General features: G+C 41.6%; 4 protein-coding genes and 1 long non-coding RNA gene across 14 annotated transcripts; 2 read left to right on the forward strand and 3 right to left on the reverse strand.

Annotated features, from left to right (window-relative positions):
• Nucleotides 1-100,855: 100,855 nt before the first annotated feature.
• Nucleotides 100,856-606,529, reverse strand: arid3c (AT rich interactive domain 3C (BRIGHT-like)). 8 transcript variants are annotated; one of them, XM_072573259.1, is made up of 8 exons: nucleotides 606,356-606,529; nucleotides 577,645-578,337; nucleotides 247,409-247,481; nucleotides 133,920-134,103; nucleotides 124,093-124,337; nucleotides 120,316-120,609; nucleotides 108,123-108,215; nucleotides 100,856-103,536 (listed from the first exon to the last, which is right to left on the reverse strand). In XM_072573259.1, the coding sequence occupies exons 1-8, from the start codon at nucleotides 606,404-606,406 to the stop codon at nucleotides 103,379-103,381; spliced, it is 1,791 nt and encodes a 596-aa protein (XP_072429360.1). In that variant the 5' UTR covers nucleotides 606,407-606,529; the 3' UTR covers nucleotides 100,856-103,378. The 8 variants fall into 8 exon arrangements, with proteins under 8 accessions (XP_072429360.1, XP_072429353.1, XP_072429351.1 ...); XM_072573252.1 differs by having other exon boundaries at nucleotides 108,123-108,212; nucleotides 120,316-120,612; nucleotides 606,356-606,526; XM_072573250.1 differs by having other exon boundaries at nucleotides 120,316-120,612; nucleotides 606,356-606,525.
• Nucleotides 606,530-623,898: 17,369 nt separating this feature from the next.
• LOC140479387 (E3 ubiquitin-protein ligase TRIM62-like) lies at nucleotides 623,899-629,457 on the reverse strand. Of its 2 annotated transcripts, XM_072573287.1 has the most exons (6): nucleotides 629,132-629,456; nucleotides 627,602-627,697; nucleotides 626,223-626,456; nucleotides 625,378-625,400; nucleotides 624,983-625,098; nucleotides 623,899-624,560 (listed from the first exon to the last, which is right to left on the reverse strand). In XM_072573287.1, the coding sequence occupies exons 1-6, from the start codon at nucleotides 629,306-629,308 to the stop codon at nucleotides 624,013-624,015; spliced, it is 1,194 nt and encodes a 397-aa protein (XP_072429388.1). In that variant the 5' UTR covers nucleotides 629,309-629,456; the 3' UTR covers nucleotides 623,899-624,012. The 2 variants fall into 2 exon arrangements, with proteins under 2 accessions (XP_072429388.1, XP_072429391.1); XM_072573290.1 differs by lacking the exon at nucleotides 625,378-625,400 and having other exon boundaries at nucleotides 624,983-625,109; nucleotides 629,132-629,457.
• Nucleotides 629,458-655,145: 25,688 nt separating this feature from the next.
• On the reverse strand, nucleotides 655,146-676,249 carry sigmar1 (sigma non-opioid intracellular receptor 1). The gene is made up of 4 exons (XM_072573294.1): nucleotides 675,783-676,249; nucleotides 663,705-663,905; nucleotides 661,609-661,701; nucleotides 655,146-660,409 (listed from the first exon to the last, which is right to left on the reverse strand). The coding sequence occupies exons 1-4, from the start codon at nucleotides 675,919-675,921 to the stop codon at nucleotides 660,180-660,182; spliced, it is 663 nt and encodes a 220-aa protein (XP_072429395.1). The 5' UTR covers nucleotides 675,922-676,249; the 3' UTR covers nucleotides 655,146-660,179.
• Nucleotides 676,250-676,398: 149 nt separating this feature from the next.
• Nucleotides 676,399-740,303, forward strand: galt (galactose-1-phosphate uridylyltransferase). Of its 2 annotated transcripts, none has more exons than XM_072573292.1 (11): nucleotides 676,399-676,539; nucleotides 687,568-687,737; nucleotides 692,603-692,678; nucleotides 695,829-695,877; nucleotides 703,134-703,263; nucleotides 707,156-707,212; nucleotides 722,767-722,889; nucleotides 732,135-732,267; nucleotides 733,452-733,535; nucleotides 738,156-738,310; nucleotides 740,061-740,303. In XM_072573292.1, the coding sequence occupies exons 1-11, from the start codon at nucleotides 676,458-676,460 to the stop codon at nucleotides 740,127-740,129; spliced, it is 1,128 nt and encodes a 375-aa protein (XP_072429393.1). In that variant the 5' UTR covers nucleotides 676,399-676,457; the 3' UTR covers nucleotides 740,130-740,303. The 2 variants fall into 2 exon arrangements, with proteins under 2 accessions (XP_072429393.1, XP_072429394.1); XM_072573293.1 differs by lacking the exon at nucleotides 676,399-676,539 and adding an exon at nucleotides 681,834-682,097.
• Nucleotides 740,304-908,713: 168,410 nt separating this feature from the next.
• On the forward strand, nucleotides 908,714-940,118 carry LOC140482598 (uncharacterized). Its single transcript, XR_011961763.1, has 4 exons — nucleotides 908,714-908,782; nucleotides 921,781-921,974; nucleotides 938,809-938,996; nucleotides 939,927-940,118. It is a non-coding gene; the product is annotated as an uncharacterized lncRNA (long non-coding RNA).
• Nucleotides 940,119-989,687: the final 49,569 nt, after the last annotated feature.

Consider the following 989,687-nt stretch of genomic DNA (forward strand, 5'->3'; position numbering starts at 1 on the left):
GCAGATGTGATAAGAGAGCTTAAGGTGAAGGAACCTTTAGGAGCAGTGACCATAATGTTAGAGAATTTACTCTGCAATTTGAGAAGGAGAAGCTGGAATCAGATGTAACATTATGATAGTTGAATAAAGGCAACAGCCGAGGCCTAAGGGAGGAGTTGACCAGAATTGACTGGGAGAGGAGCCTAGCAGGAAGGATGGGTGGAACAGTAATCGCAAGGGTTTCTGGGAGCAAACATTCACCGCCAGGAAAAAGAAGCATACTAAAGGGAGATGAGGCAACTGTCGCTGACAAGTGAAATCAGGGACAGCTTAAAAGCAAAAGAGAAAGCATATAATGTGGCAAAGGGCAATGGGAAGCCAGAAGATTAGGAAGCCTGCAAAGACCAACAGAAGGCAACTAAAAAACGAAAAAAAGAGGGAGAAAATTAAATATGAGGGGAAGCTAGCCAGTAATATAAAACAAAATTGCAAGAATTTCTTTAGATATGTAGAGGGCAAAACAGAGGCAAAAGTGGAGATTGGACCACTGGAAAATGACAATGGAGAAATAGTAATGGGGAACAAAGGAACAGCAGAAGAACTGAACTTTGTGTTAGTCTTCATGGTGGAAGACACAGGTAACATCCCAAAACTTCAAGAGGGTCAGGGGGCAGAGGTGACTATGGTGGTCATCACCAAGGGGTAGGTGCCAGAAAAACTGAAAGGTCTGAAGGTGGATAAGTCACTTGGACTGGAGTTCTGAAGGAGATAGCTGAAGCGATAGTGGAGGCTTTAGTAGTTATCTTTCAGTTATCACTGGATTTATGCAGGGTCCCAAAAGACTGGAAAAATCACTAATGTAACTCCCCTGTTTCAGAAGGGAGTAAGGCAAAAGGCAGGGAATTACTGGCCGATTAACCTGACCTCGGTCGTTGATAAAATTTTTGAGTCCATTGTGAAGGATGAGATTTCTGTTTACGTGGAAGTACATAGTAAAATAGAGCAAAAGTCAGCATAGATTCATCAAGGGGAGGTCATGCCTTACAAATCTGTTAGAATTTTTTGAGTAAGTAATGAGTGGTTTAGACTAAGAAGAGCCAATGGATATTATCTACTTGAACCTCCAGAAGACCTTTGACAAGGTGACGGACCGGGAGGCTGCTGAGTAAGATAAGGGCCTATCATATTAGAAGCAAGGTACTAGCATGGTTAGATGAGTGACTGTCTGGCAGAAGGCAGAAAGTGGGGATAAAAGGGTCCTTCTCAATGTGGAAGCCGGTGACAAGTGGTGTTCCACAAGGGTTGGTGTTGGGACCACAACTTTTCACTTTGTACATTAATGATCTAAATGATGGAACCAAAGACATTATGGCTAAGTTTGTGGACAGGTAGTATTGAGGAGGCGAAGAGGCTGCAGAAGGATTTAGACAGGATTCAGGGTAATCCAAGATGGAGAACAGGAAAAAAATTGTGGCTTTAAGAGCTTCTCCTTTTTTCAGATATTTTAGGTGTTGGAGATGATTTAATCAAATTCCAGGAACAGCAATTACTGTTTCATATGCTGTTGCACTGTTTTGGAACTTTCGGGGAGGAAAGATCAAAACAACAGCACTTTAAAAACGATGAAGACAGACAAAGGCAATGACCACATGGTCTGAGAGAGAAACCTACACTGCTGTCTGATACACAGTGAACCTGCACAGTTACAGTCTTTGTTGTTTGAGTTCAAGTATCTCTGGACATCGGAGTGTGTCTAGGAAAAATGAGCAAACAGCAAAATTCACAGCTGACCTTGGAGGAACTTGTGTGGGAGAGCTCACAATACAGAAGTAGTTAAATGCCTAGTTTGTAAATGTTGGAAATCTTGCTAGAAATCTACAATAGTGAGTAGAGTGGATTCTTTCTTGATTACTTCTTTTATTGAGATCTGCCTCTTGACTAAATTTTTAAAATATAAACTATCGGGGCTACATTAGCCTTGAGCAGTGTTTTTCAGACCTGTAAGACTGGGCTATTTTCTGGGTCCGTCAATTGTGAAGGAGCAAAGGTGGCCTTTAGTAGAGTGATGTGCTTTTCCTGTCAGATGTGGGAGTTTAGGGAGAGTTTCCATATTGCTGATGATTATGTCTGCAGGAAGTGTGTTTGATCCGATTGGATGGATCAGTTGGAGCGGTTGGAGAGGCAACAAGGGATTTAAGGAACTGGTGGTGTGATGGATGACAGTTATAGGAAGGGAGAAAAGCCGCAGATACAGTCAGGTAGATGGTTTAACTACAGGAAAGGTAGGAGAGGGAGGTAGGCAGTGCAGGAGTCTCCTGTGGCTATCCCTATCTCAAACAAGTATGTTGTTTTGGAAAATGTAGGGAGTCATGATCGCTCAGAGGACTGTAGCACGAACAGCCAAGTGTCTGGTATCGAGATTGGCTGTAATGTAATGAGGGCTATGTCGGGTTCCAAAGGATCGATTGTGACAGGGAGCTCTCTAATCAGAGGCACAGATAGATGTTTCTGCAGCTAGCAGCGAACAATCAGAATGGTGTGTTGCCTCCCTGGTGGCAGGATCAAGGATATTTCAGAGAGGGTGCAGATTGTTCTCAAGGGGAGACAGACCAGCAGGAGGTGACTGTACACATTGGAACTAACTACGTAGGGAGAGATAAGGATTAGATCCTGAGGAGAGAATGTAGGAAGTTAGGCAGTAATTTAAAAAAACAGGATGTTGAGGGTAGTAATATCTGGATTACTCCGGATGGTACAAACTAGTGAGGATAGGAATAGGAGGATGGAGCAGATAACTGCATGGCTGAGGAGCTGGTGCAGGGGAAAAGGGTTCACATTTTTGGATCATTGAAATCTCTTTTGGAGTAGAAATGACCTGTGTAAGACGGACGATTGTACCTGAATTGGAATGGGACTAATATACTGGCAGGGAGATTTGCTAGGGCTGCTTGGGAGGATTTAAACTAGTAAGGTTGGGGGGAGATGGGACTCAGGGAGATAGTGAGGAAAGAGATCAGTCTGATATTGGTACAGTTGAGAAAAGAAGTGAGTCAAACAATCAGGGCAGGCAGGAACTAAGCAGACAACAATGTAGGACTGATAAGTTAAACTGCATTTATTTCCTTGCAAGAGGCCTAACAGGGAAAGCAGGTAGAAAATGAGGACTGCAGATGCTGGAGCTCAGAGTCGAGAGTGTGCTGTTAGAAAAGCACAGCAGGTCAGGAAGCATCGAAGAGCAGGAGAATCAACTTTTCAGATATAAGCCTTTCATTTTGATGGAGGGCTTATGCCTGAAACATCAAGTCTCCTGCTCCTCTGATGCTGCCTGACCTGCTGTGCTTTTCCAGCACTCTACTCTTAACAGGGAAGGCAGATGAATTCAGGGTATGGTTAGGAACATGAGACTGGGATGTCATGGCAATTGCAGAGACATGGTTCAGGGATGGACAGGACTGGCAGTTTAATGTTCCAGGATACAAATGCTACAGGAAGAATAGAAAACGAAGTCAGGGAGGAGAGGGAGTGGCTTTTTTGATAAAGGATAACATTATGGCAGTACTTAGGGAGAATATTCCTGGGAATACATCTAGGTAAGTTATTTGGGTGTAACTGAGAAATAAAAAAGGGATGATCACCTTATTGGGATAGTATTATCGACCCCCCCCAAAAAGTCAGTGGAAATTGAGAAATAAGTTTGTGATGCAATGTCAGTTACCTGGAAGAATAATAGAGTGCTTATGGTAGGGGATTTTAACTTTCCAAACATAGACTGGGACTGCAAAAGTGTTATGCATTTAGATGGAGAGGAATTTGTTAAGAAAACTTTCTGATTCAGTATGTGGATGTACCTACCAGAGAAGGTACAAATCTTGACCTACTCTTGGGAAATAAGGCAAAGCAGGAGACTGAGGTGTCAATGGGGTTGCACTTTGGTATGCTTTCCTTTACTGCTCAGAGTATTGAGTACAAGAGTTGGGAGGTCATTTGCGGCTATACAGGACATTGGCTAGGCCACTGTTGGAATATTGCAGCAATTCTGGTCTCCCTCATATTGGAAGGATGTTGTAAAACTTGAAAGGGTTCAGAAAAGATTTACAAGGATGTTGCCAGGGTTGGAGGATTTGAGCTATAGGGAGAGGTAAAATAAGCTGGGACTATTTTCCCTGCATCTTCAGAGGCTTGAGGGGGTGACCTTATAAAGGTTTATAAAGTCATGAGAGGAATGGATAGAAGAAATAGACAAAGTCTCTTCCCTGGGGTGGAGGAGTCCAGAAGTAGAGGCCATAGGTTTAGGGTGAGAGGGGAAAGATATAAAAGAGACCTAAGGGACAAGTTTTTCACACAGAGGGTGATACATGTATGGAATGAGCTGCCAGAGGAAGTGGTGGAGGCTGCTACAATTGCAACATTTAAAAGGCATCTGGATGGGTATATGAATGGGAAGGGTTTGGAGGGAGGTGGGCTGGGAGCTGACAGATGGGACAAGATTGGGTTGGGATATCTGATTGGCATGAACGAGTTGGACTGAAGGGTCTGTTTCCAAGCTTATATTTCTATGATTCTATGACTCTATGACTTTCGGGCCAGCGACCATAATATTATTAATTGTAAAGTGCTGATGGAAAAGAATAGACCAGATCTAAAAGTTTAAGTTCTAAATTTGAGAAAGGCCAAGTTTGGGCAAGAACTTTCAAAAGTTTATTTAGGGCAGATGTACACAAGGAAAGGGACAGCTGGCAAATGGAAAACCTTCAAAAATGAGATAACAAGATTCTAGAGACAGTAAATATTCCTGTCAGGGTGAAAGGAAAGGCTGGTAGATGTAGGAGATGATGGATAACTGGAGAAATTAAGGGTTAGGTTAAGAGAAAGAGGAAGCATGTATCAAGTATAGACAGCAGAGATCAAGTGAATTCTTAGAAGAGTATAAAGGCAGTAGGAGTATACTGAAGAGGGAAATAAGGAGAGCAAAAAGTGGATATGAGATAACTTTAGCAAATGGGTTTAAGGAGAATCCCAAAGGAATTCTACAAATAGTATTTTGCATCAGTATTTACTGTGGAAAGGGACATGGAAGATATAGAATGTAGGGGCATGGATAGTGATATCTTGAAAAATGTTCATATTACAGAGGAGAATGTGCTAGATATCTTGAAATGCATAAACGTGGATAAACCCCAGGACCTGATCAGGTATACCCTAGAACTCTGTGGGAGGCTAGGGAAGTGATTGCTGGGCATCTTACTGAAATATTTGTATCATCGATAGTCACAGGTGAGGTGCCAGAAGACTTGAGGTTGGCAAACGTGGTGCCACTGTTTAAGGACAATCCAGGGAACTATACACCAGTGAGCCTGAAGTTGGTGGTGGGCAAGTTGTGGAGGGAATCCTGAGGGACAGGATGTACATGTATTGGAAAGGCAAGTACTAATTAGGGATAGTCAACATGGCTTTGTATGTGGGAAAGCATGTCTCACAAACTTGATTGAGTTTTTTGAAGAAGTAACAAAGAAGTAACAAAGAGGATCAATGAGGACAGAGTGGTAGATATGATCTATATGGACTTCAGTAAGGTGTTCGACACGTTCCCCATGGGAGACTGGTGAGCAAAGTTAGATCTGATGGAATACAGGGAGAACTAGCCATTTAGATAGAGAACTGGCTCAAAGGTAAGGCAGAGGGTTGTGGTGGAGGGTTGTTTTTCAGACTGGAGGCCTGAGACCAGTGAAGTGTCACAAGGATCAATCCTGAGTCCACTTCTTTTCATCATTTATATAAATGATTTGGATGTGAGCATAAGACGTATAGTTAATAAGTTTGCAGATGACACCAAAATCGGAGGTGTAGTAGGCAATGAAGAAAATTACCTAAGATTACAATGGGACCTTGATCAGATGGGCCAAAGGCTGGGAAATGACAGATGGAGTTTAATTTAAATAAGTGCAAGGTGCTACATTTTGGGAAAGCAAGCCTTAGCAGGACTGATACACTTAATGGTAAGGTCCTAGGGAGTGTTGCTGAACAAAGTGACCTTGGAGTGTAGGTTCATTGCTCCTTGAAAGTAGAGCCGTAGGTATATAGGATAGTGAAGAAGGCATTTGGTATGCTTTCCTTTATTGGTTGAAATATTGAGTACAAGAGTTGGGGAGGTCATGTTGCGGCTGTATAGGACATTGGTTCGGCCACTGTTGGAATATTGCGTGCAATTCTGGTCTCCTTCCTATCGGAAAGATATTGTAAAACTTGAAAGGGTTCAGAAAAGATTTACAAGGATGTTGTCCGGTTGGAGGATTTGAACTATAGGGAAAGGCTGAACAGGCTGGGGCTGTTTTCCCTAGAGCGTTGGAGACTAAGGGATAACCTCATAGAGGTTTAAAAAATCATGAGGGGTATGGATAGGATAAATAGACAAAGTCTTTTCCCTGAGTGGGTGAGTCCAGAACTAGAGGGCATAGTTTTAGGTTGAGAGGGGAAAATTATAAATGAGACCTGAGGGGCAACTCTTTCACGCAGAGGGTGATACGTGTATGGAATGAGCTGCCAGAAGAAGTGGTGGAGACTTATACAATTGCAATATTTAAGAGGCATTTGGATGGATATAGGAATAGGGAGGGTTTGAAGGGATATGGGCCGGGTGCTGGCAGGTGGGACTAGATTGGGTTGGGATATCTGGATGCATGGACGGTTTGAACCGAAGGGTCTGTCTCCATACTGTGCATCTTTATGACTCTATGACTCTAAACATATTAAGGACAAAAGGATAACTAGGGAAAGAATAGGGACACTCAAAGATCAGTAAGGCAGCCTATGTGTGGAATCACAGGAGATGGGGGTGATACCAAACGAGTATTTCGCATCAGTGTTCACTGTGGAGAAGGCTATAGAAGATATAGATTGTGGGGAAATAGACGGTGACATTTTGGAAAATATCCATATTACAGAGGAAGAGATGCTGGATGTCTTAAAATGCATTAAGGTGAATAGATCCCCAGGATCTGACCAGGTGCAATTCTGGTCTCCTCCGTATCGCAAAGGTGTTGTGAAATTTGAAATGGATCAGAAAAGATTTACAAGGATGTTACCAGCGTTGCAGGATTTGAGGTATAGGGAGAGGCTGAACAGGCTGGGGCACCTTTTTCCCTGGAGCATCGGAGGCTGAGGGGTGACCTTATAGAGGTTTACAAAGTTATGAGGGGCATGGATAGGATAAATAGACAAGGTCTTTTCTTTGGGTTGGGGAGTACAGAACTAGAGGGCATAGGTTTAGGACGAGGGGGAAAAAATAAAAAAAGAGACGTAAGGGGCAACTTAAGGGGAAGTGGTGGAGACTAATACAATTGCAACATTTAAGAGGCTTCTAGATGGTATATGAATAGGAAGGGTTTTAAAGGAGGTGGGCCGGGTGCTGACAGATGGGACTAGATTGGGTTTGGATATCTGGTCGGCATGGACGAGTTGGACCAAAGGATCTGTTTCCGTGCTGTTCACCTCTTTGACTCTATGACTCTATAAATGACACTTCAATTAAAAATGGAAATTTCACATGAAATAATTGATACAGAAATGCATATTATGCAACTGAAATCATTTGTATATTTCCCTGCAAAAATGTGTCAAAACTCAACTGATTTGGCCTTTGAACTCTATTCAACAGCAGATTGATATTCCATCTCAGATCCCCAGATATGCCTTTTTGAAACAGCGCCTGTCTACCAATACTCTATTATTTGGGGCATGTTAGACTTGATAAAATAGCTTTCCAGTTTCAATCAAACAATCATCAAAACCCAGTTTATGATTTGGTCCTATGTGACAAACTCTCACATCTTTTATGTGCCTGGGATACTTATGCCACTGTTTAGCCAGAGCATTACTTATGCTATGAATTTTTCACATGATCATATGTCACTTCTCGAAGAGCTTCTGGAATTATATTTTTCTTACTGCCAAACAGGAAGCCACCTTTTTTTTGTCGAATTTCTTCACATGAATTTTGTGTTCACCTTTCTGTCTCTTTCTGCTAGTTACTATCATCCACCAGCTCTCCATCTTGTAACTTTCCTTTATTCCTAAACATATGACTTCCTGTTGTTACTGCTGGGTATCCCTTTACAATTGGTACAAACTCCCAGCTGCCCTTTTCAAACCGTTATCAATTCCACTGGCATTTTAAAGAAATAATTAATTTTCCTTGCAGTACTCTTTGAGATTGCGTGTCATCACAGAATTAAAACCATGCTTTCTTCCTGTAATGTAAAAACACCATTAGTATAGGTGGTAATGCTTTTGGTGGCAAGATATAATCTTATTTAGATCTCCTTTTAATGATTTACTGAAGCAACAATGTCATTATTCCTACTTTTATCCACCTAAAGGTTTAAATATTGTCAAGTGATGCATTCATTTCAACTGCAATTTAATGAATAATATAAGTGGCATAAAGTCTGTTGGAGTTCTTATTTCTTTACAGCTCCAATCTGCCTTATTGATAATATAAATTCCCACATTAAATCACACAACATTTAGAGTTCAAATATGACTATCTGAATTTTGGATCTGGTAAGTCAGATATTTTTAACAAGCATTCAGATGATGTGGGCTTTGTTGACTAGGCCAGCAGTTATTGATCATCCTCAATCATGCTTCACGTAGTTGTGTTGGCACAACTCACTAAAATTCAAAATGTTGTTTATAATTGGTGCAAACACAAAATTTCAATGACAAACTGTCCACTTCTCAGGCTCATTCATATTGTCAATGACCTCAAAGAATACTGTAAGGAAATCTTGTAATGGATGTCTAAACCTCCAAAATGGCAGGCAATGAATGAGCTTTGCGCACTCACCATATTGGTTAACACAGGATGTCCAAAATCTATTCTGTAACATAGCAGGAAGTCCCTTTATATATACAAATACAACCACTAACAGTTCCTTGGTGACACTTTTATAAAATAGGGTTGTTCAAATGCAGCTGATTTTGGGCTTAAATTCAAATATTCTACATTGATCATATTTGAAATTAACAGTTTTACTAACTTACAAATATCCTTTAATCAAATGATTGATTTGCATGTAACTACTAACTATCTGTGACTTACTAGTAATCAGGGATATGTTTGTGCATTACGTCATCTAAATGAGGGCAACAAGAAAATACAGTAGTATATCTTAATCCTATTCTGCAGAAAATACAATGGGAAAATTAAATTGTACTCACTGTTGCACAATAAGCATGGCTCAGATTCAGCAGAACTATTTTTTGCGTCCACATTACAGGTTTATAGCCCTTTGGGGGCAGTGACGACTCATATGCTTCATAAACCAGGAGTCCAGAGCTGCCTTAGTTTTGAATTAGTCACTCAAGTCTATAAGAGATTTGATCATTTATAGGAGAGGCCGTGTACTTCATAGTGAGGAGTTAACTGCTTGTTCTGACTGGTTTAACAGCTTTTTGTTAGCAACAATGTTCTCTCTTAACTACACATGTGCTGCTGTGAAGATAGCATTCAGGCTGCATACAAGCCATCATATTTAAATTAGTGTCTGAGTGCGACTGTGAAAAATAACTTCAATATACAGTGTATAGTAATAAAAAAAGTTACACACAACAAATAAAATACATATTCATTGCCATCACTCTTTCTATTTGACTATATACTGATTATAACCTGAGTAAGCTTTGCACATAAGTAAACACAATCTGCAGAGAGTAGAGTGTAACTATTTGGTAACTGTGGGAGAGAGTTTTTTTCCCTTATTTTTCTGTTCTTTTGTTTTGTGAACTACATAGAACAGTGGGAGCAGGACCAGACCAAGGTCCAAGAGCTGGGATATTATCAAGGGATTAATTGAGAGGCCCCAGGAATAAGAGAATAAGACAGAGAATAAGAGGAGACCAAAGTTAAGGTAAAGGGAGTATCTTTAAGATTAAGAAAAATTGACAAGGAATCCAAGTTTAATTCATGGCAAGCGAGGTTAGAGTAGATTAGATTACTTACAGTGTGGAAACAGGCCCAACAAGTCCACACAGACCCTCTGAAGAGTAACCCACCCAGACTCATTTCCCTCTGACTAATTCACCTAACACTACGGGCAATTTAGCATGGCCAATTCACCTAATCTGCACATTTTTTTGGGACTGTAGAGGAAACCGGAACACACCCACGCAGACACGGGGAAACTGTGCAAACTCCACACAGACAGCTGCCTGAGGTGGGAATTGAACCTGGGTCTCTGGTGCTGTGAGGCAGCAGTGCTAACCACTGTGCCACCGTGTTGTTGGATGGAATGTGCACCTTGTCAAATGCTGGAAGTCTTGGACCTTACCGGTGTCCTGGATGACCATGTTTGCCAGAAGTGATCCTAATTAGAGAAACTTGTTCTCCATGTTTTGAAGCTGAAACAGTGGTTGGAGTTACGTAGACAGCACATTTAGAGAGGTGGTCACACTGCAGCTCAAGGAGCTGGCGATACAGAGGGAATAGGTGATGGCTAGACAGTTAAAGAGAATCAGGGAGTTGATGTAGGAGTCCCCTGGGGTTCTACTCACAAATCAGTTTTGCATTTTGGAAGCTGATGAGTGCGTTGATTCCTCAAAAGAGTGCAGACAGAACCAAGTTTCTGGCATCGCAAGCAGCCTGATCATGCAGGAGGGGAGAAAGAATGCAGGAGATATACTGATGAGGGAATTCAAGAAAAAGATGGGAAAGCAAGCTGTGAGAGGGATACAAACAGTTTACACACAGATATTGATAGGTTAAGTAAGTATGCAAGTGATTGGCAAATGGAGTATAACGTGCAAAAATGTGAAGTTGTTCATTTTGAAAGAGAGAATAAAAGAACAGAATATGATTTAACTGGAGAAACATTGCAGAAAGCTGCACCAAAAGGGACTTGAATTACTTGTACATGAAACACAGAGAGCTAGCACACAGGTGCAGCAGGTAATCAGGAAGGCGAATGGAATGTTGACTTTTATTTCAAGGTGTTTGGAGTATAAGAGTAGAGAAGTCTTAATGCAACTGTACAAGGTACTGGTGAGACCACATCAGGAGTTCTGTGAACAGTTTTGGTTTCCCTAGTTTAGGAAAGATTTCATTGGAGACAGTTCAGGGAAGGTTCACTAGGATGATCCCTGATATAGAAGGATGATCGTAAGAGCAAAGGCTAAATAGATTGGGGACTTGACCTGTGGCATTTAGAAGAACGAGAGGTGATCTCATTGAAACATATAGGATTCGTATAAGACTTGATTGGGTAAATATAGAAAGGATGTTACCACTCATGGGAGAGTCTAGGCCCAGAAGATGTAGTCTCAGAATGAAAGGTGTCATTTCTTGACTATGTGGAAGATATATTTCCTCTCTCAGAGGATTGTGAATCTTGGAACTCTTTGCATCAGTGAACTGTGGGGACAGAGTCCTTGTTTAATTTTGAGTTTGATTTACTGTTGTTACATTAAATAGGGAGTGAAAAATGTTGTGTTGTGTGGTATACAATCAGATTGTGCAATACAAAATGCATCGGGGTAGTGGAACAAAGTATAGAACACAGTGCTAAAGGTGCAGAGAGAGAGATCAACATTAACAGTTGAGAGGTCTATTCAAAAGTCTGATAACAGGGTGGGGAAAAGCTGTTCTTGAATCTGTTTGTACTTGTTTTCAAACTTATATCTTTTGCCCAATGGAAGAAAGGAAATAGGGAAATCCCCAGCAATTACAGACCAGTAAGTCTCACGTCTGTCATCTGCAAGCTGTTAGAAAGGATTCTGAGGGATAGGATTTATGACCATCTGGAAGAGCATGGCTTGATTAAATGTAGTCAGCACAGCTTTGTCAGGGGCAGGTTATGCCTCACAAATCTTATTGAGTTCTTTGAGGATGCTATTAGACAAGTTGATAAGGTCGAGTAGTGGATGTGGTGTATATGGACTCCAGTAAGTCATTTGATAAGGTTCCCCATGGTAGGCTCGTTCAGAAGGTCAGGAGGAATGGGATACAGGGAAATTTAGCTGTCTGGATACAGAATTGGCTGGTTGACAGAAGACAGCGAGTGGTAGTGGAAGGAAAGTATTTTGCCTGGAAGGTAGTGGTGAATGGAGTTTCACAGAGCTCTGAACTTGGGCCTCTACTCTTTGTAATTTTTATTAATGATTTGGATGAGGAGATTGAAGGATGGGTTAGAAAGTTTGCAGACGACACAAAGGTTGGAGGTGTCATTGACAGTATAGAGGACTGTTGTAGGCTGCAGCGTGACATTGACAGGATGCAGAGATGGGCTGAAAGGTGGCAGATGGAGTACAACCTGGATAAATGCGAAGTGATGCATTTTGGAAGGTCAAACTCGAAAGTTGAGTACAGGATTAAAGACAGGATTCTTGGCAGTGTGGAGGAACAGAGGGATCTTGGTGTGCAGGTACAGAGATCCCTTAAAATTGCCACCTAAGTGGACAGGATTGTTAAGAAAGCATATGGTGTTTTGGCTTTCATTAACAGGGGGATTGAGTTTAAGAGCCATGAGATCTTGTTGCAGCTCTATAAAACTTTGGTTAGACCGCACTTGGAATACTGTGTCCAGTTCTGGTCGCCCTATTATAGGAAAGATGTGGATGCTTTGGAGAGGGTTCAGAGGAGGTTTACCAGGTTGCTGCCTGGAATGGAGGACTTATCTTACGAAGAGAGGTTGACTGAGCTCGGACTTTTTTCATTGGGAAAAAGAAGGAAGAGAGGGGACCTAATTGAGGTGTACAAGATAATGAGAGGCATAGATAGATTTGATAGCCAGAGGCTTTTTCCCAGGGCAGAAATTATTAACATGAGGGGTCATAGTTTTAAGCTGTTTGGCGGAAGGTATAGAGGGGATGTCAGAGGTGGGTTCTTTACACAGAGAGTTGTGAGAGCATGGAATGCGTTGCCAGCAGGATTTGTGGAAGTGAGGTCATTGGGGATATTTAACAGACTGCTGGACATGCATATGGTCACAGAAATTTGAGGGTTCATGCATTCGGTTTACCTTACATGAGGATCAATGGTCAGCACAACATTGTGGGCTGAAGGGCCTGTTCTGTGCTGTACTGTTCTATGTTCTACATTCTAAGTGGAACAGTCTGCATCTGAATCAGAACGTTACCAAAATCCTTGTAGGTGGGTTTGCTAGTGCTGTTGGGAGGTATTTAAATTAGTTCAGCAGGGGAAGGGGACACAAAAGTGTCAGTACAATAGGGACACAACGTACTTTAGTAAAGGAACCAAGGCATAGGGAATTAGAACTGCAATGTGGAGGAGCTCTTTCTGCCAGAGGGTGGTGAATCTTTGGAACTTATTGCTGCAGAAGGCTGTAGCTGCCAAGTCATTGAGTGTATTTAAGACAGAGATAGATAGATTCTTGAATGATAAAGGGATCAAGGATTATGGGGAGAAGGCAGGAGAATGGGGTTAAGAAACATATCAGCCATGATCGAATGGCAAATCAGGCTCAATGGATCGAATCGTCTAATTCTGTTCCTATATCTCACAGCCCTATGGTGGTGTTGTATTAATAATTAAGAATTCAGTTACTGCAATAAAAATGGACTATATCTTGGAAGGTGCTTCAAATGAGGCTTTGTGGGTAAAGAATTAACAGGGATCAGTCACGGTGCTGAGTGTGTATTATAGAGCCCCAAATAGTCAGCAGGCAATAGAGGAGCAGATATATAGGCAATTCACCGAGTTGTGTAAAAACAATAACAGGTTAATTATATCCAGGGATTTCAACTTCCGCACCATTAACTGGGGTAGTATAAAGGGTTTAAAGTGTCTTGTTACGCATTCAGGAGAACTTTATTAAATTAAGGCAGGATCAGGGCAAATTAGACTAGGAACAACTACTTCTGGGTAAAACTAAACAGAATAGTGGTTGTGGTGGGGAAAGAGGGGGGCATTCTAAATGGAATTGGCACGAGAACAGATCCAATGTGTTCCTTTAGGGTGATATATAGGACAACAACCCTAGAGAACCCTAAATATCTCGGTACATTCAGGATTGGATAAGAAGGAAAAGAGAGGATTTTAACAGGAACAAAGGGAGCAAATCAATGAAGGAGGATAAAAATGGAAAACCTTAAGAAAGCAATTAGGAAATCAAAGGCATCCACAGCCTTCTGCAGCAATGAGTTCCACAGATTCATCATCCTCTGGCAGAAAGAACTCCTCTTCATTGTAGTTCTAAAGGGTGGGCCTTTCACTCTGAGGCTGTGCCCTCGAGTCCTAATCTATCCTACTAATAGAAACATTATCTGATGTCCACTCTATTCAAGACATGAAAAACACCGTGGGTGAAATTAGATATTCTATAAGTATGTCAAGGGGATGAAGATAAGCAGGCAAAGAGTAGGACCCATTAGGATCGAAGGGGTCAATCTATGCGAGGTACTGGAGGGCATTAGTATGGTGTGGAACGAGCACTTCACATCTGTATTCACTTCAGAGAAGGAGTATATGGGCAAGTCAGATCCAAAATTGGCCTGGCAGTCGGAGAAAGGGTTTAGTGGTGGAAGGTTGTTTGTGTGACTCAAAACCAGTGTTCAATGATGTACCACGGGGATTACTGCTGGGTCTTTTACATTTAGTGAGGTATATAAAAGAGAAGTGGGGACATGATAAGTAAGTTTACAGATGTCACAAAAATGGACAGTGAAGAAGTAGGTCTTAAATTACAGGATGATATGGAGAGGTAGAGCAGCCTGGTAGATCAGTGGCAGGTGGAATTTAACCCTGATATTTTTGAGATGATGCACTTTGGAAGAGTGCATCTTCCAAAGATAAGGGAGCATTCAATGATTCGCAGGAAAGCATGGCTCAGAGAATCAGAGGGATCTTGGAGCACTTATCCACAGATCTCTGAAGGTGGCAACACAGGTTAATAGGGCAGTCAAGAAGGCATATGGGACATTTGCATTCATACGTAGCATAGATTATAACAGCAGGCAGGTCATGATGGAGCTGGACAGAGCTTGGATTAGGCAGCAGTTGGTGAAAATCTTATCACCATACTATAGGAAGGATGTAATTGCACAGGAGAGGGTGCAGAGGAAATTCACCAGGATATTGACTGGGATAGAGCAGTTTAGTGATGAATAGAGGCTGGAGGAGTCCACGTTGCTTTGTTTGAGGTAGAGAAGGCTAAGAAGTGTATGGATTATGGAGGGCATGGAAAGACTAGATAGAAAGCATCTCTTTCCTATCATCAAAGGGTCAATAATAAAAGGTATAATTTTAAAGTGAAAGACAGGAGGTTTAGAGCAGACTTGAGGGGAAAACAATTAACCCACAGGCTAGTGAGAATCTGCACTGCCTGGATGGACAGTTCAGGTGGGAAAAGTCACAACTTTTAAAACGTACTTGAATGAGTACTTGAAATATCATAACATTCAAGGCTATGGGCCAAATACTGGAAGATGAGGAGGATGCAGAAATACTACGGTGTGATTTGGACAGGCTCAGTGAGGAGGCAAATACATGGCACATGCAGTATAAAGTGGATAAAGGAATAGGAAGGCCAAGTATTATTTAAATGGCTGTGTATTGAGAGAGGGGAATGTTCAATGACACCTGGGTATTTTTGTGCACCAGTTAGTCATACAGTCATAGAGATGTACAAGATGGAAACAGACCCTTCGGTCCAACCTCTCCATGCCGACCAGATATTCCAACCCAATCTAGTCCCACCTGCCAGCACCCGGCCCATATCCCTCCAAACCCTTCCTATTCATATACCCATCCAAATGCCTCTTAAAAGTTGCAATTGTAATAGCCTCCACCACATCCTCTGGCAACTCATTCCATACACATACCACCATCTGCGTGAAAACGTTGCTCTGTAGGTCTTTTTTATATCTTTCCCCTCTCACCCTAAACCTATGCCCTCTAGTTCTTGACTCCCCAACCCCAGGGAGTTGCCTATTTACCCTATCCATGTCCCTGATAATTTTGTAAACCTCTATAAGGTCCCTCCTCAGCCTGTGACGCTCCAGGGAAAACAGCCCCAGCCTGTTCAGCCTCTCCCTGTAGCTCAAATCCTCCAGCCCTGGCAACATCCTTGTAAATCTTTTCTGAACCCTTTCAAGTTTCACAACATCTTTCCGATAGGAAGGAGACCAGAATTGCATGCGATATTCCAATAATGGCCTAACGAATGTCCTGTACAGCTGCAACATGACCTCCCAACTCCTATACTCAATACTCTGACCAATAAAGGAAAGCATACCAAATGCCTTCTTCACTATCCTATCTACCTACATCTCCACTTTCAAGGAGCTATGAACCTGCACTCCAAGGTCTCTTTATTCAGCAACACTCCCTAGGACCTTACCATTAAGTGTATAAGTCCTGCTAAGATTTACTTTCCCAAAATGCAGCACCTCGCATTTATTTGAATTAAACTCCATCTGCCACTTCTCAGCCCATTGGCCCATCTGATCCAGACCCTGTTGTAATCTGAGGTAACCCTCTTCGCTGTCCACTACACCTCCAATTTTGGTGTCATCTGCAAACTTACTAACTGTACCTCTTATGCTCGCATCTAAATCATTTATGTAAATGACAAAAAGTAGAGGATCCAGCACTGATCCTTGTGGCACTCCACTGGTCACAGGCCTCCAGTCCGAAAAACAACCCTCCACCACCACCCTCTGTCTACTACGTTTGAACCAGTTCTGTATCCAAATGGCTATTTCTCCCTGTATTCCATGATATCTAACCTTGCTAATCAGTCTTCCATGGGAAACCTTGTCGAAAGCCTTACTGAAGTCCATATAGCTCATATCTACTACTCTGCCCTCATCAATCTTCTTTGTTACTTCTTCAAAAAACTCAATCAAGTTTGTGAGACATGTTTTCCCACGCACAAAGCCATGTTGACTATCCCTAATCAGTCCTTGCCTTTCCAAATACATGTACATCCTGTCCCTTAGGATTCTCTCCAACAACTTGCCCACCACCAAGGTCAGGTTCACCGGTCTATAGTTCCCTGGCTTGTCTTTACCGCCCTTCTTAAACAGTGGCACCACATTAGCCAACCTCCAGTCTTCCGGTACCTCACCTGTGACTATCGATGATACAAATATCTCAGTAAGAGGCCCATCAATCACTCCTCTAGCTTCCCAGAGTTCTAGGGTACACCTGATCAGGCCCTGGGGATTTATCCACCTTTAACCATTTCAAGACATCCAGCACTTACTCATCTGTAATCTGGACGTTTTGCAAGATGTCACCATCTATTTCCCTACAGTCTATATCTTCCATATCCTTTTCCACAGTAAATACTGATGCAAAATATTCATTTAGAACCTCCCCCATTTTCTGTGGCTCCACACAAAGGCCGCCTTGCTGATCTTTGAGGGCCCCATTCTCTCCCTAGTTACCCTTTTGTCCTTAATATATTTGTAAAAGCTCTTTGGATTCTCCTTAATTCTATTTGCCAAAGCTATCTCATGTCCCCTTTTTGCCCTTCTGATTTCCCTCTTAAATATACTCCTACTTCCTTTATACTCTTCTAAGAATTCACTCGATCTATCCTGTCTATACTTGACATATGCTTCCTTCTTTTTCTTAACCAAATCCTCAATTTCTTTCGTCATCCAGCATTCCCTATACCTACCAGCCTTCCCTTTCACCCTGACAGGAATATACTTTCTCTGGATTCTTGTTATCTCATTTCTGAAGGCTACCCATTTTCCAGCCATCCCTTTATCTGCGAACATCTGCCTCCAATCAGCTTTCGAAAGTTCTTGCCTAATACCATCAAAATTGGCCTTTCTCCAATTTAGAAATTCAACTTTTAGATCTGGTCTATCCTTTTCCATCACGATTTTAAAACAAATAGAATTATGGTCACTGGCCCCAAAGTGCTCCCCCACTGACACCTCAGTCACCTGCCCTGCCATATTTCCCAAGAGTAGGTCAAGGTTTGCACCTTCTCTAGTCGGTACATCCACATACTGAATCAGAAAATTGTCTTGTACGCACTTAAGAAATTCCTCTCCATCTAAACCTTTAACACTATGGCAGTCCCAGTTGATGTCTGGAAAGTTAAAATCCCCTACCATAACCACCCTATTATTCTTACAGATAGCTGAGATCTCCTTACAAGTTTGTTTCTCAATTTCCCTCTGACTATTAGGGGGTCTATAATACAATCCCAATAAGGTGATCATCCCTTTCTTATTTCTCAGTTCCACCCAAATAACTTCCCTGGATGTATTTCTGGGAATATCCTCCCTCAGCACAGCTGTAATGCTATCCCTTATAAAAAATGCCATTCCCCCTCCTCTCTTGCCTCCCTTTCTATCCTTCCTGTAGCATTTGTATCCTGGAACATGAAGCTGCCAGTCCTACCCATCCCTGAGCCATGTTTCTGTAATTGTTATGTTATCCCTGTCCCATGTTCTTAACCATGCCCTGAGTTCATCTGCCTTCCCTGTTCGGCCCTTTGCATTGAAATAAATGCAGGTTAATTTATTCGTCCTACCTTGTCCCTGCCTGCCCTGACTGTTTGACTCGCTTATGTTCTCAACTGTACCAGTCTCAGATTGATCTCTTTCCTCACTATCTCCCTGTTTCCCACCCCCCACCTTACTAGTTTAAATCCTCCCAAGCAGCTCTAGCAAATCTCCCTGCCAGCATATTAGTCCCCTTCCAATTTAGATGCAATCCGTCCTTCTTGTATAGGTCATCTTCCCCAAAAGAGATGTCATTGATCCAAAAATGTGAATCCTTCCCCCATACACCAGCTCCTCAGCCATACATTCATCTGCTCTATCCTCCTATTCCTGCCCTCACTAGCTCATAGCACTGGGAGTAATCCAGATATTACTACTCTCAAGGACCTCCTTTTTAAATTTCTGCCTAACTCTCTGTAATCTCCCTTCAGAATCTCAACCTTTTCCCTTCCAATGTCATTGGTTCCAATGTGGACAATGACCCCCTGTTGGCCCCTCTCCCCCGTGAGAACATTCTGCACCCTCTCTGAGACATCCTTGATCCTGGCACCAGGGAAACAACACACCATTCTATTTTTTCTCTGCTGGCCACAGAAACGTCTGTATGTACCTCGAACTACAGAATTCTCTGACACAACTGATCTCTTGGAAGCCGGCATACCCGACATTGCATTAGAGCCAGTCTCAATACCAGAAACTTGGCTGTTTATGCTACGTTCGCCTGAGAATCCATTACCCCCTACATTTCCCAAAACAGCATACCTTTTTGAAATGGGTATATCCACAAAAGACTCCTGCCCTAGGTGCCTACCTCTCTTACCTTTTCTCAATTTAACCCATCTATGTGACTATATCTGAGACTTTCCCCCCTTCCTATAACTGCCATCCATCACATACTGTTGCTGTTGCAAATTCCTCATCGCTTCTATGTATCTCTCCAACCAATCCACTCGATCTGATAAGATTTGCATCCAACAGCATTTATGGCAGATATAATTCCCAGTAACCCTTAAACTCTCTTTAAACTCCCACATCTGACAAGAAGTACATATCAGTGCAAAGGCCATTTTTGCTCCTTCACAATCTATAGACCCAGAAAATAATACCGTCTTACTCCTCTACAAAACACTGCACCAGGTTAAATTAATATCTATGTCTTATATTTTAAGTTTAATCAAGAGACTTATCTCCAAAAACATATAATCAAGAAAGAACCCACTGTACTCACTAATACAGCCTTTCTCTTGGACAGACTTAAAACAACAATTAACTTATCTGATTCTGTGTTGTGAACTTGGCCCAAACTGATTCCTCCAAGATTAGTTGTGAAATTCACTGTTTGTTAATTTTCCCAGATGCACTCCGATGTCCAGCGATACACAAATTCAAAAACAGTAAAGGCGGTAACTGTGCAGGTTTTCTCTCTCTCTCTCCTGCACTGTCCTCACCATGTGCTTCCTTTGTCTGTTCTTCTCCCTTTTAAAACTGCTGTTGTTTTGCCTTTTTTTTCCCAAAGTTCCAAAACAATGCAACAGCATACAAAATAGTAATTGCTGCTCCTGCAATTCGAGGAAATCACCTCCAGCACCTAAAATACCTCAAAAAAAGGAGCAGCTCTTACAGCCAGAAATTTTTCCCATCCTCCATCTTGGATTACCCAGAATCCCTGCTGAAAGTAAGTGTGCAGATGCAGCAGGCAGTAAAGAAGACAAACTCAATGTTGGCCTTCATATCAAGTGGATTCAGGCATAGCAACAAGGATGTCTTTCTCCAATTGAATTGGGCATTGGCAAAGCCAAACCCCAAATATTGTGTGCAGTTTTGGTGTCCTTTTGGATGTTTAGATTAGATTAGATTAGATTACTTACAGTGTGGAAACAGGCCCTTCGGCCCAACAAGTCCACACCGCCCCGCTGAAGCACAACCCACCCATACCCCTACATTCTTCTTGCTGTTGAGGGAGTGTAGTGAACCTTACTACATTGATTCCTGGGACAGCAGCACTGATATTGAGTTGGTTGGGATTGTATTCACTGGAGTTTAGAAGAATGAGTGGTGATCTCATAAAAACCTATAAAGTTTAGACAGGTTAGAAGCAGGAAAGCAATTGTTTATGGTGGAGGACTCCAGAACCAGGGGTCATTGATTAAGGACAAGGAGTAAACCTTTTAAATGAGGAAATGAGGTGAGATTTCTTCACTCAGAGGTGTGAGCCTGTCGAATTCTCAACCACACAAAGTGGTTGAGGTTGAAACTTTGAGAGTTTTTAAGAAGGAGCGAGATACAGTTTCGTAGCAAAAGGGATCAAGAGGTATGGGGGGAGGAGGGTTCAGGTTTTTTTTTTAATTCACTCATGGGACATAAGCATTGTTGGCTGGCCAGCATTTATTGCCCATCCCTAGTTGCCTTTGAATGAATGGCTTGCCACGCATTTCAGAGGGCAATTGAGAGTCAACCACATTGTTATGGGCCTGGAGTCACATATAGGCCAGACCAGGTGAGGATGTCAGATTTCCATCCCTGAAGGATGTTATTGAATCAAGGTATTGTCTTAGATGATCAGCCATGATTGTATTGAATGGTGGAGCAGGCAAAAGGGGTTGAATCATCTGTTCCTGCCCCAATCTTTGACATTTTTATGTTTGAGTGGGACAAGTGTAGTTTTAGAGTAGATTTTGTCAGAAATCAGTATTGGTTCAGATTTGATGGTCTGAAGATCCTTTTCTTTTGTATGATTCTATGAAGCCAACTGCGCAGACCTCTCTTAAAGCCGTAATGTGCTTGATAAAAAATATATGAGGACATTAGCACATTCGCAATTTGTGAAATTATCGAATTGAATAAAACCTTCCTCAAATCACTGACAGTAATTGCAAATAAGCATGTCAATGCTACCTCAATTATAATATCGCAAACTCAGCTTCCTGAAAACCAATGGTAGCCAAAAACTGGATGTGTTTATAATCTTCAGCAAAATTTTACAAAACTTTATCAGGTGGCTCAGTGGTTAGCACCTCTGCCTCATACAGCCAGGGACCTGGGTTTGATTTCAACCTCAGGTTACTATCTGGAGTTTGCAATTCTCCCCATATCTGCATGGATTTCCTCCAGGTGCTCTGGTTTCCTCCCACCATCCAAAACTGTGCAGGTTTCATGAATTGGCAATAGGAAATGTAGAATTACAGGGATAGGTTGAGGTCTGGTTGGGATGCTCTCTGGAGCGTGGTTTTAAATCGATGGGCCGAATCTACACAAGGGATTTTATGATTAAGCAGTATCATTAAGCACTACATTGGCACAATGTAGCTCCGATCAGTTACTGGCTTCATTGCTTCTTGCACTGCCCTTTCTTAGGCTGTGAGCAAATATTCACACCACCCAACTTGGTTTGAGCCAAACTGCCCAAAGGCCAACCTGCTAGACCCAAAATCCAGAAATAACTGAAATCCCATACACCTCATTCCCAAAACTGATGGATTTGAGAATATATCTGTCTGATATACTTTCACACTAATGCATAAAATTCACCTCTACTTTCAAAAGTGTGTTGCACTTTCATGAACAGTAATAATATCATTGTTATACTTGGATTTTTCTAATTCATTTACCGCACAAATCTTGTAATGTCATATAGCACAAAAACCATAAATGCAACACATACAAAATCCTCATTTGTTTCTCGTAATTTTTCATAAGCTATTATTTTCTTCCAGTATCTTATATCCAATTCTGGAACAAAATAAATTCTTAGACAACATTTTATTTTACACTAGTGATTGGAAGACATACCTTTATATTATTTTGTCAGTTTGAAGTAATTTAGGCAACAGATGTTGATGACAAGTAGTGTCATCCTCCCACATAGAAAATTGATATGAGAACATTATTATCACAGGATGCTCTACAGATTATCTAATGAGAAACTGCATCTTTCTCTTGGTGGCAGACACAAAACATCTGTTTATATTCATGCATTACTGGAGGCAAGCAAGATCCTATTAATGAAAGATTCATTGACTAGGAACAATTACTCAGACACCAGTTAATTCTCCCCAGTGCTTGTTCAAATAGAAAGGATCTTAGATATAATTGATTTATATCTGCATTTATAAAACATGATAACATGTTTTTTAAGAGGGTCATAATTGCTCGACACCTCATGAAACACTCTTTAAGTGCAACTGTGTAGAATCTTATGAAAGATTTGGCACAGAAAGAGACCATTTGTTCAAGCAGGACCATGTGACTATTTATGCTTTACAGACATTGCTCCAGCACTGGCATCTACCTGACATTTGTAAACTTTCCCAGGCGCAGGGCAAATCTAACCTGTTTATTCCATCAATATATAAAATACATGGAAAAAGGTAACATAGTTCTACTCTCTCATTAGAGAGAGAGAGAGACAACTGATGGTGGTTTAGCCTGAGGGTCACCACATCCAATTTCAATGCCACTTCAGCAAAGCCTTGTTGAGGGTTGAGCAGATGCCTAATCACAAGCAGTTCTCGAGTGCCAGTAACCTGGCCTGTTTCTATATTGACTAGCTACAGTGATTGTCAGTGATATGATGCCATACCATAAGTTATCATGGAAAATAAAAGCTCATGGTTTAAGAGGTATTCAAGCTCTACTGGTGCACTGCTAGTGACCCTATCTCTGAGCCAGGAAGCCTGAGCTCAAGTCCCAACCTTTCTGAACGTGTGTAGTAACATCTATTAACAGGTTGATTAGAAAATATTGATAAGGGATAACATATTAATATGAACAGAAGTTTCACTGACTGGCAGAAAATATAGGACAAGTAGTTGATCCTACCCTGATTGGCAGGAAGTGACAAGTGTAGTCTCACAGAAGTCTGTGTTGGTGCCTCAACATTTTACAGTTTACTTCAATGATTTGGATGAGATGAACAAAGGTATAGTGACTCAATTCACTGATGACACCAAGTCATGTAGGAAAGCATATCATAAAGAAAACAAGATGGATAAGAAAGAATGTCAAGAAGAAAAATTGTGACGCTTGCAAATGAATATAGACAGATTAAATTAGTGGGCAAAAACATGGGATATGAATTATAATGTCGAAAAATGTGAAGAGCTCAGATTTCCCACTGTATGTATGATATTTTGGCTCGTTCACCCTTCCAGCAAAAAGTAGATCCGTCGAAAATGGGGTCAAGACTTCAGCACCCAGGTCCTGTGAATCGTTTTAAAAGATTTGTGGAACATTCCTGAAACCACAAAAACCAATCCTTTGGTTTTATGTGGCAACTATTCATTATAAATTTCACCTCAAAAAAGGATCTTACATTTTGTTACAAACATTTCTTCAAACAATTCGGACAAGCCTTTTTAATTGAAGCATCACAGTTTAACAAAAAAAAAGTCATGAATGTAGCCATTAAATTACACAAAGGAATTGTAGTCACATGATTGAGAAATGTATAAATTTTGGAATTTTAAGATCGCAATAGAAACTTGTTTAGCCTACAAAATTTTGTCCCCAGTGATAAGAAAGTTAAGTTTTCAAAAGTTAAATAGTTGAGGGAATAGTGACCGGGTTTTATACAACTTTGTTGCTCAGCTGCACAAAGTGGTGAATTGACTTCGGCATTTACCATTTTATAAAGATTGACATAAGAATTTATATTTTAAAAATGAGATACAAACTATAATGACATGAAGTAAAGGATTCAGACAAGAGGTGTGTGCCATCATAAGAGTTTAAATATATTGTAATTTTATATGACTTTTAAAAATATATCTTTCGTATTTGTTTGCTGCTGATTCTATTGTACCATCATTTTGTTTAAAGAAATAGACTCTCTCAACTTTAAATTACTCCATATTATAAAATTGCATTCTTCTGAGTTATTTTCAACTTTCTAACCTGAATCCGTTCAAATCCAAGTTTTTGATTTGCTTTGAGCCTTGGAAAGTGTTAGTCAATTTGTGCATGGAATGATCTGAACATGACTATATCCATCAGTTATTTGTGGTGCTGTTTAGACTCATGACCATGGCCCCAGGCATTTCCATTGTTTCTTGAGTTATACTAAAACCTTGTTTTCAGATTCATTATCTCAAATCTTTACTCAAAACCACTTCTTGAGGGATGATTCAATTCAAATACTTTTAACTTAACACTATCAGTTATATAGTTATGGAGTTAGTTTAAAACTTAGTACCGTTGGTAATTAATATTGACAGAGCACTTGTCGACTCTCGAAATAGACAGAAATATTCTGTGACACTTAGTTGTCTGGCTGTGTGCGAATTCGCTGTACAGGTCAAAAGTCAGTAAAATCAATGGCTATTGAACAGAGAAACTGTCGAAAGAACAGCATTTGTATTGCCACTGGAACTGGTTCACTCAATATAAATAACAGGGAGCCAGACTTACTCCTTTCTCTTTCATGCCTCTCAGAAGTACAAAGGAAAATGATAGGGTGTAAACATTCAAACCTCCCACCTGTTGTGTCTTGTGATAAAACCACTAGAATATTAGCTCAACTTTACAATCCCCATAAACCTTGACCCACTCATTATCTATCCATTTTTGGTTTAAATATACATGACATCTGAGCGACACACATTCACTAACTTTTTAGTGAAGAAATTTATCTTGCGAAGAAAATGATTCCTTATTCTGAGAAAATGAATTTGTTTCAAGATTCTCTAGTCAAGGGAAGGTGATGGCTTAGTGGTATGATTGCTAGACTATTAATCCAAAAATTCAACTAATGTTCAGGGGACTTGAGCTTGAATCCCACCATGGCAGCTCGTGGAATTTGAATTCAATATTAAAACAAAAACTGGAATTAAGAATTTACTGATGATCATGAAACCATTGTCGAGAAAAGTCTACCTGGCTCACTAATGTCTTTCAGGGAAGAAAACCTGCTGCCCTCAACTGGTCTGTCCAACATGTGACTCCAGACCCACCAGCATAGTGGTTGACTCTTAACTAGATGCTTGCAATAGATGCTTGCCTACCCAGTGATACACACATCTCATGAATTAATATATATTAAGAAAAAAGTAGACACCTTTCCACCATGTTCAACCTTTAACATTTAATTATACTGCAGTTAGATAATCTCTAATTATTCAAAGGTCTGAGAAATATAGATCTAATCCACTCAATTGCTTCTCATAGAGCAATGCATCTAGCTTCATCTTGTATGTGAAGCAGGATACACTACTCTCAGGTAAAAACAATGACTGCAGATGCTGGAAAGCAAATACTGGATTAGTGGTGCTGGAAGAGCACAGCAGTTCAGGCAGCATCCAACGAGCAGCGAAATCGACATTTCGGGCAAAAGCCCTTCATCAGGAATAAAGGCAGTCAGCCTGAAGCATGGAGAGATAAGCTAGAGGAGGGTGGGGGTGGGGAGAGAGTATCATAGAGTACAATGGGTGAGTGGGGGAGGAGATGAAGGTGATAGGTCAAGGAGGAGAGGGTGGAGTGGATAGGTGGAAAAGGAGATAGGCAGGTTCAACAAGTCCAGACAAGTCAAGGAGACAGTGCTGAGCTAGAAGTTTGAAACTAGGATGAGGTGGGGGAAGGGGAAATGAGGAAGCTGTTGAAGTCCACATTGATGCCCTGGGGTTGAAGTGTTCCGAGGCGGAAGATGAGGCGTTCTTCCTCCAGGCATCTGGTGGTGAGGGAGCGGCGGTGAAGGAGGCCCAGGACCTCCATGTCCTCGGCAGAGTGGGAGGGGGAGTTGAAATGTTGGGTCACGGGGCGGTTTGGTTGATTGATGCGGGTGTCTCGGAGATGTTCCCTAAAGCGCTCTGCTAGGAGGCGCCCAGTCTCCCCAATGTAGGGGAGACCACATCAGGAGCAACGGATACAATAAATGATATTAGTGGATGTGCAGGTAAAACTTTGATGGATGTGGAAGGCTCCTTTAGGGCAACATCTACATTACTGATGTAACTTATATGTGATTGAGGCTGATATTCAAGCATTGTTCCTTCTATATTTCACTGTTTACAACCCGCCAACTCCCCAAAACAATACTCTATTTTTGCCTAGATAATCAATGTTTTAATGTTACTTCCAATCTTATGCCCCTAATTTTGTGTAATAAACTGTTTGAAATGTCTTTTGAAAATGTAAAATGTACTACACACACTGATTCTCTTTTATAAGTTAGGATCTGAGCTACAGGACATCTCTGCAAGATTTCTCAGGGCAAATAGTTGCCTAAACAACCTGTACAGAGAGGTTATAAGGCATCCCATGAGCAGATGGGTCTTGAACATTACCCTCCTGGCTCAGAGACAGGGACACCACTAATGTGACATAACAGCCCATTGCTTCGGGATAGTGTAGTGGGTCCAACTGTCTTCAGCTGTTTTATCACAGGATCAGAAATGGGAATGTTCACTGATAATTGTGCATTTTTCAACACCATTCACAACTCCTCAGAAACTGAAACAATCATTTCCAAATGTAGAAGGACTGGGACAATATCCAGGCTAAGACTGATAAATGGCAATTAATGTTAATTGCCAGATAGTGATCATCTCCAGCAAGAAATAATCAAACCATTGACCTTTGATGTTCATTGCCATTACCATTACTGAATCCCCTCATGTTAATCTCCAGGGTGTTAACCAGAAATGGAACTGGACAAGTCAGAAATACTGTGGCTATAAGGGAAGGTCAGGGAATAGGAACTCAGCAGTAAGTAACACCTCCTGACTCCCAAGGCCTGTTCACCATCTAAAATGCACAAATCAGGAGTGTGATGGAATACTCCCCACTCGCCTGATGGGTGCAGTTCCAAAAACATTCAAGAAGCTCGACCCTACCCAGATTTAGTAACCTGTTGATTGGCACAACATCCACTTCCTACACCACAGATGTAGCAATCGTGTGTACTATCTAATTAGAAATTCACTAATGCTCCTTAAACAGCCTCTTCCAAACCCACAACTAGCATCATCTGGAAGGACAAAGCAGCAAATAAATGGGAACATCACCAACTTTAATTTTCCCTCCAAGGCATCTACCATCCTGACTTGGAAATATATTGTTGTTGCTTCATGTTGCTGGGTCGAAATCCTGAAATGCCACCCTATCGGCAATACGGGTCTATTTACAGCAAATGAACTGCAGCAATTCAACAGGCAGCTCACCACCAACTTTCCATGGGCAATTAGGAATGGGCAATAAATGCAGATCCAGCCAGGGATCTCTGGAATTGACAGATTTTTTTAAAAATGCTAGTTATAATATCAATAATCACCAGTAGACTTTTCAAATTTAGTTTGCCTTTCAAAAATGATATTCAATCATTTTATGATTATACAAGTGCCACATTATCACTTCCCTAACAGTAAATTTTAGTGTTTTGGTGATACCTGGTTTTTGGGTAATTACTTATCATCATTTCAATTTTTTTCTCTATCTCCTTTCACATATAAATGGTTTCCATTTGTTTCCTTGGCTATTATTCTAAACAGAGAACCATAAACCATTCTAAGTTCTTTTTATTTATTTTTTCTTAAATGAGGTCAACATTGATCACAATATTAAAAATGGATGCAGATAAATAGCATGAGTTAAATTTTATTTTAACTCAAGCTGAGTTAAAATAAAATTTATGAATAAGGGTGGTAGACTGCATCAATCGGTTGAACTGGAAGTAAATGTGCTCTCATTTTCTACACCAGCATTCTCTTTCATACACTGAATAGCACACTTTGTTGGATTTGCCTGATGTAACCAGACTCTGCTAAATTAAGGACTGTTGTGAAAACAGAGTCAGACACGGATGTTTTATACGTAGATATACATATGTTGATATACGTATAATTTTACTACTCTGTCAGCTTTACAAGGAATCTTGCACCTACACTGAACACCATAGGGACCAAATGCAATTTGAGCTAGACTTTATATTAATGAGAAACATCTGTCTTAAATAAAAATTTTCAGTGTTGTTTCACTACAAAACAGACCACACAAAATATAATGTATTTCTTTGTTTCTGTTGGTATTCCAAGGGAATGCCTTGCTAATAGATTTACGAACGTAGCTATTGCACTGTATTTTAAAAAGAAGTGAATTTGCATAGGTTTAGAAATGAACACAGGTTGCAGCACCGAGGCAGGAAAGGGTTTATTTTACTATTAGGTCAACAACCCTTATCAATCCCTACTATATCCTGGATTATTGGGTAATTCATTATCTCATTTCTGATGGCTCAAACAAAATTAACAATGTCTATCTTAAGATAATTTCATTCATGTCAGCATGCAATGTGTGTCGAGAAAATACTTGTGTTAGTTTGGTCTTAGATATTTCTGGTGAATCCACGAATAGGAAAGGAATTGCATTTCTTGATGCTCTGTTTCTTTTGGATCCCCAGAGGTCTTGCACAACACAACTGACTGGGTTTTGGAGATAAAATTTAAAACCTAAGAAGTCAGGTTTTGTAGTTAACAGAAAAAAAGGAATAGTAAAATCAAGTAGGTCAAGTGACAAAGCATATAGTTTTTTTATGCTTTTCTCATTGTTCAGAAGAAAAATAGCTGCAACACGATGTCTGAGGCAGATGAAGAGGGAACAAACAAGAGGGTAAAACATACTTGACCTAATCTTTGCCAATCTGCTGGCTGCAGATGCACCTGTCCATGACAGTATCAGTATCAGTGACCACTATACAATCCTTATGGAGATGAAGTCCTGCTTTTACATTGTTGTGTAGCACTATCACAGTGCTATCACAATGCTAAATGGGACAGATTTTGAAAAGATCTAGCAACACAAGACTGGGCATCCATGAGGTGCTGTGAGTCATCTGCAGTAGACTTGTATTTGAACACAAGCTGCAACTCCATGGCCTGGCATATCCCCAACTCAATCATTACCATCAAGTGAGAGTTTAACCCTGGTTCAATGGGGAGTGTGGGAGTGCATGATAGGAGTAGCACCAGGCATTCCTGAAAATGAGGTGTCAATCTGGTGAAGCTACTAAACAGGTCTTTTTACAAACCAAACAGCATAAGCAGCAAGTGATAGACTGAGCTCAATGATCCTACAATCAGATCTAAGCTCTGCAGTCCTGCTGTGTACAGTAGCGAATGGTGGTGGACAATTAAATAACTTGTTGGAGGAGGAGGCTCCACAAATATCCCCATCCTCAATGATGGAAGAGCCCAACATGTCACTGTAAAGATAAGGCTGAATCATTCGCAGCAGTTTTCAGTCAAAAATGTCAAGTGGCTTCCTCCAATGGTCCCCAGCATTCAGTCTTCAGCCAATTTGATTCACTCCGTGCAATGTCAAGAAATGGTTAGAGGCACTGGATATTGCAAAGGCCATGGCCCTGACAATATTCCAGCAATAGTACTGAAGACTTGTGCTCCAGAATTTGCTTCTCCCCTAACTTAGGTGGTCCAATGTAGTTACAATGCTAGCATCTATCTGACAACCTGGAAAGTTTCTCAGGAATGTCTGGTCTACAAAAGAAAAGGACAAAACCAACCCAGCCAATCAATATAGAACATCTAACAGTACAGCACAGGAATGGCCCTTTGGCAATGATGTTGTGCTTAACATGAGATCAAATTAAACTAATCCCTTCCGCTTGCACTTGGACCATATCCTTTCATGCCTTGCAGATTCATGTGCTTTTTCTAAGTCCTTTAAATGCTCTTACCGTATTTGCCTCCACTGCCATCCCTGGCAGTGTGTTTCAGACTCCGACAACCCTCTGTGTAAAATTCCTGCCCCTCACGTCTCCTTTGAATTTTCCCCCTCTCACCTTAAATGTATGCCCCCTATTATTAGACATTTCAATTCTGGGAAAAAGATACTGACCATCACCTTATCTATGCATTTTATAATTTTATCGTCTTCTATCAAGTCTCTCCTCAGTCTTTGTCTCTCTAAAGAAAACAACCTGAAATTTTCTAGCTTCTCCTTATAGCTTATACCCTCTAAGCCAGGCAGCATCCTGGTAAACCTCTTCTACACCCTCTCCAAGGCCTTCACATCCTTCCTGTAATGTGGTGACCAGAATTGAATGCAGTGCTTTAAGTGTGGCCTAACCAAAGTCTTATAAAGCTGCAACATGATATTCTGACTGTTGTACTCAATTCTCTGACCAATAAAGGCAAGCATGCCATATGCCTTTTTTACACCCTATCTACTTGTGTGGTCACTTTCAGGCAACAATGGACTTGAACACCAAGATCCGTCTGTACATCAGTGTTGTTTGGGTCCTGCCTTTAACTGTATATTACTGCCCCATCAGTCTACTCTCAATCAAAGACAGAAGTGGGAAGTTGAAGGTGGACCCTGTGGAGATCGCAGAGGTATTAAATGAAAATTTCTCATCGGTTTTCACTCAGGAAAAGGAGAATATTGTAGAGGAGAAGAATGAGGTATGAGATATCAGACTAGAAAGGATCGAGGATAGTTACAAACAGGTGTTATCAATTCTAAAAGGAGTGAAAGTAGACAAGTCCCCTGGGCCGGGTGGGATCTATCTGAGGATTCTCTGGGAAGCTAGAAAGGAGATAGCAGAGCCTTTGGCTTTAATATTTGAGTCATCATTGTCTACAGGTTTAGTACCAGAGGACTGGAGGATTGCAAATGTTGTGCCCTTATTAAAGAAGGGCAGTAGAGATGACCTAGGTAATTATAGACCAGTGAGCCTTATTTCTGTTATAGGAAAGGCTTTGGAAAGGATTTTAAGAGATAAGATTTATAATCATCTAGCAAGCAACAATTTGATTTCAGATAGTCAACATGGTTTCGTCAAGGGCAGGTTTTGTCTCACAGACCTTTTTTTTGAGAAGGTGACCAAGCATGTAGATGAAGGTAGGGCAGTTGATGTGGTATACATGGACTTCAGTAAAGCCTTTGATAAGGTTCCACATGGTAGGCTGTTGGAGAAATGCAGAGACATGGGATTGAGGGTAATTTAGCAGTTTGGATTAGAGACGGGCTTTCTGAAAGAGAGCAGTGAGTGGTAGTTGATGGAAAATATTCAGCCTGGACTCCAGTTACTAGTGGTGTGGCACAAGGATCTGATTTGGGACCACTACTGTTTGTCATTCTTATAAATGACTTAGACACAGGCATAGGTGGATTTATTAGTAAATTTGCAGATGACACTAAAGTCGGTGGAGTAGTGGACAGTTTGGAAGAATGTTACAGATTGAAGGGGGACTTAGATAAACTGCAGGATTGTGCTGAGAGGTGGTAAGTAGAGTTCAATGCAGCTAAATGTGAGGTGATGCACTTTGGGAAGAATAACAGGAAGGCAGAGTACTAGGTCAATGGAAAGATTCTTGGTAGTGTGAATATGCAGAGGGATCTCGGAGTCCATGTACACAGATGCCTGAAAGTTGCCACCCAGATTGATAGTGCTGTTAAGAAGGCATACAGTGTGTTAGGTTTCATTTGTAGAGGGATTGAGTTCCGGAGCTGCAATATCATGCTGCAACTATACAAAATGTTAGTGCCGCCACACTTGGAATATTGTGCACAGTTCTGATCGCCATATTTCGGGAAGGATGTGGAAGCATTGGAAAAGGTGCTGAGGAGATTTACCAGGATGATGCCTGGTCTGGAGGGATGGTCTTATGAGGAAAGGCTGAGAGACTTGGGTCTGTTCTCATTGGAAAGAAGAAGGCTAAGAGGGGATTTGATAGAGACATACATGATAATCGGAGGATTCTTTTTCCTAGGATGATGACATCAGCTTGTACAAGGGGGCATAACTACAAATTGAGGGGTGATAGATTTAAGACAGATGTCAGAGGCAGGTTCTTTACGCAGAGAATGGTAGTGGCATGGAATGCTAATGTAGTCAACTCAGCCACATTAGGGAGATTTAAACAATCCTTAGATAAGCACATGGATGATGATGGGATAGTGTAGGGGGATGAGCTGAGATTAGTTCACGGGTTGGCGCAACATCGAGGGCCAAAGAGTCTGTTCTACGCTGTGTTGTTCTATGTTCTATGGTTTCTGTTCTATAAGTAAAAGTGTCATCAACAGTGTATCAAGCAGCACCTTCTCAGCAATAACCTGCTCAGTGATACCCAGTTTGGCTTCCACCAGGGCCACTCAGCTCTTCATTTCATTATAGACTTGGTTCAAACATAGACAAAACAGTAGAATTCCAGAAGCGAAGTGAGATGACAGCCCTTGACCTTAAGGCCATATTCGACAGAGTGTGGCATCAAGGAGCCCTAGAAAAACTGGAATCAATGGGGATCGGGAGCAAACTCTCCACTAGTTGGAGTCAGACTTGTTACTTAGAAAGTTGGTTGTGGTTGTTGAAGGTCAATCATCTCAGCTTCAGACATGTCTTCAGGAGTTCCTCAGGATAGTAACCTTGGCACAACCATCTTTAGCTGCTTCATCCTTTCCTCCATTCATAAGGTCAGAAGTGGGAATGTTCACTGATGATTACACAATATTTACACCATTTGCAACTCCTCAGACACTGAAGCAGTCAATGTCCAAATGCTTGGACTGAAAAGTGGCAAGTAACATCTGTGCCACACCAATGCCAGGTAATGATCATCATCAATAAGAGACAATCTAGCCACCATGTCTTAACAATCAGTGGTGTTACCATCACTGAATCCCGCAATCAACTATGAACATCCTGGGGGTTACTATTGACCAGAAACACAATTGAGGTAAAAACAATGACTGCAGATGCTAGAAACCAGATTCCGGTTTACTGGTGCTGGAAGAGCACAGCAGTTCAGGCAGCTTCGAAATCGACGTTTCGGGCAAAAGCCCTTCATCAGGAATAAAGGCAGTGAGCCTGAAGCGTGGAGAGATAAGCTAGAGGAGGGTGGGAGTGGGGAGAGAGTAGCATAGAGTACAATGGATGAGTGGGGGAGGGGATGAAGGTGATAGGTCAGGGAGGAGAGGGTGGAGTGGATAGGTGGAAAAGGAGATAGGCAGGTAGGACCAGTCCGGACAAGTCATGGGGACAGTGCTGAGCTAGAAGTTTGGAACTAGGGTGAGGTGGGGGAAGGGGAAATGAGGAAACTGTTGAAGTCCACATTGATGCCCTGGGGTTGAAGTGTTCTGAGGCGGAAGATGAGGCGTTCTTCCTCCAGGTGTCTGGTGGTGAGGGAGCGGCGGTGAAGGAGGCCCAGGACCTCCATGTCCTCGGCAGAGTGGGAGGGGGAGTTGAAATGTTGGGCCACGGGGCGGTGTGGCTGATTGGTGCAGGTGTCCCGTAGATGTTCCCTAAAGCGCTCTGCTAGGAGGCGCCCAGTCTCCCCAATGTAGAGGAGACCGCATCAAGAGCAACAGTTACAATAAATGATATTAGTGGATGTGCAAGTAAAACTTTGATGGATGTGGAAGGCTCCTTTAGGGCCTCGGATAGAGGTGAGGGAGGAGGTGTGGGCACAGGTTTTACAGTTCCTGCGGTGGCAGGGGAAAGTGCCAGGATGGGAGGGTGGGTTTTGGGGGGGCGTGGACCTGACCAGGTAGTCACGGAGGGAATGGTCTTTGGGGAAGGCCGAAAGGGGTAGGGAGGGAAATATATCCCTGGTGGTGGGGTCTTTTTGGAGGTGGCGGAAATGTCAGTGGATGATTTGGTTTATGCAAAGGTTGGTAGGTTGGAAGGTGAGCACCAGGGGCGTTCTATCCTTGTTACAGTTGGAGGGGTGGGGTCTGAGGGCGGAGGTGTGGGATGTAGACAAGATGCATTGGAGGGTATCTTTAACCACGTGGGAAGGGAAATTGTGGTCTCTAAAGAAGGAGGCCATCTGGTGTGGTCTGTGGTGGAACTGGTCTTCCTGGGAGCAGATCCGGCAGAGGCAGAGGAATTGGGAATATGGGATGGCATTTTTGCAAGAGGTAGGGTGGGAAGAGGTGTAATCCAGGTAGCTGTGGGAGTCGGTGGGTTTGTAAAAAATGTCAGTGTCAAGTCGGTCGCCATTAATGGAGATGGAGAGGTCCAAGAAGGGGAGGGAGGTGTCAGAGATGGTCCAGGTAACTTTAAGGTCAGGGTGGAATGTGTTGGTGAAGTTGATAAATTGCTCAACCTCCTCGCGAGAGCTCAAGGTGGCGCCAATGCAGTCATCAATGTAGCGGAGGAAGAGGTGCCAGTTTAATTGCAGAAGATCAACTGCTCTACGTAGCCAACAAACAGACAGGCATAGCTGGGGCCCATAAGTGTGCCCATGGCTACCCCTTTGGTCTGGAGGAAGTGGGAGGATTGAAAGGAGAAATTGTTAAGGGTGAGGACCAGTTCGGCCAAATGAATGAGAGTGTCAGTGGAAGGGTACTATTGGGGATGTCTGGAGAGGAAAATAATGGAGGGCTTGGAGGCCCTGGTCATGGCGGATGGAGGTGTAGAGGGATTGGATATCCATGGTGAAGATGAGGTGTTGGGGGCCAGGGAAACAGAAGTCTTGGAGGAGGTGGAGGGCGGGGGTGGTGTCTCGAACATATGTGGGGAGTTCCTGGACTAGGGGGCATAGGACAGTGTTGAGGTAGGTAGAGATGAGTTAAGTGGGGCAGGAGCATGCTGATACAATGGATCGGCCAGGGTGGTCAGGATTGTGGATCTTGGGAAGGAGGTAGAACCAGGCAGTGCGGGGTTCCTGGACTGTGTGGTTGGAAGCTGTGGGTGGGAGATCTCCTGAGGTGATGAGGTTCTGTACGGTCTGGGAGATGTTGGTTTGGTGATGGGGGGGTGGGGTCATGGTCGAGGGGGCAGTAGGAAGAGGTGTCCTCGAGTTGACATTTGGCTTCAGCAGTGTAGAGGTCAGTGCGCCAGACTACCACTGCGCCCCCTTTATCCGCTGGCTTGATGGTGAGATTGGGATTGGAACAGAGGGATTGGAGGGCTGTGCGTTGTGAGAGTGAAAGGTTGGAGTGGGGGAGGGAGGTAGACAGTTTGAGGCGGTTAATGTCCCGGCGGCAGTTGGAAATGAAGAGGTCGAGGGAAGGTAATAGGCCAACGCGGGGTGTCCAGGTAGATGCAGTGTGTTGGAGATGGGCGAAGGGGTCCTCGGAAGGTGGGTGGGAATCCTGATTGTGAAAGTAAGCTCGGAGGCGGAGGCGACAGTAGAATTGTTTGACGTCACGGCGTGTATTAAATTCATTGATGCGTGGACGGAGGGGGATGAAGGTGAGTCCTTTGCTGAGGACTGATCATTTGTCCTCAGTGAGGGGGAGGTCTGGGGGGATGGTGAAAACTCGGCAGGGCTGGGAACACAATTGGACTCACCACATAAACACAGTGTCTCCTAGAGCTGATCAGGGGCCAGGAATACTGTGGCAAATAACTCACTTCCTGACTCCTGAAAGCCTGTTCACTATCTACAAGGTACAAGTCAGGATTGTAATGGATTATTCCCCATTTTCCTGGATAGGTGGAGTTCCAACATAACTCAAAAAGCTTTTCACTATCCAGGACAATGCTTAGTTGAAACCATTCCCTCCACTACTGATGCTCAGTACATTCTACAACATTCCCTGAAGAACTTCACCAAAGATCCTTAAATAGCACCTTCCAAAACCATGACCACTTCCATCTAACAAGACAAATCAGCAACTACATGGGAACACCACCACCTGCAGGTTCCCCTCCAAACCACTCACCATCCTGACTTGGAAATATATTGCCATTTCTTCATGGTCTCTAGGTAAAAATCCTAGAATTCTCTCCTGAATGGCATTGTTGGTTTCCCCACAGTACATGGACTATAATGGTTCAAGAAGGCAGCTCACGCTCCACAGGTGAATAAAATCAAGCAATTCTGAAATAAGTAAACTTTGTTCGCCTTTTATTCTGTAAATTCACTTGCTGTCTATGAAAGGATTCAGGTCTGGGCTTAGCTTGCTAAACTGTCTCTGATTCCTTTTGCAATGATTGAAGCAATGGATGTGATGGCATGGGTGAAAGATTCAATATCCAGCTCATGTCTAAGGCTGCACAGTCACATAATTACGCACAGAACAGTATGGGCACATTCTTGTTTGTAAGGTGTTGAAATCGTTTATGTGAGTGACTACTACAGCTGGTCCAAGAAAATAGATTAGGTTGGCAGGGTGGCTGAGAGCCCCACACTTTGTTAATGGAGACACTGGCTGAAATGGAGACTAGCATAGCAGCAGTACAGAGCAATCAGTGCCAGCAAAATAAAAGCACATACAGCAATCCAGCCAAAAATAAAAGAGTAATAACCTTACTTAACTAAACAATGTAAAAGGAGTCAATGCCACTTGCACAATAGAAGACATGTCAGAAATTTCCACTCACCCTCCTTTGATCCTTGGTTAAAGTCAATGAATGGTTGGTCACTGTTGATAATTACAAACCAGTAAGCTCCATTATTATTATTCTTCCATTATATTATTTTTCACTTTCCAACAAGCAGTCACCCCATTGAAAATGCTTGATATATTCTAAGTGTAATGCAGGTACACCTGTTGTAGAAATATGAACAGGGAGCTGAATTGAGATGGGACTGCAAGAATAATGGAGAGGAAGAAAGCCTAACAGCAGGTGGACAGTTGTGGTGGCTAGAGATTTAAATGTGATTGGAAACCAATGTGTGACTGACAGGAGGAGTTGGAAATGGGCCAGCAACCAGCATTGTTGAAATCCCAAGTAATCTGGGAAAAACTGAAAGAAGAAAATGATGAGCAGGTAGATGAATTTATATAAAGGATTTGGATGTGAAAATAGGAGATATGGTTAATATGTTTGCAGATGACACCAAAATTGAAGATGTTGTGGCTAGCCAAGAAGGTTACCTCAGAGTACAATGGGATCTTGATCAGATGGACTAATAGGCTGAGGAGTGTCAGATGGAGTTTACTTTAGATAAATGTGAGGTGCTGCATTTTAGAAAGGCAAATCAGGGTAGGACTTATACACTTAATGGTAAGATCCTGGGAGGAGTTGCTGAACAAAGAGTGCAGGTTCATAGTTCCTTGAATGAGGAGTGTCAGATAGTCAGGATAGTGAAGAAGGCATTTGTTATTCTTGTCATTATTGGCCAGTGAATAGTGTATAAGAGATGGGAGATCATGTTGTGGCTGTACAGGACATTGGTGAGACCCCTTTTTGAATACTGCACACAATTCTGGTCTCCTTCCTATCGGAAAGATGTTGTGAAACTTGAAACAGTTCAGAAAAGATTTACAAGGTTGTTGCCAGAGTTGGATGGTTTGAGCTATAGGGAGAGTCAGAATAGGCTGGGGTTAAACTACCTGGAATGTTAGAGGCTGAGGGGTGACATTATAGAGGTTTATAAAATCACGAGGGGCATGGTTGGAGTAAACAGAAAAGGGCTTTTGCCCAGGGTCGGGAAGTCCAAATCAAGGGGGCACAAGTTTAAGGTGAGAGGGGAAAGATATAAAAGGCACCTAAGGGGCAACTTTTTACTCATTCTATGCATACATGTATAGAATGAGTGCCTGAGGAAGTAGTAGAGGCTGATACAATTACAACATTTAAATGGCATCTGGATGGGTACATGAATAGGAAAGGTTTCAAAGGATATGGGCCAAATGCTGGTAAGTGGGAACCAGGTTTATTTAGGATATCTGGTTGGCATGAACTAGTTGGACTGAAAGGTCTATTTCCATGCTGCACATCTTTATGGTTCTATGACTCTATGAAAGGTTCTAATACTGACCTGTTCTGCCAAAGTCATCATTCCTTTGTCCAATTCTTATTCTGATGTTGTTTGTTTACGTTATTATTTTTATTGATCTTATAAAAGTAAGTGTACTTCAAATATACTTTATTAGTTGTAAAGTCATCCTAAGGCTATGAAAGGTACAGTTTAATGACAAGTTTGTTGTTTCCCTTTACACTGATTATGATAGATCCAATTTTGCCTGAATAGTTTTGTGATGAAATCAGGCTTACAGGAAGACAACCTCTCTTTGGGACATGAACAGAAAATGCAGGAAATATTCAGCAGGTCAGGCTACAGCTGAGGAGATAATGACTTGATGCCATCATATCAGAATTGGGAGAAGATAGATGCACATTGGTTTTGAGCAAGTGATGGGGGTGGGGATGAAGGTTTGTGATTGGAAGACAGGAGAGTTTGAAAGCCAGATCTATAAGTCTTGTCGGGTCAAATGGAATGGTGATGGGTTCAGGTAAACAGATACAGAATCAAAGAAAGTGTGAGAATTATGGTGTGCTTAATTTTTGAAAATAAAATTAAGAGGAAATCTAAAACATGTTAAAAAAAAAGGAAACAAAATATGGAAACAGTATTTACCATCTGACGTTGTTAAACTCAATATCATGTCCAGAAGATGCACCTAATTGAAAGATGAGCTGGTTCTCCTCAAGCTTACATTGACCTTCGAAGGAACAGCGTTACAGGCCAAGGATGGAGATGTCAGCAAAGTGTGGAATTAAGGTAGAAGGATGGTAGAAGCTTGCGTGTTCTTGGAGAGTGAATAATACTGTTCTGCAAAATGATCACTCAATCTGTCTTTGATCTCCAGTATAGGGGACTCCACATTGTTGGCAGTGAATACATAAGATTCAATTGAAAGCAGAACATGTAAATTATTGCTTTACTTGAATGGAATGTTTAAGCTTTAGATTTTGAAGACAGAGGAGGTAAAGTGGCAGGTGTTACATCTCCTGCATTTGTATGGCAAGTTGCTGTGGAAAAGGACTGTTGGAGTGATTGCTGAAATATGAAGTGAGTGCTTGAATGGCAAAAGTACAATATTCAAACCTGGATAAGAGTTTTGAGACAATGAAATTTCAAAATGGAGGAAATACACCAGTCCTAAAACAGATCACATTTTCATTGAAATACTTGTTTTGTTAGTCACTGAATGTCTCTTCTCAATTCATTATAGGATGATTCATATTTAATTTCAGCAGGGTGTAAATCAGAAAATCTTTGTATAATACAAACATGCTATTGACAAGATAACAGGTGCAGAAAGAATTATTTAAGTTCACAGTGTTACTTTGAGAGCAGCTGTGCTTGAATAGATTGATGAATATAACAGACTAAATGAATTATTTTCTTAAAAATTGCAAAATGTTAAAAGCCTGTGAATGAACACAAGCTGGAAAGCTCAGTGTGACTCATGGTTTATTTTGTAATTACATGCTCTGCATGCAATATTTTGTGCCAATTGAAAAAGCACAGGGTTGGTTCTTTACTGTGGCTGCTGGATAATACAATTATTGTTTAAGTTTCTGATTTTTGACACCATCAAAATTATTTAGTCAGATTAAAGGCTATGGAGTAGATTTTCACTGCCTATTATGTTCAAGCAACATTATAAATACAGTGGAAGGATTTCTCAAGTTTGTTAATTCATACACAATCATAATATTAGCTTTTTTAAAATTTCACTAGAAACAGAAGAAATCTCCTACTATGTTTGTGTCATGCTAACCCAAAGAAAATATCTTGATCTTATTGCAACAGGTCTGTCCCCAAATGATTCAGCAAGATGGCAGCCATCCATGATTATAATAAATTTTAATCCAGATTTCAAGCCCTTCCAGATGATGAGGTTTGAATTAAGGTATGTCATTAAACAGTTCACATTCAACATTAAAATGAAGGTTGCAATTTTTCGACATATAAGACAACTGAAAGTTAGTTAAAACTGGTTCTTATAAGGCAAACCTTTTCATCTCTGCTTCAGAATTCTTCCTACATTTCAATCATTCTGTTTTATTGCATTTCTTATCAATTGTTACAGCATGAAAAATTATTGTGATCACATATAAATGCTGTATTTTCACCAGATGATTCTGTAACTTGTGTTTCTGAGGTGTCTCCAATACCTCTTTTCCACAATAGTTACTGTTTATTCAATGAAATATACTCCTTTATCCCACCAGTGCAGTGAGAAATGTCTTTATTTGATTGCAGCTTTCAATACCACTGAATTATATACTCCACTACACATGGCTAAAAGATAATCCTGTTCATAGCCAAAACATATCCACTTATAACATACTCAGTCATAGATTTAATTCCTGTCATTGCTAGTCTTTATTGTTTTTTCATCATTCATCAGTCAAGAACACGAGAATTGCTGGTAAGACCATCATTAATTGCCTGTGCCTAATTGTCCTTGAAGTGATAACGAATCTTATACAGCTTCAGTCCACATAGTATCATTTCTTTTGGAGTGCCAGGGTTTTGATCCAATGACAATAGAGGATATTTTTCCAAGTCAGGATAGTGTGACTCTTGATGGGGAACTTGCAGTTGCTGATGGATCCATGCATCTGCTGCCCTTGTTCCTTTAAGTAGAACAGGTCATAGATTTGGAAAGCACCATTAAAGGAATGTTGAAGAGTTACTGCAGTTTATCTTGGTACCCATGACTGCCACTGTGGATCGGTGGTGATCAAGCAGGTTGCTTTGTTCTGTTAAGTCAAACCATAGCACATAATTTGTGTAACATTCATGGTAAAACCACAATATTACCTCAGTGAAAAATGAGGTTGATAGGATGATGATCAAACTCACTGATTAGAAGCCCAAACCAATTTATTTTAATTCTTTCATGGATATGGACATTGGTGGCAAGGCTATAATTTGTTGCCAACATTAATTGCCCTTGAATTGAGTAAGTTGTTAAGCCATTTCAGAAGGCAGTTAAGAGTTAATGACATTGTTGTGGGTCTACAGTCACAGGTAGACCTGATCGATGTTTCTATTTCCCTACTCTTCTGGACCAAAGGGTTTTTACAGCACTGCAAGATTGCTTAATGGTCACTGAGACCAGTTTTCCATTCCAGGTCTTATTATTTGAGTTTAAATTCCAGCAGATTGCATAGTGAGATTCAAGCCCTCTTCCTCAGAGAATTAGCTTGATACTCTGGATGACTGGTCCAGTGACATTACCACTTCACACTACCCAATACACTATCATCTTCCCCTCAGTTCAGTGGAGCATTTTCCTCTTGGTGGAGGGATCAATGACCAGAGAACATAGATTTAAGGCAATAGGCATGAGGTTTTAGAGGTAATGTGAGGAAAAAGAAATTACCCAGACGGTGTGAAAGTCTGGAAGTTACTGCCTGCAAGGACCGAAGAAGTAGAAATCCTCATAACATTTAAGAAGTATTTAAATGTGCACTTCAATGTCAAGGCTGTAGCTTAAGTGAGATTAGAATAGTTAGGTGTTTGTTTATGACCAGCATCGACTCAATAGGCCAAAGAGTCTTTGTCTATGCTATAGACCTTTATGGTCATATGATTCTATTCACTCTCGACGCAATAGCTCTCAAAGTGAACTTGAATCTGCTCTCATACTGATTAATGAAGTGGTGCATGAACTGATGCATGTTGGTCTCTCTCAGGTTGATCATCACATTGGCTGCTTCATCAGCCATAATCCCCTCCGGTGATAGCAAGGAGAAGCTGCTCAAATTCTCAAGGAACAGCTAGATCAGAGTCCAACCTCTAGGGCCCATAGGACTATGTCCGGTAGGCCTATTGAATTCCCAATGTGAGTTCACGTGAAACTCTGAGCCAGGAGCAATTTGGATTGTTTATCAGATTTTTGTCATTCATTTACAGCCAGGGTGTTGCTGGCTGAGCCAGGGTTTATTGCCCAGCACTAGTTACACTTGAGAATGTGGTGGTGAGCTGCTATCTTGAATTGCCACACAGAATAAGCCATTGTAGTGAGGGAAGAAGACAAAAACAAACAAAATGCATTTTCAAATGAGTGTTTTGCCCAACAAAATACCTGCTTCTTATTTTCCTGTAAGCGAATTTCTTTGAGTAACAGTAGAGCTATTTCCACCATGTGAGAATTTAGATTATTGCTCTTTCTTTAATTAGAGTTCAAAATCTCAGAACCACAAATGGCTGCCTTCTGGATTGTGGCTATTCAGCCTGTCATGACTGTACTGGCCTTCTGAATCCTGGAGGGTGATTCACCAAGCGCCTCTCCCATGCTTTCACCATACACGTTCTTCCTTGGCAGATGATAATCCAATTCCGTCTCTCGGCCTAGTGTGGCCTCAGTGTGGACTTCCACTCTCGAGGTGATTCCTTGAAGCATGGTCCCACTGTAGTTATGTAGTGAAGAAAGACTGTAATGTTTGTATAAAACATACAAAATAAGTTTAAAAATTGCACATTACAGACTCTCTTAGTTTTAAGTAGAAAATAAAGAAATATAGTTGTGTTTTATACTATATGGTTAACTTTGTTCTTTCTTTCTACCTTGTTCTTAAGATTCTGTACCTAAATACTTGTACCAAAGATAACGCCTTCTTTGGTGACTTCATATTTTACACTGTACGTTTGCACTTGAGTATACATGACAATAAAATCAAAATCAAATGCTGCAGTTAAACCTATTGCCACTGCATTCTGAGGCAATACATTCCAGATCCTAATACTTTTCTGCTTGAAAAGGTTTTCTTCATATCACCAATACATCTTTTGCCAATCACTTTAAAGCTATGCCCTTTGATTCTTAATCCTTCTGGGAGTTGGAAGAATATTTCCACATTTATTCTGTCCAGACCACTCATAATTTTGAATTTCTCTGTCAAATTTCCTTTCAATCTTCTCTTCACCAACAAAGATAATTGCAATTTCTCCAACCTACAGAATCCTAAGATATAGGAGCAGCATTAGGCCATTCAGCCCAGTGGGTCTGTTGTGCTCTTCGATCATGGCTGATACATTTCTCAGCACCATTCTCCTGCTTCATCCTGTAGCGTTTGATTACCTAACTAATTAAGAAACTATCTATCTCTGTCTTCAAGATACTCAATAACGTGGCCTCTTCAGCCTTCAGTAGCAATGAGTATCATAGATTCATCACCTTCATGCATGTTAACCTTAAGAGTATTCTGAACTAGGATTCCTAAGTCCCTTTGTGCTTCAGATTTCTGAAGTCTTTCCCCATTTAGAGAATCGTCTACTCTCTATTCTTCCCACCAAAGTGCATAACCTCACACTTGCCCACATTGTATTTCAACTTCCATTTCTTCACCCACTCTCCTAGCCTATCCAAGTCCTTCTGCAGCCTGAATGGTGGAGGGCATACAGCATACCAGAACTTCAATACAATCAGGGGGTAGAGGTGGGTATTATGCCAGCACTAAGGAGAAAATGCTGAGAAAGCTGAAAGGCCTGAAAGTGGACAAATCACTCAGCGCTACCTGCCTCTCCACCTCTGTTTGTATCATTTGCAAACTTCGCAACAATGCCCTCAGTTGTTCATCTAGATCGTTAATCTAAACCATGAATAGTTGTGATCCCAACACTATGCCAGTGGAGCTCCGCAAATCACTGGCTGCAATCCTAAAAAAACCTCTTTATCCTGACTCTCTGCCTTCTGCCAGTCAGCCAAACCTCTATCCAGTACCTTGCCTCTAACACTACAGGCTCTCATCTTACTTAACAACCTTTTATGTGGCACCTTGTCAAAGGCCTCCCGGAAATCCAAATAGATTATGTCTACTGGCTGTCCTTTATCTAATTTATTTGTTACCTCTTCAAAGAATTCTAACTGATTTGTCAGGCATGACCTCCCCTTGATGAAGACGTGCTGATGCAGCCCGATTTAACCTCGCACTTCTAAGTACCCCACAATCTCATCCTTAATAAAAGACTCTAAAATCTTACCAGTGACTGAGATCAAGTTAAATAGCCTATAATTTCCAGTCTTCTGCCTTCCTCCCTTCTTTAACAGGGTGTTACATTAGCCATTTATTAGTTATCTGAGATCCTCCCTGGCTCCTGTAATTCCTGAAAGATCACCAGCAATTCCTCCACAAACTCATCAGTTATCGTCTTTCGATCACTGGGATGTCATCCATTTGGTCCAGGTGATTTGTCCACTTTCAGGCCTTTCAGCTTTCTCAGCATTTTCTCCTTAGTGCTGGCACAATACCCACCTCTACCCCCTGATTGTATTGAAGTTCTGGTATGCTGTATGCCCTCCACCATGAAGGCTGATGCAAAGTATCCATTCACTTTAGATTAGATTAGATTAGATTACTTACAGCGTGGAAACAGGCCCTTCGGCCCAACAAGTCCACGCCGCCCCGCCGAAGCGTAACCCACCTATACCCCTACATCTACATTTACCCCTTACCTAACACTATGGGCAATTTAGCGTGGCCAATTCACCTGGCCTGCACATCTTTGGACTGTGGGAGGAAACCGGAGCACCCGGAGGAAACCCACGCAGACACGGGGAGAACGTGCAAACTCCACACAGTCAGTCGCCTGAGGCGGGAATTGAACCCGGGTCTCAGGCGTTGTGAGGCAGCAGTGCTAACCACTGTGCCACCGCCCCTGTTTCTTTGTTCCCCATTCATACTTCTCCAATCTCATTTTCTAACAATCCAATGCCCTCTCTTGCCTGTCTCTCTTATCTTTTATATATCTAAATAAACTGTTGCAATCTTCTTTAATTTTACTAGCGGGTTTACCCTCATATTTCATCTTCATCCCCCTCCTTGCTTTTTTAGTATCCTCTGTCATTTTATAAAGACATCTCAATCCTTTGATTTCCCACTAATCTTCACCAATTGTATACTTTTTCTTTTGCTTTGATGCTGTCACTGACTTCCTCTGTCTGCCATGATTGCCTTGTCCTCCCCTCAGTAAGTTTTGTCTTCCTTGAAATGAATTTCTGCTGTACCTCCTAAAAATACCCCCAGGAACTCCTGCCATTGCTGTTCCACCATTTTCCTTGCTACGCTCCACCCTCACCCCAACAACTCTGGTCAGCTTCTCCCTCTTTTCTTTGTACTTACCTTGACTCAGTTGTAGTACTGTTACATCTGATTCCAGATTCTCCCTCTCAAATTGCAGGGTGAATTCTATCATATTATGGTCACTGCCCCCATGGGGTTCCTTCACCTTCAGCTTTACAATTAAGTCTGCCTCATTCCAAATCACCAAATCCAGAATTGCCAGTTCCTTAGAAGGCTCTACCAAAAGCTGCTCCAAAAAAATCTAATGGACTTTCCACAATTTCCTTTTCTAGCAATCTGCTACCAACCTGATTTTCCCAGTCCGCCTAGAAATTGAATTCCCCCATGTTGATTGTAAAAGTGCCTTTCTTACATGTCTTTTCTATTTCCTGATTTTATTTTCTGCCCCACAATAAATGCAATACGTCGGCGAAGATTCTCATCACTGACACCTCATTCATGTGACTCTTTTATGGCCCTTTCTGACACTTCTGTTTCCTTTCTGAAGTGTGGTGCTCAGAATTCAGCATCAGTGCTCCAGATGAGACTGAATCCAGTGTTTTATACAAGTTTAACAAATTTTGTTGTTTTTACCTTTAATACTCTTAATGTTGAAATCTAAGATACTGTATGCTTTATTAACTGCTTTATGAACTTGTATTGCTATCTTCAATCATTTATGCACTTATACACCCAAGTTCATCTCTTCCTGCATTCCAAACAAAATTCAAATCTCTTTATTTTTGTTCAGCCAACTGAAATTGATTGATCTCACATCTCTGTATTAAGCCCCATCTACCATCTGTCTATCCATTCCACCAACCTGTCCTTATCCTGTTGAAGATTCTTGTTACAGTTCACAATGCTTACAAATTTTGTATCTCCACAATTTTGACAGTGTGCCCTGAACTCCGAGGTCCATGTCATTAATAAAAAGAAAGAGCAGGGCTCCCAAACAGTGACCACTTCTGAACACTATTGTAAACCTTCCTCCAATCTGAGAAACATCCATTGACTATTCCTCTCCTTCCTGTCACCCAGCCAATCATCCCCATGCTGCTATTATCACTTTTATTCTGCAATTGTTAATATTACTCACAACTCTGTTGTGTGGAACTTTGTCAAAAGCTTATGCATGTCAACAGCAATTAGCCTCTCTGTTACTATGCAAAAAAAAAACTTATTAAACATGATTTGCCCTTAACTAAGCCTGGACTGGAATTGTATAATGAAGATTTGGGAATGGAGCAGTATCAGATAGAATTTTGTCTTGGTTCAGTGACATCACAGTGGGTAATCCTGGGATGATCACTGAATGGACTGGTAGAATTGATGATTCTTTGGGAAATCCAAGAAGAGGATTTCTAGGCACACAAAAATACTTGAATACTTTCTATGTAATTTTGTGAACAAAAACATTTAAAAGCCATTGATTACATTGTTTAATGCCAGATAGACAGAGAGTATACAAGTGATGAAGGTCTCCTATTTATGTATTTAAACATCTTCCTGCTTCGTTAAGGTGCACATGTTACTTGCTAAAATCGCATCAGGTTCATGTGGGTATTCATGGAGCAGCTGAGGTAAGGCCCATCTCCTCTTCTCCGTTATTTTCAATTGGAGTCCACTCATTTCTCAAGCAAGATATGGTCAGCTGACATGTAATAATCACCATTTATCTTGATACCTACAGGTCCCCTCCATCCAGTATCATACTGTAACTACAAGAACAGGCCAGTGACTAAAAATGACCATGTTATCGCCTCCTTCACGGTGATTTACAAGAGTGAGTGGAGAATCATTCTGCGCCATTTTTGCCCATCTTGCAATGGGTACTTATATAAACATAGAGCCATAGGGTCATAGAGATGTACAGCACAGAAACAGACCCTTCGGTCCAACCCGGCCATGCCAACCCAGATATCCCGAACCAATCTGGTCCCACATGCCAGCACCCAGCCCTAATCCCATCAAACTTCCTATTCATATACCCATCCAAATGCCTTTTAAAGGTTGCAATTGTACCAGCCTGCACCACTTCCTCTGACAGCTCATTCCATACACATACCACCCTCCGCGTGAAAAAGTTGCCCCTTAGGTCCCTTTTATATCTTTCCACTCTCACCAAAAACCTATGCCCTCTAGTTCTGGACACCCCAACTTAAGGGAAAAGACTTTGCCTATTTATCCTATCCATGCCCCTCATAATTTTGTAAGCCTTTATAAGGTCACCCCACAGCCTATGACGCTCCAGGGAAAACAGCCCCAGCCTGTTCAGCCTCTCCCAATAGCTCAAATCCTCCAACCCTGGCAACATCCTTGTAAATCTTTTCTGAATCCTTTCAAGTTTCACAACATCTTTCCGATAGGAAGGAGACCAGAATTGCATGTGATATTCCAACAGTGGTCTCACCAATGTCCTGTACAGCCACGACATGACATCCCAAATTCTGTACTCAATACTCTGAACAAAAAAGTAAAGCATACCAAACTCCTTCTTCACTCACCTATCTACCTGTGACTCCACTTTCAAGGAGCTATAAGCCTGCACTCCAAGGTCTCTTTATTCAGCAACACTCCTTGGGACCTTACCATTAAGTGTATAAGTCCTGCTAAGATTTGTTTCCCAAAAAGCATCACCTCGCATTTATCTGAATTAAACTCCATCTGCCACTTTTCAGCCCATTGGCCATCTGGTCAAGATCCTGTTGTAATCTGAGGTAACCCTCTTCGCTTTCCACTACACCTCCAATTTTGGTGTCATCTGCAACCTTTTATGCTCGCATCCAAATCATTTATGTAAATGACAAAAAGTAGAGGACCCAGCACCAATCCTTGTGGCACTCCACTGGTCACAGGTCTCCAGTCTGAAAAACAACCCTCCACAACCACCCTCTGTCTTCTACCATTGAGCCTGTTCTGTATCCAAGTGGCCAGTTCTCCCTGTATTCCGTGAGATCTAACCTTGCTCATCAGTCTCCCATGGGGAACCTTGTTGAACGCCTTACTGAAGACTACTTAGATCACATCTACCGCTCTGCCCTCATCAATCCTCTTTGTTATTTCCTCAAAAAACTCAATCAAGTTTGTGAGACATGATTTCCCAACACACAAAACCATGTTGACTATCCTTAATCAGTCCTTGCCTTTCCAAATACATGTACATCCTGTCCCTCAAGATTCCCTTCAACAACCTGCCCACCACTGACTTCAGGCTCACTGGTCTATAGTTCTCTGGCTTGTCCTTACCATCCTTCTTAAACAGTGACACCACGTTTGCCAACCTCCAGTCATCCAGCACCTCACCTATGACTATCGATGATACAAATATCTCAGCAAGAGGCCCAGCAATCACTTCTCTAGCTTCCCACAGAATTCAAGTGTACACCTGATCAGGTTCTGGGGATTTATCCACTTTTATGCATTTCAAGACATCCAGCACTTCCTCTTCTGTAATCTGGACATTTTGCAAGATGTCACCATCTATTTCCCTACAGTCTATATCTTCCTTATCCTTTTCCACAGTAAATACTGATGCAAAATATTCATTTAGTTCCTCCCCCATTTTCTGTGGCTCCACACAAAGGCCGCCTTGCTGATCTTTAAGGAGCCCTATTCTCTCCCTAGTTACCCTTTTGTCCTTAATATATTTGTAAAAACCCTTTGGATTCTCCTTAATTCTATTTGTTAAAGCTATCTCATGTCCCTTTTTGCCCTCCTGATTTCCCTCTTAAATATACTCCTACTTCCTTTATACTCTTCTAAGGATTCACTCGATCTATCCTGTCTATGCCTTGCATATGCATCCTTCTTTTTCTTAATCAAACCCTCAATTTCTTTAGTTATCCAGCGTTCCCTATATCTACCAGCCTTTCCTTTCACCCTGACAGGAATATACTTTCTCTGGATTCTCGTTATCTAATTTCTGAAGGCTTCCCATTTTCCAGCCGTCCCTTTACCTGCAAACATCTGCCCTCAATCAGCTTTCGAAAGTTCTTGCCTAATACTGTCAAAATTGGCCTTTCTCCAATTTAGAACTTCAACTTTTTGATCTGGTCTATCCTTTTCCATCACTATTTTAAATCTAATAGAATTATTGTCGCGGGCCCCAAAGTGCTGCCCCACTGACACCTCAGTCACCTGCCCTGCCTTATTTTCCAAGAGTAGGTCAAGTTTTGCACCTTCTCTAGTAGGTACATCCACATACTGAATCAGAAAATTTTCTTGTACACACTTAACAAATTCCCCTCCATCCAAACCCTTAACACTATGGCAGTCCCAGTCTCTGTTCGGAAAGTTAAAATTCCCTACCACAACCACCCTATTATTCTTATAGCTGAGTTCTCCTTACAAGTTTGTTTCTCAATTTCGCTCTGACTATTAGGAGGTCTATAATACATCCCAATAAGGTGATCATCCCTTTCTTATTTCTCAGTTCCACCCAAATAACCTCCCTGAATGTATTTCCAGGAATATCCTCCCTCAGCACAGCTGAAATGCTATCCCTTATCAAAAACGCCACTCCCCCTCCTCTCTTGCCTCCCTTTCTATCTTAAAGCTTTCCTTTAACATTTGTATCCCGGAACATTAAGCTGCCAGTCCTGCCAATTCCTGAAACACGTTTCTGTAATTGCTATGATATCCCAGTCGCATGTTTCTAACCATGCCCCGAGTTCACCTAGCTTCCCTGTTAGGCCCCTTGCATTGAAATAAATGAAGTTTAATTTATTAGTCCTACCTTGTCCCTGCCTGCCCTGACTGTTTGACTCGCTTCTGTTCTCTACGTACCAGTCTCAGATTGATCTCTTTCCTCACTACCTCCCTGGGCCTCACCCCACCCCAACCCCCAGCCAAACCCACCCCCCCCCCCCCCCCCCCCCCCCCCCCCCACCTTACTAGTTTAAATCCTCCTGAGCAGCTCTAGCAAATTTCCCTGCCAGTATATTAGTCCCCTTCCAATTTAGGTCCAAACCGTCCTTCTCGTACAGGTTACTTCTACCCCAAAAGAGATTCCAATGATCCAAAGATGTAAATCCTTCTCCCATACACCAGCTCCTCACCCATGCATTCATCTGCTCTATCCTCCTATTCCTGCCCTCACTAGCTCATAGCACTGGGAGTAATCCAGATATTACTACTCTCAAGGACCTCCTTTTTAAATTCCTGCCTAACTCTCTGTAATCTCCCTTCAGAATGTCAACCTTTTCCCTTCCAATGTCATTGGTTCCAATGTGGACAATGACCTCCCGCTGGCTCCTCTCCCCTGTGAGAACATTCTGCACCCTCTCTGAGACATCCTTGATCCTGGCACCAGGGAAACAATACACCATTCTGCTTTTTTAGGCCACTTTATGTGGTCATTTCATATCGACAGTCAAATTGAACTAATTGATTATTTTATAAATTCAAAATTTGATTTCCTTTTGAAACAAATTGCAGGAATTTCCACTTTGTTGCACATTGCCTGCCAAGCACTGGTTAATAAGAGTAACACAATTTACTAGCATTGTACAGATTGGCTGCTAATCATTTCCCCTATAAATGTTATCCGCAAATGTAATTACAGAAACTAAGACAGTTTAATGAAATGTTTAATGCCAGGTTGCTAATTCAGAGGTTTCTCACCTTTAAGCCAAGCGTTTTGTTGCAGTCTCATGGTTCTCATGCTAATCTTGCATCTTTGTTGAATATAAGGAGTAGCTTTGGAATTTCAGTGTGGGCTTAATCTTGGTGCCAGACATTCATATACTTTTTTTCATCTCATCTTCCTTCATTAATTTCCCTTGAATCATTAGTCATTTGCAGACTAAGAAGGTGTACAATCAGTGTGTTCCCTGACCTCTGCTCTTACTATCTTTGAGAATGAAAGTAGATGCAATCATTTCAAGTATGTCAAGTCATGAGCTGGAGAGGGTGGGGGAGGGTGCAACACTTCTCCAATCGTTTTTATTTCACCACATTTTTGGACAAATCTTTCTTAAAAGGTTCTGTGAAACGTTTCAAATATCTATAATCCTTTTGCAATGAAAAGTTGAGAGCTGTTTGAATATTAAAATTAATGTATATTTTTTAAAAACCCAAGATTATCCTGATGTTAAACTTATTTTTTTTAAAAGTTGCATTTCCTCCATTCTCAATCTTAAACCCATTGATCCTTGCTGAGATACAGTTCAGAGGTTCTGCTAGGCCTCAAGTAACTCATTTATGTAGCCATTCTTCAATTGTGAACTCTGACAGTGAGAGCAGGGATTCTCTGTATGTTTAGGCCATTTTAGCAGCAGTAATTAAAGACCAGAGGAAATCCAGCAGGCACATATTCACACATTTAATGACCTAACAGAGTACTTATAGACGTGACGCCAGCCCTTTGTATATGCTTGGCTATAATTTAATAAGCCATTAATGACAGTGTAAAGGTAGTGAAATGGCATGCTTCATACTTTTAATCAGTGCTGCAATTAGAATAAATCCGAGGTGTTATTTAGGGCAGCACAGGATAGAACAGCAGAAATATTTTAAAGATTGTGAGATTTAAATTTATTTCAGACCACTTGAGTGATATTCTTAGACTTTTCTATCATTTTTGGGGCTGAGCTGCCCTTTAAGATGCTGCGGTATTCAAACTACAAGAACCATTTCCCACATTCTGCTCTTCTTTCTGACCCCTGCCTGAAACCTGTAAGGCTGACATAGGGGCAGAATCATGGAGGAACCTGAACAACGTGGACTAGGGCAAGATTTGAGTCAGAATCATGCAAAACCTCGGGTGAGGCTGACCTTGATTTTGGGAGCAACTCACTGCATCTTTTATGCATTTGCCAAATGGTGTGACAAGTATCTTGCTTAGCAATAGCAATTTGCCAGTTGAAGGGGATTATAGCTTGTTAAATGCCTTATTAACACCACAACTCACCTCATTAATATTCAGCTTCAATATCTCCAAAACAAGCTAGACAGAGAAAATTCTTATACTGGATTAGTGGTGCTGGAAGAGCACAGCAGTTCAGGCAGCATCCAACGAGCAGCGAAATCAACGTTTCGGGCAAAAGCCCTTCATCAGGAATAAAGGCAGTGAGCCTGAAGCATGGAGAGATAAGCTAGAGGAGGGTGGGGGTGGGGAGAGAGTAGCATAGAGTACAATGGGTGAGTGGGGGAGGAGATGAAGGTGATAGGTCAAGGAGGAGAGGGTGGAGTGGATAGGTGGAAAAGAAGATAGGCAGGTCGGACAAGTCAAGGAGACAGTAACTGAGCTGCAAGTTTGAAACTAGGATGAGGTGGGGGAAGGGGAAATGAGGAAGCTGTTGAAGTCCACATTGATGCCCTGGGGTTGAAGTGTTCCGAGGCGGAAGATGAGGCGTTCTTCCTCCAGGCGTCTGGTGGTGAGGGAGCAGCGGTGAAGGAGGCCCAGGACCTCCATGTCCTCGGCAGAGTGGGAGGGGGAGTTGAAATGTTGGGCCACGGGGCGGTTTGGTTGATTGGTGCGGGTGTCTCGGAGATGTTCCCTAAAGCGCTCTGCCAGGAGGCGCCCAGTATCCCCAATGTAGAGGAGACCACATCGGGAGCAACGGATACAATAAATGATATTGGTGGATGTGCAGGTGAAACTTTGATGGATGTGGAAGGCTCCTTTAGGGCCTTGGATAGAGGTGAGGGAGGAGGTGTGGGCACAGGTTTTACAGTTCCTGCGGTGGCAGGGGACAGTGCCAGAATGGGAGGGTGGGTCGTAGGGGGGTGTGGACATGACCAGGTAGTCACGGAGGGAACGGTCTTTGTGGAAGGCGGAAAGGGGTGGGGAGGGAAATATATCCCTGGTGGTGGGGTCTTTTTGGAGGTGGCGGAAATGTCGGTGGATGATTTGGTTGATGCGTAGGTTTGTAGGGTGGAAGGTGAGCACCAGGGGCGTTCTGTCCTTGTTACGGTTGGAGGGGTGGGGTCTGAGGGCGGAGGTGCGGGATGTGGACGAGATGCGTTGGAGGGCATCTTTAACCACGTGGGAAGGGAAATTGCGGCCTCTAAAGAAGGAGGCCATCTGGGGTGTCCTATGGTGGAACTGGGAGCAGATACGGCGGAGGCGGAGAAATTGGGAATACGGGATGGCATTTTTGCAAGAGATAGGGTGGGAAGAGAGCAAATTCTTGACAGACGTCAGTGTGAGTGACTTCAGCTCACCTCTATCTCTGAGAACCTTCCATGTTACTCAGCAGCAAATAGTATCCCAGGACACAACCCTCGGGCACCCAACTTTGCACAGGCACTGATGTCCAACTCCTCACGATCATGATGTTGCGATCTGATCTACTTGCAGAATGCACAGACTTCCACTAAAGGGGACTCCAGAAACCAGAATTGTAAGGGACACTTTGTGCAGACACGGAGGCTCCCAGCTCATAGGCTGAACTAAGTTGCTCCTCAGGACTGGTCACTTACTCCATTAGTCCCTGCTCTCTTGGTCCCTAACTGCATGCTCACAGAGTCAATGCTATGTTAGCACTTTGGTGCTTCAGTGATATCCAAACACTTGCTGCTAACCTTTGAGGTCATTTTTGTTGCAGATAGGCTGCTTGTTCCTTAGGAACTCTTCAGGTTGTGGGTAGGGAATAGTCTTTGTAAGCAGCACACCCAGGCATCAATCTAACAGCTGCAGCATGTGCCATGGGCCTGTGTAGTAAACACACTGCACACACTGTACAGCCAAAAACCCATGTTGGAAACTGAGTGCAGGCTCTTCTTCAGTCCAGTCAAAATGGAGGGCACTGTCTGTCAGGGGGTTCCACTGTCTTTAGCCCTGGCTACAGTCTGAGGGCTAGACACCAGTCAGTCATCTGCTTGGGCTGCTTCCAGTCAGGAGATAGAACGCAGCGCCAGGGACCCAGGTTTGTTTCCAGCCTTGGATGACTGTCTGTGTGGAGTTTATACATTCTCCCTGTGTCTGCTTGGGTTTCCTCTGTGTGCTCCGGTTTTCACCCACACTCTAAAGATGCTCAGGTTAGGTGGATTGGCCATGCTAAATTGCACATAGTGTAGGGTGCATTAGTCAGAAGTAAATGTAGGGGAATGAGTCTGGGGTAGGTTACTCTTTCGAGGGTTGATGTTGACTTGTTGGGCCGAAGGGCCTGTTTCCATACTGTAGGGAATCTAATCTAATCTAATCTAAAAATAACATAGAACAGTACAGCACAGTCCAGACTCTTCAGCACTTGATGTTGTGCTGACCTTTTATTCCACTCTAAGAACAGACTAACCTAAATCCGCCACATTTTACCATCATTAATGTGCCTATCCAAGAATCACTTAAATATCTCTAATGTATCTGACTGTACTCCCATTGTTGGCATTCCATGCACCTACCACTCTCTGTGTAAAGAACCGACTTCTGACATCTCGCCTGAACCTTGCTCCAATTACCTTAAAATCATGCCCCTTCATGATAGACATTTCCAGTCTGGGAAAAAGTCTCTGGCTATCCACTCTATCTACGCCTCTCTTCATCTTGTACACCTCGATCAAGTGGCTCTCACTCTTCTTTGCTCAAGTGAGAAAAGCACTAGCTCCCTCAACTTTTCTTCATAAGACATGCCCTCAAGTCCAGGCAGCATCCTGGTAAATGTCCTCTGCACCCTCTCTAAAGCTTCCACATCCTTCCTATAATGAAGCAACTAGAACTGAACACAATATTCCAAGTGTGGTCTAATCAGAGCTCTAGAGAGCTGCAGCATAACCTCACAGCTCTTAAACTCAACCCTCCTGTTAATGAAAGCCAACACACTTAGGATCAACTTTGAAGGATCTATGGACAAGGACTCCAAGATCCCTCTGTTCTTCTCAACTGCTAAAACTCCTGCCTCTAACCCTGTAATCTGCATTCAAATCCAACCTTCCAAAATGAATCATTTCACACTTTTCCAGGTTGAACTCTAGCTGCCACTTCTCAGCCCAGCTCTGCATCCTGTCGATGTCCCATTGCAATCTACAACAGTCCTCCACATGATCAACAATTCCACCAATCTTTTGGCAAACTTACTAACCCATCCTTCCACTTCCTCATGCAAGTCATTTATAAAAATCAGAAAGAGCAGAGGTCCCAGAACAGATCCCTATGGAACACCACTGATCACCAAGCTCCAGACTGAATACTTTCCATCTACTACCACCCTCTGTCTTCTATGGGAAAAAAGTGAGGACTGCAGATGCTGAAGATCAGAGCTGAAAATGTGTTGCTGGAAAAGCACAGCAATTGGAAATATATTCCCAATTCCTTCGTCTCCGCTTCATCTGCTCCCAGGAGGACCAGTTCCAATACCGAACAACCCAGATGGCCTCCTTCTTCGAAGACCGCAATTTCCCCCCAGACGTGATCGATGATGCTCTCCACCGCATCTCCTCCACTTCCCGCTCCTCCATCCTTGAGCCCCGTCCTTCCAATCGCCACCAGGACAGAACCCCACTGGACCTCACCTACCACCCCACCAACCTCCACATACATCATATCATCCGTCGTCATTTCTGCCACCTCCAAACGGACCCCACCACCAGGGATATATTTCCCTCCCCGCCCCTATCAGCATTCCGAAAAGACCACTCCCTCCGTGACTCCCTTGTCAGGTCCACACCCTCCACCAACCCAACCTCCACTCACGGCACCTTCCCCTGCAACTGCAAGAAATGCAAAACTTGCGCCCACACCTCCCCCCTTACTTCCCTCCAAGCCCCAAGGGATCCTTCCATATCCACCACAAATTCACCTGCTCCTTCACACACATCATTTACTGCATCTGCTGCATCCGATGTGGCCTCCTCTATATTGGGGAGACAGGCCGCCTACTTGCGAAACGTTTCAGAGAACACCTCTGGGACACCCAGTCAAACCAACCCAACCACCCCGTGGCTCAACACTTCAACTCCCCTTCCCACTCCACCAAGGACATGCAGGTCCTTGGACTCCTTCATCGCCAGACCATAGCAACATGACGGCTGGAGGAAGAGCGCCTCATCTTCCGCCTAGGAACCCTCCAACCACAAGGAATGAACTCAGATTTCTCCAGTTTCCTCACTTCCCCTCCCCCCACCTTGTCTCAGTCCCATCCCTCGAACTCAGCACCACCTTCCTAACCTGCAATCTTCTTCCTGACCTCTCCGCCCCCACCCCCCACTCTGGCCTATCACCCTCACCATAACCTCCTTCCATCTGTCGCATTTCCAATGCCCCTCCCCCAAGTCACTCCTCCCTACCTTTTATCTTAGCCTGCTTGGCACAATCTCCTCATTCCTGAAGAAGGGCTCATGCCCGAAACGTCGATTCTCCTGCTCCTTGGATGCTGCCTGACCTGCTGCGCTTTCCCAGCAACACATTTTCAGCTCTGTCTTCTATGGGCCAGCCAAATCTGTATTCAGACAGCCAAATTTTCCTGTATCCCATCCCTCCTTACTTTCTGAATGAACCTACCATGGGGAGCCCTCTCAAATGCCTTGCTAAAATCTATATACATCACATCCACTGCTCTACCTTCATCAATGTGTTTTGCCATATCCTCAAAGAATTCAATAAGGCTTGTGAGGCATGACTTGCCCCTCAGAAAGCCATGCTGACTATTTCTAATCAAGCTAGGGTTTTCCAAATAGTCTGGTCTCTCAGAATCCTCTCCAATAATTTTCCCACCACCAATGTAAGACTGAAATTCCCAGGGTTATCCCTATTCCCTTTCTTGAACAAGGGAATAACATTTACCACCCTCCAATTATCTGTTACTACTCCAGTGGACAGTGAAGATGCAAAGATCATTGCCAAAGATGCAGCAATCTCTTCCCTCGTTTCCCGTAGTAACCTTGGGTATATCCCATCTGCCCCACGGGAGTTATTGATTCTCAATCTTTTTCAAAATTTTCAACACATCCTCTTTCTTAACATCAATCTGTTTGAGCATATCAACGTGTTGCACGCTGTACTCACAAACGACAAGCTCCATCTCAGTAGTGAATTCTGAAGCAAAGCATAAATTAAGAACCTCCCCGCTTCCTCTGAATCTGGGCATAAGTTCCCTCCACTATCCCTCATCAGCCCTACCCTCACTCTAGCCATCCTCTTGTTCCTCCATAGAATGCCTTGGAGTTTTCCTTAATCCTACCCGCTAAAACTTTTTCATGCCCATTCTAGCTCTCCAAAGTCCATTCTTCCATTCCTTCCTGGCTACCTTGTAATCCAAAGTTTGGGAGAAGATTTGTAGCTCGGGTGCTTGTTGTTGTGGTTCTGTTCGCTGAGCTGGGAATTTGTGTTGCAGACGTTTCGTCTCCTGTCGAGGTGACATCCTCAGTGCTAGGGAGCCTCCTGTGAAGCGCTTCTGTGATGTTTCCTCCAGCATTTATAGTGATTTGTACCTGCCGTTTCCGGTTGTCAGTTCCAGCTGTCCGCTGCAGTGGCCGGTATATTGGGTACAGGTCGATGTGCTTATTGATTGAATCTGTGGATGAGTGCCATGCCTCTAGGAATTCCCTGGCTGTTCTGTTTGGCTTGTCCTATAATAGTAGTGTTGTCCCAGTCGAACTCATGTTGCTTGTCATCTGAGTGTGTGGCTACTAAGGATAGCTGGTCATGTCGCTTCGTGGCTAGTTGGTGTCGTTTCATAGCTAGTTGTTGATTCAATCAATAAGCACATCGATCTGGACCCAATATACCGGCCACTGCAGCGGACAGCTGGAACTGACAACCGGAAACGGCAGGTACAAATCACTATAAATGCTGGAGGAAACATCACAGAAGCGCTTCACAGGAGGCTCCCAAGCACTGAGGATGTCACCTAGACAGGGCACGAAACATCGGCAACACAAATTCCCAGCTTGGCGAACAGAACCACAACATACCTTGTAATCCTCTTGAGTCCTCTCTGATCCTTGCTTCCTTCTTCCTCTTAAGTAGATGTATCTGACAACGATCTGAGGAATTGGCCATGGTCAGTTCTGTCGACCAGCAGAGAATAGTGACTCAGGGGTCTGCAAAGAAAGTGGTCGGGGGTCTGGTTAGTCACGCCTCAGAGCTGCTTGTTGAAGTCAGTCAGAGTTCTGGTGTGAATACAATCCTGAGAGTTCATCCATAGATCATCAAGGAGGGTGCAAGAAGAGGCCTTTTTTGAGCAGTGGGAAATTCACTGCCAAAAATGGTGGAGGAGTCAAATCTTGGTGGTTGGAGAGCATTTGTAGAGATGGAGACAAGTACAAAGAGAGGGAGCAGCCTCAAAGTCGATGGGGAACATGCAGAACAGCATGGTAGGCTACAGCAAAGGGTTATATTCATAGAATCATAGAATCCCTAAAGTATGGAAGCAGGCCATTCAGCCCATTGAATCCATACTGACCCTTTAAACAGCATCCCACCCAGTCCTACCCCCTACCCTTTAACTGTAACCCTGCATTTCGCATGACTAATTAATCCACCCAGCTTGAGCATCCTTGGACACTATGGTCAATTTATTATGGTCAATTCACCTAACCTGCACATGTTTGGACTATGGGAGGAAACCAGAGCACCCAGAGGAAACCCATGCAGACATGGGGAGAATCTGCAAACTCCACACAGATAGTTGCCTGAGGCTGGAATTGAATCCAGGTCCCTGGCACTGCCACTGAGCCACCTTGCCACCCGGTTACAATCATAATGACCACTACCATAGCCTCTGTAGAAAGAACATACAGGTGTAAGATGATTATGGTTCTCAGAGGTCAGAGAGGACAGTGGTGACAAAGATCAATGTGATGGGTCTCTGCATGGAAAGAATCAGAATGAGATGAAATGGGCAATTTGGCTAATGCAAGCTAAAACAGGACAGGGAGGGTCTGGGGGTGGGGGGTACCTCGTAACCAGGCAGATCAGACAGTGTTCACCATGAACGGTGATCCCTGCCATCACTTGACATTCTGTTGTATAGGACTTTATTTAAGCCACCTTTGGCATGTTGTGTACAGTTTTGATCACCACACTACAAGAAGGATGTGGGAGTTTTGAAGAGGGTACAGGAAGGATTTACCAGGATGTTGCCTGGTTTGGAGGATATTAGCTACAAGGGAAGATTGGACAAACTTGATTTGTTTTACTTGAACATTGGGGGGTGAGAGGGCAACTTGAGAGAAATTTACAAACTTATGAGAGGCATGGATATTCAGAATATTTTTCTCTGGATAGAAATGTCAATTACTAGGAGGTTTAAGGTAAAAGGGAAAAGTTTAAAGAAAGTATCAGAGGAAAGTTTTTTACACAGAGGATGTGGGAGCTTTGAAGAGGGTACAGGAAGGATTTACCAGAATGTTGCCTGGTTTGGAGGATATTAGCTTCCAGTAAGTGACTGGAATGCACTGTTAAAGGAGGTGGTAGAAGCAGATACAACAGCAGCATTTAAGAGGGACCCCTTACATGATAGATGATAGATAGATACATGAATAGACAGGGAATACAGGGATACGGACCATGTAGAGGCAAACGATTTTTAGTTTAGGCAGGTATTTTGTATGCCAGTGCAGGCCTATTGGGCATTAGGGCCTGCTTATTCTCCAGAGGTGAAATACAAGTGGAAAATGGCTGGGATAATGTCCAGATGGGCAAAAAATGTAGGATTCATATCTGCTGGAATTAATTGATTGAATTGAGGCTTCTATTTCACAAGTAGATACAGTGAAAAATGTCATCACCATGCTCTGATGCCATATTGAGTTATAGAAGATGTTAATGGAATACAATTAAAAACAGAGCGGGTTTGGTGTTCTCCGCAATGTGCTCTGTGCTCATCAGTGCCCCCGCATCACAATCCATTCCAGGAGTCCCACTCCATCATCACTATTGCTCTGCCACCAGGTGTACCTCTCACATCACTGCTGATGCTACTGTTGCTCCCCGTCGATCCACCAGTTTGGGCCTACTGCATCACTGCAGCTGAAGCCCACATCCCGATTCCCACACCAACCGTAGATGCGACCTTCTCCATCAACCGCAGAAGCCACCATGTCATTGCTGCCATCTTGAAAACCAGTGCTGCCGTATTATAGACCAGGACAGACCCCTAAAAATATTTCAAGAAAGTAGCTGCGCCAATCTTTTTCTTATTTTAAAGACAGATGTGAAGTGGGTGTTCCAGGTGTGATGCAACTCATCAAATCACTCGGCTTCAAGCAGAAAATAACTTATTTAAACACTACAGTTGAAATACAAACAGAAGAAAGCAGAATTTAAAATAGATTGACTATTGGAAAACTTAACCGGCCCGACACAGTAACTATTACTAATTAACTGTTCCAATATAGTTCCAATACATCTTGGTATAAATACATCTCCTGGTAAAAAGGAAAATTCAAACACAGATTCTTACAGGGAAAGGGAACAGCATGCAGAGAGAGATCGTGGAGAAAGTCAGAGCAATCGTATACTGAAGCTTGCGGCTCTTCTGGACTCCAACATCTTGTGACTGCCACAGCTAAAAACAAACTAGAACTGGGAGAACTGGCCACTCCCCTTTCATTGTTAAACTGCTTTAACAAAAACCCGAAGGCCTCTTACACTAGACTCTTCGGCACCTCTGCCTTTACAACCTCTCTTCAAAAAAAATCAAGGACAAAAATGACTCTTTTAAAGTGACAGCATTGTTACAGCCATCACTGCCTCAAGTCCTGCACTGGGCTCACCAACGAAGTCACCATGGTCCGGCGATATCTCTCACCACTGGGCCCACACTGGCTGCTGTCACGAACTCTGTGAGGGCTCACTCTCCCTGAGGGGCCGAACCTTGCCGGTACTGCCGCACGTGCTTAGCCGGTTGGACCCACACTCGACCTACTAAAAATGCCGAAAAGGCTTTAAAAGAGAAAAAAAGGAAAAAGAAAAAGTAAAAAGTAAAAGTGAAAAGAAAATAAAGAGAAAGAAAAAAAGCAAACAGAAGTGGACAGGCCCCAGGGGCCAGGAACTGGGACACATCATTGATACTCTGCCACCATTTTACAGAGGAACATTTAAGGGACAAATACATGAAGCAAGCATTAGCAAACCCCGGCTACACTTCATTGCAACTGTTTCATCATCTATTTGCAGAAAAGGATAATCACTGAGACCAAATGCTAATCAAAGCCACCACTCCATTTGTTCTTGCCAGTTTAACATTGACATCTCAGTGATACTGAGATCTGCAGCAATAATTTAAAAAGAGGTAAATGCTGGCCAAATATGGCCCATTATTCACACAACGTCCAAGGGACCTCATCTGCAGGCAATGTTGCCAGTGACTGTTTTCAGAGCTAAGAACCTGTTTGCTCTTTAAGTTTCCAAAATAGGTCATTGGCAGCAAGAGTCCTACATCCAGCTGCTGTTTGGATCATGATCACTGTGGCTGTCTTCCAAAGAAGCTGAAGGTAAGTGGAGCAGATGGCACGCCCAAGAGCAGCAACAGGCTGCCATGGAAGATGAGGAGCACACAGCACAGGGAGGGGTCCAGGTTGCAGATGTCCTCAAGATGGGGAGGGGGAGGGAGGGAGGGAGGGATTTACTGGAGGCCCAGAGTTTTCTCAGCCACATCTTCATTTCCTGGCAATGAGCAAGGTGCAGGTGCAGTGCAGGTTCCATATGTCCCAGGATACTGTGATGGAACTACACTGGATGTAGTAGTTGGACCTAGGAATGTGAATCCATCTTCTCCCAGTGGCTGTCAATGTGACAGCCTGTAATGACACTACATGTAGTTGGGCATTGAGCTATGCCGTAAAGAGCTATGGTCATAGTGGGCAGTCCATGTCCCTGGGTAATCAGCCTTGTAAGGATCCTTGACCATAAAAAGGCCCAGAGACATTTGAGTGCTCCAGCGGGTAGGAGTTGTGATGGGCACACACCTTCCTAGTGATGAGTCGGATCCCTTCCCAGTGATGAATTCTGCAGTCTTATGATACCATCCTCTCAGCACCATGTGTGCATGGTTGGTGGCACCCTGCACCATTGGGATGCCAGCAATGTTCCTGAATCCTCCTGCCCAGGCTGCAGTACTGACCTCATCAATGGGGACCAAAATGAACCAGTAATCTTGTCTCTGTGCCCTCAATCACTGTCCTGATACATTGGTGGATGCACAACAAAGAGATCCTACACTAATCCCTTCACTGTTACCACATCTTGAAGTTTTGTGCCCATCATCCTGATAGCTGCCATAACCCCCACCTCCTGGAGCATTCGAATGTCTCTGGACCTTTTTATGGATTGATGTGGGGTGTCATTGCAATGCTGCCACTGCTTCGACAGGGCCATGGTACAGCACCATGATCAGTCTGGGGCTGCCTCCAGTTCAACCGCAACAGAGTGAGTCACATCATCCTGGCATGCTAGGGTCAACAATCAGATACTGAGGAGCTGAGGAAACCACAGCAACCTTCCTAGGACATTGGGAAGGATAAAGGTCTTATTTTAGAAGGATGAGGGGGAATCTTACAGAAACATATAAAATTATGAGGGGAGTAGATCAGAAAGAATTAGAGAGGACGTTTCCACTGGCAGGTGGAACTAGAACATAGGACATAGCCTCAAAATAATAGGAAACAGATTTAGGACTGAATTGAGAAGGAACTTCTTCACCCAGAGGGTTGTAAATCTATGGAATTTCCTGCCCAGCGAAGTAGTTGAGGCTTCCTCAGTAAATGTTTTAAAGCTAAGACAGGTAATTTTTAAACAGATAATTTTGAAGGGTTATGGTGAGAGGGTGGGTAAGTGGAGCTGAGTCCACAAAAAGATCAGCCATGATCTTATTGAATGGTGGAGCAGGATCGATGGGCCGGATGGCCTACTCCTGCTCCTAGTTCTTATGTTCTTATGTTCTTGCGCATGCCAGAACTTAGTTGTGTCAAGTGCCCCATACCAGACAGGACCAGTATGGTATCCAGTTCCAGTAAATGATAGCTGGGCACAGCAATGTATCATGGACTGTAAAGTAGTCAATGGTGCCAGTACAAGGAGTCCTGATTCATGAAGATCACATATCCATCCAGACTTATGAAGATCCAGCTTATGAACATTTGTACTTACGACCTATTAAATTTCCACCAAACGAACATCACCTGTACTTACAAGCTGCTGCTCAACATTGTGTTGTGTTGTGTTCCAACTTGCTAATGAACGCAGGAAAGGAACCTGCTTGCAATCTGGGGATTGTCTTTATTTGCTTCATGTTGTGGGGCAAATTGAAGCTTTTGTTTGTGTTCATTTTTGCCGGCTTTAAATAAAAGCTCACATTTGGAATTGTTTGATTAGGCTGCCTGTATGTGGTGTTCCCTGCTGACCAATGATACAATGCAGGTGTCCAATGGATGCTGGGCAGTGAGTAGCCAGATTGCCATTGTTCCATTGTTTAAAGGCACTGCAGCCTTTAAAAGATGGTGGAGGTGCAAGGATGCCAGTCTTCTGGCAAGCATCATCTGAATGGCAAGTTGTTCCTGGAACAGTGCTTGGTAAGATGGGGATGGAATTAGCTGAGAGGATTGCATGCGGGCAGGTATGTAGTTAGTAATGTGAAAAGCTCTGTAACTAGCACATAACCAAAAGAAAACCTGCGAGATTCAGCTTGTAAAGTTGCCCTTGAAGACTTTTTGTGGGGCAGTTCAGTGCCAAATCTTTTCACTACGAACTGGACTGGGTACTCAAAGAATAACCAACCTAATGACTAGTAGGGCTACTTGGACAAAAAAAACCAAAAGAACTGCTGTTGTTGGAAATCAGAAAAATCTCAGCATGTGTGGTAGCATAGAGTCATAGAGTAATAGAGATATACAGTACAGATACAGACCCTTTGGCCCAACTCGTCAATGCTAACCAGATATCCCAATGAATATAGTCCCATCGATCAGCACTTAGGCCATATCCCTCTAAACCCTTCCTATTCATATACCCATCCAGAATGCTTTTAAATACTGTAATTATACCAGCCTCACCACTTCCTTTCATTCCATACATGCATAACCCTCTGCATGAAAAAGTTGCCCCTTAGTTCCCTTATAAATTTTCCCCTTTTACCCTAAACCTCTGCCATACAGTTCTGGACTCCCCCACCCCAGGGAAAATGTCTTGTTTATTTCTTCTTTCCATGCCCCTCATGATTTTATAAAACTCAATCAGGTCATCCTTCTGCCTCCAATGCTCCAGAGAAAATAGCCCCAACTTATTCAGCCTCTCCCCACAGAGCAAACCCTCCTTTTAAGTCTTTTCTGAATCCTTTCAGGTTTCACAACATCCTTCTGGAAGTGGGAGGCCAGAATTGCACAGAGATTCCAAAAGTGGTCTAACCAATGTCATGTACAGCCACAACATGACCTTCCAACTCCTGTACTCAATACTCTGACCAATAAATGACTTGGAGATTGGACAACCACATGATGAAGAAGCAGCGCTTCGAAAGCTAGTACCTCCAAGTAAACCTGTTGGACTATAACCAAGTGTTGTATGATTTTTAACTCTGACCAGTAAAGGAAAGCATACCAAATGCCTTCTTCATTATCCTATCTATCTGCAACTCCACTTTCAAGGAACTATGAACTTGCACTCCAAGGTTTTTTTTCAAGCAACACCCCCCAGGACCTTATCATTAAGTGTATAAGTCCTGCCCTGATTTGCCTTTCCAAAATGCAGCAACTCATATTTATCTAAATTAAACTCCACCTGCTACTCCTCAGCCCATTGGCCCATCTGATCAAGTTCCTGTTGTACACTGTCCACTACACCTCCAAATTTGGTGTCATTTGGAGATATTAACTGTACCTCCTATGTTCACATCCAAATCATTTATATAAATCTGGGGAGAAAAATGAGAGGTAATGTTTCGGGTCCAGTGACCCTTCTTCAGAATCCACAGGCTATTTGGCAAAATGGTTGAGAAAACTATAACCAAATTGAGTGTGTCCTTCTCTGACACGCCAAATTAGTAACTGTTAGAAAATGCCAATGGATAGTAAAACCAACAGCTGTAAAAGCTGAAAGCTGAATAGTATTCAGAATGTGAGTTGATCTTTCTTCACTGGCACATAGCCACTGAGAAAAACTGCTCCTTTTCCAATACTCTCTGAGCAGAGATCAACTACAAACAACACAAACTAGCAATCACACCTGCAAATTAAATGATTAATTTACCCAAATGAACTATTTCAAGTAAGTTGTGAAGGTTGGAAAATGGCAGGTCAGTGCACCAACATACTTTAGTTAAATCTGAAACTGCGTACTTAAGTTGATGTGGATGTTTCTGAGTGCCATTATGCAACAACGATAGGGGCTGATGTCAATCAGTTGCCCAAGACCAGAAAACAACCAGATTGTTGTAATACAGACAGCTCTTACATTATCCTCTGATCTGGAGACTGAATTCTACCTTTTTAATCCTATATAAAAGTAACTATATCCTATTATATGGTCTGGCAGCATCTGTGGAGTGAAATCAGAGTTAACGTTTTGGATCAAGTGACCATTCCTTTGACCTTCAGAACTCAGTTCTGAAGAAAGTTCACTGAACCCGAAGCGTTAAATCTGATTTCTCTCCACAGATGCTGCCAGACCCGCTGAACATTTCCAGCAATTTCTATTTTTGTTTCTGATTTACAGCATCAGCGGTTCATTCAGTTTTTGCATCCTGTTATATGTTGGTTTTAGTATCCTAATTAATTAAGCAACTGTTTTTGTAACTGTAGTATTTACTGGTTCTTTCTAGAGTTTTTTCCCATTAATGACCGGTGGTGACTTGTGCTGATAATGCTGTTGAAATTTTAACGTTAACTGCAATTAGTTCTTGGCACTGGTAAAAGAAATACGCTGTTAAAATCTTATAATAACCTTATCATGCAGCATTACTTATAAAAGCTACATCCTGAGTTAAGTGGAAACCAATTTAATTTTTAAAAAATCTAAAATCACTAATCAGGCCAATAACTTCTAAGACTGGTGTCAATTACTCATTTCCTCCCTACTTAGAGCACAAAGTTCAGTTCTGGACATCACATCTCGGCAAGGATATTTGGTCTTGTAGAACAGGCTGGGAGTGTTGGTGTAGTATAATGTAAAAACACTCAATTTTATCAAGGTTTAAAGAAAATTACATTGTGAAGATAAGTTGCACAGACTTGGCTCCTATCCTTTTAAAGTTAAAAGTTTGTGAAGTAATCTAATTCGGACGTTTAAATGGCAAAACAATTTGATCAGGCAAATACTTGTGAGAGAAACTAGAACAAAGGGGAATAAATCTCAAAGTTACAGCTTGACAATTTAGCAGTGTAATCAGAACCGTGATCATGTGAAGTGTAATGGAATCTGAAACTTTCTCTCTCAAAAGGCTGTGAATTGTAGGATAACTAATGAATATTTACAAGATTGAGATTGATAGATTAATATTTGAGAGTGGTATCAAGTAGTGTGGTGCATAAAAGAATAAGTGGAATTGAGCTGCAGCTTAACTATGAACAAATTAAATGGCAGAACAGGCTCAAGGAACTAAAATATATCAAAGAACTGTGAATGCCGTTGATCTGAAACACAAATAGAAAGTGCTGGAGGAATCTCAGCAGGTCCGGCAGCATCTGTACTGAACAAGCTGAATTAACATTTCAAGTGTAGTCAAGATTAGAGTGGTGCTAGAAAAGTACAGCAGGTCAGGCAGCATCCAAGAAGCAGGAAAATCAATATTTTGGGCAAAAGCCTTTCATCAGGAATTTCAAGTGCAGTACTGACCTACTTGTATTCTTAATAATATCTGGTTGCCAACTCCAAAACATTGCACATTTCTAGCAGGTTTCCCGCTTGTTGTTAACTTCCCAGAACACAGACTTGTCACTGAAATTTGACAGTGCATCTGTCACTCAGGGAGATTCTGTAAGCCACAAGCTTGAATTTACAGGAGGGTGCTCTGTTACTCAAGCACAGTAAGCAAACTTACCATATGTTCTATCACAAAGATGCAGACCCAATTTAAAATCCAGGGATTTTAAATTGAGTCTGCATCTAGCATTTACCAAGCTAGGGAAGGTGGTGGTGTAGTGGTAATGTCATCTGTCTAGTAGTCCAGAGGACCAGAAACATTCCATGTTCATGGGTTTGAATCCCACTTTGGCTGATGGTGAAACTTGCATTCAATAAAAGTTTTGAATAACAATCTACCCTGGTGATCTTGTAAGTCAGGGGTCAGAGGTTAGTGTAGTGGCAATCACTAAAGAAATGTGCTGGAGAATCTGAAAGATCTGAAGGTGGATAAATCACTCAGACTGATGGACTGCACCCCAGAGTTCTGAAGGAAATTGTTAATGAGAATGTAGAGGTGATCTTTCGGGAATCACTGGAATCAGGGAGAGTCGTAGAAAATGATTAACGTAAAGGAGGGAGTGCGGCAGAAGATAGGAAACAATAGGCCAGATATGCGGACCTCAGTCATTGGTAAGGTATTATAGTCCATTGTTAGGGATGAGATTGCAGAATACTTGGAAGTGCATGGTAAAATAGGCTGACTCAACACAGCTTCATCAAGGGGAGGCCATGTCTGACAAATCTTTTAGAATTATTTGAGGAGATAATGAGCAATTCAATGAAGGAGAGCCAGTGGACCTGATTTATTTGGATTTCCAGAAGCCTTTGACAAGATGCAACACAGGGGTCTGCTAAATAGGATAAGAGCCCATGAGGAGGTTCTGGCATGGATAAAGGATTGGCTGACTGACGGAAGGCAGAGAGTGAGGATAAAGGGGTTTTTTTCAGGATGGCAGCTGGTGACTATTGGAGTATTAAAGAGGTCTGTGTTGAGACAACTATTCATGTTATACGTTAATAATCTGGATGAAGAAACTGCTGCTAGGTTTGCAGATGACACAAAGATGGATGGAGGAACAGGTAGTACTGAGGAAATGGAGAAGCTACAGAAGGACCTGGACAGGCTAGGAAAGTAAGCAAAGAAGTAGCAGATGGAAAATAATGTGAAGTTATGATATTTGGTAAATAGAATGGAGGTGTAAAAAGTTTTTTAAACTGGGGACATTTTCAGAAATCGGAAACACAAACACATAACCGGATACTGCTTTGGATCATTTCCTGGACGATCAACAGAAATTACATGTCACAGCTCTTAGGTCAGTGAATGGGGATGTAATCCGATTAAGACACACCAACAAAATTGCTTTGTGATGATTTGAGCTCGTGTGAAATATGCTTTGCTTGTGATTCCTAAAATGTTTCTGTGGCCTAAACAACAATAGGTTTTAAAGAGGTGCCATGAGGACTATCCCTGACTAAATATTGTCCCCATTGTTACCCTATTCCCCAATCTTTGCATTCGGGTTGCTGATGGTCCTAACTGTAAAATAGCTGAAAATGTGTTGCTGGAAAAGTGCAACAGGTCAGGCAGCATCCAAGGAGCAGGAGAATCGAAACGTCTGCCTGACCTGCTGCGCTTTTCCAGCAACACATTTTCAGCTATTTTACAGTTAGAAAAGCTGCCTGACCTGCTGCGCTTTTCCAGCAACACATTTTCAGCTCTGATCTCCAGCATCTGCAGTCCTCACTTTCTCCTAACTGTAAAATAGGCAAGACACCTGTGGAGATAATAGTAGGTACTTGCTGCCTGGGTAAATAAGTTAAAGGAAGCTCAATAAGAATTGGTTGCAGATTTCCCAATTGTGGGCCATTGGTTTGTGCCCAAAAAAACAGGCCAATTTCTAGACACTGCCTTTTGTACACGTCTGACAAACAAAGTGCCATACCAGTCGCTTTCAACATTTCTGCTTGGAAACAAAAACTTTAACATCATCAAAAAAAGAAACATCAGCACCATATTTCAACTTGAGACCAAGTTCACTTTAGCTAGATTTGAACTTGCAGTGACTGCCCTAACCCAAGACTTACTGGATCTCCATCGCATGGAAGCTCAGCAAAATCTTGTTTACAGTGCAGGCCCCAAAATAATTTTGGTATGATCAGTAACATTGCTGTGCTTAATTGAAATTTGATAAGCAAGCAAAGGATCTTGGTTACCAGTTTTTGTGGCTGCAATCAGGATGGAACAGATGGTACAGATCTCATAACAAAAACCCATGGCCTCTGCCCAATGAGCATGTCACACAGGGCTAATAGGCAGCAGTATTTTCACGACTCCATTTAAATGATTTGAAATCCATGGCCATCTTTTCTATATCTAACATTGTAATGAATTCATACATTTGGCACTCACCAACTCCTCTACAACATTTACACCCGGAAGATAATTTGGCTTTATGACTGAATTGGCTGGAAGAGATTTTGTAGATTGTAAATACTGATTCCTTAAATCAGCTCAGGCTTAGTAAGCAGCAGCATTTATTATCCATTCAAAAATTAATCAGTGCAAAATCGAAACATGTTATTTATTTGTAGGACAGCATTAGAGCAAAACCATTAAGTGCTAAACTGTGATTTTCCAAAATAAGTAAATTGATGTTTTTTTACAAGTTTATTGTAGTTTCATTGATTTTTACTGTGGGCAGCAGTGATGCATAAAATTAACACTGCATTTTTAAGACGGGGATTAATCTAACCATGACAGGACAGCTCATTACAGAGGAATACTGCTAATTTGTTTTTGTTTATTCTGTGGTGTAATGTAACAGTCTTCAAACTCAATAATAACTCTATTACTGCAAATCACTAAACAAACATCCCAGCTCGCAAATCTTGACTGCTTCTAATTAAACACAACTCTCATCCTTTAATTAAGCAATTTTTTTTTCATTTTAGCAGCTGAATGCAGAGCAGTCTTGACATCATTAGTTTAATTGCTTGCAGTGCTTTCTGGGAATCAGTCTCTTGTCATGCAAAGCTTTTAACTGTGTTTACACTAATTGGCTGTTTTCATTACCTCCCATATTTGTGATTAGCTGCTTTATTTCCATTGGAGATGGCGCCTCAGTTATTAAGCAATGATGCAGACTGATAAACAATGCACGTAATTTGCCTTTACAAATTATTGCATGTTAAACAATTCAAGGCACAAGCCACACTAGTCAACTGATTAAATATGCAGAATGATAGATTTAGAAGTCAAACAGCAAATCGGATTGTTTGGATAACGTCATAAACCATGGAAGTTAAATTGGATGAAGTTTTCGGTATCTGCCTAAGTTTTATCTTTTCACTTTAGAAAACATGGTTTTTGAAAAGTAGTCACTGTTGTAACATGGAAACTTGCACAGACCAAGATTCCACAAACAGCAACAAGACAGATAGATGACCAAATACTCTGCTTGAGTGATGTTGGTTAGATATTGAGAGAACGCCTTTGAAGAATGCTATGACATCTTTTTGTATCTGCTTCAGAGATCATACTGGGTAACAGTTTCATATGTAACCTTGCATTACTGATTGGGCAGCTCTCCCTCAGTGCTGCAAATTTCAAATACGTAGAAAAGGTTGGTGAGGATGATGTCATGACAGCGATCTTTGTTACAGCCAGAAAAGTATCTTATTGATTGAAGACGGTTTGAGAAGGGTTCTGTCCACAAATATTTGGGAAATTCTTCAGTCATCTTGGGAAAAGAGTATCTTCATTCACTTGGATGAAATTGCCATATTTGTAAAGGAAAACCAAGTTCTACATTGAAAATATCATTTAAAAAAGGAGAAACTTTAATAGCTTTTAGTTTTAGTACTATAATATGATCTATTTGATAGATCGGCAAATATAAAGTACATAGAACATAGCACATTACAGCACAGTACAGGCCTTTTGGCCCTCGATGCTGCGCCAACCTGTCATACCAATCTGAAGCCCATCCAACCTACACAATTCCATGTATGTCTATATGCTTGTCCAATGACGACTTAAATGTACTTAAAATTGGCGACTTTACTACCGTTGGAGGCAAAGCATTCCATACCCTTGCTACTCTCTGAGTAAAGAAACTACCTCTGACATCTGTCCTATATCTATCACCCCTCAATTTAAAGCTATGCCCCCGTGCTTGCCATCACCATACTTGGAAAAAGGCTCTCCCTGTCCACCCCATCTAACCCTCTGATTATCTTATATGACTCTATTTAGTCACCTCTCAACCTTCTTCTCTCTAGCGAAAACAGCCTCAAGTTCCTCAGCCTTTCCTCGTAAGACCTTCCCTCCATACCAGGCAACATCCTAGTAAATCTCCTCTGCACCCTTTCCAAAACTTCCACATCCTTCTTATAATGCGGTGTCCAGAACTGTACACAATACTCCAAGTGCGGCCACACCAGAGTTTTGTACAGCTGTAGCATAACCTCATGGTTCCGGAACTCGATCCCTCTATTAATAAAAGCTAAAACACTGTATGCCTTCTTAACAACCCTGTCAACCTAGGTGGCAACTTTCAAGGATCTGTGTACCTGGACACCGAGATCTCTCTGCTCATCTACACTACCAAGAATCTTACCATTAGCCCAGTACTTTGCATTCTGGTTACTCTGACCAAAGTGAATCACCTCACACTTGTCCACATTAAATTCCATTTGCAACCACTTAGCCCAGCCCTGCAGCTTATGTATGTCTCTCTGTATCCTACAACATCCTTCGTCACGATCAACAACTTCACCGATCTTAGTGTCATCTGCAAATTTACTAACCCACCCTTCTACACCTTCATCCAGGTCGTTTATAAAAATGACGAACAGTAGTGGACCCAACACCGACCCTTGCAGTACACCACTGGTAACTAGACTCCAGGATGAACATTTCCCATCAACCACCACCCTCTGTCTTCTTTCAGCAAGCCAATTACTGATCCAAACTGCTATATCTCCCACAATGCCATTCTTCCGCATTTTGTACAATAGTATACTGTGGGGAACCTTATCGAACGCCTTGCTGAAATCCATCTTCCACATCAACCGGTTTACTCTCATCTACCTGTTTGGTCACCTTCTCAAAGAACTCAATAAGATTTGTGAGGCACGACCTACCCTTCACAAAACCATGCTGACTATCCCTAATCAAATTATTCTTTTCTAGATGATTATAAATCCTATCTCTTATAACTTTTTCCAAAACTTTACCAACAGCTGAAGTAAGGCTCACTGGTCTATAATTACCAGGGTTGTCTCTACTCCCCTTCTTGAACAGGGGAACCACATTTGCTATCCTCCAGTCTTCTGGCACTATTCCTGTAGACAATGACGGTTTAAAGATCAATGCCAAAGGCTCGGCAATCTCCTCCCTGGCTTCCCAGAGGATCTTAGGATAAATCCCATCCGGCCCAGGGGACTTAACTATTTTCACACTCTGCAGGATTTCTAATACCTCTTCCTTGTGAACCTCAATCCCACCTAGTCTAGTAGCCTGTATCTCAGTATTCTCCTCAACAACATTGTCTTTTTCTAGAGTGGATACTGTCAAAAAATATTCATTTAGTGCTTCCCCTATTTCCTCTGACTTCACACACAATTTCCCACTACTATCCTTGATTGGCCCGAATCTTACTCTCGTCATTCTTTTGTTCCTTAAATACCGATAGAAAGCCTTAGGGTTTACCCTGATCCTATCCGCCAACAACTTCTCATGTCTCCTCCTGGCTCTTCTGAGCTCTCTCTTTAGGTCTTTCCTGGCTACCTTGTAACTCTCAAGCACCCTAACTGAGCCTTCACATCTCATAAGCCTTCTTCCTCCTCTTGACCAGAGATTCCACTTCCTTCGTAAACCACGGCTCCCGCGCTCTACAGCTTCCTCCCTGCCTGACAGGTACATACTTATCTAGGACACTCAGGAGCTTTTCCTTGAATAAGCTCCATATTTCTAATGTGCCCATCCCCTGCAGTTTCCTTCCCCATCCTATGCTCCCTAAATCTTGCCTAATCGCATCGTAATTGCCTTTCCCACAGCTGTAACTCTTGCCCAGTGGTATACACCTATCCCTTTCTATCACTAAAGTAAATATAACAGAATTGTGATTGCTATCACCAAAATGCTCACCTACTTCCAAGTCTAACACCTGACTGGGCTCATTACCCAGTACCAAATCTAATGTGGATTTGCCTCTTTTAGGCCTGCCTACATACAATGTCAGGAAGCCCTCCTGTACACACTGGACAAAAAACTGATCCATCTATAGTACTTGTATGATAGTGTTCCCAGTCAATATTTGGAAAGTTGAAGTCCCCCATGACAACTACCCTGTCTCTCTCACTCCTATCGAGAATCATCTTTGCTAACTTTTCCTCTACATCTCTGGAACTATTTGGAGGCCGATAGAGAACTCCCAACAGGGTGACCTCTCCTTTCCTGTCTCTAACCTCAGCCCATACTATCTCAGTTGACAAGTCCCCAAACATCCTTTCTGCAGCTGTAATACTGTCCTTGACCAACAATGCCACATATCCCCCTCTTTTACCATCTTCTCTGTTCTTACTGAAACATCTAAATCCTGGAACCTGCAACAACCATTCCTGTCCCTGCTCCATCCATGTCTCCAAAATGCCACAACATCAAAGTCCCAGGTACCAACCCATGCTGCAAGTTCACCCATCTTATTCCGGTTGCTCCTGGCGTTGAAGTAGACACATTTCAAACCAACTTCTTGCTTGCCGGTGCCATCTTGCATCCCTGAAACTTGATTTCAGACCTCCCTACTCTCAACCTTTTCTGTACTCGAACTACAATTTTGGTTCCCATCCCCCTGCTGGATTAGTTTAAACCCACTTCAATAGCCTTAGCAAATTTCCCCCCCAGGATATTGGTACCCCTCTGGTTCAGATGAAGACCATCCTGCTTTTAGAGGCCCCAACTACCCCAGAAAGAGCCCCAATTATTGAAGAATCCAAAAATCTCCCTCCTGCACCATCCCTGTAGCCACGTGTTCAACTCTTCTCTCTCCCTATTCCTTGCATGTGGCATGAGCAACAAACCAGAGACAACAACTCTGTTCGTCCTAGCTCTAAGTTTCCATCCTAGCTCCCTGAATTTCTGCCTTAAATACCCATCTCTCTTCATACCTATGTCATTGGTGCCTATGTGGACCACGACTTGGGGCTGCTCCCCCTCCCCCTCCCCCTTCAGGATCCCAAAAACACGATCAGAAACATTATGAACCCTGGCACCTGGGAGACAACACACCAACCGTGAGTCTCTTTCGTCCCCACAGAACCTCCTATCTGTCCCCCTAACTATGGAGTCCCCAATGACTACTGCTCTGCTCCTCTTCCCCCTTCCCTTCTGAGCAGCAGGGTCAGACTCTGTGCCAGAGCCCTCTGCCCCACTGCTTTCCCCTGGTCAGTCGTCCCCCCCAACAGTATCCAAAACGGTATACTTATTGTTGAGGGGAATGGCCACAGGGGATCCCTGCACTGCCTGCCAGTTCCCTTTCTGTCCCCTGACTGTAACCCATCTGCCTTTTTCTTATACCTTAGGAGCAACTAACACCCTGTAACTCTTCTCAATAACTCCCTCTGCCTCCCGAATGATCCGAAGTTCATCCAGCTCCAGCATCAGTTCCCTAACACGGTTTTCGTGGAGCTGGAGTTGGGTGCACTTACCGCAGATGTCGTCAGCAGGGACACTAGTGGTGACCCTTACCTCCCACATTCTGCAGGAGGAACATTCAACTGCCTTAACCTCCATCCCCACTATTCTAAATTCCCAAAGAGACTGTTGAAAAAATAACGAATAAAAAATAAACTTGTTACCTTACCAATCTGGTGCACACAACCTTTTTTTGGTTAGAGGAGAAGGATGGGTGGGAGAAACTACCCGAGTAGTGTTTCGGGTAATGCAACCACATAACTATATGACTTCCCAGAAGTCCTTCTCACCTCCCTCGCACCTCTCGGCAAATGGAGACCAGACTCATTTCCAAGATGTCAATTCCCATGATGTCAAAAAGCTTTGGTATTGAACGCCAAACCATATACAAAACAGGTAATGACATTTCTCTACTGCATGGGAAGGATATTAGGTCATGTGTTACATGAATCAAGTGTGTGGTGCTGGAAAAGCATAGCAGATCGCACTATATCTGAGAAGCAGGAGAATCGATGTTTTAGGCATAAGCCCTTCATCAGTTCATTCCTGAAGAAGAGCTTATGCCCGAAACATCAATTCTCCTGCTCCTTGGATGCTGCCTGACCTGTTGTGCTTTTCCAGCACTACAGTCTCGACTCTGATCTCCAGCATCTGAAGTCCTCACTCTCTCCTATGTGTTACACAAACAATACTTCAATGAGAAATGGATTATATTTAAAAACCTTATAGCTGTTGATCAATATGACTTCGGTGGTGCGCAAGTTGTTGGAGGGAATCCTGAGGGACAGGATGTACATGTATTTGGAAAGGCAAGGACTGATTATGGATAGCCAACATGGCTTTGTGCATGGGAAATCATGTCTCTTGAACTTGATTGAGTCTTTTGAAGAAGTAATAAAGAAGATTGATGAGAGCAGAGCAGTAGATGTGATCTATATAGACTTCAGTAAGGCGTTCGACAAGGTTCCCCATGGGATATTGATTAGCAAGGTTAGACCTCACGGAATACAGGGAGAACTGGCCATTTGGATACAGAACTGGCTCAAAGGTAGAAAACAGAGGGTGGTGGTGGAGGGTTGTTTTTCAGACTGGAGGCCTGTGATCAGTGGAGCGCCACAAGGATTGGTGCTGGGCCCTCTACTTTTTGTCATTTACATAAATGATTTGGATGCGAGCATAAAAGGTTGCAGATGACACCAAAATTGGAGGTATATTGGACAGCAAAGAGGGTTATCTCAGATTACAACAGGATCTGGACCTGCTGGGCCAATGGGCTGAGAAATGGCAGATGGAGTTTAATTCAGATAAATGCGAGGTGCTGCATTTTGAGAAAGCAAATCTTAGCAGGACTGATATACTTAGTGTTAAGGTCCTAGGGAGTGTTGCTGAACAAAGAGACCTTGGAGTGCAGGTTCATAGCTCCTTGAAAGTGGAATCGCAGGTAGATAGGATAGTGAAGAAGGCGTTTAGTATGCTTTCCTTTATCGGTCAGAGTATTGAGTACAGGATTTGGGAGGTTATGTTGCAGCTGTACTGGACATTGGTTAGGCCACTGTTGGAATATTGCCTGTAATTCTGGTCTCCTTCCTATCAGAAAGGTGTTGTGAAACTTGAAAGGGTTCAGAAAAGATTTACAAGGATGTTGCCAGGGTTGGAGGATCTGAGCTACAGGGAGAGGCTGAACAGGCTGGGGCTGTTTTCCCTGAAGCATCGGAAGCTGAGGGGTGACCTTATAGAGGTTTACAAAATTATGAGGGGCATGGATAGGGTAAATAGACAAAGTCTTTTACCTGGGGTTGGGGAGTCAAGAACTAGAGGGCATAGGTTTAGGGTGAGAGGGGAAAGATATAAAAGAGATCTAAGAGACAACTTTTTCATGCAGAGGGTAGTACGTGTATGGAATAAGCTTCCAGAGGATATGGTGGAGGCTGGTACAATTGCAACATTTAAGAAGCATTTGGATGGGTATATGAATAGGAAGGGTTTGGAGGGATATGGGCCAGGTGCTGGCAGGTGGGACCAGTTTGGGTTGGGATATCTGGTCGGCATGGACAGGTTGGACCAAAGGGTCTGTTTCCATGCTGTACATCTCTATGACTCTAATATTTCACTACAAGAATAAATAAGACACTAATGAGATCAGGCTTCAAAAGCAGATTCCAACTTCCAGGGGAATTTGTACATAACTTTATTAAGAAACCTATGTGCACTGTCTATATCTCAACCATGTAACTATGGAGACTTACAAATCAGCTCTGATTTTTGTCAGAATGTCTTTGGGCTCTTCATTAAAACAGTTAAGAATTTGTTCAGTCAAAAGAGGATTTAATTCTAAAATGATCACTGTAAATAGCAATGTTACAGAGTTTAGAAAATTGTACAACAGAGCAATTGCCCAGAGGAGTCAGATCTCTCATTTGAAAAATTTACCATTTGTGAAATCCCAAATAATCCAATACTATACTATCTTGTCACAGATGCAGTTGAAAATTATGCACCAACATAGACAAAATCTCCACCATTTCTCCAACATAGTGTTCATTGCAGGAAAAGAGGTCACTTATCAATGACATGCCACAATCTAAAGAATGTATCAAGCTTCAAACCAAATGATTTCCAAGCTAATGGAATGTTCATACATTGGAACAGAGCTTGGAAGAACAGGTCCATACTCCAATGGGACAATTATCTTTATTTGCGGAATAACTACCTAAAATGAACATCAATCTTCTTTTAGAGAATCCCAATCCAGATGTTAATGGCAGTGAAGAAAAATGACCTAACCTCTTCAGTTACATCAATGTAAGACTCTTCAGCATGTGCTACCATTCAGAGCATGTGATCAGGCTACTAGATCCATTAAATCTCTGATATAATGGAAACCAGCGGAGAACAAGCAAAATCACAAACTTTACCTCAAGTGTTTCGGTACCTTGTGATAGAGATCTTCCTTGCCACAGATAAATCTAATCAAATGTTTGGAAGGTGTGGGAGAAACGTGGACAAGATTTTACTATAAATGTTGTAATGAGAAGTAACCAAAGTAACTTATACAAAAACATATAAAAATTTAAATAACTCCACTAAAGCCACTATCCTGTCACCAAATGACCTTTTATTTACATGTACATGGTACAGGATACTGACCCAGCTAGCTCAGACCCAGTTCCTAGAGCAAGAAGAATCCTTGACACTCTTGTTTACATCTGTTGACAAGACTCTCTGATTGGACCAGGTCATAGAGTCATAGAGATGTACAACCTGTCCATGCCGACCAGATATCCCAACCTAATCTAGTTCCACCGGCCAGCACCCGGCCCATACCCCTCCAAACTCTTCCTATTCACATACCCATCCAAATGCCTCTTAAATGTTGCAATTGTATCAGCCTCCACCGCTTCCTCTGGCAGCTCATTCCATACCCGTACCACCCTCTGTGTGAAAAGATTTCCCCGTAGGTCTCTTTTATATCTTTCCCCTCTCACCCTAAACCTATGCCCTCGAGTTCTGGACTCCCCGACCCCAGGGAAAAGACTTTGTCTATTTACCCGATCCATGCCCCTCATAATTTTGAAAACCTCTATAAGGTCACCCCTCAGCTTCCAACGCTCCAGGGAAAACAGCCCTAGCCTGTTCAGCCTCTCCCTATAGCTCAAATACTCCAACCCTGGCCACATCCTTGTAAATCTTTTCTGAGCCCTTTCAAGTTTCACAACACCTTTCCGATAGGAAGGAGACCAGAATTGCATGCGATATTCCAACAGTGACCTAACCAATGTCCTGTACAGCCGCAACATGACATCTCAACTCCTGTACTCGATACTCTGACCAATAATAGAAAGCATACTAAACGCCTTCTTCACTATCCTATCTACCTGCGACTCCACTTTCAAGGAGCTATGAACCTGCACTCCAAGGTCTCTGTTCAGCAACATTCCCTAGGACCTTACCACTAAGTGTATAAGTTCTGCTAAGATTTGCTTTCCCAAAATGCAGTACCTTGCGTTTATCTGAATTAAACTCCATCTGCCACTGGTCCATCTGGTCAAGATCCTGTTGTAATCTGAGGTAACCCTCTTCGCTGTCCACTACACCTCCAATTTTAGTGTCATCTGCAAACTTACTAATTGTACCTCTTATGCTCGCATCCAAATCATTTATGTAAATGACAAAAAGTAGAGGGCCCAGCACTGATCCTTGTGGCACTCCACTGGTCACAGGCCTCCAGTCTGAAAAACAACCCTCCACCACCACCCTCTGTTTTCTACCTTTGAGCCAGTTCTGTATCCAAATGGTTAGTTCTCCCTGTATTCCATGAGATCTAACCTTGCTAATCAGTCTCCCATGGGGAACCTTGTCAAATGCCTTACTGAAGTGCATATAGATAACATCTACCTCTCTGCCCTCATCAGTCTTCTTTGTTACTTCTTCAATTAACAGTTTTTTTCCAAACAGTGAAGTCATATTCTATGAGATTCATGTCGCTGACATTGGTACAATCATAAAAATGTTAACAAATGTCCATAATTGAATGGGGCAAAGCAGCTTGGGGAGCAATGTTATGTCAGGGCTTTAGGACCTTGGAGCAACCTTCTGAGGATGTCACAAAGCTGCTTCCAACAAGGTATAAGTAGCTCACTGTGGAACGAGTTAACTAGATTAGAAATGTAGTTTACAGTGTCTTAACAATCTAACAAAATGTGCTGAAGCTGTTTTGTCTCAAATTGTCACGTGCAGTTATATGTAATGTTTTACAGAAGTCGAGAATGTGGTGCTGGAAAAGCACAGCAGATCAGGCAGTATCCAAAGAGCAGGAGAATCAACGTTTCGGGCATAAGTCCTTCATCAGGAATGACAGGAATGATGATAAATCCTGATGAAGGGCTAATGCCTGAAAAGTTGATTCTCCTGCTCCTCAGATTCTGCCTGACCTGCTGTGCTTTTCCTGCACCACACTCTCGACTCTGATCTCCAGCATCTTCAGTCCTCACTTTCTCCCAGTGTTCTACAGAAGCCTGAGTTTGGCTAAGGCAGTTCTTAACTTCACCTTCTCTTCAAGTGGTTTTTCTTGAACCCAAACTTTGAAGCGTGGCCCTCAACTCCATATGGTGAAAGCACCTTAAGAGGCAAAAGCATATAGAAAAACCTTTATGCTTGAATTTTATCTAAGACCATTTAAATCATTGGAAAGCCAAAGTCACAATTTATTTGACAATGCAGCATTCATTTAAAAACCAGGCATGATCTGTCATCATGAGCATGCCTTCAGCTCCTACTGTTTAGTTTCAAACTCATGAGTAACCATCCTGTCATCTGGATGCTGAATGCAGAATTCATAATGGACAATCTGTAAAGCCCATGTACCATTGCCATATTTCCACTTTTGTTAGTTAAAAATTTGAAAAGTGCAAGGTACTTTATTTTGGTAAAAGGTGTGTTATTTTGGTTTGGAAGAGCTGCCCTTCACTAACTGTGCTGTGATGCCCTGACTGTGACATGCCTCCTTACACTTCAGTGACTCTTCCCCTAAAACTTTAAAACATGGCCGCCTGTTCACTGCTTATGCTATATGTTTGCTACATAAGCTGTGTGCACACATTGTACTTGTGACACTAACATAGCACCCTGCCATACAGTGTACCCATAGCCTGCAGACTGCTTAGCAACAAGACATGATCCATTTTGCCTTCCGTGTCTTTTTAAAATCTTTCTCCTCTCACCTTAAAAATACACCACTAGTTTTGAAATCCCCCATCCTAGGGAAAAACCACCTGCCATTCACCTTATCTATGCCCCTCATGATTTTATAAACTTCGATAATCTAACCTGTTAACCTCCTATACTCCAGTGAAAAAAACTCCCAGTCTATCCAGTCTCTCCTTGTAACTCCAACTCTCCATTCCTAGCAAGATCCTAGTAAATTTCTTCTGAACACTCTGCAGTTTTAATAATGGGTAACGTCAATTTTACTGCTCCTCGGATGCTGCCCTCACCTCCATCCAAGGTCCTAAAGGAGCCTTCCACATCCATCAAAGTTTTACCTGCACATCCACTAATATCATTTATTGTATCCGTTCCTCCCGTTGCGGTCTCCTCTACATTGCGGAGACTGGACGCCTCCTAGCAGAGCGCTTTAGGGAACATCTCCGGGACACCCGCACCAATCAACCACACCGCCCTGTGGCCCAACATTTCAACTCTCCCTCCCACTTTGCCAAGGACATGAAGGTCCTGGGCCTCCCTCACCGCCGCTCCCTCACCACCAGACGCCTGGAGGGAGAACGCCTCATCTTCTGCCTCGGAACACTTCAACCCCAGGGCATCAATGTGGACTTCAACAGTTTCCTCATTTCCCCTTCCCCCACCTCACCCTAGTTCCAAACTTCCAGCTCAGCACTGTCCCCATGACTTGTCCTACCTGCCTATCTTCTTTTCCACCTATCCACTCTACCCTCCTCCCTGATCTATCACCTTCATCCCCTCCCCCACTCACCTATTGTACTCTATGCTACTTTCTCCCCACCCCCACCCTCCTCCAGCTTATCTCTCCACCCTTCAGGCTCACTGCCTTTATTCCTGATGAAGGGCTTTTGCCCGAAACGTCGATTTTACTGCTCCTCGGATGCTGCCTGAACTGCTGTGCTCTTCCAGCACCACTAATCCAGAATCTGGTTTCCAGCATCTGCAGTCATTGTTTTTACCCTGTTTAATTGATGAAGTCTTGCCTTTGTTTGTTTTACCAAAATGCAATAACTTACTTTATCCAAAGCTGCCACTCTTCAGCCCATTGATCCAATTGTTCAAGATTTCTTTGTAATCTTAGATAACTTTCTTTACTTTCCACAATAACACCAATCTTGGTGTCACCTGCAAATGTACTAATCATGCGTTCTACATTCTCATTCAAATTGTTTATATAAATTTTGTTATAAATAAAAGTAGACTTAGCACCAAAAACTGTGGAATGTTGCTAGTCACACACTCCAGTCTGAAAAACAATCCTTCACCATCACTTTCTTTCTCCTGCTGTTAAGCTAATTTTGTCAATTGACAATTCACCAGTGCCCGAGGAAAATCTTGCCACACTGCTGTGAAAAGAACAAAGGATGAGGCAAAATCTCACATAGTGATTCATGGGATTTCTCACTGGATGATAAATAAATAGGCCGGGTGCTGGCAGGCAGGACTAGATTGGGTTGGGATATCTGGTCGGCGTGGACAGGTTGGACCGAAGGGTCTGTTTCTGTGACGATACAACTCTATGATGCTGTTGCTCAACTCACCACAGCCCTCAATGCTCAGACTCCTATAAGATTATACCTTCCAGCTTTCTCCCATATTGTGTAGAACAGTTCACAGTATTGATCCTCTCTTTCACAAATGTTTCTCAGTCTCATTGTCCTGGCATTTTCTAGAGCAGTCACTTCAAATTTCCTGACAAGTCCAACAAATTTTCTAAAATTTATGGTGCAATTCAATTCATTTTGTGTTTCTCTCTTTTGGTGCATTTTGAGCTAATCAAGGTAAGTGATGAGTGGCCCAACTCACCTTATTAATATTCTGCTACCTATTTTACAAAACACTCCACACATGTTAAATGTTGAGATAGCTGGACATAGAAATAAAACTAGGTACTCGGTAAATTCAGCTCGTTACTTGCTCCCAAGAACCTCCATGGTAGACTCCAGGCACCAACATCTAAGAATATTCGCCATTGACATTGACTACATGTATCCCAAATCTGTGGGCATTGGCATCTAATATGTGTCAGCCTCTAACAACCCTGATGGCATATCTCTAATCCACATGTATGTGCTTCTGCATTTCAGTGCTGCAGTGGAAATGATCATTATAATGCTCCAATAAGGACAGTTTGCACCTTGGGATGCCCCAAGCTCCACCTCTGGGTCTTTTGCTCACTGTCACAGCACACATTCTTTCTTCAGATGGATTGTTTACATCTTGGAATGAGAGAGAGAGAGAGAAGATGAAAGTGGGTGATACAGCTGTCATTTTTGGCAAGGTGTCCCGAGCACATGAGTAGACAGTACAGTGAGCATACAGGATTAGCAGTTGCCGCCATGAACATGCCTCAGGACTGTGCAGCCAGCAAGAAAATTAGAGGGAACGCTGAGAGTGAAGTGTGAACGAGAAGATAATGGTATTTATCCTGACAGAGCAGAAGAAGTGATTGATCTTCTTTCTACATTACTCCAGACAGCTGAAATTGCACTGACCCAGCTGGCATCATCAGTCCAGGCTGACATGGTCCAGTATTTTAGCCACCGCTGCTGGTCCTCAGGAAAGAGCAAGTACCCCATTTCTTGTACCAAATCTCTGAGCAGGACCTCCAGGTCTCTTCCCATGAAGCAGTTTCCCCTTTTCTATGATGTCCACATCAAATATCAGGAACCATGCCATTCTGCTCTGGGGTGACAGTGTTTGTCCGAGTGCAGGTGCGAAGCACAAGGGAAATTGGTAAATTCTGTGATACCTGCAGTTACGCAAACAGAAGATGTAAAACTGGGCTGGAATCAGACATGAAGGAGACAAATGGGTGAGGTTGGTAGTTAATGAGGCAACTTTTGTAAGGTATGCCAAAAATCCTTCTAGGCCTCATACAAACGAAACTGATCAATTCAATTTGACCTTCACCAAAAGCACCTTAAGTTTCAGAAGATTGTTAGTGTTGTGAAAAACAAACACTTGGGAACTTTTACTGAAAACAAAAAAAGTGCTGAAGATCACAGCAGGTCAGGCAGCATCCACGGAGAGGCAGCAAGCTAGACATGTCTCTCACCTTGAAATGTTAGCTTGGTTTCTCTCCATGGATACTGCCTGACCCGCTGTGATCTCTAGCATTTTTTTTGTTTTCAGTACGGATTCCACCATCTGCAGTAATTTGCTTCTACTTAGGAACTTATTCTTAGCATCAAGAACCCCCGCAGATAAAGTTTTCTAGTGGGTTTATTGGTGCTAAATTATTTGTTGGCCTGTAAAACATTAACAATTAATGGAATATGACAACAAGCACATGTGACCACTTCACGACTCATAAAGTATCTCTAGTATTAGATTCTGATTGTATTTGCCAGGGAGTTGATTTGAACTTGATTGCCAATTCAAACAGCGTATTACTTGAAGAGATACCAAGATAGAAAGACAATGGAGAAGGAAAAGTTGACTAATTCAAATTCCGTCTTAGATGATTTCTAATGATTAGAGCAATAATAGGCTCAAAGTAGGGGCAAGACCTTATTTCAGCTCCCACCGATTTCTCTGTATAAGAGGGGATAGGGTAATTAGCCAAACTATGTACAGATTTGGTGCATGTCAGAAAGTAAAGCAGATCTGTTCTCATTCATGTTGTTTTGCCCAAAGCAAACAGCATAATAAATGAACAAATTGGAACAACCATAATGTGGTATCTACACTAATTCAAGTTTATTGAGCAGACCCAGAATAAAATGTCTGCATACACTTTTTAAACAGATACAGACACTGTCTGAAATTGCCAGCATGCTTAACATAAGTGACATCTTTGTAATTACCTCCTTTGGTACTGGCAAATTGTCAGCATAATTTTCTCAATACTGGCACTGTCCATGCTAAACATAAATAGCGTAAATGGAGGGGACTGTATAGCTTTTCTCTAACACTGAGCATCCCCTCATTTGTGAGAATGACTTTGTGATGGAAGTGAATGCAAATTAATGAAAGCAGCTATATTATATCAGCACATGTAAATATTCTGGTTTATGTGTTAGTTTGGCTTCCTCACTCCATTCCAGTCTAAATTTGCTTAGGTACCATGTGAGGATCTAAGTGAAGACTTTCAAAAATAACCAATGCCAGGACTGGATTTTGAAATTGCTGATAATAAAGGATATGCTATTCTATTCTATTCTAATAATTTCAACTACTGATTTTGAAAGTAGTTATAGATGGCAGGAGAGCCTTTTCAATCATTACCAACTTATTGAATATGCTGCACTTTTATGGTATCTCATCGAATCATTTCGATATTAGTGAGATGGGACTGGAATTAGACGTGATGAATGGGTGGAGGGTAGGTAGTTAATGAAGTGACTTTGGTAAGGTACAGCAAGAAAATGTACTCTGAAACCACATTATTTACCATCAGAATGATCATATGACAGGTTAAAAAGATAAAATAATGATTAACTGTGAGACAACCAGATAGTAACAGTTTTGAAGAGTTAATATCAGATAAATGGTGACTATCAAAGTTTCAAAGTTTCCAACAGTTAAGTCATTGAATTTGATTAGAATTGATTTATTTAATTTGATTTAAGCTTTATTGTCACATGTATGCGAGTACTGAAGTACAGGAGTGCAGTGCAAGGTGCGCAATGTCGCCAAATATGGCTTCTTCTCACGTATTAAGGTACCAAGATATAAGTAGCAACACAGAGAAATAAAATTAAAAGTGACGTATTACCGTTGTTTTTAGTATAAGTCGAAAAACAATGAAATAAAGTTAAAAGTTAACAATTCAGTCCTTCCCAGTATTATGTAAAAAAAAAGGTAAAAGTTCAACAGTCTTTAAGTGCACTCCCTGCAAGGGCTCTGTCTCCTCCACTTTGGCCCATTCTCTGGGATACCTTGGCCTTCCTGCTCTCGACACTGTAGATGCTGGGGGACTTCCCTCACTGATACTTCGGGCTCGCTCTAACCACGTTGGGCTCAGGACCACAGCCATTTCCACACACCAGATCTCCAGCCGACATTGCTCGGGACCACAGGCGCTGACACACTCCCCGCAATGCCATCATCGCTGTTGCCTCTCTCTCCAGAATCTAGAAGTGAAAAAAGACAAGAATGAAAAAGAAAAAAAGAATGTAGCAGCATGGAGTGGACAGGACTACCGTGCTGGTGTCACTATCTTGAATAACTGACTCACCCTCCCCTCCCTGCTGCTGATCCCACTCTCTCTCCTCCATATATTAATTTAACAGCCTATAGAATCTAATATCTTAACTTTCATAGCTCAATGAAAAGAGCTACATTTAATGCCAATGTGAGAAAATCCAGGCTAATATGATGTCACCTGCAAATTGCTATTAATGGACAACTTTGCTCCTCCTAGTTAGCAAATCTCAATGAAACAGAATATTCTTTTGTTAGTACCATTTATCATTAGGCAATACATGTTGAAACGATTTCAACAGAAGATTATACATTTATACAGAAATATTGTCTGCCACCCCTAACCTACTTTATCTCTCTCCTTGTCCTATCAATCCAGAACTAGCCCTCCAGTCCACTATGCCACATTCGTTAAATGCTCACTGCAAACTCATGCTCCATGGATAACCCATCCTAGCAGCACTTATCTACTTGGACATGTGGATACATGATTCAAGAACAGGAGTAGGTCATTTAGCCTCTCACGTCTGCTCCATAATAAGATTATGGCTGACCCAGTTGTGATTAAATTCCCCATTCTCATCTATTCTGAAAACCTTTGATTCGCTCCTCTAACAAGAATCAAACTACTTCCACTTTTAAAAAGATTCAATGACTCCACCTCTATCACGTCCTGAGGCACAGATAACCAAAGTTGAACGATCCTTTGGGAGAAAATTGCCCTCCTTGTCTCTATCCCGAAAAGGTAATCTCCAATTTTAAAACAGTGATTTCTCTCTTCTTCTGAATGCACCCATAAGCGGAAACATAATTTCCATATCCACTTCGAGCCAAAGAAGTGTACAGCACGGAAACAGACCCTTCAGTCTAACCCATCCATGCTGAACAGATATACCAACCCAATCTAGTCCCACCTGCCAGTACCTGGCCCATATCCTGCCAAACCCTTCCTATTTATATATGCATCCAGATTCCTTTTAAATGTTGCAATTGTACCAGCCTCCACCACTTCCTCTGACAGCTCACTTCATACATGTACCACCCTCTGCATGAAAAAGTTGTCCATTAGGTCTCTTTTATATCTTACCTCTCTCATCCTAAACCTATGCCCTCTAGATCTGGACACCCCCACCCCAGGGAAAACAGCCCCAGCCTGTTCAGCCTCTCCTCATAGTTCAAATCCTTCAACCCTGGCAATATTCTTATAAATCTTTTCTGAACTTTTTCAAGTACCACAACATCTTTCCGATAGAAAGGCAACAAGAATTGCACGCAAAATTCCAAAAATGCCATGTCCTGATGTCCTGTCATGTCTTGTACAGCTGTAACTTGACCTCCCAACCTTTGAGCCAGTTCTGTATCCAAATGGTGAGTTGTCCCTGTATTCAATGAGATCTAACCTGGCTAACCACTCTCCCTGGGGAACCTCATCGAACACCTTACTGAAGTCCATATAGATCACATATACCACTCTGCCCTATCAATCTTCTTTGTTACTTCTTCAAAAAAATCAATCAAGTTCAAGAGACATGATTTCCCACGCAAAAACCATGTTGACTATCCCTAATCAGTCCTTGCCTTTCCAAATACATGTACATCTTGTCCCTCAGGATTCCCTCCACCAACTTTCCCACCACTGACGTCAGGCTCACTGGTCTATAGTTCCCTGGCTTGTCCTTACCACTGTGCCACTTTGTGGGCGACACGATGGCACAGTGGTTAGCACTGCTGCCTCATAGTGCCAGAGACCTGGGTTCAATTCCCGACTCAGGCGACTGACTGTGTGGAGTTTGCACATTCTCCCCGTGTCTGCGTGGGTTTCCTCCGGGTGCTCCGGTTTCCTCCCACAGTCCAAAGATGTGCACGTCAGGTGAATTGGCCAAGCTAAATTGCCCGTAGTGTTAGGTAAAGGGGTAACTGTACGGGAATGGATGGTTTGCGGGTCGGTGTGGACTTGTTGGGCCGAAGAGCCTGTTTCCTCACTGTAAGTAATCTAATCTTAAACAGTGGCACCACATTTGCCAACCTCCTGTCTCTATCCTTTTCCATCACCATTTTAATACTAACAGAATTATGGTTGCTGGCCCAAAAGTGCTCCCCCACTGACACCTCAATCTCCTGCCCTGCCTTATTTCCCAAGAGTAGGTCAAGTTTTGTACCTTCTGTATTGAGTACATCCACATACTGAATCAGAAAATTTTCTTGTGCAAACTTAACAAATTCCTCTCCATCTAAACCCTTAACACTATGGCAGTCCCAGTCTACGTTTGGAAAGTTACAATTCCCTTCTATAACCAACCTATTATTCTTACAGATAACTGAAATTTCCTTACAAATTTGTTTCTCAATTTCCCTCTGACTATTAGGGGGTCTATAATACAATCCCAATAAGGTGATCATCGTTTTCTTATTTCTCAGTCCACCGCTTCATAAATACCATTGAGAATCTTATTTACTTCACTCTTTTAAACTTCAGTGAAAACAAGCCAACTTTATTTTATCTTTCCAGGTATCTGTTGGGTAAATTCTCTCTCTCTCTTCCACTTCCTGAATTAGAGCTATTACGGAAATTATTTTTTGTACCCTCTATAGTCATCTCTCTATAGTATCCCCGTTTACTTCACATGGATGCATCTTGCCAATTAAAAGAAAGTTGAGGGGAAATTGTCACGTTGATTCAAGAGGTTTCATTGACAATAATAATGTTGCCATTATCATCCCTTCACTGCCTGATGCACTCCAAAGCTGAAAATTGACTCCATTGCTTAGGCAAGTGGGTCACATATAAATTATTGCGCAAAGTTATAGACATCATAATTCTGGTCAAAATATTGGAGATACAGAAGAGGGTACAATATGAGATTCTTCAACTTAATATCTGGAGAAGGAGTACAGTTTTGATGAGGGATTTATAATAGGTTTAAATTCCCTGCAGCAAAGAAGGGGAGGGAGCTGATTAAAATGTTCAAAATAACAGAAAGCATATGATATCAGTGAAAGTCACCAGAGTCTAGAACCATTATATCGCAGCTACCTTACCACCCCAGGAAATCCCAAGAGTCAATCTCTTTTTCTGCGAAGCTGTTCCAAAGATGATTTCTATTTGATCAATGTATATCTCGTTTACGAACAACACAAAATCATGCAACTGAATGTGAACTCTGCTGATTGTAAATAAGCTGTGTTTCTTTTAAGGCAATCCATTGCACTCCATTATTAGAAGATCATGTCACAGACTGCATGGGTGGCTGCCTGATAGCCAAGAGTGTTGTAGTCAATACTAGCTCATTACTTCATGAAGAAACTGGAAATGCAACCCATATGAGATGAGAAGTAGATGCATTTACCAATATGCAATCAGTAAGTTGGATAGATCAGACAGACCCTTCAACATATCCAAGAAACTGGAGGCAAAATCCCATGGTTTAACCACTACAGCAAGTATGTTGCAGTATTGACTCCAATGGAGGTTGTCAAAGGGCTACTGCCCCCATCTATCCCCTCCTTCATCTCAGCAGGTGATGGCAGACAGCATTTCAATTTATTTTGTTTCTGTTCTTTAGGATGTTCAGGTGCTTGCTACTTATTTGGTGAACTTGGCAACCCTTAACAGTAGATTCAGATTGTTTTTTGAGGAATTGTGGTGTGAAGAATGGCACATCAGTTTTGGAGCTCTTCTGAGCTTCCTTTGAAAATTCATGTGCACACAATCCCCTCAGTCTAACTTTCATGTGTGTTCTCTGATGAGTAGTTATTTACATTGGAGCACAGCAGAGGGGGGAGAAAACTGCTCCTCATTTTAAGACCACAAGATATAAGATGTAGAAGCAGAATTAGGCCATTTGGCCAATTAAGTGTTCACCGCTATTCAATGAGATTATGGCTGCTCCAATAATTCTCTCTGCCACTCTCCTGCTTTTTCCACATAACTTTGGTTCCCTTCATATGCTAGAAGCTCCAAAAGTGTATTTGTCAGGATTCATGGCACCTTGAATTTAAACAAGTGATATTGAGATATTCATTCCTGCTTACAATGAACTTAAAGATTATTATAGTGATTTCCTGCTACATTGTCGATGCTACTAATAAAATCCCATTTTCACAAATAGTACCCCGCAAAGCTGTGATTGCAGTGATTTTGTAAACATTTCGTCAATTGTTCTCTTCTCCTTCCTTTTCACTAAAAAGGGATACATCAGACCTACTGTGTCTTTAACCAAGGATCCAAATGTCAAGTAGTTTGTCAATTATGTCATGCAAAAATAGCAACAGAGCTTATCGCCCTAAGCTCTCTTGTTCATTTCAGATGATGCAGTAACAGTTACAAACGTATTTAACAACATGCCTTGTTGATCAGATAATCAGTTTCTGAGAAATGTTGTCATGAAATGATGTTCCAATCCAGCTATCTCTTCATTACTCCTTAGCCACATTGTACTGGGCCCAGTTCCCTCGGGCAAAATGAACTGCTTTAATTTAACCTTTATCAGGCAAGGTTCTTCTCTAAAACCACAATAATTTCCTTCTCTGTGAGGGGCAGAACTGCCCAATTGTATCTATCTGCTGTCCTGATTTAATTTGGTTGTTCCAAGCTTTGTTGACATTTCAAAGTGGCACTCCTGAATTTTGTCTCATCTCAAAAGTTTTATTTAAATTGCAAGAGCTGCAGTCAAAGATATTTTAGTTGGTTCTAACTACAGTTTGTCCACAGAAAGATGCAGATGTTTTTTTGTATCACTGTGCATCTCTGACTGCCTGAGAATTTTATTTTTGCCCATCCCTACTTGCCCTTGAGAAGGTCATGATCAGCGGCCTTCTTGAACCACTACAGTCCTTTTGCTGTAAGTAAATCCGCAATGCTATTAGGGAGGAATTTCCAACATTTTGATCCAGACGCACTGAAGGAACAGTGATATATTTCCAAGTCAGGATGGTGAGTGGTTTGGAAGGGAACTTGCGGGAGGCGAAGTTCCCATGAATCTGCTGCCCTTGTCCTTCTAGATTGTAATGGTTGTGGATTTGGAAGGTGCTGTCTAAGGAGCCATGGTGAATTTCTGCAGTTAATCTTGTTGATAGTACACACTGCTGCTACTGAGCATCAGTAGTGAAAGGAGTGGATGTGGTGTCAATCAAATGGGCTGCTTAGTCCTGGATGGTGTCAAGTTTCTTGAGTGTTGTTGGGGCTGCATTCATCCAGACCAGTGGGGAATATTCCACCTATCTTAAAAGCAAAACACAGCAGATGCTGGAAATTTGAAATAAAACCATTCTGAAAAAGATTCTATTCATTCAAAACATTAATCCTTTCCCCGTCTCAGCAGATGCTGTCAGATCTATTTGAGTTTTTCCAGCATTTTCTGCTTCTGTTACAGTCCTGACTTGCGTCTTGGAGATTAGATTACTTACAGTGTGGAAGCAGGCCTTTCGGCCCAACAAGTCCACACTGACCCACTGAAGCGCAACCCTCCCAGGCCCATTCCCCTACACCTAACACTACATGCAATTTAGCATGGCCAATTCATCTGGCCTGCACACCTTTGGATTGTGGAAGGAAACCGGACCACCTGGAGGCAACTCACGCAGACACGGGGAGAATGTGCAAACACAACACAGTCAGTCGCCTGAGGCAGCAATTGAACCCGGGTCTCTAGCGCTGTGAGGCAGCAGTGCTAACCACTGTGCCACCGTGCTGCTGGTGGACAGGATTGGGCGATCATGAGTTGAATAACACACTGCAGGACTCCTAGCCTTTGGCCTATAGCCACTGTAATTACATGGCCATTCAAGTTCAGTTTCTGGTCAATGGTAACTTCCAGGATGTTGATATGTGGGTTTCAGTGATAGTGATGCTATTGAATGTCAAAGGGCAATAGTTTGATTCTGTTTTGTTGGCGTTGATCAATGCCTGGTATTTGTGTGGTGTGAGTGTTATTTGCCATTTGTCATCCCATGCCTAGATGTAGTGGACATGGACTTTTTCAGTATCTGGGGTGTTGCAAATGGTGCTAGACATTGCAATCATCAGCATCACTGCTGACCACTTGATTAAAGGCAGCTCATTGATGAAGTAGCTGTGGGTGGATGGTGCTAGATTACTACCCTGAGGAACTCCTGCAGAGATGTCCTTTAGATTTCTGATCTCCAACAGGCACAATCATCTTTCTATGTCCTTGTTATGGACCTAAACAGTGAAGAATTTCCCCATTGACTCCTATTGACTCTAGTTTTACGTGCACTTTTTGATGTCACACTTTGCAATGGTATTCTGCCCCATCATGGTACTCTTCTTAGTTGTCTGCCACAGAACATGTCTCCAGCAAGTTGCCCTCCAATGAGCTGGAACTGTGCTTTCCCCTTCCTTATTATATCCTCTCCATGCCCACTGCCCCACCCTGTGGAGATCCTGCCTCTTATATCAATCTCGAACAGCACCCATTTCTGCAGTGATTACTGTGAATGTCAGATTTCAGATGCATGATTGGGACATTGAGCTATTGGTGCAGGATGACCAATCATCCCGGATTTTCCAGCACATTTCTGGAATGCTTTGGCTTAATGTTCTGTGGCCTGGCTATGGGATCCCTGGAGCACTATTTGTCTTGAAATTCCCAGGGCAGTGATGGAAGAGTTTGCTCAAGGTCTCCTCTTACTGCTACCCAATCACTGTTGGTGCCAATACATGCCCAGTCCAGGGCTAGCAATCACAGAATGTACAGCCACAGCCAGAAAGGAGCAGCAGCACTCATGGCTGGTACAACTCTCCTTGGACATGGCCGGGGTGGGCTTCATCAACTTTCTGACCCATACACTGCAAGATAGGTAACTGTGCCTCCTCCACAATAACACTGAACACTGGAGCCCCCTCCTCGTCCCCCAAAGGATGTGGCCTCAGTCCCCTGTTATACCCATGACTGTGTTGCCAACTTCCAAGTGAACGATTATCTACAAGTTTGCTGACAACACAACCATAGTAGGACAAATATTGAATAACGACAAGTCAAGATACAGAAAGGAGATAGAGGGCTTGGTGATGTTGTGCAGTGAGAACAACTTCTCTCGCAACATCAGCAGAACTAAAGAACTGATCATTGACTTCAGAAAGCAAGGAGGCAAACATGCCCCCATCTACATCAGTGAAACTGAGACTGAGAGGATGGAGGGCATCAAGTTTCTCGGAGTGACAATAACTGACAACCTGTCCTGGACCTCCCATATAGATGCAATGGTCAAGAAAGCACAACAATGCCTCTTCTTCCTCAGACAGCTCAGGAAATTTGGCATGCCCATAAGGACCCTCACCAATTTTTGTAGATGCACCAATTAAAGCATACTGTCTGGGTGCATAATGGCCTGGTATAGCAACTGCTCTGCCCAGCACCGTAGCAAAATGAAAGAAGGTTGTATGCCCAGCCCAGACCATCACGAAAGCCAACCTTCCATCCATTTAATGGATTGCTGCTACAGAAAGGCTACCAACATCATCAAAGACCCATTGCACCTGGTAATGATCTCCTACAACCACTACCATCAGGCGGAAAACACAGAAACCTGAACACATGCCCCAGCAAGTTCAGGAGGAGCTTCTTCCTGGCTGTTATTACACTGGTGAGTAGACTCTCTAGCCTCAAATAATGCTGATCTTGCTAACATTGACCTCGCCTAGAGTGTCATGAAGGGCTTTTGCCCGAAACGTCGATTTTGCTGCTCGTTGGATGCTGCCTGAACTGCTGTGCTCTTCCAGCACCACTAATCCTGTATTTGCTTTCCAGCATCTGCAGTCATTGTTTTTACCTCGCCTAGAGTGTGTCCAATGCAATGTAAACTGTCTGCCTATGTCTAAGTCTTTTTGATCTCTACATCCTTGCTTACTATGATCTGCCTATACTGCCCGTAAACAAAGCTTTTTGCTGTACTTCAGTACACGTGACAATAAAGAAATCAATCAATCATAGCTTCCAGGCATAGATGGGTGTTTCTGGTGGATGGAGGCAGTGCAGGATGTCGGTATCAGTGGCACTCAGACCTGACAATCCCCCTCAATAGTGAATGGTTGGACACAGGTCGGTGGAGGTCTCTGGCAGTGGAGGGGTGGGTTGGGTTTGGCACCAGGGTGAAGGTGGAGGAGTTGTGATAGGCCCATGGAGGGCATTAGCTATCCAGAATGGGCTGATGGAGTAAGGTTCATGGGGAAGGCAAACAGGGCTCCTGGAGACTTGAGGTTGGGCAGAGTGGTGGATGCCCTGAAAAGCTGGGGGTGGGGGGTAAACCAAGCAGGCTGCTCCACAGTCCCACCAGCAACTCCTCCTTTCTTATGTCTTGTTAGCCCCCCCCCCCCCCCCAATGCCCCACCAAAGCCCCTGCTCTTCAGATCTTGTCAACAGCCATCTTGCTAACCCACCTGTAGCACCTTCTACAGAGTTAGTCACCCATGTTGGTGATGGGATAAGTATGATATAGTATTTGAAGATATGTTCACTGACCTTGACCACTCACGTGAGTTTTTGTGAACCTTGGAACCCTGTCTTTGATCTGTTGTCTCTTTCATTTCACTCATGGTAACTTTGAGAGGTGCAAGCCATAGCTGTTATTGATTTGATTTGATTTATTACAGTCACGTGTACTGAAGTACAGTGAAAAGTGTTGTCTTATATGCTTTACAGGCAGATCATACTATACATGTGCATCAGGGTAACAGAACAGAGTGTAGGATACAATGGTACAGCTTCCAAGAAGGTGCAGAGAGAGATCAACATTAACATTCAAGAGGTCCACTCAAAAGTCTGTTCATACATGTACACAAACCTTTATATCTTCTGCCCAAGGGAAGAAGGGGAAGAGAGTATAACTGTGAGTGGGAGGGGTCTTTGATTATGTTTGTCACTTTCTTGATGCAGTGGGAAGTATAGATGGAATCAATGGATGGAAGGCTGGTTTGCGTGATGGACTGCACTGTGTTCATGACTCTCTGCAGAGTCTATCGGTTTTAGGAAGAGCAGTTGCCAAACCACACCGTGATGCATTCAGGTAGGATGCTTTCTATGGTGCATCTATAAAAATTTGTCAAAATCTTTATGGATATACTGAATTTCCTTAGCCTCCTGAGGAAGTAGAGACGTTGTTGTGCTTTCTTGACCAGTGTCAACATGTGTGGACTAGGATAAATTTTTCATGTAGACAGGGGTGATACTTGTCTCACACACAGATGCTGAGCAGCAGCATGCTAAGCACTGACTGCACTATTATTGTGGAAATGAGCAGGCCGCAAAACTCGTTTGTGCTTCTGGCAGTACTTTCAAAGGAAATGGGTTTAATTGTGCATTGTGATTCCTGCATTGGCACTAAGCATTTAGCCTTGTATTCTCAGGTCTCCACATCACTCTCCTCCATTTATGAATGAAACTGCAGGGTATCTCTATAAAAACCTTTTTTCCTTATTTCTTCTATTTCCACTGTACATTTATTACACAGAAAGGCCTGTTACTTTACTCATTTTGAAGCCGCTGACTATCTAATCACCTTCTTATCTCTGTATTTGTCACACTCTTGCTCAGTCCCCATGAGAATTTATTTATTGCCTCTGGCATATTGGCACACATTTCTCCTGTGATTACTGATGAAAAGAACTCCAATAAGCGCTCATCTTTCAGATTATCCCTTTTATCCCAGTGTGGTCCTTTACGTTCTTTCATGTTCTATTTGTTACAAATGTTACCACCAAAACCCTTCTTACTATTCCCTCTGTTACTTGCATCAATTTGCTGTTTCCGTTGTTCTTTTCGTTCTTACTTTCCATGCTATTAACTCAGTTTCCCTGGGAGTAAACTATCTTCTGATTGCTATCTTCACTGTAATCAATTCATGCAGATGTTTTATTCTTGCCTTGCAAATAAGCTTTCAGTTTTGCTAAAGTCACAAAGAAGCTTAAGAATCTCAGTAGTTCAATAGCAGGGGCATGGTCATATGTTAATATAGCAGTTTCTGTTGGCCATAATTTCAATGCTGCACTTCCCCACCTAGACTGCTCACACTCACAGGTTGGGCTAAAATTGAGGCTGCAAAATTTGAAATCCAGAGTCTGATATAGTCTATCTGCTATACAAAGTCATCTCTTTGAGGTGGTCTCAGTACTGTTATAACTGGCAAATGCCATGTCTTATCACTGCAAATGACAGTAGAAGAAAATTCTTATGAATGTGTTGCTGGAGGACAGCCTAAACTGCATATATTGGATTGTCTGATGCATTTTGTCCATTGGTTTCTGTCCAAAAATGGGTGTTATGAACAACAAACCAGCAAGGACTATTGAACAAAACCCTTATATCAATTTCCATAAGACCCACCAGGCTTAGATTGCAGCAGTCTAACTTTGTCAAGGTATTGCACTCTTTACATTGACTGGAAGTTCCTCAGCTTCCTCAGGTTCTGTGACTAGGAGAAAGTGAGGATTGCAGATGCTGGAAAGTCTGAGTCAAAAAGTGTGGTGCTGGAAAAGCACAGCAGATGAGGCGGCATCCGAGGGGCAGGAGAATTGACGCTTTGGGCATAAGCCCTTCATCAGGAATCAGATTCTGCGAAGTTGGCAATACACCAAGCAGTACAGAACAATCTTGTAACTTATTTTTGAACAAATTGACAAGTTTTTTATGAAGAACATTAATAGTGTGGATCTTCAACAAAATCTCTACATAAACGAGCAATACTGAAGAAAAGAAATCCAGGATATATGGAAATAAATGATTGCAGATGCTGGTAATCTAAAATAAAAACAGAACGTGCTGGAGAAATTCAGCAGGATTGGCAATATCTGTGGAGAGAGAGACACACACAGAGTTAACACGGAGTTTGAATCTAATATGACTCTTCTTCAGAACTCAAGAGGGATCTTCTGACGAAGTCATATTAGGCTTGAAACCTTACCTATGTTTCTCTCTCCACAAATGTGCCAGATCTGCTAAGTTTTTCGAACACTTTGTTTTATTCGAGACAATATCATTATAAGGCAAAGAAACTATAAACTATGTTTCACAACATTCTGTGTGGTTACATATTGTGCTTTTGTGAACATTCATCTAGCGCAGAGTTGAACCAAAGGATATAGGTTTGATTCTAATGTGTCTTTAAAAAACATTTGGATTTAATTGCTAAATTGAGTTGTGTCCTTGAGCACACATACAATTTGCCAAGAAATCAACATGATTCTTTTTTACAGTACAAATGTTGTTTTCCCTTTACATTGGTAATTCTTGCGAATTGACCTGTGTGCAAGATGAAAATCTTCAACAAAATTACAGTTGAAACTTTTAATGAAAATGATCAAGTACAGAAAATGCTGGAATTACTCAGAAAGTCAGGCAGTATTTATGGAGTTAATGGTGGTATTTAAGATAACCTACCAAAGTGGATTTTGTGGTGGAGAGGTTCATAGAATGGATTTGGAACAGTTGAGTAGAAACCACGATGGTGTACAGTGATGGCTAATAAAATAAAATGCCCAGTAGAAAGGTAGTAAGGCAGTAAACTTGAGTCAGTGTAATGGGTTTAGGTAGTTAGGAAAGGTATTAATATGCATTTTCCTTTTGGAACTAAAGAGTGGCAAGAAGAGATAATAGGCCATCAGACTCTAGCTAAATCAAAACTGACAGATCAAAGGCCTGTTGCCATTTCATTGCCATCTGCAACAGGACAATGAGACAAATTCACAACATTAAAAGGACAGTCCTCAGAACGGAAGGGCCTGATGATACAGTCTGAGGGACAGTGCTCAGAGAGGGGAACAGCCAGGTGGTACAGTCTGAGGGGCAGTGCTTAGCAGGGGAGGGCCTGATGATACAGTCTGAGGGACAGTGCTCAGAGGGGGAGGGCCTGATGGTACAGTCTGAGGGACAGTCCTCAGAGCGGGAGGGCCTGATGATACGGTCTGAGGGACAGTGCTCAGAGGGGGAGGGCCTGATGGTACAGTCTGAGGGACAGTGCTCAGAGGGGGAGGGCCTGATGATACAGTCTGAGGGACAGTGCTCAGAGGGGGAGGGCCTGATGATACAGTCTGAGGGACAGTGCTCAGAGAGGGGAACAGCCAGGTGGTACAGTCTGAGGGGCAGTGCTTAGCAGGGGAGGGCCTGATGATACAGTCTGAGGGACAGTGCTCAGAGGGGGAGGGCCTGATGATACAGTCTGAGGGACAGTGCTCAGAGGGGGATTTCCCTGATGGTACAGTCTGAGGGACAGTGCTCAGACGGGGAAGGCCTGATGGTACGGTCTGATGGACGGTGCTCAGAGGGGGAAGTCCCTGATGGTACAGTCTGAGGGACAGTACTCAGAGGGGGGAGGACCTGATGGTACAGTCTGAGGGACAGTGCTCAGAGGGGGAAGTCGCTGATGGTACAGTCTGAGGGACAGTGCTCAGAGGGGGAGGACCTGATGGTACAGTCTGAGGGACAGTGCTCAGAGGGGGAGGACCTGATGGTACAGTCTGAGGGTCAGTGCTCAGAGTGAAATGGCCTGATGGTACAGTCTGAGGGACAGTGCTCAGAGGGGGAGGACCTGATGGTACAGTCTGAGGGTCAGTGCTCAGAGTGAAATGGCCTGATGGTACAGTCTGAGGGACAGTGCTCAGAGGGGGAGGACCTGATGGTACAGTCTGAGGGACAGTGCTCAGAGGGGGAGGACCTGATGGTACAGTCTGAGGGTCAGTGCTCAGAGGGGGATGGCCTGATGGTACAGTCTGAGGTACAGTGTTCAGAGGGGGAGGGACTGATGGTACAGTCTGAGGTACAGTGCTCAGAGAGGGAGGGACTGACGGTACAGTCTGAGAGACAGTGCTCAGAGGGGGAGGACCTGACAGTACAGTCTGAGGGACAGTGCTCAGACGGGTAGGGCCTGATGGTACACTCTGAGGGACAGTGCTCAGAGGGGGAGGACCTGATGGTACAGTCTGAGGAACAGTGCTCAGAGGGGGAAGGCCTGATGGTAGAGTCTGAGGGACAGTGGTCAGAGGGGGAGGGCCTGATGGTACAGTCTGAGGGACAGTGCTCAGAGGGGGAGGGCCTGATGGTACAGTCTGAAGGACAGTGCTCAGAGTGGAGAGGAAGGGTCTCGTGGCACATTCTGAGTGAAACAGATTGGGTATCAATTCTGGAAGCAGCAGCTATTCCTTCATCAACTTAGCCTCAGGACAGCATAATGTTGTCATCATTGAAGCCTTGGCTGTGAAAAATATATCAAATCACAGAAATGTCCAAGGGCAACATAACATTTCATTTATTGAGTAACCCCTGATATGGAACTAGCCAAATGCTGTTCCTTATACAAATATTATAACTCAGCCTTCATTATGCTTTAATGGAGATCACAATGTTGGACACACAGACACATGTAGAGACGAGGCTTCACATAGTTCTCACATAGTGAGAAGGAAGAAGAAGACCAAAAAAGACCTGAACCAGCAAAACAAAATCATGGAACAAAATGTTCGCTGCAGAGAGCCAAGTCAAAGGATGGTGAGATCAGTCAAAAGTCTTGAGCTTCTTGTCACTTGTCTTTTCAATTCCTCACCTTGCTCCTGTAAAGGGGAAATGCACCTTCCCTCCAAGTGAAGCTACTGAGCAATGGGTCTGGGTCTGTCTGGATCCAAATATTCTGCATATTGTCATGTTCAATAAAGCCTGTTGCTATTCACTCACAAGAATATAAAGGTAAAGTCACCATTACAGAGAGGAGAGCTAGCAGTGACTGTAACCTAAAGGTCACTACACCTCAGGCTTGTGACAAGGTTGAGAAAACAAGGGGTTCATGGTAACCACAGCTAGTACAAGAATTGTACACTGTTAGTGTCACTCTGCATTACAAACCAGCTGTCCAGAACTGAGCTAACTGACCCCAATAAGTGTGTAGAAACTGCAGTTTCTACTGATCTTTCTGTCCTTGCTAGCTTGTTCCAACTCAAGGAACAGCACCTAATTTTTCAACTCAACAATTCATAGCTTTCTCTGCTCAATAATAAACTTCACAATTTTAAATCATAACCACTGTCTGTATTTGGTTTGGATTTTATTTTATTTCTTATTTCTACATGTTCCATTCAAATGGTTGCTATTCACACCTCACCTGAATACATCTCCAGTCTTTTACTATACCCATTATCACTTTCTTTCCCTTTTGTACCATGAAGACTTTTACCAGTTAATATTCTTTCCTTCCACCCGATCAGAAATCCTCTCTTTGATTTTGTTTCCCATGACCCCTCTTTGCTTCTGTGAAACCTTATATCATTCCTCTGTTCTGATGAAAGGTCATTGCTCTGAAATATTAACTCTCTCTCTTCACAGAAGATATCTGAGCCGTTGAGCATTTCCAGCATTCTCAATTTTTATTTCAGACTTCCAGCCTCTGCAGAATGTTGTTTTGTAGACAAACAATTGAGTGAGATAGATCTGAATTTATATATATTAAAATATCTTTACTCTTTGTTCAGTGACACCTTTGATCTTTAATCTCCTTCACTCTCTAACCTTCCCCTGACTTTCCTGTCTGTTCCAGTTGCTGCCCTCCACTTTTTCTACAATATAAAAGCCATCTTCATTCTGAAGTCATCAGAGTCTGTTGAGATTACCAAATCTGTTGAGTTTCTCCAGCATTCTCTGATTATATTTCAAATTTGCTGCGTCCACACTGTTTTGCTTTTGTTTTAGGATAGGCCTAGAAGATGCCAGTTTTAATCTCTACTCTGAAACAAAAAACTGTAATTGCTGGAGAAACTCAGCAGATCTGGCAACATCTGTGGGAAGAACACAGAGTTAACATTTTGAATCTGGTGACCTGTCATCAGAACGCAGGACTTGAAATGTTGACTCTGTTTTCTTCCCACAGATGTTGCCAGACCTGCTGAGTTTCTCCAGCAGTTCCTATATTTGTTTCAGATCTCCAGCATCTGCAGTTCTTTGTTCCATTTTAGTTGATGCAATAAACAAGACAACCAATCAGCATTTTCCTTTATCAATTATTCAGCAATGTGCTTTTTTAAAGTGCATTTAAGTGGATCCTAGCTGATGACAGAGTTGGCTATAACCCTGATAATGTCTATTAGAGTGAGTGTTTAGTAATTTAGACTGGAAGAGTGTCCAGTAGGGCAAGAAAGCAAAGACTGTTCTCCAACCCTGCAATCCCAACTAGTGAGAAAAATTCAGAACGAAGCAAAGTGGACAAAACTGAGTTCAGAAATAGATATGAGCACAGGCATCTCTCATTGAGAAACTGACCAAAGCAAATCTATTAGTGCGTATAATGCTAACTGCTTGCAGAAATTCACACACACATTCAAATAGACTTTCAATTTACAGTTTAATTTCTGACCGGTTTACAAAGAATAACTCCAATGCCAAAGCAAAACACCATTTTAACACAAACATACTCTTGACAGTGTATTTGTTGATATAGCATCTCTTTCCTTTCTAAAATTCTAATCCAGAAGATGGTTTCAGGATTTACTGAAAGCAGTTTTATTACTGAATAAGGATACTACAGACGCATATGGAAATTCATTCAGAAAATTGGGGTGGGGGTAAGGAAATGTGGGTAATTCAGTAGACTTGACCAATTGTTATTTATTTTTCTAATAGTAAAACAATCCTAATATTAATTGGCTAATAATATTGTTCCTATGGGTGAATAGAAAAATTTCATTTAGTAAGAAAAATTGTGCTGCTGTAGACAATAAATGATTAGCAATCACACACATTACTGGTAAAAATCCAGAGTGAGTGAAACACTCTAAGAAGCTGTTTGGTTGATTGTTTTAGTCAAGTATACATTCCAATTATGCATATTCCATGGGCATCAAATTGGAGAGAGGAATTCTCCAAAGAAGCAGCATTTTCTAAATGTACGAGAAGTCAAATGGCAAAGAAAGTCTTTTTTTTTCGATTGATACCCCTGAGCACCACAATCCAGCTTTCACTTAATGCACTGGATTAGTCAAGAAGAAAACAAAAATAAAGTTTCATACACAGCTAGTAAGCCATTTTAGAATCTAAAGTCCTACTGCGTAGCATTGCAAAAAAGCCTAAACAAAGTGAACAACACATAATGGACACAAGAAATATTTACCAGCAATGTGCTACTGTTCAACAAAGTGTGAAATGTATTGTTTGATCTTTGGTACACAGCAAAAAAAAGCCACCATTAAACTTGGTTCACAGTCAGCTAGAATTCCAGCTAATGGCAACTTGTTCCCTTCCTAACACCCTGCAAAGATCCTAATGATGCGACTGGGAGTTGACAATCTGCTATTCAGAATAATGAGGTAGGTGTACAATAGAATATTCCCTTCTTTGGTACAACATTACAAAATTTAAAAAAAAAACAGTGATTGGTGAAAATAAATGCTTCACAAGTGGCTTTACAATAAAAATACAAATTAAATAAAATGACTTCTATGAGGTATATTATGAGCATCTCTCTTTTTTTCTTATTAAATGTTAATTAGAAGATTCACGAGGTATTCGGCTGCATCTGTGAAGAGCAAATGGACAGGGGTAGAGGCAGAGGTTGCCATTTGAGTTTATCAGAAGTCAAGAAAAAGAAATCAATATACCAGCAAGATACTTCTTTCAGACTAAATTCTATAGACTTGACAAGCCTTTGCAATGAGCTGTTGGATTCTGACAGCATTAATTTGAACAGACACACCTCCACCTCCCCCTTGATTCCATTCAACAGCCTGGGTCAGTGCATCACTGTCAACATGATCATCTGGCCCTATTCAATAAAGCCACTTAATTGATAAAACTGCCCCACTGCTTCTTTTTCTTTCTCTTTGTGCACTTAATCATAAATCTCCATATTATTGCTGCACAGGGACAGACGTGCAGCCATCATTGTGAACAACAGGACATGGATGATAAGACAGAATTGATCCCTGTAACACAGTTGTAGCTTTGTAAAAGGTCAGGCCCCAGATGTATTCCCAAGATTCTTGCCTGATATGGCAATTTCCTTTCGAGATCCAGTACCGTATGAACAATCCTTAAGCTGTTTTCTCTCTCTGTAGTCTTACGAAGATTAAACTTCAGTATTTCAGTGTCATTCACACCAAACTCCATAAACATACAAGTATTAATCAGCCCATTTAAAAACTGTTCCCTTGCTTCAATATTGTACTATTTTCATTTTTCTTTTAAATTTACTTTATATTAATATGATTGTTGAATTCAGCCCTGTGATTGATTCCATATATCCTGATAAATTATTCCTCTCTTTGGTAAAAGCTGAGTTACAGTATATGTTTTTTTTTCCTGAAAACAACTGATTATCGAAATAAAATAATCAATCCCCCTAGATCATGAAACATTATTAAGATGCAAATATGATCAATCGCTATTCTTTTTTTTCCTTTTCCTCCCCTTCTTTTTGGCCACATCTAATAAATCTTCCAAAAACTGAACGTTTCTGCAGTACACAATAAAATAGACAAGTGCGTCCAATCAGAATGGTCATCCTGAACCTCATCACCATCTTCATTGAAGAGTCTGTGGTTGTGTGGATGTCCATTTAGAAATATAAGTGTCAACCCACTTACAGAAAGCAACAGATTTACGCAAAGTTAAAATCTCTGATTTTGTTTTCTTTTTCACAAAAATTGAGTGGATTCCAGTCCAACAGTGATTAACTGTACAATATAGTAAATGTGACCCTCATGCATGATTGAGTTTATTTTCCCCATCACTTCACCTGCAAAGTTATTAATATTCTCATTGCAAACTTTCCTTGCAAAAAAAAATACACTCTCAAAAAAACACCAGTGTCTTCCGGGACTGTCTTGTGTGATCTCCTGCATATTGTTGAGGCTTCAAGGTGCAGAACTGGTCGGAGTGTGAATGTGAGACGAGGAAGACGAAGGCTGGGCTTGTGCTGCTAATGCCGGACTAGGCATGCCCTGAGAGCTGCTGCTGTTCCCATTGCTGCCAGACATTGCGGGAATGACTGGCCTTCGTGCGAAGAGAACCCCTGGGGAAAAGTAAAAGTTAGATTTTGCTATTTAATACGAACAGACATATATGCAATGGAACACATGTGAGCATAGCACATGATCAACAGACAGATAGGTATATTCTATTCCACTCTCTAATCAAACTCAAGTTAGTGTGAGGGTGGGTTGGAGACTCAAACGGTACCATTTTGGGTTCTATCTCGGACTAAAATTGAAAATAAAGAGGCAGTTTATTCTGTATCCTCCAACTGTCCATTGAGAAACAAGTCATTCCACTGGGACAAATGAACAATGCATGTAAGACACTGCCTCTATCTGGCTGTACCTGAAAAATCCAGTCAAACGCTGTACATACATAAAGAGACTCTGGTCTGTTTCAACCAGTAGGACTGTGTGTCTATTTGCAGGAATCTTCTAAATTTCAGCAGAGTAAGAATCTGCATTGTCAGTCGAGCAAGTAAAATATAATGGAGGTTATTAAAATGACACCAGCATTTGATAAATACAGCTATGCTACTTTCTCTTGGAGCAGGATTTCACAAACAAGAGGGCTCAATCTTCAAAACTATTACCAGGTCATTTAAGAATTAAATACAAAACAGGTTTCAGACAAGTGTCAGTAGGTGCCTAGAATTCTGTTCCCATAAGGCTGTGGATGCCATATCACTTTAAGTTACCAAGATGGAGATGAATGTACTTTTGTTTGGTAAAGGCATAAACGCACATAAATCAAAGAGAGGTGAATGTTGTTGAAGTACAGATCAGCCTGGACATAACAAAATGGAAGAACAAGTTTGAGAGGTTGACAGATCAATTCTTGTGTACTTTATAAGGCCATGCAATTTTGTATTGCATGAAATTGGCTCATGTGCCAAATTGCCAGTGTCATACACTCCTGTATAATTAGCTTGTTAATATATACAATGAATAACAATATAATTTTTACTGCATTTTGCAGTTTATTAAGATGCATCACTTGCATTATCAATTTGATTTTGTCAGGTATATGGACAATTTGCGGGTTGTGAATGAGTTCTGCTCTTGAGTATTTTCATGAGTTGATTTGTACGCATGTTGGAGCACAATACTAGGACAATCCCTAGTATGGAGGGATTATCTTATGAGCAGAGACTAAACAGGTTGGGACTGTACTCACTGGGGTTTAGGAGAATGCAAGGTGATCTCATTGAAACACATAGGATTCTTAAGGGGCTTGACAGGGTAAATGCCAAGAGGATGGTTCCTCTCATGGGAGAGTCTGAGATGAGAGGGCATAGTCTCAGATTAAAGGGACACTAATTTAAGACTGAGATGAGGAAGAATTTCTTCTCTCAGAGGGTTGTGAGTCTTTGGAATCCTTGCCATAGAGCTGTGAGGCAGAGTCCTTGTGTATATTTAAGGCTTTAGATAGATTTTTGATCAGTAGAGGAATCAGGGGTTACAGGGAAAGGGCAGGAAGATAGACATGAGGAGTGTTGGATTAGCCATGATCCTATTGAATGGCTGAGCAGGCTCAACGCAACAAATGGCCTACTCCTGTTTCTATTTCTCATCGTCTGATGGTCTTAGGGCAATAAAATATTTGTTCATAAGGATGAGGAAACATTCACATGTTGGCTCTTTAAAACTAAAATTAATACAGCCCTGTATGGGAGTTTCTTCAGAAGCATGAGTATTCATAAGTTAGATGTTCATGAATTGGGGATCATCTGTACAATTTTAGTAGGTAATAAACATAGAAGTAAATTCATAGTTATCTGAAAAATCCATTTTGATTGCAAATTTATAGTATGTTCTATTTTAATTATGGAGAACCTTAGGTTACGGGTGGCCTGGTGACTCAGTGGTTCGCACTACTGCATCACAGCAGTGACCCAGGTTTGATTCCAGCCTCAGGCGAATGTCTGTGTAGTTGTTCACTGGGTGCTCTGGATTCCTCTCACAGTCCAAGGCTAGGTTGATTGCTATGCTAAATGCAGGGTTATGGGGATAGGGTGCAGGGCTGGCTCTGGGTGGGATGCTCTTTGGAGGGTTGCTGAACTGGATGGGCCAAAAGGCCTCTTTCTAGCCTGTAGGGATTTTATGATTAAACAACAAGGCCTGCTGTGCTAGCACAACTGAAACTAAAAAGAATAGAAGAGAAAATAATGAGATTAAAAAATAGCAAAATTTGAAGGAAAGTGCCACTCTTTTCCTATGAGTTTTCAATGAACCCACATTTTGCAGCCACAAAAATATAATGAGCTTCTTTTCAGTGATTATAGTATTTGTGGGGGAAAGTATGCAATCCCTTTCAATGCAAAATCATCCTGAGTGTATTTCCATTCAACTCTGAATAATGGGATCAGTATAGGATTTGATGCTGTAATGCCAAATAATTTCAATTTAAAATCTTGTTTTATTTTGCATAATCATCCCTTTTGTCTTTTAATCTTATTTGCCTGACTTTCATTCTATCACAGACTTTCCAACGTATTCTTTCCCCTCTCACCATTTTGTTTGCCTCTGTACTTACTTAAACCCACTGCAAATTGAAAATGTTAGCTTTCCTCAGTCGTCAACCTGAAATACTAACTGTGTCTTTTTCCATGATAAGGGCATCTCTTATTTTTTCAAATTCTAATGATTAAAGACACAACCTACTGGACCTCTCCTCATTAGAAAATCCTTCAGTGCTTTCTGCTGTTAACTTCCTGGATTTGATGCTGTCTGACCTGTTGAGTATTTCCAGCCTTTTGCATTTACATTTCAGTTTTAGATCTTGGTGCTGAAGGTACTGAATGTTATTTTGAATTTGCAGTGACTGCATACAAGAGTGCTTTGGTGGTGACCACCTCAGGTCAGTGTCTTCAGTACAACATGGAATACAGAAGCTCGCCTCTTGCAGTGCTTTACAAAAGATTATCAGGAAGGACAGGGTCTGAGGGTCATTCAGCACACATTTAGTCACCATGGCCAAATTTGTTTCTGACGATTGTGGATAAGGGTGAACTATCAATGTTATCTACCTACTTGGGATCCTGAGAAGACATCAGAAGGTGGATGCTAAAAGGGTGTGTTCTCCACTGGAAGACATGAGGAAGTACAGTTTAAAAATCAGGGCTCTTCCAATTAAGGAGGTGTGGAAAAGAAATATTTTCTCTTGAAGGGTCATGAGTCTTTGGAACTCTCTTCCCCAGAGAGTGGTGGACATAGATCTATTGAGGCAAAGGTAGATGCGTCCTTGACTAACAAAGGAATTAGAAGTAGATGGAAATCATAGCATCATAGAATCTCCTCTCACTTTAAAAATGTGCCCCTAGTTTTGAATTCCCCTACCTAGAGAAAAGACCTTTGCTATTCACCTTTTTTTTGTCCCTCATGATCCTGTATACGCTATGTAAGGTTACCTCTCAACCTCCTACATTCCATTGAAAAAGGCCCCAGCCTATTTTTATAACTCAAACACTCCATTCTTAGCAGCACCCTTGCAAATCTTTTCTAAACCCTCTCCAATTTAATTTTCTAGAATGGTGGAGCAGGTCTTGATGGGCTGAATTTCCTACTCCTGCTCCCATAGTTCTTTGATGCTGGAATCCATCCTGCAACATAAAAAATGTAAACACCAGCATTCTTTTGCACACTGTGGAATGATTGGAAAGTATAAACAGGGGCTATGGATAATTATGGCTGGCATGGTATCAGGCAACCCCAGAGAGGCTTTAAAGTATAGAGACTGTGCCATCTGTCATGAAAGATGGTGAATATTTCACTGCAGTTCCACGTGCTGCTTTTTTTTTTCTGGGCAAGACATAGAATGACACAGAGGCTCAGTGGTTAGCACTGCTGCCTCACAATGCCAGGGAGACTGAGTTCAATTGCACCCTCCGGAGATTGTGCAGAGTTTGCACATTTTCCCCATGTCTGCGTGGATTTCCTCCAGGTGCTGGGATTGGCCATGCTAAATTGCCCATAATGTCCCAGGTTGTGCAGGCTAGGTGGATTAGCCATGGGAAATGCAGGTTTACAGGGACGTGGTGGGTCTGAGTGGTTGCTCTTCAGAGTGTAGGTGTATACTTGATGGGCTGAATGGCCTCCTTCCACACTGTAGAGATTCTATGATAATGTTTGCAACAGCTATCTAAGATGCAGATTTTATTTTAGTATTGTTTTGCTTCAGTGTTTAGCACAACATTCCCTGATAACTATTCCAGTCCTATCCATACGTCCATTCCATCCCCCTACCTCCTCATTCAATCTTATTTAATTCCATGTTTCCATCTGTTCCTTGAGGAGCAGGTGGAAATTAAAGGGTAAGTGAACACGGCAGAGATGGCGCTGGGCTACCAATGCTTACACAATGGTAATTAAACCCTCAGCTCAACAACACAGTCTGGATTCTGCAGTCTGTTTCTCAATCTAAGACAATGAGCACAATCGACCACAAATCAACAAGGGCAATTTCAAGATATTTAACTTTTTTAACTGCATCGGACTGCCACTTCATTAGAATGGATTTTATAGTAAAGACATCAAATTGTGTATAGAACTTAACGCCACTGCACTGCTATAAGTTATTGGATTTCCTGCTTGCAATTACATCGGAAAACAGCCTTCTATTTACCTGTGTAGACAACTCCATTTATTTCTATTGACATGTTGATGCTGCTAATGCCATTTGTAGACAGGTTCAATGCAGTTTCTTGTCTGTCATCTGCTGGGGAAAGCAAGAAGAAGAAAATACCAATATGAGTGTCAAAAAGTAAAATAGCTGAGAGAGTAAACTAGAGATGATAAGCTGACTCCTGGGACCTGATCGCACCGGGATATTTGATTACTAAGTTTCTCTTAACAAATAGCCCAAATGTTTTTCTTCCCCTTCCTTACATGCCTGAAGCTGAAGGTGAAATTGGGTGCAATTAGTGAAATTCTTTATGACCTACAGTTTTCTTTCTAACTAGATTCTATCAGCTTTTAAAAATGAAGTATGGGGAGTAGTTGGCATCTAACCACTGCTTTTTAGTTATTCCTCCTCTTTTATACCTTGACCTGTCGTATATTATGAGGTTTTAGTTTACACCCAGATTTTGTAATAAAATGGTCCTCTCTAAATTAGTGGTACAATATTTTGTAAGCCAAAAGGATATCTATTATGACAGGCATAAGACAAAAGTAATCCTTGACCGATCAAAGTTCACTCACCTGATTTAAATTTGAAGCAAAGCTTGGCCATTAACTGTCAGTCATCATCTAACTAGTGCATTCTCCAAGGCAACACCTCTACCAATCGAAGTCCATTTGCCAACCAATCACTATGCTCATGTCACATTTATACTCACAGAATAAATATTGTGTTACGGTTTGTAGTGATCATAATGAGATCAGCTAGGTGGACATCAAAGAATACAAGTTCCCTGATTGGGGCTGTTAATCTGATCCAATTAGAGAGCCCCACTGACAGATTCAAACAGGAGTGTCAGAAGTTCTGTTCACTCTGACAGCTGGCTCTGAGGAAGCCGGACCAATGTCAAGTACAAGTGCACGTGCAAATAAGGGATGATTGATGATGGAATACCGGCTTGTGTGGAGTTATTTTACCTTTCAGAGTCATAGAGTCATAGAGATGTACAGCACGGAAACAGACCCTCCAGTCCAACCCGTCCCTGCCAACCAGATATCCCAACCCAATCTAATCCCACCTGCCAGCACCTGACCCATATCCCTCCTATTCATATACCCATCCAGTTGTCTTTTAAATGTTGCAATTGTACCAGCCTCCACCAATTCCTCTGGCAGCTCATTCCATACACGTACCACCCTCTGCGTGAAAAAGTTGCCCCTTAGGTCTCTTTTATATTTTTCCCCTCTCACTCTAAACCTATGCCCTCTAGTTCTGGACTCCTCCACCCCACAGAAAAAAAACTTTGTCTATTTATCCTATCCATGCTCCTCATGATTTTGTAAACCTCTATAAGGTCACATCTCAGACTCCGATGCTCCAGGGAAAACAGTCCCAGCCTGTTCAGCCTCTCCCTATATCTCAAATCCTCCAACCCTGGCAACATCCTTGTAAATCTTTTCTGAACCCTTTCAAGTTTCTCAGCTTTCTGATAGGAAGGAGACCAGAACTGCACGCAATACAATTTTTACATTGGTAGTCTTGCGATTCCTTGAGTACAAGATGAAAATCTTAGACCATAAGACCATAAGACATAGGAGTGGAAGTAAGGCCATTCGGCCCATCGAGTCCACTCCGCCATTCAATCATGGCTGATGGGCATTTCAACTCCACTTACCCGCTTTCTCCTCATAGCCCTTAATTCCTCAAGATAACAAGAATCTATCAATCTCTGCCTTGAAGACATTTAGCGTCCCGGCCTCCACTGCACTCTGCGGCAATGAATTCCACAGGCCCACCACTCTCTCGCTGAAGAAATGTCTCCGCATTTCTGTTCTGAATTTACCCCCTCTAATTCTAAGGCTGTGTCCATGGGTCCTAGTCTCATCTTCAACTAAAGCAATTTTTTTGCATCAAGTTCTCTTTCACTGAAAGAGAACTTGATGCAAAAAAATTGCTTTAGTTGAAGATGAGCTTAAAGCAGTATTTGTACTTCTGATGTGTCACTTATCTGGATCTCAATGAACAGTGAGCATGAAGCGTGTGCTTTGGCAGGCATTCAACCACAGACCTAGCATTGTCAGTATCATTGAATCTTAAAACACAGAGAGTTATTTGGTTGGTTGTTGACTTCATTAAAGAGTTATCCCATTTTGCAGACACATCTTTTCTCCTCCCTTCAAATTGCTGTTCAACTCTTCTCTAATTATTCTTGGATCTTGTTCACTACCTATCCAGTGAGTGCTTAGTATCATTGGTCTTAGGAACGGGAGTAGACCATTTGGTCCTTCGAGCCTGTTATGATGATCTGGTTGTAGTCTCAACTCCAGTTGCTTGCTTGCTACACTATATTCCTTGTCAGTTAAAATTTATCTAAAACTGCATTGAATGCATTCAATGAACACCAAATCTTTCCACCTCCCAACCCCATGCTCACCTCTGCTATTTGCTGTGAAAGAGTACCACAATACTAACGACACTTGGAGAGAATAAAATGTTTCTCCAGCATCATCTTAAAAGGCTCTTATGCTGAAACTGTTCCTTTACATCTGGTTTCTGTGACAAGGGAAATTCCTTTCGGAATCCACCCTGTCAAAACCCCTCAGGATCTTACATGGTTTAATAAAGTCATCTCATTCTAAACCCCAATGGATAAAGGTCCAATCTGTTCAATCTTTCCGCCTAAGATAAAGTTAAAAAATCACATGACACCAGGTTACAGTTCAACAGGTTTAATTGGAAGAACTAGCTTTCGGAGCGCTGCTCCTTCATCAGGTGGCTTTTCGCAGCAGAGAGCGGTGGGAGCTGGGCGGAAGTTCAGACGGAGCGCAAAGCCAGTCTGGAAGGTAAGTGATTGCTATTAGAGTGGGTGTGTTCTAAACCCCAGGTCCTACAAGGTAGGGTCTCCCTCCCTCCCTCCTCCTCTAAATTAAATTACGAGTCCACAGACTTGCCACAAAAAGAGGGTCTAAGGAAGTTTGGATCGAAGAGTGAAGCTTCAGCTCAGGAGTCTTTGACAAGGAGGTTGAGTGAAGTGATTACGCCACAGTTGAGGAGGGTGAAGACATGACTGCCCAGCTGGTTCAGTGCGCTACGTGCTTGATGTGGGAGGTCAACGACTCTGGTGTGTCTGGCTCGTGTAAGTGTGGAAAGTGTGTGCACGTTCAGCTACTGACAGAGCATATTGCAGCACTGATGAAAGAACTCGAGGACCTGAGGCTCATCCGAGAGAATGAGATCTTTCTGGAGAAGACCTTCAGCGAGGTTATGACACCAATCATGCCAGAAGAGAGTAGACGATGAGGAAGGCAGAGAGGAGACAGGTGCAAGTTGTCGATGAGAGAAGTACCTGTCAGGAACAAGTTGAAGCTTTTGGAATCAGTAGAGATTGATGACACTGCCAGTTCGCAAGGCGGCCAGGTCTGTCAATCAGAAGTTGGCGCAGAGGCAGAGCGGAAGAGTCAGACATTGCACAGAGCCGTGGTAATACGGGACTCCATCGTGAGAGGAACTGACCGGGATTTTTGTGGCAGCAGACGGGATTTAAGGATGGTGTGTTGCCTTCCTGGTGTCAGGATGAAAGACATCACGGACAGAGTGCAGGAAATCCTCAAGGACGAGGGAGAAGAGCCAGAGGTGATGGTACATGTCGGCACAAATGATAGAACATAGAACATAGAACATAGAAGAATACAGCGCAGTACAGGCCCTTCGGCCCTCGATGTTGCGCCGATCAAAGCCCACCTAACCTACACTAACCCACTATCCTCCATATACCTATCCAATGCCCGCTTAAATACCCATAAAGAGGGAGAGTCCACCACTGCTACTGGCAGGGCATTCCATGAACTTACGACTCGCTGAGTGAAGAACCTACCCCTAACATCAGTCCTATATCTACCCCCCCTTAATTTAAAGCTATGCCCCCTTGTAATAGCTGACTCCATACGTGGAAAAAGGTTCTCACTGTCAACCCTATCTAACCCCCTAATCATCTTGTACACCTCTATCAAGTCACCCCTAAACCTTCTTTTCTCCAATGAAAACAACCCCAAGTGCCTCAGCCTTTCCTCATAGGATTTTCCTACCATACCAGGCAACATCCTGGTAAACTTCCTCTGCACCCGTTCCAGTGCCTCCACATCCTTCCTATAGTATGGCGACCAAAACTGCACACAATATTCCAGATGCGGCCGCACCAGAGTCTTATACAACTGCAGCATGACCTCAGGACTCCGGAACTCAATTCCTCTACCAATAAAAGCCAGTACGCCATATGCCTTCTTCACTGCACTATTTATCTGGGTGGCAACTTTCAGAGATCTGTGTACATGGACACCAAGATCCCTCTGCTCTTCCACACTACCAAGTATCCGACCATTAGCCCAGTACCCCATCTTTTTGTTACTCTTACCAAAGTGAATCACCTCACACTTAGCTACATTGAATTCCATTTGCCACCTTTCTGCCCAGCTCTGCAGCTTCGCTATATCCTGCTGTAACCTGCCACATCCTTCCTCACTGTCTACAACTCCTCCAACTTTCATATCATCCGCAAACTTGCTCACCCAACCTTCTAACCCTTCCTCCAGGTCATTTATAAAAATGACAAACAGCAATGGTCCCAAAACAGATCCTTGCGGAACACCGCTAGTGACGGCACTCCAAGATGAACCTTTGACATCTACTACTACCCTCTGTCTTCTTCCAGCCAGCCAATTCCTAATCCAAACCTCCAACTCACCCTCAATGCCGTATCTCTGTATTTTCTGCAGTAGCCTACCATGGGGGACCTTATCAAACGCCTTACTAAAATCCATATATACCACATCTACCGCTTTCCCTCATCTACCTCCTTAGTCACCTTCTCAAAGAATTCAATAAGGTTTGTGAGGCACGACCTGCCCTTCACAAAACCATGCTGACTATCCTTGATCACATTATTCTTATCCAGATGTGCATAAATCCTATCCCTTACAATTCTCTCTAAGACTTTGCCCACAACAGAAGTGAGACTCACTGGCCTATAGTTACTAGGATTATCCCTACTCCCCTTCTTGAACAAGGGAACCACGTTTGCTAGCCTCCAGTCCTCTGGCACTACTCCTGTAGACAAAGAGGACACAAAAATCAAGGCCAATGGCTCTGCAATCTCCTCCCTTGCTTCCCAGAGAATCCTAGGATAAATGCCATCAGGCCCAGGGGACTTATCTATTTTCACCCTTGCCAGAATTTCCAACACCTCTTCTCTACATATCTCAAAGCCATCCATTCTACTAATTCGTGCCTCAGTATTCATATCGACAACAATGTCCTGTTCCTGAGTGAATACTGACGAAAAGTTTTCATTCAGTGCCTCCCCAATCTCTTCAGCCTCCACACGCAACTTCCCATTACTATCCTTGATTGGACCTATTCCTACCCTAGTCATTCTTTTATTCCTAATGTCAGGATGTCAGGAAGAAGAGGAGGAACATACTACAGCGGGACTTCGGGGAACTAGGAAGAAGGCTGAAAAGCAGGATGTTCAAGGTGGTTATCTCTGGTTTGCTTCCAGTTCCTCGGGCTGGTGTGGCCAGAAACAGTGAGATAATGGACTTGAACGTGTGGTTGGGGAACTGGTGCAGGAAGCAAGGATTTAAGTTCTTGGATCACTGGGGTATGTTTTGTGGTAAGCATAAATTCTACAAGAGAGACGGTTTGCACCTTAATAGGTTAGGGACCAGCATTCTGGCAGGCAGGTTTTTTACTGCAACACCGCTACATTTAAACTAAGTAGTGGGGGGGAGGGGACAAACTGGATGTTTAAAAAGGAAATTGAAGGGAAAGTTCAAACAAGAGAAGTCAAGAAAGACAACCGTATCAATGAGGCAGAAAACTTGGAAAGGGATCATGCTGTAAGGTTGAGTGAAATAGGGGTTGATGGGAAGGGTGAGAGCAGTAACAAATTAAAAATACTATACACGAATGCACGAAGCATTAGACATAAGATGGGTGAGCTTGAGGCTCTTTTGGAAATTGGCAGATACGATATTGTGGGGATAACTGAGACGTGGCTTCAAGTGGACAGGGCCTGGGAAATGAATATTCAAGGCTACACGTGCTATCGCAAGGACAGATTGACAAGCAGAGGGGGTGGGGTGGCCTTGTTGGTAAGGGAGGATATTCAGTCCCTTGCGTGGGGGGACCTAGAGTCAGGGGATGTAGAGTCAGTGTGGATAGAGCTGCGAAATACTAAGGGTAAAAAGACCCTCTTGGGAGTCATCTACAGGCCCCCAAACAGTGGTCTGGATGTCGGATGTAAGTTGAATCAGGAGGTGAAATTGGCCTGTCGCAAAGATGTTACTTGAGTTGTTATGGGGGATTTTAACATGCAGGTAGACTGGGAGAATCAGGATGGTATTGGACCTCAAGAAAGAGACTTTGTGGAGTGCCTCAGAGATGGATTCTTCGAACAGCTGGTGCTGGAGCCGACCAGGGTGAAGGCAATTCTGGATCTGGTATTGTGTAACGAACCAGAATTGGTCAGAGACCTCGAAGTGAAGGAGCCATTGGGAAGTAGTGACCATAATACATTAAGCTTCAATCTGCAATTTGAGAGGGAGAGGGTACAGTCGGAAGTGACAGTACTTCTGTTGAATAAAGGGAACTATGGAGCTATGAGGGAGGAGCTGGCCAAAATTCAATGGTGCAATACCTTAGCAGGGATGACCATGGAGGAACAATGGCGGATATTTCTTTGTATAATGCAGAATTTGCAGGATCAGTTCATTCCTAAAAGGAAGAAAGATCCCAGGAGGAGGCATGGGCGGCCGTGGCTGACGAGAGAAGTTAAGAAACATATAAAGTTAAAATAGAAAAAGTATAACATAGCAAAGATAAGTGGGAAAACTGAGGACTGGGAAGCTTTTAAAGAGCAACAGAGGATTAGTAAGAAGGAAATACGCAGGGGAAATATGAGGTACGAGGGTAAACTGGCCAATAATATAAAAGGAGGATAGTAAAAGCTTTTTCAAGTATGTGCAAGGCAAAAAAATGGTTAGGACTAAAATTGGGCCCTTGAAGACAGAAACAGGGGAATATATTACGGGGAACAAAGAAATGGCAGAAGAATTAAATGGGTACTTCAGATCTGTGTTCACTGGGGAAGACACAAGCAATCTCCCTGAGGTAACATTGCCTGAAGGAACTTACGGGAATTTATATTTGCCAGGAATTGGTGTTGGAGAGACTGTTAGGTCTGAAGGTTGATAAGTCTCCAGGGTCTGATGGTCTACATCCCAAGGTACTAAAGGAGGTGGCTCGGGAAATCATGGATGCGTTGGTGATTATTTTCCAGAATTCGATAGATTCGGGGATGGTTCCTGAGGATTGGAGGGTGGCTAATGTTATACCACTTTTTAAGAAAGGTGGGAGAGAGAAAGCAGGAAATTATAGACCAGTTAGTCTGACCTCAGTGGTGGGAAAGATGCTGGAGTCTATTATAAAGGATGAAATTACGGCACATCTGGATAGTAGTAACAGGATAGGACAGAGTCAGCATGGATTTATGAAGGGGAAATCATGCTTGACTAATCTTCTTGAATTTTTTGAGGATGTAACTCTGAAGATGGACGAGGGATATCCAGTAGATGTAGTGTACCTGGACTTTCAGAAAGCTTTTGATAAAGTCCCACACAGGAGGTTAGTGAGTAAAGTTAGGGCGCATGGTATTGGGGGCAAAGTACTAGATTGGATTGAAAATTGGTTGGCTGATAAGAAACAAAGAGTAGTGATAAACGGCTCCATTTCGGAATGGCAGGCAGTGACCAGTGGGGTACGGTAGGGATCCGTGCTGGGACCGCAGCTTTTTACAATATATGTTAATGATATAGAAGATGGTATCAGCAATAACATTAGCAAATTTGCTGATGAAACAAAGCTGGGTGGCAGGGTGAAATGTGATGAGAATGTTGGGAGATTACAGGGTGACCTGGACAAGTTAGGTGAGTGGGCAGTTGCATGGCAGATGCAGTTTAATGTGGATAAATGTATGGTTATTCACTTTGGTGGCAAGAACAGGAAGGCAGATTACTATCTCAATGGAGTCAACTTAGGTAAAGGGGCAGTACACCAGTCAATGAAGGCAAGCATGCAGGTACAGCAGGTAGTGAAGAAGGCTAATAGCATGCTGGCCTTCATAACAAGGGGAATTGAGTATAGAAGCAAAGAGGTGCTTCTGCAGCTGTACAGGGCCCTGGTGAGACCACACCTGGAGTATTGTGTGCAGTTCTGGTCTCCAAATTTGAGGAAAAACATTCTGGCTATTGAGGGAGTGCAGCGTGGGTTCACGAGGTCAATTCCTGGAATGGCGGGATTACCTTACACTGAAAGACTGAAGCGACTGGGCTTGTATACCCTTGAGTTTAGAAGACTGAGAGGGGATCTGATTGAGACATATAAGATTATGAAAGGATTGGACACTCTGGCAGCAGGAAACATGTTTCCGCTGACGGGTGAGTGCCGAAACAGAGGACACAGCTTAAAAATATGGGGTAGACCATTTAGGACAGAGATGAGGAGAAACTTATTCACCCAGAGAGTGGTGGCTGTGTGGAATGCTCTGCCCCAGAGGGCAGTGGAGGCCCAGTCTCTGGATTCATTTAAGAAAGAGTTGGATAGAGCTCTCAAAGATAGTGGAATCAAGGGTTATGGAGATAAGGCAGGAAGAGGATACTGATTAGGAATGATCAGCCATGATCATATTGAATGGCGGTGCAGGCTCGAAGGGCTGAATGGCCTCCTCCTGCACCTATTGTCTATTGTCTATTGTGGGTGCACCTGGTGTTCTGTGATTTTTTAACTTTGTACATCCCAGTGCAACACCAGCACCTCCAAATTATGCCTAAGATGAACCCTTCATCTCAGGAGTAAGTCGAGTGAAACTTCTTTGAGCTGCTTCTCATGCAAATTTTGTCTTTTTTTTCAATTAAACAATACTTCGGATGTGGTTTCACCGAAGTCTTATATAGCTGCAGTAAAATTTCCCAACTCATTTTCTATTCCTCTTGCAATCAGCAAAAACATTCCAGGTTTTTCTTCCTAATCACCTACTGTACCTGCAAAGTAACATTTTGTGATTGAAGTACCACGATCCTTCTGTACCTCCAAGTTCTGCAATTTTTCTCTGCAATTATACGCCACAGTAACTGTCTGCATCAAAAATGTTTTGCTTCCTTAGAAAGGCCACATACCATCAAAAGGTACAAAGCCAGAGGGTAAGCTCAGAGGAAAGTAAAGTTGCTTACAGTACCAACATCTGCACAGGATGTTTTCAGGTCCCAGCAGAAAACATCACTTACTTAATCTTATGCAATTAAAACAGATGCTGAGAACAGTGGGCTAAAGAGAGTGAAGCTACTATTATGAGCCACAGGAAAGAGAAAGTTACATGATGCAAAAGTCAGCCATTAAAATAACAGACATGTTGCAAGCTTCCTTAGTGAATTATGAAGTCCTTAGATCAAAACGATCATATGTTGCACAACAAACACAAACTTTAAAACAAAAACATAATGAAAAGGAAGCAGAAACTGCATCAAATTGAAGGCTAAAATGTTGTAGCACTTGCTTTAATTAAAACATTGAAAATTACTGACAAGAAGGCTGATCCATAATATGACATCAGGTTCTCCTGCAGGTGGTGAGCCTGGAGGTGAAAAGGCACTTAATCATGCAGACTGGTAGCATACTCTAACCTCTCCCATTTTCTCAGCTCCACCAGGATTAAGTTCAGTGAGAGAAGGTCCCTGGTTGTGCTAGCTGCCCCACCACCAGTTGAGGCCCATGAATTACCCTTCATACTGTGCATTATCCATTATCAGGACTCTGCCCCTTTTCACTTCACATTCCACAATTTCTTTCAGTGCTTTTTCCCCTCATTCTCCAAATTATTCTATTCAATTGTGTAAACTTTTTTTTAATCACCTTTTATATTAGTCTCTTGTGTAAGAAGTGAAGCAAACTACTCATTTTGTATTGTAACCTTCATTCAGTATAAGATTTATTTTCTTCACTTCTAACCAATTTTAAACTTTCTTTAACAATGCTTTTACGTTTTATGTGTTAATAAAATTCTTTATTAGTCCTTTTTTAATAACTGCAGGGATCTTTTTCCTGTGCCTCTTCTTCTTTTCCAAGTTTTCCCATTTCTCATCTACATTTTCAATTCTGCCCTTGGTAGTATTTTGTATACAATTTCAAAGTATTTTCATCGAATCACAGAATTATCAAATGGTGCAGCATAGAAGGACCTATTCCACCTATTGGCTCCATGCAGCTCCCTTTAAAAAAAAAACTCAGCTCATTCTACTCCCTTACGTGTCACATTTTTAAAAGTTTCTTTTAAAGTCTGGTCACTTTAATTATCTCAGGAACGTCAATTTTGTTTGCTACATGCTGTTTACTTCTTGTTGGAACATGTCTCATCTCTATAGTAATTATCACTTTGAAGGTTTCATTTTTTTTTGCACACTGCCATTTCTGTACATTTCTCTTTTCACTCTAACTTGTCTCCTATTCACATCATCTGGGACCATAACAAGTGCATACCTGTCTATGCCAGGTCAGATGACCAAACCTACCACAGAGAACTGAACTTTCTTTTCCCAGGGAAAGCACCTTGGCGCCAGGATGACTCCAAAAATGTTTACATGAAGAATACGAGTACAGCCATCATTTGGTCACTAGACTGCTTGTATGTGGAGTTCTCACCCTCATTTCATAGACAGAAAGTACACAGATTCCTCAAAACTGAAATGCTATGCAACAGAACTGCCATTAAATATGTGAGTGCATTTCTGTTATGATCTCAAATGAAACTTCGACGTACATTACACCCTAATCTACTTGCGTTTTCTCCAATTGTAAATATAGAACTTCTGCAGCACCTACTTGCCTTTCAAAGCCCAGTCACAGTAGATAGTAAAGATTGGATATATGAGCCTGTGTTCTCGGAGTAGATATCTGGATAATGTCTTGCAGCAGCTGATGCTCCACATAGGTTAAGATACCAGATACCACGGCGGCAGAATGCTGAAGATTTGACTCAGACCTTGCTCAGGATATAACTTACCAATGCATACCTAATATTGATATTTGAATATGAAATGTGGGCAGATGTTTTATTCTACAGCACAGGCATATCTCACCTTTCTGGGGAATGAAAAAAAATTTAATAAAAGCAGAAGGTCTTCATACGCAAGTATGGAAGGTGGGGGACCATACAATATGCTGTCAAAAGTACATTAAACATCACTCTCATGAAACAGAAATAAAAGGTCTTTTAGTATAATCTGCTAGGATTTTCCCATGTAAGGCAAACAATATTATTTGATTATTTGATCAAATTACACAGTATGCTACTTCAAATGTACAATTATATAGAATATCTTAACATCTAGTCAGAAGACATTTAATTATTGCTTCTTGAAAAAACTATAGACAAATGTTCATGCCCACAGGGAAGAAGACAGTAAGTTTAGCAAACAAGACTAATTCAAGCAGAAACTAACTGAATTTAAATTTCAAAAACCTGTAGGACAGATGGAAGGAGGTCAGGAGCGCCATACATTGACATGAGGGAAAAGAATTAATTAAATTCAGAGACAGTGAAATGGGTCTCGGTTTCAACACAACAAAATATACATGTAAGCCTGTTACTATGGCAACAAGATGGAAATAACAAGGAAACGTATTCTAGCAAATAAGTAAAGAAAGAAAAGCATGTTGGTCATAGAGAATTTAAGATTCCAAGTGAACAAAGAGAAGGTTGCTTTTCATGGTGATGATGTGCAACAAGTTAGAGTAGGGTGGCACAGTGGCTCAGTGGTTAGCACTACTGCCTCACAGTACCAGGGTCCCAGATTCGATTCCAGCCTCAGGTGACTGCCTGTGTGGAGTTTACATGTTTTCCCCGGGTTTGCTCCGGTTTCCTCCCACAGTCCAAAGATGTGCGGGTCAGGTGAATTGGCCATGTTAAATTGCCCATCGTATTAGGTGCATTAGTCAGAAGGAAATGGGTCTGGGTGGGTTACTCTTTGAAGGGTTGGTGTGAACTTGTTAGGTCCTGTTTCCACAGTGTAGGGGATCTAATCAAGATTAATGAGAAACCTGAGACAGAATGTAGTGTCTTCACATGAATTTCCCCTCCTCGCCTTACCTCTACTATTGATTTTAATATTCATAGGGATCTGTGTTGCCATGGCCAACAGGTTCTGCTGCAGTGCTTGTTGCATAAGTCGTTGCTGTTCTTCTGCCACAACTGAGACCTTTTTCTCCGGAGGCTCCCCGGAATCCAGCTTCTCCCGCAGCTGGTCCAGGGCAGCAGCCTGAGCTGCTGCTACCTGTGCAGTGGCTGCCTGGGCTGCAACAGCCTGAGCTGTGGTCACATGATGACCAGCGATACTGAGTGGGATTGCTATTCGATTGTGTCCGGCTGTCGAGGGCATCGATTCTTCTAGAACAAAAAGAGAGAAGGACACACTGAAAAGAATTCCATCAAATCCATAATAGGACCACAACTTACATTGCTGCCACACCTCAGTCAGGTCATGAGGTTTACAAGGGTCAGATTTTGATGTATTACAAAAATAAAAATCTGATTAATAATTCTTAAGATTATCTGTGAAAATCACTACTAATATAATTACTAATCACCAATAATATACCACTAAATAATACATCTGAAATTAAAAAAAACTTTAGATGAGAGACTTTTGATATTTTTATTCCTAGCCTTCCAGTACTCTTTAGCTCATAGCCTCCAAAGAATTCCAAATTGACAGGACACGTAATCTATTCTGCACTGTATTGTGAAAGGTGCACTTCAAAGGGAGAAAAAGTACCTTTCTGTGCATCAATGTCAATCTGAAAATTATGTGAAGTACACAACATTGGTGGAATTCAGAGGGTGAGGTGGCTACGTCAATAAGTGGCACCTTTCCTGATGAGGAGATGAATTCTCATTCCAGAGGTGAAGTTGTTGGTAATTTTTGCCTTGTGCACCACCAACAATTTAAGAGTACTCCAAAGGCACAACAGAAATTCTCCAAGAAATATCCTGGTTAACTAATGCAACCTCTCTGGACTTTGCCTTTAAATAAAACATTCTAGTATGTCCATTATTTTTGTGCACCAATTTGTTAATATCAGAAAAATGCACTTCTAGGTTAAGTGTGGCAATGATCAATCATTCTTTTGTCCTATTTGCCTACGTATTAAACCGAAATTGCCTACTCATTTTCTCACAAGAGTCATTTCTTATTAAAAACGTATTTTCAAGATCCTCGCATTTGCTGCTCTGCCTTTGGTGGTTATGGGAAGGAGCTGCCGAACAGGTCTGCAAGAGCTGGTACTTCATTTTTGTCTTTCGAAGGACATGTAAAGATCATGGGCTACATTTTGGTGCTAAAGGCAACGTAGGCCTAAGAACATTTAAATGCTCCTGTGTAAAGTAGCCAGCATTTCTTAGGGACTGTCCATGTGCAGTTAAATGTGAAAATCCAAATGCTGCTGTCTGAGATGCTCACAGCCTTGAAAAGCTTTTCAAAAATGACTCGCCCACCATCCAACTCATTGATCAATGACTTTGAATTTAAATATTTGATTTCAAATGACTGTTAACTGTCAAACAACATGAATAGGTGCATGCTTCATTACTCTAAACAACCTCTCTGGCACAGAAAATTAACTTTAAAAGCACACTGTCTCATTCCTACGGTTTTTAATTAGTGTTGGATCATTAAATATTGATTTAACAAAAAGTGCATTAAAACAAAATATTATGGACACTGGAGATTTGAAATAAAGCCATAAAAGGCTAGAAAACCTCAGTAGATCAGGCAACATCTATGATGAGAGAAACAGAGTTAGCATGTGGACTCCAAAAGCTTTTCTTCAGAATTGAAATGGGCTGGAAAATGATGGCTTGTGCTGATAGCAAAGGGGGGGGAGGGGCAAGTGGAATAGGCATCATGGTGGATGAACAGGTGTGAAGTGATTTTTAAAAATAACAGATAAAAGTCTGTTGCTGCAATAAACTAACTGCAACCTCAATTCTTAAACATTAATAACAACTTTAAAGGACAAGAGCTTCCTGTGCACTGACAGCTGTCAGTTGTTTAAATTCAGAATGAATCAGTTATCTTTATGAACATGGGACAGCCAGAAGTGAGGTGACTACAATGTAATTTCAGTTATTTTCCCTTGCTATGAAGAAGCTTAGGCCTCCGTGGATCGGTACATGGAATGGAAATTCAAAAGACTGGGCATTAAGTGACAAATGGAGCAAATCAACTCTTGATATTACCCAACTGTAACACTGAAAGAAAATGCAAAAGCACTTATGTCATAAATTACATTTACTGCTTAGTAGGCTAGCAGACTATGATGTTTACACACATTTTGAAATTTAGTTGTATACATTTATGAAACACAACATTGTGCCTTGTTTCAGTAATTTAATAATGAAATCTTGTATTTGCTTGAATCACAGTTTCTTTGTTTATAAAATCATTGAATGATACAGTACTGAATGAGGCCATGCACTTCCCATTGAGTCTATATCAGATCCTTGAAAACACTGCTCAATTAGACCTACACCCTAATGTTTTCCTCATAAGCATGCAATCTCTTTCCTTTTCAGTTATGTAGCCAATTTTGTTTTGAAGGTTACAACTGAATCTGCTTCCGTCATCTTTTCAAGCAGTGCATCCCAGAATATAACAACACCCTGTTGAAAAAGATATTTTCACTTTCCCCAGATTGCCTGGTTATCAACCACTTCATCCACCCAATCAAAACACATAATTTTGATCACCTCTACTTATACTCCCTAAACGTCTCTGGCCTAAAAAAAGAATCCCAGGTCCTCTATCTCTCTAAATAACTGAAGTCTTTCATACCTAGAACTATTTGATAGCATCATTCAGCACAACACCCACAAGAGATCAATAGTCAGACACTGAATAATACTCTCATTTACGGCTTCTGTTCCCTTGGGTGCCAGCCAGTAGGAACACCAGGTAAACATGTTTTGTTTGACAAAATTAATCAAGTTTGCTTAAGTGCAATTACAGTGGTGTGTTTTTTATATTATGGCAGTGCGTAAACAACTGATTGCGCATTTCTCCTTGCATTTCCCATACTTTTATATTTAAATGAATTGTGGTCGAGGAGGGATGGGATAACTACTGGTTACGCGAAACTTTGCTCAGGACCCAGGAAATCCTTAATCCACCTTTGAGTGATGGCTCAGAATGTTAATCATCATCAGCAATTAATCACTTCAATCATGAAACAAGACATCACTGTTCTAATCTCAGTGTCCTGATATTGTTTTAGATCTTCCTATATTTGCTGTTTATAGCATGATCTAAAGATCTCTGATTATGTTGCAACTGTCTCCTCAATATCAATTATTTCCCATGTTACAGAATAGACACTAAATGCACTTATTAGTGACAGGTATCAGTGACACATACTAATAAAGCATGCCATGGTTTAAAACCTCAGTCCCATATTAGGAATGACTAAACTTTCTTTATATACATACAAGAATGAATGAAGGTGACCAAAATGGTGGACACTATAGTGAAAGGAAGTGCTTCCCCTTACACGATCATTTCAAGGATTGATTTTAGTTTTATAACTGTACAAATGCTTAATGTGCACACACGTTCTTACCCTTGATTTCTCCTCATCAATAACTTGAATGCTTAGACAAAGATACCTACAGTGCAAACTACAGCATATCAACTGCGAATAAGTAAATGTACCTTAAATGTTTAACTCAATGCACAAAAGAATTTGAGTCACTGGGATATTTCTCCCTGTCTCTACATAGAAACAAAGTTACAAGCCAACTATATGCCATTGTGCCTCTTGAAGAATGTATTCCATTAATTAAGTGTTTTACTTAAAAATCTAAACACAATACCTTTCTTTATAGAAAATCCATGGCTAATATGGCTGCCATTATGTGTGGATATAGCTATAGTAGGCATCTGTATCTTAGGAGAAGATAAGATAGTTGGCGTCCCCACAGGGGAATAGTTAAACAATGTAGATCCATAACTCTGCCTTCGGCCCTCTCGTCTGTTGCTATCAATAGCTGCCTGCAACTCTCCAGGTGAGCTCAGCCCTCGCTTTTCACATTCATATGGATATAAGTACTTCATGTATCTGGAAGGCAATGTAAAGAAAAATGTTAGGTATAGTTGCAAATACTCTCTGAAACATAATTTGTACTATTGCATTCTCATTCTCTTCAATGCGTGCTTGGTGTAATTCTGGGACTGTAACAGCTTTTGAATCTATTACACCCATCATGAATACCAAACACTGCCAGAACAAAACGTAGTAAACTTTACTTTAAACTTCAGACCACTCTTGCTTAGAATCAATCCTTCAACTTTATTTTAGAAATCCTGTGATGTGCTGTCAATTTCTAATCTGTAAAGAAAGCTACTGCATAACACAATGTCACACTGAAGCAGTAAGTGTTCACTGTATTTTACTGTGTCATTCACTGTAACATGCAAGTGATAATAAATCATTCTCATTCAAATTAATATGAAAATTCAATTGTCGCTCAGAAAAATCAGGTTTGTTGAGTACACAATAGGGATATTATGGAAAACTAATGGATGGTCATGATTTGGAGATGCCGGTGTTGGACCGGGGTGTACAAAGTTAAAAATCACACAACATCAGGTTATAGTCCAACAGGTTTAATTGGAAGCACTAGCTTTCAGGTGGACACCCACCTGATGAAGGAGCAGCGCTCCAAAAGCTAGAACTTCCAATTAAACCTGTTGGACTATGACCTGGTGGTGTACGATCTTTAACTAAGGTATGGTGGTATTGATTGGGGGATTTCCATTCAGCTGCAGGTTGTTTTAGGGCTGAGATATATTGGTTAGGACGAGGTACAGTTTGATTAACAGGATGGGGAGAGTGCATAGGAAATACAGGGGATGGAAATGTCTTTTTTTGGGTGGGGAGGGATGTACATTGTCATAGTCGCAGGATAGCTGAGCAGGAGGCAGTCACCCCCTTCTCTGGCAATAATACCATCAGGTTTCACATTGTTCCTTGGACTCTTGGCACCAGCCTACTTCACTATGGCAGAAATCCAAGTGGTGGTGGAAGGAGATCATCAATTGGCTGTTTAATAACTATTAACTGGACACTGCCATGGTGCTGAATTTTACAGACCCACATGCCATTCTACTCCCTTGGAAAATGGAGCATTCTGTCCTTGTTGAATGAATTCCCAACTGCTGCAGCTTGTCAGTATTCTACTTTATAAACTTTCATGACCCACTTCTGAATAGAATTACAATTATAAATTGGAATATCTTTGTTTTGGAAGAATGAAGTGGGAACTATAGTTTGTATTTTTTGGCATTAATACTCCAATACATTAATTGGACTGAAACCTCTGTTTCTACATAGTTCAACAAATTAATGTGTTCAAAAGACTGGAAGTATTGAAGACAAATTCGCTGATGATAGAAAGACAGGCAGGAAAGCATGTTGTGAGGAGGACATAAAAAGTCTGCAAAGTAATGTAAGTAAGTTAAGTCAGTGGGCAAATATTTGTCAAATGGAGTATAATGTAGGAAACACAGACTTATTCACATCGATAGGTTGAATAGAAAAAGTGGATGATTATTAAAATGGGCAATGTTACGGAATGCAGCAATACAAAGGGATCGGGACTTCCTTGTATGTACATATCACAAAAGTCAATATGTACATACAGCAAGTAACTAGGAAGGTAAATAAAATGTTCTTCTTGAGTGCAGAAGGGATTGAATATAAAAGTAGGGAAGTCTTGCTCAAACTATACAGGACATTAGTGAGACCAATCTGGAGTCCAATTCAGAGTTTAGGTTCCCTTATTTGAAGAAGGATATATTTGCACTGGATGCAGTTTAGAGAAGGCCTGTTAGGTTAATTCACAGCATGAAGGATTTTCGTTTGAGGAAAGGGTGAACAGGTTGAGCCTGTATCCATTGGAGTTAGAAGAATGATCTTATCGAAAACATATCGTTAGAGTCATAGAGATGTACAGCATGGAAACAGACCCTTTTGACCAACCCGTCCATGCCAAAACGATATCCCAACCCAATCTAGTCCCACCTGCAGCACCCAGCCCATATCCCTCCAAACCCTTCCTATTCATATACCCATCCAAATGCCTCTTAAATGTTGCAATTGTACCAGCCTCCACCATATCCTCTGGCAGCTCATTCCATACATGTACCACCCTCTGCGTGAAAAAGTTGCCCCTTAGGTCTCTTCTTTATATTTCCCTCTCAACCTAAACCTATGCCCTCTATTTCTGGACTCCCCGATCCCAGGGAAAATACTTTGTCTATTTATCCTATCCATGCACCTCATAACTTTGTAAACTTCTCTAAGGTCTCCCCTCAGCCTCCGACGCTCCAGGGAAAACAGCCCCAGCCTGTTTAGCCTCTCCCTGTAGCTCAGATCCTCCAACCCTGGCAACATCCTTGTAAATCTTTTCTGAACCCTTTCAAGTTTCACAACATCTTTCCGATAGGAAGAAGACCAGAATTGCACACAATATTCCAACAGTGGCCTAACCAATGTCCTGTACAGCCGCAACATGACCTCCCAACTCCTGTACTCAGTACTCTGACCAATAAAGGAAAGCATACCAAACGCCTTCTTCACTATCCTATCTACCTGCAACTCCACTTTCAAGGACCTATGAACCTGCACTCCAAGGTCTCTTTGTTCAGCAACACTCCCTGGGACATTATCATTAAGTGTATAAGTCCTGCTAAGATTTGCTTTCCCAAAATGCAGCACCTCGCATTTATCTGAATTAAACTCCATCTGCCATTTTCAGCCCATTGGCCCATCTGGTCAAGATCCTGTTGTAATCTGAGGTAACACTCTTCGCTTCCCACTACACCTCCAATTTTGGTGTCATCTGCGAACTTACTAACTGTACCTCTTACGCTCGCATCCAAATCATTTATGTAAATGATAAAAAGTAGAGGGCCCAGCACCGATCCTTGTGGCACTCCACTGGTCACAGGCCTCCAGTCTGAAAAACAACCCTCCAACACCACCCTCTGTCTTCTACCTTTGAGCCAGTTCTGTATCCATATGGCTAGTTCTCTCTGTATTCCATGAGACCTAACCTTGCTAATCAGTCTCCCATGGGGAACCTTGTCAAACGCCTTACTGACGTCCATACAGATCACATCTACTCCTCTGCCCTCATCAATCGTCTTTGTTACTTCATAAAAAAACACAATCAAGTTTGTGAGACATGATTTCCCACGCACAAAGCCATGCTGACTATCCCTAAACAGTCCTTGCCTTTCCAAATACATGTACATCCTGTCCTACCTTGTCCCTGCCTAACCTGACTGTTTGACTCACGTCTGTTCGCAGCTGTACCCATCTCAGATCGATCTCTTTCCTCACTATCTGCCTGAGTCCCACCCCCTTCCCCCACCTTACTAGTTTAAATCCTCCCAAGCAGTTCACGCAAATTACCCTGCCAGTATATTAGTCCCCTTCCAATTTAGTTGCAATCCGTCCTTCTTGTACAGGTCACTTCTACCCCAAAGAGATTCCAATGATCCAAAAACGTGAATCCTTCTCCCATACACCAGCTCCTCAGCCATGCATTCATCTGCTCTATCGTCCTCTTCCTGCCCTCACTAGCTCGTAGCACTGGGAATAATCCAGATATTACTACCCTTGAGGACCTCCTTTTTAAATTTCTACCTAACTCTCTGTAACCTCCCTTCAGAGTCTCAACCTTTTCCTTTCCAATGTCGTTGGTTCCAATGTAGACAATTACCTCCTGCTGGCCCCTCTCTCCCGTGAGAACATTCTGCACCCTCTCTGAGACATCCTTGATCCTGGCACCAGGGAAACAACACACCATTCTGCTTTTTCTCTCCTGGCCACAGAAACGTCTGTCTGTACTTCTGACTACAGAATCCCCTAATACAATTGATCTCTTGGAAGCTGACGTATCCCTTGTTGCATTAGAGCCAGTCTCAATACCAGAAACTTGGCTGTTTGTGCTACATTCTCCTGAGAATCCATCACCCCCTACATTTTCCAAAACAGCATTCCTGTTTGAAATGGGAATATCCACAAAAGACTCCTGCTCTAGCTGCCTACCTCTCTTACCCTTCCTGGAGTTAACCCATCTATGTGACTGTATCTGAGACTTTCGCCCCTTTCTATAACTGCCATCCATCACATACTGTTGCTGTTGCAAATTCCTCATCACTTCTCAGTTGAGCTGCTTAGAGGACAGCTCCTCCCATAGGGAATCTAAAATTAGACGGCATGCTTTCTAAGTAAGTGGTCTCCCTTTAAAGACAGCAACGAAGAGGAATTTCTACATTCAGTGGATCATGCATCTTTGGAATTCTCTAGCATAGAAAGAAGTCAAGCTTAGGTCATTCAATATATTCAAACCTGAGTTATTCAGATTTTTGATTTAGAAGGAGCCAAGGGTTATGAAGGGCAAGCAGGAAAGGGGAATAATGACCACAATCAGATCAGCCATAATCTTATAGAATGACCAAGCAGATTCAAAGGGTCAAATGGCTGCCTTTTTTGATCTTATTCTGTTCTTCCACTAGTACACTCAGTGTTATTGAAATCTTTCAAAATTGTTACTTTCGAAGATGAAAGCATTAATTATTCTTCATGTAAATTTTAGATCTGAACTGATCTCAGATAACTGAACTCAACCTGAACTTCAATAGTGACTTTCTGTTCTGATGATATGGAGATATATGTATAAAGAGAAATATCATTTATGTGAAAGGTGCATGAAGGCAAAACAACAGCAGGGTTTTCATAGCAACAGCAAGGAGATAAATATTTTTTAACTAAGCAAAATGTAGGTGACTGATTAAAGATCAGAGAGAACTTCAAGGCAAATAGGAGAGATGGTCAGAAATATGGATGATATTTGGAGTAATTATATGGATTATATCTGGAGTAATTTCTTTCAGAGTTCAATATAGGACTCTAGTTTAAAGTATTTGTATAATGGAAGGTGACTAATGTCTGAAATGCAGCAAGATACTTAGTTACCTACATCCAGAACCTCAACCTGAGCTATAAAACTTCTCAAAACTCACTAAGATACTTAGGAAATTATGGAACTGTTAGTTTAACATGTATGAAGAAAAGAAAGAGGAAAAGTATGTACTTGTAATCATGTTATCAGATTGCCCCAAAAACAACATGATATTTTTCTCCCAAGCATAGAAGTCCAGTAAGATATATGATGCAAGTTTTTAACTTGATAAAATACCTTGGTAAAGTGGAACCAAGTAAACTTTTCAGCTGCATGCAGACCTTAAGGACAGGGAACTAAATTTGCAAATTAAGGACATCAAAAGAAGACGATAAGAGGGAGAAATATTTTTACAAAACAATGCAGAACAGATCACTGGCATGAGTTGTGGAACAAGAGCTCCTAATCAGTTTCTGAAAAGATCTGGGCAAATTCCTGTCAACAAATGAAATTTGGTGAGTAAGAAATTTGTGAGCAAGTAATTGTGGACTTATTAGTAAAGTGAAACTGCTCTGCTGAAAGGCATAAACTTTAAACTTGGTTAGGTGTGCAAAATGGAGAGTCTCAGATTAGCCACCCCATATATTCTCCGACTGATCTACATTGCTATTGAAGTCACCCTGGACAAAAAGGGTTCTGCTATTGTTACTTTCCTGTGCTACTATGAAGAATAGAAACTCCAAAAAATTTGAAAGCATGATTCAGGAATCTACTAACATTCACCTGGAAGAATAGACATTATAATTTCAGAAACATCAACCGTGGTTCATGAACCTGTTAGATGAGAAATACATAAAATAAATTCAGACACAAGCTAGTAGATATTATTCATACTGACTTCCATATGTTTTTTTGATAATATTCCATATGTAAAGCTTTAAAGGTCACTAAGGATCACGGATAGAAGAGCAAATTTGAAGAATCCCTACCGTGCAGAAAGAGACCATTTGGCCCATTGAGTCTGGACCAACCCTCTGAAGAGCATCCCACCCTGACCCACCACCGTCCCCATCCAATCTTCATAACCCTGAACACATTTGCTAATCCACCTAACTTGTACATCCCTAGACACATTATGGGGCAATTTAGCATTAGCCAATCCACCTGATCTGCACGTCTTTGAATTAGTTCACTAGATTTAGAATTGACTTTGCTGTCAATATCAGAAAATGCCATTAAACAGAAATCTGATGGAAAGAACAGACTTTATTGTTTAAAATAGCCATTTCATGCTGTCTGTGACCTTAAACTGCTAAACAAGCAGCCTCTTGTGTCCTTCAGTGTTGTTTCTCCATTGCTTAACAGAGTTTTTTATGTTGCTTTCTCTTCCTAACATGACGGCAATTAAAGGTCTGAAAATTACTGGTGCTGCACCTATAATGTACAAACAATGGTCTAAGCATTGATTGATGCTGACTAAATTAAAATGGCATAACAAACCAGCCTATAGGAATTACCTGTTGAGTTGAGTTTGAGAGACCTTTATAAGTCACCTAATCATTGAAGTTTATGATTGTGTTAAGCTGAAATGTAGTGTTTGAGTTGGGGCAGCTCCCACATCATAGCACCTAATCCCTCTGGATTGTAGACTCTACTTCACAGTCCCTCATAGGTAGTGGCACAGTATTTGTGTCACCGGACTAGTAATGCAAAACCCCAGGCGAATGTTTTGGGCCTATGTTTGACTCCCAGCACGGGAAATGGTGAAATTTTGAACTCACTAAAATTTGGAAATAAAAGCTAACCAAATGCTGACCACGTAACCCCTGCAAACTGTGGTTAAAACCCGAACTGGTTCATTAATGTCCTTCGGAGAAGGGGAAATCTGCCACATTTACCTGATCTGGCCTATATATGACTGCAGACTCCCAGGAATCTCGCTGAATCCTTCATACCCTCCGAAATGTCCTGGAGCAAGCCGTTCAGTTGCATCAAAATCTTTCGAAGTATAAACAGGACAAACAACCTGGCATTGACCTGGGCACCAGAAATGACAACAGAAATGCAGGCCCGTTGACCTTGCAGAGTCCTCCTTACCAACATGTTTTGGCTTGTGACAGAATTGGGAGAACAGTCTCATAGAATAGTCAAACTAAACCTGAGATTATTCCTGATGAAGGGCTTTTGCCCAAAACGTCGATTTTGCTGCTCCTCAGATGCTGCCTGAACTGCTGTGCTCTTCCAGCACCACCAATCCAAAATTTACCTAAACCTGAGATAAACACACTCACAGATTACACGCAATGTCCCAGACATCTTCATCACCATCACTATCACCGTCACAATCTCGGGCATAGCCTGACAAACTTGTAGAGAGACCTAGCAGAGGTGATGGCACACTAGTGCATAGTCAGGAAGGAGTTGTCTTCAACATTGACTTCAGAACTTTCTGATTACCATCTACTGCCAACCTCTTGGCTGATGGAATGTATGGAATGTATGAAATTCATGTGATATAAACTGACAACTGGGGAGTGGTCAGTTTATATCACATGGATTCCAAACATTCACTCCACATATCAAATAACTGCTAATGACAATAAATACCGCAAAGGCTTTAGGCCCAAACAACATTCTAGCAATAATACCAAAGATTTATATTTCAGAACAAGCAGTGCTACTCTAATACAACAGCAACACTGAAACCTACCTAACAACATGGAAATTTACACAGTAAAATCCTAAATGCTCAGATACTGGAACAGTGCATGTCATGGACAATCTCCAGATATGAGCTGATATATAGCTTTAACATTCATGTCACAGAAGTGCCAAGAAAACAGCATCTCCAACAAAAAAGGATCTAACCATTTCTCCTTGATGTTCAATGGCATCACCATTGCTGAATCCCACACTATTATCATCCAGGGTTTACCACAGCCCAGAGACTGAACAGGACCTGCCATTTAAATGCTACAGCTTTGAGTGACCCATCTCCTATCCACCATCTACAGGCCACAAATCAGTTGTGATGGTATACTCTCCACTTACTTGGATGAGTGCAGCAACAAAAGCCTGACACCATCCAGGACAAAGCAGGAAGACAGAGAGGACTGCAGATACTGGAGAGCAGAGTCAAATAGTGTGGTACTGGAAAAGCACAGCCAGTCAGGCAGTATCTGAGGAGCAGGAGAGTCGATGTTTTGAGCATAAGCTCTTCATCAGGAATCATCACATTCCTGATGAACAGCTTATGCTCGAAACGTCGACTCTCCTGCTCCTTGGATACTGCCTGACCAGCTGTGCTCTTCCATCACCACACCATCAGGACAAAGCAGCTTACTTGATTACCACTCCATCCACTGACTTCAATATTCACTCTCTCCAGCACTGACACACAGTGGCAACATTGTGTTCTATCTACAAGATGTTGTTTCTCCATTGCTTAACAGAGTTTTTTATGTTGCTTTCTCTGCCTAACATGACGGCAATTAAAGGTCTGAAAATTACTGGTGCTGCACCTATAATGTACAAACAATGGTCTAAGCATTGATTGATGCTGACTAAATTAAAATGGCATAACAAACCAGCCTATAGGAATTACCTGTTGAGCTGAGTTTGAGAGGCCTTTATAAGTCACCTAATCATTAAAGCTTATGATTGTGTTAAGCTGAAATGTAGTGTTTGAGTTGGGGCAGCTCCCACATCATAGCACCTAATCCCTCTGGATTGTAGACTCTACTTCACAGTCCCTCATAGGTAGTGGCACAGTATTCGTGTCACCGGACTAGTAATGCAAAACCCCAGGCAAAACTCCAGGCATTGGAGTAATGCAAAACTCCAATGATATCCCAACAGCACTTTCCAAACCTGCACTCATTACCACCTCGAAGGACAGGGCAACAGATACATGGGAACAGGACATCCTATAAGTTCCCTTTTAAGTCACACACTACCCTGATGGGGGGAGTATCTCACTGTCACTCATTCAAAGTCCTGTATGGCTCTTCCTAACACCATTGTAAATCAACCTGCACTTCAATGACTATAACTGGTCAAGAAGGCAGCTCATTGTCACTTTCTCCAGAGTAATTAAGAATGGATAATAAATGCTGGCCTAGCTAGCAATGCCCAAATCCCATAAAGGAATGTAAAAGGTCCTTCCATTACGGACCACATGTCATTGTCTCGCCCAATCATTCCTGATCCCAACAAACTCTGGCACTATCTATTTTTTAATTTCTTAAATATTAATCTGTGAATATTCACCAAAAAAGTCTCAATTTTAAAACATGTCGTCTTGTTTTTGAAATGCTCCATCACCTTGCTTCTCACTATCTATGCAATTTCTTTTAGATCCAAAACCTCTGAGTCACCCATGCTCTTCTCATTCTAGCCTCCTCAGTGTCCTGAATTTATTCACTTGATAAACACTGCCAATGTCTTCAGTTGCCAAGATCCTAAGTGCTGGAATTCACTCCCTAAGTCCATCTACTTCACTTTCTCCTTTTAAGACATTCCTTACAATGTCTACCTTAGTGATCCAACGGAGTTTGGCAATGTATTGAGTGGACAACTGTAGTGAAAATAAGCAATGGATGACAATCCTAATACCAACTGGTTAAAGAATCATACTGTCATACTGCACAAGCAGCGTGTCTATATAGGGATATTTCTCAGATCATTCTCTTGTAATATTAACTACAAAATACTTTTTTATAACTTACTGGGTTCTCAAGGTGAAAGCAGCACTAGTGATAGAGGTAGGGAGGTTGAGGCCTTTGGTGATTTCGCGCCAGATCTTCTTATTGATGACTTCCACTAAGCCGCCTTTTTCAGTGACCAGCTTGTACAGACTGTACAGATCTAACACCTGCTTGGCCATGATGGGAATCCGATTCACTGGAGTCCCTGTGTAAATGAAAAAAATATCCACAATCAATTGCATTAGCTTCAACATATCGACAGACATCCCACTGTTATAGGCCAATTAATTTGACCAAGTAAAACACCTAATTGCTCACTTTCTGTCAAAAAGGAAAAATATTTACTCCTCTTCTCGGGGTATTGACGCTACAAAGATAATTAATATAACAATTATTACTGTATTGTGTTCAACATAATTTAAAGAAAAGCTAGCTCTAGAATATTTAGCTCCAACTTGTTTTTTTTTATGGAGGAGCTGGAGAGCATGGCATTGACCCAAACTCAATGACAACACTCATGTGAAGATGGAAAAGAGTGAGATTAAACAAAGAAGTGTTTAGGTGACACCAAACTTAAGAGTTTTAAGAAAATTGTGGGGCAAATGAAAAGTAATCCATACTAGCCCTTCCAGGTATTCAGTTACATCTATTATTTTGTTATTTTTATACATTCCCATTTAGCTAGTTATCTTCCTGAAACTCCTCCAGCTTTTATTTCAAATAACCTATGGAACTGTTTACCTTGGAGTAATATAAACCAATAGAATGGATCTATTCAGTCTGATCAAATGCATCGATGTCACTCCTGCTATTACCAAAATTATAGAATTAGTCTGGTTTAATTGTGTGACATGTGTGAAAAATAACTGTCTGTAAAGATGATCACTCTGGTAAAAAGTAAAAATAATAAACTGAAAATGAGCAAGATTAAGTATTCAGTAATGAGTAGATATTCAGTGATGCTTGTAGATAGACCTAAATGGAGCAGTCTAGATTTTATTTAAAGTCCAGGGCACCTTTCTCTAAAGAAAATGGTGACAGCAGGTGGTTAAATGATTTAACAGAGGCACTGAAACCAAATGTGTTCATTGGAGACCAATCAGTGTAATCCCAGATGTCATTGCATTTTGGCTCAGTACTTAGCACTGCTGCCTCACAGCACTAGGGTCGTCAGGCAACTGTCTGTGTGGAGTTTGCACATTCTCACCGTGCCTGCCTGGATTTCCTCTGGTTATTCCAGTTTCCTCCCACAATCCAGAGATGTGCAGGCTGGGTAATTGGCCATGCTAAATAATATTCAGGGATGTGCAGGCTAGGTGGATTAGTCATGGGAAACACAGGAATACAGGAATGGGGTAGGTCTGGGGGGATGGATGTTCTTCAGAGAGTTGGTATGGATTTGATGGGATGAATGGCATGCTTCCACTCTATAGGAATTCTATGCAGTTCCTCAACCCAACCATCACCAACAGTGATTTCCCACTTCTCTCACCACAACTGCGTCACTCTCTAGGTTAAGTTTGGGAATGCGAATGAGTTTACAATGTTTAGCCACATTCAAAATATTGTCAAATCTTCCAATGATGAAGCAGCTCTGTCAATCCGCAGCTTAAATTGGACACCAAGCATGAGCTGGGAAATAAGATGAAATGTCGGTTAGACCCAGAATTCATTAACCTCAACATAACTGCCCTGGAATCATCCACAAACATTTAACAGGATCAACTATTTGCATTTCATGATTATAAATGTTGGATAAAGGCTGCATGATCTGTATCTGTGGACTCATCTCCCCTTCTTCAAAAAATGAAGGGGGAAGAATAGAGGTCAGAAAAAGTGCTGAAATGAGGAAATAGGGCTTACCGCCCTGAAGTGCATTCTGTCTTCTTGCATTTGCCAGTGTTTTCAACCACGACTCTACACAAGTACATGTGAATAGTTGGGAGATGTCAAAATCTGGGTCCTCAGCCCAAACCTATCCCACTGAAATGCTGCCTCTCCCTGAAGTGCCATGTGAACATGACAGCAAACATAAGGTAATGACTCTAGAAAAGACAGGCCTGGGAAATGCAGCAAGTAGGGATAAAGAACCTTGTTGCAGTCTCATTTATTTCTAATTGCTTATCAGATGAAGGTCTCAGTGTTAGCTGGTGCTCCAGGAAAGAGTCTATTGCAGCACGCCCTTGATTTTATTTTTGGGAGTGGGTTTCCACTTGTTGATTAGGATCCTGTTTGGAGCTTCTCTGGTTATATTTGGATCAAGGCAGATACTCCATCCTCAGCCTTTGGCAGCAGGATCATGAAACTCTCATCTTAAATCCAAAGGTACAATTAACATTTTTCTAAATTATTGATGCCCTGAACGCATTCTGTCTAATTTGTGCAATACTTTGGCACAGCAATTTCAACCAGGATCCAAAGTATATTGCTTCAGCTTTTGAACAAAACCATCACATTTGCTGGGGTTGTTAAATGCTCAAACCGCACTGCAGATATCATGAGATATGGGATGATGTATCAATATAGAAGGCAGATTATTGAACCTGATAATGTGTGTGTAAGTGGTTCTTTTGTATGCTTGGCCTTTCTAATTAACCCGAGGTTAGCCAAGAGAGCAGTGTAGTAAGCTGTGGATTTATGATAATAGCATAAAGACTAGTTCATTAAATATATGCCTGGCTGTATAAATCTTAGTGCACACAAGTGTTTCCTTCAAGGCGAACTTAGAAATTACATTGGCATGGAATTTGTATTCAAAAATGTCGCATCTTTCCCAGTGAATCAAATAAAGACAGAAACATTTGGTGTTTCAAAATTATCTACTTCATGGTTTTAATTTCACTCGGGTCTTCAGAGAGTTTAACACTCCCAACATTGATTGGTGTATAAATTCAACCTCTGGACATATCCCCAGAATTCAAGGTGCTGATTTTTTGTAAGCATCCATTTTTAAGGGGGTGCAAGGGCCGAGTGCTGTACATCAGCATATTATTTTCACTCCTGTAGCTGGATTCAAATTCATGATGAGCCAATTACCCTGGAGCCACAACTTGAGTTTCCATCTTGCACTCATCAGGATAAATACAAGAATACCAAATTTCAAACAATCACAGCAATTTCTTATTTTTGTTTATTCATGGGATGTGAGCATTGCTATCTGGGGCAGCATTTTTTGTTTGTCCCTAGTTTCCTTTGAAAAGGTAATGGCCCAGTCAGCAACAGCCGCATCCCATGAAAGAATAAAACAAAACTACAGGAGAAAGAAGTGCTGATTGATTGGTAAATTAATTCTGATTGGTGAGGTTTTTCTACGGAGACAGCAACAGGCAGCTATAAATCCCACGTATTCAGTGTAGTTCTCTTGCTTGCAGAGAATGACTCACTGCATATGAGTTCAATTCACTTCTAGCCAGCATGAATACTATGAACCTCACAAGCACAACCGACTTTCATAAATTGGTTCTCAATGTAGCTCTTACTGGACTCAGGATTGTTTAGCATGTGATGGGCAATTACTAAAATTGTTTTCTTTAACCCGGAAAGAAGCCCAGTGCATAAAGGTGCATGGCTATACTCATCTTCACAGTGACTGGCAATGGTGTCTTGTCCTGCTCTGGGGTTGCAGCTGTGGCTGCAGTTGGTGCCAGTTGAGGATCTCCTGAACAAAACAAATCATCTGCCATGATATCCCTATTGGAGAACTGCTCCTTGAACATATTGGGCAGGTTTTCTTCTGCTCAGAATGTTTTTCCGACTTCTCCCTCTTCCATCTGTTTGTCCTGCTGTGCCTCTAACACTCAATGCCATGTACTGCTTGCTCCAAGGTAAACTCCTGTCCTTATATTTTGGAGCAAGTACTCTATGCAGGGTTAGATCTAAATCCTTCAGCATGTGTCCTATATCTCCCTGCAGACTAGAACATCTTTAAATTAACCACGAATACAGTTGAGCCAAGAGCCAAAATCAACCAGCAATTAACCAGAAAAGTAGTTTGTAATCCCTTCAAACAGCTTTACTAGAGGTTCCTTTCTGCTGCTGAAAACATGTTCAATCTTACATGATGAGAAGACAGTTTTATCTGGAGAACTGAGTTGAAAAATATCGGTACAGCTACGCAGCCAGACAAACATCTCCACAAAGTGGAATTCAGTTGGACTTAAACAAGAACAGTGCATATGTATAACAGCTTCCATTATGTAAGCAAACAGGCACTTACAGTATTAAGTTCTGAGGAGCCCAATTTCATGCTCAACCTGTTTTTATGAAATTAACCCATTTCAGCATTTCAATCCATTTGTTTAAAATCAGTTATATTTTGTTACAAAACTCTATAAAAGAGAGGCAGCTATTTAAGTTAATTATATTTTTGGCAAGAAGTTGGATGTGCAATTATTCATATTTCAATGTTTTTTGAATATTGAAAATTAATCTCAGTCTTCTTGAGAAAAACCAACAGAGCTAGAATGAACAGAGTTGTTGTCTCTGGTTTGTTACCCGTGCCACGTGATAGAGAGTCGAGGAATAGGGAGAGAGAAGAGTTAAATGCGTGGCTACAGGGATGGTGCAGGAGGGAGGGATTCCGGTATCTGGATAACTGGGGTTCTTTCTGGGGAAGGTGGGACCTCTATAAACAGGATGGTCTCCACCTGAACCTGAGGGGCACCAGCATCCTTGACGGGAGGTTTGCTAGTGCTCTTTGGGAGGGTTTAAACTAACTCTGCAGGGGCATGGGAACCTGGACTGTAGCTTTAGGGTACAGGACCTTGAGTGTAGGGAGGTTAGGAACAAGGCATCGATCTCGAAGGAGGGTGCCTGTAAACAGGAAGGTAGCTTGAAGTGTGTATACTTCAATGCCAGAAGGATAAGAAATAAGGTAGGTGAACTTGCAGCGTGGGTTGGTACCTGGGACTTCGATGTTGTGGCCATTACAGAGATGTGGGTAGAACAGGGACAGGAGTGGCTATTGCAGGTTCCAGGGTTTAAATGTTTTAGTTGGGTCAGAGATGGGGGTAAAAGAGAGGGAGGTGTGGCATTGCTTGTCAAGGATAGTATTACAGCGGTGGAAAGGACGATGGAGGAAGACTTGCCATCTGAGGTAGTTTGGGCTGAGGTTAGAAATAGGAAAGGTGAGGTCACCCTGTTAGGAGTTTTCCACAGGTCTCCTAATAGTCCGAGAGACGTAGAAGAAAGTATTCCAAGGATGATTCAGGAGAAGAGTGAAAGTAATAGGGTGGTTGTTATGGGGGACTTTAACTTCCCAGATATTGACTGGGAAAGCTATAGTTCGAGTTTGTTAGATGGGTCGGTGTTTGCCCAATGTGTGCAGGAGGGTTTCCTGACACAATATGTTGACAAGCCAACAAGAGGTGAGGCCATACTGGATTTGGTTCTAGGTAATGAACCAGGCCAGGTGTTAGACTTGGAGGTAGCTGAGCACTTTGTGCCCCATATCCTTGGAGACAAAATTGGACTTGGGGTCTTTAAACTGAGGGGGATGTGGAAAGAGAAATTTCCAAACTCAACCTCCCTGCCTTGGGGGCAAAGATCTGTCCTTATGTCTCTTTGCAAAATGAATCAATTGGGAATAATTTTTTTCTATGAATGCCATGATCTACAAGCAGGGACGAGCAAGGGTCCAAATCAGAACTCTTTGTTGGCAATGTCTTGTTTAACTCCTTCACCTTTATTAGCTTCAGCACAAAAGTATTAGGTAAATCCAATTTAATGTGTAAAAGCAAGTGGTATAAAATTGATGAAAAATTGGTGTATTTTTACTCAATTGAAACAATGTTTTTTAACTCAAACTGACACATTTTTATTTTAACCAATTCACTTATATTGCTAACTCTATGCTGATTTTCTTTTAAAAAGTGATTTCAAAAAAATACAGTTTGCATTTCATATGTCTCATGGAATTGCTACAGTGCAAAAGAAAGCCATTTGGCCCATTGTATCAGCACTGGCTCTTTGAATGAGCAATTCTGCCACGTTCACAATATAATCCTATACATTCTTCCTTTACAGGGAACAGTCCAAATTTGCTTTAAATTATTTGGTTAAACCTGCCTCCATCAGAAGTTCAGATGTTAAAGTTCTGAATCGGAGTTAGGCAAGTTTTGATGGTACAAGCCAGCAACATTCAAAAGTGACGACCGACTTGACACTGACATTTTTTACAAACCCACCGACTCCCATAGCTACCTGGATTACACCTCTTCCCACCCTATCTCTTGCAAAAATGCCATCCTGTATTCCCAATTTCTCCGCCTCCGCCGTATCTGCTCCCAGGTTCTTTAGAGACCGCAATTTCCCTTCCCACGTGGTTAAAGATGCACTCCAACGCATCTCGTCCACATCCCGCACCTCCGCCCTCAGACCCCACCCCTCCAACCGTAACAAGGACAGAACGCCCCTGGTGCTCACTTTCCACCCTACAAACCTTCGCATCCTACACTTTCCACCCTACAAATCATCCACCGACATTTCCGCCACCTCCAAAAAGACCCCACCACCAGGGATATATTTCCCTCCCCACCCCTTTCCGCCTTCCGCAAAGACCGTTCCCTCCGTGACTACCTGGTCAGGTCCACACCCCCCTACGACCCACCCACCCATTCTGGCACTTTCCCCTGCCACCGCAGGAACTGTAAAACCTGTGCCCACACCTCCTCCCTCACCTCTATCCAAGGCCCTAAAGGAGCCTTCCACATCCATCAAAGTTTTCCCTGCACATCCACCAATATCATTTATTGTATCCGTTGCTCCAGATGTGGTCTCCTCTACATTGGGGAGACTGGGCGCCTCCTAGCAGAGCGCTTTAGGGAACACCTCCGAGACACCCGCACCAATCAACCAAACCGCCCCGTGGCCCAAGATTTCAACTCCCCCTCCCATTCTGCCGAGGACATGGAGGTCCTGGGCCTCCTTCACCGCCGCTCCCTCACCACCAGACGCCTGGAGGGAGAACGCCTCATCTCCCGCCTCGGAACACTTCAACCCCAGGGCATCAATGTGGACTTCAACAGCTTCCTCATTTCCCCTTCCCCCACCTCATCCTAGTTTCAAACTTCCAGCTCAGTTACTGTCTCCTTGACTTGTCCGACCTGCCTCTCTTCTTTTCCACCTATCCACTCCACCCTCTCCTCCTTGACCTAGCACCTTCATCTCCTCCCCCACTCACCCATTGTACTCTATGCTACTCTCTCCCCACCCCCACCCTCCTCTAGCTTATCTCTCCATGCTTCAGGCTCACTGCCTTTATTCCTGATGAAGGGCTTTTGCCCGAAACGTCGATTTCGCTGCTCGTTGGATGCTGCCTGAACTGCTGTGCTCTTCCAGCACCACTAATCCAGTATTTGGTTTTCAGCATCTGCAGTCATTGTTTTTACCTTTACAACATTCAAAAGTTGATAGGAGTAGGCTGTCCACAGGAAAAGGGACTTCTGGCAAGTGGGAGGCTTTCAAAAGTGAGATAATAAGAGTTCAGAGACAAGATTTTCCTGTCAGACTGAAGGGTAAGGCTAGTAGGAGTTTGCAACAATGCATGAATAGAAATATCGAGGCTCTGGTCAAGTATACGAAAGCAGCAGACAACTGGGATCAACTGAATCTCTTGAACAGTAGAAGGGGAGTAGGGGCATTCTTAAAAATGAAAATCAGGAGGACAAAAAGGGGATATGAGGTAGCCTTGGCAGATGAGGTTAAGGATAATCCAAGGTAATTCTACATGTATGTTAAGGGCATAGAGCAACTAGGGTGAGAATAGGGCCCTTTAAAGATCAACGAGGTTGTTTTCATGTGGAACCACAGGAGATGGGTGAGATACTAACCGAATATTTTGCTTCAATATTTATTGTGGAGAAAGACATGGAAGGTAGGGAACATGGGAAATAAATATTGATGTCTTGAAAATAATTCACATTACAGAAGAGGAGGTGCTCGAAGTCTTAAAAAGCATAAAGGTAGATAAATCATCGAGACCTGCTCAAGTTCCACACCAGAGATTAGTAAGGAAAATTAAGGCTCATTGTATCTGAGGTAATGTATTGACATGGATAGAGAACTGGTTGGCAGCCAGGAAGCACAGAGTTGGAATAAACAAGTCCTTTTCAGAGTGCCAGGCAGTGATGAGTGGGGTGTCACAGAGTTCAATGCTGGGACCCCAGCTGTTCACAATACACATAAATGATTTGGACGAAGGAATTGACTGCAACATCTCCAAATTTGCAGATGACAGTAAGCTGGATGGCAGTGTGTGCTGTGAGGAGGATGCTAAGAGGCTGCAGGATGACTTGGACAGACTGGCTGAGTGGGCAAATACCTGGCAAATGCAATATAATGTGGATAAAATTGAGGTCATCCACTATGGTCACAAAATAGGAAGGCAAATTCTTATCTGAATGGTGGCTGTTTAGAAACGGTGAAGTGCAATGAGACCTGGGTGTCATTGTGGAACAGTCACTGAAGGCTGGCATACAGGTGCAGCAGGCAGTGAGGAAAGCTAATGGCATACTGGCCTTCATAGTGAGAAGATTTGAGTATTGGAGTAAGGATGCCGTGCTGCAGTTATACCGGACCTTGGTGAGGCCTCACCTTGAGTAATGTTTTGGTCTCCTAGTGTGAGAAAGGACATTCTTGCTATTGAGGGATTCCCAGTTCTCCAGACTGATTCCCAGGATGGCAGGACTGACATATGAGGAAATACTGGATTGACTGGGCTTGTACTGACTGGAATTTAGAAGAATGAGGGGGGAATCCTGATGGGACTCGACAGGCTGGATGCGCAAAGAATGTTTCCGATGTCTGGGAAGTCCAGAATTAGGGGTGATAGACTAAGAATAAGGGGTAAGCCATTCAGGACTGAAATAAGAATGAATTTCTTCACTCAGAGAGTTGTGAACCTGTGGAATTCTCTTCCACAGGAAGCAGTTGGAGCCAGTCCATCAGATATATTTGAGGGGGAGCTAGATATGGTCCTTGCAGCTAAAGGGATCAAGGCGAACATGGAGATGACGGGAATGAGATACTGAGATTGCATGATCAGCCATGATCATATTGAATGGTGGTACAGGCTCGAAAGGCTGAATGGGCCTACCTCTGCGCCTATTTTCTAGGTTTCTATGTTTCTAAGTGTATTCAAGGACATTTTACGAAGCGAGGGCCTCTAGCAGAGATACAACCACAGGCGAGGTGCCAGAGGACTGGAGGTGGCTAATCAGGCTATTCCCGATGAAGGGCTTTTGCCCAAAACATCGATTTTCCTGCTCATTGGAATCTGCCTGACCTGCTGTGCTTTTCCAGCACCACTCTAATCTAGACTCTGGTTTCCAGCATCTGCAGTCCTTGTTTTTACCTGGAGGTGGCTAATGGTGTGCGCAGGAGAAGTTGTTGGGAGGGATTGTGAGAGATGGGATTTACCTGTATTTGGAAAGGTAAGACAGATTAGCAATAGTCAGCAAAGTTTCATGCATGGGAACTCATGTCTTACAAACTTGATTGAGTGTTTTGAGGATGTTACCAAGAAGATAGATGAAGGTAGAATGGTAGACATTGTCTACTTGGACTTTAGCAAGGCCTTTGACAAGATTCTACATAGTAGACCACTTAGTAATGTTATATCACCTGGGATTCAGGGAGAGCTTGCCAACTGGATGCAAAATTAGTTTGATGGTAGGAGATAGAGGGTGGTTGTGAAGGGTTGTTTTTCAGACAGGGAAGCCTGTAACCAGCAGTGTTCCCCAAGGATCGCTGCTGGGTTAACTGTTGTTTGTCACTTATACAAACGATCTGGATCAGAACATAAGAAGCATTGTTAGTAACTTTGCAGATATCACCAAAACTTTAGTGTTCATCCCAGAATGCACCAAGTCTGCTTATTTGAACAGCTTCTTATTTTTATACTTTGAAAGCATCCAACTTGTTCTGAATAAGTGGTCCCAACTTCAAGCGGGATACATGACGCTGCAATCGACCCGAGTCTTGTCAATATTGCACCATTTCCTCGGATTTTCTTTACTGTTACTCAGTAAAGATCCATTACCCTCGCAGAGCAAAACCTTAATAACTATCAAATGGCCCATCAATTAAATTTGATTATTGATATCATTGCTACCTTTGTAATATATAGCTCAGTTTACAATTAATTTCTATTTGCTAAAGAAAATCAACACTAAGTTTAAACCAATGTATTTCTGCTCTAACACACCTTTGATAATGCTGACAATCTGGGTTCAAGTAATTAATAAATCAATATGCAGTAATTTCATTAAAACTAAACAATGATTCTTCATAGCCATGATGAAATTTGATTTCTTTACATTAAAATGCATTACCACTTCAGCACAGATGGGGCAACCATGAATTGTATGCCATCTCAGATGTATCACTGTCCCTAGTTTCCACTGAAGGAGAAAGTATTTTGCCCACATAGTGAGACTGAAAATGGCTAGTTCTGTATAATTCCCATGCATTTGCTGGTGGTGTGGTCTGCACAATATTGACAGAGGTCAAATGTCATCCTGTTTGCTAAGAAAATGTGTTAAAAACATGGTTAAGTATGGCGGTTACTAGAACCACTTTGGGTGATTATAAAACAATTTGTGATGACGTATTTTACTTCCATATTTTCAAATCTTTGGAAATAAATAAATGGGAGAAGGGTGTTTCTAAGTTCATGCAAAGCATTATAGACAAACTCTGCAAATGTGTAAACATGTGCAAAGTTAATACCCTCCTTAAACTACTTTATCCAATGTCCTTAGATTTGCACTATTTTGTCATTTGTGACTATCAGTAATGATGAATTCGTGCATGGATCAAAATAATTGACCATCCTTCAGTGATTCAGAGTTACAAGTTTGCAGTTATCATCTTAATTAGAAGTAGCTCTGCAAGATACAAAAACACACCCCTCAGTAGAAGCCATGGGGACATGGTTTCACAGAATTCACAACAGATAAAATACTAAACTACACTAAATCATGAATGTTAATCTTGCATCATCTTTCCAGGCTGCAGCTCGGAAGCTGCTGTCTCACTTGGTACCATTAAACTCCCAAAACAAAACATTTTAACAACTTTAAATAAATGAAGGCAAGGGCCAGATTAATGAGCCCAAAAGAACTGTCGATATCTTAGACTACACAGCAATCTCTTAAATATTGCTCCATGAGAAACAAATGTAGTATATAGCAAAGTGAAGGAAGATTCTGTGAGATAGCTAGCCACATTACTCAAAAACACAAAACATACTGACTGGAGGTTTTGTCTTGATATAATTGAATATATTGAAATTTTCATCCTTACGAGGAAGGAACCATTATCTGTCTAGTAGTCTTAACAAAGGCATGAAAACCAAGCTGGAACAAGTACCTGCAACTTAATTGTAACATTTTTTTTAAAAAGAATTGCGGCTGAGTGTTTTGTTTGGTTTTAAAAATGGAGTCAGGCTACATTGCTTGCGTCTGATAAAGGAGATTTATCCGTTTTCAATATTCAATCAGATGTATTTTACCTGAAATGCACCGACAATAAAAAGCAAAAGAATTCCATGACCGGTATAACTTTTGTCAGCAGCTGCTGGCAGTGATGGGTCATGTATCATTCTTAAGAGAGAGTAATCACAGATAACACTGAAATTTTCTTGTCAGCACAAAGGCAAGTGAAGCAAAGCTTGCACCCCAAATTAACCCTTTTCTGCCCTTGCAATTTTAACACGGTTCTCCCGACACTTTTCAGAAGATGTAGTCACTGTGACATCACTAGCAAAACAAATAAATAAATTTGGAGGCATGGAGTTTGAATCAAAAATACATAATGCCGAATTATGAGTAAAGTAAATGACATTTGATGCCATTGTCACCTTTTGAATAGTCAGCCAGCTTAGTGTCATTCCATAACGATTTTGCACTCGATATTCATATATGTTGATGCTAGTTCAGAAAAACAAGAGCAACTTACATTCACAAAGCAAAAACAGAGAGTGCTGGAGAAACACAGCATGTCTGGCAGCATCTGTTGAGAAAAGAACAGAGTTAACGCTTCAAATCCAGCGACGAAGAACCTGAAACGTTAACTCGGTTTTTCTTTCAACAGATGATGCCTGCTGAGTTTCGCCAGCAATTTCTGTTTTGTTTCAGGTTTCCAGCATCTGCAGTTCTTTGTGTTTGCATTCAAATATTGTGTTGAATATAATAAAACATTCCTGAACGCAAGTAAAACTCCCTCAGTTGCATCAGGAGACATTAGGCACATGACAAAAAGATTGTTCAAAGGGGTAAATTTTTCAGCAGTGCATTAAAAAGCAGAGAATGAGTTGGAAAAGTAGAGAGGTTTAAGTCAAGAATTCCAGAGCTTAGGACCTTAGCAACTGAAAGCATGACTGCTAAATATTGAGCAATTAAAATCAGGATTGTTCAAGAGTTCAGAATTAGAGGAGGCGAGATATCTCAGAGAGTAGTGGGAGTAGAAGAGATGACAGAAACAAGGACGGGTGAATTCATAGATGGATTTGAAAACAAGACTGAGAATGTAAGAATCAAGATGGACATCTTCTATAGCATTCCAGAAAGAAGTGGGGACTTTGACTTTTGGATAACTAACTAGGTGGTTGCCCCCTATAACAGAGAGGAGACTACCATTTAATTCAGAAACTGACCTCATTTAAATTTGGCAGGCAATCCACAGGACGTCCAGGTTTTGGGGGAGGGGGGGGGGGGTGGGGGGGGTGGGGGAGGTGGGGGAATCAATCAAGCTCAATGCCATTTTGAGGAGGGCAGGGTATGTTCTGAGGTGGTACTTCTGTACCTCCCTTATCCAAATTAAATTCAGTTTTGTTTGTCTTATACATAAAAAAGGAATGTTTCAGGCAGTGTTTGACACTTCCTTTTTTGCTTTATCCAGCATGGTAGACAGGGCACCTCCTGGACAGATGAATTACTGAATGCTTAAGTGCTCATTTGTGTCTTTTGTTTCTATTCGCATGGTGTGGGTGTCACTGTTCAGGCCAGCATTTATTGCCCATTCCTAATTACCCAGAGGCAGTTAAAAATTAACCACATTGCTGTGGGTCAGCGGTCACATTTAGGTCAGGCCAGCAGGTTCCTTGCAAAAGGATATGAGTGAACAAATCATGACAATCAACAATGGCTTCATGGTCATCATTAAACTTCTAATTTCACATTTTTTTTAGTTCAAGTCCACCATCTGCCATGATGGGATTTGAACCCGGCACTGCAGAAATTAGCTGGCTCTCTAAGTTATTATATCAGTAATAACACCACTGGGCCATCTCCCCCATTCCACCAAAAAAAATGGCAATAACACCAATGAATGTCTTGGTTACTGTGTAGTTAGTGGCAAGAAAGGGAACAAAGAATTGAATCCAAGTTTTAGTAAATGGTTCAGTTCTTATTTTAAAGTGAGACCACCTGTCCCTGTAATTCGATAATATTTTGATTTGATACTGAGTTAAGTTGCAGAAGTATCAGCAATTTGGGAAGCTGAGTTGGCAGGGACACTAAGAAGAATGATACTGCATAAAATAAAAAGCTAAAAGGCACAAACTTGAGATGCTAGAGTATCAGCTTAAAATCTGCCCTAAGATGTTCCATAGTGTTTCACACACTGCATTGCAGTCTCTACAGGAACAGATATTACTGCAAACTGGAGTTATCAAGTACATTGAAGTTGAATGATTCAATGATTTAATATCAATTTATAGACTCAAGGCATGAGCATCTACAATATGAAACATTTTTGTCCATGATTTATCATAGTTCTTTTTATCTCAGTGAAGATGCAGTTAATAGTCAGGCACATGAAACAGAAAACAGTCTGCCAGAATTTTGGTACACTAGGTGCAGAATATCAATGTTTTAGCTGTCATTACATCCTAGTTCAACTCTGCAGACATGACTACTTGTTACTTTGCCATCAAATCTCTGAAGCGCTATTTAAGCCTACACCACTGTAATTCCACAGTCTGCCACTGCTTCTGTTCACAAATCTAAATATTATGTAGTACATCAGTTTACAATTTATAGCACAGTGGCGAAATATAGTTTATTTTACTGCCTTCAGATGGTAAGGTGAGGAAATGTGATGTATCTTGAAACTGAGATAAAACAACAAGTTCATTCTGTTTGATGACTGGACTAACTGTAAATTATCTAGATACTGGGCAGGTAAAGGCACACTCTGGGAAGCAATGGACCAACAATAGCAACAACTTGAGATAATTGAAAATGAGGGAAAAATGTGGTTGGCCCAGTGATGATGGGATTTATGTCCCAGTCATAATGGTGGGCAACTTGAAGTGGAATTTAGAGAAAATGCTGTTTCATAGATTACAGAATAGTATAGCACAGTTCAGGCCCTTTGGCCCAAAGTGCTGTGCTGTGCATTGATCTTAATCTAAGACCAACTTAAACTACACATTCCTCAATATGCCGCCATCCATGTGCTTGTCCAGCAGTCGTTTAAATGTTCCTCACGTCTCTGACTCGACTACTACCACTACCACTGCCAGTGCATTCCGCACACCCATCACTCTCTGTGTAAAGAACCTACCTCTGACATCTCCCCAATATGTTCCTCCAATCACCTTAAAATTATGACCCCTTGTGACAGCCATTTCTGCCCTGGGGAAAAGTTTCTGGCTATCTACTCTAGCTATGCCTCATTACCTTACACACCTCTATCAAATCACCTCCCAACCTTCTCTCCAGTGTAAAAAGCCCTAGCTCACTCAACCTCTCTTCATATGACAAGCCCTCCAATTCAGACAGCATCCTGGTAAGCCTCCTTTGCACCCTCCCTAAAGCATCTACATCCTTCCATTAATGAGGCGACCAGACATGCTCACAATATTCCAAGTGTGGTCAAACCAGGGTTTTATAGAGCTCCAGAAAAAAACCTCACAGCTCTTAAAATCAACCCCCCTGTTAATGAAAGCCGCAACACCATACACCTTCTTTACAACCGCATCAACATGGGTGGCAAATTTGAAGGATCTATGTACATGGACCCCAAGATCCCGCTGTTCCTCCACACTGCTAGGAATCCTGTATTTAATCCTGTAATCAGCATTCAAATTTGACCTTCCAAAATTAATTATTCTGCAGTTGTCCAGGTTGAGGGTGTAAGATTTGGGAGGTGCTGCTGAAGTAGTCTTGGCAACTTGCTGCAGTGCGCCATAAACCATACCACAGCCATGGTATGCAAGTGGTGGAAGGAATGGATGTTTAAGAAAAGGATGAAATGCTGATTAAAAACTTGCTTAAATTTTGGTTGGTGTGTGAATCTCATGCAGAACCTGCTTCTGGATCATAATTCAGGCTGGTCATACCTTGTGCAGGAACAGCAATTAACTGGAACCAGAGGTATTAATGGGATCAGCTAGGCTATCAAGTAACTTTCAGAGTGATATGCTGTCCAAATATGGACAGAGATGGCACATAAGATCCAATAGTATATATTAAACTTACGGTATTTTAATGGTTCAACTAAAAGGCTAAATAAACAGAATATATGAGGAACTATATTTACTCTAACTCATGAACAATCAATTTGATCACTCGATCGTGGCATATAAATTGTAACCTGAGGTACCTCAACATATATCCTCTGTTGTGTTGCATCCATCTATTTACAGTTCTACACAATTGTTGTCAATGAGTGCAGTGTTTCTGTAAATCATTTAAATGTTGGAATTTAAAAACATAAGGAAAATTTCTAATATTCAAAGCATGACATATTTCTCCAATTATGACATTAATTTTACAAAAAACTCATGTGCTATATCCTTAACAAGATGAAATCAACAACAATGAAAACGAAAAATGTGTTACTTATTTTTGTCACGAACATCATCCAGTGCTTCTCGGTCAGGTACAGTTCTGGATCAAAGACCTTTGTCTATGATACATTTTAAATCCAAATCTCAGCAGACTACTCACTACGCCAGAAGCAAAAATTTTCTATTTCCCATTCTATCTATCCTCTTGAGTCTCTGAGGAAGATGAGCCAATTAGTGTTAGATTACTGGTTGCTTGGATCGTGGATTTAAACCAAATGGGAACTGAATTAAGACTTATGCACATTGACCAGCAGAGAAAGCAGATATGCACCTGAAGTGCATGCACATTGGATTTATATTAAAATTAAAGGCACAAAGACAGTGTTCTCCTCTAACTGATTCACCAGCTTCTTTTATGCTGTTACGCTATTTTAAAATAACTTTGAAATAAAAGCTACCAGTTCTGCTCTCTTTATCTCTACTCCAAAACTGTGGAATATCTTTGTCCTCCCGGCATCCACAGATTGATTTTCAACATCAAAATTACATCTGAATTTATCTTGTCTTCTTGTTTTTTTAAAACCTCTGGTATTCTCATTTAGTATTGTTCAACCTGGCACTGCCAGTTAAGTAAGTACAAGCAATGATTTTAGAATTTTAACTTTAATACATAAATTTACTTTCAGACAAAGGAAATGAAATTCAAAGAAGAGTTATGAAAGGGCAAATTCAATAAAATGCACCTTTGGTTAACTTGTTAAATTCATTTTATTTCTTAATTATGTTTAGCTCACTGACAATAGCCATCTGTATGGTATGAAATACAGTGGTAATGGTTTTGGAGTTGTAACCAGAGATAGTGAGAATGAATTCAATACATCCAGCAATTATTTGCCTGCTGTTATCAAAGAATTTGTTAAACAAACTTTAAACAAGGGCAAGCAAACTATGAACTCTATCTGATTACCCTAGATATAATTAGATCAATTTGTATAATGAGCTAAAGAAACAGGCTACAGGCCTTTTCAACAATAGGAAATAAAACTAATAACTTTGCCTGATCTGACCTAGGTATGATTAGATTTGCCCAATGTCTAATATTTTAAAGGAGCAGGGTACAGGGGGACCCCACAACAAGAACAGAGAAGAGAACCATGCAACAGGCAGTCATCAGCAACTACAGAAAATCAGATATCAATGTAGGAGGTAGAGGATTGGCAGCTTAATGTTTCAGAGTGGAGGAGTTGCATTACTGATTAAGGAGACTGTCACAGGTGTACTTGGATGCTCATCTAGCGAGGTAATTTGAAAGGTGTAATCACAATGGTAAGGTTTTATATATAGGCCTCACAATAACCAACAGGAATCAGAAGAACAGATATGTAAGCAGATCATGGAAAAATATAAGAACAACTGATGAAGGCAAGCATGCTGTACACCTTCTTTATCACCTTATCCATTTAATTAATTAATATTCATTAAGAACAGGAAGACATGTGTTGTGTCAGGGTTTGTATGTGAAAGCTCCTGGATGCTACTATGATCCCAGGCTAATGCATCTGCAGGAAGTGGCTGAAGTTCAAGCAGCTTCAGCTGAGAATTTATGAGCTGGAGGCTGAACCACAGGCTTCCTAGCTACGGAGAATGAAAATAGCATTTTCTGGCTTCAATCAATAGATTATAAAGTTCTCATTTCCAAGTATACCCCTGCCCCGGTCATGTTTCTTTTACACAGTGAATGGTATGCCCAGATGGGTGCTGTGGAACAGAGACACCCAGGGGTGCAAATAGAGAGTTCCTTGAAAGTGATGTCACAGGTAGACAGGATGGTGAAGAAGTCATTTGGCACACTTCTCTTCATCAGTCACAGCATTGAGTACAGAGTTGGGGTGTTATGTTACAATTGTACAAAACATTGGTAAGGCTACCCTTGGGATGCTGCATACAGTTCTGGTCAATCTGCTATAGGAAGAATGCTATTAAACTGGAAAGCGTGCACAAAAGGTTTACAAGGATGTTACCGAGACTGGAAGGTTTGAGTTAAAAGGAGAGGCTGGACAGGCCGTGACTTTTATTCCCTAGAGTGTTGGAAGCTGAGGGGTGACCTTATAGACGTTTATAAAATCACGAGGGGCGTAAATAAGGTGAATAGCCAAGGTATTTTCCCCAGAGTAGGGTAATTCAAAATGAGAGGGCATAGGTTTAAGGTGTGAAGGGAAAGATTTAAACAGGAGCTGAGGAGCAACCTTTTCATTCAGAGGGTGGTCTGTACATGGAATGAGCTGCCATAAGAAGTGGTAGAGGTGAGTACAATTATAATATTTACAAGACATTTGGACAGGTACATAGATGCTAAAGGTTTAGAGGGATTTGATCAAATGCTGGCAAATGGGACTAGTTCAGTTTAGGAAACTTGGTCAACATGGATGAATTGGACTGAAGGGTCTGTTTCCGTAATTATGACTCTATGACGCTACTTACATATTATTGCTGGGGCTGGGCAGAGGTTTGATTGTCTGCTTTGAATCTGGCATGGATGAAACACATGACTCTCCTTAAGTGTCTCTCCTGTATTTCTGATTACATAAGATTTGTTTGACTGTTAATTTGTTAGTGCAAATTAACTGTTAATTTGTTAGTGCAATCAGATATTATTCTTTATTTTTAAAAGGGGTGGAAACTCTAGAGATAGCATGATAAATGACAGTCAAACATAAGATTTGTGTCTCTCCTGTCATACAAAGAGAATGGATATTAGAATTAGAATACTTACAGTGTGGAAACAGGCCCTTCAGCCCAACAAGTCCACACCGACCCGCCGAAGCCAACCCACCCATACCCCTACATTTACCCTTTACTTAACACTACAGGCAATTTAGCGTGGCCAATTCACCTGACCTGCACATCTTTGGACTCTGGGAGGAAACCGGAGCACCCGGAGGAAACCCACGCAGACACGGGGAGAACGTGCAAACTCCACACAGTCAGTTGCCTGAGGCGGGAATTGAACCCAGGTCTCTGGTGCTGTGAGGCAGCAGTGCTAACCACTGTGCCACCGTGCCGCCCTGATGTATTCCATTTTCTCCTTCTTGCAGTCAGCTTGTTTGTTTCTAACTTCCTTTTATTGTGTCAATGCTTCTCTGCTGACCAGAAAAAAATATTGCTCAGTGGAACATAAGAGCAGAGCAGGTGTCCAAGCTGTTTAGCCTCTTGGGCCTTTCCAGCATTTGCTGAGATTACAGCTAAACTGCAACCTAACTCCATACACCTGCCTTTGCTGCATATACCTTAATACCTTTGTTTAACAGTAACCTATGAATCACAGATTGAAATTTAACAATTAGAGTCATAGAGATGTACAGCATGGAAACAGACCCTTCGGTACAACTCATCCATGCCAACCAGATATCCCAACCCAATCCAGTCCCACCTGCCAGCTCCTGGCCCATATCCCTCCAAACCCTTCCTACTCATATACCCAGCCAAATGCCTCTTCAATGTTGCAATTGTACCAGCCTCCACCACTTCCTCTGGCAGCTCGTTCCATACATGCACCACCATCTGTGTGAAAAAGTTGCCCCTCAGGTCTCTTTTATATCTTTCCCCTCTCACCCTAAACCTATGTTCTCTAGTTCTGGACTCCTCCACCCTCGGGAAGAGACTTTGCCCATTTACCCTATCCATGTCCCTCATGATTTTATAAACCTCTATAAGGTCACTCCTCAGCCTCCGATGCTCCAGGGAAAACAGCCCTAGCCTATTCAACCTCACCCTATAGCGCAAATCCTCCAACCCTGGCAATATCCTTGGAAATCTTTACTGAACCCTTTCAAATTTGACAACAACTTTCCAATAGGAAGGAGACGAGAATTGCATGCAATATTCCAACAGTGGCCTAACCAATGTCCTGTGCAGCTGCAACATGACCTCCCAACTCCTGTACTCAATACTTTGACCAATAAAGGAAAGCATGTCAAACACATTCTTCACTATCCTATCTACATGCGATTCCACTTTCAAGGAGTAATGAACTTGCACTTTAAGGTCTCTTTGTTCAGCAACACTCCCCAGGACCTTACCATTAAGTTTATAAGTCCTGCTAAGATTTACTTTCCCAAAATGCATCACCTCGCATTTATCTGAATTAAACTCCATCTGCCACTTCTCAGCCCATTGGCTCATCTGATCAAGATCCCATTGTAATCTGAGGTAACCCTCTTTGCTGCCACCACAGCTCTAATTTTGGTGTCATCTGTGAAAGCCAATTGGAGTTTTGGTGAAAAATGTGAAATAAAACACATCTTTTCTGTTTCAGAAACTGTTTCACCTCTAAATTGAAATTTAGCTTCAGGTCTCCAGCATTCATAGTCCATCTTTGGCACAAGATTTCAAGAATTAATTCTCAGAGTACAAAACAGAGTGTACAGGGAATGGATATCAGGAATATCCATCAGGAACAGAGTGAAAATAGTCCTCTGGGGATTCCATGCCTTCCCTCTACAGCAACTCTTCCCCCATTTTTAAAGGACCAATGCAGGATAAAGGATTCAAGTTTGTACTGACATGAGGAAAGAGTTGAATCTTGATGTTGTGTGTATCATGACATTTCAGTTAGTGGTGATATCAGTTGAATAGGAGTGATGCTAAAGTGCCAAGAGGCAATGGGATTTCAAATGTTAGGAGCAGGTCTGTGGACACATCTCACCACTGCCCATACCTAGCACCTGAACCATCCTTTGAGGTATACTCCATAGGCAGGCTATGAATGCAACTCCACCACAGGTTGTTTACCTCCTGAGAGTGAAGGGGATGAGTATCGTGATTGTAGCGAGGTCAACCAGGTGGACCTCACATAATATGAGTTCCCTGATTGGGGCTGTTGGTCTGGTCCAATCAGGGAGCCCAGGCTAACAGATATAACAGGAATTTCAGGCATCCTGTTCAAGTCGAAGAGCGGGATCAGTGCCAGGGAATGTCAACATGTACATAAAGGGCGGCTTGGTGATGGGATACCAGCCTCTATGGAATTATTTCAGTGGTAGTGAGACAAAAGCACACTCCTGAAGAGATAACTCGCTACAGTCGTCTTTGAGTAGGGGTAAGCATTTCTTGCTTCATGCCATTATCTGAGAAGCTTGACTCATTCAATCTGGCTGTCGAAGACTGGGCCCAGTTAGTGGAAAGAACATGTTATTTTTTTCCGGGCAAATGCCACTGGGGCAGATGAAAAGCAATGAGTTGTTCTACTGACAGTTTTGCGAACCTGCAACTTTTTCAGTTATAAGGAGCCTAATTTTCTCTGATCCAGCTGCAAAAAGTGGTTTGCCATTTGTTTAAAACCCGCATAAAGGCAAACCAACCTGTCAGGTTTCACAATCAGTAAAACCAGTGCTGCCTTTTCTGCAAATTGGATCTGTTTGATGATTCCTTTGCTTTCCAGCTTTCAGATTTCTGCCTGCACTTTTGTCCATCAGGCAAATGCCACTGGCCAAGTTTGGCAGAATCATGGAATTGTTTCCTGGTCATCATGTAAGACGGCCTTGGCTCCTTTCACACTCCCTAGACCTTCCTGAAAAACTCCTGTGTATTTAATTAGGACTTCACTCAGGCAGCCATTTTAATCAAAAAATGTCGAGTCAATCTAGGTGAATCTTTCTCAACCAATTTTGCCCCATCAAGCTTGGACCCGAGCCTGTTACTATAATCATTGGTAATTGAACCAGCTGCTTTCATAAGAAACTGGAACTGAAGCTGTACCCTTCACCTGTAATGGTTCCCCGGTATAGGTTCTCGGCCGAGATAAGGTCTTGTCCAAACTTAAGGATTGGAGTCCAGAGCGAATTTTGTTAAAGACAGCTTCTGCAATCATCGAAATTACCCTCCAATAGAACTGGGTGGCCATTTAATCTGATGTTTATTTTGACTGGTTGGATGTTGTTGAGCAAGTTAGCTGTTCCAAACCAAGTGGAGGATGCAATAAGCCTCTCACAGCCTCTCACTCGCAGATACACTACTGGTGATACTGCCACTGGAAGAGTTCCAAATTGTTTTAAATGTTTTGGTCACCCTTCTAGTCACAGCTGACAATATCAGACTTTGGACGCAGAAAGATCTGGTCCTGGAAAATTTGAACCAACCGGTGACGATGAGGGAAATCAAAACCAGTACTGAAACCCTTTTGGACCCAGACAGACTAAATCATAATTCAGGACTGCAGATCATTATGGGGAGCAAGAGTGATTGTCCTTATCAAAGGTCAATGCCAGATACTGGCTGAACTCCACCAGGGTCATCAAGGGATTTCCAAAATGAAGATGTTGGCGAGAAGTTCTGTTTGGTGACCAGGATTGGATGCAGACATAGCTGCATTGGTAGGGCATTGCCCAGAGTGGCAACAAGGACAAAAATTACTGCCAGCAGCTTCCCCACATACGTAGGAATGGCTGAGTTAAACCCTGGAATTGGTTGTACTTTAACCATGCGGCTCCTTCCATGGGCTCAATGTTCTTAGTCATTGTGGACATCTATTCAAAATGGTTGGATGTACATAGAGTTCTTTCGTCAAACACGGGGATGATGGCAGAAAAATTGTGCACAGTTTTTGCAATACAGGGGCTCCTGAAAGTGTTGGTCACAGATAATAGGCCATCGTTTACCGGCAGGGAATTTGAATATTTCCTAAAGTCAAATGGAATTCATCATACAATGAAAGCTCCACGCCATTTATCATCCTCCTAGCAGGAGGATCAGTCCAAACCATGAAGGCAGGCATAAAGAAACAGCCTACAGCTTCACTTGATACCAAACTAGATACCTGGTTCCTGTTTGATTAAAGGATCACCCCTCATACAGCTACAGGGATAGCTCCAACAGAGATGTTAATAGGGAGAAGTCTCCACACCAGGTTAAATCTGATCTTTCTGGAGGTGATGGGCGGAGGGTAAAACAGCATCAGGAAAACCAATGCCAGACACAAGACATTGCTAAGTGAGAGAGGCAGTTTACTTCAGGGAGTGAGGTTTGGTGTAGGAATGATGGGAATGGCCCTGCAAAGGTAAGAGGCATGGTCAATGCGAGGTCAGGTCCAGTAACGTATAAAGTTCAGGTAGGTGTGATGGTCCTGAACAAACATGTGGACCAAATGAAAGCTACAAACTCACAAACAGTGCTGGAGCAAAATGAGTCCAGCTCCTTGACTGCCTTTCTGACTGTTCCAGAACCTGTGGGTTCTCCCTCTCCCTGTTGAGGATACCTCAGAATCTGAGATGGACACAGTGGATGTTCCTGCTTCGACGCCTTTGCAGCACGAAGAGGAGAATACATTTCTTCTGAGACAGTCTGGACTCAAGAGGCGAGCTATCTAGTATTACACATCATCTGTATCAGAGGAGTTGGAGGAACCTGATCAGGTACTAAAATGCCCCATGGGGAGGTACAAGGAAAGGAATCAGCCTATGTCCTCAGACTCAGAGGGGGAGGGATTTAATGATTGTAATGAGGTTAGCCAAGTGGACCTCAGAGAATATGAATTCCTTGATTGGGCTGTTAATCTGGTCCAATCAGGGAGCCCTGGCTAACAGATATAAACAGGAGTATCAGAGGTTCTGTTCACTCTGAGAGCTGGCTCTGACGGAGCTGGATCAGTGCCAAGGACTCACTTGTGTAAATAAAGGATGACTTGGTGATGGGATATAGACCTCTGTGGAGTGTTGACTAATTTGAGAAGCTGACTAGAGAGACGTGAATACGTGGATTAGCATACTGTGTCAGTCAAAACAGAACAGTCTGGGTGAATGCTGGGGAGGCTACAGAGTGGTAGATAACACATGAAAATGGTATGAAACTCTCTTTTCCTATCATCAAGAGGTAATTAAAGCTTTCCTGATACTGTATCCAGATCCCGGACATTACGCTTTGTTTGCTGACAGCTTCCATATGGTCCAGCCCGACAGATTACGTAGCACATCCCTCCTGTTCATCACTGCCACCAAGTTGAGCTTCAGATAAAAGCCCAAGAACCGAGAGCATCCTTCCTTCTCTTTATTTGTCTCTCCATATCTTCACATTCCAGATTACCTGCAGCTATTCTGACCACTACCTGAGCCCTTTTCAATTGCAACCCTTCGTTGATGGAAATTCATTACTGCACTTACATTCTGTCATTGTCTTGAGATTTGCAAGCAGGATGCTAATGCAGTGGCTAAGTAAAAGAACCACAGCAAAGCCCTTGACATAATAAACAAGTTCCTAATCCATTACTGGCCTTCCACTGTATGTGCATCCCTGAGGAGAAAGGTCTGCTATTATGTCCTGATGCTTCAATGCATAGGTTCCATAACAGCATCATGTTTTGCTTGTTATCAAAATCTAAAGCTGAAGTTTATAGCAACTAGTTGAATGGAAAATGATCATCAATCTGATGGAACCTGAAAGACTGAAGTGACTGGGCTTGTATACCCTTGAGTTTAGAAGACTGAGAGGGGATCTGATTGAAACGTATAGGATTATGAAAGGATTGGACACTGTGGCAGGAGGAAACATATTTCCGCTGATGGGGGAGTGCCGAACCAGAGGACACAACTTAAAAATACGGGGTAGACCATTTAGGACAGAGATGAGGAGAAACTACTTCACCCAGAGAGTGTTGGCTGTGTGGAATGCTCTGCCCCAGAGGGCAGTGGAGGCCCAGTCTCTGGATTCATTTAAGAAAGAATTGGATAGAGCTCTTAAAGATAGTGGAGTCAAGGGTTATGGAGATAAGGCTGGAACAGGATACTGATTGGGAATGATCAGCCATGATCATATTGAATGGCGGTGCAGGCTCGAAGGGCTGAATGGCCTACTCCTGCGTCTATTGTCTATTGTCTATTGTCTATTGTCTATTGTCAAATGTTCATGCTGCTGTTTCAGGTTGGATTGTACTCTATGTATTGGAAGCTAGTCTGTTCTGCAGTGACTGGAATCAAGTTTGGTTTGGCCACTTTTGGAATATTGCGTGCATTTCTGGTCTCCTTCCTATCGGAAGGATGTTGTGAAACTTGAAAGGGTTCAGAAAAGATTTACAAGCATGTTGCCAGGTTGTTTGATTTGAGCCATAGGGAGAGACTGAAAAGGCTGGGGCTGATTTCCCTGGAGCGTCGGAGGCTGAGGGCTGACCTTATTGATGTTTATAAAATCATGAGGGGCATGGATAGGGTAAGTAGACAAGGTCTTTTTCCTGGAGTGGGGGAGTCCAGAACTAGAGGGCATAGGTTTAAAGTGAGAGGGAAGAATTTGAAAAGGACGCAAGGGGCAACTTCTTCATGCAGAGGGTGGTATGTGTATGGAATGAGCTGCCAGAGAAAATGGTGGAGGCTGGTACAATTACAATATTTAAAAGGCGTCTGGATGGGTATATGAATATATGAATACTGATGAAGGGCTTGTGCCCGAAACATCGACTCTCCAGCTCCTCGGATGCTGCCTTGACCTGCTTTGCTTTCCCAGCACCACATTTTTTGACACTGACATATGAATAAGAAGGATCTAGAGAGATATAGGCCAAGTGCTGGCAAATGGGACTAGATTAGGTTAGGATATCTGGTCTACATGGACAAGTTGGACCGAAGGGTCGGTTTCCATGCTGTACATCTCTATGACTCTATAACTGTGTTCCAGTTATCGAAGCAGATTTCCATGATTTGACAAGTAACTTTTACATTTACTGAACTGTTATGACAATTGACCATTATTGGTGAAAGGCCTTTTTAAAAAAAGCAAACATAATATCCAACAATGACAAACTCACAGTGCTGCTTACCAAACAAACTCAACTATCTCTGTCAACAGTTTGTAATACAATGCTGAAATCATCAAATCATGGCATAATGTCAACAAGTCATTCAACTGTGAGTTAACTCATTGCCCCCTCAAACTCTTTTGTCTTCTATCTGTTACCATTAAAGTGAATCTCTGAGTTGAATTCTCACTCTCGGGAATTTCCCGCTCAACAAACTAGGTCTACAGTGGTTCACAATCTTTGTAAGTGATTTGGATGTGGGAGCCAATTATAATAAAACCAAATTTGCTGATGACACAACATTGATAAGAATGTAAGTTGTGAGGAAGGAACAAGGAGACTCCAAGAGGACTGGAACAGGCTAAGTGAAAAGGCTAGAACATTACAGGCGGAATGTCATATGACTGAGTGTGAAACAGAAATGGAGAATATTCCTTAAAGGGTGCCAGTTTGAAAAACGAGGGGGTCCAAAGAGACCTGGGTACCCCTGTTTGTGAGTTACTTTTAGTTATCATGCTGCAGTTGGGAAAACATTCACTATATTGGCTACACTGCAGGAGGCTTTGAGTATAGGAATCAAGATGTATTGCTGCATTTGTGTACAGCCTTGGGGAAACACCACTTAGAGTTTTGTGTACAGTTTAGTTCCCTTATCTTAGGAGGGATACAGCTGCCACAGAGGGAGTGCAGTGGAGGTCACCGGATTAATCTCTGGGATGTGGGATTGTTTTGTGAAGGGAGACTGGGGAGACTGTCTGTTTTCCCTCATCTTTCAGAGTGAAGGTGTACTCATTGAAACATATTAAGCTGTTACAGGATGTGATGGGGTGGATGACGATGAAATGTTTTCCCTGACTAGTGAGTCAAAAAGCAGAGGACATAATCTCAGGATATGAAATAGACCATTGCAGATTGAAATAAAGATGCATTTCTTCCCTCAAACGGTGATGAATTTGGAAATTCAATACCTCACACAGCTGTAGAAACTCAATCATTAAGCATGTTCAAGACACCAATTAATAAATTTCTGGAGGCTAGTGACATGAAGGGTTTCTGTGATAGTGTGAGAAAATGGCATTGATATAGACGATCAGCCATGATCGAAATGAATGGTGGAGCAGGTGCAATAGGCTGAATGGCCTACTCCTCATCATATATTCGCATAATGATTTAATAACTCCATAATGACTTAATTTTCTTTAGGCTTTTTTCACGATACTGTGATCAAACTGAAATGGGTTGGGAGTCACAAGTGAGATGTTAAAGAGTGACATGCAGTTCTGCAGCTGTAGGTCAGACTCTCTTGTTCAGGAAATGAGGTGCAAATGGAACAAAAACAGAAATTGCTGGAGAAATTTAGCAGTCTCGCAGCATCTGGGAAGAGAAACACAGATTTTACGTTTCTGTTCCAGGGTTCCTTCTTTAGAACACTCGGAAATGGAGCACTTCAGGAGAGACAGGGAGGGTTGGAGATGGTTTGATTGTCGTACATTTTCTCAAAAAAAAGTCAATCTAGTCCCGCGGGACATTTAGCAAAAACATTTGAATTCAAACTGCACTCACAGTTCAAAAGTTCCATCTAAAGCTACCATCAACTGTAGTATAAATGTAATAGAAGTTTGAGCATTTCAACATTCCTGTCCAGGAATTGCAATATTACAAACTTGCCATGAGTTGCTCTATTACAGGGGTGGGGAACCTGTGGCCTTAAGGCTGCATGTGGCCTTCTAGGTCATTGTGTATGGCCTTTTGAATGAATCCAAATTTTGCAGCTAAAAACGTTTATTTTTTAATAATATTTTTTTCATCCTTTATTATTTTTATTTTAACCTTAAAATGAATGTATTTAAAATACCAGAGAATAAAAGGAAATTCAATGAAATAATCCTCACAGACTGACCACCACAATTAAAAAAAATATGAATTTTGAAGAATATATAATCGAAGTTTCTTGGATGCAACCTTATTAGATTACAACTAACATAATGCGGCTTTCCAACATGAAATGGTTCCCCACCTCTCCTCTATTACATGCTAAACTGTGAATTCTTTCCATATTAATAATACAGAAGTAGAGTAGCAGTCTGCTTAAAAACAACACAAGAAGTGGACAGAATCTGGTTTTGTTTGTTTGGCAGGCATATATTTAATTATTTATAGGAAGTACTTTCTGAAACGTAATCAAAATTTCATTAACGTTGACAGAAGCAACATCAGTTAAAAATGTTGCTTATTTGTAAGTCTGTGAACACTATATATCTCCTCATAGAAACAAAGGATCGAATTCCAAAGACATTTTTTTTAAAAACTGACTTTCCGTTGAGCGATGACTGAAACATGCCAAGGGTTTTGTCTTTGAAGTCATTCCAAAATGCTTTATTGTGCTAGTGTTTTAGGTAATTATAAAGAAACAAAACCAGGTTAATTCAAAAGAAAATGCTGATCTTGACGGAAACTATAATCAATTTATACTAATAGTCTGTAGAATCCTATTAATCACATGCAACTCTCTGTGTACTACTGTAGGATCCCTCCATGCACTCTTGGCTTTCTAAGTGTTAGAGAAATTAAGGCACAACACTTTGGAGAATCAGTTTAAAAATGAAAAGTGCACAGTTTTACTCCACTTACAAAAAAGATGATTTAATAGCAAAGATTTATTGACAACAGACTGTTCTGACTACATTTAACACTCTGAGGCTTCTGTGACAAACCTTTGCCATTTGGCAGGCTATGATTAATGATTGGAAGGGTCAAAGGGCAGTGTAAAGGGCACTGACCTTCCAGCTAGTTTTGTCTCACGGGATTCGGAATCATACAACAGAAATTCACTTTTAAGCTGTACACAGCTGGAATCTTCAATGATACATTGATTTCAATCCTGAGGTGGCAGATAATTATTCTGCAAACAGACCTATTTTAATTGTAAATACATTTTTAAACACTTTGGATCAAAAGTGGTTCAGATTTCACTCCATTTGTTTGCCTCATTTTCATTCCTACATTGGCTTTGTTTTGACTTTTGCAAAAATATGATCGTACTTCTGGATAACATGACAGTTAGAACCACAGAATCAAAAAAAAAGAAATTGGATCTGTTCTAAATACATTTATTCAAAATTCACTTATTCTGGAAAGTTTATTATGGAACACAGAATTACTGACCAGTGCATTTCTATTTCTTGAAGTCACAGTAAGTCTTTAGAATAGCTGCCATCACATACGCTATGTTACATTGTTGACAGCGAGCACCCATTTTAGATTTAAGTTGTACTTCATGATGGTGCAAGGCATCATTATTCTGTTGAAAGCTTTAGCATTTCAGCAAACTTTCATAATTAAAAAATTGACACATCACATTGAAGAATTGATCAACTGGACCTTTCATTGTAAACTACAACCTGTTGTTACATGATGAATGGACCACACCAAAGGTAATGAATCTGGATTTTCATGCAGTTGGTGAGACTCTGAAGGCCATTAGAAATGTTGGGCGGAACCTGATTCTGGGATTTTTGACCCCTTTCAGTGCCTCCAATTTCTGTAAGCAGAGGATAAAGTTATGGGCTGGTGTGAACTGCAAGCTCATCACCTCTGTACCCAGATGTGGCTGTCTCCATTGTGGAGATAGGCACTTTCTGGGGCTTGGAGATAGTGAGGCTGGAAAGTTAGACTTGATAAAATGTGGAGCTGGAAAAAGCTCCAGAAGTGAAGGACTCCTGATGAAAGGTCCTGTTCAAAACGTCAACTCTCCTGCTCTTCTGATGCTGCTTAACCATCTGGGGTTTAGGGGAAGCTATTCCAATAGACTAATGGACATCTGAGTTCTCAAGGAAGAAGGCATAGGTTGACATGAAATATGAGGGGGTTAGCAGAGAGGATAGAGGGGCATGGATTACCCTGGTTGGGACATGGGGAGCTTGAAGTGCTTGAAAGGTTTCAATTGCTTCCCAAATCCCTTGCCTCCCTCAGAAATCAAAATTCCATCCATCTCAACTGTACACATCTACAACCCTCTGGAGTAGAGAATTCCAAAGATTCACAACAATCTAAGTGAAGAAATTTCTCCTCATCTCACTTCTAAAGGTTCAACCCCTTATCTTAAGGCTGTACCCTTGTCCTGAGCCACAGCAATTGATTTTTCAGGTTGCCTGTATTGTCAAGCCCTTTTGTTGTCTTAAATGTTTCACTGAGATCCCCTTTCAACCTTCTAAACCCCTAATTCAATCAGCCTCAAGACAACCATCTCAACTCCGCAGCCGATCAAATAAGCCTCTACTATACCACCTCCAATATTCTTTAGATGTAGAGATCATATTTCCAGTATTCCAGGAGTCCTCATCAAAAAACCTATATAGTTGTTGCAAGACTTCCTTGTACTGCAGTCGTCTGTCATAAGGATCAATATGGCTGTATCTAAAGGCGAACCTTCAGTGGGCAACAACACGGAAAGGTTTCACACTTCTTATCTATTATCAGAGTCAACACCCTTAAACTTTCCAATGCTCCTGTCACTTTATTGTCCATCATCTTGTCCATATTAGCTTGCAGCTTCTTTTTGTTCTCTTCATAGATTACAGTTTTACACAGTTTTGCATCATCACCAAGCTTGGGTAAATTATTCTTGCTCTCTGTGTCAAAGTAATTCACATATAAAGTAAATAACTGAGGGTTCAGCACTGATCACTGAGTATTAACCTTACATGTGGCTCACTCTCTCGGCGGAGCAGGTAACGGCTGTCTGCTGGTGTTTTTTTAAAGTCGCGGTATAGTCCAGTTATTTTTTTTTTAACGGCTAAAATTTAAAGTGTTTTTTTAAGCGCCTAGCGGACCCGGAAGCTGGTGTCGCGCTAGCTTACCTGGGAAGGTTGTTTTTCTTATAAAAGCGCGCAGGCGAGGAACCTGAGGCACTACAGGGGTAGAGCCTCCCACCCGCCCTCCTCCTCTAACCTAATAATAAGACCCATTGTGACAAGCAGGTAAGTGCTGCATTTTGCTTGTTTGTTTCTTTAGATCTAGTTTTTAAAGTTTCTCTTTTAGAGGGATGGCAGCGAAGGCAGTGCAATGTTCCTCTTGCAACATGTATGAGGTGAGGGAAGCCATTAGCATCCCTCCTGATTACACTTGCAAGAAGTGCACCCATCTCCAGCTTCTCCAAGACCGTGTTAGGGAACTGGAGCTGGAGTTGGATGAACTGCGGATCATTCGGGAGGCAGAGGGGGTCATAGATCAGAGCTTTAGGGAAGTAGTCACTCCGAAAGTTATAGAGAGATGGGTGACAGTGAGGGGGAGTGGGAGGAAGCAGCCAGTGCAGGGACCCCCTGCGGTCATTCCCCTCAAGAACAAGTATACCGTTTTGGATACTTGTGGGGGGGATGACTTACCAGGGGTAAGCAACGAGGTTCAGGCCTCTGGCACAGAGCCTGTCCCCGTTGCTCAGAAGGGAAGGGTGGAGAAAGGTAGAGCGATAGTTATTGGGGACTCAATAGTGAGGGGCACAGATAGGCGGTTTTGCGGGGGCGACAGAGACTCACGATTGGTATGTTGCCTCCCAGGTGCAAGGGTACGTGATGTCTCTGATCCTGTTTTCTGGGTCCTTAAGGGGGAGGGGGAGCAGCCCCAGATTGTGGTCCACGTTGGCATCAACGACATAGGTAGGAAGAGGTGTGAGGATGTTAGGCAGGCTTTCAGGGAGCTAGGTTGGAAGCTCAGAGCTAGAACGAACAGAGTTGTTGTCTCTGGTTTGTTACCCGTGCCACGTGATAGAGAGTCGAGGAATAGGGAGAGAGAAGAGTTAAATGCGTGGCTACAGGGATGGTGCAGGAGGGAGGGATTCCAGTTTCTGGACAACTAGGGTTCTTTCTGGGGAAGGTGGGACCTCTATAAACAGGATGGTCTACACCTGAACCTGAGGGGCACCAGTATCCTTGGGGGGAGGTTTGCTAGTGCTCTTTGGGAGGGTTTAAACTAACTCTGCAGGGGCATGGGAACCTGGACTGTAGCTTTAGGGTATAGGATCTTGAGTGTAGGGAGGTTAGGAACATGGCATCGATCTCGAAGGAGGGTGCCTGTAAACAGGAAGGTAGCTTGAAGTGTGTACACTTCAATGCCAGAAGTATAAGAAATAAGGTAGGTGAGCTTGCAGCATGGGTTGGTACCTGGGACTTCGATGTTGTGGCCATTACAGAGATGTGGGTAGAACAGGGACAGGAATGGCTGTTTCAGGTTCCTGGGTTTAAATGTTTTAGTTGGGTCAGAGATGGGGGTAAAAGAGGGGGAGGTGTGGCATTGCTTGTCAAGGATAGTATTACAGCAGTAGAAAGGGTGACGGAGGAAGACTTGCCATCTGAGGTAGTTTGGGCGGAGGTTAGAAATAGGAAAGGTGAGGTCACCCTGTTAGGAGTTTTCTACAGGCCTCCTAATAGTCCTAGAGACGTTGAGGAAAGTATTGCAAGGATGATTCAGGAGAAGAGTGAAAATAGCAGGGTGGTTGTTATGGGGGACTTTAACTTCCCAGATATTGACTGGGAAAGCTATAGCTCGAGTTCGTTAGATGGGTCGGTGTTTGTCCAATGTGTGTAGGAGGGTTTCCTGACACAATATGTAGACAGGCCAACAAGAGGTGAGGCTATACTGGATTTGGTTCTAGGTAATGAACCAGGCCAGGTGTTAGACTTGGAAGTAGGTGAGCACTTCGGGGGCAGTGACCACAACTCGGTGACTTTTACTCTAGTGATGGAGAGGGATAAGTGTGCACTGCAGGGCAACAGTTATAGCTGGGGGCAGGGAAATTATGATGCGGTGAGGCATGACTTAGGATGCGTGGATTGGAAAAATAGGCTTCAAGGGAAGAACACAAATGATATGTGAAGATTGTTCAAGGAACATCTAATGGGTGTCCTTGATAAGTATGTACCAGTCAGGCAGGGAGTAAAGGGTCTTCTGAGGGAGCCGTGGTTTAATAAGGAATTGGAATCCCTTGTGAAAGGGAAGAGGGCGGCCTATGTAAAGATGAGGCATGAAGGTTCAGTTGGGGCGATTGAGAGTTATAAGGTAGCCAGGAAGCATCTAAAGAGAGAGCTAAGAGCAGCGAGAAGGGGACATGAAAAGTCCTTAGTTGGTAGGATTACGGAAAACCCAAAGGCTTTCTATAGGTATGTCAGGAATAAAAGGATGACTAGGGTAGGTATCGGTCCAGTCAAGGATAGTAGTGGGAAGTTGTGCGTGGAGGCGGAGGAGATTGGTGAGACACTAAATCAATACTTTTCGTCAGTATTCACTCAGGAACAGGACATTGTTGCTGATATGAATATTGAGTCACAAGTGATTAGAATGGATGGCCTTGAGGTACGTAGGGAAGAGGTCTGGGGAATACTGGAAAGGATGAAAATAGATAAGTCCCCTGGGCCTGATGGCATTTATCCCAGGATCCTCTGGGAAGCTAGGGAGGAGATAGCGGAGCCATTGGCCTTGATTTTTATGTCGTCGTTGTCTACGGGAACAGTGCCAGAAGACTGGAGGATAGCAAATGTGGTTCCCTTGTTCAAGAAGGGGAGTAGGGATAGCCCAAGTAACTATAGGCCAGTGAGTCTCACTTCTGTTGTGGGCAAAGTCTTAGAATTGTAAGGGATAGGATTTATGAACATCTGGATAGGAATAATGTGATCAAGGATAGTCAGCATGGTTTTGTGAAGGGCAGGTCATGCCTCACAAACCTTATTGAGTTCTTTGAGAAGGTGACCAAGGAAGTGGACGAGGGTAAAGCAGTAGATGTGGTGTATATGGATTTTAGCAAGGCATTCGATAAGGTACCCCATGGCAGGCTAATGCAAAAACTACGGAGGTATGGCATTGAGGGTGCATTAGAGGTTTGGATTTGGAATTGGCTGGCTGGAAGGAGACAGAGGGTAGTAGTTGATGGTATAGGTTCATCTTGGAGTGCAGTTACTAGCGGTGTTCCACAAGGATCTGTTTTGGGACCATTGCTGTTTGTCATTTTTATAAATGACCTGGAGGAGGGGCTTGAAGGCTGGGTGAGCAAGTTTGCGGATGACACGAAAGTTGGTGGAGTGGTGGACAACGAAGAAGGATGTGGCAGGTTACAGCGAGATATAGATAAGTTGCAGAGCTGGGCAGAAAGGTGGCAAATGGAATTCAATGTAGCTAAGTGTGAAGTCATTCACTTTGGTAGGAGTAACAAGAAGATGGATTACTGGGCTAATGGTAGACTACTTGGTAGTGTGGATGAGCAGAGGGATCTTGGTGTCCATGTACACAGATCTTTGAAAGTTGCCACCCAGGTAAATAGTGCTGTGAAGAAGGCATACGGTGTACTGGGCTTTATTGGTAGAGGAATTGAGTTCCGGAGTCCTGAGGTCATGTTGCAGTTGTATAAGACTCTAGTGCGGCCTCATCTGGAGTATTGTGTGCAGTATTGGTCGCCATACTATAGGAAGGATGTGGAGGCATTGGAATGAGTGCAGAGGAGGTTTACCAGGATGTTGCCTGGTATGATAGGAAGATCGTATGAGGAAAGGCTGAGGCACTTGGGGCTTTTCTCATTGGAGAAAAGAAGGTTTAGGGGAGATTTGATAGAGGTGTACAAGATGATTAGGGGTTTAGATAGGGTTGACAGTGAGAACCTTTTTCCGCTAATGAAGTCAGCTGTTACTAGGGGACACAGCTTTAAATTAAGGGGTGGTAGGTATAGGACAGATGTTAGGGGTAGATGTTTTACTCAGCGGGTTGTGAGTTCATGGAATGCCCTGCCAGTAGCAGTGGTGGACTCTCCCTCTTTATGGTCATTTAAACGGGCATTTGACAAGCATATGGAGGTTATTGGGCTATTGTAGGTTAGGTAGGCTTCGGTTGGCGCAACATCAAGGGCCAAAGGGCCTGTACTGCGCTGTATTTTTCTATGTTCTATCTTATAAAACATCATTTGTAAATCCAAGTTTGTAGTTCAACATTTTTAGGAATGGGGAGTCAAAGGATATTAGCAATGGCAGTGCTACTATTATGATTATGTAGGATGGAATTGGAAAGTTGACTGGAAAAGCAGTCAAACTTGCCATGGGCAAAGATGTGGATCACATTTCTCAGAGCTATGGACAAATGACATAAGGGCGGTGGGTGGCAAAAACTACAAACAGAAAATACAGCTATGGAGTGAATGCAGGACTGGATTTATTACCCAGGCCAAAATAAGCATTGACACTTCACATCATTGCAGTCCCCTAATGAGTAATCAGGGAATAAAACTATACAGAAGGATTCATTTCTGTTTTCTTTTTGAGGACTCTTTTTGAGATATTCAAGGGCTACCAATTGATTTTGTGGGCTAAATTATGTTTTCTGAAGGTTCCTTTTCAGCCCCATGAGCCCATTCATCAGGTGATGGAGTCATATCATAATAGTACCTTCTGTACATATGTTCTTATATGGGTCTTTGATTCATACAGAAGTAGAATTAGGATTTATTCAGATTCTCAATAAACATTATGGTCCATTAAACTTGAAGTCACTTGACATCACAACACACAGCAAAAACATTAATTTCTTAAACTTCACAGTATTTAAGTTGTCACAAGGCTGAAGGCATAACTTAGCAACAAATGTTCCTTTTCCTGAAGTACCTAACACACTTCTACACACATAAAGCCACTACCCTCAGCACACTTTCCACAACCTGGTGAGGGGTCACAGCTAAATTTTTGCATGTATTTCAGTTCCAACATTCAAGTAATTCACAGCACACAAGACACTTTGAGGCAAAGGTTTGTGGTACAATGGTAATGTCCAGACCTCTGAGCCAGAAGACTTAGCTTCAATTCCCACCTATCCTGGAGGTTTACCCTAATATGCTGAACAGGTTGTTTACAAGTAATTACCATAAGTAATCCACTAAAATTGACAGTAGAGATGACCATGACACTTAACAAATAAATATCTTGTGGTTCTGTCCCTACCTCTGGATAAGAAGGTCTGAGTTCAAATCCTACCTGCCCCAGAATTGTGTCCTAATATGTCCAAAATAAAATTACTGTAAAACACTTTGGGGTGTGATAACATAAAAATCCAAAGTTTTATGAAATGAAACTATTCAATATTAAATTATACAATTGACACAGTGTTCATTACAGTAGGGAGCAAGGCCCTGGAGGAAGACTCGGGCATGAGGCAGGAACCAAGGCTGAGCAGTGTAGCTCAGGCCCCAGGGAGTTTGTAGTTTGACTCTCCCCATTGCAGTGTCCTTTCCCCACAACTCCGAGTCTCTTGACCTGATACCCCAGGCCATGGAATCACTCCCTAGGCCTTCGCCTTCACCACACAACCCCATTACCTGGGACCTGAGCTACACTGCTCAGCTTTAGTTCCTGCCTCATACCTGAGTCTCCCTCCAGGGCCTTACTGCCTGCTCTCTCAGCAGGTCTGACCTTCTCGCTTCCAGTTCGTCCAACATTACTACCAATCACATCTCGTTCTCTCCAAGAATTCATGAACTCTCTATAAACCTGTCAGCAGCAAGTATGGGAGAGAACTGGTCCATGATTGGACAAGCAGCTTCTCATCACTTCCTTTTATCATGTTTAAGGAGGTGAATTTTCTCAGGATGGTAGCCCCTATGAGTGGACTTCCTCAGGTGATAGCATTCCTGGGTTTGGAGGGTACTGTTTAAGGAAACCTGGTAAGTTATTGCAGACAGGGCCAGGGAGAGAAATCATGGACCCTGATGTTCATATTGGGATCCTTATTCACACTGTTAAATCTCATCACTTAACCTTCAACAGCATCTGTCAAATACCTTTGTGATATGTTTGGGTTCTATAGAATAGTATAGGAAGAGACCATTCAGCCCACTGTGACTGCACCAGTGCTTTTGAAGAGAAATCTGGCCAGTTATACCACAGTTCACTCCAACCCCTGCTACCAGCTGTTCATTCCCATCTATTTCCCAAATTCCATTTGAACACTGACATGTATACATATCCACTACAATATTAGGGAGGGAGTGCTTTCTAATCATAAACATTGTTTGTGTAAAATGTTGCTTTGTGTCACTGCTGGTTCTTGTGCCAATCAATTGAAATGAACTGAGACTGGAGCTATCTGAATATTAACCTGGAGTCATTGGAAACAGTTTTTAAAAAATTTATTCTATCTAGATCCTTCATAATTTTGCCTGCAGTTTCTTGACTCTTAGGAGAAAAAACACAGCATCTCTGTAATCCCTCACCCCTGGAACCATTCGAATAAATCTCTCCTCTCGAAAGTCTCCATATCCTTTTGGTGCTCACAAACTGGAAACCATAGTTACAGCAGGGACATCACTGTTTCATATAGGTTCAGCAAAACCATCTTGATTTTTGCACTCTATGCCTCTATTTTAAAGGCCTACCAAAAGCTTGGATTCTGTATAATGTACTTTACAACTTTGACTTTGTCAGACATAAGTTGGTTAATCACATTATGTAGCCAGTCTTCTTTGACCCAACCCAATGTCAAATCATTTTTCCACCTCCTCAGGGCTCTTCCTGAGGGCTACTTTTTAATTTTCAGGAACATCTTTTTTCATTCTCACCAGCTCATTTATTGGGTGATGCAGTCACTGAAATATTTTCTGTAATTGTCTTTGATATATGGGGCGTTTGGACTCCTACAGAACAGGATTAGAAGAATCCATCAATAATTTCAATGATCAACTCTCTTAAACTCAAAGCAGAAGCACACAAGAAAGGTATCCAGTTCCTCATTACGAGAGTATTTTACTTGGCAGAATACAACTTGCAGAAGTTAGCAACAAAGGATTTTCCAAAATAACTGAAACACTTCATCAATGATTAATCTAAAAGCTCCTTCCACAGATTAGTAGTCAAACTTAGAGTCATAGAGTCATAGAGATGTACAGCATGGAAACAGACCCTTTGGTCCAATTCGTCCATGCCGACCAGATATCCTAACCCAATCTAGTCCCACCTGTCAGCACCCGACCAATATCCCTCCAAACCCTTCCTATTCGTATACCCATCCAAATGCCTCTTAAATGTTGCAATTGTACCAGCCTCCACCTCTTCCTCTGGCAGCTCATTCCATAATCATACCACCATCTCTGTGAAAACGTTGCCCCTTAGGTCTCTTTTATATCTTTCCCCTCTCACCCTAAACCTATGCCCTCTAATTCTGGACTCCCCCACCCCAGAGAAAAGACTTTGCCTATTTATCCTATCCATGTGCCTGATAATTTTGCAAACGTCTATAAGGTCACCCCTCAGCCTCCAATGCTCCAGGGAAAACAACCCCAGCCTGTTTAGCCTCTCCCTATAGCTCAAATCCTCCAACTCTGGCAACATCCTTGTAAATCTTTTCTGAACCATTTCAAGTTTCACCATATCTTTCCGAAAGAAAGGAGACTAGAATAGAACATAGAACATAGAACATAGAACAATACAGCACAGAACAGGCCCTTCGGCCCACGATGTTGTGCCGAACTTCTATCCTAGATTAAGCACCCATCCATGTACCTATCCAAATGCCGCTTAAAGGTCGCCAATGAATCTGACTCTACCACTCCCACGGGCAGCGCATTCCATGCCCCCACCACTCTCTGGGTAAAGAACCCACCCCTGACATCTCCCCTATACCTTCCACCCTTCACCTTAAATTTATGTCCCCTTGTAACACTCTGTTGGACCCGGGGAAAAAGTTTCTGACTGTCTACTCTATCTATTCCTCTGATCATCTTATAAACCTCTATCAAGTCACCCCTCATCCTTCGCCGTTCCAACGAGAAAAGGCCGAGAACTCTCAACCTATCCTCGTACGACCTACTCTCCATTCCAGGCAACATCCTGGTAAATCTTCTCTGCACCCTCTCCAAAGCTTCCACATCTTTCCTAAAGTGAGGCGACCAGAACTGCACACAGTACTCCAAATGTGGCCTAACCAAAGTCCTGTACAGCTGCCACATCACCTCACGACTCTTGAATTCAATCCCTCTGCTAATGAACGATAATACTCCATAGGCCTTCTTACAAACTCTATCCACCTGAGTGGCAACCTTCAAAGATCTATGTACATAGACCCCAAGATCCCTCTGTTCCTCCACCTGACCAAGAACCCTACCATTAACCCTGTATTCCGCATTCTTATTTGTTCTTCCAAAATGGACAACCTAACACTTGGCAGGGTTGAACTCCATCTGCCACTCCTCAGCCCAGCTCTGCATCATATCTAAGTCCCTCTGCAGCCGACAACAGCCCTCCTCACTGTCCACAACTCCACCTATCTTTGTATCATCTGCAAATTTACTGACCCACCCTTCGACTCCCTCATCTAAGTCATTAATAAAAATTACAAACAGCAGAGGACCCAGAACTGATCCCTGCGGAACACCACTTGTAACTGGACTCCATGCTGAATATTTACCATCTACCACCACTCTCTGACTTCGACCGGTTAGCCAGTTTTCTATCCAATTGGCCAAATTTCCCTCTATCCCATGCCTCCTGACTTTCCGCATAAGCCTACCATGGGGAACCTTATCAAATGCCTTACTAAAATCCATGTACACTACATCCACTGCTCTACCCTCATCCACATGCTTGGTCACCTCCTCGAAGAATTCAATAAGACTTGTAAGGCAAGACCTACCCTTCACAAATCCGTGCTGGCTGTCCCTAATCAAGCAGTGTCTTTCCAGATACTCGTAAATCCTATCCCTCAGTACCCTTTCCATTACTTTGCCTACCACAGAAGTAAGACTAACTGGCCTGTAATTCCCGGGGTTATCCCTATTCCCTTTTTTGAACAGGGGCACAACATTCGCTACTCTCCAGTCCCCTGGTACCACCCCAGTTGCCAGTGAAGACGAGAAGATCATTGCCAACGGTACTGCAATTTCCTCTCTTGCTTCCCACATAATCCTAGGATATATTCCGTCAGGCCCGGGGGACTTGTCTATCCTCAAGTTGTTCAAAATGTCCAACACATCTTCCTTCCTAACAGGTATCTCTTCTAGCTTATCAGTCCGTTTCACACTCTCCTCTTCAACAATACGGTCCCTCTCGTTCGTAAATACTGAAAAGAAGTACTTGTTCAAGACCTCTCCTATCTCTTCCGACTCAATACACAGTCTCCCACCACTGTCCTTGATCGGACCTACCCTCGTTCTCGTCATTCTCAGGTTTCTCACATAAGCATAGAATGCCTTGGGGTTATCCTTGATCCTATCCGCCAGGGATTTTTCATGCCCTCTCTTAGCTCTCCTAATCCCTTTCTTCAGGTCCCTTCTGGCTATCCTGTATCCCTCCACTGCTCTGTCTGAACCTTGTTTCCTCAACCTTATGTAAGCCTCCTTCTTCCTCTTTACTAGACATTCAACCTCCCTCGTCAACCAAGGCTCCCTCACACGACCATTTCTTTCCTGCCTGATCGGTACATACATATCAAGGACACGTCGTATCTGCTCCGTGAAAAAGTTCCACATTTCCACCACATCCTTCCCTGACAGCCTATGCTCCCAACGTATGCTCCTCAAATCCTGTCTTACAGCATCGTAATTTCCCTTCCCCCAATTGTAAAAACTTCCTTGTTGTGCGCACCTATCTCTCTCCATAACCAAGGTGAAAGTCACAGAATTGTGGTCGCCATCACCAAAATGTTCACCCACTAACAAGCCCACCACTTGTCCCGGTTCATTACCGAGTACCAAATCCAATATGGCCTCCCCTCTGGTTGGACAATCTACATACTGCGTTAGAAAAGCTTCCTGGACACACTGCACAAACACCGCCCCATCCAATCTACTTGATCTAAAGAGCTTCCAATCAATATTTGGGAAGTTGAAATCGCCCATGACTACTACTCTGTGGCTTCTGCACCTTTCCAAAATCTGTTTCCCAATCTGTTTCTCCACATCTCTGCTGCTATTGGGGGGCCTATAATAAACACCCAACAAGGTGACTGCACCTTTCCTATTTCTGACTTCAGCCCATACTACCTCCAGAGGCAGATCCCCCTCAAACTTCCTTTCTGCAGCCGTTATACCATTTCTAATTAGCAATGCCATCCCCCCTCCTTTTTTACCACCCTCCCTAATCTTACTGAAACATCTGTAACCAGGAACCTCCAACAGCCATTCCTGTCCCTCATCTATCCATGTTTCCGTGATGGCCACAACATCGTAGTCCCAGGTACCGATCCACGCCTTAAGTTCACCCACCTTATTTCTGATACTCCTTGCATTGAAGTATACGCACTTGAGCCCATCTCTGTGTCCGCAAGTAGTCCCTGTCAGTGCTACCTTCTCCACAGCCTCCCTACAGTCTTGGACATCCTGACACACAGCTAGCTTACTTGCTGGACTACAAGTCTGGATCCCATCCCCCTGCCAAATTAGTTTAAACCCCCCCGAAGAGTGCTCGCAAACCTACCCCCCAGGATATTGGTGCCCTTCTGGTTCAGGTGCAACCCGTCCTGTTTATACAGGTCCCATCTTCCCCAGAATGCAGTCCAATTGTCCAAATATCTGAAGCCCTCTCTCCTACACCATCCTACACCAGAATTGCACACAATATTCCAATAATGGCCTAACCAATGTCCTGTACAGCTGTAACATGAACTCCCAACTCCTGTACCCAATACTCTGACCAATAAAAGAAAGCATAACAAACGCCTTCTTCACTATCCTATCTATCTGCGACTCCACTTTCAAGGAGCTATGAACCTGCGCTCCAAGGTCTCTTTGTTCAGCAACACTCCCTAGGACCTTACCATTAAGTGTATAAGTCCTGCTAAGATTTGCTTTCCCAAAATGCAGCACCTCGCATTTGTCTGAATTCAACTCCATCTGCCACTTCTCAACCCATTGGCCCACCTGGTCAAGATCCTGTTGTAATCTGAGGTAACCCTCTTCGCTGTCCACTAAACCTCCAATTTTGGTGTTATCTGCAAACTTACTAACTGTACCTCTTATACTCACATCCAATTAATTTATGTAAATGACAAAAAGTAGAGGGCCCAGCACTGATCCTTGTGGCACTCTACTGGTCACAGGCCTCCAGTCTGAAAAACAACCCTCCACCATTACCCTCTGTCTTCTATCTTTGAGCCAGTTTTGTATCCAAATGACTAGTTCTCCCTGTATTCCATAAGATCTAACCTGGCTAATCAGTCTCCCATGGGGAACCTTGTCGAACGCCTTACTGAAGTCCATATAAATCACATCTACTGCTCTGCCCTCATCAATCCTCTTTGTTACTTCCTCAAAAAACTCAATCAGGTTTATGAGACATGATTTCCCACATAGCTATGTTGACTATCCCTAATCAGTCCTTGCCTTTCCAAATACATGTACATCCTGTCCCTCAGGATTCCCTCCAACAACTTGCCCACCACCGAGGTCAGGCTCACTGGTCTATAGTTCCCTGGCTTGTCCTTACCACCCTTCTTAAACAGTGGCACCACGTTTGCCAACCTCCAGTCTTCCGACACCTCACCTGTGACTATCAATGATACAAATATCTCAGCAAGGGACCCAGCAATCACTTCTCTAGCTTCCCACAGAGTTCTCGGGTACACCTGATCCGGTCCTGGGGAGTTATCCACCTTTACCCATTGCAAGACATCCAGCACTTCCTCCTCTGTAATCTGGACATTTTGCAAGATGTCACCATCTATTTCCCTACAGTCTATATCTTCCATATCCTTTTCCACAGTAAACATTGATGCAAAATAGTCATTTAGTATCTCTTCTATTTTCTGCAGCTTATACATTTCTATTGTACACAGATAAGACAAGAACATTTTATCCAGGCATTCGCGATTCTATTTATAGCATCTCAGATGTCAATCATAGATTCAAAGTTAACAGTGGACAAAATGTTAACAGCATGTACTGTATTCTTCCCCAAATTGTACCTTTTGATCTTATGCAAAATTAAGCCAGGAGTTCCTTTTTCATTACCTCAGAAGTTCCACGTTTTCCTGGCTCTAAGTTCATTGAGTTTTCCCTTGTTGGGCAGGTTAACAACTGATCTCCCTCCTTACAAACCTCCATCTCTCCTCACCCCACCTCTTTGCAGTCAACTTCTTCCCTGCTGCCCCTTGAAGCAAACTTCTTCAACCCTATTTCTTGCAGATATTTTATCCTGCCCCATGCCTAGCAACCTCATTGTCCCTTGTTATCTGCGCCTCTCCCTCACCCACCCTTCAGTTTATTTCTATCCCTCTGATCCATGCAGCTGTCCCTGTTAATTCCCACCTTTACAGCCTCCACCAATCCACCTCTCGCAGCCTCCTCAAAATCATGGGCCCATGCTTGGCAATCCCCAGGGCTCAGACCTCGGTCAATAAACCCCAGGGCTTAGACTCACACTCAGCAATTCTGATTAGTTCACAAGAAATAGAAGCAGAATTAGGCCATTTGGCCCATCAAGTCTGCTCCACCATTTGGTCATGGCTGACATGTTTCTCAAGCCCAATCACTTGTCTTCTCCCCAGAACCCTTGATCCTGGTACCAATCGAGAACGTATCTCTGTCTTAAATACATTCAATGACTTGCCCTCCACAGAACTCTGTGGCAATGTGTTCCACAGATTAACCACTCTCTGGCAGAAGAACTTCCTCCTCATCTCAATTCTAAAGGTTCGTCCATTCATTCTGAGGCTGTGCCCCCAGGTCCTAACCTCTCCTATCAGCTTCTCAGTATTCTGTAATTTTCAATCAGATCCCGCCCCTCCCCCACCTCATTCTTCTAAGCTCTATTTACTACAGACCCAGAGTTGTCAAGTGCTCCTCATATGACAAGCTTTTCATCCCCAGGATCATTCTTGTAAATCTCCTCTGGACCCCCTCGAAAGCCAGCTCATCCTTCTTTCGACATGGTGCCCAACAATATTCCAAAGATAGTCTGACCAGAGCCTCATACAGCCACTGCAATACATTTCTGCTCTTACATTCCAGTCCTCTTGAAATGAATGCTAAAATTGCAATTGGCTTCCTAAATGCCAACTAATCCTGCATGTTAACCTTAACCAAACTCCTGAACAAACACTCCAGAGTCCCTTTGTGCTTCAGATTTCTAATGCCTTTCCCTGCTTAGAAAACAGTCTATGCCTCTATTCTTCCTAGCAAAATTTATACCTCATACTTTCCCTCACTGTATTTCATCTGTCACTTTTTTTGCCCAGTGTCCCAGCTTGTCCAAGTCCCATTGCAGCCTCCCAACTTCCTAAGCACTGTCTGTCCCTGCATCTATTCTTGTGTCATCTGCAAACTTAGAAACAATGCCCTCAGTTCTTTCATTCTGATCATTAATGTGTAATGTGAGTAGTTGTGGTTCCAACACTGATGCCTGCGGAGCTCCACTAGTCATTAGCTGCCATCTCAAGAAAAGCCCCTATATTCTTACTCTGTGCCTTCTCCCAGTCAACCAATCCTCTGTCCATGCCAGTTCCTTTCCCATAATACCATGGGCTCTTACTTGATAGCCTTATGTGCAGCACCTTGTCAAAGACCTTCGAAAATCCAAATAGATCACATCCACTGCTCTCCTTCATCCAACTTGCTTTTTATCTCTGCAAAGGATTCTAACAGATTTGTCAGGGTTAACATCCCGTTGATGAAGCTGTGCTGACTCACCACTCCACCAATGTCCGGATACTTTGCATCATCCTCCGCTTTCTCTGCCATCTACAAACAGACCCCACCACCAGAGATATATTACCCTCCCTACCCCTATCTGCATTCTGTAAAGACCATTCTCTCCGTGGCTCTCTTGTCAGGTCCACGCCGACCCCCTCCACCCCAACACACCCTCCCGGCACTTTCCCCTGCCACCGCAGGAATTGTAAATTCCGCACCCGCACCTCCCCCTCACCTCTGTCCAAGGCCCCAAAGGAGCCTTCCACATCCATCAGAGTTTTACCTGCACTTCCACACATGCCATTTACTGTATCCGTTGTTCCTGATGCAGTCTCCTCTACACTGGGGAAACAGGGTGCCTACTTGCAGAACGCTTCAGAAAACATCTCCGGGACACCTGCATCAACCAACCCCACCACCCTATGGCCAAACACTTTAACTCCCCCTCCCACTCCGCCGAGAACTTGCAGGTCCTGGGCCTCCTCCATCGCCATAACTTAACCACCCAATGTCTGGAGGAAGAACACCTTACCTTCCATCTTGGGACTCTCCAACCACACGGCATCAATGTGGATTTCACCAGGTTCCTCACTTCCCCCTCTAACACCCCCCCCCCACCTCCCCACCTTATCCCAGATCCAACCTTCCAGCTTGGCACCACCCTCATGACCTGTCCTACCCGTCCATCTTCTTTCCCACCTATCCGTTCCACCCTCTTTTCCAACCTATCATCCTTACCCCCACCTTCATTTACCTATTGTATTCTCAAGTAGATTCACCCCAGCCCCACCTCTTGTTCCGTTCAGTTCTCCACCCCCTTGGCTTACAGGCTTCATTCCTGATGAAGGGCTTTTTCCCGAAACGTCGATTCTCCTGCTCCTTGGATGCTGCCTAACCTGCTGTGCTTTTCCAGTACCACTCATGACTCTATTTTACCAGCACTTCCAAGTGCTCTGCAATTTCATTCTTAATAATGGACTCTAAAATCTTACTGATGACCGAGGTCAGGCTAATCAGCCTATAGCTTCCTGTCTTCTGCCTCCCTTCCTTCTAAAACAGGGGTTTGACATTAGCCATTTTCCTGTCTTTTGAGACCCTCCCTAACTCCAGTGATTCCGAAAAGATCACCACCAATTCCTTTATTATCTCCTCAGCTATCTCCTTCAGAACTCTTGGCTGTAGTCCATCTGGCCCAGGTGACTTCAGACTTTTCCGCTTCCCCAGCACCTTCTTTTTCGTGTTTGCCACTACACTCACCTCTGCCCCTGACTCCCTTAAAGTTCTGGTGTACTGCTGTTGTCTTCCATTGTGAAGACAGATGCAAAGTACCTATTCAGTTCCTCCATCATTTCTTTGTTCCCATTACTACTTTCCCAGCCTCATTTTCCAGTGGGTTCAATATCCACTCTTGCCAGTCTCCAGGGACCCACACTCAGCAATCCCATGACTCGAAGCTATATTTGGCAATCCCAAGAGCTCAGACCCTTGGCATTCCCCAGAATTCAAAGGTGTGCTCAGAAATCCCAGCAACTGAATTCATTGCAGATACTTAAATCCCAGCTCTGCCTCAAAACACAGCCTTGACAAAGGCTATCATGAGGTCAGGAGCTGGGTTAGTCTGGCGGCATACTAACTAAGCATCTGACAGTAGATTATTATTAAGAAAGTACTATCAATTAAACCTTCCATGACTCTGCTGATTACTTTTTTTTTTCATTTGTTCATGAGATTATGGGCATCACTAGTTGGGCCAGTATTTATTGCCCATCCCGCATTGCCCTTGAATTGGCTGACTTGCCAGGGCCAGGTCATAGGGCAGTTAAGAGTCAACCACATTGCTATATAGAATCATAGAATTTGTAGTGGAGAAGCAGCCATTCAGCCATTTGAGTCCATTCTGACCCTCCAAAGAGGTTCAAGAATCATGATATTAGAGATGCCATAAGTGTCCCGTTGATTTGTTTTTAGGTCTTGTCGGGATTCTTGGCAGAAGCAGTTATGCAGAGGCTGGAATGAACAGTGGGTGGCACGGTGGCACAGTGGTTGGCACTGCTGCCTCACAGCGCCAGAGACCTGAGTTCAATTCCCGCCTCCGGCGACTGACTGTGTGGAGTTTGCACGTTCTCCCCGTATCGGCGTGGGTTTCCTCTGGGTGGTCCGGTTTCCTCCCACAGTCCAAAGATGTGCAGGTCAGGTGAATTGGCCATGCTAAATTGCCCGTAGTGTTAGGTAAGGGGTAAATGTAGGGGTATGGGTGGATTGGGCTTCAGCGGGGCGGTGTGGACTTGTTGGGCCGAAGGGCCTGTTTCCACACTGTAAGTAATCTAATCGAATAGCCTCCCCATGATCCAGCCCAAGCTTTGGGTCTGCTTTGTGGATGACACCTTTGTCCTCACGAAACAGAACAAATTAGAAGAAACCCACAAGCACATATACAACATCCTTACTGGTATAAAGTTCACCAAATAGGAAGAGAACAACAACAGACTCTCTTCGATGTCAGAGTAGAACGAAAAGCCAATGGAGAGCTGCAGATCAGCGTCTACAGGAAAGCGACACATTCAGACCCGATACTCAACTACAGGAGAAATCATCCCAACACCCACAAACAGAGCTGCATCAGGACATTATTTAAATGAGCCACAACACACTGCAGCACCCAGGAACTACGCGAAGCCAATGGAAAACACCTATACAATGTAATAAAGTACAACGGATAAGCGCAGTCTGCTGATTCTTACACAAAAAAACCTAAACAAGAAGACACAACACGCCCGGAGACTCTAGCCACACTACCATATATTAAAGACATCTCGGAGATGACGACCAGATTATTTGGACCCCTTAGCATCACGGTAACCCACAAACCTACCAATACACTGAAACAGCTCTTGATGAATCTAAAGGTCTGGTCATCATCTCCAAGATATCTTCAATGCATGGTAGTGTGACTCTGAGTCTCTGGGCATGTTCTGTCTTCTTGTTTAGGTTTTTTTGTGTACCAACAATCAGCAGAATGAGGACTGCAACAAACATTACATCGGACAGATGGGCAGGAAACTAGCCACCAGGATACACGAGCACCAACTAGCCACCAACAGACACAAACCAACTATCACTGATACCATTACACACAGACAATAGGGGACACCAGTTCAACTGGGACAACATATCCATCCTGAGACAGGTAAGACAAAGACACGCACGGGAATTCCTGGAGGCTTGGTATTCAAACCAGAACTCCATTAACAAACATATCAATTTGGTCCCCATTTATCAACCTCTCAGAAAAAGAACTGGAAGTGATATTGCCCACCGCAGCAGATCAAGACTATAAATAGCAAGTGGGACAGAACATCAGCCCCGCTTCACTGAAGGGTCACTGATGGTGTTACCTAGCATGGTGACGAAACGTCTGAGAACAAATCTTCCAGCTCAGCGAGCAAACTTACTACCTGAACAATGGTAAAGTTTAACTCTGCCATGAGTTGCCCTATTAAATATTGCTTAATGTGCCAGTGCAGAAACTGTGTGAGATTTCCATGTTTGTGTTCATAGAGTTGTTGGGGAAGACAATGCCGAATAAAAAGGCAATCTAATTACTGTCTCAGACCTAAATGGTTATTCCATAAGGTAAAATCTATATGGATGGTATATCCTCTATTTCAACAGTGATCATTCTTGCAATTGATATTTATGTAGTTTCTTTCACTTGGAAAGCTGGAAAAGAGCTTGCAAAAGTTGAGCAGTTATTTGAGTTAAAGAATAAATTGAACCATTGCAACAGAAATGATTTCAATCCACAGCGATGATTTCAATGAGGAGCAATCTACAGTCTATTCTACTTCAGCATTTCAAAATTCCCTCATTTTATCCACTTGCAAATGTTCTTACACAACTCAAAGTAAGTCACCGAGAGCAGAACGGCCTCATGTTCATAAATTCATGCCATTCAGATTCTGAGCTCTCTGCATTTCAATCTGCAAGCTTTTATTATCTTCTTGTTAGCTGTAGAGATGCCTGCAAGTCAGCAATGGAAATTTTACTGTTCCATCCCAGGAATGTCACAGAGTACACTAAACATGAAAGGGTTTTTCATTTGCTTTGTAGTTTGACGTTTTATTTAAAAACTGACATTAAGGAAATACATTTTCTTCTCTTTGTTGGTATAAGCAAAAATCTGGCTCATATATAATGGAGAAAAACGTATTTCGTATTCACCTTGAACTTTTCACTACCATTAGTGAACTTAAGAAAATATAGTCCTTGATATCTATAAGTTTTGGTGAAGGTAATAACTTCTTAAATCAATTTGTGCCCAGATGGAGACAAAGCTGCATTGTTAGTCCATCCTCAGTTACCAGTTCAATTGCTTTTCATGCTCCAACAAGGAGTCAAAAGACTTAATAGATAACTAAACCATGCTATGCTGAATGAAGAACAGCAGCATGCAGATCTTAATGTAATCAACATAAGGTTCAATACTAACTGCAACATGTGTTAATATTAATAGTAATTGGAATATTATGGGGAGTTATCAATGGTCAAAAACTGTGTGGGACTCTCTGGCAATACATGATTTTTTTTATTGTTCATGTGATAAGGGTATTTATAGCCCATTCTTAATTGCTCTGTAAAATATTGTGATGACCTGCCTATTGAACCGCTGCAGTCCTTCAAGTATAGGATAGTCACATGCTGTTGGAATGGGACCCAAAAAGAATGTCAAGAGATCAAAGTCAGGATTGTCTGTGGCTTGGAGGGAAATATGCAGAAGGTGGTTTTCCTGCATATATGCTGCCTTCATCTTCCAGGTAGTAGAGGAAGGTGTTATCAAAGGAATCTTAGAATGTTACTGCAGTGCATCATGTACATAGTAAACACTGCTGCCATTGTCCATTGATGGTGAGGTGAGCAAACTTTGAAGATGGTAGATGGGACGTCAATCAACTGTGTTGTTTTCTCCTTGATGCCGTCAAATTTGAGTGTTGTTGGAGCTGCACGCATTCAGGCACATGAGAAGTATTCCATCACAGTCCTGACAGTGAATAGGCTCTGGGGAGTCAAGAGGTGAGTTACTCACTGCAAGATTCTTTGGCTTTGATCTGGTTTTATAGTCATTGTTCAGTTTCTGGTCAACGATATCCCCAAGATATGGAATTCAGCTACGATAATGTCATTAAACGTCAAGGGAAATGGTCAGATTCTGTCTTGCTGGAGATGGTCATTGCCTTGAACGTTTGTGTTGTCTGTGTCACTTGCCAATTATCAGCCTAAACCTGAATATTGTTCAGGTCTCGCTGCATATTACACATCTAAGATGGACCATAAATAGTGCTGAATATTGTGCAAACAATCCAACTTCTAACCTCATAACAGAGACTATAGATGATGCAGTTGAAGATATTGGGATTAAGACACTACCCTAAGGAACTCCAACTTTCTTGGGCTGAAACACAGGAATGGAGAAATAGGCCATTTGGCTCTTTGTGCCTGCTCCGCTATTCAATGTGATCATGGTTGATCATTCTCATTACTCTGTCCTCATTTTTGCCCTATACCCTTTGAGGTCTTTAGCCCTAAGAACTATATATATTTCTTTCTTGAAAACATTCAATGTTTTGGCATCAATTGCTTTCTGTAGCAGAGAATTCCCGCCTCAGGTGACTGACTGTGTGGAGTTTGCACATTCTCCCTGTGTCTGTGTGGGTTTCCTCTGGGTGCTCCGGTTTCCTCCCACAGTCCAAAAATGTGCAGGTTAGATGAATTGGCTGAGCTAAATTGCCCGTAGTGTTAGGTGAAGGGGTAAATGTAGGAGAATGGGGTCTGGGTGGGTTGCACTTTGGCGGGTCGGTGTGGACTTGATGGGCCGTAGGGCCTGTTTCCATACTGTATCTAATCTAGTCTAATCTAATTGCACATGCTGGCAAATCTCAGAGTGAAGAAATTTCTTGTCATCTCAGTCCTCAATGACCTACCATGTATCCTTAAACTGTGACCCCTGGGAACATCCAATCTGCATTAACCCTTTCTAGTCTGGTTAGAATTTTATAAGTTTAACAAGATCCCCTCTAATTCTTCTAAACTCCAGTCAACACAAGCATGTAAACCAGCCTCCCATCCACTAACTTCATCTAAAATTCCCGCTGCATCGGGAAAGTAAGTAACATAATCAAAGACCCCTCCCACCCTGGTTATACTCTCTTCCACCTACATGTATGAACAGATTCAAGAACAACTTCCCCACTGTTATCAGACTTTTGTATGACCCTCTTTAACGTTAATGTTGATCTCTCTCTCTGCACTTTTTTGGCAGCTGTAACATAGTATCCTGCACTCTGTTCTGTTACTCTGAAGCACGATCTGCCTGTAAAGCACATAAGACAACACTTTTCACTAATTCGGTACACATGACTGTAATAAATCAAATCAAAAGGTAGTGAATTATGCACTACCTTTTATGACTGGATTAGCAGGATTGTCAAGCTTAGATCTGGTTAGTTGATTGTGGGATTGAAGGGCCTTTATTTGTGTGTTGCTTCCACTGTTTGGTATTTAAATAGTCCTGTGTTGTATCTTCACCAGGTTGTCACCATACCTAGTACTGCTCCTGACATATCCTCGTGCACTCTTCAATGAACCTGGGTTGATCTCCTTGACTTGTTGTTAATAGTAGAGTGCAGGATATTTGGGGCCACGAGGTAACAGATTGTGGGCAAAGAAAGGCCTGGCTGCTGCTGATGGCCCATAGAGGTTCATGGATAGAGTCACAGAGTCATGGAGATGTACAGCATGGAAACAGACCCTTTGGTCCAATTCGTCCATGCTGACCAGATATCCTAAACCCAATCCAGTCCCACCTGCCAACCCCCGGCCCATTCCCCTCTAAAGCCTTCCGATTCATATACCCATCCAGATGCCTACTAAATGCTGCAATTGTACTAGCTTCCAACACTTCCTCTGGCAGCTCATTCCATACACTTGTGAAAAAGCTGCCCTTTAGGATTCTTTTATATCTTTTCCCTCTCACCATAACCCTATGCCTTCTAGTTCTGGACTCCCCACCCCAGGGATAAAAAAAACTTTGTCTATTTATCCTATCCATACCCCTCATGATTTTGTAAACCTCTATAAGGTCACCCATCACCTTCGATGCTCCAGAGAAAACAGCCCTAGCCTACTCAACCTCTCCCTATCCCTCAAATCCTCATATCCTGTCAACATCCTTGTAAATCTTTTCTGAACCCTTTCAAGTTTCACAACATCTTTCCGATAGGAAGGAGACCAAAATTGCACGCAATATTCCAACAGTGGCCTAACGAGTGTCCTGTACAGCCGCAACATGACCTCCCAACTCCTGTACTCAGTACTCTGATCAATAAAGCAAAGCATATCAAACACCTTCTTCACTATCCTATCTACCGGCGACTCCACTTTCAACGAACTATGAACCTGCACTCCAAGGTCTCTTTGTTCAGCAACACTCCCGAGGAGCTTACCAATAAGTGTATAAGTCCTGCTAAGGTTTGCTTTCCCAAAATACAGCACCTCACATTTGTCTAATCCTGCGTTGCTGCTTCTGCTCAAAGTCTGTCCCATAGCGATCAATGTTACTGTCAGATAACACCCTGGAAAATATCCTCAACATGAAGACTGCATGTGTCTTTGTAAGGACTGGGCAATAGTTATTTTATCGATACTGTCATGCACAGATGCAGCTGTGACAAGTAGAATGATGGGGACAAGGTTTAACAGATATTTTCCCTCCTGTTAATTCTCTCACCTCCTACTTCAGATTTAATTCAGCACCTTTTGAAGGGCGGCACGGTGGCACAGTGGTTAGCACTGCTGCCTCACAGCGCTAGAGACCCGGGTTCAATTCCCGCCTCAGGCGACTCTCTGTGTGGAGTTTGCAGATTCTCTCCGTGTCTGCGTGGGTTTCCTCCGGGTGCTCTGGTTTCCTCCCACAGTCCAAAGATGTGCAGGTCAGGTGAATTGCCCATAGTGTTAGGTAAGGGGTAGATGTAGGGGTATGAGTGGGTTGCGCTTCGGTGGGGCGGTGTGGATACTGTAAGTAATCTAATCTAATCTAATCTAATCTTTGTCCTTTAGGACACAACCAGTTCAGTCAACGCTGATGCTACTGAGATATCTTTGGTGATGAACATTGCAGTCCTCCACCCAGGCCACATGTCTATTTCAATGGGCAACTGTGGCAGTTGCATTTCATTGATTAATTTATACTACAGAATCTAAAGGATAACTATTCCATGTTGAGCATAAAAACCCACTGTAACACATGAGGTGCAACTGAACCATGTGAAGCTCAATGAATAAGTCAAATAATAAATGATGCTCTATGGCTACTCAAAAACAAAGGGATTCAAGTCTATTACATGAAACTTGATAAGCAACACCGAGAGGCTGGTCAACAGTTAATCTTCCAAATAGAATGAATAAATAATTGTGCAATATGAGTGGCTCTGAACTGTATACTGTACTGGCAAAGAAAGGCTTATTTTAGTGTATGCTGTGCTGAACTATTCAATATCACAAGGTAGCAATGGTGGGAGTACAGTTGACATCAGATAGTAATAGAGATGACAAATCATCCACGCGCTTGAGTGCAAGTCATGCTCCTAATCATTCGAAAATGAATGATGCTCTGAATTATGATATGATACATGGACATTATGACACAGCATTAAGACAATCTTTGATACTCTCAACTAAATAATCAATTGACAGTACAATTGCAGATTAAGAATTTGTATTTAAGCTATGATACTGCATTGTGATCAGAACTTGTGAAAATATCTTTTAACATTGCATAACATCTTAAAGAAACAGATGAAGAATATTGGAGTTGAAATAAGACATGATTGCTAAGGTGCCCTCCTACCACTTGCCTCAAGCATCAAATCATGGGAGATTGACTAGTTTCCATTTATTGTTTGCATGCTACTGCGACATCCACCAGAGATTTATAAGGCTGGAAGGATAACTGCAAATTCCAGAATGTAGGTTTGACTGATTTTTTTTAAAAATATGTATTTTTCATTCCACTTACAATATCTCTTCAACAATTATATTATATTTGCATTTTCAATCAAAAGCCATGTTGAAACATTATATACAAGACAGAGCAGGATAGCTTTGTGGTATTATTGCTAGACTATTAATCCAGAGATGTGGGCAAAGTTCTAAAGACCCAACTTTGAATCCTGCCATGGCAGATGGTGGGATTTGAATTCAATAAATATCTGGAATTAGGAGTCTAATGATGACGATGAAACCATTGTCAATTGTAGACAAAGCCTATCTGGTTCACTAATGTCCTTCAGGGAGGTAAGCTACCATCAATAGCTGGTCTGACCTACATGTGACTCTAGACCCACAGCAATGTAATTGACACTTAACTGTCCTCTGGACAACTAGGATGGGTAATAAATACTGGCCTAGCCAGTGATGCCCACATCCCATGAATAAATAAGAAAATTGAAATCAGCATGACACAATAGCTGAGACTGGCTTAATTCAGTTCACAAATTGCTACGTTCATTTAGACAGAGGGGCTCAAGCCTTATCCATAGGCAAACAAATTTCACCTCACCCATTATTGCAATACATCAGAGAATTCTACACAACTGAACTTCTCACTTAATGATTACAAGTGAGCAGCTCTATCTGTTCCTGGAAATCTAATACCGCATCCCCTCTCCCCAGTTCCGTTGCTTCGTTATTGATCGCAAGCAGCAAGAATACTATTCATTCTAATATTGAGTAGGAAAGTTGTACAGGTCCATGAATAAATGTATGTAACTATCTGTAGTGGATAATTACTGACACCCAATGTAAAATGTGAAGGTCAACTTTAATTCTGACGCAATCAGATGGGTACGACTTACTGAGGTAAAAACACTGCCTGCACAAGGAAAAACAGGTGACCAGAAATCTGGATCGATTGGGAACTTGGGCTGTAGTATGCTGAATTAAATTGAATCTTGACAAGAGCAGACAAATGAAATGACAAAAAGAAAAGCAAAATGAGAAACTGGCATTAATTTGGCAATTTTCACAATCATTAGCCAGAAAGGTACTTTTTGAAGATAACACTATGACTCTGATAGCAGTATGATAGCAACCAGCTGATCTATTTCTTCTTGTGATGTTAACTGAGGAATACATATTGGCCAGGGATAATCAGGGATAACATCCCCACCCTTACTCAAAACAGTGCCTTGGGATGTTCAACATCCACACAAGCAGGAGCATGGACCGTCAGTTTATCAATGGATCTGAAGTTCTGAACATCAAACAGCTAAGCTTCCTCAGTATTGCACTGGAATGTTAGATTTGATTTTGCTTTCAATCCCTGGAGTAGAACTTGAAGCCAGAACCTTGTGATTTGGAGGGAAGTTCCCTATCATCTAAATCAATGCATTCAATACTTTATAAAACAAGGGCCTATGGCTGGGGTCATTTAACTGAATAATGGAATGGCTAACAAATAGTTGATAAGAGAGTTGATAAGAGAGTTGAGGATGGCAACTTACAACTCGTGGAGTGCCACAAGTTCAGTGTGGGGCCCACAATTAGAGTCATAAAGATGTACAGCATGGAAACTGACCCTTTGGTCTAAATCATCCATGCTAACTAGACATCCCAACCTAATCGAGTCCCATCTGCCAACACTTGGCCCATATCCCTCCAAACCCTTCTTCTTCATGTTCCCATCCAGATGTCTTTTAAATGTTACAATTGTACCAGCCTCCACCACTTCCTCTGGCAGCTCATTCCATACACGGACCATCCTCTACGTGAAATAGTTGCCCCGTAGGTCTCTTTTATATCTTTCCCCTCTCACCCTAAACCTATGCCCTCTAGTTCTGGACTCCCGCGCCCCATGGAAAATACTTTGTCTATTTATCCTATCCATGCCTCTCATGATTTTATAAACCTCTATAAGGTCACCCCTCAGCCTTTGACACTTCAGGGAAAACAGCCCCAGCCTGTTCAGCCTCTCCCTATAGCTCAAATCCTCCAACTCTGGCACCATCCTTGTAAATCTTTTCTGAACTCTTTCAAGTTTCACAACATCCTTCTGATAGGAAGGAGACCAGAATTGCACACAATATTCAAAAAGTGGCCTAACCAATGTCCTGTGAAGCCACAACCTGACTTCCTAATTCCTATATTCAAAGCTCTGACCAATAACGGAAAGCATACCAAATGCTTTCTTCACTATTCTATCTTCCTGTGACTCTATTTCAAGGAGCTATGAACCTGCACTTGAAGGTCTCTTTGTTCAGCAACACTATCTAGGACCTTACCATTAAGTGTATAAGTCCTGTCCTGGCTTGCTTTCCCAAAATGTAATACCTTGCATTTATCTAAATTAAACTCCATCTGCCACTCTTCAGCCCATTGGCCTTATTTATAATGTCTTGGATGGGCAAAGTGTCTGTACTAGATGAGTTTGCAGATGAGACAAAATTAGGAAGGAAGGAAGACAAGTGGTGATGACACAAAGAATCTGCAGAGGGATACAGACAGGTTAAATGAGTGGGAAAAAGTTTGTCAGATAGAATTTGTATGTGGGGAAATATGATGGTATGCACTTTAGGAGGAAGAATAGAGGAACTGAATATTATTGAAATGTGGAAAAAAACTACTAAAAACTCAGGACAGAAGAATTTTTCCAGTCCTCATTCTTGAACCACTAAAAGCTAGCATCTAGGATGAGCAGGTAAAGGGAAGGCAATGGACTGTTTGCCTTTTTTTGAAAGTGAATGGAGTATAAAGTAGGGAGGCTTTGTTAAAATTATACAAGGCACTAGTCAGACCAATGCTTGAATACTATGGACAGTTTTGGGCTCCTTACTTAAGGAAAAAATATACTGGCATTACAGGCTGTCCAGAGAAGTTTCATGGATTGGTAGCAGGTGTGGAAGGAAGGCAGGTGAGTATGTGGGAGGAATTCTTCGTTCTGTTCATTAACTGCTACAGCACTAATGGAGAACAGTGTTCAAACTAGTAAAACACCATCTCATGAGCCACCTTGTCTGGTCTCTTCCTGAACAAAGATCTTGTTTATTAACTTCAGGGACAAATATAACGACTGAAAAGAAATGCCTTCTTCTATTTTTGACTTCAGGAAAATTCTTAACCCATTTCTGAGCTGCATTTGCACATACTGAAAGGAGTCCACAATTAAAGCATAGGGCCCTATGCTTGGGTCTTGAGCAATTAAACAGGTTACAGAGTTGTAAATAATTTAAACAGTTATCACAAACAAGGGTTGAAATTAATAAAATCAAACACATTTCAATAATAGAAAATGATGAAATGGATAGAAAACTAAAGCAAATTAGTTTTCTGTTTAACAAAGAAACATTTTAATTTAAAAGGAAAATAATTGGAAATAAAGCCAAGAATAACATAACTTATATAAGACCACTTTATGAAGGGAGTTTAAAATGGCAAAACTAATTATGATGGAAGGTTAGCATTGCATATAATGAGCAATGAAAATAATTTTTATGGACATGTCATAAGGGAATTATTCATTTGGCGATGGGGCTATGCTGTAAACAAAAATGAGGCAAAGAATGACAAAACAACAAATGTACTGAATAAGTACTTTAATTCAGTGTTCATAGAGGATGTGCGTATTAGGAATGTAAACGATGAGATTCCTCAAGAACAGTTAGGAGACTTAAGATCAGGTTTGTGCTATTTAGCCCAATGAGCCTATCCGAGCATTCAATTTGATTATTCAACATCATTGAGTGGAGAACTTCACCATCATCTCAGTCTAAAATGGCTTTTCTTTGATACAAGGGAAGCCAGCAGACAACAAGGGAAGTCACCAACTTTACCTCATGTTTCTACACCACCTTGTCACAGTCTTTTTTTATAACCATTCTCCAAATGTTGTCATATCCTTTACAATAAATTTTAATAATTTCCCCATTCATTCCTCCTACAGATTCATTAGAATGTTCTGGAGATGATGGGGAGTTACATTTGAGAAATAACGGTTTATTCCATTCTGGTTAAGAAGTAATGGTTTACAAATCTTTAAGATTAAAAAATATTATAATAAGGTGAAACATTGTTTTCAGAATGGTATTGACAGTCCACCAATATAAAGATAACAATCAAAAAAAAAAGTGAGGTTAGAACAAGTTATTTAGTTATCCATGGCTTGGATTATCTGTCACCAAACTCTTGTTGAAGCAGAGTCCATAAATTCTTTTAACAGAAAATTGGCTGCTTCAAGAAGAGTAATATTAAAAGGATTGGGGAGTGAATTGTGGCATGCAATTAAATGAAAGAATGCTGGGGATGGAAAAATAGTCCAAATTGTTGTTTGTATGGTGTAAAAACCAGAATTTCATAAAATAGCATTGACAGTTTCAGCTGTCAATCGTGATCATTGTGAGAGTTTCCATCATAAGCAGTATATTTGAGGTAACAATGTAAACCTTGTTAACCCCAAGCAAATAGCGACAATAACATATAGTTACTCTCTCTCATCCTTGCATCACTATCCATGTCTTTTACATTCATCTTGTTCTCAGTCTTGTTTTTTATACATCTTGATTCATTTGTCACAGCTTGGCTCAGTATCTCTGTGTCACTTGTGGACATAATACAATCTGCTTCAAGAGCTTACAAACCTCGCACAAGCTACAAGTCAACAAACTTCACATCTACTTCCCCTATTCATACTTCATTTAGATCTGTAGTCTGAAGCACATTTTGACTTTACCTTTGTACCAACATGGACAACACTTCAAAAGCAATTCCTCAGTTGTGAATTTCTTTTGGGTGTCATGAGGATATAATAAGATGGTTTACAGGTGCAAATTCATTTTGCATTTCATCCAAAATCAAATTATATATTTCAGTCTATCATGGTATTTTATCTGTGTATGAGCATAACATTACGAAGAGGATGCACAATGCCAAATCAATATTGCAAGTATTTCAACAAGAAATATCCCTGAATAGAATTGTTGAGCAACACCCTCAAACATAAGGGCTGCCAAGTTGGTGAACCCATGTTACTAAAAAACTATTGGCCCTTGGAAGTACTGTTATGGCACGTATCACAAGATTATATCACATACACATGAGGCTCAGTGGTGCAAAAGCAAATTTAATCCTTTTGTCACTATAATTTGCCAATTTTGTATTTATAATATTTATTGAAAAATAAAAGATGCAAGCAGAGAGTGACATGAAATTTCATGTTAATTTTTGTTAAAGCAACATTACACCAGCAGAAATAGACTATTTTAGAAGCATTGTAAGAATGTTTGATATGGATCATACAACTACTTTCAGTGTTTGCAAATATATTCCCATTTCACTTGTCTGCACCACAAATGTAATCTACGAGGAGGATTCTGCAGAAGGATAGTTAACATTTATTGCCTATTGTTTTTCAGCTCTTTTCCCTTCGACCAACATCATTAACCTACATTGGAGTACAGCCTCGGCATGAGCCCAGAATTACTTGCTCAAGTGGTCATTCCTCATGCATTGACAGTGAGTAGTGACAGGCTGATAAACTTTGGGATCATTACTACCAAGCTCATTCCTGTATATCTGACATCTTTCTGTATCACAATCCGACAAGGCTCATTATTGGAATGAAGGAGAATCATAACATCCTTATCAATGCCCATGTCAACTTACTTGGGAGTGCAAAGGGACTAAACAGAAGCCTTGTTGTGTATATGACCTAATACTCAGTGCCGTCATGTTCTGATATTGTATTGTCATCTTTGTTGCTGAGTTATTCATGTGAAAAATGTAGAAGACTGAAGAATAAAATGCAGTTGTTTCATAAAAAGAACATCCAAGAGGCATTTATCAAATGACCTGGTTGATCCAGCCATCAAGGAACATTGGTTTCATAATATTTATTGAACAATTAATGAAAATTCCTTTTATAAAAGAAAGTAAGTGAAACAAGTTGGGGATCAACTGGTAATTGACAATGCTATACCGTGTTCTACCTGAATTGGTTTTTATATCAAAGAATGCATTTTTGTTCAATCAACATTTACTGATAAACTGCTAATATTTCAAGCACCAATATATATAGTTTCTGGGATTTATTAATCTTCTGGTCCATGAATCTTACTCTGAAAAGATTCATGTTTTCAGTTGAGCAGTAAATCATTAACCTTCAAGCAAGGTTTGCTTCCTATTGAATGGACATTTCATTAATGCCAGCATCTGCACCGAACACCCATTAATATATTGCAAGAAAAATTCCTAAACTACTCCTTTTATATAGCTGAAAACCATAGGTTAACAGTTAGTGACTTTTCTTCACCACGGTTATTGCATACTGCATTTTCTATTGATACCAATATATAAATATATTGTTACAAATGTAACTATTAGGAGCAGAGTTTTCGCTCAAACACTGGCTGACTGATCTCATCTGAATTAAACTTAGGATGAATATGAAGTTAATTAAGGAAAACTGTTCTGTTATTAGGCTTGGGTAAATTAAGGTATTGTGGTAATTGGTTGACTAAAATGTATGCCCAGATTAGTTTAATGTCTAATGCCACGGAAATTTCATCACTGTTAGCTATTCAATAAACTGTGGCTCAAACAAAAAGCAGAAAGAACTGTGGATGCTGAAACTCAGAAACACAAACAGAAATTGCTGGAAAGACTTGGCAGGTCTGGCAGCATCTGTGGAGAGAAGTAAGAGTTAACATTTTGGGTCCAGTGACCCTTCTTTAGAACCTGTGAGACCGAATGCCTTTTTCCGGCAATTTCATAGGATTGAATACACCATTTGCTAAATGTCTCTTGGATACTCTGTTTATGAATTTGTTTCTGGAGCTGGATTTTATGCGTCAACCTTCTCATGTTTTAACACGAAAACCTATGTAATAAAAATGACAATATAATGTGAGAACGCAATTAGCCTCTAGCCTCTCCCCCATTTCCCAATGTCAGTGTTGGAGCTCATTTGAAAACTCCAAAGTTATGAAATTAGTTAGGAAACTCCAAATCATGAAAGTTATGAAATGCAGCTTTCTCATGAACAATTGTTTATACTTTGCTAACAATGTACTTGTCGGAAAATTATGCACACACCAAAATTTGAAATAAGAATATCACATACAAAGTGCCTTGATTATTTATCACAACATCTTAAATTGTTTCCATTATTAGGGAAAGATTTGCCTCCAGCTTGGCTTCTTATCTTTATCACCTCTAATTAGCAGTAACATGTTATTTACACTACACTGCTCTATTGAAGATCACTGCAAGCTTAAGATATCTTGGGCAATGTGCAATTCTCCAGTCCATTCAATTCCTTAATATACTGTAGACTTTAACAGTCCCCTTTTTTTTAGAAATATTTGTTGACCATTCTTCCAGGTTCACACCTCTCTCATTTCTTCAAATTTTCCCAAGTCCTTGACTTTCTTAGGCATTTACAAAGCTATGTTTCATTGATATCTTTAATGCTTCTGTTCATTACTCGACTGAAACTATCTCCTTCATGATTCAATTTGAAAATCCTCTCTTCATTATATATATATATATATTATATATCTGACAAGATCATTTGACCTGAGCACAAAGAATGGTAGAGAAACTCAGCAGGTTTGCTGGCATCTGTGAAGAGAGAAATTAATGTTTTGATTCTGGCATGTCTCTTCCTCAGAACTCTGAAGAACAGTTCTGTGCAGTCATACCTGACACAAAATGTTAACTCTGTTTTTCTCTCTCCTCATAAAGGCTCAGACCTGTTGAGTTTCTCTACCATTGTGTTTTTTTTGTTTCAGACTACCAGCATCCGCAATATCTTGTTATTGTTATAATACTATTTCAGCATCCAGTTCATTACTGTTTGTTGCACCTGTGTATTAACTGGTTATCACATAACTGTCCAATAACAATTGTACTTCAAAAATACTTTGTTGGTTGTAAAGCACTTTGGGACATTCTGAGGCCATAAAAGACATACTTAAATCAAAGAATTGTTGTGATGCAGAAGAAGGACATTCAGCCTATTAAATCTGTACAGAATAAATGTAACCCCTTGTTTCAAAATCTGTTTTTTTTTCATAAGAATAATGCAATCCAATACAATAGAATTATTAAAAATCATTTAAGGCTGTGAAAGAGTATCTAGAAACAGATTGTTTCCAGCAATTAAGGGATCAGGAATGAGACCCATATACACAAGTTTAAGTACAAGAGATTTGAAACGATCGTTATCAGAAATTTGTTTGCACTGTTGAAAGTTCAAACTTCCCAGGTTAGTGATTGAGAAAACTTAGCATTTAAGATTAGGTTAGTTAGGTGCTTGAAAGAAATTGAGCTATAAGGTTTAGGGTACAGAGTATAATTAGAACAATTTGTCCACAAGGAATATTAATGATGATATGTACTAGTTCAGCCAAATAGCCTATTTCTATGTTATAGATTCGATAGGTTCTTTATGAGTTAGTAAATGCTGATGGTGTTAAGCAATACTGGAATAAATATACCTATTTCCTTGCAACTTTAACTATCACATCAGATTTTACTAAATTCAAATAAGCATTCAGAGACTGTGATCAAAGATTTTGATCTGTCATTGAAATATTTTCAGTAATTTAAAGGTTAATTTCTACGTATTAAATTGCCTTTGCTATCTATGCCCTTGATTATGGATTCATTTCTGAAAGTTTACGAGAATGAGATTGTTTCTGTCAAATTTAACTTGCAAAGTAATAATGTGTGACAACATAATGTTGCCACACATTAAAAAACACTTCCTATTCTGTGGTAAAAGAGTCAGAAAATACAACTGCAGTTTACTTAACTTTCATGTTTTAATATTCTTTCTTGGGTTGAGGGTAGCAATTGCAAGACCAGTAGTGGTTGCCCATTCATAACTGTTCTTGAACTTAGTGGTTTGCCAAGTCACTTAGGTGGGCAATTGAGAGTCAACCACATTATTTTAGGTTTGGGACAGTGGTCTCCAATGTGTTTAAGCACAAGGTTATATTTTGAATTTATGTGCAACCCAGGATCCACCGCAAAGAAAATATGGAATGAACAGTTCATTTTTAATGCTATATGAATCAAAAACCAAGTAGATATAATTATTCATTTTGTCCTCTCCTCATCAAGTCTCAATATGACACCATTGCCAGTGCCATGATATAGTTTGAGTTTGCTAAATGTATATTGTCCACCAAAGGAATATCAGAGAACTGATGTGTACTTGGACTTGATCATCTTCATTTGGGAGAACACTGTGTTACACAGGTATGTGGAGTCAAAGTAAGCTTTCACTTTAAAAGCACAGAATGATAGGAGTAGGTATTTTCCTACCATTTCTGAGTCTCCAAACATTGTTGTCCCTTGATTTGAATTTCAGCTCATAATCATTTTGCAATTTAATTATCTCTATGTTATCTCTATTGCTTTAAAAATCAAACACATGATGGAATTTGGTAACCAATCCACCAATGTCTACTTGAAGAAATAGGACAGCCATAATAATTTGTTCCATCACATCCAATTCCTGAAATCGTTTGTTGAATTCTTCGGCTAACTTGCTCAGGCGTGCACAGACGTTTTTCTGATGGAAACATGTTACTTTGATTTTTATTTCTAGTATTTATTTGCTCCAAAATTGGGAAGTGTTGCAGCAATTTATTTTTTGATTGGGAGATCCAGTTTTGTTTGCAAACCAACTCTGATCTTGTGTGTTAAATCAATGCCTGTTCCCTGCATTCACAGTTTATTTCATTTAAGTTTTGATGTTATGTCTGTAAAAATCATGAAGTTGAGCAACGACAGCCCATCTCATTCCTTGAGTTCTGAAAAGTGATGACTTCGGCCATTAGATCTAAATATCTTTTCAGGGCAAACCTTCAATTTGGCCACCTCACAACGGCATGGAGGGTGAATCACCATGGGCAGCATTGAGTTAGTTGAGTAAGGATTTAAATGAGTGGTGCTGAAGAGCTGAACAGCTTTTGTTCAAATCGAAATTCAAATCTTTAAAACAACTTTGATTCCATGAGAAAAGCCCATAACTTTACTTACTAATGCTGCTGGTGGATTGTACGATGTCACTTGGTGAAAGAAATCATGATTATTTCAGTAAAAAGCTCATATTTGTTCTAAACATAGCTGGTCCACCATTAACTGTGGTGGAAACCATTGTTTTGATTAAAATGTATTTCTCAAGTGCATACTTTTTGAATTAATTGTAGATATCTTCACCCCTTTTATTCGCTCAACAAGCAAAAGGGTAAGAACATTGTCTTTAGCTTTTATTCCCTGAAAAACCATGCACACAAAAGCAAACAGCTGGGCTCCATCAGTCATGTTGATGGATTCAGTGAACCACAGAGTCCTGCAGATCCTGCTACAGTTGCTGAGAGATGCCTTTAGACCATTGTGAAAGCACTCAGTGATATACTCTGGATTGCCATAATTATTTCTTCTTTATTCTGAAAGTCTTTGAATAGTCAATGACCACAGATATCGCTTGTTTAATTACTTTGCCATCCATGAATGATTTTTTTTTGTTTTGTCAAAAGATGAAAAATGCTAAATGATGCTTCAGTACAGTCCTTACCTTTTGCTGCTGGTTTAGAAAAAAATGACTGTTTGAGGTTTCAACCGAGCCTTCAACTCGTCAACCTACTTTGTCCAAAGCATGCTGATCAAGGGAAATCTATCCTTGAACTTACTTTCAAAATTATCATTTATAAGTGGTGTCATTCCAAATTGCCCTTTTAACTTATCAATATACTTTGGTGACATATAAAGCAAATACTCTTATTTTATACAATTATGAACTATAATTTATTTATCCATTCAGTGTGCAAGTTGTACCATTTAGGTTTCTTCATCGATGACCCAGCTTCATCATTCATTGTTATTGTTTCCCTTTGTACTTAGTGGCTGCAGGTTAGCCTTTGGATAGGCCCCTCTGGAACTTTATTTTACATTCAATATACAACGTCATGGTCATCATTGGACTCTTAATTCCAGATTTTTTTCAATGAAATTAATTCAACCATTTTCCATGACAGGATTCAAAGTGGTCCCCCAGAATATTACTTGGATTTCTGGATGAAGAGTCCAGCAATAATTCCACTGGGGCTATTGCCTTCCACAGTCCAGAATTTTGTTGGCTTCTTTCAAGTGTGGAAGCTTGTGAGGTCCCTTCTGTGGCCATGATTTGACTCCAGGGCCTCTAGTCAGCTGGGGATGTTCAAATATTGGATGTGAGATGTGGCATAATTTTTCTTTGTCCTGCATGAATCTATTAGATAAACAGCTGAAGTAAAGAAACTGCCGGTCTACAGAGATCCAGCACAACTAGCTGAGCTGCTCTTGTAGAGAGTCTGCATAGATGCGATGGGCTGAATAGCCTCATACATTTCTAGTACTGGCTGTACACATACGTTTTTAACATATTAATTTTTGATTTGTTTCCAATGACACTACAAAACTGCAATAAGAGTCCATCTGGATTGAAGTGAAACACAACATAACAATCTAGTAAAACCAGTTTAGACCATGCACTTTCTCTACCTGCACAACTCCCAGAAGCAGAAGTTATGCAGTAGCATGATGATTGATGTATGTACAATGAGGGGGACAAGGGAACGAGGGTGGGCAGTGACATTGACTGTCAGAGCTACCGTGATCAACCAGCTGATTACAATCTACGTGTTAGAGACTGGGGGGGTCTTGGGTCACAAGTGGGTCAAACTAAATAAGGATGGTCAACCAGATGGATTTTTATGACAGTTGCTGATAGTTTCATGATCACTGTTACTGAGACTGGTTTTCAACTATAATGGGTAATTGACAAATGGGTAATTGAAAGGTGTGTGAAACTGGTGAAATTCACACTGAGAATTCAGTTATCTGCATTGGGAAATGTTGCCTACGTAGAAGTCTTTTTAACCTGCTGAACAATGCTGTAAAAATTGCACTGCTTCCAATGTACACTGACATCATAAATATGTTCTTCAGAATTTCCATTTGTCAGTCTGTCTTCCAGAATCATAAAGATGCTATTTTACAACTGTCTGCAATTTTGTTAGAAATATGGAACATGGGAAATATAACAACTCATTATATTGTTCTGACATATTGTTACCAATATGTTCTTGCTTCAGGGTGCAATTAGAAAGACAGCCTACAGCTACCAACGTTAGTCTTTATCTTAGTGCGATTGCCAATTTCATACCAATTTGTGTCAATGATCAAACAGGTTTTGTACATGATCTCAGCAAAAATTATATTCGAAACTTCTAAATTTAGTCAGAGAGAAGAGGAGCTCAGAAAGAGGAAATTTTCCACCCATTGATCTGGACATCAATCAAACCTCAGTTGACTTATTGTCCACGCTCCAAACATTCAGAAACCTTCAAATAATTAAAGTCTGTGTCCTTTGCATTTTTAATAAAACATGCGTTTTCATAGTTTGGGCCGCACTGATGCCCTCAGACAAAAGGTTAATGAAAATCAAGGATATGTATAAGGGGCCAATATTAGACACCTTGAAACAAGGTATTGCAATAGATCATGAATCAACAATTGACAGTTTCCAACAATTGGTGAACTGGTACAAAGAGGCACAGATCAAGGATTAACATTGAAATAAGCAAAAGAAGAAGTTAAAAGATGTTAGTGTGGTGAATAGAATTGGTAGGAATGTAGGTAGCAACTATAGCATAATTTAGTAATGAATTGATTTTAAAAAACTAAAACCTTTAAGAAGCATAAAGAAAAAGAATCAGTGTACTAAGGTGTGATTAGAGTAGTTAGTTCCAGTACTAGAGATACACTGAAACTGATTACCTTCTACTGTACTGTATTCTCCATTGTAAGAATAGTCAAATGAGCCGACAGCACAAGCCAGATCTTTGGATGGTTACAGAGGTGACTGGGCAGAAAGTAAGTGTGAGATGGCTGGTATCTTGATAAGACCCTTCTCCCACCATTACAGGAACTAGCCAGTCAATGGGTGCATTCCCTTATCTACCCCTTCCACTGTGACTGAGGAAACATTCAACCCAAGGAAAGATGCAACTGGTGGGGAATCCAGCATTTCCGAATAACTTAGTGAACCCCTCGAATAAAATAAGACACTACAGAGGCTGGAAATCTGCAACAAACAGAGAGTATGCTGGAGAAACTCAGTAGCATCTGTGGAAAAAGAAACAAAGTTAGCCTTCTGAAGAAGAATAACATCATGCTCACTGCACAGATGCTGCCAGACCTGTTGAGTTTCTCCAGCAGTCTCTGCATTTGGTAAGGAGCCCCTCGGCTCCCAGTGTGGACAGATTGTTTCATTGGTGTCCACAGGTCACCTTGTGGAAGAGGACGTGCTTCCAATTTACCCACACAATAGTAACAGCCCAGAAACTGTGGCCATTCTTATTTAATATTCCTTTTAAACGTTATGCTAAGAAGCAAGTCCACCTTGATGTGCCCTGTCTCTCACCCTTGCCTGTGTTATCAGGCTGCTGTACTCTCAGTGCAGGATAGTCTCCTATTAATCGTCCAGCATCAAGGATCCATCTGCAGCAAGTCTGCCACTAGTCACTGCCAAACCTTATTGAATTCTTTGAGAAGGTGACTAAGGAGGTAGATGAGGGGAAAGCGGTAGATGTGGTATATATGGATTTTAGTAAGGCGTTTGATAAGGTCCCCCATGGTAGGCTACTGCAGAAAATACAGAGATATGGCATTGAGGGTGAGTTGGAGGTTTGGATTAGGAATTGGCTTTCTGGAAGAAGACAGAGGGTAGTAGTTGATGGCAAAGGTTCATCTTGGAGTGCCGTCACTAGCGGTGTTCCGCAAGGATCTGTTTTGGGACCATTGCTGTTTGTCATTTTTATAAATGACCTGGAGGAAGGGTTAGAAGGTTGGGTGAGCAAGTTTGCGGATGATACGAAAGTCGGAGGAGTTGTAGACAGTGAGGAAGGATATGGCAGGTTACAGCGGGATATAGAGAAGCTGCAGAGCTGGGCAGAAAGGTGGCAAATGGAGTTCAATGTAGCTAAGTGTGAAGTGATTCACTTTGGTAAGAGTAATAAAAAGATGGATTACTGTGCTAATGGTAGACTACTTGGTAGTGTGGAAGAGCAGAGGGATCTTGGTGTCCATGTACACAGATCTCTGAAAGTTGCCACCCAGATAAATAGTGCAGTGAAGAAGGCATATGGCGTACTGGCTTTTATTGGTAGAGGAATTGAGTTCCGGAGTCCTGAGGTCATGCTGCAGTTGTATAAGACTCTGGTGCGGCCGCATCTGGAATATTGTGTGCAGTTTTGGTCGCCATACTATAGGAAGGATGTGGAGGCACTGGAACGGGTGCAGAGGAAGTTTACCAGGATGTTGCCTGGTATGGTAGGAAAATCCTATGAGGAAAGGCTGAGGCACTTGGGGTTGTTTTCATTGGAGAAAAGAAGGTTTAGGGGTGATTTGATAGAGGTGTACAAGATGATTAGGGGGTTAGATAGGGTTGACAGTGAGAACCTTTTTCCACGTATGGAGTCAGCTATTACAAGGGGGCATAGCTTTAAATTAAGGGGGGGTAGATATAGGACTGATGTTAGGGGTAGGTTCTTCACTCAGCGAGTCGTAAGTTCATGGAATGCCCTGCCAGTAGCAGTAGTGGACTCTCCCTCTTTATGGGTATTTAAGCGGGCATTGGATAGGTATATGGAGGATAGTGGGTTAGTGTAGGTTAGGTGGGCTTTGATCGGCGCAACATCGAGGGCTGAAGGGCCTGTACTGCGCTGTATTCTTCTATGTTCTATGTTCTATGTTCTAGTCATTGGTTTGAGAATTACATCAAGTAATTATTTCTAGTGTGGTCCTGGGCAGCAAACTGCCTTCAATCCTGACATCAAGGTCACAGTCTATGTTGAGGCGAGGGAAGGGAGAGAGAGACACAACACACTCTGAAAACAGGCATGGGGATTGATGTCCATTGCTTAATGCTAATGCTTCTGATACAAGCAGCACACAAACTTCAAGCTGCCAGGTCATTTGAATGATTGTAACATGCAGCAAATGCTAACCATGTTGGTGATGCACTGGGGACCACAAAGACAGCAATGATTCAAAAGGCAGCTCACCATCACCTTCTTGAGGCCAATGAGGGATGAACAATAAATGCTGCAAAAACCAGCAACATCCACACACCAATAACAAAGAGAAACAAAGTAATTGTTTATTCTTAACCATAGCATTACAACGTTAGCCTTGGTGGTCAAATTTTAATAACATGATGTGGCATAACAGCAATACCTGTCAGGTATGTTTCTTCCTGCTGACACTGCGTGCTGGATTCTATAATCACAAATGGACAGAACGTCCATTCCCCACCCCCTCAAAAACCTGACCCTAAGTGAACAGAAAATATGGCACAATGATATTGTGTCAGCAACGTAACATCATCATACCACTCCCCAAAGTTACCGAAATCAGGAGGGTGAGGAAGGAGTCAGTGCACTCGCCATTTTCTAAAGGATCATTAACAAGCTATTGAGTTTGTTCAGGATCTAATCATCTGCAATTTCTCATTGCCTGAGGTTTTTTGGGGCATCGGATCTGAATATGTTTGAAATGTTTTACAGCAGTTATAACAAGGACAGAAGAACATTAGGACTCTAGATAAATGCAACAGCAGCAGCCTGTGCTCAGGACGGTGATAGTATGCTTGTTCCTTTAAAGCTTCACTTTGAATCTTGTCAGAAAGAAAAAAAAGATTCTAAAAGCAGAGGGCATTTAAATAAGTAACTTTCTGCTCAAAGCATTACTCCCCTTCTCCTTGCAGGGACAGGGACAGAAAGCCCGGGCTGATGTCCCGAACAGTGTATTCTCTAAACCCCAGCTTCTGGGGACCCACTCTCCCAGGCACTGCCCCTCTGCCACTTGATGTCCCTGTCTACAATCCCAATTGGGCATGAAGTCAACACCCAGCCTTCTTTCCTCCTGACACTTTTAATTAGTGTCCTTCCCATTGGATGTACTTTAATTGACCATCAGACACAATAGTTGATGAGCTGAGATGATGGAAGTTGTGGGGAGCTAAGTGGGAACATGGTGACCAGTCACCTTCTTCTTCAATTCCAATAAACTTCTGGATAACATTAAATCCAACCTATGGCAGAATCTTACCAGATATCAGCTAAAGGTTAATTTTGTTGAGTTTCATGGAGAGTTCTTCTCTCTCTGCGAGGTCCAGCCTTTCATGCTGTCTTCCCAAACATGCCTCATTATTTCCAAAATGCAGCACAGTACTGATCAAGCTGGTTGGGTCCTAAAAGATATAGCTGCTAGACTGGGTGTGCAGCAGGTGGCAAGGGAATCAACAGTATGGAAAAACATACTTGATATCATCAGGGCGGCATGGTGGCTCAGTGGTTAGCACTGCTGCCTCACAGCACCAGGGTCCCACGCTCAATTCCACCCTCGGGCAACTGTCTGTGGAGTTTGCATATTCTCCTCGTGTCTGCATGGGTATCCTCTGGGTGCTCTGGTTTCCTCCCACGGTCACAAAGATGTGCACATCAGGTGAATTGGCCATGCTAAATTGCCCATAGTGTTAGGTGCACTATCAGAGGGAAATGGGTCTGGGTGGGTCACTCTTTGGAGGGTTGCTGTGGACTTGTTGGGCCGAAGGGCCTGTTTCCACACTGTAGGAAATCTAATCTAATCTGATCTAATCTTACCAATTTGCCAGCTACAGACGTATCTGTCCATGACAGTATCGGTAAGAGTGACCATCACACAATCATTGAGTAGCTAAAGGCCTGCCTTCACATTGAGAATACACTCAAGAGTGTTAAGTGGTACTATCACTTTCGAACAGACTTCGAATAGATCAGGCAACTCAAGTTTGGGCATCCACAAGGTGCTGCCAGCACAATCTGCAACATCATGGCCCGGCATATCCCCCACTCAGCCATTGCCATCAAGCCAGCGAATCAATGGAGAGTGCAGGATCAGCACCAGGCATACCTAAAAATGAGGTGTCCACTTGGTGAACTGATTTGCACACCAAATGGCATAAGAAGCAAGTGATAGATGAAGCTTAGTGATCCCACAAACAATGGATCAGATCTAAGCTCTGCAGTCCTGCCACATTGAGTCATGAATGGTAATGGGCAATTGAACAACTCCACATATATCCCTATCCTCAATGATGGGAGAGACCAACACATTAGTGCAAAAGGTAAGGCGAAGTATTCACAGCAATCTTCAACCAGCCAAGTGCAGAGTGCGTGATTCAAAGTGACTCCTCTAGTGATCCTCAGCATCACAGATTCCAGTCTTCAGCCAATTTAATTCACTGCACGTGATACCAAAAAACAATTGGAGGCACTGGATACGGAAAAGGCTATGGACACATTGCAGCAACATTACTGCAATATTACCAAAGACTTAGACTCCAGAACTTACCAGAATAGCTCCCAAGCCCAGCTATTGCAGCAAACTCTTCACTAGTTGGAGTCATATCTGGCACAAAAGAAGATGGTAACGGTTGTTGCAGTTTAGGAGAAAGTGAGGACTGCAGACGCTGGAGATCAGAGTCAAAAAGTGTGGTGCTGGAAAAGCACAGTCGGTCAGGCAGCAGCCGAGGAGCAGGAGAGTTGACATTTTGAGCATAAGCTCTTCATCAGGAGTGGCTGTTGGGGTTTAGTCATCTCAGGTACAAGACATCTCAGGAATTCCTCAGGATAGTGTCCTCGACACAATCACCCTCACCTGCCCTTCACCATTAAGGTCAGAAGTGGGGATGTTCACTGATGATTGCACAATGCTCAGCACCATTAGCAACCCCTCAGATATTGAAACAGTCCATGTTCAAATGCACAAGATATGGACAATGTCCAAGTTTGAACTAATAAGTGGCAAGTAACATTCACACCACACAATTGTCAGGTAATTATCATCTCCAATAGGAGACAATCTAATCGCCCATGCCTACATCTTCCTGGTTGTCTGAAATGCAGAATGCACTCTGTTTCCCAATATTTACAATCCTTGCCTTATTCAACACAAAATATAATTTAAAGAAAAGATGAAAATAGACCTTTCAACTTGTTCACACCACCAGTGTGGACCTGGACCAGGGAAAGCGCTCTTGCTTATTTCCAATCCCATTCAGTCTACATGTCTGATCTCAATCCCTTCCCAACACATGGTCAGCTTGTGAAGCAAATGCATTCACAGTATGTGATCAACAAAACTAAAAATATTCCACGGTTATAAAATGTTACAAACAACAAGCTCATTTTGCTTCAATATTTCAATTGTCAATGACTTGATGAATATTGGCATTTCATCACACAAACTCAGGAAGGTCATTCCATTATACTGCATCAAAAAGGTGATGCCATAATTTTGAGTTCCCAGCAGAGTGCCACACACTCACAAACCACTTTTGAAGACAAAATTGAAATATAGCACCCCTGAAATTCTGACCTACATTCCCGAAAATGCACTGCACTCTGTTAGAAATATCAAAATCACTCATGAGTCCAGTTTGCATGTAATAAACTCCATTCAAGCTTGCAGTTTATCTGAGATCATTTGATGGTCACTGAATTTAAATAAGTTCAACCGAAGTGCTTCCAGAAGGTACTGAAAGAAAATGAGAAGTATGGGAAAACATGGTATTTGAAGTGATGTTAATGATTCACGTTGGAGGTTTCCTCCAAATTACAAGGTTTGAATTTTTGAAAAATCAGCTTTTGGATCTGACTGAGTAAGTTCTTGTGAAGTACTCCCATTCTTGCAGATGCTTACTGTTTTGTGAGATACAATTTTCCTGTATTTAAATTTTAGATCCAATTTTAAGCCAGGTAACTTTGCAATACATGGAGGTGACATAAGGATGATCTATATACAATTTATATAGATCTATATACATCTTTGTACAATTTATATAGATGATTTAGAGCTGGGACCATGGGTAATTTGCAGCTGAGTGGCAGAGCAAAGTGTGCAGAGGACTATGAAACTTTGCAGAGGAACATGGATAGATTGAGTGAGTGGAGAAAGGTCTGGCAGCTGGAGTACAATATTAATAAAAGTGAAGTCATCCAGTTTGGTAGGAGTAATAGTAAGAGGGATTATTACTTGTATGGTAAACAATTGCAGCATGCTGCTATGCGAAGGGACCTGGGTGTCCTTGTACATGAATCACAGAAGGTCGGTCTGAAGGTACAACAAATAATTAGGAAGGCAAATGGAATTTTGTACTTCATTGCTAAAGGTATTGAGCGTAAAAGCAGAGAGGTTATGTTGCAGCTGTATTGGATGCTGGTGAGGCCACACCTGGAGTTGTGCGTGCAGTTTTGGTCTCCTTACTTGAGAAAGGATGTACTGGCACTGGAGGTGGCGCAGAAGAGATTCACTAGGTTGGTTCTGGAGTTGAGGAGGTTGGCTTTGAGGAGATACTGAGTAGATTGGGATTATATTCATTGGAATTCAGAAGATTGAGGGGAGATCTTATAGAAACATATAAAATTATGAAGGGAATAGATAAGATAGAAGTAGAGTAGATGTTTCCACTGGCAGGTGAAACAAAGAGAAGAGGGCATAGCCTCAAGATTAGAGGGAGCAGATTTTGGACTGAATTGAGAAGGACCTTCTTCACTCAGAGGGTTGTTAATCTATGGAATTCCTTGCCCAGTGATGTAGTTGCTACTTCAGTAAACATTTTTAAAGCTAAGGTAGGTTTTCTTTGAACAATAAAGGAATTAAGGAATACAGTGAGAGCACAAGGAGGTGGATCTGACTCCATGAAAAGATCAGCCATGATCCTATTGAATGGCGGAGCAGGCTCGAAGGGCTGGACGGCCTCCTCTTGCTCTTATTTCTTATGTTCCTATGTTCTTAAGATAATCAGAAATAGCAACAGGAGTAAGTCATTTGGCCTCTCAAGCGTGCTCTGCTATTCAATATGTCAGTGATGCCGAGTTTGGGTTCTGAAAGGGCCACTCAGCTCCTGAATTCATTAAAGCCTTGGTTCAAACCCTGACAAAAGAGGTGAATTCAAGAGGTGAGGGGAGAGTGATAGCGTTTGACATCAAGGCTGCATTTGACTGAGTGTAGCATCAAGGAGCCCTAGCAAAAGTAGAAACAATGGGTATTGGGGGCAAACTCTCCACTGGTTGCAGTCTTACCTGACATATAGGAACATGGTCGTGGTTTTTGGAGGTCAGTCATCTCAATTCCAGGACATCTCTGCAGGATTTCCTCAGTGTCCTAGAGCCAACCAACTTCAGCTGCTTCATCAATGACCTTTCCTCCATCATAAGGTCAGAAGTTGGGATATATGCTGATCAGTACCATTCATGACTCCTCAGACACTGAAGCAGTCCATGTTCAAATGCAACAAGATGTGGACAATGTCCAGGCTTGGACTGACAAGTGGAAATAACATTCACGCCACACAAATGTCAGGCTATGACCATCGCCAAACAAGATTTTCTAACCACTGCTCCTTGACATTCAGTGGTGTTACCATCACTTAATCTCCCACTAACAACATCCTAGGGTTATCATTGACCTGAAACTCAACTGGACTCACCATATAAACGCAGTGGCTATAAGAGCAGGACAGAAGTTAGGACTACTGCAGCGAGTAACTCACATCCTGACACCCTAAAGTCTGGCATCTACAAAGTACAAATCAAGGAGTGTGATGGGTGCAGCTCCAACAACACTCAAGAGGCTTTACGCCATCCAGGACAAAACAGCCCATTTGATTGGCAATGCATCCACAAGCATCCACTCCCTCACTACCGATGCTCAGTAGCAGCAGTCTATAATATCTACAAGATGCATGGCAGAAATTCACCAAAGATACTCAGTTTGCACCTTCCAAACCCACAACCACTTCTATCTAGAAGGACATGGGCAGCAGATAGATGGGAACACGACCCCCTGCAAGTTCCCCTCCAAGCAACTCACCACCCTGGCTAGGAAATATATTGCGCTCCTTCACTGTCACTGGGTCAAAATCCTGGAATTTCCTCCCTAATGACATTGTGGGTCAACCCACAGAAGGTCGACTGAAGTGGTTCAAGAAGGCATCTCACTACCTTCTCATGGGTAACAAAGGATGGGCAATAAATGCTGGTTAGCCAGCAAAGCCCACATCCCACAAAATGAATTTAAAAAATGTTCATGACTGATCTGGCATTCCTCAAACAAAAGTCAGGATGTCATGTTGCAGCTTCATAAGACTTTGGTTAGACCACACTTATTACATTCAAGTCTGGCCCCCGCATTACAGAATGAATGTGGAGGCTTTGGAGAGGGTGCAGAAGAGGTGTTTCCCGGATCAGAAGGTATGAGCAATAAGGAGAGGCTAGAAAAACTCAAGTTGTTTTCTTTGCAACGGTGGAGGCCAACAGGAGAATTGATAGAATCTACAAAATTATAAGATTGGTTTAACAGTCAGAATCTTTTACCCAGAGTTGAAATGTTTAATACTAAGGGGCATGTATTTAAGGTGGAACAGGAAAGTTGAAAGGAGATATTAAGGGCAAGTTTTTTAATACAGTGAGTAGTAGAAGTCTGGAACACACTGCCAGGGGTGGTGGTGGAGGCAGATACGATAGGGGCATTTAAGGAACTTTTAGATAAGCACATGAATATGCAAGAAATGAAGGTGAATATGGACCAAGGGAGACAGAAGTCATTAGTTTCATTTGGCATTATGTTCGGCTCAACATTGTGGGCCGAAGGACCTGTTGCTGTGCTGTTCTGTTCTATGTTCTACATCCAATTTCCTACCTTTTCCCCTTAAATCAGAACCAACCACACTTCTTCAGTATTCCTGTCACTCATCCATATAACTTCTGGAAAATAGACCCTGACATAATTTTGCCATAACCAATTCCAGCCAACGTTTCTCCATTTTGTAGTTCCAGGTGGGATTGCACAAAATACTAAACTCCCAGATGAGCAGGGGTGAACTGTCTCTCTTTTGCAATATAAAAGGAACCATTTCAACTGAGCTTTCTAGAATTGACAAAATAATGAGTTTATTAATTGCTAAAATCAAACAAAAAATAAGAATACAATGGACATGCATGAAGAGTAGAAAATAAAGTCCAAAAAGATAAAAGTTTTAAAAAACGTTCATCCTCTGAATTGATCAAAGAGTGGGATAGCTGAACATTGCAGTTTTTGCAAGGGATATTACCAGCATCATTAACCTTAGTAGTTAAAAATTTGATTTTGAGATCCTTGACTTTGTAGTCAATCAAATTCTTTGGACTGTGGAAGGAAACTGGAGCAAACCCACATGGACTTAGGAAGATCACAGAAACTCCACACAGACAGTCCCCCAAGTGCTAACCACTGAGCCACCATGCTGTCCTGTTGAACAGTTCTCTTCAATGGTGTGTCACTTTGTGATTCTATCAACAATTGAATTCGCACCAGGGCAAAAACGAAGTGATATAATGTTAGTTTATCGTACCATCTAAAGACATTGGGCTTGCAACCCCATCTCCTGCCCTCTCACCACCATCAGATTGTGGATACCACAGGAAGCCCAAAGATTCATGACAATAATTAAGATTTGATTTTAGAAATCTTTCTATCCTTAACAGTGTGCATGGGGGGATCATGCAAAACCCTCATCCAACTTATTGTGATCATCAGTCACTTATTGGAAGCCCAGAAAGGAAAAGTGGTCCAGAGAGTGCACTGCCCATAATTTTATATTGGCTTAAATGAATAGTAATACATATTCTAAAAATTAATCCTCTAGCCCTGAGGTAATCCAAAAGAAAAATTGGGGGAAAAAATGACAGATATCATTCACAACCATAATTATGTTTCATTCTGCTTGATGGAAATCAATAATAACTGAATTCTAATCAACTTATCGTGAAATTTCCAACCTCACTGAGGAGCAATATTGATGCCAATTCACAACCACTTGCTGGCAATTCAAGTTTGTGCAAGGATATTTCCTTATTCATTTCAGCAAATCCTGACATAATTACTTAGAAGCAAGATGGACCGAAAGTGGATCATCAGGGAATATTACAGATGCAATTTAATGAGTTTTAGAGTAGATTTTAGATAGTTATGTTTCTATGCTTTGGACATTCCTCAAACAGGTTATATTTTTAATCTGGAAGGGAATCCAGAGATATGGGGAAAAGACAGGAGAGTGGAATTAGTCATTAGAAGATTAATCAATTAATGGCAGAACAGACTTGATAGGCTGAATGCCACTTCTGTTCATACATCTCCTGGTGTTTGTTGCCTGTTTGTTCAATTTTTCCTCACAAGATAATTCCTCGTTCTAGGTTTTGGTTCAGTCAACCTTCTCTGAACTACCTCCAATGCAATTAAGTATGGTTTCCAATTCTGTGTCCAGAATTCAAGGTAAGGTCTCCCCAATACCCTGTATAACTGAAGCATAATCTCCCAACTGTTGTATTGAATCCCCCTCATGATAAATAATAATGTTCTATTAGCTTTCCTTATTACATGCCGCATCTGCATAAGACCTTTTGCAATTCATCCACAAGAACCCCAATCCCCTCCACCACTCAAAGCTCTGCGGTATCTCACCATTTGGGCTATGCTTCTCTCATATTCTTCCTGCCAAATGGATTTTCTTTTAAACCATTGATTGAATGTGGATGTTGCATTTATTGGATTAGTGGTGCTGGAAGAGCACAGCAGTTCAGGCAGCATCCAATGAGCAGCGAAATCGACGTTTCGGGCAAAAGCCCTTCATCAGGAATAAAGGCAGTGAGCCTGAAGCGTGGAGAGATAAGCTAGAGGAGGGTGGGGGTGGGGAGAGAGTAGCAATGGGTGAGTGGGGGAGGAGATGAAGGTGATAGGTCAAGGAGGAGAGGGTGGAGTGGATAGGTGGAAAAGAAGATAGGCAGGTTGGACAAGTCTGGACAAGTCAAGGAGACAGTGCTGAGCTGAAAGTTTGAAACTAGGATGAGGTGGGGGAAGGGGAAATGAGGAAACTGTTGAAGTCCACATTGATGCCCTGGGGTTGAAGTATTCCGAGGTGGAAGATGAGGCGTTCTTCCTCCAGGCGTCTGGTGGTGAGGGAGCAGCGGTGAAGGAGGCCCAGGACCTCCATGTCCTCGGCAGAGTGGGAGGGGGAGTTGAAATGTTGGGAGTTGAAATGGAGGGCGGTTTGGTTGATTGGTGCGGGTATCTCAGAGATGTTCCCTAAAGCGCTCTGCTAGGAGGCGCCCAGTCTCCCCAATGTAGAGGAGACCACATCGGGAGCAACGGATACAATAAATGATATTAGTGGATGTGCAGGTAAAACTTTGATGGATGTGGAAGACTCCTTTAGGGCCTTGGATAGAGGTGAGGGAGGAGGTGTGGGCACAGGTTTTACAGTTCCTGCGGTGGCAGGGGAAAGTGCCAGAATGGGAGGGTGGGTCGTAGGGGGGTGTGGACCTGACCAGGTAGTCATGGAGGGAACGGTCTTTGTGGAAGGTGGAAAGGGGTGGGGAGGGAAATATATCCCTGGTGGTGGGGTCTTTTTGGAGGTGGCGGAAATGTCGGCGGATGATTTGGTTTATGCGAAGGTTTGTAGGGTGAAAGGTGAGCACCAGGGGCGTTCTGTCCTTGTTACGGTTGGAGGGGTGGGGTCTGAGGGCGGAGGTGCGGGATGTGGACGAGATGCGTTGGAGGGCATCTTTAAGCACGTGGGAAGGGAAATTACGGTCTCTAAAGAAGGAGGCCATCTGGTGTGTTCTATGGTGGAACTGGTCCTCCTGGGAGCAGATACGGCGGAGGCGGAGAAATTGGGAATACGGGATGGCATTTTTGCAAGAGATAGGGTGGGAAGAGGTGTAATCCAGGTAGCTGTGGGAGTCGGTGGGTTTGTAAAAAATGTCAGTGTCAAGTCGGTTGTCACTAATGGAGATGGAGAGGTCCAGGAAGGGGAGCGAGGTGTCAGAGATGATCCAGGTAAATTTAAGGTCAGGATGGAAAGTGTTGGTGAAGTTGATGAATTGCTCAACCTCATCGCGGGAGCACGAGGTGGCGCCAATGCAGTCATCAATGTAGTGGAGGAAGAGGTGGGGAGTGGTGCCAGTGTAATTATGGAAGATCAACTGTTCTACATAGCCAACAAAGAGACAGGCATAGCTGGGGCCCATACGTGTGCCCATGGCTATGCCTTTGGTCTAGAGGAAGTGGGAGGATTCAAAGGAGAAATTGTTAAGGGTGAGGACCAGTTTGGCCAAACGAATGAGAGTGTCAGGAAAAGGGTACTGTTGGGGACGTCTGGAGAGGAAAAAACGGAGGGCTTGGAGCCCCTGGTCATGGCGGATGGAGGTGTAGAGGGATTGGATATCCATGGTGAAGATGAGGCGCTGGGGGCCAGGGAAACGGAGGAGGTGGAGGGCGTGGGTGGTGTCTCGAACGTATGTGGGGAGTTTCTGGACTGGGGGGGAATAGGACAGTGTCGAGGTAGGTAGAGATGAGTTCAGTGGGGCAGGAGCAGGCTGAGACAATGGGTCGGCCAGGGTGGTCAGGCTTGTGGATCTTGGGAAGGAGGTAGAACCGGGCAGTGTGGGGTTCCCGGACTATGAGGTTGGAAGCTGTGGGTGGGAGATCTCCTGAGGTGATGAGGTTCTGTATGGTCTGGGAGATGATGGTTTGGTGATGGGGGGTGGGGTCATAGTCGAGGGGGCAGTAGGAAGAGGTGCCCTCGAGTTGGAGTTTGGCTTCAGCGGTGTAGAGGTCAGTGCGCCAGACTACCACTGCGCCCCCTTTATCCGGTGGCTTAATGGTGAGGTTGGGATTAGAGCAGAGGGATTGGAGGGCTGCGTGTTGTGAGGGTGAGAGGTTGGAGTGGGGGAGGGGGGTCGACAGGTTGAGGCAGTTAATGTCCCGGCGGCAGTTGGAAATGAAGAGGTCGAGGGCAGGTAATAGGCCAGCGCGGGGTGTCCAGGTGGATGCAGTGTGTTGGAGGTGGGCGAAGGGGTCCTCAGAAGGTGGGCGTGAGTCCTGATTGTGAAAGTAAACTCGGAGGCGGAGGCGACGGAAGAAGTATTCGATGTCACGGCGTGTATTAAATTCATTGATGCGTGGACGGAGGGGGATGAAGGTGAGTCCTTTGCTGAGGACTGATCGTTCGTCCTCAGTGAGTGGGAGGTCTGGTGGGATGGTGAAAACTCAGCAGGGCCGGGAGCTGCGATCTGGTGTGGGTGTGGAGCTGGGAGTGGGGTCGGAGTCAGTACCTGGAGTGGGTGTGATGGTGGGGGGAGTGGGGGTGGAGGCATGAGCAGGGGTAATGTTCCCCTCGGGGTTCTGGGGGGTGGGGATAGTGACAGTGGGGTCTGTGGGGGGCGTGTCAGCAGAATGCAGGTGAGTGGCGCTGGTTGGGGTGGAAGTGGTGGTGATCATGGCAGTAGGGGTGGCAGAAGTCACTGAGCGTGTGGCATCAGCGATGATGTGAGGGCCGGAAGTGGCTATGGGAGTGGCCATGATGGGGGCGGAAGTGACATCATCACTCAGCGTGGGGATGGTAGCTGCATCAGCCGCATGGCTAATGGCATTTCCGAGGCCAGGGGAATCTTCTGGAATGTTTGAGGAGCGCTGGTTATGGAGGTGGGTGGATAAAAGTTTGTTGTACTTACAGTTTTTGATGTTTGAGATGGAATTGAAATACTGTTTGTTGAGAGTATGAATTCTCCTGAGGATGAAGTACAGAGTGAGTCCTTTGCAATTCTGAGAGAGTGTGGCCCTCAGCTGAGGCAGGGCTGACTGTAGAGAGGTTAGGTGACGGCACATTGCTGCAAGCTTGGAGCGGAGGATCTTGAAGGAGAACTGTTGCTGGTGTTTTTGAATCTGTAGTCTGTACTGTTTGTCCTGTTCGGGTCCAAACTCTGCTGGTTTAAAGGTGGTCCGGTGTCCGTGTGGGATGAGTTGGTTACGGAGGCATGCACTGAGGAAGCAAATGTGGCTGTGGTACCGAGTTTGTTACACGACATGGTTGAAAAGCTTCAGGGCAGAGGAAATGACCTGGGAGTTGCAGTGGGAGAGGGACTCCCTGAGATTCTTGTAGAGAGAGGAGGAAAACTTCTTCAAGGCAGGCATCCTTGCAAGACGATTCGCAGTAGGGTTAAAATCAACGAGGTAAAAACAATAATTGCAGATGCTGGAAATCAAATACTAGATTAGTGGTGCTGGAAGAGCACAGCTCCTCCGCTCCACGTTCCACCATAGAACACACCAGATGGCCTCCTTCTTTAGAGACCGCAATTTCCCTTCCCACGTGCTTAAAGATGCCCTCCAACGCATCTCGTCCACATCCCGCACCTCCGCCCTCAGACCCCACCCTCTAACCGTAACAAGGACAGAACGCCCCTGGTGCTCACCTTTCACCCTACAAACCTTCGCATAAACCAAATCATCCGCCGACATTTCCGCCACCTCCTAAAAGACCCCACCACCAGGGATATATTTCCCTCCCCACCCCTTTCCGCCTTCCACAAAGACCGTTCCCTCCGTGACTACCTGGTCAGGTCCACACCCCCCTACGACCCACCCTCCCATTCTGGCACTTTCCCCTGCCACCGCAGGAACTGTAAAACCTGTGCCCACACCTCCTCCCTCACCTCTATCCAAGGCCCTAAAGGAGCCTTCCACATCCATCAAAGTTTTACCTGCACATCCACTAATATCATTTATTGTATCCGTTGCTCCCGATGTGGTCTCCTCTACATTGGGGAGACTGGGCGCCTCCTAGCAGAGCGCTTTAGGGAACATCTCCGAGACACCTGCACCAATCAACCAAACTGCCCCGTGGCCCAACATTTCAACTCCCCCTCCCACTCTGCCAAGGACATGGAGGTCCTGGGCCTCCTTCACTGCCGCTCCCTCACCACCAGACGCCTGGAGGAAGAACGCCTCATCTTCCGCCTCGGAACACTTCAACCCCAGGGCATCAATGTGGACTTCAACAGTTTCCTCATTTCCCCTTCCCCCACCTCATCCTAGTTTCAAACTTCCAGCTCAGCACTGTCTCCTTGACTTGTCCGGACTTGTCCAACCTGCCTATCTCCTTTTCCACCTATCCACTCTACCCTCTCCGTCTTGACCTATCACCTTTATCTCCTCCCCCACTCACCCATTGTACTCTATGTTACTCTCTCCACACCCCTACCCTCCTCTAGCTTATCTCTCCATGCTTCAGGCTCACTGCCTTTATTCCTGATGAAGGGCTTTTGCCCGAAACGTCGATTTCGCTGCTCGTTGGATGCTGCCTGAACTGCTGTGCTCTTCCAGCACCACTAATCCAGTATTTGGTTTCCAGCATCTGCAGTTATTGTTTTTACCATGTTGCATTTATTGCCTATCCGTAATTTCCCATGCCATTTTAATCACCACCGTCCATTTTGTACAAGTAGAATTAATACTGTGGAGTGAGATCCAGGACTTTGATCCAGCAACAATGAAGGAATGGTAATATATTTCCAAGTCACGATGGTAATCAGGGATATTCCCATATATCTGTCACCCATGTCTTTCTAGTGGGTAATAATTGTGGGTTTGGAAGGTGCTGTCAAAAGGAGCCTTGATGAATTTGACATTAATTCAATGCAAATGAGATCATGGCTGATCTGATCATCCTTAATTCCACTTTCCTCCTTTCTCCTCATAAACCTTGATTCCCTTACTGATCAAAAATCTGCCAATCTCAGTCTTGAATATATATGTGACCCAGCCTCAATAGTCCTCTGTTGTATAGAATAAATTCCTTCTCATCTCAATCTGAAATCTGCAATCTCCTATTGCTACCCTCTGGTCCTAGACTCTCCAACAAGGGGAAACAACCTTTCCGCATCTACTCTCTCAAATCCCCAAAGAATCTTGTATATTTCAATAAGGTTACCTCCCTTTCTCTGGACAGCCTCCAAAGCTGGTATATCCTCCCATATACAAGGAGCCCAAATCTGTTCACAGTATTCCAGCTCTGGTTTAACCAAGACCTCCCCATTTTTATACTCCATTCCTTTTGAAACAAAGGACAATAGTCCATTTGCCTTCCCCATTACCCACGGAACTTGGATGCTAGCTTTTGTCATTCATGCATGAGGAGTTCCAAAACCACTGTACCTCAGTTTTCTACAGCCTTTCTACATGTGACTAAAATGTATCTCCTCTATTCTTCCTGCTAAAGTTTGAACATCACATTTCCCCTCTTTTGTATTGACAGTAAATATGTCAAACAAGCCTTCTGCCATTCATCTAAGTAATTTATAGAAATTGCAAGTAGTTGAGACCCTAAAAATGTTCTATGTACTCCTCTTAAAGGCAATCTTTTCCCATGTAACTTCTTCAGTTTATATGTGGATTAAAATTGTCCATGATTATTGTCGGGTTTTTTCCTGACAAGCTATCATGCTATGCTGTGCTTTACCATGTCTGTACAATGGGGTTACTGTTAGGGGCCCATACACCTATTCACATGAGTAAGTTCTTGACTTTACCATTTCTAATTTCTGCCCAAATTATTTTCACATTTTGGTTTCCTGAATTTAGTTCACCCCTCTCTCGTATATTCGTACCATCATTAGCCAACAAGGCCCACCCCTTCATCATTTCCTGGTTTCCTGTCATTTCTGTATATCCTATACAATCCATGTCATTCTACCACTATGCCTCTGACTTGGTTACCAGATCGTTTTTACTCAATTATATTTGCACTATCAGTTCACTCATTTTGATTTGAATTATATGTGCATTCAGATATAGAGCCTTTAGTTGTATTATTTTACTATTTTTGTACATTCTAGTCATATCTGTTAGTTGACCCATAGATTCATCCTCTCTAGCCCTCCTGTTATTGATTTATCATTTCAGCTAATTTTTAATTAAGCTGCTTTCTCTGGAAACCTTGTCAAAACCTTGCTTAAGACTGGCAGTTGCAGAATGTAAACAGTAGGTTTCCATTTAATGCCAACTACATACTAAATTAGATTTGTACAAGATAAAAATTTAACTTTGTTACACAAGAATTGTACGTATTTAATTCGAGGACATCACTTTCTGACTTTTAAAGTGCACACTGGTTTGAGTTGTGGACTCCACCTCCATTTCATTGTGGACATGGGAATATCCAAACTCGACAATTTTCTTGCAGTTGTGTCAGCTGTACAAATGAAAAGTCATGATTGACAGAACTTCAAAGATGTCGTGAACTGTAGTCTGTTATGAATCAAATTCCAAAGGACCACCTCATGACCTGTATGCTAGGCAATGCCTCTTCATCCACTTGCCATGACTCCTCATGTTCAAAAACTCATTTTACTGCAGGTCAACCATCAATACCTCTTTAAGGTACCAATAGCAAACACTGCAAGCACTTGAAAACGCAATCTAGTGTAACTGACTGTGCAATTGGCAATGGAGAACAGAGAGCTAAAGCTATTAAACAATGTTGCTTTTGCAGCACTCAGGTGTTTCAACAAAATCATGATGCTGAGCTTTCAGGCAGGCGTACAAAATGGGGCTTATTGTACACATTCTCCTGAGGCAGACAGGAGAAGCAGAAACAATGTCTCAATTTGGCTATCGACCTAAATGATGAAGATCCAGGCTTACATGTGGTGTTTACTCTTCCTGAAATCCTGTATATGAGATACTTACAATGAAAGGTCTGAGCAGTCAACAAATATCAGCTGCTGCAACACTTTGGTCTTTGTATTTTGGCTCAGGAAGGGAAAAGACTTGATTTCAGATACCTAATACTATTCTTTATCTCTTCTCGAAACTATACAACTGAATACCAGAAGAGATGACGATGAGAACTGGCTGCAGTGTTTTCTTTGATCATACTGACTATCACTTGCCAGACTCACATATAAAGGGATTGGTATTTGAGATGACGCACTGAAGGATTACTAGTGAAGTAGCTAACTGCAATGAATCATACTTCAATACAAGTCTTTGCACTGAGTACAGGAACAAGAGCAGGCAATAACTGATTAAATAAAAATAGTAGATCAGTTCTGGCAACAATTAGTACCATTGAAAACTATATTCCTGGTGTAAGCATGTTTTTGGTTGAGAAACCGAACTTGCTCTTAATATTCTTAGCAATAATTACAAATTTAGCAAATTACTGGAGCAAAGCTGATGATTGAGTGTAAGGACTAATTCCACATGACAGCTGAAATGCTTAATGGTTGTAACACTAATTCCCAAATTGCCATCAGTTGTAACAATACAGCTGTCCTGCAATTTGTTTCAATTGAATAAATGAGTTTAAATTAATTTTAGAAATGTTTGAAGGTTCAAATCATTTAAGCTAGTATGGTCTGCAGATTATTTGGCAATTGTTTTCAGTCACAAAATGATGAGACCTTCAGAAGCAGCTACATAAAAATCTAGCAAAAAATATTCCTGCCAACTGCAAAGAATGCTCACGGAAGGGAAGGCCACTTGTCTGTTTTTTAAAATTTTGGAGATTTATACCACTAAAAACTCAATTCACTTTGATGGCCGCTCACTGAGGATGAAAGTTTGAACAGTAATAAGCAATCAAATGACTCTATGACTAAATGTACTATTCAAGGAGCTACTAAGGTCAATCTTCACTTTTGGCCGATTGCACAGGCAGAATTGGCAGCAGACTGCTCGTTGGAGGCTTTGGGGTTGGAGCCATTTTGAGGGCCCAGCCACAGCTACATCTATGCATAAAGCTATAGACACGCCAATGCAACTTGCTTCTTGGCCTCTGGGAACTCTCAGCCCGGTGTGGCCTCAGCGTGGACTTCCAGTCCTGAGGTGATTCCTCAAAGTGCGGTCCCACTGCATTGAAGAAAGACTGTAATGTTTTAACTTTCAGATTTATTTCTTTATTTTCTACTTAAAACGAAGAAGGTCTGAAATGTGCAATTTCTAACCTTATTTCATATGTTTTACATTACACTATAATTACGTGCAATGTTTAGCTTTTAACTTTGTTCTTTCTTTCTACCTTGTTCTCAAGATTCTGTACCGACATACTTGTTCCTAAGATGGCACTTTGTGTGGCAAAGTTAAAAATCACACAACAGGTTTATTTGGAAGCACTAGCTTTCGGAGCACTGCTCTTTCATCAGGTCGCAGCGCTCCGAAAACTAGTGCTGCCAAATAAACTTGTTGGACTATAACCTGGTGCTGTGTGATTTTTAACTTTGGCCACCCCAGTCTAACACTGGTTCCTTCACATCATGACCTTGTATGGCAACACTAAACACTTCTATAATTGAGAACACCTGACAATTAAATCAAAATCAAAATCAAAAATCAAAAATTTATTTCGGTCAGCCAACACTCAGGACGGTCTAGTGACCTCAGGTCAGACGCATGCTAAGTCCAGGAGTGGCATGATGACTTCTGGGTTGTTGGCATTCAAGTGAAAGCAGAGTCTGATATTATTGTTGGAGAATTCAGAGGAGCTCCTGCTGCATTGGTTGTGAGTAAGGTTAGGTGGGAGGTAATTTGTAGAAATGAATCTTACCATCTCACTTTTTCTTACACTCTTTATACATCACAAACATTTGAAAATAGCAAGGTTGGTCACTCCAGTGGTCTCTGATTATTTTAACATTTGGTTTTATTACACAGCTGAAACACATTGCTTTTTAATGTTTTCCTTGGCTAAGCAACAATTGCAGCTTCTAACATCAAAGTACCACAATATAATATTTTTATCTATGGCAGTAATGAAGATTTCAGTTTCAAATCTAAGCGAGGGTCATGTTGCTGTTCTGTTTACAAGCTATTACTGTTGAACGGTTTGCAGGGACTTATTATTCTCAGTTGAGCAAGCAGCGCAGATGTTTGTTAAAAGTTGAAGCTTTACAACCAAAGACTTACATATGTATTACCAACCGTCAAAACAATAGCTCCCAGGCACTGAACCCATCCTTAATACCACGAAAGCACATTATTAGGATAGCTCCTGACTATATATCAAATTGAGACACAGAAGATGTTTATCAGAAACTGCAGCTGCTGAGTGGCCACTTCCAGCTCCTTTCCCATGCATATTTACATCCTTTAATTATCTGAAACAAGTGTTCGGAGGCTAAAGAATGGAAGTCTAGGCAGTCTTTCAATTGAAATAATGCTGCACAGTTACATTTATGACTTCCTTTCTTCGCACTACCCTGTTATATCAAATGGGCCTCTTCTGCTTGTTTCCTCAGAAATGAGCACAGTCTTGTGGTTTTTCTTTCTCTCCATGCCTGCAAAGATTTCTTTTATTACATCCTGCACTCGCAGTTTGTTATTTTATCGTCGACCATCTTTTTCTTGTGTTGTTTCTGATGATATATGGATCTCAGGAACTGACCCAGAAAATTCCAGAACACTAAACAATCACTGTGTCTGACAGAACAGCTGTCAATTTATTGTTCATTAGTGTGTCATTTGTAGGTTTGATAAATTGTAACCCTCCTTTCACTTCCCTCCCCACACAGCCATATCCACAGAACTGTGACTACCATTCTGTTTTACTGACAAATTGGCAATGAATAAGTTGACAGTCATTCTTGCACGGATATGAGGATTATTTGATCTCTCCTCTTCATGTGCATTAAAATACAAGGGGCTGATTAATTAGCTTCTACATGAAAATACCAATGTGTTTGCCTTGTATAACCATAAGAATAAACACTTTGCCTTCAAGGCTATTATTTCATTTAATGGGATCATCGACTGATCTGTGACCAAACTCAAGCTACCCACCCTTTCTTCATGCTTTCAGGGATGTGCACACTGCTGGCAAGGTCAGCATTTGTTTTACCCATCCCACCTGCCTTTGAAATGAATAGATTGCTAGGCCATTTCAGAGGACACTTAAGGGGCAACCACATAGCTTAATACCTTTGGTTAATAAAAATCAACCAATCTCAGATTAAAAATTAAAAATAGATCTCACATAAATTACTGTTTGTGGAAGAAGTTCCACACTTCAATTGACCTTTGTGTGTATAAACATTTCCTATTTTCACGACTGAATAGGTCTGGATCCAACCACGAACCGACAAGTCCTGGACCTTCTTTAAACTTGAAATTTAGAAAATATCTGACCTGCTTTGGCAACTGTTTTAAAAATGTGTGCATTGCTTGCACTGCACTGAGGCACCTTGTTTACCTCCACATGTCCAACAATGGGACTTGAACTCAATCTTCTGACTTAAAAAAGACAAGAAAACTATTAATGAACCATGACTGTAATATAATGTAAAATTTTGTAATTCATCCTGAAGATGTGAATGTCACTTGCTGGAGCAGCATTTAGTGTTCATTCCTAATTACCGTGGAGAACATGTTGATGAGTGGCCTTTTTGATTGCTGCAGTCTATATGCTATGGGATACACCATAATGTTGTTCAGGAGTGAGTTCCAGAGCTTTGACTCAATGGGAATGAAGGAACAGTGAAACAGTTCCAAGTAGAATGGTGTGTGACATGGAGGGAAATTAATAGCATTCATTTGTAACTATATGGTAGAGGTTGAGGGTTCGAACTTTTCTGTCGAAGGAATCTTGGTGAGTTGTTGCAGCATATCTTGTAGATTGTACACACTGCAACCACTCTGTATCACTGGTGGAGGGAGTGAATGTTAACATTTTGGACAGGATGCCAATCAAGCTGCTTTGCCTGGGTGATGTCAACCTTCTTGAGTGTTGTTGAGCTGCACTCGTGTAAGCAGGTGGAGAATATTCCATTATACTCCTGATTATGGCTTGTAAATAGTAGAAAGGCTTTGAGGACTCAAGAAGTGATTTACTTGCCACTGAATTCCTAGACTCTGACCTGCTTTGGAGCTACAGCACTAATATGGCTGGTTTAGTTCTGTATCAAGATTAGAGTGGTGCTGGAAAAGCACAGCAGGTCAGGCAGCATCTGAGGAGCAGGAAAATCGATGTTTCTGGCAAAAGCCCTTCACCAAGAATCCCGAAACGTCGATTTTCCTGCTCCTTGGATGCTGCCTGACCTGCTGTGCTTTTCCAGTACCACTCCAATCTTGACTCTGACCTCCAGCATCTGCAGTACCCACTTCTGCCTGGTTTAGTTCTGTATCTGGTCAATGGCAACGGCCAGGATTTTAACAGTGGGAGATTGACTGACGATAATGCCATTGACCGTCAAGGGCAGTGATTAAATTCTTGCTCAGTGCGTGGCACCAATGTGGTGCAAATGTCACTTACTACTTATTGGCCCAAACACCAGTGGTAACTAAACATCAAAATCCTGAAACGACTTCCCTAACACCACTGTCAATGTCCATACACCATTAGGGACCGCAAAGGTACATGGTGAGTCTTCATGACTTTCTTAAGAGAAGTTACAGCTGAGCAATAAACATTGATCATTGCGAGGGATACTTATATCTGTGAACAAATAAAAATATCACTATAATCTTATGTTAAGTCACAATGTGTCCAAGGAAACAATTACTTGTACACTATCTTCCTGGAATATGCAAGGAAATTTCTACGAGAATAGGGCTCTTCTCTTTTATAAATGCTTCAATGGAATAAAACATAAAAGGTAGCATTTTGGTTAGCACTATATTACATATTACATATGTCAGCCTCCCATAACACTCCTAATGAAAGGTCCCGAGGTGCTTCCCAACCGCCTTATCAAAACAGTTCTTATTAGAACATGTAAAGAGATATTAAGTCTGAAAACCAAATATTTGGTCAAAGATAGCATGGATTTGATCTGTAATACCCTCTCCTTAGATTAATTGCCCATTGATAATGACTCGAAGAGTGTGGTGCTGGAGAAGCACAACCAGTCAGGCAGCAGCCAAGGAGCAGGAGAACCGATTTTTCGAGCACAAGCCCCTCATCAGGAGTGAGGAATTGATGATGACTGCCTGGGCATCCACCTCTGAAATACGTTTGAGTAATAAAGAGCTGCAGACACCCAGGGAATTATAAGCCAGCAAAATAGTAGGATATAATATTTAAAGACAAAACTCCATATAGAAAACTCACTTTGATCTACCATTCATAACATATTGCCTCATTTTGAGAAGCAGTTTCTTTCATGCGGTGATGAACTTCCTATTTCTACTAGAAAATTGATTCTTTGCAGCCTTGGGTGTATGAAATTATTATTAAATCCTCGTGAAATTATGGTAGCTTCCCTTGGAGACCTAACTGTCATCATCTGGAAACACGTGACTTTATTCTATGTTTATTGCTGCTTCTGTGAACATTTTATGTGGAAGGGTTAAATCAATGGAATCAGAGTAATACAGAAGTTATGCTCTCACTCTAACAGGGTGAACATACAGTAATAAATTTCATCTTTTGTTTTGCCATGCATCTTGAGCACCTGTGAGCTCAATTCATTGCCCAGTCTTCACTTACAAAACAATACCTATAGAGTAATAATTAGAGTCATAGTCATAGAGATGTACAGCATAGAAACAAACCCTTCGGTCCAACCTGTCCATGCCAACCAGATATCTTAACCCAATCTAGTCCCACCTGCCAGCACCTGGCCCATATCATATCCCTCCAAACCCTTCCTATTCATATACCCATCCAAATGCCTCTTAAATGTTGCAATTGTACCAGCCTCCACCATTTCCTCTGGCAGCTCATTCCATACACATACCACCCTCTGTGTGAAAATGTTGCCCCTCAGGTGTCTTTTATATCTTTCCCCTCTCACCCTAAAACTATGCCCTCTAGTTCTGGACTCCCCAACCCCAGAGAAAAGACTTTGCCTGTTTGCCCAATCCATGCCCCTCATAATTTTGTAAACCTGTATAAGATCACCCCTCAGCCTCTGATGCTCCAGGGAAAACATTCCTAGGCTGTTCAGCCTCTCCCCATAGCTCAGATTTTCCAACCCTGGCAACATCCTTGTAAATCTTTTCTGAACCATTTCAAGTTTCACAACATCTTTCTGATAGGAAGGAGACCAGAATTGCACGCAATATTCCAACAGTGGCCTAACCAATGTCCTGCAACATGACGTCCCAACTCCTGTACTCAATACTCTGACCAATAAACGAAAGCATATCAAATGCCTTCTTCACTATCCTATCTAACTGCGACTCTACTTTCAAGGAGCTATGAACCTGCACTCCAAGGTCTCTTTGTTCAGCAATACTCCCTAGGACCTTACCACTAAGTGTATAAGTCCTGCTAAGATTTGCTTTCCCAAAATGCAGCACCTCGCATTTATCTGAATTAAACTTCATCTACCACTTCTCAGCCCATTGGCCCATCTGGTCAAGATCCTGTTGTAATCTGAGGTGACCTTCTTCGCTGTCCACTACATCTCCAATTTTGGTGTCATCTGCAAACTTACTAACTGTACCACTTATGCTCGCATCCAAATCATTTATGTAAATGACAAAAAGTAGAGGACCCAGCACCAATCCTTATGGCACTCCACTGGTCACAGGCCTCCAGTCTGAAAAACAACCCTCCACCACCACCCTCTGTCTTCTACCTTTAAGCCAGTTCTGTATCTAAATGGCTAGTTCTTGCTGTATTCCATGAGATCTAACCTTGCTAACCAGTCTCCCAGGGGAACCTTGTTGAATGCCTTACTGAAGTTCATTTAGATCACATCTAACGCTCTGCCCTCATCAATCCTCTTTGTTACTTCTTCAAAAAACTCAATCAAGTTTGTGAGACATGATTTCCCATGCACAAAACCATGTTGACTATCCCTAATCAGTCCTTGCCTTTCCAAATACATTTACATCCTGTCTCTCAGGATTCCCTCCAACAACGTGCCCACCACCGAGGTCAGGCTCACTGGTCTATAGTTCCCCGGTTTGTCCTTACCACTCTTCTTAAACAGTGACATCACGTTTGCCAACCTCCAGTCTTCCGGCACCTCACCTGTGACTATTGAAGATACAAAGTATCTCAGTAAGAGGCCCAGCAATCACTGAGTTCTAGGGGACACCTGATCAGGTCCTAGGGATTTATCCACCTTTACCCATTTCAAGACATCCAGCACTTCCTCCTCTGTAATCTGGACATTTTGCAAGGTGTCACCATCTATTTCCCTACATTCCATATCTTCCATATCCTTTTCCACAGTAAATATTGATGCAAAATATTGGTTTAGTATCTCCCCTATTTTCTGCGGTTCCATACAAAGGCCGCCTTCTGATCTTTGAGGGCCCTATTCTCTCTCTAGTTACTCTTTTGCCCTTAATGTATTTATAAAAATCCTTTGGATTCTCCTTAATTCAATTTGCCAAAGCTATCTCATGTCCCCTTTTTGCCCTCCTGATTTCCCTCTTAAGTATACTCCTACTGCTTTTACACTCTTCTAAGGATTCACTCGATCTATTCTGTCTATACCTTACATATGCTTCTTTCTTTTTCTGAACCAAACCCTCAATTTCTTTCGTCATCCAGCATTCCCTATACCTACCAGCCTTTCCTTTCACCCTAATAGGAATATACTTTCCCTGGGTTCTCGATATCTCAGTTCTGAAGGCTTCCCATTTTCCAGCCGCGTCTTTACTTGCTAACATCTGCCCCCAATCAGCTTTTGAAAGTTCTTGCATAATACTGTCAAAATTGGCCTTCCTCCAATTTCGAACTTCAACTTTTTGATCTGGTATATCCTTTTCCATCACTATTTCAAATCTAATAGAATTATGGTCGCTGGCCCCAAAGTGCTCCCCCACTGACACCTCAGTTACCTGCCCTGCCTTATTTCCCAAGAGTAGGTCAGGTTTTGCACCTTCTCTAGTAGATACATCCACATACTGAATCAGAAAATTGTCTTGTACACATTTAACAAATTCTTCTCCATCTAAACCCTTAACACTATGGCAGTCCCAGTCTATGTTTGGAAAGTTAAAATCCCTTCCCATAACCACCCTATTATTCTTACAAATAGCTGAGATCTCCTTACAAGTTTGTGTCTCAATTTCCCTCTGACTTGTCGGGGGTCTATTATACAATCCCAATAAGGTGATCATCCCTTTCTTATTGCTCAGTTTCACCCAAATAACTTCCCTGGATGCATTTCCGGGAATATCCTCCCTCAGTACAGCTGTAATGCTATCCCTTATCAAAAATGTCACTCCCCCTCCTCTCTTGCCTCCCTTTCTATCCTTCCTGTAGCATTTGTATCCTGGAACATTAAGCTGCCAGCCCTGCCCATCCCTCAGCCATGTTTCTGCCATTGCTATGATATCTCAGTCCCATGTTCCTAACCATGCCCTGAGTTCATCTGCCTTCCCCGTTAGGCCCCTTGCATTGAAATAAATGCAGTTTATTTTATTATTCCTATCTTGTCCCTGCCTGCCCTGACTGTTTGACTCGCTTCTGTTCTCAACTGTACCAGTCTCAGATTGATCTCTTTCTTCACTATCTCCCTGGGTCCCATCCCACCCCTCCTCCCCACCTTACTAGTTTAAATCCTCCCAAGCAGCTCTTGCAAATTTCCCTGCCAGTATATTTGCCCCCTTCCAATTTAAATGCAATCCTTACTTCTTGTACAGCTCACTTCTACCCCAAAAGAGATTCCAATGATCCAAAAATGTGAATCCTTCTCCCATACACCAGCTCCTCAGCCATGCATTCATCTGCTCTATCCTCCTATTCCTGCTCTCACTACCTCATAGCACCGGGTGTATTCCAGATATTACTACTCTCGAGGACCTCCTTTTTAAATTCCTGCCTAACTCTCTGTAATTACCCTTCAGAATTTCAACCTTTTCCCTTCCTATGTTGGTTCCAATGTGGACAATGACCTCTTGCTGGCCCCTCTCTCCCTTGAGAAAATTCTGCATCCTCTTTGAGGCATCCTTGATCCTGGCACCAGGGAAGTAACACACCTTTCTGCTTTTTCGCTGCTGTCCGCAGAAACATCTCTGTACCTCAGACTAGAAAATCCCCTAACACAGTTGATCTCTTGGAACCCGACGTACCCCTCGTTACATTAGAACCAGTCTCAATACCAGAAACTTAGCTGTTCGTGCTACATTCCCCTGTGAATTGATCACCTCCTACATTTTCCAAAACAGCATACTTGTTTGAAATGGGCATAGCCACAGAAGTCTTCTGCGTTAGGTGCCTACCTCTCTTACCTTTCCTGGAGTTAACCCATCTATGTGACTGTATCTGAGACTTTTCCCCCTTCCAATATCTACCATCCATCACAAACTGCTGCTGTTGCAAATTCTTCATTGCTTCTAACTGTATCTCCAACCGATCCATCCGATCAGATAAGATTCGCAACCAACAGCATTTATTGCAGATATAATGCTCAGTAACCCTTAAACTCCCACATCTGATAAGAAGCACATAGCACTCTACTAAAGGCCATTTTTGCTCCTTCACAATCTACAGGCCCAGAAAATAACACCGTCTTATTCCTCTACAACACACTGCCCCAGGTTAAATTAATAGTTATTGCTTATATTTTAAGTTTAATCAAGAGATAATTTCTCAAAAAAACTTATAATCAAGAAAGAACCCACTCTACTCACTGTTGCAGACTTTCTGTAGGCCACTTAAAACAATTAACTTATCTGATTCTGTGCTGTGAACTTTGCCCAAACAGTTCCTCCAAGATTAGTTGTGAATTTCACTGTTTGTTAATTTTCCCAGACGTACTCTGATGTCTAGTGATACGTGAATTCAAACAGCAAAGGCAGTAACTATGCAGGTACACTCTGGTGTCAGTTTCTTTCTCTCTCTCTCCTGCACTAGCCTCACCACGTGCCTCCTTTGTCTGTTCTTCTCCCTTTTATAACTGCTGTTGTTTTGACTTTTTTTCCCCAAAGTTCCAAAACAATGCAACAGCATATAAAACAGTAAATGCTTCTCCTCGAATTCGAGGAAATCACCTCCAGCACCTAAAATACCTCAAAAAAGGAGCAGCTGTTACAGCCAGAAATTTTTCCCATCCTCCATCTTGGATTACCCAAGTTTCAATTTGTGAAAGCTGTGTTTTAAATTCCCATATTTCCTCCTCTGCCCTACTGAAAGCATTAGCTGAGGCTTTGAAATAGATTACCGCTTAACAGGTGACAATTATACTCTGCCACCTTTAACAAATGGGCATTCGTCATATGTGTAACCAATGTGGTGAGGTCAATTGATTTCTCATAAACCACTTCTGTGGAGTTTGAATTCACAGTGCTCTTGCCATGGATACTAATGGAATGAGTGCGAGAATTGTACACAATGTTTCCAAATAATAACATTCTATTATTGCTTTGCATTGTGTGTAGGCTTTTCTTTAATAAGAAGGGGGAAGGTGGGAACTCTGCATCCCATTTGACTCCACATTAATGTCCATCAGCTGGCTACAAAGGAGGAAATATTAAAGTCTCCAGTGTTATCATTATTAATTGGTCAGTAAAATATATTGCACATTTATATAGAGAAAGGTCCAATACATTGAACAATACAGCACAGTACAGGCCATTTGGCCTTGATGTTCTGCCAACTTTTTATCCTACTGTAAGATCAAACTAACCTATATACCCTTCATTTCATGAAGACTTAGAATCCATGTGCCTATCCAAGAGTCACTTAAATGTCCCTAATGTATCTGACTCTATGACCACTAGTGGCAATGCATTCCACGCACCCACAAACACATCACAAGCATATCACAAACCTAAGTAGAACAAGAAATACTTTAAAAAAGACACCTGGGTAGCAGCATTCATAGCAAAGGAAACAGCTTTAGGGTTGAACTGGCAGAACTGCATTGAACATTAGTAACAGTTATTTGCAAGTTCATCAACCTGTAATTTTGACCCCCAGAAATATGTTACCTTGGCTTGGATAGGATATTAATGTTTAAAAATCTCCATCCCAAACCCAACCTATCTTGAGACCACGAAGCTCAGGTTTTAACAAAGGTGGCCCTGGGTATGGGTGAAAAATCCATTTTCAAGAGCATAGTTGATCGAAATATGCTCTGGGGAAGAATGTAATACAATGCCGTAATTGCATACTGTATTTTAGAAAGAAATGTGTAAGTCAGAGTCTTAAAAATAAATAAAGCCAATTATGGACATAATTATTAAAACCTGACAGTCAATAAGCAAATGCTGAGTACTTAAATAATTAATTAATCATTTTCAACAAATATACCTTTCAACGAGAAATTTATTTGAAAAATCCCTTTGAGAAAAGTGCTGCATTTTTGTTCCTAATAAAGAAGTTAAGGATATTGCCAAATAAGATGAGGACCTTATAATGTTGAGCAGAGTAGTAAAGCAAACAATTGGGTGAAGTTGAGAAGCCAGCAAAGGATGTGCAGAAAGTTAATAGAAATTGAGAAAATAAAATGATTTAGACTTGCAGGGAATATAGGAACAGGTTGCAAAAGCTTCCACGAGTAATTATTAAGGATTGGAACGACAGTGGAAAAATGTCAATCCCTATGAGACTATGGTTGGATACATTATGGTGGAAATAAGGAAATGACAGCAATATTAAACAAAGATTTTGTGACTTCCTTTACAGCAAAGTACACAGAAAAACTCTGCCTTTATTAGACTGCTAAATGGACCTCTCTAACTTCAAATGATGTTGATTTTGCTTTATGCATCTCTGTGCAGTTGTAATCTTTTATGCCTCGCTCAGTCTCAGCACCCTATGATCTGTATGTCCTTATTTGCTATGATCTGCCTGTATTGCTTCCAAAACAAAGCTTTTCACTGTATTTAGGTACATGTCACTACAATAAATCAAATTGGAATAATGGAGTATCAATAGTCTCATCGGACAGGTATACTGATGTAACCAATAAAGGTAAAGACAAGGTCCAGAGAAAATAATGACACTGAGAGCCAACAAAATCCCTGAACATGATAGCCGACATCCTAAGGCTTTAAAAGTTGTGATTGCAACAACAGTGACTGAATTCGTAGAGATCTTTCAAACCTTCCTAGATTCTGGAAAAGTCCCCATGGATTGGAAGGTGACAAATGCAGTATTGCTTTTCTAGAAAGGAAGGAGACAGAAAAAAGGGAACTGCAGGTCAGTTAGCTTGATATCTATCATTGAGAAAATGCTGGAATCCATCATTAAGGAATCAGTAACTTAGCAATTAACAAGTCTTTATTAATTAGACAAAAAAAAGCCAAATGAACTGCAGATGCTGGAAATCAGAAACCAAAACAGAAATCGCTGGAAAAACTCAGCAAGTGTAGAAGCATTTACGGAGAGAAACCAAAATTAACATTTCAGGTTCAGTAACCCTTCTCAATTGATTAGATGCAATAAACCAGAAAACAATATCCTGTTTCTGCAAGGTTTGTGAAGGTTTGTAGCTCAGGTTGAGGTTTAGGGTGTAGGTTTGCTCGCTGAGCTGTAGATTTGATATCCAGACGTTTCATTACCTGGCTAGGTAACATCATCAGGGGCGACCTCCAAGTGAAGCGAAGCTGTTGTCTCTTGCTTTCTATTTATATGTTTGTCCTGGATGGGGTTCCTGGGGTTTGTGGTGATGTCACTTCTTGTTTGTTTTCTGAGGGGTTGATAGATGTGCCATAACCCCATAAACAAACACATAGATCTAGATACCATCTATCAACCCCTCAGAAAACGAACAGGAAATGACATCACCACAAACCCCAGGAACCCCATCCAGGACAAACATATAAATAGAAAGCAAGAGACAACAGCTTCGCTTCACTTGGAGATCACCATTGATGATGTTACCTAGCCAGGTAATGAAACATCTGGATATCAAACCCACAGCTCAGCGAGCAAACCTACACCCCATATCCAGTTTCATTCATCTGTTGGAGCTCATAAACATACAAGTAAGTAAATAAAACAGAACCAGCAGCTGACATACACCTGAACTTTCAAAGGCATTTGATAATAAAACGTTGTTACACAAGGAATCACAAGATTAAGGGTGATGTATTCGCATAGATAAAGAAATGAACGCAGAGAGTGGGAATAAACAGATCATTTTCAGGTTGGCAAGCCATTACCAATGAGATGTTGCAATGTCCAACGTTGGGGTCTCAGTGATTTAAAATGTATATTAATAAATTGGATGAAGGGATTGACTGTATTGTACCCAAATTTACAGTATAGTAAACCGTAAGATAGTCTCAAGAAATCTATAAAGGGAGATAGTCAACTGAGCTTTCAAAAGAGAGCATAGAGGAAAGAGAAGGATATCGACTTTAGTAGGGAGAATTAAAATTGAAAGATTTGCTTATTAATGTTAGTTATCAAAGGAATTGGGGATTTTTTGTACATTAAACACAGTAAGTTAGAAGGCAAGTACAAGAAGTAATTGGGAAGGGAAATATTAACATATAGGATATTAGCCTAAATTGCAAAGAGATTGTACACCATGCCAGGCTAACAAACTGGAAATTGAATGTTATTATTATCCTCAGAGTTTTCAAACATTAAAGATTTTATAAAAGTATGGAAGATTCCTCAATTTACATTTAGACAGAATTTGAGAGAAAGCTTGGGCCAGATTTCTGTACTTGACAAAAATATATAGAGTTTATCTACATATAAATAGTTATGAGCCATTGACATTTGATTTTACTCATTTAAATTCCAACCCATACACACCCACAGACAGACACACAAAAAAACAAATTGGTGTTTTGGGTGGAGAGAAAATCTGGGAGGGTAGTTTAAAGGTCCCTGCCCACCAGTTTCACTAAAATCATATTTCCGGCTTGCTAGGACTTGTTGCTCCTAAACCTCTTTTTTTCCAGGTAATTTCACTGACTTGCAGGAGATACAGAGTGACTGGTTCACTACTTATAAAGTCTCTAACTTATCTACTAATAGCAGTAACTGCTGAGGGAAAATAAACTAGCTTTCCTCAGGTTTTAGGACTTTTCGTTTATTCCAGAGGCAAAGGCCTTCTCTTTCAGATGTCAAAAGACTCCTGACTATCTCATTCACACAATAAGTCGTTTAGTTACCTGGGAACCAAGCATACACTGTTAGTTGGCAGAAGGCATTTGACATCAACAACTGGTGATCACTCCACAAATCAATCAAATACTTGTTGCCAACTGAAACCTATTTTATTGAAATTCCCATGTTTTCCGGTCCACCCCACTGGTGGAACAAACAATCATGCGAATAGCACTTACAAACTAGTAGATTGCTTTTAATAGGTACACCAATGTTTGGTTTCTAAGACAGTCTTTTTTTTTGCATTTTGGTCTACTATCAAAAAGATAGAAAAATAAGACAAAATTACAGTGGCTATAGAGTAAAGAAGTGTATCTGCAATTACACACAGCTTTGCTGGGACCACATGTGGAGGACTGTATGCAGTTTTGATCCCCTTGCTTAAAGTTGTTTTAGCGGTGCTGCAACAAAGGTTCACTAGATTGTCTTGTGTAATAGAAGTGTAATCCTAACACATAAATGTTGCCCTCTTCACACTTCACATCAGCTCTGATGAAGAGTCATCTAGACTCCAAACATTAGCTCACTCTCTCTCCATGGATGCTGCCTGACCCGCTGTGATCTCAGCACTTTTTGTTTTCAGTACAGATGCCAGCATCTGCAGTAATCTGCTCCTACATTGTGTATTCCTATGAGGACAGATTGAGTAAAATGGATCTACACTCATTGAAATGGAGAAGAATGAGATGTGATAAGGCTTAGGAGCAAAAGTAGGTCAGTCAATTCATTGAGTCTGCTCCACCATTCAATGTGATGATAGCAGGTCTAATATCCTCAACTTCTCTTTCCCCATAACCCTTGATTTCCTTACTGATTAAAAAATCTATCTCAACCTTAAAAAGACTAAATATTCCAGCCTCTACAGTGCTCTTCAATAAAGGTTTCTAAAGATTGACTGCCTTTAGAGAGAATAAATTTCTCCCCATCTCAGTCTTAAATGGGCAATCTGATCCTCTGATAATATACCCTTTGGTCCTAGACTCTCCCAAAAGGGAAAACAATCTTTCTACGTCTAGCCTGTTAAGTCCCTTAAGAATCATATCCATTTCAGTAAGGCCTTTTCATTTTCTTCTATATTTGAATGAATACAAGCCCAATCTACTCAACCTCTCATCAAATGAAAATCTCTCCATTCTCAAGATCAACCCAGTGAACCTTCTATGAACTGCCTCCAATGAAAATAGGTTTCCATAGGTAAGGGAAGCAAAGCTGTTCACTGTATTTCACATATCGTCTAACTAGTGCTTTGTACAATTTTAGGAAAACCCCCTGATTTTTAAACTCTATTTTTGATTTAAAATAAAGGCCAATATTTCATTTACCTTCACTTTACCTGCTGAACTTGTAATGCTCGCTTTTTGTGATTTAAAGACAGGAACTCTCAAATCTTTCTGCTCCATACCTTTCTGCAGTCTTTCTGCATGTAAATAATATTCAGCTCCTCTATTCCTCTTGCCATAGTGCATAATGTCATATTTTCAAACATTGTATTCCATCTGCCAGGTTTTTGCCCACTCACTTAACCTGTCTGTATCCTTCTGTGGATTCTTTATGTCACTTTCACTACTTGCCTTCCCACCTACTTTTGCATCACCCGCAAACTTACTTACAGTTCTTTCATTTCCTTCATCCAAGTTATTAATATATATTGTAAATGACTGTGGGCCCAGCACTGATCACTGTGGTATTCCACTAGATTACCACTTCATCCTGAAACTGCCTCATCTATCCCAACTCTGTCTCCTTTTAGCTATCTAATCCTCTATCTATGCTATTATGCTACCTCCAACACCTCTTGCTTTGTTAAGTAGCTTATCATGTAGTACCTTATCAAACACCTTCTGAAAATTCAAATATCATACATCTGCTGCTTACCCTATAATCAAGAGTTGATAAAATGCAGAGTTGAAAAAAGCACAGAAGGTTAAGCAGCATCAGAGGAGCGGGAGAGTTGATGTTTTGGGCAGGACCCGATAATTTACCCTGCTTGTTACTTCCTCAAAAACTTCTAGCAATTTTGTCAGGTTTGATTGCCCCTTCATAGAAGCATGACAACTCTACTTGATCAGATTATGCATTTCTAAATGCTCAGCTCTGGCATCCTTTATAATAGACTCTAACATCTTCCCAATAATAGATGTTGAGCAAACTTACCTGTAAAAACCTTTCTTTTGTCTCCTTTTTCTAAATAGAGATTTTACACCGGAATGTTCTAATCCTCTGGGATGGTTCTAGAAGTTTATTAAATTCAAATCTGACATGGTAGGATTTGAACCCACATCCCCAGAACTTGAACCTGGGGTTTTGAACTATCAGCTTCCCTGATTATTATTACCCCAACTTCGTTCACCAAAGGGCTTTTCATTTTGGCTTTTCTTTACCTTTTTATATGTAAAGAAGCTCTTGCTATCTATCTTGATATTACTTTCAAGTTTTAAACTCAAGATGAATCTTTTTTTTATTTTTTTGATTATCTTTTGTTTCTTAAAAATTTCCTAATCCTCTGTCTTCCCACTAATCTTTACCACAATTTATGTTTTTGTTTCTTTCAAGTTGATACTACTTGGGCAGCGTGGTGGCTCAGTGCTGCCTCACAGCACAGGTTCAATTCCAGCCTTGGGCAAAGTCTGTGTGGAGTTTGCATGTTCTCCCCATGTCTGTGTGGGTTTCCTGTGGGTGCTCCAGTTTCCTCCCACAGTCCAAAGATGTGCTGGTCAGGTGAATTAGCCATTCTAAATTGCCCATAGTGTTAAGTGCATTAGTCAGAGGGAAATGGGTCTGGGTGGGTTATTCTTTGGAGGGTCGGTGTACACTTGTTGGGTCAAAGCACCTGTTTCCACACTGTGGGGAATCTAATCTAATCTTATCTTCTTTTCGTGGTTAGATGACATTCATCTTTAACAAGTTCAGTTGTTTCCTGAGCAAGCGTAGGTTCTTTGAAGAATAGATTCTCACTTATGTTCAGTTCTGTAATCTTCAACCCACTAGACCATGGTTAACGATAGTCAGCTTATCCCCTTTGTAGACTGCATATTTCTTACTGGACTATATTCACCTTGCAAGTCATGAGCTATTTTCTTAAGCATTTGCCTTTGTTCCTCAGGAGAATTAGCTTTTGTGGGCTTGGATAAAATACACTATTCCTTCGGTCCAGTGAAGGGATGATCTCAATTCCAAAGGCTCATTATTCCACCTGTATTTGTGCTAACTTCCTTTCCCTGTCCACTCGAGTTAGTTCCACCTTCATTCCTTGATAATTAACCTTATTTAAATTTAGTACAGCTGGTTCCAACACAAGTTGCTCCCTGTCAAACTGATAGCTATATTCTACCATGTTCTGGTCACTGCTTGGATCTACAACATATTGTTCTAGATAATCATCCCAAATATACTCTAAATTCTTCCCCATGTCAACCTCTGTCAATCTCATTTTTTAATCTACATAAAGATTAAAGTTACCTATGATTAATGTATTGCCTTATCTCATTGAAATCTATAATATTCACAGTGATTAGACATGCCAAGAACCTAAAACATCGGATGCACCTTTGGAACTGAGGTCATTTCTTCGCTCAAAAAGCTGTGTGCTTTCGGAATTGTCTTCTCCAAAGGGCTGTGGATACCCTGTCAATGATAACTGAGCTCAAAGGTCACCCACCAGTTCTGGCTGCATACCTCAGATTTTAATGCTTTCCCAGCATCAGTGCAGGTTGTCTTGCTCCCTAGGCCTCAGCTAATCTAGCAACTAAAGGAAAAGAAGAAATATTACATAGAACAGATCATAGTTTTTATGACACTGGACTGAAAGAGCAGTATATTTTCTCCAAGCCCACAAAGCTAATCTGTTCTCCTTCTTGAATCAGATCCTCTTCCCTGTGGACATCAGCTGTCAGTCAGCCTTCAAGCATTTCCCCCCATCAGTGAACTATCTTCTATGTTTACTGAACATTTCTTCCCACAATCACCAATCATGGCCACCAACTCTCCTGCCATCACTGTACCCCATCTTCATACCTCTGTGATTAATGAGCATTTATGATCAATAGCTCCATTGGGAACATTGATCCTCAGTTGTCATCAATACCCAATCATATCCGCCTGTCCCCATCGATAATAGTCATCATGATCAACAACCATTTTCTCTGATCAGTAACCACACTGGCATCACTAACCCTGACAATTACTGAATATGCACACTGTTAACATATCCCTATATCACAGCTCCCCTCACAATAACCATTTCTATCCTATTAGCACTACTACCGCTGACCTGTCCATCTGTGATCCCCCTCCTTGACCAGTAACAATTTCACCACCACCAACATTTTGCCTAAATAATCACCACCCATTCATGAACACTGATTCTATTGTGTGATCACATCCCCCAGTCCATAGCCAAAACACTATCCAAACCGTGATGTTAAAACTCCATGGCATTTAGCTGATCAATACTCCTCCCAGCACCAGCTTGAAATCCCCAGTCTAGTAAATATCAAATCTATTAACTTTGTCTCTCTCTACAGATGCTATTTAATCTGCTAAGTATTTATGATACTTTGAATTTTTATTTCATATTCACAGCATCCATTGTATTTGGTCTTATTAATATGATATTTATATTACCAAAATGCCTCAGAAACAGCATCATCCAGAGATGGGAGAAGAAACCATAGGTTAGGAGAGACTTGTGGTCCCTGCCTTCATATTAAAAGTTGTGGCCAACATTATTGCTTTCAGAGCTGGCATTCTGTATCTGACTATAGTTGGTTAAGGTGTCAATCAGCACGTATTTGTCCAGCAATGTCATTTTTACATTATTTGTTTGCAAAAGACAGGATCCCACACACGAATATATGAGGCTTCTATCAGATGTAACTGAGCCATACTGTAAATTGACTATCTAAATTATGTCATTCTTAGCACAATCTGATTGTTTAGCAATTGCTGTCCAATTGCTGAATCACATCTAATGTTGGAGGCTATGTTCTTAGTTTGATCTGATTGGATACATACAGCAAAAATGCTGGAGAAACTCGGCAGGTCTGGCAGCATCTGTGGAGACAGAAATAGAGATAAGGTTTTGAGTCTGAAATGTTGAGTTCTTCAGAAGTGAAAAAGAATATTAGTTTCAGCTTTCCAGAATCCAGTGTTTTGCTTTTATTCTGGTTAAGTACACACACCTTATGCACAGCGGAAGGGGTCACTGGTATATATGGTCTATACACTTGCCATCACACCAACATTGTAACTCATACAACCACATTACCCATTTCTGTTGTTGGTAGAATATCTACTTTGGCTTGACAGCAGCATCCCACTAGTGGAGAATTCCACTCATGTTGCTGCTGCATTGTAGTATTACGAAACAGCTAGCTTCAACTCCTGATCAAATTTGTAAAACATCCAACCTTTATATGGCAATCTGAGGTACACTGGGCATTTTTCAGGAGCAAAGGTTGTGGCCTTGGGTCCATTCATGAGTTTAGTCAAAATATATTGAGCAATGATTAGATTACATTACATTACATTACAGTGTGGAAATAGGCCCTTCGGCCCAACAAGTCCACACTGACCCGCCGAAGCGCAACCCACCCATACCCCTACATTTACCCCTTACCTAACACTACGGGCAATTTAGCATGGCCAATTCACCTGACCTGCACATCTTTGGACTGTGGGAGGAAACCGGAGCACCCGGAGGAAACCCACGCAGACACGGGGAGAACGTGCAAACTCCACACAGTCAGGATAGCCATTATTATATAGTATAGCTTTGATGTGCTCCATTTTTAGAGTCAAAGTGCTATACAGCATGGAAACAGACACTTCGGTCCGACTCGTATATACCAATCAGATATCCTAAATTAATCTAGTTCTATTTGTCAGCATTTGGCCCATATCCCTCTAAATAGTTCCAATTCTTGTACCCATCCAGATGCCTTTTAAATGTTGTAATTTTACCAGCCCCCACCACTTCCTCTGGCAGCACATTCCATACATGCACCACCCTCTGCATGAAGAAAATTACCCCTTCAGTCCCTTTTATATCCTTCCGCTCTCATCTTAATCTTATGCCAACTAGTTTTGGACTCTCCCACCCTGAGGAAAAGACCTTGGCAGTTCACCTTATCCATGCCCCTCTTGATTTGATAAATTTCTATAAGGTCACCCACCCCTCAGTTTTCTGCATCAAGCTTTCACAGTGAGCAAACTGTTTGGATTCTACATATGAGGCGTTGATAGATTCATAGAATTGTTGGAATCCCAGTGAATATATTGAGCAGTGAAGGTGAGATTGCAGTAGTCAGTAATAGAGAACTCTCTGGCAGATTTTTCAACCAGTACTTTGAGGAAAGGGAGCTCACTTCCATTTCAAGGGCGAATTTGAGCACAGGTTAAAGCCCATTAATGTGTGTAAGGAAAAAATGTTCCAATTCGCTTTTGAAGTGAAAGCAATTGATTTTCACCTTTTAATATTCTGGCAGTTCCTATTTATAAGGCCATCTACTTGGCAAGTGCTGCAACTTTTGCTGGGTTAAGCCTAAATTTCCGCTACAGTGTGAAGCAGTCAGACGTAACAGATGCTTAATCTGTGGGAAAAGGAGCAAATCTGTCTGGAGCTCCATAAAACTGGAAATTAATTGCACCTTGCCATTGGAACATAATTCCAGGATGTTGCCTTCCTTTCTGCTCTGAGCCTGCCCTCCAGCATTATTTGAACAAAAAGGATTAGACAAACATGAAACTCAGCTTAAAAGGCAGAGTCTGCATGAACTTTACGATTAAAAACTCACATGAAATAGTGAAAAAAGACTTTTAGATGCAGGAAATGAAAATGCAATCAAATTTGTAGCTGTTTAATGATGTTGTTCCAAAACACAATAGCTGCTTCAATCACCACTGATGTTTTTATTGCATGTCACAGAAGAAATTTGTTTATTTACTCTTGCTTCTTGTTTCAGGTAGTTTTAAAGTCTGAGAAGTGCTACACATGCATTATCCCACGCTTCTGGTGTGTCACTTGTTCATTTATTATTGTTATCACGCAGTTATCAGATCCAGGTCATTCTGCTATAACGCGCAGTTCATCAACACAAATTGGCGAGAATGTGACTGACAAACAGGAGACACTGTTTGTAAAGCGTGAGCTTTTAAAACACGTGTTGGCTATAACAGGATTGCATTGCCAACACTAAGTGCTATTTTTATAGTGCCATCTTTATATAGTGTGGGGTCACACAAGAACACAGTCATCGCATTATGGAAGAACTACCTGTATGTTTTATGTAATGAAACCTTGCCTTATTTACCTCAATTGTAATGTGTAAAAGTTATGTAAAAATAGAATGGGACCTCTGGCATGCTCCACGCCAGCAAATTCTGCCCTAAACCTCAAACCAACTTTTATGTTTTAAAACTGGACGCAGAGGCTGGAAAAATGGCCGCCCAAGGGTCACCTGACTCATTTTACAGGTTATGACCACTTTCCTGTCTCATGAGGGAATAAAAGAATATTCTAAATTGGTGTGAATCAATGCCCTTCCTTGAAACCAATCTTGTTTCTCTCTCACACATGTTGCCAAATCTGCTGAGATTCTCCAGAATTTTCTATTTTTGTTTCACATCTCTAGTAGCCATGGTACTTTATGTTGTTTCTAATTTTTTGTAGCTGCATAGGACCTTGGCGAGACAGTGTCTGAAGTACTACATACAGTTTTTGCCTCTTCATTTGAAAAAGAGATAATGGCTTTAGAAGATGTTCAGAAAATGTTCAAATGAATCATTCTTTGGATGAAGGGCTTATACTTGCCTCTATTAGTCATTGTATTGAGTATAAGAGTTGAGATGTCATGTTGTGGATGTACAGGACATTGTTTAGGCCACTTTTGGAATATTAAGTTCAATTCTGGTCTCCCTGCTGTAAGAAATATGTTGTTAAACTTGAAAGGGTGCAGAAAAGATTTACAAGGATGTTGCTGTGGTTGGAGGGCTTGAGCTTTAGGGAGAGACTGAATAGGCTGGGGCTATTTTCCCTGGAGCGTTAGTGATTCTGGGATGACCTTATAGAGGTTTATAAAATCATGAGGGGCATGGATAGGGTGAATAACCAAGATCTTTTTCCCAGGATAGGAGAGTTCAAAACTAGTGGGCATAGTTTGAAGATGAAAGGGTAAATATATGAAAGAGACCTAAGGGGCAACCTTTTTTCACACAGAAGGTTGTGCATGTATAGAATGAACTGCCAGAGGAAGTGGTGGAGGCTGATCCATTTGTATCTTGGTGGGTATATGAATAGGAAGGGTTTAGAGGGATATGGGCCAAATGCTGGCAAATGAGCCAAAGTTAGTTCAGAGATCTGGTCGGCATGGACGAGATGGACCGAAGGGTCTGTTTCTGTGTAGTACAGCTCTATTACGCTACATCCATTGGAGTTTAGAAGGGTGGTTGGCTTACTTTGACATACAAAGTCTGAGGGGGTGAGATAGGGTGCATACCTGGAGATGTTTCTTCCCCTGGGGGAGATTAAAACCAGACAATATAGTTTAAGAACAAGAGATAACTCTTTTAAGACACAGAAATGAGGAGAAATGTTTGTCTCAGAGGGTCGTTAAAGTGTGGAATTATCTCCTCCAGATGGTAGAAAAGTTGTTTTTAAATCTATTCAAAGATAAGCAACAAAGCAGTCAAAGTCTGTGGGTAGCAGACAGAAAACTCAAGATGAAGCCACAAGCAGATTACCCATGATCTCATTGAATGATGGTGCTAGATTGCACAGTTTGCATGATGTACTCCTGTACCTAGGTACTACGTTCCTATATTCTACCTCATGTTACTCATTTAAAACTTTGCTGAAAACCCACTTATTTGACTAAATTTTAATTCATCTAACTAAATACCTCCTCATGGGGCTCAGTGTCATACTTTGTGATATATTCCTGCTGTAAAGCACCTTGAGACTCTTTATTATATTGAAACCGCTAAATAAATCCAAGTTGTTATTGTTTAACAAAAGAAGGGTCAATAACAGAAAATAAAGAATTGAAGATATTAAGAATTGAGGTATTTCAGGGATATTGATTATATGAATTTAAGTTTTAATTTGAATGACCTGCTGATTTCTGAAAGGGATTTGAACTGCTTTGTGTTCCTGAGGGAAAAAAAGAAATAAACTTGAGAATGGTGCAGTAGGTCGGTGATGACAATAAATTAATTCTACAAGAATGGCGAGATCATTTTCTCCAAAGTCATTATTAAATTGTGGACAGTAAATAGAAGCAATAAGGCAAACTTAACAAAGATCGAAGCAGGGAAGCACTTTTGTAAGTATTACTGCAATTGAACAACATTAGGTAAATCATCCTAAATCTGCTAAGAATTATGGGACAACCGATTTAAAATTGACAGTCAGACTTGATGAAGGCTTTCCTGATGAAGGACTTATGCCCAAAATGTCGATTCTCCTGCTCCTCGGATGCTGCCTGACCGGCTATGCTTTCCCAGCACCACACTGTTCGATTCCGACATACAGTCCTGTTCTTTGCAGATAAAAAGATTTCTCCACATAGTGTGCCTATTTCAACATCACAAACATAACAGCTATTTCCCTGGTTCACTTAACCAGGGCAATTCCCTGACAATCAGATACAGCCTGCCTAGTTCAAATGTTCTCAAAACTCGGCAATTAACTCCCAATCATCAATTAGCTGGTGAATTCTCTGTGGCAAAATCTGTACTAATCAGAGTCAACTTGCCAATTAATGAGCACTGATTCATTGGGCCAGCTCGATAAATTATGTAGCTACAAGAACATATTATAAGCTCGGAATTCTGTCATGAATAGCTCACCTCTCACTTCCTAATGTCTGTCCACCATTTACAAGATACAAATCAGATGTGTGGTGGAATACTCCCTACTTGGTTCAATGAGTGGATGAGTTCCAATAGCACACAAGATCCCTGTCATTTATATCCAATCCACCATCCTCATCATTAACCCCCTTCACACAGTGGGAGCTGTGTATAATCTAAAAGATGTACTACATTAATGTACTAAGGCTCATCTAACAACACCTTCCAAATCCACAATCTCCAGCACGATAAGGGCAAGGGGAGCAGATAGAGTCATAGAGATGCACAGCACAGAAACATATGCTTCAGTCTAACTTGCCCATGCTGACCAGATATCCCAAACCAATCTAGACCCACATGCCAGCACCCGGCCCATATCCCTCCAAACTCTTCCTATTCATATACACAACCAGATGCCTTTTAAATGTTGCAATCGTACCAGCCTCCACCACTTTCTCTGGCAGCTCATTCCGGACACGTACTATCTTCTGTGTGAAAAAAAATGCTACTCAAGTCTCTTTTATATCTTTCCCCTCTCACCCTAAACTTATGCCCTCTAGTTCTGGATTCCCCCACCCCCAGGGAAAAGACTTTGTCTATTTATCCTATCCATGCCCTTCATGGTTTAATCAACCTCTATAAAGGTCACCCCTCAGCCTCTGACACTCCAGGGAAAACAGCCCCAGCCTGCTCAAGCTCTCCCTATACCTCAAGTCCACCAACCCTGGCAACATCCTTGTAAATCTTTTCTGAACCCTTTCAATTTTCATTATATCCTTCTGATAGGAAGGATGCCAAATTTACATGCAATATTCCAAAAGTGGCCTAACCAATGTCTTGTGCAACCACAACATGACCTTCCAATTCCTGTACTCGATACTCTGCCAATAAAGGAAAGCATACCAAATGCCTTCTTCACTATCCTATCTACCTGCGACTCCTCTTTCAAGGACCTATGAACCTGCACTCCAAGGTCTCTTTGTTCAGCAACACTCCCTAGGACCTTACCATTAAGTGTATAAGTCCTGCTAAGATTTGCTTTCCCAAAATGCACCACCTCACATTTATCTCAATTAAACTCCATCTGCCACTTCTCAGTCCATTTGGCCCACCTGATAAAGATACTTGGAAACACTATATCGCAAGTTCCCCTACAATCACACACCATCCAAACTTGAAAATATATCATTGCTCCGTCATAGCTGTCATGTCAAGAACCTGGATTCCCTTCCTAACAGCACTGCGGGAGCTCCTATGCTTCAATATCTGCAGTGGCTCAAGAAATCAACTTACCACCATCTTTTCCAGGGTGCTTTGCAATGGCAACAAATGTTGGCTAATTCCCATATTCCATGAACGAATAATGGAAAAAAAGTACAAGGCCTCCTCAAACTTCACCAATTGTGAGCCAGTAATGTTAAAGTTTAGCTGGGGTTGTGCCTAAGAGTAGGGAATCCTGAAATTCATCCAAGAGAAAGTGAGGACTGCAGATGCTTGAGATCAGAGTCAAGAGGGTGTTGCTGGGAAAGCACAGCAAGTCAGACAGCATCCGAGGAGCAGGAGAATCGACATTTCAGGCATAAGCCCTTCATGATTCCTGATGAAGGGCTTATGCCCAAAATGTCGATTCTCCTGCTTCTCGGATGCTGCCTGACCTGCTGTGCTTTCCCAGCAGCACACTCTCAATCCTGAAATTCATGCCAAGTACAATTTAGGAAAACAAATAGACATCATATCTTGGGAAGAGTTTGAGGAAACTGAGTTAGTTTTAGATTGCTTTCATGAATAACCAGCTGAAACACTCTGTAACAAAAGCCTCCTTCTAGGTTGTCAATCTGATTTGATTTTATTTGATTTGATTTATTGTTGCTATATGTACTGAGATACAGTGAAAAGTATTGCTTTACAGGCTAACCAGACAAATCATACCTCACATAAGTACATCAAGGTAATAGAACACAATGCAGAATGCAGTAATACAGCTACAGAGAAGGTACAGAGGCAGATCAACCTTAATATATGAGAGATCCATTCATAAGTCTGATAACAGCGGGGAAGAGACTGTTCTTGAATCTGTTGATGTGTATTTGCAAATATTTGTATCTTTTGCCCAACAGAAGAGGGTGGAAGACAGTATAACAGGGGTGGGATGGGTATTTGATTATGTCCTATGGCAATGGGAAGTGCAGACGGAGACAATGGAATTTTGTAGAATCCCTACAGTTTGGAAGCAGGCCATTTGGCCCATCAAATCCACACTGACCCTGCAAAGAGCATTCTACCCAGACCCAACCCCAACTTATTCCTCTAACCCTGTATTTCCCATGGTTAATCCATCTAGCTTGCCCATCTTTTGACTGTGGGAGGAAACTGGAGCACCTGAAGGAAACCCAAATAGATACTCCACACATAATAGTTGCCCAACGATGGAAGTGAACTCAGGTTCCTGGTGTAATGGGGCAGAAGTACTGACCACTAAGTCACCATGCTTTCTTGAATGGAGGCTGGTTGGGTGATGGGCTGGCTTGCGCTCAGTTTCACCTTTGAAAATCAACTTTATGATTCCTCTATCCATCCTTGGGTCAAATCCCAAGCTGACAGTGAAGACAAAAATGTCAGTCTACAACACCTATATCATAAGCACACTGCTCTATGGCAGTGAAACGTGGACTATGTATCCGAGGAAGGAGAGAGACTGAACACTATGTACTTGAGGTGGATCTGCCATATCTGAGCATATCATGGCATAACAGAGTGTCCAATGCAGTGGTCCTATGTCGCATTGCCCTTCCCAGCATGTACACTCTGTTCAGGCAGCAGAGATTGCGCTGGCTGGGCCACGCCCACCACATGGAGGATTGCCGCATCCCAAAGGATATCCTCTATGGAGAGCTTGCAGCTGGGAAGTGACCCACTGGGTGCCCCCAGCTTGCTACAAGGACATCTGCATGAGGGACATGAAAGTGCTTGATATCATTACGGAGTCGTGTGAAAGGCTTGCAGCTGACCGCACGAGATGGTGAAGCACTGCACCAACACCTCAAAACAGGGGAAAATCAGCTAATGAGCGCCACAGCAGACAAGGGGGCACAAAGGAAAGAGTGCAGCAGCTCTGGCAGATCAATGACCACATACAGATGTGACCTCTGCGACCGGGACTGTCAATCCAGCATTGGTCTCTTCAGTCACAAGCGACGTTGCTTCAGGGAAGCAGAAAGCTAGAACAATGAGGATGCAACTCATGGTCAGCCATGACCGAACAGGGCCTCACTCATCAATGCTCCGTTTAGCTATACATTAATTGTCTCAACTAGGCTAAGAATGGAAAAATCAACTATGAGTTTTATTGTAAATGACCTTCACATCACCTTCAATATCACCATTAGGGAAGGTGATTGCCTCATGGTTATCACCAGATTGTTAATCCAGAGACTCGGGTAATGTTCTGGTTCAAATCCCACCATAAGAAATTTCCATAAAAAGTCAAGAATTAGGAATCTATTGATGACTGTGAAGCCATTGTCAATTCTCAAGGGGGAGAAAAACTCATCTGGCTCAATAATGTGCTTTCAGGAAAGAAATTGCTATCCTTACCTGGTCTGGCCTACCTGTGACTCCAGACCCCCAGCAACATGGTTGACTCTTACCTGCCCTTTAGGACTGGGCAAGAAATGCTGGCCTAGCTAATGATGCCCTGATCCCATGAGTGAATTAGAAAAAAAATCATCTGCTGAGTATTTGTGGTATTTTCTCATTTTATTTGATCATTTTACACTATCTATCAATCCCAGGTGGAACGTTGGGCATATGAACAGCAACTAAAAACAGGGGTTCAAACCAATAATCATGTCTCATGCAGTTAGATACTTGCAGTCACTCTAAATCAGCTCACTTACAATGAATGGCTAATTGAATGGAACAGGAGGATACTTGGAAATCTTACCCCAGCAAAAAGGCAATACTTTCAAAAGGTGAACATTTTTTCAAGTCTGATCAGAGAAATCAAAAGTTATTTACTATAACTACCAATATAAATGATCTCCAAAGCTTTTCTTATGTGGAGAACAATTAAACCCACCCTGCACCCTTTATTACCAATGATTATCTCACACAGTAACTCTCAGTCACTGTAGTTTTCACTCTGATGTGTGCGTGAACATGATATACAATGACGTATGCCCACATACTGCATTCCAATAAAGTTCTGGCCTTGCTGATAATCAGCTGTTTAAATTTTTTTCTGTACTTTTAACAGCCAAGCTCTCAACCTTGTCTTTAGTACAGAGAATTCCCCAGTAGCAGAAGACCGAAAGCTTTAATCAACAAATAAGTCAAATATGTTTTAAAACACAGTAATAGTCTTAGATCCCATACCATTTTCTTTTCATTTGCATATAGACTATGGAGCATTACACTCTAAAAGGGGATTAACTATGCAAACTCTGTCTCAACGTCTGTGAAAATAAAAGATTCATTCATTGTCCCTATTCACCTCCCTCCCCTGAAGCAGGCTTTTATAAAGTCCAACAAAGCCCCACCAAAACACTGAAACAGCCTGATTGCAAGAAACCAGCCAGAGTCAAGGGTATGGGAACACTGTGGGTGCAGCGAAGTCAGCATTGGGACTAGGGATCAACATTGACTTCTCTATGATATTTAGTGTTAGAAGCGAGTTGATGTATCATAAAGCATCAGCATCTACATCGGTAAACTACACCATTCTTTGAAGGCTTAACTTTGTCTGTGAGAGCAGACTTTGATGCTACTCCAGGTAACCCAAAGGTTGCACTATATTGGCAATTGTGCACAAACTATGGTGTCTTCGGAAGACAGCCTGTTCTGGGGAACAATGGCTGCCTTGCAGCAGGTTTTATCCATACAGGGTTGTTGGCCCATTTAGGGCAAGCAGTACTTGATATACCAGCAGTGCCAGCTGAAGCACTGATTGCTGTTATCACTGTCAGAGACAAATAGGTGAGCCGCAATGTCATTTGGAATCATCGAGGGGGATTGGTCAGGATGGAAGTGACCAGGATTTGAGAGGTCACATGGAGAAGGCAACTGAGGGGAATAAAATCTGTGATGGGACCAGTAAACCCAACAAAGAAGGATCCACATCTGCCTACCGTAAGCTAAAACCTGCTGAGCTGGCCACTGCGTGTTAAATGTTGGAGGTGGAAGGTTGAGCCCCTTCAAGTGGGCAGTTCATGCCCATTTCAGGGTCTTATTTGGCTCACTGATGGGCAGATGACTCTAAGCTGGGGTGAAACCCCCCCATCCCCTCCCATCCACTTCCCAATCCCTGCTGGTTTAAGTGTGGTAGCTGAAGCGGTGGGTGGGCAGGGTAGTCTCTGGATTTAACTTGATATCTTGCCCAAACCCTTAGACAGGGACACACACACACACACACACGACAAAAGATGCAAATGTAGCTTAATTAAAGCTGCACACTCACCCCTTTTTTGCATAAAACTGAATAGATCATCCAGAAATTCTTTTCTCTTCGGATCATCATCCAGCTCATACAGCTGAAAGATAAAATAAAAATAAACTTTAGTTCATGCCAAGTTCTAAGCCTAAAGATTTTACTGCACAAACAGGCAATAAATTGCCTGCGACCTACAGGGCTGAGCAAGCTCCCCAATGGTACCAATAGTTTTGATCCTGGGGGTTCTTTACTTGACTAGAGAAAAATGGTGGCTGTTGCATTAGCAAACTTTCAGTCTGACAGGATTGTTCCTTAACCTGAGAATTACTGGAAAATCACAGCCAGTGCCTCCATTACCTCTGCAGCTTTCTCTTTTCGAACTCAACAGGCCTTCAGACCCTGGGATTTTTGGATTTCTTATGATTCTTGGTAATTACATTAATTTCCTCACTCTTTCTCGCCCTTAGGTATTCCACTATTTCTAATATGCAAACTTTGTCTTCTACTTTGAAATCCTACATTTTTCATTTATTTCCTAGCTCCCTATATTCTGCTTGCAGGAGCCCATCCCCCTTTTTACCAAAGTAGTTGGTATCTATATGAACCATGACTTGTTGTTGTTCTCCCATTCTGCTTCAGATTGTCCTGCAGCTGCTCAGTGACATCTTTGATCCTGCCTCCAGGATGGATGTTACATCTGTGGCTGTACAAACATTTATCTCTTTCCCTTTTGATGGAATCTTCTAGCTCTATAGCTCTTGCACTCTATTTCCCGCTCCACATCCACACACCTTCCCCCACCTCCAGCACCACTGTCTACACATGCAACTGAGGAATTGCTGGAGCATGTGGCTTGCTGCATTCCCCTGAGAAATCATTTTCTCCAGCAGTATTCAAAATGGAAAATGTATTGGATAAAGAGATCAGCTTAAGGGACGTTTTCACTGTTTGCCTTGAGCTTTTATTTAATTTATTCTTTTTCTTTCTTTTGTCAAAGGGAATCTCCTGTTTATTTTTTTTTAATTTAACCCCCACACTACCGCTTAACTGCGATAGTGCTTATTTTTTCCCCAGCACCCATATTGTGTGTGTGCAGGTGTGTGACACAGTGAAAGACACAAGGTGTACGAATCTTTATTCAATTTCCACCACCAGGAAGATAGGAAAACACCCGGGTGGCCAGTGACAAGCACTGCCCTGTGATCAAAACAGTGAAGGTGAGGGTAGGAACTAAATCAAAATAGAGTTGGAGGGGGAAATAGTGCACTCCACTCCCTGCAGCGCCCACCTCTCCCTGAACGACTCCAGGGTGTTGGTGGACACCGCGTGCTCCTTCTCCAAGGACACCCGGGCTCTAACGTAACCGCGGAAGAGGGGCAGGCAGTCGGCCCTAACGACCCCCTCCACGGCCCGCTGCCTGGACCTGTTGATGGCCAGTTTGGCCAGGCCCAGGAGCAGACCCACGAGAAGGTCTTCAGACCTGCCCTCCCTCCTCCGTACTGGGTGCCCGAAGATCAGGAGCGTGAGACTGAAGTGCAACCAAAAGCAGAGGAGGAGGTTTTTAAGAAAATCAAGAAGGGAATGCAATCGCCCACACCCAATATATACATGGTCCACAGACTCCACAGCGCCACAAAACAAGCAGTTGGGCTGGGAGTCCGTGAACCACCGCAATCTGCGGTTGCAAGGGACTGCTGCGTGCAGCACCCTCTACCCCAGATCCCCAAGAGAAAGGGGGAAGACTCCCGCATAGAGAGCCCTCCACTGGGGATCCCCACCGCCCGGTGACAAATGGGCACGCCAAGGCATGTCCAGATGGTGGATGAGGGAGAAGAGGTGGATGGTGTGCAGCAGCAGTCTATATAGGGCCCTCCTTTTTACCCCCTGAAAAGGAACAAAATTAAAATTCCGGAGGCGGCTCAGGTTGTGGGGGGGGCTCCCGCGGGAAGTACGGGACCTTGGGGCCAATGTGAAATTCCATCCGGGCTGGGGTGAGCGTGGACGGGATCCCACCGCACACCTGAGCATCCTCCAACTGGTGCACTACGTCGGGTTCGAGCACCGCCGTTTTAAGGCGGCAGATGGCAGTGGCCACGTTCTGGACATCTACCGCTGCCCTGCTGCCTTGAGCTTTTATTCTGCCTGTGCCCTCTTTAACTGCTTGTGACCATCTCACTGACCATGCCGTCCATCTAGCTTTCTGCCTTGCGTGAACTCCCACACTGACTCCAGCCACTGGTCCTGATCCAAAGCATGGATTTCCAGTAGCTGCAGCTGGAGTGCCTCCTGGACATTAGCCTGTCTTTCCATTTCACACAAGACAAGTACTCCACCTCATTGAGCTGCTCAAGCCATGAATTATCCCTAAAATAAACTCTTGCCACTGGTTTAAGAAATATAAAAGTAATTCCAATCAGCTCCAATGAATCTAGTTCTGTCTCTGACTGCACATCTCGGGGTCCTCACCTTTCAAATTACGTATTCAAGTATAGAAGCCATCCAACATTTCCTTCAGTAGGATAATCATGATTAAAATTCAACACATGTCTGCATTCGAAATCAACTGCTTTACATCATAAGGCACTATTGAAATTACCTTCAAATAATGTGGTACTAAGTAAACGCTCCCCTGTTAGACGCATAGAAAGACTTGCATTGAAGAAGCATCTTTCCTGACCATCAGGTACCTCAAAGCGCTTACAGCCAACAAAGTATTTTTCAAGTGTAGATCATTGTTGTAATGTAAAAGACACAGAAGCCAATTTGTACACAGTAAACTTTCTCACAAGCAGTAGAGATCAGATCAACTGCTTTTGTGATGTTGACTAAACGATAACTATTGTCCAAAAAACTACAGAGAGTTCCCTTGCTCTTCTTCAAAATGATGCCATGGGATCTCTTCGAGACATGAGAGGGCAGCTAGGACCTTGCTTTTACACTCATACAAAAGACAGCATCCATCAACAATACCGGTCTTCTAGGAGAAAGTGAGGACTGCAGATGCTAGAGATCAGAGTTGAGAGTATGGTGCTGGAAAAGTACAGCCAGTTAGGCAGCATCCGAGGAGGAGAATCAACATTTTGAGCATAAGACCTTCAACAGGAATGAAGCTTCATCAAGAATACCAGTCTTCACCTATCCCCACCACATCACCCTGCTCTCCCCACCCCCCAACTTTATCTCCAGCTCCCCTTATACGCACCCCCAAATCCTGAAGAAGGGTTACACCCAAAACGTTGACTACTCCATCTCCCGAAGCTGCCTGGCTTGCTGCGTTCTTCCTGCCTCCTACTTGTCCATCAACAATACAGCAATCTCTCAGTACTGCAAGCTACACTTTACTAAATTAAGGATATGTACAGAAGATTTATTTACGTTTGCAGTTTCTTTACTTGTATTTGCTCACACAGCAATCTTACATCATCACTTAAATGTCCCGCGGAGTAACGTTCAGGTTGTTCTGCAGCCACACAATACACAGTGAGCAATGAACATTAGCCATGACTTTTGTGCTCAATTCCCAGTAGGGACTTGAACTCAAAACTCACAGGCAAGATCATTACCGACTGAGATACAGCAACATTCAAACTTAAAATTTTAAAAATACTTCTTGACAGTTGTCATGTGTGGACAGTAAAGACTTTTAGGTGCAGTTCAGTCAGCCAACTATTCCCTCAACTATCATCAATGCAAAGAGACTAATTTTCACTCATAAGCATCCCTTGCTCCGTGATAGCCCTCCCTCCACACACATGCCACTCAAATGCAGACGAAGAACCAAAATAAAGCAACAAGTGACTTTCTATTTTATCGAATTAGTTCCCTTTCTGGGGAAGTGCCTGGATTCCTGGCTGGTCGAACTTGCACCTGTAATAGGCCGGAGCTTCAGGAATATATAACCATAAAAGGACAAAAAACATAAAGACCTCTGAAGCTGGTTTCATCTTTGCACATATGGCTAGCACAAGTTCCTGCTCCTGTTGTCCAACTGTAACCAGTCAAATCCAGGAGGCAGATATCTCCAATCATAAATAAATGGATGCTCAGCTTCTGCTGGGTGAGCATTCAGGGAACCTTTGAAAGGTTTTTTCTCTAGCAGTCCACCTGATTGTAATCCAGGCTGCTGTTCTGCACTCACCTTGCTGGTTGCCCTCAGCAATATTTCTATATGTTCTCCTCATCACTAATCCCCTATACACTGCTGCTGCCGCTGTGGGCAAACACAAAAAACAATAATCCACTTCAATTTGGCAACTTACCTATTCAGGCTGTGCTGCACATTGGCAGTGCATCAACTGCATTACAACCAGCACAAAATTCAATAGGGTTGCCCTTCAGGCCATCACTGCCAACACATCATCTGCCATTTCTCTCTCACACACAACACACACTTACATATGAAAACCACCTCAGCTCTTGCTCATAATAACCTCATTGCTGTTTGTTTTGCCATGTGCAAATTGACCACTGGTATTGTCTATACATTAGGGTGACTACATTTCTAAGAAATACTTTATTAGATATAAAGCATGTACACATATCCTGATGATACTTAACACAATATCAAGTTTTCTCTTTTTTTGCATTCATCAGAACAGTTTCCATCCACTATAGTTGTAAAAATGCAGAGGAATAGATTTGAAATTATTTTGCAGCTCTTTGGCTGGCTCAGATTCCAAAGTCTTATAATAGCTACATATTTGTAGCAAATCTCTCACATTTGATTATTGCTTTTTCAGTTTAATTGGCACCTGTACGCCCACAGACTTATTATCAGAGATGTTGTCAAGACAATGTAAAAGTGACTTGAAGCGTAGTGTTATTGAAAACTGATAGATCCTGTTTTGCCAGGTTGTTAGCTGTATGCATTTTAATATATTTTCTGTACAACAATACCAATTGCAGCAGTTCTAACTCATAACATTTCTAAATCCTTTAAAGGTGCTTTTGACCAGATTCTCAAAGAATGTTTTTCATGACTGCTAACGATGGCATAATACAATTTTTAAAGTACTTTTGTTCTGTTGCTGTGTACACTAAAAATCAGCAGAACTCCCATTGTTAATAATTTAAAACATTGCAACAGAGAAAATATATTAAAAGAAAAAGGAAGAGGAGGAGAATATAATCAAACCTCATGTTAACAAGTCATTTTCTTTATGATAAAATATTAGAATGAATAAGGAGAAGCTTATTACATATGCAGAACATGTATCTGTGCAAATACAGACAGTTACAGCCACTTTATAACCAATTGCATCTTCTATCTCACTCCTTAACAATGCTGAAAACCTGTTAATAAACAAATGTGTAAGGCTCTAGCATTCTGGTCCAATGGAAGTGTCACCATTTTAAGCCCATTACCTCTGAAGTGTGAATGAATGTCTGAGCGAGTACAAGAATGAGTGAGGTGTGTGTAGTTTTGACTCTTCTGTTATTGAAGAAAGAACTTGAATTTGTCTAGCACTATTCACATTTGTCTAAACTTCGTCAGAGAGTGGGTTCTGCCCCACAAACTTCACCTCTCCCGGGGATTCACTTTCCTCAGCGACAACACTGCTCAATGAATACACATTAGTCTTGCACTATTACAAACATGGCCAGCAAATTGTAATTTTTATGTGTTAATGTTATACTCATGCACAAAGGAAATTTACATATTATAAGAAGCAAAACTTAACTAAAAGAAATTAAACTCTCCCTGACATTATCCTTGTCCAGCTGTCTGAATAAATCCAATATGTTGTTTTAAGGCATAATTAAGAACCAGAGATTGAAGCAAAAAGGTGACTATCACGTTAGACATTGATGTGAGAATGGTGAATAACAGCTACCCATTTATATTTTACCAACGTTTGTTCCCTCAGCTGTCTACAAGTTAACAATATAGTTCATAATTCACTTCCATTCACTGATAATTGGTTAAACAAGTTAAATGTCAAGACTACCAACAGCCCGGTTTTTCAATTTAACCCTTAACCATTTCATCACAGTTCATAAAGCATATCACCAATTCTTCCCAAATATTAACTACCTGTTTTTTGCACACAATTTCTATGCTTAAAATGACTTTATTTTCAAATTTTACTTTGCAGTTCCATTTTGCATTTGTGAAATTTTTGAAAAGCACTGACAATACCTTACAGATAGTCTAGATTTTTCAAATAGTACAGTTTTAACTTAGCTCATTATTGTGAACAGATTCATACCGATGTTTAAAAAATACTGATCATGAAATCTTGATGACAAAACTATATGGATTATCACATCACATTGTTATTTTCTCTACTCAAAAGAGAGATTGTTTTGACAGGACTTTTTTCTTTTAGTCGCTGCCACTTGCTAATAGAATTCTCATGTTTCAGTCAAATGATTCCATTATTTTTACCAATTATTGATGTTGAATAATAAGCTTCCTGGGACTGACATGTGATCATCTTTAAATATTGGTACTAAATGAGTTTGTTTCTAATTTGGTGGGGGCTCACAAGTGTTCAATGATTCACAGTAAGACCATGCTTAAAGCTACAGAAAAGATAGAGATTAAGAAGACCATTAAAGTTACGTGAGGCTGTTTTCCAGTTCCTGCCATGTTAAAGCCAGAAATACCTACTAACCAACAGTAAAACAGTCAAGGAGTCACTTTACACAGTCATACCGTCAAGCAGCAATTTATATGTCACAGCTTACTTTACTGCATGCCTTGACCTCTGACCCTCCCTGCTGACAGCAATGGGCATCTTGCCAAATCCTCACACTTAAAGCTGTAAAATAATCCACAGAGAAAAGCTGTGATAAAACTACCGAAGCCTAACTCTTCCATAAATACTGCAACTTATAGCTGTTTAAATTAAATAGTGCAAACTAAATACAAGACTGTGCATTTTTAAAGCAACTTTAATGATGTTAGGATGTCCAAAAGTGCTTTACAGCTACTGAAATATTTTTCTGAAATGTTTTCATTGCTGTAACATTGAGATTCACAACAACTAATTTGCTTACAAACAAAATGAGTCACATAACCAGATGGTCTGTTTAAATTAACAAAATCAGAAATTGTTGGAAAAACTCAAAACATCTGGCAGCATCGGCAAAGAGAAATCAGAGTATACTATCAACGTAGTATACTATCAGGTCTGATGACCCTTCTTCAGAACTGACTGTAGTTCAGAAAAGGTTGGTATGTCTGCTAAAGAAGGGGTAGAAGAAGGGGGAAAATAAACAATAGGTGGAGATGGAGCTCACAAAGAGAGACACTGAGAGAGAGAGAGAGAGAGAAAATCAGTTGGACAGACAAAGGAATGGGGAAAGCTCAGCCTGGGAGAATGAAAAGCTGTTGATGGGGACCATTAATAGCTGACAATGAATTGTTCATGGTAGCAGTCCATGTAATGACAAAGTCTGCTGTGTGAGAGGGGGTGGCACAGTGGTTAGCACTACCGCCTCACAGCACCAAGGACCCAGGCTCGATTTGCGTGACCCTCTGTGTCATTGCACATTCTCCCCATATCAGTGCGGGTTTCCTCCGGGTGCTCTGGTTTCCTCCCACAGTCCAAAGATAATTGCCCATAGTGTTCAGGGATGTGTAGGTTAGGTGCATTAGTCAGGGGAAATGTAAAGTAATAGGGGAGGGAAATGGGTCTGGATGGGATACTCTTCACAGGGTCAGTCGACCATTCCTGATGAAGGGCTCTTGCCCGACCCGTCAATTCTCCTGCTCCTCAGATGCTGCCTGACCTGCTTTTCCAGCACCGCACTCTCGACTCTAATCTCCAGCATCTGCCAGTCCTCACTTTCTGCTTGTTGGGCCAAATGGCCTGTTTCCACACTGCAAGGATTCTATGATTTTATGAGTTGGGGTAAGGACATGGGAGAAGGTGCTCAGGCCCTAAAATTGTTTAACTTGATATTGAGTCCAGGAAGCTCCAGGGTTCTCAAGCAGAAAATGAAATGTTGTTGTTCCAGCTTGCGCTGAGTTTTGCTGAAGCACCGTAACAAGCCCAAGGCAGAAGTGCTGGTGCATTGAAATGGCAGGTAACTGGAAGCTCAGGATCACTTTCTCGGATAAAACCAAGGTGTTGTCTGCCATTTCAACAGACCTTTCATCCAGGCAAGTGGAGAGTATTCTAGCACACTCCTGACTTATGCTTTACAGATAGTAGACAGGCTTTGGGGAGTCAGAAAATCTAAAATATCTAACTAACAACACTGTTTGCAGTGAGATATTCTCTCAGTACTGCATTGAAGTGTCTGCCTGGATTATGCTCAAGTATCTAAAGTGAGTCTTGAATGCATGACCTCCCAACTCAAATATGAGCACGGTACTAAGGAACCAAGGCTGGCAACTTTCATTGTCTCATTTTAAATGTTAATTTTAGTGCCATATTTTAATTAAATTAACTCTAGAGCTTAATTAATTAAATATTCAATGTTGGTTAGTACTAATCTCACTGGATAATGTCAGATTTTTCACAGTATGGTCAATGAATCACAAACATTTTTGCCTACTCTTTTTGTTTTATTTTTCATTCTGGATGTTTTTCTTCTTTTTTCTACCAATGTTTTCTCCTCTCTATCTTCCTTCTCTCCTGAAGATTTCGAATGGTTTCACATGCTCCAGGCATCCTCAGTTACGTGGACCAAGAACCCACTTTTAATATGTGCAATCACCAGTTGAAAAGCAGTAATCATACTCATTAAGTAATTAGTTGCTGTATTGGTCAGAAAGAGAATATGGGAGAGATTTCCAAGTTGTTACATTGGAGATCATTTGACATTAAAAACCTGCATTTAGTTAGCACTCTACATGCCCTGAAGATTCCTGAAGAAGGGCTCATGCCCGAAACATCGATTCTCCTGCTCCTTGGATGCTGCCTGACCTGTGCGCTTTTCCAGCAACACATTTTCAGCTTTATATGCCCAACCAACTGTCTCAATCCACATGACAGTATATGAAGTACAATTCCACTGAAAACTAGCATGATGTCTGGGTTCGGAGAGTCATTTTTTTAAATGAATAGCCACTGCTAGTAACACAGATTTTTCCTGCCTTGTGATCTCCTGCAGATACCAGGGTGGGTTTCCTTCCTTCAGCAGCTATACATACCCGAGAAGCTGACAGCTTCGTTAGCTCCCGTAACACAAGAACAAGACCTAGATGACACAGTAATGAAGGGGTCAACAGAATCGCCTTTCTGCTCCTATCTAGGTATATTACAAACATAGGTATTTGCATGTCTAGGCTCAAGCTAAGCAATTCAGACATACTTTATAAGCTCATATAATACTGAACAGAGACACAACAAGATGGAGACTGAGACCTTTATAGCATCAGGTCATGTGGTGATGACATCATGACCATGTCCCTTAAAAGTATATTGTAAACTAGCTATGAGCCTTAACACAAGAATAATAGCTAAAATTGGGACAGTTCTGATAACTGCCAGTAATTCCTTAATAGTTATTTTATACCCAGGCCTTGGAATTGAAAATCTACTGCTGCATTTCACAAGTAACAAAATAAAGCAATGACTTTTTGTGTTCCAAACCTCTCTGCTTTGCAACCCTTTTCTCCGTCTTTAGAAACATCTTCAAAAATACAGTGTTGACCACTTATTTTAATATCTTCTTACATGACTCAATATCAATCTTTCTTAATGTACCATGAGATCTTTTATGTTAGGCTGCTCTATAAATGCCAGTTGTTCTTATTCACCATTATCCAAATAGTTAATGTGAATTTTGATCACAGTTAATAAAAATTAAGAACCATTCTTTCAAAAACAGGTTGAGAATTGAATTAAACAAATTTCACAAAGAAAATTTTCCCTAATGCGGAACTTGGTTTTTGAACATTTTCTAAGTATTGGTTAGAAATCTTCCATTGGTTTGTGGTCTATCATTTCTATTGGTGTAACAAATATTGGAAAACCATTTCATATATCTTTGACCCTGTCAAAGCTGAATAGCTTTCAAGTTTGACACATGTTTTTAACCAGAAAATGGCAAAAATAAGCTCTTTTCTCTGTGACTTTCAGAATGACATGATATTTCTTCATGTTCATACACAATTAGCTTGATGGTAGGAAGCAGAGGGTAATAGTGGAATACTTGTTGGACTGGAGACCTGTGACTTGTGGTTTGCCTCAGGGGTTGGTGCTGGGCCCATTGCTGTTTGTTATCTATTTCAATGATTTGGATGAGAATGTACAAAGGTATGATTAGTAAGTCTGCATATGACACTGAAATAGGAGATATTGTGGACAGTGAGGAAGGTTATCAGAAATTGTGGCAGGACCTTGATCAGCTGGGGAAGTGGGCCAAGAAATGGCAAATGGAGTTTAATATATTAGTGTGAGGTCTGCATTTTGGGAAAGCTTCATGGCAATTAGTAGGGCCTTATGGAGTGTGGTGGAATGGAAGGACCTTGGAATTCAGGTGCACAGTTCTCTAAAACTGGAGCCACAGGTAGACAGGGCAATGAAGAAGGTTTTTGGCACACAGGCCTTCATCAGTCAGGGCACTGAGTGTAGAAGTTGGAAAGTTATGTTGCAGTTATACAAGACATTGATGAGGCTGTACTTGGAGTATTGTGTTCAGTTTTGGTCACCTTGTTATAGAAAGGATGTTAGTAAGCTGAAGAATGCAGAAGAAATTTAGGATATTGCCAGGACTCAAGGGTCTGAGTTATAGGGAGAGGGTGAACAAGCGCGGACTTTTTTTCTTTACAGCATTGGAGACTGGGGGGATCTTTAGAGAGGTGTATAAGATCATGTGAGGCATGGATTGGGTGAATGCACTGAGTCTTTGACCCAGGGCATTAACTTAAGGTTAAAGAGGAAAAAATTAAAAGGAACCTGAGGGGCAACTTCTTTTTTACAGAGTGTGGTATACATATATAAGGAGCTGCCAGTGGAAGTTGTTGAGGTGGGTACATTAAATGCATGGATAGGAAAGGTTTAGAAAGATATGGGCCAAGTGCAGGGAAATGAGGTTAGTGTGGATGGCGTGGACCAGTTTGGGCCGAAGGACTTGTCTCTGTGCTGTAGGACTTTATGACTGTTCACTCTTCAATGGCTCACATCAAAAATAGGATGAAGGAATTGCCCCTTTATTGAGTTATATTAAAATTGCTCTGGTGGTCCTAATCAATCCCAATAGCTCAGGTGGTGAATATACTGTTTAATGTGGTAATGAGCCATGCAGTTAACAAGGCTGCTAGCTTGGAAAGTGTGTGTCTGTGCGTGTAAGAAATTGTGTGAGTATCAGAATTGAATTTGGCTATATTTTTGTCCGACAGTCAAACTTACAATTCAGGTCCCATGTAAAAAGTAGCCATTTGTCTGGAACACTGACAATTCGTGTACACCATGGCATCTTTAGGAGATAGTGGGAGAAAAATCAAAGACAGGGAAATGGCAGAAAATTAAACTTTTTGATCTTCTGAGGTAAAATACAATGAGAGACTTCTGACTCACTACCACAGTGCAAGAATGGAGTGATACCAAGATAAAAGTAGCCATTGCCCACATGGTCAGAAATCAGAAGACACAAAGTTATAAGCTATCAGGTTTATTTGAAATCACAAGCATTTGGAATGTTGCTCCTTCAGGTGAAGTGAGAAAGAAGCACACAGGCACAGAATTTATAGGCAGAAAGAACAATGGGCAGAGGGATGAAAAGATCACATAAATGATGTGTGTGCAGCATCGACACGTTAAATAATAGGTCTCTGTCGGTGATCAAGAGTGTCAGACGGTGTGAGCAAAGTGTCAATAATTGAATATCAGGTGAAGGGATAACCTATAATCCAATGAAATGATGCAGAGAGATAATTACAAAAATTAAAAGTAAGGTGGTGCTGAAGACAAACCAAATGACTAGAATAACATAATAGGTGTAACATTCACATGCTGAGGTTCTAACCAAAGTAATAAGTAATCCATTTTGGACTGGGTCTGGGTAGAATGTTCTTTGGTGGGCCAGTGTAGACTCGATGAGCCAAATGGCCTGCTTCCACACTGTAGTGGTTCTAGTGATTCTAAAAACCACCTCACTTTCTGCTGAATCCTCTCTGGTCCCCTCATGATGTCGTTAATGTAAAGGTTCTAGGCTGCTGAGTGTTCATTCAGGACTGATAGCTCAAGCATTTGATTATAATTATTATATTATAAGATTATGAGGGTTATGGACAGGGTGGCTATGAGACAATAGTTGCCCTTAGTCAAAGGGTCAATAACAAAGGGGCATAATTTTGAAATGAAAGACAGAAGATTTAGAAGTGATTTGAGGAAAGAATTTTTCACTCACAGTGTGGTGGGAATCTGGAATGCACAGCCTGTGAGGGCAGTTGAGGTGGCAAACTTTACAACCTTTAAAAATACTTAGATGAGTACTTGAAGTGTCGTAACATTCAAGACGATGGGCCTAGTGCTGGAAAATGGGATTAGCATCAATTTTATGTAGCTTTGACAGCACGGACCTAATGGGCTGAAGGGCCTCTTCTGTACTGTATAATTCTATGATTCCACAAGAATAAAGTCATGAAAATGGCCTCACAATGATCTTATCAGATAGGCACAGTGGATCATCCCACATCAAGTGTATGGAAATCATTAAGTTGAAGAGTGGTTAGCCTTAGAGATGTGAAGACATTAGCAAATGAGAAGAAATTTAAAAATACAAAGAAATCATAATAATAATTCTATAGCTTGGCTGATATAATTAAAATCAATTTATTTGCTCCAGTTACAAGATCAATTTATTTCCTCAATGTTTATTAATATTTATTCTTCTTTGGTATCTGTTAAAATTCAAAAATATTGACATACTTTGCATGATATGTGAAATTAAAATGCATTTCAACTGAATAAAATGTTCACAAAATAATGGAGGCCTATGTGTGTGGGAGCACCTGTGAGATTTCTTTCAATTATACCTTCTGAGTACCTTTAGATTTGAAGTAATGTATCATATGAGCTGCAAGTAACAGGTTAATTAACAAATGCACCATTATTGACATATGTTACTGTACCGTCATGAGACACTTGTACTAAGACAAATGAGCCCCCTGAAGCTCAGCAAGTAGTTTTAACACTTTCACGAGATTAGTGGGATTGCAACAGTTGTCAACACTGCTTGTGCCTTATACTCTTAGATCTTTTTACGTCAAAGTACTCACCAGTTATTTACAGTCATGATCATCCCTCAGTTCAGGCCCCAATGCACTCATTTCAACAGTGGTCTTTGTAAAAATATAGCACTTCACTAGTTAGAACTTGCTAACCTGAAAAAGACCCATTTTTCCCTACGCTCTGCTTATTGTATCATATTACATTCAGCGAAAGACTTTATTTTTGCATTTTGTGAATGTCTGAGGGAGAAGGGTAAAAGTGTGTGCACAACTTTGACTGGAAGATTTAGACAACTACATTCTTTTTCTCTTTTTCAGAACAGCTGTGGTCACCTTGGGCAGAATCTAATGCTATTGCCAAAGACAGGTTTGCTGATGGGTGGAGCATTTAACCAGACAAATTTGGTGTTGGGTAGGGCAGCCACCACCTTCTCACTTCAGCCCCAAATAAATCAAAGGGCTGGAAGTGTCATGGACTTCCCTGCCACTAACTCAGGCTGAGGATGGAACAGTTCAGTGATGTACAGCTTTCCACGGGGTGTTTTGCATGTTGAGGTCTGGCAATCAATGGTCCTTTCTCTTACAGGTTCTGTGACATTCGCACAATGCAAACAAGAATAAGTTAAAAATTTCACCTATGTCAGATGCTATCTTTGCAAACTGCCCTGTTTCACAGTGGTGAAAGGACATCACTAAATATGTCATGCAATCGATGTGAATGAAAAAAATGGGAATGACCTTCTGAAAAACAGGGCACCAGAAATCAGGCCCCAGAGATAATAAGTGAATAGTTAGTAGTGTATTAGGCCTCATCAATCCTGGAACTCAAACGGTTCAATAATGGATATTACTCAGGAGCTTGACACAAGAACTGTACGGCATAATTTTCTCTGTGAAATATGTATTTGTGAGCACATCTTACATTTGTAAGGTAAATGATATTTAAGTTGTTATAACAGTAACAAAAGCTTATGATATTGGAGGTCATTGAGCTAATCATAACTTAAGTACTGCACAGCTCCTTTATAGTGTGTAACTCAGCCTCTGGGATTGAGGTAAATTCCTATAAAAATAAATTTAACAGGACACTTTTCAAAATATATATCTGTCTTTACCTAATTCTTTTTCCCTTTCCCAAATATTCTTACATAAGTTCTAGATTGCACAGGATTCATGTCCCATACTGAGATTTGACAATCAGCTGGCAGCTTCCTCCGAATTCTCTGTTCTTTAATTCATCAATTTAAGATTCAAACCTAGTCAAAACATTTTATCCTCAATGTGGGAAAACAGCTGGCTACTCTTTGCAGATACTGGAGATGACAACTGACAATTCTTGTACCAGGAATCTGGCAATAATCAGTGTCAGATCACTCTCAGGTTGAAGTTTATTGCCCACATGTGGGTGAGGATCCCACTGCCTTCCCAACCTTGCCAGGGAGGAAGGGCTTATCTATGCTCTTGTAGCCCTGCTGTCAACTGAGGAATTTAAGTGGGGCTGCAATCCTTCACTATTATACCAGGCGCGGGCAGAGAAGTCACTATAGATGAAGCCGAAAAAGCAAATCCAATGCTAGCCCTCAGTTCAGAATGGGTGATATTCACTTCAGATCAGTGCTAGAATCAGGAACTTGGCATGGGAAATGGGGAGGCCCATTGAGAGCTACCCCTCCCATCCTGTATTTCCCATCTCCTCCTCACTGACCTTTGGCTTAGGGGCTCTCATTGATCTTGAGCCACTGGTGTTTACATTGAACACAGCAGGTACTGCTCCCTTTGACACTGGTTGCCAGCCTCAGATTGGCTGGAAGTTCTCAGGAGGCCTTAACTCCTGGGAAGGCCACTGCTGTTAGCTCACACTTAAGGACACTTAATTCAAGGGAACTCCAGAAAGGAGACACCATAGTGTTATAGCCAGCTCTCTAATGACTGGACAAGATACCTCATCCCATTATTAAACACTGCCCTTGAGCACAGAGAGCTTTTATTCCACTGAGGAGCGTAACATTGTTTCAAGGATGTGAAGAAACAAAAGACAAAGTGGACCATGCTACTAGCAGTCACTGATAAAAAATCACCAAGCTGGTGGGTCTCATCTGATCTTGCGGAAAAAAATTGTGTGATTTCAAGCAACATTGATCTGCAACACATTGAGGATGTCGAGTGTTTGGTGCTGGGAAAGCACGGCCGGTCAGGCAGCATCCGAGGAGCAAGAGAGTCAATGTTTCGGGCATAAGCCCTTCATCAGGAATTATGTCCGAAATGTCGACCCGCCTGCTCCTCGGATGCTACCTGACCTGCTGTGCTTTTCCAGCACCACACTCTCGACTCTAATCTCCCAAATCTACAGTCCTCACTTTCTCCAAAGTACTGAGGATGGCAAATTAAGAGATTAGATATTGATGTGAAAGTTAAACAAACCTCAATTTTTGAATAAAAGCTCAGGTATGAAGAGGGCATGCTGCAAGGCTGAAGCTGTTACTTTGCAGTCTCTAATGGCTCACCTTGTAGAGAAGAAAAAATTGGGAAGATAATTTGTGATAACACCTTCTTTAAATGGAACAGACTGAAACAGTTGGCTGCTCATACTGTAGCTTATGTGTTAAACCAAGAACCTCTAACCACCTATAACAAGTTTTTGCTTTTAATCTGTTTTTATTATTTTCTTCTATACTCAGCAGCTACTGTGACATCTGTTGATGGAACTAGAAGCTTGTAGGTGCATGACCTACATCGATCCTCAAATATGTCCCTGGTGTGAATATTGATAAGGACTAAGCATCCTTCCTTTCCTCTCACCCTAGTCCATGTGGCATTCAGTGCAATTATAGTGTAGCTGCTACTGCACTGCTTGGCAGACCAGGTATCAAACCTGGAAATGTATGGTCTGGGTGGAATAATTCACGTCATATATTTCTGTATATTCATCAAATCTCCCTCTACTTGACTGTAATGTCACCTTCATGGTTCAGCTGCTGGTCCTGCACCTGCTGCTTGTTGTTGGTTTTCCTGTCGATGGATTAAGAATGCATTGCACAAACAAGTGAAATGGAAACATCATTAATTTAAAACAGTGCAGATAAGCCCCTCTGCAATCCCACCAGGTAATTACTGACATTGCCACTAAACACTGAAGGAGTTTAATGAGCTGTGTTCTTTAATTAGTTGATTACACAAGGTGCCCAATTAGATCACAAACTGCAAAACACTTATAGTTACATTTGAATTTAACACCTCCTTGCATTTTCATTCACAGCTTCCAGTCTGAATCCAATTTTATGGGAATGCAGTTTCTTGCTGTTTATTTGGGGCATTATTTCACAGGCACAGACTCGAGTTTAAGATTCAAATTTTCAAGAACATGCCTTAAAACAAACCTCTTGCTTTCTGTAATATTGATTCACAAGGAATGCAGACAATAATGCACATGGGATACAGAGGAGCCGGGTATATACCTGATGGGCAATAGGATCAGAGTTTATTGGGATAGGCTGGAAACGAAAATGATGAAATACTCCATGGGGCAATGATGGAGGTTCCTGTTTCTAGGGCTGGGAGATGGAATGTTGTCTGTGGAGGGCAGGAGGTCAGGGTTGAATAGTGGAAATTTGAGGATGGATGAATGTTCCAGAGTTTTGCTTGATTTCCTTTGGGGACCAAGAAGAATTTATGTAGAACATATTCTTCAGGAGATTAAATGTTTGGGTGGAGTCTCTGAGTTTTTGCTCCACTGGTAAGACGGTCACTTAAAAACTATAGGATTTCTTTTGCCAAATGTATGGCAAAATCCTGCATTTGTATACGAAGGACCATTACCTGAACTTGTGAATAAAATTTCAGTTTGATAATCTGATTTGTTATTCTGAACCAACTGAAGCAGCAATTAAGACACTAGAAACATAGATGAATGTTAGAACAAAATATTTAAAAGAACGTAAGCTTAACCTGCTGAAGAGTTTTTCTGTTTTTAGTTCAGATTTTCAGTATCCACATTCTGTTAAAAAATCTATTTTGTTCTTGACAGCCAGCATTTATTAGACATTTTCTCATCAGTACTCCTGGATGGAAAACATGGGAGGAGTATACATTCCATTATACACTTGGGGACATTAAAGGCTGCAGCTAAATCTCTCAAACATTTATTGCATTACTTTGTCCAAATTTTGGAACAAACAGCAAAAGGTTGCACAGATGCAGTTGGCTCTGTAGTTTTATGTTAAAAATCACAGACATGAGTGGCCACTAACAGGCACAACTTGCGAGAAAATAAATGAGATTAATGCTGAAGTGATGTTGCATTTTACTTGTCCCTGAACACTTCGGTTTTGCAATGGCTTCAATTTCAGAAGGTGTAAGGAGGAACCATAAAGTGACAAATAGAGAGTGGATTGAAGCTTGCAGCAAGCCAAACACAAAGGTGCAGGTCTAATATTCTGCTGTCAGGAGAAAGGAGCCAGCCAGTAGGATGTCGGTGCACAGATGTTACTTAGTAATGCACTGAACTACAGAAACACATGTAAAAACACTTTAAAAGAGCCACATGGTTGAAACTAGCAATTCCTCTGGGAGGTTCAAAATTTTCATTTTCACATTCTAATGATAATCTAACCCTTTAATGAATCTGCTTGATTTTTATTTCTAATAATTTCAATAGGACAAATATCAAGAGACTTCTATAGACAGTCTCCCATAGACTTTGCTGGATTATGGTCCAGTCAGTGAAGTTCAAAGTTTACCGTTATTCACTTTAGCACACGTCCACCTCAACCTCCGACATAGTTATTTAAACACTGAAAATATAAGACAGAAATAATGAACGCAGGCTAAAAATAACTGACATACACAACAGTATTTAAATAATAAAACGGACTGCTTTTTTTTGCAATTCTTCTATCATCATAAAATCAAACAAAACATTGCTAAGTCAAATGTGGTAGTTTTATTTTACATCTCCTCCAGCTGTTGCCTTTGACAGGAAGCTTCACATCAGACAATGTAATGACAGAGAGTGAGGTTCCATGTGACAGAGGAAGCTCAAACTAGTTGACATGAGAAGCACTGACACTTCCTCCAGCCATCATCTATCTAAAGAGTATTTTCTTTAAATCAAATTATTGTACCTCATGAAAGATAGCAAATCAAACTGTACACTGCCATGCAGAATGGAATCTTGAGAAAGTACATGGCAAACAAAAGCAGACAGATCACCCATTGGTATCAATACATTTAGAATCACAAAATGAGGTTGCCAGGGTTTACAAGACTCTTGGGTCTTTTACATTTTTCTCAACTTCCTCGTCTCAGACTAATCTGTGCCCTGATCCCCGCATTCTTGCAACTGCCTCAGTATTCAAGGAAAATAAGTCAATGAACAGAAAGAAATCATTCTTCTAAAAGGGCAACACAACATTACCATGAGCTTTGCTTTGTGCTTTATCTTCCAAAGTCTTCAAACAACACAGTATGAGAACCCTTCACAAATACTTATTGAGGGAGGTATGCAATCCCAATTTCGCATTCAGTAGAGAATAATAAATAATTCATAACTCTAGTGCTTAAAATTTTAACTGTAACCTATTTCTTATGTAGTTTTTATTTGTAGTTTTCCCCACTAACTACAGGAGTTGCTGCTTTATCTCATTCTCCACAGAGGTTCCAATCAGACAACTTCCATTCAAAGACTCCAGATCGAAATCATTGATTCAAAATGCACAGGCTAATAAATCTCCACAAAAACAGTAACTGGATTCAAGCAATTATTTAAATAACAGATTGTTAATTTTTTTTTTAACTGTCAATTAGACACATGTCTGAATAAATCACCCAATATGTTTGCATTTGAAATTAATGGCTGAATTCCTCCCTAACGCAAACTGCTTGGATACAAAAGTAACTGAGTGAAACTGGTTTTTAACTCCTTAATAACTGAAACAATAAAGTCAGTAGCAAATTAACATCTAAACAAAGGTGTTTTGTTCCCACAAATTATATAAACACTTTCTATCTTTTATAACATTTTAGCCCAGAAATAATTGCTCCTGATGAATGTGCAGTATCCTATAAAAACTTGCTGTCCAGTATTTTGCCAAAGGGGTTGTGACATTGTGACAAAGGGTCATTGGACTCAAAACATTAACTTTGTTTTTCTCACTACAGATGCTGAGAACAACTAGACCTGCTGTTTTTCTCCAGCACTCTCTTGGTGTTTCAGATTTCCAGTATCAGCATTATGTTGTGTTTATTTTAGCAAAGTGGTTGGAGGCACCCATCCCGTGTGCCCTCAAGAAGTTGACAGTGAACGGTTTTCTGAGCAGTCCATCAGCTGTTAAGATACTCATATTGATGTTAAATGGAGAAGAAGGGATTAAAGTATAGAATCACTGAATCCCTACAGTATGGAAGCAGTCCTTTTGACTCATTTAGCCCACACTGCCCCTTCAAACAGCATCCCACCCAGTCTCACCCCACTACGCTATCCCTGTAACCCTGCATTTCCTATGGTTAATCCATCGAGCCTGCACATCCCTGCACACTGTGGGCAATTTAGAATGGCCAATCCACCTAACCTGCACATCTTTGGATTGTGGAAAGAAACCCATGTAGATGTGGGGAGTACACGTAAATTCCATACAGGTAGTGACCCAAGGCTGCAATCGAACCCGGGTCCCTGGCGCTGTGAGGCAGCAGCGCTAACCACTGAGCCCCTCTAATACACCCAAGTCAAGATAGTGTGAGCTTGAAGGAAATTTAAGGTCATATGACCAAACAAAATAGGAGTAGCTCAGTCAGCCCTTGTAGCCTGCTCCACCATTCAATATAATCATGGCTGATCCGAAATCCTCATGTTCACTTTCCTGTATTTTCCCCTTAACCCTTAATTTTCTAACTGATCAAAAATCTATCTGACTCAGCCATAATTAAGAATCTATCTACCTCAGCCTTAAAGATGGTGGTAAAGATGGTGGTGTTCCCATTGGCTTCATGCCCTTGCATTTCTCGGTGCTTGAGGGTTAGGTTTGAAAGAAGAGCGTAAGATACAGGACCAGAAGTTGGCCATTCAGTCCATCGGGTCTGTTCCACCATTCAATCCGATCGTGCTTGATCCGATAATCCTTAATTCCACCTTTCTGCCTTTTCCCCATAACCCTTGATCCCTTTACTGATTAAAAATCTGTCTATCTCAGTTTTGAATATACTTAATGATCCACCCAAGCAGCCCTCTGAGGTTAAAACAAAATCTATAGGTTCACTACTCTCAGAGAAGAAATTCCTCCTCATCTCTCTCTTAAATTGGCTACCTTTTATTCTGAGATTATGCCCTCTTCCCTTAGATCCACCGACAAGGGAAACCAACATTTCTGCATCTACCCTGTCAAGTGTTCTAAGAATCTTGTATGTTTCAATTGGGTTGCCTCACATTTTTCTATGTTCCAACAAGTACAGGCTCAATCAACTCAACATTTCATAACCCTAGAATCAGCTGAGTGAATCTTCTGTACTGCCTCCAAGCCAGTATAGCTTTCTTTAGATAAGGCTCCCAAACTGTCACAGTTTACAGGCTGTGGTCTGACTTGTACCTTGTACCATTTTAGCACCCTACCTTTATACTCTTTCCCTTTGAAACAAAGCCCAACATTCCATTTGCCTTCCCTATTACCTACTGAACTTGGAAACTAACGTTTTGTGATTCACGGATGAGAACTTCCAAAGCCATCTGTTCTGCAGCTTTGTGCAGTTTTTGTCCACTTTAGCAATATTCAACTCCTCCTTTCTTCCTGCCAAAGTGCAATACCTCACAATTTCCCATATTATGTATCATCTGTCAACTTTTTGCTCACTCACTAAACCTAAGTATCGTTATAGACTATGGTGCGATCGACTCTACTTGTCTTCCCGTCTATTTTGATGTCATCTGTCAACTTTGCAAAAGTAGATTCATTTCTCTCATCCAAGTTATTAATATATATTGTAATTATGTATGGTTCTAGCACTGGTCCCCGTGGCACACCACTAATTCTAGGTTGCCAATTTGAAAATTTTCCAGTTATCTCAACCCTCTGTCTTTTAATCATCAGCCAATCCTCTATCAATACTACCTCCAACGCCATGAGCTCTTAGAGTTATGGAGTCATAGAGATGCACAGCATGGAAACAGACCCTTCGGTCCAACCCATCCATGCCGACCAGATATCCCAACCCAATCTAGTCCCACCTGCCAGCACCTGGCCCATATCCCTCCAAACCCTTCCTATTCATACACCCATCCAAATGCCTCTTAAATGTTGCAATTGTATCAGCCTGCACCACATTCTCTGGCAGCTCATTCCATACACGTACCACCCTCTGAGTGAAAAGGTTGCCCCTTAGGTCTCTTTTATATCTTTCCCCTCTCACCCTAAACCTATGCCCTCTAGTTCTGGACTTCCTGACCCCAGGGAAAAGACATTGCCTATTTACCCTATCCATGCCCCTCATAATTTTGTAAACCTCTATAAGGTCACCCCTCAGCCTCCGACGCTCCAGGGAAAATAGCTCCAGCCTGTTCAGCCTCTCCCTGTAGCTCAGATCCTCCAACCCTGGCAACATCCTTGTCAATCTTTTCTGAACCCTTTCAAGTTTCACAACATCTTTTCAATAGGAAGGAGACCAGAATTGCACGCAATATTCCAACAGTGGCCTAACCAATGTCCTGTGCAGCTGCAACGTGACCTCCCAACTCCTGTACTCAATACTCTGACCAATAAAGGAAAGCATACCAAACGCCTTCTTCACTATCCTATCTACCTGCAACTTCACTTTCAAGGACCTATGAACCTGCACTCCAAGGTCTCTTTGTTCAGCAACACTCCCTAGGACCTTACCATTAAGTGTATAAGTCTTGCTAAGATTTGCTTTCCCAAAATGCAGCACCTCACATTTATCTGATTTAAACTCCATCTGCCACTTCTCAGCCCAATGGTCCAACTGATCCAGATCCTGTTGTAATCTGAGGTAACCCTCTTTGCTGTCCACTACACCTCCAATTTTGGTGTCATTTGCAAACTTACAAACTGTACCTCTCCCCTTATGTGTAGCACCTTATCAACCAGTTTCTTAATATCCAAATATATTACATCTATTGCCATCCTTTATTTATCCAAGAGTTACGCAGAGTCATAGTCATACAGATCGGATACAGACCTTCAGTCCAACCCATCCATGTTGATCAAGTATCCTAATCTAAACTAGTCCCATATGCCGGCATTTGGGCCATAGCTTTTGAAACTTTGCCCATTTATGTACCTGTCCACATGCCTTTTAAATGCTGAAATTGTACATGACTCTACCACTTCCTCTGGCACCTCATTCCATACATGCACTATGAAAAAGTTGTCTCTCAGGTCCCTTTTATATTTTTCCCCTCTCACCTTAAACCTATGCCCTGCAATTTTGGACTCCCCTACACTTGGGAAAAGATCTTGGTTATTCACCTTATCTATGCCCAACATGATTTTATAAACCACTATCAGGTCATTCCTCAGCCTCCTTCACTCCAGGGCAAAAAAGGCTCAGCTATTCAGCCTCTCTTTACAAATGCAAACTCTCCAGCAATAACCTTGTAAATATTGTCTACACCCTTTCTAGTTTGACATCTGTCATAAAGCAGGATGACCAGAATTGCATGTAGTATTCTAACAGTGATTTCACCAATGTCCTATATAGCCACAACATGATGTCCCAACTCCTTTGCCAATGCTTTGACCAATGAAGGCAAGCATGTCAAACTCCTTCTTCGCCTGCAATGCCAGTTCCAAGGAACTATAACCTACACCCCTATGTTCCTCTATCCAAAAACACTCCCAGGCCCTACCATTAACTGTGAAAGATCTGTCCAGGTTTGCCTTACCAAAATTCAACACCTCACATTTATCTAAATGTAACTCCACCTGCCACTTCTTGGCCCATTGGCCCATCTGATCAAGATCTTGTTGTACTCTTAGATAACCTTCTTAGATAATAGTCCACTACACCCCCAATTTTGGTATCATCCACACACTTACTAACCATACCTCCTGTAAACTCATCTAAATCATTGATATAAATGACGAACAACAGTGGACCCAGAACTGATCCTTGTGGCACACTGCTGTGTCACAGGCCTCCGGTCCCAATTACAACCCTATACCACCACCCTCTGTCTTCTACCATTAAGCCAATTTTGTATCCAGTTGGCTATCTTCCCCTGGATCCCAAGTGATCTAACCTTACTAACCAGTCAACAATGCAGACTTTGTCAAAGGCCTTGTTAAATTCCATGTAGACAATGGCTACTGCTCTGTCTTCATTTGTATCCTTGGTAACCTCTTCACAAAATTCAATCAAATTTGTGAGACACAATTTCCCATGCACAAAGCGATGCTGACTATCCCTAATCATGCCTTGTCTTTCCAAATGCTAATAAATCCTTTCTCCTCCAACAACTTATCCACCACTGATGTCAGAGTCAAATCTTTAGTTCCCTGGCTTTTCCTTGAAGCCTTTCTTAAATGATCCCTCTAAGAATTCCAATAAATTTGTCAGACATTGTGTCCCCTTCATGAAGCCATGATAAAGGGCTTATGCCCAAAACGTTGATTCACCTGCTCCTCAGATGTTGCCTGACCTACTATGCTTTTTCAGCACCCCACTCCCGACTCTGATCTTCAGCATCTGCAGTCCTCACTTTCACTTAATTCTTTAAGGAGCCTATGTTTTCTTTGGTTTCTCACTTAATTTTATATACCTAAGGAAGGTCTTGATAGTACTTGTGCGTTTACACTCAAAAATTATTTTCGTCACCTTTACAACGTTTTGGTTAAAATACAAGCAAAAATATTTATAGCTTTTAGAATGTACTGAAAGACCTGTGGGTAAGTATAGTACTTGAGGTTAATAATTACATGTTGCATCATGAAACAATACTGCATCATCAGTCATATCAGCTGATGCCAGCTCACACGAAATTTGGTCCTCAGTGTGCTGGCAAGATGCTTGTGGACTGCTGTATTACTGTCCATAGATCCAGTTTAACATCATTTTTTTAGCGGGTGTTTGAAGCATATGCTTTTCTCAGGCAGAAGAGTCTTCAACATAGCATATGCAGATTGCACTCCCATCACTTAGATAGGACACAAGGTTTTTTGATGGCCTATTAAATGCAGCAACTAATGCTCATGGCCAGCTTGTTAGAAGTAGTCAGAGTAGAACCAGAAGCCTCAAAGTGTTAAGAACCAAAATGCTCATTTCATCTCTGTTGATAAGGACAGTCTAGACTTCTCGTAATGCTTGCCAGGTGACTGGGCTGTCCATTCCACTCGACCATGCCGGGATTTTAAGTAATTTTATCTTTCACATTCTACTCATTCTTTTGCTTTGTCTTCAAAAGTGTTCTTAAATTGTTAGAAGCATTTTAAAAAATTCATTTCCACATATCAATTTTATATTAATATAGTCAATACTTTATTTATATTTGTTTATACTGCTTAAAATGTCTCAGAGCATAAGATGCATTCCTTACATTCATGGGAAAACCTTGGGTTCAGAATTTGATCAGGAATCTCAATGGGAACACCCACAAAGCCCTGTACGGGGACACGTGAAGGCCAAAGGCGTATTTCTCAGGTATGAGTCATAGAATCATACAACATTGAAACAGACCCTTCAAGTCCAACCCATCCATGCTGATCAAGTTTCCCAAACTAAACTAGTCTCACTTGCCTACACTTGGCCCATATCCCTCCAAACCTTTTCTATTCATGTACTTGATCCCCCAATTTTCTTTGAAATGGTGTAACTGTACCTGTATCTACGACTTCCTCTGGCAGTTCATTCCATACACTAAGCACCCTCTGTGTGAAAATGTTGTCCTTCAGGTTCCTTTTAAATCTTTCCTCTCTCACCTTAAATATATACCCCCTAGTTTTGAAATCCCCCACCCAAGGGAAAAGACCTTACTATTCACCTTACCCATGCCCTTCATGATTTTATAAAGTTCTCTAAGGTCACTCCACAGCCTCCTACACTCCAAGGAAAAAGGTCACAGCCTATCCAGCCTTTCCTTATAACTCAAACCCTGTAGTCCCGGCAACATTCTGATAAATACTTTCTGAACATTCTCCAATTTAGTAATATCCTTCCTATACCAGGGTGACCAGAATGGTACCCAGTATTCCAAAAGTAGCCTCACCCATACCATTAGAACATAAACATGACATCCCTACTCCTGTACTCAATGGCCGGAGTACTGAAGACAAGTGTACTACATCTCCTCAAGGATGCTTTCTCTCTCCAGCATAACAAGACATGCAGAGGGAATCTCATTTACATCCATAAACATTTGAAGATGTGGTGAGCAGGCTGTAACTGTTCCAAGGAAATTCCCAGCCTCTGATTTCACTTGCAGGTTAAAGGTCCATTTAATGCTGTAGGTTCTCGGATCTGTCTCAGCCCAGTGGAATCTAAACTAAAATTGTAGTGAGGTAAAGACATATTTCAGCATTGCCTCCCAAAATACGTACTCAGTTACAATCAAAGGAACAGGAAATCTACGCCTTGCCCCGGGAAGCCTGTTGTTTGCATTTTCAATGGGAGAAAATAGTACAAAGGCTAATCTTGTCTGTTGAGTCTTAGCGAATGGGTTAAATAGCACGATTTCAGTCTCTTTAACTTCAACACTTTTTTTTTCTAAGCATGCTGAATGTACAACAATTAAATTGTGAAGTTGCTGGATTTGTACACTGTTCATTGATACTGGACCTCCTGCATTTAATCTACTCCCTCTTTCGCCTTTTGAAAGTTCTGGCTCATATCGCGACAAGATTTTATCTGCCTAGGTATCCTGAGTGGGCATTCATTAGGTATAAATCAATGCAGTAAATGTTAGCAACTATTCAAGAAAGGGGCAAACCTCACCTGTAGTCCTTTATCTGCACCTGCTGGACACCAATCAGAAACCGAGCTGATTCGACTCTTCCTTTGTTCAATTCAGCATCACTCCAGCTGTCTTTATGCTGACCAGGTGACTCTTTACACAGACAAAACTTTAAAGGAGGGATTTTCCAGATTTGCATGGCTCCAGAGCATTGCACCAGTGTAATTACCATCCAAGCCTCCAGGGCAGATAAAAGGTAGTGAGTAATTTTCACCAATAGATCCTTTATTCGCCTCTCCTTACTTCAGGGAAAGCCACACACACATTGCAAAATTGGTATAATAGAGGATGACCATGAAAACCCTGAGGTCAATTTTACCCTGGGTGGAATTTTAACCATGGCATTATGTTCCCAATGACAAAACAAGAAATGCATTCTGGTTCGCACATACTTCAAGTTAAGATGTGAATTGCTGGTAATGTGCCAGGGAGTGAAGTGTGATCCGGTAGCAGGTACACATTGGTGTAACTTGCCGTCAGAATGTATTGCAGCAAGAAATGACAGGCTTTCAAAGACATCCTACTCAAGCAGGGAGGTTCGGCAACATAGCCACAACTTTCCAACTCCATAGGATCCACTTCTTGTTGACTGAGTTCACTCAAACTTCTCCCCCAACCATTCTTCCCATCTTCTCTGCTGACCAGAAGCTAACCTTCTCATCATGTCCAAGCATCTTCAAACATAAAGATTACCTTAAACCTTAAAAAGCCAGGACTTTTAAAAAGCCAGTGACATCTTGGGCAGCTCTGCTGTGCAGGAGGGGAGGGAGAAGGTAAATAGAGTGATATGAAGAGGATTTGTTAGTTAGGGAAACAGACAGGTGTGTGTGGAACAAGCAGAGATCATGGTCCAGTTTCTTCCAATCACTTAGGAAAGGGGAGGGGGTCCTGGAAGCAGACTTTAGGAAGCTGCAGAGATCTCAGGATGACTTACAGTCCCACGTGCAAAACTGCATAGAAATAAGAAAATGAGTGATTAACCATGTGGCCTTGAAAGGTAATGTATGAGCAGAAGCAATAGATTTCTTAGGCATTGGGCCTGATGTTGGGAAAGGTGGGACCTGTCCAGACTTTAGCATTAATATCTTTGCAGGGTAATGTCAGTCATTCTGCATGTAGACACGAAGGTCAAAAAGACACACAATGTCAAAAGGAAAGGACCAGGAGCAAAGGATGTTATGGCCCATCTAGGAAACGTTACCCTTCCAGTGGAGAAGGCCATCCAGCTCACAAAGGGAGGAGGAAGGTCAGGCAACAGCACACAGTGAAACTGAAATGGTGAAAAAGCAACCATGTTGGTGCAGGCCCAGGGACGTATAGGAGCAAGTTAGAAAATGTACTGTGCTCATATTGTGCTTCTCCTTGTTCTCCACACAGATCACTCTGATCCACAAAACAGGCTGCAGCCATGGCACAAACCAGAAGATTTCTCTTCTGGAGACAAGGAGACTCATGCTCCAGAGGATGCACCTTCCTCTGCCTCAAGAGCAACCTTCAGAAGTGCTGCTACATCCGGTCCTGGGCTGCTTGTGTGCTGAGTTAGGATCACTCTCTGGTGAATACATTGCTCACATATTCCAGCAGCTGAGGGAGACTGTGATAACTAGGTCCTCTGACAGCTTACAAGGAATCTGCTGGAACTGCCTCCTCCTCAGGCTCATTCAATTCAGCCTCATTTAGGGAGAAGTTATGCTCCTCCTATCGAAACTGATGTCTACGTTGCATGGCCAGATTGTGTAATGCTTAGTAGACAATGATAAAAGATGATACCTTTGGAGTGCAGACTGCAAAGCTACTCCAGAGTTGGCAAGGCAGAGGAAGCATAGTTTAAATAAGCCAATAGTACATCCAATGTTTGCTTGGATTGAGGTGCAAGCTTGACTGCACCCTCTTTGTTGCCCTCTGGAAATGCACCGTGGGTGTCATCAGTCACACCCACAGGTCACCCAAGATACAGATTTCAAACTGGACTGGGACCTCAAACAACTCTAGAGACTGAGTTGAACAAGATGTAGGTGCTGTGGTAGCTACCTCAGAAACAAGCACAGACCTGACTGGTCATCTACAGATCACACTTCTTCCAAGAGGACGCGACCAAGCAATCATACATGAACCTTTCAGTTCTAGAAAAGTTTCAGAGGATTTGAAAAGTAATATCCTTGATCAAAAATGAAGGGAGACAATAAAACAGTAACTATAGGTGAGTTTGGTTAACACCTGTCAGTCATTGGGAAAATAATGGAACCTATTATAACAAATTTCATAGCAGAGCATTTAGAAGTAGATGATATGAACAAGCAGAATCAGCATCTAATAGAATTCCTTTATGAGGTAATAAGCACAATAGATGAAGGAGAAGCAGTCGATATAAAATATTTTAACTTCCAAATAAGGTCAACATGTAAGGCCATGGCTTATATATAGAATAATATATTAGTGTTGACAGAAGGGCCATTATGACACTGCAGTAGTGGCACTACCTCTGAGCCAGGTGATTTGAGTTCAAGCCCCACCTGCTCTACATGTCATAATACATCTGAAGAGCCCAATTAACATATACAATAGGATGGATAGTTGAGAGTTGAGACAAAGGGGGATATTTTCAGATGGCAACCTGCAACTAGTAGAGTGCCACTAGGAATCTGTGCTAGAACCACAATTATTTATAAGATATTGATGATGGAAGTGCCAAGTTTACAGCTGATATAAAAATTGGTGGGAAAACAGGTAATGAGGATGACACAGAGAATGCAGAGTTATATAGATATGGTGAGCGACTAGGCAAATACTTAGCAGGTCAAATAAAATATAGGAAAATGCGAGGTTGTGCACTTTAAAAACAGAAAAGCTGAATATTATTTAAATGGGAAAGACTGCAGAAAGCTACAGCACAGAAGGATTTATGTATTAGTAACTGAAAGTTTGCATACCATTTTGGCAAGTAATAGGAAAAGCAAATGGAATTTTGGCCTTTATTTCAAAACAAATAGAGTATGAAAATAGGGAAGCAAATGATTGACCCATTCAATGGGTCAACTGCCTACCTCTGTTCCTACATCTTAAGGTCATCCATGCGTTTACGCACGCTGTGATTCTCCTTCTGCCCTCCCTTGTGACACAGAGTTCAACAAGGTAAACTACTGCCCTTTGCCACAACTGTACAAAGTCAATTGTCACAAGTCACCTATTAACAAATGTGAGTTGGGTTCCATGAGACTTTCATGCACCGCCATCTTAATCATTGAAGGCAAGATGTAACTACAAAGAGTTTGACTGGAATGAGTATTCAAATAAAATGCAAATGCATTGCAAGCAGCTACCCACCAAAGGACAGTCTGAGTGTCAGCCCATTGCTGCTGATTTAATCTCTATATTTAAATCTGACATGGAGAGAAGTAAAATTTTAGATCCTGCTTTATTAAGTCACCTCATCTGCTATGTTTTACACTCTTGCAGGCCTGATCAAATCTCCCTGCCTCTTTATTTTGGCTGCTATTGCATTCTAAATTCTGGGACAGAATTATAATCTTGATGTCTTCTATTGCTGTTTGCTCCAGGGCAATTGCATGCTTCAGTCAATGAAATAGCGACCTCAAAGGCTGGTTTACACACCACTACTTTCATTCCACATATGGGTATTGCAGAACAATCTGAATTCTGAAGCTGACAGCAGTTGTTTTATGTACAAATTTCACCCAATAATTAATGTTGCTTTGGTAACATGCTGGCACCAAATAAAAGCAATGAAGACCTAAGATCATGAGAGGCAAGTAAAGGTTGAATGCACTCAGTCTTTTTTTTCCCAGGGTTAGGGAATCAAGGACCAGAGGGGAAAGGATAAAAGGGAACCTGTGGAGCAACGTTTTACAGAGAGGGTGGCACACATATGGAATGAGCTGCCAGTGTAAGTGGTTGAGGCAGGTACACAAACAACATTTAAAAGGTATTGAACAAATACATGGATAGGAAAGGATTGGAAGGATATGGGCCAATTGCAAGGAAATGAGGTTAGTGTGGGCAGACATTTTGGTGGGCATGGACCCTAACTACAGTCCCTTCAATCACAATGATTGCAACATCTAATGCTTTGTCTTAAACAACTTGTTACCAAAATTACTCTTTTCCACACCTTGTGGTGATGTTATGAGGCTGATATTTACACTCCAATGCTCATGAGTTTGCAGGTGTAGATTTCCTTAGATGGCATTCCCAAGGCCGTCACACCTAATATGGTTTGTGGTTTCTGAGATGTTAGTCCATGTCATTTACCACAAAGATTGGGTTCTGTTAAGATAGATGTCTTCAATTTTATCACTAACACTAAAATAAAAACATAAAGTGTGAGAGAGACTCAGCAGATCTAGCAGTATGTTACTCTGAAGAACAGTCTTACTGGACTCAAATATTAATTCTAATACTCTCTTCTCAGATACAGTCAGCTTCTCCAGCAATTCCTGTTTTTACTTCAGATCTTCAGCATCCATAGTACTGTGCTTTATTAACAACATTAACGAGTTATATGGCTGCAATATCACAGAGTGAAAGCACATAGTCTGAATTTTGTGCTTACTGATGTTACTGACCATTTCATACACATAGCTGACTGACTGAATACACTACACTTACATCATTTCACAGGAAGAGCGACTGAAGATGATGAGAGTAGCATTATACTGGAACATCACATGAATATCTCTCGTGCAGAATCTATGCCATAATACAACATTCTTTCCTTTCTCTTTAAAGAATCGGAACCAATTTCTGATAACATTTACAAGGTTGCATATATTGTATCTATACATTCCGATGATGCTTTGGTGGATGTATGATACAACCAGATTTGGTCCTTATATGCTTATCATGACTTGATGATGTAGCTTCATTTTGCTGTGTATTATCTGTCATTACAGATACATGTGTATTATTTGTCATAGATATGTGATTGCTGTCTGGCATGATATGCTCAGGATTAATGTTTTCATCCTGTGTGATGGGTAATTGATGCTATACAGTTTAGACATGTTATCTATTTCTTCACAGAACCTGACCATTGTTGACTACAATGTCATGTCATGGTGGATGTATGATACAACCAGATTTGGTCCTTATATGCTTATCATGACTTGATGATGTAGCTTCATTTTGCTGTGTATTATCTGTCATTACAGATACATGTGTACAATGTCATGCTTTGGTGGATGTATGATACAACCAGATTTGGTCCTTATATGCTTATCATGACTTGATGATGTAGCTTCATTTTGCTGTGTATTATCTGTCATTACAGATACATGTGTATTATTTGTCATAGATATGTGATTGCTGTCTGGCATGATATGCTCAGGATTAATGTTTTCATCCTGTGTGATGGGTAATTGATGCTATACAGTTTAGATATGTTATCTATTTCTTCACAGAACCTGACCATTGTTGACTACAATGTCATGTCATTACTGGATGCAACAATTTAATATCTTTCTACCAGCCTATGAATTTGTATGAAAATATTGAACTCTTACCTATTGTCTAGACTTATGTTATGGTAATTGCCTGCATGTTCACTGATCATGCGGCTGTAGCCCATTTTCTCTTCCATCACTACATTACATACAGTCAGGGAGTGAAACTGAAAGGTTAATATGTCAATGATTCCTTGGATTTTATTGACATACTGCATGCTATCGATGGAATTTTGGAAGCTTTTTGGGCATTATTCCTCAGTAAACTCTTCTTTACATATTACTATGGAGAATTGAGCTATTGTGTTGAATTCACTGGTTGATTGGAGTTCCTACATATTTTACTCCAACATTCTCTTTTAGAACATGTCTTAAATATGCCATGAAATGCCTGACACTACCTTTCCTGGGTGAGATAAGCCACACCTTATGTTATATTTGGATATTCCACTGAACTTGGTGACAGACAGCTCCAATAGTTGTTCTAGGGTCAAATGCACGCAGATGCAGCTGGCTTGTGACAATTGATTCAAATGGGAGTAAGTGCTTCAATACAGGTTTGTAGCCCTTATTCTTGGTTGTAGTTGTAACTTCAGCTTTGAGCTTAGATATGTTGATTGATGGCTGATAGGAAAATAACTATTCACAACTGTTATGCTTCTTTCACCTCTTCAGCTGTCAGATACTACTTCTTACCATTAACTAGCTGTCAGAACTAGCTTTTAGTGCAGTTCCTGCTACCATGATCCAACTTGTGGTTTTCTACATGTGTGCCTATGTAACACATACCAGAAACTGGGTTCTGTTGAGATAGGTGTCTTGAATTTTCTCAACATCATAAACTATTTTAACAGCTACAATATCAAAGATTTACACAAATAATCTAGATTCTGTGCTTACTGATGTTAAAGTATATTACACTCGTATAACTGACTGAATATACTATAGACAGGATGACTGAAGGCTACACAAATACCTTTATACAGGAATGTCACAGATCATGATATCATGTAACTACCTTAAAAGGTACATTGTAGACAAGCAGGAGGGTCAACAGAACTGGCAGTAATGGTAGAGAGAGAAACAGAGTTAATATTTCAAGTCCAGTATGAATCTTCTTCAGAATTCTAAGTTTAGGAGTTTGGAATAAAAATTATATTGGACTTTGAAATGCTAACTCCACAGATGCTTTTCCAGCATTCCATGGGTTTGCTTCAGGTTTCTAGCATCTGCAGTATTATGCTTCTATTTCACCAGAAAATATTTGATTAATTGTCCCCATCCTGGCTCTCTGAAAGAACGATCTACTCATCTAATTCTGCTGGCATTTCTCCATCTTTTGGCAACTCACATCTCAATTATTTTTCCACCCTTTTTTTGAAAGCTATTCTTATCCTGAAAGAGTTATTCTGTGTTCTAAAAGCTTTCTTTTCTAAAATAAAAAAAAGTTGCCCTAACATCTTCTTTCAATGTTTTGGAATGATCAGAAACAAATGCTTTCTGGTACCTTCTCACAAACAAGAGGAATTAGTTCTTTCATAGGATCGTAGAATCCCTACAGTGTGGAAGCGGGCCAATCAGCCCTTCTAAAGAGCATCCCACTCAAACACAACACCCCCCACCCCCCCACCCTATCCCTATAACCCTGCGAATCCACAGCTTATCCACCTAACCTCAACACCCCAGATAATATGGCCAATCCACCTAACCCGTACATCTTTGAACTGTGGGAAGAAACACATGCAGACAAGAGGAGAATGAACAAACTCTACACAGGCAGACACCTGAGGCTAGAACTGAAACTGGGTCTCTAATGCGGTGAGGCAGCATTGTTAACTACTGAGCCACCGTGCTGCCATTTCTCCCAATTTATTTTATCAAAACTGTTCATAATTTTGAATACCACTTTTAAATCTCCTCTTAATCTTCCTGGTTCAAATGAAAAGAGTACCCAGTTCTCCAATCTCGCTGCAGAATTAAGTTCTTCCAACTCCAGTACTGAATCCCCCGACAATTTTATCATGGCCTTGAAATCCTTTCAAAAAGTAAGGCACACGAAAATGAACAAAATATTCTAAATTCATTCCAAATTGTGAAATGCTTGCAAAGGTTTCTGAGGCAAATGAAAGTGATTCTTTCTTTATATGAATAATCTGGACGTTGTTGAAGCAGTATGCAAAAGTATTCAGGAATGACAGAATACACAGACACATTAGTTCAGGCGGTGCCTCAGAAAAGACGACATTGGAAAAGTCTTCGCACATTCCTACAGATACAGGATGTTCTTCAGCAAGAATAGGAGCAAGACAACTAAATGAATGACACCAGGGATTGCTTTGTTGCACTGTAACGTGAGAAAACAAATAAAAATTGTTGTCGTTAATAGTGATTTATTGACTATCTGACTGCTTACAATTCTAATAGTTGTGTACACTGGCTAACTTCCAGCGTTACTGGATCTGATCCAGTGTGAATGTAATTGCGTGGTGTAATGACCCCAGAATTAAAACTGGTTTTATGGTTTCTGAGTAGAAGAGCCAAAACCCATCTGTAAATATCACAAGCTGCTGAATTTATGGTTCTTTTCACACTGGTCTTACAACTTCACATTTATTGTAAATTTACAGAGGAAACTCTAGTTAGTGGCACATGTATGGTATGCAATTAAAAGAGAAAATGCTGAAAAATCTCTGGCAGCATCTGTAAGGAGAGAAAAGAGCTGACGTTTCAAGTCTAACTGACCCTTCGTCAAAGCATTTTCTCTTTTGGTTTCAGATTCCAGCATCCACAGTAATTTGCTTTTATATGGTATGCAATTACTTGTTTATCACAATTAAAACTATTTTCTTAAAATCTCAAATTTTGGTAAGATACTTATTCTGCATCTCATGCTCATGGCCAGCAAGTTAAAACTGTAAGCTGCAGTGAGAAGTCAGCAACAAATTCAGTGCAGATTTTTGCTCATCAGATTCACGACTTTGTGTCTCAGTTTTAGAACATAGAACACAGAAAAGTACAGCAGAGAACAAGCCCTTTGGCCCACGATGTTGTGCCGAGGATTATTCCTAGTCTAAAATAAAATAACCTAACCTAATAACCTAATAAAATAACCTAATTAAGCAGTCGCTTAAATGTCCCTAACGACTCTGCTTCCACAACCACCACTGGCAACACATTCCCTGCATTCACAACTGTCTACGTAAAGAACCTACCTCTGCCGTCTCCTCTCTACCTTCCTCCTAATATCTTAAAACAATGACCCCCTCATGCCAGTCAATCCTGCCCTGGGGAAAAGTTTTTGGCTATTGACTTTATCCAAGCCTCTCATTACCTTGTACATCTGTGGGCAGCACAGTGGCACAGTGGTTAGCACTGCTGCCTCACAGCGCTAGAGACCCAGGTTCAATTCCTGACTCACACGACTGACTGTGTGGAGTTTGCACATTCTCCCCGTGTCTGCGTGAGTTTTCTCCGGGTGCTCCGGTTTCCTCCCATAGTCCAAAGATGTGCAGGTCAGGTGAATTGGCCATGCTAAATTGCCTGTAGTGTTAGGTAAAAAGGGGTACATGTAGGGGTATGGGTGGGTTGCGCTTCGGCGGGTCGGTGTGGACTTGTTGGGCCGAAGGGCCTGTTTCCACATTGTAAGTAATCTAATCTAAACCTCAATCAGGTCACCTCTCTTCCTCCTTCTCTCCAGAGAGAAACATCTGAGCTTTGCCAACCTTTCTTCATAAGCCAAGCCCTCCACCCCAGGCAGCATTCTGGTATGCTTTCTTTGCACTCTCTCTAAAACCTCCGTAAAATTCCTATAATAGGGCGACACAATATTCCAAGTGTGGTCTCACCAGGGTCTTGTGGCTCTTAAACTCAGACCCCTTGTTAATGAAGGCCAAAACACCATATGCTTTCTTAACAACTCTATCCACTTGGATGGCAACTTTGAGGGATCTATGCACTTGAACGCCAAGATCCCTCTGTTCCTCCCAACTGCCAAGAATCCTGTCTTTAATCCTATATTCAGCATTCAAGTTCGACCTTCAAAAATGCATCACTTCACATTTATCCAGGTTGAACTCCATCTGCCATTTCTCAGCCCTGCTCTGCATCCTGTCAATGTCACGTTGCAGCCTGCAATAGCCCTCGATACTATCGTTGGCACCTCCAAAATTTGTGTCATCGGCAATTTTTCTAACCCAACCCCCAACCTCCTCATCCAAGTCATTTATAAAAACAACAAAGAGCAGAGGCCCAAGAACAGAGCCCTGTGGGACACCACTCATCACTGACCTCCAGGCAGAATACTTTCCATCTACAACCACTCTCTGCCTTCTGTCAGCCAACCAATTCTGAATCCAGACAGCCAAATCTTCGTGTTTCCCATACCTCCTGACTTTATGAATGAACCTACCATGGGGAACCTTATCAAATGCCTTGCTGAAGTTCACATACACCAGATCCACTGCTCGATCTTCGTCGACCTGTCCCATCACCACCTCGAAGAACTCAATAAGATTTGTGAGGCACAACCTGCCCTTACAAAGACATGCTGACTGCCTTTAATCAGTCTATGCTTTTCCAAATAGTCATAAATCCCACCCCTTAGAATTCTTTCCAAAACCTTGCTGACCACAAACTTAAGACTGACTGGTCTGTAATTGCCAGGGATTTCCCTATTCCCCTTCCTGAAAAGAGGAACAGCATTTGCCTCCCTCCAATCCTCCGGTACGACTCCCATGGAGAGTGAGGATGCAAAGATCTTCTCCAGCGGCTTAGCAATCTCCTTTCTCACTTCCTAGAGAGGCGAGCATAAATCTGGTCTGGCCTGGAGACTTATCAATCTTAATGTTTGCCAAAATTTTCAGCTAATTAACTTCATCAATCTTGATCTGTTCAAGCCTGTTTCCCAGCTCCTCAAAGTTCTCATTCACAACAAGGTCCCTTTCCTTAGTAAAAACCAAAGCAAAAAACTCATTTAAGGCTTCCCCCATCTGCTCAGACTCCCTACACTATACCTGACCAGCCCTACCTTCTCCCTGATCATTCTCTTATTCCTCACGTATGAGTAAAATGCTTTTGAGTTCTCCCTCATCCCTCCTGCAAAGCATTTCTCGTGCCCCCTCCTGGCTCTCCTCAGTCCATTTCTGAGCTCCTTTCTAGTAAGCCTGTAATCCTCTAAAGCTGTGCTAGATCCTTGCTTCCTCCACCTTACAGAAACTGCCTTCTCCCTTTTGTCGAAAAGCTCCTCTGTTCTTTGTCATCCAAGGCTCCTTAATCTTACCCCTTCTTGCCTGTCACAGAGGAACAAATTCGTGCATCACTCGCAACAATTGCTCCTTAAACAGTCTCCGCATGTCTGTTGTGCCCTTTCTGTGGAATTGTGGATTGCTCCCAATCTGTACTTATCAACTCCTGTGTGATAGCGTGATTATTTCCTTTTCCCCAATTAAATATCTTCTCTTGGTAACTGTTCCATTCCCTCTCTATGGCTGTGGTAAATGTGAGGCAGTTGTGGCCAATGTCACCAAAGTGTTCTCCCACCAAGAGATCTGACACCTCTCCTGGCTCATTGCCGAGCACCAAATCCAAAATGGCCTCTCCCCTCATCAGCCTGTCCACATACTGAATAAGGAAACCCTCCTGAACACACCTGACAAAAACATCTCCATCCAAACTATCTGCACTAAGGAGGTTCCAGTCAATATTGGGACAGTTGAAGTCACTCATAACAACAACACTGCTACATTTGCATTTTTCCAAAATCTGCCAGCTTATGAGTTCTTCAATCTCCCTACTGCTGTTAGAGGGTCTGTAGAAAACTCTCAATGAGGTGACTGCTCCCTTGCTGTTCCTAACTTTCACCCATACTGACTCAGTAGACAAACTTCCTCAACAACCTTTGTTTCTTCTCCTCTTTTTCCACCCTCTCTGTTCTTTTTCTATCCTCTTTGCCAGAAAACAACAATACACATTTGCACAGTACCATTAATGCAGGAAATCATCCTAAGATGTCCCACAGAAGCAGAACCATACAACAATTAACACCAAACTGAAGAAGATGATATTAGGAAGGATGTTTAAAAGCATAGTCAAGAAGGTCAGACTTAAGGTGTACAAAGTTAAAAATCACACAACACCAGGTTATAGGCCAACAGGTTTAATTGGAAGCACACTAGCTTTCAGAGCGCCACTCCTTCATCAGATGGTGAAGGAGCCTGATGAAGGAGCAGCGCTCCGAAAGCTAGTGCTTCCAATTAAACCTGTTGGCCTATAATCTGGTGCTGTGTGATTTTTAACTTTGTACACCCTAGTCCAACACCGGCATCTCTAAATCAAGACTTAAGGTAGGTATTAGAGTAGGAAAGTTGGAAGAGCTTACAAATCTCGGGAGGAAATTCCAGAGCTTAGGTACTCGCCAGGTGAAGGATGGCTGCAATGGTGGGTCAAAGAGATTGTGTGAAGGGAACAAAAAGGCAAGAGCTGATGGAACAGTATTCTCAGAGGGCTGTTGGGCTTCATATAGATGCAGAGATATGGAGGAGCATGGTTATATTAAGATCTGAATGTAAGTATGGTAATACTACCTTTGAATTGTTGGCTGAACAGGTATCAATGTATGTCATGATGGCAATAAGTGACAGCATACTGGTTAGGCTGTGCACAACAAAAGGTGAGGGAATTGAATCTTAGAATCCCTACAGTGTGGAAGCAAGCCATTTAGCACATTTAGTCCACACTGACTCTCCAAAGGACATCCTCGCCAGACCTATCCTATCCCTGTAACCCTGTATTTCCCATAGCTAACCCACTCAGCCTGAACATCCCTGGGCACTGTGGCCAATTTCCTATGGCCAATCCATCCAACCTGCACTTCTTTGGACTGTGGGAGGAAACCAGAGCATCCAGAGGAAACCCATACAGACACAGGGAGAATGTGCAAACTCCACACAGACAGTTAGCAGAAAGTGAAATCGAACCTGGGCCTGTGGCACTGTAAGGCACAGTGCTAACCACTGAGCCACCATCCCACACTATTGGATACCCCACTGGTTCTCCAGAATTCTTTCAGTTACTCATACAATTGTTCTGTGTTTTTTTTTAAAATTTGACATAAAAGACTTCATGTACTGCATTGCTTTAAGATGAACAGAAAATTTTCACATTGATTGTACTGTCAAAATGCAGCTCTCAGTCAACAACAGTAAATTTAATCATCTGTTGTTTATTAAGCCTTGTCATGAATACATGAGCTGCCACATTTGCCATTATATCAAAACAAGTACACATATTTTAAAACATGTAATTTCAAAGACAAACCTTGAATGAGCCAGGCTTCCTGATAATTAAACATTTGTAAAATAGACAATAGACAATAGGTGCAGGAGTAGGCCATTCTGCCTTTCAGCCAGCACCACCATTCATTATGATCATGGCTGATCATCCTCAATTAGTATCCTGTTCCTGTCTTATCCCCATTACCCTTGATTCCACTATCCTTAACAGCTCTAGCCAACTCTTTCTTGAAAGTATCCAGAGACTTGGCCTCCACAGCCTTCTGGGGCAGAGCATTCTATACACTCACCACTCTCTGGGTGAAGAAGTTTCTCCTCAACTCTGTTCTAAATGGCCTATCCCTTATTTTTAATCTGTGTCCTCTGGTTCGGGACTCACCCATCAGCGGAAACATGCTTCCTGCCTCCACAGTGTCCAATCCTTTAATAATCTTATACATCTCAATCAGATCCCCTCTCAGCCTTCTAAACTCAAGGGTATAAAGCCCAGTCGCTCCAATCTTTCAGTGTAAAATAGTCCCGCCATTCCGGGAATTGACCTCGTGAACCTACGCTGCACTACGCTGGGAGGCAAAATTTTTGGTTTTAAAAAAACATTGCATGCTCACCACTGTGCCAAGCACCAAGACAAGGGTGGAAATGGGAATTTCATAGAATAGGTGATGTTTAGAACATGGGACCCAGATGGCTCTAATCCTCAGTCTGCAGTGAAATAGAACTATGTTCCAATATCTACTGCACAAAACAGTAGTACTAAGACCACAGGCCTTATTACACAGGAACAGGAGTAACCCATTTGGCCCATCAAGCCTGCTCCACCATTTAATAGCATCGAGCTGATCAGACATTTCCAATATCCACTTTCCTGTTTTTTTCCCATAACCCTGTACTGATGTCAATGCCAGTGGGTGAGTGCAAGAATTGGGATCAGCATCTGTGCCTGGGAAACACCAAAGGGCATTGGGGAAGAGTATGTCAGGGAGCACTCTTTTTCTTTACCAACCAGGCTATAAGGAATTCTTGCAGGAAATACCGTCAAGCCATACTGCTGACCTTGTCACTTTGGTTTCCTAATTTCTAGAGTTAATTTTCCACTGAAATGTTGTTAATATAACTGAGTTGCAACTTTAACACGTTCGGCAGACCCACCTACATGTGAACCCTGTCTCCATGAAAACAGAGAGGGCAGGAATGCAGCATTATATACCAATCTACAAACTATCATCCTAAATCTAACCACTTCCATTGCAATGACAAATGTTGAACGAAAGCCGTCAACAATCACTTTTCAGCTGTTAAAGCTATCTTCAGTCCTATAGATCACAAGTGAAGTTATATATTTCCCTGATTATTTCTGAATAACACACATAGATTCAAATTAAAATGAATGATTAACTCTTACTGATGCATTAGGATAGAAATACTCCTTTTTAATTTAATGTTCTTACTTGTGCATTATATTGTATTTGAAGCAATGCTCAGTGAGCAATATGCAAAGGTTTATAGCTGCCACTGTCTCTTGAAGGAAGTCAACATGTTGCAATATATTTATAAAATCAGCAACTAGTAATAAAGCATAATGAGCAAGCAGTATATTGAACAAAACTGAATCTGAACATTGTGTGCTAGTAACCAGCAATTTTCCTCACGTTTTAATTTGCTATTGTAATATTGTAAAGCTGCAAAGGGTTCTTGGTCTAACTTGGGAAATTATTTGTTTGAGTAATTCAAACAGTTAGGGTCCTCCTGTTATCAGATAAATCATCAGTTTGTACATGGAAATTAACACAAATAATTGTTGGAACCCTATACAAGTTAATAAGCTTCTAATGCAAATAATATCTAAAACACAATGTAAGGAGCAAATAAGAAACACTGACAGTGATTATTATTTCTGTATTTGCCCAATAATGCTTGTAAAAGACATTTAGTACCAGAAAGGATTAGCTGACATAATGAGATAGACTCCAGGCACAACGGACAGCTCTGGAGGAGCTAACCGAAATTTTGAATGGGTATCTAATGTGCAGTACCAGTTCTGTGTTTGCTACCAATGCTGTGGGAGAATGTTTCAGTAGTAGTAATATGAACCTACTCTTAAGTTGAACCTGGTGTCTCAGATGTAACATATCACCAACTAATATGTAACCGACTTAATTATTGTTCATCAAGATTGACCCTATCTTCACGTTAAGATATCATGTAGGCACCTTCCCTCACATGGTATCACTAACTTAGACCAACCTCAGCAAGAAGGATTGGTCCCAATAAATCTACTCAAAATCTCAATGAGTTCAGTTATATGATCACAGTGATATAAGATTGTTGATACAGAAATAGCCAGCTATTAGGGAGCTAGGTTGGAAGCTCAGAGTTAGAACGAACAGAGTTGTTGTCTCTGGTTTGTTACCCGTGCCACGTGATAGAGAGTCGAGGAATAGGGAGAGAGAAGAGTTAAATACGTGGCTACAGGGATGGTGCAGGAGGGAGGGATTTCGGTACTTGGATAACTGGGGATCTTTCTGGGGAAGGTGGGACCTCTATAAACAGGATGGTCTGCACCTGAACCTGAGGGGCACCAGTATCCTTGGGGGGAGGTTTGCTAGTGCTCTTGGGGGGGGGTTTAAACTAACTCTGCAGGGGCATGGGAACCTAGACTGTAGCTTTAGGGTGCAGGACCTGGAGTGTAGGGAGGTTAGGAATATGGCATCAATCTTAAAGGAGGGTGCCTGTAAACAGAAGAGTGGTTTGAAGTGTGTATACTTTAATGCCAGAAGTATACGAAATAAGGTAGGTGAACTTGCAGCGTGGGTTGGTACCTGGGACTTCGATGTTGTGGCTATTACGGAGACATGGCTAGATCAGGGACAGGATTGGCTGTTGCAGGTTCCAGGGTTTAAATGTTTTAGTAGGGTCAGAGGTGGGGGTAAAAGAGGGGGGGGTGTGGCTTTGCTTGTCAAAGATAGTATTACAGCGGTGGAAAGGAAGATGGACGAAGATTTGCCATCTGAGGTAGTTTGGGTTGAGGTTAGGAATAGGAGAGGTGAGGTCACCCTGTTAGGAGTCTTTTACAGGCCTCCTAATAGTCCTAGAATCGTTGAAGAAAGGATTGTGAAGATGATTCAGGAGAAGAGTGACAGTAATAGGGTGATTGTTATGGGAGACTTTAACTTTCCTGATATTGATTGGGAAAGCTATAGCTCCAGTTCGTTAGATGGGTCAGTGTTTGTGCAATGTGTGCAGGAGAGTTTCCTGACACAATATGTAGATAAGCCAATAAGAGGTGAGGCCATACTGGATTTGGTTCTGGGTAACGAACCAGGCCAGGTATTAGAACTAGAGGTAGGTGAGCACTTTGGGGACAGTGACCACAATTCGGTGATTTTTACACTCGTGATGGAGAGGGATAAGTGTGTACTACAGGGCAAGAGTTATAGCTGGGGGCAGGGAAAGTATGATGCGTTGAGGCATGACTTAGGATGTGTGGATTGGAAAAGTAGATTCCAAGGCAAGAGCGTAATTGATATGTGGAACTTGTTCAAGGAGCAACTATTGAGTGTCCTTGATAAGTACGTACCTATCAGACAGGAAGGAAAGGGTCGTGTGAGGGAGCCGTGGTTTAATAAGGAATTGGAATCCCTTGTTAAATGGAAGAGGGCGGCCTTTGTAAAGATGAGGCGTGAAGGTTCAATAGGGGCGATTGAGAGTTATAAGGTAGCCCGGAAGGATCTGAAGAGAGAGCTAAGAGCAGCAAGGAGGGGACATGAAAGGTGCTTAGTTGGTAGGATTAGGGAAAACCCTAAGGCTTTCTATAGGTATGTTAGGAATAAAAGAATGACTAGGGTAGGAATAGGTCCAATCAAAGATAGTAATGGGAAGCTGCGTGTGGAGGCTGAAGAGATTGGGGAGGCGTTGAATGAATACTTTTCGTCAGTATTCACTCAGGAACAGGACATTGTTGTCGATATGAATACTGAGGCACGAATAAGTAGAATGGATGGCTTTGAGATATGTAGAGAAGAGGTGTTGGAAATTCTGGCAAGGGTGAAAATAGATAAGTCCCCTGGGCCTGATGGCATTTATCCTAGGATTCTCTGGGAAGCAAGGGAGGAGATTGCAGAGCCATTGGCCTTGATTTTTGTGTCCTCTTTGTCTACAGGAGTAGTGCCAGAGGACTGGAGGCTAGCAAACGTGGTTCCCTTGTTCAAGAAGGGGAGTAGGGATAATCCTAGTAACTATAGTCCAGTGAGTCTCACTTCTGTTGTAGGCAAAGTCTTATGAGAGAATTGTAAGGGATAGGATTTATGCACATCTGGATAAGAATAATGTGATCAAGGATAGTCAGCATGGTTTTGTGAAGGGCAGGTCATGCCTCACAAACCTTATTGAATTCTTTGAGAAGGTGACTAAGGAGGTAGATGAGGGGAAAGCGGTAGATGTGGTATATATGGATTTTAGTAAGGCGTTTGATAAGGTCCCCCATGGTAGGCTACTGCAGAAAATACAGAGATATGGCATTGAGGGTGAGTTGGAGGTTTGGATTAGGAATTGGCTGGCTGGAAGAAGACAGAGGGTAGTAGTTGATGGCAAAGGTTCATCTTGGAGTGCCGTCACTAGCGGTGTTCCGCAAGGATCTGTTTTGGGACCATTGCTGTTTGTCATTTTTATAAATGACCTGGAGGAAGGGTTAGAAGGTTGGGTGAGCAAGTTTGCGGATGATACGAAAGTCGGAGGAGTTGTAGACAGTGAGGAAGGATGTGGCAGGTTACAGCGGGATATAGAGAAGCTGCAGAGCTGGGCAGAAAGGTGGCAAATGGAGTTCAATGTAGCTAAGTGTGAGGTGATTCACTTTGGTAAGAGTAATAAAAAGATGGGGTACTGGGCTAATGGTCGGATACTTGGTAGTGTGGAAGAGCAGAGGGATCTTGGTGTCCATGTACACAGATCTCTGAAAGTTGCCACCCAGGTAAATAGTGCAGTGAAGAAGGCATATGGCGCACTGGCTTTTATTGGTAGAGGAATTGAGTTCCGGAGTCCTGAGGTCATGCTGCAGTTGTATAAGACTCTGGTGCGGCCGCATCTGGAATATTGTGTGCAGTTTTGGTCGCCATACTATAGGAAGGATGTGGAGGCACTGGAACGGGTGCAGAGGAAGTTTACCAGGATGTTGCCTGGTATGGTAGGAAGATCCTATGAGGAAAGGCTGAGGCACTTGGGGTTGTTTTCATTGGAGAAAAGAAGGTTTAGGGGTGACTTGATAGAGGTGTACAAGATGATTAGGGGGTTAGATAGGGTTGACAGTGAGAACCTTTTTCCACGTATGGAGTCAGCTATTACAAGGGGGCATAGCTTTAAATTAAGGGGGGGTAGATATAGGACAGATGTTAGGGGTAGGTTCTTCACTCAGCGAGTCGTAAGTTCATGGAATGCCCTGCCAGTAGCAGTAGTGGACTCTCCCTCTTTATGGGTATTTAAGCGGGCATTGGATAGGTATATGCAGGATAGTGGCTTAGTGTAGGTTAGGGGTGCTTTGATCGGCGCAACATCGAGGGCCGAAGGGCCTGTACTGCGCTGTAATGTTCTATGTTCTATGTTCTATTATGTAACCCTCCACCCCCACCATTCTCCTGTGTTTGTGAGCTGCATTTCTTCCAAAAGGGGAGATGAGACTGTTTCTGGTCCTAATCTAACATCCAAGGGGAAACAATCATGGAGGCACACCCTTAATTGGCATGCAGACAGGTTTCCTGCATAATTAAGGTCACAGGTGGACTATCAAAGTCAGGGGATTAATCAGAAGTGTGCTGGTTTGAGGTAAGCAGACTATAATGGACAACAAGTACCTGAGAGGGTATTTTAACATGCAGGCTCCCTCTCACCGACTTTATATTTTACAAAGAGCTCTTAAGGCATAAATACCCCGAAGAAAAAATGGTTCAAACAGTGACTAACAAGGAAATTTGAAGATGATGCTGAAAACTACAAATGCTGGAGATCACAGCAGATCAGGCAGTATCCATGGAGAGACAGCCAGCTAATGTTTTGAGTCTAGATGAGTCTTCAGCTGAAGTGAAATTTTGTTCAAAGAAAGAGTCATAGAGTTATATGGCATGGAAATGGACCCACTGGTCCAACTTGTCTGCATCAACGAAATACCTTTAACTCATCTGGTCCCATTTTCCTATATCTCTCTAAACCCTTCCTTTTCATATACCAATCCAGATGCCTTTTAAACGTAATTGTAACAGCTTCCACTACTTCTTCTGGCAGCTCATTTCATACGTGCACCACCCTCTGCATGAAAAGTTGCCACTTTGGTCCCTTTTATATCTTTCCCCTCTCACCTTAAACCTATACCCTCTAGTTTTAGACTCCCCTATAATGGGGAAAAGATCTTGTCTATTTACCTTATCCATGCCCCTCATGATTTTATAAACTTCTATAAGATCAGCCCTCAGTCTCTGATGCTTGAGGGGTAAAAGCCCCAGCCCATTCAGCCTCTCCCTATAGCTCAGACCTTCCAATCTCATCAATATCATTGTAAATATTCTCTGAACCCTTTCAATGTCACAAAATCTTTCCTATAGCAGGGAGACCAGAATTGCACACAGTATTGCAAAAGTAGCCTGACCAATATCCTGTATAGCTACAAAGGAGCCCAGCACTGGGGAGAGATCGAGCCCTTGTGGGGAGTGTAAGCCATCATGCGAAAGCTCAGGGTGGAATGTCTGCAGGCCCATGGCTAAAGAAGGATGGCAGTTCTTTATCTATTTTAGACTACGGATGCTAATGTTTAATTTTTAAATTATTTCTTTATTTTTCTACTTTTACTTAAGATTTTGTACTTCGGTACCTTTATACTTAAGAAGGTGCAGGGAATGGTGACTTTGTACACTTTTCACTGTACTCCTGTATCCCTATACTTGAGAAGATGTGATAATAAACTTCATTTTAACAAGACGTCCCAACTCCTATTGGTTAATGCACTGACCAATGAAGGCAAACATGCCAAACACCTACTCCACTCTCTCTAGTCAGGGGCTCAGACAGACAATTTTGTGGCCATCAGCAAGTCATCAGAGTGGTGCCAGGGTCAAGGATGTTTTAGAATATTCTGAAAGGGAAGAGTGACCAGGAAAAGGTTATTGTACATGTTGGTACCAATAACACGGGTAGAGAAAGGGATGAAGTTCGGCAGAGAGAATATAAGAAATTAGGAAGGAGGTTAAAAAGTATGTCGTCAAGGGTACTAATGTCTGGATTACTCCTAATGCCCCATGTGCTGGTGAGAGGAAGACTAACAAGATAGAGCAGACGAATACATGGCTAAGGAGCTGGTGTAAGGAACAAGGATTCACATTTTTGGATCATTGGGATCTCTTCTGGAGTACAAGTTTAATGTATAAGAAGGACGGGGAAGGGGACCAATATCCTGGTAGCGAAATTTGCTAGTGCTATTCAGAAGACTTTAAATTAGGAAGGGGGGAGGGTGTGGGACACAAGTGATAGTGAGAAAAGAGATAGGTCTGAGACTGTTACAGTGGGAAAGGGTTATGGTTAACGCAGAGAGTATTCAAGTGATTTGAACATGTGGTAGTGGTCCCTCTGGAATACATATGGGCTGTCTTTCATTAAAGACTCTCTTCATGGTGGAGCTTTATAAGAAAGGTTGGCTATCTATGATGCTTGAAAGTTGAAAAATGAAACATTTCTGTAGGCCTTCTTTGTCCTGAGGGCTAGGTATGTGTGATACATTTGTGATGTTGGGTCAGGACAGATCCCACAACCTGAACACATAGAGACAAAAATGTTGATCTGATCTACATTCATCTGACACTTCTTGGTGTTGAAGACCTGGCCATCACTACAAGCTGCCACTGTCAGTGAATGTAACTTCAGGCCATGTGTTTCTTTGGCTTTTTTTTTTGCTCCCTCACTGCAATATCATCAGCAATACATACTCATCCAGAAATACATTTTGTAATTCTGCCTATGCACTGCTTGAACAGATCCGACTGACAGTTAAATCAAAGGTAGTCCACAGAAATAAAATCTTCAAAATGGTAATGATACTGGCAAAATAATGCAGATGTGAGAGGCCTGCAATAAGTCAGAAAACATGTAAACTTACAAATTAGGACATCAGCTCTCCATGGGTGGGACCGTTCACCTTTGGGTTCCTCCATTCTGTGGGAGTGCCCTCTGGTGGTCTCGCTGTCAAATGGCTGTGAGGCAGTTAATTCCATAGGCCATCACAGAAAGACAAGCATGGGGCTCTCTCAGTGGCTGAGCCCCTGCTACCTCTGTAAGATTCCAGCCACTGTTACCATTTCTGAATCTTTTTGTTTAGTATTTGCTAATTTTCTCAGTTGGTGGAAACACAAGACATTGAAGTACTGGTAAAACACAACAAGATGGCAACCATATTGGCTTTATTCTTCAAATGCACATCTATCGTGGGTTCCAGAAACTATCTAGTTCTCTGAATTCTCATGATTTTTATTTGGATAAATGTCCCGTCTCTTCTGTGACCCAGTTTAACTTCAGCCCAGATTGATCTTTATTTGATCAGCTGACAAGGCTGTAAATGAAATGAATTGGGGCCAGTCTTATGTCAGCCTATGTCCATTCTGTTTGCAAGCTAACTCCCAGCCAACAACAGTAAACCATGGAATTTCTGCCTCATTCCTTTTCACAGGTCCTTCAGAAATTCCACCAGAGAGTGACAAGAATTCCAGCAGTTTCCATGCATTTACAGGAAAAGATGTACAAATACAGATGTAAACTCCTCTGTGGATATTTTACAGACCTACCTGAAGCATTCGTGATTCAAATTGGAAGAAATATTTCTTTACACATATGGCGGTGGCTCACATTTGATGTCTATCGTACTTTTTTAATGCTCCCTTGTGATAGTTTATTTGTAAATCTTTCATGGGAATGAGAGCATCACTGGCAAGGATATTTCTTGCCCTTGAGAAGGTGATGGTGAGCTGCCTTCTTGGACCATGGAAGTCCATTTGGTGTAGGTAGACTAACAATGCAATTACATAAGGAATTTTTGAATAATGATGCTGAATGTAGTGAGTTTGTGGTCAATCCTGGCAGTGTGGAAACAGGCGTTTCAGCCCAACAAGTCCACACCACCCCTCCGAAGATTAATCCACCCAGACCCACTCCCCCTACCCTATATCTACCCCTGACAACACACCTAACCTACACATCCCTGAACACTACAGGCAATTTAGCACAGTCAACTCACCTAACCTACAAATCTTTGGATTGTGGGAGGAAACTGGAGCACCCAGAGGAAACCCACGCAGACAATGGGACAATGTGATAAGTCCACACTGACAGTCGCACGAGTCTGGATTCAAACCCGGGTCCCTGGCACTGTGAGGCAGCAGCAGCAGTGCTAACCACTAAGCCAACGTGTCTCCCCTCAAAAAGATCAAAATATACAGCAAAAATTTGGCTACAGCTCATAAAGTCCCAAGGAGAAAAAGAAATAAAGATCAAGTCAAAGTTTCCAATCATGTCACTCAGTAGTTTGTATTATATTGAACTTTCAGTGAGTTCCCCTGGATATCAGCTAGGAACTCAAACCAAACTAAGATTTCTTTTCTCTCCAGAGACAAAGTCAGGTGCAGCCAAATTCTACTTCAGTTTTCATTTAGCACTCAATAGAGGTTAGGGAATCAAATTTACTATCTAGTAGGCTAACATATTTGATTACCACTTTGGGAGGTGCATTCGTTAATGAAGCTTTTGAAAGTAGCCCTCAATGGACAAAGCATGTCATATGCACTCAGGTGAAGACTGAGCATGCTATCACTTGAAACATTGGTACTTTCCTTTCACATTGCGATCATACAGGTACCCTTCACAGTCTGTTTATCTTTCTGAGCAGAAACTGCAAGCCTGTACTCTTGTCACGTAACTTGGCTGGACACCAAAGCAGATTGAAAATACAATTACAATACTGGAACTCATGTTCTGCTCCCCATACTGACTCCAGCAAAGCTCCATGGTAATTGTTTCCATAAAATTGCATTATGGAAAACTGCAGTGAGCAATGTTATGAGATAAATGGTTATTGTGTTTGTACCAAATTCTTCTACATGCTATTTTAAGTGAACCACTAGCTCATAGGTTAATATTCTCATTAAACTGGCAGAGAAAGGCATTTGATATGAGTCCCATTAAGCACTTATAAGATAACATTGTTCATTGAAATTTCCAAGCTATTATTTTTACAGACACAAAAGCAAGACATGCCACCATGTGTGAGGCAATCAATGAAAATAAATCCTGCCTGTTCATTTGGCTAAGCAGCATTTTCAGATGCTTCAATCTTGTTCTAGATCTCTCCAGTGAATAAGGCCTTCAACTGTACTTCATAGCTGTGACCATTTCCTTTAGTTAAATTATTAAACAGCATAGTTTGAATTTTGCAGGAAGGCAAAGATACTCCAAATATAAAATTCAGTAAATCAGTATTTGTATTTAGTATTAGTCCTCTAGCAGAAACAATTAATTTCCAAAGAAGAAACCTAATGTGCTTTCCTCCTAATACTGTGGCTCATGTTAAAATGCCTCCTGAAAGTTAAAATGCCTCCTCTGCATTCAATTCTTATAGAGGAAATACCTATACTTTCCTTATCAGATTATCATAAATTATTTATCATGAATCGCAACTTCATTTTTAAAATTGAGTATAGGTTGAAGTGTGAACAGCAACAGTGCAATTGTCCAAAGTTTGAAAAGATCGTGGAGGGCTGAATTACGAAAGGCCCGGTTTCAATTTTTAAAAGAAAGACTGTAGAAAGAAGGGGAGAGAAAGGGATGGATTTTGTTTAAGGCTGCAATGAGTAAAATTGGAGCCATCAAATCAACAGCCCATTTTACACTCTAATATTGCAGTGGAAAAGGAATAGAATAATACAGGTGCCTCATTTTCCCTATGTCCAAGAAACATTTCCATATGAGTGTTTTATGGTTTGGAGGTTCTGGGATAGATGATCCCAGACAAGGCTTCCTAATTAATGTCATGATTCCAGATGGGACCACTAAACGTTTACGGACTGGTATCTTTCTGTTTGAAGTTGACAAAGTTTGAATTTCAGGTGCTTACAAAGATAATAATCCACAATATTACATTTTTAAACAAACAAAATAAGCCACTATACATGGTTAGAAAAGAAAAACTATCTACAATATATAGACAAATCTGCTCTAACATTCAGAATTAATGTGAGATAAATAATGGCTAACAGACAAACTATGGTCAAACATCCAATAGACCCAATAGTGTTCAAGACAGTTTCCATGGATATCTCGGCAACCACCTAGTTGTTTTTGATTTACTTCTTCAACTGAGCAGACCTACCTCTGAGACTGTATCATAAAACTCTTGTCGGACTATATTCCAGTATCTAAACATAGGCACAGTCCCCAGCTCCTCAGCCATGTTCACCTCACAGGTTCACAATATATTTTCTCAAGATTGCAACCAAGATTGTTTAAAAATGTAATATTGTGGATTATTATCTTTAGTAGACTGTAGTCCAGTATCTAATCACTGAACAATTCCAGCACCCTGGCTGCTCTGAGCAGAACCTTACATCCCATGAGCTGTCCTTTATCCCAGTTGGAGCCAACTAACAGCAGCACTATAGCAACAAGGAATCACCTTCTCACGGATAAACTTAATGGCCTTTGAACTGATTTGAGTGACCTCACAACAAGCCCTGCCATTGTTCCTCGGCAGGATCAAAAATAACCTGCATCAGACCATCTTGTGTTTAAAAAGTTATAATTCTAATCGGCTGCCAGCCCACACTACAAAAAGATACAGAAAATGGACTTTACCATCAAAGTACAGAGCCATGAAAAATAAAATAAAAGAGGGTGCACAGCATTAGCAATGAAAGGGTGGTCAAAGGACTGGTAGGACTGTTGAGGAACCAAACAGAGATCTACTGGTGGACACAGGGGCATGGTTGAAGCAACAAATGCCTGCTTTGCCTTTGTTTTAACTAAGGAAGTTGACTTTAGCAAAGATACAGCAAAAGAGGAGGGTGCTAGGATTGTAGATGAAATTGAAGAGGAGTTTGGCAGTACTAAAAGTTGATCATTCAATTGGTTCAGGTAGGATGCATCAAGGAGACTCAGGAATGTAAGGATAGTTGAAACTGCAACAGTGCTGGCCACAAACTTCAAATCTTCCTTCAAAACACCGGCTGTTCCAAAGGACTGGAGACATTCAAACAGTACTTGAAAGAGAAAGATAAACCTGACACATGCAGGACAGTCAGTTTAATGACAGTGACGGGAAGCTGTTAGCAACAATAATCAAAGTGAAAATTAATGGCCATTCACACTAGCATGGACTATTAAAAGAGGGCCAGCATGGATCATTTTAAAGATAAGTTGTGTTTCATTAAATTGATTTGAAAGTTTTTGGATGAGATGAGCATGAGAATGGATGAGGGCATCCATGCTGGATATTAGAGGTCAATCAAAGGTCAGTGGGGATGTTCATTTGTGATTCTACAATGTGCAGCACCTTTTGGGACTCCTCATATACTGAATAACTTCACCTCACTGATACTAGGTAACACGCAGGCTTGGGCTAACAAGTGACATGTAGTATTCATGCTACACAAATACCAGGGAATGACCATCTCTTAAAGAGAATTTAACCAGCTAAGCTTAACATTCACTTGCATTACTATCACTGGATCCCCACTGTCAAAATCCTGGGAATGATCATTGACCAGAATGAATTGGACCCTCCATATAAATACAGTTGCTACAAAACGGTGGCACAGTGGTTAGCACTGCTGCCTCACAGCGCCAGAGACCCGGGTTCAATTCCCGCCTCAGTGTGGAGTTTGCACATTCTCCCAGTGTCTGCGTGGGTTTCCTCCGGGTGCTCCGGTTTCCTCCCACACTCCAAAGATGTGCAGGTCAAGTGAATTGGCCATGCTAAATTGCCCGTAGTGTTAGGTAAGGGTAGATGTAGGGGTATGGGTGGGTTGCGCTTCGGCGGGGCGGTGTGGACTTGTTGGGCCGAAGGGCCTGTTTCCACACTGTAAGTAATCTAATCTAATCTAATCTAATCTAAAAGCAGGTCATAGACTAGGGATCCTGCAGCAAGTAAACCACCTCCTGAATCCCAAGTCCAGCATTTACAAGGTACAAGTCAGGAGAGTGATGGAATACTGTCCATTTTCCTGGATGACTGCAGTTCTAAGAACTTTCAAGAAGCTGGAAGCAAAGCAACCCATTTGATTGGCACCCAACCCACCACTTTTAATATTCACTCCCATCACTACTAATGCACAGTACCAGCAGTGTGCATGATCAGCAAGATTGAGCGCAGCAGCTCATTAAGCACTTCAACAGTGCCTTCCAAACCCATAACCAGTACCGGTTAAAAGGACATGCTCTTTTGCAACTACATTGCCTCTTCATTATCACTGTGTCAGAGTCCAAGTGCTCCTTCCCTAACGGCGTAGTGGGTTTACCGTCACTCCAAGGATGTAGCCATTCAGCTCACCAGTACTTCTCAAGAAAAACTAGGCATTTGCAATAAATTCTGGTTCAGTCAATAATCCCCATGTCTCATGAGCAATTAAAAACATCCACTTACTTTTTAACTATTTTGGATTTAGGATTGTCAGCCTGGCTCACATTATAGTGCACTTACATACAAACTCCATTCATGAGTGCACAGGACTCTGTTCTTTGCATGTATATGCACTGTGCTTGTTCCAACTCAACAAAGTTGGTGACTGCCATTTCTTGTGACTGGTTCATTTCCCAGAGCACTGCCCTGACCAATAAGAAGCTATCAGCTTGGATTAAAATTTAAACAAAGCTGGCATTTAACTGCCAGCCATCATGAATTATCCATGCATTGTGCATGGCATCCCCTTTACCAATCAAATTTCACTTGCCAACCAATCAGTACACTCCTATTATGCAGTATGAATGTTGGTATTCACCTTGAATTGATATTCTTATTAATTGTCCTGATCAGCGCAAGAAGAAAAGCTTTGATAAAATGGGTCCTTTTTCATGAACACTCAAGTTCAGTACTACTAAACAACCATTTCTAAATTATCCCTGAGTTGCTCTCTTAACTATTCATCCAACTAATGGCTTACTCAGGAGCAACCTGAACTCTGAGACAGAAAAATGGTAGTTCATTTTCACTCCAGGACTTGAGCACAAAGGGCCAGGCTGACACATCAGTGCTACACATTTGAAAATGCCAGCTTTTGGATGAGTGTTAATCTAAGGCTCTATTTGCCACGCCAGGTGGAGGCAAACAATTTACACTATTTTGAAAAAGAGTGACTGATTTATCTCTGGTGTCCTGGCCAATAATTATCCCTCAATCAACATCACAAAAAGCAAATTATCTGATTACTGTTTGTGGCAACACTAATTAGCTGCTATGCCTCTTACATTACAATGCTACAACTGAAAACACTTCATTGGCTGTAAAACAATTTGAGTTAACCTGCTTCATAAAAGGTGCTATAAAAATGCAAGTCATCTTCAATTATGTGGAATAAATAAGATTAAAAAGAAATGATGGTCGATGTTAGCTTCCTCTTTTTACAAGTGATGTTCATAAAATTATTGTTAAGAATAAGTTCTCAAACCTCCAGCTGAGTAAGTAAGGTTGCAAATACAAATCAGTGGTAATGTGTAAGGGGCCTTCAATATTCTGCATTTCTATCTGAGAAAGTGACAAAATTCATTAAACTAAAACCTACTTTTTCATGTTATCAGAACACCAGAAAGGATGCAGTGATTTATATACTAACAGGTGAGGAAATCCTTTGGCTGTTAGCTCCCAGTAAGCACCATGTCACCTTAATGCACTGTCATGCCTGCTGTGCTATGCCATGTCACCATTAGAAAATCCTGTCATACAGTGCACCAAAGCAGCCTACAATTATAATACTTCACCTTAGGTAAGTCTTTCAAAAATCCTCTGAGGCTTCTAATTGCACAGATTAGTGCATTAGTTCTCTACATGCAATTGGAAAGTGTTCACAAGCCCATTCTCAGTGAGGCACAATACCCTGTAGGTTATCTCTGTGCTATATGAAATGCTTCATGTAATTGCAATCATTTGTTTGGTTCAGCCATATACTGTTTTCCTATTAACAAGCTATAACAGTGACAGTATCAATATATAACCTTGGACCTTAGCAAACATCACTCTCCAAAAGCTACTAAATGGTTTGAAGAATTTTCTTTTATAAAAGTAAGATAAATTGACAATATCGCAACAGCTATTCTTACATATCTCTCAGGATTTTACTTCAATTTAAGTCAATGCAATTTTTCAGTATTACCCATCTCACACTATAATGTAAGTGAAAATCACTCCTAAAGACTTGTAATCAAATAATATCATATCTGCTCTGATGAGATCCTCAGAAATGTGAATAAAAACTGAAAGAACTGCGGATGCTGTAAATCAGAAACAAAAACAGAAGTTGCTGGAAAAGCTCAGCAGGTCTGGCAGCATCTGTGCAGAGAAATCAAAGTTAACACTTCAGGTATGGTTACGCTTCCTCAGGTCACCGAATCGGAAACATTAACTTTGATTTCTCTTCACAGATGCTGCCAGACCTGCTGAGATTTTCCCGCAACTTCTGTTTTTGTTCCTGGGAAATGTGAACCATATCTATAATTTGGGAGCCTCCGCTCACTGAGGGCGGGAAAATATGATAAAATTCACCACCATCTTCAATGTTAAAGTGCAACCTTTGACAAACTAAAGAAAAGGATATTTGGGGACCAGAATAACAACCCCAGGACCAAGGAGATGTTTCATCATGCAGAAATGATCCCTGTGTTCCTTGTACTTTCTGACATTTAGATATCAGCAGCAGACATCTTAACATATTGATGAACTACTTGTCAGGATTTTATCAGCTATGGGAGGCAGGGTGGGAGATGTAGGGGCTAGTTAAATTGTATACAGTGGGTCAGATTGTCTCCCCCACATGTGACCACTGTTGGGACTAAATGAGCAGGTCTCATTTCATACCACAACATCCTGCATCCCAACTCACCTTGTAGCACTCAGCTCAATGTCTCTACACAACCTTTCAAATAAATTGGCAGCATTGTCATTCTAATGTGAACATCCTCTCCCAGTTAATAATCCCAGCACTGAGGCACCAATCACCCAGAACCAGCTTTGATGGGTGGGTTACAGTGTTCACATGTCAGGAGAAAAGATAGAGAAAGAGAGAAAGTGACTTTACTGTGAATTTTATTGAATCAACTAAGAACTCCCGCCTCAGGCGACTGACTGTGTGGAGTTTGCACGTTCTCCCCGTGTCTGTGTGGGTTTCCTCCGGGTGCTCCGGTTTCCTCCCACAGTTCAAAGATGTGCAGGTCAGGTGAATTGGCCATGCTAAATTGCCCGTAGTGTTAGGTAAGGGGTAGATATAGATGTAGGGGTAGGGGTATGGGTGGGTTACGCTTCGGCGGGGCGGTGTGGACTTGTTGGGCCGAAGGGCCTGTTTCCACACTGTAAGTAATCTAATCTAATCTAAGTAATCTAATCTAATCTAATCTAAACTAAGAAAAGGCAATAAGAAGAATGGTGAGCAAGTTGCTTTTTGGGACAATTTTGGCCAGGATAGCAATATCGTAAAAGTGTTACTCCAAAACAAACAATCAGATCATAGCAATATCGTAAAAGTATGGCCTCACAAACATCCTGTACAATTGCAATATAACTTCCCAACTTCTATACTCAATGCCCCGACTGATGAAGGCCGATGTGCTGATGGCCTGTCTACCTGTGACTCAACTTTTAAAGTGCCATGAACTTGCTCCAAGGTCCTTCTGTTCCACTACACTCCGTTTGGCCCTACCATTCTCTATCAAATAATGTGAAAGGAAACATAACATTCACCATGATGACACACTTTACCATTCTTCTAAATTATATCTTACAAGTTTGACAGCATTCAAGTCCATATAGTTTTGTGTCCATAACCTGTCCATAACAGACAAAAATAAAGCAAGCTACCTCAGGTAGATGTTTCAAGAAGAGTCATATTGGACTGGAAATACAGTATTAAACACTTCTCTCTCCACAGAGCTGCTGGGTTTCTCCAGCATTTTCCATTTTTATTGCAGATAGAAAGAAAGTTTGGTCATATCCCTGTTTCCTTGATACAACTTTTATGTACTTCTCTCAGGACACAGACTTATTGTGAAAGGGTCTCGAAGCTAATTCAGAATTATTAGTGCTGCACAAAATGCACGCTTACAGTTTTCATTTCCCACCAATATTCTGTTGCAGCTTTCTGAGAAAACATGTTTATTCTGACCAATGTTGGTCACAATCTTGTGCTGTAGAGTTGCACCCTCACACTGTACTTAGAATGCTATACCTTATAGATTCCTGGGTCTGTAAACTTCAATTCAGTCTTACAAACTTTGTTAGATGTTGAAATCAATTGATGCAATAATTGCCCATAAACTGCCAAAACCTCAGAAGATAATCCAAACAAGACCACATCCATGTACTTTCACTTAATTTTCATCGTGGACACCTTAAACCTGGGACTTGGTTATCCTGTATTCACAGCAGAGTATTTCCTGTCATTACAGCAACTAATCAGTTACATTACTTTCAGTATATGCTAACACTGTACATTATGATGAAACCATGCCTTTTTTTTCCTTTCTTCTTCAGAAGCTAAACCAAAAACATACCTTTGGGTGTGACATACAATGTGGATACATGCACAAATGGCAATGCACATGTTACAAAACTGAAGGTAGAAATTTTAACTTAACTGACCCACGAGAGAATTGGATAAAAGCAAATTACTGCAGATACTGGTATCTGAAACCAAAAGAGAAAATGCTGGAAAATCGCAGCAGGTCTGGCAGCTTTGACGAAGGGTCAGTTAGACTCGAAACGTCAGCTCTTTTCTCTCCTTACAGATGCTGCCAGACCTGCTGAGATTTTCCAGCAATTTCTCTTTTAGCCACGAGAGAATTGGTTGCATTGGACAAATTGCTTTCATCCTGTACATTTTTATTTAATGGATGAATTTCATCAAACTGAAACATTAGCTCTCTTTCTCTCTACAGATGCTGCATGGCCTGCTGAGTATTTTCAGTACATTTTGTTTTTAATTTGAATTTCCAGCATCCACAGGACCTAACGTTTGACTTAATGCAGTTAGCTAAGTTTAAAGGGGTACCAAGTAAATCGCTGTCTTGTTCAGAAAGTGAATGGGAAGGGACTGCAAGAGAGTGCTTGGCTTTGAGGTGATGGAAGAATGGATCAAGTCATCACTACAAGGTTGGGAAAAATTTGAGTGAGAATGGCAGAAACAATAGAGGCAGAGTGCAGGAATTCCACTGTTTATCACAGTGGACACCATCTACTCAATATACTCAATACCACTGTTTATCACAGTGTACACTACCTAATCAATACACTCATTATCTTCTGATTTTATTTCCAATATCCAGTGTCTGCATTTTTCTGCTTGTCATGTGCTCCATGTGCTATGTGCTCCTTGTTTGAAACAAAAAGAGAAATTGCTGGAGAAACTCAGCAGGTCTGAAGAACAATTCTGAAGAAGGATCAGTGGACTAGAACATTAACTCTGCTTTCTCTCCAGAGATACTGTCAGACCTGCTGAGTTTCTGCAGTAATCTCTGTTTTTGTTTCAGATTTTCAACAAAATCCATTGTTTGATTTTAGTGTTATGCTCAATAACTATGTTTGGAGAGTCACTGGGGCTAGCAAGTCATCTCTGTTATAAGCCCTGGGAGAATGGATAATAAGTTCATTAGTAGGAGCACTGATCAAGCAATATTTTCTCTCCTGGATGATGTGAAGTCTTCAGAGTGCTGTTGTGTTGCACCCATCACAGTAAATGTTGAGTGTTCCATCACATTCCGGATTTAACTGGTTGCAGCTGTTTTTAAGGGCCAGGAGGTGAGCCTTCTCTCTGCAGAATATCCAACTTTTCAATTTTAACTGAATTACCTTTCTATTCAACTGTAAACTGTTTGTTTAGTAAGTAAGCGCAATATTCTCAAGCTTCCCTCATTCTGGCAAGAGCCCTAGAAAACGCTTCATGAACGGTTAAGGAAGTGGATGTGCTTGCAAAGACAGCATTAAGCTTACTGAATGCAACCTGATTATACATTAACCTTGGTAACCAGCAGATTGCCAGGATACCAGGCAGTTTATAAATTTAATTTGAACAAAATGTAATTGATTCACAAGTTTGGATTATTGCAGAAACTTATTAATTAGGTCAGACTATGGTAAGCAAAATGTTTCCTTAATCCAGGCAGTCCATTTAAACAAACACTGAAAAAACTGAACTCCAAGACCGTAAGAAATCAATGCCAAACATCCTCTTACAACAGATAACTGCCAGATACAGGGCCCACTAACTGGTGAATCTTTCACTAAACAGAACTCTATTAAATTACACCACAATGAAATATCAGTGTCCATCCGGACGGATGCCACAGTAAACCCACATAAACAATGTAGGCGAACAGCTTCCCACATTCTGGTACACAAATTGATATTTGTTGTAATGAAGCACATAAATGTATCATCAGAACTTTGTAGAACAATTATTATTAATACATAGTTTGCAAGAAATGCAAATAACCTTCCGAACTGGCTGTGTGGTAGCAATCTCACTGCTCTCTTGGTTTGTGCATTCAATCCAAGAACCATCTGCACTGCAATTTCAATACTTGTGAAATGCAGAACATTGTCTTTCATGTATATGGAAGAGAACACGGAAGATCTCCTAGTCTTGGAGTCAATATCTGTCTCCCAATCATCATTAGTAAGAGGTCATTAAGCTCATTGTTCTTGAGGAACCTTGTTGTGCATCTTCTGCCAAATGTGCTTCTAAGCAACCTAACAGTGAACAGAATAGATATAGAAGATGTAGATTCCCTACAGTGTGGAAACAGGCCCTTTGGCCCAACAAGTCCACACTGGCCTTCTGAAGAGTAACCCACCCAGACCCATTCCCGTATGCTCTACATTTACCCCAGACTAATACATCTAACCTACACATCCCTGACCACCATGGGCAATTTAGCATGGCCAACTTACCTAACCTGCACATCTTTGGATTGTGGGAGGAAACCAGAGCACCCCGAGGAAACCACGCAGATATGGGGAGAATGTGCAAACTCCACGCAGTCACCTGAGGCAGGAATTGAACCCAGGTTCCTGGCACTGTGAGGCAGTAGTGCTAACCACTGAGCCACCACGCCTCCCACAGAATAATAAAGTAATTTGTTATCACTTGTATTTTTACAAAGAATATGATAGAAAATGGTTAGATCACCAACTCTGGTGCCTATACTAATAACAGAAATTATTCATAAAAAGTAATTAAGACAAAGTCCATCTTTGTTCAATCCAGGGTATCAGGGTCCCAAGGTGGAAAAGACAGGAACTGTGTTCTCCATCGCTGTTGGAAGGTGACATTGAAGCTCCTGAATCTCAGGCCGTTGGTATCCTGGGCCAGACCACCATACTGCCAAAGACGCCGCTGAAGAAGGTCACCATGCCGGGCAAGACTCCATGGACGCTGCCTCAAGGAACCCCAGGCTGTTGGAATCGTGGGCCAGACTCACTACACTGCCAAAGCAGATGACCACTCTGCTAGCCCACTAGGACCCAGCTGCAATGGCCAGGAGGTGCAGACCACACTGCCTTCACTGCTGCAGTAACCTCCTGAAACATCCTTTCTCCATTCAAGCCGTTAAAAAGCAAGATGAATTTTGATTCTGAACATAAATAAATGAAAAAATAAAAAGAAAGGATGCCGCAGGCCTGGTGATCAGAAGCAGACAGGCTCAGGAGCCCAAACACTTAGGAGAATTTGACTGAATAGAAAGCTTCCTGAATATCTGAAGTAGGTGAACATTGCTACATTAGGCAAGTCCTTTCCTGTGACCTAGGTGTATGAGTGTGTCCACTGAGCCAGGGCTTACTCATAAACCTGATAAAATATTTCTATAACAAAATAAGAAAGTTATCCACAAGTACACATTTTGCCTCCTCATTATAATTTGTAAAGTTATAGTCAATGTCCAACTGAAACATTAACCTTTCTTTCTCTGTCAGACACTGACTGACTTCACCCGTGGCCACACACTCACATTGGCTTCAGCCCGCAATTAATTGGCACCAGTGAGATTTGAACATGGTGTGGGTGCCCTCCGCTGAACCCCTTGTTAATCAGCTGGCAGCTTGGTAGTATTGGAAAGACCTCACCTGAGGATTGCATCCATTGGACAGCAGCAATCAGGAGATTACTTTCCTGAGTTCAGGAGACCTCTGGCTGGTGCCGCTAAAAAAATGAAATCTTGTCTGCTTTGTTTTGAAGGTTAGCCTGCAGTAGCTCCATTATAGACTATAACAAATAGGAACAAGAGTGGGCTGCTCAGTCCCCGCAAGCCTGCTCTGCCATTCATGGCTAATCTGATATTCCTCACGTCCACTTTACTGCATTTCCCCCGTAACCCTTAATTCCTCTGCTGATCAAGAATCTACCTCAGCCTTAATTCTACAGAAGGACTGCACCCACAGCTCTCTGTGGCAAGAAGATCCAAAGACTCTCAACCCTCAGAGATTAAATTGTTGCTTACCTTAGTAAGCATGTTGTGTCAGCAGCAGTTGGAATTCCCAGAGTGGTCTAGATGTCATGGCATCAGTTTATAAATCATCTGTGCATTTGTATTCACCAAAACAGTACATGTTACTCATTCATCTGCAGAGTTAAGGTTAATGGGTAAACTTGGGAGAAAAGTAGCTTTTCTCCTAAGACCCAAAGCCCATTGCAATGTTAAGCATCCCAGATTGTATATATTAGCTGAACTTAATCAGGGTGGTAATAGGGCTATGCCCATGACTATGGTGGGAAACTGAAGTCAGCATTCAATCTGGGAAGTGTTTGCCTACATGTGTGTGAATGTCAAGCTAAGGAATGACTATGCTTGGATAGTATCTGCCCAATAACTCAGAGATTAAATTGTTGCTTACCTCAGTCTGAAATTGGTGTCCCTTTCTGTTAAGATGATGACCTCTGGTTCTAAACTGTCCCATGAGTGAAAATATTCTTTCGGCATTTACCTGTCAAGCCCCTTAAAGAATCTGATATGTTTCAATGAGATTACCTCACATTCCCCTAAACTCCAGTGAGTACAGTGCCAATCTGTTTAGTTTTTTCTCATAAGACAATCCCTCCATACCAGGGATCATCTTCGTGAAATATCTGTTTCCAATTAGTCCACTCAAAATCAATTTTAAATTGGCGCAGTATGCTTGGTATAGTCATGATGTTCCATATAACATGTTTGTGGGACACACATGATGGATCAGCTGTCCCTCAGCCCTGTCATTTTCATATACTGTATTTGTTTGTTGGCATCAATAACGGAAGCTGACATTTTGAACCATAAACCCCTCCCCCATCCCGTCAATTTACAACTGCTGGCTGATCAATTTTCAAGCAGGATACTGTCAATCATCATTAGAAATTACTGCCGGTGCCTTGGGAACATCTGTGACGAAATGGGTCACGATACAGGATACTGCAAAGTCTTTGTGCACTGACAATTGTGATACAGAGTCAAAATCCTCTCTAACAACATTGTGGGTGCATCTGCACCAAGTAAATTGCACCATTTCAAGGAAGACAGTTTCACCACTACCTTCTCGCAACTAGGGATGGGCAATAAAATTGCAGGATCAGGAGACTATACAAAAGGGACAACATTAAAGAAACATGAAAGGACAACATGCCCTCCAAGAAATACCTGTCTTGAACATTTCTGGTGCATTTTCTTTACCTTTGTCTCTCTTCTGAATTCTCATCGCTATGTGTTGACCTTTAGTGGCTGTTTTAACATTAACATTGGAACAACTACAATCATCGCCACCACCAAACCTTAGAGGGACAAGTGAACTCCAGAGAAAGGGAGGTGCATGGGATTACAACAACTGTGCACATGCAAGAACAAAAACTAAACAAATGAACCCAAATGGTCTACCTCCAGATGTCAACCGCTATGTAATTCCTTGTCAATTAATGCCACTCCTCACATTAACGATCAGGGGGCAGGCTAGGTCTTTTGATGCTCATTGAAATGTAGCCTGGCACAAGGCTGCCCATTTTGCAGACTGGTTGGGAGGGCAAATGAAAATCACCTATCTGGATCACCACGGCTGAATGTCTACTGAAGTAGCCAGAATCCCCTCACCACGTGCCTAACTACTGGTGATCATTCCCGCAAATTCCCAGCAGAACTTGACAAACACCAAATTCCCTCTCCTGCCAACAGCCAAGCAGTGATTCTTGAAGTTTTCTGTCTGGGGGACAAGATATGAATATATAAATCGATCAATAAAATCATGAGGGACATGGATAGGGTAAATAGACAAGGTCTTTTTCCTGGGGTGGGGGAGTCCAGAAGTAGAGGTCATAGGTTTAGGATGAGAGGGGAAACATTTAAAAGGGACGCAAGGGGCAACTTTTTCATGCAGAGGGTGGTGCATGTATGGAATTAGCTGCTAGAGGAAGTGATGGAAGCTAGTACAATTGCAACATTTAAAAGGCATCTGGATAAGGATATGAATAGGAAGGGTTTAGAGGGATAAGGGCCAAGTGCTGCAGATGGGACCAGATTAGGTTAGGATATCTGGTCAGCATGGATGAGTTGGACCAAAGAGTCTGTTTCCGTGTTGTACATCTCTATGACTTTATGACTCAAAATCACTTTAAACCTTTGTGTGAGAGACTGTCATTCATTGAAAACACATTCCACACCATCCCAACAAATCAAATGCACCCATCACACCACCGTGTAATACCAGTGGATGATCTAGTAAGCATGTTGTGTCAGCAGCAGTTGGAATTCCCAGAGTGGTCTAGATGTCATGGCATCAGTTTATAAATCATCTGTGCATTTGTATTCACCAAAACAGTACATGTTACTCATTCATCTGCAGAGTTAATGTTAATGGGCAAATATGGGAGAAAAGTAGCTTTTCTCCTAAGACCCAAGCCCATTGCAATATTAAGCATCCCAGATTGTATATATTAGCTGAACTTAATCAAGGTGGTAATAGGGCTATGCCCATGACTATGGTGGGAAAACTGAAGTCAGCATTCAATCTGGGAAGTGTTTGCCTACATGTGTGTGAATGTCAAGCTAAGGAATGACTATGCTTGGATAGTGTCTGCCCAATAACTTATCTGCAATCTGACATTCACATAGGACTGTGGGTGGGGTATCAAATGGTGCATGGTTGTGGAGTCAAATTAATAAAAGAAACAAAAAAAACTGAAATGGGGTGAGTTAGAGTGGGGAAAGCATGAAATTAAAAACAAAATCAGAAACTGCTGGAAAAACACAGCAGGTCTGGCAGCATCTCTGGAGAGAAAGCAGAGTTAACGTTTTGAAATATAAACATTTCTCTCCAGAGATGCTGCCAAATCTGCTGGGTTTTTTTCTGGCGATTTCTGTTTTTGTTTCTGATTTCCAGCATCCACAGTTCTTTGATTTTATGGAAGCATAAAATAAGATTGTCAATTCAATCTTTAACTTATGCTGAGTTAGTTGAAGCCAACTGAGGTAGCAACCCTGGGATACCGAAGGGAAAACAAATCAGATAGAGCTCCCAATTTTAACAATTTTATGTCAACTCTTGCTGAAAGTGCACATGGGAGGATGAATTAGGAAGGCAGTCCCAAGCAAGGCTGCTGTACCAGCCACACTCGATTAAAACTGAAGTATGGCTAACTGAATAAAAGTTGTTGGATGGCCACCTATGCCTTGGAAACAGCTCAGGAAGGGAACCAACAGCCTCAGGTGAGGAGCATAGAGAAAAGATAGAAAAAAGGAGAACAAAAAACTGTAGACAACCCTAAATGAATAATTTCCATGTAACTAACCTAGACTGAAATACATTTCTTGCACCAGCCAATGCATCTAATGTTTACAAAGGAGGAACATGCGAACTCCACCTCATTAAAAATCACACAATACCAGGGTTATAATCCAACAGGTTTATTCAGAAGCACTAGCTTCATCAGGTGAAGGAGCAGTGTTCTGAAAGCAAGTGCTTCCAAATGAACCTGTTGGCCCATAACCTGGTGTTGTGTGATTTTTAATTTTGTCCACCCTAGTCCAATACCAGCTCCTCCACGTCATGACAAACTCCACCCAGATAGTCACTCAAGCCTGGAATCAAACCCAGGTCCCTGGTGCTGTAAAGCAGCAGTGCTGGCCACTGGACCACCATGCTACCACATCCTCTAAACAAAGGTTACATACCACACAGCATTATTTTGACCACCATGGTCAATTGTTAGTGATTTTGTGTTTAATAAAATTTGATACCAGATCATCTTTCAACATGATAATTCCAAACCAAGCCTGTGATTCTGAGTACTCTCCTAGTTATACAATCAAATAGGGAATGTATTTCATGACATCGATTCCAAAGTACCATGATGTAACATATAATCCCAAACAAAACATTGCATCCAGCATAGTTACTCCAAAGCAATAAATTTCAATGGACACACTCCATAGCTGTGTGTTATCCCAGATATCATACAATGCAATAGGTAATGTTGGATGCAATTCAAAATCACGGTTTCTGCATGGTGGCTCAGTGGTTAGCACTACTGCCTCACAGCACCAGGGTCCCAGGTTCAATTCCAGCCTCGGGTGACAGCCTGTGTGGAGTTTGCACATTCTCCCTGTGTCTGCGTGGGTTTCCTCTGGGTGCTCCGGTTTCCTCCCACAGTCCAAAGATGTGCAGTTCAGGTGAATTGGCCGTGCTAAATTACCCATTGTGTTAGGTGCATAGTCAGAGGGAAATGGGTCTGGGTGGGTCCCTCTTCGGAGGGTTGGTGTGGGCTGGTTGGGCCAAAGGACCTGTTTCCACACTGTAGGGAATCTAATCTAATCCAATAAAGGAAAGCCTGATACACTGTATTGCAGTGGCCATCTAAAACATTGTTCTTGGAATGCCATTGGCAGTAGCCATTTATTAATCAACTATGATTGTTGTGCAGCTGTGGGTTGTATCTATGGATTGATGCAGTTCTGTGCCAATGGTGCCCCCACAATAGACACAACACCCAAGAATGAGAAAGAAATGGTGAAATGTGAGTGTGTATGAGTTGGAACAGAATTGAGAATTGATGATATTGCTTCTTTTCCTATTCAGTGGCCGGTTTGTATGCTATCCAGGGCCAGAATCTGAGCCTGATCGCCTACATTCCAGAGCCTTAAAACAGGTGGCTGCAGAGAACTCCAACATGTTAGCTTTGATCTTCCAGAACTCACTATGTTTTAGCTTTGATCTTCCACAATTAAACCGGGCCACTTTGGATTGAAGGTAACCAATATACTCTTAGTATTCATGAAATGTACTTTGAGACTATATAAATTTACTCAGGACATGATAATTAAAGAACATGTGCAATATATAAATCAGTGCTTTCTTAAACACAACTACAAGAGTGGCAGTGTGTCAAGATAGAAAGGTTCAATTGAACACCTTTTTAAAAAGCTGGTGAATATATTAAGTAGACTGATCACAAATGGTCTCTTCCAGTTCTTTACATTCCTGTGTACCTGGTGACATCCCCAAAATAGTGTGAACTCTTAAATAAACAGGGCCTTAAATAAACACTGAACTTACTATGCTAAAGCAATATATTTCAATGACATGCTGTCAGTAAGTTTACTCATTAACAGCCCAGTACAGTTTACTGTGGTGAGTTTATGTTTCATCCTTTCTAATGGAAGTACAGTAGTAAATTCCAAAGGAATAAGTGAGCGAGCAAATATTTTGCCAAATGGAGTTAAACACGAGCAAGAATGAGGCCAGCCATTTTGGATGAAAAAGAGATGTGTGAGTATTTTGCAAATGTTGAGAAATTAAGAAAAGTGTAGGTTCAAAAATATTCAGGAATCCAAGTGCACAATTCATCAAAATATAACAATCAGGCAGGGAAAGCAGTCAAAAAGACCACTGAAACTGGATTACAAACGGTTAAGGTGTGTGTGTGTGTGTTCAATTTTAGGTATAGCACCTGAGAAAGGATCTGTCTTCAATTGCATTACCTGGCATTGGTAACTGGGATGTCCTTAAGAAGCCATCCTCTTCCATTACTGTTGAGCCTTTCCTCCACCACTCTCCATCCCTGGGAATTCTATCCCAGCCCGTCTTTGAAGTACTCATCGCCAAATCTCTGGAGATGCCACTGACAAATACCAACTGTGGCCACTGTTGCTCGTGGTTGCATTGACAGTACGATCTACTTGCCAGCCTCTGATGGGCCAGTAGCACTGCGGGGTGAGGTTTTGCACCCTTCCCCCAACCACCTCACTTACTGGTCTCTTAATTCAGCAGAAGGTGTCACAATACTGCAGTAAGTGCTGGATTATCTCATATTAGTGTGATGGCTCCTGTGGAAAGTAACATTGGGCTTCTACTGTCTCTCTATAATTGTGGGCAGAAGCCACACTGGCACCACTAAATTCTGCCCTGTGAATCTACTTCCATCGATTGAGGAAATCAAGACAGAGGTGGCATAATTTTAAAATTAATATAGGTGATGGAGGAGAAAAATCAGGAATCACCCTTTCTTCTAAAGGGCAGCAGAAATCAAATTCTCTGTCTAGAAGGCAACGGATACTGAGAAAATAGAGCTTTCAAGACTGATATCATTGGATTTTTGTTGGATAAGGTTAAATGGAGTTGAGGTACAAATCAGCTGCAATTTAGGTAAATGGCAGAGCTAGATTGAGAGACTGAAAGTCTCCTTTGGAGTTAACCTAACCTCTGGATTCTCTCTCCTCCCACTCAACCTTAACATCAAATTATGACCATGTCACGGTCACGGTTTGCGAGATGTTCCACTACCATCAATCCGTTAACTAAGGCTGGCTTGTCAATCATCAACAGACCCAGTATGACCTGTTTCCCATTGTTTTAGGAAACCAACAAAAACTGAAATTGCTGGAGAAACTCAGCAGGTCTGGCAGCATCCATGAACAGAAAGCAGAGTTAATGCTTCAAGTCCATTGACTATTCTTCAGAAATTTTTCTTTTAATAAATCATCTTGAAAACATTTGAAAGATTTGCTGTCTTTATGCCGTGTTCTGTTCTGCTTCTTCTTATCTAACTGAAAATTAAAATCACTTACAATAACCATATTGCTTTCTTACATGCTTCCCTGCCCTTTATAGTTATATGGGAAAGTGAGGACGGCAGATGCTGGAGATCAGAGCTAAACAATGTGTTGCTGGAAAAGCGCAGCAGGTCAGGCAGCATCCAAGGAGCAGGAGAATCGACGTTTCGGGCACAAGCCCTTCTTCAGGAATGAGGAAGGTTTGCCAAGCAGGCTAAGATAAAAGGTAGGGAGGAGGGACTTGGGGAGGGGCATTGGTAATGCGATAGGTGGAAGGAGGTTAAGGTGAGGGTGATAGGCTGGAGAGGGGGTGGGGGCGGAGAGGTCGGGAAGAAGATTGCAGGTCAAGAAGGCGGTGCTGAGTCTGAGGGTTGGGACTGAGATAAGGTGGGGGGAGGGGAAATGAGGAAGCTGGAGAAATCTGCATTCATCCCTTGTGGTTGGAGGGTTCCTAGGCAGAAGATGAGGCGCTCTTCCTCCAGGTGTCGTGTTGCCATGGTCTGGCGATGGAGGAGGCCAAGGACCTGCATGTCCTTGACGGAGTGGGAGGGGGAGTTAACGTGTTCAGCCATGGGGCGGTTGGGTTGGTTGGTGCGGGTGTCCCAGAGGTGTTCTCTGAAACGTTCCGCAAGTAGGCGGCCTGTCTACCCAATGTACAGGAGACCACATCGGGTGCAGCGGATGCAGTAAATGATGTGTGTGGAGGTGCAGGTGAATTTGTGATGGATATGGAAGGATCCCTTGGGGCCTGGGAGGGAAGTGAGGGGGGAGGTGTGGGCACAAGGTTTGCAATTCTTACGGTTGCAGGGGAAGGTGCCGGGAATGGAGGTTGGGTTGGTGGGGGGTGTGAACCTGACGAGGGAGTCGCGGAGGGAGTGGTCTTTCTGGAATGTTGATAGGGGTTGGGAGGGAAATATATCCTTGGTGGTGGAGTCTGTTTGGAGGTGGCGGAAATGACGAAGGATAATATGATGTATCTGGAGGTTGATGGGGTGGTAGGTGAGGACCAGTGGAGTTTTGTCCTGGAGGGGCGGGGTTCAAGGCTGGAGGAGTGGAAAGTGGAGGAGATGCGGTGGAGAGCATCGTCAACCAAGTCTGAGGGAAAATTGCGGTCTTTGAAGAAGGAGGCCACCTGGGTTGTTCGGTATTGGAATTGGTCCTCCTGGGAGCAGATGCGGCAGAGGTGAAGGAATTGGGAATATGGGATGGCGGTTTTAGAGGGGGCAGGGTGGGAGGAGGTGTAATCTAGGTAGCTGTGGGAGTCGGTCGGTTTATAGTAAATGTCCGTGTTGAGTCGGTCACCCGAGATAGAAATGAAGAGGTCTAGGAAGGGGAGGGAGGAGTCTGAGACAGTCCAAATAAATTTGAGGTCGGGGTGGAAGGTGTTAGTAAAGTACATTGGCCTCCTGTACATTGGGAAGACAGGCCGCCTACTTGCGGAACGTTTCAGAGAACACCTCTGGGACACCCGCACCAACCAACCCAACTGCCCCATGGCTGAACACTTTAACTCCCCCTCCCACTCCGCCAAGGACATGCAGGTCTTTGGCCTCCTCCATCGCCAGACCATGGAAACACAACGCCTGGAGGAAGAGCGCCTCATCTTCCGCCTAGGAACCCTCCAACCACAAGGGATGAATGCAGATTTCTCCAGCTTTCTCATTTCCCCTCCCCCCACCTTATCTCAGTCCCAACCCTCGGACTCAGCACCGTCTTCTTGACCTGCAATCTTCTTCCTGACCTCTCCGCCCCCAACCCCTCTCCAGCCTATCACCCTCACCTTAACCTCCTTCCACCTATTGCATTCCCAATGCCCCTCCCCCAAGTCCCTCCTCCCTACCTTTTATCTTAGCCTGCTTGGCACACCTTCCTCATTCCTGAAGAAGGGCTTATGCCCGAAACGTCGATTCTCCTGCTCCTTGGATGCTGCCTGACCTGCTGCGCTTTTCCAGCAACACATTTTTCAGCTTTATATTTATATACCTTGCTACCTCATGACTCTGTGATCCACTACTGTCAGAAAGTCCACAAGTATGAAACTTCAGGATTTTGAATCATTTTCTGTTTTCAATTGTAATGTCAGCATTTTGTCAAGTGTATTTACTTTAATTAATTTTTGTTTTAGTCGATTACTGAAATTATGTCTTCTATCAAGATTGCTACACCTATTTCCAAATTTTTCATCTTTTCAAAACACAAGTGGACAATTGAGACTCAATCTCTGAGATTGCACCAGAGTGGCATTCATCCATTGAAGAATGATCAAACACTATAAAAGATCCTCCAGAATTCTCTGTGTCTCCCACCCATGTAGAATGAGTGGCCTTCTCTGCATTGGACCTAAAGCACCTGCATCTTGAATTGGTCTCTCACATTCTCATTCTTTGTCACTCAATAACTCACTATCCAACTGTCTGTAACCTCTGAACTATTTGTCAGGGAACCCTGAACTGCTTTGATTGTAAACCTTGTGATGAGCCCCACCCATGACTGAATTTAGAGGCTCCTGGAAGTCAAATATAGCAATTCCTTGGAATTGGGCATTCCCTGAATTTTAGAATGTTCACAGCTTGCTGGCGTACAAAATACAAATTGCAGACAACAAAAAAAAGGATGTGAGTATGGATATATACAACAGAGATATGGATCCCTGTTGCCATGGAATCATATTCCAATGCAAATCGCCAACCACTTCAGATATGCAAGAAACAAATCAGTATGTAATCTTAACAGAGAGAGTGGGAGCTATGAGGGTTCAAAAAAAAATGTAGATATCCAAGTTGACAGGTCACAAGAAGCAAGTATGCAGACAAAAAGGTAATGATAAGGGCTCCAAAAATTTTGGAATACAAGTCTGAGTCAGTGATACTTCATTGACACTTAATCAACCCTCATCTGGAATTTTAGGCACTGAATCTCTGTAACAATTGACCTTTCAAACGTTACATGCAGTGCAGATTCACCAGCATAATTTAAAGGATTAAATTATGACATCAGGTGGATGGCTTGTAGTCCTGTGAAGATTGATGGGTGAAATTTTTAAAATAAAAAAACCAACTTGATTTAAGAAAGAATATTTTGTCTCACAAGGAACACCTATAACAAGGAAGCATTTATCAAAAATTATCAATATGCTATTTAGGAATAAAATCTAAAACAATCTCTTTACATAGGAATAAAGAGAAGACTTGAATTTACACAGTGCAGTGAACCACACACAACTGCCACATATCTCAAAAGTGTTTTACAGCCAATTAAATATTTTTGAATTGTACTCAAAGGTTGTTGTAATGCATGAAACACAGTAGCCAATTCATATATAGCAAATTACCACAAACAGCAGATTATAATGACACTATAGTCTTTTTTGAGATGATGACTGAGGGATAAATGTTGGGCAGGTGACTTTTCATTTAAATAGCATCATGGACCTCTTAGATCCACCCAAAAAGGCAAGAAGGGAGACCTCATACAAAAGATGGTACCTCCAACAAGGCAGCACTTACTCAATATCAAACAGAAATACCAGGTTTCATTTTTGTGTTCAAATGGGACTCAAACCAGAACTGTGTGGCCCAGAGACAAAGTCCTAACAACTGAGCCAAATTTGGCATTCAAAATAAGGAAAAGAAGGACTTGTATTTATATTGTGTCTTTCACAATCTCAGCACATTAAAACCCCATTACAGCAAACGAAGAGCAGCCACTGCTATAATACATGGAAAATGGCAGCTAATTTGCACACACAAGGTCCTGCAAACAGCAATACTATGTTGTCTAGATAATCTATTTCGTCTCAATTACTAGGGACAGTAAAATAACTGCACAGAGGCCCGTATCCCATCACCAAAACACCCTTTATTTACTTGTGAACAGTACACTGGCTGTAGCAAACCAGCTCAAAGTCAGGCCTCTCAACTGAGGAGATTCAAAATCTCCTAGTGATGTTGATTTTTGTTTTGGTTATGTTTTTACCTCCTGGTCAAATTGGACAGCCAAGGCTTTCCAGATGGCCCAAGTTAACGACCCCAATCAATGACCTCGTGGTCAGCAAGATTCAACTGGTTCCAGTCATTACTGATAGGCAAAAAATGCTGGCCAGCCAACAATGCCCATGTCCCACAAGAGAATTTAAAAAGGTTGAAAGAGAAATGAAAGCATGGAAATCAGGCCACAAATGTCAGGCTGATTAAAAAGTCCATCCATCTAGGAAATTTCAATGTAAGAGAGGCATAGGAACAAATGTGGAGAAATGGATTTGAAGTAAAGATTGCCATGGTGTAACTAAAGGGGCACTGCCTTTGCTGTTTGAATTCATGCATCGCTGGACATTGGAGTGCGTCTGGGAAAATTAACAAACAGTGAAATTCACAACTGATCTTGGAGGAACTATTGGGCAAAGTTCAAAAACAGAAGCAGATAAATGTATTGATGTTAAGTGGGACCTACAGAAAGTCTGCAGTAGTGAGTAGAGTGGGTTCTTTCTTGATTATATGTTTTTGGAGATATGTCTCTTGATTAAACTTAAAATATAAGCCATAACTATTCATTTAACCTGGGGCAGTTTTTTGTAGAGGAATATTTGTAAAGGAATAAGACGGTGTAATTTTCTGGGTCTGTAGATTGTGAAGGAGCAAAAATGGCCTTTAGTAGAGTGATATGTGCTTCTTGTCAGATGTGGGAGTTTAAAGAGAGTTTAATGGTTACTGCGATTTGTATCCGCCATAAGTGCTGTTGGTTGTGAATCTTATCAGGTCGAATGGATCGGTTGGAGAGACAGTTAGAAGCGATGAGAAATTTGCAATAGCAACAGTATGTGATGGATGGCAGTTATAGGAAAGGGGGGAAAGTCTAAGGTACAGTCACATTGATTGGTTAACTCCAGGAAAGGTAAGAGAGATAGGCAGCTAGTACAGGAGTCTTTTGTGGCTATAACCATTTCAAACAGGTATGCTGTTTTGGAAAATGTAGGGGGTGATGGATTCTCAGGAGAACGTAGCATGAACAGCCAAGTTTCTGGTATTGAGACTGGCTCTAATGCAACGAGGGGTACGTCGGCTTCCAAGAGATCAATTGCGTTAGGGTATTCTCTAGTCCAAGGTACAGAGAGACGTTTCTGTGTTCAGCAGTGAAAAATCAGAATGGTGAGTTGCTTCCCTGGTGCCAGGATCAAGGATATCTCAGAGAGGGTGCAGAATGTTGTCACAGGGGAGAGGGGCCAGCAAGAGGTCATTGTCCACATTGGAACCAACAACAGAGGAAGGGAAAAGGTTGAGATCCAGAAGGAAGATTACAGAGAATTAGGCAGAATTTAAAAAGGAGGTCCGCGAGAGTAGTAATATCTAGATTAGTCCTGGTGCTATGAGCTAGTGAGGGCAGGAATAGGAGGATAAAGCAGATGAATGCATGGCTGAGGAGCTGGTGTATTGGAGAAGGATTCACATTTTTGGATCATTGAAATCTCTTTTGGGGTAGAAGTGACCTGTACAAGAAGGACAGATTGCACCTAAATTGGAAGGGGACTAATATACTGGTAGGGAAATGTGCTAGAGCTGCTCAGGAGGATTTAAACTAGTAAGGTGGGGGGCGGCGGTGTGGTTGGGACCCAGGGAGATAGTGAGGAAAGAGATCAATCTGAGACTTGTACAGTTGAGAACACAAGGGAGTCAAACAGTCAGGGCAGGCAGGGACAAGGTAGGATGAATAAATTAAACTGCATTTATTTCAATGCAAGGGGCCTAACAGGGAAGGCAGCTGAACTCAGGGCATGGTTAGGAACATGGGACTGGGATATCATAGCAATTACGGAAACATGGCTCAGGGATGGGCAGGACTGGCAGCTTAATGTTCCAGGATACAAATGCTACAGGAAGGATAGAAAGGGAGGCAAGAGAGGAGGGGGAGTGGTATTTTTGATAATGGATAGCATTACAGCTGTGCTGAGGGATGATATTCCTGGAAATACATCCAGGGAAGTTATTTGGGTGGAACTGAGCAATAAGAAAGGGATGATCACCTTATTGAGATTGTATTATAGACCCCCTACAAGTCAGAGGGAAATTGAGACACAAACTTGTAAGGAGATCTCAGCTATCTGTAAGAATAATAGGGTTGTTATGGGAAGGGATTTTAATTTTCCAAACATGGACTGGGGCTGCCATAATGTTAAAGGTTTAGATGAAGAGGAATTTGTTAAGTGTGTACAAGACAATTTTCTGATTCAGTATGTGGATGTATCTACTAGAAGGTGCAAAACTTGACCTACTCTTAGGAAATAAGGCAGGGCACGTGACTGAGGTGTCAGTGGGGGAGCACTTTGGGGCCAGCAACCATAATTCCATTAGATTTAAAATAGTGATGGAAAAGGATGGACCAGATCAAAAAGTTGAAGTTCTAAATCGGAGAAAGGCCAATTTTGACGGTATTAGGCAAGAACATTCAAAAGCTAATTGGGGCCAATGTTGGCAGGTAAAGGGACGGCTGGAAAAAGGGAAGCCTTCAGAAATGAGATAACAAGAATCCAGAGAAAGTATATTCCTATCAGGGTGAAAGGAGAGGCTGGTACGTATAGGGAATATTGGATGAGTAAAAAAATTGAGGGTTTGGTTAAGAAAAATAAGGAAGCATATGTAAGGTATAGACAGGATAGATCGAGTGAATCCTTAGAGAGTATAAAGAAAGTAGGAGTATACTTAACAGGGAAATCAGGAGGGCAAAACGGGGTCATGAGATAGCTTTGGCAATTAGAATTAAGGAGAATCCGAAGAGTTTTTACAAATTATATTAAGGACAAAAGTGTAAATAGGGAGAGAATAGGGCCCCTCAAAGTTCAGCAAGGCGGCCTTTGTGTGGAGCCACAGAAAATGGGGGTGATACTAAATGAATATTGTGCATCAGTATTTACTGTGGAAAAGGATATGGAAGATATAGGAAGTAGTGAAACAGATGGTGATACCTTGCAAAACGTCCAAATTACACAGAGGAGGAATTGCTGGATGTCTTGAAATGCATAAAGGTGGATAAATCCCCAAGACCTGATCAGGTGTACCCTAGAACTCTGTGGGAAGCTAGAGAAGTGATTGCTGGGACTCTTGCTGAGATATTTGTATCATCGATAGTCACAGGTAAGGTGCCGGAAGACTGGAGGTTGGCTAACATGGTGCCACTGTTTAAGAAGGGTGGTAAGGACAAGCCAGGGAACTATAGACCAGTGAGCCTGACGTCGGTGGTTGGCAAGTTGTTGGAGGGAATCCTGAGGGACAGGATGTACATGTATTTGGAAAGGTGAGGACTGATTAGGGATAGTCAACATGGCTTTGTGCATGGGAAATCATGTCTCACAAACTTGATTGAGTTTTTTGAGGAAGCAACAAAGAGGATTTATGAGGGCAGAACGGTAGATATATGGACTTCATTAAGGCATTCAACAAGGTTCCCCATGGGATATTGATTAGCAAGGTTAGATCTCACGGAATACAGGGAGAACTAGCCATTTGGATACAGAACTGGCTCAAAGGTAGAAGACAGAGGTTGGTGGTGGAGGGTTGTTTTTCAGACTGGAGGTCTGTGACCAGTGGAGTGTCATAAGGATCGGTGCTGGGTGCTCTACTTTTTGTCATTTCCATAAATGATTTGGATGCGAGCATAAGCGGTACAGTTAGTAAGTTGCAGATGACACCAAAATTGGAGGTGTAGTGGACAGCAAAGAGGGTCACCTCAGATTACAATAGGTTCTTGACCAGATGGGCCAATGGGCTGAGAAATGGCAGATGGAGTTTAATTCAGATAAATACGAGGTGCTGCAATTTGGGAAAGCAAATCTTAGCAGGACTTATACACTTAATGGTAAGGTCCTAGGAAGTGTTGCTGAACAAAGAGATCTTGGAGTGCAGGATCATAGCTCCTTGAATGTGGAGTCGCAGGTAGATAGGATAGTGAAGAAGGCATTTGGCATACTTTCCTTTATTGGTCAGGGTACTGAGTACAGGAGTTGGGAGGTCATGTTGCGACTGCATGGGACATTGGTTAGGCCACTGTTAAAATATTGCGCGCAATTCTGGTCTCCTTCCTATCGGAAAGATGTTGTGAAACTTGAAAGGGTTCAGAAAAGATTTATGAGGATGTTGCCAGGCTTGAAAGATTTGGGCTATAGGGAGAGACTGAACAGACAGGGGCTGTTTTCCCTGGAGCATCGGAGGCTGAGGGGTGACCTTACAGAGGTTTACAAAATTATGAGGGGCATGGATATGATAAATAGACAAAGTCTTTTCCCTGGAGTCGGCGTGTCCAGAACTAGAGGGCATAGGTTTAGGGTGAGAGGGGAAAAATATAAAAGAGACTTAAGGGGCAACTTTTTCACACAGAGGGTGGTACGTGTATGAAATGAGCTGCCAAAGAAAGTGGTGGAGGCTGGTACAATTGCAACATTTAAGAGGCATTTGGATGGATTTATGAATAGGAAGGGTTTGGAGGGATATGGGCCGGGTGCTGGCAGGTGGGACTAGATTGGGTTGGGATATTTGGTCGGCGTGGATGGGTCTGTTTCCATGCTGTACATCTCTGTGACTCTGTGACAGAGCAGGCTCGAGATGGTGGATAGCCAATGCCCAGGTTTTCCATCTTTCTATATGAGAAGAAGGTCTCTGGAAGACAAAGTATCCCCAACTAATGAGATTCATGACAAATACTAAAGTTTTGAGACAGAAATTGAAGATTTAATTTCAATATAGGATTTCCATTTATGATTAAAACAGACCAGACAACTAAATCTTTCAAAGTAGACAAAATGTAAACTCACAGGCATTTACTCAGAGAATAACATCACACAATATTCCATGGCTTTGAACAAACAAAAAACATTTTATGATACAAAGTTAGAACATTAGTACCATCTCCTCTATATACACACCTAGAATTATCCTGAAGTAAATATATATAACTAGATTAACTGTGGTCAAACACTTCACAGAGTACAATAAATAGCAAATGCAAAAGAGTCAGATTCCACTGAATTCTCAACAACTACTCCCCACCATCTCCAAGATATTAGTGGCACTGTGGGGCTGTCAGTTCTTATTAAAACTTTACAAAGGGTTCCGAGTCTCTGGTTTCAAAGTTCCGCTTTGAATTCCCTCAAAAAAACTATTCCATCAAAGACGACTTCAACGACTGCTTATGTTCTGGTAGTTCATCATTCCTAACCCTGGCCTATACTTTCCTAGATTCTGAAAACTTTGTTTCTGCACTTACTTTCAAGCACAACTCCAGTTTGACATAGAAACAGTGTTTCTGTGTGTTAGCCTCACCAAACCTGTAGCGTCCCTGGATTTTTTTCTGAGCTCTAATCTTGTTCAGCAGCACTACATAAATACTAGATATGGGCTTTTCAATCCCCATGCTCATCCAAAGCCATCATGGCTTCTATAGCTTTCTTGAGCCCTAACTCCGGCACCTCGTTGTAACTACTAGCTCCTAGTTATTCCTACATGCTCTAACTAAACAAAACTATCCAATAGATTTTGGGCCTCTTTCCTGGTTTCCCACTACACAGAACTAGTAACTATCTCAGCTGTACAGCTGATAGCACTTGCCTTGCATGAAGCCTGTTTCCCTTTTTTTAATTCACTCAGGGGATGTGGGCATCACCAGCTGAGCTAGCATGTATTGCTCACCCCTAACTGCCCTTGAGAAGGTAGTGGTGAATGCCTTCTTGAACTGTCGCAGTCTATTGATGTAGGTATACCCACAATTTTTTTAAGGAGCAAGTTCCAGAATATTGACCCTGAAACACTAATGAAATAGTAATATGTTTCCAAGTCTGGATGCTGAGTAGCTGGGATGGGAACTTGAAGGTAGGGGTGCTCACATGTATCTGCTACCCCTGTCCTTCCAGATGGTTGTAGCACCTTCCAAACCCACTGCTATCTTTGGAACTTGGTGAATTTCTGCAGTGCTTCTTTTGATGATACACACTGCTAAAACTGAGCATTGGTGGTGGACTGACTGAATGCTTGTGGTTGTGGTGCCAATTAAGTGGGCTGCTTTTTCTGGATAGTGCCAAGCTTCTTGATGTGTCGTTCAAACTACATCCATCCAGTGAACTGACTTTCACCACTCCACTCTCCAATTTTCTGTAACAAATGAATTGTTCATCAGTGACTCTTTTAAAAAATGTATAACAAGCCCCAATCTTGTTCCCGGCAGAATCGAATTGAGCAGTATTGGAACTTAAATGCAAACCCTTGGAACTATTTATTCTCTGAAAGTTACAATGCTACAATGTTCACTGTTTGTTGATTTATAAATTGTTTCATAAGATGCAAGTGGATCCCAATAAATAATAATTTGTAAAATTGATTGTTTTCATTGACAGACCCTGACTGTTACATAATTAATTTAACAACACAAGGCAGAGCTTTTACTTTTGCTGCAAGCAGAAAACTAGACGTAATTTATGTTCCTTTTCAGATGTATTATTTTTGCCTCCCAACTATTTGAGTTTACAGTCATTTTCTATCAATAAATACAAAATCTGTCAAGCACCTAAATCAGCAACATTTTCTAAAAATAAATCATTTTAAATATTTTTTGATATGTTTAAAAGTGATAAATAGGTTGAGTTTGATTAATGAACTTAATAAATCATCAATTTTAAATCATTATGTTAACCACTATCCATGAGTAACCTGACTGTAAATGGCTGAAGAATTATTTTTAAATAAATATACCAAGTCATTTGCTGGTTGTCTTGAGGTATAATTCTCAGTTTCTTAGTAAGTAAACAAAAATATATTCAAAAGTTTTTTTAAACTTTAAAACTATAGTTTAATTGCACTGAACTATTGTGCCTACTCTTGTTTCCTCTTTCTTAAGGTCTCTTGGTTAAAAAAAAAGAACACTCTGAATGTCTGCAGGAGAGTGCAATTGGTGTAGCCTCATAATTTGAATCAATTGATTTTGGGGGCAAGGTCAGATTTATAGATGAGCCAAGCTTCGAGCATGATTTATTTTTCAACCAACACAAATGATCATGGTAACTTGATTAGTGACTGACATCATTTATGCTTAAAATTCTCCAATTTGTTTTTGTGAGGCATACACTAAATACAGGTGAATTCCACAGAGAAAAACAGCGTAACTGAGTTAATACCACAAAAAGCAACTCACTGTTGTGTCAAGGTTGAACTCAAAATGCTTTTGTATCAGACTTCTTTTCTCATCCAGGTTGCAGGAATGCTGAGGTCACAAAAGCTGTGTTCACATTCATCAAAAATAATTATCTTCATTGCCGTGACATTTCTACCCAAATAGCTAAATTTCTGTGCGCCAACATTTTCCAATCTCAACTTTGCAATATGTCAAGATTTGACCTGAAGGCTTTGTGAAGACGTTCAGTGAGTTAAAGAGGTGGTGAGATACTATTACATAAAGGAAATGAACTCATGGACAGAAGGCCAGGAAAAGACCATGGTGTAAATTAGATTTTCATTCTCTAGGCTCTGGTCCATTTTCAGCTTTATTAAAAATCAGGCCTGGATCTGCATTGGGATTGAACATCATTGATGAGAGAAATAAAAAATGCTCATTTTGGAATAACCAAACCTCTTATTTGAAAACAGGTTTGGGCCTGATATACTCTTTTCTTCTCCTGACCATGCTGGGATATGCTTCCACTAGAACTGCTATCCTTCCAACAAACTACTTTTTTTGCACTGATCCTAGACCAGTGAATATGATCAGTTATGGGAGGTATCATTTCCCATTCAACCTTATATTCTATGTTTATTTAACTCTTTCTTACTTTATTTCTTCAGTTTAAAACAAATAAACTGTCATACAATCAGATTCAACACTAACTTCCAAACAGAGGAATAGGTGTTTACAAAAAACATTTATTTCTGGATACTAAATTAGAGTGAAACAATTTTTCTGTATGCTGTGATACACTGCCATCCATTTAAAATGTTAAATTTCCATTAAAGTTATTTTATAATATGCTGTATTTGCCATCTTTCATTTACCTATAGAGAGCATTTTCTCCTGGGTAATAGAATTGAACTAAATGGTTATGACACAGAAGGAGGCCATTTGTCCCATTACATATGAGCTGACCCTCTCAGTGAGAGATTCACTTTGTATTCCTGATGAAGAGTTTATGCTCGAAACATCGACTCTCCTGCTCCTCGGTTGTTGCCTGACTGGCTGTGCTTTTCCAATATTTTTTGACTTTGAACTCCAGCATCTGCAGTCCACATTTTCTCCCTGCAATTTCTTTTTCCCTTTCAAATGACACTACTAAACCTACTTCCACCACAACTTATCACAGTACATGCAATTTGTAGTGTGAATAAGTTCTTTCTCATATTACATTTGCTTCTTTAGTCATAAATTTGTTCGCTCTGATTCTTAATCTTTCCAAAGATGGTAACAGTTTCTCCCTGCTGACTCAATCTAGAAATCTTATGATTTTGAGTACCATTATCAAATCTCCACTTCTACTGGAAAACAACTCCAATTACTTGAATCTATGTCTGTAACTGAAGGTCCTCATGCCTAGAATCACTCTGGTGATTTTCTTCTGTACTCATACCTTCATATCCCTTGCATACATGAATTAGGAGCAGACACAGATCATTTAGCTGCTGAGCCTGCTCCACCAGATAATATGATCATGGTTGATCTGATTACAATCACAAAACTAACATTTACCTGACAGCATTTCACTTCCATGTCCACCAAGAATCCTCTGCATGAAAAATATTCAAAGAAGGTTACCTCAGATTACAACATGACCTTGATCAGATGGGTCAATGTGCTGGAAGTGGCAGATGAAGTTTAATTTAGATAAAAGTGAAGTGTTGCATTTTGAAAAGGCAAATCAGGGCAGGACTTCTACAGTTAATGGTAAGGTCACTGGGAGTGTTGCTGAACAAAGAGACCATGGAATGCACGTTCATAGTCCCTTGAAAGTAGATTCCTAGGTAGACAGGAGAGTGGAGAAGGCATTTGGTATACTTTATTGGTCAGAGTATTGAGTAGAGGAGTTGGGAGGTCATGCTGTGATTGTACGAGACATCGGTTCAGCCACTTTTGGAATACTGCATTCAATTCTGGCCTCTGATTCTATAGGAAGGATGTTTTGAAACTTGAAAGTGTTCTGAAAGGATTTACGAAGATATTGCCAGGGTTGGAGGTTTGAGATATAGGGAGAGGCTAAATAGGCTGGGGCCTTTTTTCCTGGATCATCAGAGGCTCAGGGGTGACCTTATAGAGGTTCATAAAATCATGAGGGGTATGGATACGATAAATAGGCAAGGACTTTTTCTTGGGGCGAGGGAGTCCAAAACTGGAGGGCATAGGTTTAGGGTGAGAGAGGAAAAATACAAAAGACCGAAGGACAACTTTTTCACGTAGAGGGTGGTGTGTGTGTAGAATGAGCTGCCAAAGGAAGTGGTGAAGGCTGGTACAATTACAACATTTAAAAGGCTCTTGGATGGATACATGAAAAGGAAGAATTTGGAAGGATATGGGCCAAATGCTGGCAAATAATACTAGAATTATATAAGGTATCTGGTCGGCACAGACAAGTTGGACTGAAACATCTGTTTCTGTGCTGTATGTTTCTATGACTCTATGACTCTGCTTCTATTACCTTTTCAGAAAGTGAGTTCTGAAGACTCATGATCCTTTCTGAAAAAGAATTTCACCTCACCTTTGTATTAAATAAGTGACTAGTTGTTTCTACACAGTGATCCGTAGTTCCAGATTTTTCCTTGACAGGAAACATTATGTCCACATTGTTAGTGTCAAATGAAATCACCTCTTATTTTCTAAACTCCAGGGATTCTACCTGACCAATCTTCTATCATAGGACAGTCCTTCCTTAAGTGTGGGTTTGGTGCCCAGAACTGGAAACAAAATTCCAGCTGAGGCCGAACCAGTTTTATGTTTCCCATTCATTGCTTGCTTTTGTATACTCGGCAGCTATTTTATAAGATCACCAGGAATAGGAGCAAGAGACAATTCAGGTCATCAAATTTACTCCATCATTCAGCAAGATTGTGGCTGACTTGATTGGGATCTTAGCAGCACTTTCAAACCTATCCCCAGAACCCTTGATACCTCTGACAATTAGAAATCTGTCTACCTTAACCTTGAATGTGTTCTATTATCCAGGCTCCACATCTTGGGATGGTGGCAATACATTGCATTCACAAACAGGTAGGTGGAATCTTCCTGAGCTATGAATAATGTGGGCCATGATGAGAAATTCAAGAGAATCACACAAGGAGTTGTGCAAGGTTTTTTCTCAACATTGGAGAACAACACATCGCATTTTCCATATATGTTCTCGACGTTGAGATGTATTTCTTGCTAGTGAACAGTAAGAGACCTATTAACAGGGATTATCACTCATTTTCACTCTCATTACTACTTTCATTGCCCCACCCAACGAAAAGAAACTAGATGCAAAACATACCAACACAGAAAAGTCAGAGCGTTTATTTGGTTAAGCCAGATTGCCACTTCATTCCCCTGCCCTCTATCTTGGGCACCCAACACCAATGTTTTCAGTGTATGCTCCATATGTAATGGCTGTATGCACCTCATGGCCATGGACACTGGCAGCCGAGGAATGCTGTGGGGCCAAGGACAGCCGTGCAGCACATAGATTGGATTCTGGATTAGTGGTGCTGGAAGAGCACAGCAGTTCAGGCAGCATCCAATGAGCAGCGAAATCGACGTTTCGGGCAAAAGCCCTTCATCAGGAATAAAGGCAGTGAGCCTGAAGTGTGGAGAGATAAGCTAGAGGAGGGTGGGGAGAAAGTAGCATAGAGTACAATGGGTGAGTGGGGGAGGGGATGAAGGTGATAGGTCAAGGAGGAGAGGGTGGAGTGGATAGGTGGAAAAGAAGATAGGCAGGTAGGACAAGTCCGGACAAGTTATGGGGACAGTTACTGAGCTGGAAGTTTCGTATAAACCAAATCATCTGCCGACATTTCTGCCACATCCAAACAGACCCCACTACCAGGGATATATTTCCCTCCCCACCCCTTTCCGCCTTCTGCAAAGACCGTTCCCTCCGCGACTACCTGGTCAGGTCCACGCCCCCAAACAACCCACCCTCCAATCCTGGCACTTTCCCCTGCCACCGCAGGAACTGTAAAACCTGCGCCCACACCTCTTCCCTCACTTCTATCCAAGGCCCTAAAGGAGCCTTCCACATCCATCAAAGTTTTACTTGCACATCCACTAATAACATTTATTGTATCTGTTGCTCCCGATGCAGTCTCCTCTACATTGGGGAGACTGGGCGCCTCCTAGCAGAGCGTTTTAGGGAACATCTCCGGGACACCTGCACCAATCAACCAAACCGCCCCGTGGCCCAACATTTCAACTCCCCCTCCCACTCTGCTGAGGACATGGAGGTCCTGGGCCTCCTTCACCGCTGCTCCTTCACCACCAGACGCCTGGAGGAAGAACGCCTCATCTTCCACCTCGGAACACTTCAACCCCAGGGCATCAATGTGGACTTCAACAGTTTCCTCATTTCCCCTTCCCCCACCTCACCCTAGTTCCAAACTTCCAGCTCAGTAACTGTCCCCATAACTTGTCCGGAGTTGTCCTACCTGCCTATCTTCTTTTCCACCTATCCACTCCACCCTCTCCTCCTTGACCTATCACCTTTATCCCCTCCCCCACTCACCCATTGTACTCTATGCTACTTTCTCCCCACCCCCACCCTCCTCTAGCTTATCTCTCCACACTTCAGGCTCATTGCCTTTATTCCTGATGAAGGGCTTTTGCCCGAAACGTCGATTTTGAAGCTACTTGGATGCTGCCTGATCTGCTGTGCTCTTCCAGCACCATTAATCCAGAATCTGGTTTCCAGCATCTGCAGTCATTGTTTTTAGCACATAGATTGGATTAGTGACAGCTCATAGAAACACAGAAAATAGATGCAGGAGTAGGCCATTCAGCCCATCGAGCCTGCACCACCATTCAGTATGACCATGGCTAACCATGCAATTTCAATATCCCATTCTCTTTTTCTTCCAATTCCTCATTGATCCTTTTAGCCGCAAGAGCCATGTCCAGCTCCCTCTTGAAAAATATAATGAACTGGCCCCAACAGCTTTCTGTGGTAAAGAATTCCACAGGTTCATAACTCTGACTGAAGGAATTCTTCGTCATCTCAGTCCTGAATAGCTTACCCCTTATTCCTTCACTGTGACCTTTAGTTCTGGACTTCCCCAACTTTGGGAACAATCTTCCTGCATCCAGTCTGTCCAGTCCCATCATGACACCCCCTCGTTGTTCTAAATTCCAGTGAGTACAAGATCAGTCATAGAGTCATAGAGATGTACAGCATGGAAACTTTCCAGCATTTGCTGAGATTACAGCTAAACTACAACCTAACTCCATACACCTGCCTTTGCTGCATCTAGCTTAAGACCCTTGTTTAACAGTAACCTATGAATCACAGATTGAAATGTAACAATTAGAGTCATAGAAATGTAAAGCATGGAAACAGACCCTTCGGTCCAACTCGTCCATGCTGACCAGATAAAACAACCCAGATTCTGGATTAGTGGTGCTGGAAGAACACAGCAGTTCAGGCAGCATCCGAGGAGCACTGCTCCTCAGATGCTGCCTGAACTGCTGTGCTCTTCCAGCACCACTAATCCAGAATCTGGTTTCCAGCATCTGCAGTCATTGTTTTACCCAGATAAAACAACCCAATTTAGTCCCACCTGCAAGCACCTGGCCCATTATCTCTCCAAACCCTTCCTATTCATATACCCATCCAGATGCCTTTTTAATATTGCAATTTTACGAGCCTCCACCACTTCCTCTGGCAGCCCATTCCACACACGCACCACCCTCTGTGTGAAAATGGCAATCCTGTCTTTCTCCATATGTCAGTTCTGCCATCCCAGACACCACCTGGTGAACATTCACTGGACTTCCTCAATAGCTAGAACGTCCTTCCTCAGACTAGGAGACCAAAACTGCACACAATACTCAAGGTGTGGCTCTACTCAAGCATGTTCACTTGCTTTCTTAGCACTTAGTCACTCAATGCTTGCAGGGTTTCTGCCTGGCCTTGCCTTAGACCATAAAGTCTAGAAATAGGCCATTTAGCCCATTGAGTCTCCTTCGCCATTCAATGAGGTAATGGCTGATCTGATAACCCTCAACTCCATTTGCCTGCTTTTTCCCCATAACTGTTGATTCCCTTATTGATTAGAAATCTGCCTGTGTCGGTCTTGAACGTACTTGACAAATAAGCCTCAACAGTCATCTGCAGTAAAGAAATCCACAGATTCATTACTCTATGAGAGAAGAAATTCCTCCTCATTTCTGTCTTAAATGTGTGACACTTATTCTGAGATTATGCCCTCTGGTCCTAGATTCTCCAATAAGATTAGGTGATTAGATTAGATTCCCTACAGTGTGGAAACAGGCCCTTTGGCCTAACAAGTCCACACCGACCCTCCGAAGAGAACCCACCCAGACCCATTCCCCTACATTCACCCCTCACTAATGCACCAAACATTACGGGCAATTTAGCATGGCCAATTCAACTAACCTGCACATCTTTGGACTGAATAAAGTGAACCAATCTCTCAAAATCCAATATTTCAAATCTCTTAAGAATCAGGTCACCTCTAATGTTTCTAACTTAATAAGGACAGGTCCAAACCACACAACCTCACCTATTAGATAAGCCCTCCATACTTGGAATCAACCTACGGAACCTTCCCTGCGCTATCTGAATGCTGATATATCTTTCCTCAGTTCATGGTCTGCCAGCTGTGCTCTGACTAGTGCCTTGTACAGTTTTAGCAAAAACCTCCCTATTTTTATATTCTACTCACTTTGAAATAAAGCCGATTTTACTTGACTTCCCTATTACCTGCTGAAAATGAATGTTAACTTTTTGTGATTCATACACAAGGACTTCCAAATCCCTCTGTGCTGCAGCTTTCTGAAGTTCCTGCCCTTTTAAATAAAATTCAGCTCCTCTATTCTTTCTGCCAAGATGCATTATATTCCACGATGTGCCTTGCCTCTTATTGCTTTAACAATTTTATACTTTAAAGACTGACATTATGTCTTGCCTTGCAGCTTAGCTCATATACAAAGGCAGGCAGTATGTATTGCCTGTCAGCAAGAGTGAAAGAGTTGGGCAAGTTGCCCTACAGCACTGTGTTATTTAATCTCCTACCTACTGTTTGAGCCCGCACACTGCACGGCAAGTACACTGCACATGGCCATGTGACCATGCCTCAAAGTAGAAGAGGAGTAGCACAAAGATACAGAGTGATACAGTATAGAAGAGTCTGTGCTGACCTATGTACACTAATTCCACTTTTCAGCACTTGGCCATAGCATTAAATGTTATGATACTTCAAATACTCATCCAAGTACTTTTTAAAGTTTGTGAGGTTTAACTACCCTCCCAGGCTGTGCATTTCAGTCCTCCTCTACCCTCTGGGTGGAAAGGTCTTTTTCCCTCAAAATTCCCTTGAAACCTCCTACTCTTCCCCTTCAAATATACCCCCTCATTATTGATCCTTCAATTAAGGGGAACAACTGCTTCCATTCCACACTGTTCAGCTCCTTCTAAATTGTACATCTTAATCAGGAACACCCTCAGCCTTCTCTGCTCGAAAGACATAAACCTGAGCTTATCACGCCTCTTCTCGGTGTTAAAATGCTCCATCCAAGCAACATCCTGATGAATTTCCTCTGCACCCCCTCTAGTGCATCCACACCTTTCCTTCAGTATGGTGATCAGAACTATGCACAGTATTCAGCTGTGACGTAACTGAAGTTTTGTATTACTCCAACATAACTTTCCTGCTCTTATAATCATGATTAAGTGTCCCATATGCTTCTTAATTACCCGAAGAAACCTACTGAACTGCCTTGCGGGAACTGCCTTGTAGACAAGTACCCCAAAATCACTCTGTTGTTCTGGGCTTCCTAGAATCCTGCCATTTTTTGAGTATTCCCGGCACCTTCCTCTGCCACCGCAGAAATTGAAAAACCTGCGCCCACACCTCCCCTCTCACCTATGTCCAAGGCCCCAAAGGAGTTTTCCACATCCATCAAAGTTTTACCTGCACTTCCACACATGTCATTTACTGTATCCATTGCTCCCGATGTCTCCTCTACACTGGGGAGACAGGACGCCTACTTGCAAATTGCTTCAAAGAACATCTCCAGGACACCCGCACCCACCAACCCCACTGCCCTATGGCCAAACTTTAACTCCCCCTCTGATTCGGCCAAGGACATTCAGGTCCTGGGCCTCCTCCATCGCCACTCCCTAACTACCTGAGGCCTGGAGGAAGAATGCCTCATCTTCCACCTTGGGACCATCCAACCTCACAGCATCAATGTGGACTTCCCAGTTTCTTCATTTCCCTCCCCCAAACTTATCCCAGATCCAACCTTCCAACTTGCCACCACTCTCAAGACCTGTCCTGCCTGTTCACCTTCCTTTCCACCTATCCACTCCAGCCTCCTCTCCGACCTATCACCATTACCCCCATCTTCATCTACCTATCACACTCTCAGATACCTTCCTTCACAGCCCTATCCTGCTCCCATTTATCTCTCCACCCCTTGGCTCACAAGCCTCATTCCTGATGAAAGGCTCTTGCCCAAAACATTGATTCTCCTGCTCCTCGGGTGCTGCCTGACCTGCTGTGTTTTTCCAGCACCACACTTGCAATTCTTTGAGTATTCATTTATCTTATTACTCCTTCGAAACCTCATACTTGTCAGGATTAAATTCCATCTGCCACCAACCTACTGATCTGACCAATCCATCTATAGCTTCCTGTAACCTTAAACCTTCCTTCTCATAATTAACCATCCTACTAATCTTTATAATCTGCAAATTCAGAGTCATAGGGTTATAGAGATGTACAGCACAGAAAAAGACCCTTCAGTCCAACTCAATCATAAAATGATTCAGCAGCAGCCCATTCATTTCACTGTGGTTCAACCAAATCATTGCAAGAGCTAACCAGTCAATCCCAATATAATGCCCTTTCCTCATCACCCTGTTTACTTTTCCCCATTTAAATATACACATTCTTTTTGGAAAATATTCTATTGCATCTTATTCATTGACTTCTGTATTCCAGATCACAACAAGCCTGTCAAAAACAGAGGTTGCTGGAAAAGCTCAGGAGGTCTGGCAACATCTGTGAAGAGAAATCAGAGTTAATGTTTGGGTCCAGTGACTCTTCCTCAGAACAGATGTTGCCCGACCTGCTGAGCTTTTCCAGCAACTTCTGTTTTTGTTTCTGATTGATAGCATCCACAGTTCTTTCGATTTTCATAACAATCCTGTATATTTTGAAGAAATCACGATACGTCAGCTCTTTATTTTGCCAATTACCTTAAATTTACATGCAATTAAGATATAAAATTAAAGGATTATGCAGCACTGCATTGCAATTCCAAACCTATCATCTTTCCTTTCTTTGTAAACTGGATAAATAGCATCAGTGCTCCATTCTTCAGCCCACACTCCCACATCAAACTGTCCGTGACCAAACACCACTCTCTTTCACATGAATCTTACCCTTCTCCAAGTTTGCACTGACCCATTTCTGATTATTTAATAAGGTTCATATTGCAACATGGGTCCAATAGTTCAAACTAATGTTTGCAAACGACATGAGATACAAATATGCAAAATAATTATTTATGAGGCATTTTATCATTATCATTTATTTACAAATGTTCATTCAATCAATCATGGTTCAACGATAAATGGAAAGAGATGATGTATTGGAAACCTGCCGTTGTACCCATGTCATGACTGTGGAGAGAACTAGGCTCAACTACAGGAATCAACTTCTATATCACAAAGATATATAAAACAAATCTGGTCAAACCATTCTTCAGAAGGCAAAGAAGGTTTTAGGTTCCCTTCATATTGAACTGGCAGTTTTAAAGCCTAATTTAGGCCCCATCTGCCAAAGATCCCTTTACGATGAGTGAGGCAGGAGCCAGATCGTCAGGGCTACCACAGCCACTAACGGAAGGTACGTTTTTTCTCAACGATCGTGTGGTGTCGAAAGGTGACAGGAGTGTTCTCCTCACTCCACAACATTCTGATTGCAGCCTGTCAACCTGTCATTGCCAATTTATTCCCTTATTGTTGCGTTAAAGCTAGTGGCAGTGATGCAATTGGCATAACTTTCACTCTCTTCAAATAGGTAAGCTCTTGTGGAATCCTATCTGGGAAGTGTCAATGAAGCCCAGGGTGCAATGCTGAACTGAGCTCAGATTCTCTAGTGGCCTGCAGGCTTTCTTATGCAACCTTTCCTGCTCCACTGAATTTTAAAAATGAGGGTAAAAAGCTAACAACTGGCATTATGTAGTACAAGATTCTAAGCATCTCAGACATCTAACTTGATTGAGTTTTTTAGAAGAAGTAACAAAGAGGATTGATGCGGGCAGAGTGATGGACATGATTTATATGGACTCCAGAGAAGCATTCGACAAGGTTCCTGATGGTAGTTTGGTTAGCAAAGTTAGATAAACATGGAATACAGGGAAAATGAGCAATTTGGATACAGAACTGGCTCAAAGCTAGAAGACAGAGGGTGGTGGCGGAGGCTTGTTTTTCAGACTGGAGGCCTGTGACTATTGGCTTGTCACAAGGATCATTGCTGGGTCCACAGCTTTCATATAAATGATTTGGATGTGAACATAGGAGGTATCGTTAGTAAGTTTGCAGATGACACCAAAATTGAAGGTATAGTGGACAGGGAAGAAGGTTACTTCAGATTACAATGGGATCTTGATCAAATGGACCAATGGACTGAAGAGTGGCAGATGGAGTTTAATATAGATAAATGCGAGGTGCTGCATTTTGCAAAGGCAAATCATAACAGGACTGTTGACAATTATACTTAAAACACAAAAAAGACAATTTCCAAATGGTGAGTTTGTCTGACCAACAGGCTACACATTACCGGGATTTTTCAATCTGCCAAGTTCTCTGATCAATCAACAATTAAACACTGCTGCATTTGAACTCGTGTGTACTTAACCATTGGACTTCATGTCTTTAACAAGCCACAAACCAGTGTGGCTGGCAATCTAACTAACTAACTCTAAGAAGTACTGTGTATCCCTGACCTTGGGTCAGGAGACCTGAGTTCAAATCCTACCTGCTCCAGATATATGTCACAAAATGTTTGAACAGGTCAATTAGAAATAGATAAATGCTGTGGCAGATTCCCATATTAAATATGTGGAATTCAGTGATACTGCCCCTATCTCTGGCTCAGAAGGCCTGGGTTAAAATACCCTGCCTTTTCCAGAGGTATGTCATTAAACATCTGAGCAGATTGATTAAAATATCTGTATTAAAGTTGTGAAATGTGCTCAATGTGTTTCGGGTGCCACATTTTGAAATGAAAAGTATTAAAGGAAGCCATCTCCTGATAGTTTATTCTGACCTCGAACTGACCTCAGAATCTGCAAAAAAGCAATTAGCTTCTAACTAGTCTCCAAAAGGCATAGTAATTAGATTCTAAACCCATAAAAGGATCTACCGTTTAAACACCATTATACTTTAGGAGCAGACTGATACATTGTGTGTTGCACAATATAATTATCCTTTCCTTGTTAACAGGATATCCTCCAAATTACTGAAATAACACCACGGGATAACAATTAATATTATAAAAATCTCAAACAAAATTGATTTTGGTCACCGTAATTAGTATAAGGAAGGCTATCGAGCTTCCCACACAATCATGTATTCCACTGAAAATGATGTACAATATCGACTGCAGTATTAATCTTCCCTAACCCAAGCATTTGCCACTCAGTACTCATGGTATTATCGAAACAAGCCCACACAGCCTCAGAGGATGCTCAGGAGCATGAAGTTAATTAGAGTACAGCGTACTTCCAGCTGGTACTGAGCCAAATGGCTGCTTGCCAGGTCTTGGTTCAATTCTCAGCCAGAAGCTACAGCGAGAGAGCTGACATAATGAGATGTATAAGCTAACATGAAGCAACACACTTGATGAAACAGCTCTAGTAATAGGCTTTGTGGGTACTTGAGTTGATAGGCTGGATTAAGTGGCAATGAGTTGATGCTGTATTGGCAGCACTAAGTGTTTTACTACATTACAACAGCAGTTACACCCTAGAGGAGCAGAAGTCAAATTGTTCACTCAAATGTAGATGGTTCTGGAGAGAGCAAACTATTCACAGGAAAAAAACGCTTCACCTCAGGATCCAGTTTTCCTCATTATTTTATCATTTGTCCCTGAATATTTTTGCTTGCCTAATTCCTCACTGTCAGTTCTAATTGCAAAATTACAAAACATATGTTGTAAATCACAGAAGGAAATGAGAGTCTCCTACTCCCATCAGCTTCAATCGCTGAATGGTTAATTTTCAGAAAGGCAGTCCTAAGTGCTATTAGGTCATTCTGTTAAAAAAGTGAACTGTAAAATTTACTCTGTATTTTGTTATCTTTTCATTTTTCCTTTTGTTCGGCAGGTCATGATAATCCCTGCAGGTACTTTGGGATAAGGGAGAAATTTAGTCTTGGAGTTCAGCCCTCAGCACGATTAAATTCTCTCTCATAGCAAATATTTCAATACTCCTCCCCCATTTCTTCAATTGTAATTTCAATCAGTTTCTTTTACATTTGAGAATAAAACGTTCATTTTCTTTTCTTCACGTAATGTTATCTCTTGTTCCCCTGAGGGTCGTAACTCACATATTTGGGTAATGTTTAATGGCCAAGGCAGCCTTCCAATATTATATCTAAATGTTTCTTTTCAAGTGAGAATCTGGAAAGCATTGACAGGTTATTCTATATTCGAGTTCTTCACTAATTGATCTGATCCTACCAACTTTGGATTTTCACATGTGCACATTTGCCACAGGAATTAACTGTTAAATTGAAAACTTGGAAGTTCGGCAGATTTTTCCCTCTCTCGATTGGAACATTAACTCTGGATCAGGCCATTCAGTTCCTTGACCATATTCGGCATTTCCATTAATGCACCTTGATTTCAGAACTCATCCCTATCGAATCAAAAATCTTACTAATCTCAGTCTTGAAACAAAACATTGAATAAACATAGAGCAGGAAGCACACAAACAAGCTTTTCAGCCCACCATCTCTGTGCTGACCAAGTATCTATCCTAATCTAATCCCATCTACCTGCATATGGTCTATTTCTTGCCTGTTCATGTGTCTGTCTAAATGCCTCTTAAACATTGCTATTGTATCTTTTTCTATCACATCCCAGGCAGCGCTTTCCAGGCACCTGCCACCCTCTTCAGAAAATCTTGCCCTGTGCATTTCCTCTGAACTTTACCCATCTCACTTTAAAACTCTGCCCCCTGGTATTTTACATTTCCACTTTTGGAAAAAAGACTCCGACTATCCACAAAAGCCCTAAAGAACTGTTGATACTGGAAATCAGAAACAAAAACAGAAATTGCTGGAAAATCTCAACAGGTCTGGCAGCATCGTGAAGAGAAATTAGAGCTAACATTTCAGGTTCAGTCACTCTTCTCAGAACTGATGGTCGCGAGGAAAAGGATGCATTTTATGCAGAAGATAGGGTGCAGGGTAGGGGGAAAGAAAACAATAAGTGGAGGCAGTGCTCAAAGACAGAGGTAAACAGTTGGACAGACAAAGGTGTGGTTTAAGGTCAGTCTTGGGGAATGAATAGCTACTATTGGGATTATTAGCAGCTGGTTGTGTGGTAGCAACCCACATGATGCTAAGGTCTGGTGTGTGGGGGTAGAAAAGCATGGGGAAAGGTGTTCCAGCCTGAAAATACCTCTTCTGCATTGGGGAATCAAAGCACAGACTGGGTGACCACTTCACAGAACACCTAGCTCTGTCTGGAAAAAGACCTTGAGCTTCCTGTTGCTTGCCACTTTAACATACCATCAAGTTCTCTGGCCAACATCTCTGTCTCAGGTGTAATGCCGTGCTTCAGCGAAGTTCAGTGTAAGCTGGAACAGCGCCTTATTTTATGCTTGGGGACCCTGCTGCCTTCTGGACTTAATATTCAGTTCAACACGTTTAGGGCTTGAACCCTTTCCCCATGCCTGCCTTCACCTCCACACACCAGGCCTTGCCAGTCACATCGGCTGCTAACACACATTACCCACATATGGGATGGTTTGAGCTATAGGGAGAGGCTGAACAGACTGGGTATTTGTTCCATGGAGCGTCAGAGGCTGAGGGGTGACCTTATAGAGGTTTATAAAATCATGAGGGACATGGATAGGATGAATAGACAAGGTCTTTTTCCCAGGGTAGGCGAGTTCAAAACTGGAGGGCAGGGGTTTAAAGTGAGAAGGGAAAGATTTTAAAAGGGGCCTAAGGTGCAACTTTTCCACATTGAGGGTTATGCGTGTATGGAATAAGCTGCCAGAGGAAGTGGTGGAGGCCAGTACAATTACAACATTTAAAAGGCATCTGGAAGGGTACATGAATAGGAAGGATCCAGAGGGATATGGACCAAATACTGGCAAATGGGACTTCATTAATTTGGGATATCTGGTCAGCACATTTTTATCATGTGAGTGGCTGGGAGGGAAATGGTGGTTACCTTCTCCCTCTCACTCAGCTGAAAGGTCAGCCAGTTCCTTCTTCAACTCAGGACTCTGGCCTCAATCTTCAACTGGATGGCAACCTGCCTCCTGGTCCTTATTTGGTCAACTTGTAGAGAATCACAGCTGACTGCTGCTTCTCCACTGTTAGCATTTGATGCATATTTGACCATTACAGTGGAGTCCGAATCTAACAGGGAAATACCAGCTCATAGTACATTACAGTGCAGAGTGAGACCATTCAGCCCACTGTATTAGTGCTGGGTCTTTAAATGAGTTGTTGACTGAGTTTCATCTCTCCGCAAGTTTCCCTATATCCAAACTAGCCACAGAAGTCTCAGAACTGGAACTATGTTTCAGTGACTGGGAAAAGGATCAAATGCAGAGGTTTGTCCATGAGGAACAGGTGGGAATCTGTGGAATGCTGACAAACCCAATCTGTAGTCTCAGTCAGCTGAACCTGGAGGCGGAAGAGGTGGCAGAGAAAAGAATTGAAACAATTCTCTGAATTACAGTTGTTCAAATGCAATGGGATGGTCATAAACCTACACCTCTAACCACCCCACCACTCAATATCCTGGAGATCCTAATCCTCTGGAAGTTGGAGCCTAAAAACAAAGGGGTAGAAATGTTACTTTTTACTGTGAGTTGTTCTTCTAAAACAATTTACAGACCCATGGACAATTTAATACAATCTATCTTTTTTGCATTGTCTGCAAATCTCGCTATACCATACTGGTCACTTACATACAGCTTTTAAATAAACAAAGTTCACGGCACTGATCTTTGTGGTATATTGTTAATTTTCTTCAGTTGAATTTATGTTTTCCGATGATTAACTACTAACACTGCTGCTTTGTGTCAGTTTTATTAGCAGTTTTCCAAACAAAGCCTTAATAAACATTTTGTTTGAAAATTTATAACATTCAATATATTTTGTTCTGAAATTCTTAACTTTTAAAGAAGAGTCATACCAGATGGCACAATCCAAAGATGAGCAGGTTGGGTGATTTGGCCATGCTAAATTGCCCATAGTGTTCAGGGATGTGGAGGCAAGGAGCATTAGTCTGGGTAAATGTAGAGTAATAGGGGAATGGGTGTGGGTGGGTTACTCTTTGGAGGGTCAGTGTGGACTTCTTGGGCCAAATGGCCTGTTTCCACACTGTAGGAATTCTATAATAATTAACTCTCTCTCTCCACTCAGTGAGGCATGCTGGCTCAGTGGTTAGCACTGGCGCCTCATAGCTGCAGGAGCCTGGGTACGATTTTAGTATTGGGAGACGATCAGCATGAAGTTTGCACATTCTCCCTGTGTCTGCATGGGTTTCCCCAGTTTCAAAGATGCATAGGTTGGCAGATTGGCCATGTTAAATTGCTGATAGCACAACCCCCCTTCCCTCTATTTATTTCTCAAGCCCCTTCCCCTCTGCCAGTCCTGATGAAAGGTTCTGACCTGAAATGTCAACACCTCTTCTCCTCTAATGCTGCTTGACCTGCTGTGCTTTTTCCAGCTCCACTCTTTATCCAAATTGCTGATATTGTCCAGGGATGTATAGGCTAGATGGGTTAGCCATGGGAAGTGCAGGGTTGTAGAGTAGGGGATTGGGTCTGGATTGGATGCTCTTTGGGAGGTATGGACTCAATGACCTGTTTCACACTATAGGGATTCTATGAGATGTTAGCACGGATATCTATGAGATTCTGCCAGACCTGCTGAGTTTCTCCAGAGTTCGCTATGTTTGATTGAAAATGTTTAATTTATCAGTACAAATTTATACTGGCAGCCTGTAATGTAATCATGTGTGTCCCAGTGTGAATTAATTTTATCCCATGACATTTTGCCCAGTACCATTGTTAAGCTAACTGTCCTATAGCTAATTGGACATCACGTTTTGAACAGAGATGTTACACTCTCAATTTTCCAGTGTTTTCGAGTGCAACGAACACATCCAAGGACATTCTGAAATTTGTTCATGGGAGACAGCCATCTCTGGCTAGTCCAGTATTATTAATTAAAGAACAATTCAGAGGCAATCACATTGCTGTGAGTCTGGAGTCATAAGTAGACCACACCAGTTTAGGATGACAGAGAATTAGAGAATCAGATTTTTTTAAATAATAACTGATAGTGGTTAATGGTCACCAAGAGACTTGCTTCTTATTCCTGACATTTTTAAAAAATTGAATTCAAACTTCATCATCTAAGATGGTGGAATTCAAACCCAAGTCCAAACAGTATTAACCTGGGTTCTGGAATTGCTTGTCTAGTGACATTATCTAGAAGGAAAGGGAGATGTACATGTAAAAGAGAAAGGAATTGATTGTTTTGCTGCTAATGTTAGATGACAAAGGAACAAAGAGTTGATGTGGGAGATAAACACTAGAATACATCCAATGGGCTGAAGAACCTGTTTCTATGGAGCAAATTCTGTTCCATCATCAATCATTCTATGAAGAGATTGGATAGTAATTTGGGAAAAATAAACTTGCCATATTACAGGGATGGAATGGGACTGACTAGATTGCTTTCCAGAGAGGTGGCATGGACTCGATGTATGAACAGCCTTTTTCTGTGCCTTAGCATACTGTTGCTATGAGAATGGAATAAATAGACCAACAAAGGAGGCAATTAGATACATTTCTATGAAACTAACAAATGAAATATCTTGAATCATTTTATGTACCAAAGGTATTGATTTATTCAACAACCAAAACAACAACATTACTAATTTAGTTTTAAGCAAAATGTTTTCAATCTATTTTCCTAAAAGAACTATCAATTCTAAATTAAAATTGAGGAGCTGTCTGAATATCAAACACAAGTTGGTACATCTCACAAAGCACCATCCACGTCTCTAGCAGGATACACCTGCTGCAAAAATAGAAATGAATAATTCATTCTATAATAATCTGCTGAGACCTTATATTGTACCTGTTCCTGATCACTCATTTAGAAAACAGGGTTTTGGCTGTTAATTAACAAATAAAACAGATCAGGTTCCTCTCCTTACACTATACTACAAATCTAATTCAAAAGGATACAGCTGCTTGCAAAGAGCTTTTTGATCATTTCCCCTGATATTCACTTACATTTTCAAATACTTTTTAAAAAAATGATTAAAAACCTGCTTTTATCTCCAGTTATTTATTATCTACTAATTTGTTTTTACAATATTAATATTTTTACTTTTTATTTACAATTCTCCAGTTTTTTCTTATTTGTAATGTAAGAACATTACCAGAAATGAATTCCTTCATCTGCTTTGAAATATACAAATTTCTACAATATGACATTCATCCCTGAATTTACAACTGCACACAACAATTTATTAGCTTTGAATACTTAATCAACAAGAAAAATGAAAATTGGTGTTGGCCAATAAATTGACAGTCAAAATGCACAGAGATTCAACTGGGGAAACAAATTCCATTACAAAGATTTATGCAGCTGATGAGTAAATTAGGCTAAGTGCTCTCTCTCTCTCTCTCTAATTAGAATTATTGTTGTTAATGCAATATTGTGATAGATTTGACTTGAACCCCACATGTGGAACAACATTGTTTTCTTTCATTTGTCCACTTATCCCATCACAACTCTACACCTCATATGGCAGACAGATGGAACTGTTTAGTGATTGCTGTGCAGTGGTAGTGTATTACCTCTGAGACAGGATCTCCTGAGTTCAACTCCCATCTGGCCTGGAGGTATATAATAATTTCCCTGAGCAGGTTGATTGAAAAACACCTGCAATGTTAGGACTAATGGTGATATGAGGATAGTTGGAATCAGGAAATGTTTTGCTTACAGAAACATGGACAGGAGTAGAATTAGGCCATTCGGCCCTTCGAGCCTGCTCTGCTATTCACCATTCCATACTACATACAATTCTTATTGAAGATTGAGGACTTGGGTCTGGATACACAGAAACAGTCCCTCCCAGCCCCAGGCTAATACTTCAGAGGAACATAGGGATGTTTGGCCCCGATAAATATGCTTTCTCGCTCATAATCCTAACTCTCACTGTGTCAACAGCTCTGTGATTTAAGGTAGTCAGTATCTGAAAGAGTTAACTGACATTCTGTGACAAATTCCAACCATGAAGATATAAAGGACTATTCCTGGGAGGAGCTAACCAGTTGTTCAAGTGAAGTAATGGCTCTAATAATAAGGTGCATTTACTCTTAAGTACAGCCCGAGATCTTATAAAGGATTTTCATGTAACTCAAATATAATGTAACTAGCTATTAAGAATAACATTATTAAATTATTCTATTTATCAAGACTGAGCCTGTCTCCTCTGAAGACTTCATATGGACATCTTCCACCATTTGATATCAATACCTTAGGTTAATACCAATAAAAAGGATTGGTCCAGTGAATCTTCAAAGATATCTCAGATGGTTCTGATGAATATGACGGCAACAGATACTACACCAGCTGAGACCGTGTCCAAAAATAAATCAAGCTCCACTAATATATGGAAACTTTGGGACAGTTGAAGATTAAAGTAGTAAACCCTTCTATAAAATATGGAGTCAGTCCCAAAGTTAAACTAATATCTAAATATGTTTCCTTTCTGCCAATTCCTGAAACTGAACCAGTGCCAATCATAATGCTTTTCAAACCCTTGGATTTAACTGGAGTCACTGAAACCTGAAACATTAACTCCACAGATGCTGCTAGATCTGCTGAGTTTTTCCAGCAATTTATGTTTTTGTTTATGTTTGAGATCCAGAGGGTTACCCTGATGACTGAGCAGCTCAATGTCTCAATACATGTACCCAGGTTTGCACTCTGGACACAATACTCCTATTTTGCTGCAAAGTGCTGGACCAACACAAGACAACAAACATGAATGATACACGGTGACTAACAGAAAACAGATGCTTTGGGAGATCTCCAAAAGCAGTTTGGACCATGGTGTCCCACTAGTCAACTACTGTCCACCTCAAGTCAGGCAGCCACTAATTAGTAAGGGGCTAATACCCCATGATACATCTGATTCAATAGACAGTTTCAGCCCAACAGATAAATCCATCACACTTCGAAACATCGGAATTAGGAGTGGGAGTAGGCAATTCAGCCCTTCTAGCCTGCTCCACCATTTAACATGATCATGGCTGACCTTATCTTTGTCTCAACTCCACTTTCCTGCCAGCTCTCCAGAGTCCTTTATCCAGTTTTTCATCAGAAACATATCTATTTCTTTCTTGATTTGGAGGTGTCGGTGTTGGATTGGAGTGTACAAAGTTAAAAATCACACAACACCAGTTTATAGTCCAATAGGTTTATTTGGAAGCACGAGCTTTTGGAGCACTGCTCCTTCATCAGTTGTTTGTAGAGTATAAGATCATAAGACACAGAATTTTTAGTTTACAGTGTGATGTAACTGAAATTATATATTGAAAAAGACTTTTCTTTCTTGAATCTGTTGATTGATTCTGCCTCAACTGCACTCTGGAGCAGTGAGCTCACAAACCTCTGAGAGAAGTAGTTTTCTCCCCATCTCAGTTTTGAACTTACCTCCTCTCACTTGTTGGGACTGGAATCAAGCCCACAGGGCCATACTTAGCAAGCCAATATGATGCCAGTGGCTCTTGTGCTCAGTAACACCAGTGGGAAGGTTGTGGCTGCAGCTTGGAGGACAATCTCCTACCCACTGCGAGTTCCCCCTGACCTTTCCTAGCATCACACAGCAAACCAGGCCAAGGCTGACAGGCTCACCTGTAGCTGGGTTAATACGAAGCTGTCCCCTTCGGTAGGCCTTAATTGGCCTCAATTGGCAATAGGAAGGCTAATGATGAACACAATTGTAGTGAAGCAGCTAAGTGTTGCGGTTCAGGCACCACAACATTCTTTTTAAAAATTCATTCACAAGATGTGGGCATCACTGGCTGAGCCAACATTTATTGCCCATCCCTAGCTGCCCATAAATAAATGCTCTTCTGCCTTAAACATCTTAAGTAAATGCATGATTTAGAGTAGAAGAGTCCTCATAAGGCGGTCTTTCAACTTCAGGTTTTTATCTGAGTTGTTGAGTACATTGCACTGTTGAGGATGCTCACGTTTCAGGCAGCTTTACTACAGTTGTTCAGGCTGTACGGTGCACCTTCCCAGCTACACCAGAGTGGAAACAATGTAGAAACAAACAATGAGACAACTGTCTTCAAGAATACTGTTGTATCAGCTCTTTCTTGACATTTAAAAGTGTCACAATCATACAAATGGCATTATTGTTGCTTTACACATATATAGGCTCCCTTGACTAGTGAAATTCTAGTTATGTTGATTTTCTTGTGACATTTTGATGGACAGTGCATGAGGTTAATTTTCCTTAATAGATTATTCATTAGGCACTGAGCATTACAGGGGAGAAGCTTGCAATCTTCCTGTCAGGGATTATTTGCATCACTTGGGTGCACTAGCGGATGCTGAGATGACATGAAAGTACAGCTAGGAAGTTAAGGTCCTAGAAATTATTCTCAGGATGAAGAAATGGGCCCAAGATGGGAATAATTGAGAGACTATGCCTTCCCAATTGCTTAACCATTGGCCATAAATTGAGACCCCTGCTCTGTAGCTGGGGAAGAGCTCTGCAGCTAATATCTTAAAGCAACATTACAGTGAGTTAGGCAACACTCACAGTGAGGAGAAAGTGAGGACTGCAGATGCTGGAGACCAGAGTTGAAAAATATGGTGCTGGAAAAACACAACAGGCCAGGCAGCATCCGAGGAGCAGGAGAATCAACGTTTCGGGCATAAGCCCTTCTTCAGGAACACTCACAGTGAAGCAAATGAAGCATAATATCCTGTCTTATGTAACAGGCTCTGGCCTCTAAATGTAGGAAACTCAGAACTTCTCAAATCATCGAAGATAGTTTCAGGAATGTACAAAATCTAGGGAGGGGCTCGGGGAAAAATGTAGAGCTGATGTTAACAGTCTCAGCTTCTCTTTGCTTTTCACTCAAGTGGGGAATGTGCAATCAGTGATTGAACAGTGAAGCCTTTGATACTTGGGCCTGAATTATTTTCTTTAGGCTAGTGTTCCAGGCCAACTCATGCCCCTCACTCACCTTATGCCCCTAATATACCCAGGATCCATCCACGCCATTTTATATTCCATGCCACTTCTTATGCCACCTCGTACTCCCATGTTATCTCTGTTGCTATTTCCCAAAGCCTGACCACCATCTACAAAACACAGGTCAGGAGACCCCCTTGCATAGTTGGGTGCAGTTCTGACAACACTGAAGAAACTTGACACCATCCAGGACAAAGCAACACACTGCATCCACAAGTATTCATTCCCTCCACCACTGACACTCAGGAGCAGCAGTGTGTACTATCTACAAGATGCACTGCAGAAATTCACAAAACATCCTCAGATAGCACCTTCCAATTCCATGAACACTTCCTCTCAGAAGGACAAGGGCAGCAGATATTTGGGACCACCAGCTACAAACTCCCCTCCAAGCCACTCAACATTCTGACTTGGAATTACATCATCATTCCCTCACTGACTCTGTGAAAAACCGTGAAATTCCCTTCCTGAGGATATTGTGGCTTAACCTACAGCATGTAGACTCCAGTGGTTCAAAGAGGTAGCTCACCACCACCTTCTCAAGGGTAACTAGGGACTGGCAATAAAAAGCTGGTCAGCCAGTGATGCTTAAGTTCATATGAGTGAATTTCACCGAGTATCAACTATGGGAGACCTCATGGCACAAACTAAGAAGACTGTCTATTTGGTAGAACTGTAGCAATGCTAACCATGCTAACCTCATGAAACATTCACAGCAAGTTACAGTCAATTTGATACAGGCAGCAACTTACCAGAATCATTTCAAAAGCACTGCTGCCTCATAGCACCAAGGACACTGGTTCAATTCCAGCCTTAGGTGCCTGTCTTTGTTGAGTTTGCACATTCTCCCCGTTTCTGCATGGGTTTCCTCCGGTTTTCTCCCACAATCCAAAGTTGTGCAGGTTAGGCAAATCAGCCATGCTAAATTGCCCATAAGGTTCAGGGATGTGTAGGTTAGGTGCATGAGTCAGAGGTAAATGTAGGGGAATGGGTCTGGGTGGGATACTTTTCAAAGGGTTGATGTGGACTTGTTGGGCCGAAGGGCCTCTTTCCACACAGTAGGGATTCTAATCTAACACAAATTTTTCTCATGTCTTTAAAACCCTTTTTGAAAGGATTAGAAATACTGTGGACTGATTCCAACAGAAAACCTGAACTCAATGTTTAAAACTCAAATCATATTCTCTCTTCCCTTCCCAAAGGCCCTAACTCATGCTTGGCTACTGTTCCAATGGATGTTAGGAACCCACTTATTCCTATTACAAGTGTCTATCTTCATACATGAGCCTTGGTAATGAATGGCATCAGTCTGGTCAATTATGGTGGTGAGCATAAAACTCATCCTACTATCAACACTTGTTCTCTTCTAACAGCAACAGCCCTGTCTGAAGTCTTCTTTACTCCTAGACCAGCGCAGGATGAGGCTAATCAAATCATCCTGAGGTTTCTTATTCCAGCTGGCTCAATAGTGCATGGTGGTGGGGGGGGAATACCTTTGAAGTATTGATTGAACAAAGACTCTAAAATTCAGAATTTCAAAAATGTTGATGTTAACAATGTTGCGTGACACCATAACTATAACACCAGCCAGTGAAGAAAAGTGAGTCAGACCTACAAACATCTACAACCCCCGCTCCATGAGCGAACATATAGGTTCTGTTCAATTCTAATTTCTTCAGGCCTCCAACCTTCGTTTTAGGGTCAAAGTTTTAAGGACCAGAGACAAAAACATTTAGTGACCATGGTGACTAAAATAATAAGGACCATATAGGGTTGACAAGCTGTTAAATTGCCTGAGAAAAGTAAAATTTACGACTGGTGGCCGAGCAGTGGATTTAGTTGCCGTGGATTGCAAGATTCAAATTAAATTCTGCTGCAAATCAAACCATGTGCAGCACAGCTGTTCCCTGTTGCACAGAAAGGGGAAAAAAACCTGGTACACAAGTAAAGATGGTCAAAGACCAGCATTTACCAGCCAATAGAAGCTGACCTTGTAAATTCCTCCTTTTGCATTTATTGCACTTTAGGTAGGGAGCAATGTTTTGCTCCATTCAGTTCACGGTATCTCTGTCAGTTTGATCTGAAGGATCTTTGAGCAGGCAGTTCGAAATAACTGAGAAAAGACCTGGTAGGGAATCCTACCAACTTATTATTGATGACAATATTCATGAGTTAGATCTCTATTCTCCAGACAGTCCCTTTCTTCAGTTCTGTTTACAAAGCATTGCAGTAGTGATTGCGAGAGAAAAGAGGAATTACAGAGCTTGAACTCTGCACTAAATATCAGTAAGTGCTGGAATTGAAATAGCAGATCAGCATCTCAGTTTTTCAGCAGGAATTCTACATGGATTCTATTGGATTCCTTCACTGGAGTGTTGACTGAACACTTCGTGCCTTACTCGCATTTTGAACTGAGAAATATTTCAGAGACAGTAATTGAAATAAACTAAATACTTTGCAAGGTAAAAACAATGACTGCAGATGCTGAAAACCAAATACTGGATTAGTGGTGCTGGAAGAGCACAGCAGTTCAGGCAGCATCCAACGAGCAGCGATTTCGTTGCTCGTTGGATGCTGCCTGAACTGCTGTGCTCTTCTAGCACCACTAATCCAGTAAATACTTTGGAAGTCTATTTAACATATTGACAGATGAAATAAAGTCAGTTATCCAAATATCACTAGTGTCTAGCTTTGTGCTTGTTATGAGAGCATTACAGTACATGGTCAAAGAAAATTCTGGAAGAATGCCTTTGTAACAGTAATTAACTGTCTAAAATAGATAGGCCTATAAAGACCAACTGACTTGGCTATAAGCTTCTGTATAGACTACCACTCTGACTATTTCTGCCCTTATTCTGTAGTACCAAATGTCAAAACATACATTAGAGAGAGCACAGACCAACGATCATTATTTATTTATGGTAATCTCTGAATAGCTTCCAGGCAGAAACAATTCAGTTTCTATTTCCAAACGACAGGTGATAATGTTCCAGTTCAGAGTGCCTTGGGTTTAATATTCTTACATTTCACTAACATATCGCTTATCCCTCTAATGTTTATCTTTTATTCTCCTGACAACCCTGGCTCGCACTAGGTTTTGGCTTGTGCATTGTCCTGGTGATTATCCTTTATGCTTGAGGTCAACAGGAAAGACAACGATGGAGAACATAACAAGTCACCCCCAATCCTGTTTTCAACCTAATCTTCTCGACTATGCACTCATACTGAAGGATCAGAATAAGTACAGGGCAACCCCCTTATCCGCAGAGTCATCTTCCACAGTTTCAATTACCCATAGTTTTCCACGGCCCGAACATATAAAATGAAACATTCCAGAGCCAGGGACGAGGAGGCTGCCGGGAAGGTACGTTTCCCATTTAAATGATTGGATTCGCTCCTATCCATGGTTTTGGGTTTCCACTGTAGGTCCTGGAACATGTCCCCCACAGCTGCGGAGGGGGGGGTCTACTGTATAAACCTCAAAAAAGTCGGTGGAATCTTGCCAAACCCCTGAATGATGTGGGTTATGGCAGAACTTTGGGGAAATCGGTGAACTGCCATTCTGAAACGTCGAAATGGAAAAGTCATATTTTCCAACCATGTCCCTGACATCGAGACAAAATTGTTTCCAGTGAGCAGTGAGGGGACTATTAGCTCATTATCACCTTCATTAGTACTTAACCTTAGCAGTATGCGGACTCCCATTCTCCCACCACCTGGACAGAAACTAGACACCAAGAATTCCTGACTAATTTCATTTTGTGGACATTATCATTCATTGTTTGAAAAATAGAAACTGAATTGTTTCTGCCTGGAAACCAAGGAGAGGCACCTACTTCCCCTTTGTGTGGTGTGTGGAGCATTCCTTGTTCCAGTCCTAGCCTTGCTCCCACCCACAACCTTTTTTCCAATATATTGATGATATAATCAGAACTGCCTTCCTTTCTCATCGGGAATTGAAAAGTTTATCAACTACACTTCCAATTTCCACCCTGCTCTCACCTTCACCTGGTCCATCCCTTCCTTTCCTTGACATTTGTCCTTCCTTTCCTTGACATTTGTTTCTATTTCTGTGGATGAACTGGCCACCAGTATCCACTATAAACCCACAGACTCCACAGCCTGTACATCCTCACACCCTGCTTCCTGTAAAGGCTCTATTCAGTTTTCCCAGTTCCTCCATCTCCGTTACATTTGTTCTGATGATGCCAACTTCGATAAAGGAACCTCCCGAAATATCCATCTTCTTTCTCAATGGAGGTTTCCCCAACACTGATGTCAACAGGCCCCTCAACCAGGTTCCGACCCATCTTCCACACTTCCGTCCTCACCCCTTCTCTTCCATCCCTCAGCAGTGATAGGGTTTCCCTTGTCCTTACCTACCATCCCACCAGCACCAAAAGATCACCATCTGCCATTTCTGCCACCTCCAGCGAAATGCCAGCCCCAGACACATATCCCCCTCTCCTCCCTTGTCAGTCTTCCACAGGGACAGTTCTCTCTGCACACCCTGGTCCACTCTTCCTCTACTCTCAACATTCCCCCATAGCCCTATGACACCTTCTACTGCAACCGCAAAAGGTGTAATACCTGTCTATTCACTTCCTCCCTCCTCAGTATCCAAGGGTCCAAACACACCTTCCAGGAGAAGCAGCACAAAAAACGACCCTGAGCTTCCTGTTGCCTGTCACTTTAAGACACTTTAACACACCACCCTGTTCTTTGGCCCACATCTCTTGCTACGGTGCTATAGGGAAACTCAGCACAAGCTGGAAGAACACCACTTCATTTTCCACTTGGGGACCCTGCAGCCTTCCAGGCTCAATATCGAGTTCAATAACTTTAGGGCTGAAGCTCTCCCATGTCCTTATTCCAACCCCAACATCCTGAACTTGCTAGTACGTACCCAGCTGCCAGTACACACCATGTTAGAGATGAAAAAACTGCTGATTCCAGAAACCAAAGTAGACAGGCAGGAGGTTGGAAGAACACAGAAAGCCAGGCAGCATCAGGAGGTGGAAAAGTCAATGTTTCAGGTGTAACCCTTCTTTCACCAGTTTCTGCATCCAAAACCTCATACTTTACCACTTCTGCCAACTCCAACTAGACCCCACCACCAAGAACATCTTCCCCTTCCCACCCCTCTATGCCTTCTGCAAGGACTGTTCCCTTCGACATTCTGTGGTTTGCGCAACTCTCCCCACCAACCTCCCCTGAACCCCCGGGTACCTTTCCCTGCAACCGGAAAAGATGCAAAACCTGTCGGTACACCACCCCCCTCACCTCATCCAGAGCCCCAAACTCTCCTTCCAGGTGAGACAGAGGTTCACCTGCCTTTCTTCCAACCTAGTTTAGATTAGATTCCCTACAGTGTGGAAACAGGCCCTTTGGCCCAACTAGTCCACACGTGCCCTCTGAAGAGTAACCCATCCAGACCCATTTCCTTCCATCTAATGCACCTAACACTATGGGTAATTTAGCATGGCCAATTCACCTGACTTGCACATCTTTGGACTGTGGGAGGAAACCGGAGCACCCGGAGGAAACCCACGCAGACACGGGGAGAATGTGCAAACTCCACACAGACTGTCACCCAAGGCTGGAATTGAACCTGGGAGCAGGGACCCGGGTTCAATTCCTGCCTTGGGCAACTGCCTGTGTGGAGTTTGCACATTCTTCCCGTGTCTGTGTGGGTTTCCTCCGGGTGCTCTGGTTTCCTCCCACAGTCCAAAGATGTGCAGGTTAGGTGAATTGGTCATACTAAATTGCCTGTAGTGTTAGGTGCATTAGTCAGGGGTGAATGCAGGGGAATGGGTCTGGGTGGGTTGCTCTTCGGAAGGTCGGTGTGTACTTGTTGGGCTGAAGAGCCTGTTTCCACACTGTAGGGAATCTAATCTAAACCTTAGTACTGTAAGGCAGTAGTGCTAACCACTGAGCCACCATGCCACCCCACTTTACTGCATCAGATGCTCCCAATGTGGTCTTCTCTTCATCAGGGAGACCAAACGTAAACTGAAGAAATGATTCACTGAGCATCACAGCTGGGCCCGCGGGGGCTGACCAAACCTTTCAGTCACTGCCCATTTTAATTCCCTTTCCCACTACTTTTCCAACATGACCATCCTTGGCCTCTTCTGCTGCCACAACGAACCACACCGCAAATGAGAGGAACAACATCTCAACTTCTGCCTGATCAGCCTACAGCCCGAAGGACTCAAGCTTGAGTTCTCCAGTTTCAAATAACCTCTCTTCCCATCCCCCAACTCCCTTCCACTCCTCCCTGTCATCAACTGTGTTCCTCCCATTGACCAGCCAGATCGTACCCTCAACTGAATTAGTGGTGCTGGAAGAGCACAGCAGTTCAGGCAGCATCCAACGAGCAGCAAAATCGACGTTTCGGGCAAAAGCCCTTCATCAGGAATAAAGGCAATGAGCCTGAAGTGTGGAGAGATAAGCTAGAGGAGGGTGGGGGTGGGGAGAAAGTAGCATAGAGTACAATGGGTGAGTGGGGGAGGGGATAAAGGTGATAGGTCAAGGAGGAGAGGGTGGAGTGGATAGGTGGAAAAGAAGATAGGCAGGTAGGACAACTCCGGACAAGTTATGGGGACAGTTACTGAGCTGGAAGTTTGGAACTAGGGTGAGGTGGGGGAAGGGGAAATGAGGAAACTGTTGAAGTCCACATTGATGCCCTGGGGTTGAAGTGTTCCGAGGTGGAAGATGAGGCGTTCTTCCTCCAGGCGTCTGGTGGTGAAGGAGCAGCGGTGAAGGAGGCCCAGGACCTCCATGTCCTCAGCAGAGTGGGAGGGGGAGTTGAAATGTTGGGCCACGGGGCGGTTTGGTTGATTGGTGCAGGTGTCCCGGAGATGTTCCCTAAAACGCTCTGCTAGGAGGCGCCCAGTCTCCCCAATGTAGAGGAGACTGCATCGGGAGCAACAGATACAATAACTGATATTAGTGGATGTACAGGTAAAACTTTGATGGATGTGGAAGACTCCTTTAGGGCCTTGGATAGAGGTGAGGGAGGAGGTGTGGGCACAGGTTTTACAGTTCCTGCGGTGGCAGGGGAAAGTGCCAGAATGGGAGGGTGGGTCGTAGGGGGGTGTGGACCTGACCAGGTAGTCACGGAAGGAACGGTCTTTGCGGAAGGCGGAAAGGGGTGGGGAGGGAAATATATCCCTGGTGGTGGGGTCTTTTTGGAGGTGGCGGAAATATCGGCGGATGATTTGGTTTATGCGAAGGTTTGTAGGGTGGAAGGTGAGCACCAGGGGCATTCTGTCCTTGTTACGGTTGGAGGGTTGGGGTCTGAGGGCGGAGGTGCGGGATGTGGACGAGATGCGTTGGAGGGCATCTTTAACCACGTGGGAAGGGAAATTGCGGTCTCTAAAGAAGGAGGCCATCTGGTGTGCTCTATGGTGGAACTGGTCCTCCTGGGAGCAGATACGGCGGAGGCAGAGAATTGGGAATACGGGATGGTATTTTTGCAAGAGATAGGGTGGGAAGTGGTGTAATCCAGGTAGCTATGGGAGTCGGTGGGTTTAGCTACCTGGATTACACCTCTTCCCACCCTATCTCTTGCAAAAATGCCATCCCGTATTCCCAATTTCTCCGCCTCCGTCGTGTCTGCGCCCAGGAGGACCAGTTCCAGTTCTGAGGAAGGGTCACTCAACCCAAAATGTTAACTCTGATTTCTCTCCACAGATGCTGCCAGACCTGCTGAGCTTTTCCTCCAATTTCTACCTTTGTTCTTCTTATCTGCTAGGTCCAGGCCAAATGTTACAAACCATGCAGGTTTGACTGGTACAAAACAGCCTTTTAAACATGGTACCAGTACCAAGAATCCCAGGATAACGACGTGGTACCTAGTTTATCGGGCAAGTTTAAGGTAATGGCACTACAGAACCTGCTAAGCCCCGTGGAGATAAATCCTCATGAAACTTAAAAATGACATATAGCCAATATCTGGGCAGAAGTGGGTACTGCAGATGCTGGAGATTAGAGTCAAGATTATAGTGGTGCTGGAAAAGCTTTTGCCCGAAATGTCGATTTTCCTGCTCCTCGGATGCTGCCTGGTCTACTGTGCTTTTCCAGCACCACTCTAATATTGACATGTAGCCAACCATAAGAATTCAGCCCAAATTCTTTTTCTGACCAGGATTGTTGTAACTACAATCAGGGAACTCATTACTGTCAAACTTGGGACCAAGATATCACAGTCTCACAGTGAATAACTCAGTTGTTGCTATTGTATAACACAGACAATATCGAATTGACAGCCCACTTTACAGCCATCCCAATTTTTACTTCCTCTGTGTTTTTGTGCTAACAGTCTTACACGTGCGCACAAAATAAAAGACCCCCTCCCCTATTGAGCAGTGAACGTAGCAACAGATTGAATAGGGAAGCACCTGCGAATTGTTGCTAAATACTACTATAATCTTCATTTATACATCATATTGCACACTCTTTATTTCTGATTGAAGTGTCTATGTTGTATTTTTCAACAACAATACTTTATTTTGGATCTGCCTGCAATATTATGACAGCAAGAGTGTGACAGAAACTATCACTCCATTCTTTAAAAGCATGATTATCTGAACATTTGCTTGATTTCTATGCTCATTCAGGTTAAACTTAACAAACTCAATTACAAGGGGACATAATTTTAAAGTGAAAGGCAGGTGATTCAGAGGGGACTTGCGGAAAATCTTTTTCACACTGTGGGTGGTCGGGTCTGGATCGCACAGCCTAAGGTAGGAAACCTCAGAACTTTTAAAAAGTAATTGAATGAACACTGAAAGCTTCCCAACGTTTAAGGCTATGTGCCTTGTGTGGGAAAGTAGGGTGAGTTTCAGTAATGGTATAGCTTTTGGCAGTACAGACTCAGGAGACCGAAGAGCCTTAAAGGTACTGCATGACTCTATAAACTTTTAAAAGTTACATATGGATCAATTCGAACACTGTCTGCAATATGGGTCTGGAGACCAATGGATTAAAATAGCAATCACCTATCACGCCTGGCACTTTCTCAGTTGCCATTATTGTCGCAGCCAAGATTTTAGAGGCAAAATGGCCAGCTACAGGAGGCTTTTGGAGACTTCATTAATATTTAAGTATTCCTTGAGGCCCCAAAAAGAAACCTTGATCCTCCCCTCCTCTGAGCATCCCTTTCCTTCCCCGGGCCATAGTTGACTCCTGACCTCTCCAACCACTAATGTTATGCTGGGGACCTCTCCTCTAGTCCCCAGAGGAGATATCCTGTTGTTTGAAATCCTTTTCCACACTGCCATTCCCATCAGCTTCAAAGGGAAATCTATGCTGAAATACAATTATGAGAAATCAGGAATTAAAAAGATCCAGGTCCTCACACAAATATAACACCCATTGTAAACCCCAGGCTACAGTGCAGTGCCGAGGTTTTACTTTGAGTTTAAAGCACTTAAAGGTCTCCTCCTTCATTAAACCAAGTAACTCTCTTGTACAGTAAGCTGATTGATTATCCATTTTTGTCAAACTGTAGTGCAATGTGTCTATTAATAAAACTTTTGCTCCACAATCTTCTTGTCACTTTCTGATCAGATTCATAAGTTCAAATCCAAACTGCCATCAATTACTTCTTTAAAGGTGAGGAGGAAATTCCCAACACTTTGCCTCTGGGAGTTATCATTGGCTGTCCACATTGCCTGACCAACCAGTGAACAGGAAACTACCTCCTTATTTCCAAAGCGTCAGTGAGCACCCATCTCACAGTAAGGACATTTCAGGCTATCTCCTGCTGTGTGCTTCTGACCTTCAGAAGACATTTGTTTCTTGAGAAATGAATACTTGAAGTCAAAACTTCCTGCCTGTCAAGCTGAACTTAAAGAGTATGAGCAGGTATAGTTCATGCTATGCTGGAGTCAGCTCTGCTATTTAATTAGATTCTGATTGATCTTTGACCTCAAATTCACTTTACTACCCTGATTCACGCATCCTTTGATTTTTCTCCAGTCCAAAAATCAATTGATCTTAGCCTTGGATATCCTCAACAACTGAGTGTCCACAACCCTCGAGGGTAAAAAAATTCCAAAAATTCATAATCCTCACAATGAAGAAATTATTCCCCATTTCAATTCTAACTGGATGACTCCTTATCCTGAGATTATCAGTTCTAGAGTCTCCAGCGACTGAAAACAGTCAGTACATTCAGTATAGGAATTGGGAGGTCATGTTGCGGTTGTATAGGACATAGGGTAGGTCACTTCTGGAATACTGCATGCAATTCTGGAAGGGTGTTATGAAACATGAAACGTTGCAGAAAAGATTTGCATTATGATGCCAGGGTTGGAGGGTTTGACCGATAGAGACTAAGTAGTCTCAGGCTATTTCCCCAGGAGTGTCGGGGGCTGAGGGGTGAACTTATAGAAGTTTAGAAAATCATGAGGGGCATGGATAGATTAAATAGAAAAGGTCATTTCCCTGCGGTTGGAGAGTCGAAAACTAGACATTTAAAGTGAAAGGGAAAATATGGGTAACTATTTCACACGGTGCATAGAATGAGCTGCCAAAGGAAATGGTGGAGGCTGGTACAATTACAACATTTAAAAGGTATCTGGATGGTTATATGAATAGGAAGGGTTTAGAGGGATATGGACCAAATGCTGGTAAATGGGACTAGATTAATTCGGGATATCTGGTTTGGCATGAATGAATTGGACTGAAGGTCTGTTTCCGTACTGTACAGCTCTATGACTCAAGCCCCCTCAGAATCTTATACGCTTCACTGACATCACTTTATTTTCTAAGCTTCAGTGATTATAGGCCCACTCTGCTCAATCTCTTCTCACAGCACAATCTCCCAACCCTGGAAACAATCTACACCAATAATATCAATTTATGCATTATCTGTGTCATCCTTACAGCTGACTTCTGAATCTTTCCAATTCTGCACCCCAAAGGCTGTGAAGCTCAGTTATTGATTATGTTCAAAATAGAGATTGGTTGATTTCTATTGGTATTAAGGGACTTAAGGCTAGCTGGTGGAAGCTGGTACAATTACAACATTCAAAAGGCATCTGGATGGGTGTATGATTAGGAAGGGTTTCAAGGGATATGGGCAAAATGCTAGCAAATGGGACGAGATAAATTTAACATATCTGTTTGGTATAGATGAGTTGGACCGAAGGGTCTGTTTCTGTGCTGTACATCTCTATGATGCTGAAGCAGGTTCGAAGGGCTGAATCGCCTACTCCTACATTGCTCCATAGTTTTGCATCAGCAGAAACATAGGATATATATACTTGGAGCCTTCAGCTCGGTATTTTCTAATCAACCTGTTCTGAAATTATTACATACCTCTGGAACATTGCATACAAAAGCCCTTGGCCCCTTTGTCTAATATTTTTTAATCTTTTCTAATGGCTCCTTTGTCTAAAATAGTAACACAACTTGTAAACAGCTGAGACCCCAGCACTGATCCCTGTGGCGCCCAAACTGGAACTGACTGTCAACCTGAAATAATCTATTTATTCCTTTTCTCTATTTTCTGTCCTTTGACCATCCTCGATCTATGCCAGAATATTAGCCTCAAGCCCATTAGTCCATATCTTGCACAAGTATTTGTGTGGTATCGTATTGACTTATGGAAATATAAACATACTGCATCCTCCAGTTCTCATTTAACACTCTGCTGGTTATATCCTTAAGAAAACTTTAAATTTGTCAAAACTAATTTCCTGTTAATAAATCCATGTTGACTTAGTCTAATCATATTATCATTTTCCAAATGCCTTATTACTACACGTCTAATAATCATTATTAAATCCAGTATTTTCCTAATGACCATAAACTGATTGTGCCAACATTAAAACTGTACAATTTATCAATCAATTAATTGCAATAAATTTAAGTTTACACTGAAGCGAGTGAATAGTAATATAAACAATATACATTGTAAAAGAGGACATTTTCCAGAATCCTACAGACTCAGCCATCAGCTCCATATGATCTGACGTCACTGTGGCATCTTTACGCAAATGCTCAGTAGCTAATTCTTAGAGCAAAAATATGTTAATGAAGGAAAGATACACCGAGTTTCTTTGGGATCAATTTGTTTCACTAACTCTGTCAAGGAAGTTTTCAATGGTCTATGTTCATAAATGACTAGCCATGATGACTCAATATGATATGAGCAAGGTTAAATTTAATCACTCGGGACCGGGCACTTGACAATATTCCAAATCATTCCCATAGCAATTCAGGGACAGCTGCCTAGATAACCTGTGAAAGACATCACTCCACGATGATAAACTGCACGTCTTGAACTAGTTAACCAGTACTATCTGAGTCACACTTAAGGGATTTCTAAACCTTCTGTGGGCTTATAGAAGTAGGGGCAGAGTACACACTCATATCAGAAAAGGCAAACTCTACAAGGATCACTAGGTAGTTCAGTTTGAAGATTCGTAAGCATGACAATGCTTTTGTGTGTACCAAAACAACATTGGTCAGAATCATTCTTTCACATAAGTCTTCTGAACAACACGTGACAAAAGGGAAATTTTTGATACTTAGACTCAGCTACAATGCTGACAGAACTAACAAAACAGAAGTTTGAGAACAAATACCATGTGCTTCTCTCATGCTCTCTACCAAGGTTAGTAAGGAAGTAGATTAGTTAGACACATCAGGAAAGAGGTAAAAACAATGACTGCAGATGCTGGAAACCAGATTCTGGAAAGTGGTGCTGGAAGAGCACAGCAGTTTTTTTAGATTACTTACAGTGTGGAAACAGGCCCTTCAGCCCAACAAGTCCACACAGCCCCGCCGAAGCACAACCCACCCATACCCCTACATCTACCCCTTACCTAACACTACGGGCAATTTAGCATGGCCAATTCACCTGAATTGCACATCTTTAGACTGTGGGAGGAAACCGGAGCACCCGGAGGAAACCCACGCAGACATGGGGAGAACGTGCAAACTCCACACAGTCAGTCGCCTGAGGCGGGAATTGAACCCGGGTCTCTGGCGCTGTGAGGCAGCAGTGCTAACCACTGTGCCACCGTGCCACCCAGTTCAGGCAGCATCCAAGTAGCTTCAAAATCGACGTTTCGGGCTTTATTCCTGATGAAGGGCTTTTGCCTGAAACGTCGATTTTGAAGCTACTTGGATTCTGCCTGAACTGCTGCGCTCTTCCAGCACCACTATCCAGAACATGAGGAAAGATGCATTTTGATCCTTAAGTACCTCAAAAATCCACCATCGATACATGTATATTGGTGCAAATCTTAATGTTATTTAACACACTTTTGCTTATGGAATGTATTGAATGAACAGTGGATGAAGTCTGCCCAATAGCCCTTAAGCCCAAGAGGCAAAAACTACTTTCAGAGTTGGTTTCCTTTGAATGTGACTGCTGAGCTGCCAGTACTCAATCCATGTTTACAGGCAACCAGCCATTTGGCAAGAAATCGACAGCTCCTTGACTGAGTCAAGCCAGGTCATTACTCAAAAGTTCATGGGGGAGGATGGGTGGGAGTTGGATGAGTTAAAGCAATTTGGGGAAATAGAGTCATGAATGGGCAATTGTTTACCAGCTGACAGGGCTAAATGATCAATATTCATCACCAATGGGGAATTAATGCCCCAAACTGTGTCAGAGTACTGCAGACAGAAAAAAAAATTGAATTTACACATTAATAAGGCATGCAGTAGTTGCAGATAGGAGATTCAGCCGCTCATCATGAAATCCACTTGTAGGTCAAGTCAAAAGGGTCTCATGTAGTCTGTGAGTGTGTTCTTAAAATTACCTGCCCCTCCTTTGGTTTACATTATGAATGGGGTAGTAGACTTACTTCATGCAGATAAATCAACAGTAAATACTATCGTTTGAAAGAAACTTTGCAGCTTTCCTGAAGACGCAGTAAATTAATTCAGTAAATGGTTGAATATTACAAACCAGCAACATCCATTATTCAGTCTCCATTCTTTGTTAAATTAAGTAATCCCAGCTTTTAGGACCACACAATGAGCTTCAGTGCACCAACCATGAGATTACAATTGGCTGGTTTCACTGCTGTGCCTGAGTTTTGACCAAAGAGACAAGATTCAATCATTGAACTAACTTCCAGGTATTAAACCTGTCACTGGCCAGAAGACCTGATTGTATTTCATATTTCCACCATCCACTGTATTTTGCTATTGCACTCCTTACTTTTGTTTGCTAATGCATCCTAAATAAAATATAAGTGAAGTGACCTGACAACCACATCGGGGTTCATTAACTAATATTTCCAAAAGAGGTGGTAAGATTTGGAAATAAGTTACTTAAAAGACTATGCTTTCACTGAAATGCAATTTGTCACAGAGAAAAGAATTAATTTAACAACTATTCAGAAATATCAATCACAGTAACTGAAATAAGAAAATATATAGGATTGCCTTGACCAGCTTTATCATATGAAACTGGTAGTTACCAGGTTTAGTCTTCCAATATGTTAGGTTCATGCTCATGGAAAAGAGTTGATGACCTTATATCTTTTTAAGGCCGTATGTATTGTATCAGTTTTAAGCAGTCTCTGAGAAGCATCAACCAAATGTCTCTTATCCCAGTCTCACAATTTACCCAGTTATGACCAGCTATTGAAACATGGTAGACAACTAGGAGACAGTGAGGTCTGCAGATGCTGGAGATCAGAGTTGAGAGTGTGTTGCTGGAAAAGCATCCAAGGAGCAGGAAAATCGACCTTCTGGACCAGACCCCTTCATCAGGAACTGCCTGTAATAGGTCTGTTATTAGGTGCAAAGTAAATTTTTATTGATTTAAAATATAAATAAACAAAATTAAATATGTATTGAAATAATGAGCTTGTAGCATTAGGGTAATTAATAATTTAACTGTGTGAGCATCGACTGAACTGACTCCTGTTGTGTACTGGTGAAAAGACACTCAACCACTGCAATCCTTCCAGGCAGTTATCTTAGAAACAGAAGTTATTTTGAAGCCAGAAGTAGATTTCTCAATGATTTGGCGAGCCTGTCCAATACAGTAGCTGGTCCCTACAGATCAGAAAAGTCCCAGCCTTTGCTGTTATTTGCAGCAACAGTAAGAACTAATGATTTCCTCCACTTCACTTAGTAATTCCATGTTGCCATTTAAACAACCCTTTACAAAATGCTGAGAACGTATCTTCCTTTGAGAGCTGGATGATTTCAGTGAGGATGATGAGTTCATAAGGACTCAAGAAATGTCAGTGTAATAGCAACTGAAGTTTTTTGCCTCCACACTCTCATTTGCAGACGGTGTCCCCCCAACCCACCCACCACCCACACCTGAATGGGTCAGAACAGCCTGGAAAGCCACCTCCATTTACTAGACAGGCTGTTATGATGTTGTACATGCTGCAGCATGATCATAGGCAAAAACAAATCTGCACCAGGTATGGCTCTTTCAGTGCACCTGAAGCATGTCACTGAACGTTTCCAAGCAATTACCACATCAGATAATCTGATTACTACATCAACATGTGATAATTGCTGCGTTGACTACTGACAAAACATACAGTGACAAAACATCAGAAGTTGGCAACCATGTACACATCTCTGTCCTTCGTATCAAGCCCAAAACCCTCATAAACAGAAAGGATTTGTACTCAATTACCAGTTGGGTGCAAACTCAACACAGAAATGCACAGCAATAAGTATGAAACAGGATTAGATTAGATTAGATTAGATTAGATTCCCTACAGTGTGAAACAGGCCCTTCGGCCCAACAAGTCCACACCGACTCTCCGAAGAGCAACCCAACCAGACCCATTCACCTCTGACCAAAGCACCTAACACTACGGGCAATTTAGCATGGCTAATTCAACTAACCTGCACATTTTTGGACTGAGAAACAGCCATGACACATTTGTCGTGCAATGGTTGAAGAAATCCATATTTTTGGAAGGAAAAAGCACGCATATGGGAAACAAGAGCTGGCTTCTGCACCTCATCAAGATACCTCTTAAATATTGCTACTGCATCTGCCTCCACCATCTCCTCTGGCAGTGCATTCCAACACTTACCACCCTTTGTGTAAAAAAACTTGCCTCTCACATCTCCCTCGGAAACTCCTTCACATTTGAGGAATATACCAGTCTGGAAGCCTGGTTGTTGTTTCTAACTTTTCATCTCTGACTGCTAGACTTCTGCACCTCCTGATGCTGCCTAGCTTGCTGTGTCCTTCCAGCCTCCTGCCTGTCGATGATGCTAGAAAAGTTTGCCATCCAGACTTACTCGATGGAATAATGTGGCAAATGGCAATGGTGCTGGAGAGAAGTTCAAATTGTGCCTTCTGGCCTGGATGGAAAAGTTACATTTAACTTAGATTTTCCCATGCTTGTTCAGAGAAGATTGTAATGTAAATATATATATATATATATATATATATAAAATAAACATATATAAAAATGACAGTGACCCTTCGAAGCCAATTGGCTTCTTCCTCATTTTCAGCAAGGTGGCTCAGAGTTTCAAAGAAAGATTTTGAGATCAAGGTGATTCCCCCATGGCAAGAAGTAATCTCAAAACATTGCTTTGTTAACCATTTGATTATGAGAATGTAGGCTGATTGATTAAAAGTCATACTTTGCAGGGTGATAATTTTCAAAAAGAAATGCTTTTGAAATCTAAATAAGCAAATGCTGCAGAAAGGAAGTTTTGGAAGTTAAATAACTGCATTTATGGATTAAATTATGCTTTATGCATACAGTATCGTATTTATCGGTGAGATCAGCCTTGCTGAATGTAGGCTGTACTCATCTGAAAGTAGATCCAGCACAGTTCTATCTTTTGCTTAATTCATTCATGGGATGTGGGTGAGCCAACATTTATTGCCCATCCCGAGTTGCCCTTGAGTTGTGATCAATTTATATTGGTGGAACAAAGAGAAACTTTCAGGCACCTTTATGATGCTTGTTGAGGACATTGCACAAGGAGGGTCTGCAGAATTTATGTTCTGTATTATGGATCAAATCTTAACTTGACTCTGCTTCTTTCTCCAAAGATGTTTCCAGATCTGCTCAGTTTCTCCATTGCTTTTTGTTTTGATTTCAGATCTGCAACATTTGCAGCATTTTGCATTTCACTAAGAAGATTGATTGAACGATCATAATGGTTACATATACAGACAAGACACAATGCTAATAATTGGCACTTAAATCCATGATGAACATGATGATCGCTGGATGAGCCCTCCAAGGTGTTCAGCTCCTCCCTTACCAAGAAGAGAACTTGTTGGGAGATTCTCCCTTATCAGTAACAGAACTTCTCTGCCTGCTTTATATCCCTCTCTATCTCACCTGAAACAGCTAAATCCCAGAATATTAATCTGCCAGTCCTGTTCCTCTCTCAATCAAGTCTCTATAATAGATACATCATAGTTAAACATATTAATCCAAGTTCTCAGTTCATCTGCCTTACATCTCCGAGCAAAACTGAAATCATTTTGAGGACAAGCAAAACATTACAGAAATTAAATTTGGAGACCTAGGTGGCCGAAAGGACATGAGATTAGTCTTAGTGATGTTTCCTGTCTAATCTTGCCATGTTTTAGTTTTCAAGGGCTTTGTTTTAACTGTCACTAACTCCTTAGGTGATGCAGTCACATTACCTGCCGATTTTGTGTCGATATTTGGGGCATTTGGACTCACACAGAAGCAGAATTAGAAGAATTCTTTATTGAATCATTCATGGGATATGACCATCATTGGCTGGGCCAAACTTTATTTCCCAACCCTATCTGCCTGTGAGAAGGTGGCACTGACTGCCTTCCTGAACCATGACAGTCCATGTGTTGTATGCAATCTCACAATGCTGCTGATAAGGGAATTCTTGAATTTTGACCCAGTGACAATGAAGGAATGGTGATATATTTCCAATTCAGCATGAAGAATGGTTTGGAAAGAAACTTGCAGGTGATATTGTTCCTATATATGTGCTGCCATTGTCTTGATGGAAGTAGTCGTGGGCTTGGAAAGTGCTATTGCAGTGAATTTCTGTCAAGTATCTTGCAGATAATATACTGTCTAGTGTATTATATAGGCTGTATGAAACACTCCCCATTTGCCTGGATGAGCTAATGAGTGGAAAGTGTTTCATACATCCTCAATATTCCATAATATCCTCAATGATTATCACCATCACAACATACAGAAAGCATTAATTTCATAATATCACAGTATTTAAATTGTTACAAGGCAAGAGACTTAAGTTAACAATGAAAGTTTACTTTTTAAAAAACTTACACTGCACACAAAATGCAATCGTCCTAAACCTTTCTTCCTGATTGGTGAGGTCGCAGCTAATACGTTTCCATCAAATATTCCAATGTTTAACCATGCAGTTGCTACCATTTTCATTATATCACAAAGCTCACTCTTAAAATTTAATAATTGATACAGTATTCGTTACAGTAACATCTACATTATTCTCCATATAGTAGCTCCTGAATGTGCAGCCTTAAGCTTGAGATACCATGATCTTTAAAAAGCAATTCAACACCTTAGTGATTTCAAATTTTCCACCTCCTAGTTATTGAATGTTTGTTTATTCACAGGTTTTGAAACTGTTATCTCTTCTTTACAGCCTCTCTTTCCCACTCATAAATCCATCATTTCTGTACTGACCCCAATGCAACCTCACTTTCTGTTCCCTAAATTTCAGCCTCTCTCTCTCTCTCTCTCTCTCTCGCGCTCTCCCCCTCACATACACAACAGTGGAGTCTCCCGCTCTCTCTCTCCCACCCTCTGTAAGCACCTTCTCTCTCTCACTCACCCACTGAAGCTTGATTGTTTCTCCCAAACCCCACAGTCTTCCTATCTTTCCCTCATCTTGTAACTTTCCTGACTCTCATCCTCCCCTTGAACTTTGAGTTCGTCAAGTGTTCCTTTGTTGGCAGGATTGAAACTGTTCCCTCTCCCCTGAGGCCACCAATTTTGTCCCCCTTCCAGTGTACCTCTCCCTCCCAGCACCCATGCCATCCCTTGTCTCTTACCACCTCTGGCCCATCCCTGTCTTGCAGCTTTTCCATCTAAACCCCAGTCCCAGTGCAGGCTCCTTGTTTCCCTCTCAACTCTGCCTTCCCCCCTCCCCATTGTGGCCTTCCATCTACCCTCAGACACTGTGTATTCTTGCATTACCCTGTAGCCCCCTTGGGACATCCCCATCAGACTCCCCAGTCTACTTATAATTCCTTGCCCCTCCATCCCCTGCTAGCCTCCACATTTTGTCTAATTCTCTTGGAGCCTCTTTGTCTTCTTTTGGCATCATATTTTCAACCACCCTACTCTATTTGCAGTATCCCTCTTCTCTCTCATTCCACTCATTACCCTCCCACGATGACACCTTCCTTCTCCCATCCAGACCCAATAGACAGACAGCTGTCGTGGCTAAAGATCCAACAAATCTGCTAATGCTTCAAGGACCTTATCCCCAGTCCCTTCCAGTCGTCGCATCCTCATGTCCCCAAATCTCAGACCACCTGCCCCACCGCCCTAGCATTCGCTTCTGTGGAAATTGTTCACTGCTGCTACTTCCTTATTGAATTAATGTCTACTCATCCAGCCATGGGCTGGTTCTCTCCCATGTTTGCAACTATCCATATCCCCTATCCTTTCCCTCTTCTACTTTGTACTTCTCTGCAGCTCCAAGACTTGAAAACTGGAGATTTGTTCCCACAAGTCTTACTTGCTTGCTTTTCAGTTACAATGTGTCAAGCTGCACTGAATTCCATACAGGTTCTGCAAACTAGGCACTGATCTTGAAAACCCTTTGAATGAAAGAGAGTTAAATCCAGGCAATTGACTGAAAAGAAAAATATACCCGGCCATGCAGGGAGCAATTCTATGTAAATAATGCTGAAGTCACAGTTTGCAATATCATGTTCAAAAACAGAAATAAAGATGTATGCAAGAAATCTATGATGCCTGCGAATGTTTAATTCTTCCTTTTGATGGTATGTATCTTTCAAATCAATGAAGTGAAAATTGATTTTTTTTTACTGACCAAATCTTCCAAAAGCCCAAAAGACAGCTATCGACCAGCTCAATGCTACAGTCTTTCCACCTTCTAATGAGCCCTGATGGACTAAATGGTCAAGACTGTTCACCGAATATCACGGACTGCAAGGCATTAGTTTCCTGACAGCCAATACAATCAATATTTAATGCAAATTGCAGCTAGCATGCACTGTATCCTCAAGCAACCCTCCATGTCACAGTCAATCCCACATTTATATAACCAGTAATACAGTCTTTATTTTATTCCATCAATGGATTTGGGCTATGACTATCTCTGAATGATCTTGAAGAGATGGTGATCAGCTATTCTACTGAATTGCTGCTGAATGTCTGCTTTTGGGTAGGATTTTCATGATGAAGGAATGATGATATATTTCCAAGTCAGGATGGTCTACGGGCTGCAGAGGAATTTAAAGGTGGCGGTGTCCCAATGATTCAGATTCCCTGTCCCTCTAATTGGTACAGAAAAAGGGATTAGGAGGTTGAAGAGATCTTCTTAAGTCATCCCAGTGCAGATGGTAGAGAATGATCCCACATTTTGCCTATTAGCTGCTTAAGGTAGCAAGATAAAAGGTAACGGTCAAGTTGCCATATTGCTACAAGATCATGAGGCTGCTCTCTCATGAGAGAGAGAGAGAGACAACTGGTGTGGGTTTAACCCAAGGATCATCATGCCTCAGGTGAGGGGAGAGGATGAGAAGGAGAGTCTTTCATGGTAACCTCAGCCAGTGTGGGAAGTGAATCTATACTGTTGGTGTCACATTACATCACAAAACAATGGTCCAACCAACCGAACTAACTGATTCCAAGTAGGCGGAATGTCAATCAAGCAGGCTAGTTTGTATCGTTTGGACCACAGGTCAGAAGAATGTAGCAATAAGAGTAGGCTCTTCAGCCCATCAAGCCTGTTCCACCACTTAATGAGTTTCCATAGCTCTCTGTGATAGAGAACACCAAAGATTCATAACACTGGTAATAAAAAAACTCCTCATCTTGGTCCTAAGTGGCAAACCATTAAATTGTGCCCCTGATTCTCCCCAACTAGGGCAAACATTTTACCTGCATCTACCCTGTCTATCCCTTTAAGTACTTCATAGGTTTCATTGAGATCATCTCTTATTCACCAAATCTCATAATAATACGGTCATAAGTTGACCAATCTCTCATCATATAACTGTCCCGCTATCCAAAGATAGCAGGAACCATCATTGCACTCCCTCTAAGGCAATAAATGTCCTTCCTGAGATAAGATGAACAATCTACACACAATACTCCAAGTATGGTTAAAGCAAGATTCCTTCCAATTGACACATGACAGTAGTACTCCTGTACTCAAATCCCACTGAGATAAAGGTTAACATTCCAATAGCCTTTCTAATAGCCTGCTGCATCTGTATGTCAGCCTTTGGTCACTTATTCACAAGGAAACAGAACTGGCTCGAAGGTCAAAGACAGAGGGTGGTGGTGGTGGTGCGTTGCTTTTCAGAGTGGAGGCCTGTGACCAGTGGGGTGCCACAAGGATCGGTGCTGGGTCCACTGCTTTTTGTCATTTATATAAATGATTTGAATATAAACATAGGAGATATAGTAAGTAAGTTTACAGATGGCACCAAAATTGGAGGTGTAGTGGACAACAAAAATGTTATCTCAGATTATAACTGGACCTTGACCAGATGGGCCAATGGGCTGAGAGGTGGCAGTTGGAGTTTAATTCAGATAAATGCGAGGTGCTGCATTTTGGGAAAGCAAATCTTAGCAGGACTTATACACTTAATGGTAAGGTCCTAGGGAGTGTTGCTGAACAAAGAGACCTTGGAGTGCAGATTCATAGTTCCTTGAAAGTAGAGGTAGATAGAATAGTGAAGAAGGTGTTTGGTATGCTTTCCTTTATTGGTTAGAGCATTGAGTACAGGAGTTGAGAGATCATGTTCTGGCTATATAAGATGTTGGTTAGGCCACTTTTGGAATATTGCATACAATTCTGGTCTCCTTCCTACCAGAAGGATGTTGTGAAACTTGAAAGGGTTCAGAAAAGATTTACAAGCTAGGGTTGCAGAATGTGAGCTATAGGGAGAGGCTGAATAGGCTGGGGCTGTTTTCCCTGGAATGGCAGAGGCTGAGGGGTGACCTTACTGAGGTTTATGAAACCATGAGTGGCACGAATATGATAAATAGACAAGGTCTTTTCCCTGGAATGGTGGAGTCTGGAATTAGAGGGCATAGGTTTAGGGTGAGAGGAGAAAGATATAAAAGGGACCTAAGGGGCAACGTTTTCACACAGAGGGTGGCTGAGCTGCCAGAGGAAGTGGAGGAGGCTGGTACAATTACAACATTTAAAAGGCATCTGGATGGGTATATGAATAGGAAGGGTTTAGAGGAATATGGACCAAGTGCTGGCAAATGGGACTAGGTTAGATGAGGATACCCGGTCAGCATGGATAAGTTGGACCGAAGGGTCTGTTTCCATGGTGTACATTTCTATGACTGTATGATTCTATACCTGAGTCCCTTTGTACATCTGCACTGTCCCATGTCTCAGCATTTAATACATACTCTGCATATCTGTTCCTCCTACCAAAGTGGATGGCCTCACATTTTTCCACATTCTATTCTTTCTGCCATGTTCTTTCACAATTACTATGCCCATTCAAATCCTCCGGAAGTTACATCTTCCACACAATATATTTCCATTTAATTTTAATCATCTGCAAACTTGGAAATATTGCATTTCATTCACACATCCAATTCATTGATGCATATTGGGAACAGCTGGGACTGATTACTGATCTTTACAGTACCTGGCTACTCACAGCCTGCCAGTGTAAGAAAGGTCCATTTGTTCCTACTCTCTATTTTCTGCCTGTCAGCCAATCCTTAATTGATGCTCATATTATTCCATACCCCAAATGCTATAATTTTGCTAACCAGCCGACTGTAGGGGACACGATTAAATGCCTCTTGAAAATCCAGATATCCTTTCTGCCCTCTTAATCTCTCCAGTGCAATTTTAGAATGTAGAACATAAAACATGACAGTGCAGTACAGGCCCTTTGGCCCTTGATGTTGCACCAACCTGTGGAACCAACTTGAAGCCCATCTATCCTACACTATTCCATTTTCATCCATGTGTTTATCCAATGACCATTTAAATGCCCTTAAAGTTGGCGAGTCTCCTACTGTTGCAGGCCGTGCATTCCACGCCCCAACTACTCTTTGAGTAAAGAAAACACCTCAGTTTAAAGCTATGTCCCTTCGTGCTCACCATCACCATCCAAGGAGAAAGGCTCTCACTGTCCACCCTATCTAACCCTCTGATTATCTGATATGTATCAATTAAATTACCTCTCAACCTTCTTCTCTCTCACAAAATCAGCCTCAATACCTCAGCCTTTCCTCATAAGAACTTCCTTCTAAACTACGCAACATCCTAATAAATCTCCTCTGAACCTTTTCCAAAGCTTCCACATCCTCCCGATAATCCATCCATCTTACTCAGACTAATTTCTGCCAATTCCTCCTTCTCGCTACCTCTTGAATATCTAATTCTGAGAGATTTCTTTGTATATTCCTCAGTGAAAACAGACACAAAGTAATCATTTAGCTCATGTCATTCCTTGGTGTGCCATTATAAATTCTTCTGACTCTGACTGCAATGGACCCACATTTGTATTCGCCAAGCTTTTCCTTTTTGAGTATGTGTAGAAGCTCTTACAGTTCATTTTTATACATTTTGCTTGATTACTTTCATACTCTGTTCTCCATTTCCTTTTCAGTTTCTTGGTCTTCCTTTGCTATATTCTAAAACAAACCATCAAAAACTTCAGACTTTGTACTATTTCTGACAACAGTATGCACATGATCTCCCGAACCTTGGCCATTCGTCCAATTATCTATGCATCTCTGTTGGTTTGTTAATGGTTGAGTCCAAAAGATCACTGAGCAGTATGTCAGGCTTAGCAAGTTCTGTTTTCCAGCAGTTTTCTAAATGTAAGTGGCCATGGCCATTTTTTTCCTCCCATAGCTGTGGATTTGGGTCAGTCCCTTGTTCACAAGAATGTGCCCTGAGCCACCCCTAGATAGATTACCCCCTCCATGGGTTTATGGGCTGTTTATCATTTGCTCCTGGCTTGTGAGTGGGATCTACAGGCTGCATTGAAAGATGCAAAGGTTTGTTTGTTTCGTAGCTGACTCACACACCCCTGGTTTGATGAAGGCATTGGCTCTTCGTGCGTCACAGGCAGTAGTCACTTGTAAGCATTCTCAGTATCTGGCTGGATATATCCAATCCCCCCTTCAGCATGGGCACGGTTCACTTGCTCTTCAATGCACTCATCTTCTCTTCAAAGATGTGAAAAGTTTTGTATCAGTCATTGTCACCCCCACCTCCCAAATCCCAATCTGTGCACACTCACACAAATTGTGCACATTATTCCGCAGATGACGAGAAGCTTTTAGACACATTAGCATGGAAACACTAGCAATTCCTTGTTTTTTCACTTTACTTGTGCTGTTAGATACAGACCTAGCTGTCTATCCCCTGAGATATGATTGCCCATCTGAGCTACCAGTGAGAAGAAAGGTGTTTGTGAATGGGGGAAGTTAGGAATTAAAGAACTCTGAATGAAAGGTGGTAACCTGTCATCAGAGCTAGAGATGATGCAAAACGATAAAGCATTTTATGATTTCTATGTCCGACTTACCTGTTCATCCAAAGTCATGTTTTTGAGGTTGTGATCTTGTCCATGCAAGCCTTTGTTGAAAAACTCTCAGATTTGCTTGTTTCCTGGTTGGGATGAAAGATCCTTAAGCTATGGAGCAACGTCGCTCCTTTTCTGTTTATTTTTAAATATTTTTATTGAAAATTTTAACATGTTTTAACAAGTTTACAAAAGAAAACTAAAAACACCCAAGTATGAACATTGATATACAGTTGAATCTTAAATAAATGATAACCAAAATCTATCAAACAAAAGAGAAATACCAAGAGAGAAAAAAAGACAAACTCAACTAACTACACGTCTAACTTACAACTAACCAGAGTGTATCATTAAAATTCTTACATTATTCAAGAGAAAAAAAAATCCAACGGATAACACATAAATTGAGCAGAGATATACATGCTCGGAATGTGTTAACATCAGATCACAACAAAACCCGTATTTATCCAAAACATCCCGAGCATAGAGCATATAAAATTCATAAAAATAAAAGCTCTTAAGTACATTCAGATCAATATAATAAAAAAAACTATTTCTAAATAGTAAAAAAAAGTACAAAACGTATTTAAATGGAGATCTTCCCCCTTATTCCCAGGGGGCATCACTTCCTTTCAAAAAAGCCTATCATAACCTCTCCCAACCAGTGCCCCACCCTTGACCCAGGCACCCCACGATAGGATAAAGAAAATTCAAGTATACTACCGAACTAGAACTAACAGTGAGTACCCTATCCCCCCCGCACCACCACCCCCCCACCAACACCTGGATATATTTGTGAATATATTTGTGAATACCATATATGACTATAAAATTACAGTCTCAGCAAATAATAATTAAATATAATTAAAAATAATAATTAAAAATAACAGGGGAAAACAACCCTGCTCCCAAGGACAAAGATAAAATAAGATAAGGTAGCCATCTTCCCCCCCATCTACATCTATATTAACTAGACCCCCTGGCCAAGGGGGGGAAAAGGAAATCGTTAAGTAAAGGATGAATAAATAAACCCTTCTTCCCACCCCCCGGAGATAATATTAAACAGTAAGATAATGAAAGGAAAAAAAGGGGGGTAAACCGGCGTGGGGGTAGGGCAAAACAACATCAATTAACTCTTATAATTTGTCTAAGAGAGTCCAAAAGTTCCTTTCTCCGGTGATCCGAAGTTATATACGGGCCCTTCATGGCTAAAGCGTAGTATAGATTAGATTAGATTACTTACAGTGTGGAAACAGGCCCTTCGGCCCAACAAGTCCATACCGCCCTGCCGAAGCGCAACCCACCCATACCCCTATATCTACCCCTTACCTAACACTGCACATCTTTGGACTGTGGGAGGAAACCGGAGCACCCGGAGGAAACCCACGCAGACACGGGGAGAACGTGCAAACTCCACACAGACAGTTGCCCGAGGTGGGAATTGAACCCGGGTCTCTGGCGCTGTGAGGCAGCAGTGCTAACCACTGTGCCACCATGCCTCCCTATATAGCTGGGTAGCGCATGGAGTATTGAATGTTTAAATCCCTTAAGCACTTCTTTCCTTCATCAAACACCTTCATCTTTCAGACCAAAGCTGGGGAAAAGTCCTGAAATAATATAATCTTGGATCCTTTATAAGCCATAGCTTGGGGATCTTTCCCAAGATTTCTGAGGCTTCCAAGAGCATCTGCCTCACCTTATAGCTCTGCAGCCGGAACAGGACGGGGCGGGGGCGCTGGTTCGAGCCGGGCCCGCGTATTGCAACCCGGTAGGCCCTTTCTACCCTTACCTGGCCTGATCCAGCCTCCAGATTCAACAACTGCAGAAGCCACTGTTCAAGGAACCTTGTAAGCTGGCCTCCTTCTTCCTGTTCGGGAAGGCCCAGCAAACGAATATTTTTTCAACGACCTCGAGAATCAAGAGTCCGGACCCGATTCACAGCCAATTCTGCAATGGCCTCAGAGGTCGCAGCCTTTAACTCCGCCCCTCCGACTCGGCATTCAATTTCTTCGATGTCTTGGCCGTGCTTTTGTAGCGTGGCCGAGAATGAATTCCACCGACTTCGGGACTCTTCTATGAAAGCATCGATCTTCGCATTGAGTTTGGAGATTCTTTCCTCGAGGCTCACCACCGTAGGTAAGTCCCCCGGGGTGGCTGCGGATGCCTCTGCTGCAGCTGGGGAGGGTGGGGGAGGGGCTCCTGCCTGCTGCGAACTGCGGACTCCTTTCCCCCTAGTCATTTTTACAGGAGACTGAACTGTATAAATTTAGTACTAAACCACTAATTACATTAAGTAAAAACTATTTTTAATTGATTTGGTGAGTGTGGTGGAGGACGGTGGCTCACTTTGCCTAGGTCTTGGGAGGAGCACTATAGACTCAGATTTGCTGAGTTGCCACCATCTTGGATCTCCCTCCTTTTCTGTTTTAAGTGTAAACCATGGCAGATGGACAGCAGAATGATTGTCACCAACCAGACATCGCCCAAGATGAAAGATTAGTGGGAGCTAGCGGAAAACTACAATTGTGTGTAACGAAAACAGGAACTGCTGGAGAAACCCAGCAGATTAGATTACTTACAGTGTGGAAACAGGCCCTTCGGCCCAACAAGTGCACACTAACCCTCTGAAGAGCAACCTACCCAGACCCATTCCCCTACATTTACCCCTTCACCTAACACGACAGGCAATTTAGCATGGCCAATTCACCTAACCTGCACACATTTTTTTGGACTGTGGAAGGAAACCGGAACACCTGGAGGAAATCCACGCAGACACGGTGAGAATGTTGCCTGAGGTGGGAATTGAACCCGGGTCTCTGGCACTATGAGGCAGCAGTGCTAACCACTGTGCCTCCATGCCACTCTGCCAGCATCTCAGAACTCAGTTCTGAAGAATCATGGAGTCCCTACAATGTGGAAGCAAACCACTTGGCCTACTGAGTCCATTCTGACCCTATGGAGAGCGTCCCACTCAGACACACCCAACCCCTGTAATCCTGTATTTCCCATGGCTAACCCTCCTAGCCCGTATATCGCTAGACACTATGGGACAATTTAGCGTTTCCAATCCACCTAACTTGCACATCTTTAGACTGTGGAATGAAACCAGAGCACACGGAGGAAACCCTCACAGATACAGAGACAATGTGCAAACTCCACACAGACAGTCGGCCAAGGCTGGAATCAAACCCAGGTATGTGGCACTAGGAGGCTGCATCACAAGTTGAACATGAGACATAGTGAGGATTGTGCTAAGACCATGCTTGCCTGAATACAGGTACACATTGGGTGCAAGATGCCCACACTACCAAGTACACTTTCAGCCCTATCGTCTCTCTGCCATTTCCATTCTGACACAGAATTATCAAGGCTTTGGCAAATTGGGATAGCAGGTGACCCGCAACAAACACTGTTTGCCTGACTACAGCTGGTGCTCATGAAAGCTGGAGATTGTGGAGAATCAGGACAAGATCAATAGGAGATGGAGAGGAGATAGCAGAGTCAAATGCACAGCTGCACACAGAGAGTGTGAAATAACCCACAAACATCGCCCTGGACCTGATGTATATCAACATCTTCACTCTCACCCGCTCTCACTCTCTTCACTCTCACCCAGTCCATCAGTAAGTCAATTACTCACCCTCACACACTGATTTTGTCACCCACACACCTCCCATCACTCACACACCCACACTCACTTGCTCACTCTCCTAGTCAATCACTCAGCCACTCATTACTCATCCAGTTGACTTACTCACCCTAACTCACTCAGTCACCTTCAGTGATGCAATCACTCATCTCTCACTCACTTTGTCAGTTAATCTCATTCATACTTACTCCATCACTCAGTTATCCTCAAATCATCACCCACACACACATGTAGCTTCACTCATTCAGCCACTCACTCTCAGTCATTCACCTTTGTCCACTCTCACTTAGTGACAAGATCATATTTTTTGGATAGCATTGGAATACCAGCCTCCATCAACCATTTATGACTGGTAAAAGCTGACTGGTCACAACCAGTTGCCATAAAAAACTGACATATGTAAATCCTCCTGGCACCCCATTGGTAGAATCAAGGAGGGAAAGCTGAAGCTCAGAAATGTTCAGCACGGAAATTCCCTCTAACAACCTTATCTCCTCCAATGTATTGGCTATTATTGGGTCAAATTGTGTCTGCATCATAGAAGACTGTTCATATTCCTCTTTGGCTGATTCCTCCTTGGCTCCATTTCTTGTTGACTTACACTAAGCTGGAGAAATTCTGGACTATTAGTTTACTAACAACATATTGATGAGTTCTTGATCCATTAATTAATCATTCAAGGGGTGGCACGGTGGCTCAGTGGTTAGCACTACTGCCTCACAGCACCAGGGTCCCAGGTTCGATTCCAGCCTCGGGTATGGAGTTTGTGCATTCTCCCCGTGTCTGCGTGGGTTTCCTCTGCATGCTCCAGTTTCCTCCCACAGTCCAAAGATGGGCAGGTCAGGTGAATTGGCCATGATAAATTGCCCATGGTGTTAGATGCATTAATCAGAGGGGGATGGGTCACTCTTTGGAGAGTCGGTGTGGACTAGTTGGGCTGAAGGGCCTGTTTCCACACTGTAAGGAATCTAATCTAATCTAAACCTTACATAACAATCTAGTTGGCTATCAACTGACCTATGTCAAGAGTGTGGTGCTGGAAAAACACAGCAGGTCAGGCAACATCCGAGGAGCAGGAGAATCAACATTTTGCACAAGGGCCCTTCATCTTGAATCGGATCTCCAGCAGAGTCTTGACTCTGATCTCCAGCATCTGCGGTCCTCACTTTCTCCTATCAACTGATCTGTCTCTGTTTCTGGTATTTTCCATTTCTATTTCAGAATTGTAGCATGAGCACCTCTTTTATCTCTTCAGACAGACAACTGAACCAATCATACATAACACCTGAGTTGAATCAATCATAACACGAAAGACATTATAAATTACAGGCCTGTGCTGTTTTGTAATCTAACAGCTGCAATTACAAGATCCTAAAGGCTTCCCAATTGTTGAACAGCTACTCACAGGTGCTTTATACATTCCTCATGTCAGCCAGGTCTAAGGCCTATGCAGATTACTGTAAATGCAAAGGCTCAAGGTGTTTGTTGCTGAAATAACTCCTGATTATAGAGTATTATGGTTAGACTCCAGCTGCACAGCACACTACAGTGCCTGAAATACCGAATGAGAGCAACAGTAACCTTGATCAATAGTGATTGTCTTAACAAAGGGAAAGAAACAGTATAAAAGTAAGTCAGTAATACATGGAAATTAACGTCCTAGTCCTGCTCGAGATTCACTTTGAGGTAGACAGAACGGGTTGGACCAGTACATGCTGTTCGCATGTTTTACTGTTTTTTTTAAACTTTTTATGAGCACAAAGGAATCAGGGTAAGAATGACAGTGTGGGGGAGGGAGGAATTTCTCCCTGAAGGATCAGGTGTTAAAAGCACTGTCCAGTTTAGTTTAAGTGCTATAAGAGATGAGGAAACACAAACTCTAGTGTAGTGTTCTAAGTTATCCTCAGCCAGCACGACAGCTGAAGTGTTACCATTGGTCTCAGTGGCCATGCATTAGTAAAAGACAAGCCAGATTTCCATTCACTGTGTCGAACAGCCCATTGAACGCATGCAGGCATTCAGTGCAGATAGCATACCTCAGCTGAAAAAGCAACCCCACCCCTCCTAATGGAGTAGCTGGCTGCCTGGATGATCTATAGCATAAATCAGTGGCTGAAAAACAGAGGAGAAAATAATGGAAGGTGGAAACAGCTGTAGCTTGCAATAATCATCTAAACTGAATTTCAAATACAAAGGATACTGTACTTAGAGTTAACTACAAAGTGGACCCTAAAACTTGTAGATTTTTTTTCAACCAGTTTTGGTTTTTATGTCTAATTTTAATGTCTAAATGCCGTTAAAAAATATCTTGTCAGAAAAGCCTGAAGGATTACAAAGCTGACAGATTTAAGTTTTACAGAGAGCTGTGCAATTTCCCCCCAGACAGGTTTTATCTGGGGAAACAAACTGCAGCTGCAATAGTATTTGAGTTTTACAGTGGACATGCATCATCTTAGCAATCAACTGCAGGTCATTTCTCAATAAAGCCTTGTAATGGTCTTACATCATTGATTACATTTTCTGTGACAATCGGCAAATGTTCGAAGAGACACACAACAGTTGTGACATAGCCTGTGCTACAGGAAACTAACTAAAATCCACATAGAACTTTTCCCACATCAATGCAAAACTCTTGGAAGAGTTAGTAAAGAATGAATATGAGGCATTTATCTAAATTTAGGGTACAGAAAACCAAAGAAAATTTCACTCTCATCAAGATTTATGGTGCTACATGAACCCTTTTATTAGATTCCTGACTAGCAGTCACTCCAAGCTATGCATAATTTGCTCTATGTCAGCTGAACCCTTCCTGTCCAATAATCACCCCCAGGTATCCATTATTTGCTATAGAAACCATTCAAACCCTCAATTAGATTCCTGCCTGGTAATCACTCCCAGGTGTACATTATTCTCCTTAATAACATTTTGAAAACACCCTCTGCTCCTGAAGTTGCGACACAGAAATGTCACATATGCATAGAGCTCTCATTATGTATCCCAGTTGCAACATTTTACATGAATATTGGTACTTGTCCTATAAAAAAGTACTTCAGATTTCATTAACTAACATCTTAAAGTAACTTGTTAGGTCCTTTATGGCAGAGAGAGAAACTAGGTTCATTTTAGATTATTGTCTCGCTAATTTATAAATGTTATTTTTATCCGGGTTGTGGCTGGTGTTGGTGGAGGTGACGGTGGATCTCGGGGTGAATAAGTGGTTAATGGGAAAGTTTTTATCTAAGAAAATGGAGGTGGAAGTAGTGAAATCACCATGTGCTGCCATGAATTATGCATAACGATCAAAAGCAATTTCTTTATGTCTCTTTGCCATTAATAATGCATAGTTACAGCTTGTTTCCCACTTTATTGGTATATGTCAAATAGTTCCTGTCTCCTGCAGCTCTCAATTTAGCCAGATACAGCTGTGTTTAGAAGGTTATGCTCGTTAACTTTGTAAAATAAATCGTTGTCACTGTTATAATGAGGAATAAAGATAATGCAGAGGCCATCCTGAAGATGAATGCTGGAGCTGAACAAACTTAAGAGATATGTTTATGACCTTAAATTGAGAAATGTCATTGTTTTGTTCTGATGGATATTTTAAGGTCATTTCACTCCCCTTTTAATAACTGGACATTTATCATTTCCAAGTCAAATGACTGTAATTTTTTCCTAACCTAATCATGTGAACAAAGGGAAATTTTCAGTTCGAATTGCTTAAACTAAGCCAAAAAGTGTGTGTAAAATGCCAAGAGTGCAGGATTACTGAAGGAATGAACGAGCTGTGAGGTATTTTCTAATCAAGCTGTTCAGTGATATTATTCTACGCCTTTGGAGGAGATAGATATTCCACCTGGACTTCTGGCTCAGAAGGAGGGATACTGCCAGTCCACCACAAGGACTCATTAAAGGGGGTTTATTACGCCGGTGAAACTACACCTCAAATTTTGCTCTCAACAACTCACCTATCCCATTGTGTCACATTCTTAGTGATGGCCCATGTCACAGCCTGCTTCATTTGTGATATCAAGGAGCCAAATTGGGGAAAATCATCAGAATTCAGTCAGTCAGATATACGATTAGCTTGATATCAGATTAATTTGTTTTTCATCTGCAATTTTAATCCAAGTTCCCATGCACCTTCTAAAATGAACATAAATGATTCCAAACCATTGTTTTGAAGAACATGATGGAAGCCCTAGGGTTCTGGAAAATATTTATCCCTTAACCAACATCACTAAAGTCGATTGCCTGGTCATATAATCACTTTTCTGTTTGTGTGAACTTGCAAAATGCAAATTCACTATCACAATTTCCTGTATTACACCAATGAATACATTTCAGAAGTATTCTGCTAGCTGTGCAAGTACAAGTTTCTTTTCTTGTTTTAATAAATCACTATATTATGAGATAAATTGCCTATTACTGACTTAACATTGTAGATAAACTAGATCAAACATTTACTTTGGAACTCTGGCCTCCCTCTTATCATTCAGGATTGCTACCTCTGTGCCAAGAGGCTTGGGTTCAAGTCTCACCTGCGATAGAGGAGTGTCATAACATCCCTGAACGGATTGATTAGAACATATCTAAATCAATTCTATCTTTATCAAAGCACAGTTGCTATTTTAACTGATCAGGTTCAGGAAACTGGAACTTCCCACAGGTGATCCTGCTTCCTAGAACTCACCTCCCAGAGGCTGAAGCACTACACTCCATAATGTATCCAACTTGTGACATGGTCTACGTAGGGGCAAACAGGAACAACATGTTCGCAAGTAAAATAATCTGAATCTTTAAAATAATTTTTTAAAATGTGATTTTAGGAAATTATGTGTGATTAGTACTCTCGACAATCAAGTGACTCCATAGAATTAAATTTCATTGGTATTCCGAAGTTTGTTTATTTATAACATTCTGAGATAGAAACATTGAAACATGAAACATAGAAAATAGAGCCATAGAGCAATAGGCCATTCACCCCTTCAAGCCAGCCTCTCCCATTTAATATTATCATAGCTAATCATCCAACTCAGTCCACTCTTCCTGCTTTTTCCTCATATCCTTTGATTCCTTGAGCACTTAGGACTATATCTAGCCTCTTCTTGAAAATATTTAATTTATTTTTACCTTAACTACTTTCAATGCACAGAATTGCATAAACTCACCATTTTCTGGGCAAAGAGATTTCTCCTTATCTCAGTCCTTCACTTGCTTTATCAATGACCTTTCTTCCATCATAAAAGTCAGAATTGGAGATGATTGGTATTTGCAGATACTGAAGCAATCCCTTTCCATGCATCAAGACAGGGTCAATTCTCAGATTTGAGCTGATAAGTTGCAAGTAACATTCACATTATACAAGTGCCAGGAAATGACCAGCTCCAACATAACAGAATCTAACCATATTAAATTGACATTCAAAGTATTACCATTGTTGAATTCCCCAATGTCAAAACCCTAGTGGTAACACTAACCAGAAACTAACCTGGACCAGCCATATAAGTACCACAGCTGTAAAAAAATGTAGGAAGATGGATATTCCACAATGACAAGGGAAGATATAAAAGGGGCAGCTTTTTCATGCAGAGGGGAGTGCGTGTATGGAATGAGCTGCAAGGATTTCGAAGCTCCTTGGATGCTGCCTGAACTGCTGTGCTCTTCCAGCACCACTAATCCAGAATCTGGTTTCCAGCATCTGCAGTCATTGTTTTTACCTCGAGGAAGTAGTGGAGGCTAGTACAGTTAAAGCATTTAAAAGGCAGCTGGACAAGTGGGACCGAAGGGTCTGTTTCCATGCTGTACATCTCTATGACCTAACACCTAAGACCCGAACGCCATCTATAAGCCACAAGACTGATGGTTGATAGAATATCCTCAATTTGGATGGATACAATTCCAACAGCATTCAAAAAGATCAGGATTCAGTAAAATCTGCACCCCATCCACCACCTTAAATAAACAGACTCTTTGCAATTGATGGACAGTGAAAAGTGTAAAAGATGCATTGTTACTCGGCCTTCAATAGCACCTTCGAACCCCCTGTGTCTAGCAGCTAGAAAAACAAGGGCAACAGACACAGGATAACATCACATTGCTTAGAAGGTGCAAATCTCACTGGGAGTAGAAGAGCAAAGGGATCTTGGAGTGCAAATATATCAATCAATAAAAGTTGTGCCACAAGTTAGCAAGTGCACAATAAAAAGCAGACTAAAAACAAGTCTCAATTTCCATGGGATAGAATATAACTGTTCTGAGCCTTGGTTACACTACACTTTGATTACCACATGCAGTAGTGGCTACCAGATTATAAAAAGGATGTTTTGCAATTTACCAGCCCAAATCTGAGGCAGTAGAGAAGCCCTTGAAACGAATAAGAATAACATTAATAAATGACTTATAGGACTGGTTTCTATTCTCTCAAAAAAGGGCTAAGAGGTGACCTAAATTTCTGAAGGTTTTGATAGTGTCATTACAGGTATAATGTCTCCTGTTGAGGGCAAGACCATAATTAGAACCATCAATAAAAGGTACTCACCAAGAAATAGTGAATTGAGAAGAAACTTACTTACTCCAAGAGTGGTGCAAATGTGGAACCTGATGTGTAAGGGAGTGGTTGAAGTGAATAATTTTCAGGACAAGCCATGCTGTTGAGGCTGGGTCATTAACTTTATTCAAGGCTGAGACAGACAGATTTTTAATCAGTAAGGGAATCAATAGTTATTGAGAAAAGGCAGAAAAACAAAATTGGGAATTATCAGATCAGCCATGATCTCATTGAATAGCGGAGTAGACTTGCTGATCAAATGTATGCCAACATCATAAGACCCCTTTCTCTCACCATCCCACAATGTGTAAATTTTGTTGTTTTGCATTCCACACTGCTGTGACTTGAATTTGTCATTCACTTCGATTCAAAGAATTCAATGATTATGCAGAGTCAGATTTTCTTGGCAACTCAGAGGCTTATTGGCATGGAACTGTCTTGAGATGGAAATCTTTGCTTCAAACTCACTGAATCATGTGTAATCGCTAACCCATTAACTGGCCTTTTCCTCATGACAGGGCCTGTTTTTCTGAATCAAAATGTGCAAAAAAAGTCTCTGCATTGTTGCATTATTCATGACATGGCCTCTTGTTCTTTATGTAAACAGACAAACAGAAACGGCAGCAAACTGCCCAGTTACAAGAGGAAGCCTCATTATGGGAATGTCATAGGTGCAGACATGTATCCATCGTCTAATTGTTCCATGCAGCAAACTGTTATATCTATATAACTCCTTTCACATAATGAAGCATTCGAAGGTTCTTCACAGAAGCCTCACAAAACAAAGCATCAGAACAATCCACATAAAGGGATTAGGTTAGATGACTGGAAGTTTGATCAATGAGGTGTGGTTTAGAAAGTGTCTTAAAGAAGGAAAGCAAAATAGAGAGGCAGGGAGTTGTTGGGAGGGAATTCCAGAGCTTGGGGCCATGGCAATTGAAGGTACAGCCATTAATGGTGCAACAGTTATAACTGGGAATGCAAAGAGGCCAGAATTAGAGGAAAGCCACCAATGAATAAGTAGATGATTCACTATAAATCAATTAGTTCGCAACAGGACTAAAACAAGAAGGGTTGCAGGAAAACTAATTTCAAAGTGTATGTACTGATTGGCCATTGGCAGGAATATGTTCTTTAAAATGCTCAAGGAATGAATTTGATGGATTGGGCTCCTGCATGCAAGGTCAGCGCCAAACTGATCAACATGTAGCAAGGGCACTCCACAGTCACTATGTACTCTGGGAGGCCTTGGGAGATAAGGATGGTATTTCTGCGACAAGAGGTCTCACCTTCAAAAGGCAACCAACAGCTGTAGCTGTCTCACAGCTCAGTGATGGGCTCCGCAGGGATGGCAAGTAGGCATGAGTTGAAAACAGCATAGTTTTCAAAAACAGGTAAGTTGGGGATATTGAACAGGCTGCTTAGGGACATGGCTGAGGCAGGTGGCAGGGAGGTATTAGTGGTCAGGTGGGAAGTAACACCTTGGCAATGGGTACTCCCATCTTTCTGCCCATCTTGCCAGCAGCCTGGTTAAAACAAAGCGACACTCTGACCTCTGCCTGCCTAACCAAGGGAATTGAATAATTGAATTCACAGAATCCCTGTAATGTGGAAGGAGGCCATCTAGCCCATTGAGTCCACACCAACCCTCCAAAAACCATCCACCCAGGCACAACTACCTACCCTATCCCTGTAACCCTGTATTTCCCATGGCTAATCCAGCTAGCGTACACATCCTTGGAGACTACAGGGTAATTTAGCATGGCCAATCCACCTAATCTGCACATCTTCGGACTGTGGGAATAAACTGTAGGTGGCACAGTGGCTCAGTGATTAGCACTGCTGCCTCACAGCACCAGGGACCCGGGTTCAATTCCCACCTCGGGTAACTGTCTGAGTGGAGTTTGCACATTCTCCCCGTGTCTGTGTGGGCTTCCTCTGGGTGCTCCGGTTTCCTCCCACAGTCCAAAGATGTGCAGGTTAGGTGAATTGGCCATGCTAAATTGCCTGTAGTGATAGATGCACTAGTCAGGGTGGGTTGCTCTTCGGAGGGTTGGTGTGGACTTGATGGACCAAAGGGCCTGTTTCCACACTGTAGGGAATCTAAAAAAAAAGGAGCATCTGGAGGAAACCCATGTGGACACAAGGAGAATGTGCAAACTCCAAACAGACAGAGTCCAAGGTGAGAATTGAACCCAGGTCTCTGGTACTGTGAGGCAGCACTGCTAATCACTGAGCCACCCAATTAATATTATTCAGGTCAATTGGCTTATTAGGATCCTCAAAAATTTTCTTTTGAAATGTCAGACAGCTGCTGATTTCAAAACCCTATCACCTACCATTCTATAGGGAATGGGTCTTGGGTGGGCAAAGGGGCTGTGAGTCAGCTAGTTGTCATATTCCACATGCCCCACTCTGTTAAAAACGCAGCTGATGTGGGGTGGTCAGAAATTCCAGCCCAGGATTGAAAAGCATTGTTTTAATTTGCTCAAGAACAGCAGATGAATGAAATACTGATGTACACTTGGAACAGAGTCTCCTACGTAACCCCCGATGTCAGTTAATTAGCAACAAAAGAAATGCACTGTGTGTAAAATCAAAAGAAAATACAATAATGCCCTTTTCTCGTGAGCTTTCAACTGCGCCAGGAAGGCTGGTTCTTTCAAACTTGCAAACTATTTCCTTCCTCGGAGAGCTGCTCACCAGAAAACACAATAGTATCATTGCCAGAGGAGATGCTTGTATTTCAGGTCAGGTCAACTCACTGTGAAGGTACAGAGGCTGGAACTGTGATTTTTGGCCTAGCTTTATCAGTAAACTTGTTTGTTTTTCAGAAATTCTATTGCATTTGAATTGAAAATTAATTTTCTACCCGATGTCAAAGTGAAGGAAACTTCAAAAGGGCTGAGTACATTACGCACTTTTAGTCATTTCTGTATAAAATGATAATCATTCATATGTTAAATTGGATATGTGCTGTTCAGAGAGCAGGAATTCCTGATCCACAATGAAGACTCGCCATCCTGCTGTGTGGCACAATTATTGCAAGAGATATTCCAGATCTCAAATCTGAAAATCTTTTGGTCAAAACATCAACATTCCCTCTTTTTATGTCCTGCAGGCATGAACAGCATCAGCTAATGTTCTTTAGAGAAGGAAAACCCAACCTCTTTTGGTCATGCCAGCATGTGACTCCAGAACAACAGGAATGTGGTTAACTTACAACTGTCTTTTCGACAGTTAGGAACGAGCATGAACAATGATGTCCACATTCTGTGAGTGAATTTTTAAAAAGTCAACTGGCCATCTCGCAACACGTCCTCTCATCTACCCCTGAGGACAACAGCATACATGCCTCAGAGGATACGCCGGGAAGACTGCCTCCTGCACCCTCCAATAGTTTAGATACTGACACCTTTGAGGGTATTTGAGCTTGTTTAAAGTCAGAGTATGAGCTGGTGAGCACATCACTCTCCACATCTGTCTAAGGAAGAAATCTCTCAGGTCACTTGCACTTGGTGGACTTTCAGAGACGAGGTGCCTGGTCAATCCAGAGTAGGAGTGGACCCTGCGGTGTTGGCCATTAACAACTTCAGACACAGGAGCAGCAGACAGGCTTGTTGATGACTTTGGACAAACTGCTGCAAAGAACAACAGCAATTCTGTTGGGACCCTGCTGCCTAAGGGATTAGAGCTTCTGGCTGCTAAAGAGAGCCATGTCCAGTCATATCAGAGTCTACTGGATATATCCACTGATCTGCACTCCATTGCTCTAGTCATTGATGCTCAGCACCACCAGCAAGGTGGCAGGGGAATGATAAACCTTAACCTCACTCCAGGTGACCTTTCCTCACAAGGAGCAGCATGGTGCCAAGAAGTACCCAGCCAGAGAAGGAAACGCACACAGGGTGTGCACAGTTGCTGCCGATAGAGTGTGCTCTGACATCTTGGTGCTTGGGGTCCAAGATAAAAATCCAGAGGAGCAAAACAGCGAGGTAGAGATGCCAAGGAACTGCTGTGACTTCCATGTTGGGACATGTTGCTGTCAGCCATCTAGGGGGTAGGTGAATGGGGAATCCCCACAGTGATGAGGTGAGATTAACCAAAAATTACATGATAATGCATGCAAATAATTCACAGCCACCTACTAGCAAGAACCTCATCTTGCAGTTCAACATTTGCTTGGAAAATGAGGCTGGGACTTTCAATATTGAGAAGTTCTTCATTAATCGGTTTTACGATTTCCCAACTTTCTCGCCTTGACCCCTATCTCATTCAGCAGCTGGAGAATTTATACCCAAGCAGCTTAACTCAGTTTCTCCACAACTGCTTCCTGACTTGCTGAGCTTTTTCAGCATTTATTTTTGTTTCTATTTCAGATTTTCAGCATCATCTGTCCTTTGCTTTGCAAGGACAGTGCCAAGCAATCATAAAATTGGTGGATTAGATCACACCTCCACAGTTCTACCACATTCCGGTTTCCTCCCACAGTCCAAAGATGTGCAGGTCAGGTGAATTGGCCATGCTAAATTGCCCGTAATGTTAGGTAAGGGGTAAATGTAGGGGTATGGGTGGGTTGCGCTTCGGCGGGTCGGTGTGGACTTGTTGGGCCGAAGGGCCTGTTTCCACACTGTAAGTAATCTAATCTAATTTAGTGGCAAACCAGCAGAATAAGGTGATTTTATAAATATTATTCTCCCAGTTATAGTAGAGCACAGCTCAGTATGCAAAAGCAAGACTACCATCATCAACCAGATGTTGCAGGCTGGAGGATCGATCCTAGGTTCTTCCTGAGGTTGGAGGGTTTGAGCTATAGGAAGAAGCCGAATAGGCTGCAGCTTTATTCCCTGGAATGTTGGAGTCTGAGAGGTGGCCTTATAGAGGTTTATAAAATTATGAGGGGCATGGATAGGGAGAATAGCCAAGGTCTCTCTCCCAGGGTGGGTGAGTCTAAAACTAGAGGGCATAGGTTTAAGGTGAGAGGGCAAAGATTTAAAAATAACCTGAGGGGTAACATTTTGGTTTTTGAGGGCAATGAATGTATGGAATGAGCTGCCAGAGGAAATGGTGGAATTCTTAGAAGATATATAAGATGGGTAAATAAATAGAAAGGGTTTAGAGGGATAGGGGCCAAAAGCTGGCAATTGGGACTAGGTCCAATTGGGACGTCTGGTCGGCATGGACGAGTTGGACCGAAGGGTCTGTTTCCATGCTGTATATCTTTATGTACTACCTGAGGATTGGTGCTCCAAAACTAACTGTGCCCCAAGACCATCTGTTTCAGTACAGCTAAAATATTTCAACCAGCAATGTGGAAAACTGCCACATTTAGTGCAACATCAGGCCATTCTGCATTATCAGCAACTGGTGGATGGTGTCGACATTTCTATCGATTGGCACTTCCATCAGTAATTCGCTGATGCAAAGTTTGGCTTCCATCACAGTCACTGCACTTCAAACCTTATTAAAGCCTTGGAGTGAAATGGAGAAAGGAGATGAATTCCAGAGGTAAAGTGAGAATGACTGCCTTTGACAACAAGGTAGCATTTGACCAAATGTAATATTAAGGCACCCCAGAAAAATTAAAATCAAAAGGAATCAGGGTTAACTTACAAAACCCAAGTTGGTTCTGGTCGTAGTGTCAGAGATTCAATCATCTTCAGATGTTCCACCAATGACCTTCCCACTTTATAAAGTCAGAAGTCAGGTTGGTCATTGATGATATTGCAACGTTCATTTCTATTCACAATTCCTGAAGCAGGTACTGAAGCAGGTATCTGTAAGCTGGACAATCTTGTGCTTACAAACAACAAGTAAGATTTGTGTTCCACCATTGAAAGACAAAGACTACCCCAATATGACCTGGATACAATATGACCATTCCCCCCACACCCCCCCCCCCTTGATATTCAACATCATTGCCATTGCTGAATTCCCATAATCTACATCCTGGGAAGTTACACCAAACCAGAAGGAATTGGACTAGCCATAATAATACTGTCACTACAACAGTTCTGCAGAGAATAGGGTTTGAGATGCAAAAAACTCATCTACTAACTTCCAAAGTCAGTCCACCATCTTCACTACATAAGTTGGGAGCCTAAAGGAATATTCTCTACTTGCATAGGTCAGTACAGCTCCAACAATGTTCAAGACGCTTGACAATGTCCAGCCCATGTAAGTAGAATATCGACTTGCCTCTTTCAAGATTGATACAGAGGCATAAGTGTGTAACAATTTCATGGTACAGAAACTCACCAAGACTCATAGAGTCACAGAGTCACAGAGTCACAGAGATGTAGAACATGGAAACAGACCCTTCGGTCCAACCTGTCCATGCTGACCAGATATCCGAACCCAATCTAGTCCCACCTGCCAGTACCCGGCCCATATCCCTCCAAACCCTTCCTATTCATATACCCATCCAAATGCCTCTTAAATGTTGCAATTTTACCAGCCTCCACCACTTCCTCTGGCAGCTCATTCCATACACGTACCACCCGCTGCGTGAGAAAGTTGCCCCTTAGATCTCTTTTATATCTTTCCCCTCTCACCCTAAACCTATGCACTCTAGTTCTGGACTCCTCGACCCCAGGTAAAAGACTTTGTCTATTTATCCTATCCATGCCCCTAATGATTTTGTAAGCCTCCATAAGGTTCTGACACTTCAGCCTCAGCCTCTGACACTTCAGGTAAAACAGCCCTAGCCTGTTCAGCCTCTCCTTGTAGCTCAGATCCTCCAACCCTAGCAACATCCTTGTCAATCGTTTCTGAACTCTTTCAAGTTTCACAACATCTTTCCGATAGGAAGGAGATCAGAATTGCACGCAATATTCCAATAGTGGCCTAACCAATGTCCTGTACAGCCGCAACATGACCTCCCAACTCCTGTAATCAATACTCTGACCAATAAAGGAAAGCATACCAAACCCCTTCTTCACTATCCTATCTACCTGCAACTCCACTTTCAAGGAGCTATGAACCTGCACTCCAAGGTCTCTTGGTTCAGCAACACTCCCTAGGACCTTACCATTAAGTGTATAAGTCCTGCTAAGATTTGCTTACCCAAAATGCAACACCTAGCATTTATCTGAATTAAACTCCATCTGCCACTTCTCAGCCCATTAGCCCATCTGGTCCAGATCCTGTTGTAATCTGAGGTAACCCTCTTCGCTGTCCACTACACCACCAATTTTGGTGTCATCTGCAAACTTACTAACTGTACTTCTTATGCTTGCATCCAAATCATTTATGTAAATGACAAAATGTAGAGGGCCCAGCACCGATCCTTGTGGCACTCCACTGGTCACAGACCTCGAGTCTGAAAAACAACCCTCCACCACCACCCTTTGTCTTCTACCTTTGAGCCAGTTCTGTATCCAAATGGCTAAGATGAGATCTAACCTTGCTAATCAGTCTCCCATGGGGAACCTTGTCGAACGCCTTACTGAAGTCCATACAGATCACATCTACTGCCCTGCCCTCATCAATCTTCTTTGTTACTTCTTCAAAAAACTTAATCAAGTTTGTGAGACATGATTTCCCGCGCACAAAGCCATGTTGACTATACCGAATCAGTCCTTGCCTTTCCAAATACATGTACATCCTGTCCCTCAGGATTCCCTCCAACAACTTGCCCACCACCGACATCAGGCTCACTGGTCTATAGTTCCCTGGCTTGTCTTTAGCACCCTTCTTAAACAGTGGCACCACGTCTGCTAACCTCCAGTCTTCCGGTACCTCACCTGTGACTAGTGATGATACAAATATCTCAGCAAGAGGCCCAGCAATCACTTCTCTAGCTTCCCACAGATTTCTTGGGTACACCTGATCAAGTCCTGGGGATTTATCCACCTTTAACCATTTCAAGACATCCAGCACTTCCTCTTCTGTAATCTGGATATTTTGAAGATGTCACCATCTATTTCCCTACAGTCTATATCTTCCATATCCTTTTCCACAGTAAATACTGATGCAAAATATTCATTTAGTATCACCCCCATTTTCTGTGGCTCCACACAAAGGCCGCCTTGCTGATCTTTGAGTGGCCCTATTCTCTCCTAGTTACCCTTTTGTCCTTAATATATTTGTAAAAACCCTTTGGATTCTCCTTAATTCTATTTGCCAATGCTATCTCATGTCCCCTTTTTGCCCTCCTGATTTCCCTCTTAAGTATACTCCTACTGCCTTTATACTCTCCTAAGGATTCACTCAATCAATCCTGTCTATACCTGACATTTGCTTCCTTCTTTTTCTTAACCAAACCCTCCATTTCTTTAGTCATCCTTCATACCCTCCACCTACCAGCCTTCCCTTTCACCCTGACAGGAATATACTTTCTCAGGTTTCTTGTTATCTCATTTCTGAAAGCTTCCCTATTTCCAGCCGTCCCTTTACCTGCGAACATCTGCCTCCAATTAGTTCTTCCCTAATATCATCAAAATTGGCCTTTCTCCAATTGAGGACTTCAACTTTTAGATCTGGTCTATCCTTTTCCATCACTATTTTAAAATGAATAGAATTATGGCCGCTGGTCCCAAAGTGCTCCCCCACTGACACCTCAGTCACCTGCCCTGCCTTATTTCCCAAGAATGGGTCAAGTTTTGTACCTTCTCTAGTAGGTACATCCACATACTAAATCAGAAAATTGTCTTGTACACACTTAAGAAATTCCTCTCCATCTAAGCCTTTAACACTATGCCCTTACCAAAAGGGACAAGGAAAGCAGATGCATGGAAATATCAATGTGGGTTCTCCTTCAAGCCATACACCATACTATCTTAGAATTACAATGTACTTCCTTCACTGGATATGAATAGGCTCATTGTATGATTGCTTTGTCATAACATGTGATGTGGGGGTGTAAAGAACTCAATCTACCTTACCGCAGTTCATTTGGAAGGGAGGCATTCTACGAAAGCATGCTCCTCTGTTGTAACCTGATACTTGAGTATTTGGTCAGACACTTATGTGCCAGAGGAATGTAATGTTTGCACATAATGCAAACATTATGTTACATTAGTTGTAATCAATGTATATTGAAGTTTTCCATATCCCAATATCAAGGCTTAAATCTTTGTGTATAAGTTATTTTTCAAGCTAGCCATGAAGTTTTCCATGAATCTATGACATATTAAATGTCTTTTGGCTGGTACTGTTTCCCACAATTACCTCTTGGGCTCTCAGTGAACCAAGACCTACCCCAGCAGCACATGGACAGGATTACTGAAAATGTACCTGATTGTGGTTGTACAGCTGATAATATTGCAGTCATTGCTAAGACAATGACAAACATAACCACAATTTAATCTACTAATGACAACAGTGCAGCAACAAGGATTGGCATTTAGCAGCACAAAGTGCCAGGTTCAACCTCAGCTAGATGGTCTTCTTTGGGTACATTTACTCCACCTGTGAAATTTATCCCAATCTAGGTTGGATCGAGGATGTTAAACAACGCTAACCCAAGGGATAGAGAGGATCTACGACACTGCCTTGGCATTTTTAATTTCCATTCACCATATATTTCTAACTTTGTGAACAAGGTATTTCCACTGAGAGATTTGCTAAAGTAGGACATCTCCAATGTGTGGCATAATGACCAGTAATTGCAATTCATTCAAACAGGTTCTAACAGGCAAATCTTGACAACTGCAAAGCTATGACCTAGGAAAGTTATGATTCTTAATTTGAAAGCATCACAAAAAAGCTCAGATATGTGTCTTTGGTCGCATGAAAAATGTATTGCCTTTGGTTAGAAAACATTCTCACCTGCAAAAGCAATGCCTCTAAAATAGAATACGAGACATCCACTCTGGTAATCAACAGCTTGGAGTTCCATACAGATTTAATTGGCAAGAAATTCACCGTTGAAATTTATCCTAAGATGTTAGAAGTGTTACGCTGCAAATCACTATCAAGTCCACTGCCATATTTGAAACATCAACTCATCAAAATATAATAAATATAAACCTGACATGCTGAGCAATATGCGACCCACACAAAGGCCAACAGAATCCTTTTGATCTACATTGCTGCTCTAGACCAAAAAGGTGAAGACATTGTTGAGGTTGTTCTGTTATATTTCGGCCACAGCCAGTTTCAATAGGCAACTGCCAAAGATGATTAGTGAGAAAAGTTGCAAAAGATCATTATCCAAGGATGGCATGACAGTTTAAAAGATGTATTTTAGAAGATTTATTCATTTTGCCCATACTGAGATAAACATGGTATATTACCAGGCAAAACAGTTGCATAATATCATTGTCTGAGCTCTATGGTACATGAGTTTAAATCTCACAATGGCAGATAATGAAATTTTAATTCAGTTACTAAGGAAATGAGAATTAAAAGTGAGTCTAATAACAGTGACCATGAAAGCACTGTAAATTATTGTTAAAACCAATCTTGTTTCACGAATGGATGTCTTTCAGAAAAATCAGCAGTCCTCACCTGTGCTGATAACTTCAGGTCCACAGCAATGCAGTTTGCACTGACACGGCCTAGCAAGTTATTCAATTGTAGTGCAATAGCAGCAATTAGGGATGGGCAGTAAATCCTGGCTTCAGCAGTGATTCCCACACAAACCAGAAGTCAGCATGTTATCTGAATAGCAATAGATTGGGAATGCGAGTCGTGCAATGAAACCTGGGTGTGCTCTATACCGGACACTGAAAGTAAGCGTGCAGATGCAGCAACCAGTGAAGAAGGCAAATGGTATATTAGCCTTCATAGCAATAGGATGTGAGTAGTGGAGCAGGGATGTCTTGCTGTAATTGTACAGGGCCTGATGAGATTACACCTGGAGTATTTTCGGCAGTTTTGGTCTCATTATCTGAGGAAGGGTCTTCTGGCTGTGGAAGGAATACAACAAAGGTTTACCAGACTGATTCCTGGGTTGGCAGGATGGACCTATGATGAGAGACTGGTTTGGTTAGGATACACTGGAGTTTAGAAGAACGATGGTCTTATAGAAAGCTATACACTTCTAACAAAGCTAGACAGGGTAAATGCAGGAAGGATATTCCTGAGGAAGGAGAGTCCAATGTTAGGGATTACAATCAAAGCACAAAGGACATTTAGGACTGAGATGAAGAGAAATTTTTTCATCTAGACTGTGTTAAGTCTGTGGAATTCTCTGTCACAGAAAGTAGTTCGAGCCAAAATATTGAATGTTTCAAGAAGGAGACAGATATAGTTCTAAGGGCTAAAGGGATCAAAGGATATGATGCAAAAGCAGAATTGGGATATGGAGTAGGGTGATCAGCCATGATTATATTGAATGGTAGAGCAGGCTCAAAGGACCAAATGGCTTACTCCTGTTCCTGTTTTCTACATTTGAAAATTAAAACAAGTCATTTTCAAAGGCAAACAAGTCTTAGTACAAAATGCAGACATGAAGACATCATACCGGTTTTATACCAGGAATGTACAGGTGTTGAATAAAAACAGCTAGCGCATTAATCTGTGCATTAGTTGGGGATGAATCATGATATTTAATGACCGGGGTCTTCCTGAATCCTCCAAATTCTTTGTTGGCCTCCCAACTTCACAAACTTTGTCCAATATCTTCAATGTACAAGTTGGAAGTATAATAAATGATCTATTTAGATTAGATTAGACATCTCCGTATGCTTGAATAAGACAATCTCCAATCACATTCCTGATGAAGGGTTTATGCTTGAAACATCAATTTTCCTGCTCCTTGGTTGCTGCCTAACTTGCTGTGCTTTTCCAGCATCACACTTCTTGACTCTGATCTCCAGCATCTGCAGTCCTCACTTTCTCCGAACCCCAATAATGCTCAAAATCATCCTGGACAAAGCAGCACATTTGACTGATATTCCATTCTCTACCTGAAGTATTCACTTTCTCCATCAGTGAAGAGCCATTGTTGAAGTGCAATCTACTAGATGCACTGCAGCAACTCACCAAGTCTTTTCGATAGCACCTCCCAAAACCTGATCTCAATATCTGGGTTAAGGGCAGCAGGCTTATGAAACACCATCACCTGCAAATTCACTTCCAAGTCAGACAATATTCAGCCTTAAAATTTATCTTTGATTTGATTTGTTGTCACATGTACAGTGAAAAGTTATGTTTTGCATGCTCTACAGGCAGATTGTACCATACAAAGTGCATCAGGGTAGCAGAACAGCGTGCAGAATACAGTGTTACAGCCACAGAGAAGGTGCAGACAGCGCGAACAACATTAACATTTCAGAGATCCATTCAAAGTCTGATAACAGCGAAAACAAGCTGTTCTTGAATCTGTTCATAATGTATTCAACTTTTATATCATCACCATTCCTTCATCAAAGGACTGAAGTCCTCAGACTCCCTCCTAACAGCAATGTTTGCATTCTGAACTGCAGAACTGCACAACATGAACTGCAGTGGGTCAAGAAAGTAGCTCTCACCACATTCTAAGAGTAATTAATGATGTACAATAAAATGACCACACATTCCGTCGAAGAATTAAGTATAAAGATGGCACAAATTAATTTACCAGACAAGCCAAAGACATAGCATCCTTTCTTTATTCCATTTCCCAGCTTTCTTTCGACTCCAAATGTGAGGGTACTGAATTTCAAGCTGACCTGCGTAATTCCAGATACACTGGAAGCCTTTCAATCGCACATCCCCATGGCAGTTCTTATAGAGTCTGCCTGAGTAGCGACTTTTAGTAAATATTGAACTGATATCACTCCTAGGAGAAAGTAAGAACTGCAGATGCTGGAGATCAGAGTCGAAGAGAGTGGTGCTGGAAAAGCACAGCAGGTCAAGCAGCATCCGAGGCACAGAAGAGACGACGTTTCGAGCATAAGCTCTTCGTCAGGAATGTGGATGGGCCCAAGAGTGCTGAGAAATAAATGGAAATGGGGTGGGGGTGGGGGGATGATAGCTGGGAATGCGATAGGTAGATGAAGATAATAGGTCAGAGAGGAGGGTGGAGCAGACAGGCGGGAAGGAAGATGGACAGCTAGGACAGTTCAAGAGGGCAGTGCCAGGTTGGAAGGTTGGGACTGGGATAAGGTGGGGGAGGGGAAATGAAGAAACTGGTGAAATCCATATTGATCCCTTGTGGTTGGACGGTTCCAAAGCAGAAGATGAGGTGTTCTTCCTCCAGGCGTCGGGTGGCTAGAGTTTGGTGGTGGAGGAGACCCAGGACATGCATGTACTTGGCGGAGTGGGAAGGGGAGTTCAAGTGTTCGGTTACAGGGTGGTGGTTGTTTAGTGCATGTGTCCCACAGATGTTTTCTGAAACATTCAGTGAGCTGGTGTCCTGTCTCCCCAATGTAGAGGAGATTGCATCGAGAGCAAAGGATGACATGTGTGGAAGTATAGGTAAGTCTCTGTCAGATGTGTAAGGATCCTTTAGGGCCTTGAATGGTGGGAAGGTGTGGGTGCAGTTTTGCACTTCTTGCAGTGGCAAGGGAAGGTGCCAGGAGGGAGGGTGGATTGGTGGGGGTGTGTGGACCTAACAAGGGAGTCGCGGAGGGAATGGTCTCTCCGGAACGCAGATTGGGACTGGGAGAGAAATTATTCATCTGGTGGTGGGGTCTGTTTGTAGTTGAGAGAAATGGCAGATGATGATGCGATGTATCTGGAGGTTGGTGGGATGGAAGGTGAGGACCAGGGGGGTTCTGTCCTTGTTGCAATTGGAGGAGTGGGGATCAAGGGCGGAGTGAAGGGGATGTGCTGGAGGGCATCATGACCACGTGGGAGGGAAAGTGTGTTCTCTGAAGAACGAGGCATCTGGGATCTTCAATGGTGGAATTGGTCCTCCTGGAAACAGATGCGGCAGAGGTGGAAGAATTGGGAATAAGGGATAGCATCTTTACAGGGGGCAGGTGTAGTCCAGGTGGCTGTGGGAGTCAGTGGGTTTGTAGTAAATGTCCATGTTGAGTCGGCCATTGAAATGGAGATGGAGAGGTCCAGGAAGGAGAGGAAGGTGTCCGAGATGTCCAGGTGAACTTGAGATTGGGGTGGAATGTGTTCATGAAGTTGGTGATATTACTCCTGAGTGTGATCCTTTTCTTACCCAATCATCACACAGGTACAATTTCCAGTAGGATCCTCTCAATCATGAGAAACTAGGGATCCAGGTCAATTTCACTCAGCCCCTTCAGAGCTCCCAATCCCCCCACCATCACTATAACCCATCCACATTTCTGAATGTATACACTCCAAGGCCCATTGTCGTATTATTACCAATGACTCAGATGAGACTAGTTAACCCAGCACGTACAGACTGCAGCATACAGTGTTACAGTCGTGTAGAAGGGGCAAAGAGAGGGATCAACATTAAATTTGAGAGATCCATTCAAAGTCTGATAATAGCAGGAAAAAAAATCTATTCTTTAATCTGTTCATACATGTATTCAAACTTTGATCCCATTGACGCAATGTGGCACCAATCAATACATTCAACTGCTAGATTATCAGTAGTTAAGCTTTAATTTTGTGAGCTGCATCATCATACCTTTGTTAGTTTGTCCACTTGCAACTAAGACCAATTGTTAATAAAATGTTAATATTGATTTCTAGTTATTGGAGGGGTTAAATATATCCTTTTCTTTCTATCATGTAATACTGGAAACTTGTAATGGTAATTCAGGAAATGTAAAGTTTGCTTCTCTATTGAGCATGAGCAAATTCTGTAAACTAGTTACAGTTACTGCCATCAGTGCTGTATTTGCAGCATAAGGCTTAAGTCCCTCTCTCTTAGTCATGCTGAAAATACCACGTTTCTGACACTGCACAATCCAAGGATGGCTATTTTTAGTACAGCGTCATGCTACACTAGTGGAAATGAGGTACTCCCCAATCCTACACAATGGAAATGATGGACTGCCAGAGTGTTATGTGTGAAAGAAAAGACTTCCAAAAGCCAAACAAAAGAGCTTCACTTACCCTGAAATACTGTACACAGATTAATGGCTCTTCAGGCAATGCTCAGAGTGCACTCTTACATACCACATAGTAATAGTATATTCAGAGCAATATTATGAAGAACTGAATGACTGCACTTCAATGTTTAAAGTTACAAGCAGATTGTCAGCGTGTAGTGTAGTTTGATACGAACCCACCTCAACATGAATTATCACCCAGCTGAATATATCATGACAACCTGTAATTTAGTTCTCAAATTAAAGTATTGCAACGTTAATTTTCAGAAGTGTTTACTCCTAAGTAGCATTGATTTTGGATCTCTTTTATCATCAAAGAGGAAATGAAAACCAGTCATGGTTCAGGAAATTGCAACTCCAGGTGTTATATCAACAATTGCAATTTAGTTACATTTTAATTACTTAATCTCAGGAAGGGAGGGAGAAACTCAGGAAAATGTTAATCACCAGAGAAATGGTATGGAGTAAATTGTTGAGTTACAGGCTGCCAAATGCTTGGATTTTGACTGACTTCATCTTCAGGTGAGATGGTTAGGGCACTTCAATTTTCCAAAACTCCCTCAATTCTGGGAAGGTCCCCTACGATTGGAAGGTAGTAAATGTAATTCCTTTATTCAAAAGGGAAGGATACAGAAAGCAGAAAACTATCTGCAAACTATCTAATTATCAAATCAGACAAGTATTAAATCTTCTGAAAAGATTGACCAGGTTCTAGGGGTTGAATGGATTCGTCCTGCTTCTCCTCAAAATGGCCGTATGTTTGCGTGCTTTTGACAGAAGTGCGACTGAGGTTTTGAGAGAGTCCCAACAAGTAAAAAAAAAGAGATATATCTTAAGGAACACAATATGGGCAAGAGAAAACAAGCAATCACCAGAGTACAGCGCTATCTTTCTTCGATCTAAAACAAAACTTGTCTGTCTTTTCCACTTTCCTTTTACCTTAATCTGCCTCACACAGCCACTTCTTCCCACACCGAACAGTCCATCTATTCCACCCAGAAGTTGTGGTATTAGTCTGCCGACAGACTGCCTTTTATTAAAAACATATTTGTATTTGAAATACTGAAGTTAAACTGAATGCACCAAATGGTAACATTAAAGTAAGTAGGACTCAGAATGTTCATATTTGCTGAACATGCTGATGTTAAAGGTAGATATTATTATGAACTGGGTATCATTGATCCTTCACTCTCACATTAAGTATCTCAAATGTCACTTTTATTTTTACAACCAACACATCTCTTTTATTTGTCCTCTAACAGTGCATTGTGTCCTGATCATTATTTGAGTGATGACACAGTCAAGAGACTCACTCTTTTAAAGAAAATGGATCTCAAGCCACTTGCCATTTGCAATGTTGCTCATCATCAAGTGGACATTGGTTTGTTTTGAAGCACTGAAGGCTTTCCCTAACTTTTGCCTTATTCTCACCACAGATTGTCAACATATAATAATAGTTTGCAAAATAGCAAAGGAAAGGAGTTCATATCCCAGAAATCATAGCCATTAAATGCTCCAGTAATTGAACTACAGTGACCATTCTGCACACACGTCTGCATCTTGAATGTTGTATCTAAAATAAAACTGAAACAAAATGTATAGTTACAACATTTAAAAGATATTTAAACAGGTACAAGAATAGGAAAGATTTACGGGGATATGAGCCAAATGCAGACAAATGGGACTAGTTTAGTTTGTGAAACTTGGTCGACATGGATAAGTTGGATCTATGGGTCTGTATGACTCTATGATTCTATGACTCCAATCTGAGGTTTATCAATAAATCTGTAAGAAAACTAAATAGAGTGATATTGATGTCCTAGTCAATGCTTAATCCACAATCAGCATGATTAAGACAGAGTTTCACAGTCTTATTAATAGGTATGAGTTGTCTACAAATTGTATGCCACATTTCCTGCATTAAAACAGTGACTTACTTCAAGCTGTATTTGAAAGATCCCATGAGTTGTGGTAGGTGCTATATAAATTTCAGTTTTTTTTCCTCTTAACTCGCCTGTAGTTAAGCAAACATACTGGACACAGTAGAAATCAAATTGAGCTCATTTACTTTGTTTATATTTAGCAAATGCAAATCTCTGACCTGAGCTTCATAGTTCGGTAGCACAGCTCATCATGTCTTTGCCACAAACTCTCTTGGATTCAGTTTTTAACTTGTTTTGCTGTTAAGTAGCCACAAACTTTAAGTAGCCACAAAAGTCATCAAAGTCTGAAAACTGAATTATTTTAGAGGATACTGAACCAAAATCATTTTTGAGCCCATCAGAATCTACTACTGCAGCCAAAAATCTTTCACTGTCTTTAATTATATTCAGAGGTAGTCAGATTAACATGTTGATATGCCATGAAGACTTTCAGACAAACCAGGAACATTGCCTTTGGTCGTGAGGTATTGTAACCAACAGATTACCCCCAACAGAGGAGATCATCCTGAAGAGATTCATGACATGTAAAGCTGAGGAATGTGGGGGTTATATTGCATGATGGCAGACTGACGTTACAAATTTGATGGGCTGAGAGGCCTCTTCTGTATTGTATGATGCTACAATACAAAACTGGTACTAGTTTTTCTGCAGTACACAAAATGCAAAGCCTGAAGCATTGCACTGACACATTGAGTGCTAATTTAAAACATTTTCACATCTAATTTGGTTGCTTTCCAAATATTTTACAGTCTACTGTATCCTGAATAGAAATATCATGGTAATATTTACAATTAATAAAAACATGCGCATTGCAGTTTCACTCTATAGTTTAGTGAAAATCTAATAACTTGATAGCAAGAATGCTCAACGAAACCCATACGAAGCACACGAAAGCAAAACGCTGAGATAAACCCTCTACATTTTCAGCATGTCCTGAAGCACTTTACAGTCAAAGCAGTACTTTTTAAGGATAGCCATTGTGGTAATGTAGGAAACACGGCAGCCACATGAGACAGCTGGGTCTTACAAACAAAAGGTGATAATGACCAGATCATCTGTTTTCACAAAAGTACAATGTTGCAAGTGCTGTGAATCTGAAACCAAAATAAAGAAAACAGAAAATATATGAATATTCACCAAGTCGAGACAGGAACAAAGTTAATGTGTAGAATCTTCCCTGTCTCTGAATAATATGGGCATTAGTGAGTAAGTTGGAAAAATATGGTGAGATCAGAAAATAATCTGTATTTTTCTTCATACCTGGAATGAAACAGAAGCACTTTCTTGCCAAAAGCCACTTGCCCAACAGTTGGGAGAAAGGTTGCAGGCGCCAAGCGGAAGCTGTGGTCATTACTCATTTTGTTTTTAGATTTTGTCTGCTGTTGCTGAACATTGACAATGTATTCAAATTTTAAACTAGATTTTATATTTCCATTGGAATTGATCAAATTCCATTAATGATGGCAGATATGAAACTAATTTACTTGACTGAACACTTGAGATGACTGTCGTGATATTTCTCACAGCTAAAATGCAGTATTATACATTTCAGGCACAAGCTCATGATATCATCACCATAATTATAGCAGTTGACCAGAGTTCATTCTAATGTTCTTCCCGGTTTTGTGCTGTGTGCTGTAGCCCATGCACAGCAGCAACTTCCAGAATCTTGGAGTAGCTGCTCAAGCACAACGCCACACAACTTTGACTCAATGTCACATGCGACCTGGGAGTATAAAGGTCTCAGAGCCCTCCCAACTGAGGCCACTTGAAGCATGATGTGCTGATGGAAGTGTGCCAGTGTTTGTAAGGAAATCTAGTTTCAATGGCCAAGCCAGGCCCAAAACAGAGCACAGGTGACAAGACTGGCACGAAGGAAAGCCTTAAGTATGTAAGATTCAAACACATCAACAAAATGTACAGTCAATGGTGCAAATGGCAAATTCCAGGTAATAAGATTTCCATATTGCTAATCTCACACATCAGGATAATAGCGTAAGGCGATCAGAAGATTTTACAAACTTTAATATCATGTGCCCTGAAAAAGTAGATTAACACAGCCAAAATCTGATATCAACACAAGAGCTAGTGCCAATATATATTATCACCACTACGTATGCTGAAAGACATGCACTTCAGCAAGTGGTACGTCATTATGCAACCTTTGAAAGACCAAATCTCAGAATACAGTATAACAAATCACCCATTCCATGCAGTGGCACAATCACACTTTGATGCCAATATGTAAACTCAGTTTGGATTCCCAAAATCATCTGTATGGCAGATATCAAGGATTCAGCAGTGATAAGATTACCAACAGTGTAGTCACAATTCATGAGATTCAAGCCACATTCACAGTAGAGGAACAGACCAGGCATTATGCAAAGGAATCAATGAAAGTTGAAAGCTTCCTCAGGCAGATCCATTACACTTTGTTGGGGCCAGTCTGAACAGTTGCAATTGTCAAAGATGAGCAACTACTCGAGTTGCAAAAGACTATTATCCAGGGACGGCCTCACAACATTAAGGAAGTACCCATGATGATTAGTTCACTTTGCCCATACAGCGATGAACTTAGGAAATCACATCAAGTAATTGCTAAGGGCAAACAAGACTTAATGTTAAAAGAGTAAGACCAAGTGATATTGCCCATGAGACACTAGGGACACATGGGTATTGACTGGGTAAGATGATTAGGACGTGAATCTGTTCTTGCCAGGGATGAATCAGGACATTCAATGGTTCATGGATGCATGTGAGTCATGTCAAATTAAACAAACCCACCAGCAGAGGGGACCTCCATATCCACACAATGTTCCATCTAAACCTTGGATGAAAATAGCAACAACCTATTGGAGTGCATAGGAAGATTACATTCATGTGATGATTGCTTCTCCAAATTTCCATTGTTTGACAACTTAGCAACGCAACGAGTCTAGCCACCATTGACATAAAAAGCAATAATTACAGTTCAGTTGGCATGCCAGAACAGATAATGCCTGACATTGGAGTAGAGTTCACTGCAAACTGCGTCGAGATGTGTGCTAACAAAACAAAAATTGTTGGAGAAACCATTTATTAATTTAGTTGCTGTATGCTAGGCTTTTTCTGTGTAAATCAACTACTTCTTGTGATAAAATAATGTTAAACAGTGCCTTCTAGTGCCTGGATATCAAATAAAATGAGTTCAATTTGAACAGTTTACTCAAAGTTGTCAAGTCAATGAAATCTTATAATCTTCACCTGGGGCTTGGCTGGTTTTGCGAGAGGGGTCTGATCCAATGGGTCTGCTCTTAAACCAGTGTGAAAGATCATGGAAAATATTATTTGAGATAGTTTTAAATATTTAACATTCCTGAATTGTTTGTACTAGTCAATTCCGCCAGGTAACACTGGTGTCCATTAACTATCCCAAACTTCTTGGTTTCTGGTTTTATGAAGGCCAGTCCAGCCCAAATCTGATAATTTGCTATGATTCCAACATATTTCTGACACAGGAACATTTCATGCTTAATCACTTAGTCAAGTTGCTCAACAAATAGTGAGGGTAACAGGGAGCCAGTGATCACTCTTCTCAACAAAATGTTTCTCGGAAATAATTTAAACTTTCTAGCTGCATCAGTTTGTTCACATTCTGAAAATACAGTGCACGTGAAATAAGAAAAGGTTAGCAGCATTTTAAAAACCCAAGTCAATGGGGGATGGAAGTTGTATAGACAAAGAAGCACTAAAGATCAGTGTAGTATTTGTGGCCACTGAATAGGCACACAGGAGAGGTCAAGCTCCAGCTCTTTTATGCCAACTGAGCAATGCTGTCTCTTTAAGGAATGCAATGTTTCAAAAATGTTTTATTAACAATTGTACTTTGAAAGCCAAGCTTTTGTCTCCTTGTTCCACCCCACCCTCCCAATAAATGGTGGCTCGTTCATCTGTCTCTCCTGGGAGGCATCAGGCATTCTTTTAGTGATTGATGGTTTTTACACGTGTTCCCTATGGTGTAAGTAACTCTTGTGCGTCTGCTGGTTATAATGTGAGGCTTCTGTTGCCTCTCCTGCTTTCGAGAATACAGTCAACCCAAAACGAGAATCTCATTAAAATGTATCAGCAGACATATTTTTGAAGCTTCTTAACATACAAAATTTTATTTGTCAACTATACATGACACTCAGACACATATTGGGGTTCACTCATGCACACACATTTGCTCATTCCCACCCTAAACAAAGTAAATCTCTCAAAGATATTGAAATTGAACTGCAAATGTCTTTTAATGTGCTGGTTAGCTTGCTTCCCTAAAATTTCAATGTTTGTTCATTTAAGGATGTCATTAGATTAAGCAGGTGAATGATCTGGTAAGTATTAATATAATATATTTTACACATTTTGTTCACCAGTGCATATTTAGTAAAAGTGAGATACTAACTTACTGATCCATTTAGGGATGTAAAACAAAATTATGCATTTACACTGTACTTTTATAACTCCCAGATATTTCAAAGTACATTACTGCAAATGAAATACTTTAGAAGTGTGGTCATTCTTGTAATGTAGGAGATGTGGCAACTAAAAGGCACATGACAAACTCCTACAAACAGCAATGAAGCAACCACAAGATAATCTGTTTTTTATGACGTTGACCACAGAATAAATATTGGTCTGGACTACAGAGAAACCTCTGCTCTTGTTTGAAATAGAATCATAACATCGTTTAGAGGTATCAAACAAAGATGATTCAGAATACAGGAAAGAGACACAGTGCTTGGTGTCATGGTGCAATGAAACAATCTCTCTCTCAACGTCAGCAAAACAAAAGAACTGATCTCTGACATCAGAAAGAAAGGAGGAGGACACACCTTCATCTACATCAATGGAAGTGAGGTGGAGAGGTTCGAGAGCATCAAATTCCAAGGTATGACAATGACTGACAATTCTTGATGAAGGGCTTTTGCCCAAAATATTGATTTTCCTGCTCCTCGGATGCTGCCTGACTGGCGGTGCTTTTCCAGCACCACACTCTAATCTCCAGCATCTGCAGTCCTCACTTTTGCCTACAATAACCGACAACCTGTCCTGGACCTTCCGCATAGATGCGACAGTTAAGGCACAGCAACTCTTCTTCCTCAAGAGGCTTAGGAAATTCAGCATGTCCATAAGGACCCTCACCAACTTTTAGAGATGTGTCATAGAAAGCATTCTATCCAGGTGAATAATAACTTGGTGCAGCAACTGCTCTACCCAGGGTTGTAAGAAACTACAAAAAGTTGTGTACACCATCATGGAAGTCAACCCTTCATCCATGCACTCCACCTATATGTTGCCGTGGAAAGGTAGACAACATTGTCCTTGTTTTTACCTCATTGATTTTAACCCTACTGCGAATCCTCTTGCAAGGATGCCTGCCTTGAAGAAGTTTTCCTCCTCTCTCTACAAGCCACTCTGCAGGCTCCCTGCCTCTATTCCTGATGAAGGGCTTTTGCCCAAAACGTCAATTTTCCTGCTCCTCGGATGCTGCCTGACCTGCTGTGCTTTTCCAGCACCACTCTAACTTAGACTCTGGTTTCCAGCATCTGCTCTCCTTGTTTTTACCACACTGATCCTCTGAAGAGTAACCCAGCCAGACCTATTTCCCTCTGATTAATGCACCCCCTAACCCTATAGGCAATTTTAGAATAGCCAATCCCCTGACCTGCACATTTTTGGACTGCAGGAGGAAACCAACGCACTTGGAGAAAATCCGCACAGACATGGGGAGAATATGCAAACTCCACACAGACAGTCACCCGAGACTGGAATCAAACCGGGGTCCCTGGCACTGTGAGTCAGCAGTGCTAACCACTAAGCCACTGTATCACCCCTTAGCTTGGTTATTCAGCATGTATTTCAACTCCAAGACCAATTCATCATTCTTGAGGGTTTCTGGTCAAATCTGAATGCAATTTTGTTGATTGGGCCCAATAAAGGTGTGTATAACTGAACCACTGCTTCCTCATTTTAGTATTTCATTCCCCTTGACATAACTGTCAATATTCAGTTGGCCTTTTGATGACTATTCTCTGCGTTTTGCTGATCTGACTTTATGGACAACCAATTCTCTTTGCCCCTTCATATTTCTTAGACCCTCAACCTGAAGAAAATATTTGTATATCTTCTTTCTTTTGTTTAGAATCCCTACAGTTGAAAAATGTCGTGCTGGAAAAACACAGCAGGCCAGGCAGCATCCGAGGAGCAGGGGAATCGACATTTCGGGCATAAGTCCTCCTGCTCCTCGGATGCTGCCTGGCCTGCTGTGTTTTTCCAGCACGACATTTTTCAACTCTGGTACTCCAGCATCTGCAGTCCTCACTTTCTCCTTTAGAATCCCTACAGTGTGGAAGTAGGCCATTTGGCCCATTGAATCCACACCAATCCTCCAAAGAGCATCCCACCCAGACCAACCCCCCACCCCTACCTATCCCTGCATTCCCCATGGTTAATCCAACGAGCTTGCACATCCCTGGACACTATGGGCAATTTAGCATGGCCAATCCACTTAACATACACATCTTTTGACTGTGGGAGGAAACCAAAACATCCAAAGGAAACCCACACAGACAAGAGGAGAATGTGCAAATTCCACTCCCTGGCAACATCTTTTCTAATCACTTTTAATTTCACAACTTCTTTCCTATAGCAGGGAGACCAGAACTGAACACAATATTGCAAAAGTGGTCTAACCAATGTCCTAGTCGATTTATGACACTGAGATGACATATGTGTTGTCTGCCATGTGTCAGTCTAAGTGTGCAGGTTATCAGGGCCCTGCTCTAGAATGTTAGTTTGCTTAATTATCAGAGGAGTCATGAATGGAGTTGAACACGGTGAGATTGTCAGTAAGTAACCATGGTCTTTTTGGAAGGCCACTTTGGAACCAAATTAAGGTGGGTGCTGCCATTCATGTACAAAAAGGGCAAGAAAACACCGGGAGTAAATTTCCTTAGTGTACAAGCCTGGATAGATATGACTGTTTCCTGTTCATCCTGATTGGTTCAGTGACTGCTCAAGTATAGATACTTTCTATTCCAAGCTGTCTTTTTCTGACATACCAGACCACTATAATCCATTAATTTGCCAACTCTGGCATTATTTCCCTTGGATGACCTTTCGCAGCAGAAGGCCGCTGCCAAATATATGGCAAACACAACAGTCTCTTTATGTTTTTATACTGAATTCTTCAAATTATTTGGAATACTTATGTTTAAGCAGAATCAACATAAGCAGGATGACAAAAACAGAAATTGCTGGAAAAGCTCATCAGTTCTGAGAAAGGGTCACTCAACCTGAAACATCAACTCTGATTTCTCTCTGCAGATTCTGACAGATCTGCTGAGCTTTTCCAGTATTTTCTGTTTTAGAACATAGAACATAGAAAAGTACAGCACAGAACAGGCCCTTTGGCCCACGATGTTGTGCCGAGATTTAATCCTAATGTAAAATACAGTAACTTAATCTATGCACCCCTCAACTCACTGCTATCTATGTGCATGTCCAGCATGTCCAATGACTCTGCTTCCACCACCACAGCTGGCAACGCATTCCGTGCATTCACAACTCTCTGCATAAAGAACCTACCTCTGATGTCACCTTTATACCTTCCTCCTAATATCTACAAACTATGACTTCTCGTACCAGTCAATCCTGCCCAGGGGAAAAGTCTCTGGCTATTGACTCTATCTATTCCTCTCATTATTTTATACACCTCGATCGGGTCTCCTCTCTTCCTCCTTCTCTCCAGAGAGAAAAGTCTGAGCTTATTCAACCTTTCTTCATAAGGCAACCCTCTCCAGTTCAGGCAGCATCCTGGTAAACCTTCTTTGCACCCTCTCCAAAACCTCTGTATCTTTCCTATCGTAGGGCGACCAGAACTGGACACAATATTCCAAGTGTGGTCTCACCAGCGACTTGTAGAGCTGCAGCAACAGTTTATTTGGCATTATAAATTTAAAGGAACAAAGTGTACATTTATATAGCACAGTTGAATACCTCAAAGTGAACTATTTTTATGTGCAGTCACAGGTGTAATAGAGGATACTTGTCAGTTAATGTGCACACACCAAGCTCCCACAGATATTAAATGTAACAATGACCAGATAATCACTTCTTTGTGATGCCCAGACCTTGGCATTTCCTGTACAACCCGGCCTCCAGCCTTGGTCTGCCAGGAGCTTTAATGGGACCACAATCACCCTCCCTCAATGACCTATGTCCTATCCCCATTTAACTTGCCACCCAGTATTAAAGTTTCAATGCCTCCACTCCTCCCATTCAATAAAGCTCTCTGTACAAGAAAAGTAGCTCCCATTCAGTCCAAGTCCACCTGGAAGAATACCTCATGCGCTGCACACTGCATTCTTAACCTGTTGTGGATAGAAAGATACCTTCCTCATTTGCTGCATTCTTAATGTTAAAGGTAGAATTTAATCTCTCAAGGTTATGTTTTCATGAACTGTGTTTTGATGATGAGCTAATATATTAAAAATAACTTCCCATCCAAAAGCATGATCATCTTCAATCTGTTGCCAATTCAATTACTAAGATTCATCTTGTCAGAAGGTTCATACTTTGCCTCCAGTTCAATTAAGTACCCCACCACTCCTGGGAGCTTCACAAAATCCTAACCACTGAATGACAGTATCCTCTGGGATTAAATTCAAAAACCAGGTAGAGGTGATGCCACCTCCAGCCAAACAGAATGACAACATTCACTGGGAAGGTTCACAGATGAAGACTAGCCACTTTGAAAAAGTATTACAAATCTCCCTGTGACTGCAAAACTGTATCAGAATCATGATCCAATGCCTTCAGGAAACAAAGAGGAAACGTTTCATATTGTTTAAACTGAGTAATGGCTTCAAGTAAAAAAAAAAGCATTAATAACTGTAAAATATTTACAGTGTTGAAGTGACAGCTGCAATTGGTTATTCAGTACACACTAAAGTCTGAGAAAGAGAAGCAATTAAACACACCCGATCAATACCATCACTCATTACAACCTCAGGTCATATCAAATCATGTAAAAATTATATCAGTGTCACAGGCAATTTTCCTCCATATGAATAACAGGGTACTTGGCAACACACCAAACTTGTTACTGGAATGCTTCCAAAGTACACACTGCACAGCAAGCTAGAAGCTGACAGTTTGCACACATCTGGTGCTGTATGGCTTACGGAGATCTGGTGTATGTCTCATTATCAGCTCCTGTACTTGAACCACATTAAAACAGGGCATGCCGCACTCAGCTGAGCTGCAGGTAAACCATGCTTTGAGTTAAAGACAAGATACTGATGGGGACAGGTGTTCATTCCACTCAGTTCAGACCAATCCTGTCAGTACTTTGCAGCATTAATGATAGGATTCTACTAATATTCATCAGTTCTGCCTCTTGGAGATCTGGGACCTGGGAGAATATCACTAATAATCAGTACATTACTGCCATTCAGAATCTCCAGGCCGCACAGGACCTCCAGACAGGAGGTGCGTTCAACACTGGGGCCGTTAAGGTAAATAAAGATCTTAATTTCGTTGAGTGGACAGGCAGTCTAGAAGCAACCTCTTCTCCCTCAAAGTCAAGCTCAACACGTACTCAGTCAAAGGAATCAGGCAACGACTTGATGGCATCTTCAAGAATTTCTGTGCCATTCAGATTCCTCCCCAACAGAATCCGCACACGACAGCACCAGCTGTGACATCCCAATATTGAGAATAATGACAATCTGGGCGCACGGCTGTTTTGGCTCAAGGAAGCTATTTTCCAGTCAGCAAGTGAGTCTGCCAACGTGGAGCATTGAGCCAGAAAATTATTCTCCTCGTGTTAAAGTCCACGTTCAGTGTTCACAATCAGCATTATGTTCTCTATTTTGATTACTTATAAGGTGGAACATTTCAGTATTCACAGCTGTAATAAAGCAATTTTATTTGAAATATGTCTTAAAATGTATATTTTGCCATTTCATTGCATTTGTTAGTATTTGTTAACTTTATCAGCTTGTAGCCTGTATTTTCATATAGAAGTGCATGCATCGTGAAGATCTTTGCTATCTACAACTTTGTTTACCTTTATTCAAAGCAATGCATTAGCTTGAATCTTTGCAATGTATTCAACACATTCTTGGCAACCAGTGCTATATTTGTACAGGACTCAAGTTGAATTTGGGCATTTTGCCACCAGGCTATCTAAGGCCACGAGGAAGGCCGAATAAGTTCCGTGTTGAAACTACATGTCTTTCAAACACATTTGATTCATTCAAATGGGCTTCACCAGTTATGAGATTCATTTAGGAGAGGTGATGGTCTAGTGGCGTTATCACTAGACTATTAACCCAGAGACCCCAGTACAGATGGTGAAGTTTATTTTGCCAATAAAAATGTGGAATTCCGAGTCTAAAGATAACAGGAAATCGTTGCCAGTTGTCAAAAAATCCATCTGGTTCACTAATGTCCTTTAGGGAAGGAATTAGGAGCAGGAGTAGGCAATTCAGCCCTTCGGGCCTATTCTATCTTTCAATACATTTCAGGTTGTTTCCATCTCAACCTCAACTCCATTTTCCTGCCCACTCTCCCTAACCCTTCAACTTATTACTAATTAAATTCTTTCTATTTCCTCTTTACATTGACTCAATATCCCAGCCTCCACTGCACTCTGGGGTATTAAATTCCACAGATTCATGATCCTTTGGGAGAACTAATTTCTCCTCATCCCTGTTTTAAATATACTACCCCTTACCCTGAAACTATGACCTCTCACTCTTGATTGCTCCACATGAGGAAACATCATTTGTACATCTTCATTGTCGATCTCATCAGCTAGATCTCCTCTCATTCTTCTAAACTCCAGAGACTGCTGTCCTTACTTGTTCTGGCCTACATTTGACTCCAGATCCACAGAAATTTGGTACCCCCTGAACAATTAGGGACAGGCAACAAATATGTTGAGCCAGCAATGCCCATATCTATGAATGCGTAAAAAAAATTCTTGTTGGAATCAGCAATGCATTCTATCTCCAAGAGAAAAGGGAAGCCAAGAGAACTGAAATAATCCGACTTACCTCACATGAAACATAACTCCTGATGACCAAGCATGGAGTGTCTGTTCAGAGATACAACATAAACATGATTTTGTATTTTGAACAGGTATTCCTTGGTATAAACTAAAACATCCAATTTGATGCAATTTGCAAACTGAGAATCACAAAACATTTGTGTTGGAATTATTACCTTTATTACAACAATGCATTTAAGATCCTCAAGCCATGCCATTATATTTCTAATTTCCAAGTCATTTTTTTTTAAAGTACTGGCGAATGTGTAAAGACTGTATCGTTTTGTTTTCCTGTATTTTTTTAATTGTGGATTGAAGTGGAGGGAGGACTATTACAAAATCCAAGGATTGGTGGAAAGGCTACCGCACTTTCCAAAGGGAGGTCCATCTTACACAAGTTCAAGTGGAGGTGGGGGCTATTACTACAGCTAAGTTGGAGTCAAGGGGTGTGAACAAATGGGGATTCTACCAGCTACAAGTAACCAACTGGTCTATGAAGTGTTAAGTGGTTGTCATTGATGAAGGCCTTCTGCCTGCCAACAACTTGGCTCCTAGGTAACTGAATAATTTTTATGGGTGTGAATGTTTAGTCAGAAGTCATCAGACCTCCAGAAACGATGGAGCTGTCCTTTTCTCTGTACTAAAAACACCTCAAGCCTGAAGAAAGCCAGTTTATTTTCCCTCTTCAAATGCTGGAAGGAATGGCTTTTAACCAATAAACCAGAGATTTTGTGAGTGTGAACCAGTTGCACTTTGATTCCTGCAAAAAAGTGGAAGTTCTGGGAGTAGGAAGATCAAGGAGTAACAAGACCTGACAAGTGGAAAGGATTATCTCAGTGATGCCTGTGGACAGGGACAAGTGAAGTGCCTTCTTAATCTTTCCATTTTCCCATGACACCCATTTATTTGTATCTTTCAAAGTCTGTCTGTACCGGGGGGCTTTTATAAAGGGTTAAAGTTTTAATTGGTAGAGTTGTAAGTTGATGGTACATAGTTGATGAGAATATATTTATTTGTAACAAATAGTATTTTTTTGTCAAGGATGGAAACTTGATTCTGCTTTGTATCAACCGAGGTCTCAAAGGTGCATAAATTGCGGAATTTTGCATATTTTTATAAAATCTTTAACTTTTTAGTAGACATGCAATTCTGGTCTTCCTTCTACATGAAGGATGTTATGAAACTTGAAAGGGTTCAGAAAGATTTAAAAGGATGTTGCCAGGAAGACTTGAGTTATAAGGGAAGGCTGAATAGACTGGAGCTATTTTCTCTGAAGTGTCAGAGGCTGAGGGGTGACCTTATAGAGGTTGAGAATTTCATGAGGGGCATGGATAGGGTAAATAACCAAGGTCTTTCTCCCAGGTTAGGGGAGTCCAAAACTCGAGGGCATAGATTTAAGGTGAGCAGACAAAGACTTAAAAGAGACCTAAGGTACAACTTCATTATGCAGAGGGTGGAGTGTGTATGGAATGAGCTTCCAGATGAAGTGTTGGGGGGGGGCTGATACAATTATAACATTTAAAAGGCATCTGGACGCATATATGAACAGGAAAGGTTTAGAGGGATATATGCCAAATAGGCCTAGACTAGTTTAGGATATCTGGTCAGCACAGACAAGCTGGACTGAAGGGTCTGTTTCCATGCTGTACACCTCTATGAGTCTATGACTCCAGGTATAGCAGGGCTTGATTTCCACTGTGCTCCCTAAATAATGTGTAACTAATTACAATGGTCCCAGCACCAATCCCTGTGGAACACCACTTCCCAATAGCACTATTAGATAAACGCTCTCTGGCATCCTGGTCAACATTCCTCTTTCATTCAAACTGAATTAGCCAGTCATTAATCTTGTTGCAGTTTGTGGGATCTCACTGTGCGATAAGTGGCTCTGTGATTGTTTGCATATCAGTGGATGGTAAAGTACAGGCTGACTTTCTGTTTTTTTGAAAGGGCCCGTCAAAGCAACATGCCCCATTCAGGCAATGACTGTAGACCCACTCCCATAGAGTCCAAGTAGCATTGACAAAGTAGTCATTTCTCCAGCCTTTCTTTTCAGTCATGGAAGGTTTATTATATTTAACACAAATAGAGAAAATTGCTTGCTATGCCAAAAATAAAAGAACAATTGACAGTAGTGTTACTGTAGAAAGGCAATGGGAGGAGGAAGAGAGATACATTATTGCTCAAGGGCAAGGGGTCAAAATTGACATCCTGTCCCAGATTGAGAGTTGCAAGGTCATCTGTTTAGATGAGGCAGCTTCAAATTCTAAAGATCCTCATGAGTAAGAGCAATCAGATGCACAAGGTAATTGCTGGAGTAATGGAATATATTGGTCACGGTAATTAAAATCTGAGCTACTTAGTAACCATTGGAAATATTCAAAAGGAATTTGTGAGAATTTTTTTTCTCTGTTTATGGCCAATCAGGTCGTAGTGTGATGTGATCCACAGTCTCCTCTAAAACTGTTAGCCAAATGTTCAAGGTTAGCAAGCTAACATGGGACAATTTTAGTAATGTTTCAATTCACTTTCTGTTATTTTTAACATCCTGTTTGTGAAATATTAGTTACAATTTAAGTGAACTGAAAAGTAGATATTAAAAATTAGGTTTGACTCGTCTAAACTATCTCAATACATCTGAGCTCTATGAACACAGAACATAGAACAGAACAGCACAGTACAGGACCTTCAGCCTTCGGTGTTGTGCCGGCCTGTTATCCCAATCTAAGGGCAAACTAACCTACATACCCTAGATTTTACTATCATTCATGTGCCTCTCCAAGAGTCACTTAAATGTCCTTAATGTATCCGACTCTACTACCACTGGTGACAGTGCATTCCACACACCCACCACTCTCTGTGTAAAGAATCTACTTCTGATATCTCCCTTAAACCTTCCTCCAATCACCTTAAAATCATGCCCCCTCATGATAGCCATTTCTGCACTGGGAAATAGTCGCTGGCTATCCACTCTGTCATTGCCTCTCATCATCTTGTACACCTCAATCAAATCATCTCTCATCCTTCTTTGCTCCGATGAAAAAAGCATTAGCTCCCTCAACCTTTCTTAGAGTCCTAGAGATATACAGCATGGAAACAGACCCTTCAGTCCAATCTGTCCATGCCAACCAGATATCCCAACCTAATCTAGTTCCACCTGCCAGCACCTGGCCCATATCCCTCCAAACCCTTCTTATTCATATACCCAACCAGATGCCTTTTAAATGTTGCAATTGTACCAGCCTCCACCACTTCCCCTGGCAGCTCATTCCATACACATACCACCTTCTGTGTGAAAAAGTTGCCCCATGGGTCTCTTTTATATCTTTCTCCTCTCACCCTGCACCCTCTAGTTCTGGACTCCTTGTCCTCAGGGAAAAGGCTTTGTCTATTTATCCGTGCTCCTCGTGATTTTATAAATCTCTATAAGGTCACCCCTCAGCCTCCGATGCTCCAGGGAAAACAGTGCTTGCCTATTCAACTTCTCCATATAGCTCAAATCCTCCAACCATGGCAACATCCTTGTAAATCTTTCTGAACCCTTTCAAGTTTCACAATATCCTTCCGTTAGGAAGGTGACTAAATTTACACGCAATATTCCAACAGTGGGCGAGCCAATGGCCTGTACAGCTGCAACACGACCTCCCAACTCCTGTACTCAATACTCTGACCAATAAAGGAAAGCATACCAAATACCTTCTTCACTATCCTATCTACCTGCGGCTCTACTTTCAAGGAGCTATGAATCTGTACTCCAAGGTCTCTTTGTTCAGCACACTCCCTCGGACCTTACCATTAAGTGTATAAGTCCTGCTAAGATTTGCTTTCCCAAGATGCAGCACCTCACATGTCTTCATAAGACACGACCTCCAGTCCAGGCAGCGTCCTGGTAAATCTCCTTTGCACCCTCTCTAAAGCTTTCACATCCTTCCTATAATGCGGTAACTAGAACTGAAAACAATATTCCATGTGTGGTCTAACCAGGACTTTATAGAGCTGCAGCATAACCTCACGGCTCTTAAACTCAACTCCCCTGCTAATGAAAGTCAACACACCATATGCCTTCTTAACAACAGCTTGGATGGCAACTTTGAGGAATCTATGGACGTGGACGCAAGATCACTCTGTTCCTCAACACTGTCAAGAATCTTGCCTTTAACCCTACGATCTGCATTCAAATTCAACCTTCCAAAATGAATCACTTCACACTTTTCCAGGTTGAACACCATCTGTCACTTCTCAGCCCAGCACTGCATCCTGTCAATATTTCGTTGCAACCTACAACAGTCCTCCACACTATTCACAACTCCACCAATCTTCATGTCATCAGAAAACTTACTAACCCACCCTTCCACCTCCTCATTCAAGTCACTTATAAAAATCACCATTGAATTGCTGTGTAACGAACCCAGCTCTGGTTGACCATCAATCCCACAATGTTGTCATTTATCTCAAGTGGGTTGGAATATAAAAGCAGCAATATACTTCTGAAACTTTATAAAGCTCTAGTTAGGCCCATTTAGAATATTGGACCCCACACCTCAGGAAGGACATACTGGCACTGGAGCATGTCCAGCAGAGATTCACACGGATGATCCCTGGAATGGTAGGCCCAACATACGAAGAACGACTGAGGATCCTGGGATTGTATTCATTAGAGTTTAGAAGGTTGAGGGGGGATCTAATAGAAACTTACAAGATAATGCATGGCTTAGAAAGGGTGGATGCTGGGAATTTGTTTCCTTTAGGCGAGGAGACTTGAACCCAGTGGCATAGCCTTAGAATTAGAGGGGATCAATTTAAATCAGAAATGAGGAGACATTTCTTCAGCTAGAGAGTGGGGGCCTGTGGCATTCATTGCCATGGAGCACAGTGGAGGCTGGGACATTAAATGTCTTCATGGCAGAGATTGATAAATTCTTGATCTCACAAGGAATTAAGGGCTATGGGGAGAGTGCGGGCAAGTGGAATTGAAACACCCATCAGCCATGAATAAATGGTGGAGTGGACTCGATGGGCTGAATGGCCTTACTTCCACTCTTATGTCTTATGGTCTTATGGAAATTTCCTCCAATTAAAAGTCAAGAATCCCTACAGTGTGGAAACAGGCCATTTGGCCCAACAAGTCCATACCGCCCCCTCAAAAGAGTATCCTACCCGACCCATTCTGCTACCCTATTACTTTACACTTCCCCTGACTAATGGACCTAACCTACACATCCCTGAACACTATGGGCAATTTAGCATGGCCAACGTACCTGGCCTGCACATCTTTGGGAGGAAACCAGAGCACTCGCAGGAAACCCTCACGGACACAAGGAGAAAGTGCAAACTCCACACAGACAGTCGCTTGGGGCTGGAATCGAATCCAGGTCCATGGCGCTGTGGGGCAGCATTGCTAACAAATGAGCCACCGTGCCGTATACTTTATTCCTTAGCTATGGACTGTATTACTCTCCCAAACAAGTGTCTGAGGCTCAGTCAGATTCTTTGCAACAGACAGAGAAAATGCTGGAGAAACTCAGCAGGTCTGGCAACATCTCTATGGATAGAAACAGCATTAATGTTTACAGTCTGCCACGAATCTTCTTCAGAAGATTGAATGTGGGAGTCTGACCGGGGATGCACTGGAATAGTCATGCCTCGAGATAAAAAAGATCGGGATTTCAATAATTAATAGACAAAGCAAGGGAAGGGGGGGGGTCAGACGATTTTAGGACAATGGAAGCAGATGACCTTAAGAGGTGGTGTGTACATGTAACCAGTCGCTCATACAAATATGACAACAAAGTTGCAGAAAATCTGACAGAAGCAAAGTATTGCTGGAAATGTGAAACAAACATTGAAAATTCTGGAGAAACTAAATAGTTCTGGCAGCATCTACAGAGAGGTACCTGGTGTTACACCCCCAAGACAACTGCATTTATCTAGTTCTGCCCTTCCTAACAGTCCTGATTTGAATCAATATCTCTGGTGAAGATGCCATCTGCTTCAAAGTCAAAAGCTGCAAAATTCCTGTCACAAGCCTCTCCACCTCTCTTTCCTCCTTCAAGACACTCATAGAGTCATAGAGATGTAAAGTGTGGAAACAGACCTTCGGTCCATCTTGTCCATGTCAACAAGGTAGCCTAAATTAATCCAGTTCCCATTTGCCAGCATTTAGCCTGTATCCCTCTAAACTCTTCCTATTCATATACCCATCCAAATGTCTTTGAAATGTTGTAATTGTACCAGCCTCCACTAATTCCTCTGGCAGATTATTCCAGAAACGCACCACCCTCTGCATGAAAAAGTTGCCCTTTAGATCCCTTTTAAATATTTCCCCTCTCAACATAAACCTATGCCCCCTTGTTCTGGACTCCCCTACCCTGGGAAAAAGATTTTGGCTATTTATCCTATCCATGCTCCTCATGATTTTATAAATCTATATAAGGTCACCCCTCAGCCTCTGACATTCCAGGAAAATCAACCCCAGCCTGTTCAGCCTCTCCCTACAACTTAAATCCTCCAACCCTGGCAACATCCTTGTAAATCTTTTCTGAACCTTTTAAAGTTCCACAACATTCTTACTGTAGGAGAGAGACTAGAATCGTACACAATATTCCAATGGCCCTTAACATGCATTTCTTTAATCAGCTGACCTAATAATTTATGAGGCTCCATGTCATATTTTAGGATGACAATCCTGTGAAGCTCCTTGAGATTTTTTTCTATCTTAAAGATGCAATATAAATATGAGTTCTTCTGACAGTACAAACCTGGAACCCCTGTTATAGTTATCTATTTTGCAGATACAGCACAAGTTACCAAGATTCAAAAGAAGCAATAGTTTGAGTGGTGCAACCAGGAATTCCACACTGTAAGTAATCTAATCTAATCCTTCTCGGAGGCTGGTGTGGCAAGGGACTAGATTTTTCCATCAGCAGTGAGAAAACAGTTCTCCACAAACAAAGCTGGCCACACAGCTCAAACAATCTCTGTGACATGGTTTTCCACTTGCAATGGGCAGTTTAAATATGATGCCAATTCAATGGAGTCTGCAGGAACAGCAGGAACATGAATCAGGGTAAGCAGCAAACCACATTAAAGTATTCTCACAAAATTAAAAGCATCGCGTATCCTTGATGACAGATTTACATTTTCATAGAGAAAAATAAATGATTATGATTGGATTAAGATAGATTGTGACATATCACAAATGTTTTAAAAAAGCTTTTTTTTGTCAAACTGAAGAAATTTGATACTTCAGAAAAAGTTTTGAGGGGGGAGGCAGTGAGGACATTTGACAATAATTATTCATTTTTCATGTCATTTAAAACCTAAAATGCAATTCATTCTACAAAGTCTAATCTTCCCAAGTACCGTCCCAAGTGCCTTACAACTAAAGTGACAGAGCACAAGTGCAAATTGTTGTCAATTGATTCATTGCTTTGGGATTACGCTTGGTGACAGAAGTGGGGGTGGGGATGGGTGGGGTGGCTGAAGAACGCTCCCTCTGGAGGAACACAAAGTCAGTGGCAGCAACTTCTGCATTGCCACAATAATCTGTCCATGTATGGATTCCCAAAGTTGATATCAGCTTTACTGCACTCATGAAAGCAAATGCTGACTGTTTCGCTGTTATCACTGCACTGCAAAAATCAGGTCAATATTACGGGTGATCAATATTTCAACAGACATTTTGGAATTGATCCATTGACTTTGTGAAAGAAAAACTGGGCGGGATGCATCACAGGCAGCCAATCCATGACTGCCTTTTTTGAATTCCTGTCAAATACTCAGTATCACCCCCTTGATATTCTTCAGAGAAAATCTAGTTGAAGGAACAGGGTCTGTAGACCTAACAGTAAATGAAGTGAAAGGAAGATCAGATCATTTAATTACTGCATCAGAAAGACACATCTAGAATGAACAGATGGAGTTTTACTCTTGAAATATTTGGAAAGAAAAAATAAGCATGACTAAAATAAGCAGAAGTAGTTACTCAATATTCACATTTGCAAACATGCTGATGAATTCAAGCCCACAAACAAATTGTACGTAGTAAAAACAAAAGGCAGGCCAATTTTTAACCAAGTTATTTTGTTTAATAGACTACAAGATAGAGTAACAAATAGGGTCAAACAACGTGTTAGAAAATGATTGTCTATTTATATTTATTAGTAAGTGCAGTATATTACCCTATGGTATTTAGTTACAAAGCAGAGACAAATAACCCTTGTCCTGGTATACACACTCTCTTGGAAGACTGCCAGTTTTGAATGAACTGTCAGACTTGCATCTGATTGCCAACAAAACTCAATTAATATCAAGATAGTTTGTCTCCAAAGAATAGTTAAGTGCTAAAGCAAATACAGTAACAGGAGAATAACACTGGGAAAACTGTTGCCCGACTTGAGCATTTGTATTTGAATTTTCTACCCAGACTTCCTCCTGTCCTCAAGGTATTGGTGACTTGCACAGAGAGTTTTGTGGGAATTTTAGATGATCTTAGGTGCGTGCAGGGTTGAGAAAGACACCTAAATTAACTTAAGTGCTCTTGATTTCGTACTGGAAAGTCAACCAAGATCCCTAACTTGACCACTAACTAGCACTTCCAGTCGGAAGACTGAAGACTTATTGTGATGCTCCCAATAGTCAAAAAGCCGAATGACACTTAGCCCTTGAAAATCCATGAGAAATGTGGTGCTGTTAGGGTGAGTAAAGTGCAGATTTGGGGGCATGAACCATTAACAAATGAATTTCTTCCAACTTCAAGAACTGTTGGAGTTTACTACGATTGTAACAGAGACTGCGACTTTGCTGTAGCTGGTGCTGGTCAGTTCTCATCCACCGGGACTTCTGCCAGCCCTGACTTCACTAGCCTCAACTTACTATAGACCTGAAAGAAAAGAGCAACATTGCTGAAGACACAAGTGCACTTCACAAGATTGTTTACAGTGGGCTTGGCAAAAAAAGATCAGTTGGTATAAGAAAAGTAGTTGAATGCAATAGAGTCGATCTCTCCTATTAATATTTCTTCTGTGAGACTTGTGAATGCTGCTCCACAGAAGGAGATGCTGCTGCGTTGATACTGATGAAAACATCCACTCATTGTACTTTGATTTGCTGAACACATAAACTGCAAAGGGATAAGGGGTAACTGAGTGAGAGTTGATTCAATCATTCACATGATTTGATGAACAAGAATGGTACGATTGCATATAGAGTCATAGAGTCATAGAGATGCACAGCATGGAAACAGACCCTTTGGTCCAACCCATCCATGCTGACCAGATATCCCAACCCAATCTAGTCCCACCTGCTAGCACCCGGCCCATATCCCTCCAAACCCTTCCGATTCATATACCCATCTAAATGCCTCTTAAATGGTGTAATTTTACCAGCCTCCACCACATCCTCTGGCAGCTCATTCCATATACATACCACCCTCTGTGTGAAAACGTTGCCCCTTAGGTCTCTTTTATATCTTTCCCTTCTCACCCTAAACCTATGCCCTCTAGTTCTGGACTCCCCGACCCCAGGGAAAAGACTTTGTCTATTTACCTTATCCAGGCCCCTCATAATTTTGTAAACCACTATACAGTCACCCCTCAGCCTCTGACGCTCCAGGGAAAACAGCCCCAGCCTGTTCAGCCTCTCCCTGTAGCTCAGATCCTCCAACCCTGGCAACATCCTTGTAAATCTTTTATGAACCCTTTCAAGTTTCACAACATCTTTCCGGTAGGAAGGAGACCAGAATTGCACACAATATTCCAACAGTGACCTAACCAATGTCCTGTACAGCCGCAACATGACCTCTCAACTCCTGTAATCAATACTCTGACCAATAAAGGAAAACATACCAAACGCCTTCTTCACTATGCTATCTACCTGCGACTCCACTTTCAAGAAGCTATGAACCTGCACTCCCTGGTCCCTTTGTTCAGCAACACTCCCTAGGACCTTACCATTAAGTGTATAAGTCCTGCTAAGATTTGCTTTCCCAAAATACAGCACCTCGCATTTAACTGAATTAAACTCTATCTGCCACTTCTCAGCTCAATGGCCCATCAGGTCCAGATCCTGTTGTAATCTGAAGTAACCCTCTTCACTGTCTACTACACCTCCAATTTTGGTATCATCTGCAAACTTTCTAATTGTACGTCTTATGCTCGCATCCAAATCATTTGTGTAAATGACAAAAAGTAGAGGGCCCAGCACCGATCCTTGTGGCACTCCACTGGTCACAGGCCTCCAGTCTGAAAAACAACCCTCCACCACCACCCTCTGTCTTCTACCTCAGAGCCAGTTCTGTATCCAAATGGCTAGTTCTCCCTGTATTCCATGTGATCTAACCTTGCTAATCAGTCTCCCATGGGGAACCTTGTCGAATGCCTTATTTTCAAAACAAGCTTCTAAAAATATGACTTTATGGCTGCTCAGGCTATGTTCATTGCAACTTCCAAAATGATTCTGTAAGAAATATAATTTATTTGATGTCTTTGAATTTGCCATTTATCATAATGACTGCAGTGAGTAAAAGAATACATTAGTCAAGTCTAAATTTCAACACATCTAAATTTCTCCTGCTGAAGGTGAAATGAACCACTTTAAGACAGTTAAAGGCTTAGGTCAATTAGAAGTTAATTGCTGTTGGCAAGTGAAGTTTACACCTGACATCAGCAGGTCAAAAGCAACCAGCTGTAAATTATTGACTTTCTTTTCCTTTCATAATTTTAACACACTGAAATATGTTACATACAGTGTGACAGGAATGTGCAATATCTCTGGAAATTTAAAGAAGTTGTTCAAATTGAGTCAGTTGAAAAATATGCAGGAAATTTGGAATCCTCATATAAATGGAGTGCCCATGGGAGCTCCAAATAGTCAGATAACAGAAAATCAAGAGGAAATGTTAGAAGATGTAACTATCAACTATAATAATTGGAGGGATATAGAATTGTAGAAATGCAATTCCAGTGAATCATACCCAACTGTTGGGTATGATTCACTTGAGTGGCAAAGACCCTGTCCTCCAAGACTACACTCCACACTTGTGCCAAGTAGTGTCTGCTCCTACGCTTCCCTCCTTATCTCTGGGTCTTGTCTTCTTCTCAAGGTCACCTGTAGGATTTTAACTACTCACTGGCTTCGGCTGAGTTTTGAGCTTTTAGAGCCACATTGTCATCAGCTGGACTTCCTTTTTGCATTTGAGGGCAGGCCCTTGTGTGTGGGATGGGGCAGGGGAAATGCTGACAATAATTTGTGTTTACTTAAAGTTTTCTGATTCCTCATACATTAAAATTAATGATATCAAGATGAATTTTAGGGAACTTTGGTGTGATATTGTTAGAGATAGCAGTGTTGATTGCAAATGTGACTGTCAATCATAACTGCAATGCCCTGGTTGAGGGCGAAGAACTAGAGATAGAGAAGCTTGAACACAAGCACCAGCAGGTTCAAGAACAGCTTCTTCCCAGCTATTATTAGACTGAAAAATGGACTTTTTAATTTCAAATAAACTGGATCTTTTCAATGTTGACCTTGCCTATTGCATGTCCGGTGCAGTGTAACCTGTTGCCTTACTCTGTCTAAGACATTCTTTTCGCCCTATGATCTGTCGGTCTGTGCTTACTATGATCTGCTTGTACAGCGAGCTCTTTTATAATGTGATGGTTGCATTCTTGTGCAAGCCCATGTTATAGAAAAATCAGACTTTAGAAACAGTGCTTAAAGTGTTGGCAATATTATTGCATGATAGTTGATACGTATTTTAAAAGTTTGCATTTTAGAAACAGTGTCCTCAACTCGTCAATCACGTTACAGAGAATTTGCGTTGATGAAACTCATGCTATAGCAGAATGATCTGAATTGCTCACAGACAAAGCTTTTCACTGTACTTAGGTATAATAAATCAAATCAATCAACCAATCAGACATAATGCTGCTGGTGGTTGGCAAAATGGCAGCAGAGTAAGATGCTCCAGTCAGAGCTCCTCTGCTCACCAGTTCCTTTTCCTTTCTCTTTTTCTCCGCTTTATAGCATATTTTTTTCCCACCTGCCACCGCTTCCCCTCCCCCAACTTTTGACTGTCCTGCCCTACCCTGCCTGGAGTCAAGGGGGATGGGTCGTGGCCAGAACCTGGGCTGGAGCTGAGCGAGGAGGTCGATTCATGGGCCAAGTCCCCTGGGGGTAGTGGAGCATGACGGCCAATTCCCTGGGGGTAGTGGAGTGTGAGGGCCGAGGCCCTGGGGGTGATGGAGCACGAAAGATGAGTCCCATGGAAGTGGTGGAGTGAGCAGGTTGATTCGTGGGTCGAGTCCTAAGGCAGTGGTGTGGTGAGCACAGGCCAAGTCCTGATGCAGTGTCAGAATGGGCCAGAGCTGGAATGGCAGTGGAGTGAGTCCTGCACAGAGGCCAGTCCGTAGAAGCAACATGGCCTGATACTTTGTGCCCAGTGGCATGGACTCATGATGGAGAGGGACTGGAACTTATGTACTATATGGTCACTTTTTATTATCATTCTGGACTTTGTAAACTCTGTTTCCATGCTAACCTATATTTTTTATTACTCTATAGCAACATTTAAAGTATCCGTACCTAGGTACTCTGTACATTAGATGGAGCCAAGAGGCGATCTTACAAACTTTTCACTGCACTCATTCATTCCTTCATAAAATAATATCATTTTCAAACAGTACTTCAAAATCACTGATCTTCATATTTCATTTAGGTATTTATTCAGTTTGATCAGCAACATAAACTTTAAGAACTATGTCCTGAATTATACTTTGCGCTGTTTTGTTTTTGTTAGTTTATGGGGTCAAATTAATTTTCAAGTGTTAAAATGGAGTCACATTGGAAACCAGTCTGGGAAGCATTATGCTAGTTTCAAGATTTTATGTGTAGAAATATTGGGGAGTGTAACATTTTGTGTCATTAAACAAAACTCTAATTCAACTTCTGATGTAATTCTTCCGTCATGATTTTAGCATGCTACCAGCACTCCTTTTTCTATTTTGCTCAAGCACTAGTATGGATTGTGCAGAAATAGGGAGGGGTAATTGATCATAAAAATTACTTAAGAATAACATGACAATAGCTTCTCCTCTCCCCACCTTAAATTACATATTTCTCAGAGGTGGAGGAAATATTAAAAGTGTCAAACCAAGGTGTGCTGTCTTGATGAATGCATTCAACTAACCATCCCTTTATCTGGTCATATTAAAATCTTGAATGTTGTCAAACTCTCAAACACTACTGCTGTCACACGAGGCTGTTATTACATAAGAACATAAGAAATAGGAGCAGGAGAGGGCCCATCGCGCCTGCTCTACCATTCAATAAGATAATGGCTGATCTTTTCATGGACTCAGCTCCATTCACCCATCTGCTCACTACAGCCCTTAATTAATTTACTGTTCAAAATCTATCTTTGCCTTTTTAAAACAGGAGGATACAATGTATTTTTCCCAGAATCTGAAGTGATTAATAAAGCTACTACCTGCAAGACAAAGGCTTTACAGTACTTTCAATGTGGAGAAGGTGGAAGATGCTACAGTGACTATACGTTTAAATCCTTTGGAAACGACAGTTTCCTGTTTTTAAACTAAATTTTCTAACTTAAACAGTAACTGGTTTAATGAGAGGCATATAAATTCTCTAATCGTTACTATTTTCCCACACCTATTTTTACTTCCAACTACACAAGACACTTGGCAAATTCAGGGCAATGGTCTTAGGGCCATAAGTAAAAGGAACAGGAATAGGCTACTCTGTCCTCAAGCCTGTTCTGCCATCCAATAGAATTGATGCAACCTTCCTCACATCGCTTTCCCCTGAAACCCTTGATTCACGAATTGATCAAGAATCTATTTATCTCAACCTTAAGAATACACAAGGACTCTCCCAAGCAGCTGATAGACGAAATTCCCCCTCATCTCTGTCTTAAGTTGGTCTCCCTTTATTCTGAGAGTATTCTGAGAGGAAACATCCCCTTAGCATTTACGCTGTCAAGCCCCTTCAGAGTCCCACGTTTCAATCAGATCGCCTCTAATTCTCATGTTAAGCACTACATGCATCACTTTAAACATTCATTCCCTCCATCAGCAATGCAATGGCAATACTATGTTTTATATATAAAACTCATTGCAGAAATTCACTAATGTTCCTTTGCCAGCACTTTGCAAACATGAAGAACAAGGGCAGCAAACAGGACCAGCACAACCTATACTTTCTCTAAGCCACACACCATCCTGACTTGGAACTATATTACCATTCTGAAATAACTGCAGAGGCCAGCTGTGGCCAGCCAGCTTGGAGTCAGTCTCCTGAACTGAGGAGATTCTAATCTCCCGGTTGTATTGGTCAACCAGGGCTTTCCTGATTGGGAACAAAAACAGATGTTGCTGGAAAAGTTCATCAAGGGATTGAAAAGTATTGCAATTTGGCATTGGTTCAGGATCTAAAACATTAACTCTGATTTCCCTTCACAGATGCTGCCAGACCTGCTGATCTTTTCTAGCAACTTCTGTTTATGTTTCTGATTTACAGTATTCATCTTTGGCTTTCTTTCTTGATTGGCCAAGATTAACAACCCCAATCAGTTACCTCACAATCAACGACATCAACCTAGTTCCAATCACTACTCATTCCTTCATTGTCAGGGAGATCAAACTGCTGGAACTCCCTTCCCAATTGCATTGTGGGTGCAGTTACACCAAATGCACTGCAGTGGTTCAAGAAGATGGCTTACTAGCAACTCCTCAAAGATAATTAGGGATTGGCAACAAATTATATACCTGCTCGTGAAAACCACATATCATAGGAAAAATGCCCTTTAACCAGCACACAATGCAACATCCCTCGTAAGATCAAGGGACATATCACTTCAACTAAAAATTAACTCCACTATCAATTTAAATCAGACATGTTGCATCTTTGTTAACCATGTCAGAGTATGAACAATATCTTCAATGGCTGCAGTTTATGGGAATTATTTGCCCCCCACATGCCAGGTTTTAACATTCAATTATTCTGCAGTCATCCTCCCACATTCGTGGTGAGAATTTATAGCTACACTGCTATTTAAATTTGCATCACAGAAGCACAAGCAGAAATTTGGAAAGAATCAAGTCATAGACATTTGAGTGGAGAAGCCCATGAAAGCCAAATGACACCATGGTAAGCACATAGCAATAGGGTGGGTGAATAAGAAGAATGAAATATAATTTCTTTTTTTTAAATGAAAGCTAGCTAAACAATTTTAATTTGATCTACAGATAAACAAAAAATGAAAAACCACAGTTTGCAGAGCAGGTTATGTACCAGAACTGCATTTCATGGGAGTTGTTGCTCAGTGAGAGTGTCCCACATCTACAGGAACCATCTCTCCCATGAGCCACCCCAGTTCAGATTCATCGAACATAGAAAACGGATAGAAGGGAAGAAGTTTCCAGATAGCTTCATCCAGAACATATGTTATATGTGTTTAGCAGGGATGCGAGTTGAAAAAAGATGTGCTGCAGACTTTGGTGCAGTGTAACAGGTCTTATATGCACACCATCTGTGAGGACCAGGACTAAGGGAGAATTGCCACAATGTAGATCAAAAGTATCTGAGAGCAAGGGGAGGAGAGGCAACATTATGATTGATTCCAATTTAGAGGTTAAATATTCCACAACCTATGAGGAAAACAGCAAGCAAACTGCAAACGAGTCAGTGATTAAAAAATACTTATTAAAGGAAAAATCAGACAGAAAATCTAGAAAACATGTTCAATATATACAAAAAAATACAAAAATGAATAATGAGCATGAATGTCAATCAGAAAAATCTTGCTTTATTAAACTCATTAAATACTTGAAGATACAATGGAGTGGATAAAGGTAACATAGCAGATGTACATTGTCTAGATTTCAAAAAGAACTTGATAAAATGCAAGAAATAGGTAAACTAATGAGGTCAGAGCATATGGAGTCCCAGGAACAAAATAGATATCCAGCACAGTTCAAGGGAGAGAGTAGAAAATCAGGATAAAGGTAATAGAGATAAAAAAAGGTTATTCAAGATGGAGTCTAGAACCACAAGCGCAATTTCTAAAATAAACTGAGAATAAAAGTAGAAATGAGAGACATAGCTGTAAAGTATCATGTACTGAAACATGATACAGGGAGTTTAGGAATGACAGAAAAGAAAGAAAATATCTGTTAGCTAAATGATGGTATTAGCACAATAGAGAGTGATGATCTAAGTTCAGCAAACCAAGATGTAGAACCAGTTGGGTAGAAATGAGAAAAAGACAAAGGCAAGAAGTTTCCAAATCAAGAAGTCAATTGTGGGAGTGGTATATATGTACCGTAACAGTAATCACAAAGGAAGAAATAACAAGAGCTTATCATAGTGAAAATCATGGGAGATTTTAATCTACATGTTGACTAGAAAAGTGAGATGAATAAAGATAGCTAAGATGAGAAGTCCATAGGATGCTTCAGGATAGTTCCCTAAATGTGGTGACCAGAGACCAGGCTAATCTAGGTCTGATATTGTATAATGAGATAAGGTTAACTCATGATCTCACAGTGAAAGCGACCATAGGTAACAATGACCGTAACATGATTGAATTTTATATTCAGTTTGAAAGATAGTGGGTACAAGACTATTCTTTAAAGTTTAAATAAGGGCAATGATGAAGGCATGAAAATAAAGCTAGCTAAAGTGAACAGGAAAGTTAAGTTAAAGGATAGGTCACTAGGGATACAATAGTAAACATTTAAAAGGATAGTTGAGAATATACAAAATAGATGCTTTCCAATAAATAACAAAAAATTTAATGGAGAGACCCACCAACCTTGTTGACTAGAAATGTTGAAAATAGTATCAAAGTTTAAAGAAAAGCACAAAATTGTGCATTGAAGGATGCAATGTCAGAAGAATGGACATAATATAAAAAAGTGCAAGTATGACTAGAAGATGACAGGAAAGAATGCTTAGAATATAAGAGAGAGCTAGTTATACATCTAAAGATAGATCGTAAGAATTTCTATAAATATTTAAAGCTACAAGGGTTAACAAGTAAAAGTTAGATCTATAGAAAGTCAGAATGGAAAACTAATAATGGGAAATGAGGTCATGGCAGATGAATTGAACAGATATTTTGCATCATTCTTTACTATAGAGGATAAAAGTAACATCCCAGAAGGACTGATAAATCCTTAATTGGAAGGGAGGGAAGAACTCAGTAAGATCACAATTTCAGAGAAATGCTACTGAATAAGTTGTTGGAGCTGTGGGCTGACAAGTGGCCATGTCCTGATGGACTTCATCCCAGGGACTTAAAAGAAGTGGCCAATGAAATAATTGATGCATGGGTTTAATTTTGCAAGTCTGCCTTGATTCAGGGAAGCTCCCATTAGATTGGAAGTTAGCAAATACAGCTCCATTATTCAAAACGAGGGAGACAGAAAGCAGGAAATCACAGGCAGGTTAGCCTAACAACTGTTATGTGGACAATATTAGAAGATATTGCTAAACAAGTTAGAGCAGGACATTTCAATATTCAAGGTAATCAGGCAGAGTCAAAATGGTTTTGTGTAAGGGAAATTTGACCAATCTGCTGGAATTATTTGAGGAGGTAATACATGTTATGGATAAAGGGGTGGGTGCACTGTTTTTAGATTTTGAGAAGGTGCTACATCAAAGATTATTACAGAAAATAAAAGTTTATGGTTTATGGGTAGCATAGAAAATTGTTGCGTGAACAGTAATCATCGAGATGGGTCTTTTTCAGGTTGGCAAGCTGTAATCAATGGTGTGCAACATGGATCAGCATTGGGACCTCAACAGTTTACAACTTATGTGAATGACTTAGATGAAGGGATGAAAGGTATGGTTATCAAATTTTCTGATAATATAAAGCTGGGGTAGGAAAGGAAGTCAAGGAAAGGACACAAGGTGGTTTCAAGAACATAGATAGGGCTAAATGAATGGGCAAAGCTATGGTAAATATGGGAAAATGTGAAATTGCTCATTTTGGCAGGACCAATAAAAATAGCATACTATCTAAGGAGTGAGAGGTTGCAGAGCTCTGAAATGCAGATGGATCTGGGTGTTCGATCACATGAATTGCAAAGAATTAGAATGCAGTTACATCAAATAATTAGAAACAAAAGCTAGAATGCCAACACTTATTGTGAGGGGAATTGAATACAAAAGAATGGAGGTTGTGCTTGAGTTGTGTCGGACAGTAGTGAGACTGCATCTGGAGTACTGTGTATAGTATTGGTTACTCTATTTAAAGAAGGATGTAAATGGCAGTGGAGGCAGTTCAGAGAAGGTTTATTAGACTAATACTTGGAATCAGAGGGTTGAGTTATGAGGAAACTTTAGAGAATCAACACTTGTCTCTGCTGAAGTTTAGAAGAGTAAGAGGTGTCTTGGTTGTGTGAAGACCATACCTTTTTGGTATTTTTTTAAAATTGTGGACTGGTATGAGAAATAACTGCTTTAAACACCAGTGCTTTAAAGGATTGCTGCATGTTTTGAAAAACAAGTAACCTGACACTTTCAGAAAATATTGTCTAAATAGCTGTAATTGAAGTGGTTGCAGACAAATTGGAGCCAAGGGCTTGTGTACAGTGCTGCTGGGTGGCACCAAGACATTTATTGGTCTATAGACCAGTGACCAGTTATTAATGACAAAAGCCTTTTGCTTGCCAACAACCATGTGATTGGCTCTCAATAACTGAACAGCTAGGGGCTAGGAACAGATAGAGAAAAGTGCTTTGACCTCCACAAGCACAGAAACTATCTCTCTGTTCTCTGCAGTCAAAATTTATTTTAAACTTCAAGGGAGCAGGTTAATCTCTCCTTCAGCAATTATTTTAAGCTGTGACTTTTAACTGATAAGTCAGAGATTTTTAATTACTGAACTAGCCATCCTGTGTCTCTTAAAAACCAGTGGAGCATCTAAAGAAAGACAAATGAAACTCAATGCTCTAACCAGCATAGGAGTCATTAAGATCATCTCAGCAACCCATGAACAGAAACCACTGAACTACCTCAAAATTTATCTCTGCCCATAACTTACTTTCCCTTTATTTGTCTTTCTTCATCTTTGTATATGTGAAAGTATATAAGGAGATGGCAATTTTAATTTGTAGTGTTGTATGCCGACAGTTTATAACTGTTTACCTGCAGCTAGGGTCTCAATACTCGGAATAAGTAGTAATCCTTATTACAGAAACTTTCCTATGCTCTCTATCGATATGGGTCTAAAAGCCCAGTACATCATGGAATTTTGCACATATATTTAACAATCTTTAATTTTTTTGACAAATCTGTGAATAGCGGGCTTAGTTTCCAGTGAGCTACCCCAGTGAGTCATTACAAATGAAACATATAAAATCCTGAGGAGAGAATGTTTCCTCTTATTGGAGAATCTAGGATGAGGAGTCACTGTTCATAAAAAGCACTTGTTATCTGTTTAAAACAGAAATCAGGATTTTTTTCTCTTAAAATGTCCTGTGTCTTTGGAACATTTTCTTGAAAAGGCAGTGAAAGAGTCCTTGATAAATTTTAAGGTAGAAGTGGAGATATTCATATTAAACAAGAGGTTCAAATATTAGCAGGGATAGGTGGGAATATGGACTGAGGTTCCAATCAGCTTTTGTTTTAGATTCCCTACAGTACGGAATCAGGTCCTTCAGCACAAGTCCACCCTGATCCTCCAAAGAGTAACCCACCCCCTACATTTACTCCTGACTAATGCACCTAATACTACAATTTAGCACGGTCAATTCACCTGACCGGGACATCTTTGGATTGTGGGAGGAAACCGGAGCAAACCCACGCATACACGGGGAGAATATGCAAACTCCACACAGACAGTCACCTGAGGTGGGAATCAAACCCAGGTCCCTGGCGCTGTGAGGCAGCAGTGCTAACCACTGAGCCACTGTGCCACCCTGTAATGTTCAGTCATGAATTTAGAGAACTGTAGAGCAGGCTCGAGGGACTTAACAGCCTGGTCTTGCATCGGAATCATGTGTTTGTATGTTCATATTTGATTTAATTTATTTATTGTCATGTGTATCTTGTTAGAAAATACAGTGAAAAGTGATGTGTAGAGTAGCCATTCTCCAGCGTCATCACAAAACACTGGTAAGTAAATCAAAACATAGAATATAAAGGCAGAAAAGTGAAATAAAAAGTCCTTCTTGTTAAGTGCTCCACTATGGGCCATGGGCCTGGTAGCCAGGCATGAGACCCCTTCACCACATGCCACCACTGGGATGAAAGTCACCACTCTTTGGCACCACTTTGCCTCCACCAACGCTCTCACCACTGAGTCCTTGATGCTGTCTGGTACCCCACTGACTCAAACTCGACTCCACCACTGCCACGAGTCCGTTTCGGGGACACGGCACTAATGCAGCCACTGCTGATGCCACAAAGTCTCATACTGGGCCCAAACTCGCCTCTGCCTGGGCCTCTACCTCCATGAATCAGTGCTGGAAGCAAATTGAACCGAAACTCACCTCCATGAATCAGCGCGAGGACTGCATAGTTGATGCAGAAGCTGCCAGAAATCCAAAACCATTCCCAATGCCACTGCCACAAGATCAGGCTGCTGGGCCCACTCGAGTCCACTCTGCTGAGCCCACCAAACCCAGATTTCTTTGCCCACTCGAGTCCGTGTTGTTGGGCTCAATCAAGTCCACACCACTGGACACACTTGAGTACGTGTAGCTGGGCCCACTCGGGTCCATGGTGCTGGGCCCCCTCAAGTCAGCACCGCTGGGCCCACTCAAGTCTGCACTGTTGGGCCTATTCGAGTCCACACTGCTGGGTCCACTCAAGTCTGCACTGCCACGTCCACTCAAGTCCACACTGCCAGGGCTACTCGAGTCCACACTGCCAGGCCTACTCAAATGCGCATTGCCAGGTCCACTCGAGTCCACGCTGCTGGGCCTACTCGGGTCTGTACTGCCAGGCCTACTTGAGTTTGCACTGCCAGGCTTACACGAGTCCATGCTGCTGGGCCCACTTGCGTCCACGTTGCCAGGCCTACTCAAGTCTGCACTGCTAGGCCTACATTAGTCCATGCTGCTGGGCTCACTCAAGTCCACGTTGCCAGGCCTACTAAAGTCTGCACTGCTAGGCCTACTTGAATCCGCCATCGATGCTGTTGCCACAGTGGAGCTCTTCATCAAGAGGTAATTGGAAAAAAATAAAGGAGAAAGAAAAATGAGGGAAGAGAGAAAAAAAATACAAGAAATGAAAAGAAAACTGGGCGGAGTAGACAAGCCCCAGGGTCAGAAGATCAACTTCACTGCCATTTTACCGGAAATTTACATCAAGATAAAATTGTAAAGTTAGATATTACTAAGGATAGCAGTACAAGAAGTCATTAATAAACATTTAGATTCAAGCATATAATCAGCAATTGAATTTCAACTCATTATTATAATCATTGTACTCTGATAAGAAAGATAAGGAGATTGCATATTTCTCGTGAGATAAGATTACAAATAGTGCATATGAACTATAATTAGAAGTACATATCTCAAATCACCAAACATAATAACACAGATATTGAGGCTTTAAGAAAAAAAAGCAAATCAAGAACAACAATTTAGTTCAAAAGAAGATGAATCAAAAAGTAGAGAAGTTATGCTCAATTTATAACAAACCTTCAATAGATCGTACACTGTGTACAATGGTGGTCGACATCTTTTAATAAAGGATACAGAGGCATTAGAAAGGTGGGGAATGATTTAAAAAGATGGGGCCTGAAATGTAAAGGGTCCCCTATCAGGACAGAGTGAACAAGTTGCCAGTATTAAATAGTCACCAAGAAATCACAGCACAGTGGCTCAGTGGTGAGCACTGCTGCCTCACAATGCCAGGAACCCAGATTTGATTTTACCCTTGCCTGCTTGGAGTTTGTACATTTTTTTTGTGTCTGCGTCAGTTTCCTCCAGATGCTTTAGTTTCCTCCCAGTCCCAAAAACTTTAGGTTCGATGAATTTGCCATGTTAAATTGCCCGTAATATCCAGGGATGTGCAGGGAAGGTGGATTAGCTATGGGAAATGCAAAGTTACAAGGATAGGGTGGGTAGGATGCTCTTCGGAGGGCCGGTGTGGACTTAATGGGTCAAATAGCATATTTCCACACTGTACGGATTCTATGAAATTAAATATTCAGAATTCAGGAGGAAGTTCTGAAGATGCTGGGAATCTGGAAATTGCTACGGCAGGGAATGGTTGAGGTGAATAATGTTGGTGTACTTAATGGGAGAACGGGTGAGCAAATAAGAAAGAATGAAATTACCAGGAAGTGCTCTCATTCCTTCCCTGGCTCATATCAGCTAAGCCCACACCAACCATGGATCTTCCTGGCCTATGTGACTCAGTACAGCAACATGCTGATACATTAACATTTCCAGGTAGGAAACAGGCCTTCATCCCACTGCAAATCTTTTCAGTAACTGACAATCTTGCTGATGGATCGGATTGCTATTTTGTGCAAGTTCAGTCTGTTGGTAGAATGGGACAACCCACATAAATCAGGAAGAACTCAGGCTTGGTCCCTATTTTACAGAATTACAGAATAGTTATGGTGCAGAAGAAGACAATTCAGCCCAAATGTCTGTACTGGCTGTCTGAACATTGTAACTTCATGCTAAACTCCTGCTTTTTCCCTGTAATTCTGTACTTGATTCTATTTAAAGAAACCTGCAAGACCCTCTTGAATCCTTCATTTGAACCTACCACCATAAATTTCCAGACAGTCCATTCCATAACGTAACTACCTACAATTTTTTCTCACCTGTCATTTGCTTCTTTTGCAAATCGCTTTACAACTGTGCCCTCTGGTTCTCAATCTGTTTGAAAGGAGGAAAGGTTCCTTCCTTTCCTCAATGTTCAGACTGCTCAGGATTTTGCGAACGCTGATCTGACTTCCATTTAGCCTTCTCCTCTCCAAGGAAAACAGTCCCAACTTCTTCAATCTTGCCACATAATTGAAGCTCTTCATCCCTGGAATGACTCTCATAATCTCTTCTTCATTCTCTCCAAAATATTCATATCTTCCCACTGGTGTGACACCCAGAACTGCATTTGACATTCCAGCGGAGGTCTAAACAATGTCTTATGTAAATTCAGCATAACGCCCTATTTGTGAAGCCAATACTGTATGCTTTATTAATAACTCTCTTTACCTGTCTTGTCACCTTTAATGAGTTGTGTACATATACACCCAAGTTTCTCTGCTTCTAAAACCCCTCTAGCACAGCAGTTTTTATTTTGTGCTGTTTCTCCTCATTCTCTATGCCAAAATGCATGACCTCCCTCACAATTCTCTGTGCCCACTCCATGAACCTGTCAATGCTCTTTTGAAATTATACCTCTTGCCTTTCACAGTTTACAATTCTCCCAAGTTTTGTGTGCCTGCAAACTTTGAAACTATCCCCTACGCGCCATTTATATAAATTAGGAAATGCAAGCAACTGACCCCTGAGGAATTCCACTACAAAACTTGCAGCTCAAAAATTACCCACTAACCATTACACTCTGTTCTCTACCCCTCAGCCAATTTTATATCCATGCTGTGACTGTCCCTTTTATTCCATGAGCTATCATTTTCCTCACATGTCTATTGTGTAGCAATGTAACAATGACCTTTTAAAAGTCCATGTATGGCATATCAACAGACTTCCCTTTATCAATCCTCTCTGTGACCTCTCCAAAAAACTCCAGCAATTTAGTTAGACGTGATTCTCCCTTAACAATTCACATTTTTCCACGTGATTACTAAGTCTACCCCACATAATTGCTTGTTGAAGTCTTTCTTCAAAGTGACCGAGATCAGTGGCAGCTGCACTGCAACTGAATCTGATCCCACTGGGACAAGGACAGAGGGAAACGTCAATTCATCAAGGCTCCTGCAAAACAATGACTATCCAGTGATTGCTGCTAGGTGTTGTGTGTGTGTTTCAAGCAAAGACCTCTGGTGTGATGGTCTCTGAGGTCAAATAGCTTGCCCTGTGCAAAGATGTTTTTTGTTATCTGCTGATGGCTGTCAATGACTGATGAACTGTAGCTGAGCATATGTGTCTTCAGAAGAGGGGAATTTAAATAGTAAATGGGCAGGAGATTTGATTAACACAGGTCTGCATTATAAATGGTTAAATTAGACAATGTATTCACCAATGACTTTTAAATGTCATTCTTCACTTTATGTAGTCTGAGACAAGGTCCTTTTCATCATGATCCTTTGTATATGAGCACAAAGCCGTGCACTTGTACATGATCCCTTCTTTTAGACTTTTGTCTAATTTTTAACAAACTCTACGACATCCAGTTTAATCCAATGTAATTAATATTCATTGTGATACAGGCAGATAATTCACATAAAACATTAACTTGCTTTCTGCTTATTCATTGTACCTTGTGATTCCTGTCACAGATCTATTGGACATAACCACAATTATATTCATCCCTTTGAGACATACATTAACTCTTAAACTGACATCAAACCTCAAAGAAAGTTCAATCTCCTTAAACTGGTTGTGTTCTTCAGCTCAAATACTGTTACACTGAAATAAATACAACCAGAATAAAGCAACTTAAACATCACGAACTAAATGTATGGCACAGTGGCTCAGTGGTTAGCACTGTTGTCTCACAATGCCAGGGTCCCAGATATGATTGCACCCTCTGTGTGGAATTTGCACGTTGTCCCCATGTCTGCATGGGTTTGCTCTGGTTTTCTCCCATAGTCCAAAGATGTGTAGGTTAGGTGGAGTGGCCTTGCTAAATTGCCCCTAGTGTGCAGGGATGTGCAGGCTATGTGGATTAACCATGGGAAATGTAGGGTTACAGGGATAGGGTGGGATGCTGTTTGGAGGGTTCACCTGAACTTGATGGGCCAAATGGCCTGCTTGCACACTGGAAGGATTCTATGTATTTATAACATTGATACAAAACTACTAAATCAAAACAAAAGCACAATTTATGCACGTTCTTAAAGGAATAACTTTACCTGCATTCCCCTCTTGTCTTTTTCTGCTCTATCTTTATTGTCTCTATAGACTGAATGCCTCTTTATTGAAGGCATGGCTTTTTGATGGGGTATTAAACAAAGACCCAGTTTGTCTATTCCTCATATATTAAAACTCTCATGGCACTAACTGGAGATTGGCATTCTCAGGAAGGTTTAGCCAGCACTCTGTCCATAACCAGCTCCATCAAAACTAATTAATGTATTGGCCTGTGATCTAGCAATGAGCATGATAAATCACTGCACTTCAAAAATAACGCATTGTTAGGGAAGTCCCTTTGGAATATTTTTGGGAGGTTTGATAAAGTGCTTTAATTTTGTTTTCCTTCTCTCTGTCTTTTTTCAATTTAACTCTTCTATCCATGCAAATATTTGAATTCTATTATACAAAGTTTAAAATGTCCTATTCTTCAGGTATTTTTATGCTGAGAGAAGTTGCTTTCTTTTGAAGATTGACACTGACTTGAAAGGGGATATGTACCTTTACAGGCCCAATCTGCTCAATCTTTCCTCATAAAACAATCTTTAATCCCAGGAATCAGACGAATTAAATATCTCTGCACTGATTCCAGTGCAAGTACATCTTTTCTTAAGGAAAGAGATCAAAACAGATCTTCTGGTGCAGTCTCACCAATGTCCTGTACGGTGCAAGGTTTTCATAATTTTACAGATAATCCATCTTGTAATAAAGGCCAACGTTTAATTTTTGTTCCTAATTACGTGCTGCACCAGCAAACTAACTATTTGTGATTCATATGGGAAGAAAAAGAGCCAATAATAGTTTCTTTGTGCATGCATATATGCAGAGGGGAAGAGGGATTGATAATTACAGCATTTAAAAGGCATCTGGATGGGTATATAAATAGGAAGTGTTTTGGTAAATAGGACTAGATTAGGTTACGATATCGGCTCGGCATGGACAAGTTGGACCAAAGGGTCTGTTTCTGTGCTGTAAAACTCCATGACTCTGTAAATGTCCTGTACAGCCTCAACATAACATCCCAACTCCTAAACCAATAAAGGAAAGCGACCCAAATGTCTTCTTCACTATCCTATCTACCTGCAACTCCACTTTCAAGGAACTATGAACCTGCACTCCAAGGTCTCTTTGTTCAGCAATGCTCCCTAGGACTTTGCCATTATGTGTATAAATCCTGCTCTGATTTGCTTTTCCAAAATGCAGCACACCTCGCATTTATCTAAATTAAACTTCATCTGCCACTCCTCAGCCCATTGGCCCATCTGATCAAGATCCCATTGTCATCTGAGGTAAACTTCTTCACGATCCACTACACCTCCATTTTTGGTGTCATCTGCAAACTTACTAAATATATTGCTATGTTCACATCCAAAGCATTTATATACATGACAAAAAGAAGTGGATCCAACATGGATCCATGTGGCACTCCATTGGTCACAGGCCTCCAGTCTAAAAAGCAACCTTCCATCACCACCCTCTGTCTTCGACCTTCAAGCCAGTTCTGTGTCCAAATGGTTAGTTCTCCTCGTATTCCATGAGATCTAACTTTGCTAACCAGTCTCCCTTGAGGAAACTTGTTGAATGCCTTACTAAAGTCCATACAGATAATGTTCACTGCTCTGCTATCATCAATCCTCTTTGTTACTTCTTCAAAAAACTCATTCAAGTTCATGAGACATGATTTCCCATACACAAAGCTATGCTGACTGTCCCGAATCAGTCCTTGCCTTTCCAAATACATATACGTCCTGTCCCTCAGGATTCCCTGCAACAACATGCCCACCACCGACGTAAGGCTCACCGTCTATAGCTCCCTGGCTTTAGCTTACCACCTTTTTAAAGTAATGGCACCACATTAGCCAACCTCCAGTCTTCCGGCACCTCACCTGTCACTATCAATGATACAAATATCTCACCAAGAGACCCAGCAATCACTTCCCTAGTTTCCCAGAGTTCTAGGCTACACCTGATCAGGTCCTGGGGATTTGTCCACTTTTATGCATTTCAAAACATCCAGCACTTCCTCCTCTTAATATGGACATTTTTCAAGGGTTACCATCTATTTCTCCAATTTCTTCATCTTCCATGTCCTCCTCCACAATAAACAATGATGCAAAATAATCATTATGTATCTCCCCCAACTCCTGTGGCTCCACACATAGGCTGCCTTGCTGATCTTTGAGGGGCCCAATTCTCTCCCTAGTTACCCTTTTGTCCTTAATGTATTTGTAGAGTCTCTTTGGATTTTCCTTAAACCTATTTTCCAAAGCTCTCATGTCCCCTTTTTGCCCTCCTGATTTCCCTCTTGAGTATACTCCTACTGCCTTTATACTGTTGAAAGGATTCACTCGATCTATCCTGTCTTTACCTGTCATATGCTCCCTTCTTTTTCTTAATCAAAACCTCAATTTCTCTTGTCATCCAGCATTCCCTACACCTACCTGCCTTTCCTTCCACCATAATAGGAATATACTGTCTCTGGACTCTCATTATTTCATTTTTGAAGGCTTTCCATTTTCCAGCCATCCCTTTACCTGCAAGCAGAAATGTTGGAGATAGTGACGATATTACAATTAGATTTAACATCATTGTGGAAAAGACTAAAGATAAAACAGGAGTAAAAGTTCTAAGTGGAGGGAAGCAAACATTACGAGGCTGAGTGGCAATGTGATGAAAGGGAGCTAGAAAATAAGTGACCAATCAGTGGAAGGCATTCAAAAGTGAGTTTCAACAGCCAAAGTGAACATGTGTCTTCACAAAGGAAAACGGGATACTGCCAAATAAGGGACCTCCCATTATCCACAAGCATAGAGTTTGATAGAGGGGAAAAAGAAAGGTTATGACAGTCATAAAACCATAATACTGGAGAAAGAGGAGTATAGCAAGTACGGGGTAAAGCCAAAATGGAATTTCAGAAAGCAAAGAGCAGAAATGAAAGAAATGTTGGTAGATAGATTCAAAGATGTTTTATTAGTACTATAAAAGCAAAAAGATTACATAAGAATATGGTAGGGCTTATCAGTGATGTAACTTGAAGGTAACTTGTACATGGATACAGACACATAGGCAGTGTTCTTCAAGCACCACTCACCTCTGCTTTTACAAAAGAGAGGGATGATGCAGAAATTCTAACTAAAAGAAGAGTGAAAAATACCAGATACAAGAACCATAATATGGGAGGAAATACTGGAGGAACTAACATCCTTGGAGATTGATAGACTACTAGGGCCACGTGGGATGTGTTGAAATAAAAGGAAAATGGAGGAATTAGTAGATGATTTTTTAATCCTCACTGGACACAGGCAAGGTACCAGAGCACCAGTGACCTGCAAAAAAGTAAAAAATTGATTAAAATGGGTTTGAGGGATATGCCAATTTTTTCTGGCCTTGTCAGTGGAACTTCAGTGGTGAGAAAATTATTAGAATAAATTCTGGGAGACAGGATAAACCATCACTTAGAAAGACACAGATTACTCTTAAATAGTCAGCATGGAAGCTTTGTTTTACTAATTAGTAACAAAGGGGATTGATGAGAATAGTGCAGTGAATATTGTTTACATGGATTGTTGTAAAGCATTTAACAAGGTCCTACATGACAGATAGGTTTATGTTTTTCTGACCAATGAAATTCAGGTAAATTTAATAAGTTGGAAGTAAATTACATGGAAGACAGGAATCAAAATGTAATGGTCAATGGATGCTTTTATGAATAGAGAGTGGCTTCAAGTGGCATTCAATAGGGCTCAGTACTGGTTGCTTTGCTGTTTGTTGTATAAATTTATGATTTGGATTTAAATATGAGGCATGATTGGGAAGTTTGCAGATGACACAAAAATTGGGGATGTAAGGAAGGGGATAACAGGAGGATATTGAGAGGTCTAGATGCAGTGAGAGGCATTGGAATGGGTATCCACAAATATTGAAGGTGGTAGGACAAATCGATAAAATGATAAAGGAAGCATTCCTGAATTAAACAAATGCACGATGACAAATACACTGACATAATTCTGGAATTATGTAAAATGTTATTAAGGACAGAACTAGAATTGTATGCACTGTTCTGGTAATCAAATTTTAGGAAGAACATAGTGGGCTGTACAGTCATCGAGTCATACAGCACGAAAACAGACCCTTCAGCCCAACCAGTCCATGTCGACTATGTTCCCAAACTAAACTAATCTCAGTTACCTGTGCTTGGCCCATATCCCTCCAAACCTTTCCTATTCATGAACTTATCAAATTTCTCTTAAATGTTGTAGATGCACCTGCAGTCACCACTTTCTCTGGCAGTTCATTCCACACTCTCTCTGTAAAAAATTTGCCCCTCATGGCCTTTTTAAATCTTTCTCCTCTCACCTTAAAAATATGCCCCCTAGTTTTGAATTCCCAACCCAAGTGAAAAGCCCCTTGTCATTCACATTGTCTATGCCATTCCTGATTTTATAAACGTCAATAAGGTCACCCCCTCAACCTACTGTGAAAAATGTCCCAGCCTTTCTAGTCTATTTTTGTGTCCCAACACCCTGGTAAATCTTGACTAAACACTCTCCAGTTTAATAATATCCTTCCTATAGAAGGGTGACCAGAACTGCATACAGTACTCCAGAAGAAGCCTCACCAACATCCTGTAGAACCTCAAAATGACGTTCTGAGTCCTATACTCAAAGGTCTGAGAAATGAAGGCAGGCATGCTAAATGCATTCTTAACCACCCTATCTATTTGTGAGGTAAATTTCAAAGAATTATGTATATGAACCCCCAGGTCTCTCTGTTCTAAACCACTACCCAAGGCACTACCACTAATTGTATAATTGGTCTGGAAAGAGTGCAGAAAAGTTTTACATGAATGTTGCATGGGCTTGAAAATTGCAACCAAATGAAAGATTGGTTAAATTAATGTTGATTTCCTTAGAATAAAGGAGGCTGAGAAATGACAAAAAACAAGTGTCCTAAATATTGTAGGGTTTGAAAGGTCTGTTTCCCATAGCAGAGAGATCAATAATCAAGGGGCACAGATTTAAGACGATTGCTCGAAAAATTAGTGGAATATAAGAAAAACATTTTCAACAAAAGGTGGTGGCTGCTTTGAGTTTGCTGCCTGATTTCCAAATATTCAATTCATTTGAAAGTTATCTGGAAATGCACCTGAAATACTGACAGACCAGTTGTTGGGAAGGCAGATTAGAAGGGACAGCTCATTTTTTCTCAGAAGGCTCACTGACAATGAGGTGAATGGCCTCTCTCTGTGCTTTTTTTTTAGTTGTATGGGGTTGTCTATGAATATTGTCTAAATAATATGTGTATCAAGAAAAAAAGGACCAATTTTGGATAAATAAGGATGAGCTACAAAAAAATCATGATCTGATTGAATCCCAGGTTCGATTCCAGCCTCGGGTGACTGTGTGGAGTTTGCACATTCTCCCCCTGTCTGCGTGGGTTTCCTCCGGGTGCTCTGGTTTTCTCCCACAGTCCAAAGCTGTGCAGATCAGGTGAATTGGCCATGCTAAATTGCCCATAGTGTTAGGTGCATTAGTGAGAGGGAAATGGGACTAGGTGGTTTACTCTTCGGAGGGTCAGTGTGGACTTGTTGGGCCGTAAGGAATCTTAAAAAAAAGTTCATCTCAGTCAATTCCTATCCCATCAGTCTGTCTTGGCCATCAGTAAGTGATGTAGGTATCATCAACAGTGCTATCAAGCAGCATTTGCTTCGCAATACCTACTCAGTGACACTCAGTCTGGGTTCCACCAGTAACCCTCAGCTGCTGACCTCATTACTTTTGGTTCAAATGTGCAGGAAAGAGCTCAGTTCCTGAGGTGAGGTGACAGTAATAGCCCAAGGCCACATGTGACTGAATGGGGCATCAACGAGCCTGAGCATGACCGGATTCAATGAGAATCGGTGAGGGAGCCCTCGCTGGCTGGAGACATACCTGATACATGGTGTCAAAGCTGTAAAAGTTTCAATGCTCCGAAAATGACTGAGTTTCCCGAGTTTTGCATTACAAATATAACTTGAGGATAGCTGAAGAACGATACATTTCCTAAAGCTTTGCATTCACACTCTTCAGGACATTTTGCAAGAATACAAATTGACAATTGTTATTTTTTCTCTACAGCAAAGGAAGTTAATGTTTGTCAGTATGGTGCTTTGTTCTGGATGGTTCAAGCTTCTTGGGTAATGTTGAAGCTACACTCATTCAGGCAAGTCAGGAGTATTTCATGACACTCCTGATTTGTGTCTTGTGGACAGGCTTTGGGAAACTAGCAGGTACGTTACTCACTTCAGAATCCCTAGCCTTTGGCGAGTTCTTGTCACGACTGCATTTATATGGCAAATTCAGTTCATTACAATTTACACACTGAGTCATCTAACTATTTGCTCTTTACCAGCAGGAAGGAGCTCCCTTAAATTGCCGAATGTACAGTGCGCCGTCCTGATTTATTAATATTATTATGCATAACAGTGGATGAATAATTTGTTGCTTTCGATTTATCCGGATAAAGGAGATCTGTCGAATGTAGTCACCAAGGCAGCATTCCTTGTATTGACATATTTAATATTACCTTCACCTCTGAAAATCTGTGTCTTTTGGGAAGAAATAAAGCTATTGTCCTGTCATGTAATTTTTATGACCTTCCCTATTTCTATCCAATCCACTCTAGTTCTCGAGCAAAATAAAGAAAGGAATGCTGACAGCATGTCAAGGGAATGAAATCAGAAATTGAATTAGATTTTTGTTCAATGACCCAAAGTATTGCTCTCTTCAAATTTGTACATATATAAGATCCTGCAACTAGCATAGTGCTTCTCAGGCTATTTTCCAATATGACCCCCTTTTAACATGTCTCCAGGCACCAACAAAAATCAACAGCAATAAACAACGTGGTATCATTGAATACATAATTATTGAAGATTGTGGTATTTTGTCAGATTTATAACAAATGGATCACATAAATACAAAAATATTTATTTATTTACTTTTACAAAAGTATTTTGTAAAAATGTTATTTTACAATAACACGGTGGCACAGTGGTTAGCACTGCTGCCTCACAGCACCAGAGACCCGGGTTCAATTCCTGCCTAAGGCGATTGATTGTGTGGAGTTTGCACATTCTCCCCGTGTCTGCGTGGGTTTGCTCCGGTTTCCTCCCACAGTCCAAAAAAATGTGCAGGTTAGGTGAATTGGCCATGCTAAATTGTCCGTGGTGTTAGGTGTAGGGGAATGGATCTGGGTGGGTGTGCTTCGGCGGGTCGGTGTGAACTCGTTGGGCCGAAGGGCCTGTTTCCACACTGCAAGTAATCTAATCTAATGTTCTCACCAGCAAATAACTTAATCTGAGCTGCCTCAGGTTATAGTCCTTGGCTAGGAAGCTATGACATTGTTTTTTTCACATTTGCAATCAAAATCACTGACCTATAGCAATATCACACCAGTATTCCCTGATATCCATCTTGGCATAATTGATTTAATGCCTGTTTATAGAGCTGTAGGTTTGATACCCAGACGTTTCATTACCTGGCGAGGTTATATCATCAGTGGTGACCTCCAAGTGAAGCGAAGCTGTTGTCTCCAAGCCACACATTATCCTCATTTGGAACAAAATCACCATTCCCAGTTCTGACAAGGTTCATGGAATCATAGAATCTCTACAGTGTGGAAGCTGACCATTCCGCCCATCAAATCCACACCAACCTTCCGAAGCACATCCCATCCATATTCACCCTTTTACCCTATCCCTGTAGTCCTACATTTCCTTTGGCTAATCCCACCCATCCTGCACATTACTGGACACTATGAACAATTTAGCATGACCATTTTGCCTAACTTGCACACCTTTGGACTGTAGGAGGAAATTAGAGCATCCGGAAGAAACTCATGCAAACATGGAGAGAACGTGCAAACTCCATACAGAGGGTGGAATTGAACCCAGGTCTCTGGCACTGCAAGGCAGCAGTGTTAACAACTGAGCCATTATGCTGCCCTCATTGGATCACTGGACTCAAAACGTTAACTCTGTTTTTCTCTCTAGAGGAACTGTCAGACCTGAGTCTCTCCAGCAGTTTTTGTTTCAACATTCCTTCACTGCGAACGGGTTAAAATGCTGGAATTCCTTTTCTAACAGCACCTATGCCACATGGACTGTGATGGCTCAAGAAGGTAACTGACCATCACTTTCACAATGGCAATTAAGGAGGGACAGCAAAAATAAATAAATGATGAACATTAGTCATGCCAGTAGTGCTCACATTCCAAGAATGAATAAGACAAAAAAAGCTAGGCAAAAGTGAGGACTGCATATTCTGGAAATTTTTGCCCGAAACATTGATTTTCCTGCTCCTTGGATGCTGCCTGACCAGCTGTACTTTTCCAGCACCATTCCGGTCTAAAGACAAAAAAAGCTGCCAGTGCACCAATTTGTCAAAATTCAAATGCTTAATTAATCAATCTTTAATCCAAATATATTTATGTATATGCCTGTTCCTTGATTTGAGGATAATATTTATCAGAGATGTGAGCCTCTCTCCATGGGACTGAACAGGTGAAGTTTCAATGCACTGATCTTCGGGCACATAGAGAATATGCCCCATGAGGTAGTGGAATCCAGAGTTCAAGATCTGCTTACCTTTTCTTTCCCTAACTGCCATCGATCTGCCTCATCATGAAAACATTGTTGTGACTCAAAGCGTGATGCACCCTTAAACGATCATCCTTTCCTGCCAGTCATTAATGCCAATGCTGTCATGAAAAGCTTCCAAATGCCTTTGAAGTGATTTTTTTGCCTTCCTTTGGAATGATGGCCAAGTGAGAGTTGAGAAAACAGGAATTGTATGTTCTTCCAGACTAAAAATGATATGCAATGATATTTTGCACACTTGAAAATAAAGTTAATCTATTGAATATTAAATGCAATTCTGTCCATTTTACAGGATGATAGCCCCACTATTGCAATCCCTCTGAAGACAACTGACTTTTAAAAAGAGATTTGAATACCAAATGGTTGACTCAATATTGAATGAATATCCATGTTTTAATAATTTTATAGTGACAAATCTAGATCAACAATCAGCTAAATATTACACAGTAGGTAACAAATACACTAAATTATGGAAAAGATATGCCCTTAATATCCTAATGTCCAAAAATTCTCCACAGCATATTCTCAGCAGAATTGTGGCCTGTGCAGAAGCCAGTCTGAAGTTGTTCTCAGTTTCCCACGACTATCTCACTGCATCATAGCATCCAATGTCCATGGAAAGTCAATTTCCTCAGTCTTCTGAGAATCCTCAGTGACTTTCAACAGCAAAGTGCACTCAAGTGACTCCTTCTCATGACCAGAGTGTGAATCTTCAAGTGTCCTTACATTTTCACAGGTTCTATTTCTTCAACTTCTTGAGAAGTTGTTCTGATCTGCATTCCATATGGTGTCTAACAGAGAAACCTGTTTCCCTCGCTATTTGCAATAGCTAATTCCCTATTTCTCTCTTTGAGATTCTCTGTCTTCCTGAATTCAGGATTTCTCAGTATATTTGTATAAAGCCAGGACAGCTAATCTGCCTTTGCGTTTTGGTCTGAAAACTGGTACTTTGAGCATAATTGAAATGAATGAATGATTTTTATTGTCAAATATATCTAGGAAGATACAGTGAAAAGTATTTTGCCGTCACAACCATTTTACAAAAAGATAAAAAGTTCATCTTCTGTTCAAATTAAGTCTCAAGCATGGCTCCAGTGATTTTGCAAGGTTTCTGCAAGGTATTCTAGGCCTCAAGGAGTCCCCACTCCAGGAACACCAATGGTAATGCCGAAGACCCAAAAGACCCCAGCTCTGCCGCCGTTGCTGTTTTTGCCAACACGGCCTACCACTGCGGAGAATCCCAGTCAATGCCATCCACGCCGCAGCCACTGCCCTGCCAACACTGCTCAGGCCTTGAAGATGAAGAAAGAAAGACAAAAAGGAGACAGAAAAAAGGATGCAGTTTGCCTGGAGTGGACGGACTCAGGAGCCCAAACACTATCAGTCCCTGCTAGTGCTGCCATCTTAATCTGGGCTGTTGATGGAAAAGCGCAGCAGGTCAGGCAGAATCAAAGGAGCAGGAGAATCGACGTTTTGGGCATAAGCCCTTCTTCAGGAATGAGGAGGGTGTGCCAAACAGGCTAAGATAAAAGGTAGGGAGGAGGGACTTGGGGGAAGGGTGTTGGGAATGCGATAGGTGGAAGGAGGTTAAGGTGAGGGTGATAGACCGGAGGGTGGGGGCGGAGAGGTCGGGAAGAAGATTGCAGGTCAAGAAGGCGGTGTTGAGTCCGAGGGCTGGGACTGAGAAAAGGTGGGGGGAGCGGAAATGAGGAAGCTGGAGAAATCTGCATTCATCCCGTGTGGTTGGAGGGTTCCTAGGCGGAAGATGAGGTGCTCTTCCTCCAGGCGTTGTGTTGCCATGATCTGGGGATGGAGAAGGCCAAGGACCTGCATGTCCTTGGCGGAGTGGGGGGGGGAGTTAAAGTGTTCAGCCACGGGTCGGTTGGGTTGGTTGGTGCGGGTGTCCCAGAGGTGTTAATACCCGCACCAACCAACCCAACCGCCCCGTGGCTGAACACTTTAACTCCCCCTCCCACTCCGCCAAGAACATGCAGGTCCTTGGCCTCCTCCATCGCCAGACCATGGCAACACGATGGCTGGAGGAAGAGTGCCTCATCTTCTGCCTAGGAACCCTCCATCCACACGGGATGAATGTAGATTTCTCCAGCTTCCTCATTTCCCCTCCCCCCACCTTTTCTCAGTCCCAAACCTCGGACTCAGCACCGCCTTCTTAACCTGCAATCTTCTTCCTGACCTCTCCGCCCCCACCCCTCTCCGGCCTATCACCCTCACCTTAATGTCCTTCCACCTATCGCTTCCCAATGCCCCTCCCCCAAGTCTCTCCTCCCTACCTTTTATCTTAGCCTGCTTGGCACACCCTCCTCATTCCTGAAGAAGGGCTTATGCCCGAAACGTCGATTCTCCTGTTCCTTTGATGCTGCCTGACCTGCTGCACTTTTCCAGCAACACATTTTTCAGCTCTGATCTCCAGCATCTGCAGTCCTCACTTTCTCCATCTTAATCTGGGCCCCAGTTCCCACAGTAATCAGTTCATATCAGTTTATTATTGAGAAGAACTAGCACCTTCAATTAAAAGAGACAATTTAAAACATAGCCATCTTATAAAACTTTGCACATGTGCACTTGTGAAAAGTTATTTATTGTTGTATTCTGATGTCGCAAAATTAGTAAACCCAGCAGGTAGTTCTTAGTGGTGTCATGGTCAGTAATTATCACTCACTTCAAGCCACCAAAGTAGATTCACTAAAACAAACTACAGATGCTACAAACTACAGAAACAAAACAGAAATTGTTGGAAAACTCAACAGCTGTGTCTGCATCTGTGGAGAGAAAGAAGAGTTAAGTTTTGGGTCTTGTGAATAGCAACTGGGTTAACTGATCATTTATCGCATTGCTATTTGTGGGACTTTGCCTTACACAAATTAGATGCCATGTTATCCACCTTGAGTCAGTGACGGTGTAAAATACTTAAAGGCTATAAAGAGCTTTGGAACATCCTGAGCTCATCAAAATTGCTATATAAATGCAAGTCTTTCATTTTTTATTGTCTTTCAAAGTACTGAAACCCACTATGGAAATGTTTTTTGCAGTCTGTTCTGTTTTGGTTGATTAGCACATCACTTAATGACTCCATGCGCTGAATTACAGCACCAGTAGACCTATTTAGTATTTCAGTTGGATCTTGCAAGAGCACCTGAAGCAGGAATTATATTTTAGTGCAGCCCACAATCAAATATACAATCAAACAAGACTTATCAAAGTAAATCCTTGACAGATTACACTTAGCTTATAAAACCATATTCTCAAAGATCAGGTTGTTGCTGGGTTTGGATATCTATTTTTTAATTAGTTGAAACTCCAAAACCCCAAAACACAAATTTCTACACTTATTTTACAAATGCCTAGCCAGCAATGCTTACACCTGTTGAATTTTTTAAAAAATGCTGTATTTCTTTCTGCAAACAATAGTTCATTTACGGGAAAGCAACAATCTCCTGATATTAGCATCAGACTATCAATCCAGCAACCAAGGTAATATTCCAGTGACCCCAGTTCAAATCCTACCATGACAAGTGCTAGAATTTGAATTCAATACAAATCTGAAATTAAGAGTCTAATGATAATTTTGGGTAAAAGCCCATCTGGTTCACTCATATCCTTCAGGGAAGGAAATTGCCATCCTTACCTAGTCTGCCCCATGTGTGACTCCAGGCCCATAGCAATGTGGTCTACGTTTAACTGCAGTTAGGATGGGTGATAAATGCCAACCTAGCTAGAGATACCCACACAGAACACAGAACTATACAGCACAGGAATCACCCCTTCTGCCCACAATGTTGCGCTGAACATGACACCAAATTAAATCAATCCTTCTGCCTGCCCTTGGTCAATATGCCTCCATTCCTTGTCTATTCATGTGCTTTTCTATAGGCATTTTAAACATCCTATTGTATCTGTCTCCACCATCACCCATGGCAGTGCAATCCACATGCTGGGAATAAATTCGATGAAAAAAATTCAAAGGATCAGTCAATGCTGCAAGGTTTACATCATAATTCAGCAGCAAGTCTTCAAAATATTTGCAATCTTGCTTTTAATCAAAATTTGCATATTATTAACTACGTTGTAGGGTTATTTTTAAGAATTTACCCCTGGGATATGACAGTCAGAGCATTTAATCATCATATTCTGATATTCTGAGAAGGTGTTGATTCCTTTTGAACCGCTGCAGTCCATGTGGTGAAATTGTATCAAGATAGGTAGAGAGGGAGGGTAGAATCTTACCTAGCCCAAAAAGGGATGATTGTGGTTATTCAGTGTGAGTCATCTCAGCTCCAGGACATTTCTGCAGGAGTTCCTCACAAGGGTGTCCTAAACCCCATCCATCTTCTGTTGTTTCATCATTAAGCATCCTTCCATTGCGAAGTCAGAATAACCACCGTTCTTTAGGTAAGGAGATCAAACCTGCACACAATACTATAGGTGTGGTCACACTAAGACCCTGTCCAGTTGCAGCAAGCAACCCAGCACACATCACTTCCGACTGAAGCTGGATGCAAATACTTATTTTACACTGAAGTGCTGGGCTACTCTATCACTGAGGGTGATAGTATTTGATTAGAATTGTCTGCCTTTTAGTCATTTATTTATCTACCAGAATTCACTGGTTCTGGAATCACCTAGCTCTATCGATGAACCATAGCTGTCGCATATAACCCCTGGGAATGTAAATTTACTTTGTTTTTTCAAAAAATTGAAATGCATCATTTGACAACTTTTGTACAGAAGGAGACCATTAATCTATCATACCTGTAGGTTCCTAAAGAGCTACATACCTATTCCCGATCTCCAGCCCCATCTTCATATTCGTCTAAAATTATCAATTTCAAATGTAGATCCAGCTCCCTTTTGAAACGTCCTATGGAATCTGACTCCACCACTCTCCCAGGAAGTGCATTTGACATCCTAACAATCCTCTGAGTAAAGAGTTTCTCCTCATTTCACTCCTAACTCTCTTGCTGGCAATCTTGAAGCTACGTCTCCTAATTACTGAACATGCCAACTACAGGAAACAGAATATCCTTCTTTACCCTGTCAAAATCGTTCATGATTTTGAACACCTCAGTAATGTCACCCTTTAATTTTCTCTGCTCCAAAGAGAAAAAGCCCAATTTCTCGAATCTTTCCCTGTATTTAAAATCCCTTTATCTTTCTAGTACATCTCCTTTGAACTCTCTCTGGGTCTTTAACATCCTTCTTTAAGTAAGATGCCCAGAACCACACAACATATCAAAAGTGTTCTGATCAGTGATTTGTTGAGGTATAGCTTCATCTCTTTGCTTTTATACTCTACAAAGATCTTCCAAGTTTTCTTAAAACTGCTTCAACTTGCCTGGCCACCTTTAGAGGATATGCATTTGAACCCCAAGGTCCCTCTGTTCCTGTACTCCCCTCAATCTTTACCATTGAGCTTGTATTGTCTTTCTAATTGTAGGGCCATCCTTCTACAAAATAGCATTACCTCACATTTCCCTCAATTGAATTTCCTTTGCCAGGTGCCTGCCCATTTGGCCAAATTGTCAATGTCCATCTGAAGTTGTTCAGTATCACTCATAATTCACTATTCTCCCTCGCTTAATATTGTCTGCAAATTAAGACATTTTGCCCTCAACACCCATATCAAAATTCTTTCATATAAGTCAAAAACAGCAGGGGTCCCAATACTGATCCCTGGGAAACATCATTTTCAACTCATCTCCAATCTGATAAATGCCCATCTCTCCCTACTCTCTGTTTCTTATCTTTTAGCCAACTTCTAATCCAGGTTGCCAAGGATCCTTCATTCCCAAACATTTCTAATTTGCTAACCAACCTGCCACGTGACACTGCATCAAATTCTTTCTGAAAGTCCAGATATACAACATCCACAGCACTACCCTCATCCACTATAGGAACTAATTACTGCTGATGCTGTAATCTATACTGAAAATAAGAAATGCTGGAGATCACAGTGGGTTAGGCAGCATCAAAAGCTAAATACCAAGCAGGACATAGAGGGGAAATGATGGCATAGCGGTGATGTAACTGGACGAGGAATCTAGAGTCCCAGGTTAATATGATAGGAGCATAGATTCAAATCCCACCATGGAAGTTGGGATCCTTATTACCTAGTGCTGGATAATCCCAGTTAATTGATTGTAGCCATTACTTCAGCAAATGATAGACAGAATTTCTGCATAAGCATGTAGCTGGGATTTCTGCCACTTCTCAGATTGTCTTAGTAGTTGATCAGTCAGATCTCAGAGAAAGTTACCACTGATAGTGTTTTCAGTGAAGTGCAGTGAAATATCATGATGTAGATAGGCTTGTTGTTCAGAAACCTGGATGAAATGCTAATGCCCAAATGCACAGCATTGCCTCGGAGATAAGATGAAGCAAGTCAATCAGTTACGGTCACATGATAAAAAGTGTCAAGATAAGGACGTCCACAGTCTGACAGCTCAAATTGGGTGCATATCTATAGTTTGCAGGCGACAACAATCTACTTACCTGGTGCAGTATCAGTAACTGAAGCATTACTATTGAACTACCATTCATATCTTTCACACCTGGGTATTTATGATTATAATGCTTCAGGTCACTCTGTAGCTAATGTCAGAATGTTTCTTGTGCAGTTAAATTAAAAATGTTATCAAAATATTACTCGCATTGTCTTCTGTCTCTAATTTTCTTATTTGTTACCAGCTCTAATTTGGCATGCTATACATCTGTCACCCAATAATGGAAGACCAGATATTCCTTCCAACTAAATATTAGGAAGAGTAAAGCCATTGTCTTTAATGCCTGCTGCAGATTCCATTCTCCATACCCCAATTCTGTACATGACCCTGGTAACTATTTAAGATAGTACCAGGTTGTTCACAATCTTGATGTTGTACTTAGCACCTGAGGTGTGGTGACCCACAGTTAAACCACCACCACCACTCTCTCTCTCTCTCTCTCTCTCTCTCTAATGAAAGAGCAGCCATCTGGTCTAGCAATACTATGGAGACTTTACCTTTATCAGAGTTAGTCCTTGAGATAAACATCCAACCCACTTTATCACTAAGATTATCTCTTTTCATATCAGTAATAGCACCCAACTCCTCTGTTGCTGAAAGCCTTTATTTCATGCCTTTGTTATCTCAATGCCGGCCCTACACCTAACGACGTTTAGAAGAATACAAAATGATCTTGTGAAAACAGGTAAGATTCCAAGGGGAATTGACAGGGTGCTGACTGGGAAGATATTTCCTCTTGTGGGGGAGACTAGAATTAATGGACACACTTTAGGAAAATGGTGTCTCCGTTTTAAAATGTAGATGAGAAGAACATGTATTTCAACTCAAAGGATCAATAGTCTGTGGAACTCTCTTCTCTGGAATGCAGAAGAGGCTGGACCATTGAAGTGGATAGATTTTTGATATTCAAGGGAGTCAAGGCATTCTGGGAGTTATACAGGAAAGTGAAGTTAAAATCATAATCAAATTAGCGATGGTCCTATTGAATGGTGGAGCTGGATCTTGGGGGCAAATAACCAATTCCTGTTCCTAATCCTGACCTCACAAAAAACTGGACTATTCTAATGAGTTTCAGGCTAGCCTGCCAAATTCTACCCTCCTAAATTTAATTTCTTCTATCTTCCACAATTCACATCTGAACATGAGTAAGTGTCATTTACCTTTCATTTCTGTATGCACAGACATGGGTATCCAGCTCAGAAATATCTCTATTTTAAAAGGACCTCCAATGTTGTAAACATCTCTATGGATCTTGCCCCTCTTCATCACTATAAGCTTCTGTAGTCCTACAAGCTGTCAAGATCTCCACGTTCCTCCAATTCTGGTCCTTTGTACATCCTCGATTGCAAAGATACAATCTTGACAGCCAAGTCTTCCACTACCTCAGCCTTAAACTCAGAAAACTCCTTCTTGAACCTCTTCACCTCTCTGTCTTACTCTCTTTCTCTGTTTATATATATATATATATAAATGCAAGCTCCTGTTGTCAGTCATACACTCATAAATACTCAGTGTAACCCTATGCTCTTCTAAATATCAAAGAACCATGGAATGACAATTGGGCAATTTGGTAAGGAGTGGTTCAATATATCTTCCCCCCTCAAATGACATCAGGCAGCCACGGAAGTGTGTCTGTATGAATATAAAAATGGGATAATGGAACATATAAGAAGTGAAAGACTGGAGTGTTAAATCATTTTTTCAATGATACAGCATGTCTCTCTCTATTTGACAGCAATGTCCTGTATTACCAATAAAAGCCGTAATATAAATCTTCAGGGAAACAGACAGAAGTTGCTCTCTCTAGACCGGAATAAAATAATTCAGGAATATAACATCATTAAAAGGTGCAACAGGTGTAAATGCTACACTCCGCAGAAACTTTAACTGAAGTTGATGTTTTCCCAAGAATGTTTTTATTTTGTGTCTATATAAATTACCATTATGTGCAAACTAACTGTAACCTTGTCAATTTTACAGACTGCACTAAAATAGAAGAGTAATCAAAGTGGTTAATGATTTACAGCAGAATTTACAACTGTTGTGCAATTATCTAAATTGCAAAAGAAATCTAATATTGATTGATACATCATACATTTTTTGAAGAAATAAGCCATTTAACTGAATAGTGAAGACTACAGCACACAAAGACTTTTTTAAAAATGCCAAGGCTACAATGGACTTATGTTTCTTAATGTTAAGAAAATGTTTCTTTGATAAGCACATAGAACGTTAGGATTAAAAAAAATTGGATTACTACAGAAAATTTAATTTTGATCTACTCTCAAGATACATCACAGAGGGAGTGAGCAAATAGTAGTATGTCAGGAAGTGTGGACTGAGGGTAGAAACCTGCAGTCCCAGAGATGTTGGCGGTGGACATCAAAATTAAGTTCTCGATGGAAAGCATGACATTTCTGCCCCGTTACCAATCAGGCCCTGGTGACCGCTTAAGGGCCTATTCCACCTGGGCTGTAATTATTGCAGCCCCAGGCAGGGCAAGAAAGATTCAGCTTCCCCGTCTGGTAAGCCAGTCTGTGCAAACTGCCTGTTGCAATGCGATGGGGGTCTCCCTCCATTTACATTAATCTGTGCACAAGTGAGGAACTAAACATAGGAGACTGACCAGGCCACCAAAATGTACAATCTGAGAGTACACCCACCAATACTGGATTAATTACACACATTGTACAAATTTCTCAATGTTCCATTAGGATGGATACTGAAAAGGCTGAAAATATCAACTTTGAGGTGTTTGAAGATGAGGGAACAGAAGAAAGTAGGAATTAAGGGCAAATATGGGATATTTTTCAATAAACCCAACCAGCAGGAAATTGAAGGCATGGGGTTGCATGTCTGCCTTGTCTCTTCATTGAAGACAGTTATAGCAGGCCCCGTTAAAATGAACCTGTATGTTGTCAAAGATGAAATGTCAGGGATAAGTGACCAAAAAGAATATGTAGTGCTAGAAGTCTTGGGACAGCATGATACGGTCTAGGGACAGCATGATACGGTCTAAGGACAGCATGATAGCCAATGTCCCCACAGAGCTAGATTAATTGAATATACATCTGCAGAGATCATTTGAAGTGCTCTGTAATTTGGGGCATCACAGTTTAAAAATGATGTCGAGCCACACTACAGAAGTTGAAGAGAATAACAGCAACCCCAATGTGACGCAGATGAAATGTTACCAGGAAAGATTTGAGTTGTCCAAGTCAATTTTAATTCTTTCACAAACCACAAGCTTAAACCCATGACCTTGTTTCTACCTTCGCTGAGGATCTTCAGTGCTACAGCTAGAAGCTGAATTTTAAATGGTAATTTTTATCCAACATCAGGTAAAGTGTGCACGATGCAAATCTGACCCATCGTACAAGGTTGATCAATCCAACTTCAAATGTTTGCTTTTGAATTTCAAAATACTGTTATCAGGCTATCATTTACCCTCTTCCACATCAACACACAACAGCCTCACCAGCAGGTAGTAACATTTGCAGCTAAGCTTCATTTGGGAGCTGCTTTAATTCGTTATGCCACTCCCACTAACCTCCTTACTGCCACACACGCCTCCCAAACAAATTTCCAAGCTGTCTATGAATTCTGAAAGAATGCACCACCCACCACTCACCTTCCTTAAATTAAGATTGACTGGGATTAACCTACTGAACCTTAAATAGTGCAGTATAATGGGTAGAATCAGAATCTTGAGAGGAAATATACTATAAGGGGTTAAATTTTGTTTTGTGATATGCTAATTTAACACATAACATGTCAGTACAGGACATGGTACAGTGCCACGTGATTTTGTTGCCTCTTGTAGCCCTGTGGCAAGATGAAGCCACAGTTAACTATCTTGAATAACATTAGTGCTTTATCATATCCCAGAAAGCCTTGTTAATATTTTTTAACAGCATGAGACTAACAATATTATTGGTTGAACTTCAACATAATCTATTCTGATAGAATATTAGATTAGATTCCCTACAATGTGGAAACAGGCCCTTTGGCCCAACCAACAAATGAGTAACCCACCCATGGGCAATTTAGCACAGCCAATTCACCTGACCTGCACATCTGTAGAAGGAAACCAGAGCACCTGGAGGAAACCCACACAGACACAGGGAGAATGTGCAAACTCCACACAGTCACACAAGGCTGGAATTGAACCTGGGACCCTAGTACTATGAGGCAACAGTGCTAACCACTGAGCCACTATGTTGCTGAGGGAGAAAACTTATTTGAGATGCTACAAGTGCTACTCTGATAATGCCAACTTTCCTAGGAGCACGCCATGGTCTGCTATCTGCATGTCCAATGTGGTGTTCTTCCTTGATCTCATTGCAATGACACTATGCAAACCAATGGTGATCCATAAATGTTATAAATAATGTGAGATCAAATTATTAATTCAAGATAGTTGAAGGATGTTGATCAATACAGACATATCCATGAACATATAAACAAAGGAGTCAGAGTGGGCCAAATCTCCCCACTCAAGTCAACTCCATTAATGAAATGAAAAGTAAATGAAAAGTTAAGTTAATGTAAATCAAAGTAAATCAGATAAAATGCAGCATTCACTGACCAGGGGTCATAGAATCATAGAGATGTACCCTTATGCCCATTTTTGAAAGCAAGCTCCACCAATGTATTTTAGGCTTTGCAATGGTGCTTACTGTGACTGCTGCATGCATCTGAAGAAACCTCCTGACTGTACATTAATACAGCCAACCTACACTGAACCATGATTCCTTCCTTTTGTTTGCCTCAGCCCACATTCCCTGAACTTCCATGCGGACTTGGAACAAAAAATGATGGACTGAGAGTAATGTAGATCTTGCAGATGCTCTTGAGATTGCAGGCTTACTTCTAGATCTCTTAGAGTTATGACATTTCAGTAGTATAAATTGTTTGTTTTGATTCATTTTTATAAATTCATGAGAAAGAAATGTTTGGAAAAATTTGGGGCAAGTGCAAGTAGGTGGGACTAGTTTCATTTGGAATTATGGTCAGCGTAGGCTGGTTGGACTGTTTCCATGCAGTATGATTCTATGACCCTATGACTTACTCAGCATCTGAGATTGAGGAATGAGAAAAGATGCAATATTGGCTGAAATGCACTGAGTTTATTCCAATAATGTGTGAGGGCAAACTTTGCACAGTCTTTAGTATGCTCTCTACTGGCATTCAAACCAAACCAAACTCTCTAAAGGATAGTAAGCATTTGAAACTTGAAAAGTGAAGCAGTTGGACTGTTTGTATGAGTGAAAGGGATCCACTTCAATGGACCAAATGGTCTTTTCTGATTTTTCTTTAATGTATGACTGATAAAGCAACATTTTCAAGGTTATCAACACTTTCCTCCCATTGCACCAACTATTTACATCCAGTCATAAGGAAACATGAAGCACTATTGCTGACCGCAGAAATAATGTACATCTCGACCTATTACTTGCTGCCAACATATGATTTTCCAACTCGCTCAAATCTTTCCCTTTCTCAATTCATGCCGATTTCTAATTTTTTGCTGTCTTTTTTAACGGTATGTACACAGATAAGCTTCTCAATATTTTGCTAAGTTGTATTTCTTTTTAGTTTTTGGAAATAAAAATCTTGAAAGCTTGTCTCAATGGTATATCTGGATATCAAAACAATGGCAGTTCCCCTCTCAACCCCATATGATGTACTCCGGTCCAGAGTTATGATCATTCAGCAATGGGCAGTCTTTCTGATTCCCAACTATTTAATAGCAGTACTGAACCATGCGTCACCAGGGAATCAGCATTTGAGAAAAAAATATTCCTAGCCTAACTTTACAAGATGATGCCCAATGCTTGAATGTACAGATCATCTTTTTTAAAAAAAGGCATAGAGCAAGAGGCAGAGAAAGAAACATGTATTATAGCTGGCTCTTTCCCCTTCTGCCTAACTTTCTCATTCAGTTGCAAATTAGGAAGTCAGTTTTTCAGAGGTCTGTCTGTCCTTTGAGCTGACCTCAATGCTGACCTTGAAGCTGTAGAGTCCATTCAAAGATAAACAACATCAAATGTAGGCAACACTGATCAACCCAAGATATTTTATGCACTTTGAACTCTAAGAGAATGATGGTTGTCATTAACGGCCCATGCTATGCATTTCATCACACCAGGCAAGTTCAGAATTTTAACTTGTATCAAGAGAGCTCAAAGCTTCAGGCACCCCAGCCTACTCCCCAACACCCATGTTTTATTTATAGGAGTTTAAGAACAAATTAGATAAAAATCAATGTTATGCAGTCATAAGCAGAATCTTCTGGATATTAAACAAATAGGATATGGTTAAACAAAAGTTAAAAGAAATTTGAAATACATATATTGAAGATAGTAGTGGAATTAATCTCAAAGTCGTGTATAGTTAAGAAGGAGCGCAATTAGAACATAAAGTAATTAAAGTGTCTTAAGTATCATTCATCTTGCATGAATGATTTCACCACGTAAGCTAGCATCAGCCAGTTGGTAAATGTGAATTTGAAAGGATATACACTTGACAAAGCCTGGATATTACTTCCCTCTTTAGTTGATGGGCTTGAAGATAAATTAGAACCCCAACCTTCCCACCTCCCCACTTCCTCATACAGCCATTTCTGCTGAGTTACTGAGTTCAACCCAAATGGGGAAATCAAAGCTAGGGTTTATAATCAGGAAATATCTATTACAACATAAATAGCACACAAGTGAAGTACGTTAGCTTTTTTTTTGTTTGTGGTTTAATATATAACATCTACTAAAAGAAGAAGCCTCCATTAAAACAATTAAGAAAGAAACTCGAAGACCTTAACAGACTTTGGTTTCTCTAAATGACACGTACAGGCCTTCTTTACCAGTTAATGTAAGACTGTTGTATGCTTGACAGAAAACTCCAAGGGGTGAACTTGATGAACCTTTTTTCTTGCGTATATAAACATCATATATTCCACCTTCAATGATAAACCCAATGTACTCATGTCAAACAGCTTGCAAATCAACTGACTATGGAAATCAAATGGAGACTTTTTTAAAAACTCAGCCTATTCAGATATGCTATGACACTACTCTGGAGCAGGTACAACTTGAAACCAGACCTTCTCGACAAAGGTAGGGACAGTACCACTGCATCACAAGGGTCTAAGAAATCCAACATAATATCTTGTCATTTGTCACAAAAGCACATGCCTGCAGTGCTATGCATGGTGATTCCTTGTTTTCAGTTTTCTCTCATTCTATCACTTCAGCAACAGGGAGCATGCATTTATGGCAAAAGGGGGGAAGTTCAAAGGAGATGAGTGGGACAGGTTTTTTACACATTGAGTGGGAGCAGCCTGGAATGCACAGTCAGGGGTGGTGGTGGTGGAAGCAGATAGGTTTGGAGTGTTTAAGAGACTTTGAGACAAGCACATGAATATGTAACAAATGGAAGAATATGGACATGCAGGAGGTATTAGTTTAATTTGGTGTCATGTTCGGCACAAATTTGTGAGTTGAAGGGCCCGTTCCTTCGCTTTACAGTTCTCCTCGCCTCCTTTTGTGCCTCAGGTAAGTTGTCCTGACTCATGCTGAAGTCATGTTAGTGTTTGCAAGCTCTTTGACCAAGTGGGGCTACACTTGTTCCTGATGATGGGCTTTTGCCCAAAATGTCAATTTTCCTGCTCCTCGGATGCTGCCTGACCTGCTGTGCTTTTCCAGCACCACTCTAATCTTGACTCTAATCTCCAGCATCTGCAGTCCTCACTTTCGCCAAGTGGGGCTCCAGCCAAGCTCAATCTAACCAAATCCAGAAGGAGTTTCCAGAAAAGCACTGAAAAGCAACCTGGAACAGAGATACTTATTTTCCAGCCTAGAAGCCAATTGTTGAGCCGTTATCACTGTCCTGCCTTGAGTTGGCTCACTCATCACCAGTCAGGGATTCAAGTTGGACTGCTCCTCATCAGTCATGGAACATTACAGCGCAGTACACGCCCTTTGGCCCTCGATGTTGCGCGGACCTGTGAAACCGATCTGAAGCCCATCCATCCTACACTATTCTATTATCATCCATAGGAGAAAATGAGGACTGCAGATGCTCGAGATCAGAGTCAGGAGTGTGGTGCTGGAAAAGCACAGCAGATCAGGCAGCATCCAAGGAGCAGGAGAATCAATGTTTCAGGCAAAAGCCCTTCATCAGGAATTAGCCTCAGTCCTAATGAAGGGCTTTTGCCTGAAATGTTGATTCTCCTGCTCCTCGGAAGCTGCCTGATCTGCTGTGCTTTTCCAGCACCACACTCTCGACCATTATCATCAATATATTTATTCAATGACCATTTAAATGCTCTGAAAGTTGGCGAGTCAACTACTGTTGCAGGCAGGGCACTCCACGTTGTTACTACTCTGAGTAAAGAACTTACCTCGACATCTGTCCTATATCTATCACCCCTCAATTTAAAGCTATGCCCCCTCATGCTAGCCATCACCAACCGAGGAAAAAGGCTCTCACTGTCCACACTATCTAATCCACTGATCATCTTGTACATCTCCATTAAGTCACCTCTTAACCTTCTCTCTAATGAAAACAGCCTCAAGTCCCTCAGCCTTTCCTCATACAACCTTACCTCCATACAAGGCAACATCATGGTAAATCTCCTCTGCACCCTTTCCAATGCTTCTACATTCTTTCTATAATGAGGCAACCAGAACTTTATGCAATATTCCAAGTGCAGCCACACCAGAGTTTTGTATAGCTGCAACATGAGCACATAGCTCCGAAACTCAATCCCTCTACCAATAAAAGCTAACACACCGCACGCCTTCTTAACAACCCTGTTAACCTGGGTGGCAACTTTCAGGGATCTATGTACATGGACACCAAGATCTCTCTGTTCACAACCAAGAATCTTATCATTAGCCCAGTACTATGTATTCCTGTTACTCCTTCCAAAGTGAATCACCTCACACTTTTCCGCACTAAACTCCACTTGCCACCTCTCAGGTGGTTTGTGAGATGAGTGGTATGGATTTTGGATCAGTAGCTTATGCTGTTAGCTGTCAGTCTGCCTGGAGCAATAAAAATATGGTGGACAGCAGCTGGTCCATATTCACCTTGTGTTTCACCAAATCACAAGTTAATTAAGCTATTTTACCCTTATACATTCTATTGTGTAAATCAACTGTTTCATAGAGTCATAGAGATGTACAGCATGGAAACAGACCTTCGGTCCAACCCATCCATGCCGACCAGATATCCCAACGCAATCTAGTCCCACTTGCCAGCACCTGGCCCATATCCCTCTGAACCCTTCCTATTCATATACCCATCCAAATGCCTCTTAAATGTTGCAATTGTACCAGCCTCCACCACTTTCTCTGGCAGCTCATTCCAAACACATGCTACCCTCTGTGTGAAAAAGTTGCCCCTTAGGTCTCTTTTATATCTGTTCCCTCTCACCCTAAACCTATCCCTCTCATTCTGGACTCCCCGGCCACAGGGAAAAGACTTTGCCTATTTACCCTATCCATGCCCTTCATAATTTTGTAAACCTCTATAGGGTCACCCCTCAGCCTCCGATGCTCCAGGGAAACCAGCAACAGCCTGTTCAGCCTCTCCCTATAGCTCAAATCCTCCAACCCTGGCAACATCCTTGTAAATCTTTTCTGAACCATTTCAAGTTTCACAACATCTTTCCGATAGGAAGGAGACCAGAATTGCATGCAATATTCCAACAGTGGTCTAACCAACAGCCGCAACATGACCTCCCAACTCCTGTACTCAATACTCTGACCAATAAAGGAAAGCATACCAAACGCCTTCTTCACTATCCTATTTACCTGTGATTGCACTTTCAAGGAGCTGTTCAGCAACACTCCCTAGGACCTTACCATTGAGTGTATAAGTCCTGCTAAGATTTGCTTTCCCAAAACGCAGCACCTCGCATTTATCTGAATTAAACTTCATCTACCACTTCTCAGCCCATTGGCCCACCTGGTCAAGAACAATAGACAATAGACAATAGACAATAGGTGCAGGAGTAGGCCATTCTGTCCTTTGAGCCTGCACCACCATTCAATATGATCATGGCTGATCATCCTTAATCAGTATCCTGTTCCTGCCTTATCTCCATAACCTTTGATTCCACTATCCTTGAGAGCTCTATCCAACTCTTTCTTAAATGAATCCAGAGACTGGGCCTCCACTGCCCTCTGGGGCAGAGCATTCCACACAGCCACCACTCTCTGGATGAAGAAATTTCTCCTCATCTCTGTCCTAAATGGTCTACCCCATATTTTTAAACTGTGTCCTCTGGTTCGGCACTCACCCATCAGCAGAAACATGTTTCCTGCTTCCAGAGTGTCCAATCATTTAATAATCTTATATGTCTCAATCAGATCCCCTCTCAGTCTTCTAAACTCAAAGGTAGGAGAAAGTGAGGACTGCAGATGCTGGAGATCAGAGCTGAAAATGTGTTGCTGGAAAAGCGCAGCAGGTCAGGCAGCATCCAAGGAGCTGGAGAATCAACGTTTCGGGCATGAGCCCTTCTTCAGGAATTCCTTTGTACTGCCCCTTTATCTAAATTGGTAGTACCATTATTACCATTTAGGTAGTAATCTGCCTTCCTATTCTTGCCACCCAAGTGGATAACCATACATTTATCCACATTAAACTGCATCTGCCATGCATCTGACCACTCACCTAACCTGTCCAGGTCACCCTGTAATCTCCTAACATCCTCCTCACATTTCACCATGCCACCCAGCTTAGTATCATCAGCAAATTTGCTAATGTTATTACTAATACCATCTTCTATATCATTAATATATATTGTAAAAAGCCTGTTGTAATCTGTGGTAACCCTCTTCGCTGTCCACTACACCTCCAATTATGGTGTCATCTGCAAACTTACTAACCGTACCTCTTATGATCGCGTCCAAATCATTTATGTAAATGACAAAAAGTAGAGGACCCAGCACCGATCCTTGTGGCACTCCACTGGTCACAGGCCTCCAGTCTAAAAAACAACCCTCCACCAAGTCTCGGAATTTTTTACCTTCATGACTTAGAAGCCCATTCTACAGAAGAATTTGTTTCTCTTCCATACCACCAGCACTGGCAAGGCAGTCTCCTATGATTATACAGTCACTGAAGCTGGAGAAGCATCAATAGCAATGATAGTGACATGCGCTATCACAGTGCAAATTTAATTATCACTGTTGATACAATAACTTTCTTCTTCTGCAGTTTAAGATCCCCTGCAATCTCCAACTCAAGAAGAATAATTGACTGTTCTGCTACACTTTGCATCAGCATCTGGATGTGGCACATCAACTGCTCTCTCTCCTGCCAGCTAACGGCTGCAACATTTGTGAGATGCACGAACACCCACCCGTCATGCTGTGCCTTGGAAACACACATCAATCTGTGCAGGACGAGCGCAATATTTAGCAATCACTGCACCCAGAAAAGCAAGTAACCTCAGCAAATTCTTTTCCCAAATGAGCCCAGAGGTAACATTCCTTAAAGTTTATTATCCGTCATCTTAATCTTGTGTCTACCCAGATTATAAACCCATTGGACATGCACAACCTCAGCACAGTTTAATACCACAATCATTAACTTTTATAACTGATAATTATATGGCTGTAAAATATTGTTTGTTTCCAATAAATCCTGGTAAATGAACAAGCCATAAAGATAAACTAGATTCGAAATTCTCCTTAAAGGAGCACCAGCATCAGGAGTTTCAGAGTTGTTAGTTTTTTTTAAAGAAATGAGGGTCTGTTCAGGGTATTGAATGCCATGATATCACCTATAGTCTGATCTGACTCTCAGCTCTCACCTCTAACCTCCTCTGTCTCCATTTTTGTCAATACTATTTGAGCTATTTATTTTCTGAAAGTTACTGTCCTGTTTCCGTTGAATGTTTTCAAATCAATTGCTTTATATACTCTCCTGTCCTCTTTCAATTGAGCTATGACACAGGGGCTCCACTCTTGCCTCAGAGTCATAAGATTGCACAGTTCAAGTGACACTCAGAGATTTTAAGAACACAAAATCTATTCTGACACCTAAGCGCAGTGCTGAAGGAGTGGCGAACTGAAAGAGAATCTGTCTGCTTATAAGACGTGTATGATAACTCAGTGGAATATTTTCTGTGGAAGACCAAGGAGGTTATCCCCAGTCGCTTGCCCAACATGGAGACTTCCGTCATTATCACAAAATCAGATTTTCTAGACAATACCAGATTGTGGGACTTTACCGTGCACACATTGGTTACCATGTTTCCTGCAGTAGAATGGTGAATACACTTCAAAAGAGTTTATTAGTTGTCCTGAAATGACAGGTGCTATATAAATACATAGCTTGTTTTCTTCTTTCATTAACCAATAAAACAAAGGTTTATCTGTCTTCTATTCTCAACTGTATCTGCCCCCAGGATTTTCTGAACCTTATTTTTTTTTCTGTGATTAAAAACCTTGACATCTTCCCTGGATTCTCAATTTTTAAAAAATTGTGAAAATTATCTAATTCCAGGCTGGAACGTCAGATTGACAGTCACTTGAATTTGCAAGGAGCTATGTTTAAAAACATAAGAATTCATCAAATTTGGGACACTGTTACCACATCACAATAATAACTTGCTTCACTCTAAAGTTGATACTAATCACTTCATTGGCGGCACTGTTGCTGATCCCAAGATGACTAACAGGACTGTAGTGAAGGAAGGCAAGTGTCAGTGATCTCCCTTTCATTTCTTCTCTTTATTTTGAATTAGAATTACAACTCTGTTCAATATCATGACAGACACACCCGTGAACTTTGATCATTTCCCATCTGAAACCATCTGAGTACAGGAAACAGAGACTGCAGTCACAGGTGAATTCTATATCACCCTGGGTATGATTGTCTGAATCAGGCTTTAATCCTAATGTCCTGGCAGACTGTAACATTGAAGCCCCAGACAAACGCAACAAAAGACTTCATTAGACAGACTACAACAAGACTCTATAAGAGCAGTGCAGAAGCCAATTCGATTCACTCCACATAATATAAGTGATTGCTGGAGGCACTGGATACTGCAAAGGCTATGGGCCCTGACAAAATTCACAGTGCAGAAGACATGTGCCCTAGACTTGCTGCACTGCTCGCCAAGCTGTTGCAGCACAGCTACAACACAGGCATCTACCTGACAATATGGACAATTTCCTCGCTAGGTCCTGCACATGAAATGCAGGACATATTATAGGAGGTGGAAGGTCATGCCGTGGCTCTCAGGACATTGGATAGGTCAATTTTGGAATATTGTGCGAATTCTAATGTCCTTCCTATCAAAAAGATGTTGTGAAACTTGAAAGGGTTCAGAAAAGGTTTACAAGGATGTTGAGGTAAAAACTCTCAGCATGCTCCTGCCCCACTGAACTCATCTCTACCTACCTCGACACTGTCCTATCCCCCCCGGTCCAGAAACTCCCCACATACGTTCAAGACACCACCCACGCCCTCCACCTCCTCCAAGACTTCCGCTTCCCTGGCCCCCAACGCCTCATCTTCACCATGGATATCCAATCCCTCTACATCTCCATCCGCCATGACCAGGGCCTCCAAGCCCTCCGTTTTTTCCTCTCTAGACGTCCCCAACAGTACCATTCCACTGACACTCTCATTCGTTTGGCCGAACTGGTCCTCACCCTTAACAATTTCACCTTTGAATCCTCCCACTTCCTCCAGACCAAAGGCGTAGCCATGGGCACATGTATGGGCCCCAGCTATGCCTGTCACTTTGTTGGCTATGTAGAACAGTTGATCTTCCGTAATTACACCGGCACCACTCCCCACCTCTTCCTCCGCTACATTGATGACTGCATTGGCGCCACCTCGTGCTCCCGCAAGGAGGTTGAGCAATTCATCAACTTCACCAACACATTCCACCCTGACCTTAAATTTACCTGGACCACCTCTGACACCTCGCTCCCCTTCCTGGACCTCTCCATCTCCATTAGTGACAACCGACTTGACACTGACATTTTTTACAAACCCACCGACTCCCACAGCTACCTGGATTACACCTCTTCCCACCCTATCTCTTGCAAAAATGCCATCCAGTATTCCCAATTTCTCCGCCTCTGCCATATCTGCTCCCAGGAGGACCAGTTCCACCATAGAACACACCAGATGGCCTCCTTCTTTAGAGACCGCAATTTCCCTTCCCAGGTGGTTAAAGATGCCCTCCAACGCATCTCGTCCACATCCCGCACCTCTGCCCTCAGACCCCACCCCTCCAACCATAACAAGGACAGAACGCCCCTGGCGCTCACCTTCCACCCTACAAACCTTTGCATAAACCAAATCATCCGCCGACATTTCCGCCACCTCCAAAAAGACCCCGCCACCAGGGATATATTTCCCTCCCCACCCCTTTCCGCCTTCTGCAAAGACCGTTCCCTCCACGACTACCTGGTCAGGTCCACACCCCCCTACGACCCACCCTCCCATTCTGGCACTTTCCCCTGCCACCGCAGGAACTGTAAAACCTGCGCCCACACCTCCTCCTTCACCTCTATCCAAGGCCCTAAAGGAGCCTTCCACATCCATCAAAGATTTACCTGCACATCCACTAATATCATTTATTGTATCCGTTGCTCCCGATGTGGTCTCCTCTACATTGGGGACACTGGGCGCCTCCTAGCAGAGCGCTTTAGGGAACATCTCCGAGACACCCGCACCAATCAACCAAACCACCCCGTGGCCCAACATTTCAACTCCCCCTCCCACTCTGCCGAGGACATGGAGGTCCTGGGCCTCCTTCACTGCCACTCCCTCACCACCAGACGCCTGGAGGAAGAACGCTTCATCTTCCGCCTCGGAACACTTCAACCCCAGGCCATCAATGTGGACTTCAACAGCTTCCTCATTTCCCCTTCCCCCACCTCATCCTAGTTTCAAACTTCCAGCTCAGCACTGTCTCCTTGACTTGTCCGGACTTGTCGATCCTGCCTATCTCCTTTTCCACCTATCCACTCCACCCTCTCCTCCTTGACCTATCACCTTCATCTCCTCCCCCACTCACCCATTGTACTCTATGCTACTCTCTCCCCACCCCCACCCTCCTCTAGCTTATCTCTCCATGCTTCAGGCTCACTGCCTTTATTCCTGATGAAGGGCTTTTGCCCGAAACGTCGATTTCACTGCTCGTTGGATGCTGCCTGAACTGCTGTGCTCTTCCAGCACCACTAATCCAGTATTTACAAGGATGTTGCCAAGGTTGGAGGATTTGAGCTATAGGGAGAGGCCAAATAGACTGGAGCTGTTTTCCCTGGAGCATTGGAGGCTCAGGGGTGGAAGGCTGCGCTGACATTGGATGCAGTCCAAAGGAAGTTCACAGGAATGTTCCCGGGGATGAAGGTTCATTATATGAGGAACAGTTAAGACTCTGGGTCTGTACGCGATGGAGTTTAGAGGGATGAGAGGGAATCTGATTGAAACTTAGAGAACACTGAGAGGATTGGTATAGAGTGCACATGGAGAAGATGTATCCACTCGAAGGAAAGACTAGAACCCAAGGGCACAGCCTCAGAGTGAAGGGATGAGTCTTTAGAACTGAGAATGAGAAGGAATGTCTTCAGCCAGAGGGTGGTGACTCTATTCAACTCATTGCCAGCGAGGACTGTGGAGGCCAAGCTCCTGAACATATTTAGGACAGAGATAGGGTTTTGATTAGTGCAGGGATCAAGGGTTAGAGCAAGAAGGAAGAAGAATGGGGTCAACAACATAGCAGCTTTGTTTGAATGGTGGAGCAGACTAGACGAGCTGAGTGGCCTAATTCCACTCCTATATCTTATGGTCTTATAACCACTGCTGCTTCCTGTTTATTCACTTGAACTGTAATAAAGGATATACCTACACAAGGTAAAATGAGTACCTATTTCCAATTACACAAGTTAATTTTCAATGGCATTGCTGATGGACAGAAATAACTCTCTTCATTGGAACTGACATTGCTTATCTTCATTTTTTTCTTGTTTGTACTCTCTTCTAAATGGCTGTGATACTCTGTATATGTTTTGCATTCCTTCCTTTCCTGTCACTTCGTTTATCTGTTCCTTCTTTTCTAGCAGATATTAGCAATGGCTCAATAGGTAGCAATTCCGTTTCCCAGTCAAAAAACTTTAGCGGGAACACAGAAATGAAGCTGAAACTTTCATGCAGTACTGAGTAAGTGCTGCATTGTGGGAGGTCCTCTCTTTCAGATGATGTACTAAACCACAGTCCTATCTGTCTCTATTTAGAAGAAAGGAGCTCTGGTGTGTCAGAAAATATTTCTCCTTCTTTCCACATGAAGAAAATCTGGTCACTATCCCATTGCTGTGGAAGTTTACCATGCCCAGACTGGCTACAGCATTTCCGACAAGAGTGAGTAGTGTTCAGAAGTGTTTATTTGGCTGTAAAATGCCTTGAGGTGCATAGTGGTCATGAAAAGCGTTTTTCTTATATGTAAGGATTTCTTTCATATTTGTCATAATACCAAATTGGTTAAGTCTGCTTGACTTGGCTCACATGATCAACTCGTTATCAGTTATTAAAACAGTAATTCAAGCAGAGCAGCGGTAGATAGCCTTTTGTTATGCAAGGGGTTGAAAGATTATCAGTGGTGGGAAGGAATGTGGATTTGATGTTACAACCACATCAGCCATGTTCTTATTGAATGGCCAAGTAGGCTCACAGGCTCATAGACATTTGCAGCACAAAAGGAGCCCAATTGACTCTTCATTGTTCTGACTGCACTAACCGCATTTTCTGGCTTGGTTCAAAACCATGGAGATGATGACATTGTAAGTGGATATCGAAATATTTAAATCTATGCCCTCTGGATATTGACACTTCTGCTAGTGGAAGAAGTCCTCTGTCCACCCTTATCCATGCCCATCATAATCTTGCACCTCTACCAGGTCCCCTCGAGCAAGAATGGGAAAGAGAGAAGGGAAGATACAATTCGCTCATATGAAAACAAGAATAAAATAGTCTCCTTATACATGGACTGTCTTGTATGCACTTTTCCAACACCATCTTGCTGGTCCAGGATGGTTTTGGGTTTTTGGACGAATAGAGGAGTGAGTAGCCAAGAACAAGGCTAATGAGAAACAACCACACAAACTGCTGGAAAAGCTCAGCAGGTCTGGCAGCATCTGTGAAGGGAAATCAGAGTTAATGTTTCGGGTCCAGTGACCCTTCCTCAGAACTGATGGTGGTTAGGAAAATGTGGGTACTTATGCAATAGATAGGGTGGGAGGAGGGAGAAAAGAAGAAACAATAGGTATGGATAGAGCCCAACGAGAGAGAAAAACTATTTAAAATTTTAAAATTGAGACATTGCTTAACTTAACTGGCATTAGAACATGACCCAGGCAGATTTCTCCAGATTACTTGCATTTCCAGACGGATACTTCCAATTCATTAAGCCCTTGGCAATGAGGGATAAACTGGCTCCTGATCTTTATTCATCCACTCTATCACAACAAGGTTAATTCAAAAACCATCCCTTACCTTGACAGTATCTTTACCCCAGATGCAACTGAACTTATGTTTTTCAACACAAAGTGAATTTATTCATTACTAAACATGAGAAAAAATAAAAATGTCAAACACATACATGCAGATTAGAAATAAGGCATAATACAGACTAGAAAAGAAGTAAAAGGTCGAACTTTTTAAAAAAATATATATGGATTGGTCTTTGAGTCTTCCATGATGAGTAGATGGTCAAACATTGTGGCCATTCGAGTTGATGTTATCAGCAGTGTTGATGTTGGTAGCTGAACATACAATTTTGAAATTCTTGGCTCTAAAGGTTCACTGAAATTCCTTTGCCTTGGTTCTTCTTAACTGTGGGTAACTAGCAACACTTAGAATGAGAAAAATGAGAAACATGTTTCCTTTGCTTCTACCTGTAGTGCAGGGATGTTTAATGGCGGTTCTCAAAGCTATGTCTTTCACAGCACATCCATATACTAGGATTTCAGGCTACTAATACACACAGACCAGAGTTGAAGCTCACTTTGAAATCTAACTTTTATATAAAACACAAACATGTTTATAGATGGTATTCTGCTGAGAACAGATTGAGGATTCAGCCTCTCATTATCTTACTTCTTAGTCTTACTGATAGGACATCCTTGGGTTTTCAATTTGCTACAATTACATTTCCTTGTTGTGGTTCTGTTCGCGGAGCTGGGAATTTGGGTTGCAGACATTTCGTCCCCTGTTAGGTGACATCCTCAGTGCTTGGGAGCCTCCTGTGAAGCACTTCTGTGAGTTTTCTCCGGCATTTATAGTGCCACTATAAATGCCGGAGGAAACATCACAGAAGCACTTCACAGGAGGTTCCCAAGCACTGAGGACGTCACCGAGACAGGGGACAAAACGTCTGCTACACAAATTCCCAGCTCGGCGAACAGAACCACAACAAGCACCCGAGCTACAAATCTTCTCACAAACTTTGAATTACATTTCCTAAGTAATTATTATGTGCAGGATCTAAAGATTTCCTGAGTCTGCACATATATTGCATAGTTCACATACCCTAAATTTCTCATCACTGAATTGCTGTGAGGAAAACTCCCATTGAGACAATTCATAATGAGAAAACATAAAGCAGTGGAACATGTTGGCACATAGCCCTGGTGCAACCAATTGCCTACTTAAAATGGTTGTTGAGTATTTACATAGGGGGTTAAGGTTGGATAATGTCTTTTGTGAATGCAAAATGATCAAAGTCCTGTTTAAATGTAGCAAATGTCAAAGATAAACAAACATATCCAGCGCCAATAGAAAATAGTTAGTGTGTGGCTGAGATCTTTTGATAATTTTAGGCAGCGGGTGAACATATTTTTAAAGAGTGAGTTATTGAGGATGCTATAAGGCAGAATGCGAACAAATTAAACTGTGAACCGTTCATAACAAAACCATCAATCCATTTAGTAAATAAACACCAATTGTTATGACAAATATGCAATTACTTCCCTGCTGAGCCAGGAAAGTAGTTTTGAAATTGAAGCTTTCCCACTCTTTTGGAATGACAGAAATATCTCCTAACTATACTGAGAAAACACTACCTATTCAGTAAAGTTTTTTGAACAATACAACAGACACCACAGTTTCCATCACTGATTATGACTGTTGCTTTTCTGGCCTTTCCATATATTGCCGGTCCCTTAGAAGGCCATTTCGTCCATCAAGTCTGCACTATCATTCAATGAGTTAATGGTGATGGTCCTCAACTCCACTTTTCTGCCTTTTTCCATAATCCTTGATTCTCTTATTGATTAAAAATTTGTCAATCTCAGCCTTGAACGTACTTAACAACCTATCCTCAACAGTGCTCTGTGGTAGATAATTACACAGATTCACTACCCGATGAGAAAAGAAATTCGTCCTTATCTCTGTCTTAATTGGCAACCCTTATTCAGAAATCATGCTCTCTGATCACAGACTTCCCCCACAAGGGGAAACAACCTTTCCACATTTTCCCTGACCAGAATCTTATATGACCCAGTAACCTTTCATTCTTCGAAACTCCAATCAGCACAGACCCAAACGACACAACCTCCATTCTTAAGACAGTCCCTCCACACATGGGGCCAGTGAAGATTCTCTGGTCTGTCTCCAATGTCAGGATATCTTTCCTGAGGAGCCCACAACTGTTCATACTATTCGAGCTGTGGTCCAACATGTGTCTCATAAAGTTTTAGCAAAGACTCCTATTTTCTCTACTACATTTCCTTCAAAATTAAGGCCTATAATCTATTTGCCATCCCTATACCTGCCAAATTTGGATTCTAGCTTTCAGTGATTCATGGACGAGGGCTCCCAATTCTTCCTATGCTATAATTTACTACAATCTTGCTTCATTTAATCCACATTCAGCTCCTTTACTCTTCCTGCCAGAGTACATCACTTTTAAAAATCAACTTATATCACACATCCTCCACTTCCCCTTTATCTATCCTCCTTGATATCTCCCCGGCCCATATTCCTCCAAACCCTTCCTTTTCATATACCTATCCAGATGCCTTTTAAATGTTGCAATTATACCAGCCTCTGCCACTTCTTCTGGCAGCTCATTCCATACCCGTACCACCCTCTGTGTGAACATGTTGCCCCTTAGGTCTCTTTTATATTTTTCCCCTCTCACCCTAAACCTATGCCCTCTAGTTCTGGACTCCCCCATCACAGGGAAAAGACTTTGTATATTGACCCTATCCATGCCCCCTCATGATTTTATAAACCCCTCAGCCTCCGATGCTCGAGGGAAAACAGCCCTAGCCTATTCAACCACTCCCTGTAGCTCAATCCTCCAATCCTGGCAACATCCTTGTAAATCTTTCCTGAACTCTTTCAAGTTTTACAACATCCTTCCGAGAGGAAGGAGACCAGAATTGCACGCAATATTCCAAACGTGGACTAACCAATGTCATGCCGCAACATGACCTCACAACTCTTGTACTCAATACTCTGACCAATAAAGGAAAGCATACCAAACTCCTTCTTCGCTATCCTATCTACCTGCAACTCTACTTTCAAGGAGCTATGAACCTGCACTCCAAGGTCTCTTTGTTCAGCAACACTACCCAAGAACTTACCATTAAGTATATAAGTCCTGTTAAGATTTGCCTTCCCAAAATGCAGCACCTTGCATTTATCTAAAATAAACTCCATCTGCCACTCCTCAGTCCATTGGCCCATCTGATCAAAATCCCATTGTAATCCAAGGGATTATGATTCTTCACTGTCCATTACACCTCCAATTTTGGTGTCATCTGCAAACTTACTAACTATACCTCTTATGCTCACATCCAAATCATTTATATAAATGATGAAAAGTAGAAGACCCAACACCAATCCTCATGGTACTCCATTGGTCACAGGCCTCAAGTCTGAAAAGCAACTCTCTATGACCACCCTCTGTCTTCTACCTTTGAGCCAGTTCTGTATCCAAATGGCTTTCTTTGTGTGCAGTTGACATTTGGAATTTTATGGATAGCTAGCCCTGAGTTGGATTGGTCATGACTACAGCTAAAAATGAAGGGCGAAAAGGAAGATGTGAATCAGAAAGAAAGAGAAACAAAAAAATATGGTGGGTGTTGTGAGGTAAGCTTGATTCCATTCCATGAGTGGGGTTGAAAGCAATCAGCTGGCAAGGACACTTGTTGGGAACACCTCAGTTGCTGTTCTTCTCACAGTGAAACTGTAACTCGATACTGAACCCAACGTCATGAGAACCAATTGGCAAACTGAATGAGTCCACACCGCCTCGAGTCCCCTAAGGAAAATGAGCCACTCTTAAACCTTGTATCATTGTTTGTCACACAAAAAAAAGAGCACGGCTGTCTTCATAGGATTAAAGGGTTAATGATGAAATGCAGAATGCCCCCACATTACTCAAGTTACACTGGCCACTGCAAAATATCAACTCTAAGTGCCACTACAGCCCGAGCAGCCTTTGTCCAAACAGGTGTCAACTTTCCCTTAAAAGCATCTTCCTTTAAAAAGACACAGTTATCAGGTGACTCAGAACAGGGGCCCAACCCCTTCCATAAGGCATGCTCAGTGACCTGCATGAATGCCAAACAATAGCCAGATGTCACTGATAGTTAAACCGGTGACTGGTTTAATTCCAGCAGTCCAACGGCTGGGATCACAATGCTACTCAGCAATCACAAAACTGGCAAAATGCTGATGACTTCAAAAAATAAAGAACTGAGTAGAACAGTGCAAAAGGCTATCAATGAGCCAGCACATTACATACTGGATAAGTGACTGACAACAGTATAGCGGTTTTGCAAAAACCACACCATTAAAACATAAACTATCCAAGGTCATTTCTCCCCACTGCTGACTCAATCTATTTAGTGGAGCAATGCAAAGATAAAATTATTATGCTGAACCAAGACTGGCAATTGCACTGACATGATCTCTGCACATTTAATTTAAATTCTCCCCAGCCAATAGATACAAGCTGCCAGTTTTACTACTCACCCGTTGTCCCACTGATCTTTCCATCTTTATTGTCTTGTCATTGGGTTTGTTAAAGGCTGAAATATTATCAAAGACATAAGTTTTGCAATGTGAGCCAGTTCCAAAATGGGGGTCAGTGGGCCAACAAGATATAAAGAATTCAAGCAGATTTGCTTTATACAATTCTGCCTAAGGGATCCCAAAAATATTGTACCTCAAAAACAAGCTGTGGTTGTTGGCCATGCCTCTGAGACAGAAACTTCCAGTTGATGTTTTACTCCAGGACTTGACAGCCAAGGAAGGTGTGCTTATAAAGTGGTCACAGAGTTTAATTATTAATCTATAAATCATTCTAATATATGCCAATGGCAGGTGGCAAGAGTGGGAGAGATCCTGGTCAGCCACGTGGTAGAAAAATAATTGCAGCCTTTATCGTCATTGTCCAGAATGCAACTAGCATGGAAAGTGCCTACTGTCACAGCAACTTGGACTAATAATCCCGAGGTCTATATAATAACCTCAAGAGTCTAATGAAAATTGGGGCAACTTGAGGATTTTGAATTCAGTTTATACTCATCTGCATTGCCATAAGAGGCCAACTGGTTCACACAGGTTTAATAGGGAAAGAATGAAACTTATTCTGCTCTCACTTGATCCCAATTCCACGTCAACATGAATAACTCCCCTCTTCACTTCTCCAGGAAGCTTTTCAGGAGTTTAAGAATAACACTTGCTATTATTATCACAGCAGTGAAGGTTAGTAAGTGCCAGCCTTACCACTGACACCAACATCCCAAGCACAAATAAATATCTCAAAGTCATGACATTTAAACATATGAACTTGCCAGAAATTACATAAGCAGGTGCAAAGGCAGAAATGTAGATCTTGATTTTCTGGAGCAGATTGCAAATGTTGGGCTATTGAGAGCTTGGGAGTGATAATCAAGACATGCTGGATCACTAGCAAAATTTCAGAGGCCTGAGAGTTAATTACCTGCCTGGCTTTCAGCCAGATGCTGACAAACTCCCATTTATTCCACTTCTTTGGTTACTCTGCAAAATTAGTGTTTCACTAATGGTCTCACAATGCTGCAAAAAGGAAAGTCTACGATTTTCAGCCACAGACAATGGAGCAGTAGCAATTTTTGTCCTTAAGTCAGAATGTTGTATGACTGAGAGAACAGATTCAAACTGATGGTGTTCCTACAATCTCACAGAGCTCTTGGTCATTCTACTGGTGGAGGATGCAGTGCTAGGATTGGCTGCCAAAATATAATTGGTGGTTTGCTATCAAAGTGGAGTCGCAGGTAGATAGGATAGTGAAGAAGGCGTTTGATATGCTTTCCTTTATTGGTCAGAGTATTGAGTACAGGAGTTGGAAGGTCATGTTGTTGCTGTACAGGACATTGGTTAGGCCACTGTTGGAGTATTGCATGCAATTCTGGTCTCCTTCCTATCGGAAAGATGTTGTGAAACTTGAAAGGGTTCATAAAAGATTTACAAGGATGTTGCCAGGGTTGGAAGGTTTGAGCTAGAGGGAGATGCTGAACAGGCTGGGGCTGTTTTCCCTGGAGCGTCGGAGGCTGAGGGGTGACCTTATAGAGGTTTACAAAATTATGAGGGGCATGGATAGGGATGAATAGGCAAAGTCTTTTCCCTGTGGTGGGAAGAAATCCACTCAGATATAAGGAGAATGTGCAAACTCCACACTAACAGTCGCCCGAAGGTGGAATGGAACCTGGGTCCCTGGCACTATGAGGCAGTAGGGATTACTACTGAGCCATTATGTTGCTCCCACTATGTGTGTATGCACGCGCGCATATGTATCAGTGTGCGTGTGTGTTGCATGCGTGTGTATGTTTGCATGCGCGTGTTTGTGTGTGTGTGTCTGTGTGTGTGTATTGTCAGGGGGAGGGAGTACACAGTTGGAAAAATGGCAGGAAAATCAGGGGATCACCTTTAGTTTTGGCATGATATCGGTAAATTGGTTTCTGCACATGACAGTTCCAGTAGCCAAACTGCAATCCTGCCATCCCTTTGTTCAGTAATATGAATGCATTGGAGGCCTGTAGAGACAGTGCTCCCCACATATTTTCCCAATCACTCATTCTTCCGCATCCCCCAAACCTGAGGCTAGGAGAAACTCTGTCCATTGAATCCAATTAACAAAGGGTTCCAATAAAGTGGTCTGGTCTGTACTAAATGATGTGAAGCTTGTTAAAGCTGTTGTAGCTATCCAGATGTGTGGTGAGTAATCCATCATGCTTCGAATGTAAGCATTGTGGAAGGTGGTGAGGCTTGGGGAGATCAGGAGGTCACATCTTGGCACCACATGTGGATAAAGTAGGTCCAGTTAGCTTCTGGCAAAAAGTGACCCCGGTATCCTGACGATGGCATAATCATCGTTCTGTTCTATGCCATGAGTGGGCTCACTCTATTTATGAATGGGGAGAGATTATATCTTGCCATCTGCTTGTTTCAACTCAAATAAATCTGCATATAATTTACAAGATTATGTAGGAATGTGGGTTATGTATTTGAAGGGCCTTTAACCCTAAAATTCGCAAACAGCTATTTTTGTTGGAATAGAAATCAGCAGGCAATGACCAGGAGTAGAAAACCTGGCTTCACTTTTTTCAGGCCTCAGTCTTTGAGAGTTGAAGGTGTTTGCTAAGTTCCCTACCCCTTCCAGCAATCGTAATTTTTCAATACATGTGCTCAGACCTCCAATGTCGCCTTCCAGAAGTGGGACAAGGCTTCCACATGCCATGGATGGCGCTTCCCAGCAGCTTAGAGGGAATGTTACCTCCAAACTTACTAGTGGGACACGAAACCTGAAGCCCACTGATAATACATATAAAATGTGGGACCATAAGGCAGACATACCATCACATTTATTTTTAAACAAAGGAATAAGTTATTTTTTTACACAACCACAGTTATTATCTCTTTCAACAACTGTCACAACTATTCTTTGTTGCTAAAAATGTATTCGTAACACACAGCGTAACTGAGATGGATGGCATGCTTCTCAGAGGTCAGGTTTTGTACATCAGCAATGTGGCTCAAATGGAGAAAGCCTGAATCCAGTGGTGGTGTCCTCCAGCCAGCTGTTTCTGTGAGCCTACGCTGAAGAACATTCTAAACCCAGATCCCAAGACATCCTGAAAACCAAACTTACAGCCTTTAAAATGAATCCCACTGCACAGGGAAATAAATGAGATTGTCATCAAGAGGTCAGTCTCAATATTTTCCAATAAATGAAACAAACTGTGGAAGCTGGAAATCTGAAACGGAAACAGAAATTGCTGGAGAAGCTCAGAAGTTCATAGAGTCAGAGAGTTATACAGCACGGAAACAGACCCTTCCGTTCAACTTATTCACACCAACCAGATACTTTAAATTGATCTAGTCCCATTTGCCAGCTTTTGGCCCATATCCCTCTAAACCCTTCCTATTCCTATACCCATTCAGATGCCTTTTAAATGTTGTAATTGTACCAGCCTCCACCACTTCCTATGGAAATTCATTCCATACATGCACCATCTTCTTCCCATGAAAAAGTTGTCAAACAGGTCCCTTTTAAATCTTTCCCCTCTCACCTTAAATCTATGCCCTCTAGTTTTGGACTCTCCTACCCTGGGGAAAAGGACCTTGCCTATTCTCCTTATGCATGCCCCTCACAATTTTATAAACGTCTATAATGTCACTCCTCAGCCTTCTATGTTCCAGGGAAAAAAGACTCAGCCTACTCAGCCACTCCCTATAGCTCAAAAACTTCAATCCCAGCAACAGCCTTGTAAATCTTTTCAAGTTTCAAGTTTCACAACATTTTTCCTATGGCAGGGAGATTAGAATTGAATGCAGTATTCCAAAAATGGTCTAACCAATGTCCTGTATAACTGCAATATGACCTCCCAACTCCAACGCTCACTGCAGTGACCAATGAACGCAAGTGTGCCAAATGTCTTCTTCATTCCCTGTCTACCTATGGCTCAACCTTCAAGCAGGTTAGGTGGATTATCCATCCCATAGTGCTAGTATCTAAGTTGAATTCCATCAGCAACTCCTCAACCCATTGGTCTATCTGATCAAGGTCAGTTGTACTCTGAGGTAACCGCCTTCACTGTCCACAACACCACCTATTTTTGTACCATCTGCAAACTTACTAACCATACCTCCTATATTCACATTCAAATCATTTACATGAATGACAAAAAAAAAGTGGACCCAGTACTGATCCTTGTGGCACACCACTGGTCACAGGCCTCCAGTCTGAAATAGAACCGTCCATACCACCACCCTTTGTCTCCTACCTTCAAACCAATTTTGTATCCAGATGGATAGCTCTCCCTGGATTCCAAATGATTTAACTTTACTAACCAGCCTACCATGCAGAACCTTGTCAAACACCTTGCTGAAATTCATAGAGACAAAGACTACAATCTTCTTTGTCATTTCTTCAAAAATCCCAAACAAGTTAGTGAGACATGGTTTCCCACGTACAAAGCCATGTTGACTCTCCCTAAACAGTCCTTGTCATTCCAAATGCATGTAAATCTTGTCCCTCAGAATCCCCTCCAACAACTTACCCACCATTGACCTCAGGTCTATAGTTCCCTGTCTTTTTCTTATCACTTTCTTAAATAATCGCACCACGTTAGCCACCCTCCAGTCTTCCAGCACCTCACCTGTGGTTATCAATGATACAAATATCTCAGCAAGAGACCCAACAAACACTTCCCTAGCTTCCTACAAAGTTCTGAGATTCACCTGATCAGGTGCCAAGGATTGATCCATCTTTTGCGTTTTAAAACATCCAACATCTCAACTTCTGTAATATGGACACTTTTCAGGATATCACTATTTATTTTCCAAAGTTCTCCACAGTAAATATTGACATAAAATACTTGCTGAGTATCTCATCCTTCTCCTGTGGTTCCACACGAAAACAGCCTCGTTGATCTTTAAAGGCCCTGTTCTCTCCTTTGTTACTCATTTTCCCTTAATGTAGATTAAATTAGATTACTTTGATTAGATTACTTACAGTGTGGAAACAGGCCCTTCGGCCCAACAAGTCCACACCGACCCGCCGAAGCGCAAATCACCCAGACCCATTCCCCTACATTCACCCTTTCACCTTACACTACGGGCAATTTAGCCTCACCAATTCACCTAACCTGCACATTTTTGGATTGTGGGAGGAAACCAGAGCACCCAGAGGAAACCCACGCAGAAACAGAAAGTATGTGCAAACTCCACACAGAGGCGGGGATTGAACCTGGGTCTCTGGCGGTGTGAGGAAGCAATGCTAACCACTGTGCCACCGCGCCGCCCACTTTTTTTTTAAAACAAGAAATTGATTGAATGTATTTGTAGAATCTCTTTGGATTCTTCTTAACTCTATTTGCCAAAGATACCTAATTTCCCCCTTTGCCCTTCTGATTAACATCTGAATTGTACTCCTGTTGCCCTTATACTCCTTTAAGGATTCACTCAGTTCTAGCTGTCATACCTGACATGTGCCTCCTTTTTTGTGATCAGAGCCTCGATTTCTCTAATCATACAGCATTCCCTACACCTACCAGACCTGCCCTTCACACTAATAGGAGCATACTGTCTCTGAACTCTTATTACCTCATTTTTAAAGGCCTCCCACTTTCCATTTGTCTGTTTAACATCTGTTTAATCACCCAGTCAACATTTGAAAGTTCTTGCCTAAGACCGTAAGGCCTTACTCCAATTTAGAAATTTAACTTTTAGATTGGGTTTATCCTTTTCCATTACTCATTTAAAGCTAATTGAATTTTGATTATTGGCCCTAAAGTGCTCCCTCACTCACATCTCAGTCACTTGTCCTGCCTTATTTCTGAAGAGAAGATTAGGTTTTGCTCCTTCTCTACATCAACATGAAGAAAACATTACTTACATCCACATACTGAATAAGAAAATTTCCTTGTACATTCTTAACAAATTCTTCTCCATCCAACTCCTTAACACTATGGCAATCACAGTCTATGTTTGCAAAGTTAAAACTCCCTACCATTATAACCTTATTATTCTTTCAGGTATCTAACATCTCCTTACATATTTCCTTTTCAATTTTCCACTGAGGGGTGTATTGTACAATCCCAGTATGGTGATCATCCCTTTCTTATTTCTCAGTTCCACCCAGCTAACTTCACTGGACATTCTCCATGATTATCCTAAGTGCAGCCATAGTGTTATCCTTAATCAAAAGTGGTACTCCCCCTACTCTCTTGATCTCTTTTCTAACATTCCTACTGCATCTATATATCCTGAAATATTAAGCTGTCAGTCCTGCCCCTCCCTGAGCCACATTTCTATAATAGCTATGATATCCCAGTCCCATGTTCCCAACCATGCCCTGAATTCATTTGCCTTACCTGTCAGGCCTCTTGCATTGAAATAAATGCAATTTAATTAATCAGTCTGACCTCATTCTCTGCCTTGCTCTTGCCTGCCTTGACTATTTAACTTGGTTCTCTACTGCATCAGCCTAAAACTTATTTCTTTTCTCACTATCGCTTTGGAATTTGAAAGATTAATGTCCAATGGGTACAGGTCCAAACTATTCAATATTTCCTGTTTGAAGCAAACTCGCCATCCCAAGAAGCAGCCGAGTTATCCTTCTTCAAACTGCTTTCGGTGAAAGGATATCTATCCCTCCTGCAGTAAAGAAACAAAAACTACACACAATACCCCATGTGTGGTCTCAGCAATGCTCTGTACAGGTGCTCCAACTTGTGAGCTACATGACTGCTGTAGCAAAGCTGAGCATTCATGAGCATGATGTTGATACCAGTTAGATGGGATGTTGCAAATCGATCTTAAGCAATGAAGAATAGTAGTGACAGCTATTAAAAGAGATAACTGTAGTTGCAAGAAAAATCCTTTTGCAGTGTTTGAAAACAATGTCATCTCTGCCTAACAGTTCCACATTTTAAATGTATTATCGGGAAAATGTCATGTTTAATACCTTAGCTGTGCCAAGTCACGAGTAGTGAGAGGAGTAAGGAATCTAACAATTGCTTTCATTTCTTTAATGCTCCATCCCTCTTGCAATAAAAGCTACCATGCCATTTGCCCTCCTCCTTACTTTCTGTACATACATAACTATTTTGGGATTCATATATGAGGGCACTAAGTTCACTCTATGCAGAATATTGCAGTTACTTTCCATTCAAATGACATTCTGCTTTTCAACCCTTGCTGCCATTTAATATTGTTTTGCAAACTGAATCTTCTTCACAACTTATTTTCAAAGTTATCTTAATGCTTTCAACAAATTCGGCTACAGCCCACTCAGCCCCTTCATCCAATATTTGAGGCCCCAGAACCAATCCTGGTGACACTAAATGCAGTTTATCCATTTATCATGGCTCTCCTTTTTCTTCAACATCCCTGTGAACATATCCATTCTATTACACCCAACACCATGAGCTCATATTTTACATAACATCAAAGGTCTTTTGAAACATTTACTGGTTTCACAACATTCACTGGTATCCTTTTATACGTCATGTCTGTAGCAAAACATACAAACATGTGAACATACAAGTATACAAATTGCAAGAGTAGACAAGACCCTTCAAACATGGCCTATCATTCAATAAAATCACAGTTCAACTGATTATCCCACATTCCGTCCCCAATAACCTTTCAACTTCTTACTTATAGGGATCTGTCTATTCTGTCTTAAATAAATTAAAGGAACAGAACCTCAAAAGATCCCAATGATGTGGGTATGGTAAATAGAATCCCCACAGTGTGGAAGTAGGCCATTTGGCCCATCGAGTCACACCAATCCTCCGAAGGGTATCCCAGACAGAAGCACATCCCCCTACCCTACCCTATCCCTGTAATCCTGAATTCCCATGACTAATCTATCAAGCCTGTACACTATGGGCAATTAGCATGGCCAATCTACCTAATCTTTGACTATGGCAGGAAACCTGAGCACCTGCAGGAAATGCACATTGACATGGGGAGAATGTGCAAACTCCACATAGACAGTCACCCAAGGGTGGAATTGAATCTGGGTACCTGGCACTGTGAGGCAGCATGCCACCCACTTCTAGCAGAATTAGACAAGTACTGCATAACCTATCTTGTCTTATGTGGTTTAGGTGAATGACGAGGCAAATTGCTTGCTAGGTAGCAGTAAGTTGCCAATGAAGGGGCATTATAGCTTGTTGAATGCCTGATTAACACCAAAATTCACTTCAGTTTCCTATCTGTATGCTAAACAAGCCCAGTGTTAAGAAGTCTTGAGGAACAGAAGCATAGAGCTGGAGTCAAAGATTGTGATTGGGTTGCACAGAATGGTATCAAAAGTCATGGAAGGCTGCAGGATAGAGGCTATTGGCAGTAACTACCACTGAGGCCTCCATACAGGGAGTGTTTAGGAGCAAGGAGGTTAACATTAAAGTATTCTTTTGGTGTTTAAAGGACAGGGAAGACAGTTGGAGGTGAAGTTCATTGCAGTGGGTTCCCATATAGGGAGGAAGAGAGGAAATGGGCTGAAGATCAAAGGGGATGGGTAGAGCACACGGCGACAAAGCAAAGTCGTATTCTGACAGAGTCCACTGTGAACAGTGTTCCACTTCAGCACATCTCTAGATGTGAAATGCAAGTTGAAAATGACTAGGACATTGCACAGGATGGGCAGAGTCCATGTCACTTTGATGGCTGAAAACGCAGGATCTATATCTGCTGGACACTAGCACATTGAAGGGGCAAATCCATGAAACAAGCCTTTACAAACTCCTGATATATTTAATTTGAATTTCATTTATCATCCATTTGCAGTACATGCAGAATGAACATACTTAGGATTCAAATGTTAGTCAAAGGTGGATTGCACCATGCAAACAGAACATTAGAACCCGAGTAGTGCTGAAATAAGCAGTAATGACTTGATTACAAGAGCCAATGCTGGCTAAAGGCAAACCAAAAATAGAACAACTTCCAAAGGTGCTATGGGAGGCACAGACCATCACATCGTCATCTCTCTTGTAAACTTAATGATAGCCTGTACAGAATTAGATTAGATTAGATTAGGTTAGATTACTTACAGTGTGGAAACAGGCCCTTCGGCCCAACAAGTCCACACCGCCCCGCCGAAGCGTAACCCACCCATACCCCTACATCTACATTTACCCCTTACCTAACACTATGGGCAATTTAGCATGGCCAATTCACCTGGCCTGCACATCTTTGCACTGTGAGAGGAAACCGGAGCACCCGGAGGAAACCCACGCAGACACGGGGAGAACGTGCAAACTCCACATAGTCAGTCGCCTGAGGCGGGAATTGAACCCGGGTCTCAGGCGCTGTGAGGCAGCAGTGCTAACCACTGTGCCACCGTATGTAATGAGAATGTAATGAGAAGTTGAGTAAATTATATGGGTCTGGGACAGGAAGGGTTTCAGAGATCAGCAGGCATTCTGTTTAGATGTAACGTGTTGGTTACTCAGCTAGCGTGCCACATTCACCAAGTGGTTTGAATCTCAGAGAACCTAATTCTGAAATCAATTCCAAATCAGTTCTAGTTGGCACAATCATGACAATGAATTCTCCCATCACTTTGATGGATGAATGTTCATCAAGGAGACCAGTTGAGCATCATCTACATTGGTGTCATGCTGCACATGTAAAGCCTGAAGAGACATGACTCTCATTCTCAGGATGCAGCATGTTCTGCTGTGTGGAGAAATGTGTTCGGAGCTCGTATGTTAGGATATGCCACCAATAACTCCTCTGAGATCTGTTTTCCACTGTTTGGTTTTCCAACTTAGATCATTTCCAATGGATAGTCCTATTGAGTTGTGTGTCACTGTTGTTCCCTTCATAAGAAGGCAAAGGTCATTAAAGGAGAATCAAGGCCAATGCCAAGCTTAGGAGCCCATGTTCAAATGCAACAAGATCTGGACAATATCAGGTGTGGACTGACAGGTGGCAACTAACAATTGCACCACATAAATGCCAGGCTATGACCTTCTCCAATAAGTGATGATTTAACCACCCTTGACATTCAATGGCGTTACCATCACTATCAAAATCTTGGGGTTACGAATGACCAGAAACACAATTAGACTCACCTTATAAATACAGCAGCTATAAGAGTAGGTCAGAGGCTAGGAATACTGCAGCAAGTAATTCACGTTCTGACTCCCCAAAGCCTGTCTACCATCTACAAATGACAAGTTAGGAGTGCGATGAAATACTTCCCATTTACCTGATGGGTGCAGCTCCAACACCATTCAAAAAGCTTGACACCAACCAGGGTAAAGCAGCCCACTTGATTTGCAGCATATCCATAATCATCCAGACCTCCACCATCAATGGTCCATAGCAGCAGTGTGTACTATCCACAAGATGCACTGCAGAAATTCACCAAAGATCCTTAGAAAGCACCTTCTAAACCCACATCACTTCCCTCTGGAAGGACAGGAACAACAGATATATGGCAACACCACCACATGCACTTTCCCCTCCGAGCCACTCACTATCCTGACTTGGAAACATTATACTGTTCCTTTGGTGTCACTGGCTCAACATCCTAGAATTCCCTCCCTAATTCCATTGTGGGTCTGATTACAGCAAGTAGATTGTAGTGGTTCAAGAAGGCAGCTCACCATGACTTTCTCATGATTGACTAGGGATGGTAACAAATGCCAGTCCAGCCAGCCATGCCCACAAATGAATGAGGAAACAGGATCAGCAGATGGCTAATGCAGAGCATGAGCAGGACCCAGCTCAGGAAGAGCTCACAATCACAAGTTCCTTCAGGGGACATGGCATCTGCAGGAGGCCCAGAGGTTTTCTGCTCCACTTTCTTGGGTGAGCAAGATACACAGCTGATGCAGGCTCCATATGCCATGGGACATTGTGACACAATCATTCCAGTTCGAGAATGGAACCTGAGGACTGCAGGAGTAGGAGGTCATCCTCCCTGATGGCTATGAAGGTAAGAGCTAATTTGGTGCCCTGCTATAACATTTTTAATGATAGCTTCAAATATTTTTTCATATGACAAGATATTAAGCTACCTGGCCTGTATATTCCTGTAGTTTCTATCTCTCTCCCTTTTTAAGGAGGGAGTAATATTCAGTGTCATCCAATTTAATGCAAACTTTCTCAGTTCTCAGGAGTTTAGTAAAATGAAAAAGAATGCATCAACTATAGGATGATGCCCATCAGAATGCAAGGATTATCAGCTTGCAGTTCCAACAATGTGTTGAGTATCACTACCTTGATGGCTGTAATTTTCTTGCATTCTGCATTGCTGAGCATAGGCTGATAGCCAAGTTCAGCACCCATGAGGATGGCCTCAACTGAGACCTTGGATTCATGTCACACCACAGTTGACCCTAATAGACTATACACACACACTCTCTCTCTGTCTGTCTGTCTGTCTGTCTGTCTCACACACACACACACACACACTCTCTCTTCCTTCCTGTCCCCACACACATACATATAAGTCCATGGGGTGAATTTACATTTGAAGAATTGTATTTGTAGATACATTCCATTTTGTTCAAAAAGCACACAATCTGTAGGCAGTCAATATTTTTTATAATCTTATAAATTCCTACTCTGGAAATAGAACCAATCTTACTCAAGGTTGGAATACATACAGACTGTAACTTCACACCTTTATTGCATTGTCTGAGCTGAGATGTCACCTTCTTTTATGAAATGTTAAGTTATCTCGGGAATGTGACTTGAAAGAAGTTCAAGTCACACATGTAAATCAATATGGGATTTACATATTAATGAATCAAAACCTGCAACCTATTCTAAAAGATGAAAGACTCAACAGGAATCTAGGTTTGGTCAATATATTGATTCAGTGTATGGCACTATGATCTTTTACTATAAATTCAGTGTCCTATAATCCTACTCCGCTAGCTACCTGATGAAGGAGCAGCACTCCAAAAGCCAGTATTTCCAAATAAACCTTCTGGACTATAACCTGGTTTTGTTTGATTTTTAACTTTGTCCACCTCCGTTCAACACCAGCACCTCCACACTGATGATTAAAGCCACTCTGCACATCTACACAACCCACCATTATTTTAGATTAGATTACTTACAGTGTGGAAACAGGCCCTTCGGCCCAACAAGTCCACACTGACCCGCCGAAGCGTATACCACCCAGACCCATACTCCTACATTTACCCCTTCACCTAACACTACGGACAATTTAGCATGGTCAATTCACCTAATCTGCACATTTTTGGATTGTGGGAGGAAACCGGAGCACCCGGAGGAAACCCACACAGACATGGGGAGAATGTGCAAACTCCACACAGAGAGTCGCCTGAGGCGGGAATTGAACCCATGTGTCCCCATACTCTGTTTCTCCTAATACTATGAGAGTAACATGGCTCTTCTCAACAAGTTCTACCTTTCCCAGCAGTTCAGGCAGCATCCAAGTAGCTTCGAAATCGACGTTTCGGGCAAAAGCCCTTCATCAGGAATGATTCCTGATGAAGGGCTTTTGCCCGAAACGTTGATTTCGAAGCTACTTGGATGCTGCCTGAACTGCTGTGCTCTTCCAGCACGACTCATCCAGAATCTGGTTTCCAGCATCTGCAGTCATTGTTTTTACCTCTACCTTTCCCAGTCTCCTTAATGTTCTGGTGCTTTCTTATCTCTTTGAGAGTCTTATCTTTTCTCTTCTCCTTTGAGGATCTTATTCTGCATTAACTACTCAAGCATCAAAGTGACTTGCTTGACAGAAATCACTTGCCTACTCATTGCTCAACTGAACTATTTATTCCTAAATATTGCTGAAAAAAATACATATTCTGTCAAACCTTTCTATGCTGAAATCATTAGAACAATTTGCAAGGATAAGGGGAAAACCATCATCTATACAGTATGAGATGGACTCATTGGTAAACGGTCTCTAGTTGGGAGAGGTTTTGCCATGGAGGATACTTGACAGTTAACTGCCAGGTCTTATTTACATTTTAAGCCAGGCAGCTTGATTCTGATTGACCATGGCATTGTCCAGATAAGTGAGCCAGGAAATGGCTGTCATCATTTTTGTTGGATTGAAGCACACACCATGTATATACATGTGTTTTCCATCTGCAAAGAATATATCTGAAATGTCAGTTCTCCTGCTCCGCTGATGCTGCCTGGCTGGCTGTGCTTTTCCAGTGCCACACTTTTCGACAAAGAGTATTTAGTAATTTTAACTTTCATCTTGATAGTCCACAATCAAATCTCTGATGATTTCTCTCACCTCTCTCATCAATCACTTTACCCTACTCATCAATTCCACACTTAGCAACTGTGAATTAAACAAATCACAAGATCGTGCCACTTTTAAATTTTTGATTGTTTCTTCATCTCAGTCAGCATTTATCTGTCTCTAGCCTTTATATTGTGAATTCTTGTCAGTGAGCTTGATCTCTTCACTGGCCAACAAAGTCATGCACTCCCCATGGGCTGGAGAGGAGGGGACACTTACGTTGCTTGCTTTCCACCTTTTCCTTGTTTAATTTTAAAACTACTCTTAGCACAATCCTGACTGCGATCACTATGCACCAAGGATATGCTGTAACTTTCAAAAAAGTGAACAAACGGAGTCACTGGGAAAGTTATCAGTCAGTTTAAAAATGGATCCCTCAGTTTTTTTCCCTCAGTGCTTCTTGCCTCTATGCTTTCAATTTGTAATTTTGAAATCTAAAACCTGAAAAACTTAAAGAGTACGAACAATGGCAAGAAATTGTCACAGCATTCATCTGTAGCTTAACAATTGTAAGATGAATAAAAATTACACAAGTGATAATATTCAATGTAAGCACTCATGCATGGCACAGTAATATTAATATTCACACCAATAAGAGCCTTCTGGAACTGCACAGTTATGCAAATATAGCTTATTGGCTTAATTTCACTGACAACACAGTTTCCATACAACAGCTTCTTTATCACATTACAAAGCAACAGCTGCATTGTTACAAAGTGCTTTCGCAGAAAACAAATAGATGTAGTTTTGATCAGGGCATCAATGGAATGAACCATATTCTCAAAGAGAAATAGAGGATGCAAATATAATACATAAGTATAACAAGACAAAAGATCTTATGCACTTCTGCTTCAAAGTCAAAGTGATGGATCTATCGGCTTTGCAAGAGACTCTTTTATTGACATTATTAGCTGCCATATTTTGAACAAGTAACACTATATCTCACGAACAATTATAGGGATAATCTGACTGCAAATAAAATAGATATTAGTTCCTCTCAGATATGATAGCAGGCCTATTAGAGTTGGATTCAGCTAGGTTTAAGTATGGAATAAACTCAACTAAGATTCTCACTTCTGACTTCTGAAACAAAATCCATTGATTCCTGAAGCAAAAAGTGTGCACACCATTATTAAGGAAAGTCAGAGATGGGTTTGGGGATCATTCGATAAACACGAACTGCCTGCAGTTATTTGGGTGAGATACTGGAGTCATTTCAGCACCTATAGAGGGAAGGTAAAGCTGGGGATGGGGGAGGAAGAGGAAGTACCCTTTTTGAGTGACTGGCAGGGTGGGGAATTCTCCAAATGATCATTATATTAAAGCGATAATTCACCACAGTCACACTCTCATTAGAGAGAGAAGACTGCAGGTGGTTTAACCTGAGAGTCACGATACCTTAGATGATGGCAAAGTTGATACTGGATTAGTGGTGCTGGAAGAGCACAGCAGTTCAGGCAGCATCCAACTAGCAGCGAAATGGATGCTGCCTGAACTGCTGTGCTCTTCCAGCACCACTAATCCAGTATTTGGTTTTCAGCATCTGCAGTCATTGTTTTTACCATGGCAGAGTTGAACTGAGTCCTTCATCGTAACTTCAGCTGAACCCACATTGTTGGCATCATTCTGCATCGCTGTCCAGCTAACTGACCCCCATTCCCCTGACTCCTTAATATTACAACAGCAGTCAAGTGCATTGTACAAGAATGTGATCTCAGAATTAACTTACAATATTGCAAACACATGATTGCATCATGTTATCCAGCACTTTGATTTCTCATGTGATGCAAAACACACGCTGTATTGCTGCTGATGCTCAGCTATTTACTCAAAATTTATTCCAGGCAAAATGATAAAGTTGTCCCTTCCACATTTGCAAAATTGTTTACTTAATCCACAATTTTGACACTGGAATAAAGACATGCATTTGTTTTTGCAACTGTGAAGAGTAGCCAGATGGCAATCTCTGGAATCCAAGCTGAGTAAATGTCAGTGTAAAGCAACAGCAACCAAATAAATGTCCCGAGCTAGCACAGAGGCATGGGATGTTTTGGAGTATAATGGAAGGCTGTCAAAATGTAAAACATTCTGCACAGTTAGACCTTACACCACGGTCTAATATGGCTAATAGACAGCATGACACAGTTCAGTACATCTTGCACTGAGTACATTCCAAGGTGCTAGCACGTGAGCATGGATTATAATAATTAGCAGGCTTTCAATCCACAAAGGTCTTCACAAAATCGCCCAGTTCAGCTTTCATCCAATATTTACATATATATTCCAATAAGAGTCATTCGTTCACCAAGAAGAATCTTGGCTGATCTTTCCCCTCTCTGTCAGAAGAAGTCTGAGTCAACTATAATACCTTCTCTAGTCCCAGTTGAAATATATTACTTAGTGCGTCAATCAGTCTATTGTCTGCACTATGTAATATATTTCATAACTGGTCTACCAGGAGGCTGTTAACAGCAATATTTAATGTATCAGTATTTATTTATTGAAGTAATATCAACCAAGATCCAAGATTTATGAAATGCACCACAGACAAATTTTATTGGGGCGTGTTTGTTAATTGATGGTATTTCACAAATAATGGTTGAAATGGGGAATCCAATAGGACTTTGCTGATTGTGTGAACAGAAGAATGAGTAGGCCATGTAAGCTGTTCAACCATCCAATGAAATCACGTTGACCTGTATGTGGAGTTCACGTTTCTGCTTTAATTCCCTAACCCGTAGTATGGTCACTGACAAAAATCTATTAATTTCAGTTTAGCAATGTGAAATAACTCCACAAAGGCCGGTATCCTGTCCCCAAGTCACCCTTTATTTATACATGGAGTGTCCTTAACACTGATCCAGCTCCCTCAGAGTCGACGTTCCGGGCATAAGCCTTTCATCAGGAATCTGCTCTTCTGCTCCTCGGATGCTGCCTGACCTGCAGTGCTTTTCCAGTGCCACCCTTTTCGACTGACTTTACAGCATCTGCAGTCCTCACTTTCTCCCCAGAGCTCCCTCAGAGCCAGCTCTCAGAGAATCTCTGACCCTCCTGTTTACATCTGTCAGCCAGAGATCCCTGATTGGACCAGATTAACAGCCCCAATCTGGGAACACATATTCTTTGAGGTTCACCTGGCTGACCTCATTACAATCACAACAGTCCTCCCCCCACTGAGTCCAAGGACATAAGCCAGTTTCTTATATCCTTTCCTGTGGCAATTAACAGGAAGTCAGGTTCCTTGGACTCTGTGTCAGATACTGGCTATGTGTAACACACAGGAACTCACCTATTATACCCGGAGTGTCAATGCGGTGAGATCCACCATGTCCACCTCAGTTTCAATGGTTTCTTCAACAGACAGGGAGAACCCATGGTTTCCGACAGCCTTTCCAAATGTTCTGAGGAGCAGGGCTCCCATACTATTTATGAGTCTGAGGCTTTCATATCATCCACATGCTTGTTCAGGACTGTCACTCTTACCAAAGCTTTCTATGTCACTTGTCCTGATCTTGTAGGGCCAATCCCATGGTTCCTACAACAAACTTCGTCCCCTGCAGTAAACTGTCTGTCTTGCTTGGCGGAGTCTTGGGTCCAACATTGATGTTCCTGATGCTATTTCACACTCACTCCCCACCCCACGGGAAGATATAGTTGCCTGAGGGGTAGTCCTATGACCGAATAGGAACCTGGACAGTTTGGTATCTAGTGAAGCTGTAGGCTGCCTTCAAAGTTTGGACTGCTCTATCTGCTATACCATTGGATGATGGATGGTATGGAGCTGCCTTTAAATGTCAAATCCCATTTGAATCAAATCCCTTCCTGGTAAACACATCCGAGAATCCGTGTATTGCAAACAACGCACGCTATGTTTCTGTCGTCATTCCCCATGTTTGATGAACGAGCTCTCTACCTGTCCAACCACTTCGAGTGAGTGTCCACAATGACTAAGAACATTGACCATATGAAAGGACCTGCAGAGTCAATGTGTAACCGAATCCAGGTTTACTAAGCCATTCCTATGAACGTGGGGGAGCTGTTAGTAATGGGGAGTTGTTAGTAATAATTTTTGTCTTTGTTGGCATTCTGGACACTGCCCTACCATTGCGGCTATGTCTGGTTACCAGGCATAACCTGTCATCAACATTTTAATTCTGGAAACCACTGCTGGAGTGTAGCTAGTATCTGGTGGTAACCTTTACTTGGGACAATCACTCTTGCTGCCTATAATGGTTGGCATCCTCTACTGTGATCTATTCTCTGTGGATCCAAAATGGTTTCAATTCTGGTTGTGACTGCCCTTTGGTTAGCGGCATCAACACAAGCTGTTTCAGTTTTGCCGGGACTAGATCTTTCTGCATCCAAAGTAGGATATTGTCAGCTGTGACGAGAATTGTGTCCAGAAAATTAAAAAAAACCATAACGAATTCTTCCAGGAGCAGTACCACAGTTCCAGTGGTGTATCTGCCAAAGGGAGGTGGCTCAATGTATCCGTATTTGCTGCTGGCCTCCCAGACGGTGTTCCAACTTGTAATCATACACACTTAGTATTCAAGCCCAGCACTGAATTTGGCCTAAAGCAATGGGCAACACTTGCCTTGTCCTCCTTAAGCAGATCTAGCAGGGGTTTGTGGTCCAATATTGGTACAACCATATTCGTGGAACTTCCTGACTCCAAATATGACCATGTTCTGTCTATGTGGGTGTATTTACGCTCTGCATTAGCCAAAGCCCTGGATGCATATGCTATTGGATGTTCCTCTCCTTTGGGCCACCTTTGAGCTAATACTATCCTGTTTATTGAATAGGGAGGCATGGAATACCAATACCAGATCTCGCTTGGCATCATAGTGTGCCAACACCTTCGAAGATAATAGCTGTTTCTTCACTTCCCTGAAAACTATGGCTTGGCTATGCAACCATTTCCAAGGCTGACCCTTTTTTAGGAGTTGATACAAATGTACCAAGATGGAGGCCTGATTATGTCTGAACTTTCCATAATAATTCTTCAGCCCTGAGAAAGACATAAGCTTCAATACAGTTGTGGCAGCCAGGATACCATTGTTCGCCCTCACATTAACTTGTTGACTCTGTAGCCCAGTTGGTCTCTTATGGTACATGGAATGCACATTTTTTTTCCTTCTTAGGCATAACACCCATCTGGAGAAAAGTTTAAGGACTATGTCCAATAAGTCCAATTATTGGTCTTCCCTGTTATTAGCATGTCACCTAAATAAATGATGACCTGGGATAGACCTTGCAAAATGTTTTCCATCATCTGCTTAAAGATTGCACAGGTTGATGATATCCTAAATGGCAGACTTATATACTGGTTCAAACCTAATTGCAGCATCTAGGATTCTTCATATAATCACAATTGAAAGTACACATGGTTCATGTCCAGCTTTGTGAAGGACAACTCCCCTGCCAGTTTTGCATATAAATTCTCTACGCAAGGGATTGGGTATGTATCCAGCTGCAAAAGGCAGTTTGTTTAAAATCCCCACGAAGGCAAACTGACCCATTGGGCTTCATAATCAGTACAAACTGCCCATTCTGTGAACTGTAAGGCAAATGCCACTGGGCAAGCCGGGCAGAATCACAGAATTGCTTCCTGGTCAACGTGCAATGTGGCCTTGCTTCTTTTGATAGCCCCAAAACCTTCCTGAGACACTTTTGGGTATTTCGTTAGGACTTAACTTAGGCAGCTATATTCTAATCAAAAAATGTTGAGCCAATCAAGGTGAACCTCTCTCGATCAATTGCACCCCATCAAGCTTGGACCCGAGCCTTTTACTACAATCCATGGTAACTGAACCAGCTGCTTCTCATAAGGGACTGGAATTGAAGTTCCCACCTTAATCTGTAAAGATTCCCCAGTACAGATTCTCAGTCTAGCCAATGCATGGAATGCGTTGCCAGTTGTGGTGGTGGAAGCAGAGCACTGGGGACATTTAAGCGACTGCTGGACATACACATCGAGAGCAGTGAGTGGAGGGGTGCGTAGGTTAAGTTACTTTATTTTACATTTGGATTAAACCTCGGCACAACATCGTGGGCCAAAGGGCCTGTTCTGTGCTGTACTTTTCTATGTTCTATGTTCTATGTCTTGCGCAAACTTAAGGGTCAGAGCGAATTTTTTAAAAGACTTGTTCTGCGTTCAGTGAAACGGCTGCGGCAGTATTGAGCTCTATTAGAACTGGGTGACCATTTAACCAGATGTTTATTTTGATTGGTTCTGATTTGGATGTTACTGAGCAATTTGACTGTTCCATATAGGTGGACTTTCCTGGGTGTATACTTTTCTGGATAGCGGCCTATGAGTTATTGGATGTTCATCAGAGTACCCTGCATCTCATACACTTCACTTGTCACATTTTCCAATGATAAAGCCAGTTGCAGTGCCTGTTTGAAGTCCAGTTGGGCTTCAGCTAATAGGTGCTTTTGTATGGTTATATAAATAATCTCTCTTTGCCACTGAAGTAGCTCCACAGAGGTCAATATCCCATTACCAAATCTCCTTTATCTACACTCCTCTTTTTGTTTTTTTTCTTTTTCCCACAGGGGCTGGTATCCCATCATCAAATCACCCTTTAATTACATGTGCATTGTACTTGGATCTGGTCCAGCTTCCTCAGAGCCAGCTCTCAAGGTGTCAGAACCTCTGACACTCCTCTTTTTTAATCTGTCACCCAGGGCTCCCTGATTGGAGCTGATTAACAGCCCCAATCGGAGAACTCATATTCTATGAGGTCCACCTGGCTGACCTTGTTACATGACGCAATGTTCTCTTAACAGGATTATTCAGAGGTGGAGAGTTCCAGATTTTCACTGCCCTTTGTATGAAGAAGTGCATTCTAACATCACCTCAGAATGACACCCCCCCTCCCCCCCACCCCACCTCCACACACCCCCCACCTCCACACCTAATTTTAATTCCCTCTTTTCTGGACACGCAAACAGAGAAAATAAATTATCTCCATCAACCCTTGTAACTTTGCAAATACACAACAAATCATTCCATATTTCAGGTTTAATGTATGTTTGCATGCATTTCATTTATGTTTCAGATCTCCATCTCTTAGGTTTGAGTCTAATGAAATACTTCAAATTTTGTATTAAATATAAAAGTCATTTTAGAGAGTTGATCGTTCCTCACCTTGAAAAGCACAAAGGAACATCCTAGAGCTTTTAATTAGATGTTATATTTATGTTCCTGTCTTCTCCTACATGGGGCTGATGCATGTGACTAGATAGTGTTACTGAGGTCCATATGTAGCTCATTCAAACAGCTGGTCTGCATGACTGGGCTCAGAATGAGGAGCAGCAGATGATAGTCCCGTGAAGGACATCATAGCTAAACCTTGTTCTGCTCATCTAATATTCAATCACACACACATCTGCAGGATACGAGACTCCAGTTTTAATACAGGAATCCTGGTCAAGTTCCTCCTTAATGACTCAGAGACATGCAAGCTAATTGTTGGCTTCCAAATGATACCAGAGCATGAACATGGGACTAAACCTGAAACTTTCTCTAGTCTAATTAGCTTTAGCAAAGTCACTTCGTGGTTTCCTAAAACTCTTTAACTGTAGCCGGTAAAAGTTTCAGATGAGATGCATAGCAAGGCCTTGTCCATCCTTGTGTAGATATAAAAAGAGCAGGCGAATTCCTATCAGTGTTCTGGTCAATACCAATCTTTCAACCAAATACAATAAAATACCAACTGGACAATTATTGTGTGCAAATTGGCTGCTGCATGTCCTATATTACAACAGTAACTATTGCAGAAATTCTTTACAAACTGTATACATTTATTTTACAGTTATTGACTTCTGCAATTAAATTGCAATGTTCAACTTTTACGTATCTTCAAAATGCAAATGACGTGTACACAGAAAATGTAATTTGCTTTTGTCAACTCACTGGATCAGCCTAACTTTCCTGACTAAGGAAGTGATGTTTTGATGCTGGGAAGGACTGGGGTACTTGTTAAGGTAATGCCATAATTGTTTTCCAAACCACACTGTCAGCAGCTGGGCCAAAGCGTTTACTTTAATGCTTGCTGTCATTCTCCCTTCTGCACATGGCTCCAACACAGACAGCCACATGATGGATGTTAAAGAAAACACATGGTTAACCACACTTCTGGTTTCAAGGAAGCTTGCTAAAAAGGAACAAGGTGCCTTTCAAAGGCCTCTTATTCTGGAGTTCATTGCTGACTTAATCACATGCATTGGTTAACAAGTTCTTTGTTTTTGCATTCCTCACTGGTAATACTTCAATTAAACTGCTTTTATTACAAAGTATATCATTTCCACATCTGTCATTTTGGGACGTACTATACATACTAAACTAAAAGGACAGAGCATTCAAATCTGAAGATTCTGCTGATAAAGCACATGCTGCATGAAGCCACCAGTAAAATTTCATACCAAAAACTAGAAAGTATTGGATCTACGAAAAATAGGGAAGCATTCACAGTTCATAAATGATGGCGAAATAAAATTGTTCAATATGGAATTGAAAGAGAACTGACTCTTAGACACAGCACTTCATTTCAATCAGTGCTTCTGAAACATTTCCGGCTGTGAGCCCCAAACTGGAGGATTGGTGTGACCACGCAGTACAAACTGTGGGACTAGGAGGGGCAGCTGTGAGAGTAGGGTCCTGTCAGTTCGAGTGGGAGTGCAGCTGTCACAACTTGGTCACAACCCACAGCAGCCAATCTCTGCCTCCAAGTGTGTTGCTCCTAAATTTCAGCTCCCAATTCTATTTAGGGTCTCAACCTCCATTTTGAGAAATCCCCGTTTACAATAATGATAATCAAATAATAATACTCAAAAGTACCTCACTGGCTATAAAGTGCACATTGAGGTATCTAGCGATCATAAGGCAGAAGCTGCTATATAATTGTCAGAACAAGAATAAGGAGCCCCGGAACTTCTTTGTCACCAGGTTGGAGAACACCCATTGACCTACCTCAGCTGCTGTCTACCTTGCACTGCCCCACCAAGCAAAATATCCTGCCATCATCCCTCCCCATCCAGTTTGAACAAGCAACAGTTTCCTTGAATGAAACCTTGAAGGACTAAAGTCATCATCATGAATATATTCAGTTTAAGGTTACCATCATTGCATTTTACTGCCTCTCTGATATTGCCTCAGTCTATGTTTATTACCTCCTCCAGATCATTGCATTTTTCCTATCACTGGCATCTTGAGGGTTCTTCACACTTTTCATCCCACTGTTGGGGGTGATGCCTTTTGCCATCTATAACTGATGTTGTGCAATTCACTCACTCAAAAAAAGCCTTGAATCCTGTGTTTTGTTCTCCCTTTTTAAATCCTCCTAAACACCTAACTCTATGACCAGTGTAACTGCGTGTTCCCTATGTTATTGTTTCATCCTTATTCAGCCTGAAAAAATGACATGAAAAAAATGGTTGAATTGTGTTGTGTATTGCTTGTTATTGTTGCTTTTTGCTGTTGTTGATGATGAAATCGAGAATGATGCTGCTGTACTTTGGCACAGAAATTGAAAGGCTTATGCCCGAAACATTGATTCTCCTGCTCTTTGGATGTTGCCTGACCTGCTGTGCTTTTTCAGTGCCACACCTTTTGACTCTGATCACCAGTATCCGCAGTCCTCACTTTCTACAGAAACTACCAGCAAAGTTGCTTACTGAAATCTATGTTTGGATGCAGAACAGTGGTAGAAGATACCCATCCTGACACTGCATTTCATATGTTTTGAATGTATTTTTCTTGGTAATAAATTATGACCAAAAAAATCAGTTTCACTTTGGAATGATTTTGAAATAATGTTTATTTATACTTTTGACCAGCTATGTATTGCCTCCCTCTGAGCAGAAACCAACACCTCAACCCTTGGAAAATACTTTTTAGCTGAAGGAGTCTGAAAGAGCCAGAATCAAAATAAAATCTTGCTCAATGTAATCCTACATATTAATAATGGGTACCTATGCATGATAACAAATGATAGCAAGGAATAATGTCAGGGAAGCAAGATGGTGAAGTGTTTTTCTTCTGCAGCCCATTTTTCATTATAGTTCCGATATTTAGGTGGAATTCAATTTATAATCTAATAACATCCTGAAAGGCAGAACAAGCACCTGAAATTCTGCCATTGCTCCTGTGTGTGGTGTGGCCAACATGAGGTATGCACTTATTCTAAGAGAAACCCATGATATGTGGAGAGCTTAAGAACTCATGATATGTGGAGAATTGCATGGAAAAGCCTACACACTAAATTGATTTGCTGTAACATAGCAGACAGATGTGCCACTTCCAACACATAGTGATGAGGTCTAACAGTGGAGAGGGTGAGAGGAATAGGGAGGAATATTAGTGGATGGTGAGCAGGGGACTGACAAATTAGCTAATTAGATTTAGAGGTTAAACTCCTTGCTTGATACTAACAGAACCTCAATTTGGAATGATGAATGGGTTGGTTACAAACAGAGATGTATCAGTTAAAATAAGGAGGATTTAAAGTATATTGTGAAGTAGATAGTAGGGGTACAGATAAGCACACATGCCTGCATAAAGCACAATGCAACAAAATATTGTCTTTGACATTAACTGGAATAACATGGAAAAGCTTGTGTTGCACCTGAATGTTTTTCAGCAATTCCTATAAAGACTTGCAGCTTTCAAGATTACAATTCTTTTTTCCACACAAACAACATCAAAAAAGATGGCAAATTAGAAAATAAGAGCTGGTTGGGAATAAGTTAAAAGCTGTAATCTGATTAAGGGTTCAGGTGATGTTCAGAAACCACTCAAGCTTTGCTCTTTCTTTTAATAAGGTATCATTTGAACAGTCTGGATCAGTTGGGGGCTTTGAAGTCACTTCTACATAGCTGTTTCCCTACATGTGGGTGAGCCCTTTGATTCAGACAAACCTCCCTCATAAAACCAGCTCTTCAGGCACTGAAAACTGTCAACTCCAAACACTGACAAGGAAATGAAGTCTTGTGCCGTCCAGTAATCTAAGTTGGGAACAGTGAAATATATAAATGAGCTTCTCCAATAACTTAAGAGAAAGGCAATGAATTCATAAAGTTTGACATTCAGTCCCTGATTCATGAAGAATACATAATCTCAGATTCAGAGAGGGTGTTGTTATTGATTGGTGAATAAAACAAGCCAACCATTTCCTGTTAATCACCCTCCATGATGACTATAGTAACGTACATTCTCAAGGAGATTGAGGGTTAACTCTGACTCAGTATTGCTTTGTCCCACAGTGGTTGTCTTGGAGGAGGTTATCATTAATTAGGATCAGATATTAGGTAACTAAAGGGCAGTTAACAGCTGTAGGGCACCAAAGGAGTTATTCAACTGGTAAAATGTTGCAGGGAGTTCACAATATTAATTTTAATAAATAATAATATCTAATGAACCAGTTTTGCATATCCTGTGTGCTGTAATCCCCTTCAGAGTTACTGTTCTTAACAAATGCTCATCAGCATTTGCACTCAGTCTCCGGAGATCAGCCCACTAAGCCTGTGTTTGTTTTCAGTCATTTTCAAGTCCTCACTGTACCAAAGGGTTTGTGATCCTTGGCCCCAGAGTCTGCCACTTAACAATAACTCAGAAAAAAGATGCTCAGTGGGAGGTCTATCTTGGAAACATGTCCCATCATCATTCCCCTCCTCCTTCAGCCTCCCCCACCACCACCTCCATCTCCACCCATACAACAAGCAAGTGACTGGACCTGCTGTGTTGGGATAATGATATTAGTTAAAGGTGAAGAAGACAGAAAGTCAATGACCGGATTTGTTCAATTTAACCTCTCTGACCCATTAGTTTCTTTTCTTTGGCAGTCACAGTCCCTGACAACAACAAGAACAGAAGCAGCAAGCCGATCACAAAACACAGAGAGAACAGCCTCATAATCTAATGCACCTTGTAATTAGGGTCTACCCTGCTGTTGTAAATTAGTCACCAGAAAGCTCTTGGACAAATAAGTCTGCTGTGTTACATCACCATCAGGGACCAGAAAAAAATAAAATCATCTTGCAGCAAAGGTAAGCTGGTTCAATGGAAACAGTAATCAGATGTTGGTTATTGCTGATCTGTATGGCTCAGATGCATATTAGGTAGGCATTTACCAACAGAGCCTCAGGAAGAGCTTTATTCACCATAAAGCACTTCATGATGTCTTGATGTCATCAAGTTCTCTATGGAAATGTAAGTCATTTTCATATGAACTTTCAAAAATATTTAGTTTGGACTTTGCATTTGTTGGTGATAATTCTGTTTGCTATTGGCAAATATGCCTCCATTAGCCCCTTTGATAGTTTCCATACCTACCTCACTGTCATCTCCATGTGCAGTAACCCACTTTGGAAGCATTGGAAAAGCAGCCCAGCCTCCTTCATCCCATTAGCCAGTAAGCAATAATAATCTGTTGTGGAAGATTCCTTATGTTATGGAGTGTTGATAGTGCAATGTCCATTCAGCACCGGTTGGGAATATCATTCATTACAGTATTGACACTTGCATTGATGGAACAATGGGCATCCTTTACCGAGGAGACAGGTCGGGTATAGTTGAGGTACATTCCCACAACAGTTAAATGTAGGGCAATCAAAGCCAGAGCTTTTCAGGTGATAAAAGAGTTAGTGAACAAGTAGCTCAGTTGGATGCCTGGTTTGTAATCCAGAATGACACCAATACTGTGGGTTCGATACCTACACTGGCTGAGGTTACCACAAAGGATTGTCCTTCTCTCTCACCTAGTCTGAGGTATGGTGACCCCCAGGTAAAACCATCACCAGTCATGACTCTCTAATGAAAGAGCAGCTCAATGGTCTGATAAGACTATGCTGACTTTGCCTTTTACCTTTACATGACAGATGTCATGTTGCAGACAAAGGAAGCACATGGTGAGGACAGTGCTGGAGAGAGAGAGAGAGCCTGCACAGTTACTGCCTTTGCTGTTTGAATTTGTGTATCGCTGGAGAGCGGAGTGCATCTGGGAAAATTAACAAACAGTGACATTCACAACTAATCTTGGAGGAACTGTTGGGCGAAGTTCACAGCATGGAATCAGATAAGTTAATTGTTGTTTTAAGTCTGCCCAAGAGAAAGGCTGCAGTAGTGGGTACAGTGGATTCTTTCTTGATTATATGTTTTTGGAGATAAGTCTCTTGATTAAACTTAAAATATAAGCCATAGCTATTAATTTAACCAGGGGCAGAGTTTGTAGAGGAATGAGACAGTGTTATTTTCTGGGTCTTTAGATTGAAGGAGCAAAAATGGCCTTTACAGTGATATGTACTTCTAGTCAGATGTTGGAGTTTAAAGAGAGTTTAAGGGTTACTGCGGATTATATCTGCCATAAATGCTGTTGGATGTGAATCTTATCAGATCAAGTGGATCGGTTGGAGAGACGAATACAAGCGATGAGGAATTTGCAACAGCAACACTATGTGATGGATGGCAGTTATAGAAAGGGGGGAGCATCTCAGATACAGTCACATGGATGGGTTAACTCCAGGAAGGGTAAGAGAGATTGGCACCTAGGGCAGGAGCCTTTTGTCGACATACACATTTCAAACAGGTGTGCTGTTTTGGAAAATATAGGGGTGATGGATTCTCAGGGGAACGTAGCACAAACAGCCAAGTTTCTGGTATTGAGACTGGCTCTAATGCAACGAGGGGTACGTTGGCTTCCAAGAGATCAATTATGTCAGTGGATTCTGTAGTCAGAGGTACAGACAGAGATAAAGCAGAATGGTGTGTTGTTTCCCTGGTGCTAGGATCAAGGATGTCTCAGAGAGGGTGCAGAATGTTCTCACAGGGGAGAGGGGCCAGCAGGAGGTCATTGTCCACATTGGAACCAACGACATTGGAAGGGAAAAGGTTGAGACTCTGAAGGGAGATTACAGAGAGTTAGGTAAAAATTTAAAAAAGAGGTCCTCAAGGGTAGTAATATCTGGATTACTCCCAGTTCTACGAGCTAGTGAGGGCAGGAATAGGAGGATAGACCAGATGAATGCATGGCTGAGGAACTGATGTATGGGAGAAGGATTCACATTTTCGGATCATTGGAATCTCTTTTGGGGTAGAAGTGACCTGTACAAGAAGGACGGATTGCACCTAAATTGGATCAGGTGTATCTGAGAACTCTGTGGGAGGCTAGAGAAGTGATTGCTGGGCCTCTTGCTGAGATATTTATAACATCGATAGTCACAGGTGAAGTGCCGGAAGACTGGAGGTTGGCTGATGTGGTGCCACTGTTTAAGAAGGGTGGTAAGGACAAACCAGGGAACTATAGACCAGTGAGCCTGACCTCGGTGGTGGGCAAGTTGTTGGAGGGAATCCTGAGGGACAGGATGTACATGTATTTGGAAAGGCAAGGACTGATTTGGGATAGTCAACATGGCTTTGTGCGTGGGAAATCACAAACTTGATTGAGTCTTTTGATGAAGTAACAAAGAAGATTGATGAGGGCATAGGAGTAGATGTGATCCATATAGACTTCAGTAAGGCGTTCGACCAGGTTCCCCATGGGAGACTGATAAGCAAGGTTAGATCTCATGGAATACAGGGAGAACTAACCATTTGGATACAGAACTGGCTCAAAGGTAGAAGACAGAGGGTGGTAGTGGAGAGTTGTTTTTCAGACTGGAGGCCTGTGACCAGTGGAGTGCCACAAGGATCGGTACTGGGCCCTCTACTTTTTGTCATTTACATAAATGATTTGGATGCCAGCATAAGAGGTACAGTTAGTAAGTTTGCAGATGACATCAAAATTGGAGGTGTAGTAGACAGCGAAGAGGGTAACCTCAGATTACAACAGGATCTGGGCCAGATAGGCCAATGAGCTGAGAAGTGGCAGATGGAGTTTAATTCAGTTAAATGCGAGGTGCTGTATTTTGGGAAAGCAAATCTTAGCAGGACTTATACACTTAGTGGTAAGATCCTAGGGAGTGTTGCTGAACAAAGAGACCTTGGAGTGCAGGTTCATAGCTCCTTAAAAGTGGAGTCGCAGGTAGATAGGATAGTGAAGGCGGCGTTTGGTATGCTTTCCTTTACTGGTCAGAGTATTGATTACAGGAGTTGGGAGGTCATGTTGCGGCTGTATGGGACATTGGTTAGGCCACTGTTGGAGTATTGTGTGCAATTCTGGTCTCCTTCCTATCGGAAAGATGTTGTGAAACTTGAAATGGTTCAGAAAAGATTTACAAGGATGTTGCCAGGGTTGGAGGATCTGAGCTACAGGGAGAGGCTGAACAGGCTAGGGCTGTTTTCCCTGGAGCGTCGGAGGCTGAGGGGTGACCTTATAGAGGTTTACAAAATTATGAGGGGCATGGATAGGATAAATAGGCAAAGTCTTTCCCCTGGGGTCGGGGAGTCCAGAACTAGAGGGCATAGGTTTAGGGTGAGAGGGGAAAGATATAAAAGAGACCTAAGGGGCAACGTTTTCACACAGAGGGTGGTATGTGTATGGAATGAGGTGCCAGAGGATGTGGTGTAGGCTGGTCCAATTGTAACATTTAAGAGGCATTTGGATGGGTATTTGAATAGGAAGGGTTTGGAGGGATATGGGTCGCGTGCTGGCAGGTGGGACTCGATTGTGTTCGGATATCTTGTCGGCATGGACGGGTTGGACCGAAGGGTCTGTTTCCATGCTGTACATCTCTATGACTCTATAACTCTATGATGGTACAATTGAAACCAGGCTGAGTTTTGAAAGTTGTAAAGGAAAATGCAAGGAATAATAAAAGCAATAAAAAGAGAAAGAATGAGAAGACTCAAGCAGCAAACAAAAACAGGAATATACAAGTCTTCTGTAGGCACAGAAATTGTAGGATGGTAAAAGGGTGGATGGAGCGATCAGCAACTGAAAAGCAGATTAATGCATAGAATCAGGGGGTTTTAGTAAATGGGTACTTATATCTTTACCAAAGAAGAAACTGCCAAAACTATAGTGAAAGAGAAGGATCTGACTACAGCTTGAACTCCAGTTGCTAGACCCTCCCACAATCCTTTTATTCCATTTTACATCAGTTATTTGTCTTACTTAGGAGAAATAATCAAGGTATACAAAATAAGAGACGGTTGGGCAGTGTCGCTTTGGAGAAACCATCCTCATCAATGAAAGAATCAAACACCAGAAAATATCAAGTTAAGGTGATTGGCAAAAGAATTAAAGGTGACAGGATGAAAAGTTTTCTTTACCCAATGAATGGTTAGAATCGAGAATATATCACATAAGAGTATGGTGGTGATATGTTCAATGTCAACATTCATTTGTGGGGTGTGGGTCTCATTCACTTGGCCAGCTTTTATTGCCTATCTATATTTGCTCTTGAACGTTGGGGGTTGCTAAGCAATTTCACTGTGCAATTAAGAGTCAACCATATTGTGAAAGATCTAGAGTCAACATGTAGGAGAGACTAAGTTAGGATGGTAGATTTCCTTCCTTAAAGGACATTAGTGAATTTCTAAAGGGAATCAGATGTGTATCTGAAATGAAAACTTTTGCAGGGTTCTTGAAAAAAACTAAAGACTTGGACAAACTGAGATGTTTTTGCAGAAAGTCAATGTGGACACAAAAGGCTGAACTATTCAATGATCTAATCTCTCCTGCATTTCACTTTATTACAGACAGTACCTTTTCAATTCTCTCCTCTACCTTTGCACTGGCTTAAAAGCATTTCTAACTTTTTCCAGTTCTGCCGAAAGTTCATCCAACCTGAAACTTTTACTTGGATTCTCTCTCCACATATGCTGAGTTTGCCAAAATTTTCAGTTTCCCTTTTAGATTTTCATTATCCTGAATAATGCTTTACTCAGGGAGTACATTTTTACACCCATATTTCTAATATTTTTAGAACATTTTATAAAGAGAACCACTTGTGCACAAAACAGAAATCCAAGCAAGTCAAGGCAATGATTAATGGCTCATGACAATACAGTAAGACCATAAGATGGAGGAGCACAAGTAGGTCATTCAGTCCATTGAGTCTGCTCTGCAGTTCTATGACAACATGGCTGATCTGATAATCCTTAACTCTACTTTCATGCCTTTCAACCATTACCTTTGATTCGCTTCCTGATTAGAAATGTTTGTCCATCTCAGCCATGAATTTATTGAATGACCCAGCCTCAATAGCTCTTTGTGGTAAAGAATTACACAAATTCACGTTTCTCTGAAAGAAGAATATCTCCCCTCATCTCCATTTTAAATGGTAGACTCCTTATTCTGAGATTCTATCCTTTGGTCCCAGACTCTCCCACAAGGAAAAACAATCTTTCCACTTCTACACTATCAAATGCCCTCAGAATCTTTCCTGTTTCAATAAGGCTGTCTCTCATTCTTCTAAATTCCAATGAGTACAGACTCAATCTACTCTACCCTCTCTTTTAAGGAAGACACCCTATACCCAGGCTGGGACACCCGCACCAATCAACCACACCGCCCTGTGGCCCAACATTTCAACTTCCCCTCCCACTCTGCTGAGGACATGGAGATCCTGGGCCTCTTTCAGCGCCACTCCCTAACCACCAGATGCCTGGAGGAAAAACGCCTCATCTTCTGCCTCGGAACACTTCAACCCCAGGGCATCAATGTGGACTTCAACAGTTTCCTCATTTCCCCTTCCCCCACCTCAGCCTAGTTCCAAACTTCCAGCTCAGCACATTCCCCATGACTTGTCCAACCTGCCGATCTTCTTTTCCACCTATTCACTCCACCCTCCCCCTGCACCCGACCTATCACCTTCATCCCCTCCCTCACTCACCTATTGTACTCTATGCTACTTTCTCCCCACCCCCACCCTCCTCTAGCTTATCTCTCCATGCTTCAGGCTCTCTGCCTTTATTCCTGATGATGGGCTTTTGCCCAAAACGCCAATTTTTCTGCTCCTCAGATGATGCCTGAACTGCTGTGCTCTTCCAGCACCACTAATCCAGAATATACCCAGGATCAATCCAGTCAACCTTCTCTGCACTGCCTTCAATGCCTTTCTTTAGATCAGGGCCCCAAAACTGTTGAACAATGACGCTAGTGCCTTTAATAGATTCAGCAAAATCTCCCTCTTTTTACACTCCATTTTGTCTGAAATAAAAGCCAACATTCCATTTGCCTTCCCTATTACCTATGAACTTGGATGCTAGCTTTATGTGATTCATGGACAAGGACTCCCAAATCCCTCCCTTTTGTAGCTTTCTCCATTTCAATAATATTCAGCTCCTCTAAACTTTCCACCAAAATGCAAAACTTCACATTTTACTGCATTATGATCCATCTGCCAAGTTTATTCACACTTGTGAAACCTGTCTGTAACCCTCCACACACTCCTTGGATTATCCTCACCATTTACCTTCCTACCTATTTTTCTATTTTTGCATCATTCTCTCCACTTGTCTTCCGACATGTTTCCTGTCAGTTGCATACTTGGCTACATTCATTTTCCACATCCAAGTCATCAATATCAACTGAAAATAATTACAGCCCCAGCACTGATCCCTGTGGTACAGCAACGCTGTCTTCGACAGTTAGTCAATCCTGTATCCATGCTGATATGTTACATCTGACACTACAACCCCATAATGTATCTGAATGTGTTATCAAATGCCTTTGGAAATTCAAATATACTACTTCCACTGCTTGCCTTTATCTAATTTGCTTTTCACCTCTTCAGGGAATTCCAGTAAATTTGTCAAGCATGATTTCCCTTTCATAAAACTCCTTTAAAGTAGACATTGATGCTGGAAGGGAGGTAAGGAAACAGCTGAAGAACTTAATAAGTACTTTGCATTAGTCTTCACAATGGAAGACATGAGTAATATCCCAAAAATTAAGGAGAGTCAGGGGGCAGAGTTGAGTATGGTAGCCATTACAAAAGAGAAAGTGCTAGAAAAGCTACAAGGTCTAAAAATTGATAAATCTCCTGGTGCCGATGGGCTACATCCTAGAATTCTGAGGGAGGTGGCTGAGGAAATAGCAGAGGTGTTGGTTGTGATCTTTCAAAAAGCCACTGGGGTTAGGGAAAGTTGCAGATGATTGGAAAATCGCTGTTGTAACACTTTTGTTCAAGAAAGAATGAAGACAAAAATTGAAAAATTATAAGCTGATTAGCCTAACCTTGGTTGTAGGCAAAATTCTGGAATCCATCATTAAGGATGAGATTTCTATATTCTTGGAAGTGCAGGGTCAGATTAGAACAAGTCAGCATGGATTTAGTAAGGGGAGGTCATGCCTGTCAAACCTGTTAGAATTCTTTGAAGACGTAACACGTAGGTTAGACCAGGGAAACCCAGTGGATGTTATTTATCTGGACTTCCAAGGCCTTTGATAAGGTGCCTCACAGGAGGCTGCTGAGTAATATGAGGGCCCGTGGTGTTTGAGGTGAGCTACTGGCATGGATTGAGGATTGGGCTGTCTGACAGAAGGCAGAGCGTTGGGATAAAAGGTTCTGTTTCGGAACGGCAGCCGGTGACAAGTGGTGTCCCGCAGGGTTCAGTGTTGGGGCCGCAGCTGTTCACTTTATATATTAATGATCTGCATGAAGGGACTGGGGGCATTCTGGCAAAGTTCGCCAATGATATGAAGTTAAGTGGACAGGCAGATAGTACTGAGGAGGTTGGAGGCTGCAGAAAGATTTAGACAGTTTACGAGAATAGTCCAAGAAATGACTGATAAAGTTCAATGTGAGCAAATGTGAGGTTTTGCACTTTGGAAAAAAGAATACAGGCATGGACTATTTTCTAAATGATGAGAAAATTCGTAAAGCTAAAGTACAAAGGGATCTGGGAGTGATAGTCCAGGATTCTCTAAAGGTTAACTTGTAGGTTGAGTCCATGATTAAGAAAGTGAATGTAATGTTGTGATTTATCTCAAGAGGGTTGGAATATAAAAGTAGCGATGTGCTTCTGGGACTTTTGGGCCTCACACCTCAGGAAGGACATGTTGGCACTGGAGCATGTCCAGCGGAGAGTCACATGGACGATCCCTGGAATGGTAGGCCTAACATTATATGAATGGCTAAGGATCCAGGGATTCTATTCATTCGGGGCGATCTATTAGAAACTTACAAGATAATGCATGGTTTAGAAAGGGTGGATGCTGGGAAGATGTTTCTGTTTGGCGGGGAGACTAGGATCCATGGGCACAGCCTTAGAATTAGAGGGGATCAATTTAGAATGGAAATGAGGAGACATTTCTTCAGTCAGAGATTGGTGGACCTGTAGAATTCATTGCCACAGAGCACAGTCAATGTTGGGACATTAAATGTCTTCAAGGCAAAGGTTGATAAATTCTTGATCTCACAAGGAATTAAGGGCTACGGGAGAGTGCGGGTTAGTGGAGTTGAAATGCCCATCAGCCATGATTAAATGGTGGAATGGACTCAATGTGCTGAGTGACCTCACTATCACTCCTATGTCTTATGGTCTTATGGAAACCATGTTGACTCAGATCGATCATATTCTGTATTTTTAAATGCTCTGCTAATATATCCTGATCAACATTAAGCTAACTAGCCTATAGTTGCCTTTTCTTCTCTCTTTCCATTTTTAAATAAAAGGTGTTTATTAGCAATTTTCCCTCCTCTGGGACTTTTCCAAAAATTTCCAAAAGACTGCCATCATTGCATCCACCTCGGTGGCTACTTCCTTTAATATCCCAGGATGCATCCCATCAGATGCACGGACTTGGTCTTTAGATTAGATTTCCTACAGTGTGGGAACAGGCCCTTCGGCCCAACAAGTCCACAACGACCCTCTGAACAGTAACCCACCTAGACCCATTTCCCTCTGACTAATGTACCTAATACTGTGGGCAATTTAGCATGGCCAATTCACCTGATCTGCACATCTTTGGACTGTGGGAGGAAACCCACACAGACATGGAAAGAATGTGCAAACTCCACACAGACAGTTGCCAGAGGCTGGAATTGAACCTGGGACCCTGGTGCTAACCACTGAGCCACTATGCCACCCATTATTTTCCCTATCACCTTTTCACTTATTGTAGCTTTTGTATTTATTTTCTGCCCTTTTATCTCTTGAATATTTAAAGATTTTGGAATTTTATTAGTGTCTTCTACGGTGAAGTCAGATGCACACTATTTATTCAGCTCCTCTGCTACTTCCTGGCTGTCTGTTATTATTTCCTCAACATCATATTTTAAAATGTCTAATCATTTTGTCCTTTCTCTTCCTTTTTTTATACTTAAAGAAAGTGTTAATATTTCTTGCAAGTTTACCCTCAAAGTTGATTTTCTCCTTCTTTATTATTTCTTGATTATCTTTTATTAGTTTTTAGATCTTTGCCAATCTGGTCTATCACTAAACTTCGTCACATTACATGTTTTTTTCTTTCACTCCAATGCTATCCCTACCATCCCTGGTTGGAATATTACTGAAGATGCTCCATTATGTTTAAGTAGGAAGGACTGTAATCAAGCAAAGGCCACAGGGGAAGGGTTTAGAAAAGATCACTGTAGTCAAATGTGCCAAGACTACATATTACTGAAGAATGAAAAGTAGAGATTATACATCAGGATCAAGGCTACAATAAATTGACTTTATACCAATTGGGATAATTTCAGTGCTGTTGGAACGACAGAAAATTATTCCAATGCACATTTTAAAATTTATTAGATGGGATCTTTCACGATGCCAGATTTAGTTGTACCTTGAGATTATACCATTAAATATCTCCTGTTTTTGAATGAGTTCAAGAATATGGATTATATGGACTTAAAATATCACAATGTGTAGGCAATATTGCAATCAATAGGCAAATGTAATTTTATTTCTCTTTAATTCAACCTACTATGTGGCTACTTTTATATTCAGTGAAGACAACAGCTTATCGAATCTTCTATATAGTAGCCTTAGCAAACCCGACAAGCTGATTTTCATTCTGAGTGAGACATGAATCAGCAGCTGATTTAATGTAGAATCAAATATAAAAGCAGAGAAGACAGACTGTAAGCAGTTTCATTCCAACTGAAGGATCTACAGAAAAGGAATGCATAGGAATTAACATTTCCCTTCCTTTTCTTATTCCTCACTCCCCTCCAACAAATACTTTATGGTATTTGCTCACTTAGGGTGGGACACTTTGTCATAAACTCTGAAGAATGACTCATGGTTCACTATCACCCACCCCCAACAAAAGAAATTGTTATGATCCTTTGTAGTTAACCTCAAGACAATTTTAGTCTGTAGATTTGTGCCCTTTAGAATAATTACCGATGACCTGGCCAGTGCCTCATGGTGAGTTTATGAATTTATCAATTCTCCTGTCAATAGTGCTTTTGTCCTTGCACGGTGTTACCGTCAATCCTTTAGTGATGGGTTAGTTAAGGTGTTAGGTTCTCCATTAGATTCCAGTTTACTTTGATCTGATTGTTAATAGTCAGCATCTTATTCTTAACCTAATCATTTCTTTTTGCTTTTATTTATTTATAAAAAATAATGGTTACCTTATTTAACTTGCAAAAGTGGGAAAGCAGAGAAGAAGTGGTAGTTTCCGACATGTTGCAATACTCCTTGACCAGTCAATAATGACTGGGAATGGGCATGGGGTGCAGGGACAAGATCATGAGAAGATAGAAAAGCAAACTTGCTGTTAATGAGGAACAGAAGATACACATTTTACAAAAAAAAAATGGAGTATTGGTATGCCCTAAACAATTAATACAGAGAGACAGGAACACAAAAATATCTTCCCAAGAAGTTTCAGATGTGCAGAAACATATTTGCACTGCATATGCTAATAGGCTGACCGACTGGATTAGGACACAGGCAGTATGCCAGGCAAACAGGTTGTTAAGCAAAATATCAGCCCTGTAATCTTTTATGCCACGCGGCAAGTAAAGTGAGATACAGATCTTCCGCAAGCACTGGACAGGTGCCAAAGGCTTACACTAACAGTGGGTGACTGGATCCCATCCAACAAAGAGTGCTTCTGTTGTTCACAGCGAAGGCTTCACCCACTCTACTATTGAGTTGGTTTAATATATCAAGTGCAATGTACTTCTTACTATGACTAAAGACTCCAGGTTCTAAATTGATAACACCACAAAACAGATCAGGGCTTCACAATACGTGAATAGCCCGTATCCATTGAATGCAATGCAGGCAGCATGCCAAATTTGTGGTGCCTGCTCATTTCAATTATATAAGCATTGAGCCAGTACTAACTACACTGTAGACTGGTTTTGCTGTCAGTGGGGAATAACATTGGCATTGGCTAACACTACTTAAGGGTAACCAGCAGCTCTTAAAGGGAAGATGGACTGTGGTTGCACACCTGAAACTTATTGGAAAGATATTCTTGTATATCAGTCTCTCTCTTGATTGTCTAATTCATGCCAATGTTCTATAGTTTTAAAAATGTTTATCTTCTCTTCCTCATTCAAATATGATACATGCAATGACTGACTTAAAAGAACATCACAATCTGGGAGATGGGGGAGGCTCTGAAGTTTTCAGATGAAACACAACATTGATGGAGAAGATGGAACAGAGGAGAGGTGTCCTGTATCTGCACAATTTGGGGAGGTGGGATGGTGGCTGGGTGAAGCTCTCCAAATACATACTAAGTACGAAATGGAAACAGGTGGTCATGAAGGTCAATGCTGGGTGTCAAGCCCACACAACTTGGAACGAAGTATAAATTTTCAAGATTAATGAACATATTTTCAAAGAGCACAAACCATCAACTGAACTATTAGTCTCAGATGCTGCTCACTCCCACACTAAAAATCCTTCATATTTTACATTTACACAGTACACCCACACCCTCTTTCACCTTTCTCTCTTTGTGCTTTCTCATTGGATGTGAGCATTACTGATAAGGCCAGCATTTGTTGGCCATCACTAATTGTATCTGGACTGAGAGGTTTGCTCAGCCACTTCAGATGCAACTACATTGCTGTAGGCCTGGACTCACTTCTGGCCAGTCGAGGTAAGGACTGCAGATTTCATTTACCTAAAGGGTATGAGTAAACCAGATGGGTTTTATGACAAGCAATGATAGTTTCATGGTCACCATCAGTGAAATTGACTTTTAGTTCCAGGTTTTATGACAACAACTGAATTTAAATTCCACCCAAATGACAGACAGGTGTTTGAGCCCATGTCACTATAGTGTTAGCCTGGGTCTCTCCATTACTGAGTCAAGTGATTTTGCCACTCGACCTCTCCTTCTACAACCAGAAGTATCACACCCAATCGCATAACTCCTGAGTTCTGTCAGCTATGCAACCATGATAGGTACATCATCCCTCCCTCATAGAGTTAGAAGTAGGGGTATTCACTGATCATTGTACAATGTTCAGTACAATTTCTTTGTATTCATTCATTCATGAGATGTGGGCATCACAGGCTCGACCAACATTTATTGCATATCCCTTATTGCCCAAAGGGCAGTTAAGAGTCAACTACATTGCTGTGGGTTTGAAGTTACATGTAGGCCATACCAGGTAAGGACAGCAGTTACCTTCCCTTAAGGACATTCGTGAACCAGAAGGCTTTTTCTAAATATCATTTCATGGTCATTATTATATTTTTAATTCCATGTGCAACCAAATATGAGGCGTGTTTGGTGGCCTTGTCAAAGCATCCAGCAAAGATCTGAGAGCTGCAAAGGGAGCTCAGAATACCACATTCATTCCCTGGATTCCATTATTCAAAGGGACTATGTGGCATCGCAGTTATCCAGCAATCAGTCCTCCAACAGATTTACACAGACTGCTGAGGCAGAGGCTCATGAGGCCTCCATGGAGTATGAGGCTGCTGTCCTCTCTCAACCTGACAATATTTGTCCTCCCACCAGTCACTCGGCTGATGTCTTTGCCATTGCCTGTTCGGAGAAAGTGAGGACTTGCAGATGCTGGAGATCAGAGCTGAAAAATGTGTTGCTGGAAAAGCGCAGCAGGTCAGGCAGCATCCAAGGAGCAGGAGAATCGACATGTCGGGCATAAGCCCTTCTTCAGGAATGAGGCTGGTCTGCCAAGTGGGCTGAGATAAAAGGTAGGGGGGAGGGAATATGGGGAAGGGGCGCTGTGAATATGATAGGTGGAAGGAGGTGAGGGTGAGGGTGATAGGCCGGAGAGGGGGTGGGGGCAGCGAGGTCGGGAAGAAGATTGCAGGTCAGGAGGGCGGTGCTCAATCCGCAGGTTGGGACTGAGATAAGGTGGGGGGAAGGGAAATGAGGAAGCTGGAGAAATCTACATTCATCCCGTGTGGTTGGAGGGTTCCGAGGTGGAAGATGAGGCGCTCTTCCTCCAGGCGTTGTGTGGCCAGGGTCTGGAGGAGGCCAAGGACCTGCATTTCCATGGCAGACTGGGAGGGGGAGTTAAAGTGTTCAGCCACGGGGCGGTTGGGTTGGTTGGTGCGGGTGTCCCAGAGGTGTTCCCTGAAACGTTCCGCAAGTAGGTGGCCTGTCTCCCCAATGTAGAGGAGACCACATTGGGTGCAGTGGATACAGTAAATGTTGTGTGTGGAGGTGCAGGTGAATTTGCGACGGATATGGTAGGATCCATTGGGGCCTTGGAGGGAGGTGAGGGGGGAGGTGTGGGCGCAAGTTTTACACTTCTTGCGGTTGCAGGGGCAGGTGCCGAGAGTGGAGGTTGGGTTGGTGGGGGGTGTGGACCTGATGAGGGAGTCGCGGAGGGAGTGGTCTCTCCGGAACGCTGATAGGGGTGGGGAGGGAAATATATCCCTGCTGTTGGAGTCCATTTGGAGGTGGCAGAAATGACGGAGGATGATACGATGTATCTGGAGGTTGGTGGGGTGGAAGGTGAGGACCAGTGAGGTTCTGTCCTGGTGGCGATTGGAGGGGCGGGGTTCAAGGGCAGAGGTGAGCGAAGTGGAGGAGATGCGGTGGAGAGCATCGTCGACCATGTTGGAGGGGAAATTGCGGTCTTTGAAGAAGGAGGCCATCTGGGCTGTTCGGTAGTGGAATTGCTCCTCCTGGGAGCAAATGCGGCGGAGATGTAGGAATTGAGAATATGGGATGGCGTTTTTACAGGGGGCAGGATGGGAGGAGGTGTAATCTATGGAAGCTGTGGGAGTCAGTCGGTTTGAGTCGGTCACCCGAGATAGAAATGGAGGTGTCTAGGAAAGGGAGGGAGGAGTCTGAGACGGTCCAGGTAAATTTGAGGTCGGGGTGGAAGGTGTTAGTAAAATGGATGAACTGTTCAACCTCCTCGTGGGAGCACGAGGTAGTGCCAATACAATCATCGATGTAGCGGAGGAAAAGGTGTGGGGTGGTGCCAGTGTAGCTGCAGAAGATGGACTGTTCCACATATCCAACGAGAGGTAGGCATAGCTGGGGTCCATGCAGGTGCCCATGGCTACTCCTTTGGTTTGGAGGAAGTGGGAGGATTGGGAGAAGTAGTTTTTAAGAGTGAGGACCAGTTCAGTCAGTCGAAGGATGGTGTCAGCGGAAGGGTACTGGTTGGGTCGGCGGGAGAGGAAGAAGCAGAGGGCTTGTAGGCTTTCGTGACGGCGGTTGGAAGTGTAGAGGGACTGGATGTCCATCATGAAGATAAGGCGTTGGGGGCCAGTCCCTATACACTTCCATCCGCCATCACGAAGGCCTCCAAGCCCTCCGCTTCTTCCTCTCCTGCCGACCCAACCAGTACCCTTCCACTGACACCATCCTTCGACTGACTGAACTGGTCCTCACTCTTATCAACCTCTCCTTCCAATCCTCCCACTTCCTCCAAACCGAAGGAGTAGCCATGGGCACCCGCATGGGCCCCAGCTATGCCTGCCTCTTCGTCGGATATGTGGAACAGTCCATCTTCCGCAGCTATACTGGCACCAGCCCCTGCCTTTTCCTCCGCTACATCGATGATTGTATTAGTGCTATCTCGTGCTCCCACAAGGAGGTTGAACAGTTCATCCATTTTACTAACACCTTCCACCCCGACCTCAAATTTACCTGGACCGTCTCAGACTCCTTCCTCCCTTTCCTATGACCTCTCCATTTCTATCTTGGGCGACCGACTCAACACAGACATTAACTACAAACCGACTGACTCCCACAGGTTACACCTCCTCCCACCCAGCCTCCTGTAAAAACGCCATCTCATATTCCCAATTCCTTCGCCTCCACCGCATTTGCTCCCAGGAGGACCAATTCTACTACCGAACAACCCAAATGGCCTCCTTCTTCAAAGACCACAACTTCCCCTCCGACATGGTCGACGATGCTCTCCACCGCATCTCCTCCACTTCGCTCACCTCTGCCCTTGATCCCCGACGCTCCAATCGCCACCAAGTCAGAACCCCACTGGTCCTCACCTTCCACCCCACCAACCTCCGGATACATCGTATCATCCTCCGTCATTTCTGCCACCTCCAAACAGATGCCACCACCAGGGATATATTTCCCTCCCCACCCCTATCAGCATTCCAGAGAGACCACTCCCTCCACGACTCCCTCGTCAGATCTACACCCTCCCACCAACCCAACCTCCTCTCCCGGCACCTACCCCTGCAACCGCAAGAAGTGCAAAATGTACGCCCACACCTCACCCCTCACCTCCCTTCAAGGCCCCAATGGATCCTTCCATATCCGTCGCAAATTCACCTGCACCTCCACACACATCATTTACTGTATCTGCTGCACCCGATGTGGTCTCCTCTACATTGGGGAGACAGGCCACCTACTTGCGGAACGTTTCAGGGAACACCTCTGGGACACCCGCGCCAATCACCGCATGGCTGAACACATTAACTCCCCCTCCCACTCCGCCATGGACATGCAGGTCCTTGGCCTCCTCCATCGCCAGACCATAGCAACACGACGGCTGGAGGAAGAGCGCCTCATCTTCCGCCTCGGAACCCTCCAACCACATGGGATGAATGTAGATTTCTCCAGCTTCCTCATTTCCCCTCCCCCCACCTTATCTCAGTCCCAACCTGCGGATTGAGCACCGCCCTCCTGACCTACAATCTTCTTCCTGACCTCTCCGCCCCCACCCCCTCTCCGGCCTATCACCCTCACCCTCACCTTCTTCCACTTATCGTATTCACAGTGCCCCTCCCCCAAATTCCCTCTCCCCTACCTTTTATCTCAGCCCACTTGGCAGACTAGCCTCATTCCTGAAGAAGGGCTTATGCCCGAAACGTCGATTCTCCTGCTCCTCGGATGCTGCCTGGCCTGCTGTGTTTCTCTAGCACCACACTTTTCAACTCTGGTCTCCAGCATCTGCAGTCCTCACTTTCTCCTAATTTCTACACTCACAGCTGTTTGAGGCTGTTCTCCAAAGCTATTTGCAGTCTGCTCCATCAAAAGTTAGCCCCCTTCGTCAGTCACATTGCAGTCACTCAGTTCCGTTATGTACGACAGGCAAAGATAAATGAATGTTAAGAGATTGCATTTATTTTAATAACAAGATATATGATAGATTTCCCTCCCTGAAGGACATTAATGAACCAGACATAGTTTTATGATAGTGTACATGGTCGCCACTGGGTTAGGTTTTTTTTAAAATTACATTCTACTGAACACCAAATTTCACTGTCTGGTATGGGTGGGATTCAAATCCACTTGCCCAGAATGTTAGCGTGGAGTTCTGGATTACTAGGTAAAAACAATGACTGCAGATGCTGGAAACCAGATTATGGATTAGTGGTGCTGGAAGAGCACAGCAGTTCTGGCAGCATCCAAGTAGCTTCGAAATCGACGTTTCGGGCAAAAGCCCTTCATCAGGAATAAAGGCAGTGAGCCTGAAGCGTGGAGAGATAAGGTAGAGGAGGGTTGGGGTGGGGAGAACTTTCTCCCCACCCCCACCCTCCTCTAGCGTATCTCTCCACGCTTCAGGCTCACTGCCTTTATTCCTGATGAAGGGCTTTTGCCCAAAATGTCGATTTTGAAGCTACTTGGATGCTGCCTGAACTGCTGTGCTCTTCCAGCACCACTGATCCAGGTTCTGGATTACTAGCCCAGTGACATGACCACTACATTGCTGCATTGCTGTAGGATATCATACCCCCAGAGAGGGCCAAATATCTCAAGTTGCTTTATAAATGACCTTAACTCAGCACCGCACACGGTTGTGATTTGCATTCCCAAAATATAAGCCCATATTATCAATCGATGGTCAGTGTCACCTCTTTCATTTGCCACAGTGGCTGAAATACAGCTGGTTGAGAATGACGGCATCATCAACATGGAGAGGATGCATCCTACCTTACTGCATGAAGTCCTACCTAATGTCACACACCAGCTGAAGGGAATAAAATCTCTTTTGGTTCCAGTACATGGCAGAGTTGATGGTGTTCAGAAAGCAATGTGCCATGCAATCACTAATATGCTATGATGTGGGGAGTCCTAGCAATGCCTCCTTCTCACTTGCCTGGCAAGACAACTATAGTTAACCCACTTTAAATAGAAGGTTCAGTTGCCTCTATCATGCAACAGGGCACAGCAGCCTCTGAAATAACACAAATATTTCCAGCTGGCCATAGTATACTGCACAGCCAGAGGCAGTGCCATCCTCACTTTGCTTTGAGGTTGCAACCTCCAACATTATAGCAACAATCAGAAGAATTCAACCAGCAATTAAGCTGCAAGTCACAAATGATCCATATGAATGTGCTGGTCAGCAGATTTAGGGCATGTTCGTCTCGTTGTTTAGCATCATGTCCAGCTGTGAGAGTTTAAGAAAGGACATCAATTGGTCCAGTGAGCTCCTGAATGACAGCACTGAAGGCAAATCAATGTTGTACAGTACACTGAGTGACATCAAGATCAGCCTGCTCAAAGACATTCACATAAAGTGCCAAAACATGGGTGCAAGGGTGTCCAATTTCTTAGCAATCATAGTCTTAGCAAGCACTGCTCAGGTGTAAACAGTAACCCTTCGAGAATTGAGTCAGAATGAGGTTATTACATTCCCAATTCCTCTGCCTCCATCGTATCTGGTCCCAAGAGGACCAGTTCCATCACAGGACACACCTGATGGCCTCCTTCTTTAGAGATCGCAATTTCCCTTCTCACGTGGTTGAAGATGCCCTCCAACGCATCTTATCCATATCCCGCACCTCCGCCCTCAAACCCCACGCCTCCAACCATAACAGGGACAGAACACCCCTGGTCCTCACTTTCCACCCTACCAACCTTTGGATTAACCATATCATCCACTGACATTTCTGTCACCTCCAAACGGACCCCACCATCAGAAATATACTTCTCTCCCCACCCCTTCCGCTGTCCGCAAAGACCGTTCCCTCCGCGACTACCTGGTCGAGTCCATGCCCCCCAACAACCCACCCTCCCAACCTGGCACCCTCCTCTGCCACCGTCGGAATTGCAAAACCTGTGCCCACACCTCCTCCCTCACCTCCATCCAAGGCCCCAAAGGAGCCTTCCACATCCATCAAAGGTTCACCTGCACATCCACTAATATCATTTATTGTATCCGCTGCTCCCGATGCGGTCTCCTCTACATTGGGGAGACTGGATGCCTCCTAGCAGAGTGCTTCAGGGAACATCTCCGGAACACCCGCACCAATCAACCCCACCGTCCTGTGGCCCAACATTTCAACTCCCCCTCCCACTCTGCCGAGGACATGGAGGTCCTGGGCCTCCTCCACTTCCACTCCCTCACCACCCGACGCCTGGAGGAAGAAAGCCTCATCTTCCGCCTCGGAACACTTCAACCCCGGGGCATCAATGTGGACTTCACCAGTTTCCTAATTTACCCTCCCCCCACCTTACCCCAGTTCCAACCTTCCAGCTCAGCACTGTCCCCATGACCTGTCCTACCTGCCAATCTCCCTTCCCACCTATCCGCTCCACCCTCCTTTCTGACCTATCACCTCCATCTCCAGCCCCATTCACCTATTGTACTCTTTGCTGCCTTCCCCCACCCTCCTCTCTGACCTATCATCTCCATCCCCACCCCCATTCACCTATTGTACTCTTTGTTACCTTCTCCCACCCTCCTCTCTGACCTATCATCTCCATCCCCACCCCCATTCACCTATTGTACTCTTTGCTACCTTCCCCCACCCTCCTCTCTGACCTATCATCTCCATCCCCACCCCCATTCACCTATTGTACTCTTTGTTACCTTCTCCCCAGCCCCCCCCATTCATCTCTCCCCCCTGGAGGCTGCCTGCCTCTATTCCTAATGAAGGTCTTTTGCCCGAAACGTCGATTTTCCTGCTCCTCGGATGCTGCCTGACCTGCTGTACTTTTCCAACATCACTCCAATCTAAACTCTGGTTTCCAGCATCTGCAGCCCTCACTTTTGCCTTATTATATTCAAGCTCCAGCCCACGGACTTGAGTACAAACTTTCATCTGATACTCGAGTACAAACAATGAATGAAGGCTGCACTGTCAAGGTACTGGTTTGCTGCAAACAAGGTTCCTTTTCCTGGTATCCAGACTAAGATTTATCCTCAACCAACATTACCAATGCAGATTATCTGGTCATGATGTGTCGATGGAGCTCGCTGGGTTGAAATTGGCTGTTATGTTTTCTACACTGCAGCAGTGACTACACTCCAAAATTATTTCACTGGTTGTAAAATACTTCAGAATGTCCTGTAGGCATGAAAGGCACTCTAAAGAAAGTCATTCTAACGCACTAATTTCGTGATCTCTGATGGAAATTACACTTGTGACACAAGCCCAAGGTCAAATATCTAACTGTAGCCCTTCAGCTCAAAGCTCGATTACTCGTGTGAGGTAGCAGAGGACAAACAGCATGTCCCCTCACTCATCAGGCTTTCACTTTGCCTGGATGGTAGGCTGTGGCTTTCATTGTGTGAAATATGTATCACAGACAAAACAGAAACTAAGTACTGACTTTGTAGCCAGGAGAAAGACTATCCAGATGAGATCAAAAAGAGCTTACTCATCAACATGCAAATCATGCGCAAGACAGATAAACAGGAGTATGATTTCATTCAGCAGTGCCTCTAGCAGTAAGAGATATTTCAATAGCCCAATAAGAGAAGAGATAACAAAACAGTTTAATTGCCAATCAAGAGAGTAAACTGAAGGAAAAGATTTGGGGAAATTGTCCAGAGCAATTGCAGGGATTTACATTACCACAAACCTGAGTAACAAGCTTAAAGGGGCAGCATTTGCAATTTGAAAATATGCTTTTTGTCCAGTTATTTTGAAACTCAGTCTTCAACCCTTGTGGCAGGTTGTCTACCTAATGAAAATCTGAAGGAGTCATATCATCTGTTGGGGACAATTCAACAACTGATATCATAAAGTACTGCACAGGACCATCATCAGAACCAAATGTCATTCGCAGTCATCATAGGTGATAGTAGTATAGGTGACCAAAAATTTATTCAAAGTGTTAGTATTTAAGGAACATGATGACTTCAATGGGGCAAGAACAGAGCTGGGAAAGATTGACTGAAACAAGGAGTTGGGTAGCATGATGGCTCAGTGGTTAACACTGCTACCTCATAGCACCCAGTCCCTGGGTTCAATCCCACCTTCAGGTGACTAGCTGTGTGGATTTTGCACATTCTCTCCATGTCTGCTTGGATCCCCTCTAGGTGTTCCAGTTTCCTCCCATAGTCCACAAAAAGTCCAGATCAGATGGATTGGCCACTGCTAAATGGGTTAGCCATTCGATAAGTGGGGTTACAGGGATAAAATAGGGCTGTGGGATACTCTTTAGTGGGTTGGTGTGGACTTGATGGGCTGAATGGCCTGCTTCCAGAGTGTAGTGATTCTATTTTATTCTATGGTGGGAAAATCTGGAACTCAACAATGGACTGCCTTCAAAGAGAAGATGGTTTGGGTACAGTCATGGTCTATTCTCTCAAATGTGAATGGCAGAACAAACAAATCCAGAGCTCCCTGGAGTGACAAAGAAGATAGAAACTAAGGTCAAGGAGGAAAGGTGTACTTACACCACGAGTCAGTTTGATAATACAAATGAAACCATGAAGAATACAGAAGATTCAAAGGAAAGGTAAAAAAAAAAGTGGATAAAGGAGCAAAAAGGGAGAGGAGGGTCAGTTAAAGATCTAACAAAAAGATACAGTATGTAAAACTCTGTGCCAGGCTTTCAAATTCCCAACATAACCTCTGTTCATATTTACTACTCGCCTCCTCCTTAAACCTATGGCCAAGGGTTCGATCAACTCTCCAAATATCTCCTTTTCTGACCTGGTGTCACAGTTTGATTAATGATCTACCTAATCTTCACTTCCTGTGAAGTGACTTGAAACTTTTACGATATTAAAGGCATAATATAAATGTAGTTGTTTGTTGTTGTCCTGACGATTGGCTACTGCCCTTTCCCCTGCCATCAAGCTGAAAACGCACCCTTGAGGTTAGACAGATTATTGACTGACAGAGCAGCCCCAGGGCCATACTTGATCCTGACTTCAAGTTCCACGCACACAGCTGATAACACTGAGGAACAGGAACACTGACCCAGGTCTCCCTTCCCTTGATCAGGGACATCGCAGTGATTTTTAGTCCCCTGTTGCTGTCACAAGTGAGACTAACGAATTCAGAAGAGACCAAATGTTGATCCTGGGACCTGGGATGTGCAAGTTAGGTGGTCTGCCATGCTAAGTTGCCCTGTAGTTATCAGGGATGTGTGGGCTAGGTGTGTTAGCCATGGAAAAAATAAAGTAGGGGGATGGGTGTGGGCGGGATGCTCTTTGGCAGATTGGTGGGGACTTGTTGGGCCGAATGACCTGTTTCAACACTGTACAGCCTCTATGACTTCCCGGTCTACATAGTTCCATTATAAACATGTTCGCCCATCAGACAACTGACTTGGTACTTTTACATGAAATGGAACATGCGTATAGTTTGAACGGTAAAAGCCTTTTCTTCACTCAACGCAATCCTAACTATTTCTTCAACAGCATTCAAAAATGAAACATTCAGCATTCTTGTTTGCGACATACAATTATCCAATAATTGAGGAAACAATTCAAGCTTTAATTCAGGCTTATGCCAGTTTAACAGTTTATGGGTGGGAGGAGCATCTTTCTAATCTGCCATTTGGAAACAGGAACATTTCCTATTCTGGTACCATCCAGTTTCTAAATGACAAAATCTCTTTCTCACCATGATTCAAATTCAGTGGCTATTGTATACACACATACATACACAGACACACATATAGGCACGCACATACACAAACATAAACATTCCCCCTCGATCAGCAGACTTTCTCTCTCCCTTTCTCTCTCTCTCTCTTACTCCCTCTATACATCCCTCACCAGTCCATCCATTCACACCAGTCATATCATCATCATTACTCTCAGGTACAAAGCACATCCCTGAAGAAATCCCACTATCTAAATACTCCAGATACTAGTTAGATCTCCACCTATGCATGATAAAATCTCTTCCACTTAGGTCTGGACAAAATGTTGTTGCTCCAGTCTCTGTGGAGAGATAAAAGGTAGAAAGATAAAACTATATGGTCAATATGAGAATTAATAGACTGCTATAAAAGTGCCTAAAAGCAAGAGTTGGAAAAATAAAACCATTGGACACAGTGAGACTCTGTTCGTATGCAGAGATTTGCTGGATTTTCTCAAATCATTTTTGAAAGTAAAAGTTACAATAATCCCAGAGGACCACAGGCTGCTCTCTCATTAGAGAGAGACAACTGTTGGAAAGGTTAACCTGAGGGTCACGGTGCTCCAGGCACGGAGTGAGGTTAGGAAGATGGGGCCTTCACGCAGACTATTTTAATAATTTGGATTTTAGTAACAATTTTGAATTTCTGTTAATATTATAATTTTACAATAGTCATTGAGTCTTACAGCATCGTAACAAACCCTTCACTCCAACTTGTCCATGCCAACCATGTTATCCAACCTAAACAAGTCCCATTTGTCTGCATTTGGCCCATATCCCTCTATACCTTTCCTATTCACGTAACTGTCTACAGGTCTTTTAAATGTTGTAAGTAGTATCTACCACCTCCTCTGGTAGTTCATTACACATAAAAGCCACCCTTTGTGGGAAAATATAATATTTCTTCACTCTTTCTATTGCTGCAAATGCTTTTTTAAAAATTAATTAGCAACATTTTTAGTTTGACAGCCTCGACCATTTTGTGGATGCTGAGTTGATGAATGATTTATAAGTTACATTTACATGTCTATATTTGGTCAGCTGGGATCCACAAGTCAGAGATTCAGTCTGTTCCATCAAACCAGCTAAAAATAAAACAGTGAGGTCCCAATTATACACTGGAGCACAAAATTATTCTCCAGCACCAATGAATCACCAAGACCAGGAGAGCTGAACGTCTCCTGGCAAACAGAAAATGCTTGGCAATAAGATTGGCTTACAGAAAGTCAGTAATAGATGAAAATTGAAACTGTAAGTTCTCTTCTAAATTGATTCCTGTTATTAATTCCTGTTTTAGTCTCATTAAAACAACATTCAGGTGTCAAATTAGGGCTTTTGACCGGAGTAGCATGGTATCATTAAGCTCTGGAATGTCAAGTCTTTTTTCTCTGTTCTAAGTCAGGGAGTCATAGAGGTGTGCAGCACAGAAACAGACCTTTCGGTTCAACTTGTCCAAGCAGACCAGATATCCTAACCTAATCCAGTCCCATTTGCCAGCATTTGGCCCATATCCCTCTAAACCCTTCGCATTCATATACCCATCCAGATGCCTTTTAAATGTTGCAATTGTACCAGCCTCCACCACTTCCTCTGGGCAGCTCATTCCATACACATACCACTCTTCGCATGAAAAAGTTGCCCCTTAGGTCCGTTTTATATCTTTCCCCTCTCACCCTAAACCTATGCCCTCTAGTTCTGGACTCCCCCACTCAGGGAAATGACTTTGTCTATTTATCCTATCTATGCCCTTCATGGTTATAGCCCTCTATTAGGTCACCCCTCAACCTCCAACATGCCAAGGAAAACAGCTCCAGCCTATTCATCCTCTCCCCATAGCTGGAACCCTCCAACCATGAGCAATGCCCTTGTAAATCTTTTCTGAACCCTTTAAGTTTCACAACATCCAGCACGCAATATTCCAACAGTGACCTAACCAATGTCCTGTGCAGCCGCAACATGACCTCCCAACTCCTGTAATCAATACTCTGACCAGAAAAGGAAAACTTACCAATGCCTTCTTCACTATCCTAAACACCTGCGATTCTACTTTGAAGGAACTATGAACCTGCACTCTAAGGTCTCTTTGTTCAGCAACACTCCCTAGGACCTTACCATTAACTGCACAAGTCTTGCTCTGATTTACTTTTCCAAAATGCAGCACTTTGCATTTATCTAAATTAAACTCCATCTGCCACTCCTCAGCCCATTGGCCCTTTGCGTGAAATCCCGTTAATCTGAAGTTACCTTCTTCGTGGTCCACTACCCCTCCAATTTTAGTGTCATCTGCAAACTTACTAACTATACCTCCTATGTTCAAACCTAAATCATTTATGTAAATGACGAAAAGTAGAGGACCCAGCACCGATCCTTGTGGCACTCCACTGGTCACAGGCCTCCAGTCTGTAAAAAAACCCTCCACCACCACCTTCTGTCTTCTACCTTTGAGCCAGTTCTGTACCCAAATGGCTAGTTCTCCCTGTATCCCATCATGTCCAGGTTTTACCTGGCAGCTTGGACACTTGATGCCAGCCTTGTCCATCATGAGCATATTCCAATAGTGGTGGAAGGAGATCATTAACTGACACCCAATTTAATGCTCTTCACCCCCAGCTCCTTAAATTCAGGAGTGTGTCACTGTTTATGAATCAAGAAGCATCCGATCTACTCAATCTATGGACTTGGGAGCGAGCTTTCCTAAAAGGAAGTCCCTGCAATTGTTGATTCAGTATCTGGTACAGCCAGTAATTAGGAAAGCTAATAGAATGCTCTAACTAATGAAGAGGGGGATTAAACACAAAAGTAGGGAGGTATGCTTCAGTTATACAGACCACTTGGGAGACCATATCCAGAGTACTGTGTACAATACTAGTCTCCTTATTTTAAAAAGCCTGTAAATGCACTGGAAGCAGTTCAGAAAATGCTTATCAGACCAGTATCAGGAATCAGAAGGTTATCCTATAACAGAAGGTTAGACACTGGAGTTTAGAAGAATAGGAGATGACTTGATTGAAACATACAATCCTGAAGTATCTGTTGATGTGGAGATGTTTCCACAATGGGAGGGACCACAACTAGGAGTCACAGCTTAAAAGTCAGAGATCACTCATTTAACACTGAGAACAGGCAATTTTCTTTTTCTCACAGGGTCATGAATCTTTGGAATTCCCGTCCTGAAAGGTGGTGGAAGCAGAGTCCTTGAATATTTTTAAGACGGAAGTGGGTAATTCTTGTTCAGCAAGGCTATGAAAGTTTATCGGCTAGGCAGGGGTGCAGACCTAATCAAATTAGAGCTGATTTGACTGAATTACGGAGCAAGACAGAGGGGCTGAGCAGCCTACTCCTGCTCTTTGTATGCTTATGAGTTGTGCCTGAAAATGGCAGAGATTTTGTCAGGAATTGAATCCAACTTGGTCGAAGTGATAAATCAAACTAGATCTGGACAGGCCTAATTAGGATCAGGAAGCGCTTGGTGTGAGGAGATTCTACAATAGCAGAATTTTCATTTTTATTTGTTCTGAAAATGTTCTGAAAATTTGTTCTGAATACTCTCAAGGCAGAATTTATTGCTTATCAAGAGCAATAGGAGTCAACTACTTCACATCTGACTTAAACTGCATGCAACTGAAAACTTTCCTTATCTGAAGATCATCAATAAACCAACTGCAGTTTATTTTGTAAAAATTCAACAGCTTTTATTGACATTTTTTCTGTGCATTGAAGTTGACCCTTACATTTCCTAATCATTTGAATTCAATTCCACAACCTGGAATGCTGGAACTTTTATTTGTGATCTTCGTGTTTGTGGTTAGTTTGGGCTCTATTCATGAGGTGATCATTCTCTTTCTTGGTTTTCAAATTCACATTCACAGGGCTAAATCATTAGCTTTTACGTCTAAGTGTGAGTTACACTGGGTGGTTTATTACAACAAGTGGCTGGGCAGGCTCAACAAGATAAATGGTGCATTTCTGTTCCAATGTTCCCAAACTTGCTGAGCCACTTAGGAAAAACATTAAAGATAAAAAGGAGATGGCTCCAGATGTCAAGATATGCCTTGCCAGAGTTCTTGTCCAAGAATGTACAAATCTTGCAGTCGCCCATGTTACTCAGACCCCCATTCTTATTCTCTGTACCAGGAGTTTTGATCTAAGGATTTTTCAGCAGCAATAAAGGCAAGACCTTGTGATAACTATTATTGCACAGTTTTAGAAATGTTAAATATAACTTTGCTCCATCAATAATTCATTGTTCATGAGAATGTTGATCATTTTTGTCCAAGTTTTTACACCCAGCAAACTTGTTCCTCAATGACTGATTTGCTTGTATAGAAGACCAGAACTAGGGGCCATGATATAAGATAGTTCCTAATAATTGCAACAGAGAAATCAGGAGAAACAGTTTTACCCAAAAAAAAATCACAAGAACACAGAACTCTATAAGAAGTATGGTATAATTGACTGCATTTATTTTGAGACGACTTGAGCATAAAAGCAGGGATGTTCTTCTGAGGCTCTATAAGGCTCTGGTCAGACCAAATTTGGAGTATTGTGCACAGTTTTGGGCCCCATATCTCAGGAAGGATGTACTGGCCCTGGAGCGTGTTCAGAGGAGGTTCACAAGAATGGTTCCAGGAAGGAAAAGTTTAGCATATGAGGAATGTTTGAGGACTCTGGATTTATACCTGATGGAGTTTAGAAGGATGAGGGGGGATCTAATTGAAACAGACAGAATACTAAATGACCTGGACTAAGTAGGTGTTGGGAAGATGTTTCAATTGGCAGAAGAGACCAGGACCCGAGGGCATAGCCTTAGAACAAAGGGAAGACCTTTTAGAATGGAGATAAGGAGAAACTTCTTCAGCCAGAGAGTGGTGAATCTCTGGAATTCACTGCCACAAGGCTGTAGAGGCCTGGTCATTGAGTATATTTAAGACTGAGATAGATAGGTTCTTGAGTACCAAAGGATCACGGGTTATGAATGAAAAGTTGGAGAATGGGATAGAGAGACTTAAAAGCCATGATTGAATGGTGGAGCATAATCAATGTGCTCTGCTCCTATGTTTTATCGTCGTATGGTCTTAAGTAGTTCAGATGATTAGCATACATGTCCTTAAAGGGAAAGCTAAATTGACATGAAAGAGGGAAAAACAGAAAGGGGTTTTGATGGAATTAGCTAGAAAGTGTAGGACAGGGCAGCTATGAAGCATAAAAATATATTTGGACATATTGGGTCAAATATCCGGCATTTGTTCTATAAATACCATATAATTATCACCATCTACCTCAATTCCTTTTCTCCAGAATTATATCTTAGTTTTTTTCCTATTTGCTGATTACAGGCCTATCCTGTAACTTATTTTTTATTTGTCCTTGAGATATGGGTGCTGTTTGCTTGGTGAGCATTTATTGCCCATCCCAAATTTCCCCTACATTTAAGTATAAGTCACTGATGCAGACCAAAAACAAGGGCCTAGCACAGATTCCCAGTCACAGAAACATCCGTCAACCAACACTGTCTGCTTCCAGCCCCTCAGCCAATTTTCGCTCCTAGACATTGCTCTTCTTTGGATCCCCTTGAGCTGTTACTGGTTCTTGACCAGTCTTACCAAAAGCTTCACTAAAATCCATTTAGACCAAATCAAATGACTGATGTACATCAACAGTCCTCATTGATTTCTCAAAGTTTTTGATCAACTTTGTCAAAAATGGCCATCCCTTAACAACATCATGTTGACTCTTCCTGATTAATCCGTGTCTCTCCAAGTGCCACTACATTCTGCCCTTCACAATTCTTCCTATTGAGTTCCTCCCAACTGAGTTTAGATTGGTGGGCCTGTAATTTCCTGACCTATCCTTTCTTATCTTTTTTGATAATGGCATAACATTCGCAGTCCTACAATCCTCTGTTATGTCATCTGTGGCAGGAGAGGTTTGGAGGATTATAGCCAAGGCCCTAAATACCTCCATCCTTGCTCCATTTAACATTTTATCTGAGCCTTCAGATTTATCCACTTTTAAGGGTAGTGAATCTGCTAATATGGCCATCTCTGTCTATGCTAATCTACTCTAATGTTTCACAATCCTCCACACTGATAGCACAGATAGTTGCCTCTGCAACAGGCATATGGAGACAGCAAAATGTTGGTTCCGTCACCAACAGACTTACTCTGACAGCTATGTCCTTTAAGACCCAGCCATCTTGGTCAGTGGTGGTCCAACCAATCAACCCTTATTCCACAACTACATTGTCTATTGTTTTGCCAACTTACTTCCTTATTTCTTAAATTTAAATGATAACTCTCACTGATTGACTCCTTCATTGCCATGAAACAAAATGCTTTTCCACTTTTGACTATTATTTAAGTAGTCCCTTTTTTTGTATCCATTGCTTTCAAAGTGTATATCTGAAATTGTACTTACTCTTGTTATCACTGGAAGAGATAGAGCTGCATTTCATATCTGTTTGTTCAAGTGTAAGCTTCATGGAGTGTTTCTCTCTGTAAGACCCAGTAAGTTTTCTCACCATAAGTACTAAACTTGTCTCATTAAAGACTGAGCCTTGCTCTCTGGCATCTATCTCACGTGATTCTCATTCTTTCCTTCCACCCGACATTCACAGAACAACTCGTCACTTCTGGGATGTCCCAGAGTTCACCAACATCCCTAGCACTGGTGCCATCTTTAAAAGACTTCTATGCACCTGGACAAACAGTGCTAGTTTGGAGCTGCACGACTCAGTTCCTGACATTTGCTCTGGTCATGGCACAGAAGGAAAAATTGGCAGATCAGTTTCTAGACAGGAACCTGGAGGTCTTGTTGGAGGGGTGGAATGGGGCTTATGTCTTCTTCCCCAAGGACCAACAGAGAGCCATGAGACCTGGCTGTGCCTCTCTGCCAGAGCTTGCCACCCAGGTTAATGTAGTCTCAGCTGTATGGATGAATACCAGCAGTGTATGAAAAATATCAATGATGTCCTCCACTCTATCAGCTTAACTGCCACCATCTTCTCTTCGAGGCTTCACACTGACTCGACACATCTATCATTAAAGCTCATGCTCCACTAATCTCACTAGTACCTGCAATATCTTCCCACACTCGCTATCACTGACCCCCAACACCTGACATCACTAACCCCGCGTGCCTCCTCATTGTCTATTCTCATGCTTATCACACAGCTATGTATTCCACTTTCATCTGCCTTAATACTAGGATAAAATAACAGAGCAGAAAGAGAGAAGACTGTGGTAGAATGCTTGACACTCAGCTTCTCCCCCCTTATGAGGAAAGCTTCCTAACGGTAGCCACCCTGAGTACCTGGCTGCCTGTGTCCAAGCCCCTTGACTGGCATCACAGTCTAACCTGCCTTTCCTTGATGGGCCTCAAGTGAAGGTTATCTCTGTTGGCATGACTGAGGACTACTGACAACTGTGACACCATGCCTGTGCTAAATGGTTGACTATAGTGCTGGATTGTGAGTATGGTATCTCTGGCTGAGGAGGCAAAGCACAAAAAGGCAAGGCAAAACAATGCAGGGCATGGGTACTGCCGATATCCAGATAACTCCAGATGATGGAGCATTATGAGAGCAAGCAAAGAGCCCAGAGATGAAGCCTGGTACAGTCCATGAGCTGGGTGCACCTCCCTGAGCTGTTAGTGTCCTTAGTGTCCTTAGTGGATCAAAGATGTGCCTTGAGGTTTCTTAGAGACTTGCACGTGTTAGGTGCATATTGGTAGGGAAGTGTCCCCTCAGATGTTGGTACTTTTGGAACAAGTAGTGTACTGAAGTCACCAGGTTCCAATCTGATTTCCATGTGGAATTTTCTCACCATCTAGACTGGCACATTTTGCAAGATCAGCTGAATACTATTGAGGTGAGTTGTGGCATGATGTGGCAGTTAACAAGCAATAATATCTCTTAAATGGCAACTAGCCACTGTCTAGATAGAAGCTTGATGTACCACTTGACCAATGCATAAAAGACGTAGCTCCCGACTTCTCTCCAATTCTGCTATGAATCTCAACACAACGCACATTGTAAGGATGCTTACAAGATTCTCTCCAAAGTACTGAAACCATAAACTGTTTACTGACTGAGGATTGGTAGCAGACATGCTTGGCACCTCAGTGCACGAAAGTATTTGAATGCAATATTCGAAATAGCTTATGGCATTCTAAGTGTCCAAGTACTTTCTAGTATGCAAAGACTGGCATTTTGCACCTAAACCCAGTGAATGGGTATCACTTACCAGTTGGCAACATGCAATCCAGGCTAGCAACTCCAACCTGTCACAAAGCTGCCCAGCCTTCTGTGACACCAGCCTCCATATGCAAAGGTGATAGTTTTCGACCATCCATCTCACTTCCCAGCAATGGTAACCAGTATTTACATAGTAAGATACGTCGTGCCTTCTTGAAGGAAACATCTAGTTTCCTTCACAATAATGCAAAACAAGAACTCACACTGAGTCAAAAAGAGAGCAGTGACATTCCTGCTCGGAGGAATGGGTTTTCAGAAGTTCAACAAGTTTTCAAATGATAAGCTAAAAAGAAAGACAGAACTAAATGCCGAGGAAGAGAAGACTGAAGATAGCAAGGGTAAATGAGAGGTGACAATAGGGAGAGTGACAAGTCACTTATTTTAATAGATTACTTACCGTGTGGAAACAGGCCCTTCGGCCCAACAAGTCCACATGGACCCGCCAAAGCGCAAACCACCCATACCCCTACACCAACCCTTACCTAACACTCCGGGCAATTTAGCATGGCCAATTCACCTGACCTGCACATCTTTGGACTGTGGGAGGAAACCGGAGCACCCGGAGGAAACACACACAGACACAGGGAGAACGTGCAAACTCCACACAGTCAGTCGCCTGAGGCGGGAATTGAACCCAGGTCTCTGGCGCTGTGAGGCAGCAGTGCTAACCACTGTGCCACCGTGCCTGTTACAACAAAAGTTATACCTGGTAAGATTAGGGAACAACAGGTGAATAAAGATTTTGCAATTCTAGTAAAAAATAAAAAAGAATAATAAATTATAGACAATGAGATCAAGTGAATATCTTAAAGAGTAAAGAATGTTGAGATATTCTTAAGAGAGAAATCAGAAAGTCAAAGATGGGATATGAGACAGTCTTGGCAGATCAGGTTAAGGATAATCCAAAGAGATTCTACAAGTACATGAAGAGCAAAAGAGTAACTGTATAGAATTAGGCCCCTTAAAGATCAAGGTTGTCTTCTATGTATTGAACTTCAGAAGATACTAAATGAATATTTTATGTCAGTTTTTACTATAGAGAAAGAACTGGAGGCTAGAGAACTCAGGGAAATAAATATTGATGTTTTGCAAACAGTTCACATTACAAAAGAGGAAGTGCAGGAGGTCTTAGAAAACATAAAGGTGGATAAATCTTAGGGACCAGGTCAAGTATATCCCTGGACATTATGGGAAGTTAGGAAAGAAATGGCGGGGATGCTAGCAGAAATATTTGTATCACATATAACCATGGATGAGATGCCAGAGGACTAAAGGGTGGCTAATGTTGTGCCTTCATTGAGAAAGGTTGTAAGGAGAAGCCTGGGAACTGTCGAACTGTGAGTCCAACATCGCTTTTGGGGAAGTTGTTGGAGGTGGTTCTGAAAGATAGGGTTTGCATGCATTTGGAGAGAGAAGGATTGATTAGGGATGGTCAGCATGGCTTTGTGCAAGGGAAATTGTATTTCATAAAAAAACTCAATCAAGTTCGTGAGATATGAGTTCTTTGAGAAGTAACCAAAAAGATTGATGAGGGTAGAGCTGTAAATGTTATTTACGTTGACTTTAGTAAAGCCTTTGACATGGTTCTGTATGGTGGTCTAATTAGTAAAGTTGTATCACATTGGATTCAGGTGGACTTGCAAACTGGATACAAAATTGGCTTGATATTAGGAAACAGGGTGTTGGTGGAGTGTTGTCTCTTGGACTGGAGGCCTGTGATCCACAGGGATTGGTATTGGGTCTCTTTTGTTTGTCATTTATATAAATGGTTTAGATCCAAATACTGGAGACATGATTAATAAGTGTGCAAATGACACCATGATTGGTGTTACAGTAAGCAGTGAAGAAGGTTGTCTAAGATTGCAAAGAAATCTTGATCAATTGGATCAATGAACAGGTGAGTGGTAGATGGAGTTTAATTTGGATAAATGTGAGGTATTGCATTTTGGTAAAACAAACAATGGCAGGACTTCTACACTTAATATAGGGCCCTAGGGTTTCAGGTACATTATTCTTGGAAATTTGCATTACAGATCGACAGCATGGTTAAGAAGGTATTTAGCACACTTGTCTTCATTGCTCAGACCATTGAGCATAAGCAGCAGGACATCATGTTGAGATTGTAAAGGATGTTAGTGAGGCCTCTCCTAGAGTACTCTGCTGTTTTGGTTGTCCTGCTATAACAAGGATATTATTAAACTGGAGAGGGTCCAGAAAGGATTTACCAGGATGTGCTGGGAATGGAGGATTTGAGTTTTAAAAATAGGCTGGCTAGGTTGGGAAGTTTTCACTGCAGCGTAGGAGGTTGAGGAGTGATCTTATACAGGTTTATAAAATCATGAAAAGCATAGGTATGGCGAGGGTCTTTTCCCTATGGTGGCAGAGTTCAAAACTAGGGGTCATATTTTTCAGTTAAGGAGGGAAAGATTTAAAAAGGACACAAGTGGCAATGTTTTTACACAGAGAGTGGTTCATGTGTGAAATGAACTGGCAGAGGAAGGAGTGGATGCAAGTACAGCTAGGAAGTTTAAAAGACATTTAGAAAAGTACATGAAAGGGAAAGGTTTGGAGGGATATGGGCCAGACATGGACAAATGGGACTAGTTTATTTTGGGAATATGGTCAGCATGGACTAGTTGGACTGAAGGGTCTGTTTCCATGCTCTATGACTCTAAGACTCTATAACAAAATAAGTGGAGGAGGGTAGAAACAGGGCAATGTTACAGGACCAGTAGTCAAGCAGCCTATGATAATGCTCTGGGGGTAAGGATTCAAATTCTACCACTGAAACCAGTGGAATTTAAATTCACTTCTTAAAACCATAAGCTATAGGAGCCAATTAGGCCATCCAACCCAACAAATCTACTCTGCAATTGAATCATGGCTGATGTTTTTCTCAACCTAATGTAAATCATTCTTCAGCCCATTCCTGATGAAGGGCTTATGCCTGAAACGTCGATTCTTCTGTTCCTTTGATACTGCCTGACCTGCTGCGCTTTTCCAGCAACACATTTTTGAGCTCTGATCTCCAGCATCTGCAGTCCTCACTTTCTCTAAGTCTCTGTAATGTCAACCTTGAAGCTATCATGAATTTTTAGTCAAAATCCATCTGATCACTGTCATCTTTTTGGTAAGGAAATCTGCCATCACAATATCTGCAGTATATTTGGTCTGGACTGCGTGTGACTACAGACACAGAGGAATATGGTTGAACCCATAACTGCCCACTGAAAAGGCCGAGCAAGCCACTCAGTTCAAGGGCAATTAGGGATGTTGGCCTTGGCAGCAATGAGTAAAATAAAATTATTAACTCTGCCAATCACACTGTAAACAACGTTTAAGATTCTGTGCTGATGTAGAAATCGCACTGCTAATGGTTGTTTTATGAACATATATTATGTTGCAGTCCACAAAGCACTGTTTACATATCCAATGCAAACAGTTCAGTAGTATGTACCGGTTCCTTTCATATCAAAGTCGTCACGTTTCCACTTCAGGACTGGTTTTCATGGGACTGAAGGTACCACACAGGCACTGCTTACAATTTTCTGATTCTGATCATGAAACAATTCCTGAGATCAGAGAAAGGTTTAGTATTTTCAACTGACAGGAAAAGGTCACAGGGATGGGGTTGCGGGGATGAGGGGACATTTTGTGTCAAAGCACTGGACTGTTAATAAAATTGCAATTGCAACATAATTGATATTATTGGTAAATTTTTATCTTTGCTACCAGTTTGCCCCTGGAAACATAGAGGAAACTACACCCCTGTTAAGTTTCCTTGTACCTACAAAGTGCGTATTGTTTGCTCACTTGACAGAACTCTTTATGATAAACTGCAAGAAACTGAGGGAAAACAGAACTCAAATTATTACGTTGCTAAATCAAAGTCTCAGTGAGGAGAAGGTTAACGTGGCAAGCTTTTTATGATTTAAGCTTTTTCCAGCCACAGTCACAAGCTGCCATTCTCAACTAATTTAAGGCCATGAAGGAAATTAAAGGCTCTTTCATAGCTGTATGGAACAATGATCCATGAGTTCGGACGAGCTGGGAGATTTCCTAAAAATGACAGCACAGGTCAGGAATCTAAAGGCCAGAAATCTGATCTTAACGCCAAATGCACTTGTGTACATCTGTGAATTAAATTATAGATGACAGGCCCTGATACTTCTCATTCAGCTCCTAAATAGAAACTGTCAACTGGCACTGCTCTGAGCTTACATACCTGTGAACCTCTAAATATAGGGAGTCGAGAGTGTGGTACTGGAAAAGCATACCAGGTCAGGCAGCGTCTGAGGTGCAGGAGAATCGACATTTCAGGCCCTCCTGATGAAGGGCTTATGCCTGAAACGTCAATTCTCCTGCTCCTCGGATGCTGCCTGACCTGCTGTGCTTTTCCAGCGCCACACTCTCAACTCTGATCTCCAGCATCTGTAGTCCGCACTTTCTTCTAAATATAGGGAGCCACTGCATTTTCCCTTTATTTATTAAGCACATAAGTCAACCATGCTCAGTCCAAAGAGGACATGAAACTCATATTTGTGTCAAAGTTCTCTTTGACGCATATATTTTTCTTTGTGGACCTTGCGTGTTTTTTAAAGGGGCACCAATTACAACTGTCCTCATAGCACGGCTGAAATCTAAAAGTTACCATCGAGGTGTTTTATGGCTTTGTGCTCCTACCACGGTTTCTTCACAGAGGGAGCACAGATCAGATCTTCAGGCATGGAGTGTGGAAGGCCTCACGGGAGTCTTCATTCATTAAAATGACCAAACTTGCTGATTTTTTCTCCTGGTGTTGAACAGCATGAGCTGGGATACGGAGGAAGCATTTCCAGTTCTTCATCATTTAATGGGTGAAAATAGTGGGCCATACAACAGGTCTGTGTGCAATGTTCCAGTACAAGCTGTCAGTCTTTCAGGGAACTGGTAGATGAAGCTTCTGTCATCATGAATACCCTATAGATCTGGCTGACTATCAACACAGAGTAATCAATCATCCTGAATTTTCCAAAACCATCCTGTATTTGATGTGGCCGTGCTGTGTCTACTGCTGGGATGCTGTCTGTCCAGGTTTTTGGCTCTCCCTCCCAGCAGCTCACTTTCACAGAGTTGCTGCCACATTTGACAGCAAACCTCAGCCCACACAATCTATCATGTGCCTTAATATAATCCTCAAGAGTTGGTCACCATTTGGGGACTCTCACTGGAATGCTGGACATGGAGAAATGCACTCCATGAAGTCTATCCTTACATATCAGTAGTTTGTTTCCTCGGGTATGAGAATTGCCCATTTAAACTTCTTTAAAATCAATTTTATTGCTCCTAATTGTTCATTGTGAAACTGAGGCCACTAAAGTTCCAAGTTCCCTAATGAATTAGCTAACCTCTTCCAAGGAGAGCTAGTCAGGAAACAGCAATTGGTCTCAGAACCCTTGGCTATAACTGGGAGATTAGTTGGCATACCTTTTATAATTGGCAGGGTATCAAGAGAGGACATTCTCAAGCTTGGCTGTGAGACTCCACACATCATCGCTGGGGCCAATACAGCAGTAATGGATAGTTGGGCAATATACCAGGTTACCACATTCCCAGCACAGTCAGCACTTTCAATACAGAAAAGAGGAAACGACCAACAAATTACATAAGAAATGCTGATGACTCTATGAACTACTCCTGGCCTGGCATCATTATGAAAACAAAAAGAAAAATACATGATTGAGCGTCCATGGGAGATAGAATCCAAACAGTGTGGAAGCAAGCAATTGGCCCATCAAGTCCACATTAACCCACTAAAGAGTACCCGACCCAAGTCCTGTAAACATACATTCTCTATAGGTAATCCACCTCGCCTGCATGCAATGGGAAATTTAACATGGCCAAACCACATAATCTTTGGATTGTGGGAGGAAACAGGAGTACTCGACAGAAACCCACAGACAGTGCTTTCATTTCACTTGAGAATAAGGATTTTAGAGAAAAAAACCTTCAAAGTCTTTACTATAATTTTCCCAAAGTTTAAGTCTAAATCTGCTCAGGGATTTTACACAAGGTTCTTCTGGACAGAAGCCAAATAATTCACACTGGAAATTGTAGCGTCTAGCTGGAAGACAATTCCCCAAGTTGGAGGACCATATATTTTAGTGCTACTAGATTAAATAACTTGGATATAGTTGCTTAATGACTTCACAAACATAATCACACCTGAAGAAAACAGGATTCTGTATTCACATTATTGTTTTCTTTCAAGGATGACTCACTCAAAAATCAATGTAATAAAGTTCTATTGTTGTTCTACTTGCATAGCAACAAGTTGTTCAATTCAGCATTTCACTGCTAAAATTAGTGCAACATTTTTATTAATCTCCTTTCACCTCCTGAACCTAGTCTCCTTTCTAGTTTTTATATATTTTATTGAAAACTTACACATTATTTGAGCCACTTTGGTAAATGATAATAGTACTGACAATTGTGTCATAATTAATGTGACAGTGTGACATAAATAGAAAACACTAAGGATATGAAAGTGGATACTTTGCAGAGACTAAAATAACTTGAAGCAGAAATCATGGTAATATTACTCCACTGAAGAAGTAATGAGAAAGAAAGACAATTTGTACTTATATAGCACCTTCCATCGTTCCAGGAGATCAATCAAGAACTTTTCAAATGCAGTTACTGTTGTAACACAGGAAATAAAAGAATTTTGTTGAGATAGCAGCAGACATTGTTTACATTGACTTCAGTCGAGCCTTTGACAAGGTTCTGCATGGTAGACTAATTAGTAAAGTTTGATCACATGGGATTCAGGGTGAGTTTGCCAATTGGATACAAAAATGATTTCACAGTAGGAGACAGTGTGATGGCGGAGGGTTGCTTTTCATACTGGAGGCCTGTGAACAGCAGTGCTCCACAGGGATCAGTATCTGGTCCACTCTTGGTTGTCATTTATATAAACTATTTTGGCTAAGAATCTAGAAGGCATGGTTAATAAGGTTGCACATGACACCAAAATTGGTGGTACAGTGGACACTAAAGAAGGTTATCTAAGATTACAGAGAGATTTAATTAGGTCAATGGGCTGAGAACTGGCAGATAGAGTTTAATTTGGATAAATGTGAGAAATTATATTTTGGCAAAACAAACAAGGACAGGACTTATACAATAGATGGTATGGCCCTGGGTAGTGTTCTAGAACATACAGACTTATGGAGTTCAGGTACATGATTCTTTGAAATTTGTATCACAGACAGACAGCGTGATTAAAAAAGGTGTTTAGCATAATTGCCTTCATGGCTCAGACCTTTGAGTAGAAGATTTGGGACGGGTTGAGGTTGTACATGACATTGGTGAGACATCTTCTGAAATATTGTATGCAGTTCTGATCGTCCTGCTATAGGAAAGATGTTATTAAATTGGAGAGGTTCAGAAATGATTTACCAGGACATTGTCAGGAATAGAGGGTTTGAGTTTTAAAAATAATCTGGTAAATTTTTCACTGCAGCATAGGAGCTTGAGGGGTGATCTTATAGAAATTTAGAAAATCATGAGGGGCACAGATATGGTGATAGGCAAGGGTGTTTTCCCTAGTGTGGGCTAATTCAAAACTAGGGGGCATATTTTTAAGGTAAGAGGAGAAAGTTTTGATAAGTACATGGAACAACCTTTTGCACAGAGAGTAGTTCGTGTGTGGAACAAACTGCCAAAGGAAGTGATAGCTATAGTTACAACATTCAAAGGACATTTGGATAAGTTCATGAATAAGAAAGGTTTGGATAGATATGGGACTAGTTTAGTTTGGAAACATGGTTGGTGTGGACTAGTTCGACCAAGGGGGTGTTTCCATGCTATATGAATCGATGACTGCAGCTACTTCAATTATTGAAACAATTTCTGAGCTTAATGACAAATGGGAAAGTGCAAAAGCTATTGCACACACAAGGTATTGATTAATTGAAGCAATCGCACTCCATGAAGCTTCTCTCTTTTCCCTCTTTATTTTTCTTTCCTCCACCCATTTCCTGACTGGAAGACTGGGAATGTGATCTGTATTGAACCTCTGCCAGTAATTATTTGGAGCGTGGTCCCAATTTTAACTCTGCGCAAGTGAGTTGGTTTTGAATGGGTGAAGAATCAGGCCCCATCTGACCTATTGATCTTTGTATACTGTAGGTTGTGCCTTGACAGAATGGACAATGCTTTGAAGTTGTGATTTAACTAGTGGGCAGATAAATGTCTGTGGATGTAATGTGAATGAACGTGCAGAAGGCAAAGTCCCTCATAAAGACAGTGAACTAAAGCTGAATCGCAACGTAGTGGGACAACTTTTTGACCTGGTAAGTAGATTGGATCAATGAGAGACGACAGGCAGTAAATATAATAGACAGTCAATCTATCTGTCAGAATTTGACGAGTTGTGTCCCACCAAAATCTGTGTTGAGGCCTCAACTATTTAGTGTGCTTGTTAACAATTCATATTGCAGATTATCTAAGTTTGCAGCTGATAGAAAAGTAAGTGGTATAGAAACCAACCTAGATGGAAACAAAATTATAGCGAAATATTAATAGATTAAATGAATAGACAAAACGGTGGAACTTGATTTCAATGTTGCCAAGTGTAAGGTCATTTTCGACTGAAGAAGGATAGAACAGTTTGAAACAGTGAAAAGAAAAGAAGCGGACAAGGACAAGGAGACCTTCGAACATATTAAAATGAAGCAAGCACGAACAAATTCCTTGAAATTTAAATGTTAATGGTTGATTGGTTTGAAGTTTTCAATTTCAAGGAAACTGACAATGTAGATGGAAACTATTTTTGTGGGTTAGGGAATCTCAGATAGGAGTTATAGCATATAAAATTTGAGTTAAAACTTTTAGAACTTAAGTTAATAAGTACTATGACAGGAGATAAAAGAAATTTGGAATACTCTGCACACATGACTATATTATCCAATTTAGTGCAAGCGCATTGGTAAAGGCAAGGTCATCATAGTCCCAGAGGAACATCGAACAGCTCTTTCATTAGGGAGACAATTGGCAGTGCCTTAACCTGAGGGTCGGTATACCTCAAGCAAGTGGCAAGGATAAGACATTGGGGTCCTCGTGGTAACCTCAGCCTGTACAGGAATTGTTGTTGCATTGCAAATCAGCCATCCAGCCAAACTAGCTAACACATGAGCACTGTAAACATATCATCATATCGTTCTTTTTTAAATTCTATCATGAACCATGGGCTGGCTGGTGAAAATTTGTTGCCCATTGCTAGATTCCTTTGAGAAGATGGTGCTGAGCTTCCTTCTTGAACCGCTGCACTCCTTGTACTGAAGGGAGATGCACAACGCCTAGAGGGAGGGAATTCCAGGATTTTGAACATGCAACATAAAGGGTCAGAGATACATTTCCAAGTCAGGATGGTGAGTGGCTTGGAGGAGAAATTGCAGGTGGTGACATTCCCATGTATCTGCTTGTCCTTGAGTTTGAAAGGTGCTGTTTAAGAATGTTTGGAAAATTTAGTGTGACAATTTCCAGCAAACTAATGAAAGTATGGCTCAATCAAAGCACAATGCAACATAAAGCAGATTTAAATTTCAAATGAATTATCAACCTTGGCTTAATCTTCTTAATTTTAGTAGTGAGTGAAAAACCTATGGGTCCCAACCTCAATCGTGTAATGTAAGCTAACACTTCAGTGTCAAGAAAGTGCAGCAATATCGGAGATGTTATCTTGCTGATGAACCATCAAACCCAGACTCTTGCTAGCCATCTCAGGTGACAAAAAGAGATTCCACTGGACAAGACAGAAGTGAACAGGAAAGTACTTAACATGCTTTTGTCATCATGGTGGCAATCCATGGTTCAATTGTCGCATATTTCCCACTGAACCAGTCAACTGCTGGTTCAAATCACACTCCAGAAACTTCATCAAGGTTGACAGTTCAGTACAGATCTGAAAGATTGCAGCACTGGCAGAGGTACTGTGTCGAATTTCAACAGTCCTCACAACACTGGTGAGGAGGTGGAAAGGCTTAGAAAATGGCAGCAGAAGGCATGAGGAAGGAAATGGAACACCTTCCTAATGTTATTCCCAGAACTAGGATGGCAGTGGCTGAGTGACTGGATGCAGGAAACTAAATAATGCAATTAATTGGCCAATTAATAGCCATTTTACCACAATGCTGGGATTTTCCTGGCATCAGCATAGGGCCCCACTGTGTGAGGAGACTGCAGCTATACAGTGGCCATTTCACAGTCGCTTCCTGAGGATGTAGGAAAAGGACCCATTTTCGTTCGCTTCAATTTCGCCCCCCATGGCTCTGACACCGCCATTGGAGGATACATCCTCTCAATCGCCAGGGCCTATCTGCCTGCCCCCAGCAAAAATAAAGCAACTATAATCATCCTGATAGTACACCTCAATATGCAGTCACCTTGTTCATCATTCTGGAGTGTCAGCAGAGGCTGCTAACAGCTCTGAGAGATGGGTCTCTATTCTCAATTGGACAGTATTAACTTAATTGGCCACCCCTGCCTTCCCTCACCTCAAATCAGGGCCCAATTTCATTCTCAGTTGAAGAATTTCCTGCACGCATGTAAAGTTCAGCAGTCTTTCAGATGAGGCATAAAGAGCTTCTCTGTCCCCTTATAAACATGTAAAAGATTCCATGACTGAATTTAATTCCAGAAAGACTTCTGAAAAATATGCATCCCTGAAAGAATAGTAGAGATGATCTTGTCATTATCAAGCTGTTGTTTTTGGGACCTTGATACATGCAAACTGGTTGCTACATCTTCCACTTTACAACAATGGCGAGACTTCAAAAGTACTGATTTGACAGTAAATTACTTTAGAATGTCATGAGAAAGAAATAAAAAGTGGAATGTAAATGCTATATATTGAGTGGGAAAGAATAAATCTGGTGAGTTTATTTCTTGCACCTTTAACCTTACTAATGAATAAACCTCTTGTTACTGTCAGAATACACTGTGGCGATCCAGCATAAAATGAAACAATTATACAGTGGGTCAATTCTACAATTGCTCAGATCAATCCAACAATACACTTGATCAATTCAATAACACATTTGAGTCACTTCCACAATAACAATTACAATTTATATTTACGTCTTTTCTTTAATGTCGAAAGATATCTCCAGACACTTAGCAGAGTAAACCCACGATATATTCAATCATTTTCACAATCAATTGCAGAATACTAAAAACTTAACATGGACAGCTGTAACACAGCAATAAACTAAGTTAATGCTATCAGAACTCTGTGAAATATTATAAACTAATGTAGAGGGCTGGAGGAAAATGCATCTATTATTCAAAAAAAAGCTCTGTGTGCAAGGCTATAGCAGGCTCTTGGGGTTCTGATGACATTGGTACTCTGCTCAAGTTACACTTTTGTGATTTATGATATCATCTGCACTCCTTGGTTGCTGCATTTTTCAAACGGATTCCCAGCCACCTGTTACTCTGTGTATATCTTTGGGGCTTATCATTTTGTCTTTTCAGATACACTACGTTGAATGTCAAATTGTTACAAAGAGCCACTCCCTGTTATAAGAGTTAAATTCTTCCTGGGCTGATGATAAGAAGAAAATAAAGAGTCATAATGTATAAGTGACCACAGTAACACTCAAAAAAGGCCTTAAAGACATTGTAAGAGAAATTTATCAGAATGTTATCAGTTCTTCGGAGGGATGAGAGGAACTGAAGTGCTGGCCTTGGAATAGGGTGACTATAAAAAGCTCTTTGAAACTGTGAATAGTTTTGAAAATGTAAGTTTTTGATCAGGTAAGTAATGAGAGAAGAGAAAATCAGGAGAAATATAGAAGATAGAAGCAGGAGGAGGCCATTCAGCCCTCTGTGCCAGTTCCACTATTCAAGGAGTGTCAGCAACACAAATTTAAGATAACTGGTAAAATAATAAATTAATTAAATAATAAATTAGGACAATTTTTGTTATGAAGCAACGTATGATGAATCTGTCTGGTGACAGCATATCTAAAGTACGAATGGATAAATACTTGAAAGTGAATAATCCGCAGAGCTAAGGCAAAAGAGTGGAGTGTGGGATTCAAGGATTAGGTCTTTCAGAAAACCAATTCAGGATGCCAAGCCAAATGGTGTCCCTTTGTGCTACCTGATTTGTTCTAAATAGGAGCCAATAGGCCATCTTATATTTGTATCCTACATCAAGACTTTGTCGGAGAAAGTGAGGACTGCAGGTGCCCGTGATCAAAGTCGAGAGTGTGTTGCTGGAAAAGCACATCCAGTCAGGCAGCAGGGGTTTATGCTTGAAATGTCGATTCTCCTGCTCCTGACCAGCTGTGCTTTTCCAGCACCACATTCTTGATCATGAGTTTTTAGACTGGGCAGTTCGTCAAATATTAGCAAGTACACGATTTTCAGAAGTGCAACTAAGCAAAATCTTCTGTAATGAACCCAACAGCTCAACTTGTACTGTACAGTAACCACCACATCCAAAAGAAAACTGCTGACTAAAATCCACATTAAAGACCCTAAAGAGTTAATAGTGTCTTGTTCATGGGTGGCATCATACATTGATGTTTGTAAGCTCTGCCTGGTAAAATGATCATGTTTGTGAGATACAGACTTCCAGTTCCCTTACAGACCACATCTGTTAATCTGCTGCCTTCGCATGTCATTTTGGAAAAAAATGTACCATCAAGATGCACTTGGAATGTGTTACTTCATTGCTCCTGGTTTGATATCTAAAGGGCAGCTGGGTTGTTGTTTTTGGGAGAAACAAAATTAGAATTCCCATTGGAATAACGGGAATTAAAAATTCGATCAGAAGCACTGCAGCCAGACAGACTCAGATTTTGCCAAGCTAGTTCACCTCGTAATTACTTACTCCAAAAAGCTTTCAAAAGTTGATTGAAGTTTTGAATCCAATGAAAATTTTATGTTCCTGTTGATTTGATTGTCTTTGGTGAGCCAACACTGCTAATTTTTGCTAAATAAAAGTCAAACCAGGCTCTAATCATCTATTGCAAAAGTGTAGAAGGCAGGCAAAGACAGGAGATAACTCGGCTGCTTTGCCATCTTGGGTGAAATAACTCACCAAGATATTACAATCTAAAATTAGAAGTCTTACCCTTGGACAAATTAAGAGAAAACAAGAGGAAAAAAGCAAAATCATTGGGAAGAAGCAAACTTAGATGAAAATGGATGGAGAGAAAATGATATCTATTTAAAATCTAAGAGAAGTTTGCAATTGACTTCTTAAAAATTCTACAACTTTTCTAAACTCTGTTTAGTTACCTACTAAATGTCATGGAGATTTCCTTGTTTTACTTTCAAATATGACTGCTATTTATCAAACGGAGTTGTAGTTATTTTTAATAAAGCTTCCACATTCCATCTTTCTGCACTGTAATTCTTGCCTTGCAGCAGCTTCTTTATAAATATCACAAGTTTATCTGACTCTATTCATATTTAACCTTCCCTTGTCTGGGAAAGGGCTGGCTTAAGACGGCAAGTGGGAGTCTTGTTCTGCTATAGTTATCCAGCAGCAGGAAATGCTCAGTAAAGTGTTATTCTCACCCACTCCTCATTGCAGCAACCACATTCTTTATCATACTTCGCTTCTGATCAGGAATCTATGGTTTGAGTACAACATTTTTATATCTCGTCAGCAACGTTTCTTTCTGATCATTTACCACCCAGTGACTCTCAATCATTTGACGAGTCATCAACACATTCTGGTTTCTCTGAGAACAGTGCAGCTGACGTCCATTGCAGATTCCACTGACCTTAAAGCTGAATCTGCCCTCATCGATGATTTGGCCCAAAAGTTAAAACATTTGCCGGGGCAATGTTAACTCCTGTGTGGAAAACTAATGGGACACACATTGCAACATGTCCCAAAGTCTCTGAGAGATCTGTTTAATATTAACTTATTTGCATCTCATGGTAGCAAGCTAACTTTAATTCCTAAGCAGCCATTAAAAAATCTACTGGGTACCTGTGGTTGGCGTCTGGATAATTGTGCAGATATGGGAGACTCTTGCGGATGAGTTAAGGACAGGGGAGGCCCGAGGCAGCAGAACTCCAGGGTTTGTTAGTGGGATCCATAGGACAATGTTGTCTTTCCAGGCCAAAGCAAAGTTCATTCCTTAGGCCTTCGCTTCTTGCCTGTCAGATTACTTTCTGAATGTGCACATGTGGTGGGCACTCTGCTCAATGTGACATCAAAGTTCTACTGGGGCCTCATCTACATCAAGGTTAACTGATCCCCATTTTGCACAGTTTCTGCGAGGCAGAAAGGGTTAAATTTTCTTCCTTCCTTCCCATAATATTATTGGTCACCCATTCATTTTAATTACACAGCTCACTTGCTAGTTTTCCTCTGAAAGTATGCATTGGTTCGCAGCTCAGAATCGAAGAAGCACAGCCACCGAAGTAAGGGTTTGCAAAAATTAAGGATACCAACTAACACATTGAGAAAGTGAAGTAAAGACCATGTACACAAGTCACAGTGCCCTCTGTGTTGCTTCATTCTAAATGTGCTGTCGGACCATGTATCTTTCACCTCTTTAAGAAAAGAAGATATTAGACACCAAGCATCTGGTATCTAGCAGATGCAAGCAGTATCAGGTGGTATCATTTGCAGCTTGTAAAACGATTCTGATTTCAGATCCAGTTTAAGGTACCCTGTAATGTTACATTCTAATCAGCAATTTGGACTTTGATTACATTAAATATGCTGACCCATTGAGGAATATGAAACCTTTTAATACTGCTATAATGAAATTAATATCTGTAGTTGATTAATATTCCATATCTTTCCCCAAACAGCATGTTTACCAACTGCTTTTAACAGAGGAATTAGAAGTTTGGAAGACTCTGCTGCTTAGTATTGAACCAATGCATTGTCTCATATAATGGGGAAGCAAAGTATTCACACTTCTAATGCTCCAAATGTTCAATCTTCCGGTCTTCTGATTGCTCATATTTAGTGATTCTCTGAAAATATTTCAAATGCTATTGCCTCGCTCTCATTTGTGCTCTCTTGACAACTTACGGAGCTATAGTTCCCAGGTGTCTGTGCGCTTTCGGTAACTCATCAAGTGACAATCACTCGTGGCAGTGAATATTAGCAGGTTGTTTGACTGCAGGAATCATCAACACTGAATTTGATCTCATAAACACACATTCACTGACACACACATGCACATGAATGTATCCACACCCATTTCCAAAACAGAGTGCTACACTGTGAACAGGGGTGGGAAAACTGGCAGGAGATTCCCTCCTTATTCCAGAACATTGAAGTTCACAAGCCTGAACTGTTTTGGCCTCTATGGTAGAACTCAGTTATTCCTTAAATAAATTTCCTGAGCACCAGGATAGATTTTCCTGATGGTTAACCCATCATTGCAGGGCTTGATGTTTCACTCCACCATACTTCATGCAGTCCTGAATAACCAATAACAAATATTAACAACGACCGAAGTTGTTGTCAGATATCACAGGCAACTATTTGGTCTGTTGAATCAGCCCAACCATTCAAAGCCACCAGTGCAGTTTCAATCATATTCCAAGCCTATATGAACGTCTTCAGCCACTGGAAATGGCATGTGGCCAGAAAATTAAAGTCACTGGGCCAGGGTTACATTGCAACATGGTAGAATCATAGAATCCCGACAGTGTGGAAACAGGCTATTTGGCCCAACAAGTCTACAATAACCCCCCGAACAGTGACCCACCCAAACCCATTCCCGCTGACTAATGCACCTAACCTACACATTCCTGATCACTATGGGCAACTTAGCATTGCTAATTCACCTAACCTGCACATCTTTGGATTGTGGGAAGAAGCCAGAGCACCTGGAGGAAATGCATGCAGACACAGGGAGAAGGTGCAAACCTCACACAGTCACCTAAGACTGAAATCGAACCCAGGTCCCTGGCGTTGTGAGGCAGCACTGCTAACCACTGAGCCACCGTGGCGCAGTGCGACCCAGTTCATGGGGTCTGTAAGTTGCACATATCCCAGTCGCATTTGCAAATGTTGAGGTGACTAACAAAGCAGTTCTGACGGAAGTCAAAAAGTGTGGTGCTGGAAATGCACAGCCAGTCGACATTTCATGCTTAAGCTCCTCATCAGGAATGTCATTGAAGAGCTTATACTCAAAACATTGTCCCTCCTGCTCCTCGGATGCTGCCTGACTGGCTGTGCTTTTCTAGCACTATACTTTTTGACTCTGATCTCCAGCATCTGTAGTCCTCACTTTCCCCTAGTTCTGACGAAAGCTCCGATTAAAGTAGGGAATGACACATGCATGCTCCCAAACATAGAATAGCAGAATTCAACAGAGAAAGATCAGGGAATGGGGCTGCTTCATTGTTGTAACTGACAGAAAATCTCTGAAACTTTACCACGATAAATACATCAAGCAACAATGTGCTTGGATATTCAGACTCTCCTCCATCAATAAATCAGATGTGAGTCCTTGGCCTCTCTTTATTATACACTGTAAATATATTGAGTCAATGGCTGCATTCCAACCTTGCTGATATACGGCAAATATTGCTTCAGGGTATTTCATTGCAGCAATTATGTACAAATTTTTGTTGAAATAGGATTGCGTCTTTTATTGATCATGTGATAAGCCCACAATGGCATTCTTTTAAATAATTTTAGTGGAATCTACTCTGTGTAATAAATCGGATGTACAAAACAGATGAACATGAAAGGACAATTAACAGGGTGGCCATACAATTATAGTCAATGTACAAAATAAAATGAGGACTCGGTAGAATTCTGATAAGCAAAACGCATAACAAGTTTAATTCCGTGAGAGTTGAAAATTAAGTACAGACTAACATATGCTTGTGTATGTTTATGGAGGAGCAAGTTTACAAACAAGTACTGATGATAGCCTACCCCCAGAGTGAAATGACTTAGCCAAAATACTCTCATAATCTGAAATAACTGAGGGGGGTGGGGGTGGGGAAGGAGGGGGGTGTGCAGGGGTGGGGTGGGGGGAGCGGGAAGTGGGATGGACCAGGAAATGAGTAAAAAAAAATACATCAGGGACATAGGCAACAGTGGCAGGAAGGCCACTGAGCTTGCTAATGAGGTAATTATCAGTCCATTTTCCCACGAGAATTGACTTCTTCCAGAGGTGAACAGGACCCCTGCGGTATCCTGCACTCACAAAAAGCACTTGCACAGCCAGAGGTCAGTGTAGCTTGCTTAGTTACAGGCATTGCCAACTTTAAATGACAAAAACAGCAAATCTGCAGCTACTCATAGACAGGGGCTTGCTTTGGCAATAGACTCTAGTGAAAACTCCTCAGGATGAGGAGCACAGATAAGGTGAATAGCCAAGGTTGTTTCCTCAGGGTAAGGAGTCCAAAACTAGTGGATGTAGGTTAAGAGGAGAGGAGCAGGATTTAAAAGCCATCTAAGGAGCAAATCTTTCACCCAGAGAGTGGTGCACCTATGGAATGAGCTGCCAGAGGTGAAGGCAAGTACAATTACAACAATTAAAAGGCATCTAGATGGATATATGAATCTGAATGGTTTCGAGAAATATGGACCAAATACTGGCAAAATGGGATTAGATTGATTTAGAATATCTGGTCAGCATAGACAAGTTGGACCGAAGGGTCTGTTTCTGTGCTGTACATCTCTATGTCTCAATCTTCTGGGTCCTTCAGGCTCCTTTGACTTCAGCTTCATTTTGTTGTATTTTTTACAGTGATATTCACCTCTTCAACATCCTTTTCACAGCTACAGTGAAGGCTGCCCTTTAGATTGCATGGGGATGCTTTGTCTTCCCACTTCCTCAGCCCACCCAGCATCCTCAATTGACTGTGATCTTAGAAGTGAGTTTTTAATTAGATATCTTCCAGAAGATTGGACCAAACGACATGACATCAATACATTCAGATCACCCTAGCAATTGAGAATATCAATAAAATATATATTGTTTGCACTGGATGATTTACCAAGTCAGCCCTGTCAAATGTGGGATCCAAGTCATATCCAGTCTAGACTGAAAGCTCACCTGCTGCTTGTACTACTTCTTTAAGGAATAGGCTTGGACAGTTTCAACCCAATTCCCAGAATGTAAGGAGTAATATGTTCCTAAATTATGGAAAGAAGTTACACTAACTTAAAGGAGAGTCTCTGCTGAGATTGGGCTGAGAAGGTAGAGGTGCAGTAGATAAAGCTATACACATCATCACATTATATCTCTCTCTGAAAGTGCTCTATAATGAAACTGGAACCTGAAACCAGTGCTAACATCTTGAAGGACTTTTTTTTTACCAATAGTTAAATTAAATACATTCTGAAGCAGATTTAATTTCCTTTGTGACTACTTTTGTTTAGAAAAAAAGGAAGTGCCGTGAGTGACAGTGATGGCCAGTGTGAAAAATGAATACTGATATACACAATGAGGGGCTAACAATTGTGAGGTAATCTCTCCACAAGTGATAATCAATAATGGATTATCAGGAATTTCAATTTCACATCACTTTTATAAATGACTCCCACATAAACTAAAAACAATAGAGGGAAATAAAACCTCCTTTTCCATTCAAGAGTGTAAATTACATAAGTTTATATTTAAGGAGTCAACGTTCGTGTAAAGAAGGAACATTTTTCAAGGCAATAAACCATTTGTAAGCATGAATGCACTCAAGATTTAGAAAGGTTAGATGGTGGGACTGGATATAAATGCTGCAATTCTCTGTGGCACAGATCACTATGATGAAAGCTGCAACAATATAGCAGGTTTCTGACCTCTGTGAGGGTTGTGTCATCATGGATGGAAGATACTCTGAAGGGTCACTGAATTTCCGGCATGACACCATTGTGACAATACCATCAGAACAAAGTTTCCAAGAAATTCCATTCCTCTCTTTCCAAGTAACTGGGGCTGAATGGTGAATTCTGCTTTTACCAACAACATCCACATGTCAAGAACAAATTTTAAAAATCACAAACTCATCCCCATTTTCAGTGCATGAGCAATGAATTGAATTTTTAAATCTGCCTCTAGTTATCATGTTACTTAGTTTGTATATCTTGCACCAAACTGAATGTAGGACAACCCAAAACCACTGAGGTCTAAAACTTCACCGTGGGCTCCAACCTTGGGAAGTGAGGATGCTGTATCTGAGAAAATGTTAGCTACTGACATATGTACCAAGATTAAGTTTACCCTGTAATCTTGATATATGAGAAAATATTGCCCCAAAACATATGGACCAAGATGAAGTTCTTCTTTATGTGAACATGCAATGACTGATGGCTGATACCTGAGATACCAGGATTTATGTCGAAGGCAAGTAAAAGAGGGGGAGGGGGTCCCCACTTGATTATTTACCTCGGTGCAATTTCAGCGCGTAGCATCACAGCTTGGGGCTAATTGCTTCTGACAAAGGGTCATTCTTTGCTGCTCCCAGACAATTAGAGAGGCCATGAGTGAGAGTACAACACTGAAGTAAAACAGAAAGAAATATCTACAAAGCCGTGGCAACCAACACATGACTTTTTCCTCAGATACAATTGCATAACGTTACCCAGTTTCTACCATCCAAGTTTACTTTTTGTCCCTATTGGCTTCAGCTTATGATGCTGTAGAATTCACTTACGCCGTAGGGACAGTTTCCAAGCTAGTGCGACTTTTCAGAAAGAAGCAGAAGGGTTGCTTAAATATTCACAGCTTTTAACTTGACTCTCAGCAGGATTTGCAAACCAGGAGCACAAAGATTTACCAGTGCAGGAAAAAGAATCAGTTTCCAGTCAGCCAAACAACCAGTTGGCAGCTCATTCCAAAAACTGGATTATTTTTGACTGCTGAGATTATGCCTCCAGTGGAAATTATTTTTAAAAAAGCACCTGCTCAGCTAATACTCTACAGTCAGAGGCACCGGTGCCATTTCACTAGTTTAATTACATCTGCTGTATAAATATGACAGGTATCATACAGAATGTTACAGAACAGACTCTGGCAGCATGGTTTTAACATATAGAGTTTTAAAGTTGCTGTCTTACAGTATCAAAGGACTGTGTTATGAATCATGAGAGCTGATCTGTCCTGTGTGACAACTTAAAATGGGTAAAAGCGAGTCAAGAAACTAACTGAATTAAAATCTGGGGAGATGTAAAACAGGCTGCTGACTTGGTATCATCTGTTTCACACGATCACACAAACTCAAAATCCACTCTGAACATTGATATTGTACAGCAGCAGGCCATTTAGCCCATCCAGACTATACCAGTGCTTTACTCCACAGCAGCTACTGAGCCTCTCATGATATGTGAGCATTAAAGACAAAAGTGAAAAAGGGAAGGTACAACTGTACAAATCAATAATTAAGCGACAGGTCGTGTCATGTCACAGTCGGTGCAATCCATTATAGAAAAGTCATGATGGTCTCAGAGAAAGTGCAGTGCAATTTCACCAAGATGGGTCGTTATAGTTATGAAAGCAGACTTGAGGTGTTAGCCTTGAAAGCCATAAACTGGAAGCTCCTGACATGATTGCAGGGGTGCAGCTACATGGCACATGTACTTTGTCAGAGCAGGAAATCCTGTGGCTCTGTGAGCATCACTTTCAGCTCTGAGATCTTCCTGGACTTAACAGAAAAATCAACTCCAGTATGGTACCAAGGTCGTGCTGCATTCTTTGAGATGGCACCTCTTGGATTTGAAGTTAAAACATGACTTTGTCTGGCTGCTCAGGTGGATGATAAAGTTCCCATGGCACTATTTCAACAGAGACTGTGTTTTTGATGAATGTAACCTCTAGGTGGTGTAGGGAGCATGCAGGGGCAGGAGTTCTACCTGGCACTACTACATCACTGCTACTCGAGACATGCAGCTAACTACCATGGCAGGATAGTTTATAGAGGCAGCCACTTGACATTTAGATGAACAGTGGCTGCTGAATGCCAGATAGAGGGAAAGGTCCTTGGAGCTGTCAGCATGCTGCCTCTCCCAACTCCACCCTGAAGACCAAATTAAACCTGGACGTTCCCTCCATTCCCCCACTTTGAGGAGCTGTATGGCACCATCTTGTTAACTTTGCCACAACTCTCGACTTTTGGTCCTGAGTTTTACCACTGCTTCCCTGTTCCTAGCCCTTGGCCTTGCTCCTGAAAGTTTGTCATCATTCCCAGAACTCTTCCACTACTCCCAGACTTTGTCCCTGTTCCTGGGTTTTGTCCCCCCCACAACCCCCCCCCCCCCCCCCCAAAAGCAGCTGTACCCAGCACATTTCCTCCATTGCTGTACTCTGTCTCGTGTTTTTGTGATTTATTAAGCATGGAACACATTGACATCAACCAAGCATGAACAGATTCCCCTCTGGTTTAGTGACCTCTGTCAGCAGTAACTGACCTAATGTGTTTGCGCATGCACAGGCAGCCATTTTGACAGCCAGTGCTAACTAAGAGTGGGTGAGTTACCTCTGGTCTCCCAGCCTATTTGTATCCCCCAATCGATATGATAGGAACAAGAATCTGCTCCTTTTCACATTTACGTTTGTAGCAGATTACTGTGTGCATATCATATTTCTATTTTACAACTGTGACTCTACTTCAGAAAAACCTAGTGTGGAATGCTGTCCCAGGAACAGGATGAGGTAGACTATGATATATATTTTAGAAGTAAAGTAGATGACTGTTTGAAGCAGAGGACTATATTAAAGCACAGGAGATAGAGATATATGATGGGATCCTCTATAGCAAAGTCAGAATAAGGAAGATGAGAAGAATGAGTTCCTCATGAGCTTGAAACATTTGCAATTCTTTGCATTCACTCCACTCTCCTGATTCTTCCCCAGGTCCTTTGATATTCCTCTTTTTCAAGCAATTAAATCCTTTGGAAAATAACTTATGGACAGTGTTTTTACACCTGCTTGAAACAAAGAATTCCAAACGCTAACAAGGTTCCATTAAAAGAGTTGTTCTCATGTCCTTTTAAGTAATGCATTCCTGAAGTGGGTGGGGGAGGGGATGTCATTTTAGTCCCCACCTATTGATTCTGTCATTTTATACCATCCATTAATGGTTGGGATGCCCATCACCCTAACACTGTCATTCACTAAGCTAGTGGTTCTCAAAGCTTTTGGTTGAAGGACCTGTTTTCAAAAGGATCAATATCAAAGACAATCCAAGCCCACAATTCCAACTAATTTAACCCAGTGGATAGTACTGATGATGTGAAGATTGACAAATTATAATCAGGGTTGAACACGTAATTTATGAACCTGATCAGATTAAAAAGTTCCCACTTACCTTTTGATGACTTCTGCATTGGAGGTTTCTGGACAAGGATCTCCTATTCTAAACTGGTCCAAGTATCAACTGTAGTGATTGTAACAAGGTCAGCAAGGTGGGCCTTATTGAATATGAGTTCCCTGACTGTGGCTGCTAATCTGGTCCAGTCAGGGAGCCCTGGCTGACAGGCAAGTGCAGGAGAGTCAGAGGTTATGCTCATTCTGACAGCTGGCTCTGAGGGAGTTGGATCAGGGTCAAGACCTCTCCACATGTGAATAAAGGATGACTTGGTAACAAACACCCAAATCTATGGACAACTATCCATAAGTCCAGCAGCACAAAAGATCATTATTAGAAACAATACTACCTTTTATAGCACCGTGTGCTGCATTTTAAATATCCAGCAGAAACTTTGACAGCTACTGTGAAAGGGTAAACATAGAAACTAGGAGCATGAGTAGGCCATTCAGCAGTTTGAGCCAGCCCTACCATTCAGTATGATCATGGCTGACCCTATATCTCAATGTCACTTTTCTGCTTTTCCATATCTCCCTAATACATTTATAATTTTAAAATGTATCTCTTTCTTGAATATATTAATTGACATGGCCTCCACAGCCTTCTGTGGTAGAGGGATTCCACGAGTTCACTATTGTTTGAATGAAGAAATATTTCCTTATCTTAATCCGAGATGGTCTACCTTGTATCCTGAGATTGTGTTCCCTGTTTCTTCCCATCAGGGACAACATCCTCCCTGCTTTTACTCTGTTCAGCCATGTTAGAATTTTAGCCATGTTAGAATGAACTGGATCCCCTCATATCTTTCTAAGCTCAAGTAAACACAAGTCCGGTTAAACCATTCTCTCCTCAAAAAAGAATCCTGCTTTCCGCAGTATCAGCCTAGTAAATCTCCGATGCACTTCCTCTATTGCGCATATAGTCTTACTCAAGTAGGGAGGCCAAAATTGCATGTGATACTCCCAATAGGTATTGAGTATGCATGTGATGTGATGAGTGTGACTCAGGAGTTGGGGGTGAGGGAGGGATACATTTAGGGGGTGGGGGAGGGGTGGCATGAGAACACTCATATTGATCATGTATTATCTGCTGACATCAGTAGGGAGAGTCGGGGGTTCTCTCATACTTAGCCGGAACTTGAATATTGCGGAAAAAAGATACATTATTTTGAAGCACTTTGTCTCATCAGGACAGTTCAAGGTAATAAGCAAAATTTACACTGCATCAAAAGGGAGAGATCAGCAAATGGACTCTGATTAGTAAAGAGAATCTACGCATTGATGGTGACTGACAGTTATAGAGTCAGACAGCCACACAGCATGGAAGCAGACCCTTTGGTCCAACTCGTCCATGCCGATCAGATATCCTAAACTAACCTAGTGCCATTTGCCTGCATTTGGCCCATATCCCTCTCAACCCTTCCTATTCATGTACCCATCCAGATGCCTTTCAAATGTTGTAATTGTACCAGCCTCCACCACTTCCTATGGAAGCTCATTCCATATACATCCAAGTTTTGTTTAAATTTTAAACTAAGTAGGTTGATACTGATTGATCTTGGCATTATCCTGAGAAATGAACAAGCGACTGACAGTCACCTATTCTGGATTAGTGGTGCTGGAAGAGCACAGCAGTTCAGGCAGCATCCAACGAGCAGCGAAATCGACGTTTCGGGCAAAAGCCCTTCATCAGGAATAAAGGCAGTGAGCCTGAAGCATGGAGAGATAAGCTAGAGGAGGGTGGGGGTGGGGAGAGAGTAGCATAGAGTACAATGGGTGAGTGGGGGAGGAGATGAAGGTGATAGGTCAAGGAGGAGAGGGTGGAGTGGATAGGTGGAAAAGAAGATAGGCAGGTCGAACAAGTCAAGGAGACAGTAACTGAGCTGGAAGTTTGAAACTAGGATGAGGTGGGGGAAGGGGAAATGAGGAAGCTGTTGAAGTCCACATTGATGCCCTGGGGTTGAAGTGTTCCGAGGCGGAAGATGAGGCGTTCTTCCTCCAGGCGTCTGGTGGTGAGGGAGCAGCGGTGAAGGAGGCCCAGGACCTCCATGTCCTCGGCAGAGTGGGAGGGGGAGTTGAAATGTTGAGCCACGGGGCGGTTTGGTTGATTGGTGCGGGTATCTCGGAGATGTTCCCTAAAGCGCTCTGCTAGGAGGCGCCCAGTGTCCCCAATGTAGAGGAGACCACATCGGGAGCAACGGATACAATAAATGATAGACAATAGACAATAGATGCAGGAGTAGGCCATTCTGCCCTTCGAGCCTGCACCGCCATTCAATATGATCATGGCTGATCATTCCTAATTAGTATCCTGTTCCAGCCTTATCTCCATACCCCTTGACTCCACTATCTTTAAGAGCTCTATCCAATTCTTTCTTAAAAGAATCCAGAGACTGGGCCTCCACTGCCCTCTGGGGCAGAGCATTCCACACAGCCACCACTCTCTGTGTGAAGTAGTTTCTCCTCATCTCTGTCCTAAATGGTCTACCCCGTATTTTTAAGTTGTGTCCTCTGGTTCGGCACTCCCCCATCAACGGAAATATGTTCCCTCCTGCCAGAGTGTCCAGTCCTTTCATAAGCCTATACGTTTCAATCAGATCCCCTCTCAGTCTTCTAAACTCAAGGGTATACAAGCCCAGTCGCTTCAGTCTTTCCGTGTAAGGCAATCCTGCCATTCCAGGAATTGACCTCGTGAACCTACGCTGCACTCCCTCAATAGCCAGAATGTCTTTCCTCAAATTTGGAGACCAGAACTGTACACAGTACTCCAGGTGTGGTCTCACCAGGGCCCTGTACAGCTGCAGAAGCACCTCTTTGCTTCTAATTGATATTGGTGGATGTGCAGGTGAAACTTTGATGGATGTGGAAGGCTCCTTTAGGGCCTTGGATAGAGGTGAGGGAGGAGGTGTGGGCACAGGTTTTACAGTTCCTGCGGTGGCAGGGGAAAGTGCCAGAATGGGAGGGTGGGTCGTAGGGGGGTGTGGACCTGACCAGGTAGTCACGGAGGGAATGGTCTTTGCGGAAGGCGGAAAGGGGTGGGGAGGGAAATATATCCCTGGTGGTGGGGTCTTTTTGGAGGTGGTGGAAATGTCGGTGGATGATTTGGTTGATGTGAAGGTTTGTAGGGTGGAAGGTGAGCACCAGGGGCGTTCTGTCCTTGTTACGGTTGGAGGGGTGGGGTCTGAGGGCGGATGTGCAGGATGTGGACGAGATGCGTTGGAGGGCATCTTTAACCACGTGGGAAGGGAAATTGCGGTCTCTAAAGAAGGAGGCCATCTGGTGTGTTCTGTGGTGGAACTGGTCCTCCTGGGAGCAGATACGGCGAAGGCAGAGAAATTGGGAATACGGGATGGCATTTTTGCAAGAGATAGTGTGGAAAGAGGTGTAATCCAGGTAGCTATGGGAGTCAGTGGGTTTGTAAAAAATGTCAGTGTCAAGTCGGTCGTCACTAATAGAGATGGAGAGGTCCAGGAAGGGGAGCGAGGTGTCAGAGATAGTCCAGGTAAATTTAAGGTCGGGGTGGAATGTGTTGGTGAAGTTGATGAATTTCTCAACCTCCTCGCGGGAGCACGAGGTGGTACCAATGCAGTCATCAATGTAGTGGAGGAAGAGGTGGGGAGTGGTGCCGGTGTAATTACGGAAGATCAACTGTTCTACATAGCCAACAAAGAGACAGGCATAGCTGGGGCCCATACATGTGCCCATGGCTACGCCTTTGGTCTGGAGGAAGTGGGAGGATTCAAAGGAGAAATTGTTAAGGGTGAGGACCAGCTTGGCCAAACAAATGAGAGTGTCAGTGGAAGGGTACTGTTGGGGACGTCTGGAGAGGAAAAAACGGAGGGCTTGGAGGCCCTGGTCATGGCGAATGGAGGTGTAGAGGGATTACCTATTCTGTTGAGTTGAAACAAGTGCAGCACTTGCCCATGTTGTATCTGTTGACAAAGAACAAGGTCCTGCATAGTAATATATGCAACTTCCAATATGCATAAGTGTGCCATTCTGGAAGCCCAACTGACAGTCTAAACCTGGCTATCAGCATGATTATTCATACACTCAGGATTATCCAGCAAGTGTATTCCAACTGCGGAAATGCATCCAATGGTGGACACTGATCTGCAAATTTAGCAAGCATTGGCTGGTTGGGTACAGTCAGTAGATTGTTTGTTGCAAACAGCCGAGAGAGTTGCCGTTTTATATGATCCACCAATCTCTGGGACGACAACCCACAAAGCAATAGGAAACATCTAGCATCACCTCCTCTTCAAGCTTTTGAGATACTTTACTCTTCCAGGGTAATATGAGTTAGATTGGGCCTTCGAGACCTTCTATGAGTTTGTACAACAGTCAGCGAGTGACAATCTGATCGGGGTAGCCTGTGGGTTATTGGCCTCCACTTTGCTCCAAACCGTAAGATATGGACCATGTCTTTAGTATCAATATTAAAATTTTACAGACATGTTCATTTATTTTTAGGATGGTAAAGACTGGCAGAAAGGTTAGAATGAGTTGAGAGTGACACAAATAATAGAGTTATGATGAATAGTCACTGGATTCAGAACATTAACACTTCTTTCACCCCACAAATGCTGCCAGACCAGCTGATGTTCACCACCAATTTATGTGCTTGCAGTATGTTCCATTCAAACATTAGATTAGTTACAGTGTGGAAACAGGCCCTTCAGCCCAACAACTCCACACCGACCTTCCAAAGCGCAACCCACCCACATCCATTTCCCTCCTTCTCTTAACACTACAGGCAATTTAGCATGGCCAATTCACCTAACCTGCACATTATTGGGCTGTGGGAGGAAACCGGAGCAAACTCACACAGACACGAGGAGAATGTACAAACTCCACATAGTCAGTCGCCTGAGGTGGGAATTGAACCCGGGTCTCTGGCGCTGTGAGGCAGCAGTGCTAACCACTGTACCACATTCTTTGCTCACTGTAGCTAGAAACAGTTAATCAAACTTCAGCTGAGAAAGGAGGATTTAGAAGTGCATTTCATTCCATTTCACTGATATGTAAGCGTATGTTATTTCCATTACTCTTCTCTTATCATAAACTAATAAAATAAGACATCTTGAGATCTAATTTTCTTGGATATGAGCTAAATTAGAACATTTCCCAACCCTATTTCCTACTTTCCTGCCAGCAAACATTAGTTGTCTGTATCTTCCCACGATGGAGAGATTCTGTTTCCCAAGTCATTTTAGTGCATTGATTCTAATGCTTCCAATCTCTCACTGCTCACTGTTTTTAACTATTGAGGAATCTTACACACTAATAACACATGTCATAACCAGAGTCAAATCTTTAGCCAAGTTCTAATGCAAACCCTCAAATCCTTTAACAGATAGAAATGTCGATGTTTGCACCAGCATGGAAATAAAATGCATCAAATTTTGTCACTGTAAATCAAATAGCTGGTTTCCTTGTTCCCCATTGCTTCGGCACATGTGAATTGGTGAAACTGAAGGTATCAACACTCAGTGAAGATGTCATCATGTTGGCAGGGTTATGAACCCAGGCTTTTGTTTTACAAACAAAATTCCAGACCACCCAGATCCTTTAAATATGTTGGGTGTAGCTCCTTCAATAGCTGGGGTCATGTACAACTTGCTGAAGCCAGCAGTAATGGGGCAGTAATAGCCTCAAAATGGAATTTGTAGACTTACTGCTCCATTAACACCGACACTCTGCCCACAGACACTTTAACAGGGTCTGCCACTGGGCAGCTGAACTCCTTTTAATAGAGGAAATGGAATCCTACATCAACAATGGCAACTTGAACTAACAAACTGACACCTTTAACATAATAATCCATTCTATGGCACTTCACAGGAGAAACAGAAAGCAAAAATTGATGCAACATAACAAGATATCAGGTACTCATTCTAATTTTTGAACAGGTTGTGATGTGCACACTCTGAACAGTATCTGTGGTGATGTTGGGAAGAGGCCCTGGAAAGACAAGTGCAAAATTATGTTTGATGCAGCCAAGAGGAGCAGAAGTGCTTCTCCAGGTCAACAAAAGTAATCATGGACACTGCTAGTCTGTCTCCACCTTCCCAGCATCCTTAACTTTATAACTGGCCTGGCAGCCACTCTGTAGCCCTTTACTGGGGCTAGCTCCAACCCAGCAAGCTGCTTCACAGTAGCCATTCGGTTTAAGGAGTTTACACTGTTAGTTAAATATGACCAGGCCTCTTTGATGCCAAAAGTAAAGTTTCTTCAGCTAAGAATTGAATACGGTCAACGTAAATGTCTGTTGTGCAACAAAATCCTAAAGAACAGTGGGCAGCCCGATTTGATTGCTTTTGCTGGTCACAGTGTTCTCGATTTATTATTGATTTTGGGGTCTCTTGGATTTAAAAAAGTGCTGCTCCTGATCATTATTTCATCACAGCTGTAAAAGGCTGCATTTATAGGTGCCAAATGAAAACTGTGTTTGTTGTAAGTCTCCCCCAGTCACCATCCCACCTTATTACTGATTTCCCTGATGACCTTCACTGCTCTAAGAATAAAATCACTGCACTTTGGGAAAGGGGGCAACTGAGAATGCGTGACCTCAGTCCTTTTGTTTGAACCTGGCTCTGGATTGTTATGACTGCCTTATTAGATAAAAGGCAATGGTAGATGGACATGAAACCAGTGGGACCAGAATTAGCTGACCGTTATGCAAAGGTTTAGCCTCCTGAGTGTACATTGGTGCTTATTGAATGATTTGAAATTGTATGTTAAAGAAAACTTAATCTTTTATTGCTGCCTTCAACTCAGCTGCCAAACAAAAGATCTGTGTTCAGCTGATATGAGTGCCTGATGCTGATCTCCTGGCCCTTTCTGTACTATACTATAAGAGTCATCTCCCTTTCTGTCCTATTTTTTAGGATGACTATTATTATCCTGTTCTTTTCATTACTTCCCCCACAACCATATGCCAGCTTTTGCTTGCCTGAGGGTATGAACTGACAGTCTGCTCCCATGTATCTCCACCACCTTCAATTCATTCAAAATGTCAAGATCCCACATGCTCCTCTGCACATGACATCCAATATCAAACCACACAACCCCCCGGCAGGCCCACTCCCATCATTTGAGTCTTCTCCAAGTTGCATTGGTTACCCATAAAATCTTACTCTGACATTCAAATCTTAAGGGGCCTCATCCTACCTATCTCCAAGTCTACCAATGAATATCAACTCCCTTTGATTTTATTGGTGAGCTCCTCCTTGACCTCAGTTCCTTTACCTGATATTAATCATATTTTCATAGTATAATAGTAATATGAGCAGCAGTAGGCCATTTGGCCCATCAAGCCTGGTCCATCATCTCAGCTCCTCCTATCTGTATTATCCCCTTAATTTCCCTACCATGCAAAAACCCATCCAACTGTGCCTTGAATATATTTAATGAAGTTGCCTGCTGCTTTCTCGGGCAGAGAATTCATAGATTCACTACTCTCTGGGAAAAGCAGTTCCTCCTTATCTGTCCGAAATCTACTCCCCCTAATCTTGAGTTCATGTCCCCTTGCCCTAGTCTCATCCACCAGCAGAAACAACTTACCTGTCTCTATTTTATCAATCACTTTCATAATTTTATAAATTTCCATAAGACCCCCTCTCATTCTTCTAAACTCTAGTGAATATAGTCTCAGTCGACTCAATCTCTCCTCATCGGGTATTTCCCTTCATCTCCGAAATCAACCTGGTGAACATCCTCTAAACCGTTTCCAAAGCCAGTAGATCCTCAAATAAAGAGACCAGAACTGCGCACAATTATAGACTACTCATTAGCCCACAGCGTTCCTGCTCTGTGAAGAGCTATTAATACATCTCTCCACTTTTCCACTGGCATCCGAACTTTCAAAGGACTTCCCAAAGCATTTTGACTAAGAGTCTTGTCACTCTCACCTAGCCCATCTTTGACCATGTTCTCGTTGGCTATTCCACCTTTTTTTCAGGTTGATAGGGCTGTTAAGAAGGCATACGATGTGTTAGTTTTTATTATAGAGGGACTGAGTTTCAGAGCCATGAGGTCATGTTGCACCTGCACAAAAATCTGGTGTGGCCGTACTTGGAGTATTGCGTATAGTTCTGGTCACCGCATTATAGGAAGGATGTTGAAGCTTTGGAAAGGATTCAGTGGAGATTTACTAGGATGGTGCCTGGTATGGAGGGAAGCTCTTATGAGGAAAGGCTGAGGAACTTGAGGCTGTTTTCGTTAGAGAGAAGAAGGTTGGGAGGTGACATAATTGAGAAATCGAACATAATTGGGTTAGATTGGGTGGACAGTGAGAATCTTTTTCCTCAGATGGTGATGGCCAACATGAGGGGACAACGTTTGAAATTGAGGGGTGATAGACACATTACAGATGTCAGAGGTAGTTTCACTACTCACAGAGTATTAGGGTTGTGGAACACACTGCCTGCAACAGTAGTAGATTCACCAACTTTAAGGGCATTTAAATGGTCATTGGATAAACATATGGATGAAAATGGAATAGTGCAGGTGAGATGGGCTTCAGATTGGTTTCACAGATCAGCACAACATCAATCGCTGTAATGTTCTATGTTCTATAAATATTTGGTCCCTCCAACTCACTCTAATCTACCTGATCAATGCTTTGGTTCTCTCCTTCTGCTCAAACTCTCTCTCTATAGTTTTACCTTTTCCATTTTTATTTCTTTTCCCCAGTCAAGAAAAGTACTTAGAAATATTTGTCAGGAATCCCAAAGGTGCGCAATTTTTTATAGATCAACAAAATACAACTTGACAGCAGCCAACAATATCCAAACAAATTGCTGTACAATGTAGCTGTTATTTTTAATTATATGAGCACAAAGAACTAATCATACGTATTTACATTCCAAGTGGGATTTTGTATAAAAATAGAGCCGAGCACAGTTCAGCTCAGAGAACGTGGCTTTAGTCTGCTGATTTCCTAGAATTGAACGAATTAAAAATGTTAAAACAATTTAACAAAAAGAAGACTGAATGGCACTATTTACATTTCTTTCAGAAATTTTTATACCATCACTCAGCACTGAGACAGATTACTCTGATTTAATACCCTCTTTATGCATTGTCCGGAACTGCCATAGATTAATCTTCCTTATTATTGTACTCTACTTTCTAAATTGGTTCTGCAATATTGTCAAGGTCCGCTGGTACTAGTAAATATTACCATTTTTATACTGTGGAGTTGATTCTCCAGTAAGAGATATATAAGAGAACACATCCAAGCCTGCATGTGCACAGTTACCTGAGCATCTGGGTCTCCTGAAATGACTTCACGCATTTACTAGGCTCTATACATAGCCTGATATCCAACCACAATCCTACATGTCACTGGCTCTGGGCCCAGCTGCGGAATAAACAGCTTCAGTCACAGACATAAGCTCTCTACAATGACTTCCCTAAAATCTGCCATGGTAGCCTCTCACTTCAATGTTTACAAGTTGCTACTATCGCCAATCCCAAAGAAAGAGCGAATCTTGATGTTATCAGAGGGTGCAGTACCATAACAGTGATGTGAGATTGTAAAAGCACCTTTCAATGTGCAAATACATATTTTGATATTCCTGTGTTGGGAGAACGACCTCGGTATGTAGATTTCTCCTCTCCTCTTACATGAAGTTCAGTGCCAGTAGCACAGTCTCCTTGTGAGTGCGCAGTCTGGGATTCAATATCAGTGGGATACAGGAGATTAATGCCTCACAATTAGTTTTTGTCAGGTTAACGCTATTAAACTGATGATACTTATACAGATTCAGCAGTTTTGTGACTGTTAGTGGTTCGCTGTCCATATAACATTTCATTTTAAGGCATGCAGCTGATACTGCACCTTCTCCTTAAAATATGCTTTTTCGATACAGGGATATCTAGCTCATACAGTTTAAGTACTGATTAAAAATCCTTTTTTGGATGACTTTTCACACAGAGGGTGGTGAATGTCTGGAATGGGCTGCCTGAGGTAGCGGTAACGGTGAGTACAATTTTGTCATTTAAGAAACATTTGGACAGACACATGGATGCGTTAGGTGCAGAGGGATATGGACCAAACACAGGCAAATGGCACTAGTTTAATTGTGCAAACTGGGCAGCATGGACAAGTTGGGCTGAAGGGCCTGTTTCTGTGCTGTAAACCCCTATGACCCTATTCAGGTCAACAAAATAAAAATGGAAAATTGATTTTTTTTCAGTTTTACCATTGAACAACATTTCTAGACAATGGAATTTGGATGCTTAGGACCACACAAGTGAGTATGCATGGACTTTTATACCACCAGCTGATTGCCAGTTTGCTGGTGCCATCTCAGGTTCTAGATTATTTTTCCAGAGAAGGAACACCCACAAACCAAATAAGGCTCTTCAAGGGCCAAAGACTGCCTATTCTCAGAGGCAAACTGGAATTTTCCAGTTTGTCTTGGGTTCACCAAGATCTACGAACCGAGACCGTTTGTCTGGAAGCCGCCTCCTGGAGGAGCACAGAGCCAGTGTAGTTCCTTCTTGCTTTGCTGCCTTCAGCTGAAGCTGTAGGCAGCCACGTGGTGGAGTTCCCCCTCTACCTGGTGGCCGAGCAGCAAAGGGCATTTCAAACACTGGAGAGTTTAAAACGCTGGAGGGGGGGGGTCAGCGCAAAATGGAGGCACCCTCTCTCTCACTTCTTTCAAAGGCAGCACACTGATTCTTCAGGAGGAGAAAACAGTAAACATGTCCAAAATGGTCTTCTTCACTTGAAAATAGAACTCTCGCAGTATAGTTTCATTTATTTTACTGGATTTTAACAATTTGAACTTTTTTTGTCAAACCTCCAGCTTCAAGAGACTGCCTGCTGTCCTTAATTGAACAGTAGCCCCCCACTCTTCCTCTTAATTGCCCAGTTTATGGTAAATCACTGCCAGTTCAACTATTTTCCCCAGTTGTTAGGTATCTGATCCCTATTTGTGAAGCACACTCTTGGAACAAGGATGACACTTATGTGAGATGTGTAACTGTTGTCTTTACAGACGTTTTCAACAACTGTATAAATTTGCAGTTCTCCAATCCTTTGGCACCATCCATATCTAAGGAAGATTGAAAATTTAAGGCCAGTGCCTCTGAAATTCCCAATCTTACTTCTCCAGTATCTGTAAATGCCCTTCATCCACTTCTGATGTCTGTATCAACTTTAAGCTGATCCAATCCTTCATCCTTATGAAATTTAACTCCTGCTGTGTATTAATTATGTCTTTCTTCGCTATGGCTTGGGTAGCATCTCCTCCTTGGTCAAAACATGATGGAGAAAGAGGTTTTACTGGCCGAATGTAAACATCTGGGACTATATTTATTTTAAAAGTGAAATCACAAAGAATAATAGTCTGTGGATTATTGCCTAAACTAGAATGAAACAGTTGGATGAACAGCTGGTGTCGGAGAAATGGGTTTTGATTCATGGAGCAGTGACACCATTATTGGGAAAAAAAGGAGTTATTCAGTTGGATCTGACTTCATACGAGCTCCACTGGAATCCATTTCCCACTGTGTCAAATAATTATGCTATAGAGGGGGCATTAAAATAAATAGTGAGAGGAGCGTCCAAATGGAAGCAGATTTAAGAAGATAAGAATTAGGAGCAGGAATAAGTAATTCAGCACCTCCTGCTCTGTTGTTTAATACAATCATGGCTGATCTTATCTCAGCCTCAACTCCAGTTTCCTGCCCAATTTCAATAACCCTTCAACCAATTACTGAATAAAAAAACTCAGTGTCCCTGCATCCATCACACTCTACAGTAATAATCTGTAGATTCATGTCGCTTAGAGAGAAGAAATTTGTGTTTTAAACCTGCTACCTCTTATCTAAAATCTAAAAACTATGACTTCTCATTCCAGATTGCCCGACATGAGGAAACATCCTGCCTGCATCTACTTTTTCAAACTCCTTTAGCATCTTATATATCTCAATTCTAGAGAGTGTTGGCCTAAACTGCTCAGTCTTTCTTCGTAAGACAAACTCCTCATCTCTGGAAACAATCTAATGGAACCCCCCTGAACTGCCTCCAATGTAATCACATCACTCCTCAAGTAAGAGACTAAAATTGTACACAATGTGCCATGTGCATTCTCACTAATGCCTTGAACAACTGCAACAACACATCCCTACTTCTATATTCTAATAAACAAATGGCAAAATTCCATTTACCTTCCTTATTACTTGCTGTATCTGCATACTAGTCTTCCATGCACGAGGAACTGCAGATCCATTTATTGGCTCGTGCATCTAACAATCTATATCCATTTGTAAATTTCTTATTTCTTTATTGTAACTTACTTTCCCACCTATTTTAGTGTCAACTACAAATTTGGCTGTTGTACTTTCTAATCCCTGTGTCCAAGTCATTAATATTGATTGTAAATAGTTGGACCCAAACACTGGACTGTATAGTACCCCACTAATTGCATCGTGCCAACCAAAAAAAAAATTATCCTGATTTTCTGCTTATTGTTGGTTAGCCAATCCTCTACCTAGGCTAACAAACTACCCCTCGCCCCATATGAACTTATCTTGTGTATTAATCTTTTGTGTGGCATCTTATAAAATGCCTTCTGGAAGTCCAGATACATGACATATAGGATCCCCATTATCCACCTTGCATGTTACATCTTTAAAAAACACTTAGTCAAATATGCTGACTCTGATGGGAAAAAAACAAAGATACTGGAAATCAGAAACAAAATCAGAAATTGCTCAAAATATCTCAGCAGGTCTGACAGCATCTGCAGAGCGAAAGAGTTAACATTTCAGAAGAAGGGTCACTAGACCTGAAACTTTGCTTTCTCTCCACAGGTGCTGCCAGACCTGTTGAGTTTTCCAGCAATTTCTGATTCTGATCCTAATGGATTGTGTTTTCACTTTCCAAATGTCCTAATGTTATTTGCTTCATAATGGATTCTAACAATTTCCCTATGACACATGTTAAACTAATTGGACTTTAGTTTCCTACTTTGTGTCTCTGTCCCTTTTTGAATAAGGGCATTAGATTAGAAGTGGATATTAGATGTGACAAAACACGTTAATGAAGGTAGGGCAGTGGATGTGGTATACACGGAATTTAGTAAGGTGTTTGATAAGGTTCACCATGGTAGGCTCATTCAGAAAGTAAGGAGGCATGGGATACAGGGAAATTTGGCTGTCTGGATACAGAATTGGCTGGCCCAGAGAAGACAGAAGGTGGTGATAGACGAAAAGTATTCAACCTGGAGTTCAGTGACTAGTGGCATCCCACAGAGATTGGTTCTGAGACCTTTGCACTTTGTGATTTTTATAAATGACTTGGATGAGGAAGTGGAAGAGTGAGTTAGTAACTTTGCTGATGACACGAAGGTTGATGGAGTGATGGATAGTGTGGAGAGTGGTTTTGGGTTGCAACAAGACATTGACAGGATGCGGAAAAAGGCTGATAAGTGGCAGATGGATCTCAACCTGGAAAAGTGTGAAGTGATTCACTTTGGAAGGTCAAATTTGAATGGAGCATACAGGGTTAAAGGCAGAATTCTTGCAAGTGTGGAGGAATAGAGGGATCTTGGGGTCCATGTCCATTGATCCCTCAAAGTCGCCACCCAGGTTAATAGGGTTGTTAAGAAGGCATATGATATGTTGGCTTTCATTAGCGGGGGGGATTGCGTTTAAGAGCCGCGAGGTTATACTACAGCTCTACAGAGCCTTGGTTAGACCACACTTGGAATATTGTGTTCAGTTCTGGTTGCCTCATTCTAGGAAAGATGTGGGAGCTCTAGGGAGGGTGCAGAGGAAATTTACCAGGATGCTGCCTGGACTGGAGGGCATGTCTTATGGAGAAAGTTTGAGGGAACTAGGGCTTTACTTATTGGAGTGATGAGTGGTGACCTGATAGAGGTGTACAAGATGTTGAGAGGCCATGATAGAGTGGATAGCCACTGACTTTTCCCAGGGCAGAAATGTCTATCACAAGGGGGTACAATTTTAAGGTGGCTGGAGGAAGGTTTAGGGGAGATGTCAGAGGTAGGTTCTTTACTCAGAGAGTGGTGGGTGTGTGGAATGCACTGCCAGCAGTCATTGTAGAGTCAGACACATTAGGGACATTTAAGTGACTCTTGGGTAAGCACATAGAAGTTAGTACAATGAAAGGTATATAGGTTAGTCTGATCTTAGAGTAGGATAAAACGCTGGACAACATTGAGGGCCGAAGAGCCTGAACTGTGCTGTACTGTTCTATATTCTATGTTCTATTAGCCTTTGTTCCAGTCCACGGCTTCCTTCCCCACAATCAGGGAATTTTGAAATATTATAACCAATGCATCCACTATCACTGCTGCCAGAGATAATTAGAGAATTTAAGGAATTAATGAGAAAGGACAAGTCAACAGTACAGAGTAGCAACATGGGTAATGATAACCAAAGCAACCGAGCAGGCAGGCAAAAGAATAGACAAGAAAATAAGGAGAAAAAGGTAGAAATAGAGTTCAAAGTTGTATTTTACACAAAGTATTCACAACAATATAGATAGATTGATAGCACAAATATGAATAAATAGATGCAATATGTAGCTATTATAGAGATGTGTTTGCAAGATGACCAAGCCTGGGAACTGAAAATCCAAAGTTATCAGATATTTTGAAAAGTCAGGAAGAATGGAAAAGGTAGTAGCGTAGCTTTGTTAATAAAGGATGAGATCAATACAGTAGTGAAAAAGTTATCTTAGCTTAGACAATCAAGATATGGAATCAGTTTGAGTGCAGATAAGAAATGGCAAGTGAACAAAGTCACCCGTGAAATTAATTTATGGGGCCTCAAAGCCCCACTGTAGCTATACTGTAAGACAAAGTACACATCAATAGATAATGCAGGCTTATAAGAAAAGTGCTACCATAATCATGTGCAATTTAAATTTTCATACAAGATTAGCCAAAGTAAATTGGTAAAGGTAGCCTTGAGGACATGCTTATAGAGCATATTCAGGACCATTTCTTCGAACAATCAGGGAAATAAACATTTTAAACCGAGCTATATGTAACGGGAAAGGATGAAGTAATAATCTCATGGTAGTGAATCCTCTAGAGATGACTGATTATAACATGCTAGAATTTGAAAATCAGTTTGAAGATGAGAAATTAGTTTCTGAAATTAGTCTGTTACATTGTATTTAAGTTTATGAGAACATGTGTTGGCTAAAGTGAACTGGGAAAATAAGTTAAAAGGTGAGACAATTACAAAAACGGTGTCAATCATTTAAGAAGATATTTCATAGCTCTCAACACAGATCTATGCCATCAAGAAAAAATCACCTCTACAAGAAGAATGAACTATCCATAGCAAACCAAGTAAATTAAAGATGATATTGAAAGTCAGGGCACACAATGCCATGAAGGTTACTGGTAAGTCATAGGTTTGGGAAACTTTTATCAACCAGCAAAGAATAACAAAAAGAAAATTGAGAAATTAGAATGACAGGGTAAACTAGAAATAAATATGAACAATGCACAGAAAAAGCTGTGAGAAGTATGTAAAAAAGAAAATAGCAACCAAAGGGTGCACTGATTTCTTGGACTGTTAGAGAAACTAATTATTTAATACCCCCCATAAAACAAGGAATGGCAGAGACTTTAAACAAGTTTTATTTGTCTTCATGGTGAAAGGTATTAAAAATATCCAATAATTGTAGAAAATCAAGGGGCAAAAAGAAGGTTGGAACTTAAACTCTCTATTGCAAGAAAAAAGTATAAGAAAACCAAGGAACCAGAGGTTGACCAGAGTAAGGACATCAAGGACTATGGAGAAGAGGCGAGAATCGAGAGTTGAGGATTATCAAGTCAGTCATGTTCTAATTGAATGGTGAAGTAGACTCAATGGGCCGAATAGCTGACTTCTGCTTCTACATCTTATATTCTTGTGAAGCCATTTTAACTCTGCTTGATTGTACTATGTATTTCTAAATGCTTTGCTAATAATAGACGGTAACATTTTCTCAATGACAGGTCAACTGTTCTATCATTAACTGCTTTGTTCATCTCCCTTTTTGAATAGGAATGTTTTATTACAACCATCTAAGACATTTCCTGTTTCTTCCAGTGAATCAAGTATCTTTGTAGCTACTTCTTTTAAAATCCTAGGATGTATTCCATCAAGTCCAAGGCACTTATCAGTTTCCATCCCCAACACATTTCCTAGTACTCCTTCTCTAGTAATAACTACTTTATTTATTCTCCTCCCCACCTTCTTCTGCCATAGATCATTTAGTATTTTTGAAATTCTATTAATGCCCTCTACCTTGAAGACTAATGCAAAGTATTTATTCAACTCCTCTGCAATTTCCTCATTCCTCATTATTATTTGCACAGCCTCATTGTCTAAGGGGCCTATGCTCATTTTATCTTCTCTTTTCTTTTTTATATATTTTCTCCATCTTTATTGTTTGGTCATCTTTTGCTGGCTTTTAAATCTTTCCCACTAATCTTTACCATACTGTGTGTTTTTTCAAGGCACATAAGCAGAAGTAAGCCATTCAATCCATTAAGTCTTCGCCACCATTTTGAGACCATAGCTGAATGATAATTTTCAACTGCACGTTCCTGCCTTTTCCCCAAAACCCTTTATTCTCTTACACATTAAAGATTTTAGCTATTATCTTTAATTCCTTAGTTAACCATGGTCAGTTTATCCCCTTCCTACAATCCTTTAACTCACTGCGAAGCATCTATGCTGTGAGTCATGAACAATTTTCTTAACCATCTGTTATTGTTCCTCAACCATCTATTTGCAGATGATACTAAGATAGGTGGAGTTGTGGACAGCGAGGAGGGCTGTTGTCGGCTGCAAAGGGACTTAGATATGATGCAGAGCTGGGCTGAGGAGTGGCAGATGGAGTTCAACCCTGCCAAGTGTGAGGTTGTCCATTTTGGAAGAACAATTAAGAATGCGGAATACAGGGTTAATGGTAGGGTTCTTGGTCAGGTGGAGGAACAGAGGGATCTTGGGGTCTATGTACATAGATCTTTGAAGGTTGCCACTCAGGTGGATAGAGTTTGTAAGAAGGCCTATGGAGTATTATCGTTCATTAGCAGAGGGATTGAATTCAAGAGTCGTGAGGTGATGTTGCAGTTGTACAGGACTTTGGTTAGGCCACATTTGGAGTACTGTGTGCAGTTCTGGTCGCCTCACTTTAGGAAAGATGTGGAAGCTTTGGAGAGGGTGCAGAGAAGATTTACCAGGATGTTGCCTGGAATGGAGAGTAGGTCGTACGAGGATAGGTTGAGAGTTCTCGGCCTTTTCTCGTTGGAACGGCGAAGGATGAGGGGTGACTTGATAGAGGTTTATAAGATGATCAGAGGAATAGATAGAGTAGACAGTCAGAAACTTTTTCCCCGGGTACAACAGAGTGTTACAAGGGGACATCAATTTAAGGTGAAGGGTGGAAGGTATAGGGGAGATGTCAGGGGTGGGTTCTTTACCCAGAGAGTGCTGGGGGCATGGAATGCGCTGCCCGTGGGAGTGGTAGAGTCAGATTCATTGGCGACCTTTAAGCGGCATTTGGATAGGTACATGGATGGATGCTTAATCTAGGATAGAAGTTCGGCACAACATCGTGGGCCGAAGGGCCTGTTCTGTGCTGTATTGTTCTATGTTCTATGTTCTATGTTCTATTCTCTAGCCAACTCAGCCCTTTCTAGCTGCCATTATTTAAGTATAAAAACTTACTTCTGACCCAGGTTTCTCATTCTTAAACTGAATGCTAAAATCTACCATGCTATGGTCATTAGGGGATCTCTTACTTTGAGGTGATTTATTAAACATAGTTCATTACACATTACCAGATCCAAAACAGTCTGATCTCTAGTGATAAATCTGAGGTATTGCATTTTGGTACAAAGGTAGGACTTAAACAATTAATGGGAGGGCCTTGGGTAGTGTTTAGAACAGAGGGACCGAGGGGTGCAGGTACATAATTCTTTGAAGTTTGCATCACATATAGACAGGGTGGTTAAAAAAGTGCTTGGCATGCTTATCTTCATTGCTCAGTCCTTTGAGTATAGGAGTTGGGAAGTCATGTTGAGGTTGTACAGTACATTGGTGAGGTCTCTTCTAGAATACTGTGTCCAGTTCTCGTCACACAGTTATAGGAAGGATCTTATTAAGCTGGAGAGGGTTCAGAGGATATTTACTAGGATGCTGTCTCATAAGGAAGGCTTGAGTTATAAAGAAAGATTGGATAGACTGGGACTTCTTACACTGGAGTATGGGAGGTTGAACATAGAACAACATAGAACATGGAACAATACAGCGCAGAACTGGCCCTTCAGCCCTCGATGTTGCGCTGACCTGTGAACTATTCTCAGCTCGTCCCCCTACACTATCCCATCATCATCCATGTGCTTATCCATGGATTGTTTAAATCTCCCTAATGTGGCTGAGTTAACTACATTGACAGGTAGGGCATTCCATGCCCTTACTACTCTCTGAATAAAGAACCTGCCTCTGACATTTGTCTTAAATCTATCACCCCTCAATTTGTAGTTATGCCCCTCGTACAAGCTGACGTCTTCATCCTAGGAAAAAGACTTTCACTGTCTACCCTATCTAATCCTCTGATCATCTTGTATGTCTCTATCAAATCCCCTCTTAACCTTCTTCTTTGCAATGAGAACAGACCCAAGTTTCTCAGCCTTTCCTCATAAGACCTTCCCTCCAGACCAGGCAACATCTTTGCAAATCTCCTCTGCACCTTTTCCAATGCTTCCACGTCCTTCCTGAAATATGGCGACCAGAACTGTGCACAATATTCTAAGTGTGGCCGCACTAGCGTTTTGAGAGGAGACCTGGTAGGAGTTTATAAAATAATCAGAGGTATAGATAGAGTTAATGGTAGGATGGGGAACTTTAAGACTGGAGGTACATTTTTAAGGAGATTTTAAAAAACATGCGGCAAATGTTTTACACAGACGGTGGTTCGCATGTGGAATCAACTTTCTGAGGAAGTGGTGGATATAAAGGTATAATTACAATGTTTAAAAGACATTTGATAGGTACATGAATAGGAAAAGTTTGGAGGAATATGGGTCAGGAGAAGACAGGTGGGATTAGTTTAGTTTGGGATTATGTTCGCCATTGACTAGTTGGACCAAAGGGTCTGTTTCCATGCTGTATGACTGTACGAGTATATTGTTCCCAGAAACAGTCCTAAGTGTACCCAATGAATTCTTCCACCTGGCTACCTTTGCCAATTAGATTTTCCCAATATTCATGAAGATTAAAGTTACCCATGGTTAGTGCATTGCCTTGTTTACATGCCCCCATTTATTCTCTGTCAGACAAACCAGCTGCTATTAGGGCCTCTATAAATTATAGGCAGAAGTGAGGACTGCAGATGCTGGAAACCAGAGTCTAGATTAGAGTGGTGCTGGAAAAGCACAGCAGGTCAGGCAGTATCCGAGGAGCAGGAAAATTGATGTTTCGGGCAAAAGCCCTTCATCAGGAATGGAGCTCTAATCTAATCTAATCCCACCTGTCTTCTCCTGACCCATATTCCTCTAAACCTTTCCTATTCATGTATCTATCAAATGTCTTATAAACATTGTAATTGTACCTATACCCACCACTTCCTCAGGACGTTGATTCCACATGTGAACCACCCTCTGTGTAAAACATTTGCTGCATGTTTTTTAAAATCTCCGTAAAAATGTACCCCCAGTCTTAAAATTCCCCATCCAACCACTCTAATCTAAACCCCGATCTATAAATTATACCTAACTGTGCTTTCTTCCATTAGTTTTGCCTTTCTACTACCCTCCTTACACACAAATCTTCATCACTTGCTCTTACATTCTCCAATCCTGCCCTCCACATCTTTCACTTACACACACACACAAACACACACACGCACGCACACACGCACGCACACACGCACGCACACACACACACACACATACACATATGTTCCCTGTACTGTCTACTCATTCACTCAGGACACCCCATCACTTTCCCCCCACCTGTACTAGTACTAACAGATGTGCCACCAACGTTCACCTCAACCCTTCCCTTTGCTTATTCCAGGAAGAAATGACCCATGGTAGGACAGAGAGAGCCAAGAAGGGTGGTGTGGTACCCAACATGTAGCTCCTCACCTTCTATGAAAAGAAAAACCTCATATTTGCTGGAGTTCCTCCTGTGGGGGTCAATACATAACGTGTGCATCACCACCATTACTGACATTGATTCTTGTGGTGAAGAGTGCTTGGGTAGGTGAGTAAGGTTTGCATACAACACGTAGTGCACCAAGGTGTCTTTATTTTATACGGTTGTCTTTAATAACGTTCAGCTTTGAAGGGTCTCACATTATTATAAAGTGATGCACTCTCCTTTACAGAAGAAAACACTTACCCTGCCAATCCAAGCCATTTTCAGGTCTATTGTGCGCTTGTTATTTACAGCACGATGGAGGGAAACAGCAGTTGCTCCTCACACAATGAGTCTCAGACTCAGGCTTTTTGCTTTTTAGCACCTAAATGTATACATTCCCTCCCTCTTGACCCCATCAACTCTGAGTTTTCCCAAATTCCCACCCAACTTGTCCATTTAAATCTCCATCTTCCCAGTTTATCCCTCAGCCCAGGCCTATCAAGTTAACATACCAGATATAGTGTTCCACCATTGCCCCACTGAAACCAAGGTACTGCTGAGCAGGTGAACTGCACGGTGTTTTGTCTCAGCGAGATCTGGGCATCCTTATACATGAATCATAAAGAGTTACACAGCAATTATGGCAACCATTAGGAAGAAAAATGGAATGTTCAGCTTCATTGAAAGAAGGATGCTAAAAGAGGAGGATTGTTGCCACACTGTACAGAAAATTGGCAAGATCACTTCAAAGGTTACTGCATAGAGTTTTGTCCTCCATATGTCAGATATTGAAGCATAGAAAATAGGAGAAAGCTATTTGGCCCTTCAAGCCTGCCCCACCATTCAATATTATCATGGAAGGATGTTAGTAGGATTGGAGGGCTTGATCTATAAGGATAGGCTGGATAAGCTGGGACCTTTTCTCATTGGAGCCTGGGAGGATGAAGGGTGACCTTATCAAGGTTTATAAAATCAGGAGGGGGCATAGAAAAGGTGAATAGCAAAGGTCTTTACCCTAGGCTGGGAGATTTCAAAACCAATACAAAAAAAGCTATATAAGGAGCTTTGAGTTCTCTCTAAAGACATAATTCTCTGTGTGTAACACTGACCACCACTGTTGGGAAGCGCAGGCCATAGATGGTGATGCCTTAAGATGCTACATGGAGTGCCACACGCACAGTTCAGACTGAGCAGAAAATTAGCATGAAACAGAAAAGGATTGGTATGAAGCCAATTGTTTCCAGCAACATCTACAACTTCACTTACACTCACTGTGTCAAACTCTGTAGGCCTGACTAGCCACCAGCAGGCCTACACCCAATTAATACAAATCTCCATCTGTGAAGGAATATCGAACAAAAATAAAAGATGACCAAATACTTAGTCAAATAGATGATGTTTTTTAAAAGAGGAAAGTGAGTTAGAAAGGTGGAACAGTTCAGGCTTGACACAGAATCATAGAGATGTACAGCAAGGAAAGAGACCCTTCGGTCCAAATCGTCCATCCAACCACATATCCGAAACTAATCTAGTCCCATTTGCCATCACTTGGACCATATCCTTCTAAACCCTTCCTATTCATATACCCATCCAGATACCTTTTAAATGTTGTAATTATACCAGTCCCCACCACTTCCTCTGGCAGCTCACTCTATACACTCACCACTCTGCATGAAAAAAACTGCCTCTTAGATTGCTAGAGTTTAGGGCCTAAGTAGCTGAATGTATGAACACCAATCGTCAAGTAATTAAAATACACTGACACTGTCTCTGTTAATTTTGCATCCATTGTTAAAATTAATCAATTACCAAAGCATCTCTCTATAATTTTATCCTGCTTGAATCAAGTATATGAATTTGGGCCTGTCAAGACTGTTGAAGATCTTGACAAAAGAAAACCAAAGAACTGTGGATGCTGGAAATCTGAAACAAAAACAGAAATTACTGGAAAAAACAAACCATTTCTCATCTACAATCAGTTCCGGAGAAAGGTAACTGGACCCTAAATGTTAATTCGGTTTTCTCTCCATAGATGCTACCAAACCTGCTGAGTTTTTCCAGGAATTTCTGCTTTTGTCCCTGAGGATCTCATATATTTTAATCAAGTCACCTGTCACTCTTCCAAACCATACAAGCCTAACTCATCCAACCTTTGTTCATATGAGAAATTTAGCAACTGTAGCTTCGTCCAAGTCATTAAAATAAATTGTAAAATGCTGGTGCCCCAGCACTGATCCCTGTGGCACACCACTCAACACATCTTGTCAAACAGGAAATGGCCCATTCATGCCTAATCTTTGTCTATTGCGAGCCAGTCAAATTTCTGTCCATGTCAATATATTACCCATTGAGCTTTTATTGTCCACAGTAGTCAAGTAATTTGCTTCATGATTTGGAGATGCTGGTGTTGGACTGGAGTGTACAAAGTTAAAAATCACACAACACCAGGTTATAGTCCAACAGGTTCCAATTAAACCTGTTGGACTATAACCTGGTGTTGTGTGATTTTTAAATCTGCTTCAAGTACACTTTAATAGCTCACAAACTAAATGCACTGCTTGGTGGAAAAAGGATTTGGAATTGATTTTTTTCACAGCTGACATCCTTTGGAGCATCATCCTTGACTACTCTGACCCCAAACTAGGAAGTGGAAATATCAGGCACAGGAGTTCTACTTCTAAATATGATGCAGTGACCAAAAATGTGGCAGCTGTAAACAAGCAACAACTCAGCCAGATCTGTGAAGCTTATCTGTTTTATTGACAATAACCTGTTGTTCTTTTTATATTCTCTGGTTTTGTTTTATGATTTCCAGCAAATACAGCTTAATTTTGTTTTATGCATGCATGTGTAAATTAGATTAACTTTGCTTTAAAAATGGTTACATCCTCCTAGTTACCAGCAATTCCATTTCCTATATCCCTTCCACACATGTAGCTTACAAACATGCTCAGACTCAAACAATACGAGCTGTCACTTGGGCAATGCAACATAAGGGAGTTGTTTTTTGAGGTTGATCCATTAAATTACAATGCTTACAGGAGAGGAGAGGTAAAATTTTATAGAACAAAATCACCAGCCAACATATCGCCACAACGGGCTACTTCTATTAGTGTGACTGACTTCAATACCAACCCTGTATTTTCATTATAACTATATATATATATATGCACTTATATTTTTAAAGTGCATCCCAATCAAATGGCAATTAAAACAATACTATCAATCCAATTTTTTTGCCACCTATCTTTGGCCTATTTGAGTCCATTACTTACAAAGTGCACTTCACAAACAGTCATTACGGTGTAGTCTACAGACCCAGCACAGTATTGCAAAGCCTTTTCCTAATACAAGGAGCATACACATGTGCGCAAAAGTCAAACTTCTGTTAACAATTACCTCTTGCTATACTCACTTTTAAGCAACTGTTCACATGTAGTCTTAAGCAATTCCAAATGAGCCTGATGAACAATGCATACTAAGGAGAGGTCAGGAGGAAAAGTATTGGAAAATAATCCTAATGATCAGAGATTGTTAGTGCTTCCATTTTCCATGTCAAATTAAGCTCAGTCTATAATTGATACCTGGTACTTTGCAAATTAGAAGCAGATGGGAAAGTCGTTCCACACTGCTGGAAGCCATTTTTGGTATCTTTGGTTAACAGCATTAGTAGTCCCTCCTTTCCTTACCTAGTAGTATAAAAGTTGAAATGGGCAAACCAAATCAAGTCAAATGCTTATCTATTTCAATTGTTGCATTGTATCTTTAACAAAAAATATGGATCACCTACATTTGGCACTCACAAAAAACCAAGTAGATTTTATTTTTGTTTACTAGCTGTTATTTGATTCAGCTTTCACCCTTACTGTCCTGCAGGCCCTCGCTTATGCTGAGCTACAGTTCAAGGGTACTCAGCTTCCTCAGACACCTTGTTCAAGTGGCCATCTTTATAGATCACTCTGGACAGTGTGAGCAACCAATTTGCTCATGGGTGAAACAGGAGCTGAGTCAAATTCTTTCAAGATCTGATGACCACTCATTTTCCAACATGGGTCACTGCAATCAGAAATCCTGGATATTTCTCCTACCACATCACCCTCCAAACCCATGGGGGCTGAAGCCAATTGCTGGGCTTCAATTGCTGGGCAAGATCAGCTAACTCCACATAGACCAAAGATCAAAGTTATGGTTGTTTGATACACAAGACTTTGTACAAGGTGTAATAAGAAGTTACTGAGCCCCGGCTACTATTTTTGTTGAAAGTGTATAATTTTTCAATGGATTCTTGTAATCCCAAGCATCTGGTTACTCTCTGTAGCCACTGGCAATATTTGTAACTGACCCATTCATGGTTTTATGGTCTTACTATTTTGTCTTATCCAAATTTTTTAAATGGCATTAAAATCATATTGTACACACTTAGCTATGATACACAACAAAATCAATTACTTAAAGCAAATTTGAATCTAACAGCAGGAATTTCACACATACTATCTGGGTTTTGTTAGATTTTTGTTGCAACTAAGGAACACTTCCCTGCAAGTGCACTAGTTCTTTAAAAAGTACCTGGGCAGGATTTATTCGTGAAAGGAAATAGTTCCCAAATGAAATTCAATTTCTAACTCCTTATCTAGTCTTACTTTTGCACAAACATGAACTGGTGTCATAAAATGCAAAATAATGGGAGAGGAATTGTTTGTTTTCAACAACTTAATAAATGTCTTGTTAATTAGTTGTACTGGAATTAGCTGATAATTAGTCAAAATGCGATTGAAATGCATCCATTCATTACTAATTACGTAGAAACATAGGAATGAGGAGCAGGAGTAGGCAATTCAGCCCTTTGAGCCCACTTGGCTATTTAAGATGATCATGACTGATCTTATCTTGATCTCAACTCCACTTTCCTGCCTGCTCCTCATAGCTCTTTATCCTGCTTTTTCCTCCGAATACATATTAAGACATACAGAAATGTTTAACACATTGCAATTCTGAAGCAAGGTCGTCTACTAGAAACATTAATTCTGTTTTTCTCTCCACAGACCTTCCGAGTATTTTTAGCATATTTTTAATTTTAGATTTCCGTCATCCAGAGTAATGTGCTTGTAATGTAACAAACCTCACCTGCTGGAACTGCTCTGTTTTTTCAGTGATTAGGGCACTGTTATTTTGCTTGCAAACAGTGATTTTGACATTGGGCACTGATGCCCATGCAATTAAGTTACTTGATCATCCCCTTACTTTTAGTGAATTTGAATAGTTTTACAGGTCACTAAGTTACATTACCATTATTGGGTAAAGTATATTATGTAGAAGTTGCAAAATCATCAGAGAATTGTTGCAAATTCCAGTAAAGCCTTGTTGTACTCAAAAGAACAAAGATAGAATCTATTATACAAGGGTATAAAATAGGCCTGTATACGCAGAATTGTGAAAAAGTCAGCATATGATAAAATCCTGCATGTAGCAGCGATTTATATGCAATGAGTATGCACACATTTGGACATAGTGTAAACCCATTCTGGAAAGTAATAGCACATTTCTAATCATTGAAATATACTACATGAATAAAAAATGTTGCAAATAGTTAAAGCACTAAGGTTTGGGTAAATTTCTACATCATGATTAGGATACAATCCCCTCTAATATGTTTTATGAACTAAATCAATGGTAACTCAAGCAGAAGGTTTATGTAATGCAACATTACATTAGCTCAGACTTTTTCTCATCCAAAAGCAACTGATGTTAAAAGTGCTGAAAACATTCTAAATTGAAAGGTAAACATTGAGAAAAAATATTGTTACTTTCTGAACATGTTGATTTCTTACTGCATGAGAATTTCACAGGCAGCATTACCCTCATACACCTCAGTCAAGTTGTCAAGATTCTTGTGCATCTATTAACTCTTTTGACAGGCCATTTGCTTGAGGAAGGCCTTACAATCAAACCCTATTTCGTTCTCATACAATGTCCATTCACATTTAATTCCATCAACTGTTGCTGCTTTTGATGAGTAGGGTAAACTTTGGCAAATTTTCCCTTTCTTAGATCAGCTGTATTGAAACTAATGTGGCATACATGAGATGCACAAAGCTGAGATTAGCTAGCTCGATTGAGACCTGGAATCTCCTTGGTTTGTTTGACCCAGAAACTCTTCGGTTGAATTTGCTGGGCTACTGAAAAAGCTTCAACAAATTGACACAAGGTGTCCAATGAATTCACTCATTCACTGTAATTCCATGACAATTAATAATTGAATGACTTCCTTCAGCGTTCCTCCTGGTTTGGTATGAAGCCACCCTCAACTTTCTCAATCAAACTGAGGTTGCATTTGAAACCTGAGAAACTGCTAAACAAAATAGCCTAACATAAAGTGAAATGATTTGTGTTAACAGTAAGTTTATAACCTCCTTTTAGCATTAGCAGAAAAGAAAACCCACCAATATATAGGAAGAAAGTGTTGAAAGATGAAATGCAAAGTCACTAAAATGGCATTGCAAGTGTAATAGTAAATAAAAACTGTACATTTTTACTGCCTCTGATCTATTTCTCAGACTTTATCATCCCAGTGACACAGGAATGAAAGTATTTGAAATGTGAACAACTTCCAGTACCAAAATGTAACAGACAGAAAATTAGTTACAACTTTCTTAAACTTTCCAGTGAAAAGAATTTCGCATTTAACAACGTGCTTTACTTTGGTGATATAAACATTCCCAACCTCTGTCCTCAGTGTAGAGAGGTTTAACGTTCTCTTTAAACATTCAGTGATAGAAACCTGTTAAAACGAATGGAGGGAAACTACCTGTCACTAAGTACATGGCACACTTTACCTGTGCCAAGACTCTAGTTGCTTCAGTACAAAGTAACTTGATATACAGCACAAATTACACAGTTTAAAGCCATTAGTCTGTACTCCCAATCTATAGGCACAACGTGTGTACACACTTAATTGTTGTATCGTTATTTTTCTTAACAAGATCCTCTAAACTCAGGATATTCCACTTCTTTCAAACATATTCGTTCTGTACGAATTCGGATTTTCGCCTGCTGAAGATCGCTCTGCGGACTCCCCCACAATAAAACACACAAAAATAAACTCAACATAGTCTCAGCTCAGCATCCTGAATTCCTTGCTTCCTGCCGTAACCCAACAGGCAAAGAGCCAGTCACATCCTAGGAAAGTTGGCCTGATGGTGCCAACTCCGGGAGACGGCCAACTCTGGCTAATTCTGCGCACACATGCCCTTTACCCCACCTGGTAAACTGGGTCAAACCCTGGCCCAAACGGGAGAGGAAAGGTTCGTTTACCTGCTTGAACTGTTCCTCGTAGGTCCATTCCTGCTGCTGCTGCTGGGACTGCGGCGGCTGAGGGAGACCGACTGGGGAGTGAGATTGGCCGGGAAGGTGGTAGTGATGCTGCCCGAATCTGGACAGCTGGACAGGGGTCCCTTTGAGAGTGTGCCCGGGGGTTGGCACCCCGGAAGCGCGATGGATCTGACTCCCATCCATCCCTTCCTCCTCCTCCTCCTCCTCCTCCTCTTCGTCTCCCTCCTCTCCCAGCTCTTCCTCCTCCTCCTCCTCCTCCTCTTCCCCGGGCTCGGGCTCGTCTTCTTCGGACTCGGAGAGGGCGGACGGGACGCGGCGGCGCTGCGCTGTCACTAGCGGCCGATGGGCCCCGCTCGATCCGGGGCCGGCGTCCCCTAAGCCGGCGAGAGCGGCGGCTCGGACCGCTGCCAGGGCGGCTGCTTGCTGGGCTGCTGCCAGGTGCTGGTGCACGGCGGCGCTCACGGCTTGCTGCTGCTGCTGCTGGCTGTCAGCTCCTGCTCGGCTCACATCCCTCTCCCTCTCCTTCCTCTGTCTCTCCTCCAGCTCCAGCCTGGCCTGCTGCTGCCTCTGCAGGTTTTCCATCACCGCTTCCAGCTTCATGCCGTGGGGAGCCTGGTAGTGTGCACTTCCAGAGGAGATCAGGCCGAGTCCATTAGAGGCTGTTAAACCTTGGTGCTGGTACAGAAGGGGGGGGGGAAACAAAAAAAAAACAAAAATAGTCATGCGGGACAATTTGACCAAACTTCGCACGCAAGCTGACCATGAGCATTTAACAGGCGGAAGCTCCTGGTCTTTTCCTTTAAAAATAATCCAAAACTACAACATACTCAAGCGAGGAAAGCGAAACTTTACTGCATTGTTAACTTGCAGGACTCGACTGAGTATATTAAGAGTAAAATCAGGAATTTGTATCAAAAGTGCATGCATTTTCAAACCCCCGCAATCTGCGTTTACTGAAACTTTTAATAGGCACCTTCTTTAAACTGTTCCCCGGGGCTCACACAGGCAGTGCAAAGGATTGCAAACGAAACCAGCAGATCGCACTGCAATTCCAAGCGCAATTTGCTCAAATCGTTGCGCTTTTGTTTTAAAGAAAGAAAGTTTACTTTTTTTTTGTCTGGTGGGTTGTGAAAAGCACCGACTATTTGATATAGACCGAGCGATCGCTGCTCCTCTGGTTGTTATTTGTTGGCACGTACACTCCACAAGGAGAACCAAATGCGCCTCATAATAAACTGAATTAAATATGACCTGACCCTATTGTGCAACGCCCCATTAAAGCCTGGCCTCAGAAACAAGTGACTCCGGCAACTGCAAACCAGCCCAAAAGAGAAACACATCCAGAATGTCGCTCTGGAGACACTATCTAGCAACTTAGAAAGTACAACATTTCGAGAGATTCTCATTTGTAAATCCTACGTCGAGGATATACATTCCAGAATTGGGTACAATGTGACTTGGTCTCTTCCCAGCTTCAGGAAGAATCCTTCAAAAAAAACTTTTTTTTTCTTGCCGGTAATCACCAGGAAAGCTTCTCATTGCACAAACATAATCCCCCTCACACCCTCCCCCCTCTCCGCTTTCGCCATATAAATGTTAGATTTCACAAATTTCCCATAAATTTATCAAAACTCAAGTCAGCCCAGCTTGGGGAAAACAACCTACAGAGCTTGGATCATTGCATTCACCGCTCTCTCCTTACAATAAAAAAACTTTGTTTTTAACATGTGCTGTTTAGTTATAAATATTTCTAGATTCTTTTCTGGGTGGAAACGGGCCATTCATTCACTTTATTTCTTCCGCTCGCTGCCCGACCGTTGCCGCACTCTTAATCTCAGCGATCGCTCATCACAAGTTTCATCGCTTTATCGCCGCTGACTTTCTTTTGTTGTTGTTGTTGGGGGTGGGGAGGGGGTTGAGAATGTGAACATGGAATTTACCTTTCCCGAGAAACAAAATCTCAACAAACGGACCAACCCGAACAAACGCCCGTCTTTTTTTTTAATATGTCGATCAGCGTTGACTCTGATTTGCCTGAAGTCCTGCCTTCTGTTTTATCTCTAGATGTACACCGTTTTTTTTTCAATTCAGTCGTTTGTTCCAAGATTAAACAATCTGCCCTTTCATTTTCTTGCTCCCTCCGTCTTCCCTCCCTGTGACGGGTTGCAGATCCTGTCACGACTCCTATTTAGTAACACTTTATCTCTGTAAAAATCGCTTCCCCCCACCGCCAAACCTGATTAAAATATTTACAGAGAGAGAGAGAGAGCTGCCGAATTACGCCTCCAGGCGATCTGAGCCGAGTGAGACAGGGAGAGACGGAGAGAAAGTGGATAAGTGATATAAGAAATGATTTTGAAATTCCTCACCAGCGTTGCTTTAGCCACTATACTCGCGTTGTCAACCATGGTCTATTTTGGTGTTGCTGTTTTCTTGCTGTTTTACTTTCCTTTCTCGTTATCCACATGGAGAATTCCCTTTGGACAGTCCAGATTTTCTTTTCTGATTTCGATATTCCCGATCCAGTCCCTCTGGGGACTCGCTGCTTCCTTTTCACAGCATGCAACATACATAGAAACATATATAGATCCGCAGACATACATAGGTATATCACTGCCAACCATTAAATATCGCCCTCCAATTGCAACAAGTGGCTCAAAAGCGCTGGGGCGCTTGCGTAACCTGGTCTGAAAGAGCCAGACCTCTACTCCCATTTGCTAAATAGACGTCAATGTGTTGATAAATAGAAGAGGCAGCGGACGGGCTGTGGGGGAAGTAATGACAGCCGGATCCCACTTCTAGTAGGGATACATGCTTCCCAATTCCAGGGCACAGCAGCCTTGGTTCTCACTGCGGGGTCTGCACTACTTCAATGCTTCTGTTTCTGTTTTGTTTGTGGATGTGTCATCACTCGGCTCTGGAGGGCAGAGAGTCGGCTGGGCGCAAACTTGGCACCAGATTAAAGAGGTGGTTAAAAAAGCAAACGGGTTCGCCTGGAGACAGTTGCACATTGGGCCGTGTCCTGAGCCGTTTAAATATGAACATAAAATGTCCCCATGTCCTTGGTGAACGAGATGAGCCCACAAAATCCAGCTCCCAGTGCCCCCACTCCCCCCCCCCCCCCCACACACAATGTGATTGAACCGATCGGGACAACAACAGCCTATGGCGAGAGTGGAAGTGAACACCCTGGATAGAGTCGCACCTCTTTGATGCAGGACCCCGTCCGAGTAAACTGCCTGTACAATTTACATTGTTCTGTAGATTGGAGAGCAGGAAGGCCGACAATGAATAAGGGAGTGTCGGGCTCGGGTGAGCTCTAGTGTGACAAGCTTCAGATATATCGACTTCTCACCATATGGGAAATTTACACCGACAACTCTGGGTGTGGCTGCAACTTGTAAAGTGCGAGATTGGTGGGTGTGGGAGGCTGAGATATTTAAACATCAAACATCCAGACAGTTCATAAATAGAGAAAGCAGATGGCTCCCTTTGACAGTAACCAACACAACGAAAGGAAGGCGAATGGCTAGACAGCTCCCCTGCAAAATAGCTGTGGCTGGAGCTTTATTTGATTCGCAGAACACAATTTGTTGAACACAATTAAGCAGCCACCAACACTAAGCGGGGGGAAAAAATTCATCCCACAACAAGTTTCGCTACCGCCTGAGTAATTAATGCGAGCAGTTTTCGCTGAGTTTGTGTTTGCTTTGAGGCGTGGACATTGAAGACAGTCGGACACAAAGATAATAAATATGCTGGGGAGAATAATGACAGGGCGTAACTACTGATACAAACAATACCAGATGTGTTCTAGGACGTGGTCCAGGGTTGATGGGAAATCTATACAATGGATTTAGATCATTTTGTTTTCGCAAATGGATGTGTGTCAATTTGTCCAATATATTCATGATTTTCCGACCAAAATCGGAGCTAGTGTGTTGCATAGGTTCAACCCTGGCAATACATTATGTTACACAACATGCCCACATTGGCAATACGTGTTGTGGAATGCACTTTGGTCTGGAGTGAATGTATAGGCCCTTCGCTGTGTAACCGAGTCTTGGACGAGTATAGGAGAATGTCCTCGGCAGGACTGTGCTCAGTTAGCTGTCCTGAGTCAAACAGCAATGAGTGCCTGCCTCCGACATCTTTTGGAAGGGGAAAATAAAGTCAGCCAGGATTCCCACTCCTGATTGGCATCCAGTGACCCCTGGTGGAAAGTGCAAGTGAGTGGCGATCACACGAAACAGCATCACTGTTGGCTGTGGTGCTACTGCCACCACCACCACCACCACCATCCCCCTCCCCCCTACTCCTCCATCGACCCACTGATTTTATTGACTAACTGCTGATTCTCACTATCAATGTTCACATATAAATGATGGTCATTTGGGTGCTGTATCGGGGAAATGCTTGTGCCGATACAACTTATTTTGTCTCATAGACTGGAGACCATGGAAGGTGTTAACTAAGTTCCGTGTCGCAGTTTGATATATCATTTTCATGCATGCAGGAAAGGAAAGGAGGAAAACACTTTCCGAGCGATGAAAAGAAATTATAAAGAGCAGCTATCAAGCTTTGGATACCTTCTTATGGGCTTTGGGTGGCATCATCTGCCACAGAAAGCGATAAATTCAAATAGTTTATAGTCATTGTCTGAAGCTACATCTGGTACAGTATGTCAATATGGAAATCATACACAGCTTTCTCTAGATATTAGCAGGGCTACGAGAACATTGTTTATAGGTAATCTGGTGTATAATTGTGATGTTTAGCTGCCAAGCTGAATTTGTGTTGAACTAGTCCTGTCCTTTCAAGTCCTCCCTGGGTGCTGAGTCAAAGGTCTAAGGAGACACATTCAGATGATTGCAATGCCTTCTGAAGTCAATTAGAAGGTTATTTTTAAATTTCTGACTGTAGATCCAAAGATTTCACCATGTTCAGATTGCCTCTGGCAAACTGTGACAGTTTAAAGTACAATGTTTAGGGCATCAAAGGCAGAATTGATATGCAAGTGTCCTTAATTCAGGCATACAGAGTGCATGAAGCAAACCAATCGATCAGTCCTTTTTTTTTCCGGAAATGTAGACAGATCCTTAATGCAATTGTTAATGAGAAACCTAATGTCTGTTTTCAGATTCTCCCCTTAAAACCAGGCTGTTCTGAATACTGCTGGTTCTGGGTCTGCTTGAGGATAACACAACCAGCATGTAAACTAACCAGTGGACCTCAAAGACAGCATTAAGACCAAAAGACACAGGAGCAGAAATTAGACCATTCAGCCCATTGAGTCTGCTCCGCTATTCAATCATGGCTGATAGGTTTTTCAACCCCATTCTCCCACTTTGTCCCCATAAGCCTTGACAATCAAGAACCTACCTATCTCAGCCTTTAATATACTCAATGACCGAGCCTCCAAACCCTTCTGTGGCAATGAGTTCCATAGATTCACCACCCTCAGGCTGAAGAAGTTTCTTCTTATGTCTGTTCTAAAAGGTCTTCCCTTTAGGTATAGTTAATAGGTTTGCAGATGACACCAAAATTGGAGGTGAAATGGACAGCAAAGAAGGTTACCTCAGATTACAACGGGATCTTGGTCCAATGAGCCAATGGACAGAGGAGTGGCAGATGGAGTTTACTTTAGATAAATGTGAGGTTCTGCATTTTGGAAAAGCAACACTTAATGGTAAGGTCCTCGGGGATGTTGCTGAACAAAGAGTGAAGGCTCATAGCTCTTTGAAAGTAGAGTCGCAAGTAGATTGCTTTCCTTTATTGAGTATTGAGTACAGGAGTTGGGAGGTCATGTTGCAGCTGTACAGGACATTGGTTAGGCCATTGGTTGGACTATTGCATGCAATTCTGGTCTTCCTTTCGGAAAGATGTTGTGAAACTTGAAAGAGTTCAGTAATGATTTACAACGATGTTGCCAGGGTTGGCGGATTTGAGCTATAGGGAGAGGCTGAACAGGCCTGGGCTGTTCTCCCTGGAGCTTCAGAGGCTGAGGGGTAACCTTATAGAGGTATATAAAATCATGAGGGGCATGGATAGGGTAAATAGACAAGGTCTTTTCTCTGGGGTCGGGAAGTCCAGAACTTGAGGGCATAGGTTTAAGTGAGAAGGGAACGATATAAAAGAGACCTAAGGGGCAATGTTTTCATGCAGAGAGTGGTGCGTGTATGGAATGGGCTGCCAGAGGAAGTGGTGGAGGCTAGTACAATTTCAATGTTTAAAAGGCATCTGAATGGGTATATGAATAGGAAGGGTTTGGAGGGATATGGGCCAGGTGCTGGCAGGTGGGACTAGATTGGGTTGGGATATCTGATCAGCATGGACAAGTTGGACCGAAGGGTCTATTTCAGAGCTGTACATCTCTATGACTCTACTCTAAGGCTGTGCCCTTGGGTCCTAGTCTCTCCCATCAATGGAACCATTTTCCCAGAATCCACTCTATCTAAGCTAATCAGTATGCTGTAAGTTTCAATTAGATCTCACCTCATCCTTCTAAACTCCATCAAATATAGGCCCAGAGTCCTCAAGATTTCCTCATATATTAAGCTTTTCATTCCTGGGACCATTCTCATGAACATCCTCTGGACCCACTCTAGGGGCCAGTACATCCTTCCTGAGATATGGGGTGCAAAACTGCGCAGCCCTGGAGAATTCCAAGCTTCTTAAAACACTCCCAACATAAATGTTGAGGCAAGTGAAACAGTTGTGCTTTTTGTTGCATTGGTGTCCTGAAGACACTTTCCATGATTGCCTCCACTGTCGATATGCAATGATTAAAACGTTTCACCCGCCATACCTCTGGTGACATGCAGTTGTATCACCAGCTCGTGTTCTCAATATTACTGGGTATGTCTGTTCTGGTGCAGGAATTGTGGCCTGCTGCCAGGTTGTGCCAAGATGGCTCTGATGGGATTCAAATTTTTGAAGTTTGATGGTGAGGCATTTAGTATTTAGTATTTAGGAGAGGCAAATCTGACAGAATATGCAACAAGTGGTTAATCTGCTGCCCTCAGCCTCCCAGTTCTCAAATCTCTGCAAAAATTAATGTACCATATATATTATCTACTTCAGATGATACACTGATTTACAGGGGTAGGAACATTATATCATGTAATATCCTGAGGCTAAGATGAAACTGTGTCACATGTCACAGTCATAAATATTAATTACTGTTAAGTAAATACTAAATGATGTCACTGCTTAATTATTCTTCAAGCTGCAGGTCGTAACCCTAGCTTTTTATAAATGTGATTGGTAAGGCTTTAGATGTTAGTTATTTTGGTTCCATGTAAAATGATTCTTGTTACTTATATTTCTTTTGAGTTGTGGCAATGAAAGTTGAGTGATGCTTGAAGTGTGACAGATCAGTCCGATGAATAAGCAAGAAGTAAACATAGGCAGAAATTGCATGCTGCACACAGTAGGCTAGAAATCCAACAATTTCAAAGGGAGAAACCTAGCAGAGTGAGAGGAGAGAAACAGGAAATTGCAGGTGGCACGCACATATATTACTGGCTTCTTTGGCTCTTAAAGAAGCATTTTGATAGAGGAAATTTCAGTAAATATCCCCCATCAAGTTCGCATTACTCTGGGAGAAGGCCAAAGTAGATCCTACACAGGTTTCACCAGTTACACCTTCTGTATGACAGTGACAAATATACTGACATGAAACAATGTACTTTCTGGATAGGACTTGGTAGAGTTACTACTACACTGATAGTCAAATAGCAATTGGACATTGCAACCAGTGACTACAGTAAATCCTGGTGAACCAATGTTGAACTCTTTCTAAAGTCAATATATGTTCCCTTGTGTTCAGTGACCAGACATAAAGCTGTATTCCAAATGGAGTCTGACAGAGATTTAGGCAAAAGTGAAGCATCATATTTACACATTTGCATTCCAAATTTCTTTTGACAAAGACCAACATTGTCTTTGTGTTTTAATTACATGTTTTACCTAGGCACTTGCTTTTTGTGATCTATGAACGAAACTGCCTAAATTCCTTTTGTCCCAAGTCCCTTTTATCCTCCATGGCTCATTATCTCACCAATAAAAAAAAATTGATTTATCTTTTCCAGATTCAAAATAAGTGACTTCACTATGCCACCACTGCAATAATTTTACTTTGTTCCAATTTTCTTATTATGTCAATGCTCCTTTGTTACTTTCTCCTCTTATTCACACAACTTGCTAAGATTCTTAATTTAGCAACATGTGCTGACTTGGATATACAACTCTCCACTCCTTCATCTAAATTATGAATATACATGATGAAAAGCTGAGGCCCCAGCACAAGTCTCTGCAGAACACAAATTAAAACATCCAACTGAGAACATTACCTTTTGTTCCCTTTTTTCTGGCTCCTAACTTATTACAAACCTGACACTCAAGGTTACCTCCATTGTTCTCTTTTTGCTAAAAAAATCTTTTCTGTGGGTCATTATTAAATGTTTCCCATAAGCGCATTTAAATAGTATTCATCCACATTCCCTTATTCATCATGCTAGTAACCACCATGGAGAAACTCAACTAAGTGTTAGAAATGATAAATCTCTTCTACCAGATCATAATTGGCATGGAGAGTATAAAGGAGCAATTTCTTCATTTGGAGAGTAGACTTTCCAATTTCACAGTTATTACAGTGTTATCTCATTGCCTTTCATGTGATCAATAGATGTGCAGGTGCTTTGTGTTGTTTTTGCTTTCTCTTGTTCATATTCAAGACTCGAATGAAGGATGGATGGATACCATACACTCTCTAATTCATTTGCTGTCTCACCATCTGTTATTTTTCAAATCAGAAATACTGTCTTGGTTTCGGAACATGGTGAGTGTTCAGGTGAGGAAGATAGATATTAATAAAGAGTGATACTTGCTATAATTTAGGTTCAAGAACTGAAAACCTGAAATCAGAGTGCAAATTACAAGAAAATAATCTGCATGTATTAACAAAAAAGTTGTGTTTACATTGTCATTGTTTTCTGAGCATGTTTGAATAAAGCAATTTGTATATATGAAATATGCATGCACTGAAGCAGTCCAAGTCCAAACGCAGCAAGACCTGGACAATATCCAGGCTTGAGTTGAAAAATGGCAAGTAACTTTCATGTCACAAAATGGCAGACAATGACCATCTCCAATAAAAGACAAATCAGACGTCACTCTTGACATTTAATGACATTGCAATTGCTGTCAACATCTTGGGGTTACCATTGACCAGAAATTGAACTGGACTAGTCATATAATGCAGTCGTCACAAAAGCAGGTCAAAGGCTAAGAATATGGCAGTGTGTAACATATTGCCTGGTTCCTAAAGTTTGTCTGCCAACTACAAGGCACAATTCATGAGTGTGATAGAATACTCCCACTTGCTTGAATGAGTGCAGCTCCAACAAAATTCAAGAAGCTTGACACCATCCAGGACAAAGCAGCCCACTTGATTAGCAGCACATCTATGCCCTCCCATTGTCTGTATTGGCAGTACTATCCATTAGATACACTGCAGAAATTCACCAAGGCTCCTTTGCGAGAATCTTAGAGAGAACCTTTGAAACTCGTAACAGCTTCCATCTAAAAATACAAGGACTTTAGATTTATGGGAATACCACCACATGCAAGTTTCCGTCCAAACCACTCCTGATACTGACTTAGAAATATACTGTTGATCCTTCACTATCATTAAGTCAAAATCTTGGAATTCCTTTCTTAGGAACGTTGTGGATCTACCCAGCAGACAGGAGCTGCAGCATTTCAAGAAAGTAGTTTACCACCATCTTCTCAACGGCAACAAGTAATGGGCAGGAAATTCTGGCCTACATTCTATGAGTGAATAAAAATGCATGCTAATGAATTGTACAATCATTAATTTAAAAGGTGTTGACAAAACTCTCAATAAATCTAATGCATCATCAGACGAATATCATTTTGAGAAGTACATCAAATGCTTTTCTTTGCTTATAAAAAAAGCACTTCAAATACTAGAAATCTGATGCTCTAGCCAAGATCAATAACTTATGTGTGGGGTATCACAGATACAAAATAGCATTCAATGCTCCATGGGATAGCACACTAGCTATATCAAAATACTGTGCCATATAATAGTTATACATGTAAATAGCTTTGCAGGAAAAAAGGAATAAAATGTTACAGTTTATAGCTTCTTGGTTTCTGCAATAGTTTTAATACTTTTTAATACCTATTTCTTTTTATTCATTCATGGAATGAGAAGGTTGCTGGCTGGACTAGCATTAATTAACCATCCCTAACTGCCCTTGAGCAGGTGTCTTCTTGAACTGCTGCAGTCCATTAGGATAAATATATTTATTTTGCAGCAACATATTTCCAAGTCAGGATGGTAAGTGATTGGGAGAGGATCTTGCAGGTGGTGGTGTTCCCATGGGTCTGCAGCATTTGTTTTTCTGAGTGACAGAGGTCATGGTTTTTGGACGTGTGCCAAAAGTGGCTTGAAGAGTTGATACACTGCCCCGGTATATAATATACAGTACCGTCACTGCTCATCACTGATGAAAAGACTGAATGTTGGTGGATGGGGTGCAAATGGTGACAAACAGGATTGCAATTGAGCTTTGTTTTGGATGGTGTCAAGTTCTTTGAGTGTTATTGGAGCTTCACTGACTTAGACAAATGTGGACATCCTGACTTGTGCCTTGATGGATAAGCATAAGCATTAGGGTTCAAGAGGTTGGTACTCACTGCAGGATTCATAGCCTTTTATTTGCTCCTTTGGCTATATTCATGTGGCCAGTGCAGTACAGTTCGTGGTCATTGGTACCTCTAAGATTTTGGTGGTGGTGGAATGTAGTGATGGCAATTTCGTTGAATATCAAGAGATGATGGTTAGGTTCTCTTTGGTTAGTGACAGTCATTGCTTGGCACCTGTGCGGAGAGAATGTCCGTGTCTTGTAGCAGTTAGTCATAGGCTGCTTCAGTATCTGTGGAGTGACAAATGGTGTTGAACATTGTGCAATCATCAGTAAACATTCCCACTTCTGGCCATATGCTGAAGGTAGTAGTGTAGGATATTACCCTGAGAAACTCCTGCAGAGATGTCCTGGAGTTGAGATGTCTGCCCTCCAGCAACCACACTTATTTTCCTTTGTGCTGAAAACAATAAATGCTGGAGATCACCTTGGGTCAGACAGCATCCATGGATGGAGAGCAAGCTAACGTTTCAAGTCTAGATGACTCGTCATCAGAGCTGAAGTGAAGTGTAGAGGGGGCAGCATTTATGCTATAGTTGGGGGAGGGGTGTGTATGGGAATGGTGGGTTTAGAGTGCTGGCAGAGGAAAGATGTTTTTAGTTCAGATTAAGTGATCAGAATGTGAGAATGGCAGAACGATGGGTGTCTAACTGCCAGACTTGAAAAAATAGTCCCACTTGGATGCGGGAGGGAGAGAGAGCATGGTGACAGAGAATGTAACAAGTAAAGCTAAAACAAAGGGAAGAATTGGGAGTTGGTTCACAATTTGAAAGTATTGAACTCAATATTAAGTCCAGAAGGCCTGGTCTACAAAATGAGACGTTGTTATATAGAGTCATAGAGTCATTGAATACTACATCATCGAAACAGGCCTTTCAGCCCAAACTGGTCCAAGGGCTTTTGCCCGAAACATCGATTTTGAAGCTCCTTGGATGCTGCCTGAACTGCTGTGCTCTTCCAGCACCACTAATCCAGAATCTGGTTTCCAACATCTGCAGTCATTGTTTTTACCATGCTGGCCATGGTGCCCACTCAGCCAGCTCTGATTGCCCGCATCTCTATAAACCCTTCCAATCCACTTATCTATCCAAATGGTTTTAAATGTTGCTATAGTACCTGCCTCAACCGCTTTCTCTGGTACACCATTCCATACATGCACTAGTCTCTTTGTGAAGAAGTTGCTCCTCAGGTCCTTCCTAAATCTTTCCCCTCTCATCTTAAACTTATGCCCTCTAGTTTTCAATTCCCCATCCCTGGGAAAAAGACATATGCATTCATCCTATCTGTGCCCCTAGTGTGTCTTAGTAAGGTCACCCCTCATTCTCCTACATTCCAAGGAATAAAGTCCTGTCTTGGTCACCATCTCACTGTAAGTCAGGCCTACTAGTCTTGGCAACATCCTCATAAATATTCTTTGCACTCTTTCCAGTTTAACTATGTCTTTCCAATAACAGAGTGCCCAATATGATACACAGTACTCCAAGTGCAGCCTCACCAATAACCTATACAACTGTAACATGAAGTTCCAATTCCTATACTCATTGCTTTGACTGATGAATTGGAGATGCCGGTGTTGGACTGGGGTGTACAAAGTTAAAAATAACTCAGTACCAGGTTATAGTCCAACAGGTTTAATTGGAAGCACACTAGCTTTCGGAGCGACGCTCCTTCATCAGGTGCTAGTGGAGGGCTCGATCGTAACACAGAATTTATAGCAAAAATTTGCAGTGTGATGTAACTGAAATTATACATTGAAAAATTGATTGTCTGTTAAGCCTTTCATCTGTTAGCATACAATGATAGTTTCACTTCTTTCATGTGTAAATCACAAAACCTTGTTTTTTAGGTTGCATTCTCGGGTTAACATATTTTCTAGCTATCACCATTGTTAACAGCTAAGCCGAGAATGCAACTTTAAAAAAAAGGTTTTGTGATTTACACATGAAAGAAGTGAAACCATCACTGTATTCTAACAGATGAAAGGCTTAACAGACAATCAATTTTGCAATGTATAATTTCAGTTACATCACACTGCAAATTTTTGCTATAAATTCTGTGTTACGATCGAGCCCTCCATTATCACCTGATGAAGGAGCGTTGCTCCGAAAGCTAGTGTGCTTCCAATTAAACCTGTTGGACTATAACCTGGTATTGTGTGATTTTTAACTTTGACTGATGAAGGCCATCATGCCAAACGAGTTCTTCACCACCCTGTCTACCTGCCATTGTCAACAAACTATGTACTTGTACTCCTTGGTCCCTCTGTTCAACAACACTCCTCAGGACCTTGCCATTTACTGTATAATTCCAACCTTGATTCGACTTTCCAAAGTGCAGCACCTCACACTTATCTGTACTGAATTGCACTTGCCAATCTTCAAGGTAAAAACAAGGACTGCAGATGCTGGAAACCAGATTCTAGATCAGTGTGGTGCTGGAAAAGCACAGCAGTTCCGGCAGCATCTGAGGAGCAGGAAAATTGACGTTTCGGGCAAAAGCCCTTCATTTGGAATAGAGGCAGAGTGCCTGCAGGGTGGAGAAATAGATAAGAAGAGGGTGGGAGTGGGGAGAAAGTAGCATGGAGTACAATAGGTGAATGTGGGTGGAAATGGAGGTGATAGGTCAGGGAGGAGGGTGGGGAAGGTAGCAAAGAGTACAATGGCATTAGTCAGAGGGAAGTGGGTCTGGGTGGGTTAGTCTTCAGAGGGTCGGTGTGGACTGGTTGGGCTGAAGGGCCTGTTTCCACACTGTAGGGTAATCTAATCTATTTTCTTAATATTTTGACCATTTAAAATTTTATGAATCATGACTTTGTGATAAGGCATGTATATTTCTGTAATACAACTTCAGGATTCAGGGCATATTAATTATGGTTATGATATGATGGAAGTGATTGTATGCAAGGTGACCCTTTGACACACACATTCAATATGGAATCTCTATGGGACTTTATTGTTGTTAAGTAACAGTCCTGAAAATCAAGATTTATTTTAAACAATACACTGGTTGACAATACCAAATATATATTTTGGGGGAGGCGATGGCTTCGTGGTATTATTGCTGGATTGTTAATCCAGAGACCCAGGTAATGTTCTGGGGACCAGGTTTGAATTTCTGCCATGGCAGATGATAGAATTTGAATTCAACCAAAATCTGGAATTAGGAGTCTAATGATGACCATGGATCCATTGTCAATCATTGGAAAAACCCAATTGGTTCATTAATGTCCTTCAGGGAAGGAAACTGCCATCCCTACCTAGTCTGGCCTACATGTGATTCCAGACCCACAGTAATGTGATTGACTGTTAACTGCCTTCTGGCCAATTAGGGATGACAATAAATGCTGGCCTAGCCAGCAATGCCCTCATCCCATGAATTAATAAAAAAAAATCTTAATTATGAATCTTAGCATCTTACATTATCTAGGAGAGACTAGAAAGTCTTATTTAAGTGATTTAAAAAATAACACTCCAAAATAGTTTACGGAGTCAGTGATCTGCAGTAAGATATCCATGACACTTTGAATTTATAGAGCTGCTTTAAAGTGATAAACATGACTCAGAAAAAGGTTGGCATTAAGCAAAAGAAGGAGAAAGTGAGGACTGCAGATGCTGGAGATCAGAGCTGAAAATGTGTTGCTGGAAAAGCGCAGCAGGTCAGGCAGCATCCAAGGAACAGGAGAATCGACATTTTGGGCATAAGCCCTTCTTCAGGAATGAGGAAAGTGTGTCCAGCAGGCTAAGATAAAAGGTAGGGAGGAGGGACTTGCGGGAGGGGCATTCCCAATTCCTTTGTCGTAAAAATGCCATCCCATATTCCCAATTCCTTCGTCTCCGCCGCATCTGCTCTCAGGAGGACCAGTTCCAAAACTGTACAATCCAGATGGCCTCCTTCTTCAAGGACCGCAATTTCCCCCCAGACGTGATCGACGATGCCCTCCACCGCATCTCTTCCACTTCCTGCTCCTCCGCCCTTGAGCCCTGCCTCTCCAACCGCCACCAGGACAGGACCCCACTGGTCCTCACCTACCACCCCACCAACCTCCATGTACAGCATATCATCCACCATCATTTCCGCCACCTCCAAACGGACCCCACCACCAGGGATATATTTCCCTTCCCTCCCCTATCAGCGCTCCGAAAAGACCACTTCCTCCGTGACTCCCTTGTCAGGTCCACACCCCCCACCAATCCAACCTCCACTCCCGGCACCTTCCCCTGCAACCGCAAGAAATGCAAAACTTGCGCCCACACCTCCCCCCTTACTTCCCTCCAAGGCCCCAAGGGATCCTTCCATATCCACCACAAATTCACCTGCACCTCCACACACATTATCTATTGCATCCGCTGCACCCGATGTGGCCTCCTCTATATTGGGGAGACAGGCCGCTTACTTGCGGAACGTTTCAGAGAACACCTCTGGGACACCCGGACCAACCAACCCAACCACCCCATAGCTCAACACTTCAACTCCCCCTCCCACTCCACCAAGGACATGCAGGTCCTTGGACTCCTCCATCGCCAGACCATAGCAACACGACGGTTGGAGGAAGAGCGCCTCATCTTCCACCTAGGAACCCTCCAACCACAAGGGATGAACTCAGATTTCTCCAGTTTCCTCATTTCCCCTCCCCCCACCTTGTCTCGGTCAAATCCCTCGAACTCAGCACCGCCTTCCTAACCTGCAATCTTCTTCCTGACCTCTCCGCCCCCACCCCACTCCGGCCTATCACCCTCACCTTGACCTCCTTCCACCAATCGCATTTCCAACGCCCCTCCCACAAGTCCCTCCTCCCTACCTTTTATCTTAGCCTGCTGGACACACTTTTCTCATTCCTGAAGAAGGGCTTATGCCCGAAACATCAATTCTCCTGTTCCTGGGATACTTCCTGACCTGCTGCGCTTTTCCAGCAACACATTTTCAGCATTAAGCAAAAGAAAGCAGTAAGACAAAAGTTTCGTCTGACAACCTTAGGAGCATTCCTAAAGGATGAAAAAAAATTAAGATGTTAGAAGGAACTAAAGAGGCCGAGTCATAGTTAGCTAAGATGCCATTGCTGTATAAAGTAAGTTTATAATGCGCAAGAGGTCGGAACTGGAGAAGTGCAACATTCTTGCAAGGTTATAGGATTGGGAGTGATTGAAGAGCTAGGAAGGGCAAGGGCAAGGAGGGACTTAAACACAAGCTAAGTAATGATAAATTTGAGCTAACCGCAAAAGAAACATGGTTTGGAGATGTAAATTGCACCCTGATTTCTATCCATTCCCTTTGACTCCTGCTTGTCTACTAGCATTACAGGATCCTAATTTTACCCCAGTTGGCTAGAGTAATACTGGTACATATAGGTACAATTATCTCAGTCTAACAGGACAAGGGAAGGCACTGTAGAAATTCCTACTCAACGTATGCCAATTATGACCAGATCAAATTTCACTTAGGATGAGACAGAACAAAAAACAACCTGTTAATATTTATTATTCAAGCAGACACAAAAATAATATGTACTTGGACAAGGTACCAATGTGCAGGGCAAAACATAATTGAGAGTTAAAGGAAAACATTGGATAATAGACAATAGACAATAGATGCAGGAGTAGGCCATTCAGCCCTTCGAGCCTGCACCGCCATTCAATATGATCATGGCTGATCATTCCCAATCAGTATCCTGTTCCAGCCTTATCTCCATAACCCTTGACTCCACTATCTTTAAAAGCTCTATCCAATTCTTTCTTAAATGAATCCAGAGACTGGGCCTCCACTGCCCTCTGGGGCAGAGCATTCCACACAGCCACCACTCTCTGGTGGAAGTAGTTTCTCCTCATCTCTGTCCTAAATGGTCTACCCCGTATTTTTAAGTTGTGTCCTCTGGTTCGGCACTCCCCCATCAACGGAAATATGTTCCCTCCTGCCAGAGTGTCCAATCCTTTCATAATCCTATACGTTTCAATCAGATCCCCTCTCAGTCATATATTTTATATTTTATGTATATTTTCATGGAGACTGAAAGTAGGCTGTAGATGAGAGTGTCACTGATGTAGTAAATCCAGAACCCCAGGTTCATGTTCTGCAGCGTGGGTTTGAATCCTACCATGCCTGATGGCGAAATTCGAATTCAGTAAAACCATGGAATAAAATGCTGACCTAACAGTGACCATGTAACCATTATTGTTGTGGTTAAAAACCCATCCAGTTTATTAACCTACTTTAATGATGGGAATCTACCTTACTTATCTGGTCTGGCAAGTAACTCCAAACCAACAGCAATGCAGTCTGAACTGCTCTCTGGGCAATTAAGGAAGTGAAATAAATGCTGTCCTGGCCAGCACACCATTGTAAATTTGAAACATTGGAAATCACTGTCTGACAAATTTGCAGACAAATTGAAAATTGCGTGACTCATTTTGTACGGTTCTTGAGGAGAATACCAGGATTATTGTGGCAAAATCAAATAAGAATTATATGTTCATGGGAGTAACGTGATCAAAATGTTTAGACGATATTGCATTGTTACCATTCTCGCCATCTGAGCCACCAGATAAGACTAATTCCTTAAAATCAGTCTCGGGATACATTTTGTTTGAATATTCCGTAAACCATCTTGCTGGCTTGGTTCAGCTTTCATCCTATGTGCTTGCCAGCTCTGATTTTCAACAAGAATGCTCACAGTGGGTAAACTCTGAGTCATTGATGGTATGTTAGGGAATAATTTGCAGCTGATTGCTGGAAAATTCTGTGGTTGTTCAAGCCAACATTTGTCCCTCAACTAACAGTGCCAAAAATAGCTTCACTGCTCATAGCATCTAATTGCTATTCATGGGACTTTGTTGCACACAAATTAATTGCTGCCTTTGCCTACGACATAGCAGAGTTTATGCTTCAGAACTACTTCAGAGGCTGTGACATATTTTGGGGATGTGAGACATTACTTACATGTAAGCTCATTCTTTCTTGGTCTTTAATGTTCAATGCAACACTGAGTTGTGGACTGCTTATTGTTTACATTTATTGATAGGAAGAAAATGTTGCTGGCTAGGGTAGCACATATTGACCATCCCTAATTGCCAGGACAGTTAAGAGTGAACCACATGGCTGTGGGACTGCAGTCACATGGAGGCCTGACCAGGTAAGGATGGCGGGTTTCCCTCCCTTAAAGACATTAGTGAACCAGATGGATTTTTATGACAGTCAACAAAGGTTGCATGGCCGGTATTAGGTCAGTTTTTATTCCTGATTTTTATTGAATTCCAATTTCACCACTTGCCATGGTGAGATTTGAACCTTATGTCCCCAAAGCAGATTTTGGCCTGTACCTCAGAAAGGATGTACTGACTTGAAACTTATAGAATACTGAATGGCCTGGATAGAATGGATTTTGGGAAGATGGTTCCATTGGTAGGAAAGACCAGGGCCCAAGGGCACAACATTAGAGTATAGGGAAGACCTTTTAGAACTGAGCTAAGGAGAAACTTCTTCAGCCAGAGAGTGGTGAATCTATGGAATTCAATGCCACAGAAGGCTGTGGAGGCTAGGTTATTCAAGACTGAGATAGATAGGTTCTTGATTGTCATAGGGATCAAGGATTACAGGGAGAAAGCAAGAGAATGTTGTTGAGAAACTTATCAGCCGTGAGTGAATGGTAGAGCAGACTCGGGCTGAATTTCTGCTCCTCTGTCTTATGGTCTTTTGGTAGCCTGTGTCTCTGGGTTACTAGCCCAGTGAAATTATCACTGCCCTGACTCAAATCCATTCATATAACAAATGGAAATAATTCATTACTGACTTGAATACTAACCCCACAATGATGGAAACCTTAAGTTCATACATATCCCCCCCATCCACTCCAATTTTCCCCAATCCCAGTTTCCACTCACATTCTGATTCTTATGATGTGGAAGTGCCAATATTGGACTGGGGTGGACAAATGTAAAAATCACACAATGCCAGGTTATCGTCCAACAGGTTTATTTGGAAGTAAAAGCTTTCAGAGCACTGTTCCTCCATCATCTAGATAGCTATAACCTTGTGTTGTGTGATTTTTAATTCTGATTCCTGTCACACTGGCTCGCAGGTGCTGACTGTTCCTCAGTGTTCTATTCCCCTCCCCCACCTGATTTGCCATTGTATTTTGCTGGGGTGCCAGGCTGCAGCTATTGCCCTGGTTTCTGTTCCACTGTCTGGCATGGTTTCACATATGTTGGTAACTAGGAATGCAGACTTGCAGGGCCGCTGTGCCCCATGTCTCATTGTACACAGCTGGGCCTTCAACAATATGCCTTCAACAAAAGAAAAATGTAAGATACAGATATTAACTCATTAGATGCAACAGTTAGAAAAACAAAACCTCTAGGGCAGCACTGCTTCCTTACAACACTAGGGACTGGTGTTTGATTCCGGCCTCGGGCAGTTGTCTATATCAAGTTTGCACATTCTCCCCTGTGTCTGCATGGGTTTCCTCCAGGTGCTACAGTTTCCTCCCACAGTCCAAGGATATGCAGTTTAGGGTGATTAGCCAGGCTAAATTGTCCATAGTGTCCAGGGATATGCAGGCTAAGTAGTTCAGCCATAGGAAATGCAGGGTTACAGGGAGAGGTTAGGGAATGGGATGTTCTTCAGAGGGTCAGTGTGGACTCGACTGGCTGAATGGCCTGTTTCCACACTGCGGGAATTCTATGATAGAATACCTCATAAGGTATTTGTAGGAGGATACTCCAAAAATAATGTTGTTTGACATTTTAGTATTTAAAATCTTACACATAGAAGTTTGGTATTCTTCTTTGAATACTAGATTATAATTATTGTACCATAATAATATTAATTAACTAATGCAGCAATGCAAATTAGCTGATTCAGGTCAAAATTTGCTTTTAAGTTTTCAACATATTTCCAAATCATCATTAGAAAATTGCAGCGAATGTAGGTAACCTATAATTCAGTTTACAAAGGCAATGTTTGGTTGCTAATGGAAAGTGAGCATGCATATGCAGGGGTATGTATTTGTGCATGAGGTGCAGTACTATGTATGTTTGTGCTGGTAAACATGGGGTGAAAACAGAGGTGAACTCACTTGTGATAACCTGACGGCTGAAAATGCTTCCAAAAACACACTCCACAAGCTCAGATATTAAACAATGGGCACTTTGACAAAGTACTGGGGGTTGACTGCAACCTTGAGAAAATAATAAGACAAAGATAAAACATCTGTTTTACAAAACAGATAAGTCAGTTTTGCAGATGTTGCACATTACAGATGTTGTGCATAAGATGCTGGGATCTATTTCATTAGCTTAGAGTCATAGAGTCATAGAGATGTACAGCATGGAAACAGACCCTTCGGTCCAACCCGTCCACGCCGACCAGATATGCCAACCCAATCTAGTCCCACCTGCCAGCGCCCGGCCATATCCCTCCAAACCCTTCCTATTCATATACCCATCCAAATGCTTATTGTAACATTCCAATGTGTAATGAATGATGATTAATCCAAAAATGTTTTTGGTGTTCATTTTGACTTGTAGGCTTTTGTATGTGAACTGAAGTTTGAATAAATAATAGAACTACTTCAGTGTGGGACTCAGCTACTAGTCAATTGGCTACTGTATAATTGTTGATCATCTCTGAAAAACCACAGGCATACAATTACCATGTAGTCTGATAAGTATACCATATTTACTGCAGAGGATAAAAGTACACATTCACTTGACAATGTTAAGCGTTCGACCCCACACATAAAGATATATACATATTTAAGAAGTTGTAAGTTTGTAGGACTAAAAATTTCAGTGATTAATGATGCGGTAAAATTCTTATCATATTCCACTTCACTGTTTTATTGGAAACAATGAGCTGCATCTTACCATATTTTGGCAGTGTCAAATTCATCAAGTTTCTTGCGGGGTATCTCTCGATGAGGCCTAGCAAACTTTCTTGCATGATTGCCCTAATCTTCCTTTCGTTCAACAGCCATACAGTTGCCTTCTTGTCCAATGCCAGGCTAATGTTCTCACTCACCGTAGCAGGAAGCACTCGTCACTGCTGGGATATTCCCGGATCTTTAGGTACCGGCATTATCTTTAAAATTGTGTACCCATTGAAACACATCACCTTGGAGCATGGCTCATGAAGTTTGCCCCAGATATGGCAAAAGGGGGAAATTTCCACTTTGATCTGCACAAATGAACCTGGAAGTCTGTTGGTCAAAGTGGTGCAGAGATAAAATGTTCTCTTCCTGCTAGGACTGGCAGAGGAAGCCATAACATTAATCTTGTTAGCCTGGTCTAAGGAGCAGTCTGAGACATCTGGAAGATCACCCAATGGTAGAGGAAAAAGGTCAATGAACCTTTTTGATCCTACAGAGTAAATGCCATCATCTCTTTGTTACCTCACACTTACTCCACCTTAGGTACTGCACCCATCTCCCATTAAGGCTCATGTTCTACCACGCTCACTATTGAGTCTAATATTTTCCTTCACTCACTCTCACACACCCAAATCCCCCAGGAACTAATCCTATATGGTATCAGCATCTCTTACTCAGGCCACGTCAGCACCTCCACCCCATCTTCACCAGCACTAACAGCTGTGTTACTCATTTTCATCTCATTCAGTCTCTCCCTTTCTCTCAATCTAGGAAAAAAAGCCCCTACAATTTGGCAGAAAGATAGCGGGTTGCCAGATATATATCTCCTGATTCCCTAGGAAGGGAGGATCATGATCTTGATTGCCTTGAACAGCTGAATGACCCTGTCAAAACTTTGACATTGGAGGCAGTGTTTGATTGACCAACTGACAGGAGGGACTTGTTTAAGAATGTAAGGGCTTTTGCACATGCAGTGTATTTGGCATGTGCACTGCTGACTTAGGGTGTCATGATTTGGAGGTGCCAATTTTGGACTGGGGTATACAAAGTTAAAAATCACACAACACCAGGTTATAGTTCAACAAGTTTATTTGGCAGCACTAGCTTTCGGAGCGCTGCTCCATCGGGTGGTTGTGGAGTATAAGATCATCGGACACAGAATTTATAGTAAAAGCGTACAGCATGATATAACTGAAATTATATATTGGGAAAAAACTGATTGTTTGTTAAGTCTCTCATCTTTTAGAATGGGCATGTTGGTTTCAATTCTTTCATATGTAAATCCCAGAACTTTTTAAAAGTTACATTCTTGAGTGAACTTTAACAATAGGTGCCATGTTGGTAGTTCACTTGCGAATGTAACTTTAAGATGATTTTTGAATACAATAAAAATCTGGAAATAAAAATTGCCCAATGGCAACAATGCATTAGCCCTACCTTTTTAAAATTCATTCTCAAGCTGAGGGTGTTGCTGGCATTTACTACCCGGAGGGCAATTTAGAAAACTTGCTGTGGGTCTGGTGTCACATGTAGGCCAGACCAAGGAAGGATGACAGATTTCCTTCCCTAAAGGTCATTAGTGAACCAGATAGGCTTTTCCCGACAATTGGAAATGGTTTCATGGCCATCATTTGATTCTTAATTCCAGATTTTCATTAGATTCAAATTCCACCATCTGTCACGGTCGGATTTGAACCCTGGGTCCACAGAACATAACCTGGTCTCTCAATTAACAGCCCAGCAATAATACCACAATGCTATCACCAACCCTTGTCTGACATACATGTGATGCCGGATCAGCTACAATTTGTTGACTTTTAACAAATGGTCCTAATAAATCGCTCAGATCAAGGACAATGATAATGAACAGCAAATGCTGGCTCAGCCAGCAACACCTACTTCCTATGGATGCATTCAAAAAAAGGCACGCAGTAAATGAACATTACGAAAGCAAGCAAGCCGCCCTGAATTGCAACCTGGTCTAGCATGTGCCTGTCCTTGCAGCAGCATGCCAAGGATAGCTGCCAGTGTGCTCCAAAGTGAAAGCTTAAAGTGCAGAATTGAACAGTAAGTTGATTGGAGATGTTCCATGATGGTGCAGAGAGACTGGTAAATTACTTCAATTTTTCATGTTCATTCCAAAGAATTAGTTTAGGGAAAGCAACATTGATCTCTGGTGAAGAAAGTTAGACTACTACTAAAGAACTGAAATTGAACAAAAGGACTGAGAGAGAAATAAAATTATAAAAGCTTGAGGACTTGTAATACTTTAAAATCTGAAATGATAAGTAAATTAATGATTACGGCTACAGCTATGTGAAAACTGTAAGTGCTATATAAGATTCTGAAGAGGCTCGGTCATGTAAATGCTGAAATTTTGCCTTTGTTTTGGTTCTGTGAATCGAAAATGCAGGAAATAGTCTTGTCTTATGAAGAAAGGTTGAGGGAACTAAGGCTTTTCTCATTGGAGTGAAGAAGAATGAGAGGTGACTTGATAGAGGTGTACAAGACGATGAGAGGCATACATAGAGTGGATAGCCAGAGATTTTTTTTTCCCAGGGCAGAAATGGCTATCACGAGGGTGTATAATTTTAAGGTAATTGGGGGAAGGTTTAGAGGAGATGTCAGAGGTAGACTCTTTACACAGAGAGTGGTGGGTGCATGGAATGTACTGCCAGCAGTGGTAGTAAAGTCAGATATATTAGGGACATTTAAGTGACTCTTGGATAGGCAAATGGATGATAACAAAGTGAAGGGCATGTAGGTTAGTTTGATGCTAGAGTAGGATAAAAGGTCAGCACAACATTGAGGGCTGAGGGGCCTGTACTGTGCTGTACTATTCTGTGTTCTATGTTATAAGGGGGCAATTGGGAGAAATTACTTAGAGTCAGAGAGTCATACAGCACAGAAACTGACCCTTTGGTCCAGTCCATGCCGACCATGATCCCAAACTGAACTTGCCCCACCTGCCTGCATTTGGCCCATATCCCTCCAAACATTTCTTATTCACGTACTTTTAGTGATGTAACAGTACCCATATTCACCACTTCCACTGGAGGTACTCCACAGGGCACATGAACCACTCTCTGTAAAAATATTGCCCCTCGTGTCTTTTTAAATCTTACTGCTCTCAACTTAAAAATATGCCCCAGTCTTGAATTCCCCCCATCCTAGGGAAAAGACACCTGCCATTCACCTAATGAATGCCCCTCATGATTTTATAAACCTCTATAAGTTCATGCTATGCTCCAGTGAAAAATTCCCAGCCTATCCAGCCCCTCTTTAGAACTAAAACCTTCCAATCCTAGCAATATCCTGGTAAATCTTTTCTGAACCTTCTCCACTTTAATAATCTCTTTCCTATAACATGGTGACTAGAAATGGGCACAGTATCCAGAAGAGGTCTCACCAATGTCCAGTACAACCTCAACGTGACTTCATTTAAAGGGTTGTGAATTTTGGTACTCTCTACTCCAGAGAGTTAGATTAGATTCCTTACAGTGTGGAAACAGGCCCTTCAGCCCAACAAGTCCATACCAACCCTCCGAAGAGTAACCCTCCCAGACCCATTTCCCTCTGACTAACGCACCTAACACTATGGGCAATTTAGCATGGCCAATTCACCTGATCTGCACATCTTTGGACTGTGGGAGGAAACCGGAGCACCCGGAGGAAACCCACACAGGCACAAGGAGAATGTGCAAACTCCACACAGACAGTTGCCCAAGGCTGGAATCAAACCTGGGATCCTGGTGCTGTGAGGCAGCAATGGATATTCTCATCGTTGAAGACATTTTTTTTTTGTAAATATTTTTATTGAGAAAAAGATTTCGAATTTTTAAAAAAACTATAAAATTACTACAAAATGGTATAGCAATCTTATAATATAGCAACAATAAAACAACAAAAACCCCAACCCATACTACAATTCAATAAATAAATTAATTTTAAAAACTAAATTAAATCGAATTGAACCAAGGCAAATTAAACTTAAGTTACAACATGCAGCGCAACCCCACCAAAGCTCCCCATCACCGGGAGCATCAGTTGGCATACCTGTATTTATTCAGAATTCTTCCTCACAGAGGCCTCCATCCCGCCAGACACAGCCCTTATGACTACACAAATGCCCTGACCCAATATAGCTGACAAGTCTGCACCTATATTGTTCAAAAAGGGCCGCCACATCCTATAAAAGAGTTCCATTTTCTGGTGCACCATACTTGTAAGGAAGTCCAGAGGGATGTGCTCCATACCTAACCTATGCCACCCCAAGAGTCCTGGGGGCTTTTCCAACACCCAGCTCATTAGAATTTTCTTCCTCATAAAATATGAAAGAATATTAAACAGGTTCTTTCCATGCGCATCCAAACAGGGGAGATTCAGCAAACCCAAGAGGAGGGACATCGGCTCTACCTTGACCTCGGTTCGCTAGACCTCTTCCAAGATACTCGCTATCGCAACCCAATACTACGAAGCTTGTGGCATGACCACAAGCAATGATTAAGAGTACCAATATCTGTTTTACATTTGAGGTACATTGGAGACACTCCAGTCTTGAATTTTGCAAACCACTCCAGATAAGCCCTGTGGAGTACCTTCAGTTGCATAGCCTGCATTCCAAATATCCTCCCATGCCTCTGACAAGATCTCCATCTCCATTTCTTGAGTCCAGATCCCGCACAGCCGCTCAAATTCCTTTGAGACACTACCTCCTCATAAATGATAAAGGGTGCTAACTGAAAGAGTACCTGTGGACCAAAGTATTCTCTCCACCTCAGGCTTATAGAAACTAACCATTAATGTAGGCTTTTTAGATCATAAAACCATAAGACATAGGAGTGGAAGTAAGGCCATTTGGCCCATCGAATCCACTCTGCCATTCATTCATGGCTGATTGGCATTTCAATGCCACTTACCCACATTCTCCCCATATCCTTTAATTCTTTGGGAGATTAAGAATTTATCAATCTCTGCCTTGAAGACATTTAATGTCCTTGCCTCCCCTGCACTCCGTGGCAATGAATTCCACAGGCCCACTATTCTCTGGCTGAAGAAATGTCTCCTCATTTCCATTCTATATTGACCCCCTCTAATTTTAAAGCTATGCCCATGAGTCCTAGTCTCCCTGCCTAAAGGAATCAACTGCCCAGCATACACCTTTCTAAGCCTTGCATTACCTTGTAAGTTTCTATTAGATCTCCCTTCAACCTCCTAAACTCTAATGAATACAATTTCAGGATCCTCAGCTGTTCATCATAAGTTAGGCCTACCATTCCAAGAATCATCTGTGTGAATCTCTGCTGGACATGCTCCAGTGCCAGTATAAAGTCTCTTATCTGAAAATTATGAAAGTGGTTCCTCCTCGATAGTTCATATCTTTGGCTCAACAGAAAAAGACATCAGGATCTCCCCCTCAAATAAATCTCCCACACTGGAAACTCCTCTAGATTCCCAAACCATAAGGCCAGAATCCATCAGTCCCATCCGGATTCCTGGCATTCCTACTATGGGAGGCAAAGGGGAAATCTTTTGTATATTACCCTCACTTTGTCGCATCATTCTCCATGCTTTAACCGTATTAAGGACAATCAAATTTCTGCAATACTCCATAACAGTCCTCATCTTGTCCATAAAAAACAAATTAATGAAGGGGCATTCTGCCTGGGAGGCCTCGATGTCCAGCAAAATTGACCTTGGATCCTGGCAACCCAATCAATCACATAGGATAATAGGCAACTTAATTAATATTTCTTAAAATCTGTGAAGTCCACACCCCTCGTCCCCTGCGGGAGCTGCGATTTGGCGAGTTTAATAAGAGGTTGCCTGTGACACCAGATGAACGAACCAAGCCATCTGTTAGCCTCCATAGCGCCAGCCTGGGCAGCATCAAAGGGAGCATTCACATGGGATGTAAAAAAAATGAGGAAGAACATTCATTTTGACCAGAGCTATTCTATCCAACCAGGATATCGGATGATCCTCCCAGCGCTGAAAGTCCTTGTCTTATCTTCTCTCGCTACTGCACAAAATTAGCTTTATATAATTGATCAAAGGCCGGGCTGATAAAAAGTCCCAAAATACAGGAAACCTCCTTGTGACCATCAGAAAGGAAATCAGATTCCACCCACAAGATCAGGCACTCTAACAAGACCCCCCCACAGACACGGCCTCCAACATGATAAAATTGATTTTATGCCCTGAGAAAGAACCAAATAAATTAATCACTTGTATTAAACAGGGCACAGATATTGTGAGGTTAGTTAGAAAAAGGAGAACGTCATCTGCATAAAGGATGATCTTATGCTCTCCTGATCTTATCTCCGGGGCAATTATACTGGGGTTCCTCCAGAAAGCCACTGCCAAAGGCTCAATCACTGATGTAAATAGCAGCGGTGAAAGGGGGCACTCTTGTCGGCTGCCTCTAACAATACTAAAATCATCAGATCTATACCATTAGTGAGAACTGCTGCCTTAGGGTCTCTATATAACATTGCCACCCATCTGGCAAAGAACATTCCAAGATTAAACCGTTCCAGGACATAAAAGAGGTGCAACCACTCTACCTGGTCAAACTTTCTCTGTATCCAGGGAGACTGCCAAGCCCGGAATCCACCCTTGCTGGCATACCTGAACTATATTCATTACTCTTCTAATGTTGTTAGAAGACCTGTGACCCCTAATAAAACCTGTCTGGTCCTCCTTTACATTGGAAGGCAAGACCTTCTCCCATCTCAATGCCAGTATTTTTGACAAAATTTTAAAATCAATGTTTAATAGCAATATGGGCATGTACAAAGTACGATTCTCCCTTGAGAATAAGGGAGATATTTGCTTCTCTCAGAAAGAGTGGGAGAAAGTCCTGATGGTATGAACAATTGCACATATCCAACATTGGCCCGGCCAGCACATTTATAAACTCTTTTTAAAACTCGCTCTGAAATCCATCTGGGCCGGGCTCTCTAACACTCTGGAGCTCCCTTACCACCTGCTGTATCTGTTGGATTGTCAGAGGGGAATTCAAAAGAGACACCTGCCCTGACATTACACCTGGGAGGGCCAAGGTCTTAAAAAAGGACCCCATCTTCGTCAATCTGTCCTCAAAGCTCTCCGAACCGGTACAACTCAAGTAGAATTTCCCAAATGCCATGTTAATCTTTTTAGAGTCGCAAGTTAGAGTACCAGCACACTCTCTGATGGATGTGATAGATTGGGGGGGGCACTCTTTTTCTGGTGAAAAACACTAGATATCTACTCGGTTTATGAATCCAATAATCTCTGTTTCACAAAGGAGATCTCCTTCTTTGCTGTCTGTGTGAGCACAGCATTCAGAGTAGCCCTGAGGACTGCAATCCGCGGCGAGATAGTTACAGACGATCTGTCAAAGTATGCTGTCTCAGCTGCCTTCACCCAGGCCTCGTGCATATGCTGCTGCTCTCCTCTCTGCTGCCTCTGGGCCGCTGATTAAGAAATAATCAAACCCCTTGCATAGGCCTTAGCAGTCTCCCAGAATACAGATGGGTTACTGGCTGTACCCGTATTAATGCCCCAAAAAATTTTAAATTCCTGTGAAAAGTATTGAGTAAACTTGCTACCTTTCAGGAGGAAAGGATCCATGCGCCAATGCTGCGAGCCTGTCTCATTACATCCGGCCTTGACCTCCATGTACACTGCTGCATGATCAGAAATGGCTATGTTCCTAATTCTACAGGATAGTACCAAATTCAAAAAGGCCGATGGAACAGAAAACATTTCAATCCTAGTGTAACACTTGTGTGGGTTCGAGAAAAAGGTGAAAGCCCTACCCTCAGGATGAAGACATCTCCACACAACCACAAACCCCAGCTCCCCATTCAGGTCCACCAGCTGCCTGGATTTTGGGGATATGTGCACGAGACCCCTCGGCATCCTATCTACCTCAGAGTCCACAAGACGGTTAAGGTCTCCCCCATTGCTCCAAAAGACTGACCAGCTGGCCTTCTTTCTCCCTTTCCGGCAGCCTGATTAGGCAGAAGTCCTTCCATTGGCTGCAATTTTTGAGGTCATCAACTTGCTCCACTAAGGCCCTTACCTGTCTTTCCAGGGCTGTGACCCAACCTACCAAGTATGCTGCCGCAGTTTTGGAAGCCGCAGTCCTCTGCTTCACCTCCATGATGCGCTGCCCGAGATGCTGGATCTCCTGGTCATGTTCTGCAACATGGCTGAGACAGTTCTAGCCTGGTCCAGGTATCCTCCATCGCTGAATTGATCTTCTCTCCAAGTTTCACAAACTCCGGGACCAGGCTCTGCTCCACAGATAAGTTCCCCGGGACGTTCACAGAGGCCGACGCTGGGGTCGTGGACGTGTCCATGGCTGCAAGGGAGTGCCCTGCCTGTTGCAATCCTTGCTGTCCTTTTCCTTTGATCATCTTCCTTAATCAACAAAACTGACACAGCAATTCTGGGGATGTAAAACTGCCGATTTTTGCCACAACAACTAAGAAAGGGAGGGAAAATGCACTTTGGGTTATGGTGCAGAGTTCATCAGGGCAGACCTGCTGGATCACCGCCATCCTGGATCTCATTTGTTGAAGACATTCAATAGTGAGGTACATAGATTTTTAAATAAGAATACAAAAACAACTGCAGATGCTGGAAATCTGAAAGAAAAACAGAAATAGCCGGAGAAACTCAGCAGGTCTGGCAGCATCTATGTATCAAAGGTAGGGTTAACATTTTGTGTCCAGTGACCCTACTTCAGAGGAGGTAGAAAACTTAGAGGAGACATGAGATCCTAATGGTTAAGTTTCCTGTCAAATGTGGTCCTGCGAGATTGCCACTTGCCACTTTTCTGTTGTAAAATTGCAATTTATTTTACAAAGAAAAATTATACACTAGACATTAAAAGAGAAGTATATTTGTATAGAAGCTATAATACTTAGCACTATGGGACTGTTACATTTCTTTCTCTGCAGCTTTCACAGATCTGTAGGAACTATAATAGGCCTGCTGCAGGCTACATTGACATTTGCAAGCATCTCAGGTTACAGTAATAGTTTCAAACCAAAAGAATAGTTTTCGCAGTTTGCAGCAGACAGTTAAAATGTAAAAAAAAATTTGAGCCACTCCGAGTGACCCGGAGATTTTATCCAGTATGCAACTGAAGTGCACAGACTTAGAAAGGTCTCTGTTTTGATTTTTAATTGTGACTGTTACCTAAGCTTAGCTGCAATTGGGTCACAAATGACATAGGTGCAACCCAGGTTAGGGGAAGTAAAATTATCCAGAACCTCCACTCCAGGCCATCACTTCACAATCTGCACTGGAAGGGAATATTGTTCAAGTTGGTTGATGGGCTTGGCCTCATTCATTAGGATGGACAGAGCTACTGACGATCATCGACCAAGTTCATAATGAGTAATGGTCACTTGGGCTAGACATATGACACCTCTGTAATCATATCCAAAACTCAGCTGGAGCGAAAATAAAAGAAAGAACTTCAGATGCTCGAAATCTGAAACAGAAACAGAAATTGCTGGACAAATTCAGTAGGTCCTGGCAGCATCTGTGGAGAGAGAAAACAGTTAATGCTTTGAGTCCAGTGATCATTCTTCAGAACTGGAGGTTATGTTTTCAACAGAAGAGGGATAGAAAGGAAATGCAGAAAATTGGGAAGGTTTCAAATGAAGCTTTTCCAAATTTACTTTAAAGCAATTCATATTAACAATTTGCAGAGCTTCTACATAAGTATTATCATAAAATCAAATGGAATTTTACTTGAATGAACAGCTTTGAATGAGAAGTATACCAGTATCTCTGAAATGGTTGTAACATTTGAACACTGACAAGGAAGACTGATGAGCAAGGTTAGATCTCATGGAATACAGGGAGAACTAGCCATTTGGATACAGAACTGGCTCAAAGGTAGAAGACAGAGGGTGGTGGTGGAGAGTTGTTTTTCAGACTGGAGGCCTGTGACCAGTGGAGCGCCACAAGGATCGGTGCTGGGTCCTCCACATTTTGTCATTTACATAAATGATTTGGATGCCAGCATGAGGTACAGTTAGTAAGTTTGCAGATAACACCAAAATTAGAGGTGTAGTGGACAGCGAAGAGGGTTATCTCAGATTACAACAGGATCTGGACCAGATGGGCCAATGACCTGAGAAGTGGCAGATGGAGGTTAATTCAGGTAAATGCAAGGTGCTGCATTTTGCGAAAGCAAATCTTAGCAGGATTTATACACTTAATGGTAAGGTCCTAGGGAGTGTTGCTGAACAAAGAGACCTTGGAGTGCAGGTTCATAGCTCCTTGAAAGTGGAGTCGCAGGTAGATAGGATAGTGAAGAAGGCGTTTGGTATGCTTTCCTTTATTGTTCAGAGTATTGAGGACAGGAATTGGGAGGTCATGTTGCGGCAGTACAGGACATTGGTTCGGCCACTATTGGAATATTGCGTGCAACTCTGGTCTCCTTCCTATCGGAAAGGGTTCAGAAAAGATTAACAAGGATGTTGCCAGGGTTGGAGTATTTGAGCTATAGGGAGAGGTTGAACAGGCTAGGGCTGTTTTCCCTGGAACATCAGAGGCTGAGGGGTGACATTATTGAGGTTTACAAAATTATGAGGGGCATGGATAGGATAAATAGACAAAGTCTTTTCCCTGGGGATGGGGAGTCCAAAACTAGAGGGCATAGGTTTAGGGTGAGAGGGGACAGATATAAAAGAGACCTAAGGGGCAACATTTTCACGCAGAGGGTAGTATGTGTATGGAATGAGCTGCCAGAGGATGTGGTGTAGGCTGGTCCAATTGCAACATTTAAGAGGCATTTGAATGGGCATATGAATAGGAAGGGTTTGGAGGGATATGGGCTGGGCGCTGGCAGGTGTTACTAGATTGGGTTGGGATATCTGGTCAGTGTGGACAGTTTGGACCGAAGGGTCTGTTTACATGCTGTACACCTCTATGACTCTATGAGAAATATTGACAGGTCAAGCTAAATTTTAAAAGTAATAGTAATTGTTAGAATATTGCCGCTATTGTCAAATATAGCAATTATCGCATTTCTCTAATTACCCTGAGAAAATGACGGTATGCCTTCTTCTTGTGCCATTGGGAGCAGCTCTTAGGTCACTTCAGATAGTAGTTGAGAATCAACCACATTGGTACGTGACTAGAGTTACATAGAGGTCAGATTGTGTAAGAACAGCAGGTCTGTATTCCCAAAAGTTATTGAAGGAGGAATTTTACATGGTATCTTCACTCCACCCCTCTCCTGGGTACAAAGCTGTTGAGTATGGCGTGAAATAGGGTCCCATGGTTGTGATACTGTGTTTATTACCCATTCACTGCTGTTGGAATTTTACCTGTGTTGTGCGAGATGTGGGGTGGTCCTAATACCTGTTGGTCTTCATCTTCCATATTTTAGCAGTGGTAGTGGGTGCCCAGTGCAAGTTCCTGGCAGCATGATTCCTATTTGGGGAGGTGGAGAGTAGGGGTGGGTGGTGGTGGGGGTGAAACGATGGGAAGGTGTGTTTGGTTTAAATTCCCTGTGCCCAAGCCAGTCTACCATGTGTGTTCCCTACTCCTGTCCTGTCCTATCCTGTCCTGTCAAACCCACTCCATCTCACTAGTGTTGGGAAGCCTAGCTCCAGTGAAACCTTAGACCTACTTAGGATTTTAGCAATGTGTCTCCCCTTTACAGCGAGCACTTTTCCCGTATACTGGGATTAGAGAAATACCCGTCATCCAATTGGTTCACAGCCTACATGTGTGGGAATCCCTCACTGAGGCGGGGTGGGGGGTTGGGGGCGCGGGGGGTGGGGAATGAAGTTTTGCCAGTTTATTATAAGGTGGATAGCTCTAAAGTTGGTTTGGGACAAGCTGGTTAAGCAATGAGCATGGCCCCAAATTTCAAGCCAGCTGATGGGGCCAACACTTCCACATAAAACTATCCCCTCCCTAACTCCAGTTCAGCAGTTCAGTTTTATAGATTCTGGTTACATTTACTTTAACTAGATTTGTAACATAAACTGAATTCAAATTCTCACAATTCTGTGGTGAAATTTGAATGCACACTCTTCTGATCATGAGTCCAGTCCTGTCGTTTACTTGTTTCAAGGCATAATTACTGCACAACATTTTCACATCTGACAGTGTAGCTCGATTCCCATTTTGATTGAATTGCTACAACAGAACTAATCCAATGTGAAGCTGCGTTCTCAGTTTCCTTTTTGAATACTGGCTTACCAACTCCCACTTCCTATCCTCCTAGCTGATTTTCACAATTTATAATTCTTTTGCAATTCGTACACAAAACGAAACAACATGGTACCTTTCAACTAGCACTTTTTAAAAACTCATGTATAGTTTTAAAGATAAAAAGTGCTCACAGTCCTCAATGATTTCCATTACTTTATAGGTTGACTCTCAGGTTGTACATATGTATCTAGCAGATTAAGTGCACAGTCCTCTAATTAAATAGGAATGGTTGCAAATACAAATACAGGTTACCAGCCATATGAATTACTCATCTAAATCTTTAAATACTGCTGTTTTGGTTCCTTAATAACACAGATTTGTACATTAGGACGGTGTGTCCAATAGGTGCAGAATCTTTAGTGGCCCATTTGTAATGGCTTGACTTTTAGCTAACTGAACAGTCACCAAAGACAGGTAAAACCACTAGCCCTGAGAAATAGAAAGAAAATAAAAGAGAAAGCCCAAGTAAATCTCCAAAAAGAAAGTTAGCAAATGTCTGGCTGCTGGTACTTTCAGATAGGAGTTGTGCATGTCACTGTGAAACTAGTAATCCTGAAAAAACAAGTTGTCAATAACTTGTAAGAAAGTTTTGGGCATGCTTCACATAAGGTTAATCATTTTATTCGGAAATTAAGCAAAAGCAGTTGTCATAGTAAATTAACAGTTTATTTGTATTGGTTGCTGGAATTCCATGCACATGGAATATCCAGACTTCTGCCAAAGTGGGAGAAATTTACTTTTGAAAACAAATCCGAATGCAGGTGTTAAAACTTGAGTTTTTTAAAAACAGAACAAGGGTGCCATCTGCAGGTGAAATGCAAGTTAAACAAGTGGCATGATTTTTTTTTACCCCTATGCTCCACCAAGTGGAAACTGGCCATAATCACAGTTAAAGTCACCCAGTCCATATGTTTATCCAAAGTTACCAAGAACCCAGAATTTCTAATCTTAATCTGTTCTAAGGAGCGGATAGTAAAGATACAAAGTCCTAGCTGTGAAATTTTTATTTGTATCTGACTATGACTTCATTAGAACTCAATTGCAATTTCTGCTGATGCTCTGTGCAGTCACTTTGTTTTGGGCACATAACGACAGAAGCTTGTCCCCTCAAGTGGTTAATAAAGAAAAAGGGGAACTTGAGGGAGAGCAATGGAGTTCCTTTCTATCTGTACAATTATCTCTTAACTAACATCACTATATCAGATGATCGCATCATGCATCCATTTGCTTTCAAATGCCTCACCTTTCCTATCTCTGTAATCGAATCCAGTTCCATTAACACTTCTTAAATTAGTGATGGACAATAAATGCTGGCTATTTATCACTCTTCATATTTTGATCAATTCTATCTCCATGAATTCATTTTCTGGGTATCAACAGATTAAGCAAGTGGTTCGGAACCTAGCAGATGGAATCGTGTGCTTTGGCAGGAAAAAGAGAGGAGCAGCATATTATTTAGATGGAGAAAGTCTCCAGAAAGCTAAGAACAGAGGATTTGGGAGTCTTTACACACAAATCATAAAAGTTGGCAAGCACTTCAGTGGGTAATGGGGAATGTTTGCCTTTATTTCAAAGGAAATAGAGTACAAAAATAGGGAGATCTTGCTAAAACTATACAAGGCACAAGTTAGATCACACAATCACAAAGTCAACCAGATTAATAAGAAATAGAGTGGGAGCAGGCCATATTGCCTTAAGTTTGCTCCAAACGATCATGGCCTTGATGAGGCCTCTGTTTTCCTTCAAGTCTCCAAATCTGTTGATCCCAAACTTGAATAATCTCAATAACTGAACATCCACAACCTTATGGGTAGAAAATTGCATAATGTTTTAACCTTTGAATGATTAAATTTTGCCTCATCTGTCTTAATTTGCAGACACCTTACCCAGAGACTCTGCGTCCCAGTTTTAGCCTTCAGAAATTTATTGGAAACCCTCCACTTCTGGGTGGGGATCTGTTGAAGTTATAGTGGATGACATTTCTATGGCATTGTGCAAACTGTCAATGGATAGGAATTGATGGTATCCAAATACTGGATTAGTGGTGCTGGAAGAGCACAGCAGTTCAGGCAGCATCCAACGAGCAACGAAATCGACGTTTCGGGCAAAAGCCCTTCATCAGGAATCTGCAGTGGGATAGGGACTCCCTGAGATTCTTGTAGAGAGAGGAGGAAAACTTCTTCAAGGCAGGCATCCTTGCAAGAGGATTCGCAGTAGGGTTAAAATCAACGAGGTAAAAACAATGACTGCAGATGCTGAAAACCAAATACTGGATTAGTGGTGCTGGAAGAGCACAGCAGTTCAGGCAGGATCCAACGAGCAGCGAAATCGACGTTTCGGGCAAAATTGAAGGGCTTTTGCCCGAAACGTCGATTTCACTGCTCGTTGGATGCTGCCTGAACTGCTGTGCTCTTCCAGCGCCACTAATCCAGTATTTGGTTTTCAGCATCTGCAGTCATTGATGGTATCCACCCTTGCCATTGGATGGAACACTCCCATTAAATGGGTAACAGAGATATGTAATATAAATGTGAATGCACAAATAAAGTTGCATGACCATCAATTTAAATTATTGAACGTGGAAAACATATTTGATCATTTAAAGTGGTGTCCTTGTTCCATTCTTCTGAATCAAACAATTGTAGGGTTAACAAAAACATAAATTGCTGGGTAAACCCAGCAGGTCTGGTAGCATTTGTGGAGAGAAATTAAAGTTAATGTTTCGGGTGCATTGACCCTTCTTCAGAACTTAGTTCTGAGGAAGGCTCATTGGACGTGAAAAAGTAACTCTGATTTGTCTCCACAGGTGCTGCCAGACCTGCTGAGTTTTTGCAGCAATTTATGTTTTTGTTTCAGATTTCCAGCATCCGCAGTTCTTTTGATTTTTAATTGTAAGTTTAATTCCCTTCTTTCCTGAAAATATTGGGCTATGGCAGCATTTGATCCCCAATGTTTTCATCTAAGAGTGAGTTGCTGCTGCAAATTGCAAGTGGACTTCGCAATAACTATACAAAATGGTTGGACGGTATATAAAGTGGGCCTAGTAGGTTAGAACAAAGAACAAAGAAAATTACAGCACAGGACAGGTCCTTTGGCCCTCCAAGTCTGCAATGATCCAGATCATCTATCTGTCACCTATTTTCTAAGGATCTGTATCTACTTCCTGCCCATTCAGTTATCTGTCCAGATACATCTTAAGTGACACTATCGTGCCTGCCTCTACCACCTCCAATGGCAACGCATTCCAGGCACCCACCACCCTCTGTGTGAAGAACTTTCCATGCATATTTCCCTTAAAATTTTCCCTTCTCACCCTGAACTCGTGACCCCTAGTAATTGAGTCCCCACTCTGGGAAAAAGCTTTTTGCTATCCACCCTCTGTATTCCTCTCATGATTTTCTAGACCTCAATCAGGATCATCCTCAACCTGTCTTTCTAATGAAAATAATCCTAATCTACTCAACCTCTCTTCATGGCTAGCAACCTCCATACTAGGCAACATCCTGGTGCACCTCCTCTGCACTCCTTCCAAAGCATCCACACACCAGAACTGTGCACAGTATTCCAAATGTAGCATAACCAAAGACTTATATAACTGTAACATGACCTGCCAACTCTTGCACTCAATACCCCATCCGATGAATGAAAGCATGTCATATGCATTATTGACCACTCTATTGAACTGCATTGCCATCTTCAGGGTACATTGGACCTGAACACTCAGATCTCTCTGTACATTAATATTCCCCAGGACTTTTCCATTTCCTGTATTGTTCGGTCTTGAATTGGATTTTCCAAAATGCATCAACTCACATTTGCCTGGATTGAACTCCACCTGCCATTTCTCCACCCAACTCTCTAATCTATCTGCTGTATTCTCTGACAGTCCCCTTCACTCTCCGCTACTCCACCAATCTTAGTGTCATCTGCAAACTTGCTAATCAGACCACCTATACCCTCTTCCACATCATTTATGTATATCACAAACAACAGTGGTCCAAGCACAGATCCCTGTTGAACACCAATGATCACAGTTCTCCATTTTGAGAAATTCCCTTCCACTACTATTCTCTGTCTCCTGCTGCCCAGCCAGTTCTCTATCCATTTAGCTAGTGCATCCTGGACCCCATGCAACTTCACTTTCTCCATCAGCTGACCATAGGGAACCCTATCTAACACCTTACTGAAGTCCATGTATATGACATCTACAGCCTTTCCCTCATCAATCAACTTTGTCAATTCCTCAAAGAATTCTATTAAGTTGGTAAGACATGACCTTCCCTGCCCAAAACCATGCTGCCTATAACTGATAAAGCTATTTTCTTCCAAATGAGAATAGATCCTATCCCTCAGTATCTTCTCCAGTAGCTTCCCTACTACCCACGTTAGTCTGACCAGTCTATAATTACCTGGATTATCCCTGCTACTCTTCTTAAACAAGATTTGGAGGTGCCGATATTGAACTGGGATGGACAAAGTTAAAAATCACATAACACCAGGTTATAGCCCAACAGGTTTAATTGGAAGCATTAGCTTTCAGAGTGCTGCTCCTTCAGCAGATGGTTTTGGAGTAAAAGATCATACAACACAGAATTTATAGCAAAAGATTATAGTGTGATGCCACTAAATGATATATTGAAAAAAACCTGGATTGATTGTTAAGTCTCATCGTTTGGAATGACCATGTTGGTTTCAGTTCTTTCACGTGTAAACCCCAGAACTTTTTGAAAGTTACATTCTTGAGATAGCTTTAATAATATGTGCCATTTCAGCTCAGATACTGCATTGGAGGTATGAGGTTAAAGTCTCTCTGTGTCTCAATGTTCAGACTGATTCTATTTCTAAATTGGGAATTACAGAACCGTATGTGGATTTATGCAGTATTTGAGTAAAATAAAGTATAAGTGGTGTGAGCGTCTGTGAGACAGTGTGAGTATGTGAGTGTAATCGGGTATAAATCTGTGAGTGTGAGTGTGGGGGGGTGTATGTGTGAGCTTTTAAGAGAGAGTTTGTGTATGAGAGAGGGTCTACATTGTAGCGCATGTGTTTGTGTGCATGTGTGTGGGTGTGTGCATGCGCGTGTGCACATGTGTGTGCTTGCGCGCGCTTGTGTGCATGTGTATGAAAAAGTGTAGAGTGCAGTAGGGTCACCTGTAGTGCAACATGAACCCAAGGTCCCGGTTGAGGTCATCCCCATGGGTACCGAACTTTGCTATCGGCCTCTGCTTGGTCACTTTACGTTGTTGTAAAAAAATGACTGCAGATGCTGGAAACCAGATTCTGGATTAGTGGTGCTGGAAGAGCACAGCAGTTCAGGCAACCGGATTTTATAGAGCTGCAGCAAAACTTCGTGACTCTTAAATCCAGTCATCCTGTTAATGAAAGCCAAAACACCATTCACCTTCTTAACAACCCTATTAACTTGGGTGGCAACTTTGAGGGATCTATGTACGTGGACCCCAAGATCTCATTGTTCCTTCATACTGCCAAGAATTCTGTCTTTAACCCTGTATTCAGCATTCAAACTTGGCCTTCCAAAATGACCACTTCACATTTATCCAGGTTGAACTCCATCTGCCACTTATCAGCCCAGCTCTGCATCCTGTCAATATCATGTTGTAGCCTGCAACGGCCCTCGACACTATCTGCAACACCACTGACCTTTGTGTCATCAGCAAACTTACTAACCCACCCTTCCACTTCTTCATCCAAGTCACTTATAAAATCTACAAATAGCAGAGGCCCAAGAGCAGATCCCTGCAGGACACCACTGATCACTGATCTCCAGGAGGAATACTTTCCATCCATTACCACTCACTGTCTTCTCTCGGCCAGCCAAATATCCAGGCAGCCAAATTTTCCTGAATCCCATAACTCCTAACTTTTTGAATGAGCCTACCATGGGGAGACTTAACAAGTACCTTAGAGAAATCTATATACACCACATCCACTGCTCGACCTTCGTCAACTTGTCTTGTCACATCCTTGAAGAACACCGTAAGGCTTATGAGGCACGACCTGCTCCTCACAAAGCCATGCTGACTACCTTTCATCAAACTATGTTTTTCCAAGCAGTCCTAAATCGTATCTCTCAGAATCCTTTCCAGTACCTTGCTTACAATAGATGTAAGACTGACTGGTCTGTAATTCCCAGGGATTTCCCTATTCTCTTTCTTGAACCAAGGAACAACATTCACCTTGCTCCAATCATCCAGTACTACTCCCAGGGAGAGTGAGGATGCAAACCAGAGGTGTAGCAATCTCATTCCTCACTTCCCATGGTATCTGGTTCTGCCCCGGGGACTTATCTATCTTGACACTTCCCAGAATTTCCAGCACATCCACTTCATTCATATCAATCTGTTCAAGCCTGTTAACCAACTTTATTCTATTCGCATTGTCAACAAGGTCCCTCTCTCTAGTGAATAGTCAAGCAAAAAAATCATTTAAGCCCTCCCCTACATCATCAGACTCCAGGCACAAGTTCCCTCCACTATCCCTGATCGGCCCTACCCTCTTGCTAATCATTCTTTTATTCCTCACATGACTCTAGAATGCCTTTAGGTTTTCTCTAATCCTTCTTGCTGAGGCTTTTTCCTGCCCCCTCCTAACTCTCCTCAGTCCATTTTTGAGTTATTTCCTAGTTACTCTGTAATCCTCTAAAGCTGTGCCAAATCCTTGCTTCCTCAACCTTAAGTAAGCTTCCTTCTTCCTCTTGATGAGAAGCTCCTCTTCTCTTGTCATCCAAGGTTCCTTCACCTTACCATTCCTTGCCTGTCTCAGTGGGACAAAGTTATCCAACACTCGCAACACGTGTTCCTTAAACGGCGGCACGGTGGCACAGTGGTTAGCACTGCTGCCTCACAGCACCAGAGACCTGGGTTCAATTCCCACCTCAGGCGATTGACTGTGTGGAGTTTGCACATTCTCCTTGTGTCTGTGTGGGTTTCCTCCGGGTGCTCTGGTTTCCTCCCACAGTCCAAAAATGTGCAGGTTAGGTGAATTGGCCATGCTAAATTGTCCATAGTGTTAGGTAAGGGGTAAATGTAGGGGAATGGGTCTGGGTGGATTGCACTTTGGCAGGTTGGTGTGGACTTGTTGGGCCGAAGGGCCTGTTTCCACACTGTAAGTAATCTAATCTAATCTTAAACAGCTTCACATTTCTGTTGTGCATTTCCCAGAGAACAATTGTTCCCAATTTATACTGTCTAATAGCAACATAATTTTCCCTACCCAATTAAATACCTTCCCATCCTCTCTGTTCCTATTCCTCTTCATGGCTATGGTAAAGGTGAGGCAGATGTGGTCATTGTCACCAAACTGCACTCCCACCAAGAGATCTGACATGTGGCCTGGCTTTTTGCCTAATACCAAATCCAAGGTGGCCTCCTCTCTAGTTATCCTATCTACATATTGAGTCAGGAATCTATCCTGGACACAATAGACAAAATTGGCTCCATCCAGACCATTTGAATTAAGAACATTCTAATCAATACTGGGGAAGTTGAAGTCACCCAAAACAACAACCCTCTGTTACATCTGCACCTTTCCAAGATCTGCTGCCCAATCTGTTTTCTGTCTCTCTGCTGCTATTGGGAGATCTATAGAAAACACCTAATAAAATAACTGCTCCTTTCCTGTTACTGACTTCCACTCATACTGACTCAGTTGACAAACCCTCCTCAACAACCTCCTTTTCTGCAGCTGTGATGCACTCTCCAATTAACAATGCTACTCCCCCTCCTCTTTCAAACCCTTCCTGTTCTTTTTAAAAGATCTAAACCCTGGAACACCCAGCAACCATTTCTGCCCCTGTGAAATCCATGTCTCCGTTATGGCCCTAACATCATAGTTCCAAGTACTGATCCATGGTCTAAGCTCATCACTCATATACCTGACACTCCTTGCATCTGGATGGCTACATAATTCGGAAGGGTTTAGAGCTGGCAAATGGGACCAAATTTATTTAGGATATGTGGTCGGCATGGATGATTTGGACTGAAGGGTCTGTTTCCATGCTGTACAAATCTATGACTATATGACTCCATGACTATGACAGGAGAAAGTGAGGACTGCAGATGCTAGAGATCAGAGTCAAGAGTGTGTTGCTGGAAAAGCACAGCAGGTCAGGTAGTATCTAAGGAGCAGAAGAATCGACATTTCAGGCATAAGCCAGTCCTGATAAAGGGTTTATGCCCAAAACGTCCATTCTTCTGCTCCCCCACAGCTGCCTGACTTGCTGTACTTTTCCAGCAACACACTCTCGGCTTTGACCTCTAGCTCTGTAGTCCTCACTTTCACCTGGTTGACTTCAACCTTACTGCGAAGCCTCTTCCAAGGATGCCTGCCTTGAAGAAGTTCTCCTCTTCTCTCTACTAAGATCTCAGTGAGTCCCTCTCTACTGTCCTCCATTCCCAATGAAGAGCTTATGCCCGAAACGTCAAATCTTCTGCTCCTCGGATGCTGCCTGACCTGCTGTGCTTTTCCAGCAACACACTCGAATCCATGACAATGACAGACAGGGGAAGTTGCCCTTTCAATTGGCATATAAAATTTTCGCTTTCCAACACAAACTGCATTCATGTGAATAACAATTGACCACACCACTCTGTCTCATGCTCTGCATGCAATATTCAACTGTACGGAGACTGTTTGCAGCATAAGAGTTATTCTCATGTTCACAGTGTTGCTTTCCATCAACTGCTTCAGCTGCTATGCTAGCACGATGACTGTGTTCTGAAATAAAACAAAGAAGATAGTCACCGGTGGCTCAGTGGTTAGCACCGCTGCCCCACAGCACCAGTGACTTAGCTTCAATTCCAGCCTTGGGCGACTGTCTATGCAGAGTATGCACATTCTCCCTGTGCCTGTGTGGGTTTTCTCTGAATGCTCTGGCTTCCTCCAGTCCAAAGATGTGCAGGTTAAGTGAATTGGCCATACTAAATTGCCCCTAGTCATCAGGGATGTGCAAGCTAGATGGGTTAACCATGGGGAATGCAGGGTTAGAGGGATGGGATGCTCTTCAGAGGGTCATTGTGGACTCAATAGGCTGAATGGCCTGTTCCCACATTGTAGGGATTCTACGGTACTATATTAAAGACAATATAAAGGTGCAAATTAACACTGCTGTTACATTCATCTCCAATTTGAATATCAGGTTGCTTATCTGATATTCAAGTTGAAGATGAATTGTCAGCAGTGTCTGTTGATGACTAGCTTGGAATGCTATTCTGAGATTGAAGATCAGTTTAAAGTTGCCAACCTTAAAATAATCAGACAACTTTGTTTATAGGAAATATCTGGAACTCAATCAAAATTTTAGTCATATATATTTTTTTTGAAATTCCTTTCAGAAATATGAGACTATCCTTGGAAGTCACTGTAACTTTGTTCTAAATGAAATATATTTATTGTTTAATGCAATTCCACAATTAAGTGATTCCATTCCAAATTATAAACAGTTGTCTAGATCAGATATTCACAGCTGTCTTCAAGGGACTGGGTATGTGTACTCCTGGGATTCAGACAATATGTATAAAATTGCTGCATGAATATTGGCACCAGCTGTAAATATATTCAGACAAAGGCTGTACAAGTTTATTGCTGATTTGAACAATGCACATCTTGCTCAATTTTTTTTATCATCTTTAGATTTCAGTGGCCCATATTTATTTGATTTTCAGATCTTCCTCTGGTGAAATCTGAACTCTGATACCTGCCATTCTATGTGAACTGATTTCTTTGAGAATTGGAGGATCAGTCTTTGATTGTCAGACAGTAGATACTGATATGTAAGTGATGTTGCATTGGAGAACCATTTGACTTGCTTTCCCCTCTCATTAAGATGGCACAATCAATTTGATATTTGCTGACTTAGCAGTTTCCTCTGTGAATTCAATTGCTTGCTCAGTGAGTTCGTCTTTTCAGATTTGGGATTCATGAAGTGAAGCATTCTTATTGAGCTTGTGTAAGACATTTGCTTTTATTAAATTTGGGTTTGCTGTCAATTGAAGAGGGTAGTGGAACTGTTTTATATGCTTTCAATTGCTTTGGATTTTTTTTCACTAGTAGAGATGTGACATTGCGTTTCTCGAGCCAATAAGATTGTCGTGCAACATGTTCTGTAATTCTATTCATAACTGCCTTTCTAAATGGTGCAAAATTATTAACTGTTTTACAGTAAATCTCAATTGTTTAGATCTGTAATATTCTGTTAATAGTTTCAAAAATGTAATGTCCAATGTCTCAAGACCAAAGTAATTATGCACAAAATAAATGTCAATGCATTGTGGCAATACTATGGCTTTAAGAGATCTATTTTGCTTTTTTTTTAATGAAAGCTTTTAAGACAGAAGTCGTGAGACGTCTATTGAAAGCTTCTAAACAACTTGTGAGGCCTTGGACTTTTTTAAAAAGTTGGAACAACCTGATCAGGTGTACCCTAGAACTCTGTGGGAAGCTAGGGAAGTGATTGCTGGGCTCCTTGCTGAGATATTTCTATCATCGATAGTCACAGGTGAGGTGCTGGAAGATTGGAGGTTGGCTAACGTGGTGCCACTATTTAAGAAAGTTGATAAGGACAAGCCAGGGAACCAGTGAGCCTGACATCGATGGTGGGCAAGTTGTTGGAGGGAATCCTGAGGGACAGGATGTACATGTGTTTGTTGAGAGGTAAGAGGGAGGAGCAGAGGACTGCTGGAAAGGTGAATAAAACTGTTCAAAGAACTTACCTCAGGCGTCGGGGCCTCCATTTGTCGAGAGGTGAGATCGAGGAGCACTCTCTCTTTTAAAGGAGCTACAGAGGGAGAGGCCACAACGAGGAGCAGAGGACTGCTGGGTATATATTTGGGCAGTGGCTGAATCCCGAGACATTACACTAGTAGTGTCTCCCACCCGTCCTCCTCCTCTAACCAAAAGAACAGAATTCTTGTGTATTGCTAAGGTAAGGCATTTCATTTTATATTTCTTGTGTATGTGTGACAAATTCGAAGTTTACTATTAGTTGGTTAGTTGAATAAGACCGTGGAGAAGTAAGAAAAAGTTAAGATCTAGGCTACCTTCTGAAAATATTTTGAGGGGGTTTGATCTGATCTATAACAGGACCCCTCCTGATCCTTCAGTTCATAAAGGATAACCAGGTAATGCTGTGAGCATCAGCATTTTTCAAGGGAAATCATTTGATTTCTGGTGTTTGTCAAAAATTGCACATATTTTAATTGGGGACAATAAGAGCAAGATGTTGACTCACTTTCTGTAATGTCATTGAAGATCCCAGTATTTTATAAGGAGTGTCACATTACAAGTAGTCAAAATTAGAAAAAGATATTTTAAATGATCTGGAACTGGCAAAGTTTATGGACACCTGAAGATCTGTGAACTTCCTCCATCAGTTAGTGCCCATGTAGCCCATATGGGCCACTTACAAAACTGCAGCACCTTAACAATGAACTTCAAAGTTAGTATGAGAAAGTGAAGACTGCAGATGCTGGAGATCAGAGCTGAAAAATGTGTTGCTGGAAAAGCGCAGCAGGTCAGACAGCATCCAAGGAGCAGGAGAATCGACATTTCGGGCATAAGTCCTTCTTCAGGAATCACTTCAAAGTTAGTGTCTACTTCAGTTGTGCTTCAGACTCCCAGGCACCTGTAGTCTGAGTAAAATAAGATTTGGAATTGATGGCTCTCTCCCAGTTATTCTTTTTCCATTAGAAATGACTTTGCTAGGATTGAAGAAAAATCAACTTTCCATGGACCATGGATTTATCTTGTATGTTTTTAGCGAAAGCAAGATTTTTTGTATGATTCCAATTAATCTCTTGAAAGTGACCAAATTGGCTTGCACTGAATTTATACAAGATGAGCTTTCACTCTTCTGATTTCGACTGAGATTGAATCCATTGTCCTGCCAAAAGCTATTTGAGAAATTTTAAGGTCTCCTGGAATTAGTAAAAATTCAGAATAGTGGTTGGGAAGTTAGTTGAAAATTCATAAATGAAATGCTGTTTTTGATGGCATTGCATTTAAGGCTATTTAAAATAAAAATTCTAATAGTCCTTAATGATCTGCAGCACAGCTTACATGATATAAAGATATCATCAAACATGAAAAAGGTATGCTTCAGGACTTCGTAATGGAGATAAAATTGGGAGATGTCAGCTGATTTTTGATAAATTGGGTCATTAGATCTGAGCATGGTAAATTAAGTTTAATGTGGTTAGGGCAATTCAAAAAAGGGTAAAGAAACTCTGGAAATGCCAGCAAATCCTAGAGGTTTAAAAAATCATTAGGGCAACAGATAAAGCTGCATGGTGGCACAGCGGTTAGCTCTGCTACCTCCCAGTGCTAGGGACCCAGGTTCAATTCCTGCCTCAGGCAACTGGCTGTGTGGAGTTTGCACATTCTCCCCGTATCTGTATGGGTTTCCTCCCATAATCCAAAGGTGTGCAGGTTAGGTGAATTGGCCATGCTAAATTGTCTGTAGTGTTCGGGGAATGGGTCTGGGTGGGTTGCTCTTCGGAGGGTTGCTGTGGACTTGTTGGGCTGAAGGGCCTGTTTCCACACTGTAAGTAATCTAAAGTGAGTGGCAGGGTTGGGGATTTCAAGACTAGAGGGCATAATTTTAAGGTGAGGAGAAAATTTTAAAAATGACATGAGGGACTTTTAAACACAGATTTACTTGTTTGTGGATGCAGGTACAATTGCAATGTTTAAAAGACATTTGGATAAATACATGAATAAAAAATGTTTGGAGGGATATGGCCCCTGACAATAACAACTTGCTGGAGCAACTCAGCATTTTAGCTACATCTCGACAGTGTTCTCTCTACAGAAGCTACCAGACCTGCTGAGTCTCTCCAGCAATTTCTGGTTTTGTTTCTGTCTTCTAAAGTTGCACTCCGGCTCCCCACCCTCTCTGTTGATGATTTCCTCGTCAAGTGTGGTCTTCAGCATCATAGAACAAGATTGTCCCAGGTTTCATGGCGTGTTGCATTAACTAGTGGCCATGAAGCAGTCGAGTTGGCCCCAATGTAATTGACTCCTAACTTCATTCTGCAAAGGCCTAGAAAACCACACTTCAAAGGCAATTACAGATGAGCAACAAATGCTGCCTTTGATAGCAATGCCTTTCTATGTGAAAGAGTAAGGAAAAATCACAATCATTTGCAATCCCTCCTAGGTTAGGAATGGTGAGAGGTAGCTCCTGATCACTAGCCAGCATTAAAGTTGTCTGCATTAGTGTTTCAATAGTTGAATGCTCCACCAGTCCAAACTCACATGGATTGCATTTGGCATCTACTGATTGACAACTCCAACAAGCCTAGCTTTCCAATAGCTAGTTAAACATTCCTGACAATATTATTTATAACAGCTTCAACACAGGGGAGAAAGAACAACAGAGAGACACACAACTTTAAAACAAAATTGTTATTTGGTTTGTGACTGGGGCCAGGAACAATAAATGGTCAGAGCCTCTACTTGAACAACCCCAACAATACAAAGTAGAGAACACTGTCCTCAACGATATCACATGTTCAATTTGAAGATACTGAGTCGCTGATCACTCAGTGTTCCGTCTTCCACTTTGCATGGGCTGTACAGAGGTAGAAGTGGATCTGTGAAATGTGCTCGAAAGACATGGAGCATCTCCATCGTCTCAGCATCAAAAAACGACACTATCCCGCCCTCATAGTCCACATAGATACCAATTCGGCATGGTTTACGCTGGACCTTCAACTGGATTTCGGGCTCTTCACACGCCTCATAGTGACAACCATCTCGCAACGTCAGACACCAGATGCCTTTACTTGGACTGTAGACAATATTCCCATGGCGAGAAATACTGTTGTAAGCAACTCCCAGATCCCATTTGGCTTTCTTGTTGACAGTCACTTCCCAGTAATGTTTCCCTGTTGAAAATGCTTCAGCACCAAGAACACAAAGGGCAGCATTGAATCGACCATCCATGTAAACAACTGGCAAAGGTTCGCGAAGGGGAATGACTGACCGCCGGTTTGCTGAGATTTCAAGGTGAGGGTGAGCAGTTGAATGGTCAAAGGTGTAAGCTTCAGGCACTAAGTGGAAAACAAACATAACATAAATTAGTCAGTAAAACATGGAGCTCTTGTCAAAGACTAGACATACAGTATCCTATTTGAGAAACTAAACTTTGGATGATATGTTTTACAGTGAAGTCTATATTTGTCATTGGAGCTCATCTTGAAGGGAGCTCATCTTGCTGGGTTAGATTGGTAGGAGTTTGATGAGGATATCAAGTTAAAAGATAATCCTTTGGCCATTTCCAATAACTTCAATATATCCTCATTTGTGCTGGAACCTGAGAGCTAATGTACATTACACTGCAGTCTGCATGACCCGAATGCCGACTGTTTTCAAAATGGACATTGCAGTTCTCAAAAGGTGTATTGTGGATGACATGATGATAAGTGAGTTAAAATTCTTGCCAAAAGAAGCTGGTATTAAAAAAAAACCTTACCTGTCTTAATTATTTGAAACATCTTCTTCCAAACTTTGTATTGCAGTGGACCACAAAATTTCTCAGCCTTGAAACGTACAATGGAGTCATTCACCATTTCATATGGATTACGGAATCTGAAATGAGACTATTAGTTGAATAATGCTACAAAAATATCATGGGCATAGCTTCACTGAAACAAATTGAGAAACTGTGGAAAATAGAGATAAAGAAGAAGAGAAAAATACAGGCTGAGAGACAGCAAGAGACCAAAATAGACACAAAGAAACATATTGAAGGCAGAGACCAAATGGTCATAAGATGTGGTTATGAGGCTAGATAAAAAGCAGACAGAAAGTCATTTAGAAAGAGAAACTGAAATGAAACAAAATGCAGAAGTTATACTTTAATCTCACCCTTCAGAGGAAATGTTCAGCACCTGAAACAGACAAAAACAAATTGAGAAAAGTGGGAGTGAAATGGTGAAAAAGCTCTGGGCGATTGCACCATCTGCTGGCTGAGCCACCAAAGAAATTCCTTTCACTACTGATCACCTGAGAGAAGTCAGTGACTGAAACATAACATGCCGCTGCCTGGTGAACATCAAAACTGTTGGAAATGACTACCGCTAAAATATAGCCCAGTGAACAAGAAAATCTCTTCTCTCTGATGGGTGATTAGGTAGGACAGTCAAATTTTGTTTTTATATACCTTTTCATAATAAATGCTTGCGAACAATTCTGGCAATGCTGCATTTATTTCTCACATTTAGTTCCTCAGAGGAGGAGATAGTGTCTTTATCCTTAACTATAGGATTTCTTGTGGGAATGGTGGAGCGTAGATAGGAAAGTGGCAGTAGACAGGAAATTCCAGGTTACTAATCCAGTGATCATGAAGGAGAAAAGCTGAGTATTTAAGTCAAAATGCTGCATGTTTTGGAGAGGAAATGATCCCCACAATACCTGGGCTTTGGGTACAAATTCAGGGAAGGCAAAAGGGGAGGAGGTATCCTTTCTATGATGGTGTAGGGGGCCACAATTTTGTTCAAGCTATATTCTGATATCAGAGATGATGCAGAGCTCTTCCACTCTTTTAGGACCTCTCCTTTGCCAAAGATCGCCCAATGTAGAAGCAATGTTTGGCACGAAACATCAGGTACAGAAAAATACATAAAAGCATTTTGTTTAATTTCTTTCAGTAAATAAATAAAAGGAGACCAGAAGGTAAAAGGACATCTGCCCTCGGATCCATAATAAATTACCTTCAAGACGCCACTCAAGTTAGTGGTCTGCAGTGCTGCATCAAGGGGATCCATCAGCAATTTCAGATGGTTAACTCTCTGCAAGCATCCTGTCTTCAACCGTATCAACTCCTCCAGGGTCTGTTTTTTCTCAGCAGCTATCAATTCTGTCAAAGCTCTTTCCTCCGAATCTAGCAAGCTCCGCAAAACAGCAAAGTCTTCTTGCACTTGCCGTTGGAGTATCTCAGCTTCTTCCTATACAAAGAATAGAAAGGTTCACAAGTTAGGCTTTTGTGAAGAGCAAGTATTCAAATGAACCAAGGAATCTAATTCCTCAGTCACCCATGCTAGACCATGTCACAGTCTCTTGAATTCTCCTCCACACCTGAAATAATAATATAAGCCCTCTCCAGGAGTGCTATAGATTCTGAATATTCTACCTTGTTTTATGAGGGCATAAACAATCCAATTCCTATCTCTAATCTATTTTTAGTTAGCTGATCTTAGCTGTAGTATTCAAGAGGCAGAAGACGATAAATACCTTAAGTGCCTCTTAAGGAATTAAGCTAAAGTCAGAGAAAATTCCGGCTTCAAATTTCTGCAGGATAACATGAGTGAAGCTGAACTGCTTTGTCCCCTAAGTCAAATATCCTGCTGCCGCTCATCAGGTGGATCCATGTGAAGAACGACCCGCTTGGATGACATAGTGGAGAGTGGCTTTTACACGTGGAACCAATATCAACAGGGGTCATGAGAGAGATAATTTAACTATGTGCACTGAAGAGTTCAATACATGAAGTTACTTAAATACATGTGATATCATACTTCGCCCAATAAGGCTGATTTTGCAGAAACAATTCAGGACTAACAGATTAGTGAGGGTATGGGTCACCAGTCACACCTGTGAGAGCAAAAGTGATGACATAAGGGAAGAGATAGTCTCATTGACAGTGTCAATTGTAAGGTTGGATGGACTAGAGCATTGTTATTTTCTGACAAATTGTCATTCTTGATAGGAAAGAATACTGAAAGAATGAAATGGAAAATCAAGAAAGTTACAGCATGTAGGAGCTGGGATATCTGGTGAAGGAGAGGAATGATGGAGGAACATATCAGGTATAATTCATTTTTACATAGCTGTGTAAATACAGAACTGAAAACAAGGGCATATGATCCATACTGCAATTGAGTTCTATAAGGTGATTTGCAAAAAATGGCATAAATGCTTGAGATCTGTTGTTAGTTGAAATGACTCTTGGAGCAATGAAAGGGCATTCTGTTCTGCGTGCATTACTTGTCTGCCCGGCATTGATTAACAGACTCCTGCTTGTTCACTTGACAGCTGACTTAAGTCAAATTAATTTAGATACTTCACAACTGCACTCAGAATTCTTTATTACCTGGGCCGCTGTTGTGTTCCGTTCGATCTCTTCCAATCTCGAGATCTGCTCTGAGCTCTCTGCCTGCAACTCCACCAACTTTGCAGACAGTGATTCCTGTTGACAAAGAAAACATGATAATTCTGTTTGGAGGAAGCAGAACATTACCTGCAAACATCTGGAACAGGTCACAGGCAATTCCTGAAAGCCAGATCCTGTTGTGTTCCTGGGCTGGACTGAGTCACCAGATCACACCCAATGTGATGATCAGCGCTGAAGAGAAGGCCTGGATTTCTTCATCAGTCATCACTGAATCATCTAATTTCATCTGATATTGTATTTAGCACCATACAGGAGGACAGGCTAGGTTCCAATCCTGGTGAAGGATAACTAAGATACTGAAATGTGGCCTGCATGCATAAGCCCACATCTCCCAATTACTATCAGAGCCCCTGTTTTCAACGCAGACTGGAAAAACAATTGCTGACTTACCTTCCTCAGATTTTTTTCTATCCAACCGTCCAATAGAGTATCCTGTAGAACTCACTTAGTGCAGGGAACCTTGGAGGGAGCAGCTCAGAGTATCTATGCAAAAGCTATTAACTTTTTTATATAGCACTAGTAAAAGGTTAAATGTCTCAAAGCTTTGGATGAGAGAAAGGATAAACATGTAGATGTGTGCAGGACAGGTGATAAGTGAGTAAAGAGGGTGGTAGTTGGATGGGACAGTGGGTTGATGGATGGTGAAGTCGGGTTGTGTCTGTCGGGGGAGGGGAATAAGAGTGGGGTGGGGGAGGCGGGGTTAGGTCAGGCCAAGAGGCAGGAGTTAGGGGCTGTCAGGAAGTTATCCAGAATTTCAATTAGGGTTTTTTTGCCTAACATTTCCTGAGTAACCAAGCTGGAACACCCTGAAATCACCAACTTTAACTCAGTCACAGACTATTTTTGGAGGGTCCAGAAGTATTTCCTATCAGGAGTTCAAACTTCTCAGATGGGACTTCCATCGGTCCCGTCACACATCGAGTCATACAACCATTCTATGGAAGATCTTAAGACTGTCGTCTCAACTTGATCTGTTGGGGCCTTAGGCACTTTGATACTGGGATACAATGAACTTGCATTGATGGTATGACCATACAGGCAATTAAGTAAGGATGATATGTAAATATTTATCTTAACAGAGAGTCACACAGTCATACAGCACAGAAACAAACCCTTCGACCCAAATCGCCCATACCGATCAGGTTTCCTAAAGTTGCCTACATTTGGCTTAATACATATTCCTTCAGCATCACTGGGTCCGTTTCCCTGCCGAACATCATTTCTCAATTACTGTAACAGTTTAGGAAGCAAGTCCGCCACAACTTTTTCAGGAAATTCGGGAAATCGGACTGAATGCAACCTTACTGGAATTGGATGACTGGGGGCGAAGAAATCTGAAGAGTGTAAAGCAGTAAGCAAGGGCGTGATACGTGTCAGACAGAATGCCACGTGTATTTTTTTTAACAAAAAGACAGTAAAGAGACGCGCCTTGTGTGTGCAGTGACTAACCTTCAACTCTCTGAAGGCCTCCTCCACCACCACCACCGTGTGCCCTCGGTGTGAGCCTATAATCGCACACTTGCTGCAGACCTGTTGTTTCTCCACTCTGCAGAAATACACCAACTTCTTGCCGTGCTCCGGGCACCTCGCAATCTCCCCACAGGCAGCTTCTCCTTTCTCCTCCATCCCTCAGCTCCCGACCCCGTACTGCAGACTTTTACCAAACAGATTATTTTAAAAAGGCTGCAAACTCTCCATTCTGTGGTTCATTTCCACAAGCCGTTGACGCCTCGACGCGGAAGTGACACGGTTGAGGGAAAGTCCCAGTTTACTCTCTGATCGACGTTAGAGTCAACCACACATAAGGCACAATGCTCAAAGGAGAAAATCTGAAAGACACCGGGAGTCCAATAAAAACTATAGGAAACTCTGCCTCCAAAATCTTAGTTACGTTTTATGATTGGATTTTATTTTTGTCAAACATCAGTGATTGGAATAAATCATAATCCAAAACAGTGTACTCGTAACAAACCCAAATCACTTTATGTGCTGAAAATAAGTTGAATTCTCGATGATCGGTATTAACAATAAAAGCAACATTAGAAATCGAGAATTTGATGGCAGAAAATTTGATCTCAGAACTTTGAATTTGTCTACTGTTAAATCTGTAAATATGATTCTAGGATAGTATGTTATCTGAAACAAAATAACCCAGAAATTGCAAGTCTGATAGCATACTGCCAGATCTGCTCAGTTTCTCCATCGATTTCTGGGTTTTTTTTGTTTCAGATCTCTGTTTCTCTGTTTCAGTTTAGTATGTTACCTCTCTGGTGTCAGGGTCGAGGACATCATGCAGCAGCTGCAGGGCAGCTTTTGGGAGATGGGAGAGGTCAAGATTGGTGTATCAACATAGGTTGAGGGATGAGGTCCTGAAAGCAAGTTTTAGGGAGTTGGGGAAGGGGTTGGGGGGGGAGGGGGGGGGGAGGTGCTAGGAGGAAATTTAAGAAAAGGAATACTTCCTGGAGCAGAAATCTAAGGATTTAGGTCATAAGGATGCACAGCACGGAAACAGACCCTTCGGTCCAACTCATCCATACTGACCAGATACGCTAAATTAATGGCCCATTTGCCAGCACTTTGCCCATATCCCTCCAAACCCTTCCTATTCATATACCCATCCAGATGCCTTTTAAATGTTGTAATTATACTAGTCTCCACCATTTCCTTTAGCAGCTCATTCTATATACGCACCCTCTGCATGAATAATTGCACCTTAGGTCCCTTTTAATTTTTTTTCCTTCTCATCTTAAACCTATGCCATGTAGTTTTGGACTTCCCTACCCTGGGTCAAGACCTTGTCTATTTACCCGATACGTGCCCCTTGTGACTTTATAAACCTCTAGAAGGTCACCCCTCAGCCTACAACGCTGCAAGGAAAATAGCCCCAGCCTGTTCAGCCTCTCCCTATGGCTCAAACCCACCAAGACTGGCAACATCCTTGTAAATCTTTTCTAAACCCTTTCAAGTTTAAAACATCCTTCTTATAGCAAGGAGACCAGAATTGAATGCAGTTTTCCAAAAATGACCTAACCAATGTCCTGTACAGCTACAATATGATTTGCCAACTCCTATACTCAATGCACTGACCAATTCTTTCAGTGCCATAGGAATAGGAAAATTGATCAATTGGCCACATTGTTGGTGAATTGGTGTAGAAAGGAGTGCATCAGATTTTCGAGGCTATGTGCCTGTTTCTGCAATAGGTGGAATCTGTACAAACTGGACAATTTTCACGTTAACCGATTAAGACTGATGTCTTTATCCAGAGATTGCTAGTGTTGTTGGGATGGGTTTAAACTAGTTTGATAGGGGGATGGGAACCTGAGAGGTGAGCCAAATTGGAGGGAAGTGAAGTGTTCATGGGTAGTAAAAATCTGGTAAGTGAAGAAAGCAAGCAAAATAAAGGTAAGTTTAAATTAAGCTTGGAACATGGAATAATGTCAAAAGAGCACTTTACCTGATTGCACACAAGATTCACAACAAGTAGGTTATTTAAAGGCACAAATAGAGGTAATTATGTATGATCTAATTGCCATTACAGAGTCATGGCTGCAGGGGGAATCAATACTTTTAGAGACGTCAGGTAAAATGGAAAAAGAGCTGATGTTGTGCTAAATAGTAATATGTGGGATCAGGACATTAGTAACAGAGGATCTCAGATCAGAAGAGTGAAATGTGAGATTTGTTTGGGTGGATCTTAGAAAGAACAAGAGGTAACAAATATTGGTGGCCATTGTTTAAGGCCACAATGGCATTAATCGGGAGATTAGAGAAGCATGTAGCATGGGTAATGCAGTAATCATAGGTGCCATCACTTTATATATGGACTATTTAAACCTCATGAGAAATAATGCTATTGTTACAACCAGACCCTGGACAAGGTCCTTACAGTTCCAGATGAGATATGCAAACTGCTGCCCCCACCTCTTTCTTTATTTAGCCTTCGAAATGGTCACGTAGCTAAGCCATAGCTTTCAATGAATTGAGGAAACAGCTATCATCCTCTAAGATCTTGGCACATTATCACCTTAAGTGAGATCTGATATTGACATGCAATGCCTCCCTGTACAGCATTGGGGTGGTATTAGCTCATACGTGGCCCAATGGAGAAGAAGACCAATCATCGCTTTCAACCAGGAGTTTGGCTAATGCAGAGCGTAAATAAGCTCAGGCAGAGAAAGAAAGATTGGCAGTCATATTTGGAATCAGGAAGTTCCACCAATACCTTCATAGATGAAAATTTGCAACAATAATGGACCACAAACTCCTACTGGGTCTGCTTAAAGTGGACAAGATACTGCTGACAATAGCTTTGGGCCAAATCCAGTGGTGGGCTTGAATACTAAGTGTCTATAGTTACAAGTTAGAACACCACCTGGGAAGCCAAGTAGTGAATGTGGATGCATTGAGCTGCCTCTCATTGGCAGATACACCACCTGCGGTACCACCAATGGCAGAGCCTGTAATGGTTTCAGTATCATTATGGAAAATATTAGACTTTGGATACAGAAAGATCTGGTGCTGTCAAAACTGAAACAGCTGGTGGTGATGGAGGAAGCCAAAGTGCTGTTACAAACAGAATTGTAACCTTTTTGATGCAGAGAGGCCAGCATACATGGCATAGTGTTATAGGGATCAAAAGTGATTGTCCTGAGCAAAGGTCACTGCCAGGCACTACCTGAATTCCAGCAGGGTTATCACGGGGTCTCCAAAATGAAGATGCTAGCAAGAAGTTATGTCTGCTGGCCAGATTGGATGAAGAAATAGCCAGGTTGGTGAGGCAGTGTCCAGAATGTCAACAAGGATAAAAATTACTGCCAGCAGCTCTCTCCCATTTGTGGGAATGGCTGGGTAAACCTTGAACTTGGTTAAATGTTGACTTTGCAGGTGCTTTCATGGGCTCAATATTCTTATTTATTGTAGACACCCACTCAAAATGGTTGTATGTGTAGAGTCCATTTGTCAAATATTGGGGTGATGATAGAAAAAATTGTGTGTATCATTTTCAATACACAGATTTCTGGAAGTGTTGCTCACAGATAACAGGCCATCATTTACCAGCAGCGAATTTAGGTATTCCCTAAATTTATATGGGATTTGACATATAAAGATAACTCCATACCTCCGATCATTCAATGTCCTGACAGAAACAGCAGTCCAAAATTTGAAGATTGGCTTGTGAAAAAAACAGCTTACAGCCTCACCAATCATGGTTCTTACTTGGTTATTGGATGACCCCACATGCAACTACAGGGATAGCACCAGCAGAGTTGCTAATTGCTAGAAGACTCTGCACCGGTTAAATCTGATCTTCCTGGACCTTCATGGAGTGGGGTGTGGAGGGTAGTGAAAAGGCGTTGCCAGTGCTGGACCCAAAATTCCACCGAGCAAGGAAGATAGTTTGCTACAGGGGATGAAGTTTGATGTAAGAACCAGGGAAATGGCCCAGCATGGGTAACAGGCATGGTCAATATGAGGTGAGGACCAGTGACATATAAAATTCAGGTTGAAGTGATGGTCCTGAACAAGCATGTGGACCAAATGAAAGCTGCAAACTCGCAAATGGTACAGGAGCAAAATGTGTCCTGCTCCTCAGAACAGTCAGAAAAGCTGCTGGACCCCGTGAATTCTCCCTCTCCGTCAAGTGTTATAGAGACCTTGGAATCTGAGATGGACATGGCAGATGTTGCTGTCTCAATGTCTTTTCTAGCAGAAGAACAGAATGAATTTCTACTGAAGTGTTCCTGGTATAAGAGGCAACCTCCAATGCATTGTTACACGCCACTCATATTGGAACCTTATCCAATGTTAAAACTCCCCAAGAGGCTCTCCAAGAAAAGGACTGGCCTATGTTCTTGGACCCAGAGGGGGAGAGGTATAGTAATTATTATAATGAGGTCAGCCAGGGGACAGACCTCATAGAAGAGGAGTTCCTAGTTGACAGACGTAAACAGGAGGGCCAGACATTCTGGGTGCTGACTCTGATGAAGCTGTGACAGAGTCAAAAACTTTCCATTTATCAATAAAGGGTGACTTGGTTACAGGTGCTGGTGTCTGTGGAGTTATTTCACAGCACATATACACAGATTATAAATAAGATGAATCCAAAAGATATAACTTAAAAAACTAGATACATGGATATTTTTCTGAATTGTTTGTGAACTGTTGACTTTTTCAAGCTTCTTATTCTTGGAGGTTGATCTGATTATATTTTTTTAAAAAACTGGTTTACACTGTAACAGGGAGTATGTTGGGGATTATTCTTCAACTGTAACTTTCACGGTATGCTCATGCTCAAACTGAGGTGGGTACTGATGAGGCCACTCAGTCCCAGTAGTCCATTGCAGTAGAGTTGAAACTAGCTTTTAAAACAGTTCTTGTGCGTTTTTTGAAGGGAAAACCATCGTATGTGCTGGCAGTTTTGGAGTAATCCACAGAAATGATTTGCTGTTGAGCAGAGGTTTGTCAGCTTATTGTTGTCTTTGTAGTCACCAGAGAGCACAGTCCAATCTGTTGAAGTTTCTTTGACACCTTTTAGATATTACGTCCGATCACTCCCATGTTTTTTTTACATATGCAGTTATCTTGTCTATGTAACAGTCCTCTTTTTAAAAATAATACATTTGAAAGCAAATTAAAAGTGTCCACAGTGCTTTGGGGTTCTGACATGTGATTTAGACATTGTGGAGGATGAAATTCTAAAGTGTTAGGAATGGTTTCCTTGAGCAGTATACTGAGGAGTTGACTATAGATCAGGCTATTTTATACATAGCATTATGTATCAAAATGGTGCTAATGAATAATCTTGTTATCAGAGATTCTTTAGGGTTGAGTGACCATAATATGACAGAATTTCACATTACATTGAAAATGAAGTAGTTCAATTTGAAATGAAAACAGAAATTGCTGGAAAAGCTCAGCAAGTCTGGAGAGAGCAATCAGATTTAACATTCTGAGGAAGGGTCACTTGACTTGAAACATTAACTCTGATTTCTCTCCACAGATGCTGCTAGATCTGCAGAGCTTTTCCAGCAATTTCAGTTTTTGTTTCTGATTTACAGCATCCACAGTTCTTTAGTTTTTATTTTGTTCAATCTGAAGACAGGTTGTTACATTTGAATAAAAGAAATTATGAAGAGAGCTATGGGGAGAAGTTGAATAGGCTAGGGCAGTTTTCCCTGGAGCATTCAAGGTTGAGGGGTGACCTTTTAGAGGTTTATAAAATCAGATAGGATAAATAGACAAAGTGTCTTCCCTGGAGCAGGGGAGTCCAGAACTAGAGGGCATAGTTTTAGGGTGAGAGGGGTAAGATTTTATAAAAGAGACCTAAGGGGCAATTTTTTTCACGCAAGGGGTGCTATGTGTATGGAATGAGCTGCCAGAGGAAGTGGTGGAAGATAGTACAATTACAACATTAAAAGGCATCTGGATGGGTATATGAATAGGAAGCATGGAGGGATATGGGCCACGTGCTGGCTGGTGGGGACTGGATTGGGTTGGGATATCTGGTCTACATGGATGAGTTAGACCGAAGGGTCTGTTTCTGTGCTGTACCTCTCTATGACTCTAAATGAGAGGCAAATTGATTGATTTAGTGTAGACAATAAGTTAAATGATATGAGGGTAAATAGGCAATAGATATTATTTAAAGTATTATTTTATAATTTACAGCAACTACACATTCCTTCAAACGACAAAAAATCAAAAAGGTTAACCACAACCTAAAAAGTTAAGAAATTTAACTTGAAAGGAAAAGGCTTGTAAATTGTCAGAAATTCTAATAAACCTGAGGATTGGGAGAATTTCAAAATACAGCCAAGGGGGGCCAAGAAACTGAGAAAGAATGGAAGAATAGACTATGAATATAAACTAGCAAAAATATGAAAAGCATGTAAATTAGGACACATTTTGTTAATATAGATGTAAGTGTATCACAGTCAAAAGAATTTACAATGGGAATTGAGATCAAGTTGAGAAGCTAGATGATTACTTTGCATCTGTTTTCACTGAGAAAGGTACATAAAATCTCTCAGGATTAGAGATCCAAAGAGTCATTGAAGGAAATTAGTATGCAGAGTGTGCTGGAGAAATTAATGAAACTGAAGATTAATTAGTCCTTAGGACCTGATATTCTACTTGTGACAGAGGCAGCTAAGAGATAATGGATACATTGGTGTTCAATTTCAAAACTTCTATGGATTCTGTTAATAGTTTCTGCAGATTGAAAGGTATCAAATGTTATCCCACTATGTTAGAAAGGTGGGAGAGATCATTCGGAGAACTAAAGGCCTGTTAGCCTCATATCATCATTAGGGAAAATATTAGAATCTGTTATAAAGAATGTGATAAATAGACACATGAATAATAATATCTGATTGGGCCTAGTGTGCATGCATGTGAATGGAATATTGTTGTTATAAACTTTTTGAATATGTTGCTTAGGGGTAAAGGGATGTTCGTGTACATAGTACACTTAGATTGTCAGAAGCCATCTAACAAGGTCCCTGACAAGAATTAGATTAGTAAAATTAAAGCACATGGGATAGAAGGCAATGTACAGGTATAGAATAAGGATTGGCAAGAGTTAGAGAATAGAGAGTATGATTCCCTGTTGCTTTGGTAGCTGGCTGGTGGGGAAAGCAATGATCATGATTTGGGCCCCAGCTGTTTACACTATATATCAATGGTTTAGATGTGGAGATCAAATATCATCCTTTCAAATTCATGAAAGACACAAAGGGATGTGTTCTTTGTGTATTCTGAGGAAGATGCAAAACATTTTCAGGAGAGTCGGACAGGTTTAGTGAGTGACCACGATCAGGGTAAGTTGAAAGAGGGGTGCATTCAAACCTTCTCCGAGATGGAAGTGTGGGAGTTTAGAAAAGCCTTCATGAATATAAATATATGACAAAAGTGTAATTAGACACTATCCAGATCGAGGAGGTTGGAGCTATTAGAGAAAATGCCTCAGATGTAACTTTGGTGTCAGACTTGACACTGGCCAAATATCCATGCCATCTCTAAGATCGCCTAATTCCTCCTCTGTAAAATTGCCCATTTTCCCTCTTGACTCATCTTATCCATTGCTAAAACTCCTTTCAAAGCATTCCCTATGTTTCTTATTACACAATAGTGGCTGAAATATGTAATTGACTGTAACGGACTTCAGGTCACCTCGTGACTGTGAACATAAAAGAAGTATTTATGCTACCTCTAGACTTCAATATTTCCATTATTTCCTGTCACCCACATTCTACTGTCTGTAAACTTCATGTAATTCAAACCATCTTCTATCTGGTTTATCACATTAAATCCCATTCACTAATCATTCTTGCATGCTTGAACTACATTAGTTCAGCATTGTGAATATACCAACATACAACATACAAAGGACTGCAGCAATTCAAGAAAGCAGCTTACAACCTCCTTCTCCAAATCTGTTAGGGATGGATGATAAATACTCAGCCAGCCAGTGACACCTACATGAATGAATGAATAAAAACATTGAAGAAGAGAAAAAGAAGAGGCACCTCTGCCTTTGAACCCCATCCCTCCAACTGCAACAAGGATAGAACCATGCCCAACCGCCCCCCAACCTGGTCCTCACCTTCCATCCTAACAATCTCCACCATTTCCACCACCTACAGTCAGACCCCAGCACCAAAGATATATTTCCCTCCTCACCCCATCTGCATTCCAGAGACCATTCCCTCTGTGACTCCCTCACTAGGTCCATGCTCTTCACCAAAGCACCCTCAACTCCCATCACCTACCCTTGCTGCCCCAAGAGTTGCAAAACCTGTGCCCACACCTCCTCCCAAGACCCCAAAGAATCCTTCCACATCTGGCAGAGATTTTTCTGGACATTCAAACACTTCATCTACTGTATCTCTTGCTCTTGATGTGGTCTCCTCTACATTGGGGAGACAGGAACTCACGGAACTTCTCCAGGACACGCACCAAACAACCCCACCATCCTGTGGCTGACCACTTCAACTCTCCCTCACACTCTGCCAAAGACACACAAATCCTGGGCCTCCTCCACCACCAAATCCTCCAGCCACCCGACGCTTGGAGGAAGAATGCCTCATCTTCCGCCTTGGGACCCTCCAACCACACGGCATTAACGATAACCTCACCAGTTTTATCATCTCCTCTCCCCTCACCTTATCCCAGATCCAACCTCCAACTTGGCAGCGCCCTCTTGAACTGTCCTGCCTTCTATCTTCCTTCCCACCTATCCACTTCACCCTCCGTTCTGACCTTCATCATTCCCTCTCCCCCCTTGCTGCATCTACCTATCGCTTTCCCAGCTAACTTCCCCCACCTCCATTCTCCTATTTAACTCAGCCCCTTACCCCCCAAACCCCCTCCCCCAACCCATTCTTGATGAAGGGCTTATGTCCAAAACATCGACTCTCCTGCTCCTTGGATGCTGCCTGACCAGTTGTGGTTTTCCAGTGCCAAACTTTTTGACTCTGATCTCCAGCATCTGCAGTCCTCACTTTTCTTCAAACTACATTAGTTCCCAAGCAAAGGCTAAGCAATGCTTCAACCTTAAACTTCTCATACTTGTTTTCAAATCTTTTCATATCCTCACCTGACCTCCATTTTTCTCCAGTCCCACAACTCTCTGAACATTTCTGCGCAGATCTAATTCTCTAGGATCTCCAATTTTAATTACACCACTACTGGTGCCTGTTTCTTCAGAGATTGTTCGTGAAACATCTTTGTTTCTTACTTCTGATTTCTCCTCAAGATGCTTCTGAAAACCTTCTTTAACAAAGCTTTTTGTCTTTTATCCTAATATCAACTGGTGTGATTTGCTGTCAAATCTTGCTTTATAATGTTAGTATGAAATGCTATGACATTTTAAAAGCTCTGTACAAATACAACTTTTGTCACTGGAGTAAAATAAAGAGGTTGACAAAGCTCTCAAGGTACAGGTTATGCAAAAGGAACTCCAAATGCAAGAATGTGGAGCATGAAATAGAAGGAGTTTTCCAGATGTCCTCTTCCTAATCCATTGCATATTATTGAGATCAGCTGATTAGAATAAGGGATGAGTGTAGCCTTTTGGAGTGATGGAGTATTGGGTCTCTCAATGTCTAGAGCTGTTTCAAGATCCAGGCTTGTGTTTGTTGTGAAAAGAAAATCAAAATCTTCTTCAACACTCTCCTCCTCATTATTTCTGCCATTCATTTGCTCATTTTAGGGCAAAACGTAGTGAGCTAAAAACTAAACCTTTTAGCAGATTTAATGACATCAATTGGTCTCCCAAATATATCTTACAGGCCTTCATTATGCAATGTACCACTTCATAATCCCTTTAGGGGTGGCACAGTGGCTCAGTGGTTAGCACTGTTGCCTCACAGCGCCAGGGTCCCAGATTCAATCCCTGCCTCGGATGACTGACTGTTTGGAGTTTGCACGTTCTCCCTGTGTCCGCATGGGTTTCCTCCGGATGCTCTGGTTTCCTCCCACAATCCAAAGATGTGCAGGTTAGGTGAATTCGCTATGCTAAATTGTCCATAGTGTTAGATGCATTAGTCAAGGGTAAACGTCGGGGAATGGATCTGCGTGGGTTACTCTTCAGAGGGTTGGTGTGGACCTGTTGGGCTGAAGGGCCTGTTTCCACACTGTAGGGAATCTAATCTAATCTAATCTAATATCTAAAGAAATGAGAGTGTAACATAAGGATAACCACACAAATACCGATACACTGCAAGAATCATACATTTTTAAAACAAAAAATTAACCTGTTCAGAAGTGTCCGTACACCACAAAAGCCTTTATATCTTTGGAACATTACTGAAACTTGAGCATCTTGAATTGTTTAAATATGCAATTCTAGAATTCTAAGTCAGTTATTGTATGAATGAAAGCAGGATTTGCGTTTGCAAGCACCTCAGGCAGGCTTCAAGTTGCTGGCTGGATAGAAACCAAAATGTTGCCTGCAAGGATGAAAACAACTGGACCCAGTTCCCTGAGGAAACTCTTAATGGATGCTGACATCTGGAAACCATAACTCATGTCAACACATTTTTAATACCTCTGGATTTATCAATACTTGTAAGTTACAACCCAACTCCTCTCCTGTCTTTTTTTTTATTTCCTGAGAACTTGCTTGCTTATGTGTGCAGTTGCCAAGTAGATTTCCCAACTTTTGACTGCTTCCTAATAAATCCTATCTTTGATTTCACACAGTCAGAAAAAGGCCCGTCTGCCCATCACATCTGCATCAGTCAAAAACAACCAAATATGCTCATCTCATTTCCAGCCCATGGTCCTTTAACCTTGTATGTCTTGACATTGCAAATGCACATCTGAATACTTCTTAAATGTTATGAGTGTTTCTATCTTTACCACACTTATAGGCAGTGAGTTCCAGATTCCCACCATCCTCTGGGAAAAGATTGTGCTCACATCTCCTCGAAACCTTCTCCCCCTTATGCCCCCAATTAATTCCTCCATCAAGAGTTCTACCCTATCATTGCCGCTCAATTTTATACAATTCAATCATGTTCCCTCTCAATTTCCTCTGCTCCAAGGAACCCAACCTCAGTCTGTCCTATCTCTCATCTTAAAACGGTGAGTAGGTTAATTTTAAAATATATAAAAGCTTTCCTTGGGATTTCAGCTTTCTTCATTTTTTTTGGCAGCAGGATTCTGGGTAACCCAAGTTGGAGAACAGGAAAAATTTCTAGCTGTGACAGCTGCTCCTTTTTTGGGGTATTTTAGGTGCTGGAGGTGATTTCCTCAAATTCCAGGAACAGCAATTACTGTTTTATATGCTGTTGCATTGTTTTGGAACTTTGGAGAGAAAAAAATTCAAAACAACAGCACTTTTAAAATTGAGAGGAACAGACAAAGGAAGCACATGGTGAGGTCAATGTAAGAGAGAGAGAGAGAAAGAAACCCACACTACTTACTGACAGAGCAGTGAACCTGCACAATTACTGCCTTTGCTGTTTTTGAATTCATGTATCGCTGGACATCGGAGTGCGTCTGGGAAAATTAACAAACAGTGAAATTCACAACTGATCTTGGAGGAACCTGTTTGGGAGAGGTCACAGCACAGAATCAGATAAGTGGATATTTTAAGCATGTCCTTACAGTAAGTCTGCAGTAGTGAGTAGAGTGGGTTCTTTCTTGATTATATGTTTTATTGAGATATACCTCTTGATTAAACTTAAAATATAAGCCATAAGTATTAATTTAACCTGGAGCAGTGTTTTGTAGAGGAATAAGACAGTGCTATTTTATGGGTCTGTAGATTGAAAGAAACAAAAATGGTCTTTAGTATAGTGATACGCTCTTCTTGTCGGATGTGGAAGTTTAGGGAGAGTTTACGTGTTACTGAGGATTACATCTGCAATAAATGCCATTGTTTGCAAATCTTATCAGATCAAGTAGATCAATTAGAGAGACAGTTAGAGGCAATGACGAATTTATAAGAGAAAGAGGATGTAATGGATGGCAGCTATAGGAAGGGGGAAAAGTCGCAGATAGAGTCACATAGATGGGTTAACTCCAGTAAAGGTAAGAGAGGTAGGCAGTTAGTGCAGGAGTCTTCTGTGGCTATCCCCACTTCAAACAAGTATGCTGCTTTGGAAAATGTAGGGAGGTGATGGATTCTCAGGGGAAAGTCACACGATCAACCAAGTTTCTGGTATTGAGACTGAATCTAATGCAATGAGGAGTACGTTGGGTTCCAAGAGATTGATTGTGATAGGGGACTCTCTAGTCTGAGGAACAGACAGATTTTTCTGTTGCCAGCAGCAAAAAATAAGAATGCTGCCTTGCTTCCCTGATGCCAGGATCAAGGATGTCTCCGAGAGGGTGCGAAAAATTCTCAAGTGGGAGAGGGGCCAGCAGAGGTTATTGTACACATTGGAACCAACGACATAGGAAGGGAAGAGGTTGAGATTCTGAAGGGAGATTACAGTGAGTTAGGCAGCAATTTAAAAAGGAGGTCCTCGTGAGTATTAATATCTGGATTACTCCTGGTGCTATGAGCTAGTGAGGACAGGAATAGGAGGATAGAGCAGATGAAGACATGGCTGAGGAGCTGGTGTATGGGAGAAGGATTCACATTTTTGGATCAATGGAGGCTCCTTTGAAGCAGAAGTGACATGTACAAGAAGGATGGATTGCACCTGAATTGGAAGGGGATGAATATACTGGCAGAGAGATTTGCTAGAGCTGATGGGAGGATTTAAACTAGTAAGGTGATGGTGCTGGTGGAGGGGGGGTTGGGGGGCTGTTGGTGATGGTGAATGGCACCTAGAGAGATAGTGAGGAAAAAGAACAATCTGAGACTGGTACAGTTCAGAACAAAAGCGAGTCAAACAGTCAGGGACAAAGCAGAGAACAAGGTAGGACTGATAAATTAAACTGCATTTATTTCAATGCAAGAGGCCTAATGGGCAAGACAGATGAATTCAGGGCATGGTTAGGAACATGGGACTGGGATATCATAGCAATTACAGAAACATGGCTCAGGGATGGACAGGACTGGCAGCTTAATGTTCCAGGATACAAATGCTACAGGAAGGATAGAAAGGGAAGCAAGAGAGGAGGGGGAATGGTGTTTTTGATAAGGGATAGTATTACAGCTGTGCTGAGGGAGGATATTCCCAGAAATACATCCAGGGAGGTTATTTGGGTGGAACTGAGAAATAAGAAAGGGATGATCACCTTATTGGGATTGTATTATAGACCCCCTAATAGTTAGAGGGAAATTGAAAAACAAATTTGTAAGGAGGTCTCAGCTATCTGTAAAAATAATAGGGTGGCTATGGTAGGGGATTTTAACTTTCCAAACATAGACTGGGACTGCCATAGTGTTAAGGGTTTAGATGGAGAGGAATTTGTTAAGTGTGTACAAGAAAACTTTCTTATTCAGTATGTGGATGTACCTACTAGAGAAGATACAAAACTTGACCTACTCTTGGGAAATAAGGCAGGGCAGATGACTGAGGTATCATTGGAGGAGTACTTTGGGGCCAGCAACCATAATTCTATTAGTGATGGAAAAGGATAGACCAGATCTAAAAGTTGAAGTTCTAAGTTTGAGAAAGGCCAATTTTGACGGTATTAGGCAAGAATGTTCAAAAGCTGATTGGGGTAGATGTTCGCAGGTAAAGGGATGACTGGAAAATGGGAAACCTTCAAAAATGAGATAATGAGAGTCCAGAGAAAGTGTATTCCCGTTAGAGTGAAAGGAAAGGCTGGTAGGTATAGAGAATGCTGGATGACTAAAGAAATTGAGGGTTTGGTTAAGAAACAGAAGGAAGCATATGACAGGTATAGACAGGATTGATCGAATGAATCATTAGAAAAGTATAAAGGCAGTAGGAGTATACTTAAGAGGGAAATCAGGAGGGCAAAAAGGGACATGAGATAGCTTTAGCAAATAGAGTTAAGGAGAATCGAAAGGGTTTTACAAATACATTAAGGACAAACAGGCAACTAGGGAGGGAATAGGGCCCCTCAAAGATCAGCGTTTGTTTGGAGCTGCAGGAGATGGGGTGGATACTAAATGAGCATTTTGCATCAGGATTTACTGTGAAAAAGGACATGGAAGATTTAGAATATAGGAAAATAGATGGTGACATCTTGAAAAATGTCCAGATTAGAAAGGAGGAAGTGCTGGATGTCTTGGAATACATAAAAGTGGATAAATCCCCAGGACCTGATCAAGTGTACCCTAAACTCTGTGGGAAGCTTGGGAAATGTTTGCTGGGCCTCTTGCTGAGATATTTGTATCATCGATAGTCACAGGTGAGGTGCCAGAAGACTGGAGGTTGGCTAACGTGGTGCCACTGTTTAAGAAGGGCGGTAAGGGGACTCGGCAAGATGGCGGCGGTTCTGTAGAACTGCTGTGGACAGCTCTGCCTAACAGCCACGGCATACCGGTGTTTTTTGCCATCCCTGGCCAACTTATGTGGTGGAAATATTAGTTTGAAACCTGACAGAACACATATTTGTTAATATTTCTAAGTGGGAAGGATGCCAAAGGGAAAAGGAGCAAGCAAACAGCAGCAGGGAGGACACTCCCCTGCAGCACCCACCACACCAGAGGCTGCTGAAGCAGCAGCCTCTCCTGAAACCCCCAGGGACCTGACAGACTCACAGGAATGGGCTCCGGCGATGGAGAGACTTACCTTGAAAGTTGCGGCTGCGATTGAGGAAATCCATGGGGAGATTCGTGCCCAGGTCCAACCTACTGCATCCATGCTGCAGAAGCACGAGCAGGAGATCCAGGGCCTCGGGGAGAGGCTGGAGGTGGGGGAGGGTCGAACTAAGGCCTCGGAAGCTGTGATGGAGTCCTCATCCAGTCAGATCCAGGTGCTGGAGTGAGAGGTACGGGCCTTGTGAAACCATATCGACGACCTCAAATCGAGGTCAGAGGATAAATCTCCGAATTGTCGGGCTCCCTGAAGGTGAGGAAAGTGAGCAGCCAGTCAGTTTCTTTGTAAACTGGCTGCCGAAGTTTTTGGGTGTCCCGGGTTAATATGGGTATGTATACAACACTCCCGTTCCTTTGTTTGGGAGCCTTGCGCTGAGCTTAGCTATTCTGTATTTTATGTTTTTGTTTTTGCTTTTCTTTCTTTTTTTGGTGTTGCTTTGCACAGTGTTAGGGTTTGCTTTGTATTATAGAGTAGGTTAGTAGTTAGTAGATAGTAGTTGTATTGTAATTTGTGTTTTTATTTTTTATACTGATATTTGTGATTGACTGTTTTCTTCAATAATTTTATATGTTTGTAAAATTAAAAAAAATTGCTAACAAATATATTTACAAACGAAAAAGAAAGGTGGTAAGGACAAGCCAGGGAACTATAGATCAGTGAGCCTGACATCAGTGGTGGGCAAGTTGTTGGAGGGAATCCTGAGGGACAGGATGTTCATGTATTTGGAAAGTAAGGACTGATTAGGGATAGTCAACATGGATTTGTGCATGGGACATCATGTCTCACGAACTTGACTGCGTTTTTTGAAGAAGTAACAAAGAGGATTGACGAGGACAGTGCAGTAGGTGTGATCTATATGGACTTCAGTCAGGTGTTTGACAAGGCTCCCCATTGGAGACTGGTTAACAAGGTTAGATCTCATGGAATACAGGGAGAACTAGCCATTTGGATAGAGAACTGGCTCAAAGGTAGAAGACAAGGTTGGTGGGGGAGGGTTGTTTTTCAGACTGGAGGGCTGTGACCAGTGGAGTGCAACATGAATCGGTGCTGGGTCTGCTACTTTTCATCATTTATATAAATGATTTGGATGTGAGCATAAGAGGTATAGTTAGTAAGTTTGCAGATGACATCAAAAGTGGAGGTGTAGTGAACAGTGAAGAAGGTTACTTCAGATTACAACAGGATCTTGATCAGATGAGCCAATGGGCTGGGAAGTGGCAGATGGAGTTTAATTTAGATAAATGTGAGATGCTGCATTTTGGGAAAGCAAATCTTAGCAAGATTTATACATTTAACGGTAAGGTCCTTGCAAGTGTTGCTGAACAAAGAGACCTTCAAGTGCAGGTTCATAACTCCTTGAAAGTAGAGTCATGCGATTCTGGTCTACTTTCTCTCGGAAAGATAGAGTCATAGAGATGTACAGCTCTTTCTCTTATATCTTTCCCCTCTCACCCTAAACCTATGCTTTCTAGTTCCGGACTCCCCCACCACAGGGAAAAGACTTTGTCTATTTATCCTATCCATGCCCCCCATTATTTTGTAAACCTCTACAAGGACATCCCTCAGCCTCTGACACTCCAGGATAACAGCCCTAGCCTGTTCAGCCTCTCCCTTTAGCTCAAATCCTCCAACCCTGTCAACATCCTTGAAAATATTTTCTGAACCCTTTCATGTTTCACAATATCTTTCTGATAGGAAGGAGACCAGAATTGCATGCAATATTCCAACAGTGGCTAACCAATATTCTGTACAGCTGCAACATAACCTCCCAATTACTGTAGTCAATACTCTGACCAATAAAAGAATGCATACCAAATGCCTTCTTCACTATCCTATACTCCACTCTCAAGGAGCTATGAACCTGCACTCCAAGGTCTCTTTGTTCAGCAACACTCTCTAGGACCTTACCATTAAGTGCATAAGTCCTGCTAAGATTTGCTTTCCCAAAAAGCAGCACGTCACATTTATCTGAATTAAACTCCATCTGCCACTCCTCAGCCCATTGGCCCATCTGGTCAAGATCCCATTGTAATCTAAAGTAACCTTCTTCGCTGTCCACTACACCTCCAATTTTGATGTCATCTGCAAACTTACTAACTGTATGTCTTATGCTGGCATCCAAATAATTTATGTAAATGACAAAAAGTAGAGCACCCAGCACTGATCCTTGTGGCATTCCACTGGTCACAGGCCTCTAGTCTGAAAAACAACCCTCCACCACCACCCTCTGTCTTCTACCTTTGAGCCAGTTCTGTATCCAAATAGCTAGTTGTCCCTGTATTCCATGAGATCAAACCTTGCTAACCAATCTTCTATGGGGAACTTTGTTGAACACCTTACTGAAATCCATATAGATGATATGTGAAACTTGAAAGAGTTCAGAAAAGATTAACAAGGATGTTGCCAGGGTTGGAAGATTTGAGCTATAGGGAGAGGCTGAACAGGCTGGGGCTGTTTTTCCTGGAGCGTCGGAGGCTGAGGGGTGACCGTGTAGAGGTTTATAAAATCATGAGGGGCATGGATAGGATAAATAGACAAAGTCTTTTCCCTGGGGTCGGGGAGTCCAGAACTAGAGGGCATGGGTTTACAGTGAGAGTTAAAAGATATAAAAGAGACCTAAGGTGCAACTCTTACACACAGAGGGTGGTACATAAATGGAATGAGTTGCCAGAGGAAGTGGTGGAGGCTAGTACAATTGCAACATTTAAAAGGAATCTGGATGGGTATATGAATAGGAAGAATTTGGAGGGATATGGGCCAGGTGTTGGCAGGTGGGACTAGATTGAGTTGGGATATCTGGTTGGATGAGTTGGAGCCAAGGATCTGTTTCCGTGCTGTACATCTCTATAACTCTGTGACAGTTGGAGTAGGAGTGACAGCAAGGACCAGAGGCCTGATGGGAAGGTAAATCCTGAAAGATTTAAAAGATATAAAAGCTTACTTCATGTACCGGTGAAGCGCACACTGAGCAGTAGCGGACACAAACTACTGGGTAAGTGAGGCTATATATTTGGGTGGTTGCTTTACCTGAAACACTACTCAGATAGTGTCTCCCATCTGTCCTCCTCCCCCAACCAAAACAAAACAGGTTCTGTACACCAGATTGGTAAGGTGACTAGTTTTTACTTAGTTTTTCAGTAGCCTTGTTGGGAATTTACAGGAGTGCAAATGGAGGTTAGGGCAGTTGAATGTTCCTCCTGAAGAATGTGGGAGGTAAGGGTCACCACTACTGTCCCTGCTGACTGCATCTGCAGGAAGTGAACCTAACTCCAGTTCCTTGAAAACCAGATCAGGGAACTGGAGCTGGATGAACTTAGGATCATTTGGGAGGAGGTGGAGGGGTTTATTGAGAAGAGTTACAAGGAGGTAGTCACACGTCAGGTAAAAGAAGAAGTTAGATGGGCTATCATCAAGTGACAGAAAGGGAATCGGCAGACAGTTCAGGGATCCCCTGTGACTGTTCCCCTCAACAACAAGTTACTGTTTTGGATACTGTCATGGAGGCGGGGAGCTTACCAAGGGTAAGCAATGGGGCACAGGTCTCTGGCACAAAGTCTATCCCTGTTGTTCAGACGGGAAGGGGAAAGAGGAGCAGAGCATTAGTCATTTGGGACTCCATAGTAAGGGGGACAGATAGGAGGTTCTGTGGGAACAAGAGAGAATTGTGGTTGGTGTGTTGCCTCCCAGATGCCATAGTTCGTGCTGTCTCTGATCGAGTATTTGGGATCCTTGAGGGGGAGAGGGAGGCCCTAGTTGTGGTCCACATTGGCACTAACGACATAGGTAGAAAGAGAGATGGGGATTTAAGGCAGAAATTCAGGGAGCTAGGGTGGAAGCTTATGGCTAGAACAAACAGAGGTGTTGTCTCTGGTCTGTTGCCCGTGCCACGTGCTAGCGAGGCGAGGAATAGGGAGAGAGGGGGGAGTTGATCACGTGGCTGCAGGGATGGTGCAGGAGGGAGGGTTTTGAATTCCTGGATAATTGGGGCTCTTTGTGAGGTAGGTGGGACCTCTACAGACAGGATGGTCTTCACCTGAACAAGAGAAGTAGCAATATCTAGGGGGGGGGGGGGGGGGGGGGGTGGAATTTGCTACTGCTCTTCGGGTGGGTTTAAACTAATTCAGCATGGGAATGGGACCCAAAATTGTAATTCGAGCATACAGGAGGTTGAGTAGTGAGGTCAGAACTAAGATTTCAAGATCGCAAGAAGGCACCAGCAAGCAACAGGTGTGTCTGAAGTGTGTCTACTTCAATGCCAGGAGCATCCGGAATAAGGTGGGTGAACTTGCAGCATGGGTTGGTACCTGGGATTTTGATGTTGTGGCCATTTCAGAGACATGGGTAGAGCAGGGATAAGAATAGTTATTGCAGGTTCCAGGATTTAGATATTTCAATAAGAACAGAGAAAATGGTAAAAAGAGGGGGTGGTGTGGCATTGTTAGTCAAGGACTGTATTACTGTGGCAGAAAGGACTTTTGAGGACTCATCTACTGAGGTAATAAGGGCTGAGATTAGAAACAGGAAAGAAAGTCACCCTGTTGGGAGTTTTCTACAGGCCTCCAAATAGTTCCAGAGATGTAGAGGATAGGATAGCAAAGATGATCTTCAATAGGAGCGAGTGTGACAGGGTGGTTGTTATGGAGGACTTTAATTTTCCAAATATTGACTGGGATACTGTAGTTTAGGTGGGTCAGTTTTTGTCCAATGTGTGCAGGAGTTTCCTGACACAGTATGTAGACAGGGGAAAAAAGGGACGAGGCCACATTAGATTTGGTACTGGGCAATGAACCCAACCAGGTGTTGGGTAGATATGGAGGTCGGTGAGCACTTTGGTGATAGTGACCACAACTCGGTTATGTTTACTTTAGTGATGCAAAGGGATAGGTATATATCGTTAGTTATAGCTGGGGGAAAGGCAATTAAGATGCCATTACACAAGATTTAGGATGCATAGGATGGGAAAGGGGGTGGGCACAGTTGAAATGTGGAGCTACTGCGTGTCCTTGATAAGTATGCACTGGTCAGGCAGGGAGGAAGTTGTCTAGCGTGGGAGCTGTGGTTTACTAAGCAAGTTGAATATCTTCTCAAGAGGAAGGATGAGATGTGATGGCTCAGTTAGGATGCTTGAGAGTTACAAGTTAGCAGGAAAGACCTAAAGAAAGAGCTATGAAATGCCAGGAGGGACATGAGAAGTCACTGGGGGATAGGATCAAGGAAACCTTAGAGCTTTCTATAGGTATATCAGGAATAAAATAATGACTACAGTAAGATTAGGGCCAATCAAGCATAGTAATGGTAAGTTGTGCGTGGAGTCAGAGGAGATAGGGGAAGATAGCTAAATGAATACTTTTCATCAGTAATCATAGTATAAAAAGACAATGTTGTCAAGAAGAATGCAGAGATACAGGTTACTAGATTGGTGGGACTGAGGTGCATAAGGAGGTGGTGTTAGCAATTCTGAAAAGTGTGAAAATAGAAAAGTCCCCTGGACCGGAATGGATTTATCCTAGGATTCTCTGTGAAGCAAGGGAGGAGATTGCTGAGCTTTTGGCTTTGATCTTTATGTTGTCATTGTCTACAGGAATAGTGCCAGAAGACTGGAGGATAGCAAATGTTATTCCCTTGTTTAAGAAGGAAGTAGAAACAACCCTGGAAATTATAAACCAGTGAGCTTTACTTCTGTTTCCTGTAAAGTATTGGAAAGGATTATAAGAGACAGGATATATAATCATCAAGAAAGCAATAAGTTGATTAGGGATAGTCAACATGATTTTGTGAAGGGTTGGTTATGCTTATTGAATACTTCGAGAAGGTAACCAATCAGTTGGATTTGGGTAAAGCAGTTTACGTGATGTGTATGGATTTCAGTAAGGCGTTTGATAAGGTTCTCCACGGTAGGCTATTGCACAAAAAACAGAGGCGTGGGATTGAGGGTGATTTAGCGGTTTGGATCAGAAATTGGTTAGCTGAAAGAAGGTGCTTGATGGGAAATATTCATCCTGGAGTTCGGTTACTAGAGGGGTACTGCACAGATCTATTTTAGGTCCACTGTTGTTTGTCATTTTTATAATTGACCTGGACGAGGGCACAGAAGGATGGGTTAGTAAATTTACGGATGACACAGAGGTCGGTAGTGTTGTGGATAATGCTGAAGGACGTTGCAGGTTACAAAGAGAGATCGATAAGCTGCAGAGCTGGCCAGAGAGGTGGCAAATGGAATTTAATGTGGAAAAGTGTGAGGTGATTCACTTTGGAAGGAATAACAGGAACGCAGAGTACTGGGCAAATGGTAATATTCTGGGTCGTATAGATGAGCAGAGAGATTTGTGTCCAGGTACATAGATCCTTGAAAGCTGCCAACCAGTTTGATAGGGTTGTTAAGAATGCATACGGTGTGTGAGCTCTTATCGGTAGAGGGATTGAGTTTCAGAATCATGAGATCATGCTGCAGCTGTAAAAAACTCTGGTGTGGCCACATTTGGAGTATTGTGTACAGTTCTGGTTACCACATTATAGGAAGGATGTGGAAGCTTTGGAAAGGGTTCAGAGGAGATTTACTAGAATGGTGCCTAGTGTGGATGGAAGATCTTACGAGGAAAGGCTGAGGGACTTGAGGCTGTTTCCATTAGAGAGAAAAAGGTTGAGAGGTGACTTAATTGAGACATATATTCAGAGGGTTAGATAGGCTGGACAGTGAGAGCCTTTTTTTTCAGATGACCATGGCTAGCACAAGGGGAACATTGCTTTAAATTGATAGGTAATAGATATAGGACAGATGTCAGAAGTAGTTTCTTTACTCAGAGTAGTAGGGATGTGGAACCCACTGCCTGCAACAGTAGTAGACTCACCAACTTTAAGGACATTTAAATGGTCATTGGATAAGCATATGGATGAGAATGGAATAGTGGAGGTTAGATGGGATTCAGATTGGTTCCACAGGTCGGCGCAACATTGAGGGCTCAAGGGCCTGTACTGCGCTGTAATGTTCCATGTTCTAATTTCAGAAATTGGAATGCAAAAACCAGGGTTTTGGAACACTCTTTGGCCTACCTTATTAAGGGAGGGGCATTAAAAGGGAAAGGAAGAAATCAAAACAATACCTCACTATCTCAGGGAAATACTGAAATACTGGACCTTGGAGTGCACTCCACAAATCCCTTAAGAAGGAAAACGTGTGGATGAGTAAGAAAGCACTTGGGATACATTTCTTTATTAGTTAAGACACAGTCAGCTTAAGAGCAGGTAGCTTATGCAGAATTACATAAAAACATTAGTTAGACCATAGTTAATGTGTAAATCCTGATCATTACCTTACAGGAAGTATATGAGCACATTGAACACAATACAAAAGTTAAAAATCACACACCACTGGTTGCAGTCCAACACGTTTATTTCGAAGCACTAGCTTTCGCAACACGGTTCCTTCAACAGGTGGTTGTGGAGTATAAGATTGTAGGACACAGAATTTATAGCAAAAGTTTACAGTGTGATGCAACTGAAATTATACATTGATAAAGACCTGGATTGTTTGTTAAGTCTTTCCTCTTTTAGAATGACCAGGCTGGTTTCAGTTCTTTCACATGTAAACCCCAGAATGTTAATTAAAAAAAAGTTACATTCTGAAGTGAACTTTAACAGTAGGTGCCATGTCAGCTCAGATAATGCATTGAAGATGTGAGGCTGTCTGTGCCCCAATGGTCAGACTGATTGTATCTCTAAAGAAAAGGTTTTACAAAATCTTACATAAAAATGTGCAGTTTTTAAGTAAAATAAAATGTAGCGCTACAAGTACAAATTCACCCCACAAACTTGTGTGTGTGTGTGTGTGTATGTATGTGGGTGCCGGTGTGGGGCGTCCGAGTGTCTGTGAGTGTGCATGTATGTGTGCGCAAAGGGGTAGAAGGTCTGTGAGAGGGTGCATGTGTGGGTGTGTAATGCAATGGGGTCACCTGTACTGTGACATGAACCCAAGGTCCCAGTTGAGACCATCCCTCATGGGTACTGAACTTAACTAGCAGCCTCTGCTTGGCCACTTTGTGTTGTTGCCTGCCCCAAAGTCCACCTGGGAGGATGGTCAGAGGTAGACGAATGTCCCGGACTGCTGAAGTGTTCCCCAACTGGGAGAGAACACTCCTGGCTGGTGATTGTTGTGCGGTGTCCATTCATCCATTGGTGAGCCGTGTAGAGGCTACGGCAATGTACCATGCCTCAGGGCATCCTTGCCTGCAGCGATTGAGATTACCAACATTGGCAGTCACATGAGTACCTGCCATGCACATGGTGCGTGGTGTCCCCATGTGTAATGGTGGGATCCATGTCGACACTGATGGGTCTTGCAGCATTTGCCACAACAGGGTTGTATGGTGTTGTCCTGAAAGCCAGGCAGTTTCCTACAAACAATGATCTGTTTGAGGTTTGGTGGTTGTTTAAAGGCGACAAGCAAACTACCTGGCTTTCAGGACAACACCATACAACCCAATCTTGGCAGACGCCACAAAACATGTCAGTGTCAACACAGATACTACCAGTACACATGGAGACACCACCCACCCTGAGATCATGAGATTCAGCCGATTAATGTCTTCTCATATACACCAGACATGGATGCCCTGATGCATGGAACATTGGTGAGACTCAGCAAAGGCTGCGCAGACCCTCTCATATACACCCACACATGCACCCTCTCTCAGACTTATACTTTACACACACACACACACACTTGCATCTTTCCGCACCGGCCCCACCCCCACCCCAAACACACACACAAGTTTGCAGTGTTGATTTGGAGATGCCGATGTTGGACTGGGGTGTACAAAGTTAAAAAAATCACAACACCAGGTTATAGTCTAACAGGTTTAATTGGAAGCACACTAGCTTTCAGAGCGCCGCTCCTTCATCAGGTGATTGTAGTGTGAATTTGTACTTGCAGAATTACATTTTATTTTGCTCATAACTGCATGAATCCATGTAAGGTTCTGTAAATGCCTGTTTTAGAAATAGAATCAGTCTGGTCATTGGGGTCCAGACAGCCTCATACAGGGCACCTCACACCTTCAATGCATTATCTGGGCCAATATGACACCTATTGTTTAAGTTCATTTCAGAATATAACTTTTTTAAAATTAAAGTTCTGGGATTTACATATGAAAGAACTGAAACCAACACGGTCATTCGAAAAGAGGAAAGACTTAGCAAACAATCCAGGGTATTTTTCAATATATAATTTCAGTTGCATCACACTGCAAACCTTTGCTATAAATTCTGTGTCTTATACTCCACAACCACCTGGTGAAGGAGCTGCGCTCCGAAAGCTAGTGCTTCCAAATAACCTGTTGGACTATAATCTGGTGTTGAGATTTTTAATTTTGTACTTCAGTCCAACACTGGCATCTCCTAAACAGAATACAAAAAGGAGACTTACAAAAGAACAGCAAATTTTAATCTAGAAGAACTGGATAGATCAGGTTTGTTTCCTTTGGAGTACAGGATGCTGAGAAGCGTGTATAAACACAGGGCCAAAATCAAGCAGATTTAATCCACTTCCTTTAGTAGAGGGGTCAAAAACTAGGAAACAGATTAAAAGTAACTTCGAGGATTAAAAAGGAGTCAGAACCCATTAGCTGAAAAGGGTCTTGGAAGCAGAAACTTTTATAGTATTTAAACAAAAACTTGGGTATGTACTTGGATGTGTTCTGACCTTTGCTGCTAATAATAAAACAAATTAGGTTGAACAGCTCATCTTCAGCTAGCACCGACACAGCCTTCTTTTATTTCATACTGATTCAAGTTTCTAACAGTTTCATTTTTTCACTCTTGTCCATTAGCTTTCAGAGATTCCAATTAATGTATATGCTCCTAAATCTGTAAGTTTCTCTTTCGTGATCTCTTATACACAAAAGGGCAGTACTTTGGCTCAGTGGTTCGCACTGCTGCCTCACAGTGCCAGGGACCCAGGTTTGATTCAACCCTCAAGACCACTGTCTGTGTGCAGTCTGTACATTCTTCCAGTGTCTGTGTGGGTTTCCTCCGGATGCTCTGGTTTACTCTCAGTCCAGAGATGTCCATGGCAGGGGGACTGGCTATGCGAAATTACCCATGGTGTCCAAGGATATATAGGTTGGGTGGATTAGCCATGGGCTATGGAGAGTGATGGGGATGGGGTATGTCTGGGTGTGATGCCCAGAGGGTCAGTGTAGACTCAATAGGCCAAACTGTCTGCTTTCACACTGTAAGGATTCCATGAAATGGATGACTTCACACTTACCCACATTGAACTCAAGTTGCCAGTTTTCAGTTATTTTTAATCCAGTGAACAGACTTGCAGTGAGCCTGTTTTTTTTAATGCCTTCAAGGGAGCACTGAACTTGTCTCTAGCTAAGGCAGAGCTCATATTGTCAAATTTTAGGTAGTGCGAAATATAAAAGTCAGAATCAATACAGTCTGCTGGACTAGTTTGGGTTACTTAATAAATCAGATGTATTACTGATAAATAACCCACAATTCACAGATCTCTAACTCCACGTGAACTGCATATAACCACTCAAAACCAGAAGTTCCAATGTTAATTGTGTAGGATGTTGCTATGGCCTTTTTTTTTTGGTCCATGCCCAGTTACCCTGAAAAGGGGTTAGGTTGTTTTGAGATCTTTGGAGTATGGTGTCTGATCACACTCCCTACTCATCAAGAAATGTTGTTAAGCAGGCAATTCTAAGATAATGACTGAACAAGGCTGAGCGAGAATCTGTTCCTGTTCAAGTCTGGATAAACATTACTTGAAATTGATACTTTTATCAATGTGTGAAAACTAACAATGAGAAGATGAACAGCAAAGGAAGACTGTAAAAATCACTTCGTGAGTTGGTGCAGTGTGTTCTATGACAGCCATAATGAATCAATCTGGAGGAGGTCGGCATCGAGTACAGTAGATGCACTAATTAACTATAGTGCTCTATCTTGGCTAGTGTGGCTATTCATGAAGTTGCTGTTGCAGTCTCGTAGACATAGCAGCATATTCCACTGTATTCCTAACATTTTCAATAGTGACTAATTTTTTAGGGTTCAGGACACAATGTATTTGTTATAGAGTATTTAGTTTCGACTGCTTCAGCCAGTATTGACGGAATTGGTCTTAGCAAGTTTCAGGTCAATGGTTACACCAATTATCTAACTCAATCTTGATGAGGCAGCACAATTTTTCATTCACCAAAACTAGCATTAACTTATATTTTTAGCTGATTAGTCATCAAGTATCTGGAATATCATCAATAAAACATTAAAGCAGATTATATTTATTTTCTATGCTTGCACGTCAAATACATAAATATTTTAAATTCCATTTTAAGACCATATATTTATGGAACTGATTTACAGTAAGCTAAATTGTAATAATGAATAAGCACAAGGCTCTTTGTGGCACTTGATACAATAACAAGATGTTGTAACCTTAAAACAATTTTCAACTAAGTTTCAGATAATACATTAAAAGCTTCAAGTCAGTGATTTGAATACATTTTACTGTATTCTAACTATTCAGAAGGACATCATATTGTAAACATCCTTCCAAGTTACAAAGGCAAGGTTCAAGACTCACTAATGTTTTTGGTTTAAGGCATCACCAAGCCTCCAATACACAGACTTCAGAATAAATAATTTTAGATGTGGATAAAATTTACAAATTATAGTGCAGAGGATGTAAACATATTTGTAGTTCACAGATGTAACTGGGGCACAAATAAAGATGTTTCAAAGACAATCAAATGAATGCTAAACAAAAGATCATTTCACTGTATAGGTCCTGCAGCTATAGTATACCGAAGTCTGGTACCTAAGTAACACATGCTTTGCTACAAAGCTTCAAAATGCAAACTTCACATATCTTAAGGCCAAACATGCCAATCTTTCAATGTCCTTGGAAGAGACAGAAAAATGATGAGAATACAGTAGATCCAAACATATAGCTCCATTTCCCAGAGTTACTGTTCCAAGATAGGATTAAATGTGGGGGCGAAAAAAGGTAAATAGATATTCTTTCAAATCTTATTGATACAACTAGTACAATGATTCTGCCTGAAATAAATATCTCTAAAACACACAAGATTCAGAATATCACTTGTTTGCTATCAAACAATTTACATGGTACAGTTTAAGTATTGATTGTACTGCAAGAATACAAAATTTACAATTTCTAATATTCAGTACTTCCCATAAACATCTGGGCAAGGGTGGGAGAAAGAATCATAATGGCAATCTGGTATCTCTTGCTAAAACAACAGTACCATTAGTCATCAAAAAATAATACAAGGTAAAAATCAATTTGACAAAGGCCACTTACATAATACATGGTTATTTATGCTTGACAGTTACATATCAATCAGTTTTTATTTACAAATACAAGTAGGGCAGTCGACTGGAACAGAAGCTTTTTTAAATATTTGAGCAATATTTCCAAAACAAAAAATAAAACTTTTGATTAAAAAGCAAATGCCACATTTGAATATACACACATTATTTTTCAAACAATTGCCTGGCAATACAGATCTGCAATATTGCTGAAAAAGACATTCTTGAGTTTTGTCTCTTGCACAAAAGACAAGAACGCCAAGTTTCAAAATGATCACAACAATGGTAAGGTTGATTCTGACTAAGGGGTTGCCATGGAGAAACCAAAAGCAGACTAGATGCTCCCTATGTGTTATGGTGATGTCTTGGTCAGAGTCAACTGATGAACTGTTCAGCAGTCTATTCTCCTGTGATACAAACTGTTATGAATATTTGAAATGTGGCATTATGTTTTCTCCTAATGAGTGCAAGACGAATGATTGTGCATATTTCTCTTTTCAGCAATTATGTTTTCTACCTTTCACTATTTTATATCAAATAAAACAAAGCAAAACAGAGAATAAGTTCCACTTAACCCCAACCTCCCACCACACTCCTCAAAAAGAAAAGTAACTCAAGACATTTAGCTGACTTAGAATTCCTCAGCTTTATTTTTAATTTACTAATTAGTGCAATAATTATATTCCATAACTTTGGGACTTTAGCTTTATTCCACATGTAATACAATTTCTAAGTTTGCTTCCAATAGCAGTACTAGCAACAGAAATTTTAAGAAGTTGAATACTAACAGATAAAATACAAAATACAGACTGTAACTCCTTACCAAGTGGAAACTAGTCAAAATGGAACAGGGATATATCTAGTCATTTTTTACCATGATCCGAAATATTGTAAATTTGTGTGGTGGGATTTTCTTTGAACAATAAAAAATATACATGTCGGGCTCCAAGATCATCATGGTCCAACCTGACACCTTGCGACTGAGCGATAACAGTTTATCACCAGGCAAAATCTTTTGCAACTAAGTCAAGGATCAGAACAGACAAGTTATAGTTAAAAAATGCCTGTGAGACAGGATCCAGTAAATCTTGGATTTCTCACTCTCGGCTTCCACCCCACCCCTCTAGCATATCACCACTGCATCTTCCCACTCACCATTCAATCAACTGCTGGGGAACATTGCTGTAGATCACAAAAATGATATCCTGTAGCCTGAATTTTTATTTCACTTGTCTGCTGGCTAGGCAATGACTCCTACCAGGGTCAAAAACATATAAATGAGCGCAGGAAGTCAAATACCTTAGAGTCTCAGCATGCACGATTGGACACTTGCCAGAATACCTCGATGTGTCCATCCAAAACCAGCGTAAAAAATCAAAGCTATAGCCTCAAGAGGAACATTCAACATTAATGTAAATTTAAAAACAAAAACAAAAGGAAATGTAAAAGAGACCAAGTGAGGACTAAAACTTATTGAATGAAGAGAGGCAGGAGGTCTCCACCTTGAGGCTTGCCACACCCAACAAAAAGAATCAGGATTTACAGCTGGTAGGTCAAGTACTCAATTAAAGTTGGCTCAGAACACTGCAACGATCCACTGCAAATTTCATGTGAAAGTACAGTTAAACTTTTACACTGAGCAGTTTAGGTCACGTGATTTTATCAATGAAAAGCCAACATCTAAAAATGTTCACACTGTCACAATCCATGCAATGTCTGTCTAAACGTTTTTGACCCATGCTTTAACAGAAATATCCCAATCCAAAAAAAGGTCTTATTTGAATTATTGCAGATTTATTCCAACTTCATGCAGGCAGTATGAGGATTGCAGAGTTAAGATTTAAGTTTGATATTAAATTGATCCAAAACAGGAAGCAGCATATATTGGACCATTTTTTCTTGGTTCACAAAGATAGATTTGGACACAATCTCCTATTTACTATTTGAACTAATATGTCAAGAATGGTGATCACGCTACAAACATGAACAAGAAACAATAAATTCTGCTAGCATTTAATTAACTATAGAAATTTTTAAAATACTTGACATCTTATGAGTAAAGAAGCTACATCAACAACATCCAAAGATGCTAAAATAAATAGAAAGGGCTACAGATGCTAGAAACCTGAACCAAATTAGAGTGTGCTGGAGAAATGTGTAAATAAAATTCATATCTGACATGGAATTTACATGAAAAATAAAGCTAAGTGCATACATCAAATATGAACAAATCTGTGTGGAAAGGAAAAAGGGTGTATAGGATCACTGCATATGCAAGAATTTAAAAAGCGGAATTGCTTGGTACAGTATTACTTTGCATAGAATTTGAAATACTTACATTCTATATTCAAACTTATAAGTAGTTACCTTCCCAATCACACTTCGACCCTCAAACCAGCCTTAATTGGATCAAGATTACCTTGTATTTTAATTAACGGTGTAAGTTTGTGGTGGTTGCATGGAATTTGGAGATATTGCTTTAAATCTAAGAAATGAGTTTTGAGCAGGTTTTCAGGACTGTAATATTCCCCTCAAAAGGATAACTCAGTTGCATTTGAAACATACATGTTAAAATGCAAAGAAAAAAAAATCAAGTTTTCAAAAACAAGCAGAACATCTGCAAAATCTTCAGACAACCACCCAGGTGACCATGATCATTACGGGCTTTCCACAGAATGAATTAAAAAAAACACCATTTCTGGGAGAAAATGCCATTAATAAAGTTTACTTAATTAAATTATCACATGTAAAACATCCATCGAATGAATTATCTCCATCAATTTTTTTCATATGTAAACTAGTGAGAGAGAGAAAAATGCTACTATACTAGTGGTAATTCTACCCATCAAAGAGCAAGAGAGGAGTCAGCACCATCACCAACCTGCAATGAAAATATTAATTTTCTTACTGATACCAAGAAGTGTGGGGTGGGGCGGGAGGAAAGAATCTACCTTCGTATTTGGTAGAGAACAAGATCTAGTGAATGGTCAGCTTGTGTGGGCTAGTGTCATGGAGGTCTGTTTAATTCAAACTGAATTACACATTGCTTGCTATTTGATGACTAAAACGTTTGGGAAGTTGTTCTGAAGTGACTGTCTTGCCATTAACATACTAAGCAATTTGGAGGTTGCACAGGCACATAGGCATTCTTATTGCCTATGTGCTGGGTAGTGCTCCAAGTGGAGAGGGAAAGTAAGTATTAGATGAAAAGATGGGAAGTTATTGTCAGCTCGGTCCAACATGAAGACTACAACTGAACCTGTTTGGGATTCTGAAATCTCAAAATGCCTCTAATGCAATATTAACTGGTATTGATCAGACAAACAAGAGGTTTCTTTGTATTTTAACGCATCTACACTACAACTTATCACAATTCCATCTGTCATATTGGTTCAGAACATTGAAATATTCAAATGACATAAAAAATTGACACCATGAATGAACGTGTACAATTTATGACAAAATTATGAATTAAACCCCATTAACAATTTAATCTCAAATGTATAAATCTGCTTGATTCAATGGCTTTACAGAACTTAATATCTAGGTAACCAACCAAATCTAAGAAACATCTTTTACCGTCAGGTTTAGATATGGAAACATGCTAAAGATTCACTACAGTGGTTAAAAATAACAACATGTTCCTCGCCCTGGACTTCTCAATTTACCATCCAAATTAGTTCTAAAAGATACAGCAAAACATTGATATCCAAATTGACATACGTGAGATTATGCGAACAGATCTATACTTCTGATTTGATCTTTTACACAATACTTTGTGTCGTTCAATGTAGAGACATAAAAAGATTAGAATTTTATCAGAAAAAATGTAGCATACAAAGAACAAGCAAATTTTCTAGAATTGATGAACACAAGTAAATTTTCAAACAGTAAGTGAAATAAACCAATGTCAAAAAGAGACCAATAAAATGTATACCTTACAAAATGGTCTCTACCCAGCATCAAAAGAATCCAGCTGTTGTGAGGTAAGTATGGGCTTCCAAAATAAGTGCTTTTGTGTAGACGGATATTGTATAATAAAGGGTAAGAAAATCTTGTGTGCTAAAGATTGTATCAGACAATGCAAACCCCAACATAGAAGGAATGAAACCTCTACCATATTCAACCATCCATGTTCCAGCACTCCAGCGCACAGATGTGGCTTCACCTATGGAATGGACGATAGTGTCACCTATAGGAATACAAAATAAAAAGTCACACTTTAGAGTATGTGAGCATTTTTAAAAATGTAATTAGTATCCAAAATGAACACACCCCATTGGGAATCTGGTGTCCTTCATTTGAAACAGGAAATCAAGAGATTTGAGTGGCTACTGTTAGTGAGATAGATTATGCTGAAGATTCAGAGCGCCAAAGCTTTCTGTCTTTATGGATTATATAGAAGAAATTTCCTATCCATTATCAAATTTTCAGCAAGTCCCCTTATGAATAAACTGGTTTACTGCTGCAGACTGTGTTGAGTGCAACTTATCACTTAAAACTGCAGTCCTATCTTTCCTTTAAAGATACATTTAGTAGCTGGAGCACTGCACCAGGTAGCTTACACTTACCTCTCAGCTAAAAGGCCAAAGGTCCTAGCCCCATTCCGATACATATTGGCTATGGAAGAACTCCACACTGCTGCAGGCAAGGAAGTATGCCTTGGCTCCAATACTCAGCAATGGGAAGCATATATGGCCATACAACCATCCATCAAATCTATAAATGATGGTTGAGCAAAGGAGTGATGAACTAGCATTGTGACAACATCATGTATCTTGCCTTCCTAATAGAGGCCATATGATACGGTAAGAGGCCACTGGGCCATTGAGTCCATCCCATCTCCCTATAGAACAATCCATTCAATCCCTATAGCCCTACAAGTTTATTTTATTCAAATTAATATCCAATTTCCTTTTGAAATTATTAATTTATGACATTTGCATGTATTCACTCCACAAGCACTACAATCCACCAAGATCTCCACATTCCTTCAATTCTGGACTTTGGTGCTCTCCTGGTTCGCATTGTTTCATCATCCATGTAAAGCACCTGGAGTCACTTCTGCTATGTAAATATCACTGTCAACCAAGAAAAAAAAAGTTTATGAAAAGGTAAAAAAGAAGTTGCACTAGTATGGAGAAACAGCAAGGAGTGCCACTAATCGGATAGCACTTTCTGAAAATTAGCACATGTATAATGTATGAATAGCTTCCTTTCCTGCTGTACCCAAGTTTTGATTCCAGAAAAAAAAAGCTATTCATATACTGGAAGAAACCTTGGTTTCAGGCATTGACAAAATACACCTCCTGTTAAAAAACGATCAGCTGGGCACAAATTAGAAATGTGGCAGGAATGTTCTCATCTTGAAACACAAATATAAAAACTAACCTGGGTAAAATATTTCACTTTTCGTTGTCCCTTCTTTCCACTGCTGAAAAGTTCCTGAGATAATAGTGTCAGTCACTTCAGCCCAATACCGACCTGGAATATCATGTAAAAATAAGGCATTAGCACTTATTGTTTGTGGCCAATACAAATTCTCCAAACAGCTGTAGTTTTACAGTAATCTAATCTCTATTTCAATTGTGAAAACCTCTCAAAATGCAACATTTAAAAACATTCTTGTATTAGAAGACTAAAATACTAAAGTACAAAAATAAGTTAAAACCAGAGTTAAGACTGGTCCATTTAGTCCATGTTGCGGGTGATGCAGTCTGGCCCATTTTACTATGCCTAACGTTCTGTACGTTAAAAACCAGATGACACCAGGTTATGATCCAATGGGTTTATTTGAAAACACTAGCTTTTGGAGCGCTAAGGACCAGAGCACTAAAAGCTAGTGCTTTCAAATAAACCCACTGGACTACATCATGACATTGTGCGATTTTTGACTTTGTCCAACCCAGTCCAACACTGGTGCCTCTACATGAATTTGTCTTTATACAGAACCTTAATATTATTGAGAGGATCATAGATTTGAAAGCGTAAAACACATACCCGAGTTTAGAAGAAGGGATTTAAGATGTGGGCATAGATAGTCTGTTAGCAGGATACTTTTGATGAGTTATAATGATGGTTCAGAGGAGGAGAGACAGTTCTCAAGAAAACAATACACATATGCAAACAAGGAACAACAATCAATCAATCACTTGCCCCTTCAAGCCTGCACCTCCATGTAATAATATGACACTGATCTAATTTTAACCTGAACTCTACATTCTTGTTTATGCACCCAATAATCTTTCATTCCCTTTGTAATCAAGGATTTACTTCTACCTGAATGATGTTTGAAAATTCTGCATCAATTGTCTTTTGAGGAAGGGAATTCCATTGACAATCAACCTCGAAACATAAAACAAAAACATTTTTTCACCTGTCTTAAATAGAATACTCTTTTTTTAAAAACTATGACTCCAAGTTCTAGATTCTGCTAGAAGAGGAAACATCCTTTCAATAATGTGGAGGTGCCAGTGTTGGACTGGGGTGGACAAAGTTTAAATAAAAAAAAAATCACACTACAGCAGGTTATCGTCCAACAGGTTTATTTGGAAGTACTATCTTTCAGAGCGCTACTCCTTCATCAGGTAGCTGTGGATAAGGATCATAATGTCTGTTGATCCTGCTCCACACCTACGTGAAGAAGAAGCAGTGCTCTGAAAGCTAGTACTTCCAAATAAACCTGTAGGACTTTATTTTTTCATACAATTTTTACATAGCTCTTGGGACTCTGCCAATTGAGCTCTCAGTTCAGTACACACATTTAAAAAGCAACATAAAACTATGACCAACAAAAATAGCATGAAAAAATGCAGCCTAAGATTGACTAAATAATTTTTTTGTCAGTGCCCATGACACATTCTTAGTATAGATGGAAAGACAAAGTCACCAATGATGCAGCCGTTTCTTAGCAAGCACACCAAGCAGCAGCCTAGTACTAAATCAAGCAAGGGAAGTTTTGCTGGTTTGCTCATTTACAGAAGAGGAAAGATGACTGCATACCCAAAGATATGTTATGCAGGGAGCTAGCCAGTGTTGAGAGATCACCAGAGTGACACACTCTGGTAAAAGGATGCTGTCAAAAGAGACACAAAAGCCCTCAACATCAAATCAAGCCAAGTGGAAAACTCCAGCTGAAATAGACACAAGAGCAACACGTGATTGCAGAAGATCAAAACAGATACCAGCCACACAACAAGGCAGTAGCGGCAGACAGCATTCCAGCTTAGCACTTGTGGGAAACTTCACCTGTCCACAATCAACTTGTTCAGCATCAAAAGAAATGCAAGCCATCTCACCTGACCTCAAAGTTCAGAGGCTCCATTCCTCTTTTCTCTCAGATAGCAAGATGTTAAACACCATTTTTGTTACAGGTTTACCTTACTGTATAATAACCTTCTCAAACTGGAAACCTAATACAGTTATCTCTTCATAATTTCCTAAAAATTTCCTATTGTAATGTAACCGAATTAACAATTATATTGTACCTGAGTGTCCCCCCGTGTCCACTGCTGTTCCAAAAAGTAGCACATATTCAGTTAGCGATGCATGCAGAAGGCACATAGAACCCATCCAGCCACCAGCATTTACGAAGATCCACTGCAGGTCCTCATCTGGAAGAATGTGACCAGGATACCTTTTCCTTAACTCAACCACAACCTTTGCGAATGCTTGGTCATGATTAAGACCTGAAATACAGCAACATTTTATGTTACAGAAATTCACAATATCAATTGCTTCCAATTACTGTCTTTTAGTAAAGCAATTCTCACTTCCATTGGTCTACCGCAGAAATTATATTGGAGTTTGTTAATTTCGGTCAGTGATGCACAATAATTATATGACTATATTCAGTAAATATGGCTCATTCAAGATGGATATCTGCAAGTGATGCCCCATATCATGAAAAAGCATGATATGTGCTTTAAATATCCATCCTCTTCATTATTTAGATTTTTATTTCTTGTTCTAGGCACACATCCGGATTGACAACAGGTCAAATGAAGTAACTACTGGAACTGCAGTCGGGTTAGTATCATAACTTTACATTTTTATTGCGTCACATGGTCAACAGTTGTTAAATAGCAATGATTAGCTGCCAACATGGCTTGGCAGTGAAATAATATACAAATTACAAGATCAAAAAAAAGTAGATAATTTGGGTACAGAAGGCACAAGAATGCATTAAGACAAAAAGAAAAAGGCCATGAGACTATAAGAAATAGGAACAAGCCTGTCCTGGTATTCACTCGGATCACGGCTGATGGCTCATGCCCATTTTTCCCCAAACATTTGATTCCCTTATTTATCAAAAGACACTTCAAAGCTTAAAATATGCAAAGCACACTGACCCCACAGGTCTCTGTGGCAAGGACTTCCAAATAGAGACAACCCTCTGACAGAAGATATTACTCCTCATCTCAGTCTTAAATTAGCACTCCTTTATTCTAAGGCTATGCCCTCTGGTCTTGAACTCTCCCATCCTCTCAGTATTTGACCAGTCACACCCCTTAAGAATCAGATATGTTTCGATGAGTCACCTCTCATCTTTCTAAAATCCAGAGGGTTGAATCCCAATCTGTTTGGCCTTTACTCAGAAGACAATCCCTCCGTACCAGGGATCATCCTAGTGAACCATCTCTGAACTGACCCCAATGAAATTATCTTTTCTTAAATATGGCTACCAAAATTGCGCAAAGCACTCCAAACCTAGTCTTAGCAGCATCTTACACAGTTGCAGTAAGTCTTCCTGCCTTCAGCCCCCTTGAAATAAAGGCCAAAATTTCATTAGCCTTTCTGATTATCTGCTGTGAAAACATATGAAAAATGGTGGTGATTATTAAACTCTGGATTCACGCTTGTCTTTTTTAAAAATAATTTATTAAATATGGACATTGGCAGTGAAGACAGATTGAAATGGCAATGAGAGACAGATGGAGATGGTAGCCTGAACAATGAGAATCTAAATATGATACTGTTCTCACTGGGATATAGTGAGATTGGGATGTCCGAGAAGATATACTGATACTGGTATTCACTCAGATCTAGCGAAGGTTTATTAGGGTAAGACAGAGTATGAAGGGACTGTCTTATGAGGAGAGTTTGAGTTGGATACGAATACATTGGCATTTCAATGAAGGAGGGGGACAACCTTATTAAAACGTATAGGATTCTTAGTGGACTTGACAGGGTAAATGCAGAAATGTCATTTCCCCTTGTGGGAGAGTTTAGGACTAGAGGGCATATTTACAGAATAAGGGGTTGAACATTTAAGACAGAGATAAGGAGGAATTTCTTCCTCTCGGAGGATTGTGAACCTGCCGATTTCTTTTAACCACAGAGGGCTGTTGAGGCTGGGTCATTAAGTACATTTAAGGCTGAGACTGCCAGATTTTTAAATCAGTAACAGAATCAAGGGTTATGGGGAAAAAAGGCAGGAAAGTGAAGTTGAAGGTTGCCACATCAAATGTTTGTTCTTTGAGTAGCACAGCAGACTTGATAGGCCAAATGGCATACTTTAGCTCCCATGTCTCATGGTTTAATGATCACAGGTATAATGAGTAACATGGGTCTAGGACCAAATGGGTGCATTAGAATTTGTACGATTCTAAGACAGAAGGTACATTTAATTTTTCAGAAGAAATGAAATAGAAAAGTAATATTGTCAAGATAGAGTTAAGTAATCACTAAAAAGTGGAAGACAATGTAGTTTGGTTGAAAAAAAAATCATCTAAACAATCCTTTAAATGAGCAGAGGGATTTGGACGACAGATGCATAGTACATTAAAGTTAACAGCTCAGGATGAAAAAGCAATTAAACCTGCTCGCAAATTTTGGTTTTTAAATTCCACATTTGTGAATAAACCAAGACGTAATATTGACAATGCCTGCAGGTCCTCCTGTATTTTAAGAAGGCTATTGAGGTTTGTAAAAGTACAAAGCAGATTCATTATACTGCTAAGAGGAGTGGTGTTCAGCCAATGACTGGACTGATAGATATTTTCTATTCAACCTGTTCAAAGATATTTTTACACATCTCTAAAGCAGGTGGAACTTGAACCTGGGCATACTGACCCAGAGATAGGGACACAGCTCCCGCACAAGGGCCCCAAGAATGGGATATATAATCTAGTGGCTTGTTAGAGCATGTTAGTGGCAGTTAATGGTCAATGACACTATTGGAACTAGAATCTCCCTTTCTTAAATAGGGATAGTAAATGCCAAGCAGTTCACAACAGTTGACAAATTCAAGATTAATTTCATTTAATATAAACATAATTGAAATTCTCAAAACTGTATTAGTGGGATTTATATTTCCATTTCCTGACTTCGCAGAGATGACAGAACAGGATTCTCCTAAATTTGTAGCTGGTATAATGTTTTGCATTCTTCTAAAAGGGCAGGCACATCTTTCTCATTATCAATTTCAGTTGCAACGGCTTCCAAGCTAAAGCTCTCAAAACTAAGTGATGAAAGTGGCGAGAGATTGCAATTGCTTGCAGACCAGATAGGATAGTGGTGGATGACATCTTTGAGTGATGGATACAATATGGATAAGACAATTCAACATGGTAATTTAATTTGTGTTTGTTTTCAGCTTATGTTAGTACTGGACAAGTCAAATCCCAGACAGGAACCCAGCTTTATAGATTATAATTTTATTTGTTTGGTTTTAATAGAGTGATCTCTTGTTGAAACATAAGCCTGTAATTCTGCAGATATTCCTTTAAAAAACAAAAGGAAGCTTATTACACAAGAAACATTAAAATAGAATAATCTAAACTATTTATAATACATTCAAAAGTTTTAAACACACAGTAAAAATTTGTTCACAAATAGTCCTTTATAAATTGGGGAAAAAAAAAATCAGCTTTTATGAAATGGTCAAAACACCATTCCTGACAGTTCCTAAAAACACCACTCATAATGCTCACACCAAAATCCCCGAATCAAATAGCGTAGTAGGTTTTTATGTCACTTGCAGCTTTTAATATGGAAATATTCAGATCTTTAAAATGCCATGAACAGGTGCACCAAAATAAACAAAAAAGTTAATAGAATGCTCGTTAAAGGACTGTTGTAGAAGGATGCATAAGTTATGCCACAGTTATACAAAACCCTGGTTAGACACTACTTGAGCACTGAGTGCAAATCTGGGCACCACACTTTACAAAGGATACACCTGTATTGATCTTGGAAGGAGTACAACAAAGGTTTACATGAATTATACCTGAAATTAGGCTTGTTTTTGTCCAAACTGAAAAGGTTAAGGGGTGAGGTGATTGAAGCCTTCAAGATATTAACAAAAGACAGCAGGGTAGATAAAAATGAGTTTTATCTACTGGTTGGAGATTTAAAACTAGGGGGCACAATCTACAAATTTGGGCCAGGCTGTTCTGGAGAGATGTTAGGAAGCTCTTCTACACACAGAGGTCTGGAACTCTTCCACAAATGGCAACTGATGCTAGAATCACAGATGCATAGTATGAAAACAGACCCTTCAATCCAATTCATTCATGCTGACCAGATATGCTAAACAAATTTAGTCGCATTTGTTAGCAGTTGGCCCAGATCCCTCTAAACACTTCCTATTTATATACCCATTCAGATGCCTTTTAAATATTAATTGCACCAGCCTTCACCTGGCAGGTCATTCCATACACTCACCACCCTGTGTGAAAAAGTTGCCCCATAGGTCCCTTTCATGTCTTTTCTCTCTCACCTTAAACATATGCCCTCTAGCTTTGGACTCCTTTACACCAGGGAAAAGACCTTGGCTAGACAACCAATCCGTGCCCCTCAAGATTTCATAAACCTCTATAAGGTCACCCTGCAGCTTCTGACACTCCAGGGAAAAAACAGCACCAGCCTGTTCAGCTTCTCCCTACAGCTCAAACCCTGGCAACATTATTGTCAATCTTTTCTGAACCTTTCAATTTTTGCAACGTCTTTCCTATAGTAGGGAGATCAGAATTGAATGCAGTATTCCAAACGTGGCCTCACCAATGTCCAGTACAGCTGCAACATGACCTCCCTTCTCCTACAGTGCCTTCTTCACTACCTTGTCTATTTGTGACTCCACTTTCGAGGAACTATGAGCCTTCATCCAAGGTCTCTTTGTTCAGCAACACGTCCCAGGACCTTACCATTAAGTGTATAAGTCCTGCCCTGATTTGTCCAACCAAAATGCAGCACCTCACATTTATCTAAATTAAACTCCATCTGCCACTTCTCAGCCCATCTGATCAAGGTTCCACTGTACTCTGAGATAACCTTCTTTGCTGTCCACTGTACCACCAATTTTGGGGTCATCTGCAAACTTATGAAGCATACTTCCTATATTCACATCAGTTAGGTCAGTTGTTAATTTTAAATCCGAGAATGTTTTGTTAAGCACTAAGTATTAAGGAACCTGGACCAAACGCAGATATAGGTCATAGATCAGCCATGATCTCATTAAGTGGTGGAACAGACTCAACAGGCTACATGACCTCCTCCTGTTCCCATGTTCAATTGTTTTCCCTTGAGCTACCACACACGTGGGCATCAACTTACTCTGGTAAATAACTACTTTTGGGTTTTTCTCAGATTTCTAATCTCAGACTAACATTAACTTTTCATTCGAACAGAAATCTAATTCACTAAATCTACCATCCCCTTCTCAGGATATTTGCTTTAAACAGCCATCCTGTTCTAAAGGATCAAAATACTATCCAAAATTAAATATGAAACAAAAAGCCACCATTATGGGCAAACCTCTTAAACTTAAGAAAACAAGATTCTGTAACTTCTAACAAACCGCTGAAACACAATTATTTACCACTCTGGGACTCAAATACTCTAAAATAAAACATTAGCATACAAACCCATTCATATCACAGTCAGGCTTCAAAACTGCTTTTTAAATTAAATCACCATGATTACTGAAATACTTAAAAACTGACTACTGATGAGCCTGACATTGGTGGTGGGCAAGTGGTTGGAGGGAATTCTGAGGGACTGGATTTACAAGTACTTGGAAAGGCAAGGACTTATTAGGGATAGTCAACATGGCTTTAAGAGTGGGAAATCATGTCTCACAAACTTGATTAAGTTTCTTTGAAGTAACGAAGAGGACTAATGAAGCCAGAGCGGTGGGCATGATTTATATGGACTCCAGTAAGGTGGTCGGCAAGGTTCTTCATGGGAGACTGGTTAGCAAGGTTAGATCTCATGGAATACAGGGAGAACTAGCCATTTGGATACAGAACTGGCTCAAAGGTAGAAGACAGAGGGTGGTGGTGGAGAGTTGCCTTTCAGACTGGAGGCCTGTGACAAGTGGAGTGCCACTAGGATCGGTGCTACCTCCAAACTTACTAACTGTACCTCTCATGCTCGCATCCAAATCATTTATGTAAATGACAAAAAGCAGAGGACCCAGCACCGATCCATCCATCTACCAGCAAAACAAAGTAGCTGGTCACTGACTTCAGGGAGCAGAGTGGAGGGCATACCCATCTGCATCAATGATGCTGAGGTGGAAATGGTCAAGAGGGTCAAAGCCCTGGGAGTGATGATTATCAACAATCTGCCCTAGTCCAACCATGTCGATGCAATGGTCAACTCTCTACTTCCTCAGGATGCTAAGGAAATTCAGTATGTCCACAAGAACTCCCACCAATTGTTACAAATAGATCATAGAAAGCATTATATCTGGACACATATAACATGGTTTGGCAACTGTGCTTTCCAAGACTGAAAGTACAGGTCCATTATGCAACCAGCATTCCATCCATTAACTTCATTTGTACTCCCTGCTGCCTTGGGAAAGCAATCAAAGATTCTCCTCCTCTCCCTCCTCCACCACCACCCCCCCCCCAACCACAGTCATGCTCTCTTCCACCCATTCCATTGAGCAGAAGATACAAAGGTCTGTATACACATACAAATAGATTCAAGAACAGCTTCTTCTCCGCTGTTGTTAGACTTCTGAATTGACCTAGAGTACAACGGGTGAATGGGGGTGGGGATGAAGGTGATAGGTCAGAGAGGAGGTTGGAGTGGATAGGTGAAAAGGAAGATAGGCAGGTAGGACAAGTCACGGGGACAGTGCTGAGCTGTAGTCTGGGAACCCCGCACTGCCCAGTTCTACCTCCTTCCCAAGATCCACAAGCCTGACCACCCTGGCCAACCCATTGTCACAGCATGCGCCTGCCCCACTGAACTCAGCTCTACCTACCTCGACACTGTCCTATCCCCCCTAGTCCAGGAACTCCCCACATATGTTCGAGACACTACCCATGCCCTCCACCTCCTCCAAGACTCCCGTTTCCGGCCCCCAATGCCTCATCTTCACATGGGTATCCAATCCCTCTACACCTCCATCCGCCATGACCAGGGCCTGCAATCTCTCCATTTCTTCCTCTCCAGACGTCCCCAACAGTACTCTTCCACCGACACTCTCATTCGTTTGGCCGAACTGGCCCTCATCCTTAACAATTTCTCCTTTGAATCCTCCCACTTCCTCCAGATCAAAGGGGTAGCCATGGGCACCTGTATGGACCCTAGCTATGCCTGTCTCTTTGTTGGCTACACAGAACAGTCCATCTTCCGTAGTTAGACTAGCACCACTCCCCACCTCTTCCTCCACTAAATTGATGACTGCATTGGTGCCACCTTGTGCTCCCGCAAGGAAGTTGAGCAATTCATCAACTTCACCAACACATTCCACCCTGACCTTAAATTTACCTGGACCATCTCAGACACCTCCCTCCCCTTCCTGAACCTCTCCATCTCTATTAATGACGACCAACTTGACGCCGACATTTTTTACAAACCCACCGACTCCCATAGCTACCTGGATTACACCTCTTCCCACCCTACCTCCTGCAAAAAATGCCATCCCGTATTCCCAATTCCTCCCCCTCCGCCATATCTGCTCCCAGGAGGACCAATTCCACCACAGAACACACCAGATGGCCTCCTTCTTTAGAGACCACAATTTACTTTCCACATGGTTAAAGATGCCCTCCAACGCATCTCGTCAACAACCCACACCTCTGCCCTCAAACCCCACCCCTCCAACCATAACAAGGACAGAACCCCACCGTGCTCACCTTCCACCCTACCAATCTTCGCATAAACCAAATCATCCGACGACATTTCCGCCACCTCCAAATGGACCCCACCACCAGGGATATATTTCCCTCCCCACCCTTTCCGCCTTCCGCAAAGACCATTCCCTTTGTGACGACCTGGTCAGGTCCACGCCCCCCCCCCCCTACAACCTTCCCTCCCGTCCTGGCACTTTCCCCTGCCACTGCAGGAATTGCAAAACCTGCGCCCACACCTCCTCCCTCATCTCCATCCAAGGCCCCAAAGGAGCCTTCCACATCCAAAGTTTTACCTGCACATCCACCAATATAATTTATTGTGTCCATTGCTCCCAATGCGGTCTCCTCTACACTGGGGAGACTGGACACCTCCTAGCAGAGCGCTTTAGGGAACATCTCTGGAACACCTGCACCAATCAACCACACCGCCCTGTGGCCCAACATTTCAACTCCCCCTCCCATTCAGCCGAGGACATGGAGGTCCTGGGCCTCCTTCACCACCAGACACCTGGAGGAAGAACGCCTCATCTTCAGCCTCGGAACACTTCAACCCCAGGGCATCAATGTGGACTTCACCAGTTTCCTCATTTCCCCTTCCCCCACCTCACCCCAGTTCCAAACTTCCAGCTCAGCACTGTCCCCATGACCTGTCCTACCTGCCTATCTTCCTTTCCACCTATCCACTCCGCCCTCCTCTCTGACCTATCACCTTCATCCCCACCCCCATTCACCCATTGTACTCTTTGCTACCTTCCCCCACCCTCCTCTCTGACCTATACCTCCATCCTCACCCCCATTCACCTATTGTACTCTATGCTACTTTCTCCCCACTCCCACCCTCCTCTCATTTATCTCTCCACCTTGCAGGCACTCTGTCTCTATTCCTGAAGAAGGGCTTTTGGCCGAAACGTTGATTTTTCTGCTCCTCGGATGCTGCCCGAACTGCTGTGCTTTTCCAGCACCACTCTAATCTAGAATCTGGTTTCCAGTATCTGCAGTCATTGTTTTTACCTTCTGAATTTACCTGTTAAGATATAAATTTAATGTTGATCTCATTCTCTGTGCAACTTCTCCCTACAGTCGTTCACTCAGTTCTCATGCACTTTGTATGGTATGATCTGCCTATGCTGCACACAAAATAAAACACTTTTAACTGTACCCAGATACATGTGACAATAATAAATCAAATCAAACCCCTCGGGTCCCTTCTAAACCTTTCTCCTTTCACTTTAGAAAATAAACCTTCTGGTTTTGAACTCCCCTACCCTAGGGGAAAATGAGTGAATTCCACTTTGGACACGCTTTACCAATTGCGCCACTGACGACATCACAAATAATTATATAAACCGTTATTACAATTTTTATATAAAGTCAGTGGGCATGCCTTCCTCCAAAACACTATTTCACATCTCCAGCATCCACAATTCTTGGCATTAATTATAACTTAAACCTTGATGAAAAAGTTAGATGCGTACAGTGCAGCAATCATGAGCACCTTCTAAAGGCAGCAATGGTTTATGTCTGCAGTTCAAATATAGAAAAAGCATTGCTCAACATTATGCACTCAAGAAAACTGGCAACTCAAAGAACATTCAACATACTATCTACCTATATGAACAGTCAATCAATTTAACTGCAGACTAACAGTTCAAAAAACATTTTACACATCTGAGAGATTAAATTCATGGATTATTAAGGAAGTATATGCGCATATTTTTGATCACAGCTAAGTCAGTTTAAGTTGGTTTATTATCGCAATCCCTGGTCCCTAAAAGCATTTACAAATCCAGACCGCATTGAGTAAATCATAATTTGCAGAGATACACAGCTAAAGACAGAATAGACTTTCTTTGGTATCAGATTTCCAGTATATTAAAAAAAACAAGCTTCAAACTAATGAAACCTTCAAACCATTGATGATTAAATAAACTAACAAGTAGAAAACGTTGGATGCTAATGTATGTTTCGATAGTTTGCTCAAGTATTTAGTATGAATACTAGCTTCAACATTACTTTTACTTTGTTGAACGCAATATTGTCTATTGTATTTCCAAGTATGATTCCAGTTTCTCATAACTTGACATTGTTCTCAATAAAGAAATTGCATCAGCGATATAAAAAAGCTCTAAGACACAGCAAATAAAATAGATTTAATACTGCCCCTATCCCATAACATAATTGGAACTGCTGTCTACTTTGCACCTTTGGAAAATGCAAGGAATATAAATGAATTAGAAATATAAAAATTGCAAGATTGATAGACATGATGGCACAGCATCAAGTGCTGTTTTAAGAAAATTGGAATGCTGGCACTTCAGTGAATTATCAATCTTCTTGTGCTGTCCTTGTGAAGTGCACAGTACAAATGCCAAATACTTGAAAGCAGATCAGACAGCATTGAGCCAAACACATTTAACACCAAAAACAACTTACATTCATGAAGCATCTTTACCTTATTAAACCATCAAGAAATTTCAAAGGTGCATTAACAAATTTTCACATCAAGTCAAGTGATCAAAATATCAGTCAATAGTTTTGAAAGAGTATCTTAAAAAGGATTGAGGACCAGAAAAATTGGGTAAGGAATTTAGAAAGTATATCCCAGGCACTTGAACTGTGGAACAAATAAAATAAAATCAAACACATCTGTAGAAGTTGAAAGTGTGTATTAATCTCAGAATTGCAAGGTTGGAGGTTGTCACAGTTCTTTTCGTGGTGCTGATGGGGTGGGGATGAAGATCATGGATGTATGTGAAAACAAGCACAATTTCTCTTAAAATTGAAGTGTATCAGAACAGCAGGCAATATAGGACAGTCAGAGTCAAGACAATTGAGTATGGGAATAGAGGGTAGGTGAAACCAGTCAAAAATACACTGGAAGAGTTTCTAGAATGCAAGTTGAACTCCAGAAGCATCAGTCAAGGGTTCAACAGCAGATGAACTGAGACAGGAATGGAGGAGAGTCATTTTACAGAATTGAAATGGGGTACTTATGATGGAACACGTGTACTGGAAGCTCATCTCAAGGTCATTTTGACCTTAGACACTGACCAGGGAAACACTGGAGGCTGAAAGGTAGAGCTTGCAGTAGAGACCAAAGACAACAGTAATCCAAGGCTGCATGTCAGACAAGAATTAAAACTAGTGATGGGGAGGTAGATTATCATCAATGCACACGTGGAACCTTATGTTTTTAGACAATGTCATCGAGGGGACGAACAGGGTCTCCATTTAACATCTTATCCAAAAGACAAGGCAGCTTTTCTCAAATAACACCACATAGAATCAGCCTAGATTTGTGTGCATAGCTATCTGGAGTGGGTCTTTGATTCACCACCTCAGGGAACAACAGTGCTACAAACTGAAATAGAGATACTCAAGGACAGCTCCTCTTACTGATGCAAATCAGTTTTGCTATCCACATTTTGACCTAAACTTGGGTTTTATTTGTTCATGTGATAAGGCTAGGCAAACATTATCCAAGGGCAGTTAAGAGTCAGCCACATTGCTGTATGTCTGGAGTCACATGATGGCATAACCCTACTCCAGATAAATGTAGTTAGGACCAGAATTCAGCGGCCTTGTGTAGAATCCAATCTCAGCAGGTTATTACTTGATGATAGGAATTCTCTAGACTAGCAAGTTGAGGAGGTTAAATCAGATTTTTAAAGCAGGTAGATAGACTTCAGCTATCAGAGTGGAGGGCTATGAAAAGCTGGCATGAAAGAGGAGGCTTGGTGTATACCAGCAATGAGCTTATAGAATGGGTGTGCAGGTTTGCTGCAGCAACTTCTAAGAGAAAGTGGGGACTGCAGATGCTGGAGATCAGAGCTGAAAATGTGTTGCTGGAAAAGCACAGCAGGTCAGGCAGCATCCAAGGAGCAGGAGAATCGACGTTTCGGGCATCAGTCCTTCTTCAGAAATCTTTTCAGCTACTTGGATGCTGCTTGAACTGCTGTGCTCTTCCAGCACCACTAATCCAGAATCATGCCCGAAACGTCGATTCTCCTGCTCCTTGGATGCTGCCTGACCTGCTGCGCTTTTCCAGCAACACAATTTCAGCTGCTGCAGCAACTTCTCAAGTTCTTACAGTAGCACTACCAATAGTACCGCTCTTTCTGCTTGGTTGACATGGAAAGCCAGTTGACTAATAGTGGTAGGTGATGGGGATGGCCCTGAAGAGTAAATGCAAATTGGAGATCAGGGATTTGGCGCAGGCAAGTCTCGCACTCATGGAATTAGCTGCCAGAGGCAGATACGGTTGCAACATTTAAAAGTCAGTTGGACTGGTACGTGAATAAGAAATATTTTAGAGGGACATGGGCCAAACGCACGCAAATAGGACTAGTCGAAAAACATCTTGGCCAGAATAGACAGTTAGACAGAAGAGTCTGTTTCCGTGCTGTATGACTCTATGACACACACATAGACATAGCTCTTGGACGAGGCCAGCACCACTCTCTGAGAACATACCTGAGTACTGCCGGGCCAGCTTGCTCAGGTCTTCCTGGTTGAACACGTGCTCCTTACTGCTTAGCCACGCGCGGAACATCCAGAAGGCGAGCCCGGCCACAGTCACCAGGACAACGGCACGGCCCAGAGTGAGCTTCATGTCAGCGGCTCGAGCCCCTGGGGAAGGAGCGCGACAAACCGTCCCTGGGGGCTGACAGGACAAACCGTCCCGGGGCGGGGGGCGGGGCTACGGGGGGGTGATAGGGCAAACCGTCCCGGGGGAACACAGGACAAACCGTCTCGGAGGGGAAGGAGGAGGGACACACAGCAAACCGTGCAGACTCCCTGCACAGACGGTCTGCTTCCGGCCCCCACTTCTGGCACCGACAGAAAACGCCGGTTCTCCCCAGGGCGCCGTTAGCGTCCTCACCCCGCCCACGTCATGACTGACAGCGCGATCTGCCGATCAGAGGCAGAGCACGCTGTCAGAGGATTTCCCAGGATGCCCCGCCCTCCTGACCAATCAGGGTGGCTCAGTGTCGCAGAGAGCGGAGTGGAGATGGCCGACTGAAGGATGTTCCGAAGTTCATGGAACGCTTGTTGATCATCCGCTTCAAAACATGCATCGACTTCTGACAAACTGCTAAGTGAACGACTACATTTTAATTTATTAGCTTACCGTCTGCATCCTATCCCATGAGCCCACTTATCTCAACACAGAAACAAAATTCTGCAGATGCTGGAAACCTGAAACAGGTGTTGGTGAGAGACTGTTCAGGTTAGGCAGCATCTATAGAGAGAAACAAGGTTAAGTTTGTGATGAGCCGAGGCGTTATCTCTCTTGATCTCTCTCCATACGTGCTGAGTATTGGCAACATATGTTTGTCTTTCTTGAAAAACCTCAACCTTGTGTCAAACTCCTTTACAAGCATACACACTCTTTATTAGACTCTTGTGATGCTGTGGTCGTGTCTGGGACAAGAGCTTGGATTAGTGGTGCTGGAAGAGCACAGCAGTTCAGGCAGCATCTGAGGAGCAGGAAAATCGACGTTTCGGGCAAAAGCCCTTCATCAGGAATAAAGGCAGAGATCCTGAAGCGTGGAGAGATAAGCTAGGGGACAAGAGCACCGAGTTTAGATCCCACCTATTATGAAATGTGCGTCATAGTACAAACAAAGATTGATTAGAAATATTAAAAGCCAAAACTTAACAAGTGAATGTAAAATACCTCAGGAATACACTTGTTCTGCTGACTGTATATTGTTTATTGTAGTCTACTAATATGTAACATTCATAACCATTGATGTTAGAATGGTCCTTGCAAACATGTCAACTTTCTCCAGTACACCGTTAAAACTTTGTTCCCCCCATCCCGCGTCTTTCATCACAGAAGGCACGAAGTTCGTGAAGTTGAATTATCATCATAAGGTACACGTTTGTGTACAGGTATGAACAGATTCAAAAAACACCTTATTCCCCGCTTTTATCAGACTTATGAATAGTCCTAGAGTCATAGAGATGTACAGCATGGAAACAGACCCTTCGGTCCAACTCGTTCATGCCGACCAGATATCCCAACCCAATCTAGTCCCACCGGCCAGTACCCGGCCCATATCCTTACAAATCCTTCCTATTCATATACCCATTCAACTGCCTCTTAAATGTTGCAATTGTACCAGCCTCTACTACATCCTCTGGCAGCTCATTCCAGACACGTACCACCCTCTGCGTGAAAAAGTTGCCCCTTAGGTCTCTTTTATATCTTTCCCCTCTCACCCTAAACCTATGCCCTCTAGTTCTGGACTCCCCAACCCCAGGGAAAAGACTTTGCCTATTTATCCAATCCATGCCCCTCATAATTTTGTAAACCTTTATAAGGTCACCCCTCAGCCTCCGATGCTCCAGGGAAACAGCCCTAGCCTGTTCAACCTCTCCCTATAGCTCAAATCCTCTAACCCTGGCAACATCCTTGTAAATCTTTTCTGAACCCTTTCAAGTTTCACTGCTGCCTCACAGCGCCAGAGACCCGGGTTCAATTCCCGCCTCAGGCGACTGACTGTGTGGAGTTTGCACGTTCTCCCCGTGTCTGCGTGGGTTTCCTCCGGGTGCTCCGGTTTCCTCCCACAGTCCAAAGATGTGCAAGTCAGGTGAATTGACCATGCAAAATTGCCCGTAGTGTTAGGTAAGGGGTAAATGTAGGGGTGTGGGTGGGTTGCGCTTCGGCGGGTCGGTGTGAACTTGTTGGGCCGAAGGGCCTGTTTCCACACTGTAAGTAATCTAATCTAATCTAATCTAATACCTTTTCGATAGGAAGGAGACCAGAATTGCACGCAGTATTCCAACAGTGGCCTAACCAATGTCCTGTACCGCCGCAACATGACTTCCCAAGCTCCTGTACTCAATACTCTGACCAATAAAGGAAAGTATACCAAACGCCTTCTTCACTATCATATCTACCTGCGACTCCACTTTCAAGGAGCTAAGAACCTGCACTCCAAGGTCTCTTTATTCAGCAATACTCCCTAGGACCTTACCGTTAAGTGTATAAGTCCTGCTAAGTTTGCTTTCCCAAAATGCAGTACCTCACATTTATCTGAATTAAACTCCATCTGCCACTTCTCAGCCCATTGGCCTATCTGGTCAAGATCCTGTTGTAATCTTCGCTGTCCACTACACCTCCAATTTTGGTGTCATCTGCAAACTTACTAACTGTACCTCTTATGCTGGCATCAAAATCATTTATGTAAATTACACTCTTTCATGTTAATACTGATCTCTCTCTCTCTGCATCTTCTCAGCAGCTGTAACTTTGTATCCTGCGCTTGGTTGTTACCCTGATGGGCTTGTATAGTACGATCTGCCTGTAAAGCACGTAAGACAACACTTTTCACTGTACTTCACTACCCACACACTATCCCACAAATGTTTGGCAATGTGGGTCTGATGTGCAAGAATCTGGGAGAACTTGTTCAGGACCCAGAGTATGTTATTGGAGATATTATATTCAACAATAATGCTTTAAAAAGGAAATTCATTCTTAAGTGTTTCGTTTGCAGTGATTCTTGGACTTTTCTATTTATAGTTTGCAATGCATTCAAGAGAATGAAAAGTATGGAGAAATACAGAATTCTTGGAGTGAACAAAAACTGTCTAGAACTGATTTTTTAAAAATTGTTTTGTGAGATGTGGGCCAACATTTATTGCCCATTACTAGTTGCTCTTGAAAAGTTGGTGGTGAACTTCCTTCTTGAACCACTGCAGTCTATCTGCTGTGGGTTGACTCACAATGCCATTGGGGAAGGAATTCCAGGATTTTGGCTCGATGACAGTGAAGGAACAACAATATATTTCCAAGTCAGAATGGTGAGTGGCTTGGAAAGGAACCTGCAGGTGGTGGTATTCCCATTTTATCTGCTCACCTTGTCCTTCTAGATAGAAATGGTCATGGGTTTGGAAGGTGCTGTCTGAGGATCTTTGGTGAATTTCTACTATCTTGTAGATAGTACACACTGCTGCTACTCAGCATTGGTAGTGGAGGGAGTGGACATGGTGCCAGTCAAGCAAGCTGCTTTGTCCCAAACGCTGTCATGCTTCGACTGTTGTTGGAGCTGCAATCATCCAGAAAAGTGGGACGTATTCCAACACGTTCCTGACTTGTGCCTTGTAGATGATGAACAGACATTGGGGACTCATGTGGCAAGTTACTCGCTACACTACTCCTAGTCTCTGACCTACTCCTGTAGCCAATATGTTTAGTGAGTTTATGTAGCAAGTCTAGTTGAGTCTTTGATCAATGGTAACTCCTAGGATGTAAATTGTGGGGGAATTCAGTGATTGTATGACAATTGAGTGTCAGGGGGCAGTGGTTAGATTGTCTCTTACTGGTGATGGTCATTGCCTGGCATTTGTGTGGCCCGAATGTTTTTGCCTCGTGTCAGCCCAAATCTGGATATTGTCCAGATCTTGATGCATTTGAACAAGGACAGCTTCAGTATCTGAGATATTGCAAATAGTGCTGAACATTGTGCAATCATTGGCAAAGATTACCCACTTCTGACCTTAGGATGGAAAGGGCACTGATGAAATAATTGAAGATGGTTAGCCATAGGACACTGTACTGAGGAACTCCTGCAGAAATGTTCTGGAGCTGAGATGACTGACATCCAACAACTACAACCATCCTCCTATGTGCCAGGTATGACTAACTGGCAGAGAGTGCCCTCTGATACCAACTGATTCCAATTTTGCTCGGGCTCCTTGATGCCAAACTCAGTTGAGTGCAGTCTTGATATCAAGGGCTGTCACTCTCACTTCATCTCTGGAATTAAGTTCTTTTGTCCATGTTTGAACCAAGACTGTCATGAGGTCGGGTGCTGAGTGGCCGTGGCAAAACCAAAACTGGGCATCGCTGACCAGGTACTGCTTGATAACACTGTTGATGACAACTTCCTTCATTTTACTAATGATCGAGAGTAGACTGAGTAGATTGGCTGGGTTGGATTTGTCGTGCTTTTTATGTACAGAATATACCTGGGCAATTTTCCATACTGTTGGGTAAATGCCAGTGTTGTAACTGTATTGGAACAGCTTGGCTAAGGGAGCAGCAAATTCTGGAGCACAAGTCTTCAGTACTATTGCTGGAATGCTGTCAGGTCACACAGTCTTTATAGTATTCAGTGCTTCCAACTGTTTCTTGATATTACTTGGAGTGAATCAAGTTGGTTGAAGACTGGCGTCTGTAATACTGGGGACCACTGGAGGTGGCCAAAATGGATCAACCGCTTCTGGCTGAAGTTTGCTACGAATGCTTCAGCCTTACCTTGTGCATTGATGTTCTGGGCTCTTCCATCATTGAGGATGGGGATGCTTGTGCAGAATTATAAAATTTCAACAGTGTGGAGCAGGGGCCATTCATGCCACTTGGTCCACACCAACTCTCCAAAGATTATCCCAATCAGACCCACCCAATCCCTGTAACTCTGGATATCTCATGGCTAATCCACATAGCCTACACATCCCTGGACACTATGGGCAATTTAACATGGCCATTCCAACTAACCTGTACATCTTTGGTCTGTGGGAGGAAATCAGAACATTTGGAGGAAACCCACGCAAAAACGGGGAGAATGTGCAAATTCCACACAGACAGGTGTCCAAGGGTAGAATCAAACCTGGGTCCCTGGTGCTGAGGTAGTAGTGCTAACCACTGAGCTACTGTGCTGCTCCCCTCCTCCAGTGAGTTGTTTAATTGACCACCATTCACCACTGGACGTTCTCAATATACAAAATGTTTTGACAATTAACTTCACCATGTAAATATTCTGCTAGATTATATGTAAAGCTTTGTGTGGACAAAGTAAACTTAATGTTTCTAATAATGTCTCTAATTCTCTAGCGTTATCAATTTCAGATCAAGGTCAGACAAAGGTAGGTTTGGCTACATGTTGAAATGTTTCTTACATTACAACAGTAACAACATTTCAAAAACATTTAATTGACTGTAAAATAGTTTGAGGGATCTTGGGGCTGTGGAACATAAATGAAATACTGTACATTTTTTTTGATTTACATGATGTAGTGATACAATTTGTTTCCCCCAGGCTAGGGAGGGGAACAATATCGACCCCGTGGTAGCTATTTTGTGACTTCACCCACCTAATTTATCTCCTGAACGCTCCGTTGTTACCTGAAAAGTGTCCTATTTATCCCACTATATTCTTTTATAGTCTTAGAAAACCACAATCAAGTAACCTTATCTTTCATTGTAATCCAAATCTTTGGAGCTCTGGTGAATCTGCACGACATGCTTCCGAGGTCTATAAAAACTAAGATGTGAGTCTCCTGGTGTGGTCAAACCGAGCCTTTGTTCAGCTGTAGTGCATGGAGAAAAAAAAGCTTTCAATCTTTTGTTTTTCAGTTCTCAATTTACGGACACTAACACCCCATTAGCTTTTTTAAAAATATAAATTTGCGACATGTCAATTTTAGTGATCTGCGTACTTGAAGAGGGCTGGGGAAAAGGCGGGGTGAAGTGAAGGAATATGAACGTTATAGGGTTTAGTTATGGTTGGCCTGATTATTAGGTTGGGGAAAATAAATCATCCTGGAAAGTGAGTTTAAATAGTCTATAATTCAACGCAGACGAGTTCTTTTGCATAGTTTTGTAGGCAATTGTTACTATTGTTTGCAATGGAGCAGGCGTTTGAGATAGCAGACGATAATGATCTTCCCAGGAACTGACTTCCAGATAATTTGCAGGGGAGGGGTCAGTGATCGAGAGTATAGGACTCAGGATGGAACCGCAGGTCACCAGCAAGCAGACCTTCGAACCCAATGGTAATTTGCACAAAAAATTACGAATTTTACTCGAAAACTGATGTTGTCCTTGTTGATGTTACAGAAAGACATTATTTCAACTGTGATTTTTTTTTGCGGGGGAGGGTTTGGTTGCTTTGCGTGTGCTGAATCCTATTCAATATACTCAGTTGGAACTTCTGTTTTCTGGAACGCACGTTGCTGCAACAAAGTGTATACACTCACTTCGGTCACGCCTAGGTTTTTAATATTTTTGTGTGTGGCAAGTTTCTGGAGGTTGGCAGCCTGGGACTGAGGTTGAAGAAAGTATCTCCTTTAATCAGTGAAAGAATGATTAAATAAAAAGTGAAAAGTGTGTCAATTCAGAAAGGATGAACTCGATCTCAAATTAGGATAAAAAAAGAATGGACTGGGAAGGAAAGATAACTGATAAAGATGTATTCGAAACCTGAGAGAACGATACCCCACATTTTTAAGTTAATTTTCAACGCTTAAAACCTTATTTGGTAGTATCACTTCATTTGAAAGGGGTTGTGGACTGAAATAGATATCACTGAATTTTTACAGCGAGTTTGCCTTTGTGAACGGACATGCTTAATAGTCAGGTAGATGCCTTGTTTACCGAGTATTGGATAGCAGATTTCGAGTTTCTCTATGAATCAGACTACTGTCGTCACTTAAAATTATCTGGCATTTGAGCATAACAATGAGTGCCATTAGCTTTACTATTACTTTGATAGCAATTTGTGGACATTGTATAATTTGTAACTTTCTGATGTTTAATCATGGGCGATAGTAACAAACTGCTATATATTGTATCTTTTATTCCCACATTCAATCTCCCCAGTACACTCCCAAAAGTACATACTGGCAAAGTTGCTATTTCACAAAGATCTTGATTCCTGAAGGAAAGATTTAATACTTTTTAAGGGCTATTAATGTCAACATGTGGTTCTGACCTTGTTGTGGGTCACTGAATGAACCATCTGTTTATTTATTTATTGTTCTAATGAATTTATTTATTTTATTCCTCGATACATGTGACTGACCCCTGTATAAATATTTAACTGAGCTTTGAATTAGCTTTGTCAGTGAGACGAGATGTTTTACATTTGTTTAGATTCTAGGAATTAGAAATGTACTGACATGTTTTTTTTTGCTTCCCCTCCCTCTCTATACCATCTCGTCGTTTTTAAAAGATGGTGAACTGGGGGGAAATCTAAAAATACTGATGTTTGTAATGTGAAGTATCAAAATAAACCCATCAATATGTAACATCAAATACTTCCACTGTTTTACTCGTATAGTAATGAATATGCTGGAAGAAACATTTAGCAAGTGCTTGCTATGTGATTGTATTACACAATGGGGCTCAGGAATGGCAAGAATGTATCCATGTCCCATCCCCCATGCCATGTGTCCCTTCCACCATATCCTAGTTCATTTGTGTCAGTCTGTTAATACATTTGAAATGTGACATGTTACATACTTTACCTTTTTATAATTTACTTCTCTCTCACATTCTGTATGACTAAGAGTAACTTGGCCCAGTTGAACTTATAAGGTAAAAACAATGACTGCAGATGCTGGAAACCAGATTCTGGATTAGTGGTGCTGGAAGAGCACAGCAGTTCAGGCAGCATCCAAGTAGCTTCGAAATCGACGTTTCGGGCAAAAGCCCTTCATTAGGAATTGTCTATCCCATTAGGTTTTCATCCTAATTCTCCACGTCACAGGGTAAATTCCATTCTCCTGAAACAAGGTTAATTTCTCTGTTACTTTTCTTAGATTTTATGGTAAATTCCAAGCCTGCCATCATGATTCTCCCTCTTATTCAACTCTCTGCATCATCTGCCTTATTTTGATGAAAATGATACCAGAAAGATACCTAGAATCGCTCACTCTTCATACTCTTGTCCGAATGTGGGTAACAATCCCCAACTATCAGCATATTGTAGTTATTTGCAGGTAAAAGGACGGCTGGAAAATGAGAAGCCTTCAAAAATTAGATAACAAGAAGTTCAGAGACAATATGCTCTTGTTAATGTGAAGGGCAAAGCTAGTAGGTGTAGGGAATGCTGGATGACTAGAAAAATTGAGGCTTTGGTTAAGAAAAAAAAGAACCATATGTCATGTATACACAGCAGAGATCAAGTGAATCCTTAGAGTATAAAAGCAGTAGGAGTATACTTAAGAGGGAAATCAGGAAGGCAAAAAGGAGACATGAGATAGCTTTGGCAAATAGGGTAAAGGAGAATTCAAAGGGATTTTATAAATACAAAAAAGGGACTAGGGACAGAATAGGGCACCTTAAAGATGAGCAAGGCTGCCTATGTGTGAAACTGCAGGAGATGGGAGAGAAACCAAACAAGTGTTTGCATTGGTGTTTACTGTGGAGAAGGATATGGAAGGTACAGAACATGGGGAAATAAATAGTTATATCCTGAAGAAGGGCTCATGCCCAAAACGTCGATTTCCCCTGCTCCTTGGATGCTGCCTGACCTGCTGCGCTTTTCCAGCAACACATTTTCAGGTTCACATCCTGAAAAATGTCCATATTACAGAGGGGGTGATGCTGGGCGTCTTTAAAATGCATAATGGTGAATAAATCTGCAGAACTTGATCAGGTCTACCCTAGCACTTTGCAGGAAGCTGGGGAAGTGATTGCTGGACCCTTTGCTGAGGTATTTGTATCATCAATAACCACAGGTGAAGTGCTGGAACACTCAAGGTTGGCTAATGTGGTGCCATTATTTATGAAAGGTAGTAAGGAAAAGCTAGGAATCTACAGAATTGATGTCAGTGGTGGTAAGTGGTTGAAGTAGATTCTGAGAGGCAGGATTTACATGTATTTGGAAAGGCAAGGACTGATTAGGAATAGTCAGCATGATTTTGTGTATGGGAAATTGTGTCTCACTAACTTGATTGAGTGTTTTGAAGAACTAACAAAGAGGATTGATGAGGGCAGAGCAGTGGATGTGATCTATATGGACTTCAACAAGGTTCCGCATGGCAGACTGGTGAGCAAGGAGTACAGGAAGAACTAACCATTTGGATACAGAATTGGCTGAAAGGTAGAAGACAGACGGTGGTGCTGCAGGTTTAATTTTTAGACTGGAGGCCTGTGACCAATGGTGTGCAACAAGGATTGGTGCTGGGTCTACTGCTTTTTTTTTCATTTATATAAACTATTTGGATATGAACATAAGAGATATGGTTAGTGGTGTAGTGGACAGAGAAGAAGGTTACCTCAGAGTACAACAGGTTCTTGATCAGATTGGCCAATGGGCCGAGTAGTGGCAGATGCGGTTTGGTTTAGATAAATGTGAAGTGTTGCATTTTGAAAAGGCAAATCAGGGCAGGACTTAGTTCATGGTAAGTTCCTGGGGAGTGTTGCTGAACAATGAGACCTGGGAGTGCAGGTTCATAGTTACTTGAAAGTGGAGTTGAAGTAGATAGGATAGTGAAGATGATGTTTGGTATGCTCTCCTTTTCTGGTCAGTGCATTGAGTATAGGAGTTGGGAGGGCATATTGTGGCTGTACAGGGCATTGGTTTGGCCAATTTTGGAATACTGTCTGCAGTTCTGGTCTCCCTGCTGTAGAAAGGATGTTATGAAACTTGAAAGCATTCAGAAAAGATTTACAAGGATGTTGCCGGGGTGGAGGATTTGAGCTATAGGGAGAGGCTGAATAGGTTGGGGCTATTTTCCCTGGAGTGTCGAAAGCTGAGGGGGGGTGATCTTATAGAGGTTTTATAAAATCATGAGGGGCATGGATAGGTAAATAGACAAGGTCTTTACCCCGGGGTGGGCATGTCCAAACTAGAAGGCATAGATTGAATGTGAAAAGGAAAGATTCAAAAGGAACTACAGTGCAACTTTTCACACAGAGAGTGGTGCATTTAAGAAATGAGCTGCCAGAGGGAGTGGTGAGAGATAGTACAATTACAACATTTAAAAGGCATTTGAATGGGTATATAAAGGTTTAGAGGGATCTGGGCCAAGTACAAGCAAATGGGACAAAATTAATTTAGGATATCTGGTCAGCATGTGTTGGACTGAAGGGTCATGTTTCTGTGCTGTGCCTCTCTATGACCCTATAACCATTGGTCAAAAGCTTAATTGTGTGAGTCGCATAAATATGGTCTCTGTAAAAGCAGGTTCAGAGGCTAGGACTCCTTTATCAAGTAACTCCTGTCTCATCTACTCAGTGCTTATCTGCTAGTCAGAATATGTTGAAATACTCCCCATTTGCTTGGATGGGTGCAGCTCCAATAAAATTCAAGAAGCTTGACACCATTCAGGACACAACATTGCCTTGATTTGATGCACCATCAACCACCTTCAACATTCACTTCCTCGACAAGGTGCTTTCTGGAACTCACCAAGGCTCCCTATTGTGATTTCCAAACCAACAATCTTTACCACCCATTAGGAAAAGTACAGCAGGTGCATGGAACAATATACAAATGAATGAATCATGAGCAGAAATATGCCATTTGATCCTTCAAGCCTGCTGTGCCACTCAGTCAGATCATTGCTGATTTGTTTGTTTTAGCACAAACTGCAGGTTCCTTTCCAATCCAAGCCACACACCATCATAACTTGCAAGTATATCTCTTTTCCTTCACTATGGCTGGATCAAATTCTATAACTCCCTCCTTAACATTAAGGGCATTTAGGGTTGGGCAATAAGTGCAAGCCTAGCCAATGACACCCAAATATGAAAAATTCTGTTTGTATCAATGCTGTAAACGGACTAAACCCAACCATCCTGCCATGGGACCTCCTGACTTTAACTATTGGGCTTTTTACAAGTGTCTGTTTTCATTCAGTTATTTACCAGGATATAATTTGCAACCTAACCTGTTTTACTGGCATTTCCCTGTGTCTACTTGCTGTGTGTTTTGGCTGTCACTCTAGCCTGAGTCCATCACTTCTGTTATCTCTGCTTTTCTCTTAACCCCTCCTCGGCCTCTCTACTTCTCATGCCTCCTTTCTCTCCTTTCTTGGGAACTTTACCCCCAACATTTTCCTAGTCTTTCCTTCCTCTTGCATAAGCCCGTATGCTCTTTGTTTGTCTCTCTTTCAAAGGTCCTTTGTGGGTTTTTTTCACTGTTATCTTTTGAGCAACAATGCCAACTGGCTCATCCTACTTTCTCAGTGACATTCAACCCAACAGACTCACTGGGCTTTAATCATACTAACTTCTCTCTATCCTAGTCATCCTTTCCAGTGTTGACCTTGTGAAATCTGCCTGAGTAATAATTAGTAAATTGGTAATATTTTAATAAACTGTAATTTTGGGGAATATAATAATACTACCCAGACTAAATTTTCCATAATGACTACTAGTGAAATTGTAAAAATGGAGCTGGTATTAAAAATAAAATTATTGCCTAACTAAAGAAGCACTGATCATGCAATAATGAATAGTCAATAAGGAGAAAGTTAATTCTCACCGTTGTTTTCAATTTATTTCTAAATCTAGAACACCAGCATATCCGCTATAACCCTCTCCGCGATGAGTGGATCCTGGTCTCTGCTCATCGGATGAAACGTCCTTGGAAAGGACAGCTTGAGAAACCAACAGAGGTGAACATTACACGACATGATCCAACTAACCCTCTCTGTCCTGGAGCAACGAGGGCGAATGGAGAGGTAATGTTTGGACTGCCTTTCATAACAAGTTTACAATATTAGAATCTGTGTTCATAGTTAACAAACTTAATTTAACCAAAACAAAAACATATTGCTGCTGAAACTCAGGTCTGGCAGCGCCTGTGGAGAGAAAACAAAGCTAACTATTCATAGAGTCATAGAGAGGTACACAGCATGCAAACAGACCCTTCGGTCCAACCTGTCCATGCCGACCAGATATCCCAACCCAATCTAGTCCCACCTGCCAGCACCCAGCCCATATCCTTACAAATCCTTCCTATTCATATACCCATTCAACTGCCTTTTAAATGTTGCAATTGTACCAGCCTCTACTACATCCTCTGGCAGCTCATTCCAGACACTCACCACACTCTGCGTGAAAAAGTTGCCCCTTAGGTCTCTTTTATATCTTTCACCCTAAACCCATGCCCTCTAGTTCTGGACTCCCCAACCCCAGGGAAAAGACTTTGCCTATTTACCCAATCCATGCCCCTCATAATTTTGTAAACCTTTATAAGGTCACCCCTCAGCCTCCGACGCTCCAGGGAAAATAGCCCCAGCCTGTTCAACCTCTCCCTGTAGCTCAAATACTCCAACACTGGCAACATTCTTGTAAATCTTTTCTGAACCCTTTCAAGTTTCACAATACCTTTCCGATAGGAAGGAGACCAGAATTGCATGCCATATTCCAACAGTGGCCTAACCAATGTCTTGTACAGCTGCAACTTGACCTCCCAACACCTGTAATCATTACTTTGACCAATAAAGGAAAGCATACCAAACTCCTTCTTCACTATCCTATCTACCTGTGACTCCACTTTCAAGGAGCTATGAACCTGCAACCGAATCCAGTGACTCATCATTACCATATTGTCTTCATCGGATTCCAAACTTTAAATCTGCTTTCTTCTCACAGACTCTGCCAGAATTTTGCCAGCAATTTCTGGTTATGTTTCTGATCTCCAGCATCCACAGTTCTTTATTTTAGTTTAATTCAATCAAACCATGGTACTCAACATATTTTTATAATGTTTGCCAAGTTGGGGTTCTCGTTCTAATGTTGAATTATCTCTGTGTGCCCTGCTGCTCTACATCTGCTGTTCAACATTTTGAATTACAATCAGCAGAGCTATTATTGCTGATGCCAAAAAAAGGTGTTTCTATTCTCTGCCTCACATTTAGCTTTAGTTCCAAGCCTAATGGAAAAGCTGCTTCATGGTTTCCTTCTGACAAAGCTATTGGCTCAGATCTTTCTGTCTAGACAAGTGGTTTCTGAATGAATAAAAGTTGTCTCCATTGACATACAAGTTAACAATAAGAAAGTTGACATAAGGATGCTGAGTGTTTCTATCCAGTTGAATAAAATAATAAAAAGTACACACCACCATGATTGTAAAACCATGCAAATGTATTAGCACAAAGTATTTGTTTCATAGGTGCAAACCTGATTCAGAATTGAAAATTAAAAAACAAAAAACTGAGTGTGCTGGAAATCAGATACAAAAAAAATTGCTGGAAAAGCTCAGCAGCTCTTGCAGCATCAAGATGTTGGAGAGGTTACTGAGGGGTAGGATTTACATGTATTAGGAAAGGTAAGGACTGATTAGGGATAATTAACTTGGTTTTGTGCATGAGCAATCATGTCTCACAAACTTAATTGAAATTTTTGAAGAAGTAATGAAGAGGAGTGATGAAGGCAAAGTGATGGACACAATCTATATAGACTTCAGTAATGCGTTTCACAAGGTTCTCCATGGTGGACTGGTTAGCAAGGTTAGATCTCATGGAATACAGCTGCTTGGGTACAGAACTCGCTCAAAGGTTGAAGACAGAGTGTGGTGGTGGAGAGTTGCTTTTCAGACTGAAGGGCTGTGACCAAGTGGTGTGCCACATGGATTGGTGGTGGGTCCACTGCTTTTCATCATTTAAATGATTTGGGTGTGAATATAGGAAGTCTAGCTAGTAAGCTTGCAGATGACACCAAAGCTGGAGGTCTAATGGACAGCGAAGAAGGCTACCTCAGAGTACAACAGGACCTCGATCAGATGAGCAAATAGGCTGAGGATTGGCAGATGGGGCTCACTTAGATAAATATGAGGGGCTGCATTTTCGGAAAGCATTTCAGGGAAGGACTCATACACATAATTATTAAGGTCCTGGGAACTGTTGCTGAACAAAGAAACCTTGGAGTGCAGGTTCATAATTTCTTGAAAGTGGAGTCACAATTAGACAGGATAGTGAAGAAGGCGTTTGATATGCTTGCCTTTATTCGTCAGTGCATCAAGTATAAGAGAAGGGTGGACATGTTGTAGCTGTACAGGACATTGGTTAGGCCACTTTTGGAATACTGCCCTTAATTTTGGTCTCCCTAGTATAGGCAAATGGTGTAAAACTTGAAATGGTTCAGAAAAGATTTCGAAAGATGTTGCCAGGATTTGAGCTAAAGGGAGAGGCTGAATAGCTGTGCTATCTCCATTGGAGCATCAGAAGCTGAGGTAGAAGTTTATAAAATCATGATTGGTATAAATAGCTCCCTTGTATAGTGGAGCTCAAAGGTAGAGGGAAGTGAATTAGAATGAGAATTCCTACAGTGTGGAAGCAGGTCCTTCAGCCCAACATGCCCACCCTGACCCTCCAAAGAGTATTCCAGCCAGACCTATTACACTACATTTCCCCTGACTAATGCACCTAACCTTGATATCCCTGAACACTGGGAAATTTAGCATGTCCAACTCCTAGCAGAGCGCTTTAGGGAATATCTCTGGGTCACCCGCACCAATCAACCACACCGCCCCGTGGCCCAGCATTTCAACTCCCCCTCCCACTCTGCCGAGGACATGGAGGTCCTGATCCTCCTTCACCGCCGCTCCCTCACCACCAGACGCCCGGCGGAAGATCGCCTCATCTTCCGCCTCGGAACACTTCAACCCCAGGGCATCAATGTGGTTTCCTCATTTCCCCTTCCCCCACCTCACCCTAGTTCCAAACTTCCAGCTCAGCACTGTCCCCATTACTTGTCCTACCTGCCTATCTTCTTTTCCACCTATCCACTCCATCCTCCTCCCTGACCTATCACCTTCATCCCCTCCCCCACTCACCTATTGTACTCCATTCTACTTTCTCCCCACCCCCACCCTCCTCTAGCTTATCTCTCCACGCTTCAGGCTCTCTGCCTTTATTCCTGATGAAGGGCTTTTGCCCGAAACATCGATTTTGCTGCTGCTCGGATGCTGCCTGAACTGCTGTGCTCTTCCAGCACCACTAATCCAGAATCTGGTTTTTATCTAATTCATATAACCTGCATATCTTTGAACTGTGGTAGGAAACTGGAGCACAGATAGGGGGAGAATGTGCATACTCCACACAGACAGTCACCTGGGGCCGGAATCGAACCTGGGTCCCTGGTGTTGTGAGGCAGCAGTGCTAATCATTGAGCCACCGTGCTGCCCTGAGTGGGAGGGGAAAGTTAAAAGGGCTCTATGGGGCAAACTTTTCACGCAGAGGATGGTGTGTGTATGGAACTAGCTGCAAGAGGAAGTAGTGGAGGCTGGTACAATTACAAACTAAAAACCGAAAGAACTGTAGATGTTGTAAATCAGAAATAAATACAGAAGTTGCTGGAAAAGCTCAGGAAGTCTGGCAGCATCTGTGAAGAGCAATCAGTTAATGTTTCAGATCTGGTGACCTTTCCTCAGAAATGATGGTAGCTAGAACAATATCGGTTTAGATGCAGAAGATAGTGTAGGGTCAGGGTAAGGAGTAACCAGTAGGTGGGGATAGAATCCAAAAACAGAAGAATAGTTGGACTGGCAAAGGGGTGGATAACAATCTGGAGAGGAGAGTGATTAGCTATTAATGGTGACTATTTGTAGCTGACAGTAGGTAGTGTGTAATGGCAGATTATGTGATAACAAGGCCTGGTGTAGGGGCTAGGACATGAGAGTTCAAGGCCTAAAATAATTGAATTTGACATTGAGTCTGGAGGGCTGCAGGATCCTGAAGTGGAAAATGAGGTGGTGTTCTCCTAGCTTCTGCTGAGATTCACTGGTAAACTGCAGTAGGCCTGAGACAGAGATGTTGGCCAGCGAACAGGGTGGTGTGTTAAAATGGCAGGCACCTGGAAGCACAAGGTCTTTTTTGCAGGCAGAACGTAGATGTCTCCACTTTGTTTCCCCAGTGTCGAGGAGACCACATAGTGAGCAGCGAATGTTCTCTCTCTCTCTTTAGGCTGTATCACCACCCTTCTGTTTACTCCTTACCTCCTCACCCCCAGCCTATCGTTTGCATATAAATTGACATTTTCCTAGCTGCTATCAGGTCTGAGGAAGGGTCATTGGACCCAAAGCATCAACTCTGATTTCTGTTCACAGATGCTGCCAGACTGCTGAGCTTTTCCAGCAACTTCTGTTTTTCGAACAATTACGGCATTTAAAAGGCATCTGGATGGGTATATGAATAGGAAGGGTTTAAAGGGGTATGGGCCAAATGCTGACAAATGGGACTAAAGTAATTTGGGATATCTGGTTGGCATGGATGAGTTGGACCAAAGGATCTGTTTCCATGCTGTGCAGCTCCATGACTCTGACTATATCTGTGTGGAGAGAAATCAGAGTTAACGTTTCGGGTCCAGTGAACCTTCCTTAGAACTCAGAAATGAAAATTATTTTAATTCCAGTAACTGCTACCATTCTTGATCCTACAGGTAGATATTTCATGATGTTTGGTGTCATTGCTACTTTAGATCACATTGTTTTTTTTGTATTTGATCTGCTAAAGGAAACATTTATTATAAAGTTGACTATTTGAATGGTTCTTGTCATAGTTTTGTCAGAAAATGTTCCTTTGTTTTATTTTACATTTTGCAGGTGAACCCAGAGTATGAAAGTACGTACGTGTTTGATAATGATTTTCCAAGCCTGCAACCTGATGCTCCAGACCCAGGTACTTCAAACTTCATGTTAACCAATTAATCCGAAACAACACTTCTCACCTGCAGCATAAATTATGTTTTCAAAAAATCTTCCTATGTTATTATAGTAATCACAACTTTTTTTCAACAATAATCAGGAATCTTGATTCAGTTTAAGACCGAACCATGGTGTTCATGTTCATCATGGTGCTAGGTAAGGAAAGCCATGCTCTGCCACGACCAGGCATTTCATATTTGCAGATGAGGAACCCAAGTTTTGGTGCCATTCTTCTTCCTAACCTCAGTCACTCTCTTTCAGCCCCAATTGTCAGGCTTTTTGCAGCAGTTCTCTGATGTACCAATCTTGGTGACTAATACTCAATATCTAGTTTCAAAATTACAGGAAGCACTGAGTCAAGCCGTCAATCTTTGGTACACGTGACAGTAAATCAACCTTTTAATCAATCAATCCACTATTCCATAAGAGGTTGGTAAGCTGTTGGTGGGGAAGTTATTGGAGAAGATTCTAAGGGATAGGATTTACTCCTGTATAGAGCAAAATTGACTTATTAGGGATAGTACTTATGGTCTTAGGCAGGGGAGGTGTGCTCTCTCTTGATTGAGTCTTTTGAGGACGTAATAAAGGTGACTGAAGGTAGGGCAGTGGATGTTGTCAAAATGGATTTTCCTAAAGCATTAGACAATGCCCTTCACGATAGGCTGGTCCAGAAGATTAAGTCACTTGGGCTCCATGATGAGTTGACAAGTTGGATACAGAATTGGTTTGGTCTTAGAAGACAGAGAGTAGTTGTGCAGGGGTATTTTTCTGACTAGAGGTCTGTGACCAGTTATATTCCACACTGGCTAGTGCTGGGACCTCTGTTGTTTGTAACATATATACTGTACATACTTGTGTAAAAGTCAATGTTGTGTAAATGTTGACCCTATTATCTCGCATTATAAACCTCTTGCAAAGGAAACTGCATGTTTACGTTAACCCACTTAAAAGCGAATTTGCAATCATTCATTCACACTGGTAATTCTACTCATCACTCTTTGTTTACTATATTGCATTTCTGTTCATTCATTCATTCATAACTCTACTAAGCCCACTTGGTTTACAAGAGCACATTTTGATTGATTGATTCATTCATTTGCTCGCTCGCTCACTCACTCACTCACTCGCTCACTCACTACTTATCACACTTTGTTCACTGTACATGCAAAAGTTAATTATTTTAATTGTGTCATTATATCTGAATAAAAGTGAGATATATTAGCTGCATATATCTTTAATTCTTTGAGAAATTTGTTAATGTTGCTGAGGCTCATTACATATGAGAGTAAATGGCAGGGAAACTGAAGAATTTGACAGGAAAGGTCAAGACACTTACATATTCAGAATATAAGAAAATGTGCCATTATTCCAGGCCATGATGTTGAACAGTGTCATTTTGCAGGATTTCAACAAATCTTTGTCATGTTAAACATTTGTGCCGCTATGTATAAAGAAAATTTATTACCAGTAATTCATTCTTGTTTCTCTTGCTTCCATCTGATATTTACCTTTTACCCTAGTTCATTGTGTTTTTCTTCTTTACGCGAGTTAAGTTGAGTGATCAAATTGGCTTCTACTAATATTACGGTATTTCGAACTGCAGCATGATTTTTAGCCCCTCAACACTGTTGCCTGTGTAATCGTCAACCCTATAAATTGAACCTTTTAAAATAATCTAAACAAATTGACTTTTACATGAATGGTTTGGATGAAAATGTCAGTCAGCTGATTAGTAAGTTTGCAGATGACTGAAAATTGGTGGAGTTGTGAATAGTGTGAAAGGTTATCAAAGGATGCTGCAGGAAATAGATCAGTTGGAAAGTTGGGTGGAGAAATGGCAGATAGAGGTTATTTTGGAAAAATGATGCATTTTATGAGGTCAAATGCAAAAGGAAAGCATATAGTAAATGGTTGGACACTTAAGAGTATTGATATACAGAGGGATCATCAGGTGGAAGTCCATGGCTCCCTGGACAACCCAAGTGGATAAGGTGGTAAAGAAGGCATATGGCATGCCACGATTGCAATATATTAGCTATAAGGGGAATAAACTTGGATTGTTTTCATCGGAGGCTGAGGGATGATGTGATAGAAATATATAAATTTGAGGGGAATGGATAGAGTGGGTGGTTGGAGCCTTCTCCCCGGGATTGAAATGTCAAATATTTGGGGGTTTAAAGTGAGAAGGAAAAGTTTTTTGAAGGAGTTGTGTGAGGAAATGTTTCTACACATAGGTGTCTGGAACACGCTGCCAAGGGAGGTGGTAGAAGCAGATACTTCAGCAAAGTTTACAAGGCATTTAGACAGACAAATGAACAGGCAGGGAGTAGAGGGATACGGATCATGTACAGGCAGGTGGGATTAGTTTAGGATGGCATCATGGTTCACACCGACGTAGTGGGCCGAAGGACCTCGTTCTGGGTTGTACTGTAATATATTCCTACATTATCCATTGGGTCTTAAATCTAAACTCTCTCTGAGGTCCTCATATCAAAGTCTCCTTTTAAAACCTCCGATTCTCATTGCTAACATCCTTTCTAAAAATGATTGAAGTTATAATTGCTTGAGAGCTCTGATTCTGGTTGAATATCTTTAAGAGATAATTGGAAAAGAGGGCAGTAAGAGTTTGAGAGAGAAAGGGAGAACTTTCATTTATATCACATTTTTCCTGACCTCATGTGTCCAAATGTACTTGACAACTAATTTAACTACCTTTTTGAAGTATAGTTACTATGATAATATAAATTGCATGTAGCAAGGTCAGAAAGCATTATGATAATGAACATTTGATTAGTTTTAGCAATGTTGGTTCAGAAACAAATATTGGAAACTAACATCTTTACTCTTCCTTGAAATAAGATCTTTTATATCCATCCAAGCGCATGGTTTCACTATATGATGCATGTTGTTGTGAATATTTCTTTCTTCAATTAATTCTGCAGTTGCCTTCATTCCTGAGTTAAATATGCTGACAATGTTACAATGAAAGTTCCATTTTAAACAATGTACAACATACTTTTTTTTAATCATAATAATGTAAAAGAACCCGAAACACGATACTGAATAAAATGCTCTCCTTGCATTCTACCTTTTTTTTTTAATGTTCTTTCTTTTAACTCCCTAGGTCCCAGTAAACACCCATTGTTTCAGAGCAAGGCTGCTAGAGGAGATTGGTAATTATCTTATTGTGAGGATCTATATAGTGGAAATATTGTGAATATATAAAACTAATGTTTGAATCAATGTAAAATTCATGCTTTTATTGTGAGTGTTGGTTTAGTTCCTTTTAAAGCATGTGATTATGTTTTCATGTACTAGAGGAAGAGCATGACAATGAATTGTCCAGAAACATCTGTCTGTAATACAGGTGACAACCAACTTGATTGCTGTCACAAACCTAGTCACTTTTTGTCTAAAAGCTGTTCTTTGGCTCAAGGAGACTCTGTCCTTGAATTTTTTTTTCTCCAGAGGGGCAAGAAACTAGCCAGACTCCGATCAGTCTTGTTTGGTGCAGAGATGAAAAGGATTTTTAGAAGCCTTTTGTGTATATGTAAACCAATGAGACTTCAGGCCAAAGTGCTTTACGAGAGACCTGTATAAAGAGAGAGGAGTGGTCAGTGCTCTCGTGACCTGAGCTGAGCAGTTTTCAGGGAGGTGTGTAGAATCTCTGTGTCGCTCTCTCTGGCGCTCTTCTGTGTCTCTCTGGAGCGCGCTGTGTCTCTCTGGCGCTCTCTTTCTCTCTCGCTCTCTCTCTTGCTCTCTGCCCGTCAACCAGTTCCATTTATACTGGCTTTTAAAGGGACTTTGCTTATTGGGACTGTTGTGTATATTCGGAAAAGCATAATTAAGTCTAGTTTAATAGGTTGAGTTCTGTAGGAGTTCTTTATTCTGTTCTTTGTGTTTCATTGTGTAGCTTTGTGAATCCATTTTTGTCTGTTTTTAAAATCCGGTAGTCAACCTAGCTATCTTACGCAGGTCATTTTCACTGTACACTTACAATTTGTCTAACGTTATGGTCTGAGGCTGCCTGCTTCATGTTTTGAGTGGTCTATAAGTTTGGCACAGCACGACCTAGTTGCAATTACTGAATTGTAAAACACCCATAATCACTCAGTAATGAGGATTAACATTTTCAAACCGTGAGTTTAAGGGAAAACCATTTCAATCTAACTTAATTCCTTCTGATCTTGTTGATTTAAATAGAACTTACAGCATCGAAAGAACCAATTTGGCCCAACAGGATATTTGTCAGTGTTTAAGCTACATGTAATCTCTCACCCAGCGTATTATTTTTATCTCACCATAATAATATCTTCTGTTCTTTTCTGACTTATATATTTTTTCTAGTTTTCTTTGCCTTGATCACTTGATGTGGTAGCACGTTCTGTATTCTCACCACTTTGAGAGCATTTCTTCTGAATTCCTTGTTGGATTTTTTTTTAAAGACTATCAGATTTTTTTATTTTTATTTGTTTGTTAAATGCAGATGTTTCTGGCTTGGCCAACATTTATTGACCATCCTTAATGTCCCTGGAGAACATGGTGGTGAGTTGCCTCCTTGAAATGCTGCAGATATTCAAGTGGAAGACGCCTGTAGTGCAGTTAGAAAGGAAGCTCCATTGTTTGGGTTCAATGGCTGTGAAGGAAGAGTGATATCATTTCAAATCTGGATGATGCATGGCTTTGATGGGAACTTGCAAGTGCTGGTATTTCTATGCATCTGCTGCCCTTGTTCTTCTTGTTAGAACTTCTAGTTGTTAGCAGTCATGGATATCGAAGGTGCTGTTGGAAAGTCTTGCTGAATTACCACCTTGGAGAAACCTTTTGATTACCACTCCCACAAGCCCCTAAAAAATAGAAAAATGTTTTTACGTCTACCTGATCAAATTCCTCTAATTTTGAAAACATCTATTAGGTCACCTCTCAGCTTTTGTTTTGAGAAAAGAGCATCTTTGTCCTGATACTTGTACTCTCTTTGCTTTGGTATTATGCTTGTAAATCCTGCTGAATCTTCGTCCAGTTTTCTCCCCAGTTTAGTTTAAGCTTTCTTTCTTTCTTTTTTCTTTCTTTCTTTCTTCACACTAGCTTACAATAAATGGTTCACTCTCCTCCAGCATTATACCTCCTCCTGCCTTACACCAGATGGGTGTGACATGGTATTGTGGGGAGGTCAGTTGAAGGAAGAATTGTCTGGACATCATGGTGTGAAACAGCATTGATGGATCAACATGTTGTTCGCTGTCTTGACAGAATTGTATGATTATATTTTCAAAAATGCCATAATTGCTCCATCTTTAAAATTCTCTTCCTTCAACCCAAGTTTGACTAGTCTTTTCCCTTTGTTCTATATATGTTGTCCAATGTTTCTGGCAACTTCCTGTTTCCTTTTTACAAAGCATATTCCCTTTTGACAGTTTTGTAACAGGCTTAACTAAAGTCACAAGTAATATTTGATGGAACTATTGCATAATTTCTCACAGTTGACCACATTACCTTCCTCTAAGCTTGAATTCCTCAGACAACTTATTCTACTCTTACCTGATACGGCTGAAAAAAGGCATATTTTGTCATTTTCATCTTGTTGTCATCAGGAATTTTGCAAGTGTACCAACTCAGGGGACCACTAACATGTATGCTGCATGAGAGAACAAAGCTGATTGATTGCCATATGGTCTTTTATTGGCCAAGGCAGCGTGATGGTGAATATGCATTAATACAAATAGACAGTTAATAGCCAGGCTTTGTTTATAGATATTTTCTAATCAACTCGAGCTGTTATGGCTTGAACAGCTGCCACCAGAGCTACCGGTAGAGACCCTATCGCTGCATCACAAGAGCTCCTCAGACTTTGTTTTAAATCAGACAGGCTGACTCTGGTCAGTGATTACCGTGACAAAGAAAAAAATCTTTTATTTTGTAAAGGTGAAACAGGAAAACTTATTTTATCTGCAGAGAACACCGTCCTGTGAATGTTAGATCTTGCAGTACATGCAAGTCTAACACACTACGAGCCTCGTTTAAAATCTGAACACAGCCTTGCTGTTTACTGTCAATTAGCATTAGTAGGTTTACCATGGCAATACCTCTACCAATTAGTGTCCTCTAGCCAACCTATCAGTACTCCTCTCATATAGGATATTATGTTGGCTTTCTGCCCGAATTGTTATTCTTTTGAATTGTTCTGATAGGTGCAAGTACTAAACCACCAAATAAGCTAAGTAAGGGTCAGAAAGCTCAGTTGACTGGATGACTAGTTTGTGATGCCAACAGCATGAGTTCCATTCCCATGCCAGCTAATGTCAGCATGAATGTCCCACCTTCTTGAACTTGCTCTTTGCCTAAGATGTAATGACCTTAAGGTTAAACCACCACCAGCAGACTCACTCGCTCTCTACTGAGAGAGCTGCCCTATGATCCTGCTGGTCTATAGTGAGTTTACCTTTTACTATCAAATGATCATCTTACCTGGTAGTGGTGAGAATGTCTCTGAGTCTAGAATTGGCTTGGTGTTCAGCTTCGACTGTATGCACCCATTGGCGATATGATTTGAAACCATGGCAGCAGCTTCCTCATGCACATGGGCTTCTACACACATCGTCCATACTTCCTATGAGGAAATAGTTTAAGTACTAATTTAGATAGATGTAGCCTCTTTAGTAATGTAAATGTTTGATATATGAGACAGAAGAAGTGAATTTAACACATCATTGACTGTATGATGGAAGTTGGGAAGGCTGTAATGGAATCAACCTACGTGGCATATCTAGGTACAGGGTGACAGTGTATCATTATGTCACAAAAGTAGTATAGGCATGGGGACAATTGATTCTTTCCTTTAACTAGTTACACAGTATGCTTGTATAAATAGATACAACCACTAGGTGGTAGAACCTAACAAACTGGAATTCAAATATGTGTGTAGATGGACTAGGATCATCTTCCATGTTTGATATTGCCCTGAAAGTATAGGTTGTGTATCTACTTGGCTCACAGCACAGGAAGGACACTATGGTTCCTTAGTCCAGCTGTACAGTGGAAGACATTGTGTACCATTGTTCTTGTCACAATTGTGGTATGTTTGTTACTCTGTGAGCATATTCCAACATTGTCCTGTTAACATTCCTGGTGTTGCTGACATTACCAGTAGGACACTTTGGCATGCGACCACCCTCAGTGTCAATGTTGAAGTGTGTCTGTCCAGTTGTAGCCAAGCATGATAGCAGTATGACAAGCTGCACATAAATCCATGTGAATATTGTAACTTGAAACATGACGTAATAAATTAGTTGCTCATTCCTTCTTGTACCACTTGTGTATTGCTGAGGAAAGCATCACAAATCAATGGATTAATGGTTCACTGTTAGATTAAGTTGTCCTTGGTTCAAGCAGTGAGCAGTTCCATTGTACATGTATCCAATTATTTGTTGAAAGCTCCCCAGTAGGTATGTGGAAAGTAGTATCCCCACCACATGTTACTATCATGGTTAGCATGATTCAGCTATTCCCATAACTAAGTATTCTGGGAAATAAAAATTAATTATTGATTTCTCCAATTGCAACTTGGGCTTTGAATGACTTTTGTCTTTTTGTGTCTATACAGCCCCCCCAACCCAATATAATCCTTATCTTCTACACTTGGTATCTCAAATTGTGCTGTTTCTGCCTCTACTTCCTTATTGTGTAGTTTCCATTTGCAGGTTTTACTTCCAGTATATTCTTCAATGCTGTTCAACATGGAGGAGTACTGATTCATCAGGGGAGGGAGGGTGGTCTGTAGTATTTACCAGATTTCTTGCCCATATTTGACCTGATGCTATAAGACTTTCTGGGGTTCAAGTCAGTGGTAAGAACTCCTAAGGCTGACTAAAACCCTCTGCTCCATCATCACCGCTTTGTATGTGCCAGGACATATGTAGGAATGGTGATAGTGTCTGAACATTCATTTACTTCCTGTCTCTTCCAGAGACCCTTAAACAAACCATCAACACCACTCACTCACTCTTAGCATGTGTTCCTTAAACTCATCCATTTAAAAGCCGCCTTCTCTGCCACCTAAGGCCCTTTGCTTCTGGAGTTTTCCCTTATTAACTTCAAAGCTACTTTTCTTCTGCTCGGACTGTTTTGAAGGTTGCTGAATTACACTGCAGATCCTGCAGGCCTTTTCTTTTTGAATGACCCTCCTCTCTTGAAAGAAACCTGCACACTCACTGACTTTCTGAATAGTTCCCTCTTTCTTTCTAAAAGAACATTTGTTCCCACCTGTCTCTGTGTCATAGGGCGACAGCAGTGATTTTTTTTCTCTTGCATTCTTACTTTTAAATCTTGGCACTATTTTTGTTTTCAGATGATTTTTAAAAAGGCTTCATTTAAATGTATGCACATAAGTTTCATTCAAATCTGTAGCAGTTACAAGTCAAAACTCTAAAATGAAACTGAAATTATCAACCGAATCTTATAAGAGTATGAACGCCATGGGCTCCGGTGAAATTTGTATTCGAATCAGAGAAGACATTTTGCAACATTGGGAGCATGTCACCACATCTTTTATACTTTTGCCAAGCAATTAGTGAGTCTCTTGCTGAGTAGTAGTGAGTTTACAATCAAGGATGATAATAGCTAGTTCCTGAATAACAATGTAATTACCTCATTTAATATATAGTTTTTTATTGAACATGACAATCATGCTAGACACTGAAAATTCTTGAGGCGGAAGTCAGAACATGTACCTTGTGACTTCAGCTTGCTGTTTACTCCAAAGGATCTCCATATTGGCCCCCAAGTAGCAGCATCCCAGGGCCAGCTCAGCTTGATTGCACCAGAAAAATCACTATAATGCTCCTGTTCAGGTTTACACAACCAGCTCATGAACTGGACCAGGCTGCATTTCTGGCCTGTTTACTTTCTGTCATAGTGCTCATTCACTACCTGGATACTTAGAGCATCCCTGCCTTGCATTACCTTGCCTTTTTGAGCTTTGTCCTCAGCCAGAGATACCAGCTATCTTGCTGTATTGTTTTCTGCTGACACAAAGCCAGGAAGCTTGTCATAGTTGTCAAGGGGCCTCCGTCAAGTCAGGAAGATAACCTTCACTCAGAAGGTACCAGCACAGTAAGACAAGGGCAAGTTCTGATACCAGGAGCTTGGATATGGTCAGTCAGCCACTCTGGACTGTCAAAAACAGGATGTTTTCCATCTAATATTTTGGAGCTGATCACCTGTCTTTACTCTTTTGGCCTATTCTGGACTACATTCCAACTGAAGTGAGAGAGAGAGAGCGAGGCAGCTATTATGGAGGATGCAAGTAGGCAAGACGAGTATTACTGGTGGTACAGGTGGGAAGGTGTCCCAAATGAATGAGTAGGTGCAGTGGTATGCAAGGTTTGTGACATTTTGTGTTGGGATGGGTGAGAGTGAGTAGGGAAGATGTTTCAGGCAATGGTGAGAGTGCTAGCACACGATCCTTAATGGGAGGTGGATAAAGTAGCATAGATAGAGTAAATGTGAGGTTTCAAAGACAAGATGGTGACATTTATGCTGTTGGAGTGGTGAAAGTCTTTGACTTTCTCCCTGCATTGCTGTGCATTCCTCCAAGTGGCTGAGACTGCATGACAGCAACCTTGGACCAGGCTGGCACAATTTCCCCTTGTCTGTCATATTCACAAAAATATTAAGAATAATGCAGGGTTACAGTGGATTGACAGTGCTTGTCCGAGTGCACGGAACCTTTTTAAAGATGATGCTAGCTCGGGATCTCCAGTAAATACTGAGTTGTTCCAGGAATGGCAAGTGATAAGATTGTACTTTGCTCTGAGGGGAATGCCTTTGTCGCAGGGTGGATAGTTAATGATGCAAATTTGGTAAGACACAGTGATAAAACTCACAATGCCTCATGGCAAACAGCCAAAAAACAAAAAATGCAGCTCTAAGTGCAAGAAACATCCAGGTCTTTTATATGGTTGTGCTGTCTCCTTTCTTAATTCTCTTAGAACTACAAATCAAGCTTAAAGCTGTACATGTTTCTGTTCACTTTAGAACTCAAGTTTTCAAGCAAAAATCACATGTTATGAACCACCATTTCTCAAGAGAGAAATAAGTACAAGTATATAATGGGCCTAATTGCCAGGACTCATGGGAGTTGTACAGAATTTATCTATTCCATATGAAAGCTGGTGTAGAATTAATTGTATCCACCCACAGACTGTGTAACATCACCAGACTGTGGCAAGATCACTGTAACATGAATGTTAACTCTTGCAGAAATTTAACTCCTCCTTAATTAACAAAATTATCCCGTTATACTACAGAAAGCAGTTTCAGGCCTTGTAATGGAATATTTCTTTGTGGTAATTACTTATTCAATGTTATAGGCTTGATACAGTTCTTCATTTCTAACTTTGTATATTGTACTCAGTTGCATATTCTGTTTCAGTAAGGTCATGTGCTTCCATCCTCATTCTGATATCACCCTGCCATTGATGTCCATTCCAGAAATCAGAGCTGTGATTGACAAATGGGTGGAACTGATGGTAGAACTCGGATCCACATATCAATGGGTGCAGGTAATGAGAGACTGAGAGCCATTAATTTTACCTTTAAAGTGGATGCAGCAATTTCATTCTGTATTCTTAGCATTCCAGAATTATATGCATCTATTTTAACTTATTTCTCCATCTTTGTTTCATTGCTGTTTTCTCCTGGCAGAATTCTTGTTCCAGAGGTTCAGAAATCCCTTCTGAAACTTCTCTACCTTTTCCTTCTTTTAAGAACTCCTTAAAGCCTACCTATGAGACCAAGTCTTTTTATATAGCTTGGTGTCAATTCTATTTTGGTAGCATTCTTGTAAAGCGGCCATGATATTTTCTATGCAAAATATACTATATTGAAGTTGTTGGTGATGGTGGCCAGTGTCTCCATCCTGTTGAAAATATCAGATCTGAGAGTACAAAGAAAGTGACCAATGCAAAATCTGACTCTTTTCAGTTGGAAAGTACATAGTACCTTCAAAGTTAATGAAGGAAAAAACTGGCTTTAAAAGGGACCTGTTTGATTCTCTAAATGGGATTCAGGTGTAAGAAGTAGAAAATATGCCAAAGAAGTCTTGGTTGGAAATTATACGGATAGGTAAATTTATTTATTATATAAATTGGCTGTGCTTTAAAATCTTAATAGTTTACAACATATGGGCAAAGGAATGTTGTAAGATGTTGCAAAAAATCAATAGGTATGTAAGGGTGGCACAGTGGGTCAGTGGTTAGTACTGCTGCCTCACAGTGCCAGGGATCCAGGTTCGATTCCCACCTCAGGCAACTGTCTGTGTGGAGTTTGCACATTCTCCCCGTGTCTGCGTGGGGTTCCTCCGGGTGCTCTGGTTTCCTCCCACAGTCCAAAGATGTGCAGGTTAGGTGAACTGGCCATGCTAAATTGCCCCTAGTGTTAGGTGTAAGGGAATGGGTCTGGGTGTGTTGTCCTTTGGAGGGTTGGTGTGGGCTTGTTGGACTGAAAAGCCTGTTTCCACACTGTAGGCAAGCTAATCTAATATGTCAATGAGGAGTAAATATTAAGCAAAATCGTGTAAATCAGATAACTTTGTGGCAGCATGGTGGCTTAGTGGTTAGCACTGCTGCCTCGCAGCACAAGGGACTGAGGTTCCATTCCAGCCTCGGGTGGCTGTGGAGTTTGCACATTCTCCCTATGTCTGCATGGGTTTCCTCCGGGTGCTCCGGTTTCCTCCCACAATCCAAAGAAGCAGAAGTTAGGTGAATTGACATGCTAAATTGCCAACAGTGTTCAGGGTTGTGTAGGTTAGGTGGATTAGTCAGGGTAATTGTATAGAAATAAGGTAGGAGAATAGGTCTGGTTGGACTACTTTTCGGAGGGTCGGTGTGCACTTATTGGGCCAGGTGGCCTGTTTCTGCACTGTTGGGATTCTATGAAAAATCAACTAATGAAATTGTTTCATCAGTTTGGTTGTACCATTCTTGATTATCAGTTTGCATCTTCAGTCAGGTTAGTTTACATAATTGAAAATAACACAACCACACAAAAAATGTAAAATCCTGAAAGGAAAATCTGCTATTCCATGCTGAAAGGGGTTTGCAATAGTTTGTCCACTCCATTGGTTTTCAGCTTTGCAGCATGGTCTAACTTTCCCTTCTGTTCTCACCATCTGGAGGGTGGCTAATGTGGTGCCACTGTTTAAGAAAGGTGGTAAGGAAAAGCCAGGGAACTAGACCAGTGATCCTGACGTCAGTAGTGGGTAAGTTGTAGGAGGAGTTTCTGAGGGACATGATTTACATGGATTTAAACTGATTAGGGATAGTGAACATGGCTTTGTGTGTGGGAAATTGTATGACACTAACCTGATTGAGTTTTTTTTTAAGTGGTGACAAAGAAAATTGATGAAGGCAGAGTCATAGATGTTGTCTATATGAACTTCAGCAAGGCTGTCAACAAAGTTCTGCATGGTCGACTGGTTAGCAAGGTTATATCACGTGGATTCCAGGGAGAACTAGCCATTTTGATAGCCACAAAGATTGGTGCTGGATCTACTGCTTTTTGTCATTTATAGAAATGATTTGGATGTGAAAAAGAAGGAATTGTTAGTAAGTTGGAGGTGTAGTGGACAGCGAAGAAGGTTATCTCTTGAGTACAACAGGACCTTGATCGGCTGAGATATGGCAGATGGAACTTATTTTGGAAATAAGAGGTGTCACATTTTGCTAAGGCAAATCAGGGCAGGGCTTATACACTTGATGGTGGAGTGTCTTGCTGAACAAAGAGATCTTGGTTGTAGGTTCAAAGTTCTTTTGAAAGTTGGCTCGTAGGTAGACAGGGTGGTGAAGAAAGCATTTGGTATGCTTGCCTTTATTGGTCAGTGCATTGAGTATAGGAGTTGGGAGGTCATGTTGTGGCTGTACAGGACATTGGTTAGACTACTTTTAGAATCCTGCATTCAACTATGGTCTCCCTGCTACAGGAAACATGTTGTTAAACTTGAAAGGGTTCAGAAAAGATTTACAAAGATGTTGCCAGGATTGGTGGGTTTGAAGTAAAGGGAAAGGCTGAGTAGACTGGGGCTATTTTCAGCATCTGAGGTGAAGGGGTGACCTTATAGCGGTTTGAGGGGCATGGATAGAGCATATAGCCAAGATCTCTTTCCCAATGTAGGGGAATCCAAAACTCGAGGGCATAGGTTTAAGGTGAGAGGGGAAAACTTTAGAAGTGACCTAAGGCGCAACCTTTTCACTCAGGATGGTACGTGTATGGAATGGGCTGCCAGAGGAAATCAGATGTACAGCACGGAAACAGACCCTTCAGTCCAACTCGTCCATGCTGACCAGATATCTCAACGCAATCTAGTCCCACCTGCCAGCATCCAGCCCTTATCCCTCCAAACCCTTCCTATTTATATACCCATCCAGACGCCTTTTAAATGTTGCAATTGTACTAGCCTCCACCATTTCCTCTGGCAGCTCATTCCATACATGCGCTACCCTCTGCATGAAAACATTGCCCCTTAGGTCTCAAACACGCTGGGGTGTTTTTCCCTGGAGTGTTGGAGGCTGAGGGGTGACCTTATAGAGGTTTATGAAATCATGAGGGCATGGATAGGGTAAATAGACTAGGTCTTTTCCCTGGGGTCAGGGAGTACAGAACTAGAGGGCATAAGTGTAGGGTGAGAGGGGAAAGCTATAAAAGAGACCTACGGGGCAACATTTTCAAGCAGAGGGTGGTACGTGTATGGAATGAGCTGCCAGAGGAAGTGGTGGAGGCTGGTACAATTGCAACATTTTAAAAGGCATCTAGATGGTATATGAATAGGAAGGGTTTTTGAGGGATATGGGCTGGGTGCTGTCAGGTGGGACTAGATTGGGTTGGGATATCTGGTCGGTATGGACGGGTTGGACCGAAGGGTCTGTTTCCATGCTGTACGTCTCTTTGACTCTGTTATGGTATTTTATTCCAGATTTATTTATTTATTAAATCACATGCTTAAATCCCAAATTTTGTGCATTTGAACTCCGTTCTCTGGAGTCTTAGTTTTGCTGTATGGTTTATTAGTCCAATATCAGTACCACTGTGTAACCATTCAGGAAGAGATATTGGTGAGGCAAGAGCAAAGAAGTTGCCACTTAGTGGATTCATTTAATTGCATGTATGAAGCGTATTTCTCTTTTCATTCAGATGCTTAATGTATATTTTGGTTGCAATGCTTTGACTTTCAATAAATATTCACCAATACAGAGATGCAAGAACTTACATACTAATCGTCAGAAACCACATGAGGATTTCGCAACTCCAAAGATTTTGTATGGTTGAAAATTTTATGATCTGGTTTATTAAAAGTCTGAAAAAAACTGAAAAGAATGCTTGCACCCATTGCAGTTATAACTTGAGTAATTATAGCATTGTTACTGTTCTTCATAGAATTGATTTTCTTTTTGATTTCAGATTTTTGAAAATAAAGGTGCTATGATGGGATGTTCAAACCCACACCCACACTGTCAGGTGAGCTTGTTACACTTTGGCATCTTGCAAGGTGCACAGTTACCTTCTGTTTATACTTCATTTATTAGGATTATGAAATGAGTTAAACCTATTCTATTCCACAAGTTGTTAGAAGAATATAGCATACTCTATTTTGTGTAAAGAAATCTAGATTTAAACCAGTTTTCCTTTTCAATGTAGGGGTATTTCTGAGGGAGTTCAGTGCTCTAATTTATTGTTGAGAGTATGGTGCTGGAAAAGCACAGCAAGGTCAGGCAGCATCCGAGGCGCAGAAGAATCAACGTTTCGGGCAAAAGCCTTTCATCAGGAATGACACTCTTGACTCTGATCTCCAGTACCTGCAGTCCTCACTTTTTAGCTCTAATTTATTGTGCTGTCTGTAGTGTGTGAACCTGTACCCCTTTGGATTTATTTTTGATCTTGAGATACAGGCAATCCTAGAAAGGCTGGAATTATTGAGATCTCTGGTTATGTTGAGAAGGCAGTTTTGATGGTGAAAAATCTCCATGAACCACCACAGTCCATTTTCCCACAATGGTGTTCCATTGAGAGTTCTGTGATTCTTCTTCACTGACATTTGGAGGTGATGGCTTAATGGTCTTATTACTGGACTGTTAATCCAGTGACCCAGATAATTTTCTTGGAACCCAGGTTCAAATCCTGCCACAGCAGAAGGTGGAATTTGAGTTCAATTTTTAAAAAAAATCTGAATTAAGAGTCAAATGATGACCATGAATCTATTGATTGTGCTGACAATTGACAATCTGGTTCACTAAAGTCCTTTAGGGAATGCAACTGGCCTCCTTACCTGGTCTGGCCTACATGTGACTCCAGCAATGTGTTGACTCTTTAAATGCCCTCTAAGCAATCAGGGATGGGCAATAAATGCTGCCTAGCCAGTTTTGCTCTCATCCTGTGAATGAATAAAGAAAAAAAAACAGTGGAGGAATAACGATCGGCATCCAAGTCATATGTTGCCTTAACTCGAAGAGGAACATGGAGGTGATAGTGTTCCCAGCACTGTTGATGGGCAAAGGTTGTCACCCCGTCTCATACATTTACATCAAGACTCACTTTTCTGCTAAGGTGGATATAAAAGAACCCATGGCACTATTTAGAAGAAATAGATGCATTCATTGCCACTCCTGAGGATGTTACCATTAACTGTATAAGTCCTGCTAAGATATGCTTTCCCAAAATGCAACACCTCACATTTATCTAAATTAAACTCCATTTGCCACTCCTTAGCCCATTGTCCCATTTGATCAAGATCCAATTGCACTCTGAGGTAACCTTCTTCACTGTCCAGTACACCTCCAATTTTGGTGTCATCTGCAAACTTACTAATTAGCCCTCCTATGTTCGCATCCAAATCATTTATATAAATGATGAAAAGTCGTGGACCCAGCACCGATCCTTGTGGCACACCACTGGACACAGGCCTCCAGTCTGAAAAACAACCCTTCATCACCACCCTCTATCTTCTAACTTTTGAGCCTGTTCTGTATCCAAATGGCAAGTTCTCCCTGTAGTCCATGAGATCTAACCTTGCTAAGCAGTCTCCCATGGGGAACCTTATATCTTGAGTAATAGACCATGTGTGAGAGATTGCAACAATTTTCAACCAGCAGTGCCAAGTGACCTCCTCTGGTAGTCCCCGGCATCTCAGGCAGTCTTTAGTCAATTTAGTTCGGCTCCATGTGCTATGAAGAAATGGCTAAACATGCTGGCTACTGCAAAGGCTGTCGGCCTTAGATAACATTAGGTGGAACAGTGGCACAATGGTTAGCACTGCTGCCTCACAGCGCCAGAGACCCGGGTTCAATTCCCGCCTCAGGCGATTAACTGTGTGGAGTTTGCATATTCTCCCCATATCTGCGTGGGTTTCCTCCCAGAGTCCACAAAATGTGCAGGTTAGGTGAATTGGCCATGCTAAATTGCCCGTAGTGTTAGGTGAAGGGATAAATGGGGAATGGGGTCTGGGTGGGTTGCGCTTTGGCGGGTCGGTGTGGACTTGTTGGGCTGAAGTTCCTGTTTCCACACTGTAAGTAATCTAATCTAATCTAAAACATTCTAACAACAGCACTGAAGACCTATTCACTGGAATTTGCCCTGCCTGTAGCCAAGCTGTTCCACTGCAGCTACAAACACTATCATCTTACCCGACAATGTCAGATCTGATTCAGATCCGATTCCCTAGTGTAGAAACAGGCCCTTCGGCCCAACAGGTCCACACCAACCCTCCGAAAAGCAGCCCACCCAGACCTATTCCCCTAACACTCCGGGCAATTTAGCATGGCTAATTTACCTAACTTGCACACCTTTGACTGTGGGAGGAAACTGGAGCACCCGGAGGAAACCCACGCAGACACGAGGAGAATGTGCAACTCCACACAGTCGCCTGAGGTGGGAATTGAACCTGGATCCCTGGCTCTGTGAGGCAGCAGTGTTAACCACTGAGTCACTGTGTCGCAACAGTAATGTCCTGTATACAAAAGAGCAGAACAAAATCAATCTGACAATTATCTCTCCATCAGTCTGCTCTTGATCAACAGTAATGTGATAGAAGGTAGCACCTGCTTAACAATAATCTGCTCAATTGCATTTGTTTGGGATCTGCCAAGGCCAGTCAGTTTCAAAACTCATTATAGGTCAAACACTGACCTCAGAATCTCAGATCAGAGGAGTGATGTGTGATATTTGTTTGTGTGGGCTAAAAACAGTGAGGGACAGGAGCTCAGACACCAAACAGTAGTGGTGGTGTGGTACATGACATAAATCAGGAGATGAGAGACGCTTGTAGTGTGTGCAACTCTGTAATCATGGGTGACATAAATCAGCATCTGCATTAAACTAAATGGAAAGGCAGGTTATGAGAAGGATACATACAGTTTGCGGAGAGCTATTGATAGGGTAAGGAAGTGGGCAAAATAGTTCGCAGATCAAGTATAATGTGGGGAAATGCAAAGTTGTTCATTTTGGGAGAACAAAAAAACATATTATTAAAATGGAGAAAAACTGCAGAAAGCTACAACAGAAAGAGGCTAGGTGGTACTTGTGCACAAAATACAGAAAGGTAGCGCATAGGTGCAGCAGGTAATCCGCAAGGCGAATGGAATGTTGGCCTTTATTTCAAAGGGGTTGGAGTATAAGAGTAGGGAATTCTTACTGCAACTGCTGCTGAGACCACACCTGTGAGCAGTTTAGGGAAAAATAGCATTTCATTAGAGGCAGTTCAGATATAGTCAACTAGGTTGATCTCTGGTATGGAGAGATTTTCTTATGACCAAAGGCTAAACAGGTTGGGACTCTTTTCTCACTTGGAGTTTAGAAGAATGAAAGGTGATCTCATTGAAACATATAGGATTCTTAAGTGGGCTTGACAGGTAAATGCTGAAAAGATGCTCCCCCTCACGGGAGAGTCTGTGACCAGAGGGCGTAGTCTCAGGATGAAGTGGTGTTAATGTAAGACTAAGATGAGGAGGAATTTCTTCTGAGTGTTGAGCCTTCGGAATCCTTGCCACCACGAGCTGTAGTGACAGTGTCCTTTTGGCTGAAGTAGATAGTTGATCAGTAATGGAATCAAGGATTATGGGAAAGAGCGGGAAAGTGGACAGAAAGTGGACATAAAGGATTAGTCATGTTTCTATTGAATGGCGAAGCAGGCTCGAGAGGCTGAATGGGCTACTTCTGTTCCTATTTGTTCTGGATATCGACTCCAGAAACTATTGAACACTAACAATATTGAGGATCAGTATCTGGGGTGTCTTAGGAAAAGTTTTCTACAGCAGTATATTGAAGAACCAACTAGAGGTCTGGCTATTTCAGATTTAGGAGTTTTGTTTAGAATTGTGTAACTTCAATAGTTTAGAATACATTATGCTTGAAAGTGTTGTCGTTAAGTTTGAAGCAAGAGTGTTTAATTTGTGGATGTACATTTGCTCGCTGAGCTGGAAGGTTCGTTTTCAGAAATTTTGTCACCATGCCAGGTGACATCATCAGTGAGCCTCCGGTGAAGCACTGGTGTTATGGCCCACTTTTTATTTGTGTTTAGGTCCACATACAAAGAAGGCCATACCACCAGTGCTTCACCGGAGGCTCAGTGATGATGTTACCTCGCATGGTGACGAAATGTCTGAAAGCGAACCTTCCAGATCCACGAGCAAACTTACATCCAGAACCTCAACCTGAGTGACAAATCTTCTCAAAACTCACTAGTGTTTAATTTGAATTATGTAAATTATGAAAACGTCGCACAAATGGCTGAGCTGGATCATGATAAAACTTTATCAGACATGTATGTAGATGATAGATAATCTTTTAAGAAGACCTTGCTTTAATCATCAGCTGCATCGTCAATGACCTTCCCTTCTTAGGGTAGGAAGGCAGGTGCTCATGAATGATTGTACAGTTTAGTATCTGAGGAGGCCTGTCCCAATACAGCAAGACCTGGGCAATGTCCAGGCTTAGGCTGACAAATCGCAAGTAATGCTCATGTTGCAAAGTGCCAGGCAATGACTGTCTCCAACAAGAGAGAATCTAGCCACCAACCCTTGACACAAAATGGCATTAGTATCACTGAGTCACCTGCAATGAATATTCTGCAGATTCCGTTAAACAGAAATGAAACTGGAATGTCATGTGACTACTGCAGCAGATTAAAAGCTGGAAATCCTGCATGGTTAACTCCCCTCCTATCTCTCCAAAACCTGTTCACCATCGACAAGATGCATGTCATGAGTTTAATAGAATCCCCAGTTAACTGATTAGTGTACCTACAACAATATATAAGAAGCTTGACAACATCCAGGACAAAGTAGTCCACTTGATTAGTGCCACATCCACAAAAATTCAACCTCCTCACTACTGGCTCACAGTAGCAGATGTGTGTACTTCTCCAAGGTACACTGCAGAAATTCACCAAAGCTCTTTAGATAGCTCCCTCCAAACCTGCAACCACTACCTTCTTTCGATTAGATTAGATTAGATTAGATTACTTACAATGTGGAAACAGGCCCTTCGGCCCAACAAGTCCACACCGACTCGCCGAAGCGCAACCCACCCAGACCCACTCCCCCACATTTTACCCCTTCACCTAAGACTACAGGCAATTTTGCATGGCCAGTTCACCTCAGCTGCACATTTTGGACTGTGGGAGGAAACCGGAGCACCCAGAGGAAACCCATGCAGACACTGGGAGAATGTGCAAACTCCACACAGTCAATCGCCTGAGGTGGGAATTGAACCCGCGTTTCTGGCGCTGTGAGGCAACAATGCTCACATCTTCTAGAAGAACAGGGCAGCAGAATACCACCACTTGCAAATTTCCCCCGACCCACTCCCCATCCTGACCTGGAAATATATCGCTGTACCTTCAGTGCCACTATGTCAAAATCCTGGAACTCTGTCTTTTAACAGCACTGTTGGTGTACCTAGACCAGATGGACTGCAGAGGTTTAAAAAGGGAGTTCACTGCCACTTTCTCAAGGGAAACTAGGAACAGGCAATAAGTTCTGTTCCAACCAGTGACATCCACATCCCGTTAATAAATTTATTTTAAAAACTGCTCTTTCTACTTTCATTCTTATACTGTAAATTTTTAGACTTCAAGTGATTTCTTATTGTCCATCGTTTTTCAGGAACCAAGATTTGTGCTTATTGTTTAATGCCTGCGAGCCCCTGTTGTAATTATAGTTATTTTTGGGATGTATCAAGGGACATTGCAGAGTGAAAAATCACTTGTCCTAATTATATTAGGACATTTCAAATGAATGTAAATTGCTAAACTTCAGTATGAACTCCTCAGTAGGACAAGAGGGTACTATGGGTCAGCATGATGTACTTTCATCTCAGGAATCCATCTTACACTGATAAGAAATCCCCTTTGCAGGAGTAGCAATCCTACCTGAAATTGCCTTGGTGGCTTTAACAAGTGGGTTTTGGCCTACAGTCCAAAGGCCGTAAAAATCATGGTGCTGGAAATTAAAGAGCACTTGCTCTCTGTTTAGCTTTTTAAAATACATTTACAGTGCATCTTAAGACCAATGTTCAGAGCTCTTTCTTATTCCTGCCTATCTAGTCACTGGGGGTGATTAATGTTCCAGCAGAGCTTGGGAATTAGATTGGGGACTTGCTGATCTAAACCAGGCAACATCTTTAATCACTTGCCATTGGTGAAGTTGTAGAAAACATGACCCTGTTTTTAATTGGTGCCTGACCCAAGAGTGCTTGACGTTGAGAACGAATATATGTTGACATCTTTGAGTGTTTACCAGATGTTAATTAATTTTTTGCAAGAGAGATAATTGTAAGCATATTTTAAGGAAAATCTAGGTGCATAGATTTTGGAGAGAAAACTTGTTCATGTAGTATCTAAGCAGAATTAGCTGTGGGGCCAGAACCCGCATGACATTAGTTAAAGATGTCAATGAAGAAAGCTGCTTCAGCCACACTGTTTATAGCCTGCAGGGCTGATTGATGTATACCTGTGTCGCCTTGCTGCCAACACTATTACATGAACACAGCATTTGACTGTAACATTTCCGAATGAAACAGTAAATCGGTGCAAGTTCAGTTTTCTACAGCTGTGATCTGATGAGTACTTAACAAGTACTTAACTACCATTTCTTTATTATTCACAGCAGCCTTACCTTCATCCATTCTTAATGGATCCACGTCTCTCTTTTTCACTCTATCTCAATGTATTTTTTAGCAACAAGTTTTATTTATAAATACTAGTAAACGTAAGGTCGCCATAGTCCTACTGGGCCATTGGACTGCTCTCTCATTAGAGAGAGAGTGATAACTGGTGATGGTTTTACCAGAGGGTCACCATGCCTCAAGTGAGAGGTAAGGTTTAGAAGGAGAGCCCTTCATGGTAAACTCAGCAGGCATGGGAATTGAACCAATTTTTAAAATTTAAACTGTCCTACATTAGATTACTTACAGTGTAGAAATAGGCCCTTCGGCCCAACAAGTTCACACCGACCCTTCGAAGAGCAACCCACCCAGACCCCTGCGTTTATCCCTTCACCTAACACTGCGGGCAATTTAGCATGGCCAATTCACCTAACCTGCACATCGTTGGACTGTGGGAGGAAACCGGAGCACCCGGAGGAAACCCACGCAGACACTGGGAGAACGTGCAAACTCCACACACAGTTGCCCGAGGCAGGAATTGAACCTGGGTCTCTGGTGCTGTGAGGCAGGAGTGCTAACCACTGTGCTGTTCATCAATGCTGTTTATCACTGCAATGTAAACCAGGCATCCAGCCAACTTGTATTTATGATTTAAAATGTTCTGTGCACTTCACCAAAGTGTCATGAATTTCCTTAAAAGTATCATAAGGAAATATTAGGGCCAGTGATCAAATCCTTGTCCAAAATGATAGAATAGTTGTAGCTAATTAGAAAGATTTAGGGAGCGAGATCAAGAGCTTACGGTTGAGATATGGACATCAACAGAAGAACAAAGGATGTTTAAGGATGCAGGGGAGACGAGAATTAAAGGAATTCTGAATTTATGAAGGGTTGCAGGATTTGAGAATATTCAAGGTGGGGTGGAGAATCTTGTAGATACGTAAACACCACCAGGGGTAAGGACTGGCAGGTAATGAGCATGTAAGTGATAGCTAATGGGACTTGCTGACAGTTGTGTAACAGCTGACACACTTTGAATGAGATGAAATGTTTGGAGCTTGGATGTTGAGAGATTGGCTTGGAGAGCTTTGGAATAATTGAATTTAAAAGTTATAAGTATATGTATGAGCTGCAGATGTGCTGTGGAGGGCAAAAGTATAAATTATCTGCTCAGGATCAAATAAAATCCCAGAACAACTAATGAACTTTATACAGTCAGAGAATTCTGGAAGCAGACCCTTCAATCCAACTTGTCCATTGTTAATGAAGTTTCCCAAACTGAATTAGACCCACTTGCCTGTATCCCTCTTAAACCTTTCCTATTCATGTACCTATCTTCGAAATGTCTTTTAAATGTTCTAATTGTACCTGCATCTACCACTTCCTCTGGCAGTTCATTCCACATACGAATCAACTTGTGCGTGAAAAAAAACTGCTCCTCAGGTCCCTTTTCAGTCTTTCTTCTCTCACCTTAAAAATATGCCCCCTAATTTTGAACTTCCCCACTCTAGGGGAAAAGACATTTACTATTTGCCTTATCTATATCACTTGTGATTTTATAAACTTTCATATTGTGCGTGAATTTTCTCCGTGTTCATTTTCTGTGAGTGATGCTAGAGGATTTGAATATTACGTATGGCAATGTGTAAGATACAAAGCTCATCCTGTTAATATCTCTGGCTGTCTGATTATAACTTCAGTACAATCTCCAGATTTCACCTTAAGTTGTTAGGAGATGCAGCCCCTTAATGTACTGAGTTACCTGGGATGGGTAACCTACTTCAGTTGCAATGATAGATTTTATTTTTGATTACAGTTATGCCAAACTGTACCCTACCCCTGCTTATTCCTGTCAAAATGTTGGTCAACTTTTTTAATTGCAGCCTCAGTTCTTGAATGCTCAGGAACATAGGATCATGGGTGGGGCCACTCACCACCTTGATCATTGTAAATCAGGGACCTCAGTGCCATTCTACAACCCATTCCCCCCCACCCCCACCCCCCAAATTGTGGCTTGATGTCTAGAAATGAATTGATCTCTATCTCAAAACATTTTAATGACTGAGTTTCGACAGCCCTCAGAGGTAGAGAATTCCAAAGATTCGCCACTTGCTAAGTGAGGGGCAGCTTTTTCACACAGATAGTGGTATGTATGTATGTGGGATGAGCTGCCAGAGGAAGTTGTAGATGCAGGTACAGTTATAACATTCAAAGACATTTGGACAGGTACATGAGCAGGAAGGCTTAATGGGATCTGGGCCAAATGGGACTAATTTAGAATGGGAAACCTGGTCTATCTGTGAAAATATTCCTCTTCATTTCATCCTTGATAACTTGCTCCTTATTCCTGTTTCTACTGGTTCTAATTCCCACAGTCAGGGAAACATCCTTTCTGCTCCATCGTGTTTGTTCCTTTTTAAGTAGTTTCTGAGATCACCTCTCATTTTTCTAAATTCCCGAGCATTCTGGCCCACTCTCTTCAATCCCTCCTCAAAGGAAAGTACTGCCGTCTCCAGAATTAGTCTAGTGAACCTTAGTTGACCTCCTAGTCACTCAATCCTGTCATGATCTGGTTTGCTTTAGCACAGTCATCTACTCCTGGACCTATAATCACATTGTATGGATTGCTTTCACTACAGCTGACAAAATATCTTCCACTCTTAGCTCTTCTTATCACTTATTCAGCTGTTTTCTTCTGTCTTGCCTTGGTATCCATGATCTCCTTGTTTACCTATCTCTTTCTTTTCTCTCTATCTGTGTACCTCTACCTAACTGTCCACATGCTCTATCCCTCCCCTTCCAAATTTCTCATCAGTATATATCATTTTTTCCCTAGTTCCTGACAGTTCTGATGAAGGGTCACTGGACTCAAAATGTTAACTCTGCAGTCTTCCCATGAATGCTACCAGACCTGCTGAGTTTCATCAGCAATTTACATTTTTGTTTAATCTTCCTTTATGTACAGTTTGTAGTTTAAACACCAGGTGGCAGTATGATCCCATTGCTCGTAGGCATACTGGAAAGGGAGGAGTGATTTTCCATTTAAGAAATTACTGTTCTCTGTAAATATTGTGCACTGCATATTGACTGTTTACTTTAGAAATGGTGAGAAAAACAATAATAGAATAGTAACCATACAATAGCAACATTTAGACAGGCACATGAACACGCAGTAGATAGAGTGATATGGATCAGGTGCAGACAGTGGGATTAGCTTAAAATAGCATTACAGTCGGTATTCACATGGTAAGCGAAAGGGCCTGTTCCTGTGCTGCACCAAAGTTTATTGTATTCCAAAAGCATCTTGGAGAAACATAAGTGCAACATAAAGATGTAGAACAGGATAAGCGAATGTAGAATTTCTGAACAGAAATATTGTGTAAGTTTATGTGTATTTGGTAGTCCCTTGGAGCATGCTTGCTTGTGGGAAGAACTTGCACATGGAATCATTAATGTGTTAAAGCTGCTGTGTTGCAGCTATCAGATGGTTTTAGATAACCAGGAGACATTTGTGATTTTACTGCCTGCTATAGGCATGTGAGAAGGATTTACAGATTGTCACCTCGCAGATTAATTGTCAATGTCCAAATTCATTAAGTCTTTGAGGTGGGACCCAGAAGTGGGAATGCTACTACTGCAACATAGTATCTGCCCTACCATGCAAATATTTCCATTAAAAGTGAGCAAGCCGTAAGGTAAACTTGATTGTAGGAAATCATTTAATTGTATCTAATACTAGGAGGATTGCATTTAAGTTGAGGGGCAAGTTCAAGGAGATGTGAGGGGCAAGTTTTTACGGAAAGTGGTAGGAATCTGGAAGGTGCTGCTAGGGGCATTTCAGGGACTTTTAGGTAAGCACATGAATATGCAAGGAATGGAGAGATATGGGCGAATGACAGGCAGAAGGGATTAGTTTAATTTGGCGTCATGGTCACCACGACATCGTGGGCTGAAGGACCTGTTCATGTGCTGTACAGTTCTATGTTCTAATTACTTACCAGAAATGGGTTTCTGCAATTCAAAACAATAAATGAACAAAATAGTCTGTATTCTACTTAAGGATGAAATAAATTAAGTTCACGTATACATAAGTTCACGTATGTTTATTATCTACGCAAGAAATACAGTAGTTCAAAGACAAAGTCTCAGACCATCAGTTCCAAACAACTTGAATTTGACAATAAATGTATTTTTGCTACATATTGGGTAGAGTTTTATAATCCTTGGTGAGCAGGGTTGGGGTAATTAATAATAAGCACCTTTACAGAGGCCACAAGGGAGAGACAATAAATTTTGATCTTGCTAATGACGTCCATATCCCATAAATAAATAAAAATAAATTTAAAAATATGGATGCCTTTTATATTTTAAAGAGGAATGATTGGTGATTTTATTCACACACCAGAGGGAGCCTGTGTGATATATCTGTTAGTAATTGTTGACTGAAAATATCTACACTCAAACTTCTGTTGGAATTCCCATTATCTGTAGCCACTTACAACTACAAAAAGGAGTTCCTGTGAACTTCAAATTCTATGGGCAGACCAGGTAATGACAATGATACATCCTCCTGGCAAGGGAACCCAGATCATGGAAACTCAAATGTTAAAATTAGAAACAAGTGGAATAAGAGCAAATACCAAAATAATTAGCTTAGCGTAAAAGGTTCTGAGAGTGTGGAATGTCCTTTTAGAAACCAAAGATGCAGAATCATTTGGATGTGGGTAAAAAGGGATATAATGCCCTTACAGTGTAGTCATCTGCATTCATATTGCAGATGGAACATAGATGAAGCTCATAGGCACTTCAGAAATATGGCGAAAATAGACCTCAAGCCCGGGAATGCAAAGTTAGATGGGGGCAACTGAAGATGTATCAGAGAAGGAAGGTGGGTGGCTTTAGACTGGAATTTCTAGAGCATGGTGTCTATCGGCTATATATTTACTAAAGAGAGGAAGGAGAAGCACAATAAAACTTACATCAAAGGTTTGGGTTATTTAGTGTTGGACTGGAGGTTGTCATGAAGATTGAGAGGAATGAGACCATGGAGATACACGGGAGCTGAAGAATACTTGGCGAAATAAAATATGTAAATGAAATATCAAACACGATACAGAACCAATTGGTGTGCTATTTAGTCTGCTCTTCAAAAAACATGGTTATTAAATATTTCCAAAGAAGGAATTTGTTCATGAACTACTTATTGAATCTCTAAACTTAATTTTGCAAGTGTACTTTCTCTTCAAAATATTACCTCAGTGTCCATTTGGCTGTAATTAACCTTTGTTATAGTTTTGTTGTTGATGCCTCAGATACCTGCCTTATGGACCTTTAGAATCATAGAATTTACAGTACAGAAGGAGGCCATTGACCTATCACATCTGTCCCAGCTCTCAAAAGAGCAACACAGTTTGATCCATTCTCCACCACTATCTCTGTAGCTCTGCAATTGCACCACTTTCAAATATATATCCAGCTCTCTTTTGAGTCCTCCTATGGAATCTGCCACCACCATTTTCCGAGACAGTACATTCCAAATCCTAAAAACTCTGAGTAAAGGGTTTCTCCTCATCTCACTCCTAGCTCTCTTGCTGATGATCTTGAAATTGTGACCCCTTGTTAGTGACACACCAGCTAGTGGAAACAGAATATTCTTGACCCTGTCAAAATTGTTCATAATTTTGAAAACGTCAATAAGACCACATCTTAATCTTCTTTGCTCCAAGGAGCATAAGCTTAATTTTTCTCATGATTTCTTTTATTCCAAATCCTGGTATCTTTCAAATAAATCTCCTCTCCAGGGCTTTAAAATCCTTCCTTAAATAAGGCGCCCAGAATTGAAGACAATACTCCAGATGTGGTCTGACTAATGATTTGTTAAGGTGTAGCATTCATTTCACTGTTTTTATACTCTATGCTTCTATTTATAAACCCAAGGATCCTATAAGCTGCCTTCATAATTGTTTCAACTTGCCTGGCCACCTTCAGAGAATTATACTTATGAATCCTAAGGCCAATCACCTTCTGAACTCCTCTCAAAGTTGAGCTTGTTTTTCTCCCACGTTTCTTGAACCAAAATGTATTACCTCACATTTATCTGCATTGAGATTCATATGTCAGATATCTGCCCATTTGGCTAACCTGTCAATGTCCCTCTGAAGTTGGTCAGCATTATTCATAATTCTCTATTCTCCCTAGTTTAGTGTCATCTGCAAATTTAGAGGTTTTGTCCTCAATATCCATCTCCAAATCTTTATACAAATCAGAGGAAAGGTCCCAACACCAATCCTTGGAGACCACCACTTTCAGTTTGTCTCCAGTCCTGGGGCTTCCAGTCCAGTTGGTCAGCGGTTAACATTGCTGCCTCAGAGGGCCGGGGCCCGGATTCAATTCTGCTGTCACGTGACTGTCTGGAGTGTGCATACTCTTGTTGTGTTTGCATTGATTTCCTCCCACAGTCTGAAGATGTGCAGGTTAGTTGCATTGACTGTACTAAATTGCTCATTGTGTCCAGGGATGTGCAGGCTTGGTGAATTAGGCATGGGAAATGCAGGCTTATAGGGATAGGGTAGCGAGGGAAAGTATGGGTGTGCTGTTCTTCGGAGAGTTGGTATGGACTTGATGGGCTGAATGCCCTGCTTCCACACTGTAGGGATTTTATGATTCTAAATGCTTATCTATACATACTCTCTGTTTCCTATCTTTGAGCCAACTTCTAAGCCGTGCTGTCAAGGACCTATCGATCCCAAACATTTCTAATTTGCTAACCAAGTTGACATGTGGCACTGTACCAAATCTTTTCTGAAAGTCCAAGTATACAACATTCACAGCACTGGTCCCATCCACTGCCTATGTTACCTCATCAAAGAATTCAGTCAAATTTGCCAGACATGACCTGTTCTTGACAAAGCCATTGACTATCATGTATTAACATATTTTTCTCTAAGTATACATATTTATGTCATCCCGTTTTATGGCCTTCATCAGTTTTTTCTTACTATTGATGTCAAGCTGACAGGTTTCCTGGGTTATCCTTTGCCCCTTTCCGAAAGTATCATGTCACATTTGCAATCCTCCAGTCCCCAGGATTAATCCTGTGATCAGAGAGTCCTGGAAAGTTTTTTCATTGGTGTGCAGCTTCTGAATTCCACATGGATCTCGAATGACATGGAATTGAGAGAACTTCATGCATCCTGCTGTGGCTGCTTTAATTTCTACGGGGTCACTGACTTGGATAAGTCCATTATATCCTGTTGGGGCCATGAGCTCCAATGCCCTTAGGTTTGGAACTGAGGTTTTACAGCTACGTGGCCCCTTCAAAGTATTCTTCTCTGACTTTGGGCATGGTTTAGTTACCTGTTCTGAAAGCTGGTCACTACCCTAACCACAGTTGTAAAAAGGTGAGTCTTCATGTTTTTCAGCTACTCCAAGACAGTCAACAAGGTATTTTACCTTTTTTTTTATTTGTTCATGGGATGAGGGTATCACTGGCTGGGCCAGCATTTATTGCCCATCTCTAATTGCACAGAGGGCAGTTGAGAGTCAATTACATTGCTGGGGTCTGGAGTCACATTTAAGCATATCAAGGATGACCGTTTCCTTCCGTAAACCAATGAATCCAATAGTGAACCAGAAAGATATTTTCCTGACAATCACCAAAGGTTTCATGGTCATCATTAAACTATTAAATCCAGATTTTTATTGGATTCAAATTCCACCATCAGCTATGGCAGAATTTGAACCCAAGTTCCCAGAACATTAGCTGAGTTCCTGGATTAAGAGTCCAGTGATATTACCACTGGCTATTGCATCTCCCTCTGGACATTGGATGGTACCCAGATGGGTTTAGGTGGCTTCATTTTTGCTCTAGGGTAAGTCTGAAATGCCAGCTTCCATTAAGATTAGTAAAGGAGCAAAGATTACCCTGCAGGTATTAACAAATAGAAATGTATTACATTCTAATGCTCTTGTTAAGAAAGTTAGTCAAGCTCCTCACCTCAAAAGTTGCAATTCTTTCCTATTGTATTTCCCTCCATGTGAAAAAGCGAATGATATTTCAACTAAATCTGTTGCTGCAGAACATCTTGGGCAACTCTTTTACAGGAATGCGGGGAAACCTGTACTCTTGGCTTCTGAAATCAAATGCAGATAGAGTGTGTGTGAGTGATGCACCTGGATATCTTCATGTTAGTGCAGACCCATAGTGCAACCTGGATATTGTCATATGTAGAAAATTACTTACTTCAAAGTCTCTGGTTTAATTTAACAGATCCACATGTAACTTTTTGGGGTTAGTGTTAAGTTACTGCAGATAGAAACTGTGGAACAGAAACTTAATCAATCAAAGTAAATAGAACAGGATGTTGAAAGAAAATACATAGCAAAAAAAAAGTGGAAGATTTGTTTTGAAATAAGTTATTTCCTTAAAGGGATGTTCTGATCTTTCTTAAGATGTATTATTTCACCCCTCTTACTGCTGTTTTAACTTACTTTATACAGATAGCGCAACTTTACATAGACAAATAGCTAAGTAGTCAATTTGGTGTCAGTTGCTTGCAGTTAATGTTTCACAAGAGATGTCAGGGTCTTGTTAGTCTCTCTTATATGCAAATCTGATTGTAAATTTACAAAATGGGAACTGAACACCATAGCTGGATTTCTGATGCTTGTAAATCATCGGTCTGTGATACCATGATTGCCAATCAGCTCTTATTTCTCTTCTGAATGCTCAATTCCTGTCTTGGTACATGCATGAGAAAAATGTAGCTTTTCAACAGTTGTGTACTTTTATGAAGGATCAAATATTGTTGGTCATTGGCCAGTTACATTTGGTCTTCAGATATGTTCACAAGCTTACATTTACAGTTTTATCTATGTTTGGTCATTTTCACCAGAATTATTTTTCTATCTTTCAGGTGTGGGCCAGTAGTTTTCTTCCCAATGAGCCAAGAATAGCTGATCAGACACAACGGGACCATTACAAAAGCCACAAAATGCCAATGCTGGTGGAATACGCCAAGTTAGAGTCTCAAAATAAGGTTTTTAATATGCTCTGCAATTCCATAGCGTTTTCTTTTATTTTGTGAGATGTGATTTTAAATGCATGTTTACTTCCCTCTATATATGTAATTAAATTGTGTAATGAGGCAGTGAAAATGAATGGAGTTTAATAAAGTCATGCCTTTCATCACAGGAAAATAGGCATCATGCTCAGTAATTTAACTGTGCTTGTAAACTGTTCTATTCACTGGACCTTTAGTGTTTGTAGGTTTCTGTCATGTTTTGCTTCAAATGTTCCCTCTCTGTATGTGTTCGTTTAAGCTGAATGTGAAATGTTGTAGTCATTTGTTTCAAGGCTTTTGTTAATATTGCATTCCATTTCCACTATTTCATAAAGATTTCAAATATCCATGCTGAAAAAATCCTGTATATTTATCTCCCCATTGTATGTGAATACATTGATTTTCCTCAAGTTGCCCTCATGACTTGGTCATGGGTCTTATGTCTTACATCAGCTTCACTACATAACTGGTTATGAAACAGTACACAGGAGAAGACTTGCACCCAGATTGAGTGGGTCTCTTGTTTCGACAGTCCTGTGAAAGCTAACCTGTACAGCTTTTCACAATTAATATTCCTCTGAGACACAGAGCTTGCTATGAGGGGACTCTGCCCTGTATTTTCCTTCATTTTCTAAAATATGCTGATTTTTAATCGGGATAATGGTTGAAGATTTAAGAAACTTTCTGATGATTAGGCCACTCATGTGTAATTCCTTCCTTCTCAAAACAAGAGAGAAACTGCTTCTATATCTTTGCCACATTGATAAATTACTTGACATTGATTTGACTCTAGCTTCCTTCATCATAAATTAGTGACTAACTGATGTAAAGTCCAGATCTTGTACCCAAGGTGCTACTTTATTACAGACCTGTGCTCAATCAGAAATAATTACTAATTGCAATGGACATGTTACTTGTGTAATTGTATCATGGTCTTCTCATTGAACCAGTTAACATGGATGTAATGCATTCATCTGATCCATTCATTTAAATTCTTTTCTACAAAGAAATTGCATAATTATGATAAATATAGAAATGTGCATGTTGTTCATGGCAGAGATCAGTTAATAGACATCATGTGAAGAACTGATAAAGTATTGGATTTGTTCAGCCTTATCTCTATGTTGTGACAGCAAAAAGCTGAAGGCAAGACAAGCTGCCTTTATTTCTGAAAAGAGCTTTTATTGTTTCAACAACAAATTAAGCAATTTATTGAAGAATGTGGTGAATTTCAATTTGTTAATAGTCTTTGGAATTGCATACCTGTATCTACTTAAGATTTGATCCTTCAGAAAGGTACAGAAAGTAACTTTCCAAAAGTGTGTAACCAAAAATACAGAACATGTACAAATGTTAGTGTTCAAATACTTTAATGTACTTTTTGTTTACTCATGAGAAATGGGAGTTGCTGGCTGGCCAGCATTTATTGCCTGTCCCTAGTTGCCCTTGAGAGGGTGGTGGGGAACTGCCTTCTTGAAACACTGTATGTGCGGTAGATTGACCCACAATACCATTAGGGAGGGAGTTCCAGGATTTTGATCCAGTGACAGTGTGGAAATGGCAATATATTTCCAAGTCAGAGTGGTGAGTGGCATGCAGGTGGTGGTGGTGATCCCATGTATCTGATGCCCTTGTCTTTCTAGATACAAATGGTCATAGGTTTGGAAGATATTAAAGATCCTGGCCCATATCTCTCCAAACCCTTCCTATTCATATACCCATCCTTGTGAAACTTGAAAGGGTTCAGAAAAGATTTACAAGGATGCTGCCAGGGTTGGAGGATTTGAGCTATGAGGAGAGGCTGAACAGGCTGGGGCTGTTTTCCCTGGAGCGTCGGAGGCTGAGGGGTGACCTTTATAGAGGTTTACAAAATTATGAGGGGTATGGAGAGGATAAATAGACAAAGTCTTTTCCCTGGGACCGGGGAGTCCAGAACTAGAGGGCATAGATTTCGGGTGAGAGGGGAAAGATATAAAGAGACCTAAGGAGCAACTTTTTTACACAGGGGGTAGTACGTGTATGGAATGAGCTGCCAGAGGATGTGGTGGAGGCTGATACAATTGCAACATTTTAAGAGGCATTTGGATGGGTATATGAATAGGAAGGGTTTGGAAGGATATGGGCCGGGTACTGGCAGGTGGGACTAGATTGGGTTGGGATATCTGGTCAGCGTGGACAAGTTGGACCGAAGGGTCTGTTTCCGTGCTGTACATCTCTACAGACCGTGATAGCAATTATCAGTGGACTGTTAATTCAGAGGCCCCGGTGATATTCTGGGGACCTGGGTTCGAATCCCACCCTGATGATGGTGAAATTTGAATTCAATAAAAATCTTGAATTAAGACTCTAATGATGACCGTGAACCCATTGTAGATTGTTGAAAAAACCCATCTGGTTCACTAATGACCTTTAGGGAAGGAAACTGCCCTCCTTATCTGATCTGGCCTTCATGCAACTCCAGACCCACATATGTCAACTCTTAACTGCAATCTGGGCAATTAGGAATGGCCATTAAATGCTGGCCCAGTCAGTGATACCCTCATCCCGTGAATTAAGGAAAAAAAAGAGGGTTGTCGAGGGAGTGTCATTAAGTATATTCCAGGTTGAAACAGACCAACTTTTAATCAGGTAAAGTGAACAATAGTTATGGGAAAAGGCAGGAAAATGGACTTGAGGATTATTAGATCAGACTCAATGGCTGAATGGCCTATTTCCGGTCCTCTGCCTTATGGTCTTAGATTTAGGGTGGAATCTTAACGGGAACTTGAAAGATGTAAATAATGGGGAGAAATCTTGGCAGTATCATGTGAGAGGTATGGTACAACCTGTCTTGATGTTGGGAGGAATGTGCTGCATCTTTCTGAGTTGGGGCGAGATTCCTGCTAGGGTAAGGTGTAAGAGATTATACCTTCTTCCTTTTCTATATTTTTGATTGTGGACTGACAAGAGGAAAGGTCTATTTTGAAAACTAAGGTCTATGGAATAGATTATGTACTTTTCAAAAGTTAACTGACGATTATTGTAAGTGGTATTTACACTGCTTTTAGTTCAAGCAGTAGGAGAAGTTATTATAGATGAGCTGGAACCAGGGGTGGGGGGGGAGATTTTGATAGGTTGCAAGTTGCTGATTGTTCTGTAGAGCGGTGACTAGCTGTTGATAATAAAGGCTTTCTGCCTGCCAAAAGCTATTTGATTGGCTCCAACGGTGGTATGATGGCTCAGTGGTTAGCATTGCTGACCCACAGCCCAGGCACCCAGCTTTGGGTGACTGTCTGTCTGTGTAGAGTTTGCACATTCTCCCCGTGTCTTTGTGGGTTTGCTCCAGGTGCTCTGGTTTTCTTCTAAAGTCCAAAGATGTGCAGGTCAGGTGGTATTGACTGTGGTAAATTACCCATAGTGTCCAGGGATGTGTAGGCTAGCTAGATTTGCCCAAGGAAAAATTAGGTGGGTCTGGGTGGGATGCTCTTCCATGGGTTGGTGTGGACTTGATGGACTAAATGGCCTGTTTCTACACCAACACTGGGATTCTGACCTCTTTTCCCTTTATCAGTTACTGTAAGCTGTGGCTTTCAGTCAGGAAATGCACCAAAACTGACACTGCCAAAAAATGAAGGTTAAGCCCTTATTCTTAGTAGCTTCCAGATCTAGAGATGGATCAAGCAGGATATCTGAGTCAAGAAATATTCTGACTTCCAGCAATACGCATTGGGAAAAGTACACGTAATTTTTTGTACAGAGGAATTTAATTTTTACCCCAATGTATAAAATGTGTAATGGTCTTTAAGTTGTCAGAAACTACCAAATAATGTACATTGAGATGAGAAACAAACCCCATTGCAAATCAGTATGTGTCACCTGCTTGACCCTAAGATACTGGAAAATGCCAACTCTGCTGACAGCAAATGCATGCAGACTGCTTTCTACTTTTGATCTGTTATCTTACTGGATTGTATTAAGCTCTTGATTTTAAACTGGGAACCATTATCAATGATTCTGTTTGAAATAGTATAGCTGATGCCCTCCTTCCAACACTTCAAGGATGTTGACAAATTTCTTACCAGCAGAAACATAACATACTGTTTGCATCTTTCTTTTCTCTTCTTGTCCTTTTTAAGGATAATTGCCAATTTTCCTCTCACAACTTGCCGCTATTTAGTTAATTGATAAAACTTCAAAGCAAACATGTTTTTATTTACTATTCGTCATAAGGTGAAAATTTCTTGTGACAGCTCCATAGTGTATGTTTAGGGATATGACTGAACAGTTTGAGTCCAGGCATATATATTTTAACAGTTCTTCTGGACGGGCTACAGTGCAATTATTTTGTTTTTCAAATGATTTAAAATGGATTTTCATTATTTTGCTTACTGAAAGTGCCCATATTTCTGTGCTAAATTGATATATTTACAGTATGCCTTAACCACCCCCTCCACACCCATATATTGATACTGTGTATTTAGAAAGTTTGGTGTACTTTCATAATTCTATACATTTCCATAACTATGGATATTGAAACTCTTTTGAAATATAAATATGGTTTAACTTTTTCTATTGAATATAATTTTAAAGCCCAAAGGACACTTAAACTCTAGCAATATGATCTTAGTACATTTTGAAAAGGAATTTCCAACAAGAAAAGAATTAGCTCCAGTCTTGTGAACCGTATTGTAGAGACCACTTGATTTAAGTTCATATATTCTTTTATACCATATCTTCAATGTTTTCATTGAGAGCACAGAGGACAAGTTATGCATACTTGTGAACTTCCAACACAGCTTTGTAAAAATCATTATTTTTAATAATTATTAATTTGATTCTTGACTTTTATGTCACTTTTTAATTTTCAAGTATTTGTGCTGTAGTCAGTTATTTTAAAAATGCATTGCAGTGGGACCTAGGGGTCAGTTTTGACATATGTACTGAATAAAAACTGAAAGAAATGCAGATGCTGTAAATCAGAAACAAAAGCAGAAATTGCTGGAAAAGCTCAGCAAGGTCTGGCAACATCTGTGAAGAGAAATCAGAGTTAACATTTTGGCTTTACTCAGGTCACCAGACCAGTAATGTTAATTCTGATTTCCCTTCACAGATGCTGCCAGACCTGATGAGGTTTTCCAGCAATTTCTTTTGATGTACGTACTGCTCTGTGTATTACATGGTAGAAACAGATTTCTTCTTTGATATGAACAACTGAAAAATGTCCTGCCTTTGTGCACAAATGTGAAAAGTTCAACCTGCTGCATAGGAAATCAGTTAATTGAAGAAGTGTAATAGTGCTCTTGAAACATTAACTCTCTCTAGGTGCTGCCAAACCTGCTGAATTTCTCCAGCATTCTCTGGGTTTGTTTCAGATTACCAGCATCCACAGTATTTTGCTCTTATTTGAGAGGTAATGTTCCTGAGAGAGCTTTTTTTGTAGCACTCAAGCATGTTCCAAGATGTTCTCTCCCTTACATTTACAATATTAAAACTACTTTAAGCTGTTTGTTTATTTTTACCCACACAGAGGAATGTTGTGATTTGTTTTCTAATGTTCTTCATGTACTAGAAGAGGAGTGAGATTGAATGCCATTCATTATGTATTATTGATGTGTTTGCAGAATGGTCCATTTATTTCTGTAAATATAGCTGAGTGCAGAAGAGAAAATATAGTTTTTGTATCAACAGCAACAGCTTGCAAATGTAGTGAAATGTCCCAAGAATGTAGTCAGTCAAAATTTGATAGTAAGTCACACATATGACTAGTGACAAAAATGTAAGTTTTACAAAAAAGCTCATGAAAAAAAGTAAGAATAGGAGAGGTTGAGAGGGGAATTCCACAGCATAGAGCCTAGATGGTCGAATATTTATACACCATTGGAGCTGTGAAGAGGTCCAAGAGGTCACGATTGAAGGGATGTGGCATTCTCAAAGATCGTGGGTTTGAGAGCAGCACTCTGGGGTGGCATGGTGTACACTGTTGAAGCCCAGAGTAAGACTCTGGGAGCAGCATGGCATAGGCCGGACCGAGACAGTAATGGCGGAGAAGGAAAAGTTGGGCTTTCATTAAATTATCTATCTTTATTTTTTACTTTAAGTTAATGAGAATGGTGCCGATTCATGGCGACAGTATAAACTACTCACTGTATTTTATATTGAATACATGTGTCAATAAATGATTCAATTCAAGAGCAGACCATTTAGCCCTTCAAGCCTGCTCCACTGTTCATTTGTAATCATGACTGATCAATCAATTCAAAAGATTGTTTCTGCTTTTCCTCCATATCCTTTGATCCCTTTAATGCTATATTCAGCTCCTTCTTGATTTTTTTTTTGTTTTGTCCTCAGCTTTCTGTAGTAGTGATTTCCACAGGCTCACCATGCTCTGGGTGAAAAAAATTCTATCTCAGTTGTAAATATTTTACACTGTATCCTTAGACTGTGACCCTGTTCTGGTCCCCTTTGCTATCAGGAATATCCTTCCTGTATCTGCCAATTTAGTCCTGTTAGAATTTTATAGATTTGTGTGAGATGTCCTCCCTTATTCTTCTTAACTCCAGTGGATGTAATCCTGATTCAATCTCCCCTCCTATGTCAATTCTGCTGTCCCCGGGATCATTCTAGTAAAGCTTCGCTGCATTCTCTCTATAGCAAGAACATGCTTCCTCAGATAAGGAGACCAAAACTGCGCACAATGTTCTTGGTGTGATTTCACCAAGGCCCTGTATAATTGCAGCAAGGTATTCCTCCTCATGTTCTCAAATCCTTTCATTATGAAGGCCCACATACCATTTGCCTTCTTGACTGCCTGCTATACAGTATCTGAATGCTTGTTTTTAATGACTAGTTAGCAAGGTCACCTAGGTCTCACTGTACATTCCCATCTCTCAATTTATAGCCATTCAGATAATAATCTGCCTTCCTGTTTTTGTTACAAAGTGGATAACCTCCCATTTGTCCACATGTATTGCATCGGTCATGGATACATTTGCCCATTCACTCAGCTTGTGCAAATCATATGGAGGCCTGACTTCTTCCTCCTCCCAGATCACCCTTCCATTCAGCTTTGTGCCATTTTATTTTTTCTTTTCTACTCCTAGAGGACTGAAGCTGTTTGCAATACTCTTGGTGTGATCTAAGTGGTTATTTGTATAGCTTTAACAAAACCTATCTATTTTTATATTCGATTCCCTTTGAAATGTAGACCAACTATTTACCTTCCTCATTACCTGCTGATTATGTATGCATGTTTCTTTGTGATTAATGCACAGGGATTCCCAAATATCTGTAGTTTTCTGCAGTTGTTCTCTATTTAAATAAAATTTAGCTGCTCCTCTTCCTGCCAAAATGCAGAAATGTACATTTTTCTGCATTTTTGCCATCTGTCAAATTTGAATTTGCACATTCACTTAACCTGCCTATAACCCTTTGTAGATTCTTTGTGTCATCTGAACCACTTGCCTTCCCACCGAGTTTTATGTCATCCAAGCCATTAATATATATTATAAATAATTGTTGTCCCAGCACTGATCCCTGTGACATTCCACTAGTTACAGGTTGCCATTCTGAAAATACCTCCTCCTCCCCACTCTCTGTCTTCTATTATTTATCCATTTGCTATCCACACTGTTCTACTACCTCCAAAACCATGGAGGTAGTAGAACAGGTAATAAGAACCATGGAGTTCTTATTAAAACTCTTAATCTCCTTGCATAACAACCAATATATTATTTGTTTGCTGATTGTTTGGTGTGCCTGTATGGCATCTGTGTTTTATGGGTCAGGATCCTGAAAATGCTTTCTTAATGCGCAATGGGTGTATGAACACCATACAAACTTTAGTGATTCAAGCAGTCAGCTCATCATCACCACCTCAGGAACATTAAGGATGGACAAGAAGTGTGAACATTGCTAGTGATGTCCATATCCTACAAATAAATATTAAAAAGTACAAGGACACCAAAATTGTTTTACATGCAAACATCTAATATTTGCAATTCATTTTTTAAAAAAAGTTGTTATTCTTTGTAGCAAAATGAATGCATGTCACATTTATTTCATGTATCAGCCCTAAATGCCTGAAATCTGTGTTGTGTAAACTTAGTCACATGAGTGGTAAAAGCTGCAGTAATGATTTATTTTTATAGAGCAGGCAGTATATAAAGTGTGATAGAACAGGACAACCTAAAATAATACTTATAACAGAAGTGAGGCTGGTATAGTATTGGTATTTACAGTTAAATGACACACCATCTGCTTTTAGAAACATTTTGAAATAGAAATGACATATTACAAAAAGACAAATTTGTGATTATAAGGAGAATTGACTGTCTTGTATATTTTATAAATATTAACATGTAGAAACATTAAAGGCAAAATCAAATCCTGTTGAATGAAAACTAAAATTCCTGCTGATGATTCATGACATGGATAGATGTATTAACTCGAAATTGTTTAAAATTCTCTAAGTTATGAAATCCCTCCAGCAAATATCTTTTCTATCCCTCCTCCCTTTTAAAGACACTTTCAACTTCCCTCTGTTCCGATGTACCTTGGCAGCAAATCTATTAAAAATTATTTCACGAAATGTAGGCATCGCTGGTTAGGCATGGTGAGCAATAATTTGTGAAATTCATCTGACAATTTGCAAACATGTGGGTATTCTTAATCGTTGCATGCGTAGTAGCAATTTCAAAAAGTGAACCAAAGTGGCCCTTGCTTGACTTTCATAATCTGTAAGGAATTGTGACTCTGGCTCGAGTGTAAGTGATAGAAAGTAAACTAAATGGGGTAGATGAGATGTTAAAATAGTGGAAATTGTGAGGGACTATTTAATGTTTGCAAGTATACAAAAGAGCAAAGGTCATAAGCTTACCATACAATTTTGCAGGCTCCTGAATGCATTATTCAAGCCCATTGTCTTTTGACCTAATTTGAAGGCCAATGGTTAATACACTTGTTTCAAAGAAATCTTAGACCAAACTTGATTTTGTCTGGGATGTGATGCACAGGATGCCACAAACCTAAAAGCAGATCCAATGACTTGTCCTGTTTATTTCTCATTGTTTTATACTCAGTCATTAAGAAAAAAAATGTTCATAATGATATGACAATTAAAGCTAAATTTCTTTCAACTTAAACACTTGAAAATAAGCTATGATGGGCTTATATCTGCCCAAGTGTAATTCTGTTGTTGAAATACAGTAGACGACCCTTATTGCTTTTTGTTTTTGGTTTTGAAGGAACGTATTGTGGTTGAAAATGAAGACTGGTTGGTCGTAGTTCCATACTGGGCCATGTGGCCTTTTCAAACTTTACTTATTCCAAGAAGACATGTGCTTCGTTTACAAGATTTATCTGATAATGAGAGAGATAGTAAGAAAATTATCATTTCTTGTATACATGAAACATCACTTTTAAGAACTTTTCAAATAACAAAGGAGAGGGTTGAAACAGTTAATCGTAGACTTACTGTGTAATGATGATGCTTTTAGTCAAAATTCTTTGTTCATATTGACTTAGAACATTGTATCACCATGGAGAGCAATGTTAAATGCTTGATGTATTTAAAGTAGAGTTTGATGGATTTCTATAATCAATGGTGTAAAGGGTGATGGGATAGTGTGGGTAAAAGGCTATTTAAGTGTTGAGCAGCCGTGTTTTTAATAATTAGTGGAGCAGGCTTGGTAGTCTGAATGATCCACTGCTATGCCCGTGTTGCCTCCAGCCACATAATAAGATTTTAGATTAGATTCCCTACAGTGTGGGAACAGGCCCTTCGGCCCAACTAGTCCACACCGACCCATCCAGACCCATTTCCCTCTGACTAATGTACCTAACACTATGGGCAATTTAGCATGGCCAGTTCACCTGACCTGCACATCTTTGGACCTTGGGCGGAAACCGGAGCATCCGGAGGAAACCCATGCAGACATGGAGAATGTGCAAACTCCATACAGACAGTCGCTCAAGGCTGGAATCGAACCTGGGACCCTGGTGCTGTGAGGCAGCAGTGCTAACCACTGAGCCACCGTGCACAATGTTATCTCATGGATTGGGATAAGGGGGAGGTAAAGTAAACTAATGCATTACTAAACAATTCAACTCAACAATTAATTGATTTTCGATAATTGCAATGTCACAATTGATAAGTCTTGCTTTAGTATTTCAACAATGCTGTCTATTCCTGGGCTCTCCAGTTAGCAGAACTAATTTTAATATGGCTGATGCCTTTATGCAGACTTAAACAACCCATATCCTATTGTATGACAGATATGCACATGTGCAAAGGGTTCATGGTCATCTTCAAGTAGTCTGTGAAGATGCAGTGATTCTCATCATCTTTAACTGGGCACAATTTAATACTTTGTATTCAGTGATTCAATTAAAATAATTGATACTCAGGTAAAATTAGGGATTGCAAAAGAAATTATTTGAATTGTGGTAGGGTGTTACTGCACAATATTCAGTCAGGATGTTACTTGCTTTGTCATATTAAAATGTTGCAGGTGAAGCTTTTATTTATTTCAACTAATTACTTTCATTTGTCATTTTTTTAGGCCTTGCTTCTATAATGAAAAGACTCTTGACGAAATATGACAACCTGTTTGAGGTCTCTTTTCCCTACTCAATGGGATGGCACGGTAAGGTTGAAGAAATCATACAGTGAACTGTATGTGAGAGTAGACTTGCTGCATGGAATCTTCTGGGGGTCTGAGCATTTTTTAGGCTTTAGTGAGATGTGTGACAGAATCAGATGAGAAGTCAAGTGAGGCCTATCTCAACAATGACAACAACTCATGTTATCTTTCCTGCTTTTCACATCAGCATAACAAGTTTCTCACTAGGCAGCAACAAGTTGCCATTTAAGGAGGATAATTGCTTGTTACAGCTTAACTTTTCTAATTAATATTCAGACTTCTATCATACCAAACTCACCAAAGAATCTATAAGTTGAGAAAATTCAACATCGAAACCAGACTAGGCACTTGGCAGATTCAGTTCGCTTGATCAGAAGGTTGTTCAAGTTGGTCACCAGGCACAAACACCACAGGTGTTCTCAATGGGGCACTGACCACATGCGCCCCATGAACATTGACAACCGATATGTGTCAAACTGTAAGAACCCTCTTGACCTTTCTCTGATCTATGTACATTTGCTCTGGACTTCAAAAATGTACCTTGGTCTGCACCAGAATTGCCATTGTACTGCTGAAGCAAGCGCACTGAATGATAAGGATCCAGCTTCTGGCTCGAGCCTACCTGAATGCTCACAGCACCCCTGCCTTGCATTGCTTTGCTTTGCTTTGCCTTGTCTTTTTGCAGTTTGTCTGTCAACCAGAAATACCTTATTCATATTACTACTTCCTTGCCTTACCATTTAGTACAGATACAAAGGCAAGGGTCTTGCCCATAGTTGTCGCAGGTTGTAGTCAAGTCAAGAAGGCAAACCTTTGCTGAAAGATTACAGTAAGACAAGGCAAGTCTTCAGTACCAGTCCAGGGGCTTGGATATAGCCAGTAAACCACTCAGGATGGTCAAAGTCAGGTTGCTTTCCACATAAGGGCTGAGGAGCTGGAAGTTGGGTAATGTACCCAACTACAGGGGTAGTTTAAATCTACAGGGGGCTGTTTTCTCCTGGGGGGAGAGAGAGAGAGACAGGTATTATGGGGTTGACAGTAATTGGCAGTTATTATTTTTGCATCGGGGGAAGAGTCCTGAGTGAGTGATTAGGCAGCGCTGAGAACATTCAGGGTTAGTGGTGTCAGATATTGGGGTGGGTGAGAGAGAATAAGGGAAGATATTGCAGGCGGTACTGAGTGGTAGAGTCATGAGCCTTAATGGAAGGCAGATACAGTAGCAAAGATAGAGTGAACGTGAGATAACTGAGAGAGGGAGGTAGCGCTGTGGTGGCAGAATTGAGAAAGTCATTGACCTTACTCCTACAGTGTAGGATATGCTTGAGATTCACTGACATATGTGCTAAGGTTGTACTAGGCTGGCATGGTCTGACATCGTGGCCTCCTCTAATGGACTTGGACTTGGGGATAGAGGAGACCACATATCTAACACACCAGCCAACAATAGTTCCAGGTCCCTGCCTATACCACGGATCATTGATTTCCTCCTGTCTGCCATAGCAGGGGCAAATGTCAGGAACCATTCAGTGCTTGTCCTGGTGCACAGTGGGCGCAAGGGATGCCAATCAATTCTGAGATATCCCGAGTGGCAAGTCTTTTGGGAAAGGTGTATGGTAACAGGGGGCTGGAATCAGATGTGAGAGGTGCCATGGGTAGATTATTAATACGATGAATTTGGTAAGATACAGTGAGAGAACGTTATAAACTTCATGGCAAAAAACTCGATGCAAGTCACATTTCTTTGGCTATATGCAAGATTCAGCCCTACGTTACTATTCACAATGAAACAGATGCATCAAACACTATGTTAACCAAGATCATGTTTAAAATGTGAAAAATTTAAACTGTAAGGCAGACCATCTTGAGATGTTTCAGCAGGAAATTGATAAGTTAGATAATCATTGGGTAAAATGGGATTCAATGTTCTGTTCTAGGGATACACTGCTGCTTAAGTAATGAACAGAAAAAAAGGTTGAAGTACTCAAAGTGAAGCTAAAACTTTCTTTAGTTACATATTTGATTTGCTTTGCTTTCTGGTTGTTTTAAAGATATTGAGAGAGTAAGAATGCTTAGTATAGATGCCATATCTGAGGCTGCATGAAGTGTTTTTCCCAGAAGCAGAATACTGGGGAGAGCTGTAGCATAGTTCAGTTTAATAATTGTGGTTCTACTATCAATTGGAAATGGATATAGCAATCATTTTGGGCAAAATAATATAGTAGCTACTTTAGTTAAACTAGGCTGATTTGCAGAGGAGGTATGTGAGTATTTAAACTGTATTTATTTACTTGATTTGTTATAATGTTCATCAAGTGATTTGGCCTATGATTATATTGTTCTGCGGAGGCTAGCGTAGTATTGTCTGAAAGTCTTGTAGAAAGAAACTGAAAGTTTTGATTCTTCACCTGTGCCCCCAACCCCTTGGCCAATGAGAATGGGTAGGTTTTCAGCCATACTTGCTCAATGTCACCTTGACTCTTGGGTTTCGACAAGAGAGCAAAGCACTGACAACAGACCATTGGGGAATCTGCTGACTTAATTCAGATTCTGCCATGATTTTAGCTTCAGGTTACATGATTCACTCTCAGTGCTAAATTTATTGTGGCCGACCACAACCAAATTGATCCAGAGCCAGAGAGGTCCTGCAAAGGTAGGATCTCTCCTGCCACAGACTTCCCTATAAGTTAATACTAGGGACCGTGAATAATTGTCCTCGGCAGCAAACAAAATTCCACTTCTACTACCATCTGTGAGTCCCCCCAGATGGTAGTCAGGTTTTATAGGTGTAAGCTTTTATGGTTAAAAGCTACCCAATGGTTCCATATGTGTTTGTTGCTTTAATCCTTCTGCTCTATTTGCCCTAATTTGAAATTATAACTTCAGCATGGAACAGAAAAGCTAAGTTCCTTAGATTTGAGACAGACTATATTTTTTATATTCATTTGTGGGATGATGGCATTGCTGATTGGCCAGCATTTATTGCCCTTGAACTGGCTTCTTGAAGAGCTGGCTTCTTGAACCGCTGCACTCCACCTGCTGTGGGTTGGCCCACAATTCATTAGGGAGGGAATAGCAGGATTTTGACCTAGCAACCTTGAAGGAACAGTCACGATGGAATTAATGTTAATATTTATAAATAACTGTTCTACCACTGAGAGTTAGTACTTACTGATGCTAAAACAATAAAATTGGTATACTCCAATATGAAATCATTAAATGTAGTTCAGTGCATTCCTGAACTGGTCCATTGCATAAACTGGTTATTAACTTGGGGTATTAATTTAGTAATCTGTTGCAGGTGATCCGAGAATGACTGCCCTCGATAATAAGACAGCTTTTGACTGAGTATGGCATCTAGGAGTATGAGCAAAATTGGAGTTAATGGTATCGGGAGGGGCGAGGGGAGAGTCTGTGCTATTTAGTTTCACGCCTAGCAGAAAGGAAGTTTGTTGTGTTGTTGGAAGATAATCATCTTAGCTCTAGGGCATCTCTGCAGCAGCTCCTCTGGATAGTGTCCTGAACACAATCATCTGTAGCTGATTCATCAGTGATTTTGCCTCCGTCATGAGGTTAAAAGTGGGGATGTTCGCTGATGATTGCATAATGCTTGGCATAATTTGCAACTCCTCAGATAATGAAACTGACCATGGCCTTATATAGCAAAATGTAGACAATGCCCAAGCTTGTGCTGACAAGTGGCAAGTGACATTCATGCTGCAAAAATGCCAGGCAAATGACAATCTTTAAAAAGAAAGAATGTAACCATCTTGCTGATGTTCAATGGCATTAGCATTGCTGACACCCCCACTATTAACATCCTGAAGGTTACCATTGGCCAGAAACTGAACCGGACTAATCATATAAATACTGTGGCTTCAAGAACAGGTTAAATGCTAGGAATCTTGCAGTGCGGAACTCAACTCTTAATCCCCAAATGATGAACTCCCCAAATAACTCCTGATGAAGGGCTTTTGCCTGAAACATCAATGTTCCTGCTTCTCAGATGCTGCTTGACCTGCTGTGCTTTTCCAGCACCACACTCTCTTCTCTAATCTCCAGCATCTGCTGTATTTGCTTTCTTCTAAGTCCCCAAAGCCTGCCCACCATCTATAAGGCATATACCAGGAGTGTGATGCAATATTCCCATTTGCCTGAATGAGTGCAGCGCCGACACCATCCAGAGAAAGTAGTCTGCTAGGCAGCTCAATCACCATCTTCAACATTAATGCAAATTGGCAGCACTGAACACCATCTACTGGATTCATTACTGTCATTCAACAAGGCTCCTCTGACAAAATCTTCCAAACCCATGTTGTCTATCACCTAGAAGGATCAGGGGAGTAGTTATAAATTGAAAACCATCCTGACTTGGAACTATATCACTATTCCTTCACCGTCACTGTCAAGATCCTGAAACTGTCTTCCTAACAACACTTATGGGTGTTTCTACACCTCTGGGATTAGCAATTTAAATAGGCAGTTCATCACCACATTATACAGGACAATTGGGGATGGGCAATCAATGCGGGCCTAGCCAGCAAAGCCTAAATTTCACTGAATATTTTTTTAAAGAAACTTCCCAATTGATACTCTTGTATTAATAATATAATTATATGTCAACAGGTGCCCCCACTGGACAGTCCTTACTTGATGACAACAGTCATTGGCAGCTTCATGCTCACTACTATCCACCATTATTACGGTCTGCCACAATCAGGAAATTTATGGTGGGGTATGAGCTTTTAGCTCAGGCCCAAAGAGATCTGACACCTGAACAGGTGAGAATGAGCACAAAGGGCAGCAAAAATGCTTGAGGCATTAAAGATACAAATTGGTTGGTTGAACTATCTTTCTCTAAGTGTTTACAAGGGAAGACTTGAGAACTGCGTGTATACTGTCAATTCCTCAGAGAAGTCAAGGAAGTAAGGTGGGTAGGATCTTCCTCTTTCAAATCCACATTCATCTTTATTCCTGAAAATCAATTCCATTATTTTACATTTGGATTGAAGTAGGATTAATGTATCTGTTGTCCATGTCCATGTTTCCAAACTACTGGCACTCTCCCAGTGTATACCTCCTGACCTTTTGTCACCTACACGGCACAAGGCAGAAATGTGACTAAATGCTTGCTACTTTCCTGAAGGAGTGCAACTCCTGAAACATTGAAAAAGCTTGACACTATCCAGAACAGAATAGACTTTTATCAAAAGCAACCACCACCTTAAGGAGTCACTCTCCTACTGGCACACAGTGGCAGCAGTGTGTACCATCTACTACGAGGCACTGCAAAAACTTTCCAAGGCTCCTTCAACGGCACCTTCCAAAACTAATCTCGACCACTTTAAAGGATGAGTGCAACAACGTGCATGGGAACATGTCCACCTGCAAGTTCTTAGAACTGACTTAGAAATGAATCGCTTCTTTCATTGTTATTGGGTCAAAATCCTGGAAGCTCCTTCCCAGCAGGACTATGGGCATACCCCATGGATTGTAGCAATTTGAAGAAGATGACTTGCTTGGAAATGTATTTTCCTCTCTTCCTGCATTTGGACCCAGTATGCACGAACTTCCTATGTAGTGACACTGTGGGAGTACCTTCAACACATGACCTGAAGCTGGTGACTCTCCAGCATCTTATCAAAGGTACTGGGATGAAATTGACCTTGATAGCAACATCCACATCCCATAAATTAATATGAGAACAACTAAGTTGACATAAATTAGATGAAGAACTTAGACAAATTTAATGGAATAAAAACAAATATAATCTAGGATATGTATTTATCCCAGAATGCTCAGAGAATTGCATTGCTCAGAGAAATATTTTGTGACAGTACCAGCTGTTTGGAAACATAGACATGGACAAGCACAGGCCCATTAACCATATATCAATCCAGGTAAACCTTGGACACTGATAACAAATTGACAGAAGAGGCAAAAACTACAAACACATGTTGCAGGAGTTGTAATGAATGGGCAAATTAAAGTGCAATCAAAAAATAGTGCTGGGTCCATTCCTGTTTTTCATCAGAGTTGGACTCAAAACTCATGTTAGCAGTCAAATTTGTAGGGAGTATCAAACTAAGATGGGCAATGGAATCAGAAGAACCAGCTTAGAAAGGACTTATTATGGGTCATACTGCTGTCCATTTCCACTGCTACAGTGAGGAAGTGTTAAACCAGATACCACAATAGAGGAGAAACCACTGTGTGCAGACTTCAGCTTCTGCCATACATCCTGAGCTATATAGTATCCAACTGGGTATCTCTGATTTAGATTTCCACTCATTCTTATAAAATGAATGGATGCAAGGTTAAGCAGTTCAGGCATACACTAGAAAACATTACCACATTAGATTCATTAGTTACTTACCTGAACACAACCTTACATAGGTTACTAGAGGTGGCAGAAAGATTTTACAGGATCATTATGTTCATAATCTCCTATCCATCCCTACATTGGATTTTAATTAATCTGTTGTGTTAGTTCAATTACTACTTGTAACGAGATCATGTTTTAACCTGCAGGCTGCTGAACGCTTGAGAAATCTACCAGAAATTCACTACAAGCTGGGGCAGAATCAGCCAGAAAAATGAATGGAATCGAATCAGCTGCAAAAGGCATGCATCATCAGTTTTTTTTTTGCTTCTGTTAATGTGTCTTTTGTTTTTAGAGATGCTTTTTTTTTAAATGAAAAGCACACAATTCAAAAACATTGATGTCTGCTTTACTGGTGTAAACTGTTTACTATTAAACGTTGTTTTCAAACATGCACGTCTCACTAAATGACACTTTAGCCTGAACAGAAATGGTTCCATGTGGCCCGACACTTGTATCCGGAAGAATTAGGAGGAGAAGTAGACAATTCAATCCCTCAATGAGGTAAAAACAATGACTGCAGATGCTGGAAAGCAAATACTGGATTAGTGGTGCTGGAAGAGCACAGCAGTTCAGGCAGCATCCAACGAGCAGCGAAATTGACGTTTCGGGCAAAAGCCCTTGATGAAGGGCTTTTGCCCGAAACGTAAATTTTGCTGCTCATTGGATGCTGCCTGAACTGCTGTGCTCTTCCAGCACCACTAATCCAGTAATTCAACCCCTCAAGCCTGCTCCGCCACTTAATACATTCAAGGCTGATCTCATGCTCGCTCTCCATAACCGTTTAACCCATTACTAATGAAACATATATTTACCTCTTCCTTAAATTTATTCAGTACCTCGGTGTACACCTCACTTTCACAGATTCATGATCCTTTGAGAGCAGTAAATCTGCCACCCCTTAGCTTAAAACTGTGATCTCTTGTTCCAGATTGCCCACAAAGGGAAATATTCACATCATGTCTACTTCGTCAATCCCCTTTGCATCTTATATATCTCATTTAGATTTCACTCATTCTGGTAAACTCTATAAGCCTAAAGTGATGAATCTCTTTTCATAAGATAAACCATTCATTTCCTGAATTAACCTCGTGAGTCTTCTCTGAACGGCCTGCAATGCAATTACTTATTTTCCCCTGTAGAATTTTGTATGTTTCAATCATATCCTATCTTATTGTTCTCAATTCTAGACAATATAGGCTTAATTAATTCAGCTTCTTATTTAGAACAGCCCTCTCCTCTTAGAAACCAAACTAGTGAATGTTTGCTATGTGGATTCCAATGCAAGTGTATGTTCTTTAAATATGGAGACCAAAACAGTCTTGACAAGGTAGATGTGGAAAGTATATTTTCTGTTGTGAGTCAGTCCACAACTAGGGGTCACTGTTGTAAATTTTGAGGTTACCCTTTCAGGATTGCAATGAGGTTTTTCTCAGTGTTATGTTACATTGAATCTCTCTGCCTCAGAAGATGGTGGAGGAAAGTCATTGGATTTTTTAAGGGAGAGTTAGTTGGATTCTGGTTCGGGAACGTTGTTGGTGCTGGATGGGAATGTGGAATTCGAAACACAGATTGATCAGCTGTGATTTTATGAAAAGGCAAAACTGGTTTAAAAGGCCAAATGGTGAACTTCTGCTCCTATTTTGTATCTTTATTTGAAATGTGTGTGATCCTAAAGACTCTTGACAGGGTAGATATGGAGGGGATGTTTTAATGGACAACATGGAACGAGGGGTCACTTTAAAAAAAATTCAGATGAGATTTTTTGATCCCCTTTGACTCTTGTCAGTCAACAATTTTATCTGTCTTAAGTATATTCAATGACCCTGCCTCCGAAGAGTAGTTCCAAAGGTTCATAACTCTCTTAGAAAAATATTCTCCTCATCATATCTTAAATGGATAACGCCTTAAATGTAAACTGTGTCCCTTGTCATATGAAGTAACAGTTCTGAAAGAGTTAGTGTTGGAGATTGTATTAAACTCCACTCCATGTGATGATATCATAACTTGGTTAGAGAAAGGCAGAACATCTCTGGATCTTGTAGGATGGAGACTTACATCCACAGGTGGGCTGGATCTTCCCAACTCCTGAATGTTGTGGGCTATAATGAGAAATTTCGGGAAAATTAAATGAGATGAACGATGTGTTCCATCTTGATGGCAAAACCAAAAAGCCACATTTTCTAACCAGGTCCAGGTGTGGAGTTATGATTCTTGCTAGTGAGTGGCAAGTGACCTTTTATTGGCAATTATCATGCATTAACATCCTCATTATGACCTAATCTCACTTCATTATATGCAGGGTCTCATTCCCTGACCTGCTGGTTAGAAACTCGTGCAAATAATTTGAACATGAAAGGTTGGATGTGAACTTGACATTTCAAGCTTGTTGCATTTTCCTTTGAATATCCATCTTGGGCATCTGGCACCAACAATTCTGGTTACACTCCATGGGCAGCAGTCCTACATGACCCACATCCATGAATGTTCGTATCCAACATGAATCTCTCACTGGCACATCTCTAACAAAATATTTCATTGCCATGCTGCTGCAAGGACATTTTTCACACAAGAACAGGCACAGAGTTCATAAACTTGATCAGGCTGCACCTCGGGTTCACTCTCTTAATGCATCCTCACTTTACATCTACTTGGAACTCACAGTATCCCTGCCTTGCCTTGCCTTGCCCTGCCCTTTTGCACCTTGCCCCTTGAACCAGACCTTAAGGGCTCTCAGTATTTCTGTCTTAGCTTGTTGTTCAGCACAGACAGAAAGCCAGGCAGTTTTCTCATGGTTGTTCAAAGCCATCAGTCAAAGGCATGAAATGATTGCTGTATTTCATCATCATATCTCAATGTTGTGGTTCTGTTCGCCGAGCTGGGAATTTGTCTTGCAAGACAAGTTCCCAGCTCGGCGAACAGAACCACAACAACGAGCACCCGAGCTACAAATCTTCTCCCAAACTTTGATCATATCTCAATGTCACATTGACAACCAAATGACTATGTCTCAAATTCAACAGGGAGTGAACCTCTGTCAAGTCATGATATGCTGCGGTCAGTTAGTGTTCCCATACAGTCAGACAAGGGTTTCATCTAATATCTGTCCAGGAGTGTGGGCACGGTCAATCAATTGTTCAGGGCAGTCATTGTCCAGATCCTCTCCTTGTAGGGGTAAGCAGTCAAATGTTGGGCAAACCACCAGCTGCCCTAGCCATCTCAACTGATGTTCAACTCTAACCCTAATGGGAATAGTTCATGCCTATCTACTCTGTCCAGATCACTAATGGATTTTATCATTTTGAATTTGAATTGTTGTGTCTACTGGGAGAAATACTTGGGTTTTTAGCCTGGGGAAATAACACACGTAATAAGACAGGTTTAATATCTGGTTTATGTGTAGAAGAAAGTTTTGTGGAAAGTGAAAGTGGCCTATTGGGGCACATCGGTAGTGTCCCTACTCTTGGACTGGGAAGCCTTGGTTCAATTCCACCCTGCTCCAGAGGTGTGTAATAATATCTCTGAACAGGTTGATTATATAATAAAAAGTGGAAAGAGTGGATAAAAGTCAGAGCAATGGAAGAATAACTAAGAATATCTCAGTCTCTCAAGAACCAGATGCAAAATGTGCTGGGATTGTGCATATGATGTGATGTGGAGACTCCAAACAGAAATTGTAGAAAAGATGTAGCAGTAGAAAGTATAACATATATGTCAAAATATGACTACAGTTGACTGTTAATTTTGTTGAGGTTATAAAAGGCCATTTGAGAATCTCAGGTGCAGGAAATGGCATTGTCAGAACAATTTTGTTTGGGTACTGGGAAGATAAATGAGCTTTTATTAATTAACTGTCAAAAGCCCATTTCCAGAAATGGAGAAAGGTAAGTTTAGAAAAGAGACTAAAGAGCCAGAGATGTAAAGATGAGATATGAGTGGAAAAGGAAAGCTTGGATGATTTTTCAAATTGGATTAAACACAGGAAGCAGCACCAATGCAATCATCAAATGTAATCGAGGAAGGGGGTCATGTCAGGGCCTGGGAAAGTCAGAATAGCATTCCACATACTTAAAAGAAGACAGAAATAGTTGGAACCTATGTGGATTCCCATAGCGACACCTTTTATCTGATAGACGTGAGTAATGTTACAGATCATTAGAGGCCCTATCTGAAAAACTGAAGTCTTTGACCTTCGTGATATATTTCACTCGGGGGAAATAAAGTCAGTTTTATTTTGGTATTGAACCTGCTCTCGACTGCCTGTTTTGTAAAGCATTCATGTCCAATTTTTATGTGCAGCAGTTTAGTCATTATGTGTTAGTTTGATATTGTATTTAAATCTGTGATTGCAAGCTTTGGGTGCAAAGTTGCATTTGAAGGGACTGAGACTTAACAGATGAAATTACAAAATTGGAACCCTGATTCTTCAACCTGAATAGCTCCCCATGGGAATATTAAGTTAGCCTTTGTAGGTTTTCAACCTTTGGTTATTAATATGTTAAAAGTTGAGACTTGAGCAAGAGATATACACTCTGGAGATATTCAGGAAACCTGCTTGCACTCCGTGAAACCTATGCAAGCATGACCCAATACTTTCAGTAGGAAGGAACAGTGTACATAACTTCTATCTGTAAAGGACAGACAAGTATTGTAAATTAAGGCTAAAATAGAGAAAAGACAGATCTTCCAAGATTTCCTGACCACATGCTCAAAAAACTATTGACTGAGAAATATAAGCAATAATGATATTTACTATAAAATTATTAAACCTCACTCTTTGTCTATCATGTAAATTTGTATTAATCAGAAATTGCGAAGAAGCATGGTTTTGAACATTTTTCTTTTGGGATGGTAAGCAGAATGTGCAAATGCACAAAATTATTCGACTCTTATGTGGATAAAGGGGAGTCAGAATTTCCAAATGATGAAGTGCCCTAAGAAAGGTTACTGCACAAGGTAAGAGCTCATGGTTTTAGGTAATATGTAATAAAATGTTGGATAATTAGAGTCATTGAGATGTGCAGCACAGAAATAAACCCTTCGGTCCTACTCATCCATGCCAACCAGATATCCTAAATTAATCTAGTCCCATCTGCCAGCATTTGGCCCATATCCCTCCAAACTCTTCCTGTTCATATACTAATCTAGATGCCTTTTAAATGTAATTGTACCACCATCCTGTCTATCTGCAGCTGCACTTTCAAGGATCTATGAACCTGCAACTCATGGAACCTTTGTTCAGCAGAACTCCTCGGGACCTTATCATTAAGTGTATAACTCCCGCCCTACCAAAATGTAGCACCTCACATTTATCTAGATTAAAGTCCATCTGCCATTCTCAGCCCATAGGCCCATCTGAACAAGGTCCCATTGTATTCTGAGGTAACCTTCGCTTTTTGCTACACCATCAATTTTGGTGTCATTTGCAAATTTACTAACCATATCTCCTATATTCACATCCAAATCATTTATACAGATGACACAAAGCAGTGGCACACCACTGGTCACAGGCCTCCAGTCCAAAAAGCATCCCTCCACCACCACCTTCTGTTTCCTACCTTCTAGCCAATTTTGTACCAATGGTTAGTTCTCCCTGTATTCCATGTGATCCAATCTTATTAACCAAGTCTACCGTGCAGAACTTTGTCAACTGCCTTACTGAAGGCTGTGTAGAGAACGTTCGTCAATCAGGCCACCTTCATTCCTCTTCGTCACTTCTTCAAAAAACTCATCAAGCTAGTGAGATACGTTTTCTCATGCTCAAAGCCATGTTGACCATCCCTAATCAGTCTTTGCCTTTTCAAATACATGTAAATCCTGTCCCTTAGAATCCCCTCCAACAATTTGCCAACCAGACTGTCAGGTCTTTAGTTCCGTGGCTTTTTCTTACTAACTTTCGGAAATAATGGCATCACATTAGTCAACTTCCAGACTTCTGGCATCTCATCCGTGGGTATCGATGATAAAAGAAAATCTCAGTAAGGGCCCAGCAGTCACTTCCCTAGCTCCCCATAGAGTTCTAGGGTACACTTGATCAGGTCCTAGGAATTTATCCACCTTTATGCATTTTAAGATATCCAGCACCACCTCCTTTGTAATATGGGCACTTCTCCAAGCTCTTGAGCTTCCATGTCCTTCTCCACTGTAAGCACTGATGCAAAATACTTATTTAATATATCCTCCAGTTCCACACATAGGCAGCGTTGCTGATCTTCAAGGGGCCCTATTCTCTCCCCAGTTACTCTTTTGTACTTAATGTATTTGTAGAAACCCTTTACTCGATTTGCCATAGCCATCTCATGTCCCTTTTTTTGCCCTCCTGAATTTCCTCTTAAGTATCCTCAGTTGTTGTGTAACCATAGTCTTACCAGACTAGACCATAGGGCCTGCTCCCTCATTAGAGAGAAGCAACTGGTGGTGATTTAACCTGGGCACCACCAGACCTCCAGGCGAGGGAAGAGGTTGAGAAGAAGTGTCCTTCATGGTAACCTCCAAACTGCTGTTGGGAATTGAATCCATGCTGTTGGCGTCACACTGCTCTATAAACCTACAATCCAGCCAACTGAGTTAAACGTTTTCCCAAATATACTCCTTCTACCCCTAATATTCCTCTAGAGATTCATTTGAACCCTGCTGTCTATATGTGATATATGCTACTTTCTTTTTCTTTACCAGAACCTGAATTTCTGTGGTCATCCAGCATTCCCTTGTTATTCACCCTAACAGGGACATACTGTGAATTAGTGAACTAACAGAAATTGTAGCCAGTGGAAGATCAAAAGGCTCAGTTCTAGAGCCTTAACTATTTATGAACTGTATTAATGACATGGATGAAAAGGGAGAGTGTAGCAATATTTGCTGATGATGCAAAGATACAGGTCATTCTGCTGTAAGCAACAATTGTTTTCCTCTGAAATCTCGTGCTTTTGAGAAGATTTATAGCTCAGGTTGAGGTTCTGGATGTGGGTTTGCTCGCTGAGCTGGAAGGTTCATTTTCAGATGTTTCGTCACCATACTGGGTAACATCTTCAGTGAGCCTCCGGATGAAGCACTGCTGATGATTCCTGCTTTCTATTTATATGTTTGGGTTTCTTTGGGTTGATGTCATTTCCTGTAGTGATGTCATTTTGTGTTCTTTTTCTTAGGGGGTGGTAAATCAATGTGTTTTTCGATAGTGTTCCGGTTGGAATGCTGTGCTTCTAGGAATTCTTGTGCATGTCTCTGTTTGGTTTGTCCTAGGATGGATGCGTTGTCCCAGTCGAGGTAGTGTCCTTCCTCATCTGTATGTAAGGATACTAGTGAGAGGGGGTCATACCCTTTGTTTTTGCTATAGACAAATCTCGTGCTATACAAAGTCGCGCTATGGAAAACCATTGTAGAAAATTGCACTCTACAAGGTTGCTAATAGAAAATTGCTATGCCTATTCATTAGAAAGTTTGCATTATCCAAACAATATCCACAACTCATCAGTCACGTGATAGCCAGTTCACAATGATGAAACGCGTGTTATAGCAGAACAACCTGTGGGTAGAAAAGTTTGGAAGAGGGCACAAAAAGTCTAAGAATCAAATATAAATAAGTTACATGGATGGGCAAAAAATGGCAGGTGGAGTATGATGTGGAAAAGTCTGTGATTGTCTATTTTGGTGAGAAGAATAGAAATGCAGAATATTATTTAAATGGAGAAGGATTCCGGAATAATGATAGAGAGAGATCTTGAGTCCTTGAACTTGAAAAACAAATAATTAGCATGTGAGTGTAGCAAGTAATGAGGTAGACAAATGGAGTGATGGCCTGATGTGCTTATGAGGATGGTGGGGATATATTTTGGTGGTTAGCATTTAAAAAAAAATGACTGACCATCAGAACGACCATACGTTTTCTCATTTTTATAACGTAGCAAATATTTAACGAGCAAGCTTAGAAATAAGCCATGTATGATGCCTATTCCAGCTGGGCTGTTTTTAATGCTGAAAAAAACATTCCTAGTAGAAATGTCTCTTCCTGTTAATTTATTTTCTGCAGCACTTAGTGGGGCAGTTCCTTTTTCATTGATCATAACATGTGGGGGTAAAGTTTATAGCAGAGGAATGAAAGAAGCAGTGGTCAATCTTGAAGAGGCATTTTCTAGAATCACAGAAATACAGCTATGAACAAGGGAGACTTTCTACAGTCACTGGCTTTTTGATGTTTACTTGTGGTTACTTTATGACTGGTTTAAAAAGCTCATTCTCCATTCAGTTAAATTATGGCTGTTTGCAAAAGGCATCATTCAGCTGTGGTGCATATGGTTGAGAAGGTTTTTTTTAAATGAAAAGATAAAATGTCTGATTTATGTTCATTGGGCAGGAACAGCATGTTCATTCACAAATATTATGTGCTGCCAAATTAAAGAATTTCCCTGTTATTCAGTTGGCAATTGACCAAGTGTCCTTACCAGCAGTATTAGGAGTTTTATTTAAATAATCAGCTGGAAGTGACCCATGATTCTAGTCATTCCGCCTTTCTCAACAGAAAAATTGAGGCAGAAATTGACAATTGTTCATTTCCAAGTCCGTGACATCTGGCTGTAAGAGACCTTTCTAGTCAGGAATTGATACCTCTGTATGTAATTTGCAAAATGACATCTGTTCAAGTTTTTTGGTAGATAGGAGTACATGACCAGTCCATCTTAGATGTTCGGAAGCAATTGATTACAACATGTAGGTTGTGTCAATTGACCACCAAAGTTTGCACTCATAGAATAATTGATTGCATAAAAGGGACCCAATGTTCTTTTGGAATTATTCATGGTCTCTGCTTCCACCACTGCCTTGGGAAGTTCCAAGTCATCACCACTCGGTGAAAAAGAAGTTCTGCACCACTTGCATAAAACCTTAAATCCATTTCCCTTGCCCTTTTACCAGTAGTTAAGGGAAGCAGGTTTTCTTTCTTGACCACCTTATCCAATTTGAAGTAATCCTGTACATCACTGTCAAATCTCACCCAATCTCTGATTGTTCAGAGAACAACCTCAGCTTTACAAACTAACCTTACAATCAAAAACCCTCAGCATCCTGAAACTGCTATTATAAATCTCTGCTGCACTCTACCAAGGGCCATTACATTCTGCCTAAAGTTCGATGACCATAACTAGATGCTGTAGTGTAATGGTTGAAGAGTGTGGAGCTATAAAAGCACAGCCAGTCAGGCAGCATCAGAGGAATAGGGGAACTGACGTTTTGGGCATAAGTCTTTCATCAGGAAGGGCTTATGATTTTCTGATGAAAGGCTGATGTTCGGAACATCAATTCTCCTGTTCCTCTGATTCTGCCTGACTGGCTGTGCTTTTCCAGCATCACACTCTTTGACTCTGATCTCCAGTATCTGCAGTCCTCACTTGCTCCCCGCTGTACAGTAAGGGCCTAGGAAAGTTAAGCTAGATAGGTTTGAAATGTGGAAATTCAACCCCTTAATTTCCACTTCTGTGTAAATAAGTCTCCTAGAAGATACCAATGTGAACTTAATATAAATAAAATTCAGACACCCAAACCTTAAGTTGGCTTCTCCTTAAAAATACTGACTTGTCTTCCTTTGATTTCCAATATTTTCTGTTTTCTACAGCGGTAAGCATGAACTAATTTCAGTCAGATTCATAAGGGCTACAATTTAAGGAAGCAGGCATAATGAGTGGACTCCATAAATCTAGTTATAGACCCTACCCAAATATTGAGTACAGAGCTGCTGTTGCTGCTCTGACTAAGCTTATCGCATACTCAACTCCAAGCGGCCATTATGGAAAAAGTTACTTATACTTCCTCAATAGAGAGGCTAGTATCATGCAATACTCAGGATGTTACAATATATGCAGTTGTCGTGAAAACTTTAAAGATGTTATCCTAATAAAGGCGTAGAAAATTATAGTGACATCATGTCATGCGTTTCTGTTCTAGTAGAAGGGCTGGGAGGAGATTTGTGGATTCAAACCAGTCCAATACTGCAACTTTTAAAAATTCCTTTTGTTTTTGGTTTGGAATTATCAGGAGGTGAATTAAGCAAACCTTTTTAAGGGAGCACCAGGATTCCTCTGTACTGCAACAACTTGATGTGGAGAAAGCAGGTAGAAGATTCATGCTGCTTCTGACAGCCCTGACCCCAGCAACATTTCCTTTTGCAGAAGGTGGAATTCCAATGGAACTGGCTTTCATCCCATTTTCTCACCTCCTTTCAGCATCTCAAGCAGAAATGCATTGGATGCCAAGCTGAATTATTGTGTAATAGCAACATAGCTATGTTTGCCACTAGCAATGTAGTACTGCAGATGAGTTTAGTGCCAGAGTAATGCTAGTTATCTGGATCGTATCAAATAGGATGTTCTATTGACTGTTCACAACAGGTAAGGTACTGCTTGCAAAATTCTAATCACGTTGTCCAACATTCAGTTTGATACGTAAATGGCACATTTGCTAAATAATCTAACTGTGCTGAACATTACACTGAAAACCAATTTAAGATTGTCAATTCGTTTTGCAGTTTGGAACAATTGCTATACTAGAATGTTCATAGATGAATAAAAAAGGCTGTGTCCATTGCAGAGGGAAAGAGTATGAAAATGGCGAATGGTAGAATTTGAATTCAATAAAATCTGGAATTAAAAGTCTGATAGTGACTGTAAAACCATTGTCAATTGTCATTTTAAAAAACTCATTGGTTTATTAATGCCCTTCAGAGAAGGAAATCTACCATCCTTACCTGGTCTGGCCTTCAAGTGACCCCTGACCCATAACAGTGTAGATGAATCTTATCTGAAATGGCCTAACAAGTCATTCAGTTGATTCAACCACTAAAATGCCTTAAAAGAGAATAAAACTGGACGAGACCATCTTGACATCAACCAAAATACTAGAAATGACAAGGGCAACCTTAGCTCTATCAACACTGCAACGTCCTCGTTATGAGCATTGGCATTGTGAGTGGCCCATAGAGTAGTCAAGCAACAGCCTGAAAATGTCACTATAATGTTCCAATGTATAATCCCTGGATTTGCCATGTTACACTGGCACCGTGATGAGTCTTCAACATTGAAGTTTCATGAGATCAGGTCAAACATGGGTAAGGAAACCTCCTGGTGATAATCTTCCACCATCACCATGACCACCTTGGCTTATGGGTCATTACTCCTCAATGGAAGAAACACTGAGCAGCATGGGCTTAGAATGTGTTCTGGATGGAAAACTTCAATGCGGCTTCAATAATAGCTCAGAACCATCGTTACTGACCAAGCTGGTCAAGTCCTAAAGGACATATCTGCTCAACTGGGTCTTCGGCAGGTGATGAAGGAACCAATAAGATGGAAAACATACTTCATCTCATCCTCACCGACCTATATGCCTACCGCAGGTGCACTTGTCTATTACAGTATTGGCAAGAGTGACCACTGTATTGCCCATTGTCCGAACCCTCATTCTTTTGGGGATAAAGTCTCAATTTGCACTGAGGGCACCCACCATTCTATGTGCTAAATATGATAGATTTCAAACAGAATCTGGCAATTCAAGACTAGGTATCCATGAGGCATTGTGCAACATCAGCAATAGCAGTATGTATAATCTTCAACCTATGGTCTGTCGTATCTCTCATTTCATTGAACTAGGCTTGATAGTTCAGTAGAGAGTGCAACAAATCATGGTAGGAGCAGCATCAGGCAAACATCAAAATGAGGATTTCACCTGGTGAAGTAACAAAACCTCATTACTTGCATGCCAGACAGCGTTAGCAGTAAGTGACAGACAGGTTTCAGCCATTCCATCGCCAACAAATCAGCTCTAAGCCCTGAAGTCCTACCACACTCTGTCATGAATTGCAGTGTACAGTTAATTAACTCAATGGAGTAAGACACTCCACAAATATCCCCATCCTCAGTGATGAGGATGTTTAGCATATCAGTTTAAAAGATAAAGTGGAAGCATTTGCACCAACCTTCTGCCAGAACTGCCAAGTGGATGATCCATCTGAACCTCTTCTATTGGTCCCCAGCATCACAGATGCTCATCTTCAGTCAATTCAATTCAGTCCATGTGGTATCTGAAGGCACTGGATACTGCAAAGGCCATGGACGCTAACATCATTCCAGCAATAGCACTGAAGACTTGGAGTTCAGTACCTGCCAAACCCCTGGCAAAGCTATTCCAGTACAGCTACAACATTTAAAAGGCATTTGGATGGGTATATGAATAGGAAGGGTTCAGATGGATATGGGCCACGTGCTGGCAGCTGGGACTAGTTTGGGTTGGGATATCTGGTCAGCATGGATGGGTTCGACCGAAGGATCTGTTACTGTGTTGTACATCTCTATGACTCTGTAACTAGGAGTGGGAGTAGGCTCTCTGGCCCATCGATCCTGCTCCACCATTCAATAAGATCATGGGGTGATCTTTTCGTGGATTCAGCTTCACTTACCCACCCACTCACCATAATTCCTTTACTATTCAAAAATCTATCTAGCTTTGCCTTAACACCATTCAATAAGGCAGCCTCAACTACTTCATTGGAAGAAAAGTATAGATTCACAACCCTTTGGGTGAAGATGTTCCTCCTCAACTCAGTCCTAATAAGTTCCTCTTACTTTGAGGTGATGCCCCCCAGTTCTAGTTTTACCCACCAGTGAAAACATCCTCCCTGCTCCTGTCTTATCTATTCACTTTATAATTTTATATATTTCTCTAAAATTGTCCCTCATTCTTCTGAATTCCAAAGGATGTAGTCTCAATCTACTAAATCTCATAAGCTTCATTATGTTAATTCTGGAATCAACCTAATAAACATCCTCTGCATTCTTACCGCAGCTCCCCCCCGCCATATATCCTTTCTCAAGTAAGGAGACCACAACTGTACACTGTACTCAAGGGTGGATTCACCAGCACCCTATACAGCTGCAGCATAACCTCCCTATTTTTAAAGTCCACCCTTCTAGCAATGAAGGACAATATTCCATTTGCCTTCTTAATTACTGGCTGCACCTGCAAAAAGAAAAGCTGAATTCTACAGGTGAGGTGAGAGTGATTACCCTTGACATCAAGGCCACTTTTGACCAAACTTGGCACCATTGGGCCTGAGCAAAACTAGAATCAATGCTAAACCGAAGGAAAACTGTTGATGGTTGGTGTCATAATGAAAGATGCTGCCAGAACTCCCTTCAGGTAGTAAGCTAGACCCAAACATCTTTAGTTAGTTCGTCAATTACTTTTCCTCGTCACAAGGTAAGAAATAGAAACGTTTGCTAATCATTGCAAAATGTTGAGCACTATTTGTGACTCCTCGAATAATGACACAGATGCAGTAAAATCTGGACAATATCAAGGTTTAGGCAAGCAACACTCATGCTGCATATGCATCAGGGAATTACTATATCCAACAAGAGAGAATCTAACTAATCATCAATTTGGCATTCACTGGCATTGCCATCATTGAATTCCCCCAATACCAAAATTCTGGCGATTACCATTGACCAGAAACTGAACTAGTCAGCCATATAAATATTATGGTTATAAGAGAAGGTCACAGGTAAATCCAGCAGCCACTAACGTAAATCCTGACTCCCCAAACCCTATCCATCATCTATAAGTTACAAGTTCGGAGTGTGATGGGATACTCTACATTTGCCTAAATGAGTGCAGTTCCAACAACACTCAAGAACACAGAATAGCACAGCCTCTAAACAGGCCATTCAGCCCACCAAGCCTTTCTAATCTAAAAAGCTTTCTCAGTAAGAAACTTAACATCATTCAGGACACAATAGCCCTCTTGATTAGCACCACATTGACAAACGTTTACTCACTCAACTATTTGATGCTTAGTCACTGGAATGTGTACCATGTACAAGATGCACTGTAGAAACATACCATGGATCCATAGACAGCACCTTCCAAATCTATGACTACTACCATCTCGAAGGACAAGGGCAGTAGGTACATGGAAACACCATCACTTGCAATTTTCCCTCCAAACAACTCATCATCCTGACTTGGAAATATATCACTGTTCATTCAGTGTTGCTGGGTCAAACTCCTGGAACCTTTACACCATTATGGGTGCCCCGACACCAAATAGACTGCACTAGTTCAAAAGGCAGTTCATCATCACTTTCTCAAGGGCAACTAGGGATGGTCAACAAATATTCACCCATACTCACTTCTGATTAATGGAAATAAAAGAAAACAAAAAGCCCTCTGCCCACAGACAAAAGGGGAGAAAAATAAAAGCTAGATAGATTATTGTGAGGAAGGGGAATGAAAGGTTACTGGGCTACACAGGCATGTAGAATTTGGAACATAGACAGAGAAACCATTAGCTTATTGACTTAAAGAACAGGCTCAAAGGATTAAATGCAATTACAGAAACATGGCTGAGGGAGGAACAGGACTGGCAGCAGGGTACAGATGATATCAGAAGGATAGAAGGGGAGGCAAGACAGGAGGAGGGCGTGCATTATTGATTGGAGAAAATGTCATGGCGCACTTAGGGTATTCCTGAGGGATTGTCCAGTGAAGCAATATGAGCAGAACTGAGAAATTAGAAGAGAGTGATTACTTTGCTGGACTATACTGTAGACAGGAAATTGAGGAGCAAATATGTAGAAAGATCTCAGCTGTAAGAATAATAGGATTATAATCAAAGAGATTTTAACATTCCAAATATCGATTGGGACAGCCATAGTGACTGCCAAAGTGTTCCCCCACTAACACCTCAGTCACTTTCCCTGCCATATTTCCCAAGAGGTGGTTAAGTTATGCCCTTTTCTAGTCAGGCTATTTACATGTTGATTGAGGATTTTTTTTTTGAACAAATTACCAAATACCTCCCCTTCCAAGCCCTGGCAGTGGAATTTGAAATCTATAAATTCCTGGAATTAAGAGTCTAACAATGACCATGAAACCATTGCTAATTGTTGGAAAAACCTTCTGGTTCACTAATGTCCTTTCAAGAAGGAAACTGCCATCCTTACTTGATCCGGCCTATATGTGATTTCAGAGCCAAAGCAATCTAGTTGACAGTTAACTGCCCTCTGGGCAATGAGGGTTGGTTAATAAATGCTGGCCTAGCCAGCACTACCCTCATCCCAAGAATGAATAAAAAGGGCTTAAATGGGAAGGGATTTGGTGGAGAAGGGTAAAACTTGACCTCCTTTTCAGAAATAAGGCAGGGCAAGTGACTGAGATGGTAGTGGGGGAGCACTTTGGGACTAGTGACCATAATTCTATCAGTTTTAAAACAGTTATGGAAAAAGATAGGCCTGGTTTACAAGTTAATTGCCAATTTTGATCATCTTAGTCAGGAACTTTTAAAAGGTGATTGAGGGAGACTATTTGTGGGTAAAGGTTTGTCTGACAGCTAGGAGGCTTTCAAAACTGAGTTAACAAGAGTTCAGGACCTTGTGGGAGTACACTTAAGACAGAAATCAGGAGGGCAAAAATGTGATATGCAATAGCTTTGGCAGATAGGGTAAAGGAGAATCCAAAGAGATTCTATAAATACATTAAGGGCAACAGATCAACTGGGGAGAGAATAGGGCCATCTGTGTGTGAAACCACAGGAGATGGGTCAGATCCCAAATGAATATTTTGTGTCAGTATTTACTGTGGAGAAAAACGTGGAAACTAGGGAACATGGGGAAATAAATGTCTTGAAAAGAATCCACATTGCAGAAGAGAAGATGCTGAAGGTGTTAAAAGGCATAAAGATAGATAAATCCCAGGGACCTGGTAAAATTGTGGTGTGTCTTGTAGAGATATTTGTATCATCTACAGCCATGGCTGAGGTGCTGGAAGACTGAAGGGTGGCTAATGTGGTGCAATCTTTTAAGAAAGGCTGCAAGGAAAAGCTAGGGAACTAAGACTGGTGAGCCTGACATCTGTAATGGGAAAGCTATTGGAAGGAATTCTGAAAGACAGGATTTACCTGCATTTGGAAAGGCAAAGACTAATTAGAAATAGTCAGTATGTCATTGTGTGTGGGAAATTGTGTCTTACTAATATGATTTAGTTTTTTGAAGAGCTGACCAAGAAGATAGGTGAAGGCAGAGTGGTAGACATTGTCTACATGGACTTTAGCAAGGCCTTCAACAAGATTCTGCATGGTAAATTGGTTAGTAAGGTTAGATCACCTGGGATTCAGGGAGAGCTAGCCAGTTGGATGCAAAATTGGCTTGACGGTAGGAGACAAAAGATGGTGGTAGAGGATTGTTGTTCAGAATGGCAGCCTTTGACTAGTGACATGCAGCAAAGATTGGTGCTGGGTCCATTGTTTTTCATCATTTATAGAAGCAATTTGGATAAGAATATAGGAAGCATGTTAGGTTGTTTGCAGATAACACCAAAGTTGGTGGTATAGTGTACAGTGAAGAAAGTTATCTCAGATTAGAACAGGATCTTGATTAACTGGGCCAGTGGGCCAAACAATGACAGATGGAGTTTAATTCAGATAATTGCTAAATGTTGTATTTTGGTAAGACAAACTCAGGTAGAACCTACCCAGTTAATGGTAGGGCCCTGGGGAGTTTGGTTGAAAAGAGAAAGTTATGGTTCCTTGAAAGTGGTGTCTCAGGTAGATAGGATGGTGAAGAAGGCATTTAGCATGCTTGCCTTCATTGATAAGACATTGAGTACAGGAATTGGGTGCCATATTACAAGACATTGGTAAGGCCATATTTGGAGTACTGCATACAATTCTTGTCCCCGTGATATAGGAAGGATATTGTTAAATTGGAAAGAGTGCAAAATATTGACAGACAGGTTACTGAGACTAGAATGTTTGAGTTATTAGGAGAGGCTGCATTGGCTGGATGTTTTGCCCTAGAGCATCGGAGGCTGAGGGGTGACTTTATAGAGATTTATAAAATCATGAGGGCATGGATAGGATAAATAGCTGAGGTCTTTTCCCCAGAATAGGGGAGTCCAAGACTATTGGGCATAGGTTTAAGGTGAGAGGGTAAAGATATAAAGAGGACTTGAAGGGCATTTTTTTTCACACAGAGAGTGGTGCATATATGGAACAAGCTAACACAGGAAGTGGTAAAGGTGAGTGCAATTGCAACATTTGGGCAGGTACGTGAATCAGAAACATTTAGAGAGATACAGACCAAATGCAGGCAAATGAGACTAGTTCAGTTTAGGAAACCTATTTGGCTTGGATGAGTTGGGTCAAAAGGTGCTGTGTGGCTGTATAACTCTTTGACTGAATTATTTTTTAATTCAAATGTTTACAGTTAAGCATTCAAAATACCTTTCTCCCTGTCTATATCAAAATGTTTGAAGTGTCCACTAGAGCTGCCATCCTATAGACTATCCTGCCTGATAGAGTTGGTTGAATATCTGGATGTATCCTGTTTACTGTTGATATGTTCCATTGCTCTATGTCTCCCCTCCAGAATATTGCCTTTTTGAGGCTAGCCTTTGACATCCTCAAGGTTCTTCCCCCCCAGCCTTCAGTGTAGCCCTTTAATTGAGGTCTTCCTCCATGCTTTCAGAGTCTTCTGTGTTCCCATCAGTTTTTTCTTCCAGGTTCTTAACCATACTTTGGAGTCTCCTTATTTTTTATTCAGAAATTCCTTCACAGTTTTTAAAGCCCTATTCTGCCTTTGAAGTGTTCACTTTTCGACTGTCTCCCTTGGACTCTGTTTTGTCTTCAGACCCTGGTTCTGGAGGATATTTCCCTCATTACTTCCATGCTTTAGCTTGTGCTTTAAACTAATACTGCTACCTGCACATTGAGATACCAGTGTGGCGTACCTCTGTGCCACAGCTATCCATATACATACTGTCCTTGTCTGCTTCTTTCTTACCTTTTTAAATCCTATTATCTCTAACTTGCCTCTGTTGGGAGTAGGTTATCAAATATAAGTCTCTCAAGCAGTGTCTATGACCTCATTCTTCACATATTCATTCCTGGCTGGTGTCCACTTTCTAACTGATATCAGAATCGTTGACAATGTCATTATATCACTGAACTTGTATGCATAGAGCAAGCAGTTAGATCTTGTGCTTTCAAATTGAATATTTTTCTACAAGGTAAACCTGTAAGTATTATCCGCACATGCTACAAGATAAAACAATACCAAATGTGGGATCATCATATACAATTCTTCCCTGTCATCTCAGCTAAGAGAACGCTAAATGTTTTTGTAACAATTAGAACTTGGCAATGGCTCATTCTTTAGAAACAAATTCCAGAAAAAGTAACACTGAAGGTCTGTACAGAGTATAGTAAATATCAAATCAGAGGAATAGCTAGTTTAATCTTTTGTGCACTGGAGAATATTCTCTTTCAAAAGTAACTGAAATTTCACCCTTGGGGGTAATTTTACAAACTGTTGCCTTTGGTCTGGATCTTACCTGCCAAATAGAACATTTTGGACAATTTGACATGCACTCCCAAGATTTTCCCACAATTTGTCAAACATTTTGCATCTTTTCTTGTACTAGACATTGCCAGAGACTCTCATACCATGGAGACCAAAAGTTACCATCATCTTAACATCCTCTGGCAAATAAGTTATTGTACATTTCGAATGAAATGATTCAATTCTATTCTAATGATGAAGTGGAACATTACCCAGAATCAGTTATACATTTGACTACATTCCAGGGAAAAAGAAAGTTCTTCCACCGTGTTTTGATGGATCCAGGAATTTCTCATTTGTGAAGCGTTATTGCAAAAGTAATATTCAGAATGTAGGAATCTGACTGAGTGCCCAAAATGTCATTTTATATTTTATTTGTTTTTGTTCATGCTCACTAAATGGTTTAGCAGACAAATATACTGGCCAAAGTGAAACTGAACCAACTGGGAAACTCCCTCATTTCAGTCCCTATTTTGTGATGAGTTAATTAGCCTTCATTGGGGTGGTGAGTGAGCTCATGATTTTTGAATTAGGTAGCTGATAAATAGCTTCATGGATAAAACAATAATGGTGGTTTCATATAAAGCATCTCTTTCTCAGGTAGACTGGAATCACAGAATCCTTCCAGTGTGGAAGCAGGTCATTCAGCCTATCAAGTCCACCTCAACCCTCTGAAGAGCATCCCACCCAGATCCATCCTGTTAATTTTGCATTTTCCATGCCTAACCTACCTAGTCTGCACAACCCTGGACATTACCTATAGGTAATTTAGCATAACCAATTTACCTAACCTGCACATCTTTGGATTGTGGGAGGAAACACACACAGACACCAGGCGAAAGTGCAAACTCCATGCAGGCTGTTACCCAAAGGTGAAATTGAACCTGAGTGAACCCACTGTGAGACAGCACACTGGATGTAATATCATTGTGATGCTTTCTAATCATATAGATAACACTCACTTGTGTTTCCACATGAGGTGTAGATATTTGGTTGAGATACTGGAGATAATGAAGAGTGACTACTGTCTATATATCTGTTTCTGAATCCCAGCCAGCCTGAATCAACAATTGTTCTTTTACAGTTTGCTTTCCTTCCTTAATGTTTTTTTACTAATGGTAGGATCAGCAGTCAAATAGAAAAACTAACTGCAAAATCAAAACAAAATAGAGCGATGGACAAGGAAGGAGAAAAGCTCCTGACAGGTGCACAACGTTTTCTTAATCAATATGTTTTTAGCTCAAAATGGAAGGAAGCAAGTCTGAATCTAGTTCTGGGAAATTAGCTGAGGAAAGTGAGCATCTTTCAGTGAAAGATAATATAAATTGGGTAAAATTGTCATAACCATCTTTGAAGTGATTATAAAGAAGGCAATGAAAACCAATGGCTGGAATTTGACTGAACACAACGGGTAAGTAAGAAGTGGAAAAGTCCCACCAGCTTTAATTTTTTTATGTACCGTGATTTCATGTTAGTTGGCCAATTAATGGCTGGTAGGCAGGTTGGCCAGCCAATCAGCACCCAGAGGTGGGAACTGAGGCATCTTTGAATGCAGAAGGATATCCTAGTAGCATGTTTAACAGGATACCGGTGTCAGAGCCCTTATTGAAACATTCTGTACATCCAGCAATCATCCACCAAAGACTCATGTCTATAACCAACCCTTGAACCATAGCTTCTTCTCCCACTTGACAGACCTCCTCCAGAATGAATGATGCCCTTTCCCCTGGGCATTGCCAGTCTGAGTGGACCACCCTATTGGTGTTTGCTACAATTCTGGCCAGTCCACTCCTGTCACCTTCCCCGCATCCCCCCTTCACACAGGCTTCTCCCATTGAGGCGTCTGTCAGAAATGCAATCTCTTAAAGGGGGCTTCAACAATGACTACACAATTCTGGTTGAGCAATGACTGAGAAAAACTTCACTACCTTAGAGATAGCTCGTAATGGAGAATTAAAGGAGATTTTTCTCTCGTGTTAGTTCTCTCGCTACTTGCCCAAAATGAGATTCAAAAGGAACTTTTCAAAGACAGTTCCACAAGAAAGGACTGATTTGCAGGATTGTCAGAATGAAATTGTAATGCAGGATAAAATTAGACAGGTATCTTAAAAAAAAATGAGTTATGACTGGCCGCAAGAACTTCGGAGCTGCTAGATTCTATTATTTTCTAATGTTGACACTAAGTCCTCTGTTCAACTGAAAGCTAGAACAAGCTTAAAGGACTGAATGGCCTAATACTGGTCCTTTTTCCCTTTAGTTGTTCAGCATTTTTCTGAAGTCTTTCAAGTTGAAAACAGGTAAGATGTGTATTTATAAATTTAACTTTCACATACTTCGCAATCATATATATCCAACATTTCCTGAATGCTTGTCCCAATGTAAACCAGATGGTGATGATTACCAGTAACCCAAACTGAGTAGTTTGCAGAATTTAATCTGTGAAGGGTTCATTTTTTTGTTACTTTAATCCTATGTGACATAAAATTGGGGTACAGCAATAAACAACTGTAATACGAGTGACAGAGACAAGATCAATATTTATTGTACAGCTCGAATTGCTCTTGAGCAGGTGGAAATGAGGCACATTCTTGAACTGCTGCAGTCCTTGGGGTGTAGGCACACCCCTGGAGCTTTTAAGAAGGGGGTTCTAGGATATTGACCCAGCAATAGTGGAGGTTCCAAGTCAGGATGCTGTGTGACTTGGACGGGAGCTTACAAAAGTGTTTTCTTTTCCAACTGCCAAGTGGCTTCTCCTTCTTGGTACATTTCACAGGCTTGAAAGGTACTGTCAAAGTAGTCTTGGCAAGAAGTTGCAGAGTGCAGAAAGTTGGTAGCTATTGTTGCCACTGTGTATTGATGCTGGACGAAATTAATGTTTAAATGTGGTAGATGGAGTATTAATCATGTAGGCTGCCTTTTGTTGGATGGTCTTGAACTTGTTGAGTGTTGTTAGAACTGCACTCATCCAGGCAAATGGGAAGCATGCCATCCGGCTCCCAAAGCTTTGAGCTGCCGGCTCTGTTAGGAATCTATCCCAGTTAGCATGGTGGTAGTGCTACACAACACAACAAGGGTGTTTGCAGTTTGAAGATGGGATCTAGTAGTCAGAACGATGCTATGCAATCAATTCTGTCTTGGATAGATGCATCTGTGACAGAAAATTATGGAAGATAAATTTAAGTAGATTTTTTCCCTTTTTTTCCCCTGAGCTGCTGCAAGCTGAGTCTAGCAGATATGTCCTTCATGATCAGCCAGTTCAGTCAGGCAGGGTGCCGATGAGTCACCTTTGGTTTTGAGCATTGAAATTTTTAAGTCAGTGTGTTTTATGTACCCTTTCTAACCTCAATGTCTTCTCTCAATAATGTTCAATATGGAGAAATACTGATCCATCAGTTGAGAGAGGGCAGTAGTTCGTATCAGGAGGTGATTTTCTTGTCCATGCTTGACTTGATACCATGACACTTTATGGGGTCCAAAATGCTGAGGATTCCCAGGTCCATTCCCTGCTGACTGTACTGCTGCCTCTATCTGGTGGTGGAACAGGACCTACCCAGGGATGATGGTGGAGGAATCTGGAACATTATATGGGGAATATGGCTGGCAGGCTGTTCTTTAACCAATCTATGGGACAGCTCTCCTAATCTTGGCATAATTCTCCAGAGCTTAAAAATGTGTTGCTGGAAAAGTGCAGCAGGTCAGGCAGCATCAAAGGAATGGGAGAATCGACGTTTCGGAAATAAGCCCTTCTTCAGGAATGAGGATGGTGTGCCAAGCAGGCTAAGATATCTCCAGAGGTTTAGTTAGTTTTGCAGGGTTTGCAGGGTTTACTGGTCTGATGTGCTTTTGTCATTTAAATACCTGGGTTGATGTGAGCTGGTTGGTCCAATTTTACCTTTATGAGACATTTTCATAGCTGTTTGTTACAACCAAGAGGCTTCCAAGGCCTTTTCAAGAGATGGGTTAAGACTCAATGACATTAGTGAGAATCTGGGGTCTCCTATAGACTAGCTGAGTGAGGAATAGCAGATTTCCTTCCCTAAATGACAGTAGTGACCAAATGGTCTTTTTCTGTTTGCATAAATCAGCACTTAGCAAGTCAGGTAATATCTAGGGAGAGAGAAACAGAATTAACATTTATGTCTTAGACTTTTAATCAGAACTGGGAAAGGGTCATTGGGACAAAATCAAAAGGAAGGACAGTGATAGAGTGAAAGATGGGTGAAAGGTCACTGACCTGAGAGAGACCTTTGTTTCTGCTGATGAAAGATCACAGGCTTGAAACATTAACAGTTTCTTTCTGCACAGATGCTGCTAGAGTTGCTAAGTGTTTCCAGCATTTTCTGTTTTTATTTCCAATCTCAGCATCCTTCGAATTCTGCGATTTGATTGGTGGTTGTTTGACAATCTAGTAGCTTTGTGGTCACCAAAGCTGGTCCTAGTTTTCGATTCCAGATGTGTTTAATTCACTAACATTAACTGGCATTCTGAAAGAATGGAAAGATGCAGAGAATTTGTACAAGGATGCCAATACACGATTGTGTAGAGAAATTTGAGCAGTAATCTGACGGAGGGTCAGTTAAAAGGATAAACATAAGGGCAAAGCTGAGGGGCTGAATGGTCTACTGTTATTCCTTAATTTTTGTGTTTGTGTGAGCAAAGTAAGTGTGTTTTGGTGATCTAACATATGTTCTGACAGATAACAATTCACTTTGTGCTTTCATGTACAGACAATAAACTCTGAGGCGATAACATTATCTGGGAGAGTGGCATTTGAAAATGCTGACATTCGGTTGAAATTCACTTTTTGGATTGATATTGAATGTTGAAGTGCAGTTGTAGCAACTTGTTAATTCTGGCAAAAAAGGCAATGCTTGGCAAATCCTGAGGTTCTGATGAAGTGAACCTCAAAGATTTGACAGATTTTGGACAGTGTGCCTTGAGTGCAGAGACTCTTCTAAGCCTTGCTGACATTTTATAAGACCATAAGACCATAAGACATAGGAGCGGAAGTAAGGCCATTCGGCCCATCGAGTCCACTCCGCCATTCAATCATGGCTGATGGGCATTTCAACTCCACTTACCCGCATTCTCCCCGTAGCCCTTAATTCCTTGTGACATCAAGAATTTATCAATCTCTGCCTTGAAGACATTTAGCGTCCCAGCCTCTACTGCACTCTGCGGCAATGAATTCCACAGGCCCACCACTCTCTCGCTGAAGAAATGTCTCCACATTTCTGTTCTGAATTTACCCCTCTAATTCTAAGGTTGCGCGTCCACCCTCTCCAAGCCATGTATTATCTTGTAAGTTTCTATTAGATCTCCCCTTAACCTTCTAAACTCCAATGAGTACAATCTCAGGATCCTCAGCTGTTCCTCGTATGTTAGACCTGCCATTGCAGGGATCATCCGTGTGAATCTCTGCTGGACACGCTCCAGTGCCAGTATGTCCTTCCTGAGGTGTGGGGACCAAAATTGGACACAGTACTCCAAATGGGGCCTAACCAGAGCTTTATAAAGTCTCAGTAGCACAACGGTGCTTTTATTCGATTAGATTACATTACAGTGTGGAAACAGGCCCTTCTGCCCAACAAGTCCACACCGACCCGCCGAAGCGCAACCCACCTATACCCCTAACCTAACACTATGGGCAATTTAGCATGGCCAATTCACCTGACTTGCACATCTTTGGACTGTGGGAGGAAACCAGAGCACCCGGAGGAAACCCACACAGACACGGGGAGAACGTGCAAACTCCACACAGTCAGTCGCCTGAGGCAGGAATTGAACCCGGGTCTCTGGCGCTGTGAGGCAGCAGTGCTAACCACTGTGCCACCGTGCCGCCCATTTATATTCCAACCTTCTTGAGATAATTTTCTCCAATTGCTGGTTGTGGTAGAAAATTCAAGAGTAAGGGGATGGCTGGATGGGGAGCCTTGTAAACTTTGGGTCATGTTTGCATTGAAAGTGTTACACAGAGGAACATATTGATTTATTCAGTTCCAAAAATGAGTGAGTCAGCTTCTTTCTTTACATGAACGTGACTATTTTAATTTGCATCTAACTGATTTGAATTGAATCCATGTGCTACAAATCAGGTAGATTTACAATCACCTAGCTGAATGACGCCTGACTGGATCAGACAGCTCACATTTCACAGAGAACACAAACCCCCACCACATTATAACTGAAAACTGGAATCAAGCCCCAGGAGCTCACAGGTTTCTGAGGAAAGGTCATCACTCATATGAAACTTGCTGTTTTATGTGATTTTCAATAAAAAAATAAATGTAAGAATTGTTAGACTTCCAGCTGTTATCACACTCCTGGAGAACTGTTCTTATTGAAGTCTGGAACACTTTGAGACAGCCAACAGCAATACATTAAAGGTATGAGAAATATAACTGAACTTTCATCCTAGAAATACTGCAGCAAAGGTCTTAACCCAGATGAATTCAGCAATAGTTCTTGTGAATTTTCCAAAATATACCTAACCCCAAAAAGTGATCTGTTTAGTCCTTTACTGAAGCTCTAAGCGTAGAACCATATAGCATAGGAAGAGGCCATTCAGCCTCCAGTGCTAATCTCTTTGAAAAATCTATCTAATTAGTCCCACTCCCCTTGTCTTTTACTGTAGTCATGTAATTTATTTATCTTTTAAGTATACTCCCTTTTGAAGTTTGCTATTCATTCTGCCTTCAACAGTTCGCGGCAGTGCATTCTGCGTCATAACCACAAACAGTGTAAAAATAGTTCTCATCACATAAGTACATAAGAATTAGGAGCAGGAGTAGACCATAACATCCCTAGAGCTGCTCCCCTACATCAGTATGTTCATGGATGAACTTTTACCTTGACTCCACCTTCCCCTGCTCCAAATTTGTCTATTCCCAGCCTTCAGATGATCAGTTTTGGAGGAACTACTGCAAAGTAGAGAATCCCAATTCTTCACAACTGTCTGAATGAAGAAATGTCTCCTGATCTGAGTCCTAAATAATTTGCCCCTTGTCTGTCTCCAATATTCGAGGCTTCTGCCTGACTCCCCAGCAACTATTAAACAGACCTCATACTTAGCGTACAAAACCTCCCAGAGCCCTTAAAGCCTCAGACCCTGATCTGACACACTCAGCCCAGGTTAGAATTGGGAGATGTTATTGAAGTATGGTTGGTAAATTTCCATAATGTATCTTGAAGCAATTAGATCAGGTAGCGAAATTTTGCTGGTGGAAGATAAAGTGGCTGTCCAGTTCAGTAGCAGGAATGATGATCAATGAGATGGCTTGTCCTGTTTGATACACAGTTCTCAAGTGAAAAGTTAAAACTGCCAGCAGCGTTCAATTAAGTAATGGTGATGTGATAGCCAGGAGGAAAGGCTTAGGCTACTGGGCAACGTTGTCCAGGTGGGCTGAATGGTGAAAAATGGAACTTAATCCTAAAAAAGTAAAGTGATGCATTATGAGTGGACTAACAAGGCAAGGGAGTACACAATGAATGGTAGGATCCTTGGAAGTGTAGAAGATCAGAGAGACCTATGTCCATATATCCTTGAAGGAAACAGGACAGGAAGATAAGGTGATTAAGAAGGCATATGGGACACTTGCTTGTAATTGTCAAGGCATTGAATACAAGAGCAAGGAAGTTATGATGGAACATTACATAATGTTAGTCCACAGCTGGAAGTGATTGCACCAGAGGATGAAGAGGAGATTCATCAAGATGTTGTGTGGGCTGGAGTGGTACATCTATGAAGAGAGATTGGATGGACTAGGGTAGTTTGCCTTGGGGCAGAGAAGGCTGGGAGGTGTTTTGATTGAGATGTACAAAGGCCTAAGGGGCATAGACAGAGGAGATAGGGAGAACATTTTCCTCTTAAGAGGGGGGGGCAATAACTAGGGAACAGAGTTTTAAGGTAAAGAGCAGAAGGGTTAGAAGGGATTTGAGGAAAATCCTTTTCATCAAGAGGATTGTGGATATCCAGAAACTACTGTTCAAAAAGTTATAGAGGCGAGAACACTCAAGATATTTAAGAACTATTTAGATGAAAATGTGAAATGCTGTGTTAGACAAGATTGTGAACCAAGTGTTTGAAAATAGGATTAGATTCAATGGATGCTTGAGGACTGGTTGCACAATGGGCTGAATGGCCTCTGTCTGTTCTATATTAAAAAAATTATAACTATGGCTCTAATTGAGGAAGGTGAATGACTAGAGAGGTGGAAGTTGTTGACACTTGGAGGCTGGGAAGTTCAGTACCTGGTGAGCATCATTAGACAAGAAGGAAACAAGGGGTAACATTTGTAACCATGGTTGGTGGTTGTAGCGAGATCAGTCAGTAAAGGATGGAATGGAATATATTAGACGAGAAGAAGGTATCTGTAACTGGAGTAGAGGAACCCATAACCAATATAAGATGGGATTGTATGGAGTATGCTCCTGGCTTCACATTCATAATTGAAAACATTTATCATAGATTGCAGCCTCACAAGTGTCTAGTTAAGTTTAAATGTGAGCCTGACTGTCCTAGCATCACCTGTAACAGGACAAACTAACCTTGTAGTGGGTACTGCACACAGATTTTGAGCCATCAATTTGAATATGCAACATGAATACTAGTTTTAGTTATGCTTATTTTATGATTTTTGCTAACATAGCAGTTGATGAAGGTGTAGCCTGAAATAATTGCATAATCCCTGTCCACACTATTGCAGGTTTAGGAGGCAATGCAGTGTTTAGTGACTAGGTTCTGTGAGGTTAAATTTCTTGCTTTAGTGCTGAGGTAAGATTCAGTTGTCTCTTATGCTTGTTCCATTTGATTAGATTAATCTTATTCACTGGGCCCTTGTGGATAGAATTTCCTATTTGGGATAGGATTTGATAGTTCTGCAATTGCATTACCTTTCACAAATTGTCTGATTCTCTTGAACTCAAAATGTAACCTGCTAAATGTTAACCCATTATTAATTAGCTTTTCTTTCTTATGGTTCACTAATTTATGAAGCTAAAGAATATGACTCAAAAACTGGGCAACTACCCTCAACACCAATTAGGCATGGCTGCACGCTTGCTGGATTGTTGAATTTCATAGGATCATTGAATGATAAAATGATAGAACACAGATGAAAGCCATTCATCCCATAATATCCACACTAGTTCATTGGAAGTGCAATACATTTAGTCCATTGCTATCTTGTTTCCCTATCGCCCTGCAATTTTCTCCTTTCCTTATCCTTCTATCCACTTCATAAAACGGAAAACATTTACTTTTTTATCACAATGATGCTTGTGTAAGATGGCTTTGTGCATACCAACTGCACAAACAGTGACTATATCTCAAAAATTGCTTCATTGGCTGCAAAACACATTTGTTTCTCGCTACATTAATGTTGAAACCATTTTTTTATATGCTCAATTTTTTTTGTTAATACTTTGAATTTGTTTCCACCACGCTTTCTAATAGTGTCATAGTAATGTACTGCATTAAAAGTCATTATCACTTGCCTCCTCAATCTTCTGGCAATTATATTAATACGTGTCCTCTGGTTATTGACTTTCTTGCCACCTGAAACAGTTTTCCTCTTCTTCTCTGTCAACTCTTTTCATAACATGGAACAATTCTAAAAAATTTCCCCTTAGCCTCTGTACCAAAAGGAAATTAATCCCCAAGTTTAGTCTCCTCACATAAATGAATTTACCTAATGGAAGGAGAAATCAACCAATCCCAGTATGTTTCTTCATGTTAAAACATCATTGGTTGGATAAGTTTCATGTCACATTTTTGGATCCCAAGCTGCCCTGGAAGTGCCAGTGCTGTCAACTTGGGACATGGAATCTTCTGGATATCACAGAACATTTGAGTTGTCTGTAAAAATCAATTTCCTGACTCTACTTGTAGGATCCGTAATGAAAATAATCATCAATAAGCTTGCTTCACCCAGTTATTCCAGATCTTCATTAGATTGACCAGCAACCATATAGGTAAAAACAATGACTGCAGATGCTGGAAACCAGATTCTGGATTAGTGGTGCTGGAAGAGCACAGCAGTTCAGGCAGCATCCAAATAGCTTCGAAATCGACGTTTCGGACAAAAGCCCTTTATCAGGAATAAAGGCAGTGAGCCTGAAGCGTGGAGATATAAGCTAGAGGAGGGTGGGGGTGGGGAGAAAGCAGCATAGAGTACAATGGGTGAGTGGGGGAGGGGATGAAGGTGATAGGTCAAGGAGGAGAGGGTGGAGTGGATAGGTGGAAAAGAAGATAGGCAGGTAGGACAAGTCCTGGCAAGTCAAGGGGACAGTTCCACATCCATCAAAGTTTTACTTGCACATCCACTAATATCATTTATTGTATCCGTTGCTCCCGATGCGGTCTCCTCTACATTGGGGAGACTGGGCACCTCCTAGCAGAGCGCTTTAGGGAACATCTCCGGGACACCCGCACCAATCAACCAAACCGCCCAATGGCCCAACATTTCAACTCCCCCTCCCACTCTGCCGAGGACATGGAGGTCGTGGGCCTCCTTCACTGCCGCTCCCTCACCACCAGACGCCTGGAGGAAGAACGCCTCATCTTCCGCCTCGGAACACTTCAACCCCAGGGCATCAATGAGGACGTCAACAATTTCCTCATTTCCCCTTCCCCCACCTCACCCTAGTTCTAAACTTCCAGCTCAGCATTGTCCCCATGACTTGTCCGGACTTGCCCTACCTGCCTATCTCCTTTTCCACCTATTCACTCCACCCTCTCCTCCTTGACCTATCACCTTCATCCCCTCCCCCACTCACCCATTGTACTCTATGCTGCTTTCTCCCCACCCCCACCCTCCTCTAGCTTATCTCTCCACGCTTCAGGCTCACTGCCTTTATTCCTGATGAAGGGCTTTTGCCCGAAACGTCGCTTTCGAAGCTATTTGGATGCTGCCTGAACTGCTGTGCTCTTCCAGCACCACTAATCCAGCAACCATACAGTCATACAGCATGGAAACATTCTATCCAATTTGTCTGCTCTGACCAGGTATCCCAATCTGACCTAGTCCCTTCTTCCAGCATTTGGTCCATATCCCTTTAAACCCTTTCTATTCATATATCCATGCAGATGCTTTTTAAAATGAATACTGGCCTCCACCATTTTCTCTGGTAGCTTATTTCATACAGGCACCACTCTCAGTGTGGAAAAGTTACTCCTCAGGTCCTTTTCAAATCTTTACCTCTGACCTTAAATCTATGCCTGGATTGGTGGTGCTGGAAGAGCACAGCAGTTCAGGCAGCATCCAACGAGCAGCGAAATCAACGTTTCGGGCAAAAGCCCTTCATCAGGAATAAAGGCAGTGAGCCTGAAGCATGGAGAGATAAGCTAGAGGAGGGTGGGGGTGGGGAGAGAGTAGCATAGAGTACAATGGGTGAGTGGGGGAGGAGATGAAGGTGATAGGTCAAGGAGGAGAGGGTGGAGTGGATAGGTGGAAAAGAAGATAGGCAGGTCTTGTACCTGCCTATCTTCTTTTCCACCTATCCACTCCACCCTCTCCTCCTTGACCTATCACCTTCATCTCCTCCCCCACTCACCCATTGTACTCTATGCTACTCTCTCCCCACCCCCACCCTCCTCTAGCTTATCTCTCCATGCTTCAGGCTCACTGCCTTTATTCCTGATGAAGGGCTTTTGCCCGAAACGTTGATTTCGCTGCTCGTTGGATGCTGCCTGAACTGCTGTGCTCTTCCAGCACCACTAATCCAGTATTTGATTTTCAGCATCTGCAGTCATTGTTTTTACCTCTTAAATCTATGCCCTCTAGCTTTGAACTCCTCGATCCTAGGAAAAATACCTTGGCTGTTCACCCTATCCATGACCCACATCATTCTCATTAGCTGCCTATAGTGGTGACACAGATCCTTTAGGTATAAGGAGGTGTCTGTGCTTATGAAAAATATATCTAGTTATTCACATTCACCACACACGATAAAAGTAACCACTGCTGTACACTGGTGTCATCTGCAAACTTCATCCTATGTTCACATCCAAATCATTTATATAAATTACAAAAAGCAGCGGACTCAGCACCAAGCCTTGTGGCATATCTCTGGTCACAGGCCTCCAGTCCAAAATGCAACTGTCTACAGTCTCTTTCTGTCTCCGTCCTTCAAGCCAATTTTGAATTTAATTAGCTAGTTCCCTCTGATCTTACATGTGATCTAATCTTGCTAACCTGTGGAATTGCTACCTAATGTGGAATTTTGTTGAATGCTTATGAAGTCCATGTAGTCAACGTTTACTGCTCTGCCTTCATCAATCTTCTTTGTCACTTCTTCATAAAACTCAAATGAATTTACAGAGACATGATTTGTCATGCACAAAGTTATATTGACAATCCCTAATCAGCCTTTACCTTCCAAAATCCAAATAAATCCCGTCCCTCAGAAATCCCTCCAACAATTTACACAGACATAAGGCTCACAGGTTTATATTTCCCTGGCATTTCCTTATCATCTTTCTTAAAAAATGACGCCATTTTATCCATCCTCCAGTCTTCTGGCACCTCACCCATGGCTATCAATGATACAAATATCTAAGCAAGATAACGAGCAAACTCTACCCTAGCTCCCTACAAAGTTCTGGGAAATATTGGGTCTCTTTCTGAGATATTTGTATCATCAATAGCCACAGGTGAGATGCTGGAAGACTGGAAGTTGGCTAACGTGGAACCATTATTTAAGAAAGGTGGTAAGGAAAAACCAGGGAACTATAGACCGTTAAGCCCGACATCAGTGGTGGACGAGTTGTTGGAAGGGATCCTGAGGGACAAGATTTACATGTATTTGGAGACGTAAGGATGGATTAGGAATAGTCAACATGGCTTTGTGCATGCGAAATCGTGTCTCACAAACTTCATTGAGTTTTTTAAACAAATCGATGAAAGCAGAGTGGTGGACGTGGTCTATATCGACTTTAGTGAGGTGTTCAACAAGGTTTTGTATGGTAGACTGGTTAGCAAGTCTGGATTACATGGAACACTGGGAGAATTAGCCAGTTAGATATAGAACTGGCTCAAAGGTAGGAGACAAATGGTGGTGGTGGTGAAACGTTGTCTTTCAGATCAGAGACCTATGGCCAGTGGTGTGCCACAAGGATCAGTGCAGGGTCCACTGCTTTTTGTCATTTATATAATGATTTGGATGTGAACATAAGAGGTATGGTTAGTATGACAGCAAAATTTGACTGTGAAGAAGGTTACCTCAGAGCACAATGGGACCTTGAACAGATAGGCCGATGGGCCGAGGTGTGGCAGATGGAGTCTAATTTAGATAAATGCGAGGTGCTGCATTTTGGAAAGGCAAATCAGGGCAGGACTTATACACTTAATGGTAAGGTCCTAGGGAGTGTTGGTGAACAAAGAGATCTTGGAGTGCAGGTTCATAATTTCTTGAAAGTGGAGTCGCACGTAGATTGGATAGTGAAGCAGCTGTTTGGTATGCTTACCTTTATTGGTCAGTGCATTGAGTATAAAAGTTGGCAGGTCATGACATGGCTGGACAAGACATTGTTTAGGCTAATTTTCTAATACTATGTTCAGATCTTGTCTCCCTGCTATAGGGAAGATGTTGTGAAACTTGAAACGAAAAGATTTACAAAGATGTTGCTAGGGTTTGAGCCAAAGGGAGATGCTGAATAGACTGAGACTACTTTTGCTGGACTATCAGAGGCTGACGGGTGACCTTATAGAAGTTTATAAAATCATTAGGAGTTTGGATAGGTTGAAGAGCCATGGACTTTTCCTAAAGGAAGCAAAGTCCAAATCTAGAGGGCATAGGTTTAAGGTGAGAAGGGAAAGATTTAAATGGGATCTAAGGGGTAAATTTTTCAAGCAGAGGCTGGTGCATGTATGGAATGAGCTGCCAGAGGAAGTGGCGGAGGCTAGTACAATTGCAACATTTAAAAGGCATCTGAATAGGTATACAAATAGTGAGGGTTTGGAGGCATATGGACCAAATGCTGGCAAATGGGATTAGGTTAATTTAGGATGTCTGGTCGGCATGGATGACTTGAACTGAAAGATCTGTTTTCATGCAGTACAGCTCTATGACTGTCTGATCTGATCAAGTCCTGGGGATTTAGCTACCTTTATGCATTTTAAGACTTCTAGCAACTCCTCTTCTCTAATATTACATTGGCAATATGTCTTTTCAAGATACCACTATTTTTATCCCCAAGTTCCCTAGCTTTCATGTCCTTCTCCACAGTAAATTCTGATGCAGAATATTTGTGTAGTATCTCACCCATCTCCCGTGGTTCCTTTCAGAGATAGCCTCATTGCTCTTTCAGGGACTCTATTCGCTCCCTGCTCCTTCAATATATTTCTAGAAGATCCAACAGATGTAGAAGAAAGCATATTTAATACTTTCATTTCAGTGAAGTTAGGAGGAAGGTGACTCTTAAAAAAAACAGAAGCTTGAAAAAACAAGTGAACATGCTAAATGCATGCTTAGGTGGTAATACTTGTATCACTGAAGCTGGCGATTGTGTTCAGCAAACATTATAAAACAGAGTAAAATTTTGATAATCACTGCAACCCCCTTAATTCACATGCCTGTGTCATCATATGATTAACTTTTTAATTTTCCGAAAAAAAATTCACATCCACAGAATAAATTTTAGGGCACACATTTCTGTTTGGTTTTGAGTGGATAAATCACACTTCTTTATTGCAAAACTGAAGTGATGGCTGAAGGATGTGGAGAGAGAGGAGATTTTATTTTTTGCTGAAGTAGCTGAGCAGATTCTGTATTTATGTTTAAATTAAGGTTTGTTTCGATACTACTGGCTGGTCTGGGGAAGATGCAACACAGTAAGTACCCGTACCACAGTAGAAATGATTGAACTGCAGCATAAGTAGCAGATGTGGTAACTTTAGGCGAACATTGCCATTATTTGTATAAACTTTTTCCGGAAATGGCAGAAATGTGACATATTTTAATATCCTTGATGTTAACCTTTACCACCTGCTCTGTGTGATTATATTCCCCAAGGAGCCTCCCTCTTTTCTGAGATTGCATTAATGTTCTAATTAGTAAAATATGAGTGTTTAAAGTCAGTAGGCTTCATGGCACAGAATGTATGTTGTGGGATTTCCCCTGATATAGCTCAGCCAAGACATCTGGTGGGAGGTGTCAGCGGCAATAAGGTGTCATTATTTTCTTCCCTCTTCCATCATACTTCCCCCACCCCCCTATTTTCACCTCATGACCCGAGGACACTGATTCTTGCTGCGTTGTGATTCCATATGTGTTGGCAACCCTCCAATAACTCACCAAAATAACTTCTCCAGCGCTGAGCCCAGACAGATCACTTGATATGGCAAATTGGCTTTGGCGAATGTTGGTTGAGCAGATTTAAAATAAAACCGACATGTTTTGTTAAGATCAGCCTGAAAGGGGTTATCTCAGTACTATCCAAAGCTTCTCAGGTGAAATAGGGTTATGCAATCCCATTAATGTGTTGATCATGATGCAACTCCATGCAAGGCACTGTAGCAGTGAACAGCAGAAAAGCCTGGGAAGCAATTCCCTTGAGCAACAATATCCTTGATATGTCTCTTGGTCTCTCAATCCAGATGGCATCAGGGTGGCACAGTGCCTCACAGCACCAGAGTTCTGGGTTTGATTCCACCTTCGGGCGATTGACTGGGTGGAGTTTGCACATTCTGCTTTTTTACTCTGCATGATAGTGATCTAGGGTTTGAAAAGTTCTATCAATGGAGTTTTGGTGAATTTTGATAGTGTATCTTGTAGCTTGTACAAACTGCTGCTACACTGTGTTGGTGGTGGATGGAGTGGCTGCTCATGAATATTATTGTTTTTTCATAGAATCCCTACAGTGTGGAAAAAGGCCATTTGGCCCAACAAGTCCACACTGACCCTCCAAAGAGTAACCCACCCAGACCCATTCCCCTATGCTATTACTCTACATTTACTCCTGACTAATGTATCTAACCTGTACATCCCTGAGTGCTATGGACAATCTAGCATGACAATTCACCTAACCTGCACATTTTGGATTGTGGGAGGAAACCCACACAGACACAAGACAAATGTGCAAACTCCACACAAACAGTTACCTGAGACTTGAATCAAACCTGGGTCTCTGGCACTATGAGGTAACATTGCTAACCACTGAGCCACCATCGACCCTGGATGTGGTGCTAATCAAGTGCACTGCTTTGTTCTGAATAGTATTAAGCATCTCAGGTGTTGTTGGAGCTGCAGGCATCTAGGCAAGTAGGGCCATTATATCACACTCCTGATTCGTGTCATCTAGTTGATGGACAGGCTTTTGGATGTCAGGAGGTGAGTTACTTGCTGCAAGATCTGACCTGATCTGACCTGATCTTGCAGCCACAATATTTGTGTGGCTTGTCCAGTTCAATCTCTGGTCAAGACAACCCCAATATGCTGATGGTGGAGAATTCAGTGATGGTAATACCATTGAATATCAAGAGGCAATGGATGGATTCTCTCTTGTTCGAATCACAGAGTTTTTAAAGATTCGAAAGAGGCACTTCAGCCATTGTGTCCTTGCAATGTTTCTATTCTAACCTCATTTTCCAACACTTAGACTGTCGCCGTGTATATAAATATCTTGAGGCTTCCTGCGTCTACCACCCTTTTCAGCAGTGAGTTCCCAATACTCGTAACCTCCTGGGTTTTGATCAAATAGCCTCCAAACCTCCTGTTCCTTACCTTAAAACTGTTCCCTGGTTACTGACCTCTCCACTAAGGGGAAGCAATTCTCCATATCTACCCTGTCTCTGCCCCTCAGAGCTTTGTACACAACAATCAGATTCCTCCTCAGGTGAAGATGGTCATTATTGGCACTATGTGGTATTATTGCTACTTGTCATTAGTCAACCCAAACCTGGATATTGTCCAAGTTCTGCTGAATTTGGACACTGACTGCTTCAGTATCTGAGGAGTTGTGCTGAATAATGCTGATTAAAAGAATACATCCATACCCCTGGTCTAGTAATTGGTATGAAGGTTTTTGCTGAAGCTGCTTAAGATGGTTGGCTCCAGGACACTATCCTGAGGAACTCCTACAGAGATGTCCTGAAGCTGAGATGATTGAATTTCTATCACCAGAACCATCTTCCATTAGGCTTGTTATGACTCCGACCAGGAGTCAACCAGAAGAGGTTACCCCTGATTCCCAGTGATTCAAGCTTTGTTGGTAATCTTCGGCACTACATTCTATCACATCCAGTCTTGATGTCAATGACAGTCACTCTTACCTTACCTCTAGAGAACTCATCTCTTTTGGGAAGGTTTGAACCAAGGCTGTAATGAGGTCCATTGAGTCCACACTGACACTCCAAAGAGCATCCCACCCAAACTGAACCCCACCTATCTCTGTAACTCTATCTTTCCCATGGCTTATGCATCTATCCTGTACCACCTTGGACACGATACACAATTTAGTGCAGCCAGTCCATATAATCTGCACATCTTTGGACAGTGGGAAGAAACTGGAGCACCGGAGGAAACCCATGCAGACACGGGGAGAATGTGCATACTCCACACAGACAGTAACCTGAGGGTGGAATCAAAACCGGGTTCCTGATGCTGTGAGGCAGTAGTGTCACCCCAATTTGCAGTATCTGAAAGAAACTGATACAAGCTAAGGCCTTGGAGGGGATGCAGTGAAAATAATTGGTACGTATAAAGCTGCTGCAACTAGTAAATCAGAACTGAATGCGAAGTCATCATCTTTAATGGTTTCAACCTTGCCACTAACCAAGGCCTCAGCAAAAGATTTCCCAAACATTGCCATCACCTTCTCTGCTATAGTAATTGGGACACGAAGGCATGCTAGATCACCCCTGCTGCCCCTGATGTTGCACTACTTTGTCCAGCTAGAGTGATGGACATGCGCGTTGTGAAATCTGTTTGACTGATGAGGCTGCTGCGGTTAGTTAGCTGGTGACATGGGCAAGCTGAGAGAAGTGAGTGTGCTACTTGTTGTAGGATTAAATCTGAGGGTGAGATGAAACATATGAACAAAACGCAGGATGCTGAAAATCATTGGCTGGTTTGTCAGCATCTGTGGAGGGAGAAACAGTTAATGTTTTATGTTGAAGACTTCCAGTACAGCATCCAAAAACCTTGGACCTCACACTGTCCCAACCTTTGGCATATTTCACTGTTCACAAGTTCATTTCAGTCCCTGCTCAACAACTCCAGCAACAATGGCCTTTAATGGAGACCTCTCCTTTAAAAAGTACAAGCCAGTTTTAAGTAGGTTTTTGGAAGTTATGACGTTGGACCCTCTTCTGATGCATGCAGCAAATGAACAGTGTGATTAGCACTGGCTTCACACCATCAGTCATATCAGCAGATAGCATTAACTGAATGTAGTGCCTGTATTATGTTGAACAAACATGGGTTAATTGCAGATTGCGATTCTAAATAAGGAATATAATTTGCAGGTTTGGCATCTACATACCTTAGCAATGTTCAGCAAGAAGTATGAAAATGTTGACCCACTGAATTGTCTTCTGGGAAAGCACTTTGGCTGGTACATTCCAGACAGCCAGCATGAAACATCCTGACCTCCCACACACACCACAAAAAAAACATGAGATGTAAGAAAACTGACTTGCAAAGGATTGCCCTGAAGCAGAAACTTTGGTGTGCGTACTAAATAATTATCACGGTAGCCAGTTGCTGCCAACTGCAGGAAGTAATCTCTGTCTCAGTATTCCCAAAGGGTGGCAATAATCGTTGCAAAGAATATTTTTTTCTCCTCAGAACTGAGAAACAAACTTTGTTGAAAAGTCTGATAAAAAAAAAGCAGGTAAATCAGAAATGCATGAGCAGAGGCTGCCTCCACCTTGAACTTTAAAAGCTTTCGATGGAAAACAGGAACCTGAGCCTGAACAAAGTGTGATGTGATCGCTGCACTTTCCCATGTTTTTGCTCCTCAGTCAAAGATCTCTTGCCATTTTGTTTTAATAGAGGGAAAGTCATAAGCTGGTAAATAAAGAAGCAGAAAAGGCATGGGGAGGAATTTGGGCACAGGAACTTGGCCTTATGCCTGACTTTTGGGGTTCAAAATGTCAACAGTAATGGGGTTTGAGCCACCCATTGAGCATCTGTGGAGAGAGAAACAGAGAGTGAAATTTTCTGGTTAACCTACCAGTGAATTCAAAGGCAAGGGGCTCATACAATACAGCATATGGTCTGCCCAAGTCTCACTCTCCTTGACCTGCCCCCATTTTACTGTGGGAGATGAAGTTGTCTAGTGGCCCCTGTCCTGCCAATTTAGTGGCCCCTGTCCTGGTGCTATTTAAGTGCCTCATTTCACCTTATTTTACTAGTGGCAGGGGAAGACCATTCCAAGTGCATATGTGGCAACTTTAGTTCTATAGACCAGTGTTCAGCAAGCTGGGGATGGTGTACATGCTTTAAGGATCCACTGTCCCTATCAGAAGCACACCCAAAATGTCATCAAGCCTGCTGGGAAGAGCCATCCATTAAATGTTAATGTGCCAATGCTATTGCCTAGCCCTTGAGTAATTTTAGAGGGAAAGAACCAGAGGATGGAATTAAGTACATGCGTTCCTAACAGAATATTTGGAGCTTAGGAGTCCCATTAGTGTGTTTGAAAAGTGACACTGCATGGCCAACTTTAAGCACCCCAGTTCTGGTGCCTTCAGCATAATTAGGATGTAGACAACAAAAGCCTGTGGAAAATGGCATAACTTCGGCTCGGGAAGGAATAACAGCGGAAAGTTGGAAGGAGACTAAAACCAGAGCGAAACACAGCATATGTTAGAAATCAAAAATAAAAGCAGAAAATGCTGGAATGACAGAGCATGTCTGGCAGCATCTGTGGAGAGAGAAACAGAGAGTGAAATTTTCTGGTTAACCTACCAGTGAATTCAAAGGCAAGGGGCTCATACAATACAGCATATGGTCTGCCCAAGTCTCACTCTCCTTGACCTGCCCCCATTTTGCTGTGGGAGATGAAGTTGTCTAGTGGCCCCTGTCCTGCCAATTTAGTGGCCCCTGTCCTGGTGCTATTTAAGTGCCTCATTTCACCTTATTTTACTAGTGGCAGGGGAAGACCATTCCAAGTGCATATGTGGCAACTTTAGTTCTATAGACCAGTGTTCAGCATGCTTTAAGGATCCACTGTCCCTATCAGAAGCACACCCCAAATATCATACACACTTTAACACTCATACCCTAGCCTAACTAACACAACCCTTCACTACTGTTACTGCCAGATCCCGCTGATGCATCAGAGTCACCTTTGTCCTGGCCTGCATAAACTCCTCTTCTTTGGCCATCACTCTAAAGATAAGGATGTAACACAAGAACATAAGAAATAGGAGTAGGAGTATGCCATCTGACCTGTTGAGTCTGTTTCACCATTCAATAAGATCATGGCTGATCTTTTTATGTTCTCAGCTCTACTTACCTGCCCGCTCACTATAACCCTTTCATTGCTTTCCTGTTAAAAAATCAAGCATTATAGGAAGGATGTGGAAGCTTTGGAAAGGGTTCAGAAGAGATTTACTAGGATGTTGCCTGGTATGGAGGGAAGGTCTTATGTGGAAGACTGAGGGACTTGAGGTTGTTTTTGTTAGAAGAAGGTTGAGAGGTAACTTAATTGAGACACAGAAGATAATCAGAAGGTTAGACAGGGAGGTCAGTGAGAGCCTTTTTCCTTGGATAATGATAGCTAGCATGAGGGGACATAGCCTTAAATTGAGGGGTGATAGAGATAGGACAGATGTCAGAGGTAGCTTCTTTACTCAGAGACCAATAGGGGCGTGGAATACCTTGCTTGCAACAGTAGTAGACTCACCAACCTTAAGGGCATTTAAATGGTCATTGGATAAACATATGGATGAAAATGGAATAGTGTCGGATAGACAGGCTTTAGATTCCATAGGTCGGCGCAACATCGAGGGCCAGAGGGCCTGTACTGCACTGCAATGTTCTATGTACCTGCTGCACAAGCAAACCAATTTTTTGTGATTCATGCTGGGTGCTGTTCGGTTTACAGAGGGGCTGGCCATCTCACTGTAGCCAATTAACAGCCCCACTGAGTGTGAAATGGCAATCGAGGATTTGGTATCAGTGGACAATCATTCCATAGCAACTCTTTTTACAATGGATGGCAATCCCCACCATTTGAAAAATCCTTTCCAAAGGGAATGTTTCAGTACGAGGACCTTTATTCATAAATTTCAGACCTTTTGTTTCTATTCTCTGAAGAAAGACCTTGAAAATTAATTCTGTTTCTCTCCGCAGATGCTGCCAGGCCTGAAAAGGACCCGTACAGTATTTCTGTTTCCATTTCAAAGCTCAAAAAAGAGTTTATACAGTAATTTTAGAAAAAAATGGAGAAACTGGGAAAAATGACAATATTTAAAAATTGAAGATTAAAAGTCAAAGATTCAAGAAACATGTTAGAAATGTCTTTCCAGGGAACAGTATTCACATTGCAGGTATGGTGTCTGCTGGCTGCACTATGTTGCTTGCAATCACAAGACTGTAATTAGCAATGTCTACACCAGAGGGCTTATTTTCCATTGCATGCTCACAGTAAAACTCTTCATTAACTGAAATCACACAGCGAAGGTTCTCACTCGTGCTGAGTCTGATTTTCTAGCCATGATTTAATTGCTTGAAACATCATGGGCAGATTGCATCTGAATTTTTGATACCTGCTTATGGTGGGTAAATTTGAGCAAGCAGTTGGAAAATTTGTCCTCCTTAAGCTGAAAGAAAAATGACTGACCTATAGACTGTTTTCAGCTCTGTATATTATTTTCTCTCAGAATGTACATATGTGTATGCAACATTGCTTCCCAACGTGTGAGGGGCCAACTGCACATTAAATCAGCTAGTTGTGAACAGTGAAGAGTCCAGAAAAATGCTAGATCCCAGGCCAAGCTACAAGTTTCCATTAGGGCCTCCAAATGTTCCTTATCCCTGACCTCTTTGATGTAGATGGATGAGCCCAGTGCACAGGATGCTTCAGCAGTGAAAGTGGGGCCCATTTAGGGAACTTTGCTAGATTTCTTGACAGTAATTTGCTCTCCTAGTCTTTGAAATGGGACGCAAGGTGCCAGGCAAATGGTCGGTGATGCTGACGGTGCAAAGAGATTTTTCTCACTCTGGCAGGAGACTAAAATGCTCCCCAGTAACTTGAATGCTGGTCACTGTCATTTAAATCAAGTGACCTCCCCTGGACCCTGCATATGTGGGTTGTGGGGGAGAATGCGGGATAGAGGCTGGTTAAAAATGACAGTCACAGTCACCTATTCTGTTCCATCACACATTCGCTGCACATCTCCTGACAGAACAGCTTTTAGGATATTCAGGGCTGTTATTGCCTTTTTACTCTTTTCCTCACCTCCTCCTCCACAGTGATTTATCTGTACTTCAGCCTAAAGTATTGTGGCTCACTTTGATAATGCAACAAACGTCTCCATTATCCTGCACCTGGAAGCTGACAAATTCATTACACCAATGAACGCCACCAGTGACTTGACAGAATTATTACGCATATGGGTGCATTCAGGACATGTTTTTAGCAGGAAGTAGAATCCAGAGCCAGAGAGGTGTGAGGCAGAAACCATTATAAATGTTAATCTTTCCAGGTCACTAACAGGAAACAATTTGATGCGTGACCTCCAATATCTGCTTCCAGATGCACTCCTTTTAGTGAAAAACAAAAACAAAACAAACACTCCTTTCTGACACCCCATGTATTATGCTGTTTGGCAGGCTCTGGCAATCCAGCAGAATCTGATCTACTGGCACCTATTAAAATGATTTTATAAGAATCTAACTTAAGCAAACTCAAATATTTAAGAGTCACCTTCTTGAACTTTGCATTTTTTTTCACTTAATTGTGTCGTACATTTGTGCTGGGTTTCGGAGCTGCTTTTAACAACAATATTAACTTGAACTTCTCCTTTAATGAATGCCAAACCATGTCTTAATTGGAAAGTCGTTTTTTTCCCGTAAGTGACCTCCAGCTTATGTTGCCTCAAATGCTGAATTTATTAGAATCCAGGTTTGGTCAACCTGCAGGCAGCAATTCTTATACACAAACACACATGATGCACACATATATGCAATATATTTAACAAACATTTAAATATAAAGTATATGTTCAATCCATATTGCATCGCTCAATTTCCTGCTGCCTGTCATTGCAGACATTTGTAATGGTTTTCTCAGGATTCTATGTGTCTGTGAAGGTCTCTTTGCCAAAATATAACTTTACAGTCATTAGATTTTCTGTACTGCACCATAACAGTAAGTCCCGAGGCTGCAGATGGACTGATTCTTCTACAGTGCAGAGCATGTTTATACAATGTAGAGAAAGGAAATTAATTTATCCACGACAAATTAATGCTTTGATGATAAAGCAGCTGGCTGGGATTAAGTAGTTTGTATTGTTTTCCTTATTAGTCTGGCTTTCCTTAAGGGGAGGCAATTTGTGTTTTTCTCTGATACTTGTTGAGCCTTTTAAAAAAAGTCAAAGTTTCAAAGTTAATTTTTTTTACATTTAGTCATTAACTAAAAAAGAGATGGCCAGCATTCTTGTTTCATCTTGCATTTAAAATAATCAGTAATTTTAGTGCAGTTGACTTTATGTGGACCAGTCAACAATGTGAATCAGCATGCAAAATAGAAGTTGAGAGCCAATAAACTATTTACTCAGTCAACCAGAGATCTTGACAATAGTGATTATTGTACCATTGAAGTTACCTGTGTGATGCCCCGTGACATGAAACTGCATCACCCAGAATATCAAAAGTAGTGCTATCACATTTTTTCAATTTCTACAGAATCCCCACATTATGACACAGACAAGTTTATCATGTGAATACCATTTTTTCAAAAGTGGAATACGTTAGCTAATTTACATAAAGGACAGAAAAATAAAGGAGAAATGCTAGAATTCTAAAACAGAAGTACTAAATGCTTGAAATACAGCACCTTAAGAAATCTAATCTAAAGCACACATGTTTGTTGAAAATTATGAGCATTCATTCAATACTGCAAAAGGAGAATGTGACAAGTTTGGTCTTTTACAGGCAAAGGGTGATTAATTTGAGTATATACAGGAACTTCTGGATTTAACTGTCTCCTGTTGTGGTGGAAAGAAATCATAGAACAGACACTTATAGACAAGAGCAACTAATAACCTCTATTACAAAAACAAGACAATGTAAATTCTGGAAATCTGCAATAAAATAAGAAAATGCTCAAATTACTCAGCAAGTACTCTGGCAAAAATATAAATGTTTGAGGTCAATGACTTAACAATCAGAATTTACAAAAATATTGAATCTCTATTAAAAGGTAAAAAGCAATATGAAATAACATACTAAATGCATACTACTGGGATTTGTGTTCAGTCTAGATTGCCTTTCTTGCAGGTGGTTTTGAACAGAATTTAAGGTTCTCTAACAAATGTTAAAATAGAGTTCGCTTCCTGAATGGCAGATTTTCGCATGTTTTGTCTTTTTGCAATCAACAGTTTTGTTTTTCAAGAAGGGCATGATTGTGAATTGTTTTGAGAACAAGCAACAGAAGTGGACCAAAGAAGTATTCTGAAGACAGTGAAATCTGTTGGGGCATTAAGCTTCTAAGTGATTTATTGTTTGAGCATTTTATGATCCTCAAGAGTAAAATTGCACATGGAGTTTAACCATTGCTAGAATCATGAGAGAGGATGATTACTTTATTAGAATATGTAATAGATACCTCAGCAAGAGACAGTGAGGTGCCAGTCATGCATCCACCTTCAGGGAGACTCAAACCTTTGAACTTACGTTTTTAAATGATCATAGAATCCCTATTGCCTGGAAGCAGGCCAAACAGCCCATTAAGTCTGCACTGACCCTCCCAAGAGCATCCCACCCAGATCCATTCCTCTACCTTATCCCAGTAACCCTGTATTTCCCATGGCCAATCCACCTAACCTACACATTTTGGATTGTGGGTACCAGCACCAGGAGGGAACCCATACAGACACGGGGATAGCGTGTAAACCCCACACAGGCAACCACCCAAGAGTCGAATTGAACATGGGTTCCTGGCATTGTGAGGCAGCAGTGCTAACCACTGAGCCACCTTGCCACTCACTGCAGAATAAACTGCAGAATGTTATGATCATGCCTTTGTGGATGTGTCTTAATGGTGATATGCAAAGGGACTTACAGCTGAAATAAAAGTTACATGATTATGGTAAGTCAGCCAGTACATTAAGCATAATTACATTTCTCCCAGTGTAGTTTGTCCCTGTGACTAGAAGAGATTTGATAAAAGAAAGAGTTGCATTTATACAGCATTTTCCATAACCACTGGCCATTGCAAGATGCTTTACAGCCAATGAAGTCCTTTTGAAGTTTTGTCACTGCAATGATGGAAGGGCAGTAGTCACCTTGCCAACAGCAAACTCCCAATGTGATAATTGCCAGGCAAACCTCTTTAATAAATAAAAACAGAAAATGCTGGTGAAATTCAGCAGGTTAGGTAGCATCTGTGAGAGGAAGAGGTTTGAGTCTTCTTAAATTGTTTCATTTCGTTAAAGAAAAATTGTTAAAAGTGAGAACAAGCTCACCCCCAGATGGAGGAGAGTAGTGGTAGTTGGAGATTGTTCAGGCTTCTTTTCAAGAAGGAAGTGCTGACCCTTCAGACCATGCTGACAGTTGGCATTTAGAGAGATTACATATCCGTGCTGAAGAGGAGGCAGCTCAGGCTAGAAAACTGGAAACTGTGAAATGGACGTAAAACATCAGAAGACTGTTGGATGTAAATAAGTGGCCAAAATAGAGTCAAGGTAGGAAGAAATAAGTTCAGTGGAGCAGGAACAGGCTGAAATGATGGGTAAATGGGAAAGAATAGATTGAAATGGACTGTAATAGTGAATGTCTGCATGCTTGGAGTCATTGTAATGTATATATATTGTAGTGTACTAATGGAGAAAGGGTAAAGATTTTTAAAAATGAAACCATCTTTGCATATTGATGATACTTTTTTAAGAGGGGAGATATGGTTATGGCTTTAAGAGGTACATTTTGTCCTTATTTTTAATGAAGAAAAGTTGAGACAGAGGTCACAAGCAATCTACCTCAAAGCCAATGAAGTAAACAACTGATGAGACTTTGGTTTTGTTTTAAATTGGAAAAATAGAAGCAGCCTGAAAGGATGGGGTGAAGCTCCTGCAGAACCAGGATTTTTAATTTTAGCTTTCAACAGTTGTTGTGATCTTGAAGCTAGATGTGGAAACTCTTATTCCTCTCGCTATTACAGATAAAAGCTGGCGCTAACTTCCAGCTGCTAAAATTGCATGTGAGGCAATCTATTTTATTGAATTTGCCTTACCAAGGCTGTATTTTTGGGATATTATGATGTAGGAACAGTTATATATATATTAGTTTGCTAAACATTTGAATACAGTCACAATTAAGCCAATTATTTTATTTTAGTTTTATTTTGTCTGTATTTTAATTACAGTGTAAAAGTAAAGTATGGTTTGCTTAACTGAGTAGTTTGAGACATTAAATCAGTCAACGAAATGAAATGCGACGAGTGAGAATGTGTCATCAAGGAGTTTTAGCAAAACTGGAGTAAATTGAAATCAAGGGAACAATCACGATTGGTTGGAGCCATAACTGGCACATAGGAAGATGGTTGTGGTTGTTGGAGGTCAGTCATCTCGGTTGCAGGACCTCTGCAGGAATTCCTCATAGTAGGGTTGAGGCCCAACCACCTTCAGCTGCTTCATCAATGATCTTCCCTTCATCATAAGGTCAGAAGCGGGGATGTTTGCTGCTGATCACACAATGTTCATCACCATTCATGACATCTCAGATATTGAAGCAGTTCAAGCTCAAATGCAACAAGAGCTGCACAATATCCAGGTTGAGGCTGACAAGTTTAGTTTATTCATTCACGGGATGAGGCTGTCACTGACTCAGCTAGCATTCCTTACCCATTCCTAATTGCACAGAAGGCCGTTAAAAGTCAATCACCTTGCTGTGGGTCTGGAGTTACATGTAGGCCAGACCGGATAAGGATGACAGTTTCTGTTCCTAGAGGACATTTGTGAACCAGATGGGTTTTTCTAACAATCGACAATAGTTCATGGTCATCATTAGATTCTTAATTCCAGATTTTTATTGAATTCAAACTTCACCATCTGCCGAGATGGGATTCAAACCAGGTCCCCAGAATATTACCTGAATCTCTAGATTAACAGTCCATTGATAATATCACTAGGTCATTGTTATGGACCAGACCAAATCTCCTCAAAACATGTCAAGGAGATAGCTTAGACCCTAACCTTTTCTTATTTTTAAAGGAAACTACCAGGCATAACATTCCGGATACAATTTGATTGCGTAAACCATCAGCATGAGGCAAAACACACTTCATTCATACACCATAGTTAAAATACCGACAAAATATTGGTTTTACTCTACCTATATTGAAATACTTAACAAATAATAAATTACTGATTAGCTGTTCTAATATAGACTCAGAAACACACCCTCATGGAGTCATGGAGATACATAGACATAGAACATAGAACATTACAATGCAGTACAGGCCCTTCAGCCCTCGATGTTGCGCCACCCTGTGAAACCAATTTGAAGCCCATATAACCTACACTGTTCCATTCTTGTCCATATGCCTATCCAATGGTCATTTAAATGCCCATAAAGTTGGCGAGTCTACAACTGTTGCGGGCAGTGCGTTCCATGTCTCTACGGATGCAGTAAATGATGTGTGTGGAGGTGCAGGTGAATTTGTGGTGGATATGGAAAGATCCCTTGGGGCCTTGGAGGGAAGTAAGGGGGGAGGTGTGGGCGCAAGTTTTGAAATGCAAAACTTATGCCCACACCTCCCCGTTTACTTCCCTCCAAGGCCCCAAGGGATCCTTCCATATCCGCCACAAACTCACCTGCACCTCCACACACATCATTTACTGCATCCGCTGCACCCGATGTGGCCTCCTCTATATTGGGGAGACAGGCCGCCTACTTGCGGAACGTTTCAGAGAACACCTCTGGGACACCCGGACCAACCAACCCAAGCACCCCGTGGCTCAACACTTCAACTCCCCCTCCCACTCCACCAAGGACATGCAGGTCCTTGGACTCCTCCATCGCCAGACCATAGCAACACGACGGCTGGAGGAACAGCGCCTCATCTTCCGCCTAGGAACCCTCCAACCACAAGGGATGAACTCAGATTTCTCCAGTTTCCTCATTTTCCCTCCCCCTACCTTGTCTCAGTCCCAACCCTTGTACTCAGCACCGCCTTCCTAACCTGCAATGTTCTTCCTGACCTCTCCGCCCCCCACCCCCACTCCGGCCTATCACCCTCACCTTGACCTCCTTCCACCTATCGCATTTCCAACACCCCTCCCCCAAGTCCCTCCTCCCTACCTTTCATCTTAGCCTGCTGGACACACTTTCCTCATTCCTGAAGAAGGGCTCATGCCCGAAACATCGATTCTCCTGCTCCTTGGATGCTGTCTGACCTGCTGCGCTTTTCCAGCAACACATTTTCAGCTCTGATCTCCAGCATCTGCAGTCCTCACTTACTCTCTGAGTATGGAAACTACCTCTGACATTTGTCCTATATCTCTCATCCCTCAATTTAATGCTATGTCCTCTCATGCTAGCCATCACCATTCTAGGAAAAAGGCTCTCACTGTCCACCCGATCTAACCCTCTGATTATCTTATATGTCTGAATTCAGTCATCTCTCAACCCTCTTCTCTCTAACGAAAATATACAGATATTTCAAGATAGACAGCACAGTCCAACTTCAATCCAACTCATCCATGCCAATAGATATCCTGAAGAAATCTAACCCCACTTGCCAGCATTTGGCCCATATCCCTATAAACCTTTCCTATTCATATACCCATCTAGATGCATTTGAAATGTTGTAATTGTACCAGGCTCCACCACTTCCTCTGGCAGTTCATTATATACACGCACCACCCTCTGTGTGAAAAAGTGAAGAATGTAGGCTTGACAAAGGCAAATTCAGTAACACAGATCGTCTCACATTTTAGCAATTCTCGCAGCGGAAAGAGAACCCCAACTTTTAACTGTAACATGGAAAAGAAAATAGCTTCCACATCCAACTTCAATTGCTACTGAAGGCTAAAATGAAAATTCCTGGTTCTGTGGGAGCTCGATCCCATCCATTCAGGTTGCTTCTATTGTTCCAGCTTTAAAATAGAAATGCCAAGGCCTCACAATCTGTTTATTTTATTGGCTTTGAGCAGACCACTTGGCATCTCTGTCTCTTTACGCTTCGGCGGGGTGGTGTGGACTTGTTGGGCCGAAGGGCCTGTTTCCACACTGTAAGTAATCTAATCTAATCTAATCTAATCTTTCTTCATAAAAAAAAGATAAAATGAATGTATTAAAGCTATAGCTTTATCACACCATCATCCCACAAAAGTGACAAGTGACATTTGAACCACACGTATGCCGAGCAATGACCATCTCCAATAAGTGACAATCTAGCCACCACAACTTGACCTTCAATGGTGTTACTGAATCCCCTACTATCAACACTCTAGGGGTTACCATTGATCAGAAATTATTGGCTACAAGAATGAGTCAGAAGCAAAGAATCCTACTCTGTGAGTAATTCACTCCTGATGCTCAAAGCCTGTCCACCATCTAAAAGACACAAGTCAGGAATGTGGTAGAAGACGTCATTGGAAAATTTGTAGAAAGTGCAGATGTTGAAATTCTGAAACAAAAGTTTTCTAAGTCCAGGGACCTTCAGTATAGTCCAGAAGAATGGTCTCTGGATCTGAATTAGTAACTCTGCTTTCTCTGTATAGGTGCTGCCAGAACTGCTGCACTTTTCCAGCAATATTTATTTTTGTGTGTGCAGTACTTCCCACAAGCCTTGATCAGTATAAAACATCACTACATTCTTAGCAGACCGTATGGCTGCTCTTTCGTGTGTGTGTGTGTGTGTGTGTGTGTCACAGAGAGAGAGATCACAATGCCAGGGACCCATGTTCCATTCCAAGCATGGGTGACTGTGTGAAGTTTGCATGTTCTCTCTGTATCTGTGTGTATTTTCACCAGGTGCTCTGGTTACCTCCGACAGTCCAAAAGTATGCAGGTCAGTTGGATTGGTCATGCAAAATTGCCCAGTAGTGTCTAGGGATATTTAGGCTAAAGTGGGTTAGTGTGTTGTGGTTCTGTTCGCCGAGCTGGTAATTTGTCTTGCAAACGTTTCGTTCCCTGTCTAGGTGACATCCTCAGTGCTTGGGAGCCTCCTGTGAAGCGCTTCTGTGCTGTTTTATCCGGTATTTATAGTGGCCTGTCTCTGCTGCTTCCGGTTGTCAGTTCGAGCTGTCCACTTGGTCTGTGTGTGTAGCTTTCCTGTAAACCTTTGTGGTGAATTCTCCGTTCGGTGTTCTCTGTACCATCACGTCTAGGAATGGGAGTTGGTTGTCCTTTTCTTCCTCTCTAGTGAATCGGATTCCTGTGAGTGTGGTGTTGATGATCTGGTGTGTGTTCTCTATTTCTGTGTTTTTAATTATTATAAAGGTGTCATCCACGTATCTGACCCAGCTATGAAAGCAACCACCCCAACACACACAAATGAAGTTGCATCAGGACACTATTCAAAAGGGCCACAACACACTACAGCACACCAGAACTACAAAAAGAGGAAGAGGAATACCTATACAAAGTATTCGCCAAAAACGGATACCCTCGCAATTTCATCAACAGATGCCTAAGGGAGAGACAATGGAACGAGGACATGCCGCAACCCAAAGGACTAGCCACACTACCATACATCAGGAGCATTTCTGAACTGACAGCCAGACTACTGCGACCACTAGGACTCATAACAGCACACAAACCAACAGCCACGCTCAGACAACAACTCACCAGGACAAAGGACTCGATACCCAACATGAGCAAAACTAATGTAGTGTACAAAATCCCATGCAAGGACTGCACAAAACACTACATTGGACAAACAGGAAGACAGTTAACGATCTGTATACACGAACACCAACTAGCCACGAAACGACACGACCAGCTATCCTTAGTAGCCACACACACAGACGACAAGCAACATGAATTCGACTGGGACAACACTACCATTATAGGGCAAGCCAAACAGAGAACAGCCAGGGAATTCCTAGAGGCATGGCACTCATCCACAGACTCTATCAACAAATACATCGACCTGGACCCAAAGTACCGGCCACTACAGTGGACAGCTCAAACTGACAACCGGAAGCGGCAGAGACAGGCCACTATAAATACCGGAGAAAACAGCACAGAAGCGCTTCACAGGAGGCTCCCAAGCACTGAGGATGTCACCTAGACAGGGGACGAAACGTTTGCAAGACAAATTACCAGCTTGGCGAACAGAACCACAACAACGAGCACCCGAGCTACAATTCTTCTCCCAAACTTTGGGTTAGTGTGGTAATTGTGGGGATAATGTGAGAGGCTGGGTTTGGTTGTAAATGTCAGTGCAGACTCAATGGGCCGAATGGCCTCTTTCTGCACTGTAGGGAATTCTATGATTCTACGAAAAATTTCCTCATTATCTCTTATCTCTAAAATTGGTGCCCTTTAATTCTCAGATATGCACCCACGTCCTAGACTCTCTCATGAGGAGAAACATCCTCTCAGCATTCAGTAATCTGTCAAGCATCTTAAGAATCTTAAATGTTTAAAGGAGATCACCTCTCATTCTTCTAAACTTCAATGATTAGAGTCCCAATCTGTCTAGCCTTTGCTCATAAGACAATCCTTTCATACACTGTCATCCCAGTGCCAAAAAAATCAAATGAACCAGGGATCGTCCTAGTGAACCTCCTCTTATCTGTCTGCAATTAAATTATGTCCTTCTTTAAATAAAGGGACCAAAAACTGCTCACAGTACTCCAGGTATGGTCTCAGCAGCACTTTGTACAGTTGCAGTAAGATGTCCCTACTCTTATACTCCAACCCCTGTGAAATAAAGGCCAACATTCCATTAACTTTTCAGTTTACTTGTGGCACTTGTGTTGCTAATTTTCTATGTTTAGTACACAAGTACTCCCAAGTCTCTTTGTGTTGCAGCTTTTCTCCATTTAAATAATACTCTTTTCTTTTGTTCTCCCTTTCAGAATGAACACTTTCACATTTTCCCACATTATACCTCATTTACCAACATATTTCCCACTAAGATTCAATCAATAACTCTCTGTAATCTGTTTGTATCCCACTCACAACTTGCCTTTCCAACTATTTTTTTGTCGCTTGCAAATTTGGCCAAGGCACGTTTTCTTCCTTCCTCCAAGTCATCATTATATTTTGTAAACAGTTGTAGTCTCAGCTCTGATCCCTTTTGGAACGTCATTGGTTAAATGTTGCCAACTTAAAGAAAGAATCCCTTATTCCCATTTACTGTTTCCTGCCCATTAGCCAATTCTCTATCCATGCTAATGTACTACCTGCAAAACCATGGGGTCTTAACCATTTGTGAGGTATCTTGTTGAGTGTCTTCTGAAGTCCATATACAACACTTCTACTGGTTCCACCCTGTCCACGTTGATTGAAATTTCCTCCAAACGCTCTAACAAATTAGTCAGACATGAGTTCTCTTTCATGAAACCATGCTGATGCTGGTTGATGAATTGATGATTTTCCACATGCGATGCTATTACTTCCTTAATGATTGATTCTAGTACTTTTCCAACAATTGTTGTAAGGCCTCCCTCCCTTTTGAATAGAGGTGTCACATTGGCAGTTTTCCAATCCTCTGGTACTTCTCCAGACTCCAAGAACGTTTTGGAAAATTGCAACCAATGCACCCTAGTATCTTGGTAGCTATTTCTTTGAGAACCTTTGGATGTAAGCCATCAGGGCCAAGGGACATAGCCTGCCTTTAGCCCCATTCGTTTATCTACTAATACTCCTGAGGAACGGTGGTAGTAGTTACTTCCTCTGCCATATTCTTCAATACTAATTGGCTGTTAGAAGTATCTTCAACCTTAAAATTGATGCAAATTATCTGTTTAAATCTTCTGCCATGTTCTTGTTCCCGAAATTATTTTCCCAGATTACAATAGACAATACACAATAGGTGCAGCACCACCATTCATTATGATCATGGCTGATCATCCACAATCACTATCCTGTTCCTGTCTTATCTCCATAACCCTTGATTCAATTATTTCTAAGAGTCCTATCCATCTTTTTCTTGAAAGTATCCAGAGACTTGGCCTCCACTTCCTTCTAGGGCAAAGCATTGCATATATTCACCACTCTCTGGGTGAAGAAGTTTCTCCTCAACTCTGTTCTAAATGGCCTATCCTTTATTTTTAAATTGTGTTTTCTGGTTCAGGGAAGCACACTTCCTGACTCCAGAGTGTCCAATCCATTAATAATTTTATACGTCTCAATCAGATCCCCTCTCATCCTTCTAAACTCAAGTGTATACAAGCCCAGTCGCTCCAATCTTTCAACATATGATAGTCCAACCATTCCAGGAATTGACCTCGTGAACCTACACTGCACTCCCTCAATAGCCAGAATGTCCTTCCTCAAATTTGGAGACCAAAACTGCACACAGTACTCCAGGTGCGATCTCACCTGGGAGGGCCCTGTACAGCTGCAGAAGGACCTCTTTGCTCCTATACTCAATTCCTCTTGTTATGAAGGCCAGCATGCCATTAGCTTTCTTCACTGCCTGCTGTACTTGCATGTTTGCTTTCATTGACTGATGTACAAGTACACCTAGATTAGATTAGATTCCCTATAGTGTGGAAACAAGCCCTTTGGCCCAACAAGTCCACACCAACCCTCTGAAGAGTAATCCATCCAGACCCATTTCCCTCTGACTAATGCATCTAACAATATGTTATAATATATTGCCCATAATGCATCTAACATTATGGGCAATTTAGCATGGCCAATTTACCTGACCTGCACATCTTTGGACTGTGGGAGGAAACCAGGGCATCTGGAGGAAACCCACACAGACACAGGAAGAATGTGCAGCCTCCACATAGACAGTCATCTGAGGCTGGAATTGAACCTGGGACGCTGGTGCTATGAGGTAGCAGTGATGAGCCACTGTGCCTAGATCTCATTGTACTTCCCCTTTACCTAACTTGACTTCATTTAGATAGTAATCTGCCTTCCTGGTCTTGCCACCAAAGTGGATAACCACACACTTATTCACATTAAACTGCATCTGCCATGCATCCATCCACTCACATAGCCTGTCCAAGTCACCCTGCATTCTCATAACATCCTCCTCACATTTCACCCAGCTTTGTGTCATCAGCAAATTTGCTAATACTACTTTCAATACCTTCATCTATATCATTAATGTATATTGTAAACAGCTGCGGGCCCAGCACCGAACCTTGTGATACCCCACTGGTCACTGCCTGCCATTCCAAAAGGGACCCGTTTATCACTACTCTTTGCTTCCTGTTAGTCAACCAATTTTCAATCCAAGTCAAAACCTTGCCCCAATACTATGTGCCCTAATTTTTCTCACTAATCTCCTATGTGGGACCTTATCAAAGGCTTTCTGAAAGACCAGGTACACTACGTCCACTGGCTCTCCCTTGTCTATCTTCATAGTTACATCCTTTCGTAAATCCATGCTCTGACCTATCCTGTTACTGCTATCCAAATGAGTCATAGTTTCATCTTTTATAATTGACTCCAGCATCTTTCCCACCACTGACATCAGGCTAACTGGTCTATAATTCCCTATTTTCTCTCTCCATCCTTCCTTGAAAAGTGGGACAACATTAGCCACCCTCCAATTGCAGGAACTGATCCTGAATCGATAGAACATTGGAAAATGGTTACCAATGTGTCCACGATTTCTAGAACCACCTCCTTAAGTACCCTGGGATGCACACCATCAGGTCCCGGGGACTTAATAGCCTTCAGATTTTACAGTCTATCCAACACCTTTTCCTGCCTAATATAAATTCCTTTCAGTTCATCCATTACCTTAGGTCCTTCAGCCACTATTACATTTGGGAGATTGCTTCTGTCTTCCCCAGTGAAGACAGATCCAAAGTACCTATTCAACTCTTCTGCCATTTTCTTGTTCCCCATAATAAATTCACCCATTTCTGTCTTCAAGGGCCCAATTTTAGTCTTAACCTTTTTTTTCTTTTCACATATCTAAAAAAGCTTTTACTATCCTCCTTTATATTTTTGGCCAGTTTGCCTTCGTACCTCATTTTTTCTGCATATATTGCCCTTTTAGTTATGCCCTGTTGCTCTTTAAAAGTTTCCCGTTCATCTTTGCTATGTTATACTTCTCTTTTATCTTTATATAGTCCTTAACTTCCCTCATCAGCCACTGCTGCCCCTGCCTCCCCTTAGGATCTTTCTTCCTCTTTGGAATGAACTGATCTTGCACCTTCTGCATTATATCCAGAAATACCTGCCATTGCTGTTCCACAGCCATTCCTGCTAGGGTATTGAACCATTGATCTTTGGCCAGCTCCTCCCTCATAGCTGCATAGTGTCCTTTGTCCAACTGCAATACTGACTCTTCCGAATCTTCCTTCTCCCTCTCAAATTGCAGATTAAAACTTATCATATTATGGTCGCTACCTCCTAATGGCTCATTTACTTTGAGGTCCCTGATCAAATCCGGTTTGTTGCACAACACCAGATCCAGAATTGCCTTCTCCCTGGTAGGCTCCAGTACAAGCTGAACAAGATTACATTTCTATGGGGCCTATGTTCACTTGAGGAGATATGGAGACAAGGGCATATGGTCAAGAAGATTTATCCAGAAATGAGTTGTACATCTTCCTCACTTATAAACAAAATTCCACAATCTTTTCATTTCAATATTTTTAAAATTTAAATCAAATTTTCAAAGCATCCTGATACTATTGACCTCACATTCTTTGGATTATTGTTAAAAATCACACACCACCAGGTTATAGTCCGATGGGTTTATTAGAAGCACCTGCTTTCAGAGATCTGCTCCATCATCAGGTGGTTGTGGAGTATACGATTGTAGGACACAGAATCTATAGCAAAGTACAGTGCGATGTAACTGAAATTAAATATTGAAAAAGACCAGGATTGTTTGTTAAGTCTCTCAACTTTTAGAAAGGGCATGTCAGTTTCAGTTACATATGTAAATTCCGGAACTTTCTTAAAGTTACATTCCCAAGTGAACTTTAACAATAGGTGCCATGTTGGCCAAGATAATGCATTGAAGGTGTAAGGTGCCCTGTGTGATGCTGTCTGTGCCCCAGTGTTCAGACTGATTCTAATCTAAAAAAGACATTTACAGAATCTTATATGGATTTAAGCAGTTTTGGAGCAAATTAATATGTAATTCTGCAAGTTCAAATTCACCCCACAGAAAGAGTGTGTGTGTGTGTGTGTGTGTGGTTTATGAGTGTCTGTGTGAGAGTGAGTGTATGTGTGTGAGTGTAAAGGGGTATAAGTCTGTGAGAGGGTGCTTGTGTGAGGGTGTATGTATGAGTGTATGAGAGAGAGCTTGTGTATGAGAGAGGGTCTGTGTGAGTGAATAGGTCTGTAGGAGTGTGTGTGTGTGTCTGTCTGTGAGTGTGCGTCTGTCTGTGTGTGCATCTGTGTGTGTAATGCAGTGGTGTCACCTGTAGTGTGACATGAACCCAAGGTCCCAGTTGAGGCTATCCTCGTGGGTACCAAACCTTGGTATCAGCCTCTGCTCGGCCACTTTGTGTTGTTGCCTGTCCTGAAGTCCGCTTTGGAGGATGGTCACCCAAAGGTCCAAGATGGAATGCCCCAGACTGCTGAAGTGTTCTCTGACTGGGAGGGAACACTCCTGTCTGTTGATTGTTGTGCAGTATCCATTCATCCATTGCCATAGCTTCTGCTCAGTCTCACCAAAATACCATGCCTCAGGGCATCCTTGCCTGCAGCATACGAGATAAACAACGTTGGCTGAGTCACATGAATATCTGCCATGTACATGGTGGGAGGTGTCCCCAAATATATAATGGTGGTATCCGTGTCGACACTCTGACACGTTTTACAGCATCTACCATGACAAGGTTGTGTGGTGTTGTCCTGAACGCCAGGCAGTTTACTGCGAGCAATGATCTGTGGTTTCGTTTGGTGATTGTTTAAAGGCGGGAAGTGGAGGCGTTGGGAAGGTCTTGGTGAGCTGCTCATCCTCATTGATAATGTGTTGCAGGTCGAGAAGAACATGGAGTAGTTTCTCAGCTCCTGGGAAGCACTGAACAACGAAGGGTACCCTGTCGGTTGCAGCTCATGTCTGTTGCCTGAGGAGGTCATTATGGTTTCTCACTGTGGCATGTCAGAACTGGTGGTGGATGAGTTGAGCATCATTCCCCGTTCTTATGAGGGCATCCTTGTGTATTTTCAAGTGCCCGTCACATTCCTCTGAACAGGTCTTGTGAATACGTTGGGCTTGTCAATAGGGGATAGCTGTTTTAATATGTTTCAGGTGGAAGCTGGAGAAGTGTAGCATCATGTAGTTATCCATGGGTTTGTGGTAGAGTGAGGTGTTGAGGTGCCCATCCTTGGTGGAGATGCATGTGCCCAAGGATGAGTCAGATACTAAAGAGTAGTCCATAGTGAGTTTGATGGTGGGATGAAACTCATTGATATCACCATGTAGTTGTTTCAGTGACTGAAACGATGGGACGTCTGCTGTGTTGGCTTTGTGTCTCTTCGGAAAGCAGTAGAAGTTGCCTATGTGAGAAGTACGTGGGATGAGATCACATGGAAACTCTGAAGAACTGGAACAAAAGTTCTGAACAATGTGTTTAGTTCACAGGTGTGCCTTCCAAAGGGACCTGTGGTGAGGAGTCTCTGAAACGACTAACCATCGAACCTACACCGTTCCAATATTATTCATAAAGAAGTCCAATGTCCATTTAAATGACTGTAACGTTGACGAGTCTACTACTGTTGCAGGCAGGTAATTCCACGCCCCTACTACTCTCTGAATGAAGACATTACTCCTAAAATCACCCCTCAATTTAAAGCAATATCCCCTCGTGTTAGCCTTCACCATCTGAGGAAAAAGGCTCTCTCTGTCCACCCTCTAACCCTCTGATTATCTTATTCATCTCGATTAAGTCACCTCTCAAACTACTTCTCTCCAATGAAAACAACCTCAGTACTCTCAGCCTTCCCTCATAAGACCTCCCTTCCATACCAAGCAACATCCTAGTAAATCTCCTCTGAACTCATTCCAAAGCTTCCACATCCTTCCTATAATGCGGTGACCAGAACTGCATGCAATACTCCAGGTGTGGCCTTACCAGTGTCTTGTACAGCTGAAGCATGACCTTGTGGCTCAGAAACTCAATCCCCCTACCAATCAATGCCAACACACCATATGTCTTTGATGCATTATCTGGGCCAATATGGCACATATTGTTAAAGTTCACTTGAGAATGTAATTTTAAGAAAGTTCTGAAATTTACATATGAAAGAACTGAAACCAACATGTCCATTCTAAAAGATGAGAGACTTAACAAATAATCCAGATCTTTTTCAATATATAATTTCAGTTGCATCACACTGTAAAATTTTGCTATAAATTCTGTGTCCTACGATCTTATACTCCACAGCCACCTGATGACGGAGCGGTGCTCTGAAAGCTAGTGCTTCCAAATAAACCTTTTGGACTATAACCTGGTGCGGTGGGAATTTTTAACTTTGTACACTCCAGTCCAATACTGGCACCTCCAAAATTTGGATTATTGAAAATCCAAGTATGTAACCACAAAACATTCTTGTCATCTTAGACAAGCCAATATGAATCAACTTTCATTAAGAAAGATGGTCTGCTCAGTAATTTGATCATCTGAATCTGAGAAAATATCTATGCCAGATCTAAATTTATTGCACTTTCCTTACTGTTGAAGACAAAACATTTGGACTGTCATTGGCCTACTCTCTGGAATGTTCTCCCAACAATGCTTCATCTCTGAATTTCTATTTCCTCCTTTAAAAATATATTCAAACATGTGCCTTCTAAAGTAAACTTTTAGTCATCTCTTCATTTCTGTTATTCCTGTGCTGATAACTTCCAAATCCTTTTCCTTAGTTCCCTGGAAACAGTGCAATATTAATGAATAAAAGCTGGATTTGCAGACAATTTTTTATCCTTACCATGTGCAGTTCAAGTTGAATGAGAAACCTTATTCCCTTTGGATAATATTTCCACATATAAATTTTCTCAAGTGTTCAAGGAGTAATGGAGGCAACATTTCTTTGGAAGGAAAAGAGAAGCCATTGTGCTTATGCAGAATTATACTATACATTATCTACATGGGGAATGGAAATCATACTAATGCTACCTTCTACATTCCAGAACAGGACAAGATAATACAGGATTTAATATTTCAATACTATAAAGTTACCAGGAAGGAATGAGGAATTTAGTCCCATTTGGTAATAGTGTGGGTTGTGAAAAGGGGTGGTGGTGTGAGAGGATGCTGGATGTAGTTGAACACAGGATTGATAGGGAGGGAACTGGTGGTATGGAGTGGAATCCTACACACAATTCTTACTTTTTAACAAAAATTGAGATCCATTTAGAAGCCTTTGTAATTTCAGTGGAAGTCTATCAATTGCTCATTTCACCTATTCAGCAGAGTGAACATGGCTATTTGATGAAATAACCTCTTCTGAATAGCATTTGACAATGTCAAACCCAGTTTGACTTTACATCTATTCATTACTATCAATTCCATGAATCTGAAATCAGTTAACCCATAACCTATACATTAGAGACTTTTTCTTCCTGTTGGATACCATTCTGTGTCACAGCTGGAGTTAGCTGCATTTAATTATGCTGGAATAAAGGTCTGCATTTTCATTGACATAGAATTTGCTTCATATAACAAAGGTTCAACCTGAATATTAAGTCAAAATTCATGTCGTTTAAAAATTATTTACCTTTTGAGATTTTCTCAAGATTAGCTTTCTAACAGGCACTTTGCAATTTACAGTCTGCTCCCACCCTAACTCTATTCTCTATCCTGACATTCAGGAAGTTACTTAAAATGTTTGGGCTCCTTGCACTCCCTGTGCAGCTGTTTGGGTGTTTGAATCATAGGGTCCATATTACTACAGGGTATTGTCCAACAATGGCCACCCAGTCTGATTTGTTCATGTTTTCTGAAGGAGTAAACGTCTTGGCTCCGGGTTTGTGTAGATGTGTGTAGGTATGCCAATTGTAGATCAATAGGAAGCAGAAAGCATCTGAAAAGCTGTATAACATTAACCTTCAATGCATTTGTGTTGTGAAGTGTCCAAACCTTGGCTCTGACAATCTGAACCTTTAAATCTGCTTCACCATTTGATAAAATCATGGCTGATCTGATTGTGGCCTGAGCTCCACTTTCCTGCTTACACTCCTTCACAACACTCATATCCTTTGACTCCCTGGTTAGTCAAGAATCTCTCTAACTCAGCCTTGAAAATAATCAATGACTCTGCCTCTACCACCCTGTTAGTAAGAGAGTCCCAAGGAATGGCCTGCTTCCACACTGTAGGGGTTCTATGAACTTACAGACTAATAACCTTCTGACAGAAAACAATTGTCCTCATCTCCATCATATCTTTAAACTATTTACTCTAGTTCTAGTCTCAACAAGTGGGAGCAGTGTTTCAGTTTCCACCTTGTCAAGTCTGGTCGTGTCATTTCATGGCTAGTTGGTGTAGCCACACACGCAGATGACAAGCAACATGAGTTTGACTGGGACAACACTCTATTATAGGACAAGCCAAACAGAGAACAGCCAGGGAATTCCTAGAGGCATGGCACTCATCCACAGATTCAATCAACAAACACATCGACCTGGACCCAATATACCGGCCACTGCAGCAGACAGCTGGAACTGACAACCGGAAGCGGCAAAAACAAACCACTACAAATGCCGGAGGAAACATCACAGAAGCGCTTCACAGGAGGCTCCCAAGCACTGAGGATGTCACCTAGACAGGGGACGAAACATCTGCAACACAAATTCCCAGCTCGGCGAACAGAACCACAACAACGAGCACCCGAGCTACAAATCTTCTCACAAACTTTGAACCTGATACCATGGCAAGCAACATAAGAAGCTGTTAGAACTAACAAAATTAACATTTCAGTCCAGATGAAGATGAGCTGAGAGATTCTGGATTCAGACTCAGCTAGGTGGTGACATGAAGTTAATTGTTCTATGGACTAGTGACCAGTTATTGGTAACAAAGACCTTTTGCTTGCCAACAAACTATGTGATTGGTTTACACACATAATTGTTTCAGAAGTAGTTCAAAGGAGACTCACTCAGCTGGTATGAAGGGGTTGTCTTTCGAAGAAATATTGTTGTACTATTGGAATTTGGAAGAATGGGAAGTGATTGTATTGAAACACATATGATTTTGAGAGGGTGAAGAGAACAGATACCTGGCGGCCATTTTCACAGGTGGGGAGAATAAAACTAAGTAGCATAGTTTAAGAATAAGAAATATCTCTTTTATGATAGAGATTAGGAAATTTTTTTTAGAGTTCTTTTCCCCAGAAAGTTGTGGAGACTGGAGCTTTAAATTTATTTTAGATTAAGTTAGATCGACTTTTGGTAGATACAAGAGTAAGAGTTATGGGGAACAGATTGGAAAGTGGAGATAAAACCAGAACCTGATCATCCACAATTTATTGAATAATAGCAGCAGGCCTGATGGGCCAAATAGCCTATTCTTGATCCTATGTGTTTTTTTTTACATACTTTTGTAATATTTTACAATGGTATCCTACACTCACCCATAGATTTAACTCCATATCTTCTTTGTACGAAACCCAGTCCTTCCCATGGGCTATCTTGCCCAGGTCTAATGGGGATAATCAGGTCAATATGTGGATAGTCAAACATGACATGAAGCTAAGCCAGGCATTCAAGATGGCGTCTGAAAGGACTAAGAAGAAAGATATTGATCGATCACTAGGCTAACAGGATTGACTTTCAAATTGGTGCAAGGGCATTTCTTCAAAACTGGAATATCAGGGGTCAGATTAGGATGCACTATTTGTGAGACCCTGAACCCCACAGAGCCATTAAGCAGCTGGACACAGGTCACAGCCATGTTGAGAAATTAATAGCTGGGGCCAGCCTCAGAAAATGGTTCATAGAAGGCACTTCCTTAAGGCCAGAATTCTCCTGGATGATGTGGAGGGAAGCAGCCTGCTCAGTGGTGTAGTGGAACCTGAAGTGTTTGTGCATGGTAGCTCGAGTAAAGTGAAGTCAAACAATGGTACAGAAATCTGGAGTGACCTGTTTGTTGAGTGAGAATCCAGACGGTGCATCCAGTGTGGGAAGGGCTACTCTCAGATTGAAAAATGGTCTACAGTGAGATATGCCGGGAGGTAGAAATTGAAGCAATAAGTGCTGCTGATCATGTGACTCCTGTAGTCCTGATTTGACCTACACTCCAACGTGGCTGATCTGTCACAGAGCATGAATCCCTTGGAAGGTACAGGTGTGGGTAATAGAAGAGCGTCTTCTCAACTAAATGTTGTATATCACCCAACCCTTACCAGTTGCCCAGATCAGTGATGCAAGAAGAGAACACTACCACTAAATGAGGACTCAAGTTTTCTGGCCATCATGCACAATTGAGCCTGCTAATCATGCAGCTGCTTAGCACGCAGTCACTGTGTGCTGTGTATCATGGCCAGGACAGCAAGCTGCAAGCAGAGATTTATATGACTGGACCTCCAGCAGCAGGTGATAATGGTGATGGACGGCTCTATGCAAGAATGCTGAGCAGTTCATCAGGACATCCAGCAGCCAGTGGTGATTGTGAGGGAGGACAACTCAAACAGTTGAATAGACTGTCACTGGAAGAAAAGGCATCTTTGCTGGAAGCTGGGCTGATGGGAAGAGGAAGTAGATGGACCAAGGATTCCAATGTAACCCACAGGCTTCATTCCACATTTATATTGTATATCGTGCCTTGTTTATCCTTGATTTCTCTTCCTGTTTGTAATGACCCCATGCCAGTGGAATAATAGAATCTCTGCTTCATCATCTTTGGGTCTTCTGCATATTCAAATCTCCCCATTGTTATTTTTTTCCTCCACGTCACACTAGTGACTTGTCTTTATAACTAATTTTCTTCATGTTGTAGGGTTGAACTGAGCCTCATGCAATGCTGCTTTGTGAGTAATTATAAGGAGATGTGTAAAGATAGGTTGGAACAACTTGATAAGATATCTTTGTTCCTTTAGGGATCAATCTGATCTTTGTCTTTCAACTAAATAGATGAAGTGAATTGTGGCATCAAATCTGTCCATTTCTACTTCATGGCTATGTCAGATACAATTGTTACCATGTTATGGGTACCATATTCATTCATTTAATAAGATGAGCTATTTGATCCTTCCTGACCTATTATTTGAAGGATCAATTTATTCAAAATATTGATACAGGTCAAGTAATTTTTTAGCAATTTACTCCTTTGATTAGAAACTATTTAACCTTTGACAATGGTTACAGACCTAAGTGACTGTCCCCATCTTCTTATATATGTAATTAGGCCATTCAGCCAATCGAGTCTATTCTACCAATCAGTGAGATTATGGCTAATCTGATAACCCTCAACTCCACTTTCCTGCCTTTTTCCCATAACTCTTAATTCTCCTATTGATTGAAATATCTGTCTATTTCAGCCTTAAAGACCATCTGTAGACGAACAGAGCATTAAAGCATGGAAGTTTAGATGACATTTAGAAAACATTGGTTATGCTACAGCCAGAAGGTTTAACACTATGCTTTCAGATGATGCAGCTGAGAGAAGGCACAGAAGAGATTTTCAAGAATGATACCAGAGGTTTGGTTATATGGAGAGCCTGGAGAAGGTGGGGTTGTTTATATGGAATAGTGAAGATAAAGAAACAATACAAATAACTATATTTTACACCTAATGTTTTAGTAATTTGCAATGCACTGCCTGAAAGGACAAGTGGAAGCAGTTTCAAAAGTAACTTCCGAAATAGAAAACCCAACTGGAAAGTGAATTACAGGGCTATGAAGAAAGTGTAGGGGACTGGATCCAATCTGAGCAGTGACATAAGCATGCATGAACAAATAGGAAAATAGGAACAGGAGTAGACCATTCGGCCCCTCAAACCCACTCCACTGTACTGCTATTCTATGCTGAATCATTCTATGAAAAATGGTTATGTTTATATGGTTTATATAAACATCTCAAAACATTTTATAGTCAATGATGTCATTTTTGAATATATTTGTGGTCACAGTGCAGCAATGTAGGAGGTGATGACCTCGTGGTATTATTTTTGGACTGTTAATCTAGAGATCCAAATAATGTTCTGGGGGTCCAGGTTTGAATCCCGCCATGGCAAATGGTGGAATTTGAATTCAATAAATATCTGGAATTAAGAATCTAATGACGTCAGGAAAAATCTATCTGGTTCACTTAATGTCCTGTAGGGGAGGAAACTGCCCTCCTTACCTGGTCTGTCCTTCGTGTGACTCCAGACCCACAGCAATGTGGTTGACTCTTAGCTGCCCTCTGTGATGCCCTCATCCTGTGAATGAATAAATAAAACAAAAGCAGCCAACTTGCACTCAGCAAATTCTGATAACAGCAGTGTGATAAGGACCAGATAATCTGTTTGATAAATGTTGATTGCAGGAAAGATGCACACTGAACAACTGGGCTCTTTTTCAAAACAATTTGTGGAACCTTATAAAGGTCTGAGCGACATGTGCTTGATGAGATTAGTGGCAGAATTTGACAAAATGTCCAGTGAGGTGTAACTTGATATTGGAAGCAACTCACTCTATCTTTTATGTTTTCGACAAGCAGTGTGTTGCCACTTAAGGGGGATTATTGCTTGTTAAATGCCTGTTCACAGCCGAACATGCTCTGTTAAAATTCAGTTTTCTATTCAAAGTTTGTGAGAAGATTTGTAGCTCAGGTGCTTGTTGTTGTGGTTCTGTTCGCCAAGCTGGGAATTTGTGTTGCAGACGTTTCATCCCCTGTCTAGGTGACATCCTCAGTGCTCGGGAGCCTCCTGTGAAGCGCTTCTGTGCTGTTTCCTCCGGCATTTATAGTGGCCTGTCTCTGCCGCTTCCAGTTGTCAGTTCCAGCTGTCCGCTGCAGTGGCCGGTATATTGGGTCCAGGTCAATGTGCTTATTGATTGAATCTGTGGATGAGTGCCATGCCTCTCGGAATTCCCTGGCTGTTCTCTGTTTGGCTTGTCCTATGATAATAGTGTTGTCCCAGTCGAACTCATGTTGCTTGTCATCTGCGTGTTTGGCTACTAAGGATAGCTGATCGTGTCATTTCGTGGCTCGTTGGTGTTCATGGATGCGGATCGTTAGCTGTCTTCCTGTTTGTCCTATGCAGTGTTTTGTGCAGCCCTTGCATGGGATTTTGTACACTACATTGGTTTTGCTCATGCTGGGTATCGGGTCCTTCGTTCTGGTGAGTTGTTGTCTGAGAGTGGCTGTTGGTTTGTGTGCTGTTATGAGTCCTAGTGGTCGCAGTAGTCTGGCTGTCAGTTCAGAAATGCTCTTGCTGTATGGTAGTGTGGCTAGTCCTTTGGATTGCGGCAGGTCCTCATTCAGTTGTCTTTCCCTTAGGCATCTGTTGATGAAATTGCGCGGGTATCCGTTTTTGGCGAGACCACTTGCCATACAATGAAAGCAAGAAAAGTTGAAACATTAGTGTGCTGCGTGAGCTAAGGGAACAAAAAACAATTGAGGAATACTCACGGTGATATGAAAGGAGGGTTGAAGAGAAAAGCAGTGAAGGTGAAGCAGAGGAAGCGGAAAGGGTTGATGAGAGACAAGGAAAGAAAAAAGCCCCAGTACCTAAAGAATGGGAGTAATTAGAAATAGCATCGGATTCAGAGCCCGAGGGGGATTTATTGAGAAATATTGTCGGCAAAGGGAAAACGGGCCAATAGCGAAGGATGCTACCGTTGCTTATAAAAGAGGGGAGAAACCCACAATATGTTCTTTGGGGAACTCAGGACCTGGAAGGGCTGAGGATGCACTGCCCAGTTTACATGAGGGAGCGGGAAGGTGGATCAGGGCTTTTGAAGATGAAACCACAGGACAATTGCTGGCTATAGGAGACGTGAAGGCACTGCGAGTGAGGTTGGTAGGGTTCACCAAGTTAAAGGAAATAATGGTCTGAGCCTGTTTGAAAAATGCGGCAGACTATCCAATGATCGATGGGGTCGGGTTTGATTGAGTGAAACAGAATGTATGGCAGGCCTGAAGAGATGGTTCTGGATTAGTGGTGCTGGAAGAGCACAGCAGTTCAGGCAGCATCCAAGGAGCTTCGAAATCGACGTTTCGGGCAAAAGCCCTTCATCAGGAATAAAGGCAGTGAGCCTGAAGCGTGGAGAGATAAGCTAGAGGAGGGTGGGGTGGGGAGAAAGTAGCATTTCAACATTTCAGTAAGGGGGAGTTGAAATGTTGGGCCACGGGCCGGTGTGGTTGATTGGTGCTCCCACTCCCATTCTGTCGAGGACATGGAGGTCCTGGGCCTCCTTCACCGCCGCTCTCTCACCACCAGACGCCTGGAGGAAGAACGCCTCATCTTCCACCTCGGAACACTTCAACCCCAGGGCATCAATGTGGACTTCAACAGTTTCCTCATTTCCCCTTCCCCCACATCACCCTAGTTCTAACCTTCCAGCTCAGCACTGTCCCCATGACTTGTCTGGACTTGTCCTACCTGCCTATCTCCTTTTCCACCTATCCACTCCACCCTCTCCTCCCTGACCTATCACCTTCATCCCCTCCCCCACTCACCCATTGTACTCTATGCTACTTTCTCCCCACCCCCAGCCTCCTCTAGCTTATCTCTCCGCGCTTTAGGCTCACTGCCTTTATTCCTGATGAAGAGCTTTTGCCCGAAACGTTGATTTCGAAGCTCCATGGATGCTGCCTGAACTGCTGTGCTCTTCCAGCATCACTAATCCAGAATCTGGTTTCCAGCATCTGCAGTCATTATTTTTACCTCTTAAGAGATGGTTGTCCACCCAAAATTGACCCCCTGGCTCTGAGACGGAATCCACTGGGAGAAAGTAAAAACCCGCCTGCCTACTTGGAGAAACAGTAGAGTGGAGGCTGGAAACAGAGCAAGACATAGAGACTAATCAGTTGCTGACCACAATATTCTAAAATTCCATCATTAAGGCAATGCCCTCCCAAGTCAGGTCAAGACTGGAGGAGGTGGTGGGTCTGACATCATCGATGAGCCACCAGGAATTTAGAGACCATGTAGCTCATGCAGTTGAAAGGTTTCGAAAAGACAAAGGGAAACTGTCTGAGCAGCAGGAAAAGGTGCAAAGGAAGCTGGCATGAATGCTGCTCGAAGAGCTTAAAAAGAAAGAAAAAGAGAAGGCTAAAAAAAGGTGTTGCCAGTAAGAACCGACACAGTAATCAACACTGGTGTGAACCAAGTACCGGCGCAAGGTGGGGGGGGGGGGGTTCCTGATCAGATAGCCAGACAGGGGCCAGGAAGTCCCATGCCAGCAATGGAGGTTTTTAGAGAAGCTTTCCCTCAGGTTACGTATCCAGGGCAGGGCAGATTTAAACAACAGCCTAAACAGAAATGGAGTCCCCAAGGACAGGGACATAGGATTAAGGTACATGATAAATAATCAGGCTCAAGGGAGGCCAGAAATGATGTGCTAGGGATGCCCTGAGAACCTGCAGGGGAAGGGGCACTACCCTATAGTAGCATGGGAGGCTGATCAATAACCAGTAATACAAGTTAATAGAGAAAGGCGGCAGACACCGGTAATCATTGATACTGGAGTTACATACACTTGTGTACAGCTGCGGTATGCCTCTCACCTTCCCAAGTCAAGTAAATTTGTTAAAATTTTAGGGTTCTCAGGAAAATCACAGTTAACTCGATTTACAGCTCCAGTAAGATTAGAAATGGAAGGTAGGGAGATAGTTCTACCAAGATTAGTGTCTAAAGAGACGCCAATTAACTTGTTAGGTAGGGATGCTTTATTACAGGTAGAGGTAAGATAGGAGTGCACACATCAGGGATTAATCATAGAAAAGGCCAAAACACAAGTAGTGATGCAAGAAGTTAAAGATGTTCATGTTTATTGGATAGGGGATATAGCAAGTGATATTCAATACATTTGGGAGATGTGGGAAGCAGAAGTGTTGAGGATGTTACTAAAGCAAGACCACCTAAGTACAGTGATATTTGATGAATCTCAGGATGAGGTATTAGAGAGGCAGTGGCAGCAGGAAGTCACTACTCCACAACATTTGAGAAGTGAAGCAGTAGTATTAGGGGAGCAGGGAGTGATCCTGCAAATAGAGAGAAATGCTTTCCTAGCAAAGTGGTATAGTGTACCAGGCACCGCACCACATGTAACCTTACTGGTAAATAAAAGATATCAATCTAAAGTCTTATGACTTGTGGCCAAGCATGTAGAAACAGTTAGGGAATGGCATATGCTCACAACAAGGGTTTGGGAATCCGGGGATATTAAAATCCTAGCATGCTGCAACTTGACAGGGAGTCCGAAAGAAGTCAAGGTAACACCCCCTCAGAGCATGCCAGTGACGGTGGAGGAAGATGATCAATATGGTAATGAGCAATTGGATACATTATTAGCCACTTTGTGATCACAGCGTGATACAAATGTGGGGAGAATGAAATCAGAATGCCCAGTGGAAATAAGGTTGAAACCAGGAACTGGGACAGTAGTGAAATTTCTGACGAATGAAATTATCCCAAGGTTTGGTATACCATCGGAAATTAGTTCAGCCAATGGGTCTGCCTTCATTTAGAAAGTAGTTAAGTTGGTGCTGCAGTCTTTGAGAATCAAACAGAGGTTTGGGTGCGTGTATCATCCTCAGTCACAGGGTATGGTGGAAAGAATTAATGGGACATTGAAAGCCAGATTATACAAGATCTGCGCAAGCACCAACCTTAATTGAGTTGATGTGCTGCCGCTGGCGCTAAAGAGTTATTGCATGCAGAATAATCGCATGACCAATCTAACACCGCATGAGATGCTCACAGGTAGTGCCAAGGTGGACAGGCTCATACGAAGGGCCTAGCTTGGAGCTGTTAAGCTTAGAACTCAAGCAATATATGCAGCAGCTAACTATGATACATGAGAACTATCCACCTGCAGGAAACACAAAGGGAACTGACACCTGTCAATGAGGAAGGACCTATTAAACCTGGGGATTGGGTGTACGTGCGGGTTTTTCGAAGATACTGGAATGAGGCGAGGAGAGAGGGACCTTTTGTAGTGACTAAGGCATCACCTACTGCCATCCAAGTATGATGACACATATGGTACCACCTTAACTCTAACACTGAGGTAAGTGGAGTTGAGGCTGAGGAACTTGGACATGGGTAGGGCACACAGGAGGCTAGTACCCCTCATCAGGGTTCTGAAAAAGGTAGAGATGAAGTTCTTGGGGATACTGATCATTCCAGAAATGATAGTGATGGAGATGTGGTGCATAGTTCTCCTGGCAGCAGGGATGGGGAAGACACGAGGGATGCCCCTGATACCCCCCTCTCTGATGCCAGGCCTGCATATTCAGACTTGGAGACCATTAACTTGGTCGATCTGGACTGGTAATGCCAGGGTCAGTCAGGCTGGGAGGCAAAGATGTATTAGAAGTGCAGACCTTGCTGCCCTAACATGGGTACGCGCCTATGACAATAGTATCAATGGGCAAACTATATGGCCGTAATGATGGCTAGATAGGACTGTTTCTTGTGTAATAAGGCAACCCCCTCATACTATGTTGTCCCTATTCCCTATAACTCGACCACCTGTACTCAATGACATTTGCAGCACTCAAGCCGACCTCTTAACCTGGATGATTCATCGACTTACAGCAATTCCAGTGCCCCTTTTGATGCCTCCTACTTCAGGCCTCTACATTCTATCAGTAGGATGATGTAGGCGCACAGCAACTCCAACGGTGGTGTGGCTATAGTACCCCATGGTCCACCAGTAAGACTAATTACACGTTCCCCGTGGCTGCTTTTAGAATACGGAAAGGGTTGAGTTTTGAATGCTTTAAGCGAAATGGCTCCACACTAGTCGGCTATTTTAAGGGTCTTTGTGGGAATACGATTGGACACCACATTTGGGGCTGTTTTAAATTCTCAATGTGTCCCACTGGCAGATACTTGGTGGCTGTGTGGTAAGAAAGGAGGGTTGCGCCCGACGCTGCCTGCTGACTGGTGTGGCAGCTGTGCCTGTGCAATGCTCCTACATGAGGTAGTTATATTGCCACAAGTGCAGCTTGACTCTATGTTCCAGACAACTTTGCGCCAAACTAAGCAGCGGTATATCCCTGATCCAACGATTCGAATTGATAGCATAGGACAGCCAAAAGGTATTCTTAATGAGTTTAAGGCCCGCAATGATATTGCCGCGGAGGCTCTCATCCTAGTGATACGGGTTAGCAAGAATGCTGAGTGGATTAATTACATTTATTACAACCAGCAGAGATTTATCAAGTATACTGAAGATGCCCTTGTGGCCTTGGGAGAACAATTGGATCCTACTACCAAGATGACATGGCAAAACAGACAGGCTTTAGATTGGATACTGGCAGAAAAAGGCAGGGTTTGTGTGATGTTTGGGGAACATTGCTGCACCTTTATACCTAACAACACTAGCCCTGGGGATCTTTTACTAAAGCAATGGAAAAAACTAAAGAATCTAAGATGGAGCTAAAAGACAATGCAGGGTTTGGTCATCAGGCTTTTGATTGGCTGAATAATATATTAGGGTCTTGGGGAGCATGGTTTGTCAAGATTGGTCTTATTATAGGTGTGGTTTTACTTGTTGCCTTTGTCTTTTGTTGTACTTTACTTTTTATTAAGTCTTTTTTAGTCCGTGTCACTACACGGCAACTTGTGGTCATTTCAGCTACCCCAGGAAATGCTCCTCTGACAGAACTCCACCACTCTACTATTATGATCTGACAACTGCCACGGTGCAAGGAATATGTCCACGTGGGGACATCGATGATACTTCTGAAGAATGTGCGGGTCCTAGATTGTTTGGGATCTTGGGTCTTCTTCCCTGTTTCGGTTATTGGAGGACAGATTTTTGGCCCAAGGGACCCCAGGAATGGAGGAAGAACTCTTTAAGTCTCAGACTCCGAAAATTATTTAGTCCGTGTTGGGACCTAAAGTTTTTGGCTTTGTGTGGGAAAGGTCATGTTTTATGAAGTTGTTTGAGTTTTTTGAGGAAGTGACAAAGATGATCGTTAAGGGTAGGGCAGTGAATGTTGTCTAAATAGGTGGCACGGCGGCACAGTGGTTAGCACTGCTGCTTCACACCGCCAGAGACCCAGGTTCAATTCCCGCCTCAGACGACTGATTGTGTGGAGTTTGCACATTCTCCCCGTGTCTGCATGGATTTCCTCCGGGTGCTCCGATTTCCTCCCACAGTCCAAAGAAAATGTGCAGGGTAGGTGGATTGGCCATGCTAAGTTGCCCGTAGTGTTAGGTGAAGGGGTAAATATAGGGGGATAGGTCTGGGTGGGTTGCGCTTCGGTGGGTCGATGTGGATTTGTTGGGCCGAAGGGTCTGATTCCACACTGTAAGTAATCTAGTAATCTATCCATGTACTTATCTTTGATGAGATCCCTCATGGCAGGCTGGTACAAAAGATGAAGTCACATGGGATCCACTGTGAGCTGATAAGATGTATACAGTCCTGGCTTGGTCATAGAAGACACAGAGTAGCAGTGAAAGAGGATTTTTCTAACAGAAGATTTGTGACCAGTAGTAGTCTTCAGGAATCAGTGTTGAGACCCATGTTGTTTGTAATATATATATAAATGATTTGGAGGAGAATGTAGGTGGCCTGATTAGTAAGTTTGCAGATGACCCAAAGACTGAGGGAGCTACAGATGGTGAGCAGGAGTACTGGAGGATATGCAGGATGCAGATAGGCTGGAAACTTAGGTGGAGAAATGACAGATGGAATTTAATCCGGACAAATATGAGGTGATGCTTTTTGAGAGGTCTAATGCAAGAGGGAAGTATACAGTAAGTGGCAGAACCCTTAGTAGTATAAACATATAGGGAGATCCAGGCATACAGGTCCACTGTTCTCTGAAATTGGCAACACAAATGAATAAAGTGGTTAAGAAGGAATCTAGTTTGCCTGCCTTCATTTTTCAGAGCATTGAGTATAAACAATGGCAGTTATGTTATATAGAATTTCAGTTAGACCACATTTGGAATATTGTGTGCAGTTCTGGTTGCCACACTACCAGAACGATTTGGCAGTTTTGATGAGGGTACAGAAAAGGGTGTTGCCTGGTTTGGAGGGTATTAGCCATGAGGAGAGATTGGTCAAATTTGGTTTGTTTTCACAGAATGGATGCTCGGAGTCTTTTTCCCAGAGTCGAAATGTAAATTACTAAAACACATAAAGTTTAAAGTAAAAGGGGGAAATATTAAAGAAGATGTCAGAAGCACGTTTTTTCCATAGAGGATGGTAAGTGCCTGGAATGTGCTGCCAGAGGAGGTGGTTAAAAGGACTCTTGACAGATACATGAACAGGCAGGGAATAGAGGGACATGGACTGCATAGAGGTAAAAATTTTTTAGTTTAGAAAGGCAACATGTTCTTTGTACATTGAAATTAGTAAATTTCAGCCAAGTGACGAAGGGCCTTTTATGTCAATCTAAGAGGCGAGAGGTGACTTCAGTTTAATGTCTTGTTAAAGGGACAAAAATTGAGTGCTACAAAAGCAGAGTTTTATAGGATTGCTATTTTTGTTTAATTTAGGCTAAAATGGAAGAACTAAAAATGTTATGTGACTTGTTCTAGATTATGATGGCAGCTGTATAACTTGATACATAAAGATTTGTGTTCGCAGATACATTTTATTTTGTTCAAAAAGCACACAATCTGTTGGCAATCAGTCCACGTGACATTTTATCAATTCCAACTTTGGAAACAGAACCAGTCTGACTCAGGTTGGGATACAGACAGACTCACCTCACACCTTTAATGCATTGTTTGAGCTGAGACGTCACTTTTCTTTTTAAAAAAAACCTTAAATTATCTCAGGATTGTGACTTGAAAGAAGTTCTTATATTTACATATTAATGAATTGAAACCTGTAACTCCATTCTAAGTGATTAAAGACTTAATAGCAACCTAGATTTGTTCAATACATCACATCAGTTGTATGACAATTTGATCTTTTACTATGAATTCTGTGTCCTATGATTCTGCCCCACTAGCCTCCTGGTGAAGGGTAGTGCTCCGAAAGCCTATACTTCCAAATAAACCTGCTGGACTGTAACATAGTGCTGTGCGGTTTATAACTTGATGCATAAAGATTAGTTAAAGATAATTTAACAATCTAAAGATAGTTAAAGACAGGATAGAAGGTGCAAGGCGTTCTTGTAGCTGATGACAAAGTGCCTGAGCTGACGATAGACAGACTATTAGTCTCGCAGGAAGGTGTCAAGAGTATCAGGTTTTGAATACCATTATACTTTAACTGCCAATTTAATTTTGAGACAGTGATTTTGGAAATCCAAAGGATAGGTGATCATTATTTAGACCTGGATACAAGGGCCATGTGATTCCTGTTACTCTGAAGATGGAAGTTGGAAAAGATATTGAAGAGTTAGATTACTAGGTTCTCATAAAAAATAGTGCATTTCACAAATAAGTCAGTCTGCCAGGATTTGAGAGAGACAGAGAGTGCAGCTGAAGGCAACAGGTCACTATGCAGGAACTTGAATAAGAAGTTAAGCTCAGGTTGGATATACCCAATTTATGAGAATTTGAAACAATGCTGTATACTTCCCTTAACAGTTCATCAACTTTACCAACACCTTCCACCCCGACCCCAAATTCACCTGGACCATCTCGGACACTTCTCATCCTTTCCTGGACCTCTCCATCACCGTCTCTGGCAACCAACTAACCACAGATACTACAAGCCCACTGACTCCCACAGCTACATAGACTACACCTCCTCCCACCCTACCTCCTGTAAAAACACCATCCCTTATTCCCAATTCCTCCGCCTCTGCTGCATCTGTTCCCATGGTTAGCTCATATATTGTATAATTTTATGATAAAATAAACTACAGGAATTTCCACATGAAAATAGACCACAATTCATCCTCTACCATCCTGGTCTTCACATGATACAATGACAATGGAGTTATTGACTAATCCTTATCAATCTCAATCATATAGTGTACAACAGGCAGGAGAAAGAGTTTAATAGTTGAAAGTTTTGGGAATCCTACGTCCGAAGTCATCTTTCCTCTCAAGCATAATGCATGTGATGTTTCATATACCTAATCCCAAAATTCTGTTGACTGAAAGAAATCTAACCAACTTGCATTTCAATGAATTAATATTCACTTTATCTGCTGTCTAAAATTTGGATTAATTAAAGAATGTGACTTGAACATTCATGGAATTTGCTGGTGTTATTGAGTAACAGAAAGCAAATAACACTTAATATTGTAAACCTGATCATTTCTTTAGTCCACAATAGTTTGAAACTATTAAGTCCTGGGTAAATTATCCAAACAATCATTTTCAATCCTAGCTGAAGCAAAACCAATATTCTGCTAATATTGAGCCCTATAGATCAACAACCAAAGTGAAGAGTAAATAAATACTTTGGCAACTCAATCTAAAAAAAACACATATGTAGACACTGGAGTAAGGGTTTGTTTTGATTTTGGAAGGAGGATTTTTATTCAGATTGCCTTGATATTTTTCATATAAAAAGAAAACCCCATTTTTCATGTGTTACTTCGATCATGATAATGGAGTTGATAAGTGAGAAAGAATAAATGGGAACCAAGTCCATTTAATGTCCTGCTACAGACTTCGAGGATAGAATTACTGAATTACCCCAGCAGATCAGTATGAAAGGAACCAAACTATTCTGGTTGTAATTATCTAACCTCATGATGCAATATACATTACAAAATGAGAAGCTTAAAGACTTCAGTTGAAATTTTTCAGTTCCTACTAGTTTAACTGTACTAAGTTAAAACACTTGTGGGCTTTTGAATGATGGATTATCATCTTACACAATTATATCCTTCTGTTGACCTATTTAGACTGAATGTAAAAGAAGCCAATAAAAGTTGGTTTTTAGTTGTTGGTGAAACTATAAATAAGAAAAGCACCCATTGAAAGTGGTTTAAAGGATAATGCCTATTTGGGTGGTCTTGTAACATCTAATAGTTAAGCCACCCACCTCAAGGTAATATGGTAGCAAGCTGAAACCCAACTTTGTACCTAGGTATTTCAATTGGTGATCCATGTAATCGCGGCTCCCCACAAGATTGCCGCATTACCCCTAAGCTCCCAGCGTATGAATAAACAAACTGTGGACTGTTTTAAAATCTCTGGAGTTCATTACACTGCAGATTTTGTCAAATACAAACACTGCTAGTTCTTGATAATTGTGAGCGGGTGGCACATGCTGTGCCAGGTAGGAAGTCAATATTGGGAGAAGTATTGAATTTGGATGGGGGATGACCAAAGGTGCTAGCAGGCCATTATATTTTTGAGGAGCATTCCTGGCCACCTAACTGCAGAACAATTTTTGGATCTTTTGTGGAGAGTCTGGATAGTTTTATCCATAGTAGACACCGACCCCAAGAGAAAGTGAGGATTCAGGAGGTGACTGATTACCAGGAAGCTGGGCAGTGAGACTTTTGGAGAGGTCAGAAAGGAAGCCCTTCAGACACTGGTTCTGTGTAACAAGTAGCAAGTACTCACTACTTGTAAGTACAAGAAGAAAGACACAATGGCTCAGATTGCTGTCTGAGGTCGGCTGGTGCAAAGTACAGTATAGAAAGTTTTTGTAATAGGAGACTTTATAATTAGGAGGATAGAAAGTGCCCTCTGCAGCCAAGACTGAGAGTCTCAAAAGCTGTGTTGACTTATTTAGTACCTGGGTTATGAGTACTTTACGACAACTGGAGAGTTACTTGAAAAGGGAGGGGCTAAATCCAGTTGTTGTGAACCATAGTGGTAGGTAGGAACAGGAAGAAAATCTTGCTGATGTTGAATGAGACATCTGATTCTAAGTTAAAGATCAGGATCTCAAGATTATGAATTTCTGGATTACTTCCCAATCCAAATGCAAGTTGGCAGAGGAGCAGACAGATCAGGAGAATTAACATGTGGCCAAAGGACTGGTGTGGGAACACAAAGTTTGTTTTTATTGAATACTGGCACAAGTGCTTGGACAGGAAATGAGATATCTACAAAGAAATCCAATAGGGGATTCAGAAGAAGCTTTTTCACCTGAAGAGTGGTAAGAATGTGGATCTCACTGTATAGAGCATGGTTGTTGTACGTGGATGTATTTCAGGGGAACAAGAAAAGCATATGAGGGAGAAGGGAATAGATGTTTAACAAGTGTTTAATTGTTGATTGCTTATTTTCATATGGTGGGTAGGGTGTATAATGGGGGTATGTGGGAAAATAGTGGTCTGAGCACCCACGCGATTTTTACATGACCCTCCCACTACCCTACTCAATAGTACAACCTCAGGAATGTAGTATCCAGCCCTAGAAGAAGGGAAGAGCTGCTTATGTTTGCAGATTTAGATGAGAAAGTATGAAAGGAAGCTTAAGTGGAGCATTAAACTGGCATGGATTACAACAACAGAAATTGCTGGAAAAACTCAGCACAACTGGTGAATCTAAGGAGTGAAACCAAAGTTCACCGGCACGGATAGTTGGGCTGTATCCCATATAATCAAAGCAATCAAAGTTGGTCAGTTAGGCAACTCATCATCCAGTATCAACAGGCAGAGTATACAGTGCAAACTATAATGATAGTGACAAAATATGGACCATTGATTTTCAAACTCTATCATCTGATTTTACCACCTCAGACTTTCTTAGATTGAAATGGTTCCAAAAAGGAGAAATTACTCAAATAAGACTGGCCACAGCAATCAATTGATCACAGCTTGAATCAACCATCATGAAACTGTCAAAAAACAAGAAACAGTCTGAACTGAAATTAGCGTATCTATCAAAAGGAGCAGAAACCAGTGCATGCCATGCCTATTCATGTTTTTGTCCCTTGGACTGAAAGCAACAAGTTGAAGAAACAGGTGGTGTAGTGGAGAGTGAAGACCATTATCTCAGAGTACAATGGGCCCTTGATCAGCTGGGCCAATGGGTTAAGGAGTGGCAGACGGAACTTAATTTAGATAAATGCAAAGTGTTGCATATTGGCAAGGCAAAATAGGGCAGGACTTATACAGTTAATGGTGGGGCCCTGGGGAGTGCTGCTGAACAAAGAGGCCTGTGGGTACAGGTGCATAGTTCCTTGATAGTGGAGTTGCAGGTAGACAGAGAGGTGAAGAAGGTGATTGGCATGCTTGTCTTCATTGGTCAGAACATTGAGTAAAGGAGTTGAGATATCATTTTTTGTCTGTATAGGGCATTGGCGAGGCCACTTTTAGAATACCGCAAACAATTTTGGTCACTCTTCTATAAGAAGGATGTTGTTAAACTTGAGCGGGAGCAAAAAAGATTGACAAGGATGTTGCTGAGACTGGAGGGTTTGAGTTATAGGGAGAGACTGAACAGGCTGGGGCTTTAATCCCTGGCATGTCGGTGGCTGAAAGGTGACCTTACAGAGGTTTATAAAATCATGAGGGGCATGGATTGGGTGAATAACCAAGCTCTTTTTCCTTGGGTAGTGGAGTCCAAAACTGAAGGGCATGGTTTTAAGGTGTGAGGAAAAAGATTGAAAATAGACCTGAGGGGCAACATTTTCACATAGAGGGTGGTACATGCATGGAACGAGACGTTAGAGGAAATGGTGAAGGAGGGTACAATTAGGACTTTTAAAAGGCATCTGGATAGGTATATGAAAAGGAAGGGTTTAGAGGGATATGGGCCAAATGCTGGCAAATGGAACTACATCAGACTGGGATGTCTTGTCGGTAAGGACACGTTAGGCTAAAGAGTCTGTTTCTGTGCTGCATGACTCTATGGCACTGTCACTTTGCTGAGGGAATTTCCAGACAGTAGGAGAGTACTGGTTTAGTGGAGACTGGGGCATCAAATGTGGCGAAGAGGACCTGGTTAAGTATGAGTAGATGAAATAATAAACAGAGTGAATATATGATACGTGGATATTATTTTATGAGAGTATGTCAATTTTTTGTTCATTAAATGATTAGCTGAAACAATTTACAGCACCTTTCAGCATAAATAACAGCAAGAGAAAGTAGGGACATTTATGCCAATTAAGGTTCAATCCAAAATGTGTTCCAATTTTGGCTTTTAGTTTTTACCACAGCAGTTGGGAGGAATCCATATCATGGGCATTCAATGTAGATATGTTGAAAATTCTATTTTCAGTCCTTTTTTCTGAGGTGATTTTCAGGATTTGATCTCTGGCTTCTTTCAATGTTTGAAGCTCTGCTTATTCATCTGAACAGTTTTCTTTATTTTGCTGCACAAACTTCTCATTTTCAGCCAGCAGGTTCTAAAGCCAGCATTCTCTGGCAACAATTTACGAGGTAAGTCTACATCACAAGACTGACCTCAGCTTGGCAGCCTCACCTCTGAGGCTTGGAAAGATTTAGAATGGAAAAATTACTTCTTGACACAAAGGGGGCTTTTCTGAGGTTGAGGCGAAAAATCCGTAGTGTTTGTTAGCAGTTTTGCTCTTACCTCACACCATTTTGTTCTCAAACTTGGGATAAAAAATGTACCCCCTTCTTAAGCTGTTCACATTTCAAGGGTAATGTGAAAAAAAAGACAAAACAATGTAACATGAGTTATTTTGTCTTAATTTCTACTGGTGCATCCTCTTTGCTTGCCTTAGATGTAAGTGGGTGCAGGCTAGGTTCAAATCCCCAAAACATTGTGTCAATTTTCCAAATTATTGTTCCTGAAAAGTAAAAGAATCTGACACTTCAAACAAAGTATGTAGAATTAAAACCATGTGTTATTATCATGGGCTCTGTGACCTACATAATCCAGACCCCTCAAGGTTATAAAGTGATTACAGATTTGTTCACAGTGTATCCAAATTGTCCTACTTTCCCCATTCTTGCCTTTGTTTGCAAACTTCATTGAAAGCAGTGAGACTTAGGAAAAACAGTGTTCTGTTACAATGGCAGAGATGTTAACCAGATACTGGATATGGGTTTAGGCTTTAGGGTAATATATGTTTTTCCCAACCATACATGTAATGGCTTCTTTATAGCTACCATTCTACTTGGTAGGTAAAAGTGAAACTAAACCTGCAGTGAGCTGAATGAAACTGTAAAACAATTTATAGATGCCTTAAGGGTTATGTATTTTCTAAAACTTATAAAGCTACATGATTCCTACAAGCATCTGCACCACAGATTTATATTAAGCTGTTATGGTTTGGTTTATTTTACATTTTATATATCCATTACCAATTTGGCTGTTACAGCTTTTTATCCTCCCTTACTAGCATTGCATTGTCTGCTTTTCTTTGCTGACTGTTAAGGACTCCCTCTATTGAAGTGAAAGTGTACTCCATATCTCACCAATAGCAGCACCAAACGATCTTTCTCAGGAATGAGTGATCACCTACAATAAAACCCAACTTGGACCACAGCAGACTTGGGTTCAGTCAAATTCTTTGCCAAATGGTGTTATCCGAGTACCTGTGCGTAGGAGGTGCAGCCAACTCTGTTTTTCTTGAAGTTTGAGGTCAGTTTTAGGGCAGCACGGTGGCACAGTGGTTAGCACTGCTGCCTCACAGCGCCAGAGACCTGGGTTCAATTCCCGACTCAGGCGACTGACTGTGTAGAGTTTGCACATTCTCCCTGTGTCTGCGTGGGTTTCCTCCGGGTGCTCCGGTTTCCTCTCACAGTCCAAAGATGTGCAGGTCAGGTGAATTGGCCATGCTAAATTGCCTGTAGTGTTAGGTAAAGGGGTAAATGTGGGGAATGGGTGGGTTGCGCTTCGGTGGGTCGGTGTGGACTTGTTGGGCCGAAGGGCCTGTTTCTACACTGTAAGTAATCTAATCTAAAAGTTTTGTGAGTTGATCAGTTAAGTAAGAGTTATCACACCCATCTCAGTATTTCTCAGAATCCAATCCTATTGGTTGTTTGATGGAGTGTATTGAGTGTATTGAATGAGGTAAACAAAAATATTGTAAAATTGTATATTTTGCAATAATATGGCCAATATGGTTTGTAATAATAATGGTCAAAATCAGGCTTGAGAGAGTGAAGGTGCCTGGCCACCCCCGCCCTTCCAATGACCTTGTACAAGTTGTGTTTCTTAGTTAAAATGGAAAATGGTAAAGATTTCCTTCTTCAGGCAGTGCTGGATACTTCAGCATTTGTCCCATCTAGGGCACCATGTCCACCTCATTGCACCTATCTTACCAGATACATGAGCCCTGACAGCAAATTGAAGAGATGTTCCCAGTATCCACATCCTGGAATCACTTCCATTTCCCTTTTACCTGGTTTTAGAGTACTGTAGGCAAACAGTGGTAAGTTTTACTGGTCCATTTACATGGAATCTGTCCTGCTTAGTATCAGTTACTGACAAAGCTCTACTCACAGGCACCCTATTGCAACTGTAGTTTTTAATGTTAGCAAAAAAATGAATCATTCTGTCAGTTTTTGAGTAATGTAAGCAACAAAAAGTTATTACAAAAGCAAACAATTCTTTGGCTCTCTCAGTAGACCTTGCTGATATGCTTTTGACAAGTCAATTTTCATGACAAATCTGTAAACATAATTCTCCAGTTGTGGAATCAGATTTGAATCCATGTTTGTTACTGCATTGACTTTGTGATAATCAGTGCATAAATTTTGTGATTATCTGGTTTTGGTATCATCACCATAGGTGAGTGTCAGCTGTTGTGACTTGGCTCAATGTGTCATTGACAATCATGAACTTGAACTTTTCCCTGATTTGATTTTTTTCCTAATTTCTCCAGGTTGAGCCTGAAGGGATGTTGTTTTATGGGTCAGGCACCTCCTACATTAATGTCATATTTAGCTACATATATATTTCTCATTGCCTTTGATTGAAGTAAATCAATTTGTAATTTGCTTTGATGCTTTTATGGGATTTAGCAAAAAGTTCCAACAATTGTTTCAAGCCTGTCCACATTATCCAATCTGATTATTGGATGGTTAACTTTTGAATTTTGAATTACTGAGTCATTCTCCAATTATTCTTTATTTTAACATCACTCTCTGTTTCTTTCAACACAATAAATTCATTTCTGTTTTGACTATCCTCCTTGTCATGGCATAATTTTAACATCTTAACATAACACACTTGCTGACTTTTCCTCCTGAGTGCAGTACTCATCACATAATTCAGATTCTTTCTGATTTGATAAGGTCCAGTGAACTATACATCATCAGTGTCATGTGCTAGTCAGAATAGAAATAACAGGACATATCAGATGGACACATATCTGAAGAAGTAATGCTGAAGAGGATGTCAAATTCCTGAGGCGTTAGGACCAGTTCTGACAGAGGTGAGACAAGTATAAACTGGATAAGTTATACATGGGCTGGACTGGGACCAATATTCTTGGGGGTATATTTCCTCGAGTGATTGAGGAGGCCTGAAAATAAAATGGAAGAGGAGGAGAACCTAAGCAATAAGTCAGAGGAAGGGGAATCCCCAAGGCAAGAACAAAAGACAAAAAAGAGGATTAAAAAAGCAGGCAGAGAATTCAACGGACAGGATCAAACAGGGCCACAGTGAAAATTAATGAGAACAGGGCAAGTAATTTTACAAAGACAAATTTTAATAGTGTGTGCCTTAATGCGTGGAAAATTTGCAATAAAATGAAATAAATAATTGCACAAATAGATGAAAACAGTATGATATAGTGATGATTACAGAAACAGGTTGTTCTGCTGTAACACATTTCATTCGCGTGAATAGGCTATAATGCAATTGATGAATCATGGATGTTGTTTGGATAATGTGAATTTTCTACTAAATGGATCTAGGGATTTTTCATAGCACAAGGTTGCAGAGGAACATAACTGTCATGTTATAGATGAACAGCCTGTACAGAGTGACCAGGAATGGGAATTGATCATCCAGGGGTTTTCAGCATTTAGAAAGAACAGACAAAAAGGAAAAGACAATGGAATAGTATTGTTGGTTATTGAGGAAATTAACATAATAGTGAGGAAGAATTTAGCTCCACCAATGTGGAATTTGTATAGATACAGCTGAGAAACACCAAGAGGCAAAACATATTCATGAGCATTGTATATAGATCCCCAAACTGTAGGGGTGGTTTTGGGAAATACATTAAACAGAAAATTAGACATGCATGTAATAAAAGAATACTTATAATTTTGTGAGACTTTAATCTGTGTAGAAATTGGGAAAATCCAATGAGTAATAATACTATAGATTCCTTGAGTAAATATAAGATAGTCTTCTGAACCGCTACACTGAGGAACCATCTAAAGAATGGTCCATCTGATTGGATATTGTGTAATGAGAAAGGAATAATTGACAAACTAGTTATGTGAGGCCCATTGAGGATGAGCAAGCAGAATAGAATTCTTTATTGGGATGATGAGTGACATTGTTGATTCTGACACCAGAGTCCCGAATCTAAATAAAGGAACTACAATGGTATGAGGTGCGAGTTGCCTATGATAGATTAGATAACATTACCTAAAGGAATAACCGAGAAAAGGCAATGGCAAATATTCAAAGAGCACATTGGCAAGCTGCAACAATTGTTTATTCCTGTCGATGACAAAAGCAAAATGGGAAAGGTAGCCAAACCATGACTTACAAAGGAAATTAGGAAGAGGTATTCAAATTGGTCAGAAAAAGCAATAAACCTGAGGGGTAGGAGCACTTCAGGTTTCAGTAAAGGAGGCAATGGATTGAATAAGAAAAGGAAAACCGTTTACAAGGATAAGCTTGTGGGTAACATAAAATCTGACGATAAAAGTTTCTCTAGGTATGTGAAGATAAAAATATAGTTGAAGATGAATGTCAGTCCCTTACAGTCAGAATCAGGGGAATTTAGAATGGGGGCCAAAGAGATGGCTGACCAATTAGATACAATCTTTGATTCTGTGTTCACAAAAGAGGAGACAAATAACATCAAGAATGTTGGACCACCCCAGGTTTAGTGTGAGAGAGGAACTGAAGAAAATCAATATTAGTGTGGAAATGGTATTGGGAAAACTGGCTTTGATGCCAGCAATATTGGTGTTGGGTGCAGTGCTGTTACAGAAGAAGGAGATTGAGGTCAAATGCCCAATCAGTCATTTTCAAGAAAATTGAAATCTTGTCACCAGAAATGCTCAAAAGTGGAGGAAAAAACTCTGGGTCTGGCTTTGGGGCCATTTTAAAAGCCTATACATTTGCAGACCAAGTTATTTATATGGACCATGATTCTTCAACCTTCCATAAATTATTTCATAACAATAATCTGAGACAGTTTTATTGGTGTTTAATGCTACAACCACACAATCTGAAAATCATTCATGTGTCAGAAAGAGATGTATTATAGTGGCCACTTTGTCAAGAGCAAACATGGAAGAAAATAAACATCGTGATCAAAATGGTTTTGTGTAAAAAATATTATTCTGCTGTAAAAACATTGTGTGTTTAATATATATATAGTATTAATGTCAATTTAAAATATATTTTATGGAGGTATATAATTTATTGTTATTTTGGAACTTGGGTTCTATAGTAGAAGTAAACGGATTTTTATTCCTCAGTTTTGTGATGAATGTTACATTTGAGAATAGAGACAGACAGGTGGACCCACGAGGGAAACACGGAGCAGGAAGTGGACTAAACACAGGATGAGGAGCAAGGCCCACAGCATTTATCTTTGGAGACAGAGACAGACAGGAGCAGAGTCTTGAGAACACTATTCAACAACAAACAAAAATATTCACATTGACATACAGGCACATTGCAAGTGGTTTGCTTGTTGAGCAGCTGCTGTTAGGGAGTATGTTTCAACTCCAGTAATTCTGAAGAACAGAAATTTCTAAACTAGCACAGCGAAATTAAAAATTTATAGACGCAGGTGAGAGAGCTAATTTCTGATAAGGGTGAGAAATTTCTACTTTCTACTAATCTCCAGTTTATCATGAACAGTACAAACGTAAGGTTCAAGTAAGTTCAAACCCATCCTGTGGCACGTGAAGAGTCATGGACAATTCACATGTCCTTGAGAAGCCCATGTGTGGAATGTGTCAGTGGCTGCATACACTTGCGCTCTGGGGGGTGGGGGGGAGGCGGCGGTGAAGGGTGGTGGTGGGGGAGCGTGAGGCAGAGAACTATATTGATTGTACATTCAGGGAGGAGGTCACACAGCAATCAGCGACCAGACAGGTAGAGAATGGGTGGGCAGTTCAACAGAAACAGGTATATAGTGGAGGAGACCACAGAAGCAACACTCACTAATCAGTTTTCCATTGTGAAAATGAAGTGCAATAGTTCCACAATGGAGTTTTAAAACGTCTTTTTTAAGATCACAGGCATTACGGGTTGGGCCTAGAATTATAGAATCATACAGTATTACATCATGGAAACAGACCCTTCAAGTCAGAAACTGCTTTTTAAAACAAAGAGTCAAACTGCATATCCCAGATGGAAAATGTAGGGGATGATGGACTCTCAGGGGAATGTAGCACAAACAGCCAAGTTTCTGACTCTAAGAATGGCTCTAATGTAATGAGAAGGTATATCAGGTTCCAAGTGATCAATTGTGTTAGGGGACTCTGTAGTCAGAGGTACAGACAGACGTTTCTGTGGCCGGGAGCAGAAAATCAGAATGGTGTGTTCCCTCTCTGGTGCCAGGATCAAGGATGTCTCAGAGAGAGTGCAGAATGTTCTCAAGGGGGAGAGGGACCAGCAGGAGGTCATTGTACACATTGCAACTAACAATATAGGAAGGGAAAAGGATAAGATTCTGAAGGGTGAATATAGAAGATTAGGCAGGAATTTAAAAAGGAGGTCCTCGAGGGTAGAACTATCTGGATTACTCCCGGTGCTCCGAGCTAGTGAGGGTGGGAATAGGAGGATAGAGCAGATGAATGCATGGCTGAGGAGTTGGTGCAGGGGAGAGTGTTCACATTTTTGGATCATTGGAATCTCTTCTGGGGTAGAAATGACCTGTGTAAGAAGGATGGATTGTACCTGAATTGGAAGGGGACTAATATACTGGCAGAGAGATTTCTGAGAGCTGCTTGGGAGGACTTAAACTAGTGAGGGAGATGGAACCCAGAGAAATAGTGAGGAAAGATACCAATTTGAAATTGATGCAGTTGGGAAAAGGAATGAGTCAAAGAGTCTGGGCAGGCAGGAACAAAGCAAAGAATAAGGTAGGACTGATAAATGAAACCGCATTCATTTCAATGCAAGAGGCCTAACATGGAAGGCAGAGGAGCTCAGGGCGTGGTTAGGAAAATGGGACTGGGATATAATAGCGATTACAAAGATGTGGCTCAGGGATGGATAGGACTGGCAGGTATAAATGCTACAGGAAGGATAGAAATGGAGACAAGAGAGGAGGGGGAGTAAAGTTTTTGATAAGGGATAGCGTTACAGTTGTACTTTAGGAGGATATTCCTGGGAATACATCCATGGAAGTTATTGGGTGGAACTGAGAAATATGAAAGGGATGATCACCTTATTGGTTTTGTATTACAGACTTCCTAATAGTCAGTGGGAAATTGAGAAACGACTTTGTAAGGAGATCTCAGTTATCTGTAAGAATAATAGGGTAGTAATGGTAAGGAATTTTAACTTTCCAAACTTAGACTGGGACTGCCATAGTGTTAAAGGTTTATATATAGAGGAGTTTGTTAAGTGTGTACAAGAAAATTTTCTGATTCAGTACATAGATGTACTTACTAGAGAAGGTACAAAACTTGACCAACTCTTGGAAAATAAGGCAGGGCAGGTGACTGAGATGTCAGTGGGGGAGAACTTTGGGGCCAGTGACCATAATTTTATTTGTTTTAGAATGGTGATGGAAAAGGATAGACTGGATCTAAAAGTTGGAGTTCTAAATTGGAGGAAGGCCAATTTTGAGGGTATTAGGCAAGAACTTGCACCGGTATTTACTGTGGAAAAGGACATGGAAGATCTAGCATGTGGGAAAATAGATGGTGTCATCTTGAAAAATGTCCATATTATAGAGGAGGAGGTGCTGGATGTCTTAAAATGCATAAAAGTGGCTAAATCCCCAGGACCTGATCAGGTGTACTCTAGAGCTCTGTAGGAAGCTAGGGAAGTGATTGCTGCATTAGAGTGGTGCTGAAAAACACAGTAGGTCAGGCAGTATCCGAGGAGCAGGAAAATCGATTTCCCCTTCAAATCCTCCCACTTCCTCCAGATGAAAGGGGTAGCCATGGGCACCCGTATGGGCCCCAGCTCTGCCTATCTCTTTGTTGGCTACGTAGAACAGTCCATCTTCCCGTAGGCACCACTCTCAGCTCTTCCTCTGCTACATTGATGACTGCATTGGCACCACCTCATGCTCCCCCGAGGAGGTTGAGCAGTTCATCAACTTCATCAACACATTTCACCCTGATCTTAAATTCACCTGGACCATCTCTGACACCTCCCTCCCCTTCCTGGACCTCCCCATCTCCATCAATGACAACTGACTTAACACTGACATATTTTACAAACCTACCGACTCCCACAACTATCTGGATTACACCTCTTCCCACTCTACCTTCTGCAAAAATGCAATCCCATATTCCCAATTCCTCCATCTCTACCATATCTGCTCCCAGGAGGACCAGTTCCACCACAGAACACATCAGATGGCCTCCTTCTTTAAAGACTGTAATTTCCCTTCCTACATGGTTGAAGATGCCCTCCAACACATCTAATCCATGTCCCGCACCTCCACCCTCAAACACCACCCCTCCAACCGCAACAAACACTGAACACCTCTGGTCCTCACCTTCCACCTTCCGCATAAACCACATCATCCGCCGACATTTCTGCCACCTCCAAACAGACCCCACCACCAGGGATATATTTCCCTCCCCACCCCTTTCCGCCTTTCGCAAAGACCATTCCTTCCGTGACTATCTGGTCAACCCACGCCCCACAACAACCCACCCTCCCATCCTGACACCTTTCCCTACCACCGCAGGAATTTCAAAACCTGTGCCCACACCTCCTCCCTCACCTCCATCCAAAGACTCAAAGGCGCCTTCCACATCCATCAAAGTTTCACCTGCACATCCACAAATGTCATTTATTGTATCAGTTGCTCCTGATGCGATCTCCTTTACATTTGGAGACTGGACGTCTTCTTGCAGAGCGCTTTAGGGAACATCTCCTGGATACCTGCACCAATCAACCCCACCACCCCGTGGCCGAACATTTCAAATCTCCCTCCCACTCTGCTGAGGACATGTAGGTCCTAGGCCCTCCTCCACCCCCACTCCTCACCACCCTATGCCTGGAGGAAGAACATCTCATCCTTCGCCTTGGAACCCTTCAACCCAAGGCATCAATGCGGACTTCACCAGTTTCCTCATTTTCCCTCCCCCACCTTACCCCAGTTCCAACCTGCCAGCTCAGCACCATCCACATGACTTGTCTACCTGCCAATCTTCCTTCCTACCTATCCACTCCACACTCCTCTCTGACCTAATCCTTCATCCCCACCTCCATGCACCTATTGCACTCTTAGCCACCTTCTCCCCAGCCCCACCCCCCTCCCATTTATCTCTTCACCCTGGAGGCTCCCTGCCTCATTCCTGATGAAGACTTTTGCCCAAAATGTCGATTTTCCAGCTCCTCGGATGCTGTGCTTTTCCAGCACCACACTAATCTGGACCCTGATCTCCAGCGTCTGCAGTCCTCACTTTCACCTAAGTGATTGCTGGACCCCATGATGAGATATTTGAATCATCAATAAGCACAGGTGAGGTGTCAGAGGATTAGAGGTTAGCTAAGAAAGGTAGAATGGAAAAGCCAAGGAGCTATAGACCAGTGCGTTTGACATCGTTGGAGGGCAAGTTATTGGAATGAGTCCTGAGGAACAGGATTCACATGTATTTGGAAAGGCAAGGACTGATTAGGGATAGTCAACACGGCTTTGTATGTGGGAAATCATGTCTCATGAACTTGATTGAGTTTTTTTGAAGAAGCAACAAAGAGCAGTGGACATGATCAAAATGGATTCTGGATTAGTGGTGCAGGAAGAGCACAGCAGTTCAGGCAGCATCCAGGTAGCTTCAAAATCGACGTTTTGGGCAAAAGCCCTTCATCAGGATGGACTTCACTAAGGCATTTAACAAGGTTCCTCATGTTAGACTGGTTAGCAAGGTTAGATCTCATGGAATACTAGCCATTTGGATGCAGAACTGGCTTGAAAGTGGAAGACAGAGCGTGGTGGTGGAGGGTTGCCTTTCAGACTGGAGGACTGTGACTAGTGATGTGCCACGAGGATCAGCAGATCCACTGCTTTCATCATTTGTATAAATGATTTGGATTGATCATAGGAATTAGAGTTGGTAATTTTGCAGATGACACCAAAATTTGAGGTGTAGTGTGTGACAAAGAAGGTTACCTCAGAGTGCAACGGGATCTTGATCTGATGGGCCAATGGGCTGAGGAGTGTTAGATGGAGTTTAATATAGGTAAATGTGAGTTGTTGCATTTTGGAAAGGCAAATCTTAGCAGGGCTTATACACTTAATGGTAAGGTAATGGGGAGTGTTGTTGAACAAAGAGACCTTGGAGTGCAGGTTCATAGTTCCTTGAAAGTAGAGTCACAGGTAGATCAGATAGTGAAGAAGGCATTATTGGTCAGAACATTCAGTATAGGGGTTGGGTGGTCATATTGCAGCTGTATAGGACATTGGTTAGGTCACTTTTGGAATATTGTGCACAATTCTGGTCTCCCTCCAATGGAAGGATGTTGGGAAACTTGAAAGAGTTCAGAAAAGATTTACAAAGGTGTCACCAGGGTTGGAGGATTTGAGCTATAGGGAGAGGCTGAATAGGCTGGGACTGTTTTTCCTGGAGCGTTGGAGGCTGAGGGGTGATCTTATAGAGGTTTATAAAATCATGAGGGGCATGGATAGGGTAACAGACATGGTCTTTTTCCTGGGGTGGGGAAGTCCAGAACTAGAGGTTTAGGGTGAGAGGGGAAAAATTTAAATAGATCTAAGGGACATCATTTTCACGCAGACGGTGCTGCGTATATGCAATGAGCTGCCAGAGGAAGTGGTGGAGACTGATACAATTACACCATTTAAAAGGCATTTGGATGGGTATATGAATAGGAAGGGTTTGGAGGGATATGGGCCAAGTGCTGGCAAATGGGACTAGATTAGGTTAAGATATCTGGTCAGCATGGACACATTGAACCGAAGGGTCTGTTTCCGTGTTGTACATATCCATGACTCTCTGACTCATGTGAATTAGGCTAAATGACAAAATAAACTACCTGGTGAGATAATTGCCAAAGTGTTTACTATATTGAGCTTTTATGACACGGAGGAAGACAGGCCAGAAACAGGTTCAATTTGGACAGAAAAAATCCATATGTGCAAATGTGCTATTTAGCAGTGACTTTTGAGAAGAATTGTAACTCAGGTTGAGGTTCTGGATGTAGGTTTGCTTGCTGAGCTGGGAGGTTCATTTCCAGACTCTACTAGGTAACATCTTCAGTGGGCCTCCAGGTGAAGCGTTGCTGACAATTCCTGCTTTCTATTTATGTCATGTCCTGTGGTGTATGTCATTTCCTGTTCTTTTTCTCAGGGTGTGGTAGATGGGATCTAACTCGATGTGTTTGTGGAAAGAGTTCCGGTTGGAATGCCATGCTTCTAGGAATTCTCGTGTGTATCTCTGTTTGGCTTGTGCTAGGATGGCTGTGTTGTCCCAGTCGAAGTGGTGTCCTTCCTTATTTATACTAGCATCCTTATATACAGATAAGGAAAGACACCACTTCAACTGGGATAACACATCCATCCTAGGACAAGCCAAACAGAGACACACACGAGAATTCCTAGAAGCATGGCATTCCAACTGGAACTCTATCAACAAACACATCGAGTTAGACCCCATCTATCACCCCCTTGAAAAGGGAAGAGAAAATGACATCACCACAGGAAATGACATCACCAACCCAAAGAAACCCAAACATATAAATAGAAAGCAGGAATTATCAGCAGTGCTCCGCCCTGAGGCCCACTGAACATATTACCTGGTAGGGTCACAAAACGTCTGGGAATGAACCTGCCAGCTCAGTGAGCAAACCTACATCCAGTGCTATTTAGCAGCCTAAAAGTAGCCAAAATAACTGGAAGAAAGCTAAGAGTTTCCTTAGAGTTCAGTGAGAAATGCCAGCGTGTCACCTAGTTCTGTGTATCTCGTGAAGAAATGGAGAGAATCATACCTGCTGGATGTGCAGAGAATCGTTGCAAGAAAATGCTTGTGATCTCATCAGTTGAATAGAAATGTAAAAAGTGAACATAAGAGCGATACCTCACTTGAGTTGTGTATCTGTAAAAAGGATATTGCTGGGCAAAGCGGTTGACACTTTGTTTTTGTTTTTTTTATGGTAAGGGCTTTCAAAATTGTCTTAGAAGCTATGCTTTCTTCTTTTCAGTAAAAAATCTTATTTCTTTTGTACTATCAGCAGAAAACCAGAGGCCAAACTGATCGCTAAGCCCAAATGTCCTCAAAATCTAACTTCTAGAAAAGAAATCTCATATTTTTGTGGAACAATCCCAGATCACTATATATTCATCAACTTTAAAAGGAATTCCGCCACTTCTGTCTTGGCTACCTGAACCCTGAGTCTGATTGGTTGGAGGAAAGAATCCTCATTTTATACTCAATTTCTAGAATCTGAAAATCACATGAATGAACATCCATATCTTAGGATTTGCTTAAACTTAAACTTAGTTGTAATTCTGTCCCGACTTTTACTTCCTTGTGTGTGTGTGTGTGTGTGTGTGTGTCCATGTCCATGAGCACACATGTTGTGACAATCACCTCCTGAATTTGAACACATTGATAAAAAACAAGGGTGGTGAGTAGCAGAGGAGGTGACGACAGCAGACACAATAGCAACATTCAAAAAGCACCTGGGTGAGTACATGAGTAGGAAAGGAATAGAGGGATATGGATCCTGTAAATTAAGACAGTTTTAGAATGGAAGGGCAAAATGTGTCAGTGCAGGCTTGGAGGGTGAAGGATCTGTTCCTATGCTGAATTGTTCTTTGTTCTAAGCCTCTGTTTTAACCTGAAAAGAGCTTTATTGGATCACTTTAATGTTGAATTCCTTATACAGAGGGTTTTGGAGAACATGCCAGAGACTGTTTCAAAAGAAAAATTAACAGAAGGCAATAACAAATAAAAGAGTTCAATTCACTTATCTCCCATGTCCATAACAGAGGGGTGTATGTTAGTGCTTCTGGAGGGAAGGCACACAAATCAAAGTTGTGCTTCTCCAAATTTCCAAAGTAACATTGAAATCAGGACAGTACCCTGCTGACTGAGATATACATTTACTTTACTCGAAATTACAGAGACAGTTCTAAAATGAGAACATGTCATTTGGCCTATCCTTATACTAGGCACATACAATCTCTTTGATTAAATCTCCTAAAGCAGGAGTCTGAAATAGTACTTCCCTCTCCAAAGTGGTTTTCATAAAACTCTACATTATCTATCTTCACTTCCAAGTTCATTATTCAAACTCAACCAGATGTTTCTGACAGGCAGCATTTCCGTTGTTCTAGCGGTGCAGAAACCATCACATTCCATTGAATATTGTGTCAGCAAAAGATAAACTTATCCTTATGCCTTTTATGTTGTTCTATATTAGAAACGTATCCATCTCAGGTTGTAAGTTTGCTCACTGAGCTGGTAGATTAGTTCTCAGAGGCTTTGTTACCATGCTAGGTAACATCATCAGTGAGCCACCAGTGAAGCGCTGGTGTTGTGTCCCGCTTGCTGTTTATCTGTCTTGGTTTGTTGTGGTGGGTGATATCACTTCCAGTTCTTTTTCTGAGAGGTTGGTAAATGGTGTCCAAATCGATATGTTTCTTAATGGAGCTCTGGTTTGAATGCCAGGCTTCCAGGAATTCCTCGCATATCTTTGTTTAGCCTGCCCCAGGATGGGTGTATTGTCCCAGTCGAAGTGGTGTCCCTCTTCATCTGTGTGTAAGGATACCAGTGATAGTTGGTCATGTCTTTTAGTGGCTAATTGGTGCTCATGTATCGTGGTGGCTAGTTTCCAGCCCATCTGACCAATGTAATGTTTGTTGCAGTCCTTGCAGGATATTTTGTTATGTGACATTCATTCTGCTGGTCATTGGAACAGGATCCATTAAATTCATCTGGAGCTGTTTCAGTGTGTTGGTATGTTTGTGGGCTATCATGATGCCTAGGGGCCGGAGTAGTCTGGCCGTCATGTTCCAGATGTCTTTCATGAATGGCAGAGTGGCTAGAGTCTCTGGATGTGTTGTGTCTTCTTGTTTAGGTCTGTTGTGTAGGAATTGGTGGGCTGTGCTTATCTGGTATCCATTGTTCCTGAATACATTGTATAAGTGGTTTTCCTTGGCTTCTCTTATTTAAATGAGCCATAACACACTGCAGCACGCGGAGCAACCAGAGCAAACCCACGCAGTCACCGAGAGAAAGTGCAAGCTCCGCATAGTCATTTGCCCGAGGTGGGGATTGAACCCAGGTCGCTGGTACTGTGAGGCAGCAGTGCTAGCCACTGAACCACTGTGACATCTATTAGTTGCAGGTTAATTTTTTTTCTGGATATTGTTGCAATGTTTGGTGAATCTAATGGTTTCCATTGGTTTTCTAAGTTGAAAAACATGCTGTGTCAGATGCTAAGGGTTTTTTTTTGTTGACTTCAAGGCTTCTGCACATAGACATAGATACAGTAGTAGGTATATCACTTTAACAGTTCATACTGTGGCGAATGAGCTGAGCCATGCAGATCAGAAAAGAATGATGGAAGAGTAAGGATGTGGCAGTAGAAGTCTCTGAGCAGTTGGTCTTATTTACTGAGGGCGTTCGGAGAGCAATTCTCCCATGGCAATCACAGAGAGATAATACATTTGAGACATTTGAGCTTCAATAAGCATAAGTGTCAACAACTCTCACATGCCTTGAAGAGGAAAGGAAAAGAATATTCACAATCTGTTGCAAGCACAACTGCAGCCTCAGAGCAATGTGAGGATCATTTGTAACGAACGACTTTTACGTGTCTAATTCTTTCCATGCTGTATCTGGAATTATTTGGAATAATTCTGTTTGCTGTCCACTGTTCAGTACAGGAGATCACCAGAGAGCTGAAATATTTCGAGAGAACAGCAGGTTGTATGAACATATGGCTTTCCTAGAATTGGAGGTTCTCCAGAGTACAGAATGTCATGGATTGAAAATGTGTTGCTTTTAGGGTGCCACATGTGAATTCTGTCATATTACAAGATCCAATAAAGGTTTCTTGTTCCTTTAAGGCCAATAGGTAGGTGACCACTGTCATATGTTTGTGGAACGGAACATTACCCGGTTGTGATTGCAGTGGAGTGTTGCCTCAAATCCTTCATTTTTAAGGTTTTTTTGTGCGTGCTAAGATAGCAGTAGTTGAGGATAAACCACTTGTAAGTCTTAACAAGAGAAGACACTTATCTTAACAACAAGATGCAGTTTATTGTATGAAAGCAATAGGTACAATTTACATTGATAAGTTAAACATAGTTATTATGATTATCAGGAGTCAGGGATAACATGTCTGAGTCTATTAGAATAAAATAACAAAATATGTCTTTCTTCACCCAAGACTTATATTAACTCATCAGATTGGGTGGGACTTAATGCAATCTCCAAAATTAACTATTTCAGAATTACCTGTATTTGTCCAGTATCCTAACAGTAATCATGGTGCCCTAATATTGCATTATCACCACAAATTAATGGAAAGCTATGGCGACTGGCCCTGACCACACAGGCATTGGCCTTCGCCCCTGAGCTGGAGTCCCAGCATCTGTTTCATTGAAGTCACTGCTGATGCTGACATCTCACTCCAAGTCTGAGGGAATCCGTTCCCCAGACCAGACCAAGCATCCAGTTTACATCACTAATGAGACTAAAGGCTGACAGATTCCTAGGAACGATGATTTACATCTTAGGATCTTAAAAAATCATAAAACCCTACAGCATGGAAACAGACCATTTGATCCTTCAAGTCCACACCAACCCTCCAAAGAGCAGTCCATCCTATCCCTGTAACCCTTCATTTCCCATTGCCAACCCACACATCCCTGGATATTATGGGCAATTTAGCACAGCCAATCTACCTAACTGCACATCTTTGGACTGTGGGAAGAAAGCGGAGCACCCGAAGGAAACCCACGCAGACATAGGGAGAATGTGCAAACTCCACACAGACAGTCACCCAAGGCAGGGATTGAAACAAGGTCCTTGGTGCTGTGAGGCTACAGAAAGCAGGAAGCTATAGACCAATTAAGACCATAAAAAGCAGAAATAGGCCATACAGTCCACTGAGTCTGCTCCACAATTCAATCATGGCTGATATGTTTCTCAACTACATTCCCCTGCCTTCCCCCCATAACCCTTGATCCCCTTACTAATCAAAAACCTATCTATCTTCAATCTTAAATACAGTCAATGATTTGGCCTCTACAGCCTTTCATGGTAACGACTTCCATAGATTCACTACACTCTGACTGAAGAAATTCCTTCTCACCTCAGAGCTAAATGGTCGTCCCTTCACTCTGGGTCTGTGCCTTCGGGTCCTAGTCTCTTCTACTAATGGAAACATCTTCTCCAAACTCCATGCCCAGACCTCTCAGAATCCTGTAAATTTCAAGGAGATCCCTCTTCATCCTTCAAAATTCCATTGAGTACAGACCCACAGTCCTCAGACTAAAATTGGTCATTGGGAAATACAGGAATGCATAGTAAAGGGACAGTAGTAAGACGTCTCAATGAATCATTTCTGTATTGTCTCCAATATAACATTGACGTACTGAAAAAAATCTGGAAATAAATGGAAACATTTTCAACTCACCACCTGTACATTAACATTAGCGTTGTTAACCAGTTATACCTTATATAATCTACTAATTGTCATTTACCTTTATTTTACTGTTTTCTATGACAGATGGCTGCTCTGAATGAGCATTTTAATTTTAAATATGTGATGGAATATTACATGACAATAGTTGTTGAAGCCATTGAAAAAATAATAATGAGCAACTTCAGAAATGCTGCCACAGCCCTCCAAATGTAGCTAACTCTAAGAGATAAACTACTGAACAAAGGCCTATGGCATATTTCACATTTTCATGGGATCTGAAAACTGCTTTTCATGATCATGCACATCAAGTGTTTTTAGTACTAGCTTGGGACCACATTCCACAATTTGGTTTGCTTTTTTTGAAAACTGAAACTTAAAAACCTCACTGAAAACACATGAGAAAAGCAATGGGAGGACAATGAGGCCTAAAGTTGTCATGAACTATTAAGTGGCTGCAGGCAATATTTCATCAGTTGCATTCAAGTTGAAAAACAAAGGTTTCAAGAATGTAATATTTGTACTGATAAATGTGCATATTCCTGAAAGAGGTTGGAATTTATATTTAGGGGACCTGGAGGGCATGCTCCCTCCCCTCAGGAAGTTGGTATTTTTGACATTTTGTCGGGCCCACTTTCTAGCATTTTGCTTTTGAAGCCAGAATTGATGGTGAGTGAAATGCATTCGATCCTCATGTAATTCTGTCATCAATGCAGTAATCATGTATAACAAGGAACACATTTCAGAAAAGTCCTGGTTATTGAAACCATCCAGTAGATTCAGGGATTATGGACAACCTTGCTTCATTATGTTTTAAAGAGTGATAGTTTGAGTGAGTCTCCCATTTAGTTTTGAATGGTAAGTGATGTTAGATAAGACCCAAGATCTGGGCCAATTCTCTCACAACATCATTCAGGTAGGATGCGTGGGGCATTAGATCATACGCCTTATGAGAACTGATGAAATATTTGTAAATGGGTTTCCCTTCAGCCTTGCAATGGTCTGTGATCTCAGAGAGACAGAAACATCCCGATGCATTTTGCATGGGAGCCAAATGAAGATAATTATTTCCTCGTCACATTCGAACATTTAAAACTTTCTGGCATGTATTCAACTCGATCCAAAGATTGAATCGATCCAACAATCTGATCACCAATGTCAGAGACATTGAAAGCATGTCAGCAATAACTTTAAGTGGTAAATTAAATTAAAAACAGACTAAAAAGGGCTAATTTATGGTGCCTCTCACTGATACCACGACAGGCCACAGATCTGACAGAATCACAGAATGGTTACAGTATAGCTGAAGACCTATTGTCCCATTCTTTTTATGCTAACTCTCCAAAGGAGTAATTCACTTAGAGTCACAGAGTGATACAGCACAGAAACAGACCTCTCAGTCCGACTTGTCCATGCCAACCAATTTTCCCAAACTAAACTAGTCCTATTTACCGTGTTTGTTCCATATCTCTCCAAACTGTTCCTCTTCATGTGCCTGTCCAAATGTCTTTTAAATGTTGTAACTATACCTGCCTCTACCATTTCCTCTGGTAGTTTATTCCACGTACAAACCACTCTCTGTGTGAAAACGTTACCCCTCAGGTTCCTGTTACATCATTTTCCTCTCACCTTAAAAATATGCCCTCAAAACTCCCTTACCCTAGGGAAAAGGACTTAGCTGTTCACTTTATCTATGTCCCTCATGATTTTATATACCTCTATCAGGTCATCCCTCAAACTCCTGCACTCCAGTGAAAAAAATCCCAGTTTATGCAGTCTCTCCTTATAACTCAAACCCTCCTGTCCTGGTAACATCTTTGTAAATCTTTTCTGCACTTTCTCCAGTATAAGTTTATAAATTTAAGCATGCCAAATGCCTTCTTTAGTACCCTGTCTACCTGTTATACAACTTTCAAAGAACTTTCAAATGTACCTGAACCACTAAGTATCTCTATTTGACAACACTCTCCAGGGCCCTACCATTAACTGTATAAGTTCTACCCTTGACCATCTTACCAAAATGCAACACCTCACATTTATCCAACTTAAACTCCATCTGCCACTCTTCAGCCCATTGACCCAATTGATCAAGATCTCTTTGTATCCTTAGATATCATTTTTCATTGTTAACAAACCACCAATTTTGGTGTCATCCACAAACTTAATAACCATGCTTCCTAAAGTCTCATCGAAATCATTTATATAAATAACAAACAACAGCGGACCCAGCACTGCTCCCTGCCAAACACTGCCAGTCACAGGCCTCCAGTCCAAAAAAACAACCCTCAACCACCGCGGGGCGGCACAGGGCGGTTGTGGGCGGCACGGTGGTGCAGTGGTTAACACTGCTGCCTCACAGCATCAGAGACCCAGGCTCAATTCCCGCCTCAGGTGACTGTGTGGAGTTTGCACATTCTCCCCATGTCTGCATGGGTTTCCTCCAGGTGCTCCGGTTTCCTCCCACAATCCAAAAATGTGCAGGTCAGGTGAATTGGCCACGCTAAATTGCCCATAGTGTTAGATGAAGGGGTAAATGTAGGGGAATGGGTCTAGGTGGGTTGCGTTGCGGTGGGTTGGTGTGGACTTGTTGGGCCTGTTTCCACACTGTAAGTAATCTAATCTAAACCACCACCCTCTGTCTCCTTTTGTGAAGCCAGTTATATATACATTTAGCGAGCTCTCCCTGAATCCCATGTTATCTAACTTTACTGACCAGACTACCAAGCGGAACTTTGTCAACAACTTTACTAAAATCCAAGTAAATAATGTCTACCATTCTATCCTCATTAATTGTTTTTGGTTAGTTCCTCAAAAAAATCAATTAAGTTTGTGAGAGATGATTTCCCACACACAAGCCCATGCTGACGACTTTGAATCAGTCCTTACCTCTCCAAAAACATGTAAACCCTATCTCTTAGAATTCCTTCCAACAACCCACCCATCGATGTCAGACTCACGAGTTGATAGTTCTTAGCCTTCTCCTTACACCCTTTCTTAAATAAAGGCACAACATCAGCCATTGTCTAGTCCTCTGGCACTTCATATGTGGCTGTAGCTGATATAAATATCTCTGCTCTCCTAGTTTCTCACAACGCCCGGGATACATCTGATCAGATCCCAGAGATTTATCCACCTTTATGTGTTTTAAGATCTTTAGCACCTTGTGTCATGTGGACTATTTTCAAGACATCAATATTTATTTCCCCAAGTTACCGAGACTCCATTACCTCCTCCACAGTAAAGACTGATGCAAAATATTTGTTTAGCATCGCTTCTATCTTCTGTGATTCCACAGTCCTCATTGATTTTTAAGGAATCCTATTCTCTCCCTAGTTGCTCTTTTGCTCTTAATATACTTGTAGAATTTATTTGTATTATTCTTAACCTTATCTACCAAGGCTATCTCATCAACTTTTCCTCTTAAGAATGGCCCTACTCCCCTGATACCTTTCAAGAGATTTACTTGATTCCAGTGGTCTATACCTGAGATATGCCAACTTCTTATTCTTGACCAGAGCTTCAATATCTCTAATCATCCATTGTTCCCTACATCCACCAATCTTACCCCTCAATCTAATAGAAACATGCTCTCATTGCATTTTTGAAAACTCCAACTTGCAGGTTGTTCCTTTAACTGTGAATGATTTACACCAACCAACTTTTGAAAGTACCATCAAAATTGCCCTTACTCAAATTTAGAACCTTAACTTTTGTACAAGGCCTATCCTTTTCCATAACTATTAAAAAAAAATAGAATTATGATCACTGGTCTCTAAGTGCTTCCTCACTATGCCTTATTTCCCAAAAGAAATTTTGCTCATTTTCTAGTTGTTACATTTTGATAAAGAAAATTTTATTGAACACATTCAACAAATGCCTCTCCATCCAAGCTTTAAACACAATGCCAGTTTCAGTCTATGTTTGGAAAGTTAAACTTCCCTATTAATACAGCCCTATTTTTCTTACACATATCTGAGATCTCTTGACATTTTGCTCCTCAGTTTCCTGACTGGGGCCTTTTGTTCAATCCCATCAAGGTGGTCATCCTGTTCTTATTTCTGAGTTCCACCCATAAAGCTTCACTGGATGATTCCCCAGGAATATCCTTTCTAAGTACAGCAGTAATGTTTTCTCTCATCAAAAACACCACTACCCTTCCTCTGTTGCCTCCCTTTCTATCCTTCCTGTAGCACCTAAACCCAGGAACATTGAGCTGTCAGTCCTGTTCCTCCCTCAGCCGTGTAATAGCTATGGCATCCCAGTCCCATGTTCCCATATGTGCCTTGAGTTCATCCATCTTACCTATAAGACCCTTACCCCTGCAGCCCCGCTCATTCGTCCTTTTCAAATACTAATGCAATTCCTGCAATGCCTCAATGAACCTATCTTTACCACATTCTCAGACAATGATCCTAACAACTCACTGTGTGAAATAGATTTTCCTCAAGTCTCTTTGACTTCTTTTACCTATTATGGGATGGCATGGTGGCTCCGCCTCACAGTGCCAGGGATCCGGGTTTGATTCCAGCCTTGGGCGACTGTCTGTGGGGAGATTGCACGATCTCCCCAGGTGCTCTGGTTTTCTCCCAAAGACTAAAGGTGTGAAAGTTAGGCTGGGTTGGTCATGATAAAATGTCCATAGTGTCCAAGGATGTGTTGGTGGTTTGGCCATGGGAAATGCGAGGTCACATAGATAGGTTAGGGGGGTGTAGGTCTGACTGGGATGGCCTTCGGAGGGTTGATGTGGACTTGATGAGCTGAATGACCTGCTTCCACACTGTAAGGATTCTATGATTCTAATTACCTCAATCTGCACCATCTTATTTTTGATCTTTTCACTAAAAAGAATAATTTTTCTTCGTTTCAGGCCTTTCATGATTTTAAATACCTCTATTAAATCTCTCACCTCTTTTCTTCAAAAACATCCTGAATTCAGCATTCTTTCCATGTAACTGAAATTCCTCATCCCTGGAATAATTTTTGTGAGTCTATTTTGCATCCCCTCTCAGACCTTTACCTCCTCCCTCAAGTATGGCATTCATATATAGACAATTCTCCTGTTGAGGTCAAATCAGTATTTTATACATGTTTGAAATGAACTTCTGTCTTTTGGATTCTATGTGACTATTAATAGACCCTCAAATACTTATATTTTACAATGACATCCATATATGAACAAATAAATTAGAATTAGAATCCCTACAGTGTGGAAACAGGCCCTTTGGCCCAACAAGTCCACACCGACCCTCTAAAGAGTATCCCACCCAAACCCACTCTCCTATATTTTACCCCTAGCTAATGCACATAACCTACACATCTCTGAACACTATGGGCAATTTACCTGACCTGCACATCTTTGGATTGTAGAAGGAACCCAGAGCATCCAGAGGAAACCTCCTCAGACACGGGGAGAATGTGCAAACTCCACACAGACAGTTGCCTGAGGCTGGAAGTGAACCTGGATCCCTGGTGTTGTGAGGCAGCAGTGCTAACCACTGAGTCACCGTGATGCCCCACAGTGCAGGTGAAGAAGAAGGAGAAGGAAAATATTAGGAGCAGGAGAATATGCCATTCAGACCCATGAGCCTGTTCAACCATCCAACAACCTGATTGTGGCCTGAACTCCATATTCTCATCAACTCTAATATCCTTTAACTACCTTGGTAGTTAAGAATCTATTTACATCTACCACACACATCCCTCTGATTCAATAGCTCAATGAGCATTTTGCCTTTCATTTTATATTTTCTCTCCATGTTCTTTCTGCCAAAATGAATCATTTCACACTTCTCTGCAGAAAATTCTGTCTGCTACCTTTTCATCCATTCCAACAGCCTGTTCATGCTTTTAAAGTTCTACAGTGCCCTCCTCAGACTTTACAATGATTCCAAGTTTTGAATCATCTGCAGCTTTTGTAATTGCTCCCTGGACATCCAAAGTCTGGATCATTAATATATATTAGGCATGAGATGCCGGTGTGAGTGCAAGATGCTGATGATTGTAATGTACACAACAAGCAATTAAAAGAATATCGTTCACTTCTGTCTAAAGAGTAATAGAAATATATTTAAATATGTCTCCAGATCCGTCAGATTTAAGTAACCTCAAGAACAGAGGCTCATTTAGGTAATTTAGACAATATTTATTATCTTTGTGTACTCAGTCTGCTATTTTCTAAAATTCAAATGAAAATCTGATAGACAGGGTATGGAATTCATTCAACATAATGATCCTCATTGTCAGTTTGATTCAGTCTTTTGTAGCACACTTCTGAGAAATGTTGTTATCCCCAACCTCCATCCCCACTACTCCCCTCCCCAATCACCCCACCCCTCGCCCCCAACACACCTGATGAAGGAACAGTGCTCCGAAAGGTAGTGCTTCCAAATAAACCTGTTGGACTATAACTTGATGTTGTGTGATTTTTAACTTCGTACACCCCAGCCCAACACCAGCATCTCCAAATCATGACATAGTAAATTGTCTACAAGAAATTTTGGGCTAGTCTCAGGGTATGAAAGGTCTAATGTAGCTGCAGGTTGGTTTCTTATTTCACCACACAAAGAGGAGATTCAAAGGAACATGTCTCCACACATTTTCCTTTGTCAAGCATTTTTCAAAATGTGAAGTACCTTTAAATAAGAAAAAACTTGAAATAGGCAGAGAATTTCACGATGACTTATGCAATGTCAGTCGAGAAAGATTGTGTGTGTTGCCCACGGGTAAATGAAAGGCTTGTCCTGAGGTGGGGCATAGACCCTTTGGTCACTGTGCTTGGTACGTTTGACATTTTTGCTTTTCCACTAGTCTGGAAACATGTTACTGCTGAAAGCGACAAGCCCTAAATGTGCACACATGAATAGTCAGCAAATTTTAAAAAAAATATCAGTTAAACAAATGAAAGATGAACAGATAAGGGCAAGTTAGAGATGTCAAATTTGATCTGAGTGTCCATCTGCTTGTCCATGTATTCCAGGAAACTCGCTGTCCATGCAGAGTGGAATTCCAGCATTAGTTTTATTCATTCAGAGGATGAGTATCAATGGTTGGGTGAACATGTTGTACCTATCTTTAATTACCCGAGAGAAGGTGGTGGTGAATGGCCCTTTTGAATTAGTGCAGTGTTTGGTGTAGGTGGACCAACAATGTGGTTAGGTAGAGAGTTTCAAATTTGGACCCAGTGACACTGCATGTATGACGATACATTTTCAAGTCAGAATGGTGAGTGGCTAGGAGATGAATTTACAGGTCGTGGTGTTCTGATGCATCTGTTGCCTTCCTGCTTCCACATCAAGAGTCACGTGACACCAGGTTTCGGTCCAATAGGTTTACTTGAAGGCACAAGCTTTCGGAGTGCTGCTTCGTCATCAGGTGAAGTGTTGTCCAACACCGGCACCTCCACATCATAGCTACTTTCTCCTTCCAGATGGAAACTGTTGTGGGTTTCAAAGGGGAATCTGCAGAGTCTTGGTCAATTTCTGCAGTGCATTTCACAGATGGGACATATTGCTGCTGCTGACTTTCAGTAGTGGGGGGAGTGAATATTTGTGTATCTAGTGCCAATTAAGCCTTATCCCAGGTGGTGGCAAGCTTCTTGAATGTTGTTGGAGCTGCACTCATCCAGGCAAGTAGGGAGTATTCCATCATACTCCTGACTTGTACATTGTGGACAGGCTTTCATAGAGTGGTCATAAAATGAGTTACTCATTGCAGCGTACCTAGCCATTGACCTGCTCTTTTGCCACTCTATTTACATGGCTGGTCCTGTTCAGTTCCAGGTCAATGGTAAGCCCTCGGACATTGACGATGGGAAGTTCCGTAATGATAATACCATTGAGTGCGAGGGACCTAGTTTGCACAGGTGCCCAAATGTTGATTGTTATTTGCAAAGTGGATCATTGACATACTGCAATATGCTAACTGCAATGGTTCACATAATTTTAGTGTGATCTAACCATTTTCTATATTGCATATCGATTTACAAATGCTCGGGCCACAGAATAACCTTTTTGACAACAGCTTCATTCAACAATTTTGGCCAAAATCAACCCCAAACTCCAAGATATAGGACTATCTTATCCCCCTGTGCAACTGGATCCTTAACTTGCTAATCTGCAGACTGCAAACAGTAAGAATAGGCAACAACACCTCCTCCACAATAAACTCAACACTGGTGAGCCGCAAGGCTGCATACTGATCCCCTTACTATATTCATTATATACTCACAACTGTGTGGCCAAATTCAGTTCTAACTCCATTTACAAATTTGCTGATGACATCACTACAGTGGATTAGGTCTTAAATGACAATGAGACAGTGTACAAGAAGGTGACAGACAGCTTTGTGGCATGATATAAAGACAACAATCTCTCCCTCAATGTGAAAAAAATGAAGGAGCTGGTCCTCAACATCAGGAAGTGGAGTGGGGGATACATCCCTGTCTGTATCAATGATGTTGAAGTGGAGATGATTTAGACCTTGAGGTAAAAACAATGACTGCAGATGCTGGAAAGCAAATACTGGATTAGTGGTGCTGGAAGAGCACAGCAGTTCAGGCAGCATCCAAAGAGCAGCGAAATTGACGTTTCGGGCAAAAGCCCTTCATCAGGAATAAAGGCAGTGAGCCTGAAGCATGGAGAGATAAGCTAGAGGAGGGTGGGGGTGGGGAGAGAGTAGCATAGAGTACAATGGGTGAGTGGGGGAGGAGATGAAGGTGATAGGTCAAGGAGGAGAGGGTGGAGTGGATAGGTGGAAAAGAAGATAGGCAGGTCGGACAAGTCCGGACAAGTCAAGGAGACAGTGCTGAGCTGGAAGTTTGAAACTAGGATGAGGTGGGGGAAGGGGAAATGAGGAAGCTGTTGAAGTCCACATTGATGCCCTGGGGTTGAAGTGTTCCGAGGCAGAAGATGCCCCATCTTCTTCCTCCAGGCGTCTGGTGGTGAGGGAGCGGCGGTGAAGGAGGCCCAGGACCTCCATGTCCTCGGCAGAGTGGGAGGGGGAGTTGAAATGTTGGGCCACGGGGTGGTTTGGTTGATTGGTGCGGATGTCTCGGAGATGTTCCCTAAAGCGCTCTGCTAGGAGGCGCCCGGTCTCCCCAATGTAGAGGAGACCACATCGGGAGCAACGGATACAATAAATGATATTAGTCGATGTGCAGGTAAAACTTTGATGGATGTGGAAGGCTCCTTTAGGGCCTTGGATAGAGGTGAGGGAGGAGGTGTGGGCACAGGTTTTACAGTTCCTGCGGTGGCAGGGGAAAGTGCCAGAATGGGAGGGTGGGTCGTAGGGGGGTGTGGACCTGACCAGGTAGTCGCGGAGGGAACGGTCTTTGCGGAAGGTGGAAAGGGGTGGGGAGGGAAATATATCCCTGGTGGTGGGGTCTTTTTGGAGGTGGCGGAAATGTCGGCGGATGATTTGGTTTATGCGAAGGTTTGTAGGGTGGAAGGTGAGCACCAGGGGCGTTCTGTCCTTGTTACGGTTGGAGGGATGGGGTTTGAGGGCAGAGGTGCGGGATGATTTAGACCGTCATGTTCCTAGGAGTACATATCACTAACAACCTGTCCAAGTCTACCCATGTTGCTGCTACAGTCAAGACAGCACACCAACGCTTCTACTTCTTCAGAAGTCTAAGGAAATTCGTATGTGCACATGATTTTTGCCAATTTTTATCAATGCATCATAGAAAGCATCCTGTCCAGATACATCAGAGTTTGATATGACATCTGATTTGCCCAAGACCACATGAAATTACTAAGAGTTGTGAACACAGCCCAATCCATCACACAAACCAGCCTTCCTTCCAATGACTCCATCTATACTTCCCACTGCCTCAGAAAAACAGCTAATGTAATCAAAGGCTTCTCCCACCCCAGTTGCACTCTCTTCCACATTCTTCCATCAGGCAGAAGATAATAAACTTTGAAAATACATGCCAACAGATTCAAGAACAGCATCTTCCTTGCTGTTATCAGACTTTTGAATGGACCTCTTATATGTGAGAGTTGATCTTTCTCTATACTTTCTCTTTAGCTATAACATTTCACTCTGCATTATGTTCTATTACCCTGATGTACCTATGTAAGGTATGATTTGTCTGGATAGCACACAAACAGTACTTTTCACTATATCTTCATACATATGACAATAATAAATCAAATATAAATAAGATATATACTGTACCACTTTAAAAAAATCTAAACACTCAGGTAATTTTCTTGCTTTTCTCCTTTTAAAGTATTATTTAATGTATATTGTAAATGCATTTCTCCTTCATATTCTGCTTCCTAAAATGTATCACCTTATATTTTTTCACATTAAATTACAACTGTCAACTATTTGTCCAATCTATTATCTGGGCCACATCCCCTTGAGTTGTGCACAGTTCACAGTAAGCAATACACTCTTGCCTGTAACTTATTATTGTGCTCCCACAGCCATAGTTAGCTCCTTTATGCCATTGAGAAAATCAATAGATTCACCGCTTCTTAGTGGGGGAGGGGTAAAATAGTTGTAAACACTGAATATTTACATCTTCAAAAACCATTCGTTAAACACAGCATGTTTTCCTTCTCTCAGTTCTTATCCACTCAATCCTATGCCTTTCACTTAAATATGCTTTTATTCTATTGACTGTCTTTTAACAACATAAAAGATTACTGAAAGTAATGATAAGATGGTTAATTCTTTTCCACATTGTACAAGTGTAAAATCAGTGAAGTTAATGAGCAATATCTTCAATGACTAGAGCTGGCAGTGAGAAAGTAGAACAAGGTCCCCTCATTTTGAGTACTTGTAACAGACGACATAGAGAAAGGTCAAGGTAGCAAGCAACTGAAAGATTCATTGAGATGGCAAAAAGCCAGATGACTGGGCTGGAAACAATTTGGAAAGGCGAGGGACTCGTAAAGAGTGTAAAAATGAAGTTTGTAAGTGAATGGATGTGGCCTTTAGCCACATATGGTTGTAAGCCAGTGACATTAAGTGTGAATTGTGAGAAAAAATATTGCAGTGCTCAAATTATGATGTTATTGCACAACCTCAAGAATACACTGGACAACACAATTTAATGTCAAGCTGATTCTACTAGGACTGATTTTTGCAAATAATATAAATAGAAAACATCAGTCAGTGAAAGTAATGCGTGTTTCATTAAACAGAAGGTCTTATGAAGAATCTTATTTTTAATGAGAATGGGTACAGTAGTTGTGTGTTTATAGCATTAGACTAGTAACCTGAGTGGAGGAGAAATGAATGTGATGCATCTAATGTATGGATGAAGAGGTTTGGCATACTTTCTGCTTTTGTGTGCTCTCATTACCTGTCCACACCACTGACATGTCATAAAGACATGTGTAAGCCTCACCCTGTCAGTACATAGCCTGTCCATCCTCTATTGTGGCCCCTCATGGTGACACATGGAAACTGGGTCCCTCATGGCAGCAAGCTAAAGCTGAAGAGGAATGGGTTTGGTTCCCAGATATGCAAACTACTGTGAACACCAGAAATCTGAAATAAATTTAAAAAACACCCAACGTGTCAGGCAGCACCTGTAGATGGAACTGTAGCTGGTACAGTAGTTTCTTTCTTTAAATAATTAGAAACTGGTAAGATCATTCTTGGCGTATTGTGAGCCATTCTTTTCTCTTTGCTAAAGGAAGGATGCACTTTTCATTTATGAATGTAGCAGAGGTCCATCAGGCTACAACCTGGGATAGTGGAGCTGCAATAATGAGGAGATGTTGAGGATTGTGAGCTGATGTAATCTAGAGTTCAGAAAATGAGAGGCGATCTTATCAAAATGTAAAAAGATTTAATGGAATAGAAAGAGTTACAGAACAAATGGGCTGAATGTTCCCATGTTTTAGTTAAGCGTTAATTTCAAGTATGGAGGTGTCGTCTCCATGAACTCTGGCAATCTTTCTCCCACAATCCTCTGCTGCTCACCGCACTAAGTACGTGCCCATGGCACCATTATTTTACAATCTTTTCAGCTACATGAGTACACCAGTGCCAGATCTTACAATATTCACAGCGCAGGTATCATATTTAAGCAGGTGTCACGCAGTTCAAGCAGTTCAAATGCTGCAGGCCCGGAATCGCCCTGAGTGTGTTGCTGTGCAATTCCGAACAACATCACTGAGAGAAGCAAGTTGATACCCACTGTGCTGATAGGATCCTGGATGTTCCAGTGTACAGGGTGGTCAGCATCCTTTTCCCTAGGATTGGCAAATGGGAATGGGGTAGCAGGGTGGCCAGCACGGTCTGAAGTAGCCACCTAGGTCCGTGCAGTGCCCATAGTCTGGAGAAACATGTAGCAATGCCACAACAAGGTTAATGACTTTCTGCGCTCTGTTAAGAGAAAGGGCTACCATCTTCTCTCCACTCATTCTATATCTGCTCCTGCCCCCAATCCCCACCAAAGTTCACTCTCACTATTGCATGCAGCACCTTCCCTCAACCACTCTCACTCATGCCTTCTGCTCAAAACTAATAAGCTTTCCCACCCTTTGTGCTTCCTCATACTCCCCATTGACTGGACCAAGGACCACTCACCTTAGAGTTTCAGGCATGGCCATTTAATTGGAGTACAGGTGTTTGCCGTATAAGCTGATGCCAAATACTTTAGGTATGACACAGATGTAGCATAGTGCCCCCCCTTGGCTTTTCAGTGCCTGCAAGCTTGTCAAGCTACTTGGTTTTCTGTCTATGTAAAGAAAACAAGGAAGCCAGATGTGCTGTGGGTATCCAAATAAGCACAAGGTGAGTGAGCACGAAGGTAGCAAGCTGAGATCCCTGAGGTACAACCTATTCTAATGCATGAGAAATCTCTCAGTCCTTGTGTACAAAGCAGCCTGCCAGCAGCATTGTGGTGTGAGCTATTGGTGAGCTCTAAGGGCAGTAGTAAAGTATTATAAGTTAGTCCGAGATGTGCCATGCTGATGTGGTGAGTCTGGTGCTTTGCCAATGCCAGTTTTCATGGACAGAAGATTTAGGTGGTTGCTGTTCATGGACCATGCCCTGAGATGTTGGTAAATGCTTGCCAAAGTTGCAGGTCAGGGAAGACATCAGTGACCTGCAGTCACGAAGCACTTTGAAGTTAGGAATTGGTGTCATCTAATTTCTCATCCGTACCTGGGAGGATAGCAACCTATACATAAACCTCTATATAAATGTGACGAGGTTAGACAGTAGTGAGCTGTTAATGCATACAAATAGAGCCTTCCCCACTCACTAGCAAGATTCTCAGTTAATCATTGAAACAGTAAAGAGAGGAGTAAACCTTATTTTTCATTGCTGAGAATCTCATTCTTTCATTCTCACCATTTTCTCTCAACTTTCTCACCGTTGTCCATGTCATTCAGATGGTGGGAAAATTCCACTTGATGTTTCTTCTGGCTGTGGGGTCTAGAACCAAGGCATACAGTCTCAGAATTAAAGGTGAGCCATTTAGGGTTGAGATAAGGAGGAACGTGTTCACTCAGAGGATGGTGAATAGTTTAAATTATCTCTCCCAGATGGCTGTAGATGCTTCATCATTGAGTAAGTTCAAGACAGAGATTGACATATTTATAGTTAGTAATGCCATCAAGGTGCATGGGAATAGTTTGTTAAAATGGTATTGATGTTGATGGTCAGCTTTGATCTGATATTGAGTGGTAACAATGGATTTTTCTCAAAGGTCCTGGTAAAATTCTACTTCGTGCCACTGAAATCATTCACTACCCTCCACTGGGATCTGTATACATGAGACATGGTCACAGTGTGAATAGGAAAGGGAAATTTGAGCTCAGCATGATAAACCTCACCTCCAGGTTCAGAACAAATTTCCACTGACATTCCAACCCATTTCATTCCGAAAGCCAATTGACCTTGACACAAATAGAATGGAAAGCAGGAGAGAATCAGTCAGGTTCCAGCTTTGATTTTGCTATCTAGCCACTCCTCCTGAATACTACATGTCAGGTGAGGAGAGGAGCAGACTTGGCTGCAACTACAGATGCATAGTTGGCAGAGACATTTTAAGTTCATGCATGAAGATTGGCGACTGGAGCAATGTTCTGAACAAACAACACTCCAACCAGCATCAGTGCCTCAGGAGAACAAGGTACAAAGGGGGAGAAAGAAAAAATAAAGTGTGTGGTATTCAGGAAAAATAAGTCATATAAGGATTGGAAAATAATTTCCTACTCTGTTGAGGGTTAATATGCAGTCGAGAATATTACTTTTGTCTGACTCTGGGCTAACCTTAAGCAGATTTAAAGTATAAAGTGCAGTAAATACTGGTATTGTATAATGTTGGGCTATGAGGGAAGCAGATGATTGGCAGTGCCTCCAGTCATACGACTTTGCTCCACACAGCACAGGTACTAAGATCATTCAGGCTGTACAAAGGTAAGTTCTTTTCATGTCCCTAAGTGATGGCAGAGCTGACTGATGGTTGGATGTTTTCTTTCTCACATGCAGGGAGCTGAAAGTTCCTTCAGGCAGGAAAGTACTGCTGAAAAATGAGAGAAAAGAGCAGTTTGCTTACACGGAATAGGTCAGGGAGGGATGAGAACTTTACTTACAAAGAGGATCGCACGTAACTGGAAGGTTCATATCAACACTCTGCTCTCAATATGTTTTTAGACTGCTTGTTGGTCATGTTTCCCCAGCAACTCTGTCTTCAATACCATGTTACCTTTGAAAGCGTGTGTGATTTATTACTGAGCTTCATGCTGCTGAAAAATTTGGCAATGGTCACACGCTTGATGCCAAATCAACATAAGTGAGCACAATGTTGTACAAATGCAATTGAGCCTGTATCAACTCTTCAAGTATTTAAAGCCTCCATTCAGATAAATCATACAGCAATTCTGTTTCATTGTTCTGAGCATTTTTTTGCAGCATCAGATTAGATTTTCCTGGTGTTCTTTACCAATGTCTTCATTGAAAAAAAATGATTCTGATTTTTTTGTTTTCTCTAAGTATGAATTTGAGTCAAGTACCTTGTTGTGGAGATCTGAAATGCTGAGGCATAAGTTGGACAGTTTTATTATCAGAAAACTGGAAAATCAGATAGAAATTCCTAGGATTCCATCTCATAGAGTCATAGAGCTGCATAGCCTGGAAACAGACCCTTCAATCCAATTCATCCATGCCAACCAGATATTCTAAATTAATCTAGTCCCATTTCCCAGCGTTTGGCCCATATCCCTCTAAACCCTTCCTGTTCATGTACCCATACAGATGCCTTTTAAATGTTGTCATTGCAGAAGTTGCTGATGTGCATCCTTTATGAGAAATTCTGTTTTGGAGGGAATCAAGACTTAAAGTTAGACTTCTGTCAGGAGAATAATTTAGAGGAGTATTCAGAAAGCCCTGGGAATCTAAACATTATGCCATAGCTAAAACTTAATGGAACCCATAAATAGTCAAGAGTTCTGTTGAAATTTCAATTAATGTACAAGTCTTTGGAAAGGACAGACAATCGATTCTGTCAACATTTATCCTTCAATCAATTTAACAAGAACAGTTTGCCAGTCATTATCATGTTGTTGTATATGGGAGCTTGCTGTGTGTAAGTTGGCTGCTGCATTTTCCTGCATTACAACAGTAGAAGTACATCAGTGGCTGTAAAGCAGATATCTCATGGTTGTAAAAGGTGCTATACAAAATAAAAACCTTTCTTTCCTTTCTGAAGATGCAGAATAGATCCTAAACAAGCAGAAGGCTTGCAACACTTCTTCCTTCTTCATTGTAGAAGGTGTCTGAAAGACCTACGTCAGAGGGCCTGTGGAACACTGCCCCAGAAATGTTGACTGATGTGGTCTTGTGGGCATTGACAGTCTTCCCTAACTAATGATTCCTCTCTCTGAGTTTGGAGCAGTGGTTACATCATAACATCTGGTCAGTTAGGCAGAGCGGAAATCCCACAGATTTAGCACCATTATCTCTGAAGCATATATCTTTGCATTGCATTGCTAAGAGTGTGTTGGCAGAAGAATAGATATTTGGGAATGTGACTTGCATTGATAATAGTTTTAAATTGGTTGTGTGGGAGTAAGTACAGTAACATTCAAGGAATTTTGTGCATTGATGGATTAGGTTGTTTGATAATATACATAAATGTGGTCAGCCTGTACTTTGACTTGTTACAAAATATACCAAAAATATAAAGATTGGCATGTATATTTAAATTGTTTATGTAGCTGTATATAATCAATATTATTTTTAAAGCAACAACCATTGTATTTATAAGTAAGTTTTAATAGATTAAAATATTCCAAGGTATTTCACAGATCTATAATAAAAAAAGCTAAACAAGTATCATATCAGCTTATGATTCAAAGAAGCTTCACCCTCAGCTAATGAGCTATGCTGTTGAAACTTACACTATAAGAGGATGAACACAATATGATACCCATTGCAGACATCAAATACCTAAAACACAATTTCATGTCAATAAAAGGATTGTAAAATATACTGCCATTACTTTTGCTTTTTTTTAACTCTGACTATTTTTAAAAATCTTAATATATAATGGATCAATTATAGGACTCCTCTGCCCTGGGAAAAGACTTTATCTACTCACCCTATCCATGCCCCTCATGATTTTATAAACCTCTATAAGGCCACCCCCTCAACTTCTGATGCTCTAGGGAAAACAACCCCAGTCTATTCAACCTCTCAATATAGGTAAAACCCTCCAACCCTGGCAATATCCTTGCAAATCTTTTCTGAACCCTTTCAAGTTTCACAACATCTTTCCTTTAGCAGCGAGACTAGAATTGGACACAGTATTCCAAAAGTGGCCTAACCAATGTCCAGTACAGCCACAACATGACCTCCCAATTCCTATATTCAATGCATGGACCCATGAAGGCAAGGGTACCAAACACTCTCTTCACTGCCCTGTCTACCTGTGACTCTACTTTCAAGGAACTATGAACCTGCACTCCAAGGACTCTTTGTTCAGAACACTCCCAGGCCTTTACCATAAAGTATAAACCCTGCCCTGATTTACCCTACAAAATGCAGCACCTCATATTTATCTAAATTAAACTCCATCTGCAATTCCTCATCCCATTGGCCCATCTGATCAAGATCCCAGTAACCTTCTTCGCTGTCTAATACACCATCAATTTTGGTATCATCTGCAAACTTACTAACCATGCTTCCTATATACCCATCAAAATCATTTATATGAATGACAAAAAAATAGTGAACCCAGCACCAATCCTTGTGGCACACTGCTGGTCACAGGCCTCCAGTCTAAAAAAACAACTCTCCATCACCACCCTCTGTCTCCTAACTTCGAGCCAATTTTGTATCCAATATGCTAGTTCTCCCTGTATTCTATTTAGGCTAATGTGGTGTCGTTATTGTTGGCTAACGTGGTACACTATTTAAGAAAGGTGGTAAGGAAAAGCCAGGGAACTATTGACCGGTGAGGTTGACATTAATGGTGGGCAAGTTGTTGGAGGAAATTGAGGGGGACAGAACTTACTTGTGTTTGGAAAGGCAAGGACAGTTTAGGGATAGTCAACATGGCTTTGTGAGTAGGAAATTTTGTCTCACTAACTTGACTGCATTTTTTGAAGAAGTGATGAAGAAGATTAATGAACACAGAATGGTGGACATGATCTATATGGACTTCATTAAGGCATTCGACAAGGTAGAATTGGTTAGCAAGGTTAGATCACATGGACTACAGGGAGAACTAGCCCTTTAGCTATGTCATGAGGTCCTAAGTCAATGTTGAGGACTCCCAGGATAACTCCTTCCTGACTGTGCCGCCACCCAACCTTGGTCTGCCCTGTTAGTGGGATAGAACATATCCAGGGATGGTGCTAGGGGTATCTGGGACATTGTCTGTGAGGTATGATTATTGTTGTTTGACTAGTCTGTGAGACAGGTCTCCTAAGTTTGGCCCCTAGCTGTTAATAAGGAGGCCTTCACAGGGTCAAAAGGGATGTTTCTGCCATGTCTTTTCTGGTCGATTCTAGTCTGTCTGGTTTAATTTCTTTGTTGAGACTTTATAATGATTGATCCAACTGAGTGGCTTGCTTAGCCATTTGTGGGACAGTTGAGAGACAATCACATTTACTCAGGTGTTGCCTGATTTGGAGAATATTAGCTATGAGGAGAGTTTGGACAAACACACTTGGTTTTCTTTGAACATGGAGGCTGAGGGGCTATTTGATAGATGTTTACAAAATTATAACAGGCGTGCATAAAATGGATAGTTGGAGTTTTTTTCCCCAGGTAGAAGTATCAATAATTAGGTGACATAGGTCTAACATAAAAAGGGGAAAGTTTAAAGGAGATGTGAGAAGCAAGTTTTTTAGACAAGGGTGGTAAGTGCCTAGAATGTACTGTTTGAGGAGATGGTAGACGCAGATAAAATAACAATATTTCAGAGCATCTTGATAGAAACATGAAGAGGCAGGGAACAGATGAATATGAAATGCTTAGAGGCAAAACGTTTTTAATTTAGCAGTCTTGGTGGGCCGAAGGGCCTGTTCCTACACTGTACTCTTTGTTCTTCATAAGCATTTTATTTAATCATCAATTGGCTATTTAAGATATGGAGCAGACAAACAATCAGAATGATATATGGCCTGAAAACATGCAAAGGAGTTGGTGACTCACCACCCACGAGTATTATTGGACCAGAAGCAAGCTCAGAAAGAGCAAAATGTTTTTAGAGAAACCACAGAAGAGCCCCAACTGACTACTAAATACTTTTAAAAAGTAAGTGCTACCATTATGGTGCTGAAAGCTTCAATTTAATTTTAGAAGTTACAATGTTTTGTTCCAATATTGTGGTCATTACTGACCTTAAAGTAGTAACCGCAATCTCCTCTCCAACATGATGTTTTTATACTGCCAATTTGTCAGAGGTTTTTAATGAAATAATAGGGCTAATTTTCATCCAGCATGCACTTTGGGTGGGCAGTGGGAGAACTGATTGGACCACCCGCCCAATGGCATGAATGACAGGCCACATCCAAGTTCATTGATAGGCTTCATTGAAATTCCTTTGATGCAATGCAAATGTTCAATGAAGTCTAGCAGCTCCCTTATGGACCTTATCTGGAAATTAAACAATAAGCAATCTGGAGGCCATGTGGAAGGGCTCGATTACGGGTTAGTAGTCAGCGGGCAGTAAGGTTTGTTTGGAGGCCAGGAATTCTTCTCCTGGTTACAAAACAATCAGTGGCACTGAGGTTTGTTCTGATCCCTGTAAAAATTATTCAGTTTTCAAAAGAATTTTACCTCATAGCTGAAAGGATAAAGTATTGAGATTTAAGAATTTAAGACTGTATTATACAAAACAACATTGTTGTAAGCAACTTACACTTTAAACTGTGATGAGGAGGAGCCAATGTTGGACTGGGGTAAATAAAGTTAAAAATGACACAACAGATTATAGTCCAACAGGTTTATTTGACAGTACAAGCTTTCAGAGTGCTGCTTCTTTGTAAGGTAGCTAGTTGGGTAGGTACATAGGACACAGAATTTATACATAAAAGATCAAAGTGTCATACAACTAATACGATGTATTAGACAAACCTATATCCAGTCCCATTAGCTACCTGACGAAGGAGCAGTGCTACAAAAGCTTGTACTTTCAAATAAGCGTGTTGGACTATAACCTGGTCTGTTATTTTAACTTTAAAATACAGAACAGATTTTTCCTGATTTCTTTTTAACAAAACTGAAAAATCATCTTTGCACTGTCCCTTATATAGTTGGTTGATTCTGTTGGATTTATGCAGTCCAAATGAAGCTTAGCTTCCCCATCTCCAGCTGATCCCATTGTCCCAGATCCTGGTAGATTGCCTGTGCTGATGAATTCTAAGAATATCTTAGACACTCTTCCCCTCTCAAAGCCATTCCTCACAACACACAGGACTTTGTATCCAAGTAGAAATGCTAATTAGCTATCCCTTAGGCCCTAGCGCTCTTTAATCTTTGAAATGAATAGTTTTTTTAAAAAGCTAAACTATTTCCAAAATGATACTCTCACCAACATTTTGTACTTTGGAAACTGGGACTAGAATCTCATAAGGGTCTGAGTGATATGGCGGTGGAGGGATGTGACAATAAGCCAAGCAAAGTCAATCTCAACATCTCTTGTGTCATCCTTTATGTTTTTCACAAGCAGCAAGGCAAGTGTTGGCAAGGCTAGGCAATGGAGAGTTATCAGTGAAGGGGAATTATTGCTTGTTAAACACCTTTTTGATGCCACAACCTGCCTTACTAATATTCAGTTTCCTAGCTTACAAATCACAGCAAACAAGCTGGATCCTGTGATCAATTTAATTCAGGGCATGACCCACAGGCAGTAGCTACATGACCCCTCATCCACACATATTGGCATCCTGCATTTGCCAACCCATTGCAAAAATCATGACATGTCTCCAATAATCTTGTAGGCCACTTGCAAAGCACAGATTTGCAATGCAGGATGCAACATTGAGCAGCATTGAAACACTGCAGCAGGGACACTTGGTGCAAATGGACATCATCTCTCATTGACCTATCTGACCTGCTACCATAAGGAACAAGTGGACATGCACACCAAGGTCCCCCTGAACCTCAGTGATGCCTAAAGTTCATCAGGTATTCCTTTGCTCAAGTGCATCACCTCACACTTACCTGCATTGAATTCCACCAGCTCGTTTATATCCTCCAGTAACCTAAGTTAATTCTCCCTACTATTTACCACTTCAGCAATTCTTGCATCAAGAATTAGGGGCGGCACAGTGGCTCAGTGGTTGTCACTGCAGCCTCACAGCACCAGGGGCCCAGGTTCGATCCCAGCCTTGGGTGACAGTCGGTGTAGAGTTTGCACATTCTCCCCATGTCGGCATGGGTTTCCTCCAAGTGCTCTGGTTTCCTCCCACAGTTCAAAGATGTGTAGGTCAGATGAATCGGCCATGCTAATTGCCCAAAGTGTTAGCTGCATTAGTCAAAGCGAAATGGGTCTAGGGGGTGACTCTTCGGAGAGTCGGTGGGGACTGGTTGGGCCGAAGGGCCTGTTTCCACACTGTAGGGAATCTAATCTAATTATAAGAAGTCAGAATGCAGTATACACAGCAAATAAAATTGAACATAAATGGACTGCGATGAAAAAGAAGGAAATCGTAGGATCATAGAGTGATGGGACGTACAATTTAGCCATTCATACTTATTCTGGCTCTTTGAACGAGTTACAAATTTATCCCTCTTTCTTGGTCTGTAAATTTCTCCTCTGTAAGTATGTATCAAAATCAAATGTATCTGCATGAATATGCCAATATTCTGCTTCTGACTTTCCTTTATCTCTTTATGAAATGTTTAGCTGTTAACTTTGATTTGGCTTATCTGATTTGTCCTTATTTTCCATTTTTGTATATGTCATTAGCTTCTGCCTAATTCTTTGTTGCCTTAATGGCTTTTGGCTACTGGATTTCCATTTTATTTGTGACAGACTATCCTAAGTTCAGTAATGTCTATCACTTCAGTTCTTGACTAGGGTGGACATAAACAAGACGACCGAATGGGTTGGGAGGAGATGACATGTTCAAGGATGAGTTAGCTGTGCAGTGTTTAGCAAGAGCAGAATCCAGATAGAATGGTGTCAGTAAGGTGGATCATTAAGAACATAACTTTTCAAGGTTACTATTGAATCTGCCTCCATCACTCATTTAAGAAGTGCATTCCAGATTGTCTCAACTCACAAGGTAAAATGATTTTGCTTCGTTTTATCTCTTTTGCTCACAAATGCTTTTACATTCCTGTCCTTTAGTTGTCAATCCTTCTGTTGCTATTAACTCGTTCTTCCTATTTATTTTGTCAAAGCTCTTCATGATTTTGAACACATCTATCAAATACCCCTTTACATAAAGTAACAGATATGTTCAATGCATCGTACTTTGTTCTCAAAAACCACATCTTACATTTATAAAACAAATGTTTTCAAGGTACTTCATAGATCAGATCAAAATTGACACAAAAAGAGATTAAAACCAAAGAGTCGAAATTTGGTTAAAGTAGTAAGCTTTAAGGAGTGTCTTAAAAGATGAAAGGGGAATGGAAAGGCAAAGAGACTTAGGAAGGGATTTCCAGAGATTAGGTTCAAAATGGCTGAAGGCACAGCTGTCAATACTGGAGGAAAGGAAGCCAAGAATACACAAGAGGCCAGAAATGAGAAGAAAGATGAATTATTGGAGATTTACAATGAACCTGACTGAAAAATATGCCAGTATGAATTTCAAGGGGAGACGGGATTGAGATTATGGTAAAACAGCCTAAAGACACAGGTTGCCTAATCCTTTGTATCTCATAGGCACAAGAATTATACTCCAGTGAATTGTTCGCTCTTTCAGGAAAACTGGGGTTTTGTTTCCTCTCTTTGTTAGACTTGACATACTGGTTAACACTCTTCCATTTGTTTCCTGTTTGTTTTGTCAAAGTGGCTAATGTGCGGCAAACAGAATGTTGGAAGAAGGGAAAAAACCATCAGATTTTATTCCAGCACAGAATATTTACAGTCCTACACAGTTAACTTAATTAACACACTTCCCCTATTATATCTATACCTTATTAAGATTTCTCTTCATTAAATACTCACCATTGGACATGATGTCCTCACTGCCACAATTGTAGTGGTGGAGTGGAATCATGAGTGTCCAGGACCATTATCTTTATTTAGTTAAAGAATGGGCAAAACAAATGATTCCAGAATTTAATAATATTTCAAGATTTCAGACAATAGTGTCAGTAACAGGACAGTAATTCTGCCAGTTTGATCATAATGTGTGACAAATGTCAGACAGAATTTCTTCTGTCTCTTTCTGTTTTACTGGTACAGCAACAGTACGTGTGATCGATTTACTATTTCAAGCTCATTGCAAAATATATTTTATTTTATAATTTATTTTATATTTCATAAGTATACCATTGATCTTAAATAACAATACTGATTTTGAATGTTTTGGTTTATATAATGAGCACACTTATCACTGCAGATATTGATGTGTTGTTTTGAAAGGTAATTTAATATTTAATTAGAAAGGGTTATTAATGTAGTTATTAACCTTTATACATTAGAAATTGAACTGATAGAGGACATACCATGTGATCATTTTTGTGTCCTAATAATTATAATGACATTTACAAGCAAACAGCTCTTATTAAAAAGAAGATGGGTTAATATGAAAATTAAGTTTTAATTTTGGTTTTGAATCATTTGTTTCAGTTGAGATTGTAACTAGGTAAAGGTTTGGCGATGTTGCTGAGGGCACAGAGAAAGATCAAAGATTATGGCTTCAGCTTTCTCAATGAATAATTATGTGGGCAGATGAGGAAGGAGGAAAAGGCTCCCTTCTTTTTGATACCACTATTAGTCAATCATAAAACAATTCTTTGCACATGCATACAGCATGTGGTTAACTAGGTCAAAATGAAGAATTCTCTTGAGTAGAAGAAAGAAGAATTTTATTAACTTCTAATCTTGAAAAATAATCAAAATGTAAAATTTAATACAGGTAATAAGTGTAAAACTTAGGTGGGATAGGGTGTCCAGTGCAGACAGGAAGATAAAGACAATTGCAGTTTAAAGTTCATCGTGTCCTTGAGTTGTGAAAGTGGCCTCAGTCCTGTCCACTTAGCTGTGATCTTGTTTCTTCAGAAGTGGTGAAGTGTGCAGACATCTTTGAGCTATCAGTTAAATGTTGCCTTTTCAAGTTCCTCTTTTTATCGGGTTCTGATTATAAAGTTGAGAGAGAAAGAGAGAGATATAGAGAGGGAGAGGGAGAGAGAGAGAGAGAGAGACCGGGCCTTGCTGTGTCTTTGCCTTTATCTTGAAAGTTTCATTGACTCTCTGCTTTGTTGTTCAAAGCGGTTGTTGATATAAGTCCATTTGCATATTCCTCAAGCTTCTATATTGTCTTTCCAAGTTGACAGTTGCAAATAACCCTTTCTTGCCCGATATGCAACGAGTGACACAGAATGATTTAAATTTTCTTGACAGTTATCTGGTTCAGTTTTTGGTGACATGGCAATCATAATCTACCCTTTTTTGATTACTCCATACAGGGGTTTCCAGGCCTTGCCTTAATTTGGGGCCATAAGCTCACAGCAACCACTTTAGGGGAGAAAATGGCCTAGTGGTATTATTGCTGAACCAATAATCCAGAAGCTTAGTAAATGTTCTGGGGACCCAGGTACGAAACAATACATAGTTCTTTCAAAGTACCTTCACAAATAGACAGGGTGGTGAAGGAGTTGTTTAGCACGCTTGCCACTATTGCTCAGAGCATTGAGTATAGGAGTTAAGACATTATGTGGCACTGAACGGGACATGGGTGAGGCTGGATTTGGAGTACTGTGTATAGTTCTGGTTGCCCTTCCATAGGAAGGATGTTATTAAATTGGAAAGGGTGCAGAAAAGATTTACAAGGATATCACCAGGACTGGAGAGGTTGAGTTATAAGGAGAAGCTGAATAGGCTGGGATATTTTTCCCTGAAGCACAGAAGGTTGAAAGGTGATTTTACAGAAGTTTATAAAATCATGAGAGGTATAGGTAAGGTGAATAACAAAGAAATTTTTCCAAGGATAGAGGAATTCAAAACTAGAGTGCGTTGGTTTAAGGTAAGGGGAGGAAAGATTTAAAAGGGACCCGAAGGAAAATGTTTTCACATAGAAGGTGGTACGCGTATGGAATGAACTGCCAGAGGAAATGTTAGAGGCAGGTACATTTACAACATTTAAAAGACATTTGGATAGGTACATGAATAGGAAAGGTTTGAGGGATACAGGCCAAACATAGGCAAGTGGGACTAGTTTAGTTTAGAAAACTGGTAAGCATGTATGGATTGGACCAAAGAGTGCTCTGTGACTCTATGCTTCTATACATCTCACCTCACCTGGTCTGGCAGCACAATGGAATACAGTCAGGGGGGAGATCTCTTGGCAGTCCCCAATATTGACTCCGGACCCAATGAAGTCTCACGGCTTCAAGTTAAAAACAAAAATAGTAATTGCTGGAAAAGCTCAGCAGGTCTGGCAGCATCAGGTTCTGAGGAAGGGTCACTGGACCCAAAACATTAATTATTAATTCTCTCCATAGATGCTGCCAGACCTGTTGAGTTTTTCCAGCAACTTCTATTTTTGTCTCTGATTTACAGCATCTGCAGTTCTTTTGGTTTTTATTTGTATCAGGTAAGCATAGGCAAGGAAACCTCTGAGTAATTACCATGTACTGTTCTCCCTCAGCTGATGAATCAGTACTCCTCCATTTGAACAACACTTAGTGGAAGCACTGAGGATGGCAAGAACACAAATGTACTCTGGATGGGGGTTTTATTGTCTACTACCAAGAGTGACTCAGCAGCATCACTATTGACTGAGCTGGTCCGGTACTAAAGGACATTGCTGCTGGACTGAGTCTGCAGTGGGTGATGAGGGAATCAACAAGAGAGAAAATTGCATTTGACCTCATCCTTATGAATCTGCCAGCTGTAGATGTGTCAATCCATGATGGTATTGGTAAGAGAGACCAATGCACAGTCTTTGCAGAGATGAAGCCCTGCCTTCACATTGAGAATACCCTCTGTTGTGCTGTGTGGCACTATCACTGTGCTAAATGGGATGCACTTTGAACAGATCAGGCAACTCAAGACTGGGAATCCATGAGGTGCTGTGGGCCATCAACAGCAGCAGAATTATCAACTGCAAAATCATGGCTTGGCATATCCCTGATGCAACCATTACCATCAAGCCAGGGGATCAACTCTGGTTCAGTGAAGAGTACAGGAGGGCATGCCAAGAGCAGCACCAGGCACACCTGAAAATGAGATATCAACCTGGTGAAGCTACTAAACAGGACAACTTGCATGTTAAATAGCACAGCAAGCAGGTGATAATCACCTAAGTGATTCCATAACTAGTGGATCAGATCAAAGTTCTGCAGTCCTGCCACATCCAGATGTGAATGGTAATGGAGAAGGAAACAACTCACTGGAGGAGGAGGCTCCACAAATATCCCCATCCTCAAGATGGAAGAGCCCAGCACATCAGTGCAAATGATGAGACTGAAGCTTTTGCAGCGATCTTCAGCCTGAAGTTCTGAGTGGATGATCCTCAGCATCACAGATACCAGTCTTCAATAAATGGATTCACACCATGTGCTAACAAGAAATGGTTGGAGGCATTGGATACTGTAAAGTCTACAGGGCCTGAAAGAGTTCTGGCATTATTTCTGAAGACTAGTGATCTAGAACTTGCTGTTCCCCTAGAACAGTTACAACACTGGCATCTACCCAACAATGTGAAAAACTGCTTAGGGTTGTCCTGGATACAAAAATCAGAACAAATCCAAAAGGCCAATAACAGCCCCATCTGTGTACTCTCGATCATCGGGAAAGTGATGGAAGGTGTAATCAACAGTGCTATCAAACAGCACCTGTTCAGCGATAACCTGCTCAGTGACACACAGTTGGGTTCGGCCATGGCCACTCAGCTCCTGACCTCATTATAGCCTTGGTTCAAACATGGGACAAAAAAGCTGAATTCCAGAAGTGGGGTGAGTGTGACAGCCGTTGACATCAAGCTAGCATTTAACTGGGTGTAGCATCAAGGAGCCTTTGCAAGACAGGGCATTGGCGACAAACTCTCTGTTGGCTGGAGTCATACCTGGCAGATAGGAAGATTGTTGTAGTTGTTCAAGGTCAGGCATCTAGGTGTCAGGATATCTCTACAGGAGTTCCTCAGAGTAGTGTCCTAGACCAAACCAGCCTCAGCAGCTTTAACAATAACCGTTCCTCCCTCACAAACTGTGAAGTGGGGATGTTCGTCAATGATTGCACAACATTCAACACCATTCACAACTCCTCAGATATTGAAGTTCAAGTTCAAATGCAACAGAATCTGGACAATGTCCAGGCTTAGGCTGACATGTAACAATCATGCCACCCAAATGTCAGGCAGTGACCATCTCCAAGAAGAGACAATCTAACCTTTGACATTCAATGACACTACCATCACTGAATCCCCCACTGTAAACATTCTGGGGATTATCTTTGACCAAAACCTCAACTGGGCTTGCCACATAAACACAGTGTTGAAAAATGTGGTGCTGGAAAAACACAGCAGGCCAGGCAGCATCCGAGAAGCAGGAGAATCGACGTTTCAGGCATAGGCCCTTCTTCAGGCTATAAGGTTAGGGGCTAGGAATACTGCAGTGTGTAATTCACCTCCTGACTCCCTAAAGCCTGTCCACCATCTACAAGGCATAAATTAGGAGTGAGATGGGTGCCCTCTTGACTGGATGGGTGCAGTTCCAACAACACTCAAGCTTGACACCAGCCAAGACAAAGCAGTCCACTTGATTGGGACTACATTCACAATCATCTATTTGCTCCACCAAAACTCAGTAGCAGCAGTACATACAATTTATAAGATACACTGCAAAACTTCACCAGAGATCCTTAGACAACACCTTCCAGACTCACAACTACTTCCATCTAGAAGGACAAAGACAGCAGATACATGGGAACATCATCGCTTTCAAGTTTGCCTCCAAACCACTCACCATCCTGACTTGGAAACACATCGCTGTTCCTTCACTGTCACTGGGTCAAAATCCTGGAATTTCCTCCTTCGGGGCACTTCCTCCCTCACAGCACATAGACTGCAGCAGCTCAAGAAGGCAGCTCACTGCCACCTTCTCAACAGTAGCTAGGGACAGGCAATAAATGCCAATGACTCCCATGACCTATAAATGAATACTTTAAAAAAAAATTAGGTCCATATTTGACCGTTATTTTTTTAAAAATCACATGTCTTTTATGGCCGCAGATATTAAAAATCAGATGATGGAAGTTGTAAGCAATAATCTCTGTTTATTAATGCCATAATGATAATAGAATGAGATTTTACCTTGTCCAAAACTGGCAGTCAGGCATACAGGCATGGAGGCAATTGAGAACTGGTCATGAGAAAGATACCACATTGTTCCTGTAGTAATTCTGCTGAAACCAGATTTGTTTTTATATATTGCAAAGCTGTCAGTACAAATGCGGCATTGCTAATAATGCCATGTTAGCCGTGGTGAATGTATTGATGTTGCAGTATTTACATTGTAGAGCTGCTGATAGAGACATCAGTGCCTAATATTTATATTGCAATGCAGATACTGGAAGAGGGGCAGCCAACAAACGATAACACAAATATCGCCGAGAAGTTTATGTTTAGTGTCAAGTTATTTGACAATAACAAAGTCTGAAATATTTATATAATCAGCCAATTTATCATGTTACTGATTGTTTTTACACCCTGTCCTCACCAACTTCCATATTGTTACACTCTATTTACAGCAGAGAGAAACAAACAAGCTGTTTTGGTCTGCTCTGCCCAGTCCAGTGTTTGTGCTTAACAAGAGCCTCCTTTCATCCTTCTTCATCTCATCCTATCAAAATATTCATTGATTCCTTTTTTCCCACATGTCTTTATCTAGCATTTCTTTAAACACACCTATGCTGTTCTGCTTAAATATCATGATCGTGTTCGATACTTGAACACATCCGATTAACAATATTAATATAGTTCCATGTCAGGCTAGTATGTGGCTTGGGCAGTAACTTGCAGGTAGTGGTCATCTGCTGACCTTGTCTTTCAGGATGGTAGAGGTAATGGATTGGAAGACACTGCCTTCAGAGCTTGGGTGAGTTGCTGCAATGCATCTTATAAATGATATGTACTGCTGACATTGTACGTTGGTGTATAAGGGTGTGAATGTTAAATGTGTTGATGGGGTGCCAATAAAGTGCACTGCTTTGTCCAAGATGGTACCAAACATCTTGAATGCTGTTGGAGCTGCACCCATCCAAAAAAAATGAAGCATATTCCAACACACTCCTGACTTAGTGTCAGCAAGGTCTACACGGCAAAAAAGGACCATTTGGTCCACTGATTCTGCATTGTTCAAAATTAACAACCTTACTTTCCAATCTTACTTTCCAGCACTTTGGCCCATAGTCTTGTATGCCCTGGCATCGCAAGTACACATCTAACAGTTCCAACATCTAAATATTTCTTAAATATTATGAGGAGGTTTGCCTCTAGAACCCTTGCAGACAGTGAGTTCCAGATTCCCTCCACCCTTTGGATTAAAAAAATGTTTTTCCTCACATCCCATTTAATCCTCCAGGCTTTACCTTAAATCTATGCTCCCTGGTCATTGAACCCTCCATGAATGACAGAGGTCACTTCCTGTCCAGCCAATCTATTTCCCTGCTTACTTGAAAGGGAGAAGGATCTGGTGAGCACTCAGAGCTGCACGCCGCCCCTTCTCCTCCCCCTTTCATTGACACTGCCTGCTTGAGTCAATATTAGGAAGCTACACTTTACAACAAGTGGTCAAGATTTTACTGGCTGGAAACCACAAACTAAAATTAAATAAAGATCTCTCTGCTGTCGGAAGGATATTGTGAAACTTAAAAGGGTTCAGAAAAGATTTACAAGGATGTTGGAGGATTTGAGTAATAGGCTAGGGCTGTTTTCCCTGCAGTGTCAGAAGCTGAGAGGTGACCTTACAGAAGTTTATAAAATCATGAGGGGCATGGATAGTATAGGTAGACAAGGTCTTTTTCCTACAGTGGGGAAGTAGATTTACGATGAGGGGGAAAGACTTAAAAGGCACCTAAGGGGCAGCTTTTCCATGCAGCGTGTATGGAGTGAACTGTCAGAGGTAGTGGTGAAGGCTGGTACAATTGCAACATTTAAAAAGCATCTGGATGGGTATATGAATAGGAAGGGTTTAGAGGATATGGGCGAAGTGCTGGCAAATGGGACTAAATTAATTTAGGTTATCTGGTCTTCATGGACAAGTTGGACCGAAGGTCTGTTTCAGTGCTGTACATCTTTATGACTCTATGACATATTCCAATGAGTAGAAATCACAGTTAAAGATATCCAAGCAGCTGCATCACTTTTTTTTCTGCATTCCAAAGCAATTAAAATGGAGACATTAAAATGCAAAGTCAGCATGATAGAGTTGGACCGAAGGGTTTGTTTCCGTGCTGGGTAGAACAGGGACAGGAATGGTTCGTGCAGGTTCTGGGATTTAGATATTTCAGTAAGAAGAGAGAAAATGGTAAAAGGGGGGTGGTGTGGCATTGGGCAGTATTACTGTGGCAGAAAGGATGTTTGAGGATTCATCTATTGAGGTTGAATGACTGAGATTAGAAACAGAAAAGGAGAGGTCACCCTGTTGGGGGTTTTCTATAGGCTTCCGAATAATTCCAGAGATGTAGAAGATAGGATAGCAAAGATGATCCTCGATGGGAGTGAGAGTGACAGAGTAGTTGTTATGGGAAACTTTAACATTCCAAATATTGGCTGGGAATACTATAGTTCAAATACTTTAGATGGGTCAGTTTTTGTCCAATGTGTGCAGGAGGGTTTCCTGACACAGTATGGAAGGGAAAAAAGGGCAAGGCCACATTGGATTTGGTTCTGGGTAATGAACCTGGCCAGGTGTTAGATTTGGAGGCAGGTGAACATTTTGGTGATAGTGACCACAATTCAGTTATGTTTACTTTAGTGGTGTAAAGGGATAAGTATATATTGCAGGGCAAGAGTTATATCTGGGGGAAAGGCAATTATGATGTAATTATGCAAGATTTAGGATGCATAGAATGGGAAAGAAACTACAGGGGATGGGCACAATTGAAATGTGGAGCTTATTCGAGGAATAAGTGAGGACTGCAGATGCTGGAGATCAGAGCTGAAAATGTGTTGCTAGAAAAGCGCAGCAGGTCAGGCAGCATCCAAGGAACAGGAGAATCGACGTTTCGGGCATAAGCCCTTCTTCAGGAAATGTCATTCCTGAAGAAGGGCTTATGCCCGAAATGTCGATTCTCCTGTTCCTTGGATGCTGCCTGACCTGCTGCGCTTTTCCAGCAACACATTTTCAGCGCTTATTCAAGGAGTAGCTACTGAGGGTCCTTGATAAGTATGTACCAGTCAGGCAGGGTGGAAGTTGTGGATCTTTATGACTCTATGACATATTCCAATGAGTAGAAATCACAGTTAAAGATATCCAAGCAGCTGCATCACTATATTTTCTGCATTCCAAAGCAATTAAAATGGAGACATTAAAATGCAAAGACAGCATGATTGAGTTGGACTGAAGGGTTTGTTTCCGTGCTGGGTAGAACAGGGACAGGAATGGTTCGTGCAGGTTCTGGGTGCGGGAGCCGTGGTTTACTAAGGAAGTGAATCTCTTGTCAAGAGATGAAGAAGGCTTATGTTAGAATGAGACTTGATGGCTCAGTTAGGGAGCTTGAGAGTTACAAGTTAGCCAAGAAAGACATAAAGAATGAGCTAAGAAGAGCCAGGAGGGGACATGACAAGTCGTTGGCAGATAGGATCAAGGAAAACCCTCAGGTATCAGGAATAAAAGAATGAATAGAGTAAGATTTGGGCCAGTCAAGGACAGTAGTGGGAAGTTGTATTTGGAGTCAGAGGAGATAGGGAAAGTGCTAAATAGATACGTTTCATCAATATTCACACTAGAAAAAGAAAATGTTGTCGAGGAGAATATTGAGATACAGGCTTGATGGAATTGAAGTGCATAAGGAGGAGGTGCTAGCAATTCTGGAAAGTGTAAAAATAGATAAGTCCCCTGGGCAGGATGGGATTTACCCTAGGATTCTCTGGGAAGCCAGGGAGGAGATTGCAGTGCCTTTGGATTTGATCTTTAGGTCGTCATTGTCTACAGAAATAGTGCTAGAAATCTAGAGGATAGCAAATGTTATTCCCTTGTTCAAGAAGGGGAGTAGAGACAACCTGGAAATTACAGACCTGTGAGCCTTACTTTGGTTGTGAGTAAAGTGTTTGAAAGGGTTATAGGATTTATAATCATCTAGGATTTATAATCATCTAGAAAGAAATAAGTTGATTAGGGATGGTCAACACAGTTGTGTGAAGGGTAGATCATGCCTCACAAACTTTATTGAGTTAGTGAGGAGGTGACCAAATAGGTGGATGAAGGTAAAACAGTTAATGTAGTATATATGGATTTCAGTAAGGCATTTGATAAGGTTCCCCATGGTAGGCTATGGCACAAAATACAGAGGCATGGGATTGAGGGTCATTTAGTGCTTTGGATCAGAAATTGGCAAGCTGAACAAAGACAGAGGGTAGTAGTTGACAGGAAATATTCATCCTGGAGTTCAGTTACTAGAGGGGTATCTCAAGGATCTGTTTTGGGTCCACTATTTGTTGTCATTTTTATAAATGATATAGATGAGAGCATAGAAGGTTGGGTAAGTAAATTTGTGGATGAAACTAAGGTCGGTAGAGTTGTGGATAGTGACGAAGGATGTTGTTGATTATAGAGAGACATAAATAAGCTGCAGAGCTGGGCTGAGAGGTAGCAAATGGAGTTTAATGTGGAAAAGTGTGAGATAATTCACTTTGGAAGGAGTAATAGGAATGCAGATTACTGGGCTAATGGTAAGATTCTTGGTAGTGTAGATGAGCAGAGGGATCTTGGTGTCCAGGTATATAGATCCTTGAAAGTTGCCACCCAAGTTGATAGGGTTGTTAAGAAGGCATACAGTGTGTTAGCTTTTATTAGTAGAGGGATTGAGTTTCAGAACCACGAGACCATTCTGCAGCTGTACAAAACTCTGGTGCATATAGTTCTGGTCATCGCATTCTAGGAAGGATGTGAAAGCTTTTGAAAGGGTTCAGAGATTTACTAGGATGTTGCCTGGTATGGAGGAAAGGTCTTATGAGGAAAGGCTGAGGGACTTGAAGCTGTTTTTGTTTGAGAGAAGAAGTTTGAGAGGTGACTTAATTGAGACATATCAGACAATCAGAGGGTCAGATAGGTTGGACAGTGAGAGTGTTTTTCCTTGGGTGGAAATGAAACTTTGGCTGTGAAAATAATTTATTGTAATTGTGTAAGACAGACAGCTGGAATCCACAATGGCAAATTGTGAAAAGATAGCTCAATCTTTGTGTGGTTAAGCATCTGTTTTTTTCTTGAGACCAGCACAGCAAATGTGATATTAAAGAAGCAACTTTCTCTCTCTACAGTTAATTTGCAAGGTTTGAACCCTGTCTGTTGCTATTCATTAGCCATGTGCTGCAGACAAAGCCACTTTTTAAACACTTGAACTCAGCTGCTGTCTCCACGAGAACAGATAAATCACTCCTCTACACCTACAACCTGCTTTAATCATGAACCTACAAGGATCACCAAGTTTAACCTGACATCAGCCAAGTTATCAGCTTTCAAGAGCTGTATACCTTTACATTTAGGGCCTTTAAATTGCTTAACCTATTGCCCAATTATGGAATCTGTTTGGATGTGCTGGTGACTTTGTAGTTTTTGGTTTGTGAAAGTTGATTGAAAATGGAAGTTTTTGCTCTTGAGGTCAAGAAATTCCTTGTTAGCTATTGAGCACAATGCTCCCTACTTTCATACCAATGGTCACAGTGTCAGTAACTGGGGAGATTCAGCCCTGTGGGAGAGAATGCAGGTCCACCCTGAACATAGTCTTGATTTTGCTTTGATGTAAGAGTGACCACTTTGTTCATGGAGGATGTTACATGTGAAGGTGGATGTGAGACCACATTTCTCATGGTCTGGATGGACATTTCCAGTGTCCATGTAGGGTGTGCTTTATCCTCTGAAAACTCCTCCAGGTCCTTATTCATCTTCCTTTGAACATTCAACATCTGCACTTTCCATACAACCCCTGGAGCTCATTACCAGCCTGAGGTTCAGTGCCTGCCTGATCTCCCACATTACTCCATATGACAGTGACCTGGACTGCCAGTGCCACTGACTCCAACAGCTTGCCCACTGCATTTGTGATGCTTGAACCAGCTTGTGCTGCAATATCGACTGAAGCATTCAAATCCACCGAGTATCTGAGCTTGCGTAAGGTACAGCGCATGGATGGGATGGGCCACTGTGAGGTCCTTGATCTTTCTCTGAGTCCTTCAGGTTCGTAGCTGCCAGACACAATGACTGACCTATTGAAGAGACCAAATACATATGTAGCATTCAACATTGCTGATGAACACTGAGAAAAGTCACCATATCTTTAACAGATGCATCCCAAAAATCAGCGTCTCTCCATAAAACAGTTCTGGTGTCAGCCTAGTCAATTCCCTGCATTGTCTCCAATGCCAGTACTGTATATCTTTCCTTAAATAAGGGGACCAAAACAGTTCACAGTATTCCAGCTGAACTCTGACTAGTGCCTTGCATAGTTTTACCAATAACTTCATACTTTTATACTCAATTTTCTTTGAAATAAAGCCTTACATTCCATTTGCATGGAGTTCCATCTTCAGAAGGATCACGCTCTTTGGTTGTTTCCCCTAAGCTTCAGTACTTGTGAGAAACAGAACTCACTCACAAATCAGCCTGCGACAAAGCCTTGGAAACAAGAACAATTTATTACGGCCTTGCAAGTACTGGACACCTCTGCAGTCAAGCAAAAATGCGCGTGAAAACAAAGCATGTAAGCATTCTTATTCAGTTTGCAAGTTGCGGAATCACGCCTCCCTTTTCCCATCCTATCATAAGCCGATTACCTCACTTGTTTTTTTCTCTAGTTATTTTTTTATCTGGCCATCCTACTGTCCTTGTATGTCTGTATTCTTTGTTCCTTGTTTGTTACAGCTTGTTCTTTTATCCAGTTTCTCTTATCATACCATAAGCTTTATTGTGAAACACCCCTACTGCTTCTTTTGTGGTCAACTACAACACTTTAAAGTTATTTCTTAGTTTAAAACTATTTCTTAAACAAAAACCTCTATATTTGTTAAAATCTTAGCCTTAAGTATGGTGCAAGAATCCCACGACCGTTTGTGTAATGTTCCCCTTCCCCTCCCCCACAACACCCCCTCCCCCACCTGCAGAAACTACATTTCTAACCTCCCACATACTCTACCCCTGTGCATCATAGGAACCCTCCCTTACCTTCCCAGCCAATGATGCAGCCCTGGAAAGCCAGGCAGTATGTTAAGGCTCCTTGAGTTGGCAATCTGGCTAAGCGGGCTCCAATCAGCCATTCTCCTGACTAACACTTCCCACTCACAATGTATGCATACCTTCTCATCGGGTGCGCTCACTTTTGAGATTTGGTTTTCCAATCATCCTTGCAGCATGGAGAAGGTTGTTCCCCTTTATGTGGTTCTGTAGTCAAGTCCTATAGTTCTTGCATCCCTTCGCCAGGTTTTCCCCAGTGGGAGGAGAACCTCCTGCCATTCAGTCACAAGCTGGAGACATCATGAAATTGCACAGCAGCCCATGATATTTCCCCAGCCATTACTCTAGTCGGATATGATATTATCCAGAAGTGGTGAACCTACAGAAATAAATAACTGTGGTGTACACCTCAGATTCAATACTTTAATGTTCTTCAAACAGCTAATTCCACCATCTGTATATTACCTTGCTACCAATCAACCTTTCTATATAATCCATACACCCAAATTATCATAAGAATATAGAACATGAGGAGGCCTTTCAGGCTGTTGAGCCTGCCCTGCCATTCAAAGCAATCATGACTGATCAAACACATCTTTACACATCCCATCTTTTAACTCTGTATACCGCTTGTAATCAGAAATCTATAAATCTCCGTTAGACATATTCAAAGACAAAGCTTTCATGGCGTTTCCGAATCTACAGAATATTGGAACATAATCAACAATGCATTGATTCTCTCTGTAGCTACCTCCTTCAACACTGAGATGTAAACCATCAGGTCATAGAGTCACAGAGTCATAGAGATGTACAGCATGGAAACAGTCCCTTCGGTCCAACCTGTCCATGCTGACCAGATATCCCAACCCAATCTAGTCCCACCTGCCAGCACCCGGCCTGTATTCCTCCAAACCCTTCCTATTCATATACCCAATCAAATGCCTCTTAAATGTTGCAATTGTACCAGCCTCCACCACTTCCTCTGGCAGCTCATTCCATACATGTACCACCCTCTGCATGAAATAGTTGCCCCTTAGGTCTCTTTTATATCTTTCCCCTCTCACCCTAAACCTATGCCCTCTAGTTCTGGACTCCCTGACCCCAGGGAAAAGACTTTGCCTATTTACCCTATCGATGCCCCTCATAATTTTGTAAACCTGTATAAGGCCACCCCTCAGCTTCCCACGCTCCAGGGAAAACAGCCCCAGCCTGTTCAGCCTCTCCCTATAGCTCAAATCCTCCAACCCTGGCAACATCCTTGTAAATCTTGGTCCTGAGGAATTATCAATTTTCAGCCCCCATTAACCTCTCCACTACAATCTTCCTACTACTGCTAATTTCCTTCAACTCCTCATTCTCCTTAGAAACTTGGATCTTTACTTTTGGGAGATTTTTTGTATTGTTCTCAGTAAAAACAGACACAGATAATAAATTAGCCTCATTGCCATTTCTCTATTCCACATTGAGAATTCTCCTGACTGCCTGTAATGAACCCTCATTCGTTTTAGTCAAACATTTCCTTTTCACATGCCTATGGAAGCCTTTAGAGTCCATTTTTCAGATTTTTGCTGGTTTGCACATTATATTCTTTCCTAATCAGTATCTTGGTCATCCTTTGTTGAATTGTGATTTTGAGAATTACTCTTATTTCTGACAGTGTTATAGGCCTTTTGCTTGAAATTTTATGCAATCCTAAGCCATGGTTAGGCTGAGATTTTTAAAGATTTTGCACCTTGATTGCTGTAAAACATCAAATAGCTCTTGAAAGACAATCCATTGCTTGTGTACAATTATGCTTTTGAATGTATTTTCCCAGCCTGCCATCCTGTAACTTATTTGTTGCACTTTATGAACCGCCTATGAAAATGTAACAATCTCCTAAATGTAACAAATTTCTCAGAAGAGAGAAAAGAAAATAGTCTCTTAAACACAAACTGAGAGAAAGTGAGGACTGCAGAGGCTGAAGATCAGAGTCAAAAGTGTGGTGCTGGAAAAGCACAGCAGGTCAGGCAGCATCCAAGTAGTAGGAGAATCGATGTTTCGGGCATAAGCCCTTCATCAGGAATGAGACTTGTGGGAGCTTCAAGCCTCATTCCAGATAAAGGGCTTATGCCCGAAACATCGATTCTCCTACTACTTGGATGCTGCCTGACCTGCTGTGCTTTTCCAGCACCACACTCTCGACTCTTAAACACAAACTCCTAACTTTCCCTCTAAAGATTAGAAATATTGACTCTTGCTCTGAAAACTTTATTTCTTGCAATAAAAGTTAATTAAAGCATCTCTGCCCCAAATTCCTATATTAATCCAACTCGCTGTTTCTGTGTCACCCTGGCGAAGTTACCCTCACTCTGACCATAGGCTTTGTATAATCAAGAGTTTTGTAGTTCTCTATATGGTACTCCACAGAGATACATCTCCCTCTGACTTGGCAGCATCCACTTCCTAACCCAAAACTAACCCCTCAATCTTTAATTGTAGTTCCACCAGAATTAGTGCATAGAATGTTACAGGACTCTAGGGAAATCTTGTAAGATTTACAACAAATTCATTAGAATGAGTTCTGCTGTTAAAGTGCTGCAAATAGTTACAAATACAAACAATTTCTTTAAAGTGTTCCTGCAATTAGCCTCCAGCCCTTAAGATATTAATCATATTGCTGCCAAAAGATAATTTTATCCCATTTTAGCAGTAATCCCCAGCTAAGTCAGAAACTCATCCTGTTTGCTTTCATTTCGCCACAGAGAAAAAGACATCCTTGACTTTGTCAAGAGACCTGAGGCATTTATAAAGAGTTTTATGAGGATTATATTTTTGACAGTTATTAAATATGAGCTATGAAGTCTTCCACAATAGTTGATGCCTCTTCGAACATTGATTTTTTTAACATTTTTTTTAAATTTCAAAAATATACTTTATTCATAAAATGATTTGATGGTCTGCACATTTGATCATGCCATACATATGTCAACATTTACATACACAGATCAGAATTTATCATTGTCATTTACAGGTCTGTGCATTTCTCAATCTTATGCATATATTTGGCTGAGGCATCAGCAGAGCCCAAAAAAACGTCCGCATGGGCCCCCTGTTCTTCTTTAGGCAGGCAGATGTTACATGGTGGTCTTTCCTCACCGTGCCTTGGCGGCAGCTGCCCCAAGCTTCAGCGCGTTCCTCAACACGTAGTCTTGGACCTTGGAATGTGCCAGTCTGCAACACTCAGTCGGGGTCAACTCCTTCAGCTGGAAGATCAACAGGTTTCGGACCGCCCAGAGAGCGTCCTTCACCAAGTTGATGATCCTCCAGGCGCAGTTAATGTTCGTCTCGGTGTGAGTCCCGGGGAACAGGCCGTACAGCACGGAGTCCCGCGTCACGGCGCTGCTCGGGACGAACCTTGACAAGCACGACTGCATTCCTCTCCAGACTTCCTCTGCATAGGCACATTCCAGAAGGAGGTGAGTGACAGTCTCGTCCCCCCCGCAGCCGCTTCAAGGGCAGCGTGCGGTGCGGCAGAGAGTCCGGGCATGCATGAAGGATCTCACAGGCATAGCCCTTCTCACCACCAGCCAAGCCATGTCTTGGTGCTTGTTGGAAAGTTCTGGCAATGAGGCATTCTGGCAAATAGCTTTGACAGTCTGCTCAGGGAACCGCTCGACAGGATCCGCCCTCTCCTTTTCCCGAAGGGTCTCAAGGACACTACGTGCTGACCACTTCCTGATGGGCTTGTGGTCAAAGGAGTTTTTCCTCATAAACTTCTCCACAAAGGACAGGTGATACAGAACGGTCCAACTACTTGGAGCGTTCCGCGGCAGCAAGGCCAGGCCCATCCTTCGCAACACCGGGGACAGGTAGAACCTCAGTACGTGGTGACACTTGGTGTTTGCGTACCGGGGATCCACGCACAGCTTGATGCAGCCACACACAAAGGTGGCCATCAGGGTGAGGGTGGCATTGGGCGTGTTTTTTCCCCCATTTCACCGGTCTTTGTACATTGTGTCTCTTCGGACCCGGTCCATCTTTGATCTCCAAGTGAATTGGAAGATGGCCCGGGTGACTGCGGTGGCACAGGTCCTGGGGATAGGCCAGACCTGTGCCACATATAGCAATACTGAGAGTACCTCACACCTGATGACCAGGTTTTTTCCCGCGATGGAGAGCGACCGTTGCCCCCATCTGCCTAGTTTCTGTCTCATCTTCCTGATCCACTCCTCCCAGGTCTTGGCGCACGCCCCAGCCCCCCCGAACCAAATACCCAGCACCTTCAGGTGGTCAATCCTGACGGTGAAGGGGATAGAGGATTGGTCGGCCCAGTTCCCGAAGAGCATGGCCTCGCTCTTGCCTCGGTTTACCTTGGCCCCCGAGGTCCGTTCGAACTGGTCACAGATGCACATGAGTCTGTGCACGGACAGCGGATCCGAGCAGAAACCAGCGACGTCATCCATGTACAGGGAGGCTTTAACCTGTAGGCCCCGCTGCCAGGAATAGTCACCCCTCTCAGGCTCGCATCCTTCCTGATGGATTCGGCAAATGGCTCTATGCAACACACAAACAAGGCAGGTGAGAGGGGGCATCCCTGCCTGACTCCAGATCTTACAGGGAAGCTATCTGATTCCCACCCATTGATTGAGACTGCACTGACGATGTTGGTGTAGAGCAGTCTGATCCAATTTCCGATTCCCTCCCCAAAGCCCATTTTGGAGAGGACATCCCTCATATATGTATGTGATATCCTGTCAAAGGCTTTCTCCTGGTCCAGGCTGATGAGGAAGGTGTCCACCCCACTGTCCTGCACGTAGGCGAACGTATCCCTGAGGAGTGCAAGACTCTCAGAGATCTTCCTGCCCAGTACAGCACAGGTTTGGTCCGGGTGGATCACCGATCCCAGAGCAGACCTGACCTGGTTGGCGATGACCTTTGACAAGATTTTGTAGTCTGTATTTAACAGTGAGATCGGTCTCCAATTTCTAATTTCCTCCCTCTCCCCCTTCTGCTTGTAGATGAGGTTGATGATGCCTTTCCTCATGGATTCACTCATGGTACCTGCCCGAAGCATACTGACATACACCTCCAGCAGGTCCTGGCCGATCAAGTCCCAAAGAGCGGAATAAATCTCGACCAGTAAGCCGTCGCTTCCGGGAGTTTTATACTTTTCGAAGGACTCGAGGGCCTTGGTCAGCTCATCCAGAGATAGCGGCTGGTCCGTCGTCTAGGACCTCCGTGATAGAGGACAGGAACGACTGGGAGGCCACGCTGTCGGTTGGCTTCGAGTCATACAGACTGGCATAGAAGGATTTGCTGATCCTCATGACGTCAGCCTGAGATGACGTTACCGAGCCATCTTCTTCCTTCAGGCTGCTGAGCACAGAGCTCTCTTTGTGCACCTTCTGGAAGAAGAAACGTGAGCACGTCTCATCCTGCTCCACCGAGCGGACCCTGGACCGGAAGATTATCCTGGAGGCCTCCGAGGCAAAGAGCGAGGCTTGCTGGCCCTTCACCTCCTGGAGGTCCTCCGTGACATCGACCCCTATCATCTGCAGAAGGAGCAGGTTCTGCATACTTTCCTGGAGCTGGGACAGTTTTCCCCGCCTCTCTCTCGCCTCCTGGACACCTTTGAGGATAAAGAACCTCTTGATGTTCCCTTTTACCGTTTCCCACCAGTCTGCTGGAGACTCAAAGAGGGGCTTCACGGTTCTCCAACCTGCTTAATCCCTCTTGAGCTCTTCGATGTTTCCCGGGGTCAACAGCTTAGTGTTCAGTTTCCACGTTCCCTTGCCCGCCCGCTGTTCGTCCTGTAGGTGGCAGTCGGCCAGCAGGAGGCAGTGGTCAGAGAAGAACACCGGCTTGACGTCGGTGGATCTGACCGAGAGCATTCGGGACACAAACAGGTAATCTATCCTTGAGCGGATAGACCCGTCTGCCCGTGACCAGGTGTATCTACACTGCGCTCCATCTGCAGGGGTGCTGAAGACGTCGTGCAGCTTGGCGTCTTTGACCGTTTCCATCAGGGCTCTGGACGTAGCGTCCAGTTTACTGTCCCCCCCGACGGATCGTCCATCTGCATCAATGATACAGTTGAAGTCTCCGGCCAGAATGACCGGCCTGGACGTAGCCAGCAGCAGTGGAAGCTGTTGCAGGACGGCCAACCGTTCACTCTTACCCACTGGGGCGTACACATTGATTAGTCTCACGGGAGCGTTTCTGTATTTAACGTTCGCGACGAGGAGGCGCCCGCCCACCACCTCCTTAACCTCGGAGATGGTGAAGTTGCCTCCCCGCAACAGGATACCCAGGCCGGAGGCGCGGCTATCGTTGCCCCCCGACCAAACTGACGGCCCATGGGCCCACAAGCTCGACCATCTCCTGTAACTGCTGAGGTGTGGTATCCCACACTCCTGCAGAAATAGGACATCGGCTTTGATGTTGGCCAGGAAGGCCAGCGTTGAAACACATCGCATGGCTGATTTGATGCTACGCACATTTATGCTGGCAATTTAAAACCCCATTTTACCAGTTTACAAAGTTACCAGTGTCCATTTTCTTCTGGTCTTGCTCCTGTGGGGTAGCTGTGTGCATCCCTGTGGTGATGGCAAACTGCTGGACCTTCCCAGGGCTGAGGTAGTTGTCCAGCTCCACGCTGGATTCATTTCCCCGCTCTGGACGCTGCTCCCAGTTACCTGGAGCTGTGGGCCGGTGGGTACCCCTTGGTTCTCACCGGGTAGGGGGAGGCCTTCACCCATCCCCTCAGAGGGATCGACTTTTCCTTCTTGGGCGGTGCTGCCCTCCTTTCTCCCCACAGCGCTCTGCCTCTTCCTCCGGTGATGACCCTTCTTGCACCCGTCCTCACCATCGGAGGAGCTGCCTGTATCCTCATCTTGTAGGTGTCTCTTCCCCCTTCGCTTGGTGGCTTTGGGGCCCTCGAGAGGTTTCCTCTTCCTGTTTTTGACGATAATCCACTGCTCTGCCTCCTTTGATCCCTCCTCTTCCATTTCCTCCGTCTGTCTTGCAGGAGCTTGGGTCGGCTGCTGTATCTCCCCGCTGTCTGCTGCCTGCTCCACTACAGCCTGCCCTTCCTTCTGGGTGCCTCCAGACACCGTTCCTGTGCTGATTTGCGGTCCCTTGCTGGACTTAGTCGGTCCGCGGCTCGTGTTGCCACCTCCGGCCATCTGTGCGTAGGTGGCGGCTCCTCGTCTTGGGCAGGCCTTGTACATGTGGCCCGCCTCTCCGCACAGATTACAGTTCTTGACCTCCTTGCATTCCTTGGTCGGGTGGCCTTCCCTCTTGCAGTTTTGGCAGACGGTCACTTTGCAATCCGCCGCCACGTGTCCCGACTTCCCGCAGGTTCGGCACACTTTCGGCTGCCCTGCATATGTCAGGTAGCCTCTGCTCCCTCCAATTGCGAAGCTCGAGGGTGGGTGGAGGATGTTCCCACTATCATCAGCCCTCAGAGTTACCCTGACCTGCCGTTTACTGTTATTGACAAGATAAGACTTGTCAAATTTCCTTTTGTATTCAAAGCAAATTCTTGCTTCTATGGAACTGGTTGCTGTCATTCTAAGTCATGGTCAGCAAACAAGACAATCGTCCAAAATTTATAGTTTGAAAACACTATGTTTTCTGAAGCAAATGAAGAAGAAGCAATTATCCCACTTCAGCTTCATAACTTCAATGTATAATAACCAAAGCTGTTCATATAATCGTTGTTTGCAAAGTGGAGTCTATCCTAAGTTTTATTGGCAAATATGAAATCGCCAACGAAAGCAATGTACTGTTGGGTGCTAGGGATCTGAAATTTAAAAAAAAGCAAAATTCTGGAGAAACTCAGCAGATCTGGCAGCATTTGTGGAGAGACAACAGTGTTAATGTTTCAAGTTCCATGACTCCCATTCTAGAGAAGTTATGGGACTCAAAGCATTTACTCTGTTTCTGTCAAAACCTGTTGAGTTTCTCCAGTCCCTTCCTAAAAATCACCATGATTTTTGGAAAAACAAGTTTTGTGAAGTAAAAATATACTGGCAATGTTGCTTAGGAATGATTACTGAAAGATTTTTGAAATTAATTGAAGCTAGTTAATTGGGAGAATTTCCTGTGTCTGACAGTGTTCCTGCTACACTGCATGTTACATGGCTATGCAGCCTTCTGGAAGATACTGTGTAAGTTTTTTCTGTAGCAAGTACTGCTCCAGTGTATAGCCCTTGTGCAAACTATTTGAAGTTCCATTTATTGAAGAAACTCTTCCCAGATCAAAACTTTATACAGAATATAGGACGTTCCCTGACATCTCAATATTTGCCAGTAACATTGTTAGAGGAGCTGTACTGTCTCTGAGTCTTTTACATACCACTCTAGCTTAAGCAATGCAGCTCAAGGGTCTATTTTCTGCATGTTAATATTTTAAGAAAATTACATAAGCCTTATTAATACAGATTCGAAATGTAGCCATTGGTTTAATGGAGGAAATGTGGCAGTTTGTTTGCAAATACAAACAGTAACATGATAATGACTGAATATTATTCGTTCCTATGATGTCAGTAGAAGAATAGGTATTGGACAAGACACAGAGGAGAGCTTTCCTTTGGGATAGTGTCATTAGAATTCTTTGCGCCTACCTGATCCGCATTTTTATATAACTCAACATGTAGCATGCCCACAGTAGTGAGCTGAAGTATCTGTCTAGATTATGTTCTTAAACCTCTGTATTGAGCCATGAATTCTCATCCTTTGACTTAGAGGTGAATATATTCTCACTGAGTAATGGCTGATGGTGAGAAGAATGAATTGATGCTTAGATTGATTAACAACTAAATCATTAATGCAAATTTTCAGAAACAATAACTAGGATTTTCCATTTGGGAGGTAAAGTATGGGTGATTAGGGATGATCCGGTTTCCCTTCTTTATTTAGCCACCCGCATTCCTTTCCTTGTGAATATCTTTCTTCCAGACCCAAGTGGACTTATGTTTTAAAATAAAATAATTTACCAGGTTTTCTTGAGTTAAGAGTGAGTTAAATGCAATAAGAATTCATAACACAACACATAAACATAAATTAGAAATAAAAGATGAATCCAAAAATTAAAAGCTAAAACAAAACACAGACTGATTTCTGACTTGTTCATGAAGAGATAGTTTGACATTCTGAGTGTGTAATTGGAAGTTGCTGCTAATGTTGTCATTGATAATTGAGCAGTCTGCATTCTGATCCTTAGTTTCACAGATTGTTTGAGATTCTGAAGTTCTGATTCCTTTCAATCATAATTAAATTTCAGCATTCAGGGTGAGAGAGAGAGAGAGTCTTTTTGTTGTCCTGTTTTCTTTTTGGCTGGCTGCTAGCTAGCTGACCTCTCACATTCAGAGAGCAAGGGAGCATCTTTATTCGCAACACAAGAGTATGTCAGTGATTGTTAATTGATTATGACCTTCACAGCATGCTAATGTTTGAACTCAGGCTTTTGAAAAAAAGGAACATTCAATCCCACTAGCACCCTACAGCAGAGCTGAAACTGGTTTATTAACTTTTGTCCTTGTATATTCTACACAGGAAAAACACGAAATGTGCCTGAAGTTTTGGGCATAATCCACAGCAAATTATTAGCCCTTCATTACATTTGTAATCACAAGAGATCAGTGTCCAGTCTGTTTTGCATTGCCTCTTTCTTCTTATGAATGACTGTTCTTTCAAGTTCACTTTGCATCCATAGGTGTGACATTCTGTCTGTCTGTCTGTCTGTCTCTCTCTCTCCAAGCAGCCATATAATTTACATTTGCAGTCATTGTTGGCTGTATCACTCTTTAGGAAATTTTAGAAATATGTTTTAAAAATGTACACAGTACTTCTGAGTTCTGTTCCATCTTCATGACTCTGGAACAGTCCCCACACATTGGAGAATAGCATCTCTATTTCGGAAGGCAGGCAGAGAGAAAACTGAAAATTATAGAGCAGTAATCCTAATATTGGTAGTGGGGAAAATGCTAGAGTGTACAAACGAAGTAATGGATAAGCATTTGGAAAATAGTGGCAGAATCAGACAGAGTCAGCATGGATATATGCTTGACAAATCTACTGAAATTCTTCGAGGACGTAAAATTCTTCACGTACAAATAGGGAGCTCCAGCTACTGCTGCTATTCTCTAGTATGTCATTAATCTCCCGCTGAGCTTTGGCCAGCTTTTTTGGATGTAGCTGATAGTGATGTTGCCTTATAAGTTAGGCTTCCCCCACATCCACAACATGTAGAGCTAGGGTGATGCAGCCTGGCTTGTCTCACCATAGCCGTTAATGCATTGAACAGTCTCATTAAGTCTGCTCACTGCTCTGCCTCTTATTGAGTGAATAAGGAGTCTAAGTTTGCCAGTATGCTTTTATTGGTTATCCAGGTAATAGGGGCTTCAAAGTCCCTCACGTCTCCCTCCAATTCATCACCACTGATATATTCATTCTCAAAGTATTTGCTTAATTGCCCAATCTGAGATCTGAATCAAACAATTCACTTTCCCAAGCTTCTTTGCTATTCTATGGGCTTTTTAAAGGTTTACCTGGTGCTGAGAGGAGCATGAAGCTGCAGTGTCCTGATTGAAAGGTTCAGGCTGTGGCATTTTGCTAGCTTTTTGTTTCATCACTACTTGAGGGATTTTCAAGTATCTTGGGCCACCTCACAGGCTCATGAGTGTCACTCTCAGAACTTTGCTATGTGGAGACTTGGAGGCATGGACACTTTCTCCTTCTGTTCTAAAAGCCTGTCTCAAAACCATGAGTAGTTGGGGTGGCACAGTGGCTCAGTGGTTATCACTGTTACTTCATAGCACCAAGGACTGAGGTTCAGTTCCAGCCTTGCGCTGTCTGTGTGGGTTTCCACCGGGTCTGTCCGGATGCTCCAGTTTCCTCCCACAGTCCAAAGATGTGCAGGTTAGATGAATTGGTCGTGGAAAATGCAGAGTTGTAGGAATGGGGTGGGTCTGGGTGGGGTGCTCTTTGGAGGGTCAGTTTAGAGTTGATAGGTTGAATGACTTGAATGGGTTGAATCTGTTTTAAACATATCCCAGAGTCAGCCATGATTCAATGGTGGAGCAGACTCGATGGGCTGAATGGCCTAATTTCGGCTCCTATGTCTTATGCTCTAACTGAGAATCATTGTTTGGAAATAAGGGGTCACTCATTTAAGGGAGAGATAAGGAGAATTTTTTTTCCTCGTGGAGGACCATGCATCTTTGGAACTCTCTTCCTCAAAGGGTGGTGGAAGCAGAATCCTTGGGTATGTTTAAAGCAAAGGCAATTAGACTCTTCATTAGCATGGGAATGAAAGGTTATTGGAGGCATGGGAATATGGAGTAATCAGATCAGAAATAATCATATTGAATCATGGGCAGAGTGGCCTAGCCCTACTCATAGTTCATAAATTCATCAGCAAATATATTCTGATTGCTTTCTAGGAACAACCCTATTGGTGAAAGTGTATATAGATCTCAGGAGAAGGTAGAATAATGCTTGCCTGTATTCTTCCCTCATCCACTGATTCAGTATTATGAGACAATCTTGCCACGCACATATAAATTTGCTACTGAGCAGAAACCAATAAACAAATAGCTGCAAGGATTTTAATACCATTTTAAATCAGTGACTTCAAGAAGATGAAAAAAGAAAGTTGGAGAGCATCCAACCTATTCGCAACTTAGGATTTAAAATGCAATTCACATTTTTCTCATCAATAGTAAATACAGCACTTATTCTATAGAAAAAAGGTATTGGGCATGTTAGAATGTGAGAACTATAAGAGAATCATTTTATTGTGCTACAGAACATTAATGCGTGCTGCTTTCAGGGGCCTGAGCTAGATGAAGGATTGTATGAATTCTCCATTAGGTTTCTCAATACTCAAGCAGAGGAATTATTGTACACCAGAGGTCACGTTTTCCAATTTAGAAGAAATATTATGTTGCTTTTTTGAAGCTTTTTCCCAGAAAAAGAACACCAGCGCTGTTTGTTTTATGGCTCCCTTGAGCAAAATCCCATGTCAAAAAGGAAAAGGAAGTCAGAAACACACATCTGGCCTAATGGTGGCAATTGTTTTAAGTACGTGTGTAGCTGTGTTGGTTGATGTCAAAGGGCAGAGGTCCTGCCTTAATGGTGTCAAAGGGCATGAGTCATAAAGCAGTTGACCTCTGGATAAAATTGCATAGAAACAGTGGGGATTTCTCAACTTTGAGTTATTGCATTTCTAGTGTTTCCAACAGTAATGTTCATGCATTGGTGTGGAATGTGAAAGTTCATTTGGGAAGCCTGTTGGTAACAAAAAACAAATTATTGCAGCAATTGTATATCATTAAAAAGCATGCCCTATGTTGTATCTAACAAAGGAAAGTTTAAAGCTTCATTGTCTGCATTCCAATCATTTAAAGTCTGTAAATGCTAAGTTCCCACCAGAGTGACTGCTTCAGTGTTTGACACTGTAAGGGAAAAAGTTCATATCATCAATCACCAGACACTTGCAGGAAATATAAAGAATTGCATATGAAAAAGTCTTTTGCTGCTTCATAGTCGGGAACGATATATACAGGGTTCACTGTTTTGCTCATTAGAAATAAACAAATGCCAAATTTTAAAGAGAGTCTCACCATCAGTGCAGCCTTCATTAAAATAAAACCCATTACACAGCAGTATGATTAAAGGAATCCTCGAGGCTGCACTTTTAAACATCAATAAACTAGACTTACTGCTAAATGCAAAAGATGCTGTGAAGTTTGACATATCTTAAAACTCTACAGCTGTGAGCAGAAAGGTTTTACTGTGATCTGTCCAAGTGTACATTTGCCTGTAGGCCAAATCTAAGTTCCTCTTGTATGTTGGCCGATTTTAACCTGTACAATTTAACTATTGAAAATCGAGACAAAATTTCTGAGCTATATTTATCCATTAGACTTTAAGAACTCAGTATTTAATATAGATGTTGACAGCTTGCATATCTATAGAAAACTTAAGGCTTAAAAAGTTGAAGATGCATGCAAAGATGTGTACATCCACCATGCTGTGTGTTAACTTAATGATATTGCAATGACAGCGTTGTTGAGGCTTTCCCCTGTCTAGTTGATGTTCAATAACTAAAACCTAAAAAATATATTTTTAATAAAAGCCTCATTCTCATGAACAAGGCTGTAGGCCAATTCACATCCAACAACCTGCACTGAAAGACTGCTCACATTTTGGTCACTATGGCAGATGAGACAACTCATAACATTCTAAATCAAACAACTCACAACCTTTCCCTTCCTAACCATGCTGTGGATGTACCTGTACAACATGGACTGCAATGTATCAATAACTGGGCCCAGCACCACCTTCTCAAGGGAAGTTCAAAATGTTTGTCTAGCCATACGTCCTACTTCATGTGAAAGAAGGGAAACAAATTAAAAAGTCAATACATCCCATTACCCAATATTAAAGAATATTTTTGAAAATGCCACGATCTGGGTCTACATCTTCGCTAAAAACCAGTTTCTTTGGGTCATACTCTAACAATGTACCAACCTTACCTGAAATCTGTCAATTAATTTTTAAAACATGTTTACAAACTGAGGTAGAAGAAGCTAATGTATTACAGTAGAGATAATAGTACTGTTTGGAAGTACACTTAACAAGAAAAGTAACCCACTAAAGATATCTTTAAAAATGGGCAAAACAATACAAAAACACAGCATTCCTTATTACAGAAGCTAAAAATCAATATCTCCCACTGAAGGAAAATCAGAAAATAATAAAACTATTCAGCATCTGTCAATATCGTTAATTAGATTGTTTGACTAAATTGTATGTTAAAAAATTCTACTATCTTAACAATATTAAGAGGTCCTGTTGCACCTTGGGTAGTGTCTTTAGCTATGAGCCAAATCTCCACGACTTGATGGTCATGGAAGGTTTGAGCATATAGTGGCCAAATGGATTGATTATCAATCTATGAATTCTTCCAGTGCAAATGGCATGCACATAGAACATAGAAGAATACAGCGCAGTACAGGCCCTTTGGCCCTCGATGTTGCGCCGATCCAAGCCCACCTAACCTACACTAGCCCACTATCCTCCATATGCCTATCCAATGCCCGTTTAAATGCCCATAAAGAGGGAGAGTCCACCACTGCTACTGGCAGGGCATTTCATGAACTCACGACTCGCTGAGTAAAGATAATGTATGCATGATGTGGTTTGCCATCCCTCAAGCTCTAGCCTCTAGCAACAGGATTGTGACCTGTTGCTGGTAAAACTAGCAATCAAAACAAACATAAGCATGCGCCTTTTCTACATCATATTTCACTGACATGGGAAACCTTTGAGTCTAATGTTGAGAAATTTCCAGACTCTGAAGCATAACAAGTAAGTGGAAAAATCATGTACCTAGAATGGAGGAATGCAGTTGCATGTGGAAATGTTATTCAATCCCAGAGCAGCTAACCTGGGATGAAGCTGAACCTTCTATTTATTTTCTTTTGCTTGGAACTAAAAAAAATGACAGTGGTAAGCAAATTGCCATTCCCACTCTCTTACTGAGACAAACTTTTCTCTTCTGTCTGTTCATTGTTCCATACTGCAGGTACTGTTTTAATCCTGCACTTTCTCAATATTTTAAAAAAAAATTATCAATTATTTATCCAATGCTTTCTTAAATATCATGATTGCCTTCACTTCACTACGTGTAGTAATGCATTCTGTATTCTATTACCTTTTAGTTCTAAATGGGAAGCTATTTACTGTCAGCATTGATTCCGAGTTTATGCCACTGTGTTCCTGATACCATTTGGTATACTCTTTTACTAGTTATCTTCTCAGATTGTGAATACTTCCCTTTTATTCCCTCCTTAGCTTTGTAATCATCTCTAAAGATTTATGTGATACATTGATTATTAGTATATTAGTCAAGAACAATGCGAGTGTAATGTTTAAGAACAACTACTCCAAATATCAACCACAGTAAACTCCAGTGAAGCAGGATCTGAGCTCAATCAGTATGCAGAGATCCTTATGTATGTAATGTCAGACCATTGTAACAACTAAGCCAGTAATTCCCTTTTCACCCTACTCCTGGCACCTTTCTATGGCACCTGTCTGGAGGACTCCAACTTTGGCTGAGTTGAGAGGGATTATTTTCTTCACGAATACAAAAGGAAAATACTGCAGATGTTGGAAAGCCGAAATAAAAATAGACAAGTTAAAATCTTATGATGTTCAACAGGTTAGGCAGCAGTTGTGGAGAGAGAGAGAGAGCGCATGCGCGATATGAAGTTATTGATCTATTCTCAGCACTGAAACCAAATTAGAGATCAAATTGGTTCTAAGTAAGTAGAGATGAAGGGAAGGCAGCAATCTACCCATCCTGAGTATCTTTGGACTGTGGGAGGAAACCCACACAGTCACAGGGAGAACATACAAATTACACACAGACCAAAGGTGGAATCAAACCCAGGTCCCTGATGCTGTGTGGTAGCAGTGCTAACCACTGAACTACCATACCATACATGTTACACATGTTTTTTTTTGTAAAGGAAGCTAACCTGTCTTCCAACTGGACCCTAGAAATCTTAGAAAATGGCCCTGAAAGCCGCATGAAAGTAGACAATCAAAGTCAGTGATATCTTAAAGGCCAACCACAAAGGGGTATTAATTAATTCATGAATTAGCACTGTTTCTTGAACCTATAAAATGTTTGAAGATTCAAATGCTTCTATAGTTTTGAAAAGAAGAGGGGAGGATCACAAAGTTTCCAAAAAAAAACTTTGTTAATGGAACAACAATTCACCAAAAGTTAAAATTTGCAGTCGTCTGTTTGAATGTGATTGAGCTATTGGAAGCTCCCATTTTGAGGAAAATCATCTGAATACCATGAAAAAGAAATCCTGAAGCAACAACTGCTTCTCAAAAGGAGACAAGAGCAAGGCATCCAGAGCTGCTGTACTGAACCAAAAGTAACAGCCTGCAGTGCCGTATAAGTGAAACAAAGGTGCCTTCACTCATTTCCAGGACGAGTTCAGGCTGCTCATTTCAACTGGGGAGAGAGCACCAACTGTGTGACTACAAAAGCCATTGAAGCTGCTGAAACTGACTTCAGGTTTAAATCTGTTCTCTTACAAGAAGAAACTACAAGCAAGCCAAACCTAAAACTATAATAAGGCTGATCATATTTTCATCTTTATACATAATATTTATTCCTCCTTACTTTAAAACTTTGCATTCATATTTTAGCTAATAATATTAACAGACCGTTGTTACAGAGAATGCATACATAATACATGCAATAATTGTGGAATAAATTCACCTTTTATATTCCTGAAGTATACAAATATGTTGCTTTTTGTTTAAAAATTTAAGCAATCAGTAACTAAAACAGGACTACAAATGAGTATCTATAGATTGTTAGCTTACAGACTACTTAGAGGACATAATTGATGTATTGTCATGCCATAGATGAGGTACAGAAGGGTTGGTTGATCCAGACAGGATAAGAACAAATGGCCACAGCATTTGTGAATACAGAAATGCTTTTCCTTTTATCCATGCTGCTTGTAGATACAAATACTTGTTTCTAAGTGCTTCTCTGACCATATTACAGAAAGCCTAACCCAACCTTACCTTCAAGTCATGTTCCTTCAATTAGTTATAGTCAAAATTTCTTAGGAATTATTATGCTTTTCCGTGTGGTCATAGTCCTGTATTCCATAATTATGGAGGATCAGCAGTGTCACTAGATGGAGCACAGGAGATTTAGGCAACATTTACTGCAAGAAATATCATCGCTCATGTCATCACTAAAATTGTCCTTTGCCACTGCCAGTTTGGGCTGGAAGGTGCACAGTATTAACACTCATTTGCTAGGTTTCAGAGCAAACTAGAATGTCAATGTAATGACCCAAAACTGGAGAGTATAGCTTTCTCCATGAGAGGAGAAAGATTTAAAAAGCACTTAAGGACAATTTTTCACACAGAGGGTGATACGTGTATGGAATGAACTGCCAGAGGATGTGGTGGAGGCCGGTGCAATTACAACATTTAAAGACATTTAATGGATGGGTAGATCAATGGGAAGGGTTTTCAGGGATATGGGCTAAATGCTGGCAAATAGGACTAGATTAATTTAGGAAATCTGGTTGGTATGAATGAAGTGGACCGAAGGGTCTGTTTCCGTGCTGTACATCTCTATGACTATGGCACTATGACTCTGACTATGACCCACAATGGTGTTCTGGATGGCAAAAGATGTGTTTACAAAACATTTGACGTTCAGAACAAAAATGGAGACACAGTTGATACTTATTCTTTTCACCAGGAGGCAGAGATTAATATTTCAGGGATTTCTGTTCAATACACCCTCCGCTATTAACTTTGGCTCAGTGTGACGTGATTTGACTTTGAAAATATGGGTTCAAATCTCATTTTAGACATGTGAGCACAAAATCAAGGCCATCAGTCTAGTGCAGTATTGAAGGAATACTGCATTTACAAAGCTGACAAATCTTGCAGATGAGATTAAAAGCTAACGTCCTGTCTACTGTCTCAAATGGGTTTGACAGATCTTACGGCACAATTTTGAAGAAAGGCAAGGGAGTGGCCTAGTCGTAACTTATCCCTTATCCTTATTGGAGTATCTGTTCTTGCTATTTGTGAGATCATGTTGTGTGCAAATTTGGGTGCTTCATTTCCTGTATTACACAGTGATTTCATTATCTAGACAGATATATGTTGGCTATAAAGGGCATTGGAACATTATAAAATATGTTTTTAAAATGTAAATCTTTCCTTTTAATGTTAAGTTGAATCAAAGATTTGGAGGTGCTGGTGTTGGTCTGGGGTCTACAAAGTTAAAAATCAGACAACACCAGGTTATAGACTAGCAGGTTTAGTTGGAAGCACTAGATTTTGGAGCACTGCTCCTTCATCAGATGGTTGTGGTTATACTCCACAATCACCTGATGAAGGAACAGTGCTCCGAAATCTAGTGCTTCCAAATAAACCTGTTGGACTATAACCTGTTGTGTGTTTTTTAACTTTGAATCAAAGAGGATAACAACAGTTTTCTCCAAGGGGGAAGTTCAACCTAGATTCTAGCAGAAAAGTAAGAAAGCAAAGGAGACATAGGAGCAAAGAAACTTTAGGTCAGGCAGCATCCGTGGAGAGAGAGCAAGCTAATGTTTTGTGTCTAGATGACTCTACATCACAGCAAATGACTGTGATGTTTTGAGTAGGGACTGATGGGCAAAATACATGAGAGGAGAAGTGAAAGATAGAATGGCTGAATGACAGGTGGGGGATGAGTGGGGAAAGAACTTGAGGGAATAAAAGAAGAATGGACCAGACCTGGCTCAGAACTGAGTGAATACAAGTTGAAAATAGTCCTTTTCTAACATCCCACTCCAGTATTAAATAAGGACAACCTTTGTTTTATTAAAATAACCTATTAAACACTGCAGAATTTCACCAAATTAGCAAGAGTACCCCGATACAACCTGCAAGAAATGTATGATCATGTTAACTTCCCACTGCACCTTTGAATTTTTCTGAGCTTTAGATTTAAGGTAGTCATCAATGCCCTTGACATCAAAGCAATATTTGGTCTAAATTTGCAACAAAACTTGCCGCAAAGCTGAAACCAGTAGGAACCAGGAGAATACTCTTCACTGTTTGGAGCTGTATTTAGCACAAAGGAAGATGGTTGAGGTTATTTTTGAGGCGAATTATCTCAGTGCAGAAGCTCCTCAAAGTAGCATCCTAGGCCCAACCATCTTAAAGTGCTCTACCATTAGGAGTCATATTTTTATTTAATATTGATTGGACTCCTTAAGTTTTGAAGGATTGTGAAAATATCTTCATTTCACATTTTGTGGAAATACCTGGAATGGTTTCTTGAATAAAAGGCCATGGAAAGTTCACTGGGGGTCTTGAAAGTTTGTTTTTGTGAATGAAGTGACTGGTGCTAACTGTTTGTTTTGCCGGAAATGCCTGCTGGGTGTTGCTGGGTGTGGAAGGTTTGAGTTACAAAGAAAGGCTCGATATGCTGCGACTATTTTCGCTGGAGTGTAGAAGATTGAGAGATGATCTTATAGAAGTTTCTAAAATAAGGAGGGTTATAGATAGCGGTAGTGGTAATTGTTTTTACCCAACAGGGTGATTTCAAGACCAGGAGGCACATTTTAAGTTGAGAGGAGAAAGTTTTTAAAAAGACATGAGGAGAAAATCTTTTACATAAGGGGTAGTTTGCGCATGGAATGAACTTCCTGAGGAAGTGGTGGATGTGAGTACAATTATAAATTTTAAAAGACATTTGGATAAGTACCTGTATAGGAAATGTTTGGAAGGATATGGGCCAGCAGCAGACAGATGGAACTAGTTTAGTTTGGGATTATGGTCAGCATGGACTGGTTTGACCACAGGGTCTGTTTCCATGCTATATGACTCTGTGGTGTTGTTTTGAACATTGACTAGCTTGGAAAAGTATTTGTTTTATTGCTTTCATTGTACGAAAGCCTGTTAAATATGACCTGGAGGGAAATCTGCTAAGAACAAGTTGCCCAGTTGATCTCCCTCCAGTCTGAAAAAAGGAACCCTTTTGTTGATTTCAGAGTAAAGCTTATGTGTTCTTTTGAGAGTGTGACTGAAGAGATATCTCAAGATTGTCCTTCCTGAACAATTTGTGCCTATAAGCTTTCAGACATAACCTTACCATGAATAGTCACTTCACTACTCTAGCCAGAATATCAAAGCAACAGACTCTGGAATATTCTATGATGTATTCTATTGCCTTCAAGAATTGCACTTTTTTATTCCCTGAAAGCCAATCTCTGCAAGATTCTCTTTTTTCCTCTACGGAGGTGTGTGTGTGTGCTTTTACATCACTCAATCTGTAGGTTAGAAATTATTGTCTCTTCCTTCCCTAATGGCTTTCTCAGAACTCCTGTTGTACATACTATAAGAGGCTCTTCTACCAACCTCTGAGGTTTTCCTCTACCAACCTCTGAGTTTCCTATACTTAAAGAGGATGGTAGCAGTAACCTTCATAATGAGCAGTTGCCCTTACAGATTGGTAAACTGGAATGCCAACACATTATTAATGGCACTACCATCACTGAATCCCCTACTATCCTAAGGGCCATCATTGACCACAAACTGAACTTGCTTAGCCAGTTAAGGGCAGGCAGAGATTAGGAATTCTGTGGTGAGTAACTTTCCTCCTACATCTACAAGGCAAAAATTGGAATTGCGATTGAATCCTCTCCATTAGCCTAAAGGAGTGCCATTCCAATAACATTGAAGAAGTTCAAAACCATCCAAGACAAAGCAGCCTGATTATTTGGTACTCAATCTTAAACTCTTGCCACCAATGGCTGTTCACCAAGTCTTCTGCACAGTATTTTCTAAAAGCATGAACTCTACTGCCTCAGAGGACACATTCAGCAGACACATGGGAACACCACCAGTGCAAGTTCTGTTCCATCCTGACTTGGAATTATATCCCTATTTCTTCACTATTGGTGGGTTAAGATCCAGAACTCCCTTCCATATAACATGGTGTGGTACCACGTAGATTGGAGCATTTCAAGTAGCTCACAACCACCTTATCCAGGGAAATTAGGGCCAAGAAATATTTGCTAATATAACCAGACATGCCTACCAGCCATAAAACAGTATTAAAATTAAGTGTGGGAGTTGGGAAAGTAGTGAATGTTACAATATTATTTCAAGAGGAATTGAATATTAAATCAGGGATGTATTGCCACAAGGCATTTATGAGAACTTACCTGGAGTAATGTATGAAATTTGTGTCTCTGTACTTAAAGAAAGCTATCCAGAAGTTGGAACTTTTCAGAAAATGCTCACTGCACTGATCTTTGGGATGAAGGGTTGACATCCGTAGACAGTTCAAGTAGGCTTGGCCTGTACTCATTGATATTTATAAGAAGAATTGATTTGATTGAAACATGTAAGATTATGGGGTTGCTTGTCAGTGTAGAGGCTGGGATTAGGGAGACCAGTTTCAAAGTAAATGTTTCCCCATTTAAGATGGAGGTGAGGAAGAAATTGCTCTTTCAAAGATGATAATGTTTGGAATTCTCTTCCCAAAGACCAGTGAAGGTTAGATCATTGATTATATCAAGGCTGACTTAGACACACGTTTTCTTTTGTCAAGGAAATTGAGAGTTACAGGGAAAACGCAAGTGAGTGTGACAAATGTCGGATCAACCATGATCCAATTGAACGATGGAGCAGGCTCAAGTTCCTATTTCTTATGGTCTTCTTAAAAGGTAGAGCAGACTCAAGGGATTAATGCCCCACTCCTGCTCTAATTTCATATGTTCTTATATGGTCTGCTTGGTGATATAGAACTCTAAGAATCCAGAAAAGAATCCTGTGATGATTGCTACTTGATGCAATGCCAGTTGGTCTGAACCCATGTGACATTTAGGAATGTCAAGATCAGCTTCAATGCTCCTTGACTGTGTAGTTTTGAATGAAATGCTCCTGGTTTTTATCACCATCTAATGACCCCTGTTAGAGTATAAAACAATGTGACCCTTACACAGAAAAGGAGGGAACACTGAGAAATACAACCAGATGCAAGACCACAGGAGTGTTAAGAGACTAATGGAGAATACATACGTATGTGATATTTTGTGCATGGTATGTTAGATCAATATAATGCTGTTTTGCACACAATTAGCACTGCACACATTTCCTGATGTCAGTATGGGTGGTTGTAATTCAATGATATCCACTGGTTAAGGGCAAAATTGATTAAAGTTTTGTCATTTTTTTGATCAAGTGTTTGTACAATCCACAACTAAACTATATTTCCTGAGTACCTCTGCAGTACCTGTTAATGAGCTTTTTAAACAGCTTAGTATTAAAACCAGCAATGGAAACAAGTTTTAAGCAACATTTCATATCCTTTTCCACTGCTGGAGACTATGTAAGTTAATTGGAATGTTCAAGGAATTGTCAAGTGTAAAGGTAAGCTGATCAAAGACTTCTGGAGAACCCTTTGAAGATTTATAAATGAAAATGGGAGCATGATTTTTTTGACACAAGTTTACTAATTTTATATCTTTGCATTGCAAACAGAAAATTCAACATTAACCAGTCTTCTAAATCAAATAATCAAAGCTGCAGCAAGTGTAGATGGAGTCAATGGAAGGAAGATTGGTTTTTGTGATGGACTGGGCTGTGTTCACAATTCTCTGTAATTTCTTGAGGTGTTGGGCAGAGCTATTGCCATACCAAGCTGTGATGCATCCGTATAGGATACTTTTGATAAAAGTATCTATAAAAATTGGTAAGAATCATTGCGGACATGCTGAATTTCCTTAGTCTTCTAAGAATGTAGAGGTGTTGGTGTGCTTTCTTCACTGCAGTGTTGACATAGATAGGCCAGGATAGATTGTTGGTTATATTTACTCCAAGGAACTTGAAGCTCCTGACCACCTCAGCACCACTGATACAGACAGGGCGTGTCTTCCACTCCGCTTCCTGAAGTCGATGACTAGTTCCTTTGCTTTGCTGACATTGAGGGAGAGATTGGTGTCTTTATACCATACCACTAAGCTGATGATTGAGAATTGACAAATGAGTTAGGGTTAGGGTTAGGCTTTCACTATTTTGCTTTTATGAATTGGATATACCTGGATAACTTCTCACAATGTTGGGTAAATGCAAAGTAGTAACTCTACTAGAATGACTTAGCTGGGGACATGGGGTAGTACTGGATCACATGTCCTCATTTCAGCAGCAAAGATGCTGTCTGGACCCATAACATTTTCCACATCCAGTGCCTACAAGCTACATTTTGGTCTGACTTGGATTGAATCAAATTGTATGAAGACTGAGGTGTTGAAGATCTCAGGAGGCAGTTACTGTAGTCTTACTTAATGGAGGGTAATATTGAGTAGGAGTGTCTGCAGGACTCATGCCACAATGTTACTGATAATTACGTGTACAGTACTTTGTTCTTACTTGCTCTTTCTCTCAGACATCAATCAACTAGAGCTGTGGATATTTTTATTGTGCTCATCATATTATTCTTTATCTTAGGCTTATATTTATTTCCTGTTATAATATTACCTGAACGTTTTCTCACTGTAAGTTGTACTTCAGTCAGTTAGAATTGAGAGGTGTGAATACGCCTTGATAGAAACTGATAGAAACATAGAAAATAGGTGCAAGAGTCAGCCATTTGGCCCTTCGAGCCTGCACCACCATTCAATGTGATCATGGCTGATCATGCAATCTCAGTATCCTATTCCCACCCTCTCCCCATATCCCTTGATCCCTTTAGCTGCTAGGCCACATCCAACTCCCTCTTGAGTATATCTAACAAACTAACCCTAACTGCTTTCTGTAGCAAATAATTTCACAGATTCACAACTTTGAGTCCTGAATAGCTTACCCCTTACTTTTAGACTGTGATCCTTAGTTCTGGACTTCCTCAATATTAGGAACATTCTTCCCACATTACCTGTCCAGTCTCATCAGGATTTTATATGTCTCTATGCGATCCCGCCTCATTCTTCTACATTCCAGTGAGTACAAGCCCAGTCGGTCTAGTCTTTCTTCATATATCAGACCCATTATCCAGGAATCAGGTTGGTGAACCTTCGCTGGACTTTGCTCAATAGTAAGAATGTCCTTTCTCACACTATGAGACCAAACCTGCACACAATACTCAAGCTGTGGCCTCATCATAGCCCTGTATAACTGCAGCAAGACATCCTTACTCCGATACTCAAATGCTTTTGCTATGAGCCAGCATGCCATTAGCTTTCCTCACTGCCTGCTGCACCTGCATGCCAACCTTCAATGACTGTTCCACCATGACACCCAGATCTCATTGCACCTCATCTTTTCCTAAACTGCCTCCATTCAGACAACAATCTGCCGTCTTTTTTTTGTGACCAAAGTAGATAACCTCACATTTATCCACATTATATTGCATTTGCCAAGTATTTGCTGACTCAGCCGATCTGACCAACTCACCCTGCAGCCTTTGAGCATCCTCCTCACAGCATACACTGCCACCCAGCTTAGTGTCATCTACAAATTTGGAGATGTTGCAGTCAATTTCTTTGGCCAAATCATTAATGTATATTGTGAACAGCTGGGGTCCTAGCACTGAATACTGCGGCATGCCAATCTTCTCCGCCTGCCACCCTGAAAAGGACCATTCATGATCTATATCTATGATGTGATGTAGTGTTTTTAGCTTTGGAAGAAATAAACCAGGCAGTCACTGAATGAATATACATACTTCCTATCACCTACGCCTCCAGTTAAATGTATAGAGTTAAAATAATGCCTTGTATTCTTATTTGTCAGCTATGTACAATACATTTAACATAAAGTATATGTATGGATATTCCTGGTGTAGAGGGAGCTAGCCTTTGACTTAGTGAGACAATTAGAATGAGAGGAAGCCAGCACTTCATATCTTTTTGTTCAAAGCTAAGGAACAAACAACAACATTGTTATGTGAAATCATGAAAAAAGTCCAAGCAAGGAGTACAGACTAGAAGAAAATAACTAGCGTTTGTATAAAATTCACTCATCCTCCAAAATGCTTCCTTCACAGCAAATATATTGTTTTCAAAGTGCAATTAGTCTTGTCATGCAGGCAAATGCAGCAACCAGTTTGCAGGCAGCATCCCCTAACAGACAGTAAGTAAATGAATGGCCAAACAAGCAGAGCCTGATAGTGTTGACTGAAGGAACATTGTGGTCAATATATCAGGTGAACTCCTTTTCTTTTTAAAATAGTATTGTAAAAACTTTAAAGGCACCCAAATTAGACATCCTAAAGAGGGTACTTGCAATACTACATCACTCCCTGACAACACTGGCTTGGGCATGGGAATTATGTATTTAATAGAATCATAGATGTTTACAGCCTGGAGTGGGACCATTCAGACTATTGTGTCTTTGTCAGTGAATATGTAACCGTCAGCCAAAACCCATGTTTCACCTCTTAGGAATGTTGTCAAAGGGGCTTGGGAATACTTGGCCATGAAACACAGAAAGCTAACATGCAGGTGCAGCAGAACATCAGAAAGGCTAATGGAATATTGTTCTAATTTCAAGGAGGTTGGAGTATAAATGTAGGGTCGTCTTACTGCAACTGTACAAGGTGCTGGTGTGACTAAATCTGGAGTGCTGTGAGCAGTTTTGGCCCCCATATTTAAGGAAAGGTATTGTTTCATTGGGACCAGTTTGGAGAAGTTTTATTGGAATGATACCCGGAATGGAAACATTTGTCTTATGAGCAAAAGCTAAACAGTTTAGGACATTATCCAATGGGGGTTATAAGAATGAGAGGTAATATCATCGCATCATATAGGAGTCTTAAGGGGCTTGACAGGGTAAGTGCTGAGAGGAAGTTTCCCCTATTTGGAGAGACTAGAACCAGGGGGCATAGTCTTAGGAAAAAGTATAATCAATTTGGGATTAAGATGACACAGAATTTGTGGTACACATCAATACCAATGACATAGCTAGGAAAAGGGTTGAGGACCTGAAAAGTTAATATAGAACATAGAACATAGAACATAGAACATAGAAGAATACAGCACGGTACAGGCCCTTTGGCCCTCGATGTTGCGCCGATCAAAGCCCACCTAACCTACACTAGCCCACCTAACCTCCATATCCCTATCCAATGCCCGCTTAAATGCCCATAAAGAGGGAGAGTCCACCACTGCTACTGGCAGGGCATTCCATGAACTCACGACTCGCTGAGTAAAGAACCTACCCCTAACATCTGTCCTATACCTACCACCCCTTAATTTAAAGCTATGCCCCCTTGTAATAGCTAACTCCATACATGGAAAAAGGTTCTCACTGTCAACCCTATCTAAAACCCTAATCATCTTGTACACCTCTATCAAATCTCCCCTAAACCTTCTTTTCTCCAATGAAAACAACCCCAAGTGCCTCAGCCTTTCCTCATACGATCTTCCTACCATACCAGGCAACATCCTGGTAAACGTCCTCTGCACCCGTTCCAGTGCCTCCACATCCTTCCTATAGTATGGCGACCAAAACTGCACACAATACTCCAGATGCGGCCGCACCAGAGTCTTATACAACTGCAACATGACGTCAGGACTCCGGAACTCAATTCCTCTACCAATAAAAGCCAGTACGCCATGTGCCTTCTTCACCGCACTATTTACCTGGGTGGCAACTTTCAAAGATCTGTGTACATGGACACCAAGATCCCTCTGCTCATCCACACTACCAAGTATCCGACCATTAGCCCAGTACCCCATCTTTTTGTTACTCTTACCAAAGTGAATCACCTCACATTTAGCTACATTGAATTCCATTTGCCACCTTTCTGCCCAGCTCTGCAACTTATCTATATCCTGCTGTAACCTGCCACATCCTTCCTCACTGTCAACAACTCCCCCGACTTTCGTATCATCTGCAAACTTGCTCACCCAACCTTCTAACCCCTCCTCCAGGTCATTTATAAAAATGACAAACAGCAATGGTCCCAAAACAGATCCTTGCGGAATACCGCTAGTAACATCACTCCAAGATGAACCTTTACCATCAACTACTACCCTCTGTCTTCTTCCAGCCAGCCAATTCCTAATCCAAATCTCCAACTCACCCTCAATGCCATACCTCCGTATTTTTTGCAGTAGCCTACCATGGGGAAACTTATCAAACGCCTTACTAAAATCCATATACACCACATCTACTGCTTTCCCCTTGTCCACCTCCTTAGTCACCTTCTCAAAGAATTCAATAAGGTTTGTAAGGCACGACCTGCCCTTCACAAAACCATGCTGACTATCCTTGATCACATTATTCCTATCCAGATGTTCATAAATCCTATCCCTTACAATTCTCTCTAAGACTTTGCCCACAACAGAAGTGAGACTCACCGGCCTATAGTTACTAGGGTTATCCCTACTCCCCTTCTTGAACAAGGGAACCACATTTGCTAGCCTCCAGTCTTCTGGCACTATTCCTGTAGACAACGAGGACATAAAAATCAAGGCCAATGGCTCTGCAATCACCTCCCTTGCTTCCCAGAGAATCCTAGGATAAATGCCATCAGGCCCAGGGGACTTATCTATTTTCACCCTTTCCAGAATTTCCAACACCTCTTCCCTACATACCTCAAAGCCGTCCATTCTACTTAATTGTGACTCAGTATTCACATCGGCAACAATGTCCTGTTCCTGAGTGAAAACTGGCGAAAAGTATTCATTCAGTGTCTCCCCAATCTCTTCAGCCTCCACACGCAACTTACTACTACTACCCTTGACTGGACCTATTCCTACCCTAGTCATTCTTTTATTCCTGACATACCTATAGAAAGCCTTAGGATTTTCCCTAATTCTACCAACTAAGGACCTTTCATGTCCCTTCCTTGCTGCTCTTAGCTCTCTCTTCAGGTCCTTCCTGGCTACCTTATAACTCTCAATCGCCCCAATTGAACCTTCATGCCTCATCTTTACATAGGCTGCCCTCTTCCATTTAACAAGGGATTCCAATTCCTTATTAAACCACGGCTCCCTCACACGACCCTTTCCTCCCTGCCTGACAGGTACATACTTATCAAGGACACTCAATAGTTGCTCCTTGAACAAGCTCCACATATCAATTACGCCCTTGCCTTGAAGCCTACTTTTCCAAGCCACGCATCCTAAGTCATGCCTCACCACATCATAATTTCCCTGCCCCCAGCTATAACTCTTACCCTACAGTGCACACTTATCCCTCTCCATCACTAAAGTAAAAGTCACCGAATTGTGGTCACTGTCCCCAAAGTGCTCACCTACCTCTAATTCTAACACCTGGCCTGGTTCGTTACCCAGAACCAAATCCAGTATAGCCTCACCTCTTGTTGGCGTATCTACATATTGTGTCAAGAAACCCTCCTGCACACATTGGACAAACACCGTCCCATCTAACGAACTTGAGCTATAGCTTTCCCGATCAATATCAGGAAAGTTAAAGCCCCCCTTAACAATCACCCTATTACTGTCACTCTTCTCCTGAATCATCCTCGCAATCCTTTCTTCTACGTTTCTAGGACTATTAGGAGGCCTGTAAAAGACTCCTAACAGGGTGACCTCACCTTTCCTATTCCTAACCTCAGCCCAAACTACCTCAGATGGCGAGTCTTCATCCATCGTCCTTTCCACCGCTGTAATACTATCTTTGATAAGCAATGCCACACCTCCCCCTCTTTTACCCCCACTTCTGACCCTACTAAAACATTTAAACCCTGGAACCTGCAACAGCCAATCCTGTCCCTGCTCTACCCATGTCTCCGTAATAGCCACAACATCGAAGTCTCAGGTACCAACCCACGCTGCAAGTTCACCTACCTTATTTCGTATACTTCTTGCATTGAAGTATACACACTTCAAGCCACTTTCCTGATTACAGGCACCCTCCTTTGAGATTGATGCCATGTTCCTAACCTCCCTACACTCCAGGTCCTGCACCCTAAAGCTACAATCTAGGTTCCCATGCCCCTGTAGAGTTAGTTTAAACCCCGCCCCCCCCCAACCAAGAGCACGAGCAAACCTCCCGCCAGAGAGTTAGGTTGGAAGCTAAAAGGCAGGACAAGCAGAGTATTTATCTCAGGATTGCTGCCAGTGCCATGGGTTAGTGTGGCTAGGAACAGAAAGCCAATGCAGCTGAACATGTGGCTGCAGAGCTGATGTAGGAGGGAGGGCTTCAAATATGTAGATCATTGGGATACCTTCTGGGGAAGATGTGACCTGTAGAGGGAGGATGGGTTGCACGTGAACTGGAGGGATAGCAATATCCTGGGCAGGAGTGTCACGAGAGCTCTTCAGGATGGTTTAAATTAGTTTAGCAGGCGGGTGGGAACCTGAGTTATGGATCAACGGATGGGGTAACTGGTGAACAGGCAAATACAGCATGCAGAGAGTCTGTGAGGAAGGATAGACAGTTGCTAGGGCAAAGTTGCAGTCAGTGTGATGGATTGAAGTATGTCTATTGTAACACAAGCAGTGTCAGGAATAAGGGTGATGTACTTAGAGCATGGATCAATACTTGGAGCTATGATGTTGTGGTCTTTATGTAGACTTGGATATCACAGGGGCAGGAATGGTTGATGTTCTGGGGTTTAGATATTTCAAAAGGAATGGGGAGGGAGGTAAAAGAGGTGGGGGAGTGGCATTGGTAATCAGGGATTGTGTCACAGCTGCAGAAAGGGAAGTCATCGAGGTGGGTTTGTCTACAGAGTCATTATGGGTAGAAGTCAGAAACAGGAAAGGAGCAGGCACTTTCTTGGAGGATATCTGTAGATCCTGCAACAGCAACAGAGACATGGAGGAGCAGATTGGGATGCAGAGTTTGGAAAGATGCAGAATTAACAAGGTTGTTGTCATGGGTGACTTCAACTTCCCTAATATTGATTTGAACCTCCTTAGTGCAAATAGTTTGGATGGAGCAGACTGTCAGATGTGCCCAGGAAGGATTCCTGACTCAATATATAGATCAGCCGACTAGAGGGGAGGCCATATTGGATTTGGTGCTTGGCAACGAATCAGGTCAGATGTCAGATCTCTTGATGGGAGAGCATTTCGTTTTAGTGATCACAACTCCCTAACCCTTACTATAATCATGGACAGTGATAGGAGCAGACCGTATGGAAAGTATTTAATTGGGGGAAGGGGAATTACAATGCTATAAGGCAGGAACTGTGGTGCATAAATTGGGAACAGACATTCTCAGGGAAATGCACAACACAAATGTAGAGGTTGTTTAGGGAGCACTTGCTGTGAGTGCTGGATAAATTTGTCCCACAGAGGCAAGGAAGAGATGGTAAGGTGAAGGAACCTTGGATGATAAGAGATGTGGAACATCCAGTCAAGAGGAAGAAGGAAGCTTGCTTAAGGTTGAGGAAGCAAGGAACAGACAGGGCTTGAGACAAGGTAGCACAGGAAGGAACTGAAGAATGGACTTGGAAGAAGTAGTGAGGTTAGGGCTGGTCAGGGATACTGGATGGAACATATACCTGGAGTCGGAGGATGTATGGGGAGGTCCTTAATGAATACTTTGTTTCAGTATTCAGTAGTGAGAGGGACCTTGTCATTTGTGAGGGCAGTGAAATGCTGAAACAGGTTGATATTAACAAGGAGGATGTGCTAGAAATTTTGAAAAACATGAGGATAGATAAGTCCCGTGGTGACTATGAGAAGTGAGGGAAGAGATTGCTGCACCTTTGGCGATGATCTTTGCATCTTCACTGTCCACTGCAGTAGTACCAGATGATTGGATGGTGGCAAATGTTATTCCCTTGTTTAAGAAAAGGAATAGGGATAACCCTGGGGATTACAGACCTGTAAGTCTTATGTTAGTGGTGGGCAAATTATTGGAGAGGATAGTGAGAGATGGGATTTATGATTATTTGGAAAAGCATAGTTTGATTAGAGATAGTCAGCATGGCTTTGTGAGGGGCAGGTCATGTCTCACAAGCCTTATTGAAACCTTTGAGCATGTGACAAAACACATTGATGAAGGTAGAGCAGAGGATGTGGTTTATATGGATTCTAGCAAGGCATTTGATAAGGTTCCCTATAGTAGGCTCTTTCAGAAATTAAGGAGGCATAGTATACAGAGAAATTTAACTCTCTGGATGTAGAATTGACTGGCTCATAGAAGACAGAGGGTGATAGTAGATGGAAAGTATTCAGCCCAGAGCTTGGTGACCAGTGGTGTTTCACAGAGATCTGTTCTGGGATCTCTGCTCTTTGTAATTTTTATAAATGACTTGGATGAGGAAGTGGAAGGGTGAGTTAGTAAGTTTACTGATGACACGAAGGTTGATAAAATTATGGATAGTGTGGAGGGCTTTTGTAGGTTGCAATGAGACAGTGACAGGAAATAACACTGGTCAGAGAGTGGCAGGTAGAGTTCAACCTGGAAAAGTATGAAGTGATTCATTTTGGAAGACCAAATTTAAATGCAGATAGCAAGCTTAAAAGCAGGATTCTTGGCAGTGTAGAGGAACAGAAGGATCTTGGGGTACACATCCATAGATCCCTCAAAGTTGCCATCCACATTGATCGGGTTGTTAAGAAGGCGTTTGGTGTGTTGGATTTCATTAGCAGGGGGATTGAGTTTAAGAGCCACAAGGTTATGCTGCAGCTCTGTTAAGCCCTAGTTAGACCACACTTGGAGTATTGTGTTCAGTTCTGGTTGCCTCATTATTGGAAGGATGCAGAAGTTTTAGAGAGGGTGCAGAGGAGATTTATCAGGATACTGCCTGGACTGGAGGGCAAGTCTTATGAAGAAAGGTTGAGGGAGATAGGGCTTTTCTCATTGGAGCGAAGAAGGATGAGACATGACTTAATAGAGATGGACAAGATGACGAGAGACATAGATAGAATGGATAGCCAGAGACTTCGTTCCAGGGCAGAAATGGCTATCATGACGAGGCATAATTTTAAAGTGATTGGAGGAAGGTTTAGAGGAGATGTCAGAGGTAGGTTCTTTACACAGAGATTGGTAGGTGCATGAAATACACTGCCAGCGATGGTAGTAGAGTCAAATACATTAGAGGAGAAAGTGAGGACTGCAGATGCTGGAGATCAGAGCTGAAAATATGTTGCTGGAAAAGCGCAGCAGGTCAGGCAGCATCTAAGGAACAGGAGAATCGACGTTTCAGGCATCAGCCCTTCTTCCTGAAGAAGGGCTGATGCCCGAAACGTCGATTTTCCTGTTCCTTGGATGCTGCCTGACCTGCTGCGCTTTTCCAGCAACACATTTTCAGCTCAAATACATTAGAGACATTTAAGCGACTCTTGGATAGGCTCATGGATGATAGTGAAATGAAGGGTATGAAGGTTAGTTTGATCTTAGAGTAGGATAAAAGATCGGCTCAACATTGTGTGCTGAAGGCCTGTACTGTGTTGCAATGTTCTATGTTGTATGTTCTATGTTCAGAGGTTTGTGCGTCTTTGGAACTCCTTGCCAAAGAGTTCTATGGGGGCAGAGCCCTTGTGTATATTTAAGGCTGAAATATATCGATCTTGATCATAAGGAGAATCAAGGGTAGTGTGGAAAGGACAGGAAAGTGGACATGAGGAATGTCGGATCAGCAATGATCCTGTTGAATGGCAGAGCAGTCTTGAGGGGTCCATTGCCTAATCCTGTTTCTATTTTCTATGGTTTTACTGTCTGTAACTTTTCAAATTATGGCAATTGAAGAGCAAATCCAAGAGCTTTACAAATGTTATTATGGTTTCTGCCTCTTGCACTCTGTCAGGCTGTGAGTTCCAAATCTGCACCACTCTTTAGGGGAAAGACTTCCCCTTGGATTCCTCCTTCTTCTTACCCTAAAACTTTGCCTCGGATTTTCAATTTATCAATCAATGGAAGAAGAACTTTCCTATTAATTTCATCTAGAGTCCTCATTATTTTATGCACTTCAGTTAGGTGTCCCCTCCTATCTTTTGTTACAAAGAAAACAAGCCTAGCCTATCCAATCTTTCCTCATGACTAAAATGTATCAGCACAGTCAACATCCTCAGAAATCCCCATTTACAATGCAATTCCATCTTTCTTATATTGTGGTGACTAGAACAACTTGCATTCACCAGGTGTGTCTTGAATCATCTTTTATACAGTTGCAGCATAACTTTCTGGATCATACTAAATTACCTGTGGTGTGTCGGATTAATCACAAGATGGGGATAGGGAGCAGATCTGGGTGGAGTGCTTTCCAGAGAGTCCTTGCAGACTTGATGGGCCAAATGGCCTCCTTCCGTATTGGCAGGATTCTATGATTCAGATATAGGGTTCCCTCAACAAATCCTGACAAACTGCCTTTGATTTGATTTTGCATTTAATCCCTGATTGCAATGTCTGCATCAACCCTTTCTTTTGTGAGAAAAGGTACAAATTGGTTGGAATCCTGCTTTTTATCCATGACAGCGGAACGCAAGGGAAAATAAATTGTGACTTACATGATTAAATCAGTGGCTGAGATCCCCCAAGCCCCCTCAAGATTCTGTACACATTAAGAGCTGTACCAACACCCTCTGTTTCCTCAGACAGGTAACCCACATGGTATTTAATAGCTACAGAACCAGAGAAAAATTCCACCAAAGACAGATGTAATTCAATCCATCATGTCTGCACTGGCTGAATAAAGTAGCTACCCATTCTAATCCCAGTTTTAGGCACTTGGCCCATTGCTTTACAAGTTATAGGCTTCAGGCTCCAGATCCCTTTTAAAGAGTCCCCTTTTTGCCTCCACCACTAAGCCAGGCAGTAGTTTTCAAGTATCCACTGCTCTGTGGGGGCAGTTTTTAAAAATTAATTAATGGGATGTGGCCATCACTGACTAGATTGCCCACAGGGCAGTTAAGAGCCAACCACATTTCTGTAGGTGTGGAGTCACATGTAGGCCAGACCAGGTAAGGACAGCAGTTTCCTTCCTGAAAGCACATTAGTGAACCAGATGGGTTTTTCTGACAATCAACATCATTAGACTCTTAATTCTAGATTTTTGTTGAATTCAAATTCTGCCAGCTACTATAGCAGGATTTTCACCTCAGTCTCCATAACATATTACCTGGGTCTCTGGACTAAAAGTTTCACAATAATACCAGAATCCACCTCTCCCTTTTTCCTTATGCACCCTATTCCTTCCTTAGTCACTTGCTTGCTCTTTCACTATTTATTATTATAAATCTTCAGTTTTTCTTTGATTTTACTTGTCATCTGCCTCTGTTTTCCTAACATCTTGATTCCACCCTTATACTTTCTATTGAGTCATTTGAATCTGCCATAAGCTTTCTTTTTCTCATTATCCTTCCCTTAAGTCTTTTGACATTGATTGAGCTTGGATTCGTTGGATCCACTCTTTTTCTGGAATGCAATCAGCTGCATCTGGTCCACTTTAAGAAAATTACAACTTCGATTATCTATCTACCAGTTGAGAACTTTTATTCTTGGTCTATCCTTTTGTATAGCTACCCCATATGGTACGTGTATGGAATGAGCTGCCAGAGGATGTGGTGGAGGCTGGTACAATTGCAACATTTAAAAGGCATTTGGATTGGTATATGAATAGGAAGGGTTTGGAGGGATATCAGCCAGGTGCTGGCAGGTGGGATTAGATTGGGTTGGGATATCTGGTCGGCATGGATGGGTTGGACCGAAGGGTCTGTTTCCATGCTGTACATCTCTATGACTCTAAATGTAACTGAATAATGATCACTTTGCCGAAATACTTTCCCACTGAAAGTATTTCCAAATAACCAACAGCTTCAATCCTTATACTTTAACCCAGGACTGTCATCTCTCTTGTTGGGATTGCTACATTCTGGCTAAGGAAGTTTACCTGAATACATTTTAAGCAATGTGTTAGCAACAGCTAAGAAGAAAATTAGCTCCACGTTTGATATCACAGGAGATTCAAACATTGTCAGCTCTACACCATGCATGGACTAAGTACTATGCTGTGGTATGCTTTCAAGTAGGAATCTTTTCTGTTGGCCTCCATAGATCCTCAGAAGTAGTGGGTGGTACTGCATCAAGTGAATCAATCATTTCATCAGTTTGCAAAACTGTCCTTGTCTTTGGGCGGTTGATGGCACTGAACATTAATGTTTACATCATGACTTGTGTTTGTCATATGTCTCCCTATGGTAGGTGGTGGGCAACTCTCCAACTCTCATGAGTAATGATCCTGATTAGCTTGCTGAAGGATTACAAGGTGGGACATCCGATCGAGAGCAAGTCATGTAGAAACTGCTGTAAACAATTTGTATGGAAATTAAACTTAAATCATTAAAATGTGATGCAGATGGAATAGGTTTTAAGCTCTATCCTCGATCTAGTAGTGTGTAATTTATTCGCTAGAACCAATTTTCTGCATTTTACAGTTAAGAGGAATGTTTTACATTAGGATAAATGACAAATTATTTTGGTACATTGAAAACACATGCAAACCAAGATTAAATCACTTAACTGTTGAACCAGAAAATAAGTAAAATTAGCACTAATGAAAATGTAGTCACATCCTGTGCATGTTCTATATGTCAGATTTCCCAAAAAAATGAGTTTATTTTCCTCTCATGCAATTCTTCATTTTCAGATTAACAAAATTCTATTTACAGTTTATTGGGATAGTGTTACTGCCACATCAAAACAATTCCTTTTTTTGTTCCTTAAATTATCATTATAAAAATTAATCCTTTGTCAATAGAACCACACAGTTGTGTTCCCAGTGCTGAAAGATCTTTCAGCTGGTAACTAACTTTCAAAGTCCTCTGGAGGAACTTTCTGTGAGGGGTAAATGAATATGCTCACGGAGCAATGGCTTTCTATTGAGAAGATCTTGATGTGAAACTCAACAGTTTTTATTTTTAGTCAACACATCCCACAGTTCCTCTTTCTCTCTGAGGAGGCAAGTTTACCTTTACTAAGAATCCTAGTTGAGAACATGTATTCCTGAATACTGCTAAGCTAAGAGAAATGTGGGCTTTATCAAGATGTAATATTTTGGTGACTCCACTGTGAAACATATAGCAGGTCAGCCAGTAAGCCCTGAAGTGGTAACAGGTGAATAAGGGTTTGAAGGGATAGTAACATTAGACAAAAAGGAGAAATTATGGAATAATTAAGAAAATTTACAAGCACAGAAGATATTGTCATAGTTCAGGCAAATAATCAGGGATTGTCAGAATGGGTTTGTGTGGGGGAGGTCTTGTCTCACAAATTTGATTGACTTTTTTGAGAAAGTGACAAAGATGATTGATGAGGGTAGGGACAGTGGATGTTGTCTACATGGACTTTACTAAAGCATTCAACAAGGTCCCTCATGTAGATACAGTCACATGGGATTCCCAGTGAATTGGTAAATTGGATACAAAATTGGCTTGGTCATAGAAGATAGAGAGTAGTTGTGGAGGGGTATTTTTCTGACTCGAGGTCTGTGACCAGTGGTGTTCTACAAGGATCAGTGCTGGGACTTCTGTAGTTTATAATTTGTACAAATGATTTGGGTAAAAATGTAGGTGGTCTGATTATTATGTTTTCAGACAACATTAAAATTGGCAGAGTTGCACAGTGTGAAGAAGGTTCAAAGGACGCTGCAGGAAATAGATCAGTTGGAGAGTTTGGTGTAGAAATTTAATCTGGACAGCTATAAGGTGATACATTTTGGGAGGTCAAATGCAAGAGGAAAGTGTATAGTAAATGGCGTTGATTAAAGGAGAGATCTAGGGGTGCATGTCAACATGCTTACTCCTGTTCTATTTCTTGTGGTCTTATGACCTAAAATGTGAATTCTGTCTAATGATGATCATGAATCCATTGTTGGTTGTTGGGAAATCCCAATTAGTTCCCTAATGTCCTTTAGGAAAGGAAACTGCTATCCTGACCTGGTCTGGCCTATATGTGACTCCAAACCCACAGCAATGTGGTTGACTCTTAACTGCTCTCTGGGCAATAAATGAATTTTAAAGAAATCATTGTACCATCTTCAGAAGGGTTGTATTTTCCCCTGGCCTTACATCATGCTAGATTTAAGGGGAATATGATCCATCACAACCTGGAATCACACCATGGAAGGCCATAAAATTGCTAACTCTGGGATCATGATGTGTCAAAGCAAAATCCATGCACACAATGTTCTTTTCTCCAAAATGAGCAAGTGACACAACCAATAGAGGTTATGGAGGGTGAATGCTTAGAAAGTGAGAGTGATCCCACAGTGGGTCTCAGTCTTAATGTCCTGCATTGTACCAAATTCCTCAGCTGAGCACAATAATTTGGTTCACACTAAATGTCAGGCCAGCCATGATGTATTGTGGGGAAAAGTGAGGAAAATGACAAAAAGAATGGGCATCTCTCCATCTTGTACAATTGGTAATAATTAGAAGTGCTGATATTGCCTTTCCATCCTTGTGTCTCTTTTTATTATATACTTGCTCATCATTGTAATCTTAAGTATCTTTCTTTCTTTATGATGTTAATTCCTACTGCATTGAATATTACATACATCATGCCTCTGTGGCATCAAAAGGTAACAATATTTTAATCAGTACAAATAGAATTCGCCATGGTGCCTGATCAAGAATCCATGCCAAGTTGTACTCTGTTATATGTTTATAGTGCCCAGATTGAAAGGGACTGATAATTGTCTCAGAAAAAGGAGTGCCCATTTAAGACTGAGATGAGAAGGCATTTCTTCTCTCAGAGGTTTGTGATTCTTTGGAACTCCTTGCCACAGAGAGCTGTGGGAGCAAAGTCCTACTTAAGGCCAAGATAGTTAGGTTCTTGATCAGTTAGGGAATCAAGGGTTATGAGGAAAATAATCATGACGCATGTTTGCCATGATCCTAATAGATAGAGGAGCAGGTTTAAGAGTCTGTACTGTTCATTCCTGTTCCTATTTCTAATGGTCTTATGATCTAAAATGTGAACTCTGTTTGTCTCCTGACCCGCTGAGTGTTTCCAGCAGTCTGTTGCTTTTGTCTTACTTGAGATTCTTGCTTTTCAAAATCAAATTTGTTTGCATTGCAAATTCAACATTGGGATGCAACTTGGAGAATAAGTTGCTAAAAGGATATCCATTTTCTTTAGGAACAAATCCCACTCAATAACATCAGGCATGATGTTTTTTCTGTGGTATTTGTGTTCTTGTAAAGTAAAATAAATCACTGAATAATATTTTCCTTTCCTTTCCTTGCCAGTGAAAAGATGTTATCTGCCCAGATCAGCTTTGTGGTGTGCCATCCTCTATTTCAAAGGCATGCATTCTTCCTTCATGAAGGAATGACCAATGCCAGTGCTCCATGGGCCAAACTGTGCAGGAGACAGTGTACCACAAACATCTGGCATGAGACATGCACAGCACCTCCTGATCAGTGTAGGGCACTGAAGTGTACTTTAAACATTCCAAACATTATTTTGATCACTGAATCTGTGTTTCACAGGAGATTGTTGATCATTCTATTCAGTCTATCATTTCATTCAAACATTTTGAGATGGTAAGGATTGGAACAGAATAAATAAGTCATGTGATACTTCTGGGTTTTTTTTCATATCATGTGGTTACCATATGCTAAGCATTAGAAACCACTTGCCAACATTGAGCTTAATTTACAGGGCTCTGGTTTCCCCATCACAACATCAGCTCGGCAATCTAGCAGGGACCCCATCCGAATGGCTAACCTGTAGCAGTTTGATGTTGGGAGATATGCTTTCAGGTGAAACCTCTGCTTTTGAGAGCTGCTGGCCAAACAGATTTCCCAGTAGCACTGTAGTCCATGCAGGATGGAGGGTGTGAGTGGCAAGAGGATGAAGAGAGGGTTAAAGTGAGGTTAGAACTGTGGAGGTAGGGTGCTTCCCAGGAAAGCACAACTAATCTATTCCGTTAGTCTTTCAGTTTCTCTTTCTCAAATCAGAAGTGCCAGTTGGGTGGAGCTGTGATTATAAGCCTGTGGTTTTACAATAGAAAACAAGATCAGCTAGTAATACCAGGTAGAAGAACTTGCAGAACGAAATGACCCCTCTCTCTCAATCTGCAATTTTTATATTGGAACCTTATCTCTGTTACAAGTTGGAATACATCACAGCAGTAGAGAATTTCATAGAATTATGCATAGAGAGGAGGGCCCTTGGCCTACCAAAGGTACTCAACTACCTACACGAGTTCCGCTTACCTGCAGTAGCTCCATAACCTTTCATGTTATGAAGCTTTAAGTGCTCATTGAAGTACTTTCTAAAGATTGTGAGGGTTCATGCCTCAGTTACAGTCCCAGGCAGTGCATTCCAGACACCCCACCCCGCCTCCATCCACTGGGTGAATAAGGTTTTCCTCAAATCCCTCTAATCCTCCTACCTTTTAATTTAAAATTACGTCCCCTTGTTATTGACCCTCTACCGAAGGGGAACAGCTACTTTTTAATTCACCACGTCAAGCTTCTCTGCTCTAAGAAAAATGACCCAAGCTTATCGACCATCTCTTCATGACTAAAATGCTCCATCTCAGGCAACAACCTGGTGCATCTCCCTTGCACCTCCTCCAGCGCTATTACATCTTCCTATAGTGTGATGACCAGAAATGCACAAGTACTCCACCTAACCAATGTTCTGTAAAGCTCTCTGTTCTTATAATCTATGCTACAACTGATAAAGGCAAGTCTCCCCACATGCCTTTTTTAACTACACTATTAACCTCTCCTGCCACTTTCACGGATCTGTGGACAAGTACCTCAAGATCCCTCTGTTTCTCTGAGCTTCCTTGTATCCTGCCATTCATTGAGTATCCTCTTGTCTTGTTCCTTCATCCAAAGTGCAACATCTCACATTTATCAGGATTAAATTCTACCTCTCATTGATCTGCCCATCTGACCAATTCATCTATATCTTCCTGCAATCTAGCACCTTCCTCCCCATTGTCAACTACCTAGCCTATCTTTGTGCCATTCACAAACTTGCTCATCATCGCCCCCACATTCTCATCAATATCACCAACAATCATGGTCCCAGCATTGATTCCTGGTATGCCACTGCACACTGGATGTCAGACATCCAAGCAGCCTCCCACCACCACTCTCTGTCTCTTGCCGCTAGCCTACTTAAAAATCAAAGATACTTCAAGAGCCATCGCAAACACTCTAGACAATGGACTGATTATCTCCAGGAGCTCAGCCAAAACCCCTATTGGAATGTGAAGGTCAATACTGGAATGTATCATTCTTTGAGTTATAAATAGTGTCTTTCATTTCAATACCCCCTACCCTGTATTCTGAGCACTTGAAGAATACAAAGATAGCAGGAAAGAACACTTAAACAAAGAGTTAAGGGGGTTAAAAAGGGCCATGAAATGTCCTTGGCAAACAGGATTAAGGAAAATCACAAGCCATTTTATACATATCTAAGGGGTAACAGGGTAGTTAAGGAAAGATTAGGTCCACTCAAGGCCAAAGGAGGGAGTTTATGCACGTAGCCAGAGGAAGTACATTAGTTCCTTAACAAATACTTCACATTGGTATTCAAAAAGGAGAAGGACATGATGGATGGTGAATCTAAGAGGGTTATATTGATATTCTCGGGCATGTTGATATAAAAAAGGAAGGGGTGTTAGGTGTTTTGTGAAGCACTAAGATAGACAAGTCTCCAGAACCTGGTGGGATCTATCTCAGAAAAATGAAGGAGACAGGTGAAGAAATTGCTAGGACCTTGTACAAAATCTTTGTTTCATCTTATGTCAACAGGAGAGATGGATACAGAAGTGGATACACAGTTGAAATGGATACAGAATTGCCTTGTTCATATAAAAGACAGTGAGTAATCTTGGTAGAGTGTTTTCTAACCGGAAATATGTGACCAATGATGTTCTGCAGGGATCAGTGCTGAGACCCCCGTTGCTTGTAATATATATAAATGACTTTGAGAAGAATGTGATGGTCTGATGAGTAAGTTTGTGGATGACACTAAAATTGAGGCATCTGTGCTTAGTGAGGAGGATTGCCAGCAAATACAGATAGACTGGAAAGTTGGGCAAAGAACTGGAAGATGGGATTTAATCCAGACAAATGTGGAGTGATGCATTTTGGAAGGCCTAATGTAGGAGGAAAGTATACAGTAAATGGCAGAACCCTCAGTAATATCAACATACAGAGGAATCCAGGCATAGAGGTCCACAGTTCCCTGAAAGTGATAACACAGGTGGACAAGATGGCCATGAAGACATATGGCATGTTTGCCTTCATTAATTGGAGCATAGAGTATAACAATTGACAGTCATGTTGCTGTATAGAACTTTAGTTAGGTCACATTTGGAATATTATACGGAGCAGAGCGAAGGCTGAATGGAAGGGGAAGCGGACACGGGGACTGCAGGGTAAGTAATCTAATATATTTGAGCAGTGGCTAAACCTGAAACACTACATGAGTACTGTCTCCCACTCATCTTCCTCTAATCAAGAAAAAGTCTGTGTGGAGGGTTGGGTAAGGTAAGTTTTTTAAAATCTCTTCTGGCAATTTAGAACAAAGGAAAAGGAAGCTAGGGCAGTTGCATGCTCCTCTTGCAGGATGTGAGAGGTAAGGGTCATCACTAGTGAGAAGTGCTCCCAACTCCAGCTCCTCACAGAACACATTAGGGAACTGGAGCTGGAGCTGGAGCTGAAGCGATGTGAACTTCGGATCATTTGGGAGGTTGAGGGGTTGATAGAGTGGAGTTATGTAGGGGAAGTCACATCTAAGTTGCAGGATAAAGATAGCTGGGTGACAGCCAGGAGAGGGAAAGGGGACAAACAGTCAATGCAGGAAGAATAAGAGAGCGATATTGATAGGAGATTCAATGGTTAGAGGAACAGACAAGAGATTCTGTGGTCGCGAACGAGACTCCCAGATGATATGTTGTTTCCTGGGTTAAGGTTATCTCTGATCGAGTCTATGGGCTTCTTAAGGAGGAAGTGTGAGCAGCCAGAAGTTGTGGTACACATCGGTACCAATGACATAGCTAGGAAAAGAGATGAGAACCTGAAAATTGAATATAGGGAGTTAGGTTGGAAGCTAAAAGGCAGGACAAGCAAAGTAGTAATCTCAAAATTGCCACTGGTGCCATGGGCTAGTGAGGCAAGGAATAAAGAGCAAGTGCAGCTGAACACATGGCTGCAGAGCTGGTGTAGGAGGGAGGGATTCAGATATGTGGATCATTGGGATACCTTCTGGGGAAAGTGAGACCTGTATAAGGAGGACGAGTTGCACCTGAACTGGAGGGGCATCAATATCCTGGTCGGCAGGTTTTCTTGAGCTCTTCAGGATGGTTTAAATTAGTTTGGCGGTGTGATGGGAGCCAGAGTTATGGATCAGAGGATGGGGTGGATGGTGACTGGGCAGGTACAGCATGCAGAGAGTCTGTGAGGAAGGATTGACAGTTGATAAGGCAAAGTTGCAGGCATTGTGATGGGTTGAAGTATGTCTATTGTAACACAAAGAAATGTCAGGAATAAGGGTGATGAACTTACAGATGGATCAGTACTTAGAGCTACAATGCTGTGGCCACTATAACATGGATATCACAGAGGCAGGAATGATTGTTTGATGTTCTGGGGTTTAGATATTTCAAAAGGAATGAGGAGGGAGGTAAAAGAGGTGGGGGAGTGGCATTGCTAATCAGGGATTGTATCATAGCTGCAGAAAGGGAGATCATCGAGGAGGGTTTGTCTCCTGAGTCATTATGGTGTAAATCAGAAACAGGAAAGGAACAGTCACCTTATTGGGAGTTTTCTATAGACCCCCAATAGAAACAAGACATAGAGGAGCAGATTGGGAGGCATATTTTGAAAAGGTGCAAAAGTAACAAGGATGTTGTCATGGGTGATTTCAACTTCCCTAATATTGATTTGAACCTTCTTAGTGCAAATAGTTTGGATGGACCACATTTAGTCAGGTGTGTCTAGGAAGGATTCCTGACTCAATATGTAGATAGAGACAAAAAAACTGCAGAAGCTGATTCCAAGATAGACAAGCAGGAGGCTGGAAGAACCCAGCAAGCCAAACAGCATCAGGAGGTGGAGAAGTCAATGATGAAGATATAACCAGATTATACCCGAAACATTCTCCAACTCCTGATGCTGCCTGGCTCAATATGTTGTTAGACTGACTAGAGGGGAGGCCATATTGGATTTGGTGCTTGGCAACAAATCAAGTTAGGTGCAGATCTCTCGGTGGAGAGCATTTCGGTGATAGTGATCACAATCCGCTGATTTTCACTATCATCATGGAGAGGGATAGGAGCAGACTGTACAGGAAAGTATTTAATTGGGGGAGGGGGAATTGCAATGATATTAGACAGGAACTGTGGAGCATAAATTGGGAGCAGTATTCTCAGGGAAATGAACAGAAGTGTGGAGGTTGTTTAGGGAGCATTTGCTCTAAGTGCTGGATAGGTTTATGAAGGAACCTTGGATGACAAGAGATGTGGAATATCTAGTCAAGAGGAAGAATGAAACTTACTTAAGGTTGAGGAAGCAAGGATCAGACATGGCTCTAGAGGGTAACAATGTAGCCAGGAAGGAACTGAAGAACAGTCTTAGGAGAGCTAGAAGGGGGAATGAAAAAGCCTTAGTGGGTAGGATTATGGAAAATCCCACAGGGTTTTAGATTTATGTGAGGAACAAGAGAATGACCACCAAAGTCAGTGCATGGCTGATCAGGGAAGTGGAGGGAACTTGTGCCTGGTAGAGCAGTGGATGTGGCATATATGGATTGATAAGGTTCCCCATGATCGGCTCATTCAGAAAGTAAGGAGGTTTGGGATATGGAGAAATTTGGCTGTCTGGGTACAGAATAGGCTGGCCTATAGATGACAGAGAGTGGTATTAAATGGAAAGTATTCAGCCTGGAGCTCTGTGACAGGTGGTGTTCTGCAAGATCTGTTCTGGAACCTCTGCTCTTTATGATTTTTATAAATGACTTAGATCAGGAAATGGAAGGTTGGGTTAGTAAATTTGCCAATGACATGAAGATTGGTGGAGTTATGGGTAGTGTGGAGGACTTTTGTAGGTTGCAACAGGACATTGACAGAGCTGGCCTAAGAAATGGTGGTGGAGTTCAACCTGGAAAAGTATGAAGTGATTCATGTTGGAAGGTTGAATTTGAATGCAGATTACAGGCTTAAAGGCAAGATTCTTGACTGTATGGAGGAACAGAGGCATCTTGGGATCTACACCCATAGATTCCTCAAAGGTTCCACCCAAATTGATAGGGTTGTTAAGAAGTTGTATGGTGTGTTGGCTTTCATTAGCGAGGAGATTGAGTTTAAGAGAAGTGAGGTTATGCTGCAGCTCCATAAAGCCCTGGTTAGACCACACTTGGAATATTGTGTTCAGTTCTGGTCGCCTCATTATAGGAAGGATGTGGAAGCATTAAAGAGGGTGCAGAAGAGATTTACCAGGATGCTGCCTGGACTGGAGGGCATGTGTAATGAAGAAAGGTTGAGTGAGCTAGGGCTTTTCTCATTGGAGCAAAGAAGGATGAGAGGTGACTTGATAGAGGTGTACAAATGATGAGAGGTACAGATAGAGTGGATAGCCAGAGACTTTTTCACAGGGCAGAAACAGCTGTCACGAGGGGGCATAATTGCAGAAAAGTTTATGGGAGATATCAGAGGTAGGTTCAGAGAGTGGTCGGTGCGTGGCCACATTAGGGCCGTTTAAGCAACTCTTGGATAGGAACGTGGATGATAGTAAAATGAAGGGTATGTATGTTAATGTGATCTTAGAGTAGGATGAAAGGTTTGCACAACGTTGCGGGCTGAAGGGCCTGAACTGTGTTGTACTGTTCTATGTTCAGAATGATGTCAAAACTTTGGGGAGGGCACAGAAAAGGTTTACCATGGTGTTGCTTGTTTTGAAGGGTTTGAATTATGAGGAAAGATTGGACGAATTTAGTTTGTTTTCGCTTGAACCTTGGTGGCTGAAGGACCACCTGATAGAAGTTTTCAAAATTGTGAGTGGAATGGATAGAATCAAAAGTCAGAAGCCTTTTTTTTTCCCAAGAGTAAAAATATCAATTACTAGGGGACATAGGCTTAAGGTAGAAAGGGGAAAGTTTAAAACATGTGTGAGAGATACATTTTTATACAGATGTGGGAAGTGCCTGAAATGCACTGCCAGACAAGGTGTTTGAAGCAGATATAAAACAATGTTTAAGAGGCATCTTGGCTCGATCTTTACTTAATAGTTTTACACCTGGTTGCGTACACACTGACATGAAAAGCACATCTCTTTAAGAAATTCAAACTCTGTTATACAATCTCAGGAGTGGAAAGAGAGGAATGTATTCATTTTGCTGGATTTGGTCAGAACAGTATACCATATAAAGTTGCCCCATTCCAAATGGGTTTCATTTGATACATGCCCAATACCTTCCACAGATGGAAGGATATCGACAACAATATTTTCTTGATGTAACCATTGCTGAAAGAACCTGGAGCTTGCCAAGTAGGGTGCTCGAATAGCACTGCAGGTCAGGCAGCATCCAAGGAACAGGAGAATGCTGCCTGACCTGTTGTGCTTTTCCAGCACCCACTCTTCACTCTGATCTCCAGCATCTGCAGTCCTCACTTTCTCTTGCTTGCCAAGTTCTTACCCATTTACTAAACAGCTATGTCTGAGCTCATAATTGTGGTGAATTGTCCCTTGGTGGATGCAGGCAGTACACTCTAAATATATATTTCTGGCCTTCTTTGTCCTTTTCCATTCAATAAAGTGATTGGGAATCATTAAAAGTACTATATTTGTGTGTCAGAAACAGCAAAGAGGAATAGGCTCTCTTTCTACTACTCATCTCATCATCCTATTTTTGACCTAATTTCCTATTTAAACCAAATTAGTAAGCTTTCCATGTCACCTCTATTTTCATTTCATTCCCACCACCAATGAAATACTGGCCTCAGGGATTACACTTTGTGAAAACTCCAATACATTCCACTTTTAGCATGATCCTGAATTAGAAATAATTCACTCATGACCCATGCACTTGCTAATCTCCAGTATTAAAAGCAAAATGCTACACATGTGGGAATCTGAAACAAACATAGAAAATATTAGAATAAGTCAGTAGGACTGACAGAATCTGTGGAAATAGAGAAACAGAGTTAGTGTTTTGACATTATGTCTCTTCTTCAGAATTGAAGAAGGTTGGCAAAGAATAATTTTCATACATTTAACATAGGTGGAGGAGGAACAAGGAGAACAGATGGTGCAGAAGCCCAGTACATAGGCCAAAGGGGTTTCTGACAATGGTGAAAGAGAAATAGAGGTGTAAAATGGATGTCAATACAGGTATGAAAGGGAGGAAATTAGCCCTCACTGCTGAGAGCAAAGTAAATAAGTATATGAATAGGAAAGGTTTGGACGGGCCAAGTGCAACAGGTAGGATGAGTTTAGTTTGGGATTATGTTCAGCATGGACTGATTGGACCAGAGTCCATTTCCTTGCTGTATGGCTCTACGGCTCTATAAACAAGACACAAACAGGACAAAGCCATAGTGAGGGGGGAATGTAAGCCTTGCAGCAGGCCCAGGACATCTCCATGCACGCCATAGGAATGACCTTGACCTTTCAGTTGCTTGCCATTTAATAAACCGTCTTGCTCCCATGCTAACATTTCTGTCCCGACTCTGACTGTGAGCAGTGAATACGATAGACCAGATCGAAATAAGTAAAAGTAGAACACTGCTTCACTTGGAAGGTGTGTTTAAGGCCTTGCACAGTAAGCAATGAGTACTGTGAGTGAGAAAGAAAGAAGTACAAGTGATTTGCTGCTGATAGTGCCATCTCCTCTACATTAGTGAGACCAAATGCAGACTGGGTGACTGCTTTGTGGAACATGTCCCTTCTCTCCACAAGAATAACCCCTACCTTCCGGCTGCTTGCCTGGTGGGTGGCACGGTGGCACAGTGGTTAGCACTGCTGCCCCACAGCGCCAGAGACCCGAGTTCAATTTCCGACTCAGGCGACTGACTGTGCGGAGTTTGTACGTTCTCCCCGTGTCTGCGTGGGTTTCCTCTCGGTGCTCCAATTTCCTCCCACAGTCCAAAGATGTGCAGGTCAGGTGAATTGGCCATGCTAAATTGCCCGTAGTGTTAGGTAAAGGGGTAAATGTAGGGGAATGGGTGGGTTGCGCTTCGGCGGGTCGGTGTGGACTTGTTGGGCCAAAGGGCCTGTTTCCACACTGTATGTAAGTAATCTAATCTAAAACTACCTTGCTAAAATACAGTATGCTAACACTTCTGTCCTGGTCATGCTGCAACGTTCCAGTATTCTCCACTGCTGCCACAAGTATGAAAGCCATCATTTCCCAACCTGTTGCAGTTCTGAAGAAGGTTGATAATGGACACAGCACTTCACCTCTGTTTACACTCTCCTCAGATACTGCCAGACCTACTGAATTTCTTGTGTATTCATGGAATCATAGAATCCCTAAAGTGTTGAAACAGGCCATTTGGCCCATCAAGTCCATACCCACCCTCCAAACAACATCCCACCCAGACTGCCCCAACCCCCCCCCCTGTAACTCTGCATTTCCCATGGCTAATCCACTTAGTCTACATATCCCTGGACACTATGGGCAATTTAGCATGGCCAATCCACCTAAAGTGCACATCTTTGGAAGGAAACTGGAGCACTTGGAAGAAACCCACAGGGAGAATGTGCAAACTCCACATGGTCAGCCACCCGAGGGTGGAATTGAGCCCACGTCCCTGGCACTGTGAGGTAGCAGAGCTAACTATTGGGCCACCATGCTGCCCCCCCAGGAGGTGGCAATACATTAAAGTATTTTCTGTGTATGTCCCCCTTTTTCAATCAGTGAATTGAACTCTATACAATTCCATTATGACCTTTTTTCAAACTGTCCTTCTAATGTCCTCAAGTGGTTCATCCCAGTCAGCACTTGTGCACACTTTTCTCCAACATTCCTCACCTGTGCAGAAAAATACGCCAAAACACCAAGTAGGAACACAAGTAGGCCGTTCAACTCCTTGAGCCTGCTTTGACATTTATTAAGATCATGATTGGTCTAATTACAACCACAACTCGATATTGCCTATCTCTGATAACTTTTCAGTTCTTTGCTTGCCAAAAACCTACCCACTTCGGCCTTAAACATTTTCAAAGAGTGTACTGCAATTGCGTTTTGAGGAAGACAGACCCAAAGACTCAAAACCCTCTGTGACTAAAAACCAATCCTCTTAACTTGGGGACACTGACGTTTTTAGATTCCTTCACATCCTTTCCACATTCAACTTGTCAAGATCTTTCAGGATCATATATGTTTAAATCAAATTGCTTCTGACTCTCTTAAACTCCAGCGGATACAAACCTATCCTTGTCCAAACCTTTCTCATGAGAAAACCTGTCCATTCTAAGTACTAGTCTGATAAACTTTCTCTGAACTTCATCCTTCCTTAAAAAAGATAAATGCTGTGCACATATTCCAGATGGGCTCGCGCTACTGCACGTATAACTAATGCCCTGTAAAACCTCCAAAATGGTAGCAGAGTAGAGGGTGCTGAGCCTAGGGTTTCTCTGCTCTCATCGTCTTTCTTTCTCTCTTTTTCCTGTTTCTTTTCTTCTTTGTACTTTTACTCTTTTTCTTCTTTTCTTCATTTTCTTCCCTTTAAACCTGGAGAGTGGCAGGTAAAGGAATAGGCCTCCAGCAGCAGTAGCAGTGACAGCAGGCTGAGCTCGATACATCTCTGCCCCAGCCCTAGGATTTCCTGGGGAGCAGGTCCTGGGGCTGATTCCCTTGGCCAGGAACTCGCAGCCTGCGTCAAGGTACCAGATCCGAGCATCTGAAAGAGTGGAAGCATCGGCAAAAGGATCAGAGGCAGAGCCTGGTAAAAGATCGGACGGCAAACAGAAGGCTTCTCTCAGCCCGACATTTCTCCTGGTGTCCTTCACCTTCATCTTCAGCTTCTGGTGGTCCAGCAGGCGGTTGCGTCCAGGAATGGTGGCCTTGGCCCAGCACGGTGGTCTTCTTTGGCAGAGGCTTCCAGCCTAGTATTTCAGTGGCCCAACTTGGCAGTCTCATCCCAGAATGGCAGTCTCATCCCAGAATGGCGGTCTCGTCCTGGAATGGAGATCTCATCTTAAAATGGCGGTTTCCTCCCAGAATGATGGTCTTGTCATGGACTAATGGTTTCATCTCAGCGTGGCAGTCCCATCCTGACTGTATCTTCAGGTTAGTCCATAGTTCCCCAGTCAACTATCCCCAAATGTCGTGAACTGAACTGTGATGAACTTTGTCTTAATTTTACTTTTTTTTATTATATATGATTTCTGTCATTAATATACTGTAGTAGGGTGACTTATAAGACTTTTCACTGTATTTTTCGTATAAAATTAAATGTGGCAATAAATTTCTATTCTATTCTATTCTATTCTCTACTTTCATAAATGATAACATTCTGTTAGTTTTCCTATTTCCTTGTTTTTGCTTGCATTCGTGCACCAGGATACCCAGATCCCTCATTTAAACCTCTGAGTATTGTGCATTCATCAGTTCATTTCATCCACTACACATGTTATATTTTAATAAATTAGTTAAACGTGATTTCCCTATCACAAAATCAAGTTGGCTCTGCCTGATTAACTTGAACTTGCCAAAATGCCCTTCCGTAACATCCATAAAAGTAGCTTCTTACCTTTTCCTTATAAGGTAAATGGCCTCTGGTTTCCTGCTTTCTATCTCCCTCTTTTTGAATAAAGAAGTTAGAGATAGGAATTAGGAAATAGGAATTTCATTTGCTTTGGCTGCACTAAATGGAGCTATAGTCTTAAATCAATCCACATTTTAATTCCGTTAAGCCTTTAAAAGCTTTTTATTTAATTATATATTCCAGCATCTTTCCCACTATTTGGTCCATCCCTCATATATTGAGTGTGTTAAGATATTGAATTGAACAATTTATTATCACTTCCAGTTTAGAAGAAATAACACAATAAAATACGTGAAAAGCTTCGACTGTTGCCATAATCTGGTGCCATTTTGAATAGCTAAAGAATAAAAAGAGTAAAAAGATCTAACTGAAAGAGAGTCAATATTCTTTCCGCTGCCTCCATTGAGTCCAGAGTCAGCTCACCAGCAACACCAGCACCATCACCCCTCCTCCAACCCTTCACTGCCGACTGTGCTGGACTCATCAATGCAGGAGTCACTACACCACTCTTTGGGCATCATCTCTTCACCGCTGGACCCAGATCGCTGCCGATAACCAGGAGTCCCAACCAGACATCATGAGCTCCGCTGCTGCCTCGATGGTGGTAGGAGTCCCCGCTCTGGGCCTACTGCAAACAAGAGTCCCTGACTGTCCTGCCAGTCCAGGCCAAGCCGCCACCGGGACATGAGTCCCACTCCAGCCTCCTTCCTCCAAGTTGTCACATTGCTGGCGCCGCCATATTGGAGAGTCCTCTGCTGCCGCCTCCGATCACTGCAGGAACTTTGCTGCCACTGCCACTGGCTCTGAACACCAGGAGGCTGGCCTTGTTGCAGCTGCTGCCATTTCCAATCACTGGGAGGAGCTGTATCCTCTGCTACCGCCACCTCTGGCTGCATGGAAGCTACTCCTGCTCTATGCATGGTGCACTCTCGCTGCTGCGTTGACAAGGCAACTAACCAGGCAAAGAAAAGAAAAACTTAAAAAACAATAAAAGAAGAAGAGCAGAAGTAAATAGAATAAAAAAGAAAGCAGATGGGAGTGGATGAGCCCTGGGCACTAGCCTGGAAGCAGCCCTGCTACTCCACTGGCTGTTACATTTTTGTTTATTGTCCTTTTTGTTGAAATGTCAATTGATTACCTCCCAAATAGGAAAATTAACATGCTTAACATACAATGAGTGAAAACAGGAGAATTGCTGGCTCTATCATCAGGCAGTGAATTCATATTACTAATGAAAGTACTATGTATGTTGACAAAGCATGCAAAACCAGCAGGCATTCATAATATGTTAGCAGGCGGGAAGCAAAGGATTTCCACAAGTTACAATTTCCTAGTCCCAAATACTTATTCCCATCAAAGAAGCACTTATGTCAAAGGGAATTTCAAAACCAGTGTTAAATGACATTCTGTGCAAAAATTTACTAATCTGTAACTACAAATTATCTTAATTGATGATTTGGTAATTTCCCACTAATGCAAACCATCTGTGCTAAATCAACTGTAGAAAATATAATTTTGTGGTAATTATGGAAAAAGAATTGTGAATAACAGCCTCACTATTTGGGCTAATAACATTACTATAAAGTAAAGCTTATAATCTTTAATTTATATATTAAAAAAATCAATTGCACTTTCTTTTGGACAATGGCCAAGTAAATCATTTTGTACCATGTTTTCAGCTTCATTTAAAGTTTATCCAAAGTGTTGATCATTTATTTTGTTGAAAAGGACACATGGACACAAGGCCAACATATGTTTTTGCCCCTGTCCCACTGTCCTGGCTTCATTGAAGTATTGTTTTACACTCCCATCTCTACACTGCTTACTGTTTCACTTGCTTTCAAAAAGTTGATTCTCAGTCACTTTCTTTCAAGGCAGAAAATGTTGTGAAATCAAAAGAAAATCGAGTGCAATATAGGATTTCATGTAGCCATTCTTCATAACTTAGCCTCTGACATTAGAGGCCTTTTCTGCACCACCTAATAGGTTTCAATGTCTCCCTTGTGTCTCAGTAATCTTGGACCATCATACAAAGCTGCCACTGTTATGCCATTGAGCAAGTCTTCGAAAAAAATGTATTAATACACAGCAGTGAAATATAGAACATACAGAGAGGAAGCAAAATGAAATAGATTAAAGGGGAAAAAAATAAGGATTTTATACCAACACAAAAGTAAAAATGGTTAACCAAAGGGTAACTGTCTTAGGTTGTTATAGTCAATGGTAGAGTGGATTTTAACTCTTGAGGAGCAGTATTCGAAGAAAGGGGACAGAAATTGATAAAACCCATCTCATCCTGAGAGTGTGTGAAATGAGAGAATTTAGTTTGCTCAATGACCTCATTGATATTGTAATGGCTAACCGTGGAACCAGCCAGAGCCCAATGGGCATCTTGCCAGTTAAGCAGAGCAACAGAGAATTTGGAAATTGGATAGACAATCAGAAGGATGGTGAAAAGTGACTGACAGTGTCAATTTTGCGTCAAGAGGAACAATCCTGTTAAAAAGGAAAGGCCATTTAATTGATTGAAAAATTTGGCTTCCCTCCAGTGTGGTCTCCCCTTTTCAAAACCATGTGATTGGTAAAGTCAGCTCTGAAGAGGAAATACTGGAACCCTCTAAGATCTGACGTAGGGTCAAATAGGTTTTCATTTTGGCTTTGACACCCTTTGACATATTCTTCTCTTGGCTACTATCACGTGTCTTCAGTTCATTTAGAGAGTATTTCTGCTTACATACCAGAGCTGTGGAAAGCTATTCAACCTGAGATCCAAGAAAAGAGTGCACCAAGTCCTCAACCAAACATTGCTCTTTACTGATGATGCTGAAATCTCATTCCATGCCAAAGCACACCTTCAATGGAAAATAGACAGTCTTGCTCATGTCTATAAAGAGTTTGGTTCGACCAACAACACCAGGAAGAAAAATGCCATACCAGAATCTATCAGCATCAACCATGTGATGCTGGATATTGTTGATTGTGAAGCCTTATATGCAAAACTATCACCAGCAATCTTTCACTTGATGTTAAAATCAACACGCAGATTTCCTGATCTGTAGCAGTTATGTCCACGCTGAATAAGGGTGTGTGGAACAACAGTACTCTAACTGAAAACACCAAACTGTCAAACCTGTGTCTGTGGCACACTCCTCTGCAGGAGTGAGACATGAACAATATATGTTAGGCAGCGAAAAGAGTGAACCATCTTTGTTTTCTCAGATTCTCAGATTTTCTCATTGGCACCTGTTGGCTCGACAAGGTCACTAAATCAACCATCCTGGAGTTTGTTAATTCCATTAGCATATACTCATTGATATGCCAGTGACACCTGTGTTGGCTTAGTCACATTAATCAAATGGATACGTGAAGTCCTTCAATATGGTGAACTGGCCCTCCAGTCATGATCTTTTCTAGGTACTTGCTTTCAATGCAAGGACACTATTATTAAAGATATGACGATGGATGACATTGACTGCAAATACACAGTCAACAAGGGGTGTGGCCCCTGAAGGCTGACTAGCTTGGAAGGGAATTGAAAGGTGTAACTAGGACTGAGAAGAGGGCCCAGCAAATATAAAAGCTAATGAATCATACATCTTGTCAGCCCACTGTCTTACTCTGCAGGAAATATGTGAGAGGTGACCATGCATAGCTTATGAGCTTGTGAATTTGGACTTTTCATTATAGCAGAGGAAGCTAAGAAGAGATTCCTTAGAGTTACTCAAATTGTGAAGAATTTTGATCAGCTGAGTGAAGATCATCATTTCCATTGATTGGAGAGTTTAAGGTCATCACTAAAATCTTAAGAACGAAGTTGGAAGATGATTTTCATGGGGGGTTGTAAGGTCATGAGATTCCCTACCAGTAGCAATGGTTACAGTGAAAAGCATAATAGCTTTTAAATGTGACATAAATATTTGAAAAACACAAAAAATGGTATGAGAAAGGGCAGATAAATAGAACTATAAATGGATTGTTCTTTTAAAAAGCTCATGCAAATGCAATAGTCTGAATGATGTCTTTCTGTGCTGTACAGTTCTATGCATTCCTGCTTTTCCATTGTTTGACTTGTTTCTCATTTTCAGTCATTATTTTCTCCAACTCTAGGGAGTCAATACAGCTTTAGTGCGAAAGCAACACTTATGATGGAATGAATATAGATGCCTTTTGACATTATGAACTGAACAGTCATTATATAAATATGAAAACTACTGCTTGATGCACGTACACACTGAGTCTGCTCTTTCCTCCACATTATTTGAAAAGAAATGGCATCTCTGAATATACAACAAGGTTGAAGGGTAAGCAGGAGTTCATCAAACCACTTGCATGAAAACATTTACAAAGTTTTGTTTCCTGTTTACTTTAATAAGACTGACAGTCTCAATTTTGAAGTTTAGGCTCATCTGATTGAAGATGATTTCATGGGCTGAACAGGTCATGAAGTGTCAGAACTTGTCAGAACACACTTCATTTAGCTTAGAGACTATTTATATTTAACACATTCTAAATGTCATTATGAGAAACTGCATTGACAATTGCAGTGAACTCAACAAATTGATTGGTCATCTTACTGTGAAGCATAGAAGACACTTGCTACTTTTGAAATGGCTTTTTTTTAAAGGAGCAAAGTTCACAGTGAAGGACTTTCTAAGATATGAAATGTATAAGACCCAAGAAAAAGAATTCAAGCACAATAACGTTTTGTGTAGATGCTTGAAATTGTACATATGACAGAGAGGGAGTGTTCCCTGCTTGCTAAATGCATTTGGATAAAACCTGCAGAATCTCAATCTAACATTAAATTATTCAACTCAAATTGTTTATATTTTGTGCATGACATTCTCACGGTCTCAACAAGACTGAAACCATCTGTATTCTGCATAGTCTGTAAAGTATCTGGTAGTCAACACACACTCATTCCTGCAACATGCACTTCCATTCATAACTGGACTGTCGATCAGCTTTTTTCAAATAGGGTTAATGGAAAACTTACTCATTACTTTCAAGGGAAATGATTCCGTTTGCTTTAGTCTGTGGAGAAACCAATCAAATTTTGCCTGAGGCTTTTGCATTTTTATATACATGTTTGTGTTCTGTATACATAGGATCACTGAGTAAATTCAAAATTTTGTCAAGCCATGTTTGTTCGGGTGCAAAGCGAGGTAACTCTGTTTCAGAGGATCAAATTGGAGCTTCAGTCAGATACAACTGTTCTAAACAATGCACTGAATTCTGGTCAAACTCGCTGGTGACACTCCTAGTTTATATAATTCAGGATAATGAAGCTCAAAGCTGCTGTCCCATAGTTTCCATCATTTTGGGGAGGCAATGCCTTAGTGGTATTATTGCTAGATTAATCTGAAGACCCAGGTAATATTCTGGGGACCTGGGTTCGAGTCCTGCCATGGTAGGATGTTGGATTTTGAATTCAATAAAAATCTGGAATTAAAAATCTAATGATGACAATGAATCATTGTCAATTATCAGGAAAAATCCAGTTGCTTCCTTTAGCGAATGTAATTGACAGGATGGGCAATAAATCCCAGCCTAGCCAGTAAAGCTCACATCCTGTGAATAAATAAAAATAAATTCGATCAGAGTATCACCTGATATCAGTTAACCCTCCAGGGGAGTGGCTCAAGTTCACAGTCATGAATGTTCACAAATTCTGTGCTAAGCAAAAAGGTAATTTCTTAGTGTGCAATAAAGAGAGATTTCTGCAAGTTGCCTTATGGCACTGTCTGACTGTCGATCCTTTTGTCTCCCCCAACATTCTGTCTGGAGAATTTAATGTGGTTTTATAATGACTGTTACCATTCATATCATTATGATTAGTGAATAAAGAGGAGCAGGAGGGAGAAGAATTATATTTACTTTTTTATGAGCATCATTGGCTAGTCCAGCATTTATTGCACAGGCAGAAGACAGAGGGTGGTGGTGGAGGGTTGTTTTTCAGGCTGGAGGCCTGTGACCAGTGGAGTGCCACAAGGATCGGTGCTGGGTCCTCTACTTTTTGTCATTTACATAAATGATTTGGATGCGAGCATAAGAGATACAGTTAGTAAGTTTGCAGATGACACCAAAATTGGAGGTGTAGTGGACAGTGAAGAGGGTTACCTCAGATTACAACAGGATCTGGACCAGATGGGCCAATGGGCTGAGAAGTGGCAGATAGAGTTTAATTCAGATAAATGCAAGGTGCTGCATTTTGGGAAAGCAAATCTTAGCAGAACTTATACACTTAATGGTAAGGTCCTAGGGAGTGTTGCTGAACCAAGAGACCTTGGAGTACAGATTCATAGCTCCTTGAAAGTGGAGTCGCAGGTAGATGGGATAGTGAAGAAGGCGTTTGTATGCTTTCCTTTATTGGTCAGAGTATTGAGTACAGGAGTTGGGAGGTCATGTTGCGGCTGTACAGGACATTGGTTAGGCCACTGTTGGAATATTGCGTGCAATTCTGGTCTCCTTCCTATCGGAAAGATGTTGTGAAACTTGAAAGGGTTCAGAAAAGATTTACAAGGATGTTGCCAGGGTTGGAGGATTTGAGCTATGGGGAGAGGCTGAACAGGCTGGGTCTTTTTTCCCTGGAGTGTGGGAGGCTGAGGGGTGACCTTATAGAGGTTTACAAAATTATGAGGGGCACGGATAGGAGAGATAGACAAAGACTTTTCCCTGGGGTCGGGGAGTCCAGAACTAGAGGGCATAGGTTTAGGGTGAGAGGGGAAAGACATAAAAGAAACCTAAGGGGCAACATTTTCATGCAGAGGGTGGTACGTGTTTGGAATGAGCTGCCAGAGGATGTGGTGGAGGCTGGTACAATTGCAACATTTAAGAGGCATTTGGATGGGTATATGAATAGGAAGGGTTTAGAGGGATATTAGCCAGGTGCTGGCAGGTGGGATAGTTTGGGTTGGGCTATCTGGTCGGCATGGACAGGTTGGACCAAAACATCTGTTTCCATGATGTACATCTCTATGACTCTATGACTCTAATTACTCTGAGAAAGTGGGAGTGAGCCCTTTCATGAATTGCTGCAGTCCATGTGGTGTGGGTACACCCACAATGTTGTTACAAAGTGAGTGCCAGGATTTTGATGTTGCAACAGTAATGTTCTTCCAAGTCAGGATGGTGTGTGGCTTGGAGGGGAACTTGCAGATGGTGATATTCCCATACTTCTGCTGCCCTTGTCCTATTAGGTGGTAGATGCTGTGGGTTTGGAAAGTGCCATCGAGAAAGCAGTGTTTCTGCCACTGTGGATAGGACATCAATCAAAATGAAATTCTTGGTGAAAAAAGAAAATAAGCGATATGGTAACATGATGTTAACTCAGTTTTTGCACCAACCCCAATGAGGTTCCCTTGTCCTATAAAATCTTGTTTCCCCATAATGCAGTCATAGAAACATAGAAAGCAGGAGTAGACCATTTGACCAATTGAGTCTGTTCTACTATTTATTCTATGATCATGACTGATCTTCGATCTCAATGCTATATGACAATTTTCTCTCCATCCCCCTTGATGCCTTTAAAATCTGAAGGTTTATCTACATTGTTCTTGATCAAGGTTTGTTTAAAGTTTTGTAGCTCAGGTACCAGTTGCAGTTATGGGTATGTTTGCTAAGCTAGAAGGTTGATTTGCAGACGTTTCATCCCCTTTCTAAGTGACATCCTCAGTGCTGTGGAGTCTCCTGTGAAGTGCTGGTGTACTGTGTTGGTTGGAATTTATTTGGTTCCATTCCTCCTGCTTTCAGTTGCCGGTTCTGGTTGCTTGTTGCCGTGGTCAGTACGTTGGGTGTAGGTCAATGTGTTTATTGATAGAGTTCGTGGATGAGTGCATCGTTCTAGAAATTCTCTGCCTGTCCTCTGTTTGGCTTGTCCTATTGTTGTTGTGTTGGCTCAGTCGAATTTGTGGTCCTTGTTATCTGTGTGTGTGGCTACTAGGGGCAGCTGGTCATGACATTTAGTGGCTAGTTGGTGTCCATGAATGCGGATCACTAGTTCGGCAAAAGTGAGGACTGCAAATGCTGGAAACCAGAGTTTAGATCAGAGTGGTGCTGGAAAGGCACAGCAGGTCAGGCAGCATCCGTGGAGCAGGAAAATCGATGTTTTGGGCAAAAGCCCTATTCCTGATGAAGGGCTTTTGCTCAAAACATTGATTTTCCTGCTCTTCAGATACTGCCTGACCTGCTGTGCTGATCACTAGTTGTCTGCCTACTTGTCCTATGTAGTGTTTCATGGCATGAAATCTTGTAAACCATATTTGCCCTGCATTTGATGGGTATTAGGTCTTTGGTTCTGGTGAGTTGTTGTCTGAGCATGGCTGCCTGTTTATGAGCTGTCATGAATCTGAGTGGTTGGAGAAGTCTGGCTGTCTGTTCTGAGATGTTTAGGACAAACAGCAGACAACTAGCAATCCACATTCATGAACATCAACTAGCCACTAAATGCCATGACCAACTGTCCCTCGTAGCTATACACACAGATAACAAGTGCCACAAATTTGACTGAGATAACACAGCAATAACTGAGCAAGCCAACAGAGAACAGCCAGAGAATTTCTAGAAACATGGCTCTCATTGGTAAACACATTGACCTAGACCCAATATACCAGCCACTGCAACAAACAACGGGAAGCAGTGGAAGTGAAACCAAGTAAATTCCAACCGATACAGTATAGCAGCACTTCACAGGAAGCTCCACAGCACTGAGGATGTCACCTAGAAAGGGGACAAAACATCTGCAAACTAACTTCCCAGCTTGGCAAACATACCCACGGCAACTGTATATCTTTCTTCAATATATTAAATGTCTCGGTTTCCACAGCCTTATGTAGTCTGTGAATTACATAGGTTCATTATCCTTTGTGTGAAGAGATTTTTCCTCATCTAAGTCTTAAATAGTCTGCACCGTACCATTAGACTGTGTCCCTTGGTTTGAGTCAATCCAACCAGGGGACACATCCTTCCTGTATCTAAGCTGTTCAGATATGTTAGGATTTTGTATGTTTCAATCAAATCCTCTCTCATCATTTGGGGTGGCATGGTGGCTCAGTGGTTAGCACTGCTGCCTCACTAGCACCAGGGACCCGGGTTCAATTCCAGCATGGAATGGCATGAATCGGACAGCTGTCTGTGTGGAGTTTGCACACTCTCCCTGTGTCTGTGTGGGTTTCCCCCCACAATCCAAAAGGTGTGCACATCAGGTGAATTGGCCATACTGTCGTATTGGGTGTTGGTGTGGGTTACTTTTTGGAGGGTCGGTGTGGACTTGTTGGGCTGAAGGACCTGTTTCCATATTGTAGGGAATCTAATATAATCTAATGAACTCAGGCCCAGTCAAAGCTAACTCCTCTAATGGACAGTCATGCATCCCTGGTATCAGGTTTGTGAAACTCTGGTGCACTTCCTCTGTGGCAAAATTAGACTTTTTTAGACAGGGGAACCAAAACTGCATGTAATACACCAGGTCTGGTCGCACCAAGGCCCAATGGATGCAGTAAGACATCCCCACTTCAAAATTCAAATCCTCTAGCAATATAGGACAGTTTACCATTTGTCTGAAAAAGATAAGACAATAAAAATAACAACAGGAGTAGGGTATTTCATTCCTCAAGGCAAAAGTGTAGACTACTGATGCTGGAGATTAGAGTTGAGAGTGTGGTGCTGGAAAAGCACAGCAGGTCAGGCAGCGTCAGGGAAGCAGGAGAATCAATGTTTCAGGCAAAAGCCCTTCATCAGGAATGAGGTTCCTCATGCTTAGTTGCTCCAGCCTGCTCCATTATTCAATAGGATCATACCTTTGTTTCCCTTACTGAACAAGAATCTATCTATCTCAGCCTTATATATGCACAAGGACTCTGTCTCCACAGCTCTCTGAGACAGAGTTCCAAAGACTCACAACCCTCTGAAGGAAGAAATTCCACATCTTAATTTTAAATTGGCACCTTTTTTTTCTGAGATAATGTCCTCTTGTCTTAGATTCTCTCATGAGGGGAAACATCCACTCCACATTTACCCTGTGAGCCCTGTAGGAATCCAGATGTTTCAATGAGATCATTTCTCATTCTTCTAAACACCAATCAGTAGAGCGCCAATCTGTTTAGCCTTTGCTCATAAGACAATCCCTCCATCCTAGGGATCATCCTAGTCAACCTTCTCTAAACTGTCTCCAATTAAAAGATATCTTCTAAATAAGGGGACCAAAACTGCTCAAAATGCTCTAGATGTGATCTCACCAAAACCTTGGACAGTAACAGTAAGACTTCTCTATTTTATACTCCAATCCTCATGAAATAAGAGGGGTGGCATGGTGGCTCAGTGGTTAGCACTGCTGCCTCACAGCGCCAGGGACCCGGGTTCGATTCTAGTCTCGGGTGACTGTCTGTGTGGAGTTTGCACATTCTCCCTATGTCTGCACGGATTTCCTTCGGGTGCTCCGGTTTCCTCCCACAGTCCAAAGATGTGCAGGTTAGGTGAATTGGTCATGCTAAAATTGCCCCTAGTGTTGGGTGCATTAGTTAGGGGGAATGGTTTGGGTGGGTTACTGTTCGGAAGGTTGGTGTGGACTAGTTGGGCTTAAGGGCCTGTTTCCACACTGTAGGGAATCTAATCTAAAAACTTTCTAATAGCCGACTGGATTACCTGCTGCACCTGTGTGCTAATATTTTGTGTTTCATGCTCGAGTACTCCAAGTCCCTTTGAGTTTCTGTAGTTTTTTTCATTTAAATAATATTCTGTTCATTTGTTCTCACTTTCAAAATGAATGACTTTGCATTGTCACATATTATACTCCATTTGCCTACTTTTGGCCCAATTTCTTAACCTATATCTCTCCCTAAACTGTTTGTTCCCTTCTCGCAACTTGCCTTTCCACCTATTTTTGTGTTGCCTGTAAATTTGGCTACAGTACATTCACTTTCTTCTTCCAAGTCATTAATGTATATTGTAAGTAGTTGCAGACTCAGCACTGGAACACCACTGGTGACAGGCTGCCAACTTGAAAAAGAATTCCTTATCCCCCATTTGCTGTTTCTGCCCATTAGCCAATTCTCTTTCCTTGCCAGTAAACTACTTCCATCACCATGGGCTCTTACCTTTTGACTTAATCTTTTGTGAGGTACCTTGTCCAATGCTTTCTGGCAGTCCATATATACACAATTTTCTATCCATCCAGTCTGTTTGAGACTTCCCTGAGAAGCTCTATTAATAATTAGTCCGACATGATTACCCTTTCATGAAGCCATACTGACTCTGCTTGATTGAGTTGTGATTTTCTAGATGTGCTGCGATTGCTTACTTAATAATTATTCCAGTAGTTTTCCAACAATATATGTTAGGCTAATCGGCCTATAATTAACTGCTTTTTGCCTCACTGTTTTTTCTTAATGGGGTGTCACATTGGCAGTTTTCCAAACTTCTGGTACTTTTCCAGAATCCAAGGATTTTTGGAAAGGTACAACCAATGCATCCATTATCTCTGTAGCTACTTCTTTTAGGAGCCTTGGATACAAGCTATCAGGGCAGGAGATTTATCTGCCTTTAACCCTTTTGGCTGTCTAATACTACTTATTTTAGTGATGGTGATAGTATTAGGATAATTCCTCCCCGGTATTCTTCAGTATTAATGAGATTTTTGAAGTACCTTGCACCAAAAGGATTGGTGCAAAGTGTCTACTTAACATCTCTGCCATTTCATTGTTCCCTTTATGATCAAATTCATCAACTGATCAAGTTGCTTTTCCAACTGCTTGCTACACCTGCCTGTCTACTTTAATTGACTGATGTACAAGGACAACCAAATTTCATTGTCATATCCATAGTTTCCAATATATCGCCCTTTAATCAAAACCACACCTTTCTGTTTCTAAAACCAAAGTGTATAACTTCACATGTAGCTGTGTTGTGTGGCAACTGCCGTGTGTTTGTCCACTCATTCAATTTCTCTAAATAACTTGGAAATCTCATTGCAGCCTCCTTGCAACTCACAATCCCACCCAGTTTTGTGTTGTCAGCAGATTTGGAAATGTTATATTTGGTTCACTCATCCAGGTCATTTTTATATAATGCGAATCGCTGGGGCCCAAGCACTGTTCTTTGCAGTAACCCACTAGTCATAGATTGCCATGTGAAAAATAGCCCTTTTATTCCCATCTTTTGTTTCCTGTCCGTCAACCAATTCTTAATCAATGTCAATATATTAATTGCTATCCCATGTGTTTGAACTTTTCCCACTGATTTCTTATGAAGAGCCTTATCAAAGCCTTCTGAAAATCCAAGTACACCACATCCACTGTTTACTCTATTTTACAAGTTACATCTCAGAGAATGCTAGTCAATTTGTTAAGCATGACTTGCCTTTCAGAAATCAATGCTGCCATGTGCAATCCCATTAATAATTGTCAAACGTTCTGTTATCATGTCTTATATAATAAACTGTAGCAGTTTCTGCACTACTGATGCTCTCTGTTCTTTGTGTTTTCTCTCCCTCACTTTTTAAATAGAAGGATTACATTTATGTAATCTGTAGAAACTGCTCCAGAGTCGATAGAATTTTGGAAGATGACCTGCAATGCATCGAATATTTCCAAAGCCATTTCCTTAAGTATTCTGGAATGTTAGTTACCAGGCCTTAATGATCTGTGACTCTTTATTCCCATTAACTTTCCTTGCACCATTTTTTTACTAATACTGATTTCCTTTGATTCCACCATTTTACTCAACCCCAGGTTCCCTGGCATTTCTGGGAGATTACTTGTGCCACTTCTGCGAAGACAGAACCAAAGTGGATGTTCAATTCTTTCACCATTTATTTGTTCCCCATTTTAATTTCCCTGGCCTTTTATTGTAAAGGACCTACATTTGTCTTTAATCCATTTTTTTCTCTGCACATCCATAGTAGGATGGATATCTAACAACGACGAGTCAAAATATAGAAAGGAGATAAAGGGCTTGGTGATATGGTGCCATGAGAATAACCTCTCTCTCAGTATCGGCAAAGCTAAAGAACTGATCACTGACTTCAGAAAGAAAGGAGGCTATGTCAATGGAGTTAAGCTTGAGAGGGTGGAGGGTATCAAGTTCCTAGGCATGATGATAAACACCAACTTGACCTGGACTTTCTGTTTAGATGCAACAGTCAAGAAGGCACAACAAAGCCTCTTCTTCCTCAGGCAGTACAGGAAATTTGGCATGTTCATAAGGATCCTCACCATCTTTTACAGATGCACCATAGAAGGCATACAGTCCGGGTACCTAACGGCCTGGTAATGGCAACTGCCCTTCCCAGGACCGTACCAAACTACAGAAAGTCGTGTGTACAGCCTAGACCATCATGGAAGTCAACCTACCATCAATGGGCTCCATTTATATGGCTTATTGCTGCAGAAAGACTGCCAACATCATCAAAGACCCTTCACACCCCAATAATGATCTCCTACAACCTCTTCCATCAGGTAGAAGATACATAAGCTTGAACACATGCACCAGCAGGTTCAGGAACAACTTCTTCCCAGTCATTATTAGACTGATGAATGGACTCTTCAACTTACACTAAGGTTGATCTTGCCTAGCACACGCCCTGTGCAACATAATCTGTATGTCTCTGTCTGAGAAGTTTTTTCACCCTATGACCTGCATGTCCTTGCTTACTATGATCTGCCTGTACTGCTCACAAACAAAGCTTCCTACTGTACTTAGGTACATGTGATAATAAATCAATCAAATCAAATATTTATAGAAACATTTTTGGTCACTTTCTATGTTGCCTACCATTGTAGTCTCATACTCTATTTTCTCCCTCTTCATTGAACATATTGTTCACTTTTGCTGAATTCCAAAATCCTTCCAATCCAAAGGCTTTCAGATTTTTTTTCTGGTGATTTTATGTCTCTTCTTGGGATCTAATACTATTTAGATTTATTTTTGATTTATTTTGTAAGCCAGTTATCTCATTTGCATGGACCTTAACCTATAATGTTGATAAACATAATTTATTATTTCTTCACATTGGACAAATATGCATCTTTTCATGCTCTATCACCAATAAATAATATGGTCCAAAAACAGCATTGGGAATGTTGGTTAAGTTCTAACAAAAAAAATTTGAATCTAATGTCAGTTTAAATGTTGTCCTTTGTTTATCTGAGTATTAAAAAGCTGGATAGTAGAGGATACGACAATGGTTAATGTCAGAGAATGTTACCAACTTACAGACTCACCTGATAACTTTTGGCTATGGTTTTTGAGGGTGCAAATTAACTTTTAGTGTAAATAAGGTGAACCAAAACTTCGAGAATGCACAGCCTTTTGGAGTCAGCAATCTTAGATCATAGACTCTACCTCTGTTTTGTTCAATATATTTTTGTTGCTACTTTGTCTCCTTATGTTCTTCACAGCTTGATGTTGCATTCAGAGGGCTGGACACTTTTTATGTTTCCTTCTTATATGCATTAGCACTCTCTTTGGCTTTATCGCCTTAACATGTTTTGTCATTTAATCTATCCTGTCACGAGATTATTTTATTGTCCTGCCCTTTTCACCTAATCCATTGGTTCAAAATCTATTCATTTTCAACTTCTTTTCAGTTCTGATAAATGGTCATATCAAGAATATATAAAATGTTATCTCTCTGAAATGCTATCTCTCTTTCTCTCCGCAGATGCTGCCTGACATGCTGAATATTTCCAGAATTTTTGTTTTTATTTATAAACCACAAGTTGTTTTTAACTTCAGTGATTTTCTTTTGTGCCAACTTATATATTACGAAAAAAAAGATTTAAATACCACAATCTTAGCGTTCCAAGTGCCATATCAAGTTTATTTTGTTAGCTTTTGAAATGTAAAGAAGGAACAACATTTACCTTCTGGGACATGCAGGTGAGGTTTGGTTTTACAGTGATTCAAGAAGGGTTGCCACCAAATCCTAAAGATCAGTTAAGGATGGGGAATAAATGTTGGCCCAGTCAGCAATACCTGAACTTTTAAATAGAATAAGCAGAAAATGCAGTGGCCTGAAACATCTCTTCTCACTTACCATTTCATTTGAATATGTTGTTGCTTTAGATTATTTCTTCTTGACAATAGAATGGCAATAAATGCACTTTGTTTTGACTTCCAGAACAACTTGGTAGAGTTCATTGCAAAACATAATTTGCAACAAATGAGAGTATGCAGAGAAGATTATAATCTTGTGAAATGGATCAGAAATGGTTGGGAACTTGGAGACAGAGTGTCACGATGTACTTAGATTAGTAGAATGTTTCAAATGAAATTCCTCAGAGTTACATTGTTAGGTAGGACAGTTAATCATGTGGATGAGAGCTGGTAGAAAGGGGGATCGACAGGTTGTCAAAGTGGATAAGAGTACAGCAGATAGTGTTCAATGTCAACTGTGAGATTTAAAGTGTTAGGGTGCTTTGGAAATCAGAATGACAAATGGAGTGTTTTCTCAATGATGGTAACTAAGAGCTATGGAGAGGCAAGGGGATTTAGGTATAAACAAGCAGAACTTGTATGCAGTTATGGAAAGTATTTAAAATGTTAATGGAATGTTGGTCTTTATCTTGACAGGATTGCAATATAAAAGTGATGTACTTAATGTTTTAGTTACAAAAGACCACCATCTGCAATAGGATATTCAGTCTTGGGCATCGCACAGATGGAAAGATATTTCAGCTTTGGATTAGGTATGCACACTCACAAGTATTATAAAACATGAATGATTTAATCAAGATGTTTAAAACAAAAATGTAATTTAGTAGGGTAGGTAAAGAGAAACTATTTCCTCTGGTGGAGGAATTCAGAACAAGAGGGCGTAATCTTAAATTTAAAGCTATGAGATTTATGAATAAAATCGGGAAGCAATTTTCACAGAAGGGGTAATCTGATGCTAAAAATTGCTTTCTCAAAAACTGTTGGTTCTGAATGAATTGATTTCTTTTTAAAAACTGAGATTGATGTTTTCATATTGCTTAAAACAAGGAATATGGAACAAAGGTGGGTAAATGGCCTTTGGGTACAGATTAGCCATGATTGAGAGGCCTACTTCTATTCTCTTGTTCAAAGTCAGACATGAAGATGGCAAGCAGAAGAAGCAAGGACAAGATGCAGCCATTTCCATTTCAATGCCCATTTGGCGCCTATCTTTAATTGGCTGAGAAGGTGGTGGTGAGCTGTATTCTTGAACCAATTCAGTCTATGTAGTGTAGGTATACCCACTATACTGTTAGGAAGGAAAGCCATCCACATTGAAGAAATGGTAATACAGTTCCAAGTCAAGAAGTTGTGTGTCTTGAAGAGGAGCTGGCTCGTGGTGTGTTACCATGTATCTCTGTCCTTGTCCTTCAAGTAGAGATCTTGTTGTTTGGCTGCTGAGGAGCTGCAGTGCATGTTGTAGATGCTGCACACTGCTACAACTTCATTAGTTGGAATATAGGGAGCCAATTAAACAGGTTGCTTTGTTTAGATTGTGTCAATTTTGTTAGTAGTTCTTAGAGGTGAATTCATCCAAGTAAATGGAAAATATTTCATCACACACCTGACGGTGTGGCTTGTAGATGATGGACAGGCTTTGGGGACTCAGATGCATTACTCGGCAAAGCATTCCCACATTCTGACCTATTTTTGTAGCTACAATATTTATATGGGGCCAGTCCAGTTTATTTTCTCATCAATGGTAGCCTCCAGAAGATTATTTGTGGGTAATACAGTAATGGTAAGATAATTGAACGTAAAGGGGATATTTTAAATTCTTTCTTTTTGGAGGTCACTGCCTGACATGGACATGGTGTTTGAGTATGAAATTAGACAAGTCCCCTGGGCTGGATGAGATCTATCCTAGGATCCTCTGGGAAGCAAGGGAAGAGATTGCCGAGCCTTTGGCATTGATCTTCAAATCATCATTGTCTACAGGAATAGTGCCTGAGGACTGGAAGATAGAAAATATGGTTCCCTTGTTCAAAAATGGTTGTAGAGACAACCCTGGTAATTACAGACCAGTGAGTCTCACTTCAGTTGTTAGTAAAGTGTTGGAAAAGGTTATAAGAGATAGGATTTATAACCATCTAGAAAAGAATAATCTGATCAGGGATAGTCAGCATGGTTTTGTGAAGGGTAGGTCATGCCTGACAAATCTTATTGAGTTTTTTGACAAAGTGACCAAACAGGTAGATGAGAGTAAACCAGTTGATGTGGTGTATATGGACTTCAGCAAGGCATTCAATAAGGTTCCCCATAGTAGGTTATTATACAAAATGCGGAGGAATGGGATTGTGGGAGACGTAGCAGTTTGGATCAGTAATTTGCTTGCTGAAAGAAAACAGAGGGTTGTAGTTGATGGAACATGTTCATCTTGGTGTCCAGTTACTAGCGGTGTACCGCAAGGGTCGGTGTTGGATCCACTGCTGTTTGTCATTTTTATAAATGACCTGGATGAGGGCTTAGAAGGGTGGGTTAGTAAATTTGTGACGACACTAAGATCGGTGGAGTTGTGGATAGTGACAAAGGATGTAGTAGGTTGCAGAGAGACATAGATAGGATGCAGAGCTGGGCTGAGAGGTGGCAAATGGAGTTTAATGTGGACAAGTGTGAGGTGATACACTTTGGACGGAGTAATCGGAATGCAAAGTACTGGGCTAATGGTAAGATTCTTGGGAGTGCAGATGAGCAGAGAGATCTCAGTGTCCATGTACACAAATCTCTGAAAGTTGCCACCCAGATTGACAGGGTTGTTTAGAGTGTTTTATTAATAAAGGGATTGAGTTCCGGAACCAGAAGGTTATGCTGCAGCTGTACAAAACTCTGGTGCAGCCGCACTTGGAGTATTGTGTACAGTTCTGGTCACCACATTATAAGAAGGATGTGGAAGCTTTGGAAAGGGTGCAGAGGAGATTTACTAGGATGTTGCCTGGTATGGAAGGAATGTCTTACGAGGAAAGGCTGAGGGCCTTGAGGCTGTTCTCATTAGAGAGAAGAAGGTTGAGAGGTGACTTAAAAGAGACATACAAGATAATCAGAGGGTTAGATAGGGTGGACAGGGAGAGCCTTTTTCCAAGTATGGGGATGGCAAACATGAGGGGACACAACTTTAAAGTGAGGGGAGATAGGTATTAGACAGATGTCAGAGGTAGTTTCTTTACTCAGGGAGTAGTAAGGGTATGGAATGCTTTGCCTGCAATGGTAGTAGATTCGCCAAGTTTAAGTGCATTTAAGTCATCATTAGACAGGCATATGGACGTACATGGAATAGTGTAGGTGGGATGGGCTTCAGATTAGTATGACAGGGCAGCGCAACATTGAGGGCCGAAGGGCCTGCACTGCGCTGTAATGTTCTATGTTCTATGTGTTTAAGTGACATCATCTCTGTCATTCCCACCCCTTTCTTCAATGTTAACTCCTACAGATGGCATACAGACAGCATCTGCTGAGAATCATGTAACTTTACTACAAGGGTAAAGATGCATCAATATATCAAGTACGATCAATTGTATTTAAAAGGTGATACTTTAGTTTATTTCTTCGCTGGTAAGGAAGTGTCTATTGATTCTGTTTGCATTAGCTTCCAGAGGCATGCATTACCTATCGGAAAAGAAAGATCTACAAGGAGATTCAATACATGGTTTGAGATATATGAAGGGAATTATTAGGATAAAGAGGAAATTATTATTGACTTTGGTTGAGGAATTAGTGATGGATGTGTGTTACTATCATATATCATAATGCACATATCTGCAGGTATGAATTCATGTCACAGAATGGACCCCTGTGGTGCTATAAAACTTACAGATAAAGAGTGGCAACACAGGTAATGTCAGAACCTGTAAAATCAGACTTTACACAATAATGTTTCTCTTTTTTAATTAAAATGGTATATGAATGGTTAATAACACACAGTTCTGACTTTGAATTGGATTTGGTATCATAACAAATGTATGATGAGTGACGTTTGCGGTGATCTCCATCTTGAGCATAGTCCCAATACCAAATGAAACAAATAGCCTTGCATTGGATCCATTGGATTTAAGCATGATAAAACTATTTATTCTGACAATATGGCATGGTAATAATTTATGTTGAAACACCAATGCAGTGTACTGCAAGTGGTCCCTAATGGGACATGAATTATCCCATTAGTTATGTGCATCATGATTTATGATATTGCATAGAAATAAAGTAGCGTATTACAGAGAAGGAGGCTATTTAACCCATCATGTCTGTGCCAGTTGTGTGGTATAGCACTCAGGATTATTCAATATGTCTTTGTTACTTTTAGTCTTTACTGTTCCAGTCCTCTTCCGGCCAGTATCCCATCTTCTTGACTTCATTATGTTTAGTTCTTCCAACCCCTGCTGCCCATGTCCTAGTTTGTACTACGTCCTGTTTCCCTATCATCCATATGTTTGTTGAAAAACATTGAGCAATATCTGAACTTCAAAATTCTCATGCTAGTTTTTTTTTAAATCCACCATTGCCCCAACCCTCCCTATCTAGGTAACCTCCTCAACCTTTAAAGTTTTCTGTTCTCTTCTAGCGCTGATCTCTTAAGCTTTTTTCACTTTTAACCATTGGTGCCTTTAGACACCAACACTCTTCATTTGGTAATTCTCTTAACCGCTCTACTTCTGTCTATATACTCTTTTAAAAATAAAATAATTCCTTAAAATAAAGTATTTGGCCAAGTATTTGTCATCTGTCCTACATCACCTTATGTATATAGTTTGTTTGACAACGTTCCCATGAAGTGGGACAGTTTTTTTTTCACAGTGAATACGAACTAGGAGCAAGAGAGGCCGCTCTGTCATGCAATGAGATCATGGCTGATGGATTTTATCCTGAAGTCCACATTCCAGCATATTCCCCAACAATCTTTCATCCCTTTGGTAATCAAGGTTTTGGTAATTTCCCTCTACTTTAAAAATATTTAAAGGTTCTACATACACTGCCTTTTGAGGAAGGGAATTCCAAAACTCACAGCTGTCTGGGAAAAATATGTTTTCTCATCTCTGTTTTAAGTATAAATATGACTTTTTTATTGTTGTTGACTAGTAAAGATATATGGTGCATCTCCACTTAATGGTGTTCTTTGGATTAGATAGACAAATTCATTCCTCTGATATCCATTGACTTCCTCACCAAGATGGAAGTACTTATGCTTGTATCACTGTTATTTTCATGTCTAGGGTAGGACAGATGCCAGTGTGCATATCTTTGTATTTTTGTATTTCATACTGACACAAAATCAGCTTGGTTTTTGATGCTGCAGTAATGTGGCATTTCCTGGTTAGAAAGATGGACAGTAAAGTCACCTGTTTGGAGGTGATCATTTGGAGGTGTAACTCCAAGTAACTTTCATGTTGATTGTGCTTCAGTGTTCTGGCAGCATTATGTTAGAAAATAAATGGCAGGAATGGCTTTATATGCTGGAGGCCTTGGTCAGTTGAGTGCCCAAAAGCCAGTCAGGCAGCTATCCAGTTTCTATGACAATCATCAAAATGGTTGGACATCACTGTCATGCTGATGGATCTGACCACTTGATCCATGTTTGGCAGTATGGCCACCTGCTTTGTGCAAAGTCCTGACAGAGGTTGGAGTTGGTTTGTTCTACACTCTGTGACATTGTGTATAAGCCTGCTGGCAGGGTGTCCAGTACACCAATCCTGTACTACCTTGTGGTCATCTGTCTTCTTATTTGGTTCTGAGTTCTCTGCATCTCTGCAGCAGAGATAATGCATTATCTCATTCTGTGACAGACTGGAATCGGCAGTGTCCTTTTCCCCCAGCTTCACTCTGACACACATCAAATATTTTTTTCACTTGGAAGCCTTCTTTTAGCTGAAGATCTAAAAGACCAATGGCTGCAGTATCTAAACTGCTGCTTGCTGTGTTGAGATCAAATTACATTACCTCTTCAATTTCTTGCCTGGTAATTGTGTGATTTTGAAAAGCATGGGGAGCCTACAGTTTCGCACTGCTTTATTCATAGCAATGCCCTGGTCGCTAAGAGTTAACTTGTCAACCAAACAACATGATGTTTCTCCTGTGGCATAAGTTGTTGTGATCATTTGAAGTTTGGTAATACCTGCATTTCTACTGATGAATGTGACTAGATGAAAAGCTTCAGTAACATGTATTTCTTCACAGAAATCTGCTTCGCTATTACCAAGCAACAGTCTGATATTTCTCTTGCCAAGTGCCTTGGAACATTTTACAATACTGAAGGCATGAACTGATTACAAGTTACTGGGGGAAGAAATGAGACCAATGGTTGCTGTCTGTCAGTGCTGTATCTCAGTGGCTTGGTTCCATTTTCTGTGGGGATTCCAATGAAGGTAATGTCATTTGAGATGAAATAATTGCCTTGGGTGATACGGTTACCAACTTTACAGAATCCATTTGAGAAGGGGGTGAGGTGGGAGGGGTTTGTGGCATGGTTACTGGGATGTGGAATTATTTTGAGAAATATCTTTGTTGTTAATGCCATCACCCGCCATTCTTGCTGTTGCTGGGCACTACCTCAACATGGAAACAGATCTTTGTGGAGGGAGATGGTTTCTTGGCAGTAATTAAGGAAAACGTGCATCATAACTGCCATTTGGTGAGTCATTCACAAGGAGAATGTACAAAGGTACAGAATGTTACAGATTGTGGCTGACAGTCTGCAAAACACAAGCCAGAATATTCGTGGAAGAATCCAAATCTAAGACAAAATGGCAATGGACATTGAAGGTGTTACTTTGTGAAATTAATGATTCTTCAACCTTCTGGAAAATTGGCACAATAATTGTTTGCATATTTATCTTCGTATATAATTATATTAACCCCTGTATGAATGTACTGAGTATATCTTTAATCTATATTTTGTTCAATAATATTATTTTAAGTAAAGGTGTTTGAAAATGATGTTTTATCTAAGAAATGAAGAAACACTTCAGGGAATATAAACATAGATTATGTTGTTAATTCCACTGACAAGTCAACACCATTCTGCCAAAGTACACATTTTGTCACACTCACAGGCAGTATGCCCAAATTCATCTCCAGTACAGTTTTGCTATTCCAACAAACATTTCACTCCTGGCTGTAAACTAAACTATGTGGAGTTAAAATTCAATGGATGTTTATTTTTTGGTCTACGTTTCTGCCAGCTAAACATGCCAGAGATTTTCAGCAGAAGATACATAGACAGCCTTTCAGTTCGTTCCCTATTTTTGGAAGGTGTTTCCTCTTTCCGGTTTTACCGTATTTTCTGTCCACTGCAGACGACTCCTACCATCAAACCTCCTGGAATCAAGAGACCAGGCAAAGCTGAGAAACCTTTGCTTTTGTGGTTAGCTAAAAAACAGACGTGATTTGAGAGAGTGACTGAAATGACGTAATCTTTTCCTTCCCTTTCACCTCTTCACACCCAAGTACCAATGATTCACTTCTGTGTGATGTTATAATCTAGTGGTTTCTCAAGAACTTAATAAATGCAGACAACTGATTGACAAATTCATTCTGCTGATATCTGTTGTCTTTCTTGCCAAGAGGGAAATACTCTCTCATACTTGTACTTGTGTCACTGTCATTTTAGTGCGAACTGCTAAAATTTGAAATTTGCAATCTTGTGTGGGTTTTTACCATTGCTTTTCTTGGCAGAAAACTGATCTTCATTATTCATTGCTTTAGAAACCAGAGGCAGAAAACTGATGAGTTTTCTTTGTGCACACTGCCATAGGTGTTGGCGATTAGTGCAGCAGCCACACACGATAAAGACTTGGGGGTTTTAATGGCCAGCAGTGAAGGAACAGCTGTCACCATTTATCAAAAGAACTGAGAATGCTGTCAATCGCAGACAAAAATAGAGATGGCTGGAAAAGCTGAGCTCACGAAAAGCCAGAACTGCTCACCATTTTACACCATTTATTGGCTTATAGCTGCTCACAATTGCCACCCATTCTACTCCTTGTTATCAGCAAAATGATGGACATTGACAGTGCTCTCCAGCTGAGGAATAATCTATTTTCTGATAAGCAGTTTGGATCCACTTTTCTGGGCTTTTGAGCGGCAATGTAAAGCTATTGCAAACTCATGTCAGCATGGCATTCTCTACAGGGGCTCTAGGACCCATGTGACAGCTTGTGCTTTAACCAGTTAGACTGAAGAATCCTCATTGGTCTCGAAGTTGATCCACTTTGTTTTGGTATTGGGGGCTGCAATTCACAATCAGTTCGTGCTCATTGTTCACAGTGTATCTGGTCCTTCTTGTTTACCTGATTGTAACGTTGGTCTGAGCAGGACCAGTGCTGCTGGCTAATAAGTGTTTAGGGGATCAAAAAACATGTGGTGAAGCCAGCATGCTCACTTAAAGGCAGTCTGTCCCTCTGCCAGGTGCTATGTGATTCGATTGCTGCTGAATGCTACTTCTGCATAACTGAAGAAGAAAATTATGTATTGGGGAATGAAGAGGCACCCACTAGATTCATGTATGAAGCTCTGGAGGCATTAATCATAGAGGCAAACAGGATGACATGGTTCCCTGGAGAGTAGGAGGGCCACAAAGCTATCAGTCAGAAGGAAATGGCAGTAGGTGGTGAAAGGTCACTGCAAGAGCTTGGTCCAGCGAATAGTTCTGAGGAAGGGCCATTGGACCTGAAGCATTAACTCTGATTTCTCTTCACAGATGCTGTTAGACCTGCTAAACTTTTCCAGCAACCTCTGTTCTTGTCTCTGATTTACAGCATCTGCAGTTCTTTTGTTTTTTTATATAGGCCCTGTCTGTTTGGCACCATATAAAAATTGATTTAATACTTACCCTTTTAAGGGCAAATCCGTGGATTGGGCTGCTCACTGTCCTTAAGCTTAGCTTCTCCGTTGACTCCTTCATCATCTCCTCCTGAAAATGTCAAGGGGGATGGGGAAGTTCAAAGTCCCACCAAAGTGGCTAGAAACCCAAGATGTAATGTGACAATGAGACCTCCTCTGTTTCATCAAAGTCTCGTCTGGTTTCTTTCTCCGCACATGCTGTCAGACCTGTTGAGCAATTCCACCAATTTCTCTTTATATTCCTAAAATGCAAACCTTGCTATGCCTTTGGATTTCTGTAGCAAAACAACTTATTGTATCACCCTGACATGAGGACAATTTAATCTATATTTCTTCCAGGTGAATAAGTCATTGATAGAGAGAGATGAAATGTCAGAATTTCAGAAAGTCCTGAACTAACTAAGAAATTAGTTTACTGTGTAATTGAAGGTAACTCATGAAGGAAATCAATTTTGAGAAGATTTGTAGCTCAGGTTGAAGTTCTGGAGATAGGTTTGCTCAAAACCTAAATGCATAAATAGAAAGTGGGTCTTGCAACAGTGCTTCATCCAGAGGCTCACTGATGATGTTACCTAGTATGGCGACGAAACATCTGAAAATGAACCTTCCAGCTCAGTGAGCAAACCTACATCCAAGGAAATAAATTACCTATAAGTAAAAAAAAATCTTACTGGGAAATTTTATAATTTGAAATAAAATTTCTTGTGGCTGACATAATTGTGTCCATTGTATGGACATAGTATAGGAGTCCCACTTATTGGAGAAACCCATGAATAATCTTCCTGCTATTTGCAACAAAGAGTGATTGTGAGAAATACAGCTCTAATAGGCGAAGTTCCAGCTTCTTACAGTCCACAGTTTAGAACAGAGATGATGAACTTTTCACATGAAGAGCGCTATTTCCTAATTCACTACTCCAAATAACTGGAATACCTTTGTTATTGTGTAACATGTTATTGTAGTTTGAAACCTTGTTTTGTATCTCTTAACTAGATATTTTAATTCTATGAAACCATGGTAACTGCATTTGTCACATTACAGATCAGTCTGACTGAAAGCTGGTGATCACGTCATTTAGACTTGAAGCTTTGCGCTTTCTCTGACTGGTTTGAGATTTCACAGATAACTCATTCAGAATGAATGAATTTGTATTTGTGTAATGCTTTCATATATATGAGATGAAGAGAGAAATATCATTGTGCTGTTTGTAACTCATTGAAAATCTGATGTGAGAATGTATACTGGCATGCCAATGTCTTTTTGCCTTTCACCATTAACCATGCAGGTCATCTGCAGTACATATCCACACGCTTGGGAGATCTCCACACTTTGCACCAAAGTAATAGATGTGCCACTAGCTTTCATGTCCCTTCATACCTGCCTCTGTTTCATTCCAGGATGAAAACAAACAGAAAGAGTTAAGTGGGCTGCCTGACATTCGGCTACTCACCCGTTATGTGGAGGGGATCCAGACTTTGACTGTCTGAGCGGTTGATTGACTGTGTCCAAGCACCTGGACTAGTATCAGAGGCTGCCCTTGATCAGTTTAGGTACCCAGCCTGCTGACCAAAAGCTGTCTCACTTAACTTGACTGAGGAATGCTGAAAACCATGACACATTTCCTGGCTTTGTGTCTGCTAGATGACATGGCATTAAAGCAGTGCTACTAACCTGATATCTCTGGCTGAGGGGCAAAGCACAAAAGGAAAGGCAAGACAAGATACTTTGAGCATTCAGGTAGGGTCAGAGTGAATGAGTGCTTTGAGTGCAAGCAAACAGCCCAGAAATGCAGCCAGGTCCAGCTATGTGCCTGTCCCAATATACAAAGTGTCCTTGCTTCAGCATTTTAACGATGGTTGCCACTTCACCAGGAGGTACAATATTGAAGCACACATGCATTCTGAAAGTAGACTGGAGATGTGCCACAAGGTATCCTGGAAGTAGGCACATGCTGGATGCCAATGTCTGCCAATATGGGGTATGTGTACCCATTGCCCACAGAGCATGTCCTGAAATGTTAGTACCCAATTGCCATATGAAGGCCCTGTTGGAGCAAGTCAGCAGATGCCTGTTCTGACGTCCATGTCAAGTATTCTGTGCATCTGGTTTACTCACAGCGGGTTGTAACATGGGAAACGTGGTGAGACATGCTGTAAATAAGGGTTTTAAAAGTCAATAATCCACCTTGTAGGCAATTTTTCTCCCTAGCAAGAATTTCACCTTGATGCCTGGAACTTAGTTAAAAGATACAGCAAATTGCTTTTGACATCAAAATCGGCCTCAGCAAACTTCCTGCATTACTCTGTCACCACAGGTCTTTTAAGGTAAGTAACAACTGAGTTAGTAGATGAAACTTAGTGCTTACTAATAAAAATACACAAGATTCCATTTTTTAAAGAAACAAGCCAAAGTTAACTGGACAAGATTAGAAAAGTAAAAATTGACAATAGATGGATAACTTACTCTAAAATCTGGAATTAACATCAGGTAGATATGAGTTAATAGACAAAATAAAGTCATAGAGTCATAGAGATGTACAGCACAGAAAGAGACCCTTCGGTCCAAATCGTCCATGTTGATAAAATATCCTAACCTAATCTAGTCCCATTTGCCAGCACTTGGCCCATATCCCTCCAAACCCTTCCTATTCATATACCCATCCATTGTAATTTTACCAGCTTCCACCACTTCCTCTGGCAGCTCATTCCATACACGTACCATCCTTTGAATGAAAATGTTGTCCCTTAGGTCCCTTTTAAACTTTTCCCCTCTCACCCTAAACCTATGTCCTCTAGTTCTGGCCTCTCCCACTCCAGGGGGACCTTGTCTATTTATCCTATTCATGCCCCTCATGATTTTATAAACCTCTATAAGGTTACCCCTCAGCTTCCGATGCTCCAGGGAAAACAGCCTTAGCCTATTCAGCCTCTCCCTGTAGCTCAAGTCTTCCAACCCTCATAACATTGTTGTAAATCTTTTCTGAACCCGTTCAAGTTTCACAACGTCCTTCCGAGAGGAGGAAGAACAGAATTGCATACAATATTCCAAAAGTGGCCAAACCAATGTCCTGTGCAGCAGCAACATGACCTCCCAACTCCTATACTCAATATTCTGACCAATAAGGGAAAGTATACCAAATGCCGCTTTCACTATCCTATCTACGTGCGACTACACTTTTAAGGAACTATGAACCTGCATTCCAAGATTTCTTTGTTTAGCAATGCTCCCCAGGACCTTACCATTAAGTGTATAAGTCCTGCTCTGATTTGCCTTTCCAAAATGCAGCATCTCACATTTATCCAAATTAAACTCCATCTGCGACTCCTCAGCCCATTGGCCCATCTGATCAAAAGCCTGTTGTAATTTGAAGTAACCTTCTTTGCTGTCCACTACACTTCCAATTTTGGTGTCATCTGCAAACATACTAACTATACCTCCTATGTTCACATCCAAATCATTTATATAAATGATGAAATGCAGTGAACCCAGCACCGATCCTTGTGGCACACCACTGGTCACAGGCCTCCAGTCTGAAATGTAATCTTCCGCCACCACCCTCTGTCTTCCACCTTCTAGTCAGTCTGTACCAAAATGGCTAGTTCTCCCTGTATTCCATGAGCTCTAACCTTGCTAACCAGTCTACCATGAGGAACCTTGTTGAATGCCTTACTGAAGTCCATATAGATCATGTTCACTGCTCTATGTGGACATATATCTCACAGAGCACTTCAAATAGCACATGTGGTCATAACAAATCTTTACTTATACACTTACTTAGGTTGAACCTGTGATGAGCTTCTCCCAGCAAATGCACATAATGTGACTGTGGTTTTCCCTGTGTTGGTGCAAGTAATATATACCACAGAGAGTTGGGTTCTTATTGAGTTAGATATTTGGAAGTTTATTATAGCTAACAATTTACGCTACAATGATCTCACAGACTTGTACACCCAAATTGCATTATTGAATCATTGATCATACAGTACAGAAGTAGACCATTCAACCCTTTGTGTTTGTAGCATCACCCAAAAGACCTACCCAGCTCATCCCACTCTCCAGCCCTCTCTCTATGGCTCTCTGACCTCATCACTTTTAAACATATTTCCAACGCTCTTTGAAGCCTCCTATGGAATCTGCCTCCACCACTCTGCCAGACAGTGCAATTCAAATCCTAACAACTCTCTGAGTAAAAACATTTCTCCTTATCTCACTCCTAACTCTCTTGCTGACAACTGGTGGAAACAGAATATCCTTCTTTACTCTGTCACAATTGTTCTTAATTTTGAACACCTCAATAAGGTCATCACTTAATCTTCTCTGCTCCAATGAGAATAGGCCTAATTTCTCTAATCTTCTCTTGTACCTAAAATCCTTCATTCCTGGCATCATTCCAGTCAATCTGTTTTAAACTTTCTCCAGGTTTTCACATCCTTCCTTAGATAAAGTGCCCAGAACCAAACACAATACTTCAGTGTGGTCTGACCAATGACTTGTAGATTTGTAAATGATTTGCATCTGACCTATTCACTGAGTGGCTGAGTTGACTGTTCACTGACTGAATGCACAGAGAGTGAGATGCAGACCCTTTGTACCAGAATATCACACGGCATGATGTTATCTAGCTGTCTTAGAGGTATAGTGCTTTTCTGGGAGGTAATGTCCTCATATATTATTGCTGTACTGTTCATCCAGAAACTCAGCTAATGTTCTGAAGACCTGGGTTTGGATCCTGCCATGGCAGATGGTGGAAGTTGAATTCAATAAAAGAAAATATCTGGAATTAAGAATCTATTGCTGACCATGAATCCATTGTCAGTTGTTGGGAAAAACCCATCTTGTTCACTAATGTCCATCAGGGAAGGAAACTGCCATGCTTACCTGGTCTGGCCTACATATGACTCCAGACCTATACAATGTAGTTGATTTTCAGTTGCCCTCTGAAATAGTCCAGCAACTAATTAAGTTGCACCAAAGTCTCTTCAAGGTCATCTAGGGACAGGCAATAAATGCTGGCTATCCAGCAATGCCCACAATTCCACAAATGAATTGTTTAAATCACCAAATAAACTCAACCAAGAAACCATCTTAAGCTCCACCTATCTTCGTGATGATGAAAGAAATCAAAGAATATGCATGCTGGAAATGCTTCATTATCACGACACAAGAACAGAAATTGCTGGTCAAACTCAGCAGGTCTGGCAGCATCTATAGAAAGAAAGCAGAGTTAACATTTCGGATTTAGTGGCCTTTGTCAGAACTGAAGAACAGTGACTAGACCGGGAATGTTAACTCTGCTTTCGCTCCACAGGTACGGCTAGAATTTTACTGAGTTTCTATTTTTGTATTATGACGATGAAGCTTGCTCTGAGCTGTCCTTAATCTGGCCTTTAGAAATTACTGAACATCATTAAGTTAGCATTACCCTAAGCTTTGAAAAAAATCACAGCTTTTCACCAAGCAAGCTCATCATCTGTTTCTATAATTCCAACACTTCAGTGCTGATCCAATAAACTAATATGGGCAACCTTCTGAACTGCCATTTGCTTTAGGCATTCTGACAATCACTTCCTAGCTATTAACCTCTTAAAATAATATGACCCAAACCATGTAAGCAAATTTGACTTCAAGGTGGTGTAATACAGTTATCCAATTTCCATTTTGTTGAAGTTTAATTTCTAAAATAAAAAATTATATTCTAAAATACTTGAGTAAATAGTGTTAAGGAGAATCAAAAGGGATTCTAGAAATAAATTATAGAGAAAAGGGTAACTAGGAAGAGAATAAGGCCCCTTAAAGATCAGCAAGGCCACCTGTGTGTGGAGCCACAGCAGAAGGGGGAGATACTAAGTGAGTATTTTAAGTCATTGTTTAGTGTAGAAGGACATGGAAGATAAAGAATGTGGAGAAATAAAGAACAATATCTTGAAAAATGTCCATATTACAGAGGAGGATGTGTTGGATGGCTTAAAACGCATAAAGGTGGATAAATGCCCAAGACCTGATCAGGTGTACTCTATGGGAAGCTGGGCCCCTTGCAAGGGCTTTTGCCCGAAATGCCGATTTCGAAGCTCCTTGGATGCTGCCTGAATTGCAGTGCTCTTCCAGCACCACTAATCCAGACACTGAGTATAGGAGTTGAGAGATCATATTGCAGCTGTCCAGGACATTGGTTAGGCCACTATTGGAATGCTGCATACAATTCTGATCTCCCTGCTATAGGAAGGAAGTTGTGAAACTTGAAAGATTTTAAAGGATGTTGCCAGGATTGGAGGGTTGAGCTATAGGAGAGGGAAGAGGCTGAAGATACTGGGCTATTCTGCCTGGAATTTCGGAGACTGAGGGGCGACAGTATAGAAGTTGATAAAATCATGAGGGTCATGGATAGGGAAAATAGACAAGGTCTCTTTCCCCCAGGGTTGCAGAAGAGGGCTTGTATTTAAGGTGAGAGGGGAAAAGCTTAAAAGGGACCTGAGGGGCAGCTTTGGTTGTGATTGTATGGAATGAACTGCCAGAGGAAGTGGTGGAGATTGGTACAATTACAACATTTAAGAAGCATCTGGATTGGTATATGAATAGGAAGGGTTTAGAGGGATATGGGCCAAATGCTGTCAAATGGGACTAGATTAGGATATTTGGTCAGCATGGACAAGTTGGACTGAAGGGTCTGTTTCTGTGCTGTGTATCTCTGACTCTGTGACATGACCTATGAATTAGATGAACAGACCAAATGGTAAATGGAAGCAGATTATCTGATTGCAATTGGCACTCTAGCAGGACCTGACCCTATTACTTTGAACAAAGAAATCTGAAGTGGGAAAAAATGAAAACCATAACATGCTAACAAAAATAAGTTTACATAGTGTTTATAAGCATCTGATGTGAAGAAAGTAAAAGTTATCTCAAGTGTTGTTTTTGTCAGTGAAGAAAAACAACAGCAACATAAGACTGTCATTTGATTGTACTGTTGCAGGTTTGGTTTGTTCATTGGGTTCCACACCATATTTCAATCCAATTGTATAAAATTTTGTTATTCAGTTGTGGTCAATGCCATCTATATGGGTCATCCTTACTTGCATTAAAAATAGTAATGGTTGTGATGATATTCTCAATAAATGATTACTTTTTGTAAAAGAGTGGTTGACTAGGCCATTTCAAAGGCATTATTCTTCAATTATATAGCAAGGGAGCTAACTTGCAGGGCCCAGCTGATGAATAGGAGAGCTTTCCTTTCTTGAATACCATTGTTGTCTTATGACTTGGGGTACACTGTTGATATGTATAATAAACCAAAGTAGAGTAGTGAATACTGGATTTCCACTTGTTGACTTTGCCTTTGAAAAGTAATGGGTCGGAGAATTATTTATTAGAAACAAATGGGTGGCATGGTGGTTCAGTAGTTAGCACTGTTGCCTCACAGCACAAGGGTCCCAGGTTCGATTCTGGCCTCGGATGGCTGTCTGTGTGGAGTTTGCACATTCTCCCCATGTCTGTGTAGGTTTCTTCTGGGTGCTCCGGTTTCCTCCCACAATCCAAAGATGTGCAGGTCAGGTGAATTGGCCGTGCTAAATTGCCCATAGTGTTAGGTGCTTCATTCAGAGGGAAATGGGTCTGGGTGGTTTACTCTTTGGAGGACTGGTTCAAAAGGACCATTGAACACCAGTGATTACATAGTACAGATTTACGATAGTTACAGACTTAACTATTCCTTGCCAAAGATCAATAAAAACCCTTCATTTGTTATGTTAAACTGCAATGTAAAATATTTGAGCTAAACGTGTCCCTGTTGGCAGCCCATATACTCCCACTGGCTTACCCCCCTGTTGGCCTCAAATGAACTGCATAATTTAAACAAGGCAGACTGAAAAATACATTTCAGAAATCAACTGGGAAAAATGGAACTCAAATATACACATTGCAAATGAAAAAAAAAGCTACCAGTCAAACATTTTTACAGATGAAACATGTTAAAGAGAGCATGCCTTTATATAGTGCCTTTCATTGCCTTCCGGCTATTCCAAGGCACATGACAGATACAAGAAAACCTCCAAAGTGTGGACAGTTTTACTATGTAGGAAAATAAAGCAGCAAATTTGCACATAGCAAGTTATTACTAATAGTAATAAACAAAAGATGACTTGATCTGTTTCACAATTATGTGTTAATGATGCAAGTGCCTACAGTTAGAGGAAAAAGCATGTTAAAGGCATACGTTAATGGCATTGTCCCAGAAATCCCACAGACAGCTTGTTGTGTAAGGCGAATCATCCCTTATTAAGGATGATGAATCAAGAATGGTCAAAGGGACAGGTAGAAATCCCATTCTGTCAGCCCACCAAAGGCTCAGTTTCAAATTAGACAGTGCACTTAGCAACTGGACCATCAGATAGAATTTTATTTATGTAAGCTACTTTACAGCAGATAATGGAGTGTTAAAACATCTTAAGCATTGCACTTTAAAAGATCTCCTTAAGTGTATTTGTTCAATAGGGATTATAAATGTACAGGATGGTTAATCTTCCTGCCAATGAAAACATACAGTGTCATTTATAAATGTCTGTTTACCAACACTTACAAATTAGCTTGCAGTTGAAAAGCTCACACATGTAACAGCTCTCAACCATTTTTACTCTCACAAGGGCTGACCTGTTCACTGAAACAGCACTTCAAGAGCTGTGAGCACTAATTGAACCTTCAAGTTCATGCCAGAAGCACAAGTCAATGCAACATTCATAATTGGATTTTGCTTGTAACCAATGCATTTCATTTTATTAAGCACATCTTTGGTATTTCTCTCTTTCTGTATGAAACAATAACTGCTCTCTTCCTCAGTAAGGAAATTAATGAAAGTGTCATTCATGTTCAGAAGTAGTTACAAATCAGCACAGGCATGAACTGTTTGTAAGGTTAACAATACGACCTGATTGAGACCAATAAGCATCATCATGACTTTTGACTTATGCAATGAGTCCCAGGCATTAATAATTGCTTGTTTGGCATTATTTGGTTGTAGCACTTATACGTAGGATCAAATCTCTGGCACCAAAGCAAGGAACTCAAGTACAAAGCTACCTAGATTCAATACAATCTGCCTGCATGAAAATGACACCTATCCAAACGTCTTTTAAATGTTGCAACTGTATCAACCACTTTCTCTGGCATTTCATTCCACCAATGAACTACCTTCCGTCTGTAAAAGTTGCCCACTGGGTCCTTTTTAAATGTCTTTCGTCTCACCTTAAAAATATACCCCAGGGGATCCAAGATTGTGGCAATCTACAAGGATCGCTGTGCTGAGCTCCGCAGCACAGCATAGCCACGGCAGAGTCTCAACTCACCCCATTCAGTTCATTCAGTAAATTATGACTCTGGAAGAGTCACAGGGTCCTAGAACTTTACTTACCTCCATTTTTGCCACCCACAGATGTCAAAGAAAGAAGCTAGCTTGCCCGAGGCCATGGCTGTGGCTCAACCCACAGGCCTTGCTGACTCGATTACTTACCAGGCTTGGTCTTGGAGCTCACAAAGTCTTGTGAGATGCTGGGGAAGCAGAGTAAGGACAAGCTGGCCCTGATCTCTGCTATGCTGCAGTAGCATGAACAGCAGCTGGGAGACCTCGGGAAAAGGCCAGATCACAGTAATGGAAGCTGAGACTAACTCTTCTAAGGCCCGGATCAAACTGTGAAACACTTAGAAATGAAACCCCAACTAAGGAAGGCTATTTCCTGGAAAAGGAAATCCTATGATAGTATCAAGAAAAGATTGATGGAGCTCGGGATCCAGTATTCTCGAAGGTATCCAACAGTGCTTTGGATTACTGTTAATGAATCTGTACACCTCAGCTGTGAATAAGAATCCCTAGGAAACATCAGCAATGAAGTATTAAAAATATTAAAACACAGGAACACAGGGTGATAATTGCTTTTCTCTACTGCACCAGATGGCCTGGCCATCAGTACATTCAGTAAGGAGTGTTTGTTAGTTTAATTTACTTGACGTTTGCATCATTTTTTTCCATATTTAGTGAGACAGAGATTTAAATAATCTCAGACCATGAGAATTAAACAGATGATATTGGTGCTTCTGGAAAATGTACATCTCCCCTGTACAGCTATGACCCTAACACTGCCAGAGAAGCTTGCAACAGTGGAAATTGAGTCATTTTTGAGTTTAGTGTGAATTTCAAATAGCCTTCCTTAGTTGGGGTTTCATTTCTAAGTGGTTCACAGTTTGATACTTGGGACATTCCAGCATTGGGGGTTGGAACTCTGGATCCTGGACTCTCTGCAATATTTAAAGGCCTCCAAGCATAGCTTAGTCCAGAGTATTTTTAAAATTCTGCCATAGAATGTGAACATCACTAGTAAGACCAGCATTAATTCTCTAGCACTAAGATTTATTGAAAAAGTCGTGGCTTGCTCTCTTGAGACACTGCAGACCATATGGTGTGGGTAAGGACATAGTGTGGTTAGGAAGGCAGTCCCAGCATTTTGATCCAGTGACAGAGATTAAGAAAATGGTGATATCCTTCCAAGTCAGGATTATGTGATAATCAGTTTGTTGTTGCTGTGTAAGTGGTATTTTAAAGTACTATTGAAGGAATTGCTCTCAGTTGCTGATGATTATGATTAGAGTGAGGTGGTAGTAATCAGCTGGATTGGATTTATCCTGCTTTTTGTGAATATGACATGTTTGTGTGATTTTAAACATTCTTGAGTAAGTGTCTATGTTGTAGCTGTAATGGAACAACTTAATTGGAGGATCTCCCCATCTAACAGCACTATGGGTGAACCTACTTCGTGTGCACTGTGCACTTTAAGAAGGTGATTCACCACCACCTTTTCAAGGAAAATTAAGGATAGACAACAAATGCTGACCTCGTGAACAAAGATAACATTCCATGAAAGGCAAAAACAATCAGAACCTACAGCTTTTGCTGAACTCAGTGCATTCAGCCAGTTCAGGAGTGAGTAGAGAATTGAATTCTGACATGTGTGTGAAGGTAGGAATCTGAGGAGGGCGTCAAGATAGATTATCTACTCAACACATCAGGTGAACATGGTTGCAAAGATAAGACTGAAACATCAGGCTCATTGTGGAGTCTCCTCTTCTGGTTCGTTCATAGAATCCCTACAGTTTTGAGAAGCAGGCCATTCAGCTCATTGAGTCCACACCAACCCTCTGGAGAGCATCGCACTCAGACCTACCTCATTCCTCTAACCTTGCATTTCCTATGGATAACCCACCTAACCTTCACAATTTCCCATGGCCAATCCCAAACAGACATGGGGAGAATGTGCAAACTCTACACAGATAGTCACCCTAGGGTGGAGTCGAACCTAGATCCCTGGTGTTGTGAGGCTAACCACTGAGCCATTGTGTTGTCATGCCACTGTTTGATTGTTCACCATCATACATGACTGGGTATTGTAGCTTCATCAGGTTAACACCTCATCTTTATGACTGGCTCTACTCATTGGTCCCTTGGTAATATTGAGGGAGATGCCTAGTTGGGTAGATGAGTTGAATTTGCTGCTGCTGTTGGCTGGCAGCGTCTGTGGATGTGCATCTTTGACCTCATAGATTTTCTCTGAGTCTATCTCAATTAACACAGTGTAGTGCCATAAAACAGAGTGGAGGCTGTCACCTTAGCATGTGGACATTTATGACAAGGCCAGCACTCACTGACCTGAATGCCCTTCAAATGATTGACTCACTAGGCCATTTTGAAGGGCAGTTGAGATTCAACTATGATCATTTTTTTGGCCCATTGATACTACTCCCTACATTAGTCCCAGATTAGGCCATAGCCTTGAATGTTACAACACTTCAAGTGTTCATCCAAGTACTTCTTAAAGCTTGTGAGGTTTTCTACCTCAACTACACTCCCAGGCAGTGCATTCCAGATCATCACCACCTACTGGGTAAAATGTTTTCCCCAAATTTTCTCTAAATCTCCTGCCTTTCAGTTTAGTATTATGTTGTTGACCCTTGAACTGAAAGAATCAAAATCTTATACACCTGTCTCAGGCTCCCCCTCAAACATCGCTGCTCAAAAAGAAATTAACCCAAGGTTATCCAATCTCTTTTCATTGCTGAAATTCTCCATTCTAGGCAATGTCCTGAAGAATCACTTCCAGTATTGATTTGAGACTGGAGTCACAAGTAGGCTAGATGAGGTGAGGATGACAGATTTCCTTCCCTGAAGAATATTAGTGAGATTTTCTATAACAAAAGAAATCATCATTGCATGGCCATCATCACAGGTTTTATAATTCCAGATTTATTTATTGAATACAATTCCACCATCTGTCATGATGCAATTGAACACATATTCGTGAAACACAGAAAATGATCACTCAGGTGCAGCATGTAATCAGGAAGGCTAGTGAAATGTCGGCCTTTATTTCAAGGGAATTGAAGTATAAGAGTAGAGACATCTTACTGCCACTTACAAGGTGTTGGTGAGATCACTGTGAGCAGTTTTGGTCCCCTTATTTAAGAGAAGACATCATTTGATTGGTGAAAATTTAGAGAATGGTCACTAGGATGATCCCTAGAATGGTTGGATTATCTTATGAGCAAAGGCTAAACAGTTTAGAACTCTACTCATTAAAAGTTAGAACAATAAGAGTTGATCTCATTGGAACATGAGACTTTGCAAGGGCTTGGCAGGGTAAATGCTGAGAAGAAAGTTCCCCTCATGGGAGAGTCCAGGACCAGAGGGCATGTTCTCAGAATAAAGAGATACCAATTTATGACTGAGATGAGGAGAAATCTCTTCTATTGGAGGGTTGTGAGTCTTTGGAACTCCTTGCCACAGAGAACTGTGGGTAAGAGTCCTTCTATCCATTTAAGACTGAGATATATATATCCTCGGGAATCTAGGGTTACAGGGAAAGTGCAGGAAAATGGATGTGAGAAATGTCACATCAGTCCAGATCATCCTGAATAGTAGAGCTTTCAAGGGGCTGAATGGCCTACTCCAGTTCCTATTTCTTATGGTCTTGTCCCCATAGCTTTAACATGGGCATCTGGATTACTCAGTCCAATGACATTAGCATTGTGCCACTGTCTCCTCAAGTCAAGACAGTGAGAAGATCATCCTGAACAATATATAATGCACAATGCTGCTGTAAAGATTAGATTTCCATCATAGAAACTAGGAGTTGGAGTAGACCATTTTGTCCATCGAATCTGCTTATTCGATATGATCATGGCTGATCCTTTATCTCAATGCTTTACCCCAACTCTCCCCATACCTCTTGACATCTTTAAAGTCTAGAAATCTATTCCTTTCTTAAACATATGACTGACACCAAATAGTAAAATTCCATTGCCATAACTTATCTTTCACTAATTTAGATTGATGCAAACTACCTAATGCTTTATTGATCGTGATGTGATACTCTACAAAACCATGAGTCATCAGTTACATTAGATAGTCAGCTCTATTTTGTCATAATCAAGTGATATTCTTCCCTTTCCAAGAACTGTGCTGATAGCGATGACCCACAGGGATCACACAATGAGTGACTCAGCATGATGTACACTTGGCAAATAACTATTTCATGGGTCAGACAGTTTGTCCCCTTGAAGGAGATTACACAAAAGTTTAGTTTGCATTATCATAGTCATCATCTTTCAGTGAGCTCCTAACTTCCAATTGTTCTTCAGGACAGGAGTAAAGAATGTTTATAACCCTCTAACTCCTTTCATGATTAAATCATTTAATGATCATCACTTTAACTTCCATCACCTGCATGAAGCAAGGGAGACAGATTCTGGTTCTTAATGCAATGTAATAATTATCAGACAGTGCCAGCAGATCCACTATGATGTTGCTTATCAAAGGAGAATGAACTTTTCTAAATTTGCTAGCTGCAGCCTGCATTGGTAAGATAAAAATGATAATGACTAATTCCCAGATGCTTAGTGGAAATTAAGGTAGTGATTTTCAATAAAAGTTTCAGAAGTTCGTAAGGTTGAACAATTTCATTGGATCTCCTCATTGCCATTTCTGATATGGGGAAAACAATCATCATTCATACCATTCTGATAAATTGGATGAGAATAGACATGATGGATTAACTAGTCTTTTGCTGCATGATACATGATATAATGTATCAAAAAGAGCATAGCACACTAAGATGATGGTGCACTCTGTCTGGAGTATACTGCAGGGCTCCCTACTCCAATCCAAGCATCAGAACCTCATCTCCAGTACTCCTGACTTCTGTTCCTGGTCGAAGAATAGGCTGCATTGTTTCTATGTTCCATCTCCAGCAGAAGGTTGCATATCTGAATCACAAATATGGTTGGAGTGATTTGTATTTGCCTTCCAGTGATCATCTTTGTAAGACATCTTGATTCTCAAACACAACAGGAACATTAGAGTTCTCAAGGGTGTAGCTATCATACTATCTCCCATTCTACCCATTGCAAAATATTTAAGAAGGAATTGATGATCATAAATCACTTGCATGTTGATGGATTGGCACCCATTTTCTACTGATGAGTTTGGCTGAGTTACAATATGTTCCTCTAAGCATGACATGTCTACAGTGTTTTGTTCCCTGCACTGGTGAGAATCAATGATATTGATAAATTCTACTTCTAGGCCTGCAGCACTAAATTCATCACAGAGAAATAGATTGCAGGGGTGTGATGTGGCGTAAATAGCATTGGTCACAGTGTTGATCTATCATCGGTGGTCAATTGAGAGATTCCACACAGGGCACTAGTGGTTCCTTTAAAAGAGCCAGTCTCACAAAAGTTCAGTGCAGCTGTCACTTTGACAGCCACTATGACAGGATGGCCATCACATTGCTCGAGGTTGCGGGCCCCATCCAGCAGGTGGCATAGTTCAGTGAAAGTGTTACTGAGAGCAACATTGACAGCTTGTGCCAACACTGCACCTCAATTATCTGGAGAAAATGGCATTGACAACAAAAAAACTTTTGCTCCCTTATGCATCCTGTACATGCTCAGAGTCGCTTTGATTGCATCCAGATAGTATGTCCCCATTAGTATGAACAGCAAAGCTGGTGGATGAAGAGAATGCAGGATGACTTGAGAAATTGAGGTTCTTACCGAGAAAAAAAAGGAAGCATTTGTCAGATATAGACAACAGAGATCGAGTGGATCCCTAGAAGAGCATAAAGACAGTAGGAGTATACTTAAGAGGGAAATCAGGAGGGCAAAAAGAGGACATGAGATAGCTTTAGCAAACAGGGTTAAGGACAATCCAAAGCAATTCTATAAATACATTAAGGACAAAAGGGTAATGAGGGAGAGAATAGGGCCCCATAAAGATCAGCAAGGTTTGGAACCACAAGAGATGAGGGAGATACTATGCGAGTGTTTTGCCTTAATGTTTACTGTGAAGAAGGATATGGAAGATATAAAATGTGGGGAAATAAATAGCAACATCTTGAAAAATGTCCATTTTACAGAGGAGGTGTTGACCATATAAAGGTGAAAGATCAGGTGTACCCGAGAACTCTGTGGGAAGCTAGGGAAGTGATTGCTCGGCCCCTTGCCGAGATATTTGTATCATCGATAGTCACAGAGGTGCTGGAAGACTGGTAGTTGGCTAACATGGTGCCAATGTTTTAAAAAGATGGTAAGAAGAGTCCGTGGAATATAGCCCAGTGAACCTGACATTGGTGGTGGTCATGTTGCTGCAGCAATAACCTGGGTCTATCAGTCACACTAACTCTAAACCTATGTGAGAAGCAAAAGAAACAGAACAGGACCTTAGCAACATGAGCAGTGACAGCTTTGTATAACCGTCCATACTCCATGAGTCATGGAGCATTCTGAAAAGGAGGGCCATGGGATAACTCATCTCAGCATGTTGGCATTGGGTCTTATTTCAATGAATGCACCACCAGTCGTGTGGCAAAGAGCTGGTTCGGAGAGTGTAATTACTGCATGAGTACTGAACCCATCCCCCAAGACCACATCATCACTGATGTCATCATTACTTATGATACAGTCTTGCATTGTATATTTAATTCAGGTTAAAAGGAATAAGTTCATGCCCCCTGTGTACTCCAGGAGTTGTTCCATTAGCTGTGTGCACTGTGGCCTGCCATCCCCATTCTAACGTGGCCTGGGATTACTTCTGCTTTGCAGAGATGCCTGTTTTCAATTTGCAAATGCCAATAACATGGTCGATTTGCTTGTGACCAGCATTTTCACCCTACACACATAGAGATGTACAGCATGAAAACAGACCATTTCGTTCAATTCATTCATGCCGACCAGATATCCTAACCTAGTCTAGTCCCATTTGCCAGCACTTGGTCTGTATCCCTCTAAACTCTTCCTATTCATATACCCATCCAGATGTGTTTTAAATGTTGTAATTGTACCACCTCTGGCAGCTCATTCCAAACACACACCACTTTCTGTGTAAAATGGGTCCCTTTTATATCTTTCCCCTCTCACCCCAAACCTATGCCCTCCAGTTCTGGACTGCCCCACCCCAGAGAAAATACCTTGTCTATTTACCCTATCCATGCCCCTCATGATTTTATAAGCCTTTATAACGTAATCCCTCAGCTTCCAATGCTCCAGGGAAAACAGCCCTCCCTATTCAGCTTCTCCCTATAGCTCAAATCCTCCAACCCTGGCAATATACTTGTAAATCTTTTCTGAACCCTTTCAAGTTTCACAATATTCTTCCAATTGGAAGGAGTCTAGAATTGAATGAAATATTCCAAAAGTAGCTTAACCAATGTCCTGTACAGCTGTAACATGACCTCCAAAGCCCTATACTCAATGCTCTGACCTATAAAGGAAAGCATACCAAATGCCTTCTTCACTCCCCTATCTACCTGCGACTCCACTTTCAAAGAACTACCTACATTCAAGGAACTATGAATCTGCACACTTGTCCACTGATGCCAGTGATAATGTTTGCAAATGATTTCAACCAGCACTCTGCAAGTGTTTGAATGATGTAATTGCTCCTTATAGGATCTCTCATCATTTAAAAATGGAGACTGCGTTTTTGCACTGAAAACACATAGTGACTCTGTTCACTCATGGTCTCAGTCATTTTCTATTCATGTTTAGGTCATACTTAGCACTCAATGAATTGTGGATTCCATTTAACACTAAAAGTACTTGGCTCAGGCTCAGTTGTTATATTCTCCTCCAAACCTCTTTGCACTCCCTGGACAGTGCACCTTTATTGAATCCCCACGTTCCCATCCACCACCTTGGAATACAACTTCAACTCTTAACCTGACCCCTGAGCCCCATGACTACACTTTGTAGATTCCCCCAGCCTCTGGAACTGCTCGGATGCCATTAACTATGCGGCTGGTACAGCCACCTCCCCACGCTGATTGATGACGTCACTTCCGCCCCTATCACGGCCGCTTCCACAGCCATTTCCGCCCCTCACAATTCCTCATGCACCACACGTGGCATTACTTCTGCCCCTCACATCATCACTGATGTCACACGCTCAGTGACTCCACCCCCCCACTGCCATGTTCACCACCACTTCTGCCCCCACCAATGCCACCCACCTGCATTCTGCTGATATGCCCCCCACAGATCCCACTGTCACCATCCCCGCCCCCCCCCAGAACCCTGAGGGGAACATGACTCCTGCTCATGACTCCACACCCATTCCCCCCACAACCACACCCACTCCAGTTACAGGTTCCACCCTCATTCCCAGCTCCACACCCACACCAGATCCCAGCTCCCGGCCCTGCTGAGTTTTCATCATCCCCCCAGACCTTCCCCTCACTGAGGATGAACAATCAGTCCTCAGCAAAGGACTCACCTTCATCCCCCTCCGTCCACGCATCAATGAATTTAATACACGCTGTGACATCGAACACTTCTTCCGCTGCCTCCGCCTCCGAGTTTACTTTTACAATCAGGACTCCCGCCCACCTTCCGAAGACCCATTCGCCCAGCTCCAACACACTGCATCCACCTGGACACCCCGCGCTGGCCTATTACCCACCCTCGACCTCTTCATTTCCAACTGCCGCCGGGACATTAACCGCCTCAAACCGTCTACCACCCCCCCCCAACTCCAACCTCTCACCCTCACAATGCGCAGCCCTCCAATCCCTCTGCTCCAATCCTGACCTCACCATCAAGCCAGCAGATAAAGGGGATGCAGTGGTAGTCTGGCGCACTGACCTCTACACCGCTGAAGCCAGGCGCCAACTCGAGGACACCTCTTCCTACCGCTCCCTCGAATATGACCCCACCCTCCATCACCAAACCATCATCTCCCAGACCATACAGAACCTCATCACCTCAGGAGATCTCCCACCCACAGTTTCTAACCACACAGTCCAGGAACCCCGCACTGCCCGGTTCTACCTCCTTCCCAAGATCCGCAAGCCTGACCACCCTGGCCGACCCATTGTCTCAGCATGCTCCTGCCCCACTGAACTCATTTCTACCTACCTCGATACTGTCCTGTCCCCCCCAGTCCAGGAACTTTCCACATACATTCGAGACACCACCCACACCCTCCACCTCCTCCAAGACGTCTGTTTCCCCAGCCCCCAACCCCTCATTTTCACCATGGATATCCAGTCCCTCTACACCTCCATCCGCCATGACTAGGGCCTCCAAGCCCTCCGTTTCTTCCTCTCCAGACATCCCCAACAGTACCCTTCCACCGACACTCTCATTCGTTTGGCAGAACTGGTCCTCACCCTTAACAATTTCTCCTTTGAATCCTCCCACTTCCTCCAGAACAAAGGGGTAGCCATGGGCACACGTATGGGCCCCAGCTATGCCTGTCTCTTTGTTCGCTAAGTAGAACAGTCGATCTTCCGTAATTACATCGGCACCACTCCCCACCTCTTCCTCCGCTACATTGATGACTGCATTGGCGCCACCTCGTGCTCCTGCGAGGAGGTTGAGCAATTCATCAACTTCACCAATACATTCCACCCTGACATTAAATTTACCTGGACCATCTCTGACACCTCGCTCCCCTTCCTGGACATCTCCATCTCCATTAATGATGACTGACTTGACACCGACATTTTTTACAAACCCACCAACTCCCACAGCTACCTGGATTACACCTCTTCCCACCCTGCCTCCTGCAAAAATGCCATCCCCTATTCCCAATTCCTCCGCCTCTGCCATATCTGCTCCCAGGAGAACCAGTTCCACCACAGAACACACCAGATGGCCTCCTTCTTTAGAGACCGCAATTTCCCTTCCCACGTGGTTAAAGATGCCCTCCAATGCATCTTGTCCACATCCCACACCTCTGCCCTCAGACCCCACTCCTCCAACCGTAACAAGGACAGAACGCCCCTGGTGCTCACCTTCCACCCTACCAACCTTCGCGTAAACCAAATCATCCACCAACATTTCCACCACCTCCAAATGGACCCCACCACCAGGGATATATTTCCCTCCCCACCCCTTTCCGCCTTCCACAAAGATCGTTTCCTGGAGGAAGAACGCCTCATCTTCTGCCTCAGAACACTTCAACCCCAGGGCATCAATGTGGACTTCACCAGTTTCCTCGTTTCCCCTTCCCCCACCTGACCCCAGCTCCAAACTTCCAGCTCAGCACTGTCCCCATGACTTGTCCTACCTGCCTATCTTCCTTTCCACCTATCCACTCCACCCTCCTCCCTGACCTATCACCTTCATCCCCTCCCCCACTCACCTATTGTACTCTATGCTACTTTCTCCCCACCTCCACCCTCCTCTCATTTATCTCTCCATCCTTCAGACACTCTGCTTGTAATCCTGATGAAGTGCTTTTGCTTGAAATGTCGATTTTACTGCTCCTCGGATGCTGCCTGAACTGCTGTGCTTTTCCAGCACCACTCTAATCTAAACTTTGGTCATGCCCACCATTGTGCTGAACAGTCTCATATTAAGATCACAGTGATAGTGACATCCTCCCTACACACCCACTTCCCACAACATTCCATATCCACATGATCACCAATGGTTCCCTGACAGTTTTTGTGAAACATTTCCCTCACTTCGCCATCCTCCACAACCCAACTTGTTGTCTGCAATTTACAATGTTGAGTCCTCCCACTTCCCTCCCACAGCAGGGACCCCAAATACCACGATCCATTCCATTAACTGACTTGGACAGACATCTCTGCTTGATGCGTGACCAGTTCCTGACTTACCTCCATGATTCTCCCTGACTGATGATCTGCTAATGCCCTGAAAGCTTGCATTTGACCTCCAGGACTGACTGTGGCCCACTCCATGGACTAGTGAGATGACCCCCAACCAAACAGCCCCCAGAAGTTGACTGACCATGCTGTAGTGTCTGGAGAGACGGTTGATGCTGCCACTGACTGACTGCAATGGAATCCCAATTACTGACAGTAGCCCTCTTTGATTTAACTGAACATCTTTCCCCTGAGACCCGGCCATTTGATTGAAGTAAATGTGGTGTGTTTGCTGCACAGGCTGCTAGCAAATAGGTGTGAGATTGACACAGGAGAAAGTGAGGACTGCAGATGCTGGGGATCAGAGCTTAAAAATGTTTTGCTGGAAAAGCACAGTAGGTCAGGCAGCATCAAAGGAGAAGGAGAATCGACGTTTCGGGCATAAGCCCTTCTTCAAGAATCCTGAAGAAGGGCTTATGCCCGAAACGCGATTCTCCTTCTCCTTTAAAGTGAGATTGATACAGCACTGCACCATTCAGCAAGCCTATCGATTAATCCCTGCTGATAGACATGACAAACTGCCTGGTTTTGTGTCTACACTAAACAGCAGTGCGAGTCAGACATACAATGGTACCTCAAAGTACAGCTGAGAAGACAAAGCAAGACAGGGCATGCAGGGATGTTGGGAGCATGCCAGTAGGCAATAAACAAGTCAATGTCAACAGAGAAAGTGAGAAGCTCTGAGATGCATCCTGGTCCAATGTGTGAACTGGGTGTCTGTCTGTGCAAGTAAAATATCCTTGAGTAGACTTGCATTTGAAAGCTGTCAGTGCACTCCAAGGTGTAACATTAAAGTGCAGAAGTGTATTGTAATTGGATTGGAGATGTATCATGATGGTGTGGAGAGGTTGAGAGTCCAAGTCCATGGACCTAGGGAGCATGCAGCAGTTGGTCTGGAATGTGTCTTGAGATGTTTGGTAAAAGGTATCCAAAATGAAGGTCCTAGGAGCAGGCAAAGACCTGGAGTCTCCAGATATGCTCACTGACTTTCAGCTCAGGAACTCTTGGCATTTGGTTTCTTTTTTTTTTCTTTTTTTTTCTTTTTTCTTTTTCTTTTCTTTTTTTTCTCCACACAATGGGGAAAACACCCGAGTGGCCAGTGACAAGCACTGCCCTTCACATCAAAGGGCGGGGCCAAAGTTTTTTTTTAAACTTCCTGTTTATTTTTTAATATAAATTTAACCCCCACACTACCACCTAAGTGCGGTAGTGCTTATTGTTATTCCCCAGCACCCATGGTGTGTGTGTGTGCAGGTGTAAAACACAGTGAAGGACACAAAGTGCACAAATCTTTATTCAATTACCACCACCAGGAAGATAGGAAAGACACCCGAGTGGCCAGTGACAAGCACTGCCCTTCACACCAAAGGGCAATGCTGTGTGAGCAAAACAGTGGAGGGGAGGGTAGGGACTAAATCAAAATAGAGGGCATTTGGTTTCTCTTCTTTTTACCCCCACACTACCGCCTAAGTGCGGTAGTGCTTATTTTTTCCCCAGCACCCATGGTGTGTGTGTGCAGGTGTGAGACACAGTGAAAAGACACAAAGTGCACAAATCTTTATTCAATTACCACCACCAGGAAGATAGGAAAGACACCCGAGTGGCCAGTGACAAGCACTGCCCTTCACACCAAAGGGCAATGCTGTGTGAGCAAAACAGTGGAGGGGAGGGTAGGGACTAAATCAAAATAGAGGGCATTTGGTTTCTATTTTTTTTTTTTTTTTTTTTTTTGGTGTCAGTGGACACCCGCGTGCTCCTTCTCCAAGGACCCCGGCACTCCTGCTTATTTTTTTTTTTTCCTGTTATATTTTTTTTCTTTTTTTTTTCTTTTTTTTTCTCTTTTTTTTCCCCACACTACCGCCTAAGTGCGGTAGTGCTTATTTTTATTCCCCAGCACCCATAGTGTGTGTGTGTGCAGGTGTGAGACACAGTGAAAAGACACAAAGTGCACGAATCTTTATTCAATTTCCACCACCAGGAAGATAGGAAAGACACCCGAGTGGCCAGTGACAAGCACTGCCCTTCACACCAAAGGGCAATGCTGTGTGAGCAAAACAGTGGAGGGGAGGGTAGGGACTAAATCAAAATAGAGGGCATTTGGTTTCTCTTCTTTTTACCCCCACACTACCGCCTAAGTGCGGTAGTGCTTATTTTTTCCCCAGCACCCATGGTGTGTGTGTGCAGGTGTGAGACACAGTGAAAAGACACAAAGTGCACAAATCTTTATTCAATTACCACCACCAGGAAGATAGGAAAGACACCCGAGTGGCCAGTGACAAGCACTGCCCTTCACACCAAAGGGCAATGCTGTGTGAGCAAAACAGTGGAGGGGAGGGTAGGGACTAAATCAAAATAGAGGGCATTTGGTTTCTATGTGACAGTTGGTAGAATAAAGTGAGATTAAGTAATAATGAGGATGATAATGAGCCCTTAACAGGACTCACACGGTCACTTGAGAGAATCTGGTTCTGACATTCAGTACTTAGTTAAAAAATGTCGCTTGTTGGTACTGGCATCAAGAAAAGCCTGAATTGACCCAGAACCATAAAAATGATACAGCACAGAAGGGGGCCATTCGGCCCATCTTGTTCATGTCAACTCAAAGACACCCAGATGCCCTTTGTAATCCCATCTTCCTGCACACGACCCATAGCCCTGCAGCTTACAGCAGTTAAGGTGCAGATCCAGGTACTTTTTAAAGAGTTTAGGTTCTCTACCTCCACCATCACCTCAGGCAGTGAGTTCCAGACACCAACCACCATCTGTACAAAAATATTTGTCCTCATGTCTCTAATCCTTCTGCCACTTAGCTTGAATCTGTACCTCTGGGGTTTGAATTCCCCGCCAAGGGAAACAGGTTCCTCCTATCTATCTGTACCCTCACAATTTTGCATACCTCAAACATGTCACCCCTTTAACCTTTTTTTGTTCTGAGGAAAACAACCTCAACCTCTCCAACCTCTCGTTGTAGCTACAATTTTCCGGACCTGGCAACGTTCTGGTTAATCTTGACTGCACTGTCTCCAGACCAATTATGTCCTTCCTGTAATGTGGTGACCAGAAATTCACACAATACTCCAGTTGTGGCCTCACCAGTGTCTTATACTTTGTTGTGTTCGTCATGTCACCGTGGTCTTGCCAGGACATTGGAACTGCTCCCTCTTAGAGAGAAATGACTGGTGATGATTTAACCTGTGGGGCACCAATAGACAATAGACAATTGGTGCAGGAGTAGGCCATTCTGCCCTTCGAGCCTGCACCACCATTCAATATGGTCATGGCTGATCATCCTTAATCAGTATCCTGTTCCTGCCTTATCTCCATAGCCCTTGATTCCACTAACCTTGAGAGCTCTATCCAACTCTTTCTTAAATGAATCCAGAGACTGGGCCTCCACTGCCCTCTGGGGCAGAGCATCCACACAGCCACCACTCTCTGGGTGAAGAAGTTTCTCCTCATCTCTGTCCTAAATGGTCTACCCCGTATTTTTAAGCTGTGCCCTCTGGTTCGGCACTCACCCATCAGTGGAAACTGTTTCCTGCCTCCAGAGAGTGTCCAATCCTTTAATAATCTTATATGTCTCAATCAGATCCCCTCTCAGTCTTCCAAACTCCAGACCTCAGGTGAGGGAAAAGGTTGAGAAGGAGAGTCCTTCATGGTAGCTCAAACCAGTGATAGGAACTGAACCTATGCTGTTGGCATCATGCTGCTCTGTAAACCAACATCACAGCCAACTGCATCATTAAGTCCCTACATTTGTATTCTATACCTCTACCAATGAAGGAGAGCGTTCCATATGCATTCTTTACAACCTTGTCTATCTGTACTGCTATCTTTAGGGACCTGTGCACTTGCATCCCAAAATCTCTCACTTCATCGACCCCATTTCAGTATATTCCCATTTATTGTGTATTCCCTTTTGCTATTTGACCTCTCCAAATGCATTACCTCACACTTACCCAAATTAAATTCCATCTGCCACTTTCTTGACCATTCCACAAATCCATCTTTATAATTTTGGAGCTCACAGGTATCCCTTACATTATCCACTACATGACCAATTTTTGTGGTGTCTGCAAATTTCCCAGTTGTGTCCCCACGTTCAAGTCCAAATTGTTAATGTTACAGCAAGGATTCCAACACTGCACAGTGTGAAACACCACTTGAAACAGCTTTCCATTCACAAGGGTAGACTTCTCTCATGGTTCTAGGAGAAAGTGAGGACTGCAAATGCTGGAGATCAGAGTCAAAGCGTGTGGCATTGGAAAAGGAACATCAGGTCAGGCAGCATCCAAGGAGCTGGACTCTCCTGCTCCTCGGATGCTGCCTAACCAGCTGTGCTTTTCCAGTGCCACAGTTCTCACATAGTTCTCCTAGATTTCTTGCCATAGCACATCTGCTATCATGAAGGCTTCTGAGCCCTTCGCTTCTTCCTCTCCTGCTGACCCAACCAGTACCCTTCCAGTGACACCATCCTTTGACTCACTCTTAACAACTTCTCCTTCCAATCCTCCCACTTCCTCCAAACCAAAGGAGTAGCCATGGGCACCCGCATGGGCCCCAGCTATGCCTGCCTCTTCGTCGGATATGTGGAACAGTCCATCTTCCACAGCTACACTGGCACCATCCCCCACCTTTTCCTCCGCTACATCGATGATTGTATTGGTGCTACCTCGTGCTCCCACGAGGAGGTTGAACAGTTCATCCACTTTACTAGCACCTTCTTACCCCGACCTCAAATTTACCTGGACCGTCTCAGACTCCTCTCTCCCCTTCCTAGGCCTCTCCATTTCTATCTTGCGTGACCAACTCAACACAGACATTTACTACAAACCGACCGACTCCCGCAGCTACCTAGATTACACCTCCTCCCACCCTGCCCCCTGTAAAAGTGCCATCCCATATTCCCAATTCCTTCGCCTCCGCCGCATCTGCTCCCAGGAGGACCAATTCCACTACCGAACAGCCCAGATGGCCTCCTTCTTCAAAGACCGCCATTTCCCCTCCGACATGGTCGACGATGCTCTCCACCACATCTCCTCCACTTCCCGCTCCTCCGCCCTTGAACCCCACCCCTCCAATTGCCACCAGGACAGAACCCCACTGGTCCTCACCTACCACCCCACCAACCTCCGGATACATCGAATCATCCTCCGTCATTTCCGCCACCTCCAAATGGATTCCAACAGCAGGGATATATTTCCCTCCCCACCCCTATCAGCATTCCAGAGAGACCACTCCCTCCGCGACTCTCCCGTCAGGTCCACACCCCCCCCCAACCTCCAGTCCTGGCACCTTCCCCTGCAACTGCAAGAAGTGCAAAACTTGCGCACTCACCTCCCCCCTCACCTCCCTCCAAGGCCCCAGTGGATCCTTCCATATCCATCGCAAATTCACCTGCACCTCCACACACATCATTTACTGTATCCACTGCACCCGATGTGGTCTCCTCTACATTGGGGAGACAGGCCGCCTACTTGCGGAACGTTTCAGAGAACACCTCTGGGACACCCACACCAACCAACCCAACCGCCCAGTGGCTGAACACTTTAACTCCCCCTCCCACTCCGCCAAGGACATGCAGGTCCTTGGCCTCCTCCATCACCAGATCCTGACCACATGACGCCTGGAGGAAGAGCGCCTCATCTTCCCCCTAGGAACCCTCCAACCACACGGGATGAATGTAGATTTCTCCAGTTTCGTCATTTCCCCTCCCCCCACCTTATCTCAGTCCCAACCCCTGGATTCAGCACAGCCGTCTTGACCTGCAATCTTCTTCCTGACCTCTCTGCCCCCACCCCCTCTCCGGCCTATCACCCTCACCCTCACCTCCTTCCACCTATCGTATTCCCAGCGCCCCTCCCCCAACATCCCCCCCACCCCCAGCTACCTTTTATCTCAGCCCGCTTGGGACACCAGCTTCATTCCTGAAGAAGGGCTTATGCCGGAAACGTTGATTCCCCTGTTCCTCGGATGCTACCTGGCCTGCTGCGCTTTTCCAGCACCACACTTTTCAACTCTGGTCTCCAGCATCTGCAGTCCTCACTTTCTCATGGCACATGTTATTCAGGCTCTAGGAAGATTCCACCCACCATCTCATTCCATTAGGATAGCGAGAAGTAATCAAACAAAATTCCAGATTATCTATCTCCACAACATTACAATTCTACTATGGCTGGTTATTTTCCATGGGAAATAGTGTAGAACAGAAAGTATCCTATCCCATAGAGCACTTAATCGTTTCCAACTATAATTGCACTTAAGACCCCCAAACCAACTTTTAAATTGAGTTGGAAATGGCAGAAGTTTCATTTGTTTATTTCTTAAGATTGAGTATATAACTTCAGCACAGACACAAAGGATATAATTTACTTTTATTACCACCAAAGCAGAATGCAAAGTTCAAAATCAAACAGGGGAATCAAAAAATTATAGAGATACCCTACTTTTTACTCATTTGTACTCTATCATTGGGTAAGTCTTTCTCCCCATTCAATTTTCCCCATGTCTAAATGATCCTTTATTGACTTTGCATCTAGTTCATTCCTGAATCAATGTAATATTGGCTGCTTTCATAGAAATTTGTTCCACATACCTATTATTCTGTGAAAAAAGCTCTTCTTTTAATCACTGATCTTGCTTCAGATTTATTAACTACTGAGACCATTTTTTGCAATTAAGGAAAGAAAAGTTATTGCCAGAAATAAACCTTTGAAAATAATTCCTGCCATCAAACCCATGTGTACAGTACATGGAAGCAGGCTGTTGATGAGCTTTAATTAGGTTTGAATTTAATTTCCACTTACGTTGCTGCCACTTTGATTATGTTAAGCATATAAATATTAATATTATACAGGATTGTATTTAGTACAAGTGTCACGCCAGCAAAATTACATGTTCAAACTTGATCTTTAATGCTTTAATCTTTTTATAATCAATTAAACATCTAATGGTGGGATGAACACAATTGAAAACTATGCATCTTATGTGAACTGTAAACAATTCAATTGCTGCATTGATGAGTACAGCTTTATGCAGCAAACATTTATAACAGGGAAACTTTTTAAATCAGGGAACTCTATTTCTTGATGATTTATTCAGGTTTCAAGATGGTATTGTCCAACATTTTAAGTGGTAAGTGTGCATTTGATAAATATAGAATCCCTCCTATAAGTAGTTTCCACTCTTACAGTGTGATCTTCACCAGTAACATTCAGGAACAGGTAATTTTCAGCTAAGATATTTGAGCCTATGTATTATTACTTTTATCCTCACATGTGGGACAGATTATGTGTGATGGTCAGGTAGGTTATGAATTCAGAGGTTTGTAAGGAGCTTGACAAGGTAAATGCTGAGAGGATATTTCCCTTCATGGGCAAGTCTGGGTCCAGAATCTGGACATAATCTCAGAAATAAAGGGGTGCCAATTTAAAACGGATATGAGGTGGGAGATTTTCCCTCAGAGAGGTGAGAGGTCTTTGGAACTCCTTGTCACAGAATACTGTTGGGGCAGAGTCCTTGTATATATTTGAGGGTGAAATGGATAGATTCTTGACTAGTAAGGGAATCAAGGACTATGCAGGAAAGTAGACGTGAGGAATATTGGATTAGCTGCAATCCTATTGAGTTGCAGAGCAGGCTCGAGGCACCTGAATGGGCTACTCCTGTTCTTATGGTGCATGGGCTTATAGTCTTATTAAGTTTTCAAGTAGATTCCTACTTATTCTAAGGGTAAGAAATAGATTCAGAGTTATGCAATTAAAGAAGGGCCAAGTGGAGTGTACACCCTGTGATATATGTGAAGTCATGGACATATCATGTGTTACAGACAAACACATCTGGATGAAGCATCACCAGTAACACTAGCTTGGCTCTGGATTTAGGAATATTAGCAGCTGCTGGAGTTTTGCATCTGTGACACAGACTAATATGTGGAAAACTCATATAGGGAGGTGGTCACACTGCAGATTAGAAGTGTACAGGCAGTTGTAAAATGTAAGGCTGCAGCACTGATCTATGTGACACATCATTTCATACATCTTGCTAACTTGAAAAATCGCCTACGCTCTGTTTCCTGTTTGCCAATTGATCGTCTATCCACACCAATATGTTACCACTGTATAATCAGCTAAGAACCACAAGTTCCCCAACAAAGAATCTGCATTGCACTCACATGGACAAAACTGTCAACTCTCTTGCAGGATCTAAACTCCAATGCTAATTGGTTTTACCTAGAGTAGATGGTGATATCAGGAACACTGAAAGCCCCATAGCTAGAAAGGACTCGAATAGATTCTACAGACCTACCCTCAGAAATTATTTTCTCCAAATGGTTGTTCAAGGATTGGCCACAAGTTTAGCAGCATCATCTCAGATTCTGCAGGATCTAACTGATGGCATCAGGTTTGCAACTAAAATCCAAGATGCAGCAAAATCTTATTATTAGAGTCCACTTTTATGACTGTCCTGATAATGGTGGGATCTCTCAAAGCAGAGTCTTCCAGTACTTTAAACATTTTATTAACTGGTACCTGTGGGACCAGGAGCGTGCTGGTTGATCAAATACTCTGGATAATCAAGAAGTCCACATAATCAATGTAAAAACACACACTAAGTAATGGAAACACAATGCAGAGGGTATACACATCATTTTATTTACAGCATAAACCATTTAAACAATAATACAACTTTGCCTTATATAAAAGTTACAATGGGCAGCCTTCTCAGTTGTACCCTTAACTGACTATTCAGACATCGCTGAAATCACGATAATTAAGTAAACATCCTGTCTATATTTTTGCTGCTTTTTAGTTCATTAGATGCTAGTTAAAACAAAATTTGCTGTACTAGCCCCATAGCAGAGTGGCCATGTGATTGCAGAGATGATGAAAACAGTAAATCCTGTTAACAGCTCTATTGCCAATTTTGAATCAAAGATCTCAACATTTCTGATTCTTAATTTTGACATAGTTATTTTGATTTTGATTTCAATTTTTAGGATTTTTAAGCATCTTATATGCTTCAATGAGATCACCTCTCATTCTTCTAACTCCAGTGAGCAGAGTCCCAATCTGTCCAGCCTTTGCTCCTAAGACAATTCCTCCAAAGTAAGGGTCATCCTGATGAACCTTCTCTAAACTGCCTTTAATAAAATATCTTTCCCTAAGTAAGTGGATCAAAACTGTTTACAGTACCCTAGATGTGGTCTCAGCAGCACCTTGTACAGTTGCAATGAGACTTCCTTATTCTTATACTCTAACCCCTTTGAAATAAGGGCCAACAATCCATTCACCTTCCTGATTACCTGCTGCAGCATGTGCTAGTTTTTTGTGGTTCATGTACTAAAAACCCTAAGTCCCATTGTGATTCAGTTTTATGTATGTTTTTTTCCATTCAGGACGTTTGTTCCCCCCTCGAAACTGAGAGCTTCACATCTTCACATATTATACTCCATTTGTCAACATTTCACCCATTGACCTAACCTATCAATGCCTCTCTGCAAACCGTTCGTATCCTTCCCACAGCTTGTTTTTCCACCTACAATTGCAGGGTCAGCAAGTTTATCTACAGCACATTCACTTCCTTCCTCCAAGTCATTAATGTGTGTTGTAAACAGTTGCAGGCGCAGCCCTGTGGAACTCCACTGGTCACAGAGTGCCAACCTGAAAAAGAACCCCTTATCAATCATTTGCTGTTTCCTGCCCATGAGCTAATTATCTATCCCCGCCAATATTCTACCTCCAACACCATTGGGTCTTACCAGATGACATAACCTTTTGCGATGTACTTTGTCGAATGCCTTCAGGAAGTCCAAATACAATACATCTACTGTTCCCCTCTATCCACTCTGATTCAGATTTCCTTAAAACTTTAATAAATTAGTCAGAAACTGTTTCCCTTTCATCAAGCCATGCTGACTTTGCTTGACTAGATTATGATTTTCCAAACATACTACCATTACTTCCTAATAATTGATTCAATACATTTTCAACAATAAATGTTCAGCTGATTGCCCTATAATTAACCGCTTTTTGCCTCCCTCCCTTTTTGAATAGAGGTGTCGCATTATCAATTTTCCAATTCGCTGGTACGTCTCCAGAATCCAAGGATTTTTGGAAAGTTAAAACCAATGCATCCATAATCTCTATAGCTACCTCTTTTAGGAGACTAGGATGCAATCCATCAGGGCCAAGGGATTTATCTGCCTTTAACTCCATTGGTTTGTCTAATACTACTTCTCTAGTGACGGTGATCGTACTACCCCGTACTCTTTAACTTTAATGGGATGTTCAAAATATCTTCCACTGTAAAGACTGATGCAAAATATCTGCTTTAACTTCTCTGCCATTTCCTTGTTTCCCAAAACCATCTCCCCAGATCATTTTCTTCGGGGTCTATGTTCACTTCAACCTCTCAAGTGTTCTCAACAAGTTATTTCTCAGAAAGGTAGAGAAAAGAAAGTCTAGAGACTGAAATACAAACTAAATAGATTGGAAATACTGATTAAATCTTTGCACCAATTAGCTGCTTCCATGCTGCTATTGCTATCAGTGCAGGTCGACGTCTTGGTCCATGCTTCATTTCCTCTTCGATTCCCCTCTCACTCTTTATTTCTTACAGTAAACTATAATTGTAGCACCATTTCTCCTCCCTGCCTAAAATTTCTTTAATTAAACTTTAAAAAGATATACCAGTTGAATTCCCAGTTTGACCCAAATTTCTGGTTACCCACTCTGTCTCAGTCTCACTTTGCCTCAGTCTCCCTCAGTCTGACTGTGCAATTATTCTAACATAGTGACATGCTGCCTAATGGAGACTATGTAACCACTGTTCTTGTCTTAAAAACCTAACTAGTTTCCTAGTGTCCTCTATGGAAAGAAATCTGTCATGTTTACATGGCATGGTCGACATGTGATTCCAGAACCACAGCAATAGGGGAGGTGATGGCTAGTGGTATTCCTGCTGAACTGTTAATCCAAAAACTGTTAATCCTGTTGAACCCAGGTTCAAATCCTGCCATGGCAGGTGATGGAATTTGAATTCAATAAAAAAAAATTCCAGAATTAGGAGTCCAATGATGACCATGAATCAATTGTTGATTCTTGGGGAAAACCCATCTGGTTCATGAATGTCCTTTAAGGAAAGAAACTGCAATCCTTACCTGATCTGGCCTAATGTGATTCAGACTCATAGCAATGTAGTTGACTCTTAAGCATCCTCTGGGTAATTAAGGATGGCCAATAAATACCAGACAAGCCAGTGATATTCACATCCCACAAGCAAATTTAATATAGACAACTTTGGTAGGAAAAAAAAACGTATCATATTATCTAAATGGCGCGAGTTTGGATATTGATCCGTATGACCTCACAAAATGTTGCTGTGCATTAATGTTGAGTAATTAGGAAAACTAATAGCTTGTTATCATATTGTGCAAGCTGAATTCAGTAGAATAGTAAGGAGGTTATGTTACAGTTATAGAAAACATTGGTGTGATCATATCTGTAGTACTGTTCACAGCATTCATTTCCTTATTTAAGAAAGAAAATAATGCATTGAAAACTATTCAGATGGCTTTTCTTTGGAACTCTCTTCCTCAGGGATGACCTGGTTGGGTTATTGAATACTTTAGGCAGAGGTAATTAGATTCTTGACTAGTGAAGGGAATCAAAGGATTCTGGAGATAGTCAATAAAGTGAGTTGTGGCCATAATACTCTGCTCCTAATCTGCACACTCCTTTATGTAGTAAGGTTTTTTTTTACTTTTAATCCAGCTGTTGAAACAAGTCCTGACCTCTCCTTCAAATATTTTATTTCTTAAAGCATTCTGCCCTCTCCCAAGGGTATGTGAGACATTTCAGGCTGTATTTGGACAGCTGGTGTCCCTCTGCCTATTATAATTTGTTAAGCGTGCTATTTATGGAACCTGTCAATAGCATGACTTGAACATGCGCAGAGGTCCCATTTCATTCCCAATATGATGGTACAATGACCCAGGGTGATTTTTCTTCATCATGTTAGTTGTTTCTTTCTTCCAGGTGTCAATCCTGCCAGATTCAATTCTTTCTCCAGGCACTTGAGCAGACATTTTGGACTTGACACTGCATTGCACAGTGAGGAAGTGCTGTACTGCTGTAGATGCTATTGTTTGGAACACATGTTATATCAAGGTCTGTCCCCTCGGTGAACACAAACCATTCCAGGTCACTACTTAACTGAAAGAAAGCATTTTTCCTGGTGACTTGGCTAAGATTTAGCTCTCTGTAAAACTGATTATCTGGTCACTAGCAGATTAATGTTTGTGAGAGTTTGTGGTGTGCAAATTGACTACTACACTTCCTCCATTATAATATTGACTATAGTGCGAAAGTACTTCATTTTGTGACAACCCAAGCATTGGTGGCAATGGGGAGAGGTAGAGGTGAAAGGTGCAATGTAAGTACAAGCCTTTCTTTCTTTTCCTTAAATCAAAGGTCGTGGAGTGAAGGTTCAGTTTAACTTAATTAAGAAATTACTATTGAGCATGTGCATAAGGACCTTTGTCATAATGACGTTGGATCACATGGAAATGGAGCTTAGTCTGTAGAGATCCAGAAGATCTCCTGTCTCGCCATCCCTTGTTTAGAGCTGTCTTTAGTAAAGCCTGTTACTGTTCATTTAGAAGTGAATGGACTTGTTTTCACAATATCTCCAGTCTAACAAGAAAGAATGCACTGTTACATAGTGACAGATATTGACCAGACCAACAGAGCTGGAGTCAAGCAATAAGGAGTATCTGAAGTACAGGCCAGAGTCACCAGTACTACTGGTGAAGAATGAGTATGGTCCAGAGATCTGACTCTAGAACTGGGGCAAAGCCTGAAGAGAAAATCAGCAATGACAGGAGGCAGGAAGTAATAGACTTCAAACCCACTAGTCTCTGACAGACAAGATGGAAAATCCCACACAATATCTAAAAAGGCCCATAGCAGATAACATAGCAATTAACAATGAAAATGAATTGACAACACCAAGAAATAAATTTTTGTACATCAGAAAGTCTTACAGAAATGATAAAGGCAAATGCAAATTATTCATTCCTCAGCCCAAGCCTGTTGCCTTCATGTGTAAAATCCCCTCCTGGTCTCTAATCAGCCTTGATCCTCCTTCAACCACTCTTTAATCTCCCTGTTTAAGACACCCATTTTTGTTAGCTGCTTGTCTTTTCTCTTAATTATTCTTTGCTTCTCTTATTTGCTTTTTCACATTCCCTCTGAACCTTCTATATTCCTTTTGTTTCTCAATTTCACCTATCATAAGCATATTATTTTCTTTTTCTTAACTTCTATCCTCTTTGTGTTTAAGGCGCTCTGACTTTGTTTGTTCGACTTTTCCTAGCTAAGGCAAAATACCTTTGATGTACCCAAATGGCCTCCTCTTTGAAGGTAGCCCACTATTCAGTTACAGATTTTCCTGCCAACTGCTCATTCCAGTCCATCTTCCCCAGCTCTGTCCTTGCTCCACTGAAGGCAGCTCTCTGCCCATTGTTTTTCTGACTCTGGATTGACATTGGTCATTCTGCACCATAGTTTTGAAGCTTTTGATACAACGATCACTATCTCCTAAATGTCCTCCCACTGACACCTGATTCACTTAGCCCTGTTCTATTCTGAGAATCAGGTCTAGCAGCTACATCCTTTGTTGATGACAGGAAACATACAGCTTTATGAAATGCTCTTGTCTGCAATTCAGGAACACTTGCTCCTTTCTGGCCCTTACACCACTAATATCCCAGTCTATGTTTGGGAATTAAAGTCCCCATTATAATTATACAACAATGTTTGCATCTCACTATCATTTTGCTTAAGGTTTGTTCCCCTATATTCTTCCCACTTGTTGGTGGTCTGGTAGCAATGTATTTGTAACTTTCTAGTTCCTTAGTTCTAGCAAATTGATTCCATCCTTGGACTCTCTGAGATATCATCTTTCTCCAAGACTGCAATGCACTCCTTAATGAATACTTTCATTATTTTCCCCTGTCCTTTCTTTCATATCTTATCTGGACACCTTGTACCAAGGAATGTTTAATACCCACTCTCGCCCTTCCATCACCCAGGTCTCTGTTATCACCACTTTATCAGATTTCCAATAGCAATCTGCACCTATAACTCCACAATTTTAATTACTAACCTCTGTGTGCCTTTACATGCATGCCCAGCAACTCAGATTTAGATTTCATTTATGTTTCCCTTATCTGTCTTCACTTATTAACTTGCTATTCTCTATGCTAATGCTAGCTGTCTCTCCAAGTATTGTGCAAACCCTGGTATTTTTCTCTGTTATTCTCTCTTGATTCCTACATACATGTCAAGTTAGTTTAAAGCCCTCCCAATGCCACCAGCAAATCATCCAGCAGGAATCTCAGTCTCAAATGAAATCCCAATGAAAGAGTCTTGGAGGAGTGAAGGGTGAAAGTAGGAACAAAGAGTTAAATGTTCATGGTTAAATGTTAAATATCAACAGAGTCAAGGATAAGTCAGGGTAAGTAATATATATTTCATTAAATGGTAATGGTTAAAAGGGTACAGTAAATAGCCTTGGTGGGGTATGCGGGTGGGGCAAGGGATATGGAGTGAAGGATTAACTATGTATTTACTCTAGGAATAGCTACTAAGCATGTATGTAAAGAACTATGATTTTATGACATCAGATCACATGAAACAGGAATCTGTAAGGTTGCAAAAGATATCATCTCTGACCATCCCTCATACATGGTTATGCCTAATAAAGCCTAAATATCAATTGTTCCATGATTGGCTGCCATGGCTTCAGCAGATGCAGCTCAATTTCTGGAATTACCTCCATAAACCTCTCCATGTCTCGATCACTTTCTCCTTTCACACATTCTTTAAAGTTATTTCCCTCCACTAGCCTTTGATTATTGGTTTCAATATCTCTTTAGATGACTCAGTATCAAATCTTGTTTGCTATGATCCTGTGAAATACTTTGGGATGTTTTACTATGTTGCTGGTGCTACATAAATGCTAGTTGTCATTATTGATCTCTGGAACAAAGTTCTTAAACTTATATTACTATCATTCACTGTGCTTTGAAAATCATCATGAAAATCTGTTCCATCCACCAAGCTTTGAATCCTTTTCTATATCATTTCAGTCTTCCTGCTCGATGGTCTCTGTCCATTTAGAATAAAAATAGGAAAACACGCTTTTTAACACTCTAGAAACAAAATTACTTGAGGCCCTATTCATTATGGTCAGCAATTTCAACCAAGCCAACCTCAAGAGGGTGCAGCCAAAATACCACCAACACATCTCATACCAGAGGACCGAACATCCTGGACCACTGCTACACAACCATCAAAGACCCGTACCTCTCCATCCCCTGCCCACAAAATCAGATCACACCTTGTGTTCCCCCTCCCAGCTTACAAGCAGAAGCTGAAATGGAATAACCCTTCACAAAAGCAAATGCAATGCTGTTCTGTGGCTGTGGAAGAGAGTCCCCAGTTCTGCTTGGAATTGGCGGACTAGACAGTGTTCAAGTACGCAGTGGAAAACCTAGATGAGTACATCGCCACCGTAACGGACTTCGTTAACAAATGCCTGGAGGACTGCATATCAAAGAAGTCAATCTGAGTATTCCCCAACTGTAAACCTTGGATGAACCAAGAAATCCACTCGCTACTGAAAACCAGACAAGCAGCATTCGAGTCAGACAACCTAGGTCAATACAAAAATCCAGATATGATTTCCACAAAGCCATTAGGGATGTCAAGAGGCATTACCGGACCAAGTTAGAGGCTGAAACCTACCAGGCAGATTCCCGCTGCCGATGCAAGGTCTAAACATCATTACAGGATACAAAATGAAGCAGAGCAACATAGTGGACAAGGACACATCCCTTTCATGACGCACTCAATACTCGGTTCAGTCAGAATGCCAGCGGCACAGTGACACCTTCCCCGACAGCCCTAGACACACCCATCCCTTCAGTTACTGCTGTAGACGTCAGATCGGTCTTCCTGGGAAAGCGACATGCCCAGACGGTGTCCCCAGTCGAGCACTCAGATCCTGTGGGGACCAACTAGCAGAGGTATTCATCAACAACTCCCTCCTACAACTGAAGTACCCCCTGCTTCAAGAAGACAGCCATCATTCCTGTGCCTAAGAAAGCACATGTAACATGCCTTAATGACAACCACACAGTGGCTCTGACCTTGATAATCATGAAATGCTTTGAGAAGCTGGTATGGCCCACATCAACTCTCATCTCCCAGCCTGCCTCAATCCCCTACAATTTGCCTACTGATGAAACAGGTCCACAGCAGATGCTATATCCCTCACCTTGCACTCATCCCTGGAACCTTTATGTCAAACTCCTGCTCAATGACTACAGCTTTGCCTTTAATACCATTATCCTCTCCAGACTGATCTCAAAATTCCGTGACCTTGGTCTCGGCTCTGCCCTCTGCAACTGGATCCTCAACTTCCTGACCTAAGGACTGCCATTAGTGAGGTAAACAACTGCACCTTAGTAGGACAGATACCTAACAATGATCGGTCAAAATACACAAGGGAGATAGAGGTGACATGGTGAAATGAGAACAACCTCTCTCTCAGTATTGGCAGAACTAAAGAACTGATCACTGACTTCAGAAAGAAAGGAGGAGAACACCCCCCCATCGACATCAATGGAGCTGAGGCTGAGAGGGTGGAGAGCATCCAGACCCTCAGAGTGACAACAACAGAAAACCTCTCCTGGACCTCCCATGTAGATGCAACGGTTAAGAAGACACAACAACATTTCATCTTCCTCAGGTGGCTCCGGAAATTTAGCATGTCCGTTTGAACCCTCACCATTGAAAGCATACTGTCTGGGTGCATAACAGCCTGGGAATAGCAACTGCTTTACCCAGGACCATAACAAACTACAGAAGGTGGTGTGCACAGCCCAGACCAACCACAGAAGTCGCCCCTACAATCCATGGACTCCATTTACATGACTTGCTGCCACAGAAAGGCTGCCAACATCTAATGTAACCAATATGCCTCTGTCTAAGTCTTTTTACAACCTCTAATCTGTACATCCTTGCTTACTACGGTCTGCCTGTACTGCTTCTAAACAAAGCTGTTCACTGTACTTCGGTACATGTAACAATCAATCAATCAATTATTTGGGATTTGCAAATGACCATTGGACCATTGAACTTGCTCAACATTGTGCTCTGTATATGTGTGTACGTGACAGCAGAGCAGGAGTGTTTGTTTCAAATTTAGATGCAAATGGTACGCTTGTCATATTTGGACACCTACATGAGGTAAAACAAAATGTCATCACTTTCACTTTGTTCATTTGTATTTATCCTTCCTGATATTTCATGACCCCTAGTGGTAGATACTGTTCACTACCACACAGCAATTTTTATTCCAACATTACCAATAAATATACAGACACAGCACAGATGCCAAGTATTACCAATAGCTTTCCTTGTAGATTTTAGGCCAATTGTTCATATTGTTTAATCCTATTACAATTAGAGTGAGAATCAGATAGAGGATTTGTTTAGTATAATTTTTTTTGAAAAGCCCATGTTAGTATTACTGAACTCTTTGTCAGAATTACACACTTATACCATTATAAGCATTTTACAACAGACAATTATTAGAAATTAAGGTTTATCCACTACATTTCACAGTGGAATATTTTAGGGCAATTTTTTGTTGCTGTCTTTTCAAAATGTTTTCTGTGTGCGTGTATTTTATTTAAGTCAAATAAATATTAATAACAAAATTAATTGCAGTCTAATATAGACTAACTAAGTTTGAGAAAATCAATTTATACTGTAAGCATCATTTACACCCAAGAAAGCAAGAAACTTTATCTAAAACTAGGAAACACAGTTTCAAAATAAGGGGTTTGTCACTTAAGTCAGAACTACAGTGTGGAAACAGGCCAGTAGGCCCATCAAGTCCACCCAACCCCCCAAAGAGTAGACCATCCATCCCCACCCCATCTCTGTAACCTTGCATTTCCCATGGTTAATCCACCGAGCCTACACATCCCTGGGTACAATGGGCAATTTAGCATGGCCAATCCACCTAAATGAAAACCACAGCACCTAGAGGAAACCCATGCAGACATGGGGAGACATGTGCAAACTCCACACAGACAGTCACCTGAGGTTGGAATCGAGGCCAGGCTCCTTGTGCTGTGAGGCAGCAGTGCTAACTCATGAACCACCATGACACCACAAAGATGTTCATCTCTCAGGGTCAGTCGCCTTTGGAATTCTGCCACAGTCACCAGTGAAGGCTGAGACATTGAGTATATTAAAATGAGCAGATTGTTGATTGACCAGAGAGTCAAAGGTTAGGAGCAGTAGGCAGGAAGACGGAGCTAGGGCCACAATCAAATCAGCCATGATCATAGTGAAGAGACAAATAGACTGCAGATGCTGGAATCCAAAGTAGACAGCCAGGAGGCTGGAAAAACACAGCAAGCCAGACAACATCAGGAGGTGTAGAAGTCAATGTTTCGGGTGTTACCCTTCTTCAGGATCTTAGTGAATGGCAGAGCAGGCTTGAGGGGCCAAATGGCCTACTCCTGCTCTTAATTCTTATGTGCTTGTGTTAAATGATAATATTATTATAACCTCATTTAACTGGCAGTACTTTTATGAGGCTTATCAGCACTTAATCCGAAGATAATAATATAAAATTAAAAGTAAAATTGAAGAATGTATGATCTTTGATGTGGTTGTAGTTTCTTGATTGCCACTTTGATGATGGTATTTTCAAAATTATTATGCACAGAAGATAGTTGCAGTCTTGATTTCAAAGAATGATGTCATAGTACATGACATGAGTCAACCCTTGTTGAATGACCTCAGCCTACAGAGTCTATTGATATTGCTAAATTCAATTGGAATTGAAAACTGTTTGCTGGAGTGGAAAAAAAATACTGTCCTTATCACAATGCTAAAGATGAACCAAGTCATCCTAAAAAATATCACATTTTCTTGTTCACATCAGGCTGAAAGGCCATACAAATCATGTTAATTACCTCAGTGTAAGTAGGTTGCACAAAGAGTGCACACTGTCACTATGGGACCAAGCAATGGCAAACATCTGAGTATTTTCCTCAAATCTGAGGAACTTTTTTAACCAAATCACCATGCAAAATATTTTGGACATTCATTTGGAAAAATTAATGAAAGAGATGTTTTGTACCTGTAATGTACTGCAATTTAGTAAAATGTCAAAATTATTCTAGCCTTGGATCAAACAAAGGGTTTTCTGAAGAAGGGTCACTGGACTGAAATATTAATTCTGCTTTCTCTTCACAGATGCTACCAGACTTGCTGAGTTTTTCCAATAAATTATGGTTTTGCTTCCGATTTCCAGCATCCACAGTTTATTTCGGGTTTAGGAGAAGTAATAAACCTGAGGATTGAGAACTGTTTAGAATTTGGCTATTGATGAAGAAGAAAAATTGAATATATTTGGATTTCCAAAAGGCATCAGATAAAGTGCCATGCAAAAGGTAATAAGGTAAGAGCCCATGGTGTTGTATGCTAGTATGGATCAAGGAATGGCTGACGAGTAGAAGTCAGAAAGTTGCTATAAGGGTGACATTTTCAGAAATGCAACCTGTAAATAGTAGAATGCCACAGGGATCCATTTTGGGACCACAATTACTTAGAAAGTGCATTAATGACTTGTATGTAAACTAACTTGCCTATATTTACCTGATTTTTCTCACCTTCACTTTTTGAATAAGGGTGGTACATCAGCAGTTTTCCAGTTTTCAGGAAAATCTAAGAATTCTTACAATGCATTACCAGTGCATCCACACTCTCTATAATTACTTTGTTAACAATCTAGGATTCAACTCATCCAGGAGTCTTATTCGTCTTTAGCCAGATTAGTCTCCCCATATATTTCCTCTAGTGATTTTCCTTGATATTTGCCAGCTATTTCCTTTCTCCCCTTTTCCCTTTGATTGCTTATTACTTTAGAAATTGATGTCTTTTATTGTGAAGATTGATGCAAAGTATTTATACAACACTTCCATGATTATTTCCCTAGTCTCATTCTCCAATCTTCAGCTTTTATATATTTAAAGGAGCTCTTATAATCTGTTTGAAATTACGTGCTAGTTTACACTCAAAGTATATTTTCTCCATTTTTTTCTTGATCTTCTTTAGGTTTTTTTGTAATCTATCCCAATCCTCTGTCTTAACACTATCCTTTACCACATTGTTGTTTCTTTCAATTTGATACTATCCTTAAATTTCTTGGTTCAGCATGGTTGGTTCTTAGAATCCTTCTTCCTCTCTGGGATATATTGTTGTTGTGAGGTAGACACTATTTTCTTTAATGTTTTCATTGGTCATTAAATATTTTTTCGACTAATTTTTTTCCTCAATTCACTTCAGCTAACTCTGGCCTCATTCCTTTGTAATTAACCATATTTAAGTTTTTTCTGACCCAAGTCTCTCATTCTCAAAGTAAATAATAAATTCTACCAGGTTATGATCATTACTTCTGAGGGGGTCTTTTGCTCTCAAGTCATTTATTAAACTTGCCACATTACACAGTACCAAATTCGAAATAATGTAAAATCTGGTTTCATCCATGACACTTTGTCATAGAAAGGAACAACCATCAGCAAATCTCAGAGAATTGTGAATCTGTAGAATTCTTTACCACAGAGAACTGTTGAGACTGAGTCATGAACTATATTCTGAGATTAATAGACTTTTCATCAGGAAGGGAATCCAGCGTTATGGGAAAACGGCAGGGAAGTGGAATTGAGGATTATCAGATCAGCTATGATCTCAATGAATATCAGTGCAGGCTCCATGGGCTGAATGGCCTGCTAATTACTTCGGTGTCTGACAATCTTGAGGTCTTAGAGAAATGGCTAAGTCAAGCTGAGTTAGAGGAAGTCTTGGGTTATATGTTCTTTCCAGCAGGAATTGGATTGACTCTAAACAAATTCATTTCAAATTAAACTGTCAGACCCAACAGAAAAATTGACCCATTAGTCTTGCTTCAATTTAAAGTAAGCCCCATGAACAATGTGATTCCAAATAAATTTTGATTAATCACATTCCTCCAACAATTGGAAAAAGGCTTTCTCCTAAGGTACATCAATTGTACTCAACCAACACTCCATCAAGCACAAAAAATGTTGAATTTTGCAAGGTGCATGTAGAGACTGAGGGAGAGAGATCACTTTGGTAATAGTCACCATCGCTTTACAATTTTTAAAATATGAGTATCATTGCATACACTGAGGACAGAAAGAATTATTTTCAAGTTTCAAGGAAATTGAAGTAATGATGGTGATTTCATCACACATTTGGAGTATCATGCTGTGTTAACTTGGCTCAGTGGTTAGCACTGCTGCCTCACAGCATCAAGGACCCAGGTTCAATTCCATCCTCAGGTGACTGTCTGTGTGGAGTTTGCACATTCTCCCCGTGTCTGCATGGGTTTCCTCCATGTGCTCTGGTTTCCTCCCACAGTCCGAAGGTGTGCGGGTTAGGTGAATTGACCATGCTGAATTGCCCATAGCATTCTGGGATGTGTAGGTTAAGTGCATTAGTTGGGGGTAAATATAAGGTAGGGGGAATGTGTCTGGGTGGGTTACTCTTTGGAGGGTCGGTGTGGACTTGTTGAGCCGAAGGGCTTATTTCCACACTGTAGGGATGCTATGAAATTAATATTTTGAGCTGTAAGCATGTTGCAAAGAATAAATTTTTTCTTGAAAAGATATAACATTATAATTTCTTTAATTCTAAGACATCAGACAGTAAATTTTGGAGAGATAATGAATTTGACCATTATCTTAGCATTGGAGTAAAACCATGCACTTATAAATTCTTTGACATAGTCAGACCTGGTAAACATCAGAATTCATCCTGCATCACATTGGCTGGATTAGGGTTACAGTTAGGGTCAGTTAGTCCAAGATTTTCATCTGTTAGTGGTCCATCAGATATATACGAATGTAGCAAGGGCAGGTAAAGACAGATCAAGAAAAATAAAGACCACTTTACAACTGGCATCTTTATGGTATATGTCTCATGGGGCTTTCAGAAGGGTGGATCGAATGTTAAAATAGCCATTCCTTCAGTTAATTTTGAAATATCAGCATCTGATTCCATGCTCTGAAGAAATCTTTAGTTTGTGAAAATGTACATTTTCATTCTCTAGGATAGGTGTGTTGTGGGGTGATGGTGGATTACTGTGAGGGCTATTGCGCAAAACTTCAGGCATCATTCTTTTTCACACTATACATCTTGGGAAGGAATATCAGTTTAGTTAGGCTGTGTTTTGTATATCCACAATATTAAAAAAAGGAGCATTGGCTTATCAACAAAACAAATATTTACTATTTTTTCATGTGCTTACATTTTTTATAGTGAGGATATTGAATTTAAAGCACAGACAGCCACTGTGATATTATTCTGCCCAGCATGCTTTGCTTGAAGGAAAATCATTACTTCTCCCTCTAGTGGTTAGATTCAAACAATGTTACAAACTCTACTTCCTCAAAAAACTTGACATAAATTTTTCCTGGTCACTCAGGTCAGTCTACACATACAATGAATCATAAGTAGTGTCCCTACTTCTGGGTCACAAAGCCTGTGTGCAGCTCCCACTTGATACCGAAGTGTATTCTAACATGTTCAATCTGGAAAAATGTGAGGTACTTCACTTTGGTACAATAAGCAAGGGTAGGGCCTATGCTATTAAGGATAGGGCCTTGGGCAAAGTTTTGGAACAGAAGGGTTCAGGTACATAATTCTTTAAAGTTTCCATCACATATAGACAAGGTAGTTAAAAAGGTATTTAGCACACTTGCCTTTATAGCTCAGTCCTTTACATATAGGAGTTGGGAAGTCATGTTGAGGTTGTACAGGACATTGGTAAAATCTCTTCTGGAATACTGTGTCCAGTTTTGGTCACCCAGTTATAGGAAAGATATCATTAGGCTGGAGAAGGTTCAGAAGAGATTTACAAGATAGTGCCAGGTATGGAAGGTTTGATTTATAAAGAAAGACTGGATAGGCTGGAACCTTCTTCACTGGACAGTAAGAAGTTGAGAGGTGATCCGATAGAAGTTTATAAAATAACAAAGGGTCTAGATAGAGTTAATGATTGTTGTCTTTTCCCTAGGATCGGGAGATTTCAAGATAAGGGGGCATATTGTTAGGGTAAGAGGAGAGAGATTTAAAAAAGGACTTGAGGGGTAAGTTTTTTACACAGAGGGTGGTTCATGTGTGGAATGAACTTCCTGAGGAAGTAATGGATGTGAGTACAATTACAACATTTATAAGTCATTTGGATAAGTACATGAATTGGAAGGGATATAGGCCAGGTGCAGGTAGGTGGGACTAGTTCAGTTTGGGATTATATTTGGCATGGACTGGCTGGAACGAAGTACCTGTTTCCATGCTATGACTTATGTCTGTATAGGCTGATTAAAACTAACTGTAATAGGTCTGTTATGGGCCAGACTAAATTTCCTCAAAATACATTAAGAAAATCGTTGCGATCCAAACTTTTTCTTATTTTAAAGATAAGAGTAAGGCATTCTGGATGCAATTTGATTGGTTAAACTACCAGACTTGAAATAAAATACACTTTCTTCATACACTATGATTATAATACAGACAAAATAAAAATAAAATAAAAGAATTGCTTAACTGTAACTCTATTGAAATGCTTAATAAAATAATATGTATATTAACTGCTACTAACTAACTTTTCCAAAATAGCAACATCCCATGAACACACCCTTGGCAAAGGCAAATTCAGCAAAATAGATGGTCTCACATGTAGTTCTAGTCACAGGAAGAGAACCCCAGCTTTTAGCTCTAACAGAGACAAGAATAAAACCTTCCACATCAAGCTTCAAGATCGCAGCAACTGCTACTAAAGGCTTACATTAAAAAATCCTGTTTCTGTGGGAGCAGGACCTCACCCATTCAGGCTGCTTCTATTATTTCAATTTTAAAAAAAAGAAAACGGCAAGGCTTCACAAGCTGTTTAGTTTATTGGCTTTGAGCAGACCACACTCTACATCTGCCTTAACCTCTCATCATAAAGAAAACTAAGGACAAACTACATCTTTTAAAGCCAGGGTATCATCAAAGAAAAACAAGGACCATCAATATACAAAGATGGCTTTATTTTAAAAACCTTTAGTCTTACACTGTTAGTACATTATAATACATATTCCTTCTATTGACTCTAAGCACGTAAATATTCGCTACTCCAGTCCATTTCAGTCTTTTCTTTCCCACCACTGAATACCTTCAACTTCCATCATCAAAGTCACGTCAAGGCATTAGCAATTATGTTCTCTCGTCCTGCCACATATACAATTTTCAAATTGAATAGCTGTAATAATAAGCCCATCGAAACAGTCTGGAATTTTTATCCTTGATTTTTTTCCAAAAACTTTAAAAGTCAATAATCAGTATATACAATTGTCCCAGACACGTTATTGGTAATATAAATGTGAAATGTTGCATTGCCAACACCAGAGTCAAGGTCTCCTTTTCAGTTGTGGAATATGTCTGTTGATGATTATTAAGTTTTCTGGAAAAATATCCAATAGATCTTTCTGCCTTCTTGTTGTCTTCTTGTAAGAGCACTACAACAACACCCAGCGACACTTGCATCGATAGCCACCTTGAATGACTTTACATAATTAGGTATGGCTAACACTGGGGCAGTAGTTAACACAGCTTTCAGGTTGCAAAGTGTATTCTGACATTCCTCTGCCTCCTGAAATTTTCTGCACTTCTTCAACAAGTCAGTCAGTGAAGCAACCACACTGCTAAAATTTGGTGCAAACATATGATAAAAAATAAGGTAAAAAATACTCAATCCCAGGAATTGTAGTATTTCCCTTTTTGTTGATGGCATGGGAAACTCTCCAATAACTTTAGTTTTCACATCCCATGGGGCCATCTTTCCATGTCCAATGACATGGCCCAGGAATGTGACTTGGACTTCTGTGAGCTCACTTTTTGCCAAGTTTGCCACCAAACCCACCTCCTGAAGTCAATCGAACTATTCTAATTATATGCTCCAAATATTCCTTCTATGTGTGACTAAAAATAACCAGATCATCAATGTACACCACACAATTTGATAATCCCAAAAACACTTTATTAGTTAGTCATTGAAATATAGCTAGCACATTTTTCATGCGAAATGGCATGACTTTAAATTATTGCAGTCCATTCTGTGTCATGAAAACCAAACTTTCTTTCACTCTTTTGGATAAAGGTACCTGCCAGTATCCTCTGAATAAGTCCAATTTATAAATATAACTTGCTTGTCCCACCTCCGAAATACTGTCTTCCATTTAGGAGATGGATCAGATTTTGTAATTGCATTGACTTTGCGATAGTCCACTCATAATCATTGGGTGCTATCTGAGTTTGGCACCATTACTTTGGGTGAGCTCCAGTTGCCACAACTCACTTCATTTATGTTGCCTTTGAGCATCTGGTCAATCTCTTGTTGCACTTGTGCCAACTTTAAGAGGGTTAAGTCCATAAGGATGTTGTTTTATTGGAACAGTATTTCTTATATCAACATCATGTGTAATAAGATCAGTACTTCCCAGCTTATACCACAAATCTCCTCATGTGATTGTATTAACTCTTTCAGGTCATTTTGATTTTCCTCTGGAAGATAGCTAAATAATTTCTGCCAATATTTGAGAACTTCCTCATTATCCAATTTAATTTGAGGAGTGTCTAATTCAGAACCCTCAGAACTTGGTTCTTCACTCTGTATTGTAACTAGCAACACATTCTCCTTTTGCTTTCCTTCTGTATCAAAATGCCTTTTGAGCATGTTCACATCACACACTCTGTGAGATTTCTTTCCATCTGGAATTCTCGTTAAATAATACATCTCACTCAATTTCCTTTCAATTTGAAAAGGCCCACGAAAAATTGCTTGAATATGTGATAGTCTTCATCTTCTCATTAAGATGTAATTTTTAAAGATAGTAACATTTTGGGATACACTGATTCTACTTCTGTGTACGCTTTTTGATACAACTCCTTTAATTTTTCATCTTTCTATTGTAATTCAGCTAATTTCTCTGAACAAAAAATGTCCACTTTGTCATCCGCCTGTTCTTGCTTTTTTGCTCAACTATTTGATCAAACATAATTTCTGATAATTTCAACTTCCTTATCTTTATTCTTTGATTTCTCCTCCTGTTTCCACCCGTGGCTTTATAACCTTGTTCCCACACAGTCAGGAAAAGTCCCAGGATTTTTCTAACACCTCATTGCCTGATTTTCTGTTGGTCATTTCAACCACAGTAGGCATCATTCTCACCTGTGATCCAACTATATCATTTGTGAGGATAAACTTAATGTCTGGAACAGAAAATTTCACTATTACTCCTAGCACCACTTCACCACTTTTCACCAGACTCTCAAATCTCACTTTATATAATGGAACACTGTTCCTCACAGCATGAGTTCCACATATTATCATCTTTTTCTAGCAATACTCCATTTGAATTACATTATCTCCTCATCGCTCACCATCAAAGATTGATTTTCTCCAGGATCTCATAAAATCTTAATTTCTTAACTACTCGGTCTGGCATACGTAAGTAAACCTTAGCCATGCAAGTAAATTCTTGAATGAGATTTGTCACTTTATTCTCAACCAAAAACTATTGCAACTATTTAGCTTCCTGTGTGAATTTCTTTACCACTTCAACAAACTCACTGGCTTATCCAGTTTTCCCACTTCCGTCTTCCCAGTGCTTTTCCTAAACCACCAACACTGCAACTTCATGTAGCCCACTTTATTACAGTGAAAATACCTGAGCTTTTTTACTTCTCTTTCCCCCTCATGAGTTTCCTTTTAATCCTGTGGTAAACAATTTGTATTATCTTCATTGAGACCTCCTTTTCCCTTTTCACCTGAGGATTTTGCATTTCCTCAATGTCTATCTTTCAAAGGTTGAAATTGATATCAGAAGCCAAACTTTGATTTATGAACCAACATATAATCATTGGCCATTTTCATTGCTAATGTTACAGTCTTAATTCTCTGCTCTTCCACATGAGGAAGTGAATTTTTGGACTCCTTCAAAATAATCGTCTCTCTAAGAGCATCATATGTTTGATCTATTTTCAATGCCCTTCTCCACCTATCAAAATTAACTTGTTTGATCCTTTCAAACTCAATGTACATTTGACCAGGGTCCTTCCTTAGGTTCCTTAAATGTTGTCTGTAGGCTTCTAGTACTAGCTCACATGCACTTAAGATGGCTTTTTTCAGTCATCTGCTCCCCAGATACCTCCTCTGACAGTAATGCAAATACTTCACTAGCTTTACCTACCAACTTTGTTTGAACCAACAATACCCACATGGTCACCAACCATTTCATTTGTATAGCCATTGTTGCTCAAATGAAATGAAAAAGGCTTCTACATGCTTCTTGATGATCTTTGGCATATTTAAATAGTTCCCCACCAGTCCTTTGGCTATGATGGGATTGCTCTCCATCTCAGACCTCATTACTTCTCCTACCTTTCCTCTCTACCTCTGCCGTTTCAAGTTGGGTTTGGGTTTTCAGTTCCAACTTCTGAAATTTAAAAACTCTCCCTTTCTCCTTTTTTTCTACTAGGGCTTTCCTTTCCTTTTCTTTTTCCTGTACTTTTAATCGTATTTCAAACTGTTACATTTCCTTTTCATGTTCAAGCTGCTTCATTTTTGATTGAATTTTAGCCATTTCCAACGATTCCAATGGCATTTCAGGCAAACGTAAAGGACGAGCTATTGCTGCAATTAGCTGCCCTTTCTGCATGAACAAAAGGCAAACCCAACCCCCACTTGTCCAAATGAGTAGGAAAACAACAACAAACTGCCATTCCTAGATGTCACAATCAAGCGAACAGCCAATGGGGAAACTTCAAACCAGCCTCTACAGGAAAACAACAC

The sequence above is a fragment of the Chiloscyllium punctatum genome, chromosome 1, assembly GCF_047496795.1.
Source record: "Chiloscyllium punctatum isolate Juve2018m chromosome 1, sChiPun1.3, whole genome shotgun sequence".
NCBI classification, from domain to species: domain Eukaryota; kingdom Metazoa; phylum Chordata; class Chondrichthyes; order Orectolobiformes; family Hemiscylliidae; genus Chiloscyllium; species Chiloscyllium punctatum.

Coding starts and splice junctions, on each gene's coding strand:
- arid3c (XM_072573250.1), bottom strand. CDS start 606,406: ATGGAGGTGAAGCAGAGGACTGCGGCTTCCAAAACTGCGGCAGCATAC. Junction 134,104..247,408: donor CAGTTTTATGCAAAAAAGGG/GTGAGTGTGCAG, acceptor TCATTTACACAG/GGACTCCAGTGAATCGGATT. Junction 108,216..120,315: donor TATTAAAATCAATAGTAGAG/GTAAGGCGAGGA, acceptor TGCTTTCCCCAG/CAGATGACAGACAAGAAACT.
- LOC140479387 (XM_072573287.1), bottom strand. CDS start 629,308: ATGGAGGAGAAAGGAGAAGCTGCCTGTGGGGAGATTGCGAGGTGCCCG. Junction 627,698..629,131: donor AGGCCTTCAGAGAGTTGAAG/GTTAGTCACTGC, acceptor CTTTGTCAACAG/GAATCACTGTCTGCAAAGTT. Junction 625,401..626,222: donor ACTTGAGTGGCGTCTTGAAG/GTAATTTATTAT, acceptor TGTCTGTTTCAG/GTGCTGAACATTTCCTCTGA.
- sigmar1 (XM_072573294.1), bottom strand. CDS start 675,921: ATGAAGCTCACTCTGGGCCGTGCCGTTGTCCTGGTGACTGTGGCCGGG. Junction 661,702..663,704: donor GGACACGGGGGGACACTCAG/GTACAATATAAT, acceptor ATGATATTCCAG/GTCGGTATTGGGCTGAAGTG. Junction 660,410..661,608: donor AAGTGAAATATTTTACCCAG/GTTAGTTTTTAT, acceptor GTATTCCTATAG/GTGACACTATCGTCCATTCC.
- galt (XM_072573292.1), top strand. CDS start 676,458: ATGAGCCCACTTATCTCAACACAGAAACAAAATTCTGCAGATGCTGGA. Junction 732,268..733,451: donor ATCTGATAATGAGAGAGATA/GTAAGAAAATTA, acceptor TCATTTTTTTAG/GCCTTGCTTCTATAATGAAA. Junction 738,311..740,060: donor GAGATCTGACACCTGAACAG/GTGAGAATGAGC, acceptor TTTAACCTGCAG/GCTGCTGAACGCTTGAGAAA.